This window comes from Rhinatrema bivittatum, chromosome 6 (assembly GCF_901001135.1).
Source record: "Rhinatrema bivittatum chromosome 6, aRhiBiv1.1, whole genome shotgun sequence".
Taxonomy (NCBI): Eukaryota; Metazoa; Chordata; class Amphibia; order Gymnophiona; family Rhinatrematidae; genus Rhinatrema; species Rhinatrema bivittatum.
In genome coordinates this window covers 111,981,065-112,901,160 of record NC_042620.1, presented here as the reverse complement: position 1 = coordinate 112,901,160, position 920,096 = coordinate 111,981,065, and the positions used below count along the sequence as shown (strand labels likewise).

The 920,096-nt window shown below is 44.5% G+C and overlaps 2 protein-coding genes, 2 long non-coding RNA genes, 24 other non-coding genes and 1 pseudogene across 30 annotated transcripts in view; 25 read left to right on the top strand and 4 right to left on the bottom strand.

Annotated features, from left to right (window-relative positions):
• Positions 1-6,386: 6,386 nt before the first annotated feature.
• Positions 6,387-52,925, bottom strand: LOC115093219. Its single transcript, XR_003857231.1, has 3 exons — positions 52,816-52,925; positions 52,573-52,723; positions 6,387-6,529 (listed from the first exon to the last, which is right to left on the bottom strand). It is a non-coding gene; the product is annotated as an uncharacterized LOC115093219 (long non-coding RNA).
• A 40,145-nt stretch (positions 52,926-93,070) lies between these two features.
• On the bottom strand, positions 93,071-99,056 carry LOC115094653 (annotated as a pseudogene).
• Positions 99,057-289,565: 190,509 nt separating this feature from the next.
• On the top strand, positions 289,566-289,638 carry TRNAR-UCU. Its single transcript has one exon. It is a non-coding gene; the product is annotated as a tRNA-Arg (tRNA).
• Positions 289,639-290,588: 950 nt separating this feature from the next.
• Positions 290,589-290,661, top strand: TRNAR-CCG. The gene has a single exon. It is a non-coding gene; the product is annotated as a tRNA-Arg (tRNA).
• Positions 290,662-292,133: 1,472 nt separating this feature from the next.
• Positions 292,134-292,206, top strand: TRNAR-UCU. Its single transcript has one exon. It is a non-coding gene; the product is annotated as a tRNA-Arg (tRNA).
• Positions 292,207-293,150: 944 nt separating this feature from the next.
• TRNAR-CCG lies at positions 293,151-293,223 on the top strand. The gene has a single exon. It is a non-coding gene; the product is annotated as a tRNA-Arg (tRNA).
• A 1,474-nt stretch (positions 293,224-294,697) lies between these two features.
• TRNAR-UCU lies at positions 294,698-294,770 on the top strand. The gene has a single exon. It is a non-coding gene; the product is annotated as a tRNA-Arg (tRNA).
• A 951-nt stretch (positions 294,771-295,721) lies between these two features.
• Positions 295,722-295,794, top strand: TRNAR-CCG. Its single transcript has one exon. It is a non-coding gene; the product is annotated as a tRNA-Arg (tRNA).
• A 1,490-nt stretch (positions 295,795-297,284) lies between these two features.
• On the top strand, positions 297,285-297,357 carry TRNAR-UCU. The gene has a single exon. It is a non-coding gene; the product is annotated as a tRNA-Arg (tRNA).
• A 950-nt stretch (positions 297,358-298,307) lies between these two features.
• Positions 298,308-298,380, top strand: TRNAR-CCG. Its single transcript has one exon. It is a non-coding gene; the product is annotated as a tRNA-Arg (tRNA).
• A 1,472-nt stretch (positions 298,381-299,852) lies between these two features.
• On the top strand, positions 299,853-299,925 carry TRNAR-UCU. The gene has a single exon. It is a non-coding gene; the product is annotated as a tRNA-Arg (tRNA).
• A 943-nt stretch (positions 299,926-300,868) lies between these two features.
• On the top strand, positions 300,869-300,941 carry TRNAR-CCG. Its single transcript has one exon. It is a non-coding gene; the product is annotated as a tRNA-Arg (tRNA).
• Positions 300,942-303,518: 2,577 nt separating this feature from the next.
• Positions 303,519-303,591, top strand: TRNAR-UCU. Its single transcript has one exon. It is a non-coding gene; the product is annotated as a tRNA-Arg (tRNA).
• A 943-nt stretch (positions 303,592-304,534) lies between these two features.
• Positions 304,535-304,607, top strand: TRNAR-CCG. Its single transcript has one exon. It is a non-coding gene; the product is annotated as a tRNA-Arg (tRNA).
• A 1,472-nt stretch (positions 304,608-306,079) lies between these two features.
• TRNAR-UCU lies at positions 306,080-306,152 on the top strand. Its single transcript has one exon. It is a non-coding gene; the product is annotated as a tRNA-Arg (tRNA).
• Positions 306,153-307,097: 945 nt separating this feature from the next.
• On the top strand, positions 307,098-307,170 carry TRNAR-CCG. Its single transcript has one exon. It is a non-coding gene; the product is annotated as a tRNA-Arg (tRNA).
• Positions 307,171-308,643: 1,473 nt separating this feature from the next.
• Positions 308,644-308,716, top strand: TRNAR-UCU. The gene has a single exon. It is a non-coding gene; the product is annotated as a tRNA-Arg (tRNA).
• A 945-nt stretch (positions 308,717-309,661) lies between these two features.
• On the top strand, positions 309,662-309,734 carry TRNAR-CCG. Its single transcript has one exon. It is a non-coding gene; the product is annotated as a tRNA-Arg (tRNA).
• A 1,473-nt stretch (positions 309,735-311,207) lies between these two features.
• TRNAR-UCU lies at positions 311,208-311,280 on the top strand. Its single transcript has one exon. It is a non-coding gene; the product is annotated as a tRNA-Arg (tRNA).
• A 945-nt stretch (positions 311,281-312,225) lies between these two features.
• TRNAR-CCG lies at positions 312,226-312,298 on the top strand. The gene has a single exon. It is a non-coding gene; the product is annotated as a tRNA-Arg (tRNA).
• A 1,474-nt stretch (positions 312,299-313,772) lies between these two features.
• Positions 313,773-313,845, top strand: TRNAR-UCU. Its single transcript has one exon. It is a non-coding gene; the product is annotated as a tRNA-Arg (tRNA).
• Positions 313,846-314,790: 945 nt separating this feature from the next.
• Positions 314,791-314,863, top strand: TRNAR-CCG. Its single transcript has one exon. It is a non-coding gene; the product is annotated as a tRNA-Arg (tRNA).
• A 1,473-nt stretch (positions 314,864-316,336) lies between these two features.
• TRNAR-UCU lies at positions 316,337-316,409 on the top strand. Its single transcript has one exon. It is a non-coding gene; the product is annotated as a tRNA-Arg (tRNA).
• A 2,488-nt stretch (positions 316,410-318,897) lies between these two features.
• Positions 318,898-318,970, top strand: TRNAR-UCU. Its single transcript has one exon. It is a non-coding gene; the product is annotated as a tRNA-Arg (tRNA).
• A 943-nt stretch (positions 318,971-319,913) lies between these two features.
• TRNAR-CCG lies at positions 319,914-319,986 on the top strand. The gene has a single exon. It is a non-coding gene; the product is annotated as a tRNA-Arg (tRNA).
• Positions 319,987-321,458: 1,472 nt separating this feature from the next.
• Positions 321,459-321,531, top strand: TRNAR-UCU. The gene has a single exon. It is a non-coding gene; the product is annotated as a tRNA-Arg (tRNA).
• Positions 321,532-322,951: 1,420 nt separating this feature from the next.
• LOC115093678 lies at positions 322,952-355,876 on the bottom strand. 2 transcript variants are annotated; one of them, XR_003857376.1, is made up of 3 exons: positions 355,750-355,876; positions 341,555-341,654; positions 322,952-323,445 (listed from the first exon to the last, which is right to left on the bottom strand). It is a non-coding gene; the product is annotated as an uncharacterized LOC115093678 (long non-coding RNA). The 2 variants fall into 2 exon arrangements; XR_003857377.1 differs by having other exon boundaries at positions 341,555-341,659; positions 355,750-355,867.
• Positions 355,877-356,081: 205 nt separating this feature from the next.
• Positions 356,082-833,031, top strand: LOC115093677 (neurabin-1-like). Its single transcript, XM_029605797.1, has 18 exons — positions 356,082-356,218; positions 356,780-358,511; positions 447,529-447,661; positions 472,809-472,929; positions 507,630-507,734; positions 530,382-530,511; positions 546,486-546,629; positions 606,100-606,153; positions 613,920-614,149; positions 631,601-631,697; positions 631,775-631,976; positions 674,891-675,042; positions 744,601-744,931; positions 804,021-804,102; positions 809,931-810,002; positions 810,906-811,098; positions 821,566-821,751; positions 831,251-833,031. The coding sequence occupies exons 2-18, from the start codon at positions 356,970-356,972 to the stop codon at positions 831,422-831,424; spliced, it is 3,948 nt and encodes a 1,315-aa protein (XP_029461657.1). The 5' UTR covers positions 356,082-356,218; positions 356,780-356,969; the 3' UTR covers positions 831,425-833,031.
• Positions 833,032-858,708: 25,677 nt separating this feature from the next.
• ITGA6 (integrin subunit alpha 6) overlaps positions 858,709-920,096 on the bottom strand; it is a 135,535-nt gene continuing 74,147 nt past the window's right edge. Inside the window, exons 6-26 of one of the 2 annotated variants that reach the window (XM_029605796.1) lie at positions 917,113-917,326; positions 909,195-909,388; positions 907,065-907,153; positions 904,117-904,244; positions 900,351-900,446; positions 897,898-897,959; positions 895,964-896,124; positions 887,657-887,794; positions 886,708-886,823; positions 886,372-886,561; positions 885,852-885,935; positions 885,668-885,747; positions 885,454-885,531; positions 883,660-883,762; positions 876,339-876,512; positions 874,184-874,285; positions 873,217-873,327; positions 873,025-873,123; positions 866,912-867,037; positions 864,329-864,459; positions 861,629-861,766 (exon numbers count right to left, since the gene is read on the bottom strand). In XM_029605796.1, coding sequence (XP_029461656.1) covers positions 864,352-864,459; positions 866,912-867,037; positions 873,025-873,123; positions 873,217-873,327; positions 874,184-874,285; positions 876,339-876,512; positions 883,660-883,762; positions 885,454-885,531; positions 885,668-885,747; positions 885,852-885,935; positions 886,372-886,561; positions 886,708-886,823; positions 887,657-887,794; positions 895,964-896,124; positions 897,898-897,959; positions 900,351-900,446; positions 904,117-904,244; positions 907,065-907,153; positions 909,195-909,388; positions 917,113-917,326 — 2,453 coding nt within the window. In that variant the 3' untranslated portion in view covers positions 861,629-861,766; positions 864,329-864,351. Of the gene's footprint in view, positions 861,767-864,328; positions 864,460-866,911; positions 867,038-873,024; positions 873,124-873,216; positions 873,328-874,183; positions 874,286-876,338; positions 876,513-883,659; positions 883,763-885,453; positions 885,532-885,667; positions 885,748-885,851; positions 885,936-886,371; positions 886,562-886,707; positions 886,824-887,656; positions 887,795-895,963; positions 896,125-897,897; positions 897,960-900,350; positions 900,447-904,116; positions 904,245-907,064; positions 907,154-909,194; positions 909,389-917,112; positions 917,327-920,096 lie in introns of both variants that reach the window. The other variant, XM_029605795.1, reaches the window with a different exon arrangement.

Genomic DNA, 920,096 nt, shown 5'->3' with positions numbered 1-920,096 from the left:
AGTTTTTAGAAAAATCCCATGCATGACACCATATGTAGGACCGAGCGGTGATCCCCCAGGCCTAGAAACATAAATGTAGCCTGACTCCAGCCTTTCTTAAAATACAGAGTACATTTTTTTTAAAATATGCGCGCGCACATGGACGCACAATTTTATAACATGCACACCACGGTGCACGCATGTTATAAAATCGGGGTGGTGCGCGCAAGGGGGGGCACAATTAAGCAAAAATCGCACGGCGACGCATCATCGGCCTTCCCCAGTTCCCTATCCCCTACCTATAACCTCCTTTCCCCTTCCCCTCTCCTACCCGCCCCCTATCCCTATCCTAGCTACTCCTATTTTTTTTAATTTACATTTTGCTCCTCCAAAGGAGCAGTAGCAAGTTGCGCATGCTGGCAGGGTACCGGCGCGCTATCCCCCGGCACAGCGGCAAAGGGCTGCTGTACCGGCCACCTCCAGTCCTGCCCTGCCCCCTAAACCGCCCCTCCCCGCCCCCCGGACCTCTCCTTTGCTGAGGCCTGGCTCTTGTGCTCGTAACACGGGTTACGCACGCAGCCAGGCCCCTTTTAAATTTTGAAAGATGCCAGAGTGTTGTCAGTTCTGCTGTGCCTCTGTCTCGGCCTGTTTCCCTGCCACTTGTTGACTAAAGCAGTGTTGTCCCTAGCAGGCTGCAACAGCAGCAACAACTTTGAAAAAGAAATTCAAAGCAGGACCTCTAGCCACACTTTGTGTACTCAAGGTTCTGCAGTAGCCTCATCCCTCACATGTGTTACATTTAACAGGAAGTCTATGAGGAAGGAGGGGTGAGGCCTTGACCTGCTTATCTCTGCTGTGGATTCCTGTAATTCACCCTTTTGGTGCTTTTTTTATTATTGTGAATTGACTGCTGGTGACCCCAGAAGAACAAGAGTTAATAATTTTTCCAACATATTCCAGTGAGTGAGACTTTGATTACTCATAATCCCAGGGATTCAAGATGTGAGCCTGCTACCTAAGGAATTGAATATTGAAGGTTTTTGCTTTGGGGTGCAGTCAGATGGTCACAGAAGAAAAAGGGAGGATTTTATTACTTTCCCTGACCAGGATGAGATAATATAACCCTTGCCTCTAGGCTAGGTCTATTCCACCATCCATCTGACTATTTTGAAAAATTTGAACTGACAGAAGCTAGTGCCAGGATCACAAAATCCCAGCAGTCACTTATGTGCCCCAAGGAGGATTCATGTGTAAATCTCAATTTTACCCTGGAACATCTATTTTTGTGTACATAAAATACATGCACAATATCAGGTTATGCATATACTTATGCATACAATACCCACATTATTTTATAACAAGCAAATTACCACATAATCCCGTGTTTTATGCGCATAGGGTTGATAACTTTAAAATGAGTACGCAGGTGCACACACACTGGAATTTTAAATTGCACTCACAATTTCGCGTGTACGATTTAAAATACACCTACTGTGCATATGTGTGCTCCTAATTTTAAATGATTACTCAAGCAAATGTAGTGCACGTATCTTCCTTAGGACTTTGTCGGCTTTAACGCACGGGTATCAGATTTTAAAACATGCTTCCCTGAAGTACATTCTCAGTTATACCAATTAGTCCAACAGTTTGCCCAGTCTATCTCAAGGTCATCGAGACCCATCTGGTTCTTCAGCCTGCACTCCTCCAGTTGACCTTAAAAACCCCTCACCCAGTCGTTTTAGTTCTAAACAGAGATTTATGCAGACTTACACCTCATCAAGAGCTGCATATATGCGGCTAACAGCCTACTGCATGCTGTAGGCACTGGACTTAAAATTTGGATTTACACACGTAACGTTTGGTCCTAGCCCGGAATGCCCCTGACACAACCCAATTCTGCCCCTTTTATTACTTTTTTTTTTTTTTTACTTGCGCACATGTATGTATGTGCGTAATCTGTGGCTTTTAAAATTTGCGCTGCCCAGATATTCGCATAGATGGGCCTTGTAATGTGAGCAAACTTAAAATTCACCCCAAGTTGTTTAGAAAATTATCCTTACCTATAATTTCCTGGGTAGGAATTCTATATTGGTCACCAACCTAATGCCACTGAAGTACATTCATAGCAATAAGGATAAGAATACATGGCTCACTCATTGGTTTTTGTCTTGCCCAACTTTTAATTTTCATGGACTGGTTTAAAGAGTGGTAAGATGAAGGGAACTTCTAGTAGAGATGTGCTTCGTTAAGCCCTATCGTCTCGGGCTTTGTTTCAGGGCCTCCCGCAGGAAGTTTCATATTTCCCTCGGTTCAGATTTTTTTTTTGGGGGGCCTCGATTTTTGTGTTAGTGCGCACTATCAGGAGTTAGTGCTCGCTAAGCCCCGACAGTGCGCACTAACGGGGCAGGAGTTAGCGTGCACTAACACGAAAAATGAATTTTTCCAAAATTTCAGAAAATTTTCTTTCGTTTTTCGGTTCTCCCGAACCATACCAAATTAGGCAATTTTGTTGAAATTTCCTAATTTGGGAAAAACGAATGCACATTACTAATTTCTAGCACCCATTGTTACTCAGCTAGGACCACCCAATGTTCTGGGTATGAATTGGAGAATATGCAACAGTGTGTATCTAACTTGCAGAAAATTGATAGAGAACATGCATGCCAGCTGCAGATTGGAGAGCAGTCTGTTATCATGGGAATGACAGCCACTGGGAGGTTCAAGCATTATAAAGCTACTGCTGGTAATAGCTGAAGGCCTTTAAAATCTTGCTGCAGAAGCACAGAGGAGAGAAAGAAGAATGAAACTATTCTGAGAAGGCAGCCAAACCATAATGGATTTAAGTTTGTAGCAGTTTACTACTGCCAAACTAGATGTTTGTGTGTGCCAAAGCTGTGCCCCTCCCTAAAAGCTGACTCTAGCTGTGGTAGGTTTAAGCTTTTGTCTGAGCGGATTACCATGCTGGTAAGTAAAGCCAACAAATGTTTAGTTAAACTCTGGATGGAGTTAGGAAACAAACAAATGAGGGGGAAAAAAAAGCTATTTTTAAAAAGCTACAACAGTTGTGAAATTCCTGAGAATGATCCTATTTAAAGTAAACTACACAAATAATTATCTGCACTAATTCTCCTCTCTAAAGGGTTCCCTGGTCACTTTCTACTGCCTCTAGCCACTAAAGTCAAGGTCAAAACAGAAGGAAGGTAGTGCCTCTCACAGTTTTCACAAATAATCATTGGCCACCTAGGAATAACTGGATTATGGGCAGGGTTTCAAGTGTCACAATCTTTTTGCTCACTTCTAATGAATTCTCACTCACTGTGGAATATATCTAACCAATTACTGCAAACCTCAGCAGTACAAAATACCAGTTACACATGAACATTCATTGGTGTCTTGTATTGTGATTTTTCAGATGTTACTAAAATTATACTAAAGAATGTTTAGTAGCCTATTTAACATCCATCTAGTTTTTGCATGCATGAGTGACCTCTTTTTTTTCATTAATATAATCCAAGACATAATATAGTATTGATGGAAACATTTCATATCTCCTACAGCAATTCAGACAACCTAAGGGCCTCATTTACTAAGCATTTTTCCCATAGACACAGAATGGGAGAAAAGCCTTAGTAGATCAAGCCCTAAGATCTTTAATTAGTTTTACTGTACAACCCATTAGAATGTGAACAGAAAAGAATTAAGCCACTATGGCCTCAAGTTTTGGGGTTTTTTAAAGTGATATTACTGATGGTACTACATGGTAATCTGTACCTTTCTACAGTCAAATTCACCACTACCACTTTGGATGCAGGTCCCAAATGGTCAATGCACTATGCACTGTGCACAGAAAACAATAGGCTGCATTTGTTTAAACATTATTGTGTATATTGGGTTTGTGCCTTGAAGCCTTGATGATGTCAGCAGTGACATCTAGTAATATAATGGGTGAAACTTGCAGGAAGGGCAGGGCCATTTGTCTGGGGTTTTTGTTTGTTTGTTTGTTTGTTTGTTTTTTTAAATCGGCTCCGAGTTGAGCCTTTGCTCACTTTTGCTCCTCTGACATTGTATTTTTTAATGGAAATGTCAAAGGAAAAAATATTCCATAGAAAATAAAGAACTAGAACCTACTTCATGACCACCAGACATTACTAGTACTCCATGAATGTCAGAACATGCTTTATCAGTTAAAAAAAAACAAACTACAGTAGGGGTTTCATCTAATAGCCTGTTGGCAGTGCTGCATGCTGCACATATGTGAGATACGTGTTCAGTTCCTGAGGTCTGCTCCTCAAGGCTAATCCAGGCTAGAGATGCTGCAGATGCAACATTCACAGCCTACAAGGGAAAGGATTTCTATTCATTGTGCAGAAGTGTCACCTACTGGCCAAACTCAGGATGCAAGTGTACTTGATTCCAGAGGTAATCACTGTCTGTAGCCCCTGGCTATATAGTCTGTCACTGTGATAGCTTAAAAAAAAAAACAAAAAACCATTGGTACTTGGTAAATGAAAGCTCATGACACCAGGGCTTCAGTAGGAAACACGAAGGAGCTAGAAGCCCAAGAGATTAGCAGAAATCTGCTGAGCCAACCCTCCCGTCCAGTAAATCTGAGTCAGTTTTCCATATTCCTAACCTCTGATTATGCATCTGTGTTAGTAATATCCACACCGTTATTTATTATGCTGCAATCAAGTAGTGTAGTAATAGTAAGTTTGAAATGCTGTTCAGAGTTTGAATCTCATAGATAAATTACTTGTGAGGTCACTGTAATTCTGACCTGAAGAAGAGAATATTAGCTCTCGAAATCTAGTCAAACCTTTATTTTTTGAGATCATGACATTATCTTTGTTTCAGGAAACTTACCTAGACACACAGCTTTTGACTGCTATCAAATCAATGGATCAGTCCAGAATAATTTTCCAGGGACAGAAATGTTCAAAGTTCAAATAACGATTCATGCTTTACTGCTGCTCAGGGATGGTATGCATATCGTGCAGAGTATTTCACAATTTACATACTTCCCTGAAGTCTAATCACAGTAATACACCACTTTTACTAGTGCCAAGCCTTTGAGTCAGTAATCTATCACTATGATTTATATATGTCTATATTTGGAATGGACAAGAATCATAAGCTGATGAGATTCAACCAGTGAAAGAGATCAGATCCTATAAAAATGTAGTGTGTAAGTTAAAAAAAATCACTATCATGACCAAATTCAAAGCATTTAGCTGGCTAACTCAGAAATTAGTTGGCTAAATGAATATTTGATCACTTATCTGGCTAAATTCTAATTGGCTAATAAGATAACCAGCTAGAATTTAGGGGGCTAAGGGGGTTATTTTGCAAGCCACATTATGGCCTTTTCGCACGTGTTAAGGCATTGTCGCATGCAAAAAATGCCTTAACACATGCGAAAAACACCATAATGCATGGTGTGATGTTAATTTGGAAAAGAGGGAGGAGTTTGGGGTGGGATTTCTATCCAAGTGGGCTGGCTTTAGTTTGCAAAGCCATATCACAGTTTTAACAGCCATATTGCAGTTTTAATACTAGAAATAACTACACATTTCTCATTTGTATTAAGCTGTGTAATTTGGCTATATTACACTTTGTGATCTTTTTGCAAGAAGAGTTTTGAGTATTTTAGGGTGAGAGTGAGCAAGAGAGTGAGAGAGAGAGACTGACTAGCTATAAGGCCCTTACAGTAGTTATTTATACCTCTATATGTGGCCCACCTATTTACTCGAGGTGAGATTTAGGTAGTAGTGTAGGGGTCAGAGGCCACTTTGACATTCAGAATGAGATGTTTGAACAGAACAGTACACTCTAGTGAAGATTTGATGTCCTTCGGAGTGAGGAAGCTCACACAAAGATGAGATTTGTACAATGTTCTCTCATCCTAGCTTGATGGACTCTCTACCTGGGTAACATCAAGCTAGGTTGAGAGAACATTGTACAAATCTCATCTTTGTGTGAGATTCCTCACTCCGAAGGACATCAAATCTTCACAAGAGTGTACTGTTCTGTTCATTCGTCTCACTCTGCATGTCAAATTGGCCCCTAACCCCCACACTACTACCTAAACCTCACCTCAAGTAAATAGGTGGGCCACATATAGAAGTATAAATACCTAACTACTATAAGGGCCTTATAGGTAGTCTCTCTCTCACTCACTCACTCTCATATATAGAGAGCGATGTGGACACATGGCAACAAAAAGAGTCATATTCAATATCATTCTGGCTAATTTTCAGAATTTTACTTCAAATCTGTATTTTCTTTATTATATATCCATGCCTTACCTCTGTATCCTATCTCCAAGAAGTTATATTCACTCAGTCTCTTTAAATTTAAAGCTCCTAATCTGTACTGCAAGTAATGAATAGACACAAAGAAATACTTACAAGTTACTCCTTTTTCCAAATTTTCATAATAGCCACAGAAACATATTTGTTGAAGAAGATTTGGATGAAACTTTTCAAAAGCTTTCACCTCCTTCAGTCGGGTAAATATAATATCCACATCTTCACCAGAGCGTTCCAATGGTCTGCAAGAAGAAAAAAAAAAAACACATTGCAAATAGTTATAAAATGGTACGAGCAGTGGCGTAGCCACGGGTGGGCCTGGGTGGGCAGGTGCCCACCCAACTTAGACCCAGGCCCACCCAACTGGCACCGGAACTGCAAGGCTGTCGCGGGATCCCATCCCCGCGACAGCGAACAAGAGAACCCACGCCTCATGCGCCATCACTGCACACATGGGGAAGCGCTGCTGCGGCCGTATGGCCAACCGGTCTTCCTGTTCGGTGGGGGGGGGGGGAGCGGAAGCGCCACGTGTAGCTTCCGCTTCCTCCCCCCAATGCAGGAAGATCAGCTGCCTCTCCTGCTGCCACCCGTTCTCCTGCTATCTTCGGACCAAACGGCCCGCCGAACTTCCTGTTTGGGGGAGCGGAAGCGCCGCGCACAGCTTCCACTTTCTCCCCCAGAGCAGGAAGATCAGCTGCCTCTCCTGCTGCCACCGGCCTCCTGCTATCTTCGGGCGTCGGGCCGTACTGCCCGCCGATCTTCCTGCTTGGGGGGGAGGGGAGGGAGGAAGCAGACGTTGTGCTCTGCGCTTCCGCTCCCCCCCCCCAACAGGAAGTTCGGCGGGCAGTACTGCCCGACGCCCGAACATAGCAGGAGGCCGGTGGCAGCAGGAGAGGCAGCTGATCTTCCTGCTCTGGGGGAGAAAGCGGAAGCTGTGCACGTGCTTGAATGTGTATGTGTGGATGAGAATGGGAGTGTGTGTGGGTGAAAACTGGAGCCTGGGTGTGTATGTGGGTGAGAATGGAAGCTTGAATATGTGGGTGAATGGGAGCTCGAATGTGTGTATGTGTGGTTGAGAATAGGAGCCTGGGTTTGTGGGTGGGTGAGAATGGGAGCTTGAATTTGTGAATATATGGGTGAGAATGAGAGCCTGGGTTTGTGTGGGTGGGTGAGAATGGAAGCTTGAATATGTGGATAAGAATGGGTGCTTGAATGTGTGTATGTGTGGGTGAGAATAGTACCTTAAATGTGTATATGTATGGATGAGAATGGGAGCTTGAATATGTGTGGGTGAGACTGGGAGCATGGGTTTGTGGGTGAGAATGGGAGTCTGGGTTTATGTGTGTGGGTGAGAATGGGTGCCTGGATGTGCGTCTGTGTGTGCATAAGAATATAAGCCTGGGGGAGGGGTGAGAAAGTGAGAACGTGAATGTGAGCTTGTGGGGGGGGGGGGGAGAGCATATGAGAGTGACAGCTTGAGTGTGTGAGAGGGAGTCTGTGAGAGAAAGCGTGTATGTGTGTGTGTGTGTGTGGAAGGGAAGAAGACAGTAATAGAAGAAAGACACTGAAAAGGAATTAGGAAATGAGCTATAAGGGAAAAAATGGGAAAAAGAGACCAGGACCAACTGATTAGAAAAATACAAAGATCAGACAACAAAGGTAAAAATATATATCTATATTTTGAGATGTTAGCAATTTAAATATAAGCAACACAACCGCTCTCTCAAAATTTATGGACAGGTAGGAGACGTGTATAAAATCGTAATAATAAGAAAGCTAAAGTACCACAAATCACCGTGAATTATGTTTGTATCATTAAGTAAACCTCATACTTAGGCGTAGATGTGAATGCTATGCTGCATAATTTGGCATTATTTATCAGTAAAAAAACAACTAGTAGACCTGCATGCCTACAGCCCACCCATGTTAACCTTGTGCCCACCCAAAAAATCAATTCTGGCTACGCCACTGGGTACGAGTCTAATATAATAGCATATTTGTTTGGGTGCAAAAAAGAACAGAAAAATGAAAATATTAAAATCCATTACATCACAGGTGTCCCAGATACTGTCATCCAGACTCCCTTACCACTGTGCAAATAGTGGTCATAAATCATCATCGCCATCAAAACTGACCTCATCTATTTATTTTGTGACTGCCATTTCATCTCAAAAAGGTACCCCCACTGGTAATTCAACCTACAACTACCCTCATCTTGAATGCCATCTAGTTACATCTTGGGAAGTTTTTGCCTTGGGAAAAAAAAAAAAGCTAATAGTTCACATTGTGGACATTCCATATACTAAATGGATTGCAGCTGAACATCAGTACAGCAGAAATATGACATACATTGGTGAGCATTATTGGACAACAGTACAGGCTCTGCAGTACCTTAGTGAGACTAGAATATAAAAGAGAAAAGAGGGAAGTTTGCAACAAAATTGTCAATTGTGTGGGGGTTTATGTAAATTTGTAAAATATTCTTCCAGTAGGATCAAAAAGTGGCTCATTGTAGAAAAATAAGATACTTTCCCCAAATAATCCCATCACTACAAAATAAAAAATAAGGACTTGTTTTCTAAAGAGCTAACGTGGAAGATCCATTGAATGACCATTATTAAAGAAGATCAGACCTTACAGCTCCTCCTAATGCCTGACAACTATTCCCATGACTCCTTCACCTCCTTTGAGCTTTCAAAGGCATAGCAACCCACCTCCTAAGTAGCAGCATTATATCCCAACCTCAATCTTGCATCTTTCTGTCAGAAAGAACCTTGGTGCAGGTTTTCACATAGAATTCTGCTGTCATGCAGTAGGTTATCTGTAAATGTACATTAAATATTCTGTTAGCATGGCCAGCCAGTGGGAGGGTCCAGGATTTGCCTCCCGGGACAGGCCTTTTATACCCCAGGTCACCTAGGGCTGGGGATGCTGCAAATGCAGCATTCACGGCCCTGAGTTGAGGATGGAAGAAGGGAGTCATGGTCTCCATTAGGACGATTCCTGGTGGCTGGATTTAGAGTCCATGACAGAGAATTCCTAAAGGAGCCCTGGTGCATGGCTCGCAGCCTCGGGGGACCAATACTATAATGACCAAATTAGAAATAGTAGGAGGGCAGTTGCAAAGGAAAGCTGAAAGCACCAGTATTCCAGCGCTGGATCCAATAAAGCTGGAAGAAAAGGGAGAAAATAGGACTCATCGGGCAAAAAAAAAATAAACTGCGTGACTTGTCTGAACCTGGGAACTCTCCAGACTTAACCCAGAGACTCCAGAATTCTAATGGAAATGACCAGTCTCCAGGCCAAGACCTAAAAGCTCTGGGTGCCTGATACTGTTGCTGCTAGTGAGTAACCTGTGTGGCCTGCACAGGTTGGAAGGAGTCCGAGTGGCCTGCATGGGCCCATCAGATACCTTCTCCCTTTTCTCCTACCCCGCAGGTCAATCTTATGCCTCCTCCTTTCTTCCTGCCCTTCCGATTGGCCCATGGGGTGACCAGAAGAAGGGGGGGGGGTGGAGTCCTATAGGCCCACAGCAGGATAAAGTGATGGCATGGCATGGCTGGAAGAATGGGGAGTCCCACTGGCCCATGGCAGGAGCAGGGCATGACAAAGCTGGAAAAAGTCCCATCATCCGTGGGAGCCCTAATGAGATTGCTGCCACTGGTGGATTTGGAGTGGGGAGAGATGAGCGAGTATGGGAGGAGTTTATGTGAGGGGGGCATGGATATATGTGTTTGGAGAATGAGAGCAATGCAAGTGAGCATGTGTGTGAAAATGAGCTTGTATGTGTGTGAGAGACAACATGAGAGTGAACATGCGAGTGAACATGCGAGTGTGTTAGAGTATAGGTACGAAAGAGTATAAAGCTTGTGCACATACTGCCTGACCTACCCCTCACGCCCTCTGCTGCTAATCAATGAAAATCTCAGGGTGACTGCAAATCGAAAGTTCCCAGGTAAAAAAGTGTGAAGGCACTAGCTAAGGATTTCTTTACATTTTACTTCTGAAAAATCACAAAATCCAGAATATCTAAAATTGGAAGCATTTGCATTTGTGGGAAAAAAAAAATTAGACCACACATACTAAAAAAAAGGACCACTATTGGAAGTTAAATATTTCAAGCCTTTGATTCTTGGAGGGTTTACATATTCTTTTGTGAGCAAAGCACTTCTCACTGAATTTTAGGCCAAGCCTCTGAGAAATGCAGGTAGTTTTCTGATTAACTCGAACTTTAAAAGCAGTGCTGTCATATAGCGAATTTGAAAGAGCTGTGCTCTGAGACCTATGGTGCAAAGCCAGTGTGCAGTAACATGCAATAAACATGGTTTTCCTCCCATGCATATTACAAACATTGATTACACATCTAATTTACTGTGGATGGAATAAAAGCAAAGTCTGCTGATCAAGTATCATTATTAAATGCAATGTGAGGAGATAGTATTACAACAGTTTGGAGGCCATAACAGTTACTTCTAAGATGAGGTATATATATGTTTATTGGTTCTGTCTTTTTTTTATATATATACTTTTAACCATCTACGCTAAGCCAATATTTCCATGAAATAGCAAGAAAACATTGTCACCAAAAAACACCTGCATAGCATTGTATTTTAAAGCTTTTATTTTATCATCTCTATTGTACCTGTTTGTGAAAAGGTGAGATATAAATCAAAATAAAATAAACTTTTGTTTACTGCAGTTCTGGAAGCAAGCAAATATGGCTCTGATGCTTGATAGCAGTTGTAAAATATTAAGATAGGACTGTTAGGTTCGTGGTTCTTTAGCCAGACTGCAGAATCTCTCTGACACTAGGTGTCCTCATAACCCTAATACTGCTATGGTGGCAGAATGCAAGCAAACCTGCTTTGCAAGGGAATTAATGGAAGGCAAACAAAGTCAATATTTTGGACAGAACTATGCCCTCTGTAGGGCTGCCAACTGAATGGTATTTGGTTGGCCTGGCAGGTTTTACTTAAGGGAAGGCAGTGGCCAGCAGGATCTTTAAACTAGTTATATAATTCCTGGCAATTCAACTACCTGTCTCCCTAACAGCAGACTGTCATCTGTTCCCCAGACATCCAATCCCCCTCTAAGCCTTTCCACCGCCCCCTCCCCCTCCCCACCCACACACACACCTGAAACCCCCATCCCTTGTTTCCACAGTCTCCCTCAGCTCATCTTTCCCAAAGCAGAAGATGCTGTGATCAGTCCTAGACCTGTTAGGAGAGAAGCAGCAGGTTATAGGTGAGCCCAAGTACCATGAGCCAGCACATGCTTACAGTCTCAGCAGTGGCCCCTCCTCCCACACAAAAGGCCATGTGAGAGGAAAGAGGACGGGGCCGCTGCAGGGACTCTAGCTGCATGTTGGCTCACACTCATTGATAACCTACTGCTGCCACCACTGGTTTTCTCTTCTACCAGCTGGTCCCAAGACTGGCCATAGCAGCTTCCCTCACTTTGAAATAGATGAGAAGAACAGGAAGAATAGTGGTACACATGGTTTGTTTGGGTTTTGTTTTGTTTTTTTTGGGGGGGGAGGTGTGTGGACTGGGAAGGAAGAGAGTAGAGGTCCATGTGATGGATGGAAGGGTTGACCATATTTTTCAATGGGGTTGCTGAATTGTGAAAGACTGATGAACTCGAATTAGGGGTCATGATGTGAAGCTCCAAGAGGGTAGAATCGGGATTCAGGAAATAAAACATTTTTTCATGGAGAGAGTAATGGATGCCCTCCCCAGAGGAAGGGCAAAAACAGTGATAGAATTTGAAAAAAGAATGGGATAAACAGAAAATGGTAATGAAGAATTGGAATAACATGCACAGAATAGCAGTTACAGCCCAAAACATCAGTGATATAACTGCATTGTGCTTCCTAGAAGGCATGGAGTAACCTACATGGAGTGACAGTTATAACCCTAAAAGACACACAAGGGGAGTGGGTATCTGGTTCCATATGGGAATTTGTATGTACATCTAACCAAAGTGGATAAATCACTATTTGGCAGATTCAATGGGCCATTTTGGTCTTTACCTACCATCATTTGCAATGCTGAGATGATCAGTTCCACAAGCCAACTACAAGGAGTAGAGTAGTCATCTAATGGGTAAAGTGGTGGGCTATGAACCAGGGAAGTCAGGGTTCAAGTCCAGGTGCTGCTACTTATGACCTTGGGCAAGTCAATAACTCTGATGCAAGGCTGATGCAATAAGGTGCATACATAAGAATGCACAGTTTCACCCACACTTGAATGTGCACATAAATCTAACTGCCAATGCAGGAAGGAATTTTATGCTCCCTAAATGTGCATTAAAAAATGTCCGTTTGTCTTACTGCCCTCGCATGGAAATCCCATGCAAATGAGGGCAGTAATCATTATTCCCCAATGCAGGGAGTAAGCTGGCTTAACCCTGATTTTCTTAACACTGGAAATTGTATTCCACTTCTGAGGTGTTCCCAGTGCTAATTAAGTCACTGTGCCATGATATCAGTATTCTAGGGACTGGCTGCAGGAATGGATGTGATAAAGAAAAAGGAAATAGACTTGATACAATTATTTACAAAAAAGAAATGTTGACCTCTTCCACATCAAAGCAAGATGGGATGAAAAAGTGCATGAGACATATTGAGAAAGAAGCATTCCAATGAAATGTGTAACTCCTTTAAACAGCTTCCCACTCAAAAAAGCAAGCAAATGGGCCCGAAACAGGATTATAGCACTTGTAGTCCTAGTCCTGAGTATACTGTTGCCAGCAGCTGCCATGGGGATTGGCAGTTCGCCACCTCCACCTCGAGTGCAAAGCCCCAGTTTCAGATACTCTCAAAATGGGGAACCACTGCCATAGGATAGTGCAAGCCAGAAGCTGACTCTTCTCTTTTTTTCTTCACCCCACCACCAAGGTAAAATGTGTTTAGCCAATATCTGTTCATTTGAATTCCCGATGCATTAGCATAGCATTAGCTTACTGCATCAGGAGTTAAAAATATTTAACGTGTGCGTTAAGAAACCACGCACAGAGTTTCAAGTTGTTGCATCAGCCTGTGAAATTGTGAGCCCTCTGGGGACAGGGAAATACCTACAGTACCTGAATGTAATCCACTTTGAACTGTCTGAAAGGCAGAATATAAATCAAATAAATAAATAAATGTAGTGCTTTGAGTGGGGAGCTTAACTCAAGCTGGAGTTCATTTCAATGAACCATTTAGCTTAAAGTCACGTAATAACCAAATCCTGAGTCAGAATGCAGCTGTCAAAAATAGCAAAAATAGCAGTTATGAGAACACACACATTCAGACTCAAACCTCACCCCAAACAGTTGCGGGATAATTTCAGCATAACATCATGTAAAACAAAAGCAGGACTCACCTACAGTATATAATCCTACAACAGGCTTGTCAACTCAGTCACATAGCGTAATTTAATATAGAAACATAATGGCAGAAAAAATCCTTTATGGCCTATCCAGTCTGGCCATACACAGCAACTATTCAGCTAATATAACATGCAACAGAACAAACTTTTAAAACCTACATTTACTGGACATTTTTATAAATCATTATAGGGTAGATATTCAAAACCTATTTAGACAGATAACTCACAAGTTATCCATCTAAATGGGTTATACGGCATATTGAGCCTCTTATCTGGATAAATTATAGTTGGATATGTTGTTATCTGGCTATAATTTATCCGATATAAAGGGGCATTTTGGGGGAGTTCCGGGGAAGGGTCCCGTTATCCAGCTAATTTAGCCGAATATTGGTTATGGCCGGATAACTTTAGACTTAACCGGCTAGATTCAAAAGAATATAGCCAGTTAAGTAACGTTCTTGTTTTAAAAAAAAACAAACAAAAAACCCCCCACAAAAACACTAACACCACGGCCTAACCCCCGCCTCCCTCCCACCCGAGTTGCAAAGGCCCTAGGGAGCCAAACTAGCCACCCCCTCCCCAAAACGGCCCATTTCATATTTAAACAAAAATTCTGGAGGCTGGGAATCCCGTCCCCCCCCCCCCCTCACCCCCGTTCCTACTTCTCCCTTTTTCGTTTTCGGTATATCTCACGGGCTCAGATTCCCCCACCCGGCCACCCCGTACCTTTACTGGTAGTGTTTGCCTCCTTCGTAGAAACCTCGTCGGCGGGCCCAATGGACGCCCACGTCGTGCGCAGCAGCCCGTTGCTGGGGAGCCAGCCGCATGAGAGAGGGGGAGGGGAATTCGAGCTCCCCTCTCTCCCTGGCTCTCTTTCACCACTGAGCCCGGCCGAGAGAACACCACTCGGAAACCCTGCAACCGCAAGGTGCCAGTTGAGACACCACCCAACTGCAGTGTCAATGTGGTGAGCTCAGCGGGGAATGGCGGGGTGATTGTTGCAGCTGCTAGTCTGATGACCATTCAAGGACAGCCAGGCAGGGATGATCTACGAGATGGACAAGGGGTAATTATGAGAGAGAAGATGGGGAAATGTTTGGAGACTCATTGTTTTCTTCAGCTTTAACTCTGGTGCAGAGACCGGGTGAGATATCATTGGAAGCTACACGGGACGCAATTGTTGAGCTTCGAAGCTCTATTTCTCAGCAACTTTCTCCTATAGTACATAAGTACAAGGAGTTAGAACAGAAAGTTAGGGGTAGATTTTTAAAGTTATGCGCGGGCATAGATTTGTTCGCGCAACACGGCGTGAAATCTATGCCCGATTTTATAACATGCGCGCGCTGCCGCACATGTTATAAAAATCCAGGGTCAGCACGCGCAGGGGGGATGCGCAATTGTGCAACCTGTGCGCGCCGAGCCGAGCAATCTGCCTTTTTTTCGGCCCCCCCCCCACCTTCCCCTCCCTTCCCCTACCTAACCCACCCCCCAGCCCTAACTAAATCTCCCCCCTACCTTTGTTCAGAAAGTTACGCCTGCCCAAGGATTTACGCGTGCAAGTCCCCTGCGCGCGTAAATCCAGCTGGATTTACACGCGCAGGGCTTTTAAAATCTGCCCCTTACTGTGTTGGGGAATACTACCACTGATTTGGGTCATCAGTTATCTCCAATCCGTGTCCAAACAAATTCAGTGCAACAAACCCAACTTGCACTGATGAAAGAAAATGCAAATATGGCATCAAAGGTTGAGAATTTAGAAAACATCATAAGGAATAAAAACCTTAGATTTATAAACTTTCCCAAAGTGCCATTAATTTCTCCTAGAGATACGTTTAAAAGATATTTGACCGAAGTACTTCAGATACCAGAGAATGCAATACCTCCTATCTCAAGAATATATTATCTACCATCATTTAAAAGGGAGACCGATACAGCACAGAGGGAAGGTATGAAAATGTTGCGGCCAGTGGAAGATCCATCAGTGGATATTTCAACTTTACTGGAAGCATCGGATACTGAGATGGCAGTCTCAGCAACACTTGTAGTAACTCTGGTTCTCGAACCGGATAGAGACTGGCTGATGAGACTTTTCTTCAGATATCGATCAGAAACTTTTATGCAACTTAAAGTAAAAGTTTTTCCAGATGTCTCAAGACAAACGCAAAAAAAAATGTAAACAGTTTCTGTTAATGAGATCCCAAGTTCAGCAAATAGGGGAGTCTTTTTTCTTAAATGCCCATGTAAATGCATGGTAAAATACCAAAATAATTAATTTATATTTTTAGACCTCCCCTCAGTTGGCACAATTTCTGATTGGTAAAATTCCACCTGCCAATCTTTCTGATATCCCCTAGCTGTAATTACTCATAATCTCTCCCCAATACTGTAAATATGGCTAATGCTTCCTTACTGTTGGTAGCTTTTCTTTTTCTTACTATTATTTAGCAATATATTTCTTTGGGTTGTTTCCTTGAATCTCTTCACTATTTGAGGACTTGAAAAGGTATTGAGTATAATTGTGGTTCTATGAATGATGGTGAATTTAAGTATTTTTTTTTTTTTTGGTTTAAATCAATATCTGTTTTCTGTCAAGATTTGTCTTGTTTATATTTGAAAATGCATAAATAAAAAAATAAATAAAAGGGGAAATCTCCCTGAGCAGTTGCAAATGAAGGCTCTGGGTACTAGATCCAAACCCTGATTTCGATTTAGCTGCAATCCCAAGGGAGCAGGAGGAAAATGCTGGATAAAAAAAAGGCTAAATCAGCTATGCTGCGATTTGAACCTAGAGACATCAATTTATCCCTCTAGCATTAATAAATGGCAGCAAACACTTTGAAATGAGAAACATCAATCCAAAATAAAAGATGAACTTTATATATTACTAGGAAAATTATCTAAATTATAAGGCTTCCATTGCCCCCATGCATGACCCTTTACAATGAGCTATTTTCTTCAGTTTGTAACTAATAAAAAGACTTAACACACAGCTTTGGCAAATGCCCTTATCAATCTGTACATATTCAGATATTTTCTGCCCTATTGTGTTAACAGATTAATTTCAAAACCAAAAGGTTTGGTTTTATCTTGATCACACATCTGTCACATCTCAATAAAACATCAACTGAATGTAGCTTATAAAAGATAATGAGTGATGAGATAGACACCTTTTATATTATCTATTACATAGTAATCTCATCCTTAATTTATAGATTGCTGGAGGCAGACTGGTAATTGTATTTCAAACCCCAAACTATAACTTATTTAAGATATTACAGTCATTACATATTACTGATGATTCAAACAACATTGCCAAGACGGATGAAGTTCATCTTCATTAAATGAACAATTTTATTTTGGGTGTAAAGCATGTTTGCTTACTATAAACGGTGTTTTCCTTAGATAGCAAGATGAATTAGCTATTACATGTGGTTGTGGTACCGAACGGCCTTTTCTCTCCTACCTGTAGAGCTTTGAGCTCTACTGAGCATGTATAGGAGTTCCCGCGCAGGTATTGCCTTGAGAGTTTCCTTTGTCAGCAACAGAGTTGAATTAAACTGCGTAATCTACTCTCCAGAGAGGTGGGCAGGTATTTCTCTTACTATCTATGGAAAACAACATTTACAGTAAGCAAACATGCTTTTTCCGTCAATAAGCAGGCTGAATTAGCTTTTACATGTGGGGGAGTCCCAAGCTGAGGGTTGCAGCAGAGAGATTACTGAATTAGCAACCTGGACTCCACTATATAGAGTGGACAACAGCAAGAACAGATTATGTAAAACTGCTTGTCCAAAACTACTGTCAGTCTTTGAAATGTTATCAAGAGTAATGGGACGAGAATGTGTGGACTGATGACCACGTCACTGTCTTGCAGATATCTTCAATGGGTATTTCTCTGACATAAGCAACAGAGGAAGCCATGGACTTTATGAGCTTGGACTGAGTCTGTAACTTGAAGCTGTTGCAGAAGTGGACCCTTAGGCAGAGGCAGAGTTGGTGCAACCTGCAGGGAGGAGCCCTGTGGGTCCCCACCTTTGGCAGGCAGACATGACAGGAGCAGAGGCCCAATTGGAGCTTCACCAATACCAGCCCTCGTTCCCCTTAGGTTGAGCCCTCGGGTGCCAGGACCAGCCGGACTTAGATGCGGGCCTCTGAGGAAGTGAAGATCCGAAGCTTGGTAGATGAGGCAGACCAGCACAGCGGGAAGTGCAGTCGGGTCAGGCTGCAATATGGACAGGCGACAGGTAGCAGAGTCTGGACGAGGCAGGGGTCAGAGGCAGGCGGAGTTCAATCGAAGATGAGGTACGGGCTGAGGTTGGTGGCAGGCGGAGGTCAAGCAGCATCGGGGTCCAGTCCAAAGTCAAAGCCAGAAGATCAATCCAAGGAAGAAGACAAAGAGAAGGAATACGAGGGACAACAGGAACACAAGGAGACGCTTATGACAGATGAGAAAAAGACTGACCACGGACGAGAGGATCCGGAGACAAGCCAGATGGCAGGAACCAAGGAGAGAAGACACGAACTCAGGAACACCATAGCAGAGACAGGAACCAGAAAGCAGGATGCAGGAATCAAGAATGCTGACAATGTATTTCTCCAGGAGGAGTTGACCTATTGCTGAGGCATCTGAGAAGCACTGGGGGAGTCTTATATACAGAGTGGTCCCGACATCATCAGGAGACGCCGTGGGGAACTTTCCTGCCACAGGCTCTTTAAGAGACGGCAAGTTTGGTGCGTCCACACCTAGAAAAAGCCTGGAGCAGCTGGCGGTGGCGTCCCTCCGCACTGCGTATCGGGCCTGGATAGGCATGGAGGCTTGCCATATTTCACCCCAGGGGCTGCCCCAGCTTTGGGAAATCCTAGTTGCAGCTTGGGGCGGATGGTAAGTGTGGTGGTCCGTGGCATGAGCCTGTGGACTGCCGAGCACAACAGAAGACCTGCTAGGTCTTAACATTGATCTATATGCTTGGCTATCCAGTTGAATAAAGTTTGTTTGGTAACCACTATTCCAAGATGGTTAGAGTTATATGAGAAGAAAAACTGATTAACTTGATGATTAGACTGAGTTAAGTCACTTGTAATATGGCTAGGCCCTTTTGTAGTCTAGAAGATGGAAGTCTTTTTCTCCTTCTGTTGCGATCCCAGACCGTACCCCGGGATCTCCACTCACCACCCGGTCCGCGGGAGCTCCCCTCCGGCCTGCCGGACTTGAGACGAGGCTGTCCAGGCCTGAGACGCGGCCTACTGCGGCATTCTCCCTGCGAGGGAGACGCCGCTGGCGATCCGCTGCTGGCCCTGCCCCCTAGGCGCGCGTGCAGGGTCTCCCAATTTAAAGGGACCAGCGCAGGAAAACAGAGGACGCCTCCCTGCTGACGTCAGATGCTGCCGGGTTATTTAAACCCGGCAGTCACAGCTAGCCAGTGCCTTGCAACGAGGTTGACTCTTCGGAGTAGCTAGGTGTGCTTCCTGCTTCCCGGCTCCTGCTTTTTCCCCACATCTGATTCCTGGTTCCTAACCTTGCTTTGTTCTTCGACTCTGGCTTCTGCTTCCGTCCCTGGTTTTGGCATCAGACATCTGACTTCTGGCTCCCGACCTTGGCCTGTTCCTGGACTTCGGTTTCGTCTCTTCCACTGCTGCAGGTACTTGTTCATCACCCGCCCGGAGGTTTCTCCCAAGCCCCAGCGGCTCGGGTCCTCCTGAGCTCCTCCCGGGGGGACTGTGGGCTTCCAAGAGTGAAGTCTCTCCTGACCTCCTGGGCACCATCTCAGCATTGGATTACCTTGGAAGGCTGCTCTTCTGATCCTTGGTCGCATAGGATCCACCTAAGATCAAGATGCCCGGGTCCCTACAGGCTCCTCCTGGGGGGACCTCGGGCTTCCAGTCATGAAGCCGTCTTCGAAGTCTCTCCTCAGCGCCGCGTCCCGGCTGCGACACCCACCGTGGGTATCCACATCACGACACCTGCACTCTCAGCCGGCCCAACGGTCCATGATTCTAACACCTTCATGTGCATGAGGCCTTGGGAAGAAGGTAGGTAGTACAACAGACTGATGAATATGGAAAGCTGAGACTACCTGCAATAGAAACTTTGGGTGAGAATGAAGTACCACCCTGTTGTGATAGAATTGCAAATATGGAGGATAGTGGATGAGAACCTGGAGTTCACTAGCTCTTCACACTTAGGTGACTGCAACTAGGAAAATGATTTTCTAAGTTAGGAACTTGAAAGGAGCTGACTCCAACATTTCAAAAGGAGGCTTCATTAATTGACAGGACCACACTGAGATCAAATGGAACAGTGGTTTCTGTATTGGGGTGTTAAAGTACCAAAGTTCTTTCATAAAATGAGAAATAAGCAGATGTATGGAGATTGTATTGTTGTCCAACAAATTGTGGTAAGCCGCAAAAGTGCATAGATTTATTTTCACTAAGGCAGTGGCGAGGCCTAAATTAGATAGGTGAAAAGAATATTGCAAAAGTTGTGGAAGCCCACATAAGAAGGGATCCGAATTATGCTGTTGGCACCAGATGGAAAATCTTTTCCATTTGAAGTTGATGAGAAATCCTAAGCTCTGAAGATGTATGGCTACATCTAGAAAATGGAGGATGGCTTCTATTGAATTTGCTGTCATCAGCCAGTTATCCAGGTATGAGAAAACTTGAATGCCCTGGCGACAGAGGTGCACTGCTACTACTGCAAGGCCTTTAGTAAAGACTCTGGGGGCAGAAGAGAGGCCAAATGGAAGCACAGGTAACGCCAATGGGCCAAGTGGATTGGGATATGAGTATAGGTATCTTTGAGATCCAGAGTACCCATCCATATGCCATGTTGAATGAAAGGTAGAATAGTGCTGAGAGTTCATTTTGAATTTCTCTTGGCTGAGGAGCCGCAGGTCCAGGATCAGTCACAATCCTCCCGACTACTTGAGGATAAGAAAATATCTGGAACAGAAACACTGCTTATCTTGCAATTGAGGAAGGAAGTCCACCACTTGGTTCTGCAGAAGAGATTGCACCTCCAGATGAATCTGAGGTAGATAAGAAGGATCTGGTTGGGGTGGTACATAAGAACATAAGAAATTGCCATGCTGGGTCAGACCAAGGGTCCATCAAGCCCAGCATCCTGTTTCCAACAGAGGCCAAAACCAGGCCACAAGAACCTGGCAATTACCCAAACACTAAGAAGATCCCATGCTACTGATGCAATTAATAGCAGTGGCTATTCCCTAAGTAAAATTGATTAATAGCGATTAAGGTGTTGCGATTCCGGGTCGGCCCCGGAATCGCCGCTCACCTCGGGGCAGCCCCGGTTCCTGGCCGCCTTCCCCGGGCCTCCGGGGGCCTCTGCCGCCGCAGGCCCGGCGCGTTTCCACCTCGCCCGGGCCTGCAGGCTCCCCTGCCGTCGCGTCCTCGCTTCGGCGGAGCAGCCGGCGTCTCTCCACGGCTGGCTCCGCCCCCTAGACGCGCGTGGCTGAGCTCCCTTCTTAAAGGGGCCAGCGCGGGAGAAGCTGGGGACGGCCTCCGATGACGTCAGACGCTGCAGGGCTATTTAAGCCCTGCAGTAGCTCCTCTTCTCGGCCTTGCAACGAGGTTCTCAGGTCCTGCCTGCTCCCAGTTGCTCCGTTCCCTGTTTCTTCTCTTCGTTTCCTGGTTCCTGACTTGGATCGGCTTCGGTGACTCCCTGGTTCCTGACTCGGCTTTGGCTTTCGACGATCCTCTGCTTCTGACCCCGGACTGGCTTACGGTGAACCTCTGGCTTCTGACCCCGGACCGGCTTCCGTTGACTCTTCGGCTATCGACCTCGGACTGGCTTACGGTGATCCATTGGTTCCTGACTCTGGACTGGCGAGCGACGACCCTTCGGTACTCAACCTTGGACTCCATCAGATTCGACCCCCGCGGGTCCTCCTAAGTCCCAGCGGCTGGGTTCCTACGGGCTCCTCCTGGGGGGACTCCGGCTTCCAGGGTGAATCTCCTAAGTCCCAGCGGCCGAACTCCTACGAGCTCCTCTCGGGGGAGGATCGGCTTCCAGGGCGAAGACCTTCCCGCTACTGGACCAGCTCCGTCGTTTCCACTCTCCTCGCCAAAGCCCTTGGTCGCATAGGGCTTTCCGCAGTTCCATCCACCAGCCACCCTCGAGTCCGCTTCTGCCGCCTTCCGATCGGCACCAGTGCTGAGTACCGCTCAGCCGCCTTCCATCCTTCGGTTCCGATCGGTCCAGGGGTCCACGAAGTTAACAGATTGCAAGGCCATGGACCCGGCGGACCTTGCTGGACTCAAAGCCATTCCGGGCATAGCCCAGAAGTTACAGCAGCAACAGATGTGCCTCGACACCTTGATGTCGACTGTTCAACGCCTGGCGATTCGCGTGGAGGGGGCTTCCGCGGCCGCCCCGGTGGCATCTTCTTCCCAGGCCAGTATGGGTTCCACCGCGCCTGTACAGATGCCTGCACCCGCCCAGTACTCAGGGGATCCAAAGTCATGCAGAGGATTCCTCAATCAATGCTATATCCGTTTTGACCTGCTGCCCGCGCAATTTCCTACGGATCGAGTCAAGACGACGTACATCATTTCCCTCCTTGATGGGAAACCTTTGGCCTGGGCTTCGTCCCTCTGGGAACGTCAGGACTCCCGACTGAACAACCTAGTGCAGTTCGTCAAGTCTTTTCGGAGAGTCTTTGATGAACCGTCTCGCGCCTCCACAGCCGCCTCTGAACTGCTCCAGCTGAGACAGGGAAACCGGCCTCTGGAAGAATACGCGATGGAGTTCCAGACCCTCGCCTCTGAGCTGGCCTGGGGTGAAGACAGTCTGCATGGAATTTTCCTGGAAGGACTCTCACCACGGCTCCAGGACGAACTTGCGGCCCGGGATCTTCCTGACGATCTTCTAGGTCTGATTGAGCTGGCCGGGCGTGTCGATCGACGCATCCAGCGTCGCTTCCGTGACCGAAGACCCACGCCGGCACAGACCACTCGCAGGATCACTCCGCCTCGTACCCGATCTTCCCCGCCGGCTGCCGTGACCACCTCGGCAGAGGAGCCTATGCAATTGGGCAGAGGCCCCCTGACTTCTGAAGAGCGGAGACGCCGTCGCACTCAAGGACTGTGTCTTTACTGCGGGAGCAAGGGACATTTCCTAGCCCGCTGTACCGAGCGTCCGGGAAACGCCCGAACCTAGAGTCTAGCGGGGAGTTGACTCTAGGCAATGTTTCACCCAACTCCCCATGTACCGTACCGGTACGACTTTGTCTGCCTGAGGGAGGATTTGACACCTTAGCCCTGCTAGACTCTGGGTCCGGGGGGAATTTTATCCTCCAAGAACTGGTGCAACAGCTCCAGCTCGAGGTCCTGCCTCAGGAACCACCCATGCGAGTTTCTTCTATCCAGGGGGTCCCACTCCCGGGTACCATCGCCACTCGCACCACTCCCCTGAAGCTTCAGGTCGGAGCCCTGCATAGGGAAGAGATATCTTTTCTCGTTCTTGAAAAATCTATCCACCCACTTGTCCTGGGCCTACCCTGGCTCAGGGAACACTCGTCAACGATCGATTGGACCTCGCTTCAGATTACGTCCTGGGGTTCAGCGTGTTTCCATCGCTGCCTTCCCGCTCGTCCTTTGCAGACGCTACCTCTCCTCACGACCCCCTTGACGGTTCCACCACAGTATCACGACTTCCGGGACGTCTTTTCCAAGGAACAAGCCGAATTACTCCCGGAGCACCGACCCTTTGATTGCGCTATCAATCTGCTGCCAGGGACCACTCCACCCCGTGGGAGGGTCTACCCACTGTCCCTGCCTGAGACTCAGGCTATGTCGGCCTATATAAAGGAGAACCTGGAACGGGGTTTCATCAGACCATCCAACTCCCCAGCTGGGGCCGGGTTCTTTTTTGTAGGGAAGAAGGACGGGTCCCTTCGCCCCTGTATCGATTACCGGGGTCTGAACCTAATCACCCGTCGGGATCGTTACCCATTGCCTTTGATTCCGGAGCTCTTGGATCGCCTTCAAGGGGCTCGCATTTTCACCAAGCTCGACCTCCGAGGGGCATATAACCTAGTGCGGATCCGCCCGGGTGACGAGTGGAAGACCGCCTTTAACACCAGGGACGGCCACTACGAATATCTCGTCATGCCATTCGGTCTCTGCAACGCCCCAGCTGTGTTCCAAAACCTTATGAACGAGGTTCTTCGCGAGCTGCTGCACACCACGGTTATCGTGTACTTGGACGATGTCCTAATCTACTCTCGGGACCTTGCCTCTCATCGTCAACATGTCCGCCAAGTACTCCTGAAACTAAGAGAAAACCGGCTATATGCCAAATTGGAAAAATGCCAATTCGAACAAGAGTCGCTGCCTTTTTTGGGATACATTGTCTCCTCAACTGGCTTTCAGATGGACCCGGATAAGGTCGCAGCCATCGAGAACTGGCCTCAGCCACACGGGGTGAAAGCGCTCCAGCGCTTCTTAGGCTTCGCCAACTTCTATCGCCACTTCATCCCGCACTACTCCAGCCTGGTGGCGCCTCTAACGACCCTCACCCGTAAAGGAGCCGATGCCCGTAAGTGGACACCCACCGCAATACAAGCCTTCCAGGAACTCAAGAAGGCCTTTCTACGGGATACCTGCCTCCGACACCCTGATCCTTTGCGCCAATTTATTGTAGAAGTGGACGCCTCCGACGTGGCGGTGGGGGCTGTGTTGGCTCAACCCTCCAAGAATGGGAAGACCTGGCCCTGCTCCTATTTCTCTCGTAAATTCTCTCCTGCCGAGAAAAACTATGGTATCGGCGACAAGGAATTACTCGCCGTCAAGTTAGCCTTTGAGGAGTGGCGCCAGTGGCTGGAGGGAGCCCAGCATCCCATCATAGTCTACACCGATCATAAAAATTTGGAATACTTGTGCCGTGCCCAAAGACTCAACCCCCGGCAGGCACGCTGGTCCCTCTTTTTCAGCCGATTCAACTTTACCCTCCATTACCGACCAGCGGCCAAGAACATAAGGGCAGATGCCCTCTCTCGTGCTACTGAGACGGACGATACCCCAGAACCACTTCGCTACATTCTGGATCCAGCTAAAGTGTGTCTGGCCGCCTCTGACGTCAGTCCCGCAGGGAAGACGGTAGTCCCGGTCCGCTCCAGGAGGAGGGTCTTAGCATGGGCACACGAGTCCCTCACGGCCGGGCACCCAGGGATTGCCCGGACTTTTGAGCTCTTAACTGAGTTCTATTGGTGGCCACGGATGAGGGAGGATGTCCGGCTCTATGTGCAGTCCTGTCCTACGTGCGCCCAACAGAAGCCATTACTAGGTCGACCCTGGGGTCTCCTTCAGCCGCTTCCCATTCCTACGGAACCGTGGACGCACATTTCCACGGATTTCATTGTGGAGTTGCCGCCCTCGGAGGGGAAGACCGTGATTTGGGTCACTATTGACCGATTCTCGAAAATGGCCCACTTTGTGCCACTGGCCAAACTGCCTTCAGCTCCTGAACTGGCCGACCTATTTGTCCATCATATCTTTCGGCTACATGGCTTACCCCTGCATATTACCTCGGACCGAGGCCCCCAATTCACAGCAAAATACTGGAGGGCCCTTTGCAGGAAGTTCAGGGTGCAGCTGGATCTAACTACAGCCTTTCATCCGCAGAGTAACGGCCAGGTCGAACGGACAAATCGTACCCTCAAGGCCTTTCTCCGAGCCTTTGTGGGGGATCTTCAAGACAACTGGGTCTCGCTTCTTCCCTGGGCCGAGTTTTCTTATAACCGACACAAACACTCGGCCACCTTGCAGTCCCCCGTCCAGCTGGTTTACGGGAAAGTACCCAAGCCTCCTTTGCCCTTATCTGTGATGGTCTCCTCCCCGGCAGCACAGCTGACAGCTGAACAGATCCATCAGCTCTGGCTCTCCACTCAGGAGAGACTTCGCAAGACTGCGGCCCGGTTCAAGGAATATGCAGACCGGTCTCGACGCGCCGCACCAGTTTTCTTGCCCGGGACAAAGGTTTGGCTGAGCACTAAACACATCCAGTTGCGGACTCCCTCCATGAGACTAGCGCCTCGCTACATTGGACCCTTCCCGGTAGCCGAACGCATAGGAGCAGTGTCCTACAGGTTACGCCTCCCATCCACGCTGAAGATTCATGATGTTTTTCATGTTTCCCTTCTCAAGCCTCTGGTACTCTCTCGCTTCCGGATCAGTCCACCCGAGCCCACAGTTGCCTCCACCCCCCAGGGAGACACGTACACGGTGAAGGAGGTCTTGGATGTACGCTGTCGCCGCCATCGGTGGGAATACCTTCTGTCCTGGGAGGGGTATGGTCCAGAAGAGAACTCCTGGGAACCCTCTTCCCATATCCTGGACAAGGACCTTCTTCGCCAATTCCATTCTGAGCACCCGGACAAGCCGCGACCCTCCGGGAGGGGGCGTAGGAGGGGGGGTACTGTTGCGATTCCGGGTCGGCCCCGGAATCGCCGCTCACCTCGGGGCAGCCCCGGTTCCTGGCCGCCTTCCCCGGGCCTCCGGGGGCCTCTGCCGCCGCAGGCCCGGCGCGTTTCCACCTCGCCCGGGCCTGCAGGCTCCCCTGCCGTCGCGTCCTCGCTTTGGCGGAGCAGCCGGCGTCTCTCCACGGCTGGCTCCGCCCCCTAGACGCGCGCGGCTGAGCTCCCTTCTTAAAGGGGCCAGCGCGGGAGAAGCTGGGGACGGCCTCCGATGACGTCAGACGCTGCAGGGCTATTTAAGCCCTGCAGTAGCTCCTCTTCTCTGCCTTGCAACGAGGTTCTCAGGTCCTGCCTGCTCCCAGTTGCTCCGTTCCCTGTTTCTTCTCTTCGTTTCCTGGTTCCTGACTTGGATCGGCTTCGGTGACTCCCTGGTTCCTGACTCGGCTTTGGCTTTCGACGATCCTCTGCTTCTGACCCCGGACTGGCTTACGGTGAACCTCTGGCTTCTGACCCCGGACCGGCTTCCGTTGACTCTTCGGCTATCGACCTCGGACTGGCTTACGGTGATCCATTGGTTCCTGACTCTGGACTGGCGAGCGACGACCCTTCGGTACTCAACCTTGGACTCCATCAGATTCGACCCCCGCGGGTCCTCCTAAGTCCCAGCGGCCGGGTTCCTACGGGCTCCTCCTGGGGGGACTCCGGCTTCCAGGGTGAATCTCCTAAGTCCCAGCGGCCGAACTCCTACGAGCTCCTCTCAGGGGAGGATCGGCTTCCAGGGCGAAGACCTTCCCGCTACTGGACCAGCTCCGTCGTTTCCACTCTCCTCGCCAAAGCCCTTGGTCGCATAGGGCTTTCCGCAGTTCCATCCACCAGCCACCCTCGAGTCCGCTTCTGCCGCCTTCCGATCGGCACCAGTGCTGAGTACCGCTCAGCCGCCTTCCATCCTTCGGTTCCGATCGGTCCAGGGGTCCACGAAGTTAACATAAGGGACTTCTCCTCCAAGAACTTATCCAAACCTTTTTTGAACCCAGCTACACTAATTGCACTAACCACATCCTCTGGCAACAGATTCCAGAGCTTTATTGTGCGTTGAGTGAAAAATAATTTTCTCCGATTAGTCTTAAATGTGCTACTTGCTAACTTCATGGAATGCCCCCTAGTCCTTCTATTATTCGAAAGTGAAAATAACCGAGACACATCTACTTGTTCAAGACCTCTCATGATCTTAAAGACCTCTATCATATCCCCCCTCAGCCGTCTCTTCTCCAAGCTGAACAGCCCTAACCTCTTCAGCCTTTCCTCATAAGGAAGCTGTTCCATCCCCTTTATCATTTTGGTTGCCCTTCTCCCTACCTTCTCCATCGCAACTATATCTTTTTTGAGATGCGGCGACCAGAATTGTACACAGTATTCAAGGTGTGGTCTCACCATGGAGCAATATAGAGGCATTATGACATTTTCCGTTCTATTAACCATTCCCTTCCTAATAATTCCTACAATTCTATTTGCTTTTTTGACTCCTGCAGCACACTGAGCCGATGATTTTAAAGTATTATCCACTAAGATGCCTAGATCTTTTTCCTGGGTGGTAGCTCCTAATATGGAACCTAACATCGTGTAACTACAGCAATGGTTATTTTTCCCTATATGCAACACCTTGCACTTGTCCACATTAAATTTCATCTGCCATTTGGATGCCCAATCTTCAAGTCTTGCAAGGTCCTCCTGTAATGTATCACAGTCTGCTTGTGATTTAACTACTCTGAATAATTTTGTATCATCCGCAAATTTGATTACTTCATTCGTTGTATTCCTTTCCAGATCATTTATATATATATATATTGAAAATAATGTGGAAGGTGTGGAGGTTGAGAGAAATGCAAGCGGTATCCATGTTATACAATGCTGAGGACCCAAGAGTCCTTGGTTATTTGATGCCACTGCTCCGGGAAATGCTGAATTTATCCCACTACCAGAAAATTAAGATAGGGATTGGAGACTGGTATCAAAAACTGGATCCTGGCTTAGGCTGGGCCTGTTGAGTTGTTAATGGCCAACAGTGTTCTCTTTGCCTAGGTCTGGCAGGCCTTTGCCCAGGCTGTGCAGGAAGAGAATGGAGCTGGTACAGTTGAAAAAGTCGATACTGCCAGCTGGGGAAGTAAAGATGTTTGTAAGAATAGTTAGGAAGTCACAGTGGGGCAGGTTATTATGGCATCAGGGAAAGAGACTGGACTGCCACATTTTTTGTTTTGTTTTTTTTTAAATCTATGAGACCATTTCTCAGAATTTCTTTCCAAAGAGGGTATCTCCCAAGCATTCAAGAGGTTGGCCAGTTTTACATTGACACCTTATCTAACAGAACTGACTTGTAGCCATGCCATGCAGCATGCTCCAGTTGAGGCTGTGGATGCATGTGAAGCAGAGTCAAAGGACTCACAGACAGAATGTAATAGGAGTCACACCGCTTCCTCAACATCCCAAAATGTCTGTGTCACAATTCTGCCTGCTATGCAGCCTCCCCACCAACAGAGGCCATCAACTAGTTTCCCTCGTATCTGCTCTTGCTGTCTTCTCACTGATCCCATGAGGCGGCATCTCCAGCCCTAATTGACCCAGCCTGTCCCTTCTCTCCTTGCCTTTTCATCGAGTCACCTCAGTTCCTTGACCTGGCCATCCTTGCTTTCCTTGCCTTGTGGCCTACCTCAGCATCCTACTTTACCTTGTGATCTTCCGGGCCTCCCTTCATTGCTCTGTGACCTTCTGGACCTCCCTGCCTTGCTTGTGGCCTCCTTGGCCTTCCTATCCTTCCTTGTGGCCTTCGGGCCTTCTAGGCTTATCTAGCCAACCTTGTGGCCTGTTCAGACTTCTTGTTTATTGTTTGCTTGTTCTAGTCCTGTCCTTGTCCAATTATAATCCAGTTCTTGTCCTGTCCTCTGTCCAGTCCATTTCCAATCCAGGCCTGCCTTCACTTCATGTCCTTGTTTGTTTGACTTCAGTTCCAGAACTCATCTCCAGTCCCAGCCTTGCCCTTTGTTCCAGTCCATGTCTTCAGCCCTGCCTGCCTGTTTTCAGCTCCCAGCGTGTGCCATGTTCCAGCTAAATCCTGACAGCTACCAGAACCCAAGGGCTCAACCTGCGGAAGAGGTGGCTGGTATAGGCAGAAGACCCAGTCCAGGCCTTGCCCCAGAGTCTGGCCCTGCTCCTGTAGAGATAATCCTGATTCCAGCTTGCCTGACCATAACAGGCTAAAGGAGGGTATTCTGTTAAGAAGCAGGTAAGTATGGTTTCAACTTTTGAAAACAGTCATGCAGAAATTGTCCAAATGTTTATGATCTTTCCCTGGTGGGGAGTTAGAATAAATCATGTCTTCTTCGCCTTCTTCATAGTTGATTCCACGCAATGGATTGATGTGGAAATGTATCATGCCAAATCCTGGAGTGTTGGACTCGAAACTTGAGGTCTAGCTTTCTAGACATGGGGAGGCAAGATACAGGTATTTCCTATAGTTTTAAGAATAGTGCCTTAAGAATGTCATGAATTGGTAAAGTGGCAAGTTCTGCTGGTGTATCCAGAATTTTTAAGAGACTGAAGAGTTCAGTGTTATGGTAAGTAGACCCTTGTGTTGTGTAGTGGATGGTATGCTCTGACAGTTGTCTACCTGATCCACATTTCAGCAGGCAGATGGACCTTTAGTCAGAATGGCTGAAGCTCTGAGCAACATAATCCAGTGGCCAGTCCAATGGTTGAGGCAGGTGGCAACAGCGTAAACCAGTGGCCAGTCTGAGGGTCGAGGCAGGCGGCAATCCAGAAATCTAATATCTCGCCAAGGTCAAAGTCCAGGGGAACCAGCCAAGGACAGACAAGACAAACTAAACAAAATGGAGGAACAACAAGAACTCAATAGGTCAGGCAGGACAAGAAGAAAACCAAGGAACAGGGAAGAAGAAACACAGGCACAGGAGAAACAGCAGGCCAACAGAGAACCAACAAGAAGGATACAGGAACAACATGTTCTGAGAAACAGGAACTCAGAAGACATGTTGCTGAGGCAAGGAATGCCGGGAGGAGTTCAAATACCAGAGGCGGGTGACGTCATCTTCAGGTGACTCCTCAATGTTCCCACCAAGGCACACATTATGCATGTACTTGTGCTCGCATGTGCCTACAGCATGTATTGGCAGAATTTCCATGAGTGCGTGTAATGGCGGCATTTTTTCCTAGCATGGACATGGGAGACCATTTGGGAGGAAGGAATCTCTGGTGCAAGACCTAACATTCAGTCCATATGTCTTTGTCTTTATGGAAATGAATATCCAACTTTTCAATAAATTTGGAATCTATGAGGTCTTTCAGGGCAAAACACTGCTCCAGCAGACTCTTTATCCAAAACCAGGGGTAGTAGTTGGCTTAGCCAGGACTCTGATAAAGAAGAGAAAGAAGGACGGTCTTCCTGTTGAAGTTTCAGAGGAGCAGTCTAGTCTATTGCCTCTAAATGAGTGGACTCTGCTGCAATCCAGTGTTTCAATGAAGATCCTCTAACATGAGGTTCAGATGATGAAAACACACCCAAAAGTGAGTTTGGTGCTGAAGCGAGACTGGAAAAGAGAGGTTGGAATGTGTCATCTGTCTCATTTGCTAGGGAGGCAAAGATATTTCTCACTAACCCTGAGACCAAGTCAGAGGACTGCTGTGTCCTTGGACCTGGTATTAGCAGAGGAACATCATCTTCTGAGACTAAGCCTGGTTCCTGCATTGAAGTTAGCGGTGGATTTGGAGGACAGCAGTACTATCAAGAGACAGGATCTGTTAAGCTTGATGACTCACAGGGACAAACAGCAAGACGGCACACTTATCCCCAAATGCTGCCAATTCCAGCCTCCTCTTCAACGTAGCAGGGACACTGAGCCCTGCTTCCTTAGGCCCACGTGCCAGACATCACCTTTTAAAGGGCCCGCCATAGGAATCTAGCCAAGGCACCATCAGATGACGTCATCCACTTCAGCCCTTATAAGGGCCCTTCTCCCTGCCAGAGCAATGAGTCAACTTCAGTTCATCTGCATTCCTAGCTTGCCTGCCTTGTCTCTCAATGTAATCTGCCTCATCTCTCCAACCCAGCCTGCCTTGTCTCTCCAGCCCTATCCTCTCCAGGTATCCTGCCCTGTTGTCTCAGTCTTTCTCCCTGTGCTCTGCTGTTGCTTTCGGACTGATCGTTGGATCTGACCCATGCCTGACATATGAACACTCCTGCTTACCGCCTGCCACTGACCATAGCCTGGACCTTGACAACCGTTGCCTGCTGCCTGCCACTGACCATAACCTGGCCCTTGACCATCCTTGCCCGCCGCTCACTTCTACTAACCCTGGACCTCCACATGCTTCATCCAATAAGAGACTCTCACCTAAGACCTGCCAACCCCCGGAACCCATGGGCTCAACTTTAGGGGAAAGGGGTTGATATAGGTGAAGCTCCTGACCAGTCTCTTACAGGTCCAGTTCCGCCAGCTGTCAGTGAGGACCCAGGGGCCTTCCCTGCAGGTTGACTCAACCTTACCACAGCATCTAGGATCCACAAACTTTACAGGATCTGGTGTTTGCAATCAAAGACCTTTGGCTATCAATCTTGGGGGTGTTAGGCATCTAATCAGTGGAGGAGGTAAGGGTATTCTTTACTCCTTTTTCCTGCAGATCTCGGATGGCTAGTATATTTTTGTGTATGCAATTCTCTTGGGTTCCAGGAAGGTGACAAAGAATCTTTGGGAGATGCAGAGAATTTTGAGCTCATTCTGGGCTGCAGAATTGAAGGACCAGGAACATTGTGGAGTGCAATGTGAGTGGAAAAATCATCGTGGTATGCATCAGGCACACGGAACACAATATGGAGAAAACATGGCTGTATCAGAAGAACCAAAAGGAATCAAGTGTGTCGGCATGACTTGCATCAGTGCAATGTGAATGGTGGTCATGTGTGCCAATGACCCTTTTGTTGGGGCATTGTGCATCTGGAGCGGCTGAACATCATGCTTTGAGTGCATTGATGGACCGAGCCTCAGATACATCAATGCACCATATTTTGGATGCGGTGATGGTCTATACTTCAAGTGCGTTGATGGCTTCACGTGCATTGAGGTCTTCGAGTGCAACAAATGTGTTGGGTGCATTGAGGTTCCATGCTCTGAATTTGTCGATGCACTGTTCTTCAACATACTATAAGTGTAAGCATCCTGCATCGTTCTTTTGATGCTTTGAAGAACCATGCTGGGAAGAGGCTGGCGCCAACGGCACCAAAGAGGAACAGCCCAATGCTGTCTGTATTGATGCCCCTGGTGAAAATTGTTTATGCTTCTTTGATGCAGACAGGGCCAGCTCAAAGGAGTGATGCTGCTTAAGCATCAATGGTATCTGGGCAGTTGAACTCAACCCTGCATCCGCAGACCTCATGGATGGCACAGTTTTAGAACGGCTCTGGCTCAAAGGCTTTCCCTTACTCATAGGAGTTTGCCTTTCCTCAGTTGGAGACAAAGGATACCTCTTCTATGATCTCACTTTGGGCGATAAGGTGTGGCCCTACATAGATGCCAGTAGCCTTCTGCCAAAGCAATGTGATAAAGTCACCAAAAAAAAAAAAAAGTCCCCCATCACAAACATTTCAGGGTCCGCAAGGCCATCCTCTAAGTGGAGGAAGAGGTAAGAGCAAGAGAGAAAGACAGGATATGTTTTAGAGACATAGTTTACCAACCTTGATCCTGGGCAGGTCCTGGACTAGTCTAGAGAGACAACAGTCTCTTGGGATTTAACTTAACCAGCTAAGTAGTACCTTGACCACAGCTAAGTTACTTACCCAGTCAGAGCTGAATATTGGACCCATTGCGATCACAGACATACGGGGGGGATGGGGGGGACACTCTACCAGGAACACCTGGGAGAAAGTTTCCACTGGAAAAACTCAATCCAAAGAGACTGTTGCCCTAAGAGCAAAAGAGATGCCACCAAGCTAGGGGCACACCTAGGCTCTGAGAATTGTGAACAACCAATCCTCAGGTGTCCGCAGTTGCAGAAGAAAGACTACTGGCAACTGCCTAGGACCACACCTCCCTCATAGCCAGAGTGAAGTCATAAAAGAGGTGTGTCCTCTGTCTCCATCAACTGAGGAGAGGAGAAATCCCATGTGTAAGAACTGGTCTATCAGAAAGCAAAGGAAATGTACCCTTTTTTTTTTACCCTACAGTTTCCTCCTGCTCCTTTGTACTTCCTGCTCAGTCAGAACAAGAACATAAGAACATGCCATACTGGGTCAGACCAAGGGTCCATCAAGCCTAGCATTCTGTTTCCAACAGTGGCCAATCCAGGCCATAAGAACCTAGCAAGTACCCAAAAACTAAGTCTATTCCATGTTACTGTTGCTAGTAATAGCAGTGCCTATTTTCTAAGTCAACTTAATTAATAACAGGTAATGGACTTCTCCCTCCAAGAACTTATCCAATCCTTTTTTAAACCCAGCTACACTAACTGCACTAACCACATCCTCTATTTTATATCCTCCTTCTGCCAACATACCTCATCTGGTCCAGGGCCAGTGAAAGCACTAGGTGGCTGCCTAGAGTGCCACAGTTTGAGGGAGTAGTGCAGCAAGACCCCAGCAATTGCTCCTCCTTGTTTTTGTTTTAGAACTTTTAATCTTTATTATAATTCAAGATTGTATTTTTTCTATTTTTGTTTTCATTTTTGTTTGCTTATGAAGATTTTACACCGTTCTGAATAATATTTTATTGTTAGATGGTATATAAATAATTTTAAATAAATAAATAAATAAATAAATAAATAACTTCATAGGCCCAGAAGAGGAAGTCATATTGTGTGGACCGGATAGGTCATTTTGGTCTTTGCTGTCATTTAGCATGTGGGCCTACTCAAGCAGGAAGAAGGAGCAACATCAGCCCATGCAACCAAAAGAAAAGAGCATGAAATGGAAAAGCGTTAGCCTGTGCAGTCAGAAATTAACTTGCCCTCAGATAAACAGACTGTAATCACATAATACTATCAGCCCTGACTGAAATGCAATAAAGAAGAAAAGAAAGAAGTCCTTTTATGAACAGTATGGCAGCCTTCTAGGGAACTGTGAGACAAACAAAGTTGTCTTTGTTAGCAAAAGAACTGTCTTGAGGAATTAAAAATATTGGCTGCAAAAAGAGAAACAGCATGTGAACATTACGCAAGTTTGGTATTAATGCTAAACAAAGTAAGAAGAGTAGGGGTATTTCAGGAAACCAGAAAGAAAGTAGTTTTAACAGTAAACATATTCAGTGGTATGATTAGTAAAAACATTAAAACGTTAATATTCTTTACAAAGAATTTCATAATAGGTGGCCCTTTTCACAGAAATTTCATTAGCATATGAACTCCTTTGATAATCTAGTCAAATGCTAGTTGTGACAGGACGTTATCCATGCCCTGTCCTGGACCACTGCGAGACAGTCCAAAACCACCAAGCAATCAAATTTGCAGAAACGGTCTTTTATTCCTTTTTGGAGTCTGTTACTTCACAGACAATATAGTTCCTTCCTTGAAAAAGCAGCATGCCAAACAAGTACAGAAGGCGTTTATACACAGGCTGGCAGAAACTCCATGAGACAACCTAAAACTCCCCTTAAAGGCTGTAACCTACTACTCTCCAAGCTAGATTTCAAGTCACAGTCTCTCCAGATTTAAAATAGGATTATGCCCACCTGGAGTAATAGTTATAGGTTTACCACAGTCTTCCTCCAACTGGCTCTTGCTTCTCTGGCTGTTCTGCCTCTCTGGTAGATTCTTGCCTCTTGCCAGCTCCACCTGGCAACTCCCTTGAACCTCTGTTTGGTGGCTGCCTCTTTTCAGCTTTTCAAGGAACTTTTCTTTCTGCTTAAACCACACCCTACTTGGCATCACCTGTCTCCATGGGTTTTGCACCCTTGAAACTATATTACCCAACAACCCATTGGCTATAGTGACATTGCTTCCTCTCTGCAGCACCTTCTGCTTCCCTCATCTGCTCTCAGTTAAGTTCTATTACAGACTGCAACCCCCAAAAGTCTCTTCTTTAAGCTACATTCCTTTTCTGCTTTTCTGCTGTTCCTTTTATAAAGCTCTTTCTCGAGGACGGCAGGAAGTCAGTCCTCACACATGCGTGACATCATCAAATGGAGCTCAGCACAAAAAAATTATATCAATGTTCCTAGAAGTTTGACTGTGCCTTACTGGGCATGTTCACGCATGCCATTATACCATGCATCCACGCAGGGGTCCCTTCAGTCTCATAATTTAGTTATAAAGACAATTTTAATGAAACCAATGCCATAGGGAGATGGATGGGTTTCATGAGGACTGACATCGTGCTGACCTCAGAGACAACGCTGCTTTCTCGGAGGACAAGCATGATGGCAGTCCTCACACATGGGCGAATTCCTAGCTATAGGTTGCCTCCAATGAAAAAAGGAGGATCAGTAATAACAGGTGCCAACGGGCAGAACAACAATGTTTTTGTTGGCAACAAGACTTTTTTTCTATTTTTTCACAAACTGAGAGGTAGCCTGGAACAGAAAGAAAGAGCCCTAGGAGGAAAAAGAATTGGGTTCTACACCTCACACAAATTCCAAAGGACAGATTGACCAAACATACTGTCACATCAGCCACCCCTGATCAAAAAACAATGAAATGTGAATGAATGAAGAGAGCTCCATTTTGCATCCTTGTCGATCTCTTTCATGGGGATTGATCACAGGTGAGCCCCCAACACTGCCCTGGCTCACACATGACTCACCAGATTGAGGCCTGCCTGGTCATAAAAGAAGGATATGCAATCTGGTAGCCAATTAGAAACAGACTATTTGGCAATGGCGATCCACAGCTTATTTGCATCAAAAGAAACAAAAAGTTGAGTGGACTTTCTGAGGGTTTCAGTCCACTCCAGGTAGAAGGCCAAGGCTTTCTTACAGTCCAAACTGTGCAGTGCTTTTTCATCTTGGTGGACATGTGGCCTGGGAAAAAATGTTGGAAGGTCAATTGACTGGTTAAGATGGAATTCCGAGACTACCTTAGGTAGAAACTTAGGATGGGTGCATAGAACCACTATAACATAATAAAACTTAGTATAAAAGATCGATAAATTACTATAGCCTGAACCTCACTGACCCTGCACCCTGAAGTGACCACCACCAAAAACATGGCCTTCTAGGTCAGGTATTTCAGATCACAGGAGAGCAGTGGCTCAAAAGGAGTTTTCATCAGCTGGAACAAAAACACAATGAAGTTCCAAGACACAGAGGGAGGTCTGATGGGAGGCTTCAAATGAAGCAGACCCCACAATAAAACATACAACTAAAGGTGATGCATTTACCTTCTACATGGTCATGCCTTATGCCAGGTGCACCAAGATGGATCCTAACAGAGTTAGTTTCGAAACTAAACTCAAATATAGAAGGTAATCAAGCAGTTTTGTGTGGAGCAGGAGAAAGGATCTAGGGCCTTTTGATCACAGCACATGGCAAACCTTCATAGGATTTTGTAGTGGAATCCTTTCTTGAAGCTAAAAGAAGCTGAGACATTGTCAGACAAGTTATAAACATCCAAACAGTGAGTGATAGAGATTTGAAGTTGGGATGGCACAACCTGCCTTGATCATGAGACTGATCAAATTCCCTCATGGACAACAAAGTTTTCGCTACTAGGGGTGTCTGAGGATACTCATTCAGTAGACCCTTGCCCAATGCAGGGCAAAAGCATCTAAGGCTAGTTTGCCAAACGCCCTCTGTCTGAAGCAGAAAATGGAACCTTCCTATTCCAAGCTAATGTGAACAGATCCACCATAGTTGTTCCCCAGCAGTGGAAAATCTGGTTTGCTACCCCCTGGTTGAGAGACCACTTGTATAGTTGCAAAAACCAATTCAGTCTGTCTCCACTGAGGCCAGGTTAATGGCTCTGAGAGTCATCCCCTGAGAGATGGCACAGGCCCATAGCTGGGCAGCCTCCTGACACAGATGGACTGAACCCATGCCTCTCTGCTTGTTGATGTAATACATCGCCACCTGGCTGTCCATCTGGACAAGGATAACTTTGTTGGTAGTCCAATCTCTAAAAGGTAGGACTTTAGAGCAGTGTTGTCCAACGTTTTGGTTTGGGGGGGGCCACATGAACAATTGTTGAACAGCTTGCGAGCCAGATTAACAATATCGCTATTATTAAAAACACCAAATTACAGCTTGAGAAAGTTTTTAGACCAGTGTAGTCCAACAGTCTACCCTACTCTAAAATTTAGATTCTAAAAAGTTAACCAAAGTCTCTCATTTCATAAAGACGTCATAAGCTAATCATGTTCAGTGGGAAATCTGACACTGCTTTTGTTTACACAAGTAGTCTATGTCAGTTCCAACTGTAGAGCTTGCAATGCACAATGATGCTGTTAAATGTTCATCTGTAAGCAGAGACAGTGTCTTTGTTTTTGCGTTTTTCATTCTTCAAAACAACTGTTCGCAGCAGTGGGTGCTACCAAACAAAGCAATGAACTTCTTGGCATCTTGTGACAGATTGGGTAACCTGTGTGGTGAAACATAAGAACTGTAGAATCTCAGAAGATCATGTTCAGTAAAAGTCTCTTCAAGTCACTGTCATTCTTAATGAGTTTCATCTGGTATTTATCAGCACAGTCTTTCGGATCAGTTTGAAACAGATTACTCAGTAACTTCATGACATCAGTATGTTTTCTGAAATCCTCGAATCTTTGTTTGAAATCATCAATAAGTATGATAACTAATTCTGTGTCAGTAGGTCTCATGGAAAGGACTGTCAAGTGTACAACTTTCTTCAGAATCAACTGTCAATGAATAAGCTTAGATTTTTCAATGAATGTAACGACATGTTCGTACAATTTGTGTGCCAGCTGATTCTTTCCTTGAAGTTTCATGTTCAAGTCTGCCATATATTTGGTCATATCGACCAGAAACACTAAGTCACTCACCCATGAATTATCATCTAGGAAACTTATATCCTTCCCTTTGTTGGCCATGAATGCCTTTATTTCATCATGTAAACTCCAGAATCTGGATAGCGTGCCTGACCTGCGGAGCCATCGAACTTGGCTGAAGTAAATCACATCATCATGATCTGAGCCCACTTCCTTCAGAAAAGAGTTAAACTCCCTGTGAGTCAGACCTCTGGATCATATGAAGTTGACACTTGATACAACCTTTTCCATCACATTCTTCATTTCCAGTTTGTTGGCACACAAGTTTTCCTGGTGAATGATGGAGTGGTGTATGATGACTTCCTATGGCACTGATTTCTCCAACAAGGTCGCAAATCCGTTCTGCTTCCCTGCCATGGTTGGCGCTCCATCTGTTGTTATGCCAATCAGCTTGTTCTCACACAGATTGAACTTCTCCATTACTTGCTTGACTTTATCAAAGATCTCCTTTCCTGTTGTCATGCCTTTCATAGAACAAATTATCAAGCAGTTCCTCGATGATGGAAAATGTTTCTGTAACTCCTCTTACAAATATTGCCAATTGAGTTGTGTCACTTATGTCTGTGCTTTCATCAACTACTAAGATGTAAAACTCGCAAGCATCAAGTCTCTTGATCAAAGTTTCTTGGATGTTTGTTTCCAGGTCATCAACTCTTCTAGCAATAGTCAGATGAGAAAGGCTGACATTTTGCACCACAGACTTCTTATCTAGGCAAACCACATCCATAAACAGTTCCAAGCATTCTTTAACCAAATTCCTGTCTGCAAATGGTTTTCCTCTCTTGGCTATGGTTTCTGCTATTAAAAAGCTGACCTTTGTTGCTGCTTTGGAACTCTGATTGGCTACTTTAAACAAAGACTGTTAGCTGATGATGCTTTGTTTCAACAGGTTGATGTGATCAGTTCATGGGTGACCAACGAGGCTATTGAATTTACTTGCATGCTGTGTAGTGTAATGTCACTTTATGTTGTACTCCTTTTGAACAGCAATTGTTTTTTGGCAAATCAAGCACAAAACTTTACCTACATGTTCCACCATGAAAAAGTCATCTGTCCACGAACTTTTGAACACGCGGTTTTCGACATCAACTTTACGTTTTTTACTCATTCTACTTCCACTCGCAGATGCCGCCAATTTTGCTGTCGATATTTACAACGGGTGTCTGTAAAAGCTGGAATGGACCAAAACAGACTTTAATTCTCTCCCTCTGCCCCCCTCCTCAGGCAACTTCTCTGGGTCCCCTCCTTATGCAGCTCCTCTAGCTTCTCTCTCTCTCTCACTGCCCCCCTCCTCTAGCTTCTCTCTCTCTCTCTCCCTCCTTCCTCCATGCAGCAGCTTGTATGTGTATGTGTGCCTCTCCCTCCCTCCCTCCTCAGGCAGCTTCTTCTCTCTCTCCTCCTCCTCCAGCTTCTTTCTCTCCCTTTTGCAGCAGTTTCTCTCTCTCTCACACTGTTCATCTGATCATGCAGCGTCTGATTCCCTCCTCAAGCGGTTTCTGCTTTCTCTCTCTCTGTCCCCCTCCTTATGCAGCTGCTGCATGCGTGTCTCACTCTCCTCAGGCAGCTTCTCTCTCTACCCCTCCTCCAGCTTCTCTTTCTTTCCCTTTTGCAGCAGTTGCTTTCTCTGTCTTTCACTGTTCACCTGATCATACTCCATCTTTTCTTTTTGATTTCCTCCTTAAGCAGCTTCTGCTCTCTCTCTCTCTCTCTCTATGTTCCCTACCTTATGCTGCTGCTTCTTGTGTGTGGTGTGTGTATTCTTCTCCTCAAGTCCAGCACATCTCCAGCTCTCTCTCTCACACACACACACCCCGTCAGGTCCAACACATCTCCAGCTCTCCCCCACATCCCGCCCCCCTTCAGTTCCAGCACATCTACAGCTCGTTCAATAACATACTGTCCTCTTCCCTCATATTCCCTACCCTCAGATCCCTGATTTTACTCCTCACTTCCTGCCTGATAGGTCCCGGGTTGATCGGCAGCAGCGGCAAAGGTAAAAAAGATTTTCTTTGCCTTCCTCTGCCGGGCGACGGGACCTTTTCTGCTACACAGCGTCCTATCCATGCAACAACAGGAAGTTGCATCGGAGGGGTGCGGCAGAGGAAAGCAAAGGAAACCTTTAATCACCTTTGCCGGCCTTCGACCTGGGACCCGGTGGGCGGGAGGTGAGGAGGTAGTGTGGGACATAGGAGGACGAGATGTTGCCCGAGTGGTCCATCCGCCCCTGTTGCAGCACGTGGCTCAGAATGCATGGGCTTGTTTTCCCGGAAGTGTGGGGTTTTTTTTCAAATCGGAGGGGGGAGGGGTTTCCCCATCGGAAGGCAGCTGCAACCCCAAATGAGAATTCTGCGACCCCATTTGGGGTCACGACCCACCATTTGGAAACTGCTGCTTTAATGGCTGATAGATTTGGAAGTGACTTTTCCCTTGCACCCAATCCTCTCCCCAATAGTCCCTGCACCCCTCCCTCGCTCCCAATCCACGGGCCTGATAGAAAGGCTTGGCAGGCCACATTCTGGCCCGCGGGCTGTACATTGGACAACCCTGCTTTAGAGCATACTGAATCACTTAAAGCTCCAGGAAGTTTATTTTATGTTAACTTTTCCTGGGCAGTCCACAAGCCCTGAGTGCAGAGCCCATCAACATGACCTCCCAAACCCAGAGTGGATACATCTGTCAATTTAGAACAGAGAAATTTGGAAGGGGATTCCTCTGGAATTGTCCTGCCAGCAGGACAGAGAATTCCTGAGCGGTTGCATGATCTGGATGCTGCCCCAAAGATCCCAAGTAGCCTGCAGCCATTGAGACCTTAAGGTCTGTTGGGCTCTTTTCATGGAAAGACGTGCCAAGGGAGTTACATATACTGTTGATGCTATGAGGCACAACAGCATCTTATTTCCTCCACCACAGTCATCAAAGCGGAGGCCCTCTGTTGTGGAAGGAAGGCTTTTGCCTGAGTCATGTCTAGCAGAACTTTGATAAAATCCAATTGAGGTGTCAGGCTGTGGTGAGACATAGGACAGTTAACAACAACTCTAGTAAATCCAATACCCAGATGGACATGTGCATTGATTCCTTGGCTCCTGTCTGAAATGGGGTCTTGACCAGCCAACTGGCCAATAAGGATAGGCATGAACCTCCAGTTTGCGTAAGTGTACCGTCACCATGGCCACACATTTTGTAAAGGCACGTGGGGCAAACACTAACACAAATGATAGAATGCAATATTGGAGGTGACGGTCTCCAACAATGAATCAAAGATATTTCCTGTGGCCAGGGAAAATCTCTATGTGAGTATAATCATCCTTGAGAATGAAAGAGCATAGCCAGTTCCCGCTTTGAAGACAGAAGATTAAGGGCCCAGAGAAACCATCTTGAACTTTTCTTTTTTGATGAATTTCTTTAAGGCTCCCAGGTCTAGGATGGATGGAGTCCCCCTGTTTTCTTTGGGACAGGAAATATTTGAAGTAGAATCCCCACTCTCTTTGCCCTGGTGGAACAGGCTTGACTGCTCTGACCTTCAAGAAGGATGAGAGCTCCGACAGCAGTTCTTGATTCAGTGACTGATCCCAACTGGGATTTGGGGGATGATTTGGTGAAGAAGCCATTTGGTAATCTCTCTTGATCATGCTGAGGACCACATATCCGAGATTACACCAGGCCACCAGTTTACATAAAACCACAACCTTCCCCCCATCTGGAAGGTCCTCTGGGACAGGGACTGGGATTCTTGCTATGTTCTCTGCAATCCAGTCAAAAACCCATCTCAGGTGTTGACTGGGTTGCTGTCTCGGAGTTAGGTGCCCTCTACTACCTCGGATGGGCATGAGAGGTCTGCTGTGGATGAGACCAAGTGGAAGAAGGGTATCCTGGCCTCGGACACCTACTGTAGCAGGAGGCTATCCATGGAGAGCTGCTGGAGCGTGGAACAGTGGTCCCTGATAAGTGTGACTGCATTCTTGAACCTATTTCTGAAGAAATTCTCTCCTGTACATGGCATGTCAGTGAGTCTTACCTGTACTTCTGAATGGAGATCTGGAGCTCGCAGCCAGGTGATTCCTCGTGACCCTATACTTACAGCAGAGATTCTCTATGCCATTTCAAAAGTCAAATGGACCACTGTTTTCTACACTTCAACCCTTTGTCCATTAGTGACTGGATGGCATCTTGCTGCTTTTTAGAAAGCTATATGGCCACTCTGTGCACCTGCTTCAGAATGTCTCACATGTACTAGCCCATAAAGAGCTGGCAGGATGCTATGCAGGAAATGGGCATAGAACCTTGAAAAACCTCTCTCCCAATAGTATCTATAGCTTTAGAAATCCTTCCTAGGTGTACCAAGGAATGGGTCCTAGAGTACTTGGACCTTTTGAGAGCAGATTTAACTACCATAGAGTGGTGGTGGCAGCTGCCACTTTTGAATCCAGGAGCCATCTAGATGAGATACACTGCAACTGCCTTTCTACTGACCGGAAGGATCTTGTGACTGGGACTGCCGTGCTCTCCTTAGGGGGTTCCATGAACTGGAGAACATCCAGTATTTTAATTCTAGACTTCTCCTCCTTCTGTAAAGTAAATGGAATGGCTTCTGCTATTTTTCTTACAAAACCTGCAAAAGAGAGGTCCTCCAGTAGAGCTTTATCTTTATCTTTATGAAAGATTTGTTAATCACTGATGCATAAAGGCTCTAAGTGATGTACATATGATTACATACACAATGTAAAAGGTAAATAAAACAGAATATGAACACAATATAACATAAAGGCAATGTATAAAATACAATATATAAAATACCATAAGACGTTAAAACACTACACAATCAGTAATAGGACAGGATTTCCTTCTCTCTGGTGGAGGGGGGTCAGAGGGGAAACCTGTAGATAGCTCTTCTTCAGAGGCATCTGCAGAGTCATAGCCATACCCCCACAAATACTGAGAGTCCTACTCACTCTGGTCTGCCCTTGAGGGTTCTCTTATTGTTCTGTCCTCAGCCAACGGGTCTTGGACCGGTGCAGCTGGCTGTTTGGGCTTGAACCCTGAAGAACTGTTGCGTCGGAGGTGGACCCTTGGGCTGAGGTGGGGTTGACGTAACCAATAGGCGAGGACCTACGGGACCCCACCATCAACAGGTGGAGTGGGCTGAAGCTAGAGGCCGCTGGAGCTTCACCTATACCAGCCCTCGTTCCCCTTGGGTTGAGCCTTTGGGTGCTGGGGCTGGCAGGACTTAGGTGAGCCTCAAGGTTAACTAGAGATGAAAAGCAGTTCAGCCATGAGACAGCAGCCGGTAGATGGCGTAGTCCTATCCTGGACTGGATTTGGTACCGGAACTCAGGCGCCAAAGGAACAATGGGTAACTGGAGGCACTCAAGCAAAGAAAGGCCTAAGCCTTGTAAGTCCACGTCCAGAGGATAGGCGAGAGAAGGCGTCACTGACAGGCTAGGATCAGAGCCGGCGACGAGTGAAAGTTGTGGCAAGCAATGTGGAACTCTGGACACAGGAAAGTCTGTAGCATAGTAATTCAAAGCAAGGGTCAGGGCGCGGAGAAGGCAGGCGTGGTCAGGTGTTGCGGAGGTCCGGGGCTGGAGAGAAGCTGAAGGGTAGTCAAGCGAAGCGGAGGTCCGGGGCTGGAGAGAAGCTGAAGAGTAGTCAGGCGCAGCGAAGGTCAAATCCAGAGAGTCAATCCAACACATAGACGAAACAAGAACAAGGAGAACAGGAACCTGTAACCACAGGAAAACAGGAATACAATGATGAGACGATTCTAGGATCAGCAACGAGTACTCGGATTATGAGGAGACCTGTTGCAAAGGCAACACTATGGAGCGAGGCCTGAGCTTTTATACGCTGAAGAGTCTGATGTCAGCATCCGGATCTGCAGCCAGGTTCCCACTGCGGGCCCTTTAAAAGAATCAATGATACGCATGCGTGGCGCTGATGGCGGCGTCTCTCCGTGGGCCACGCGGAGAGGTCCGACGAACAGGGACATCTTGGCTGGCAACACTGGGTAGCGTGGCAGAGCCAGAGGACTGGAGGGAACCCGAGGTTGAAGCTGGCGGCCCACCGCTGCCAGTGAAGAGGAGCCAGGAGTTGGAGTCCATCTGAAAAAGTGAAAGGGCCGCGCCGAGAGGCTGCTGCGGGCGGCACGCATAACAAGAACCTCAATGTCTCGGCGAAGCTTCTCCCCCTAAGAGCTGGAAATCAGTAGCTGGCTGGCAGCAATTGATCCAGATACTCCTCTAGGCATCGATGATAGAACTGGCACTGGTGCCAAAGCACTGATGGCAAGCACCTGAAGGGAATGCAGGAGTGACTTGAGAATTGATGGTGCCTGCCTCGGTGCCCCGATACTCCAACATCAAAGCACTGCAGCACCTTCTCCAAGGCCTACTGATCTTTTTATCCAACTCCTCCTCAAAAATCACCGATGCCAACAAAACTGGACGGCAAGAGGAGTGAACACATCCTCTTTGGAACTGAGGTGGATCTATGGCAGACCCCAGGACCAGTGGAGATTGTCGTGAGTCTCTGGTATGTTTAAAGGATGAGCTCTCCTCACCAAGGGACTGCTTAGATGGGGTTCTTGGCATGTGTCAGACCATTCCCATTCCCAGAATCACACATTGATGGAAACCGATGTTGATGCTTCTTCAGCTTCCCTCAATGCCTCTTCAAGCAAGAAGAGTCAGATGATGTCCTGTCTCCAAGTTCCCCATTAGCTGACAGCATCAAGGGAACTGATGGTCCCCCTGTTATTGATGATGTTCCTTCCACCATTACAGCTCCAAGGTCCTTGACTGTCAATGCCTCAAATATCAATGGATTGGTCTTCCAGTGCCTGAAGAGTCTATCCATAAGTTCCAAATGGGACAGTCATCTCTTTGGGTCATGGCTGCACACTTATGGCACCCATGGACATCATGCAATGCCCCCAAGCAAAGGACACATCTATCATGGGGATCCATGACAGCATTGGTGTTTTTACATCGGGGCATTGCTGGAACCCACTAGATATGGACCAAAATAAAAGAGACACATAACTGAACTCAACAGCGGTAGTGAATCGATGGCTGTCAGGCACCAAAGGGCCCCTCCACTGCGGAGGGGAACAACAGTAAACGGAAACTTAGAAAAACTATACCTAGGGAAAACTGCAAAAGGAACAAGACAGTGAGACCCTGCGATGGATGTTCCTGTGGCTGGGAATAGAAAAATTGAAAAAAAGACCCCAGAAACAGAAGAAGAGACAACACACTGCAACTGACTGGCTCCATAGAAAAAGAGAGACTGAAGGGTCTCTGTGTGAACACGTTGTATAATGGCATGCATAAGCTACCCCAATGAAGCACAGTCAAAGTTCTAGAAACTTTGATATCATTTTTCCATGCCGGGTTCCATCAGATATTGTCACCCAAGTGTAATGGCTGCGTAAGAGATTTGGAAACCTGCATGGAGCAGCAGTTACTACTCTTAACAAAAGGCACAGAAGGGTAACCTGCAGTTACTACCCTAAAAAAAGAAATTTGCTGGGCAGACTAGATGGACCACTTGAGTCTTTTTCTGTTGTTATTTACTATCAGGCCGATACAGTAAGGATGCGTTAGAAAGAGTGCGGCAGTGCCGGGCGCACCCTCGTTTGCCACACGCACAGTTCAGATCACAATCCACTCGATACAGTATTTAAATTAGACGCAAATGCAAGCCGCGTCCAAAGCGCGTCCATGAAGCGGTAGGCCTGAGCAATCCATTTTACTGTATAGAGCACTATACAGCGCCTATACAGTATCCTGGGTGCGCTGGTACCTGTCATTTCAAATGTCATTTGAAATGACAGGTACCAGGAAGTGGATGGTTCTCCTACACTCGGGCATCGGGGATTGCCAGTCCTCTCTCCCCCCCTCCCGAAGCAAGGCGCACGGCGAAAATCGACTCGACATGTTATTAAAGCAAATGTGAATAAAGTGCAACAAAAGTAAACTTACTGCATGTGAATGACAAACAGTCCTCTCTCCCCCCCTCCCGAAGCAAGGCGCACGGCGAAAATTGACTCGACATGTTATTAAAGCAAATGTGAATAAAGTGCAACAAAAGTAAACTTACTGCATGTGAATGACAAACAGTCCTCTCTCCCCCCCTCCCGAAGCAAGGCGCACGGCGAAAATTGACTCGACATGTTATTAAAGCAAATGTGAATAAAGTGCAACAAAAGTAAACTTACTGCACGTGAATGACAAACAGTCCTCTCTCCCCTCCTCCCGAGGCGCGCACCACGGCTCCCCTGCCTCCCGGGGGCAGCCGGCGGCGAAAGCGGCTTCCAGCAGCCTCCGCCGGCGAAGGTGGATGAACGCACGCCTGTACGTGCAATTTGGGCACTCAAGGCTGCGAAAGTGGATGACCGAACGCCGTGACGTCACACACAGCGTGCACTCATGCGCCTTCACTGCCTTGAGCGCCCAAATTGCACATACAGGCGTGCGTTCATCCACCTTCGCCGGCAGGGGCTGCTGGAAGCCGCTTTCGCCGCCGGCTGCCCCCGGGAGGCAGGGGAGCCGTGGTGCGCGCCTCGGGAGGAGGGGAGAGAGGACTGTTTGTCATTCACATGCAGTAAGTTTACTTTTGTTGCACTTTATTCACGTTTGCTTTAATAACATATCGAGTCGATTTTGACTGGAGCCTGCCTATTGCTGTCTCTCTCTGCCGGGGCTTGCCTGACGCTCCACACTAACGCAGGGGTAAGGGTAGGTGGTAAATTAGCAGGTTAAACACGTGGCAAAACTGCAGGTTAAAAAGGCAATAATCGGGGCGCACATTACTGTATGGGAGGGAATAGCTAATCTGATCGTTTACATACCATATACATGCCGCAGGCGGAAAGGGTTTCCCGTTGATTTAAAGAAGCAGTAGGGATGGGTTAAAAGGGATAGTGAATCGCGGGTTGGACTAACGCGGCCAAATTGTGAGTAGAAAGCGGGTTAGAAGCAGGGTAACCGCGGCCACACTTTACTGTATCAGCCTGTATGTTACTATGTAAATATCTGAGCAGCATGATCAGAAGATTGAGGACTGGTAAGCAAATTGAGTAACAACATCGCATGCTACAGGGTGTACCCCTGACAATTCCTGCATGATAAATTGAAGTTAGAAGTTCAGCATAAAAGTCGCAGAGTTGCCAAGCTGGTACTTTTATTTAACAAAATTGTTGAGTGTCACAGAAAAACATATCTGATGCCATTTGACAGTGAAGTCAATAACCATTCAATTATGGTTATTGACAGAATTTCCTGACTTTTGTGCACTGACGTTCAAAATACTGAATGTTAATGTTCTTTTAACACTTTTTTCCATATCCATATTTGTCTCCATACTGATAATGTAGCAATATGAATATGCATACTAAGGACAAGAATCTGCTCCATAACAGTCTATTGAGAGGAACATTCACATGGCCCGTATTGATGTTTATGATCATACAGTTCCGTTATGAATTCTGACACTAAGAATTAATGTCTTTCTAGTGGCGCTTTATTGCTATGAACTTTCCTATCAGTGAAGCCATGCTCCTCAACATGGAAGGTAGAGCAATCATGCAGCCCTTGTTCACTTGGTTGAAGGAGGTTCTCAGCTCTTCCACTGCTCCAGACAAAGCATTATGGGCTAGCTAATGCCCTGGCCTTCCTTGCCTCATGCATCAGTATTCTTGTTGATACCTATATTCATAACAATACTATACTGTTATAAACCCTCCCCAGTCATAAATATTACTGCCTGTTTCCATAGCAATATTACAGTGCAATCAACATCCACACTGATGCGGATATCATCTATGTTGATCTGTATGGCAATGCGGTGCAATAGAAATTGAAAACCACAGTGAAAGTGTGTTTCAATGCAAAACCATTCCTGGCAATTCTGTGCCAAACATGCCTAGCAGAACACTTTTTCCTTCATGATTTTTTATTTTAAAATGGAAGCACAGGTAATCATTTTTAAACCCAAGTTTCTTAAACTCCAAATATTAGAAACTTAAAAATATCAAAAACACTACCTTAGTGTAACCTTGAACACCATGGGGAATTTGAGTGCAGTGTTTCAGCAAAGCAAATGCAAAGTCTTAAAATGTGTTCAGGTTAAATTATTAACTATTTTTACCCCATTTACCTCAAAATTCAATAATTTTTCTGCAATTTGGCACATTGACAATGGCTGTGATTGACAAATTTTGGAAAAAAATAGGACTTTCCTTGGCAAGACCATGAGCAGGAAAAAAGAAAAAAAAAACCAGTCTCATTATCGTTCAATGACTTGAAAGGCAAAGGAAAACCACAGAGTCTAAGTGAAATGGTAAACTGTATAATGGAACAAAACAAGATGAATATTTAAAGAGTCCATCAGTGGCCTAACTAAGATCACAGTATTTCTGCCACACCAGGACACAGATAGGAACATGTTTTACTCTGTGATCTGTTCATGCAGTCAACCGAGGCCCTGCAGGCTACCTCTTAGAATAGGAAAGGCAGACACATAAAATAAATCATGGACCATGCCACCATGCATAGATTGTCTGTTAGTGGTATGAATATTTACCTTGCTGCTGTACATGACATTTTATAAAATAAAGCTCGTACTTTCAAAATGCAAAGGCCAGCTTAGAAATATTTTGTTAAAGAGGACAAGCAGCATTGGGATATGTGCTGTAAAAATACATGGTTTTAACATGGGCAAAATAATGGGAGGAAGGATTTAGGAGCCTTTTTTTGCCCTGGCACATGTCCTCAGTGCCAATCTTTCAGCTGGGCGGTTGCTTGGTTGCTGTGAGACAATGGGAGACCCTGGGCACTGCCCAATAGGCTGGGCTGGGGCACCGGAGAAAGTGAAGAGCCAGCAGGGAACGCAGGCCTCACAATGCCAATGAGGAGCTCAGTGCCAGAGGAAATGAAATGGTAGCCTGGCAGGAACTGCAGGCCTCCTTGGTCGAAGAAGAGGAGCCCTGGAAAGGAAAGTGCCGGCAGGAATCCCCAACGCCGCTGGTGAAGACCCAGAGGAGCCATACATTCCATGCTGTGTAGCCCTTCAGCTTCCGCCACTGTCTGCCCTAAAGCCTCTCTTCAGCTGCCGACTGCATGGTCTTCTATGCCGTCAGCAGCAGCGGTAGGAGGGAGAGCAAGCAGGTAGGGGACAGGTAAGTAGGGGCTAGGGGAGTGTGGGAGGGGGAAGGGGAAAGGGAAGTGGCTGAAAGAGCCTGTGGGGGTGGCGTTTGAGAGAGTAGCAAGAAAGGAAAGCATGTGGGGTTGGGAGGAGAGATCGTGGGTTCAGGTGGAATGAAGATGGGTGCAAGAAAAAGTGTGGGATATCCTGTAAACTTCTCCCCCTCCCCCCAATGCACCCCTCCACACACACTCAACTTCTTGCTCTCCCCCACCCCATCACGTACCCAGTCACCGACTCACAAACAAGTGCAAGATCTACATATTCAGGTCATGGAGTCAATAAATGTGCTCTTTGAAGCTGTCGTGTGATTCTAGACTTGTTTTTTCTGGTAGGTTGATAGAGAAAACTTCTTAGTTCTATTGTTGAGGAATATGGAATATGTGTTACAGAACTGTAGGTACAGGGTTTACACTGAGAATCTGTCCCATCCTGTATAGATGCCAGACTTCACTCCCATTTAGAAGAATTGGTTGAATAATGCTCCCAAATCATTTTAATGGTAGTTTTGCCTAATAGCTGAAACTCGTTGGGGGTTTCTTTATGCATAGAAGACCCTTGGGAAATTTTCTTGTAGTTTTCTTTTATAGACATTTTAAAGGCGATGGCTGTGCATGACATGCAGAAATTCCACTTCAGCTTCCCCCTTTCTATAACTAACTGCCCCCCCCCCCCCCCCCCCAATCTTCTGTCTAGAGATACTACTGGTAACACAGGACCAGCAGTCTGCGTCAGTCTCAGACTGAGTAATGTGTGATTACCGAGGGGAGGAGGGCATGTTGGAGATAGTTAAGCGCGGGAGTTGGGGATTGTATTGGGAAAGAAAATCTACCCAGCCTATGCCAATTTGAAGGTAGAAAAAGCTTGTGTGCAACTGTCCCCTCCCCCCACCACCCATGCCAAAGACAAAAGGGGCTAGAGGGTACAGCAATGATTTTCCCTCAGAGCATTATTTGCCCTAAAGCCAGCCCTGCGTATCCCATGTCTCCATGCAGAGGCAATTTACACACTTTTGCATGGGCCAAACTAGCAGGCCGATACAGTACAGTGCGCTCCAACGGAGCACACTGTTAACCTGCCCTTGGACGCATGTTTTCCCTTACCCCTTATTCAGTAAGGGGCGGAAAACGCACGTCCAACCCGCGGCACCTAATAGGGCCATCAACATGCAAATGCATGTTGATGGCCCTATTAGGTATGGCCGCACAATTCAGAAAGTAAAATGTGCAGCCAAGCCGCATATTTTACTTTAAGAAATTAGCGCCTACCCAAAAGGTAGGTATGGCGATATTAAGTCGGAGGTCCCAAAGGGTAAAAAAAGTAAAAAAAAATGTTAAATGGGCCGGCGGCTGTCGGGCCAAAAACCGGACGCTCAATTTTGCCGGCGTCCGGTTTCCGAGCCCGTGGCTGTCAGCAGGCTCGAGAACCGACACCGGCAAAATTGAGCGTCGGCTGTCAAACCCGCTGACAGCCACCGCTCCGGGTCAAAAGGAGGCGCTAGGGACGCGCTACTGTCCCTAGCGCCTCCTTTTGCCCGTTTCTACCGAACCACCTAATTTAAATACAGAATCGCGTGCACAGGCAAGTGGCCTGTGCGCGCGCCGGGAGAGCGGGCGTTCGTCTGCTCTCCCGCGGACTTTACTGAATCGGCCTGCAACTAAGCAGACAGGAAAAGATTTAAATCAGTCCATTCAAAGGTAGGGCCTGCATATTTATCCAGTCATCAAATGGATTTGGACATGTCGATCTGTGAATTAATCCAAAATAATTCATTTAAATGACTGAATTAATTCCAGGGTTTTACATTTACTTTGGATCTTTTTTCTCAGAAGCATAAAATTTAGAAGCAAAAAATAACTCCCCCCTCCAACTAAAACAATCTGACTGAGCTATTAAAGAATATATTACAAAAAAAAATCCTCTGTCTATGAATGGCTGGCATCAAAGCAAGCATTTGAATAATAAGTGCACATTTGTAATTACTCCACTACTGAGTGCAGTAGCTTGAATTCACAACTGACAAGAATGTAATTTAAATTATAATCACTTTTAGGGCAACAGAAGTGCTATTTCACTAAACAATGATACTAGTATCACTCAAATAAATCTCAAACATCATACCTACATTTTCTAATAGCAGTATTTAGTTTTCATTTGGCATGCAGTGCACTAAAACTAAAACCTGCTTTCTGTGAAATACTGTTTATGTTTCATAGTGATGACATGTTTACTAGTTCATACTCACACCTTTTTTTTTTTTTTTTTTTTAAAGGAAACCTTATGTTTGGGAATAGACATAATTAAATTAGTTTACAACTGCATGTCATCTGTGTTTTTCAATATATTTAGAATATTCATCCTGGTACTTTAAGACCACATGGACATTAATGTGATGCACAAAACAGCTGTATCTTTTATGTACCCTGTATTTGTGGACACAAAACACTTTTGAAGTCATGACATATATAGATATATATATTGTCAAATTATTCTGTTTACTCGTAAACCCGAATTAAACTAGATAAGTTTAAAATTCTATTGGATCTCCATTAAGAATACGTAATTATTTTGGAAGTAAAATCATCTTATATGAAAAGAGAAACACTTTATAAGGCTGCAGCTAGAGAACTGAAGCAATGAAAGAAATAAAACATACTAACACCATTTTACCAGCCTGTTTCTTAGTCTGACATTTCTTGTCAGCAAGATACCTCTTTACTTTGCTTCATGCAAAAAAAAAACAAAAAACCCTCAGTAGTATCATCTTATTAATGCAAATGAAACCATAATTAATAAACCATCATAGACATTATAGGATTCGTTGCTAGAACTGCAAGTGCTCCAAATAGCTAGCTGCACGTTTAACAGTGTGGACATTGCCCCCTCTTTACAGTGCTCTACTTTGAATCTAAGCATTCTGAAAATGCTAATGAGATATCTTGGTTGATGTCAGAGAAAAAATAGCCTTATATTCAGCTTGAACACATTTGCCGATTTTTCTGACTTGCACGCCGGCACACGCAAAAAGACAACGTCCAAGGGTGCATTTCAGTCGACTTTGCAACGAATATACCACACATCGTAACTGAATCAAGATTACTCACAATAAACTACAACTTCAATATATCCCCATGCCTGCAGAAACGACCCACTCTCATCTGCTTCCCTGCATCCCCATGTTTTCCCTCTCAGCATGCTGCCTTATGAACATACACTTTTTAAAAACCGCTAGCAACACAATTCCCACATAAACCGTTGAGTCAGTTACATTAGAAGACTGGTACCTTTTATCTAAGCAGGCAATCCATTCAGCAGATGAGGAAGAATGGGAAGTGTGAGCAGCAACCATGTTTGGAGCGATGACTAAGTATTGCCACTTCAATCTTACAAAAATCTACCTATACAGCTTCAAAAAAACTATCACCAGTTCCAGCCCTACAAAAAAAAATAAAATAAATTATTTACTCAGAAATTTCTTCACAGCCCAAAATGCACTGCAAATTCAGTTTTATGATAAGCCACATTACAATTAACATTTGCGTGTCAGTCCTAGAAACGGAATAGTAAACAGAAAATCCATGCAAACAGCCGACAGCACTGCAGACCCTCTCCTGAAGAGGGGGAGGAGGAGGGGGGATGGGCTGAGGTGCTGGGAGTCTGCTACAGTAGCTCAGAAGGTACATTCTTTATCACTATAATTCTCAAAATCACTATGCTTGATTGGATTACCTGCACACCTACTAAACTAATTTATCCTTCCCACTGTGTTTCTTTGGCTAGAAACATTAAAGAAACTCCATATATATACTAAATTGTGTTATGAATAGGGAGGGAAATTATGAAGGGCTCTAGGGAAACTCCTAGCTCTGGAGAAAGAAGAAGGGTGGTCCAGTCCAGGTTTCTTTCATAAATGTCTAATGCACACTTGGCAGCTACCCTTCTTTGGGAGACAGTCACTCCTTTTTATTAGCGGTAGGTCTTACCATTCTCATTCTCCCTTTTCCAATACTGTCTTATATTTCAATGTACCTCCATGACAGATTAAGACACCTCCTGTTTGTCTTTGTCTTATCAAATCTTCTTCCTTAGAGCTTTGCATTCATATTGAATGCAAAAGAACAGGCAATTTTTAAAATCAGAATACAGAACTATATCTTCTGTTCTCCCAATGCTCTCAAAAGTCTCAAACTTCATTCTATGTGGGGAAAGCCATAGCTTCCAAGCCCTGCAGGTGGGCACATTTAAATCTTACTGTTCTACATACAAATTAAGACACCAAGTAATATGGTCCCAAGATCTTCTTTACTCTATAATTAACTTGAGGACAATCATTTTGCAGTAAATGCAGTTTTATGTAAACTCGTCCATATTTTATACTGAATACAAAATCAGCAACTATCTTATATGCTAATACTGCTCTCCTTCCAACATTTCTGACAGATTACCTGGCCATCTACGCAGCACTTCTGCCTCAAGACTGTGTGTCCAGTCATATACCACCACTGGATCTTCCACCTTTCTTGATTCAGCAAGCTGAGTAAGCACTTCACTACAGCTAAAAATCAAACCCATCATCCCGTGGGAGGAACCTCTTTCTCTCTTCCTCCTGGAACTCCTTCCTTCCCTCCTGTGGCACTCATAAACTGTCAGACCTATTCCAATCAGTGCACAAATCACAGAGGTGTATGCAACTGGAAGATACCTTCTCTGAATTAGAGGAAGAATTCAGATTATATATAATAATTGACCACGAGGGCCACACTTCTTATAAGAGAATGCTGGCAACTTTCTTGCAATCCTAATTATTTATTCTATAAACTGAAGCTGGGAACTCATTCCAGACAGTGACCAATTTGGTTCTCTTGGAGAAGTGATAGGACTGGAGCAGCAACGAACCCCAGAGTGAAGAGAGAAAGTGAGAAATGGAGAAAAAAATTAATATGGTCTTCCGTGAACTCAGTAGATCCAAAATGGGGAGATCAGTTCCATATTGTTACCCCTATCCTATCTGGCTAATAATTATTATTGGACCTGTCCTCCAGAAACTTGTCCAAACTTTTTTTCAACTCAACTATGCTGTTATCCATTATGGGCTTTGATATGCGGGTCTGCAAACTGCAAGTGTCTATTCATCTGGCATGTTAGTGTGGCACCTGCCATGTTCTTCTGTCTTATTTGTATATATCATTGGATTAAATTTTAACATAGTATGGCTCCCTCCATTTTTCCCTTTTTGCTGTGCCTGTGTATGTGTGGTTGGCATTGTTTCTTTTTTGTGCTTTAGGCACGATCCTCCATTGCATGCAACAGGAAGGCAGGTGCTATTTTGGTGTTTGCTGAGTAGAATCTGCCATGTTGTTTGTCATTGACTTGTTTTGTTTATTTTGTATGTTTTAATTCTTCTGTGCATTTTACCTTTCCATTCTTTGTTCATGTTTCTTAATGTGACTGTAATCCATTTGTATCTGAGTTTTTTTGAGATTCTCCTTTCTCCTGACTATTCTGAGCATATAGCAGCCTCTCCAAAAAGCTGTATATATGCATTCCCTGAGGTTTGCTTTGGAGATGAAGAGATGTCCCCTATTGGAGGTGGAGTTGTAGTTGCTTTCTTTCTTGCTTTCTGATATTTATTTAAAAGTTTTTATAGAATGCTTTTCCAGCCTTTACTCAAGACTGTCCACAGCAGTGTATAACCATATCATAAATACAATAAAAAATTATATGATGACTGTCCTACTTTCTTTCTTTCAGCTTTTCCCTGTCACGCTCCACCTCCAGAATGTTGAGAGCGTGGACGGACGCTTGAGAGCGTGAGCCCCTGTGCCACGACATGACCGACACAACCCCGGGGCTGGCCATGGTCCACTCCGCTGGCAGGCGAATGCATCCGAGTATGGGCTGGATGAAACAGGAATACTCTTGGCTTGGAAACAGGAACATGCTTGGCATGGCATAGGAACACTCGGACATCCAACAAGCATCAGGAACTGAGACCCAGCAATACAATGCTGGTCTCTGGGGTAGCCCTCCGGCCACTCGAAAGTCCTTTCAGACTGCCACTGTGAAGTGGTTTATGCTTGAGGACAGATGAAGGCTGAGGACTCAGAAGATGACTCTGGAGATGTGGACAAGACACTGAAGACTTGGAACAAGATGAAGACTCGGGACTTGGAACATGACGAAGGCTCTGAGAGAGTCCGGCGCCACTGCACATCCTACACAATCCCAAGGCTCGCTGCAGACCACGCCAAAGTGGGAAGCAGCAGCATCAACAGGATGGCAGCGCCCACCTGCACAGAGGACCTGCGGCAACTCTCCCGCCCCAGGAAGCAGCAGCACAACACAGGCGGTGTCAGGAGTCGGCAGCGTTTCAAGGCTGCAAGGAAGCAGAGGTGGCTTCGGATGAGTCAGGCCGCTCGTGAGGCCCTCCTGTGAATAGAATCTCAACACAGAAGCAGGAGAAGGAAGAGGAGAAGGCCCCCCCCCCCCCCCCCACCAGAGGTGGAGGCAGGGCCGGTGCAAGGGGATTTGGCACCCTAGGCGAGCCTTCTTCCTTGCGCCCCCCCCCCCCCCCCCCGGTCTCGGCCCCGACTCCTACCTCATTCTCAATCACGCCCGCTGACTGGGGTTTTCTGGGTCGCGAGCAGATTGGGCACTGCTTGCGGCCCGCCAAATCTCCACTCCTCTTTGCCACCACTTGCGGCCCCATATGGCTCGCACCCAGTGGCGTACCAAGGGTCTCCGGCGCCCAGGGGCCAATGCATTTGTGTGCCACAGAAAATCAGTGGCATCTCTAGACAGAAGAATTTGTTTTGGGTGGGGGGGGGAGCCAAAATGACATTTCTTCATCACGCCCACCTCTATAGCATGGATCCTGCTTTACAATTGGTTATAAAAAAAAGTGTTGTTAAAAAAAGTCCAAAGGGTCCTCTGCATTATTTTAAAAAGCTGGCCAGTTTCACACTATAAAATTATTTGATAGCCTCATTCAACTAATTCTATATGGCTATGAGAGTGAAGTCTGGAATATATAGGAAGGGACAGAATGTCAATACAAATCCTGCACCTCCAGTTCTGTATCTCTGTGCATCCACTGAAATTCCCCCAAACAATGGAGCTTGGATGTTTCCCTTACAGCTCATCATACTAAAAGATATTTTCAAATTCTGGTGTCACCTCACAGCAACAGCAGCACAAACACCTTCCACTGCCAGACACATTGTTAACTAACACAAAGCACCGCAAAAAAGACACCCAAAATCTATACTGCAATCCCATCATAACATAACAGTAATAACACCAAGGACTCAAACAACAATAACCCTACCTGTGAATAAGCAAGGGTAAATATTACACTGGGTCCTAGAATACCAATACACCACCTACTGAGGAAACAAAACAAACCCAATTGCTATAGATCTCTATACAGACACTATATGATAGCAGAATCTCTCATCATGGTCACACACACAGAGCAGAGACAGACCCTCACCAAATACAGAATACAAAATAAAGGAGCACAAATTAGAAAAAACTGAAATGGAAACCCCAAGAAGCCAGACTCTGTGTATTAGCAATGGAAAAACAGAACAACCATTCCTCATAAAACAAATAAAATCAAGAAACAAAGCATCAGTTATAATAGTAAAACCATACTAATAAAATATTTTAAAACTACTGATAAATAGAATTTCTATTAATTAAAATCATATACATTTTTTACAATTTCCCAAACACCAATAAAATATTTCAAAACAGAACATATATCAAATAACACACAATAATTAAAACTAATAAGGATTTTAAAAAGCCCCTGCTGTCCATACATGGGAGCTCTTGATTTCCAGTCACCCTGATATTGTCGAGGATTAGGAGGTTATCCTCTCTCTCTCACACATACTCACATGTCCATTCTCTCTCACACATACACTGTCACATACATACACATTCATGCTCTTATACCCAACCATAACCTCTCGCTCTCACAGACACTGACACACTCAGGCTCTAAGGCACTCTCTGCCCCTCCACACACATCCCCACACAAACTCTTACTCCCCTGGATTTTCTCATACACACTCATGCTCTCACTCTCACTGGCTCCCTCACATGCACACAAACACACACTGCCAGGCAAGCTCCCACTCGTTCTCACACAGACACACACACACACACACACACACACACAGGCAAGCTCCTAGTCATTCTCACATTGAACCCCAGGCAGGCTCCCATTCATTTTCACACCACTCCCTCCCCATCCCCCAGGCATGCACACATTCATTCTCACACACACAGACCCCCAGGCAGGCACCAATTTATTCTCACACACACACATACACCACAAACAGGCAGGCACCTATTCTCACACATACAAACCCCAGGAAGACACCCATACATTCTCATTCACAGACACACCCTCAGGCAGGCACCCATGCATTCACACACATACACCGCCAGGCAGACTCCCATTCATACACATGCACACACTAAAGGCAGAGACCCCCTCTCTTTCTTTTGCCAGCAACCTCAGAGCCTCTCTCATTCTTCTGCTGCCACTGTCACTGCTGCTGTATGGCTATTGCGGAGGTGCTGATTGCTGCTATTGGCACTGAAGCACATTCTGCTGCCTCCTCTGTGCAGGCCCCATGAGCTTCCAGTTCCTCTATGCTGATCTCGTACATTGTGAGATCCGCATAGAGAAAGTGCTACTCTTGCACATTCCCAAAGATTACATGTGCCAATCAGTAAAAAGTAATTTATTTCTTTTTACATTTGCTGTCTGATCTTAGTTTTCTAATCGGTTGGTCACAGGCTTTTTTTTTTCCACCTTCCCTTTCTTATTTTTTTGCCAATTCCTTTTATAACATATTTCTTTTCTCTCCATCTGTCTGCTTCCCTCAAACACACAGTCAGGTTCTCAATCTCACATGCTTTCTCTCTCTCACATACACAGGCACTCATTCTCACATGCTGTCCCTCATACAATCATTTATACACAGTCTCTCTCTTGCACATGCTGTCTAACTCTCACTCCCACATGCTGTCTTGCTCAAGCACAGGTTCTCACTGTCACATGCTCTCTCTCATACAATCATTCCTACACACAGGCTCTCACTGTCACATGCTGACTCACACACACAGGCTCTCTCTCACTCCCACATGCTGTCCTGCTCAAGCACAGGCTCTCACTGTCACATGCTCTCTCTCATACAATCATTCCTACACACAGGCTCTCACTGTCACATGCTGACTCACACACACACACACACACAGGCTCTCTCTCACTCCTACATGCTGTCTTGCTCAAGCACAGGCTCTCACTATCACATGCTGTCTCTCACACACACAGAGGCTCTCCCATGCTGTCTCTGCAAACATTCAGGTCTTCACTCCCACACACACACACAGTCTCTCAACTGATCTCATACACGCACACATGCACACTGTACAAACCCTCAGTCTCTCTCTCACCTCTGGGCCTCCTCTTCACGGGCCACTGCAGGATGGGCTCTGCAGCGGCCCCGGTCTTCTCGAGCCGCGCTGATCCTCTTCTGCACGTGGCTGATGCTCCTCCTCCTTCCGACACGTGGCTGATGCTCCTCCTCCTTCCTGCCCGCGCGGCTCCGGCAACATTTTTCTTCCGGGGCCGCGTGGGCAGGAAGGAGGAGAAGTTCTTGCATTGGCTGATGCTCCTCCTCCTTCCTGCCCGCGCGGCTCCGGCAACATTTTTCTTTCGGGGCCGCGCGGGCAGGAAGGAGGAGAAGTTCCTGCATTGGCTGATGCTCCTCCTCCTTCCTGCCCGCGCGGCTCCGGCAACATTTTTCTTCCGGGGCCGCGCGGGCAGGAAGGAGGAGAAGTTCCTGCATTGGCTGATGCTCCTCCCCTTCCTGCCCGCGCGGCTCCGGCAACATTTTTCTTCCGGGGCCGCGCGGGCAGGAAGGAGGAGAAGTTCCTGCATTGGCTGATGCTCCTCCTCCTTCCTGCCCGCGCGGCCCCGGAAGAAAAATGTTGCCGGAGCCGCGCGGGCAGGAAGGAGGAGGAGCACCAGCATGTTTAGACGCGACTGTACCACGGTCCTGCCGATCTTCTTGCTGTGTGTATCCGGCACACAGCATAGCAGTAGTTCACCGCTCAGCCGCCATTGGGATGACATCCACCGGCGGCCATTGGCCATCAGCGGCTCGGCGCCCCCTAATGCTCAGCGCCCTAGGCGATCGCCTAGTTCGCCTAGTGCTTCCGCCGGCCCTGGGTGGAGGGTAGATCATCACCTTACCCCAAGGTTCTGGAAGTTTGCCACTCTCATTCCTGCCCATTTCTCAAGAATAAGTTTTAAATCGTCTTTTTTGTTTGATATTTGGTGTCATTTGTGATTTTTCCTAGGCTTAATGGTGTGTGTAACTGAATGATGGGACTGAGTTCATAAACATGAGTGCATGCGTACAGAGTAGATGTTAATAATAGTGTATGCTTGTGAGAAAGAGCTTTAAATGGGGAGATACAAGAGAGGAGCAGGAGGACATATGTGGACATGCAGAGGGTAGAGATTGTCAACACTGCTTTTCAACTGCCACAATATGCTGCAGACATCGCAGTACTGTGCCTTTAAAAACAATGAGAAATGGCTCCAAATGGTACCTTTTTGCAATCTATTCTTGAGACTTGTTTCTGATTCCATCCCAATAAAGTTGGATAGAGATAAAGGAAACAGTATGATAAAAATTGGCCCCCATGATTTTCTGTGGAAGGAAAAGAAAATAAAAAATATTTTTTTCCTCTAGCAGACAAAAAGGGAGTTTGCTTGGACTTTCTCGGGATCTAAACAGACATAAATCTGTAGGCAGAAGGGGAGGCATAGCAGAACCCAATAATGGAGAATGTAGGCGGACTCCATTTCCTGCATGCTACAAACATCTTTTTGGGGCCTTTCCAAATATCTTTTTGAAGGTTTGAAAACACACCAAATAGCATATGAATATCCCCTTTAATGGCAGTGGATATTCAAAGAAAACTGATACACTGTTAGCCGAGTGACGGACCAAGAGCTTTGAATAGGGTGATCATATAATCAGAATTTAAAATTGGGATGGCTTGTGACTGACTGTATGGAGCAATTTAATGCTGACATCTAGAAGGGCAACATCAGCTTTTTGACTTAACTCTAGCCATTATCACCGTTGTTTAGAATGAGTGGTCCTGTGGTAAGATGGCCCCCCTCACCCCAGTCTGGAAGAGGCTCCCAGGAAGAGGACTGTATAGTCCAGGTGGCTAGCGTAAATCTAAGTTACAAGAAAAAAAATCCAAGAGTGTAAAGGAGTTCTAAGGGAAAATACATTGCCCAGAAAGTCATGGGTGGCTATTGACCAATGGGTCTCAGAGTGTTGGGAGGATGGGCACACAGATCTCATTGGAAGCATAAGTGACTTAGAAAGAGGTAGATAAATGGATGGGGGGGGGGGGTGGATTTTCCTATGGAGGAAAAGGGAGAACCCGTCTTGGAGAATGCTGGTGAGGTAGTAAAAGAGGAAGGAACGGAAGTGAAAGGGACAGATGAGGCCAAGGACATGGAGATGGAGACAGATTGAAGTCACTGGAGCAGCAGGTGTGGCTCAGAAGCCCAAAGGATTGTTTAAATGCTGATTAAAATGGGGAATTTTTTCCTTTGAGTCAAATACTCAAAGAAGCAGCTGGCAAGTCTTTGAAGCTCAAAAGACTGTGTTTGCTGTTCAAGGGTTCCATGGAATCCTTTGAGTTGAGTGTCTCTTTTGCCTTGGAGAAGTTATAGGACTGGAGCAGCAACGGACTCCAGAATAAAGTGAGAAAGAGGAAGGTGGAGACTAGAACTAATACAGTCTTCAGTGAACCATAGTGCCCATGACATTCTGTGTAATCTACTGCAGAGGGGAATTGTCAGAGGAGGACAAGTCTGTTCCTGCAACAATCAGTTTCTGTAAGTAGAATCATGTACCATGTACCAATGAAATATGAAATATGTACCAGTGATGTTGCAGTTCTGTCTATAAACCCATTCCATAGCTTCAAATGGAACCTTTTAGATAGACTGGGATATATGGTGGGCCTACTTTAAAATAGCCCAGACAAAATACTTCTGAAACATCAAATAGAATGTTTTGCTTTATTTGCTCTGATAAATGATCCATAGTTTAAAGTTATTGGATGACTCTATGATCCTAAGCTGCCTAGTGACTTATCTTCTGAAGAGAGACATTTAGACATTTTTGGGTTTTGCACTTACTTTTCAATGGATTATTCTGTGAGATGTTATGTGATTTAATGGCGATAAGGGATGAAGTGATATCATCATGATATAAATATATGGAATAGGATGCAGTTAAAGACTGTGGTTAGGTGGTCATCTATGCTTCTATTACTGTTATTGATTTAAGTTGGTATATTTTATATTGCATTTTTATATTTTATATAAAAATTAACAATCAGACAAAGGGTCCATCAAGCCCAGTAACCTGTTTCCAATAGTAGCTAATCCAGGTCACAAATACTTGGCAGGAATCCAAACAGTAGATATCTCCCATGCTCAGCAGTAAGCAGGGTTTACCTCAAGTCTACCTGGTTAATAATAGTTTATGGACTTTTCCTCCAGGAAACATTTTGTAAAACCCAAATATGCTAACTGGCTTAACCACATCACATCCTATTTCAATTAATTCCAGAGCTTGATTATATACTGAGTGAAAAATATTTTCTCAGATTTGTTTTAAATGTTCTACTTACTAATTCATGGAATGTCCCTTAGTCTTTTTATTTTTTGAAAGAGTAAATAACTAATTCGCATTTACCCATTCTACTCTACTCATTTTATGGACCTCTATCATATCTCCCTCTAAATGATTTTATAGACCTCTATCAGCCATCTTTTCTCCAAGCTGAAGAGCCCTAACCTCTTTAGCCTTTCCTCATAGAGGAGCCGTTCCATTCCCTTTATCGTTTTACTTACCTTTCTTTATATCTTTTCCAGTTCTGCTATATCCAGAGTGACATTAAAATGAAAAATTGTACTTCTTATAATTGATTTCCATTTTTTGTCTGTCTTTTGGTAATTAATTTTGGTCAGCTGGCTGAATACTTCCTTAGCATCTGCATTTGGACAGAAATCTTTCTATGTCATGCCTTTGGGTGAATGAAAAGCCAGAATAATTGGTCTTCTAATTCCCCTGCCTTTTCTTCTCTGTATATTTACTTTAAATTAGTCCTGGTAGCCTACAAGTAAAATTGATTAAGAAACAGGAATCACGGTCAACAAGTCATGTACCATAACATCACAAATCAGAATCTGCATATCTAGGGAGGTGATCATAGAAGTTGAAGCCAATTGCAGACCACTAGCCAGGTGGCTACTGGACCACAATCTGCAGGTCACAATTCTGGATCAGCTTGTAAAACACATGCTGATGAACTCTCTGCATGCACAGTACCTACATTAGCTGAGATATTTTCTGAAAAGTAGGTATAACATGTACCATACAGTTACACTGCTTTGAGTATTTACATTTCATAAGCCATATGGTTCGTCCTCTCTCTCTGAAAAACAAACACCTGCTAGAAAGGTCCAGCTTGTAACTAGGTAACAGGCTTTTACAAGCGAAGAAGAGAAAATGCGCACAAATGAAATCCCATCTCTGTGCTGCAGTCATCTTATTAGTTTTAACCTTTGTTTAGAATCTAGAATCAAAGACCGTCCACATGCTTTATTCTAAAAATAATGATTTATTAAATTCAACCTGGATTTGATACTTCGAATGTAAAATTGTTGTAAATACACCACATGTATTACTTACATTTAATTGCCTTTCCAAAGAAGGACCGAGTATATCATGTAAAATATAATAAACTGAAATAACAAATGATGACTTTATATGTACCTGGACTTAGGTGGGCCTCTGGTGGTCTCCCGGAGAGGTAGCGGAGGGGTGTGCCCACCATGAGCAAGGGTGTGTGGCTGATGCAGAGTGGATGGGCTAGACCTGAAGTAGAAGCTCCGGAGACCTCAGGGAGGCAACAGTTCAGGAAGGTTCTCCAGGCGAGGTAGGCAGCGCCTGTGGATCTAGCCAAGTGGAAGCCACGGTTGGTTTCCAAGCAGGTTGGCCCAATGGTCACTGTAGGCCAGAAGAGAGTATCCGAGTGAAGCACAAGGGTCAGAGCCAGGGTATCAGTCCAGGAGAGGTCAGTCAAAGCAGGGGTCAATACCAGGATCAGTCCGGGCATTGTCAAGACAAGCGAGGGTCGGTACCAGGCGGCAGTCAAGAGAATGGTCAGGCAGGCAGTGGTCAGTTCCAGGTGGCAGGCAAGAGAATGGTCTGGCAGGCAGTGGTCATTTCCAGGCAGCAGGCAAGAGAATGGTCAGACAGGCAGAGGTCAGTACCAAGGGTCAGTCCGGAAAGGTACTACCTGCGGAGGATACAGGAACATAGAGACGCTGGAACAGGAGATGCTGGAACAGGAGACAGTGGAACAGGAGCACACTGGAACACGAAGACAAACTAGCACACCAACGGTGTCGACCCGATTGCCAAGGCGAGGTCCTGGGGACAGGGCCTCACCTTATATAGTGAAACTAAGTGACGTCATCTGGAGGTGCCCCCGTGGGTTTTCCCACCTTGGGCCCTTTAAAGGGCTACACGTCGGCCGTGAGCACACCTAGGGGCATGGCCAAGGGCGCCGACGACGCGGAGCCCCAACGGGAGCTCCACCATGAGGCCTGCGAGGATGATGGTGAATGGAGAGCCCGAGGATGCCATGAACTGGCTGCGGCCGCAAGGGAGGGGTGCCCGATGCTGGTCGAAGGAAGCGCGAGGTGAGCAGGCCCGACCGCGGTGCCAACGCGGCCGGGACGCGCAACACTCACAACCTTTAATACGCCAGAAGGAAGACCCCATTTTATTCACCTACCATTTGGCATTCACTCTGCTCAGGAAGCTTTACAGAGAAAAGTATTCTAAAGAACAAAATTACTGAACATATAGATAAACATAGTTTAATGGGACAAAGTCAAATTACCAAAGATTTGTAATTTGCAGTTTATACAATTTAAAAATAAATAAATGGATTTAGTCAAGGGAAGTCTTGCCATACCATTTTTTGAAGATGTAAACAAACAAACAGGTGGATAAAGCTGAACCAGTTAATATAGTATATCTGGATCTTCAGAAAGCATTTGACAAAGTACTCATGAGATACTCTTGAGGAAATTAAAAGTCATGGGATAGGAGGAAATGTTCTGTTGTGGATTGAGAGCTGGTTAAAAGAAAACAGAAAGTAGGGGTAAATGGTCAATTTTCTCAATGGAGAAAGGTAAATAATGGTATGCCCCAGGGATCTGTACTAGGACTGCTGCTTTTTAACATATTCATAAATGACCTGGATATGGGAATGATGAGTGATGTAATCAAATGTACTGATGATACAAAATTATTCAAAGTTGTTAAATCACAAAAGCATTGTGAGAAATTGCAAGAAGACCTTGCAAAATTGGGAGACTGAGCATCCAAATGGCAGATGACATTTAATGTGGACAAGTGCAAAGTGATGCAAATAGGGACGAGCAACCCAAATTATAACTCACAATGCAAAGTTCCATTTTGGGAGTCACCACCCAGGAAAAGGATCTAGGCATCATCATGGATATCCTCTGCTCAATGTGCAGTGGCAGCTAAGAAAGCAAATAGAATGCTAGGAATTATTAGGAAAGGAATGGAGAATAAAACAGAGAATATCATAATGCCTTTGTATTGCTCCATGGTGTGACCACACCTTGTGTAGTTGTCCACTACATCTCAAAAAAGATATAGCAGTATTAGAAAAGGTACAAAGAGGAGCAACCAATATGATAAAGCGGATGGAATGATTCCCCTATGAGGAAAGGCTAAAGAGTTTAGGGCTCTTCAGTTTGGAGAAGAGACAGCTGAAGGGAGATAAGATAGAGGTCTATAAAATAATGAGTAGAGTGGAACAGGTAAACAAAAATTGGTTGTTTACTTTTTCAAAAAGTACAAAGACTAGGGGACATTCAATTAAATGACTAGGTGATACATTTACGACAAATAGGAAAAAATATTATTTTACTCAATACATAATTAAACTCTGGCATTCATTGCCAGAGGATGTGGTGAAAGCTGTTAGTGTAGCTGGGTTTAAAAAAGGTTTAGACACATTCCTTGAAGAAAAGGTGACCTTGGGGAAGTCTATTACTTATCTCTGGGGTAAGCAGCACGGAATATATCGACTTTTTGGGATCCTGCCAGGCACTTGTGACCTAGATTGGCCAATGTTGGAAACAGGATACTGGGCTTGATGGACCTTTAGTCTGACCCAGTATGCAATTCTTATCTATTCTATGTTCTTATGACATATGACCCCTTGACGCTGGTGCTGAAAGGAGAAGGTCCAGAATGTGAACAGACCAGTGTCAGAACACTGACAGGCCTCAACCAGGCCAGCGGGGACAAACTCCAAAATACAGACAAGGGTTGAGACAGGCAGCAGGCAAAGCGAGGTCTGGTAACAGCTGAGGTTGAGGCAAGCGGCAGGCAAGACAAGGTTCAGTAGCAGGCTGAGGTTGAGGCAGTGCCAGGCAGGTGAGATCTGGTGAACAGGCAAAGATTAAGACAGTTGGCAAACAAGGCGAGAATCTAAGGCTCAAAGATGCAGGCATAGGATCTGTTGCTCAGGCATCACCCAACGGAATGAGCAAGCTTATATGTGGGAAGAATGATGACATCATCAGCATGAGCCACAGAAACCCAGGGTGCTGGGCCTATAAAACCAGGAAGTGAAGAGAGGCTAAGTCGTGCAGGAAGAGGACAAGGAGCCAATGCCAGAGACTGTGACAGAACTCTCACAGGTGCCAGAAGTCACCATTGGATGTAAGTTACAATATGGCACAAGTGTAGAGAAACATGATGTCACCTTAAAACCATGCGTTGAAGAGCCAGAGAAAAGGATGTCAAATAAAACTTAGAGAAATGTACCTTAAGAGCTACTGAACTAAAGTACTTTGGACATGTACAGTCAGCAAAAGGCCTCAGGCCAGACCCCAAAATTGCAGCAATTTCTAACATGAAACCACCAGAGAATTGGAAACAATTTTACAGATGGCAAATTACCTAGCATTCCACACCCCTGAGAGCCGTTTTAAAGAAACAATCAGATTTTCAATGGGATAGACAGCAAAATAAAACATTTGACAAGGTGAAAAAGCTAATTTCAAATGCTGACACTCTCACATATTATGACAAAAGAAAACAAGTGACTGTTCAGGTTGATGCTTCCAAACAAGAACATGGAGCAGTATTATGACAAGTGAAGCTAATCATTTATGCATCCAAGACACTGCCAGACACTGAAATCAACTATGCTCAAATTGAAAAAGAAATGTATACCATTGTTTTTGTCTGTGAACGTTTCCATCAATATATATATATATATATATATATTTGGATGACAAGTGTTTGTGGCATCAAATCACAAGCCATTGTTATCAATCATCAAGAAGAGTCTGGCAGCAGCACCAGCTGGGCTGCAAAGAAATATGACATTATTGTAAAATACAAGCCAGGTAGCACTATTCCAGTTGCTAATGCCATCATCAAATTACTCTGGAGGATGAGGGCAACACTGAAGAGGCATTTGAAGCAGACGTGCATTTAATTATTTCAGACAATGAGACAACTAAAATATTCAACATAAATGGGCCGTTAGCTGTCAGCATTACGAAAAACCATACTCAGTGGTTAGCTGAAGTTACGACACTCATGTTCACTACATGTGGCAGAATTTTGAGATTTTCTTGAGGAATTAGCCATTATGAAAAAACTTTTTCTTGAGGAATTAGCCATTATGAAAAATTTTTAATTTTTGTTATTCGGTTCGTTTTCAGGAGGTATTTTTCCATGAATTTCGTTTTGTGGATTGTTTGATTTATTTTCATTCGTGAGAAAAAAACAAATCAAACAATTTAAAAAAACCTAAAATAGCCAAAAATAAAAAATGAGGCCTCCCGAGGCCTCTTGCCCTCAAAACTGCTGGGGCCAGGATCCCCCCCAGATCCTACTTAGCCAGTCTGGTGAGGATTCGCCAGATTCAGCCTAGGCCCAGGCCGAAGCCTCAGAATTGCGTAGGCCAAGGGCACAATAGCTCACTGCTACTTTGGACTACTGAAGCCTGAGGCTTGGGTCTGACATGAAGGCCGGGTCCCGATGACTGGGCCTCAGCCTAGACCAGGGCTCAGACCCAGCCCCGATGCCATGACTCAACCTGGAGGCAGAGTCCCGGTGCGGGGTCTTGGCCAGGACCCAGGCCTGACACCGTGACCTGGCCTGGAGGCTGGGTCCCGATGCCGGAGCCTCGGCTTAGACCGGTGCCTGGACCCAGGTCCCACGCTGGGGCATCAGCCTGGACCCAGGCCCAATGCTGCAACCGAACCCAGAGACCGAGTCCCAATGCTGGGGCCTCGGCCCAGATCCAGGCCCGATTCCGCAACCTGATCTGAAGCCCAGGTCCCAATGCCTGAGCCTTGGCCCAGGGTCAGGCCCAGGCCTCAGTGTCCAGACATGGGAGCTCCCCCATTTAATGTCTTCTTTCTTTGGCTCTTCACTGCCAAATGACAGCGTCCAAAGGGGTCGCGTCGGAGTGAATTAACTCCAGCGTATTCACTCTAGTGGGCAGCGCCATTTTGATGTATGGAGCTAATTCACTCCAGCACAATACCAGTGGATGCAATCATTTGCTAGTGAAGAGCCGAAGAAAGAAGATGTCGGATGTGGGACTTCCCAGACGTGGACACTGAGGCCTGGGCCTGACCCTGGGCCGAGGCCCAGGTATTGGGATCTGGCCTCCTGGCCGTGGCCCTGGCATTGGGCTTGGGTCCGAACCTAGGCCCCAGCATTGGGACCCTGGCCTCTGGGCTGGGTCGTGGAGTCAGGCCTGGGTCCTGGCTGGGTTGCAGCATCAGGTCTGGGTCCAGGCCCCAGCCTAGGCCGAGGCCACAGCATCGGGACCAGTCTCTGGGTTGGGTCGCAGCATCGGGCCTTGGTCGGGGCAGAGGCCCCAGCTTCGGGACCTGGCTTCAGGGTGGGGTCACAGCGTCAGGTCTGGGTCCAGGCCCCAGCCTAGGCCGAGGCCACGGCATCGGGACCAGCCTCCGGGTCGGGTTGCAGCATTGGGCCTGGGTCCAGGCTGAGGTCCCAGTGCTGGGACATGTCTTCTGGGTCGGATCGCGAGTAGGTCCTGGGCCTCGGAACCCGGCCTTTGACGCAACCTGACCGATCAGGTAAGTTCTTGTTTGGTTTTTTTTTAATTTTCGGGGGCCTCTGCTGAGACCCCAGCGTTGTGGTCGGGCCTAGGCTGTGGTTCCTGCTTTGGCCCCCCGAATGAAATGAATTAGCCTTATTTATCGCATTTTGCAGTTTTATTTTAAATAAATGTACATCCCTACTGAAGAGATGGTTCTCAAGTGTTCAATCTGTTTATAGTATTGTGCTTCAAACCTCAAGTGATTCCACATGCATTACCATCACTGCCATGGCAAAAGGTAGCATCAGATCTTTTTGTGCTTGACCATGGACACTAAGTTGTAGTCATGGGCATAGCATCCACAGTGCCAGTGCTGCACAAGCACCACCAACTTTGAAATGGGGTATGCCGTGCACCACCAACTGCGTGCACATCCAGAAGAGCAATGGCCACGAAGAGGAAGAGGCCCTAGAAGCCACCGGCAAACTCCATCTTGCGGGGAACCAAGAAGAGGAAGAGGCCTGGGAGGCTTCCGGAGGACCCCATCTCACTGTTAGGATTAGTAGGTATGTGGGCCCTGGGCCGAGGTGAGAGATGGTACCGCCTCACCGTCGGGAGGCGAGGTCTCAGCAGATGTCAGACACAGCTGTGGAATAGAGTATTAGAGAATAGAGAGGCACTGCCCATGAAGCGGGGAGTGTAGGAGAAAGTCACAGAGTCCGTGCAGTTGGGAATACCCAAGGGGTATACCTCTGTAGAAGATATGGCAATGGTCCGCAGAGCAGGGTACACCGATGAGGGTTCCTCACAAGAGATGTCACGGTAGTGGTCGGCAGCACCGGTATACCTATGAGGCTCCTCTGTAGAGGTGTCACGATAGTGATCCGCAGCACGGGGTACACCAGTGAGGGTTCCTCACAAGAGATGTCACGGTAGTGGTCCGCAGCACGGGGTACACCTATGAGGCTCCTCTGTAGAGATGTCACAGTAGTGGTCCGCAGTGCAGGGTACACCAATGAGGGTCCCACACAAGGATGGTACAGCAGAGGTACTCACAATAGTAGAGGTTCCAGGTTAGTCCCGGGAAACAAGTAAAAGATAGTCCAAAACAATAGGCCTTTCGAGGAGCCAAAGGAGCAGCAACTGGAACGGGAGGTCCGTAACAGCGAAGCGGATTCAGCAATGAGGGAACTCATTGCCAAGTCGTCGGTAGGCAGGGCCAGCCAGTTTAAATATCCTGGAAGACTGACGACATCCAGAGGGGACGTCCCCAAGGTTCCTGCCATGATGTGCTTAATACTGGCCTGTGCGCGCGTGCCTAGGAGATTCCAAGAGCAAGATGGCGGTCGACGTCCAGGGAGGCTCGTAACGGTGAGCAGGCCGGTGATAGCTGGCAGATGCTGCAAGTCTTCCCCATGGAGTTAAAGCTGCAAAAATGGAGGTGAGCAACAGAGGTCGCAGCATCTGCGACCAAAGGGCATAACACCCGGGTCGGGCTGAGGCCCAAGAGCACACTAAACACCCCCTGTCGTAACAGAATGCAAGGCCTACCAAGGAGTATTCTCTCGGACCGCGGCCCTCAATTCACAGCTAGGTTTTGGAGGGCCCTCTGTCAGAAGTTCAACGTTACATTGGACTACACGTCGGCATACCATCCACAGGCCAATGGTCTTGCGGAGAGAACGAACCAGACATTAAAGCAGTTCCTCCGAATTTATGTCAATGAGAAATAGGATGACTGGGCAAGTCTGCTACCCTGGGCAGAATTTGCACTTACTTCTCACATCTCTACGGCTTCCAGATCCTCGCCATTTATTTATTTATTTATTTAAAATCTTTTAATATACCGATACTCAAGATAAATATCTTATCTTACCGGTTTACAGCAAAACAGGGGTAACCAGTTATATAGTATAAAGAAGAAAGTTACAAAAAACAAGGTGATGCATTCGGGACAACTAAGAGAGAGAAAGAGTTACCTTAACATAACGCTACTGTAAAGTAAAGTAGATTAGGTTACAAACAATGTATACTAGTAACTATGCGAAAGACCTAGTAGGTACTCAGTCAGAGTAGTTCTTAGGCAAAACAGTTTTTCAGGTTAGGTGGCATCTGTAGACAGTTTTTCAGGTTAGGTGGCAATAGTTCAGGGCGGCAAAATAAAGGAGAAAGGAGTCGGATTGGGTGGGGGGGGGGGGGGGTCAGGAAGGAGGGGAGGAGAAAGACCGCAGAGTAAGAGAGGAAAATTATGTCCAGTCCATTACTGTGAAGTGACCAATCAAGGGAAGGCTTGTATGAAAAGCCAGGTTTTCAGTTTTTTTCTGAAGATGAATGGGCATTGTTCCTGGCAGAGCTCTGGTGGTAAAGAGTTCCATTGAGAGGGTCCTGCGGTGGATAGAGCATGTTTCCGAATGGAGGGGTAAACTGTGGATTTAGTGGGTGGGACCTGGAGAGATCCTTTATATGCCGTTCTGATAGGTTGAGTGGGATGTTGAGTTGGAGTGTGGATTGATGGTAGATGGTTTTGTGGATAGTGGTCAAGGTCTTAAACAGGATTCTAAAGTTGATGGGGAGCCAGTGAAGATTTCTGAGAATAGGTGTGATATGGTCTCTATGCCTTGAGTTGGTTAGGATCCTAGCTGCGGCATTTTGGAGCATCTGTAGTGGTTTTGTGGCGGAGGCAGGAAGGCCAAGGAGTAATGCGTTACAGTAATCAATTTTTGAAAACAGTATGGCCTGCAGGACTGAGCGGTAATAGTGATGGTGTAGGAGGGGTCTGAGCTGTTTTAGGACGTGTAGCTTATAGAAGCATTCTTTTGTGGTGTAATTTATGAACTTTTTGAAGTTCATTCTGGAGTCTAGAATAGCTCCGAGGTCTCTCACCTGGTTCACTGACGATATGTTGGAGTTGCTGACGAGAGGGTTGCAGTCATTGGGAGGGATGACGATGAGTTCTGTTTTGGAAGTGTTAAGGACAAGGTTGAGGCTCGAGAGGAGGAGATTTATGGAGCAAAGGCAGCTGTTCCAGAAATTTAGGGTGTTGGATATAGGATCTGTGATGGGGATCAAGATCTGCACGTCATCGGCGTAAATGAAGTGTGTCAGGTTAAGACTTTCTAGAAGCTGGCAGAGAGGTAGCAGATAAATATTAAACAGTGTTGGAGAGAGGGACGATCCCTGAGGAACTCCGTGATTAGAGGATACAGGGTGGGATTCTTTGTTATTTATTCTGACCTTGTAGATCCTATTTTTGAGGAAGGATTTAAACCAGTTGAGGGCAGTGCCAGAGATGCCGATTTCCGAAAGTCGGTTGATGAGGATTGAATAGTTCACTGTGTCAAACGCTGCTGATATGTCAAGTAGAGCCAGTAGAAAGGATTGGCCTTTGTCTATGCCCATTAAGATGTCTGTTAGAGAAATTAGGAGAGATTCCGTGTTTAGGTGTTTCCGGAATCCAAACTGGGAAGGGTAGAGAATGTTGTGTGAGTCTAGGTAATCGGAGAGTTGGTTGTTGACTACTTTTTCCATTAGTTTGGCGATAAATGGTAAGTTGGCTATAGGACGAAAGTTTGCGGGGCTAGCTGGATCCAGGTTGGATTTCTTTTAGAAGAGGTTTTAGTGAAGCAAGTTTCAAGGCGTCGGGAACAGATCCTTGGGAGAGGGAGCAATTTATAATTTCAGCCAGATGCTTGGCTATGGTGTTTGGGATGGAAAGTAAGAGTTTAGTAGGTAGTTGGTCGGATGGATGGGACAAAGGCTTCATATTCTTGAGAATGGATTCGATTTCAAGGGAGGATGTGAGTTCGAGGGATTCGAGCAAGGGTTTGTGGATAGATAGTGTATGGGAAGCAGCCACGTCCGCCGCTGCCTGTTCCCATTCCTGTTACGTCCCCGGTAGACCAGCTCTCTGCGGACGAATTGCACCGCTTGTGGATCTCCACACGGCGCGCGCTGATCAAAGCCAGTCAGGTGGCAAAGTGGTATGCCGATCAGTGAAGACCATACCCGCCGCTCAGACCAGGCCAAAAGGTATGGCTAAGCACGCAGTTCATCCGCCTGAAGCTGCCATCGGCGTGACTGGCCCCGCGATTTATTGGGCCAATCCCCATCATCCGACAGGTCGGTGCCGTTTCTTATCAGCTTCGTCTGCCGCCTTCCCTCAAGATACACAACACGTTCCATGTTTCCCTCTTGAAGCCTCTGGTGTTATCGTGGCCTTCCAGTACGCCTCCGACTCCCCAATCTGTTTCGTCCGAAGACGACCTCACCTATCAAGTCCGGGAGGTCTTGGACGTAAGAAAGCATAGGAAGAAATGGGAGTACCTGCTAGCATGGGAGGGGTTCGGCCCTGAAGAAAACACCTGGGAGTCGTTGGCCAACATCTTAGACCGAGGCTTGCTTGAGCAATTCCACAGAGACCACCTGTCTAAGCCTAGGCCTCCGGGAAGGCACCCTAAAGAGGGGGGTATTGTTGTGTTCCGCGCTCGTGGCCTTCCACGAGCGCAGCCCCCTACCTCACCCACAACAGCGACCCGCCACGGGAACTCCAGGAGAAACCCCTGACCCGATGCCTGCCGCTTTGGCGCAGGCTCCCGCCCTGGCCGCCGGGTGGGGAGCAGTCCCTGCTCCTCCCTCGCGGCGTCCGGGTGCATTTCCTCCGCGAAGGAAATCCAAGATGGCCACCGCCATTTTTAGGTGTGATGCCGCGCCTCCTCATTAGCTTTAAAGGGACATGATCCCTTTAACCAGGTTCAGCTGTTCCCTATGAGCCAGAGCAGAGGAAGTATAAAAGGAGACTTCCTCTGCTCATTCCTCAACTTGGCAACATCCTTCGTTCGTCAGGTCTGCTTGCTTCGGTGAGTCTTCCTGTGCTTTGGATCCTCGTTCCTGTCTTGTCTTGGAGTTCCTGGTTCCTGGCTTCGGATCGGCTAGTGGTGATTCCTGGTATTGACTTCGGATTGGCAAGCGGTGATTCTCTGGTGTGTGACTTCGGACTGGCAAGTGGTGATCCCTCGGTGTGTGACCTCGGACTGGTAAGCGACGACCCTCTGGCACTTGACCTCGGACTCCTTCTTGACCATCATCTCCAAGGGCCCGCCTAAGTCCCAGCGGTCCGGGTCCCTACGGGCTCCTCCTGGGGGGACCGCGGACTTCCAGTGGCGAAGACACACTTCCTTTCTTCACCTCACGACTCTTCATCTGCCTTCACAGTCATCTCTGTCTCCTGTGCCGAGGGTCAGCTGGTCACATCTTCTGTTCCTGCCTCGCCACCCGACGGGAGAACCTACGGATCATCATCCCAAGGTATTCCATCCTCCCGTCGGCCCAAGGGTTCACAAGCCTGAGCATAACACATTTTATTGTTTTGGGGGGGAAATATTAAAATATTTTTTAATTATTGAATGTTTTATTCATCAGATGTTTTGAAATATTTTATTGATATTTCAGAAATATTAGAACAAATGTATGCAAGTTATTTAAAATTATTGGATGTTCATCGGCTGTGTTGACATTTATTCTTTTTATTATCATGGTTTTAATATTATGAATGATGTTTTATATCTCTTGATTTTATCCCTTGGTGTTTGCATGGAATAATAATATAGTCGGGCTTCTGGTTTCCGGTACAGTTTTTGGTGGGACATTTCTATTTTCTATTTGGTCTGGGTTTGTTTGTATTTTAAAGGTTCAGTTCTTGTGAAATTTGAAATTTTGCTGTGGAAATTATGGTTCTCTCTCATTTCTGTTTTAAAAAGAAGTTTGCTGATGAAGACAAAACAAGATGGAAGGGATCCATATCTTATCATGCTTGAACACAGGAATACCCCTATTGATGGCACAGGCTCACTATCACAATTACTAATGAGCTGCTAAATGCAGTCTAATTTACTCACAACAAATAGCCAGCTGCAACCTAGAGTCATCAGCTCATCTCAAGTTCAAAAGAAATTAATAGATAAACAGCAGAGGCAATCAAAATACTTTATCAGCAATTCCAGACCATTATCTGCTTTGCAAGGAGACAGGGTCCTGATGCAAAGACTTGGAGGAACATAGCAACCCAGCAACTGTGTTGTGCATAATGTAAAGGTAATTTCTCATTTCCCTATGACTAGAAAACATATGAACTTTTCTCAGTAAGGATGAATAAAGACTCTTAGATTCCTTTCTTTTTTAAGACTATATCAATTTAATTTCAGTATACTGGCTGGCCATAAGTCAGCCTTCTGTGATATACATAATATAAGATACAGATACCATTGTTTTCCTAAATGTTTAGTTTTGTGTTGTATATTCAGGCTTAGTGCATGTCTTTTCTGCTGATAAGTTCTCACTCTGCTTAGAACTGTAATTTTCTTTGCTGATGCTAGATTCGTTTTCTTTCTTTGCTCCCTTGTCCCCATCCTGCACGGTATCTCCATCTTATCATTTTGTAAGGCTGTGGATTTAAACACTAGCTACTATAACACACTTGGAACTCTCTAGATGGGAATGCATGAAATAAATAAATGGTGATGATCTTGCTTGGTTTCCTATATTGGCTACTACGCATCTTAAATATCTTTTTAGTTCCCCTGGCCATTAGCCAAGCTTTCCAAAAACCACAATAGCAGCCTTCTTTTCTCTCACTGAACTTCTTTTATACCATTTTTCCTAGGATGACTATGTAAATTAGTAGCTATGCAACCATGTTATTAGAACAGTACCAGAACTACAATCTAAAGCTTAGAATGTTCTCTGAGACTTAAGATATTTCCCAAGGCAACTCCTTTAGAGTTGCAACCTTGTGCTAATTCAACCCCTTTTGGAGTCTGTTACTATGTGTCTGATATATGCGCACTTACTTTTCTAACGTATTAATTTCATCATAACAAAAAAAAATTTGGGAGCAAAACAAATGATGTATACTAATTGAAGTTTTTGGCCCTCCAGCATTTTGCTCTAACTAGTTCCATCTCTGCTTTTTGTTACTTTTCATTATAATTTACTTAACTCTCTCAGTTCTTTTGGGGTTATGTACCTGGATTATTACATAAAAATATGTTGACAGAAAAAGACCATACGGCCTATCTAGTTTGTCTATCCACACAACTGCTCAACTCTACAGTCCCTACCATTCCTTCGGAGATCCTCTGTGCTTGTTCTATGCTTTCCTGAATTCAGGTTCTTTCTGAGTCTCCATCACTTCCACTGGCAGGCTTTCCATGTATCCATCACCATTTCTGTAAAGAAATACTTCCATAAACAATTCCTCCGTCTTTCACCTTTCACCACACCTCTACATATTGTACATATCTTGTAAAAATCTTCCTACTTCTTATGCACCAACCCCAGACAACATTTATTTATTTAGTTTTCTCTACTGATATTCGATTCAAAATATCACACCGGTTTACATACAACAGGATGTCTAAAGGCAAGCCTTTTGGTGACATGAGTAAATATAAACATGGTTTATTATACTCTGTAAATGACCACACTGTTCACCAGCTATGAATAATAATTATCTCATAACCTCCAGCTTACCCCATTCTGCTTATAAGAAAGCAGACCATTCAATAGGGCCGTTAAGTCCTGATGGTATTGTAGTCCTCCACTTGTAAATGAAACGCTGTTCTGTGCATCTCAATACTGATGATAAGTCACCACCATTTTTTAACTGGATTCTTTGAACCACAAAGAATTTTAAATCATCTAATGAATGATTCTCCCTCATCCAATGTTCCACTAGAGGTGCGTTCTCTGTTAAAGATCGAATACAACTTTTATGCTCAATGATTCTGAACTTAATGGCTCTTACAGTTTGGCCAATATAAATCGGCTTGCAAGGGTAATTATTATTCTTAGCTGGTGAACAGTGTGGTCATTTACAGATTATAATAAACATGGTTTCTGGGGTTGGTGCATAAGAAGTAGGAAGAGTTTTATAAGATATGCACAGAGGGGTAGATTTTATAATTTTGCGCAAGCGCGTACTTTTGTTCGCGCACCAGGCGCGAACAAAAGTACGCTGGATTTTATAAGATACGCGCATAGCCGCGTGTATCTTATAAAATCCGGGCTCGGCGTGCGCAAGGGGGTGCACATTTGTGCAACCTGCGCGCGCCAAGCCCAGCGCGCACTGCCTGTTCCCTCCGAGGCCGCTCCGAATTCGGAGCGGCCTCGGAGGGAACTTTCCTTTGCCCTCCCCCCACCTTCCCCTCCCTTCACCTACCTAACCCACCCCCCCCCGGCCCTATCTAACCCCCCCCTTACCTTTGTTGGCAAATTTACGCCTGCTCAAAGCAGATGTAAATCTGCGCGCGCCAGCGGGCTGCTGGCGCGCCATCACCCAACCCAGGGGCTGGTCCGGAGGCCTTGACCACACCCCCGGGCCGGCGCCACGCCCCCAGGCCCGCCCCCGAAACGCCGCGTCATGCCCCCGAAACGCCGCGTCATGCCCCCGAAACGCTGCGTCATTTTCGGAATGCCCCCGACACCCCCTGACATGCCCCTTTTACGAAGCCCCAGGACTTACGTGAGTCCCGGGGCTCTACGCGCGCTGGCGGCCTATACAAAAAAGGCGCGCCGGCGCGCAAGGGCCCTGCTCGCGTAAATCCGGCCGGATTTACGTGCGCAGGGCATTTAAAATCCGGCCCAATATGTAGAGGCAATCTGGTATTTATGCTATGTTTGGTCACAGTTAGTGCATAGTGGGGTTCAATCAGTGTGCGAGTCAGGCTTATTTAGAACAATGAGTGATTGTGAGTAAAATAAAATAAAATATTTTGTCTCGTTTGTAATAGGTTTGATTTGTTAGTATAGGAATTAATATGCAGAGAAGTGAAAAGGCATTTTATTTTATTAAACAGGGCAAATGTTTGAAGATGCCCGTACTAATATGGATATGTGGGAATCTTGAATGATTTGCATATGAAATATGTTCTTGATTAGCGCATTAATTGCTTGATGTTAAAGTTAAGTGACTTAGAGACGGGGAGCTTATTCTATTAAGTACATAAGAACATAAGAAATTGCCATGCTGGGTCAGACCAAGGGTCCATCAAGCCCAGCATCCTGTTTCCAACAGAGGCCAAACCAGGCCACAAGAACATGGCAATTACCCAAACACTAAGAAGATCCCATGCTACTGATGCAATTAATCGCTAACCAACCTCTTTCCCTCTTCAACAATTCACCAACTTAAACGTGCAAGGGAATCCTTGTGTGGTGATAATCTTGTCCGGAGGTAATTGATAAGGATAACCGATTTTGCAGTTATCCTGTCTTTTGCCTCCGTCTATTATTCTTTTATTAAGGTCACAAAATGTTTTTTTGTTTTGTTTAATTTTTCTTAAAATCCCTTCTCCCCTGCTGCTTTTCCGACCCACTGCTAGTCTTACGTCATACTTATCAAGGTCGTCGCCTTTATTGATGTCTCATGGGTACGGAGCTGCTCGTCCGACACGGGCCATGTTTCGGCACAATGTGCCTGCTTCAGGGACTATGGGAGAATGAGCTGTGTCCTAAACAGGGTTCACAGCATGCTAAGGTCTTGTCAAAAGCTTCTGCTGTCTTCTCGTGCGACACAGAAGGCAGACACAGAAGGCGTCGCACGAGAAGACAGCAGAAGCTTTTGACAAGACCTTAGCATGCTGTGAACCCTGTTTAGGACACAGCTCATTCTCCCATAGTCCCTGAAGCAGGCACATTGTGCCGAAACATGGCCCGTGTCGGACGAGCAGCTCCGTACCCATGAGACATCAATAAAGGCGACGACCTTGATAAGTATGACGTAAGACTAGCACTGGGTCGGAAAAGCAGCAGGGGAGAAGGGATTTTAAGAAAAATTAAACAAAACAAAAAAACATTTTGTGACCTTAATAAAAGAATAATAGACGGAGGCAAAAGACAGGATAACTGCAAAATCGGTTATCCTTATCAATTACCTCCGGACAAGATTATCACCACACAAGGATTCCCTTGCACGTTTAAGTTGGTGAACTGATGCAATTAATAGCAGTGGCTATTCCCTAAGTAAACTTGATTAATAGCAGTTAATTGATTTCTCCTCCAAGAACTTATCCAAACCTTTTTTGAACCCAGCTACACTAACTGCACTAACCACATCCTCTGGCAACAAATTCCAGAGCTTTATTGTGCATTGAGTGAAAAATAATTTTCTCTGATTAGTCTTAAATGTGCTACTTGCTAAGTTCATGGAATGCCCCCTAGTCCTTCTAATATTCGAAAGTGTAAATAACCAATTCACATCTACTCATTCAAGATCTCTCATGATCTTAAAGACCTCTATTATATCCCCCCTCAGCCATCTCTTCTCCAAGCTGAACAGCCCTAACGTCTTCAGCCTTTCATCTTAGGGGAGCTTTTCCATCCCCTTTATCATTTTGCTTGCCCTTCTCTGTACCTTCTCCATCGCAACTATATCTTTTTTGAGATGCGGCAACCAGAATTGTACACAGAATTCAAGGTGCGGTTTCACCATGAAGCAATATAGAGGCATTATGACATTTTCAGTTTTATTAACCATTCCCTTCCTAATGATTCCTAACATTCTGTTTGCTTTTTTGACTGCTGCAGCACACTGAGCCGACGATTTTAAAGTATTATCCACTATGATGCCTAGATCTTTTTCCTGGGTGGTAGCTCCTAATATGGAACCTAACATCGTGCAACTACAGCAAGGGTTATTTTTCCCTATATGCAACACCTTGCACTTGTCCACATTAAATTTCATCTGCCATTTGGATGCCCAATCTTCCAGTCTTGCAAGGTGCTCCTATAATGTATCACAATCCGCTTGTGATTTAACTACTCTGAATAATTTTGTATCATCCCCAAATTTGATAACCTCACTCGTCGTATTCCTTTCCAGATCATTTATATATATATGGAAAAGCACAAGTCCAAGTACAGATCCCTGAGGCACTCCACTGTTTACCCTTTTCCACTGAGAAAATTGACCATTTAATCCTACTCTCTGTTTCCTGTCTTTTAAACAGTTTGTAATCCATGAAAGGACATCGCCTCCTATCCCATGACTTTTTAGTTTTCTTAGAAGCCTCTCATGAGGGACTTTGTCAAACGTCTTCTGAAAATCCAAATACACTACATCCACATGTTTATTAATCCTTTCAAAAAAATGAAGCAGATTTGTTAGGCAAGACTTCCCTTGGGTAAATCCATGTTGAATGTGTTCCATTAAACCATGTCTTTCTATATGCTCTATGATTTTGATCTTGAGAATAGTTTCCACTATTTTTCCCGGCACAGAAGTCAGGCTTAATAGTCTATAATTACCCGGATCACCCCTGGAGCCTTTTTTAAATATTGGAGTTACATTGGCCACCCTCCAGTCTTCAGGTACAATGGATGATTTTAATGATAGGTTGCAAATTTTAACTAATAGATCAGAAATTTCATTTTTTTAGTTCCTTCAGTACCTTAGGATGCATAGCATCCAGTCCAGGTGATTTGCTACTCTTTAGTTTGTCAATCTGGCCTACTACATCTTCCAGGTTCACAGTGATTTGGTTCAGTTCATCTGACTCCTCACCCCTGAAAACCATCTCCGGAGCTGGTATCTCCCCAACATCCTCATTATAAACACGGAAGCAAATAATTCATTTAGTCTTTCTACAATGGCCTTATCTTTCCTAAGAGCCCCTTTACCCCCTCGGTCATCTAATAGTCCAATCGACTCCCTCACAGGTTTCTTGCTTTGGATATATTTTTTAAAGTTTTTATTATGAGTTTTTGCCTCTATGGCAAGTAATATATAGGTCACAACATACATAGGGAACCCTATGAGTTCATTTTTATAGCATTAACATTCACAATTTACTATAATCCTAAATGTATTCTTTCCACGGATGTGGAAAGAATACATTTAGGATTTAAGAATTTGTGTTAAGCACTTTAAGTGAAATATGTATGGTGCATCTATTAAAAGGGAATAGATGGAGTTTTAATGGGTGGGGAGTGTATGTGGATGAGTGAATGAGTGGGTATATGTGTTTTAGATGTTAATATACTGCTGCTAAATAAGTGTGTATATTCATGTATATTGGGTTGCACATGTTTTTGAATTATTGTAAACATCAGTGGATGTAATTAATAAAATGATAAAAAATTGATGTGTATGTATTATGTTAAGTACTGCTGATAAATGGTAATATTGATAACAAAATTGTTATGAGATTATAGTAAATTGTGAATGTTAATGCTATAAAAATGAACTCATAGGGTTCCCTATGTATGTTGTGATGTGATGAGTAGGGAGCTTGTACTCTCTTACTTTGTGATTACCATATCAAGTAATATATAGGGCAATATAAATAAAGGTCCTGGTAGGTACGCAATACTTAAGGTTAGAGATGCAATGCTGTCGAGATGACGTCACTTCCGGGCACACGGTGAGTGAGAGCAGCTTTTTAGTTTGGATCCGGTTAATCGTGAGTCTTTGTGCTTTAGTTCTATTTATATTCGCATTTTTATGTATTTTTGTAGATGTTTCAATGCTATGAGTGCCAGATGGCATTAAAGAAAAGGGAAGCCAGTCAGCATGTCAAAACGGATATTCAATGCTGACAACAGAGATGATTATATAGATGGAAAAGTACTAAATGTGTAATTTGAATGGTGAGTTTGGAGGTTTGTAGAGGTAATATATTAGATAGTGAAGAGAGTTGGTTAGTTATTAAATGTTTGTGTTTAATTGTTGTAGGTTGAGGTTTGATATGAGTTTGAAGAGATACATCAATTAGTGAAGATGGATACCTAACCTAGATACATGATATATTTCCCTGAAGAAGACCTGAAAGGAGATGGCGAAACAGAGAATTCTTTGTCAGAAGGAAGAAATTGGGAGAAATTGGGAGGCAGTTGGGAATGGTAGATGTTGAAAATATCATGGTTGACAAGGGAAGTTAAAAGAAAACTTAGAAAAAAAGTTATATTGGAAAATATTGATAGTTGTTGTTATACTTGGATATCTAATACTAGACACACGTATGATATTGGATGATATAAAAAACAACGTATAATCATTTGAAAAAATATGCATAGAACGCTGATTTGTTTATAGTTTTAATGTATGTGAATGGTAGATGAATGCGTTAGATAGTGTTTATATGTATAGATGGAAATTTTGTATGATGCAATAAATAATATTGATCTATTTAAAATTAGTATTTTCTCTTTGAAGTGTATAGTGATATTAAGATGAGAGAAAAATAGAATACCTTCTTGATGTATATTACCTTAAGGCCAGATTTTAGGCATAGATTTGTGCGTGCAACATGGCGCGCAGAAATCTACGCCCGATTTTATAACATGTGTGCGCATGTTATAAAATCCGGGGTCGGTGCGCGCAAGGGGGTTCACACTTGTGCACCTTGCGCGCACCGAGCCTTAGGGGGGCCCCGATGGCTTTCCCCGTTCCCTCCGAGGCCGCTCTGAAATCGGAGCGGTCTCGGAGGGAACTTTCCTTCCGCCCCCCCCCCCCACCTTCCCCTCTCTTCCCCTACCTAACCCGTCCCCCAGCTCTATATAAACCCCCCCCCCCCGACATTTGTTGAATAAGTTGCGCCTGCCTCGGGCCGACGTAGGTTGCGCACACCGGCCAAGTGCCGGTGCACGATCCCCCAACACAGCCACTGCACCAGAGGCCTCGGTCCCGCTCCGCCCTGCCCACTCCCCGCCCCTTTTTTCAAGCCCCGGGACATACGCACATCCTGGGGCTTGCACCCTTCACCGGGCCTATGCAAAATAGGCTCAGTGCACACAGGAGTGGGTTTGTGGGGTTACGCGCGTAATATACGCGTGTAACCCTTTTAAAATCCGCCCCTTAGTGTCTATCTACTTAGCCAGATAAATATTTATCTGGATAAGTGGCAGCCACTAAACATACCCGTATATTCAGCAGTTGCTGCTTATCTGGATAAGTCCTACTTATCCAGCTAAGCAGCGTTTCAATATTACATAAGAACATAAGAAATTGCCATGCTGGGTCAGACCAAGGGTCCATCAAGCCCAGCATCCTGTTTTCTACAGAGGCCAAACCAGGCCACAAGAACCTGGCAATTACCAAGATCCCATGCTACTGATGCAATTAATAGCAGTGGCTATTCCCTAAGTAAACTTGATTAATAGTCGTTAATAGACTTCTCCTCCAAGAACTTATCCAAACCTTTTTTGAACCCAGCTACACTAACTAACCACATCCTCTGGCAACAAATTCCAGAGTTTTATTATGCGTTGTGTGAAAAAGAATTTTCTCCAATTAGTCTTAAATGTGTTACTTGCTAACCTCATGGAATGCCCCCTAGTCCTTCTATTATTCGAAAGTGTAAATAACCGATTCACATCTACTCATTCAAGACCTCTCATGATCTTAAAGACCTCTATCATATCCCCCCTCAGCTGTCTCTTCTCCAAGCTGAACAGCCCTAACCTCTTCAGCCTTTCCTCATAGGGGAGCTGTTCCATCCCCTTCCTTCTCTGTACCTTCTCCATCACAACTATATCTTTTTTGAAATGTGGCGACCAGAATTGTACACAGTATTAAGGTGCGGTCTCAATATGGAGTGATATAGAGGCATTATGACTTTTTCCGTTTTATTAACCATTCCCTTCCTAATAATTCCTAACATTGTTTGCTTTTTTGACTGCTGCAGCACACTGAGCTGACGATTTTAAAGTATTATCCCCTATATGTTTAGATCTTTAAGTCTGTTCCCATATATTTTGCAATGAAGTTCACAAGATGGCGCCGGCTGTCCATTGCTCCTACCATGTGACAGGGGCCGACCAATGGCACCGGTGGCCCCTGTGACATAGTAAGGGCAAAGGCTATTGGTGCCATTTTGAATACCGGCAGCCAACAGCCCGAGTGTAGGAGATCGCTCCAGGACCCCCGCTGGACCACCAGGGACTTTTGGCAAGTCTTGGCTAGGTCAGGAGGGTGGGGGTTTATTCATTAGTGATACGTTGTATTTGTGGGGGTTTGCCATACATTTCGTGACTCCCACGTATACAACAAATATGGCATATACGTTGCAGATTGCCAATACATTGCAAACGAATGCACACCCCTAATGGTGAGTTCACACAGGCAAAGCTTGGAGAAGAAAGGCTAGAGACAAGGCTTGGACAAGGCAGGCTGGAGACAAAGCTTGGACGAAGGCAGAGAAAGCTTGGAAGAAGGCAGGCTTAGACAAAAGCAAGCAGAACAAGGCAGGCAGGGGTTGGCAAGCAAGGCAGGACCTGGAACTAGACAAGATAAAGGTGAGACAAGGCAAGGACTGGACTCTGTACAGGAAGGACTGGATATTGGAACAGATAGAACAAGATCAACAAGGCAGACTAGAGCAGAACTTAGACAAAGCAGATAAGGGACATACTGACCAGAGAAGGCAGCAAGGCTAGGAACAGACAGAATAGGCCCGAAGGCCTCAAGGCAGGATACAAGGGAGAATAGGTCAAATGGTCTCAAGAAAGGAAACAAGGCACAGTAGTCCTGAGGGCTTCAAGGAAAGGCAGAAGGCCCATAGGCCACAAGACAAAGCAAGGCAAGGCAGAAGTTCTGTAGGCCACAAAGCAAGGCAAGAATAAGGGGCAGGTCACAGAGCCAGAAGTGACACCATGAGAAGACAAGGAGCTTCTGGCAAGGCAGGGTTACCTAGGGCTGGATCTTGGACATGAAAAGGGCAATGAGGAGTATCTTGACAAGACTAGTGATGAGGCATACTGAGGGCCTCTGCTGGTAGAGAGGCATCATGAAGGTAGGATAAGGCTGCAAAGCAGGCGAAATCCTAACACAGTTCCAAATAAGGTCTCACCAAGGATTTATACAAGAGCAACATCACCTCTTTTTTTTCTATTGAACATTCCTCTTCCTATGCACTCAAGCATAGGGAGAGGAATCATCTACTCAGAGGTTACTCAGGTTATTTTAATAAAAATGTTACAAACTATTTGTGTGCAACTACTGTTGCGGTCCCGACCGCCCCTCTCCTGATCGGGCTCAGGCCCGCCTACCTCCTCTCCGGCAGCCGCAGGATTCCGCCTGATCCAGGCCCCCGGGGGGGTCCTCTGTTCGCGCACTTCCCACGTGGCAGACGCCATTGCAGGCCTGTTCCTCGCCGGCCTCGCGCGCGAGCGAGGACGCTCTTCTTGTGCGCCTAGCTCCGCCCTCTCGGCTGACGTCACGCTCTGCTCCCGATATAACTGGCGTTCAGTCATTCCCTAAATGCCTTGCAACGAGGTTCCCAGCTGACTAGTTGCTTCCAGTTGCGTTTCCTTTTGTTTTCCTGGTTCCAGGCTTGACTCCGGTTTGCTTCTGACTCCGCTACAGCCCTCTGCCTGCCTTGACTCCGGTTTGCTTCTGACTCCGCTACAGCCCGCTGCCTGCCTTGACTCCGGTTTGCTTCTGACTCCGCTTCAGCCCGCAGTCTGCTTGTCTCCGGTTTTGCTTCTGACTTCGCCGCAGTCTGCGGCCTGCCGTGTCTCCGGTCTACCTTCGACCTCGCCACAGCCTGCCGTCAACCCTACCCGGGTTACCACGAACTCTTACCTCTGCCTGCCTGCGCTGGTCCCAGTGTCCCTTCTGGGCCAGCTTCCTGACCCGGCCTTTCATTGTGACTCTCTGGCAATCCTCCAGCCGCCCTCGCTGCTAGTAGGCCTCCTGCCTTCCCTACGCATCAGCCTTTCTGGACATTCACAGCAGCACCTAAGTCCCAAGGGCCCGGGCCCCTACGGGCTCCTCCTGGGGGGGTCCCAGACTCCGGGTGAAACCTTGCCAGATTGTGTCTCCGCCTCCCGGCCTGCCCTATCTTCTCCAGTAGGCCGGCCCAAGGGTCCACCATCTACCCTCACAGCAGTCTAGCCGCAACAACTACAGGTTTGCTTTAAACAAGGCTTAATTTTTCTTCAACTGCTTAAAATTTTGCTCCAGCAAATTTTCAGTTTTACGGGGTCATTCATCAAAATGCGTTATGGCGTTAACGCACAAGAGAACACGTTAACACATCCGTTAATGCCATAACGCATGCGGTAATAGCACTATTGCACAGCATGAAGGCAAATTTTGGTAACTGGTGGGATTAGGGAGGAGTTTGGACGGGATTTATGAAAATGAGGGGCAATATCTCATAGTTTTAATGCCGGAAATAACTACACCTTTTTTCCTGGCGTTAAGCTGTACGATATGACCAAAACGGCCATAACACAATTTGCGATACATTTTTCGAATTGCATTTTGGCCATTTCTGGGCTTGGGAGAGGAGTGGAGAGGAGAGGAGGAGGAGGAGAGAGAGAGAGAGAGAGAGAAAGAAAGAGAGAGAGCCTCAGTATGCAACTATTTATATGCCTATAGGAGGGGCAACCAATAGCTGGAGGTGAGGTGTTGGTGAGGGTTTAGGGGCCAGTTTTTCCTGCATAGTGAGATCTTACTTCTGGGGGAATTCTGCACAAAAAATGTAAAACTCTGCGCACAAAAACTTAAAATTCTGCAAACTTTGTATTGGTCAAAATAACACAATTTACATGACAGTCTTTAAGTAATTACATTTTAAATTAATACAGAAAAAAGTTATTACTTAGAGATGCAGAATTTTAAATATTTTGAGCAGAATTTCCCTAGAAATTCACTATAAGAGTGTCCCTTCCTACTCCCATGGCCATTTTGCCCTCTCAAGCCCCAACTCCTCCACCTGCCGGTATCTCTCCCCTCCACCTCTAGGCTCAACCCCTTCCACTCTATCGCCAGTCCCAGAGTTTGACCCCGTTCTCAGTACTGCCCCTCACACAGGCTCCCCTCTGTCCCTCCCTCTCTCACACACATGCTCCCTCTCTTTAGTACATATACACACACTCACATATACACCCACCCACATATTCTCATATATACATACCCACACCCACATACTCTCACTCTATCGCGCACACACACATCCCCCATACAGGGTCCCTCTCTCTTGCATACACACCCACATATGCTCCCTTTCTCTCTCAAGATAACATCCTCACACAGGCTACCTATATCTCTCTCTCATGCATCCTTTCACACAGGTTCTCTCACACACATACACAATCCATTCACACAGGCTAGCAACTGCACATACACACGATCCCTTTTTCATACACATGAGCTTCCAGTCTCTCACACATACACACTCTTTCACAATCTCCTCATATAAGCTCCGTCTCTCTGGCACCTATACTCAAGCATTCCCCTCCCCCCCAACTCTCTCACCTCCCATTCTCTCTCTCACACCCTCCTGCTCACCCCCCTGCTCTCTCTCACCCCACCCTCTCACCCTCCCCTCCCCTTACACCCCTTCCCCTGCTCTCACCTTCCCCTCCCCTCTCTCACACCCCCTCTCTCACACCCCCTCCCCTTTCTCACACCCCTCTCCCTCTCCTCGCACACACACATTCACTCTCACCGGGGCCTTCATCTTTGCAGTGAATGGAACGCATCCCGTGGCACAAGGATGCCTTCATCTTCGCTGTAAATGGCGCACACTCCATTCACAGTACACGAGGGCCTTCATCTTCGCTGCGAATGGTGCGCCGGGGGCTACATCTTCACGCACTCCGTTTGCGGCATGCAGGGGTCTCCTCTGCCATTTTCTGCGCAAAATTTGGCAATTCTGTGCAGGGGGGTCTCCTTTGGCAAGTCTGCGCGGGGGGGGGGGGGAATTCTGCGCAAATTCTGCATTCCACAGTAGTGCAGAATTCCCTCAGGACTATGAGATGTACGAACAGCACTGTACACCTCAGTGAAGATTTGACATCATTTGGAGTGAGGAAAGTCTCACAAAGATGAAATTTTGTAATATGTTATCGTGCCCTAACTTGATGGTACCCTGTTACAGAGTCCAACAAACTAGGGCAAGAGAAAATAGTAGAAATGTCATATTTGTGAGACTTTCCTCACTCCAAATGACATCAAATCTTCACTGAGGTGTTCTGTGCTGTTTCTGCGTCTCACTATGCAAGAAAAACTGACCCCTAAACCCTAAACCACCACCAACACCTCACTTCGATCTATTAGCTGGCCCTCCTATAGAGATATAAATACTTGACTACCATGAAAGCCTTATAGACTGACTCTCTCTCTCACAAGTATACACCCCTTTTCCTTATTGTGGGCATTAGGCCTGCGATATTAGAGCATTTGGATGAATCTAGGGGTTAGTTTGCTTTATGTGGTAGGGCAGAATGACAAATGACACGGGTTTGAAGAAATTGTGCTCAGTTCTGGCTATTAGCCAATACAATAAGTGAAAGTTGCTTACCTATATCCGATGTTCTCTGAGCACAGCAGAATGTAGGTCCTCACAACTGGGTGATATCATCCAACAGAGCCCGGCTGGTGAAATTTACTTCATAGCTTTTAGAAAGTTTTGGCTTGGACCACTGAGTATGTGTTTGCTGTCCCATGTCACAGAACCTCCGTGGGGCCTCATTTGCAACATATAGGAACCAATTCCAAGGAGAGGCTGGTGGGTTCTGTGAGGACTTACACTCCGCTGTCCTCAGAAAACACTTGTTACAGATATGCAACGTTTGCTTTCTTGGAGAGCAAGAATGATGTGAAGTCCTCACAGGTCGGCAATCCCTATCTTCAGGCTGCCCCTAATGAAAAATACAATCATAAAATAGTGACAACCAGCAGAACTATTTTTTATGACAGCAAACCATTTTTGGTCTTTTTTTTTTTTAAGATGATACCTGCTGGAAACATTAATGGGCTCTGGTGGGGGGATGGAGTTGGGTTCTAAATATCGAATAGACCTCACAGGACAGACTAAACAAACCTACTCTCACACTGGGAATTTTTATCTATGAAATGTGAATGTTGTTGAGATTGAAGCTCATGACTGGGGAATTTTCAGGCTGTGAACCTGAACTAGAGGCTGCTGGGTCTCCAGGAAATCCTTCCTAGCATTTTTACCATTTATGTTATGGAGGAGCGCTAGACATGCCTCTGCAGCAGCCCAATTTGTTCAGCACTGGGTCTGACTCAAACTGACACCAACATCTAAGGCAATCCAAACTATGTTAAAGGCATGTTCATCTTTGTGGACATGTGGTCTATGGAAAAAAATGTCAGAAGGACAATACTGATACTACCTTAGGCAGGAATTTAGGGTGTGTGTTTAGAATCACCCTATTATGAAAAAAATTAATATAAGGAAGGTAAGTCTCTAGGGCCTGGAGCTCACTGACTAAGTGTTGCACTTCAGCTCACAGGAGTCTAATGGCTTGAAGGTAACTTTTATCAACTAAGTACATAGTACATATCCTGTACATATTTTCTTTTTTTTTTTCTTTCTTACTTGTTAATTTTAATTTTACCAGCTACTGTTATATTGTATTACTTTCCTTGCCCTCTCTTTGTTTCTCCCCTCTAACTCTCCTCTATCTAAGACTCTAGGACTTTAACTCTTCTCTTTATTTTAATTGATGCTACCTGATTATATTGTTTGATGTAAATGTTTTTCTCATCTTTTTCCACCTCATCCTTGCTTTCTGTTAATTGTAAACCAATGTGATGTACAAACGAACTTCGGTATATAAAAGCTCCAAATAAATAAATAAATAAATAAATAAATAAATAAATAAATAAATACATACCACACTAAGATCCCAAGTCAAGTAGAAGACTTGATTGGAGGCTTCAACTGAAGCAAGCCCTGCATAAGCACCAAATGAATTGAGATAAACCCTAATGGAGTTAGTTTTCAGATCAGATCCTGAAAGATTTAGAACGCTTTCAAGCACCTTTTGTTTGGAACAGGATAAAGGATCTAAGGCCTTTCTTTCACACCAGTTGTGGAATCCTTACTAGAACCCAAAAGAAAACAAGGAACAAAAGTGCATGCAGAAAAAAAAAGCTACATTGATCCTCTGCCCAGATCAAACTCCCTGAGGCAGGCACCCTGGGTCTACACTTGAGGGGACAAAGGGCCGGGGGTGGGGGAGGACCCTGTGAGCAGCCCCTGCCATGTGCTTCGAAAACACCAAGACGGTTGATGAACAAGCGATCGTCAGATTTATTTATTTATTTATTTATTTTATTTGTTTATTTAAAAGTTTTTTATATACCGCACAATGGGGTAGGGGTGTATCCGTCTAGGCGGTTTTCAAATTAAAACACACACAAAAATGTTATATACAGCAATTAAAATTCATTAAGAACATAAGAAATTGCCATGCTGGGTCAGACCAAGGGTCCATCAAGCCCAGCATCCTGTTTCCAACAGAGGCCAAAACCAGGCCACAAGAACCTGGAAATTACCCAAACACTAAGAAGATCCCATGCTACTGATGCAATTAATAGCAGTGCCTATTCCCTAAGTAAAATTGATTAATAGCCATTAATGGACTTCTCCTCCAAGAACTTATCCAAACCTTTTTTGAACAAAGCTACACTAACTGCACTAACCACATCCTCTGGCAACAAATTCCAGAGCTTTATTGTGCGTTGAGTGAAAAAGAATTTTCTCCGATTAGTCTTAAATGTGCTACTTGCTAACTTCATGGAATGCCCCCTAGTCCTTCTATTATTCGAAAGTGAAAATAACCGAGTCACATCTACTCGTTCAAGACCTCTCATGATCTTAAAGACCTCTATCATATTCCCCCTCAGCCGTCTCTTCTCCAAGCTGAACAGCCCTAATCTCTTCAGCCTTTCCTCATAGGGAAGCTGTTCCATCCCCTTTATCATTTTGGTTGCCCTTCTCTGTACCTTCTCCATCGCAACTATATCTTTTTTGAGATGCGGCGACCAGAATTGTACACAGTATTCAAGGTGTGGTCTCACCATGGAGCAATATAGAGGCATTATGACATTTTCCGTTCTATTAACCATTCCCTTCCTAATAATTCCTAACATTCTATTTGCTTTTTTGACTGCTGCAGCACACTGAGCTGACGATTTTAAAGTATTATCCACTATGATGCCTAGATCTTTTTCCTGGGTGGTAGCTCCTAATATGGAACCTAACATTGTGTAACTACAGCAACGGTTATTTTTCCCTATATGCAATACCTTGCACTTGTCCACATTAAATTTCATCTGCCATTTGGATGCCCAATCTTCAAGTCTTGCAAGGTCCTCCTGCAATGTATCACAGTCTGCTTGTGATTTAACTACTCTAAATAATTTTGTATCATCTGCAAATTTGATAACCTCACTCGTCGTATTCCTTTCCAGATCATTTATATATATATTGAAAAGCACCGGTCCAAGTATATATAATAGTTTGTGCTGACAGAAATATGATGTGTTGTGTAAAGATCTTAGTGTAAGTTATATGCACGTGTAAAAAAATGGGTCTTTAGTAGTTTTTTGAAGTCTCTGCGGTTTGCTGTTAATCGGATATGGTCTGGAAGAGAGTTCCATAATGTCGGACCAGCTACGGAAAAAGCATGGATAGATGTAACCCCAGGAAGAACCCAGGTACACAAAGTGCATTCAAAGCATTGATGATAAATACGTCCTGCCAGTCACACTAATTCTCGCAGCCGGTTGTGTGTCCTTCATTGATGCATGAAATGAGTGATCCACCGCTAAAAGTCACAGGCGAGCGATATCTCAGGTATATATACCCTGTGGAGAGAGTCCTGAGGAGCTCTAGGGTCCTAGCTTCCATCACAGACAGGAAACCATGGGATGCTCAGCCCATGTCATGATCAAAAAAAGATGGAAATCAGAAAATAAAAACCAAGCCACAGAAGTTTAGATGTTCAGTTCAAAAGCCCACGCCCCATCTCCCTTTGCTGCTGAGAGAGGCTCACTGAGGCAAGAGAGGTAGGCTTCTGTGCTGCAGACCTAGCCACTTGTGTGTATGACACTGGAGCACTTGGCACTCCTCACCCCAGCCACATTGAACCACTCAAATCTTCAAACCTCTGCCATCCCCCTTCCCTCTCATCAGCTTGGAGGTGCGAGGGACAGTTCTAGGCACCTGTAACTCGGAAAGGAAACAACGCTCAGCCAGACAGCTTCATGTCCCATATTATGGGATGGGGAAGAACACAGCATTTGTTTGCCATTTATCCTGCCCTGGGACATCGATCTATTTGGTACGCTGGGCATCCACCACCATTGGTGTGATAATTTCCCCCCTTCTTTTTTGAGAAGCCAATGTTCCCTCAGCTCCTGGCTCCCAGGAAAGGAAAGGGGGCACCTGTTCCCTATGGGCAAAGCCCCTGCAACAGTACAGAGACAACAGGATGCAGTCCGATCCGGCTTCTGTCCCAACATCTGTGAAATGTTAAGAAGGGGAAATTTTCCTCCTTCCACCTGCCACCACAGATGGATTGGGGACAGGTGGGTCATGTACCTCTCTGCAACTAGCTTTCCCATGCTGCACCTGGCAGCCTATTCTGCCAAGAAGCAAGTAGCTTCCAGACTGGTCACATGCTATGTTGAAGAAAAGATAGTATGGATGATCAGCCCTTACAGATGGTAGATAATGTTGGGTTCACGAGGCTGTTCAATCTTTTAGCCTTAAGCTACAAAATACCCAGCAGGAGAACATTTGTCACGTAATACCGTCCATGTACACTCAGTGCCATGCCTGCATGTAGGCACAGCTGCCCATGGCAGTTTGGCATAGCATCCATTTCACCAGCAACCTCTGGACCAGTCAAAATGTAACACATGCTTACCTGTCCTGTATGGCACACTAGTGGCAGCTAGATGAAGCTGGCACAAGGAGCATCTCTATTGAGAGTGCACCATCAGGGTTCAGGTAGGCTGTGCTGATAGATTAGTCATACCTCTTAAGAACATAAAAAGTGCCATGCTGGATCAGACCAAGGTCCATCGAACCCAAGATTCTGTCTCCGACAGTGTCCAGTGCAAGTCACAAGCACACAGCAGATCTCCAGTAGATCTATTTCTTGTATCTCACTCCCAGGGGTAAGCACTGACTTTCCCAAATCAACCTGATCTAAACAATGCTTCCCTGTGGCAGAGAACTTCCCCCACCGTCATGGCTGTGGTTGGTGGGATACTGGGTGTTAAATGGTTCTGTGCTGCAAGGTCTCTAGATTGATTTATTTATTTAAAATATTTATATGCTGCCTATAGCACAGTTCTAGTCGGTTTACAACCAGAAATAATGTATAAAATTTAACACAAATTAAAATTATTTTACAAACAAAGAAAAACTACCTCATCATGTACTCAGAGAACAGAAAACAGCATGCAGGTATTCGATTATAGCATCAGGACCTGAAAATTCAATAAGCATGCCAAGAAGTCAGTTAGAATCTGCAAGAGCCAACTGAAACAAATGTGTTTTAAGTAATTTTTTTTTTTTTTTTAATATTTGGTAAAAATCGTTAACCGGATTACTTCTGGTAATGAGTTCCAAATTGTAGGTCCCGCTACAGAATAAAGCTCTCTCTCAGGTTTCAGACAGGCAAGCAAACCAGACAAATGGAACCTCTTAAAGACCTCTTTGAGAGGATCTCAATGTGCAGGTTGGGTTATAAATCTGCAGCTTGGAGTTCATCCATGGTAATGATGATAGATCCTGCAAACTCATTGAAATGGTTCTCAGTGTCATATGCCTGGTAGTTGTAGCCTGAATATTCAAAATCAATAAACTGTATGTCGCCTTCTACAGAATCTATCAGGGAGCTTCTGTGAGTGCACTAAGATTCCAGATATGCTCGGTGAAGACTTGGATGGATGCCATGCAGGAAAATGTTCTCGTGGCTTGCATCAAGCACTTATTTTTCATTGTAGATAACATTCTTATATAAAAGGTCATTATGGCAAAGTAGTACCGGAGAACCAAGATTTGAAAATGTCTCCTTCATCCAGACCATCTCCTCCTGAAGCACATGAAAACTTGGAACATCACATAAGAACCTGGTATTCATTTTCTAATCCTCAAACTCTGTAGGAACAAGAGAAATGCTTCCCCATTGTGAAACACAAATTAGATTTTGGGATTCAGCCATTGTGACCATGAATTGCATGAATTTTGGCAAGCTGTCTTGCAATAAGCTTGAAAATGGCTGGGTTGCAGACATATTTTGGATCCAGAGCTGCTCCTTGCTTGAACTCATAACAAAGTCTATTCTTCAAAGTATAGTAAAGTTGTGGTGCACAGCACAGCCATAAGCCTGCAACAACCGAAAGATTTTAACTCCTCACGATCCACTAGCAATTCAGTCTTATTCCCATAAATCCTGGACAAGGTGTCTCCCACATAACAACCAATGAGTTTATTTGTGATTCCATCTGTAAATACCTGTGTAGTTATGGGCTCAGGTTTCCAGGCGGGTCGCAGCTCCCAGAGTGATCTCAGCATGCCTTTGCAGTACTCCCTCTCCTCCATAGTTAAGTTCAGTTTGGGCAAACCTGGGGAGCCTCACAGGTTGTACTGCTTGATGCTCTCTTCCCTACTGGGTCTCCTGACAAGAAATGGCCTCCCAATCCCACCCAGCAATTTTTCCCGGGGGTAGGGGGAGAGGAAGCAGGGATAACTGTCCTGAAAGAGGATATTATCTGGAAGACCTCAGTAATAAATCTTTTATCTCAGGAATTGTTTAACAAATTTTATTTTTCTAGAAACAAAAGAATTAGGAATTGCAATGAACAATAGCAAATATTCAAGCTCTTTCAATAAATATCCATAAAACAATATTTCAAGGAAAATTCCTCCTTTTCTTCTTTAACAGTAATCAACAAATAAACAACTATTTAGAATGTAAATGTGTACCCCACTACTTCTGGGCTGTGACTCTCCCACTACTGTGGCTAAGATGGCTATTAGAATAAGGCAGTATGTGTCATGGTTTTGCCTGCTGTTCATTCTCTCCATGCCAAGGTTCAACCTGCTGCATAGTTTTCCCTCCACCAGGGGTCCTCAGTGGGCCCAGCTCACTGCCTTGCCTGTTACCTTCTCTCTGTTCACCTGAAGCCTTAGCCCCAACCCTATTTAACCCAGCCTGTTCCCTGCTTCAGTGCTTCGAGTCACCTCGGCTCTCTGACCTGGCCTGTCTTACTTTGGTTTCCTGTCTAGTCTTGTGTCCTACCCATTCCTCTTGTCTTGCCTTGCCATCTACCCAGGCCTTACCTAGCCTTGTGGCTTCCAGGCCTCCTGCCTTGCCTTGCTTTGTGGCCTCCAGACCTTCTGCCTTACCTTGCCTTGTGGCCTCTGGGTCTTCTACCTTGCAGCTTCTGGATCCCTGCTTTGTAGCCTTTGTGCCTTCTGTGTTCCTTGTCCTGTCTCATCCTTGTCCTATCTTTGTATGGTCCAGCCCTTGACCTGCCCTGCCCCTGTCAAGTCCTTGCCCAGCCCAAATCATTCCTTGCCTGTTTCCCTACTCATGTCTGTGTATCAAGTCCCCACTCTGACCCTATATCCAGTCCTGTCTGTGCCAGTATCTAGCCCCGGTCTATCCCTGTAACCAAATCCTGCCCAATACTCAGTACCGGCTCTGTCTCCAACCTTGTTTGTATCCAGCTCCTGCCAAGCTTTCAGTACCATCTCAGCTTCCAGCCTTCTCTGTGCCCAACTACTTCCAAGCCCTCAGCACAATCTCAGTCTCCAGCCTTGTCTGAATCCAGCTCTTGCCCAGCCCTCAGCACCAGCCCAGACTCCAGCTTCTACCAGTCATGATGTTCTCAAGGAGACAAGTCCTACCAGCCCCCAGAACCCAAGGGCTCAACCTGCAGGGAAAGGGGCTGGTTAGGCAGAAGACTTTCCAGCTCTGCCCTGCTGCCCTGTGCCACTCTTGCGGGGGTGCTCTATGACACCAACCTTGCCCAGCCCAATTCATTCCTTGCCTGTTTCCCTTCTCATGCCTCTGAATCAAGTACCCATGTCAGTATAGGGTTTCATATGTACCATATATACTCATGTATAAGTTGAGAAATTTATGCTGGAAAATAGGCTCAAAAAAGGCAGGTCGACTTATACACGCATAATATCCATGTATACTTTCCGCATATACTTTCCGTGCATACTAAAACGTTCCCAAGGTATGCGCATACATATGCGCCAACTACCGAAAACAGAGTGGAGTTAGCCGCATAAGTTAAGTGGCTAACTCCGATATTAGCAGTTAGCTGCTTAACGTACGGTATGTGGCTAACTCTGGTTGTGCCACAGACCTGCATTAAAATTATCGCACCATATGACATTTTTAAATACAGACATAGCTTTTCTTGAATTCTTATCTTGCTGATAGATTGCTGTTATGAATACCCGCCGCGGGAATTCATGGTCGGGCTCTCACCTCCTCTGCCAGCTCCAGGCTGACCACGGCATTCCTCGCTCCTCGCTGGGCCGTGGCTGGGCCTCTCCGCGGCGGTGTCTCCACGAGTGAGACGCCACCGAGCTCCTCCAGCAGACTCCGCCCTTAGGCGCGCGCGTGCGCAAGGAGCTGAGATTTAAAGGGGCAGCGGTGGGAAACCTCGGCCCGGCCGCTTGGATGACATCAGATGCCGACAGATATTTAAACCCAGCATTTGCCCTCACTTCTTTGCCTTGCAACAGGGTTCACTCTTCGGAGCTACTAGTTGTTGTTCCTGCCTTCGTCATCCTGCTCCAGTTCCTGCTTGTTGCTGCCTTCGTGATCCTGCTCCAGTTCCTGCTCGCCCCTGCCTCCGTGTTCCTGATCCAGTTCCTGCTTCCTTCTCAGCTTGTCTTCTTGGTTCCTGACTTCGGCTTGGCTCCTGGTATTCCGTGTCTGCTGCCCGTCCTGATCCTTGGTTTGTCTTCAGTCCTCGCTGATCTGCTGCCTGCCCTGACTACTGACTGGTCTGCTTCCCCGTTGTGCTTTGCTGCTGTCTGCAATGAACTCTGGACTTTCTTTGGACACTTCTTCTCCTGCTGATCTCCTGGCTTTGATCCGCCTCCCTGCTACAGATCCTGATGCGGGCCATCCTTCAGCGGTCTCTCTCCATCTCCTAGCCAGCTCAAGGGTCCACTATCATAGCAATTGCTCATTTAAAACCTTGACTTATACATGGTTCAATGCATTTCAATGTATTTTGGTCTCAAAATCGCCTATCGACTTATACATGAGATCCACTTATACATGAATGTACACAGTAAGTTATTATCCAGCTATAAAATAGCCGGATAAAAAAAGGGGAGTTCTGGGGGTGTTCCTGGGCGTCACAAAGTTATCTGGCTAAGTTAGCCAATTTACCATTATAACAGCACACTGGGCCGACGATTTCAATGTATTATTCACTATGATGCCTAGAACTCTTTCCTGAGTGGTAACTCCTAAAATAGAACCTAACACTGTGTAACTACAGCAAGGGTTATTTTTCCCTATATGCATCACTTTGCACTTGTCCACACTGAATTTCGTCTGCCATTTGCAAGTACAATCTTCCATTCTTGCAAGATCTTCCAGTAATTCATCACAATCTGCTTGAGATTTAACTACTCTGCATAATTTTGTGTCATCCGCAAATTTGATCATCTCACTCGTTGTTCTTTCCAGATCATTTATAAATATATTAAAAAGCACCCGTCCAAGTACAGATTCCTGAGGCACTCCACTGTTTACCTTTTCTACTGTGAAAACTGACCATTTAATCCTAGTCTCTGTTTTCTGTCTTTTAACAAACTTGCAATCCACAAAAGGACAGCACCTCCTATACCATTACTTTTTAGTTTTCTTAGAAGCCTTTCATGTGGGACTTTGTCAAACGCCTTCAAAAGAATGTAGGAGATTTTTGAGGCAAGACTTCCCTTGGGTAAATCCATGCTGGCTGTGTCCATTAAACCATGTCTATTTAAATGTTTTGTGATTTTATTCTTTATAACAGTTTCCATCATTTTTGCTGTCACTGAAGTCAGACTCACCGATCTATAGTTTCCCGGATCACATCATGGGCCTACAGTCCCAGACCTATCTCCCACCTCCTTCCTAATCAAGCGTATGCTTCTAGCGCTACCTCTAGCTGGGGAACTCAACATAAGTTTACGCTTCCAGTGATGTCTGTTTTAGAGCAGCGCTGAGGCACCCGGAGCAGAGTGAAGGGTCTCCTGCTCCAGGCAATCTAATTTAAGGTATTGAGAGGAGCATGAGTGTTGGGGAAGGGGGTGAGGGCATCACAAAATAGTATACCCTTGCGTGGGAGGGGGCCACCAGATTTGAACATTGATGATACACCTGGATGGGGAAGGGTCTTTTTAATATTTTTAGGAATGAGGGGTGAAGAGGGCACAGCCCAACAGGGCCTTTAAATATATTTTGTGGGGGTGGGGGTGAGGGAGCAGATGGCCCGCTATCTTTATTTAATAGTTTCAATTTTTGACATCCATTAAGTAGCATGTTATCTGGCCACACAAGCAGGTCTAAAGATATCCGGCTAACCTAGAAAGATATACCCAATAGTCAGCTAAGTTAGCCGGATAACTCAACCCCTCCCCACAATGCCCATGAAACACCCCTTTTTTACCCAGCAAGAATTTAGTCGGATAAGGGCTTAAATATAGCTGGGAAAGTAATTTAGATGGATAACTGTTATGTTATCCATCTAAATGGCTTTTAAATATGGACCTCACAGTAACAGCAGTGTTATTGGTTCTTGTAGCTATTCCCCTCTGGTGCAGGCTGGCTCCAGCACAATTCATCTAGAGTAAGACAGAGCTGGTTATCAGCACTTCTGTCTTCTCTAAAACTTTCCTGATCTCTCCTAAATTCCCCACATGCAAACCCATTTTCTTCAGGGAGAAGATCCCTGCTCTGGTGATGTCACCCAAGTAGTGCCGCTTTCAAAACCTTCTTAGCTTTCCTGGCACTGCTACTCTCAACTGTTCTGGTGACAGGGCAGAGGTGTCAGCTGCTTTTATTTTATTTCATAATCTTTTACAGTAGCTAGGCTGTCCCCAGATAAGGCTCCAAGGACTGGTCACTTCAGCTTTAGTGTCCCTATATTGGGCAACTCATCTCTAAAAGCCACAAGCGTCTTGTTACAAGAGGTATAAAGTGCTGCAGGAAAAACCCAGCATGGATTCCTGCCCAGACTGAGGTCCTGGCACAGGGGCTGTTCCTGGCCATATTAAAGTTTCTAATTGCCTTGGCACAAGTGATAGGGGCTACTACAGTGCACTCCAACACTCATAATGGTCCCGACAATTACATGTAAATGTTTTTTTCCCAGGGGCTGCATGGGCTTACTTCCCTGGCTTTATCTTTGGCTCAAGCACAATCTCTCATATAGCGACAACAGCAGAGGCTATCCCATATCCCTTGCTGCTATCCCTTCTCTCTTTTGTGCTCCATTGCATTACTGGAACTTCCGATGGGCTAAGGGTCCTGTTCCATATAGTGGAGCTTGCTGCATGCCCACTGCAGCTTCCTGCACCCCTCTTCCTTTTATTTTAATTTATTTTGCTTCTTTTCTTTTTTTTTGCTTTTCTTTTATTCCTTTCATTTATTTAGTTTGCCTACCTGCTTCTTCATCCTGGTCAGGGAGCTCTTTCAAGGACATGGGTGCTCCCACATGCAGGTAAAATTTTTAATATTTTTCAACCTGTCCACACTTGCTAATAACTATTTATGGACTTTTCCTTCAGGAACTTGTCCGATCCTCTTTTGAGCCCCACTATGTTCATTGCCTTGATCACTTCTTCCAGCAACAGATTCCATAGCTTGATGGTGTGCTGAGTGAAAAAATATTTCCTATGATTTGTTTTAAATCTGCCAGTTCTTAGTTTCATGGAATTTCCCCTAGTCCTAGTGTTATCTGAAAGAGTAAATTACCATTACTTATTTACCTATTTCACCCCACTTATGATTTTATAAATTTCAATTATATTTGCTCTGTCTTCTCTTTTCTAAGCTGTTTAGCCTTTCTCCATAATGGAGCTTTTCCATCCCCTTTACCATTTTTGTCACCCTTCTCTTTTTTTTTTTTATGGGCTGACCACAACTGCAGTCACACCATGGATGTATACAGTTGTGTTCTCTATTCCTTTGCAAATAATTCCTTAACATTCTATTTGCCTTTTCTGACTGCCACCACACACTGAGCTGAAGACTTCAAGTTATTATCCATAAGGACTCTGAAATACTTTTCCTGTGTGGCGATTCCTGTCCCAGAACCCAGCATCGTGTATCTGTATTCGAGATTATTTTTCCCTATGTGCATTATTTTGCACATGTCCACATTAAATTGCATCTGCCATTTAGAAGCCCCGTCTGTCCCTGAGGAGAGAATGCCGCCTGTTTCTTGGGCCTATTATATTCCTCAATTTTAAAAGAAGGAAGCTGAGGAAGAAGTAGATTTACCTCAGGAAATAGATACCTTGGATGTGACTGGGTTCTTGGAGCAGTCTGATTCAGAGCAAGTTATTCCCTCTATGTTAATTATGTTTGGATTTGGATTCAGAGACTTTTTTCAGCTGTAGAAATGTTTCCTTTTCAAACTGCAATGTGAGTATTTTTCCTGATGTTGCTGAGAATACACAGAAAAGGAGAAGTCCGTTTTTAATTTTGCATCCAACTGTGCTCCACATAGCGGCTTTTTTATTATTAAGTATCCCTGTAAATGTATAATTAAATATCATTCTGTTAGATATGTTTTCTGTGAATTACCACAGCTTACAGCTTTTCTGAACACTAAGAGGGAATTGAGATTGCCTCAAGCCAAGTCTTCTCTTATAGGGGCTGGGGTTTGAGATCACTTATTTGTATTCCCAGAAGATGATTATCTCATTTATCCTCTTTTTTTCCCTTAAAGTTTTCTTAGTTTAAATACTGGATTGATCCTCCTGTTACTTGGTATATAGTGCTATATAGATAATTATTTTCGTTTTTGGCATGTTTTATTGGATTTTCCTTATTAAGAGTAATTAATTAGCATTTTGTTTTAATATTTAGAGAAACAGAGACATGACAACAGAAAAAGACCGTATGGCCCATCTAGTACCCCCATCCATCCAATTAATTTAGCATTATAATTCCCATCACTTCCTTAGAAATCTCCTGTAATTATCCCATGCTTGAATTCAGAAACTGTTTCTGTCTCTACCACTTCTACTGGGAGCCTGTTCTATGCATTCAACACCCTTCCTGTTAAGAAATATTACTTAAGATTACTCTTGATTCTATCCCCTTTCAACCTCATTGCATGACCCTTCGTTCTAGAGCCTCCTTTGTGTTGAAAGAGGCTCACCTCCAGTGCACAGAATCCTGTGAGATATTTGAATGTCTCTATCATATCTCTCCTATCTCGCCTTTCCTCCAGGGTGTATATTTTGTGCTGATTCCAACCTTTCTACGGGTTGAAATGGAATTGTAATATTCCCTAACACAGCCAATGCTTTAGTAAACATTTTTCCTATACAGAATACTTCAATGAAGGGAGGTAAACTCAAAAACAGAGCCCATGCTTTAGCAAATGGTTTATCCTTGCAGGATACATAAAAGCCCGGGAATAAAGCACTTCCATCTACTTTAATATTTCAGTTTCTGGCAGAACTTATAAAAGTAGGTCTGGACTTCTCTGCTCAGATCAATTCGCAATTCCCTGAGAGAACATCAATAGCATGAGGCTTAGTTTTTGGGTACTTGCCAGGTTCTAATGGCCTGGATTGACCACTGTTGGAAACAGGATGCTGGGGTGGATGGACCCTTGGTCTGACCCAGTATGGCATGTTCTTATGTTCTTAACTGCATATTTGTCAGTCTCCCCAGTGGGGTCTGCCTTTTGGTTGCACCCTTTTTGTGGCCTTTTGTAGTATAGCTTCCACCTGTCCAGCACCAGTAGAGTCTCATGCTTCTGTCACAGGGCTTAACCCCGTCTGTCTCAGACACAATCTCTGGCTTCTGCCACAGAACTTAACACTGTCTGTTTCAGAAACAGTCAGGGGCAGATTTGCCTATCGTGGCTTCAGGCTTGCTCCAGTGGACCAGTAGGCCCAATCACATGGTTGGTGTTGGTCGCAGCGGCCTCATGCCTGTGAAGCCATTGTGTCCAGAATCAGCTCATCTCTCGCTCAAGCTTGCTTTTTAGTTTTTGGTGTAGCGGCTGCATGGGGCCAACATTCCTTTTCTCCTTGACCAACACAGCAGCAGCATAGAACTGGGACCTCCCTGTGCGCCTCAAGTGCCCCTCCCCAATCCACCACTGCGGTGGCAGCAAACAATGGCCACTTCTTTCGCATCCTTAGTCTTCCGTGCCAGCGGGGCCAAAGGAAGGAGCTGCTGGCCTCCACAGCTAAAGATAAGAGATAATCATGTAACCAGCGGTTAAAATATGAAAATAAGGGGGTAAAGAATATTTTTTTTTACAGACCTGAGTCCTGGGGCTGTAAAAAAGCATTGCTGGGATGTGGCATGTTTTTTCATTTCTCTCATTGAATATGTTACTGCACAGGGGAGATGTACAACAGGGTTGCCAGGTTTTCATGAAAGAACAAGCACTATTTTCCAAAAAAAAAAAGCCCCAAAAAGCCCAAAACACATGAGATTAAAATTACTTTTATTAGAATGTATTTATACACAGAAAACTCTTAAAAATACTTTTGTGAGTGTAATGGAGGAAACACAGTGGCTTGTAATAGCATTTATGTTCTGTCCCCAGCAGTAGGTACATTTTGGCATCTGTTAATACATTGTAGTTTAACTATGTCTAGTACAGCCCTTATTTGTAACCCATGATAAAAGCCTATGAGCCCTGCCTTTAAGGGGAGCTTTGCCTTTAAGAGAAACTCCCTCCCCCCTGCTTCTCTCATTGGGAAGGGTCTGCATACTCTCTCAATCTAACTTGAGCCTTCTTAAGTGCCTTATTGGCTCAAGGGACTGCCCTTCATGTTCCCCCCCTGTGTCACATGGATCCTAGGCTCGCTACCATTGGATCTCGCCCTCTAGCCCCAGCTTGTGGGGACATTTCCTGTAATCACTCTCCAAGACTGTTAGTCAAAGTCAGGCGGCTTCAAAGGCCAGAAGTGCCTGCGACCTCTGTAATACAATTAGCTTTTTTACATTTCTTCTTACCACTTTAATTCTAAAGACTAATCAGCTTCAGAACCCCTTACCTTCTCACCCTGAATCCCAAGAAACTCCATCTCCCCTCTCCTGCCTATCTCCAGCTACAAAGATCTCTGCTAGAGGCATATGCATTTGGAATGCGAATAATTGTAAGTAATGGAAAATTATCTGTACAATAAATAATTTCAAACTTAAAAGATCTTTGTCCTGAGGACTGATTAAGAAGAGAAGTTAGCTGTCTGGAGGAGGGAAATTCGTGACAAGATTAAAAGACGTCCACCTAGAGGTGAGGGAGAGACTTCAGTGATACTATGGGGACCCAGTCGGCATAGAGAATGCGTGGTTCGAGGAAATGGAAAACTTTCCAGAAATATCTAGAAAGGATAACCGAAAGTTACAAGAATTGGGAGATCTCCTCCAAGAGGTGGAGATAGTGAAGGCTAAACTAATTTATCCAGGTCTCAACCTTTTGGACACATCACAAGGCACAAACGGCATCATAAATAAATTGCCAAGTGATGTACAAGATAAATGGGCATCTCCTGGTGCACAGTGCAACGAAGACAACAAAGAGTACTCACCCTTCCATGTCTTCGCAAAGTTCATACGAGACTTAGCAAGGCGCAGGAACGACCCTAGCTTCTCATACAGTACACATGAGATACACAGAACCAGCCACCGAGTGAGCGAAAGGCCAACCAAGGAGCATGGCGGCAGCAGGAAACCCATTTCCGTACACAAAATGGAAGTGTCGCCTGCAGCATCTACACCAGATCAACTTCCCAATAAGGATAGGGCAGAAGATCCAGACCGGCAGTGCCCAATATACAAAAAACCTCACCCACTCAAAAAGTGTTGAGGATTCAAAGGGAAACCTTTGAAGGAGCGCAAAGAACTGTTGAAAAAGTACAGAAGTTGCTTCCAGTGCTGTTCTTCATCCAACCATATGGCTAAAGACTGTGAAATAGCCATTAAGTGTTCAGAGTGTGGGAGTGACCAACACGATAGCGCCCTGCACCCTGACGAAGCAAGATTTCACCCTTCGGGAACCTCACACCCCAGTCCAAACCATGGCGGGGAGGAGAAAGACGAGCTAACGCCAGAACCTGAAGTGATCCCCAAATACATACAAGTGTATGGGAGAAACAGCGACGGGAAATCCTGCACAAAAATATGCTTGGCCAGAGTGTATCCCGAAGAGTCACCTGAGAAGGCAGTCAAAACGTATGTCATCATAGATGAGCAGAGCAACAGATCTCTGGCAAAGCCAGAATTCTTCGACTTGTTTGGTATCCGTCACCACTACTCTCCGCACAACCTCCAAAACTGCTCAGGGGTCACCCGTGTGACAGGGAGAAGAGCAGGCGGATATGTAATAGAAGCGATGGATGGCAGCAATAAGTCAAACTTGCCCACACTCATCGAGTGCAACCAGATGCCTGAAAACAGAGATGAGATTCCCACACCAGAAGCCACTCGGTACCATTCTCATCTAAAGTTCATAATGCACCAGGTTCCACCACTGGATCCAGAAGCAGAAATCCTGCTGCTATTGGGCAGAGACGCACCAGCACTGACCAAGGTCTTGGAGATGCGTGATGGCCCAACAGCTGGTCCCTACGCTTACCGACTCGCCTTGGGATGGGTGATTGTCAGCGAGGTCGGCTTGAAGCGAACAAGGGGACCAAGCGTTCAGGCATACGCCACGAATGTCTCAGAGGATGGAAATCCTACCCTATTTGAACCATGTCCTAATCACCTAAGCACCAAAGAGATCCTAAGCTGTGAAGAACCGAATCTCAATTCAGCTACCAGTCAGATTGCCCCCCATTAGATGCAGAGGAACATCTAGGGGACCCAGTGCTTCAAGTCACCAAGGATGACGACAAACTTACCCATTCAGTAGAGAATAATAGTCCATCACCTATAGTGGCCACGCCCAGGCTCAGAAGGACAGTCCAAATAGGAGATAAAGAGTATGACGCAGATGCCAGACGCCTCATGGAAAAGGACTTCTACATAGATGACGAGCTAAGGTCCTTACCCACTGCAGAGGAAGCAATACTGGCAAGCGCCAGTCTAAGGCTCCACGAAATAGCCTCTGACAGTCCTGAAGTAACGAAGACCGGTAGCTGACTGGTAGCAGACAGCTGACTTCTCTTCTTAATCAGCCCAAGTCTCGACCCAAGGTGAACCGTACACTCACCGAGGTGTCCCGTCCACAATCAACAGCCTGCACGATACACCTGGGTTTGTGACTCCAGCCACGATACAAGGAAGAGCCTTGTTAAGAGAGCTTTCATCAAGTGCTACCGAGTGGGACACCCCACTACCTCAAGCAAGGAAGCCAGAATTGGAAAAGTGGAAGAGCCCCCTAAAAGCACTTGAACAGTTCCACATACCACGCACCCACGTTCTAACACCACTCAATACAGCCAACCCCAAAGAGATCTGCATCTTCTCGGACACATCGGTGAAGGCCGTAGCTGCGGTAGGCTTTTTGAGATCAACAGATGCAGAAGGAACAGTGCGTGGAGACTTCATCTTCGGCAAAGCCAAGCTAGCACCACAGCCTAACCACACCATACCACGTCTAGAATTGTGTGGAGCTGCGCTAGCAGTGGAAACAGTGGAGTTAACAACAGCCAAAACAGACATTCAAATTTATGCCGTCCATCTTCACATGGACAGCAAAGTAGCAGACAAGAAGGTTCCATGTATTCGCTCAACTCTGGGGTTCAGCCACCCAGACCTGCTCTGACTGTGGAACCGACTTTGTAGGAACCCGTAAAGAGTTGAACACTGCATCTGTCATGCCTTCAATGCAAAAAAACTATGAACATTCCTGCGCCATGCGGAAACTTGACAGCGGGGAGCTTTACAGGCGGTGAAGGAAACAAGTCCAACAGCTTGCCAACTCCCTTTGGATCCGTCAGAAGAAAGAGTACTTGCCGACTCTCCAGCATCGAAGCAAGTGGCGATCCAAGATCTACTACAGGCCTATCAATGGGGTGGTACTCCTCATACTGCATGAAGAAACTTGAACTTCGTGGTCTGTTGTCCACACCAAAGACTCTTTCTCTCTTTGTGTTGTCTGTCTTTTGTTTCAGCTTGGTGAAACCCTATGAAGAAGGCACCGCCTATCGCCTGGACGACTGGATGACCGAGATGATCGGGAACTCCCTTGAATGTCGAAAGATCCAGTTACAATAGACTTTGCACTGTTGCATAATGATATAAGATCGGATATAGTGGTATCTTGCGATACTAGACGGGGAGTGTTCTCTCCCCAGCAGTGGGTACATTTTGTTATCTGTTCATACATTGCAGTTTAACTATGTCTAGTGCAGCCCTTATTTGTAACCCATGATAAAAGCCTGTGAGCCCTGCCTTTAAGGGGAGCTTTGCCTTTAAAAGAAACTCCCTCCCCCTTGCTTCTCTCATTGGGAAGGGTCTGCATACTCTCTCAATCTAACTTGAGCCTTCTTAAGTGCCTTATTGGCTCAAGGGACTGCCCTTCATGTTCCCCCCCTGTGTCACATGGATCCTAGGCTTGCTACCATTGGCTCTCACCCTCTAGCCCCAGCTTGTGGGGACGTTTCCTGTAAGCACTCTCCAAAACTGTTAGTCAGTCTAAGTCAGGCGGCTTTAAAGGCCAGAAGTGCCTGTGACCTCTGTAATACAATTAGCTTTTTTACATTTCTTCTTACCACTTTAATTCTAAAGACTAATCAGCTTCAGAACCCCTTGCCTTCTCACCCTGAATCCCAAGAAACTCCATCTCCCCTCTCCAGCCTATCTCCAGCTACAAAGATCTCTGCTAGAGGCATATGCGTTTGGAATGCGAATAATTGCAAGTAATGGAAAATTATCTGTACAATAAATAATTTCAAACTTATAAGATCTTTGTCCTGAGGATTGATTAAGAAGAGACGTTAGCTGTCTGGAGGAGGGAAATTCATATATTTCTTATTGAGCCAGCACAATTTAACGCCCTAAAATGTCCATCAGATTTTTGTGGATTACATTACATTAACAGATTGTTACAGACAGTATGCACTAAAAGTTAATTTTTAAACTCACAAGTCATTATTTAGTAATGGCTTCTATCTAGCCACCCTCCCATGCAGGCCAGATGTATGGTTGACTGGTGTACTCCAGTCTCAGCCACTGAACTCTGTAGCTCCTTCAAAGTGGAAAAAAACCCAAAAAACAATGGCCCCTCCTACTCATCCTCCCCACCAAGCACATCTGGTCCCCACACACTCATTCCCCCCCTCCCCAGCACGTCTGCTCCCTCAAACTCATTCCCCCTCCCCACCCCATCCAAGCACATCTCTAGCCTCCTCAAACTCATTCCCCCTCACACTCATTCCTCCTCCTCCAGGTACCCCTTCTTCTTGATTGTTGTCAGTTAAGTGCTTCATTCCCTTCAGCATTCAAGCCTGCTGTGCTGCATAAATTATTCCTGGTCACCAGATGCTGTTGCTTGCTGTCAGTGCCTGCCTGTCCACGTGCTCCTCTGACGGTGGACAGGCCTCATCGGCAGCAGCAGCCAATCACAGGGACAGCTGGGCTCAAGCTCCACCCACCAAGCCCACAAACCACGATTGACTGAAAAAAATGCCCAATAATAAGCAACCTGCGAATTGAAAAAAAAATAAAGCGAATCGCTAGAAAAACAAGCCGAAACTCGCGGGAAATATGTGAGATTGGCAACACTGATGTACAGGCAGCTTTGAGAGCTCTTTCCCCTCTCCCTGCAGCTAAAAGGGAGGAGCAGAGCTGCTGAAATTTTACTTTCATTTTTGCAAAAGCAGCCCCCACCATTTGGAGAGAGGAGAAGCAGGTGCACAGAGAGAGGTGAGGTAGACCTCTCAGAGGGGCTGATGTATTAAGGTGCGCGGAAGCTGCCACGGGTTTGTGCGCGCATATACACGTGTTTCTACGCACGTTTTCCCAGGCAAAGCCCTATACGGGGTTGTAATAAGGGTTTTGTGTGTGGGGAAAAAAAAACACGTGCAAACACGCTTACTGACAGACAGTTCTTTCTGCGTGAATGCATGCTAATGGCATGCAAAGGGAGCGATTACCTAATCATGGGCAATGAAGGGAGCCGCGCAAATCCTAGTGTGGGTCTTTTAATGCGGATTTTTTACCGCCATGGTAAGGACACAAGTTAAGTGACAGCACCAACTCGGGGGCCGTTTTATTCCATTGCTTGCATTGGTGTGATTATGGTTGTGTGTCCGTACAGTTCTGGTGTGATTTATGATGGAAATTTCTGATTGTGTCCAGCTGTTCCTGATATTGTGGTATATCCTGCGGGTTCGCCACAGGGTGACAGCAGCAGAAGGTTTGGCAAGTGACAGAGGTTGTGGCAGGAGAGAGAGAATCCAGAGGGAACAGGCAGAGAGGAAGGATCATGAGAAGCAGGTTGTTCCGGCTGGAACAGGCCACAGAAGGGTACGGAGGGAGCGGATATTTCACCTCAGGACAACGCTGCTGGGGATGCCAGAGTTGGATGTGGTGAGGAACTACAGACTGAGCTCCAGAGTTATTACGGGCATGTATGAAGAGCTCAGAGAGGACATTGATCCCCTGACAGATCGTGAACATGCCTTCCCAGGCCTGGGAGCTGTGGTGGCTGGCATGGAGCAATTCACATTCTCCCGTCACTTCTCTCAGGTACTGAGGGCCATGCTGAAGTGGGTCAAGCAGTACATCAAAAACCCACAGCAGCTTCAGAAGTAGCAGCAAATGAAGAGAGCATTTTTCGACATAGCCGGTATGCCAAATGTGATGGGAGCTATCGACTGTACCCATGTGGCTCTCACCCCTCCTCATGGAAGAGAGATGGCATACTGGAATCGAAAGCATTACCACTCCCTCAATGTGCAAGTGGTGTGTAACGCTGAGCAGAGGATTCTCAGTGTGGTGGCAAAATTCCCTGGCAGCAGCCATGATTCTTTCATCCTGGCACAGTCAGCACTGGCACAGCAATTCACTGAAGGGAAATATGGTGAAGGCTGGCTGCTGGATAAGTGTGAAAAAAGAGCAGGTACAAGTACTTAGAATAAGTTTCAAACAGCTCTGTGGGGTACATGTGCACAAACATAATTTAAAATTAAGTGTGATGGGGTGGGAATCTAAGGCATATTAGTAAGTGCTTTCTTGTACATTGGTGCCAAAGTGCTTATTTATCTGTGATCACACATTTTTTATAAATTAGTAATACCTTTGTTAAAAAAATTGTGGTTTGGGGTAAAAAAAGGGAATATAACATTCAACTTTTTTTGTTAGCTGTGTTTTGGAAAGTAGGGGATTACTCAGCAGTTCACAGTTAGTGGAGGGTAGAGGATAATAGTTTTGACCTTTTTTATTTTCAAATTGGACATGAAGGGGTTGCCCTCATTGGTACCATGATGTTTTTGAGGGGGGATAAGGTAGACAGCCAGGAAATTTGTCTCATAATTCATGTTACTGATTTTTTTATTGGATAGTATGGTCCTTACAGGATATGGAGGTTCATGAGTTAGAGAACAAACAGTAAAGAATGGGCCACATTTTTCTGGCACATATGAATCAGATAAATAACGGTAGCATTGTACATGCTATGTTGTGCATGGCTGTCACTACGTTTATTAATATGTAGCGCATGTTAGTAAACAGGGCTGAGTCTCAAAGGCAGAATAGTAATTTCTTTTTATTGTACATAGGAGTCTCATTTGTAATTTTAAAAATGTTACAGATGTCAGCTTAAAGGAATCTAGTTAATTTTATGCAAAATAATTTTTTTTCTACAGGTGATGCTGGCTATGCGTGCGAATCATGGCTGCTATACCACTTGCGGTTCCCAGGATGGCTGCTGAATTGAAGTACCAAGGGACATGTGTGAGGACATGGAGTGTCATAGAGAGAACAACTGGTCTCCTCAAGAGTCGTTTCTGCTGCCTGCATCACTCAGGAGGGGCCCTACAGTACACTCCTGGGAAGGTATTGTACATTGTGGTGGCCTGCTGCATGCTTCACAACCTCGCTCTGCAGCATGGTCTTCCACAGGGCATTAATCCTAACCTGGAGGGAGAACTGGATGTGAGCTGTGCAGATCCTAGAGACAACACAGCCAGGGGACATGAAGTCAGAAGGCATGTCATACAAGACTTTTTTGGAGACTGACAATATGGGCTGTGCCTTAATGGGTACCGCTTCTTCAGCCGGTTATTTGACCTTGTACATACTTGTTACTATTATTAATAAATGTTTATTTCTTCACAAAATGCTTGTTTTTAAATGTTCTCTATCTCTGTTAGATGCTGTCCTTGGTATGTATGGTCCTTGGGGGTTGACAGCCTAGTGTCCAGTGTCCACTAGGCAGCATACAAAGCATATCACTGCCAAGCTCAGCAGCCATGTTGCTTTTTATTTCTCACCTCATTGGGTATGCTAATTTCAGGGAACATGGTGGGTGGAGGTAACAGTTGGAAGGGAGTTAGTAGTGGGGGAGGGGAGGATACAGTGTTAAGAGAAACCCATGTTTGTGAGGGGAAGGGAGGGGGAGGTGAGAGAGTAATGGGGTTGATGGTCTTTTGAGAAGGGAGAGTAGGAGGATGGGAAAGGATGGTGGGAGAGGGGTGGGTGGATGTAACACTTGGAAGGGGGTTAGTAGTGGGGGAGGGGAGGATACAGTGTTAAGAGAAACCCATGTTTGTGAGGGGAGGGTGAGGCGAGAGTGGGCTTGATGGACTTTTGGGAGGGGAGAAGGAGGATGGGAAAGGGTGATGGGAGAGGGGTGGGTGGATGTAACACTTGGAAGGCGGTTAGTAGTGGGGGAGGGAAAGATATGGTGTTAGGAGAAATCCATGCTTGAGGAGAAGGGGAGGAGAGAGAAAAGTGGAGTTGATGGACTTTTGGGAGGGAGAGGGAGAATGGGAAAGGGTGGTGGCAGAGGGGTGGGTGGACAACACTTGGAAGGGGGTTAGTAGTGGGGGAGGGGGAGGATAAGGTGCTAGTATCAACCTGCTTAGCTAGGTGCCTTTCTGGACACCTGACACCCTGATTCACTCCCAGCTGAGTGCCTATCTCAGTACTCGAGCAGCCAGCTTAGCTAGGTGCCTTTCTGGGTGCCCGAGGGTCCTGATTCGCACCTATCTGAGCACCTATTTTGGTGCCTGAGCGGCCAGATTCCTGCTTAGCTAGGCGCCTGTCTCGGCGCCTGAGTAGCCATATTTGTGCACAGCTGAACACCTATCTCTCTGCCATGCAGTATGAATTATAACCCATGAAAATATTTGCCATTTTTTCTGCTGCACAGTTATTCAAAATATTAAAAATACATTCCAGGGTCATACTTTCACTGAATAGGGAGACCCATTCGCTTTCTTGCTTTTATGCGCGGATTATCGACATGGGTTTTGGCGTGGATGCAGCCACTTATTACATAGGGCCTTACCATGGTTATGTACACGCATTTATTCATGAGTGTGTGGATTTCTGTGCGCAAATTATTTGCATAATTCTTTTTTACATCCCGCAAAAGCGCCAATTTTAGCCATGAGCAGTGATAAAAACCCACGGTCATAACTAGCGCCTGTTTGCCATGGGTCTTATTACATTGGACCCAGGAGCTCAGAGCATCTACACTTTCACAAAGTCTATTTAATGCCATTTTTACTGGAAAAAGGATACTTAGGGAAGGTATAAGCACATTTAAGATTGAATAGGATGTGTGTGTGTGTGTGAAACTTACAGTAGTTAAATGCAAATTTGAAGAAATCTGTCCAGGTAAGAGACAGGACAGGATCAGATAAACATTAATTTTAGCCAAGGTCATGGAGTTTTCTGGGCATTTGTTAGAAAAAGTGTGAAAAGCTAAAGAATTCTGGAAGTGTGAGAGGTATCTATTGTGATTCTGCTTGTCATGCAGCCTCCCAACCATCAGAGGTCCCCTGGGAGCTGCGCCTACCCTCTTTCCAGCGCTAGACTTGGTGACTTCATGACTCAGCAGATCTCTGCCTTTTTAGCCCTGCCTCAGGCTACACCAGTGTTACCAACCTCGCTTATTTCCTGTGAGTTTGGGCTTATTTTTTCTAGCGATTCGCTTTTTTTTTTTTTTTTCAATTTGCAGGTTGCTGCTTATTGGGTGTTATTTTCTGTCAATCGTGTTTTTTTGGGTGGGACTTGAGCCCAGCTATCCCTGTGATTGGCTGCTACCGCCGATGAGGCCTGTCCACCATCAGAAAATCTTTGGATGACTAGAAATCGAACATTTCCAGGTAACAAAAACATAATAAAAAACAGTTAATTAAAAAAATAATAATTATTGGATCTTCTATTTGTCAGCCGTTTTGAAATATTTATTTTTGTTATGATTTTACTATTATATTTTATATTTCTTAGTTTTATTGTTTGAAGTTTTATGAGGAATGGTAATGTTTTTGTTTTTCATATACAATGTCTGGCTTGTTATGGTTTCTAGCTCAGTTTTTCTCTGCACATTTATATGTTTTTGTAGACTAGAATAAATTCTCAAGAATGGAGAGTGGTGAATTTATTTAATTAGTTATTTGATGTGTCTGCTGTTTTGAAATATTTTATTGCTGTTTGAGAAATATTTTATATATCTCCAATATAAACAGTTGTTCCCACTTATAATACACCAAAAGTGGTTGGTCCATCTTAATAAGCACTATTGGTCAACAGACTGTCTTTACTTTATACATAATCATTGGTCCTTACAATGTTCACTTTTTCTTATCTTCTTTTGCTGCATTTAAAACCTTTTCAAATATATATATACACACACTTATCTTATATGCTCCTATTAACACTCTCGATTCTCCCTTGACACACGCCGTGTTTTGAGTATTTATTTCTGTATCAGGGATATTCATTTTTTTAAGCAGCATTTAATCTATAAAGGAACAGAATAAAGAAAGTTAATATAAAATTTAGCTTGCAGCACAGGGAGCAAAACAGCAATCTTACTGTCCATTTTAAGACCATCTTCTTCAGATTTGATTTCAACTCTAGAAACATAGAAACATAGAAATGACGGCAGAAGAAGACCAAACGGCCCATCCAGTCTGCCCAGCAAGCTACGCACTTTATCCATTTTTTTCCCCTTTTTCTCTCTCCCACCTGTTACTATTGGCTTCCAGTACCTTCCAGCCCTAATTCCCCTCCACCCCACCACCAATGTAGAGAGCAGCGCCGTATCTGCATCCGTGAACATCCAGCTCAATTAGGGGTAGCAACCGCTGTAACAAGCAGGCCACACCCCTGCCCCATACTCTTATCCATCCCTGTTTTTTTTTTTTGTTTGTTTGTTTGTTTTTGTTTGTTTGTTTTTTTGGAGATGGCAGCCCTCTATCCTTCCGCTCCGTGAAGGTGGAACGCCAACCACTGGCATCCCGCTCCGTGAATGCCTTTGTGGCTACTGCCGCTCCGTGCAGTGTTTTGCTGCCTCCTCTTTATTCACTCCCTCTAGAGTTGATGGATACACAGTGTTTATCCCACGCTCTAGGAAGTGCACAGCTTGCTTTTTAACTTAAATTTTTTTAGGAAGCCACCAATGAAAATGTCAGACCTCAATGACATCATCAGTAACCAGTTATTCTCATTTTTCTTGGCACAACCAATCAAATTAAAGCAAATCAGAATGTATTCTGACATCATCTATATCCATCACTTTTAAATTAATGAATATCATTCTATTTCAGCATTTAGACCAGAAGAAATTACAGCAGGGCTTCCCAAACCTGTCCTGGGGACCCCACAGCCAGTCGGGTTTTCAGGATATCCACAATGAATATGCAAGAGATATATTTGCATACCATGGAGACTCAGTATATACAAATTTATCTCATGCATATTCATTGTGGATATCCTGAAAACCCGACTGGCTGTGGAGTCCCCAGAACAAGTTTGGGAAGCCCTGAATTACAGAGTTCAAAGTATATATCCATAACTGTTTTCTATAATTCAATACAGTCTCCAAAATGCCTCCACTTCTTGAAGGCAAAATCTGGTCAATAATCCACCATTGTAGATCTTCAAAAATGTGAGAGAACTCCACACAGTGTGTCACCATTGGAGATGACATTCTTTTATTTTGAATGCAACTCTTATGTTCAATGAGCTGAGTTTTTATCATCTTTTTTGTCCTTCCAATATATGTAACCCACATGGGCACTGTATAGTGTAAACCATGTTTTTTGAAGTACAATCCATATGTGTTCATAGTTTATAAACACTTTCTGAGTTCAAATCCTGCTACGTTGTAATGTTCAATGTAGTCTTACATCGATACGTCTTCACGTACCACAGAGAGACTTGCGATCAGCTGACAAGGGCCTTCTCTCAATCCCCACCATCAAATCAGCTAGATTATCCCACGTAAGGGAGCATGTTATATCCATCGCAGGAACAAAAATTTGGAACTCTCTACCTACCTCATTGAGACTCACCACTGAAAAAAAGCAATTTAAAGCTGAACTGAAGACCTGGCTGTTTAAATGCGCCTTTGCAGAGCACGAAACGATTAATCAGCAATGCTAGAAATAAGCAGTACAGCATAAGCACACTTTTGTTTTAAACCATCTTGATGAGCTACCTTTTTATTTTATTTTATTTTATCAGTATGTCATTTAGTTTAATAGATGTTTTAACTTTAGTGTTTTATGACTATGTTTATCTTATTTATTTGATTTATGCTTTATGAGTTTTTATCTTTTCTTAACAGCTAATTTATTCCTTTACTTTATGTAGTTTTTAGCTGTTACTATTTTATGAATATTGTATTTCTGACCCTGTTTTATCTTGTGTAAACCGATGTGAAGGCTTGTCCGATGTATCGGTATATAAAACTTAATAAAGCATTAAACCATTGAATAATGGTTGCAAGGTTTATGGCCCATCAAATGGGTACTTTGTTGGTCAGACTCAGAAGATAAATATGACCTGATCACTAGACCTCTTAAACATTTCCCTTTTGTAAAGGCTATTAAGTAGAGATGTGAATCGGAACCGGAATCGGTTCGGATTCCGGTTCCGATTCACATGTGGGGTTTTTTTCATCGGGCCCGACACGGTTTTGTTTATCGGCTGCGCCCAAGCATGGAACTGCTGGTGGCATCTTTTTAGAACCCTTTACCTCTTGTGATCATTCACGCAGACGACGATCATGTTACGTAGGGGTGTTTAGTGTGCCCATAGGCCTCAGCCCAACCCAGACCTTCAGGGCCGAGCCGAGGGTTGACGGTGGCTCCGCATGGCTGACGGTCATACCCTCTGCCAGGCCGGCAAGCTCCCAGGGCCAGCATCCAAGGATGTTGGAAGTTGAATGGTCCTCTGACCATTCCGAGCCCTTTCGGACCTGCTGCGAGCAGCATGGAGCAGCAGGCCTGGCCTGAAGTTGAGGGTAGACGGACCTTGACACGAAGACTTTACATGATACAAACGGATGAGACAAGGAGCGCCACAAAGACTAGAAGACCTTACAAAGACTCTGGCAGGCAGGAGCCTCCAGAGAGAAGTCACCACGATGCAAGGCCCCAAACAGACTGACGGAGCAGCCCTTTATAGGGCTGATACAGGAAGTCCCATAGAAGGTGGGGCCAGCACACTTCCTGTGCCTGGCCCTTTAAATTCTGAAGAGAGGCGCGCGCCGGCGCCTAAGGAGAGAGCAGGAGCTGTGCAGGACAGCGGCCTGCACCGACGTACAGCATGAGAAGAAGCAGGACTGAGCCTGGGCGCAGGCTCCAACGTCAGCAGCGGCTCCAGCCGCTGCAGGAGCCCCCGGGGGTGACTCCAGCCGCTACTCCAGCCCGGGGCTGCAGCCTTAGCACCGCGAAGATGCAGTCAGCGACGGGGGCGGTCCCGGGCCGCGAAGAAGATGAAACAAAGCCGCGGCTCCGACCGCGGAGCACCAGGAGATCTGGGGCGGCCTCTGGGCCGCAAAGGAGAGAAGCAGAGCGCGGCTCCAGCCGCGTGGGAAGGCCAACAGCGGTGTCCTGCCACATCGGTGAAGAAACAGCATGGGGTGAGTGAGCCTGCTCGCGGGGGAACCCGTGGGCAGGAGCGTTCATAACAGATCAATTCGTCCCGCTAGATCAATGACAGAGTCCAGAGTATCAGGGAGTTCACGTGCTGCTAATTCGTCTTTGAGGTGAGAGTTAAGACCTTCCAGGAACTGGATGGCTGGAAATACCGGGCAGCATGGCAGCTGCAGAACATGATCCTTTGGGAGAAAGAGAGGGGGCTTAATAGTCAGCGAGGATGGGTGTCCTCAGAGGGACTTCATTCTCACCCATCCAGTGCAGGTACTGAGAGAAGGAGAACATGGGGTAACCTAAGTAAAATTTCATTGGTTTGAGGCAGATGTAAACCCCAAGAACTGAAAGAGCTTTAGTTATTTTAAAACAGCACATCCCTAGAGAATATAGATATAGTTGCCACTTCATGTGCCCGCTTGATACACTGCAATATGCAAAGGATTCTTTTTTTTTTTTTAGCATGGTCATAAAAGTGGAGGCAGAACTGTAGCTTTACTTTTCTCCGAAGCAAGCATAAACTGGAAGCTCGTCTATACAGATTGTTTATTCTGAACTAAAATATACTTGTTTATACTTACAGAAACAAAAACAAACAATTGTCCTTATGTCTTATTTTTCTGTAAACGCCAAATGCTTGCCTGGCATTGAAAGAAAATAATTAGGCGTCCTGACAAGCTTTGCATCAACACGAGGTCCAGCTTCCTGGTTGTGTGGGAAATAGGAACTGTCAGCGAGGGAAACCCATCGCCAGCAACATATCCTCCTATTTTCAAATCCAAACAACTCTCTCAGTTAAGACTACCAATCGGCAATCGGTCACAAACCTCTGGCCTTTGCATGCAGATGGCTTTATTACAGATTTTTTTCACCAATAGACATGTGCTGGCAAATCAATCAGTTTGTCTCTGTATATACCGTGAAGCTAGGTCCTATTGAAGCAGACATGCCTCCTACTGGCTGCAAAACATTTGTAGGGTACAAGAAGCTGGGGAGGGAGGGAAAACTCAACAAATGAAAAAGATGTCCCCTGGTTTTTCTTTTTAAAAATAGACCGGGGGAGTTGAAAAGGGAGTTCTGCTTAATGAAATGAAATAATTGGGCTCTGAGAATTCCTGCCGACTGGCCCTATCAACGCCAACTGCTGTGAGCTTCTCTTGTATGAATCATCATGGCAGGTCAAGTCACCTACTGGGTGCTATTTCAAAAAGAGTGGGAGAAATGCCACTGTTTTCAGTACATCTTTCATGTCATACAGCTGTATCCAAAGCACATTCCCAAGAGTAAATATACAATAATAATTTAGCAATATGTCTGCAAAGCGCTTACTACAGTGGTGATCATTAAAATATGAAAATCTCACAGATCTGCCCGACCCACCTTAGGTATCACTGGTGGACCCCAAGCAATCATTTCTATAGTTGGCTACAACCAATGAAATCCATAGATACATTGCAGATTTAGTGGTCAGGTAGCGTGGTGGTGCTGGTGCGGAGAAGGAGAATGCCACCTTTCCCAAATGCTCCATGTGCTGGTGCTAAATTAGCTCCCTTCCTTCCTTGTCATATCACTTTCCTACCCCGTGTACTCCCCCCCCCCACCCCCGCTCGGCCTCTTCCCCACAAAACTAAGCAGCCAACATATGCCTATGTCATCACTATATATGTCTCATGCAAAGAACATAAGAACATGCCATACTGGATCAGACCAAGGGTCCATCAAGCCCAGCATCCTGTTTCCAACAGTGGCCAATCCAGGCCATAAGAACCTGGCAAGTACCCAAACACCAAGTCTATCCCATGTTACTGTTGCTAGTAATAGCAGTGGCTATTTTCTAAGTCAACTTAATTAATAGTAGAGATGTGGTTCGTTTATCACGAATTAGGCAATTTCAGCGAAATTGCCTAATTCATCATGGGTCGGGGGCCCCGAACCCCGAAACTGATTTTCCCCGAACTATGAGAAAAATTAGTTTTTCGGGTTTGTACGGGGGGGGGGCCACATTTTATTTTTTTAAATAAAAAACCACCCCAAGCATTAAAATTCACTGTAAAACAACCCCACCCTCACCATCCCAATCCCTCCCCAAGACTTACTAACATCCCTGGTGGTCCAGCGGGGTCCCGCGAGGGATTTCTCCCTCCGTGCTGTCTGACTTTCGGGCCTGCCTCGCATCAAAATGGCGCCGATAGCCTTTGACCTACTGTGTCACAGGGGCTATCGGTGCCATTGGTCAGCCCCTGTCACATGGCCATTGGCGCCATCTTGTGTTCCTACCATGTGACAGGGGCTGACCAATGGCAATGGTAGCCCCTGTGACACAGAAAGGGCAAAGGCTATCTGCGCCATTTTGATTACTGGCAGCCGATGGTCCGAGTGCAGGAGGTTCCTCCCGGACCCCCGCTGGACTTTTGGCAAGTCTTATGGGGGTCAGGAGGGTCCTCCAAGACTTGCCGAAAGTCCCTGGTGGTCCAGCGGGGGTCCGGGAGCTACCTCCTGCACTCGGACCGTCGGCTGCCAGTAATCAAAATGGCGCCGATAGCCTTTGCCCTTACTATGTCACAGGGGCTACCGGTGCCATTGGTCAGCCCCTGTCACATGGTAGGAGCACAAGATGGCGCCAATGGCCATGTGACAGGGGCTGACCAATGGCACCGATAGCCCCTGTGACATAGTAGGTCAAAGGCTATCGGCGCCATTTTGATGCGAGGCAGGCCAGTCAGCCCAACAGCCCAGAGGGAGAAATCCCTCGTGGGACCCCGCTGGACCACCAGGGTTGTTAGTAAGTCTTGGGGAGGGATCGGATGGTGGGGGGGGGGAGTTGTATTTAATGTATTAAAGTGAATTTTAATGCTTGGGTGGGTTTTTTTTAGCTTCGTTTTCCCGTGTCGTTTTTTGGGCCAGTTTTGTTTTTCCCCTTTTAGTTTTTGTTTGTTTTTCCAAAAAACTTACCGAGGAAAAACAAACTTTACCCCGAAGCATCCGACTCAAAAAACGAGCTGTAGAAAAAAACGAAGCTCATCTCTAATTAATAGCAGGTAATGGACTTTTCCTCCAAGAACTTATCCAATCCTTTTTTAAACACAGCTACACCAGCTGCACTAACCACATCCTCTGGCAACAAATTCCAGAGTTTAATTGTACGTTGAGTGAAAAAGAACTTTCTCCAATTAATTTTAAATGTGCCACATGCTAACTTCATGGAGTGCCCCCTAGTCTTTCTATTATCCGAAAGAGTAAATAACTGTTTCACATTAACCCGTTCTAGACCTCTCATGATTTTAAACACCTCTATCATATCTCCCCTCAGCCGTCTCTTCTCCAAGCTGAAAAGTCCTAACCTCTTTAGTCTTTCCTCATAGGGGAGCTGTTCCATTCCCTTTATCATTTTGGTTGCCCTTCTCTGTTACCTTCTCCATCACAACTATATCTTTTTTGAGATGCGGCAACCAGAATTGTACACAGTATTCAAGGTGTGGTCTCACCATGGAGCGATACAGAGGGATTATGACATTTTACGTTTTATTCACCATTCCCTTTCTAATAATTCCCAACATTCTGTTTGCTTTTTTGACTGCCGCAGCACACTGAACCGATGATTTCAATGTGTTATCCACTATGATGCCCAGATCTCTTTCTTGTGTGGTAGCTCCTAATAGGGAACCCAACATTGTGTAACTATAGCATGGGTTATTTTTCCCTATATGCATCACCTTGCACTTATCCACATTAAATTTCATCTGCCATTTGGATGCTCAATTTTCCATTCTCAGAAGGTCTTCCTGCAATTTATCACAATCTGCTTGTGATTTAACTACTCTGAACAATTTTGTATCATCTGCAAATTTGATTACCTCACTTGTCGTATTTCTTTCCAGATCATTTATAAATATATCAAAAAGTACGGGTCCCAATACCCTGAGGCACTCCATCACTATTTTTGATGCTCATCAAAACAAATTCAGTTACATACTAAAGGAAGCCCAGAAGCCCATTACTGGAAAAAAATAGATATCAAAATTATTGGTTACTACAATTTAATTTTCCTCTAACCTCCTTTGAAACACTTACTACTCCAAAGAATCCAAGAAAAGTCTACATGTACATCACCTTGAGCTTTATGAAAAGGCAGTTAATTAAACTGATTAAATATAAATAAAATACAATATAAATGTATCCTTTATTTCCTTCCTTTATCTCATAACAGATTCTTCTTATGCAGACAGAAGAGCTTCTGGAGAGAATATCCTGTCTTGTACTTCGGGAAGGTTCAGATTTAGACAAGCTGTCCCCTTGTACTTTAAGTAAAAAATATTGCCTAGGCAATGTGAATGATCATGTAATTCAGCTATGGACAGCTCAGACCTTCAGGGACTGCTACCCGGTCAGATTTTCAGGATGTTCCTCATGAATATGCACGAGAAAGATTTGCATGCATTATGCCTCACTTGTATGCAAATCTATTTTGTGCATATTCATTAGTTATCGTGAACATCTGTTTGCTTGGTGGTCCTCAATAAACATAGTTCCCCTTTAACCCCCCCCCCAACTGTAACTTCAAGGTGCTATATCTATACTGGGCCGCTATATAAAAACCTACAGTGTACGTATGGTATTGTTTTTACTGCTATCCAAGCAAAGTTTTCACTGAACAAATGGTAAAAAATCCAAAAACTGATGCTTACTTTGACAGTTAAGAAGATGCTAACAGAGCTGATTTTAAATTAAATTCTCCAATACAGAGAAGAGGATACCCATAGATACAAACTTCTCCAATGTATTGGTGGACATTTGTGTGTACACAGTCATTTATGGACTGTTATATTTACATGAGTCATGGTTTCACGTGCTATGCCTTCTTTTCGTTCTAAGGTTCTGCCTGCTGCGCAATCTTCCTTTCACCAGGTATCAACGAGCTTCACTCCTAGTTCTGCCAGTTACCTCCACACTGGTTACATCATACCTCAGCTTCAGCCCTACTGAACCCAGCCTGCTCAATGTCTCAGTGCCTTTTCAGTGAATCACCTTGGCTCTTTGATCTTGCCACGCTTTCCTCGCTATTCTACCTTGCCTACCCTTGTGGCCTCTGGGCCTCCTGTCTTGCCTTGTGGCCTAACCAGGCCTTCTGTCTTGCAGCCCATCTTGGCCTCCTGCTTACTTTGTGGTCTCTCCCCTTGCTCTGTGGCCTCTCTTGGCCTCCCTGCGTTGCTCTATGCTGTCTTGGGCTTTTCTATCTTTCCTCCGGGCATACCAGGATTACCTTGCCCAGTTTCGTCCCCTGTTTCCTGTCTAGTCCAGTTCTGTCCTGTCTGGTCCTTGCCCAGCTCAGTCCAGTTCAATCCTTTGCCTTAGATCCAGCCCCAGCTTATGCTCTGGATCTAGCCCTCAGCCTGTGCCTGCCCTCAGCTTCCATCCTACTTTACCTCATCCAGCCTGCCTTGACTTGTCCAACCAGTCCTGCCTCGTCCAGCCTGTGTCTGACCTCATCTCCCAGCCTGTACCCAACTTCCAGTCCATGCCGTGATGTTATACAAAAGACAAGTCTACTCGCCCCAGAACCCAAAAGCTCAACCTGCGGGGGAGGGGATTGGATAGGCAGAAGACCATGTCCAGTCCTACCCTGCAGTCCTGTACTGCCTCTGTGGGGGTGCTCCCTGACTCCAGCCTGCCAGTCCATGACAATATGTTTTCTTTGGAACAGAGGAGGCCAACCAATGCATGGATTGGACCATAAACATATTCTCTACATGATTGTTGATATTTTTTTGCATTTCTGCAAAACAACTTTTGGCAGTTTGACTGCAGATAAGATTTTATCACCTTAATACATGTTTGTACAATTCTGGTCCTTCCACGTCTTGGCTATCTGCTCCTCTGAGGGCCTTCCTGCCTTGGACTTCACCTGACCCGCTCCTCGGGTGTTGCATCCGTCGGTCTTTGACGGCTTCGCCCTGCCTACCTCACTCTACTTGCGGCTCCTCCCGCTCACCTTGGACTGATGGCCGTGGCGGCATCTGCTTGCCGTTCTCTCCGGCATCCCCGGACCGGCTTTGGTGCTGCCTCCCGCCATTCTCCTTCAAGGTACCTCTAGGGTGCTCGTGCGCATGCTGTCCTCATCTTTAACTTCACGTTGACGCGAACCTCAGGGGCACCCCCCTGTTCTGACGTCATGACTCCAGGGTATATCTGCCTACAGTATTTGCTAGCTCGTTGAGTTAGCATCAGGATTCGTATGGATGGGATTCGCTCTCCGTTCCTAAGCTACTCTGCCACTCCAGCTCTATCTGGAACTCTTACTTCCCTTCGGGGTCGCTAACGGGGTACCCACTCCTCGGAGGCCTCTCTGCTTCTTTCAAGTGCTATCAGGAAACCAGTACTCGCTCCTCGAGGGCCCATGTTCCCTGTGTCGCTGCCTGCAACCTCTACCCTTCTGCTTGGAAGAACTAACTTACAGTCACCATCAGTGAGTACAGAAAACATCTCTCTCTACAGTCCTGCTTCACTGGAATCATGTACTTGCTCCTTGAGGGCCTGCTCTCTGCTCCGGTGCCAGACCTCTCATCTAGTGGAATCTCTTCTAGTGCTAGTGAGTACAACACCGCTGGGTCTCTCTGCTCTAAGGGATCAGATACTCGCTCCTCGAGGGCCTGCTCTCCCTGTCTCAGAGCTCTCCAAATTCTGTTTGGGACTCTGAATGCTAATCTTATTGTGTGCTCATAACTCTCAGTCTCTTTCCACTACAGCACTGCTCTAAAGAGGATCCGCTGTTCCAGCTTTCTGTGAGAGACGCGCCCAGCCAAGCTCTACAACCCCTACTCACTACTGCCACCTCTGATGGTTCCATAAACTGTTTAATAAAAGATTCAAATCTGTGTTTGTCTGTCCGGAGTTTAGCCTGACACTGTGGTCCTTCACGGGACTTCCCCCCGTGGGCGTGGTCAGCTGCCACAGTGTCCAAGGATCCACCCAAACACCATTAACCATAACATCGGGTCTCTCTCCTGGATCTTCCTTGTGTGAGAAGTCTCCATGATGTACCCCGTGCCTCGGGCCACTACCGTTCTTCAGCATTATCGCTTCTACATATCTTGAGCTACAGGGTATTGCTGCAGCTATTCAAGATCCTCTGCTTGGTTCCTGTATCTCAAGACCTCATCTACCTCGTTACCTACAGTAGTGTTATCCTCAGCATACCCCACGCTGCGGGCCACTACCGGATCTGCATTCTGAGGTATCTCCACCAGCCTGCAGGAACCTCCTGGTGTACCCCGTGCTGCGGGCTACTACCGGACCTTCTCATCTACAGTACCACCCTGGGTCTATCTTATTGCTCAAGAACTGTGTTTATTGCATTTCCCTCTCCTCGGGTTATGTCTTATCTTTTCTCTCTAATAAAGTCTCTCTCACAGCTGTGTCCTACCTCGCTGAGACCACGCCCACTGATGGTGAGGCTCAAGGGGCTCCTCCCTGTGGGCGGAGACATCTCTCACCTCTGCCCGGGTTTCACAATTTCCTACAAACCATATCACTTTTTCACTCAACGCACAATTAAGCTCTGGAATTTGTTGCCAGAGGATGTGGTTAGTGCAGTTAGTGTAGCTAGGTTCAAAAAAGGTTCGGATAAGTTCTTGGAGGAGAAGTCCATTAACTGTTATTAATCAAGTTTACTTAGGGAATAGCCACTGCTATTGATTGCATCAGTAGCATGGGATCTTCTTGGTGTTTGGGTACTTGCAGGTTCTTGTGGCCTGGTTTGGCCTCTGTTGGAAACAGGATGCTGGGCTTGATGGACCCTTAGACTGACCCAGCATGGCAATTTCTTATGTTCTTATGTTTAGTCTGAAAACCCAGGAACAATTTCAGTCATTGCAATGAGAGCCTTCTGATGTTTAGAAAAATTGTTCTGGCAACATGCCTATCAAATCTGACAAGCAAACACAAGCCAAGAGAATTACTACTGAGGTCTGAAGTGCTGCCAAATAAATATTCCAGAACAGCCCTTCCAGCAAGAATTAATGTAGAAGGATTTTTCATCTGAAATTTTGTACAGAACTTCCAAGATCCCAGATTTTATCAAAATCTGAATTTGTTTAGAGCTGCTGCAGACACTTTCACCTGCTTCATAATAAGAGTGACCACTCTCCTTTTCCAGCTGATTTTAACCCCAGCATGATTTTGGGACCTTGAGATCCTGCCTCAAATCAGCAAACTTAATGAGCTAAGGAAAAGGCTCAGGTATTTACTTCACTGCATTTTTTAGGGCATTATTTTTGTAATATGCTTGAAACATACCAGCCCCATCATGTCTCAAAGATCATGTTCTACCAAGGCGTGTTTTTCCTTTGGTTTGGTAGATCTATATCAATTCACTGATGCATTATGCTCAGCCTGGTCTGTCCCATCAAACTGGCAGGGTGAGCCGCAAGTTGCTAGAAATCAGAAGCCATTCTCTATTAATCCTGAGCTGGGGATAATTAATTCATGTCAACAGAGTCTGCAAACCTAGTCGGAGTTACTTTGTGGTAGGCTGGTTTTGTGCGAGAGTATTTCTTCTCTACTGATGCCATTTGTCTGAAATATATTGAATTGTCCAAGCAGGACCCTCTTCACTAACACATATGCTAAAAACTTTTTTTTCCAGCATGCATGAGATAAACATTTTAGCACGCATGCTAACCAGATCTTAATAGGTGATGCACTGCATTGTTTCAGTGCGCCTGTTAAAATGTAGCATCTCTGCTGCTATAGCCAGCATGTGCAATCAGCGTGTAGGCTATCACACAAAGTTAATGACCTTCATTTTCAGTTTAAACTGATTTTCAATTCCCGGATTTTTCACCCTAATTTTATGTGTTTACAAAAGCTGCGGAGGCAGCGCTTCCATAATTCCCTAAAGCCAGTGTGGGCAGAAGATCCTGCCGTTCTTCAAATCCTTCCCCCTCCCCCTCCTTCAAGTAGTGAAAATATGCCCCAGTCCTTCTCCCTATGTCAGCCATGCTCTCCTGAAGCAGCGGCAGCTCTCCAACAGAAGAATTTCTTGACAGGATTCCTACCTCTCTGGCTTGGTGCGGACTCAAACGTGCAGTGCACGGCTCACTGCAGAACACAGGAACATAAGCAGGCTGCGGAACACAGACAGAGCCACCATAGCTAGTAAGGATGAATACTGTTTGGGAGAGAGGGTGATTCTTAGAGGGGAGAAAGAGATGGGAGATGGATTCTTTGGGGATGAGAAAGAGGATTTTGAGGGGAGGGGGATTATTGGGGGGGAACAGGGTTTTGGGGGAAGGGGTGTTTTGGGGGTGGAGAGTGACTTTTGGGAGGAATCTTGGAGTTAAAGGGGGAAAGGAGGTTTTTGGAAAGGGAGATGATGAAAGAGCACAAGGAGACAGGGAGAAAAAGGGGAAATGCTGGGGAGAGGGGTAAAGGGATCAGGAACACCTGAAGAATAATTTGAGGTGGGTTTGGAGGTTTGCCAGGTACTTGTGACTTGGATTGGCCACTATTGGGAACAAGATGTTGGGCTTGATGGACCCTTGGTCTGACCCAGGATGGCATGTTCTTATGTTCTTGTTTTCTTATGTATGGATGTAAACAGGTGGGAACCTATATGCATATGGTGGCAGTGTCCCCTGGTCTCACGATTCTGGGATAGAATCATACAAGGGTGGCTTGTATGATTCTGGAGGAGGAGGTAGTTTGTATGCCAGAATTATGTTTGCTAGGTTAGTGGGGGAACCAGGCTATTGACAAAAACAAAAAGGATCTATTCCAACATTTGCTTCATGCTACCTGATTGTTATTATTTGTAAGGGTTTTGGGTGGATCTTTGGACTTGTGGCAGATGACCACACCCAGGGGGGAAGTCCCTTGAGGGGCCACAGGTCAGGCTCAGTGTAGGAAACACACACACACTAGTTCTTTTATTATACAGGATTGGTGAACCACCAAAGGTGGCAGTAGTGAGCTGGAAAGTAGCCCAGTTGGGCTTGTAGTCCTTCAGGCTCTGGAACAGCGATCCCACAGTGGTTGTGCTGTAGTGGAGAGAACTGATATACAGGCCGCGATTGGACACACGTTTTCGATGTGCTACCTTTACCCCTTATTCAGTAAGGGGTATTAGCGCATCGAAAACTCGTGTCCAACCCCCCTCCCCCGAGCCTAATAGCGCCCGCAACATGCAAATGCATGTTGATGGCACTATTAGGTATTCCCGTGCAAATCAGAAAGCAAAATGTGCAGCCAAGCCGCACATTTTACTTTCAGAAATTAGCACCTCCCCAAAGGTAGGCGTTAATTTCTCTGGGCACCGGGAAAGTGCACAGAAAAGCAGAAAAAACTGCTTTTCTGTGCACCCTCCGACTTAATATCATAGCGATATTAAGTCGGAGGTCTCGAAAGTTTAAAAAACTTAAAAAAAAAAAATTTTGAAATTGGCCCGCAGCTCACAGGTTGAAAACAGACTGCTCAATTTTGCTGGCGTCCGGTTTCCGAACCCGTGGCTGTCAGCAGGTTTGAGAACCAACGCCAGGAAAATTGAGCATTGGCTGTCAAACCTGCTGACAGCCGCTGCTCCTGTCCAAAAAGAGGCGCTAGGGACGTGCTAGTGTCCCTAGCGCCTCTTTTTGCCGCGGGACCTCATTTGAATACAGAATCGCATGCACAGGAGAGTGGCCTGTGCGCGCGCCGGGAGAGCAGGCGTTCACCCGCTCTCCCCCGCCAGTAAGTAGCAGCAGTATATGCAGAGTTCAGGAATAGAGCCTCGTTGGTAATGTACTCACACCGCGGCGTCTCAGTATGGAGCACAGGAGCTGGAGTAAATGTCAGGCCCTCGAGGAGCGAGTACCTAGTTCCAGGGAATAGCTCTGAGAGATAAAGATGGTAACTCACAGATGTTATAGGCAGCGGTGTCTTCCATGCAGAAGTGAAGTCCAAGTAGCAAGTCCAGGAATATGGGCCCTCGAGGAGCGAGTACCGGTTCCAAACAGCGACCTGAAAGATAAGAAAGAGAGCGAGGCCCCCAAGGAGCAGGTACCCCAAATAGAGTTGGTCCAAAGGAGGCAGAGTTGCAAGGTACGGAGAGCGAATCCCATCCATTAGGAAACCTTTGCTAACTCGACGGCTAGCAATCACGTAGGCTTTTTGTATCCTGGATGCATAACGTCATCACAGGAGGACGCCCCTGAGGTTCACGTCACTGAAGGTACTTGAAGCAGGGCCGCGCGGTGCGCGCCCTAAGGCAGCTGAACAGCATGGCGGGAGGCAGCGCCCAAGCCGGTCCGGGGACGCCGGAGAGGATGGCAGGCAGACGCTGCGGCAGCCAAACATCCGTCAACCGCAGGAAGAGTCGCCAAAGAGATAAGGAGGGCGGAGTGGAGACGTCGGGTAGCGACAGTCGTAACACTGATAAACCATAGATAAGAAATGAAACACAGCGCCCACAATAGATCATTGGCGCAAACAGTTCCGTGAGGTCGCATTAATAGAAAAACTAACACACATGTTGAAAAATAACATGAAGAAGGTGTAGGTGAAATACTGGGGGTTTTTAATGCAAGTATTTTTGGGAATGGTTAGGAAGCATTGGTTGGAAAGAGTGCTGGATATAGTACTATATTATTCTATACATTTTTTTGTTTAAGCTTGTGAAGATGTATTGCCACAATGTGTATCATGGATTAAATTCTTGGCAGATGGCAACATTGATCAAGAATGTTGTGATGTGTCTGGTTGTTTGTTGAATAAAAAGTTAAACAAAAAAAAATCTTCACACTCTCTCTAACTCAGGGGTCGGGAACCCATGGCTCGCGAGCCAGATATGGCTCTTTTGAGGGCTGCATCTGGCTCGCAGACAAGTGTCGCCATACTTCGCGGTTCCCCGCTGACCCAGCTGCTCCCCGGTCCTCCGCCGCCCGGGCTTAAAATGCTGTCAGCCCGGGCGGAACGCGGCAGGACAGCTGGAGTCAGCGGCACCGGCGTGCTCTCTTCTCCTCCCCCCCCCCCGCGGCCCGGAAGAGGAAGTGGAGAGCATCGGGTGCCTGCGCGGGAAGAAGAGAACCACACTAACGTGGTCTCTTCTTCCGCGCAGGCACCCGATGCTCACCACTTCCTCTTCCGGGCCGCGGGGGGGGGGGGGGGAGGAGAAGAGAGCACGCCGACTGGAGTCATCCGGGTGCCTGCGCGGGAGTCATCGGGTGTCAGCCGGGTGCCAGCGCTGGAGTCATCGGGTGCCTGCGCGGGTCTTCCCACGCAGGCACCCGATGCTCTCCACTTCCTCTTCCGGGCCGCGGGAAGAAGAGAGCACGCCGGTGCTCTCTTCTTCCCGCGGCCCGGAAGAGGAAGTGGAGAGCATCGGGTGCCTGCGCGGGAAGACCCGCGCAGGCACGCTAGTGTCCGACGGGAAGAAGACTGCAGCGCGGCTCGGAGGAAAATGAAAATCTTCAACCGCGGCCGATGGGACTCCGCCTTCGCCTCCGCGAGGGCTGAAAATGAAGGAGGTTAGCGTTGGGAGGTGGCTGCTGCTGCCGCGAGTTCCCGGGGGGGGGAGGGGGAGAGAGAGAGAGAGTGAATGAGCGAGCAAGCATGTGTGTTTGAGATCCTGTGTGTGTGAGTGAGAGATTGCATGTATGTGAATGATTGAGAGCCTGTATATGTGAAAGAGAGTATGTCTGTGATTGAGATCCTGCTTGTGAGAGAGAGAGCATGAATGTAAGTTTACCATTGGGAACCTGTATGTGTAAGTTTGTAATTGAAAACCTGTTTGTTTGAAAGAGTATGTGTGTATGATTGAGATCCTTTGTGTGTGAGAGAGATCATGTGTATGTATGATTAAGAGCCTGTGTGTATAAGTAAGAGAGAGATCATGTGTGTCTGTGTCTGATTGACAGCTGGTTTAGGTGATGGAGCATGTGAGTATGTGATTGAGAGCCTGTGTTTAAATGAGAGAGAGAGAGACCATGTGTGTCTGTGTGATTGAGAGCTGATTTAGGTGAGGGAGCATGTGAGTATGTGATTGAGAGCCTGTGTTTAAATGAGAGAGAGAGACCATGTGTGTCTGTGTGTGATTGAGAGCTGATTTAGGTGAGGGAGCATGTGAGTATGTGATTGAGAGCCTGTGTGTAAATGAGAGAAAGAGAGGACATGTTTGTAAGCATGTGAATGAGAGTCTGTGTGTGAGAGAAAAAGACAGCATGTATTTATGTGATTGAAAGCCTGTGTGTGTGTAATAGTGAAAAGATAGACAGCATGTGTGTAAATGTGTAATTAAGAGCCTATATAAGTGAGAGAGAAAAAACATTTGTATATGTGAGTGACTGAGAGCATGTGTGTATAGGTGTGTCATTGAGAGCCAGTGTGAGAGAGAGCGCTGGTATGTGACTGAGAGAGGAGAAAGTTCCAAGCAAACCACCCCACCTCCTGCTAATTCAGAACAATCTCAGGACACCTGGATATCAAACGTTCCCAGGTATGCAGAGCAAAAAAATTTTTGTATCCTTATTATTTTTCATTACTGGATCTTTGTGTCTGCTATTTTGAAATATTTTGTTGGTATCTGGAAATGTTTTATATGAGTTTTTAATTATTGGATATTCCACTCATCAGCTGTTTCGAAATATGTTCTTTTTGTTAGTACAGTTTTACTGCTGATGATTTTATATTTCTTGATTTGTTTTATAAGGATGTGTGATGTTTCTTTTTTCCTTTGTTACACTGCATACAGAGACTCTGGCTTGTTGCAGTTTCCAATTCAGTTTTTGTCTGCATGCTTCTTGTTATGCGTTTTGGTCTCTTTATTCTATGTTAGGTGAGGGACAGCACGTGATTCAGGTGAGGTTTTCTGCTGGCGTGTAGTTTCTGTGTAGGACTCTATAGCAGCCTGACTTGGTCCGTTTTCCTAATAGGAGATGTATTGGTGTCTTAAGGCCTGGTGTAATATTTTTCAGAGACTTATTGTACTTTAAAAGTGTGATCTTACATAAAATGCACACATTTACTTGTATTTAGTTTTAAACATATTGTATGGCTCTCATGGAATTACATTTTAAAATATGTGGCGTTTATGGCTCTCTCAGCCAAAAAGGTTCCTGACCCCTGCTCTAACTAGAACAGGTTCTATTAGACCATATTCCTGTTCTACTTTATTACCATTAACTACTCTGCCCCTTTTGTCTTTACCTTCTAGAGCACAGGAGTCAAACTTCATTTTTTTTCTCTCCTTCTACTTCCTAATCTCCTCAGGAACACAATAACAGCAGTGCTACTGGTTCCTCTAGCTGTTCCCCTCTGGTGCAGGCTGGTTCCACCACAATTCTTTGGCGTAAGACAGAATTGGTCATTAGTACTTCTGCCTCCTTCCAAAATATCCTGCTCTCTTCTAAAGTGCCCATGTGCCAACCCTTTTTCTTCAAGGAACAGATGCCTGCTCCTCTGATTTCACCCAAGTAATGTTGCTTTTAAAACCTTCTTAGCTTCTCTAGCACTGCTACTCCCAGCCATCACAATGGCAGGGCAGAGGTAGCAGCCACTTCTATTTTATTTCTAACATTTTTTTAGATTTGCTATGCTGTCTCAAACCAGGTTCCTAGGGGCTGGTCACCTCTCTTTTAGTGTCCCTATGCTGGACAAATCACCTCTAAAAGCCACAAGGCTAGCCTTCATGCTTTTGTGCTTGATATAGGGAATACACAGAGAGCTGCAGGCAAAACCTGGCATGGATTCCTGCCTAGACTGGAGACCCAGCACAGAGATTGTCCCCAGCCATCTTACATTTTCAAAAACACCTTTGCTCAGGTGATGGGGGCTGGTACAGGCCACCCCAACACTCTATATTACCCAACAATTAAGTTTAATGTTTTTCCCAGGTTTTCTCTATTTTACTCTCCAGCCCAGTCTGTTATAGCACTAGAGGCTATCTCATAGTCCCTTGCTGCTATTCCATCTCTCATCTATGCTCCAGTGCATTACTGGGTGTTTTGGGGGGCTGAGGATCCTGTTCCATGCAGTGGTGCTTGCTGCAGTCCCCCCTGCTTCCTGCACCCCTTTTCCTTTTAATTTATTTCACTTCTTTTCTCTTTTCCATGTTATTTATTTGGTTTGCTTGCCTGCCTGCTTCTTCAGCCTGGCAAGGGGGCTCTTCCAGGGACATGGGTGCTCCTCAAATAGGTAAAATGTTTAAACCTGCCCACTATTATTTTTGTCTGTCTTCTATGCCAGTAAAGCTCTTGTACAGGCCCAAATTTCTCATTAGGTGCACTGGACTGAAAGGAGTCCTTTCTCCCAAGTACTGCTAAGCCTGAGTAGTAGCGCCATGTTCATTCTTCCCCCCCTTAAAGGCACAGGGACTCATGGGCTGGTGGTATTCATAACATTGTAAACTAGAATTGCTGCCAGTTTGCCCATGCACCTTTAAGGGGATAGGTCTGATAAGGTACTACTACTCAGGCTGAGTGGTGATTGTGAGAAAGCTCAGTCTAGACATAAAAGGATGTGTATCTTTCAGTGTCATATTTGTTTGGATGAAGGCCGCCACCCCTGCTACTGTTGCATACTTGGAAAATATCCTCCTGCTCCCATTGCTCCTGCATCTAGGTACGCTTAAAAGGTAAATCCAGCCCTAATCTTGAAAGGGTGAACTGCGAGGATATGGCTGGTTAGGGAATGGAGCATGGAAGGTGTTGAGCAGCTGTGCATGTGCATATGTGTGGAAGGCGAATGAGAGGTGAAAGTGTGGCTAGGTGTAGCAAGAAGGAGAGGGAGAGGGGTGGTAGCATCAGGAGAGTGGAGCCTATAAGAAGGTTTACTACAGTGCAGGCAGAGGCAGAGAGGGAGGTGGAAGCAATGTGGCAAAAGCAGAGGGCAGAGGCTGAACAATCTGTCCAGAGGTTGGAAAAGGTATCCCACATAGCCCAGGAGATGGAATTCAGGACAGCACAAAAGGGGGAGGAATGGATAAGAGAAGGGAACGTTAGGAGATATAAAGGAAGCAGAGACTCCAAAAGCATGCATCTCCCATGTCAAGAAGAGGAGGAGATGCAGGAGAAGGCAGAGGCTGTATCATGGCAATAGCAGAGGCACCAAGAGGAAAGCAACCACATTCCGGAGTTAGTTCTGGAGAATTACAGCGTGGTGTTTCAGAACTCTGCACGGAAACCTCTGGCAGCAAATGTTACGAGCGCGCGCGGGCGCGGTCGTCGTAAGCGGGTGGTGGTGAGCCCTTGGGCCACGGCAGGACTCAAGGAGGAGCCCCAAGCCACACCGTGGGAGGTGAGCTGAGCAGGCATGGTGAGCCAGGCAGGCAGGAACAGAAGCAGGGAGTCCGACCCTCAGCCGGACCTGCATGCCCATGGTAGCCAACACGGGGAAGTTGACTAATGAACGGTCCTCCGACTGTTCCCGGCCCTTTCGGACCTGCCGCAGGGAACGGCAATGGGCAGCAGGCCGGACAGAGGCGAGGGCAGACAGAGTCCTTAAACAGAAGACATCAGACGGGGCAGAAGCAGGCTGAAGCAAGACGGAGACATCAGGACAAGGGCTGAAGCGAGACACAGGAAGGATCCAGGCGAGCAGGAACTCCGATGCTGGGATACTCACATCCGAAGCCCCCTCGGCTGGCAGAAGCTCAAGAGCCCGTGGGATGAATCCCTCCTGTTGGCCACTCCAGGGCCCAACAGGACAGAAGGCTCAGGAACCAGACGAGGACGTAGGTCAAGGCAGAGACAGGAAGACATCCGGGCAAGGGCTGAAGCAGACACTGTAGACAAGGCTGGACGGAAACATGGCACTGTCCATCAGGGCGCCCTACTCAGCCCACCCGTGGGACTGAGTCGCGGACCACCCTGTCCCAGACGCGCCCTACACAGCCCAGGAAGGCTGGTCGCGGACCACGCTGAGAAGGAGGGTGCAGGGAAACTCCAGGCGAACAGGAATGCCGATGCTGGGATACTCACATCCGAAGTCCTTACGGCTGGCAGGCACAGGAACAAACATCTAGGCAGAGACACTGGACAGGGATCCATCAAAGCATATGATGATCACGGAAGACCTGGATCAGCAAGGATACAGAAGACTGTAGGACCTGATCCGAAGGCTCTTTGCAAGTGAACAGAAAGTCCTTAAATACTGGAGGTAGAAGGCAACTCCCTGGGAGGAGCTTGCCAGGACCGCCCACCGCTGGGCCTATAAGTCAGGTGGAGAGCTGCGGGCCAGCCCCTAGGAGAAGGGCGTCGCCAAACAGGAAGTCCAAACGCTGGCAAGCAAGCCACAGGCACAGCTAGGACTCTCAGGCCCTGGAGCAAGTCCCGGATGGAGCACAGGCCCTGGAGCTGTGTCTGCTAGGCCTCCCAGGCCCTGGAACTGTGTCTGCTAGGCCTCCAGTCCTGTAGTGCTGTCTCTCTTGGGCCTCCAGCCCTGTAGTGCTGTCTCTCTTGGGCCTCCAGCCCTGTGACTTTGAGTCTCCTGGGCCTCCAGCCCTGCTGCTACTCCTGAGCCCTGCTGCTGCTGCTGCCTGCCGGTTCCAGCTACTGCTGCTTCCTGCTTCCAGCCTCCTGCTTGCTTTTTCGGCCACGTGTGTCCTAGTGGCCTCTTGTTTTGTCGCCCCTCCTACCTTCCCTTCCTTTGTCCCATGCTGGTAGTCTCCGGCGCCCTCGCAAGGGGGCGCTGGGGTGCAATGGATTCTCCTTCCCTTTCTTTAGTTGTCTGTTTCTCCCTGTTTCTTTAAGGGGCGGGGCGGCCTTTGGCCGCCCCCGCCTCCTCCCCACCCACAATAGATGAGGCATGCAAGCCACAGGCACAGCTAGGCCTCTCAGGCCCTGGAGCAAGTCCCGGATGGAACACAGGCGAGGCCCTGGCTTCAAGGCGGCCTCTGGAGGAAGGTAAGAGACCTCCTGTAGCGCAGCAACAGGGGGGATCGCAACAGCAAAGTAGTACATTTGGAGAAGCCAGCCTGATCCTGCACACTGTCATGTGACAGATCTGGGTTCACATGACAGTGAAACCTTCCTTTGCTTGGGCATGATGGGGCTAGGGATACTGTGAAGGCAGCTCTGGGGGGGAGGTCGTCTCAATCATCACACAATTGCAATACCTAGTGGCTGGACTTATGGCCCTGATGCATATCTCTACTACTACTACTACTACTACCGTATTTTCCGGCGTATAAGACGAGTTTTTAACCCCTGAAAATCTTCTCAAACGTCGGGGGTTGTCTTATACGCCGGGTATCGTCTTATAGGGTGTATACCATAGTTGTCGCCGGTAATCCAAAGTTACAGCGTCTGGTGCATTCCCCGTGCCCTCGCTCCTCGAGTCACTCCCCCGGATGCTGTAAAAGCAAGCCCCTTTTGCCCTGCACCGGCCAATCGGGGAGCGAGGGAGCGCAGAATGAACTTTTTTACTGCATCCGGTGAGGGGAGGGAGTGACTCGAGGAGTGAAGGTGCGCTGCCCGATTGGTCGGTGCTGGGCAAAAGGGGCTTGCTTTTACAGCATCTGGGGGAGTGACTCGAGGAGTAGTAGATACCTTTTCCACTCTCTCATTCGCCTTGCCAGCCCCTTTTGCCCAGCACTGACCAATCGGGCAGCACGCCCTCACTCCTCGAGTCACTCCCTCCTGCTGTAAATGTTGGAATGCGTTGGAAGAGGGGTAGTCTTATACGGCGAGTATATCCCAAACTCTATATTTTAACTGTAAAAGTTGGGGGTCGTCTTATACGCCGGAAAATACGGTACTTACCATTTCTATAGTGTTACTCGACATATGCAGCAACGTCTCCTGGCTGAGGACTGTCTCTGCAATGACTTGGCTAGGTTGGGAGATGAGAGGGGATATAAAATAAGGGAAAGAAATTCCTGGATAGTTGTGAATAAAGGCTTATCAGGCCAGATCCCAGCCCTGGTTCCCTTCATCCAAAAAAAGATAGAAAAGTAACAACCAATTCTTGATATGAAAGAAGTGTTAGAATCTAAATATATATCTATTTCATCAAAAACAAGAACACTTACGTACAGACTTTAACTTAAACAAACTGAATTAAGAAAATGTAGAACTTGACATTTAAGAAACATTTTATTACAAAAAATAGCTGTTATGCACAGTGCAATAAATATTAGAAGCGTAAAGTAGCCTTTATTATTCATTATTTTTAAAAAATTTAAACAAATAAATCTTTATATCTAAACCATAGACAGATCACAAAATTATAGTCCTTCAAGCAATCAATGGTCCGCTGCAGGACTAAAAACGTCTTGACGTTGTTTATAGTCACACAAGCAGTGTTGTCCTATGAAGGCTGAAGATTGTGAGCTAGCGACTCTTCATAAATAATGAATGCTTGAGTTCTTGAATGCCATAACGGCACAGATTTAAATGACTCCTCTCAACAGAGGGTCCTTTGTGTCAAAAAAGCACAAATTGGATCATTTGTACTGCTTTACACCACACTAAATAATTCTGCAAAGCCCTGTCTCTCACACTCCCACATTCAAGGACAGGCAGGTATATTGCATATAGGCTTGCACAAGCTCACATAAGTGCACCAAGCTTGCATAAGTGTGCACACAAGCTTACATTAGCACAGGGAAGCGCACAATAGCACACATGTAAGCTTGCATAAGCATACACACAAGCTCATGCAAGTATGCACAAGCTTTAAAAAGCATGTGCAGGCTCCCACACATGCACACACTGGCTTGCACATGCAGACAGGCTTGCACACTGATATCAACATACACACACATAGGCAGGCGCAGGTAAACACATTTACATATGCACAACCTTCCACATACGAGCACAGGCCCTCTCTACACAGGCACAGACACACACACAGACATAGGCACCCACACAGATAGGCAGAGGCGTCCATATACATGTACATGTACCGGCACAGGTACACACACACACATAGGCTGTTATAGATGAGAATACCCAAGCAATACTGGGCACTTTTTGCTAGTACTAAATATACATAATCCGCAGTAAGATTAAAAAAACCAAATACAGTCATATTTATATTTGTATCTTTTGTCATTTCATAGCCTAACCATCTCTTTTGATGTTCTGGGTTACATGTTTAGATGATACATTAGAATTTGGCTTGTAATGATACACTATTGTGAATTTGTGATCTAAAGGAGTCTGCATGCTGCCATCTAGAGTTCAAAAAAGTAAGACAGAAGACAAAAAGATCCTTGAAATTAACTTTGCAATCCCCTCCTCTGCACTGGGGTCAACTTTGGGCAATGCAGAGGTGGTAAAATTTGGCTTGTTCCTGCAGAACAGGGTCCCTTCCACTGGGAACTAGCAAAATGCTATGAGGCCCAGCAGGAGTCACACACCAGAGAGAAAACAGCTGTTCACAGTCCAAGTGTTGTTTCAAAACCAAAATGCAGAATGTATTATAAAATTCTAAAGTCCAGAAAGGCAAAGTGAGCCTTTTCCGTTGCAGTGGGCTGGTACTTATATGTGCTACTTAGGGGATCCAATTGACTCGCACTGTGGCTGAATTATACATTCTAAATTTTGTGGACTTTTGGGGATCCATCAAGCCCTATTGACATGCTGGAGGTCTTTGCCATTATCCTTACTGGGCCATTGTGCTTTGATTAAGATGGTTGAACTTCCCAAACTCTTATACAGTATGCAATTGCTGCCCTTCTGGATCAAAAAAAATCTGATATTCAGTATTTACATTCCCTCATTTCTTCCTTTATCTGGCAGGGGAGAAAAGCTCATATAAGTTTTTCAGTATTATGTAGCAATAAATGCAAGGGTGGTTTGACATTACCTGATTTTCGTGTCCACAGTATCGCCTGTTTACTCTGCTTTATTCAGGAATAGGTGTCCTTGGGGGATAAATACTCAGAGCATTGGTTGTTGGAATGGATTTTCCCATATACTCCTATTAATTTACTTCATCTACCGAGGGATAAACTGAAATCTTTAAAAGCAAGACATGCACAGAGCATGGAAGTAGTGGAGGGAATCAGCGGGAAGAGATTCTGCCAGATCTCTGTTTTTGTCCTTTCTTGGTAACCGCAATTTCCCAGCTGGATTGGAATCACGTCTCTTTCAAGACTGAAAAAGTAGGGCACTATACATCATGGGACAAATGATTGATCCTGAATCACAAATCATCCACTCACTTTCGCAGCCCCAGGACAAATGGAACCTTCCGCCCTCTCACTATTTAGCCTATTTACAAGCTCAACATTATTGCTGCAGTTGAGTAAAGGAACATTAGAGGGTTTACATTTCTCAAATGAAGATGATTTATTTTTTGATACTCCCTCTAAATTTAACAAGATTTCAGTCTGGGTATTAATGTTTAAAAGTCATTTCAAGGCCCAGCATCTATCTAAACTGGCATCCAACTGGGGCCAGGACCAGGGCCGGTGCAAGGGGATTCGGTGCCCTAGGCACCTTCAGCCTTGCTCCACCCCCCCCCCCCCCCCCCCCCCCCCCCTCATGCTGCCACCAGCCCGCCCCTGGTTGCAGCCCCGACTCTAAGGGCAGGGACAACATGCCGCCACTCCCTCACCCTCCCAACCTCCCCCTCCACCCCCAAAAAAACCTCATAAAACACCTGGTCCAGCGGGGAGCCCGGGAGCGATCTGCCACTCCCGGGTCATCGGCTGCCACTAACCAAAATGGCGCCGGTGGCCTTTAACCCCTACCATGTGACAGGGGCCAATCTGTTATTTTTTGGACTTTTTAAAAAATTTATTTGCTCTAAAAATAGACATAAAATCGATCATTTTTGCAGTTGATACTGCTGTGTGTCTGAGGTAAATGAATGATTAGACCGGGCTGCCCGATTACAATTGGGCACGCCAACTGGCTTGCTGATACCTCCTACCCACAAGCATCTTCTGAGTGTTTAAAGAATTTTTTACACAAAGTTTATTCTGGATCACACTCTGTGATTTTCCGTTTGTGTGGCAAAACCATTTCTTCAAATTGAAATAAGGTGTTCCCATTTTTGTGTTGCATTTTGATCTATGGGATTCTAAAGGCTCTTTTATATTGTGTTTCAACATCAATGCAGCACGTGGCTTCATTAGAATTCATTAATGAAAAAGAATTATCTGATCCTAAATGTATGCTGCTCTTAGACCTTATTTCCAGATATAGTGATTGATTCAGCGAATGGTCTAATGTGTTGTTTCACCCTCTGTTTTCTTAGTTTGGCTTAACTTTCTGTGTACTCTTGAGAACTATGTTCTTCATTGTTAAATTTTTCATGTAGCATTGTGATTGGGTTGAGGTCAACAATGAGTGTGTGTGTGTGAATGCGTTCTAGGGTATAACTGTGGGGATTAAATAGAATGGAAACCATGTGTGTCTTCTTTCTTATTTAGATTTATTGTACATTATAAAAATAAAGTAGTTTTCCAACCTTGCTTGAGACTGTATAATTTATTTCCTTTTTACTGCATGAGGAAAAGGGATCTTGGGAATCAGTACAGGGAGGGATGGAGAGAGGACCAAGGATGGGGAAAGTAAGATAGGTGATCCAGGAGTGAATGAGGAGATAATGAGAGGACTAGGGATGAGAGGAGAAGTGTGAGAATAAAAAAGACTGGGTATGATAGGAGGAAAGAAGAGAGGCAGAAAGGAATGAGGATGGAGAAAATTAAAGAAGTGAAAGGGGGAAGATCAAGGATCAGGGGGAGGAGGATTCTGAAAGGGGAGCAGGACGTAGCAAGGATTGGGAGAAAAGGAGATGTAGGAAGGTTCTAGGGATCTAACGAATAAATCCGAAATAAAGGCAGAGAGGATATGAGTTGCACTAGAAAGGAAGGGGATGGAGAATGGAGGAGGAGGTGGCAGATGTCCCTCCCACGCTGTGGTCCTGCTTCACCTTGTATCCTTTCTCTAACTTTCCATCCAATCTGGCACCCATACACATACACACGCACACACACACAAAACCCTCTTCTCTGAACACTCAAGCACTGCCTCCCTCCCTCCACTTTCCACTCTTACACATAGACACATGCCTTCAGCTGCTTCTCTTTCATCCCCCAGGCTCCCAATGATCCCCCACTCAGCCCCTCCTAGCTTCCCCAAAATGATCTCCCTTTGTGTTGTCTGCTCTAATCTCATGTCCTTCTCACCTGTCCCTGAATGACAAGAGGAGAGGGATTGGATTTGGGTGTAGAGTAGCAGTCTTTGCTCTGCAGGCTCCTCTCCTCCCCTCCTGTTTCCTGCACACTGCCTGGGAGGGAAGGTTCACTCGATGAAGAAGCAGAGGGCTGTTCTCTGCTGACTGAGATTAAGCACAGCTGGAAGGCAGCAAATCTTTAGCCAGCCTGCTAACCCCCCCCCCCCCCGATCTTTGCCACCCTAGGTACAGGCCTAGTATGCCTATTGACAAATCCAAGCCCAAAAAGGGGTTCCCATTGTCTGAAAGATCCTTTACTCCCAAGATGGTTCTTATTACTTATTGGAAAAACTCCTTTGGCTTCACCAGCAACTTTTAAAACTCTTTAACCTTGAAATCCTTAGGACATAAACCTCCAAGGCTGCAATTCTCAGCCTCAGAGCTCTTCCACTTATCTTATTTCAACCTCCCAAACCAGACTCTTGAGAAAAAAACTCATCCCCTAGCCTCATGAAAGGCACTTTTATAGCTCTCTAAGACCTATCCCCTTTGGGAGCAGGCTCCCACCATCACGCTACAACTATAGCAAACCTTCCGGAACCTTGCCTTACTAGAAAATTCTCATATATATATATATATATATACATATATATACATATACACCATACTCTCTCTAGTGGCCAAACAGGGACCACACCTGTCCTATTGATCCAATAGCCAGTCAGGTTTTCAGGATTTGCAAAATGAATATGCATATAGGGTTGACCCTGTGGGGCTGTGGAAAATCAGCCTGCCTGGGAAACCCCTCCCCTTCACTCATTCCTTTTTTTTTAACCTCCCTCCCACAGGAGAAGGGCAGTGCTTCTTACCTGCGCCTGTCACCCCCTTCTTCTGGCTTCACTCTGAACATGCAGGGTACAGTGGGTGCTACAAGATTACAGGTTCCTGTGCAGTTCTGATGTCAGAGTGAGTCTAACAGAGGAGGAGACATGAGCAAGTAAGAAGTATTGCTCTCTTTTTTGCCAGTGGGGAAACAATCATGCCCAGGAGAGGTTAGGGTGGGGGGAGAGGAGGAGAGGAGAGAAAAATGTGCTATTACTTGAGCCCATGGCACAGCAAAGAAGGACTTTGTTGATGGTGAGCAGCACTCCCTTTAGTCTGCTAGTAGTAGCTAAAATATGGGGCCCCTCCAAAGCATAGGACCCAGGTAAGATGCTAGGCTTGTTGGACTTTGTTCTGACCCAGCTGGGCATTTCTTATGTTCTTATGGGATTGGAGAAGAGGAAAAGAGAGAGTTGTCCTTATCCCTACTCTTGACCTGCTCCCTTTCACATCCTTACTTCCTTTCTAGCCTCTCTTTCTCTTTCATTCTCAATCTTGCATGCTCCCTCTTACACACACAGACCTCTCCTCTGTACCCACTGGTTTGTCAGACTGATCCCTATCAGTCATTTCTCCCAACCAGCTAGCCTTGCCTCCTAATCAACCTATCCCCAACCATTTCCTCCCTTCAATCATCCAACCTGCAGACTAATTACCTAGTCAGTGATAGCCAGCCAGCCTCCAGCTCTGAACCCCTCCCACATCCACTCAGCCAATCAGCCTCAACCACTCCCAGCCATCCGCCAGTCTCTAGCTTCAGACATCTCCCCCCAGCCAATCTCCAGCCTCAGACTCCTCTCCAGCCAGTCTCCAGCCTTGGATCCCCTCCTCTCCCCCAGTCAGTCTTGGACAACCTCCCCTCCTCAATCAGTTTCCAATCTCAGACTCCCCAGCCAGTTCCCAGCCTCGGACCTCTCTCCTCCTTAGTTGGTCTCTAGCCTCAGACCCCTACCCCTCCCCTCCCCAGTTAGTCACTAGTATCGGACCCCTTCCCTTCACAGCCAGTCTCCAGTCTCAAATCCCTCTTCACAGCCAGTCTCTTGCCTTGGAACCTCCCCCAGCCAAAAGCCTGGAAGTACCCACCCCCAGCAGCTTATCCTGAGCAGTCTCTTTTACTGTCCCCAAAGGGATGACTGCAGGGAGAACATCACACAGCTTTCTGCATGCTCGTTCTGGTCTCACAAAACATGCCGATCAGCGCAAGATCTGTCATACTGATCTGCAAGTCCCATGAGAGTGCAAGCGTACAGAGAGTTGTGCAGAAGGCTGGGCATTTAGCACTTCTGGAATGGACTGGATAAAAGCTGGGATGGCTCAAGGACTGGGTGCCCCATCTTGCTCCAACACCTATGGCGGGCCCCTGCTTTACGGAACCAGTTCCCTGATAATGTGCGAAGGGTTACTGATTATAAATTATTTAGAAAGCAAGTTAAGGAATTTTGCTTTCCCCAAGTATTTAGCCAATTACTATGATCGATGATGGATCACTGATCAGTTTTAATATATTAATCCTGTCGTTTTTCCCAACTGATTTGTATTATAAAGCAAGTATTTCAGTGTAATTTATAGTTATGTAATATTTTTCTGTTTTGCATTCTGTTTTTATGCTTTTAGTGTTTTATGTTGACAATGTTACTAGCTTAAAACAAGACTATTGTATAACATGGGTTATAAAATGTTTGAAATAAATAATCCAAAAAGATAAATGAGAAGAGCCAGAAGGAAGATTCACAGCAGTCTGAGCCTGAACCAGATCAGCCCCTGGCAGAAAGCTAGCAGTGGTAAGCACCATTTGAGTCTGCATACAAGGAGAGGGGGGAGGTCAGGAGAGAAGTCACGCGCCCTACGTTGCAGAGAATGCAGCAACAGTGCTGGGCTCCTGAACGGAGGGCTGACAATAGGGCCATGCACAGGGGCTGGGAGTACTGGGTCCAGAGGCAGCAGCAGTGAATTCTTTCGGTATCCGGGGAGAAGACCACATGTGAGCATAGGATTGTTGGGTCGGACAGCAGCCGTGTGGGGAGCAGCCCGAGAGCAGGAGCAGCAACTGCTGCTGCAGGCGCCACTTCGCAGCTGTTGCGGGTGAGAGAGAGAGAAGGGGGCCCGGAAGTGTAACACACCACTGCTGTGCTGTGTAAAAGATTTAAAATCCCAGCCACATTCTATCAGTGTAAGACGGCAGCAATTGGATTAATTAAAATATTAGCTACACAGCTTTTTTTTTTTTTTTTATCTGAGAGGAATGAGTGAATGCGACAGAGGGAAGTGATTCACCTCTGTTGGGTTGCACATGCAAATGGAGCTGAGGCAGACAGGAAGAAAGTTGACAAGACTAGAGCAAATGACTGTGTGTGTGGGGGGATGTGCTGGGGTGTCAGACATCAATCATGCTGCGAATAGGCAAACCAATCCTTTTTATGACCAGCACAGCAGTGATGAGTGAGAACTGGATGACTTCTCCTTCTCTGGATGGCTGCCTGGCAGCAGGAAGTGAAAATTACAGCAAAATAATTTAAATTTCCCTTCCACCGGGATCTTGGAGGAAATGCCCCCTCCCCGGCTCCTCATTTGGCCCTAGGAAGAAGCAACATACCCCAATGTGACCCTCAGGCTAAAACGTTTGCCCACTCCTGCTCTCTAGAGGAAATGTTGAGTTTGCCTCTAGGTTGGACAGGAGTAAGGAGTGCCTGCAGAGCCTCTGAAAATGAAAAGTTTCAAACGATATCCAAGGCATTGCTGTGAAGTGAGACCATGAAGGGCTCATTCATAAGAGCTTGATAAATGTATCTTGTGTTCTCTTGTTGCTTACATAAGAACATAATAATTGCCATACTGGGTCAGACCAAGGGTCCATCAAGCCCAGTATCCTGTTTCCAACAGTGGCCAATCAAAGTCACAAGTACCTGGCAAGTACTGAAATATTAGATCAATCACAAGCTACTATTGCTTATTAAATTCCATACTAGCAGTTTATGGATTTTTCCTCTAGGAACTTATCCAAACCTTTTTTAAACCCAGTTACACTAACCGCTGTAATCACATCCTCTGGCAATGAATTCCAGAGCGTAACTATGTGCTGAGTGAAAAAGAATTGTCTTTGATTTGTTTTAAATGAGCTACTTGCTAACTTGATGGAGTGCCCCCGGTCCTTCTATTATCTGACAGAGTAAATAACTGATTTACATTAACTTGTTCAAGTCCTTTCATGATTTTGTAGACTTCTATCATATCCCCCCCTCAGTCGTCTCTTCTCCAATCTGAACACCATCTGTGGTGTCTTATTTGTAAGTTGGCTGAGTGAGCCCATGCAATTTGTGAAAGACCATTAAGATATAAGCTGTTTGGGATTCCTTTCATTTAAATTCAGATATCTTGATCATCCAGGAGTGATATTCATTTGAGATCAGAGGCCTGATCCAAAAGTGGATCCTCTCTCCTTCAGCTACAATGGGACAAGTGCTCCTTGATACTTCATGAGTGGGAGGGTGGGATTTAAGAACATAAGAACATAAGAAATTGCCATGCTGGGTCAGACCAAGGGTCCATCAAGCCCAGCATCCTGTTTCCAACAGAGGCCAAAACCAGGCCACAAGAACCTGGCAATTACCCAAACACTAAGAAGATCCCATGCTACTGATGCAATTAATAGTGGCTATTCCCTAAGTAAAATTGATTAATAGCCATTAATGGACTTCTCCCCCAAGAACTTATCCAAACCTTTTTTAAACCCAGCTACACTAACTGCACTAACCACATCCTCTGGCAACAAATTCCAGAGCTTTATTGTGCGTTGCCCTCACTATGTCATAGGGGCCGACGGCCGACGGTCGGCCCCTGTGATATTGTGAGGGCAAAGGTAGCGCCGGCGCCATTTTGAATACTGGCAATACGGCCGGAGTGCAGGAGGTCACTCCCGGACCCCTGCTGGACTTTTGGCAAGTCTTGTGGGGGTCAGGAGGCCCCCCAAGCTGGCCAAAAGTCCCTGGGGGTCCAGTGGGGGTCCGGGAGCGATCTCCTGCACGCGGGCCGTATTGCCAATATTCAAAATGGCGCCGGCACTACCTTTGCCCTGTCACATGGTAAGGGCAAAGGGCCATCGGCGCCATTTTTTTTAGTGCAGCTGATAGCGTGGGAACGGGAGATCGCTCCCCGCGCCCCCCCTGGACCACCAGGTATGTGTAAAAAGTTTTGGGGGGGGTGTCGGGAGAGTGGGGGAGGCTAAGGGGGTAATTTTAAAGGGTTGGGTGGGTTTTTTTTTTTATCGGGCCATCGGCGCCATTTATATTAGTGGCAGCCAAAATGGCGCCGATGGCCCGAGAGCAGGAGATCGCGCCGGGACCCCCCCCCCCCCCCACTGGACTACCAGGTAATTTAAAACATTTTGGGGGGGTTCAGGAGGGTGGGGGATTTGTTTTAAAGGGTCGGGGTTGGTTTAGGGGTTGTTTTGGTGTGCTGGTTTTCCTGCCCTCCCCCCCTCCCTCGATTTACGATTTTTCACGATAAATCGGGGGAATTTCTATTGTATCGCGACTCTAACGATTTTTGACGATTTAAAAAATATCTGACAATTTTTTTAAATCGTCAAAAAACGATTCACATCCCTAGTAACTACAGCAATGGTTATTTTTCCCTATATGCAACACCTTGCCCTTGTCCACATTAAATTTCATCTGCCATTTGGATGCCCAATCTTCAAGTCTTGCAAGGTCCTCCTGTAATATATCACAGTCTGCTTGTGATTTAACTACACTGAATAATTTTGTATCATCCGGCTATTTAAGGTCTCTGAATTCGCTAACTAATCAAATTAGCAAGGGCTTTCCTCCAGGTATCAGCGGATGGGGTTCGCTCTCTGCATACCTTGCTACTCTGCCTCCTCGGACTTACCAGGGGTACCCGCTCCTCAGGGGCCTCGCTTTCTCTTTGCTTTTCAGATCGCAGTCTGGAACCGGTACTCGCTCCTCGAGGGCCCACGTACCCGGACTTGCTACTGAATACCACTTCTTCCAGGAAGTCATCGCTGCCTACTACACCAGTGAGTTACCATCTCTCTCTCAGAGCGTTCCCTGGAACCAGGTACTCGCTCCTCGAGGGCCTACTTCATTCCAGCTCCTGGGCTCCTTCTAAGAGACTATTGTGTGAGTGTTACCATCAAGGTTCTGTTCCTGAACTCTGCATACCCTGCCTACTCACTGTCTTCAGTTTCTCTACAGCTCAGTTATCCAGGATCGCTGTTCCAGTCTCTGAGGGACTACAGCCCAGCTGGGCATTCCAGCTCACTATTGCCACCTCTGGTGGTTCCATATACTGTCTAATAAAAAAACTAGTGTGTGTCTGTCTCCATACTCTGAGCCTGACCGGTGGCCCCTCTCAGGATCTTCCCCCGGGGGCGTGGTCATCTGCCACTGGTCCAAGGATCCACCCACAACTACCTCAAACACCAACACTTTTTTCCCCATTGGGTAGAGGATGCAGATTGTGGGGCTGCTTCCTGGAGGGATGGTGCTAGTGTAGTGCTGGGTTTTTCACACACACCCTTCCCTCCACCCCTTCAAGTTGAGAAATATGAATTATGCTAAACTGCTGTCACTGATGAAACTGTATTATGTCTGTCCGTGGAAGGTTCAGAATCTGACTGTGCATTGCACCCTGACAGCTCTCACTCTCACCTTTGACATGCATTTACCTCTTATTCCCAGGTATAACCTTTACTGTAGAAACATCTATAACTAAAGCTTCTGAAACACAAAGAAGTAGGAAAGAATCTGTGAGTTGGGGGAGGGTGCATCTAAAAGGCTGAAGAGGAAGTAATAACACCCACGGGCCTTCACAGGACCGAAAAGAATCCAGAACAATGTGTCTTGAAAGATTCCTGCTGAGGTGTCCACTCAGTTACAGTGTCACTTATTAGAATGCAGATATAATACAACTTATTTTCATGATATCAGTCTTTATATGCTTGAAACTGTGTGCCTTGAACTTAAAAATGATCCTTCACAACTCTTACTAGAGTATCTATATCCTTCAAAGGCCCTAAAATGTCTTGTTTAAAGTTTAGCAGCAACTTTTGAATTCTCGTGGGGCATAAGTGAGCAAAAGTGTGATATCTTTGATGATTTAAAATGAACTTGGAGTAGAATAATCTGTCTGATTGTAAAGTACCACTCTGCTTGAATATGATTTTTTCATCAAAATAATGGATTATCATAAATTATGAAATCATTAAAAAGGTTTTGACTCTGATTAAGTACTGAAGATTTAAGTAGGGAGCCACTGTAAAATTATATCCGCAGAGCTCCAGAGTAATACAAGTCACAAATGGTATCACATCACTGCTAAGATAGGAGCTCCAGGGTAGCAAAAGCAGCTAATGAACTCTCTATGATGAAATTTAAAATCATCCGTTGTCTATCTACTTATACTGTAAAATAAGAATCGTAATGTTCTAAAATGCTGCTCCAAGCATAAAGGTAGGAGTCTTAATCTTAAACATCTTTACCTAATCATAGGATGGACTTTAAGATGATGGCACTGATAAGCAAAGAGTGAGTTTGCTTACTGTTAACAGGGTTCTCCGTAGACAGCAGGACACATGGGCATCATCATCCAATGGCGCTGAACAGACATAAGAACATGCCATACTGAGTCAGACCAAGGGTCCATCAAGCCCAGTATCCAGTTTCCAGCAGTGGTCAATCCAAGTCACAAGTACCCAAACATTAAATAAATCTCAAGCTACTATTGCTTAATAATTAATAGCAGTTTATGGATTTTTCCTCTAGGAACTTATCCAAACCTTTTTTAAACCCAGCTACACTAACTGCTGTAACCACATCCTCTGGCAATGAATTCCAAAGCTTAACCATGCGCTGAGTGAAAAAGAATTTCTTTGATTTGTTTTAAATGAGCTACTTGCTAACTTTATGAAGTGCCCCTAATCCTTCTGTCATCTGAGAGAGTAAATAACCAATTTACATTAACTTGTTCAAGTGCTTTCATGATTTTGTAGACCTCTATCATATCCCCCCTCAGTCGTCTCTTCTTCAAACTGAACAGCCATAACTTTCTTAGTGTTACCTCATAGGGCAGCCATTCCATGCCACTTATCATTTTGGTTGCCCTTCTCTGTACTTTCTCCAGTGCAACTATATCTTTTTTGAGATGCAGTGACCAGAATTGCACCTAGTATTCAAGATGCAGTCTCACCTTGGAGCGATACAGAGGCATTGTGACATCCATCATTCTATTTGCTATTCCATTCTTAATAATTCCTAACATTCTATTTGCTTTTTTATCGCCACAATACACTGAGCCGACAATTTCAATATATTATCCACTATGACGCCTAGATCTCTTTCCTGGGTGGCAACTCCTAAAATAGAACCTAACATTGTGTAACTACAGCAAGGGTTATTTTTCCCTATATGCATCACTTTGCACTTGTTCATCTTAAATTTCATCTGCCATTTGGAAGCCCAATATTCCAGTCTCACAAGGTCCTCCTGCAATTAATCATAATCCACTTGAGATTTAACTACTCTGCATAATTTTGTGTCATCCACAAATTTGATCACCTCACTCGTCGTACCCCTTTCCAGATCATTTACAAATATATTAAAAAGCACTGGTCCAAGTACAGATCCCTGAGGCACTCCACTGTTTACCTTTTTCCAATGTGACATTTAATCCTACTGTCTGTTTACTGTCTTTTAACCAGCTTGCAATCCACAAAAGGTCATCACCTCCTATCTCATGACATTTTAGTTTTCTTAGAAGCCTCTCATGCAGGACTTTGTCGAACGCCTTCTGAAAATCCAAATACACATCTACCGGTTCACCTTTGTCCACATATTTATTCACCTCTTCAAAAAAATGTAGGAGATTTGTGAGGCAAGACTTCCCTTGGGTAAATCTATGCTGGCTGTGTCCCATTAAACCATGTATATCTAAATGTTTTGTGATTTTATACTTTATAACAGTTTCCATGATTTTTCCTGGCACTGAAGTCAGGTTCACTGTTCAATAGTTTCCCGGATCACCCCTGGAGCCCTTTTTAAATATCAGGGTTACATTGGCCATCTTCCAATCTTCAGGTACAACGGATGATTTTAATGATAGGTTACAAATTAACTGAAATAGGTCTGAAATTTCATTTTATGGTTCTTTCAGAACCCTGGGATGTATGCCATCTGGTCCAGGTGATTTACTACTCTTCAGTTTGTCAATCTGGCCTATCATTTCTTCCAGGTTCACTGTGATTTGGTTCAATTCATCTGAATCATCATCCTTGAAAACAGTCTCCGGAACTGGTATCTCCCCAACAACCTCTTCAGTAAACACCAAATCAATGAAATCATTTAATCTTTCTGTGATGGCCTTATCTTCCCTAAATGCCCCTTTAACCCCTTGATCATCTAATGGTCCAACAGACTCCCTCGCAGGCTTTCTGCTTTGGATATATTTAAAAAACATTTTATTGTTAGTTTTTGCCTCTGTGGCGAACTTCTTTTCAAATTCTCTCTTAGCTTGTCTTATCACTGTCTTACATTTAACTTGCCAATACTTATGCTTTATCCTATTTTCTTCTGATGAATCCTTCTTCCAATTTTTGATTGAAGATCTTTTGGCTAAAATAGCCTCTTTCACCTCACTTTTTAGCCATGCTGGCAATTGCTTGACCTTCTTTCCACCTTTCTTAGTGTGAGGAATACATATAGTCTATGTTTCTAGGATGGTATTTTGTAACAATGTCTGTGCCTGTTGCACCCTCTGAACCAGTAGCCACACCTTTCAGTTTTGTTTTTTTTAAACTATTTTTCTCATTTTATCACAGTTTCCCTTTTGAAAGTTTATTGCTATAGCCATGGATTTACTTACTGTCCCCCTTCCAGTCATTAATTCAAATTTGATCATGTTATGATCACTTGCCAAATGACCCCCACCACGTTACCTCTCTCACCAAATCCTGCGCTCCACTGAGAATTAGATCTAAAATTGCTCCCATCTCTCTAGCTCAAAAATAGTTTAATACTGAGCATGTACAGGAGTACTTGCATGTACACTACCTCATGAGTCCTTCAGTCCTTTATAAAGCTTAGCTTTAGCTAGGTAGGTGATAGCAAACTCTAGTCCTCGAGTGCCACAAACAGGCCAGGTTTTCAAGCTATCTACAATGAATATGCATGATAAAGATATGCATGCTCTGCCTCTATTGAATTCAAATCTAAAATCTATCTCATGCATATTCATTGTAGATAGCCTGAAAACCTGGCCTGTTTGTGGCACTCGAGGACTGGACTTCGCCATCACTGACCTAGGTAGTCAACTCTCCGGGGAGATGGGTGAGTATTAAACATGGCTAATTCATTCTGCTGTTTATGGAGAACTCCGTTTCAGGAAGCAAGTTTGCTTTCTCCAAGAACAAGCAGGGCTGAATTTTAGCCATGACACATGGGGAGTCCCAAGCTGAGGGGTGTGTAGCAGAGCACTTAATGAATAAGCAATCTGGCTCCCTCCATGGAGATTGGACTACTGGGAGGCTGTGCAAAACTGCTTGTCCAAAAAAGCTACTGTCACTTCTTGAAAGATTGCCCAGACCAGTGGTTCTCAACCGGTGTGTCGCGACACACCAGTGTGTCGCCAAGCACCGGCAGGTGTGTCGCGGCTCCTGGTGTTCCACTGCCCCGCTTGTGCTTCCCTTCTCCCCAGGCGTGGGGCTGAAGAATGGAGAGACGCTGCGCGCCACCGCTGGAGGCCAGGCCGGCGGGGCTGAAGAAAGAAGAGACGCTGCGTGCCGCTGCTGGCGGCTGAAGAGCGGAGAGATGTGTGCCCCGACGCCAGCGGGGCTGAAAAATGAAGAGACCTGCGCGCCACCGGCAGTGGCTGAAGAGCGGAGAGACCTGCGCGTCGACACCAGTGGGGCCGAAGAATGAAGAGACCTTCGCGCCGCCGGCGGCGGCTGAAGAGCGGAGAGACCTGCGCGCCGATGCCAACAGGGCCGAAAAACGAAGAGACCTGCGCGCCACCGGTGGCGGCTGAAGAGCGGAGAGACCTGCGCGCCGATGCCAGCGGGGCTGAAGAACGAAGAGACCTGCGCGCCGCTGGCGGCGGCTGAAGAGCAGAGAGACCTGCTCGCCGACGCCAGCAGGGCTAAAGAATGAAGAGACGCTGCGCGCCGATGCCAGCGGGCCGAAGAATGAAGAGACCTGCGCACTGACGCCAGCGGGGCCGAAGAATGTAGAGACGCTGTGCGCCGCTGCCGACAGCTGAAGAGCTGAGAGACCCTGCGCACCACAGGAGGCGGCTGGAGAGACATTGTGCACGTGGGAGGTCAAGCCAGAGGCAGCTGAGAAGGGGAGGCCAGGCTTATTGGGCCAAACAATGAGAAGGGGCTCCATGTGAGCTTGTGTGCCTGTGGTAGAATGGGTGCATGTGAGAGCTTGTGTGTGTGTGGTGGAATGGGTGCGTGAGTGAGAGCTTGTGTGCCTGTGGTAGAATGAGTGCCTGGGTGCGTGAGTGGCAGCTTTGTGTGTGTGTGTGTGTGTTGGAATGCATGCCTGGTTGCATGAGTGAGAGCTTGTGTGCCTGTGATAGAATGGGTGCCTGGGTGGTGAGTGGCAGCTTTGTGTGTGTGCCTGTGGTAGAATGGGTGCCTGGGTGGTGAGTGGTAGCTTTGTGTGTGTGTGGTAGAATGGGTGCCTGGTTGCATGAGTGAGAGCTTGTGTGCCTGTGATAGAATGGGTGCCTGGGTGGTGAGTGGCAGCTTTGTGTGTGTGCCTGTGGTAGAATGGGTGCCTGGGTGGTGAGTGGCAGCTTTGTGTGTGTGTGGTAGAATGGGTGCCTGGGTGCATGAGTGAGAGCTTGTGTGTGTGATACAATGGGTGCATGAGTGGCAGTGTGTGTGTGTGGTAGAATGGGTGCCTGGGTGCATGAGTGAGAGCTTGAGTGAGTGTGTGTGGTACAATGGGTGCATGAGTGGCAGTGTGTGTGGTTGTAAGTGACAGAGTATGTGTGAGATTGTATGTAAGTGAGAGAGCATGTTTGTGATTGAGAGAGACTAGTCAGGGAGGTGACTGGTGTGTGTGTGAGAGACAGAGACTGGTCAGGGAGGTGACTGGTGTGTATGTGTGTGTGTGTGTGTGTGTGAGAGACAAAGACTGGTCAGGGAGGTGAATGGTGTGTGTGTGAGAGACAGAGACTGGTCAGGGAGGTGACTGGTGTGTGTGTGTGTGTGTGTGTGTATGTGTGTGTGTGAGGAAGAGATACTAGTTAGGGAAGTTACTGGTCTGTGTGAGACAGAGTCTGGTTGTGGGCCCTAAGGAAGAGGACTGTGAGGACAGAGCTTCAGCAGCCACTGCTGCTTCTGGTGAGTGCTATTGGTCTGCAAGGGAAAGGAGTAGGAGAGTTGCTGGAGAGGGTAAGTAAAGGCAGCTTTTTAAGTTTATTTTTCTTGATTGACTGCCATTTTAATTATTGGGTATTATGTGATGTGTCTGCTGTTTTGAAATATTTTGATATTTAGACAATTTTTATTCATTTTTATAAGTTTTTAATTGTTGGATGTTATTCTGTTCATCAGCTGTTTTGTAACATTTATTAGTATAGTTTTACAATTATTTCTAAGTGGGTATCTATAAAAGCTTGGCTTGCTCTGTTTTCCCAATAGGAGGTGGTAAATATTTGTAGTGGTAAATTACTGTCTTTTCATAAGGAGGGGTATTGTGCCTGCCAGTATAAAGAGTTTGTTTTGCTTATACTGAGATGTCATCAGATCCAGAATATCTTTTTTTGTATGGTGAGCTGTACGGATAATGCCCTAGTTCTGCTCTGCACCCATTTTTGGGGGTCGACGTGGTTCCTGAGGATGCAGAATGTATATTTACATTTTGTCCCATGACAGTCACATGTTCAGTGTGTCACGCACTTGAGAACCATCTGTCAGGTGTGTCCCGGCCGAAAAAAGGTTGAGAACCACTGGCCCAGACAGTAGTGGGATGTAAAGTGTGTACAGACAACTAGGCTGCAGCCTTGCAGATGTCTTCAATGGCGACAGCTCTTAAGTGAGAAACTGAAGTATCCATAGTTGATGGGCCTTGACAGAGTCAGTAATTTGAAGGCCAGTCAATACGTAACAATATGCAATGCAGTCTGCTAGCCAGTTGGACAAATTATCCCCTGGATGCACTAAGCTGCAATGTTTTTTCGCAGGGGAGTTCCACTGTCATGGGGCTGTCGTTACGATAGTGGGGCCCCTCCCCCCAAAAAGCATTGCGGCTGTATGGTGCATTCTTTTATCTCGCGGACAAATACTGCAGGACAAAAGAATGCGGTACGCGGCCCCTCAATGCAATAGCTACATCAGTCTCACGGGACAGCATCACCTTAAAGAGCCATTGGCCAGAAAATAAAAAGTCATGTGCAAACGGGGAGGTAGAGCGTTCCCGACATATTTTCTGTTTTCGCTTTGGGGAGAGGGAAAGGGTGGGCTAGGGCCATCGCAATTGCTTCTTTTTTTTTTTTAACAACATTTTGGGGGAGTTGAGGCTGCCTCAATTGGCAGCCCCGGGTTGAGACAGGGTTCAGCACTGACCCCTACCCTACCTTCCCGTTTGCAAACAACTTTTTTTTTCCTGCTGTTTTATATGTAAGGTGGGAGGCTCGGAACCTGCATTAGGGACCTAGGCCTCCTGACTCACATCTAACGTATTTCAAATAGGCATTTTTATTTTATAGCAACTGTCCACCTTCTTGGTCGGCCTTGATAAAACATTTTTATCAAATTGATTAGTAATGGCCTTCTTTGCTTGCATTTGCATTATTCATGCATACAGATCATTTGCAAAGAAGGTAATTGAAATAGAAGAGGGTGTTGCGGCTCCCGGCCACAGCAGGCCTCAGCTGGTTCCCCATACCTTTTCTGTTGCTGGCCGCTGCTGCAATCCAGCGCGGCGCACCCCGCTCCACAGCAGGCTGACCATGGCCTCACACGTGGCAGCGAACGTCATTCTCCTCAGAGCAGCAGGGCTCTCCCTAGGCGAGCGCAGGAGGCTCCACCCTTTAAAGGGGCCGCAGCGGGAAACCTTGGCCCGGCCCCAATGGATGACATCACTCCAGAGGGGTATTTAAACCCCTCAGCAGTCTCCAGCTCTTTACCTTTGCAACAGGTCGTCTCCTCGGAATGCTAGTTGCTGTTCCAGACATCTCTTGTTTCAGTTCCTGCCTTGATCCTGATCCTGGTTCCATTCCTGCTCCTGTTCCAGTCCTTGAGTTCCTGAGTCCTGTCCTGGCGTTCCAGTTCCTGCTTCCCTGCCCATGCCTTCGTTCCAGTCTCCGGTTTCCTCTTCGTCCTCCAGTTCCTGTTATCCCTTCCTCGGCTTGATCTCCTGGTTTGACCTCGGCGTTCTTCTCGTCTCTGCCTGCTTGCTGCCCGTCTCAACCCTTGGCCTGGTACTTCATTCTTGTCTGTCTGCAGCCTGCCCCGGATCTTCGGCTTGGACTCCTGCCCTGACTTTATCTTCTTCTTGCTTCACTGTCTTCAACGAGGCACCCGCATCTAAGTCCTGCCGGCCCCAGCACCCAAGGGTTCAACCTGTGGGGAATGAGGGCTAGTATAGGTGAAGTTCCTGCTGGGCTGTCCTCACCAGCTCCACCTACCAGAGGCGATGTCCATTGGGGGCAATCCCTCAGTGGTCACTTCATCATTCGTCCCGGTCCAAGGGTCCACAACCGTAACAGAGGGTATCTGGGCAGGGAGATACAAAATATTGCATATATTGTGAGATATCCATGATATCTGGAGGAAGTGGTGGAGACTAGAACTGTGCAGGACTTCAAAAGGGTGTGGGATAAACACTGTGGACCATAAAGTCTAGAGGACGTGAATGAAGAGTGGGTGGCTCGTGGGAATGACGGCTACTGCCTGGAGATAATACCCTTATTCAATACACATACTCACGGTTAATGCGACTCCAACATTGCTCTAAGCTTCAACGGCAAGAGGAAATGTGGAAAAAAGGATTTGCATTCACAAAAAAAGCGGGGAATAGCTTGCTTGTTACGGCGGTTACTACCCCAAACCAAATAAGACTGATACTTCATTTTCAATGCATATCCAGCATAGCTCTCTGCTTCAATGGCAGGGGAGAAAGATTGATACTTCACGCATTTCCAGCATAGCTCTCTGCTTCAACGGCAGGGGAGAAAGTCTGATTCTTCACTTTCAATGCATATCCAGCATAACTCTCTGCTTCAATGGCAAAGGGAATGAAGAAAAGTGGATCTATATACAGACAACAACCAACAAGGACTGAATTACATAGTCTGGGTAAACAAATAAGCATGGGTGTAGCTTGCTTATTGCGGCGGTTACTACCCCTAACTAATTAAGCTAGATATTTCACTTAGATGCATTTCCAACACTGTTCTCTACATTAATGGTGAGGGTGGAAGGGAAATAGAACCAAAAGGTTACTAAGAGCTAAGAGTAACAGATAAGTATGAGAAGAAAAAAAAAAGTGCGAAGCTTGCTGGGCAGACTGAATGGGCCGTTTGGTCTTCTTCTGCCGTCATTTCTATGTTTCTATATAATGTGTGTTAGAGCACTAACATGGCTTGAATCATCACCCAGTATGGCAACCACCATGCCCATTCTGTTGGGATCATAGGAAACAAACAGTTGAGAAGCCTGACGATGTGCTGAGTTATCCTCAGGTAATAGGCTAATACTCTTTTACAGTCCTGCAAATGGATGGCCTTTTCTCCTTTACACTTATGTGGCCTTGGAAAAACATGGGCAAAACAATAGCCTGTTTTAAGTGAAAAACAGAAACTACTTTAGACAGAAACTTAAGATGGGTGTGTAGTGCCACTCTGTTGTGAAAGAACTACAGATAAGGAGAATATGAGACTAGTTTGCTGACCCTTCTAGCCAAAGTAATATCAATTATAAACACCACCTTTCACATAAGAAGTTTCAAAAAGGCCAACAATAGCGGTTCGTAAAGAAGCTTCATCAGTTGTGCTACGATAATGCTGAGATCCCATGGTACAGGAGGTTTTGAAACAAGATGATTTATATGCTACAAACTCTTCAAAAATTTGGATACTAAAGGATATAGGGAGAGCAGTTTTCCTTTCATTTGAGGGTCATAAGAGACGATGGCACTAAGGTGCACTTCTACTGATGATGTACTGATACCTGATGAAGAGAGGGAGAACAAGTACTAAAGCAGATATTTGGGACTACAGGTAAAAGGATAAAGAGAGCCCGCATGACACCAAGATAAAAATCTCTTTCATTTAACTCCATGTGACCTTCTGGTGGACGGCTTCCTGGCCAAAATCATGATGTCCTTGACATCCTTGGAAAGCAACAAAGAGGAAACTACCAAGCACGTAACATTCATACTGTAAAGTTGAATGAGAGAAGTTTCAGATGATATAAACAACCCTCCTCTTGTGTTAGCAGTGATGGATTGGCTCTTAGAGGAATCAGAGGGTAGACCAACAACTGGATGAGAAAGGAGAACCTCACCTGTCTGGGCCATACTGGGGCAATGAGGATACGCCTTGCCTGATCCTTGAGCACTTTCTGGACCATTCTTGCCACTAGCGGAAGTGATGGAAATGCATAAAGCAAATTTGCATTCCATTTCAGCAGAAAAGAATCCTGAGTGGATCTTTATTTACTTCGTAGAGTGGCGCAAACATTTTACTACTTTCCTTTTGTGTTCCAGTACAAACAAGTCTATTGTTGTTCAACCCCAAAGATCAAATAGTATATTTGACATTTCTTGTTCCAGAAACCAATAATGCAGCTGAAAGATTTGGCTGAGATGATATGCCAATGCATTGGAGTCTCTGGAAAGGTACGTTGCTTGAAGGAAGGCCTTGTAGCTGTGAGCTCATTCCCAAATTCTTCAAGATTCCTGGCAGTCCCAGACCCTCTGCCCCCTTGTTTGTCCATGTAGAATAGGGATGACCAACTTCAGATCCCGAGAGCTACAAACAGGCCAAGTTTTCAGGCTATCCACAATGAATATGCATGAAGTAGATTTATTGTAGATATCCTGAAAAACTGGCCTGTTTGTGGATCTCAAGGACTGAGTTAGCCATCCATGATGTAGAACATTGCTACCTGATTATTGATTTGGATCAGAATTTTCTTTCCCTGAAGCAGTTGAATGAACACTCTTAGTGCATATTAGCTCATAGCTCCAAGAGGTTTATCTGAAAAAGGTATTCCATTGTTGACCAAGTTCCCTGAATTCAGGATGAACCTGTATGCACACTCCACTTCTAGGACCAACGGATTTAACCACAACCAGAGGGATACATTCATCTCCGGGGTTACCAGCACCGAATGTGACAGGGATTGATTTAGCTAATCCCACTGAGAACAGAGACCCCATTGAAGATATCTTATTTTCAGGCATGTCATGGGGGCTACATGCTTTGTTACCATGATGTGACCAGGAACAATCAGAATTGCCTTGGCCTGATCTTGCTGCATCAAGTTCTGGATCAATGTTTGAAGATGGATCATCCTTTCTGACAGGAGGGATGCTCTTTCCTCTATTGAATCTATCCAAGCCCCAATGAACTTGTCTTTTGAGTGGGAGTGAGGTTCAGTTTGGCAAAATTGACTATAATACCTAGGAATTGTAGGAACTAGTTGGTCTTTCTCAAGGCGTCCAGCATCCCCACTTGAGATGGTCCTGTCACCAGCCAATCTAGGTATGGGAAGACATATTCCATGGTGACATAACTGTGCTGCTACTATCACCTGGCACTTCATAAACACCCATAGGGTTGCCAAGAGGCCATAGGGCAGAATCTTGAACTGGTAGTGGTTCACGTATACTTTGAACCTGAGACATTTCCAGTGCACAGGATGAATGGAAATGTGTGCATAGGGATCACAGAGAGCCCCAAAGAGAGCAACACAGGTTGCCCAGGAGGGGACAGTAGTGAGAAATGGGAAGTCAGCACTACAGGTGGTCCGGATGAAGAACCTGTAGGGTGCCCAAACACTGTCGGGAGCCCCAAAACACCTTCTGTGAGAAGTCCAGAGAGAGAGGGCACAGAATGGAAAGCAAAAGATGCCATGGCGAGCCCAGAGGGTGGCGCTGCAGAGACCCCAGGAAGTGAGGCCGTGCAGGAGCCAGCGACCGGCATGGGCAAGTGGCCAGAGTATACAGAAAAGGAAACCCCTGGAGAACCCAGAGGGAGGTGCTGCAAAGAAACTGGAGGAAGAGTCCACAGAAAGCCCAGTGGATGGCGCTGTAGAGACTCTAGTGTTGGAGGATACAGAGGAGCCAAGGAAGGGCTCTATACCAGAAGCCAAGAAACGGGAGCAGCTAATGATAGCAGCTGGTGGTTCCCCAATCGGTCCGTATAGCTCCATCGGGGTAGAATTCGAACCCGGAGGCAGCAAAGGACATAATTAAAGGACTGGGGAAGTGCACTGCGCAAATGGCACACCGGTTGGTGGTCATGTCGCTGTCAAGGGTAACCCTAAGAGAAGTGGACTGGGAGGTCTTGGACTATCCTGGATGGGATCCAGGATGTAATAGGAACGCTTGGCCTGACAGGTCCAAGCTGAGGGGAGGGATATGTGAGGCAGTGCCCCTAGTGTTCCCCTATTTACCTGTGCAGGACCAGGCTAGATACCTGGTCCATCTTAAATGCCTTGAGTATGCTTTATGGGCAGGATCCTGCAGGGCAGGTGGGGCTCAGAGGGTGTAACCAATGCTGGGGAATAAGAGCTGGGATCCAGGTGAGGATAACCAGACCAGGTCTGAGGTCTCCTGGAGGAAGGCAGATCCTGTATGCACTACTGTTCAAACCCTGAGCAGAGATGAAGCAACTTACTGTAAGTAAAGAGAGTACCCTGACTGAGGAGAAGACAGTCTATGGCTTTGCATGTGTAAAGTTGTAAATAAAGATCCTGTTTTAAGAAAGGCTGGAGTCAATCTAGTTTGTCTCCAGGACTGTGGGAATCACTGCTCCATTCCCACAAGTTCTTGAAAACTAATCAAGAAATGTTTTGTTATTCTAATATAAAAGGTATCTCCTTATATTTTTATTTGTTAACCTTTATTTCTGTGAATCCAAATGGACTAACATGACAGTCAAAATAATTTATGCATGAGATATGATGTCACAGAAGATAATTTGTGATGTCTTTTGTGATATAATGACAGAACCTCTCTCCTGCTTTGTTTCTATCCACTTTCAAACCAAGCAGCTGTTATAAGTAAGGCAAATGTCATAGAAACCAGCACTGAAGTGAAGGTCATATGCCTGAGATGTATTTTAAAATGGAATCAATTTGTACTGTGTGTGAGTATTATGAAATATCTACATTATCAGCAGTTATGCTTCTCTGAATTTGTCTGAGATCCATAATATTCCATTAAAAAAGACTGGGTTCTTAAGCAGAGATGGGATGATTCTGATTTTGTCATCGGAAGATGGGATTTCTGGATCTGGATCATGATCATGATTTCTGGATCATGATCAATTAAACAAATATTATGGATTGCAAATTCAATTTGAGGATGCTTGGGCCCAGGCAGAGGAATGTACACAGACCCAGAGAATCCCCTCTTGCCATTCCTCAAGGGTATAGAGTTGGCATGGTCCTAGAGCTATTCCTAGGAGAACACTTTGTCATGGCCCAGGAGAATCCCTCACTCCTACTCACCTCTTCTAGGAGCCAATGTGCTAACCCATGAATGGGTTCGTGGGAATGAGCTGGTACTATGCAAATTTTTCTTACCGTACTGTCTCATTTAAATATTATTAAAATGGCTTTACACAAATTTTGCAATAGAGTACACATGAAATTGAAGACTTTATCAGAAAGAAGCTTAACTACAACTCCGTGAGGTATAATTAAGTTTTATGGAAAATTTTTGCCTTGCTGCAGCAAAATTGCTAATGAGCTGATTTGCATGATTCTTCAGATCATTAGCAATTTTGCATAATTTTTGGAAATGGATTTTCAAAGATAAAAGTGTACACAGAAATACGGCAAATAGCACACGTAAAATGTGCAAACATGATTATGCTTTTTACATTTGTTCTGTAGATAATCATATTTGTGAAGATGCTTGCACCTTAGTACATCAACTTCCTAGAGAGGGAAAGCACAGACAGACCTTCACTAAATATAGAATAAGTGACCACAAATTAAAAACAGAAATAAGCAGACGAAAACTGAATTGGAAACAGCAAGTTAGGTTCTGCATTCAGTGCAGTACTGGAAGGGCCAGATTAAGACATCTGAGGCCCATAGCATTATGAAAAAAAATGTAAAATTTGCGATGTATTAATTTTTTTTGTATTTAGAGGCCATTCATAGTTTAGATAGCTTATTCCTAAATATTACACAGAATATAGAAAAAAATATATTTCCACCTGTACAAAATACAAAGCTAATAGAGATGCATAAGGTATTTCCCAAAACTAATAGAGAAAATCAAAGACTTCCCACAATTGATCATGAGTTTAATGTAATTTTTTTCTATTATAATTTTTAATTCTAATTTTAATTTATTTAACTTAGTTGGGGAGCTATTTTATAGTTAATTTTTATTTTGAAAATGTATTGTAAACCGCTTCGGTCATTTCATGTATCTGGTGAAACGGTATATAAATGTTTTAAATAAATAAAATAAAATAAAAAACAGAGCTAGAAAATGTCTATATTGTCCTGGGGAAAACATGAGAAATCAGTTAATATCTTGTATCTGCTGTGGGCTGCCCCCGCGAATTGTCGCCCTTACCATCAAAACTGGGTCGGTTGTACTCCCTCCAGGCGTGGCAGGATGCACAACTCCATTCCCCGTTGCCGTGGCAAGACGCCAACAGCTCCTCTAGGGCGTGTGTGCGCCAAAGCTTAGGGATTTAATGGGCCCGCGGCGGGAAACCCCCCGCGGCACCTTAGATGACATCACTAGCCTCTTGCTATAATGAGACAGCCCAGATGCTCACCCGATGCCTCAGCAAGTAGAGGTGTGTGTTGCTTCTCGCCTTTGTTGCCCAACCTGTTCCCGTCTTCATTGCCCAGCCTGTTCCAGTCCTTGTCTGCTTGACCTGCTCCAGCCTTGCCTGCCTGCTTCAGCCCTATCCATCCCTCTTCCTTTCCCTCGGACGGACACCTTGTTTTGGCACATACCTGGCCATGGACCACCTCTCCAGTCATCAACAGAGATCCTTGCCTAAGTCCTGCCTGGCCCGGCACCCAAAGGCTCAACTCAAGGGGAATGTGTCTGATAATGGTGAAGCTCCTGATTGGTCTCTGCTTCGTCTGGGTCCACCTGCTGACAGTGAGGACCTGCAGGGCTCCTCCGTGCAGGTAGAGCTAATCTCACCCCAGCCCAAGGATCCACAGAAACAACTGTATCCTATCACCAGGCCAGTAACATAATCTGACCAGAGACAGTAATAACCTGCACCAGGAATTGTCCTTCTTACTGTCCTTTCTGTACTCTAATTTTATTTTACTATTATTAGCACTATTACATATTTTTCTTTCCTCTTTTTATTTTAACCACTTTGGGGATAATTTTGTAACCCCAAGTTAGCTTATGCACACATTTACTGGATAATAATTTTCAAAGTGGATTTAACATGATTAAGTCGTTTTGAAATTCTCCCACTAAATCTACCCATAAAAGGTTCTTTAAACATCCACACAAATTTAATTGAAAATTTATGTACATATTGTTTAAAATCCCAGAGTATGTGTATTAAGTCCAAAACCCTCCCCAGCCTCCAGGAATGCCTCTGCTTAGTCTGAACATAAGAACATAAGATATGCCATACTGGGTCAGACCAAGGGTCCATCAAGCCCAGTATCCTATGTCCAACAGTGGCCAAACAAGTCACAAGTACCTGGCAAGTACCCGAACATTAAATGAATAAATCCCAATCTACTAATCCTTATTGATTAATAGCAGTTTATAGATTTCTGCTCTAGGAACTTACCCAAACCTTTTTTAAACCCAGCTATACTAACTGCCATAGCCACATCCCGTGGCAATGAATTCCAGAGCTTAATTATACATTGAGTGAAAAAGAATTTTCTCCAATTTGTTTTAAATGAGCTACTTGCTAACTTCATGGAGTGCTCCCTAATCCCTGTATTATCTGAAAGCACAAATAACCTATTCACACTTACACTTTCAAGTCCTTTCATGATTTTGTAGACCTCCATCATATCCCCCCTCAGCTGTCTCTTCTCCAAGTGTAACAGCCCTAATCTTTTTAGCCTTTCCTGATAGGGGAGCTGTCCATCCCCTTTACAATTTGGTCATCCTTCTCTGTACTTTCACTAGTACAACTATATCTTTTTTTAAGATGCGGCAACCAGAACTGCACACAGTATTCAAGGTGTGGTCTCATCATGAAGCGATACAGAGACATTATGACATCCACCATTTTATTCGCCATTCCCTTCCTAATAATCCCTAAAATTCTGTTTGCTTTTTTGACTGCCATAGCACACTGAGCCGTTGATTTCAATGTATGATGCCTACATCTCTTTCCTGGAGGGTAACTCCTAATGTGGAACCTAATATCGTGTAACCACAGTAAGGGATATTTTTCCCTATATTCATCATCTTGCACTTGTATACATTAAATTTCATCTGCCATTTGGATGCCCAGTCTTCCAGTCTCACGAGGTCCTACTCAATTTATCACCATTTGCTTAAGATTTAACTACTCTGCATAATTTGTGTGTCATCCGCAAATTTAAGCACCTCACTCGTCGTGCCCCTTTCCAGATCATTTATAAATATATTAAAAGCAACGGTTCTAATACAGATCCCTGAGGCACTCCAATGTTTACTATTTTCCACTGTGAAAACAGACCATTTAATCCTTCTCTCTGTTTCCTGTCTTTTAACCAGTTTGCAATATGCAAAAGGATATTGCCTCATATCCCATGACTTTTTAGTTTTCTTAGAAGTCTCTCATGAAAATCCTTCTGAAAATCCAAATACACCACATTTACCAGTTCATCTTTGTTCATATACTTTTTCACACCATCATAAAAATGTAGATTTTTGATGCAAGACTTTCCTTGGGTAAATCCATGCTGGCTGTGTCCCATTAAACCATGTCTATCTAAATGTTTTGTGATTTTATTCTTTATAACAGTTTCTACAAGTTTTCCTGGCACTGAAGTCAGGCTTACCGGTCTATAGTTTCCTAGATCTCCCCTGGAGCCCTTTGTAAATATCGGGGTTACATTGGCCACCCTCCAGTCTTCAGGTACAATGGACGATTTTAATGATAGGTTACAAATATTTAATAATAATAAGTCTGAAATTTCATTTTTTAGTTCTTTCAGAACCTTGGGGTCATAACCATCTGGTCCAGGAGATTTACTACTCTTCAGTTTGTGCACTAACCCGAAACCAAATCTTTCCTGAAATTTCAGGAAAAATTGGTTCGGGTTTCGGGGTCCCCAAACCAGGATGAATTAGGCAATTTTGTTGAAATTGCCTAATTTGTCCTGAACGATAGCACATCATCTAAAGTATTGTGAGCATCTTATGCCAAATGACGTGTACAACTGTTGCAGCCTGGCCTTTTATAGGCGAGGTGAACTTACCGGCTGCACCTCGCGTGATGTCCAGCTGCTCATCCATGCCCTCGAAGACATCCAGTCCAGCCTTTCCACAAGACACTCCTCCATGGGTGTGAGGATGATGGAACAAGGGCCTCCTCCTCCTCCTCCCATCCAGCATATGTATTTATTTTGGCTCGCCACCTTTGCCTTCAACTGTGCCTTGATGTCCCAGTATCTGTGGGATACCTGCTCCCTGCTGTATTGGACACCACTGTGCCTGGAGATTGCCTGGGCTATGGTGCGCCAGATCTGGCCCTTGGCTGCCTTCAAGGTTTTGACCACACAGTTGCCAAACAGCAAGGCATAATGCTCCAGGACCCTGCAATCACCATCTCGTTGTCCTGCACATTGGACTTGATAGCCCTGAGATAAGGGCGTTCTGCTGCCTGGCTGCAAGAAGGGGGTCACATGTGATTCCCATGAGTGATGTACCATGCAAGAAGGGGGTCACATGTGATTCCCATGAGTGCTGTGATTCCCATGAGTGATGTACCATGCAAGAAGGGGGTCACATGTGATTCCCATGAGTGATGTACCATGCAAGAAGGGGGTCACATGTGATTCCCATGAGTGCTGTGATTCCCATGAGTGATGTACCATGCAAGAAGGGGGTCACATGTGATTCCCATGAGTGCTGTACCATGCAAGAAGGGTGCCACTTCCACTTCTAGAGAGGTGTCCTCCCTTTCCTCATTCTCCCTCCCACTCCCCTCTCCCCTCCCTCCCTTCCCCTCTCCTGCCCCTGTTCTGCTAACTCCCTTCCCCTCTGTCTTCTCTCTCTATTCCTAGCCTGCCATCCTCCTCCCTCTCTCCTTGTCTGCCTGTCCCCTTCCCCTCCCGCCTCCTCCTATCCCTTCCCTCCAGCCTATCTATACTACTTTCCCTACTACTCCTTCTCCTTCTAGCATTCCTGCCCTTGTCCTCCCACCTCCTCTCCTCCCTCTCCTCTCATGCCTCTCCTTTTCTCTCTCCACACACCTCTCATGCTCCATCCTTCTCACTCCTCCACCAAAAAAGATTGACAGAAAAACATGACAAACTAACAAAAACTTTCACACATAGAAAAAGACAAAAGACAAAGGAACAGGGAAACAGATGAGAAACACAAAACAAAGGACACAGCACTCAGAAATCACTAGCTAAACTCTTACTCCAAACACTATCCAACAACTCACCTACTCTTCTCTCTCTCCCACACCTGACACACCTTCAAAGAGGCAGCTGCAGGAAGTCAGGATATATAAACTGCAAAAGTAATGTGCCATGCACTAATCAACGCTAGCTGCATAAAATGACGTGGCATGCAATGTCATAACTCGTCACACGCTGACACAACGTGCAACTTTAGAACACAATGCACCTTGCTTTACTTACCTATGCAATACGATACACAGGAAATTATCCTAAACATGCCCTTTTTTTTTTTTTTTTTTATCATGGGCACTATTTCCATTATATTCATAGCATTTTCATAAATCTAGGCCTTAGAGTGCTTCACATTATACAAAACTCTGCTGATTGTATAGTAACTGGTTCAAATATGAGAGATCATATCACTCTTATCCTCTGTTCGCTCCACAGGCTCCCTGTCCAATGTAGGGTAAAATTGAAAATTTCTATGTCAATTCATAAATTATACGTCACCCTGGATCACTTCGACATCATGTGTTTATAATCCTACATGATTACTAAGGTTTGCACACTGTGGTCTCTTGGAGGTCCCTTCCCTGCATTCTGCTCATTTGCAGAGACTGATGAGCATGCTTTCTGGATCACTGGCCCCCTCCTCTGGGATACTTTGCTAGAGCAGTTACATTCAATGATTGACATGGAGTCATTTAAGAAGGCATTAAAAACATTTCTGTTCTGGGATACCTTTTGATAAGGGTTCATTGATTTAGCTGGCTGAGTTTATTGATACTGTGTAGATATGGAAAATTCACTGGATGAGTCACTTTAATCTTTTAAAATAAATATTATATCCCAACCTAGGAAAACTTTTGAAAGCCTGGTGGGTAGTGTAGAAATTTAAATAAGTAAATAATGGCTGGGAAAGGGTGATAGGCACTTAGACAGTAATATCAGTTCAGCTGTTAAAGATTAAGAATTGGTAATCATATACTCCTCATTAATTAACTCTGTATATCTCTGTATAGAGCGGGAAAATGAAGAAAATGACAGAGATGGAGAAGATAGAAATGGAAATGACAGAGACAAAAGAGATGAAAAAGTTTGATTACCTAGAGACTAAGGAGAATGAGAAGATAGAGTTGGAAAATATGGAGATGGAGGAAATAAAGAAGATAGAGATGGAGAAGACAGAAGTGGAGGAGATGGAGGAACTAGAAATGGAAAAGATGGAAAAGACTGAGATAGAAAAGATGGAGAAGACAGCAATGAAGATAATACAGCTGGAGGAAACAGAGAAAACACAGGAGGAGATGGAGAAGATAGACACAGAGATGCAGAAGATAAAGATAAAGATGAAAGAGATAGAAATAGAAATTCAAGAAATAGAGATAGAGATAGAAGAAATAGAAATAGAGATGGAGAAGATAGCAATAGAAATGGAAGAAATAGAGATGGAGAAAATAGAGCTAGACATAGAAATGGAAGAGATAGAGATAAAAATGGATAAAATAGAGATGGAGATAGAAATGAAAAAGAAAGAGACAAAGAAAACAGAGATAAATATGGAGCAGATAAAAGTAACAGAGATCAAGAAAATTCAGGATGGAGGAGAAAGAAATGGAGATGATAGGGATGGGAGAGATAGAAATAACAGAAATGAAGAAAATATAGACATAATAGAAATGGAGGTGGCAAAGATAGAGACAGAAATGCCGAAGATGAAGTCAGAGATGAAAAAGATAAAGGTAGAACTGGATGAACTAGAGGTGGAAGAGATAGAGGTGGAAGACCTATAGATGAAAGAGATAGAAATAAAGGTGATTCAAATAAGGAGGAAAAGATAAAAGAAATAGAGATAATGGAGATGATTGATATAACAGGGATGATAAAGACAGAGATAAAGATAAAAAAGGGATCATACTTGAAAAGTATTTTAGGGCTGAGTGTCAGGGTGTCATTATAATCTGAAAATATATATTTGAAACATTTTATAAGTATATAAATGAGTAACAGATTTGTACAAAAAATGCTTAAAATGATCTTCATACCTGTCCTCTACTGTAACTACCATTTTTATAAACTTAAAGTAATAAAAGTCTACATATATTTTAACCTCTTATAGTCTTTGTTTTTCTGCCTGACAGTCCAAGCTCTAGGCTCCTCATTTGGAAGGACCAGTAAAGTAGAATGACTCATAAGGCCATCTCAACCATTTATCTCGCCTTCTGAGATTTTCATTCTTTTCCCTCTTTTTCTCTTAGCATTTTCAATCTCTTCCTTTTACACTTTCTCCTTTAACATACTTCTCCAATCACCTACTTGTCTGTCACTCCCACTTGCTCTCATTCGCTATGCCCCTTCTTCTCTGAGTTCCTCTTCCTGTGTCACTTCTGTGTCCCAACCTCTTCCTCCAAATACCCCCTGTTCTTATAATTACTCCACTCCCATTTTCATCTGCTCCTACATTCACATTATCATCACTGATTCACTTTTCTGCTCTCCTGGTCTCTATTCCATGTTTGTTTAGTCTCTTATTTGCCCCTATAGTTATTCTTATTGCCCTCCAACTAGGTCATATTCCTTCAGTCACCCTCTGACCCAATCAATCTTCTCCTGTGTTTCTGTTTTCATTCTGCTCCTCACAGAAACATAGAACATGATAGCAGATAAAGATCATACAATCCATCTTGTCTGCCTATTTTCCTTTCCTACTGCAGTACTGCAGAGACTTTATCTTTACTTTCTTGCAAATAAGGGTCTCTGTGTTTATCCCATGTATTCTTGAACTCTGATATGGTTCTTACTCCATTTATCCCCTGAGAAGCTGTTTTATTTATCCATCACCCCTTCTGAGAAAAACTTTCATTAAGTTGTTCCTCAGTCTACCCACTGGAGCCCTTGTTCTAAAATTACCTTGCTTGTTTGTGCAATATTTTTATCTTTTAAGGTATTTGTGTGCCTAGTTGTGCAGCTCAATATCTGGCTAAATCTACCTGCTGTAACACTGTTAAATGAAGTGGACCCTTGTGGCTGCAATGTGGTTGGCACCATCTAGTGAACAAGCTCACTAGGCCCATGCCGGCAGCTGGCAAAGAAGCCCATGAGTGGGACTGACTGGAGATTCCCCCAAACCAGCCGCTTCCCCCACAGGTTGAGCCCTTGGGTTCTGGCAGCTAGCAGGACTTAGGTGGGTCCCTAGAGCTATGCTGCGTGAGAGTTCGAGCTGAGCAAGAGTCGTGGCATGCAGCAGACAGCAGAACAGATAACAGGCCAGAGGTCAAGGCAGGGAGAAGACAGCAGAATGGGTAATAGGTCAGAGGTCAAGTCATGCAACAGAAATCAGAAGGTCAGGGGCCAGGCCAGGGTCAGGATCCAGGTAGTCAGTCCAAGACAAACAGGACAGACAAGACAGATACGGCCAATGAGACAAGCGAGTAAGGAAACAAGCAAGGCCAGGAACCAGGGCAGACAAGCAAGGAACCAGACAAGGAACAGAGCACAAAAGAGATAGGACAACACAAGAAATCAAGATAAGGAATACAGAACAAGACACAAGGTAAGAACAAGACAAGAAAGCAACATACACTGGAACACAAGGGCCCCAGGAGACCTGTTGTAGAGATACTAGCTGGTTTGAAAAAAAGACTTCCTTAAATACTGATGGGGGATGTGATCTCATCAGCCAGAGCCACAGGAAGTCCTGGCTAAGGGACCTACAAGAGGAAGTCCAAAATCACAGGAAATTCTATCCTGGGTCCTTGGAACACCATGCTGCCAGAGGCTATGCCAGAAGTGCTTTATGTCAGAGTTAAGGGGCATAACATTTACTCAAATTTCAGCAAGTAGATTTAGGTTTGCCATTTGTGCAGTTGGCTTTACCTGGTTAAACATAGCCAATTAGTGCTGAATATCCTGCTAAGTGACTAAATTTGAAAGCCGGGCCCAGGAATACCTTCATAATGGATCATAATTTAACCAGCTACATTAGCGAGGCTTGTGATTTTAACTGAACAAATTTTGCTAGTTCAAAGAGCCAACATTTTAAATGGCTAGATTTACCCAACTAAAACCTGGTTTTAGTCAGGTAAATATTTTGACTATTTATCTCAAGACCTTACCATATCAATTGGGAAAGCTACAGTCAAGAACAGAGACTATCTGACGTGATAGGGAATTATTTTTAAATTGTGTGAAGAACTTTGTTGTGTGGCAGGTGGGAATCATAATAGTGGGACAAAGCAATCACCAATCAATAAATAAAATGTAAATCAATATTAATTGCACAAGAGGTTAACATGAGATTTTTTTTAAACTATGCTAGTTTCACATGCTCTTTCTTTTAAGTCTGTCAGTAAGTGACCAGTTGAAATAGGAACAGGAAACATCTAACTGCTGAGAAGGGCCAGTGTCTGTTGCATGACAACGACAAACCTTTTCTGTCGGAAAAAAAATCAGCAGAACCAGAGGTCACGAGCTGAGGCTCCAGGGAGGAAGACTAAGAACCAATGTCAGGAAGTATTTCTTCACAGAAAGGGTGGTGGATGCCTGGAATGCCCTTCCGGAGGAAGTGGTGAAGTCTAAAACTGTGAACGACTTCAAAGGGGCGTGGGATAAACACTGTGGATCCATCAAATCTAGAGGGCGTGAATAAAGTGGAGGCAGCAAAACACTGCACGGAGCAGCAGTAGCCACAGCGGCATTCAAACACTGCACGGAGCGGCAGTAGCCACAGAGGCATTCACAGAGCGGGATGCCAGTGGCCAGTAGTTGGTGTTCCACCTTCACGGAGCAGAAGGATGGAGGGCTGCTATCTCCAAAAAATAAATAAATAAATAAACAAACAAACAAAAAAATAAAAACAGGGGTGGGTAAGAGTATGGGGCAAGGGGGTGGCCTGCTTGTTACAGCGGTTGCTACCCCTAATTGAGCTGGATGTCACTTGGATGCAGATACAGAGCTGCTCTCTAAATTGGTGGTAGGGTGGAGGGGAATTGGGGCTGGAGGGTACTGGAAGCCAATAGTAACAGGTGGGAGAGAGAAAAAGGGAAAACATGGATAAAGTGTGTAGCTTGCTGGGCAGACTTGATGGGCTGTTTGGTCTTCTTCTGCCGTCATTTCTATGTTTCTATGTGTCTGAACTGTTGGTGACTCATGCAGTAGCAGGATGTCTTCTGCTGGCAGAAACCACAATTAAGGCATAAATCTGCTGAAATTGTGAGTACATAAGACCAACTGAATTTGCAAAACAAGACCAACTGAATTTGCAAATACCTTCTCTACAATCTGCACATTTAAGTGAGGTGAGGGAAAGAGCGATGGAACTCGATGCCAGTCAAATTATGTTTCCAGGCCGTTTAAGAAAAATTTCAAAACTTGATTATTTGGTCTTGCATATGTTGGCACAATATGAATGACTTGGAGAAGGAGGGTGAAACAGAAGAATAGGGACTTAAACTAGAAGATCATTGTTTCTTGTATAATGAAATTTATTAGCAATTTTGATACTTACATATTTTGTAATTATTGCTATTGTAATTACTGTTTTTATTGATGTACTTTTTGCTGTGACACACCGTGATTGTCTACAGCAGTGATGGCTAACTCCAGTCCTCGAGTGCCAAAAACAGGCCAGGTTTTCAGAATATCCACAATGAATATGCAGGAGATAGATTTACATACAGTAGAGGCAGAGCAGAACATAAGAACATAAGAAAATGCCATACTGGGTCAGACCAAGGGTCCATCAAGCCCAGCATCCTGTTTCCAACGGTGGCCAATCCAGGCCATAAGAACCTGGCAAGTACCCAAAAACTAAGTCTATTCCATGTTACCATTGCTAATGGCAGTGGCTATTCTCTAAGTGAACTTAATAGCAGGTAATGGACTTCTCCTCCAAGAACTTATCCAATCCTTTTTTAAACACCGCTATACTAACTGCACTAACCACATCCTCTGGCAACAAATTCCAGAGTTTAATTGTGCGTTGAGTAAAAAAGAACTTTCTCCGATTAGTTTTAAATGTGCCCCATGCTAACTTCATGGAGTGCCCCCTAGTCTTTCTACTGTCCGAAAGAGTAAATAACCGATTCACATCTACCCATTCTAGACCTCTCATAATTTTAAACATCTCTATCATATCCCCCCTCAGCCGTCTCTTCTCCAAGCTGAAAAGGTAGATCTTTCTCATGCATATTCATTGTAGATATCCTGAAAACCTGGCCTGTTTGTGGCACTCGAGGATTGGAGTTTGCCATCACTGGTCTATAGAATGACAGAATACAAATATAAATAAATAAAGAGAGCCAGAAAAGGATAGTATAGAGTTAATTGTAATGAACTGCATCCTTTAGATCATATGAGAGGGAGAGCATTACTAGCTGTCCCATCTACGATCTCCAGGCTTGTGTTTCCAGGATTCTTCACAGAAACATTGGCTTGCAAAATAGGAGATTTGTGAGGGAGGTATCATCTTTATAAAACTTTATCATCTCTTTATAAATTTTTACCTTTTATTATTGTAACGCTAACTGCTTTTTACTGATTTATGCAATATTGCTGTGATACTATTTGCCTTTATTGATATTCATTGTGATACTTTTTACCTTTGTCGATTTTTATTATATTTTACAATATTCAATAAACCAAATATTTGCTTTTACCTGTTTGTCTTGTGTGTTCTATGATGCGATATACCCTCACTCAACCCACCGTTTACAGAGATCCAGGGAGGCTCGGAATGCTTATATATTCCTGCTATGATCTATGCCTTTCACAAATACCTTCACAACCCTAGCCCATGGTGCCTAGAGGAATGTAGAAGAATGGAGGATGGGAGGGATAATGTAAGATCTAGTGCCTGCAGGATCTGAATCAGGGATGGCTCAGGTTAGAGGATAGATGCCTTGACTTGTGGACTAACCTGAGAACACAAAAAAAAGACTAAAAGCCTAGGGAGAATGGCCTCAAGGACAGACTCTGAAACCTCATTGTTGAGAAGCTATCTTGGTTGTAAGACTGATGGAAAAGGAGTTTCTAGGAAAAATGAAGCATTTCTAGCACCTGGAAGACTACCCAACCTCTTTCTATGAAATTTTATTTTGTTCTTACTCTGTGCTTGATCTACCTACCTGCAATTCTATTTGCCTTGAACCTGAAATGGGCCTACCTGTCTGTGGACTTTATTAAGCCTTGATTCATGATTAGAGCTATTGGTTCTCTTCTGCCAAATCAAAGTTGATCTGTTTGTACTGTTGCCCAGTATAAACTGAAATAAATACTTGGACCTGTGCCTGACCTGCTTGTCTCTTTATTCTTCAGAAACTCACGAGTACTGCCCATAGAGGGCTGATAGACCCCCTCTTGTTTATCCTCCTATGTGGGACAGAATCAATTACTTTGCTGAAATTCAAGCATACCACACCCAGCACCGGACTCTAATCTGGTCAACCATTGAAAGAAATCAACAGATTTGTTTGAGATAGTTCTTCTTCTAGTAAACCATGCTGCCTGGTATGCTTTCCCTTTGAAAATGGCCATGGGTACAAAGTACCTGTAGACTTTTGCATCTCTTTTTTGTATGAGTAGAAACTTCATGGAAAATAACATGCATGTGTGGCACCTATTTACCCCAGAGTTGTAAAAAGTTTAATACAAAGAGGATATGTTACACTGAATTGGTGATTTTTCTCCTAAGGGAAATCTGTAAAAATTGCAGTAAGGTAATTTGTGAAAGTTCCAGTGAATCAAAGGTCATCCTTGGTCAGAGGATGTTACAAACAATTCTTTGACTGGCAGTTTGGTACAGCCTCTAGGTGCTTGGTTTAGAAACCTGTTCAGGATTTAGGACCCTGGTGCAGGCTTGAGCTGGGGATTCTCCAGAGTCACAGTGAAAGGAGGCTGTAACTGTCACCCTTTCCACAGATACAGAGTGGAAGAAACAGGAGCCAAGCCTATACTCTCCCAGTGTCTCAGGAAGTCTGAGGGACAAGATCTGTGTTTTGGAAGCGTGACAGAAAAAGAATATGTCAACTGTGGCAGGCACTTGCATAGGCCAGGAGGCAAATTGTGCCTGGCAGAAACTTGCCATAGGGCTCAGCTGATTTCCTGTCTGCACAGAGGGGTTTTTCTTCCTTGAGCTGATCAGGACAATGTGAGTAACTAAATCTTAGTATATGGATAGTAAGAGGGCCTGAGTAGGCCAAAGAAGAGATTGTTAAGTGGAATGTGATCTCTGAGAATGTAATGCAGCAAGTAATTGAGATTTTTTAAATGTTTTTCCTACTGTTTTCTTTTTGATTTATGAACTCTGTGGAATAAACTATTTTTGGTTTGGAGCACAACCTTTTGGAGTGGATATTGGACTTATTTTGTGGTACAGGTGTGTGTATGTGTGTGTCCTTGACCCAGTTTTGGCCCTGCAGGTTTGCCTGCCCCCAGTCCATGACCCAGGAGAGATTTTAGATGAGTTTACCCCTTGTTCTCTAAAGCTGAGAAGGTGATCCTTGGAAACAGGGGTTACTCATAGATTTGAAAATCTAATCCATGTAAATTAGTTTCCAATCCACCCAAACTATATTCCCAGGAATGCCTCTGCTAACTGCGGTTATAATTACCAGTGGATCCAGTTTACTGCAGCAGATTTCTCAATATTCTGCAGCAAGAATTAGCAAATTCTGTGTACATGCAGTATCCAGGGCCCACTGATATCACTGCAAACCTGAAAGTAAGCAGCAGGTCCCAGCATCATCAGATCTAGATTTCGTGACACCTTGTAATTGTGCCTTGGCCCCTTGTCTCCCATGGCAATTCTGCAGAAAGGGCTGGATTTTGTAGTCCTTCTTGCAGCCGCAGTATTGCAGTAGAACAGGGTCCCTGATAATTACGCTGTGTGTGTTTTTAGCCAGATTGAGAGAGGACAATTTTCAGGCAGCCAAACTGCCTGGGTAAATCACAGTTTGCCTCTGTAAATGGCTTTGAAACTTTCCCTCTAGAAGCATTTTTCCTTCTTTTCATTGCTACCCCAAAAGCCAGCCTCAACTCTGAGCCTCTGCAGAGTTCTATATTAATATCCTCCCACATTTCTAACTCAGTGAGCTCATAAACCATCTAAGCCTGGGTGAATCTGCAGAGTGCTCTGTCTTATAACATTTTTTCAGAACTTCCCCAAACTAAAACAAGCTTATTCTTCAACAATTTCCTGGAACGTGTAATTAGGATGCACAGGTCCATTCATAGAAAAGTCATGACTGAATTATTCATCTAAGTACTGTTTTCTTTGTCAAGCTTAATCATAGGCAGACTTTAAGTAAACTATGAGAAGGTCAAGAGCTCTGTAAAACTCAAGATAGGACTTTGAAATCTTCTCTCTGGTTCACTTATTACCAGGCACTCTTCTTTATATCTTCCTATAAACTGTATAATTTATTAAGTAGAAGCTTTATTGCATTTAAGTCTTATCTTTCTCCCAGCCACTGGGATCACTATGGGGTGAATCACCCATTTTGAGGCCAGGTTGGAAGCCAAGGCTAAAAGCTATTTGGACTGACTGGCAAATTAAAATATCTGCCATTCCCTCCTGGAAGGGGGCCTGTTTGGCTGCCTGCAGTGTAGCAAATTGCAAGCCGGTAAGCATATAATGAAGGAAGCCATAGCTGCCCCACTCAGAGCTGTGGAATACAATAACTGCTTCATTTCTTTATGCTTGATCCTCATTATCCCTTTGTTGACATTCAAAGATGTTCACCTGGCATCTGTCCCCTACAGATAAAAGGCATTGAAAATGCACTGAGTGCATATGGGCTCTAACACCAGCACAATCTCAGGGAAAGAAGGCAAACATTTCAGCCCACGCTTTTATCCCATCACAGACTTGTTTATATACTATCTGAATAAATTATTCATCCAAATTCTATAATATTCAAAGAAAGGGGGTGGGGGGGGGGGAGAGTATTTACATGCATGTTAAAAACACTTATTACAGGGTAAACATTACCATCTATGGCTTGAAAAAGAGCCATACATCACGTGATGCAATATTTACAAGCAGATATGTATACAAATCCAATATCTGCTATCACTTTATTGATTTAAAAGCTGCCCTAGGTATAAAGAGATAACAAGCCCTACTCAGATTACTCCTGGAGGAATTCCATGCAACTGCACAGCGCAGAATTTACACAGAATTCCCCTTCTGCATAGAATTATAACATTTTGTGCAGAATTTGGAGAGAGGCCCAGTGAGCCATGTATGGAACTAATTTTGCTCATGCACAAGGATTGGAGAGGCCCAGTAGGCCACGAGTGGAGCCCAGCCCGCTTGAACATGAAGATTAGAGAGGCCTGGGGGGCCATGAGTGGACCCCATCCCACTCACAGTTGAAGATTAGGCCTGAAGGGAGAGAAAAATAGAGGCCCAGGATAGCTGCAGGCCAAACCCATTCCATCTCCAGAAGAATAAGAAAGCCTGTGAGCCTATGTGAGAGAGACAGGTAGTGTGTGTGAGAGTACATATGTGCATGTGTGTGTGTATGCGAGAGACAGAGGTTGCCTGTGTGAGGGAGAATATATGTGAAGGTGCCTGGGTGAAGGTGTGTGTATGTGCAAGAGAGAGAGGGGGATCTTGTAGGAGGGGGTGTGTGTGAGAGAGGGAAAGAGGGAGCTTGTGTTAGGGTGTGTGAGAGAGAGAGGGAGCCTGTGTGAGTGTGGGTGTGTGTATGAGAAAGACAGAGGGAGTCTGTGTGAGGGTGTGTATATTTGAAAGAGAGAACAGGAGTCTGTGTGAGGGGCTGCATGACAGAGGGATCAACTCTGGGAGTGGAGGTCTTGGGGGGGGGGGTGGAGATAGAGTGGAAGAGATTGAGCCTGGAGGAAGAGGGAAGACATAGTGGGGAGCAGAGTGAAAGGGGTCTGGCCAAGGGAGTAGGGAGAGAGGGTGGAAAGGACACTCTTAGAGTGTACTTCTAGGGGAATTCTGCTCAAAATATTTAACATTGCATCTTTGAGTAATAATTTTTCTGCATTACTTTTTACATAAATAACTCAAAGACTGATGTATATTGTGATATTTTAACCAATATAAAGTGTTAGGATTTCATCTGCTATGCAGCCACATCCTACCCTGCTGTCTCCTGCTATGATACCTCCTCACCAACAGAGGACTCTTACAAACTCTGCTCTTAACCATCAGAGCCAACTCCTCAGTGACCAACCTGAATCAGCCTGCGGTGCAGCCTTCTGTCCACTAGGAGTCCTCAGCAAGCTTGGCTTCCAGAATTTGCCAGGCTCCTCCTTCCTGCCTGCACCACACCCAGCCTCAGCTCTATTTAGATTTGCCTTGCCAGAACCTCCTTGCAGGTTCATTGAGTTACTCTTGGCTCTATTGTCCTAGCCTCTGTTCCTCGCTCTGTGGCATACGGGCCTGCCTTCCTGCCTTGCCTTGCCTTGTGGCCTCAGGGTCTATTTACTCTCAGCCTTGCCTTGTGGCCTAGATGCCTTCATGCTCCTTCCCTTGCCTAGCCCTGAGGCCTTCGGGCTTTGCCTAGCCCTGTGGCCTTTGTACCTCCTGCCCAGCTCTGTGGCCTTTGGGCCTTCTGTGTCATCTGTCTTGTCCAGTTCTTGTCTTGTCCTGGCTTGGTGTGGCCTTTGTATCCAGTCTATGCCTGCAGCCCTGTATGCCTTCATATCCAACCCTTGCCTGCAGCCCTGTACTTCCTTGGCAATCAGCCTTTGTCCCCAGTTCGGCCTTGCCTCAGTCTCCAGTTCAGCTTTGCCTGCTCCAGCTAAGTCCTACTAGCCCCAAGATCCCAAGGCCCCAACCTGTGGGGAAGGGGACTGGCTAGGCAGAAGACCACCCCAGCTTTCACTATTATGTTTGCCGGCATACCCAAGACTTATTGGCTCCCAGAACGTGCAGAGGAGAGGGCTGGTTAGGCAGAAGACAGACCCAGTTCCTGCCTTGTGTTCCTATCCTGCTTCTGAGAAGGTATCCCTAAACCCCACTATCTATAACAGAATGTACCAGCCAAAAACCTCTTGTTGGAGTGGGTGTAGAACCTTCTGCCATGACCAGGAAACAGGTACAGACTCTAACCTTGCTTCTAGGGGTAATTATTGTGGTCCTTCAATTTCTGCTCCACCAAGTCTCCCTGCCACTGCTGCTTGTTTTTCCTGCACTGCCTTAGTTGTCATTATCCTAACTTTAATTTGTGGGACTGTCAAATGCTGGGTCACAAACCTTGTTTCCACTAAAACCTGTATCAGTTGTACTGTGTGTCAGCCTGACCCTAAGCTACGAATACTCCTGCCTGATGACTCAGTTTCTACGCAATCCCTTGCATATTGCACTTGCAGTAAATGCAGGGCCAAAAATAGTCCAATATTTCCTGACTGTTTGAGGTGTGGCTCCCTCAACCCTAGCTGGTGGCACTGCCATTGTATCCCTGGGGCTCTGCTTCCTGAATGGGCCTGCCTGTCTGCGCTGCATCCAAGCCAGCTCCTAGAAAAGCTGCAGAACAGCCTGAAACTGAAAAACCCAGCAGGGATTCCCTGAAAATCACAGTTCCTAATCAGGTGCCAGATTTAAATTCTGTCAGCATTAGAGCTGCTTATAAAAAATCATTCAGCAGAAGCCCCTTGGAAAGAGCAGCCACCTACCAGCCTAATAAAACACCCAGCATAATAAAACAAGATAGTTTAAAATCCCTACCAGGAAGGATAAATTCAGCTCCATAGGTATCACATAAAATCACAGCCTGCTCAAGCCAGCCAAAAGGCATAATTAACACAAACAATCAAGAAAATCTCAAATCCTTCCCTGCAATAAGGAAAATTGCTGTCAGCCTTAACCAGGTCGGTGAAAAATGAATGAATGTGTCAGAATCTCCGTCATAGCCCAAGGAGCCTTTGCCACGAAGAAAGCTAATCAAGTCGGCTTCCCAGATGTCTTCACCTGCAGGTAATAACCAATCAATAAGTCCTATCTTGTCTCCCAGCAGAGTAGCCAGTAGCACCTTCAGCCCTGTTGCTCTTGAATCTCTACCAGGTACACAGACTGTAGCAATTAGCCTCACTGCTGCACCTCTGCAGTTCAGGAACTTCCAGGATGGATTTGTCTCATCTAATCCACTTCAAGAGAAGAACAGTTCTGCAGAACGTTTGCTGAGCGATCCCACGCCTGCTGTGTCCTGGCCCCAGAAAAAGCCCATTCCAACTGCTTATCTACAGAAGGAACCCAGGCTGACTGATCCAGGCCAGGAGCAGGCAATGGTCATAGACTTGCTGCAAAGAGAACCTTCTCTTTCAACCACACTTCTTAATGCCTCCTGTCTTCTACTTCTGCATATAAAGGGAAGCACTGCTGTCCCAGATGTTCTGCACACGGAGGGAGAAACTGTCACCTCAGACTTTCAGAATCAGGTAGGCGCTTCCTCAGATATCCAGCTATCCAGACCTCCTGAATCAGCCCAGTCTCAGAAACATTCCTATCTTCCAGTTCTCCCACAGAAAAGCTCTGAAATTTCACTCCAGCTCTGAGGAAAGCCCAGGTCCACACTTCAGTCTCAAGAAAACCCCATGCCAGCTGTTCAGTTCCTCTTATACCCTGTGCCAGTGGTCCACTCTTCCAAGGATCCTGAGCCAGTGGTCTCACTCTACAGTTACCCTGTGCCAGTAGTCTGGCCTTTTGGGCACCCCGAATCAGCAGTCCTTATACCCAGGTAACCTGACTGCTTAGAAGAGGGTGCTCTCCCACAGCCCGACCACCCAAGAGAGGATGAATTTAATTATCGTCCACCCTTTAACATAGATATACTTGAAGACAAACTACAGGAAAAAATAACTAATATTGATTACTCTGATTGTAACACAGCAACAAATGCATGGATAAATAGAACTAATAACTTAGCAGATGAAATAAATCCCACAAAAAGTATATGCATCAAGGAACCAAAACAAACAAACCCTTGGCATAATGAACATATAAAAGGAATCAAACGAGATCTCAGAAAAAAGGAAAAAAACTGGAAAAAAAAAATACAACACAAAATTTAACCAAATACCGAAAACACCTGGCCTACTACAAAAAAGTAATCCTAGAAATGAAAAAAAAGTATTTCAGTTCAAAAATAGAAAAGTTCACAAATAACTCAAGAACACTATTCAACATAACCAAAGACCTTACTAGTGACAATATGAACTCTCCTCAGATTTTACCCGAGAATCATTGCAACAAAATTGCAAACTATTTCAAAGACAAAATTGTGAAACTAAGAACTAAAATCCCAAATACAACTAAGCAAGAAGTAAAAATGTGTAACAGAGACGTGAAACAATGGTCTTCATTCTCAGAGGTGTCAAATCTTGAAGTTTAGAACATGTTAAAAAAGCTAAACCCTGCTCTCCATAAAATCGACACCTTGCCCATAATGGACTTAAAAAAAATAGCCCATATAGCCACCCCACCATAACAAAGATTATAAACCTATCACTAGAGGAAGGAACACTGTCAGATCTACTAAATGGTGCAATAATTAAACCAATCATAAAGAAGAAAAACATGGACCCACTAAACTTGAGTAACTACAGACCAGTATCAAATTTACCATTAATTGCAAAACTAATAGAAAAACAGTACAAAAACAATTATCAGAACATCTGGAAAACAATAACATCCTATTTCCCTCGCAACATGGCTTCCACAAACATTACAGCACCGAAACTTTACTGCTTTCACTTACTGATAATATTCTAAGAGGTTTTGACTGTGGAACACAGTACATACTTGTTCTATTAGATTTATCAGCAGCTTTTGACACTGTGAACCATGAAATACTAATCAAGAGACTAGAAGAAATAGGCCTTCATAGTAACACAATTGCATGGTTCAAATCATATCTAAGTAAGAGATACTTTCAAGTACAAATTAAAAACACAATGTCAGAAAAAGTAAGTCTACAAACAGGAGTACCACAGGGATCTGTACTCTCAGCGACACTATTTAATATTTACCTTTTACCACTATGCCATCTACTTGCAGGGCTCGGAATTGTACACTACATATATGCAGATGACATACAGCTCATCTTACCCATCAATGACACAACTGAAAAAACACTAAACTTAGCCAACATGTATCTGGATATAATCAAACAATTACTAAATCAAATGGAATTAGTGATAAACACTGAAAAGACTGAATTCCTGCACCTCGAACGAAAAAATGTAAACCTAATACAAACTCCAATATTACTCAAAAACAATCAAACAATGGAAATAGCCGAAAAAGTACGTAACCTTGGTGTAATAATAGACACAGAACTAAACTTTAAACACATATCACTTAAAGTAAAGGAAGGATTTGCCAAATGAATGATACTAAGAAAATTAAAACCTTTAATAAAACTAGCAAATTTCAGAACTGTCCTACAAGCACTAAGTTTTGCCAGCACTGACTACTGTAATACACTGCTATTGGGATTACCATACACAACATTAAGACCACTTCAAATATTGCAAAACTCTGCTGCAAGAATACTTACAGGCAAAAATAAGAGAGATCATATTACTGAAACACTAGCTGAACTACATTGGTTACCCAAAGAACAAAGAGTACAATACAAAGCATTATGTACTATACATAAATTAATTTACGATGAAAAAGCAGAATGGCTCAACACAGCATTACATGTACACGTACCACATAGAAATCTGAGATCGGGATTTATGGTTATTGTTTTTTATATAGCGTCACATCGGCATAGCCTTCACAATGGTTCACAATAATAATACAATATTTATAGTATTAACTTTCATAGGTAGGGTTGTTGCTGTTTGAGTGGCTCTCTGAGGGTCATGCCCGTGACACATTACAGTAGGCCTAATACCATATAGGTTCCAAGTATCTTTTTCTTTTTTGCAAGGTTTTCTGGTTGGCACCTCAGCAGTGCATGTAAGTATAATATATATATTTTAAATTAAGAACATAAGAAGAACATAAGAAAATGCCATACTGGGTCAGACCAAGGGTCCATCAAGCCCAGCATCCTGTTTCCAACAGTGGCCAATCCAGGCCATAAGAACCTGGCAAGTACCCAAAAACTAAGTCTATTCCATGTAACCATTGCTAATGGCAGTGGCTATTCTCTAAGTGAACTTAATAGCAGGTAATGGACTTCTCCTCCAAGAACTTATCCAATCCTTTTTTAAACACAGCTATACTAACTGCACGAACCACATTCTCTGGCAACAAATTCCAGAGTTTAATTGTGCGTTGAGTAAAAAAGAACTTTCTCCGATTAGTTTTAAATGTGCCCCATGCTAACTTCATGGAGTGTCCCCTAGTCTTTCTACTATCCGAAAGAGTAAATAACCGATTCACATCTACCCATTCTAGACCTCTCATGATTTTAAACACCTCTATCATATCCCCCCTCAGTCGTCTCTTCTCCAAGCTGAAAAGTCCTAACCTCTTTAGTCTTTCCTCATAGGGGAGTTGTTCCATTCCCCTTATTTTGGTAGCCCTTCTCTGTACCTTCTCCATCGCAATTATATCTTTTTTGAGATGCGGCGACCAGAATTGAACACAGTATTCAAGGTGCGGTCTCACCATGGAGCGATACAGAGGCATTATGACATTTTCCGTTTTATTCATCATTCCTTTTCTAATAATTCCCAACATTCTGTTTGCTTTTTTGACTGCCGCAGCACACTGAACCGACGATTTCAATGTGTTATCCACTATGACACCTAAATCTCTTTCTTGGGTTGTAGCACCTAATATGGAAGCCAACATCGTGTAATTATAGCATGGGTTATTTTTCCCTATATGCATCACCTTGCACTTATCCACATTAAATTTCATCTGCCATTTGGATGCCCAATTTTCCAGTCTCACAAGGTCTTCCTGCAATTTATCACAATCTGCTTGTGATTTAACTACTCTGAACAATTTTGTGTCATCTGCAAATTTGATTATCTCACTCGTCGTATTTCTTTCCAGATCATTTATAAATATATTGAACAGTAAGGGTCCCAATACAGATCCCTGAGGCACTCCACTGTCCACTCCCTTCCACTGAGAAAATTGCCCATTTAATCCTACTCTCTGTTTCCTGTCTTTTAGCCAGTTTGCAATCCACGAAAGGACCTCGCCACCTATCCCATGACTTTTTACTTTTCCTAGAAGCCTCTCATGAGGAACTTTGTCAAACGCCTTCTGAAAATCCAAGTATACTATATCTACCGGTTCACCTTTATCCACATGTTTATTAACTCCTTCAAAAAAGTGAAGCAGATTTGTGAGGCAAGACTTGCCCTGGGTAAAGCCATGCTGACTTTGTTCCATTAAACCATGTCTTTCTATATGTTCTGTGATTTTGATATTTAGAACACTTTCCACTATTTTTCCTGGCACTGAAGTCAGGCTAACCGGTCTGTAGTTTCCCGGATCGCCCCTGGAGCCCTTTTTAAATATTGGGGTTACATTTGCTATCCTCCAGTCTTCAGGTACAATGGATGATTTTAATGATAAGTTACAAATTTTTACTAATAGGTCTGAAATTTCATTTTTTAGTTCCTTCAGAACTCTGGGGTGTATACCATCCGGTCCAGGTGATTTACTACTCTTCAGTTTGTCAATCAGGCCTACCACATCTTCTAGGTTCACCGTGATTTGATTCAGTCCATCTGTATCATTACCCATGAAAACCTTCTCCATTACGGGTACCTCCCCAACATCCTCTTCAGTAAACACCAAAGCAAAGAAATCATTTAATCTTTCCGCGATGGCCTTATCTTCTCTAAGTGCCCCTTTAACCCCTCGATCATCTAACGGTCCAACTGACTCCCTCACAGGCTTTCTGCTTCGGATATATTTATTTATTTATTTATTTAACAGTTTTATATACCGAAGTTCTAGCAACAAAGTTACTAATCAAATTATTAATTATTAATTATTAATTATTTTAAAAAGTTTTTACTGTGAGTTTTTGCCTCTACAGCCAACTTCTTTTCAAATTCTCTCTTAGCCTGTCTTATCAATGTCTTACATTTAACTTGCCAATGTTTATGCTTTATCCTATTTTCTTCTGTTGGATCCTTCTTCCAATTTTTGAATGAAGATCTTTTGGCTAAAATAGCTTCTTTCACCTCCCCTTTTAACCATGCCGGAAATTGTTTTGCCTTCTTTCCACCTTTCTTAATGTGTGGAATACATCTGGACTGTGCTTCTAGAATGGTATTTTTTAACAATGACCACGCCTCTTGGACATTTTTTACTTTTGTAGCTGCTCCTTTCAGTTTTTTTCTAACAATTTTTCTCATTTTATCAAAGTTTCCCTTTTGAAAGTTTAGCACGAGAGCCTTGGATTTGCACACTGTTCCTTTTCCAGTCATTAAATCAAATTTGGTCATATTATGATCACTATTGCCAAGCGGCCCCACCACCGTTACCTCTCTCACCAAGTCCTGTGCTCCACTGAGAATTAGATCTAAAATTGCTCCCTCTCTCGTCGGTTCCTGAACCAATTGCTCCATAAAGCTATCATTTATTCCATCCAGGAACGTTATCTCTCTAGCGTGACCCGATGATACATTTACCCAGTCTATATTGGGGTAATTGAAGTCTCCCATTATTACTGCACTACCAATTTGGTTAGCTTCCCTAATTTCTCTTAGCATTTCACTGTCCATCTCACCATCTTGACCAGGTGGACGGTAGTATACCCCTATCACTGTAGTCTTCCCTGATACACAAGGGATTTCTACCCATAAAGATTCAATTTTGTATTTAGTCTCATGCAGGATGTTTATCCTGTTGGACTCTATGCCATCCCGGATATAAAGCGCCACACCTCCTCCCGACTGCTCCTCTCTGTCATTGCGATATAATTTGTACCCCGGTATAGCACTGTCCCATTGGTTATCCTCTTTCCACCATGTCTCTGAGATGCCAATTAAGTCTATGTCATCATTTACTGCTATACATTCTAATTCTCCCATCTTACTTCTTAGACTTCTGGCATTAGCATACAAACATTTCAAAGTTTGTTTTTTGTTTGTATTTTTATTCTGCTTTTTAATTGATAGGGATAAGTTAGAATTTTTTAGCTCAGGTGAGTTTTTAGTTACAGGCACTTGGACTACTTTTCTAATTATTGGAACCTCACTGTCGGGATGCCCTAATTCTAATGCATCATTAGTATCCTTTAAAGATACATCTCTCCGAACCATGCGCTGCTGAGCGACTGTCGGCTTTCCCCTTTGTTCTAGTTTAAAAGCTTCTCTATCTCCTTTTTAAAGGTTAGCGCCAGCAGTCTGGTTCCACCCTGGTTAAGGTGGAGCCCATCCCTTCGGAAGAGACTCCCCCTTCCCCAAAAGGTTCCCCAGTTCCTAACAAAACTGAATCCCTCTTCCTTGCACCATCGTCTCATCCACGCATTGAGACTCCGGAGCTCTGCCTGCCTCTGGTGACCTGCGCGTGGAACAGGGAGCATTTCAGAGAATGCTACCCTGGAGGTTCTGGATTTAATCTTTCTACCTAAGAGCCTAAATTTGGCTTCCAGAACCTCCCTCCCACATTTTCCTATGTCGTTGGTGCCCACGTGTACCACGACAGCCGGCTCCTCCCCAGCACTGTCTAAAATCCTATCTAGGTGACGCGTGAGGTCCGCCACCTTCGCACCAGGTAGGCATGTTACCAGGCGATCCTCACGCCCACCCGCCACCCAGCTATCTACATTCCTAATAATCGAATCACCAACTATGACGGCCGACCTAACCCTTCCCTCCTGGGCAGTAGGCCTTGGGGAGATATCCTCAGTGCGAAAGGACAATGCATCACCTAGGGAGCAGGTCCTTGCTACAGGATCCTTTCCTGCTACACCTGGTTGGTGCTCTCCCATTATGAGACCTTCTTCCTCCAAGGCAGCACCAGGGCTGCCAGTCTGAAGTTGGGACTGGACTACTATGTCCCTGAAGGTCTCATCTATATACCTCTCTGTCTCCCTCAGCTCCTCCAGGTCTGCCACTCTAGCCTCCAGAGATCGGACTCGTTCTCTGAGAGCCAGGAGCTCTTTGCATCGCATGCACATGTACAATTTCTCACCGGTGGGTAAAAAATCATACATGTGACACTCGATGCAAAAGACTGGGAAGCCCCCCCTCTTGCTGCTGGACTGCTGCCTTCATCTCAATTTTGATCAGTTCCTAGTTAAGTTTTAGGTTGCTATGGGAGTAGGAATGTGTCTAAGTTCCTTTAAATGTATTAGTGAATTCACTATATGTCTGGTAGTGGCCTACTGGGGTCTGATCGAATTCTCAATAAAGTTTTTGTTGATGGGTTTTCGTTTTTTTTTTTGTGCAAGTGGCACCTGCCTATAAATTAAGGGATGAGCTTGGGGTGGGTTGGGAATTACAAACAGTCTAACTTTAGTTAGTCAGCCTGAGTGACTCACAGCTCCCTTGATTAACAAATGTTGTTCCCTATTCAAACCTAATCACACTACCTCAACACCTTTCCAAGGTGAGTAACTGAGCTGAACTATTCAACTTTTTTACTTAGGTATACACTGCTCCTAGCTTATTTCTAGCTTCTGGCTACTTTTTTGTGGGGTTTTTGTTTTTTTTTGTGGGTTTTTGTTTTTTTTTTCAATACAATGCACTCAGTTATTTATTAAATAAAACACTTAGCTTTTTAAAAGTCTGGAGGACACTTTAATAGTCAGGCAGACTTTTAAAAAATAAACACACTTCCTACTGCTACCTTATTGACTGACTATTTAAAAATGCAAACAGTCTAACTTGTTTTATTCACTGACTGACTATTAAAGGCACAAACACACTAAATAATATTCCCAAATAGTTAACTTTGCCCCAATACTTTTAAAAAAGTCAATGTCAATGTCCCAAGCAAAAACTTACTGATTCCTTTCAGCCACCAGCAAGGTGATCCTCTCCTCTCAGTGTTTTGAATGTTCTTTTTCATGTAAAATCTGTTATTATAAATACATCTGTTATTATAAATACATAATGTTTAATTGTGTGTGGAGAGGGGATGCAAGGCTGTAATATTTTCCTTGAGCACCTAGTACCCTTGCACTGGCCATGGGCATTGCTATACAAACATTGAACAGAGTCTCCCAACTTGTGGTATCATGTGTTGTGTAATGTGTGAGGGTGCAATTTTTCACTTGGCCATAGGCGCCAAATTGCAAGTATTAAGAACATTAGCAGTAAATTTGGGAGATTGAGATAATTTTCAACATACCCTGGCTTACGAATGAGGTTCATTCCTGTTACAGTATGTGCAGAACAAACCCATTTGGAAACACGGCTCCTAGTGGTTTAGTTTCATAGCTTTGGTCCCAAAACCAGATGGGTTACCTTGATTCTGCATTGATGTTAGATGATTGAATGAAGTATCAAAGTTCAACTATCCTCTGCCTTGCAATGATGAGTTAATCAGAAGGCTAGTAGATATCCAGTACCTTATTATGCTGGATCTTACCCAAGGGGTATCAGAAGAGCCCTCTAAATCACAATGCCAGGGATGGATTCCACTGCACTATCTGCCCATTTGGACTCCATGGAGCTCCTGCCAAGCTTCTGATAGATATGTTTCCTAGGCCTCGTTGTGATTATGCCACTGGCTCTTGGATGACATTATTGTCCACAGTCAGGATTGGAAAACTAAACTGGAAAAAGTGCAGGCTATATTGAATAGTTTCCAACAGGCAGGGTCAATAGCTAATCCAGTAAATTGTATCATTGGGTTTATGGAGGCTAGCTATTCAGGGTACATTGTGGCGAACGACTAAAAGAAACCACAAGTCAACAAGGTAAAGACTATACTGAATTGGTCCCAACCCTTAAAGAGTTACTACTGAATGTTTATCCCACAATATGCAACGTAAGCAGAATTATTTTACCTTCTGAAAGAAAGGTAAAACATGATCACCAGAAATACCGTATATACTCGTGTATAAGTCGATCTCATGCATAAGTCGATGGATGATTTTCAGACCAAATCCATTAAAATCCATTGACCCATGTATTAGTCGAGGTTTAAAATGAGCGATCAGTCAGGAATATAAGAATTAAAGAAAAGCCATGTTCGTATTAAAAAACGTCTCACAGCGTGCTAACTTTAGGACAGGTCAGCAGCATGACCAGAGTTAACCGCATTAAGTTAAGCAGCTAATTGCTAATATCGGAGATAGCCGATTAACTTATGCGGCTAACTCCACTCCATTTTGGCGGTTGGTGCATATGTATGCGCATAACTCGAGAACATTATAGTGTACGTGGAAAGATTGGTAGTATGTATATATAAATTGACACAGCTTTTTGGGGCTTATTTTCTGGCATAAATTTACAAGAATGTGTTTGAAAGGGCTAAAGAGTTTTTAATATTGACAATGGATGCTGTTGAGATTTAATCAAGTTGAGAAAATATGTGGCAGAGTGGTTTTGACTGGCTTATTTGATTTTTGGGAGGTTTAAAATATTTTATTTATATAGTTTTTGTACATTATTATTGTTTTAATTTTTACTTTTTGTTAAGTTTTGTTTTTATTGCTATGATATATTTTTATGTGATGGCTAAATGGCCAAAGTTTATAAATAGCATTGAGTGACCTTATTTGGGCCAGAAACTGCAGATAGAAAATAGAATAAATAAAGAAATAAAATAGAACCAACCAAGGCTGGAATACTGGATACTGTCAAATGGATTAAGGTGGGTGAAGAAGCTTTCATGGATTTGAGAACAGCCATTTTCAGCAAGCCTATACTAGCCACACCCTGATTTTAAGTCTATTATTAGTACAAAGAGAGGCTTTATGATGTTGGATTTGGGGGCCATACCCTGGAATTGACAGTGTGAACACCCTATAATGTACCTCAGTAGAAGAATGTCGCTGCAGGAGTAGAAATACACAACTGTGGAATAAAATAAAATGGGCCTCAGAAATCTTGAAGTACTACATTTTGGGTATAGAGTTCATCGTGAAGCAGACAGGAAGCCCTTAAATGGATGCACCAAAATAGGGAAAAGAACGCAAGATGCTTCAAGCTGTCAATAAAAAATAAGACATCAAGCAGTAAAATAAATGGCAATGCAGGTGGTCTATTCAGGAAGCTCTGCCTCCTGGCCTGCAACACTCAACCCTATGATATCAAAATAGGGTGAGGGAAGTGTGGCGGAGTGCTGTATGACAGGTATGTTAGCCAGAAGTTTTATTTATAATAGTATAAACTGATTAAATTTTAATTGTACCTGGCTTTGAGGTTTGTTTTTCAAATGATAAGCAGGTAATGCAAAATAAGATAAACAAATAAGTAAAAGAGATTATGGGGAGTTTGTTCCCTTAGACAGGAGATGGGAAAACTGTAAGAAACCATCTAACCGCAGGGAAATAGACAGAGTGAATTAATCAAAACGGTAGGAGGGAATCCCTGGCAGAAGGTGTGGCAGGACTCCAAGCCACCCTAGTTTAGGTAGTTATAATTAATTTAAAAGAAGCGGTTTGGGCAATTGTAATTCTCAGACAACATAAGCTGGTACTTGGTCAACTGAAGATACTTTAGAAAGCTCAGCTACAATAGAAAACCAAGCTGCTCACAGGGAGCTAATAGAGCTGTGAGAGACACACAGGAGCTGAATGCTAGCTGAGCTGCCACAGGCAGGTAGAGACAGACAGATAATCTGAAATTGGAAGCAAGCTATCTTTTTTTTTTTTTGTAAAGAAATCCCTGTGGGCTGAGGAAAAGGTCAGTTGGCCAACATGTCAGTGGCTGGCAAGACAGAGATAGGGGTGAGAACTCTATTCATCTCAGGAAACAGGCCTGCAGCTGACAGCTTATAAAAGATGTTTTGATTTTTACTTTGGTGTTTATATTGCTATCCTACTTAAGAGTGGAGCCAGCTAGAAGCTGGACATTGTAAATTTTTTAAAAAGCAGTTTTCTTGAGGATTAGCTGCACAGAAAAGTCCTTACCCTGACATGTCAGCTGGGGTGAATCAGTGACCCATTCACATTAAGTGATAGATTCTTGGTGTTCATTTAGAGAACAGCTGCAAGCCCATAGCCAGGGGATGGTGAGCTGATTCTCTCTCTATGAATGTTTATTTTTGAAATAAAAGTTGTCACCCTTTACTTCCTAGGGAGAGAGTCTGCCCAAGACCTGAACAAAAGCTTCATTCCTCTAGGTCAGGGGTCAGGAACCTTTTTGGCTGAGAGAGCCATAAACGCCACATATTTTAAAATGTAATTCCATGAGAGCCATACAATATGTTTAAAACTAAATACAAGTAAATGTGTGCATTTTATGTAAGATCACACTTTTAAAGTACAATATGTCTCTGAAAATATTACACCAGGCCTTAACACACCAATACATCTCCTATTAGGAAAACGGACCAAGTCAGGCTGCTATAGAGTCCTACACAGAAACTACACGCCAGCAGAAAACCTCACCTGAATCACGGGCTGACCCTCACCTAACATAGAATAAAGAGACCAAAACTCATAACAAGAAGCATGCAGAAAAAACTGAATTGGAAACTGCAACAAGCAAGATTCTCTGTATGCAGTGTAACAAAGGAAAAAAGAAACATCACCCATCCTTATAAAACAAATCAAGAAATATAAAATCATCAGCAGTAAAACTGTACTAACAAAAAGAACATATTTCAAAACAGCTGATGAGTGGAATATCCAATAATTTAAAACTCATATAAAAAATTTCCAGATACCAACAAAATATTTCAAAATAGCAGACACAAAGACCCAGTAATGAAAAATAATAAGGATACAAAAAAGTTTTTGCTCTGCCTACCTGGGAACGTTTGATATCCAGGTGTCCTGAGATTGTTCTGAATTAGCAGGAGGAGGGATGGTTTGCTTGGAACTTTCTCCTCTCTCAGTCACATACCAGCGCTCTCTCTCACACTGGCTCTCAATTACACACCTATACACACATGCTCTCAGTACTCACATATATACATGCTTTTTCTCTTTCACTTATATAGGCTCTTAACTACACATGCGGATCTCCCCCGCGAGCAAGCTCACTCACCCATGCTGCTTCCTTACCCGACGTGGCAGGGACACCGACGTTGGGCCTTCCAGCGCGGCCGGAGCCGCGGACTTTCTGTCTCCCCTGTGCGGCCGGGATCGCCGCCATTTCCTGCATCTTCACGGCGCTAGGCCGCAAGCCCCGGTTCTCACCTGGAGGCTGGAGCCACTCTCTGGGCCTCCTGCAGCGGCCCCGAGACATCGGGGCCTGCGTCTCAGGCCAGCCCTGCCTCTTCCTGTGCTGACGTCGGTGCAGGACACTGTCCGCGGTCCTGCACAAGCTCCTGCTGTTCCCTTAGGCGCCGGCGCGCGCCTCTCTTCAAGATTTAAAGGGCCAGCCACAGGAAGTGTGGCTGACTCCACCTAGGGAGTGGACTTCCTGCCCAGCCCTATAAAAGGGCTGCTCTGTCAGTCAGTCTTTGCCTTGCATCAGAGTTGCTTCACTCTGGAGGCTCCTGCCTGCCAGAGCTCCATTAGGTCTTCTTTGTCTTCTCCATGGAGTTCTTGTTGTCACGCCATGTCAAGTTATGTCTTTGTTGCGTGAGGTCCCTGTCCAGGTGTCCTGGTGTCTCGTCTTGGTCTACTGTTTCCTGATGTTCCAGGTTCCTTGATGTCCTGCTCCTGTGTCTTAGTCTTCAGCGCTCTTGAGCCTTCTGGTACCTGTTAGGCCGGGGGTCCCTCGGATGATGTCTTGCCCGAGCGTGGACTAGCCTACAGGTGGACGTGTGTCCTGTGCTCCTGAGCCGTCATGTCCTGCCAGCCGTTGGTGGAGCTTCGGACGACATCGGCTCCGTCATTGGAGTTCCGCTTCGACTGGATCCTGCCCTGCGCTTGTCCTGCTCCCAGCGTGGTCCGTGACCAGCCTCCTTGGGCTGTGTAGGGCGTGCAGTGGGACAGGGTGGTCTACGACTCAGTCCAGCAGGTGGGCTGAGTAGGGCGTCCTGAGAGACAGTGCCAATGTCCTTCCACCCAGCTTTTCGTCTCGTCTGGACTTCGTCAGTTCCTTGTCTCGTCCTGGATGCCGTTGCATCACTCTTGGTATCATGTCTTGTTCCTGATGTTGTCGCATCGACCCTGGTCCGGGATGCCATCGCATCGACCACTGGTCCGTGATGTCTTCGCATCAGCGTTGGTGTCAAGTCTTCGTCCGCGCTGCCGTTGCATCGATCCTGGTGTCATGTCTTCGTCCGCGATGCCATTGCATCGAGTCTGCTGTTATGTCTTTGTGTCAAGGCCCGTCTGCCCTCGACCTCAGGCCAGGCCTGCTGCTCCATGCTGTTCCATGCTGTTCCATGCAGCAGGTCCGAAAGGGCTCGGAATGGTCGGAGGACCATTCACATTCCAACATCATCTGTTGTTGGCCATGGGAGCTTGCCGGCCTGGCAGAGGGTAAGACAGTCAGCCATGGTGGAACACGCCGTCAACCCTCGGTTCGGCCCTGGATCCATCTGGGGTCAGGCTGAGGCCCAAGGGCACACTAAAACACCCCGAATGTAACACCTTTCTCTTTTCTCCAACTTATTCTATATTTAACATATATTTTTGCAGAAAATCAATGATCTTTTATTCAGTCAATCTCTTGCCAAATCAAGCAGCTGGTCAGCAAAAACTCACAACTATTGGAATAACATTTCTGGCCTTTTAACAGTGCTAACAATCCACTATCATGCTATGAGTATTCATATCAATTCATGGATATTTCCAAAATGTATCATTAAATACAGTGGTTCCCAACCCTGTCCTGGGGACAGTTGGGTTTTCAGGATATCCACAATGAATATGCATGAGAGAAAATTTGCATGTTATGGAGGCAGTGCATGCAAATTTTCTCTCATGCATATTTATTCTAGATATCCTGAAAACCCAGCTGGCTGGGGGGTCCCCCGGACAGGGTTGGGAACCACTGATTAAATACAATAGCAAAATTCACAACTTGTTTTGAATCCCTGACATATTTAATTTTCCAGAATGTAAAAAAAAAGATGGTCCTTTTTGAATTTTAAAAAACCACAATGAATTGTATCCCTGTATAAGTTAAATCTTCTGCTGGCATATATGAAGGGCCACTCTTTCCAGTTGCATACTTAGCACATTGAGGGTTAAGTGGATCAGTTGAACACTGAAGTCTTCCTGTGACTTTCTATTGTAGGAAAGAAATGTAAGCGATCACAAAAAAAAAAAAAAAGAAAAATTCTGAATATAAAGCAGGAAAACAAAGGAAATAAAAGTGGAAGATCTGAATAGAAACCTTTCGTTGATAGACTAATAAAGTGTGTCCATCTCATCATTATCATGCCTCTCATCCATTTTGGTTAGACTGCACAAAAGACTGAAAAAAAACCCTGATGGTTTTTATAGTTGTACAGGGTTATATTTTCTTTTGTACTGAGTTTAAAAAAGTCTAATGAAAAAGCAAATGTATATTACTTATAATATAATGGACAATTCCAAGGAAATGAAAATCATCCCTAACATTTTGTATTAATACAATAGATTATGTACATAATGATCTAAAAAGGTTAATGCACATTATCTCAGAAGAACATCCAATAACTCTAGGCAGCCAAATCTTCCAGTAGAGCACATGAATGGAACTACAGAAGAATGTAGCGACAAAGAGAAAAAAGGTTTAACTGAAAGATCACAATTTATGATCCAGAAACCTCTTTGACTTCCATCAAGAAATGAGTTATTAATGAAATCAGAGATAGAAAACACAAAAACTTTTCTGATCCCCCTGTGCAAGGCAGTAACCAGGGCCTTTACATCTCAACTTTCTTATCATGCCTATCAGTGTGGGGTTTCTTAAAAAAATAAAAAATAAAAAAAAAATCAGTATGTCTATTTTTTAATCTTTCCAAGTACTGCCTCATGCAAACCTAGGTCCCTTTCTTTGTACCAGTCTTTAAAATTAATTTTGGATAGAAAGACCAAGCTGTATATTACCTAGTCAATTTCAATGACTATAAGAAGTGTTAGAGCTCCACTATGCTGTCAAGAGCCTGCAGTAAAATATGATAAAAAGCAATAAGGGCAGAAAGCCAAATATTCTTTTCTCATTCCATTTTTCATTTTATTCTATTCCAATTTGTGAATTGGGATCAAGTCGCCCAAAATTGTTTAGGTCTCTGGAAGCTGAATAGTGACAGACATTTGGGTTTTACTGAACAACAACTGTTGTAAAATCAGATGTTTGGAATATAATGACCATGGTCCAAGAGGTATTTAGCACCACTCAAAGAAAGACATTCGAAGTACACAAAAGAGGGAGACATGGAAAATAACATATTAACACAGGGCTTCCAAAGCTATGGGTCAGGACCCTAAATCGGGTCACAAAACCTTCAGCTGGGGTCACAAGTGCTTCAAACAGAAGTGCCAGCAGCAGCATATGTGGTGAAAGTCAAAGTGTGGCCTGTAAGCCAGCACAACCTCACAGGCCCTGCACTAGTCCCACCCTTGCATGAGTTTCTGTGATAGCTGGAAGTCCTATGTGGGGAGAATTCAGAGCCACTGCAGGGCCTATAAGGTTGCACTGGCTCGCAGGTCCTGTGCTTACTTTAATTTGAAGCAAGATAACCAGAAATAGACAGGGGTGAATACCCAGGGGCTTAGCGTCCATTGTGCACAGACACCACCAACTTTAGAAAGGTGTGTGCCATGCACCACCAATTTTAGACCCACTTAGCCATCAGGAGATCCCATCCTGCTCAGCAGCCAAACAGCAGGAGGTCCGCACGTTTGCCAAGGTATCCCATCCCGCCCGGCAGCCAAAATGAAAAAGGCCCTGCGGTTGCTGAAGGTTCGCGCCAGGCTTGGCAGCCCAAGTGGAGGAGGCCCGGGGATTATCATCCCTCTTGAGCGTGGGTGTGTGTGCTTGAGAGATAGGGAGCCAGTGTGTGTGTGTGTGTGGGTGTGTGTGCTTGAGAGATAGCAAATGGGCTTCAAGAACAGAGGATGTGGGAGACATGAAATGGTGGCATGAACTGGGGCTTTGGAAGCAAACACGCACATATGCTCTTTATCGTAAAAGCGTATTCAATTCACTCATACTATCAACAGTGTAATGCATTATAGAGAAATGTTGGCACAAGGTCATACATGAAGACTGCAAGGCATATATCATGGAAATACCGGGATAAAAATATCATGTGTGTCAGACATGGTGCTGGCATGTGAAAAGGCAGAAACTAAGGCGCATTTGCAATCGACTGCGTCTTGAGTGTGTCATAATCATAAGTGTTGACAGGTTATTTGATGGAGATGGGGCTGGGTAACAAGGATGTAAATATGGTTATGGATCTGATCAAATCTGTCAAAAATACAGAGGACCCCCAGATGGCCCTAAGCCATCAAATTAGGCTCAACGTTGATAAAGATCAAATGAGGCCTACGACTGATTAATCTATGAAAGAGAACACATCTCATTTTTTAAAACATACAACTTCACTGTGCTATTTTTGCAGAAATGAAAAGCGTTGTAGATGTTTGAAGCGACCCAAGATTTATTTTAAATTACAATGATACTATGTATAGAATTCTATTAACAGTATTTGCTTTTTGTAATCTATGTGTGTATTTTCAAACTAACTGTAATAAAAATAATAAACACATTTAACAAAGTTTATGGGTGGCATGTTCCCTGCTTTTTTTTTTTTGTAAAAGATGTGAATAGAAAGCAAATCAGACTTTTTAATTGATCCACTGTTACTAAAAAGACAAAACAATGCATGCTGACAGATGGAAAAATAAATTAATATTTTTGGTGTATTTCTTTATAAAGATTGTGTATTTTATGTGATAAGCAATAGATGTAACAATTTTAATTCTCAGATTTCATTAGAAAATATAATTTGATTTTCTGTATCTTAATCATTTCAGTTTGCTGCAGAAGATGTGAATAGAAAACATTACAGCTTTTAATGCTCTTTTTCAAAGGATAGTTCTTGCATCTCTTTTTTCAAATATGAAATGTATTTGAAATAACAACGCTGCCATGTAATGGGCCAGATTTTCAAATCTACACCCGATTTTATAACATGTGCGGGGTCGGCGAGCACACTTGTGCACCTTGCATGCGCCGAGCCCTAGGGGAGCCCCGATGGCTTTCCCCGTTCCCTCCGAGGCCGCTCCGAAATCGGAGCGGCCTCAGAGGGAACTTTCTTTCCGCCCCCCCCCCACCTTCCCCTCCCTTCCCCTATCTAACCCGCCCCCAGCCCTACCTAAATCCCCCCCTACCTTTCTTTCTTTATGCATAGGTTGCGCACGCCGGCCAAGTGTCGGCTTGCTAGCCCCTGGCACAACCACTGTGCTGGAGGCCTCGGTCCCACCCCGCCCCCAGCCCACCCACTTTTTCAAGCCCCGGGACATATGCGCGTCCCGGCGCTTGCGCCTGTCGCCTATACAAAATAGGCTCGGTGTGCATAGGAGGGTTTTAAAAGGGTTACGCACGTAACCCTTTTAAAATACGCCCCAATCTGTTTTGTAATCTGTGTAGTTTAGAAACTAGCTTTAATAAAATATGATATAAACACATTTATAATAAAAAATACTACGGTTTCAACTATATGTTATGTCCTATCAGTCTGTGTAGATGCTGCGGTGCCAGGGGAGCATGGGGGCAGGAAATGACATCACAGCCAAGCATGCACAAGCCAATCATGTGCAGTAAACATTACTACAGAGCATGTGGAAGTAGTCATGTTTTATGATCTCATAGGAAATGATGTCATCATTGGGTATGCTCAGTCAATGGCTATTTTTTGTTTTAGGAGACAGCATTACCTTGGAGCCTGTGGAGATAGCCATGTTTAATGATTTTACAGGAAATGACATCACAATCAGACATGCACAGTACAGACCACCTGCCTATAAAAGAAAACTGGTGATATATTCAAATAATCATTAGGTTAATTATCATCATGATTATTATTATTTTAATTTAGATTTAGTCTTAGTAAAACATTTTGTTTACCCTGCTTGCAGAGTTTATGTCCCTTCTACCCCGTACATATTCTGAGACTCTTTCAGCAAGGAGAATGCACCCTCATGGAGAAATTTTAATTGAGAGATGTTATTAGAAACAAAAAGCAACTTGTGCTCAACAAAATATAAGAAAAGTATAAAATGTGCGATATTAGGCACACAAAGCAACTTGTGGAAGTGAGAAAACTGAGCCAGACAGGTCTCATTTGAAGCTATCTAACAATCCCCACAGCAATCAGGAGAGTAACTCAGTTAACTCAAAGGCAAATGACTATCTCCTTAACTGGATTTGGACTATGGAAAATAAGTCCACCTATATTCTACCAAAGTTCAGCAGGGAAGGAAATGCAAGACCTAAAATGGATGATTAAAAGGCATGTCTAGGCATGCTCTGGTTTTAATGTGATGTCACATGCCATTTATTTTTACGTGAGGGTTGCCTTGGCAACCTAGTCAGGCTGCATCTCTTTTTCCCAAGATTCCTTGCACAGTCCATGAAGGCTGCCCGTGTAGGTCAGAGTGTGTGTTCTCTTTTTTTCATACCTAATAAAACAAAACAACTTTTCACTTCTTTTGAAAACAACGCTACTTTCAAAAAATATCTTTTCTCTGTGTGTTTGGTACATTGAGGTCTGGGCTTGTGCTGGTTTCTGCTCCAGCTGTCAAAACAGAAAGCCCTGCTTGAATAAAAAACAGCAGAGGGGAAGAGGAAGGAGAACATTTTGGAAGTAGGGGGTGTGGTGAAAAACTACAAGCCCCCACAAGACACTATTTCGTGAGAAGGGTGAAACTGAATACTTCCTGTTCAGAAAAACAAAGAAAAATATGCCTGGAATGGCTTAGCTAAACACCGCTTCCTATTTATGATGTCCTGAGAAGTCAAAATCAAAGGATATTTTCCTTTTTAAAATAATAGAATCATGTATGCTACTTTCAAAATTATTTTTATGCAAAATAGGAACAGTTCTCGAACTGCCTATTGTATTTAAGGGTTTACTCCTGGGAGAATTCTGCACACAAAAACTTAAAATTCTGCAAACTTTATACTGGTCAAAATAACACAATTTACATGACAGACTTTAAGTAATTACATTTTAGATTAAAGCAGAAAAAAGTTATTACTTAAAGATGCAGAATTTTAAATATTTTGAGCAGAATTTCCCTAGAAATTCACTGTAAGAGTGTTCCTTCCACTCGCTCTCCCTACTCCCCTGGCCACTTTGCTCTCTCAGGCCCCAACTCCTCCACCTGCCAGTATCTCTCCCCTCCACCACTAGGCTCAACCCCTTCCACTCTATCGCCAGTCCCAGAGTTCAACCCCATTCTCAGTACTGCCCCTCACACAGGCTCCCTCTGTCCCTTCCTCTCTCTAATTCAAATACACACATCCTCATACAGGCTCCCTCATGCTCTTGCACACACACATCCCCTCATTCTGGGTCCCTCTCTCTTGCAAACACACCCACACGAACTCCCTTTCTCACACATACATCCTCACATAGGCTACCTATGTCTCTCTCTCATGTACCCCTTCACACAGGCTCTCACACATTCACAATCCCTTCACACAAGCTAGCACCCTGTTATGGTTATTGGTGTTTGGGTGGATCCTTAGACACTGTGGCAGCTGACCACGCCCATGGGGGGACGTCCCGTGAGGGACCACAGAGTCAGGCTAAACTCCAGACAGACAAACACAGATTTTTATAAGAACATAAGAAATTGCCATGCTAGGTCAGACCAAGGGTCCATCAAGCCCAGCATCCTGTTTCCAACAGAGGCCAAACCAGGCCACAAGAACCTGGCAATTATCCAAACAATAAGAAGATCCCATGCTACTGATGCATATCTTTTATTAAAAACAGTATATGGAACCACCAGAGGTGGCAGTAGTGAGTAGTTGTTGTAGAGCCCAGCTGGGCGCATCTCTCACAGAACGCTGGAACAGCGGATCCTCTGTAATCAGTACTGTAGTGGAAAGAGACAGAGTTATGAGCACACAATAGAATTAGCATTCAGTGTCCCAAGTAGAATAGGAGAGCTCCAAGACAGGGAGAGCAGGCCCTCGAGGAACGAGTACCTGATCCCTTAGAGCAGAGAGACTCAGTAGCATTGTACTCACTAACAGTAGCAGAGATTCCACTAGACGAAAGGTCTGGCACCAGAGCAAAGGGCAGGCTCTCGAAGAGCGAGTACCTGATTCCAGCGAAGCAGTACTGTAGAGAGAGATGTTTTCTGTACTCACTGATGGTAACTGTAAAGTAGTTCTTCCAAGTAGAAGGTAGAAGTTGCAGGCAGTGACAGAGGGAACATGGCCCTCGAGGAGAGAGTACCAGTTTCCTGATAGCACCTGAAAGAAGCAGATAGGTCCCTGAGGAGCGGGTACCCCGTTAGTGACCCTGAAGGATAGTAAGAGTTCCAGTTAGAGCTGGAGTGGCAGAGTAGCTTAGGAACGGAGAGCGAATCCCATCCGTATGATTCCTGATTAGAGATGTGAATCGTGTGATCGATCGTCTTAACGATCGATTTCGGCTGGGGGGGGGGGGGGAGGGAATCGGATCGTCACGTTTTTGTTTTTTTAAATATCGTGTAAATCGGGGGAGGGCGGGAAAACCGGCACACTAAAACATCCCTAAAACCCACCCCGACCCTTTAAAATAAATCTCCCACCCTCCCGAACCCCCCCAAAATGCCTTAAATTACCTGGCGCCAGCGCCATTTTGTACGGCAAAATGATTCGAGTGCAGGAGGTCGTTCCCAGACCCCTGCTGGACTTTTGGCAAGTCTTGTGGAGGTCAGGAGGCCCCCCCAAGCTGGCCAAAAGTCCCTGGGGGTCCACTGGGGGTCCGGGAGCGATTTCCTACGCTCCTGACGTCGGGGGACAAAAAACAAAATGGCGCCGGCCCGAGAGTAAAAGATCACACCGGGACCCCCCCTCTGGACCCCAGGTAATTTAAGGCATTTTGGGGGGGTTTGGGAGGGTGGGGGATTTATTTTAAAGGGTCGGGGTGGGTTTTAGGGATGTTTTAGTGTGCCGGTTTTCCCGCCCTCCCCCTTCCCCTCCCCCTTCCCCCGATTTACGATTTTTGATGATAAATCGGGGGAATTCCTATTAAATATTGCCTCTAACGATTTTTGACGATTTAAAATATATCGGATGATATTTTAAATCGTCAAAAACGATTCACATCCCTACTAAAAAGTAATGGTATAGGAGGTGCTGTCCTTTTGTGGATTGCAAGTTGGTTAAAAGACAGAAAACAGAGACTAGGATTAAATGGTAAACAATTTCTGACACTCAAGCCTAGAGTATTGGCTCTAGGGGCATCATTTTATTTAAAATTTCCGTGTAAGTGCTCAGTGACGTATCAAAGAAACAAATTTATTTTTCAGGATCCTCCCCACTTGGAGTCTTTTTTGTTAGATAAAGAACATGTGTTGAGAAGTGAGTCTGCAACAAATTAATATACTCTCCCATTTTGTAAGAATGATTACAGATTACTAAGTGGAAACTATTTTAGTGTTAGACCTCCCGTGATGTGGACTATATATTTCTGTATGAATAGTTTAAAGATGGACAATTATGGTTGTAATATTTTTTGTTAATACAGATGTATTTTCCTTTTTTTTACAATGTAATAATTGTTTAAAAATGTAATAAAGTATAAATAAATAAATAAATAAACAATTCACATCCCTATTCCTGATAGAGTTCCGTTGCTAACTCAACGAGCTATCAAATGTAGTAGGCAGATATACCCTGGAGTCATGACGTCAGAACAGGGGGATGCCCCTGAGGTTTGCGCCAACGTGGAAATAAAGATGAGTGTGGCGTGCGAGCACTAGAGGTACCTTAAAGGAGAATGGCGGGAGGCAGCACCAAAGCCGGTCCGGGGACGCCGGAGAGGTCGGCAAGCAGACACTGCAGCGGCCATCAGTCCAAGGTGAGCGGGAGGAACCGCAAGTAGAGAGAGGTAGGCAGGGCGAAGCCGTCAAAGACCGACGGACGCAACACACCCTCGCATACACATGATCCCTTTTTCATACACAAGAGCCCCCAACCTCTCTCACACATACACACTCCTTCACAATCTCCTCATATAGGCTCCCTCTCTCTGGCACCCACACTCAAGCATCCCCCTCCCCCACTTCCCATGCTCTCTCAAACCCTCCTGCTCTCCTCCTCCTCTCTCTCTCACACCCCTCTCCCCTGCGCTCTCATCCTCCCTTCCCCCTCACACCCTTCCCTCCCCTCTCACACCTCCTCCCCTTTCTCACACCCCTCTCCCTCCTCTCACATACACAGATTCAGCTCACTGGGGCCTTCATCTTCACCGCGAGCGGAGCACACAGGGGCCTTCATCTTCACCACAAACAGTGCGCCACCCACAGCACTCAGGAGCCTTCATTTTTGTGTCGAACAGTGCGCATCCTGCAAAACATGGGGGTCTTCATCTTTGCTGCGAACAGCGCGCGTCCCGTGGCCTTCATCTTTGTGTGCTCTGTTCGTGGCATGCTGGGGTCTCCTCTGCCATTTTCTGCGCAGAAAATGGCAATTCTGCGCAGGGGGAGAATTCTGTGCAAATTCTGCGCTCCGCAGTAGCGCTCCGCAGCAGTGAGTATGGGGGAAATGGGGTGGGAGTAGCCACTTTTCTCTGGGTACAAAAAAAACAAGGGGGACTGAAATTCTTTGCTTAGATGAGTTTACACCTAGAGTCGAGAACTTTAAAAAAAAAACAACTTGGTCTTTTCTCTCTTTTTCTCAAGCAGCACTGAGTTTAGGGAAAAAAGGGGAAGGAATAAAGAAAATACTGACACAAAAATGTATAGCTTATGGCAAAAGAAAACAAAAGTATTTTCTTTTTATTTTAATGACAAATATCAACTACCCTTTCAACCCCAGCTGCTTACTGAGCATGCGCTGGTGATGTCATTCCTTCGAACAAAGCTGCCGTCCATACTCTCTCCCTGTAAACAAAATGTCTGATCATGCTTGGGGTGATGTCATGGTCTGTGATGTCATTCCAAGATGGTTGCTTAAAGCAGGTGTCACAGTATCATGATTAAACATGCTTTATTTTGATTTCACTATGCATGCATGACAATGACTTCATTTCCAGCCCCCTCCACAACAGCCAGCATCTTGGATATGCATCATTTCCTGTTTCCAGGTACCTGCCACCATCTTGAAAACCTTATTTCCATTTCCAATCTATGTCATTCACACTGGGGAGAAAGAGGGCGCAATCAGAAATGACATTAAAAAGGGACAGGATGTGGGCTAGGATGGGGGAAGAGGTGGGGCTTAACCCAGAAAGGAACGCTAATTAGCTGAGGGGGTCAGTGGACAGGGCTTAACCAAGAAGTGGGTAGGGCCATCTGTCAAAAACAAAGTTTGATAGGATATGCTCCCTATAACTGCTGTAGCGTTTTAAGACTTATCTAGCTAAGTAGCCCCTTTTTTTAGGCTTATCTGGTTATTTTACAAGTGCTACATAGATGGATAAGTAGCACTTTTCAAACTTATCCAGCTAAGTAGCACCTACTTAGCCGGATCAATTGGAATCTAGCTGGATAGGTGTCACTCTTTTCCAAATAAGTTCAAATTTGTCCAGCAGCTAAGGCGTTACTTAGCCTGGGTAAGTCAGAACTTAGCTGGATAAGTTTTCACAAATAATATACCCACGTACTTGTACATCAGATTTTATAGGACTAGACAAATAGTTTTTACTCAGGTTATTTAGATGCATTTACCCTCATGTAAGTTGACTTTTACACATGTAAGTCCAGTTTTACCAATTAGACTACCAGTTCACCTGGTCCATCTAGAACTCGTGAAGACCCTCCTGGTTCTTCAGGCTGAAGGCTCCATATTTCACCCAGATCTCCTCCGCAGTCATTTTCTGACTTAAGATGTTTATGATCACCTACTCCAGATACTGAGCAGGAGTAAGATGCCACATTTACATGCATAAATTGCTTATAAAATAGAAACTTATTTGCATAAATATTGGCCCCTCCTCAGAACACTCCTGGTCCGTTCCCCCTTTCTTTTTTTACATGTGTAAATGTACTCATGGACCCCGATTTACATGTGTATGTTGAGGTTTTTAAAATACTCAAAAAAATGATCCAGATGATGCCAGACACTTATGTAATCGACAAAAATATATTAAAAGTCTAGCTTAATTATACGTGGATTGTATATGATTGAACTATCTTGACAGTCCAGTGCAGGTCAGCTGTAATGGTATACAAAATCAAATGTTATACCAATCAAGACTCACAGTTGCGACGCCAAGATGCTGTATACAAAACTTCATGCGATAAGTATTTCGATCCCGACACTGCAATGTTTCGAGTAAATCCTCTTCATCAGGGAGTAACTGTTAAGCATGGAATGTACCTGTATGTCTCAGCTGTGAAAATGTACTCAAAAGGTGATGGCAAATTTTGCTCCTTCACTTGAGTGTTGTGCCAACGCTGAAAATGAGATTTTTAAAATAGCATACATGTAATTGCTCAGCAGAATATGTGTAATTGCTCTTTTTTAATGCATGCAACTTTAAATTCACCTTTAAGGGAAGGAGTTAAGGCAGGGGTGGGCAAGCCCAGTCCTCGAGGGCTGCAAACCAGTCGGGTTTTCAGGATACCCCTAATGAATATGCATGACATAGATCTGCATACAACTGGTGTATGCAAATCTATGTCGTGCATATTCATTAGGGATATCCTGAAAACCAGACTGGTTTGTGGCCCTCGAGGACCGGAAGTGCCCACCCCTGCTGTACAGGAATAGGCTTTCTCCATAGATCTCTTCCTCTCCCATTCTTGCCAAATCTGGCTTTTGTTGCTAATGGTATTGGCAATGGCATGTAATATAGATGATTAGAGGCACTGGCTAGTATATTTAAGGTTAAAATACACCCAGTAGTATGATACATACACCATACACACATATATACTACATAGAGCAGGCATTCACTTTTCTTGTGAAACATGAAGTGTGTACTTCCATTAAGTAAGACATACACAAAAATGCTGAGAAAAAAAAGGTGAAGTACTATTGTATACCTGCTTCTGGTAAGAGTGAAAAAACATACAGCTCTTTCCTCCTGTCTGCATATACAGTGAAATACTGTGTCTCTTCATGGCCACTAACACTTGTTGATACTGTAATCCTAACAGAGAAAGAGATCTTCTATGATGCACCGACAAAAGGCAATAAAAGTGTAAGCCTAGCAACCTACTTCCTCTGTCCTAAGTAAATCTGGTTTTAAACTTTCTAACAGTCAAACATGCACAACTTCAAATGGGAACTCTTCTCTCTCTGAAATCCAAGAGACAAATTCTTCAAAATGGTACCTGTTCTCAAGGTCTAGATTTCCTTTCAATTTCAAGTTGAAAGAAAATGAGGAAGTCATCATCAATCCATGCAGCTGCCAGTTGGGATTGTCTGCTTGAAAAAGTACTTCATTTTGATTTGTTCTGCACCTTCTATGTTCTGCCCTGTCTGGCTTTAGTAGAGAAACAAAGCTGCTATTTTGCAGCTATTTTGCTTGTAGCCAAAAATGAATGGAAATTAACATTTGTTTTTTGAGCCCCCATTCATTCATTTCATTTGGAATGAAACAAAAATGGTCTTATTTGATGTGGATTATCTATTTGTTCCAAACGATGCACAACCTTAAAGAGAATTACTAAAGCTTCACAAAATACTAATCTACAGTAGGCACAATTTACATACTTGCTATATCAGATCCTAAAATGTGATCAAATAAAGGTAGAGGAAGACACAAACATAAAAAGAAGTCGAAAGCATTGCAAAATAATAACTCTGAGCACTCTGACATACATTATACCCTGAAATAAAGACCAAAAGTATAGTTTTTCTACTAGACTGTGCTACAAGCTTACTATAGACACTGAAAGTTGATTAACAGAAAATTAAATTGTATCATAATAAAGAACTCAAGTGCAAACAAGACTTTATGCCTGCAGCACAAATGTTATGACAAAAGAAAATTGTATTTGTAACAAAGAATGCACTAAATAATACAAAGAAGCAGATCACAGTACTCATGCATTCACATGATAAACTCAGAAAAGAGGTGCAAAATGAAAACAAAGTAACAGACATGCATACGTCAATGTAATCAATTTGAATGGGATACAAGAATAGTACTCACCGCGATGTAAAAAAAAAAAAAAAAAAAAAAGTATACACCATCTTCAACTCTCCAAGGCACAATATGCCTGCTCTCAGACATGTAGCTACTGCAGCACTGTCTCATCCTCCTTTGCATCTTCCCAATAGTGTGGCAAGAATGAATTCCCTACTAATTCTCCTCTGCAACACTATAGTTTATTACTTTTTATATACTGACGTATCAGCAGTCCATCACATCAGCTTATAATAAACAAACATAAAACAATAAAAACACATTCAGTAAAACACTCCTAAACAATTGAATAAATACTAAGATGCTTGTTTCATCTGTGTCTTCATGGAGAGAACAAAGGAAACTTTTAGATTATCAGATCATTTAGGATAGTAGAGCTGAAAACTATATCAACAGCTCCTTAACCATATAATCATTACTTTCTTAAACAGATCATTGTGAAGCCAAGCAGCTGTCTTGATCAGTTCTTCTGCACAAGAACCCAGTCGACTATGCAAATAAATAGATTGGAATAGTTTCACCCAGGCTTTTTATTTTAGTCCCACATTCACACAAACAAAACTTTAACATGAATATGGCTTTCTTCAGCCTGTCTGACAAGACTTGGCAGGCTTAATAAAAACATGAGAACATAAGAATTACCATACTGGTTCAGACCAAGGGTCCATCAAGCCCAGCAACCTGTTTCCAACAGTGGCCAATCTGGGTAGATAGCAAGTACAAGGCAGATGCTTATCCTCAGAAGAAAGGGATGGCAGTTCACGTCTACCTGACTAGAATTAATGAATCTGTCCACCAGAAACTTGTCCACATTTTTTTTTAATTCAGCTATAATAATTACCTGAACCACATCTCCCAGCAACAAATTCAGTCAGACCTAAAAAGCGGAGGTTATTCCACAGCTGAATTATGCATTGACTGAAAATTTACTTAAGTTTGTTCATAATCTACCACCAGATAGTTTTACTGAATGTCCTCTAGTCCTGGTACTATTTGAAAGAGTAAGTAAATAACTGTTCTCTCTTAAGCTGCTCCACACCACACATGATTTTATAAACCTCTTTCATATCCCATCTCAGTCATCTGTTCTCCAAGCTGAAGAGCCCTAAACTGTTTAGCCTTTCTTCAGAGGAAACATTTCATCCTCTTTATTATTTTTGTTGCCCTTCTCTATACCTTTTCTAGTTCTGGTACATTTTTAGGGTCCTCTATTCAGAAGCATTGCTGCAGGCCTGTGATGCTTCCCAGCAGCATCTCCCCTAGAATAATGACAGTGGGGCATGCACATGTGCTAGGCCCAGACTACAAGTGCAGCAAAGAAAAGTCTGGTAGCAGCATGCACATAAAGTGCTGCAGCCATGTTTGCATGCCTGTACCACAGGAGGTAGAAGAGGGAGACCAGATCCACTGCCAAAGCTGGAGTCACCACTGGATCTTCACTGAAGGAGCTGCTGCAGCCGCTGGGGACGGAGGCTGTCATAACCACTGGAGCTATGCTGGAGGAAGGCCAAGATTTATGATTGGGAAGGAAGGTTAAAGCTGCCACCGGAGACACTGCTGAGTAGGAAGTCCCAGAAAGCTGTGTCCTTCTGGGAGGATGGGAGAAGAGAGGAGGGGGACATTGCAGGAGTATTGGAAAAAAGGAAGATACTGTAGGGAGAGGGAAGGAAGAAGTAAAATACTGGATGAGGGAGAGAATGGGGAGAAGGGGGAAGGGGAAAGTGGCAGGAAGAGATGAGACACTGGAAGAAGGGAAGGATTGAGAGTTGCTGGAAGAGAAAAAGGGAGATGCTGCAAGAAGAGGACATTTACATTTTCATCTAACTCTGTCAATGATTTTGTACGTTATATGGCCTTCTTCATTAAACATTTGGGAATCCCTGCTCTAGGATCATTATCTGCTTAATATTTTTTGTTAACTGTTCTGGCTTCTCTGTCCACCTAAAAAGTGTTGTCATTTTTTACACTGATCTTCTCCTCCTTTTGTTCTTGTAAAAACCACTGATAAATTTCCAGGAAAAATAAAATAAAAAATAAAAATGAAGGCCTTGATATATCTTTTGGGGTGATCAGAGCTGCACACAGTGTTCATGGTATGGTCACACTGTAGATTTATGCAAAAGGTATTATGATATTCTCAATTTTATTCTGTTCCTTTCTAAAAAAAAAATTAACATTATATTTGCTTGTTTTTACTACTGCTGCACACTGAGCTGAAGATTTCAGTGTATTGTCCACAATGACTCCAATGTACTTTTCTTGAGTGGTAACACTTAATGTGGAACTAGATTGGGTACCTATAGTTAGGATTGTTTTTTCCTATCTACATCACTTGGAATTTAGTATCTTGTAACATTGTGCATAAGTTACACCAGTTTTCAAAATGAACTTATACGTACAAGTCCACTTTGAAAATTATCCGCAAAGCTACATGCATACAGTTATACCTGCTATTTGGGGCAAGTAGTTTTGCTGAGAGAATTTACTTGCATACTCTTTAAAATCAATAAGAATGTGGATAAAACTTAATCCAACCCAGACTCCATTCACTGGAACACCTCTCCCCTGTGCACGTAAAAATATGCGTATACAGTGTTTGGATACTTGCCAAGTTCTTGTGGCCTGGTTTGGCCTCTGTTGGAAACAGGATGCTGGGCCCTTGGTTTGACCCAGCATGGCAATTTCTTATGTTTACATGCATATCAGTAACACAGTTTAATGGGCCATTTTTGTGGATAAAGCACTACTTGACCAACAGAAGCCCCTTGAAAACTACTCTCTAGAAGCCCAGTTCCTTTGTCTTGCAAAGTTCTCCTGAAATTCCTTACATTCTACCTGTGTTTTAACTATTTTGAATAATTGTCTATCATCTGCAAATTTTATCACCTCACTCATTGATCCCTTTTCCAGATTTTCAGAAACTTAAGCAAAAAGCCTTTGATGGAGTCAGTTGGAGCACTAGATGACCAAGGAAAAAAAAAAAAAAAAAAAAAGGATGCTCAGGGAGGCAAAGGAAATACCAGAAAAACTAAGAATTATTTGCTTTGGTCTTTACTGAGGAGTGTATTTGGAAAATACCCCACACCAGAATCATTCTTCGACAAAGGTGATTGTGAGCAACTAAAGCACATCTCTGTAATAATTAAAGATGTAAAAGATCCAACTGACAAGCTAAAAAGTAACAAATCATCAGGACTGGGTGGTATCCGCCCCAGAATCCTGAAAGAACTCAAACAAAATTGCAACCTTGATACTAATAATCTGTAACCTATCATTCAAAACAGCCACAATACCCAGAGACTGGAGGGTGGTTAATGTAATACTGATTTTTATAAAGGGTTCTAGGAGTAATCCAGGGAACTATAGATCGATGAGCCTATCATTAGTGCTGGGGAAAAAATTACTGGCCGTTTAGATATGGCTTAATGAAAAAGAATTTTATGAAAGGGAAGAAGTCTTGCCTTACAAATGTATTAGTTTTTTTTTTAAGGTGTAAACAAACATGTAGATAAAGGTGAGCTCTTTTGATATAATTATTTGGATTTTCCCCCATGGGATAGAAGGCACTGTCCTATTGTGAACTGGTAACTGGTTAAAACAAAGGAAACAGAGAGTAGGACTACATGGTCAGTTTTCCAAATGAAGAAAGGTTATTAGTGGAGTACCACAGGGATCTGTACTGGTACCTGTGCTATTAACATATTCTTAAATGAAATGGAAAAGGGAATGAGTGAGATGATCAGATTTGCAGATAACAATTATTTAAAGTTAAAACAACAGCAGATAGTGAGGAACTGCAGAAGGAACTTGTGAGATTAACTGGTTGATTTTTCAAAGGCTTGTGTGTGCCAGAACTGAGAGATACACATGTGACTCGGACCCACGTGAGCCATGCAGATTTTAGAAGGCCCGCAGCCACATGCGTATCTCCCAGTATGCGCATAAAAACAGTTTTCTGAAAAAGGGGTGGGATGTGGGCATGGTCTGGGCAGGACACGGATGGGCTGGGACTACACCATGAAGTCAGCGTGTAAGTAGTTATGTGCACAAGCATGCGTCGGAGTCCCCTACCATGCAACTTTACTTCTGCTTTGGACAGCTTGTAAGTCATGTAAAAAAAAAAAAAAAAAAGAGGCTAGATCACGATATGCAGAGAGCCTGGTGAGACATATTCACTAGAGTTTCGGGTTCCACCCCCGTTTTGGCGGGATAAGTTTCAAAGGAAAATGTAAATATAACATACTATCATAGCAATTTTAAAAAACCCATTTACCCGCTTTAAATGCATTGAATGTGGGTAAAATGTATTGACTAATGAATAACATATATTGTAGCATACACTGTTTCCCAAAAATGAAATAAAGACCCTGAAAATAAAAAAAGAAACAATAAATCTCCAAAAAATTTAAAAAAGAAATGAAGATAAAGATATTAGTGTGCACATCCCTACTGGACATTGCTGCAGTGGCTCAATCCAGCTTTCATGTTCATGAGTGAAGATCAGAAGAAGTTGAGAGTGTTTTTGGAGTTCTAATGTAAGGAGTTTCTTTTATCTCTTTCTTCCCTGCGTTAGATCTCCAGGCCATTTACCTTGGCATTGGAAACCTGATGTTTATTTATAAAACAGCTGATAATCCACAGCCAGGGGCTGATAAGCAGATTTATATTTTCATTTTTGGAAGAGGTTGCCCAAGAAACTGACAAAGCCTCAGTTCTCTAGGTTCTTGATTTTTGCAGGGAGAAGCCTAGTAGTATTTTTGGTTTATTTTTTTATGGTTGGAGGTTGTCCAAGGGTTTTGAAACCTTTGCAGTTCACTCCTGTTTCACTCAGCTTGAAGGACTCTGTGTCAACGTGAGAGAAATCTTTTGGAGGCATGAGCACCCAGTCAATGCCACATGGGCGTGTCTTGGCGAACCCGCCGAGACACGCCCACGACGCCGCTCACACCTATCAGAGCAGGCCCTGCTGCCCTTTAAATCGAGCAGTTTCGGCGCCATTTCCTCCTCTTCTCTTCACTGCTCCATCGCCGGGGAAGGCCTGCGCTATCGGCGCCGAGCCCCGCCGGGGGAAGGTCAGTGTTTAGCCCCCTCGCCCGAGCGGACTCAGCACCGAGAACGGGCCGGAGAGAAAAACTAAAGCTAAAATTACAGCAGCAGCTAGAACGGCAAAAAAATAGAAAAAATCGCGCCGAACCCGCCGAGACACGCCCACGACGCAGCTCACGCCACCCAGCGCAGACAGCGAGGCAAAAGCTAAATCTATTTAAAGCTTTTAAAAACAACTCACATCCGCGCCAAAAATCGCCGCGATACGAAGCCCCGCCCACCGAAGCCAGCCTCCAATAGGAGCCAGCCCAGAGGGGCTTTAAATTCGATTAAGCCCGGCGCCGCGCGCCTAAGGAGCGCGACAAAGGGGCCTGCCCCTTTGTCTCGCCCCTTCGTCTCAGCCCTGAGGAAGCCACGATCACCATCCTCAGATGAAACTATAACTTATACAAATGCCAACGACCACGAACAAACGGATGTTTCGGACCGGATAAAGCCATCACTCACCAACCCCTTCCAAATATCTCAACCAATCCTTTCTAGCCAAAATACAGCACCCTTTACAACCTCGCCAACCTCAATCAAGGCAAATCAGCATGCTATCCAGCCCTCACAGCATCCACTCCAGCAGTCCAGCATCCACTCCAGCATCCACTCCAGCAGTTCCAGCATCCACTCCAGCAGTCCAGCATCCACTCCAGCAGTTCCAGCATCCATCCTAGAAGAACGTAACCAGTTACAGACCTACCCCTATTCATTACCCCAGCAAATCAGCATACAATGATACACCACCACTCCATCCCCATACTCAAGAGAAAACCCAGAAATAACTCTCCACCAGACCACATTCAGACACCCAGACAACAAAGACTCATCAACATCATGACATCTCCCATTACACAACTTCTAGGCCTCTCATTATTCACTTTAACCTTATTCAATGCACAGTCACTTTCCAAAAAAATGCACCTTCTCAATGATTACCTCATTGACAACAATCCTGACATATGTGCAATAACAGAAACCTGGTTAAAACCCACGGACATATCTTTAACAAACCAATTACCTACACAATCCTTCGACATCTTCTCAATACCTAGACCAAAAAAGAAAGGAGGAGGAATTCTTCTTGCTGCAAAAAAACAACTGGGCATAACCCTACAACTATCATACGCCACTTCAAAACTTGAATGCTCCATATTCAAATCGCAACATCTACAAATATTCCTCATCTACGCCACACCAGGAACTCTAGAGGCTAACCCCTCCCCTCTAATAGAGATGATAGCCAAACACTTAAACTCAGACAAACCAACCATCATACTGGGAGACTTCAACATTCACGTGGACTCCATCCCACAATCCACCAACTGCGAAACCTTCCTTTCTTCCCTCAGTCACCTTGGATTCTCACAAATAATCAGTGGGCCCACCCACAAAGCAGGTCATACATTAGACCTCATATTTATCAACGATAGCTGGTCCATCCATACCAATCCCACCCGCACGCCAATCCCCTGGTCAGACCACCAGATCATAGACACAACCCTCAAAATGAAAAACACACCACCTCCAAACATCTCCAAAACCACCATTCATTTCAGAAAACCATGCTCACTAGAGTTACTCACCGAACATTGCTCCAAAGATCTCAAACAAATAGACCTCTCAGACGCCAACACAGCCACCACTTCATGGATCAAACTCACGAACAAAATAGCGGATCAACTCTGCCCAACCTCCTCAAAAGTAATCCAACCGGCACGAGACAACAGAAAACCATGGTTCACCCCGGAGCTCAAAGCCCTAAAACAAAAATTACGAAACAAAGAACAAAGCTGGAGAAACAACCCTACACCCACATCCAGACTGGAATACAAAGCCACCCTCAATACCTACAGAAACGCCATACACAAAACAAAAAAGGACTTCTATGCAAAAAGAATTCACAACTTCTTCTTCGACTCGAAAGCTTTATTCTCTTACGTATCATCTCTCACCAAACCAACACCACCATCCATTCCAGACCAACTAGCGCTCAGCAAGGCCAACGAATTAGCCACCTACTTCAAAACAAAAATCTCAAACCTCACTCGCTCCCTTACAACCCATCAAACCCTTCCAACACCTCATAGCACATACCAACCCAATCTGAATTCTAGACTAGAGTCATTCGAGCCCACATCCGCCATGGAGATTGAAATTTTACTTAAAAAAATTAAACCATCCGCACATCCCTCGGACCCACTCCCTACTAATCTGCTCACCGCCATCCCTAGCACCGTCGCAAAACCTATTGCAGAAATCATCAATACCTCTTTAGCCACGGGCACAGTTCCTAATCAATTAAAACTTGCAATCATCAAACCCCTACTGAAAAAACCAACTGCATCACTAACGGACCCAGCTAACTTCAGACCCATTGCAAACCTGCCCCTGATCTCCAAACTGATGGAAAAAGCCGTAAATAAACAACTTTCCGAATATCTCGAGGAGCACAACATTCTTTCCCCTGCACAATACGGTTTTCGTAAATCACTAAGCACAGAGTCACTTTTACTCTCTCTCACTGATAATTTACTTTTGAACCTGGAGAAAAAACAGTCATTCTTACTGGTCCTATTAGACCTATCCTCAGCGTTCGACACGGTAAATCACTCACAACTACTAGAACAACTATCAAACATAGGAATAAAAGGCTCAGCCCTCAGTTGGTTCAAATCATTCCTATCAAACAGGTTTTACAAGGTCAGAATTAATAACAAGGAATCTGACCCCATCCTATCAGACCAAGGCGTACCTCAAGGTTCATCCCTCTCTCCCACCCTGTTCAACGTTTACCTCCTCCCCCTCTGCCATCTGCTATCACAACTCAAACTTACTCATTACCTCTATGCAGACGACATCCAGATCCTCATCCCCATCACAGAATCCATTCAAAAAACCTTCGCCTACTGGGAGAATTGTCTTCAACCAATTAAACAACTACTCTCCAGCCTTAACCTGATTCTAAACTCCAGCAAAACAGAGTTGCTACTGATTTCACACAACCCGAACACCCACCCACCTAGCCAGGCACAAACCACATCTTTAAACATGGAGCTCTCTGCTGACGTCAGGAATCTAGGAGCATGGCTTGACAACCAACTTAACCTAAAAAAATTCATAAACACAACCACTAGAGATTGCTTCTTTAAACTACAGGTCATAAAGAAACTAAAGCCACTCCTTCACTTCAATGACTTTCGCTTCGTTCTTCAATCCATTATTTTTTCGAAACTTGATTACTGCAACTCAATCTTACTTGGCCTCCCCTCCAACAGCATCAAACCCCTACAGTTGGTACAAAATGCCGCAGCCAGAATCCTAACTAACACCAATAGAAGAGACCATATTACCCCCATCTTGAGCAACCTCCACTGGCTACCCATCAAACAGAGAATCCTATATAAAACCTTAACCATCATTCACAAAGCAATTCATAACGTCGCACCTATATCTCTACAAACTCAACTTCGCCCACACTTATCTTCCAGACCCATCAGAAGCGCCTACAAAGGCACATTAGTCGCAGCGCCTGCCAAATCAACACTAAGAAAAAGAGCGCTCTCCACTGCGGGACCACACCAATGGAATGCACTCCCACCAGACCTACGACTCGAACCCAATCTACCAGAGTTCAAAAAAAAAGGTTAAAAACTTGGCTCTTCAGGCAAGCGTTCCAATTCCCAGAGTGTAACTAGGCACCTACTCCTGACCTTCAGACCCAACCATTGCAGGATGTCACTAACACCTTGACACTTAATTTCATTCCCGTACTTGCTTATTCGGATGTCTATTTAACAGTCTTTATTCACCTTTATATAACCGCTTACTGTAGACCATATACGCTACTAAAGTTGCTTGAAAAAAGGTGAACACACACATACTTTTCAATACACGAATAAGGTTATTTGTTATTTGGTTAAATATTATTATTACTTTCTATGTTCCTTGTAATAATGTTCAATGGTTGATTGTTATTGTTTCAATGTTCTATGTAAAAAAAAAACCCCGGTCTAACCTCCCAGACCAGGGCAACCTTCTCGTTACATGTAAACCGGATTGATTTGTATTGCATACAGGAATTCCGGTATATAAAAATTAAAAATAAATAAATAAATAAATGGAAGGAGAAGAGAGAATTACCCATCCGGAGCTCACCTAGAGCACTGTCAGTGTCCACACAGTACATTGAGAAGGAGAGAAAAGAAGAAAACCAATATAAATAAAAGCAGTGGATCCAAGGCAACAGAGGAGAATGCTTAGCAGACATAAGAACATAAGAAATTGCCATGCTGGGTCAGACCAAGGGTCCATCAAGCCCAGCATCCTGTTTCCAACAGAGGCCAAAACCAGGCCACAAGAACCTGGCAATTACCCAAACACTAAGAAGATCCCATGCTACTGATGCAATTAATAGCAGTGGCTATTCCCTAAGTAAAATTGATTAATAGCCATTAATGGACTTCTCCTCCAAGAACTTATCCAAACCTTTTTTGAACCCAGCTACACTAACTGCACTAACCACATCCTCTGGCAACAAATTCCATAGCTTTATTGTGCATTGAGTGAAAAAGAATTTTCTCCGATTAGTCTTAAATATGCTACTTGCTAACTTCATGGAATGCCCCCTAGTCCTTCTATTATTCGAAAGTGAAAATAATCGAGTCACATCTACTCGTTCAAGACCTCTCATGATCTTAAAGACCTCTATCATATCCCCCCTCAGCCGTCTCTTCTCCAAGCTGAACAGCCCTAATCTCTTCAGCCTATCCTCATAGGGAAGCTGTTCCATCCCCTTTATCATTTTGGTTGCCCTTTTCTGTACCTTCTCCATCGCAACTATATCTTTTTTGAGATGCGGCGACCAGAATTGTACACAGTATTCAAGGTGTGGTCTCACCATGGAGCGATATAGAGGCATTATGACATTTTCCGTTCTATTAACCATTCCCTTCCTAATAATTCCTAACATTCTATTTGCTTTTTTGACTGCTGCAGCACACTGAGCCGACGATTTTAAAGTATTATCCACTATGATGCCTAGATCTTTTTCCTGGGTGGTAGCTCCTAATATGGAACCTAACATTGTGTAACTACAGCAATGGTTATTTTTCCCTATATGCAACACCTTGCACTTGTCCACATTAAATTTCATCTGCCATTTGGATGCCCAATCTTCAAGTCTTGCAAGGTCCTCCTGCAATGTATCACAGTCTGCTTGTGATTTAACTACTCTAAATAATTTTGTATCATCTGCAAATTTGATAACCTCACTCGTCGTATTCCTTTCCAGATCATTTATATATATATATATATTGAAAAGCACCGGTCCAAGTACAGATCCCTGAGGCACTCCACTGTTTACCCTTTTCCACTGAGAAAATTGACCATTTAATCCTACTCTCTGTTTCCTGTCTTTTAACCAGCTTGTAATCCACGAAAGGACATCGCCTCCTATCCCATGACTTTTTAGTTTACGTAGAAGTCTCTCATGAGGGACTTTGTCAAACGCCTTCTGAAAATCCAAATACACTACATCTACCGGTTCACCTTTATCCACATGTTTATTAACCCCTTCAAAAAAATGAAGCAGATTTGTTAGGCAAGACTTCCCTTGGGTAAATCCATGTTGACTATGTTCCATTAAATCATGTCTTTCTATATGCTTTACAATTTTGTTCTTGAGAATAGTTTCCACTATTTTTCCCGGCACTGAAGTCAGGCTCACTGGTCTATAGTTACCTGGATCGCCCCTGGAGCCTTTTTTAAATATTGGGGTTACATTGGCCACCCTCCAGTCTTCAGGTACAATGGATGATTTTAATGATAGGTTACAAATTTTAATTAATAGATCAGAAATTTCATTTTTGAGTTCCTTCAGAACCCTAGGATGCATACCATCCGGTCCAGGTGATTTGCTACTCTTTAGTTTGTCAATCTGGCCTACTACATCTTCCAGGTTCACAGTGATTTCGTTCAGTTCGTCTGACTCATCACCCCTGAAAACCATCTCCGGAACTGGTATCTTCCCAACATCCTCATTTGTAAACATGGAGGCAAAGAATTCATTTAGTCTTTCTGCAATGGCCTTATCTTCCCTAAGAGCCCCTTTAACCCCTCTGTCATCTAATGGTCCAACCGACTCCCTCACAGGTTTCTTGCTTTGGATATATTTTTAAAAGTTTTTATTATGAGTTTTTGCCTCTATGGCCAATTTCATTTCAAATTCTCTCTTCGCCTGTCTTATCAATGTTTTACACTTAGCTTGACAATGCTTATGTTTTATCCTATTTTCTTCAGATGGATCCTTCTTCCAGTTTTTGAAGGATTTTTTTTGGCTAGCCTAAAATAGCCTCTTTCACCTCACCTTTTAACCATGATGGTAATCGTTTTTCCTTCCTTCCACCTTTCTTAATGCGTGGAATACATATGGACTGCGCCTCTAGGATTGTATTTTTAAAAAATGTCCATGCCTGTTGAACACTTTTAACCTTTGCAGCTGTACCTTTCAGTTTTTTTCTAACTATTTTTCTCATTTTATCAAAGTTTCCCTTTTTAAAATTTAGTGTTAGAGCTGCAGATTTACTTATTGTCCCCCTTCCAATTATTAGTTTAAATTTGATCATGTTATGATCACTGTTGCCAAGTGGCCCCACCACCGTTACTTCTCTCACCAAATCTTGCGTTCCACTAAGAATTAAATCTAAAATAGCTCCCTCTCTTGTTGGTTCCTGAACCAATTGCTCCATGAAGCATTCATTTATTACATCCAGGAACTTTATGTCTCTAGCAAGTCCTGATGTTACATTTACCCAGTCAATATTGGGGTAATTGAAATCTCCCATTATTATTGCACTGCCAAATTGGTTTGCTTCCCTGATTTCTCTTAGCATTTCATCATCTGTCTGACCATTTTGTCCAGGTGGACGGTAGTATACTCCTATCACTATACTCTTACCCAACACACAAGAGGAACCTTAATATTGGCCCGGGGGGGCCTAAAATCCAGGAGGGAACAGAAGGGACCCAGTAAGCCTGTTGAATGTTTCAATTATATAATATGGATGCCATTCCAAAAAATGTACCAGGTTGAAGTTATTTTAATTGAAGAAGTACCTTAGTAAAGGTTATTTTATGTTAGAAGACCATATCTGTTGCAGATTACTTATTAGAAAAAGAAAAAATGAAGGAACCTGTCAACACCTTGGACCCTGAAGATAAATCCTTCTTCCCATCAGAGAATCTACACTGAGGATGTAAGAAATGAGTGAGGACTTGGCCCTGGTAAAGGTTGAGCCGTTTTCCTTATGGATAGATTTGGGAAGGAATTAAATTATAAATGCAAAAGTACTGTTATTTTTGTATATGTTTGTCTCCTGATACTTTCTCTGCATGCACAGTCTAAGCCTTTCGATTATTCTGAGATACTTGAGCCCTATGCCTTTCTTCTTAGTTCCCAATCTTGAAAGCAGGTATCCTGCTTAAAATTGCTCACTCACTCTGTGGTACTTGTTAGGGCTCAGGTGCTGCAGGAGCTGAGTGGACACCACCTCCAGAGAGGCACAGAATGACATTGAGGCTAGGGCTAGACTTGGGTGGTCCAGTGAGGCTGAAATAAGGCTTGGACCGGAATGGTTTGGCTGAGGCTGGAGCTGAAGACAAGGCTGCAGCTGAAGCTGAAACTCAGGCTCAGACTGGAGCTGCATGGAGGTAAGAATGAACTGGAAGTCAGAAACAGCAAGATAGGCCTGAAAGCCTCAAGGCAAAGAAAGAGCCAGAAGGCCCTAAGGTCACAGAACAAGGTTAAAGTGGAAGGCTAGAAAGGCCACAAGAGTACGGCTAATGTTAAGGCAACTATGGCTAAGGAGAAGCTAAAGTCAGAAGGCCCAAAGACCACGAGACAGAATAGGAAAAGGCCTGAGAAGGCTCCAAAGCTGAAAAGGCTAGAGCAAGAAGCCAACTAGAACTCAATGCTGAAGCACCGAAACAAGGGTTAGACTGGGTAAATAATGCTGAAGTCTGGGTGTGATGCAGGCAGGTGAGAAGAGCTTGGCCAGCCAGGGAAGTGTGCTCAAGGAGATCCTCTGATGAAGTGGAGGCTGTCGGATTGCTGTGCAGCCTCCCCTTCTCTCTGGTGGAGGGGAGGCTGTTGGATTGCTGTGCAGCAACCGGAACTATAACAGCATTGTTACAGTGTGATACCTCAGCAGCCAGCCATGCAGTCACAGACAGGAAGTGCGCCTGTAACGGATACAGGGTTTGTGAGCCCTTAGTGCTGCTTAGCTGACGCAACCTTGAGAGCAAGCCCCCAAGGCCCACGCAGCAGCTGGTGGATGTGTTCTGTAGCGGGATAGTCTGGGGTTTCACATTTACCAGCTGCCTCCTCTGCAGGTTGGGTCCTTGGATTCTGGTGGACGGCAGGACTTAGGCGAGTTCCTAAGGCAGTGGTGGTGACTAGAATCCAGGGAAACACCAGAAAGAAAGCAGACAGCAGGCTTACAGAAGTTAGATGAGAGCCAAAGTAGGTGCAGGCAGCAAGCAAGAGTAATTGGATCCAGGCTACAAATAAACATGGTCAGGTCCATGCAAGAGGTCAGGTCTGGAGCAGCAATCCAAGGGAGACATGGACACACAGGAGAGACTGAGGATGGGAATAAGGAAGATAGGCTGGACGAGGCAAGAGGGGAAAGGGAGGCAAGGCAAGGCTGGAAGAAGGAACAAGGAGCAGGAATGCTGGCAACACGCATTGCAGGGAATGCAGGAGACCCTTTGATGAAGTGAGGCATAGATGTCCGAAAGACCATTTTAAGGGCTGAAGCCTATGATGTCATCCAAAGGTGCTGCAGCCTATTTCCTGCTGCGGGCCCTTTAAGCCTTTAAGCAGACAAAGCAATAAAGTTTGTGGTGTGAAACATGCAAGCAGAAACCAGATGGCTTGCTGACTTTGCTAGTTTAACCTATATAAGCAGTAGGGCTCTAAGCAAGGGGGCTGTTCCAGAGCCAGCGCTGTGCTCTTTACTATAATGTAAGTATATTTTTTGCTTCCCGTATGTATCGCTCTCTGTTTGTTTATACACAGTATATGATTTACATTAAAGGATAATAACGAAAAGTAGAATCAGAGTTGTTCTTTTAAACACTTTTAACTTTACATTGGGCCTTTTAAACAGCGGCTGGCACAAGGATGGCAGTGTCTGTGCCACGCAAGTGAGGCCTGCTGTTGCAGTGTTTGGGGGTGAGTGTGCCGGCTTGTGGGGATGCCCCACGAGCCAGCAAATATAACAGCACCTTCACTGTGATTGGAAGTTTCCTGTGTGACCTGTGATACTTAGCTGCCATGTGCACAGTTAGACTGTAGATGTCATAGATGCAAACTAGCAGGTCAAAGAAGATGCATCGGCACTGCATGGGGAGGGACGCTCAGTTACACTGGATCAGAATACTAAGCCAGTGTTATCATAATATTGGCCAGTGCCCCTAGTTTCAGCTTCAGGTTGAGAATTTACAGCGGGGCTATGCCCGAAGGTATTTCTTTCCCCTCCTTCTCTTCTAGTGGGGGATTCTGGCTTAGATCTAGACCCACTTCAAGGTTCAGCCAGGGCACAAAAAGGAACCAGCATTGCACCTTGCAGAATGTCCATGCTCTCCCTGTCCTCCTTCCTCACCATTTCCCCCAGAGTCCCCTGGAGATTTTGGAACCAAGAGGACAAATGGGGGGGGGGGGCTAATTTTCTAACAGCCTTCCTAAATCAGGTGGAGAAAATGCACGCAAGTCACACCAGGTTTCAAAGGGGGTCTTACGAGCACATGTTCACTTTGAAAAGTATATCACCCAAAATACCCCCGCCTGCTAAAATGTGGGTAGAATCTTTTTCTTGAAAACGGAAGCACCCAAATCCAACCTCCACCCCAACCCCACCTCTGGGAACACCTCTGCTCACTCTGAGTAAGTCCTACTGCTGAACAGGAAGCATACGTGTAAGTTTAGCCACATGTCGGGTGGCAAGTTTGTAAAAAGGTCGTTTCTGCACAGTTTTACCCGGGGACGTGGCTTTTCATAATTGCTCTCATATTGTACCCCACAGGGAAGCAAGGAGGAAGAAGGAGAAGAGGAAGGGAAGGAGAGATGAGAAAAGGAAGGTGGTAGATGAACAGAGGGGAATGAAGTGAAAAAAAAAAGGGACAGGCAGAGAGGGATTGTAGGAGAGAACAGAGGAAAATCAGAAAGTAAAAAGAAAGTAAGAGGGAGAAAAGAAGTTCTCAGTACCAGAAATAGCATTCTCTTCTCCCCTCCTCTTCCCACAAAGACCACAGTTGCCATGACATCAACAATCTGAACTTCGTTATCTGTCTCCACATAATGATAAATCCATTGGACTGAAATGACGCCTGCTTGTAAAACATTGTGAGGCCAATTTAAGATTTTTCAGTTTCCACTCGAGCAAGTATCATTGCAGTAGAAAATGCTGCACACAAAACTCCCCCACAAATATACAAAAAAAATACGTTATGTTTTTGTGCAAAATATGTACTGCGTTACGTATGTGCTGTGCTATTTATAGTAAGGGTACAAGCTTCTTCATTCTGTTGGATGTTTCTTAGCTGGCAAAGCAGAAGTTCCTAAATCTTCATTTCTAATTACCATATCCACTGAAGAATGTGGGCTTTGGCAGAAGGAATGTAGAATAAGAAAATACATTTTGTTTTATCTGAAGAACTACTCATATTGTCCAGGAGGGCAGTGCCAATAGAGCAAAATCAGTTGGGGAATTTAGGAGCCAAAGTTAGTGCAGACCCCTCAAAAATGTTATTGCAAACAGGGAGGATAACTTTTAAACAAATGTGCACCGGGGGGTTATATGCATATATGTGGCTGTAAGCAGATCTACTAAAGTATTTTACAAAATTTGTGTATGATATATGCACATTTTATAAAGCATTCTGTAATGGCTCACTGGGTGGAGTTCCGCTGCTGGGGCTTCTCCCGCTGGTTCCTCACTGCAGTGTCCCAACATCTCTTGATGTCTGGATGTGGCTTTAAGCAAAGGTAAGTCCCCACACACTTGGGTTGTAAGCAGAACTGTTCAAAAAAGCCACAGGTTTTCCCAAAACAAAAGTCCAGCCAGGGTGTGCCCACTCCTGCACCCCAGCCTATGGTAGCACTGGCCCTGAACATAGTCCCAGGAGTTTGGCCTTATCTGGAACCAACAGCTCCTTCACATTCGAGCCATCTGGCTGTGCCTGTCTCCGCAGTACAGCCTATGCCAGAAAAGGCTTTAAACTCTGGCGCTAAAGCTGGGCTCTGTCCTAGCCCAACAGTTCCTCCAAACCAGAGTTCAGTTCCAGCTGTGCCCGTCCCAGCTTCACTGCTCGGATTAGCCAAATCTTTAAATGTAGTCCCCTGAAGCTTGGCCCACTTTCAGGTGCCTAATTCAGGCATAATCCCCACAGGGTTCTTCTCTTCCCCCGCTCAGGCATCACCCCAGAGCTGAGGCAGATTGCCTCCTTCCCTTCTGTAGGAAAATCCCAAAAGCTGAAGAAATACTTTTTAAACAAAACATATGTACCTCCACCCAGGCTTACTGCTGCCGTTGGCTATTAGTTGCTTCCACCTTCACTGTTCTCTTCCTCCTGCCACTCCCACCAGTCTTGTGTCTCTGTCTCCACTCTTTTAATCCGCTCTACACCTGATTCCCAGCCATGCTCAACTTCCTCTCCCTCAGCCTTCTGGGAGTTGTAGTCCTCCCCTCCCCCGACTGAGCTTTTGGTCATCGAGATTCTCCTGGTTCTTCAGCCTAAACTCCCTCCTATTCACCCAGACTTCCCACTCGGCCACTAGTACACAATAAACACGTTTATTATTATTTATGCCAGATAGTGAGTGCACAAATGTCCACTAGTGTCTTATTGTCAGAATAAAGGTTCTTTTTCATACACCGATCTTGTTTCTTCTGTTTGCTACACAGCCATCTTGGGTCGGCTTCCGGTTTGCTTTTTGGGTCCACCACTAGAGTCTTTTAAAATAACAACTGTCATGAGTAAGTGTTGGATCTACCCCAGAATGCCCCATCCCACCCTGTTTTATTTGCGTATGCAAAAGCCGATATAATGAGTATGCTTAACATTTATAAAATATGGGATACGCATGTAGAGGCTACTTACGCTTGTATATGCTCATTTTTACATTCATAACGTTTTGAAAATTCATCTTTACTGCTCCAACTATGGCTAATACTTTTATCAATGAACATAAAAAGGATGACAATATCCATATAGAGAAATGGAGTATGCAGCAAAAAACTAATAAAGGAAGTGTAAGCTCTGTTATGGTTGAACCCAGATACTAGTTCCAGAGGCTATATCTCAAATTTCTATTTTACATGGACCACTGTTATTTTATCAAAAGATGTAATTCTAGGGTTTCCTGCGCAGGAGGAAAGTTTACTTTCAATGTCCTTCACATTGCTTTTAGTTTTTCCCACAATAAAGACCTTGCACACAGCACTGATGATAACAGCATAGATAAGCATTAAAGGCACTATTCAATGAAGCACTGGAGAGTTTGAATGGTTTCCAACATTTCTTTTTACTGGCAAAGTGCAAAATGATAGTTTAAAGTCTTTTCAGCTGTGTACTTCACTTGCAAGATGGCACAAGTGCTTTTTAAATAAGTTTATGACTTCTTAAATTTTTTCACAAATTCAGATGTTAAACTTGAATTAATTCTTTGAATTACTTGATTTCTTCCCTCCGATTGGTTTACAGGGTAAGTTGCATACTTCCCTCCCAATAAAGATGAAGTATCAAAGATGTAGTTTAAAATATTTATGGACCCAAAAAACAAATCGGTAACCGATCCAGTGAGCTGTGTAGCAGTGACGACAATGAGAATCGGATAAAAGAAAGCCCTTTATTAAAACGCCCGACTCTGGCCGAGTTTCGCTCTTTTTGCACAGAGCTGCCTCAGGGGCTGTAAGACTGCTCGTTATGTGGATTCAATGCATTCAATGCATTCAATTTCATTACTGACATCACACAGCATCGCTACGTGAACAAATGAAAGTCTAACTGCTTTGGAGTGAAATCATCCGCGCTTTGCCCCTGAGGCAGCTCTGTGCAAAAAGAGCGAAACTCGGCCAGAGTCGGGCGTTTTAATAAAGGGCTTTCTTTTATCCGATTCTCATTGTCGTCACTGTTTAAAATATTTAGTCTTATTTCCTACCTCCTCTTTGCATCACTTTCCATGCTCTCCTTTTGTAGTATCAGGATGATACAGCTTACTAGGGATGAAAATCGGGCTTCGGACGATTGAAAATATCGTCGATATTTTCAAAATCGTCAGAAATCAGGGGCTCCCCGGAAATGATAGGAAAACCCCATGATATTGATCGTGGGGGTTCTCTTATCATTTTGGGGGAGGGCGGGAAAAACGGCACACAAAAATAACCCCTAAACCCACCCTGACCCTTTAAAACTAATCCCTTTGCTTCCCCCACCCTCCCGACCCCACCAAAAACATTTTACAGGTACCTGGTGGTCCAGTGGGGGTCCCGGGAGCGATCTCCCGCTCCCGGGCGTCGGCTGCCACTAATCAAAATGGCGCCGATGACCCTTTGCCCTTACCATGTGACAGGGTATTCATGCCATTGGCCGGCCCCTATCACATGGTAGGAGCACTGGATGGCCCGTGCCATTTTTAAAGATGGCGCCGGCCATCCAGTGGCGGGAGGGTGGGGGAAGCAAATGGATTAGTTTTAAAGGGTCGGGGTGGGTTTTTTGTTTATCGGCTCGGGTGCAGCCGATAAACAAAACCGTGATCGGGCCCGATGAAAAAAAACCCACATGTGAATCGGAACCGGAATCCGAACTGATTCTGGTTCCGATTCACATCTCTACCGCTTACTCCTCTTCCCAAATTTTCAGTAGATGTACCTTGGGCCTAGATGGGGTCCAACTCCTCTCCTCTCCTCTTTCCCTTTCTCCTTCTTCTTCTCCTTAGGATGGCTAGAAGTCATCCTCTCCTTGGATCACTGATGATCACAGATCCATCTTGCATGAAGAGAACTGCTCCCATTTGATATAAGAGTAGAAATTAATTAGCATAACTGATTTTCAAGTTACTAGGTACTCCAAATTTAATTAAATTAATTCTAAAAGATTGAGTAGATTGGGAGAGTGGAAAGAAACTGCCATCCAAATATAATGCTCCATGGAGGCAATAAGTTAATTAATAGAAAAATTAGAAAGCATCATAGGGCATGCTTCCCCCTAAAAAGAATCCACAAGGTAAAATGGTGGCAATGTATTAAGTGCCAAAGGAACCAACCATTTACCAGCTTTCACATGGGGGAGCTAAAAACTCACCAAATTATCACTATGTCTCTCCCCACACCAAATGGTATATTCCTGACTAATTTTAGTAGGGAGCTGACAGGATCTCTGCAGAAAATATGCAACATTCTTTCCTCATCTGCAATGCAACAGATGGTCTATGTGTATTGTCTGTGTTTCATCTGCAATGGATCATTGTATTTTATGTTTACATATTGTAAGTTGCTCTGAGCATTTTTTGACATAGCAACAAATTAAACTGAAGTAATAAATAAATAATAGTAGGAATATGTACAAAAAATGTTTGGTTTTGCTTGTTATTTTGGCTAGGTTGCCGTTATTTATTAATTTTCTCTGTTTTTAATTCCCAAGTGCATTTGTTTATTTCATTATGTTGTTTCATTCATTCCCATTAAAGTCAATGGGAGAAGCAATACAACCTATTTTGGATTCTAACAAATAGGTTTTCTATCCAAGTGTAATGAAAGCTTGCAGACAGCCATCAACAGAACAGCATTCTAAGTCACTAAGGGCCTCATTTTCTAAAGTATCAGAGGCCTGCGATACTTTAGGGAATGAGGGACGGGGGGCCCGAAACTGGGGGCGGGCCTGTGCTAGCCAGCAGCGATCGCACCGTCGCGGTGCGATCGCTGCCGGTTTCGCACCCAATAGCGCCACCATAGAAGGTGTAGCTATTGGGTGCGAACTCGGACGCGAAAAGGGCCTTACCTTTTCGTCGTCCACGGCGTCTTCGCGGAGTCGGCCCCGGTGACACCCCGACTCCTCCTCTTCCTGGGCCGACTCCGCTCCCATTTTGGTATCGCACGCGATAAGGGAAGTTTCACGTGCGAAACGTCTCTTATCGCATGTGATCCGTTTGGAAAATAAGGCCCTAAGAGTGGGGAAGAGTGACACCAGCAGTGACATGACTACCTAAGCACTAACAGTGGCAAGAACATCCCAAGGAACCATGAGAAGGACAAAGCAATCCAAACAGGGGAATATATTGCAACATTATTTAGTTGCTCCTTTAAAAACATATCACAACTGTTGCGAGCATGACCTACAGCTGGTGTTGAGCATGGAGGCACGATCACTAACTCATAGGAGAGTGTGAGCCCCTGGACCATGGCACAACTCAGGGAGGAGCCCAAGGCATACCATGGGAGGTGAGAGCATGTAAGCACGGGCGGAGCAGGAATAAGCAGGACTGGAACTAAGGCAAGGAACTTTGGAGCAGGAACAAGGCAGGATCAGCCCTCCACTGGACCTAAATGCACCAGTGTGACCCAGCAACGCAATGCTGGTCACAAGATTAGCCCTCCAGCCACTTGGTAGCCATTCCGGACCTGCCGCTTGGGAACGATGAGTGTGTGAGGCCACATGGAGGCTGAGGGCAGGAACAAGACAAGACAGGAACTCAGGAACTTGGAAGACTTGGACGAAGACTTGGATCTTGGAAAACTCAGACGAAGACTCAGGTTACTCAGAAGGTCTCAGGCAAGGATTCAGGATTCAGACAAAAGTACTGGGTGAGAACTGCATCGCAGCGCGCCCTACACAGCTGCTCATGGCTGGTTGGGGGACCACGCTGAATGCGAAGCAGACTCCAGGCGAGGAAGTGGAACTTGAGGCTGGAACATGTCGAAGATTCAGTAGAGGCCTGCACCGGGACGCGCCATACACAGCCGCCTGTGGCTGGTCACGGACCACACTGAAGCGGAGCAGGTTCTGGCAGAGTCTTAGGCATGGATGGAAGCAGGCACAAGGAAACCGAAGACTGGGACAGGATTCAAGACTCAGGTTTCAAGACTCAGGATTCTCAGAAGCAAAGCATTAAAAACAGGAGTCTTCCGGAGGCTTGCGCTGCAGACGAGAAGAAGGTCATGTGCCACGAGGCGCCCTAAACAGCCCCCCATAGGATGGTCACGGACCACGACAGTGGCTCGCCAGGAAAGGTGGACACAAGGAACCTGGGAACTGGATGCAGAGGCGAAGACGAAGACATCAGGAGCAGAACACCAGGAACACGGAACCTCTAGACATGGAACATCAGGACATCTGGAACATCAGGATATGGAACAGGTGATGAAGGAGCTCCGACGAAGGACAAGATCAGGAACATCAGGCCGAGGAGACCAGGAACACTAAGAACATTGAACGAACAGCCATCTAGACAAGTGAAGACCATGGAGGACCTTGACCTGAAGAGGAGCACAGACAATTGTGGATTCCAGATACGAAGGCCCTGAGGAACAGGAACTGAGCCCTTTTTATAGGGCTGAAGCAGGAATGGAAGCTGATGAGGACGTCCGGTGGGGCTGCGGGCTTTTCCCGCTGGCCCAGGGAGTGGAACAGGACCGAGGACAGCGGTGGCCTCCAGGCTGCGAAGAATGAAAGAACAGCTGCCTCCCTGCCGCTCAGGAAGGAGGAGCTGGGGCGGCTTCCTGCCGCGGAGATAGAAGGCAGCGGCGGTGGCACTCCAGGCCACAAAGGAGGGAGCAGGGCCTGGCAGCATCTGCAGCAGCAGCACCAGGCAGCGCAGAGGGGGATCCCAGCAGCAGCTAGGCCGTGAAGATGGCTTCAGCGGCATCCGGCGACACAGGCAAGGCCCCGGGGAGCAGCAAGTAGAGACAGGAGCAACGCGGCAGTCCAGGCTGCGCTAAGCAGAGTCCGGCAGTGTCAATGGCGGTAAGTGAGGGCCTGTGAGCAGGATGGGCTCCGCGAGCAGGATCGTAACAACAACCTCCAAAGACTCTGTTTCTCCAGAAATAATAGAGCTCCTAAAAATCTTCATGCAATAAAGAAATATTACTTCTCAAAAAAAACATTCTTGGGTAAAAGAAAAAATAATAATTAAATATAGTTTTTATCTCAAGCCATAAATGTCAGAAGAAAAAGTGACATGAAAATAAAGATTTATTCCATGATAGTCATTGTTTGGGAATGCAGCCTAAAATAATTTGTATACTCCATGGAAGACTAAATAACAGACAATAGTCAGTAAGAAGTCATTATCCATAAGAGTTTGTCCAGCTCTGTTGGGACTTAGCTGTAAAACCCCAGGGTTTTGAAGTTCCTGCCCATCAGCGCAGGCTGGGGGTATTCTAGCTGAAGCAAATTTATCCACCTAACAAGCTTGATAATGCTGATATTCATACCTGCACCTCTGAATATCCAGTATAAGAAAGCCAGATAAGTTTATTTAACTAACTTAGCCAGAAGTCCTGTGGCTGAATATAGACCTCTCAGTATCGTAAGGGAATTTGAAAAGAACTTTGAAGACAGTAGGAGCAGAGGCAAAAACAAACAAAGGTACCAAGAGAAGCGCCAAGCAGTAGGAGAAGGGGCATTAACGCCCAAAGACAGTGACTGCATAGCAAGGCAGCAAGAAGAGTGACATCAGCACCTCCTGATACTTAGTGAGGGATAAGGGAAGAAGAAGAGTGTTATCAAAACCCCAAGACTCAGAGTGATGCAGCAAGCACAGTGGCCTGAAGACACCAAGGAATCATGAAAGGAGCAACAAGTAGCATTATATCAGTTTGGAAATGGTGTCAGAATGATTGTAATTATATTTACTATGTACAGTGTAGGCTTCAGAGGCTTGATTCTGAATGGCTTTATTTGAGTGAGAATGGTGGATGTAATGGTGGAAAGCAGTAAATGACTGCAGTAAGGAAGGACATTCTTGTTTGAAGATGATGTATGGTGTAGTTTGTGCTTAATAAGAAATGAATAATGTTTCAATGGAGTTGAGAGGTGTTGAAGAAGTTTGAAGTAAACAGTCAAATGTGAATTTGGATGGCTCCTATATGAACATGTGGTGCTCTGCCTATATGATGAGATTTAATCCCCTGAAGAACCAATGGTGAAACAAGAGTCTCTTGTCAGGAATATTTAAGAGCAGAAGAAGCAGAATACAAGGGAATAGTTGGAATAGTTGGGAGAAGAAAAATAATATAAGGGAATATTTTGGAGAAGAAGAAGAAAAACACAAGGGTTGTATCATCTTCTTTTGGAGAAACTGTTGAAAATAATGATGATATTATAGGGAGCTTTTTATAAATAAATTAAATTGATACATTTTGTACAAACTGTTGTTCAAACAAGAGAAATATGAATATTGTACTGTATTGTACGAATGTGGGGTGTGAGTGATTTTTTGATAAATGTGTATGTGATATATGTATTGCATTACAATGTTTGGAAAATATGTATGTTAAGTTTTAAAATGTTTGATATAAATATATTTTTGAATAATATATATACAGGTATATGGTATATGCTGTTTATTTGAGCGAACCCATATACTTGATGAGACCAATAATCAGTAAGTACTATAAAGGAACTTGAAAAGAACTTTGAAAAAAAGAGTCAAAGAAGACATGAAACTATTAGAGGTAAATGGATAAGGTTCATCAAATATGCCCAGAAGATTAAAACCTATAGTGCTGTTAAAACCCAAAGTGTTACACGTGTCGTCCGCAGCAGACCTGCGGCATGTCCCCCTCACCTTTCTACAGTGACTCCAGCTCCTGGTTCCTCCTCGCTGGCCTCGTCATTGACTCTCTCCAAGCCCGGACCTCTGCTTCGCCTGACCACGCCATTGACTCTCTCCAAGCCCGGACCTCTGCTTCATCTGACCACACCATTGACTCTCTCCAAGTCTGGACCTCTGCTTCGCTTGACCACGCCATTGACTCTCTCCAAGCCCGGACCTCTGCTTCATCTGACCACACCATTGACTCTCTCCAAGTCTGGACCTCTGCTTCGCTTGACCACGCCATTGACTCTCTCCAAGCCCGGACCTCTGCTTCGCCTGACCATGACATTTACTCTCTCCACACCCAGACCTCTGCTTCGCCTGACTATACTATTGCCTATCTCCAGACCCAGACCTCTGCTTCGCCTGACTATGCTATTGACTTTCTCCGTGATCAAACCTGAGCCTTGCTTGCTACTGCCTTTGGATTGCCGCCAGCCCTGACTCTAGCCTGCTTTTCGATGCCTCTCTGGCTTAATCCCTGGATGTGGTCTACTCAGGCTTCGGCCTGCTTTTGCTCGAGTGCCGCCTGTCTGCCTCCATTCCATTGGCACCCGAGTTTCCAGGATATAACCCTGTCCACGGTAAGACTGTACCATCTCTTATCTGCTGTCTCTGGGCTGAACCGATCCTTACTTCGACTACACACATAGGCCCACCTAAGTCCTGCCAGCCCCGGCACCCAAAGGCTCAACCCAAAGGGAATGAGGGCTGGTATAGTTGAAGCTCCAGCGGCCTCTATCAGCCCACTCCACCTGCCGACAGTGGGGACCCATAGGTCCTTACCTATGGGTTGCGTCAACCCCAGCTCGGCCCAAGGATCTACCTCCAATGCAACACAAAGCACCTGAGTAAAAGCTAAAGCAATAAGAGTAGAGGCAAAAACATTGCAAGGCACCAAGAGAAGGCAAATCAGCAAAAGCACTGGCGTCAAAACCTTAAAGAACAGAAGCAGAGCAAGAAGACAGGTATCACCAAAAGCATAGAGTGTAAAGGAAGACAAGAAGCACAAATTGTATCAAAAAACCCCAGACACTGAGAAAAGGATAAGGCAGGAAGCACAGTAGTCAACATCCCAAGGCATAGAGTGCGCATTAAAGCATTAAGAAGAGTGGCATCAAAACCCCAAGTACCAAAAAAGGGGCAAAGGGGCTCCAACAACAGTGGCAGTAATACCCATGGTACTGAGACAAGGGCAAATCAGCACAAGCAGTGGCATGAAGACCCCAAGACACCAAAAGAGGGACAAAGAGCATCAACAGGGCATCAAGAACCCAAGGCACCATTAAAGGGGTAAAAGGCACCAACATAGTGGCATTAACACCCTAAATCACAGTGAGAGGGGCAAAGCAGCATGAACAGTGTAATGAACCACCCCCAAGGCACCCAAATAGAGGAAAGCAGAACAAACAATAGCATGAACACCTCAAGGCATAGAGTGATGGATATGGCAGCAAACACAGTGGTATCAACACCCAAAAAACACAGAATGAGGGGTAGAGCAGTTAGCACAGTAGCACCAATTTCCTGATACTAAGAGAGGAGTAAGGCATCAAGAGGAGAGGCATCAACACTAAGGCACAGTGTGCAGAATGAGGCAGCAAGAGAAGTGCCATCAAACTCACAACAAGATGCTGAACCAAGAAAGAGGCAGGGTAAGAGGAGCAGATTGGGTAGCAACAGTGGCCTAACAACACAGCAAGGCACTAAACAGAAGAAAAGAAGCAGATGAGGAGCAAGCCAGCTGGTGAGCAGCATCAGTAACAAGTCTCTATGATCCCAAGACATCCAGGGATGGGCAGAGGAAGAGAAGGGTTTTCTTTCTTTTTTGTGGTGGGATGCAAAGCACTGCAGTATAATCAGAAGACAGTCAGGGCAGGAGAAGCAGGCTGGGCAGCAGCAGCAGCAAGGAAAGGAACAGCATGGACATTGGTTTGGTTTCCTACAAGAGGTCAGGTTCCTGTGGCAGGGCAATCATGGTTAGGTCAAAAACCGTGAACATTGGTTTGGTTTCCTGTCACTTGCATGGAAATTCCTCTGTGGCATCCTTGATGGGCTTCAGGATTTATACTGTCTGTTACAGGTAACCAATCCATTTAATGTCCTCTGGAGATGATAGCAGAACAAGAACCTTAACAGGTAGGGCTGAAGTTGAATCTGACACAAATTCTGATCTAATAGAGCTGGTTTTAGAATCAAATATGCAGATAAAATCTTTTGCTGTCAAATCAACAGAAACTAAGTTATCTTTAGATTTCAGATCAGATTCATAGCTTTTTCAAGTATTTTTTTTTTAAATAATTTCTTTTGGCTTTGTTGATGGAAAGTAGGTAATGCTTAATTTGGCTTTTAAATTTGAGTTCATCATCAAGTAACTCGTGTCTACGCCAGAGCCAGATTAAGGCCAACTGATGCCTTAAACACAGCCCAACAATTGTGCTCCCTCGGCCCTTCCATTGCTTAACTGACAAGACGTACAAAGACCTGAGTTTTGAATTTCACAAACACAGACTTTGTCAAAATGGAAATGTTCCTAGAGGAAGAACTGACAGCCTGGGAGAAAATGGGTGAGGTGGAACAACAGTGGGCCAAATGAAAGGAGCAATTACAAAGGCAACAAATCTTTATGTTAGAAAAGTAAACAAAAGTAAGAGGAAAAAGAAACCAATCTGGTTTATAAAGGAAGTGGCTGAAGAATAAAGGCAAAATGAACAGCGTTCAAAAAGTATAATGGATCCCAAAAAGAAAGAAATCAGGAAAGCAAAAGGTCAAGCAGAAGAAAGGATTGCCAAAGAGGTAAAGCAAGGTAACTAAACAATTTTCAGATGTATCAGAGAAAGAAGGGAGGCCAGAAGTGGTATAAGTGAAACTGAAAGATGACGAGGAGCAAGGTGTGGAGAGAGACAAAGAAGTGGCAGAAATATTAAACAAATATTTCAGTTTAGTGTTCACTAAAGAAGACCCTGGAGAAGGACCGTTGCTCATAGTCAAGATCGTAGATGGTAATGGGGTAGACAAAAATCTGTTTGCAGAAGAGAATGAATGGGAAGAGCTAGGCAAACTGAAAGTGAACAAGGCTATGGGGTTGGATGAGGTACATCCTAGGATACTGAGGGAACTCAGAGATGTGCTGGTGGGGCTGCTGAAGGACCTCCCTGGAAATGGGAGTGGTGCCATGGGATTGGAGAAGAGCGGTGGTGGTCCCGCTTTACAAGAGTGGTAGCAGAGAGGAGGCTGGAAACTACAGGCAGGTTAGCTTCACATCAGTGGTAGGAAAATTAATGGAGATTCGGCTGAAGGAAAGAATAATGAACTCTCTACAATCTGGTGGGTTGCTGGACCCCCAAGGCAGCATGGATTCGCCAGGGAAAGATCCTGTCAGATAAATCTGATTGGTTTTTTTTTGATTGGGTGACTAGAGAATTGGATCGAGGAAGAGCACTTGATGTGATCTAACATAAAAACATAAGAACATAAGAAGTCGCTATATTGGGTCAGGCCAAGGTTCCATCAAGCCCAGCATCATGTTTTCAACAGTGGCCAATCCAGGCTACAAGTACCTGGCAAATACCCAAACATTAAGTAAATACCATGCTACTAATGCCAACAATAGAAAGTAGCTGCTACTAAGTTAACTTGATTAATTGTAGTTAATGGACTTCTCCAGGAACGTATCCAAACTTCTTTTAAACCTAGCTACACTAACTGCCCTAACCAAATCCTCTGGCAATGAATTCCAGAGCTTAACTGTGCATTGAGTAAAAAAGAATGTTCTCCGATTTGTTTTAAATGTGCTACTTGCTAACTTCATAGTGTCCCCTAGTCCTTCTACTATCCGAAAGAGTAAATTACAGATTCACATTTACCTATTCTAGACCTCTCATGATTTTAAAGACCTCTATCATATCCCCCTTCAGCCATCTCTTCTCCAAGATGAACAGTCCTAACCTCTTTAGCCTTTTCTTATAGGGGAGCCATTCCATCCTCTTTATCATTTTGGTTGCCCTTCTCTGTACCTTCTTCGGTGCAACTCTATCTTTTTTTAGATGAAGTGACCAGAATTGTACACAGTACTCAAGGTGAGATCTCACAATGGAGTGATACAGAGGCATTATGGCATTTTCCATTTTATTCACCATTCCCTTCCTAATAATTCCTAACATTCTGTTTGCTTTTTTGACTGCCACAGCACACTGAAATGACAATTTCAATGATTTATCCACTATGATGCCTAGTTCTCTTTCCTGGGTGTTAGCTCCTAATATGGAACCATGTAACTACAGCTTGGGTTATTTTTCCCTATATGCATCACCTTGCACTTGTTCACATTCAATTTTATCTGCCATTTGGATACTCACAAGGTCCTGTTGTGGTTTCGGTTGCGAGGAGCGCGACTGAACCCCCTACCTGGTCCGGGCCCGCGAGAGCGACACGATCGCGGCAGCTGCGGCCTAGTTGGCAGCGCTCCCACGAGGGAGACGCCGCCGGAGGAGGCCCCGCCCTTAGGGCTCGCGTGCGCGCAGGGAAGGCCCTTTTGAAGGGCCTTCGGCGCGAAAGCCCAGCTCCGCCTCCTGGATGACGTCAGACGCCGAGGGGGATTTAACTCGGCGTCTGACTTCCTTCTGTGCCTTGCAACGTGGTCGCTTCGTACTAGTTGCCTGCTGATTCCTGTCCTGCATTCCTGCCTGCCTGTTCCTAGCCTGTTCCAGTTCTTCAGCTGCCTGCCCTGATCCTGGTACGTTTCTTCGACTCCGTCTTCAGCTGCCTGCCCTGATCCTGGTACGTTTCTTCGACTCCGTCTTCAGCTGCCTGCCCTGATCCTGGTACATTTCTTCGACTCCGTCTTCAGCCGCCTGCCTTGTTCCTGCTCCGCTTCATCTCCAGCAGCATTCCCTGTCTCCGGTCTGGGTCTTCCCTGCTGTCTCGCCTCTCTCCTAAGTCCCAGCGGTCCGGGTCCCTACGGGCTCCTCCTGGGGGGACCTCGGACTTCCAGGGCGAAGCCACCTAAGCCCTAGCGGCCCGGTCTCCAACGGCTCCTCCGGGGGAGGCTCGGGTTTCCAGGTGAAGTCTCGTCTCCGGCTCCGAAGTCTGCCTCCCGTCCGCCTCTCGGGTGGTCGGCCCAAGGATCCACTTCCGGACGCCAACAGGTCCTCCTGCAATTTATCACAATCTGCTTGTGATTTAACTACTCTGAACAATTTTGTATCATAGGCAATTTTGATTACCTCACTTGTCATATTCTTTTCCAGATCATTTATAAATATATTGAAAAGCACTGGTCCAATTACAGATCCCTGAAATATAGTGAGTAGGCACGGTATGCAGAGTTCATGGACAGAACCTGATGGTAACACTCACACAATGTCTCATAGAAGCCCAGGAGCTGGAATGAAGTAGGCCCTCGAGGAGCGAGTACCTGGTTCTAGGGAAAGCTCTGAGAGTACAATGGTAACTCACAGATGTAGTAGGCAGAAGAGAATTCCGAAGAAGTCCGGGAACGAGGGCCCTCGAGGAGTGAGTACCGGTTCCAGACTGCAACCTACAAAGTAAGAGAGAGAGCGAGGCCCCCAAGGAGCGAGTAACCCTAGTAAGTCCAAGGAGGCAGAGTAGCTTGGAAAGTCATAGCGAGTCCGTTGCCATTCCATTCCTTGCTAACTCGACTTGTTAGCAATTCAGAGACCTTTAAATATCTGAAGCGGATGACGTCATCTCAGGGGGACGCCCCTGAGGTTCACGCCACTTCTGGTACTTGAGGCGGGTTCGCACCGCGCGCACGCCCCTAGGCATCAGGTCAACATGGCGGATTGCAGCGTCGGGCCAGTCCGGGGACACCAGACGAGGTTGACAGAGAGACGCCGCGGCAGTCAGCCTTCCATCAACCCCGGAGGGAGTCGCCAATGCGGTAAGGTGGGCGGAGTGGAGATGTCGGGCAGCGACTGTCGCAACACTGCGAGGGCTGACGTTGCTAATCTTTTGTTCCACGTCGCGCTGCTCTTCTTCTGGCCATTGCTGCATGCACTGGCATGGTCTCTTCTTCCTGTGCGCGTGGCCACTGCATACCACTTCGTCGCCAAGGGGGGAGGGAAGAAGAGACCATGTTGGTGCCACTGAATCCAGCTCTCTTGCTGTGTTCCACCTGGGCTATCAGCATTTCAAACCTGGGTGGAGGACCTATTTTGCTGGGGAAGGGAGAGCAGCGGGGGGCTGGAAATTGTGGCAACACATCTGCCTGTGTTTGGTGACACACTGGTTGAGAACCACTGCTTTGGAAGAGAGGAGATGCAGGGGAGATATGATACAGACTGAGTGATAACTAAAAGGTTTCAATGATGTATGGACTTCAAACCTTTTACGTTGGGAAGAAAACAATAGAACTAGGGGTCATGAAATGAAACTCCAGGGGGTACAACTCAGAACCAACGTGAGGAAATATTTCTTCACAGACAGGGTGGTGGAGGCCTGGAATGCCATTCCGGATGAGGTGGTGAAGATGAAAACAGTAAAGGAATTCAAAGTGGCATGGGATAAACATAAAGACATAAATGAAATAAGCGTGTAGGGGGTAACTTTGTGGTACGGGAGTTACTTCTCTTAGCAAAAGGCATGGAGATTACTACCCTTAACCAATTTGCTTTGATGCTTTTAATGTAACTGCAACATTGTTCCTTGCTTAAATGGCAGGGAGATAAGAGGAATTTAATTCAGAATACAACCGAGGGCCCCAACTTTCATAGTCTGGGATACTGTTATGCAGCATAAGGGAAAAAGCACAGGACTGCTTCTATGACCAAGTCTGAAAGGAAATGAGAAAAGCGTGCATGGGGGTAACTTGCTGGTGTAGCGGTTACTGCCTTTAATAGAAGCATGAGATAATTACCCTTAACCAATTAGCCTTGATGCTTTTGATGCAATTGCAACATTGCTCTCTGCTTCAAAGGAAGGGGTGGAGGCTGAAAGGAAAGAGAAATTTGGATTCAGGGACAACTAACACGAGCCATGACGTTTTTACAGTCTGGGGTACTGATGCTCAGACTTTAAGAAAAAAACACAGGACTGCTTCTATGGCTAAGTCCATAAGCAAAGTAGGTCAAGCAAAACTGACTGATACAGGGGGGTAACCTGCATGGCGCGGCAGTTACTACCATGGGAAGCTTGCTGGGCAGACTGGATGGACCGTTGGTCCTTTTCTGTCGTCATTTCTCTGTTTCTATGTTAAGACATTAAGACTCAATAAGTGCTGAAGGTGAAATAAGAATTTAAAAATTCAGTTTTCAACCAGGCCATCTCCCAGGCCAGACCCCACCTCTAAATTAAATTTAAATTGTACGTAACACTAAATAGCAGCAAGCAATATAAGCAAATTATTTACTTATAACTAGGGAGCAACAGAAAAATGCAAATTTTCATGGCTCTCTGGTGCCCCCTTCCCTTGGTGCTCTATGCACGTGCTTATTTTGCTTAATGGTTAATCCAGGGCTGGTCTACGCCATTTGCTCTCAAGTTGTCTAGTCTGCTGTTTGAGGATTTTTTAGGCAACGATACCACATAGGACCACTTTTGTGCTTACAAGTGACATACTGGACCAGAACCACTGAGTCAAGTGCCTTATTAAGCTCACCATTCCAGGTGGAGACCGTTTCATCCAATGGAAAGTCTGAAAAATCTGAACTAGATTGTCTGGGTTCACATTTTTGTCTTCCTGATATGAATTTCCTTTTTTTAACAAGTGTGTCCTGAAATATTTAGACATAAGGAAAAAGCAATCAGGACATGGCCGGTTCAAGCATAGGAAGTAAAATGTATGGTATCATGCAACAACTGCAGCTGTGCCATCCAAGGGAGTCCTGCCACCTGTGCCCATTACCATCGCATCTTGTACCTGGCCACACCGACAAAACTGCCCAGGGCACTGCTTGGCCCGGACATGGGCCTACTTGGAGAAAAACCGCTATTCAATAGTTATACAACTAAGAGACTAGAAGGCTCAAATGAATGAATGAATGCGTTGACCATACCATGATTTGAACTTCTGAACTCCAAGTTTCTACAGAGGTTAGAATCAGAAGTCACAGACAAAGTTCTTCCATTCTTATTTTGCTTTTTTGTACTGTTTAAGAATGAACTTCATTCTAATTTTGTACCTGCTAGTCATAGTCTAGGTACATGAAGTTTCAGTGAGATAAAACAATACAAAGCAAATGCAGTGAGAAAATGCAATACCAAAATTGTTAATTAGTGGTACCTGCTATGATACTGTTTGAAATTCGGTTTGAGATAACAGAAAAAAGGGCACTCTTGTCCTAAATTATCTTCCTTACTAACTGAGTGAAATACTGTGGCCAAACAAAACCAAGATTAATTGCCTCTATTTTCCACAAGCGAAGTTCTCACCAAGCTATATAGAGACAGATAATGTCCAACTGTGCAATACAAGGCTGTTATTCATTGAGGGGTTTTCAGCATTCATGACATCACTGCTACTCAGTTATATGACTTTTTTTGGTTTGACAATTTTCTCCTGTTTCTGTGAGCTTCAAACTCACTGAGAACTGGCCTCAGTTAAGATACAGCACCATGAACATTCACCAACAATCACCCAAGAGATTTTTCCCCATTTTATTTCATCCCCCCTCCCCCACCCCACAAACTGAGCTCAGCTTTGCAACAAGAGCCCTCGGTTCCTCAGCTGGAGGGCCACAAACGGCAGCTCCTTCCGGAATCCAGCTAATATGGACCCTACGTATGATCACTAGGTGTCAAGTTGCACGATGACAGAGACTCCCTCCTCCCAGTGCTTCTGTAACATCTCCATTGCCAGTCAGCTCAGGGAATAAAAGACCTCACCTGAGAATCAAAAATTACGTGACTACTGACACTTTGCATTGACATAAAATGTATAAAGTTCAGTACAAATTAATCAGAGCTATAATTAGGGGTGGTTCATTGACTCCCACGACCAGAGCAAGAAGCAAAGTAGTGGTTCTCTGCTGCTTCGGGGCACTGTACAATAGAGGTGGGGCAAGGGTCCTGTGTGCCCGCACCTAGCATTGCATCTGTTTTCCACTCCCTGGGTCACCAGGGCTTAGGATGCAGTGGAGGCAGCGCTCATAGTCTCTGGGGAGAAAAGAAACATTTTTTTGTATATATGTATGTTTTATATATATTTTATTTGCTAACTTTTACTTCTGTGTATTCAAATGAACTAACACAGCAGTCAGACTACTTTATCTTATAATACCCATCAGATATGTATTTCCTAAAGCAATCACTTTCAAAGTGACACGCCTACGCACACGTGCGTTTGTCGGCGAGCGCACATGGACGTACTGATTTTATAACATGCGTGCATTTACGCGCACATGTTATAAATCGGCTACCCGCGCGTATACACGCGCACAATTTTATTTTGACATGCGCATATGCGCACGAATGCAATCTCGTGCGCATAAGTGGGGAGGCTTTTAGTAGATGCACGTGGCGATGCATTAGGCCTATATCCCAGTTCCCTCCCAGTAAATCATCCCAGTAAAAGAGAGGACTTCCTAAACCCCCTACCTAATTTGCCTTCCTTTTCCCCTACAAACCCCCTCTCTTAAAACCCTACTGACTACCCCCTTTTTTTTTTTTTTTTTTAATTTACCTACTTACACACAATCCATAGCAGAAGCAAGTTACGCGGTTGTGGGATCCCAGCGCGTGCTAGTGTGTGGAACTGACTTCATGGTGCAGTCCCAGCCCGCGCATACTCCACCTACGCCCTGCCCAGACCACCCTCACATCCTGCCCCTTTTCGCCAAACCTTTTTTATCTGCGTACCAGGAGATACGCATGTGGCTACGGGCCTTTTAAAAACCCATGCCGCCCGCGCACGTCCGAGTCATGCGCATTTCTCCAGGTTTTGCCACGTGCAAGCCTTTTAAAATCCTACCTCTAAGTTTCCATTTATTGCAGTGCAAAGATTCCAGTGAAGCAAGTAGCAATTTGGAAAGGCAACTTGTGGGAAAGTAACTCCAATAAATGGGGAAGTAATGATTTACCTAGGTAAACTGGCCTGCTTGGAAGTTGCCCTTCTCTGCCCGGCCAAAAGTGTGCACAGGCTTCCACGGCATGTTTATTTCCGGTTGTGTAAAACGATGGTGCTCCTGGGGGGAGAAGAGGGAAGGGGTGTTTAGATCAGAGGGAGTAAAACAGCATGCGTTCGTGGGATTTTCAAAAGCATGCCCTCTATTTTATCCCCCTGGGCTGCCCACATAAGTAGAAGGTGCAAAACACACAGGTGCACTGATGCACAATTTCTGTTTGCCATTTGTTGCCCAAATAGTTTCTCTTTGAAAATTAACTAAAACGTAGACATGGTAACTATACTGGCGTCTTTTGAAACGAGGCTGGCCTATTTGACTCTTGGGTACATTTTTCAGATTTTTGTTTTTGGCAAAAAAGCCTGCAGGTCACTATTACTGTGCATGATTTTGAACGAGCATATCTGTTGCCTAGGATTTAACTTTCTGAAACTTCTAGAAGGGAAAGAAACTGTGTCTGTTAGAAAACACTTGTGTAAAGGTCCTACAGAACTTTGGCCTAATGCTGACATTTTTTTCTTTGAGGAAAACCCCCACGATGTTTTGTAATGCTTGCACAGTTTTCTCAGTTCAATTTTTCCCTTCCTGAAGTTGCAGGAAATTAAATCTTTGGGGGAAAAAAAAAAAGGATGCACTGTTCTAAAATTAGCCCTTTAAAGTGACTCACGGACTTTTAGCACCTGTTTTTGCCTGAGATTTAAATCCAGCCTTAAGGACTCATCATAACCTGCTCCATATTCAGTAAAAAAGAAAACCATTTGGTCCACTTAGCATTACAGCTTTGGTAGTGTTGTGTCGTAATGCTGGAGTATCAGATTTGTAAAAGTCTTAAGACGTAAGAAAGCTTTTAATAAAGCTTTTAGGGAGAGATACAGTGCAATCTAAACTCCTACTGCAAATGTGTGGGAAGTACAATGATTCCATAAAAGTTTAAGGAATACATTAGTACTTAAAAGCTATAATTACCATTTTGCAAAAATAATCACACTACATTTTTTAACGTGGTATCTTTATATGTTTTGCTCTAATATTGCATTGGGTTACCTAGAAAGACTAGGGAGTAGACTCTGTCTGAAAGGGGAGTAGAGTCTTTTCCCCGATCATATTATCCAGGCTTAGTTCATGGGGGAACAGCCTGGAAGGGCTTTTCAGGCAGGTAGAGCAGCAGGGGGTGTTTCGTCCAGACCCTACCATCCTGCCAGCCTGCAGAGAAGAAGAGGGAGGCAGTGAACGTGAAAGCAGACCATGCACAACAAAGAACAGAAACAAAAATAAGATGAATTAGCACAAGATTGAAACTTGGGAACGGTCCTTCCAATTGTTCAAGGCTTCAACCCTGACCTTGATGATTGGCACGACGGTTCACATGTTTGTGTCTGTTATCCATGGCTTCATTTGTGGTGGAATGAGCTAAAACAGTGTTCTACCACCTTTCTTCTGGAACCCAAGGAAGCACAGTAGAGCTGACAGTACACATCGGGTTCTGGTTTCCTCACAGAAATGGAGCAGAGCCAAGAGCAGCACGGACGGATCATTTCTGGCCCCGAGGCCACTGAAGGAAGCACTGCGGGGCAGAGAATGTTGGAGCTGATCACCCTGAGATGGGGGCAGCCACGTGATCTTGATTTTTTTTGTGCAATTTCTCAGCACAAGTGAGGAGGCTGGGAGGGAGAACAGCCAAGGTTAAAAACATACGAAGTGAATGCCTGTCAGCCCCACTGCTGCTGCCATCACTGGATTGCTGGCTTGTTAGCCCCACTGCTGCTCATCATGCTGGCTTCCTGGGCCCCATCATCTCTTAACGTGGTGACTACACTGGGGGAGGGGGAAGGGACAAGAGAGTGAGATGATGTTGGGGGCAGGAGAATTAATTATTAAAGGGAGGAAAAGGAGAGGGAGGGGTGAGAAGAAAGAAAGTTAGTGATGGGATTTGGGACAGGCATTAGAGTGAGGGGGATTGGAGAGAAGGGTGAGCGAGTGAGTGAGGGATGTGGAAAAAAGAATGAGCCAGATCAGAGGGGCTGTGATTTCTGTGGAGGAGAGGGGAAGTGAGTGAGGGAGGGGATCAGAAGTGTTGTGAGGGGACTGAGATGTGAGTGATACGATCAGAAGCAGTCTGTGAGTGAAGCAATTGGAAAGTTGGGAAAAGAGTGGATGAGGGGAGAGGATAGAAGGGGTGGATAAGGAAAGCATATGGTGCTGTTCCCTTACTTCCTTCTGTGAGAAGGCAAACAGAAGGCCACACTTTTGAATTCTAGCCCCCCATCCCATAGTCCAAAGAGGCTAAGACGTGGGCAGTACATGCTAGTCTGTCCTCACCCTGAAGGCAGAGAAGAGTCAGTTGATTCTGGCTTGAAAAGGAGGCCTGTGCCTTACTGGCTCAGGAGGGAGAGGAGGAGAGTTGATGGAAAGAGTAATTTTCTGGGAGCGGGGAGTGAGGAGCTCTAGAACTGTCAGGGATTAGGTGTGAGACTTGGGGGACCTAGGATGACTGGAGAGGACAAGAACCACTGGGAGATTTTTTTTTTTTCTTTTTGCAGGGATGGGAACGGAGGCCGGGATCCCCAGGGTCCTCCTTACCCCAGTGATCCTCCGTTCCCAGCCCCTGCAGTGCCCAGTCTCCAGCCATCCTTTGTCCACCAGTGCTCATCAAGTGAAGAACGCCTGGGGATTGAGCACTAGCAGGGGCTGGAGCTGAAGGACCATTGTGATAAGGGGAAAGAGTAAAAGCATGAACTGTGTGTTCATTTCTGTGTGTGTTTGGGAGAGAGAGAGGGAGGTCACACCTAAGCCTGGGCTCCACCCCCTCAAGCAAATCACACCTGGCTTGCTTCACCTCTTCTCCCCCCCCCCCCCCCCCCCCCAGTTCCACAGTTTCCCTTCCTTCTGTCTACAAATTAAGCCCTGATATTATCTAAATATAATAACATATCAAGAAATAAAGAAATAAATATGATAGTTTTCTGCAAATAAAGGCCACTTGGTTTGTCCACTCTACCAAGCTGTTCCTGCCTGCTGTGTTATTGATTCATTTCTGAAACATCCACATTCCCAAACCCCTGATTTTATTTTTGTTTCCCAAGTGTAATGTATACTGCCAAGCAAACCAGCAGAACAGGAACATAGAACTGGTAGTAGCGGTAAACCTTCATTGGACACACAGGATAAAAAAAATACCTTGAGGTTGATTTTCAAAGTTTTATTCTTGGTAACGTTTGGAGATATTCAGATAAAAATGAGATTAAAAATTTACCCCTTTTTGCTGGCTAAACTTTGTCCAGGTAACTCATTACCCAGAAAAATAGGGACAATCATTTCAAAATGGGCGCTCGGGTGCACAAAGGCTAGAATTTTAAATCATGCACGGTTGCACATGTATGATTTAAAATACACCCACAGAACGTATGTTCTGTGGGTGTATTTTAAATACACATGCCCCCTGACCTACGTCTAGAAGCATGCCCGAAGAAATTTAAACAAAAACTCAAAACATGGCTTTTCATACAAGCTTTTACATAAATTAATCACCAGCCTTTATAATCATTATTATCCTTATCGCATTCTCACTCCCTCTCCATGAATCTCTCATACCTACTCCATGAGACTTAACCTGCCAGTTAATATATTATTGCCTTCAATTTTGGTAGTTCTCTTACATATAACTCTCTTGTATAAGTTAATTTCTACCCTCTATCTTGCTTCCCTCTTTCTTTGTATAGAACTGTCATTTATCTCAAGCTTACTGTTATCTCAAGTTTATTGTTATCTGTAAACACTGCTGCGATTACCTGTATCTTGCTTTCCTCATCCCTTGTACAGAACTGTTATTTACCTCAAGTTTAATTCCTCATTCCTTGTACAGAACTGTTATTTATTTCAAGTTTAATAGTTATCTGTAAACACTGCTGCTATTGCATAGCGCTGTTGTGAGTTCCTGTTGAATGTAAACTGATGTGATGTTACTAAACGATTATCGGTATATAAAAGCCTCAAATGTGTGCCTCTAACTTTAAGCCATTACTTGAGCTAACGTATTTTGCATATCTTCCTTAAGACGTTGTTGGCTTTAATTTGTGCAGGTAAGCGGATTTTAAAACACTGTTGCATGTGTGACATTCCCAATCTTACCAATTAGTCTACCAGTTTGCCCAGTCCAACTCTGGGTCATCTAGACCCCTCTGGTTCTTCAGACTTCACTCCCCCCAGTTCACCCTCTTCCTTTGCCCTGTCATCTTAGGTCTCACAAGAGATTTCTGCAGACTTCTTAGCTGCAGTAAATATATGCAGCTGAGACGTTGCCGCACACTGCGGCAGTCGGAATTAAAATACGGATATGCGCCCCCAACATGTCCAAACTCCGCCCCTTTTCCTTTTATGCACACTCGTGCATATAAGCACATAATTTGTGGCTTTTAGAATTTACATTGCTCGTGTGTGGCACAGATACTTGCGTATATGGACCTTTTAACGCTAGCAACGCTTTTAAAATTCACCCCTCAGCCAATCAATTAGAAGCAGTGCTAGGGTCATTCTGGGGCGGAGCTAATATTTAGCCGATGAGCACTGATCAGGGATGGATTTGGTCAGCACCTGCCCCTGGGCGCTGATTCATTGCTAATGCTACGCCACTCTCCTCTCCTCAGCAAACCTTCAAGACATGCATGGCACCCCGAGACCTTGGCTCCAGCAGCGATGCTCAAAGCACAATCAGGCCGATGCAATATTGGTGCGTGAAAAATGGGCACTCACGACTGAGCGCCCGCTTTCCGAATGCACGCCCATACACCTCTCCTGGGTGTACGATGCAGTAGGCAAATGAGCCGCTGTGTTAAAAGGGAAATTGTGCATCCCTAGCAACTCCTAACCTGACTGCCAGGAACACATTTATTTATTTATTTTCTAAAACTTACTGCTTTTTTCAGTACTTCCGATTTAATATCACCATGATATTAAGTCAGAGGAACTACAGAAAAACAGTATTTTCTGCTTTTCTGTTAACTTTAGGCAGTCTTGATGACTTAATGCCTGCTCCGGGGTAGGCGATAATTTTTGAGAGTAAAAATCTGCACGTTGGGTGCAATTTTAATTTTTATATAAGTGGGTAATAGTTAATTTACATTTACATTTATTAAAATTTATTAATCGCCTAACACTGAAAGGCCTAGGCAATATACATAATATACATACATAATAAAAAAAAAATTAACAAAATACAAACAATACATTTGGTTTCAAGAAACTAAATAACAAAATACCATAAATTAATGGTAATTATATGTCATAATAATATCCAAGTACCATGAACAATAATTAAAGTTTTTAGACATGATAACATGTTCTCCAAAGAGAAAATCTCCACTTAATAGCACATCTATATTCACTTTATCAAACAAATTGAGACTCATTCATACCGCATTATTAAACATTATACGCACAACAAAGCAGAAATTCTTTAAATGACATTTTGAACTTTTTAACATCTTCCAAAGACCTAAGGTCAAAAGGAATAAGATTCCATTGAATGGGTGCTGCTATAGAGAAAGAAGTCTCCCTAGTACTAAATAACCTCATCAACATGAATTTACATGTGATGAGCGCTATTAGCTACGCGCTGGTTTGGAAGCGCATTTTGGATGCGCTAATCCCCTTATTGCATAAGGGATTATGGTCTCTCAACCGACTGCGGGTTAACCTGTGCGCTAGCCTGAGTGCACGGTATTGTGTTGGCCTGAGTGAGCACGGGGACTAAGCCTATGATTACAGGCCCCGCCTCCGCATGGAAGCCCAGGGTCAGACAGGCTGAAGTTCCCATGCTCACTGTGCTTTAGGATCACCGCTTGAGCTGAGGTCTAGGGGCAGTGAGAAGGATGCCTTCCAAGGTCAGGGGAGGGCAGGAAATTTGTTGCCACAAAATGTTGCCACCCTAGCACAGGCCCTACCAGACTTGTGCATAAATCAGGCCTGGTGCTGATTCAGTGTTACCTATCTGAAGTTAGGAAGGTAAGTTTGGTCAGAAAAATAGCTGACCTAAAATTAGTCGGGTAACTCTACCTGAATAACTTTAGCTGAGCATATTCAGCAGAACACTTATCTTGGTATCTTATGTTGAAAGCTCGAGCCAAGTTAACTTTCCTGCTCATTGGTTTGCTGAATACCAACCCCCTTAATTATACTACTGTTTCTACTAATAATTGTTTCTATAGTGCTACTAGATGTATGCAGCACTGTACACACACAGAAGAGAGAGGTCCCCTCAGGTACTACACTGCAATTGTTGACATTTGTTTACAGTTTTAAAATGTTTGTTTATTATGATTTATTAACCGCCTTTTTGAAAATGAAGTATTGGAGAGAGTCAGGAGGGGTGGGGGGACAGTAAAGAAATACATAGAAAATTATGAGAAGGGATAGAAACAGGAAGAGGAAGAAGGAGGAATCAGAAGAGAGTCAGACCAGGGAGCTGATTAGACAGCAGGAGGAATACTGAGGAGTGAAATTGGGAGGGAAGCCAGACAGAAAAGTAGAGAGGTATATTGAGGGAGAGAGGGGGGGGGGCATACCTAGGAACTCTTTGGATTTCATCCAGAGGCTGAGGGAACTTGCATCAATTACCAGGTCATCAGGGAAATACTAGAAAGCTCCAGGCTTCTCTGATTATGGCTCCAGCCACTCCCCTTCCTCAGTAAGTCTGCAGGGAACAGGAGAAGAGGGGTGAGTCTGGAGCAGTGAAGCAGACAGCATGTAGCATGTGGGGAGAAACTGGAGAGGAACTGAAACACACCACTCTGACTGCAACTGTAATTCCACTGAGAGCAGAGTGAGGGTGCACAAGTCAGGGAGCTGCGACTTATAGTGGGATGGGAGTAAAGAGTGCTGGGGGTCCCTCATGATACATACAGCCCTAGCCTCTGAGCTAGATCTGCTACACCATCTGCTTGACCAGTTTTGATTCTGAACATACAGAGCAACTGGTGCTCGGTTCACAAACAGGCATCAGACCCTTTCTCATTTTGTGTGTCTCAATGGGGGATTATCTGGGAACCTTTGAGTTAGGCCCACCCTGAGATTAGTGCGGGGTGGGGGTGGGGGGTTAAGAATGGTGTTTGCAGTAAAGACTTTTTGGTTTCTTCCTCCACCCCCTAGGAATTCCCTTCTTGAATATAATCCTTTCAGAAGTGTCGTAAAGCAGAATATAACTCAAATAAATAAAATAAAATAAAACAGTATTCTCTAGCAGATAATAAAATGGTTTCTATCCTTCGGTGTTTCTAGCTCAGCCTTCCTCTTCTCATTTTTTTGCCCTTGTCTGTCTCTCGTTTGATTTTCTTTTTCTCTCTGGTGTCCTCTTTCATTTTCTATTCTATTTCAGTTCTCTCTCTTTCTTGTCTCGTTCTTTCAGCTGTAGATATTTTAATACTTTCTCTTCCTTTTTCTAGCCTCTTCCCCTTTTACCCCCTTTTCCTCTTCTTATTCTTCCTAACTTTTCACCTTTCACTGTTTCGCCTCCTCTTTCCCCCATGCTCACTTTTCCATTCCTTTTACCTTCCCTCCTACATTATCTTCCTGGATTCCTCCCCCCTCCCCATCCAGGGTCCTCTCCTTCTCCTGGCACCCTTGTTCCTGCCTTTCCCCTTATCTTCCTCCTCCCATCCCCTTACCCTCTTGCTCTCATATCTCCCTTTTTGTTCTTTACTTACCTTTGCTCACCCCGTCTCTCACACACACACTCTTGCCCCTCCTTCTCTTGCTGTCTTCTCTCTCTCACACACACACTCTTGCTCCCTCTTGTTCTCTCCTCTCACACACACACACTTGTCCCTCCTTCTCTTGCTCTCTCTTCTCACTGTCCTCACACAGCCTAATTACTGTGAGGACCGAAGCACAGCCTTTGTTTCCCCTCCTTTCCCTGCTGATTGGCTCCATATGCTACCCAGAGCCAATCAGAAGGGAGAGGCGGAAAAGTAGTTACAGGTTGAGAGGCTTCTCTCCTTTGGCTTCCTGCCTGCCTCCCCTGCATCCTAGTGCTTGCCTGTGCTACAAAAAAAGCCAGCTACACGGAACCGGGAGGATGTTTAACACCCGGAGACCAGGAGTTAGGGCTCTAAACCTTGAGTCTCCGAGCCAATTCCGGAGAGTTCCCAGGAATGACTTTGGGAGTTTACATATATATAATACCTATACTCTCTCACATATGCCCCACAGGCCTCCAAATACACATGCACCTCCCCCACCACACACATATGCACAACCAAGACCAGATTTAGGCATAGGCAATGAAAGCAACTGCCGCCGATGCCAAATTTTTATAGGCGCCAGTGTGTTGATGCTGCTGATGCATGTCTAATCCAGGCCTACTGTTACGACTGTCACTGCCCGATGTCTCCACTCCGCCCTCCTTACCTCTCTGGCGACTCCTCCTGCGGTTGACGGACGTTTGGCTGCCACGGCGTCTGCCTGCCGTCCTCTCCGGCGTCCCCGGTTTGGCTTGGGCGCTGCCTCCCGCCATGCTGTCCAGTTGCCTTACGGCGCATACGCCGTGCGGCCCTGCATCAAATACTTTCTTTGGCGCGAACCTCAGGGGCGTCCCCCTATGATGACATCACGCATCCCGGATACAAATAGCCTACATGATTGCTAGCCGTCGAGTTAGCAAAGGTATCCTAATGGATGGGATTCGCTCTCCGTACCTAGCTACTCTGCCTCCACCATTGGACTACTCTAGTCGGGGTACCCGCTCCTCGGGGGCCTCTCTTTCTTTTCTTTCAGGTCGCTGTCTGGAACCGGTACTCGCTCCTCGAGGGCCCATGTTCCTGGACTCGCTACCTGGACTCCTACCTGGAAGACACCGCTGCCTATACCATCAGTGAGTTACCATCTACTTCTCTCAGAGCTGTTCCCTGGAATCAGGGACTCGCTCCTCGAGGACCTGCCTTTACTTCAGCTCCTGAGCTCCATACCGAGAGACCGCTGTGTGAGTACTATACCAACGAGGCTCTATTCCTGAACCCTGCATATATTGCTTGTACTCACGATCTCAGTTTCTCTCCACTACAGCAAAGCCATTGTGGGATCGCTGTTCCAGAGCCTGAGGGACTACAAGCCCAGCCAGGCTACATTCCTGGTCACTACCGCCACCTCTGGTGGCTCCTCAATACTGTTTAATAGAAGATCTAACTGTGTGTGTGTGTGTCCTAAAGCTGAGCCTGACCTGTGGCCCCTCACGGGACTTCCCCCCGTGAGCGTGGTCAGCAGCCACAGAGTCCAGGGGTCCACCCAAATCCTTACAAACAATAACACCTACTGCCTCTTATAAAATCCCCCCTACCTCTATGCTGCAGCTGCAGGCCCCACAACCGAAGAACTGGCAGACAGATCCATGAAATTCAGCATGGGGCTCCTGCATCCCTCACTCGCTCACTGCCTTGTGAAACCTTGTCTTCTCCCCTCACATTTGCAAGGGGAGGAAATGTGGTTTCACAGGGAAAGAGAGCATGCAAAGGTTGCAGGAGGCCTCATGTTGAATTTCATGGAGCTGTTTGCTGCTGCTTCTGTTGTGGGGCCTGCAGCTGCAGCATAGAAGTAGGAAGGGACAGGGGGAGGAATTGCCTCCATGAGGGAGAGGGGGCATTGGGCACAAACACCCCCCATTGCCTATAGGTGCTGACAATTTAAATCTGGCCCTGTGCACAACTCCCCACAAATCTATTCACACACACAGCCATGTACCTCCCCCCACACACACCTTACAGCCTCCAATCCCCCACCCTAAACACCCACCACTACAATTCACCCACATACCCTATCTATAAATCTATGTTGGAAAGGATTAAACAATTTTTTTACATCCCAGCCCTCTGGATTTATTTATAATAAAGGGAAAGTCATGTTGTAACCCCCTGGCCCCACTGATACTTAGGTTCTAGCCGTATAAAAATTGGTCTTACATGATTTGTCATGCCTGGAATCCCACGGCCTCTTCCTTTTCCACAATCCCTCTAAATCTGAACAGACAGCATTAAGATTGCTATCATCTGATTCCTCCATAATTATTAAACCTGCGGATAAGGAAGGTGGCATTGTGGTTCTAGATCACCATAAATATGTAGCTGAGGTTGTGAGACAATTGTTGGATACTTCTTACTGTATTCCTCTAACTGCTGATCCTACTAGTGTTTTACAGACTCTGAACTTGTACAGTATGGCCTTGCCCAGCATTTTCGTATGTCCCACGAGGTTGATTTTCTTATTGAATCACACCCATGTTCTCCGGTATTTTACATCTTACCAAAAATTCATAAATCTCTGCAAAATCTCCCAGGCCAACTGGTTATAGCAAATATTGGCTCTTTACTTGAACCCTTATGTAAATTTGTCGTGAGAGGCAGAGAAGGCCTCCCTGCGGCTACTAGACCTCATCTTTCTGCCACGGGAGCCACAGAAAAGGCTGCCACGGCTGTTGGCAGCCTCCCTTTTCTGGCAAGTTGATACTGCAGGTTCTTCTCTGAAAGTGCCACAGGAGAGGAGAGGCTGCCGTCACCTCTCCTGCTCCAGCCTATGCCAAGGGTCATGGGTGCCCCCTCCTGCAGACATACCGTAATTTTTTTTTTTTATTTCTTAGGCTGTCTACATCAACTTACCTACTGGAAGCAGCTCCGGCACACTACTCCCTCCTACTGGAGGCAGGGGCTCCAGCACAGGGCTCCCTTCTTTGGCAATATTGGCTCTGTTACAGCGTTCCTCTGGGTCTCTCATTGGTGAGATTTTGCTGCCTCCAAGATTTTAGTCTCTAAGCGACCACCTAGTTTGCCTAATGGAAGCACTGGTTCTGGGCAAAGGACCTTTTACAAGTACTTTTAGGGGGCAATAATCAAATTGCTCATATAGGTGCAAATACCATGAGTACTTTTTACCTACAGGGTTTACAGCAATTATCAAAGCAAAATTATGCATGGAATTTTGCTTTGATTATTGCTGCAGGTACATAAAAGATACAATATTTGCGCCTGCAAATAGTTAAAGGAAATAATGCACATAAAGTTGAATATGCAATCTATACTCATAATATTGCTTTCCCAATATAAAAATGCCCTCGGGAACAACATGTGTACTTTTACCTGCGTGAGCAATTTAAGCAGCTGATTTACATGGATAAAATGCATTTTACCTGCAGAAATTGGCCTTCAAAGCTGCTCTCCGCAAAACTGAAATTATATATAAAACAAGAGGAACCATGGAGGTCACACATATTATATTTTTTCCAGCTTATTGCAAGCAGTTTAGTACCTTTATGAAACAAATGTTTCCCAAAACTTACAAAGGATTCCTGAATTCTTAGAAATTTCTGAGAAAGCTAAAGTTACAAACGATTTTTTAAATCTACCAATGTTGTAGGGTTTAGCTTGATTCATTTTATAAATAGTTAAACTCTTAAAACAAGTCTGAAAAAAAATCTACATTCCTGTGGCATCATGGTTAATGTTTCACTTAACAGGAATTCTCCTTGGATAAGGCTCAACTTTGAAAACAGGTTTGCAGCTTGATGTTTTCAATGAGAAAATTTCTGCAGACACAAACACAAACATGGATTTCATAACTAGTTGAATGAATCATTATTCACTAGTTAAACTGTAATGGCTTTCTGCCACAGGCCATTCCTTTAACATTTCATTTCCACCATTCTGGTATATCCAAGGAGTGGTTTGTTTTGTTATCTACTTTCAGGATAGCAAATAATGCAAGGTGAAAGACCTTGGGAATTTTAATCCTGCATCCTCTTTGATTATCTTTTGTATGAAGGGCTACACTCAGGCCTAGATTAACACACAGGTCTGGCAGGTTTATGCCTAGAGCAGCAAAGGTTCCCACCTATCTGCACCACCTCCACTCCTGCCCCTGCCCTGGACCTCTGATGTGATTCTCCAATCTCCACCCCACCCACAGACCTAAGCGATCCTCTTTCCACAATCTTTACCCCCACTGTCTCCCACAGACGTCAGGGCTACGGCAGTGCTATCAAAAGAAGCCCATGACCATGGAGACTGATCAGCCTGGGCTCAAAGAGTTTGCCACTCGTCCAGAAGCCCAGAGGAAGCATAGCCAATGTGGTACCCGAGTGTGGATTAACTTGGTTTCCATGCTCTCTGCCTTTTTGATAGTACTGCCAAAGCTCTGATGTCCTCAGAGCGGATCAGAGAGATCAGTGGTTTGATGGGGGGAGGACTGTGGAACGGGGATTAAAGGTCCCTCAGTGGGGGGATGGGAGAGGTAGAAATCTGATCAGAGACCTGGGTGAGGGGAGAGTAGAATTTAAGATCTATGGGGGAGGGGGGAGTATGAATTGAATCCATGGCTTGGGGCGGATGGAGGGAGGGGGGGCACGGCATTGACTGCCTAGGGGTGACAACAATCCAAACTACATCACTAGTTACACTGCTTTCATCACCATTCTCAAAGCAGTCAAGTCACACAATTTGAGGCCAGAAAGAAGCCTGAGACAAAGATCTATCTGGGATAACTGGGCAAATAAAAAATATGCCATTCACACTTTGAGCAGTGGTTGTGTATAAGGCTGAAGAATGGTAAAAAGGGTAATAATGAGGCATTGGTAGCCCACCCAGCTCAAGCCATGGAATATATTATCAGCATTATTACAATATGCATGACTCATTATCCCTTTCCTCACATTCAAAATGGCTCTGGTGATTTTCAGTCTCAAACAGAAATGGATGGTGAAACCACACTGAGCATGGACAGGGCCATGACATCAGTGCAAATAGAGGAGAAGAAGCCAATAATCCCTGCTCAGTTTCCACTCCACCTCATTTGCACACTCCGTGCAATATTTGTCTTGGTTCCATAGGACTTAATAAAGAAAACATAAGCATTCATAATGAGCAAACATTACCATTACCACCCTGCCCTGCACTGATAATCCTAAAGAGGTTCTCATTGATTGCAATGTCCGAGTTCCTGCATAAATGAACCGTCAGGGTTTTAGCTGACACACTGTGTGAATGCTTCCCCATGCAAGGAGATGGCTCTGACGGTATAGGCACCACTTCTTCCGCTTTCCAATTTATCTATTGACAGACTTGCACTTTGTGGAGTCAATACAGAGGGGTTACATAACAAGCAGCATGTGCAGCATTTGCCAGGTCTGCTGCATGAATGGTGTAGTAACATTAGCACAATCCCAAGACAAAACAGTCTGCACAAAGGCACTATAGTAGTGAACCACAGATGTTTCCATATGCTTCTTCTATCCTCCACTGGCCATAATGCGAATGGCAGACATTTTGTGCATTTTCATGGTTTTTCGCCATTTTTCCAAAACACCCAAAAGTCCCCACAAATTAATATTTTGAGTTGCAAACACCTGATTCCATGTCTCTAATGCCCTCGGGTCCCACTCTGGGTGTCATTTTTATGTGGTTCCTCTTCTGGGTGTACTATGAAGGCACACTCAGTACCACGACCACACTTAGTACCACATTCAGTCCTCACCAAACTCGAGCATTGATTCTCCAAAAGGAGGGAGGATAAACCTCAAAGACCCAAGGCATATTTATTTATTTATTTATTTATTTATTTATTTATTTATTTAACACTTTCTTTTTTTTTTTATACCGACCTTCATAGTAATAACCATATCGGATTGGATATTGTCTCTCTCTTTGACACTCTGTGTCAGCTCAAACTCTGGATCGCTGTAACTTCCCAGTGCCAAGAAACAAGCTGGACACCTACAGTGTGTGGTGTTTCAAAAATAAAGACTTTATATTCTACTTTTTGCACTTTTTTCAGTGCTTCAAAGTGGATTACATTCAGGTACTGTAGGTATTTCCCTATCCCCAGAGGGCTTACATTCTAACAGGCCGATACAGAAAAGCGCGCGGGAGAGCTGGCAAGCTCCCGCCCTCCCGGCGTGCGCATAGGCCACTCTCCTGGGCGAGCGATTCAGGAGGGTGGCCTATGCAAATTAGGGCCCGCGGTAAAAGGAGGCACTAGGGACACTAATGTGTCCCTAGCGCCTCCTTTTTGACAGGAGCGGCGGCTGTCAGTGGGTTTGACAGCTGATGCTCAATTTTTCTGGTGTTAGTTCTCAAACCCGCTGACAGCCACGGATTCAGAAAACAGACACTGGCATACTTGAGTGTCCATCTTCTGACCCACAGGCTGATTTTTAATTTTTTACTTTTGGGGCACACTGTACTGTATCGGCCTGTAAGTTTGTACCTGAGGCAATGGAGGGTAAAGTGACTTGCCCAAGGTCACAAGGAGCGACAGCAGGACTCAAACGCTGGTCTCCTGGTTTGTAGCCCACTGCTCTAACCACTAGAAATTGATTGGCACAAAGCACATTTTCTTCTTGTCGCATCCACAGTCACAGCAATTAACCAAATCCAAAATGCTTTGTGTCTGTGGTCCCTTAGTCCTTTCCCCAGAGGTCTTCTTTCTTCCAGTGGATGCAATATAGAATGCCCAGGGTGAACTGGAGGAATGTTCCTGTCCCTTAAGGATCTCCCTTGATCAATACCTGCTTGATCTTTCCTTCTTCAAAATTGTCCTCTCCAGTTTCCCTTACTGGAACTCAGGATAATGTCTGCAAATAGATTAATTTTGCACATATTTTGACAGGCATGAATATCACTTGTAATCTAGGGTATGCTGAATTCAATCTCAGTCTCTCAAATTAACTGCCAATGCCCTTCCTAATACTTGCATTGTGCCAAAAAGAGCTTCCTTCTGGAGTGCATAGGGTGTTACATGCACAGGCAACATGACTGGAAGTTCTTTTTAAATCAGGCCAGTGGCACCCAATACAACTGTATCCTTCTGCCACATTTTCTTGGTCTCTGATTGCAAGAACATGTGGCAGAAAGATACATAAATTGCTTCAGTTGTGTTGGGTCCTACTGGCCTGAATTAGCCATGTTGCATGTGGAGTCCCAAGCTGAGGGTTGCTCAGATGAACAAAAACTGAATGCGCTACTCAACCCCCACCAGTGGAGAGTGGACTACTGGGTGAACAGGCTGCGAAAAACTGTTTGTCCAAAACTAATGTTGTCTCATGATATAGGGGTAGATTTTAAAAGGTTGTGCGCGTGCAAGTTATAAAATCGGGGGTCGGCGCGTGCAAGGGGGTGTACAATTGTGCACCTTGCGTGCGCTGAGCCTGCACCGAGTTGCGCTGCCTTCCCTCGTTCCCTCCCAGGTCGCTCCAAAATCGGAGCGGCCTCAGAGGAAACTTTCCTACACCCCCACCCCACCCCACCTTCCCTTCCCCTACCTCCCCCGCCCTTTCCCCCCTACCTTTTACTTTGTTTTTTTTATCTCGAAACTTACTTCAGCCCTGGGCCTGAAGTAAGTTGCGCGCACTGTCAAATATGGCTGCTGTGCCGGGAGCCTGACCCCCACCCATGCCCACGCCCCTTTTTGCAAGCCCCGGGACTTACACGCGTCCTGGGGCTTTACGAGCGTCGCCGGGCCTTTTTAAAATAGGCCCAGCGCGCATAACCCTTTTAAAATCCGGCCCATGTTGTCCAGTAGTATTTATTTATTTATTTATTTTTGGTTTTTATATACCGGAAGTTCCTGTATAAAATACATATCACTCCGGTTCACAGGTAACTGAAATAACTACCGCCGTGTGGCGGTTTACATGGAACATATCAAACGATTTACATAGAACATATCAAAAGATTGCTTTATAATAAGTAGAAATAATAGTATATATATATATATATATATATTATATATATATATATATATATATATTATATATATATATATATATTATATATATATAGCAATCAAAAAACTATTGGCAATATCGTCTCTACCAGTGCTATGAGAAACATATATCAAAAAACCCCCTTACATTAACAAATGTATGGGAAACAACTAGCACTTATGTAAATTCAAAAAATATTTCAAAATGATTTATTACTGATAAAGAATCATTACTTTATTTAATAAGTTAATCACCTATCATCATTACACACATTGAATTTTCACATGTCACAAAAAGTACATACACATTAAAATTAACATAGAGTCCTCTAAAGTATATCCCTCAGTGCTCACCTACTTCTTACCTCGATCTTACCCTAAACGGACCTTGTACAGCCTAATCCCATTGATGTTAACTTAGGTCTTTGTTGATGAATACACCTCTTACATCAAAAACCTCATGTATAAATCTTAAATAATAACCATATATGTTTCCAAAGATCATAAATCCTAGGTGTATTGCATTCATGCAGTTCTTTAATCCATCCCGACAAGGGCCTCGTTTCGCCACTGCTGGCTTCTTCAGGGGAATACTCTTTTTCTAAAGACCCAACATCAACAGTTACCCATGGCTCCCACCTCGTGTCTACAATACATAAAACAGTATTACAAAAAACAAAAAAAAATTTTTTTACATAACAAACATAACTCATACTAAAATATATGTATGCCCAATTTATCAAAATTGTCCAATTGAATTTAATTTATGTAAAACATTGCATATATTAATATGAAGTGCCTAAATAGTAATAAATCAACTCTATGATTTATAAAAACTTATCCTAAGTCCCACTCCTACCTAAAATTGAAGGAGCGGACTCAGACACAACACACTCAATTCACTCCAGCTCAATGGCTCCCGTTGTTTATCATAAAAAACTCCCGAATATGAGTGTAATCCTAAAAATTAGTTCAAACAAAAAAATGTTTAGTATTAAACCTTCACTATAAACAATGTTTTAACAAAAACTCACAAGAATTGATTAAATATATTTTACGTCAGGTATAGTCTTGAGATACTCCCATGCTGAAACCAATGTAGTTTTACCTCTTCACTCTGTTGGAAACCCGACTCCCTTGGTATAAACCAGGAGTTTCACTGCCTGGCTCCCGACTCCCTTCGTATGAGCCAGGAGTTTCACTTCCTGGATCTCCTCCTCCTTCACCACACCTATAAAGACCATAAAATTTATAACCATGCTTTTTGAGGGGTCACTGCCTTCAATATACGAAACTTTATATAAGATTATACCTTTTTCACATAATCAATGCTTTCAAAAATGGAGTCGCCATTCCGTCAAACCTCAATCTTACTCCTTAAATTGCACGATGAGCAATATATATCCTCTCGAATATGTTCAAACACTTGCCCAAACTTTCTCGCACGCTATTTTCTAGTCTAAATGTAAAACGAGAACCAAATGAACACCCTCAACCACTGTGTTACAATGAGCCTCACCATGATACAACAAAAGCGACAACGCTCACCTTTTCCGGTTTTTCCACCATGCGTATCTCCTCAGCGTCTCCCACTGCGGCTTGTACCACCTAACCTGCCCTTTTTATACTCCTCCTCTTAATCTTAAAGCGACCAATCTGCACACACCTTAAACCACCATACGTATCACGTCCGAGTCTCAAAAAACGGCTCATACCTCCAAATTAACCTGTTATACTCCTCCTCTCCACATTAGAACAACCAAACCACTCCCACACGTTAACATCCATCCGAGCAAAATACTCCCTCCTAAAACCACCATACGTATCACCTCAGAGTCTTATAGAGGGGCTTATACCTCCAAACTGTCCTATTATGCTCCTCCTCTCCACATTAAAGTGACCAAACCACTCCTACACTCTAACACCCATCCAATCAAAACACTCCTACCACATTTCTGCAGAACGTTCATATATTTCAACCCCTACCCAACCCCCTCCCTCAGTCAGACCCTTTATGGCTAGCTCCTATTGCTCTTCTTCTTAAGCTTACCCACGGTATTAACATCCAGCCTGATTATGTAAAAAATTATACCTACACCCTGTCAATAAACTATGACCACCATGTAAAACCTTCCATTTAAATACCGGGTCAAACTCAATGCATAGCTCATTCACAAGTGTAAAAAATTTTTCACAAGTGTAAAAAAATTTTTACCTTTTCAAACAACAAATATATTACTCAAGCCAACATTATCAACCAATGAACTTCGATTGGCCCTATTCCTATCTTACAAAAACACTTCCCATTCAATTGTTGCGTTCAGTCCCCTTGGAGCTGTTGTTTGCCAATAATAAATGAACCTCTGTTCCGTTTGTCTAAGATCCTGGGAAACATGGCCACCTCTCCTATTTAGGCGCTGTTGTAAAATGCAAAATTTTAGTTGGTCCTCTGTGTGGCCTTGATCCTGCCAATGTTTAACCAGTGGTGAATCAACTTTGCCCGTATGTATACAACTCCTATGTTGTATAATGCGAGTACGAATTGATAATTTGGTTTGACCAATATATAATTTTTGGCAGGGGCATATAATAACATATATCACCCTGTCTGTGCTACAATCAAAACGTTTAGTCAAAACTTGCTTGTATGGCAAAGTCGGATGCTGAAAAATCCGTGTTACTATAACATGTTTGCAAACTGAACAACCCTGGCATTTATACTGACCCGAGGTTTGTTCCATTTCTAATTGCCTTAAATCTGAATGTACTAACAGATCTCGTAAATTACGTCCTCTGGTTTTAGCAAACAAAGGTTTATCCTGTAAACATTCATGTAACGTTAGGACGTGCCAGTGTTGTAAAATAATGTCTTGAATCTTATGGGTCCGTTGGGAGTATGGTAGTACACATACTAATCTTTCCTCATCACCTCGATGTCGTGTTTGAAGTAAAGATGTTCGATCTACATATAGCCCTCTCTTATATGCTTTCCTAATGATTTTTTTGGGGTATCCTCTTGTTAGGAACTTATCCCGCATCTTTATCGCCTGTTTTTTGTATTCTTCGATATTGCACATAATCGACGCAATCTAAGAAATTGTCCCGCTGGAATGTTGGTGCAAAGGTTCTGCGGATGGAAACTGCTAAAGTGCAATAAGTTATTACGATCTGTGGATTTTACAAATATTGAAGTGACCAATTGTTGTTCCTGCTTATATACCTGTAGGTCCAAAAAGGAGATTGTTCTCTGATTTGCAGAAAAAGTAAACTGTAAATTTGAATCCAACGAATTCATCCATACCTTAAACTCCGTAAAAGTCTGCGGAGAACCCCTCCAAATGAAGAATATGTCATCTATGAAACGAACCCAACACAAGATCTTAGACCAAAATGGTGATGAATAAATGTACATCTCTTTGAACTTAGAGACATACAGGCACGCTACTGAGGGCGCCATGGTGGCGCCCATGGCTGTACCTTGAATTTGTTGATAATAATTATCTTTGTATCTGAAAAAATTTTTTGTTAAAGCTATTCTAGCAGTTTCTGTAATGAACTTACTCTTTTTTTCAGAAAATTCATTGGCCCGCAACACATCTTGAATCACAGATAAAGAATCCTCTTGAGGGATATTGGTGTACAGCGACACTATGTCCGCTGTCACCAATAGCCACGTATCCTCAACTCCAGTCACTGATTGAATACGTAAGATGAAATCTGATGAATCTCTTATATAGGATCGACTCTTTTTGACCAGTGGATTCAAAAAAGAATCAACGTACTTAGATAAGGGTTCTAATAGTGAATGAATTCCCGAAACTATCGGAGCCCTGGCGGCGAAACAAGAGATTTGTGGATCTTCGGAACCACATAGAAAATTGGCGTACTTGGATACGGTTCTAGCAAAAAATGTTTCTCTTTTTTTGTTATAAGCTTTTGTGCCTCTATGATCTTTGGAAACATATATGGTTATTATTTAAGATTTATACATGAGGTTTTTGATGTAAGAGGTGTATTCATCAACAAAGACCTAAGTTAACATCAATGGGATTAGGCTGTACAAGGTCCGTTTAGGGTAAGATCGAGGTAAGAAGTAGGTGAGCACTGAGGGATATACTTTAGAGGACTCTATGTTAATTTTAATGTGTATGTACTTTTTGTGACATGTGAAAATTCAATGTGTGTAATGATGATAGGTGATTAACTTATTAAATAAAGTAATGATTCTTTATCAGTAATAAATCATTTTGAAATATTTTTTGAATTTACATAAGTGCTAGTTGTTTCCCATACATTTGTTAATGTAAGGGGGTTTTTTGATATATTATATATATATATATATTATATATATATATATATATAATAGTAGATGAAGGTGTGCACAAACGACCAAGCTGCAGCTTTGCAAATGTCAACAGAAGCATCCTTGAGGTAAGCCTCTGAAGTTGCTATGGCTTGCACCTAATGAGCCTTGACAGAATCTGTAGGCCAGCTAGTGTATAACAGTGCACAATATAGTTCGCGAGCCAACTGGACAGAGTTCCAGCCTATTAGGAACAAATACAATTAAGAGTTGAGAAGCCAGACAATGAGGCTGAGTCTGTCTCAAATAATATGCAAGGGGTCTTTCCCACGTTCAGGAGGTGGGATCCAGAGCTGTGGGTGAATCAGAGGCAGCAACAGAACATGCTTGCAAGGAAGACATCAGGGATAGGAAAAATAATTAGCACTGGGTGTCACTGAGACTTGGGGCACCAAGGTTTGTGTGCCCAGTACTAATGACGCCCCTGAACTTCAAAGCAGCCTGCTCCAAAGGTTCAAATAGAGGCTTCATTAGCTGAGCCAAGGCAATATCAAGATACCAAGACACCAAGGGTTTGGTGGCAAGAGGTTTAGAATGCCACAGTCCCTTCATAAACTTCGATAAGGATGAACAGAGATCGGTGCCCCTTCCACCAGCTGATAATACGCCGCATAGGCACTGAGGTATACTTTTATCAATGATGTACTGAAGCCCAGTGAAGAAATAGAAGGCAAATATGGGTGCAAGTCCTGTGGGCTACAAATGAAGGGATCCAGAAAACTGGTCTGACACTAGGATAAGAATTTCTTCCATTTAAAGCTTTAGGACTTTCTAGTCAAAGGCTTCCTGACCAAGATCAAGATTTCTTCCACCTGTCTTGGAAGAAGCAGGAGGAAATTACCATGTGTTCAACATCCATGCTGTGAGGACCACAGAAGACAAATTCGGATAGCAGAGCTTGCCTTCCACCTGCATGTGGAGGGACAAAGAAGTCCCCAGTGGAATTGGAGACTGTTTGGATAAGCAGATGAGGTAGGGGAACCAGGGGCATTGCAAGGTACTACAAAGATCTGGGGAACAGGCCCCTAAGCAGGGTGTCCAACTTTTCCACGGACAGTAACAGGACACCCCACCAAAAGCATTGATAGGTACTTAAAATTCCCCCACCCTGAAATTTTGATAATTAAGCCACTATTCCCCAAAAGGATCATGTAAAAAAAAAAAGAAGAAGCAGCAGCAAAACCACAAACCACAGAACAGAGTGTAATTTAGTTCCTGCTAGACTTATAATATTTGTGCACCAACCACATTGCAAGAACCAAGGGATACACTATTCTGGTTGACTCTGTCAGTAATGTGTTGCCAATTTCAAGTCAAGGGGCTCTCACCAGCTCTGTCTGTTCCGCTTGGTGGAGTGTGCCTTAATTCATTTTCACAAAATTATTTAACTCTCCACCTTCTCTATCCACATTACAAAATAAATTGTACATAGAATATAAATAATACTGAAAATTACATTCCAGTCATGGGATTCTGAAAAAATGTACTGAGTCATCTTAAGAAATACCTAAAAATATTATATAAAATGGGAAACGGCAGCCCAGCCCCTGAAGATGGCATCAGGACTAAGGGGTATTTAAACCTTGGCTCAGTCCTCAGATCCTTGCCTTGGCAACAGATCCTACTCCTTTGGAGTGCGCAGTTGCTGTTCCTGATCCAGTGCTCCTGTTGTTCCTGATCCTGAGTTCCTGCTGTTCCTGACTCCGTGCCCTTCCTTGCTCCTAGTTCCAGCTTCCTTCTTCTCGGCTTGTCCTCCTGGTTCTGACTTCGGCTTGATTCCTCGTCTCTGCTCGTCTGCTGCCTGTCCTGGCCTTTGGCTTGATTCCTCGTCTCTGCTCATCTGCTGCCTGCCCCTGACCTCCACTTTGGCTCTCCGTATTGCACCATCGCTGGCAGCCTCAACCCAGATTCCCAATGCCGCCTCAGCCTGCTCCTGGACTCCACTTCTCCGAGGAGACCCGCACCTAAGACCAGCCTGCCCTAGTACCCAAGGGCTCAACATGAGGGGAACGAGGGCTGGTATAGGTGAAGCTCCAGCCAGGTCGTCCTCACCAGCACCTCCTTCCGGCAACGAGAGCCATTGTGGGCCGTCCCTTGGTGGTGGCATCAACTCTCGTCCCGGCCCAAGGGTTCACAGCGCTAATAACTACCCTTGAGTAATTCCATGTCTATCTAAATGTTTTGTGATTTTATTCTTTATAACAGTTTCCATGATTTTTCTTGGCATTGAAGTCAGGCTCACCAGTCTATAGTTTCCCAGCTCACCCCTGGAGTCCTTTTTAAATATTGGGGTTACATTGACCATCTTCCAATCTTCAGGTACAACAGTTGATTTTAATGATAGGTTACAAATTAATTGAAATAGGTCTGAAATTTCATTTTTTAGTTCTTTCAGTACCCTAGGGTGTATGCCATGGAGATTATGAATGGGATGAGTATACTGTACTCTCTTGCTATAGAATAGGAAGCAATGAATGAACAAGATGGATGCATTCTACCCACCTATCTTATATCACTTAAAATGTTTATTTACTATATAGATATTTTTGAAGTTTGGTAAGCGACTCCCCTGAATTTTTTATGTGAGTAGTTATTGTCAAAATAATGTCTTGCATAGAATGGGATCCAATTCTTTTTGCAAAATGTGTGATGTCATCTATGAAATTATATTCAGCATTGACTAATCAGATCCACTAAATATGAGGTAATTTGTGATGCTCTTGCTTATATGGCTAATTCCAGAGGTTCAAGAGAATTATAGGAACAACTGCTGAAAGAATTTACAATATTCTTACTAGATACTAGTATTTATTTTAATTAATGGAGTGTGAGCATTAGTACTTGTTATATATCATTCTGAGAAGTTACAAAGTACACGGAAGAAAAGGTTTCTTTATATGTTTCAAATTTTCAAAAGTTACATAGCAAATAGAAAGAGCTCATGTTGTGGCTTACTACATCTAACTAGCAGATACCCATTGAAAATTCAGCAGAGGATATTCGGCCTCTCTCTCCCCAACCCCATTCCAACACTCTTCCCCAACCTCCCTATCCAGAACCCAGCACCCTTCACCATTCCCTACTCTTACTTCTGCAGCTATGGACATCCTCTTCCTTGCATCCTGCCTGCTCCATTGCCTCCCTCCAATTAGGAGGCCATCTCTGCACACGCTTCCAAAGTACGCACATTGTACAGCAAACACTGGGGCCAATATAATAAGCGGCGCTACCATTGGCACATATTTTTATTCCTTTTTTAGTACACATTTTTCTGGTGTAAATAAACTCTGGTATGTAACAGGTGGTTTAACTCCTAAAAATGCACACTAAAACAGGAGGAAAAACCAACGTGGGTGCATGCAAATTCTATGTAAAAGAAGGCATTAGTTATTCCTCAGCAATGCAGGGAATGCATTAAAGGGCAAACAGATTAAGGCATATTTTTGTAATGCTGCAAATTTAACTCCTGGGTCAGAGCAGGAGTAAACCTTAACTCAAATTTCTGGTTGCCATACTATACTATTGCTGTGCTCAGTGTGGTAGTGTCTAGCTGCTTCTACCACACAGGGCACAGCAATAGAATGACTTTTCTCACACTTTTTTTTTTTTTTATTAAGCGTGCTTCTTTACCTCCTGTTTGATTTGCATCTGATTATTATACTGCATCCTGCAGAGACCCCTATTTTTAATGTATGTGTTAAGTAAAACCCATATTAAAATTTAATTTCAGTTTTAGCCTAGGTATTATATCGGCCTCAGCATGCACTAAGAGGTAGATGTTAAAAGCTTTGCGCACGCAAAAATAGCCACATATGCGCTGCACAAATTTTAAATAGCCATGAAGAGTGTGCTTACATTGATGTATGTGTGCCCAGAAAAGGGGCAAGGTATGGGCATTTCAGAGGTGGGGCCAGCACTGGCGCACATAACTCCTAATTCTCCTCAGCTGGCGTGCATATGTTATGTGTGCCACTTTGCTATGTCTTCTTGGGGGGGGGGGGAGAGAAAGAGAGAGAGAGAGACTAAGGGGGTTATTTTCCAAAGCGATCACATGTGAAAAGGGACTTTTTGCGTGCGATCACTAAATGGGGGCAGCGTCAAGATCAGAACAGGAGGAGTCGGGGCGGCACCGGGGCGGACGTCGCGAGGACATCTCAGGCAGCGAAAAGGTAAGAACCCTTTTGGCTGCCTATTTCGCACCCAATAGCACCAACGTTTATGATGGCGCTATTGGGTGCGAAAGCCGGCAGCGATCGCACCACAGAGGTGCGATCGCTGCCGGCTTTCGCAGGCCCGCCTCCCATTAGCGCGCGATTCAGGGAGCCTTGCGACATAGGAAAATCTAGCCCCAAGTGATGAAAAGGAGTTGATTTGTACAATGTGGATAGCAGAGTCTGCAGTGTTCAAATCAACTCCTCTTGTTAGAATTTTCATCGCTTATAACGTCTAAAATTCTTTAATGATGTCAATTTTACAATGGATACCTCTGAATGTGTCTGTAACAACAACCCCCCCCCCCCCCCGAACCCTAACCCACCTCCTGAAAACTCACCCTGAATCAAAGTGCCTCCTTACAATGGTCCATATATGGAGTATCAGACTGAGCCTTGCAAAGAGTTTCTATCTCTCTATCTCTCTCCCCCCCCCCACCGTATTTGTGCACACACATCATGAACGTTACTGAGCATATTATGTACTGTATGTAGAATATGCTATTCACTATAGCTAAATGTTTTACACTAATTCAAGTGATTGTTGATGATTACTGTAATGTTTTCTTTTTTAGCAAGAAGAGACTTTTAATGTTTTGTTTTTGGAGTAGACAGTCTCTGGGCATGTGCTGGAGACAGGATAACGTGTAAGGCCAAACTGGCTGAAGAGACTTCTAACACTGTCCAATATTCAATATCCACACTTACCTGTCTCCAATAAAATAAAGGTTGGTTTGTAATCCACGGAGATAGAAAGAGAAGAATCTTTAAGTTCAAAAATAACAGTGCAAACTCTTCCTAAGTGCTGTTGTCATCTTGGCAAGATCACAGAACTCCCAGTCCACCACTGTATTATTTCCAGAGGTCTCCCTTAGGTACCTGAGCCTCAGTGACTCCAGCTCTTCTGTATCCCTTGGCTACACATCAGGGCAGTCTCTCTCACACAGAAATCCTTCTTTTCGCTTATTCTTTTGGGGAACCAGTGAGGGTCCTGGGTGAAAGTATATCCTCTGTTACAGAAGGCTCCACTTTTCACTCCATTCAGAAACAACTGACATCCAGACACCCACTACAGGAGCGGCATTAGAGAGTGTACACCCCCAGTTCTTTGGGCATAGTGTCAGTTCCTGTGATGAAATAAACAGCTGCAAACCCCCCCCCCCCCCATCCCAAGGTCCAGCCAACCCCCCACTACAGTTCCTGAGCTTATGAGTTTAAGTCCAAATCTAAACCCTTTTCCCTGGCCAGTATTTCGTACTCACTGTTTGGATTCAGTTCATAATCCATCCTTTGCATACAGAAGCAGCTCTTGAGACAGCGCACCCCAATCCTTTGGAGCTTAATGCTGGTCTCAAGCCATGCACTGAAATAACCAGCGGTAACTTTCCCCTTAGGTCCAGCCAAACCCCCTCCCCCCACCTCAGTACAGCCTCTGCATCCAAAATCCAAATTGCAAACTTTGTCTTAGTAAGTAAGACCTTGTGATTGAAATCACTTGCGCTTCTGTTCACCTCTGGGCTATTGGCACTCCTTACACGCACCTTGTATTACACTCTGGTCTCTCTCTTTCCAATCTTAATCCATACTGTGGGTCCCTCGTGGTACTTGATGAAGCACAAATATTCTCCTCTACTCTCCTTGTTTTCTAAACCACACTGTAAGTTCTTGATAGCACTTCTGGCCTAGGTACTGCTGTCCTCCTCAAACCCCTTGGCATGGATTCTCCAGAGCCTCCTGCTTCCAGACTCTTCCTGAAATGACCAGCACTGAGCCCCTGTGCACACACTCCTTAAATACAAATGCAACTGGCTAGCAGTCACATTTGTTATACAGGGATTTTTCCTCTATTTTAAATCACCCAGCCATCAACTCCCCCCATCCACTGCAATTATAGTCCTCAGCCAGAGGGCACAAGTTGCAGCTCCTTCCAGAACTCAGATAATGTGGACACTAAGGGGTAGATTTTCAAAGGGTTGCGCGCGTATCTTACGCGCGCAACCCCCGAAAACCTACCCCTGCCTCCCCCTGCGCGCGCCGAGCCTATCTTGCATAGGCTCGGCGGCGTGCACAAGCCCCGGGACGCGCGTAAGTCCCGGGGCTTGAAAAAATGGGCGTTACGGGGGTGGGGCGCCGGCCCGGGGACGTTATGGGGGCGGGACCGAGGCCTCCAGAACAGCCACCGGGCCGGGGGATGGAGAGCGGCGCGCGCAAGTTACGCCTGCCTCCAAAAGTTATGGGGGGTTTTAGTTAGGGCTGGGGGGAGGGTTAGATAGGGGAAGGGAGGGGAAGATTTCAGAGTGGCCTTGGAGGGAACGGAGGCAGGCTGCTCGGCTCGGCGCGCACAGGTTGCAGCGCGCGCATGTTATAAAATCGGACGAAGATTTGTTCGCGCCGGGTTGCGCGAACAAATCTACCCCCACGCGCATATTATAAAATCTGGCCCATAGTCTGGTTTCTAGGTGGTGCTGTTGAGTGATAGCTGAGACTATCACTCAATAGCTCAGGGGATCAGAAGCTTGGCTGGATCAGGGATCAGAAGCTTGTCTCTAGGATAGAACACAATCCTCCCATGTGGCAGTCTGAAAGCTTCTTTTCCTCATAACTGCACAGCAACTGGAAAGGAATAACCGGGTGGTCAGAACAATGGGCTGAAAACCAGGGTTCAATTCCCACTTCCCCCACAGTCACTCTTCGTGAACTTGAGCAAGTCCCTTTACCTCCCTTTGTCTCAGGCACCCATTTATTTAAGTTGTAAGGTCTTTGCAGCAGAGACTGTATACTAATAATGCTGCCAGCTGAGTATTATTTGGAAAGGCCGCTTACAAAAATTAAAAAAAAAAAAAAAAAAATCTAAATGCAGCAAGGAGGTGTGAGTGGCATATCAGTCATTGAGATCCACCAGGTTTAGTGGAGAAAATCTTCAGAGGTGTAGCCATGTTAGTCTGGTGCAGCAAAATTGACAGAGGCGGGTGGTACCTTATAACCAAATATTTGAAGCATGAGCTTTGTGACGGTGGAGTCTGGTCCTCAAAAGCTCATGCCTCAGTAAACTGGGTAGTCTATAAAGGTGCCACCTGCCTCTGTCAGGCTTAGTGGAGTGGCACCAGACAGGTGTGCCATAGAAGGGATGCCAGCTAGCGGGTTTCCCAGTGATGCAAAAGGGTATTGGTATTTGGGAATGGATGCACACTCCCACAAACGTGCTCTGCAAAGACCCAGTGACTACAGTTATGCTTTCATAATTATAGTCTGTATTTATTTATTTAACATTTCTTCTAAACCGCCTTTTAGAACTTGAAAGATCGCCCAATGTCCTTAATTACTGACTTTATTTAATTTGGGGATTGGCTAGCTAAAACTTTAGAAGGTTATTTTACAACAGCACACTTAGGGCTAAAGCCTGCATGCAGAAAGTACATGCAGACTTTAGCCCAAATTTTCAAAGCGGGCTTAATGCGCGTAAGTCCACGTTCAAAATCAGCAGGCGCATGCAGAATGCCACGCAGCATACGAGCACACATTTACATCTGCCAGCGTGTACATGTGCATTTACATGCATATTAAAAAAAAATCAAAGGCATGCATGTAAATGGATTCCCTGCTCCAACTCCACCCCCAGAATGCCTTTTTCTAGTGCATGTAAAAATATGCACAAAATTGCTTTTGCTAGTAATTTTACAAGCACAACCTCCTGGGCAATTTTACCTAAAGTCCATTTACGTGCATAAATCCTTTGGAAAATTCAGTGTTTAAGATTTTACTATTAAGCTATTATTTAATTTAATTGAGTAACTCAATCTGTTTATTTTCAATGATCTTATGTCTGTGATTTAATTTTATTGGTCATTAATTGGACACCAGTTAATTATAATTGCTAGTTTAGGCCAATTTGTTGCAGTATCATATTTCCAAGTTACCAATGCCTTGTTCCCTCTAGCCATGAAAAAAATAAATATCTTGTGAGTCATTTTACATTCCTTAAACCAAACCCATGCTGCTATCACCAGGACAGGCAACAACAGGCAGCAGCTGTGGGGAACTTTACACTGTATTACCATTTCAGCTTGTGACTACCTAACAAAGAAATGTAAGAGAGTTATAAAATTCGAAATGGAGGAAAGAATATAACATTTCTCTCTCTCTCTCTCTATATATATATATATTACAAATATGTTCATAGAACAAATGTAGTTTATTGTAGTTTTATTAACTGTTCATCTTGAAACAAATGGTATATATATACAGTATATATATATATATATATAGAGAGAGAGAGAGAGAGAGATTTATATATAATTTAGAATGCAACCCTATATTGTGAATAATTATCATTCAGAAATGAAAACGGTCTTCACTGAAATAGAAAGCAAAGCTTTGGAAGATTCTTTCTAAAGCTGCCATCGGATAATAGAATGCTATTGGCCTGTGATATGATGTTATAAAACACTATTATTCTTCCCTAAGTTATGATTTGTTTTATTTCTGATCCATGCCAAATTTGCAGGACACGTGTACGTTCTTTTGTATGTCACTTAGAGTGATTACAATTAGCGATTAAGAAATTTTAATATTGATAAAGACAAAGATAAAGGGATCTATAAGGTTCATAACAGGGATAGATATGGTGAATCCACATATTCCAAAAATACATGCACATAATTATGCCACTTGATAACCTTTTGGTTTTATATCCAGTCCACACTGAATTTCCATAAGATGTTGTTATGCTCAGGCTTGTGAACCCTTGGCCGACGAGAGGATGGTATATCTTTCGGACGATCCGTAGGTTCTCTCGTCGGGTGGCGAGGCAGAGCAGGAGACGGGACCGGCTGACCCTGGACACTAGAGACTGATGCAACTGCGGAGGCGGATGAAGAGACGGGAAGAGAAGCTGCGTCTTCACTCCTGGAAGTCTGTGGTCCCCCCAGGAGGAGCCCGTAGGGACCCAGACCGCTGGGACTTAGGCGGACCTTTGAGAGGTCAGGGTGACGGTGCAAGGGCTGACTGGAGCTTCGCCCTGGAAGCCCACGGTCCCTCCGGGAGGAGCCCGTAAGGACCCGGGCCACTGGAACTTAGGCGGGTCCTTGGAGACGGTAGTCTGGAAGGAATCCTAGGTCGAGTGCCAGAGGGTTGTTGCTCACCAGTCCGAGGTCACACACCGAAGGATCACCACTTGCCAGTCCGAAGTCACGTACCAGAGAATCACCGCTTGCCAATCTGAAGTCGTACACCAGAGAATCACCGTAGGCCAATCCGAAGTCAGGAACCGGGAACGTCAAGACGAAACAGGGACAAGATCCAAAGCTCAAGGAACTCACCGAAGCAAGCAGACTAGACTACGTGGAATGTTGCCAAGTCACTGGATGAGCAGAGGAAGCTGCCTTTTATACTTCCCCTGCTCTAGCTGATAGAGAACAGGTGAAGCCATTTAAAGGGATTAGGTCCCTTTAAATTTGTAAAGGAGGCGCGGCCTTGCGCCTAAAGATGGCGGTGGCTATCTTGAATTTCACCCCACGGAGGAGAGACACCGCTGGACGCCGCAAGGGGGGAGCAGGATGGCTCCCCCTGCAGCGAGCAGCACCGGAGGCCGCGCGGGAGTGACAGCCCATATCGGAGCCCTCCCCCGGGGCTCCCGCGGCGAAGGAACACCGCGGCCAAGGTAGGAGGCCGCGGTCGTGGGGCGCCACGGCCGCGGAACACAACAGATGTGAGGAATCTGCGAGGATCATAACAAGAGAAATTTGGAGATAGTTGTACATATTCCAGAATATGTGTATGAAGTTGCAATACCTAATAACTTTTTGGTTTTGTGTCCGACCAAAGGTTTGGAAGACTAATTGTAGGAAGGCAGTTCAGTTAGCCAACAAGAGGCTGTTTTATTGCTGAAGGGAAGAAGCCCAATATAAGACCTTCCCAGTAAGCAGGTTCAAAACGAGATCTATCTTTACTCCTTCACCGGGGAATTCATTGGGATACAATATAAATTGGAGCTAACACTGGTTTATGGAACCTCAGAAGCATCTGGGTCTACTATTAAAGCAAAAGAAATGCTGATTTAAAGGGCTTTTTAAAGATGTCTTAGCCTGGGACATGCAAAGAACAGATTCCCTTTCCAGCACAGCATCTACTGAGTTAGTAGTTGACCATGATTGTGACAATGAATCACCCTCTCTCATGTTTTCAACAAAAACAAAGTTAAAACCTGATTTGAGGAAGTGAGAGCTTAATTTAGAATAGAAATGGGAGATACCAGGCATTTGACAAGACAGGCATCGGAATGGGGGAGTGGTATCACAGGAGCCTGGGCCCCCCCCAAATTTCTGCCGGAAAGCATTGGTGACAGTGGATGGCTAAATTTACCCTCCACTCATAAACCCCCTTGCTCACCGGCTCCCACATTTGAAAATGGGAGAGGGACTGCAGCCTTGGGGCTCCTTTAACACGACCTCCCTCTTTCCCCATGGGGCAAAGCACAATGCTTGGGTCCGACCCCCAGCAGAGGGGGAAGGAGGAGGAAAGATGCGCTAGAGGAGCTCGGAAGCTGCAGTCTCCCTCCTGTTTCAAAATGAGAGGAGCTGGCGGCAGTGAATAAGGAGCCCAGAGGGGCAGGGAGGGTGTGAATTGGGAACTGCTGGGGGATGGAGGGAGTGAACAATCCACAGTGAGTGAGGGGCTTGGGGGAGGGGGTAAACCTAGGGAAAGTGAGGGGTTTGTTGGCGGCAAGAGGAGGGGAGGAAAGGGGAAGGAGTGAACGGGGAAAAGTGAGGGTTTGTGGAGAAGGAAGGAACTAGGGTTGTTTGTCATCTTAAAAGAAAAAATTGCACAGTCTTAAGCAGTGTCTGGGCAACTTTCTTTGAACCTGGGTGATACCAAAAACAAAAAGAGGAGGAAAAACATTTGAGTAAGGGGTCTAACAGAGATACCTCAATATGTCAGCACAATGCATACAGCTCAACCTTTGTAGCAGATTCACAATCTAGAGAGAAAAGGTGTGCTACAAATACCCATTGAAACAGAGAGTGTGTATAGAGCACTAGGAAAACCACTGAAGCCAAAGGACTTGAATAAGTGGTAAAGGAGGAGATTGTCAGTAAAGCTAGAAAGACTGCTTTACATTTATTTATTTATTTATTTATTTAGAATTTTTATATACCGACATTCTTGATACAAATATCAAATCAGATCGGTTTCCATTATAACAAAACAGTCGCGGTTAAGGCGTTACATTAAACAGGGTGTCAGAACAATAGAACGTAAATATTACGTTATGTTCAGCAGCCCCCCGGTGCGGATCTTCAAGTACATTTCTCCATTCACACTGTCCAAATGGAGAGACTGAGGAGGCCCATGAGTAAGAGGGTATCAAATATCAATGGGCTTTTCTATTTAAAATGATCTTTTCTAGTGCCTGGACCAAGCTTCCTCTACTGCCCTACAGTAACTGCTTACTTAGATTGCTCTATTGATACTGCTTTTCATATAAGATTCACCAAGAAATCTTGTAAGATTTCATAGCAAGCTTATGTACTACCGTCTTAGAGCCTATGTTATTACTGCAGCAGTGCCTGCAATGTATTTTTACTGCTGAATAGTATGACTAGTAGACAGTGTTCCTGATGAAATAGTCTGTATCAGATTACTGCAATCCGTTGAGAATCTCACAAGTTTCCAGTTTTCCATCTTAACAGCAACATTTCACAGTCAAGTAGCGTAATGGAGCTATGGGAGATTCTGTGACCAGATAAACTTTACGTCCCCTTTCTTGGCAGTGCTCCATCCAGTAATGCTCATTTAACCTTTCCAGTGCCTGAAAATAGACAAGTGTGGAAGCACTCCATTAAATTTTTTAACCTGTAGGGTCAGAAATCAGATGTGGCCTTTGGTGTACTGTCATAAAGGTTTATTTCCACTTAATTTTCCAGCAGAGTTGATATTCTTCTTTCTCTGGTTCAAGTAAACAGAAGTTTCCTAATCAAAGGCTTAACTACGGGAATAGCGATGCAGCAGACATGACAAGTCTGGGTTCTGGTCCTGAGGCTTTCTGGCAATGGGGAGACGGTGTCCACAGCCTTCTGGTGGGGAGGGGCCCCCAGTTATTGCATTCAGGGTGTGTGTGGACTGGATCCTGGATGCAGCCGCAATCGATGGCTTCTGGCTGAGGAGATTGTTGTTGCACTTATTGGGCTAGATAACAGGGGGCAGATAGTTAAAAATGGGAAAAGCTCCGGCAGATGTACGGCAGATGTAAATGAAGGCCAGTGGTACCACAGTCCCAGCAGCCTCTGGATCCAATTGAGCTGGAAGCCCCAGGGAGCAGGAGGAAACTGCTTGGACAAAAAAAAAACAAACCCAAAACCAACAGATGACGTTACTGAAAGCAGTAACCAGTAACTTATGCTGAGTATGACTTTAGTAGAGCTTAATGTGGTTTTATGGTTTCCTTAGCTATAATAAAACCTGACCAAAACACCCATTGGTTTTCCTGCTGCATCATTGATTTTTGAGCTGTTTCTTAGATTTCCAAACCATAAAACGTACTAGCTTAGGAGAGAGGGTAGAGACCGTTGTTGTAGTTGGAGCCAAATCTGCTGCAGCCAAAGCCCTCAAGACTTCTGATTTTTCAGAGACTTGCGCTGTAGCACCACTGAGTGTGAAGACCATTTCTGGTACTGGGGGGGGCAGCATCAGAGAGGTAGCCTGAGTGTCAGATCCTACGGGGGGCATGATCAGTTCTCCCACAAACCATGGCAATAAAGAAAAAAAAAATTGGCACAGGGCCTTTTTTTTTTAGATGGTGCACACTCTCAGAGGCTTTGCAGTGTCCTGTTCCTTTGCAACAGGAAGCCTGTGCTGAAGGAATGGGCAGGGCCTGTGACAGCGTACATCGTCTAATTTGTTTCTGCTTTCTTGATGAGGCTACAGCCAGAGGAGCTTATCCATCCTGGATCAGGAGGTACTGGACTAGCCAAGGGATGGAGAAGGCGTGAGAAAAGGGAGGAAAGTGAGTGGGATAAATGCTGTCGAGTGAAGGACGTGGAGGGAAAGAATGGGGGGGGGGGGGGTATATTTGGGCTGTTGCTAGAAAGGGGTAGGTGAGGGGAGAGATACAGAGTGAGGGGTTCGTTTCTGGGTAGGGAGAGAAAGAGGAAGGTAGTTGCTGAGCAGGGCGAATGGGGGACGTGGAGGGCTGCTGCTGGCGGGGTGGGGGGAAGAGGGGGGCTCTTGTTGGGTGGAAGGGCCAGAGAGGAGGCTGTGTTACTAGGCGAGGGAGAAGGGAGCTGTTGCTAGGTAGGGGTAAAAGAGAAGGAGGGGGGAGGTGCTGGTTGGATGGGGGAGTGAGAGGAGGATGCTTGCTGAGCAGTGTTTAGGGAGAAAAGAAGGGGGCTGTTGTTTATGGGCAAGGAGCGGGGGGAGGGGGGGCGCTGTCAGGCTGGGGGAGAGAGAGTGGAGCTGGGGAAAAAGAAAGGGGCCTGTTCCTAGGCAAGAGGAGAGGGCAATTGGTGGAATATAAATGAAATAAATAAATAAATGTATTGTCACAATGCAGGTGCTGTGCCGGAAGCGAATCTTCACCTTTCATGTCCCATGAAGCAAGCATTTACTTCAGAAGGTTATACACGTACGTACTATATAATACAATAAGGAAGAAACACCATGCTTATGCAAGGTATTATGACCACTAATGCCAAGTGTATCCACCTCTTTTACCGTTTGCAGCAGGTTCTGTATTCCACTGAGACCTGGATTTAAAGTGCCAATAAGAATACTTGATGGGAATTCTGCATCTTGGAAACGACCCTTTGTTTTAGCCTTGTTAGTATTTAAATTAATTCATAGCACATCTGTATATTATTTTAATATATCTTTTAAATCTTTCCAAGTTTGCAGCTAAGGTATTTTTAATGTTTGATGTCTGTATGACTGTTGGCAGCTTCCATGGATCTGGTATTTTAGCTAAGATATGCTTACAAATTTACTTGAAATACAGATTTCCTTTCAAATGCAGGTTTACTCTTGTACCTTTTAGTCATATGAGCCAGAGACACTTTTTCTTCATTTCTTCCTACTTTATCAGCTTAATTAGTAACTGAATTCATTCTGTTTAATAAAACTGTGTATGGAATGGAACAAAATATCTGACACAAAATCATAAGAACCTAAGGGTTGTTATGCTATATCAGACCAATGGTCCACTGAACCTTGCAATCCTGTCTCCGACAATGGCAAATTCAGATCACTTGGAAGTAACCGGCAGATCCCAATAGAGGGATCCATTTCCTTTTGCTTACTCCCAGAAAAATATCAAATCTACCTAGTTAATGGACCTGTCCTTCCGGAACTTGTCCAAACCTTTTTTAAACCCAGCTACACTATTTGCCTGGGTCACATCCTCCTGCAACAAATTTCACAGCTTACATGTGAGTAGACAGAAAAAAAAACTTTCTTAAATTTGTTTTCAATCTGCTAAATTGGTTCAATAGAGTGTTTTCCAACTCTAACAGAATTTGAAAGGATAAATAACTATTCACTATTCACTATTCCACACCACTCATGATTTTGTAAACCTCTGTCATCTCTTTTCCTGTTTAGCCCCTTTATCATGTTTGTTGCCTTTCTCCGTCTCCTTTCTAGTTCTGCTGTATATTTTATGACTTGGAGTGATCAGAACTGCACAAAATACTCAAGGTGTGGTCACACTATAGATTTATACAAGGGAAGGACAATTTTCAGACCTTTTTATGTAGGTAAACAACTGTTTTCCCCCCATAAAATGGACTTCTGAAAATTGCCCCCTGCCCTCACTGCAGGTAAAGTACCCCAACTGTTCACAATGCGGGTACTTTTATCTGTGGCAAAAATAAAGGGGTGGGGGTTAGGTTGGGGGGAATGAAACTATGCATAGGGTTTTCATTCTGAAAGCCTTGCATGTACTTTCCACATGGACATTTGCACCACCTGCTTTAAAGGTAGTTTCTGGCCTGATTTTAAACGGAAAACCCCAAGGGGGATTCTTTGTTGAAAATTAGCTTGCAGGGCCATGGGTACAATATACCCATGGGCCTGCAAACCCCCACAGCCATTCTGAGAATTGCCCCATATGATATTGTTAGATTTATCTGTTCCTTTCTGATTAAGCCCTAACATTCTATTTGCTTTTTTGACTGCTGCTGCACATTTAGTCGAGGATTTCAATCTATTGTGCACAACGACTCTGAGTCCTTTTACTGAGTGTTAACTCCTAATGTAAAACCTAGCATTATGTACCTATACTTGGGATTATTTTCCCTCATGTGCATCACTTTGTACTTCTCCATATTAAATTTAATCTGCCATTTAGACATCCAGTCTCATGAGATTTTTCTGCAATGATGCTTGTGTAATAATAATTTAAATAATTTTATATCATCTGCATATTTGATCACTCACTTATTGCTTTCTTTTCCATAATATCAATAACAAACAAATAAAACAGTACCGATCCAGTACAGACTTACCTTTCTCCAGTGGAAAAACTGACCATTTAGTACTATTCTTTATCTCTTGTTTCTTGACAAGAGATAAAGAATCCACCAATCCACAGTAGGGCACCACCTCCCATCAATGGCTTTTTAATTTCCTAAGGAGTCTTTCATAATGGATTTTATTCATTGCCTTCTGAAAATCCAGATTCACATTATGAGGATAACTTTATAACGGCCCGCATGGAACTAAAGTCTGTGTGCAAAATATACTCACAAACTTTAGACCGAATTTTCAAAATGGACTTCTGTACATAAGTCCACTTTGAAAATTAGTGGACAAAATTGTGCGCAAAACCCTGTGCAGCATACATGCACACATTTACACCTTCTCCTTAGATGTGTGCATGTAGATCAGAAGTATTTGCATAAATGGTTTCCCCACCCCAACTCTGCCCCCCAGAAAACCTCTTTCTAGTGTGTATAAACGTATATGGGAAAATCACTTTTTCATGTACTTTAAGGCACCCAATTTCCTAGGCAATGTTCAAAAGCCTATTTACGTACATAAAACTGTGTTTTATGCGCATAAATCCTTTTGAAAATTCAGCCCTATATCAACCAACTTGTATTTAACCACATGCTATTTATATCTTCAAAAAAATTATAATAGATTAATAAGGCATGATGTCCCTTTGCTACAAATCCATCCTGGCTCTCTATCATTAAGCGATGTGTACCTATATGCCCAGTAATTCTGTTCTTAGCAATAGCTCCCACCATATTACACACACAGCACCAAAATTAGCCATACTGTGTGCAGTTTCCTGGATCATGCCGGAATCATGTTTTAATTGGCATTACATTGGCTACCATCCAATCCTCATATATAGTGTCAGATTTTAATGCTTATAAATAGCAGATCTACAGTTTCATATTTGAGTTCCTTCAGAACTGTGGGGTGAATGCTATCAGTTCCTGGTAATTTGCTACTATTTAGTTTGTCAATTTGCTCTAGAATCTCTTCCAGAGGCACAGCGATTTCCTTCAAATTCCTCTGAAGCATTGCTTACAAAAATGGTTCCTGTGTGGGTATCTCCCTAAGTCCTTTGCATTAAAGATGGAAGCAATTAATTTGTTTTTTTCTGCTACAACCTTTCCTTCCTTTTTAGTCACTGGTTATCTAATGCTTTTTTATATATTTGAAAAAGTTTTGATTATTAGTTTTTGCCTCTTTGGAAAATTCATCATTAAATTCTCGATTGGCCTGCCATATTAATGTTTTACATCTCATTTGCCTGTGTTAATGCTCTTATCTTTTTTCCTTATTAAGACCCGCTTTCCATTTTTTTAAAGATGCCTGTTAGGCTTTAATATCCTCTTCCACATTACCTTTGAGCCATGCTGACAATTTGGTCGCCTTTCTACTGTCATGATTAGTGACTTGCGGGGCCATTCCATGAGTCACCGCACTTATCCCAACACTGGCAAGCAATCTTCGCGGCCGAGACATGCCATCCAGGCCACAAGCTGCCAGCCCCACGAGGTTGCTGAACCTCTGCCTAAGGCACACACGCACCCAATGTCCTGCTTCTTAAAGAGGCTGTGGTGGGAAAGCTCCCGCTGCGCTCTTTGATGACGTCATTGGGCCTGGCCTATATCAGCCTGCTTCAAACGCCCTTCAGACACCTCAGCAACAGGCTCCCTGGTGCTTCTGTTTCGGTGTGCTTTGCTTGTTCCCTGCCTTATTCTTCGTTCCTTATCCTGTCCCTTGTTCTTTGTCTTGTCCTTTGTTCCTTATCTTCTGTCTTGTTCCCTCATTTCTGCCTGTCTTGTCAGTTCTTATGTCTCTTGTTTCCTTGGCTGGCCTTTCTGGACTTCATCCTTGGCTCTGGATCTGACCTTGATCTGTCTGCTGCCTGCCCAGACCTTCGACCTGTCTTCCAATTCTGTTGCCTGCTATCTGCCCCGAACTCTGGCCTACCCGGACCCATGCATCAACTTGGATTCATCTCAGGATTGCTCTAGGGACCAAACTAAAACCTGCTGGCCTCCAAAATCCAAGGGCTCAACTTGCAGGGGAGGCAGCTGGTATAGCAAAGCTCCACTTGGTCCCACCTCCAGGTCTCTCTGCCAGTTGATGGTGTGGGCCTATTGGGCCTCCCCACTGGGCAATACCAATCACACTTCAGCACCAAGGGCCTACAACCCCCCCCCCCCCACCCCCCGGGAACCTTACAGCTACCTTTTTTAACTTGTGGAATATATTTTATCTGGGCTTCCAAAAGAGTACTTTTAAACAATCTCCATACCACCTGCAGACTTTTGGGCCTAGGAACTGCTCCTTTTCATTTTCCTCTAACTTTCTCATTTTATCAAGGTCTCCCTTTTTAAAGTTAAATGTTACTGCAATAGTTGTATTTCTTATCCTCACTCCAGAAATTATAGCAAAATTAATTGCATTATTATCACTACTACCAAGAGGTGCCACCACCATTTTCCCTTGCAGCAGTCTTATGTTCCGCTGAGAATAAAATAAGAACATGAGTGCCATGCTGGGTCAGACCAATGGTCCATTGAGTTCAATATTCTAATTTGACATTGGCCAATCTGGTCATTTGAAAGTACTTGGACAGTCACTTCCCTGTTGTTCATTGCCAGATGTAGAGAGTGGTGATCCCTATGCTTGAATATTTTTGTGTCATCTGCAGATTTGATAACTTCCCTCATTGCTTTCTTTTCCAAATCATTAATGAGTAAATGAAACAATACTGGTCCCAGTACAGATTCCTAAGGCACTCCACTATGTATGTCTTTCCATTGAGAAAACTGACAATTTAGTTCTACTCTGTTTCCTATCCCTTGACATTGTATTGTATCCCATGACATTTTAATTTTCTGAGGAGTCTCATGAGGGACTTTATTAAATACCTTCTGAAAATCCAAATACACTATATCGACTGGTTTACTTTTATCCACATGCATATTCCTACCTTCAAAGAATTATACTAGATTAGTAAGGCATGGCTTCCCTTTGCTAAATCTATTCTGGCTCTTCTCCATTAAGCCATGTTTATCCCTAAGAGCAGTAATTTTGTTCCACCATTTTACCCAGCACTAATATTAGGGTGACTAGTCTGTAGTAATTGGGTTACCCCCTGGTGCTTTTTTTGAAAATTGGTATTAGGTTGGCTATCCTCCATTCCTCAGGTACAGAGGCAGATTTGAATGATAAGTTATAGATTACCAGTCTGTAATTTCATATTTGAATTCTTTTAGAACTCTAAGGTGAATATCATCAGGGGTTAATGATTTGCTACTCTTTAGTTTGCAGCTCCTCTTCTTGTCAGTTCCAAGAAGAAGTTATTTATGGCATCTAGAAACTTTACCTCTCTTGCATGTCCTTAGGAGACATTCACCCAATTAATATTGAGGTAACTGAAATCTCTTAGAGGCCCATATTGAGTAAGCTTAGAAGCAGGAAAGTTATCTGGGTAAAATTAACAGGATAACCTTATTCAGATATTCAGCAGAAAATGCTCGGTTATGCATTCACTGAATTTACCCTGAAAAAGTCAAAGTTACCTGGATAAGATTATTCAGATAACTTTAGGACAGCCCGCCTCTATAACCAGACTAACCAGGATCAATTTTTTTCCAGTTGATAAGCAGGATGGGTGGCCCTGGGAGGAGCTTCTCAAAGATCACAAAGCTCTGACTCTGTGCAACTGCGTGTCCTTTCCCGTGTGACACCATCTTTAGCAGTCTGTTTTTTTTCATGCTGCAGGCTGTACACGGAGCTACTCTCTTCATATTCCTTCAAATCTTCTTCAAATGTTTTGGACCCAATAGCACTTTTCAGTGCTAGCATGGCCCTACAGCCACTGGGCTTCAAGTACTGCCAGTGCAGCAAGATTATGTTTATCACCGATGGAAATAATTATTGTTAGCTTTGCCTGGGTCCGGACCACAACCAGTCCTCTTGCAGGGACTGAGGTTGGATTTTGACCCAGGCCCAGCACCCGTGGGCCCAGAAGATCGCCCATTTGAGGGAGGAAGGCACTGGGTCCTATGCCCTGAGATTGGAGCGCCACTTGGCCAACTCATCCCCGGGGCTTAACACAGGTCATCTGGAAAAAGATCGGAGGGCCTCCTCCCTCCAAGAGCTAGGTGAGTCACGCCATCAAAGTGCTCCCATGCCCCAACAAAGTGACGGGCATCAGGAGATACACCAATAGTACGTTCGCTCAAAGCTGTGTCAACAAGCATCATGGGAGCCCACGAGCCAACACAAGCATCGAAACACCTTGACACCGATGCCCTGCTTGCAATCGATGTGACGCATGCATTGAAGTTGAAGCACTGAGATGCTCAACATAAGGATGCACCAAAGACCCTTGATGCAACGAAGCGGTGGCCCCATGTATCATCTGACTCGATGCATGCCAAGCTCTCCACAACACAGAAATAAGCGGGGGTTCAAGCATCATTGATGCACGTGACACAAAAAGACTGAGTCACAACAACTAGTGAGTAGATCTTCCCGGAAGGCCTCCCACAAGTCAAGATGGGCTGTGGACCCTCAGGTTGTCTTTTGTCCTGAGGAGCTTGTTGAGATGGGCTTCTTGGACATGGAGCCACTCTCAGAAGATCATCTTTCCTTCAGATCCTCAGACTCCTCTGCAAGGGTGTATTTGGACATGTCTTCAGTGTCAAAGTGGAAGAGATATTCCCCTCAGTTATAGGAGCCTCTAGAAAAGAGGCACAAGAAATCTCATAGGGATGAAATACCCACATACCGACTGAGCGGGCCGGACTCAAACATCCTTCTGGCCACAGTCCCTCCACCAAACCGGTCACAAGAAGAACGAGGGGCTCGCTAAGAGGCATCGCAGGCTATGTTGCAGATATCGGAGATTTTCTCAATGATCTTCTCTTCTCTCAAGAGCAGCAAGAAGGACCATCCATCGAGCCCTTCCTTGGAGGAACTCTCCCTGGTAAGGGAGTCTCCATATTTGCCCCAAGAGGAGCATAGTCCACCGGAGGGGCCGCTGAGCCCCCGCCTGCAGTTCTTCCCACAACCTGTCATGGGACCAAATGACTCCCCTCTGACTTCACCAGGGACATCCACGGAATCCCATCAGACCTGCCAGAGGACCCACCAGAACCATCTTCGTCTTCAGAACACCTCCTGTACTCAAAGTTTAACGAGAAAGTAGGAACTTGCCTCAATATTGAGACAAAGAAGTTCCCGGACCCAAGAGCAGAGGTCTTGGGAAACCTAAATATCTTCGACGTCCCAGCTGAACCCTCGGCCTTACCCTCCCATGCCGTCCTGGACTCGGTGATGGTGAAGACCTAGGAGTCCCCTTTCTCTGGCCCACCAACATCCAGGAAGACCAACCTCAAGTTCAGGATGTGGAAATTCCCCTACTACAGCACAGTACAATTGCTTCATGCTTCTGTAGTAGGAGAGTCAGCCATGAAAAGCTCTAAGAAGTCTCGCCTTCACTCAAATACCCCGCTGGGTAGGGACAGCAGGTATTTGGATAACTTCAGAAAGAAGGCCTTCCAAGCAGATATGTTGAATGCAAAGTTTCAACAGCATCAGTTTAACATAACCCAATGCCTTTATGAGTGTATGCAGTCCCCCAATCCCCACTTTGTGACCACCTCAACTGACACGACTCTTTCTCAGACATTCTCCGACCTGGAAGAGGGGTTGCGTCATCTACTCCGTACGATATACGAGGTTTTTGAGACATCTGCCTGTATATCAGTGGTGGCAATAGCAGCCTGAAGAATAGCCTGGTTAAGAGCCAGTGCCATCCAGAAGGATGTGCATGAGAAATCGGCAGACCTCCCGTGTATGGGCGACAATTTATTCAGGGACAAGCTGCAGGAGACGGTCTCCCAATTGAAGGAGCAGAACGTGGCAGTACTGCCTCTGGCATCCCCAGTGGAGTATCAATCCTCTGCCAGGAGGTATTACCAAGGCTACAGGAAGGACTATTACCAAAAGTGCCCTTTCAGGCAATATCTGCCTTACCACCCACCGACCTTCCAAGAAAGCAGGCAGCAGCCGCAACAACCACAAACCAGGGTTAGATCCAGGGGCCAGCACCAACAGTAGCAGTTGCAGAACAACAACCCCAAATCTCAACAGGGTTTTTGAAGGTAACCGGGTCACATATACTGCCATTAGTGGGAGGCAGGATTTCGCAGTTCTACAACTCTTGGAAAGCGATCACCTCGGATCATTGGGTGTTAAGTATTGTCCGTGAGGGATGCAAACTGAACTTCAGGCTGTCCACCAAGGGCGGGTTGAGCACACAGGAATCATTCAGGACCACAAGAGACTGTCGCTCCCCAACTCAGAGTCTTCAAGTGTGCAGGACCCAACCCTAAGCTGGGGACTTCCAGACAGCATGGTTAATTCAGCCTGCTTATCAATGGGAAAAAAGCAAGTTTGCTTACTGTAAACGGTGTTTTCTGTAGATAGCAGGATGAATTAGCTATGCTGACCTGCTCGCCTCACTAGACATCCTCTTGATTTTTCGCTCCGCTGGATGAGCTAGATTATGGACTGAGGAAAGATGGCTTTGCGAGGGAAATGATGGGCAGTCACACAGCCAAACTTTGTGATCTTTGAGAAGCTCCATCCAGGGCCGTCTGGAGGACATCCCAGACAGAATGGCTAATTCATCCTTCTATCTTCAGAAAACACTGTTTACGGTAAGCAAACTTGCTTATCCAAATAGTACTGAATATCAGCATTAACCAGCCAAAATTAAACACCAGCCCCAGAATTTTCCATTACTGCTTTTTTACACAACTAAACTATGTGCAAATAATGATGTATCTGAACAAAATTTAAATAGTGAGTGGAATGGAACATTTTTTAAACTAAAGATTTGTCCTGATAATTTCTGGTTACTGGAATAAAATCTTTTCAATAAGAACCTCTCGTTATTATTGTGTTTCCATTTTTACTAGCCTGTCAAATATACCCAGGAGCCTGTAACATAATGGAGAAATTACTTACCTGATAATTTCGTTTTCCTTAGTGTAGACAGATGGACTCAGGACCAATGGGTATAGTGTACTCCTGCTAGCAGTTGGAGACGGATCAGATTTCAATCTGATGTCAGCCCTAGTACATATGCCCCTGCAGGAGGTGCAGCTCTTCAGTACTCTCCTCGAAAAGCATTGTGGATATATGAGAGACTGACTAATTTGAATGACTTGTATAACTTCGTAAGTTGAAGAACTTGCTTAACTTTATAAGTTGATTAACTTGATAAACTTGAGCTGGTTGAATTGGCCATAGCTGGAGACCGCCAGTGTCCTCAACCAGAAAACGTCGACACCCGGTAGGATGGGTGTCCTAGATGAAGGAAAGCATGGCTTACCCTTGAGTCACTCGAGCATTCCAAGAGTAACGGCAGCCATGGGTGGGATGCTGAGTCCATCTGTCTACACTAAGGAAAACGAAATTATCAGGTAAGTAATTTCTCCATTTCCTAGCGTGTAGCAGATGGACTCAGGACCAATGGGGTGTATAAAAGCTACTCACGAACTGGGTGGGAGGCTGTCCGTGACCCACTTAGTACTGCCCTTGCAAATGCTGTGTCCTCTCAAGCCTGAACATCTGGGCGGTAAAACCTGGAGAAGGTGTGGATGGAGGACCATGTCGCAGCCCTGCAAATGTCGGCAGGTGACAACATCTTGGTTTCTGCCCAGGATACTGCCTGGGCTGTAGTAGAATGGGCCTTGACTTGTAGCGGCGGCGGCTTGCCTGCTTCTACATAGGCCACCTTGATGACTTCTTTGATCCAGCGGGCTATGGTTGCTCGCAAGGCCACTTCCCCTTGCCTCTTCCCACTGTGAAGGACGAATAGGTGTTCCGTTTTTCGTACGGGATCCAACACTTCCAGGTATCTGGATAGGAGTCTACCGCTGTTGAGGTGGCATAGACTTCGAGCCTCTTCCGAATTCTTATGTTCATCTGGCAATGGTAGTGAGATGGTTTGGTTGATATGGAAGTGGGACACCACTTTGGGGAGGAAAGACGGAACTGTGCATAACTGGATGGTTCCTGGGGTGAGTCTGAGGAATGGCTCCCGGCAGGACAGTGCTTGTAGCTCGGATATACGACGGGCTGAACAAACTGCCAGCAGGAAGGCTGTCTTCAATGTTAGTAGTCAGAGAGACAGGCCGCGGAGAGGTCTGAAAGAGGCTCCTGCTAAGAAATCCAGGACCAGATTGAGGTTCCAAAGAGGTATCGGCCACTTTAGAGGGGGTCGGATGTGCTTGACTCCTTTCAGGAAGCGTGAAACATCTGGGTAAGAGGCTATGGTGTCACCCTCGTGCTCGGATCCGTAGCATGACAATGTGGCCACCTGTACCTTGATGGAATTGAGGGACAATCCCTTCTGTAGGCCATTCTGTAGGAATTCCAAGATCACAGGAATTTTGACTGAGTGTGGAATGATGTCGTGATCCTTGCACCAGGCTTCGAATATTCTCCAAATCCTTAAGTATGTTAGAGATGTAGAGAACTTGCGCGCTCAGAGTAGGGTGTCAATTACAGCCCCCGAGTATCTGCTCTTTCTCAGGTGAGCCCTCTCAATGGCCAGACCATAAGAGAGAACCGAGCTGGATCCTTGTGGAGGATCGGCCCTTGCTGGAGCAGGTCTCTGTGTGGAGGTAGTGGCAGGGGAGTCCCTGTCAGTAGTCTTCGCCTGTCTGCATATCACGGTCTTCTTGGCCAGTCCGGGGCCACAAGAAGTACTGGTCCCCTGTGTAGACCAATCTTGTGGATGATGGTGCCTAATAGGGGCCACGTCTTGGGCTTCCCCGAGGCACTTGTGCCCGGGATAGCAAGTTCCTTCAAGCTGCGGGTGACCAGGTCTGGAAGATCGTCATTGGTGAAGAAGCGTCTCATGGTCCGGTGAGGCTCTGTCCCCGGGGGGAGTTCCCCCTCCTCCAGAGGCTCTGATTCCTCCTCCGAGATGTCCGTGTCCCCGTACGTGGGACTTCCGGGTGGTGGATTCACTTCCCGGGGCCTAGAGGGGCCCAGAGCGTAGAGGTCCTCTGGTGAAGGCTGTGGCCGTGATATCGGAGGCTTCATCTGCATGAGAACGAAGGTGTGCATGCCTTTGAAAAATTCCACCCAGGAGAGAGACGCTGGGTCCAAGCTAGGGGGTGCTCTGTCCCTGGGGGGCCCCGTTTGAGGGGGTGTCCCGTTGCGCATTGCTAGGTCCGGAGTACTTAATGAGGAGCTAGCACTCAGGCCCCGATGGGACTGGCCCTGGGCTTGATCCCCCAGGGCCTCCTCACACTGGATACACATGGTGTTGGCCTCTTCGTGTTGTGTGGCTCTGATATGGCATGCTGGGCAGAGGCTCTGAACCTTGAGTTTCTTTTCCGGCGGTGCCATGGATATAGGTGCTTAGAATCTATTATTATGCGCTCCGGTGCGTCGAATATATGCGAGTGGATGGATGTGCGCCTAGGATGTGCACGCTGCTGTACGCACAAGTCGCAGTTATGCGCCCGGCCCAGTAAGCCTGGCCCAGTAAGCGCGAGTTGCGCGTGTAACCTGTGCGTACGGTACTTGAGCGTGTAAGTTGTGTGCACAAGGGATGTTGTGCGCACAGCTCGCCTTATGTGCACAGATCGAGACGGCAGACAGGGCGGCGAACAGGCCAAAATGGCGACAGCAACCACCTCGGAGGGTCTCCATGTGGGAGAGCCCTTGGATCTAACCGGGGTCTAGCTCTGCTAGGGCGTATCAACCCGGTGGCACTGGACCCGGCAGGCAACCTGTGCGACTCCTCGAGCTTCGGAGACTGGAGTCTTTAAACAAGATTTCTACCTTACCTTGTCGGCGCTTCACGGTTTCATTCCGGGCAGTCTCCGGCTGCGGGGGGAGAGGGCAAATACCTTCACTGCCACGCTCGAGGTTGCACCCGCTGCCTCTCAGCCGCGCCCGAGATCGGGGGCTACTTCCCCACCACGGAAATCACCTCGGGAATTCTCAACTGGGGGAGGGACCCGAGGGTGTCACCGCAGGAGAGCGGGGCTCATTGATGAGGTAAGTTTTCTTCTTATTTTGGGTTTTTCTCCGTTAAATTTTGCTCTAACGCTGTGAGAGCATGCAGGTAGTCCCTAACTGCTATGGAGACGGAAAATACTGAAGAGCTGCACTTCCTGCAGGGGTATATATTATGTACTAGGGTTGACGTCAGATTGAAATCTAATCCGTCTCCAGCTGCTATCAGGAGTACACTATACCCATTGTTCCTGAGTCCATCTGCTACATGCTAGGAAATATCTGTTAACATTTCACTCTCCCACTGTAACCACAGACTTGAAATTGATGTAGAATCAATGGTAACTAATTCTTAAAATCACAGAGAATACCAAAAGTGTCCAAATAATTATTTCCTTCACCAAGAAGCTTAGAAGAGAATATATATACTAGGCTTCATTGACCTTCATAATAGGCTTCATGGTAAAGCATAGTTTCACTTTCACACATATTTAATCATTGGTCAATATTGATGTTGAATTTTTGTTGTATTTTTTAACTTGCAAAACTTCTCATGTGAATGCCACCTGTAATATGCTCTTTATAAGTCATGATACTGAATCTTATCAATCATGTTACTTAGCTTAGTATGTAGAAGCCACTGTGTTCACATAGCCCGGAACCGCTCATGGCAAAGAGGTGTAGAGATTCATCGGGCTGCAAGCAGCATGTGGTGCTTGTGGCTCTGAGAAGAATAGAGTGGGTGGTGCAAACTAGGTAGGAGGAGTCGGGCCTGAGACCAGCGAGGGTGGCGTGAAATGGGGGAGGGGCACAGTGCGGCGCGAACGTGGGGGGGGAGGGGGGGGTTGCACAAGGCAGAAGTCACCAAGGGCACCTACTATCCTTGCACTGGCCCAGTGTCTGTCCATGGAAAGAAATTACTGTGGAAACTGACCTGGACAGGTTATGTACATTGGATTTAATCTTTGCCCCAACTGCGTTTGCAACCTTGATTGAAGTAACCTGTCTGTTTGTGCCTGCAGTACATTATAATTCAGCGAAGGTTTATGTTATCACTTTAACTATTAAAAAACCAGTACTGAAACACTATCCTCAGTGTACTGCATTGCCGTACAATTGCTGTTCATCAAAATAGCGCTGTCCACTGAGTGAATGTGCTGGAGTTAATTAACTCTGGCGCAAACCCAGTGGATAGCATCAGAAAAAAGAAGAGGATGATAAGGGAGCAGTGGTGAGGTCTGAGCTCTGGGCCTGGGCCTGAACCGAGGGTGAGGTCTAAGCATTGGGTCCTGCCTCTGGCCTAAGCCAAGGCTCTGGCATCAGGACCTGGTCTCCAGGCCGGGCCACAAATTGGTCCTGAATCAGGGCTCTGATCTAGGCTAAGGCCCAGGCGTTGGAACCCGACCTCTTGACTAGGTTGTAGCATTGGGCTTTGGTCCTAGGCCGAGGCCCAGGTGTCGGGACCTGGCCTCCGGACTAGGTCGCGGTGTTGGGCCTGGGTCTCGGCTCCAGCATTCTCAGGGTACTTTCATCTGTATTTGGAATCCTGATTCACTCTGTGTTTATCCTTGTGGCTAGCTCTGCTACCATTTCCAGTTTCTATATCAGTGTACGGGAAAAGTATTGTGAGATACAATAAAAGTATACTTCAACAGTTCAGATCCTCCACCTGACCAAACTTAGCAAATCTCCTTAAGCGATTCCAGCTCATCCCTCATGAGACAGTTAATGTATTGCATGGGAAGGTTGAATAGATGGGTGGTCAAGTACTTTGCTTTTCAGCTGCATAGTCTCTAGCAATATAGGAAACGCCCTTGAGAAGCATGCTCATAGCATTAGTGATGTTATACCTGGGGGTGGATTGGTAATAGAGCTAGACAGTGTCAAAATCCCCTGTAAAGCAGAAGATCGAATCAGAAGAACCTAGCAGGGTGCGGGTGACACACCTAAGCCATCCGCTGGGTTTCTAAGGAAAGGAAGCCCCTTATGTGACCCCAATGTCAAGTCCCACCTGGGATGAGAGTTTGAAGTCTTGTTCTGGGAAATAACTTCAAAGAATTGTTTCCAGAAAGAAGACATAACTGTCATGCATCAGACTCTAATGCAGAGCTTTCCAAACTTTTCATGTTGGTGACACACTTTTTAGACAAACATAATTTCGGGACACAGTAATTCAGTCTACTAGCAAACCAGAGGTTAAAGGTTAAACGAACAAAATGTATTTCGACAATTTATGTATGTTTCCTTAAATATATACATAATAAAATGTTTCACGACACAACCTATCTTGTGAAAATCTTTCATTTATATTAAAAATATATAATATTCCAAGATTAATGTTATTGTTATAATTTATGAGTAACAATAATAAAACAAAGTTATTGTGTTATTCAATTTACCTCTTTAATGAGATATATGAGCTTGATGGGATGAACACAGATTTGAATATTTGGTGTTAATAAGAAAGTCCAAAGGGTCTGCTGCGTAATTTTAAAAAGCTGGCCAGTTTCACACTATAAAATTATTTGATAGCCTCATTCAACTAATTCTATATGGCTATGAGAGTGAAGACTGGAATTTATAGGAAGGGACAGAATGTCAATATAAATCCTGCACCTCCAGTTCTGTAACTCTGGGCATCCACTGAAATTCCCCCAAACAATGAGCTTGAATGTTTCCCTTACATCTCATCATACTAAAAGATGTTTTCAAATTCTGGTGTCACCTCACAGTAACAGCAGCACAAACACCTTCCACTGCCAGGCACATTGTGAACGAAAATAAAACCTCGCAAAAAAAAAGACACTCAAAATCTATACTGCAATCCCATCATAACATAACAGTAATAACACCAAGGACTCTAACAACAATAACCCTACCTGTGAAAAAGCAAGGGTAAATATTATACTGGGTCCTAGAATACCAATACACCACCTACTGAGGAAACAATTGCTATAGATCCCTATGCTAGCGAATTTCTCATCATGGTCACACACACAGAGCAGAGACAGACCCTCACCAAATACAGAATACAAAATAAAGGAGCACAAATTAGACAAAAACTGAAATGGAAACCCCAAGAAGCCAGACTCTGTGTATTAATAATGGAAAAACAGAACCATCATTCCTCATAAAACAAATAAAATCAAGAAACATAAAGCATCAGTTATAATAGTAAAACCATACTAATAAAAGAATATTTTAAAACTACTGATAAATAGAATTTCTATTCATTAAAATCATATACATTTTTTACAATTTCCTAAACACCAATAAAATATTTCAAAACAGCACATATATCAAATAACACCCAATAATTAAAACTAATAAGGATTTTAAAAAGCCCCTGCTGTCCATACGTGGGAGCTCTTGATTTCCAGTCACCCTGATATTGTCAAGGATTAGGAGGTTATCCTCTCTCTCTCACACATACTCACATTTCCATTCTCTCTCACACATATACTGTCACATACATACACATTCATGCTCTTATACCCACCATAACCTCTCGCTCTCACAGACACTGACACACTCTCAAGCTCTAAGACACTCTCTCTCCCTCCACACACACACCCCCACACAAACTCTTACTCCCCTGGATTTTCTCATACATACTCTGTCTGGCTCCCTCACATACACACAAACACACACACCCAGGCAAGCTCCCAGTCATTCTCACACACTGAAACTGACCCCCAGGCAGGCTTCCATTCAATTTCACACCACTCCCTCAGGCATGCACACATTCATTCTCTCACACCCAGACCCCCAGGCAGGCACCAATTCATTCTCACACACACATACACCACACACAGGCCGGCACCTATTCTCACACATACAAACCCCAGGAAGACACCCATACATTCTCATACACAGACACACCCTCAGGCAGGCACACACTAAAGGCAAACCCCCTCTCTTTCTTTTGCCAGCAACCTCGGAGCATCTCTCATTCCTCTGCTGCCACTGTCACTGCTGCCGCATGGCTATTGGGGAGGCGCTGATTGCTGCTATTGGCACTGAAGCCCATTCTGCTGCCTCCTCTGTGCAGGACCCGTGGGTTTCCACTTCCTCCATGTTGATCTCGTACATTGTGAAATCAGCATAGAGAAAGTGCTACTCTTGCACATTACCAAAGATTACATGTGCCAATCAGTAAAAAGTAATTTATTTCTTTTTTTTTTACCTTTGCTGTCTGATCTTAGTTTTCTAATCGGTTGGTCACAGGCTTTTTTGTTCCACCTCCCCTTTCTTATTTTTTTGCCAATTCCTTTCATAAAACATGTTTTTCCTTTCATAAAACATGGCTCTTCCGACAAGCCTACCCTGATTAAATACACTGACTTCTGCAAGTATCTTGCCTACGCCTTGTATATTCCTGTAAATAGTCCGTTGCAGTTTTATTTATTGCTCTAATTCCTCCTCCTCCTGCTCTATGTATACTCCTCCTTGTTCGCCCTCCCTGTTCATTGTAATTTCTGCCTTTTAAGTTACATTGTAAACCGGTATGATGTATGCATACTAATACCGGTATATAAAAGTTTTTAAATAAATAAATAAAATAAATATTGTCTTTTTTTCTATTTCTTTTCTCTCCATCTATATTCTTCCCTCAAACATTCAGTCAGGTTCTCATTCTCACATACTTTCTCTCTCTCACACACTCACAGACTCTCTCTCATACAATCATTCATACAGTCTCTCTCTTGCACATGCTGTCTGACTCTCACACACCCAGGCTCTCTCTCACACCCACATGTTGTCTTGCTCAAGCATAGGCTCTCACTGTCACATGCTCTCTCTCATACAATCATTCATACACAGTCTCTCTCTTGCACATGCTGTCTGACTCTCACACACCCAGGCTCTCTCTCACTCCCACATGCTGTCTTGCTCAAGCACAGACTCTCACTGTCACATGCTCTCTCTCATACAATCATTCATAAACACAGGCTCTCACTGTCACATGCTGTCTCTCTCTCACACACACACACACACACACACACAGGCTCTCTCACATGCTGTCTCTGCAAACATTCAGGTCCTCACTCCCACACACAATCTCTCAACTCACCTCACACACGCACACAATCTCTCAACTCAGCTCACAGACGCACACAATCGCTCAACTCACATCATTCACGCACACAATCGCTCAACTCAGCTCACAGACGCACACAATCGCTCAACTCACCTCACACACGCACTCTACGGGCCCGCATCAGCCGCTCTCTTACCTCTGGGCCTCCTCTTCACGGGTCGCTGCAGGATTGGCTCTGCAGCGGCCCTGATCTTCTCGGGCCGATCGCGGCGGCGACCCTGCTACCGAGCCGCCTCCTCTTCTCTCCCCGCTGCTGCTCCTCTTCTGGACGCGGCTGACGCTCCTCCCCCTTTCTGCCCGTGCGGCTCCGGCAACATTTTTCTTCCGGGGCCGCATGGGCAGGAAGGAGGAGGAGCACCTGCATGTCTCGACGTGACCTTTTTCTTCTTCGGGCCGTGGTGAGGTGAGCTCCACCACAGCCTTGCCGATCTTCCTGCCAGCGATATTTTACTGCTCAGCCGCCAGTGGGATGAGCTCCACTGGCGGCTGCATTGGCTCCCACTTGCCGGTGTGTCATGTGCACCGGGCTTGCGCGACAAACCGGCACACCTCAGGCGACACACCAAAGTGTCGCGACACACACTTTGGAAAGCTCTGCTCTAATGAGAGCCCATGTTTCATGGGTGGAATGTTAAATATCAGAACTTAATACTGACTTTGGCTTTCTTTTCTAGAGTATGAAAAAGACATTGAAGCCAAGAGTTCACTGGTATGGATTGCAATTTTTTGCACTTTACCTTCTGACCATGAAAAGGTTAAACTGAGCAGTAATGTGAGGAAGTATGTTCACTCGGAGATAGCGGTGTATGCATGGTAGAGCCTCTCAAGGCAGGGGGTTGAGGAAACAAGTGTATAGGATTTTCAGAGTATTGCACTGGAAGCAAAATTCATTGAAGAATGGAAGGTGGAAGAAGTTCAAGACCTGAGGGTCTGCGTGGATAAGGACTTTCACCCATTCTGCTCCCACGGAAATAATCTTTATCGAATGCAGCTCTTTGTTCGGTAGGTAATATTGGCTTAGGTGAGGAAGTGGTAAACTACAGAGCCTTGATCTGTATTTCTTGCATGAAATTAACTACTTTTATGCTTTTCAGAGGTTATCACTTCTTTTGTGCAAACACTACTGGACTTGCAAGTGGAATAGTAGTTTGACTTTCGACAGGAGCCTCTCAGGTCAGGTGGTTGAGAGAACAAGAGTAAAGGATTTTCAAAGAGTATTGGACTGGAAGCAAAAGCCATTGGAGAAGGAAAAGGCGGAGAAATTCATGACCTGAGGGTGTTCTTCGATAAGGACTTTCACCTATTCTGCTCCTAAGGAGACAAAGTTTATTGAATGCAGTGCAGCATTTGATAGGAGATATTGACTTAGGTGAAGAAGTGGGAAATTAGAGATCCTTGATCCATTTTACTTGCACTAAATCCACTACTTTTATGCTTTTCTTAGGTTATATCTTCTTTCGTGCACATTACTCTTAATTGCAAATTGAATAATAGCTTGACTTTCGACAGGAGCATTCTCAGGGTACTTTCATCTGTATTTGGAATCCTGATTCACTCTGTGTTTATCCTTGTGGCTAGCTCTGCTACCATTTCCAGTTTCTATATCAGTGTACGGGAAAAGTATTGTGAGATACAATAAAAGTATACTTCAACAGTTCAGATCCTCCACCTGACCAAACTTAGCAAATCTCCTTAAGCGATTCCAGCTCATCCCTCATGAGACAGTTAATGTATTGCATGGGAAGGTTGAATAGATGGGTGGTCAAGTACTTTGCTTTTCAGCTGCATAGTCTCTAGCAATATAGGAAACGCCCTTGAGAAGCATGCTCATAGCATTAGTGATGTTATACCTGGGGGTGGATTGGTAATAGAGCTAGACAGTGTCAAAATCCCCTGTAAAGCAGAAGATCGAATCAGAAGAACCTAGCAGGGTAGGTGTGACACACCTAAGCCATCCGCTGGGTTTCTAAGGAAAGGTAACTCCTTACGTGACCCCAGTGGCCTAATGGATAAGGTACTGGCCTTCTAAGCCTGGGATTGTGGGTTCAAGTCCCACCTGGGGTGGGTTGTGATGTTTTCAAGCATACATCCTCATAAAGCCATTGTTTTCTTCCATACAATGACATACTGGTCATAGACAGTATCCAGAGGAACAATCATGGTTCACGTAACAAGAAGAAACCCGAAGAGCAGAGATGACACTGAACACCTTGGAACAGATGTGGCCCAGGCTGCTAATATTCAAACAGGTGAAGGGCATACATAATATAAAAAAACAAGAATTCACTGGCGCAAAGTGCATCTTCCAACATTTTATCGTACGAGGATGAAAAAGACAGACTCGGCTATATTTACAGGTAGGTTTTCTTTACCGAAAAGGAGCACGTTCAGTGAAACAGGGTCTCCAGAGCATAGAGATGTGGGAAATAAAGTAAAGGAATAAGAAAGTGAATTGGTCTGCAATGGGAAAATTGCAGAGGAGAAGCTGGGAGAGCTCATGGCCTAAGAGCCTTGTTCAAAAAGGGTCCTTTTCTAGTCTGTATTAATGTGAATATTCATTTGTGAATGTGGCTCAAAGTTGGTTATCCGATATTGCATAACTAGAAAGCATGGTAGGCTACATGGGCCTTGGCATCCTGTGAAAAATTCAGCACTTCAGTGCTTCTTTCACCTCAATACTCCTAACATCACGATGCGCTGTGGCAAAAATAACTGCAGATTGGAAACTAAATAGCTGCTTGGCTTTCCAAGGCAAATTCTCTGGGTACTGAAACACTTATGTGGAATGAAGATTCTTATCGTCTTTCCTCTTGCGTTTATCCTCTGCAGTTTACTCCTTTCTCTTTGAAAGTCCGTACGTAAAGCACTCTGCCCTATCACTATAAGGGGTTATGGTGCCCGTCGCTGAAGAAGTAGAGTGAGGAGTCTAAACTGCGTTGGAGAGTAGCAACTGTTTCCCAGGAAATGTTAACCTAGGACAGCTGGTGAGCTGGACCCCCCCCCCCCATCACCTGATCCCAGTGGCCTAATGGATAAGGCACTGGCCTCCGGAGCCAGGGATTGTGGGTTCAAGTCCCACCTGGGATGAGAGTTTGAAGTCTTGTTCTGGGAAATAACTTCAAAGCATTGTTTCCAGAAAGAAGGCATAACTGTCATGCATCAGACCCTAATGAGAGCCCATGTTTCATGGGTGGAATGTTAAATATCAGAACTTAATGCTGACTTTGGCTTTCTTTTCTAGAGTATGAAAAAGACATTGAAGCCAAGAGTTCACTGGTATGGATTGCAATTTTTTGCACTTTACCTTCTCACCATGAAAAGGTTAAACTGAGCAGTAATGTGAGGAAGTATGTTCACTCGGAGATAGCGGTGTATGCATGGTAGAGCCTCTCAAGGCAGGGGGTTGAGGAAACAAGTTTATAGGATTTTCAGAGTATTGCACTGGAAGCAAAATTCATTGAAGAATGGAAGGTGGAAGAAGTTCAAGACCTGAGGGTCTGCGTGGGAAAGGACTTTCACCCATTCTGCTCCCACGGAAATAATCTTTATCGAATGCAGCTCTTTGTTCGGTAGGTAATATTGGCTTAGGTGAGGAAGTGGTAAACTAGAGAGCCTTGATCTGTATTTCTTGCATGAAATTAACTACTTTTATGCTTTTCAGAGGTTATCACTTCTTTTGTGCAAACACTACTGCTAATTGCAAGTGGAATAGTAGTTTGACTTTCGACAGGAGGCTCTCAGGTCAGGTGGTTGAGAGAACAAGAGTAAAGGATTTTCAAAGAGTATTGGACTGGAAGCAAAAGCCATTGGAGAAGGAAAAGGCGGAGAAATTCATGACCTGAGGGTGTTCTTCGATAAGGACTTTCACCTATTCTGCTCCTAAGGAGACAAAGTTTATTGAATGCAGTGCAGCATTTGATAGGAGATATTGACTTAGGTGAAGAAGTGGGAAATTAGAGAGCCTTGATCCATTTTACTTGCACTAAATCCACTACTTTTATGCTTTTCTTAGGTTATATCTTCTTTCGTGCACATTACTCTTAATTGCAAATTGAATAATAGCTTGACTTTCGACAGGAGCATTCTCAGGGTACTTTCATCTGTATTTGGAATCCTGATTCACTCTGTGTTTATCCTTGTGGCTAGCTCTGCTACCATTTCCAGTTTCTATATCAGTGTACGGGAAAAGTATTGTGAGATACAATAAAAGTATACTTCAACAGTTCAGATCCTCCACCTGACCAAACTTAGCAAATCTCCTTAAGCGATTCCAGCTCATCCCTCATGAGACAGTTAATGTATTGCATGGGAAGGTTGAATAGATGGGTGGTCAAGTACTTTGCTTTTCAGCTGCATAGTCTCTAGCAATATAGGAAACACCCTTGAGAAGCATGCTCATAGCATTAGTGATGTTATACCTGGGGGTGGATTGGTAATAGAGCTAGACAGTGTCAAAATCCCCTGTAAAGCAGAAGATCGAATCAGAAGAACCTAGCAGGGTGCGGGTGACACACCTAAGCCATCCGCTGGGTTTCTAAGGAAAGGTAGCTCCTTACGTGACCCCAGTGGCCTAATGGATAAGGTACTGGCCTTCTAAGCCTGGGATTGTGGGTTCAAGTCCCACCTGGGGTGGGTTGTGATGTTTTCAAGCATACATCCTCATAAAGCCATTGTTTTCTTCCATACAATGACATACTGGTCATAGACAGTATCCAGAGGAACAATCATGGTTCACGTAACAAGAAGAAACCCGAAGAGCAGAGATGACACTGAACACCTTGGAACAGATGTGGCCCAGGCTGCTAATATTCAAACAGGTGAAGGGCATACATAATATAAAAAAACAAGAATTCACTGGCGCAAAGTGCATCTTCCAACATTTTATCGTACGAGGATGAAAAAGACAGACTCGGCTATATTTTCAGGTAGGTTTTCTTTACCGAAAAGGAGCACGTTCAGTGAAACAGGGTCTCCAGAGCTAACGATGTGGGAAATAAAGTAAAGGAATAAGAAAGTGAATTGGTCTGCAATGGGAAAATTGCAGAGGAGAAGCTGGGAGAGCTCATGGCCTAAGAGCCTTGTTCAAAAAGGGTCCTTTTCTAGTCTGTATTAATGTGAATATTCATTTGTGAATGTGGCTCAAAGTTGGTTATCCGATATTGCATAACTAGAAAGCATGGTAGGCTACATGGGCCTTGGCATCCTGTGAAAAATTCAGCACTTCAGTGCTTCTTTCACCTCAATACTCCTAACATCACGATGCGCTGTGGCAAAAATAACTGCAGATTGGAAACTAAATAGCTGCTTGGCTTTCCAAGGCAAATTCTCTGGGTACTGAAACACTTATGTGGAATGAAGATTCTTATCGTCTTTCCTCTTGCGTTTATCCTCTGCAGTTTACTCCTTTCTCTTTGAAAGTCCGTACGTAAAGCACTCTGCCCTATCACTATAAGGGGTTATGGTGCCCGTCGCTGAAGAAGTAGAGTGAGGAGTCTAAACTGCGTTGGAGAGTAGCAACTGTTTCCCAGGAAATGTTAACCTAGGACAGCTGGTGAGCTGGACTCCCCCATCACCTGATCCCAGTGGCCTAATGGATAAGGCACTGGCCTCCGGAGCCAGGGATTGTGGGTTCAAGTCCCACCTGGGATGAGAGTTTGAAGTCTTGTTCTGGGAAATAACTTCAAAGCATTGTTTCCAGAAAGAAGGCATAACTGTCATGCATCAGACCCTAATGAGAGCCCATGTTTCATGGGTGGAATGTTAAATATCAGAACTTAATGCTGACTTTGGCTTTCTTTTCTAGAGTATGAAAAAGACATTGAAGCCAAGAGTTCACTGGTATGGATTGCAATTTTTTGCACTTTACCTTCTGACCATGAAAAGGTTAAACTGAGCAGTAATGTGAGGAAGTATGTTCACTCGGAGATAGCGGTGTATGCATGGTAGAGCCTCTCAAGGCAGGGGGTTGAGGAAACAAGTGTATAGGATTTTCAGAGTATTGCACTGGAAGCAAAATTCATTGAAGAATGGAAGGTGGAAGAAGTTCAAGACCTGAGGGTCTGCGTGGGATAAGGACTTTCACCCATTCTGCTCCCACGGAAATAATCTTTATCGAATGCAGCTCTTTGTTCGGTAGGTAATATTGGCTTAGGTGAGGAAGTGGTAAACTAGAGAGCCTTGATCTGTATTTCTTGCATGAAATTAACTACTTTTATGCTTTTCAGAGGTTATCACTTCTTTTGTGCAAACACTACTGCTAATTGCAAGTGGAATAGTAGTTTGACTTTCGACAGGAGGCTCTCAGGTCAGGTGGTTGAGAGAACAAGAGTAAAGGATTTTCAAAGAGTATTGGACTGGAAGCAAAAGCCATTGGAGAAGGAAAAGGCGGAGAAATTCATGACCTGAGGGTGTTCTTCGATAAGGACTTTCACCTATTCTGCTCCTAAGGAGACAAAGTTTATTGAATGCAGTGCAGCATTTGATAGGAGATATTGACTTAGGTGAAGAAGTGGGAAATTAGAGAGCCTTGATCAATTTTACTTGCACTAAATCCACTACTTTTATGCTTTTCTTAGGTTATATCTTCTTTCGTGCACATTACTCTTAATTGCAAATTGAATAATAGCTTGACTTTCGACAGGAGCATTCTCAGGGTACTTTCATCTGTATTTGGAATCCTGATTCACTCTGTGTTTATCCTTGTGGCTAGCTCTGCTACCATTTCCAGTTTCTATATCAGTGTACGGGAAAAGTATTGTGAGATACAATAAAAGTATACTTCAACAGTTCAGATCCTCCACCTGACCAAACTTAGCAAATCTCCTTAAGCGATTCCAGCTCATCCCTCATGAGACAGTTAATGTATTGCATGGGAAGGTTGAATAGATAGGTGGTCAAGTACTTTGCTTTTCAGCTGCATAGTCTCTAGCAATATAGGAAACGCCCTTGAGAAGCATGCTCATAGCATTAGTGATGTTATACCTGGGGGTGGATTGGTAATAGAGCTAGACAGTGTCAAAATCCCCTGTAAAGCAGAAGATCGAATCAGAAGAACCTAGCAGGGTGCGGGTGACACACCTAAGCCATCCGATGGGTTTCTAAGGAAAGGTAAGCTCCTTACGTGACCCCAGTGGCCTAATGGATAAGGTACTGGCCTTCTAAGCCTGGGATTGTGGGTTCAAGTCCCACCTGGGGTGGGTTGTGATGTTTTCAAGCATACATCCTCATAAAGCCATTGTTTTCTTCCATACAATGACATACTGGTCATAGACAGTATCCAGAGGAACAATCATGGTTCACGTAACAAGAAGAAACCGGAAGAGCAGAGATGACACTGAACACCTTGGAACAGATGTGGCCCAGGCTGCTAATATTCAAACAGGTGAAGGGCATACATAATATAAAAAAACAAGAATTCACTGGCGCAAAGTGCATCTTCCAACATTTTATCGTACGAGGATGAAAAAGACAGACTCGGCTATATTTTCAGGTAGGTTTTCTTTACCGAAAAGGAGCACGTTCAGTGAAACAGGGTCTCCAGAGCATAGAGATGTGGGAAATAAAGTAAAGGAATAAGAAAGTGAATTGGTCTGCAATGGGAAAATTGCAGAGGAGAAGCTGGGAGAGCTCATGGCCTAAGAGCCTTGTTCAAAAAGGGTCCTTTTCTAGTCTGTATTAATGTGAATATTCATTTGTGAATGTGGCTCAAAGTTGGTTATCCGATATTGCATAACTAGAAAGCATGGTAGGCTACATGGGCCTTGGCATCCTGTGAAAAATTCAGCACTTCAGTGCTTCTTTCACCTCAATACTCCTAACATCACGATGCGCTGTGGCAAAAATAACTGCAGATTGGAAACTAAATAGCTGCTTGGCTTTCCAAGGCAAATTCTCTGGGCACTGAAACACTTATGTGGAATGAAGATTCTTATCGTCTTTCCTCTTGCGTTTATCCTCTGCAGTTTACTCCTTTCTCTTTGAAAGTCCGTACGTAAAGCACTCTGCCCTATCACTATAAGGGGTTATGGTGCCCGTCGCTGAAGAAGTAGAGTGAGGAGTCTAAACTGCGTTGGAGAGTAGCAACTGTTTCCCAGGAAATGTTAACCTAGGACAGCTGGTGAGCTGGACCCCCCCCCCCCCATCACCTGATCCCAGTGGCCTAATGGATAAGGCACTGGCCTCCGGAGCCAGGGATTGTGGGTTCAAGTCCCACCTGGGATGAGAGTTTGAAGTCTTGTTCTGGGAAATAACTTCAAAGCATTGTTTCCAGAAAGAAGGCATAACTGTCATGCATCAGACCCTAATGAGAGCCCATGTTTCATGGGTGGAATGTTAAATATCAGAACTTAATGCTGACTTTGGCTTTCTTTTCTAGAGTATGAAAAAGACATTGAAGCCAAGAGTTCACTGGTATGGATTGCAATTTTTTGCACTTTACCTTCTGACCATGAAAAGGTTAAACTGAGCAGTAATGTGAGGAAGTATGTTCACTCGGAGATAGCGGTGTATGCATGGTAGAGCCTCTCAAGGCAGGGGGTTGAGGAAACAAGTGTATAGGATTTTCAGAGTATTGCACTGGAAGCAAAATTCATTGAAGAATGGAAGGTGGAAGAAGTTCAAGACCTGAGGGTCTGCGTGGGATAAGGACTTTCACCCATTCTGCTCCCACGGAAATAATCTTTATCGAATGCAGCTCTTTGTTCGGTAGGTAATATTGGCTTAGGTGAGGAAGTGGTAAACTAGAGAGCCTTGATCTGTATTTCTTGCATGAAATTAACTACTTTTATGCTTTTCAGAGGTTATCACTTCTTTTGTGCAAACACTACTGCTAATTGCAAGTGGAATAGTAGTTTGACTTTCGACAGGAGGCTCTCAGGTCAGGTGGTTGAGAGAACAAGAGTAAAGGATTTTCAAAGAGTATTGGACTGCAAGCAAAAGCCATTGGAGAAGGAAAAGGCGGAGAAATTCATGACCTGAGGGTGTTCTTCGATAAGGACTTTCACCTATTCTGCTCCTAAGGAGACAAAGTTTATTGAATGCAGTGCAGCATTTGATAGGAGATATTGACTTAGGTGAAGAAGTGGGAAATTAGAGAGCCTTGATCAATTTTACTTGCACTAAATCCACTACTTTTATGCTTTTCTTAGGTTATATCTTCTTTCGTGCACATTACTCTTAATTGCAAATTGAATAATAGCTTGACTTTCGACAGGAGCATTCTCAGGGTACTTTCATCTGTATTTGGAATCCTGATTCACTCTGTGTTTATCCTTGTGGCTAGCTCTGCTACCATTTCCAGTTTCTATATCAGTGTACGGGAAAAGTATTGTGAGATACAATAAAAGTATACTTCAACAGTATCATTACTTCAACAGTTCAGATCCTCCACCTGACCAAACTTAGCAAATCTCCTTAAGCGATTCCAGCTCATCCCTCATGAGACAGTTAATGTATTGCATGGGAAGGTTGAATAGATAGGTGGTCAAGTACTTTGCTTTTCAGCTGCATAGTCTCTAGCAATATAGGAAACGCCCTTGAGAAGCATGCTCATAGCATTAGTGATGTTATACCTGGGGGTGGATTGGTAATAGAGCTAGACAGTGTCAAAATCCCCTGTAAAGCAGAAGATCGAATCAGAAGAACCTAGCAGGGTGCGGGTGACACACCTAAGCCATCTGATGGGTTTCTAAGGAAAGGTAGCTCCTTACGTGACCCCAGTGGCCTAATGGATAAGGTACTGGCCTTCTAAGCCTGGGATTGTGGGTTCAAGTCCCACCTGGGGTGGGTTGTGATGTTTTCAAGCATACATCCTCATAAAGCCATTGTTTTCTTCCATACAATGACATACTGGTCATAGACAGTATCCAGAGGAACAATCATGGTTCACGTAACAAGAAGAAACCGGAAGAGCAGAGATGACACTGAACACCTTGGAACAGATGTGGCCCAGGCTGCTAATATTCAAACAGGTGAAGGGCATACATAATATAAAAAAACAAGAATTCACTGGCGCAAAGTGCATCTTCCAACATTTTATCGTACGAGGATGAAAAAGACAGACTCGGCTATATTTTCAGGTAGGTTTTCTTTACCGAAAAGGAGCACGTTCAGTGAAACAGGGTCTCCAGAGCATAGAGATGTGGGAAATAAAGTAAAGGAATAAGAAAGTGAATTGGTCTGCAATGGGAAAATTGCAGAGGAGAAGCTGGGAGAGCTCATGGCCTAAGAGCCTTGTTCAAAAAGGGTCCTTTTCTAGTCTGTATTAATGTGAATATTCATTTGTGAATGTGGCTCAAAGTTGGTTATCCGATATTGCATAACTAGAAAGCATGGTAGGCTACATGGGCCTTGGCATCCTGTGAAAAATTCAGCACTTCAGTGCTTCTTTCACCTCAATACTCCTAACATCACGATGCGCTGTGGCAAAAATAACTGCAGATTGGAAACTAAATAGCTGCTTGGCTTTCCAAGGCAAATTCTCTGGGCACTGAAACACTTATGTGGAATGAAGATTCTTATCGTCTTTCCTCTTGCGTTTATCCTCTGCAGTTTACTCCTTTCTCTTTGAAAGTCCGTACGTAAAGCACTCTGCCCTATCACTATAAGGGGTTATGGTGCCCGTCGCTGAAGAAGTAGAGTGAGGAGTCTAAACTGCGTTGGAGAGTAGCAACTGTTTCCCAGGAAATGTTAACCTAGGACAGCTGGTGAGCTGGACCCCCCCCCCCCATCACCTGATCCCAGTGGCCTAATGGATAAGGCACTGGCCTCCGGAGCCAGGGATTGTGGGTTCAAGTCCCACCTGGGATGAGAGTTTGAAGTCTTGTTCTGGGAAATAACTTCAAAGCATTGTTTCCAGAAAGAAGGCATAACTGTCATGCATCAGACCCTAATGAGAGCCCATGTTTCATGGGTGGAATGTTAAATATCAGAACTCAATGCTGACTTTGGCTTTCTTTTCTAGAGTATGAAAAAGACATTGAAGCCAAGAGTTCACTGGTATGGATTGCAATTTTTTGCACTTTACCTTCTGACCATGAAAAGGTTAAACTGAGCAGTAATGTGAGGAAGTATGTTCACTCGGAGATAGCGGTGTATGCATGGTAGAGCCTCTCAAGGCAGGGGGTTGAGGAAACAAGTGTATAGGATTTTCAGAGTATTGCACTGGAAGCAAAATTCATTGAAGAATGGAAGGTGGAAGAAGTTCAAGACCTGAGGGTCTGCGTGGATAAGGACTTTCACCCATTCTGCTCCCACGGAAATAATCTTTATCGAATGCAGCTCTTTGTTCGGTAGGTAATATTGGCTTAGGTGAGGAAGTGGTAAACTAGAGAGCCTTGATCTGTATTTCTTGCATGAAATTAACTACTTTTATGCTTTTCAGAGGTTATCACTTCTTTTGTGCAAACACTACTGCTAATTGCAAGTGGAATAGTAGTTTGACTTTCGACAGGAGCCTCTCAGGTCAGGTGGTTGAGAGAACAAGAGTAAAGGATTTTCAAAGAGTATTGGACTGCAAGCAAAAGCCTTTGGAGAAGGAGAAGGCGGAGAAATTCATGACCTGAGGGTGTTCTTCGATAAGGACTTTCACCTATTCTGCTCCTAAGGAGACAAAGTTTATTGAATGCAGTGCAGCATTTGATAGGAGATATTGACTTAGGTGAAGAAGTGGGAAATTAGAGAGCCTTGATCAATTTTACTTGCACTAAATCCACTACTTTTATGCTTTTCTTAGGTTATATCTTCTTTCGTGCACATTACTCTTAATTGCAAATTGAATAATAGCTTGACTTTCGACAGGAGCATTCTCAGGGTACTTTCATCTGTATTTGGAATCCTGATTCACTCTGTGTTTATCCTTGTGGCTAGCTCTGCTACCATTTCCAGTTTCTATATCAGTGTACGGGAAAAGTATTGTGAGATACAATAAAAGTATACTTCAACAGTTCAGATCCTCCACCTGACCAAACTTAGCAAATCTCCTTAAGCGATTCCAGCTCATCCCTCATGAGACAGTTAATGTATTGCATGGGAAGGTTGAATAGATAGGAGGTCAAGTACTTTGCTTTTCAGCTGCATAGTCTCTAGCAATATAGGAAACGCCCTTGAGAAGCATGCTCATAGCATTAGTGATGTTATACCTGGGGGTGGATTGGTAATAGAGCTAGACAGTGTCAAAATCCCCTGTAAAGCAGAAGATCGAATCAGAAGAACCTAGCAGGGTGCGGGTGACACACCTAAGCCATCTGCTGGGTTTCTAAGGAAAGGATGCTCCTTACGTGACCCCAGTGGCCTAATGGATAAGGTACTGGCCTTCTAAGCCTGGGATTGTGGGTTCAAGTCCCACCTGGGGTGGGTTGTGATGTTTTCAAGCATACATCCTCATAAAGCCATTGTTTTCTTCCATACAATGACATACTGGTCATAGACAGTATCCAGAGGAACAATCATGGTTCACGTAACAAGAAGAAACCGGAAGAGCAGAGATGACACTGAACACCTTGGAACAGATGTGGCCCAGGCTGCTAATATTCAAACAGGTGAAGGGCATACATAATATAAAAAAACAAGAATTCACTGGCGCAAAGTGCATCTTCCAACATTTTATCGTACGAGGATGAAAAAGACAGACTCGGCTATATTTTCAGGTAGGTTTTCTTTACCGAAAAGGAGCACGTTCAGTGAAACAGGGTCTCCAGAGCATAGAGATGTGGGAAATAAAGTAAAGGAATAAGAAAGTGAATTGGTCTGCAATGGGAAAATTGCAGAGGAGAAGCTGGGAGAGCTCATGGCCTAAGAGCCTTGTTCAAAAAGGGTCCTTTTCTAGTCTGTATTAATGTGAATATTCATTTGTGAATGTGGCTCAAAGTTGGTTATCCGATATTGCATAACTAGAAAGCATGGTAGGCTACATGGGCCTTGGCATCCTGTGAAAAATTCAGCACTTCAGTGCTTCTTTCACCTCAATACTCCTAACATCACGATGCGCTGTGGCAAAAATAACTGCAGATTGGAAACTAAATAGCTGCTTGGCTTTCCAAGGCAAATTCTCTGGGCACTGAAACACTTATGTGGAATGAAGATTCTTATCGTCTTTCCTCTTGCGTTTATCCTCTGCAGTTTACTCCTTTCTCTTTGAAAGTCCGTACGTAAAGCACTCTGCCCTATCACTATAAGGGGTTATGGTGCCCGTCGCTGAAGAAGTAGAGTGAGGAGTCTAAACTGCGTTGGAGAGTAGCAACTGTTTCCCAGGAAATGTTAACCTAGGACAGCTGGTGAGCTGGTCACCCATCACCTGATCCCAGTGGCCTAATGGATAAGGCACTGGCCTCCGGAGCCAGGGATTGTGGGTTCAAGTCCCACCTGGGATGAGAGTTTGAAGTCTTGTTCTGGGAAATAATTTCAAAGCATTGTTTCCAGAAAGAAGGCATAACTGTCATGCATCAGACCCTAATGAGAGCCCATGTTTCATGGGTGGAATGTTAAATATCAGAACTTAATGCTAACTTTGGCTTTCTTTTCTAGAGTATGAAAAAGACATTGAAGCCAAGAGTTCACTGGTATGGATTGCAACTTTTTGCACTTTACCTTCTGACCATGAAAAGGTTAAACTGAGCAGTAATGTGAGGAAGTATGTTCACTCGGAGATAGCGGTGTATGCATGGTAGGGATGTGAATCGTGTCCTCGATCGTCTTAACGATCGATTTCGGCTGGGAGGGGGAGGGAATCGTATTGTTGCCGTTTGGGGGGGTAAAATATCGTGAAAAATCGTTAAAAAATCGAAAAATCGAAAAATCGAAAAACCGGCACATTAAAACCCCCTAAAACCCACCCCCGACCCTTTAAATTAAATCCCCCACCCCCAAATAACTTAAATAACCTGCGGGTCCAGCGGCGGTCCGGATCGGTAGCGGTCCGGAACGGGCTCCTGCTCCTGCATCTTGTCGTCTTCGGCCGGCGCCATTTTCCAAAATGGCGCCGAAAAATGGCGGCGGCCATAGACGAAAAAGATTGGACGGCAGGAGGTCCTTCCGGACCCCCGCTGGACTTTTGGCAAGTCTCGTGGGGGTCAGGAGGCCCCCCACAAGCTGGCCAAAAGTTCCTGGAGGTCCAGCGGGGGTCAGGGAGCGATTTCCCGCCGCGAATCGTTTTCGTACGGAAAATGGCGCCGGCAGGAGATCGACTGCAGGAGGTCGTTCAGCGAGGCGCCGGAACCCTCGCTGAACGACCTCCTGCAGTCGATCTCCTGCCGGCGCCATTTTCCGTACGAAAACGATTTGCGGCGGGAAATCGCTCCCTGACCCCCGCTGGACCTCCAGGAACTTTTGGCCAGCTTGTGGGGGGCCTCCTGACCCCCACGAGACTTGCCAAAAGTCCAGCGGGGGTCCGGAAGGACCTCCTGCCGTCCAATCTTTTTCGTCTATGGCCGCCGCCATTTTTCGGCGCCATTTTGGAAAATGGCGCCGGCCGAAGACGACAAGATGCAGGAGCAGGAGCCCGTTCCGGACCGCTGCCGTTCCGGACCGCCGCTGGACCCGCAGGTTATTTAAGTTATTTGGGGGGGGTTCGGGAGGGTGGGGGATTTAATTTAAAGGGTCGGGGGTGGGTTTTAGGGGGTTTTAGTGTGCCGGCTCACGATTCTAACGATTTATAACGATAAATCGTTAGAATCTGTATTGTATTGTGTTCCATAACGGTTTAAGACGATATTAAAATTATCGGACGATAATTTTAATCGTCCTAAAACGATTCACATCCCTAATGCATGGTAGAGCCTCTCAAGGCAGGGGGTTGAGGAAACAAGTGTATAGGATTTTCAGAGTATTGCACTGGAAGCAAAATTCATTGAAGAATGGAAGGTGGAAGAAGTTCAAGACCTAAGGGTCTGCGTGGATAAGGACTTTCACCCATTCTGCTCCCACGGAAATAATCTTTATCGAATGCAGCTCTTTGTTCGGTAGGTAATATTGGATTAGGTGAGGAAGTGGTAAACTAGAGAGCCTTGATCTGTATTTCTTGCATGAAATTAACTACTTTTATGCTTTTCAGAGGTTATCACTTCTTTTGTGCAAACACTACTGCTAATTGCAAGTGGAATAGTAGTTTGACTTTCGACAGGAGCCTCTCAGGTCAGGTGGTTGAGAGAACAAGAGTAAAGGATTTTCAAAGAGTATTGGACTGGAAGCAAAAGCCATTGGAGAAGGAAAAGGCGGAGAAATTCATGACCTGAGGGTGTTCTTCGATAAGGACTTTCACCTATTCTGCTCCTAAGGAGACAAAGTTTATTGAATGCAGTGCAGCATTTGATAGGAGATATTGACTTAGGTGAAGAAGTGGGAAATTAGAGAGCCTTGATCCATTTTACTTGCACTAAATCCACTACTTTTATGCTTTTCTTAGGTTATATCTTCTTTCGTGCACATTACTCTTAATTGCAAATTGAATAATAGCTTGACTTTCGACAGGAGCATTCTCAGGGTACTTTCATCTGTATTTGGAATCCTGATTCACTCTGTGTTTATCCTTGTGGCTAGCTCTGCTACCATTTCCAGTTTCTATATCAGTGTACGGGAAAAGTATTGTGAGATACAATAAAAGTATACTTCAACAGTTCAGATCCTCCACCTGACCAAACTTAGCAAATCTCCTTAAGCGATTCCAGCTCATCCCTCATGAGACAGTTAATGTATTGCATGGGAAGGTTGAATAGATAGGTGGTCAAGTACTTTGCTTTTCAGCTGCATAGTCTCTAGCAATATAGGAAACGCCCTTGAGAAGCATGCTCATAGCATTAGTGATGTTATACCTGGGGGTGGATTGGTAATAGAGCTAGACAGTGTCAAAATCCCCTGTAAAGCAGAAGATCGAATCAGAAGAACCTAGCAGGGTGCGGGTGACACACCTAAGCCATCCGCTGGGTTTCTACGGAAAGGTAGCTCCTTACGTGACCCCAGTGGCCTAATGGATAAGGTACTGGCCTTCTAAGCCTGGGATTGTGGGTTCAAGTCCCACCTGGGGTGGGTTGTGATGTTTTCAAGCATACATCCTCATAAAGCCATTGTTTTCTTCCATACAATGACATACTGGTCATAGACAGTATCCAGAGGAACAATCATGGTTCACGTAACAAGAAGAAACCCGAAGAGCAGAGATGACACTGAACACCTTGGAACAGATGTGGCCCAGGCTGCTAATATTCAAACAGGTGAAGGGCATACATAATATAAAAAAACAAGAATTCACTGGCGCAAAGTGCATCTTCCAACATTTTATCGTACGAGGATGAAAAAGACAGACTCGGCTATATTTTCAGGTAGGTTTTCTTTACCGAAAAGGAGCACGTTCAGTGAAACAGGGTCTCCAGAGCATAGAGATGTGGGAAATAAAGTAAAGGAATAAGAAAGTGAATTGGTCTGCAATGGGAAAATTGCAGAGGAGAAGCTGGGAGAGCTCATGGCCTAAGAGCCTTGTTCAAAAAGGGTCCTTTTCTAGTCTGTATTAATGTGAATATTCATTTGTGAATGTGGCTCAAAGTTGGTTATCCGATATTGCATAACTAGAAAGCATGGTAGGCTACATGGGCCTTGGCATCCTGTGAAAAATTCAGCACTTCAGTGCTTCTTTCACCTCAATACTCCTAACATCACGATGCGCTGTGGCAAAAATAACTGCAGATTGGAAACTAAATAGCTGCTTGGCTTTCCAAGGCAAATTCTCTGGGCACTGAAACACTTATGTGGAATGAAGATTCTTATCGTCTTTCCTCTTGCGTTTATCCTCTGCAGTTTACTCCTTTCTCTTTGAAAGTCCGTACGTAAAGCACTCTGCCCTATCACTATAAGGGGTTATGGTGCCCGTCGCTGAAGAAGTAGAGTGAGGAGTCTAAACTGCGTTGGAGAGTAGCAACTGTTTCCCAGGAAATGTTAACCTAGGACAGCTGGTGAGCTGGACCCCCATCACCTGATCCCAGTGGCCTAATGGATAAGGCACTGGCCTCCGGAACCAGGGATTGTGGGTTCAAGTCCCACCTGGGATGAGAGTTTGAAGTCTTGTTCTGGGAAATAACTTCAAAGCATTGTTTCCAGAAAGAAGGCATAACTGTCATGCATCAGACCCTAATGAGAGCCCATGTTTCATGGGTGGAATGTTAAATATCAGAACTTAATGCTGACTTTGGCTTTCTTTTCTAGAGTATGAAAAAGACATTGAAGCCAAGAGTTCACTGGTATGGATTGCAATTTTTTGCACTTTACCTTCTGACCATGAAAAGGTTAAACTGAGCAGTAATGTGAGGAAGTATGTTCACTCGGAGATAGCGGTGTATGCATGGTAGAGCCTCTCAAGGCAGGGGGTTGAGGAAACAAGTGTATAGGATTTTCAGAGTATTGCACTGGAAGCAAAATTCATTGAAGAATGGAAGGTGGAAGAAGTTCAAGACCTGAGGGTCTGCGTGGGTAAGGACTTTCACCCATTCTGCTCCCACGGAAATAATCTTTATCGAATGCAGCTCTTTGTTCGGTAGGTAATATTGGCTTAGGTGAGGAAGTGGTAAACTAGAGAGCCTTGATCTGTATTTCTTGCATGAAATTAACTACTTTTATGCTTTTCAGAGGTTATCACTTCTTTTGTGCAAACACTACTGCTAATTGCAAGTGGAATAGTAGTTTGACTTTCGACAGGAGCCTCTCAGGTCAGGTGGTTGAGAGAACAAGAGTAAAGGATTTTCAAAGAGTATTGGACTGGAAGCAAAAGCCATTGGAGAAGGAAAAGGCGGAGAAATTCATGACCTGAGGGTGTTCTTCGATAAGGACTTTCACCTATTCTGCTCCTAAGGAGACAAAGTTTATTGAATGCAGTGCAGCATTTGATAGGAGATATTGACTTAGGTGAAGAAGTGGGAAATTAGAGAGCCTTGATCCATTTTACTTGCACTAAATCCACTACTTTTATGCTTTTCTTAGGTTATATCTTCTTTCGTGCACATTACTCTTAATTGCAAATTGAATAATAGCTTGACTTTCGACAGGAGCATTCTCAGGGTACTTTCATCTGTATTTGGAATCCTGATTCACTCTGTGTTTATCCTTGTGGCTAGCTCTGCTACCATTTCCAGTTTCTATATCAGTGTACGGGAAAAGTATTGTGAGATACAATAAAAGTATACTTCAACAGTTCAGATCCTCCACCTGACCAAACTTAGCAAATCTCCTTAAGCGATTCCAGCTCATCCCTCATGAGACAGTTAATGTATTGCATGGGAAGGTTGAATAGATAGGAGGTCAAGTACTTTGCTTTTCAGCTGCATAGTCTCTAGCAATATAGGAAACGCCCTTGAGAAGCATGCTCATAGCATTAGTGATGTTATACCTGGGGGTGGATTGGTAATAGAGCTAGACAGTGTCAAAATCCCCTGTAAAGCAGAAGATCGAATCAGAAGAACCTAGCAGGGTGCGGGTGACACACCTAAGCCATCCGATGGGTTTCTAAGGAAAGGTAGCGCCTTACGTGACCCCAGTGGCCTAATGCATAAGGTACTGGCCTTCTAAGCCTGGGATTGTGGGTTCAAGTCCCACCTGGGGTGGGTTGTGATGTTTTCAAGCATACATCCTCATAAAGCCATTGTTTTCTTCCATACAATGACATACTGGTCATAGACAGTATCCAGAGGAACAATCATGGTTCACGTAACAAGAAGAAACCGGAAGAGCAGAGATGACACTGAACACCTTGGAACAGATGTGGCCCAGGCTGCTAATATTCAAACAGGTGAAGGGCATACATAATATAAAAAAACAAGAATTCACTGGCACAAAGTGCATCTTCCAACATTTTATCGTACGAGGATGAAAAAGACAGACTCGGCTATATTTTCAGGTAGGTTTTCTTTACCGAAAAGGAGCACGTTCAGTGAAACAGGGTCTCCAGAGCATAGAGATGTGGGAAATAAAGTAAAGGAATAAGAAAGTGAATTGGTCTGCAATGGGAAAATTGCAGAGGAGAAGCTGGGAGAGCTCATGGCCTAAGAGCCTTGTTCAAAAAGGGTCCTTTTCTAGTCTGTATTAATGTGAATATTCATTTGTGAATGTGGCTCAAAGTTGGTTATCCGATATTGCATAACTAGAAAGCATGGTAGGCTACATGGGCCTTGGCATCCTGTGAAAAATTCAGCACTTCAGTGCTTCTTTCACCTCAATACTCCTAACATCACGATGCGCTGTGGCAAAAATAACTGCAGATTGGAAACTAAATAGCTGCTTGGCTTTCCAAGGCAAATTCTCTGGGCACTGAAACACTTATGTGGAATGAAGATTCTTATCGTCTTTCCTCTTGCGTTTATCCTCTGCAGTTTACTCCTTTCTCTTTGAAAGTCCGTACGTAAAGCACTCTGCCCTATCACTATAAGGGGTTATGGTGCCCGTCGCTGAAGAAGTAGAGTGAGGAGTCTAAACTGCGTTGGAGAGTAGCAACTGTTTCCCAGGAAATGTTAACCTAGGACAGCTGGTGAGCTGGACCCCCCCATCACCTGATCCCAGTGGCCTAATGGATAAGGCACTGGCCTCCGGAGCCAGGGATTGTGGGTTCAAGTCCCACCTGGGATGAGAGTTTGAAGTCTTGTTCTGGGAAATAACTTCAAAGCATTGTTTCCAGAAAGAAGGCATAACTGTCATGCATCAGACCCTAATGAGAGCCCATGTTTCATGGGTGGAATGTTAAATATCAGAACTTAATGCTGACTTTGGCTTTCTTTTCTAGAGTATGAAAAAGACATTGAAGCCAAGAGTTCACTGGTATGGATTGCAATTTTTTGCACTTTACCTTCTCACCATGAAAAGGTTAAACTGAGCAGTAATGTGAGGAAGTATGTTCACTCGGAGATAGCGGTGTATGCATGGTAGAGCCTCTCAAGGCAGGGGGTTGAGGAAACAAGTGTATAGGATTTTCAGAGTATTGCACTGGAAGCAAAATTCATTGAAGAATGGAAGGTGGAAGAAGTTCAAGACCTGAGGGTCTGCGTGGGATAAGGACTTTCACCCATTCTGCTCCCACGGAAATAATCTTTATCGAATGCAGCTCTTTGTTCGGTAGGTAATATTGGCTTAGGTGAGGAAGTGGTAAACTAGAGAGCCTTGATCTGTATTTCTTGCATGAAATTAACTACTTTTATGCTTTTCAGAGGTTATCACTTCTTTTGTGCAAACACTACTGCTAATTGCAAGTGGAATAGTAGTTTGACTTTCGACAGGAGGCTCTCAGGTCAGGTGGTTGAGAGAACAAGAGTAAAGGATTTTCAAAGAGTATTGGACTGGAAGCAAAAGCCATTGGAGAAGGAAAAGGCGGAGAAATTCATGACCTGAGGGTGTTCTTCGATAAGGACTTTCACCTATTCTGCTCCTAAGGAGACAAAGTTTATTGAATGCAGTGCAGCATTTGATAGGAGATATTGACTTAGGTGAAGAAGTGGGAAATTAGAGAGCCTTGATCAATTTTACTTGCACTAAATCCACTACTTTTATGCTTTTCTTAGGTTATATCTTCTTTCGTGCACATTACTCTTAATTGCAAATTGAATAATAGCTTGACTTTCGACAGGAGCATTCTCAGGGTACTTTCATCTGTATTTGGAATCCTGATTCACTCTGTGTTTATCCTTGTGGCTAGCTCTGCTACCATTTCCAGTTTCTATATCAGTGTACGGGAAAAGTATTGTGAGATACAATAAAAGTATACTTCAACAGTTCAGATCCTCCACCTGACCAAACTTAGCAAATCTCCTTAAGCGATTCCAGCTCATCCCTCATGAGACAGTTAATGTATTGCATGGGAAGGTTGAATAGATAGGTGGTCAAGTACTTTGCTTTTCAGCTGCATAGTCTCTAGCAATATAGGAAACGCCCTTGAGAAGCATGCTCATAGCATTAGTGATGTTATACCTGGGGGTGGATTGGTAATAGAGCTAGACAGTGTCAAAATCCCCTGTAAAGCAGAAGATCGAATCAGAAGAACCTAGCAGGGTGCGGGTGACACACCTAAGCCATCCGCTGGGTTTCTAAGGAAAGGTAGCTCCTTACGTGACCCCAGTGGCCTAATGGATAAGGTACTGGCCTTCTAAGCCTGGGATTGTGGGTTCAAGTCCCACCTGGGGTGGGTTGTGATGTTTTCAAGCATACATCCTCATAAAGCCATTGTTTTCTTCCATACAATGACATACTGGTCATAGACAGTATCCAGAGGAACAATCATGGTTCACGTAACAAGAAGAAACCGGAAGAGCAGAGATGACACTGAACACCTTGGAACAGATGTGGCCCAGGCTGCTAATATTCAAACAGGTGAAGGGCATACATAATATAAAAAAACAAGAATTCACTGGCGCAAAGTGCATCTTCCAACATTTTATCGTACGAGGATGAAAAAGACAGACTCGGCTATATTTTCAGGTAGGTTTTCTTTACCGAAAAGGAGCACGTTCAGTGAAACAGGGTCTCCAGAGCATAGAGATGTGGGAAATAAAGTAAAGGAATAAGAAAGTGAATTGGTCTGCAATGGGAAAATTGCAGAGGAGAAGCTGGGAGAGCTCATGGCCTAAGAGCCTTGTTCAAAAAGGGTCCTTTTCTAGTCTGTATTAATGTGAATATTCATTTGTGAATGTGGCTCAAAGTTGGTTATCCGATATTGCATAACTAGAAAGCATGGTAGGCTACATGGGCCTTGGCATCCTGTGAAAAATTCAGCACTTCAGTGCTTCTTTCACCTCAATACTCCTAACATCACGATGCGCTGTGGCAAAAATAACTGCAGATTGGAAACTAAATAGCTGCTTGGCTTTCCAAGGCAAATTCTCTGGGCACTGAAACACTTATGTGGAATGAAGATTCTTATCGTCTTTCCTCTTGCGTTTATCCTCTGCAGTTTACTCCTTTCTCTTTGAAAGTCCGTACGTAAAGCACTCTGCCCTATCACTATAAGGGGTTATGGTGCCCGTCGCTGAAGAAGTAGAGTGAGGAGTCTAAACTGCGTTGGAGAGTAGCAACTGTTTCCCAGGAAATGTTAACCTAGGACAGCTGGTGAGCTGGACTCCCCCATCACCTGATCCCAGTGGCCTAATGGATAAGGCACTGGCCTCCGGAACCAGGGATTGTGGGTTCAAGTCCCACCTGGGATGAGAGTTTGAAGTCTTGTTCTGGGAAATAACTTCAAAGCATTGTTTCCAGAAAGAAGGCATAACTGTCATGCATCAGACCCTAATGAGAGCCCATGTTTCATGGGTGGAATGTTAAATATCAGAACTTAATGCTGACTTTGGCTTTCTTTTCTAGAGTATGAAAAAGACATTGAAGCCAAGAGTTCACTGGTATGGATTGCAATTTTTTGCACTTTACCTTCTGACCATGAAAAGGTTAAACTGAGCAGTAATGTGAGGAAGTATGTTCACTCGGAGATAGCGGTGTATGCATGGTAGAGCCTCTCAAGGCAGGGGGTTGAGGAAACAAGTGTATAGGATTTTCAGAGTATTGCACTGGAAGCAAAATTCATTGAAGAATGGAAGGTGGAAGAAGTTCAAGACCTGAGGGTCTGCGTGGGATAAGGACTTTCACCCATTCTGCTCCCACGGAAATAATCTTTATCGAATGCAGCTCTTTGTTCGGTAGGTAATATTGGCTTAGGTGAGGAAGTGGTAAACTAGAGAGCCTTGATCTGTATTTCTTGCATGAAATTAACTACTTTTATGCTTTTCAGAGGTTATCACTTCTTTTGTGCAAACACTACTGCTAATTGCAAGTGGAATAGTAGTTTGACTTTCGACAGGAGGCTCTCAGGTCAGGTGGTTGAGAGAACAAGAGTAAAGGATTTTCAAAGAGTATTGGACTGGAAGCAAAAGCCATTGGAGAAGGAAAAGGCGGAGAAATTCATGACCTGAGGGTGTTCTTCGATAAGGACTTTCACCTATTCTGCTCCTAAGGAGACAAAGTTTATTGAATGCAGTGCAGCATTTGATAGGAGATATTGACTTAGGTGAAGAAGTGGGAAATTAGAGAGCCTTGATCAATTTTACTTGCACTAAATCCACTACTTTTATGCTTTTCTTAGGTTATATCTTCTTTCGTGCTCATTACTCTTAATTGCAAATTGAATAATAGCTTGACTTTCGACAGGAGCATTCTCAGGGTACTTTCATCTGTATTTGGAATCCTGATTCACTCTGTGTTTATCCTTGTGGCTAGCTCTGCTACCATTTCCAGTTTCTATATCAGTGTACGGGAAAAGTATTGTGAGATACAATAAAAGTATACTTCAACAGTTCAGATCCTCCACCTGACCAAACTTAGCAAATCTCCTTAAGCGATTCCAGCTCATCCCTCATGAGACAGTTAATGTATTGCATGGGAAGGTTGAATAGATAGGTGGTCAAGTACTTTGCTTTTCAGCTGCATAGTCTCTAGCAATATAGGAAACACCCTTGAGAAGCATGCTCATAGCATTAGTGATGTTATACCTGGGGGTGGATTGGTAATAGAGCTAGACAGTGTCAAAATCCCCTGTAAAGCAGAAGATCGAATCAGAAGAACCTAGCAGGGTGCGGGTGACACACCTAAGCCATCCGCTGGGTTTCTACGGAAAGGTAGCTCCTTACCTGACCCCAGTGGCCTAATGGATAAGGTACTGGCCTTCTAAGCCTGGGATTGTGGGTTCAAGTCCCACCTGGGGTGGGTTGTGATGTTTTCAAGCATACATCCTCATAAAGCCATTGTTTTCTTCCATACAATGACATACTGGTCATAGACAGTATCCAGAGGAACAATCATGGTTCACGTAACAAGAAGAAACCCGAAGAGCAGAGATGACACTGAACACCTTGGAACAGATGTGGCCCAGGCTGCTAATATTCAAACAGGTGAAGGGCATACATAATATAAAAAAACAAGAATTCACTGGCGCAAAGTGCATCTTCCAACATTTTATCGTACGAGGATGAAAAAGACAGACTCGGCTATATTTTCAGGTAGGTTTTCTTTACCGAAAAGGAGCACGTTCAGTGAAACAGGGTCTCCAGAGCATAGAGATGTGGGAAATAAAGTAAAGGAATAAGAAAGTGAATTGGTCTGCAATGGGAAAATTGCAGAGGAGAAGCTGGGAGAGCTCATGGCCTAAGAGCCTTGTTCAAAAAGGGTCCTTTTCTAGTCTGTATTAATGTGAATATTCATTTGTGAATGTGGCTCAAAGTTGGTTATCCGATATTGCATAACTAGAAAGCATGGTAGGCTACATGGGCCTTGGCATCCTGTGAAAAATTCAGCACTTCAGTGCTTCTTTCACCTCAATACTCCTAACATCACGATGCGCTGTGGCAAAAATAACTGCAGATTGGAAACTAAATAGCTGCTTGGCTTTCCAAGGCAAATTCTCTGGGCACTGAAACACTTATGTGGAATGAAGATTCTTATCGTCTTTCCTCTTGCGTTTATCCTCTGCAGTTTACTCCTTTCTCTTTGAAAGTCCGTACGTAAAGCACTCTGCCCTATCACTATAAGGGGTTATGGTGCCCGTCGCTGAAGAAGTAGAGTGAGGAGTCTAAACTGCGTTGGAGAGTAGCAACTGTTTCCCAGGAAATGTTAACCTAGGACAGCTGGTGAGCTGGACTCCCCCATCACCTGATCCCAGTGGCCTAATGGATAAGGCACTGGCCTCCGGAGCCAGGGATTGTGGGTTCAAGTCCCACCTGGGATGAGAGTTTGAAGTCTTGTTCTGGGAAATAACTTCAAAGCATTGTTTCCAGAAAGAAGGCATAACTGTCATGCATCAGACCCTAATGAGAGCCCATGTTTCATGGGTGGAATGTTAAATATCAGAACTTAATGCTGACTTTGGCTTTCTTTTCTAGAGTATGAAAAAGACATTGAAGCCAAGAGTTCACTGGTATGGATTGCAATTTTTTGCACTTTACCTTCTGACCATGAAAAGGTTAAACTGAGCAGTAATGTGAGGAAGTATGTTCACTCGGAGATAGCGGTGTATGCATGGTAGAGCCTCTCAAGGCAGGGGGTTGAGGAAACAAGTGTATAGGATTTTCAGAGTATTGCACTGGAAGCAAAATTCATTGAAGAATGGAAGGTGGAAGAAGTTCAAGACCTGAGGGTCTGCGTGGGATAAGGACTTTCACCCATTCTGCTCCCACGGAAATAATCTTTATCGAATGCAGCTCTTTGTTCGGTAGGTAATATTGGCTTAGGTGAGGAAGTGGTAAACTAGAGAGCCTTGATCTGTATTTCTTGCATGAAATTAACTACTTTTATGCTTTTCAGAGGTTATCACTTCTTTTGTGCAAACACTACTGCTAATTGCAAGTGGAATAGTAGTTTGACTTTCGACAGGAGGCTCTCAGGTCAGGTGGTTGAGAGAACAAGAGTAAAGGATTTTCAAAGAGTATTGGACTGGAAGCAAAAGCCATTGGAGAAGGAAAAGGCGGAGAAATTCATGACCTGAGGGTGTTCTTCGATAAGGACTTTCACCTATTCTGCTCCTAAGGAGACAAAGTTTATTGAATGCAGTGCAGCATTTGATAGGAGATATTGACTTAGGTGAAGAAGTGGGAAATTAGAGAGCCTTGATCAATTTTACTTGCACTAAATCCACTACTTTTATGCTTTTCTTAGGTTATATCTTCTTTCGTGCACATTACTCTTAATTGCAAATTGAATAATAGCTTGACTTTCGACAGGAGCATTCTCAGGGTACTTTCATCTGTATTTGGAATCCTGATTCACTCTGTGTTTATCCTTGTGGCTAGCTCTGCTACCATTTCCAGTTTCTATATCAGTGTACGGGAAAAGTATTGTGAGATACAATAAAAGTATACTTCAACAGTTCAGATCCTCCACCTGACCAAACTTAGCAAATCTCCTTAAGCGATTCCAGCTCATCCCTCATGAGACAGTTAATGTATTGCATGGGAAGGTTGAATAGATAGGTAGGTCAAGTACTTTGCTTTTCAGCTGCATAGTCTCTAGCAATATAGGAAACGCCCTTGAGAAGCATGCTCATAGCATTAGTGATGTTATACCTGGGGGTGGATTGGTAATAGAGCTAGACAGTGTCAAAATCCCCTGTAAAGCAGAAGATCGAATCAGAAGAACCTAGCAGGGTGCGGGTGACACACCTAAGCCATCCGCTGGGTTTCTACGGAAAGGTAGCTCCTTACGTGACCCCAGTGGCCTAATGGATAAGGTACTGGCCTTCTAAGCCTGGGATTGTGGGTTCAAGTCCCACCTGGGGTGGGTTGTGATGTTTTCAAGCATACATCCTCATAAAGCCATTGTTTTCTTCCATACAATGACATACTGGTCATAGACAGTATCCAGAGGAACAATCATGGTTCACGTAACAAGAAGAAACCCGAAGAGCAGAGATGACACTGAACACCTTGGAACAGATGTGGCCCAGGCTGCTAATATTCAAACAGGTGAAGGGCATACATAATATAAAAAAACAAGAATTCACTGGCGCAAAGTGCATCTTCCAACATTTTATCGTACGAGGATGAAAAAGACAGACTCGGCTATATTTTCAGGTAGGTTTTCTTTACCGAAAAGGAGCACGTTCAGTGAAACAGGGTCTCCAGAGCTTAGAGATGTGGGAAATAAAGTAAAGGAATAAGAAAGTGAATTGGTCTGCAATGGGAAAATTGCAGAGGAGAAGCTGGGAGAGCTCATGGCCTAAGAGCCTTGTTCAAAAAGGGTCCTTTTCTAGTCTGTATTAATGTGAATATTCATTTGTGAATGTGGCTCAAAGTTGGTTATCCGATATTGCATAACTAGAAAGCATGGTAGGCTACATGGGCCTTGGCATCCTGTGAAAAATTCAGCACTTCAGTGCTTCTTTCACCTCAATACTCCTAACATCACGATGCGCTGTGGCAAAAATAACTGCAGATTGGAAACTAAATAGCTGCTTGGCTTTCCAAGGCAAATTCTCTGGGTACTGAAACACTTATGTGGAATGAAGATTCTTATCGTCTTTCCTCTTGCGTTTATCCTCTGCAGTTTACTCCTTTCTCTTTGAAAGTCCGTACGTAAAGCACTCTGCCCTATCACTATAAGGGGTTATGGTGCCCGTCGCTGAAGAAGTAGAGTGAGGAGTCTAAACTGCGTTGGAGAGTAGCAACTGTTTCCCAGGAAATGTTAACCTAGGACAGCTGGTGAGCTGGACTCCCCCATCACCTGATCCCAGTGGCCTAATGGATAAGGCACTGGCCTCCGGAGCCAGGGATTGTGGGTTCAAGTCCCACCTGGGATGAGAGTTTGAAGTCTTGTTCTGGGAAATAACTTCAAAGCATTGTTTCCAGAAAGAAGGCATAACTGTCATGCATCAGACCCTAATGAGAGCCCATGTTTCATGGGTGGAATGTTAAATATCAGAACTTAATGCTGACTTTGGCTTTCTTTTCTAGAGTATGAAAAAGACATTGAAGCCAAGAGTTCACTGGTATGGATTGCAATTTTTTGCACTTTACCTTCTCACCATGAAAAGGTTAAACTGAGCAGTAATGTGAGGAAGTATGTTCACTCGGAGATAGCGGTGTATGCATGGTAGAGCCTCTCAAGGCAGGGGGTTGAGGAAACAAGTGTATAGGATTTTCAGAGTATTGCACTGGAAGCAAAATTCATTGAAGAATGGAAGGTGGAAGAAGTTCAAGACCTGAGGGTCTGCGTGGATAAGGACTTTCACCCATTCTGCTCCCACGGAAATAATCTTTATCGAATGCAGCTCTTTGTTCGGTAGGTAATATTGGCTTAGGTGAGGAAGTGGTAAACTAGAGAGCCTTGATCTGTATTTCTTGCATGAAATTAACTACTTTTATGCTTTTCAGAGGTTATCACTTCTTTTGTGCAAACACTACTGCTAATTGCAAGTGGAATAGTAGTTTGACTTTCGACAGGAGCCTCTCAGGTCAGGTGGTTGAGAGAACAAGAGTAAAGGATTTTCAAAGAGTATTGGACTGGAAGCAAAAGCCATTGGAGAAGGAAAAGGCGGAGAAATTCATGACCTGAGGGTGTTCTTCGATAAGGACTTTCACCTATTCTGCTCCTAAGGAGACAAAGTTTATTGAATGCAGTGCAGCATTTGATAGGAGATATTGACTTAGGTGAAGAAGTGGGAAATTAGAGAGCCTTGATCAATTTTACTTGCACTAAATCCACTACTTTTATGCTTTTCTTAGGTTATATCTTCTTTCGTGCACATTACTCTTAATTGCAAATTGAATAATAGCTTGACTTTCGACAGGAGCATTCTCAGGGTACTTTCATCTGTATTTGGAATCCTGATTCACTCTGTGTTTATCCTTGTGGCTAGCTCTGCTACCATTTCCAGTTTCTATATCAGTGTACGGGAAAAGTATTGTGAGATACAATAAAAGTATACTTCAACAGTTCAGATCCTCCACCTGACCAAACTTAGCAAATCTCCTTAAGCGATTCCAGCTCATCCCTCATGAGACAGTTAATGTATTGCATGGGAAGGTTGAATAGATGGGTGGTCAAGTACTTTGCTTTTCAGCTGCATAGTCTCTAGCAATATAGGAAACACCCTTGAGAAGCATGCTCATAGCATTAGTGATGTTATACCTGGGGGTGGATTGGTAATAGAGCTAGACAGTGTCAAAATCCCCTGTAAAGCAGAAGATCGAATCAGAAGAACCTAGCAGGGTGCGGGTGACACACCTAAGCCATCCGCTGGGTTTCTAAGGAAAGGTAAGCTCCTTACGTGACCCCAGTGGCCTAATGGATAAGGTACTGGCCTTCTAAGCCTGGGATTGTGGGTTCAAGTCCCACCTGGGGTGGGTTGTGATGTTTTCAAGCATACATCCTCATAAAGCCATTGTTTTCTTCCATACAATGACATACTGGTCATAGACAGTATCCAGAGGAACAATCATGGTTCACGTAACAAGAAGAAACCCGAAGAGCAGAGATGACACTGAACACCTTGGAACAGATGTGGCCCAGGCTGCTAATATTCAAACAGGTGAAGGGCATACATAATATAAAAAAACAAGAATTCACTGGCGCAAAGTGCATCTTCCAACATTTTATCGTACGAGGATGAAAAAGACAGACTCGGCTATATTTTCAGGTAGGTTTTCTTTACCGAAAAGGAGCACGTTCAGTGAAACAGGGTCTCCAGAGCATAGAGATGTGGGAAATAAAGTAAAGGAATAAGAAAGTGAATTGGTCTGCAATGGGAAAATTGCAGAGGAGAAGCTGGGAGAGCTCATGGCCTAAGAGCCTTGTTCAAAAAGGGTCCTTTTCTAGTCTGTATTAATGTGAATATTCATTTGTGAATGTGGCTCAAAGTTGGTTATCCGATATTGCATAACTAGAAAGCATGGTAGGCTACATGGGCCTTGGCATCCTGTGAAAAATTCAGCACTTCAGTGCTTCTTTCACCTCAATACTCCTAACATCACGATGCGCTGTGGCAAAAATAACTGCAGATTGGAAACTAAATAGCTGCTTGGCTTTCCAAGGCAAATTCTCTGGGCACTGAAACACTTATGTGGAATGAAGATTCTTATCGTCTTTCCTCTTGCGTTTATCCTCTGCAGTTTACTCCTTTCTCTTTGAAAGTCCGTACGTAAAGCACTCTGCCCTATCACTATAAGGGGTTATGGTGCCCGTCGCTGAAGAAGTAGAGTGAGGAGTCTAAACTGCGTTGGAGAGTAGCAACTGTTTCCCAGGAAATGTTAACCTAGGACAGCTGGTGAGCTGGACACCCATCACCTGATCCCAGTGGCCTAATGGATAAGGCACTGGCCTCCGGAGCCAAGGATTGTGGGTTCAAGTCCCACCTGGAATGAGAGTTTGAAGTCTTGTTCTGGGAAATAACTTCAAAGCATTGTTTCCAGAAAGAAGGCATAACTGTCATGCATCAGACCCTAATGAGAGCCCATGTTTCATGGGTGGAATGTTAAATATCAGAACTTAATGCTGACTTTGGCTTTCTTTTCTAGAGTATGAAAAAGACATTGAAGCCAAGAGTTCACTGGTATGGATTGCAATTTTTTGCACTTTACCTTCTGACCATGAAAAGGTTAAACTGAGCAGTAATGTGAGGAAGTATGTTCACTCGGAGATAGCGGTGTATGCATGGTAGAGCCTCTCAAGGCAGGGGGTTGAGGAAACAAGTGTATAGGATTTTCAGAGTATTGCACTGGAAGCAAAATTCATTGAAGAATGGAAGGTGGAAGAAGTTCAAGACCTGAGGGTCTGCGTGGATAAGGACTTTCACCCATTCTGCTCCCACGGAAATAATCTTTATCGAATGCAGCTCTTTGTTCGGTAGGTAATATTGGCTTAGGTGAGGAAGTGGTAAACTAGAGAGCCTTGATCTGTATTTCTTGCATGAAATTAACTACTTTTATGCTTTTCAGAGGTTATCACTTCTTTTGTGCAAACACTACTGCTAATTGCAAGTGGAATAGTAGTTTGACTTTCGACAGGAGCCTCTCAGGTCAGGTGGTTGAGAGAACAAGAGTAAAGGATTTTCAAAGAGTATTGGACTGGAAGCAAAAGCCATTGGAGAAGGAAAAGGCGGAGAAATTCATGACCTGAGGGTGTTCTTCGATAAGGACTTTCACCTATTCTGCTCCTAAGGAGACAAAGTTTATTGAATGCAGTGCAGCATTTGATAGGAGATATTGACTTAGGTGAAGAAGTGGGAAATTAGAGAGCCTTGATCCATTTTACTTGCACTAAATCCACTACTTTTATGCTTTTCTTAGGTTATATCTTCTTTCGTGCACATTACTCTTAATTGCAAATTGAATAATAGCTTGACTTTCGACAGGAGCATTCTCAGGGTACTTTCATCTGTATTTGGAATCCTGATTCACTCTGTGTTTATCCTTGTGGCTAGCTCTGCTACCATTTCCAGTTTCTATATCAGTGTACGGGAAAAGTATTGTGAGATACAATAAAAGTATACTTCAACAGTTCAGATCCTCCACCTGACCAAACTTAGCAAATCTCCTTAAGCGATTCCAGCTCATCCCTCATGAGACAGTTAATGTATTGCATGGGAAGGTTGAATAGATAGGAGGTCAAGTACTTTGCTTTTCAGCTGCATAGTCTCTAGCAATATAGGAAACGCCCTTGAGAAGCATGCTCATAGCATTAGTGATGTTATACCTGGGGGTGGATTGGTAATAGAGCTAGACAGTGTCAAAATCCCCTGTAAAGCAGAAGATCGAATCAGAAGAACCTAGCAGGGTGCGGGTGACACACCTAAGCCATCCGCTGGGTTTCTAAGGAAAGGAAGCTCCTTACGTGACCCCAGTGGCCTAATGGATAAGGTACTGGCCTTCTAAGCCTGGGATTGTGGGTTCAAGTCCCACCTGGGGTGGGTTGTGATGTTTTCAAGCATACATCCTCATAAAGCCATTGTTTTCTTCCATACAATGACATACTGGTCATAGACAGTATCCAGAGGAACAATCATGGTTCACGTAACAAGAAGAAACCCGAAGAGCAGAGATGACACTGAACACCTTGGAACAGATGTGGCCCAGGCTGCTAATATTCAAACAGGTGAAGGGCATACATAATATAAAAAAACAAGAATTCACTGGCGCAAAGTGCATCTTCCAACATTTTATCGTACGAGGATGAAAAAGACAGACTCGGCTATATTTTCAGGTAGGTTTTCTTTACCGAAAAGGAGCACGTTCAGTGAAACAGGGTCTCCAGAGCATAGAGATGTGGGAAATAAAGTAAAGGAATAAGAAAGTGAATTGGTCTGCAATGGGAAAATTGCAGAGGAGAAGCTGGGAGAGCTCATGGCCTAAGAGCCTTGTTCAAAAAGGGTCCTTTTCTAGTCTGTATTAATGTGAATATTCATTTGTGAATGTGGCTCAAAGTTGGTTATCCGATATTGCATAACTAGAAAGCATGGTAGGCTACATGGGCCTTGGCATCCTGTGAAAAATTCAGCACTTCAGTGCTTCTTTCACCTCAATACTCCTAACATCACGATGCGCTGTGGCAAAAATAACTGCAGATTGGAAACTAAATAGCTGCTTGGCTTTCCAAGGCAAATTCTCTGGGCACTGAAACACTTATGTGGAATGAAGATTCTTATCGTCTTTCCTCTTGCGTTTATCCTCTGCAGTTTACTCCTTTCTCTTTGAAAGTCCGTACGTAAAGCACTCTGCCCTATCACTATAAGGGGTTATGGTGCCCGTCGCTGAAGAAGTAGAGTGAGGAGTCTAAACTGCGTTGGAGAGTAGCAACTGTTTCCCAGGAAATGTTAACCTAGGACAGCTGGTGAGCTGGTCACCCATCACCTGATCCCAGTGGCCTAATGGATAAGGCACTGGCCTCCGGAGCCAGGGATTGTGGGTTCAAGTCCCACCTGGGATGAGAGTTTGAAGTCTTGTTCTGGGAAATAACTTCAAAGCATTGTTTCCAGAAAGAAGGCATAACTGTCATGCATCAGACCCTAATGAGAGCCCATGTTTCATGGGTGGAATGTTAAATATCAGAACTTAATGCTGACTTTGGCTTTCTTTTCTAGAGTATGAAAAAGACATTGAAGCCAAGAGTTCACTGGTATGGATTGCAATTTTTTGCACTTTACCTTCTGACCATGAAAAGGTTAAACTGAGCAGTAATGTGAGGAAGTATGTTCACTCGGAGATAGCGGTGTATGCATGGTAGAGCCTCTCAAGGCAGGGGGTTGAGGAAACAAGTGTATAGGATTTTCAGAGTATTGCACTGGAAGCAAAATTCATTGAAGAATGGAAGGTGGAAGAAGTTCAAGACCTGAGGGTCTGCGTGGATAAGGACTTTCACCCATTCTGCTCCCACGGAAATAATCTTTATCGAATGCAGCTCTTTGTTCGGTAGGTAATATTGGCTTAGGTGAGGAAGTGGTAAACTAGAGAGCCTTGATCTGTATTTCTTGCATGAAATTAACTACTTTTATGCTTTTCAGAGGTTATCACTTCTTTTGTGCAAACACTACTGCTAATTGCAAGTGGAATAGTAGTTTGACTTTCGACAGGAGCCTCTCAGGTCAGGTGGTTGAGAGAACAAGAGTAAAGGATTTTCAAAGAGTATTGGACTGGAAGCAAAAGCCATTGGAGAAGGAAAAGGCGGAGAAATTCATGACCTGAGGGTGTTCTTCGATAAGGACTTTCACCTATTCTGCTCCTAAGGAGACAAAGTTTATTGAATGCAGTGCAGCATTTGATAGGAGATATTGACTTAGGTGAAGAAGTGGGAAATTAGAGAGCCTTGATCCATTTTACTTGCACTAAATCCACTACTTTTATGCTTTTCTTAGGTTATATCTTCTTTCGTGCACATTACTCTTAATTGCAAATTGAATAATAGCTTGACTTTCGACAGGAGCATTCTTAGGGTACTTTCATCTGTATTTGGAATCCTGATTCACTCTGTGTTTATCCTTGTGGCTAGCTCTGCTACCATTTCCAGTTTCTATATCAGTGTACGGGAAAAGTATTGTGAGATACAATAAAAGTATACTTCAACAGTTCAGATCCTCCACCTGACCAAACTTAGCAAATCTCCTTAAGCGATTCCAGCTCATCCCTCATGAGACAGTTAATGTATTGCATGGGAAGGTTGAATAGATAGGAGGTCAAGTACTTTGCTTTTCAGCTGCATAGTCTCTAGCAATATAGGAAACGCCCTTGAGAAGCATGCTCATAGCATTAGTGATGTTATACCTGGGGGTGGATTGGTAATAGAGCTAGACAGTGTCAAAATCCCCTGTAAAGCAGAAGATCGAATCAGAAGAACCTAGCAGGGTGCGGGTGACACACCTAAGCCATCCGCTGGGTTTCTAAGGAAAGGAAGCTCCTTACGTGACCCCAGTGGCCTAATGGATAAGGTACTGGCCTTCTAAGCCTGGGATTGTGGGTTCAAGTCCCACCTGGGATGAGAGTTTGAAGTCTTGTTCTGGGAAATAACTTCAAAGCATTGTTTCCAGAAAGAAGGCATAACTGTCATGCATCAGACCCTAATGAGAGCCCATGTTTCAAGGGTGGAATGTTAAATATCAGAACTTAATGCTGACTTTGGCTTTCTTTTCTAGAGTATGAAAAAGACATTGAAGCCAAGAGTTCACTGGTATGGACTGCAATTTTTTGCACTTTACCTTCTGACCATGAAAAGGTTAAACTGAGCAGGAATGTGAGGAAGTATGTTCACTCGGAGATAGCGGTGTATGCATGGTAGAGCCTCTCAAGGCAGGGGGTTGAGGAAACAAGTGTATAGGATTTTCAGAGTATTGAAGTGGATGCAAAATTCATTGAAGAATGGAAGGTGGAAGAAGTTCAAGACCTAAGGGCCAGCGAGGATAAGGACTTTCACCTATTCTATTCCCACGGAAATAATCTTTATTGAATGCAGCTCTTTGTTCGGTAGGTAATATTGGCTTAGGTGAGGAAGTGGTAAACTAGAGAGCCTTGTTCTGTATTTCTTGCATGAAATTAACTACCATATTTTCGCTCTATATGATGCTCTTTTTTTCACTCCAACGGGGGGCGGGAAATGTCTGTGTGTTTTATGGAACGAATATTAAAAAAAACCCTAAATATCTAACTACAACTCCCCACCCTCTTGACTATCCCAAGATCTGCCAAATTAATTTACTACAACCCCCCCACTCTCCTGAACCCCCCAAGACCTGCCAAGAGTACCTGATGGTCCATTGGGGGTTTAGGCACGATCCGGGAGCGATCTCCTGCACTTGGGCCATCAGCTGCCAGTAATCAAAATGGCACTGACGGCCCTTTGCCCTTAGTACTTAACAGGGGCCGACCAATCGCAGCAGTTGCCTGTGTGACATAATAAGGGCAAAGGGCCGTCGGCGCCATTTTGGTTACTGGCAGCCGACGGCCCTTCGCCCTTACTATGTCACAGGGGCTGGCCAAAGGCACCGTTGCCCCTGTGACATAGTAAGGGCAAAGGGCTGACTGTGCCATTTTGATTACTGGCAGCCGACGTCCCAAGTGCAGGAGATCACTCCCAGAGCCCTGCTGGACCACCAGGGAGTTTTTGCAGGTCTTGGGGGTGTCAGGAGTGTGGGGGGTTGTTAATTAATTTAAAGGGTTGGGGTGGAGGTTTGTTTTTTTTTTTGGGGGGGGGGGGGGTACCACAGTAAGAGAAAGATAAAAAAGTTTTCTGATCTAGGGGATGGACCAAAATTTCCCTCCCCAGACCTGAAAACAAAATGGGGACAAAAATAAAATGCTATGCACTCCCCTAATTTGCTCCATAAGACCCACAGATGCCAGGGGACAGAGCCGATTTAGCACACATTTTTTTTTAAATTTTTCTCCTCTGTAATCTAGGTGCGTCTTATGATCAGGTGCGTCTTATGGAGGGGGAAATATGGTATATTTCTGCCACATTTTCTTGGTTTTTGATACTCTTTGGTATTTGATGATCTTCAGCATCTGCATAAGTAGCAGTACAGAATATTCATTTGCTCTGGAAATTCCTTGTGTTTTTCTCTGATGTGTGTAGAACTGCAAATTGTTCCTCATTAAAATGTAAAGTCCTTTACTGCCTCTTATAAAAAAATATATGCTGTCCAATAAAATGGATATAGGGTTCCATTGAGATGACTACAAATGAATATGGTTCAGTTGTTAGGTCAGAGCAGTGTAGAGTATAATCAAAGAACCCCCAGAAGAGGCTGCTGTATTGGTTAGTTCCTGCTTGCAAAGAATCAAGTGATCACTTGTGTCTGTGTGGAGTTTTATTTGGTTTTAGTCAGAGAAGTACGATATTTCCTTTCAGTTTTCTTAATTTTTCAGATTGAGGGCCCAAAACCTTGGCTGCGGAGACCTAGAAAGTAAAGAGAGTAGTTTTCAACTCACATTCAGTGGGTGATTCATCTCTAGTCATTTTTTTAGTTACTGTAAGTATTTTGTGTGATATTTGTTGGTAAACAAGTCAAAAGTGAAAAAGTGACTGGGTGGGGGGTCTCGGTGAAATAGGGAGACTTCAGGCTAAAGAGCCAGGAGAGTCTGCCTACATGCAACCTTTTATAAGCTGAATTAAAATTAGTGTGCCATGAGGCAAGTGTGCTTGAGCGAGAAAAGTACAAATAATATTGAATGCTGTGACATTTTGGTGTTATTGTTCTATTGTCTCATTTGTCCCTTCCAATTTAAATGAATGTGCTGTTAGTTTGTGCTTTAGGCTGCTTCTAAATAGTGACATTTTCTGATGGATGTCTTATCTAGCTTGACAGACAAAGGGGCTTCAGGGGAGATGATATCTCAAACATGCTTACAAGCTGCAGGCATAAAATTATAATGCAGTAACTAAACAATGTCACTCAACTTCTAACTTGCAGTTCATGTGTTTTTTAAATAAATAAGTTCAACTTCTCTTCACTGCATGGAATGTTTTTTTGTACTTAGCCTGTCAAAAATTAAGATCTGTGTCCTATTTTGTTATATAGCAAAAAAAATATTCACTAACAAATGATTCTCTTAAGTTTGCAATAAGATTTTTACACAGAACCTATATGATAGCATAATACCTCACCTCAGTCACACATGCAGAACATGGGCAAATCCTCATCAAAAACAGAATAAAGAGAACATAAAGTATAAATGCACAAACAAAAAATGAACTGGAAACTGTAACAAGCCAGACTATATACCATGCAGCAATGGAAAACCAGAAACATTACAATTCCTCATAAAACATCTAACAATAAAAACAAGGAATACAAATCATCAATCATTGTAAAATCATACTAATTAAAAGAACAAACATTTCAAACAACTAATGAATAAAATAGCTGTAATGAGAACCGGCCACTGAGGGCTGGCTCCCTCCACCTACTGCTCTCGTGCCGGCGTCCTGACCGGTCCAGGGACCCTGGTAGTGGTGGGGAGCTGCGGCGGATGCACCCTGCCGCGTGGGCCCCTCGCTGGACTTCTGCCGCCAGCACGGCCTTTTCGGTGAGCCCAAGCCCATCCAGGCCCTCCTGTCTCCTGCCTGCCTTAGGCGCACACACATGCCTCTGAACTTCATTTAAAGCAGTGGTTCTCAACCCTGTCCTGGGGACCCCCCCAGCCAGTCGGGTTTTCAAGATATCCACAATGAATATGCATGAGAGAACATTTGCATGCACTGCCTCCATAACATGCAAATTTTCTCTCATGCATATTCATTGTGGATATCCGGAAAACCCGACTGGCTGGGGGGGTCCCCAGGACAGGGTTGAGAATCACTGATTTAAAGGGACCGGGTCAGGAAGCACCCTGGCTCCACACTCCTAACCCCGGCCTATATTAAGGCAGACCTTGCCTTGGCTTCCTTTGGCTCCTGTTCCAGTTCCTGGAGGTTCCTGTTTCTGATCTGCTGAACCTGAGACCCACGCTTGTCCTTGGACTACGAGATTCGCTGCCTGCCCTGACCCCACGCTTGACCCCGGACTATGAGATTCACCACCTGCCCTGATCCACGCTTGTATCTGGACCACGTGCTCTGCTGCCTGCCACTGCCATGCCTTACCAGGACCACGAGATGCTCCAAACCCGAGACCACATGTAAGTTCAGCTGGCCCTGGTACCCAAGGGCTCAACCTGAGGGGAACGAGGGCTGGTGGTGGTGAAGCAGTACCAAACTCCTGCACATCCGTCAGGGAGGATGCCCCCTGCTGGACTATACCATCGAGTTCAGAACCTTGGCCACTGAGCTTCATTGTGTGGAACCCTACCTGAGAGCCGTCTTCCTGGATGGGCTCTCTCCTAAAATTAAGGATGAGATGACCGCCCATGACCTTCCTGCATCTCTAGACACGCTGACTGACTTAGCGGACTGGATTGACCACCACCTTCAGGAGAGGGCCTTAGAGCTACCCGGTTCCAAGCGACGTATGGCTGCACCTGGGCATTCCTGACATTTCTCACCTGGTTGACTACTGCACTCTCCCGTGGAGGGTCCTCCTGAAGAGCCCATGCAGTTGGGTCGAGGGCCTCTGTCGCCCGAGGAGCGCTAGAGATGTCAGCGAGGCAGTCTCTGTCTCTACTGCGGGGCTTCCAGACACCTCATTGCACAATGCCCCGCCCGACCGGTAAACTCCCGGGCCTAGGTCTCACAGGGAGAGTGACCCTAGGCCTGATTGCTCCAGCTGCCCCCTTAACTCTGCCGGTCACCCTCTCCATAGGGGGCCGTAACTTCCCTACACTTCCCCTTGTGGATTCCGGGGCAGGTGGGAACTTTCTCCTGCAAGAGATAGTTGATAAACTGTTGATCTCCGTGTGACCCTGCCCCATCCCTCTTATGCTCTCCTCCATCCATGGAGATCCTCTCCCTGGGAGAATTACCCGCATGATGGTTCCTTTGGTATGCCATGTCAAACCCAACCTTTGTGAGCACCTTTCATTCTACGTGATCCAAAGGGCCATCCATTCTGTGATCCTTGGCATACCCTGGCTACAACAACACAATCCTCAGTTCGAGTGGACTTCGCTGTAGCTTGATCGCTGGGGCCCCTCTTGTCGCCAGACCAGCATGACTAAGCCTATGGACTCTGTCTGCTGTTCTACCACCTCGTTCCTCAAAGGAGTGCCCTCTCACTATGCCCACTTTGTGGACGTCTTTTTCCAGAAGGCTGCTGATACCTTACCCCTCATCGGGAGTTCGACTGTGCCATCAACTTGCTGCTCGGCTCAACACCTCCTCGAAGACGTGTGTATCCCTTGTCCCTGCCGGAGACCCGCGCCATGTCAGAGTACATCCGGGAGAACCTGCAGAAGGGGTTTATCCGTTCTTCCAACTCTCTGGCCAGGGCCAGCTTTTTCTTTGTGGGCAAAAAGAACAGTACCCTCCGGCTGTGTATCGATTTCTGTGGCCTAAACACCATCATGGTGAAGGATCGATAGCCATTTCTGTTGATAGCTGAACTCTTCAACTGTCTTCAGGGGGCCAAGATCTTCTCCAAGTTGGTTCTCCGGGTGTTACGACCATGGCTGCTATGCCGCCTCCTCACCACCAGAGGTCCCCCACGAGCATGTTCTTCTGGCTGGCCCACTCCCTCCTTCCTGTCTACTCTATACCCCAGACTTTCCTTTATAACCCTGTCTAGCAGTTTCATCGGTGCTTCAGCATCGAGCTCGCCTGGGCTCCCTGCTCTAGCCTTCCGTGCTTGTGTATCTGGCCTACGGGCCTTCTGACCTGCCTTGCCTTGCTATTGTGTATCTGGCCTACGGGCCTTCTGTGTGTGTGTGGCCTACGGGCCTTCTGACCTGCCTTGCCTTGCTATTGTGTGTCTGGCCTACGGCACCCGGTCTACTGTGTGTGTGTGGCCTACGGGCTCTCTGCCTGCCGTCTGTGGCCTACGGGCTTTCTCAGCTCTCCTGCCTTCGGGCTTATGTGTTTCATGTTCAATGTTAGTGCTGTCCTGGTTTGTCTGTTCAGTTCTCTGTCAGTCTTGTTTCCTCAAACCAGTCACTTATACCTCCAGCCATTATCACTCTTACCTGCACGCTTCCTGAATTCAACCTTACCAGCACCCAGTTCTAGTTTCCTGTACACCTTTACCTACATTCACGCTCACACATACCTCCATGCTGTTCCAGTATTCAAGTTCACCCTTATCTTCATGCATCTGGTATCAGGTATCTCCAGCCAGTATTAGACTCAGTCTGCCTATTCCACCTTCCCACTTGCCCATAGGGTTTACTCATTCCTGCCTGCACCAGCCAGCATCTAGACTCTTCTGCAGTCCTGCCTTTCTCCACCCTGAGACACCCCTGTTAGTGGTGTTCACGACTCCTGACCGGAGCCTATTTGTAACACCGGGGCGCCTATAATCTTGTCCGGATAAAGGAGGGAGATGAATGGAAGACAGCATTCAACACTTGGGATGGCCATTATGAGTATTTAGTCATGCCCTTCAGCCTCACCAACACACCCATTGTTTTCCAAAATTTCATGAATGAGATCTTCCGCGACCTTCTCTACGATTGTGTTGTCGTTTACTTGGACGACATCCTAATTTATTCCAAGACCTTAGATGTGAGCCAGGTTCTGCAATGACTCCGAGAGAACCATCTCTATGCCAAACCAGAAAACTGCCTGTTTGAAATGGACTCCTTTCCTTTTCTTGGATATATATAGTGTCCAGCCGGGGTTTTCTAATGGACCCGGCTAAACTGAGAAGCATCCAGGAATGGCCACAGCCCGGTGGATTGCGAGCTCTTCAACAGTTCCTACTACCGAAGCTTTATAAAAAACTACTCAAGGTTGGCCACACTCCTCACGGCTCTAACACGCAAGAGGGCCAATGACCAAGATTGGCCAGTCGAGGCTCTGGAGGCCTTTTTGTGCCAACCCTGTCTCCGACATCCGGATCCTTGAGCTCCATTCATACTCGAGGTAGATGCCTCCTCTGAGGGGGTGGGAGCGGTGCTCAGCCAACATGACCCGTCCAGCACCCTGCACCCCTGCTCCTTCTTTTCCAGGAAATTTAATCAGGCTCAACACAACTACGCCATCGGTGACAAAGAACTCCTAGCGATAAAAACTGGCCTTCGAAGAATGGCACCAGTGGCTGGAGGGGGCACAACATCGAATCACGGTCTACAATGACCACAAAAATCTCGAGCACCTACATCAAGTCCAGCGTCTCAACCCTCACCAAGCACACTGGGCCTTGTTCTTCACATGTTTTAACTTTGAACTCTGCTACCGCCCTGCGGCAAAAAACCTTTGGGCGGACACACTATCCCGTTTGTTCACCTCAGAGAAACATGAGGAACCATTACAACATATCATAGATCCTGCGTGCATCACGGTGGCGGCCATTTGGATGGTGCAGCCAGGCATGACAGTCGTCTTTCGAAGATTCCGGGACAGCGTCCTAAAATGGGGTCATGACCCCAGCACCGCTGCACACCCCAGACGGATCTGGACTTTGGCCTTCCTTCAGCAATATTAATGGTGGCTGGAGATGCGCCAAGATGTATACGCATATACAGATTCCTGCCCTGTTTGTGCCCACCAAAAGACACCGGTGGGTAAACCGTGGGGTTTGTTACATCCTCTTCCTGCACCCAGAGAAGCATGGACCTGCCATCCATGGCAACACGGTCATATGGGTAGTGGTGGACCGGTTTTCCAAAATGGCTCACTTTAAGGCTCGAGCCCATCTCCCCTCGGCGGGCCAGCTGGCGCAACTGTTCGTCCAACATGTCTTCCAGCTCCATGGTCTTCCCCTGCACATCACCTTGGATCGTGGACCTCAGTTCACCACTAAATATTGGTAGAATGCACGATCAATATGTGGAAATATGAAAACCGTTTTAGAACTTTAAATGAAGAGCAAGACAAAATGTTATGATTGGTAGCTGCAGATTGCCTCACAGACCACCGCTGCTACCTGCAGGCTCAGTCCCAGCACACAACAGGATGCTGCTGGTGAACCCAACTGTGCTGGCTACTTCTCGCAGCGAGATGCTGTTGATGCATGGCAGACTCCACCGCTCTTGCACTGGTTTCATCTGCCTTCTTAGGTGTGCTTGTGCACAACACTAATCAATTTAAAGGGCCCATGGTGGGAAAAGTGCCACAGCACCCCTGGATGATGTCAAACCTGCTGGCCTATATAAGACTTGTTTCCCCTGCAGTCCTCACCTTGGCAACAGGTCTGCCTGCTTTGAATAGTAGTGTGAGTTGCCAGTGTTCAGTCTTTAGTTCCAGCATGTCCTCATCTTCAAGTTTGTCTTCAATTTTCAGTTCCAGCTTGTCTTCGCTCTTCAGTTCCAGCTTGCCCTTGTTCATGGTCTCCGTTCTTGTCTTCAATTGCAGCGCCTTGGGTCTTCAGTTCTTGTGATTCTCATCTGGTCCGTCAGTTTCCATGATCAGTCTTCAGTTCTCCAGTGTGCCTTGCCTCCTGTGTTGCTCCTTGTCCTCCAGCCCTGCCTCACCATCCCGCCTTTCCCACGGACGGAAACCCGGTAATTGACCTCAGCCTGATTTCTGGACATTCTGTATATTGCCTGCCACTGACCCCAGTCTGTCTCAAGGTGTACTTGGTCCTACTCTACTCTAACCTTACTATGTCGAAGAATTTCCATTGTTCGCAGAGCCTCCTTCTAAGACCTGCTGGCCCCGGCACCCAAAGGCTCAACTGGAGGGGAATGAGAGTAGGTAAAGGCAAAGCTCCAGTTGGGTCTCTGTCTCATCTGAGTCTGCCTGTCGATAGTGGGGACCTCCAGGGCTCCTTCCTGCAGGTTGCGTCAACCCCATCTTGGTCTAAGGGTCCACGCCCACAACAGAAAACTTACGTGATTGGCATATTCAGTGAATTGGTGACGTTTGTATATTGTATCCATAATAGTATTGATTAGAAACATTAACTCCATTGGACCAAGGGAGGGAACAAAGGAAGAATGAATGCTGCTTTATGCATGGTTTGTCAATTGCTGTATGGATGATAATTAATAAGTGGGATCAGGTGTATGGGGAGTTTGAGAGGGTATATTGGTAAAAAACTGTAACAAGAGCATACTTATGCAAAGTTTATTATTGATGGTTCAGGAATCTGATCTTTATTTCAGTAAGGCTTTTTATCATTTACTGTTGGGTTGTAAGTGACAATTTTTTCTGCTTCTTGTATATGCTGTTACCGAATAAAAATTATACCAAACCCCAACACCATCTCTCCTTCCCTCTCATCCAGTACCAGGTCTCCTTCCCCAGCACCATATCCCCTTCCTCAACCCCTCTCCAGCACCATCTCCTTGCTCTCCCCCACACCATCTTCCTTTCCCCATCCCACCTCCCCTTCCCCAGTACCATCTCCCCCCCCTCCCCCCCAGCACATAAGAACATAAGAATATGCCATACTGGGTCAGACCAAGGGTCCATCAAGCCCAGCATCCTGTTTCCAACAGTGGCCAATCCAGGCCATAAGAACCTGGCAAATACCCCAAAACTAAGTCTATTCCATGTTACCGTTGCTAGTAATAGCAGTGGCTATTTTCTAAGTCAACTTAATTAACAGCAGGTAATGTACTTCTCCTCCAAGAACTTATCCAATCCTTTTTTAAACACAGCTATACTAACTGCACTAACCACATCCTCTGGCAACAAATTCCAGAGTTTAATTGTGCGTTGAGTGAAAAAGAACTTTCTCCGATTAGTTTTAAATAGGGATGTGAATCGTGTGCCCGATCGTCTTAACGATCGGGTTCGGCTAGAGGGGGGGAAAAAATCTGATCAGGGGTGATGTGAATCGGAATCGGTTCCGATTCACATCGTTATTTTTTTTTTTTAGTGAGGCCTGACCCTTTAAAATTAACCCCTTACCTTCCCCCACCCTCCAAAACATTTTAAAATTACCTGGTGGTCTAGTGGTGGTCCCGGGAGCGATCTCCCGTTCTCGGGCCGTCGGCTGCCACTCATAAAGATGGCGCCGATGGCCCTTTGCCCTTACCATGTGACAGGGTATCTGTGCCATTGGCCAGTTCCTGTCACATGGTAGGAGCACTGGATGGCCGGCGCCATCTTTACGACGGCGCCGGCCATCTTTAAAGACAGCGCCGGCCAGCCAGTGCTCCTACCATGTGACAGGGGCCGGCCAATGGCACGGATACCCTGTCATATGGTAAGGGCAAAGGGCCATCGGCGCCATCTTTATGAGTGGCAGCCGACGGCCCGAGAACGGGAGATTGCTCCCGGGACCACCACTAGACCACCAGGTAATTTTAAAATGTTTTGGGGGGGATCGGGAGGGTGGGGAAAGCTAAGGGGTCATTTTTAAAGGGTCGGGTGGGTTTTTTTTTTTTTTTTAATCGGGCCATCGGCGCCATTTGTAGTGGCAGCCAAAATGGCGCCGATGGACCGAGAGCGGGAGATCGGTCCCCGCGCCCCCACTGGACCACCAGGTACTCGTAAAAAGTTTTGGGGGGGGGTTCGGGATTAATTTTATAGGGTCAGGGTGGGTTTAGGGGTTGTTTTGGTGTGCCGGTTTTCCCCGCCCTCCCCCTCCCCCGATTTACGATTTTTCACGATAAATCGGGGGAATTTCTATTGTATCGCGACTCTTAACGATTTTTGACGATTTAAAAAATATCTGACGATTTTTTTTAAATCGTCAAAAAACGATTCACATCCCTAGTTTTAAATGTACCACATGCTAACTTCATGGAGTGCCCCCTAGTCTTTCTTTATTCGAAAGACTAAAAAACCGATTCACATCTACCCGTTCTAGACCTCTCATGATTTTAAACACCTCTATCATATCCCCCCTCAGCCGAAAAGTCCTAACCTCTTTAGTCTTTCCTCATTGGGGAGCTGTTCCATTCCCCTTATCATTTTGGTAGCCCTTCTCTGTACCTTCTCCATCGCAATTATATCTTTTTTGAAATGCGGCGACCAGAATTGTACACAATATTCAAGGTGCGGTCTCACCATGGAGCGATACAGAGGCATTATGACATTTTCTGTTTCATTCACCATTCCCTTTCTAATAATTCCCAACATTCTGTTTGCTTTTTTGACTGCCGCAGCACACTGAACCGACGATTTCAATGTGTTATCCACTAGGACGCCTAGATCTCTTTCTTGGGTAGTAGCACCTAATATGGAACCTAACATTGTGTAACTATAGCATGGGTTATTTTTCCCTATATGCATCACCTTGCATTTGTCCACATTAAATTTCATCTGCCATTTAGATGCCCAATTTTCCAGCCTCACAAGGTCTTCCTGCACTAGCCACTTTCTCCTACCAGCCTTCCTTTCTTTACTGCAGCAGCACTAGGGAGGCTTCCTCTCTTCACCGTGGTTCCAAGTGCTGCCGCAGTAAAGAAAGGAAGGCCCCTGAGTGCTGCCACAGTAGAGAAAGGAAGGCCCCCAAGTCCAGCTGCGGTGAAGCGAGGAAGGCTTGTGAGTGCTGCCATGGTGAAGAAAGGAAGGCCCCCAAGTTGGAGCTTTTCCCCTCTTCACCAAAGCAGAACCCGGGGCGGGGGGGGGGGGGGGGCTTTCCTTTCAGCAGCAGCAGTGCAGCAGTACTCGGGGCCTTCTTCTCTCCATGGCAGTGGACAGTTCCAGGCCTCCTTTCTCTCTCCCTTGGTGATGGTAGCATTCCATGTAGCAGGTCCTCCCTCTTCTTTACATGCAGCTCTCGCCTTATCCAAGGCACACTTCTACGCCTGCTCCTTGGGGCCTTGGGCGGGGGGGGGGGGGGGAGAGGGAGGGGGAAAGGGAAATTCATGGCTCTGCACTGGTGGTAGCAGGAGAGGAGCTTGTGTGTATTCTGCTGTGCTGTGTGGGGTCCAGATTCTTTGTGCGCATGCACACCTTGGAAGGAACAGTGCCCATAAGTTGTTCATCTGCAGCAGATACCTGTCTGGTATATAGAGGAGAAGTTGGAAAATTCAAAATCAAACATATAGATCCCAGGTAATTGCAGGGAAATACATTGGGAAGATGACCCCATATTGTAGTTTACCCAGGAAGGCATCACATGACATCCAACAATAAAGAAGGGACTCTTGAGGGATAGATAAAAGGATCACAGATGTACTAGTTTTGAATTTCTTTATGGAACCTAATGGAGAGAGACTTGTACCAAATGCCAGATTATCATGCTTGAACTCATTTCTACAGTAAACTTGATCACCAGATTTGCTTACAGCTTGTTTATTGGCACTCACTACAGAGACAGACAATTAATGCCCAGAACCTAGGTTTATCCTTCCCCTCTATGGAGGACCCTTCAACCAGAGAATTTAAATAAAGACAGAGTGATACCAGAGAGAAAGCCCTGGTATTGAGTGTACCCTGTGATTCACTGAGGAGGGACCAGAGTATGGGATTTACATGAATTTCAATTGGAAATTAAGGTTTATTCTTCATGTCCCCTTACAATGTCTGTTTTCAGATGCTGATAATTATGGTTGACTGCACAAATTTACTTTTGATCTTCCACAATATACCTATTTCACTCACTGGTCTAAGAAAATCAGTTTAGCTATGCTTAACATAAATCAGTTTGGAGGAGAAGCCAAGATAGTGGCATCGGAGTTGCATGATTATCCTCAGTTGTTTTACTTCCCCTTCTTGTTACTTATTTTTCGATTTTCTTGCTGGTTCCAGCAACATCCAGTTAAAATGCCTTCTCAAAGGAAGAGAAGATTGCAAGTATTTCCTTCTGAGACCCAGGTTTGCCCTTTTCCACAACAGAGAAGGAGAGAGTTACATTTGCTTGACTGGTTCTGTGGAGGATGCTTTTCCTACGGTGAGCCATGACGGAGGAGTGTTGGAGATCCAGGGTGTTTGATTTCATTGAGTCCACTAGATTAGCAGCCCCCACTGGGAGAAAGACAAGAGGAAGAACAGACTAGAAGATCATCATGTGCGATGAGCAGCACATGCAAGGAGTTGGCTCTACCTCTTGTGTTTGTGGAGATTTTGAAGAGCAGTGGAGGCGAGGCAGCCTAACTGGCTGCACATTTGAAAGATCAGCTGGGAGCTGTTGTTATGAAGACAGATTGCGTTTCATATAGGTGGTGAGGAACCCTAATGTTGGTGGTGAAATGTCTCAGCTACAGCCCAAGGTGTCATTGTCCCCTGCTATTGTTAGATCTGTTTATTCGCAGTCTAAATCCCCGGTCGTAACTCGATACAATATAGGTGGCACTGGTGAGACCGGATACTTCCTTGAATGTTTGAGCTTCAGAGATAAGTTCTCTTTCTGACGATGTGAAGGCCTTGGCTCCAACAGCCTTCTTGTAAGGAGTTGGAAAATTTGAAGTTTTGGAAAAAGAAGTATCTGATATTAAAGTGATTAACGTAGGGACTAAACAGGACATCTAATAGGTCGAGGTGAGGAGTTGGTGGTGGTTTAGGGGCCAGTTTCGCATGGAGAATGAGATGTACGAACAGCAAAGTAAAACTCGGTGAAGATTTGACGTCATGTTCTCTCACCCTAGTTTGATATGCTAGGGTGAGAGAACATACCGTTATGATGGCTTTACTGAATGACGGTATATAAAACTCAAATAAATAAATAGTAGAAATTTCATCTTTGTGAGACTTTCCTCACGCCAAATGACATCAAATCTTCACCAAGGTGTACTGTGCTGTTCGTACATCTCACTCTACATGTGAAACTGGCCCCTAAACCACCACCAACACCTCACCTCGACCTGTTAGATGGCCCTCCTATAGAGATATAAATACTTAACTACTATGAAGGCCTTGTAGATATTCAGTCTCTCTCTCTCTCTCCCTCCCTCTCAGTGCAGGATGTGAAAATGGGGACTTAGCAAAAACACACCCCTTTTTGTTATCAATGTGTTAGTAACACTTTTTGATGAATCTAGCTGTATATTTGTTGGTGTGAGTTATGTATTATTTGAACCAGAACCATTAAGATTTTTTTCTTGAGGCTAAAAGTGTAACCATTCTACCCCCTTGCCTAATTAGAGAATCAAGATGCTATGATTTCTGCTATGTTTCAGTTTATCATGCTTGGATTCCTTTACTTGTAATTTATTTTTCTTCTATATCTCCTAACTGTGACACCTCCCTTTTTTAGATATGTGGACTGATGGATCTCCCGGATGGCTTTTATTATTTTGGTGATAATTGCTTAAAAGTTTTCTATGACAATGGGTGAATCATGTTATCTGGATTTTTTCTTTAATCACTTTTGGAGAAAATGCAAATTATAAATAAAAAAAAAAATCATAAATCAGTTTGTATTTTAAGGGGTAATTTTGTAATTGCCCTCATTTAATTTAAAGGCAATTACCCACTGGCATTACACCAGTTTTCAAAGGGAAAGTATGCACATACTATCCCTTTGAAAATTATTCCACCAAAAGCTATCCACATGCATTTACTCCTGTTAATTTGTGCAGGTAGTTGTTTTGAGAAAAAATATGTGCACACTTTTGAAAATGCAAAAGTATCCTAATAAGTGCAAATCTTGCCTCAGTACTTCCAGCAATATGCATATCTGCAAATTGAGTGGGAATTATGTAAAAGCCCATTTCTGTATGTAAAGCATTGTTTGAACCATGGAAATGGCTTTGAAAACTACCCTCCCTTTGGCAGAAGGATAATGGAAAAAACATTTTTAATGGGAATCTTTAAACACCAGGACTAGAGCAAATAGCAAGAGGCAATTTTCATACTGCCTGCATTTCAGCAAAGTCCACGGGTCCTTTTTACCCACAGAATTTACACTAATTTTCAAAGTAAAAATATGTGTGTACTTTTACTTTGAAAATTGCCTAAGGAAAAAGTACTTGGATGCACTTGCATCTCCTTTTTGTGTGGATGCTTTATGTAGGTAAAACTAGATACATACTTTTGAAAATTCAAAAGTAGGTGCATAGTTCCAAACGCTGCCCTCAGGAAGCCTCTCCCTAAGGCATAAAAATACCTGTATGCGCTAAGATGTGTGACTGTTGCCCACATATCGGGTAAACAATTTTCAAAAAGCCTATTTCCATGGGTAAAGCACTGCTTTGAAAACTGCCCTCACATGGAGCAAAGGAAAAACTAACGCGAATTAAAATAATTAACAGATAATAGCAGGCCTTTGCATACATAAGAAATGATTATGTAAATAGAAGTATGAAGGCGATTTGACACATGTACTTTGGAATTGCCCATGATTAATTAATATTTGGAAGAAGAATGGTAAATATTAAAAAACATACTTTTAATGCTATAATTATTATTATTCATTATTAAAAAAAAACCCCGATATGTCCTAAATTCTTAGAGTTGAAAATGGACACTAATCATATCTACTTTTAAGGTTGTAGAAATCAACTACTGTTCGTATATTAACAGAATGATTTAAAGAACTGTCAAAATTTGCATCACATGAACATCTGACTTACAAACAAAGAGGATAATATATCAAAATATAGTGCTATAGACTCACCTTTCCTATTCTAACATTGATATCAGCTTATTCTGCTTTCACTGAATCTTTTTTTCTAAAAGGTGGTCAATAAATCCAAACAATAAATAATAAACAGAATTAAAATATAACAAAAAAGAAAAGTGTATTTGTAAATATCTTTATTGGATTTTTACAACAGAACAATGATATCATATGTCTCTCAAAGCCTTTTAGACAACACTAGATGAGGGAACATAACAGTGTAACAGTGTACATCCAGGTTCCTTTAATCTCCACCTACCCGGCACGCACACATGGACGCCTGATTTTTATAACACGCACATGTTATAAAATCTGCACATTAGTGCAACTTGCACGCGCAAGTTGCACATTAGTGCAACTTGCGCGGGCCACCGCCTGCGGCCTTCCCTCATTCCCTCCCAGGCTGCTCCAATTTAGGATTGGCCTGGGAGGGAACTTCCCTACCCCCTAATCTATCCTTCTTACCCCTTCCCCTAACCTACCCTCCCAGCCCTAACCTAGACCCCCTCCCAAAATGTTTGTTTTACCTGTTGTGCATGCCGGCACCCTGCTGGCACGCGATTCCCCCAACACAGCGGCAAATGGCCGCTGTGCTGGAGGCCTCTAGCCTCGCCCCACCCCCACCCCCTCCCTCGAAGCCCTGGGTCTTATACGCTTCCCGGGGCTTTACACGCATGGCCGGGCCTTTTTAAAATAGGCCTGGCGTGCATAGGGCTTTAAAAATCCGGCCCTTAGCTTGTCTACTATCTTAACAGTTCCTCTTTATCTAACCATTATGTTTTTCCTTTAACGCTTTAGGTACTGCTGACATAAAGTTGCTCCACTCTTCATCATGTGCCCTCTTACTTCTGTCTAAGGACTTTTTTCCAACATGTATAACTCCACCATTGCCAATCTCCAAGTGGAGAAATCTGGACCTTCCTGTGCCAATCATCTAATCAATATCTATTTTAATGCTTGAATACAAGCCAAAATCGACTTATAGATCTGTTTCAGAACTGGCTTATCACCTGTGTGCCCTAATATGCAAAAAGCTGCTGTCCAGAGAAATTTATCTGGGACCATTGAACTGAAAAAAAACTAACAACTTTTCTCATAATGGTTGAATTTTATTGCATTCCCATAGGCAATGTAGTAGGGTGGCCACTTTAGTGGAACATTTAATGCATGTGTTTGGGTTCGCTATATTTCCCTTCTAAGCTTTGCTGGGCCAAAAACCTATTCTATACAGAATCTTAACATATGATTTTCTTAGGTCCACACTCATTACCGCTTTATGCATGCGGGACATACATGCATAAAGGTCATCCTCATCAAGAATGATCTATAAATCCGATCACCATATTTCGGCCAGTAAGCGAAAGACCTTATAATTCGAATTTTCCTGAAAGTTATAGTAAATACATTCTTCCTAAAAAGATGTAACAACTGCTAATCTCCCACTGGTAAGTTCACTCTCACATGGAGTATGTAAAGCAGAGATACAACTTCTTAGTTGCAAGAACATTAAATGATCTGGTGTGAAATCCAGGTTCCCCTTCAGAGGTTTACAATATGATTTACACCATGGTAGACCTGTGAAGGATCTAATATACTTCCACCCTTGCCTAGGGGAATGAAAAATAATAGAATCCAGAATATGCACCGGGAGCTTATTATTTCTAGTATATAAAATATATCACAAACTCAGTGGAAAAGGCAAATTGGTCTTCTATTTTAATTAACTGATTATTTGATAATCCTGTAATCCAGTCCCTTACATAGCACATAATACATGCTAAATTATAGTATTGAATATTAGCAAACCCCATTCCTCCTTCCAATTTGGGAGTGATTAATCTAGCTATTAGCATTGCTAATATTAGTATTGCTCTCTTGCCCTTCCAGAAAAATTTAGAACAAAGAGTATAGATGAATTTTAAATCTTTTTTTAAAAGCATACTTGGGATCATTTGTAGTACATAGATTAATTTTGGAATTAATGCCATCTTCACAAAAGCAATTTGCCCTGACAAAGATAATGGTAAATTTATCCAACTTGAGAGTTTCCTTTTAAATTCTTGTATTATTGGATAAATGTTTTGTTTATACCATTCCTTAACCTTACCATGAATATTTATGCCCAAACACTTAATTATACCTTCTGCCCACTTTAGTGGGAAACTTGTCCATCTTGATTTTAATAATCCTTCAACAACTATTGCCTCTGACTTGGTTAAGTTCAATTTTAATCCAGAGAAACTCCCAAATTCTTCAATAGTAGTCAAATGTTGTGGCAGTGACTCCCTAGCTCGCGTTAATGTCATCAATATGTCATCTGCAAAAAGCATTAGTTTCCATTCCGATTGACCAATTATCTCCCCCTTAACATTTTCATCCTGTTTTACACAAATTATCAAGGGTTCTAAAGTGAGAATAAAAAGTAAGGGGGATAGCGGATATCCTTGTCTGGTTCCTCTCTTTATCTGAAAAATGTCAAAAGAGGAACCATTTTTGCTTATAAATGCTTTGGGGCTCTGTATAATAAACGTATCCATTCATAAATTTGCCCACCAAAACCAAAATGAATCAAAATAAAATTTTAAAAAATCCCAGGAGACCCTATCGAACACCTTTTCTGCATCAAAGCCAATGACAATAGGAATAACATAGCCAAAGGTCCTACAGGCATCTAAGGACAGTATCAATGTCCGAATATTGCCGGATGATTTCCTGCCATAAACAAAAACTTTGTTCTGGTGATATCACTTTGGGCATAGCCAATTTTAATCTACTGGCAATAATTTTTGCATAGATTTTTATATCTTGGTTTAAGAGAGATGTAGGCCAGTAAGAGGCTGGATTTATAGGATCTTTTCCCAATTTAGGTAAAACCGATATTGCTGCCAGCTTCATCGATTCTGGCATTTCTCTTTTGTCAATCATATTATTAAACAATTCTTTTAATGGTAAAATTAAGTTGGTTTTAAGAATCTTAGTGTACATTGCTAGAAGCCCATCAGGTCCCAGTGATTTATAGTTTTGTAGCTCTTGAACAACCTGCTCAATTTTTGGCACTTATTTGTAAATTTAGTTTCAATAATACTTCCGCAAGCACCTGTGGGCAGGCCAGACCAGACATAAAGGTATCTGTATTCACCAGATTAGCTGGCTCAGCAACATATAATTTTTGATAAAATGTTTTAAATACCTCGCCTATTTCCCAGGTTGAATTTACTTTATGCCCCTGATCATTCTTGATTCCTCCTATATACTTTTTCTTCCTTTGTGCTTTAGCCAAATTAGCCAGCATTTTTCCAGATTTATTGCCAAATTGAAAGAGATTATGTTTATATACAAATAACAAATGAAAGGATTTCTGATGGAGTTATTCATTTAGTAGCTTTTGCACCATTTAAAATTTTCCTACCCACTCCACTGTTCCTAATTGAATCACCTGTGTTTTGCAATAATTCACCTGTTTTTCTAAGTCTAATATATCATGGGAGGCTGCATAGCTAATAATTTCCCCCTAAGAACTGCCTTAGAGGTTTTCCAAAAGAGAATTAGGTCATCCTTATATATATCATTATCCACTTCAAATCATTTCCATTTTTCCTGAAGGAAAATGTGGAATTCTGGGTCATTGCTCAACCACATTGGCATGCGCCATTTAAAGCCTTGGTTAGCATCTGAGTGACCAATGAGGAGACACTCCATTGGGGAGTGATCAGAGATAATTAGGCTCCCTATAGATGTCTTGCCAACCTGGTTAAACAATTCCTCTGACACTAGAATATAATAAATCCTTGACAAAGAAAGGTGAGCCTTTGCATGAGTACAGTCCCTCTCTTAGAGATACAGTACTCTCCATATGTCTATATCTTTGAGCCTGTAGCATAGAAAGGGCACGCTTTTGTCCTGACCCAGTTTATGGAACTTAGCATTCGTATTCTTGTCCAGTCTGGAGTCTTCTATACAGTTTAGATCACCTCCTAATTTTAATGGGATTGATCCCATGCCTACTATAGTTTGACTTGCTGTGTAAAAAAGTGATGGTCATATTGGTTAGGAGCATAGATGGATGCAAGTAGAACCGTCTGCCCATGCAACTGAGCCTTACCCAAGACAAATCTGCCCTCTTTGTCTGTCTGTGTGCTTTCCATGTTGAAAGCCACATTCTTGTGTATTAATATTGCCACTTCATTTTTTTTTAACGTACCTGAGGAGTAGAAAACATATCTACACCATCGTTTATGCAGTTTTTTATGTTCCTGTCCTTTCATATGGGTTTCATGCAAGAAAACCATATTACCCCACAATCTATGTAAATAAGTCATTACTTTCTCTTGTTTTATTGGCAACCCCAGCCTTGCTACATTCCAGAGATAAAATGCCTCTATTACATTTCCTATTTCTTTCTTAAATTTGCTACATCCCAGCCTATGAGCAAATTCTTTGTAGCGCCACAACACCCCATCTTTACTTCCCAGTACCTGCCCTTAATTGGTACCTGCCCTTAATGGAGCCCTTTTACCTGGTATCATAGAAATTCCTCTCATGAACCCCCTTCACCCTTCCTCCCTCAAACTGTCCCCTACATTGATAATATTGCTCTTCACAGAACATGAGGTATGGAATAACGTGAATTAGGGAAACCCCCTCCAAACAACAGGACACAACAAAAACTTCCCTGCCTCCACTCCTCACAATACAACACTCCTTTCCCCCAACCAAAATTACATCATTCAGCTGTGCTAAGAAAGGAAGGTGAAGTATAATTTTATATACTCCCAGGGTGATCTAAAGATAAATCTCTTCAAAGTTTCCAATTTAATCCAGCCACTCACACACCTGCGAGGGAGAGCAGCCTGGCACATCAAAAATAAATGTCAACTCAAACAGCTTTCAGATTTCTTTTTGCTTAAAATCATAAGGTACTAGTGCGTATCGAGATAATCTTCCCAGAAGGACCAGATTGCCTCCACCCTAAGGCAGACACCTCCGGCGTGGCCACCTGTTATCTATATAGGAACTCACCGAAGCAACATTTCTCTCATCAGGCTGGAGCATACCAGTTACATCACTTTATTTCCTTTTCTTGCTCTCCAACTGAAATCCTCCTTCCGCAGAAAGTCACCTGTGCTTATTACCATAAAGACAAAAATATTTTCTCAGACCAAATTAGCATGAGTGTATGCAACAACTGAACATGCAAATCAATTCGATAAAGATCTTCGTTGACTCTGTATGGTCAAAAACCTGCTTCTTTCCATTGTGCCATATGCGAAGTTTTGCCAGGAATTGTAATGAGACCTTTATTTGCTTTTGAATCAGTATCGCGCATAGGGGATTGAAAGCCTTGTGTTTCAGTGACACTTTGGGTGAATAATTATGAGACAGGCGAACCAGGTGTTCTAGGAATTGCAGCCATTTTGTCCTCTATTGCTTTCAATTTTTCTTTTTCTTTCTTACTCCTTTACCAGGCATAATCCCCAGAGACTTAGTCATGTATTGATCTATAGACACATATACAGCTCACCATGATCTGACAGTCAAAACTGCTAACAGGTGACACTGGATTCAGTCGATTCTGGGGGGATGGCACTCATGAGACCCAGGATCAGCAACTGCCCAAGATCACCACATCACGTGACCTTTATTTTATTTTCCTTAATTTACTCTGGCCTGATATAGTAAATATGAGCTATATTTTATTTATTTATATTGATTTATATTCCGTTTTTCAGGCACTTAAAAGCAAACTGTGTTCAGTAAAAAACTGAGTTAGTACCCGATGCAGTAAGCTAATGGTATTGGGTGTTTTAAAAAAAACATGCTAACTCAAAACTGTGCACAGAAGATGTGATTTGTGTGCATAAAATACAATTTATGCACAGAAAACATGATTTATACATAGAAAATGTTTGTGCACATAAATAATGTCTTCTGTGCATAAAATAAGATTTATGCTTACAAAACACAATTTATGTGCATAAAAAATGTATGTACAAATCATATTTACTGCACATAAAACTTCCTTTAAGTGCAGAAAACTTGATTTGCGCCCAAATTAGAACATAAGAAATGTCATACTGAGTTACCAAGTATCCATCAAGACCAGCATCCTTTCTCCGTTAGTGGCCAATCTAAGTGTCAAGTACCTGGCAGGATCCCAAAGAACAGATCCAGTCCTTCTTGCTCATAACCAGAGCCAAGCAATGATCTTCCCAAGTCTACTTGGCTAATAATGGTTTATGGACTTTTCTCCAGGAACTTGTCCAACCCCTTTTTGAATCCAGCTTGTTAACTGCTTTCATCATATCCTCTGGCAACAAAGTCCACAGTTTAATTGTGCACTGAGTGAAAAAATACATTCTCTGATTTGTTTTAAATGTGCCACCTATTATCTTCATGGGGTGGTGACCCCTAGTCCTAGTACTATTTGAAAGGGTAAATAAATGTTCCCTATTTTCTTATTCCACCCATTATTTTATAAACCACTATCATATCAAGTATTATATTCTTGACGGCAAATGTTAAAATGTAATAAATAAATAAACTCTACCACAAACTACTAACACTTAGTAGTCTAACACTTAGACGACTAAAACCTTTCTTATCCCCAGATGACTTCAGAACTGTCCTACAACTTCTCATTTTCTCCAAGCTTGACTACTGCAACTCCTTATTATTCGGCTTACCACTCTCCATAATCCGTCCCCTCCAAATCCTACAGAACTCAGCAACCAGAATCCTAACAGGAACAAAAAAACACGAACATATAATTCCAATCCTCATATCTCTACACTGGCTCCCAATAAAATATCGCATCAATTACAAAATTCTGACCATACTACACAAACTAATCCATGGAGACCAAACGAACTGGTTAGGCTCCACGATCAAACCCCATACACCACAACAAAACCTCTGCTCAACCAACAAGGGCCTCCTGAAAATTCCACCTATCCAATCGACCCAACTAAATTCAACTTGTAAAAGAGCCCTATCCATCGGATAGGCACACTCTGGAACACCCTCCCAACCGAACTAAGAACACAACCTAACTTAAAAACCTTCAAGAAGGCCTTGAAAACCTGGATATTCAACAAAGTCTACCAAAACACTCACTGACTACCACACATCCCCCCCCCCACTATATACCACAATAGCAACCATTTCTATGTCCATCTCTCTCACCATATGTGAACCTATTAACCTACCCCTCCCATCCATATGAACCTTGTGAACTTCCCCTATACCACCTCCTACAACCACATGAAAAATGTATAACTAACCCAAAAAATGTATAACTAACATTAATTTTGCTATAATTGTATTGCTATATTGTATTGCTGTATTGCTATATTGTAATATGTAATTATGATCATATTGTCAATGCTAACTCATTAACATACTATATTACTTCGAATCTTGTAAACCGTTATGATGGCGAAACCGAATGACGGTATATAAAACTCGATAAATAAAATAAAATAAATAAATAAATAAAATAATCTCTCCTTTAGGCTGTCTCTTCTCCAGGATAAAGAGCCCTAACCTGTTTAGCCTCATCTCCTAGGGAAACCGTTCCATTTCTTTTATCATTTACTTGCCCTTTTCTGTACCTTTTCTAGCTCTGCTTTATCTTTTTTTGAGATGGGGTGACCAGAACTGCACACAATATTCAAAGAGTTTTATGCACATAAATTTTGAGTACAAGACTCCCGAACTATGAGCTTCTCATTTAGTCCTATAGACTAACATTGGCCCAGCTCTTTCCAGTGTTAAGAAACCACGAGTTAAGCCTACACACCTCTCTGCATCAAACAAAAATAGCTAATGCCTTCATTAACATGGAATGTAAATGGAGGAGCATTAATTTGTGCACAGTTTTACGCTGGTGTGTAGGCACATGTGTTGCATGCAGAACTGCTTGATGCATGGATAGTAAAGTCTGTGCACAAAACATATGAGCATAGCTCTGCACACCTTATTACAGGGGGGCCTCTACTGATAAACTATTACTGATAAAAGTTGTTTGAACATTATAAATTTGTGACTGTATGCTCAAACTCTTTTACATTTATATGAGAGGGGAGTCAATAATTAAGAAGAATTTAAACTGATTTTGATGCTATGCTTAAATTCACCTCAATTATGGACTCCCTCTCATAAATTACTTATAAAAATTAATAAAGATTAATATAAAAAACAGGTTGTTAAAAATGTTTTTTTCTTCATGTTATCTAACAGCTGAATGAACTTTCACGTTTCATTCTTTCTTTTCATAATTTTGTTCAAAAAGCAAAAAATAGTTTAAACGTGTCCAATTTTCTCCCATAGAGAGCAATGGGAGCTGCTTGGCTGTAGCAGCATTCTGGCCTTGCCCTTTGCAGAGGCAGGAGCAAATAATATATATACGTATATATATATTTGGATTTGAATAAAAAGTACATATGTATTTGGTGAACAGAGGTCTGTGGACTGAGTGGAGGAAATTCTTTTTCAAGCTATGGTAATTTTTTTTTGTTTGTTTTTTCTGCTCAATATTTCTAACATTTCTGCTTTTACAAGAATTAGGATTTGTGTTTTATTCATTATTCACTCTCTGGAGCCAAAAAGAGTTTTGGTGAATCAAACCTAGAGATTTTATTTGGAAAAATAAAAAAACTAAAAAAAATCATGAAGCAGAGGTACCCTTTTGATATTGTTCTTAGTTCAGTATTTGTACTACATATGTCAGCACAGCTTTACACTCTGAGAGTAAGCAATCAAGTGTTCTTTTAGCAAAATATTAATAAAATCTAGCTGACATTGGTTGAAAATTCAGTGAAGGCTATGTTAAATTGGACGCATTGAGCACTCTCTCTCCCCAGGCTGACCCCACCACTCTTTGCCACCCCTCCCCATCTCGACCCCAGCACTTGTCCCCCACACCCTCACCTCAGCCTGACTCTAGCTTACTTCAACTCCCCAAACCTCTGATTTTTCCCACCCAGCCTGACTCCAACACACTCCTATCCCCCTCTTCACCCCGACCTCAGAACTCTATTTACCCCTCCTCAGTACATTCTGTCCCCCTCCCATCAGCACTGACCTGGATATTTGCCACCCCCCCAGTCTGAACCTAGCACTCTCAGCCCACCTGCCTGTTCTCTCCTGCCCAACCTAATCCAGGCAGTCTTGCTCCTTTCCTCCTCCTACCCATTTGTTTGCTTCCCTCTGGCCCCATGGCTCTCTTTTCTAGGCCGCAGATCAATCTGGCTCCCTCAGGTCCTGCAGCTTTGTTTCCCTGCAGCCCTGTCAAAAGCCCTCATGTCTGCAGGAGTCTTGTAGTGGGGCATATGCATATACGCTCTGAGCCATCCATGCAGTTCAGCGAGTATGCACATAGGTTCTGAGCAACAGGCATAAGTTCCAAGCTGTGCAGTATACTCCTCAGCAGCCAGTGGGGTGCACATGTTTGCTGGTGCATATATGCATGCCCAACCTTGTGGAGGAAGGGGATCGCAACTTGTAAGATGATTTGAGCCTGTCAATGAAGAGAATCCTAACATTCTGCTGATGGATGGGAATCAGTAAAGGGATGGGTGAATCAAGCCTGCAGAGGTAAGCTGGCTAAGGAGGAGTGAACAGGAACCTGCTGGGGAGTGGAGGAATGGGAAGAGGAACTGGGAGGGGAACAGAGAAGAACAAGTTAGAGGGAAATGGAGAGCAGAGCAGGCTAAAGAGATGTAGGGATTGAAGCTGGGAGAGGGGTATTAAACTCCCTCCCCCCCCAAATATAAAATTCAAAGTATGGCCATAAAGGAAGGGGAGAATTAAGTGCGAAGAAGATGTAAGAAGGGAAAGGAGAAAAGATGGGGAGGAGAGGAGAGCAATGGGGTTGAGAGAGTGAGGCTGGGGGAAAGAGACTGTGGTGTTGAAGGACTGCTGGGGAGGAATGGAGCAGGAGGGAGGAGAATATTGGGGATGAGCTGTGATTGGGGAGAAGATTCCTTTAGCTTTAAAAAAAATATGATGTCATTAATGGAAAAGCAAGTTTGCTTACTGTAAAGGGTGTTTCCGTAGATAGCAGGATGAATTAGCCATGCTGTCATGGGAACTGTCAATCAGGCCCGGGAGGCGGAGCTTCAAAGTGATGTCAGAGCTTTGCTCTGAGGCTGCGTGTGAGTTCCCGCGCTGGAATTGACTCTCCTCAGTCTGTGATTAAGCAAGCGAGGTCGTAAGGCGGAGTCGACTGTTCAGGGAGGTGGGTGGGTCAGCATGGCTAATTCATCCTGCTATCTATGGAAACAGCATTTACGGTAAGCAAACTTGCTTTTTCCCATCGATAGCAGGGCTGAATTAGCCATGCTGTCATGGGAGTCCTAAGCTCCACATCACACTGAAGGAAATGTTATTAGTCTCCGATACCTTTGAAGTGTGATGAAACCATGAGTGACAGTCGACTCAGTTACTCTGTGGATAAGGTTTGTAGAAGAATTCTTCCCAGTTTAGCATCTTCAGTGGTCTGTTGATCCAGACATTAATGGGAAGTGAAAGTATGAAGAGATGCCCACGTAGCAGCCTTGCAGATGTCCAGTGGCGCTACGTGTCGAAGGTGAGCTAGGAAAGTTGCTACTGCACGTGTTTGATGAGCTGTGGGCTGAGAAGACAGCTTGCACGGTCGCTTTTCGTAACAGAATTGTATACACTGGGTTATCCAGCTAGAGATCCTATGCTTAGCTACTGGAAGGCACAGAGCATTGGGATTGAAGGAGACAAAGAGCTGTGAAGGTCTGTTCTGCGAGTTGGTTCGTTGTTTTATAGTACGCCAATGCTCTTTTACAGTCCAAGGTGTGCAATAATTTCTCCCGTTCATTGCAATGAGGCTTTGGACAAAACGTTGGGAGCTCAATGGACTGGTTGAGGTGGAATTGGGAGATAACTTTCGGCAAAAAAGTTGGATGAGTTCGTAGAAGGACCTTGTGGTGGAAAAATTGGAGATACAGGCTATAATGTACCAATGTCTGCAACTCACTTATGCGTCGGGTCGACGTAACCGCTGTTAAGAATACTACTTTCCAAGTGAGGTATTTAATATGCGCCAAATCCATCAGCTCAAATGGTGGTAAAATTAATTGTTCTAGAACCAAATTGAGATTCCAGGGTACTGGAGGCTTAGAGATTGGTGGACGAAGATGAAGGAGACCTTGCATGAATCTAGAAATGGGCGGGTGTAATGAAAATCGGTTGACCGTCAAAGAGTCTATGGTAGGCAGCAATGGCACTTAGGTGAACCCTGACTGAGGCAGTGGAAAACCTGCGGTATACAAGGTGTGTAAATAGTCTAATAACTTGTTTGGAGCACAGGTGAGCAGATCTAAACCCTTGGAACCGCATCATGTCGCATATCTCTGCCACTTGAATTGATAACTGCATCTGGTGGATGGTTTCCGGGATTCTAACATTATGTCCTGGACTGTGATGGAGAAACCCTGTTCAAAGAAAAAAGACCCGTTCAACCTCCAAGCTGTTAGATGCAGGGATGAGTGGAGCGGGTGGAGCAGGGTTCCCTGCTCTTATGACAGGAGGGCTTCGCATTGCGGTAGGCGCAGCGGTGCATCTGCTGATAGTTGCAGCAGATGTGTGTACCATGGCTGTCGAGGCCATGCAGGTGCTACCAGAATTAGTTGAGCCCCGTCCTGCATGCATTTTTGTAGAGTACGTGTGATGAGCGGAATCGGTGGAAACATATACATCAGCGGTTCTGTCCATGGTATGAGAAAAGCATCCTGGGCATCCCTGCAGGGACTGGGCCACCCAGAGCAAAAAACGGGCCACCTTCCAGTTGAGTTTGGTGGCAAAGAGGTCTATCGAGGGTCTTCCGCACTTGTGGAAGAGAGTTTCCACCACCTCGTGATGGAGGGACCATTCGTGTGGGTGAAATACTCAACTCAATTTGTCCGCTTGAGTGTTGGCAATGCAGGGTAGGTAAGTTGTCTGTAAGTGAATGGAGTGACTGTTGGCCCAGTTGAAAATGGTGAGGGCCTCTTTGCATAGTATCCAAGAGCCCGATCCTCCTTGTTTGTTGATGTAGAACATGGCTACTTGATTGTCTGTATACACTATTACCCGGTGACCTTGGAGGTGAGCAACAAAGGTTCTGAGGGCGTATCGTATCGCTTGTAGTTCCAGGAAATTAATTTGATAGGACTGCTCCTGTCTGGTCCATTGACCTTGAGTTTGCAGGTGGTTGAGATGCACTCCCCATCCCTTGCGGGAGGCATCCGCAGTGAGTACTGCATTGTGCGGGAGCAGGAGAAATGGGGCGCCCTTGGTGAGTGTTGAGCGTTGTAGCCACCAGTCTAGTTCTTGGACCATGCCCTTCGTCAAGCGTAGTTTGTATGTCAATGGCTGTGAATGTTGTTTCCATTGTCTCTTGAGATCCCACTGAATCTGTCGCATATGGAGACGTGTATTGGACACTACGTGAATTGATGCCGCCATATGCCCTAGGACGGTTAACACCTGACAGGCGGATGGGAATGGGGTTAGCTTGAGACAACGGAAAAGGTTGAGCATGGTGGACCATCTGTCCTGCGGCAGGAATACTCTGTATTTGACTGTGTTCAGGCAGGTCCCTATGAATTGAAGTTGCTGAGACGCTTGCAGGTGGGATTTCTGGTAGTTGACTACTAGGCCCAATTTGGTGAGGCAATTGATTGTGTTGTGGAGGTGTTGGTAAAGTGTGCGTTGGGTGGAAGCCACAATTAGCCAATTGTCAAGATACGGAAATATTATTATGCCCTGCTGTCTGAGAAACGCCACCACCATTGCCATGCACTTGGTGAACACACGGGGTGCTGTTGAGAGACCAAAGGGGAGTACCTTGTATTGGAAGTGCTGGCTGTTGCCTTGGAAAGATAGGTATTGCCAGAAGGAAGGATGCATTGGAATATGAGTGTATGCATCTTTGAGGTCTATCGAACACATCCATGCATTGGGTTGGATCAGCGGTAAGATGGCTTTTAGTGATATCAGCTTGAATTTTTCTTTGGCAATGTATTTGTTGAGGTCTCGGAGATCCAGGATGGGACGGAGAACTCCGATTTCTTGGGTATGAGGAAACAGGGGGAGTAGAACCCTGTGTTCTGATGAGATGGCGGAATGCATTGAATTGCCTTTTGCTGTAACAGGGTAGAAGCTTCTCTTTCCAAGAGGGTAAGATTGGTCTTGGAGGGAGCTGAGGTAGAGAGGGAAAAGGGATTCTGTAGCCGAGACGAACAACGTCCAGTACCCACTGATCCGTCGTGATGGCTCGCCAATGTTGGATGTGCTTCTGTATGCCCCCTGCTAACACCTTCTCTGATGGTGGCGTGGGTGCAGTTAAAAAGACTGGGCTAGTTTATTGGAGGTTGTCGGTTGCTGAGCCTGTTGGCGTTGTGGCCGGGGGCGACCCCTTTGAATTTGTGAAGTCTGTTTCTGTGGCTGAACCTGAGGTTCGTAAGGTGCAGGTCTGTACGACGCATACGGGCGGTATGCTCTCCGTTGGAAAGCCTGCCTCCTAGGGGGAGCATAAAATCTGCGTGGCGAGGAGTACGGATGTGGGACGGTGAGCAATTGGGCCGCCACTGACTGTTCTTTAAGTTGGGCTATGGTCTCCTGGAATCTGGTACCAAACAAATTGTTTCCCTTACAGGGTAAGTTAGACAATTTGTCGTGTATGTCGTCCCTGATGGAACTTACTCAAAGCCAGGCCAAACGTCGTGCTGTGATCGACGCTGCTGAGGTACGCGAGGAGGCCTCAAATCCCTCATATACTGTCCACAAGAGATGCCTGGAGGCCTCCTCCATGTCTCGGATGAGGTCCGGGTTCTCAGAAGTGGGTTCCGAAACTTGGAACATGTCCTTCACACGTTGGACCAACTCGTAGATGTACTGTACTATATAAAATTGGTGATAGTTGATCCTAGTTGCCAGAATTGAAGACTGAAAAGCTCGTTTCGCAAAGTCATCCAAGGATCTCAGATCCCATCCCGGGGGTGCTGCAGAGTGAAGTTTGGACTTTTTGGCCTTCGCCATGGCGGACTCCACGACGATGGAAACATGTGGTAATTGAGGGGTAGCATAATACGGGGACGGTTGCATCTTATATTTGAGGTCCATCTTCCGAGACACAGCAGGGAGTGTGAAGGGTGTCTCCCAGGATTTTTCTAGAACCGAATTGAGTACCTCATGTGCGGGTACAGCGGTGGGTTCTGATGGTAGGTCAAAAATCTTTAAGAGGCCAAGGGTGTCCGCCCTCAGGTCCGGCACCTTCTGGATTTGTATGTTCAGTATCTTACCCATCTTATTCAAAAACTTTGGATATGTTAAGTCCTCCAGTGGGGAGTAAGGTTCCGCAGGTCCCTCGCCCGGATCAGAGGGGAGGAATCCGAGGATGTCATAGGGGCCACTGGAGAGACTGGTCTAATGATGGGTTCTGGTGTGGGTAGCACCCCTGGTGATGGCGGGGATTGGGCCCTCGGAGGCGGCGACCTGGATTTTGAGGGCGATTTGTGAGTGGAGGGACGTGGAGAATGTCCATCTCCGCTCGGCACGGAACCTGGCATATGGAAAGAAGCTTGCATGATCTCATAGAAGCCCGAGAGAGCCATGGACAAATTAAAGAAGGCCTCCTTTGTTTGGGGAGGCATCGGAGGGCGAGGTGAAGCCGAGGGGCGTCCCGATGGTACCACCGCTTTAAGGATGTCCAAGTCTGGCAGTGGTGAGAGATTACGGGTCACCCGGGCAGTCTTTGATAATTTTCGTTTTTTCAAGAAGGGCTCCTGTAGCACATCCCCTGCAGACCTGTGGTGCGACGCAGAGGAGAGGTCTGAGAAAACCTGGAGGGATGGCGAGGAAGATCCCGAGGAGACAGATGTAACATGTTGTTGTGCCTCGCTCTTGGACGGGGACGACGACTCGGAGCAGCTGGGGTGTGCAGTAGTCGGCGTCCCCTGTGGTTTCCCTGTGGGCTGCGTCGTTCTGTAAGCGGATTTCAGTCCCGGCATCGATGCTTGCGTCGCTGGCGCCGGGAGCAGATGTATGGGAGACATCCTGTGTTTTCTCCAGTGCTCCTGCGTCAATATGCGCCGCGGGTGTGTCGATGATCTTTCTGCCAGTGTCGTTGACGCATGCTTCCTTTTCTCGTGCGTCTTCGTGGCGGGCGCCGTCTTCGAGGGTCGCTTCTGCATCGGCGTTGTGTGTCATTATACTAGATGCGCCGTGCGTCAGTGTTGATGCGGCAGTGCCGTGCGTCGGCGCAGATGAAGATGCGCTCTGTCTCGGTGCCGATGAGGGTGGGCTTTGCGTCTGTGCCAATGTGGATGCGCCGTGCGTCTGCACCGATGAGGCATTTGGCGACGCTGGCGCACCATGTGGCTTGATCGAAGCCTCGGTTTGCGGTGCAGGTCTTTTGGCCGTCTGGCTCACAGACGCCGCTGACGCATCACGACTGTGGCGGTTGGCGTGTTTTTGGTCTCGTGAGAAATGCGCTCTCTCACCAGCACCCTGGGTCACAAGTTTTGGGGCTGCCCCAAATTCCAGAACTTCTGGTGTGCAGTTGTGGCTTACATTCTCCAAGTGACTAAAGTACAGATACTGGCTCAGTCACACATTCTTCTTTTCGACCACCTGCGGGGAGTCGCGTTGGGTCAGAGGTACAACCGGCTGTGGATTCGAAAAGTTTTACTCTTAGCTAAGAAATCCATCCTCCACACTTGGGTAGGGGCCGACCTGCCCAATTTGAGATTTTGGAAAAATCAAATCCACCTTTTATGCTTGTCTGAGAAGGTGGCAGAATGCATAGATATTGCCCACAAACCTCAGACTTTCCTCCTCATTTGGAACGCCTATATCGAATTGCTACCCCACAGAGCACGCAGCTTAATATTAAACGACATGTCCACACCCCCTGCTTTCTAAATCCTTCTGTTTTTCTGTTTTAACTATGCTCTATCCTTAGTATGGCCTATGGGGAGGGGGGGGGGGGGGGAAGTTCAGGAGTCAACTGCTTTACAGGGGGAGGCTGAGAAGAACACATCAGCCTCTTCTCAATGTTCTTTGCTCTGAGCTGAGCTTGTTATACAGGGGGCGGAGGGGGAGGTTTAGGCATTGGGACTTGCTATGTTTCTAGTGTTCATCTGTTGTCACCATCACCCATGTACCCACTTATGTTTGATGCATTGTTTGTGATGTGACATGATTGGTTCTATGTGAAAACTAATAAAGATACTTAAACATAAAACTAAGAGCTGAAGGGTAAATGGCAGGGCACTTTCCCCCTCAGATGGGCAGAGGGCTCCTTCTGTTACCTAGGGGTGCTAATAGCTTTAGATCTAACCAAACTTTACGAGTTGAATCTAACACCACTAATCTGTCACTCTCAAGATGAAGGACTCATCTTTGGCAGGGTGCAATAATGCTTATAAAATGATTTTATTCCCTAAGTGGCTGTATCTACCTGCTGTATCTTTTACAGACTCTTCCATTACACCTTCGACCCACTGACCTCTGTGCCCTGGATAGAACTCTGTTATCTTATCTGTGGGCTGGGAAAAAAAGCTAGAATACCTCTATGCCGCTTAAAGGAACCTCAGGACCGTGGGGGCTTGGGCCTCCCTGATCTCCAACTGTACAATTTGGCCTGTCTCTTACGCATTGTACGCGATTGGGTTTACGATGGATCCACTTATACTAACACGGAGTACGACTGCACTCTTTTTCATAATCTAGACCTCAGATAATTGCTACAGGCGGCATCCCCGGTGCTGCCTTCATGGATGCGTACCCACCCATTACTGGCGCCTATATGTCATGCCTGGAGGGTCTTGTTAACTGACCTCCGGCTCCCTAGTCAATGTTCTCCTTTCTTACCTACCCAGGGGAATTTGGCTTTTACCCCAGGGATTACTCCAAGGGCATTTCGGGATTGGAAGGGCAAGGGGCTGGCACAATTACAACACCCATTGTATCATTCTCTCTTTTGACGTTCTGCAACGGCAGTACGACCTTGGCACCCTAGATATGTTTCCCTTCCTACATTATGTTGCTTCTTTGCTGTGGGAGGCCCTATCCTCACAAATGGTTTATAAGCTGGATGATTTTTTTTCAGGTGGGGCGGCAACGGCTTTCGCTGTCTTACTACAAGAAGACAATGCAGACAATAAGACCGAAATGGGCGCTTGACTCCCTCTTATCTAGATGGCAGGGGGATGGGGGATCCCTGTTTCTCTGAAGGGGCTTTCTAATTGCTTTGCAGAGATAAACTCTATCTCCTCGAATGGTTATCTCCGAGAGATGCATTATAAATTCCTACACCGTGCATATATATCCCAGGTGGTTGCCCATAAAGCCTGGCTGATGGAGGACCCCAACTGCCCTCGATGCCAGGAAGCCAAAGGTACTTTTTCACACTCATTTTGGTTTTCTACTGCAGTTTTATCCTTTTGGCAGCGGGTTAATAATTATATAGGTACGCTGCTTAACTGTTGCCTCCCTTTGCGCCCTGAGTTTCTCCTTTTCTATATGGACCTCAAGACACACATACTGGGGAAGACTCGATGGTGCTTGGCCCGCAAATTGCTAGCCCAGGCCAAACGTTCTATCCTACTGAGTTGGAGATCGAAAGAGTCCCCTCTTTTTGGCAATGGCACAATGCGGTTCATGAGATGTTGCAGATGGAAACCCTAGCAGCGCGAAATTCCCCTAACACAAGGACCCACTTCTTACAAGTGTGGGACCCATATTTGCACATCCTACCCCATAGAGCAAGGAGTATGATATTAAATACTTTATAAGCTGTATCACTGATAGTTATTTAGGATTTGATGTATAAACCCGGACCTGCACCCACATTGGGGGGGGGGGGGGGGGGGGGGGGGGGGGGGGGGGAAGTAGGAAATAAGGGAGGTGGTTTAGAAGTTCGTCCAACTCTGGCCTCTAGGGGAATGGCATATCAGACTATAACACCATCCTCGACATGCTGCGATTTTCTTTTTGGATTTTTTAATTTCTGTATTGGACGTTTGGGGGGGGGAGGGGGGAGGGGGAGAGGGATTGCCTCCTGAATAACACACAAAACAAAAAAATGTTATGCACTGCTTTGTTTGCTTTGTATTTTACTGGTTGTTTAATAAACAAATTGCACATAAACATAAAACTAATTGGAGAAAGTTCTTTTTCACTCAACGCACAATTAAACTCTGGAATTTGTTGCCAGGGGATGCGGTTAGTATAGTTAGTATAGCTGGGTTTAAACAAGGATTGGATAAGTTCTTGGAGGTGAAGTCCATTACCTGCTATTAATTAAGTTGACTTAGAAAATAGCCACTGCTATTACTAGCAACAGTAACATGGGATAGACTTAGTTTCTGGGTACTTGCCAGGTTCTTATGGCCTGGACTGGCCACTGTTGGAGACAGGATGCTGGGCTTGATGGACCCTTGGTCTGACCCAGTATGGCATGTTCTTATGTTCCTATGGTTCTAGGAGGAAGAGGCCAATAGCCAAGAAGGGTATTCTGTCAGTTGTAGAGGGGATGATGCTCCTGTCCCGTGAATCCATCATCTTTGGCCCAATCCACTACATTTGCTAGATCACATTTTGCACAGAACCCAGCATTAAGCACTACATGCAGATTCAGGAAAAAGTGCTACATATTGCTTATGCATGGCCAGTCATTTCCCACAGCAGACTGATTTAAAGAGGACAAAAATTAGATCTACCAAAAGGTTTGACTTGACAGCTCATATTTTTCTAGCTCCATTTTAGGATGACAAACTGTCTTACATTTGTAACGAATTTCAAAACATTTGTCTCTTTCATCATCATTTGGAGAATAACCTTTCCCCCATATCATTCACTTCCAGACATCAGTGACTTTATTATCCTCATAAGCATCAGGAAAATTCTACAAAAATGCTCCAATGTCTTACTTTAGATCTAAAACAATCTCCCTCCCCATCCCCAAACACATTCATTTGGAAATGAATAGGCTGGGATGTCTGCAGTTAAAAATAACCAACCTGTCTTTTCTACCAAAATAATCCAATTCACTGTAATTTAATAGGACTTTATGGCTTCCAGCTTCCATACTATACAATAAATGTTTTTGAAAATATGGCCAAACATAGTAAACATCTTATCCAGGTATTTTAGATTCTACAGGTATAGAAACTCCCCTCCTAAAAGCCCCTACTTACGGTTGCAAAATGGTATATCCCAATGGAGACGTTTTTCCAGCAGCGGCTGCCTAGGCTAGATTGTGCGTGCGCGCTCCCTGAGTTACTCCTCCTCCTTTCGTAGGTTTTAGGAATGCGCACATTTCTTACGTGGAGAAAGCAGCTGCTCCAAGAGCCCGTCTGGCGGCGTTGAGCGCGCTTCAGTTAAGGATGCGGCGGCAGGTGTCGCGCCCCGGCCTTTCACTTTTCCGCGCGTGCTCGTGCTTGTGCTTGGCAGGATCCGGCTGATCTCGCGGCCGCTGCGCGAGTGCGACGGGGTGGTAGTTTGGTATTCGGTAGAACAGAGAAGACGAGGGAGGAGTTGGAGGTGGGGAATGATGGCGTTGCGCTTGGTATTGGGAACTATGAAAGTGTAAGGAACGAAACGGGAAGAAAAATTTAGCCTTCCACTGGAAGATACTTCGAAAGGACCTGAATAGCGAAACTCAAGGTATTATGTTAAGGAAAAAAAAAACTTTATTGATCCTTTTTTTTTTTTAATGTTCGTTAAACAACTCTTCTTATGGTGGAGAGGAAAACTTGCTTTGGAGTAAACGACTCTCGCTGTGCTCCGTGTGAGGAAAGAAACTGTCCGGGAAGCGCGGGCGGAGTTTCCATAGGGTTGGAGAGGGAAGGAGAGCGGGCGCTTTTCGGGACTGGGCTGAAGCCAGGGCCCAAAAACTTGTATTTACTTCCAGGCAGAGGCAGGCGCCCTGGAGCTATAGCATGGACTAGGCGGTGTCGCTCCCGCTTTCTCTGTACCCCCCGGGGCTGTTCTGGGACCTCGAGTATTTACCAACAAGAATAAAACCGAGTAAAGAGCATTGCAGCTATATAGCAAAGGCGAGCGAAGAGCGTGTGACTAACCGTTCTCCGGTTTTTAATTGCTTCTTTAGTGTTACTTTCCCCTCCCCCTCAGTTTGGACACTTGCAGGACTGGAAAGTTTGAAATGCGTGGCACGGAGGAGGCGAGGTGCCGCAGGTTCATGTAACCCTTTATTTCTCTTTACAGATGGCTTTCTGGTTGCCGTATTGAAGAAAAAACCACAAGTGGTTTTAAAGTGCATTCCGTCAAACCTGGAATCTTTTTCCGTGTAATTCCTTGAGGGGAAGAAAGCGCTCCTCCGGTGTCTCGTTTTCTATCTGTAAAGAGAGGATTTTCTCTTCTGTCTCTTAAGACGTAAACTCGAGTCTCTTGAAAAATGATGAAAACCGAAGGGAAATCGGAAAAAACTTTAAGAAGTGCTTCGCCGCACCGGAACGCTTATAAATCTGATTTCCATGCTATTAAATGTTCGTTTGATGGAATCAGGCAAGAAAATGCACCCAAACAGGGTGCCCAGAGGTTGAACTCTAATGGCGCATCGATAGATAACACAAGAGGCAGAGCCACTTATGGCAATCGGGTCCATAAAATAAAAAATATATTTATGCAAATGGGTTCATCGCCAAATGAAAATCAGCCTGAGGTAAAACTTATAAAGGCGGATTTCCCCCCTTCCCCAACGAGTCCATCTTTTGTGAGTGTTTATCAGAATAATGCTCTTAATGCCAACTCGGACTCTGCCACTGTTGAGAAGATCATTAAAAGTGAGGACGGGGCTTTGGACAAAACGGCATTAGCAGAGAAATTTTCAGAAACCAGGAAACTCTTTGAAAGAAACATTCAGCGGCAGACTGTGGTTGACAAAAATTCTAGCAAACGTGACATAACTGCACCAGAAGAAAAGGCGGATGATAGGGAGACCAGTCCTGTTTGTGCTTTTCTTAAAGCATCTAACAGTGGTGCATCCACATGTGAGACTAAAAGCAATGAAGTGAAGCAGCAAGGGCACAGGTCATCCCTCAATGCAGGGCCTATATCCAGGAGGTTAGAGAGTTTTTTAGTTGATAGTGATGGTGAAGAGTCCAAAGACTCAACCCATAGTGAATCTCCCAAAACATCTGGTGTGTTATTGCCATGCCTAGGCCAATTGTCCCTAAATGGGGAATTGGCCGCCAAGACAGGATGGGTATCCTCCACTGAAGGGGCCATATCTCAGGATGAAAGCAGTGAAAAACTACTCGGGTCCTCTCTCCTGGGCTGTAAAGAACAGGACTCAACTGTAAATATGGGACACTTTAGAAACTGTAATTTTGATGTAAAAATAGATTCTGCCCAGGCTAGTAACTCCTTATCAAATATGGTCAGTGACTCAAAGGATTCCACAAACTCTTCCTGCAGTCAAACCCAGATAGAGATGGTGAGGGCAGAGCTGGTGGTATTGCAAAATGAAACTTCAGAGAGTGAAGGAGATGATTTGGAAAATGATGTATTTGAGGAAGAAAAATCTGTTATAAACTCTGCAGACTGTATTAATCTTACAGTTGAGGTAAAAAAAGATAATCTTGAGGCAAATCAGAAAGAAACTACAGGTGTATCTCAAGAGGTGGTTCAGTTAGAACCAACTACGGATCAACTTGAAGAGGAGAGGGACAGCGAGGAAGATGAAGAGGAAAGTGAAGCTGAAGAACAGACCGTAAAGAACTTTATACAGTTTTCTACTAGTGCTTTGGGGATAGAGAATGCAGCATTTGATGATAGAGAGACAGAATTAGAAAAACAAGGAGTTGAAGATAAAGAGAGACTAGAAATTATAGAGAAGTGCAAATATGACAGTGATTATGAGGAAGTAGCTGGGCTGTCTGAGGAAGAAGCTCCAGAGCCAAAGCGAAAGGTTAAGTTTTCTACAGCTCCTATCAAGGTAAGGTGGATTTATTCTTATTCCCTATGCCATTTTAAATAGGTCCATATTTTCTAATATTTTGTTTAATCAGTATTGTGGACAATAACAGGAATTGACAATTGTTCATGCCTGTATTTTAAGAACAATTATCTGTCTGTTTAATCATTTTTTTAAATTAGGTTCAATTTACTTTAATGTCCGCTGAATGTGATTGCTAACTTTGCCTGCATGAATACTCAATTTTCTAATTGTTTAATTTTTCTAGAGCTCATAAGATTTGTTTTACCCACACAGTCTGTGTTCAGTAAAGGCCTTCTGTTTTGTGTCTGATTTAAAAAAAAAAAAAACAAACAAAAAAAAAACCCGGTTTTTTTCCCCCCTTGGAAAGAATTTTTCATTTTGTTCTGCTAAACTTAACCTATCAAATAGGTCTTTTGTTTTCTTGGATACTAAATCTTGCATTATCATTGAGAAAATTGTTTAAAGTGCAAGAAATAAAACATATATAATTTGTTCCCTCCCTCTACTTGGATATTAGTAACATGCAGACACAATTTAAACCTTTGTGCAGTCAGTGTATTTATTTATTTGGGATAAACTGTTTTTAGTCAAGTGGTTTGTCTGCAAACATAACAAAAAGCAACTATCCTCAAAAGGTACCAAATTTTAGGTATCTGGGGAACCTGACTCCTGGGGTTTTACCAGCCTTTGTCATGCTCGATAGATGGTGGTGCTGCTGTCAGCATATCATTGATACAACCCAGAGAAGGAGTTTGGCCTCCAGGGTCTGTTTATCTTTGGAATTTAGTGCCCAGCCAACAGTGTCATTGGGCATAAATTTTGTATGAAAATGTAAGTTGGTTCTCTTTTGAGTATTGCATTTTAAAGTAACTCTCTCAGTCTGGAGATTAATAACATTGTTAAAATGATATCTTCATTACCTTTAATTTTCATTTCATATCTACTAATTGACTGGTTGTCACGTTCTTTACACTTTCGCGTACTGAATGGTAACTAGGAATTGGGGTTTAAGGTAACATTTTTTTTCTCTTTTATATTTGTATTGAAAGCATAATAAGATTGCATCTTGTAGCTGGGTTGTAATTTCTATTTAGGGATGAGTGGAATTAAGCATGGTCTGATATTGCAACCCATTAGAGCAGGCCTTGTGAAACCTGTTAGGTTTTCAGGAAATCCATAAATACACATGAGAGAAATTTGTATACTTTGGAGACTCGATATGCTAATCTATTTCATGCAGATTCATTGTAGATATCCCAAAAACCTGACTAGCTAGGGAATATTGGAGGACTGGTCATCCTGGGTCTTGGAGGGCCACAAACGGGTCAAGTTTTCAGGATATTCCTAATGAATGAGAGAGTTGTATGCAAATATTTCAGGGATATATCCTAAAAACCAGACTGGCTTGTGGCCCATGTATCAGAACTGCCCACCTAGTATATTGGGGAAAGGGGCAGGAGTTCCATATTTACATTGGCTCTAAGCTTACAGGTGGGAGGTGATGGAGACTGAAATATCTTAATCTAATATAATCTTCATCAGGACTATCCTGTAACAGTTTTAAGTAGTGTTTTCACCCTGATATACTCAAGGCCATGCATTTATTTCAGATGGAATGCAGTTATTTTCAAACCTTAAACTTTTTTTATACTTCATGGAAAGAAGCTTGTACATGGGCTTTAAATTCATGAATGATGGTGCCTATGGAATTCTTTTTTGGGAAGCTGGAGGGTAGGAAGTGCCAGATAGTATCTTCCTGCTCTTTTTTTCTTTTAGCTTACTCAGACCTGGGCCTGGGATTTTCTGCAGCTACTCCAGGATTTTTCGTGATTATATCTTCTCCCAACTCTGCTTCCTTCTCAATGTTAGTCCTAGCACTGAAAGTCTGTCGTTTCCTTTTAAAATCTTAACATCTAAATATTTTTAAAATGGTTTTGATATCTATTTAATTACCTTTTTTTTAAAAGAACTTTGTCCGTACCCTCCAGTGTTCGGGGCAGGTTACAATAAAACATTCATAAAAAATGAACAGACATTAATACATATAAACAGTACAAAGCCTGAATGAAGATGAGGTTAGAAGGCATGTATTGAGTAGCAATGCAAGAGTTTGGAAGGTTATTTAAGATTCACACACATCTTTGAAGGTTTGGTTAAATGGTGTTCCAGGCCTTTTCTAAACTCCTTTGTTTTGGATAGGGATCTCGTATTAAGTGGGATAGAACTTTCTATTAATGGACTAGGATAGAAAATGCCCATTCACACATTACTGCATGCCTAATGGACCATTAATGCCTTGCCATGTTAACTGATATATCTAGGGTAAGCAGAGTTGGAACAAGTGTTTAGTATACAAACATACTCATATTACATTTTGATTTAAAGATTATTCCTTTTTACAGTAGTAAAATAAGTTCTTCAAAGCAAGGATTTAGACACCATAAATAGTAATTGAATTGAAAAGACATCTGTGTTCATCTTATGAGCACTCTGGTAAATCTGTCGATTTTGCTGTTTATGTATTTATGTAGTTGTCCTTTACAAGTAAGAGTATTCATTTAAAAAAAAAAAAAAAAAAGTGTTCATCTTGATGGACTGAAAAGATGTATTGATTCCAAGCTGACTTGAGATGAATTTATTTAAATATCTCAGAATTACGAAACTACCAATTGTAGAGTTGATTCTCTGTGGTGCTTGGTTAATAAAGATTTTGTCATATTTGTGGGTATGGGAAAACTTTAGTAGATAGTCCTGTAGGTGCAATCCAGGCACAAATCTTTGACTTGCAAGTAACCTTTTTTTTTTAGGTGTTTTGTACAAGCCTTATTTATGCATTTTTCTATTCAGCAATATCCAATTAATTCACTGTAGATCACAATAAAACAAATTTCTAAAACAAAACGATTCTTTCATATTGGAAGTGAAACCACAGCAGTTATGCACTTATACTTTATTTGATTATGGTGGGGGAGGTGTTAAGGTATGGCAATGCTACATCCTGATTTTCAAAGTTGTCTGTTTTGTAAATCCACTGTGTGGATGACTGACAGGCAGGATTGAGGAGATTGAGAGTTTGTGGTAAATCAAAGTTGGTGGTGCTAGGACCACACAGGAGACAGGACATGGCTGCAACATCACAGGGGCAGGGATGCAACAGCCCTACTACTGGATCAGTGAAGCAGTACAAAATAGAAGATGCAGACTGCACAGTGATATGAGATATTGGAAAGGGCAGAGAGCTGGCTGATAAGTGAGGCAGATGGGAGCGTGATGTCTATGCAAGTAGGAGAAAATGCTTTGACTCGAAGAATGCCATCCTCACATGAGTACTCTTGGTGGAAACTTCTTATACTTGTTATGATGAGAGGAGAATTACCGGTACTAATCACTAATGTTATGGCTGCCCTCAAGATCTCCTGTGCCACAGTGGAAGAACAAATGGGAGTCTGAAAGCCCCTAAAGGCCTTCCCTTTGCACCCAGCCATCAGTAATATGGTCTTATTGGAATGGAATTCCCCTGGGAGGGAGGGGGGCTATAAGAAGGCTAGACTTATGGCTAAGCTTTACCTCCTACCACTCAAGGAAACAGAGTTGTTCTTGAGAGTCCCCAGGGTAGATGACATAGTCTCGGCCATTACCTGGAAAATTACTATTTCATTCAAAGGTGAGACAGCTTTAAGGGACTCTCAGGACAGAAGGATTGCCCTTTTCTACCAATACTGTGGCCTTAAGGCTGCAATTTGGGTGGAATATATGGCACGTGCTTTGGTTTTCTGGGGTCAACAACTTCCAGAATCTGAAGAAACATCAAGGGTCAAGTCAGGTATAGCTTTTTTGCCCAACACCCTTCATGATCTCATTAGGCTGGCTTCACAGCTGTAGCTCGAGTGTGGCAGCAAGGAGACTTATGGCTATGCAGCTGGGTGGCTGATGTAGTTGTGTCCAAGTCTCAGCTCTCAAAACTGTCCTTTAAAAGGGGGGGGGGGGGGGGGTTGCTTTTCGGTGAACAATTGGAAAAGCTTTTTAAGGACCTAGAAGAATCCAAATCTGACTCCCTGAGGATAAGCATTGGGCAAGCCTATGGAGCTCACAGCACTAGCACCTCAAAGATTATCAAAGGTTCTGCTCGGGTAATCCCTACCTCAGCAGACTAAAAGATCCAAGTCCCAACTTTTTGTGGGGGTCAGAAAGGCCTAAGGAGACACGGAACTTTTAGGGGCCCTATTAAACACATCGGAGGGCAGAGTTACCTGCCTCTTGAAGAGAATGAGGAAGTTTAAGAGCACAGATTCAGAGTTTCCAGGGGGCAAAGGGCCACTAGAGTTTGGGATTACCTGCACATCTTGAGCCTTATGTCAGGTACGATAAATCTGGTCCCTTGGCCCACAACACACATGTGCCATCTGCAGTGATCCCTGTTGTCCTGGTGGTCCCCAGAGTCAAGAGACCGAGGTTCATCTTCCTGTACCTGTAGCGATAAGGGAAGTCCTGACTTGTTGGCTAGAATCAGCCAACTTGCTAAAGGGAGTAGTGCTGGATCCTCCTGTATGGATCACCATAACCATGGATGCTAGTAGATTCAGCTGGGGAACCCATTGCCAGGGGCAATTAGCCCAGGGGCAATGGATAAGGATGGAAATGGAGTACTCAAACATGTTAGCGACAATAGCCATCCGGCAAGTGCTCCTTAAACTTCTGCCCTTGTAAAAGGGCATGCTGTTGGGATCCTGGCAGACATCACCACCATGGTGGCATACAGAAAAGGGCAGGGAAGCACCTGCAGTTGGACTCTAATGTTCAAGGCAGCTGACCTATGTAGGTAGGTAGAAGTCAGTCTGCATCTACTCTCAGGTTCCCATATCGTGGGAGTTGAGAATATTCAAGATGACTTCCTCAGCAGGAACAGACTAGACCCTGGGGAAATGGGAAATCAGGCATTCCAAATGATAATGAACTAGTGGGGGCAGTTGGCTATAGATCTGATAGCAAATTGCCAGAATGCCAAGGTGCACAGTTTCTTCAGCCAGTGTAGGGAATCAGGCTCCAGAGGGATAGATGCCCTCATAAGTCCATGGCCACAGGATGTCGTCCTATTTCCCCCCCCCCCCCCATCTGCTTATAGGGAGAACACTGGGAAAAAGTAGGTCATCCATCCCTGACAATCTTGGTAGTTCTAGACTGGCGAACTGGTACTGTTAGTGGAAGACCTGGTATGCCTCCCTAGGGCCTGTGGACTGTTGTGGTAGGGTGGATCCTGATGAAGGACCCATCTCCATTTTGTCTTGCAGCTTGGCCCTTGAAAAGGCATGCCTGCATAGGAAAGGGTACACCTTTCTAGCTATTTCAACTATACTAAAGATGCAGAGATCTTCTACTTCATTGGCCTATATCTGCATTTGCCGTCTGAGAATTTGTGCAGAACCAGGAGGTTTCTCCCTAGAAAGCAGATGTTGCAGGCATTCTAGATTTCATGCAGGTGGGACTAGATAAAGGGTTATAACTGAGTTCCCTAAAAGCATCTGTAGCAGCCATATCCTTCTGCAGAGGGACAATTCGGAACCAGCAGGTTGCTGCACACCTGGATGTAGCCTGCTTTCACAGGTGGGTGAAACAAATTAGGCCCATTTTTAGAATGATAGTCCCACAATGGAACCTCAGTCTGGTACTTGGGGCTCTGATGAAGCCTCAGTTTGAGGTGATTGTCATTGAGAAATCTCTTTAAAAATAGCCTCCTTGGTGGCCATTTGCTAGGCACATCTCGGAGATACAAGTTCTGTCCTGTAGAGATCCCTATTTGTTCTTCACTGAAGCCTGATCGTATTCTGCCTGGTTCTTTCCTTCCTTACCCAAAATAATTTCACCTTAAGGTGGTTTCCTTACCAGTTTTTAAAGAGGCTGAGTCACGAAAGGAAAGGTCCAGTTGGTGCAGTCTGGAAGTCTGGAGCATACTGTTGGGATAATTGAAGGTTACAAACCTCTGAAGAAAATTAGATAAGCTATTCGTCCTACACGGAGGTCCATGGAAAGGTTAAGCAGCCTCTAAGCTGATTATAGCTAAATAAAGGAGGCAGTTGTGCAGCATACCTCCTTGCGGATAAGTAAGCTCCAGACTCCTGGGCCCACTCTACCAGGCACAGGTGGCATCATGGGTGGAGGCATCTGTAGAGCAGCCACTTGGGCTTCTTTATATTCCTTTACCAAGTGTAGGCGGTATATAAATCCTTGTAAATAAAATAAAATAGGCTGGATAGATGGGTGAAGGCAGATGTGTCCTTTGGAGCAAACTACAGCACTGCAGGCATCAGTTTGTTTTCCCCGCGGATCGTTCAAGTCGAGGGAAGAACCTCTGTCCTAGAAGACGACATGCTTGCTCTCACTCAAAAAGTTACTACGATGGAAAAATCTTTAAAAGATCAAGCAGACAGGATTGATCTTGAAAATAGATCGCATCAATCTAACCTCCGACTTATTGGAATCCCTGAAACGGTGGAAGAGGGAGCACTGCGTGGACTTTTACTCTATTGGATCCCAGAGGCGTTGGGCCTACCTGAGCTGAAAGGTATCCTGGAGATTGAAAGTGTGCACCGCTTAGGTGCTCGTATACCCTCTGCCCTACGACCCAGAACAGTCATTCTCAAAATACTAAATTATGTTCACAAATAAGTATTACAAGCGGCGAGGAAAACTTCAGATTTACAGTTCCAGGGATCTCCAGTCCGACTGGCACCGGATTATTCGGCGAGTGTGTCAGTGCCATGACTGGCCTTCTCTCCTCTCTGCGGTGAACTAATGAACAAGCAAATTCGCTTTACCCTGCAATTCCCGGCAAAGCTGAAGGTCTTTCATGATGGGAAATGGGCTACTTATGACTCCCCCGAAGCTGCAAAGAAGATGCTAGAGGGGTTAAATAATTAGTGACATTTTCTTTATTTAAAAATAGCAGTCCACTGTTAAAATAGATTCTAATATTGCAGCTAGTGGGTTGTGACACCCAGTCACATTATACATGATCTCCTACATTGACTCAATGAGTCCATGGGGTCTTTTGAGATATTTTGGGAAGGGAAAAGGGAGGTGGTTGGGGGGGGGGGGGGTTTGAACACTTTGTTACTACATAGATTTCTTTTAAGCAGCTCACTAATGGTTTATTTTTCCTTGTCACTGGTATATGGGAGATATAGCCTATACAGTACACACTCATGTAGGGGAGGTTTGGCTGGGAGCCTCCCCTGGTCTGTTCCATGACTGTTCTTTACCTGCTATGATACTGAAATATCAGACACTGTGATTGAGAGCAAGAAAATACACAGGGAGTGGGTAGCAGCATGCTATGTCTCACCAGCTAAAACTAAAAAAGGTGTGGTCATTTTGATCAACAGAAATCACCCTTTACTTTATCACGCAAATTTACAGACCCAGATGGCCGCTATGTTATAGTTACTGGTCACTTGGAAGGCAGACCATTACATTATGTAACATATACGCTCCGAACACTTATGACCTTTACTAAGGTTATTAACTTATTGCTTACTCATATGCAGGGTGCCCTGATATTTGTAGGAAACTTTAACTGCATACACGATGCAACCTTAGATAAATCAGCCTTACCTAAAATCTTCAGGATATCCATGGACACAGGAGTAACACATACTTGCAAAAAATTGCAATTACTCGATAAATGGCGAGTATTACACCCAAATGTGTGGGAGTATTCACACGTATCCCGAGCTCATTTGACTCTCTCCAGGATTGACTACATCCTCCTCTCAAAAGATATTTTCCCCAGAGTAGTCTCGGCTGATATAGCGATAGCAGACCATGCCCCAATATGGACTGATATTTGGTTTTCCGCAGGAAAATCCCCCTCCAAAATCCAAGCAGTTCCCATGTCAATTGTTAAATGATAAGCCCTTCCACCAGTTTATTCTCCAAAAGTGGGAAGAATTTAAAAACTCACAGCACTTGTTAGGATTCCTTCTGTAGCAGTGTCACAGGAGGCATCTCACCTTTTCTGGAGGCCGCTCCGAAGCCATGGTCTCGCCTACGAACTATCCAGGATTTGCTTCAGGGCCTGGGAGGTCTTCGAGGTCCTTGCGGCCTGCCTTAGGCTTGCTTGGGTCTGTATGGACTTCCTGGTTTGGGCCACGCCCTTTTCCCTAGGGGCAGGCTCGCAGCACTTCTCCTTAGTTATAGGGCCAGCTAGGTGTGGCCCATCCTAATTCCTCCCAGGGAGTTGCCTGTCTACAGCAGTATAAAAGGACCTTCACTTCAGTTCTTGTTGGCCTTTGGATTGAGTTTCACAGTCTGTGCTCCTTCGATCCAGGTACTCCGTGGTCTCCTCTTGCTTTGATGGCTTCGTGTTTAATGTCTTCATGTTCCTGATGTTCCAGCCTTTCCTGATGTTTTGCTCCTGTGCTCTTGAGCCTTCTGTTCTGCCGGCGCTTTGGTTCTCTGGGTGACACACCTTCATCTTTGGAGTTGCCTGCAGTGGACTCATGTCCAGCGCTCTTGAGCCTTCCTGTCTTGCCAGCCCCTGTGGTTCTCCGGATGACACCGGCTCCGTCATTTGGGTCTCACATCGGCTGGATTCCTTTCCTGCGCTCGTCCCGCTCCCCGCGTGGTCCGTGACCAGTCTCCTCAGGCTGTGTAGGGTGCGCAGTGGGACAGGGTGGTCCGCGACCAGCCCATTGGGTCCGCCCGTGAAGGTGGGCTGTGTTGGGCACCCTGAGAGACGTGCCAATGTCTACCTTCCCAGCTTCTCGCCTCTGTGATGCAGTCGTCTTAGTCATAGTCCCAAGTCTTCTGTGTTCCAAGGACTCAGTCTGCCCTCGTCCTCTGTCCAGCCTGCCGCTCATTGCCGTTCCCAGCGGCAGGTCCGAAAGGGCTTGGAACGGTCGGAGGACTGTTCATCAATTAACATTGCGTTGTTGGTTGTCCGGGGCGTGCAGGTCCGGTTGAGGGTCAGACCTTGTGCCCTAGTCCTTGCGTCAGCCAAGTCTTGCCTTGTTACCCATGCTCGCACCAGCTCACCTCCCACGGTGTGGCTTGGGGCTCCTCCCTGGGTCATGCCATGGCCCAAGGGCTCACAACCCCGTTTGAGAGACTACCGTGCCTTGGAGAGTAACGGCCATTGGAGGTCGCGCTCGTAACAGCACTTAGACAACCCATCGCTGTTTTGGGAGACCACAAAAGTAGTCCTTAGGGGGGATATAATTGCGTATGTTAAAAAAAAACCCCAAAACCCAAAACAAATGAATGCAACCATTCTTGACTTAGCGTCCAAATTGCAAACAGCTAAACGCAAGCTTGCCACAGCTCCATCCCAATCCAATAAAGAAGCTTACCAATCCTTCTTAAATGCTTTTAACACCCATCTACATATTAGGGCCCAAAACTCTTTAAAAACCTCTGAACACACCTTTTTCCAATTTGGAAATCAGATAAACTATTATCCAGGTTGGTGGCTATTAAAGGGAAATTCTTCATTACAGGTTTTAAGACTAGATTTGGTGAACTTGTGACAAAAGGTTCAGATATTTGTGAAATACTTAGGCAATTTTATGAAGATCTCTATACAGAAGATAGGAAGGGGTACATCTATCGACGAGGACCTATTTTTTTGAAAATCTTTCTTTACCCCCAACTCACAAAACCTCTGCTTGAATACTTATATAACCCAATAACAGAAGCTGAAGTTTTGGCTGTAATAAAAACGAATAAAGCACATAAGGCTCCTGGCCCAGATGGGTATTCGGCAGATTTTTATAAATTATGTCCCTGACTTGTTAGACCATTAACCCTTTTGGTAGGCGTCTTGGGGAAAAAAAGAAGTTTCCTTCTGACTTTAATAAAGCCTATATCACAGTACTCCCAAAATCAGGGAAGGACTCCTTCTTAGCTTTTTCATATAGTCCCATATCTTTATTAAATTGTGACCTGAAATTATATGCACGTATTATAGCGGAGCAGCTGAGTAATATTATTCCTTCTATTATTTCTACCTTTCAGGCTGGCTTTGTTCACGGCCGAAATGCAGGGGCTCATATCAGACTAATTTCCGCAATCGAATCATCCCGTTTAACTCCTCTCAACTCTTGCAGTGGGCTTTGACTCGGAAAAAGCCTTTGACAGGGTCTCATGGGAGTATATATTCTCTGTTCTGCAAATATTTGGATTTCAAGGCCAGATTCTGAATAACATCTCCATATTCTACCAATCACCCACTTCCCATATTGTAGCTAATGATCTGAACTCTAAGGCATTCCAGATACAGAGAGAGGTCCGACAAGGTTGCCCATTATCACCACTTTTATATATTTTGTCAATTGGTCCCTTACTGAGAAAATTTGGCTACTTCCCTTAGAATCCAAGCTTATTCCTCCAATGGAAATACCTTTACTGTAGCGGCCTTCACTGATGTGCTCATCTTCCCGAGCCACCCTCTACAATCACCACCCAATATTTTAAACATTCAACAGGCTTTTGGGAAATTTGCAGGCCTGAAGATAAATTGTGAAGAACGCAAAGCTTTAGATGTGCTAGGCACATTGCATACTCAATGGCCAGGAGCCTTCCCTTTAAAGTGGGTCACAAAAGAATTAAAATACCTAGGCATCCTCCTCTTCCTCTTCCCAAAGTTAAATAAAAAAACCCCCAAAACCTGGGCATACATATTCCAGGGGATCCTTCAAAATTATGACTATAATATTGGCCCAATAAAATCCAAATTGATTAAAAATCTACAAGCTTGGCAAAACTTACCACTATACTTGTCAGGTAGTCTCTATCTCTTAAAAATGACCGAAGTAGCCAAATGGTTGTACACATTTCATATGTTACCCATATGGTTAAAAAAAAATGTATCCGATATCCATAGGGAAATGAGGAAATTTCTTTAGGTTGGGAAAAAAAATCCAGAATTCCTCTAGACACCTTAATGTGAGTTAAAAAAAAGATGGAGGGCTTAATTGCCCAAATTTGGTCCTATATAATCTGGCCTGTCTACTCCGGCATATCCGTGATTGGGTTTCTGAGACATCTTATTCCACAGCATCAGACCACCTTAAGAATTGGGTTGCACCACTGTCTTTGGGGGTAGCTCTACATGTAGACCATAAATTACTTCCTTCTTTTTTGCAAAAAAGCTATGTACTCCAACCTTTTCGAAGAGCCTGGAGAGCCCTGTGTATTAGGCTACATTTGTCGCATGAGTTAACTGCTTGTATGCCCATGAGAAGCAATCCTCACTTCCCACCAGGAATGGAGCAGAATATCTTTATCCAATGGAATAAAAGGGGTCTTTCCAGGCTTTCCCAAATGTATTTTACTGGTGCAGAAGTTGAATATGTTAGCTTTCAAGAGTTACAAACCAAATTTATATTGCCTTCCAGGGATTTCTATGGTTTACAATTACATCATTACATTCTTGCACTACTAAAAGTTAACCCAATGCTATTTAAATCCTCAGCACTACAGAAACTCTTGGAGGGTCCAGATGGCAAAAGACAGAAATATGCTCAAAGCTTTGCATGATATCCCAAATGCATCTCATTTAACTTCTTTGATTACTAAGTGGAATACTATGTCTACTTTAACACTCACTCTAGCTGATTTCTTATTGCTTTTCTAGAATACCTGTTATTTTGGAAAATGTAAATTTGCAGGAAAAGCAATTCAAATTTTTACATCAGGCCTTTTACTCTCAACAGAAGGCGTTTCAGATGGTCTCTACCCTCACACAATTGTATTCACTGTCTATGCCATGGTGCTGACTTCATGCATTGCTTTTGGGGGTGTGACATTTTACAATCCTTTTGGAAAGAGTTAGATTCTTTTCTCCATGCTGTGGTCACAGGACATCTCTATGGACCCATATATTTGGTTATTTGTTTTATACAAAAAAATGAGCGTTGATGTTTTGACAACTCATCATTTTTTATGGACAAGGTATCTCTTATAGCCAAATCGGTCACTTTCTCTCACTGGACTTCCAGCTCTCCTTCTCTACTGCCCACCTGGAAGCAGCATTTCAATAAACTACTTAACATGGAATACCTTTATGGCCAAAAAATTGTTTCCAAAACATTTGCTTATATGAAAGAAATTTGGGGTGTCTATATCCAGTATTTACCTGCTGAATCAGTAACCTTTCTAAAGGACGATTCCTAGAACAGTGACAACGCTATTAAGGTTAAGCCTGATAATTTCCTTTCTATGACTTTATTCCATGTAGAATAGCTGAACGGGGTTTAATTCAAAGTGGGGTGGGAGGGTTTCTACTCTACATATATAGAAAACAAAAATTCATGTTCTTATGTCATGTTGATGCGCTTTTGTTGTTGAGAATTTACAGATGTTGATTCCTCTTCTGTATCTCTGATGTACATCTTCTACCATTTACCCTTGTTACTTGCTGATCTGATGTATGTACTTACCATGAATAAAAATTATTGAACAAAACAAAGGCTCTAAGGGTGAGCTGAGAAACTATAGATCAGTGACAGTCCTGGGAAAAATTATAGAAACTTATTCTAAAGAACAAAAATACAGAATATATAGACAGACATGGTTTAATGGGACACAGCCAACATGGATGTACCCAAGTGAAGTCTTGTTTCACCAAACTGCTGCTTTTTGTTTTTGAAGGGGTTAATAAACATGTAGATAATGGTGAGCCAGTGAGCTGGTGTATATAGTGTGTTTGTATTTTCAGAAGGCGATTGACAAAGTCCTTCATGAAAAATTTGAGAGAATTAGAAAGTCTTGGGATAAGAGGCAGTGTCCTGTTATGGATTGCGAACTGGTTAAGTTAGGAAACAAGACTTAATGGCCAGTTTTCTCAATGGAAGAAGGTGCCCCAGGGATCTGTACTGGGACTGGTGTGTGTTTAAATATATTTATAAATCATTTGGAAAAGGGAATGACAGAGGTGGTCAGATTTGCAGCTGACACAATTCTGAGTTGCTAAATCACAAGTGGATTGCAAAATGTCCTTCCGAGTCTGTGAGAATGGGTATGTAAATGGTGGATTAAATTTAATGTGGACAAGTGCGAAGTGATCACATAGGGAGAAGTAATCCAAACTGCAGTTACACAATGTTAGGTTCCATATTAGGAGTCACTACCCAGGAAAAGGATCTCTGTCGTCATGGGCAGTATGTTGAAATCCTTGACAGTATGTGGTGGTGGTCAAAAAAGCAAACAATGCTATGAATTGTTAGGAAAGCAATGGATAATATCATAATAGCTCTAATTCTTTCCATGGTGCAACCACTTTTAGAGCACTGTATGCAATTCTGGTCATCACATCTATAAAATATGTAGCAGAACTGGAAAAGGTTCAGAGAAGGGCAACCAAATGATAAAGGGAATAGAATGGCTCCCTGTTGAGGAAAGGCTGTATAGCTTGAGGAAGAGATGGTTGAAGGGCAATATGATAGAGGTCTATAAAATCGAGTGGTGTGAAATGATATAAATGCAAATTATTTATGCTTTCAAAAAATAAAGACTAGGAATTGCTCCTTGAAGTTACTAAGTAGCATATTTAAAACAAATCAGAGAAAATACTTTCAGTCAATACATAATTAAGGTCTGCAATTCATTGCCAGAGAATGTGGTGAAGGCAGTTAATCTAGCTGGGCTTAAAGGTTTGGACAAGTTCCTGGAGGAAAAGTCCATAAACCATATCTAACCAGGTAGATTGGAGGAAAGCCACTGCTTATAATCCTGTGTGTAAGCAACATAGATTATATCTACTATTTGGGATCCTGCCAGGTACCTGACTGGATTGGCCACTGTTGGAAACAGGATCCTGGGCTTGATGGATACTTGATCTGACCCAGTATAGCAGCTCTTATGTTTTTATGATTAGTAGAAGATGTCTTGATCTCAGCCAGGCAGCCTTCAAACAAAGTCTTATAGCTTTAAATGGTCAAGGTTTTCATCTTGATGTTCAATTGGCTCACTGGATCCTGTAATCTATAGCTCCAAGACTTACTCCAGTACTTGTTTTCTCTCTTCTTCGTCAGGTCTTAGTATGTCGCCAGTGAAAGTATACCATGCCGTTGCAATATAGCATCAGCATGTGGGAATAACACCAATCTCCATTTATCCTTTGGTATCCAAACTTAGAAGGCATCGCAGCATTCAAAACACCTTGTCACTAAGTAAGTCTCTGGAGTCAGCTACTTGGAAGTTCTTTAAATAGAAAATGCTGTTTTTGGTAGCAATCATGTCTACCTTGGAGGGTCAGTGAATTGCAAGTGCTGGTTTCTTATTCAGCCTATCTCCAGTTCTTCTATAATAGGGTAGTCCTGTGTACTCGCCTTAAGCTTCTGCTGAAAGTGGTATTGGCTTTTCACATCAATCAAGCCATCATTCTTCCTGCCTTTTTTCCAAGACCTCTTGAGCATAAATGTTAGAAGGATCTTCACTCTTTGGTCTGCAGGAGTCCTTGCATGCTATTTGAGAAGAACTTGGCTTTATTAGCAGGCTTCTCAAGTTTTTTTTCTTTTAATCCCAGTGGACTGGGAGTGCAGTTGATGAGAGAACTCTATCAAATTGGCTAACAAGCTGTATTATGCACTGTTAAGCACCTGAGTGTTTTACAAATTACAGACTCTGTCCAGGCTTATCAAGCAAGAGCCATGGTGGCTTCAGTGACTCATCTCAAGGCTGCTTCAATTAAAACATTTGCAAAGCAGAGACTTTGATGTTTGTGCACACTTTCACATCCCACGAGTGTCTGGCCAATATGTAAAAAGGCAACAATGGTTTTCAATAAGCAGTTTTGTGCAGCCTGTACTCCACTGCTCCACTGGTGGGATTGGATTGCTTGTTCAATATTGCTCTACCTTGCAACTTTTTGTTTAAAAGTTTTTGTATACCGCCTATACAAACAATCAGGTCGATACAGTTATGCCGCGTTAGAGTGCGACAGTGCAGGGTGCACCCTCGTTTCCCGCACGCACAGTTCTCTTCACATATCGCTCGATACTCTATTCAAATTGCTTGCAAATGCAAGCTGCGTCTGCGAAGCGTTAGGCCCGCGCAACCCATTTTACTGTATAGGCGCTTAATACAGTGCCTATACAGTATCCTGGGTGCGCTGGTACCTGTCATTTCAAATGTCATTTCAACTGACATTTGAAATGACAGGTACCAGGAAGTGGATGGTTTCCCCCCTCCTGAAGCAAGGCGGGAGGGGGGAAACCATCAAAACTAAAACAAAACTCACAACTAAAACAAAAGTAAGTTAGTTAGAGATAGATATATATATATATCCATCCTAGATGTCACTTTCCGAATCCCCCATCTCTAAGCGCGTTTATCCAGGCGGGAGCGGGCGGGCGAGCGCGCGTTCATCCAGGCGGTGGGCGGGTGGGCACGCGTTTATCCAGGTGGGGGGCGGGTGGGCGTGCGTTCATCCAGGCGGAGAGAGCCGGCGGCGAAAGCGGCCTCCAGCAGCCCCCGCCGGCAGTGAATGAATGCACGCCTGTTTACGCCTGTGCAATTTCGGCGCTCAAGGCGTGACGTCACGACGCTTGACGTCACGGCATGTGACTGCCTTGAGCGCCGAAATTGCACGGTCGTAAACAGGCGTGCATTCATTCACTGCCGGCGGGGGCTGCTGGAGGCCGTTTTCGCTGCCGGCTCCCGCCGCCGCCTGGATAAACGCGTGCCCACCCACCCGCCGGCTCCCGCCGCCGCCTGGATGGACACGCGCCCACCCGCCCGCCGGCTCCCGCCGCAGCCTTGATGACCGCCTGCCCGTGTAGAGATGGGGGATTCGGAAAGTGATATCTAGGTGTGTGTATGTATATATATATGTGTGTGTGTGTGTGTGTGTGTGTGTATATGTATGTATATATATATATATATAACAACTTTAGCATTTTATGAGAACTGTAATTTTTGTAAGCCACTGTCAGCTCCCATACGGAACATGCGGGATGAAATAATTTTTTTAAGCAAATAACTAATGCAATCGGAGTTCCGTGCAGCATCGTTCATGCAAAAAGAAGGGCTGAATGCAGTTTGAAAGCGGGTTAGTATATATGGAGGTCGTCCATGGTGCAGGACTAACACCAGGTAGAGAGTAGGCGGTAAACTAACAGGTTAAGGACGCGGCAAAATAGTGGGTTACAAAGGAGATAATCGGAGCGCGCGTCACAGTATCGGAGGGAATAGCTAATTCCTTCATTAAATAGCTAATTCGTTCATTTACATATGATATACATGCTGGGTGCGGAAAGGGTTATGCGTCGGTTTCAAGAAGCGCTAAGGACGTGTGAAACTGGAGACTGTATCGCAGGATCGCTTTACGCGTCCCAATTGTGCGCCCACAGCGAGTTGCAGACGGGGAATCTCCAACCGCACTTTACAGTATAGACCTGAATGTTAGATCTAGGTGGTTTACAGAATAAAAAACATAATCAAATTATAAAATAAAACAATGGCATAATACGACATGTTATAATAGAGCATGAAAATATGATTAAGACAGTCTTAAGAGAGGAGTTATGTGGGTGGAACTGGAAATGCTAAAGAAAAAATGTTTTAATGGCTTTTTTAAATTCGTGTTTAGTGGTGTATTGACACATGGAATTGGGTAAATAATTTCTCTAGGACCCGAAATAGAAAAGCGTGGTTGCGGGTTAAATCCAATCTAGAAACTTTTACAGTGGGAACTTGGAGGTAGTTTTTGTCAGCGGATCGTAGATGTCGAGGTGGTTGATTAAAGATGAAGAGAGGAACATAATCAAATTGAAGAAACATTGTGTAATAAGGTGTGAATAGTCGTTAGCTTGGGACCCCCCCCTTATCATAGCAAATTCAGCCCTGTTTGACAAAGAAAACAAGTTTGCTTACCTGTAGACAGTAGGATGAATAAGCCATTCTTTTTTTTTTTTTTTTTTTTTTTTTTTTTTTAATAGGTTTTTTCAACAATTTAACATTGTGTAAAAACTCAAGAAAATATGTTTGAGAAACCATCAACATTTGACAATTATACAATTACCTGTTTAACCATAAATAATCAAACAATAATATTTAGTCCACATAATGGGAGACTTCACCTAAAGAAATATTATAGGTAAACTGTAATTTCACCTTACAGAGTATAGGAGAATATACATTTTATTGCAGTTACATTTCTCAACCTGATTCTTTATCTGCTAAAAAGGACTCTAAGTGAGATGGATCTTGAAACATAAACTTCTTTTTCTGATGGACAACAGAGCATTTACATGGGAATTTTAGATAAAAGGTTGCCCCTAGTGCCAACACTCTAGGTTTTAAAGTCAGAAATTGTTTTCGCCTTAATTGTGTTGCTCTGGCAACATCAGGGAATATTTGAACCCTTTGTCCACAAAAATTTATATCTTTATTTGCAAAAAAGTTTTGTAGGACTTGATTCTTATCTCTCTCTGTACAAAAGGTTATCAACAAAGTTGACCTCTGAGGTATATCATCGAGGGAGGCTTCTAAAAAAGAAGTTAAATTAGGAGAATGTTGAACAAGATCCATCTCTTCTTGACCCCATTGTATCTTTAATCTAGATTTTGGAATATAATATATCTTTGAAATAGATGTCTCATCAATTGATGTAATAGATAACACCTCAATCAAATATTTTTTTAGTAATTCCGTAGCAGAGATCAATCTGGTTTCAGGAAAATTTAATCTTAAATTTCTAATACGATTCTCATTTTCCAAATTTTCCATCTGTCTATAGATTACTAATCCGTCCTTTATAAAGGAGTTATTTACCTCCTTTATTGTTTCCATCTGAGTAGACAAAGTTTTTCCTTGCTCTTCTAATTGTAACAGACGACTATTATGTCTCTCCATTACATTTTTAAATTCAGATAGTTAATCTATTTTGCTCAATTGAATTTGACATAATTTTCTGAAGATTATCAATAGCCTTCCATACATCTCTTAGTTATATTCTGTAGTACTATGAGCTCGGTGACCATTTCTTGTGGTCCCGTGCCCAATTGCATCTCAGTATTTCCTATAGAATTAGCAACATGACTCACTTAACTATTTACTTTATCTAGTTCATTTAATCAAAGAGAATTATTCAGAGATGCAGGATTAGGCTCTTCCATATTAAATTGAGACAACTGCGGTGGCCCTTGAGCTTCTGGGGATCCAGAGGAAAAAAATATCAGAAATAGGTCTTCGAATAGAATAGCTTACCTCTCTGGCAAAATGAGAGTCCATAGGTCCCCTCACAGGCAACCCTGGGGAAGAAGTCCAGACCTTTACGTTCCTCTTTATACCCATATAGCTACAGGTAAAATTTTCCAGAAGGGGCGCGCCCTTTGGTGCGCGGCTTAGGCTGCGCGCCATAGCGGGCTTGAATTTAAAAGGAAAAAGTCTGTCCCCCGCTGATGACCTCACAGGGGGTGGAACTAGCAAGAAGGTCCGTTTTGCTGCACCAACTCTGGCCCCAAAGGAATAGGAGCCCCGAACACAATCCTGGCCGAAACGCCTCTCCAACGAGAGGTCTCTCCTCAAAATGCCTCCCGAATAAGCCATTCTTATCTGCCTGCCTCTCTGAAGAGTAGATTACCATACAAAAACTTGAGCTCTGGAATATACTGAGGAAGTCATGCAGCAGCACACATGTGGGAAGCATTGCACATGCTCATTCAGAATGTCATGAATCTTTGAGAGATGGGTCTGTTTGGAGTTATTGGATGTCGCTAATTCATCCTGTTTATGGATAAGCAAACTTGTTTTCTGAAAGTGGTTCTTGAAAAGGTAAATTAGTTTTGATTTTACATACGGCTTGAAATGAAGGGAGGGCAAATTAGTTTTTGTAAGCTGTTACTGCTTAAAAGGATCTAAAGAAAGTGGTTGTTAGTCACCGAATCTATATCAACCAATATTTTTAGTTTAAAATGGTTAGTTTTCTTTCTTTGTAGGATATACTTGACTTTCTGACTTCTATTCTGTTTTATATATTATTTGTTCCTTGTACTTTAAGTCTTAAAGTACACTTGTAACTTACAAGAATATCTTACAAAGCTCTCACACTAGTCCACAAAACCCTCCACAACAAAGATATGCACTGGCTAGAAGAACACCTTATATTTCACGACACAGACAGACCCACAAGACAGCAACACTGCATATACAGTCACCCAAAGACTCTAAACTCAACTCCACTAAAGCTCGGGCACTTTCACTAGCCGTCCCGCCCTCTGGAACAAGCTCCCCCCTTCTCTACGTCAGGAAGCATGCCCAAAAAAATTTAAACAGGACCTGAAAGCTTTCCTTTTCATGCAGGCTTACTCTGAACAACACACCTCCTTCCCTTAACGCCCACCCTCTCCCATGATTTCTTTCCCCTCTGGCCTTCACGACACTTCTGTAAATAGTAATGCTCTTGTAAAATAATATTTATAAGCTTTGTATTTTATTCATAAGTTGTGAATCGCTCCAATTTTACCTTATCTATATAATCTCATGTTCATTGTTGCAATGTAAAGCACTTGTTGCTGATTTCTGTTTGAATGTGAACCGATGAGATGTTCCCAACATTCATCGGTATATAAAAACTGCTAAATAACTTGTGCTCATAAGTTTGCATACCCCTGGCAGAATTTGTAATGTGTAGCATTTTAAGAAAACACAAGTGATCAGACAAAACACGTCTGTTTTAATGTTTCAAATTGTACTATTCTGTGATGCATAGTTTAATCATTAAACCATAGCAATAAAGTAAATAAAATGGTGCTGTTCAAAAATTTGTATATCCTTAGTTCTTAATATCAATGACAGCTTACAGTCTTTTGTGATGGCTGTGAATGAGACCCTTTATTTTCTCATGTGGTAAAGCTGCCCATTCCTCTTGGCAAAAAGCCTCCAGATCCTGTAAATTCTTTGGTCGTCAAGCATGACCTGCATGTTGGAGCTCTCCCCAAAGTTGCTCAAATATGTTGAGGTCAGGAGACTGTGGTGGCCACTCCAGAACCTTCACTTTTTTCTGCTTAAGCCACTGAAGGGTCGACTAGGCTTTGTTTTGGATCATTGCTATTTTGGAAAGTCCAAATGTGCCCTATGTGTAGCTTCCTGGCTGCTGAATGCAAATTCACCTAAAACACTTTCTGATAAGATACGAAATTCCCTGTGTCTCTGTAGCTCATTCCCTGCCAAAACAGCAGAGATACGCCTCCATGCTTCATGGTAGGGGTGATGTGCTTCTTTTTGTAGGCTTTGTTGACTTCTCTCATTGCGTTTATGATTGTGACCATAAAGTTCAATTTTGGTCTCATTACTCCAAATTTTGTTCCAGAAACTTTGAGGCTTCTCTAGGTGCTGTTTGGTGTATTGTAAGCAGGCTGTATTGTGGTGTTGGTGCAACATTGGCTTTTTTTCTGGCATCTCTACCAGCCCACTTTTGTTCAAGTATCTCCTTATTGTGCATGCTGAAACACCCATACCACTTTGTTTCAGAGAAGTCTGTATTTCAGTAGAAGTTGCTTGTGGCTTTTTCTTTGCATCCTGACAAATTTTCCTGGCAGTTGTCTGAAATCCTTCTTGGTCTTACCTGACCTTGATTTGGTATTAATAGAACCCATAATTTTCCACTTCTTGATCAGTTTGAACACTACTGATTTGGCATTTTCAAATCTTTGTATATCTTTTTATATCCCAATCATTCATAACCGAAGGAGACGCTCCATAATCAACCTTACCAACAATATACAAAAAAGAATTATTCCAATCATGACGTCACCACTGAACCAACTTCTTGGCCTTACACTACTCTGTCTCCCTCTTTAACGCACAATCCCTAACTAAAAAAACACACATCCTCAATGATTACCTACAGGATAAAAACCCAGATATCTGCGCTATCACAGAAACCTGGCTAAAAAACACCGATATTGCCCTGATCAACCAACTTCCTACTCACTCATATGACATCTTCACCTTCAACAGACACAAAAAAAGAGGAGGTGGCCTCCTTCTAGCTGCTAAGAAAGAACTCAACCTATCTGCACATACTATCAAGAATGAGTCCAAACTGGAATTGGGTCTTGTTAAATCAAAACAGCTACAAATTCTGCTAGTATACGCCCCCCCAGGAATTCTTGAAACAGAACCTTCATTACTCATAGAATCCATTGTGAAGCATATCAACTTAGACCTCCCAACTATGATTTTAGGGGACTTCAACCTTCACACGGACGCCATTCCTCGCTCATCAAACTGTGAAGCGCTCCTGTCCACCCTCAGTGCTATGGGACTCATGCAGATTATCAATAACCCTACACATAAAGCAGGACATACACTGGATCTAATTTTTATCAATTCCAAACTCTCTTGTACCTACGAACCTTCATGCTCCCAGATCCCTTGGTCAGACCATTTCTTGATAGAATCAGCCTTCTCCATAGACAAACAGACACGCTCGTCTCCTCACCTCTCCACTATTCAATTCAGGAAATCATGCTCTTCCGATATTCTTAGTGACCAGATCGCCAAGGAAATTACGAACCTTGACCTTTCCAATCCAGACTCAGCGCTATCTTCATGGCAGAAGATCACCGAATCAGTGGCAAACAAATGCTGCTCAATAATCTCCAAAACAATTAATCCTACAAAAAAAGGAAATCAACCTTGGTTCACTCCCAAACTCAAACAGATGAAACAGGAACTACGACACAAGGAGAACTTATGGCGTAAAACCCCCAATACAGCGTTCTTGGCAAAGTACAAAGGTTACCTACATCATTACAGGACCTCTATATTATTAACAAAAAGGGAATTCTATGCCAATAAAATACATCATCTCCAGTATGATGCCCAAGCCCTCTTCTCATACGTATCTCAAATCACGAAATCTACGCCTCCTTCTATTCCAGACGAACAAGCACTTTCCAAGGCCAATGAACTTGCCTCTTTTTTCCAACAGAAGGTTCTGGTTACCCTCGCCCTTCTCCCTCCTAACACTGCTTCTCTCACATCAGAAGAGAACCCTCACTCCCTCATAAGTGCCAAACTCGATAGTTTCGAATCAATTTCCACCAAAGAGATTGAATCCTTACTAAAAAGACAGAAACCATCTAGTCATCCAGCAGATAATATTCCATCGAAACTTCTTCTCCTCATTCCAAACACGATTTCAGGTCCTTTGACAAGTATCATTAATTGTATTCTAACCCAAGGGAGTTACCCTGACAGCCTAAAAACCGCAGCACTCAAACCTCTTCTTAAGAAACACAACTTAGACCCTGATGAATTAGCCAACTTCCGACCCATCTCCAATCTTCCGTTCCTAGCCAAACTGACAGAGAAACTGGTAAACACCCAGCTTTCAGAGTACCTTGAAAATCACAATATATTATACCCCTCGCAATATGGCTTCCGCAAATCGCGCAGTACGGAAACCCTCCTCATCTCACTTACAGATCACATCATGATGGGTCTTGACAGAGGCTACTCCTTTCTATTAATCCTGCTAGACATCTCGGCGGCTTTTGACACCGTCAACCACTCCATTCTCCTGGACCGCCTAGCAGACATTGGTATCTCAGGAGCAGCTCACAGATGGTTCAAGTCCTTCCTCCGTAACAGAACCTTCAAAGTCAAAATTAATAATAAAGAATCACCCTTAACTAAATCCAATCTTGGTGTGCCTCAGGGATCCTCCCTATCCCCAACCCTCTTCAATATTTACCTCCTTCCCCTCTGCCAACTGCTAACTGATCTTAATCTAATTCACTATCTGTATGCAGACGACGTGCAGATTTTAATTCCTATCACAGATTCTATTTCAAAAGCGCTCGCCCACTGGAATAACTGCTTTGTATCCATCACCACTCTACTCAATAGATTAAATTTGATCTTGAACGCTGCAAAGACAGAGATCCTCCTCATCTCTTCAAATGAAGAAAACTTTCCCTCATCATCTCCTTACAACTCGTACTTCTCCCACAAGCATGTGAGAGACCTTGGAGTATTTCTGGATAACAGATTAAACCTAAAGAAAACAGTTAACACCACAGCCAAAGACTGCTTTTACAGACTCCAGATCCTTAAATGACTCAAACCACTACTATTTTTCCAAGACTACAGGACAGTCCTCCAAGCGTTGCTATTTGCCAAGATAGACTACTGCAGTGCCCTTCTTCTAGGCCTCCCTAAATCCACTATTAAACCTCTGCAGATGATACAAAATGCGGCAGCAAGACTACTAACAAACACCAGCCGCGGAGAGCACATCTCTCCCATCCTCGGAAAACTTCATTGGTTACCAGTGAACTTTAGAATCCTCTACAAATCAATCACTCTTATACACAAATCCATCCATCATCAACTCCAACTCGACCTTGAAATTCCCTTAACTCTATACTCCTCCAACAGACCTATTAGAGATATTCATAAAGGCACTTTAAATTTCCCCCCCATGAAAGCCACACGCCTTTCCTCGACCAAAGACCGAGCATTTTCAACTGCTGGACCATCCATTTGGAATAACATCCCTTCAAACCTCAGACTGGAACCCTGCCTCTCAACTTTCAGAAAAAAACTCAAGACGTGGCTCTTTCACCAGGCCTTCCCCGATCCCCCAGACAATCACTAATCGCCTACACTTTCTTGGCCAATTCGGTCCTCTATCCTTCAAAACGATGGACCTTGGCTCCCTCAAAACGATGAACCTTGGCACCTTCAAAACGGCAGACCTTGGCACCTCCAGTTTTAATCATCTTTAGCTTTAACCCACATTGATATTGCACTGTATACAATAATCTGTATTGCACTATTGTACCATGTAGCAATCCCTTCCTACATGTTTTCTTTTTCTTATCTGTTCTTTCTTCCAGCGTTAAGCTTCCAAGTTTTTTACTCCTTGTTAATTGTAACTTTGCCTTATTCTCCTCTATTGTTATTATCCTCAGTTATTTGTCTTAGTTATCCCCTTGTTCTTTGTAAACCGATCCGATATGGTTTTACTATGAAGGTCGGTATAAAAAAGTGTTAAATAAATAAAAATGTCCTGTTCCTGATTTATAAAGTTGAACAACCTTTGCTTGCAGATTCTTTGACTTATTTTTCTTTCCCCATGCTTCAGTAACCACCAAAGTCAGTGCAGCCCTGGATGAAACTCATTGACTATACACAGATACTAATTACAATCAAAGAAGGGACAAGTGTAGATACCTATCCTTCATTGCCATCGCAACCTGTGTCAACTAGAGTGTATATTAGCCCAAACATTCAAGGGTATGCAAACTTTTGAACAGGACCATTTTATTTCCTTTATTGCTATCATTTAATTTTAAATATTAAAAATAAGATGTTTTGTCTGATCACTCATATTTTCTTAAAATGCTACACATCTTACAAATTCTGTCGGGGTATGTAGACATTAGCATGACTGTATTTAAAGAAATGACTTTATTTAAAAAATACAAGGAGAACTTTGAAATTTGACTGCATTTTTCTGTTAGTTCCAATTTTGTTAATGGCTATGTATATGTTGGCAAGCTATTACTAGAAGTGGCACAGAATTTATGATCGTGGGGGTGGAAAGAAATTGGATTCAAGCAATAACCAAAGTGGGCCCTGACGTTTATGGTCTGGGGTACTGATGCGCAGAAATAAGTGCAAAAGCACAGGACTGCTTCAATAATCAAGTTTATGAACAATGCATGACCAGCAGCGCTGTTGAATTTTCGAGAAGGCCCATCGCCCAGTAAACAAACATGGAGGTAACCTACACAGCATGGCAGATACCATAAGCTTGCTGATAAGACTGGATGGACCATTTGGTCTTTCTGCTGTCATTACTTTTACTGTTATGAATGCCACATGATGTCTTAGAATTGTAGGCTTCATGAGGAGAGGAGGAGTAGCATTGTGGTTAGAGCAACATATTGAGAACTAGGGAAGCCAGGGTTCAAATGCTATTTTTTTTGACTGCTTCTTTGTACCTGAGGCAGTGAGGAGTGTAGTGGCTTGCCCATAACTTAGATTTTAAGCCCTCTGAATATAGGGAAATATCTACTATTCTTGATTTGTAACTCACGTTTGGCTATCAATGAAAAAATCTTGAGCTAAATCTAAATCTTTTTTTTTTTCTGCCAGTAAAATAACTTGCACAAACTCTAACTTTCTGCAATTAAAACTGTATATGCCATATGTAAGGTTTAATTTACAATGAGTTAATTTGCATAATCCTAACAGGATTTACTTCTGTTTTTTCATTCTGTCAAACATTGCCACATAGTGTATTTCCCGTTGATAGGGCTGAATCAGCCATGCTGTCTTGGGCTGTCCATTAGGCCCGGAAGGCGGAGCTTCTCAAAGCTATTACACAGAGTTCAACTCTGCGGCTGCGCGTGAGTTCCCGCACAGGAAAAGCAGATTATCCTCAATCTGGTTTTTTTTTTTCATGCGGAGCTTCAGATCTCCTCAGAGAATTATTTTCTTCAGCAACCGAAGGTTAAAAATCAGTTTAAAAAATGAAAGAAGGTAAAGTGCCCAGGCCATCGGGGTTCATACCTTGTACCTGCAGTAAGATAATGTCGATTACAAACGGCCACTCTGCCTGTTACGTGTGTCTGGGCCCAGACCACAAGCAGGCCACCTGTAAACACTGTGGCAGGATGTTGCCCAGGGCACGCCGCCAAAGGGCAGAAAAAATTGAAAACTTAAAGCGAGCTAGGAGCTCTTATGCCCCCCCGCCTCGGAATCGCACTCCTCACTGGGACCGGAGAAGCAGCAGGTGCCGATTCCAAAAAGGGCAGCCTCACTAGGCCCTTCCTCGGGCGCGGGTGAAGGAGAAAAACGCAGGGAGCGTGCTTATAAACGGGGCCATTCTCCAGAGAAGACATCTGCGCCATGATCGCAGCCTCCGGGGGCGTCTGGTACGGCATAGCACTCGAAGCGGGGCAGGTTCCTCGACGCTGACGCCATTGACATTGGCGCATCCATCTAAAAGGTCACAGAGCTCGAGGAGATTGCATCATTTGACGCACCCCTCGACGCTAAAAGGCCCAAAGTCAATGCATCCAACAAAAAGGCGCATAAGTGCACGCTTAGCGCATCAGACCTACCAGAGATGACGCAAAAAGAAAAACAAAGTAGGCCCTCACCACCCAATCGTCCATCTGAACAAGTTCCAACAAAACATTCACATAAGAGGAAACTTGGGGTCCACTCACACACCGCAGGTACTTCCACACATGCTAACCACTCGGCACATCCACGATTACAGCATGTTTCACCTCTAATGCTAGGCTCTGGTTGTGTTCGATCTCCACCATCGCAGACGGCTTCAGAAGACGCCTGGGTGCAGGTTTCATCTCATTCCTCATCGTCATCCTTGCAGATATTCTCAGATTTGTCCTCCGTATCGCATACACAACACAAGGATCCAAATTTACAGGATCTTATCCATAAGAGATGGAGACTAGAGGAAGGGTTGCTACCACAACCTATCCAACCAGAACCAATAGATTCAGATATCTTACTTGCAGCCATTCCTCGATCAGTTCCACCTACAGTAATACCTCCTCAGATGCCTTAACTGGCACAGCAAGCATTAGCACAGATTTCCACTGCATTCACTGGACTCTTTACTTCAATACAATCTGCATATCAACTTCCTCAACCTTTACCACAGAGTCCTTTGCAATCTCCATCATGTTTGAGGGAACAGTTGCCTCGGTGGCCCAGAAGTACTTCTCCACGGTCACCAGCTCAGACATTTCCGACGCCAGATCATCTGGCACAACCAGATGATCTGGCGTTATGTTCTTAAGTCCTTGCATAATGTCTCAACAGCCAATTTCTACACCATCTTCTCCTACCTCCTCAACAGGATACCCATCAGATCCTGCTGAGGAACCACAAGAAACATACTCACCCCTGGAAGATCTTACCTACCTGAAATTCATTGACAAGGTGGGTTCAGCTCTACACTTAGAAGTAAAAAAAAGTACCTGACCCTAGGTCTACTAAAGATTTTTGACCTACTTACTAGCCTGCCATCGCACAAGGTCCTTGATGCAGTCCTAGAAAAATCCTGGGAAACTCTTTAACATCACTTCAGTGTCTAGGAAGATAGACCTCAAATACAAGATGAAGCAGTCACAATTTTATTCATCCCCACAATTGCCACATCAATCTATAGTAGTTGAGTCAGCTATGCAAAGTGCAAAAAAGACGAGAATGCATGGCAATAACCCTCCAGGAAGAGACCATAAGTATTTGGATTATTTTGCCAAAAAACCTTTCCAGTCATCCATGCTGGGGGCTCGTATTGGGCCACACCAGTTCTACATTGTCCAATACTTATGACTTAGGCGGAGTACAAAAATACATAATATACTTTGTCTATTGTTTTACTTATTTATTTTATTTTTATTTATTTGCTTTTTTATACCGGCATTCAATTCAAAAATACTTACTGTCCTGTTATCAATAATAAAATGAATAAAAAACAGCTTGCCATTGTTATATATACCTCGTGCCTCTAATAAAGCTATTAACCAAAATGTTATATTTCAAAAACAGATGCAAGAACAGAAAACACCACATAGATTAAATGCCTGTGTAAAAAAAACCCCCAAAAAAACTTAAGTGTTTCGGGAATGTACAAATACATGTCTCAGATCTTACTACTTCAGGGAGAGAATTCCAGCGCATTGGACCAGCCCCTGCAAGTTTCAACAAGCCGTAAATGACCATTTAAGTAGGCTTTAGGATTGTTGCACATTTAGAAGTGGTCCTTTCTCCTTATAAAAGACCCTGACAGTTGATGTTTGCTTTGCATAAAAAGTACAGATTCTTTGCTTTGCATACTTGCATTTAAATCCAGTTGTTTAAAGGCAACATCACATTTCTAGTTTATAATTTATGCATGTTGGTGGGATACTCTTTCCCATTACTGTCATTTATAGCTTTTTCATAAGATTTTTCAGTTGATTTTGTAATTTGATGTCAGTCTGTTTAGCCTACACTGCAGTATAAAATATTCTAGCTTTAAATGATACCAGGTAGAAAGCGTTGTGCCTACCTTTATCATCTGTCTGCAAATTTGCCCTTCCTCAGTGTGGCTAAAAGTCTGCACATTTTTCCATAATACCTGCACTGTGATAGGGGCATGCAAGGGGATTTGTTTTAGGTCTGGGAGAAAAAGTTTGTCTAAATTTCCAAATCTTTGCATTTGTTGTTCCTGCTGAAAAACATGCAAGTGATCACATGTGCTTGGTACCAATATCAAGTTTCAAAGTGCAAGTACATGCTACTTTCATTTTGTAAATTGGTACAAAACCTGCAGGTAAAAATGGTAGTCTGAAAGTTGTCCCCTAAATGGACTATTGTGACTTATGGAGAAGGGACGGCTGAAGGGAGATATATCTATATAAATAAAAATGTTAAATAGTTCGGACAAAATCGCTAATCTCAGAAACCACTGAACCGATTGCTTTCAAATTTGGACACAGCATTCATTTCGCATACAGGAAGGTTCTTCTTTACTTACATTACAGATATGTCACACCTGTGACAGGTAAAATAGGTTTAAAGATTTTTTTCCAGAAAACAGCAGCATCTGCTGGATGTAAGCACCATCTGTTACACCTTACACTAACACACGCTACACTAATCATTTCGCCAGTCCAGGTCCACGTTTCACTTCCATTTTAACACATTCGTGCACTTTTTTCGCTGGAAGATAACTATTTCCTTTACAGATAAAATACACCCACCACCCTCCTCACACCCCCCCCACACACGCCAAATTTATTTACTTCCCAGGCCCTCACAACACACACAAAACCTGACAGAAATCCAGGAGGCTCCAGCGGGGGGTCAGGACCGGACCGGGACACATCTCCTGCACTACGGCCGTCGGCTGCTAGCAATCAACATGGCGCCGATGGCCCTTTCCCTTACTATGCCACTCGGGGACACCAATGGCGTCAGTAGCCCATGTGACATAGTAAGGGCGAGGGCCCCTCGGCGCCATTTTCAGGACTGGCAGCCGGTGGCCCTTTGCCCTTACTATGTCAGAGGACCTACTGCTGCCATTGCTCCACACCACTGACATAGTAAGGGCAAAGGGCCGTCAGAACCCTTTTCAGTGCTCGCAGCCGACGGACCAACGCCAATACATCGCTCCTGGACGCCCGCTCCACCGACTGACATTTTTATCAGGTCTCGGGGGTCTGGAGGGTGGGGGGTGTAATGAATTTATTGCGAACATCTTGGGGAGGGGTCACAAGGGGGGGGGCAGGTTTCATTCATTCGGCAACTCTGGGGGGGGGGGGGCAGGTGGGTGGGCTACTGTTTTTCGCAGGGCTGGGGGAGGGGGGGCAGGAGAGTGTGGGGTGGTTAGTTAAAGAACGTTTCTCATAGGGTTGTTTTTTTGGGGGAAGGGGGAGGTTCACACACAAATACATACACTAAACTTGCACGATCTCGGGGAACACACTAAAATAGCCCTCCCCAGACCACAAAACAAATTTGGAAGTGCAAATTTGGTTAGGCACTCCCCTATTTGGCTATATAACGCGCACAGGCGCCCAGGGACAGACTACATGTAGCACCAACAATTTTAATTTCCCAGGTCTTGGGGTGGGGGGCAGGAGGGTGGGGGGTGGTTATTTGATTTAAAGGGTTGGGATTGGGTTGTTTTTTTTGGGGGGGGTGGGGGGTTCCCATAGAAATAAAGACAAAAGTTTTCTGATCTGCAGGGTAGGCAGTAGGTGGGGGGAGGTGACAGTGAGGGGAGGGAGAATGAGGGGGGAGGTGAGTGTGAGGGGAGAGAGTTGGAGTGGGGACAGGGGAGGGAAGGGGGGGGTGAGTGACCAAGGGGGGGAGGAGGATGAGTGACTGAGGTAAATGGGGGAGGGAGGGTAAAGAACCTGAATCTGTCACTGCAACGCGTGGCGGGGTACCGCTATAGGTCTATAAAATGAGTGGAATGGAAGGAGTAAACAATCTGTTTTTTACTCTTTTAAAAAGTACAAAGACCAAGGGGGGTGGGGGGGGGGAATACAATGCAGTTGCTAGATTATACATTTAAAACTATTAAATATTTTTTTACTCAACACATAATTAAGCTCTGGAATTCTCTGCCAGAAGATGTGGTGAAAGCTATTAGTGTAGCTGCGTTTAAAAAAAAAAAAAAAAAAATAAGTTTGGACAAGTTCCTGGAGGAAAAGTCCAGAAATCCACTGCTTATTCTTGGGATAGGCAGCTTGGAATCTTTCCTTCAGGATTCTGCCAGGTACTTGTGACCTGAATTGACTACTGTTGGAAACATAATACTAGGTTTCATTGACCTGACCCAGTATGGCAAGTTTTGTGTTATGTTGTGGCTAATTTTTACTTGTCATTTCTATTTTTTGCTTTGCATACTTGCATTTAAATCCAGTTGTTTAAAGGCAACATCACATTTCTAGTTTATAATTTATGCATGTAGATTTTTCAGTTGATTTTGTAATTTGTTGTCTGTCTGTTTAGCCTACACGGCAGTATAAATATTCTAGCCATAAATGATACCAGATATTAATTATACAAAGCTATCTTTATCATATCATATAATTCCATTTATGGTGTCATAGCTGAGGAATGTGCTTCTTTTTAGCTGAGTTATATACATTCCTTTTTCTCAGTGCATGCAAATTGTTACCCTTATTTAACTTCTCTAGAAGTATGTGGAAGGCTAGTGGCTTGTATCAAGTATAAATTAAATAACCCTCAAGAATTCCACCAAAAAACCTTCTAGCAATAGCTCAAACTTTGCTAGCATGAGGTGTCAGCACTACTGAGCAGCCCTTGTGTGTTGCTACAGCCCCCATACTTCACTTACTAGGCTTTTTCTCATTTAGCTTTTTCATTGGTATTTCTTTTGCTCTTTTTCTAGCTTTTCCTTTCACACCTCCCTACCTTTCCTCTTCCCCTTCTCTCTCCTTTGGCCTTTTCCTTTACTCCTGGCCTCTGGTACAATCAATTCTGCCCCCTCACATACCCATAAATACAATAGCATTTTTTTCTCTGATAGGGCCTTGCAGCTGGAGGATGTACCAGGATTGCAATGGTGGCAACTTCCTCTTCTGAGCATCCTGGTAGCCTGTGGTTTCCCCAGGCAATGGCTCTGTCTCCTGAGCCTCATAACCACAAATCTAAACTGCTTAGAATGGTAGCTGAGCAGGTGATAAATATTTTAAATAAATAACTTGTTAGAGTTCTGAAAGTATAGACTTGAACCTCTGTAGTGAACAACCTGTATATCTGTTTATCCATCACCATGGAAAGTGCATTTGGGCCACATTTCTGCATGTCAACAAATCCTTTTGATAGACACAGCTGGGACAGACATGCAGTAAGGTGACCTGCGCTGCCTCTTGTCCTCAGCTTTGACTTGCCACCTTCTGTGCTGTTAGTCATTCCAACTCCTTGCTTCTCTCCTGTGATGCCTCTGCTCAGTCTCAACTTCCTCCCTTCCACAAGTGATTCATCTGAATTTTGCCCCCTCCATCCTATACAAATGTGTATTACAGAATTGTGGATGTCAGAAAATGAGGGAGTAGTGGTTTTCAATTATGTGCCCTCACCCATCCACTTGCTATGCTGTGGTCTATCAAGCAGAAAAGGTAAATGTGTGATTGGGGGGGGGCGGGGGGGAAGAGTGGCTCTCTTCTGTTAAGTAGATTACAACTTTCTCAACTGCGTGGCTACAAATGTCTACCTTTTTAAGATGGATTATTCAACTCAAGTTTCGTGGTATTCTGTTGTCCATCAGGGCTAGTATCTGATGGCCTGTAGAATCTTACAGAATTAATTACTGACTTTAGTAATGGCGGTCTTTAATCTGCAGTTAGACTCTCTCAGGACTTTTTAAACAATTTTTTTTATTTTCAAAATTTCACATAATTACATGTAATAGTTCTAGTTGGAACATGGTACATCAAACTAAATAGAAAAATGCTCATACATATTAAGTTTCCAAACAAATTTTTTTTACGTTTAGCTTAAGTATATGTACCTTAAATAAAAGAAAATGGGCTAAGAATTTACTAGAGTAAATTCACACATTCATTATTACAAAGAAATCCAGTAGGACTTTTTATGTCAATCCCAATCTAGAACTATTTTGAGATTACCAGTCAAGAATTCCCTGAGCTGCTCTGGTTCAAAAAATATGTAGCTGTTATTCAAATATCTAACACAACACTTACTAGGATATTTCAATACGTATTGGGCTCCTAAACTAAGAACTCTCTCTCGCATAGTAAGAAATTCTTTTCTACGCTGTTATTTTTACAACATCAGGGTATATCCAAATCTGAGCCCCATAGGAGACTTCCCTATTTCTAAGGAACATTTTCAAAACATACTTACAATCTGAAAGAAATGCAGATGTTACAAGCAATGATTTTCTTTCTTTAATTTCTGAATCCAATGATAACTCATGTAATTCTGAAATATCCATAGATAGGATATGCCTCTCCGTTTTCTTCTTGTTCCGCTTGGGGAAGATAGCACACCTTTGTACATGCTGGAAGCGCCGAATCAGGAATTTTCAATATCTGCTTCATATAAGTTTTTAGTAATTCTAAAGATAAAATCATTCTAACAACCGGAAAGTTTATTATCCTCAAATTATGGAATCTTAATGCATTTTTTACTCTTTCCATTCTTTACCTAAAGCAATATCAGACTTTAATAATATTTTGTTGTAAAGTCTCGACCTTTACTATTCTTTCCTCATGGTTTTCAATTTTGGCATTAAATGTCCCAGTCAGATTATTATTTATCATCACTTGGTTCTTTGCCTCCATTGTTGTATGTGTTAAAGTTTTTATGGCTGTTTCAATAGCTTTCAAGGCAGACCATACATTCCCCAATGTTATTAGTTCGGGTTGACCAAGGTTTATATTCACAGTGAGGGGTGTTCTGACTGTATTTCTCTCATTTCCAGTGTGGTTACCAACTGCACCCTAGTGCCTGCTGCTGGACTTGCGGCCTCCACCTGGCTCCTTCTCTTAAGGAACCAGGCTCTCGGACAGTACGACTGCCTCTGCCTCCCGGTACACTTCCTCCTCTTTCCTCCGTCCCGTTTACCGAAAGATCTTCCCCCAGAGGCATTTCATAGAGTCCTCTCTGGGCATCGGATATTGCTGGAGACACGTCTGCCTGGGTTCAGTGTGACGTCCAGGGTCAAGGGGGACAGCGTTCGCTCCATCGTCATCCCTCTAGCGACCAGCCCCTTCGGCGATCCAGTTGCTCCAGCAAAGAAGCCCTCGATGCGTCATTGAGGGGTCAGTCATGGATGAGCTCAATATTGTTCCCCTTACTTTCCCCTTCCTTTTTGTGAGACATTTTCTGTAAGTATTGATCTGTAGGAAAAACGCAGCAAGCCTGCTTCTAGGGTGTCCTACACGGTGGCCATCTTGCCCCCCACCAACTTTCTAGGACTTAATTTGTAGACACAAAAAAAGTGGAACTGTGGGTGGGGCAGGGTTGGGCCAGATGTGAAAACACACACTTGCAACATTGCGCTGCAACAATAGAAACAGAATCACTATTTCTCAAAACATCAAACAAAATTAAGAAATATATGGAAATTAATAGATTGGCTTTCCAGTTGAACCAAGTGAAACAGGAGCATTTCGAATAGGAAATAAGACTAGCCGTCTTAGCTAGACACCTAAAAATGTATAGCACAACAAATTAAGATTAAAGTCAGAGGAAGGTCATATGTTAACTTCTAAAGATAAGGCAGAGATTTAAGGATTTTTATGCTAAATTGTACTCCGTCAATTCCAAAGTTGATCCCAGTGAAATGGAGGCATATCTGGCAAAGATAGATCTCCCTACTATCACTGAACTTGAAAACAATTCTTTGACAGAGATATATCCACTATTGAGATTAGCAATGTGATAAGAGTTAAAAGTGAATAAAGCACCAGGTTTAGACTGTTATACGTCCGTCTTCTATAAGAGATTCTCGAGTTCAGTGGTTCCTCTGTTTTTGAAATGGTTTAACTCATTAAGAGAGAACTCCTTGCCTTCCAGTGCAAATGTTGCGGGAATATCTATACTGGTGAAACCAGGATGAGACCAGACACATTGTGGGACCTTTCGACCCATTTCTTTAATAAATGTTGACCTAAAGATTTTAACTAAAGTATTAGCTAATCGATTTGAAAAGAGTTCTAGCTCGATTAATACATCAAGATCAAGCGGGGTTTATCCCTGGTTGTATGGCGGCTGATAATATACGTAGAATTATTGATCTACCATGGTGGGTAAGAAAAGATCATACCCTGGCAGAATTTCTATCAGTCAATGCTGAAAAGGCATTTGATATGGTGCACTGGCCATTCCTCTTCCATACATTGGAAAAAATGAATTTTGGCCAACCGTTTCTCTCTTGGCTTTGACAGTTTTATTCTAACCCAACAGCGCGGGTAAAAGTCAATGGTAGGTACTCAGACCCTCTGCAAATTCAGCGAGGCACACGCCTGGGATGTCCCTTGTCAACTCTCTTATAGCCACCGGCTCCAAGAATAGAGCAAATAAGTATTAGAAGTACAGCTGATATTCAGGGGGGTCTGAGTAGGGGCAGATGAGCATAATGTTTCTCTTTTTGCAGACCATATTTTATTTACGCTGACATCTCCAGAGCTGTCTTTGAAGGCATCTGTTGGGGTGCTAGAGAATTTTAGCTGGGTGACTGGATTTAAGTTAAATCTTGATGAGTTGGAAGTTCTTAATGTAACAGTCGATGAGGCACAGCTGCCAATGCTGAAAAGAACTTTTCCCTTCAGTTAAAATAAAATATCTGGGAATTTGGATTGGTAACAGTTACGATTTATTTAATCTTAATTATGAAACTTTGTGGCAAGCAATCAGTAAAGACCTCAATAGCTGGGCCCCTTATAGTTTGTCTTGGCTGGGGTGAATTGCCTCATTTAAAATGAATGTGCTCCCAAGATTGAATTATTTTTTCCAGTCCCTCCCAATATCTATAACTGACTCTGTGCTTGAGGTGGCAGCATTGAATATTTGCATTTATTTGGAAACGTAAACCACAAAGGATAGCGCATTCAGTAATGTACCAACATAAACTCCAGGGGGGGCCTGGGTGTCCCAAATCTTATATGGTATTTTGTGGCTGCTCAGCTGCAAGCTATCATAGATAGCTTGAGTGTTAGCGGTTAAATGATAGCGTCTGTGAAAATTGGTGGGGTATAACTACTTTCTTTCGCTGCTTGCATGGTTGGTTGTTCTTTAGATGTTGGATTAATGGTTTGAAGTTCTGAATCAATGAGAAAGCCGGTAGGCTGTGAATGCATTAAGAATTACCATATTTTTCGCTCCATAAGACACACTTTTTTCCCCCCACTCTCAATTCGTGGAGGACCTCATATGGGGTAGAAATTTCATGTACGCTTGGTGAGTTGTGGACAGTATGAGTACTCGGGTATGCTGTGGCGGTATAGGAAGTAATGTATTTGTTTAAATTAATATAATAGTGTTATTTATAATGTTCTTGTGTTAGAAGTTGTGTGAAGCATTCTGACATTTGAAGAAATTTGAAGATATTGAAGTTTTGGTACTAGTCGTGTGTTGAAGGAATCCTCATGGATATTTGTGTTTTGGTGATGAAATTTGCTCCTTGAAGAATTAGATCGTTGAAGATGTTGAAGCCCTTTCTCAATAGGATGAAACAAAGTTCTTTGTTGGACTTGATTCAATGGAGAAGGACTTGATTTAATTAAAAGCAGGATTCGTTTTATAACTTTGTTAATGAATTTAATGGAGCAACAACAAATTTTTGTATGAGAAACATATTCAAAATGTTTATTGTATTTTGTGAGATGAGTGAATGTATGGGTATGCGTGAGTTAGATTTTAAATGTCTAGTTATAACATATGTGATTGTATAATAAGTGTTGGAACTATATATTATAAAGTATAGTTCTTTTGGTGTGTGACTTAGGAACATTATTAGAGAAGACTCTTTAAACATTACCCCTAGTGTTATACCAAGCTTTTCTGAGGGTAGGAAACCAGAAGCCCCAACTCCCAGTTGCAGCAACTCTGTTTGGGAAAATGTTAGGGTTTGGGAAAATGTTAGGGATTAACCAATTCCTCCAGCAGGTGCACAAGTATTTACGGTGCATGGACCCTCATTTTTGAATATAGCAAAGTAAAGATGTCACGTTATATATATGAATGTCCGGTAAAGCTAATCCACCTTGTTCCTTATCCCTGCTTAGGGTATCAAAGCCCATTCTGGCTCTTATTGTGCCAAATAAGATACCATGGACTGAAACAGCTAGAGTTCTGTTTTTTGGGTTTTTTTAACCACACAGGTACCATTTGTAAAACAGTATAATCATTTTCACCACTGTGCACCTCCACATAAGAGGCAAGGGATAAGATCTCCACTTAAGTAGATTTTTAATGGAATCAAAACCCTTAAAATGTTACGATTACAGCTTTCCCTCAGTGCGAGTTAACCAGATGTCCAAATAGCGCATAGCATCAGAGCAACATCTAAGTGGGAATAGTTTCCTCCAGCCTTCCTTTAAGTCATGGTCGAAAGAAAAAGCCTTAGATTTTCTATAGTTTATTTTTAATCCTGAAAATGTACCAAAATTAATTTCTTGAATAAAATGTAAGCATGTTGCAGGATTTCCAATATATAACAATATATCAGCAGCAAATAGGCTGAGCTTGATATACTTCCTCCCAGTTTGACTTCCCTTGAAAACCTCCAGGCTATGTAATTTAATAGACAAGGGTTCCAATGTTAGAACGTATGATAGAGGTGATGGGACAACCCTGTCTAGTTGTCCTGCATAGATTGAGCTGGTTAGACAGGCTTCCATTAACTAATATTTGTGCGGAGGGTTGACTTATAATAACTATATCCAGCCCAAAAAGATTGCCAATCCCATATTTTCTCAACACCCACCACATCTAAGCTGACTAGCATAGCCTTGTTTGCTTCATGACCAGCAGATTGAAGTGCAGCATGGCTTTTAATAGATTTAAGGAAGAATGTCACTCTTTAATAAAACCTGTTTGGTCTGGAGATACAGTAGACTGAATTACACTATTCAATCTGTTGGCCAGGATGGGCACCCTATTTTTGTCTTCGTTTAAGAGATATGGGTCTGTAAAATTACAGAAATGGATTTTTGCTGGGTTTAGGGATTAGAACCACTGTGGCCAAGTTATTGCCATGTTCAAAGTGTCCTCCTACCTGATGAGCCTGCGATAGCATACTATTAAGAAGTTCAAAAATTTGATCGCCTAGTATTTTGCAAAACTCCAACCCGAACCTATCAGGTCTTGGGGCTTTTCCCAATTTGCGCTGCTTGATGGCTAAACAGATCTCACTATCTAATAATGGCAATTCTGAGGCTCCCTGGTGAGCTTCCAATTGGAGGCTCTCCATATTCAAGAAAAACTCTTGCAGCATGTTAATGAGGGTGCTGTCACAGAGTATATCTTTGAAAAATGATTCAAATTCATTTCAAATCTTTGTAGTTTTATTTGCACTAGTGCCATTGTGTTGTAGGCAGGTAACAAACGTTTTAGGTCTGGACTGTCTTAGCAAATTGGACAGAAGCTTGCCAGACTTGTTACCCCACTGGAATAATCTACATTGATTAAAAATAAATTATTTTTAGCTTTGATATCTAGTAGGGCATTTAAATCTGCGAGTCTCACTTGTTTCTTGTCTAATTTGAGGAGTGAACGCCTGAATGTGTAGCTGCTTCAAATTCATCCATCTCTGAATAAGCGCTACTATTTGTTTTTTTGGATTGTTTTCTTTTTACCTACTTCATAAGACAAGATATGGCCACAAAGGACTGCCTTGGCTGCATTCCAATAAATTAATGCATCACCGTCTGTCATGCCATTAGTTTTCAGGTACTCTGTCCCTGTATTTCTCAAACATTCAAGAAATTCCCTATCATGGTAGAGGAGTGGTGACATCCTCCATGCAGCGGGCTTGTTCCCCTCATCAGCAAATTGTAAAAGGAGTGAAAGCTTAGATCAGAGTACACCATATCAAGCATATTGCATAACTTGATTCTGTTGAATCAGTTTTTGGGTATTAATAATCATGTCTGGTGTAAACATTTATTCATTTGATTGTTATAAGGCGTACTCATGATTGTCCAAGTGCAGGACTCTCCAGAAATCCACCAGATGAAACTGTTGGGCCAAAAATCATATTCCCAAGTCTGACTTGTTTGTCTTGGCTGTTTTAGCCGGTTTGCAGTCTATTATATGATTGTTAGTAATGTTGAAATCTCCCCCAATTATGGTGTTATAGTTAGACCATGATGCTATTTTAGCAACCAGATTTGTAAAACTATGGGAAATATAAATTTACCTACACCAGTTTCTTACCATGAACTAATGTCTACCCCTTTGTCTAGCAGAAAAAGTAGAGAAAAAATACTGCCCCACCCATTCCCATCAGTTTACCATGTTCTGCCACAAGGCGGGTTTCCTGAAAAGTGCTTTGCTTTCGTTTGATAGGTGAATGTAGCCCATCTATATTAAGAGAACATAAATAGTCTTACATCATTACATTGAGAATAAACAAATATGCACAGGAGTATGATAATGGTGTGTGAGAGGGCTCCCCAGCCTAAGCCTTCTGAATCTAGTGGAAGAGACAGTGCAGAAATCAGTGTTTTGAATGATTCCTGCATACCATCTTCCATCCAAACAAACCATACACCATAACATACAAATACACGCACACACCATTCCTCCTTTTCATTCCTCATCTCTGTCAAATTACCCATATCCTATCCAGCTCCTCAAAACATTGCAAAGAAATTAAGTTCTGACCAATTCTTGATGTTTTGCCTTTCCTCTGTAGATTCACCACGTCAACAAGCACGAGGATCTCCTGGGGCCAGCAAGAATATCTAGTTGGTAGATCCTGGTGCAGTAAAGTACATGCCATTAGGGAACTCTTCGTGATGAATACGGCTGCAGGGGAGCTGGCCGCACGCATGCACACTCTATGAAGTTAACAAATAGCACATTTAAAACTAATCAGAAAATTCTTTTTCACTCAAGGCACAATTAAACTCTGGAATTTGTTGCCAGAGGTTGTGGTTAATGCATTTAATGTAGCTGGGTTTAAAAAAGTTTGTTTTAGAGAATAGCCACTGCTATTATTGGCATCAGTAGCATGGGATCTACTTAGTGTTTGGGTACTTTCCAGGTACTTATAGCCTGGAATGGCCACTGTTGGAAACAGGATGCTGGGCTCGATGGACCCTTGTTCTGACCCAGTATGGCAATTTCTTATGTGCTTATGACAGGCTCTCCTCTTTGCCCATCTGTTACTATAATGTTAGTTTGTTTCAAGTGGTAACAGATTCTAGGGTGACAAACCCCATTTTATGGTTCTCTTAATACTGCAAACACAGCGTGGCAGCTCCCTCATCACCACAGTTCTGTCAGCCTGCCAGGATGTGTGCTGCGTTGAGAACTATAAGATCAAAAGAAGTCCCACTTCCATAAGCGACTTATTTATAATATCAGAAATAGATGTGCTGCCAGTCAGGTACTACAACTGCTCCATTCAAGTTTCTGCTTTTGTTCTGAAGAGGAAAAGACCTCAGCACTGGTATGTGCCTGGAAAAGATTTCATCAGAGATTAAACCAGTTGTTGCAATCATGGGTCAAAAATCTCTTTCCGGTAAAGTCTTATTTTATTCAAACCATTTTTTTTAATAAAAGATTTTTAGTAGATTGTTTATTATGAAGTAACTTCTTTAAAAAAAAAAAAAAAAAAGTTTCTTTTCCCCAATTTGAGCTTATGCCGTGTCAAGAGTTAAAGCCGGAAACAAAGTGGAACCGGTTTTTCTGAGGCTTAGCTCAACCAATTGCTGTGTATCTTGGACAGTCTTATAATCCTGTAACATTCATTATTTTGCCCAAGAGGAAAGACCAATTTTAAATCATTCTCATTGGTACTTTATTACGTTACCAGAATTGCAATGTTGTTCACAATATTGATGGCATTTGTGGAAATTGCCTTACTGGCGTCGAAATTACTTATCTTAGAGGCAGATTTATTCTCTCTTGTAAATCGGGCACCAAAGTCGCCTGTGGACGCCAAGAGGCGACCTCTCAGGGTGATGTTATCACTGAAAGTCCTGAATATCGGCTCCTTAAGGGTGATTTTTAATTTGACTTTTAATTCAAAATCTCTCGTTCTTTCCTTAGCCAAACAAACATTTTACAATGCTGCATTTAGTTTGTTACCTTTGTCTGTTCACTGATTCTCTGTCATGATCTCACTTTTGTAATGCCCTTTATATGGGCTTCACTGCTAGAGCTGCATCTTTACTACAGGAGCTACCCTGGCTTTCTCTAATTTCACTCTCCAGAAAGTATACTGGTTGCATCTGCTTAAGGCTGTAGTGCTTGCAAAATTTTATATAATTACATTGGCTTAAAAAAAAACCAAATCGTTGATTCCCCATTTTTTTTGTTTTCTTTTTCATTCCTGAGAAGATATTGGTGTTTAAATGTTTGAAAATCCCTTCTCAGCCACTCCCATTCTCATTTCCAGCAGCCACTGACTGTTACTTGGGAGGATATTTGTGTTCCTATCCATCTTGAGATGAGTTTTGATCTGCTGTGTTTCCCACTTCTCAGCATCAGCTTCCTCTGGAGCAGCTGTCCCGTCCCCCCCCCCCCACCCCCTCCTGTTTGACAGCATCGTGAGCAGCATCTAAAAAGCCCTGTCGCGTGATAAAGGAACTCCTGTCTGCTCCTTTTGTGTGCATCTTTCTTGCTGTTTTTGGCTCACTTCACTGGTGTTCCTTTATAAATACATTTCATCCTCTTCAACATAATGATTGAGTCATTTCCAATCATCACTACACAAGGCAAGTATGGTGGCTTGACCTGTTGTAGACTTTTTTTTTTTCCAGTGTACTTCATATCTTCTGTAGCTGTTCAGTCAGAAGCATTCTTGTTTCCATTTTTTACTATTATCACTGTATTGATAGTGCCCTGTCAATTACACTTGTAATTTTTTATTTGCTCTGTGATAAAGCACCTGATTGTGCATTACAGAAACTTGGCTAACTGAATTGTACTCATTAATCAATTATGTTCCCCCAGACTAATTTATTTTGTGTCCTAGAAAAGAAAAGTGTGGTGGGAGCTTAATTACTTTTAAGAAAACATTGATGCTATTTCCTGTTGCTTTTGAGTCGACTCCTGCTTGACTGATGTTCATTCTGTGCCTGGTATATTGCCCTCCTGGACCTTTGGCTTATAACTTTTCTCCACAGATTGAATTTCTAGCCAGCACTAATATAAATCCTAATTGTATTCTGGTAAAAGGTGACTTTAAAATGCAAGTAGATAAACAGCTGCTGCCCCCATCTTTGGCTGCCTACAAATACAAAATCTCATTCACAAATTAGATTACATTTTTATCAATCCAAGTTACATTTTTGCAAGCTGTCTGTGATCACTATTTATAAGATCCCATGGTCTGATCACTACCTTTTGTCTTTTTACTTTAAATTACCATGTTGCTGTTCTGTTGTTCAATGTAATCCGATTACTACATACTGCCGTGGACAATTGATCCAGATCAGTTAAAGTCCTCTCTTCTTTCTCAGTTGACACCTGTACCTACTGCTGATATTTCTACAGCAGTCTCAGACAGGAACACTGCCCACTTGTCCACATTAGGTGCCCTTGCTCCTTTAAAGCCATTGTGCCATCGACACTTAAGATCTACCCCATGGTTTAATTTTACTTTGAGAATGAATCTTGTTATGCTGCTCTGAATATCACGGGTATAAATATCCTAGGTCTGAGCATCATGTGAGATTATATAAACTTAAACTCCTCTAGGACAATGATCGACCAGGTTACCCTCAAAAAATTAGATCGGTTTTCAATAATCCATATGTTTCACAGTGTGAAGTGCTTCAGAAACCAATCTTCTATGGCTGCAGTTAGTCCGAACTCAGTTTTGGCCCCAATCTGTGTGATGATATTGTGATTTTCTGCTTAATAGATTCAGGACATCTGCAAACTGTTCGACTATGATGAGACACTTTTAGGACAATTGACAAAGCCACTGAGGCAAAGTGGGATAAATCTGGGATGGTTTCCCAAAGTAAGGCCTTAGAGACAATCTCCAAAATGAATTCATCTTCCTGCCCTGGAAGTGATATGAGAAGGATATGTGGTGGAGTTTTGCAGTGTTCCTTGGGACGTGTTCATGGAGTCTCCCCCGCCACTCCCTGCAGAAGAAGCAGGTGGAAAGTACATTGACAAGGCTCCTCAGTCTGAGGGCTGTGGTCCCAGTGCCATCATCTCAAGAAAATACGAGGTGATATTCCATTTATTTCATCATGCCAAAGAAGGGCTGCTTTAGTTCCTTCCTGGATCTCAAAGGTGTCAACAGACATCTGCAGGTGAAACTTTCCACATGGAAGCATTGCATTCAGTGATAACGGCTGTGCAGTTGGAATTTCTGACATCCCTGGATCTGTCAGAAGCATACCTTCACGTTCCCATCTGACCCAAACATCAATACTTCTGCATTTTGCAGTTCTGGGGTGCCATTTTCAGTTTTGAGCACTGCCCTTTGGTTTGGCCACTGCTCCCAGAACCTTCTCATGGTAATGGTGATAGTTGCAGCAGAATTGAGAGAGGGTAGAATCCTAGTACACCCGTATTTGGACGACTGGCTGATCAGAACCGAGCCACCTGGTGGCGCATGAGATGACTTCCCTGCTGCAGGAACTCGGCTGGGTAACAAACCTAGCCAAGAACAGTCTTCAACCTACTCAGTTGCTGGAATACCTTGCGGTTCATTTGACATGAAGCAGGGCAAGGTGTTTCTGCCTGAAGCTTGAATTCAGCAGTTGCTAGTGCAGTTCAGTCTGCTAATGAGCACTCTGCGCCCGAATGTATGGTCTTACCTGCAGGTACTTGGCTTAATGACGGCGACCCTGGACGTGGTACCATGGATGAGAGCGCATATGCATCCTCTTCAGTGCATACTACTGTCTCTGTGGAACCCGCAGTCTCAGGACTATTTGATTCGGCTTCACCTACCGATGATCGTTTCCTCTCAACTGTAGTGGTGTCTGCAGGTGGAATATCTAAGGAAGGGATTTTCCCTAATCCCTCCAGACTGGCTAGTACTGATGACGGATGCAGGTCTCCTTGGTTGGGGAACTCACTGTCAGGAGCTGACAGCATAAGGCCGTCTGACTGCAGAGGAGTCTCTGGAACATCAATCGCCTGGAAGTCAGAGCAGTCCAGTTGGCATGTTACAGTTCAGTGACAGGCTGCAGGGTCGATAGGTCTGAATAATGTTGGATAGTGTTACAACTGTGGCTTACAACAATCGGCAGGAAGGTATGAAGAGCCAACAAGTGTCACAGGAAATAGATCAACTTATGGATTGGGCAGAAGTGCATCTCCAGATGATCTTGGCCTTGCACATCGCAGGCAAAGACAACGTAAGAGCAGACCACCTTAGCAGGGAGAATGTGGATCCAGGAGTGTCAGACGCATTTCAACTGATTTGGGATCGCTGGGGGGTCTCCTGTTTCTAGACCTGTTGGCAGCTTTTGTGCAATGCGAAGGTTCTGTGCCTCTTCAGTCACAGAAGAGATTTGAAGACCTTGGGGATCAATGCCCTAGTGCAGAAGTGGCCGGGAGACAAGTTGCTGTATGCTTTCCTCCATGGCGCATGGGTGGATTGCTTCGAAGGATCGAGCGCCACAGAGGGATGGTACTCTTGGGCACTCTGGATTTGCCCAGGGGACTGTGGTATGCAGCTCTGCAGAGGCTCCTGGTGGACTCGCCTCTTCAACTTGCAGCACATGGACCTGTTGCGGTAGGGACCTGTTCTTCGCGAAGATCCAAATCTCTTTTGTCTTACGGTTTGGCCCTTGAAAGGGCTTGCTTGCCGAAACATGGCTATTCTGTGGCAGTAATTTCCATCTTACTAAGAGCAAGAAAGTTCTCCACTTCCTTGGCCTATGTGTGGGTTTGGAAAGTGTTTGAGGCCTGGTGTGAAGATCAAGGTATTCTTCTTTCCTTGGTCAAGATTCTGCTCATTTTGGAATTTTTGCAGGATAGCTTGATTAAAGGCATGGCTCTTAATTCCTTTAAGGTACAGGTAGTAGCACTCACCTGTTTCAGGGGTCAGGTAAATGATGGTTCCTTGTTTGCTCATCTTGATGTAGTCCATTTTCTGAGAGGAGTGAAACATATTCAGCCTCCCTTGTGGTTTCCGGTGCCCTTTTGGAGTCTTAATTTGGTATTGGGCTTCTTGGCAGGCCCTACATTTAAACAGCTGTGTACTCTCTCCTTGCGGTTGTTGACCTTGAAAATGGTATTTCTTTTGGCAGTTTCTGAACTGTAGACCTTGTCTTGGCAGGAACCATTTCTCCAGGTGACTCAGGGGCGGTACAGCTGTGTACTGTTCCTCTCTTTTTATCGAAGTTGGTCACTGAGTTTCACTTGAATCGGCCCATCTCCCTGCCATCCTTAGACAGAGAGATGTAGAGCAGTATCTCTTTTTTTTGTGACCCTTTGATGTCAAGAAACATATTGTCACATCTAGAGGTTACTGAACCTTTGCGGAAGTCGGACCGTCTGTTTGTCCTTCACAGCAGTACTTGACAGAGCCAGCCTTGAGGGCTACAATAACTCACTGGATTAAGGAGGCAGTCATGGCTGCATACATAGATGCCGGGAAGCCGTTACCTTATCAGGTTAGGGCTCATTCCACTAGGGCTCAGGCGGTGTTATGGACAGAAGTTAGATTCTCCCGTTGACATTTGCCGATCTAAGACGGTGGTCCTCCTTACACATCTTTTCCAGGTATTATCGTCTGGATGTGCAAGCCTGGAAGGACGTGGCCTTTGCATGTGGAGTTTTGACTGGACCGCAGGCAGCCTCCCACCCTATGAGGGAATAGCTTGGGTACATTCCACTTTTTCTGGATTCATCTGACTGGACACTAAAAAATGAGAAATTACTACTTACCTGGTAATTTTTCCTTTTCTTTAGGACATTTGGATGAATCCAGCTTCCCTCCCTTGGCTGCCAAATGATTGTATTCTCTCTTGCCATGGCTACATGGTACAGGGATTATTGGTAAATTAGTCCAGTCCCTAGACTAATGTTAATGCATTCTTGTTGAGCTCAGTGTTGCTTGTTGGCTGAATATTGAAATGGTTATTTATTTTTAATCAATTTTTTTTTTTTTTTTTTTTTGCTAGTCTGTCCACAGTTGCTTTTGAAGACAATACTGGCAGACTTATGTCACTGCATGGGTATATGTACTGTGACATCAGTTTGCTCACTCTCCATCTGCTAGTAGGGGAGCTAAACCCACTTGTTCTGGATTCATCTGACTGTCTCAGAGAAAAGGAAATTATCAGTTAAGTAGTAATTTCTCATTAGGATGCATATTGACAAAACCAAGACAAAGAAGCCTTCACTCAGCTTCAAGTCCTGTATTTATGGGCGCTGGATGTCAATTGTAGATATGCATGCCATCTGCTATCACTTCCTGGGCCCAGACCATTACTTCTCCAAGCGCTATGGCTGGAAGATAGAGGCCTTAAGAAGGGGGCTGGTGGGTAATATCCCCAATCTAGGTATGAGGCTGCACAGTAGAGCTGCTCATCTAGATGCAGGAAGTTGAGGTAGGAATTCTGTCCTCATTTGCACAAGCTTGGGAAGGCATGCCCCCTCCAAGCTGCTGGTTCACAGATTTGCCTCTGGGTCAAGGGTTGAGTGTGGTGTGGAAGCTGTGGTTGAATCAAGAAAAGTACTTTAACAATAAGAACATGCCATACTGGGTCAGACCAATGGTCCATCAAGCCCAGCATCCTGTTTCCAACAGTGGCCAATCCAGGCCATAAGAACCTGGCAAGTACGCAAAAACTAAGTCTATCCCATGCTACTGTTGCTAGTAATAGCAGTGGCTATTTTCTAAGTCAACTTAATAGCAAGTAATGGACTTCTCCTCCAAGAACTTATCCAATCATTTTTTAAACACAGCTACATTAAATGCACTAACCACATCCCCTGGCAACAAATTCCAGAGTTTAATTGTGCGTTGAGGGGGAAAGAACTTTCTCAGATTAGTTTTAAATGTGCCACATGCTAACTTCATGGAGTGCCTTCTAGTCCTTCTATTATCCAAAAGAGTAAATAACAGATTCACATTTACCCATTCTAGACCTCTCATGATTTTAATCACCTCTATCATATCCCCCCTCAGCTGTCTCTTCTCCAAGCTGAACAGTCCTAACCTCTTTAGTCTTTCCTCATAGGGGAGCTGTTCCATCCCCTTTATCATTTTGGTTGCCCTTCTCTGTACCTTCTCCATCGCAACTATATCTTTTTTTGAGATGCGGCAACCAGAATTGTACACAGTATTCAAGGTGCTTCAGGACTATCCTCTTCAGAGCTAAAGAAGGCAGCACCATTGGTACCAGGGCTCTGCTGGAGTGGGCCCCTCCTCAGTGCTGAAGAGGGAGGTGCAAATCTCTTCATCATTCATGATATGGAAAATTCCCATGGTGCCAACTCATTTGTTTTAGCCAAATCTAGGGCTGAGCAGAGTGCTGTCTGTATCCTCGACATGGAGATTGCACTCTAGGACTCAAGTCATCCCTGTTGGCACGGTATGCTAGGGTACCTACAGATGCATTAGCGCATAGTGCTTCAGTACAAAAACTTAGGAGTCTTGCTGCTGAAGCTAGGACGAGGTTGGAGGCACAGCTGGTACCATCCACAAACTAGAATCCTGTTTGCAAAGTATCAGCATAATTGGCATGGAGTACATTGGGACCTGCCACAGTGGCGCAAAGATCGTTCACTTCTCTATATACTATCCTTTAGTGATGAACTGATCTAGATTTCTGATGAGGATGTCTCCTCCAGCAAGAGGGTTCCCCAGAGCTAGTGAAGAACTTCTTTTCTGCTTTAAGTCCTGGAGGGGAAATGAGAATCTCTTCTGTTCAAGATGGAGGACATTTTTCCAGATAGTGGGACTGTCCAAGGCCCTATGTCAATGCTTTCTTCTCCTCAAGAGCTTCCAGAGTTAGGAGTAAGTCCTTACTTTGAGGTGTTGGATTCTTCTAAATCTAGAAAGGGATCAAACAGATCTGTCAATTCTGAGTTCTTACCAGATATTTCTCCCTCATCTATCACCCTCTGCCTCCTCTGTGTTGTGGCTTAGCGTTCTTCTGTAGTTGGAGGAGGAAGATTATGGGGATTTCTTCAGATCCGTTTTCTGACTTTCCTCAGCATGCTTCTCCAGAGGATCTCCGCTACGCCAAGTTCTTTAAGCTGTAAAAGATGCTGCCCATCAGTGTCAGGAAAGAGAAGTACCAGAGAACAGATGTTTTGGGGCATTTTCAATTTTTCCAAACTCCAGTGGATGCTGTGGCCATCCCAATTGACAAACTCCTTCAGGACCTCCAGATGTGAAGGTGTGGCAGATCCAGACAACATGCCTGCTTATGGCCTGGAAACTGGATTTAAAATATAGGGTCCAAGCTTCCTCAGGTTTTGGGGTAATCTGAATTATCCCAGGACAAGCAGGATGCTAGTCCTCGCGTATGGGTGACGTCACTGACGGAGCCCTATTGCGGGTAAACTTCTGTCAAAGTTTCTAGAAACTTTTGACTGGCACTGTGATGCCACTGAGCATGCCCAGCATGCCATGATATTCTCTGCCACAGGGGTCTCACTCTAGTCTTCGTTTTTCCGCGCTGCTCTCAGCATCGCGGTCATCGGAGCCTCTGAGATTTTACTCAGTTTCTGACTGAAAAGTCATTGTTTAGAAATTTTCTCTCCCTCAAGGGATCTCACTAGTTTTCTATCTCACTGGCTGGTGAGAGATTTTTTCAGCATTTATACTCAGAACGCTAATATTTTCTCTCATTCATCGACGGCTGTCGATTATCACCATGGCCTCAGGCTTCAAAAAATGCCCGGCCTGCAATCGGACCATGTCGGTCACAGACGTCTGTTTAGGTGAAAACCACGATATTTCTTCCTGTCAGCAATGTCAGGAAATGACACCGAAAGGAAGAAAAATTTGGCAGGAAAAAATTGATCAACTTTTTCACCTGCAACTTATTCCTTCACCGTCTCCTTCATCAAAATCTTCACCAGCGGCAGGTACCAAGAAAATTCTCTTGAAAAAACCTCGCCAACACCGTCGATGGTATCTGTGCGATCGGAGACAGAGGTAAGACCTAAACATAAGCATAGGCATCGTCGTGCCTCGACATCGCTATCAGTTCCCTCCCAGAAGGAACCGACCGAAAAGCGGCCGAAACACAAACACACCTCGCTGTCACCTAGGCCTCCCTCGGTGGAACCTATAATGCGCTCTCCGCCTTGACGGCATTCATCAAAGAAGCGGTACTGCAGGCGATAAAAAAAAATCTGCCGGCGACCACGCCGATGCCAGTGACCTCCTCTCTACCTGGGACGTCATCGATACCGATGACAGCTTTAGTACCGGCGACGCCGTCGATGCCGGGTACACTCCTGATGCCGGGGAAATCCCCGATGCCGCTCGCAGCGATGCCACTCACTACTACACCATCTGCCGATGTCGATGCCTCCTCTTTTTTTCGGAGTTTACATCGATTCAGATGACGTCATCGGTTCCAATCTCTGTGCCTATCGTTACTGCTGCACAGTCACAAAAGAAAAGTGGTACATCGATACCCACTAAACAGACATTGAAAGCACTGATACCTTCGATGCCAAAGACTACTTCAACGGTGCCACTTCCTCTGGGGGCTCCAGGATCCTCAGAAGCAGCACTATAGTCTCTCTTACAAAAAAGATACCAAGATTTATTGGTTTCTCTACCAATTGACCCATGAGAAGAGGACTCTTCTGAAGACCCTTTGCCAGGGCCTTCTGGTATTATTCCTCCACCTAAACCTGCAGTACCACAACCAAAAACTCCAGAATATGATACATGGAGTGACACTGCCTCAGACACTTCATCAGAAGCCTTTATGTCTGATCCATCACCACCACATCCTAGAAAATAATCTCCTCCAGAAGATCTTACTTTTACCACATTTATGCAGGAGATGGCTGACTCTATCCCTTTTAAATTGGAATCAGAGCAGGATTCGAGACAACAAACCTTGGAGGTTTTGCAATTCGTTGACCCTCCAAAACAAGTGGTGGCAATTCCCATACATGATGTTCTCCTACAACTACAGCATCATCTTTGGGAACATCCCTGTTCTGTCTCTCCAGTAAATAAAAGGGTGGACACCACTTACTTAGTGCAATCCACTCCTGGATATCAAAAATCACAACTACCCCACCATTCAGTAGTTGTTGAATCAGCACAGAAAAGGTCTAAAAGAACAAGAGTCCACTCTACAAATCCTCCAGGAAAGGACCACAGGTTTTTGGACTCCCTGGGTCGCAAAGTCTTTCAAGGTGCAATGTTAAATTCTAGGATTTCATCCTATCAACTTTCCATAAGTTCCTTTGGTATTGGGTGATGTAAACAAATTGAAGAATTTATTCCATCTCTTCCAAATGAATATAAGGAGGCTGCACAAGCTACTGTTAATAAAGACTTAGAAGCCGGAAAACACGAAGTCAGAGCTGCCTACGATGGCTTTGAGACAACTTCAATGGTAGCTGCATCAGGCATTAGTGCTAGAAGGTGGGCTTGGCTCAAGGCCTCAGACCTTAGGCCAGAGGTCCAGGATAAATTAGTTGACCTCCCCTGCATGGGAGACAATTTATTCAGATCCAAAGTGCAGGAAGCTGTGTCTCAATTAAAGGAGCACACAAACATTGAGACAATTATCCTTTCTCCCACAGGACCCTTCTGTGCATCCTACCCGTAGGCCTCCATGGAAAGACACAAGACTGCCTTTCTATCGTCAAAGGAGATATTACCCTCCTGTATCTAGACCCAGACCCTCCAGAACCCAACAGAGACCACAACCACGTCAATAAAGGGCAGCTAGGTCCCAACCTGCTCCACAAACTGGTCCTGCTGCGGGTTTTTGAAAATTCACCCAGAGAACTCAGCCTATCTTCAAATCCTCAACCAGAACTCCCAGTTGGTGGCAGGTTATCCAGATTTTACAACAATTGGATACCAATAACAGATCAATGGGTTCTCTCCATAATATCTCGAGGATACCAACTAAATTTCCTTTCAATTCCCACAGATTTTCCACAGACTCTAATTCATCTCAACGAAAATCACATACTTCAGTTACAAGTAGAATTATCCACCGTTCTGAAAGCCAGGGCTGTAGAACCAGTGCCCCGGTCTCAGCAGGGCAGAGGATTCTACTTCCGCTATTTCCTCATTCCAAAGAAAACCGAAGGCCTACGACCCATCCTAGACCCATGGGCTTTCTCATCAATTACCAAAAGTCCCATCTTACTCCATCTCAACTACTCCCCTTCATAGAAGCAGAATTGAACACCATCCTCTCAAAAGCTTTTCTACCCGAGGATCGAGCAGAAACACTATCCTTATTGGCAAAATCGATTCACTCAAGGGAATCAAGTTACAGCGCATCAGTTTCTAACCCTACTAGGCCATATGGCCTCCATAGTTCATGTCACTCCTATGGCAAGGCTAGCCATGAGAATAACTCAATGGACTTTAAGATCACAATGGATCCAAGCCATTCAACCACTGTCCTCTCCAATCCTAGTAACCCACCAGCTACGTTCATCTCTACTTTGGTGGGCGAACAAGGACAACTTGTGTAAGGGCCTACCCTTCGAACAACCAGTCCCACAGATAACGTTAACTACAGATGCATCCACCTTGGGTTGGGGAGCTCACATAGACAACCTCCAAACCCAAGGTACTTGGACAAAGCTGTAAGCAACATTTCAAATCAATTTCCTGGAACTTCGAGCTATACGTTATGCGCTGCATGCGTTCAAGGACTGCCTTTCACACAAGACTATTCTTATCCAAACGGACAACACAGTGGCCATATGGTATATCAACAAACAAGGAGGTATGGGCTAGTATCTCCTTTGTCAAGAAGCTGCACAGATTTGGGACTGGGCCCTGAACCACTCAATGTCCCTCAGGGCCACCTATCTGGCAGGCATTCACAACATAGTGGCAGATCGACTCAGTTGTCAGTTCCAACCACACGAATGGTCCCTGGATTCCCTCCGTAATGTCCAGGATCTTTCAACGTTGGGGACAACCAACAATAGACCTCTTTGCGTCACATCTGAATCACAAAGTGGACAGATTCTGTTCTCTACACACACAGAAGAACCAGCCAGCCAAGGACGCCTTTGCTCGCCCTTGGAACTCAGGCCTTCTATACGCGTATTCTCCAATACTGCTCATAACCAAAACTCTAGTGAAGCTACAACAGGACAGGGGGACAATGATTCTCATAGCCCCATATTGGCCTCGACAAGTATGGTTTCCCACACTTCTAGACCTCTCAGTCGGGGATCCAATTTGTCTAGGAGTAGCTCCCACTCTCATAACTCAGGATCAGGGTCGGTTGCGCCATCCCAACCTTCAATCCCTATCCCTGACAGCATGGATGTTGAAAGCTTGATTTTACAACCACTCAGTCTTTCAACCAATGTATCTCAATTACTTATAGCTTCATGTAAACCTTCAACAAGAAAGAACTATTCTTCAAAATGGAAAAGGTTTACTTTGTGGTGCAGGCAAAAGAGTATTGATCCTTTCACCTACCCCACAACTTCTCTACTAGACTACTTATACCATCTTTCAGAATCTGGTCTCCAGACTTCATCTGTTAGAGTACATTTAAGTGCAATCTCAGCTTACCATAACAAGATGGGAGATGCACCTATATCCTCACAACCTCTTGTCAGTAGATTTATGAGAGGTTTATCTCAGCTTAAACCAACAATTCGGCCACCAGTTACAGAATGGGACCTGAATCTGGTTCTAACAAGACACATGCGTTCTCCTTTCGAACCCATAGATTCCTGTGATCTTAAATTTCTCACTTGGATGACTATCCTCTTCATAGCCATTACATCAGCTAGAAGGGTTAGTGAGTTACAAGCACTTGTCACATACTCACCCTATACAAAATTCCTACATGACAGTGGTTCTCCGAACACATCCAAAATTCCTTCCCAAGGTAGTAATGGAATTCCACTTAAACCAATCCATAGTTTTACCCACATTCTTTCCAAGGCCTCATTCTCACCAAGGAGAACGAGCCTTTCATACTCTGGACTGTAAGCGTGCACTATCTATTTAAACCACACTGCAGTCCACAGGAAATCCAATCAACTTTTTGTTTCCTATGATCCAAACAAACCGGGTAAAGCAGTGGGTAAACATACTCTGTCCAATTGGCTAGCAGATTGCATACAGTTTTGCTATGAAAAAGCAGGCCTTCCTCTCCAAGGGCGCGTAAAGGCGCATTCAGTAAGAGCAATGTCAACTTCAGTAGCACACTATCATTCAGTGCCAGTCCTTGACATATGTAAAGCAGCAACATGGAGTTCTCTTCATACCTTTGCAGCTCATTACTGTTTGGACAAAGAAGGATGACAAGATTCAGCCTATGGACAATCTGTCTTAAAGAACTTGTTTCCAGTTTAATCCCATCTCCTTCTACATCCAACCTGGTGTGATCTTCGGCTGACTCATTTTCAACAACAATACTTCACTGTTGCTTCTCTACAAAATGACTCTGCCTTTAGCTTACTAATCACCCATATGTGAGGACTAGCATCCTGCTTGTCCTGGGATAAAGCAAAATTGCTTACCTGGTAATAGGTGTTATCCCAGGACAGCAGGATGTAGTCCTCACAGAACCCACCCGCCACCCCGCGGAGTTGGGTCACAATCCTTTTATTTTATTTTTGCTAAAGCTTATTGCTACATATGAGACTAGAGTGAGACCCCTGTGGCAGAGAATATCATGGCATGCTGGGCATGCTCAGTGGCCTCACAGTGCCAGTCAAAAGTTTCTAGAAACTTTGACAAAAGTTTTCCCACAATAGGGCTCAGTCAGTGATGTCACCCATATGTGAGGACTACATCCTGCTTGTCATGGGATAACACCATTTAATACTCAAGGTAAGCAATTTTGCTTTCCCACCACTTGGAAATGGTGAAGTCTGTACTGATAAGCAATATATACTACACAGAGGTAATAAATAATAAACAATAGGTAATAAAGTGTTTATTTTACACACAATATACAAAAAGTGATATCAAAGTGATAATACAATCCAATCAATACATAGTTATATAATCTCAATATAACTCATAATGGCATAGCACCATATATACAGCATTATATACGTTACCCTATCAAACCCATACTTACTTTCCATAAAAACCATAACACTTACACACACAACACATCTATACCAACATACATACCATAAAACTCTAACATCAGTTGTAAACTATCTTAAAATCAATCACATGGGCAAGTTCAAACAACCCTTAACCCCGACAAGGTCCATCGTTTTGCCCATAAGGGCTTCCTCAGGGGATATGCTTCACAATTTCTTCACCCCTATCAGCATTATCAAGGGTAACAGCATACTTCATCAGATGAACTCGTGTAAAATTCACACCGCAAATATTAAAGCATATAAACAGTACAGCTTTCCAATATTTATTGAATATAAATCAATTACTTAATGGTTCTTGAAAGCCTTAACCTATTTAGTCACAGAATGGTGCTGTGGCAAATATGGGGACCCAGCTAATACACACTGCAAAAAACCTTGGAGTAGCAATTGACAACGAACTAAACCTCAAGCTACACTTTTCCATAGTGATCAAAGACGGATTCTTTAAACTACAAACCCTGAAAAAGCTCAAACCCCTCCTTCACGCCCAAGACTATCAAACCGTCCTCCAAACACTACTCTTTTCCAAGCTCGACTATTGCAACACACTCCTCGTCCTTCCCGCTTCCACCCTCAGACCTCTGCAAGTACTACAAAATGCCGCCGCCAGATCCATCACAAATAAAAAATGCAACCACATCACCCCCATTCTCAAAGACCTGCACTGGCTACCCATCATCCACAGAATCCAATACAAAACCCTAACCCCTCATACATAAAAAAATGATCAACAATAAGATGGACTGGTTAAACACAGCTCTACTCTCCTACACCCCACAAAGAAACCTCCGATCCACCGACTCTGGGCTCCTCACCATCCCCACCTCTAAAGCATTGCACCTTTTCTCAATCCGAAAATGTGCCATATCAGTAGCCGGCCCCACACTATGGAACTCCCTTCCATCCCATCTCAGAACGGAACCCTCGAATCAAACCTTCAAAAAACACCTCAAAACATGGCTATTCCTGAAAGCCTTCCTGCCAGAAACTTGGCCCCTCGCCTTTCCAAGAATCCTTGCCCAGGCCCACCCACTGCCTGTAGTGAATCCTCAATCTTCCATGAATGTATCTCCCATCTAAGCCTTGCCTCCGACATGCAAGCCACCCATTTTCCTTGGCACACTTGTAATATCTAGTTCCCTGTTAACCGTTCTGTATGTTCTAAATTACTCTGTAAATAGTTAAATGTTCCAAATCATATTTTAAAACGTTAACCATTCTAAGTTATACTGTAAAAATAAGCAGCCCATGCCTTATTTACTGTTCAGTTTGTGTGAACCGATGTGAAATCTTGATCGAATGTCGGTATACAAAAAAACAAATAGATCTTCAAAATTATTTAAATCAATCATCTCCTCTCTGCATACAATGCATCTATAGACACAATCCACAAAAACAATGAACACCACAGCTTCAATCCTGCTCTCCGCTAATGGCAAATAGTTAGCGAATCATACTTATATAAACCCACCCTGGAACCATATATGTTAAGTAAATCAATCTACTAAATATTTCACACAACCTACATCCGCAAATAATAATCTTCACAAAGTCTTCCAATGTTTACAACTTTTGTCGCCCTATTCCAATAATTTATTCCAAGCGAGCCTGCAAAAACAAATAAAAATAATCACTAAATCTTACCACTTGCCAACCATACTAGCTAATCTCATTCTATATTCTCCACATTTAAGCAAATCTTACTTTAAATCACTAAACTGCCCGTCTTCAAAAGCCTCTTTCAAGGGAGAAAAACAGACATATTTTCCCCAAGCGATGATGACAGTATTCAATTCATAGGAGCTTGGATAGATTCACTTCAGGAGAAAGTGTTTCTCCCTGATAAGAACTGCATTGCTTAGGTGCCTGGTAAGGTCAGTCTTTCCTTCAGCAGAACAAAGTATCAGCAAGGTTGGTTGTAGTCCTCTGATACATGGCTGCTATGGTGCATGTGGTTCTTTTGACTTGTGCACAGGCAGGGCCTTCAAAACCAGTGGAATCAGCTCTATCAGCCTTTACCCCATCAAAGGTCCTTAACCCCTGAACATCCCTTCAGTGGTGGATAAATCTGGAAGGTAGACAGCTTGTTTCATGTTCCACTGTATCAAGTGACTCTGCATATGACTTCACCGAAGGATGGGGAGTACACACCAGCATGGATGAATCCAAGGATCGTGATCCTCAAAGGAGAATGTATAAACAGCTCTTTTGGAGCTGCAAGCCATCTGCTATGCTCTAAGGACTTGCTTTAACCTTATATTGGGAAAGAGAATCTTGATTTAGAGGGACAACAAAGTACAGAAGTACAGGCTCTAAGCCTTTTGCCAGGCACCCTTCCGAACCTGGTCATGGGCAGGACATTACAATGCCCATCTACAGGCGATCTACCTTCTGAGAAAAAGAACATGTTGGCATCTGCTTCAGCAGTCTTATAAACATACAAGTTCCTGGATCAAGGGGACACAGGTGACTGAACAAGTAATTGAGGAAAACTGATGACATAGTAATGACAGCAGATGAAGATCAAATGGTCCATCAAGTTTATCCAGCAAGTTGCTTATGTAGTAACTGCCGCTCTGTGCAGGTTATAGGCATGCACCCCTTTCTTCATTTCCACCTCTAGTCTCTAGGGTTCCACAGTATTTATCTCATGCCCTTTTGAATTAATTTACTATTTTTATCCTCAACACCTCTTCTGGGAGGGCATTCCAGGCAAGCACCACCTTCTCCATGAAGAATTTCCTTATGTTAATTCTGAGCCCATCCCTTGGCGTTTTTTTGTGACCCCTAATTCTACAGTCTCCTTTCCAACAGAAAAGGTTTGAGGTTCATGCTTCAGTACCTTTCAGGTATTTGAAGGTCTGTATCATATCTCCTCTGCATCTCATCTCCTCCAGGGTATACATTTATTTTATTTTTTATTTATTTAGAGTTTTTATATACCGGCAATCATGAAAACATATCTTGCTGGTTTACATAGAACGGGGGTGCAATAAATACAAAAAATGATAATAAATACATGGAACTAGAACTGTGGTGACAGAGGGTACAGTTACATTTAACAAGGGAAGCCGAACTTGGAAGGAAGAAGAGAGGAGAGACTAATTAACAAAATACAATATAAATGTAGTATAGAATAAATATTGAATACAAACGGCAAGGTGTTTTATGAGTCATTGGATTGTGTCATTAGGTTGTGTCCGGAAAAGCTTGCTTGAATAACCAAGTCTTAAGTTTTTACATATTTAGATCCTTCAGTCTCTCCTCCAATACAGATCTCAATCATGTCCTTATCCCTTTGAGGTAGTCTCCAGATCTGAACACACCACTTCAGGTGAGGCCTCATTAAAGTCTTGTACAAGGGGATTATCACCTCCATTTTTTTTTTAATTGGTCATTCTTCTCTATGCAGCCCAGTATCCTTCTGGCTTTAGCTTTCACCTTGTCACATTGTTTCAATGCCTTCAGATCACCAGACACTATTACCCCAAAGTCTCTCTCCTGGTCTGTGCAGATTAGTCTTTCACAGAAAGCACAACGGAAGCGGATACAACGTAGCGAAGTAGCAACCAAATGAAGTAGATCGGTAAAAGGGGAATCTTTATTAACACAATGTTTGAAAACCGATAAAGCCCGATTCTGGCTGAGTTTCGCTCATGTAATTGAGCTGCTTCAGGGGCTACAAAAAACATATACATTGAAAACATATATTAAAACAGAAACTGAAATTAAATCCAATTCTAAATCATAAATTAAAATCAAATCTCAAATTAAAATAACGTGGAGGAGAGGAGAGCTTTACCTGGACTCTGAGACAGGTGGATTTTTCCTGCTGATTTTGCTGCCTTGACTGGCATTTGCACTTCTTTTCCTATACTGCTCGGTAGGGGTAGGCAGGAGCCTGCCCCGATGGTTACGAGGGAAAGCCAATTACTTCTCTCCACGTCATCAGGAGGGGCCGGAAGGGAGTATAAAAGGCCCTCATACGGCGCGCAGCTGCCGAGGCGCGCCGTCGAAGCCGAGCGTCTAAGGGGCGCGTGGCTTTGGCTGGATTTGCTGGGGAGCGTTTGGACTAACAACAAATGGATGACTTTGATGGAAAGAACATTGGACGACTCATATAACTTCAATTAATGTGCCTAAGGTAGGCTAAGGATACTTACATTATTTTCTCCTACTCCTTCAAGAGAGAAGCATAATTTGATAGTAAGGATACCCTCTGCCTCTCAAGTCATAGCTCTCCTTTTCTTATTAAAAATACGATGCCTCATACTGAGAGAGAGGCCAAGTTTAGGCCTTCCTCAAGTACCCCGATTGTGGAGCTAGGGCAAAGGACTGTTGCAGATTGGTTGAACTCCCCACAGATAACTCCTGTAGAGGGGGCCGCTATAGGGATAGATTTAGAGCGAAATCCCTCCCTATTGGCCGAGGACATCTCACTGAGTCCAGGAGCGCCAGATGTACCAACACCACCTGGTAAAGAAGGGATGGTACCCCTTAGTTTACCAGATTTATCATTAAAATCATCCATTGTACCTGAAGACTGGAGGGTGGCCAATGTAACCTCAATATTTAAAAAAGGCTCCAGGGGCGATCCGGGTAATTATAGACCAGTGAGCCTGACTTCAGTGCCGGGAAAAATAGTGGAAACTATTCTCAAGAACAAAATTGTAAAGCATATAGAAAGACATGATTTAATGGAACATAGTCAACATGGATTTACCCAAGGGAAGTCTTGCCTAACAAATCTGCTTCATTTTTTTGAAGGGGTTAATAAACATGTGGATAAAGGTGAACCGGTAGATGTAGTGTATTTGGATTTCCAGAAGGCGTTTGACAAAGTCCCTCATGAGAGGCTTCTACGTAAACTAAAAAGTCATGGGATAGGAGGCGATGTCCTTTCGTGGATTACAAGCTGGTTAAAAGACAGGAAACAGAGAGTAGGATTAAATGGTCAATTCTCTCAGTGGAAAAGGGTAAACAGTGGAGTGCCTTGGGGATCTGTACTTGGACTGGTGCTTTTCAATATATATATAAATGATCTGGAAAGGAATACGACGAGTGAGGTTATCAAATTTGCAGATGATACAAAATTATTCAGAGTAGTTAAATCACAAGCAGACTGTGATACATTGCAGGAGGACCTTGCAAGACTTGAAGATTGGGCATCCAAATGGCAGATGAAATTTAATGTGGACAAGTGCAAGGTGTTGCATATAGGGAAAAATAACCGTTGCTGTAGTTACACGATGTTAGGTTCCATATTAGCAGCTACCACCCAGGAAAAAGATCTAGGCATCATAGTGGATAATACTTTAAAATCGTCAGCTCAGTGTGCTGCAGCAGTCAAAAAAGCAAATAGAATGTTAGGAATTATTAGGAAAGGAATAGTTAATAGAACGGAAAATGTCATGCCTCTATATCGCTCCATGGTGAGACCACACCTTGAATACTGTGTACAATTCTGGTCGCCGCATCTCAAAAAAGATATAGTTGCAATGGAGAAGGTACAGAGAAGGGCAACCAAAATGATAAAGGGGATGGAATAGCTTCCCTATGAGGAAAGGTTGAAGAGGTTATGGCTGTTCAGCTTGGAGAAGAGACGGCTGAGGGGGGATATGATAAAGGTCTTTAAGATCATGAGAGGTCTTGAACGAGTAGATGTGACTCGGTTATTTTCACTTTCGAATAATAGAAGGACTAGGGGGCATTCCATGAAGTTAGCAAGTAGCACATTTAAGACTAATCGGAGAAAATTATTTTTTCCCGTCGATAGCAGGGCTGAATTAGCCATGCTGTATGGGAACTGTCAATCAGGGCCCGGGAGGCGGAGCTTTGTAGCAGAGTGTAGATCTTTGATCCTCTGCGGCTGCGCGTGGGTTCCTGCGCAGTAGTCAAAGGTTCTCCTCAGTCTGTTTTTTTCCGCGCGCGGGAGCGCACGCGGAGCCTTCTTCTCCTCAGGAAGAAAGCATATCTAAGTAAATATGTCTAAAAAACAGTCGGGGTTCAAGCCGTGTCCGTGCGGCAAGATCATGTCCATCACTGACGGACATGATCGATGCTACCGCTGCCTAGGGCGCGACCACATCCAATCCGACTGCGAACACTGTGATAGAATGTCTCCGAGAGCTTGTCGGCATAGGAGCTACACGTGGCTGGAACTCTCAACGGGAGACAGCGTCCACGACCCATTCTTCTCCGGGACCAAAATCCAGGACATCAGCCTCCAGTAAGAGAGCGGCTTCCTGGGACCCACAGTCCCCGAAGGTACGTGACGCGAAGAGGAAACCCAAAGAGGCGGTAGACCAGGGATCTGGTCTTCACCCCCAAGGTCCGGAGTCTGGGAAACAGGGGCCTTACAAATTGTCTGAGCCCAGTACCCAAACGCTAATTAAGAGCAATCCAGTGCGGTCCTTAATGCTATCACAGCACCTGGAGCAGGATAGAGACTCGGAGCCGCCGCAAAAAATCCCAAAAACGGCACCGAAGGGATCCGGATCGGCACCAAAGAAGGCCGAAACGGCGCCGAAAACATCACAATTGATGCTAGGATCGCAGCCGGCGCCGAAGTCTGTCGGAGCTGAACCAGTCGGCGCCGCCATCAAAGTCGGAGCTGAAAACATACTGGGCGCCGAGAATTCAGCCGGCGCCGAAGTCACGATTGGTGCCGAAGAAAAGAGTAGAATCAGCATCAAAACATAAATCCCATTCAAAACAGGACTCCCAGGACCCCTTGCAGGGAAAGGACAGCACCGCAGTCCAACCCAAACAAACGGAACAACTGGGTCAAGTCTCGGAGAAGTTGCCACGGGCAGTAGTATCCCCACCCCAGACAAGTACTGAACCGCAGGAAGGTAAACGACAAGATAGCCATTCCTACAGAACAGAACATGCGGACAGACTGTCACGAGACAGTAGACATTCTTCGACAAGGAAGAGACATAGACACCATTCTGATTCTCCCCCCTCCTCGAGTAGGGACCATAGTCACTCAAAACGACATCACATCTCCCATCACAAGGGAGTGATGTCTTCATCTTCATCTTCCTCCCATTATAAGAGTAAATCTGATCGATCTCACTCTGTCTCATGGAGTTATTCCACTTTCGTCATCTCCATCTTCTAGCAGATCAAGAAGTATACAGTCTACTCGTCAACAGGCAACTGAATGGAGTGATCCATCAGAGGATGAGAGAGATTCTAATCCTCCTCCTTCAGAGTTAACGTACGAACCAGCTCACTTGGAAAAACGTCCTGCAATGCCACCTCAAACCTCAAAAGCCTTTTGGGACCTGACACAGTCCTTAGCGGGCTTTTTTGAAACTCTACAATCATCGTACACTCTACCTCCCGAGTCTACTTCCCAGGGGGATGATACTAAACCTACTCAACAGCAAAAACAACGAGATATACCATCTACACTATCTCCTTCTCCACCTGTCTCTCTGGCCCGTTCCCCATCTCCCCCAGGAGATTCCTCACCGCTGTCTTCAACTGGGTACCCATCTGATCCTCTGGATCAGCCAGCGGAACCTTATTCCCCTCCGGAGGATCTCACCTATCCTAAGTTCATAGATAAGATGGGAACCATTCTAAAGTAGGATGTCCAAAAGCTGCCAGAACCAAGAGCGGAAACATTGGGGTTGCTAAAAATTTTCGACGCGCCGGGGGAACCGTCGGCTCTTCCACCGCACGCGATTCTACACGGGGTCCTGCAAAAATCATGGGACACCCCCTTTGCTCTGCCAGCCGTATCCAGGAAAACGGATTTAAAATTCAAACTTCAAAAGCCTTCCATGTATGCGATCCCTCAACTACCACATGACTCCAGAGTGGTGGAGTCCGCTCTACAGAAGTCCCGGAAACCGAAGACTTATGCATCCGCCCCTCCAGGGAAGGACAATAAGGCCCTGGACGATTTTGCGAAACGCGTCTATCAGAACGCAATGCTTACGGTACGAATTCACCACCATAACTTTTACATGGTACAGTATATGTATGAATGCCTACAAGCCACCAAGGGCATGTTTACGTCAGGAGAGACCATTCCGTCCCTAATATCGGACATGGAAGAATGCACTCGTCATATGCTAAGAGCAGTCTACGAGGGCTTCGAAAACTCTTCGAGAGCTTCTGCCATGGCTATAGCGGCCAGACGTCTTGCCTGGCTCAAGGCCAGTGCTATTCGAGAAGAGCTCCATGAGAAACTAGCTAACTTACCATGCACAGGCGATAACCTCTTCGGGGACCGCCTCCATGATACAGTAAGTAAACTAAAGGATCAAGCACTAGCGGTCCAATCACTCGCTGCCCCAGCGTCTGCCAAACGATTTTTCTCTTCCTCGCGCAGACAGCCTTTCTCCAGGAAACCATACAGGAGTTATCAGAACTTTCGACAACAACCCTATCTACCCTACCACAGGCAACCCAATAACAACCCTCCGCAACAACAACAAAGGAGGGGAAGACCTCGTACACAGCGGCAGCAACAACCACAACAGTCAGCAGTTCCGGCAAAGATCACACAGTCTTTTTGAACTCATTGCCGCCACCACCACCACACATGTTACCGGAAGCTCCCCCGGGCAGAATAACGGCTTGTCTGGCCGCATGGCAAGCCATCACGACAGATCAGTGGGTACTCGACATCGTAAAGGACGGATATCAGTTACACTTCCTATCCAAACCCATCACTTCTCACTTCCCCCTGACAAAGAGAAATCCATCACAAAACCAACTGGCCCAGGAGTTAACCATCCTTCACCAAAAAGCTATCCGCCCAATTTCTCGGGCATTACAGGGCCAGGGGTTCTATTCTCCATATTTCCTCATTCCAAAGAAGACGGGGGGGGGGGGGGGGGGGGGGCACTCGACCCATCCTAGACCTCAGGGAGCTCAACAAGTGCCTAATTCGGGAGAAGTTCAAGATGGTGTCTCTAAAGTCCATCCTACCCTTAATATACCCCAAGGATTGGATGTGTTCTATAGACCTCAAGGATGCGAACACACACATTCCAATCCACAAATCCTATTGGCAGTACCTATGTTTCCAGTACCACAATCGACATTACCAATACAAAGTCCTACCCTTTGGACTCTCGGCAGCCCCCAGGGTATTTACCAAATGCGTGGTGGTGGTGGCCCATCTTCGCTTACAGGGGCTAACTATTTTCCCTTACCTCGACGACTGGTTACTAGTAGCATCGAATCCGATCACTCTGAAATCGCATCTCAACATAGCAATAACCTGTTTGCAACGCCTGGGGTTGATAATCAATTACCCAAAATCCAAGCTACAACCCTCGTAGATCCTACAATTTATAGGGGCTCGACTAGACACAATTCGAGCCAGGGCGTTCCTGCCGGAAGACAGGAGATTAATGATGTGCTCATTGCTCCAAGCCCTACAGAGAGCAAAATACGCCACAGCCCGAACCATATTGAGACTTCTCGGACACATGGCAGCAGCAAACTTCACGGTCCCAAACACCAAACTCCACATGCGACTTCTATAGTGGGGACTAAAAAGACAATGGTCACAACACTCTCAACCATTGCACAAACGAATTCAAGTAACCAACCCGATGCGACGAGAAGTGGACTGGTGGCTCAGAAAGTCAACTCTGGAAAAAGGTGCACCCTTAACCCTCCCTCCACACAATGCAGTCCTCACAACAGATGCCTCGAGGATGGGATGGGGGGCTCATCTAGACCTCCTGGAGACACAGGGCCTTTGGTCCCCATCAGAACAAGGGTTACAGATAAACGTCTTAGAACTCAGGGCAATTCGCAATGCCCTGCTCACCTTCCAGGACTATCTTCGGGGTCGGAGAGTAATGGTTTACACGGACAACCAAGTGGCAATGTTCTACATAAACAAACAAGGCGGGTCCAGTTCATGGCCCCTCTGCAGGGAGACTCTCCAAATCTTCGCTCACGCTCACAGACATTCCATTCACCTTCAGGCCACGTATCTCCCGGGTATAGCGAACACCAGAGCGGACAGATTAAGCCGCATATTCTACCCGCACGAGTGGAGGCTGAATCCAGAAGTCCTGCAGACGATCTTCAACAGTTGGGGAACACCGACCATAGATCTCGTTGCCACGGAAGAAAACACCCAACTTCAGCAATTCTGCTCCATCCGACCCAGCCCATCCCGCTTGGCGCAGGACGCCTTTCTAATTCCTTGGTCGTCGACTCTTCTATACGCCTTTACGCCAATTCCATTGATAACAAGAATGATACAGAAATGTATCTCAGACCACAGTCAGCTCATACTCATTGCTCCGGCTTGGCCTCGGCAACCGTGGTACAGCTATCTCTTGCGTCTGTCAGTGGCAACCCCAATCCGCTTTCCAGACCGCCCAGACCTTCTCTTACAGGAAGATGGCCTCCTCATTCATCCACTCCTCTCCTCCCTCCATCTGACTGCATGGAGATTGAGCGGGCGTTAACAGAACAAGGAGTTTCTAGCACGGTGCAAACCATTCTTCTCGAGTCTAGGAAGCCGTCCACTAGAAAATGTTACTCTTTCAAATGGAAGCGCTACTCCAACTGGTGTACAGAAAGGAGTATTTCACCTATGGACTGTTCACCAGCATCCTTACTGGATTATCTACAGTCTCTCTATGAGTCTGGGTTAGCAACCTCTTCAATCCGAGTGCATCTCAGTGCAATTGCGGCTTACCATAGGCCAATCAATAACCACTCGGTGGCAGAACACTCATTACTTTCTAGATTCTTCAAAAGTCTTCTGCATTTACGACCACCGGTTTTTAAACCTCCGATTCCATGGAATCTTAATGTGCTTCTTGAACAACTCACACTGCCTCCGTTCGAACCCTTGGAATCTGCGCACATGAAGTATCTCACCTGGAAAGTAGTGTTTTTGGTAGCCATAACCTCAGCACGCCGAGTCAGTGAGTTACAGGCACTAGTTCACTACGAACCGTATTTACAGTTTCATCATGACAAAGTTGTCCTACGAACTCACCCATCGTTCCTTCCAAAGGTCATTTCCACGTTCCATCTCAATCAAACTATAGACTTACCTATATTTTTTCCTAAACCGCATGCAAATGACAGAGAGCGCTTGTTACACACCTTGGATTGTAAAAGAGCGCTAGCATACTATAAAAGAACGCATTCTCCAAACAGGACATCACAACTGTTTGTATCATTTAATCCAAATGCTCCGGGATTGGCAGTAGCAAAGCGTACCATATCCAGTTGGATCGTACAATGCATCCAGTTTTGCTATGCCAAGAAAGGGACTGCTCTTCTTTCACGACCCAACGCCCATCAATTAAGAGCCATGGCAACATCGGTGGCGCATCTACATAACGTTCAACCAGTGGATATATGTAAAGCAGCCACTTGGTCTTCGCTACATACCTTCACATCTCACTACTGCATAGATAAACAATCAGCAGGGGATGCGGTTCTGGGACGAACCATTCTGCACACAGTCTCTTTAAGTAATCAACTATTTATTTATTTATTTATTTAATTTCTTTTACTATACCGATGCTCAAGACTAGGTCTTATCGTACCGGTTTACAATGTAACTGAGGGGAAACCAATTAACATCAAGGTAGAAAGTAAAGTTACATTAAACAGGGAGCGTAAAACCTGGGCAAACTACTGCCACAACTTGGCACGCTAAAGAAAGTTATGACAGCGTGTACTGGAGTTTGGGACTCCCATACAGCATGGCTAATTCAGCCCTGCTATCGACGGGAAAAAGCAAGTTTGCTTACCATAAACGGTGTTTCCGTAGATAGCAGGATGAATTAGCCATGCTGACCCACCCACCTCCCTGGCAGTCGTGACTTCCGCGATACGCTATTGCTTAAATACAGACTGAGGAGAACCGTTGACTACTGCGCAGGAACCCACGCGCAGCCGCAGAGGATCAAAGATCTACACTCTGCTACAAAGCTCCGCCTCCCGGGCCCTGATTGACAGTTCCCATACAGCATGGCTAATTCATCCTGCTATCTACGGAAACACCGTTTTCGGTAAGCAAACTTGCTTTTCACTCAACGCACAATAAAGCTCTGGAATTTGTTGCCAGAGGATGTGGTTAGAGCAGTTAGTGTAGCTGGGTTCAAAAAAGGTTTGGATAAGTTCTTGGAGGAGAAGTCCATTAATGGCTATTAATCAATTTTACTTAGGGAATAGCCACTGCTATTAATTGCATCAGTAACATAGGATCTTCTTAGTGTTTGGGTAATTGCCAGGTTCTTGTGGCCTGGTTTTGGCCTCTGTTGGAAACAGGATGCTGGGCTTGATGGACCCTTGGTCTGACCCAGCATGGCAATTTCTTATGTTCTTATGTTCAGGGTGACTCGAGAGTGTGGAAGGTGTCAGGGAAGATATTGAAAAAGTAGAAATAATGCCAAAAGATAAGAACTTTATAAGTGAAATATCAGAACAAGGACTAAAGCAAAGTATATCATCAAGACAGGAAAAGTATCAAGGAGCTGAAAAGTCCACTCAAGAAGTAATTGTAAGACTAGTAACCATAACCCTGGAAACCTTATGGAACTTTTTGACAAATGGATTCCTCTATTAAGAAGCTAACTGAGGCTGTGAAGGAAACTAACTTAGTAGTTAAAAGCAATTCAGATCTACTGATAACTCAGCAGAAGCAAATTAAAGATATTGAACATCGTGTTTCGAAGGTAGAAAAAATACAGGTTCAACAGATTAAAAGTGAGATTGAAATCCAGAGAAAAATGGAGAATATTGAGAATTACTCTCGAACATTGAATTTGAGGATTATCAATTTTCCGATTATAGGGAAAATGAATCCATTGGAATTGTTTAGATCATATGTTACCCAAATATTAAAAATACCAGAACAGCTTATGCCAACCATAGTAAAAGCTTTCTATATTACTATGTCTACAAAATTAAAAGAACAAGTAAAAACTGGAACACAAAATAAAGATCAGAGTGCTCAGAGCACAAATGCTGAGTTAGTTGATCTGACAGATTTTCTTAAAGTTGCAGGATTAATTGGTAGTAGAAAAGAGGGGTAATTTGCTGGTAACGCTAGCTTTTGTAACAGATAAAGATAACATACTAAAATATTTTTTTCGAAATATGTCAAACTTTCTATGGTTACAAGGTATGGATATATCCTGATTTGGTTAGAACCACACAGCTTAGGAGGAAGACGTTCCTCGCTCTAAAAAAGTATGTGGTTGAAAAAGGTGGCCAATTTATACTTCGGTATCCTTGTAAGTGTGCTATAAAATTGAATGGGCAGAGATACCAATACCCTGACCACCTGAGAGCACTCTTGGGGATTGAGGAAAATGGCTAATAGAAAATGGGGAATTAACTTACAATTAACTCATATTAAGTTATTTCAAAAAGAATGCTCTTATGTGTTACGCTTCTCTTCTTTTCTAGTAAAATACAGAATATGTAATAGATTGAAAGATCTGTTTTCTTTTGTTTTCCTTTAATGTTTTTTTTCTTTTTTGGTTACATAAATCTGTAATTTCAGTTGCAAGCTTGATACTTGTAAATCAAAATTTGATAAAGAATTAAAAAAAAATAAAATTAAAAAAAATAATAACGTAATACATATATATGTACACACGAAAAGTAATTTAAAATATCACATGTACACTTATGACGAAGGACATACATTAAAAATTTATACCTATTTTGTAAGATCAGCTTTCTCAAAGGTAGTGTTCCAAATTACACCTCTACCAAACAGTGTTTCAATGTGTTTTCTAAAATGTTGCAATAAAAATACATGGTGTCAGCAAATTTACATTAGAACATGCCATACTGGGTCAGACCCAAGGGTCCATCAAGCCCAGCATCCTGTTTCCAACAGTGGCCAATCCAGGCCATAAGAACCTGGCAAGTACCCAAAAACTAAGTCTATTTCATGTTACCATTGCTAGTAGTAGCAGTGGCTATTTTCTAAGTCAACTTAATAGCAGGTAATGGACTTCTCCTCCAAGAACTTATCCAATCCTTTTTAAACACAGCTATACTAACTGCACTAACCACGTCCTCTGGCAACAAATTCCAGAGTTTAATTGTGCATTGAGTGAAGAAGATCTTTCTCTGATTAGTTTTAAATGTGCCACATGCTAACTTCATGGAGTACCCCCTAGTCTTTCTATTATCCGAAAGAGTAAATAACCAATTCACATCTACCCGTTCTAGACCTCTCATGATTTTAAACACCTCTATCATATCCCCCCTCAACCATCTCTTCTCCAAGCTGAAAAGTCCTAACCTCTTTAGTCTTTCCTCATAGGGGAGCTGTTCCATTCCCTTTATCATTTTGGTCGCCCTTCTCTGTACCTTCTCCATCGCAATTATATATTTTTGGGATGCGGCGACCAGAATTGTACACAGTATTCAAGGTGGGGGTCTCACCATGGAGTGATACAGAGGCATTATGACATTTTCCGTTTTATTCACCACTCCCTTCCTAATAATTCCCAACATTCTGTTTGCTTTTTTGACTGCCACAGCACACTGAACCGACTATTTCAATGTGTTATCCACTGACGCCTAGATCTTTCTTAGGTGGTAGCACCTAATATGGAACCTAACATTGTGTAACTATAGCATGGGTTATTTTTTCCCTATATACATCACCTTGCACTTATCCACATTAAATTTCATCTGCCATTTCGATGCCCAGTTTTCCAGTCTCACAAGGTCTTCCTGCAATTTATCACAATCTGCTTGTGATTTAACTACTCTGAGCAATTTTGTATCATCTGCAAATTTAATTACCTCGCTTGTCGTATTTTTTTCCAGATCATTTATAAATATATTGAAAAGTAAGGGTCCCAATACAGATCCCTGAGGCACTCCACTGCCCACTCCCTTCCACTGAGAAAATTGTCCATTTAATCCTACTCTCTGTTCCCTGTCTTTTAGCCAGTTTGTAATCCATGAAAGGATATCGCCACCTATCCCCTGACTTTTTCCTAGAAGACTCTCGTGAGGAACTTTATCAAACGCCTTCTGAAAATTCAAGTACACTACATCTACCGGTTCACCTTTATCCATATTTATTTAAAATCTTTTCTATACCATTGCAATGGTTTACATGTAGGCACATATTTAATGTAGGTAAAAGTGTACTATAGTACATTCTAACAGGTGCCGTCAAAGGTTCGGTTACAATATATCAGACAAAATAATTTTTAGAGAAGTGGGTCATGACAGAGTGTACTGAAAGTACTTTTACGGGTACATTTATCATACATAGTGTTATCAATATGCTAGTTGTGATGTGGGGTTCATAGACTACTCTACTGAATAGTCCTAAGTACTGTGTGTCGGTGATTATCTGCTTATTCCTGAATATTTTCTATTCTCCCGTCTCCTTGTAAAATGCCTGTTTAAAAAGCCATGTGTTTAAACTTTTCTTAAATGCCTTGAGATCACTTTGTAATCTGATCTCTGGAGGCATTGTGTTCCAAATTGTGGGTCCTGCTAATAAGGCCCTTTTCCTCACTTGGGTTAGTCTTGCTGTTTTAACTGAAGGGATGGTTAGGAGTGCTTTATTTGCTGATCGAAAAAGTGAAGCCGATTTGTGAGGCACTCCACTGCCCACTCCCTTCCACTGAGAAAATTGCCCTTTTAATCCTACTCTCTGTTTCCTGTCTTTTAGCCAGTTTGCAATCCACGAAAGGACATCGCCACCTATCCCATGACTTTTTACTTTTCCTAGAAGCCTCTCATGAGGAACTTTGTCAAACGCCTTCTGAAAATCCAAGTATACTATATCTACCGGTTCACCTTTATCCACATGTTTATTAACTCCTTCAAAAAAGTGAAGCAGATTTGTGAGGCAAGACTTGCCCTGGGTAAAGCCATGCTGACTTTGTTCCATTAAACCATGTCTTTCTATATGTTCTGTGATTTTGATGCTTAGAACACTTTCCACTATTTTTCCTGGCACTGAAGTCAGGCTAACCGGTCTGTAGTTTCCCGGATCACCCCTGGAGCCCTTTTTAAATATTGGGGTTACATTAGCTATCCTCCAGTCTTCAGGTACAATGGATGATTTTAATGATAGGATACAAATTTTTACTAATGGGTCTGAAGTTTCATTTTTTAGTTCCTTCAGAACCCTGGGGTGTATACCATCCGGTCCAGTCGATTTACTACTCTTCAGTTTATCAATCAGGCCTACCACATCTTCTAGGTTCACCGTGATTTGGTTCAGTCCATCTGAATCATTACCCATGAAAACATTCTCCTGAACGAGTATCTCCCCAACATCCTCTTCAGTAAACACCGAAGTAAAGAAATCATTTAATCTTTCCTTGATGGCCTTATCTTCTTCAAGTGTCCCTTTAATCCCTCGATCATCTAACGGTCAAACTGACTCCCTCACAGGTTTTCTGCTTCGGATATATTTTTAAAAGTTTTTACTGTGTGTTTTTGCCTCTACGGCCACTTTCTTTTCCAATTCTCTCTTAGCCTGTTTTATCAATGTCTTATATTTAACTTGCCAACACTTATGCATTATCCTATTTTCTTCATTTGGATCCTTCCAATTTTTGAATGAAGATCTTTTGGCTAAAATAGCTTCTTTCACCTACCCTTTTAACCATGCCGGTAATCGTTTTGCCTTCGTTCCACCTTTTTTAATGTGTGGAATACATCTGGACTGAGCTTCTAGGATGGTATTTTTTAACAATGACCACGCCTCCTGCACACTTTTTACCTTTGTAGCTGCTCCTTTTAGTTTTTTTCTAACAATTTTTCTCATTTTCTCAAAGCTTCCCTTTTGAAAGTTTAGCACGAGAGCTGTGGATTTGCTTACTGTCCCCCTTCCAGTCATTAAATCAAATTTGATCATATGATCACTATTGCCTAGTGGCCCCACCACCGTTACCTCTCTCACCAAATCCTGTCCTCCACTGAGAATTAGATCTAAAATTGCTCCCTCTCTTGTCTGTTCCTGGACCAATTGCTCCATAAAAATGTCATTTATTCCATCCAGGAACTTTATATCTCTAGCATGTACCGATAATACATTTACCCAGTCAATATTGGGGTAATTGAAGTCCCCCATTATTACCGCACTACCAATTTGGTTAGCTTCCCTAATTTCTCTTAGCATTTCACTATTAGTCTCACCATCTTGACCAGGTGGACGGTAGTATACTCCTATCACTATAGTCTTCCCCAACACACAAAGTATTTCTACCCATAAAGATTCAATTGTGCATTTATTCTCAGGCAGGATGTTTATCCTGTTAGACTCTATGCTATCCCGGACATAAAGTGCCATACCGCCTCCCAAGTGCTCCTCTCTGTCATTGCGATATAATTTGTACCCCAGTATAGCACTGTCCCATTGGTTGTCCTCCTTCCACTATGTCTCTGAGATGCCAATTAAGTCTGTCATCATTCACTGTATACATTCTAATTCTCCCATCTTACTTCTTAGACTTCTGGCATTAGCATACAAACATTTCAGAGTTTGTTTTTTGTTTGTATTTTCATTCTGCTTTTTAATTGATAGGGATAAGTTAGAATTTTTGTAGCTCAGCTGAGTTTTTAGTTACAGGCACTTGGGACTACTTTTCTTATAATTGGAACCTCACTGTTGGGATGCCCTAATTCTAATGCATCATTAGTATCCTTTGAAGATACCTCTCTCCGAACCATGTGCTGTTGAGTGACTGTCGGCTTTCCCCTTTGTTCAGTTTAAAAGCTGCTCTATCTCCTTTTTAAAAGTTAGCGCCAGCAGTCTGGTTCCACCCTGGTTAAAGTGGAGCCCATCCCTTCGGAAGAGAATCTCCCCTTCCCCAAAAGGTTACCCAGTTCCTAACAAAACTGAATCCCTCTTCTTTTGCACAGTCTCATCCACACATTTTGACTCTGGTGACCTGCGTGTGGAACAGGGAACATTTCAGAGAATGCTACCCTGGAGGTTCTGGATTTAAGCTTTCTACCTAAGAGTCTAAATTTGGCTTCCAGAACCTCCCTCCCTCATTTTCCTATGTTGTTGGTGCCCACATGTACCACGACAGCCGGCTCCTCCCCAGCACTATCTAAAATCCTATCTGTGACGCGTGAGGTCCGCCACCTTTCCCTCAGGTAGGCATGTTACCAGGCGATCCTCACGCCCACCAGCCACCCAGCTGTCTACATTCCTAATAATCGAATCACCAACTACGACGGCCGACCTAACTCTTCCCTCCTGGGCAGTAGGCCTTGGGGAGATATCCTCGGTGCGAAAGGACAATGCATCACCTGGAGAGCAGGTCCTTGCTACAGGATCCTTTCCTGCTGCATCAGGTTGATGCTCTCCAATCATGAGACCTTCTTCCTCCAAGGCAGCACCAGGGCTGTCAGTCTGAAGTTGGGACTTGGCTACTATGTCCCTGAAGGTCTCATCTATATACCTCTCTGTCTGCCTCAGCTCCTCCAGGTCTGCCACTCTAGCCTCCAGAGATCGGACTCGTTGTCTGAGAGCCAGGAGCTCTTTGCATCGCATGCACATGTACAACTTCGCACCGGTGGGTAAAAAATCATACATGTGACACTCAGTGCAAAAGACTGGGAAGCCCCCCTCTTGCCGCTGGACTACTGCCTTCATCTCAAATTTGTTCAGTTCCTACTTAAGTTTTAGATTGCTATGGGAGTAGGAATGTGTCTAATGTCCTTTAAATGTATTAGTGAATTCACTATATGTCTGGTAGTGGCCTATATGGGAATGATCAAACTCTCAATAAGGTGGCTTTTTTTTTTTTTTTTTAAGTGGCACCTGCCTATAAATTAAAGGATGAGCCAGGGGTTAACGGGCAGCCCCGATGTGTGCCCCATTTAAGTTTGAAGGGTTGTAATAGGGTCCCATTAGCAAGAATACAAGAGGTGGGGGTCTTGATAGAGTAGTGAGATGTTTCTAATTATGTCTCCAATATGGCAGATCTCCCTGCCCTGCAGACCGCGCCAGAGAAATAACCTGACGCATCCTCCTATTTCGACCTCACCACAGGGCCGCCCGCGTCCACCTCACCTCATTCTAGCATTCTAGCATCCACCATACTACTAGCCTCTGGCTGCCCACATCAAAACTCCATGAACTTCTTCACCCCAATCAATCATAAATTACATCCCCCTTGCTAGTATTTACCCCTCAAGTGGGAAACAGTAACCTGTTCACTGTGACTCACCACACCTCGCCTTGCTTCTCCTAGGGAAGATCAGCTACTTCCTGCTAATTTCATTACGCATTACTTTGCTGTCGCAGTGATTCCTGTACCCACCACCCCTCCCCTGTGGTCCATGACTACTCACACCATCCCCCGCATTTATCACCCCACCCGCAGATATATCATACCCTCCTTCCTTCACCCCCCTGCTCAGCGCAAGTCATTCCTTCCAATCTTGATTTCCCCCTTGACCCAGTTCCTTGTCCTCACCACATTATCTCTAGCTCTCTTCAATGCTCATTCCTTAACAAAAAAGACACTCATCCTTAATGATTTACTCATAGATTGCAAGCCTGAAATTTGTGCTGTCACAGAATCTTGGCTTAAGGAGTCGGACACTGTTCTACGAAATCAGCTCCCCATAGACTCTTATGATATATTCTCTATCCTAAGGCCTAAAAAAAAGGAGGAGGTCTCATGTTAGCGGTTAAGAAACAGCTCAAACTGAGACAGCTTCACATCTCCTCACTAACAACATAGCCAATGAAATATATGTCCCCTCATTAGCAAAGAGCTACACCAAGCACAAAAAAAATCAAAAAAACCCTGGTATACCCCAGAGCTAAAAAGAATGAAAGTTGACCTCAGTCTGAAAGAGAGAACATGGCGCAAAGACCCTACCCCGCAACAAACCTCCATATACAAATCCACTCTCAAGACGAAACGTTACTACTATGCTTCTAAAATACACGAATACAAGTTCAGTGCTAAAGCGCTATTTGCTTATGTCACAAACCTCACTAAATCTGCCCCACCCTATCACTGACGAAGATGCCAAAAGCAAAAGTGAAGAACTCGCCCACTTTTTTTCACGACAAAATAGCAAACATCCTACACCGTTTCCCCACCTCCCCCACTACCCCCACTCCTGTGAACCCACTCCCAAAAACTACTAACGCCATCCTTGATTCTCTTGATCTTATCTCCTCTAAGGAAATTCAATCTATACTAAAAAAAAAAAAAAAAAAAATCAGACCAGCAACCCATCCCTCTGATACTATCCCTACTAAAGCATGGTTATCTATTCCAAACATCATCGCCAAATCCTTAGCCAACATAATTAACTGCTCCTTCGCCCCAGAGCAAAGTTCCTGACACTCTAAAACACGCAGTGGTCAAACCCCTCCTTAAAAAACCCACACTTGACCCTAAGAACCCATCCAACTACCGTCCTATGTCTAACCTTCCCTTTATAGCTAAAATCATGGAAAAGGTGGTTAATTCCCAACTCACGGATTACCTTGACACCCATAATATTCTTCACCCGTCCCAATTTGGTTTCCGTAAGCATTTCAACATGGAAATCCTCTTACTCGCTCTCACAGACACTCTTCTCAAAGGCCTAGATCAAGGTCAATGTTATATCCTTGCCCTCCTTGACATCTCCTCAGCGTTTGACACCATAAGCCACAACCTCCTCCTTTCTCATCTATCAGACAGGCATATCAGGTTCAGCCTACCTCTGGTTTAAATCATACCTGTCCAATAGACAATACACTGTAAAAATTGGAAATTCTGAATCCTTCCATATCCCCCTCTCCCAAGGTGTCCCACAAGGCTCTTAACTCTCCTCCACCTTTTTCAATATATACCTGTTACTCCTCTGCCATCTGTCTGACCTAGGCCTCAAATTTTTCATATAAGTCCTCATACCTATACAAGAATCCATTACCAAATTCCTAAAATTTTGGGAGAAATGCCTCTCCTCCATAAAACCCTCCTCACGAACCTCCCCCTTTCACTCAACACTACAAAAACAGAACTGCTCATCATATCCAACACACAGAACCCTAGGCTTACCTTCGCAAGTGACCCCTCACTCAACTTGACCTCTGTGCAGCCGTCACGTGATCTCGGTGTCATGATTGAACAACTAAATTAAAAAAAAATACATCAACACAGTCCTAAAAGAAGGTTTTCTATAAGCTCCATGTTATGAAGAAACTCAAACCTCTACTCCGTACAGTCATACAAGTGACCATCTGCCTAAAAAATGGATTACTGCAACTCCCTACTTCTGGGCCTTCCGTACGCCACCATCAAACCGCTTCAAATGTTGCAGAATGCGGTAGCTAGAACCCTCACTAATTCCCACAAATCCGACCATATAACCCCTGTCCTCAAAGAACTTCATTGACTCCGTATACCCTCACATATCCTCTTCAAAACTCTTACCATCATCCACAAAACACTATACAACCACAACTCCAATTGGCTTGAAGAGCCTCTTCGCTTCATCCTTCACAACCACCCCACTAAAACAACCCACAAAGGTACCCTCCACACCCCCTCCCTCAAGCATGCTCATCTCACCTTCATGAGGGAGCGAGCTCTTTCAGTTGCAGGTCTCACCCGTTGGAATGCTCTGCCTACTGAACTCCACCTGTACAAATTTAGGAAAAAGCTAAAGACCTGGCTCTTTAAGCAGGCATTCCCAGCATAGGTCTCCCAGGTCTTCCGCCCAAACAATCTACCTGTTATGTTATTTATTTATTTTATTCTATACTACTTTATATAATGTTTTATAATGTTATATCTTGCATCTATTTAATCTTTTGCACCTTTTGCCTTAAGTCCCCTCCTTGTTGTTGCTCCCCCCTCCCTGTTCTCTGTATTTTAGTTAATTGTAAACCGATATGATGTACCCATGAATGTCGGTATAAAAAAAAGCTGTTAAATATTTATATATAAAAACTCTAGCAAAGCATTCGTGTATAAAAAAAAAGGTATTAATGTATATAAAAAGATACATGCTTGTAAAATGGGCAAATTTTGACACCAAAAGAACAGGAGATGGAAGAAATAAAAAGAAAATTATGCCAAATATGTATACTAGATTAAAATGCAAGACAACTTAATAAAATGTTAAAAAATCAAAAGTTCTATGAAACCTCTTAAGACAATGATATATTCATAAGTATATTATATAGTCAATATCATGGTTAAGTCCATTTGATATTAGTGTTAAATTAAAAAAAAAAATTTCTGTTCCAATCTTAGTAGAATTATATTTAGATCGCCAACTCTCCAGTTTAATCTAGGTTTCTTAAGGACACAGAATCTATATTCTTCAAAAACATGACCAGCTTCAATTGAATGCTCCACTAGAGGTTTACCTTCAGCTTTCCTACTGATTGCACTCTTGTGTTAAATTATTCTTTTGTTAAAAGCCCTAATTGTTTTTCCCCCATATATTTTCTTACACGGACAAATAGCTGCATATATCATGCCCTCGCTCTTACAATTAGTGAAGCTGTCTAGAATAAAATCTCTATTACTACTACTAATAACAATGCTTCTGATTTTCATATTGACATTACACACACTACAATGATCACACGGTCTATGTCCTGCTGGTCTTATATCCATACAGCGTTCCATTGGTAGGGCTGAAGGTGATAGTAAATCCTTTAAATTCCTGACTCTTTTGTCAGCAATCATAACTTCTTTATTTTTAAATGCTGGTAGAATCTGTAGTATGTGCCAGTGCTTCTTCAATGTCTTTCTAATATCAGTGGACATGCATGTAAACGTGATTGGGCAAACAATTTTTATATTTGGCGATTTTACTTTGGGTGTTAGTAATGTTACACGATTTTGTTTTGATGCCCATATAAACCCATAGTCTACACATTTCTGGATAGCCTCTATCCATAAATCGAGCTTTCAGTTCAGCCGATCTGATTTCCAAAGGTACAATCATTCGTGCAAAGGCGTTTAAGCCTAAGGAATTGAGTGTAAGGTAAACTCTGCTTAAGGGATCTGCTATGGCAAGTATCATACTTTAGTAATTTATTGATATCTGTAGGTGCTAAACCTGCTGTTTAGCACCTACAGAATGGAACTTGTTTTATATCCTGAAACATATTAAATTTTAAATTGCCTATTAAGCCATTCGTGAAATGTGTAAGGTTCTTCTTCCTTGCCTTTCTCTGTCATAGATATCATCTATGTACCTTTTCCATAACATTATTTATATTTTTGTGTGCCTAAATTGCATTTCTCCAATTTAGCTACATATAAATTCGCTATTAAAGGAGCCATAGCTGACCCCATTGCCACTCCTTTTGTTTGAATAAAAAATTCTCTAGTGAATGCAAAGAAGCTTTTTGTAAGAGCAATTGTTGCTAAATCAATTACGAACTATGTGGGTATTTGTGTATGTATGTCCCTATTTGTCAATTCTTCCATTATTATTTTTCGAGCATCATCTTGTGGAATGTTAGTATATAATGATACAACATCAAAAGTCACCATTGTGATATTGTCTATTGCTGGTAAATTCTCTAAAGTCATAATATGCGAAGAATCCCGTACATATGGGAATTTTGGGACATTGCTTCAGGAAGAGATCAATATATACTGACACAGGTTCCAGAAGGGATCTAATAGCAGATATAATGGGTCTTCCTGGAGGATCAGTTAATGATTTATGAATCTTAGGAAGAATGTGTAGATTGTAGGTATAATGGGATACTCTACTGTAAGGAAAGAATTCTTTACTTAATAGCCAGCCGAATATGCTCTCAATAGGATAGTGTCTATTTCTTTCTTAATTATAGACGTCTGGTTTTCTTTATTCTTAGTATAAAATGCGGTGTCTGACAGCTCTCTCTCGATTTCTCCTATATATCTTTCTATCCATAATCAGAATAGCCCCTCCTTTGTCTGCCGATTCGATAACTATATTATTATTGCTACTTAAATTTTTAATGGCCTCTTTCTCAGTTTTGTCAAATTATTCTTATATTTCAATTTTCTTTGCTTTTTCTTTGTCTTTGTTTTTATCCGTGTGAATTATTGGATTTGTTGGTCCTGTCTGATTCCATTTACTGCTAAGCTTCACAACTGACACATTTTGAGTTTTCCGCACTGTTTGAAAAAAGTCCATAATTTTGAGTTTTCTAGTGAACTTAAATAATTCGGTTCTTGTTTGAAAAGCATTATAGGAGGGGGTAGGGACAAAGGATAGCCCTTTAATGACTGATAGAGTAATGCGTAAAGACGAGCTATCTGAGATATTGATACTTTTCCCTCTTCAGTATTTGTTTTGTTTAATAATGTGGATTGTAGGCTCCTCTGCCCTTCCCCCCTCCCCCCCCCCCCCTCTCATTATTGGACTGTGCCATCTTTTTTCCTGGTAATCCTTTCTCACTGATTCCTTTCTCCAAATTTTTCCTAATTGATAAACCTGATTTTCTGATTTGTCCTGCGCTTGATGGTCCGGAGCGGTTTTAAAAAGAGAAGCAGATGGGTCTATGGTATTTTCAGTGTCGCTACGCATTTGGGCTGCCATGCATTTTCATCTATACTATTAAATGTTGGTCTTTGATTATGATTAATGTATGTATTTTGCTGATTATATGTTAATCGATTATTTTTACATTTTAAAGCTGCCTAAATTCTGATGCTGCCAGGTATAAACACTATTTTTGTAATCATTTTCATCTCCTAAGCTTCTCGTACTTAAGTTTTCAATTCTTTTGTGAATTTATCTAAATTTTTTTTATAATCATATATTAAATCAAAGCATAAATCATTTTCTTCAAATATTCCAATTCTTCATCTAACTCCATTTTAATTTTTTTCTCTTTTTTAGATGTTTTAATCAGGAGAATTATTAAATCTAGAGAACATTTATTCAGAATAGCTTCCCAGCTATTCATAAATGCACTATCGTCTTTGTACATGCTAGGTGGTTTATTTATTCTCAGTCCTCTTGGAATCCTTTTGTGTCGACAATAATCTAGTAAGGTAGAGGCATGTAAGCTGCTCCTCACTTGACTTTTGCTCAAATTGATAGTTTCTTCCTATTTCTTGAGAAAATCTTCAAACACTTCATTTTCTTTGAAGAAAGGTTCTGATGGTAATAGTTCATTTAAATGCCCATCATTATAGCTGAGAATGCCCTTCCACGGTGAGAAAGACATGTTCCGTAAAAGGGATGGACCCAGAAAGCACAAATACAACGTAGCAAAATAGCAACCAAACGAAGTACAGTAGATCGGTAAAAGGGGATTCTTTATTAACACAATGTTTGGTAACCGGTAAAGCCTGACTCTGGCAGAGTTTTGCTCATGTAATTGAGCTGCTTCAGGGACTGTTTTGTAAGGGGGACTTTACCGGTTATCAAACATTGTGTTAATAAAGAATCTCCTTTTACCAATCAACTTCGTTTGGTTGCATTAGTCTTTCGCTCCTCATCGCAAACAGCTCAGATTACTGCAACCCAGATACATGATTCTGCACTTCTTGGCATTGAATACCAGCTGCTAAATCTTTGACCACTCTTCAAGCTTTTTTAAACTGCTTTTCATTCTCTCTGCTTCTTCAGGTGTGTCCATTCTATTGCACATCTTGGTATTTTATGCAAAAAGACAAAGTTTATCTTCTATTTCTTCTGCAATGTTGCTCACAAAGATATCGAAAAGAACCAATCTGTGAAGCATGCCACTTAATACTGTTCTTTCTTCAGAGTAGGTTCTGTTTACCATTACATGCATTTTCCTGTCAATCACCTTGGCCCAAGCTTATTTTATTCATGAGCCGCCTATACGGGACTGTATCAAAAGTTTTGCTGAAATACAAGTATATCACATCAAGAACTCTTCCTTAATCTAGTTCTCTAGTCCAGTGGTTCTCAAGCGGTGTGTCGCAAAATACCAGCGTCGCCACACTTTCCGGTCCCCCGCAGACCCAGCTACTCCCCCTACCCGAGCGAAATAAGTCCTCCACTAGGGCTTAAAACGCTGATAGCCTGGGTGGAATGTGGCAGGACAGTGGTGTCAGCAGCACCGGCATGCTGTCTTCTTCCCGCCCCCCCCCCCCCCCCCCGGCAACCCGGAAGAGGAAGTGGTGAGCAGCAGGTGCATGCGCGGGAAGAAGAGACCATGCTAATGCGGGCAGCATCGGCTCGAAGAAAAGAGGTGCAGCCTGAAGGATGAGCAGCACAGCTCGGAGAAAAATGAAGAACAGCGTCAACCAATGGGACTCCTGTCTCCGTGAGGGCTGAAAGTAAAGGAGGTTGCTGCTGCCTTTGGGGTTGGAAGTGGAAGAGGGGGGAGAGTGAGTGAATCAGCAAGCATGTTTTTGAGGTGCTGTATGTGTGTTTGAGTGAGACAGCATGTATGTGAATGATTGAGAGCCTGTATATGTGTGTGTGTGTGATTGAGAGAGAGCATGAACTGAAGTGTGACTGAGAACCTGTATGTGTAAGTTTGTGATTGAAAACTTCTTTGTATGAAAGAGTATGTGTATGATTGAGATCCTTTGTGTGTGAGAGAGATCATGTGTATGTATGTTTGAGAGCCTGTGTGTATAAGTAAGAGAGAGCATGTGTGTCTGTGAGCTGGTTTAGGTGAGGGAGCCATGTGAATGTGATTGAGAGCCTGTGTAAATGAGAGCGCATATGTGTAAGCATGTGAATGAGTCTGTGAGAAAAAGACAGGATGTATGTGTGCGATTGAAAGCCTGTATGTGTAAGCATGAAAAGACAGACAGCATATGTGTAATTAAGAGCCTATATAAGTGAGAGCAAAAAAGCATGTGTATGTGAGTGATTGAGAGCCAGTGTGAGAGAAAGAGAGGAGAAAGTTGCAAGCAAACCATACCTCCTCCTGCTAATTCAAAACTATCTCAGGGCACCTGGATATCAAACATTTTCAGGTATGCAGAGGAAAACATTTTTTATATCATTTTTCATTATTGGGCCTTTGGGTCTGCTAGTTTGAAATATTTTATTGGTATCTAGAAATTTTTTTTATGAGCTTTTAATTATTGGATATTCCATTCATCAGCTGTTTTGAAATCTGTTCTTTTTGTTAGTATGGTTTTGCTGCTATTGATTTTATATTTCTTGATTTGTTTTATAAGGTTGGGTGATGTTTCTCTTTTTCCTTTGTTACACTGCATACAGAGACCCTGGCTTGTTGCAGTTTCCAATTCAATTTTTGTCGGCATGCTTCTAGATATGTGTTTTGGTCTCTTTATTCTTTAACAGGCCGATACAGTACAGTGCGCTCCGGATCGCACTGTTAGCCGGCATTTGGACGTGCGTTTTCGACGCGCTAGCTTTACTCCTTATTCAGTAAGGGGTAATAGTGTGTCCAAAACACACGTCCAACCCCCCTGAACCTAATAGCGCCCGCAACATGCAAATGCATGTTGATGGCCCTATTAGGTATTCCAGCACGGTTCAGTACATAAAATGTGCAGCCAAGTCGCACATTTTACTTTCAGAAATTAGCGCCTACCCAAAGGTAGGCGCTAATTTCTCTGGGCACTGGAAAGTGCACAGAAAAGTAGTAAAAGCTGCTTTTCTGTGCACCCTCCAACTTAATATCATGGCGATATTAAGTCGGAGGTCCCAAAAGTTTAAAAAAGTTAAAAAAAAAAAAAAAAAAATATTTTTGAAATAGGCTCGCGGTTTGAAAACCGGACGCTCAATTTTGCCGGCGTCCGGTTTCTGAACCCGTGGCTGTCAGCGAGCTCGAGAACAGACGCCGGCAAAATTGAGCGTCAGCTGTCCTACCCGCTGACAGCCGCCGCTCCTGTCAAAAAAGAGGCGCTAGGGATGCGCTAGTGTCCCTAGCGCCTCTTTTTACTACCGGGCCTAATTTAAATAAATTTGTTTACTGTATCACGCGCACAGGAGAGTGGCCTGTGCGCGCGCCGGGCCCTGCTCTCCCGCATTTTTACTGTATCGGCCCGTAAGTGTGGGTCGGCATGTAAGTGTGGGTCGGCATGTAGTTTCTGTGTAGGGCTCTATAGTAGCCTGGCTTGTTCCGTTTTCCTAATGGGAGGTGTATTGATGTCTTAAGGCCTGGTGTAATATTTTCAGTGTTGCCTTTACTTAAGTAAGGTGTTTACTGTTTGAGTACTGGAAATTGGTGCTGTTTTGGTGTGGGATGTTTACTATTTATGCTATTTCTGTTCAGAGTACGCATCTTTCCCTTGTGTCATTCTTAACAATAAAAATACTGGGCCTTTATTTTTTATTTCCGCCGTGAATTGTAATGAGCAGTGTGTCGCACGTGTGAGCGTGGTCTGTCAGGTGTGTCATGATGGGAAAAAGGTTGAGAACCACTGCTCTAGTCACCCAATCAAAAAAAAATTAGATCAGTCTGACAGGACCTTCCCCTGGTGAATCCATGCTGTATTGGGTCCAGCAATCCTCCTGACTATAGATAATTCACTGTTATTTCCTTCAGCAGAGTCTCCATTAATTTTCCCACCACAGAGATGAGGCTAACCGGCCTGTAGTTTCCAGCTTCCTCTCTGCTGCTGCTCTTGTGAAGCGAGACCACCACCGCTGTTCTCGAATCACTCAGCATCACTCCCGTTTCCAGGCATCTATTGAACAAGTCATGCAGTGGACCCGTCAGTACATCTCTGAGCTCCCGTAGTATCCTGTGATGAACCTCATCTGGCCCCTTGGTCTTCACCACTTTCAGTTTTCCTGGCTCTTCCCATACATTCTGTTCTGTAAACGGAGTTTCTACCCCATCTTCATCTATGGTCTTGTCAACCAGCAACAGTCCTTCTCCAGGGTGGTCTTTAGTGAACCCTGAACTGAAGTATTTAGTGAACATTTTAAAAAGTATGCTGTAACTTGGCACTCTCATTGAATCAGCTCTTTGGGGTTGGAACTCTGTCACACTTGCTCTCTCTTCTCCCAGAGATAAGATAGGACATACAGCCATTGTTTTTATGTTCTTATAAGTCCATGCAACAGTTTCAATGCTTTTTAGCCCCCCATGCTCCCCTTATATGCAAAGCCTCTTAATCTGCCTCTTCCTTATTCTTCAGCTGCAGTGTGTATGTAGTCTCTTCATCTTCCCTCTCTCTGCGCTTGTTGTGATGTGGTCTTCAACTCTGGGTTCTTGAAAGTGTGGCAGGGAAGGGAGGGAGACTGCACCTTAGTGAAGTAGGGCTTAGAGGAAGAAAGAAAACTGCATAGGTGTACACTTACAGAGAAGAAATGCACTCATTGTGTACTTCTACGTCCCCCACCCTTCCCTTTTCAAAACTACTTTTTTTTGGGGGGATGGGTAGCAGCGACAATACATGTGTGTTATCTTTAGTGAGTAAGACCTGGTAGAATTTTTCAGATCTTGAATATAAACTTTTTTTTTAAACAGTAATTCAGTTTATTTAGGCCCATTCAAGAAATACCAGAACATTTGTGCTATTATCTTGTTCATATTTTCAGGGCGGATGTTATCAAATCCTGGAAAAACTAGCATAGTCATTTTTTTGGAAAATGTATAAAGGTTAATGCCTTTAAGTGAATATAATATGATTGCTATTTGCCAAGTCTTTTGTCAGTCTGAGTATACTATTTTCAGCTGAATATTTGTTTTTGATACAGCTCACCTTAAACATATATCACTGGCCAAAAAGACAAGAACAGTCCTTTACTTTCAAGGAAACTAGTTGTTACTATTGCACATGAAGGAGCCTGGGTGGGCAGAAATACAATGCTTGGAGTAAATCTCAACGGGAAGGAACAAATCCTTTGTAAAAGTTTTGTCAGGAATATTTACATTTCCTAGCATGTAGTCAGATGGACTCAAGACCAGTGGGTTATGTGTTCCTCTACTAGCACATGGGAGACAGGTTTCAAAGCAGATGCCACACTAGATATACCCCTGTAGTGACCTCAGCTTTTCAGTATCTCTCCATCTCCTAGCAGATGCGGATGCTTTCCCCACACTAGCGTGATTGCAGCACTAATCCAAAGAAATTTTTTACCTTCACTTTAAAAGAAGATCGATCCCTGCTCTCCTGCGGTGATATCTAAGGGTTCATCCCCCAGTTGAGGATTCCTGAGGCGATTTCCAAGATCCATCAGAGGTGTGCCCTTGGTCCGGTAGCTGGTTCCTGGCATGGACTTAGCTGTTGAAGCAGCTAAAAGGCAGCGGGCGCAGAAGCAGAGCGTGGCGGTGAAGGCCAACGGCCTCTCCCCCTGCAGCTGGAGATCGTCTCTGTACTCAGCCGGTAAGCGCTGAGACCCGGTAAGTAGAGAACTCCTCCTCCAGTCCAGAGATGTGGAAGAGCTTCGGTAATTCTTTTCTCCGGTTTCGTTGCTCAGCATGCCATACTGACTTCATTGGGGTTCCGAGTGGGTTGAGCAGCCCCTCTGATGGGCTAGGCCCTGTTTTTGGCTTGGTTGACTCTCCATGTGGTGACCCACGGTGGCGCCATCTTGTGCACGGTTTGATGTAGCGCCATTTTCATGGCTGTCAGTACGCGTGGTGCGGGCCCGCATTCTGTGTCTAATGTGCACACAAATACGTGCATAGCCACGCGCACAACCGATCGCTTAGACATACACACGCCGAGGCGAGTATGTGCACGCTCGATAGACAATAACCGGCTAAACGCACAAACCAAACAGGCTATGGCCCCAGCAACAAAGAAACTCAGGTGACACTCTCTGCGCAGCCTGCCATATTAGAGCTGCACAGTCTGACCTGGAATCATGCTTGTGTCAGCCCTGTGAGGAGGCACAGAGAGGGCTGGACTCTCAAATTTTCTAAGCCCGGCCCATCCCTGTCTGAGGATGGTTAACCATGACCTTATCTGGCAGCTCCCCGGACCTGAGTAATTCCGGGACGGTGTCCTCCCCAAGAGAGGGCAGTTCAATGGCCCCTACCCCTATTCCCCTGGGTCAAATATGAACCTAGCGGCCTTCTCTTGGTTAGAATTTTTTCAGGTTGAACCCCAACTGAGGAGAGGGGGGCTTTGCTCTCCTGGCCCTGTCTGTAGGCTGTGAGACATGCCACGCCTCACCAAGAGTATCCCTGACAGGGATCCACTGGAGGATGGGGAAATCCCTCCAGGCCTGGAACCATACCGGATCATGCTTCCTTTTTTCCACAGAGATGAATTACCGGCACTAGTCTCAGAGACCCTGAAGACTCTGGGAGTTCCAGGCATGGACGCTATGGTGGAGCCAAAGAAGAACCCCATCCTGGTGTGTCTTCATAAAGCCTCTTGCTATTTCTCAATGCTGGAAGCCATCCAGGAGTTGATTGACCTGGAATGGGACGCCCTGGAGGCAAGCTTTAAAGGAGGTCGGGCCTTGTATCCTCTGGACCCAGCGGTCAAGGAACACCTGTATTTTCCCAAAGTGGATGCCATGGTCTGCGCTGCCTCGAAGCGAGCAACCATCCCTGTTGAGGGAGGAGCAGCTTTGAAGGATGCGCACAATAGGCGGTTAGAATCCATCCTCAAGCAAGCCTTTGATGTGACAGCAGTGACGCTGTTGATCGCTTCCTGCTGTGCCCTGGTGGCTCACTCCTGCTTTCTCCTCTCGAGAGAGGCAGATAGCTCTGGGGCGCATGCCGGAGTGGCGATTGAACCTGCTGCAGCCTTCCTGACAGATGCAAGCTCAGACTTAGATCGTACCTAGGCCAGAAGATAGCTATGGTTGCGGAACTGGTCAGCGGACGCAACCTCTAAGGCGAACCTCACAAAAGATGCCCTTTAAGGGATCCCTCCTGTTCAAAGCGAGTTGGAGAAGCTAGACAGTAAGTGGGGCAAATCTCCAGTGCTTAGACTAACAGAAGACAGGAGAAAGAGGTCTCAGCACCCCTCTCCCATGAGGGGTCGGGCCAGGGGCTCCCAGCGCTTCCGGCTCTACAGAAACCCGTCGTTCCAGTCACCTCAACCCTCTGGGAGGTCTTAGTCCTTTCGGAACTGGCAATTTGAAATAGGGACAGGTTCGGGCTCAGGCCTGACCAGAGTTTCCCAATGAGGTTGGGTCGACCCATCCACAGGAAGAGGAGATAGGGGTCGACTTTCCCTTTTCTACCAGCAGTGGGTCAAGATCACGTCTGACAAATGGGTACTGGACATCATACGAGAAGGCTGCGCTCTGGAATTTCACAGCATCACTTGGGACAGATTCATGATATCACCTTGCCACTCCCAGCTCAAGAAACTGGCAGTGGAATCCACACTGATAAGGCTCCTCAGTCTGAGGGCTATAACTCCGGTACGTACACCCCACGTAAATACAGGGTGTTCCGTTTATTTTATCGTGCTCAAGAAAGTAGGCTCATTCCAGCCGATTTTGGATCTCAAGAACTTCAACAGTCATCTGTGGATTTTGCACTTCCGCATGGAAACTCCGCTTTGTCAAAATGGCAGTGCAACCGGGAGAGTTCTTAACCTCCCTGGACCTCTCCGAAGCCTACCTTCGTATCCCGGTCCATCAAGTCCACCAGCGTTTTCTATGCTTTGCGGTACTGGGCCGCCATTACCAGTTCCGGGCATTACCCTTTGGTTTGGCAACTGCCCCCAGAACATTCTCCAAAATGGTAGTGGTCATGGCGGCAGCACTGAGGAAAGAAGGGATCCTGGTGCACCCCTACTTGGATGACTGACTGATCTGGGCGAAGTCAGTGGAAGAGAGCTTCCAGGTGACCAGCAGGGTCAGGTCCTTCCTACTGGAACTTGGTTTTATTGTGAACATGGACAAGAGTAGCCTCAAGCCCTCCCAATAGACACCAAGCAGAACAAGGTCTTCCTCCCTCCCCTGAGGAAGAGGAAACTGATGGACCAACCATGCCGGTTGACTACCACAATGCACCACAAAGTGTGGGACTATCTTCAGGTCCTCAGCCTCATGGCAACACGAAGTAGTATCGTCGGCGAGGGCTCACATGCGACCTCTCCAATGCTCCTTACTGTCAAGCAGTAACCCACTGTCCCAAGACTACTTCGCCTCCACCTACCCAATGGAAGTATGCTCTCAGCTCCAGTGGTGGCTATAGGAAATCCACCTAAGTAAGGGCATAAGCCTATCCCCACCGAGCTGGATCTTCATCAAGACAGATGCGAGCCTCCGAGAGTGGGGAGCTCACTGTCAGGAGCTGACAGCCCAGGGACAATGGACCAAGGAAGAGGCGAACTGGAACATAAACTGCCTGGAAGCTCGAATGGTCAGACTAGCATGCCTGCAGTTCAGCCACAGGCCCCAGGGGCAAGCGATCCGGGTGATGTTGGACAATACAACGGTTGCCTACATCAACCGCCAGGGAGGAATCAAGAGTCATCAGGTGTCTCTGGAAATAGACCCCCCTTATGGAATGGGCAGAGTTAAACCTACAAGGGATCTCTGCCTCCCTCATTGCAGGAAAAAACATTACAGCAGACTTCCTCAGCAGGGAAAGCCTGGACCTGGGGAAATGGCCGCTGTCGATCAAAGGCTTCTAGTAAACTGCTTGGGCCTCCCAGCCATGGATCTACTGGCCACATCTCACAAATCGAAAGTCCCCCGGTTCTTCAGTAGCACACTGAGATCAGCACTCCCAAGGGATCGACTCCCTCATCCAGACCTGGCGAGAGGAGGAAATGAACGCCTTCCTCCCCCCCCCCCCCCCCCCCCCCCCCATTGCCTCTACTGGGCAAGATCATCCGCAAGATAGAACATCACAGAGGTTAGTCATCCTAGTTGCCCGGATTGGCCCAGACACCAGTGGTATGCAGACATGCAAAGGCTCCTCGTGGGGAGTCCTCTGTGCCCCCCCCAGGGATCTTCTCCAGCAGAGCCCGATTCTTCATGAAGACCCAGCTCGATTCTCTCTTATGGTCTGGCCCTTGAGAGGGCTTGCCTGAAGAAGCGCGGTTACTCGGCCATGATTGCCATCTTGTTTCGCGTGCGGAAGTTCTCAACATCCCTGGCATACATACAGATCTGGAGAAAATTTGAGGCCTGGTGCGAGGGCCGCTGGGTGTCCCCACAAATGGCCAAGATTCCCATGATTCTGGAATTTTTACAGGACAGCCTGAAGAAAGGGTTGTCCCTCAACTACCTCAAGGTCCAGGTAGTAGTCCTCTCCTGCTTCAGAGCCGAGGTGATCGGAAACAGTCTTATCGGCACATCTGGACTTGGCCCGTTTCCTTAAAGGGGTTAAACAACTCCAACCACCCTTAAAGTGGCTGGTCCCCCTATGGATCCTCAATCTTGTATTGGACTTCCTAGCAGGATCTTCCCTCAGATCGATGTGCAGTCTGTCGCTACGCCTATTAACTCTAAAGACGGTATTCTTGGTGGCAATATGCTTGGCCCGTCGCATCTCAGAACTACAGGCACTATCCTGTCAGGAACAATTCCTTCGATTTACTCTAGGAACAGTACAGCTTCTCACTGTCCCCTCATTACCAAAGGTGGTGTCGGAATTTCACTTGAATCAATCTCCTTACCCTCTCTGAAGGGATATAAGGACACACAAGACTCCTGCCGCCTTTGCCATCTAAATGATGGCAGACTCCTAGTGCGGTACCTGGAGCACTTAGAGCCGGTGCGCAGATCGCTTGTTTATTCTCCATGGCGGGAAGAAACAGAAAGAAGCGGCTTCGCGAGCTACTATAGCTTGCTGGATCAAGGAAGTAATCAAGGCAGATCAAAGTTCATTCTACAAGGGCCTAGGCAGTATCCTGGGTGGAAGCTAAGCTACTGTCACCTGCCGACATCTGTTGAGCAGCGACGTGGTCTTCCCTACATGGCTTCTCCAGGTTCTGCCGCCTGGACATCCAGGCTCCAGAGGTCGCAACCTTGGTAAGGGTGGTGCTAACTGGACCAGGAGCAGCCTCCCACCCCATTCGGAAGTAGCTTTTGTACATTCCACTGGTCCTGAATCCATCTGGCTACACACTAGGAAATGGAGAAATTTCTTACCTGATAATTTCATTTTCCTTAGTGTAGACAGATGGACTCAGCATCCCGCCCATGGCTGCCCAGGAGAGGTGCCAAGGAATTGCCCATGAGGTGAACCTTGATTCAATATGAATACGGGTAAGCCGTTGCCCTGCCCCATAGTTCAGGGCATCCACAGTTTAGCTGGTTTCGACACTTATGTTGGTTGAGTACATTGGTGGTCTCCAGTTTTTAATCAAGTTTTGTTAACCAAGGGTTTAATTGTTGTATCCAAATTCTAATCAAGTTCTTTGATATATATATATGTCCATAATGGATTTTCGAAGAGAATACTGAAGAGCTGAGGTCACTGTAGGGGTATATCTAGTGACATCAGCTTTGAAACCTGACTCCATCTGCCAGCAGAGGAACCCACAACCCACTGGTCCTGAGTCTAACTGTCTACACTGAGGAAAACAAAATTATCAGGTAAGTAATTTCTCCATTAAAATAAGTGTACTATATATGGAAATAAAGGTACTACTTTGTAATTCACATGCTTTTTTATTTAAATAAAATAAACATGGATTGATTTCTATAGACGTCAGATTGCAGTTTTAATGTTACACTAGTAAGCTTAAGTACTGAAGATGAGTTGTAAATATTTAACCTTTATTTTAAGGTATTTACTACCTATTCAAATGAAGATTATGACAGACGAAATGAAGAGGTAGATCCTGTGGCTGCATCAGCTGAGTATGAATTGGAGAAAAGGGTGGAGAAAATGGATGTCTTCCCTGTGGAAATTGAAAAAGGTAAAATGTTTACATGAGGTGCAGATCTGGGGAGAGGATTTAGGAGAGAGGCAATAGTGAGGCAGGAAGAACGTGGTAGTTTCTATTATGGAGTAGCTACTACAAATAAGGGCCTCAGAATGAATAAAAACAAATATAAAATTAGTTTTTATATGCAAGACTGTTAGTGTCACACAGGCAGACCACCCTAGCCCTAACCCTAACTGACCAAGAGCAGTAATTTTGAGGGACAGAGGGACTGATTGAGAATGCATGCTACAGCATGCTTCTGAGGTTTTCCTTATTGATTTGGGTAGAGAGCCCAGGTAGTCTTGAGGAGTTTTTATGATCTTTGAACCTCAAGTCTGGCTGGGAGAAGACAAGAGCTAGCACAGTCACATTTCCTGCGAGTATTCCAATGTTCTAGGAGGCACAGTAAACACATTCTGAGCACCTTAGATTCCAGGAGCTGCTTCTGTGCTGTTATGTGCCAGTTTGTCTGTGGGTTTCATTAACACTTCAAATTGATTATTTCAGGTCTTGTAATGCCAGGTGTAATCTAAGAAGCCTTCTTTAAAAGGACACTATCTCCCTCAGTTTACCTGAATTAGAGGCATTTATGACAAAATTGTCTGAAAGTACTTTAAAAATCTATACTTTTATGTTTGGCTATGAGAGGTTAGAGTGAGACCAGCACCCTGGGAAGGTTTAGTTAATCAGAATGTGATAAGTGAACATAAGGTCACATATTAGTTTCCTGCAAGCTTTAGCCACTTAAAAATTCAAGACTGTCAAAGAGTGCAAATGTATCCACAAATGTAGCACAACACATTTTTTTCTCATCATGAGGTATTTTTATGCTAGATTACTTTCACTTTTGTCTTTACATATTTATAAAGGCATGGGTTTATACAGTCTATTAGGAAATAGGGACAGAGGAGACACCTCTTCCATTGACACTAATGTATAGCATGGTGCTGTGTAGGCAAAAGTCAGTATTTTATCTCTCCAGCAGTTCTGGACTGGTGGTGTAGGCTTTCCAGTTCCCAGGCTTTAGCCTTTGGCCTTTAATGGCAGAACACTTCTTAGCTTGGTTCCTAGGGCATCAGTTTTCACTGTTTATGTAGTTGAGCTTACCTTGGGCCAGACACTCTGGTTCTGTGCCAGGCTGAGCAGTCCAGTTAACTGTCTTCCAGGTTTTCAACTGAGGCTGGTGGAGCTTGGGGGATAGCAGGCCAGCTCAAGAATATTTTTCTTGGAGCAGGTAGCACTCTCCTGTGGAGTTTTTTTGTTCCCCCTTGAGTCTTCCTCCCCTTTCTTCCCTTTTGTCTTTTGCCTTTGTTTGGCCTCTGCCATTTTATTAAACTTTAAAAAAAAAAATAAAAAGGTGAGAGGAGGAGAGCAGAGAAGTGGCTGATGGCTGCGGGGGTAAGTTGGCCTATGGAGTCAGAGGGAAGTGTGTTTTGAACAAGGCAGGGCTGAGACTTCTTTCGGGCAATCTTTGAGCTTTTTCTCTTCTCTCCCATACCAATGGTTTGCTGCCAGTCATTAGATTGCTTGTTCCATTCTTTTTCTAGGAGCAAGCCTGTGGATATTTTGAGCTTGTCTGAGCAGTTCCTTTTGTTATGCATGTGATGGACTGTCTGAGACTTTGAGGTGGAAGGACAGGAAGGGAGGTGGCAGGAGAGTCTTCTGCTTTCCTGTGCTTGTGGAGGCAGAGAGGGAGGTGGCCAGGAGAAGCTCCTGCTTCAGCTGGTTTCTTCAGAGTTGAGCAGGAGCTGATCCTTTGCCCTTCTCTTCTTTCATGAGACATGTGCCACTATTGGAACAGCTACCATTTAGAATTTGTTTTGCAGGCTGTGCTAATCGGAGTATGTTTCGTACTCTGTTATCCCTGTACGGGGAGTCAGGACAAGTCCGTGCCCCCCCCCCCCCCCCCCGAATTGTTTGACCAAACCTTTTGTGCTACACAAAGGCCTGGGGAGGGAAGGGAGGGTTTGCAAGGAAATTTCCCAGACCTATCATCCATGGAAGTCTTAGTAGCAGAGTTTCACAGATTAACCAGGGAGGTGCTGGATTTGGGTGTGGGGTTGCTCGCTGAAGATTTTCTGGATTCTGAGGTAGAGGAGGAGCCAGAGGCTGACAGTTGTCTTGTTTCCTTGGAAAAGGTAGTTATCCTCTGAGAGTGGGGATTCCTTTATCATCCATCCATTCAGTAAAGATGAGATTACCTCTCATCTCCCATGTGGATTCCAAAGCTGAGGGGATTCCTATGGGAACCCATGGGATCCTTCAGAGAGTGTGCAGGCCATCAAGTGTTATCACTTCCATAAGATGGTGGAGGGAATGTTCCTGTGAAATTGAAATTCCTTGAAGAGGAACTTGAGTGTAAAGACTATTAACTAACTTTATCCACTGCTAGTGGAAGTCCAGGATCAACATTTTAGGATGCTGCAGGTCAGTGCCCTTGTTTCTGCTGTGCCCCTTAAGATGACTATCCGGTTAGGGGACACAGCTCTTAAAGATCTTTACAATAGGAGGATTGAGGCCCATTTGAAGCATGCCTTTGCTTCCATGGCAATTTTCCATTTGGAGGATGTGTAGCGTGGACAGTTTTATGCTGGATACAACAGCTCCTGGAGTGTTAAGAAGTAGTCCAGTTATAATTAGGAGCTGCTTTTTTGGCAGATGCTTTGAATGACCTTATTGGGAATTTCTCTAGCTCATGGGTTCCCAACCATTTTGGGAGCATGGATCCGTATTCATCCTCCAAAATTTTCATGGACCGCCTCATGCTTCTTTCATTTTAACTGCAGTAATAAACCATATATAGAAAAATTATTAATGTAATAAATAATTATATGCACCCCAGACTCATTCATAATGTATAACTTATTAAATATTGCTTACTGATATATATAATTGCAAAGCACAGCAGTAAATGCATAAGAATGTACTCAGTTAATAACTTGTGGTGTAACTACAGGTAGTCACACAGCTGGATCTGTCTGGATCTGGACTGACTGAAGGGAATGGACTGGTGAAAGGAGAAAGAGACTGGCAAGGTGGGAAAGAGAGCCAGACTAGGTGGAGGGAGGGAGAGAGACAGACTGGCAAGAAAGGGACTGATGGAGGGAGAGAAACCGGTGGAGGGAGAGAGAGACAGATTAGTAGAACGGGACTGGTAGGAGAACGAGATGGGACTGGTAGAGATGGATTGGTGGAGAGTGATAGAGACTGGTGTAAAATTGGTGGGGAAAGAGACAGACTGGCAAGGATGGGCTAATGGAAAGAGAGCAACTAGTGAGAATGCACTGGTGGATGGAGAGAAGTAGGAATGAACTTCAGGAAGGAGACAGTGACTGACTGGTCTGTACTGGTTGGGGTGGACTGTGGAGCAAAGACAAAGTGAGAGACTGGGAAAGGGGGAAGGAGAGATGTTTGAGACAGGCCCACATCACTGAAAGGAGATATGGAGAGGTTTTTTTGCACATATTCCCCCCCCAGCAAGATTTTTTTTTTAAATTATTATTTTTAAAGAAAATCACCTGTGACGGGGAAACCACCTTGTTTGATCTTGGTGGCGATCCAGTGGCTCTCTCCACAGCTACTTGTTAGCAAATTCCATATATGCAGAGACAGGAGACCCTGGCTTGTAAAGCAAGAGGCACTGCTACAAACATTTTGTACCATTTTATTGCAGGGTGCTGGGCATGCATGTTGGTGGCCTCTCTAGACAGAAGAACCTTTTAAGTAACAACAAAAAAAAACCAAACCTGGCCAGTTTGTCATCTAGTAAACCTACCACTAAAATTATTCAAGAGCATCATTCAAAAATTCTTCTATATAGGAGAGGGTCAAATCACCATATAAAACCTGCAATATCACATTCTACCTGCGTTCAAACTCCCCCAACAAATGGTGCAGTGCAGAACAAGGACATTTCTTCTTACCATTCACCATAAAAAAAAATAATAATCCAGATTGTTACTGAGTAACAGCAACACAAACTTTCTCCAATACCAGGAATATTTTATAATATAAAATACTGCAGAAAAAAATGTACTTAACCTATAGAAAACCTGCCAGACTCAAACAAGTAAGAACCTTATCTATGAAAAGGGAGCACTATGAATATTACACCAGGCCCCTAAAACATCAGTTCACCTCCTATTAGGGAAAATAGAACAAATTAGGCTACTATAGATCCTATTTAGAAACTACAAAGTTGCAGAATATCTCACCTAAGTCATACATTCTGAACCCAGACAGATGCTCTCCAAATAGAGTATAAATACAAATGTGCAGGCAAAAACTAGAAACTGCAAGATGCCAGACTCCGTATGCATTGCAACAATGGAAAAACAAACATCACCATTCCTCATAAAACATCAAATGCAATCAAGAAATATAAAATATCGGGGGGTGGAGTCAAGATGGCGACTCATTGAGACGCATGGTACTGCTGCTCCGGCGTTTATTTCCCTTGGAAGAGAATTACATTCATAAGTTATGGCTCCAAAATGTAAAGGAAAGACTAGAAGTTACCCCTAGACTTCTACAATCCCTCCAGGGCAGAAAACCATCGAGCAGTGTGCGGTCAAGCTGGCAAACTTGGCCGAGAGAGGTCTGGCTGCAGGGTCACAGGAAGGAGACTGTGACCTTTCCTTGGAAGTAATATCCCTCAGCCCTTTGGATGTACGACTACCTCCCGCTGCAAGAGCAACATCGACTCCTCGCCCGAACGGAAACCCGGAGTTGGTTAGCCGAGGAAGTTGGGCTGAGGGGGAGTCGGTGGAAGGGCAGTTGCAGCACTGAGGGAACCGGAGATTCACTCACTGGAGGGGGAAATCTGAGCAGACGGGAAGGACAGGACGCTAGCAGAGGAGGTGTGAATATTGTCCCTATAACTCCTGTTTGTTCCAGTGAGTTGTTAACATCGTTCAAGCCGGAGGTAGTAACACTGGATTCTCTTTGGACTTTGATTTTGGCGATGGCAAAATCTTTAATAGATTGCTCTGAGAAAATTAATGCTTTGGCAACTCAAATGGAAATTATGAATAAGAACTCTGAGGTTAATAAGCAGGAAGCGTTAGTGAAGTTCCAGAATGTTGAAAAAGATGTGCAACAAAGTTCAATCAACAATTATTCAAGATTGTGGGGCTTTAAACCGTAAGGTTGAAAATATTGAACGTACTGAGACATTTAAATCTAAGAATTTTAAATTTTCCCAGGGTGATGGGGGAAATTCCTCATATGACGATTAAAAGATACTTCGCAGAAGTATTAGAAATTTCCTCGGATCAAACCCCACCCTTGGATAAAGTTTACTTTCTTCCTGTGCGTAAAACCCAAAACCAACAGATATCTTCTAATTTAATGGATAACCTTACTGGTTTTTTGGAAGCATCCTAGGTAGGAAGTTACTGAGAGGTCAACGTTGTTAATCTTTCTTTTCAATGAGAAAGATCTAGGAGATATAATGTGGGGGTATTTTAAGAAACCCAATGCTGAGTTTATGGGTTCCTGTATCAGGATATTTCCAGACCTCACGAAAATCAACCCAAATGAAAAGGAAAAACTTCCTTGCTTTAAAACAAGAGACTTTAGATGTGGGAGCAACACTTTTTTTCTTCGCTTCCCCTGCAAATGTGTTGTAAAGCACAATAAAGATAGTTACATATTTTTCCAACCGGAGCAATTGAAAGACTTTGACGCGAAAAAAGCTTTAAAGTTATTGAGTAACAATGTTAATAATCTGTGATAATGTAATAGCCGGAATAGAGAAGCCACTATTTCCTTAAAATTGCTTGTTTTAAATCTCCTTTAATGTGCTGTTACTCTACCACCCTCCAGCTTGGGGTCTAAAGGGTGATTTTGAGAAAATTGAAATGGTTTGTTTTGGTTTAATTTCTCGATGTAATTTTTCTGTTCTCTCATTGATATACCATTTTTCCTGTAACAGAGTGGATACTTTGTATAATTTTGAAAATTAATAAAGAGAAAGTTAAAATATATAAAATATCAAAACAATACTAATATTTCTAAACAACTGACCCAACAGCCAATAATTTAAAACTCATTTCAGTTTAATTTCCCAATCAACAACAAACTATTTCAAAACATCAGACACATCAAATAGCCAACAATAAAACTAAAAAGGATTTAAAAATTCCCCATTCTCCATTCCTGGGACCTTTTTGATTTCAGATCACCCTGAAATCTTCGTGAATTAGTAGGATTGGGGAGAGGGATGCATCAGCTTTCTCTTCTTATACATTCATTCTCCTCAAACACACATGCTCTTTCTTATACACACTTCATCTGTCATACACGCCTGGTGTATCTTGCACATACACACATCATCTCTTACACACAAAAGCTTTCACGCTCCCTGTCTCTTTCGCACACACTTATACATACAAGCTCCTTCTTTGTCTTGGAATCTGCATGGGGAGGAGGGGTCCAGCAGCCCCTTCACTCAGGCTGCTGACTGGATGGAATGAGCTGGTGGCCCTGCTGTCTCCTACATTCTTCAGGTGCCGGTAGGATTGGGTGAGCAGTCGGCCCCATGGCTTCCTGCAGTCTTCGACTGTTGGTGAGATGGGGTGCACCAGGGGCCACATGGCCTTCATTCCTCGGCTGTCATCAGGGTTACTTGAGCCAGTGGCCCTGCAGCCTCCTGAAGTCTTCGAATGCTGGTGAGATGGGATGCACCAGTATCCATGTAGATTTCATTCCTCTGCTGCCGGCAGGAGCGGTTGAGCTGGTGGCTGCCTGCCGTCTTTAGCCGCTGGCGAGATGGGATGCGCTGGTTTGCCAGTAGCCTCTGGGCCTTCTCTTTTGCGGCTGCCGTGGAACGGGGTTTGTAGGGCCTCTTCTTGGCATGAGTTTTTGTGGACCTCCTGTTATGGTCTAGTGGACCCCTAGGGTTCCGAGGATCACAGGTTAGGAGTCACTGCTCTAGATTAGTCTCTGTAGTTGCAGCCAGGAGGCTGTTATGGCTGCATCACTGCATGGTGGATATAGCATCCAAGTCCCATCTTAGTAAGCTACCCTTTAGAAGGGAATTGTTGGGTGAAGACTTGGAAAAATTGGTCAGGGATCTATGAGAGACTAAACCTCAGAAGCTTCTTAAGGATAGAGCCATTTTGGCTTTTAGTTCTTCAGAGGCCATGGTTGTTTCAGTGAGGCCAGAAGACATAAGGCCAGGTAAGCAGTCATCCTCTCAGATGAGCAGGTTTAAAGGTAAGAATTGATCCTTTCATGGAGCCAAAAGCCCAAGAATTTATTGCTCTGGGCTTTCAGGAACTATGTGGATGGTTCTACGCTTTGGTTACAGAGGGCGGTCACCTTCACCGATATTACCAAGCGTGGACCTTTTGGATGTGGTACAAAATGACTGTTTTCCTAGAGTCCACCATTTCTATTTTTGACATCTTTATGGTGTCTCCTTGCATGACCCAATCCTAAAAGCTTGTGGTGTAGACCACCTAGAAAAGCTCTAGTTTCTGCAGGCTGTGGTTCCAGTGCCATATGAGGCTTCAGTCAAAGTCACTACATCTACTTTGTGGTTCCAAAGAAGTATGATTCCTGCAGGTTTATTCTCAATTTGAAAGGAATCAACAAATGCCTGCATGTTCCCCATTTTCTTAGGGAGACCATTCTATGATTGTGTCAGTGAGGTAGTGTGAATACTTTTTGTCGCTAGATCTATTGTAAACTTATTTCCACATTCCCATCAGAAAAAAAATCAGATCTGTGTTCTAGGACATCATTTCCATTTCAGGGCCTTACCTCAGTGCCTGAGATTTTCTCACAGGTCAAGCAGGATGGTAGTCCTCACATATGGGTGACATCACAGGATGGAGCCCAATCACAGAACACTTTTGTCAAAGTTTCTAGAACTTTGACTGGCACCTACTGGGAATGCCCAGGATGGCACTAACCTTGTAACCAGCAGGGGTCCCCCTTCAGTCTTTTTTTCCGCGCAGCAGTAGCCACGCGGCTTAAGGAGCTCCACAGAGATTCCTGACAGGAATTTTCCTCACGGAATTACTATTCAACTTTCTGCCTCACAGGAGTCCCCCTCTTTCATTTTTATGCCTGCGGTGGTCCGGTAAATTTTTTACCTGATTAATTTTGTGAAGGAAATGGCTGAAGTTGTTCCTTTTCAACTTCAGACAGAACAAGATGACAGACATCAGATGATGGAGCTTCTTCAATTTTTAGATGCTCCTAAAGAACTAACATCTATTCCCATCCATGATGTCCTCCTGGATCTTCTCAAAAGGAATTGGGAACATCCTGATTCTATGGCACCAGTCAGTCGGAAAGCTGACACTACATACCTAGTCCAGTCAACTCCTGGTTTCCAGAAGTCCCAATTGGACCACCATTCAGTAGTTGTTGAGTCAACCCAAAAGAAAGCCCGAAGAGCCAAGCCTCATTCGTCCTATCCTCCAGGAAAGGAACAAAAATTCCTGGATGCTATAGGTCGTCGTATCTTTCAAGGGGCTATGCTTATATCCCACATCGCGTCCTATCAATTTTATATGACCCAGTACAACAGGGTCCTCTTTAAACAAATACAGGACTTTGAGTCCCTACCTCAACAGTCTCAAGACCAATTACATGCCCTACCTCAAAAGGGTTTAGAAGTGGGCAAGCATGAGATAAGATCTGCCTATGATGTTTTTGACACCGCTTCCAGGGTCTCAGCGATGGGCCTGGCTAAAGTCGTCTGACTTACGGCCTGAAGTCCAGGATAGGCTATCTGATTTGCCTTGCACTGGAGATAATCTTTTTGATGAGCAAATACAAAAGACAGTGGCGCAACTCAAGGATCACCATGAGTCGCTTCGCCAACTCTCCTTGCTACGAATATCCCGCTAAGCAAACATTCAGAAAGGAGCCCAAGAAATCCTTTTACCACCAAAAGAAATCTTATCCTCCTATGTCCAAAAGTTGCTCTACTAAGCCTTATCATAAAGGCCAGTCCAGACAACCTCACAGGCAAAAGCCGCAAACAACTCCTCAACCAGGTCCAGCATCTGGTTTTTGACTCTTTCCTAGAGAGCAGCATTCAGACTCCACTAAACCATGTACCAGTGGGAGGCCGATTTGTGCCACTTCAGCCACATCTGGCACTCAGTCACCACAGACCAGTGGGGGCTCACCATAATAACTCAAGGTTATCATCTCAACTTTCTTGCCGTTCCACCAGACTCCCCACCTTGACTGATGTGGAGAACATCAGACCATTCACCGCTCCTGGAACAGGAGATTTCCCTCCTCCTCCAGTCCAGAACGATAAAACCAGTGCCCTTCTCCCAACAGGGCCTCAGATTCTACTCTCGGTATTTTCTAATACCAAAAAAGTCAGGTGGCGTACGCCTGATACTAAATCTTCGGGCTTTAAGCAAGTTCCTCCAAAGAGAAAAGTTCAAGATGGTGACATTGGGTTCCCTCCTTCCCCTTCTACAAAGGGGAGACTGGCTCTGCTCTCTAGACCTCCAGGACGCTTACACACATTGCAATAAATCCGTCTCATCGGAGATTTCTGCGACTTCTTGTAGGCCCAAAGCACTACCAATATTGGGTACTACCATTTGGCCTGGCCTTTGCTCCACGAGTCTTCACCAAGTGCCTCGTAGTAGTAGCAGCGTTCCTCAGAACTCAAGATGTCCATGTCTACCCCTATCTCGACGATTGGTTGATCAGGGCTCCCACACAACAAGCTGTTTTGATGTCCCTACATCTCACCTTGCACACCCTAATCTCTCTGGGATTTCTCATCAATTATCCAAAGTCCAACTTGGTCCCATCGCAAACCCTGTCGTTCATAGGAGCAGATTTGGACACTCTCAAGGCAAAGGCATTTCTTCCTCGAACGAGCTCTCATCGCCTCTCTCTCCCATCAGCTGCAGTCTCGACAGCGTTCCACTGCACGTCACGTTCTGGTCTTGCTAGGACACATGGCGTCCTCAGTACACATCGCTCCCATGGCTCGTCTCGCCATAAGGATCCTACAATGGACTCTATGGTCACAGTGGATTCAGTCATCTCAACCACTATCAGCTGTTGTCTACATAACCAACCCACTTCGTCTATCTCTAGCTTGGTGGAGGAATCAGGCCAATCTCCTTCAAGGCCTGCCTTTTCAAGCTCCAGACCCTCAAATAACCCTTACAACAGATTCCTCCAGCATCGGTTGGGGAGCACACGTTGCCAATTTACAAACTCAAGGGTCTTGGGCTCCACAGGAAGCCAAACACCAGATCAATTTCCTGGAGCTACAAGCAATCAGATATGCTCTGAGTATTTCAGGATCACCTCTCCAACCAGGTCATCCTGACTAAAATGGACAACCAGGTGGCCATGTTGTACATCAGTAAACAAGGAGGAACAGGCTCCCGCCTCCTGTGTCGAAGACTGCGCAGATATGGGTGGAGGCCCTCTCCCACTCTATGTACCTCAGAGCCACCTACTTGCCGAGAATGGACAGTGTGTTAGCAGACAAGCTGAGTCGCACCTTTCGACCACCCGAGTGGTCTCTCAACCCCCAACCCCACAGTAGCGGACTCTATATTCCACCATTGGGGTTACCCTCACATAGACCTCTTTGCGTCACCTCAAAACCACAAAGTAGAGAACTATTGCTCTCTCACTTGCAGCCAACACTCACAGCCAAGAGATGCGTTCTCTCTCTCATGGGCCGCCGGTCTCCTCTATGCATTCCCTCCGCTTCCACTACTCTCGAAGACTCTTGTGAAGCTACGTCACAACAGGGGAAGCATGATCCTGATCGCATCTCACTGGCCACGTCAAGTGTGGCTTCCGATTCTTCAGGACCTCTCCATTCGCAGGCACATTCCCCTGGGGAAGGACCCGCATCTGATCACTCAAAATGACGGATGCCTACGCCATTCCAATCTTCAGGCCTTGTCCCTGATGGCATGGATGTTGAAAGGTTAATCCTTCAACCACTTAACCTTTCAGATTTGGTTTCTCGTGTCCTGGTTGCTTCACGAAAGCCTTCCACAAGAAAATCTTATTCCTATAAATGGAAAAGGTACACATCATGGTGCACTTCGCAGTCCCTTGATCCCTTTTCCTGTCCAATCCCAAGGTTTTTGGACTATCTCTGGCATTTATCGGAATCAGGTCTAAAGACCCATCAGAATGCATGTCAGTGCGGTAGCCGCCTTCCATAAAGGTGTGGGGGATGTCCCTATATCAGTGCAACTCCTCGTAACACGACTTTTAAATGGCTTGCTCCATATCAAGCCACCTTTATGTCCTCCGGCCCCTTCTTGGGACCTTAACCTGGTTCTTGGTCGGCTCATGAAACCACCATTCAAGCCTCTTCACTCCTGTGACCTAAAATATCTCACATGGAAAGTGATTTTCCTTTTAGCTATCACTTCAGCTCGCAGGGTTAGTGAGTTACAGGCCCTAGTTACCTATCCGCCTTACACTAAACTCCTGCAGGACCGGGCGGTACTCTGCACTCACCCTAAGTTTTTACCCAAGGTAGTTTCGGAGTTTCACATTAATCAATCCATCATACTATCTACCTTTTTTTTCCCAGGCCCCATTCCAATCCAGGGGAACAGGCTCTGCATACCCTTGACTGTAAACGGGCTCTAGCTTTCTATCTAGACTGTACACTTGCCCACAGGAAGAGCACTCAGTTATTCGTCTCTTTCCATCCCAACAAATTAGGGCAACCTGTGGGTAAGCAGACTCTCTCCTCCTGGTTGGCGGACTGCATATCTTTTTGCTACCAGCAAGCAGGCATTCCTTTTCAAGACCGTGTTAAAGCACACTCTGTGAGGGCCATGGCGACTTCAGTAGCACACCTAAGATCGGTGCCGCTTCCTGACATTTGCAGGGCTGCCACCTGGAGCTCTCTTCATATCTTTGCAGCCCACTATTGTTTGGACAAAGCCGGAAGACAAGAGTCCATCTTCGGCCAGTCTGTCCTGCGTAACCTATTTCCAACGTGACGTACCAACACCTTTCCGCCTGCCCGGTGGGGTTCAGGATGCCCTCTACTAAATTCCACCCCAGTTGTTGTGCCTGTTGTACGCCGTTGGGTACATTGGTGCATGTTCGGACTTCCTCAGCTCGGTTCTCACCCATATGTGAGGACTACCATTCTGCTTGTCCTGTGAGAAAGCAAGTGTTGCTTACTTGTAACAGGTGTTCTCGCAGGACAGCAGGATGTTAGTCCTCACGAAACCCGCCTGCCGCCCCACAGTGTTGGGTTCGTAACGTTTTATCTTTTCGGCACTGCCTGTAGCTATCAAATAAGACTGAAGGGGGGGACCCTGCTGGCTGCAGGGTTAGTGCCATGCTGGGCATGCCCAGTAGGGGCCAGTCAAAGTTCTGGAAACTTTGACAGAAGTTTTCCGTGATTGGGCTCCATCCTGATGATGTCACCCATATGTAAGGACTACCATCCTGCTGTCCTGTGAGAACACCTGTTATAGGTAAGCAACACTTGTTTCCTGTGTGTGTGATTTTTGATGTTGTAGATTTTATGCTACATGTGTTGTGAATACAGATGCAGCTTACTATGAAGGCGAGGCCATAGGCCGCCTGATACTTGTGATAACTTCCTATGTGGATTACAATTCATCTGGGATTATGTTGTCTGTGTGATTCTATATCTTCATTGGGCCAATTATAGCTAAGATTGTACTGTTGTAGCTTTGTACTTTTGGAAAATCTTAATAAAAATTATTATATAAAAAAAGAAGCTTGGAGTGTTCGAAGATATGGCAGCTGGACTTCAATGCCAAGAAGTGCAGAGTCATGCATTGGGGGTGTGGTAATCCAAAAGAGTTGTATGTGTTGGGGGGGTGAAGGGCTGTTGTGCACAGAGCAAGAGAGGTACCTTTGGGTGATATCTAGCCATCTGAAGGTGGCAAAGCAATGTGACAAGGTGATGGCTAGAGCCAGAAGAATGCTGGGTTGCATGGAGAGAGGAATAACCAGTAAGAAAAAGGAGGTGATAATCCCCTTGTACAGGTCCTTGGTGAGGCCTCACCCGGAGTATTGTGTTCAATTCTGGAGACCGTATCTCAAAAGGGACAGAGACAAGTAGGAGGCTGACCAAAGAAGGGTGACAAAAATGGTGAGGGTCTCCATGAGGAGAGGTTGAAAGACCTAAATATGTATACCCTGGAGGAGAGGAGGTGCAGGGAAGATATGAATCAGATCTTCAGATACCTGAAAGGTCTTGATGTACAATCAACAAACCTTCTCTATTGGAAAGAAATTAGTAGGACTAGGGGGTCACAAAATAAAACTCCAGGGAGGAAAACTCAACCAGGATCAAGAAATATTTCTTCACAGAGTGGTGGATGCCTGGAATGCCCTTCCGGAAGAGGTGGTGAAGATAAAAACAGTGAAAGATTTCAAAGTGGCTTGGGATAAACACTGTGGATCTCTAAGGACTAAAGGTTGGAATGAAGAGGGAAGTGCATGGGTGTCACTTGCTGTGGTGGTTGCTACCCTTAACCAATAGGTTTTTGTGCTGCTGATGCAATTACTCTCTGCTTCAATATTACTCTTTTCTTTAATGGAAGAGGGGGAATTGAACTCAAGACAGCATCCAACGAGGACACTACATTTTAAGGCATGGGAAAACAAGTAGGAGTGGGGGTGATTTGCTGATGTGGCTGTTAGTACCCTTATCTGGCACAATCACTAAAGGAGAACTAATAGATCCCCTCAATAAATATACAACCCAACACACTTAGGGAATCCTCAGGTTATTACCATAAATATTCAGTGTCAACTTAAATTCACTTTCTTTGCGTCTGTCCCAGCTATACAGTCGAGGATAACCATAAATTTCAATTTGGTTGTTTAAATATTGATTATGCAGCTGTTAGCCTGCTTGAGTATCGCAAGAAATCACAAAATCCCCCAACTGTACAGGTTTAATCAACCCGACAGCGGCCGGTGTTTCGCTGCGGGGCTGCAGCTTCATCAGGGGTAAGTATCTTCTTGTGGTGAACCAATGGTCTCACGTAAACATCTCAACAGCTCCTTGTACAGTATTTAATATTTAAATAACCAAATTGAAATCTATGGTTATCCTAGACTGTATAGCTGGGACAGACGCAAAGAAAGTGAATTTGCTACAGGCGGTTCGCCGCCGAGCCAGTCAGATTATATACTGTTTATGACTGTTTATACATTGAATTCATACAGTTCTGGCAAGCCTATTTGGACTATAACGTTTGTTACATTAATTATATACAGCCGCCTAGCTGCAGATGATGTGCAGATGATGTCTAACAGATGTCTAACAGATGTGCAGATGATGTCTAACAGATTGAACACGTTGACAGGCTTGCTGATGCGGTGCCTATAAAAGCTATATGCTTTTTCTATATTCATGATATCTAGATTTTGAGCCACGCTATCAATGTAAGAGGTGCCTTTTGTTCTTTATTTATAGTTGATTCACAGGACCTGTTGAGTGCTCTTTTTTTGTGATATTACACAGATTCCCGCCATGTGATTAAAAACTTAGGGGTAGATTTTTCAAAGGAGCGCGTGCAGTGTACATGTGCACGCGCTACCCAGCGCACACACATGTACGCTGGATTTTGTAACTTGCGCATGTGTGCGCAAGTTATAAAATCAGGGGTCGGCACCAAGCCGCGCTGCCTTCCCCCAGAGTGGCCTCGGAGGGAACTTCCATTCCCCCTACCTTTTTTTTTCAGCTTTTTTTAATTTCACAGTTTATCCCAGGACAAGCAGGATGCTAGTCCTCACATATGGGTGAAGTCCCTGAACGGAGCCCAGGCGGAAAAGCTTTCTGTCAAAGTTTCTAGAAACTTTTGACTGGCCCTGTGAGGCCACTGAGCATGCTCAGCATGCTATGATATTCTCTGCCACAGGTGTCTCTCTTCAGTCTTCACTTTTCCGCGCTGCCGTTCGCACTGCGGACTGATAGCCCTTAGTTGGGAATCTCTTTTTGACTGAAAAGTCAGTTTCTCTAAATATTCTCTGTCACGGGGAAGTCTCTGCCTCGCCGGCTGGTGAGTACTGTCTTGTAATAATTTTCGGCTGAAAATTTTTTACACACACACACACGTTAGTTTCATCGACGGCCATCGATCAAAAATGGCGACCAGTTTCCAAAAATGTCCGGTATGTAACCGAAATATGTCCATCACCGATCCGCATTTGGAGTGTGTACTGTGCCTCGAGGAACAACATGACGTCAGTACATGTACCAAATGCGCAGAAATGACAGTCAAGGGAAGAAAAGCCAGGCAAGAGAAGATGGAACACCTCTTTTCTCTTCAGCTAATCCCTTCTCCCTCAAAAGCACCGAGATCGTCTTCGGCGGGAGCAACAAAGAAAGTTTTACTGAAAAAACCGCGTCCGGATGGCTCCGGTGATCGTCCGTCTTCGCCATCGTCTGTGATCTCCACTAAGTCGACAGACCGTTCCAAAGCCAAACATCGCCATCGACATCTATCATCGTCCGCATCGGTGTCCCAGGACGAGTCTATGCCAAAGCGACCTAAACATCAAGATACGTCGCTGGTTGGGCCTTCACAGTCAACAATACCTACGACGTCATCGATGGACATCGCGGCACCGCCACCGCATACACCATCGGTGTCTTCACAGCCAGAATTGTCTACACTTATTAGACAAGCTGTCCTACAAGCTCTACAGGAGCAACAAATTCCGACAGGCCTGTCGATGCCGACCTCTGGGTCGATGCCGATACCCTCGATATCGATGCCGATACCCTCGATATCGATGCCGATACCCTCGATATCGATGCCGATACCCTCGATATCGATGCCGATACCCTCGATGCCGATACCTACATCCTCAGTATCGATGCCGATGATAACACTGATGACTACAATATCTTTCCTTCCAAGATCCTCGACGGGATTCATCACCACAACACCGAGGCTCCAAACACAATCCACATCGATGTTATTTCAAATTCCATCGACAGCATCCCTGCCACCACCGGATCAGCCTACAGAAATACAAGATGAGGCTTTTTACAGTCGCCTTCTACAAAGGTACCAGGATGTCATCGACAACTTACCTATCACCCCAAGAACATCTGCAGAAACTTTCATCGATGATCCTCAGCCTGGGCCTTCAGGACTTCATGTCCCACCAGCACCAACAACCCAGTCAACTTATAGGGAAGATTCAGAAGACTCCTGGGATGATGAACCCTCTCAATTTTTTTCAGAGGAGTTCATGTCTAACCCTTCTTCACCTGACAGAAGGAAGAAGTCACCCCCAGAAGATCTTTCCTTCTCATCATTCATACAAACTGTCTGATTCCATTTAAGTTGACTGCCGAGGAAGACACAAGAGCACAAACGCTTGAAATGTTACAGTTTGTGGATCCACCCAAACAGGTATTAGCAGTACCTGTACACGAAGTCTTACTGGATCTTCAGAAGAGAATCTGGGAACACCCAGCTTCAATCCCTGCAGTAAACAAGAGAGTGGAAACCACCTACATTGTTCAACCAGCTCCAGGGTACCAAAAACGGCAATTGCCACACCAGTCTGTTGTAGAATCAGCACAGAAAAAATCTAAGCGTGTGCGCCCACATTCCTCCATCCCACCAGGCAGGGAGCACAGGTTCCTGGACACAATGGGTAAGAAGATTTTCCAGAGTTCCATGCTGAGTACAAAAATATCTGCATATCAGCTCTACATAACTCAGCACCAGAGAAATCTCTGGAAAGAGATGGAACAATACATCACTTCCTTACCCACACAATTTCAAGAGCCTGCTCAAGCAATCATATCGAAAGGTCTTGAAGCAGGGAAACACGAAGTAAGAGCAGTGTATGATAACTTTGAAACTGCTTCAAGAACAGCAGCAGCAGGAATCACTGCTCGCCGGTGGGCCTGGCTCAAAGCATCTGACCTCAGGCTTGAGGTTCAAGATAAGCTTGTTGACCTTCCCTGTCTTAGGGACAATCTCTTTGGAGATAAAATTCAAGAGGCGGTACAACAGCTGAAAGATCACACGGAGACCCTTAAACAACTGTCTCAAACCCCTCAAGAACCTGCTAACCAAACTTCTCGTCGTCCTCCACGTAGAGATGTAAGACGCTCTTATTACAGGCCTCGCAGGTATTACCAACAAGCAAATAGGGGTAGATCTACCAGGCCAACACAACGATCCCAAGCCAGACAACCCAGACAGGCTTTTGAGGACTACACCAGAGGACAAATTCTACCTTGCAATCCCAAGCCAAAACTTCCAGTGGGAGGCAGAATATCCCTCTTTCACACAAATTGGCAAAACATAACCTCAGATCAATGGGTTCTTTCCATAGTCGCCCGAGGTTACAAACTAAATTTCACTTCCATTCCTCCAGAATGTCCACCAACATTCTGCCAACAACAAAACTCTCAACTTCATCAATTACAAACAGAATTATCCACCCTTCTGAGATCCAAGGCCATTCAACCAGTGCCCTGGTCACAGAAAGGCAGAGGATTCTACTCCAGATATTTCCTCATTCCAGAGAAAACCGGAGGCCTACGTCCTATCCCTAGACCTCAGAAATCTCAACAAATTTCTAAAGAGAGAAAAATTCAGAATGGTTTCTCTAGGCACCATACTTCCACTTCTTTAAGCAAGGGACTGGCTTTGTTCTCTGGATCTTCAAGATGCTTATGCTCACATTCCAATATACTCTCCTCATCGAAAGTACCCGCGCTTCATGGTACTCCATCAACATTACCAATACAGAGTTCTACCATTTGGACTAGCGTCTGCTCCAAGAGTCTTCACCAAATGTCTAGCAGTAATAGCAGGACACTTGCACAAAGAAGGTGTCCATGTTTTTCCATATCTAAACTGGCTCATAAAGAGTCCATCTCAAAAAGGAGCAATAACTTCTCTCAACAGGACAATTACTCTACTTCACTCCATGGGGTTTCTCATCAATTATCAAAAATCCCATCTTACTCCAACTCATCTACTTCAATTCATAGGAGCAGAGTTGAACACAGATCTAGCAAAGGCCGTTCTACCTATAGAATGAGCAGAGGCCCTCATTCTACTAGCAAAGTCCATTTCCTTAATGACACAAACCACAGCTCATCAGTTTCTCATACTGCTAGGTCACATAGAAACATAGAAATGACAGCAGAAGACGACCAAACGGCCCATCCAGTCTGCCCAGCAAGCTACGCATCTTATCCATTTTTTTTTTCCCTTTTTCTCTCTCCCACCTTTTGCTATTGGCTTCCAGTACCCTCCAGCCCTAATTCCCCTCCACCCCACCACCAATTTAGAGAGCAGCGCCGTATCTGCATCCAAGTGACATCCAGATCAATTAGGGGTAGCAACCGCTGTAACAAGCAGGCCACACCCTTGCCCCATACTCTTACCCACCCCTGTTTTTATTTTTTTGTTTGTTTTTTTTATTTTTTTGGAGATAGCAGAACTCCATCCTTCCGCTCCATGAAGGTGGAACACTAACTACTGGCCACTGGCATCCCGCTCCGTGAATGAGTTCACGGAGCGGGATGGCCACATGGCCTCCACAGTTCATGTTACTCCTATGACAAGGCTAGCCATGCGATTTACCCAATGGACTTTAAGGTCACAATGGATTCAAGCCATTCAACCACTTCACTATCCAATTCAAGTGACCCACCAACTAAGATCATCTCTACTTTGGTGGACCAACAAAGACAACCTGTGCAAAGGCCTACCTTTCCAACAACCAGTCCCACAGATAACTTTAACTACAGATGCATCCACCTTGGGATGCGGAGCTCATGTAGACAATCTCCACACTCAAGGAACTTGGACAAAACTCGACATATCAAATCAATTTTCTGGAGCTTCGAGCGATACGTTATGCACTGCATGCATTCCAGGACTGCCTTTCACACAAGACTGTTCTCATCCAAACAGACAACACAGTAGCCATGTGGTATATCAACAAACAGGGAGGTACGGGCTCGTATCTCCTTTGTCAAGAAGCTGCACAAATTTGGGGCTGGGCCCTGAATCATTCAATGTTCCTACGAGCCACTTATCTGGCAGGCATACACAACGTAGTAGCGGATCGACTCAGTCGTCAATTCCAACCACACGAATGGTCCCTGGATACTGCAGTAGTAACCAGGATATTTCAACGTTGGGGTTAACCAACAATAGACCTCTTTGCTTCACATCTGAATCACAAAGTGGACAAATTCTGTTCTCTACACAAACAGAACCATCAACCAGCCAAGGACGCTTTTGCTCGCCCTTGGAACTCAGGCCTACTATATGTGTATCCTCCAATACCGCTCATAACCAAAACTCTAGTGAAACTACAGCAAGACAAAGGGACAATGATACTCATAGCCCCACATTGGCCTCGACAAGTATGGTTTCCCACACTCCTAGACCTCTCAGTCAGGGATCCAATTCGTCTGGGCATAGCTCCCACTCTCATAACTCAGGATCAGGGCCGGTTGCGCCATCCCAACCTTCAGTCCCTATCCCTGATAGCATGGATGTTGAAAGCTTAATATTACAACCACTCAATCTTTCATCCCATATATCTCAAGTGCTTATAGCTTCACGTAAACCTTCCACAAGAAAGAACTATTCTTCTAAATGGAAGAGATTCACTTTCTGGTGCTCAGCAAAAGATATAAATCCTTTCACTTGCCCCACAGCTTCTCTACTGGACTACTTATACAATCTGTCGGACTCTGGTCTTCAGACTTCATCTGTGAGAATACATTTAAGTGCAATCTCAGCTTACCATAACAAGATAGTAGATGCACCTATTTCCACACAACCTCTCGTAAGTAGATTTATGAGAGGTTTTACTCACCTTAAACCACCAATTCGAAAACCCATCCCAAGCTGGGACCTGAATTTGGTTCTAACAAGACTAATGCGTTCTCCTTTCGAACCCATCGACTCTTGTAATCTTAAATTTCTCACATGGAAGACTGTCTTCCTCATAGCCATTACCTCAGCTAGAAGGGTTAGTGAGTTACAAGTACTTGTCACATACGAACCTTATACAAAGTTCCTACATGACAGAGTGGTTCTCCGTACACACCCAAAATTCCTTCCCAAAGTAGTTACAGAATTCCACTTGAATCAATCTATAAATTTACCTACTTTCTTTCCAAGGCCTCATTCCCATCCAGGAGAAACAGCCTTACACACCCTGGACTGTAAGCGTACACTCTCTTTCTATTTAAACCGTACTGCAGTCCACAGAAAATCCACTCAGCTTTTTGTTTCTTATGACCCAAACAAACCAGGCAAACCAGTGGGTAAACATACCCTATCCAATTGGATAGCAGATTGCATAGAGTTCTGCTATGAACAAGCAGGCCTTCCTCTTCAAGGGCGAGTAAAGGCACATTCAGTAAGAGCAATGTTAACATCAGTAGCACATTTTCGTTCAGTGCCAATTCTAGACATATGCAAAGCAGCAACATGGAGTTCTCTTCACACTTTTGCAGCTCATTACTGCTTGGACAAAGAAGGACGACAAGATTCAGCCTATGGACAATCTGTCTTAAAGAACTTGTTTCCAGTTTAATCCCAACTCCTTCTACATCCAATGTTCTGTGATCTTCGGCTGACTCATTTCAACAACAATACTACACTGTTGCCTCATTACAAAATGACTCAGCCTCTAGCTTACTATTCACCCATATGTGAGGACTAGCATCCTCCTTGTCCTGGGATAAAGCAAAATTGCTTACCTTGTAATAGGTGTTATCCCAGGACAGCAGGATGTAGTCCTCACAGAACCCACCCGCCACCCCGCGGAGTTGGGCCTCATACATTTATTATTTTATTTTTCCTAACGCTTTATGCTATATAACAGACTGAAGAGAGACACCTGTGGCAGAGAATATAGCATGCTGAGCATGCTCAGTGGCCTCACAGGGCCAGTCAAAAGTTTCTAGAAACTTTGACAGAAAGCTTTCCCGCCTGGGCTCCGTTCAGTGACGTCACCCATATGTGAGGACTACATCCTGCTGTCCTGGGATAACACCCATTACAAGGTAAGCAATTTTGCTTTACTTCAGCTCTGGGGCTGAAGTAAGTTGCGCGTACCGGCCAACTGCCGGTGCGCGATCCCCGGCACAGCGGCAAATATGGCTACTGTGCTGGGAGCCTGCCCCAGGACTACCCCGCCCTCTCTCCGCCCCTTTTTGCAATCCCTGGGACTTACACGCGTCCTGGGGCTTTACACGCGTCGCCTGGCCTTTTAAAATCTGGCCCTTAATGTTGAAAAGTTCAAGGGGACAATTAATGGCAGAATTAATTCTGATTGAGAAAAAGGTGAATTTGGCCGCATCTGTTTGCTTGTACATATTCATTTTAGAAAGGTAAATTTGCCTATCAATGCTCCAACCGGCTATTACGCCAATGACGTTCTAGTTGCATTCTTTCTTAAACGGGCATATTTTCCCTTACCCAAATTGAAGGAATAGGTTCCCCCGCGACATTCTTCTGAATTACTAACTTAAATTTTTTTAAAGTGCAGAAAGGGGTAGATTCTTTTTGTGCGCTCTTTTGGTGTATGACACCTTCGGTGTCTGGCCCCGACTTAAGTCCATTGCTGTGGGTGACCTCAGTGGGCGGAGCTTCAGCCCTAACTGGTGAAAGGAGGCAAGATAAAGATTGGGCAAGGCAAAAGGCTCCTCAGTGGCAAGAGGAGCTCACAGCAGCACAGCCACTGAAATCGATGATGGAATTTTAATTCTTGTTACAGGGTAGATATTGGTGCATTTAGGGCCTCTAACTGAGAAGTAGTCAACTGGGGTAAAGAAAATTTATCAAAAAATCTGCTCTATTCCCCACCTCAACCCTATCCTTAGATTTAGGGACTGAAAAAAAACCCTAAAATACCTTACGAAGCCCCTCACTAGAATTTTCTACCTTTCCTTGTTTATTTTTAATTGTTGCTATATGCCAAGCTCCCTTTCTACATTTGACCAAAGATGCCAGCAATTTACCAGACTATTGCCAAACTTAAACAATTTCTATTTATAATAGAACATCGAGTTTTGAGCCCTCTGGTGTAAGAGAATTCAGAGCCATCTGTGAAGAAATATACATTGTTCCAGTATTAATTGTGGGCGAAGTAACAAATAACCTGTCCCGCTTCGTCTATTTCTCTAAAGCAGGAATTATCTATCATTTTCTGCTTTCAGCTCCTTTAAGCAATTATATCACCCCAGAGAACAACTATCGCCATGTTCCAATAAAGAGCAGGGTTATTAACATTTCCTTTATTATGATTGTGAAAATCTTTCCACTTTTGCTGCAAAAGAACCTGAAAACCTTCTTCATCACTATATAACTGGGAAGGAAACTGCCACTTCCCTTTTCCTCTCATCTATACACCCCACTGAATATCAATCCAGATGATAGCATGTCAGATTTCTAGTGGCCTAATAACCACCTGAGTGATCTGAGAAAACAATGTTGCAAGTAATCGAACCAGGATTGCGTGGCATGCACCCAAGAAACATGCGTATAATCTAATTCTGTGGAATGTAAAATTGTCCATGTATCCGAAAGATCTAAGTGCTCACATAACCATAGAACCACTTTAAGCTTTGCCAACCTCTCCTCTATAGGGCAATGAGATTTTTCAAGAGTGGAATCAAAAACGGCATTCAAATCTCCCCACAACAGTACAGGACCTTCACCTAGAGCCTGCAGCCTTTTGAAGGATATCCTTAAAAAAAAAAAAAAAAATCCTGGTCATATACATTTGGCACATATACATTCTGCATAATGTGAGATCTCCCCCTTCAAAGAACCACGAAGTATCAAATACTTGCCTCCTGGGTCTGTAATTTGATTCTGGACTTGAAACATCAGGGTTTTATGGATCAAAATAGCCACTCCAGCATTCTTTGAGCCAGAGGGAAGCCCAATAAGCATTCCCCACCCACCATCTGACCAATTTACTATGCTTATCATTGCTTGTGTGTTTCCTGTATTATAGCAATATCTGCGTGGTGTTTTGTCAAAGCTTTCAAAACCTTGTCTCTCTTAATCAGGGAACCCATACTCGCTACATTACAGTATATCACTCTAAAATCTTCCTTAGGCATTCATCTGCAGGAAGACAATTCCCACACAGAAAGTAAATATTCAGTAATATGAGCCCCTCCCCCCAGCCTGGGATGAACCCCATTGCCAAACAGTATTAAAAAGGACAGAGCTACAATCCCCAGAAACCAAACACCCTTAAGGAGGGTTCTAAATAATCTTTGCCTTAATTAACTCCCACCCTGTCCACTCCATTCCCAACCTTCCTCCTTACCTCACCCCCACCCAAAGTAGGGAAATTTTTAATCTTTCCTGTTAATTTCCTTTCTTTGAATCATGCTAGACCAATCCAGGAACCCTCCAGGGGAGTTGGTGGCTGCATTGTTCTGTGTGGCTGTAAGTCTTAGGTTCTGAAGAAGTTTTCTCATTTCCTATGGGGAAAAAAGTACAGTCCTTGCTACCTCCTTTCTGTTATTATTCTCTCCCCTTGTATCCCGGATTGGGATTTGGAATGGGATTTTTCACCTACATCGATTTTTTTTTTTTTGGTTAATAGTTTTTAGAAGCAGTCCTTTTGCTTCTATTTCTTTGACATGAGTATAATGGCTTTTACTTACACTGCATCATCCTACATACTAGTGGTGATGTAAATGGAAAAGGTGTGTCCTCTGTTTCCATCTGTTATTAGGCGATGTAACGTGTGTCTGGACTGGTCTAGTAAGATTTAAGGAATGGAAATTAGTAGATAAAACTAAATTTATCCTTCTCCATGTTTCCTATCATTACATGGCATCATGTTATACATTAAAATTTGGACATTTTGAGCATTCTCTAGCTAATTTTATGTGCTTCATGTAGCATTGAAGTATTTAAGATCTAGAACAGCCTGGTAACAGGTGCTAATAAATGTTCCCATGTGACACAGTGAATGTAATTAATTCTTCTCTATATACCCATCGTCTAGAAATGCAGATGTTTTTTAAAGTCAGGAAACTTTTTTTTTTTTCAGGTTACTTGTGAGTTTGATGTATTGTAGCGTTTGTATTACTTAATGGTTTGGGATTTTCTGTAAGTTGTGAACCACATTGAAACAGACATGGGTCTGATACTGCAGTATATACGGTAGAAAATAAAGGCTGTTTTCTCCTTGTTGCCTCTGAAATAGGAGACGGGAGACTTGCTGTGCTCTGTAAATTTAGATGACCATACATGCATCTCAGTTAATCTAGATCAAAGAAAATTCCTGTTTCTTATTGGGAGACCCTCTCTTCAATACAATATCCTACTTTTTGGCTTATTGGTTGCACACTGGGTCTTCACAAAAGTTCCTAGCAGTACTACACACTTCTGAAGGCATGGAGTATTTATTTCTCCTTATCTAAGAGGCCACTTCTACAAAGGAAACCTTGCAATTGCTAGTTTGTCTTAGGGTGTCTGAGATTCATCATGAATTAGGTAATATCTCATTTATCTCCATTTCACCAACTACAGTTTATAGGGATAATTCTCCACTTGAAAAATACTATGGTTTCCCCCTCTCACAACCATGTGAACAATACTGTCGTGATAGTTCACAGTTTATACAACTCATCCCTAATAGTGAGGGTCTACCTCAGAATACTGAGCCATATTGCCTCAATGTTTCATATACTTCAGAGGGCCAAATTGTACATAAGGCAGTCTGTGGTCCCTGTGTTCTCACAGAAACCAATATTCCCAAAATCTTGGTTGTAACCGGAAAACTCAAAAGTCCTTGCTGAGTGGCTGGGACAATTTCACATTGAGACATTTCATTTCAAATGCCACTACACCAAGTTATCCTTATGGCACATACATCTCTTCCTCAGAAGACCTATTTCAGTCTGTCGGAACTTGAAGCAATATAGTTGACACTGTGTTCCGGCATGTTCTGCCTAACAGAATAATGCTTATTGAAGTATGCTATCAAGTAGCCATATTCTACATAAATTTGGTTCAAGGAGAGGTCATAAAACTGATAAATTATAATTTTTAAGAATATTGGTAATACTGGTGCTTCAAAATTTTCCATAAAAATACATGACTATTTATGTTGGGATTTTCTTTAGGTGATAGCGGTCTAGGCATCAGTATCATCGGCATGGGTGTTGGTGCAGACCAAGGGCTAGAGAAGTTGGGAATTTTTGTAAAAACTATTACCGAAGGCGGAGCAGCTGAACGAGATGAACGGTAAGATTGTAATGTGTTAATTTATAAGTAACCTGATTTGTATTTGCCATAAAATCAAAGGCTCATCTTACTGATTCTTGCAATGGTGTGATATGTGACATTTCATTTAGTATAATCATTCATGCCAGGTGATTTCTAAAAAAATGTTTTTCTTCCCAAGTTCAATAATTTCTGACTGTTATAATTTTCTGAATTTAAAGAACAATGGATTCAGTTCACTCAAATTGTTTGGGCTCTGGAGGGTGAATAGTGGAAAATTCCCTTATAATTGCTGCAGAAACAAATTTTAGAGATTGTTGGCATATATGTCCCATTCACTGAAGGAGTTATTGAGAATTCAGAGCACACAGGATTCATCATAAAAACATCATTCATGTCCTCCATGTTGCTCAGACATACAATTTTTACACCTTCATCAGCCCTCAGACCCAGATGTATGTGTATATACATTTCTGTTTGAGGCTGGTATAACTACAACTCCCATTATAATGTATGGAGGTTGATAACACTTGTAAATCTTTCACATTTTTTTTTTTTTGCAAAATGTAACTCCATTGCAGTATATTGTTTGCTGTGTACAAAGTCTCTCAATCGCTGTTGCTTTGCAGGATTTTAGTATCTGGTTGAGGTGTGTGTGCATATATGAAAAATCATGCATTTCATTACTGCACCAGCTGTGTGTGTATGCATGTGTATGACCCATGCCAAAATCAGCTTTGTTAGTTCTTCTGTTACTGCTTTGTCTTTATACCTCTGCTTATTCAATCTCTATAGGGCACAGTATGATTGTACTGACCCAAAGATGGCACTATATCAAGCAGGGGAAAGAAATTCAGACAGGTTAATCCACACCAGTGGATTATGCACCTCTACTAGGAGATGGAGCAAAGCTGACTTCACAGTATATATGCCCCAGCACTGGCATGAGCCCGCCAGTATTCTGTCTCCAGCAGATGGTGGATGTGCCTCTCCTTACTGGAGATTACTTGGAAAAAAATATATCTATCTATCTCTATATATTCATAGAGAGAGAATGAAGGAAATTGATTTGCCCGCTCTGTGGTGATAACTTATAGTCCCTCTTTCATTTGAGTTTCCTGAGGTGAAATCTGTGGATCCCTCCCTCGGACGAGTGCCTCAGGCCGGTAGCTGGTTTTCCAGCAAGGACTTAGCTGTGTGTGTATGTGTGTGTAAAAAAAACCCCAAACCCCCCCCCCCCCCCCCCCAAAAAAAAAACCCCAACAAAACAAGAAAAACCTTGCTGAGAGGTTAGTGGGTGCAGGAAGTTGAGCGAGGCGGTGAGGGCCTTTGTTCTCTATTCCCGCAGCTGTAGACACTCTAAACTCGGCCAGGATGTGAGTAGTAGTTAAAAAAAAAAAAAAAAAAAAAAAAAAAAGTGAGGTTTCCAAGCCTCGGTATGCTGATTTGACATCCATTCCTGCCTCCGAGGGAGCTGGGAGAGTTGTGGTGGGTTGAGCAGCCTTTTTGGCTAGGCCCCGCTCCCAGGCTTTGCTTAGATGCCATGTGGTAGGCTGTGGTGCTGTTCGCATGCTTTTCTGTGCTCAAGTCAGAGCAGACTTTCTCAGCAAGGAGAGCCTGGATCCAGGGGAATGAACGTTGTCGACCAGAGCCTTCCAGCTTCTAGTAAATCGCTGGGGCCTTCATCCATCCATTGACCTACTGGCTACATCTCACGATGCGAAGGTCCCCCCGTTCTTCAGTCGCAGATGAGATCAGCGCTTCCTAGGGATTGATGCCCTCATCCAGTCCTGGCCAGAGGAGGACTTACTATATGCCTTCCCTCTGTGGCCTTTGCTGGGTAAGATCATCCGCAAGATCGAACACCACAGTCCTTCTGGTGGCCCTGGATTGGCCCGGATGCTGATGGTATGCAGACATGCGGAAGCTTCTTGTGGAGGGTCCCCTTTGCCTCCCCCCACGCAGGAACCTTCTTCAGCAAGGTCCGATTCTTCACGAGGACCCAACTCTATTCTGTCTTACGGTCTGGCCCTTGAGAGGGCTCGCCTGACAAAGTGTGGATATTCGGCAGTTGTAATTGCCACCTTGCTCCACGCGCGGAAGTTCTCGTCCCTGGCGTATGTACGGATCTGGAGAATATTTGAGGCCTGGTGCAAGGAACACGGGGTGCTCCCGTGAACGACCAAGATCCTCCATGATTCTGGAATTTTTACTGGACAGCCTGAATAAAAGGATTGACCCTCAACTCCTTGAAAGTCCAGGTGGCGGCTCTCTCCTGCTTCAGGCCCAAGGTGAATGGAACCCGCCTGTCGATGCATCCGGACTTGGCTTGTTTCCTAAAAGGAGTTAAACACCTCCGATCACCCTTAAAGTGGCCGGTCCCCCTATGGAACCTTAATCTAGTATTGGACCTTCCAGCAGGGCCTTCCTTTAGACCACTGCGCAGTCTGTCACTATGACTGTTAACACTAAAGACTGTATTCTTGGTGGTGATATGCTCGGCTCGTCGCATCTCTGAACTACAGGCTCTGTCATGTCGGGAACTGTTCTTTCGGTTTACTCCAGGGACAGTACAGCTTTGCACCTTCCCTTCCTTCTTACCAAAGGTAGACTCTGAGTTTCACCGGATCAAGTGCTTATACCGAATGACGGTATACAAAATCCTTTAAATAAATAGTAGTATAACTGCAATTATGTTCTATAAGCATTATTAAACAGGTATGTTTTTAGCATTTTTTAAACTCTATATGATTTGATATCAACCGGATTTGTTCAGGAAGAGTGTTCTACAATATCGGACCTGCTACAGAGAAGGCCCTTTTCCGTATTAACGCTAAACTGACAATTCTAACTGATGGAATTTCTAACAAACATTTGTCCACAGATCGGAGTTGTCTTGACTGTTTATATATTCGCAGCAGAGAGCAGAGCCATATTGAATTAGGGTTATAGAGTAGGTTATGAATAATGGACAGAATTTTGTATGTGATGCGATGGGTTATAGGGAGCCAGTACAGATTTTGTAGTATGGGTGTTGTGTTCTTTTCATGACATTGTAAAGCATTCTTGCTGTTGCGTTTTGGACAAGTTGTAGAGGGTGTATTGTAGATAGTGGTAGTCCTAAATATAGTGCATTGCAGTAGTCTGTTTGTTAGGATCAGTGCTTGTGTGACTGTCTGGAAATCGGATAATAGTTATAAAGGTTTGAGTTTTTTGAGCATGTGTATCTTAAAGATTTTTTAACTGTTTCAGAGATGTTCAGACATTGATAATCTTGAATCTATGGTTATACCTAAATTTCTTGCATGAAGTTTTACGGGTATGTGTTCATCAAATATGAAAGTTTGTGGGGGTTGGTGATTAGAGTTTGGTACTGTGGATAAATAAATTAATTCAATTTTTGCTGCATTTAATTTTAATCTGTTGTGTGATAACCAAGTTTTTATTGTCATTAAGTAAATTTGTAGTAAAGAGTTTTGGCCCAGGAATCAGAGAAAGGTATGATGAATTGTATGTCATCTGCATATATTTTAAAGTTTAGGTTCAAGCCATCTAAGAGGCGGCATAAAGGCAAAAGATATATGTTGAAGAGCAATGCTGAAAGTGATGAACCTTGAGGTACACCTGTTTTGGTGGTGTACCATTCAGATTTTGATTTTCCCATTGTTATTCTCTGGGGTCTGTTGGAGATGAAGGTAGTAAACCATTGTAGCGCTGTTTCAGTAATTCCTGTCTGTAGCAAATTGGAAAGTAATATGGTATGGTTTAAAGTATCGAAAGCTGCTGATATATCAATCAGAACAAGGATGTAGTTTGTTGGAATCAAACCCTCTTATAATTGTATCAAATGCTGAAATGAGTAATGATTCGGTACTATATGCTTTTCTGAAACCATCTACCTTATAAATGGGCTCTGACTGGCCCGCAAATGCGCAGTAGAGAGCAGCTCTACCGCGCATGCGCGGGCGAGCATGTCGGTCAGAGCGGAGTGTGCCCAAAAAAAAAAATGGCGCTGGGAGGAGCAGTAGCGGCGGAGGGACACCCCCCTCCCCCGGAGATCTTCCATCTGCCGGTTGTGGATGAGCTGAAAGGAGAGGGGATTGAGGGGGGGAGGGAGTGACTGAGGAGGGGAGTGAGGGGGGAGGGGGAGTGGGAAGGAAATGGACCGAAAAATGTTTTTTAAATGTAGCCTGTTACGGGCTTAACGGCTAGTGTTAATAATATATTGCATAACAATGATCTTCTATGTAATCAGAAACTTGATGTAGTGCAACCGACTCTATTATAGCTACAGATGGAAGTGTAGCAATTGGACGGTAATTAGAATAAATCAAAAGGATCCTGATTTTTCTTTTTGGGTATGGTTATGACAGATGTTTTTTAGTGGAATCAGGGAATAGGCCTTGTGTAAGTGAAGCATTTACTATTTTAGTGATTGATGGGGCAATATGTTCTTTAATGTCTATAAGCAGGTATCCAGAACAGGGGTTAAATGGACTTTTGGAAGGTTTTGATTTGGTCAGGATATTGATAATTGTGTTGTCATTAATATCTGTAAATTCTGAAAAAGAACAGTCAAGCTGAGGAATTGTTGACTTTGGGATAGGCAAAGTACCAAATTCAGCAGAGATACTTTGTGTAAAAAAACAAAACAAAACAAAAAACCCAACCAGAAACTATTTTGCTATGTTACATAGTTCATCTGTTGTAGAAGAAACTGGAGTATCTTGTGGTGTTGTGAGATCTTTTACAATTGAGAATAACATTCTTGGGTTTCCATATGCACTCTTTTTATCTTTGTATAAAAATATTTTTTGGCTCTTATCTTTTTTTGTATTTTTGTAGAAATGTATAGTATTCTTGTTTTCTTTCTGGGAGAGGATTTCTCCTCCATCTTCATTCTAAGTTACATAGTTTGCGTTTGGCTGTTTTCAGTAAGTCTGTATACCACAATGATGGTTTTTTTTTATATTGTTGGATTTCACCGGTTTTAAAGGTGCTACTTTACCTAAGCTTTCTGTTATGCTTTTATTCCAAAATGTTAGCATATCAGATACCTCTGTGTGTGTGTGTATTTTGATTGATTTTAGGTATTAATGTATCTGTGAAGATTTCAATGTTAAGTTTCTTGCAGCGAAGTATCATGTGTTCATTATCTTTAATGCTGCTGTTTTTTGGGAGTTTGATCTTTCTTACAGCTTTTATTAAGAAGTGGTCTGACCATGGGACTGGAGATATTTCTGTTTGAAAAATCATATGATTGATTAATGCAGATTTGATCTAAAGTATTCCCTTGTTTGTGGGTTGGGTCCTTTAGAAGGGTTATAAAATTTAAACCAGATAAGGCTTCTGTTAAATTTACAATTGTGGGGTGACATTGTGAGTTGTTAAAGTGTAAATTAAAATCGCCAGCAAGTATGGTGTTTTCTAGATTGCAAGGCAATGTAACAATCGTTTCAAGAAATGAGGTAAGGTTGTTAAGGATTCCAGGAGGACTATAGATTAGATTAGACAGATGTTCAGAATGCTAGTTGTGACTAATAGAATTTCCATTATTGACTCATTTTGTGAAATAGTTTTTTTGTGTGGAGATAGGGAGGACTTTATTATTGCTAATAAGCTGCCTCCTCTTCTATTTGAGCATGGTTGAGATATTGGGATGTATCCTTCTGGGCACAGGTTATTTAAAGTGACTGTATTGTGTTCATACAGCCAGGTTTCAGTTATCAAAATTATATCAGCTGAGGTAGAAATTAAATCATATATTATTGGAGTTTTCTTCCTGATAGATTGTATGTTGACTAATAGTATGGTTAGCGATGCGTAGAGGATAGTAAGAGTTTGTAGGTGTGTTAGATGTTGGTATCACTGTTAATTGACGTCATGTTATGGTGTGTTTGTTACGAAGAGGTCCATATCTTCTGTTTCCTGTGATCGTTGGAATGTTCATTTTCGTTATGGTGAGTCCAGATAATATCTACTAGATAAGGGAGCACTGACCGACGTGCTGCAAATGCGCAGTAGAGAGCAACTCTACCGAGCATGCGCGGGCGAGCACGTCGGTCAGAGTGGAGCGTGCCCGAAAAAAAAATGGCGCTGGGTCCAGGAGCAGGAGCGGCGGCTAGGAGCAGAAGCAGTGGCGGTGACGACGAGCAGGAGCGGGAGGAGCAGAAGCGGCGGTGGCGACGACAAGCAGGAGCGGGAGGAGCAGTACCGGCGGCGGCAGCGACGAGCGGGAGGAGCAGGAGCGGCGGCGACGCGGGGACACCCCACGTCTGCCGGTTATGGATGAGCTGAAAGGGGAGGGGATTGAGAGAGGGAGGAGAGAGTGAGGGGAGGGAGGAGAGAGTGAGGGGAGGGAGGAGAGAGTGAGGGGAGGGAGGAGAGAGTGAGGGGAGGGAGGAGAGAGTGAGGGGAGGGAGGAGAGAGTGAGGGGAGGGAGGAGAGAGTGAGGGGAGGGAGGAGAGAGTGAGGGGAGGGAGGAGAGAGTGAGGGGAGGAGGGTGAGGGTGAGGGGAGGAGGGTGAGGGTGAGGGGAGGAGGGTGAGGGTGAGAGGGTGAGCGGAGGGGGGAGAGGGGGGGAGGAGAGGGTGAGCGGAGGGGGGAGGGGGGGAGAATGAGGGGGAGGGGGGGGGAAGGAAATGGACCGAAAATTTTTTTTTTTTAAATGTTGCCCGTTGTTACGGGCTTAACGGCTAGTCTGAAAATAAAGTGAGAAGACAAATTTAATATTGTCAGAGTAATAAATGTGCGCACAAAGGGGCATGCCCCTTTGTCGCGCTCCTTCGGCACGCGACGCTTCGGCGCGTGGCGCCTCAGGCGTCACTGCTTGGCTTTTAAGCTGACGCCTCCTGATGAGGTGGGGCGGGACTAGCCCGCACGGCTCAAAGGAAAGAGCAGATATGATGGCTCAGTGCAGGGTAACAAGCAGCGTTTCCTGGTGAGACTCCTGCGCTGAAGCTGGGAGCAGTAGTGTAGAATCCAGTTCTTATATTCTTTTATTATTCATCCAGGGCAAGTTCCATATCTTCACTCCAGTAAGGTCAGTCTTCCACATGGGATTGCTTTGAAATGTCCTCCTGTTGCCACAACAGGCCTCCGTACTCGATAGTAACCTGGCTTCCGGCCCCTGATTTACAGCCCAAAGTCCAAGATGACCTAGCTGATCTGTCATGCACAAGGTCCAGCAGACAGTGCCTCAATTGCAAGACCACTGCAAGACACTGCGACAGCTCTCTGTTTCTTGCACAGCAGAGAGAGATGCTAAAAGGACCTTTTACCACTCATGCTCCTGTGTGAGACCAACTGATATCCAGATTTCATCAGCTCTGCCAGTCGGGCAGGCTTCTGGATTTTCCACCTTGCCAGACAACAGAGTGGCCACCCCACTGAGTACCAGAGCTCGAGATACCGTTCCCCGGACGCAACAAGGCGGAGGATTTTAATCCCACTATTTCGTTCTTTAAACAGAAGGCACATGATCTCCGCCCATCCTGGACCTCAGAAATCTCAACAGATTTCTTCAGAAGGAAAAGTTTAAGAATGTCTCCCGCCATTATGCTTCCCTAACTACAATAAGTAGGTTGCCTGTATCCTCTGGTCTTTCTATGCACTTCATAGTGAGTCGCCAACATTTTCAATACCAAGTTCTGCCGTTCTCACTAGCTTGGACAACTTGTGTATTTCACCAAATGCCTAGCAGTGACTGCCGCTTATCTACAAAGAAAAACAGTATTCACGCCTTTCCTTACCTGGACGACTGCCTAATAAGAACATAACAACATAAGAACATGCCATACTGGGTCAGACCAAGGGTCCATCAAGCCCAGCATCCTGTTTCCAACAGTGGCCAATCCAGGCCATAAGAACCTGGCAAGTACCCAAAAACTAAGTCTATTCCATGTAACCATTGCTAATGGCAGTGGCTATTCTCTAAGTGAACTTAATAGCAGGTAATGGACTTCTCCTCCAAGAACTTATCCAATCCTTTTTTAAACACAGCTATACTAACTGCACTAACCACATTCTCTGGCAACAAATTCCAGAGTTTAATTGTGCGTTGAGTAAAAAAGAACTTTCTCCGATTAGTTTTAAATGTACCCCATGCTAACTTCATGGAGTGCCCCCTAGTCTTTCTACTATCCGAAAGAGTAAATAACCGATTCACATCTACCCGTTCTAGACCTCTCATGATTTTAAACAACTCTATCATATCCCCCCTCAGTCGTCTCTTCTCCAAGCTGAAAAGTCCTAACCTCTTTAGTCTTTCCTCATAGGGGAGTTGTTCCATTCCCCTTATCATTTTGGTAGCCCTTCTCTGTACCTTCTCCATCGCAATTATATCTTTTTTGAGATGCGGCGACCAGAATTGTACACAGTATTCAAGGTGCGATCTCACCATGGAGCAATACAGAGGCATTATGACATTTTCCGTTTTATTCACCATTCCTTTTCTAATAATTCCCAACATTCTGTTTGCTTTTTTAACTGCCGCAGCACACTGCACCGACGATTTCAATGTGTTATCCACTATGACACCTAGATCTCTTTCTTGGGTTGTAGCACCTAATATGGAACCCAACATTGTGTAATTATAGCATGGGTTATTTTTCCCTATATGCATCACCTTGCACTTATCCACATTAAATTTCATCTGCCATTTGGATGCCCAATTTTCCAGTCTCACAAGGTCTTCCTGCAATTTATCACAATCTGCTTGTGATTTAACTACTCTGAACAATTTTGTGTCATCTGCAAATTTGATTATCTCACTCGTCGTATTTCTTTCCAGATCATTTATAAATATATTGAACAGTAAGGGTCCCAATACAGATCCCTGAGGCACTCCACTGTCCACTCCCTTCCACTGAGAAAATTGCCCATTTAATCCTACTCTCTGTTTCCTGTCTTTTAGCCAGTTTGCAATCCACGAAAGGACATCGCCACCTATCCCATGACTTTTTACTTTTCCTAGAAGCCTCTCATGAGGAACTTTGTCAAACGCCTTCTGAAAATCCAAGTATACTATATCTACCGGTTCACCTTTATCCACATGTTTATTAACTCCTTCAAAAAAGTGAAGCAGATTTGTGAGGCAAGACTTGCCCTGGGTAAAGCCATGCTGACTTTGTTCCATTAAACCATGTCTTTCTATATGTTTGATGTTTAGAACACTTTCCACTATTTTTCCTGGCACTGAAGTCAGGGTAACCGGTCTGTAGTTTCCCGGAGTCAATCCAAGCAAGGTTTCCCGGAGTCAATCCAAGCAAGGTGCTCTAAATTCTCCAAGACTCACTATAAATCTTTTAAATTTAGCTGGGATTTCTGATCAGCTACCATAAATCCCATATGGAGCAGTTCTGGGCACTACAGTCACAACGGACTTCCTGCCCAACAACTGTGCAGACATCCTGTCAAATTCTCCACATTTCTGCACGCATGCAACATAGCCTCAGCCCATCAATTCTTTTATTGCTGGGCCACATGTTTTCCACTATCCACGTCATTCCTATGGCCAGACTAGCCATGAGGAAAATTCAGTGAATTTTCATATTTCAGTGGCTCTAAACCGTTCAACCGTTTTCGTCCCTGATCCATATCACCGATCCAGTACCAAATCCTCATCACAGTCACATCCATCTTGGGTTGGAGAGCTCATATCAACACACTCCAAACCCAAAATACGTCTACTCTGCTCCATGGAAAGTCTCAGATCAACTTCCTGGAGCTTCGAGCCATGCGTTATGCCTTTTATGCCTTCAGACACTACCTCTCACAAAAACTTGTGGATACAGACAGCATAGAGGCAATGTGGTACTTGAACACACAGTGGCACACAGGCTCTTATCTGCTCTGACAGGAAGCCGCGCAGTTCTCGACCTGGGCCCTTGCATACTCCATGCATCTCTGGGCCACTTATCTAACGGGCATACCAAACGTATTAAAAGACAATCTCAATCTGTCTCCATTCTCACGAGTGGTCTCTGAATCCATGTGTAGCGAGCAAAATCTTATAGCGTTGTGGTCAACCAACCATCGACCTCTTGCGTCCGAATAGAACCACAGAGTGGACATTTTCTACTCCTTACACATGCATCGAAAGGCGTTAACATGACGCCTTTGCTCACCCCTGATACCGCTCATAGCCAAAACTATCATGATGCTACAACAGGACAGGTTTTCAATGATTCTCATAATCACTTCCTGCCCTCAAGTATGCTTCCCCATACTTCTCGACCTATCACTTCAATAACAGATTCGCCTGCCCACAGGCCAATCTCATAACACTTATTAATATTCTCAGGTACTTGTAGCTTCACAAAACCTTCCACATGTAACTCTTACCATTCGAAATGGGCAAGTTTTACCAAATGGTGTGCACAAAATGGTATTGACCCCTTTTTCTGCCCCACTCCATATCTATTAGGCTATCTAGGATACCTTTCGGATTCTGGTCCCCAGACATCCTCCACACAGGTACATCTCTATGCCATCTCAGCATACCACCAAGGAGTAGGGGATGCCCGGTTAACAGCTCAACCCCTTATTAGTTGGCTTATCAGGGGTTTTCTACAACTTAAGCCTCCTCTGTGATCACCGGTTACAACCTGGAGCCCAAATGTAGTGCTTACAAGGCTCATACGTTCCCCGTTCGAGCCTCTGCATTCCTATAACTTTAAAATTCTAACATGGAAAATTATTTTCCTCATAGCTATCACTTCTGCTAAAAGGGTGATTGACTTACAAGCCCTTCTTGCATTCTCAACCGTCACTAGGTTCCTCCGTGACAGTCGTCCTCCGTACTCACCCTAAATTTCTTAAGGTGAACAAAAAGTCTCTCCCCTTACTCAGTCTATAGTCTGCCCACTCTTCCCAAAGCCTCTCTCTCACTAGGGTGAGAGGGTTTTGCACACTTTGGACTGTAAGCGTGCACTTGCAGTCTATCTAGACCGCACTGCAATCCATGGGAAATCCACCCAATTCTTTACTGCTTTGACAAAGACAAGCTGTGCGTTCCAGTGGGCAAACAAACTCTCTCCAACTGGCTAGCAGACTGTATCAATTCTGCTATGAGGAAGCAGGCCTTCCTCTCCAGGGGTGAGTGCAGGCATATTTTGAAAGGGCCATGGCAACATCGGTAGCACACTATCATTCAGTACCAATTGCTGACATCTGCTAGGCTGCGACATGGAGCTCTCTTCACACATTCGCAGCCCTCTACTGCTTAGATAAGGAAGTCCGTCAAGACTCTGCCTTTGGCTAATCTGTCTTGCAGAACTTTGTTCCAGTATAATCCCAAACTCCTTCCACAACCACCTGCTGTGATTTCAGGCTGCCTCATCCTTGCCAATAGCACCCCAATTATTGTGCCTGCTGCATGAATTGTCTGCTATTGGCCTGTTGTAATATGAGTCAGCCTGTGACTTGCTAATCACCCATATGTGAGGACTATCATCCTGCTTATCCTGGGAGAAAGCAGAGTTGCTTACCTATAACAGGTGTTCTCCCAGGACAGCAGGATGTAGTCCTCACGAAACCCACCCGCCACCCTGCGGAGTTGGGTCCGCTTACGTTTTGTTGTTTTATTTTTCGCTTGCACTTTTTTGCTGTAAACGAGACTGAAGTGAGACCCCTGTGGACACAGGGATCATGGCATGCTGGGCATGCTCAGTGTGCCAGTCAAAGCTTTCTAGAAACTTTGACAGATTTTCTGTGATATGGGTGACGTCACTGGGCGGAGCCCTATGTGAGGACTACATCCTGCTGTCCTGGGAGAACACCTGTTACAGGTAAGCAACTCTTTCTCCATTTCCAGACACACCCCTTCTAGCAAGTCCAGCAATACCAGAAGCTGCCTTTGTTTTCACAACAGCAACAACTTTCGAGGCTCACTCAAAAGTGTGAGCGCTGTCAGCCAAAAACATCATAACCAGCCCATAAGAGGTCCTTATAAACTCAAGGATTGTGGTCATTCATAGAAAGATAATAGCAAATCAGTCTCTTAGAACTGAGAGCGATCAGATATGCTCTAACATTCACTTGCTTCCTCCAGAGGAAGAACATTCTCATTCAAACCAATAACTAAGTAGTCGTGTTTTGTGTGAACAAGCAATGGACACCACCTTGCCAAGAAGCAAGAAAGGCATGAGAATGGGCATGCAAACATCAAGCTATCATGCAAGCAAAATATCTTCTAGGGCAATGGTTCTCAACCGGTGTGTCGCAACACACCAGTGTGTCGCTAAGAACACGCAGGTGTGTTGCCACACTTCCCGGTCCCCTGCTGACCCAGCTGCTCCCCAGTCCTCCTCCGCCCGGGCTTAAAATGCTGTCAGCCCGGGTGGAACGCGGCAGGTCAGCTGGAGTCAGCGGCACCGGCATGGTCTCTTCTTCCCACCCACCCCCCGCGGCCTGGAAGAGGAAGTGGTGAGCAGTGGCTGCGTGCGCGGGAAGAAGAGACCATGCTAGTGTGGCCAGAATTGGCCCGAAGAACAGAGGCGCGGACTGAGGAATGAGCAGCGTGGCTTGGAGGAAAATGAAGAGCGTCAACCCCAGCGGCCAATGGGACTCCTCCTCCGCGAGGGCTGAAAATGAAGGAGGTTAGGGTTGGGAGGAGGCTCCTGCTGCCGCTAGTTCCGGGGGGGGAGAGAGAGAGTGAATGAGAAAGCAAGCATGTATGTTTGAGATCCTGCGCGTGTATGTGCGAGACAGCATATATGCGAATGATTGAGAGCCTGAATATGTGAAAGAGAGTATGTCTGTGATTGAGAGCCTGCCTTTGAGAGAGAGAGAGCATGAATGTAAGTTTACGATTGGGAAACCTGTATGTGTAAGTTTGTAATTGAAAACTTGTTTGTGTGAAAGAGTATGTGTGTATGATTGAGATCCTTTGTGTGTGAGAGAGATCGTGTATGTATGATTAAGAGCCTGTGTGTATAAGTAAGGGAGAGAGCATGTGTGTCTGTGTATGATTGAGAGCCTGTGTGTAAATGAGAGCATGTTTGTAAGCATGTGAATGAGTCTGTGTGTGAGAAAAAGATAGCATGTGTAAATGTGTAATTAAGAGCCTATATAAGTGAGAGAAAAAGCATGTGTATATGTGAGTGACAGAGAGCATGTGTGTATAGGTGTGTAATTGAGAGCTAGTGTGAGAGAGCACTGGTATGTGACTGAGAGAGAGGAGAAAGTTCCAAGCAAACCACCCCTCTTCCTGCTAATTCAAAACAATCTCAGGACACCTGGATATCAAACATTTCCAGGTATGCAGAGCAAAAAAATTTTTGTATCCTTATTTTTTATTACTGGGTCTTTGTGTCTGCTATTTTGAAATATTTTATTGGTATCTAGAAATTTTTTATGAGTTTTTAAAATTATTGGATATGCCACTTATCAGCTGTTTTGAAATAATCTGTTTTTGTTAGTATGGTTTTACTGCTACTGATTTTATATTTCTTGATTTGTTTTATAAGGATGGGTGATGTTTCGTTTTTTCCTTTATTACACTGCATACAGAGACTCTGGCTTGTTGCAGTTTCCAATTCAGTTTTTTCTGCATGCTTCTAGTTATGCGTTTTGGTCTCTCTATTCTTTGTTAGGTGAGGGTCAGCACATGTGACTCAGGTGAGGTTTTCTGCTGGCAATTAGTTTCTGTGTAGGGCTCTATAGCAGCCTGACTTGGTCCGTTTTCCTAATAGGAGATGTATTGGTGTCTTAAGGCCTGGTGTAATTCAGTATTGCCTTTTCTTAGATAAGGTGGTTACTGTTTAAGTGCTGGAAATTGGTGCTGTTTTGGTGTGGGATGTTTATTATTTATGCAATTTCTGTTCAGACAGAATATGTATCTTTTCCTTGTGTCATTTTAAATAAAAATAATTACCGGACCTTTACTTTTTATTTCCGCCGTGAATTGTAATGAGCAGTGGTGTCACATGTGAGCGTGGCCTGTCTGGTGTGTCACGATGGGAAAAAGGTTGAGAACCACTGTACTAGGGATCTTCAACCCATTAGCAGATCCTCAGCAGAGTTTTTCAACCAAACAAATGACTTTTGCAACAATCAACAGCTTAACATAGAAATGATGCAGAAGAAGATCAAACGGCCCATCCAGTCTGCCCAGCAAGCTATGCACTTTTTTTTTCTTCTTGCTTGTTACGCTTGGCTCTTAGTACCTTTTAGTTCTATTTCCCTTCCACCCCACCATTAATGTAGAGAGCAATGTTGGAACTGCATCTAATTGAATAAGTAGCTTAGTTAGGGGTAGTAACCGCCTCAATAAGCAAGCTGCACCCATGCTTTTGTTTACTCGACTATGTAATTCAGTCCTTGTTGGTTGTTGTCAATATATAAATCCTCTTTTCTACATTGCCCCTGCCGTTGAAGCAGAGAGCTATGCTGGCTATGCGTTGAAAGTGAAGTATCAGACTTTCTCCCCTGCCGTTGAAGCAGGGAGCTATGCTAGTTATGCATTGAAAGTAAAGTATCAGGCTTATTTGGTTTGGGGGTAGTAACCGCCGTAACAAGCAAGCTACACCCTGCTTTTTTGTGAATGCAAATCCTTTCTCCCCCCCCGCCCCCCACATTTCCTCTTACCGTTGAAGCTTAGAGCAATGTTGGAGTCGCATTAACCGTATGTATGTATATTGAATAAGGGTATTATCTCCAGGTAGTAGCCTTCATTCATGTCCTCTAGACTTGATGGATCCACAGTGTTAAACACTGTGGATCGCACCTTTGAAGTCTTTCACAGTTCTGGTCTTCACTACTTCCTCCTCTTGGGACTTCCAGCAATCAAACTGTCAGAGCAAAACAGAAAACTGGCAAAGTTTTGTTCCATTCTTCCAAGTGAGCTTAGATCAGCTCAGTAGGCTGCTTCTGCTTGTTTGGAATGCAGATCTTATGTACATTTTTCCACCAATTCAGCTGATAGCCAGAAAGTTGCAAAAAGTGCTCAAAGATCAGGCCCGTCTGATCTTCATAGTTTCAGCATGGACCAGACAAGTTTGGTTTACATATCTAGTACAGTTATCCAGCAAACCTTTGATTTTCTTTGGTCAAATCCATTATTAACTCAGGAAGAGGGATGTTTCATCCAAACCTTCCCTTCGTCAACTAGAAAGCTTGGATGTAGAATGCGCAGTGATCGCCAAATTATCCTTACCCAAAGAGGATGACGACATAATAGATGGTCAGAAAACCATCAAATAAAAGCTTGCGGTTTTAAATGGAAAAATTCTCCACATTGTGTCAGCGTAATTCCTTGGATCCGTTTGCATACAAAACCAAAGAATTACTGAGCTATTTGCTCTCTTTCTGCTTCAGGACTTAGCATCTCATCAGTAAGAATACATCTCTGTGCCATAGCAGTTTACCACTCTCAAATTGAGAGGAAGCCTGTCTCCACTCCTCTGTTAGTTTCCAAGTTCATGAAAGGCTTATGGGCATGCTAAACCTCCAATTGTGGAACCACTTGCTCCATGGGACCTAAACATGGTTCTGACAAAACTGACGAAGTCCGTATAGTGTTGAGAAGTTTCAAGATCTATATATGTTCAGTACAGTCAATGCAGATAAGTATTTATTTTAATTGCAACATTAAAAAGTTTTTCATAAGTTACTAGACTGACAAAGTGACTATTGGACTGGACGAAATGATTATGCATAAGGCAAATAAAGGCGTTATGCTGGTAGTGCTTATTATGGCCTGATAGAGAGTTATCAAAAATGCAAGCAAGACTAGCAGAATCTGTAAAGTACGTGGAAGAGCTTTAATAGTGTGTACAAAAAGTTGGAGACAGAACTTCCTGTTTCTTGTGCAGAGGAAGTAGCCGCCTTTTCTTTTTTTTTAAAACTTTAAGCAGCATGACACTGATGCAGTTTCTGTACAACACTAGCACACAACTGAGAGCCATTTTAATAACAGACTGGATTCATAATATAGGTCTAACACTTCCACTAAACTGCTTAGATATAAGTCCCGATTTAGATCTGGTACACTCAAACTTTGGCCTTGGAATTGACTTAGTCATAATATCTGCTAGCATGTTAGATTTGCAATATTCAAACACAATCACATCTTGTTCCACTAAATCTGATATTGAAGTTTGACATTGACATGGGTTCTGGTGTTTTCTTGATTGATTGATTGTCCTCAAATAAAACCGACTGAGCAACTGACTTCCAGTCTCTTGACGTAGCTGATGCAGCCAAATAACTTCTTGACTAATGCAGGTCACTGAAATGTATTCAGCTTCTGTTGATAGTGCAACTGATATTTGCTTTTTACTGGATCAAGAAATTATACTGTCGCCACCTTTTGATTTACGATCACTGGAATCACTGGCCCAAAGTTGGCATATCTTTGAGCTTAAGATCACTTTTCAGACATTTTTAGTTAAGTCTTGAACGTGCTTAAGATACTGCTTGATTTTTTTAATAGCATTCCAATCTCCTTGGCAAGGTTTACTGACACGTTTGCAAAGATGACACTGCCACTCCAATATCTGGTTGAATAGTTGTTGCCACATACAAAAGAGCCACCACTGCTTGTCTATACTTCATTGCTTGGTAAGAGATCATCTTCTTTCCAACTTCAGATAATATGTATCCATTGACGCTGCTGCTCTCCTAGCTTCTGATATCACAAACTGATCAAGAATTGCACTGATTTTTAGCAGACCGATTTAGCGGAAGACTCCCATTTTCTTGTTGCTGAATATGGATTACTAGATAGTATGTCACTTCTCCTAGATCCTTGGTACTGAAGTGCATTTTTGAGCTTTCTTCATGGGCAATAATCAAATCATATGCATGTAGTAATACATATATCCATTTTCCATCCTCACACTTAAAGTGTAGGCATGGATCATTGTGGCTTTGCATGAACCATTGTTCTAGCAAACTGCTTATTTTGCAGGTCCATGCTGTAGCTGATTGCTTAAGGCTAGAGCTATTTTTGTAATTTGCAGACTGTTCATTTGCCTTTTTAATGTAACCTTCCGGTTGTAACATATATAGCTCCTCTTCAATATTAACATTGAGAAAAGCAGTTTTTTTTAATCAAAATCATTTTTATTGGTGGAAACCTGCATTATAACAGCACAAGTCTCTTGGTGCAATCTCAACCATTTCAAAAGAGCACAAACATGACCAGCATAAAGTGGCAAGATCCTGTAATATGAATATCCAGTACGACAGCTGTACAATAAAGCATGTTTCTTTTTACAACAGTGCTATTCTGCAGCATTTGTCCACATATGCCAACATTCAATCATTCCTATCACACTCTAACATCTCAACCTTACACTGTCCCACCTACCCACCCACCCATCCCAAGGAGTCAATACAAAATCATCCAAGAAGAGCCTGTATCCGCGCTTGCAAAGGTTATATGTTGCTTCTGGTCCTCTGCCTGCCTCGCTGCCATCACATACAGGGTATGTATGTCTGTCTCTGCCGGTAGAGGCTTAGGACCGCTGTGGTTCAGTAGTTATCCATTACATCATTTAGTTTGGTTTCCAGTAGCCAGGAGATTAGCTTGAATATCTTGAGGCAATAAAGTGGAGCAGGTGGCCCAACAGTCACAGTACAGTTTGTCAAATTTGTGATTGTTGGTAAGAGAATCTTAGCCTTTCCATTTGCATGGACATTGCAAGCCTGTAGTACCAAGGTTGTAGCATGGGCTGCGTGCCTGGTTCAGTCCAGATAGCTAAAATCGTATGACCAAACTTGTCAGAGGAGAGACGATATGACTGCACGGACCCTTTCATACCCGACATGAGGAGCTTGCCTGATCTCTGAATTAAAGTATTTATGCATTGGGCAATAACTGTAAGTACCCCATCCCAAAATACAGTCAGACTTGAGCATGTGAATAGCCGATGAGCTAGCATGCCATTTTCCAAGTTGCACTTTATATACATACAGCTGATGGCAATCGGCCCATGCGAAAGCGGCGAACATCACAAATAATGTGATGTAGTACTTTAAATTGAAGTTCCTGGAGGGTCAAATCCTGCAGGCTTTTATACATATTTTTGAAACAGGTGAGTAGATATGCGTTGGAAATGTCTTCTCCTCAGGCAGCTGTCCAGTACTGTGCAATTGGTGTTACATGGTAAGGTATTCTGTATTCTTTACCCAGACTGCTCCATCCTTTAATCGAGTTATGAGTCAGAGCTATATCAAATACTCGCTGGGCAAAGACGATTCCAAACGATAAGTCTCCTTTGTCCACCTGAAGGATTGGAGGTAATGGCATGCTTGCAGATAGGCAAAGAAATGCTTTGAAGGTATGTGGTATTCAGGTACTAGGGATGCAAAGTCAATCACAGTTGGGGACTCCCTATTGTAAAAGTGGAATATGTAGGGTAATCCTTTTTGTAGCCAATCGCTAAATATTGTGCTGCAATCCTGCCCTGACAGAAAGTTCTTATTGCCCAAGAGCGGCACTAGTAGAGAAACTGCCAGACATGCCTCCCTAAGCTCACAGCCATCACCACACCTGACTACAGGGTTGAAGTAGTCCTTTTGGAATGTCCAGGTTGCGAAAGGTTATTGTACTGACCTGTAATAAAAACAATGGGGACCACCGTGCTGTCATGCAATTGAACAAACCATCCTCACAATAGGAATACTTGTCCAGTAGCCATTCCCCCACAAATCTTAACTGACATGCTACATTATACAAATGGAAATCAGGTAAGCCTAACCCACCAGTGTCTCTAGAGTATTGAAGGGTGTGGTATCATAGCCGAGCTTTCTTCCCCGCCCATACACATTTTTGGAAAGGATTGTAGCCCATGTAAATCTTTGCTAGTCAACCAGCATGGAAGCATATGCAGCTTATACAGCAACTTAGGTACGATTACCATCTCTAATAAGGCGCATAGCCCAGATAGGTTGAGAGGTAGCAATTGCCAAGCCACCAGTTGGGCTCCTAACTCGACTAATGTTCGTTTTATATTAAGCCACAGCAATTAAACTCTCAATAGGTTAGGGCGGTGGGAACAGCCGTATCAATGCACACAAAAATAACTGTTGAACCACACAACATTTAAAGTAAATATAAACACCAAAGGTGAAAAGAATTTTTATCTCTCATTTAGCAGACCTCATATGTGGGCATGTTATAATACAAGATAGCATGAAAATAAATGCACCAAATAGTATAATCATAGGTCATGAATGAGTGATTTTTTAACTTGCTTAGTGAGACAGTCCAATGCACAACAGGAGTTCCCAAAATGTCAAAGCATCAGAATTCTTTGAGGAAAATATCCAAATTCCAATAGAATTTTACTTAACTTAATTAAGCACGAAGAAACGCTGTTTGTAAATCTTGTGAGAGGCTCTGGTGGAGAATGCCTGACACGGACCCGTGTTTCGGCTGTGCCTTCGTCAGGGGGCCAAAGGTTGCTGGAAAAAATGAACAAACATAACACACCAATTACTGCAAAAATAATACTTGCGAAGCGGTTGTCCAGTGATGGGGTACCAACATGTTAAACCACGGCTTGAATCGCCGACCTGCCGGTAGTGCGTTTCTTCTACCGGAGGAGACTGCTGTTGCGCCATTATTTAAGGAACCCATCGACAATCCGAATTATCCACGTAGGCAGGCAGTGACGTCAGTAGTTACTAGGGACTCCCCAGACCTTTAAAGTAAAGAGTACCATTCAATCGCCACATTTAAACCATGGGGCTGAACAGTGTTAAGGTTAAATATCCATTGTTGCTCCTTCTGATTCAAACGTTTTGTGGATCACCCCCCCCCCCCTCCCTGATAGATGAATCCCATCTATCACTCTCCATTTCAGATCCACAAATTTATGGTTTTCCAGGAGACAATGGGATACAATAGGAGCTTATAACTTCTCAGTTAAAAGGCAGCTATGGTGCTCGATGAGTCTGGTATGGATTGGACGTTTAGTCCTACCAACATAAATGTTTCCACATGGACAAATGATGATGTAAATCACATGAGAAGTATTACAGTCAGAATTAAATCTTGCCAGTCTAGTCCTTCCTAAGTTATCCTTCCACGATGGACCAGCCATTGTTTGGGAACATAAAGAGCATTTTTGACATGGCCAATGCCCAAATGGTAAAACAGGTTGGATGTTGATATCTGGCAAAAGGAAGGAGTGTGTCAGTATGTCTTAGATTTTTGCCTCGGCAATTTGCAATTAGTGGAAGGTAAGCAAAAACATGATGTATCTGTAAAACATGCCAATATTTCCGAATAATGGATGCAATCTTAGAAGATTTTGTAGAAAATCGGAGTGTGCACACCAAAGGGAAATCATCTGTGTCAGATGAATTGTCCAATAGGAGCCATAAAGAAAATAGGATAAAGCATAAATGTTGGCAAGTTAAATGTAAGACATTGATAAGACAGGCTAAGAGAGAATTTGAAAAGAAGTTGGCTGTAGAGGCAAAAACTCTCAGTAAAAACGTTTTTAAATATATCCAAAGCAGAAAACCTGTGAGGGAGTCAGTTGGACCGTTAGATGATCGAGGGGTTAAAGGGGCACTTAGAGAAGATAAGGCCCTCGTGGAAAGATTAAATGATATCTTTGCTTCGGTGTTTACTGAAGAGGATGTTGGGGAGGTACCCGTAATGGAGAAGGTTTTCATGGGTAATGATTCAGATGGACTGAATCAAATCGCGGTGTACCTAGAAGATGTGGTAGTCCTGATTTACAAACTGAAGAGTAGTAAATCACCCGGACCGGATGGTATACACCCCAGAGTTCTGAAGGAACTGAAAAATGAAATTTCAGACCTATTAGTAAAAATTTGTAACCTATCATTAAAATCATCCATTGTACCTGAAGGATAGCAAATGTAACCCCAATATTTAAAAAGGGCTCCAGGGGCGATCTGGGAAACTACAGACCAGTGAGCCTGACTTCAGTGCCAGGAAAAATAGTGGAAAGTGTTCTAAACATCAAAATCACAGAACATATAGAAAGACATGGTTTAATGGAACAAAGTCAGCATGGCTTTACCCAGGGCAAGTCTTGCCTCACAAATCTGCTTCACTTTTTTGAAGGAGTTAATAAACATGTGGATAAAGGTGAACCGGTAGATATAGTGTACTTGGATTTTCAGAAGCCGTTTGACAAAGTTCCTCATGAGAGGCTTCTAGGAAAAGTAAAAAGTTATGGGATAGGTGGCGATGTCCTTTCATGGATTGCAAACTGGCTAAAAGACAGGAAACAGAGAGTAGGATTAAATGGACAATTTTCTCAGTGGAAGGGAGTGGACAGTGGAGTGCCTCAGGGATCTGCATTGGGACCCTTACTTTTCAATATATTTATAAATGATCTGGAAAGAAATACGACGAGTGAGATAATCAAATTTGCAGATGACACAAAATTGTTCAGAGTAGTTAAATCACAAGCAGATTGTGATAAATTGCAGGAAGACCTTGTGAGACTGGAAAATTGGGCATCCAAATGGCAGATGAAATTTAATGTGGATAAGTGCAAGGTGATGCATATAGGGAAAAATAACCCATGCTATAATTACACACTGTTCTGACTGCAGTGCTATGTTTGTTAAAGTTCTGGGTCCATGATCTGACAGAAGAGGTAGTAGAAATGCAGGCAAGACCAGAATCTGTAAAGTTCATGGAACACCTGCTTCTTGTGCAGAGGAAGTTGCTCCCTTTTTAAAAAACCTTTAAGCAGCTTAATACTCTAATACTTACGATTGTTAATGTCATGAACCGTGGTGAACTAGTGTTCCCTGTACGTACCAGGATCAGTCCAGACCGTGGGTTATGTCCCCTTTCCAGCAGATGGAGTCAGAGCAAAAACTGAGAGGGCGGTCCCTCATGACTGGTGCACCCTCTGTAAACCTTCAGTATTTCTCTGACTCCTGCAGATTCGGGTTGCACCTTCGGTTCTCCTATTTTCTTTCTGTGAGAATAGTCTTTGTTGATTTATTTCTCCTGTTTTCTTAACACTTTTTACTTGGATGGATCTTATTTAAAAAAAAAAAAAAAAAAGGCAAAGGCTTTTCATTGTAGCTTTGCTATACTTTCTATGGGCTGTCCTGCTGCAGGCTTGCAGGCAGAGAGAGCTTTCATTCAGTGACAGACCTGTCATCTTTTGTATTTACTGCTGTATTGTTTTGGGGGTAAGTTTAACTTTCCTTTTACAGGGCTGTCATTTGTTCACCATTGGTCCCTGCAATGGCCATTGCGTCTGGGCTTACTGCTGGTGTAGCTGCAAAGAACCCCTCGATCCGAGGCTAGTGTAGGTCCAGTGATAGAGAGTGGTGGTAATCTCTCTCAGCTTGGCTTTGCGCTTAGTATGAGTCATTGAGAAGAAGGTAATCCAAAAAGAAGGTAAGCAGAGAGATGAGGCTCTTGGCTTACTTCTCGGTTGGCAGCCATCTTGGTCTCCATTTAAAAAAACGTAAACCTGCTCTATCAATACTACTTCAGTGATTATAAGTAGACATACAGAATTTGGTATAAAAAATATATAGCTGTAAAATTATCTGACACATTGAAATATAATACACCTTAAACAGAATTTTATCTGGAAGACCCCGCCTGGTCAGCCACTAGATGGCCTTAAGTCCCTGGCCCATAGGAATTATAACAGCTTAGTGGGATTACTGTTCCCTTCTTGCCCCTCCCAATCTGGATGGCTGTGATTGGTTGCCTTAGGTTAATTAATGGGGCTAAGAGTAGGATTAGAGTTACATTTTTGATAGACTTAAAGGAGTAGGAGTGTATCGGGATGATACATTCATTATCTTTTCATTTTTGGGTGGTTTGTTTTACACAAATTTCGGTTTGTAGAATTTTTTTCCATTCATGTGAAAAAAAAAAAAATGAATCAAATATTAAAGCCACACCCCAAAAAACAAAGAAAAACAGGGATTCATAGCTCCACCACCATCCCTCCCATCCACCTGGAAAAATGCCAGGACCAGGATACCCACCACTGGGTAAGTGGGTAAGTATCCTGAAGCTTCAGTCTTGCTGAGGCCATGGTAGGTCGCCACAATCTCTGCCTTAGTGTAGGCCGAACCCAGACCTGTCACTGGGTCCAGATGCTGGGGCCTGAACCTGGAGGCTGGTTTCCAACACCTTGGCCCAGGCCAGACTCCGTGGCCCGGCCCAGAGGCCAGGTCCCTACGCCTGGGCCTTGGACCAGAGCCTGATGCCATGGCACAGCCCGGAGGCTGGGTCCTGATGCCTGGGCAGAATGCAGAGGAAGTAGCCCCCTTCTTTTTTTTTTTTTTTTTAAACTATAAGCAGCATCTTCTACTTCTTTCTTTGGAGATCCTCTTCTGCTTCTTTCTTGGGTTCTTCTGTGCCAACTGACGCCATATTCCAGCACTTTCACCTCAGTGGATGGTGCCATTTTGATGTATGGTATAGTATGTCATTGCTGTACATCAAAATGGCACAGTTCACTAGGGTGAATGTGCTAGAGTTCGGGCCTGGGTCCGGGCTGAGGCCCTGGTGTCGGGCCCAGGCATTGGGACCTGGCCTCTGGGTCAGGGTCTAGGTTGAAGCCCTGGTGTCTGGACCTGGCCTAGGCGTCTGGCCTGGGACAGGTTGGTATCCAGGCCTCGGGACTCAGCCTTCGTCGTATACCTGACAGATCAGGTAAACTAGTTTTCATTTTTATGGGGTCTTGGCTGAGGTCCCTGCATCGGTCTGGGCCTAGGCTGAGACCCCAGCATAATGCTCGGGCCTAGGCCGTGGCCCCTGCTTTGAGCCTCAGCCTATGCCCTAGGCAAGGCCCATACTTCTGGCTTAAGCCGAGGCACTAGCATCATGCTCGGCTGTAGGCTGCGCCCCCCCCCCCCCTGCTTTGGGTCTTTGTCTTTGCTCTTGGTGAGGCCTAGGCATCGGCCTGATGGATTGATTTAAAACGAATTCAACGAATAAGGTTCATTCATTTCATTAATAAGGGCTTAACATTGATGCTCCAATCCACATTTAACAGATTAAAAACTCCAACAAACAATACTCTTCCTTCCCACCTTTTGGATATCTTCAACCAGATCTCTATCCCATTCTGTTTGATTCAGAGGCCTATAGACCATAGAAGTGTCATATTATATATTTTTTTTTGTAAGACAGTCCACAATGCTTCTTCCTTTCCCGTGACCCCTGCATTCAATTCATTAAGAACATAGCATGCCATACTGGGTCAGACCAAGGGGGTATATGATAGAGGTCTTTAAGATCATGAGAGATCTTCAACGAGTAGATGTGACTCTGTTATTTACACTTTCGAATAATCGAAGGACTGGGGGGCATTCCATGAAGTTAGCAAGTAGCACATTTTAAGACTAATCGGAGAAAATTCTTTTTCACTCAACGTACAATAAAGCTCTGGAATTTGTTGCCAGAGGATGTGGTTAGTGCAGTTATTTATTTATTTATAACTTTTATATACCGAGGTTCAATTAACAAGATTAATTATCACTTCGGTTTACATTGTAACAGCAAACATAACAGAGACAAGTCTTGTTTTACAATGAACAGGGTAGAATAACCTGGAAAAACATAAAATAGGTGCAGAAAGTATAGAGAATTGGGACTGTGTAACTTGGGCAAAAGCAGTGAAATTAAATGGGGGGGGGGGACTATAAAGGCAACAAGTTGGATAGAGTTAGTGTAGCTGGGTTCAAAAAAGGTTTGGATAAGTTCTTGGAGGAGAAGTCCATTAACGGCTGTTAATCAAGTTTACTTAGGGAATAGCCACTGCTATCGGTTTCATCAGTGGCATGGGATTTTCTTAGTGTTTGGATAATTGCCAGGTTCTTGTGGCCTGGTTTGGCCTCTGTTGGAAACAGGAAGCTGGGCTTGATGGACCCTTGGTCTGACCCAGCATGGCAATTTGTTATGTTATGTTCCAACAGTGGCCAATCCAGGCCATAAGAACCTGGCAAGTTGTTTTATGAGAGAGCTGCTACTCCCCCATTTTATCATCTCTGTCCTTTCTAAATAGGTTATAGCCAGGTATGGCTGTATCACATTCATGAGATTCTTTGAATCATGTTTCGAAACTAGCAACAATATCCAAGTTTGTCTTCGCCATTGGGGCTTGCAGATTTGTTTGTTTGATTTATATTCTGCTTTTCTGGCACTTCAAATTGGATTATATTTAAGTACAGTACATATTTCCCTGTCCACTTCTGAAATTTTATTGCCCACACAAGCATTTATTTATGCTCATAGCTTTCCAACTTTTCTTACGCAACTTGCTGCTCTTCCTGGACACCTTTTCTGCCCTATTGAGCTGATTTTTGATCATTTCTTCACCCACTTCCTATATTTGTTGGGGGTGACATTCCAATGTTCTTCTGCCAGTCCCATTCTCTAGTAAACCAGCATGATGTTACGACAAATGTCGGTATATAAAATCAACAAATAAAATGCCTTATGATATATGATGTGACTTTCTCATTTAGCATTATTTTGCTTGCCACAAACAGATGTAAGCCGTCTATACCATAAATCCTTTTACTGTTCCATTCACAAACCCTGCCCCAATATTTCCAAAACCTTTTATTTTACAAATTTAAGCGCCCTGCCCGCGGCTGTCCCGCGCATGGGCCTGCTCACCTTCATGGTTCCACAGCAGGTCCTGGGACGACCTCCCTCGCGGTAGTTGCCAGGCCCCGGCGGTGGTCACTGGGCTTTCCGCTGTGTGCCAGGCCTCACGCCGATTGCTCGGCGTCCTCGGCCATGTTAGCAACGCCCCTACACGCGCGTGGACTGCCTGGACTCATGTAGGTGCAAGGGCAGGTCCTAGTTCCGCGGCGCACTATGATTGATCCCTCGATATAAGGAAGTTCCTGTCATTGCTTCCTTGGCATGTGGCGCAGTGCCTAAGGTGAAGAGACCTTGATCCTAAGGTCGTGGGTTCAAGTCCCACTCCAGCGCTTCCAAGAATTGATTCCAAGCTCGTGGGTCCTAGCCCACACATCCATGAATCCAAGAACACTTGATTCCAAGCTCGTAGGTCCCAGCTCCCACTTCAAGAATTCCTAGAACCAGAACATCACTGTCCTGTTCAGTTGCTCGCCCCGGACTTCGCTCCTGTTGATTGGTTCTGTGACCGTTCCGTCCAGAGACGTGGCCCAGTAGGATGAAGATCGAGCACTGCATCGGGTCGGTTTGCTCTGATTGCCTCTGCGTTCGTTCCTGTTCCTGCCTGTTCCTAGTCTCGTTCCAGGATCCTGTTCCAGTTCTGTTCCTGACCTGTTCCTGCATCCTGCTTGTTCCTGTGTTCGTCTGTCTACCCCAGGTAGTACCCTCGGACTATCTTACTGGTACTGACCTCAGCTTGTTCCTGACCTGCCTGCTTCAAAGACCTCTGCCTGCCTCCGACCTTGTCTGACCTCCGGTACCTGACCCCTGCTTTGCTGACCACTCCTTGGACTGACCTCTTCTCCAGATTCTGGCTCTGTTCCTCGCCTTGTCATCACCAACTCTGTTCTGGTTCTCCTTGTTCCAACCAGCCTCCACCTTGAACCCGATTGTGCTCCCCTTGTGTCCGTGGGCACGCCAGACTGTGACTCTCTCAGTAGACCCTGCGAGGCCCACCTAAGTCCAAGCGGCCCGGGTCCCTACGGGCTCCTCCCGGGGGGACCTCTGGCTTCCAGTGGTGAAGCTCTTCACTGCCTTTGCCTCCTCCAGTGCTCCGCCCCCTGGGGGCAGTTACTCCTCTTCCCTTTCAGGAAACCTTCCATCACTGTCCCAGGACTAGGGTCCACCCCTGAGCGCAACATTTATAGGCTGTACCATCCTATTTTCTGGCCGGCTTACAATAAACTGTACATTCATAAGTAATAAAATAGATAAAATAGTAAATGAGTAAATATATTAAACAGGTAAAATAACAGTATATAAGCAAATATATTAAACAGTTATAAATAACAGTTTTGAATAAATATAAAACTCAAAATATAAAAAACAAAATATTGAAGCTATTCCTAACTTTAAAGTATTTAAACCTTAAAATTTCATTCTGTGGGCAAACCTTAATACAACAGTGCTGAACATAGGGAGGAATTGATAAAAAGCCGGTTGAAATAAATGATATAACTGTTTCTTAAACATCTTTCTGGATGTCTATTTATAAATCTGCTGGCAGTTGGTACCGTAGTATAGGACTGGGTATTGAGAGAGAGTTCTCTCTAGATTCTGCTAACAAATCTTAAGGGGAGAGCATGTCCAAAAACACTTCAGACCATAGAGTTCTAGCAAGTCGAATTTTCTGTAACATATTAATACACAGATGGGATTCATAGTCATGACTAATATTTTGTATTATATATGAAATTTTACACAAAGCCAGTGTAGATAGACGATAGAAGTTATATGATCAAATTTTGAAGTCCCAGTATGAATTCCTGCTAGTTAGTTTCTTATACTATCTTCCTTACACCAGGTTTTGAGCTATGTATTCAAGTTTTCTATATGGCTTAGCCCTTCCTTCCTCTTTCCATGAACAGGTAACACTTCTGAGAGAGCAATAGTCTATTTTAGAGTTGAGCTTCTTTGATTACATCAACTTTCTGGTTTGCATTTCTACTAGCTGAGGGTCTGGTAGGCATTTAACTATTGTTTCTCTCAAAATGAATTACCAAATTAGTGCCTCTGAGTTTTTCAGCATAAGGAGCCTTCTGTTAGCTCCTTGTGCTAGGAGATTCGTCAGAGGCACCTATAGTTTCATCTTGTCATCTGAAACCATGTTATCTACATTCTTCCAAAGTCACATGAACATAAGAGAACCCTCCCTACCCTAGGCTGTAAAAGGGCTTGCTACAAAAGGACTCTGCCTCATTGTTAGACTTTGCATCTGTTCATCTCTTATTATCCTAATAGACTGGACATAGAGGCCAAACATACATTATGGAACTGGCTAGCAAACTGCATTGCAGTTGGAGAAAGCTAGTCTGCTTACCTTAAACAATGTTCTCCTTAGAAAGCAGGATGCATTAGTGATGCTAAATAACCTGCCTGCCTCCCGGAAAAGTTAAAAAAGAAAAAACCCCCCATGTTATTTCCCCCCTCTCGTTAATGCCTTGTTATCATGTTTTATTGTTCAATGTAAAGCGCCATGCCTTGCGTTTGTTTTGCGTTACAATGTGAACCGATATGATATCCTGGATGAATGTCGGTATATAAAAATTTTAAATAAATAAATAAGTTGACTAGCTAGCTAGATTTAGCTTTAAAATTGACTGAGGGGACACTCAAAGCAATGCTCGCACAGGATCTCCCTGGCTAAGAGAGAGAGAGGTCTGTTCGATGTCACCTGACAATGTCACGGCTAATTCATAGTATACAGTAAGCAAACTTGCTTTCCTGCCTGCTGAGTGTTTCTTTTCTTATCTTGGAGAGAGAATGCTTAGCTAGGAAATCAAACTTCAATGACTTGCTGTTATTTCTCTAATTAAAGCTGTTTTCCCTGTACATACCAGGATCATTCCAGACGGTGGGTTATGTTCCATGTCCTGCAGATGGCGTCAGAACACAAAATTCCCAGGGGAGGACCCATATAACTACGCCTCCCCTGTAACAGCTCTCAGTAACGTTCTGACTCCAGCAGATGTGAGCAGGGGACTTGTTGTCCCCAGCTTGTTAGCTTAGGGCTACCTCCTCAGGGGGATCAAGTTTAAAAAAAAAAAAAAAAAAAAAAAAAGGAAGTTTTAAATTTACAGTTTAGGTCACTTTGCTAAGGCTCCTCTTACAGCAGGGGGAGAGCTCTCTGCTGGTGCTGGCTCATCGCTCTCTATCCTGGTGACTTGCTGATAGGCTGTTGCCTGTTTTCTTTCTTTCTTTTCTCATTTTCCTCACTGAGGGCTCAGTTGGGGTAAGTATTTTTGTTTCATCTTCTTTTTCAGCAGAAGACTGCAATTTTTTGGACTCCGTTCGGCTCTGAGGTGAAAGTCGGTAGCGCCGGCCTCTCCCTCCTGACCCAGGTTTTCCCCCCTCCCTTTTGGGGAGCGACCGACGTCCCAACCTGCGGCCCCGCGAAGCACCATTCCCTGGGGCTGCCTGCTGTCGGGAGGGTAATTCCCCGTCAGTTCTTCTTCAGGTCGGTGGGGGACCACGGCAAGCGTCTGTTGCCGGGTCGGCGCTCATTTTAGGCACGAGCCACCTGTAGAGCCTCCCCACCCCCCTCTCCCTGCGGCGATGCAGTCCGCAGCGCCTTATGAGGGCTCCGACAGGGCCGGATTATTTTCTGAAGAGGGTCTGTGCTCAGGCTGTTTCCCCGAGGGGGAATGTGCACCAGCTACTAACAAGGACGTTCGAGCTGCAGACCGCGTGGGAAGGAAGCGCCAGGCCCCGTTCCCTCTCAATGCGGGAAAGGCGGCCATTTTGTTGCAAGATTCTGATGCCGCGCTTTCTGAGGAGGACACGGATAATCCGTTCCCCGCTTCTAGGCCCGTTTTGGACCCTTACTCCGAGTCTAATCCTGATAGGCAATGGGGGGATCCCCCTGGGGTGACCCCTCAGGATGCCAGGCCTTTCCCCCTGAATTCATAGTCCTAATGCACAGGGCTTTTCTTCAGAGCAGAGACACGACCTTCGGGACCTGGGGACCCTCTCCTCCTAAGATACCATGTCCTGCCCCCCTCCTGGGTGGGACCCTCCCTCAGGCTCGCCCCCCTTTAGGCGGGGGAGCGGGGACATCTCGTGGCCCTACCGGGACACCATCAATTAATACAGACTTCGTCGGGGGAAGGACAATCCCAGGACCCTGACGTGGACGACCCCACCTTGGCGGCCCAGGTGGAGGGCGACGACCCTAGGGTCCTCCGCATCTTCCAAGCGGCGGAGTTAGATGACCTCATTTCCTACATCCTCCAGGAAATGGATATTGATCCCCCTCCGGAACCGGTGTGGCCTGACCCTGCACTCAAGAAGGGGGACCCCCTCCTAGCAGGACTGCGGCCTCTAGACAAGTCTTTTCCCACTCATCACAAGATCTTGCAGTTGATCACTCGGGAATGGGATTCCCCGGAGGCCAACCTTAGGGTCAGTAGAGCCATGGAAAAATTGTATCCTCTGCCGGCCGATTTTTTGGAAATTCTCAAAGTTCCCGCCGTAGATTCTGCGGTATCAGTGGTGACAAAGCATACCACTATTCTTGTCACTGGAGGGACGGCGTTGAAGGATATGCAGGATCGGAAGCTGGAGGTTTACCTCAAGCGTATCTTTGAGGTCTCGGCCTTAGGGATGCGGGCGGCTATCTGCAGTTCCCTCGCACAGTGAGCGGGTCTTCGGTGGGTGCAGCAGCTTCTCACCTCCCAGTCCTTACCAGACGCTGAGGCTCACCAGGCGGACAGACTGGAAGCCGTGGTTGCCTATGGAGTGGATGCTTTATATGATCTTTTAAGGGTCCTAGCCCAAACCATGGTGGCGGCGATCTCAGCGCGTCGGCTCCTTTGGCTTCGCAATTGGTCGACTGATGCCTCTTCCAAGACACGTTTGGGGTCCCTTCCTTTTAAGGGTAGGTATCTTTTTGGTGAAGACTTGGATCAGATCATCAAGTCCCTTAATGAGAATGCGGTGCACAAGTTGCCCGAAGATCGACCACGTTCGTCAAGATCATATAATTACTCCAGAAACCTTTATCGTAACCAGCGGAGAGCGCGTCCTCAGAGGCAACAGCCACCTCGGGCTCCCTCTTCTCGTTCGCACTCCTGGAACCGGCCCTTTCGTGGGCGCCGCCAGGGTAAGGAAGCGCAGGGTGCTGGTACATCCGCTAAATCTACCCAATGATGCCAGATGGACCCGCGAGGTGGTCCCTCGACTGGGGGGTCGCCTTGCTCTCTTCTACGAAGAGTGGGTCCAAATCACGTTGGATCAATGGGTTCTGGATATTCTAAGACGCGGTTATGCTTTGGATTTTGTTTGCGCTCCTCGGGACCGGTTCCTGTTTTCCCCTTGCGGGTCCTTAATCAAACAGGGAGCCGTGCGGCAGACCCTCGATCGTCTCCTTCAATTGGGGTCCATAGTGCCGGTGCCAGCCGCCGAACTGGGCCGGGGGCATTATTCAATCTATTTTGTGGTTCCCAAGAAGGAAGGTACTTTTCGTCCTATCCTGGACCTCAAGCAGGTCAACCGGTCCTTCAGAGTCCCTCTTTTCCGCATGGAGACACTCCATTCAGTGTTAGCAGCAGTTCATCCGGGAGAATTCTTGGCTTCGTTGGATCTCACGGAGGCGTATCTCCACATACCAATTTGTCAAGCTCATCAGCGTTACCTACGCTTCAAAATTTTGGGTCAACACTTCCAATTTCGCGCTCTTCCCTTTGGCCTGGCCACAGCTCCACAGGTTTTCACGAAGATCATGGTGGTAGTGGTGGCAACCTTGCGCAAGGAAGGCATCCTTGTGCATCCTTACCTAGACGATTGGCTCATCCGTGCAAAGTCACGAGCGCAGTGTATCCTCGCAGTCGACAGAGTGGTACAACTTCTCCAATCTCTGGGATGGATTGTCAACTTCATCAAGAGCAGCCTGGTCCCGTCCCAGTCGTTGGATTTTCTGGGAGCTCACTTCGACACCAAGAATGCCAGGGTTTTTCTGCATCCAGACAGAGCTCATTCTCTGCTTCAGCAGATTCAAGGATTTATGGCGCTCGAGACACCCACTGCCTGGGACTACCTGCAGCTACTGGGGACCATGGCCTCGACCATCGATCTGGTTCCTTGGGCATTTGCGCATCTGAGGCCTCTGCAGAGATCCCTACTTTCCCGGTGGCAGCCGGTGTCGAGATTTCCAGGCAATCCTTCCGATTCAGAGAGCAACCTTCATCAGTCTCCATTGGTGGCTGGAACCGTGGCACCTAGCTCACGGGGTGTCGCTGGAGGGACCCGGATTGGGTGATTATCACCACGGACGCCAGCCTCACAGGCTGGGGAGCGGTCTGTCGGGACAGCTCAATCCAGGGTTGATGGACGGAGGAACAGTCAGTGGCCCATCAACCGCTTGGAGACCAGGGCGGTTCGTCTGGCGTTACAGGGTTTCCTCCCCATAGTACGCCATCAAGCAGTCAGGGTGCTATCGGACAATGCGACTACAGTGGCGTACATCAATCGCCAGGGAGGCACGAGAAGTCGGTTGGTCTCTCTGGAAACCGACAAATTGATGGAGTGGGCAGAGCTTCACCCCAACGACTAGTTGCCTCGCATATAGCGGGAGTGGACAACGTACAGGCGGACTTTCTCAGCCGACAAAACTTGGATCCCGGAGAGTGGGAGCTCTCTCAGCAGGCGATGCGGATAATAGTACGGCGATGGGGGATACCGCACGTAGACCTAATGGCAACCGCCGGAAATGCAAAGGCCGCCCGCTTCTTCAGCCGCAGGCGGGAGCGCGGCGCTGAGGGCGTGGACGTGCTGGTCCTGCCCTCGCCGCGCCACTGTCTCCTATATGTTTTCTCACCGTGGCCCCTCGTGGGCAAGGTCATCCGCAGGATAGAGGCACACCAAGGGCCGGTGATCCTTGTGGTGCCAGAGTGGCCCCGACAACCGTGGTTTGCGGATCTGCGCAATTTGACGGTGGAGGGTCCCCTTCGTCTCGGTCAGCTGCCATGTCTTCTACGCCAGGGACCAATATTTTTCAAGGAGGCAGATCGCTTCTGTCTTGTGACTTAGCTTTTGAGAGGCATCAGTTGAGGAGGCGCGGTTATCCGGAGCCGGTTATTTCAACACTACTGAAGGCACGTAAGATGTCCACCTCTGTTACCTATGTTCGAGTCTGGAAGGTCTTTGAGGATTGGTATGGAGCGAATGACATTCTTTCCATGCAAGCCTCAGTGCCACAAGTCCTTTCCTTCTTGCAGGCAGGTTTGGATTTGGGTCTTGCTTACAATTCTCTTTGGGTTCAGGTGGCGGCCTTGGGGGCTTTTCTTCGCAGTGGAAATAAGGAGTTTCTGTCCTCGCATCCGGACGTCTCCCGTTTCCTTAAAGGAGTGAAACACTTGAAGCCTCCGATTCGCCCACCTTGTCCGTTGTGGAATCTGAATCTGGTGCTCAGAGTCCTCTGTGGTTCGCCGTTCGAACCTCTAAGCTCGGCTACCATCAAGGATGTCACTCTCAAGACCATTTTTCTCGTGGCAATCAGTTCAGCAAGACGTATTTCCGAGCTGCAGGCCCTATCCTGTCGTGAACCATACCTTCGTTTCTCGCCTGAAGGGGTTTCGCTGAGGACGGTTCCTTCTTCTTTTTTCCCTAAAGTGGTTTCGGCATTCCACCTCAACCAATTGGTGGAATTACCATCTTTTGCCTCTTCTGAGTCTGGAGTAGACTGGATGTACGGCGGTCTCTGATACGCTATCTGGAGGTGACTAATGATTTTCGGCTCTCCGATCATCTGTTTATCCTCTGGTCCGGACCCCGGAAGGGTTGCATGGCCTCCAAACAATCTATAGCGCGGTGGTTGAAGGGAGCGATCATAGCGGAGTACCTTGGCGTAGGTAAGTCCCCTCCGCTGGTTGTCAAGGCTCATTCTCTTCGAGCCCAGGCGACATCTTGGGCGGAGAGCTCCTCCGTCTCCACTCAGGAGATTTGTAGGGCGGCCACCTGGAAGTCGATCCATACTTTTGCGAGACATTATCGCCTGGACGTCGGTGCTTCGTCGGGCGGTCAGCTTGGAGACAAGGTAATACGAGCAGGGCTGTCTGTGGCCCACCCGTGATGGGAAAGCTTTGGTACATCCCACAGTCTGGAATGATCCTGGTATGTACAGGGAAAAGAAAATTATTCCTTACCTGCTAATTTTCGTTCCTGTAATACCATGGATCATTCCAGACACCCTCCCTTGGTTTGGGGGTTTTGCTAGTGGGACATCCCTGCCTACCTGTCTTAACAATCTTTTATTCTGTATTTCGAATACTGCGCGTCTTTTTTGTTCACGCACTGCTGTTCGCAAGTTCACTGTTCATAATTTAGTTGCTGTTTATTTGGACAGCGGTTATTTCAATTCCTTCTTTGATTACTTGATCCCTCTGTTTTTAGTCTCTCTCTTTTGGGCTTTGTTAGTCTAGTTACTGAGAGCTGTTACAGGGGAGGCATGGTTATATGGGTCCTCCCCTGGGAATTTTGTGTTCTGACTCCATCTGCTGGACATGGAACATAACCCACCGTCTGGAATGATCCATGTATTACAGGAACGAAAATTAGCAGGTAAGGAATAATTTTCTTATATAAAACTGAGGGGATTGTGGAAGTGCTTGAAATGTCATGACCAAGCAGTAAAAGGTTTATGCCTGTCCAGAAAGTTCTGGAATTCTGAGGCACCAAGCGTTATATGATCTTTGTTTATCTGGTGAACTGCTGTCATCAGAGAACATAAGAGAACACTTGCCATACTGGGTCAGACCAAGGTCCATCAAGCCCATTATCAAGTTTCCAACAGTGGTCAATCCAGTTCACCAGTACCTGGCAGGATCCCAAGAAGTAGGTAGATTCCATGCTGCTTATCCCAAGAGTAAGCAGTGGATATCTGCAACTCTTCCTTAATGGTTTATGGACTTTTCCTCCATAGCTTCTTTATACCATATACCATTGTTTTTCTTATGTATACATTTTAACGGACTTGAAAAATGTTAACTTTGTTCACTTGAAATTCTTTCTATTAGGATGCTTTGTTTAGTTTCCTGTACATTTTTAGATAGTAGATTGTGTAGTATATTTGATTTCTGCTTTTTTTATATTTGCAGGATTCAAGTCAATGATCAAATTGTTGAAGTTGATGGCACAAGCTTAGTTGGTGTAACCCAACTTTTTGCAGCTACCGTACTTAAAAATACCAAGGGTACAGTCAGGTGGGTGTGTTAAGGTTTTGTTAAATCGGTGATTATGATTTTGGAATATCTTAATTTACTGTTTGTTGAGTTCTTAACTTGTGCTGTGAAGTAGTTTTATTTAAATAAGCAAAAGGGGAGAGCATTTTATGATCAGAGCTTGTTGGCCTTTGACCATAAATGAGCAGGCTGCCTAATACCGGAGATGATAAATTATTGGAATTCAGAAACATATCAACTCATATGCTGATAGCATGAGAATACTTTTACAAACAAAAATAGATTCAGAAAAACAGCAAAAAATTTTACAGTATCAACTTTTCTTAAGCTATCATTTAAAGAAGTAGGTTGTGACTATTAATAACCTCAGTTATCTCAAACCAGATTTGCTTTGTTTTATTCAGTAATGCTTCAGTCCAAGGGGGGACTATGGGCAGTGCCTCCTGGCTTCTGTGATTGTGCAGCCATGGAAGAAACAACATAATTAGCCTGTTGCTATGAAATTTACAACCTGTCACACAATCAACATTTCTGAAGTTTCTCCCCATCTTACTTCAGTCATTCAAAGAAAGCTACAGGTTGTCTGCCTGTCTTAGCTATCTCTCTGCTCCTGCTACAGCTCTTCCCCCTTGCAAAGAGCCTGCAGTAACAGAAAGTGTGTGTGGGGGGGTAGAGGGTGCTGAGGCCATAAGCAGGTGAAAGAAGCACTCTGCTCCCTAATCAAAGCTCTTTTCCTCCTGTTGCTCCTCCCCACTCTTCTGTCTGGAAGAGAATAGAGGAGGAAAGATAGTGGATGGAGCAAGAAGTCAGAATGTTTGATCTCTCAAAGGATCTCATCCATCCAAAAAAGATTTTGATAGAATTATTGGATTGTGATGGCCCTGTAGAAGAATTTAATCCTTTTATTGAAAAATTATTGCACCTCCCATATGTGGCTAACCATATACCAGTCACAAAGACTTGGATGGATGTGTGTTTGGAAGTCTGTAAATGCTAGTGTCCCTTAACTGGCAGAGTGCATAACTTCTATGAATTGAAATTAGTCTGTAAAACATGTCTTGATTTTTTTTACTTGCTAAATTGTATATTTGTATATAGTTTAAATATTTAAAAAATGATTTTAATAACTTTTTTTACATAATCAAAAGGTGTTAATCTTTATGCAAAATTATGCAAATTTGCCACATGATCGCTTCAGAATTATGAAAAATTTGCCACAATTTGCTAACTCTTGTTCTCAGAGGACAAGCAGGATGAAAGTCCTCACACATGGGTGACATCATCCAATGAAGCCTGGCACAGAACTTTGATCTCAAAGATTCTAGAGTTTTTAGTATGCTCTGAGTATATGCAGGTGTATAGTCATCTCTCTGTCCCTTAGGCATTAGCACCATTGTATACAAATCTATCTCATGCATTGTGGATGTCCTGAAAACCTGCAAGTTTATGGCTCTCAAGGACTGGAGTTGGTCACAATTGCCCTAAGCAGAGCCCCTCAGTCTTTGTGCGGAGCCATGTCACGGTAATTGCTTTGGCAGTTCTTGTGCTGCAGCAACTGTTTTTCTAAGAGGCTTTGTTTTCTTTTTATACCTTACAGTATTTATTTTTCTCCCTTTTTCCTGTTTCATGTCTCTACTGGCCGCATGGTGAGCCTACTGGACTGTGCAGCCTGGGAGAGGTTGTTCTACTATCCTTAAGCTGCAGTTGCAGCATTTATTTATGGTCCTCCTGTAATGTATCACATGAGGATTGTGATACATTACAGGAGGACCTTGCAAGACTGGAAGATTGGGCATCTAAATGGCAGATGAAATTTAATGTGGACAAGTGCAAGGTGTTGCATATAGAGAAAAATAACCCTTGCTGTAGTTACACGATGTTAGGTTCCATATTAGGAGCTATCACCCAGGAAAAAGATCTAGGCATCATAGTGGATAATACTTTTAAATCGTCGGCTCAGTGTGCTGCAGCAGTCAAAAAAGCAAACAATGTTCGGAATTATTAGGAAGGGAATGGTTGTTAAAACGGAAAATGTTGTCATGCCTCTGTATCGCTCCATGGTAAGACCGCACCTTGAATACTGTGTACAATTCTGTTCGCTGCATCTCAAAAAAGATATAGTTGCGATGGAGAAAGTACAGAGAAGGGCAACCAAAATAAGGGGAATGGAACAGCTTCCCTATGAGGAAAGGCTGAAGAAGTTGGGGCTGTTCAGCTTGGAGAAGACGGCTGAGGGGGGGGGGGGGGGGGGGGATATGATAGAGGTTTTAAGACCATGAGAGGTCTTGAACAAGTAGATGTGAATCAGTTATTTACACTTTCAGATAATAGTAGGACCAGGGGGCATGCCATGAAATTAGCAAGTAGCACATTCAAGACTAATCGGAGAAAATTCTTTTTCACTCAGCGCACAATTAAGCTCTGGAGTTTGTTGCCAGAGGATGTGGTTAGTGCAGTTAGTGTAGCTGGGTTCAAAAAAGGGTTGGATAAGTTCTTGTAGGAGAAGTCCATTAACTATTTATCAAGTTTACTTAGCTAATAGCCACTGCTATTAATTGAATCAGTAGCATGGGATCTTCTTGGTGTTTGGTTGCTTGCCAGGTTCTTTTAACGGTGGTCCCTCTGGCTATGCCTCTGCCTCCTTCTTCTGTTCCGGAGCCGGGGCTGCTTGCTCCAGGTCTCCGAGAAGAACTGAACCGGATGGTTCAAGAGGCCATCGACAAGGCGATGCATCGACTCCAGGTTCCCCGGCACCAATATCGGTACCGATAGTGGAACCGATCACCGACCGCTGCTATCGAGGATGGAAGCGCTTATTGCTGCTTTTCCACCGGTGGATCCCGGGTCACCAATGGCTCCGGTGCCCTCCCCGTTAACTTTATCAGGAGGAGAAACACCGTTCCACATCCCTCCTTCGGGAGTTCTGCCTCAGCCATCGAGATCGATACCGATACCCCCATCGGCGCCATCAAGCCATCCACCGATGCCTGTGCCGGGGCCTTCATTACTTTCATCGGTGCCTCCAGTTATTCGATGCCTTCAGAGCCTAAACCGGGACCTTCAGGTTTCCAACTACCCCGTCCCTCTACAGTTCCTAGAGACACAGGTGCGGATCCTTATGATACCTGGACCGATGATTCTTCACCAGACACCGATTTACGCTCACCACCTTCACCTACTGAAAGTAGAAAGTGTTCTCCTCCAGAGGACCTTTCTTTCATAAACTTTGTGAAGGGACATGTCTGAATTGGTCCCCTTCCAGTTACTAACGGAACAGGACAGACAGACATCAGATGATGGAGTTGCTTCAGTTCCTGGATGCGCCTAAGGAAATCACCTCCATCCCCATCCATCAAGTTCTTCTTGACCTTCTCAAAAAGAACTGGGAGCACCCTGGCTCCATTGCACCAGTCCACAGGAAAACTAACTCTACCTACTTGGTGCAGTTAGCTCCAGGTTTTCAAAAGCCTCAATTGGATCACCAATCTGTGGTGGTTGAATCTGCGCAAAAGAAAACAAAAAGGTCCAAAACTCATACTTCCTTTCCCCCTGGCAAGGAACAGAAGTTTTTGGATACCATTTGGTCGCCGAGTCTTTCAAGGATCAATGTTGATCCTCCGAAATGCTGCTTACCAACTACCGGTATATATGACCCAATATAATCATTTTTAAGCAACTTCAAGACCTGACAACCTCCATGCCTCAATCACTTCCAGAAAAGTTCCACACCCTACTTAATAAGGGTCTGGAGGCAGGAAAACATGAGATTAGATCATGTTATGATATCTTTGACACTGCAACCAGAGTGTCTGCAGCCGCTATTTCAGCAAGATGATGGGCTTGGCTTAAGTCTTCAGACCTTCGTCCAGAAGTGCAAGAGCGGTTGTCTGACCTCCCCTGCATAGGAGACAATCTCTTTGGCGAGCATATTCAAAAGACAGTGGCTGAACTAAAGGACCATCATGAGACTCTCAGACAGCTCTCCCTGTTTCCTTCGGATTATCCTTCTAAACAGCCTTTCCGGAAGGACTCTAAAAAGTCTTTTTATAGACCAAAGAAGTCCTACCCGCCAGCAGCTAGATGCCGCTCTGCGAGAACATTCCTCAAATCACACTCTCATCACACTCTTGTCAAACTGGAAAGCAAAAGCCACAGACAGCCCCCCAACCGGGTCCTGCTTCTGGTTTTTGACTTTCGCATAGAGAGCAGCAGCAAGATTCCATTACTAAATGTCCCAGTGGGAGGCCGCTTGTGCCATTTTAAACAACATATGGCAATCAATCACCTCTGACCACTGGGTCCTAGCAATAATTGCTCAAGGCTATCATCTCAACTTTCTCTCCATCCCACCGGATTCCCCACCTCTGACGTGGAGAACATCCGACCATTCATTGCTCCTGGAACAGGAGGCTTCCCTCCTATTCCAGTCTAGAGCAATAGAACCAGTACCATTGCCTCAGCAAGGCCTCCGATTCTATTCTTGGTACTTTCTAATCCCCAAAAGATCGGGAGGCATTCGTCCAATTTTGGATCTATGAGCCCTCAACAAGTACCTCCAGAGAGAAAAGTTAAAGATGGTAACCTTGGGCTCCCTGCTTCCTCTTCTTCAAAGAGGAGACTGGCTCTGCTCTCTTGACCTTCAGGACGCATACACTCATATTGCGATAACTCCATCTCATCGCAAATTCCTGAGATTCCTCGTAGGCCTGAAGCACTATCAATACAGAGTGTTTCCATTCGGCTAGCATCTGCACCACAAGTATTTACAAAATGCCTCGTCGTAGTTGCTGTCTTCCTTAGGACTAAAGGTGTCCACATCTACCCCTATCTGGATGACTGGTTACTCAGGGCTCCAACTCAGCAATCCGCTTTGACCTCCCTACATCTCACCTTACACACTTTAACTTCACTCTGATTTCTCGTCAATTGCACAAATCCTCCTTAGTCCCATCTCAAACCTTATAGTTCATTGGGGCAGACTTGGACACCTTACAGGCAAAGGCTTTCCTGCCTCGACAACGAGCCCTCACCCTCGTGTCTCTGGCACAACAGCTGCAGTCTCAACACTCGACAACTGCGCATCGTTTTCTCATCCTTCTAGGACACATGGCGTCCTCAGTTCAGGTCACACCAATGGCCCGCCTGGCCATGAGTCATGCAGTAGACTCTAAGGTCGCAATGGACACAGTCCCTTTAGCCCCTGTCGACCATTGTCCGCATCACGGACTCACTCCATCTGTCTCTTGCCTGGTGGACAAATCACATCAATCTGCTACAGGCGCCAAGCCCTCAAATAACTCTAACCACCGATGCTTCCAACTTTGGGTGGGGAGCCCATGTGGCCGATCTCCAGACACAAGGTTCTGGTCTCCAGAGGAAGCCAAACACCAAATAAATTTCCTGGAGCTTCGAACAATAAGATACGCTCTGAGTATTTCAGGATCGCCCGTCCAATCAAGTCATCCTGATCCAGCTGGACACCAGGTGGCCATGTGGTACATCAACAAGCAGGGAGGGACAGGATCCTACCTTCTGTGTCAGGAAGCTGCATAGATATGGGCGAAGGCCCTCTCACTCAATGTACCTCAGGGCCACCTACTTGCTGGGAGTGGACAACGTGTTGGCAGACAAGTTGAGTCGCAATTTTCAACCGCACGAGTGGTCTCTAAACTCCTTAGTAGCGAACTCCCATCTTCCTAAAATGGGGTTATCCTCAAATAGACCTCTTTGTGTCACCCCAGAATCGCAAAATAGACAATTTCTGCTCTCACTCGCAGCCATCATTATCCACCAAGAGACGCGATCTCCCTATCGTGGTCAGCCGCTCTCCTATACGCATTCCCTCCTCTTCCACTTCTCTCAAACGCTCGTGAAGTTACGTCAGGACAAGAGAACCATGATCCTAACAGCACCCCACTGGCTCCACCAAGTGTGGTTTCCAATCCTTCAGGATCTTTCCATTCACAGGCACTTTCCTCTGGGAACGGACCCGCTTCTAATAACTCAAAACGACGGGTGCCTTCGCCACCCCAATCTTCATGCCCTGTCCCTGACAGCATGGATGTTGAAAGGTTAATCCTTCATCTGCTTAACCTTTTTGATCCAGTCTCCCGTGTCTTGATTGCTTCACGGAAGCCTTCCACGAGAAAATCATATTCCTACAAATGGAACAGGTTCACATCATGGTGCTCTTCTCAGGCCCTTGATCCTTTTACCTGTCCCATCCCGAAGTTTCTAGACTACCTCTGGCACTTGTCAGAGTCAGGTCTTAAAACTTCCTCCATTAGAATGCATGTCAGTGCAGTAGCCGCCTTCCATAAAGGTATTGTAGATATCCCTATCTCAGTGCAACCCCTTGTAACACACTTGTTGAAGGGCTTGCTTCACCTCAAGCCTCCACTGCGTCCTCCGGCCCCTTCTTGGGACCTCAACCTGGTTTTGGGTCGGCTCATGAAACCACCATTTGAGCCTCTCCAATCCTGTGAACTTCGCTATCTCACATGGAAAGTGATTTTCCTTCTGGCAATCACTTTGGCTCGCAGAGTTAGAGTTGCAGGCCCTAGTTACCTATCCGCTTTACACTAAACTTCTGCAAGACCGGGTGGTACTTCGCACTCACCCTAAATTCTTACCTAAGGTAGTATCAGAGTTTCATCTCAATCAATCCATTATTTTACCTACCTTTTTTCCCCAGACCCCATTCCAATCCAGGTGAGCAGGCTCTGCATACCCTTGACTGCAAATGAGCTCTACCGTTCTACCTAGACCGTACAGCTGCCCACAGGAAGAGCACTCAATTATTTGTGACTTTCCATTCTAACAAATTGGGGTAGCCTGTGGGTAAGCAGACTTTCTCCTCCTGGCTAGTGGACTGCATATCCTTTTGCTATCAGCAAGCGAGCATTCCACTCCAAGACCATGTTAAAGCACACTCTGTGAGGGCCATGGCGACTTCAGTAGCACACCTACGATCAGCGCCGCTTCCTGACATTTGCAGGGCTGCCACTTGGAGTTCTCTCCATACTTTTACAGCCCACTATTGCTTAGACAAAGCCGGAAGACCAGATTCCATCTTCGGCCAGTCTGTCTTGCGTAACCTTTTATGATGTGACGTACCAACACTCTTCCGCGTGCCCGGTGGGGTTCAGGGTGCCCTCTACCAAATTCCGCCCCAGTTGTTGCCTGTTGCTTGCCTTTGGCTACATTTGGTGCATATTTGGACATCCTCAGCTCTGTACTCACCCATATGTGAGGGCTACCATCCTGCTTGTCCTGTGAGAATGTAAATGTTGCTTACCTGTAACAGGTGTTCTCACAGGACAGCAGGATGTTAGTCCTCACGAAACCCGCCCGCCACCCCGCGGTGTTGGGTTTGTTTTATTTTCTTTTTCGGCACTGCCTGTAGCTTTTAAATAAGACTGAAGAGGGACCCTTGCTGGCTGCAGGGTTAGTGCCATGCTGGGCATGCCCAGGGGCCAGTCAAAGTTCTAGAAACTTTGACAAAAGTGTTCCGTGATTGGGCTCCATCCTGTGATGTCACCCATATCTGAGGACTAACATCCTGCTGACCTGTGAGAACACCTGTTACAGGTAAGCAACATTTGCTATCTGAGAGTAAAAAACGGAGTCCTTTCATGATTTTGTAGACTTCTGTCATATCCCCCCTCAGTTGTCTCTTTTCCAGACTGAAGAGCCCTAACTTCTTTAACCTTTCCTCATAGGGCAGCTGTTCCATGCCCCTTATTTTGGTCAACCTTCTCTGCACTTTCTCCAGTGCAGCTGTATCCTTTTTTGAGATGAAGTGACCAGAATTGCATGCAGTATTCAAGGTGTGGTCTCACCATGGAATGATACAGAGGCACTATGTCATCCAGTGTTTTATTTGCCATTCCCTTCCTAAATTCCTAACATTCTGTTTGCTTTTTTGATAGTCATAGCACACTGAGCAGACTATTTCAATGTATTATCCACTAGGATGCCTAGATCTTTCCTAGGTGTATCTCCTAAGTTATAAGCTAACATTGTGTAACTACAGCAAGGGTTATTTTTCCCTATATGCATCACTTTGCACTTGTCCATGTTAAATTTCATCTTCCATACGGAAGCCCAATCTTCCAGTCTCACAAGGTCCTCCTGCAATTCATCACAATCTGCTTGAGATTTAACTACTCTGGATAATTTAGTGTCATCTGCAAATGTGATCACCTCGTTCGTCTTGCCCCTTTCCAGATCATTTATAAATATATTGAAAAGCACTGGTCCAATTACAGATCCCTGAGGCACGCCACTGTTTACCTTTTTCCAGTGTGAAAACTGAACATTTAATTCTACTGTTTCCTGTTTTTTAACCAAATTGAAATCCACAAAAGGACATCACCTCGTATCCCGTGACTTTTTAGTTTTCTTAGAAGTCTCTCATGCGAGACTTTGTCTGACTTCTGAAAATCCAAATACACCATATCTACTGGTTCACCTTTGTCCACATGCTTGTTCACCCCTTCAAAAAAAATGTAGGAGATTTGAGGTAAGACTTCCCTTGGGTTAATTCATGTTGGCTGTGTTCCATCAAACCATGTCTATCTAAATGTTTTGTGATTGTATTCCTTATAACAGTTTCCATGATTTTTATGGGCACTAAAGTCAGGCTCACTGATCTATAGTTTCCTGGATCACCCCTGGATCCTTTTTAAATATAGGGGTTACATTGGCCATCTTCCAATCTTCAGGTACATTGAATAATTTTAATTATAGGTTACAAATTAATTGAAATAGGTCTGAAATTTCATTTTTGTAGTTCTTTCAGAAATCTAGGTTGTATACCATCTGGTCCTGGTGATTTACTGCTCTTCAGTTTGACAATCAGGCCTACCACATCTTCCATGCTTACTGTGATGCCGTTGAGCACCGTGGATACCGTCAAGCACAGCAATGCTTTCGACACCATCTAGCACCACATTCACTGAGGTACATCATGGATGCCATAGAGTTCCGGGGTTACAGTCTGTTCCATCGAGCATCATGGGTGCTGTCTTTTCCATCTGGCACTGATGCTGTCAAGCGCCGTGGATGCTCTTGACGCTGTAGTGTGTCATGGACGCATTTAGCACCATCATTGCCATGGGTTCTTATAATGCTGAGGGCCATCTGGCACTATGAGCCATTGGTCCACTAGGGGCAACATTGTCAAACACTGAACGCTGCTGCCTCCATGGGAGATGCACGGTTTTTGCCGGTGGGAGTTATCCAGACCTTTTGAGTGCCATGGTTGCCGCCAAATACCAGCAACAGTGGTGGCACTGTGGAGTGCCCTGATGCCATGGATGACTTTGTTGCCATTGATGCCATTCATGTGGTGGTGAGTATGTGGGATACTGTAGATGACCTAGGCATTGTTCCCACCATCGAACAGTTACTTTTCGTTGTCTGGCATCATGGAGTGCAGTGTGGCATAGTTGGGGATGGGACCACTTCTCCACAGTTTGCTCTTAGTGCACTGCTGCTGGTACCAGCATTTTTGTGACGGTCCAGGCCATGGGTGTTACGATATCTAGTGCATACTTGCCACTATCTGCACTTTGGAGTATGGGTGCATGGCACTGCAATTGCAGAGCAGACATTAGGTGCAGATGCACAATTGTTTCTTGGTGGCCTCTAGGGGGTGTGTGTGTGTGTGTTTTCTTGGAAGACATCACAGGTTTGTGCACCACAGTTACCAATGCACTGGGATGTAGCTGCGAGAATGCACTCCTATTTACTCCATATTTTGGGTGGATACTTAAGTGGCAATGTTTGGATACTCCCCCCCCCCTCCCCCCATGGGCAGGGCCAGGCCACTAGTGACTGGTTATGTCTCCAGTGGAACCTCATAGGCTGGTGACTGTGCTCTTCTTTTGTATGGATAATAGAGATTTTCTGGAATTGGGGATGACCCATTTTACTGTTGCACATTCCCTCCCCTTTGGGGATGGGAGGTTTGGCTTTTAGCTTTTGAGAAGTGACCTTAGGTTCTCTCTTGGCGCCTTATTTTTCTACTCTGGGAAAGGGGGTTTTCACTCCTCATTCTCCAAGTGGGCTTTGCTGTTGAGTGATGACCACTTTGTTCCTTACTCGCTTGACCGTTGCATTACTGTGCTGTGGGGAACTCTCCCAGACTCGGGGGGGGGGGGGGGGGGCTCTTGCAATATAGGGATTCACTTTCATGGGAATCCATTCCCCTGCAATAGATGAAGATTTCTCCTGCATGGGAGGAGTACCTTTTTTGATACCTGCTGAGCACAATATCCATATTGGCTTTGCGACTACTCTTGCCCATCAGTGTTGACTAAGTGATATTCTTTCTCCGAGAAGAGGATTCTGTCTCCTCTGCAACCCAAAGGGCTTATGTACCTTCTCCTAGGACAATCAGGATGGTAGTCCTCACATGTGGGTGACATCATCCAATGGAGCCCGGCACGGAAAGGTTTTGTCAGAGTTTCTAGAAGATTTGACCAGCACACTGAGCATGCCCATCATGTCGCTATCCATGCATCCACGCGAGGTCCCCCTTCACTCTTCTTTTCCGTGGTGCAGTTGCTTCGCGGTTCGTGGAGCTCTCCTATTTTCTTTTTTTCTCGATAGTATTGGGTCGTCTTCCCTGTTTTCCTCTGGTTCTCCTACGCGGTAGGTGCGTCCTCTGTGGGAGGTTATTCTTGCCTTTTTTTCAACTTTGCGGTCAATTCCAGTCATCGACCGCATGCCAAGTGTTTTCTCATGGCATCAACCGGTTTTCATCAGTGTCCTCAGTGCCCATGGACCATGTCTACCACTGATCCAGATGAGGTTTGCATCCTCTGCCTGGTGGCCTTGCACGACATCCGTGGGTGTCGTCTGTGTTATCAGATGACTCCCAAAGGCCATTGGGCACGCCTTGAGAAGATGGAGAAATTTTTCGATTCTTCAAATTCTGCTCCTTCTACTCCTGCATCAGAACCATCGACGCTGAGAGGTCGCGGGGAACCTCTCGATACGTTCCCTCTCTCCATTCCTCTTTCAATCTAAAGCACTGTTCGTATATCTCGAGTGATGTGCCAACTGAAGAGGGCCCAAATGAGGGAGATAAGGTGATGGAGAGCGTCAGGGAGGTAGGCTGCCATAACAACAGATGTAAAGTTTTGACTAGAGCGGGTTTTCAAACTTGGTTTAGTGGCCTCTGAGCTTACAGTGGCCTCAACAGAGCTATCTGAATGCCTAAAGGATCTGGAAAATAAGTGGAGGTAGAGAAATTTGAGAATTAGAGTGGTGCCAAGAGGGCTCAGAGTTTATGGATTGTATGCAGGTTGTGACCAGCATGTTTGGTTTGGGCCAGGATGAGGAATTGGCAAATTGCTATGATAGAGTTGGACAGAGCGCACAAATCTCTTGCACAACCCAGAGAAAATCTAGCAAGGCACACAATGGTATGCTTTCATAAATTCGCTATGAAAAAAAGTTGCTGACACAAATGAGAAAAATAGAATTATATAGAAAGGTCATTGAAAATATTTAAAGACATATCTCCAATAACCATTCAGATGTGGAGACTGTTAAGAAAAATATTTCAAGCACTTCGTAAGGAAAACATTAAGTATGGGTGGCTTTTCACCTTTGGACTAAGCTTTTCTGTTAATGGGGTGGTCTCAAGAAGGTAGAGGAGGCAGCACAGATTTTGAGTGTGGTGGGTCTGTTGATTCGGCAGATGAGTCCGAATAAGGCTCCTTTCCCTAACACATCAAAGAATGGGCCCCCTAAGCGGCAGTATGTACCAAATGGGGGCACCTCATCTTCTAAAGATGCTACCATTTGAAGGGCTGCATGCCGAATGCAATCTGTAATGAAGCTGAAGATCTTCAACAAAATAGAGAACAGCGGACTTGATGTTTCTATTCAGACTATCAGCCGGTTTATGGTTATGGCTGCATTTACTTTAATATCTATATTGAGGATATTTTATCATTGATTTGTTTTTGTTATTGAGTGGAGTTCAGGATCAGTTGGAGACTTCAAAGTGATTACATCATTCCTCAGAGAGGAGAAGTTGCTTAACAAGCATGGGGGAGGTGAGAGTGGGGGTAATGAGAATTATATTGGAAGGGGAGTGCTTGGGAGGTCTTGTATATTGGTCACTGTTTTGGGAGCAGCTTGGGGGAGATTTGTGAAAGCGAGGTATAGGTTGGGGAGGAATGGTTAGGGGTGAGTCTTCTCTCTCTCTCTCTCTTTCTCTCTCTCTCTCTCTCTCTCTCTCTCTCTCTCTCTCTCTCTCAAGGTACTTTTGGGAAATGCATAATTTAAAAATTCTCTTTATTTTATTTATTTATTCATTTGCTTTTATATACCGACATTCGTTGGCGTACATCACATCGGTTCACATAACAATTGGAATAGTATGACAAGGGTCGTACTATTTTACATTTAACAAAAACTGGTTGGAACTACGTATTCAATGTAACAAAAATTTTGCATTTAACAAAAATTGGTTGGAACGAAGTATACAATGTAATAAAAATTTAGGGAACGAGCTTTAAATAAACGAGTGGCAAAGAGTCTTGAGGGGGCACATGTATCCAGTATAAACATTTGAGCAGGGGAGGTGGAGGGTGTTAAAGGGGGGGTGGGTTAGGTGGGGTGTTGGTAGGTGTTTAGGTATAACCAGGTTTTTAATTTCTTTTTGAAAGAGTGGAGGGAGGGTTCCAGTCTGAGATGGGGGGGAAGCTTGTTCCAGAGGGTGGGGCCCGCTACAGAATACTTTGAATACTAAGGGGCTGAGTACCCCTAATGAAAGGAAACTTTTATTCAAAGAAGCAACTCAGTTGAAGGTGGATATCTGTTTCTGCCAAGAGACACATCTGCGAAAAAGACATGAGCATTTGATTTCCAGACATTATCCCCAACAGTGTATTCCTTCAGCTACTGAGAAGAATAAATATTGTGAAGTGGGGATACTTTGGAAAGATCTCGTCTTGGATGTCAAATATCTCATCAGGAGCTTAGAAGGTATCATCAAAATGAGATTGAATAAGTAAATATTCACTTTATGAATAACTATGTACCAAATTCAGCACAAGGATCCTTTTTAGGTTCCATTTCTAAGGTTCTCAGAGTGGGCAGAGGGCCATATTATTGGAAGGGATTTTAACCTAACAAATGGTGGTTGTGTAATCCTACAATGCACAACTCTACATTCTATTCTAATGCTCATAATGTATACTCCAGAATTGTTTCCTGATGGATAAATCTTTACTTAAGTTATAGATGTAGGTATTAGGTCAGTAATAAGGTTTGATAATTTGCTCATTTGGATCTCAATTTTGCTGGTAGGGGGCGGTACTTACGAAAGTGATGATGGAAACTGAATGAGAGCCTCTTGAGTGAGCAGGGATTTTGTGAACAATTAAATGTGGATATTTAGGATTACTTACATATTAATGACAGGAGGTGTCTCCAGTCACATTGTGGAACTGCAAAAAGGCAGTAAGGAGGGGGAAACTTATCTTATAAGCATCCCATGTAAAAAGAAAAAATAGGATTAATTTAATGCAGAGGATAGCACAATTGGAATTAAAATACGAGGTCTCCTTCCATACAGCTATTGGTACAACTGAAATCCCTTCGAGAGGATCAACAGGCTCTGGATTTAGTAGAGAGTTCCCATCAAATGGACAAGGCAAAACAAGAGTATTTTGAATTTGGAAATAAAGCTGGCAGATTACTGGCCAGAAAGTTAAGGGAGAGAGACCCAAAATCAAATAAAAATTAAGGATAGACATGCTAAGCCAGTATATGATAGCCAAAAGAATTAGTGAATGGATTTCCCCATTTTATGGGGAAATGTATGCATCAGATGCATCTATTACGAGTGATAGAATCATCCTATTTGGCAGAAGTGTGATTTCCATGGTTGGAGAAAAGGCAAGAATGATTAAATAAGGAGATCACAGTTTAAGGGTGGAGCAGGTTGTTAGATAAAGCCGGGTAAAGCGCCAGGGGTGGATGGATTTATTGCTAAATTTTATAGGGTAATAGAATCCACTATCAAACTGTTGGTCTTCATGTTTAATTCAAGATACACAGATAGTGGCAGACTCCGGTATGGTGGGGCTAACTGCATTGGTGAAGCCAGGAATAAGCATATACCATCTATTTTACTGATAGATGCTGAAAAAGCGTTCGATATGATACATTGGGGGTTCCTTTTACAGTGCTGGGAAAAATGGGCCTGAGTGGAACTTTTTGACAGGGATTAGGAAATTGTATATGGGTCCCTCCGTTTGTATTAAGATAAATGAAGGATATTCTTCACCATTTCTGTTATGCAGGGACACAAGGCATGGATGCCAGTTATTACTACTACTATTTGCCCTGTATTTAGAACCCCTAGCTGAAAGGATTAGAGGACTTGAAATGATCCTGGGGCTTTAAAGTAGGAGAAAGTGAATTAAAATTTAGTATTTGCAGATAAAATCCTCTTTGCAGTGGCAGAACCGGCGGAGTCACTAGATTCCTTGATGAGGGAGCTGGTATGGTTTGGTGAGATGTTAGGTTATAAGATTGAGGAGAAATTGGAGGTTTTGAGTATTTTGGTATCTCCTGAACAAATGGCAGAGGTTAAAAATAGATCTCCCCCCCCCCTTTTAAAGTTGTGAGGGAGGGGTGAAATATCTTGGGGTGCTCATTGGGGCAAAACTGAAGCACTTATTCTCTTTGAATTAAGATGGCCTAGTAAAAGGGATATCACAGGACCTGCTTAGAGGAGATAGAGGGGATCTTTCCTGGATGGGATAAATTGTAGTTATAAAAAAAGAATCTTACTAAGGTTCTGTTAGTGTTTGAAAAAAATATGACACATCTTTTTGTGGCACAAAAAACTATTTAGCTTTGTGGAAAAGACCACCCAGAGTAGCAGGTAGAATTCTCAATCAACCAAAACGTAGGGGAGTATTGGGAGTCCTTTGTCTTCAGTGGTACTATGTGGCCACTCAGATGTGGGTAGTAATTGATTGGCATAGGAAACAGGAGGTTCCTTGATGAAGGGTGCCTTTGGAAGTACTCCTTTAGTTAGATACCTAGAAAAGTGGAAGTACCTTGGAAATGGTCCCACCTACTTCCACTTTGACTCTTGAGGTATGGGTAAATGGAAACACTTTCTGTTAGGAGAGAGGAATTATTACTATCCTCCTTCTTTCCACTACAATAGGGAATTTGGACCAGGAACCACTATGAGGGCGCTAGGTTGGAACAAATCTGGGATGGTAAGGGAGTAATGCCTTTTTCTGAGTTACAACAAATCTTTTCTTTTCCAGATGAAGTCATTATCTACAGCTTTCACATTTTGTGAAACGAAAGGAAGTTGAGTAACGTAGTAAAAGGCAAGTCTAGTTTGAGGGGTACTGTAAAAATGCTGAGGTATCTCGAGCTATTTCTAGGATTTATGCCCTCTTGAATGCTGACTTGCAAAATAAACCCAAGCACCTAATATCATAGGAAAGGGATCTGGGACAAACTTTGGATGAAAGAATGAGGGATATTTATCTATACACGAGGAAAAGCTCTATATCTAATATTGATGAGAATGGTTATAAAATATTGTATCTTTAGTACTTAACCCCGGAATGTTTACACAAATTTTATCCTTAGTAGAAGAAAACTGCTGGAGGAAGTGTGGTCAGAGGGGAACCTTTTTTCATATCTGGTAGGAATGTCCGGAGGTGGTTTTTGTAATGGGGTAGAATATTGAACATTATATATATAGAATGACAGGAATGCAGGTTCCAAAAGACCTGAAGTTCTTATTGCTGAATATACCTGTATTAGATCTCAATTCTTATTTGATATCCTTGCTGAGACAGGTGGTGATTGCAGCTAGATGTGAATTGGCATGTTTCTGGAGAAAAGATCTCACACCAACCCAGGAGCAAGTGTGTATTCTGATAGAGAGGGTGTACCACATGAGTAGACTTATGGCATACAAATAAAACAAGATGAAATTTGAAATCACTTGTTTATGGAAGAAGTACCCCAAAACTGATACTGAAACATGAAACAATTGTGATTTGGTTAAATGGAAATATGACTTGCACTTATCGTTCTTTCCAAAATAGTAATTGATGTATGTATAAGATCCAGGTGGTGGGAGAGGGTCGGAGGAGGTTTTAAGGTATATTATAAGATAACAGAAGCAATATTCTTGCTCTTTGTGTTGGCTATACGGGAGTAATCTGTTATTTGTATCTTGTATCTAGGTGAGAGCTGTTTAAATGTTTATTTCGCTTTTAAGTCTTACTGCTGTTGGTGCAGTACATGTAGAATGCTCTGAAAACTTAGTATCTGTTATAGCCTATAGTTCCCTGTACGTACCAGGATCAGTCCAGACTGCTGGGTTATGCCTCCTGTCCAGCAGATGGAGTCAGAGAGAAAACTGAAAGCACCCCCTAGATATACTGGTGTGCCACCTGCGATCCCTCAGTATTATCTCTGACTCCAGCAGATTGAGAGGCATAACCTGCGGTCCTGGCCTGGTCAGTTTGTCAGTACTGGGAAACCAATTATTATAGTACGCTAGTTATACTTAGGACCGGATCAAGTGGTTTCTTCTCTCTCTTGTTGTGTTATTCTTGTTAGACTGTCTGTTTCTCTCTCTCTCTCCCTGGCAGCGCAGGAGCTTAGAGTGTGGCAGGCACAGAGGGCTTGCCCTCTTATTTTCCCCGGCTTAGAGTGTCCATGAGGCTGGGGGAGAGTTTACCGGTGGGCCGGTCACCCTCCCCCCATTTTCCAGGGTCCTAGCCCTGAAGGGGGTTTAGAAGGAGAGCAAAGTTGAAAAAAAAAAAAAAAAGACAAAAAAGTGTTTGAGCCATTTAAGGCCTGTTGGTGACAGGCAGTGAGCTGGTTTGTTGCTTAGCCCCGGCCTGCCAGTGCCTCTACGGACGGCGGAAGGGGTGGCTGGGTCACCCGGCGCAGTTCTCTGGTACAATTTACTTACCTTCTTTTTTGGCGCGCTTTTCTGGCAGCTCCTCTGCCGCCGCGATGCAGCGTTCTTCGGCCTGCACGGTCTGTGGGGGGGCGGGGGCGCGACTCTCCCGGGAGGGTCTCTGCTCCCACTGTCTTCCCGGGGGCGGGGGACCTTCCCGGGGGTCGAGCGCTGCCCGCAGCGATTCTTCTCTGCCGCCGATGCCGCAGCTTAGCACAGCTCCGAGCAGCCATCCTCCGGCCCCTCCTCCTTCGGGGAGGTGAGCGGCGGCCATCTTGGCCGCGAGGCAGGCGGATCACTCGGCTGCAGAGGAGGAAACCTCTCCTCCCCCTTCCCTTCCCGACCTCAGCCCGCGCCCACGGGGCGATTTGGGGGATTTCGGAGCCCCCCCTTCTCCCGGGCTCACATAAGTTGAATTAAAAAAAAAAAAAAAAAAAAAAAAAGGTCGGTGCTGTTTTCGTCTGTCTGTGTGCTCCTAAAGCACAAAGCTCTACTGCAGGCAGAATCTGGTGGGGAAGCAGCAGGTCCCTCTCCCCCGAAGACTCCCAGGACAGGAGACCCCGCTGGGGGCGGGGATCTACAGAGACGCAGGCCACCCGCCCGAGGGGGGGGGCCGGGAGTGCGGGGGACTCAGTAGCCGCTCCGGGCCCTCCAGGGGGGGCACCAGCGTTGCATGCAGCGGACGACCTAGAGGTCTTAGAAGGGATGCCCCCAGGTGCTACATTTATTTGGGAAGGATGAGTTAAGTCCCTCATCCTCCATGTCCTGCAAGGGCGGGAGCTGCCTGCTCCACCTTCCAATGTTGCTACCTCCACGGGGGATATTGCTATGGCCAGCCTTAGGGCCCCCCGATTTTCCCTTTACATCCCAAGGTTTTTTAAATTTTTTCTAGGGAATGGGAATTACCGGAGGCTTCCCTGCGGATGAACAGGGCCATAAATTAAAAAAAAAAAAAAAAAAAAAATTTGTAATCGTGACCGCGGTATATTTGGATCTGTTCCAGATGCCCACGGTGCATTCAGCGATCACGGCTGTGGTCAAACATATGGCTAGTCCGGTTACGGGGGGAATAGCCTTGCAGGATCTCCAGGACCCTAGGTTGGAGGCCTTATTGAAACGCATTTTTGACGTGGCGGCCTTGGGGGTACGAGCAGCCGCGTGCAGCAGTCTCGTCCAGAGGGCCATCCTGCGCTGGGTCCAACAGCCTTGACCGCGCAGGAGCTCCCTCCGGCTGTGGCGGAGCGGGCAAAATTGTATTGAAGCGCCGGTCGCATACGCAGCGGATGTTTTATATGATTGCTGCGCACTTCAGCGAGAATTATGTCCTCTACAGTTTCAGTGCGGCGGTTGTTGTGGCTCCGTCGTTGGTTGGCAGACGCCTCCTCCAAGGCCAGGTTGGGCTCCTTCCCCTCTTAAGGGCAAGTTGTTATTCGGTGAGGAACTAGATCAGATTATTAAGGACCTGGGAGATAAATAGGTTTACAAATTGCCCGAGGACAAGCCCCATCGGTTTCGGCCCTCTGGGAATACCAGGGCTCGGTTTCTGGGTCAACGGCGTTTCCGTACGGGTATGGGTGATTTCTTCCCCAGATGCAGCAACCCATGACGTCCCAGTCCTGGTCTTCTTCCTTTCATGGTAGGCGGCCTCCGCGGAGAGGTGCCTCGCAAGGATTTCTGCCGGCAAGCCCGCTCATTGAAGCCGCGCAGTCCCGCTCCTCCGTTCCTTTAACCGGAGATCAGCTGTCCCGTCTTTGGGAGGAGTGGGTCCAAATAACTTCGGATCTATGAGGGCAAGACGTGACTCGGCGAGGTTACGAGTTGGATTTTGCACGTTCACGCCGGGATCTCTTCATAACATCGCTGTGCGGGCCCCCGGAGAAGCAGCAAGCTGTACTTCAGTGGTCCCGGTCCCACCGGACGACATCAAGACAGGTCGGTATTCCATATACTTTCTGGTTCCCAAGAAGGAGGGCACCTTCAGACCGATCTTGGATCTCAAAGGGGGTGATCAAGGCCTTACGCGTGCCTCGTTTTCGGATGGAAACGCTACGGTCGGTTATTGCGGCCGTTTACAGGGGAGACTTTTGGCTTCTTGGCCCTGGCCGAGGCGTATCTTCACATCGGTATCCGAGAGCGGCATCTGAGGTACTTGTGGTTCATGGTGTTGGGACGTCATGGCCAATTTTGTGCCCTTCCATTCGGGCTGACGACCGCTCCTCAGGTATTCACCAAGGTTCTCGTAGAGGTTGCGGCCTCTCTCAGTCGGCAAGGGGTTCTAGTGCATCCCTATCTCGACGATTGCTTCCTCCGGACGAAGTCGCGAGACTCTTGCTATCGGGCGGTTCCTTGGTGGTGCGGCAACTTCAGTTGTTGGGTTGGGTGGTCAGCCTCGCGACGAGTTGACTCGAGACGACCCAACAGTTGGAATTTTTGGACGCTCGCTTCAATACCCTAAAGGGCAAGGTTGTTTCTCCCACATCAACGCATGCTCAATCATGGCTCAGGTGAGGCTCCTGATTGCCCTTCCCATTCCTACGGCTTGGGATTATTTAAAGATCATTGGTCCTTTGGAGTCTACTGCGGAGTTAGTGCAGTGGACTTTTGCGCAAATGCAGCATTGCTTTCTCGCATTGCTTTCTCGTTGGGATCTCAGGTCCAAGGTTTACGGCCTGGAACTGCCCTGGCTGGACCCGGCCCACTCCACTCCTTCCAGGTGGCTAACTCCCGGTCTTCTCCTGCAGGGTGCGGACCTGGAGTCTCCGTCTTGGATTGTGGTGACGACGGATGCCAGCCTATCGGCCTGGGGGGGGGGCGTTCTGTCAGGCCCGAGCAGTCCAGGGTGCGTGGACAGCGCTCCAGTCCACTTGGTCCATCATCGCCTGGAGACCAGAGCGGTGCTTCTGGCCTTACGCCGCCTCTTCCCGATCGTCCACGACCGAGCGGTCCGGATTCTGGTGGACAATGCGACTACAGTGGCGTAAGTAAATCGACAGGGGCGGCACTTGTCGAGCATAGCGGCCACTCACATTGCCGGCGTGGACAACGGGCAGGCGGATTCTCTCAGTCGTCGGCATCTAGATCCCGGAATATGGGAGCTGTCGGCGGAAGCGATGCACCTCATCGCCCAGCGTTGGGGGACCCCATGCTTGGATCTGATGGCGACCAGACTAAATGCGAAAGCGGTGCGTTTCTTCGGCCGAAGGCAGGAACACGGGTCAGAAGGAGTGGACACGTTGGTGCTTCCGTGGCCCCGTCAGTTTCTTCTTTACGTGTTTTCCTCCATGGCCTCTGGTCGGAAAGGTGTTGCGGCGCATAGAGTATCACCAAGGCCTGGTGATTCTTGTACCTCTGGAATGGCCGCGCCGTCCGTGGTTTGCGGTTTCGTCAACCTGCCGGTCGACGGTCCACTACGGCTGGGGCATCTTCCAAATCTTCTCCGTCAGGGCCCGGTGTTTTCGATCTGGCGGATCACTTTGGGCTGGCGGCCTGGCTTATCAGCGGAAACAGTTGAGGTAGAGAGGCTATTCAGACGCGGTTGTTTCAACTCTCCCTCAGGCGCGAAGGTCTTTGGAAGATTTCCACGTTTGGTGCGCTGCGCTACCTGTTGCGCCCCGTCATTCGTCTGTGGGTCACATTCCTTTGTTTCTGCACGATGGCCTGCAGAAGGGGTTGGCGTACAATTCGCTCTGAGTTCAGGTTGCGGCGTTAGGTTACTTGAGAGGCAAGGTCGAGGGGTTTTCTCTTGCGAGTCACCCTGCTGTTGTGCGGTTTTGTTTTGAGAGGTGGTCGGAATTGGCGACCTCTGGTGCGTGTTCCTTGTCCTTCCTGGAACTTGAGCTTGGTACTCCGTGGCCTGTGTGCGGCACGTTTGAGCCTATCAGGATGGCTTCCTTGACGGACCTACCTCTCGAGATGGTTTTCCTAGTGGCCATCTCCTCGGTCCGTCGTGTTTCTGAGCTGCAAGCTCTTTCCTGCAGAGCACCATTCTAGCATGTTTCCACGTCGGGAGTCTCCTTACAGACCATACCCTCCTTCTTACCTAAGGTGGTTTCTTCGTTCCATGTTAACCAGACGGTTGATTTGCCCTCTTTCTCGGAAGAGGAGCTCCAGTCGGCTCCAGGCAAAGACCTGAGGCGTTTGGACGTCCGTCGGGTCCTTCTGCGTTATCTGGAGGTTATCAACGACTTTAGTAGGTCAGACCACCTGTTTGTCTTGTGGAATGGGCCCAAGAAGGGGCTTCAGGCGTCCAAGTCTATTATCGCCGCTGGTTGAAGGGCGCTATCGCGTCCATGTATATTGGTTGCGGTACACCGGTTCCAGATGGGCTTACGGCTCATTCTTTGCGTTCTCAGGCGACTTCGTGGGCGGAAAAACGTCAATTGGTCTCTAGTCAAGAGATCTGCAGGGCGGCCACTTGGTAATCATGGTATACATTTTCCCGGCATTATCGGTTGGATGTCCGTGGTCCGTCCGCTCAGTCGTTTGGGAGCAGCGTGATTCAAGCGGGACTCTCAGGGTCCCACCCCAGTTCAGGCGGCTCGGGTACATCCCAGCAGTCTGGACTGATCCTGGTACGTACAGGGAAAGGAAAATTAGGTTCTTACCTTTGCTAATTTTCGTTCCTGTAGTACCAAGGATCAGTCCAGACGCCCGCCCACGGTTCTGGGAGTCCGCTCGTCTTCTCATATTCCACGGTCCTTCCTTGGCAGATTGTGTTCGCTACGTTCGGACCAGTTTTTAAGGGTAAGTTGTAATTCCTCAGTTTGTCTTTTACACTATTTGTGTTGTATTAGTTCTACCTGGTCTTCTATGTTGTCCAGGAAGTTTCTGTTTGATCTAGTCTTTAAGTGCCTACATGCCTACAAAATTACAAGGGGTACAGGAAATTTTTGAGGAAGTTGTCTGAAGTGGTCAATTACTTATTTCTGCTTTGATATCACATATACTGAGGGATCGCAGGTGGCACACCAGTATATCTAGGGGGTGCTTTCAGTTTTCTCTCTGACTCCATCTGCTGGACAGGAGGCATAACCCAGCAGTCTGGACTGATCCTTGGTACTACAGGAACGAAAATTAGCAAAGGTAAGAACCTAATTTTCCTATTGTTTATGTATAGGATGTTGAAAAAAAACATACTTATAAAAAAAAAATGTTAAAACAGCTGACAAACATCCAATAATTAAAAAAAAAAAAAAAAAACAACCCCAAACAACCCTCAAATGTTTCAATATTTCCCAAAACACCAATAAAACATTTCAAAACAGTAGAAACATCAAATAATTAAATCTGATTAAAAATCTCCTGCTCTCCATACCTGGTGTCACGATCCTGGCTGCTAGGCAGCCTTCCCACCAGCAGAGGTTCTCATAGAGCCACCCTGTCTCCTATACTAGCCACTTTCATGATGCAGCAGGGCTATCCCTATTGAGCCCTACCTACACAATGTTAAAAATGAACAAGGGCATGAAGACTTGAAAGGCGTGTTGTGTGTATGTGTATATCTCAATATAGAAAGACAGACCAAGGGGTTAATTTGGAAAAGAACCAAGGATAACAGCAGAAATCCTTCTCAAGTATGGTGGTAATGTAGCCAAACAATGATTATAGACTGTGCTGGCCTCTGACAACTTGACATCTGTTACACCGAGCATATCATCACAAAAGTACTATTTTATTTTTCTCTGCTTTAGGTTTTTAATTGGACGTGAAAAACCAGGAGCACAAAGTGAAGTAGCACGGCTTATCAGTGAAACTTTGGAACAAGAAAGATGTCAGCAACAGCTGTATGAGCAACACTATTCAGAGGGTAGTACAGGGCAGGTATGATACAAAGGATTTCAAGTTTCTTTCAATCCAATAATTTTTACCTTTGTTTTGTTATCAGTTAACGTTGGGTCTGGCTTGGAATTTTTCACTATTTATTTTAGTTAGTTTATATATAGTCATTCCAAGTGAAGATCACAATGGTTTACAAAAGTAACATTCATATTTTAAGTCCGTACATACTTTGGTATAACACATACTTTGAAATAACACATTTTGGTCTAGTTGACCAATTTGTTTTTTCTGTAAATAAAATGGCAGTTATGGGTTTATATACTTTGGTAATATAGGGTAATTGAAGGCTTATTTATTTCCTGCTTGTTTACTCCTGGGGGAATTCTGTGCAAAAAATTAAAAAATCTGAAACATTCTGAAGACATTTGTTAATATACTCACTGTTCAAGTAATAAATGTAAAATAGCAAAGAAAAATTATTCCTCTGAAACAATTTAAAACATTTTAAGCAGCAGTTCCAGCAATAGAAAGATACAGCCTTTCTCTCCGGCTTTTTCTCCCCCCTCTCTGGTTCTGACCTCTCTTTCCCCCCCCCCTCCCCCCAGCTCTTTGCTTCTCTAGTTCAATCCCTCCAATCCCAGCTCTCTCTCCTTTCTGGTTTAACCCCCAGACACTTCTTTCCCACTTCCAGGTTCAACAACCTCAACAGCTTTTTCATTTTCCACCACCTCCCTCCCCAGGGCTCCAGAAGAAAAGGGAGAAAAAAAAAAAAGCCACACATCTCCTAGCAAGCCAGCCTGCGACTAGCACCTCACCCTGCAGGCTATGAGTTGAATTAGGCAGCCAGGGAAGAGGAGGGGGAAGATCAGAGAGGCTCTGGAAGCCTTCCACAAACCTGGGGAAAGGAGGGATTTAGATGTGCCTTATCAAGCAGCAGCAAACTGCAAAATTAAAAAAAAAAAAAACAAACCAAAAAACCCCCACACCCCACAGTTGCACGCTGTACACGCTGCCTTTCTCTTATGCCCCCATGGGCCCATGCCAGGGGTGGATTGGCCTACCGGGGGATCGGGCATCCCCCGGTGGGCTGGTCGCTCCAGTCACGTGGTCTGCCATGCGTGGCCGTGACGGAGCCGCACTCGACAGACCACGTGATGTGTCCTGGGCCGGCCTGGGCGGCGAATACCCGGGCCGGTGTGACATCGTGAATCCGCCGCTGGCCCATGCAGTCACTTCCTGCCTCTTCTGGCTGCCTGGGTAGATATTTTAACAATTGCCTCCCCACCCCCCCGCCAAATTCTGTGCGGTAAGGACAAAAATCTGTGGGAGTGGGGAATTCTGTGAAAATTCTGCATTGCGCAGTTTTCCCCCAGGAGTATTGGTTGTATCTCTCTGAGAGTACTTTTGTATACTGGCAAGTAACAGGCTTAATAAATGAATATGAATGAAATACCAAAAATCCATCAGATTTGGCCTTATTTTATTTTAGCTGTCATTTGTTAGTGATGATCCATGAGAAGGCAAAAAAAAAAAAACCCAAAAATGCTTAGTTACATCTCTTTTTTTTTTTTTTATAGTGGAAGATTTGCTTTCATGACTACTTCTATAAATCAATAACTAAAGTTTAAGCAGATTATTATACTTAATGTTCTAATTGTTCCCTTGAAACATCTAATCTTTTCTTAAACATTTCCATTGATTTAGCTTTCTCTTGAAGCGCATTACTGAGTTTCTCCCGGGACAAGCAGGATGGTAGTCCTCACGTGGATGACATCACTGGACAGAGCCCTATCACAGAAAACTTTGTCAAAGTTTCTAGAACTTTTGACTGGCACACTGAGCATGCCATGCTCCCTGCAGCCACAGGGATCTCCCTTCAGTCTCTCTTTATCCGCTCTGCAGTTTGCCTCGCGGTTAGGAGCTCTGTGAGAATTTCTCACACAATTTTCCTCATGGAATAAAATTAAATTTTACTTTAAAAAAAAAAAAAAAAAAAAAGATTCCCTCATAGAGGTTAGCCATCGTGATAGTTTTTTTCCATCGCTCGATGAGTAAAGTTCACTATCCTCGGTTGGTTCCCGCTCCCACCTCTTTTGGTGTCCTCAGGCCATCGACCATTTTTGGGCCTCAACCTCTGCCATTATGGCAACAGGTTTCAGAAAATGTCCGGAGTGCCCCCGAACCATGTCGATTACCGACCCACATGATGTCTGTGTGCTGTGCCTCGGCTCATTACACGACGTGTCTTGCTGCCCAAGTTGTGCCCAGATGACTCCGAAGGGTAGGCGGGCTCGCATCATTACCGGCAGGCGCATCGAAGAAATTAGTCATCAAACCTCACCAGGAGCACCAGGGCAGCATTGACCATCCATCACCGACTCCATCTAAGGCATCTACAACATCTACCTCTGTGCTGGAGAAAGACTAAACCGAGTACTGAGGGAAGCACCAACGCGAGTCGACTCCCAGTGCCAGCACAGACACGGCATCTGCCTCGGTTTCTATCGAGCCGCTTGTGAAGAAGACACGGATAGAGGAGCCCTTAACACCCTCTCCACCCGAAAAACCAAGGCGATCCCCACCAATATCTGTGCCGGGTACTGAGCCCCCACAAGTCCCTATGGAGGTGCCAGTAGCACCTAGCCTGCCACCCCTGTAGCTGCGATATCTACAGTAGCTTTCAGGGAGGAACTGGACGGTTTCATCCGCCAGGCAGTGCTCGATGCTGTCTGAAACCTACAGCCATCTATGCAGGCCCCCATACTGGCACAGACACCGGAGCCATCTATATTTGCACCGTTGCTAACCATGCTGGATACACTCATCGGTGCCCTTCCAACACAACCTGGGCCACTGATGCCAAAGCAACCTGCAAAGCCTCTGAAAGCGCTGATTCCCATTCTGGGGTCCTCAGACGAAGGCACGGATTCCAGTCCTCTGTCACTGATGCCTGAACCGATGCCTGGTCCATCAGGGCTCTCTGGACCGAGAGGCCCTAGTTTTCCATCGATGCCTCCGGTGCCGCCGAAACCCACATCGGTGCCACTGCATCTTCCATCAAGGCCATTGAAGGATCCATCAGTGCCAAACCCGTCCTACCATACCAATTTTCTTCCCTCCTTCAGGATCTCGACAAGAGACCTTTTCTGACACATGGGAAGATGTTGACACTGACACATCCAAGGAGGATATTTTATCAGAACCATCTCCTCCAGCACAAAGGAGAAAATCTCCCCCAGAAGATCTCTCCTTTGCCAATTTTGTTAGGGAAATGTCAGAAACAATTCCCTTTGAACTCATTACAGAGGAGGGGACATGCCACAAAACATTAGAGGTTCTCCAATTTGTGGATGCACCGAAAAGTGATGGCTATCCCGGTACACAAAGTGCTAATAGATCTGCAACATCGTCTCTGGGAGCATCCTTGTGCTGTTCAGCCAGTGAATAAGAGGCAACTTATCTGGTCCAACATATTCCTGGATTCCAAAAACCACAACTGCCCCATCAGTCGGTGATAGTTGTCTGCACAAAAGAAGGCAGGAGGCTGCGACCACACTCAACACCACCTGGCAAGGACCAAAAATTCCTTGATATCTTGTTTCGCAAGATGTTTCAAGGTTCTATGCTAGTATCACACATAGCTGCATTTCAACTTTACATAAGAACATGAGACAGTATCAAAGGAATCTTTGGAAGCAGGTTCAGGGAATAGCTGACTCTCTTCCCCAAAATCAGCAAGATAGTCTCAATGCCATACCACAAAAAGGCCTTGAGGCTGGGAAACAGGTTTGTGCTGCTTACGACTCCTTTGAAACAGCTTCTCACATGTCAGTGACAGGTATCGGCACCAGGAGATGGGCCTGGCTAAAAGCCTCTGATCTGAGACCTGAAGTCCAAGACAAACTTGCCGATTTGCCATGCACTGGTGAAAACCTATTCGGCGACAAGATACTGGACGCAGTGGCTCAATTAAAAGACCACAATGAGACCTTGCAGCAGTTATCAATGGTAACTACTGAGGCCCCTTCTTCTGCAAGAAGATCTACTAGAAGGGACCCTAGGAAACAATTGTATCACCTATGCAGATGATACCCACCTGCATATGGCGCGAGGCCAACTAGGCCATCTCAGAGAGCACATCCTCGACAGCCCAAGACATTCAGGCCTAGCCACCACCACAAACAGGCCAAGCCTCTGGATTTTGAAACCTATCCAGAGAACAGCAGCCGATCCACTTTTGCCACTAGGAGGTCGAATTCACCATTTCATAACCAACTGACTCAACATTACCACAGGCCAATGGGTGATATCCATCATAACCCACGGATACCATCTAAATTTTCTTATGGTACCCCTTGGACTCACCACCCAATTCTCTGTGGATACACAAAGATCACACAAGTCTTCTAGAGTCAGAACTGTCCACCCTTCTGGGCACCAGGGCTGTGGAACCTGTGCCCTGGGCACAGCAGGGCAGAGGGTTCTACTCCTGCTATTTTCTCATTCCAAAGAAATCAGGCGGCCTCCGCCCCCATCTTAGACCTCCGCAATCTCAACAAATTTCTACAAAAGGAAAAGTTCAGGATGGCGGGCACCATGCTTCCCCTTCTGCAAAAAGGAGATTGACTCTGTTCTCTGGATCTTCAAGACTCTTACGCTCACATTCCAATATCCCCATATCACCGCAAGGAGCTGCGTTTCCTAGTGGGACATAAACACTTTCAGTACCGGGTCTTGCCTTTCGGACTTGCCTCGGCACCCCATGTATTTACAAAGTGCCTAGCAGTGGCTGCGGCCCATCTACGCAAGTCGACCTTACCTGGACAACTGGCTTATCAAGAGCCAATCAAAGCAAGGAGCTCTCGACGCTCTCAAGCTCACTATCAATCTGCTACATTCTCTGGGATTTCTCATCAACTACCAAAAATCCCAGCTGACTCCATCTCACCTCCTGACTTTCATCGGAGCAGATTTGGACACCACAGTGGCAAAGGCCTTCCTTCCCAACGACCGCGCAAATGTACTCTCCAGACTAGTTGTATCACTACACACAAAGAAAACAGCCTCAGCCCATCGATTCTTAAAGTTGCTGGGACACTTGGCTTCCACGGTCCACGTCACTCCTATGGCCAGACTGGCCATGAGAATAACTCAATGGACTTTGAAATCTCAATGGCTCTAAGCCTCTCAACCACTTTCATCCCAGATTCAAGTAATCAACCAGTTACATTTATCGCTTCTCTGGTGGACGAACAAAGTCAGCTTGCTAACAGGTCTACCCTTTCAGCAACCAGTTCCGCATCCAACTTGGGTTGGGGAGCTCATGTGAACAATTTTCAAACTCAAGGTACTTGGACACAGCTCGAAGCAACATTTCAAATCAACTTCCTAGAGCTTCGAGCTATACATTCTGCTCTATATGCATTCAAGGACTGCCTTTCACACAAGACTGTACTCGTACAAACAGATAACACAGTTGCAATGTGGTACGTGAACAAGCAGGGCGGCACAGGCTCTTACCTCATCTGCCAAGAAACTGTGCAAATCTGGGCCCGGACCCTGGCACACTCCATGTATCTATGGGCCACTTATCTGGCAGGCATGCAGAATGTGGTAGCAGATCACCTCAGCCAACAGTTCCATCCCCACAAGTGGTCTGTGGATCCCGTGGTAATGACCAGAATCTTCTAACGCTGGGTTCAACCAACAATAGTCCTCTTTGCATCCGAACTGAATCACAACATGGACAGATTCTGCTCCCTGCACAGGAAACAGAACAAGCTAGCCATTGACGCCTTTGCTCACCCCTGGAACACAGGCCTCATATACCCGTATTCCTTGATACCGCTGATAGTCAAAACTGTCGTGAAGCTACAGTAGGACAAAGGGTCAGTGATACTCATAGCACCGTATTGGCCTCGACAAGTAAGGTTTCCCATGCTTCTCAGAGAACCCATTCGCCTGGGCCCAGCGCCCACTCTCATAACTCAGAACCAAGGCATGTTATACCATCCGAACCGTCAAACCCTATCCCTCACAGCCTGGATGTTGAAAGCTTGATCCTCCAACCACTCAACCTTTCAACTGATGCCTCTAAAGTGCTTGTAGCCTCACGAAAGCCTTCCACACGAAAATTCTATCGTTCTAAGTGGAAAAGATTCACCACATGGTGCACGCAAAAAGGTATCAACCTCTTCTCCTGCCCCACACCATCTCTATTAGACTCTCTCTGGCACCTTTCAGACTCTGGTCTCCAGACTTCTTCGGTGAGGGTACACCTGAGTGCTATCTCAGCGTACCACAAAAGAGTTGGGGATGCCCTGGTAACAGTGCAACCCCTTGAGTAGATTTATGAGGGGCCTACTACAACTCAAGCCCCCTCTATGGCCACCAGTCACTGAATGGGACTTAAATGTAGTACTTACAAAGCTCATGTGCTCCCTGTTTGAGTCTTTGCACTCCTGTGATGTTAAATTTTTTACATGGAAAGTTCTTTTCCTAGTAGCCATTACATCTGCTCGAAGGGTTAGTGAGTTACAAGCACTTGTCACATACTCACCCTTTACAAGGTTCCTACATGACCGAGTGCTTCTACATACTCACCCTAAATTCCTTCCCAAGGTGGTTACTGACTTCCACTTGAATCAGTCTATAGTCTTGCCCACCTTTTTCCCAAAGCCTCATTCTCACCAGGGCAAGAGAATTTTACACACCTTGGACTGTAAATGTGCACTTGCATTTTACCTAGACCGCACTGCAGTCCACAGGAAATCCACCCAGCTCTGTTTCTTTTGATAAAAACAGACTAGGAGTTGCAGTGGGCAAACAAATTCTCTCCAACTGGCTAGCAGACTATATCAAATTATGCTATGAAAAAGCAGGACTTCCTCTCCAGTGATGAGTGAAGGCGCACTCAGAGCCATGGCAACCTCAGTAGCACACTATCGTTCAGTACCGATTACTGACATCTGCAAAGCTGCAACATGGAGCTCTCTTCGCACATTACTGCCTGGACAAAGAAGGACGTCAAAACTCTGTATTTGGCCAATCCGTCTTGAAGAACTTATTTCCAGTATAATCCCAACTCCTCCTGCATCCAATCTGCTGTGATTTTCAGGCTGCCTCATTTTTCCCAACAGTATACCAATTGTTGTGCCTGTTGCACAAATTGTATGCTGTTGGTTCACACAAATGAGTCAGCCTGTAGCTTGCTACTCACCCACATGTGAGGACTACCATTTTGCTTGTCCTGGGAGAAAGCAGAGTTGCTTACCTGTAATAGGTGTTTTCCCAGGACAGCAGGATGTAGTCCTCACGAAACCCACCTGCTACCCCGCGTAGTTGGGTCTGAAATGTTTTATTTTTTTGCTCGCACCTTTTGCTACAAATGAGACTGAAGGGAGACCCCTGTGGCTGCAGGGATCATGGCATGCTGGGCATGCTCAGTGTGCTAGTCAAAAGTTCTAGAAACTTTGACAGAAAAGTTTTCTGTGATAGGGCTCCGTCCAGTGACATCACCCACATGTGAGGACTATATCCTGCTGTCCTGGGAGAACACCTGTTACAGGTAAGCAACTCTGCTTTCTACTGTGTAAAGTTAAAACCAAACATCATTCCTATGTAAATGATGAATGCTTTATTTTCTCTGAGGGTTTCCCTTTATCTTGTTAGTTGTTCTGGGATTATTAATTCCCTATAAAATACATAGTAACAATGGCAGAAAAAGGCTAAATGATCCATCTAGTCTGCCAGAAAGTTTCTTAAGGCAGTAACTCTTTTGGTGATAGATGGTCATTCACAGATGAGCCTTGATGGTAGAAGTTTTGAATAAGACAAAACTTGCCAGGCTCCTTTTTCGGGACCACAGCCAAAGGTGATGGAAAGATTTTGTAATATAGTAATGACAACAGAGAGACAAAATGAAAATCCAGTTATGAAATGAAACTCCAGGGAGATCGACTCATAACCAGTGTCAGGAAATATTTCTTCATGGAGAGGGTGGTGAATGCCCTTCCAGAAGAGGTGGTTAACACTAAAACAGTCAAGGAATTCAAAGGGGCATGCATTAAAAGCTGTGAATCCTTAAAGGCTGGAGTTAGAAATAAAGAAAGAGTGCATGGGGGTAACTTGCTGGTGTGGCAGTTGCTACCCTTAGCAAATAACAGTATCATGGCTTAATGCAACTCCACCATTGCTCTCTACTTCGGCAGAGAGTGAATAAAAGGGGAATTGGATTCAGACAGCAACCAAGTGCCCTAACTTTTATGGTTTGGGGAACAAATAAACATGGGGGTAACTGGCTGTTGTGGTGCTTACTACCCTTAAACACTAAGCCTGATATTTTTGATGCAACGCCAACATTGTTCTCTGCTTTCATGGCAATGGTTAAGGGAAATTGCATTCAAACAGCATCAGAGGTCTCTGACTTTTACAGTCTGCTAAACTGATAAGCATGGGGATAACCTGCACAGTGCACCAGGTACTAGCATAAGCTTGCTGGGCAGACTGGGTGGATCATTTGGACTTTTTCTGCCGGCATGTCTCTGTTTCTATGTTTGTCCATTTGCTTATGGTTATAACTACTGCTCCGTGGAGGTTAATTCCATGTTTCTGTCAAGTGTAGTAACTACTGGTCCGAGAAGGTTACCCCCAAGCCTTAGGTTTGGGGGTGATAAAACTTACAATCTAAGGGGCGGATTTTAAGAGCCCTGCTCGCCGGTGAGCCTATTTTACATAGGCTCACCAGCGCGCGCAGACCCCGGGACTCGCGTAAGTCCCGGGGTTCTCCGAGGGGAGCGTGTCGGGGGCGGGCCCGGTCGTCGCGGCGTTTAGGGGGCGTGTTGGCAGCGTTTTGGGGGCGGGTCCGGGGGCGTGGTTACGGCCCGGGCGGTCCGGGGGCGTGGCCGCGCCCTCCGTATCCGCCCCCAGGTCGCGTCCCGGCGCGCTAGCGGCCCGCTGGCGCGCGGGGATTTACGTCTCCCTCCGGGAGGCGTAAATCCCCCGACAAAGGTAAGGGGGGGGTTTAGACAGGGCCGGGGGGTGGGTTAGGTAGAGGAAGGGAGGGGAAAGTGAGGGGAGGGCGTTAAAGGATTCCCTCCGAGGCCGCTCCGATTTCAGGGGGCCCCGGCGCGATCTCCCGCTCTCTGGCCACGGCTGCGTTGAGAAATGGCGCCGGTGGCCCTTTGCCCTTATCATGTGACAGGGCAAAGGTAGCGCCAGCGCCATTTTGGTTCCTGGCTCCCGACGTCACGCATGCAGGAGATCGCTCCCGGACCCCCGCTGGACCCCCAGGGACTTTTGGCCAGCTTGGGGGGGCCTCCTGACCCCCACAAGACTTGCCAAAAGTCCAGCGGGGGTCCGGGAGCGACCTCCTGCACGCGGGCCGTATTGCCAATATTCAAAATGGCGCCGGCGCTACCTTTGCCCTCACTATGACATACGGGCGACCGGCACCATTTTGGTTCCTGGCTCCTGACATCACGCGTGCAGGAGGTCGCTCCCGGACTCCCGCTGGACTTTTGGCAAGTCTTGTGGGGGTCAGGAGGCCCCCCCAAGCTGGCCAAAAGTCCCTGGGGGTCCAGCGGGGGTCCGGGAGCGACACCTATATTGGCAAACTCGATTCATTCAGACAAACAAGCAACAGCTCATCACTTTCTAACCTTACTAGGCCACATGGCCTCCATAGTTCATGTCACTCCTATGGCAAGGCTCGCCATGAGAGTAACACAATGGACTTTAAGATACAATGGATCCAAGCCATTCAACCACTGTATTCTCCAATTCAAGTAACCTACCAGCTACGTTCATCTCTACTTTGGTGGGTGAACAAGGACAAATTGCGCAAGGGCCTACCCTTCCAACAACCAGTCCCACAGATAACGTTAACTACAGATGCATCCACCTTGGGTTGGGGAGCTCACATAGACAACCTCCAAACCCAAGGTACTTGGACAAAGCTTGAAGCAACGTTTCAAATCAATTTCCTGGAGCTACGAGCTATACGTTATGCACTACATGCGTTCAAGGATTGCCTTTCACACAAGACTGTTCTCATCCAAACGGACAACACAGTAGCCATGTGGTACATCAACAAACAGGTACGGGCTCTTATCTCCTTTGTCAAGAAGCTGCACAGATTTGGGGATGGGCACTGAACCACTCAATGTTTCTCCAGGCCACTTATCTGGCAGGCATTCACAACGTAGTGGCAGATCGACTCAGTCATCAGTTCCAACCACACGAATGGTCCTTGGATCCCACAGTTGCGACCAGGATATTTCAACGTTGGGGACAACAAACGATAGACCTCTTTGCGTCAATTCTGAATCACAAAGTGGACAAATTCTTTTCTCTACACAAACAGAAAAACCAGCCAGCCAAGGATGCCTTTGCTTGCCCTTGGAACTCAGGTCTTCTATACGCGTATCCTCAAATACCGCTTATAACCAAAACTCTTGTGAAGGTACCACATGACAAGGGGTCCATGATACTCATAGCCCCATATTGGCCTCAAAGTATGGTTTCCCACGCTTCTCGACCTCTCAGTCAGGGATCCAATTCGCCTGGGAGTAGCTCACACTCTCATTACTCAGGATCAGGGTCCGTTGTGCCATCCCAACCTTTAATCCCTATCCCTGACAGCATGGATGTTGAAAGCTTGATTTTACAACCACTCAATCTGTCAACCAATGTATCTCAAGTGCTTATAGCGTCACGTAAACCTTCCACACAAAAGAACTATTCTTCGAAATGGAAAAGGTTTACTTTGTGGTGCAAACAGGATATTGATCCTTTCACCTGCCCCACTACTTCTCTACTAGACTACTTATACCATCTTTCAGGCTCTGGTCTCCAGACTTCCTCTGTAAGAGTCCATTTTAGTGCAATCTCAGCTTACCATAACAAGATGGGAGATGCACCAATATCCACACAACCTCTTGTCAGTAGGTTTATGAGGGGTTTAATACAACTTAAATCACCAATTCGGCCACCAGTCACGGAATGAGACCTTAATCTGGTCTTAACAAGACTCATGCATTCTCCTTTTGAACACGTGAATTCCTGTGATGTAAAATTTCTCACATGGAAAACTATCTTCCTCATAGCCATTACATCAGCTAGAAGGGTTAGTGAGTTACAAGCACTTGTCATGTACTCACCCTACACGAAATTCCTACATGACAGAGTGGTTCTCCATACACATCCAAAATTCCTTCCCAAGGTAGTTACGGAATTCCACTTGAACCAATCCATAATTTTACCCACTTTTTTTCCAAGGCCTCATTCTCATCAAGGAGAACGGGCCTTACATACCTTGGACTGTAAGCGTGCGCTAGCATTTTACTTAGACCGCACTGCAATCCATAGAAAATCCACTCAGCTCTTTGTTTCTTATGATCCAAACAAACCGGGTAAAGCAGTGGGTAAACATACTCTATCCATCTGGTTAGCAGATTGCATACAGGTTTGCTATGAAAAAGCAGGCCTTCCTCTCCAAGGGCGAGTAAAGGCACATTCAGTAAGAGCAATGTCAACCTCAGTAGCACACTATCGTTCAGTGCCAGTCCTTGACATATGTAAAGCAGCAACATGGAGTTCTCTTCATACCTTTGCAGCTCATTACTGTTTGGACAAAGAAGGACGACAAGATTCAGCCTGTGGAATCTGTCTTAAAGAACTTGTTCCCAGTTTAATCCCAACTCCTCCTACATCAAACCTACTGTGATCTTCGGCTGACTCATTTTCAACAACAATACTTCACTGTTGCTTCACTACAAAATGACTCAGTCTCTAGCTTGCTAATCACCCGTATGTGAGGACTAGCATCCTGCTTGTCCTTGGATAAAGCAAAATTGCTTACCTTGTAATAGGTGTTATCCCAGGACAGCAGGATGTAGTCCTTATGAAACCCACCCGCCACCCTGCGGAGTTGGGTCTCATACCTTTTATTTTATTTTTTTTTGCTAAAGCTATTGCTACATATGAGACTAGAGTGAGACCCCTGTGGCAGAGAATATCATGGCATGCTGGGCATGCTCAGTGGCTTCACAGTGCCAGTCAATAGTTTCTAGAATCTTTGACAGAAAGCTTACCCGCAATAGGGCTCCGTCAGTGACGTCACCCATATGTGAGGACTACATCCTGCTGTCTTGGGATAACACCTATTACAAGGTAAGCAATTTTGCTTTATTTAAAATCTTTTCTATATCGTCAAGTTAAATACCATCACAACGGTTTACAGGAAGGCACATAAAATAATGATAAATATATAGGAACATACATTCTAGACAGGTGCCATTAAGATTCGGTTGCATAGTTTTATGATCAATACTATTTGGTGAATGTGGTAAATCTTGTCCTTTTATACAGGTATCATTTTATTTACAAGTATAATTTTATAAGTTGTATATTTTGTTAGCAGTAAGGTAAAATAATAAAATGCGCACAAATTAGGTGCTGTGTGCAGATGTTCTACTGCATGTCCCCTTCTACTTTCTTTTCTCCATTCTCTTTGTGATAAGATTGTTTAAAAGCCAAGTTTTTAAACTTTTTTTTTTTTTTTTAAAGATTTGATGTCTCTTTGTAATCTGATCTCTAGTGGCATGGTGTTCCATAGAATAGGTCCTGCTAATGATAATGCCTGTTCTCTCACTTGGGTTAGTCTTGCTGTTCTGATAGAAGGGACGGTTAGGAGTGCTTTGTTAGCTGATCTCAGGTTTATATGTGGGACATGTAGTGCTGTGTTCAGCCATTCTGCTTTTTCATTATGTATTAATTTGTGTATGGTGCATAGTGTACTGTATTCTTTGCTGAATGGGTGTAACCAGTGTAACTCTGCTAGAGTTCCGGTAATGTGGTCTCTCTTTCTTTTACCCGTCAGAATTCTTGCTGCAGTGTTTTGTAGTATTTGGAGTGGTCTTAGTGTTGTGTATGGTAATCCTAATAGTAATGCGTTGCAGTAATCGGTGCTTGCAAATATTAAACCTTGTAGCACTGTTCGGAAGTTTGTAGGTGTTAGTAGTGGTTTTAATCTCCTGAGGATCATGAGCTTTGCATAGCCTTCCTTTACTTTTATAGATATGTTTCATGATGAGTTCTGTTTCTATTATCACTCCGAGGTTCTGTACTTTCTCTGATAATTCTATTTTCTGGTTATTTTTAAGCATAATTGTGTTTTGAATGACCTCAATATTCTTTTGTTCTAAGTGTAAAAATTCGGTTTTTTTCAATGTTAATAACTAGCTCCATTTGGTTTAGTAGCTGTTTGATAATATCTAGGTACATGTTAGCTAGGTTTAGGGTTTTTTCGTCGTCGATGGGTAGGATTAGTTGAATGTCATCCGCATATATGTAATGTATGATACCCAGGCCTGCCAGTAGGTGGAATAATGGCAGTAGGTCTATGTTAGAGTGTTGTGGAGAAGACTGATTCCTGTGGTACTCCTGTTTGAAGGTTTATTTTTTGTGATATTACGTCTTTGATCTGTACTTGAAAAAATCTGTTATTTAGATATGATTTGAACCAGTTGATTGTTTTGCTGTGTAGTCCTATTTCTTCTAGTCTTTTTAGTAGTATCTCAAGGTTTACTGTGTCAAAGGATTGACAGGTCTAGCATCACTAGAATGTAATGTTTTCCTCTATCAAATCCTCTCATTATATTTTCTGTGATTATAGTCTAATCTTTTCTTCTTATATGCCAGCATGATTTTTACCTTAGCATAGTTGAGAATCCTTGCTATTACTGGTCTTGGTCTTTCAGCATTATCTTTTGCTGGGCCAAGTTGATGGGTGGGCTTCACTGCAACTGTATCAGTTTCTAGTGAGAGGTCCAACTTTTAAGGCAACCATACCTGTGCTATCTAAATTAGCTCCTGATCTTTCACTGTTTCTAGTAAGCCAGTTTGTGGATATTCCTTCTGTGGATTTCTTGATCCTTAATCTTGTCCATTAATAAAATAAATGTTTTTTAATGCAGCCAGCTGAACAGTAAATTGCTCAGATGCAATTTCTTGAGCTTCAAACATATGATCAATGTCTGTTTTTAACTGCATGTCTCTCAACAGCTTCTTTTGATGTCATCAAGCAAGGACTGCAGTTTATTGAGGGTGTCTTCTAAAACTACTAAAACATTCCTTGAGATTTTTTACCATTTCTTCCTTTAAGTCAGCTAAGAATTTCTTAGCTTCTGATGCCATCTTATCAGATTTAGTTTTCTCCAATGCAGAGCCAGCTGCCACAATTAACATTCCTTGCCTTTTTTTAGCTTTAGATAAGCTTATCTATGTAAATCTTGTTCTTACTGTTAGTTTAACACCAGTACCTGCACTGAGATGTTAGAATTAGTTAATTCAGTGGGGCTTATGTAATAAGCTGTCCTAAGCCCTACCTGAATTTTTACTTGTGTTTTAGCACTGGTTTTTCAGTGCTAACCTTGACCAGGTATGTAATAACTGCTTTAGTGCCGAAATACCCCATGCTAAAAAATTCCACGGCAGCTTAGTGCATCTGATGCAAATTGCAGGGTAATAAGCCTTATTAGGTATTACCCTGCATTGCAAAGAGGCATGCTAGTAGGGAGGCTGCCTAGTGTGTCTTTTTTTTTTACCATGGAAAATGTAGCACCCAATTGGAGGCAAGAGGTAAAATTCCTACAGGCTGGGTTGACTCAGCCAGTCCCCCCTCACTTTCCAGTATGCCTAACTGTCCTTCCCACCTATATTTAAAAAAAAAATTCAGGATGGGATCTGGGTCATTATCTCCTGCTAGTCCCCTCTCTCAAAGAATCTGGCCCAGCAAATCTCCAGCTCTTTAAATTCCCCCCCCCCCTCCCCCCCAATTCCCACTCAGGGAAAACCCTGCTGGAGAAGACCTTGCTTTTTCTGGCAAGACTTTTCCCTCATTGGGAGTCAATTGGTCCCTCCATTGTCACATGTCAGTGAAAAGACCAGTACCCTTTCAGAATTCTGAAAGGGCAGCCTTCTGAAAGGGGATTAGTTCTTTTGTTGACATGTGACAGTGGAGAGAACAATCTGCAGACAGTGAAAAAGTAAATAAATGAATATTGTCAGTTTATTCACTTCTTCATTGTTTGCTGATTTGTCCCTCCATTGTTATACGTCAGTTAAAGTCCACTGTCGTTTCAGAATTCTGAAAGGGCTTGGTCCTTTCATTGAAGTGATGGAGGAACTGATCGCTGCCAGTGAGGGAATAGCCCTGCTTGATTGAGGAGGTAAGGTCTGCTCCGGCAGGAGTTCCCTGGTAGGGAATTTTTGGAAAGCCGGGTTTCTGCTGGGCTGGATTCTTTGAGGAGGAGGAGGCTTGGAGGAAGGGAGGGGACCTAGAATCTGCCCTGACTTTATAGGCTAGAGGGGAAGGGGTTTAGCATGCTTCGAAGGGAGGACCTGCTGGGCCAACCCATGCTAAGCAGGAGGGAGAGTGGTTGGGGGAAATATTTTTTTTTTTTGGCATGTGGATAGGCATGCAAATCGACTGTTTAAAAAAAAAAAGTTATTTTTTAGTTTAGCATACTGTATTTTTTTTAACTCCTGGTCTATTTGCATGTCACTAACTTCATGCATCTGACCACAATTTTAACGCGTGTTGAATAAAACCCAGGCTAAAATCTAACTCAGTTTTTAACACTGGTTTTATTACATTTGTTCCATAGAACAGATTTTTGTGGAGTTCTTCTCTCAGCTGCATAGTCACATCAGAAGTCCAAAATGTTATCTCGTGTGGTTCCTTGGAGTTGTACTTAGTTTGTAATCTTATTTATAATTTTATATTCTTAATCTTATTATTTTATGATTGTGCCTTTAATTTAATGTTTATTTTTGCTCTGTATTTAGATTTGCTGTACCTCATCTGGAAAGGCATGTTAGTTTTTACATTTATTTTTACAAAATTTATTAAAATGTTGATAAATTTTAAATTGTTTTTTAAATGCCCAAACTATACAGTTTTACTGTAGAAATGCATGTATTTCACTGTAATGTTTCTGTACTTTATTTATCAGGAGGATGACTATGATGAGGAAGATTCTCTTGAATCACATTTTCATGGTGAAAATTCTGTTGAAGTTTTTTATCTTCCAGAAAATGATGATATGAGTTTTCCACTGGATATGGACGCTGCACAATTTGTTCTTAAGTTTAAAGAGGTATACTGTGTTTATATTCATGCTTTTAATATATGGCAAAGAAATTCTGAGAACCAAGTTAAAAAAAAAAACTGCTTGCTTTTTTTTTATCTATCAACTTTTCATTATACATTCAAGTATAATTACATCTTGAATTATGCAGGTTATTTAGCCAAAAACATATGTTACATTCGCTACACATAAGGTCAGACAGAAGAGAGAAAAATCCACAAAATTATCTGTGTAATATTAACCACGTGTATCCACTAATTATATTGTGCTTATTTAGACCTTAAATCATTGGCCCCAAACAAGCCACAAATAAGTTTTAAACACTAATAGTATAACATATGGAAAAAGGAAAAAGAGAACCTGCATTATTTAGCCCACAATTGAGGATCCAGAGTACCAAATTCCATAAACAATCATTAGCAAGATTTTCTTTTTGCTAACTTGAGGGATATTTTTCATTTGAGAGAGTAAGTTCCCAACTTAAGAGCTTTATTTTGTGGTTCCTGGTGTGGAAGTTCCAATGGGTTTTGTTCTATTTTCAATGAATTGTGCCAACTGACTGGCAGGCCGATACAGTACAGTTAACCGGCATTTGGACGCGCGTTTTCGACGTGCTAGCTTTACCCCTTATTCAGTAAGGGGTAATAGCGCATCGAAAACGCGTGTCCAACCCCCCGAGACTAATAGCGCCCGCAACATGCAAATGCAAGTTGATGGCCCTATTAGTCATTCCCGGGCGATACAGTAAGTATCTGCACATTTTTCTTTAAGAAATTAGCGCCTACCCAAAGGTAGGCATTAATTTCTGCCGGCGCCAGGGAAGTACACAGAAAAGCAGTAAAAACTGCTTTTCTGTGCACTCTCCGACTTAATATCATGGCGATATTAAGTTGGAGGTCCCAAAAGTTAAAAAAAAAAAAAAAAAAAAAAAATTAAAATTTAAAAGCAGCTCACGGGTTGAAAACCGGACACTCAATTTTGCCGGCATCCGGTTTACGAACCCATGGCTGTCAGCGGGTTTGAGAAGACACTGTCAAAATTGAGCATCAGCTGTCACTCGTTGACAGCTGCCGCTCCTGTCCAAAAAGAGGCGCTAGGAATGCGCTTGTGTCCCTAGCGCCTCTTTTTACTGCGGGCCCTAATTTAAATAAATTAAGTTACTGAATATTGCGCACAGGAGAGTGGCCTGTGAACGCGCTGGGAGAGCAGGCGCTCTCCCGCGATTTTTACTGTATCGGCCCGTGGGTTGGGTAAAAAAACTGGTTATTTTTAATGGGTGTTCTCTAAAGACAGTCCACCAGTCACACAGATGGGTGACTACATCCAAAGCAATCAGTACGGAACATGTTTTCCAGAGCTTTTAAGCAAAGGCTTGAAACCCCCTGGAGGGATGTGTAGCTATTTCCATGGCTGGGCATGCTTGAGTTCTGTAATGAAACTAATGACCTAACTTGAGGGGGGGGGGGGAGGGTATGTGTGACTGGCTGTTTTCAGAAACAGCCTAATACAGGGAAGCAACTTTTGTTTTCTCTGAAGACAGGTCACTTCAGTCACACTGATGGGATTCCCTAGCTAAGGAGTAGCCTCTAACAAAAAGGAGGAAAAACATCCTGCCAACAGGGTGGAACAACTATATTTGGATTTTTTTTTTTTAAATAGGAATAAAACACAATAAGTAGGCAATGTGGACTTAGTAACACCAATGGAATACTTTATTAAAGTATACTGCCCTTACCCCAACCCTTTACTCTGCTGGCATTATGTCACGGATGGATGGAAATAACTTTCCTATTTGATGGTGTTTTCCTAAAGAACACCTATAAATGGGCCCTACTGGTGCTGACATTAAGCAGCACTAGTACGGTTATGATAGAATTTAGTATAAGATGATTGTTACTAGTGCCTGAAGCTTTCTGACACTGCAGACTGTAGTGGCTGCCACTAAAAAAGCAATTTTGCAGGCCAGGTACTTTAATCCACAGGAGGCTAGAGCTCAAAATGGGTTTTTATCAACTGAATTCAAAGCACATTGAGGTCCTATGATACTGTGAGTAGCTTGACAGGTGACTTCAAACAAAGAAAGCCCCGTATATGATGCTTACAAAAAAGTGTTCAGAAATTGATCTCCCTTCTACCATTATGATAGTATGTACCAGTAGCACTAAGGAGTGCCTTAACAGGTGGTTGTAAGACCTGACTGAGGTATGTAGAAGATGTTCAAGCAGATTTTATGTAGGACATTTAAAGTTCTAGTGCACTGCTGTCGCACCAAAATAGCAAACCACCTGCATTTATAATCATGAGGCCTTCTCCTTGCTAGAAAACCAGAAATATTGAAGAGACCAAAAGAATATATCACTTCGCTGTTAATATCCAGAGCAAGAGATTGAAAGTTGAGATGGAGTTCTCCAGTATTGGAGTTAGGTTTAAAATTTGTAATTGATTTCTTGATAAATCCTGGAAGATTGGAAACTAAATTTGTCTCAGCCAGGATGAAACTGAGAATCATAGTCCTTTAGTCTCTCTTTATTAAGGATAGAAATATCTGAGGATATGCATACAGAAACCCCTTTCTCCAGTGCAGGGAAAAGATATTTGTGCTAATTTTTCTGATTTTCTTTTGAAGCAGTAGGCTTATCTGATCTGCTGTGAAGGGACTATCTCAAGGAAAAAGGTGCTGTTTGCCAGAAAGTTTTTCTTGTGTTCCAGATAAGTGGCTTTTAGGATTGGACTGTGCGACAGGCCCCAGTTTCACAACCTGATTGCTTCCCAGACCAGGAGGAGAAAGAGATTCTTGCTTATTCAGGTAGAACGTTGCCTACCTGATTGCACCAGGACATTTCGATTGGTAGTCTGATCGGAGAAAGTTCTTTTTTACTCAACGCACAATTAAACTCTGGAATTTGTTGCCAGAGAATGTGGTTAGTGCAGTTAGTATAGCTGTTTAAAAAAGGATTGGATAGGTTCTTGGAGGAGAAGTCCATTACCTGCTATTAAGTTCACTTAGAGAATAGCCACTGCCATTAGCAATGGTTACATGGAATAGACTTAGTTTTTGGGCACTTGCCAGGTTCTTATGGCCTGGATTGGCCACTGTTGGAAACAGGATGCTGGGCTTGATGGACCCTTGGTCTGACCCAGTATGGCATTTTCTTATGTTCTTATAGCATATTGTCCATAGTTTGAGACTTATGTGAAGTCTTTTTGTCCTAGAGGTACCTGAGACCCTGGGTCCTTTCATGTAAGCTCCCCAGCATAGATTGGACATGTGATCAGAAGAAGTAAATGTTGCTAAATTTGGAAGAATATGCCCTTGGCAAGATTAGAATAGAAGAGCTACTGAGTCGTGACTCTCCTGAGCAGCTTCAGCACACTGATGCATTGCTGCAGCCCTAGAGTAAGTTGGCTCCACTGGATGTCCAAGCATGTCTGAGATGGAGATGTACGATGAGAATTATATGGACTATAAAATCCATAAGGTGCAGCATCCTTAATGTTCAGTCTGGTGCTGATTCTGCCTCATTTCCTCTGATGCAAATACAGAGTCCAAGATTTCTCTGACAGGGAGTAAAGCCATAGATCGTCGTCTAGCAAGAACCCTTATAAATTCCAATTCACATGTTGAGCTGATTTTAGATTTGTGATAGTTGAAAAAACCTTTGCAACTCCAGCAGATGGATGATGTAGTTCAGGGATGGCCAATTCCAATCCTCAAGAGGCACAAACAGGCAGGCTTCAGGATATCCATAATGAATATGCATGAGAGATGCATGCACTGCCTCCATTGTTTGCAAATCTATCTCATGCATATTTATTATGGATATCCTGACAGCCTGGCCGACAAAGTGAGCATGCTGGATAGGAAGTAGTTTCCTTTCAAGCATGGCTGCATAGCGGTTTGGATGACATACTCCTTACCCCCCCTGATGTCAGAGCTATGTGTTGGAGATCAGTGCCAGTACACATTTTTTGATGGACCCTGTTAATGTTTCTGCATTGCTCTATGCTTGATGCATGGTATAAATTGGGACAATGAGATTTTTGGCACTGAAGGAGTTGATGCCTTCCTTGGCATGTCCAAGCCTTCAGCAGTCTGGGTAGATCCATGGTTCATATGCTGCTTTAGTACTGGCTCGGTGGAGCTCAACTTTTTCTTAATTTCCTCAAAATGAGACACATCCATTGCACATGCTGCAATGCCAGAAGATAAATTATAAAATACTGTAGAAAGCAGCGATCAGTGGATCTTAGAAATGCAGTCATCAATTCCAATATAAAAAAATGAACAGAGACATTCTATGGGATCTGACACACTTGCTTAGAGAAGTTTCATGCCTTCTCTGGAAAGTTCTGAGAAAGTGTTCTGTGTTGGCGCTGTTGCATGTCGAAACCCATCTGTGATTGAAATGAACTGTTTGTTTTCGGATAAATGTCTCTCTTCCTTCCTTACGTAAAAATGTTCTGAAAAAATACATCTTTGATTTAGTTTTGAGTCTCAGCTGCTGCTTAAATGTTAGTAGGCAACTTCTACAATATTTGATATTTGAAGTTTCTCTTGCTTCACAATACTTATTTCTTCAAGCAAGATGAATCTGGGAAATGTTTTTATAGTATTTAATGGATATTTTAATCATATGCTTTTTTAAACTTCAATTTTGCTGCTGCTTTAGTCTATTTACTTACATGTTGGCAATGAAAATGATTCAGAGTTGGTCCTGATGTTAATAGTATGATTTTGAATGCAGAAATGTCAAAGCATTGGTTATTTATGTACCATGTTCTTGTTGGCCACATGTAATCAAATCAAACAGCAGAAGAAAGGTGGGAGCTTTAAAAATTACTCTTTAAAAGAAATGTAGAATTAAGGTTCAACAAACAAGTTATAGGTGATCTTTTTATTGGACTCACTTACATATGCAATGAGCTTTGGAGAGTTATCCTCTCCATCAGGTCAGTGCAGTACTGAGGTTTTAAATAATTCAGTCATCTAGGTCTTTGGTTACCTGTATATGCCACCATAGCTCAGTAAAGGGGAAAGGAGGAGAACATGAGAGATGATTAGCAGTAAAACTTTGAAATCGATAAGGCCTATATCTGGTAATGAATTAAAATGCCAGTGTTTTGTTTGATCATTCTAATTTTAAATGTTTTTTGTTATATGCTCCTAAATTTTCCTTTAGGTAACCTGATTGAAGTCATTAAGAGAATGATCTTCCTTTGAGAAGTGCTCACCTACTGAGCTGTCATTGTTTTGCTTTGTAATGTTTTTTGTCTATAAAGATTTGATTTTTATCCTTAATTATTGGATTACTTCACATTTTTCATTGGATCATGTACATAGTATTCATAGAGAAGTATGAATGTGAAACTTTTATTTTGCATGTCATTGAGGGTGGCTGTAGGGTTCTGTGATAATGTGCTGGCACAGCTTGCATTGTGATTTTGTAGGTTTTGTGCCATTTTATATCTGGGTTTCTCTTTGGAGCGTATTTATAGGTTTTTTTTGTTTTGTTTTTTCAGGTTAGGTAGTTGTCAGAAGGCTAGAATTGGTGGAGCAGGGAATAATCTCAGTAATTCATTTTCCAGTAGTTGTAAACATTAATGATTTTCCTTAGGTTTTCTAGTTCCAGATTGTATGTTGCAACAAGTGGTATCTGTTCCATTATTATATTTTCCTTGTACTGTAGTAGGTCTTCCATGTGTTTTTTGAGCAAGGATGCAGTTTTCTTGGTGATGACCTTGGGGTGGTAATCATTTTTGTTTGAAGTTTCTGATAGGACAAGCAGGATGGTAGTCTTCACATATGGGTGACATCACAGGATGGTGCCCAATCACGGAAAACTTCTGTCAGTTTCCAGAACTTTGGCCCCTACTGGGCATGCCCAGCATGGCACTAACCCTGCAGCCAGCAGGGGTCCCCCTTCAGTCTTCTTTTTTCCGCGCAGCAGTAGCCTCACGGTTAAGGAGCTCTGCAGAGATTCCTGACAGGAATTTTCCTCACGAAATTACTAAGTTAATTTGCCCCACAGGGGTCCCTCCTCTAACTTTTTCAAGCCGCGGTACTCTGGTAAGTTTTTACCTGTGTTTCCGTCGATTTCAATCGAGTTTGGCCCTCGTGGCCTACTGGCCGTTGACCATACCGTGGCTCAATTTTTTGCCATGGCGTCTGGGTTCTGTCAGTGCCTGGACTGTAATCGCACCATGTCCATTACAGACACCCATAAAGTCTGTGTAATTGTCTTGGACGAGAGCATGATGTCTTGACCTGCACCAAATGTGCCCTTATGACACCAGAAGGTCGCAAGGTCAGAATGCTCAAACCCCGACTCCATCCATTGCATTGACGTCATCAGAACCGGCACAGTCAACTTCATGCCAGCACCAACCACCGGCCGGTGACTGTCCGGCATCGACGACATCTCGGCCTTCGACACCACCTACTCCCCCTCAGGACCGAGGGGATCGGAGAGATAAACATCGCCACTGGTATAGAAAGTCTCGACCATCGAGGGAGCGAAATCATCGACCTCGCCATCGTCCAAGCCACAGTCTAAGAAATCCCGTCCAGAAAAGGCCACCGACCTTTTCGGTGACCGGGTCACCGAGGCAACCCTCCCCCAAAAGGGCATCGGGAGCCGCGACTCCGCCTTTAACGGTGGTCCCTCTGCCTCCTTCTTTTCTGGAGCCGGGGCTGCTTGCTCCAGGTCTCCGAGAAGAACTGGACCGGATGGTTCAGGAGGCTATCGACAAGGAGATGCAACGACTTCAAATTCCTCTGGCACAGACACTGGTACCGATTGCGGAACGATCACCGACCCGATTCCAGCAGCGTTGGCACCGCTGCTCTCCAGGATGGAAGCGCTCATTGCTGATGGTGCCGGTGCCCTCACCGCTCTCTGTCATCATTTTGCATCCCTCCTACGGGAGTTCTGCCTCAACCATTGATGGCGATATGTCCATCGCCACCGATCCAACCATCGGTGCTGATACGCCCGTCGGCGCCACCGAGCCATCCATTGATGCCCTCGATGCCTGCACCGCTGCCTTCATCGGTGCCTCCAATTATTCCTTCGATTCCTTTGGAGCCTAGACCAGGACCTTCAGGTATCCCACCATCCCGTCCCCCTCTACATCCTAGAGAGGCAGGGACTGATCCCTAGGATACCTGGACTGATGATTCCTCACCGGACACCAATGATTTGCCTTCACCACCTTCACCCACTGAAAGTATAAAGCGTTCTCCTCCAGAGGACCTTTCCTTTATAAATTTTGTGACGGAAATGTCTGAATTGGTACCCTTCCAATTACAGACTGAGCAGGATGATAGGCATCAGATGATGCAGTTGCTCCAATTCCTGGATGCCCCCAAAGAAGTAATCTCCATCCCTATCCACCAGGTTCTTCTGGATTTCCTAAAGAAGAACTGGGAACATCCTGGCTCCATTGCTCCAGTCCACAGAAAAGCTGACCCTACCTAGTGCAGTCGGCTCTGGGCTTTCAGAAACCACAACTGGATCACCAATCTGTAGTGGTAGAATCTGCACAGAAGAGAGCAAAGAGGTCAAAGCCTCACACTACTTTTCCCCCTGGCAAGGAACAGAAGTTTCTACATGCCATTGTTCGAGTCTTCCAAGTATCAATGCTCATCTCCCGAATTGCCGCTTATCAGCTCTATATGACCCAATATAACAGGGTCATTTTTAAGCAGTTATAAGACTTGACAGACTCCCTGCCTCAGCAATTTCAAGATCAGCTCCAAACCCTAGTAAACAAGGGTTTTGAGGCAGGCAAGTATGAGATCAGATCATCTTATGATATCTTTGATTCTGCTACAAAGGGTATCTGCAGCTGCTATTTCGGCGAGAAGGTGGGACTGGCTTAAGTCTTCTAACCTTCGCCCTGAGGTACAAGACAGATTATCCGACCTGCCCTGCCTCAGGCGAACAGATTCAACGGACTGTGGCGGAACTTAAGGACCATCATGAGACCCTAAGACAGCTCTCTGATGCCTTCTGAATATTACTCGAAACAGCCCTTCAGAAAGGACTCTAAAAAGTCATTCTTCCGCCCGAAGAATTCCTACCTGCCACCAACCAGATCCCGTGCCACGAGACCTTTTCAAAAAGCACAGTCTCTCGTCAAATACGTAAACAAAAAAACACAAGCAGCTCCTCAGCCAGGGCCTGCTTCAGGTTTTTGACTTCCACCTAGAGAGCAGCAGCCAGCTTCCATTGCCTCACATACCAGTGGAAGGTCGATTGTGCCACTTCCACAACATATGGCACTCAATCACCTCAGAACAATGGGTACTGGCAATAATTGCTCAGGGTTAACATCTGAATTTTATCTCCGTGCCACTGGACTCCCCACCTCTACCGACGTGGAGAACATCCGATCACTCCATTCTTCTGGATCAAGAGGTCTCCCTCCTTCTCCAGTCCAAAGCAATAGAACCCGTACCCTACTTTCAGCATGGCCTAGGATTCTATTCCCGGTACTTTCTAATCCCCAAAAAATCGGGAGGCGTTCGTCCTATTCTGGATCTACGGGCCCTCAACAAGTACCTTCAGCGAGAGAGATGTTCAAGATGGTAACCTTAAGCTTGCTTCTTTCTCTTCTACAAAGATGAGACTGGCTCTGCTCTCTGGACCTCCAGGACGCATACACTCATATACCGGTACTGCGATAACTCCATCTCATCGCAAATACCTGAGGTTTCTAGTAGGCCCCAAGCACTATCAATACAGAGTGCTTCCATTCGGCCTAGCGTCTGCACAACGAGTCTTTACAAAATGCCTCGTAGTCGTCGCAGCCTTCCTCAGGACACAAGGTGTTCACGTCTACCCCTATCTAGACGACTGGTTAATCAGGACTCCCACTCAGGAAGCTGCTCTGTCGTCCTTCAATCTAACCTTACACACGCTAATTTTGTTAGGATTTCTCATGAATTACGACAAATCCTACTTAGTCCCATCTCAAACCTTGTCATTCATTGGGGCAGACTTGGACAACTTACAGGCAAAGGCTTTCCTGCCTCAACGAGCACTGACTCTTGTATCTCTTGCTCACCAACTGCAGTCTCAGCACTCTGCGACTGCACGCCAATTTCTCGTCCTTCTGGGACACATGGCGTCCTCAGTTCAGGTCACACCAATGACCCATTTGGCCATGAGTCATGCAGTGGACTCTACGGTCTCAATGGACTCAAAGCATTCAGCCCCTGTCGAACATTGTCCACGTCACCGACTCACTCCATCTGTCTCTCGCCTGGTGGAAAAATCAGATCAATCTCCTCCACGGCTTGCCCTCTCGGGCTCCAGACCCTCAATTCTCACTATGACGCTTCCAACCTCGGGTGGGGAGCCCACGTAGCAGATCTGCAGACACAAAGCTCTTGATCTCCAGAGGAAGTCAAACACCAAATAAATTTCCTGGAACTTCGAGTAATCAGATATGCTCTCAGGACTTTTCAGGATCGCCTATCAAATCAGGACATCCTGATTCAGAAGGACAACCAAGTGGCCATGTGGTACATCAACAAGCAGGGAGAGGTACGGGCTCCTTCCTTCTGTCAGGAAGCTGCACAGATATGAGCGGAAGCTCTCTCCCATTCGATGTACCTCAGGGCCACCTACTTACCGGGAGTGGACAATGTGCTGGCAGACAAACTGAGTCGCGTCTTTCAACCGCATGAGTGGTCTCTCAACCCCTCAGTAGCGATCTCTATTTTTCAACAATGGGGGTATCCTCGAACAGACCTCTTTGCGTCCCCACAAAACCGCAAAGTGGAAAACTACTGCTCCCTCATTCGCAGCAAAATCTCTCGACCCAGAGATGCATTCTCCCTCTCTTGGCAACCGGTCTGCTCTATGCATTCCCTCCACTTCTCTTCTCTCAAAGACTCTCGTGAAGTTATGTCAGGACAAGGGAACCATGATCCTGATAGCACCTCACTGGCCACGCCAAGTGTGGTTTACAATACTTCAGGATCTCTCCATCCGCAGGCACATTCCCTTGGGAAAGAACCTGCTTCTGATCACTCAGAGCGACGGAGCCTACGCCATCCCAGTCTTCACGCCTTATCCCTGACAGCATGGATGTTGAAAGGTTAATCCTTCAGCCACTTAACCTTTCTGAATCAGTTTCCCGTGTCTTGATTGCTTCTTGGAAGCCTTCCACGAGAAAATCTTACTCTTACAAATGGAAAAGGTTCTAGTCATGATGCTCTTCTCAGTCCCTTGACCCTTTTCCTGTCCAATCTCGAAGTTTCTAGACTATCTCTGGCATCTGAGTCAGGTCTAAAGACTTCTTCCATCAGAATGCATGTCAGTGCGGTAGCAGCCTTCCATAAAGCTGTCGGGGATGTCCAAATATCAGTACAACCCATGTAACACGCTTTTTGAATTGCTTGCTCCATATCAAGTCTACACTGTCCTTTGGCCCCTTTTTGGGACCTTAATCTGGTTTTCGGTCGGCTCATAAACCACTGTTAGATCTTCTTCACTCCTGTGATCTTAGATATCTCACATGGAAAGTGATTTTCCTTTTTTTCTATCACTTCAGCTCGCAGAGTTAGTGAATTGCAGGCTCTAGTTACCTATCCGCTTTACAGTAAACTTCTGCAAGACCGGGCGGTACTCCACACTCACCCTAAGTTCTTGCCTAAGGTAGTTTCGGAGTTTCACATTAATCAATCCATTATACTACCTACCTTTTTTCCCAGGCCCCATGCCAACCCAGGAGAACAGGCTCTGCATACCCTTGACTGTAAACGGGCTCTAGCGTTTTACCTAGACCGTACAGCTGCTCACAGGGAAAGCACTCAATTGTTAGTCTCTTTCCACCCTAACAAGTTAGGGAAGCCTGTGGGTAAGCAGACTCTTTCCTCCTGGTTGGTGGACTGCATACCCTTCTGCTTTCAGCAAGCGGGCATTCCATTCCAAGACTATGTTAAAGCTCACTCTGTGAGGGCCATGGCGACTTCAGTAGCACACCTACGATCGGTGCTGCTACCTGGAGTGTTCTCCACACCTTTGCAGCCAACTATTGCTTGGACAAAGCCGGAAGACAAGATTCCATCTTCGGCCAGTCTGTCCTTCGTAACCTGTTTACAACGTGATGTACCAACACCCTTCCGCCTGCCCGGTGGGGTTCAGGATGCCCTCTACTAAATTTCGCCCCAGTTGTTGTGCCTGTTGCACGCCTTTGGGTACATTTGGTGCATGTTCGGACATCCTCTGCTCGGTACTCACCCATATGTAAGGACTCTACCATCCTGCTTGTCTTGTGAGAAAGCAAATGTTGCTTACCTGTAACAGGTGTTCTCACAGGACAGCAGTATGTTAGTCCTCAAGAAACCCGCCCGCCGCCCTGCGGTGTTGGGTTCGTTACGTTTTATTTTTATTGTTCGGCACTGCCTGTAGCTTTTAATCAAGACTGAAGGGGGACCCCTGCTGGCTGCAGGGTTAGTGCCATGCTGGGCATGCCCTGTAGGGGCCAGTCAAAGTTCTGGAAACTTTGACAGAAGTTTTCCGTGATTGGGCTCCATCCTGTGATGTCACCCATATGTGAGGACTACCATCCTGCTGTCCTGTGAGAACACCTGTTACAGGTAAGCAATATTTGCTAATCCGAGGGTTTGAGATGTTTATTTCTGTCCTTTGGGTCAAAAGAAATGCAATGGTATTGTGTAGATAGCTTCACATTCAGTCTAATTCAGCTTCTCCATATGCAGATCTTTGTCATCCTCAAAAAGATAAACATTTCCTTCTGGCCCTTCTGTAATACCACTCACAAAGATATTGAACAGAACCAATCCCAGGACAGACCCTTTAGGCATTTCACTTATCACTCTTCCCTCTTCAGTGTTTACGACTACTCACTGTGGTCTATCAGTCAACCAATTTCTGATCCATTCTACCTCCATGGCAGCCATTCCCAGGGTTTCCAATTTGTTCATGAGCCTCCCATTTGGGATTTTATCAAAAGCTTTTCTGAAATTCAGATAAATCACATCAAGTGCTCTTCCTTGATCTAATTCTCTAGTCACCCAATCCAAAAGTCAATCAGATTTGTCTGACATTACCTTCCCCTGGTGAAATGATCATCACTGCATTGCAGATAGTTCATTATCCTTTCTTTCAATAACATTCTCATTAGTTTTCCCACCACAAAGGTATGGCTTATCAGCCTGTAGTTTCTAGGCTTCTCCCCACTTTCATATTTGTGAAGTGGGACCACATTTGCCTTTCCCCAGTTCTGCAGCACCACTCTCATTGCCAATGATCTATTGAACAGATCTTTCAGCAGACCCGCCATCATCTCTCTGAGCTCCTTCAGTACTCTGGGATGTATCTCATCTGCTCCCACTGGGGCCTTCCTCCTTTCTTTGATATATCTGAAAAATATTTTGTCATTGTTTTAATTTTGTTGCAATCCTTTCTTCCACTTGAGATTTTGCCATCCTGATTTCTTTTCTTGTCTTCCAGCTTCTCCATATGTTCTTCCCTGTGTGCCGTTGTATATTCCTTTGTACTTCTTGAATGCTGATATTTTTGCCTTTGTTTTTTTCAGCTGCCTTTTTAGAGAACCATACGTTTCCTTTTCCACTTTTTACTTCTCTTACATAAAGATTTGTTACCTTTATACTAGCTCCTTTTTAATCCCACTGTCACTCCTTGTATCACTTTACCCTCTGTCTCGGGTACAAAATTAGATTGTAAGCCCTGCTGGGATAGAGAAATACCTACAGAACCTGAATGTAATCCACTTTGATGTACACTTTGAAGTGCCAAAAAGCAGAATATAAAAATCTAAATAAAAATAATTTAGCCTATTGTTTCTCTTCCCCCTAGGACAAGCAAGTTGGTAATCCTCACAGATGGATGACATCATCAGATGGAACCCAGCATGGAAAACTTTTGTCAAAGTTTCTAAAATTTTGGGCACGCTCAGCATGCCACTATCCACGCGGCTATGCGAGTCCCTCTTTAGTCCCGTTTTTTTTTCTCGAAGCATTCTCCAGAAACACTTTTCTTCTCTATTTTTCCACCACGCGGGATCCCTCTTCACAGTCTGTTATCCCAGCGTCTTGGTAGGTGTTTTCTCTCGTTTTGTGCAGTCGATTGCCAAGCGTGTCTCCTCCTGGTGGCCGCTAGCCATTGACAGCTCACCGGCTTGTTTTCATGGCGTCATCCGGTTCTCTTAAATGCCCCCAGTGTCCGCGGACCATGTCTCTCATGGATCCACATGAGGTCTGTATCCTCTGCCTCTGAGCTTCTCATGATGTCTGTGGGTGCCGTGACTGTGCTCAGATGACCCCCTAAGGGCCATCATTCTTGGCTGGACAAGATGGAGCAGCTTTTTGGCTCCAAAATTAGACTCCATTGACTCCGGCGTCGGGAACCTTGACACCGAAGGACCGCGGAGAGAACTCCAATGCGCCTTGGCCTTCCATCTCCTGTCCGGTTCCTCTTTGTGAAGAGAGGGGCTCAGGGGACCAACCCTTTCCATTGTCTGATCGATCAAAGGCATCTGGATAGTCAACCTCGGTGCTGGAGAAAGACTGGGCTGAGCACAGAGGGAAACAGACACTGGCAGTCATCCTCACACAACACCAGTGCAGATTCCAGAGGAGCACCTGCCCTTGCTGCGCCTCCTCCGAAACGACCCTCATGGTGAAGAAGCTCCCCTCCTCCTCCAAACCTGGGAGTCCCAGCATTCCCCACAGAGTGCGGTGCTGGGCACTGAGCCTCCTTGGCCCCCCATGGAGGCTCTAGTGATGCCGCCTCTATCATCCGCATTTTCTTCACCAGACTTTCAGGAAGAGCTGGACCGCAGGGTGCAGCTGGCGGTGCTCGAGCTCTCAAACTTTGAATTGACCCCGGTGCTAGCTCCCATACCAGTGCTGGAACCAGTGCTTATGCTGTTAGCGCCCCTGCTGTAGCGTCTTAACGTCCTTTGAGGTGTCCTACTGACCTAGCTGTGCCCGGTGCTCCTTCAGCTCCTGTCGGCCACAGAGGTCCCCCTCTAGAGCGATACCGATTCCCAGATCCTCTGAGGAGGAAGATGCGCAACCACGCCCCAAAGCCCTTGAGGGAGCCTCCGCTCCTCGACCCCGTTCCCTTGGGTCCTCCCTTGCCCTCGGCACCATTGATGCCCCCGATTCTGTCTGTGCCCTTGAGACCCCCAGCACCGATGCTCTCGAGGTATCCCTCGATGCCATTTCCAAGAGGCATGGGTGCTGGCCTTCCTCGACATCTCCCGGTGGACATCAGCAAGGAAGTGGTGCCCTGTGATCCCTGAGGTGATGATTCTTCCAAGTCCTTCTCTGACTCTAGCGACTTGCCTTCTGAGCCCTCTCCGCCAGCAGACCTCTCCTTCACAGGCTTTGTCCGGGCTATGGCGGAAGCCATTCCTTTCCAACTCCTCACAAAGGAGGATGCCTGCCATAAAATGCTGGAAGCCTTCCAGTTTGTGGATGTCCCGAAGGAGGTGGTCGCCATCCCGATCCACGAAATTCTCCTAGAACTTCTGTACAAGATGTGGGAGTACCTGGACTCTATCCCCCCCAGTCAGCCGGAAGACAGATGCCCTTTACCTGGTGCAACAGGCTCTTGGCTTTCAGAAGCATCAGCTCCCCCACCAGTCTGTGGTGGTGGAGTCTACCTTAAAGGACAAGATATCTTGTACTCACTCCTCCGGGCCGAGATCATAAGGCCCTTGATGCCTTTGGAAGGAGCGTTTTTCCAGGGGCAATGCTCATTGCCCATATCGCCTCCTACCAGTTATACATGACTCAATACAACAGGAACCTGTGGAAGCAAGTTCAGGAAACTGGGGGAGCCATCTGCCTCAATAACAGCAAGATGTGGCTGGAGGCAGTAGTACAGAAGGGCCTCGAAGCAGGGAAACATATGAAGGTAAGGCCCACTTAGGTCTTTGAGACGGCGGCCAGGGTATCGGCTGCAGGCATTAGCGCCCGATGCATGGCCTGGCTTCAGGCCCCTGACCTTCGACCGGAGGTCCAGAAGAAAACTGGCGGACCTGCATTGCACCGGTGAAAATCTCTTCAGTGGGAGGCGCTAGAGGGAAGCCGACTTTACATACCCCAGGGGAAATGTACACGAACCACATAGCACCCACTATGTCACTACCCATTTTGACTCTCCAGGTTTCATATTTTTTATGTCCTGGTTTAGCTTTTCTTGCAAGGGGTGGGTAAAATTTTACCCTGTCATCAATCTTACATTCTCACAGGACAAGCAGGATGGTAGTCCTCACATGGGTGACATCAGGATGGAGCCCAATCATGGAAAACTTCTGTCAAAGTTTCCAGAACTTTGACTGGCCCCTACTGGTATGCCCAGCATGCACCAACCTGCCAGCCAGCAGGGGGTCCCCCTTCACATCTTCTTTTTTTCCGCCCAGCAGTAGCCTCGCGGTTAAAGGAGCTCTGAAGAGATTCCTGACAATTTTCCTCACGGAATTACTAAAAGTTAATTTGCCCCACAGGGGTCCCCTCCTCTAACTTTTTTCATACCGCGGTACTCTGGTAAGTTGTTTACCTGTTTTCAAGTCGATTACTGTTAAGTTTGGCCCTCGAAGCCTACTAGCTGTCGACCGTACCGCGGCTCGATTTTTGCCATGGCTTCGGGGTTCCATCGGTGCCCTGACTGTACCCGCACCATGTCTATCACAGACCCCCATAAAGTCTGTGTAATGTGTCTAGATCATGAGCACGATATCTTGACCTGCACCAAATGTTGCCTTAATGACACAAAAGGGCCGCAAGGCCAGAATGGAGAAGATGAACTTCTCTTCCGTGCTCAAACCCCAACTCCGTCCATTGCATCGACGTCATCAGAACAGGCACCATCGAACTTTGCGCCGGCATCGATGACTTCTTGGCCATCGACACCCTCTACTCCCTTACTCCCCCTCAGGACCGAGGGGATCGCAGGGACAAACATCGCCATCGACACATAAGTCTCGGAACCATCGAGGGAGCGAAATCATAGATCCTCGCCATCGTCAGAGCCACTGTTGAAGAAACCCGTCCAGAAAAGGCACCAAACCGTTTCTGCGACCGGGTCACCGAGGCAACCCTCACCTGACAGGGGATCAGGAGCCGCTTCTCCCCCTTTAATGGTGGTTCCTCCGGCTATGCCTCTACCTCCCTCTTCTATTCCGGAGCCGGGGCTGCTTGCTCCAGGTCTCCGAGAAGAACTGGACCAGATGGTTCAGGAGGCCATCGACAAGGCGATGCAACGACTTCAGGTTCCTCCGGCACAGCTTGCGGAACTGATCATTGACCCGATTCCGGCAGCACTGGCACCGCTGCTGTCCAGGATGGAAGTGCTTATGGCCGCTTTTCCACCGATGTATCCCGGGTCTCCGATGGCTTCGGTGCCCTCCCACTTAGTGTCATCGGGAGGAGAAACACCATTCCGCATCCCTCCATCTGGAGTTCTGCCTCAGCAATCGATGCCGATACGTGCATCGGCGCCACCGAGCCATCCATCGATGCCCTCTATGCCTGCGCCGGTGCCTTCGATGCCGTCATCGGTGCCTCTGATAATTCCTCTGATTCCTTTGGAGCCTAGACCGGGACCTTCAGGTATTCCACCACCCTGTCCCCCTCTAGTTCCTAGAGGGACACATGCTGATACTTATGATACCTGGGCTGATGATTCCTCGACACACACAGATGATTTACCTTCGCCACCTTCACCCACTGAAAGTAGGAAGTGTTCTCCTCCAGAGGACCTCTCCTTTATAAACTTTGTGAAGGAAATGTCTGAATTGGTTCCCTTCCAATTACAGACTGAACAGGATGATAGGCACCAGATGATGGAGTTGCTTCAATTCCTGGATGCTCCCAAGGTAATCACCTCTATTCCCATCCATCAGGTCCTTCTGGATCTCCTTAAGAAGACCTGGGAACATCCTGGCTCCATTGCTCCAGTACACAAGAAAGCTGACACTACCTATTTGGTGCAGTCAGCTCCAAGTTTTCAGAAATCACAACTGGATCACCACTCTGTCGTGGTGGAGTCTGCACAGAAGAGAGCGAAGAGGTCAAAGCCTCACTCTTCCGTTCCAGTTCCTAGATACCATTGGTCGCCGAGTCTTCCAAGGGTCAATGCTCATCTCCCGAATTGCCGCCTATCAGCTTTATATGGCACAATATAACAGGGTCATTTTTAAGCAGATACAGGACTTTTCGGACTCCCTGCCTCAGCAATTTCAAGAACAATTACAAACCCTAGTAAACAAGGGTTTTGAGGCAGGCAAACATGAGATCAGAACATCTTATGACATCTTTGATACTTCTGCTAGAGTATCTGCAGCTGCTATTTCGGTGAGACGGTGGGCCTGGCTCAAGTCTTCTGACCTTCGCCCGGAAGTACAAGACAGGTCATCTGACCTGCCTTGTGTTGGAGATAATCTGTTTGGTGAACTTTCTAATCCCCAAAAAATCGGGAGGCATCCGTCCTATTCTGGACCTTCGTGCCCTCAACAAGTACCTCCAGCAAGAAAAGTTCAAGATGGTCACCTTGGGCTCGCTTCTACCTCTTCTACAAAGAGGAGACTGGCTCTGCTCTCTGGACCTCCAGGATGCATACACTCATATTGCGATAACCCCAGCTCATCGCAAGTACCCGAGGTTTCTAGTAGGCCCCAAGCACTATCAATATTGAGTGCTTCCATTCAGCCTAGCATCTGCACCACGAGTCTTTACAAAATGCCTCGTAGTTATCGCAGCCTACCTCAGAACCCAAGGTTTTCACGTCTACCCCTACCTGGACGATTGGTTAATCAGGGCTCCCACTCAGCAAGCTGCTCTGTCGTCCCTCAATCTAACCTTACACACTCTAATTTCATTAGGATTTCTCGTCAACTACGACAAATCCTACTTAGTCCCATCTCAAAACTTGTTGTTCATTGGGGCAGACTTGGACACCTTACAGGCAAAGGCTTTCCTGCCTCGACAACAAGCACTGACTCTTGTCTCTTGCTCACCAGTTGCAGTCTCAGCACTCCATGACTGCACGCCAATTTCTTGTCCTCCCGGGACACATGTCGTCCTCAGTCCGTCACACCAATGGCCCACTTGGCCATGAGACTCATGCCCTGGACTCTGAGGTCTCAATGGACTCAATCCATTCAGCCCCTGTCGACCGTTGTCCACGTCACCAACTCACTTAGTCTGACTCTCGCTTGGTGGAAAAATCAGATCAATCTCCTGCAGGGCTTGCCCTTCCAGGCTCCAGACCCTCAAATCACTCTCACCACCGACGCTTCCAGCCTTGGTTGGGGAGCCCACGAGACCTATTTGCAGACACAAGGATCTTGGTCTCCAGAGGAAGTCAAACACCAAATAAATTTCCTGGAACTTCGAGCAATCAGATATGCTCTCAGGGCATTTCAGGATCGCCTCTCAAAGCAAGTCATCCTGATTCAGACGGACAACCAGGTGGCCATGTGGTACATCAACAAGCAGGGAGGCACGGGCTCCTTCTATCTGTCAGGAAGCTGCGCAGATTTGGGCGGAAACTCCCATTCCATGTACCTCAGGGCCACCTGGTTGCCGGGAGGGGACAATGTGCTGGCAGACAAGCTGAGTCGCGTCTTTCAACCGCACGAGTGGTCTCTCAACCCCTCGGTAGTGAACTCCATCTTCCAACAATGGGGATATCCTCGGATAGACCTCTTTACGTTCCCACAAAACTACAAAGTGGAGAACTACTGCTCTTATTCGCAGCAACTCTCTCACCAGAGACGCATTCTCCCTCTCATGTGCAACCAGTCTGCTCTACTCATTCCCTCCACTTCCTCTTCTCTCAAAGACTCTCTTGAAGTTACGTCAGGACAAGGGAACCATGATCCTGATAGCACCTCACTGGCCACGCCAAGTGTGGTTTCCAATACTTCAGGATCTCTCCATCCGCAGGCAAATTCCCTTGGGAAAGGACCCACTTTTGATCACTCAAAACACCGGGTGCCTACGCCATCCCAGTCTTCAAAGCCTTGTCCCTGACGACAGTTATGTTGAAAGGTTAATCCTTCAGCCACTTATCCTTTCTGAACCAGGTTTCCCGTGTCCTTGATTGCTTCACGGAAGCCTTCCACGAGAAAAGCTTACTTTTCAAATGGAAAAGGTCATGTCATGGTGCTCTTCAGTCCCTTGACCCCTTTTCCTGTCCAATCCTGAAGTTTCTGGACTATGTCTGGCATATATCAGTCAGGTCTTAAGACTTCTTCCATCAGAATGCATGTCCAGTGCGATAGCCGCCTTCCATAAAGGTGTCGGGGATGTCCTTATATTAGTACAGACCCCTTGTAACACGTTTTTTGAAGGGCTTGCTCCACATCAAGCCTCCGCTACATCCTCCGGCCTCTTCTTGGGACCTTAATCTGGTTCTGGGTCAGCTCATGAAACCACTGTTTGAACCTCTTCACTCTTGTGAACTTCGATATCTCACATGGAAAGTCATTTTCCTTTGACAATCACCCTAACAAATTGGGGAAGGCCTGTGGGGTAAGCAGACTCTCTCCTCCTGTTGGCGGACTGCATATCCTTCTGCTATCAGCAAGCGGGCATTCCATTTCAAGACCGTGTTAAGGCAGCACTCTGTGATGGCCATGGCAACTTTAGTAGCAACACTACGATCGTGCCCGCTTCCTGACATTTGCAGGGCTTGCCACCTGGAGTTCCTCTCCACATCTTTGCAGCACACTATTGCGTGGACAAAGCCGGAAGCAAGATTCCATTTCGGTCAGTCTGTCCTCGTAACCTCTTTACAACGTGATGTACCAACACCCTTCCGCCTGCCCGGTGGGATTTAGAATGCCCTCCACCAAATTCCACCCCCAGTTGTTGTGCCTGATTGCATGCCTTTGGGTACATTTGGTGCATGTTCGGACATCCTCAGCTCTGTACTCACCCATATGTGAGGACTACCCATCCTGCTCGTCCTGTGAGAAAGCAAATGTTGCTTACCTGTAACAGGTGTCTCACAGGACAGCAGATGTTAGATTCTTACGAAACCCGTCCGCCGCCCCGCGGTGTTTGGGGTTCGTAATGTTTTATTTTATTTTTCGGCACTGCCTGTAGCTTTCAAATAAGACTGAAGGGGGACCCCTGCTGGCTGCAGGGCTAGTGCCATGCTGGGCATGCCCAGTAGGGGCCAGTCAAAGTTCTGGAAACTTTGACAGAAGTTTTCCATGATTGGGCTCCATGCTGTGATGTCACCCATATGTGAGAACGAACATCCTGCTGTTCTGTGAGAACACATGTTACAGGTAAGCAACATTTGCTTTCTTATGGCAACTTGGATGCTGTCTCTCAATGTAAAAGGGCTCAATTCTTATCGAAAGTGCCAGCTCTTATATACAGTGTTCTCTTTCCATAAGGCCAAGATAGTCTTTATTCAAGAGAGCGATATGCACAAGAGAGACTAACGCTTACTTTCCCCTAAGGGATATTCCAGCATTCACTTAGCTGCAAGCACTGCAGGCTCACAATATGCAGGGGTAGGTATCCTCATTTCGGATGGGGTTACATATGAGGTAATCAAGCAAACACCAGACCCCGCAGGTCGATATATCCTGTTAACCATCAGATCGGGTAAAGAGCTCATAACCTTACTTAACTTATATGCTTCTAATTGTAAATCAATCATCCTTTTTCAAGCAATAGATGAAGTGCTATTAAAGCATGGGGAGGGTATTATAATTATAGGAGGAGACTTCGTCTCCCGGAACCCTTCTCTGGACAGCTCTTCACTCTCACACAATTCCTCTACTGGGGCGAGAAAAGCCTTAGTCTTTGTTAGCACACTGGGGCCTGTTAGATAGCTGGCGCTTCCTCTACCCTCACTCTCAATGCTATACGTTTTATTCCCAACCCCATAGCTCGTACACTTGTATAGACTAGTTTTATTTGCACCAAGACGTTGCAAACCAGAATTTGTAAAGCGGATATCGGGATCATTACCTGGTCCGATCATGCCCTTATCTTCATAGATATACGATTTGGAGATAAGGACACTGGCCTCAAATTTTGGCGGCTGAATGAAAGCTTATTAAGACACTACTTTCACTCAATCTTTGGTTGTGAATATGCAAGAGTATTTCCAATTCAATAGTTCTACCACCAAAGAAGTCACATGGGAGTGTTCCAAAGGAGTAGCACTGGGGTATCTTGATTTCCTATGCATCCAATAAGAAAAAAAATGGAAGATTGGGACAGGGTCAATTTGGTCTCAAAAATAGAATCTCTATCCCATGACCATGTAACCTATCACCGCTGGTATTGCAACATCTGTCCATGGCTAGAGCTGAAGTGAAGGCTCTTGATGATAAAAAGCTCCTTTATCATTTGGAGCTATTACGACAAACCCATTATGAACAAGGTAACAAGGCTAGCCGCCATCTTGCTAGGCACCTTAAATTACAACAGGCACAGTGTTCCTAGCGAAAATTAAGACTTCTCAGGGACTTTTGCAACCACGTCTATTGAGATCTCCAAATGCTTTTCCCAATTTTATGAATCTTTGTATTCACGGGACACCTCTATCTGATAGCATACACAGTTATTTAAACAATATTACCCTGCTCCACCTAACCCCGGAACAACAACAATACTTAGATATCCCATTAGTCCGGCAGAGGTAGTGGCCGCCATCAAAGACCTAAAATCAGGGAAAGCTCCAGGGCTTGATGGCCTTTCTAGTGCATACTATAAATCTCTCACATGTTTTAGCTGCCCCTATTACCGAGATGTTTAATTCATTGAAAGGAGGTTCTTTACCTGTACAACCAAAATACCGCTGGTATCACGGTACTTGAGAACCTGGCCACGATCCCACCATATTGGATCTTATAGATCCATATCACTGATCAACCTTGACCTCAAACTACTAGCTCTTAGACTAAATAATTTAATGCCTCTTCTTGTTCATAATGACCAAGTGGACTTCATCCCCCAGAGGCAAGCTGTAGATAATGTTCGCAAGATTATAGACTTGATATGGTGGGTGGTCGAGACTTAACATGCCTGCTCTATTGCTATCGGTGGGACGCTGGAAAAGCTTTTGACCTAGTACACTGGCCGTTCCTGTTTAAGGTCCTAGAGAAGATGCAGTTTGGTGGTAGCTTCTTGCAATGGTTGAAAGCACTTTATAATGATCCCAGGGCAAGGGTAAAAGTTAATGGGAGCTATGGGAACAGCTTTCCCATCGGGAGGGGAACAAGGCAGGGGCGCCCTCTCTCCCCCTTATTTGCCCTCTTTTTAGAACCTCTAATGACATTGATCAGGCATTTGAGTTTGATTAGCGGAGTGAGAGTAGGCGGGAGAGATTCCAAATTATCGCTGTTGCGGATGACATTTTGTTTACACTTTCTAATCCGGTTCGCTCCCTCACAGGTGTCGTAAATGAACCTAAGAGCGTTGGATCGGTTTCAGGCCTTAGTCAATTATGACAAATATTAAATATTAATGTGCCACAGGCCACTATTGCGGAAATTCGACAATTCCCTTTTAAACATGCAAAAAGTTCTCTGAAATATTTAGGTGTAAAAAGTTTCCCTTTAATTTCGGATCTTTTCTCTGCTAATTATGTCCCGTTAGTAAAAAAAAAAAAAAAATATATAGAAATGGATATGTGTAGATGGTCTTGTGAACACTTCTCCTGGCTGGGTAGAATAGCCATTGTAAAGATGAATGTGCTGCCCAGGTTCTTATATCTGTTCATTATGCTACCAATTCATATTCGCAATGTGACTCTGCGTAAACGGCAAAAAAAAAAGTCTTTGATTTTATTTGGCGACACAGGCCCCCACGAATAGCACATGCAGTCTTGTATCGCCCTAAGAACCAGGGTGGCCTGGAGGTGCCTAACCTTCTGGAATATTACGCTGCGGCTCAAAGGCTATTATAGATATGCATATGGTAGTTCATCCCAAACAATGGGTCCGCTTGGAACAAGCTATGATGGGTCCTCTTCCCTTACAAGCTCTGCCATGGCAACCTCAGTCTACCTGGCGAAGAAGGTCTTATTATATCTGCATTTTAGAAGCTACCATGCAAATCTGGGAGCAATGGCGCATCAAATTAGTGGGGAATTATACTTATTATCCCAGGACAAGCAGGATGCTAGTCCTCACATATGGGTGACGTCACTGAACGGAGCCCAGGCGGGAAAGCTTTCTGTCAAAGTTTCTAGAACTTTTGACTGGCCCTGTGAGGCCACTGAGCATGCCCAGCATGCTATGATATTCTCTGCCACAGGTGTCTCTCTTCAGTCTTTACTTTTCCGCGCTGCCGTTCGCACCGCGAACCTATAGCCCTACCATTTGGGAATTTCTCTCTTGACTGAAAAAGTCAACTATTGATAATATTCTCTGTCAGCCGACGGCCCTTTCCCTTACTATGTCACAGGGGCTACCGCCGCCATTGGTCGACCCCAGTGACATGATGAGGGCAAAGAGCCGTCAGCGCCATTTTGACTACTGGCAGCCGACAGCCCAAGTCTAGGAGATCGCTCCTGCTGGACCACCAGGGACTTTTGGCAGGTCTTGGGGGGGGGGTCAGGAGGGTGGGGGGTTGTAGTAAATTAATTTTTGAGGTCCTGGGGGGTGTCAGGAGGGTGGGGGGGTTTGTTAGATTTTTACTTTTTTATTAAAGATTTGTCTGCGAGCCAGATGCAGCCATCAAAAGAGCCACATCTGGCTTGCGAGCCATAGGTTCCTGACCCCTGCTGTAAAAGAATCCCCCTCAACAATTGGGAGGTCTCTCACAGTTTGTCAAAAGCTATAACTGAATTTAACTGGCGTACATGATCAAACTGATAAATTCCGGAGGTAACCCAGTTTGGGAAAGCCTGAGAGGAGAAACTTGGGGGAAATTGAGAGTTATGAAATAGGTAAGTCGAAAGATAAAGCAAAATTGCTTACCTTGTAATAGGTGTTATCCCAGGACAGCAGGATGTAGTCCTCACATATAGGTGACGTCACTGAACGGAGCCCAGGTGGGAAAGCTTTCTGTCAAAGTTTCTAGAAACTTTTGACTGGCCCTGTGAGGCCACTGAGCATGCCCAGCATGTTATGATATTCTCTGCCACAGGTGTCTCTCTTCAGTCTTTACTTTTCCGCGCTGCCGTTCGCACCGCGAACCTATACCCCTACCGTTTGGGAATTTCTCTCTTGACTGAAAAAGTCAACTATGATAATATTCTCTGTCATAGGAAATCTATACCTCGCCGGCTGGTGAGTACTGTAATTTAAAATTTTCAGACGAAAATGTTTTCTCCACACACAACACACACACACACACGCGCGCGCGTTCGGCCGTCGATTCAAAAAATGGCGATGGGTTTCAAAAAAATGCCCAGTCTGCAACCGAAATAGTCTATCACCGATCCGCATTTGGAGTGTGTACTGTGCCTCGGGGAACAACACGATGTCAGTACATGCACCAAATGTGCAGAGATGACGGTAAAGGACGAAAAGCCAGGCAAGAGAAGATGGAACACCTATTTTCTCTTCAGCTAATCCCTTCCCTCGAAAGCACCGAGGTCGTCTCGGCTGGAGCAACAAAAAGGGTTTTACTCAAAAAAACCGCGTCCGGATGGATCCGGTGATCGTCCGTCCTCGCCACGTCCGCCTCGCCATGTCTGTGATCTCCACAAAGTCGGCAGAGCGTTCTAAAACCAAACATCGACATCGATCATCGTCCGCATCGGTGTCCCAGGACGAGTCGATGCCGAAGCGGCCTAAAAATCAAGAACGCCTGGTTGGGCCTTCGCCGTCACCATACCTACGACGTCATCGATGGACATCTCAGCACCGCCACCGCATACACCATCGGTGTCTTCACTTATACCACAGCCAGAATTGTCTACACTTATTAGACAAGCTGTTTTACAAGCTCTACACAGGAGCAACTTCCGACAGCCTGTCGATGCCGCCCCGTCGATGCCGATGCCCCAGCATCGATGCCGATACCTCCACGTCAATAGATGCCGTCTGTATCGATGCCGATGTTTTTTCCTTCAACATCGATGCCGGTGATAACACCGATGACAACATATCTTTCCTTCCAAGATCCTCGACTGGTTTCATAACCACCACACCGAGGCTACAAACACAATCTACATCGATGTTATCTCAAATTCCATCGATGATCCCAACGACAGCATCCCTGCCACCATTGATCAACCACCAGAAGTACAGGATGAGGCATTTTACCGCACCTCCTACAAAGGTACCAGAATGTCATCGACAACTTGCCACCTATACACCAAGAACAACATCTACTGATATTTTCATCGATGATCCACAACCTGGACCTTCAGGGCTTCATGTCCCACCACCAGCAACTCAAACAACTTACATTCAGAAGACTCCTGGGATGATGAACCCTCTCAATTTTCCTCAGAGGAGTTCATGTCTAATCCTTCTTCTCCTGACCGAAGAAAGAAGTCACCCCCAGAAGATCTTTCCTTCTCATCCTTTATACAAACTGTCTGATTCCATTCCATTTAAATTGACAGCTGAGGAGGACACAAGAGCACAAACTCTTGAAGTATTACAGTTTGTGGATCCACCCAAACAGGTATTAGCAGTACCTGTACATGAAGTCTTATTGGATCTTCAGAAGAGAATCTGGGAACACCCAGCTTCTACACCTGCAGTAAACAAAAGAGTAGAAACCACCTACATAGTTCAACCAGCTCCAGGGTACCACAAACAACAATTGCCCCATCAGTCTGTCGTTGTGGAATCAGCGCAGAAGAAATCTAAACGTGTGCGCCCACATTCCTCCATCCCACCAGGAAGGGAGCACAGGTTCCTGGACACAATGGGTAAGAAGATTTACCAGAGTTCCATGCTGAGCACAAAAATCTCTGCATATCAACTCTATATCACTCAACACCAGAGAAATCTCTGGAAAGAGATGGAACAATTCATCACTTCCTTACCCACTCAATTCCAAGAGTCTGCTCAAGCAATCATATCAAAAGGTTGAGGCAGGAAAACACGAAGTGAGAGCAGTTTATGATAACTTCGAAACTGCTTCAAGAACAGCAGCAGCGGGAATCACTGCTCGCCGGTGGGCCTGGCTCAAGGCATCTGACCTCAGGCTTGAGGTACAAGATAAGCTTGTTGACCTTCCCTGTCTTGGTGACAATCTCTTCGGAGATAAAATTCAAGAGGCTGTACAAAACTCAAAGATCACACTGAGACACTCAAACAACTGTCTCAAACCCCTCAAGAACCTGCTAATCAACCTTCTCGTCGTCCTCCACGTAGAGATGTGAGGCGTTCTTACTACAGGCCACGCAGGTACTACCAACAAACAACTAGGGGTAGATCTACCAGGCCAACACAGCGATCTCAAGCCAGACAATCCAGACCTGCCCGTCCACAACCTCCTGCACAGACAGGGCCTGCAACAGGCTTTTGAGGACACACCAGAGAACAGATTCAACCTTGCAATCCCAAGCCAAATCTTCCAGTGGGAGGCAGAATATCCCTTTTTCACACAAATTGGCAAAACATAACCTCAGATCAATGGGTTCTTCCATAGTCGCCCGAGGTTACAAACTAAATTTCACTTCATTCCTCCAGAATTTCCACCAACATCCTGCCAACAACAAAACTCTCAACTTCATCAATTACAAACAGAATTATCCACCCTTCTGAGATCCAAGGCCATTCAACCAGTGCCCGGACACAGAAGGGCAGAGGATTCTACTCCAGATATTTCCTCATTCCAAAGAAAACCGGAGGCCTACGTCCTATCTAGACCTCAGAAATCTCAACAAATTTCTAAAGAGAGAAAAATTCAGAATGGTTTCTCTAGGCACCATGCTTCCACTTCTTCAAGCAAGGGATTGGCTTTGTTCTCTGGATCTTCAAGATGCTTATGCTCACATTCCAATATACCCTCCTCATCGCAAGTACCTGCGCTTCACAGTAGGCCATCAACATTTCCAATACAGGTTCTACCATTTGGACTGGCGTCTGCTCCCAGAGTCTTCACCAAATGTCTAGCAGTAATAGCAGGACACTGCACAAGGAAGGTGTCCATGTTTTTCCATATCTAGACGACTGGCTCATAAAGAGTCCATCTCAAAAAGGAGCAATAACTTCTCTCAACGGACAATTGCTCTACTTCACTCCATGGGGTTTCTCATCAATTATCAAAAATCCCATCTCACTCCAACTCATCTCTTCAATTCATAGGAGCAGAGTTGAACACAAATCTAGCAAAGGCCGTTCTACCTATAGAACGGGCAGAGGCCCTCATTCTACTAGCAAAGTCCATTTCCTTACGGACACAAACCACAGCTCATCAGTTTCTGATACTGCTAGGTCACATGGCCTCCACAGTTTGTTACTCCTATGGCAAGGCTAGCCATGCGAGTTACCCAATGGACTTTAAGTCACAATGGATTCAAGCCATTCAACCACTTCACTATCCAATTCAAGTGACCCACCAACTAAGATCATCTCTATTTGGTGGACCAACAAGGACAACCTGTGCAAAGGCCTACCTTTCCAACAACCAGTCCCAGAGATTACTTTAACTACAGATGCATCCACCTTAGGATGGGGAGCTCATGTACACAATCTCCACACTCAAGGGACTTGGACAAAACTCGAAGCAACATATCAAATCAATTTTCTGGAGCTTCGAGCGATACGTTATGCACTGCATGCGTTCCAGGATTGCCTTTCACACAAGACTGTTCTCATCCAAACAGACAACACAGTAGCCATGTGGTACATCAACAAACAGGGAGGTACGGGCTCGTATCTCCTTTGTCAAGAAGCTGCACAGATTTGGGGCTGGGCCCTGAATCACTCAATGTCCTACGAGCCACTTATCTGGCAGGCATTCACATATAGTGGCGGATCGACTCAGTCGTCAATTCCAACCACACGAATGGTCCCTGGATCCTGCAGTAGCAACCAGGATATTTCAACGTTGGGGTCAACCAACAATAGACCTCTTTGCGTCACATCTGAATCACAAAGTGGACAAGTTCTGTTCTCTACACAAACAGAACAATCAGCCAGCCAAGGACGCCTTTGCTCGCCCTTGGAACTCAGGCCTACTATACGCGTATCCTCCAATACCGCTCATAACCAAAACTCTAGTGAAGCTACAACAGGACAGGGTCCATGATACTCATAGCCCCGTATTGGCCTCGACAAGTATGGTTCCCCACACTGCTAGACCTCTCAGTCAGGGATCCAATTCGCCTGGGAGTAGCTCCCACTCTCATAACTCAGGATCAGGGCCGGTTGCGCCATCCCAACCTTCAGTCCCTATCCCTGACAGCATGGATGTTGAAAGCTTGATATTACAACCACTCAATCTTTCATCTCATATCTCAAGTGCTTATAGCTTCACGTAAACCTTCCACACGAAAAAACTATTCTTCTAAATGGAAGAGATTCACTTTCTGGTGCTCAGCAAAAGATATAAATCCTTTCACTTGCCCCACAACTTCTCTACTGGACTACTTATACCATCTTTCGGAATCTGGTCTCCAGACTTCATCTGTAAGAGTACATTTAAGTGCAATCTCTGCTTACCATAACAAGATAGGAGATGCACCTTTCCACACATCCTCTCGTAAGTAGATTTATGAGAGGTTAACTCACCTTAAACCACCAATTCGAAAACCCGTCCCAAGCTGGGACCTGAATTTGGTACTAACAAGACTCATGCGCTCTCCTTTCGAACCCATCGACTCTTGTTATCTTAAATTTCTCACATGGAAGACTATCTTCCTCATAGCCATTACTTCAGCTAGAAGGGTTAGTGAGTTACAAGCACTTGTCACATACAAACCTTATACATAGTTCCTACATGACAGAGTGGTTCTCCGTACACATCCAAAATTCCTTCCCAAGGTAGTTACGGAATTCCACTTGAACCAATCCATAAATTTACCCACATTTTTCCAAGGCCTCATTCCCATCCAGGGGAAACAGCCTTACACACCCTGGACTGTAAGCGTACACTTGCTTTCTATTTAAACCGTACTGCAGTCCATAGGAAATCCACTCAGCTTTTTGTTTCTTATGATCCAAACAAACCGGGTAAAGCAGTGGGTAAACATACCCTATCCAATTGGATAGCAAATTGCATAGAGTTCTGCTATGAACAAGCAGGCCTTCCTCTTCAAGGGCGAGTAAAGGCACATTCAGTAAGAGCAATGTCAACTTCAGTAGCACATTTTCGTTCAGTGCCAATCTAGACATATGCAAAGCAGCAACATGGAGTTCTCTTCACACTTTTGCAGCCACTACTGCTTAGACAAAGAAGGAAGACAAGATTCAGCCTATGGACAATCTGTCTTAAAGAACTTGTTTCCAGTTTAATCCCAACTCCTTCTACATCCAATGTTCTGTGATCTTCGGCTGACTCATTCAACAACTACTTCACTGTTGCCTCAATAAACATGACTCAGCCTCTAGCTCGCTATTCACCCATATGTGAGGACTAGCATCCTGCTTGTCCTGGGATAAAGCAAAATTGCTTACCTTGTAATAGGTGTTATCCCAGGACAGCAGGATGTAGTCCTCACAGAACCCACCCGCCACCCGCGGAGTTGGGCCTCATACCTTATTTTATTTTTGCTAACGCTTTATGCTATATACCAGACTGAAGAGAGACACCTGTGGCAGAGAATATCACAGCATGCTAGGCATGCTCAGTGGCCTCACAGGGCCAGTCAAAAGTTTCTAGAAACTTTGACAGAAAGCTTTCCCGCCTGGGCTCCGTTCAGTGACGTCACCCATATGTGAGGACTACATCCTGCTGTCCTGGGATAACACCTATTACAAGGTAAGCAATTTTGCTTTATCTTTCGACTTACCTATTTCATAACTCTCAATTTCCCCCAAGTTTCTCCTCTCAGGCTTTCCCAAACTGGGTTACCTCCGGAATTTATCAGTTTGATCATGTACGCCAGTTAAATCCAGTTATAGCTTTTGACAAACTGTGAGAGACCCTCCCAATTGTTGAGGGGGATTCTTTTACAGCAGGGGTCGGGAACCTATGGCTCGCGAGCCAGACGTGGCTCTTTTGATGGCTGCATCTGGTTCGCAGAGAAATCTTTAATAAAAAAGTAAAAATCTAACAAACCCCCCCCCCAAGACCTGCCAAAAAGTCCAGGTGGGTCCAGCGGGAGCGATCTCCTGGACTTGGGCTGTCGGCTGCCAGTAGTCAAAATGGCACCGCTGCTCTTTGCCCTCATGTCACTGGGGTCGACCATGGCGGCGGTAGCCCCTGTGACATAGTAAGGGAAAGGGCCGCCGGCTGCCAGTAATCAAAAATGGCGTCAACGGCCCTTTGCCCTTACTATGTCACAAGGGGCTACCGCCGCCATTGGTCGACCCCAGTGACATAGTGAGGGCAAAGGGCCGTCGGCGCCGATTTTTCCTACTAGCAGCAGACAGCCCAAGTCCAGGAGATTGCTCCTGGAGCCCGCTCCTGGACCCCCGCTGGACCACCAGGGACTGTTGGCAGGTCTTGGTGGGGGGGGGTGGGTCAGGAGGGTGGGGGGGTTGGTAGTAAATTAGTTTTGGAGGTCTTGGGGGGTGGTCAGGAGGGTGGGGGTTTTTGTTAGATTTTACTTTTTTATTAAAGATTTGTCTGTGAGCTCTGGACCCCCGCTGGACCACCAGGGGCTTGGCAGGTCTTGGGGGGGTCAGGAGGGTGGGGGGTTGTAGTAAGTTAATTTGGCAGGTCTAGGTGGTGTCAGGAGAGGAGGGGGTTGTAAATTAATTTGGTAGGTCTTGGGCGTCAGGAGAGTAGGGGGTTGTAGTAAATTAATTTGGTAGGTCTTGGGGGGGGTCAGGAGGGTGGAGGGTTGTAGTTAGTATGGCTCTCACAGAATTACATTTTAAAATATGTGGCGTTCATGGCTCTCTCAGCCAAAAAGGTTCCCGACCCCTGTTTTACAGTATGGGCAAAGTCAGCATTTCATATCAATAATGCAGAGAGGCCCAGCAGGTCAGACAAGAAAAATCCCAATTTGAGATGTACTGTCAGGGAGGGGATAAACTAGGAAGCAAAATATTCAACGTATATACTCTACTGCTGGGAAAAGGAGAGGCGGAGCAAATTTAAACCATTGTAGAGAGTGGGACAAGATTTAGGTATCGCCATTACGCAGAACGAATGTCAAAAAAATTATTCTGAATACCCATAAATGTTCTATATCTACTTCACTCCAGGAAACTGCTATAAATTAATTTAACGGTTGGCATATTTCTTCCAGCCAAACTGCACCACATGTTCCCCTCTGTGAGTGATTTGTGTTGGTCGTGCTGTGGGGAACAGGGCACGTTTTTTTCCTCATTTGGTGGAATTGTAGTAAGATATGTGAATTTTGGAGGACCATTACTAACTGCTCTCTGGGTTATTGGGAATACTATTGTACACAATGCTATTCACTTTTATTGTCTATCCCCATTCCTAATGCTAGTAAATATCAAACTGTTTTGCCACGAAGTATATTCATTGCGGCTCGATGCGAACTGGCCTTATTGTGGAAGCAGGACTCTACTCCAACTATACATAAGGGTCATCCTTCACCGCCTGAATTCCTAACTACCATCTAGCCTATCTTACTGGCCTTAAACAAATAACCAACTTTTCAGTGTTTAGGACAGGACCTGGGACTCATTTCTACCCGTGGCAGGATAGCACAACCCTCTAGCTTGGATCCTTCACAGCCCCAACCTTAAATAGATCCAACCAGTATTTATATATATTTGGGTTATGATTTAGGCAATTTCAACTCCCCTGTAAAAGTTTGAATTCATACTCTATATAGGATGAGGTGTCAAGGGATTCTGTTCACTGATGGTAGAATGTTTAATACACCCCATGGATGATTTCTTGATGCATTGTGAACTGCTGTGTCCTCTTGTGTATTAGCCAATTGTAAGGTTTAGTTTATGCAAGCATGGATGTCTTACTGGGACTTTCTCATAGATGCTGATTTCTACCAACCTGCAGTAGTATTTTGGACGCTTGTGGATCACGACCTGGGGAGGGGGTTGGGAGAGGGCGAGGGGATATATTTTGTTTGGATAACATACCTAGCTTGTGTATTTTAATCTGTATTCTTGTTGACATGTATGTTATACTGAAAATTCTCAAAATCTTGTTAAACCAAAAAAAAAAAAATCTCTTCAGTGACAGTCAGGGATGTGATCGCTCAGATCAAGGACCATCGCAAGACCTTGCAACAGCTCTTGGCTAGTACCTCGGACCCACCACTCTCCGTGAGTAGGTCCCTATGTCCAGGACCTCATAAGTCCTATCACCAGAGGAGATACTAATCTCCAGCTTCCTCGTACCAGGCCCCCCCACACATTGCAGTCAGAGCCAGCCTCGCCAGCCCCAGACCACAACCAGCACCCCCAGCCCAGCTACGGCTTTTAACTGGCAGCGAGACAGCTGATGTCAGCTTGCGGTGTCACTGACTCCTGCCCACCGGTCGGGGGCCGGCTATATCTGTTCTCAGACTGCTGGCCCTCTATTACAGACCGCTGGGGTCTGGCCATCAAACAACGCAGTTACCGCCTGAATTTCAGGACTGTTCCAGCACATTCTCCCCCCCCCCCCTCCCGCATGGGACCTGTCAGGGCATCATAAACTTCTCAAATTCGAGCTCTCCGCCTTGCTGAAGGCCGGAGCTGTAGAACCCGTACCCCACTCTCAAAAGGGCCAGGGATTCTACTAGAGCTACTTTGATACCAAAGAAAACAGGCAGCCTTCGGCCCATTCTCGATCTCAGAGCCTTAAACAGGTTCTTGCACCAAGAACAGTTCAAAATGGTCTGTCCGGGCACCCTGATTTCTATCCTTTGCAAAGGAGATTGGCTATGCTGTCTCAATTTAAAGGATGCTTATGCCCATATAGCGATATTCCCTCCTCACAGGAAGTATCTCCGCTTCGTAGTGGGCCACAGACATTTCCAATACCAAGTGCTGCCATTTGGCCTCGCCTAAGCCTGTGGGTCTTCACGAAATGTCTGGCAGTGGTAGGGGCACACCTCCTCAGTTGAGTGCACGTTTCCCTACCTGGACGACTCGCTCATCATGAGGAACCACGCAGGATGGCGCGCTGCGTTACCTATGCTTGACAGCCAATGTGCTTCAGTAGCTGTGGTTCGTGATCAGTTTCCACAAATCCCATCTGAGCCTGTCAGGGCAGCTAGCCTTTATTGGAGCTCTGCTGGATACGACTCTGGCCAGAGCATTCCTCCCCAGAGATAGCGCTTAGAGGCTAGCATCAGCACACTATTTGTCGGAGATGAACGGCCTCTGCCCAGGTATTGCTATGCTTGCTGGGCCACATGGCAGCATCGGAACAGAGGTGATATGATACAGACTTTCAGATACTTGAAAGGTTTTAATGATCCAAAGACAACGACAAACCTTTTCTGTTGAAAAAAAATCAGCAGAACTAGGGGTCACGATTTGAAGCTCCAAGGAGGAAGACTCAGAACCAATGTCAGGAAGTATTTCTTCACGGAGAGGGTGGTGGATGCCTGGAATTCCCTTCCGGAGGAAGTGGTGAAGACCAAAACTGTGAAGGATGTCAAAGGGATAAACACTGTGGATCCATAAAGTCTAGAGGATGTGAATGAAGAGAGGGTGGCTTGCGGGAAAGACGGCTAATACCTGGAGATAATATCTTATTCAATAGACATGCACACGGTTAATGTGACTACGACAGTGCTCTATGCTTCAACGGCAAGAGGAAATATGGAAAAAGATTTGTATTCACAAAAAAGCATGGTGTAGCTTGCTTGTTACGGCAGTTACTACCCAAACCAAACAACCTGATACTTCACTTTCAATGCATATCCAGTGTAGCTCTCTGCTTCAGCGGCAGGGGGGAATGAAGAAAGGTTCAGTGTGCTGCGGCAGTCAAAAAAGCAAACAATGTTGGGAATTATTAGAAAGGGAATGTTGAATAAAACAGAAAATGTCATGCCTCTGTATCGCTCCATGGTGAAGACCGCACCTTGAATACTGTGTACAATTCTGGTCGTCGCATCTCAAAAAAGATATAATTGCGATGGAGAAGGTACAGAGAAGGGCTACCAAAATAAGGGGAATGGAACAGCTCCCCTATGAGGAAAGACTAAAGAGGTTAGGACTTCTCAGCCTGGAGAAGAGACAGCTGAGGGGAGATATGATAGAGGTATTTAAAATCATGAGAGGTCTAGAACGGGTAGATGTGAATCAGTTATTTACTCTTTCGGATAATAGACTAGGGGGCACTCCATGAAGTTAGCATGTGGCACATTTAAAACTAATCGGCGAAAGTTCTTTTTTACTCGGCGCACAATTAAACTCTGGAATTTGTTGCCAGAGGATGTGGTTAGTGCAGTTAGTATAGCTGGTTTAAAAAAGGATTGGATAAGTTCTTGGAGGAGAAGTCCATTACCTGCTATTAATTAAGTTGACTTAGAAAATAGTCACTGCTATTACTAGCAGTGATAACATGGAATAGACTTAGTTTTTGGGTACTTGCCAGGTTCTTATGGCCTGGATTGGCCACTGTTGGAAACAGGATGCTGGGCTTAATGGACCCTTGGTCTGACCCAGTATGGCATGTTCTTATGTTCTTATATTCAGATAACAACCAGGACTAAATTGCACAGGCTGGGTAAACAAATAAGCATGGGAGTAGCTTGCTTATTGCGGCGGTTACTACCCCTAATCAATTAAGCTAGATACTTCACTTAGAAGCAGTTCCTGCACTGCTCTCTACATTAATGGCGGGGGTGGAAGGGAAATAGAACCAAAAGGTTACTAAATGCCAAGAGTAACAGATAAGTATGAGAGGAGAAAAAAGTGTGAAAGCTTGCTGGGCAGACTGAATGGGCCATTTGGTGGTCTTCTGCCGTCATTTCTGTGTTTCTGTTTCATTTGCCTGGCTAGCCATGCGAGTAGCGCAATGGACTCTCTGCTCTCAGTGGCTTCAAGCCATCCAGGACCTCTCTGTGTCGGTTCAAGTTTCCTCGCCGCTCCGATACTCCCTCTCCTGGTGGGAGAGTCTGTCCAACTTGGAAAGGGGCCTCCCTTCCCCAACCCCTAATATATCGAAATCCTTCTTTTTAATCCAGGTTTTGAGCCATGTATTGAATTTGTCTGCATGACTTAACTTTTCTCTTCCCTTTCCATGAGCAGATAACACTTCTGAAAAGACAGTAATCTGAGCCATGTATCTAAGCTGCTTCCCCATATTTTGGAAATAGTTTTTTCACGTAGATAAGCAGGGCGAATTAGCTATGCTGTCTGGGACATCCTTTGGTCCTGTAGGTGGTGGAGCTCTCAAAGTAAAGTTCTGAGTCTTTCTGTAGTGTGTACCAGCTTGGCACCACCCCCACCTTCCTGAGTCTCCTCAGTCCGTTTTTTTCCGCAAGCCTGACAGCACGCGGAGCTCTTGGTCTCCTCTCAACTTATTCTGTGAAGAGAAAAAAGAATTATAAAACATTTTTTTTACCTTATTGCCTCTTCCTGTAGTTAGGCTTAACTACTTCTTTAGAAATTCATCTAATTCTGACAGAAAATGCCTCGTCCAGGCTTCAAATTCTGTAATTGATCACGTGAGGCTGTGAGGGAGTCGGACGTGAGATTTTCCTCCCTGACCCTGCCGCCTTCATCCTAACCCATCCGCCCCGACCTTTTAGCCTTTGCATTGGATGACGTACCCCAAAAGGCTCGGGAGACCCCTCAGATAACAATTCTACCGCCATAACGTCCTGGACAGCAAAGAAAGATAAGGAAAAAGAGAAGGCCCGATCCCCGGAACAGGCCCAAGATGGCAAGCTCAGCGCACAGGAGGCTCCTGTGCCCGTAGCGCTTACGGAGATTAAGTCAGCGGTCCGTGAAGCCCTAGGGCCTGAACTACTGGCTATCTCTACACAACTTATGGACTTAAATACCTCCATTGCGGGATTTGAGTCCCGGGTTCTCACTCTCGAGCAACGCGTGTCTGACGTCCAGGACGATTCGGAGGTCACCAGACGGGAGCTGGAAGCCCTAAAGGCCGCGGTGGGCCACCAGGCCGATCACCTAGAGGAGTTGGAGAATCGGTCTCGCCGATCCAACTTGAGATTTATTGGGCTGCCGGAGACCGTGGCTGACGGAGATCTGGCCACCTTTTTGGAAGAATGGCTGCCCAGGGCGTTGGAGCTGCCTCGGGCGCATGGGCCGCTGCGAATTGAAAGGGCCCATCGATTAGGCCCCAAACGTGATGCCGGTGCCCGCCCGTGAGTGACAATTGCCAAAATTTTGAACTTTCAACATGCAACGGTGATTCTGAGGGCGGCGCGAACTGGCACAGGTCCTGGTGTTTGAAAATTAAAAAAAATCCTGGTTTTTTCAGGATTTTTTCGGCCAGGTTAAGCCAGCAACGGAGAAAAATGGCGCCCTTCTGCAGTCGTCTCTACCAACTTAAGATTTGGGCGACGCTCGTATACCAGGCGCGCATCCGGGTTCTTACCCCGACCAGACCGCGATGACTCAACAATGCTGAAGAGGCTCAGCAATACGTGAATAATGTAGAGCGCGAAGAGTCCGGGGCCTCGGGGGATGCCGGTTCGTGATTGGAGTTGCAGACTGCACATGTCGCTGAAGGGGAGTAATATCTATGGTTGCCTGGTTTGAAAGATGAACCCGAGGGGGGCCCTTACATTTTTATTTTTATTTTTATTTTTTTAGTTATGTTTTTTCCCGGCTTAGTTTGCTGATGTTGGGCCGGTTCCCCGATGGGCCCGTGATGGGAAGTCGCTGTGGGAGTTCAGACGGCTGTCAGGGCTGTCCCGCGTGGTTTTCCTTCGCGGCTCACTTTGTGTCAGGCGCTTTGTTGAATTTTTTTAAGGCACTGATCACTATGTACTGGTGTTGGGAGCCTGTTCTCCTAGTTCGGGCTTCCTGAGTTTTGATACCAGCCTGTTACCTGTGACCCTGGATACGGGACTTGGACTTATGATCGCGCCCAGTTCAAATCTCTATTTGATTACACTATAGGGGCCTGGTTTTATGCCCAGTCAGACTTGATACAAATTTTGGCTGTAATTTTGGGACCTTGGCCCTCATGGTGGACACATCAGTCTTTTGATGGGGGTTTATTTTCTTATTTAGTAATTTTTTTTTTTCTCATGCTTCATCCAATGCAGTTATAATTGTTCTTTTTGTTCTAGGGGGGTGGTGGGTGGGTGGGGGAAGGCGGGGGGGTTGGTGGCATTCGATGTGATCTCTGGTACCTCAGGAGATGTGCTGTTTGGTTGGTAAGGGGGGGAAGGGAAAGAGGGAGGGGAAGGGAGGTGGGGGGGAAGGGGAATATATGGTTGTATTTGGGAATTCTTTGTGCTGTGCCGGGGGAGGCTTCCTCACTATTTGTCATTCCTGCATGTAGGCAGATGATGTTGCTGAGTACAGAGATCTCAGCTGGGAGGATCTCTGTCTTTTATTGTATGATCTCATCTTTTACTATTTTCTTCCCTGTCATAGACCCTGGCTAGACAATCAATTTGCTTGCTTTCCTGGAATGTCTGTGGCATAAACTCTCCCATTAAGAGAGAGAAAATTCTCACCCTATTGAGGAATAAATCTGCGGATATAGTGTTCCTTCAAGAGACTCATCTTACTGACACGGAACATCAGAAACTGTGTCGTGCTTGGGTGGGTTCGGTACACTATGCATCAGCCAACACAAAATCTGCTGGTGTCGCTATTCTGATTCATAAGGACCTGCCTGTGACTACCATCCAGGAAATCAAGGACCCTTTGGGTCGCTATATTATTGTGATGGTGGAATGTTTCCAGCAGACACTGGTGCTTTGTAATTTGTATGCTCCTAACAACCCCGGCAGGGCATTTTTTCAAGCTATACATGATCAGTTGGTGCCCTTTGCGCACAATGGTCTGGTAATGGGAGGGGACTTTAATATCGTGAAGGATCCACTTTTGGATAGAGGTGGGGCAGCTAGTCACACTAGAGGTCATTGGGGTAAACCTTTGTCCCTGTTTGAACAAGAGCTAGATTTAATGGATGCGTGGCGTACCTTAAACCCCACAGCCAAAGATTTTACACATCTCTCTCGTGCGCATGCCACGTATTCCCGCATAGACTATATTCTGCTTAGCACTAGTCTTTTTTCCCAACTAACTGATGTGGGTATAGATGATATTGTCCTTTCGGACCATGCCCCGGTCTGGGTAGAGTTGTCCTGGGCAATGGGGGCACCTACGGCGCGACATTGGCGCTACCCATACTACTTGGCTGAGGATAATGACTTTAAGGCGCACCTCCAGGCTAAGTGGAAAGAGTATGCTTCTAATAATGCTCAACATTTTAGAAGACCCGGTACTTTACTGGTATGCTTCTAAAGCAGTTTTAAGGGGGGAAATCATTTCGTATGTCGCGCATAAAAGGAAAATGCTGGATAAACGGATCCTTACTTTAAGCTCTCAACTCCGCCAGGCGCGTCAGCGCTTGCTTGCTGTTAACTCTCCGACTTTGCGGTCCCAGTACTTATCGATACAGGCTGCTCTGAATACGTTGCTGCATCAGAGAGCAAAGAAAAGCGTGTTGTATTATCAGCACAAGCTGTTTCAAATGGGGAATAAGCCTGGTAAGATTATGGCCAACTTAATTAAGGCTAGATGACCTTCAGGCTTTGTGGCGGCCCTGAAGACCCCTACGGGCCAGCGGGTGACGAATACTCCCAGTGTGCTCAACGTTTTTCGAGATTACTATGCTGCTTTATACTCGGCGGAACCTCGGGATGTACTTCGGGGTCGACAATTTTGTGCGGACTTACCGTTGCCCTGTATAACCTCGACACAACGAGCCCAATTAAATCAACCAATTTCGGAAGGGGAAACTCGGAGGGCTATTTGGCAAGCAAAGCGTTTCAAGGCCCCAGGGCCTGATGGCTACACGGCTGAATGTTACAAGGCTTTGCTAGACGCTTTAGCAAGTCCTCTTACTGGAGCCTTCAATGCTTTGGTTGCTCGGGGTGAGTTCCCGCGGCATAGTAATGAAGCTTGGATTACGTTGATTCCTAAACCAGGGAAGGACCCACAAATCCCTGCCGCTTATCGGCCTATATCATTACTAAATGTTGATCATAAACTGCTGGCTAAAATCCTAGCAGATCGACTGGCGTTACTTTTGCTTTCATTGATTAAACCGGATCAGGGGGTTTCGTGCAAAAACGCTATGCCCTTACAAATATACGTAAGGGGTTGACAGCTATGGCGTTGAGTGTCCACTTTCAGGAGCCCTTTTTGGCTGTAAGCTTTGATGCCGAAAAGGCATTCGACAGAGTAGAGTGGCCTTACTTGTTTGAGGTGTTAGATACCATGAATATCACCGGATGGTTTGGGGAGGCAGTGCGCCTCCTATATAGGGACCCTATAGCGCGAATTGTAGTAAATCGCTCTTGCTCCGATCCGTTCCCCATATTTCGAGGAACTAGACAGGGCTGCAGACAGGGCTGCCCTTTATCTCCTTTGTTGTTCCTACTCCAGTTGGAACCCCTCTTACTAGCTATTCAACAGGCTAGACAAATAAAGGGAGTACGCTTTCAAACCCAGACGTTCAAATATGCGGCATTCGCTGATGATCTCCTAGTCTTCATGACTAATCCCAGGGCATCTTTGCTCCACTTACTGTCCCTTTTTTAAAGATTTTGGTTCCTTCTCTGGTTTTCGTCTGAATCCTGATAAATCTGAGGCACTGGCCTATCCAGACATGCTGCGCGAGCGATGGGAGGGGCTGTTTGCTTTGGGCGCGGGGGAGTGTCCGTTACTTGGGGATTCATATATCTACGGATTTATCGCAGCTATATGACCTTAATATCCGTCCCCTTTTGATTCTTACTTTGGATCGGATGATCCGCTGGAGGTCTCTACCATTGTCTTTAGGGGGGCGTATTAACCTCTTTAAGATGATCCTTCTGCCAAAGTGGCTGTATGTTTTTCAAAATTTAGTGATCATCTTGAAGTGTAATGATGTCAGACGTCTAGACAAAGGTATACGTGAGTTTATTTGGCAAGGGAAAAAACCTAGGGTAGCACTTTCCCATCTGCAGAGTCGATGGGGCGCTGGGGGACTTAGTGTCCCTAACTTGTGTTTATATAATTGGGCGAGCAATCTATGGGTGGTGCGGGAATGGTTGCTGGGGGAGGGCTTTTACACATATTTGGCGGCGGATAAGACAATCATGGGCACCCGGGATCTGAGATATGTTTTACAGACCACTTGGGATAAAGTGACTTTACCGGAGCCCCTTGCGGGGCTGATTACCCCGATTCAGTGGGCATGGAGGCGTTTATTAAAATTAATGAAGCTCCCCCAGGGTTGTGCTTATTTTCTCCCTATCCAGGGCAACCCTGATTTCTCCCCGGGGTCTACGTCTATAGTTTTTCGGCAGTGGGCGGCCCAGGGGATTACGCAGGTAGGGCATGTTTTTGATGATTTGGGGCAGTTATTTACCCTCCAGCAGTTGGCTAGTCATTATAACCTGTAGCGTCTACCTGCTTTCGAATATTTGCAGCTCTCTCACTATATTAAATCTCTTCCGAGGGTCAGTTTGACACTAGAGGGGGTCAGGGCGCTTATGAATTTTTTTCATTTGGATCGGGCTTCCATACCCTCCCTCTCGCATTACCACCAGCAGCTGCGCACTTTGACCTATCATACGCCCTGTGCAGCCTTGGCGGAACGTTGGAATACGGAAGGCCAGTTTGGGGTTACGGCCAGGCAGTTGGGAACTTTTTTCAACGCATTGCTAAGATTTCCTTTGCTTCCTATTATAGAGAAATGCAATTTAAGTTTCTATGGAGAGCATGTGTGTCTACCCAGACTGCTTTTTGTTCTGCCTTGGTTTCGACTGATCTCTGCGGGAAATGTACCCGGAAAAGGGTTACTTTATCTCATCTGTTTTGGGGCTGCCCAGTCATTCAATCCTTTTGGAAACGTATTGTATGTTATTTGGCTATGTTGCTGGGTACCCCCCTAACCGCTTCTCTCTTGATACTCTTTGAATGTATTCCTTTATTACGTATTCGCGATGCTGGACATCGCTTTGTTGTTCATGAAAGCCTGTTTTGTGGGAAAGAAAATGATTTTATTGCAGTGGAAGGAGACACAGGCACCCTCTTTTTGGGCGTGGAGGAATCATTGGCACCGGCTGATGCAGATGGAGTGGATGTCCGCCCGTCATGACCCTAGGCGGCGAAAACGATTTCTACAAATCTGGGATCCTTACATTCAATCACTACCTCATAGGGCGCGGAGTTTGCTCCTTAATGACTGATAACTTTTTTTTTTTCTTCTTGCTCTGTTTTTTGGGATTGAGGGAGGAGGTACCTCATGTCAAGGTACGGATTTTTTGGACTTGGGTGGGGGGTATTCAAGTTGTATGTAACATTTTTTCTGAGGAGTTTGCATATGTTATTGTTGATGCTTGTTGGATGCTGAAGGATGCCTGTATTCAACATGCTATTTGTTTTCCTTGTTCTATGCTAAAATGCAATAAAAATTGTTTATACAAATTCTGTAATTGCGGGAAGATAATGTCTGTTACAGACACATACCTTCTGTTAGATTTGCCTGGGCCCACAACACAACCAGGCTATCTGTGTTGATTGCGGACACATGTCCCCTAGAGCACAGAGACAACGTGCAGCCAAGATCCACGAATTAAAACAGGCTGTGTCAGGATCATATGCCCCCTCTGAGAACTTGGCTCAATCCTCCCCGTGTGTCGGTCCTCCCGCTTTCACTGCGTCAACTACCAAGAAGCTCCCATCGACGCTGACACAAAGTGCAGGTGACGTATCCACTGCGTTGAAGAGGACAGTAGTGTTGACTGGCATCGAAGCGTCGACCGGCATCTGTGCTCCAAAGCATCCAGCGCAAGCAAGTCGTCATGCTTTGGGATCAAAGCATGGACATAAAACTTCGACGTATCGGAGCACTACAGTGTCGACTCATCACCATAAGTCGCTATTATTGACTCCATCAACGCAAAAGCCTCATAAATAACCAAAGAGAAACATTTCTGGCCATAAGAGGCAAAAAGAGTCTTCGCCTCTTTTGATTGTGGATTAAGATCCTCTGTCTTCTCCCCCTGAATCATCCTCACCATCTCCACCATCCGACCATGAGGAACCCTTACGTAAGAGGCCATGGACATCACGCTCAGGGAGCAAGATTCCTATTCTGCCACTGCAAGCTCAACCTCAGGAGATGGCCTCCCAGGCAGTGTCTCAAATTTCCTTAATCTTGGCACAATTTTTGACAATGGTAGCAGATCAGGAAGGACTCCTGCCAGAAGCATCACAGGAGGCTCCAATGTTGCCTCAAGACAGCCCCAGTCCTGGTCCGGCATCCCCTTCTCCTCCTCCGGCTGACCAATCGCCTCTGTCATCCTCAACAGAGTACCCTTCAGACCCCCCCAGATGATCAACCAGAACCAGTCTCGCCTCCCGAAGACCTCATGTATTCGAAATTCCTCGAAGGTGGGCCCAAACACTAAACATCGAAACCAAGCGACTGCTGAATCCAAGAGCGGATGTTCTTGGCTTATTAAAGGTTTTTGAAACTCCAGCAGAACCAACTGCACTTCCATCTCATGAGGTGCTGGATGCAGTAATGAAAAGAGCCTGGGAAACACCGCTATCAGGCCCCTCCATTTCAAGAAAATCGGAGTTAAAATATCGAATGCGTCAATCTCCCTACTTATTCACATGTTCAACTGCCTCATGCCTCAGTAGTGGTAGTCAGCGATGCAAAAGGCCCGTAAGTCAAGGCTACATTCAAATGCCCCTCCAGGTTGAGACTCCAAATATATGGATGATTTTGGTAAGCGAGCATACCAATTGGGTTTGCTCAATGCAAAGATCCAGCAGCATCAATTTGCAATTACCCAATACCTGTTCGAGTGCTTACAAGCCTTGAAGCCTAAGCTTCAGCAGGGGTCTCCTGATCAGCCCCTCCCTAAGGAGTTTCACCATATGGATGAGGGTTTGAGACATCTCATCTGTACAGTATATGAAGGGTTTGAGACATCTGCGAAGTCCACGGCAAATGCCATCGCAGCAAGAAGACTTGCATGGCTGAGGGCAAGCGCCATTAGAGAAGATGTCCATGAGAAGTTAGCAAACCTCCCCTGCTTGCTGGACAATTGGCAGTCAGTTCCGGGAGACAGTGGCTCAATTAAAAGAGCAAAAATTAGCAGTACAATCGCTAACTGCTCCATCCGATTTTTCAACCTCCAGATAGTATTATACATCTTACCGCAAGCCACAATATCAGCGTTGACCCTTCAGGCCTTATCCACCTTCACATCCTCTGTATTACTCCTCACCCTCAGACGTTGCAACCACAAGGACCTAGACAACGTCAGAGGACTCCAAAACAACCTGTCTCCTCAAGATCCAAACCCGCCAAAACAATCACAGGGTTTTTAGGGAACCCCAAACCACTGCTACCACTTCCCGTTGGAGGCAGGTTATTCCACTTCCTACCTGCATGGGATGCCATCACAACAGACCTCTGGGTAGTAAAAATAATAAAGGAAGGTTACGCCCTCAATTTCCAATCCTTCCCTCCAATGCCACACTTGGAACCCACCAGGCAACAAAACACACGCATTCCCATCAAATGCACCTGGAGATCACCAGCTTACTACAACAGCAGTGCATTCACGAATTACCTGTGCCGCACCATCACATGGATTTTTCCCAATACTTCCTTATTCCAAAGAAATCAGGAGGATTCCGCCCTATGCTGGATCTCAGAGCACTCAACAAGCACTTGACGACGGAAAAATTCAAGATGACGCCCCTGAAATCCATCCTGCCCTTCACTGAACCCAAAGACTGGATGTGTTCCATAGTTCTCAAGGATGCTTACTCCCATATACCGATGCACAAGGCCGCCTGGCGGTACCTTTGCTTTACAGTGATGGGTCGCCATTTTCAGTACAAAGTACTTCCATTTGGCCTCTCCTCAGCTCCCAGAGTTTTCACAAAATGTCTAGCGGTGGCTCACCTATGATGACAGGGCATACACATATTCCCCTAACTGGACGATTGGCTTCTAGTAGCACCCAGCCCATCTCTTCTACAGACTAATCTCATTGCCACCATCAAATGCTTAGATGCTTTGGGACTAATGATCAATTACAAGAAATCAAATCTGCAACCCACTCAAGCTTCGCAATTCATTGGAGCCCATATCGACATCTCAAAGGACAAAGCTTTCCTTCCAGAATCACGAGCAATAACCCTGAGGAATCTCGCTCAAATCCTAAGATACTCGGCCACTGCCCCTGCTTGACAAATCTTAGCTGCCGCCATATGCCCGCAAAGTGTTATCTATGTGGTTACCCACACACGTCTCCACATCTACAGTGGGGCCTGAAGATGCAGTGGAATCAATTTTCCGACCATCTCTCTTCCCGTTTCCATCACGTCCAGCATGAAACAAGACTTGGACTGGTGACCGACACCATCAGTTCTCACAGTGGGAGCCCCTCTGCGACCCCCAGTTCATCAGATCATACTCACCACAGATGCCTCAACAAAAGGATGGTAAATGTACACAAAGGGTATATAAATACAACTCTCTATAGTCTTGTCATAAAGTACACAAATCTTAGAGAGCCAAAATATATATATGAAACATACAAAGTTTATTGAAAATCCCACCCATATATACCTACATAGACATTAAAACTAAGCTAGCACCCTCACTCATTCATATCCACAAATTAAAAAATATGTCTTTTTGAGATACAAAAAAGTACAAATGTACATTGTTATTACATATTGATTTTACAAATGCCCATGATTTATCATAGTTGATCAATTGCCTATATTATATATTGCCACAATTAAATGGAGTCATTTGTTCAATGTATCCTGTGTCCGACAAAAGAAGATCCAAGATCTCTTCGTTTCACCCCTGACCTTCGGGGCTTCCTCAGGGACTGATTTTGTTCAATTCTTTTAAATATGCTTTCACACTGAAAAACACATGCGGACCATTATCACAACATTACACTAAACCATATTCCCCATTCTACAATTACCATCACAATTAATCTAGTTCTAACCATATTTCCTTAAACCCATTATCACATATGGAAGCATCACCTGTCAACTGTAATACCTCATTTTCCCTTTCTTTTTACCCGTAAATTTAAATCAAACTAATTGAAAAACCACGCCATTTTTATTCTTACCCCATACTGAACACCCGAGTCAAAACTCAGGTAAAACTAGTCAAAGCCATACCTACCTAAGCATATAGAGTCTTATCATATATGTATCACCTCCGGGCTTCCTTCCAGGCTCATGCCACACAGCGTTCATTTCTAGGTCCTAAACACATCTTCCAGGCATTCATATTACACGGCGTTCCCCTTAACCGTTAAAATATATTTCAACTCTCACTTCTTTACAAGTCTATTAGGGAACCTGCCGACTTGCAGTCTCAAAGAAACATATTCTGAAAAAAGAACAAAGAGGAAACCCCAGGAATCCCATTAGAAAAGATAACAGCACATACCGTTAGTCGCCAAGTTCCTCGCTTTACCAACTGCAAGAATGTCCAATACTCACGTCTAACCGGAAGTGACGATAACACGTCACTACCCGCTGAAATGTGAAATGCCGATGTATGAGTAACTTTATATAGAAGAACCATTAACCATTTAGACAATCAATTCAATTATCTTTTAATGAAACCCCATCATTTATTCCCAACATATGCCAAAGGCTAATATGGAAACCCGTCGATTAATAAAATGCATTCCACTCTATGGGGCCATTTAGACCTGCCGGGGCAATTGTATGCCAAAATTGTCCCTATTAGAATACAACGCACGCTTATATGCTCTTTTTATAACTGATTTCGAGTACCCTCTGGCAATAAATCTTTCCTGCAGGCGTCTTTGTTTCTATTGTTTGTCTATGTTTCATATATTTATTTTTTATTTATTTAAAATTTTTATATACCGGCATTCATGTTGCAAACACATCATGCCGGTTATATATTTTGGCTCTCAACAAAAGGATGGAGCACTCACCTAGCCCGCCTGCAAACTCAAGGCCCCTGGTCTGCCTGGGAGAGTACACAGCAAATAAATCTGCTAGAACTGAGAGCAATCCGAAATGCTCTCTGAGCCTTCGAACTCGCATTACAGGGGGAAAACAGTCATGATCCACCTGGACAATCAAGTGACATTGTTCTATATAAACAAAGGAGGGTCCAGTTCCTGGACCCTATGCAAGAAGCAATAAAGATCCTAGAATGGGCAACCAACAAGTCTATTGTCCTACAAGCCACCTACCTACTTGGCATCAACCCCAGAGCGGACAAGCTAAGCAGAATATTTCACCCCCACGAATGGGAGCTTCATCAGAAGGTGGCTCTCGAGCTGTTCCAAACCTGGGGCTGGCCACGCATCGACCTCTTCGCTATGGAATGCAACTGCAAGGTTCAGACCTGCTGTTCGATATATCCAAGTGCCCGAAGGCTAACACAGGATGCATTTCTCATAGACTGGTCGGAAGGCCTACTGTACGCTTTCCCTCCAATACCGTTGATTTCTTGCACAGTACAGAAATGCGTCATGAAAAATGTGGACCTCATTCTGGTAGCTCCAGCATGGCCCAGACAACCATGGTATGCATACCTGATTCGTCTATTGGTGGACACTCCAGTTCCATTGGGAAACAGCCCTCGCCTCCTAACCCAGGGAGGAGGATCCCTTCTACATCTGCTTCACTCCTCTCTGAACCTCACAACGTGGAGATTGAAAGGCTATTATTTCAAAACCTAGACCTTACATCTTAGCTAGAAGATATTCTGATCTCTTCCAGGAAACCTTCCACCAGGTAAAGTTACAGAAGAAAATGGTTTAATTTTGCCTCTTGGTGCTCTGACATGAACATGGACCCATTCACCTGCCCTCCAAACAAATTACTTATCTTCATCTACTGTATCAGAGGACTAGTTACAGCCTCGCTCAGAGTCCACCTGAGTGCTATAGCAGCGTATCATTCTCTACACAATGACACGCCATTATCTACTCGCCCTCTAATTTCCAGATTTATGAAGGGGATCTTACGTCTGTGCCCACAGATATGAAAACCCCCCGTACTGTGGGACTTAAACATTGTACTAGAACAACTTATGCTACCACCCTTTGAACCTCTAGATCAGGGGTGGGCAATTCCAGTCCTCGAGTGCCACAAACCTGTCGAGGTTTTAGGATATCCTAATGAATATGCATGACATGGATTTGCATACAACTGAGGCAGAGTGCATGCAAATCTCTCATATGCATATTCATTAGGGATATCCTGAAAACCAAACTGGTTTGTGGCCCTCGAGGACTGGAACTGCCCACCCCTGCTCTAGATACTTGCCACCCCAGATATGTGGCATGGAAGGTACTCTTTCTGGTGGCGCTTACTTCGGCAAGACGTGTTAGCGAACTTCAAGCCCTAATCCACTACTCTGTGTCTAATGTTCTACAATGATAGTCTCGTTACGCACGCATCCTAGCTTCCTACCCAAGGTAGTTTCATCCTTCCACCTTAATCAGTCTATAACTCTTCCAACCTTTTGCGCAAAGCCTCATACCAATGAGGCAGAGCATAGACTACACACGCTAGATTGCAAACGAGCACTTGCTTACTATAAACAGAGAACTGCTTCAGATACTAGAGCATTACAACTCTTCCTCTCGTTTAACCCAGATGCACCAGGATTACCAGTTTCTAAGAGGACTTATCAACCTGGATCACAAACTGCATTCAGTTTTGCTACCAAAAACATTGAGTCCTTAACTTCTCCTAAAGCGCACCACCAGGTGCATGCTGTGGCGGCTTTCATAGCCCACCTTCGTGACGTGCCCATATTGGACATTTGCAAAGCTGCAACCTGGTCCTCGTTTCGTACCTTCACTACTCATTACTGTTTGGACAAATTCACAGCAGTGGATGCCTCCATGGGCACGCAGATTCTAAAAGTGGGCACCTCCTGAATCAATTATATCACCAAGGACTGTCCGCAGAATTCTTCCACATCTTAAGCACTCAAAATAACACACATTTGACCAGGACCTGTCGCTCAAGTTGCTAGCTGCGGACTCCCAGACAGCATGGTTAATTCATCCTGCTTATCTACGTGAAAAGAGCAAGCTTTCTTACCGTAAACGGTGTTTTCCGTAGATAGCAGATGAATTAGCCATGCTGACCCTCCCACCTCCCCGGACAGTCTTGCTACCAACTACTCTGCTTAATCACGGACTGAGGACTCAGGAAGGTGGGGGAGGTGCCAAGCAGGCACACAGAACTTTACTTTGAGAGCTCCACCACCTACAGGACCGGAGGATGGCCCAGACAGCATGGCTAATTCATCTACTATATATGGAAAACACCATTTATGGTAAGCAAACTTGCTCTTACTTCTTGAATGCTGTTTCTAGCAAGGTTGTTTGTTCCCAGATGGATGACATTTTATTATTTTATTTTATTTATTTATTTGTATTTTTTTCTATACCGGCATTCACAGAGTTCGTATCATGTCGGTTTACATAAAACAAGGGGTGAGAAATACATTATAACGTAAATAACTAATAACATAAGAGTATACATTAAAAAGTAAAACAAGTGCATGGAAGAAAAAAGTTACAATAAAACGGGGTCATTCTAACTGGGATTAGAGTTAGAGGAAAGATAAACAGTTTAACGAGAAGTAAAACATTGTAATGATTGGTAGATAGAGACTGTTTCAGTTTAATAGGAAATGATCAGTAATGCTGCATTTGATGATAGTGAATCTTTAAGGGTCCGGAAATGCTTTCATGAACAGCCATGTTTTCAGTCTTTTCCTGAAGGTTTGAAGACATGGTTCCTGTCTTAGTTCTAGGGGGATGGAGTTCCACAGTGGGGGACCTGCTGTGGAGAAGGCCCGATCTCTCAATGTTATATGTTGGGTGGTATTGTTGTGTGGTACCTGTAGATATTCTCTATATGCTTCTCTGATGGGTCTGTTGGAGGAGTGTTTTTTAAGAGCTATTTGTAGATGGAGTGGAGCCAGTCCATGAATATTCTTGTAGATTGTGGTAAGGGATTTATGAATTATTCTGTAGTGGATTGGTAACCAGTGTAGGTCTTTAAGGACTGGTGTAATGTGATCTCTTCTTCTTTTGTTTGTTAGAATTCTTGCTGCGGTGTTCTGTATCATTTGGAGCGGTTTAGTATGAGATGATGGGATGCCTAGTAGGATGGAGTTGCAGTAATCAATTTTCGCAAATATTATTGCTTGGAGCACTGTTCTATAATCATGGAAGTGAAATAGGGGTTTTATTCTTTTTAATACGTGCAGTTTGTGGAAGCAGTCTTTGGTTGTTTGGTTGATAAACGATTTCAAATTTAGCCTGTTGTCTATGGAGACTCCTAAATCTCTTACTTTTGAGGTTTGCAAGTTGGCTGGCGGATTTGTAGTGATTTTGCAGTTATCTGGAGAGATTAGAATGAATTCACTTTTGATTGGTTTAGGATTAGATTTAAGCTGGATAAGAGCTCGTTAATTTCTTGAAAGCAATTTTCCCAAAGTTCTAGCGCTTTAGTGATGGATTCTTTGATAGGGATCACAATCTGGACGTCGTCGGCAAATATGAAGTGTTTTAGGTTCAATTTGTTTAGCAGTTGGCAAAGCGGGAGAAGGTATAAGTTGAAAAGTGTTGGTGAGAGAGAGGAACCCTGAGGAACTCCTTGTGATGATGGGTATCTGGAGGATTCTTTGTTGTGAATTTTAACTTTGAAACCTCTGTTTTCTAGGAATGTTTTGAACCATGTTAGTGCTGATCCTGCAATACCGATGTTCGCTAGTTGATTTAGTAATATGGCATGGTTCACAGTATCGAACGCTGCCGATAGATCCAATAAGATCAGTAGGAAGGCCTGTCCTTTATCGAGGCCCAAAATAATGTAGTCAGTCAGTGAAATGAGAAGGGATTCGGTGCTTGAGGCTTTTCTAAAACCGAATTGAGTGGGGAAGAGAATTTTGTGTTCTTCTATGTAATCTGCTAGTTGTGTGTTAACTAGTTTCTCCATTACCTTGGCAATGAAAGGCAGATTTGAGATTGGACGGAAGTTGTTAGGATCTTTGGGGTCCAAGTTAGGCTTCTTAAGTAGCGGTTTGATGGATGCTATTTTGAGGTCGTCTGGGTAGAAACCCTGGATGAATGAGCAGTTTATAATGTCTGCTAGGGTTTTGGTTATGGTGTCCGGGATTAGCAGTAGTAATTTAGACGGAATCTGGTCTAGTGGATGCGATGAGGGTTTCATTTTCTTAAGAAGTGTTTGGATCTCTGAGGAGGAGGTGAGTTCAAGAGATTGGAGGGAGATGTCTTTATTATGCAGAATGTAATTGCTGGTTGGTGTGCCGGTATTATGCTTTATTTGTGTTAGTAGGTTGGTGATTTTATTACTGAAGAAGAGTGCCAGCTCATCAGCTTTTGTTTGAGCTTGGTTAGGTGGTATGTCAAGGGGGTTTGCCTGAGTTAGATTGGAGACAAATGTGAATAGCGCTTTGGAATCGAATATAATGTTATGAATCTTGTGTGCATAGAAGTCCCTTTTTGTTTTTAAAGTGGAGCTCTTGTATGATTGGAGGGCGAGTTTGTATGTAGAGAGTGTGGAGGGGGAAGGGGCTTTACGCCATTTACTTTCTTTTTGACGCAGGTCGAGTTTGAGGTTTTTAAGTTCATTTGTAAACCATGGCTGCCTTTTTGACGCACCTTGTTTGACTTTTTTTGTTATCCACGGACATAGTTTGTTTGCCACGGTTTCTGTTATGGAGGACCAGGAGTTAACGGCTGCATTGGGTGATGTGAAGTCCATGTGTGAAAGTTCCGTGATTAGATGATTGCTGAGTTCATCAGAGGCGCATACTTTTCTGTAGAGAAATGAGTGTTGTGGGGCGTGATTATTGTTCATTTGGGTCATTGAGAGGGTGGTGGAGATTAAAGAGTGGTCTGACCAGGGAACTTTTTTGTAAGTGGGATGTACTGAATGTGTTATACCTGAGTTCACAAAGATAAGGTCCAGTGTGTGACCTGCCTTGTGGGTAGGTTCATTGATTATTTGTTTGAATCCCATTGCAGACATGGCTGTAAGAATGGTTTCGCAGCTGGTTGAGAGTGTGGGGTTATCAACGTGCAAGTTGAAATCTCCTAGGATTATCCTAGGACATCAGGATTATCAGGATTATCCTAGGACATCCTAGGACATCAGTTTTAAATTCCATACTTTCTTCCTTAATGGTATTGACAATTTTGTTTGCATTTCTGTCAGCTGAAGATCCTGGAAGGCATTTTACTATTTTGTGTCCCTCAAACTGTCCCTAAGTTAGTGCCCCTTATAGTCTCCCAGCAGAAGGAGCTTTCTGTTAAGATGTTTGGTAGTATTTTGTGGTTTCTTTTGGACTCTGCTGAAATCCTTCCTAGCAGAGGGGCATTCTGCTTAAGTGCTTGATGGTTTTGTGGTGTCAGCTTGCCTTGTGTGTGTCTCTTCAGATACTTCAGTTTCCATTTTTGGAGTATCTGCCCTTTTCAGGGCAGAAAAAATGTTTTGTATGGGTGTCGGGTCTTGCCATTCCAGAGCCCACTGTAATCCATTTATTAATGGGTTTCTGCATCCTCTAGGAGTGGAGGGCAGATTTTCTGGATGCCACACAGTTGGGGAAGTTTTTTTAAACCTAGACAATTTCCTCTTTCAATTGAGCCAGCTCCTTTTTTTTTTTTTTTTTTTTTTTTTTTATTGCAGTCAGTTGAAGGCAAATGGGATAAGTTTTGAGCTTCCAGATGGTCTGCCTTAAGATCAAAGAACCACTTTAAGTATCAAAACACTTTAAACCCAAAACTAACTTTAAGTGCTACTGAAAATGTTTTTTTCCAGCAGAGTGCAAGGATTCCGAAAGGTAACTAAACTTTTGGTTGCCCTAAAAACAGATTCTATACAAAAGGCAAAACCTTTTGTTAAAACACTTATTTAAAATTTGAACTGGGAGATATGCACAATTTTTCTAGGCAGTCAGATAATAGTTAAAAGGAAAAGCAGCCCCAGTCGCTATTTTGTATACAGATATTTGTAGGTGTCCACTGTTTGATACTAGTATCTAAAATGTTAACTCTTTCCATGGAGTTTGATCCTAAGTCCATTTGATCCTAAGTCTCGTAGGATGAAATGCATTGAAGGAGACAGATTTCTGAAAAGGTGCAACACTACATGTGACATGTTGCTCTACCTCTTCAATTTGATACTTCCACAAGTATAACTTAAAGAACTGTATCAAATACTTGAATGTTAAAATCAGTCTTGGCTCTGTATACTGTTAATACTAACGATAGTGTAATGTCAAAATCACAATAGCTCTCATAATTCACATTGGGTGTGAGGGTGTGTATTTGGAATATTAAAGATGAACTTAAGAAACTTAACATGTACAAAATCACCTGTTTTTTTTCTACTTGACATACAGAGCTGTTTTCTTTAATCATTCCTATTAATTGAGGAACATAAGTTAAATAAGAACATAAGAAATTGCCATGCTGGGTCAAACCAAGGGTCCATCAAGCCCAGCATCCTGTTTCCAACAGAGGCCAAACCAGGTCACTAGAACCTGGCAATTACCCAAACACCAAGAAGATCCCATGCTACTGATGCAATTAATAGCAGTGGCTATTCCCTAAGTAAACTTGATTAATAGTTAATGGACTTCTCCTCCAAGAACTTATCCAAACCTTTTTTGAACCCAGCTACACTAACTGCACGAAACATATCCTCTGGCAACAAATTTCAGAGCTTAATAGTATGTTGAGGGAAAAAGAATTTTCTCAGATTAGTCTTAAATGTGCTACTTGCTAACTTCATGGAATGCCCCCATGTCCTTCTATTATCGAAAGTGTAAATAACAGATTCACATATAGTTATTTTCTCATGTCCTTATGAAGAAGTGATAATTCGTATATCATGGTGGTTCTTACTGTGTTGTGACAAACACATAAGAGATATCAGATAGTTCCTGAGTTTCATGGATATTGTACAAGTTACTCTGAAAGTTAGGTATACTAAACTTTTCAGGCCGTTTGTACTAAAGTTGCTTTCTATTTTGTGTGTATCTTGTCAGTTACTGTTTTTCTAAACCAAGTTATCAAATCATAGCCTTCAAGCAGACAATTCCTTAGTCTTAGAGTGGATATCTTCACCAAATTTTGGCATGATTAAATAAATTGTAATAAATTGAAGCATGCTGTTTAATATGTGAAAATTTGTCACTTCAAATATTAAATCCTATGAGCAAAGAAGCAGAGTATTTCCTGGCGTGTAGCCAGATGGACTCAGAACAAATGGGATAGTATCCGCGTGCTAGCAGTTGGAGACGGATCTGACGTCAGCACGGGGTATATATATCCCCACAGGAAGCGTAGCAACTTAGTAATTTCCGTCTCCAAAGCAGTTTGGAGAGCCTGCACGCTTGCTAAGCGTGTATTCCAAATCTACTTTTTCTTTTCTACTTCTACAGCATCGAGCCCCGCACTCCTGCGGTGATACCCTAAGGTCCCTCCCCCAGTAGAGTTTCCTGGGGTGATTTCCGTGATCCCCCGGAGGTTTAAGTCCTCTGTCTGGTGGCCGAATCGCGGCAGAGACACAGCCCCCGGGCGAGGTTCGGGTGAGGCTTACGAGGAGCCTCGGTCCCGGCGTGGACGAGGCAGCGGGTGCATATCCTCAAACGCGGTGGTGAAGGTATTTGCTCCCCTCCCCCGCAGCCGGAGACCACCCGCGTTCCAGCCGGGAAGCGCCGAGGATCAGGTAAGGTGTACGGCTTTTACTTCTGGTCTCCGAGGACTCGAGGATCGGCGGCGTGGCACGCCGTGGAGGGCGCCATTTTGTGGCCTTGTTCAGGTATTGTGCGCCCGAGATAGGCGCAGATCTATGACTAAGCGCTTATTGCTGAGAGCATACTGAACTGTATTGAGCGTATGTTGCTAACCGCTTACTGCTGAGAGCATACTGAAATATATTGAGCGTGTATGGCTAAACGCTTATTGCTGAGAGCATATTGAATACCATTGAGCGTGTATTGTTAACCGCTTATTGCTGAGAGCATATTGAATACCATTGAGCGTGTATTACTGTCCGCATATTGCTGAGCGCATATGGCATATCATTGAGCGCATATTGCTGCCGCATATTATTATTGTGCGCCTGTTGGATTAAGCGCATATTGCTGCCGCATATTCTTATTGTGCGCCTGTTGGATTAAGCGCATATTGCTGCCGCATATTATTATTGTGCGCCTGTTGTATTAAGCGCATATTGATGCCGCATATTATTCAATGGAACAGAACGCTTCAGCGTCTTCAGCGGGGGTACCTCCTGCCTCCGGCATTAAAGCCCTCGGCCTCTGCTCTGCATGCCAGCTTCGAGCCACGCACAGTGAAGAGCCAGACTCCCTATGTGCCCAATGTGAGGAGGCCGTGGGACCCTCGGGCCAGGACCAGTCTCAGCCAAGATTTGCTGATAGTTCCCCAGGGGCTACCCCGGATTTAGCAGTCAGTCTCGACCAATCAGGAATCCCGGGGGATCTTGTACCCCGGCGGTTGGAGGCTGCTTCAATTTCCTGGGTGGATCTCTTTAAGGGGATTCATGCCTTTGTGCAGATGCAAACGGCTTCCCGTCCAGGCCCTGCGGTTCCAGTTGTTCCCGTTGTCCCTGCGGTTTCTACGGTCCCTGCGGTGCTGGCGACTGCGGCGGCCACTGCGGTGGCGACTCCAGCAGATCCTGTTCCTGGACCATCGCGACCTTATCGTGAGCGAGACCTCCCGCCGCTGGACAGCCCAGATCAGTCAGACCAGGAGGTTTCACCAGACGAGTCTGAATTCCCGGACGAGGGGGACCTTCCCCCAGGGATTGAGCCATATAGAACCATGAGGCGGTTCTTCCCTACGGAGGATCTCTCGGACCTGGTGTCTCAGTGCCTGGCGGAGTTGGATATTACAGGTCCCAGCGCCACGGTGCCCTCTGCGCAGAACCCCCTGCTGGAAGGTCTTCGTCCTACAGCCCGCCATTTTCCATTCTTGCAAGCAGCACAACAATTGATAGATTTAGAATGGGCTGCGGCGGCGGCCGCATTCAAAGGGGGTCGGGCCCTGACGGGCATGTACCCACTGGCACCGGCTATCCAGGAACTGCTGGCGTGTCCTCAGGTGGACGCCTTGATTAGCGCTGTGGTCAAGCGCACTACCATTCCAGTTGAAGGGGGGGCGGCCCTCAAGGAGCCTCATGACCGGCGACTGGACACCATTCTGAAACAGACCTTTGAGGTGGCAGCTCTATCTTTGCGGATCGCAACCTGCTGCACAGTGGTGACGCGTGCCTGTTTGTCACAGGTCAGGAACAACGCTCCAGCTGCAGACATGGAGTCCGCTCTCGTTCCTCACGGATGCTGCATCAGACCTAGTCCGAACAACAGCCAAGGGGATCTCATCCTCCGTAGCTGCCAGGAGGCAGCTCTGGATTCGGAAATGGTCAGCCGATGCGCCTTCCAAAACACGCCTCACCAGATTGCCCTTTAAGGGCTCTTTCCTGTTTGGCAGCGACCTTGATAAATTGGCCAGCACATGGGGCGCTTCTCCAGTACCTCGACTGCCGGAAGATCGGGTCAGAAGGAACCAGCGCGCCTTTCCAAGGACCTCCAGGGGTAGAAGCTCTCAGCGCTTCATTCCCTACCGGAGTCGCTACCAGGCACCTCGTCCTCAGGCCAGGAACCAGTCCTTTCGGACCAAGCAGCGCAAGAGGGGAGCAGGCCCGGGCTCCGGTCCCGGCCGCGTCTCACAATGAGAATCCGGGGGACGGAGCCATAGGGGGCAGGTTAACCCTCTTCTATCCCAGATGGGTCGAGATTACGTCGGACCAGTGGGTCCTCGCCATCATCCGAGAGGGGTATTATCTGGACTTTCATCATCTCCCTCCGGACAAGTTTGTGGAGTCTTCCTGTCCCACACACAAGAAGGCAGCATTGGAAGCTACCCTGGCGAGACTCCTGTCCTTGAAAGCCATTATCCCAGTACCTGCCTGGGAAGTGAATTCTGGACACTATTCCATTTATTTTATGGTTCCCAAGAAAGGGGGCACCTTTTGGCCCGTACTGGAGCTCAAGTCGGTCAATCGATATTTACGGGTCCCGAGGTTTCGCATGGAAACTCTGCGGTCCGTCAAGACCGCAGTACAGCCGGGAGAATTCCTCACGGCGTTGGACCTGTCAGAAGCCTACCTGCATATCCCGATCCATCCGGATCATCAGCGCTACCTACGCTTCAAGGTTCTAGGACGCCACTTCCAGTTCCGGGCTCTGCCCTTCGGGTTGGCCACGTCCCCGCGGACCTTCACCAAGGTGGTCGTAGTGGTAGCAGCGGCACTCAGGCGGGAAGGAATTCTGGTCCATCTCTACCTAGACGACTGGCTGATCAGGGCGAAATCTCGAGAGGAGAGCCATCGGACAACCGACAGAGTGATCGCCCTTCTGGAAAGCTTGGGCTGGGTAATCAACCTCAGCAAGAGTTGCCTGCAGCCTTCCCAGTCCCTGGAATACCTGGGAGTACAGTTCGACACCCGGGCAGACACAGTCAGTCTCACTGCCAAGAGAAAGTTGAAACTTCAGCAGCGTATTCAGTACTTGATGGGAGCCAGTCGGCCCCTAGCTTGGGATTATCTGCAGTTTCTTGGTCTCATGGCATCCACCCTGGAAGTGGTGCCTTGGGCAAGGGCCCATATGAGACCTCTACAGCACTCCCTGCTCTCTCGCTGGAGCCCCCGGCTACGGAACAATTCCACGCACCTACCTCTGCCGGCCAGAATACGGACCCAGTTACGGTGGTGGTTGCAGTCCAACCACATGAGCAGGGGGTCGAAGATGTCTTCACCCACGTGGACTCTGCTCACCACAGATGCCAGCCTGAGCGGCTGGGGAGCACACTGCGAAGAACTCGCCGCACAAGGGTGGTGGAACAGAGAAGAGTCAGCATGGAACATCAACCGTCTAGAGGCCCGGGCAGTCCGATTGGCATGCCTTTGATTTGCTCACAGACTGAAGAACAGAGCAGTCAGAGTGATGTCCGACAACGCCACCACGGTGGCATACATCAACCGTCAGGGCGGAACCAGAACCCGTCAAGTGTCTCTGGAGATCGCTCCATTGATGGCTTGTGCAGAGGCGAATCTTCAGGACATCTCCGCCGTCCACATTGCCGGGAAGGACAACACCACGGCAGACTTCCTCAGCAGAGAGAGCCTAAATCCGGGAGAGTGGCAGCTGTCACCCACAGCCTTCCAGATGATTGTGGATCACTGGGGGATTCTAGACATGGATTTACTGGCGGACAAGTCCAATGCTCAAGTACCCAGATACTTCAGCTGCAAGCGCGACCCGTTCTCACACGGAATCGATGCCCTGGTTCAGCCATGGCCTCCAGGGACTCTGCTATACGCCTTTCCTCCGTGGCCTCTGCTGGGCGCCATCATCCACAAGATTCGGAAACACCGGGGCCTAGTTCTTCTTGTGGCACCAGACTGGCCAAGAAGACCCTGGTACGTGGACATGAGAAGACTACTGGCAGGGGAGCCTCTTCCCCTGCCTCCTCTCCGGGACCTTCTACGTCAAGGTCCCATCCTTCACGAGGATCCAGCTCAATTCTCTCTTACGGTCTGGCCATTGAGAGGGCTAGACTAAAGAAAAGAGGTTACTCGGAGCCCGTGATAGATACACTCCTCCGAGCTCGCATGTTTTCCACATCCCTCACCTACGTAAGGATCTGGAGAGTATTCGAAGCATGGTGCGACACTCATGGCACCAATCCACATGCGACCACAATCCCTATTGTGTTGGATTTCCTGCAAGATGGACTTCAGAAGGGTCTCTCCCTCAGCTCCATCAAGGTTCAGGTGGCTGCGCTGTCTTGCTACGGTCCCAAGAAGGATGGCAAGACCATTGCCAAGCACCCAGATGTTTCTCGTTTCCTGAAAGGAGTCAAGCATATTCGTCCGCCACTGAAGTGGCCTGTGCCCTTATGGAACCTCAACCTTGTTTTGGATTTCCTCGCGGGATCCACCTTCAGACCCCTTCGGGGCCTGTCTCTCCGTTCTCTAACCTTGAAAATGGTGTTCTTGCTGGCTGTATGTTCAGCACGCCGCATCTCAGAGCTACAAGCATTGTCTTGCCGTGATCCCTTTTTGAGAATCACTCCTGAAGCTATCCATCTTCGGACGGTTCCCTCCTTTCTACCTAAAGTGGTTTCACAGTTTCATCTTAACCAAACCATATCCTTGCCTACCACGGCGGGTTTGCAGAAATCTGAAGAAGGGCGTTTATTACGCCATCTCGACGTTGGCAGATTGCTGCCCAGATATCTGGACATGACACAGGTTCGGACGGACCATCTGTTCGTCCTGCATAGCTGGAAACGACAAGGGGAAGCGGCCTCTCGGCCCACCATCGCCCGCTGGATTAAAGAAGTTATCAGAGCAGCTTATGTAGAGGCTGGGAAGTCTCCGCCTCTACAAGTCAAGGCTCATTCTACCAGAGCACAAGCGGCATCTTGGGCAGAATCCAGGATGCTGTCGCCTGCAGAAATCTGTAAAGCAGCGACGTGGTCCTCCCTCCATACCTTTTCCAGGTTCTACCGTCTGGATGTCCAGGCCAGGGAGGACTCAGCTTTTGCGAGGGCTGTACTACATGGGCCTCAGGCAGCCTCCCGCCCAGGTTGGGAGTAAAGCTTTTGTACATCCCATTTGTTCTGAGTCCATCTGGCTACACGCCAGGAAATGTTGAGATTACTACCTGATAATCTCCTTTTCCTTAGTGTAGACAGATGGACTCAGCATCCCGCCCAGCTGCCTGCGTACATGGGGTTCACAGATTCAAGGTAAGCCATGTCATCTGTTTCCATAAGAGCGTACACTCTACCAGGTGTCAACGCCTTCCGGTTGGGCATGCTGGCGGTCTCCAGCTACTATCAATCGGTCAGGGGAATCCTGTTTCACTTTTCACTGAGCGTCAGTACACACATCCATAACAGCTTTTGCAAGGAAGATTACTAAGTTGCTACGCTTCCTGTGGGGATATATATACCCCGTGCTGACGTCAGATCCGTCTCCAACTGCTAGCACGCGGATACTATCCCATTTGTTCTGAGTCCATCTGTCTACACTAAGGAAAAGGAGATTATCAGGTAGTAATCTCAACATTGTCTACAAACATACTATCATGTTTCTTACTCTTGAACATTGATTTCTTCTAATTTTCTTTTTTATATAATTTTAGCTGCAACTAAAACATGCTGTCACAACAGCTGAAGTTAATCAGCTTAAAGAGAGGGTAAGTTTTTCTTATATTAATTTTAATTAGCATGTGAATACAAAGAAACGAAAAGTACAAATATACTTTAAAAAGTCTGAATTCAGATTAGTGAATTAGAATGCATAGCAGTATGTGAAGATGTAGACATTGGCATTTCAGAGAAGTGATGGAAGGAAGATAATGGGATACTGTGATACCAGGGTATAAATTATATTGATGATAGGGTAGATAGAATTTATGAAAGGCTGGCACTATATGTAAGGGATGGCATAGAGTTGCATATGATTTAAAAAAAAAAAAAAAAAAAAAAAAAAATCCTGCAAGAAACAAAACGCACTGGAATCCTTACGGATAGAAATTCCATGTGTGGACAGGTAAGAGTATAACAGTGGCTGTATACTACTGGCTACCTGGCCAAAATGAAGAAGTAGACTGAAATGCTAGCTGAAATTAAAAAAGCAAATACATTTGACCACACAGTAATATTGGGAGATTTCAATTACCCCTGTATTAACTGTTAACTTCTCTAACATGACCCAATGAGAAGCTATGTTTCTAGATTCCATAACAGACTACTTTATGGTGCAACTGGTCCTAGAACTGGAGAGAGAGGCAAAGCTACTTTAGATGCAGTCCTCAGTGGCATGCATGACCTGGTTTGAGGAGTTCCTGTGGTGGAGCTGCTAAGCAATAGTGATCGTAATTAAATCAAATTTGACATAATTACTGGAGGGAGGACGTTGAGCAAATATACTACAATAGCATATAATAGCAGTCCTCTGGAACAAATTGCCGACTGACCTAAGACTGGAACCCTGCCTTCTTACCTTCCGACGAAAACTTAAAACTTGGCTTTTCCTCCAAGCCTTCCCCTAATATCTAAAATGTTCAACACAGACTCAACACAGTGATGTCCGACAACGCCACCACGGTGGCATGCATCAACCATCAGGGCGGAACCAGAAGCCGTCAAGTGTCTCTGGAGATCGCTCCACTGATGGCTTGGGCAGAGGCGAATCTTCAGGACATCTCCGCCGTCCACATTGCCGGGAAGGACAACACCACGGCAGACTTCCTCAGCAGAGAAATCCTAAATCCGGGAGAGTGGCAGCTGTCACCCACAGCCTTCCAGATGATTGTGGATCACTGGGGGATTCTAGACATGGATTTACTGGCGGACAAGTCCAATGCTCAAGTACCCAGATACTTCAGCCGCAAGCGCGACCCGTTCTCACACGGAATCGATGCCCTGGTCCAGCCGTGGCCTCCAGGGACTCTGCTATACGCCTTTCCTCCGTGGCCTCTGCTGGGGGCCATCATCCACAAGATTCAGAAACACCGGGGCCTAGTTCTTCTTGTGGCACCAGACTGGCCAAGAAGACCCTGGTACGCAGACATGAGAAGACTACTGGCAGGGGAGCCTCTTCCCCTACCTCCTCTCCGGGACCTTCTACGTCAAGGTCCCATCCTTCACGAGGATCCAGCTCAATTCTCTCTTACGGTCTGGCCATTGAGAGGGCTAGACTAAAGAAAAGAGGTTACTCGGAGCCCGTGATAGATACACTCCTCCGAGCTCGCATGTTTTCCACATCCCTCACCTACGTAAGGATCTGGAGAGTATTCGAAGCATGGTGCGACATTCATGGCACCAATCCACATGCGACCACAATCCCTATTGTGTTGGATTTCCTGCAAAATGGGCTTCAGAAGGGTCTCTCCCTCAGCTCCATCAAGGTTCAGGTGGCTGCGCTGTCTTGCTACGGTCCCAAGAGGGATGGCAAGACCATTGCCAAGCACCCAGATGTTTCTCGTTTCCTGAAAGGAGTCAAGCATATTCGTCCGCCACTGAAGTGGCCTGTGCCCTTATGGAACCTCAACCTTGTTTTGGATTTCCTCGCGGGATCCACCTTCAGACCCCTTCGGGGCCTGTCTCTCCGTTCTCTAACCTTGAAAATGGTGTTCTTGCTGGCTGTATGTTCAGCACGCCGCATCTCAGAGCTACAGGCATTGTCTTGCCGTGATCCCTTTTTGAGAATCACTCCTGAGGCTATCCATCTTCGGACGGTTCCCTCCTTTCTACCTAAAGTGGTTTCACAGTTTCATCTTAACCAAACCATATCCTTGCCTACCACGGCGGGTTTGCAGAAATCTGAAGAAGGGTGTTTATTACGCCATCTCGACATTGGCAGATTGCTGCCCAGATATCTGGAAATGACACAAGACGTTCGGACGGACCATCTGTTCGTCCTGCATGGTGGGAAACGACAAGGGGAAGCGGCCTCTCGGCCCACCATCGCCTGCTGGATTAAAGAAGTTATCAGAGCAGCTTATGTAGAGGCTGGGAAGTCTCCGCCTCTACAGGTCAAGGCTCATTCTACCAGAGCACAAGCGGCATCTTGGGCAGAATCCAGGATGCTGTCGCCTGCAGAAATCTGTAAAGCGGTGACGTGGTCCTCCCTCCATACCTTTTCCAGGTTCTACCGTCTGGATGTCCAGGCCAGGGAGGACTCGGCTTTTGCGAGGGCGGTACTACATGGGCCTCAGGCTGCCTCCCGCCCAGGCTAGGAGTAAAGCTTTTGTACATCCCATTTGTTCTGAGTCCATCTGGCTACACGCCAGGAAATGTTGAGATTACTACCTGATAATCTCCTTTTCCTTAGTGTAGACAGATGGACTCAGCATCCCGCCCAGCTGCCTGCGTACATGGGTTTCACCGATTCAAGGTAAGCCATGTCATCTGTTTCCATAAGAGCGTACACTCTACCAGGTGTCAATGCCTTCCGGTTGGGAATGCTGGCGGTCTCCAGCTACTATCAATCTGTCAGGGGAATCCTGTTTCACTTTTCACTGAGCGTCAGTACACACATCCATAACAGCTTTTGCAAGGAAGATTACTAAGTGGCTACACTTCCTGTGGGGATATATATACCCCGTGCTGACGTCAGATCCGTCTCCAACTGCTAGCACGCGGATACTATCCCATTTGTTCTGAGTCCATCTGTCTACACTAAGGAAAAGGAGATTATCAGGTAGTAATCTCAACATTAAAATACATTTCCTAGCGTGTAGCCAGATGGACTCAGAACGAATGGGTATAGTATGCTCGTGCTAGCAGTTGGAGACGGATCCGACGTCAGCACGGGTATATATACCCCCACAGGAAGCGTAGCAACTCAGTAATTTCCGTCTCCAAAGCAGTTTGGAGAGCCTGCACGCTCGCTGAGCGTGTTTCCAATCTACTTTCTATTTTCTACTTTCTACATTCTTCTTACTAAAATTCTTCAGGAACATCGAGCCCCGCACTCCTGTGGTGATACCCTTGGGGTCCCTCCCCCAGTTGAGTTTCCCGGGGTGATTTCCGTGATCCCCCGGAGGTTTAAGGCCTCGGTCCGGTGGCCGAATCGCGGCAGGGACTAGCCCCCGGGCGAGAAGGGCTCGGGCGTGGCGGAAGAGGCGCCTCGGTCCCGGCGTGGACGAGGCAGCTGGTGCATTTCCTCAAGCGCGGCGGTGAAGGTATTTCCCCTCTCCCCCCGCAGCCGGAGACCGCCCGGGTTCCAACCGGGAAGCGCCGAGGATCAGGTAAGGCGTACATCTTACTTTTTGGTCTCCGAGGAACGAGGAATGAGGATCGGCGGTGTTGCCTGCATGTGGCACGCCGTGGAGGTCGCCATTTTGTCTGCCTTGTCCAGGTATTGAGCGCCCATGATAAGTGCCTGTCGATGCTTAAGCGCATGTGGGATATCTACTGAGCACATATTGTATATTATTGTGCGTATATTGCTGACCGCAGACTAATGAGCGCATATTGGATTTCATTGAGTGTATGTTGCTAATCGCATACTAATGAGCGCATATTGGTTATCATTGCGAGTATATTGCTGCCGCATATTGTTGAGCGCCTGTTGTATTAAGCGTATATTGCTGCCGCATATTGTTGAGCGCCTGTTGTATTAAGCGTATATTGCTGCCGCATATTATTGAGCGCCTGTTGTATTAAGCGTATATTGCTGCCGCATATTATTGAGCGCCTGTTATATTAAGCGCCTGTTGTGTTAAGCGTATATTGCTGCCGCATATTATTGAGCGCCTGTTGTATTAAGCGCCTCTTGTATTAAGCGCATATTGCTGCCGCATATTATTGAGCGCCTGTTGTATTGAGCGCATATTACTGCCGCATATTATTAAGCGCATATTTTTCAATGGAACAAAACGCCTGAGCGTCTTCAGCGGCGGCGCCTCCCGATTCAGGCATTAAAGCCCTCTGACTCTGCTCCGCATGCCAGCTTAGAGCCACGCATAGCGAGGAGCCAGACTCCTTGTGCCCAATGTGAGGAGGCAGTGGGAGCTTCGGGCCAGGACCAGTCTCAACCACGGTTTGCTGACAGTTCCCCAGGGGCCACTCCGGATCTAGCGGGCAGTCTCGATCAACCTGGGATCCTGGGGGATTTGGTACCCCGACGACTCGAGACAGCTTCCATTTCCTGGGTGGATCTCTTTAAGGGGATCCATGCCTTTGTACAGATGCAGTCAGCTTCCCGTCCAGGCATCCTCCGTAGCCGCCAGGAGGCAGCTCTGGATACGGAATTGGTCAGCTGATGCGCCTTCGAAGACACGTCTCACCAGAATGCCCTTTAGGGGTTCTTTCCTGTTTGGCAGCGACCTTGATAAACTGGCCAGCACATGGGGCACCTCTCCAGTACCGCGACTGCCAGAAGATCGGTTCAGAAGGAACCAGCGCGCCTTTCCAAGGCCCTCCAGAGGTAGAAGCTCCCAGCGCTTCACTCCCTATAGGAGTCGCTACCAGGCACCTCGTCCTCAGGCCAGGAACCAGTCCTTTCGGAACAAGCAGCGCAAGAGGGGAGCTGGCTTGGGTTCAGTCCCGGCCGCGCCTCCCAATGAGAATCAGCCGATCCATCTGGGGGACGGAGCCATAGGGGGCAGGTTAACCCTCTTCTACCCCAGATGGGTCGAGATTACGTCGGACCAGTGGGTCCTCGCCATCATTCGAGAGGGGTATTATCTGGACTTTCATCATCTCCCTCTGGACAGGTTTGTGGAATCTTCGTGTCCCATACACAAGAAGGCAGCCTTGGAAGCTACCCTGGCGAGGCTCCTGTCCTTGAAAAAGCCATCATCCCAGTACCTGCCTGGGAAATGAATTCTGGACACTATTCCATTTATTTCATGGTACCCAAGAAAGAGGGCACTTTCTGGCCCATGTTGGACCTAAAGTCCGTCAATCGCTACTTAAGGGTCCCGAGGTTTCGCATGGAAACTCTGCGCTCAGTCAAGACCGCAGTCCAGCCAGGAGAATTCCTCATGGCCTTAGACTTGTCAGAAGCCTACCTGCATATCCCGATCCATCCGGATCATCGGCGCTACCTACGCTTCAAGGTTCTGGGACGCCACTTCCAATTCCGGGCTCTGCCCTTCGGGTTAGCCACGTCGCCGCGGACCTTCACCAAGGTGGTCGTAGTGGTAGCAGCGGCGCTCAGACGGGAAGGAATCCTCGTCCATCCCTACCTGGACGATTGGCTGATCAGGGCGAATTCACGGGAGGAGAGCCATCGGGCAACCAACAGAGTGATCGCCCTTCTGGAACGCCTGGGATGGGTAGTCAACCTCAACAAGAGTTGCCTACAGCCTTCCCAATCACTGGAAGACCTGGGAGTACAGTTCGACACCCAGGCAGACAGTCAGTCTCACTACCAAGAGAAGGTTAAAACTTCAGACGCGTCTCCGGTCCTTGATGGGAGCCAGCCGACCCATAGCTTGGGATTATCTGCAGGTGGAAGCATTTTAGAGGATGCCACCCTGGAGGTTCTGGATTTCAGCTTTCTACCTAAAATCCTAAACTTGGCTTCCAGAACCTCTATCCCACATTTTATGTCGTAGTTGCCCACATGCACCATGACAGCCAGCTTCTCCGCAGCACTGTCTGTAATCCTATCTAGGTGATGCGTGAAGTCTGCCACCTTTGCACCAGGCAGCCAGGTTACCAGGCGGTCCTCACGTCCACCAGCCATCCTGTTATCTACATTTCTAATAATTGAATCACCAACTATGATAGCTGGCCTAAATCTTTCCTCCTGGGCAGTAGCCCTGGGAGACTTATTCTTAGTGCAAAAGGACAATACATCACCTGGAGAGCAGGACCTTGCTATAGGATCACTTCCTGCTACACCAGGGTGTGGTGATCTCCAACTGGGAGACCTTTCTAATCCAAGGCAGCACTGGGACTGCCAGATTTGATTTGGGGCTTGGCTGCTATGTCCCTGAAGGTCTCATCAAAGTACCTCTGCCTCAGCTCCTCCAAGTCTGCCACTCTAGCCTCCAGAGATCGGACTTGTTCCCTGAGAGCCAAGAGCTCTTTGCACAGAGTGCACACATACAATCTCTTACCGGTGGGTAAAAAAATCATACATGTGACACTCAATGCAAAAAACTGGAAAGCCCCTCTCTTGCTGCTGGACTGCTGCCTTCATCTTAATTTTGTTGAGTTCCTAGCTAAGTTTAGGATACTAAGGGAGTTGGAATTGGAGTACTTCTTGCTCATCCTTGTATATTCATGTCTACCGATTTCCTTTTCCTGCAATGAAGCCATCAGATAAACAAAACAGAAGTGCTTTATTTTATAAATTCACTAAGTACAAAAATGCTTTAAAAATATTTTACAAATTTAGTCTCCCATGGCAAGCGATTGAAGGCTTCATGTTCAGTAATATTCTTCATAAAAACAAGACAAAATGATCACAATTAAATTAGATTTTTTTTTTAGACTTGCTGAGTAACTGGTTAGTAACCAGAAAAATCACTTTTATTCTTACAAGTCTGAGCCTATTTCTTAGTTATGTTGACAGGGATAAAGTAGATACTCTTTTCAGTAACTCTAATTTTTAAAATAATCTATGATGTTAACCCAGAACTAATAGGAGTGACACTTCAACCATACAGTCCACAACAAACCCTAAGGTCTCAAAACAAAGGACTATTAACTATACCTATGATTTGGAGCACACATCTGACACAAACAAGAGAGTGCGTGTTCTTAATAGCAGGCCCTAAACCGCAGAACTCACTAACAGAGACAAAACGACTGATCCCAGAAAGAAAGATATTCAAACGGCTTTTTAAATTCTTAGAATCTAACTTAAATTCTTTCAGAATCCTGTGTCAACAAGAACTTATAGCTTAACTTAAACTGTATCTGAATGCAGAGTTAATAAGAACAAAAAACAATAAGTAATGAGAACAAAGTAGACAACCCCTACAACCATGTAAATTTACTAAACAGAATCCCTATCCTACTAACCTATTGCCCCACCCTCTGTTGAGACATATAAGAACATCACTGTAGTCATATGACCCACTTGAGTTCCTCCAATGTATATATCATACAAAAATATGTAACTTATCAAAGTATATGTAACCCCAAAATGTATCTTACAAAAACTTGTTTTACCAATGTGTTTCATCATACTGTAATGACCTAAGGAATCATGTTACTTTTATAAACCGTTGTGATCTTCACTTGGAATGACAGTATAAAAATAACTAATCATTTATCATGCTCTACTGACATAACTTGGAAGATATAAACAAAGCAGTGAATTGCAAATTTAAAAAAGAAATTGGCAATTTTACTTTAAAGTTGTTATGAACTTTTAAATATTTGGCCTATACTGGTTTAATAACAGAGAAACTGCATTGAGAACAGTGCTGTGTTTTGATTTTTATCATAAGCCTTTTCCTCAACTTGAATATTTTGTATGTTTTTGTTTAAGCTGAAGACTGCAGAGGCTGAGAAGGCAGAATGGGAATTGAACAGATCACATCTTCAACAAAATGTGGAAGAAAACAAGGAGAAAACAAAGAAGTTGGAGACCTATTGGCTAGAAGCACAAAGTTTATGTAAAACAGTAAACGAACATCTAAAAGAAACGCAGGAACAGTATGATGCTCTTGAGAAGAAATATAATAAGGCCAAAAAATTACTCAAAGATTATCAACAAAAGTAAGCACTAAAGTTTAATTAAATCAGCATTTCTGTGATAGCGTTGATGTTCCTAGAGAAAAAGTCCATATAACATTATTAGTCAGGTAGACTAGGGAAAGCCATTGCTTTTCCTGGGAGTGAGTATAAAGAAATATTTACTTTTTGGAATGTCTTTTACTTGTGACCTGGCTGGCAACTGTCAGACTGGATGCTGGGCTCTATGGATCTTAATCTGACCCAGCATGGCATATCTTATGTTGTTGATGTATTAATTGGTGTAATCTAGAAATATTTATTGATCTCAGTTAAAGTGAATTATAAAAATAGAAATGTATGTAGACTATTTACAAAATATAGACAGTTCAAAGGCGGCAATTTCCAGCACAGGTAGCATATAATTGTATTTATGTGATTTTTTTTTCCCTGTAAAATCCTATGCTTCTAAATATTGCCAAAAATTTTAAGAAACCCCCAACACAATCCTATCAAAACCTCTCAATATTCATAGATAAATATTGATAACATTAATTTTGCTCATAGATACGTGTTAATATTTTGATGTTAATGTGTGTAAGGTGGGATTTATACCATTTTTTGGCTACATTTGGATATCTGTCATTTTGTATGGATGTCTGTGCTGTGGATTTTTATGTATCTATAATTTTGTACATGTTCTACATACAAATATATTTTTATAGATTGCTTTACTAAATGAGATCAATAACACAATCCCTACATGTATATAGATTTTTATTCTTGGAGATTTGAGATCTTTATATATGCTTCCATTTTTTTTTTTTAATTCTTTATTTATCATTTTCGACATTACAAAAAACAAAACTTTTTGCAAAATAGAAATTTCATAAAGAAGGAAATTAACTTTTTTCCCACTATTCCATTTCCAACTTAGAACAATTATAGATTTCCCTTACTTTATTAAACCATAAATCAATATATATAATATTCAAACAGATCCAATAACTAGGAGAGATAATCATAGAGATTACAATATCAACACATAATTGACTGCACATCTTCATACAGTTATCTTAATTTTAACCATTAATGGGAGATGAGGTTAAAGGGGTTTTAGATTGCAGGAAAGTTTTCAGTTGTTCAGCATTAAAGAAAATATTTACTTCTGTACCTTTCCTTATAACACATTTACAAGGGAAATTTAGTTTAAAGGAATAACCTAAAGAAATTGTATCTTGACGCAGGGTTAAAAAAGCTCTGCGTTTCTCCTGTGTTATAGAGGATAGGTCAGGAAAAATTTTAACATTTTCAGCAAGAAATAAAGTTGGAAACTTTCTAAAATAGCTTTTCATTATTGACTGGACATCCACCAAAGAAATACAGGAAACTAATAGGGTCCCCCTATCTAACACTTCTAGGGATGAACTTTCTAATATTTGAGTTAAATTTTCTTGAAGGTTAATTCTATTTGCATTAGCAGAATTTTTTAGGAAATAACATTTATTAATAGCTGGACAGTCTGTCTCTCCAAATCCCAAGACTTCTTGTAGGTATCGCTTCCAGGAAACATAAGGAGTTTCACCTAAAACGCGGGGAAAATTTAAAATTCTAAGGTTCAAATGTCTAGAAGCATTTTCAAGGGCTTCCACTCTTCTTGCAATGAATTCCTTGTCTTTAACAACAGCTATTTTAAATTTCGCATTTTCACGCTCTTTCCCTTCCAGCGTGTCTAATTTTGCTGACATCGTGTCAACTTTCCTTTGAAAATCCTGAGAGGTAAAGGCGTTTTGTGTCGCCAAACTCTCTACTTTTAAACTTAAATTGTTTACAGTATTAGCAACTCCAACCATCAAATCCCATAATGCGGCCATGGTGACGACCTCAGGGCGCTCAGGGATCTTCAGGGGCTGAATTTCAGGGGAGCTACCTTGTAACAGCAGGACGTTACTTTGGTAACTTACCTCTGATGCCCCTTCTTCATGTCCGGGTCTAGATATCTCCGTATTGAAGGGCTCGCCCGGTGCAGCCGCTGGAGCCGGCGAAACCTGAACAGCAGCGGCATAAGATGTTGACTCTGCTACTGACCCGGAAGAGACTCCTTCACTCAATACTCCGGGTTGGAACTGCGAGCCTGTCCTTTGCGTCGGAGCTGGCCTCAGGTCTGGACTCAGTGAAGTCTCCTCCGGGGTTGAGATCGCTCTCCCGGTCTCAATCCCCAAGGGCTCCTCGACTCCTGGAGATTCCAATACTGAAGAGGTTAGAAAACGGATGATTTCCTGCTGCACAGCAGTGGAAGTTGAAGGTTGGGGAATAGAAGGGTGAACCCTAATTTTCCCCTTCCTTTTGGGAGGCATTGATCAGTCTCTGTGGCAGGCTGTTGTGAGTGCTAGAGTCTTCCGTCCTCCCGGCCTTCTCCGGACTAAGCCGGAACAAGCCGGTGCGCCCCTTAGGGCGCGCGGCTTGGCGGTGCGCCGCCCCAGGGCCGATTTTATGGGCCGTGGGACTTCCGCTCACGTCGGAGACGTCAGGGGGCGGAGTTCAGATCGCGTCTCGGGTTTACAGGCAAGGGTCTCAGGTCCAGCCCAGCTGCTCCGACTCTGGCACGATAGTTCCTCTGTATCCCGGGTACAGCTCTCGCTACTCACACCACCGCCATGCTTCCATTTTTTAAAGATACATTAATTGAACATGTTCTACTGAAAAGTAGTTTATATTTCAAACTCTAAAGTTTTTTTTGTTTCGCTTTTGCATTTGTTTCGCTTTTGCATTTGTATTTTAACACTGTAATGGCATGGAGATTTCACAGATGTAAAAAATTGGTAATGAAGTAATGCTTAAGATTGAGCTTATTCTAAGAACATCATATAAATTCCCCCCCCCCCCCTTACATTTTAGGGATGTGAATCGTGTGCACGATCGGGTTCGGCTGGGGGGAGAAAAAAATCTGATCGGCATGATTTTTTTGGTAAAAATGTTACTTAATGGTTTAAAAGTAACATTTGAGGCAATGGTAGTTAGCTAGAGGTGTGCACTAAGCCGCGCATGCTTGGTGCTGTCCCCCATGGCCATTTTGCTACCAGATACAGCACGCACTAGCCAGAAAGAGAGAAAAAGTGCCAGCAGGCTGCAGCAGTGACAGTGCCAGCAGTAGCCAGTCTAGCCTCAGCCTGCTCTTTAAATTTAACCACTGTAAATATAATAAATTAATAATAGTTTTTTGTTTAGTTTTTCTAAGTATGTTAATGTTTTGAAGCTCAGGTTGCAAGTTTCTTTATTAAATGTTTTGTTTCACTAAAGTAGCATATAGAGAAGTACTTAATTTCATTTTATGTAAAGTTTCTTTAGTTTAATACTCAAAGTACTTCATTTATTTTATTCTACTCTAGTGAAAAAAAAGTTTAGTTTAACACAGGAACTGTAAACTTGAGCACAGTGAATGGGGGGGGGGAGAGGGATGTGAAGGGGGAGGACAGCCCCTGCATTCAGCAGCTCTGATTTTCTGAAGAGATCTGTCCTTCAGAGACCAGGGAGTGGTACTGCTTGGCCCTTCACCTCCCCCTTTCCCTTCCCTTTGTCAAGCTACCAACCGTTTCCATTTCCCATCCCCCATTAAACCATCACCTCAGTGGGAACCTTGGTAACATCAATAAATAAGAGGGCAGCCAATAGGAATACATATTCATTCCTAACTGACCTGAAAAGTGTCAAATTATATCATTTTCTGTTAGTGCGCACTAACAATGGGTAATGCGCACTAACTTCCATTAGTGCACGCTAACACGATTAACTATTTTTTTACGATAAATCGAGGGAAATTCTATTGTTTCGCACTCTTTAACAATTAATGACGATATTAAAAATATCGGACGATAATTTAAATCGTTAAAAAACGATTCACATCCCTGTTAGTCAGTATCTGAATCCATTTTGAAAAATCTTCTTAGGGAAGGCTAAAGTTTTACATTTCTCTGAGGACAAGCAGGGTGGCTGTCCTCACACATGGGTAACAGATGGAGTCCAGTAAAGAACGTTAACATCAAAGTTTCTAGAAACTTTGAGCATGCCCTACTGAGCATTTGTAGACCTGACTACTCCCCCTGCATCCCATTAATGGCCCCCTCCTCAGTCTCATCTTTTCTGCTGAGCTTGCCAAGTGGCAGTTTTTCTTTCAGTTGTCGCAGTGAAAGTTTTCTGGAGTTGCACAAGCTGTTTCTTACACGACCTGCAGGTTGTTTTTCACCTTCTAGTTCTTTAGGTAGGTTTTTTTTCGTATTGTTTTAAGTCCCTCATTTTTCTGTTGGCTGCATGGCTCACTGGGTGTGGTGCTTCAGGGCATTAACAGTTTTTGAACCACCATTGAGTAATTATTCGACTCATTTTATCTGATGTCTCGGTGGCTTAGGTAAGTGCACCCGGTGCAGTCAGGTTAAGCTTGTCATGCCAGATAATCTGTGAATGTTTTGCTTGAGAACTGACCATGACATCTCAGGTTTCTCCCTTGCTGAGGCTAAAACCCTTAGAGGATGATATTCCTATCAAGTGCTCCTAGAAGCTCTTCAGGAGACTTTAACCTGGCCATTAGGCCTTGGAAGTATCAACATCGAGGGACCCAGGAACAGCACCAGCAACTGATAGGGCATTAAAGTAACTAGGAAGAATTAAGAGGCATTGACAGTGGGTTGATGCATGGTGCCAGGAGAAGAGGGTCATTCTGGTGGTAGCCATGAATTCCACCCACCACCAGCATTCCCTTGTGGAGAACTCATCCTCAGATATTCTGGGAGTCACATCAGTCTTCGGGAGTCCAGGTGACCGATTCATTTCTGGTGCCTAGGAATATGTGACCTCATCTCCTGCCTCCCAGTCTGTGTTGGCATTGGCAGTTTTCCAGGAGGAGCTGGACAGTAAGCTGCAGAAGATCTTGAAGCGCAAGAGCAGAGCAGAGATGCTTGGCATTGATATTGGTGTTGCACACTGGTATCCAGTGTCTTCTGGTGCTGTTGCACCAGTGAGAATGGCATTGACTACCTATTCACAAGTGCATCTTTCCAGCACAATAGTAGGGGAAGCTCCCCCAGTAAGGATGTTCAGACTGGCCCCCTTAGGCAACTGAGGTCTTTCATAGGGCATTTCCTGCTACCCGGGTGAAATCCTGATTCTCCCCATTATGTTCATGGAGTTTGAACAGGATAGTTCTGGAAATATAAACAGAATGACAGATGCCATTCTATTATAGGAGGAGGAGAGTCCAGGACCAGTTCATGGATCCCTCTATGTATATTGCAGTAGTGCCCATACATGAGTTCCTTCAGGTGACCCAGATAAGAATGTTGGGTTTCCCCTTTCTGCAACTCTTGTTAATGAGGCAGATGCGATTATCATGTCCAGGATTCGAGAAGCAACATCAGTCAGATCAGCCCTCAAGAAAGCCAAGAAGTATAGGATTCACTCTAGCACCCTTGACACAATTGGGAGAATGGTGAATTGGGGGGGGGGGGGGGGGGGGTCTATGCTCAGTGCTTACATAGCTTCCAGTCAGCCCTTCTCATCGCAGTACGTGAGATCTGATGCAAACCATGGAGCTGTCTGAGTAGTTTCTTCAAAGAAGTGCTGGATGGCAGGAAATGTTTGGTCTGTTTGATCTTTTGATGTCTTGAGTATTATGTAATGGAGAGAATCTCTTTGAGAATAAGATCAAGGAAGAAGTGGCTCAGTGATAAGACCACCCTGCACCCTTTCCCCTGCTCCCACTATTCATGGCCAGGGGGCTCAAAGAGAGAGGTGATAATTTTCTCACCTCAGTTGACAGCAGGATCCTTGCTCTCATCCAGGACAACAAAGGGCCCAAAAGCCACAGCCCAGCTAAGACCTGTATGCGGCTTTGATTGAACCAGGGAACATATAGCCTAGATTCTAGAGTTGTGTCTGAGAACCTTCCGGGTCAAGGGAAGCCTGAGGTTTTCAGCATAATCAGAAGAGGTGAGTATGTATTTTGGATACTTCTCCAAATTACCACCAAGAAGCACTTGGTCAGCCTCTCAGCATCAGGAACTGCTACAAGAGGAGCTTTCCTCTCTCCTGGAGGCCCATAGAGCCAAACCTGGTTCAATAGGAGTAAAAGGATGGGATTCTACTCAAAGTATACCCTAATACCTATGTATACAGTCATATCCTAGACCTGATTCTTAAACAAGTATCTGGTAAGGGAAGGCTCAAAATGTTTTTTTTAGACTCCCAGATTCCTTTTCTAGAACAAAGGGCGCTGGCTGTGATCCCTAGATCTAAGGGATGCTTACATCTATATAGAGGTCCTTCCAGCTCTTAGGAAGTATCTGATTCACAGAAGGGAATCCCTGTCTCCAATAGCATGCGCTATGTTTCAGCCCCATGACAGCACCCCACGTTTACATAATATCTTACAGTAGTGTTGCGACCTCTGCAAATTGGGGATGTAGATTTCCCTTGTTGGTTGATTGGTTAAGAGTATATTTCATGGAGGTGATGCAGAATTGAGCAGAATCATTTAGGTGTTGATTTGTTTGACATATCAGTAGTTGGTCCTTAATGACTTAAAATGTGACATTTCTTCACAGTCTGAGTTCAGTGGACTCTAAGATCTGTGGAATCCAGCCTCTTAGCACCTCCAGGCTTTGAGGGACTGTATCCTGTTGGCTGATTCATTTCAAATTCCTTTGGTTCAAATTGTCCTAACCACAAATGAGTCCAGGCTGGGTTGGGGAGCTCATATAGAGATCTGTGCCCAGGTACTCTAGTCTGCTCAGGAACTTTTTCAGATAAACTTCCTCAAGCTAAGAGCTGTAGGTATCCTCTGAAGGCTTTCAGAGTTTGATTAGCCAACGAATGTCTTCATCCAGAAAGGCATTTGGTTAGCTATGTTGTCAAAGAGGAATGGGTTTATATCTCCTATGGCAAAAATCTGTCCAGGTGAGCACTGGGCCATCTCCTACAGAATGATTTTCTGAGCCCTATATCTGGTGGGCAAGGAGACTGTCCTGATTGACAGATTGTCACATCCTGGAACCCCTCAAATGGTCCCTGGATAGGGGAGTAGCAGACCAGATGTGTGGAGCACACTCGTGATACTGCTATATCTCCTCTGAACAGAAAGGCCTCCAAACTTCTGTTACAAGAGAGAAGCATGATGCCTTCACCCTAGATTGGAGTCAGGGCCTTATGTAAACATATTGTCCAATTCTTCTGTGTGCAAGTCCTTCCGAAAAATCAGAAAAGATGGGACTGTGATCCTTGTAGTGCTCTATTGGTCAAGACAGATTTGGTTCCCTTGCCTCTGGGAGATGTGCATCAGGGATCCATTCATGTTGGAGGATTCTCCAGTGCTGATTCATAATCAGAGGTATCTGGCTCTCGCAACCTGGGAGTTGAGAGAGTAGCCTTGCAACTCCTGAATTTTTCATGTGTCTTGAATTCTGGCTTCCAAGAATTATTTCATCAGGAAATGCTATGGCTTGGTGTGAAGGGCTTTGCCATGTGGTGTGAACTAAGACTCTAGATCTGTTCTCGTTTCATGCACAAACTGATTGAGTGCCTTCTATATTTTTCTGGTTGAGAACCAACTCCGTGTTCATCTTGGTCCAAGTGATGCTTTTTACCACCATGCAGAATTTAAATGCATCAACATACATCCTTTAATTGTCCCACTGTGTCAAGATGACAGTTCTTTACTAGCCTCTGGACTCCTGTGAGCAGACTAATCTGACCTGAAATGTCGTATTTTTGTGTACGATCACTTCACAGTATGTGGAATTGTGGCTCCAGGCCCCAGTGACTTATTCACCTTATACAAAATTTTTCACAGTTCTATGCATGCATCTTGAATATCTGCCTACAGTTGTGACGTTATTGACATAGATGAACAGATGTTGCAATTCAGATTGCAAGGCAACTATTTTCTATCTAGAGCAGATTGAAGACCTATTCTTTTGTATTATTTGATACTAGTATGCCTGGAATTGCCATACCTGATCATTCTGTTTGTTCTTGGGATAGATTGTGGCTCCTTTTATTATACCCAGGCAGGCCTGCATCTGATAGGACAATGTAGGTTCAGTGTTACTGCCCATGCAGAGCTGGTAGCCCATTTGAGGTATGCATCTATAGAGGAAATCTGCAAAACTGCAACATAGCGTTTTCTCCGCATATTCATATTTCACTGCTGTTTTGACAGGGGCTCCTGATTCAACAGTTTTGGCCAGTCTGTCCTACAGGTATAGAGAGAGCCCAGCTCCATCTCTTTGGGGACTTATTTTGGCTCTACGTTGCCATTTAAAAAAAGAAAAAAAGTTAGGATGGCCTTTTGCCACCAAAAGCAGTTTCACCCGTTGGCACTGTTTTTGTGGTTGTGGTACCCAATTTGGTTCATGGCAGCCTGTAGCTTGGGATTTCCCTTGTTTGAGGACTGTCATCCTGCTTGTTCTTATAGAAAATTGAGTTATTTATCTGTAATGGGTATTTTGAAGACAGCAGGATGTCTTGTCTTCTCAAAACCCTCCCGCTGCCTCCTGGAGTTGGTTTATCATGGATTGAGAGGCCCTGCATGGGATGCAAGGGAGTGGTCAGGGCTCTACATGCCCTGTATGCTCAAAGCATCTAGAAACTTTGATGTCCATTCCATGTCTGGCTCCATTTGGTGACGATCCATTTGTGAGGACTGACATTCTGCTGCCCTCTGGGAACCCTTGTTGCAGGTATGTAACTGCACTAGACTGTTGGTCCAGTATAACCTCAGACTGGGTACAGACTTGATTTATTAGTAAAATCCACTGAATTGCCCATTGAGAGATTATCACTACGCCTCACAGCATCAGGTGCTACTTCCAAAGAAACACTCTTCCCTCTTGTAGACCAAAGCGATCGAACATTTCCCACTAGAAGTAAGAGGCAGGGAATTTTACTACCAAGTATTTCCTGATACCAAAGAAACATAAAGAGACTGTCCCATTGAAAGCCTCAGGGCCTTGAACAAGTACTCAATAAGAGAACAGTTCAAGATTTCTTTGGGCACTCACTTTTCTTCAAAAAGACTAGCTGTGTTTCCTGGATTTATTGAATGCATACACTCGTACAGGGATACATCCAAATCACAGGATGTATCTCAGATTTGTAGTAGGGAAGCATCACCCACGTCTTACCGCTCAGCCTTGCATCTTCACCATGTGTATTCACAAAATGTCTAGCAGCAGATGTAGCACTTCTAGGCCTGCAAGAGAGTACATGTGTGTTCTCAGGAAGTTGTGCACAAATCAATGTGCAAAACGGGGTGCTGGAGTTGCTAGGGTTAATTGTAAGTTATTCCATATCCCATCTGAGTTCATCACCTCGATTAAAATTCATAGGAGCTCCGCTAAACATGATGCAAGCAAAGTCCTTTTTACCAGAAGAGGAGGTCATTGCTGTTGTGGATATGAATAGTCATACATCAGCATGGGACATATTGAGCCTAATGGCATAAAACAGTGTTTGGTTAATTGTGTTTGGGTAATTGCCAGGATCTTGTGGCCTGGTTTTGGCCTCTGTTGGAAACAGAATGCTGGGCTTGATGGACCCTTGGTCTGACCCAGCATGGTAATTTCTTATGTTCTTACAACAACCTTGCCTCACAAATTTGCTACATTGTTTTGAGGGCGTAAATACATATGTGAATAAAGGTGAGCCAATTGATTTTGTGTTTGTGGATTTCCAGTCTTGAGAAACGACTTAGGAAATTAAAGTCATGGAATGGATGTAGTGTCTTATTGTGGATTGCCAACTGGTTAAAAGATAAAGCGTATGGCTAAAAGTAAAAATTTCTCAGTGGAAAAAGGTGAATGGTGGAATGCCCTAGGGGGGTTTGTTCTGGGACCAATGCTTTTTAATATCTTTATAAATTACCTAGAAATGTGAACAGAAAGTGAGGTGATCAAAATATGCCAGTGACACAATTATTCAAAGCTGTTAAATCACAAGAGGATTGTGAAAAATTGCAAGAGGACCTTGCACAACTGGGAGACTGTGCATGGAAATTGCAGATGAAATTTAATGTGGACAAGTGAAAAGTGATGCACTAAGGGAAGAGTAACACAAATTATGGCTACACAATGCAAGGCTCCACATTAGGATTCACCACTTAGGTAAAATATCTAGGTGTCATTGTTGAAAATGTTAATTTTCTGCTCAGTGTGTAGCAGCCAAGGAAGCAAATAGGATACTAGGGATTATAAGGAAAGGAATGGAGAATAAAAACAGAATATCAGAATGCCTCTCACGCTCTGATGCGACCTCAACTTAAGTATTGTATGCAGTTCTGGTCACCACATCTCAACTAAGATATAGCAGAATTAGAAAAGGTACAGAAAACCGTAACCAAAATGATAAAGGGGAAGAAACAAGTCCCTTATGAAGAAAGGCTAAAGAGATTAGGACTCTTCAGATTGGGGAAGAGATGGCTGAGATGAGATATGATAGAGGACTATAAAATGATTGGAATGGAATGAGTAAACGTTAATCGGTTGCTTTTTCAAAAAGTACAAAGACCAAGGGACATACAATGGAGTACATTTAAAACTAATAGGAGAAAATGTTTTTCCTAAACGCATAATTAAGGTCTGAGTGGAAGAGTAGTCTAGTAGAGCAGTGGGCTACGAATCAGGAGACCAGGGTTCAAGTGCCACTGTCACTCCTCGTGACCCTGGGCAAGTCACTTTACCCTCCATTGCCTCATCTACAAACTTAGATAGTAAGCCCCCTGGGGATAGGGAAATACGTACAATACCTAAATGTAATCGGCTTTGAAATGCTGAAAAAAGTGTGAAAAGCAGAACCTAAACAAATAAATCAAGGTCTGGAATTTGTTGCCAGAGAATGTGGTGGAAGCTATTAGTGAGCTCAGTAACCCACATTCCAGTGGGAGCACTGAGGAGAGGATCACCTTGCTGGTGGCTGAAAGGAATCAGTAAGTTTTTGCTTGGGACAATGTCTTTTTTAAAAGTATTGGGGCAAAGTTAACTATTTGGGAAAATTATTTAATGTGTTTGTGCTTTTAATAGTAAGGCAGCAAATAAACAAGTTAGACTGTATTTTTAAATGGTCAGTCAATAAAGCAGCTAGTAAGCAGTAGTTAGTGTGTTTATTTTTAAAAGTCTGTAAGGCAGCTAGTAAGCAGAACTGAGTGTTTGTATTTAAAAAAAAAAAAAAAAAACCCACAAAAACAAACCACAAAAAGTAGCCAGAAGCTAGAAATAAGCTAGGAGCAGTGTACCTAAGTAAAAAAGTTGAAAAGTTCAGCACAGTTACTCACCTTGGAAAAGTGTTGAGGTAGTGTGATTTGGTTTGAATAGGGACCAACATTTGTTAATCAAGAGAGCAGTGAGTCACTCTGGCTGACTAACTGAAGTTAGACTGTCTGGATTTCCCACCCCTCGCCCACCCACCCCTAGCTCATCCTCTAATTTATAGGCAGGTGCCGCTTTCACAAAAAAAAACAAAAAACCCCAAAAACTTTATTTAGAGTTTGATCAGACCCCAGTAGGCCACTACCAGACATATAGTTAATTCACTAATACATTTAAAGGACATTAGACACATTCCTACTCCCATAGCAACCTAAACCTTAACTAGGAAATGATCAAAATTGAGATGAAGGCAGCAGTCCAGCAGCAAGAGGGGGGCTTCCCAGTCTTTTTTTTAAAATATTTTTTTCTTTATTGCATGTTAACATTAATTACACAAAAATAATATTTGTGAATGGAGAAAATAGATGTAGCACATTTGCTAAATAAATAAATAAACTCAAGGTAACATCTTCAATCAGGTATCTAAAAACATATGGTCCATCTTTATAATAAGAATTCGGTGGGGGGGGGGGGATATTAATCAAATTTTGAGCGATCCAATATTAGGTAAAATGAAAAAAGAAAACAATGGCAGCTGAGAAATGCCTAAATTAAGCCTACTGTACTGTTAAGCCTCATTTGAATGTGAATCAATAAAAAAGTGGAGTTGAGACAGTTCGAAAAAGACATAAACTAAGTCAAGATATCTTACTACATATTTACAAGGGTACCGAAGTATAAATTTAGAACAAATAGCTAATGTTTCCATCCTCATTTCAATAAACTTTTTCCTCCTTTCCTGTGTCGACCGGGTGATATCAGGAAACATCCTAATAGTATAACCATAGTATTTTTTCAGTTCTCTTACGAAAAAACAGTCTCATCACTGTGTTGTTCTCTGTATTAAAAGCAAAGGACACGAATAAAGTTCCCCTTGTTGAGACTGTGTCTTCAGTTGATAGTTCTAGCAAGTCTGTAATATTCATCTGTGCTTGGGGTTCCACCTCTTTCTGGCCTTCTTCCCGTTTCTTTTGAGGGAGGTAATAGGCCTTTAAAATTAAAGGCAAAGCTTCAGAAGGCATATTTAATATATCTCTTAGCTATTTTTTGAATAAATCAATTGCAGGCATTTGGGGAATGACTGGGAAGTTTAGAACCCTTATATTTAAACTGCGGAGATTATTCTCAATATTTTCAACTTTTTTATTTAGCACTGTCTCTTGTTGAATAACATGGTGGTATTCACTTTCAACAGCTTTAATTTTCTCTCCCATATCACGAAATTTTTCATTCTGAACATCCAGTCTTTTCTGAATCTCTATACTTCGCAGATTTGCTCCAATACATACTTTTGATAAATTCACAACGGCTGCTTCAATGGCAGCCATAGCTTCCCACAAAGCTTCCACCGTAATCACCACAGGTTTTACAAGAAAGGGATTTAATGCTTGTTCTTGTTCTGACTCACCTCTTTCTGCGGCACCAGTCAAAGTGTCCCTTTCAATTCCCAGCGCTGGTGTATCGGGGTCGCTGTCTCTCGGCATTCGGGGCAAATAACCTCCCAGCTGAGGTGTTCGTCCTGCTTCAGCCATTCCCAAGCCTCTCTCCAGCTTGTGGCTTAGCAGCGAACTTTTTGGTGTTATCTCCCGCTTCTCACCATCTCGCTGGGGTGGGGACGGCGTCTCGGGCGCTCCGGGGCTTAGCGAGATTTCCTCTGCCATAGAGAGAGACGCTCGCTCCATGTCTCCCTCCTACGCGGCACTCGCTCCTCGCTGGTTCGGCGTTGAAGAGAAGAAGGTTGTAATAGCACTTTGTCGCAGTTCAGGTGCCTCAATTGCGGCCAGACTCTCACGGAGCCGTCCCTTCCGTTTAGTATCTGGCATTTATAAATATTTCTTACTTATTTCACTGAGGAATATGTTTTTACGAGGAGCAACATTCTCCCACTTCTCACTCAGCCGCCATCTTGGATTCCTCCCCCCGGCTTCCCAGTCTTTTGCATCGAGTGACACATGTATGATTTTTTACCCACCGGTGAGAAGTTGTACATGTGCATGCGATGCAAAGAGCTCCTGGCTCTCAGAGAACGAGTCCGATCTCTGGAGGCTAGAGTGGCAGACCTGGAGGAGCTGAGGCAGACAGAGAGGTATATAGATAAGACCTTCAGGGACATAGTAGCCAAGTCCCAACTTCAGACTGGCAGCCCTGGTGCTGCCTTGGAGGAAGAAGGTCTCATGATTGGAGAGCATCTACTAGGTGCAGGAGGAAAGGATCCTGTAGCAAGGACCTGCTCTCCAGGTGATGCATTGTCCTTTCGCACTGAGGATATCTCCTCAAGGCCTACTGCCCAGGAGGGAAGGGTTAGGTCGGCCGTCATAGTTGGTGATTCGATTATTAGGAATGTAGATAGCTGGGTGGCTGGTGGGCGTGAGGATCGCCTGGTAACATGCCTACCTGGTGCGAAGGTGGCGGACCTCACGCGTCACCTTCATAGGATTTTAGATAGGGAGGAGCCGGCTGTCGTGGTACTTGTGGGCACCAACAACATAGGAAAATGTGGCAGGGAAGTTCTGGAAGCCAAATTTAGGCTCTTAGGTAGAAAGCTTAAATCCAGAACCTCCAGGGTAGCATTCTCTGAAATGCTCCCTGTTCCACGCGCAGGTCACCAGAGGCAGGCAGAGCTCCGGAGTCTCAATGCGTGGATGAGACTATGGTGCAAGGAAGAGGGATTCAGTTTTGTTAGGAACTGGGGAACCTTTTGGGGAAGGGGAGTCTGTTCCGAAGGGATGGGCTCCACCTTAACCAGGGTGGAACCAGACTGCTGGCGCTAACCTTTAAAAAGGAGATAGAGCAGCTTTTAAACTAGAACAAAGGGAAAAGCAGACAGTCGCTCAGCAGCGCATGGTTCTGAGAGAGGTATTTTCAAAGGATACTAATGATGCATTAGAATTAGGGCATCCTGACAGTGAGGTTCCAATAATAAGAAAAGTAGTCCAAGTGCCTGTAACTAAAAACTCACCTGAGCTAAAAAATTCTAACGTATCCCTATCAATTAAAAAGCAGAATGAAAATATAAACAAAAACAAACTTTGAAATGTTTGTATGCTAATGCCAGAAGTCTAAAAGTAAGATGGGACAATTAGAATGTATAGCAGTGAATGATGACATAGACTTAATTGGCATATCAGAGACATGGTGGAAGGAGGATAACCAATGGGACAGTTCTATACCGGGATACAAATTATATCGCAATGACAGAGAGGAGCACCCGGGAGGCAGTGTGGCGCTTTATGTCCGGGATGGCATAGAGTCCAACAGGATAAACATCCTGCATGAGATTAAATACAAAATTGAATCTTTATGGGTAGAAATCCCTTGTGTGTTGGGGAAGATTATAGTGATAGGAGTATACTACTGTCCACCTGGTCAAGATGGTGAGATGGACAGTGAAATGCTAAGAGAAATTAGGGAAGCTAACCAAATTGGTAGTGCGGTAATAATGGGAGATTTCAATTACCCCAATATTGACTGGGTAAATGTATCATTGGGACACGCTACAGAGATAACATTCCTGGATGGAATAAATGATAGCTTTATGGAGCAATTGGTTCAGGAACAGACGAGAGAGGGAGCAATTTTAGATCTAATTCTCAATGGAGCACAGGACTTGGTGAGAGATGTAACTGTGGTGGGGCTGCTTGGCAATAGTGATCATAATATGGTCAAATTTGAATTGACTGGAAGAGGAACAGTTTGCAAATCCACGGCTCTCGTGCTAAACTTTAAAAAGGGAAACTTTGATTAAATGAGAAAAATTGTTAGAAAAAAACTGAAAGGAGCAGCTACAAAAGTAAAAAAATGTGCAAGAGGCGTGGTCATTGTTTAAAAAAAAAAAAATACCATTCTAGAAGCACAGTCCAGATGTATTCCACACATTAAGAAAGGTGGAAAGAAGGCAAAACGATTACCGGCATGGTTAAAAGGGGAGGTGAAAGAAGCTATTTTAGCCAAAAGATCTTCATTCAAAAATTGGAAGAAGGATCCAACAGAAGAAAATAGGATAATACATAAATGTTGGCAAGTTAAATGTACGACATTGATAAGACAGGCTAAGAGAGAATTTGAAAAAAAGTTGGCCGTAGAGGCAAAAACTCACAGTAAAAACTTTTTAAAATATATCTGAAGCAGAAAGCCTGTGAGGGAGTCAGTTGAACCATTAGATGATCGAGGAGTTAAAGGGGCACTTAGAGAAGATAAGGCCATTGCGGAAAGATTAAATGATTTCTTTGCTTCGGTGTTTACTGAAGAGGATGTTGGGGAGGTACCAGTACTGGAGAAGGTTTTCATGGGCAATGATTCAGATGGACTGAACCAAATCACGGTGAACCTAGAAGATGTGGTAGACCTGATTGATAAACTGAAGAGTAGTAAATCACCTGGACCGGATGGTATACACCCCAGAGTTCTGAAGGAACTAAAAAATGAAATTTCAGACCTATTAGTAAAAATTTGTAACCTATCATTAAAATCATCCATTGTACCTGAAGACTGGAGGATAGCAAATGTAACCCCAATATTTAAAAAGGGCTCCAGGGGCGATCCGGGAAACTACAGACTGGTTAGACTGACTTCAGTGCCAGGACAAATAGTGGAAAGTGTTCTAAGCATCAAAATCACAGAACATATAGAAAGACATGGTTTAATGGAACAAAGTCAGCATGGCTTTACCCAAGGGAAGTCTTGCCTCACAAATCTGCTTCACTTTTTTGAAGGGGTTAATAAACATGTGGATAAAGGTGAACCGGTAGATGAGGTGTGTTTGGATTTTCAGAAGGTGTTTGACAAAGTCCCTCATGAGAGGCTTCTAAGAAAACTAAAAAGCATTGGGATAGGAGGCAATGTCCTTTCGTGGATTACAAACTGGTTAAAAGACAGGAAACAGAGAGTAGGATTAAATGGTCAATTTTCTCAGTGGAAAAGGGTAAACAGTGGAGTGCCTCAGGGAGCTGTACTTGGATCAGTACTTTTCAATATATATATAAATGATCTGGAAAGGAATACAATGAGTGAGGTTATCAAATTTGCGGATGATACAAAATTATTCAGAGTAGTTAAATCACAATCGGATTGTGATACATCACAGGAGGACCTTGCAAGACTGGAAGATTGGGCATCCAAATGGCAGATGAAATTTAATGTGGATAAGTGCATGATGTTGCATATAGGGAAAAATAACCCTTGCTGTAGTTACACGACGTTAGGTTCCATATTAGGAGCTACCACCCAGGAAAAAGATCTAGGCGTCATAGTGGATAATACTTTAAAATCGTCGGCTCAGTGTGCTGCAGCAGTCAAAAAAGCAAACAGAATGTTAGGAATTATTAGGAAGGGAATGGTTAATAAAACGGAAAATGTCATAATGCCTCTATATTGCTCCATGGTGAGACCACACCTTGAATACTGTGTACAATTGTGGTCGGCGCATCTCAAAAAAGATTTCCTTTTCTTTTCTCCAATTTACATGTTCTGTTTTTCCTTTATTTGTTAAAATTAACTTGTAGCTTAGTATTTCCCCTCCTGTGAGCACTCTAGCATCCTGCTTGTCTTCAGAAAGTGAAGTACCTGTAGTAGATGTTCTTTGAGAACATCAAGATGTAAGTCCTCAGAGAACCCACAGACCTCCCCTAGGAGTTGGCTTATTATTGTAATTAAAGAACTAAGAAGGTCCCTGCATATTGCTCATGATGCAGGACAATCTTACACATGCTTAGTGGAGGTTTGAAAGCTCTAAAAGCTGACATCAAAGCTTCTTACTGGGGCGCTGTCTGATGAAATCACCCACTTGTGAGGACTTACATCCTGCTATCCTCAGAACACTTGCTGCAGGTAAGTAACTTTTGCTGTCTTAACTTAGCAAAAGCCAAGATCTAGTAATTTATAAATGTGTCCTTTGAAATATTTTGCTGCCATCAAACTGCAAGAGTATAATTTACAGTTGCTTCAAGAAACAAATTGAACTTTTTTATTGTGGGCCAATCTTTGTGATTTATTACTTAGTAGAACAGACACTGTGGTAAGATTGAAGTTTGTGATGATAGAAATATATTATTGTAGAAACTTCATAGCATAACTGTACTTTTTTCAGAGAAATAGAATTTATGAAAAAAGAAGAGGATCATAAAGAAATTCTTGAAGTAAAAGAAAGGAGGCATACAGAACAACTTAAAATATTACATTTCCAGGTTAGTTAATTATATGAAATATAATTTGCACATTTCAGGTTTGCATCTGTCTTAAAGTAATGTCCTAATATTTGCAGATTACAGAGCTTGAAAACAAATTGCATTTAAACAAGCAAATACCTTATGGGATTTCAAGTGGTATAGTTATAGAAATGGAAAATGAAAAATCTCTTGAAAAAAATCCAGTATTATTGGAGGACCACGCAAGTTTACTTGAAGATCCAGCATCAATAGAAACAGAATTGGAACAGTTGGAACCTACTGACATTCTAATAACTGGTAAGTAAATGTTTGAGTAAAACACATCTCTTTCTATGTAGTGATAAATATTCATTTAAAAATATAAAATTGCAGAAAATGTATTGTGTAATTGTTGCCTTCTCTTTGTAGCAGGTTTTCCCAAACTTGTTCTGGTGACCCCACAAGCCAGTTGTGTTTTCAGGTTATCCACAATGAATATGCAGATCAGATTTTGGAATCTTTCTAATACATGTAGTATAGAAAGTAATTAAAATATGCTAGATAACTTGAGAAGGAAAAAATATTAAAGTTAAATGTGTTTTCAAAATTGTTGGACTTCTGTGTTCCATGCCCTTTAACTTGGGGTTTATCAGGTATTTTCTCCAATGTGTATAGCTCTATATTGTATTTACCCTCAAATAGTACTTCAGAACAATCAACTTTTGGATTCTGAAAATCAGTAATAGATAATACTTTTATTTTTATGGCAGTGGCTTTCATGATGGATCACAAGGTAAGTTAGTCTCCAGGTTGAGGCATCTTTAACAAAAGAAGCACTATTAGGAAGAATAAAATTCAGGCTCAAATATGATTGGAAGATTTCTGTAGCTTGAAGCAATTTGTTAGCTTTAACTATATAAATAAATGAAAGGATGTTAGTTTTAAAGTACTCCAGCATTTAAACTGTTCACTAGTATTGGAAAACCCTAGAATGCTAATGGTAAAACATGAGAATAAGTTGGAGATATTGTGTGGCAATAATCATCATTTTAAAAAAATGTTTTATAGTATTCTCCAAGGATAAACAGGATTGCATTCCTTACATATGGGTGACATCATGTGGAGCCTGCCCCAAAACTTTATCTAATGTTTTATGTAAGGGCTTCGCCTAAAAGTTATTGTTCATTGTGAACCGATGCGATGTGTGAACGGACATCTGCAGGTTATGCTTTATGCTTTATCTCTCGGATTTCTTTTTTATTGGATGACAAGGGAATAGGATCGAGGAAGAGCGCTCTATATGGTCTGCATGGATTTCAGCAAAGCTTTTGATAAGGCCCTGCATAGGAGACTTGCGAATAAAATGAGAAGCTTTTGGAGTGAACGCCAGATGTTGACATGGATTATAAACTGGTTGACTGATAGGAGACCATGTGTAATGGTAAATGGAAGAGGAAAACCATGTTAAATGGAGTGCCATAGGGATTGGCATTGGGATTGGTTCTATTCAGTAACTTTGTGAACAGTATTGTGGAAGGGATAGAAGGTAAATTTTGTCTATTTGTGGTTTATGCTAACATCTGCAACAGAGTGGACACTCCTGAAGGAGTAGAGAATGAAAAGTGATTTAAGAAAGCTTGAAGAGTAGTTGAAGATTTGGCAGCTGGGATTCAGAACCAAGAAGTACAGAGTCATGCATCTGGTATGTAGTACTCTTTGGACCAACAGAGGTATCTTAGGGTAATAGTCTCTGGCAATTTGAAGATGGCGAAGCAATGTGACAAGGCAGTAGCTAAAGCCAGAAGAATGCTGGGCTGCATAGAGAGGAATAACCAGTAAGAAAAAGGTTATAATGTTACAAGTCCTTGTTGAGGCCTCTCCTGGAATACTGTGTTCAGTACAGGAGCCTGTATCACTAAAAGGATAGAGGTGGTTCAGAGAAAGGCAACCAAAATGGTGTGGGGTCTGTTTCTGAAGACCTGTGAGGAGAGGCTGAAAGATCTAAAAAAGTATACCCTGGAAGAGAGGAGGTACAGGGGAGATATGATACAGACTTTCAGATATCTGGACGGTTTTAATGATGCATGAACTTCAAACCTTTTCTGTTGGAAAGGTATTAGTGGTAATGAAATGAAACTCCAGGGGGAGTGACTCAAAAACGGTCAGGAAATATTTCTTCACAGAGGGTTATGGTGGAAGCCTGGATTGCCCTTCTAGAGGAGGTGATGAAGACAAAAACAGCCAAAGAATTCAAAGGGGCGTGGGATAAACACTGTTTATCCCTAAAGGCTAGAGGACGGAAACAAAGAAAATGATGCATGGGGTTTAACTTGCTTTTGCAGCAATTACTGTCCTTAGCAGAAGGCATGCAGATTACTACCCTTAACCAATATGCCTTGCTGCTTTTGCAACTGCAACATCGCACTCTCCACTTCGACAGGGGGAGTAGGAAGGGGAATTGGATTCAGATGGCAACCAACATGGGCCATGACTTTTATGGTCTAGGTTATGAGAAAATTTACAGGATTGCTTCTTCAGCCAAGTTCATAAGCAAAGCATGTCAAGTAGCATTGTCTGAATTTTCAAGAAGATTCATTGCCCAGTAAAAATGTTGCTAGCAATAATTTATTTTATGAGTATCATAAGGCTTGGGGATAACCACACGGAATGGCAGTTACTGTCCTTAAGAGAAACATGGGGGTGACCTGCATGGAGCGGAAGTTACTACCATAAGAAGCTTGATGAGCAGACTGGATGGACTATTTGGTCCTTTTCTGCTGTCATTACTATGTGACTATGTAGACCAGACCTGGGCAAGGGGCGGCCCGCGGGCTGAATCCGGCCCGCCTATGGTCTGAATCCGGCCCGCCCACTGCTGAGAGCAGACGGGGAATGAGGCACTGCTGCCTTCCCTTGCAGAGGGAAGGCAGCAGTGCCTCATTCCCCGTCTGAATGAACTGCTGCCTTCCCTTGCAGAGGGAAGGCAGCAGTTCATTCTCCGCTCCCTCGCTCCCCGATTGGCCGGCCAATCGGGGAGCGGAGAATGAACTGTTTTTTTTTTACAGCGTCCGGGGGGGGGGGGGGAGTGACTCGAGCGAAGGCACACTGCCCGATTGGCCGGTGCCTTCGCTCGAGTTTCTTTCCTACATATGTCACGGAGTTTTTTGCCGGTCCGCGGCGCGCGCTCCCGGTCTCTCCCGCTGCCGTTGCCGCTGTGCTGTCTCACGTTCAAGCCCAGTGGAAACGGCAGCGGTGTTGGAAGAAGCTATGGCACCCGCGGCTGGGCCTTTTCTTCTTCCCGCGCCTGCCCCTCCCGTGACCCGAAACAGGAAGTGATACAGGGAGCGGTGCGCGGGAAGGAGAAAGAGCCGTGCCGCGTCGGCTGCAGCATCGGCCCCCGAGCAATTGAACCAGCCGGCAATCGAGAAGAGAGTCAGCAGCATGAGCCTCCCGCGGCCGAAGGGATTCTTCTTTCTTGGCCTGCGGGGGCTCATGCTGCTGACTCTCTTCTCGATTGCCGGCTGGTTCAATTGCTCGGGGGCCGATGCTGCAGCCGACGCGGCACGGCTCTTTCTCCTTCCCGCGCACCGCTCCCTGTATCACTTCCTGTTTCGGGTCACGGGAGGGGCAGGCGCGGGAAGAAGAAAAGGCCAGCCGCGGGTGCCATAGCTTCTTCCAACACCGCTGCCGTTCCCACTGGGCTTGAAAGTGCTGACAGCCCAGCGGCAACGGCAGCGGGAGAGACCGGGAGCGCGCGCCGCGGACCGGCAAAAAACTCTGTGACATATGTAGGGGGAAGAGGAAGTGAGTAAGAGAGAGTGAGAAGCAGCCAGCCAGCCTGTGTGTGATTGAGTGGTCAGAGAGCTGATGTGTGTGTGTATGTGAGAGACAATGAAAGTGATTGCTCAGGGAGATGACTGATGTGTATGTGAGAGTGTGAGGCATTAGTCAGGGAGGTGACTGGTGTGTGTGTGTGTGTGTGAGAAAAAGCATGGAAGTGAGAAGTCTGGGTATGTGGGAAAGCATGAGCATAAGATGCCTGGAGTTGTGGGAGTGAGAAACCTGGGTGAGTGTGCATGCAAGAGAGAGAGAGACTGCTTGGTAAGGTGACTGTGTTTGTGAGAGAAAAAGACTGGTGTGTGTGCATGTGAGAGAATGTGATTCAGGGAATGAGAAGCCTGTGCACGTGGAGAGTGAGCATGGAAATGAGAGAGACTGGTGTGTGTGTAACAGAGAGAAAGTGATTATGGGAATGAGAAGCCTGTGCATGTGAAGAGAGTGAGCATGAGAGTGAGAAACCTGGGTGTGTGTGAGACACAGCATGGGAGGGAGAAGCTTGTATATCTGAAAGAGAACTTGGGAGTGGGAAGCCTGTGTGTATGCATGAGTGAGATCAGGTGACTGGTGTGTGTGTGTGAGAGAGAGAGAGAGAAAAAGTGATTATGGGAATGAGAAGCCTGTGCATGTGAAGAGTGAGCATGGGAGTGAGAAACCTGGGTGTGTGTGAGACACATCATGGGAGGGAGAAGCCGGTATATCTGAAAGAGAACATGGGAGTGAGAGACTGGTGTGTGTGTGTGAGAGAGAAAGAAAGTGATTTTGGGAATGAGAAGCCTGTGCATGTGGAGAGAACAAGCATGGGAGTGAGAGACTGGTGAGTGAGTGTGTGTGTGAGAGAGAGAGACAGAGAAAGTGATTATGAGAGTGAGAAGACCATATATGCAAGTAGAACACGGGAGTGGGAAGCCTGTGTGTGTGTGTGTGTGTGTATGGCATGAGAGAAACTGTTCAGGAAGGTGACTGGTGTGTGTGTGCCAAAGACTGTTTGGGAGATGATTGGTGTGTGAGAGACAGAAACTGGTCATGGGGGCATGATTGGTATGGTGTGTGTGTGAGAGACATGGGCACTAAGGAAGAGGACCATAAGTATAGAGCTTAGCTTCTACTGCTGCTTCTGGTGTGTGCCATGGCCTGCAGGGAAGGGGAGTAGGAGAGCTGCTGGAGGGGGTAAGTAAAGGTGGCTTTAAGTTTATTTTTCTTGACTGCCATTTTAATTGTATGATGTCTGCTTTTTTGAAATATTTTATTGGTGTTTGGAGAATGTTTAATAGTTTTTATGAGTTTTTAATTGTTGGATGTTATTCTGTTCATAGCTATTTAGAAACATTTATTCTGCTTATTAGTATAGTTTTACAATTATTTCTGTTTGGGGGATCTATAGCTGCTTGTTAGTTCTGTTTTCCTAATAAGAGGTGTATTGGTGTTTAGGGTCTGATGTAATATTTGTAGTGTTGCCTTTTCATAGATAGGGTTGCTCCTGTTTGAGTGTATTCCATAATACAAGTGTAACTGTGTGCAGATCAGTTTATGTGCATTACTACAGATCCTGGGAGTATGTTAGGTCGGTTCTGTGTCTGTTACCGAGATGAGATATTTTGCTAGCATGTAAGCGTTTGTATCTGTCTTATTTGTTGTGTTTTCTCAGAGGACATACATTGGTGGTAAACTGCTGTCTTTTCATAAGGAGGGCTATTGAGAACTGAGTTAATTATATTAGTCCGGCCCTCTAAAACCATCCCAATTTCTCATGTGGCCCCATGGGAAAATTAATTGCCCACCCCTGATGTAGACTGTATTTTTGTCCTCGGGTAGGCATTTTGTGAAGTTTAAGTTTCTTTATTTTTTTTTTCTTGACCATTGATGTATCAATCTGGTTTTGTCCAGCTTTCAAATCCTTTTTCGCCTTGGTTATTTTTTGGTGTGATGCCTCAGGAAATCTGTGGTTTAACTGCCATCTGTGTGACTGGGTTAGGTATGTTTATCCCTGTGTTTGATGGGTGCCTCACTTGGGGGCAGAGCACAGTGTTTCAGGCTGCTCTTTCCTTGAGGTTATGACACAGACCATCATTCTCAGAAGGAGCTTCTTGTAGCTTTTTGGGAGACCTTAACCTGGCCTAGTGGTCATCATCAGTGTCAGAGGCTTAGGTATTGAAGGAACCAGGATTCACCGACCGCCAATGATGAATCGACAGGGTGGCAGTAACCCTCTCGCCACTTCAAATGAGGCATCAGCATTGGTGATGCAAAGAAGAGGGGATATTCTGACAGTGGCCACAAATCTCCCATATTGTTCCCATGAGGAGGGGAGGTCATTTGCTAGTCTTGGGAACTGCATTAGTCTTAAGCGGTCCAGGTGCTAATTCACCTTTGCCCAAGAAGACATAGCCTCCCCTCTTGCCTCCCAGTCTGCTGGTATGGATAGTTTTCAAGGAGGAGCTGGACAGTAAGATCTTGAAGGTTTGGAGCACAGGAGCATATTGGTGCATGGGCATAGACATCAGTTTAGATGCAGATTAATGTTGTGTCCCTACAAGTGCTGATACTTTGCATCCTTTCAGCATAGCACTAGGGATGCTCCCACAGTATGCAGATGTTTGTGCTAGGCTCCACTGGCAATGCAACTAGCAGCATTGCGTGCTGGCTAGCAGGTCGATACAGTAACATGCGGTTAAAGATTCCCCGTCTGTAACGTGCTGGGAGCGCACAATACAGACGAGTAAGGCGATCCAGCGATAGTCTCCAGTTTCACGCGTCCTTAGCGCTTCGTAAAATAGACACATAACCCTTTCCGCACGCAGCATGTATATGATGTGTAAATGAACGAATTAGCTGTATAATGAAGGAATTAGCTATTCCCCTCAGATACTGTAACGGGCGCTGATATTATCTCCTTAGTAACCCGCTGTTTTGCCGCGGCCTTAACGTGTTAGTTTACCGCCTCCCCCTAGTAGGTGTTAGGACTGTGAGTCTAGTAACAAATCCATCGACACCGCTTAAGATACTCAAAAACAATAAAATACAATAAAAAAAAAAGCGATACAGAGATGATCGAGAAAATGTAATGCTGTGGGACACAAAACCTGTCAGAAAAAAAAATAAAAATTTTTAAATACCTGTCGGAGGGCTGCGTGGGTCCAGGCGGCCGGCGGCGGGAGCCGGGGGGCGGATGGTCGCGTGTTAAATCTAGGCCGGGTCGCACAGACGCGCATTCATCCAGGCGGAGGAGCCGGCGGCAAAAGCCACCGGCTCCTCCGCCTGGATGAATGAATGCGCGCCTGTGCGACCCCTGCGATTCGGCGCTCAAGGCGTGATGTCACGACGCCCGACGTCACGGCATATGACTGCCTTGAGCACCAAATCGCAGGGGTCGCACAGGCGCGCATTCATTCATCCAGGCGGAGGAGCCGGCGGCTTTCGCCGCCGGCTCCTCCGCCTGGATGAATGCACGTCTGTGCGACCCGGCCTAGATTTAACACGCGTCCACCCGCCCCCGCCGCAGCCTGGAACAGGCGCCCACCCGCCCGCGGCCTAGATTTAACACGCGACCACCCGCCCCCCGGATCCCGCCGGCCGCCTGGACCCACGCGGCCCTCCGACAGGTATTTAAAAATTTTGTTTTTTACACTTCCTGGTGCCTGTCATTTCAAATGACATTTGAAATGACAGGTACCAGCGCACCCAGGTTACTGTATAGGCGCTGTATTAAGCGCCTATACAGTAAAATGGGTTGCGCGGGCATAACCCTTCCCTAACGCTTCACAGCCGCGGCATGCATTTGCATGCAGTTAGAAGAGAGTATCAGGCGCTAGGTCAAGAGAACTGTGCGTGCGGGGAGGAAGGGTGCGCCTGACACTGCCGCACTGTTTCTACCGCGGCCTTACAGTATCAAGCCGTAGGTGAGATCCAGATCCACACCCTATAATACCCATCAAGTTTAGACAAGGTAATCCTGGGGGTAAGACTAGATCTAGGACTTCTCTGATCAGGATGGGTTGACTCATGACCCTCAGGAAGAGGAAAGGTCTCCTCCAGAGTGACTCCTCTGTGAATAGCTTTGTGAAGAGAATGACATATATATGCCATTCTGTTTGATTTGCTGAAGGAGGAAGAGTCCAAGTCCAGTTCATGGATCCTCCAGGGATTTGCAATAATGCCTTCGACAAGATCTTTTAGGAAACCCAGATATGGGGTCTCCCCTTTCTATGGGAAAGTAGTAGCCTGTAGTGTTCGATTGTACCCTCCATAAACCTCGAGTTTTAGAACCCTTTGCATAATTAGGAGGAATATTTATTTATTTATTATTTTTATTATACCGAGTTTCATGATAGGAATCACATCAATCCGGTTTACAATTAACAATGTGAGTAAAGGCAGAGAGTAACATAGTAAAACATTTCCCAATATGTATCAAGGGGTTGAACTCGATGCTTGCATAACCTATCGGCCCTTCAAGTGCTAGTGTATGTGAAGTCTGAAGCAAACAGGGTTTATCAGAGCAGCTCGCTCGAAGCATAGTGACTTTGTCACTAGTGAACAACTGGCATGTGTTAAAATGCATGGTTTGTTTGACCTTTGACATTTTGAATATTAAGTAATGGAGAAAATCGAGGAAATAGTGGCATGGTAAGACCACTGCACACTCTCTCCACTGCTGCTCCAGACCAACCACCTACAACTAGGGGACTTATAAGTGGCGAACCAAAGAGGGAGAGATTCTCTTTGCCATCCCCTTGTCTCCATCAGCAACAGGGCCCTTGCTCTCACATTGGGAAGTTGAGGACCCAAAAGTCGAAGCCCAGGTAATATCTGGCACGGGGCTTTGACTTACACTGGAATCTGAGCTATGCTTTTCCCAATTATGTGTCTGAGAACCTTCCAGTCGAGGGCAGGCTGAGGTTCTAATTGAACCACTGGCTAAGAGTAGTCTCAAAACACAAATCAGGGAACTGTATTATGAACTCTGGTGTCTGGTAGCACTGTTATGAGTAATAACCATCAATTGGTGATGACTCAAGTTAGTGTTTACCATTTTTAATTTAAACCAAAAAATGCCATGTGAAAGTGCTCGCCAAAATTTTTTTTAATAGTCTTTAATGTTTTGTAAAAATCCTTTAAGATATAAAGGTAATATCATATTGTCGTCGATACTCTCCTTCCTTAACAATCAGCCCAGCTCATATGCATGTACCTTCCCAAGAATCTCTTCACTTGTTTGATTGTAATACAGTAAAATCACCACTTATTATTCAAAGTAAATTCTAGCAAGGGCTGGGGCTAGGTGCCTGACACTGGCAGTGTTTCAACAGGAACTGTATGCTTCAGGGACAAGGAGAGCTGTATAAGAAATGAAGCAAAAATGTTTACAATTTCAACTCCATCAGTCGCATACCCTTTTTGCAATTGACTTTGTTTGGATTGTTGGATGGCGTCTGTGTCAACCGTGAAGGTATTTAAAACATAGTGGACCAAAATGAGGCTATGACGTAAATTAAACCTCTTAAGAGGCAGACCTAATATCTGCTAAAGTTTTCTAATATGTCTGTTTTGAACCTTGAGAATCCTCTCACAAGTTCTGTCACGTCCGCTTAAGAACTACTGTCCAGTGCTGATATAGTGAAAATGTTCCATGCAATAGTGGTGTTAATTTATACTGATGATCTTATTAAAAAAACAACCACCAAGACATGTTCAAAACTGTGGTCTCTTATCTTTGCTATTCTATACGCATGTTACAAAAATCAATAAAATGCTGACCAATCTATTTCCTGATTCAGCTCATTCGGAACCACTGTATTCCAAGAAAAAATAAATCGTTCCATTTGAATCAATTTCAAATTGTGATCTCCACCTCGTAGAGATTGAGAGAGATGGAAAAGTGCTGCTGAAGTAAGATCCTCTAATTGATGGGTGGCGGTCCGCCAGTGTTCAACGAAAGGTGCCCCATCTCTTTGTGTTTTGATGAAACTTAGATGTTCTTGCACTCGAACCTTGAACTTGAGGGTAGTTTTTCCAATATATACTAAATTACAGGGGCATCATAGTGCATATATTATATTTTCAGATACACATGTTAAATGTCGAAAATAGAATGGGCAACGTCCCAGGATGTCTAATGGTTGTCCTTGATATGTGCTGATAAACATTACATTGGCTGCATCTAAAATGTCCAAATTTGGAAATATTTTCGCAATCTTGTTGGGGGGCTGGCAGATATGAATGTACTATAAGAACTCTTAAATTTCTGGCTCTTTTAAAAGCAAAGATTGGAAGCTCTTGAAATCAGGTGTGTCCGTAATAGGGACCAATATTTGATAATGCTGGATCTGAGACATGTATGAGGTGCGACGGGCAAAACATAAACTATTTTGTCGTCTTTATGTACAGGTGGCTGAAGTAGAAGGTCCCTATTGGCCCATCTAGCTCTCTTGTAAGCTTTTTTAATAATATAATAACATATATATTGGTAGAGGTGCAAAGGAGAGACCTTTATTTAAAAGTTTCCTGTGCGGCAATGAGAGAGAGCGGACAAATTAATTACCCACGATTGTTGGGGATGATGTGTGTCTACTACAGATTCCTGGTGTGCCTAGTTCTCGTGAATGGACGACTGTTTCCCTCCATTCCTTCCTGTTGCCGTCTGTTGTCTTTGAGCAGCTGTCCCCGGTCAAGCTGAAGATATGAAAGTTAGATTCCTTTGTAGAAGATATCCATCTAAGGTTATTACAAAAGTTTACAAAAGAGCTAGATGGGCCTGTAATTTAACATATATATTGGAAAAACTACCCGCAAGTTCAAGGTTCAAGTACAAGAACATCTAAGTCGTATCAAAACACAAAAGAGAAGGGGCGCTGCCCATCGATTAGGATCTTACTTCAGCAGCACTTTTCCACCTTTCTCGATCTCTGCAAGGAGGAGATCACAATTTGAAATTGATTCACATGAAACAATTTATTTTTTGTTGGAATACAATGGTTTCAAATGGGCTGAATCAGGAAGTAGTGGTCTTCATTTTATTGATTTTTGTAACGTGTACAGAATAGAAAAGATAAGAGACCATATTTTTTAACATCTTGTTGTTTTTCTAGTAAGATCATCAGTATAAATTAACACTGTTACATTGGACTTTTTCACTATCAGCATCGGAAACTAGTTCTTAAGCAGACGTGACAGAGAACTTGAAAGGATTCTCAAGGTTCAAAACTGACATGTTAGAAAACTTTAGCAGATACTAGGTCCGCCTCTGAAAAGGTTTAATTTACGTTATAGCCTCATTTTGGTCCGATGAGGGTGATTGGTCCACTATGGTTTAAATACCTTCATGGGTTACAGGCACTGTCCGACAATCCAAACGGCTTTTAAAAGCCACCATGACTTTAGACAAGTAAATTGCAAAAAGGGTATGTGACTCTGGAGGTGAATTTGTAAACATTTTTTGGTTCATTTTTTATACAGCTCTCCTCGTCCCTAAAGCAGACAGTTCCTGTCAAAACACTGCCAGTGTCTGGCACACAGCCCCAGCCTTTGCTAGAATGTACTTTGAGTAATGAGTAAGTGGTGGTTTCACTGTATTACAATCAAACAAGTGAAGAGATTCTTGGGAAGGTACATACATATGAGCTGGGTTGATCGTTAAGGAAGGAGAGAGTCGACGTCAATATGATATAACTTTATATCTTAAAGGATTTTTACCAAAAATTAGACTATTACAAAAAATTTTTGATAAGCACTTTCACATGGCATTTTTTGTTTAAATTTAAAACTGTAAACACTATAACATGAGTCATCAGTTGATGGTTATTACTCATAACGGTGCTAACGGACACCAGAGTTCATAGTACAGTTCCCCGATTTGTGTTTTGAGTATATTGAGGGGGCACTTTTGAGGTCCCGTTTTTGGTGGTATATAAGAGTATTCTCAGACAATCAGATTCTTGGAATAATCAGGCATGGAGAATCCACCTATTGGATACTCCAAATAACCCATTGAGAAGCACTCATTCAGCCTCTCAGTATCATGCAAGCGGAGCTTTCCTTTCTCTTGGAGGCCCATAAGATCAAACCCAGTTCATTAGAGATGAAAAGACAGGATTCTTCTTAAAGTATTTCTTGATCCCCAAGAGTACAGGGGGATTAAGGCCCATCCTAGACCTGAAAGTATTACAGGTACCTCAAGTACCTAACTCAACTAGTGAATACTTTCTCAGACATCAGGATGATAGACAAAATGTTAAGGCAATCTTATGTAAGGTGGTGGCTGTTAATAATTTGATATTATTTACACTGTTTTCTGCAACTTGTTTGCTGGGCAGACAGTTTATAAAAATGATTAAATATCTGGAAGGGGAAAGCTCAAAATGTTACCATGGCACCCTGATTCCTATTTATTTATTTATTTATTATTTTAAGATTTGTTAACCGCACTCTTCAAAGATTGAGGTGGAGTACAATACAACATACATAAAAATTCTCAAACATATAAACAAACAATAAAACAAAATATTTATACAAGCAACAGATCTTAAGGTTGCAGTTAAATAATCACAAAAGATTGCCTTTAACTGGTAGCCAAGGCTGAAGCAGAGAAAGAATGTTATATAAGGAGCCAGAAACATCAGAGGGTAAAAACCATTCAAAATTTGACTAACCTTGTTTATACACAAATTCCCCCCACTAACAACTCCTGGATAAACTCCATCTTACGTTTTTACAAGCCGTCATGATTCCTCAGATCAGACAATCAGGGCTTTTAGAAACTCCTTCAAAGTTAGTCCACCTCAAGGAAATTCACGATCAGGCCTTCTCAATTGCCAGGCTATTACTGTGGAACACTCTCCCTGAGCACTTACATCTCTCAGCTTATCAGCATGATCTTAAATTTCAACCACCATTGAATGGGAAGCCAATACAGGAGTGAAGTACTGAGATTATATGTTCTCATATACTTGTCCCTGTTTGTATGTCAGTAGCTGAATTTCAGACAATCTGTAAAGCGCTGAGTGACAGTAAGGTCAACAAACAGCACTATAATAGTCCAACATTGGAAAAACAAGCAGCATTTAATATAGTACGAAAGGCATAGGGCTTCAACAGAGGTTTAAGTCTGTGCAACATGCACAATTTCAAAAAAGCTGATTTTACAACAGATCTGACCATTCATTGATAAATATGGATATGTTGTAAAACCCAGATTTTGCCCTTGAGATTTAGTTGGCAGCCTTCAAAGGTAAAAAGATGGATAATTGCACAATATCAGAAAATCTCTTATTGATATTAAAAGTTAGTTTATTGTGAAGTAACCTGCACTAAATTGGTGGTAAATTCAAAAGTAGTCTATCAAGACAATATAACTGGAATAAAAAACTAATAATACCAAGACCTGTAAACAGTTTGCAAAATGGAGTTATATAATGTTAAATAGGTTTGCGGATAGAGCTATAACTTGAATACCTATAGTGACAGGATACCAAGTAGAGGTGCTAGAAGTGATTAAACTGTTGAGAGAAGAACTGAACTAAGATACTAACCATACCACTAATCCCAGTCTCCTTAAGACAGGAAATCAAAATATAATGATTAACAATAACGAAAGCAGCAGATATGTCTAGGAAAAGTGGATGGTTGTGATCCATAGACCTAAGAGATGCTTACACACGTATAGAAATCTTTCAGCTCTCAGGAAGTAACATAAGGGGGGGGGGGGGGAACTCTGCCCTGTGTCAGTTTCTCACGTGTCTACAAAATGCCTTGCTGCAGTGCCTTGCTGCAGTGCCTGTGCACCTATGCAGATTTGAGGGTACATGGTTTTCCCTGACTGGGCGATTGGTTAGTTGCAAGCACTTGTCCAGGAGATGCTGCAGAATTGACAAGCAAAATTATTAATTAATTATTAATTTTCAGGCCAATACAGAACGGTGTGCTTGGCCAAGCACACCGTTAGCCCCTGTTTGGATGTGCGTTTTTGACGCACTATTATTACCCCTTATACAGTAAGGGATAATAGCGCGTGGAAAACGTGCGGCCAAACCCCCCCCCCCCCCTTCCTTGACATAAGGGCAATAAGGTATACTTTTAAGGCTGGCAGGATTCAATTTGCTAATAAAGTTGTTCTCATCCAGACAGACATTGTTAGCTATGTTCTATGTCATCAAGCAGAGAGGAATGGGATCGTACATCCTCTGACAAGACATTGTCCAGTTATGGCACTGGTCTGTTTCTCAGAGAATGATCTTCAGAGCCACGTATCTGGTGGGCAAGATGACTATCCTAGTAGATGGATCAAGTTGCATCCTGGAACCCCTATCATGGTCCCTGGATAGGGAGCTCAAACTAGATATTCTGCTGGTGGAGCAAACCTATGATAACTGTTTTTTATCCCAGGACAAGCAGGATGCTAGTCCTCACATATGGGTGACATCAGTAATGGAGCCCTATGTACGGAAAACTTCTGTAAAAGTTTCTATGAAACTTTTGACTGGCACCAGAGTGCCTACTGAGCATGCCCAGCATGCTATGATATTCCCTGCCACAGGGGTCTCCCTTTAGTCTTCTTTTTTCCGCGAAGCAGTTAGCCTCGCGGTTATTAGGAGTCCTGTGGGATTCTCCACAACTTTTCCTCACGGAAAACTCTAAAAAAAAACTTCAACCGCAAAGGGTCTCCCATAGTATAGACATCGCGGTAAGTTTTTACCGATTTCGCGGTTCCGTTCCGTTTTTTCTTTTTCCACAAAAAAAAAAAAAAAAATTTGTCCTGAGTCATAGACCGTCGACGGCTGTCCGGCCCCAAAATGACTATAGGCTTCAAAAAAATGCCCAAAATGCACAAGGAACATGTCTATCACAGACCCTCACCAGGACTGTGTCCTCTGCCTTGGTGAAGGGCATGATGTGAAGACTTGCCCCTTATGTGCTACGATGACCTCGAAAGGTCGACGTCTGCGGCTAGACAAAATGGTGCAGTTGTTCAAAATACAACTGGTTACTGCTCCATCCACTTCCACACAATCGTCTCCGGCTGGGTCGATTAGGAAAGTCGTCCTGAAAAAACGACATTCAGGTGAGTCGGGAGACGCTCCATTTTCCTCCCCCTCGCCATCGTCCAGGGCGTCAACATCGGGCAGTAAGAGAGCCCGCGAAAAAGACAAACATTGCCATCGGCATCGTAGGCCGCATACGGCATCCGCTACACCGATACCCGGCGAGCCATCGACGGAAGACGGCACACCGGTTAAGAAACCCCGGCTCCAGGGTAAGGCTTCCGAGCCATCGACAAGGCGATCCTCGCCGATTCTGGCGGAAGGAACCATGCCTCCTCAGGGCTCTGAGGACGTACTGATGTCGCCACCACCGCCTCCCCCCATGGGTGCTCTGTTTACATCATCCATGCGGGCGGAACTTGACGTTTACATACGCCAAGCGGTCAGGGATGCCTTCGTCGAAGCGATGCCACGACCTGCTACACCGGTTCTGCCATCGACACCGATCATGATAAGATCGCCGATTCCATCACCAGTACCCTCGATGCCGAGGAAATCGCCGCAATCATCGATGACGTCGATTCCAGCACCGGTGCCGTCCATACCACAACCAGCGATGCCGTCGATGCCGATGCCACATATTCCATCGGTTCCAATGCGGCCACCGACCCCAATGGCACCGTCGGTGCCAACTCAAGATTCGTCCATATTTCAACCTTTGATGGACAAATTGGACTCACTTATCCAGGCCTTCTCCTCTTCACCACAAGATCTAGGTTCTGATCAACATCAGGAACCATTACCAGGTCCGTCAGGTGTCATACCACCCATCAGACCGCAAACACCAGTCTCTGAGATCCCATTTAAGCCTCCTAGGCCAACAGGGCCTCCTCTGGATACTGCTAGTGATTCAGAATTTTCATCTGAAGAAGATATCCTCTCTGAGCCTTCACCACCAGAGGACAGGAGAAAATCACCACCAGAGGATCTTTCATTTTCTAATTTTATAAAGGAAATGTCTGAAACAATCCCTTTCTCCCTCCTCTCAGAGATAGACAGCAGACAAAAAACCTTGGAGGTACTTCAATTCGTTGATCCTCCTAAGGAAATACTTGCCATCCCAGTTCACGAGGTCTTACAGGAATTAATGTACAGGATGTGGGAGCACCCTGGTTCTGTGGCGGCAGTCAATAAACGTGCTGATGCCACTTATCTGGTTCAACCCATCCCAGGGTTTCAAAAAACTCACATCAATCAGTAGTGGTCGAGTCGGCACAGAAGAAGGCCAAGAGGTTAAAACATGCCTCCACACCTCCTGGGAAAGATAACCGGTTCCTAGACAATCTAGGAAGGAAAATCTTCCAAGCTGCGATGCTGGTATCCAGAATAAATTCTTACCAGCTATTTATGAATCAGTACCAGCGAGACCTGTGGAAACAGGTTGAAACACTGTCACACCAATTACCTGACCAACTTCAGGACGGATTCCTGACACTCGTGCACAAAGGCCTAGAAGCGGGCAAACACGAGGTAAGGGCCACATATGATTCCTTTGAGACAGCCTCCCGCTTATCAGCGTCAGGAATCACAGCCAGGAGATGGACCTGGTTAAAATCATCTGAGCTGAGACCAGAGGTACAAGAACGTTTGGCAGACCTGCCTTGCCTGGGGGAAAACCTCTTTGGTGATAAAGTCAAAGAGGCGGTGGCAACCATCAAGGACCACACTGAAACCCTTAAACAGCTATCTCAGCTGCCACAAGAGTTACACCAACCTTCAAGGAGGCCTCCAAGAAGGGGAACCAAGGAAACCATATTATCGCCCTAGGCGATATTATCCTCCGGCAACCAGACCCAGGCAACAACGGCCTGCTCAGCGGTCACAACCTCGCCAGAGACCTGCTAGGCCTCAGCAGCCTGCGCCTACAGCGTCCACTTCTGGATTTTGAAATCCAACCAGAGAGCAGGAGCCATTCACAAAATCCCTCTCCACAATTACCTGTAGGAGGTCGAATATCTCATTACCATCAAGCTTGGACTTCCATCACGACAGACCAATGGGTACTCTCAATTATAAACCAAGGGTACCGCTTGGACTTCCTCACTGTACCAAACGAAAATCCTCCTATTCCATCTTGGACAGTGTCTCATCACTCCACAATTCTACAAGCAGAATTATCCACCCTTCTGACTGCCAGGGCCATAGAAAGAGTTCCCAGGCCTCAGTGGGGCAGAGGATTCTACTCCCGATATTTCCTCATGCCAAAGAAAACCGGGGGCCTACGTCCTATCCTGGACCTCAGAAATCTCAACAAATTTCTAAAAAAAGAGAAATTCAGGATGGTATCGTTAGGCACCATGCTACCTCTTCTTCAAAAAGGAGATTGGCTCTGCTCTCTGGATCTTCAAGACGCTTACGCTCACATTCCCATCTTTCCTCCTCAGACAGTTCCTGTGATTTCTGGTAGAAGGTCAACACTTCCAATACAGAGTGCTGCCTTTCGGCCTAGCCTCAGCACCTCGAGTGTTCACAAAGTGTCTTGCAGTGGCGGTGGCACATCTTCACAAGCAAAGAATACATGTGTTCCCTTACTTGGACGATTGGCTCATCAGCAGTCAAACACAAAACGGAGCTCTCACTTCTCTCCAGCTCACAATAAAATTGCTTCACTCCTTGGGGTTTCTCATCAACTACGAGAAATCCCATCTCACCCCATCTCACCAGCTGCAGTTCATAGGTGCAGATCTCAACACCGTCACAGCGAAAGCCTCGTTCTCCTAGCGCACTCTGTTCGCAATCAGTCTCGAGTTACAGCTCATCAATGCCTCACCATACTCGGACACATGGCCTCAACAGTTCACGTCACTCCCATGGCCAGACTGACCATGCGACTAATGCAATGGACACTCAAAGATCAGTGGATCCAAGCCATTCAACCATTGTCCACTCCCATTCATATCACACAGGATATCAGATCTTCTCTTCTCTGGTGAACATCAACAATCAACTTGCTCAAAGGCCTACCTTTCCAGCAGCCAGTTCCACAAGTGACTTTAACTACAGATGCGTCCACCTTAGGGTGGGGAGCGCACATGTCTCACCTAAAGACACAGGGCAAGTGGACAAAGCAAGAAGCTTCATTTCAAATAAACTTTCTGGAACTTCGAGCTATACGCTATGCTCTACATGCGTTCAAGGACTGCCTTTCACACAAGACTATTCTGATCCAAACGGACAACACAGTAGCCATGTGGTACATCAACAAGCAGGGAGGCACGGGGTCGTACCTCCTTTGTCAGGAAGCAGCTCAAATTTGGGACTGGGCCCTAGCACACTCAATTCTGCTACGGGCCACCTACCTAGCAGGCATCCACAACACAGTAGCGGATCGCCTCAGCCGTCACTTCCAGCCACACGAGTGGTCTCTGGACCCATCGCTAGCAACCAAGATATTTCAGCGTTGGGGTCAACCGACAATAGATCTCTTTGCATCCCACTTGAACTACAAAGTGAACAATTACTGCTCTCTCCTCTGGCAGTCCAACAGCCTACCAAGGGACGCCTTTGCTCGCCATTGGAATTCAGGCCTGTTATACGCGTATCCTCCGATACCACTCATAACCAAAACACTAGTGAAGCTACAACAGGACAAGGGGACAATGATACTCATAGCCCCATATTGGCCTCGACAGGTATGGTTTCCCACACTGCTAGATCTCTCAATCAGGGAACCAATTCGCCTGGGAGTAGCTCCCAATCTCATAACTCAGGAACAGGGTCGGTTGCGCCATCCCAACCTTCAATCCCTGTCCCTGACAGCATGGATGTTGAAAGCTTGATCTTACAACCTCTCAACCTTCCATCCGTTATATCTCAAGTACTTATCGCTGCATGTAAACCTTCCACAAGAAAGAATTATTCATACAAATGGAAAAGGTTTACATTGTGGTGCACTCAGAAAGATTTAGATCCTTTCACTTGCCCCACTACCTCACTACTAGATTACCTTTACCATCTCTCAGACTCTGGTCTTAAGACATCATCTGTAAGGGTACACTTAAGTGCAATCTCAGCTTACCATAACAAGCTGGGAGATGCATCTATCTCCACACAGCCTCTCGTCAGTAAATTCATGAGAGGCCTAAATCACATTAAACCTCCAGTTCATTCCCCAAGCATACAATGGGACCTGAACGTAGTATTAACTAGGCTTATGCGTTCTCCATTTGAACCCATAAATACCTGTGACCTTAAATACCTTACTTGGAAAACGGTATTTCTCATAGCCATTACATCAGCTAGGAGGGTCAGCGAACTACAAGCACTAGTCACATACGAACCTTTTACAAAGTTCCTACATGACAGAGTAGTACTCCGTACACATCCAAAATTCCTTCCTAAGGTTGTCACGGAATTTAACTTGAACCAATCCATAGTTTTACCAACATTCTTTCCTAGGCCTCATTCCCATCAGGGTGAAAGAGCCTTACACACCTTGGACTGTAAGCGTGCGTTATCCTTCTATTTAAACCGCACAACAGCCCAAAGGAAATCCAGTCAGCTGTTTGTATCCTATGATCCAAACAAACCAGGTAAAGCAGTGGGTAAGCATACTCTGTCAAATTGGCTAGCAGATTGCATACAATTTTGTTATGAAAAAGCAGGCCTTACTCTTCAAGGGCGAGTAAAGGCACACTCAGTCAGAGCAATGTCAACCTCAGTAGCACATCTTCGCTCTGTACCTATTCTGGACATTTGTAAAGCAGCAACATGGAGTTCTCTTCACACCTTTGCAGCTCACTACTGTTTAGACAAACAAGGAAGACAAGATTCATCATATGGACAATCCGTCTTAAAGAACTTGTTTCCAGTATAATCCCAACTCCTTCTACATCCAACCTGCGGTGATCTTCGGCTGATTCATTTCGTCACCATTACTTCACTGTTGCTTCACTACAAAATGACTCAGCCTCTAGCTTGCTAATCACCCATATGTGAGGATTAGCATCCTGCTTGTCCTGGGATAAAGCAAAATTGCTTACCTTGTAATAGGTGTTATCCCAGGACAGCAGGATGTAGTCCTCACGAAACCCACCCGCCACCCCGCGGAGTTGGGTCCGATACGTTTTATTATTTTATTTTTGGCTAACGCTATTGCTACAAACCAAGACTAAAGGGAGACCCCTGTGGCAGGGAATATCATAGCATGCTGGGCATGCTCAGTAGGCACTCTGGTGCCAGTCAAAAGTTTCATAGAAACTTTTACAGAAGTTTTCCGTACATAGGGCTCCATTACTGATGTCACCCATATGTGAGGACTACATCCTGCTGTCCTGGGATAACACCTATTACAAGGTAAGCAATTTTGCTGTATCTTCTCTGAACAGCAAGGATCCCGAACTTCTGATACAAGAGAGAATGCATCTCAGCTAGCTTCTGATATCTTGGCCCTAGATTGAAGTCAGGGCCTTCTATAAGCATATCACCCAATTCTTGTTGCAAGACCTTACAAAAACTTAGAAACCATGGGACTATGATCTTTATAGCTCCCTATTGGCTGAGGCAGATTTGGTTCCTGCTCCTTCAGGAAATGTTCATCAGGAATCCATTCAGGTTTTGGAATTCCCAAACTACACCTCCTCAACATTAGGTATCTGGCTCTTAACAGCCTGGATGTTGAAAGAGTAACCCTGACTTATGGTGATGCAGGGTAGCTGAGAAATCTAGATTTGAAGGAGCTCTGCAGGGCTTGATAATTATCTATTCTGTTTTCTAAGACTCAATAGATTTTGCTTCCTTTGATGCATACCTATTATAGCCTGTCCATCCTTCATCGCCTCCTTTATATCCATAAAATAATTTTGGCCTTAGATGCCATTCTGATTGTCAGTACCTTGTTCTAAATGCCATGTCACCTGCAAATCTTCAACATATCTCTTCTCTGATAGTCTCAGCAGCAGCAAGTTATCCAAAATGTGAAAGCATTGCTTTTGCAATCGAGAACAGGCTGATACACTTTTGGAGGGTGTGTGCAGAGGTGATGCGGCACACACCTGCCACCCTCTTTTTTTTTTTCTTTTGTTTTCTTTTTTTGTGTGACTGACCCTATGGGCACGTCACCATTAAGACCTGGTTGAGTTCCTGTTTATCTAGAGAGAGAATAGTTTAAAATAGGAGGTACCATTCAAATACAGCTCTTCCTTCTGTGGATTCTGAAATGGCTGTCCCCTTGGAAGTCTGTCTAGGGAGCTCTCCACAGTGAGCTCAAGAGGCAGTCCTTTTCTGTTAGCACAGAGTGCAAAGGTGTTAGTAGTTTTGTTGTTTTACAGGCCCAGTCAGTAAAGGTAGGCTAAACCAGGCTGTTGGTCCTGACTAGAGTTAGGGTCTTCCTTCCAGTCTACTCGCTGGCTGGTTGGGATATCCCTCTGGGTCTAAGATTTTAGGGTTTTTTGAGATTTTTATTAGGAGTTTTACTGAACACCTGGGCCTATTTTGCATGCAGGGACTGGGGAACCCTGAGTGTGAACCACCCAGGGATAGGGAAGATACACTCCTGAAGTGGTAATGACCTCCTGAGAGGAAGGGACTCCACTGTTAGTTTCTGTTCCTTTTTGGGGAAAACACTTTTTTTTATTTTATATTTTTTTTTTAGAAGACCCAGGAAGAAGGTTTTTGGATGCCCCTTCCTTCCTGCTAGAAGCAAGAACATTTGTTTCAAAGAAGGTCTCTTATATTGAGGATCCAGAGGGAGTACTAAAAAGACTATGTAAGATCAAGGAGATCCTGAAGATCTGCTAGCCGTGAGAAAAGAAAATATCACTAGGGACACCTAACCAGTGTTCACCATCCTGGGGAAAGAGAGTATTTACTCTTTCTAGAATTTGCTATTTTTATCAGCTTGGAAAGGCTTTTGACCATCCTAAACACCCTGCCCATCTGGGAGCTCCACTTCATTTTAAACCAAGAGAGTGGATGTTTTCCCTGCCATGATATGTGAATCCTGCACAGATAGAGGGAAGCGACTGTAAAGGAATTGAAGAGCGATTTCTGTGATGCTGCAGTTTTTTGTGAAATTCACCATCAGTCTTTAACAGTAAAGACTTTTATTTTGGACACCAACGAAGTGGCCTCCAGATTATTTCTGTACTCACTGCACCTATACCAGGGACCAACATCCTCCCCAGGGGGAACACGAGGGAATGTGTAAAGAAACCACCCCTGTCACATCGAGACCTGAGAGGATTCCTTATTTCCCCTAGGCCAATAAACCTACATCTTGGGATAGTAAAGGAGGTATACGAGCTAATCAGGGTTTCCTGCCCAAAGAGTATAAATAACTTTTTGGCCTCACCCGTGCTGGATTTGCACACCGGGGTGGAGTTACATTTGAGCCACAGCATTTTTGGAAACATGGTTTAATTTACCTATTTTGTGTCTTGTTGACTATGCTTTGCTTTTCTGGTGGGTCTGAGGTGGTGACTAACGAACACTTTTTTGATTTCTACTATATCATTGATATGGAGTTGACCCATCATTTTTGCATATGGCATGACATCAGGCTGAGACTTTTTTTTATTTCTGTATACACAACATTTAACACTGGCTACTTTGCTGATGTGAACAGCTTTTCTTTTGAAACTTGTAATACATCATCATTCAATATAATATTTTTTTCTTTTTTTTGGAGCTGCCATTTTGAGTGTGATTGTACTGAGTATTCATAATGTAATGTTTCAGATTCGCTATTGCAGTGAGTTGAGTTGACCTTTGAATTGTTTTCTTCCTTTTCTGTTTTTGATTAAGGATGCCCTAATGGAGCATATCTTCAGAATGATGACAGAAATTTTAAGCTGCAGTGCCTTGGAGCTGATTTTTGTTTTTGTCTGTGGTATCTTTATGTAACAATCAACCAACCATGGAAAGGCCTCATGGCTGGCCTCACTCTAGATCAGTGGTTCTCAACCCTGTCCTGGGGACCCCCCCAGGCAGTCGGGTTTTCTAGATATCCACAATGAATATGCATGAGAGAACATTTGCATGCACTGCCTCCATAGCATGCAAATTTTCTCTCATGCATATTCATTGTGGATATCCTGAAAACCGACTGCCTGGGGGGGTCCCCAGGACAGGGTTGAGAACCACTGCTCTAGATGTTGCCATCTCCTCCCATTCTCACCATGCTTTCCTTTAGGAATGCACATGATGGAGCACACTATCTAGGCTCCACAGCAGGAAAACCAGGGAGTTGTGTGCTGATGATGTCTGCACCGGCTGGGTATTTAAACCTGGCCTGCTATCCCAGCCGGCGCCTCAGGAATGGGTCTTCTGCCTTGCCTTGCATTGCATGTTGCTTTGTTATTGCCTTCTTAGCCTTGTTCAGCATGTTTGGCCCAGTTCCTGTCTTCCTTGCATCGTCTGTCCTGCTTTTGCCTTGCTCTGTCAATGCCCCATCTTTGCCTCGCCTTGCCCTGACAATGCACTGTGTCTGCCTTGCCTTGCCGTGGTCCTCCCCTGCCCTTCTTCGGATTGATCCTCCTGCCTTGCCCACTGCCTGAATCTGATGCTGCTTGTTATACCACTGCCTGGAACCTGACACCTCCTGATCTCTCTGCCTGCTCCAGCCATTGACCGGATATTGATGCTGCTGCCTTCGCTGACCTTGGTCTTTTTCTTGACATCTTCTGTTTGGTATCTATGGGATCCTTGCCTAAGCCCTGCTGGCCTCTGAATCCAAGATCTCAACCTGCAGTGGAGGAGGCTGGTATAGGTGAAACTAAGACCTGGTCTCAGTTCCAGCAAGTTTGCCTACTGACGGGGACCCAGTTGGGTTAACAGCAAGGCAGCGCTAAGCTCACCTTAGTGCAAGGGCTCACACCCTGTGATACTTTAGTGCTTGTATTACTGTTAATAGTACAGTGGATGGTTGGTATGATGGTGTGTGTTTGTGTTATCCTTAAGCTAAACCTAATCATTGGGGAAATGATCTTTTCTGTGGTATGTGCTTTGTATATCTTGGGTTTGTTTGGTAATCTTATGTAGGGTACACCTGGGCCCATCTAAATGTGGTTTGTTTTTTTTTAACAAATACTTATAGATGTGTGACAAACATGTTTTCCCTTAATATTGATTGTGTCCATTCTATTAAAAGAAAGAGGTTGCTATCTGTTTTAAAGAGCAAAAGCTCAAATAGTGTTAATACAAGAAACACATCTTACAGAATCTGAACATAAGAAATTTGAGATGATGTGTAGGTCAGTGTGTTATCTTATTCCAGTAGACAGAGGTGGTTTATTTTGTTAAACAGGGATCTTCCTTTCATTCCTGATAAAATAACTGATCCAGAAAGGTGGTTAGTGTTGGTTAGTGGCACTCTTTATCAGCAGAGATGTATTTTGTAGTCTGTCTTCCTTGAAAAGTTGTCTGTTTGCAAATTTTTTTTGCAAGACAATAACATACTTCATCTGCACCAGTACAGGTTTAGACAGAAACAAAGTACCTAAACCTTGCTGGTTTCAGTTATGAACTATTTGAGTGAATTTGATCAGGGAAGGGGTGTAGTAAGGGTATCAGCCTTCGACACAGTTTCCTATCACATCTTACTAGACCATTTGAAGGGACTTCGAGTGTGGGGGGGGGGGGGGGGGGGACAGTTCTTAAATGGTTTGAATCATATCTGAGTTTGTTTGAATAAATTATGCTTGGTGGTTCTCCTTCTACATGGTTTTCTGTTTCAACTGGGATCCCAGAGGGATCAGTATCAACTGCCCTATATAATGTTTATATGCTTCCACTGTGTTTGATATTAGATCAACATTCAATAATGTTTAAAATGTATGCAGACTATATACAGTTATATTTCCCTGTAAAAGTTTCATTGCAAGCAACTTTAAAATCGGTAGTTGAGGGGCTTCATGTTAATACCTGGATGTGTGAAAATCATCTAAGTTGAACGTAGATAAATCTGAACTTATTTGTTTTTTGAAAGATCCACACTACTTGCAAGAATAAAATGTTGAATCTCTTAAGATCTTAGGCAAATCATCTGCCTTTTAAACCAGTAGTCTGAAGCTTTTCTTTTTTGATGCTCAGTTGTCATTTCGGCCACAAATTCATCAAGTTTTAAAAGTGAGTTTTTATAAACTACACCTGCTTCGTCATTTACGATTTATCTTAGACAAAGATTTTCAGTACAGTCTTTTGTGATCACCTTATTGACTATTGTAATGCATTGTATGTTGGCATCCCTGCATTCACGATTTGTCTCATTCAGTTATTACAGAATTTTGCCGCTTGGCTGATTTCAGGGTCCCATAGACAGGAACATGTATCCCTGTTATTGACTGATCTTCATTGGTTGCCAATTAATGCATCGAGTTCAAATTGAAGGCTGATGGTCCATTATACTATCTGCACTTTTAAAGAGATTCATGCCCACCCGGACCCTACGATCGCAAAGTAAACTATTACAAATCCCCACTGCTAAACAGGAACAACTCATGGAAATCCAGAAATGATCCTTTTTTGCGGCTGACCTCTGTTGGGGAATACTCTTCCATATAACTTAAGAAATATTGATAATGTCCTACCATTCACAAGCAGTTTGAAAGCATTTTTATTTGAGAAATTATATTTGATAACAATGTACTGAATAATTTTTCAGCCTGTAAGATGGTTTTCAATGTTTTATTGTGCTGTAATGTTGTTAATGCATATTTTTGTTGAAATCCTCAACATAAATCTGTTATAGGCAGAATAGAAATCTTTTTCAATAAATGTTGGCTATTGGCAAGATGGTAATTGGTGGTATTTCAATGAGAGAGAATTTGAGCCATTTGTTGCATCAAGAATTCATAGTTCCATTCAAAGTTTTAGGTGTCAGTTTTTTTTATAGAAATAAGGCCAGTGAGTTCCTGATGTCATCAGGGGGCGACAGCTATTAAAAACGCGGCGTCTCCCGAAGGGGCTTCGTGCCTGTGCCTCCATTGCTCTCCAATTGCCACCACTGAGAGCATGCAAACTACAGTTGGACTCCCTGGAACTTTTGCTTCATTCTCCTACCTGCGACCCGCGCTTCCACAGCCGGACCGATTGCAAGGTCATGCCCCTACTCTGACGTCATCAGGGGGCGTCGGCTATTAAAACGCGGCGTCTCCCAGGTGCCGCGGTGAAAAAGGGGCCTGCCCCTTTGTTCACCCCTTCGTTTCACTCCTCATATAGTTTAATTTCACTATAGTGTGGTTCAACACTCTTTTTGCTCCTTCATGGAAATTCCTATTACCAGCAAAGGAAACCAGTTCAATATGCATTTGAATTTCAAGCAATCGAAGAACTGTTCTTCTGATAACTCAAAGAATTATTCTAGTCGTTCTCTAATATCCATAATACCTACATTTTTCTCTACATTAATGGTAACACTTTCCTTTATTTTATGTAACGCTTAATCTGTGTGAAAAAAAATTCCAATTCTAACAGACTTAATACACACGAGCAAACCGGATTTTCTTCTACTTAACAAATCCTGGTTAACAAATACTGACAGTTATAAATAATTTAATTCCAACGGGATATACTACCATATCAGAACCCAGAATAAATCGTAGGGGTGGTGGTCTATTAGCTATTCATAGATTATGATTTAAATTTAAAGACCCATATCATAAAAAAAGTTAATGAAGGCTTCTGTAAATTAAGGATGCTTAAACATTTGAAGCCATTACTCTGCTGGCAATTTTAGAAATGTACTCCAGGTCATGCTGTTTACAGGAATCGATTATTGTAACTCTACCTTGCTAGGCCTCCCCAAAACAACTATTCAGCCTTTGCAGGTATTACAGAATGCCGCAGCCTGGGTTTTAACGAACACTAGAAAAAGAGAGCACATTACCCCAGTCTTGCAAAGCCTTCACTGGTTACCGGTAGAATTTAGAATAAAACATAACATGTTGTGTATTATACACAAAATTCTATACGGTGAAAAAAACGACTGGCTAAATTCAACTATCAGACTCCACATACCTCAACGTGAGTTAAGATCTGCCAGCAAAGGGCCTTGCTTACCAATTCCTACGGTAAGATCCGCACATCTCAGCGAGGTCAGAGAGCCGTGCGATATCAATCGCAGATCCAAAACTATGGAATGCCTTGCCACAAAATTTGAGACTTCAATCCAATCTGAGAACATTTAAAAAGGACTTAAGACCTGGTGTTTTCCAGCAAGCTTATGGATTAATTCACAGTTTTAAACTTCAGACTGAGAGTTAATGATATGACTTTGCTTTTATTGTTTCATTTACTGTTTCTATTTAAATAATGATTTTAGATCTCTTAGTCAGATTTTATTTGTATTGATTGGTTTTATGTAATTTTTTATTCTAATCTATTTCTATTTTATTTTTTATTGTTTTATATTATATAATGTGTAAGCCGTAGAGATAGACATGGTTCTCTATAATGGTATAGAAAAGTTGTATAAATAAATAGCTATTGTCAAATCCTCTTTAAAACCTATAAAAAAACAATTGTCTTCTCTGGTTCTTTTGAAATTCTACTGATAACTACCTCAATACTAAATGTTGGCATTTACTGTCCTCCTGGTTGGCATTATTTACTGTCCTCTTGGTTGGCATTATTTACTGTCCTCCTGGTGTCTTAATATAGAACTCTCAAGTTTCTTAGAAACCATTACAGCAAACTATTTTAGTTGATGACTAATTTACACATTACATGCCCTACCCCAGTTACAAATGCATTTCTGGACTCTATGATTGGCCTGGGCTGGGAACAACTTATAAAGACTCCAACTCATATTAAGGGTCAAATACTTGATTTAGTATTTTTCGATCCTCTTTTTTTTTGCCACACCAATTATAAAGGAAACATTAATTACTCCCATTCTTTGGTCTGATCATTCTAAGATTCATTTTTCTTTGAACATAGATCATAACAAACATAAGATTAGAAAACAGTCTACTATATCCAAGAGGAAATTCATTAGCACAGATTCCTTCATAGAAGCTGTTATACCTAACTTGCCAAATACTCTATCATCTAATATTGAAGACTCAGTAGCAAACTGGAACTCAACCATTACATCAATGTTAGATATAATTGCCCCACTTAAACAGATTTGATTTAATAATAATAATAAGAAAATCAAACGCACCATGGTATACAAATCCTTACATTCTTTTAAAACACTTCTTAGAAGATTAGAACGTAAATGGCAATGCAAAAAACACCTGAAACAAAAACCGCTTATTATTGTACCCTATGTCGTTACAACAAGGAAACGCAACCTCGGAGTAATAATTGACACAGAGCTAAACCTCAAACAGCACATAACACTAAGGTTAAAGAGAGTATGCTAAACTCATGATACTCAGAAAACTTAGTAAGCCATTACTATCGCTGCCAAACTTTCGCACAGTACTCCAATCACTGCTATTTGCAAGCACCGATTACTGTAATGCTTTACTCCTTGGTGTTACCCTACACTAACGATAAGACCACTGCAAATATTACAAAACTTCCGCAGCTAGAATTCTCACTGGAAAAAGTAGAAAAGATCACATCACAGATACACTTGCCGTACTACATTGGCTACCCATAGAACAAAGAGTGAAGTTCAAAGCTCTTTGCACAATACATAAGCTAATCCATGATGAAAAAGCAGAATGGCTGAACACAGCACTTCGAGTACAAGTTCCACATAGAAATTTAAGATCTGCAAACAAAGCCCTCTTAACCATTCCATCTGTGAAAACAGCAAGACTAACCCAGGTTAGGGAACGCGCACTGTCCATAGCAGGTCCCTTATTATGGAACACAATGCCCCTTGATCTAAGACTTCAGAGAAATCAAACTTTTCAAAACACACCTCAAAAACCTGGCTTTTCACACAAGCCTTCAAGAAAGAGAACGATGCAAGCAAATAAGGATAAGCGGACTTAGAGCACCCAGCTCACAACTTCCAGATTCTGCCTGGAAATTATTTTAGCCCTCGAATAATTGTAGTCAAACTGATAGGTTGAATAACAACAAAACATACAATCCACCATGAGAATTTCATGAATGTAAATTCCACGTCATAAACCATACTTTACTTAATGTCGTATTGTTACCGAATAATAATGGCACCCTCTATTTAAAGTATGATCTATATTTCCCTTGATATATGTGCCCTATTGTAAAACCGTTATGATGGTAAATAACTTAATGACGGTATATAAAAACTTTTAAATAAATAAATCGGGCTAAGAAACTTTATTATGCAAATAAAATTTCTAAAGCCAATAGAAACCCTAACACATTCAGTATTGTAAAATCTTTAACTACCTCTCACAATGAAAACTTCATTGATCATGACACTACTTTTGTAACAAAATAGCTAATCATTTCAAAACAAAAGTAGTCAACATATCTACAGAATTCTCACAATTACCTTATCCAACACACACCAATAAGGAACCCAATTTTCAATGGTCAGAATTTATGCCTGTTCTTGAAAATATGATTCAAACTATCATTAAAAAAACAAACCTTCTAACTCTCCTGAAAACCCCTGCTCTGGAGCTTTCTTCAAAGCTATAGGTCCTCATGCTTGCACTATTCTCTGTTTACTAGTAAACTAGTCACTAGAAACAGGACAATTTCCACATAGTCTGAAAAAAACCTCTATTCTACCCATCATTAAATCCAAAACAAAAGATGCAACTGATCTCAACAATTTCAGACCCATTGCCACTTTAACCTCATTAGCCAAACTTATTGAATCAGCAGTTCTACTCCAACTCTCAGATTTTCTATCAGAAAACAATATCCTTCATATCAATCAACTCGGCTTCTGAAAAGGACATTCCACTGAAACCCTTCTATTAGCTTCCTTTGATACTTTATTCTGTGCTTTTGACTCCTATACGGACTACATCATAGTCTTTCTTTATATTTCAGCAGCATTTGACACAGTTGATCATCAAATACTCATCTCAAGGTCTTAAATCCATAGGTATTACAGGTACAGTTCTAAACTGGTTTTCATCTTTTCTTACCGGATGCCCTCAACAAGTCAATATTAATCATCACTCTTCCGGCTCCTACACGATCCCGTCTGGAGTACCTCAGGGTTCATCACTAACTCCCATACTTTTCAACATCTATCTGCTTCCCTTATGTCATATTCTATCATCTTTAAATCTACAATTCAAAATCTATGCAGACGATATCCAGTTTTTAGTTCCATACAAAACAGCCTGGTCTGCTACTCTATCTATGGTTTCTCTTTATCTATCTACTATTAATTGATGGCTTTCACACAATCGTTTAAAATTGAATCCGTCAAAAACTGAGATTGTTCACCTAACTTCTATTTCAGATTCTTCAATTGGTCCACCTTCACATCTGGTTACAAATGGTACTTCAATTCCGATATCACATTATGCTACAAATTTAGGAGTTAACATAAACACAGATCTATCAATGAAACACATTTCTTCAGTGACTAGAAAATCATTTTACAAATTACAACTTTTAAAATGTCTCTGCCCTTTACTTTTTCATCATGATTTCCGAACCATTCTACAGTCACTAATTTTCTTTGGCCTGGACTATTGCAATGCCCTTTACCTAGGTTTACCTGATTGCACAATTCATTCTTTACAATTAGTTCAAAACGCTGCAGCCTGCATCTTATTAGGTATCTCTCTTTGAAATCACATTACACTGGCTACCCGTAAAATTCAGGATACAATATAAAGTACTCACTATTATTCACGGCTTAATATACAACTCTTCTTCTACCTGTCTCTGTTCCTTGCTCCGTATCTACAAACCTGTTCGACGTTTAAGATCTCTAACACAAAATCTATTAGATATTCCATCACCACAATTAGCAAGACTAGATATTACCAGAAGGAGAGCGTTTTCAGTAGCAGGACCCTCCCTCTGGAATTCATTACCTAATCCATTCCGTTTATCAAATCCATTACATTTAAAAAAATCTCTAAAAACCTGTTTCAATTAGCATTCAACATTCCATCAAATACACAGTAATGATTACGTAACCTACCCTCCCCCCTTAGTACTTTTCCCCTTCCCCTGTGCTTTCTCTTAACACTACAAAATTATTCACCCCTCCCCCCTCTTTTTTCCTTAGGTAATTATGTAAACCCCGCCCCCACACTTTTTTCTTTCCCTATTTTTTAGGGTAATTGACTGGCATAAGTCGTTCTTTTTCTCTATTAAAGTTCTTTAATTTTATAAAATTGTTTACTTTGTTTATCACCGATTTTGTGTAATTTTTATTCTTTTTAATTTGTTTGGTTTACATTATCTTTGTGAGCAGTTTTACTAAACTTCCATTTGTAAAAACGGTATAAAAATTACTTTTAAATAAAATAAAAATAGAACATAACCACTATTAACGGTTTTAAAAGATAAGCACGACTCAAATTTTTTGAATACTATAAGGCTTTGTATTTCAGCTAGACTCTTTTTCTGAAAATGCATGCATAGTCAGGCCAATACTTTAAAGTGTGCTCAGTTGAGCGCACTGTTTAACCCACTGTTGGACGCACATTTTCGATGTGCATTCACTACCCCTTATGCTGTAAAGGGTTTAGTGGGTTGAAAACACGTCCAACCCCCGCGAAACTAATAGTGCTCACCACATGCATTGGCCTGGGATATCAAAAAAAAAAAAAAAGTGTGACTGATCCACACATTTTATGCTCAGAAATTATCGCCTGCCCAAGGGCAGGTGTTAATTTCTGAACAGCTTGAAATACTACTTTTCTATACATCTTCCGACTTAATATCGTAGTGATATTAAGTCGGAGGAACCAAAAGGTAAAGAAAAGATTGGGGGGGGGGGGGGGTGCTGGTGGGTCAGGTTAGGAAAATGGACGCACCAATTTTACAAGCATCTATTTTTCCTAACTCGTGGCTGTCTGCAGGTTCAGAAAACGGATGCTTGTAAATTGAACGTCTGTTTTCTGAACCCCACTGACAGCCACCTCTCCTGGGTTTCCACTGCTAAGTAGGCACTAGGGACGCGCTGTTGTCCCTAACGCCGCCTTTTTAGCCTGACCCCTCATTTAAATACAAGATTGTGCGCCCAGGAGAGGTGGCTGGGCGTGCATTGGGAGAGCAGGCGCTCAGCACTGAGCGCCTGTTTCTGTGTACTTTACAGAATCGGCTTGAGTATTTCTCAGGATTACAGTTGCCATGATATCAGCCCATATGGAGTTGCTTAATATCCCTATAACTGAATTGGAAATTATTGCTATTAGAAATAAGAAATTAGGGAACATGTCAGGATTAGATGAATTGGATCCTGAGTACTTTAAAATTCTGTGGGAGTTAATACCTGCTCTACTTCTCCAGATATATAATTGTGCTTACATAAGGAGCTCTTTTTTTCTCAGAGGCTAAAAAGTTCCAGAAGTGGGGAAATTCTGTGTATCCTGAGTTGCATAGGCCTATTTCTTTGATTAAGGATGTAAAAATTTAGCAACTCTTACATCGAAATGACTGGAATTTTGCTTTTAGTGGCACCAGATCAAACTGGGTTTATGAAAGTTCTGTATGGTGTGAGCAATGAATGTAAGCTTATTGAAGCTTTATGATCTGCTAAGCAGGAGAATGCTAAAAGGATGGTTATTAGCTTAGATGTGGAGAGAGCTTTTGACAGGCTTCAGTGAAGGTATATTTTTTGGGTGTTAGCCCAATTTGGCTTTCAGTGATCATTTGTTCATTGGCTGTAATTGCTCTATTCTGATCCACAGGCATGAATAATCATAAAAGGTCAATTTCATCACCCTTTGACTTAAAGTGGTACTAGACAGGGATGCCCACCATCGCCTCATATTCTTACAATTGAATCATGGCTGTAAAAGCAAAATCTTTTTCAGCTATTCAATGTTTACTAATGACATGTTGTTTAATGGTAATTCTGTAACAAGACCAGTCGCCAGTGTGAATAATTGCTAATGTCCAATGTTGTTTCACTTGGCTATGATTAGGACTGCTATAGGCAGGGCTGGTGTGACCATTAGGCAGGACTAGGTAGTCACCTAGGGTGGTGTCAGCGGGCAGGGTACCATTTTCAAAATGTGAAAGAAGGGGGTGACAGCATTCATGGAGCACTTGCTATAATTTGTGCAACATGGTGTATGAGAGAGAGAGAGCACCATAAGGATGACCATAACTCTATATACCTACCACTGTCAGATTGCACATTTAACTTGGGGTGGGTTGGGGAGTCAATGTGATATTGGTCTGCCTAGGACCTTACAGACCCTTGCACCAGCCCTGGCTATAGGTCTACTACATTTCTTTAACGTAACACTTTAATATTATTTTGCAGATAAAACTTTATGAAAAATCTTTCAACTGCTTGACAAAAAAATCTTTATGCTTAATAATGTATGTTTGTTAAATGCAGCAGAGGCAAATTTAAACTGTGGAGCTCTTAACTTTCTTCTGTGCTGAATGTCACCCTATATTAGTTTATAAGATACATGAGTTTTTTTAATAAATTGAGAAACTTATCAAAACATAGAATGTAAGATCGCCACAATGGATGGTAATCCACTGAGCATTCTACCTGGGATAATAGATGTTTGTAAATTTTGGGAGTTTTGTTGGTCTTAAAATTAATTTCAACAAAATCCATGGCTATGGCAAGGTGATTTCTCCTTAAGTTTGGCAGCTTCTTATCTTAATATTTGGGTCTGTGTCTCTCATTGGTTATCAACCTTTTTTGTTTTGCAGTGCACCTAGCACAGGGTTCACTTCATTGTGGCACACCACCCCCTTCCCCATCATCACTTTCTCTTCTCTGCCCTCTCCCCCAACCCTGTTGACGACATCACGTTCCCTCTTCCCCTAGCATCATAATCTCCTTCTTTTCCTTCTCCCCTAGCATCAGTAACTTTTCCTTCCCTCTCCCCCACCCCCAGGCATCATCTTCCCTCTCCCCCATCTCCTGGATCACCTTCCCTCCACTCCCTTTCCCACACTCTCTGGCATTTCCTTCCTTCTTTCTACTCCTCTCCCTCACCTCCAGGCAATTACCTTCCATTTCCCTTCACCCCCTGGCATCACCTTCTCTTCCCTTCACTCTCTCTCCCCCCCCCCCCCCCCAACAATCAACTTTTCCTTCTTTCCCTTTTACCACCTGGCATCATCACCTTCTCTTCTTTCTCACCTGCCCCGGCAATCACTTTCTCTTTTTCCCTTCTCCCTTCTCCCCTCTCTCCTGATATCACCTTCTTTCTCCCCACACCCTGTGGCACATTCAGCTGTCTCCCCCCCCCCCCCCCCCCCCCCCCCCCCCCCCCCCGTCCCAATGCCCTGGAATAAAAAAAAAAGTCTGTGAGCAAACTTACACTAATGCTGGTTGTTCTTCCTCTGTCGGCTTCCTTCTGCAATTAAACTGCACAGGACCAGCAGGTCTAGCCAAGTTCACAGGGTCCTGTGCAGTTTCTTTTGCAGAAGAGAGCTAACAGAGGGGGAAGCATAGCTGCAGATAAGCCTGCTCTCCAGCCCTGATCTCTCTCCCCTGCCAGTGGGAGGACATCTGCAGGCCAGGAGGAAAAGAGAAAATGAGTGCATCTGTGACGCATCAGACCTTCAACTACAGAAGAGATCTGTAATTTGTTAGAAATTTGTGCTGTTATCAACAATATTCAAGATCAGTTAGTAGCCTGGTCTGATTTGCCATTATCTTTATTCAAGAGATGTGTCCTTTTTAATAATGTGCTATTTCCTAAATTCATGTATAAGTTGCAAATGTGTCCGTATTGGTTGATAGCCAAGGATGTCAAATTGTTCCAAGTAGTGCTATAGAAATGTTTAGTAGCTATCTAGTTTGCTATTCTAATGGCTGTTTTCTTTATTGAAACTTGATTAAAAATTTGCTTCCGCCTTTCAATTGTGATATGAGCTAATGGCAGATTCGATGCAGCTTGAAAGACTGGATGTAGCGAACATACATAAAGATATAACTAAATATTATGTTAAAAGCGTGGAAAGGTTTTACAACTTATTGCCTGCTGATATTTTGGATAATTTAAAGCAACCATAATATAAAAACAATGTGGCATGGCAATATAATGTGACATGGCAATAAGTTGTAATTATTTTCTTTTTGTTTAACAAATTGAGGGTTTCTCTGGGATTTGATGTGAATGTTTGTGCTGTTTAGGCAGCATTGATGTTTCTATATATGACTGGATGTGATATGTTGGTGCACATTGATACTTTAGTGATACTGAATTATTTCTTTTGTTCTTGATTTTTTTGTTTCAATCCTGATACATCAATTTGACATTTACAAAAAAAAAAAAAGTGTAGCCTTGCAATCTCTAGATCTGTCTGGTGATATATCTCATTCTTCTGGTTTCCAAGAAAGATTTCACAAGGGAATTCTATAGTTTGAAATGGAGAACTTTTGCCATAAGGTGTGAGGGGAAAGGCCCTAAATCTTTTCTTCTATTTCACACAAAACTGTTTGAATACCTTCTACATCTCTGTCTGGTTTGATAACCAATTTAGGGTTCATCTCCATGCAATTGGCGCTTATCACCACCAAACAAGAAGGTAAATCCATCTCCATACTACTTTTAGTTGTCCACTTTATTTGGGGATGGCTTCAGTTGAATCCCTCTATCAAGCTGCCTGTTGTGGATCACCAGTGTGGTACTCACCCAGCTACTGAAAGCTCCTTTTGAACCTCTTGACTATTGTGAGCTGAAGTATCCAACCTGGAAGGTCATATTTTTGGTGACTGACATTTCGGCATGCGGAGTCAGTGATCTAGGCATCATAGTGGATAACACATTGAAATTATCGGTTCAGTGTTCGGCAGTCAAAGCAAGCAGAATGTGGGGAATTATTAGAAAGGGAATGGTGAATAAAACAGAAAATGTCATAATGCCTCTGTATCGCTCCATGGTGAGACCGCGCCTTGAAGACTGTGTACAATTCTGGTTGCCACATCTCAAAAAAGATATAATGTGATGGAGAAAGTACAGAGAAGGGCTACCAAAATAAGGGGAATGGAACAGCTCCCCTACGAGGAAAGACTAAAGAGGTTAGGACTTTTCAGCTTGGAGAAGAGACTGCTGAGGGGGGGATATGATAGAGGTGTTTAAAATCATGAGAGGTCTAGAATGGGTAGATGTGAATCGGTTATTTACTCTTTCGGATAGTAGAAAGACTAGGGGGCACTCCATGAAGTTAGCGTGTGGCACATTTAAAATTAATCGGAGAAAGTTCTTTTTCACTCAACGCACAATTAAACTCTGGAATTTGTTGCCAGAGGATGTGGTTAATGCAATTAGTATAGCTGTGTTTAAAAAAGGATTGGATAAGTTCTTGGAAGAGAAGTCCATTACCTGCTATTAATTAAGTTGACTTAGAAAATAGCCACTGCTATTACTAGCAACAGTAGCATGATATAGACTTAGTTTTTGGGTACTTACCAGGTTCTTATGGTCTGGATTGGCCACTGTTGGAAACAGGATGCTGGGCTTCATGGACCCTTGGTCTGACTCAGTGTGGCATGTTCTTATGGTAATGATTGTCGATCAGAGAACTTTGCTTGTTTATAAGCTTTTTTAACAGCTCTCCTGGGATATCCTCATTGTTGAAAGCGTTTATTTTATTCCCTAGCTTGCTTTTCAAAATTGTCAGAATCCGAACAAATCCTCCTGATGCAAAAAAACTGGCTAACCGGGAATCCACACTTAAAGATATACGGGTGATAGCTGTGAAATCTTAAGTTATTCCGGTCAGTGGGTTTGCGGAATACTGTCGTACTAAATGCCCCATCAACCAACTGTATCTGTACATCAAAAAATGTAACACAGTATCTTGATCTATGTGCCGTGAATTTCAAGTTGTCTACAGTATTGATCCATTCACAAAATTCTATCAACATAGCTTCTCATACATTCCACACAAAAAAGATGTCATCAATATACCGGCACCAACTATCAATATATTGCCACCAATTATAATTGTGAACATATTGTTTGAAAGATGCCATGTGTAAATTGGCTGCGATTGGTGCCAATGGGGATCCCATTTGGGATACCATGAATTTGTTGGTAAAAGATTCAAACAAAAATTAGTAGTTTTGTATAACTATTTCAGCAAGCTGTATTAAAAATGATGAAATACGCTGAACTCCCACTCTCCCATTTAATGCATCCTGTAATACCTTCAAAGCTTGGTCTTGTGGTATGTTGGTGTACCAGTGTGTTTACATCCATTGTGATCATCCAGTATTGACTTTCCCGATCCACAGTCAATGATTTAGATGTCTCAAAAAATGCGCTCTCTTTTACATAAGACTTTGCTGTACAAATGGTTGTAAAATACGATCTAACAATACAGCCAGCGGTTCCAATGCCGATTCATTCAATGTTACAATTGGTCGAATAGGGGGATTGACTGAATCTTTATGAATTTTGTGAACTGAGTAGATGACTGGAATATGTGGAGTTGCCACCACCAAATATTTCCGCTCCTTATCGGTTAACCCTCCCCCCCCCCCCCCCCCCCCATATGCTGTATCCACTAATAATTTGATTTCATTAACCAATGATATAGTCAGATCAATCGTCAACGTTAAATAATATTTTGTCTCATTTAAATGCTGTAACATCAGATTATTATACTGACTACGGTCCTGTTCAGGATCTCAACCTGGTGTTCCCTCTAACTTGTGCCAGCGCTGCTTGGAGGCTCAGGGAGAATTGTCTTCATCTGATTTTACTAAACCCAGTTTTTCCCAGCCTGATGGGGGCCTGGGTAAAGACGTGTCAGAAGTGAGTGCCTGACTTTGGAACTCCCCTAACTGGTTTATCAGCAGGGGAAGGTAGTTCAGTGGGCACAGGACAGGTGCCTCCTGGTTTTGGCATGGATCCTTCTTACTTTTCTTGTGTGGAATTATTTCAAGGATTACAGTTGTCTTCAGGTGCAGTCCTCACCCGTGAACAATCTTTCCAGCCCAGAGTTGCAGATGGTGACCTCCCGCACACCTGGTGCTGTGGTTAAACATTGAAGTACACCTAGATCGGTGGCCGGTCTTCCCGCTAGGGGACCTGGATGGCATAGATGATGAAGCCGATCTTTCCCTGAAGGATGGGGAAATTCCTCCGGGATTGGAACCATATAGGACTATGTTGCTGTTTCATAGAGATGAAGTCCCTGGGGCTGAATTCATGTCTGGGCCAAAGAGAAGATCCCATTTTGATTTCTTTAAGTAAAGCCTCTTGTATTTTCCCTACTATGGAATCCATTCAAGAATTGATTGATCTTGAGTGGGGTGACCTGGAAGCTGATTTCAGAGGACAAATCTCAGAAGGACTGTACCCCCTGGATCCAGCTGTGAGAGCAATTACATTTTCCGAAAGTGATGCGATTGTGTGTGTGCTGACACCAACCGAACGACTATTCCCATAGAGGGGAGGAGTGGCCTTGAAAGGATGCACATAATAGGAGGATTCAGGCCATCCTTAAGCATTTGAAACAGTGACAATGACTTTACAGATAGTTTCTTGTTGTTCCCTGGTGGCTCGCTCCTGTTTACTTCTCTCTCAGGAGGAGTCTGATGTGAATTCCAGGGCAGTGATGGAACCAGCAGCAGCCTTTTTGGCAGATGTGGGCTGCGATTTGGTCCACTCCTCAGCCAGAGGGGTGGCTTCGGTAATAGCGCGACCAGGCATCAGTTATGGCTGAGAAATTGATTGACCGATGCGATTTACAAGTCTAACCTTACAAAGTTCCCTTTAAAGGCTTGCTCTTATTTGGGAGAGAGTTGGAAAAAATGGCCAATAATTATAGTAGGCTGAGTCCATGGTTTCTCTGTTACCGGAGGATAAGAAGCAGACACTATGCTCCTTTAGCATGAGAGGTTGTGCTAGAGGATCCAAGTGTGAGCGACCTTTCAGAGGGCTCGACCTTTCGGAAGGTCTCAGTCCTTTCATCCCAGACAACCCAGATGGGGTGCAGGCTCAGGTAGTGGAAACCACCGAGCCTCCCAATGAAGGTGTGGCGACCCACCCCTGGGAACAGGAGATAGGGGGTTGCTTTTCTCTTTTATCAGAGCTGGGTTGAAATCACATCAGACCAGTGGGTCCTGGAGGTGATAAGAGATGGATATGCACTGGAGTTTTGCAGTGTTTCTTGGGACGTGTTCATGGTGTCCCCCTGCCACTCCCCACAGAAGAAGCAGTCAGTAAAGTCTCAGGGCTGTGGTTCGAGTGCCCACGTCTCCAGAAAATATGGGCTGATATTCCATTTATTTCATTGTGCCCAAGAAGGAGGGCTCTGTTCATTCCATCCTGGATCTCAAAGGGGGTCAACCGTCACTTGTAGGTGACTCTTTTTTGCATGGAAACCTTGCGCTCAGTGATAATGGCTGTGCAGTCAGGGGAGTTTTGGACATCCTTGGATCTGTCCGAGGTGTACCTGCATATTCCCATCCAGCTAGAGCATCAGTATTTTCTGCAATTTGCAGTTTTGGGACATTGTTATCAGTTTTGAATGTTACCTTTTGGTCTGGCCACTGCGCCCAGAACTTTTTCCAAGTTTATGGTGGTGTGGCAGCTGAGTTGAGAGAGGATGGGATTCTGGTACACCCGTACTTGGACTGGCTGGCTTATGCGGACCAAGACTGGAAGAGAGCCTCCTGCTGGTGTTCAAAGTGATCTCCTTGTTGCAGGAGTTTAGGTGGTAAACCTGGCCAAGAGCAGTCTGCAGCAATCCCAGTCACTAGAGTATTTCTGTGTTTACTTCATCACAAAGCAGGGCAGGGTGTTCCTGCCAGAGGGTCGTATTCAGATGGCGCAGGTGCATCTATTGATGAACTCATGCTCGACAGTGTAGTCCTATCTACAGATGCTTAGATTGATGGTAGCGATCCTGGAAGTGGTGCTGTGGGCAAGGGTGCATATGTGTTCTCTTCAGAGCACCCTGCTGTCTTGTTGGAACCCACAGTCTCAGGACTGTTCAGTTCGGCTTCACCTGCCGATGGAGGTCTGCACTCACCTGCGATGGTGGTTAAAGGCAGATCTGAAAAAGAGGGTTTCCCTAAGATCACCGAACTGGCTGGTACAACAGATGCGAGCCTCCAGGGTTGGGGGGTCTCACTGCTGGGAGCTGACAGCGCAAGGAAACTGGAGTCCAGAAGAGGGGTGGTGGAGTACCAATCGGCTGGAAGCCCTTGCAGTCCAGTTAGCGTGCTTGCAGTTTAGCAACCGATTGCAGGGTCGAGCGGTCCAAATAATGGTGGACAATGCAACGACAGTGGCTTACATCAATCGGCAGGGAGGAAGCAAGAGCCAGCAGGTATCTCAGGAAATAGCTCATAAGAACATAAGAAAATGCCATACTGGGTCAGACCAAGGGTCCATCAAGCCCAGCATCCTGTTTCCAACAGTGGCCAATCCAGGCCATAAGAACCTGGCAAGTACCCAAAAACTAAGTCTATTCCATGTAACCATTGCTAATGGCAGTGGCTATTCTCTAAGTGAACTTAATAGCAGGTAATGGACTTCTCCTCCAAGAACTTATCCAATCCTTTTTTAAACACAGCCATACTAACTGCACGAACCACATTCTCTGGCAACAAATTCCAGAGTTTAATTGTGCGTTGAGTAAAAAAGAACTTTCTCCGATTAGTTTTAAATGTGCCCCATGCTAACTTCATGGAGTGTCCCCTAGTCTTTCTACTATCCGAAAGAGTAAATAACCGATTCACATCTACCCGTTCTAGACCTCTCATGATTTTAAACACCTCTATCATATCCCCCCTCAGTCGTCTCTTCTCCAAGCTGAAAAGTCCTAACCTCAGCTTATGGAAGGGGCTGAACTGCATGTTCAGGAGATCTCAGCCTCGCACATTGCAGGAAAAGGCACTGTAAGCAGACTCTCAGCAGGCAGAGTTTGGATCCAAGGGAATAGGAATTGTGAAATGAGGCATTTCAGCTGATAGTGGATTTCTGGGGCCTTCCATTTCTGTACCTACTAACGACTTTGCACTGTAAAGGTTCCTCGTTTTTTCAGTCACAGGAGAGATAGATACCCTCGTGCAAGAGTGGCCGGAGGGCAAGTTGCTGTATGCCTTCCCCTCGTGGTCCATGTTGGGCAGAGTGATCTGGAAGATCGAGTGTCACAGGGGGGTGGTATTTCTGGTAGCACCAGATTGGTATGCAGATCTGCGAAGGCTCCTGGTAGACTTCCCCCTCCACCTTCCAGGGCACAGGGATTTGCTGTGGCAGTGGCCTGTTCTTCATGAAGATAGACTCGATTTTGTTTTACAGTATGGCCTTCGAGAGGGCTCGCTTGCTGAAGTATGTTTGCCACCTTACTGTGAGCTAGAAAGGTACTCCACCTCCTTAGCCTAAGTGCGGGTTTGGCTAGTGTTTGATGCTGGTGTGAGGATCGAAGAGTTGTTCTTCATTTTGTTAAGATCCTGCTTATTTTGGAATTTTTGCAGGATGGATTGAATAAAGGGTTGGCTCTAAATTCCTTAAAGGTACAGGTAGCAGCTCTTGCCTGTTTCAGGGATCAGGTGAATGGTGGACCCTTGTTTGGCTCATCCAGATGTGGCTCGTTTCTTGAAAGGAGTGAAACATCTTCATCCTCCCTTGCAGTTTCTGGTGACCCTGTGGAGTCTTAATCTGGTTTTGGATTTCTTAGTGGGCCCTTCTTTTTGTAACCTTTCCTTGTGGTTATTCACCCTGAAAATGGTGTTTCTTGTGGCAGTATGTTTGGCGTAGAGTATCCAAGCTGAAAGCCTTACGTTGCTAGGAACCGTTCCTTTGAGTGACTCTCGGGGCAATACAGATGTGTACTGTTCCTTCCTTTTTGACAAGTGGTCTCAGATTTTCAGTTGAATCAGTCCATGTCCCTGCTGTCTCTGGATAGGGAGAGATGCAGAGGAATATCACCTGTTGCAATCCTTGGATGTCAAGAGACAAATCTTGAGGAATTTAGAGGTTTCTAAACTCAGGAAGACAGATTTACCTGTTTGTCCTCCATGGTGGAAGTAAAAAGGGTGAGTCAGTTTCATGGGCTACAATAGCTCGCTGGATTAAGGAGTCATGGCTGCGTATGTGGATGCTGAGCAGCCATTACCTAGTCAAGTTAGGGCTCATTCCACTAGGGCTCAGGCAGTGTTATGGGCGGAAGTTAGATTGTTGTCTCCCATCGACATTTGCTGAGCTGCAACATGGTCCTCCTTACACACCTTTTCCAGGTATTATCATCTGGATGTGCAGGCATGGGGAGGATGCAGCCTTTGCACATGTGGTTTTGACTGGACCGCGGGCAGTCTCCTGCCCTGTTTGGGAGTAGCTTTGGTACATCCCACTTGTTCTGGATCTACCTGTCTAAATGCTAAGATGAGAAATTACTACTTACCTGTTAATTTCTTTTTCTTTAGTATAGACAAGTGGATCCATCTTCCTGCCCTTGGCTGCTGGCAGTTCTGCTGTTGTCCTCCTGCTTGGCTCTGTGTTTCCAGGGGTTAGTGATGTTAATCCAGTCCCTAGACTAGTGTTAATACATTCTTTGTTTGAGCTCAGTGTTTCCTGTTGGCTGAGTGCTGGAATAGTTATCTGTTGTTAATCAAGTTTTGTTAATCTGTCCACAGTTGGCTTTTGCAGAGAACACTGGCAGGCTGAAGTCACTGCAGGGGTATATATATATACTGTGGTGTCAGCTTTACTCTGTCTCCATCTGCTGGTAGAGGTGCATAATCCACTTGTTTTGGATTCACCTGTCTATACTAAAGAAAAGAATATTATCAGATTAGTAATCTCTTAATTTTTTTTTTCTGTTGGCATTCGCAAATAAACTAGTGTGGAAGTTTAGTATTCATAGAAAATAGTTTAAAAGCTCTAAAATAAGATAGGGTTTACAACACAAAAATAATACATCAGTTGCTTTGTGAAATGTTTGATAGCTGATATTGAAATGTTAATGCTCTTTGTATTAACTAACACCAAGATGTAATAAAAGTACCTATAAGTTACTGTTTTGTTTATCCAGATGTGTAATTAATGAAATTTTCAAATGAAGTTTTAAGTGTTTAATAACTACAAAAAAATCATCCTATATATATAGGTAGTTTATTTTGGAACCTATTGTTGTGTTCATTAAATTAACTTAGCATAATTTTAGTGTGCCTACAAAATTTTTTAATGCCAAGCAATTTTTCATAGTTGGAAGTAGTATTTTATGAAGTGTTATACTTTGGGTCAAATTTTTGAAAAGATTTCTCCCTTTTTCTGTGGCCAGCTTGAAAATAGTGCTTTTACGTGGTTGCTGTAATTCTAAGTCCTTTACTGGTTGTATAAAAGTGAAAGGCAAATTTGTTAATCTTCTACCTTAACATTTATGTTTCAGATTTTGATGTATGTGTTAGAGAGACTCCAAGGTTAGATACCAGTGTCCACAAAGCCAAAGCACAGCTTGCCTTAAAAGTTAAACGACAACCACCTTCTCGACTAAAACTGAGAGAATCCCTTGGAACTAATCAGCAGAATCAGAGTATGAAGGTATAAGTATTCATATGTACAGCAGTGGTTCATTTCATTAATTTGTGAGCATAATGAATGCCAGAAACACTTAATATTTCTAATCGGAGCAGATATTTATTTTTACTAGATTGGTGAACTCTATTGAGCAAGGACTATCTTAAATGTTTCTGTATAGTGCTGCATACATCAGGTAGCACTGTAGAAGTGATTAGTAGTAAATGAAAGATCTTGGAAAGTCCAACTGACCTTTTGTTTATTTTGCCCCAATAAGCTTGAAATTGTATTGAAAAGACACTAATTGGATAGCAGATTGCATGTCCTTTATTTATGGACTACAGAAGTGTTTTGTAATTGTCTTGTTAATTTAATCTCTTAAATTAACTTCCTTGCTCTTTTCAGTTTCTCAACCTTGAGTTTTGTGACATTCATATAGCCATCAGAAAGGTTGTGGTCAAAACATCTGGCTTACCTGTGATCACTGATGATTGGATTTTAACCATGATCTCCCCTTGCAGATTATCACCCCTTCCTGGAAGCCTGATGCAGCTGTACCACTTCTGTTATGCTTATAACCATTGTTTAAGAAGATTGCCCCAGCTTCCTTGGAAGTCTGATGCAGTTATAGTACTACTGTCAGAGCAGTTATTGATGCTCTGTATAGGTTACCACAAGGTAGATGGAGTTGAACCATGGCAGCCTAACTGCTGCTGTTAAGCTTTAAACCAAGCCAAGTGCAGTTAAACTCCACTCTCTAACCATCGACATTTGTTTCTTTCTATTTGACCCATCAAATTTCATATGTCTGAGCAAATACTTTGGCACCCTCCATTTCTTCCACCTGTTGCTCTCCCCCCTCCATTCCCCCATCTGTACAGGCAGGTAACAGAGCATAGGTGGTAGTGATGGGGGAAAGAAGGGATGACAGAAGAAATGAAAACAGGGACTTGAATGTTTGCCCGAATCACATTATCACTTGTCCCCTCCCCCTTCTTGAACACATAATATACCGTATTTTTCGCTCCATAAGATGCACCTAGGATTCAGAGGGGGAAAATTAAAAAAAAAAAAAAAAATTGTGCTAAACCGGCTCTGTCCCTGGGCGTCTGTGCGTCTTATGGCGCAAATTAGGGGAGTGCATAACATTTTATTTTCTCCCCATTTTGTTTTCGGATCTGGGGAGGGCCATTTTGGTCCACTCCCCGGATCAGAAAACTTATCTTTCTCTGGGAACCCGCCCCCCCCCCCCAAAAAAAATCCCAACCCTTTAAATTAACAAACCCCACCCTCCTGACCCCCCTCCCCCAAGACCTGCCAAATTAACAACCCCCCACCCTCCTGAGCCCCCCCCAAGACCTGCCAAATTAATTTACTACAACCCCCCACCCTCCTGTCCCCCCCCCCCCAAGACCTGCCAAAAGTCCCTGGTGGTCCAGTGGGGGTCCAGGAGCAGACCAGGAGCAATCTCCTGGACTTGGGCCGTCGGCTGCCAGTAATCAAAATGGCACCGACGGCCCTTTGCCCTTACTATGTCACTGGGGCCGACCAATGGCAGCGGTAGCCCCTGTAACATAGTAAGGGCAAAGGGCCGTTGGCGCCATTTTGATTACTGGCAGCCGACAGCCCAAGTCCAGGAGATCACTCCCGGACCTCTCCTGGACCCCTGCTGGACCACCAGAGACTTTTGGCAGGCCTTGGGGGAGTCAGGAGGGGTGGGGGGGGTGGTTTATTAGATTTTTAGTTTTTTGTTTTTTTGGGTTTTTTTATATTCGCTCCATAAGAAGTACATACATTTTCCCCCCACTTTTGGGGGGAAAAAAGTGCGTCTTGTGGAGCGAAAAATACGGTACTTGTTTAATAAGATGAAAAGAATCTGGAAATTACAATTGAAACAATGAACTTAATATAGAAATGTGTGGCAATGTACAAATAATGAATTAATCACTAAATTATTGCATTTTTAAAACTTAATGTCTATTCCTTCTCAGCTGTTTTGAAACTTCAATATTTTATTGATATGGAAAATAGAAATGTTTTGATACTGAATTATCTAATCAATTGTTAGATGTGTTTACTAGCCAGGCTAGCTCACTTGTTGCCTTTCTTTTTCTCGCTGTTGATTCACTTATCCATCTAATCCATATGCCTCTATCAAGCATGTACAGCAGAGGAAGGTGTGAGTGCCACACCTCTGACTGTAGGTCAGTGATGGCGAACTCCAGTCCTCGAGTGCCACAAACAGGCCAGGATTTTGGGATATTCACAATGAATATGCATATGAGAAATTTGCACGCATTGCCTCCAGTATATGCAAATCTATCTCATGCATAGTCATTGTGGATATCCTGAAAACTTGACCTGTTTGTGGCCCTCGAGGACTGGAGTTCGCCATCTGTAGATGCTTGGTATTCCTGTCTGGTAGGCCAATACAATATCTGTGTGTGGCAAACGGGCGCTCAATCGTGAGCACCTGCTCTCCTAACGTACGCCGATGCACGTCTTCGGTACACCCAATGTAATATTTAAATAGTTTGCTGTGATAGAAAGTTGCTAGGGGAATTTGCGCATCCCTACCAACTCCTCGGCAGCAGGCACCCAGGAGAGGTGGCTGTAAGTGCGGGTTAGGAAAACAGATGCTCAATTTTAAGAGCATCCATTTTTCCCACAGATAAGAGGGCTGAATTAACCATGTTGTCTGGGGCCGTCTTCCAAGACGGCCGAGGCAGAGCTTCCCTTAGCTGACAGAGCTTTGCTCTGTGTGAGGCTGTGCGTACTTTCCCGCATGGCGCCATCTTCCTCTGTCGTCTTCCGCATGCAAGTTGCACGTGGAGCTCCTTGACTCCTCTCAAATCGTCTTTCTTTTTGGAGACCTTCAAACTTTTTGCCCCGTATGCCTCCTAGGCTGCCGGGATTCAAGTTTTGCCAATGCGGTGAGCTCATGTTGGCAACGGACAGGCACAATTATTGTTTGTTCCTTGTCTCGGAGCATGACATGGCGGACTGCGACTGCATGTCTTCCCCCCCCCCCCCCCTCCCCAAGATCACGTGCCTCAGAGAACAACTCTGGGTCCTAAGCCCCGACGTCAGAGTGCCTATCTGCTCATTCTTCCCCAAGAACAAGCTAGGACTGCCCCATGCCATCTAAAAGGGCCTCGTCCATAGGACCTCCGGCACAGCTTCTGACAGACAGACAGAAGGCCCGACCCTCAGCTCCTTCCCAGAATGTAAAAAGCGGGAGATGTGCCGGCGTGTCCGATGCCGGCAGACCGCAGGACCATCGACGCACTCTGCTCAAGCATCACGCCACAGAGATGCATCACCCGAACATGGACACAAGTGGCACTCCACGCATGCGTCTGAGTCGAAGCGAGAGAGGCACTCTATGCACGAAGTGACCGCGCACCGATGCAGCAAGCCAAAGCACAGATGCCCGGACGCAACAGATCTATGGGCCCATCGACACAAGCAAGGTGCAACTCTACGCAGGACCCTGCATCCCGCCATTAAGGTGTTGGCCCCAATACCAGAGTCTCGAGAGACATCCTTCCAAAACTGGACCTGGTCTTCTCAGATGAGAAACACCTCTCTGTCATGGGTTCCAGATCTTCTAGATCTTCCGGTCCAGAATTCTCGGGTTTGTGATCTATGTCTAGGCATAGACAAGACTCTCCACGTCTCCAGGAACCTATTCAGAAATGCCACAAGCCTTCATCTGTGGAAGAATGTGTTCCTGTTCTACCTTGGGGACCTGACTCAGATATACTCCGGGCAGCTGTGCCACCTAGGCAACCCTGTAGAGATGACCAAGGGACTCTAGCATCCCAAACAATGTCCCAGATCTCAGACAAACTTTCCAAGGACCTCTCCTCAATGGAGGGCCAGCATAGGACTCCGCCTCAGCAGGACATCTCCCCTCGGGGTGACTCTCCTCCCTCGCTGAGAGGTAAAGTAAGCCCCGACCGCTGAGCCAGCAGTTTAGACAGGGGCCCATCCCCTTCCCCGCCTTAATCTCCTGGTTCTTCATTGGGGTATCCTTTGGATCTGCCAGAGGAGCATCCGGAGCTGACCTCTCCTACTCAAAATTTATGGAGAAGATAAGGGCCCAGCTGAGCATTGAGACTCGGAAAGTGCCAGACTTCCAAGCAGAAGCCTTAGGGATTCTTAAAATATTCAAGACACCCGCTGAGCCCACTGCTCTGCCATTGCATGCTGGACACAGTCATGACTAAGACCTTAGTCTTGGGCCTTGCCACCTCCAGAAAGACAGACCTCAAGTTCTGAATGCAGCAATTGGCTTTCTACAGCATGCTGCAGTTACCCCACGCATCTGTGGTAGTGGAGTTGATGATGAAAAGGGCCAAGAAGACTTGTCTGCATTCCAACACCCCCTCTAGGAAGGGACTCCAAATACCTTGATGATTTTGGATGCTGGGCATTTCAAGCTGGGATGCTGAATGTTAAAATTCAGCAACAGCAATTCTAAATCATATAGTACTTCTGAGTGCCTGCAGTCCCTCAAACCATTCGTCGCCACCACTTTGCAACCAGATGCGATGCCACAGCAGTTCCACGACCTGGAGGAAGGTCTTGGACACATCTTCTGTGGACAATATACAAGGCCTTTGAGACATCAGCCCGCACCATGGCGAGAGACATTGTCGCCTAGAGGATAGCGTGACTCAGGGCCAGCGCCATTCGTGAAGATGTGAATGAGAAGCTGATGGACCTCCCTTGTCACCCTGATAATCTCTTTGGGAACAAGTTGAGGGAGACAGTGGAGCAGCTGAAGGAGCAGAACATCGCTGTAATGTCCCTGGCATCACCGTCCGACCATTCCAGGCCGAAGAAGTACTACCCAGCATATAGGAAGGCCTTTTCAGCCATATTCCTCTTACTGACCACTGTCCTACCCCCCAGCGAGGCCTCCGCAGTCCGCACAGCCAGAACCCTGGAGTCAGTGGAGTCAGACAGCAGCGTCTGCCGCAGACTGCTAGCAACAACCCAAAACTCCAGCAGGGTTTTTAGAGGCACGAGGGCCACTTCCACTGGTACACACGGGAGGGAAGATTTCCCATTTCTACACCACCTGGGAAGCCATCACCTCTGAACATTGGGTTCTTTCCATAGTCAAGGACAGATGTGTGCTCCGTTTCAAGTCAGCGCCCGTTCTTCCCCATCAGGTAAGCCTATATCGCTCCTCTGCGAAGGACTGCAGCTGCTTGTGGGAGGAAGTATCTTTGCTACTCCGCCAGCATTCTATCCAGTGGGTTCCCAATTTGCAGCAGGGTCAAGGGTTCTACTCCCAATACTTCCTTATACCCAAGAAGTCGGGAGTATTGCGCCCCATCTTGGATCTCAGAGCCCTCAACAGGCTCCTGGTGAAGGAGAAGTTCAAGATGACCTCTTAAATCCATCCTACCATTTTTCCAACCCAACAATTGGATGTGCTTGCTAGAGCTCAAGGATGCATACTCTATCCCCATGCACACCGCCTCCTGGCACTCCCTGTGCTTTCAGGTCGCGAGTCATCACTACCAGTACAAATTTCTGCCCTTTGGACTCTCGCCTGCCCCAAGAGTGTTCACCAAGTGCCTAGCGGTAGCAGTGGGCCCCCCCTCAGGAAACAAGGAATTCAGCTATTTCCATACCTAGACGACTGGTTGGTGGTGGCATCCCAGCCCAGTGCCCTAGGGATCAACCTGCTCACCATGATCCAATGCCTGAAAGGCCTAGGTTTAGTGATCAATTACAAGAAATCCAGCCTTCAACCCAAGTAGAACCTACAGTTCATTGGCACCTGTATCAGCACTGTTCAAGGTCTGGCGTTCCTCCCAGCGGACAGGGCCCATGTGCTGCGCACCCTAGCCCTGCAGATGAGAGATTCAGTTCACACGTCTGCCTGTCAGCTCTTGACCTTGCTCAGACACATGGCGGTGGCCCTTTATGTGATGCCTCACACACACTTGCACAACTGGAGGCTGCAGTGGGGCCTAAAATCTGTGGACTCAGTTCGCCCAACCGCTGTCTTACTGGATTCGGCTTACCCCAGCATGAAATTCGACCTGCACTGGTGGCTCCGGCCTGCAACCCTGTCGACAGAGATGTTATGCCCCCCCAACTCATCAGCTGATTTATTTATTTTTAACTTTTATATACCGACATTCTTGCATTAAATGCAAATCATGCCGGTTTACGGTGAAACAGAAAAAGCAGGAAAAAATTCCTTAGTCGAATACAATGAAACAGCTTAGTTAAAGGAAACATTAATATAAATTTTTACATATATACATATATACAAAGGTTTGCACGAAGGGGTGCACAAAGGGGAGAGCCCCTTTGTCGCGCCCCTTCGGCGTGCGACGCCTGGTGTTGAGGCTGTCTTAACTGTCCGATGTTAGTGATGTCATGGGGGGCGGGTCTAATGATCGCAGCACTTATATCGCTGCTTCTTTCCAGTTCCAGGTGAAGATCAAGCTGTTTCCTTCACTTCCCCTCCCATGACTGTGGGGTGAGAAGCGCTGCAGGGTGCCCCCTTGATGTTATCTGGCTTCCCACACGCGACGCCTGGTGTTGAGGCTGTCTTAACTGTCCGATGTTAGTGATGTCATGAGGGGGCGGGTCTAATGATCGCAGCACTTACATCGCTGCTTCTTTCCACCACGAATGCCTCAACTCAGGGTGGGAGGCCTATTTGGATCACATTCGCACGCAAGGCCCCTGGTCTCGCTGAGAGAGGACCCAACAGATAAACCTCTTGGAGCTCAGAGCAATCGGCAATGCCTTGTGCATGTTCGAGAGCCTCCTTTGGGAAAAGGTCATCATGGTCCACACGGACAATCGGGTTGCAATGTTCTATGTCAACAAGGAAGGATGGTCCAGTTCCTGGATGCTGTGCAGAGAGGCAGTGCACATCCAGGAGTGGGCGGAACAATGTTCCATCACCCTGCTGGCCACCTACTTGCCCGGAGTGGAAAACGCCATGGCAGACACGTTAAGCAGGATCTTCCATCCGCACGAGTGGGAGTTGACAGGATGTGGCGGATTCCTTCTTCCAGAGCTGGGGCCTGCCAAGTCTAGACCTCTTCCCAACAGAGCAACAGGAAAGTGCAGGCATTCTGCTCAGTGTACCCCAGCCAACATCATCTGGTGCCGGACGCCGCTTTCATACCGTGGACAGGGGGGCTTCTGTATGCGTACCCCCCCCCGATACCCCTCATCTCCAGACCCATGCAGAAATGTATGCTAGACTCGGCAGATCTCATCCTCGTGACTCTAGCGTGATCCAGTCAACTGTGGTATGCCTATCTTGTACGTCTATCCATGGAACCTCCCATCCCACTGGGCCACAGTGCAGCCTTGATATTGCAGGACGGGGGCTCACTACTCCACCCGCTGAACTCCTCCCTCCATCTCATGGTGTGGAGATTGAAAAGGCAGTGTTAACTCACCTGTGTCTGCCAACTGAAGTCCAGGATTTTCTCATCTCGTCTCAAAAGTCCTATACTAGGCGCAACTATGAAGGGAAATAGTTCCGCTATGCTGCTTGGTGCGATGCCAAATGCATCAACCCTTTCTCATGCTCCCCGGAGCGCCTGCTGGAATACCTTTACCTCCCTCTTTCAGACAGGTCTGGCGACTGTGTCGATGAGAGTTCATGTCAGTGCGATCACAGCTTACCATCACCCGCAACGGGGTCTCCCCATCTCCAACCATTCCCCTGGGGTCTTGCTTCATGTGGGGCATCCTTCACCTTCAACCACCCTGCCACAAGCTGCTGGCCCCGTGGGACCTCATCGTCGTTCTGGAGCAGCTGATCCTGCCACCCTTGGATTCAGCCCTATCCAAGGTACTTCTCCTGGAAGGTGTGTTCCTGGTCGCCCTCACCTCTGCGTGGCAAGTCAGCGAGCTGCAGGTGCTAGTCCACTATTCTCCATACCTGGAGTTTCAACACAAGGTAACCCTGCGGCCCATCCTTCTGTGCTACCAAAAGTAGTCTCTGCCTTCCACATCAACCAGACAATCACTCTGACGACCTTCTGCCCGAAGTCTCATTGGAATGAGGGGGGAGGCGGCTGCATACATGGGACTGCAAGCGAGCCTTGGCGTATTATAAGCAAAGAACACAGTCCGAAACCAGACCCTCGCAGCTGTTCGTCTCCTTCAGTCCGAATTCCCCAGGTCAGCCAGTTACCAAAAGAAGGGATCTGTACATGTTCAAACTCTGCTTTGACGGCAGCAATGGGCCTTGGGTCCATGCCAGTGGTTTCCCACTCCCTCTGCTGCTCCTCTGTTCCTCACAAAGCACAGTTCCTAGTCGCAAACTCACAGGCCGATGCAATATAGCGTGCTCGGCTGAGTACTTGGATTTTGCAGTGTATTTGGTTCTGTTATGCCAAGAGATGAGACTCTTGCAGGATCGCCAGAAGCGCATTAAGTTCGGATGAAGGCAGCTTATCACCCATCTCCGGGAGGTCCCAATCCAGGATATTTGCATAGCGGCCATGTGGTTCTCCCTGCACACGTTTATGACTCACTACTGCATAGACCATCAATCGGCGACAGATAAAGTGATGGGCAGAGCTATATTCCATCCTGTCAGGAAGTGAAGAGACTGTCCACCGTCATGGACGAAGGTGAGCGCAGCCCTCCAGACTTAGACTTCTTGCAGCAGTCCACTTATATAAAAAAATAAAGAAAAGAGAGAAAATCGTCTGGCTGCGCTCTTTCCTTCTCAGCTGGGGACTCCCAGACAGCATAGCTAATTCAGCCTGCTTATCTGCAGGAAAAAAGCAAGTTTGCTTACTGTAAAGGGATGTTTTTGTAGGTAGTTGGCCCGCCCCCCCCTCCCAGGACAGTCTCCACCTTGTGTTTTGCAGATCTGCTTTGAAAAGACTGAGAGGAAGATCGCATCACACAGGAAAGTACACGCAGCCTTACACAGAGCAAAGCTCTGTCAGCTAAGGGAAGGTCCGCCTGGGCTGTCCTGGAAAACATCCCCAGACAGCATGGCTAATTCATCCTGCTATCTTCAGAAAACTCTGTTTACAATAAGCAAACTTGTTTTTTCCTAACCTGTGCACAGCCGCAGATTAGAAAAATGGACTCTCGTTAATTGAGCATCCGTTTTCCTAACTTAACCACTGGCGACATTAAAAAAAAAAAATATATTTTTTTTTTTTACTTTTTTTGTTCCTCTGACTTAATATTGCCACTATATTAAGTCAGATGAACTGAAAAAAGGAATAAAGCAGTATTTTCTGCTTTTCTGTTACCTTTAGGGGCTCCTCAAGAATTAACGCCTGCTCTGGGGCAGGTGTTAATTTTCGAGAGCAAAAATGTACATATGTGGTGCTTTTTTTTTTTTTTTTGCATGGGGGGGAGGTAATAGCTAATAGCCTCAACATGAATTTATATGTGATGAGCGCTATTAGCTATTTGCTGATTGGATGTGCGTTTTGGATATGCTAATTCCCTTATTGCATAAGGGGTTTGGATGCTCCCCCAAAACATGCATCGAAGCGCATGTTTAGTGTACTCAGCCGAGCACGCTATATTGCATCGGCCTGTGAGTTTGCGACTAGGAACTGTGCTTTGTGAGGAACAGAGGAGCAGCAGAGGGAGTGGGAAACCACTGGCATGGACCCAAGGCCCATTGCTGCTGTCAAAGCAGAGTTTGAACATGTACAGATCCCTTCTTTTGTTTTCTTTATTGTAATTCCTCAGGTCTAAAAGCTTTTCCTTGAGGTAAAATTCACTTTTAATTGGCCGAAACTGATGGAGTCAGAGATGGACAGATGAATACAGGCATGGAAAAAATTATGCATAAGCTTGTATGAATTATTGGATTCATAAAAATTGTAAATATTCATACTTTCATGAGCATTAAAATTAGTGCTGAGTAGGTTGCAACATTTACATCAATATCTCCAGAAGAAAGGTATGCTTATCAGTTTACCATCTGAAAAATTCTTTATGGAAGATAATTGACTCTGGAGCATTTTATTTTTCAAGTTTTGTCTTAATTTATTTTGGTTTTCATATTTAATATGCCGTTGTACTGTTTTACTGTTTCAAATTTTAGTTTAGTTTTCAACATATACCTGCTATGATCTTTTGCCCTAGCTTGATGGACTCTATAACAGGGTACCATTAAGCTAGGGCGAGAAAGCATAGTACAACCTTTTATCTTTGAGAATTTCCTTACTCCAAATGACATCAAATCTTCACCGGTATGCTGTTAGTACGTCTCACTATACATGAAAAACTGACCCCTAAACCCCCACCAACACCTTACCTCGAACTATTAGCTGCCCCTCCTATAGGCATATAAATAGTTGCATACTGTGAAGACATCCCCAGAGATGCGCTCTCTCTCCCCCCTCTCCTAAGCCCAGAAATGGCCAAAATGCAATTCGAAAAATTTAGTGCGAATTGCGTTATGGCTGTTTCAGGCATATCACAGCTTAACGCCAGGAAAAAAGGTGTAATTATTTCCAGTGTTATAACCATGAGATAGCATGTGTTATGCTATCACATGGTGTGATATTGCCCCTCATTTTCATAAATCCCTCCCAAACACCTCTCTAATCCTGTCCTTCCCCAAAATTTGCATATGCGCTAGTGCTATTATTGCAAGCGTTATGGCGTTATTGCGTTCGTTAATGCCGTAATGCATTTTGATGAATGACCCTATTAATTTGTCAAATAGCCTTTTTTCTGGTTTGCATCCAGTGTGGCAATACAAATTATTAGCAAATTTTTTAGCATCCAGTCAGATGAATCCAGAACAAGTGGGTTTATGCTCCCCTACCAGCAGATGAGAACAGAGTAAAGTGACATCATTGTATATAACACCCTCTAGTGACAGCCTCCCAGTATTCTTAGTCTCCAGCAGATGGTGGACATGCATCTCCCCAGTGGGGATTGCTTCGATTTTAAGAAAAGGAGAAAAATTTTCCCCGCTAACCTATAGTGATAACGATAAAGTCCCTCCCCCAGTTGAGAATTCCTGAGTTGATTTCCCTGGTCCCTCAGAGGTGTGCCTAGGGTCCAGTAGCTGGTTTTTTCTGCCAGCGTGGACTTAGCTGCTTAAGCAGCTGAAAGGCAGCGGGAGCAGGAAGCCTGAGCAGTAAGGCTGAGCTCCGGTAAGTGTTTTTTGTTGCAGAGACAGTGAAGGAGAGTTCTGCCTGGGCTTCCTTCCTCCCAGTCTCCGTGCTTGGCACGATGTTCCAAATTTCATCTCATTCCATGGGAGGTCAAGGGACGTGGGCGGCCTGGCAGGTTGAGCAGCCTTCGTTGGCTAGGCCCCGCTCCAAGGTTTCTTGGTTGCATGCCGCGAGGTAGGCCTAAACAGCTTTTAGCTCGCTTCTTTGGTTGCCCTCTACAGGATTGTCAGTTCGGCATGTGTGTCTAGCTGTGCAGCCAGTTGTGTATCCAGTTTTTCTGGATGCCTAGTCGGACTTTGTTGTGCATCCAGGCTCATGCTTCCTTATGTGTCCGTTACATGTTTTTTGTGCGCCTGTCCTTTGAGTGACGCTTATTCTACAAGTGCCTAGGTATGGGACACCAAGCATTGTGGCGTCCAAATGTCGGATGTCCAAGTGTCAGGCGCCTAGAATTTTTGGACGTTAAAAAAAAAAAAAGCTAGACTCACACCTCCAGCCGCTGCTCAGCGTGCTGTCAACCAGAATGGCACCTATTTCTAAGAAGCCTAAACGCTTTTCCTTTTGCATTGTCTGTCATATTAGGGCATCTCAGCAAGGAGTGCATGCTAATTTATGCTAGCACTGTTTGAGGCTCAGGAAGTTTTAGCCTCCTCTGATTTCACTAAGCATGGTTATTCCCAGCCAACTTGTAGGTCTGGGTAAAGATGGCTCAGATGGAGCGCCTCTCCTCAGCATGGGATGGTAGTTCAGTGAGAACTCCCCAGGTGTCTCCTGGTTTGGATACTTCTACATTTTCCTGGGTAGAATATTTTCCCTTTTTCAGGTGCAGTCTTCAATTTGGTCCACTGCTCCTAGAGTAGAGGAGCAGATAGGGACCTTGTCTGGACCTTTTCTTAAGCGCAGGAGTGCTGCTAGAGCGACATTGGATTCTCCTGATAGGGAGAATCCAATGTCCAATCCAATGATAGGGATCTGGATGGCATGGATGATGCTGATTTCTGCTTCTCTGGAGGAAGGTGCGATTCCTCCAGATCTAGAACCATATATGCTACGGTTCTTTCTTAGAAATTAACTGCCAGCTCTGATCACCCAGACCTTGGACATGATTGTGGTCCCTGGGACAGATTCCATGTCTGTGCCGAAGAGAAATCCCATTTTGGTGTCCTTGCATAAAGCCTGTACCCTCTGAATCTAGTGGTAAGAGGTCGCTTATGTTTCCGAAGGTAGATGCACTTGTGTGTGCAGTCTCCAAGCGGACCACTATTCCTGTGCAGGGAGGAGTGGCCTTGAAGGATACTCATGATAGAAAGATTGAGACTATATTTAAACAGGCATTTGAAGCAGTGGCAATGTCCTTGCAGATTGCTTCTTGTTGTTCCCTTGTGGCTCACTCTTGTTTGCTTCTCCCCAAGACGTTGATGACTCTGGGGTGAATTCCAGGGCAGTTATGGAACCAGCCACGGCCACCTTGGCTGATTCAGGCTATGATTTGGTCTGCACCTCTGCCAGAGGAATGGCTTTGATTGGTGGCACACGCCAGTTATGGTTGAGAAATCGGTCAGCCTATGTGACCGCAAAAGCTAACCTTACCAAGTCTCCCTTTAACGGCTCGCCTTTATTTGGGAGCGAGTTGGAGAAACTGTCACGTAAGTGGGACAAATCTCCAGTTCGTTTACTGGAGGATAAGAAGCAGACTCAGCTCCCCTTTAACATGAGGGGTTGTGCTAGAGGATCCAGATGTTTGTCTATACAGGAGCAACCTTTCAGAGGACTTGGCCTTTCGATAGGTCTCTGTCCTTTTGTCCCAGACAGCCCAATAGAAGCACAGGCTTGGGTAGGGGAACCTCCCAGTCCTCCCAATGACGTGTTTGCTGACCCACCCACAGGAACAGAGATAGGGGGACACCTCTCTCTTTTATCGGAGGTGGGTCAAAATCACTTCGGATCAATGGGTCCCACAAGTGATGAGAGATGGATGTGCAAAGGAATTTCGCAGTATTCCTCGGGACATATTCATGGAGTCACCCTGCCACTTCCTGCAGAAGAAGCAAATGGTGGGAGAGTACATTGTCAAGGCTCCTCAGTCTGAGGGCTGTGGTCCCAGTGTCTGTGTCTCAAGAAAATGCGGGGCAATATTCCATTTATTTTGTTGTACAAAAGGAGGAGGACTCCTTTCGTCCCATCCTGGATTTCAAACATGTCAGCCGTCATCTACACGTGAACCATTTCCGCATGGAAACATTGTGCTCAGTGATACTGGCTGTACAGTCTGAGGAGTTTGTCCTCCCTGGATCTGTCAGAAGCGTACCTTAACATTCCCATCCGACCGGAATATCAATGCTTTCTCCAGTTTGCAGTGCTGGGACGCCAATTTCAGTTTCGGGTACTTCCCTTTATTTTGGCCACCGCTTCCAGAATCTTCTCCCAGGGAATGGTGGTAGTTGCAGCAGAATTGTGAAGGGCTGGAATCCTACTACTCCTGTATTGGGACGATTGGCTGCTCCGAGCCAAGTTGCTGAAAGAGAGCCGCCTGGTGACTCGAAAGGTGATTTCCTTGCTGCAGGAACTCGGCTGTGTGGTGAACCTAGCCAAGAGCAGTTTTCAGCCCTCAGTTGCTGGAATACTTTGGGGTTCATTTCGACACAAAGCAGGGCAAGGTGTTACTGCTGACATTTCGACTTCAGGAGTTGATAGCCCAGTTCCATCTGTTGATGACCACTCTGAGCCTGATTGTATGGTCTTACCTGCAGGTACTTAGCTTGATGGCAACCCTAAAAGTGGTACCGTGGGTGAGGGCGCATATGTGTCCTCTTCAGCGCTTCCTGCTGTCTCTGTGGAACCCGCAGTCTCAAGACTATTTGATTCGACTTCTCCTGCCAATGAAGGTTTCCTCCCAACTGCAGTGGTGGCTGCAAGCAGAACATCTGAGGAAGGGAGTTTCCCTAATTCCTCCGGACTGGCTGGTACTGACAACGAGTGTGAGTCTCCTTAGATGGGGAGCTCACTGTCAGAAGCTGACAGAGCATGGCCACTGGAATGCAGAGGAGTCTCTGGAACATCAATCACCTGGAAGTCAGTGCAGTCCGTTTGGCATGTCTACAGTTCAGCGACAAGCTGCAGGGTTGATCGGTCCGAATAATAAGAGCCAACAAGTGTCATGGGAAGTACATCAACTTATGGAATGGGCAGAAGTGCATCTCAAGATGATCTTAGCCTCGCACATCGCAGGCAAAGACAACGTAAGAGCAGACTTTCTTAACAGGGAGAGTCTGGACCCAGGAGAGTGAGTGTTGTCAGACGAAGCACTTCAACTGATTTAGGATCACTGGGGTCTTCCATTCTTAGACCTGTTGGTGACCTTGCGCAATGCAAAAGTTCCGTGCTTCTTCAGTCACAGAAGACATCCGAAGTCCTTGGGGATCAATGCCTTAGTGCAGGAGTGGCTGGAAGACATGTTGCTGTATGCCTTTCCTCCATGACCCATGTTGTGCAGATTGATTCGAAGGATTGAGTGCCACAGAGTGATGGTGCTCTTGGTCACTCCAGATTGGCCTAGGAGACCGTGGTATGCAGATCTGCAAAGGCTTTTGGTGGACTCTCCTCTTCAACTTTCAGTGCACAGGGACCTGTTGCGGAAAGGACCCATTCTTCATGAAATTCCGAATCTATTTTGTCTTAATTTGGCCCTTGAAAGGGCTCGCTTGCTGAAACATGGCTATTCCACTTCCTTGGCCTATGTATGGGTATGGAGAGTGTTTGAGGCCAGGTGTGAGAATCGAGAAACTCTTCCTTGGTCGGGATTCTGCTCATTTTTGTAATTTTTACGGGATGACTTGAATAAAGGCTTGGCTCTCAGTTCCTTAAAGGTGGACTTAGCGGGCCTTAACCTGTTTTAGGGGTCAGGTGAATGGTGAATTCTTGTTGGCTCATCCTGATGTGGCCCATTTTCTGATAGATGTGAATCATCTTTGGCCTCCCTTGCAATTTCCGGAGCCCTTGTGGATTCTTAATTGGTATTGAACTTCTTGGCAGGCCCTATGTTTAGACCGCTATGTGTTCTCTCCTTGTGGATGTTGATCTTGAAGACTGTATTTCTTGTGGCAATTTGTTCTGCGCGTAGGGTTCTGAACTGCAGGCCCTGTCTTGCCGGGAAAAATTTCTCCAGGTGATTCCAGGGGTGGTACAGCTGTGTACTGTTCCTTTCTTTTTACTGAAAGTAGTTACTGAGTTTCACTTGAATCAGTCTATCCCCCTGCCGTCCTTAGAGCAAGATGTAGAGGAGTATTGTTTGTTGCGACCCTTGGATGTCTAGGTATTTTGGCAGATATCTCAAGGTTACAGAAAACTTGTGGAAGCTGGACCGTCTTTGTCCTTCACGGCAGGGGAGAGCCAGCCTCGTGGACTACAGTAGCTCACTGGATTAAGGAAGTAGTCACAGCTGCATATGTGGATTCCGGAAAGCTGTTACTTAGTCAGGGTAGGGATCTTTTCACTAGGGCTCAGGCAGTGTCATGGGCAGGAGTTAGATTGTTGTCCCTATTGATGTTTACCGAGCTGCGACAAGGTCCTCCTTACACACTTTTTCCAAGTATTATCTGGCTGTGCAAGCTGGGAGGACACAGCCTTTGCACATGTGGTTTTGTCTGGACCGCAGGCAGCCTCCCGCCCTATGAGGGAGTAGCTTGGGTACTTCCCACTTGTTCTGGATTCATCTGACTGGATGCTAAGAAATGAGAAATTACTACTTACTTGATAATTTCCTTTTCTTTAGGACAGTCAAATAAATCCATCTTCCCTCCCTTGGCTGCCAAATGATTGTATTTTAGTCCTCCTGTGCGGCTGCGTGTTAATCCAGTCCCATTATTGCATTCTTGTCTGAGCTCACTGCCTGTTGGTTGAGTACTGAAATGGTTTTCTGTTTTTAATCAAGTTATTTGCTAGCCTGGCCACAGTTGATTTTGAAGAATACTGGCAGGCTGATGTCCCTAGAGGGGGTTATATACTATGATGTCAGTTTACTCAGTCTCCATCTGCTGGTAGAGGAGCATAAACCACCTTTTTCTGGATTCATTTGACTGTCCTAAAGAAAAGGAAATTATCAGGAAGTAGTAATTTCTCAATTTATGGAGTATGGTTTGAACACAATGGTAAATGTTTTTCTAACTTTCTATAAAGTCAACAGTAAAAAGGTAGTTTGGGTAATGCATTAAGGTAGGGCGACCAACTCTGGTTTTCTAGAGCCACACACAGGCCTGGTTTTCAGGATATCAGCAATGAATATGCATAAGACAGATTTGCATACAATGGAGACAGTGCATTCAAATCTGTCTCATGCATATTCATTGCTGATATCCTAAAAAATTAAATGTCTGTGGCTCTTGAGGATCGGAATTGGCCATCATTGCATTAAGGTTTAGAGAAGTCTGAATTTGTTAAATTTAGCATTTGAATCCTTTGGTACAGTTATAAAAGAACTCTGAAATATGTAATTCTTATTCTAGTGACAAAGTATGGATGGATTATGGAAAGACTTTAAAAACAAGTTGAAATCACTTCTAGACTATACTGTGGCATTAGTTTTACTTGGTAGATTAAGAAATAACACTTTATTTACAAATCATTGCCACATCACAATCGTGTTCACTTATATTCTTTGAAGAGGCAAATATAATAAACAAAGTAAGTTAAAATGTCCTGATAGGTGGTTCTAAAAGCTGAAAAATCCCAGATGCATTTTTTTTAATTCTTTATGATCATTTCCTTTTACAATTTAACAGAAAGTTTATAACATATACATTCATAGGAATTTCATCTTACAACATAATTTGTTTATAAACTACTCTTCTGTAAACAATATTTATAAAGTAATTTGAGAATCACAGGAGCTAAACTGGAGCATACACTAAGGTATTAGTAATATACACATAAAGCAGTTTCTATTTTCTATATGACTTCAAAGGAGTAATTATGCTTTACCAGACTCACTCTTACATTTCTCTATAAATGTTTTTAATTGTGGGGGATCATAAAAAATATATTTGTTGTTTTTATATGTAAACATACATTTACATGGATAATGAATCGCTAATTGTATCCCCAACACTTTTGCTTCTTGCACCATGTCTACAAATTGCTTTCTTCTATTCTGAGTATCCTTTGTAACGTCTGGATAAATCAAGATTTTTTGTCCGTAATATTTTTTCTCACGATTACGAAAGAATAATTTCAGAATCAATTCTTTCTGCTTCATAAACAAAGGACACTAACAGAGTTCCCCTGTATTCAATTTGCTCTTCAACAGATGTCTCGAGAAAAACTGTTAAATCTGTATCTAAATTTACATCTGAAACTTTAGCTCCTTTCCTATTTTCCTTATTAGGGGCATAATAGACCTTTGAGAAAGTAGGTTTGTTTTCAGATGGTATTAAAAGTATTTCTATCAAATACTTTCTAAATTGTTCTTTTGGCGAAATTAATTTCACACACGGGAAATTTAATATTCTCAAATTCGGATATCTTAACTTATTTTCAATTTTCTCATAGTTCTTTTTCATTAATACATCTGATTTGATTAGATTTACCTGTACTTCTTTCACTGCTGACAATTGAATTGAAATTTCATCCAATTTTTTCTCATGAGCATTTACAGTGGAAACTATTTAGTACTTTGTTTTGAGAAGCTTTTATAGCATTAGTTAATAATGTTATTGATTTTTCCATGCTCATCAAAGCTTTCCATATAGAGTCTAATGTAATTATTTCTGGCTGAATTATTTTATCAATAGTGAGTTCAGGCAAAGACCCCCCTTCTTGACAAACCTCTGAAATCTTTGAGATTTCATTTGCCAAGTTACCTTCAATCCCTCCCGATGTTATCTTATTTCCCATGGGACTCTTTTCAGGTACTCCTTCTGCGTTCAAAGGTCCACTAGCATTCAACTGTTTCCCCTGAACATATCCCAGGGTTTCCCTTGAAGATATCCCAGGGTTGGGTTTGAAGGTGTTTGGGGTGCTCCGGGGCTTATGGAGATCTGGTTGTCCAGGGGGGTAAGGGTATGCTCCTCACCTATACCCCCAGCGGACATAGCTCCCGGCGTTGAGACTGCGACTGGGGCAAAAAATCCTTCAATAGATTGCTGCAGGGGAGGATTCTGTGGTAGCGCAGAGGAATCTACACGCAGACGTCCCTTGCGTTTAGTATGAGGCATTTCTATTTGAAGTAGCAGAGGGACCTACCTCCAGTTCTTATCCACGACCTCCTTGATCCTCAGGGGGGCAAATTGGAAGAAGGAACAGATTTTCAAAAATTATAACATTCTACTTCACTTATTTCTCCACCAATTCGAAACCAAGTCGAAATTAAGTCGCGCGCCCCTTTGACGGCACGTGGCTTAGATGATGCGCTGCCGGACGCTAACGCACCGCGGGAGCGGCGACTTTATGCGGAAGTCAGGTCCCTGGTAAGTGACGTCAGACGCAATGGAGGGGAGTCCGTTGGGGCCGGGAACCTCACCCCAGGTAGAGATCTTTTCTTCTCCTCTCTCACCCGAATCAATGCCGCGGGAGCGGCGACTTTATGCGGAAGTCAGGTCCCTGGTAAGTGACGTCAGACGCAATGGAGGGGACCGTTGGGGCCGGGAACCTCACCCCCGGTAGAGATCTTTCCTTCTCCTCTCTCACCCCCCCAGATGCATTTAAATAGAGAGCACACAGATAAAAATGACTCCAAACTGCTTGTATTATCTGATAAGCAGGTTATGGGTTCATATAAAAATAGAAATACAAATAAACCTAATTTAAAATGTCTGTCTGTGATGCCAGAAGTCTGAAAAATAAGGCTAGAGAGTTAGAATGCATGGCGCTTTAGACATAATAGGTATCTTCGAGAATAACCTATGGAGGATAACTAATGGAACACTGCTACCAGAGGTACAAGTTTTATCCCAGGACAAGCAGGATGATAGTCCTCACATATGGGTGACATTGATGGAGCACTGACACGGAAAACTTCTGTCAAAGTTTCTAGAAACATTTGACTGGCACACTGAGCCCATTGAGCATGCCCAGCATGCCATGATATTCTCAGCCACAGGGGTCTCCCTTCAGTCTCTTTTTTTCCGTGTTGCTGTTAGCCTCGTGTGATATGAGCTCTGTGAGTTTTTTCCCTCACTTTTTCCTCACGGAAAATATAACTTTTCAGTCACAAAATTGTCTGCTCTGATCTCCTTTCGACATACCATTTGAGTACTTTTTGAGTAAGTTTTTCGGTCTGTTCCGTCACCTTTTTATTCGGTACCACAGGCCATCGACCGTTACCCGGCCTGTTTTTTCATCATGGCCTTGGGATTCAAAAAATATCCAAATATGCCAGGCATAAAACGCATAATGTGTGCGTTTTATGCCTGGGATCAGGCCACGATGTCCATGCTTGTACAACTTGTGCCCAGATGACACCGAAGGGCAGGCGTGCCCGTTTGGATAAAATGGAGGAGCTGTTTAAAACAAATCACTCCATAGTCATCTTCGACATAGTCACCGAAGAAATAATCACCCTCTTGAAAAACATGGAGGAAAGAAAAAGGCCAATGATCGTCCATCACGGGCCCCATCCGGATCTTTAATAGCGTATTCATCGATATCCACTAGGGAACATAGTGAAAAGAGACGCCATTGTCACCGTTCTGTCTCCGTTCCATAGGAAGAAACGGCATCCGCATTGGTACCGAAGGACATCGAACCAATGCCGAAGCATGTCCAGGTACTAGAGCCGCCATGCCCCTCTGTACCTGAGTTACCAAGGCGCTCTCCACCAGGATCGGTGTTAGAGAGTGTGCCACCATGCTTAGTCGTGGAAGTGCCAGTAGCGCCAGTCTTACCTTCTCCTGTGACAGTGAACCCCAGTCCCAGTCTCCAGGGAAGAAGTGACTTCCATGGTTCAACAAGCGATCGTCGAGGCTTTTCAAAAATTCCAGCCTCCTTCGATGCCAGCACCGGTACAATCACCGGCACCGATGCCAGAACCATCGATCTTTCAACCTCTGCTAAATAGAATCGACGCCTTAATCAGTATTTTTCCAGCACAGACACGATGGCTCCCCCGATACAGCTATCGACACCATCGATGCCTAAACATCCACCGGTGATTCCTTCAATTCCAATTCCAGGCTCATTGGATGATGATGGAAGGGACTCTGACTCCTTCCCGGGGCCATTGGGTCTTCAACACCCCCGTGTACCTACATTACCTTCGATGCCACTCCCAGATCCATCGATGCCTTCACGTCCCGGTCCATCGGGCGATGCCGGCCATCGATTACCATCAATGCGTTTTGATTCCCCATCGATGCCTTTTCTGCCTCCTTCGATGCCAAAGCAGATTCCAAGTCAACCATTGAAGTCTTCTTCTAAAACAAAGCACCCTCTTCCAAAAGGCAACTTGGATCCCTCTGGATCACATTTTCCACCTCACTATAGTCCTTGGAAGGATGTAGACACTGACACTGATACCAAAGATTTAGAATCAGAACCTTCTCCACCAGAAGAGAGGAGGAAGTCCCCTCCTGAGGACCTAACTTTTTTTCATATTTCATAAAGGAAATGGTGGATACAATTCCTTTTGAATTGCTTGCTGAGGAGGATTCAAAACACAATTTGTAGATGCACCAAAGGAGATGATGGCCATACCCATTCATGAAGTGCTTCTGGAATTTCAGCATAGATTATGGGAACATCCTTGCTCTGTTCCTGCTGGAAACAGAAGAACAGACACAACATACCTGGTACACCATACCCCAGGTTTCCAGAAATCACAATTGTCACACCACTCAGTGGTTGTTGAATTGGCTCAGAAAAAAGCCAGGAAGCAAAAGCCACTCTCTTCTGCCCCACCAGGAAAAGAACAGAAGTTCTTAGATGACTTAGGAGGAAAGGTTTTTCAGGGATCCATGCTGGTGTCTAGGATTGCAGCATACCAGCTATATATGACGCAATATCAAAGAAACTTGTGAAAACAAGTTAAAGATATTGCTGATAATCTCCCTCAACAGCAGCTGGCACTAAACAATTTGATTGCCAAAGACCTCGAATCCGGCAAACACAAAGTACAGGCGGCCTACGACTCTTTTGAAACATCCGCCTGTCTGTCAGCAGCTGGAATCAGTGCACGGAGGTGAGCTTGGTTCAAGGCCTCGGATCTCAGGTTACAGGAACGAGAGACTAGCAGATCTCCCATGTACTGGAGACAATCTCTACGGAGAAAAAATTCAGGACACTGTCTCCCAACTAAAAGATCACCACGAGATACTCAGTCAGCTCTCCAAATTACCATCGGATCAGCCATCTTCAGTACGAAAACCCACCAGAAGGGATGCCAGGAGGCCCTTCTATAGGCCTAGAAGGTACTATCCACCTACTTCTTCAGCACATCCCTACTGTCCACCACAAAGAGGATGTCCACTCCAGCCAAAGCAGACAAAAACCCAGCCACCTCCACAAACAGGTCCAGCAGCTGGCTTTTGAAATACATCAAGAAAACAGAAGCTTCTCCATCAATCCCATACCCCACTTACCTGTAGGAGGTCGACTCTATCATTTCAAACACCAATGGAGGCTCATAACCAAAGATCAATGGGTATTAGCCATACTGAATCGGGGATACCATCTCAAATTCAAAACAATACCCCCGCATTCTCCACCCATCCCACTTTGGACAAGCACTGTCATCACATCTCAACTTCAAGTAGAACTCTCAACTCTGCTGACTACCAGGGCTATCGAATCAGTTCCCTAGTCTCAACAAAGTAACATCCCTTCAAACCTCAGACTGGAACCCTGCCTCTCAACTTTCAGAAAAAAACTCAAGACGTGGCTCTTTCACCAGGCCTTCCCCGATCCCCCAGACAATCACTAATCGCCTACACTTTCTTGGCCAATTCGGTCCTCTATCCTTCAAAACGATGGACCTTGGCTCCCTCAAAACGATGAACCTTGGCACCTTCAAAAACGGCAGACCTTGGCACCTTCAAAAATCAGCAGACCTTGGCACCTCCAGTTTTAATCATCTTTAGCTTTAACCCTCATTGATACTGTACTGTATACAATAATCTGTATTACACTATTGTACCATGTAGCAATCTCTTCCTACATGTCTTCTTTCTTATCTGTTCTTTCTTCCAGCGTTAAGCTTCCAAGTTTTTTACTCCTTGTTAATTGTAACTTTGCCTTATACACCTCTATTGTTATTATCCTCAGTTATTTGTCTTAGTTATCCCCTTGTTCTTTGTAAACCGATCCGATATGGTTTTACTATGAAGGTCGGTATAAAAAAGTGTTAAATAAATAAATAAACAAGGCAAAGGGTTCTATTCCAGCTATTTCCTAATTCCAAAAAAAACAGGTGGCCTTCACCCTATCTTAGACCTCTGCAATCTCAACAAATTTCTTCAAAAAGAAAAGTTTCGGATGGTATCCCTGGGAGCCATCCTTCCCTTGCTTCAATGGGGAGATTGGCTCTGTTCTCTAGATCTTCAAGTTGCTTATGCACATACACCTATTTCCACACATCATCGCAAGTACCTACGAATTGTCGTGGGAAAACATCATTACCAGTATAGATTCCTGCCATTCGGACTCGCTTCTGTGCCTCGAGTATTCACAAAATGTCTAGCAGTGGCTGCTGCACATCTAAGAAAAAGCAGCATTCACGTTTTTCCCTACCTACATGATTGGCTAATCAGGAGTCCATCCAGGCAGGGAGCGATGTCTGCCTTAAAAAGCACAATAATACTATTACACTTCCTGGGATTTCTAATCAACTATCAAAAATCCCACATCAAGTCATCTCAGCTCCTCATGTTCATCGGAGCAGACCTCGACACCACAGTTGCGAAAGCATTTCTTCCAAACGACATTCCATTGGGAGCACTGAGAGGAGAGGATCACCTTGCTGGTGGCTGAAAGGAATCAGTAAGTTTTTGCATGGGACATTGTCTTTTTCAAACATATTGGGGCAAAGTTAACTATTTGGGAATATTATTTAGTGTGTTTGTGCTTTTAATAGTAAGGCAGCAAATAAACAAGTTAGACTGTATTTTTAAATGGTCAGTCAATAAAGCAGCTAGTAAGCAGTAGTTATTGTGTTTATTTTTAAAAGTCTGTAAAGCAACTAGTAAGCAGAACTGAGTGTAAAAAAAAAAAAAAAAACCAGAAGCTAGAAATAAGCTAGGAACAGTGTATATCTAAGTAAAAAGGTTGAAAAGTTCAGTTCAGGTGCTCACCTTGGAAAGGGGTTGAGGTAGTGTGATTTGGTTTGATTAGGTATCAACATTTGATAATCAAGAGAGCAGTGACTCACTCTAGCTGACTAACTGAAGTTAGACTGTTTGGATTTCCCAATCCTCCCACCCCTTGCCCACCCACCCCTAGCTCATCCTTTAATTTATAGGCAGGTGCCACTTTCACAGGATCCTGTAGCCAAGGACCTGCTCTCCAGGTGATGCATTGTCCTTTCTCTCTGAGGATATTTATTATTTATTTATTTATTTATTTAACATTTTTATATACCGACCTTCATGAAAGAGAATTCATATCAGATCGGTTTACAGATAACATGAGGGGAATAACAAAGTCAACCATATAACAAGAAATGAAAGTTACATATAACAAGGGGTATTAACCTGGAGGGCTAGGATAGCCGGAGCGATAGAAAGAATAACTGAACAAATTAGATAATACAATAATATGATGAGAGGAGGCATAAGTGTATAGGCTACACTTGTCAGAGAGTTTTAGGTAAAAGTCATTGTCTGAATTAGTAAGGAATTGCTGGAACTGTAGATTAAGTGAAGGCCTGGATGAAGAGCCATGTCTTAAGTTTTTTGCGGAAGGTAAACGGGCATGGTTCTAATCTGAGTTCTGTGGGCATCTTGTTCCAGATGGTTGGGCCAGCTGTAGAGAAGGTTCGTTCTTTGGTAGATGATAGGCGAGAGGATTTCGTTGTAGGGGGTTGCAGGGTGCCTTTGTATGCTTCTCGAATCGGTCTGTCTGATGAGTATAATTTGAGGGGAATCTGGAGGTCTAGTTGTTGTTGGTTGTGAATGACTTTGTGGATTATAGTCAGAGCCTTGTGTAATATTCTATATTTGATTGGCAGCCAGTGAAGGTTCTGTAGTATGGGAGTGATGTGTGTTCCTCTGTTGGTATTAGTCAGGATTCTTGCCGCAGCATTTTGGAGCATCTGTAATGGTTTGATGGATGAAGTTGGGAGCCCGAGTAGAAGAGAGTTACAGTAATCTGTTTTGGAAAAGAGTGTGACTTGGAGCACTGTCCTGAAATCTTGGAAGTGGAGTAGGGGTTTGAGCCTTTTCATGACTTGTAATTTATAAAAGCAGTCCTTGGTAGTGTTATTGATGGCTTTCTTAAGATTCAGACGGTTATCAATGATTACTCCAAGGCCTACTGCCCAGGAGGGAAGGGTTAGATCGGACGTCATAGTTGGTGATTTGATTATTAGGAATGTAGATAGATGGATGGCTGCTGGGCGTGAGGATCGCCTGGTAACATGCCTACCTGTGCGAAGGTGGCGGACCTCACGTGTCACCTAGATAGGATTTGAGACAGTGCTGGGGAGGAGCCGGCTGTCGTGGTACATGTGGGCACCAACGACATAGCAAAATATGGGAGGGAGGTTCTGGAAGCCAAATTTAGGCTCTTAGGTAGAAAGCTTAAATTCAGAACCTCCAAGGTAGCATTCTCTGAAATGCTCCCTGTTCCACGTGCAGGTCACCAGAGGCAGGCAGAGCTCCAGAGTCTCAATGCGTGGATGAGACGATGGTGCAAGGAAGAGGGATTCAGTTTTGTTAGGAACTGGGGAATCTTTTGGGGAAGGGGGAGTCTCTTCCGAAGGGATGGGCTCCACCTTAACCAGGGTAGAACCAGACTGCTGGCACTAACCTTTAAAAAGGAGATAGAGCAGCTTTTAAACTAGAACAAAGTGGAAAGCAGACAGTCGCTCAGCAGCGCATGGTTCGGAGAGAGGTATCTTCAAAGGATACTAATGATGCATTAGAATTAGGGCATCCCGACAGTGAGGTTCCAATAATAAGAAAAGTAGTCCAAGTGCCTGTAACTAAAAACTCAACCTGAGCTAAAAAATTCTAACTTATCTCTATCAATTAAAAAGCAGAATGAAAATACAAACAAAAAACAAACTTTGAAATGTTTGTATGCTAATGCCAGAAGTCTAAGAAGTAAGATGGGAGAATTAGAATGTATAGCAGTGAATGATGACGTAGACTTAATTGGCATCTCAGAGGCATGGTGAAAGGAGGACAACCAATGGGACAGTGCTGTACCGGGGTAAAAATATCGCAATGACAGAGGAGCACCCGGCAGGCGGTGTGGCGCTTTATGTCCAGGATGGCATAGAGTCCAACAGGATAAACATCCTGCATGAGACTAAATGCAAAATTGAATCTTTATGGGTAGAAATCCCTTGTGTGTCGGGGAAGACTATAGTGATAGGAGTATACTACCGTCCACCTGGTCAAGATGGTGAGACGGACAGAGAAATGCTAAGAGAAATTAGGGAAGCTAACCAAATTGGTAGTGCAGTAATAATGGGAGATTTCAATTACCGTGAAAGCCACACACTAGAAACAGTTATGATGAAACACAACAAATACAAATCTTCTCTAAAAAGACGTCATGTAAATATAATTTTACTTAATGTGCTAATTACTTACAGAGCCATCATAACACCTGCAGGCATACCAGCGTTTTTTGCTTTGAGGTCTTGCCACTTCAGGTCACATTTAATCATTGGCTCTAGTCCTTTATTCTACGACGTATTTTTTAAGTTTTTGCATTTTTCATAAAATTCTGTATCGGGGTTGAATCTTCCTTGAAGTGACTCAAAATGTCAAAATCACAAATCAGTCCTATTTGTGATTTGTGATTTTGACATTTTGAGTCACTTCAAGGAAGATTCAACCCCGATACAGAATTTTATGAAAAACATTTTGAGTCACTTCAAGGAAGATTCAACCCCGATACAGAATTTTATGAAAAACATTTTGAGTCACTTCAAGGAAGATTCAACCCCGATACAGAATTTTATGAAAAATGCAAAAACTTAAAAAATACGTCGTAGAATAAAGGACTAGAGCCAATGATTAAATGTGACCTGAAGTGGCAAGACCTCAAAGCAAAAAACGCTGGTATGCCTGCAGGTGTTATGATGGCTCTGTAAGTAATTAGCACATTAAGTAAAATTATATTTACATGACGTCTTTTTAGAGAAGATTTCAATTAGCCCAATATTGACTGGGTAAATGTATCATCGGGACACAGTAGAGAGATAACGTTCCTGGATGGAATAAATAATAGCTTTATGGAGCAATTGATTCAGGAACCAACAAGAGAGAAAGCAATTTTAGATCTAATTCTCAGTGGAGCACAGGATTTGGTGAGAGAGGTAACAGTGGTGGGGCTGCTTGGCAATAGTGATCATAATATGATCAACTTTGAATTAATGACTGGAAGAGGAACAGTATGCAAATCCACTGCTCTTGTGCTAAACTTTCAAAAGGGAAACTTTGATAAAATGAGAAAAATTGTTAGAAAAAAACTGAAAGGAGCAGCTACAAAAGTAAAAAGTGTGCACGAGGCGTAGTCATAGTTTAAAAAAAAAAAAAAAAACCCCATTCTAGAAGCACAGTCCAGATGTATTTCACACATTAAGAAAGGTGGAAAGAAGGCAAAACGATTACTGGCATGGATAAAAGGGGAGGTAAAAGAAGCTATTTTAGCCAAAAGATCTTCATTCAAAAATTGGAAGAAGGATCCAACAGAAGAAAATAGAATAATGCATAAACATTGGCAAGTTAAATGTAAGACATTGATAATACAAGCTAAGAGAGAATTTGAAAAGAAGTTAGCCATAGAGGCAAAAACTCAAAGTAAAAACTTTTTAAAATATATCTTAAGCAGAAAGCCTGTGAAGGGAGTAAGTTGGACCATTAGTTGATTGAGGGGTTAAAGGGGCACTTAGAGAAGATAAGGCCACCGCGGAAAGATTAAATAATTTCTTTGCTTCGGTGTTTACTGAAGAGGATGTTGGGGAGGTACCCGTACTGGAGAAGGATTTCATGGGTAATGATTCAGAGGGACTGAATCAAATCACGGTGAACCTAGAAGACATGGTAGACGTGATTGACAAACTGAAGAGTAGTAAATCACCTGGACCGGATGGTATATACCCCAGAGTTCTGAAGGAGATAAAAAATGAAATTTCAGATCTATTAGTAAAACATTTGTAACCTATCATTAAAACCATCCATTGTACCTGAAGACTGGAGGATAGCAAATGTAACCCCAATATTTAAAAAGGGCTCCAGGGGTGATTCAGGAAACTACAGACCGGTTAGCCTGACTTCAGTGCCAGGAAAAATAGTGGAAAGTGTTCTAAATATCAAAATCACAGAACATATAGAAAGACATGGTTTAATGGAACAAAGTCAGCATGGCTTTACCCAGGGCAAGTCTTGCCTCACAAATCTGCTTCACTTTTTTGAAGGAGTTAATAAACATGTGGATAAAGGTGAACCGGTAGATGTAGTGTACTTGGATTTTCAGAAGGCATTTGACAAAGTTTGTCATGATAGGCTTCTAGGAAAAGTAAAAAGTCATGGGATAGGAGGCGATGTCCTTTCGTGGATTGCAAACTGGTTAAAAGACAGGAAACAGAGAGTAGGGGGACAATAAGTAAATCTGCAGCTCTAACACTAAATTTTAAAAAGGGAAACTTTGATAAAATGAGGAAAATAGAAAAAACTGAATGGTGCAGCTGCAAAGGTTAAGTGTTCAACAGGCTTGGACATTGTTTAAACATACAGTCCTAGAGGCGCAGTCCATATGTATTCCGCGCATTAAGAAAGGTGGAAGGAAGGCAAATCAATTAGTCATGGTTAAAAGGTGAGGTGAAAGAGGCTATTTTAGCCAAAAAAAATCCTTCAAAAATTGGAAGAAGGATCCATCTGAAGAAAATAGGATAAAACATAAGCATTGTCAAGCTAAGTGTAAAACATTGATAAGACAGGCGAAGAGAGAATTTGAAATGACGTTGGCCACAAAGGCAAAAACTCATAATAAAAACTTTTTTAAATATATCCAAAGCAAGAAACCTGTGAGGGAGTCAGTTGGACCATTAGATGACAGAGGGGTTAAAAGGGCTCTTAGGGAAGATAAGGCCATTGCAGAAAGACTAAATGAATTCTTTGCCTCCATGTTTACTAATGAGGATGTTGGGGAGATACCAGTTTCAGAGATGGTTTTCAGGGGTGATGAGTCAGACGAACTGAACGAAATCACTGTGAACCTGGAAGATGTAGTAGGCCAGATTGACAAACTAAAGAGTAGCAAATCACCTGGACCGGATGGAATGCATCCTAGAGTTCTGAAGGAACTCAAAAATGAAATTTCTAATCTATTAGTTAAAATGTGTAACCTATCATTAAAATCATCCATTGTACCTGAAGACTGAAAGGTGGCCAATGTAACCCCAATATTTAAAAAAGGTTCCAGGGGTGAGCCTGACTTCAGTGCCGGGAAAAATAGTGGAAAATATTCTCAAGATGAAAATCGTAGAGCATATAGAAAGACATGATTTAATGGGACACAGTCAACATGGATTTACCCAAGGGAAGTCTTGCCTAACCAATCTGCTTAATTTTTTTGAAGGGGTTAATGAACATGTGGATAAAGGTGAACCGGTAGATGTAGTGTATTTGGATTTTCAGAAGGCGTTTGACAAAGTCCCTCATGAGAGGCTTCTACGAAAACTAAAAAGTCATGGGATAGGAGGCGATGTCCTTTCGTGGATTACAAACTGGTTAAAAGACAGGAAACAGAGAGTAGGATTAAATGGTCAATTTTCTCAGTGGAAAAGGGTAAACAGTGGAGTGCCTCAGGGATCTGTACTTGGACCGGTGCTTTTCAATATATATATAAATGATCTGGAAAGGAATAAGACGAGTGAGGTTATCAAATTTGCGGATGATACAAAATTATTCAGAGTAGTTAAATCACAAGCAGACTGTGATACATTACAGGAGGACCTTGCAAGACTGGAAGATTGGGCATTCAAATGGCAGATGAAATTTAATGTGGACAAGTGCAAGGTGTTGCATATAGGGAAAAATAACCCTGCTGTAGTTACACGATGTTAGGTTCCATATTAGGAGCTATCACCCAGGAAAAAGATCTAGGCATCATAGTGGATAATACTTTAAAATCGTCGGCTCAGTGTGCTGCAGCAGTCAAAAAAGCAAATAGAATGTTAGGAATTATTAGGAAGGGAATGGTTAATAGAACGGAAAATATCATAATGCCTCTGTATCGCTCCATGGTGAGACCGCACCTGGAATACTGTGTACAGTTCTGGTCGCCGCATCTCAAAAAAGATATAATTGCGATGGAGAAGGTGCAGAGAAGGGCTACCAAAATAAGGGGAATGGAACAGCTCCCCTATGAGGAAAGACTAAAGAGGTTAGGACTTTTCAGCTTGGACAAGAGACTGCTGAGGGGGGATATGATAGAGGTGTTTAAAATCATGAGAGGTCTTGAACGAGTAGATGTGAATTACACTTTCGAATAATAGAAGGACTAGGGGGCATCCATGAAGTTAGCAAGTAGCACATTTAAGACTAATCGGAGAAAATTCTTTTTCTCTTAATGCACAATAAAGCTCTGGAATTTGTTGCTGGGTTCAAAAAAGGGTTTGGATAAGTTCTTGGAGGAGAAGTCCATTAATGGCTGTTAATCAATTATACTTAGGGAATAGCCACTGCTATTAATTGCATCAGTAGCATGGGTTCTTCTTAGTGTTTGGGTAATTGCCAGGTTCTTGTGGCCTGGTTTTGGCCTCTGTTGGAAACAGGATGCTGGGCTTGATGGACCCTTGGTCTGAGCCAGCATGGTAATTTCTTATGTTCTAATGGACAATTTTCTCAGTGGAAGGGAGTGGGCAGTGGAGTGCCTCAGGGATCTGTATTGGGACCCTTACTTTTCAATATATTTATAAATGATCTAGAAAGAAATACTAGTGAGATAATCACATTTGCAGATGATACAAAATTGTTCAGAGTAGTTAAATCACAAGCAGATTGTGAAAAATTGCAGGAAGACCTTGTGAGACTGGAAAATTGGGCATCAGAATTGCAGATGAAATGTAATGTGGATAAGTGTAAGGTGATGCATATAGGAGAAAAAAACGCATGCTATAGTTATATAATGTTAGGTTCCATATTAGGTGCTACAACCCAAGAAAGAGATCTAGGCGTCAGAGTGGATAACACATTGAAAACATCGGTTCAGTGTAATGCGGCAGTCAAAAAAAGCAAACAGAATGTTGGGAATTATCAGAAAGGGAATGGTTAATAAAATGCAAAATGTCATAATGCCTCGGTATCGCTCCTAGGTGAGACCGCACCTTGAATACTGTGTACAATTCTGGTCACCGCATCTCCAAAAAGATATAATTGCGATGGAGAAGGTACAGAGAAGGGCTACCAAAATAAGGGGAAGGGAACAGCTCCCCTATGAGGAAAGACTAAAGAGGTTAGGACTTTTCAGCTTGGAGAAGACAGCTGAGGGAGGATATGAGAGAGGTGTTTAAAATCATGAGAGGTCTAGACTGGTAGATGTGAATCTGTTATTTACTCTTTCAGATAATAGAAAGACTAGGGGGCACTCCATGAAGTTAGCATGTGCTGGCGCTAACCTTTAAAAAGGAGATAGAGCAGCTTTTAAACTAGAACAAAGGGGAAAGCAGACAGTCGCTCAGCAGCGCGTGGTTCGGAGAGAGGTATCTTCAAAGGATACTAATGATGCATTAGAATTAGGGCATCCTGACAGTGAGATTCCAATAATAAGATGGTAGTCCAAGCGCCAGCAGCCCATCCCTTCGGAAGAGATTCCCCTTTCCCCAAAAGGTTTCCCAGTTCCTAACAAAACTCAATCCCTCTTCCTTGCACCATCGTCTCACCCACGCATTGAGACTCCGGAGCTCTGCCTGCCTCTGGTGACCTGAGCGTGGAACAGGGTGCATTTCAGAGAATGCTACCCTGGAGGCTTTGGATTTTTCTACCTAAGAGTCTAAATTTGGCTTCCAGAACCTCCCTCCCACATTTTCCTATGTCGTTGCTGCCCACATGTACCACGACAGCCGGCTCCTCCCCAGCACTGTCTAAAATCCTATCTAGGTGACGCGTAAGGTCCGCTACCTTCGCACCAGGTAGGCATATTACCAGGCGATCCTCACGCCCACCAGCCACCCAGCTGTCTACATCCCTAATAATCCAATCACCTACTTTGACTGCCGACCTAACCCTACCCTCCTGGACAGTAGGCCTTGGGGAGATATCCTCGGTACGCAAGGATAGTGCATCACCTGGAGAGCCGGTCCGTGCTACCGGATCCTTTCCTGCCTACACCAGGTTGATGCTCTCCAATCCTGAGACCTTCCTCCTCCAAGGCAGCACCAGGGCTGCCAGCCTGAAGTTGGGACTTGGTTACTATGTCTCTGAAGGTCTCATCTATATACCTCTCTGTCTGCCTCAGCTCCTCCAGGTCTGCCACTCTAGCCTCCAGAGATCAGACTCATTTTCTGAGAGCCTGGTGCTCTTTGCAACGCATGCACATGTACAACTTTTCACCGGTGGGTAAAAATTCATACATGTGACACTTGATGCAAAAGACTGGGAAGCCCTCCTCTTGCTGCTGGACTGCTGCCTTCGTCTCAACTTTAATCAGTGCCTAGTTAAGTTTTAGGTTGCTATGGGAATAGGACTGTGTCTAATTAACGTCCTTTAAATGTATTAGTGAATTCACTATATGTCTGGTAGCAGCCTACAGGGGTCTGATCAAATTCTCAATAAAGTTTTTGTTGTGTTTTTGTTTTTTTTTAATGAAAGTGGCACCTGCCTATAAATTAAAGGATGAGCTAGGGGTGGGTGGGCGAGGGGTGGGAAATACAAACAGTCTAACTTCAGTTAGTCAGCTAGAGTGACTCACTGCTCTCTTGATTAACAAATGTTGGTACCTATTCAAACCAAGTCACACTACCTCAACACCTTTCCAAGGTGAGTAACTGGACTGAACTTTTCAACCTTTTTACTTAGGTATACACTGCTCCTAGCTTATTTCTAGCTTCTGGCTATTTTTTTTTTTTTTTTAAATACAAACTGTTCTGCTTTCTAGCTGCCTTACAGACTTTTAAAAATAAACACACTACCTACTGCTTACTAGCTGCCTTATTGAGTGACTATTTAAAAATACAAACAGTCTAACTTGTTCATTCACTGTCTTACTGACTATTAAAAGCACAAACACACTAAATAATATTATCAAATAGTTAACTTTGCCCCAATACTTTTAAGAGAGACAATGTCCCAAGCAAAAACTTACTTGTTCCTGTCAGCCACCAGCAAGGTGATCCTCTCAGTATGGTTTCCCATACTCTACTCCCATACTCAGTATGGTTTCACATACTCCTCGACCTCTTGATCAGAGAACAGATTCGCCTGGGCACAGCGCCCATGCTCATAACTCAGAATCGGGCAAGTTATGTCATCCCAACCTGCCAACTCTTGCCCCAACAGCTTGGATGTTGAAAGCTTAATTCTGCAACCACTTAATCTTTCAACTCAAGTCTCTAAAGTTCTTGTAGCTTCACGAAAGCCTTCCACCCGTAAATCTTACTCTTAAGTGGACCAGATTTACCAAGTGGTCCACGCAAAATGGTTTTGACCCTTTCTCTTGCCCCACTCCCTTAATCGACTACCTGTGCCACCTTTTGGATTCTGGTCTACAGACATCTTCTGTACGAGTACACCTAAGTGCCATAGCAGCATATCACAAGGGAATAGGGGATGCACCGATAACAGCGCAGCCCCTAGTGAGTCGATTTATGAGGGGCTTACTCCACCTTAAGCCTCCCATTCGACCACCGGTTACTGAATGGGACCTAAATTTAGTGCTAGCAAGGCTCATGCGATCCCCATTTGAGCCTCTGCACTTCTGTAATGAAAAATTTCTTACCTGGAAAGTATTTTTCCTCTTAGCCGTAACATCTTCTAGGAGGGTCAGTGAGTTACAAGCGCTTGTCACGTACTCACCCTACACAAGGTTCCTGCATGACCGAGTAGTCCTTCGCACTCATGCCAAACATTTTATTTGATTTTTTCGCTCGCGCTCATTGCTACAAACGAGACTGAAGGGAGATCCCATGTGGCTGATAATATCATGGCATGCTGGGCATGCTCAGTGGGCTCAGTGTTCCAGTCAAAAATTTCTAGAAACTTTGACAGGAGTTTTCCGTGTCAGGGCTCCATTGATGTCACCCATATGTGAGGACTACATCCTGCTGTCCTGGGATAACACCTATTACAAGGTAAGCAATTTTGCTATATCCACGTGACTGGGCAGATAAATTGGTGGAAGTGTGGCACTATATGTTAATGGCGCAGAGTCAAACAGGATAAAAGATTTGCAGGAAGAAAACTGCACTTTGAAATTATGGATAGAAATACAAAGGGTAAAAAGGAAGTTCATAGTAGTGGAGATAGATCAGTTCCCACTTGATTAGGAAGGGGAAACAAACTGTAAAATGGTAACAGAAATTAGACTGGTAATGGGAGACTTGTTATCCTAGTATTGGTAAATGTCACAAAGGAGATTGAAGGGAGGTAAAGTTCCTAGATGTTAATGATTGCTTCACGCAGTTGATATTGAAGCAAACAAGAAGGGAAACTATATTCGATTTAGTTTAATGGCATGCAGGACCTGGTGCAAGAGATAAGTGGTGGGTCAGGTTGGCAACAGTGATCATAATCTAATTAAATTTGAACTAATTACTAGAGGACAAATACTAAGGAAAACTACTGTAGTAGCATTTAACTATAAAAGGAATACTTATTTAAAAACATTTATAATCAGCTTATAACTGACTTGCCATACTAAGTGGAGTTCAGATGAAAAAATACAAAATTACAATCTTACATAATTGAAAAAATCAGTTAAACAGCAAGCACAGAAATTCCTTGATTTGGCAGAGTGCCGAATGCTTCCTGGGAAAGAAAAGCTTAAATTAGTTGTGGAATAGACAATACAGTAAGACTCTAGAACGCAAAGAATCCGGCATGGAATTCCACAGCCTAGGCCCAGAAATTGAAAATGCCCAATTCCTAGTTTCATTTAAATGGGCATATTTAATTAAAGGAATATATAAAAGATCCTTATCCTGTGAATGAAGAGACTGAGAAGGGCAATAAAAATGTAATAATCTAGACAGGTCATAAGGTCTGCCCTTTTAAATATAAGAACGAGAACTTTAAATTGAGTGTGTCGTATAGGCAACTGGTGTAATTTTAATGAGGTTAAATGTTCCCAGAGTGACCCACATAGTTAACAGAGTTGTGGAATTCTGTAAAGCCTTTAACACTCAAATATGAGATGAGGGGAGGCCTACATAAAGAGCGTTGTAATAATCCAGAGTTGACAGAGTGGACAAAGGTATGAAAATCATTTTGATCTAAAACAAACCTAAAATGACACAAGATCCATAATTTATATTTCCCTGCTTTTAGAACTGATTGAATTTGTAGTTTAAAACTCAGTCACACACCTAAATTTCCTAGCGTGTAGCAGATGGACTCAGAACAAATGGGTATAGTGTGCTCGTGCTAGCAGTTGGAGACGGATCTGACGTCAGCACGGGGTACATATACCCCCGCAGGAAGTGCAGCAACTCAGTAATTTCAGTCTCCAAAGCAGTTTGGAGCTACTCACGCTCGCTGAGCGTTTTCTTTTCCAAATTCTAACAACTAAATTCATAGAAGAATCCTACCTGAAGATGAGCCCCGCACTCCTGCGGTGATACCCTCGGGTCCCTCCCCCAGTTGAGTTTCCCGAGGTGATTTCCGTGGTCCCTCGGAGGTAAGAGCCTCGGTCCGGTGGCCGACTCGCAGCAGGGACCTAGCCCCCAAGTGAGAAGGGCTCGGGCGCGGCATAGAGGCAGCCTTGGTCCCGGTGAGGACTTGGCCCCCGAGCGAGACGAGTTCGGGCGCGGCCTAGAGGCATCGGGTGCACTTCCTCGAGCGTGGCGGTGACAGTAATCACCCTCTCCCCCCGCAGCCGGAGACCGCCCGGGTTGCAGCCGGGAAGCGCCGAAGACAAGGTAAGGCGTACATCTTTACTTGTGGGTCTACGAGGAAGCGAGGATTAGCGGGGTCTGCCTACGTGGCAGCCCGCCAAGGAGGTCGCCATTTTACCTGCCTGCTCGCCGTCACCATCTGCCCTGGTTCGTCGCCTCGCTCTAGCGCTCAGGCCAGACTGAGCGCACAGGCGACCGGTGCATATGTTGGGCGCACGAAAATAATTGGGCGCATATTGATAGGGGCGCGCATTGAAGACACCTTGATTCACGTTGATAGAGGCGCATGTTGCTAGCCGCACATTGCTAGCCGCACACTGCTAAGCGCACGTTGGCAGGTGCCCGTTGATAGCGCACGTTGCTAGGCGCACATCTTTCGCACATATTACAAGGCGCATACTCCGGCTGGGAGCGCACCACATAGTGATATCAGGCGAGATGGAGCGTAGGAGAGCCCATCCGTCCGCAGAGCCGGCACCTCCCAAATCAGGCATAAGAGCTCTAGGCCTCTGCTCAGCATGCCACCTCAGCGCCACACAGAGCGAGGAAGCAGACTCCCTATGTGCCAAATGTGAGGAGGCCCTGGGAGTTCCAGGGCCGGGCCCAGCCCAGCGTACTTGCCAGTTCCTCAGGGAACACCCCGGACCTAGCAGGCAGCGGTGAGCAGCCAGGGAACCCGAGAGACCTGGTGCCCCTAAGGCTAGAACCTGCTTCGCTCTCCTGGGTGGAATTATTCAAGGGGATTCATGCCTTTGTCAAGATGCAGTCTGATCCCCGAACGGACCCATACGTACTGGAGGACCCTACCCCTGGACCCTCAAGACCTAGGCACAGCCACTCGCCTCCCGGAAGCCCCACTTATGGGGATTCAGATTGTTCTGAGGAAGAGGGCGAGCCCCCTGAGGAGGGAGAGCTTCCCTCAGGGATAGAACCATATCGAACCATGAGACGCTTCTTTCTTAAAGAGGATCTCCCAGAACTGGTCTCTCAATGCCTGTTGGAGCTGGCTATCCCGGGCCAAGGCACCACAGGGGAACCTAGAATGAACCCTCTGCTAGAGGGCCTGCGCCAAACGGCTCACCATTTTCCCCTCCTACAAGCAGCACAGCAGCTAATCGATCTGGAATGGAATGCGCCGGAGGCCTCATTCAAAGGAGGTCAGGCCTTATCTGGCATGTACCCCCTGGACCCGGCAACCAAGGAGCTGCTGGCGTGCCCTAAGGTAGACGCCATAGTTTGCGCAGTTGTGAAGCTCACCACCATTCCGGTGGAGGGGGGGGCGGCCCTCAAGGATGCACATGACCGGCGCATGGACGCCATTCTGAAACAAGCCTTTGAGGTGGCAGCCATGTCCCTACAAATTGCGACTTGCTGCACCGTGGTGATGTGTTCCTGTTTATCTCAAGCTAGGAACAACACCCCGGGAGAGGAAATGGAATCAGCTCTCTCGTTCCTCACTGACGCAGCCTCCGACCTAGTCCGTACGGCAGCCAAGGGAGTGTCATCCTCAGTAGCAGCCAGGAGACAGCTCTGGCTATGAAATTGGTCGGGCGACTCCTCCTCCAAGACACGCCTCACAAGAATGCCCTTTAAGGGATCCCTCCTGTTCGGCAGCAACCTCGAGAAACTGGCTAATAAATGGAGCGCCTCTTCATTACCCCGACTACCAGAAGACAGGTCAAGGAGGAGCCAGCGCCATTTTCCTAGGCCATCCAGAGGTAGAAGCTCTCAGCGCTTCAACCCTTACAGGACTCGCTACCAAGCACCTCGTTCTCAGACCAGTCCTTTCGGACCAAGCACAACAAGAGAACCGGCTCGGGTTCGGGTCCCAGCCACACCCCTCAATGAGAATCAGCCGACCCATCTGGGGGAAGAAGCCATAGGGGGCAGGCTAACCCTATTCTACCGCAGGTGGGTCGAGATTACCTCGGACCAGTGGGTCCTCGCCATCATCCGAGAAGGGTATTACCTGCACTTTCTTCGGCCCCCTCCGGACAAGTTTGTGGAACCTCCTTGTCCACCCCTCAAAAAGGGCGGCACTGGAAGCTACCTTGCGGAGGCTCCTGTCCCTAAACGCCATAATCCCAGTGCCTGCATGGGAGATAAATTCTGGGCATTATTCTATTTATTTCATAGTACCCAAGAAAGAGGGCACTTTCAGGCCCATCCTGGACCTCAAGTCAGTCAACCGGCACCTACGGGTCCCCAGCTTTCGCATGGAAACTCTGCGGTCAGTCAAAAGTGCAATACAGCCAGGGGAGTTTCTCACATCCCTGGATCTGTCAGAGGCCTACTTGCATATCCCAATCCATCGGGATCACCAGCGCTATTTACGCTTCAAAGTCCTGAGCCAACACTTCCAGTTCTGAGCTTTACCCTTCGGGTTAGCCATCGCGCCACGGACCTTTACCAAGGTCATGGTAGTAGTGGCGGCGTCACTCAGGAAGGAAGGAATTCTCGTCCATCCCTACCTAGATGATTGGCTGATCAGGGCAAAGTCACCGGAGGAGAGCCACCAGGCAACCAACAGAGTTGTATCTCTTCTAGAAAGCCTAGGATGGGTAGTCAACACAAACAAGAGTTCCCTACAGCCTGCTCAGTCGCTGGAATACCTAGGTGTCCGATTCGACACCCAGGGAGACAAGGTCAGCCTGACCTCCAAGAGGAGATCAAAACTCCGGAATCGTCTGCGGAACCTGCTGAGCGCCACCCGGCCCACAGTTTGGGATTACCTACAGGTCCTCTGCCTCATGGCAGAGGACCTGTAGGTAATCCCAAACTGTGGGTGGTTTCATGGGCGCGGGCTCATATGAAACCATTACAACGCGCCCTCCTATCTCTGTGGAGCCCACGATCACAGAACTACACCATACACCTACCTCTACCAGCCAGAGTGCGGAATCAGCTACGGTGGTGGTTGCAGCCCGGCCACACGAGCCGGGGGTCAAAAATGTCCTCCCCAACCTGGACTCTGCTCACTACAGATGCCAGCCTGAACGGATGGGGAGCACACTGCGAAGAACTAACCGCCCAAGGGCGGTGGAACAAAGAAGAGTCGGGGTGGAACATCAACAGACTAGAGCAGAGCTTTCCAAAGTGTGTGTCGCAACACTTTGGTGTGTCGCCTGAGGTGTGCCGGTGTGTCACGCAAGCCCGGTGCACGTGACACAACGGCAAGCGGGAGCCAATGCGGCCCTCGGTGGAGCTCATCCCACTGGCGGCTGAGCTGCGAAGAATCGTACACAGCCGGAAGATCGGTAAGGCCGTGGTGAGTTCACGTCACCACGGCCCGAAGAAAAAGGGCACGTCTAAACGTGCAGGTGCTCCGCCTCCTTCCTGCCCACGCGGCCCCGGAAGAAAAATGTTGCCGGAGCCGCACGGGCAGGAAGGAGATGAAGCAGCCGCGTGCAGAATAGGAGCCGCGTTGTTGCAGCGGGCGAGAAGAGGCCCGGTAGCAGGGCCCCTACCGCGGATCGGATCAGCCCGAGAAGATCAGGGCCGCTGCAGAGCCGATCCTGCAGCGACCCGTGAAGAGGAGGCCCAGAGGTAAGAGAGAGGCTGAGGGCCCGTAGAGTGCGTGTATTAGCTGAGTTGAGAGATTGGGTGCCTGTATGAGCTGAGTTGAGAGATTGGGTGCCTGTATGAGCTGAATTGAGAGATTGTGTGCGTGTATGAGATGAGATGAGTTGAGAGATTGGGTGCCTGTGTGAGTTGAGAGATTGGGTGTGGGAGTGAGGATCTCAATGTTTGCAGAGACAGCATGTGAGAGCCTGTGTGTGTGTGAGAGAGAGACGGCATGTGACAGTGAGAGCCTGTGCATGAGCAAGACAGCATGTGGGAGTGAGAGAGAGCCTGGGTGTGTGAGAGTCAGACAGCATGTGCAAGAGAGAGACTGTGTATGAATGATTGTATGAGAGAGAGCATGTGAGAGTGAGAGCCTGTGTGTGTGTGTGAGAGAGAGAGAGAAAGCATGTGAGAATGAGAACCTGACTATATGTTTGAGGGAAGAAGATAGATGGAGAGAAAAGAAATAGAAAAAAAGACAATATGAAATGAATTGGCAAAAAAATAAGAAAGAGGAGGTGGAACACAAAAGCCTGGGACCAACTAATTAGAAAACTAAGATCAGACAGCAAAGGTAAAAAAAAAAAAGAAATAAATTACTTTTTACTGATTGGCACATGTAATCTTTGTTAATGTCAAGAGTAGCACTTTCTCTATGCGGATCTCACAATGTACGAGATCAACATGGAGGAACCGGAAACCCACAGGGCCTGCACAGAGGAGGCAGCAGAATGGGCTTCAGTGCCAATAGCAGCAATCAGCGCCTCCCCAATAGCCATGCGGCATCAGTGGCAGCAGAGGAATGAGAGAGGCTCCGAGGTTGCTGACAAAAGAAAGAGAGGGGGTCTGCCTTTAGTGTGTGCATGTGTATGAATGGGTGCCTGCCTGGGGGTGTATGTGTGTGAATGGATGGGGTGCCTGCCTGGGGGATGGTGAGGGAGTGGTGTGAAAATGAATGGGAGCCTGCCTGGGGGTCAGTTTTAGTGTGTGAGAATGACTAGGAGCTTGCCTGGGTGTGTGTGTTTGTGTGTATGTGAGGGAGCCAGAGAGAGTGTGTATGAGAAAATCCAGGGGAGTAAGAGTTTGTGTGTGGGGTGTGTGTGGAGGGGGAGAGAGTGTCTTAGAGCCTGAGAGTGTGTCAGTGTCTGTGAGAGCGAGAGGTTATGGTGGGTATAAGAGCATGAATGTGTATGTAGTATGTGACAGTGTATGTGTGAGAGAGAATGGACATGTGAGTCTGTGTGAGAGAGGATAACCTCTGGGAAATTGTAAAAAATGTATATGATTTTAATAGAAATTCTATTTATCAGTAGTTTTAAAATATTCTTTTATTAGTATGGTTTTACTATTATAACTGATGCTTTATGTTTCTTGATTTTGTTTGTTTTATGAGGAATGGTGGTTCTGTTTTTCCATTGTTAATACACAGACTCTGGCTTCTTGGAGTTTCCATTTCAGTTTTTGTCTAATTTGTGCTCCTTTATTTTGTATTCTGTATTTGGTGAGGGTCTGTCTCTGCTCTGTTTGTGTGACCATGATGAGAGATTCTGCTAGCATAGGGATCTATAGCAATCGGGTTTGTTTTGTTTCCTCAATAGGTAGTCTAGGACCCAGTGTAATATTTACCCATGCTTTTTCACAGGTAGGGTTATTGTTGTTTGAGTCCTTGGTGTTATTATTGTTATGTTACAATGGGATTGCAGTATAGATTTTGAGTGTCTTTTTTGCGAGGTTTTATTTTAGTTCACAATGTGCCTGGCAGTGGAAGGTGTTTGTGCTGCTGTTACTGTGAGGTGACACCAGCATTTGAAAATATCTTTTAGTATGATGAGCTGTAAGGGAAACATCCAAGCTCCATTGTTTGGGGGAATTTCAGTGGATGCACAGAGTTACAGAACTGGAGGTGCAGGATTTATATTGACATTCTGTCCCTTCCTATACATTCCAGATTTCACTCTCATAGCCATATAGAATTAGTTGAATGAGGCTATCAAATAATTATATAGTGTGAAACTGGCCAGCTTTTTAAAATTATGCAGAAGACCCTTTGGACTTTTTTATTAACACCAAATATTCAAAAGCTGTGTTCATCCCATCAAGCTCATATATCTCATTAAAGAGGTAAATTGAATAACACAATAACTTTGTTTTATTATTTATTTATTTATTTATTTATTTATTTATTTATTTAAAAGTGTTTGTATACCATCTTTACAAACAGTGTTTAATCAAAACGGTTTACATAACTAAATAAAAAACAAATGTAAATAAAGATTTAAATTTAAATTTAAATTGTTACTCATAAATTATAACTAACATTAATCTTGGAATATTATATATTTTTAATATAAACAAAAGGTTTTCACAAGATATGTTGTGTTGTGAAACATTTTATTATGTATATATTTAAGGAAACATACATAAATTGTCGAAATACATTTCGTTCATTTAACCTTTAACCTCCGGTTTGCTTGTAGACTAATTACTGTGTCCCGAAATTATGTTTGTCTAAAATGTGTGTCACCAACATGAAAAGTTTGGAAAGCTCTGGACTAGAGGCACGGGTAGTCAGGCTAGCCTGCCTACGATTTGCCCACAGACTTCGAAACAGAGCAGTCAGAGTGATGTCGGACAACGCCACCACGGTGGCATACATCAACCGACAGGGCGGAACCAGAAGCCGACAGGTATCCTTAGAAATAGCCCCCCTGATGGTGTGGGCGGAGGCAAATCTCCAGGACATCTCCGCCATCCACATCGCCGGGAAGGATAACACCATGGCAGACTTCCTCAGCAGAGAAAGCCTAAACCCGGGGGAATGGCAGCTGTCGCCCACAGTTTTCCAGATGATTGTGGATCAGTGGGGGACTCCGGGCATGGACCTACTAGCGGACAGGTCCAACGCTCAAGTACCCAGATACTTGTCGCAGGCGAGATCCTCTCTCCCACAGGATTGACGCCCTGGTACAGTCATGGCCTCTGGGGATCCTGCTATATGCCTTTCCTCCATGGCCCCTGCTGGGTGCCATTATACACAGGATTCAGCGGCACAGAGGCCTAGTTCTTCTAGTGGCCCCGGACTGGCCAAGAAGATCCTGGTACGCAGACATGAGAAGACTACTGGCAGGGGATCCTCTACCCCTGCTTCCTCACAGGGACCTGCTGCGGCAAGGTCCCATCCTCCACGAGGATCCAGTTCAATTCTCTATTACGGTCTGGCCATTGAGAGGGCTCGACTGAAGAAAAGGGGATACTCTGCGTCGGTGATAGATACACTCCTCCGAGCATGCAAGTTCTCCACATCACTAACTTATATAAGGATCTGGAGAGTATTTGAAGCCTGGTGCGAGACTCGTAGCACCAATCCGCATGCCGCCAAAATCCCCATCATTTTGGATTTCCTGCAGGATGGGCTTCAGAAGGGTCTATTCCTCAATTCAATCAAGGTTCAGGTGGCAGCGCTATCCTGCTACCGCCCCAGGAGTGACAGCAACAGCATCGCCACACACCCAAACGTTTCATTTTTCCTGAAAGGGGGCAAACACATTCGCCCGCCACTGAAGTGGCCAGTGCCCCTGTGGAACCTCAACCTAGTTTTGGAATTCCTAGCGGGACCCGCTTTCAGACCCCTCCGAGGCAGGTCCCTCCGTTTATTAACTTTGAAGATGGTGTTCTTGCTGGCCGTATGCTCAGCATGCCGCATCTCAGAGCTACAAGCACTGTCCTGTCGCTATCCGTTTCTCAGAATCACCCCAGGGGCTATCCATCTTCGCACGGTTCCTTCCTTCTTACCCAAAGTAGTCTCACACTTCCACCTCAACCAAACCATATCCTTGCCAACCACGGAAGGTTTGAAGAAGTCGGAAGAAGGTCGAATACTGCGCCATCTCGACATCGGCAGGCTGCTGTCCAGATACCTGGAAATGTCGGAAGCAGTACGAAAGACGGGACCACCTGTTCGTCCTTCACAGCGGGAAGAAGCAAGGGGAAGCGGCCTCACGGGCAACCATTGCCCGCTGGATCAAAGAAGTTATCAAGGCGGCCTACTTAGAGGTGGGAAAACCACCACCTCTATGGGTCAAGGCTCATTCTACCAGAGCGCAAGCGGCCTCCTGGGCAGAAACTAGGATGCTGTCGCCGGCAGAGATATGTAAAGCGGCAACCTGGTCCTCCCTCCATACCTTCTCCAGATTCTACCATCTGGACGTCCAGGCCAGGGAAGACACAGCATTTGCGAGGGCAATCCTAAACGGACCTCGGGCAGCCTCCCACCCAGTCCGGGAATAGCTTTTGTACATCCCATTTGTTCTGAGTCCATCTGCTACATGCTAGGAAATGGAGAGATTACTTACCTGATAATCTTGTTTTCCTTAGTGTATGCAGATGGACTCAGCATCCCTCTCGGCTGCCGGTATACATGGGGATTCACCGACTCACTGTAAGCCATGTTTCCTTATATAGGGCATCCACCCTGCCGGATGTCGACGCCTTCCGGTTAAGAACACTGGCAGTCTCCAGCTACTATCAATCGGTCAGGTTAATCATGTTCATTTAATCGATCGGACAGTCACACATATATCCATAAAGCTTTTGTAAGGAAGATTACTGAGTTGCTGCACTTCCTGCGGGGGGTATATGTACCCTGTGCTGACGTCGGATCCGTCTCCAACTACTAGCACGAGCACACTATACCCATTTGTTCTGAGTCCATCTGCATACACTAAGGAAAACGAGATTATCAGGTAAGTAATCTCTCCATTGCTAACTACCAGTTTTACTTGTATTGCTGTTTTATTCACTAATAAAGAACAATATCCCGATCAAGGGGGTATTTAGTCTTAAGCTAAAGATATGACTTCAGTTTCTTAGGTTTATTCCTTTTCTTCTATCTCTGCATTGATGGAACTAAGACATTCAGACTTATAATTCAAAATAACAAGCAAGGAATTCTTTAACAGGAAAAAAATTGTATATCCACGAAAACCCTAAACTCAGTTCCAAGACAATAAGCATAAAGAATTTAAATAAATATTAAAGAGGGCCATGGACAATACAGATCCCTGTAGAACACCACAATACAGTCCAAACCATTTAGTAAGGGAATCATCAAAGGCTAATGGTCAGAGCAGTGGACTGCAAGCCAGGGTTCAAATCCCACTGCTGCTTCTTGTAAGGAAAATACCTCAGTACCTGAATATAATCCACTTTGAAGTGTCTGAAGGGCAGAATATAAATACATTAAAATGAAATGTTAGAAAAAAAACCTAAAAGCAGCAATTCACAAAATTTTAAACTTGCAGGAGGCCTGGACATTGTTACAAAAAAAAAAAAAAATTATCGTCCTTGAGGCTCAGACAAAATGTATTCCATGCATTAAATGCATTAAATGCATTTAATGCATTAAAAATGTAAATATTGCTCTGTTCTTTTCTCTCCCCCCTTCCAGTTCCAAGTTAATTTTTCCCTGTTTTATTGTAACTTTCTCACATCCTTTTTCTGATTCCCTGTATTTAAAGTTCAAGGTTTTTATTGAGAATATTGTTTACTACGCTACGTTATGCTTTTCACACTTTGTTAATTGTAAACCGGGTTGATGTGATGCCTGTCATGAAACTCGGTATAACAAAAACAATAAATAAATAAATAAAGTTGAAAGAAAATCAAATAACTGCCAGCATGGTTTAATAGTGAGGTGAAAGAGGCAATTAATGTGACATCATTCAAAAAATGGAAAGCAGATTCAAATGAGGGAAATAGGGAAGAGCATAAGCATTGGCACTTTAAATGCATAATTTAAAAAAAAAAAAAAAAGGGTAATTAATCAGGCTTGCCATAGAGGTAAAAGCAAGTAGTAAAAACTTTTAAGTACATTTGAAACAAAGCTTATGAAAGAATAGGACTGCTAGACAACTTATTGTAAAAGGGATAAACAGGGAAGACAAAAGAAATAGAAAAACTAAATGAATTCCTTGCCTCTGTCTTTACTGATGTTGGTGTCCTACCTAAAACAGAAACTTTTTTTTTTTAATGGTGATGAGTATGAGCGACTAGATAAAATCATTATAAAACTGCAGGATGTAATGAATTAGATTGACAAACTAAAGACAAATTGCTGAGACAAGATGGTATTCAGCCCAGACATGAAATTTCCTGTTTCTGATTATTTGCAACGTATCATTTAAAATAGCCACGGTATCAGAAGAGTGGAGTGATGCCAATCTTTAAAAAGGGCTCCAAGGATGATCAGGGAAAACTATAGGCTGGTTAGCCTGACTGTGCCATGTAAAATGTTAGAATTTATTCTTAAAAAATAAAATTTACCACATAGACATGTTTTAATGGAGGAGAATCAACATGCTTTTTGCAAAGGGAAGTCTTCCCTTACAATTTACTAGATTTTTTGAAGGTGTAAATATGTAGATAAGGTGAACCAGTAGTGTTTGATTTTCAGAAAGCATTTAACAAAGTCCCTCATGATAGAGGCTTCAGGAAATTGGAAGGTCATTGGATGGGAGTCTGTGTCCAGTTGTGGATTGGTAACTGGATAAAAGACACACAGCAGGAGGGTGGAACTAAATGGTCAGTTTTCTGAATGGAGAAAGGTCTTTAGTGGAATGCCCTCCGGGTCTGTACTGGGACCTGTGCTGTTTAACATATTCATAAATGATTTGGAGAAAAGAATGAGTGAGGTGACCATATTTGCAGATGACACAGTTTTGAGTCTGAGGAAAAGTCCATAACATTATTAGCCAGTTAGACTGAAGAAACTATTGCTATATCTGGGAGGGAGTAACAGGAATTGGACCTTCTTAATGGGATTTACTTACAACCTGGATTGTTCACTGTTGGAGACAGATGCTATGCTCAATGGATCTTGGTCTGACCCAGCATGACAACTCTTGTGTTCTTGTGATGGGTTCTGTGTTAGGACCTCAAAGTCCTTGTAGACAGTACTTTGAAATCTTTGTCTCATTGTGCAATGGTGGTCATAAAGTCAAATAGAATGTTAGGAATTGTTTGGAAATAAATAGAACAAAACTGAGAATATTTTAATGCCTTTGTATAGACCCATGGTGCAAACTGAGGATTGTGTGCAATCCTGGTTGCTCCACCTCAAAAAAGATAGTAGATGTAGAAAAGGGTGACAAAAATAAGAGATGGAAAAGCTAAATAGATAAGGCTCTTTAGCTTGGAAAAGAGAAGACTTGAGAAGGGGGAATATGATTGTGATTTATAAAATCCTGAGTGGGGTGGAATGGATGAATAGGGAATGATTGTTTACCCTTTCACAACACTAGTAATAGAGGATACTCCATGAAACTAGCAAACAGCATAAGAACATAACATAAGAATGTTTTGCCATGCTGGGTCAGCCCAAAGGTCCATCATCCCAGCATCCTGTTTCAAAAGTGGGCAATCTTTGTCACAAGTACCTGGCAGGATTCTGAAGTTCAATAGATTCCATGCTGCTTATCCCAGGGACAAACAGTGGATTTCCCTAAGTCCACCTAATGGTTTATGGACTTTCTTCCAAGAGCTTTCCAAACGTTTTTTTCCTGTACGTACCCGGATCAGTCCAGACAGTGGGTTGAGCCTCCTTTCCAGCAGGTGGAGACAGACTAAAACTTGCAGGATGCCCTATATCAGGACAGAGCCTATCCTCTCACCCTTCAGTATTCGTCTGTCTCCAGCAGGTGCAGCATCTCCCCTTCGGTTCTCTGCTGTAGGCTAGTCAGCCTCTTCTTTCTCTTTAGGCTCAAGCAAGTACTTCTTTTGGTTCTTGTTTTAATAAAAAAAAAAAAAAGGATCTCTGAAGGAAATTTCTGCCTTCTTTAGTGCTTTTCTGTTTTTTGTGTGGGAGACATCAGTCTCCTAGCTCTTGCCCGGCTCAGGGGGGGCTTGTCCCCTTTTGCAGGAGGGGGTTCCCTGCATAGTCCTGAGTCCGTGGACGCTTCCAGGTGTGGGGACCGTCGCTCTCTGGACCTCGTTCCCCCTCTGGCTGCCGAGAGGGTTTTGAACCCGCTTCTGCGCTCAGTAAAAAAAAAAAAAAGTTAAAAGGTGTTAAACTTTCAATAAGTTGCAGGTACTCACCTACCTCTAACTTGTTTGCAGCAGTTGACCAGCTTTTTTATTTTTTCTGGTCAGAGTAGGGCTAGAACCGGCAGTCAGAGAAGCAGAAGGCAGCAGGTTTCCCGCCTGCTCTCTCCTGCTGTGCTGGCTGTCAATCAAGCTTTTTTTCAACTTTTTTTCTTCAGCCGAGGTTTAGCTATGTCCCGGCTGACAGCCTGTCTTTCTTGTAGGCTGTCCTCTTCGCGTTTTTCGCGTCAGGGCCTCTGCACTGCTTCCCTGCCGGGTGGGGAAGGTCCCTCCTCGGCAGGACAAGCAAATTTAGCCCAGGGTTCCACTCCTCCCGGCATGGCTAGGCCTTTCCCGCCATCTTGGATTTTTCATCGGGGCCAATTTCAGTACTCCCTGGGGCTGGGGGGCCGGATTCTTTTTGATTTAACCCCCGATTTGGCCCCCGCGGGTCCCCAGGAGGGGGATTCTGACCTTTCCTCGCCCCTCCCCCCGGCAAATCCAGGGTCCTTTTTCCGCAGATTTTTGTCGTCGTCATGCACAAATCTTATCTAGCTAGCCTGCATGAGCTGGATGAAAGCCCCCCCGCCTTGCCGCCCCCCCCAAAAAATCCCTCGTTCAGCGCCGTTGACCACTGGACCAGCCGCGGAGCCTCAGGGACCAGTTCGGGTGCTGGTGGTCCCGGGGGTGCCCTCCCCCCCCCCCCCTGGTGTCTCCCGGGTCCTCGGACCCCGCTACTTCCTCGGATTCAGCAGATGCCCCCCCCCCCAGAGGGGGATGACCCCAGAGCCCTTCGACTTTTTCGTAAGGAGGAGTTAGAGCCCCTCTTCCCTTTTTGTTTTGGAGGAGCTGGGTCTGGAAAGTCCCTCCGTGGATAATCTCATGGCCTCACTCCCTAAGGATATGAACCCGGTTTTGGGAGGGCTCCGGGCCTTGGCCTTTCCCTTCCACTCCATGCTTAAGCTCCTTATCCTGCGGGAATGGGAGGCTCCTGAGGGTGCACTCCGGGTGGGGCGTGTGATGGATAAGCTCTATCCCCTCCCGGAAGAGGGCTTGGAGCTGTTGCGATATCCATCGGTGGATTCTTATGTTTCTGCAGTGGCCAAGCACACCACGATTCCGGTGGAAGGTTCCACGGCCTTGAAGGATTCACAAGATCGTAAGCTGGAGGCTCACCTGAAGTGCATCTTTGACGTCCTAGCCCTCGGGGTTCGGGCGTCTTGCTGTAGCAGTCTCATGATGCGGACGGGCCTCCAGTGGGTCCAACAGTTACTCTACGCCCGGGAACTTCCGCCAGGTGAGGCAGAACAAGCCGAACGTCTGGAGGCAGTAATCGCTTACGTGTCAGACGCCCTCTACGATTTGGTCCGTGTGCAGGCGAAGGCGATGGTTTCGGCAGTGGCTGCCCGGAGGCTTCTTTGGCTACGCCACTGGTCGAGTGATCAGTCCTCGAAGACCCGGCTGGGCACGCTTCCCTTCAAAGGTAAGATGCTCTTTGGCGAGGACCTTGACAAACTTATGGACTCCTTGGCTGACAACAAGGTCCATAAGCTTCCAGAGGACCGCCCTAAGTCTTCTCGGTCCTTCGAAGCCTCTCGCTTTGGCTTCAGGGGTCAGCGTCGCTCCGCTTCTCACGGGCGGGGCGGTGCTGCGAGGGGGTCTTCTCGTGCGCAGTCCTGGTCGCAGTCCTTTCATAGCAAGCGGCCTTTTCGCGAGGACCAGCCCGTGCATACCACCGCTAAACCTGCCACACAATGAAGTTCAGCCGACCCATTCCTTGGTCCCTTACCTCGGCGGACGCCTCTCCCTGTTTTTCGAGGAATGGGTCAAAATCACGACGGATCAGTGGGTCCTCAACATTATCAGAGACGGGTACGCTTTCGACCTCGTCAGGGAACTTCCAGATCTCTTTCTGTTCTCCCCTTGCGGCCGGGCCAAGAGGAACAAGGTGGTCCAGACTCTCTCCAAGCTTCTGGATCTGGGGGCGGTGGTCCCAGTCCCAAAAGGGAAATTGGCGCCGGCCAGTATTCTATTTACTTCACCGTGCCAAAAAAGGACGGGTCCTTCCGCCCAATCCTGGACCTCAAGAGGGTCAATCGGGCCCTCAAGATCCCCCACTTCCGCATGGAAACCCTACGGGCGGTCATTGCGGCGGTCCGTCCCGGAGAGTTCCTTGCTTCCCTCGATCTCGCAGAAGCATATTTTCATATTCCCATCCACCGCGACTACCAGAATTATCTCCGATTCCACATTCTCAACCAGGACTTCCAGTTTCGAGCTCTCCCCTTCAGCCTCGCGACCGCTCCTCGCACCTTCACGAAGGTCATGGTAGTAGTGGCAGCGGCCTTGCGCCGGGAGGGGATTCTCGTCCATCCCTATCTGGACGATTGGCTCATCAGGGCCAAGTCGGAGACCTCTTGCTGGCGGGCGGTGGATCGCGTCTTAGAGCTCCTTGCCTCTCTCGGGTGGATAGTGAACTTTTCCAAGAGCAAGCTTCAGCCCTCCCAGGAGTTGGAATTTATGGGAGCACACTTCGACACCCGAGTAGGCACGGGATTCCTACCTCGGGCGCGAGCTCTCAAGCTGATCGATCAGGTCCAGAATCTGATTGCGCTATCTTCTCCAACATCCTGGGATTATCTCCAAGTCCTGGGCTCCATGGCTTCTACCATTGATCTGGTCCCCTGGGCCTTTGCTCATATGCGTCCGTTACAGAAAGCTTTGCTGTCTCGTTGGCAACCAGTGTCGGAGCAGTTCCACGTAGTCCTTCCGTTCTTGGAGTCTACTACCGATGAATTACAGTGGTGGCTGTCTCTTCCTCATCTCCTGCAAGGGATGCCTCTTCAAGCTCCACAGTGGACGATAGTAACCACGGACGCCAGCCTGTTGGGCTGGGGTGCGGTCTGCCTTTCTCAGTCCACCCAGGGACATGGTCCCAGACTCGGTCGCGCTGGCACATCAATCGACTGGAAACTTTGGCGGTCCTCCTGGCCCTTCAGGAGTTCCTTCCCCTGATCCGCGGCAAGGCGGTACGAGTCCTGTCCGACAACTCCACCACAGTCGCCTACATCAATCGTCAAGGGGGCACTCGCAGTCCCTTGGTAGCCTTAGAAGCCAGCCGCCTCTTCGCCTGGGCGGAGCGTCACCTACAGTGCCTTGCGGCCTCTCACATCGCCGGAAAAGACAAATGTTCAAGCGATTTCCTCAGCCGGCAGTCGCTCGATCTGGGAGAGTGGGAGCTCTCTGACGCGGCCATGGCTCTGATAGTGGACAGGTGGGGTCCTCCTCATCTCGACCTCATGGCGACTCTGCGCAATGCCAAGGCCCAATCGGTTCTTCAGCCACTGGCGGGAGCACGGCGCAGAGGGCGTGGATGCTCTGGCTCTCCCTTGGCCAGCGGACGTCCTTCTGTACGTGTTTCCCCCGTGGCCTCTGGTAGGAAAGATTCTCAGGAGAATCGAACTCCACCAGGGTCCGGTGATTCTCGTCGCTCCCGAGTGGCAGCGAAGGCCGTGGTTCGCGGATCTCATCAATCTAGCGGTGTACGGGCTCCTGCACCTCAATCATCTCCCTAGTCTCCTCCGGCAGGGGCCTGTATTTTTCGACCAGGCCGATCACTTCTGTCTAGCGGCCTGGCTTTTGCACGGCGTCACCTGAGGCGCAAAGGTTATAGGGAGGAGGTCATCTCCACCTTGCTGCGAGCCCGGAAGCAGTCGACTTCTCTGGCCTATGTGCGCATCTGGAAGGTCTTTGAGTCCGCATGTACGGAGGCGGGTGTCCCGGCGTGCTCCACCTCGATCCCTTTGGTTCTTTCTTTTCTTCAGAAGGGTCTCTCCTTCAGTTCCTTACGCATTCAAGTCTCTGCACTCGGCTCTCTCCTGGGTAGGGTGGACGGTCATGCCTTAGCTGCTCACCCGGACGTGATTCGTTTCCTGAGGGGTGTTAGACACCTCCGCCCCCCCCTCCCGGGCCACGTGTCCATCTTGGAGTCTCAACCTGGTCCTTCGTGCTCTCTGTGCGGCCCCCTTTGAGCCTCTTCGCCACGCTACGCTCAAGGATCTTACTCTTAAGACTGTCTTTCTAGTCTCTATTTCCTCTGCTCGTCGTATTTCCGAGCTTCAGGCGCTGTCCTGTCGGGAGCCCTTCTTGCGTTTTTCTGATTCCGGGGTCTCTCTCAGGACGGTTCCTTCCTTCTTGCCTAAGGTTGTCTCCGCCTTTCACATCAACCAGTCGTTAGAACTTCCCGCGTTCTCTCCGGAGGAGATTGCGGGTACGGCTGGGGGCGACCTCCGTTGGCTGGATGTCAAGCAAGTCTTGCTTCGTTATCTTCGTCACCAATGACTTCTGCATATCGGACCATCTCTTTGTCCTTTGGAGTGGTCCCAACCAGGGTAAACAGGCTTCTAAGACCATGATTGCGCGGTGGTTGAAAGAAGCCATTTCTTCGGCATATCTTTGTCAGGGTCGTCCGCTTCCTGAGGGTCTGAAAGCCCATTCTCTCCGTTCTCAGGCTACTTCGTGGGCGGAGAGTCAGTCTCCCCGCAGGAGATTTGCAGGGCTGCCACTTGGACGTGTCTGCACACTTTTGCTCGGCACTTCCGTCTGGATGTCCACGCCCCGGTGTTCGGTTCCTTTGGGCGGCAAGTGCTTCGAGCGGGACTGTCTCGGTCCCACCCAGTTTAGGGAAGCTTTGGTACATCCCACTGTCTGGACTGATCCGGGTACGTACAGGAAAGGAAAATTAGTTCTTACCTGTTAATTTTCGTTCCTGTAGTACCACGGATCAGTCCAGACGCCCTTCCCTGTCTGTCTTCTGTCCTCTTGAAGCTTGTTTCCTTGCAGGTATGCAGATTTTCATATTTTTCTTGGTGCAAGATTACTGAGCATTTACACCGGAAGCCTTGGTGGTTATTTTATACCAAGTTTATGCAAGAGCGTATAGGTATACCATGCTTCTACATTAATCTATGGTTGCTCCGTTGAGCTTTTTGGTTACTTGATCTTATTCTTGGGTTTATTGTTTTATGCTTTGACATACATTATACTGAAGGGTGAGAGGATAGGCTCTGTCCTGATATAGGGCATCCTGCAAGTTTTAGTCTGTCTCCACCTGCTGGAAAAGGAGGCTCAACCCACTGTCTGGACTGATCCGTGGTACTACAGGAACGAAAATTAACAGGTAAAACTAATTTTCCTTTAAACCATCCACACTAACAGCTTTTACCACATTCTCTGGCAACAAATTCCAATGTTAATTTTTATTATTTTATTTAAAATATTTATATACTGCTCTTTTGCAAAAGCTCAGAGCAGTTTACAGTATAACATTTATAACATAAGGTGAACTAAACATCATCAAAAGCTCGTGTCAAAGAATATACTATGGCAAGAGCCCAGATATCAGAGTAAAAAAAAAAACTGTCTTTAGATTTTCAGTTATCATTCCTGCCAGAGAAAAGGCAGCTGAAACAGAAAAGTTTTCAATTGTTTCTTGAAAGACTTTTCACAAGCTGGCAGTATATTCCACATTTCTGGAGTAACAGAGAATGGAGTGCCCCAGAGTTAAATGTCACCTAGTAACTTCATTGCTTGTCCCCCTACTCTTTGTATGTTTTGAAAGCATAAACACCCTATTTGCGATTACCCTTTTCAGTCCATTATTTTATAAACCTTTATCCTATCTCCCTTCAATGGTCTCTTCTCCAGACTGAAGAACCCTAACCTCTTTAACCTTTCCTCATAGGGGAATCATTCCATCCCCTTTATCATTTTTGACACCCTTCTCTGTAACTTTTCTAAATCCACTATATCTTTTTTTTTTTTTTTAAATGTGGTGACCAGAACTTATGTAAACTATTAGGAGGTCCAGGATTAAATTACCGTATATTTGCTGATGACCTTGTTTTTTATTTCTGTTAATAGCTCAATCAATAGTTCATTTAAATATTTTGAAATATCTTTCTGCCATAGAATAGTGGCTACATTTCAACAAATTAGGAAATACCTACAGTACCTGAATGTAATCTGCATTGAAGTGTCAAAAAGTGGAATATAAATATGAATCAGTTATTGAACATTTAAAAACGATTATTCTTATCCAGACAATTGACATCGGAGGAGCTTCCCACTTTGAGTTTTGATGATCAAAAAATTAAAATTTCCCTGGTATCCCAAGACTTGTATGTCTCACTTGATAGGAGGCTAGATATGAAAGCCCATTTCTCACAGGACAAGCAGGATGGTAGTCCCCACATATGGGGTGACGACATCAGGATGGAACCCAATCACGGAAAACTTCTGTCAAAGTTTCCAGAACTTTGACTGGCCCCTACTGGGCTTGCCCAGCATGACACTAACCCTGCAGCCAGCAGGGGGTCCCCCTCCAGTCTTTTTTTCATGCAACAGTAGCCTCGTGGTAAAGGAGCTCTGAAGAGATTCCTGACAGGAATTTTCTTCACTAAAAGTTAAATTGCCCCACAGGGGTCCCTCCTCTAACTTTTCTCAGTCCGCGGTACTCTGGTAAGTTCTTACCCATTTCCCGTCGATTACCGTTGAGTTTGGCCCTCATGGCCTACTGGCCGTCAACTGTGCCGCGGCTTGATTTTTTGCCATGGCGTCGGGGTTTCTTCGGTGCCCGGACTGTACCCGCACCATGTCTCACAGACCCCCATAAAGTCTGTGTAATGTGTCTAGGACGCAAGCACGATGTCTTGACCTGCACCAAATGTGCCCTAATGACACTAAGGGTCGCAAGGCCAGAATGGAGAAGATGGAACTTCTCTTCCATGCTCAAACCCCGACTCTGTCCATTGCATCGACGTCATCAGAACCGGCACCGTCAACTTTGCGTCAGCATCGACCACCAACCGGTGACCGACCGGCATCGACTTCTCGGCCATAGACACCCTCTACTCCCCCTCAGGATCCAGGGGATCGCAGGGAGAAACACTGCCATCGACACCGTAAGACTCGGAACATTGAGGGAGTGAAATCGACCTCGTCATCATCCGAGCAGCTGTCAAAAAAACCCTGTCCAGGAAAGGCATGGACCATTCCTGTGACCGGGTCACCGAGGCAACCCTCACCCAATTGGGGATCAGGAGCCGCAACTCCACCTTTAACAGTGGTCCCTCCAGGTATGCCTCTGCCGCCTCCTTCTGTTCCGGAGCCGGGGCTGCTTGCTCCAGGTCTCCGAGAAGAACTGGACCGGGTGGTTCAGGAGGCCATCGACAAGGCAATGCAATGACTCCAGGTTCCTTCGACACCGGTACCGATAGCGGAACAATCACCGATCCGATTCCAGCAGCGCTGGCACCGCTGCTATCTAGGATGGAAGCGCTTATGGCCGTTTTTCCACCGATGGATCCCGGGGCTCCGATGCCCTCCCCACTGACAGCATCATCGGGAGGAGAAACACTGTTCCGCATCCCTCCATCGGGAGTTCTGCCTCAGCCATCGATGCCATTATGTCCCTCGCCACCGATCCATCCATCGGTGCCAATAAGTCCGTTGGCACCACAGTCATCCATCGATGCCCTCGATGCCATCATCGGTGCCTTCGATAATTCCTCCGATTCCTTCGGAGCCGAGACCGGGACCTTCAGGTATCCAACCACCCTGTCCCCCTCTACTTCCTAGAGGGACGGGTACTGATCTTTATGATACCTCAACAGACACGGATGATTTACCTTCACCACCTTCACCCACTGAGAGTAGGAAGCGTTCTCCTCCAGAGGACCTCTCCTTTATAAACTTTGTGAAGGAAATGTCTGAATTGGTTCTCTTTCAATTACAGACAGAACAGGATGATAGGCACCAGATGATAGGCACCAGATGATGGAGTTGCTCCAATTCCTGGATGCCCCATCAGGTCCTTCTCGATCTCCTCAAGAAGAACTGGGAACATCCTGGATCAATTGCTCCGGTGCTCAGGAAAGCTGACACTACCTATTTGGTGCAGTCAGCCCCAGGTTTTCAAAAATCACAGCTTGATCACCACTCAGTCATGGTAGAGTCTGCATAAAAGAAGGCAAAGAGGTCAAAGCCTCACTCGTCTGTTCCTCCTGGAAAGGAACAGAAGTTCCTAGATAACATTGGTCCACGAGTATTCCAAGGGGCCATGCTCATTTCCCGGATTGCCGCCTATCAGCTTTATAACTACATGCCATACTGGGTCAGACCAAGGGTCCATCAAGCCCAGCATCCTGTTTCCAACAGTGGCCAATCCAAGCCATAAGAACCTGGCAAGTACCAAAAAAGTAAGTCTATTCCATGTTACCGTTGCTAGTAATAGCGGTGGTTATTATCTAAGTCAACTTAATAGCAGGTAATGGACTTCTCGTCCAAGAACTTATCCAATCCTTTTTTAATCACAGCTATACTAACTGCACTAACCACATCCTCTGGCAACCAATTCCAGAGTTTAATTGTGCATTGAGTGAAAAAGAACTTTCTCTGATTAGTTTTAAATGTGCCCCATGCTAACTTCATGGAGTGCCCCCTAGTCTTTCTATTATCCAAAAGAGTAAATAACCAATTCACATCTACCCGTTCTAGACCTCTCATGATTTTAAACACCTCTATCATATCCCCCCTCAGCCTTCTCTTCTCCAAGCTGAAAAGTCCTAACCTCTTTAGTCTTTCCTCATAGGGGAGCTGTTCCATTCCCTTTATCATTTTGGTAGCCCTTCTCTGTACCTTCTCCATCGCAATTATATCTTTTTTGAGATGCGGCGACCAGAATTGTACACAATATTCAAGGTGCAGTTGTACCATGGAGCGATAGAGGCATTATGACATTTTCCGTTTTATTCACCGTTCCCTTTCTAATAATTCCCAACATTCTGTTTGCTTTTTTGACTGCCGCAGCACACTGAACCGATGGTTTCAATGTGATATCCACTATGACGCCTAGATCTCTTTCTTGGGTAGTAGTACCTAATATGGAACCTAACATTCTGTAACTATAGCATGGGTTATTTTTCCCTATATGCATCACCTTGCACTTGCCCACATTAAATTTCATTGCCATTTGGATGCCCAATTTTCCAGTCTCACAAGGTCTTCCTGCAATTTATCACAATCTGCTTGTGATTTAACTACTCTGAACAATTTTGTATCTGCAAATTTGATTATCTCACTCGTCGTATTTCTTTCCAGATCATTTATAAATATATTGAACAGTAAGGGTCCCAGTACAGATCCCTGAGGCACTCCACTGTCCACTCCCTTCCACTGAGAAAATTGCCCATTTAATCCTACTCTCTGTTTCCTGTCTTTTAGCCAGTTTGCAATCCACGAAAGGACATCGCCACCTATCCCATGACTTTTTACTTTTCCTAGAAGCCTCTCGTGAGGAACTTTGTCAAACGCCTTCTGAAAATCCAAGTATACTATATCTACCGGTTCACCTTTATCCACATGTTTATTAACTCCTTCAAAAAAGTGAAGCAGATTTGTGAGGCAAGACTTGCCCTGGGTAAAGCCATGCTGACTTTGTTCCATTAAACCATGTCTTTCTATATGTTCTGTGATTTTGATGTTTAGAACACTTTCCACTATTTTTCCTGGCACTGAAGTCAGGCTAACCGGTCTGTAATTTCCCGGATCTCCCCTGGAGCCCTTTTTAAATATGGGGGTTACATTAGCTATCCTCCAGTCTTCAGGTACAATGGATGATTTTAATGATAGGTTACAAATTTTTACTAATAGGTCTGAAATTTCATTTTTTAGTTCCTTCAGAACTCTGGGGTGTAAACCATCCAGTCCAGGTGATTTACTACTCTTCAGTTTATCAATCAGGTCTACCACATCTTCTAGGTTCACCGTGATTTGGTTCAGTCCATCTGAATCATTACCCATGAAAACCTTCTCCAGTACGGGTACCTCCCCAACATCCTCTTCAGTAAACACAGAAGAAAAGAAATAATTTAATCTTTCCACGGTGGCCTTATCTTCTCTAAGTGCCCCTTTAACCCCTCGATCATCTAACGGTCCAACTGACTCCCTCACAGGCTTTCTGCTTCGGATATATTCTAAAAAGTTTTTACTGTGAGTTTTTGCCTCTATGGCCAACTTCTTTTCAAATTCTCTCTTAGCTTGTCTTATCAATGTCTTACATTTAATTTGCCAACATTTATGCATTTTCCTATTTTCCTCTGTTGGATCCTTCTTCCAATTTTTGAATGAAGATCTTTTGGCTAAAATAGCTTCTTTCACCTCCCCTTTTAACCATGCCAGTAATCGTTTTGCCTGCTTTCCACCTTTCTTAATGTGTGGAATACATCTGGATTGTGCTTCTAGGATGGTATTTTTTAACAATGACCACGCCTCTTGCACACTTTTTACTTTTGTAGCTGCTCCTTTCAGTTTTTTTCTAACTATTTTTCTCATTTTATCAAAGTTTCCTTTTTGAAAGTTTAGCACGAGAGCCGTGGATTTGCTTAACGTTCCCCTTCCAGTCGTTAATTCAAATTTGATCATATTATGATCACTGTTGCCAAGTGGCCCCACCACAGTTACCTCTCTCACCAAATCTTTTGCTCCACTGAGAATTAGATCTAAAATTGCTCCCTCTCTCGTCTGTTCCTGAACTAATTGCTCCATAAAGCTATCATTTATTCCATCCAGGAACTTTATCTCTGTAGCATGTCCCGATGATACATTTACCCAGTCAATATTGGGGTAATTGAAGTCCCCCATTATTACCGCACTACCAATTTGGTTAGCTTCCCTAATTTCTCTTAGCATTTCACTGTCAGTCTCACCATCTTGAACAGTCTAACTTCAGTTAGTCAGCTAGAGTGACTCACTGCTCTCTTGATTACAAATGTTGGTACCTATTCAAACCAAGTCACACTACCTGAACACCTTTCCATGGTGAGTAACTGTACTGAACTTTTCAACCTTTTTACTTAGGTATACACTACTCCTAGCTTATTTCTAGCTTCTGGCTACTGTTTTTTGTTGTTTTTTTTTAATACAAACTCAGTTCTGCTTACTAGCTGCCTTACAGACTTTTAAAAATAAACACACTACCTACTGCTTACTAGCTGACTATTTAAAAATACAGTCTAACTTGTTTATTCACTGTCTTACTGACTATTAAAAGCACTATTAAAAGCACAAACACACTAAATAATATTCCCAAATAGTTAACTTTGCCCCAATACTTTTAAGAGAGACAATGTCCCAAGCAAAAACTTACTGATTCCTTTCAGCCACCAGCAAGGTGATCCTCTCCTCTCAGTGTTCCCAATATAACAGGGTCATTTTTAAGCAGATACAGGACTTCTCAGACTCCCTGCCTCAGCAATTTCAGGAACAATTACAAACCCTAGTAAACAAGGGGTTTGAGGCAGGCAAGCATGAGATTAGAACATCTTATGACATATTTGACACGTCTACCAGAGTGTCTGCAGCTGCTATTTCGGTGAGACGGTGGGTCTGGCTCAAGTATTCTGACCTTCGCCCAGAAGTGCAAGACCGGTTATCCGACCTGCCTTGTATCGGAGATAATCTGTTTGGCGAACAGATTCAACTGACGGTGGCAGAATTAAAGGACCATCATGAGACCCTAAGACAGCTCTCTTTGATGCCTTCTGACTTGTTCTCAAAACAGCCCTTCAGAAAGGACTCTTAAGAAGTCATTCTTCCGCCCGAAGAAGTCTTACCCGCCACCAACCAGATCCCGTGCCACGAGACCTTATCAAAAACCGCAGTCTTGTCAAGCCCGTAAACAAAAACCAGAATCAGCTCCTCAACCAGGACCTGCTTCAGGTTTTTGATTTCCACTTAGAGAGCAGCAGCCAAATTCCTCTCTTGCCACATACCAGTGGGAGGTCAATTGTTCCACTTCCACAACATGTGGCATTCAATCACATCCGACCAATAGGTATTGGCAATCATTGCTCAGGGTTACCATCTGAACTTTCTCGCCCTGCCACCGGACTCCTCACCTTTGCAGACATGGAGAACGTCCGACCACTCCATTCTTCTGGATCACGAGGTTTCCCTCCTCCTCCAGTCAAGAGCAATAGAACTCATTCCATACTCTCAGCAAGGCCTAGGGTTCTATTCCCGGTACTTTCTAATCCCCAAAAAATCGGGAGGTGTATGTCCTAGTCTGGACCTACGGGCCCTCAACAAGTACCTCCAGCGAGACAGTTTCAAGATGGTCACCTTGGGAGCACTTCTACCTCTTTTACAAAGAGGAGACTGGCTGTACTCTCTGGACCTCCAGGACGCAGACACCCATATTGCGATAAGTCCAACTCATCACAAGTACCTGAGGTTCCTAGTAGGCCCCAAGCACTATCAATACAGAGTGCTTCCATTCGGCCTAGCGTCTGCACCACAAGTCTTTACAAAATGCCTCGTAATCATCGCAGCATTCTTCAGGACACAAGGTGTTCACGTCTACCCCTGTCTGGACGACTGGTTAATCAGGGCTCCCACTCAGCAAGCTGCTCTGTCGTCCCTCAATTTAACCCTACACACTCTAATTTCATTAGGATTTCTCGTCAATTAAACAAATCTATTTAGTCCCATCTCAAACCTTGTCGTTCATTGGGGCAGACTTGGACACCTTGCAGGCAAAGGCTTTCCTGCCTCGACAATGAGCACTAACTTGTGTCTTTCGCTCACCAGCTGCAGTCTCAGCACTCTGTGACTGCACGCCAGTTTCTCGTCATCCTGGGACACATGGCATCCTCATCCATGTCACACCAATGGCCCGCGTGGCCATGAGGCTCATGCACTGGACTCTGAGGTCTCAATGGACTCAAGCTATTCAGCCTCTGTCGGACATTGTCCACGTCACCTGGTGGAAAAATCAGACCAATCTCCTCCAGGGATTGCCCTTCCAGGTTCCAAATCCTCAAATCATTCTCACCACCGACACTTCCAACCTCGGGTGGGGAGCCCACGTAGCCAATCTGCAGACACAAGGCTCATGGTCTCCAGAGGAAGCCAAACACCAAATAAATTTCCTGGAACTTTGAGCAATCAGATATGCTCTCAGGGCTTTTCAGGATCGCCTCTCAAATCAGGTCATACTGATTCAGATGGACAACCACGTGGCCATGTGGTACATCAACAAACAGGAAGGCATAGGCTCTTTCCTTCTGTGTCAGGAAGCTGCGCAGATTTGGGCGGAAGCTCTCCCATTCAATGTACCTCAGGGTCACCTACTTGCCGGGAGTGGACAATGTGCTGGCAGACAAGCTCAGTCGCGTCTTTTCAACCGCACGAGTGGTCTCTCAACCCCTCGGTAGCGAACTCCATCTTCCAACAATGGGGATATCCTCGGATAGACCTCTTTGCGTCCCCACAAAACCGCAAAGTGGAGAACTACTGCTTTCTCATTCGCAGCAAACACTCTCAACCCAGTGACGCATTCTCCCTCTCATGGGCAAATGGTCTGCTCTATGCATTCTTTCCACTTCCTCTTCTTTCGAAAACTCTCGTGAAGTTACGTCAGGACAAGGGAACCATGATCCTGATAGGACCTCACTGGCCACGCCAAGTGTGGTTTCCAGTACTTCAGGATCTCTCCATCCGCAGGCACATTCCCTTGGGGAAGGACCCGCTTCTGATCACTCAAAACGACGGGTGCCTTCGCCATCCCAATCTTCAAGCCTTGTCCCTGATGGCATGGATGTTGAAAGGTTAATCCTTCAGCCACTTAACATTTCTGAACCAGTTTCTCGTGTCTTGATTGCTTCATGGAAGCCTTCCACGAGAAAATCTTACAAATGGAAAAGGTTCACATCATTGTGCTCTTCTCAAGCCCTTGACCACTTTTCCTGTCCAATCCCGAAGTTCCTAGACTATCTCTGGCATCTATCAGTCAGGTCTTAAGACGTCTTCTATCAGAATGCATGTCAGTGCGGTAGCCGCCTTCCATAAAGGTGTTGGGGATGTCCCTATATCAGTATAACCCCTTGTAACACGTTTTCTGAAGGGCTTGCTCCATATCAAGCCTCCACTACGTCCTCCGGCCCCTTTTTGGGACCTTAATCTGGTTTTGGGTCGGCTCATCAAACCACCGTTCGAGCCTCTTCACTCCTGTGACCTTCGATATCTCACATGGAAAGTGATTTTCCTTTTGGCTATCACTTCAGCTCACAGAGTTAGTGAATTGCAGGTTCTAGTTACCTAGCCGCCTTACACTAAACTCCTGCAGAACCGGGCGGTACTCCGCACTCACCCTAAGTTTTTGCCTAAGGTAGTTTCAGAGTTTCACATTAATCAATCCATCATACTACCTACCTTTTTTCCCAGGCCCCATGCCAACCCAGGAGAACAGGCTCTGCATACCCTCGACTGTAAACGGGCTCTAGCGTTTTACCTAGGCCGTACAGCTGCCCACAGGGAAAGCACTCAATTGTTCGTCTCTTTCCACCCTAACAAGTTAGGGAAGCCTGTGGGTAAGCAGACTCTTTCCTCCTGGTTGGCGGATTGCATATCCTTCTGCTATCAGCAAGCGGGCATTCCATTCCAAGATCGTGTTAAAGCACACTCTGTGAGGGCCATGGCGACTTCAGTAGCACACCTGTGATCGGTGCCGCTTCCTGACATTTGCAGGGCTGCTACCTGGAGTTCTTTCCACACTTTTGCAGCCCACTATTGCTTGGACAAAGCCGGAAGACAAGATTCCATCTTCGGCCAGTCTGTCCTTCGTAAGCTATTTACAACGTGACGTACCTACACCCTTCCGCCTGCCCGGTGGGGTTCAGGATGCCCTCTTCCAAATTCCACCCCAGTTGTGCCTGTTGCACATCTTTGGGTTCATTTGGTGCATGTTCGGACATCCTCAGCTCGGTACTCACCCATATGTGAGGACTACCATCCTGCTTGTCCTATGTGAAAGCAAATGTTGCTTACCTGTAACATGTGTTCTCACAGGACAGCAGGATGTTAGTCCTCACATATGGGGTGACATCATCAGGATGGAGCCCAATCACGGAAAACTTCTGTCAAAGTTTCCAGAACTGGCCCCTACTGGGCATGCCCAGCATGGCACTAACCCTGCAGCCTGCAGGGGTCCCCCTTCAGTCTTATTTGAAAGCTATAGGCAGTGCCGAAAAATAAACACAACAAAACGTTACGAACCCAACACAGCGGGTCGGGGTTTCGTGAGGACTAACATCCTGCTGTCCTGTGAGAACACCTGTTACAGGTAAGCAACATTTGCTATTTGCAACATAGTAAAATTGGGTTACTATAAACAAAGGATGCTTAATGTCTGAAACAATTATTAGTACCTGAAGATTTTAGATCAGTGCTCTAGTCCCTCGTATTCTTGGGACTGGACTCTACTGTAATTCACTTCTTCAGGATCTGCCAGCAAATTTATTGAGGACATTTCAGTTTCTTTAGAATTCTACAGCCAGAGTATTAACAGGAACTTCTAGGTATGGCCATATTACACCAGTTCTAACAAGGCTCTATTGGTTGCCAATCCAGTATCTGCTCCAATTCAAAGTACTGATGCTAATTCACAAGATAATAAGTGATAATGCACTAAGGTTGGAGCAGCTTTATATGTGTACACCCCCTTCCCATCTAGGCGAAGTTTGGTATTTAGCTATATCAATGGCAGGCCCAGTAATGTAGAACAAAATGCCTGAACTGGGCACATTCGAAAATCTTTTTTTTTTTTTTCAACATAGAAACATGGCTGTTCAAACAGAAAATATCTTCAAAGGTGATTCAGTAGAACTGAAACAAATCTGTGTACCTGGAAGATATAATTGGGCAAATTGACAAACTAAAGGGGAGCAAATCAACTGGGCCAGATGGTATACATCTTAGAGTGCTAAAAGAAATGAAAAATGAAATTGCGGACCTGCTATTAGTAATGTGTAAGCTATCTTTAAAATCATCTATGGTTCCTGAAGACCTGGAGGGTTGCAAATATAATGCCACTTTTTAAAAAGGAATCAAGGAGTGATCCAGGAAACAATAAGTAAGATGTCAGTCTCTACTTTTTTGCATGGCACAATCGTAAAGAACAAAATTGCTGAAAATATAAACATGCATAGTTTAATCGAACAAAGCCAACATGGATTTAAGCAAGGGAAATTTAATGGACAAGTGCAAAGTGTTGCATATAGGGAAAGATAACCCATGCTGTAGTTACAAGATGTTAAGTTCCATATTAGCAGTTACCACCCAGGAAAAAGAACTAGGCATCATAGTTGATAATACATTGAAATTGTCGGCTCAGTGTGCTGCGTCAGTCAAAAAAGCAAACATGTTAGGAATTATTAGGAAGGGAATGGTGAACAAAACAGAAAATGTCATGATGTCTCTTTTGCTCCATGGTGAGACTACACTTTGAGTACTGTGTACAATTCTGGTCACCACATCTCAAAAAGGATATAGTTGCGATGGAGAAGGTACAGAGAAGGGCGACCAAAATGATAAAGAGGATGGAACAGCTCCCCTATGAGGAAAGGCTGAAGAGGTTAGGGCTGTTCATCTTGGAGAAGAGACTGCTGAGGGGAGATATGAAAGAAGTCTTTAAAATCATGAGAGGTCTAGAACAGATACATGTAAATCTGTTCTTTACCTTTTTGGATAATAGAAGGACTAGGGGGCATTACATGAAGTTCGCAAGTAGCACATTTAAAGTTAATCGGAGAAAATTATTTTTAACTGAACGCACAGTCAAGCTCTGGAATTCGTTGCCAGAGGATGTGGTTTGTGCAGTTAGTGTACCTGGGTTTAAAAAAGGTTTGGATAAGTTCTTGGAGGAGAAGTCCATTAACTGCTATTAATCAAGATGACATAGGGAAAAGCCACTGCTATTACTGTCATCAGAAGCATGGGATCTTAGTATTTGGGTATGTACCAGATAATTGTAGCCTGGATTGGCCACTGTTGGAAATAGGATGCTGGTCTTGATGGACCCTTGGTCTTGACGCAGTGTGGCAATTTCTTATGTTCTCATGAAGTCTTGCATCACCAATCTGTTATAATATTTTGAAGCCATAAATAAGCATATAGATAAAGATGAGCCACTTGGTATAGTGCACCTGGATTTCCAGAAAGCATTTGACAAAGTCCCTCATGAGAAATTTCTTGATAAAGTCATGGAATGGGGCAGTGTCCTATTTTGAATTGGAAACTGGTTTAAAAAAATAGAAAACAGAATAGGTCTAAATAATAAATTTTCCCAGTGGAGAAAGGTGAATAGTAGCATGCCCTGGGGATCCGTTTTGAGACCACTGCTTTATAATATATTTATAAATGACCTGGAAATGGGAACAAGTGAGGTTATCAATTGCTGATGACACAAAATTATTCAAAGATGTTAAATCACAAAAGGATTATGAGAAATAGCAAGATCATGCAAAACTGGGAGACTGGGCATGCAAATGAAATGTTTTTTAATCTGTTTATTATGAGTCCACAGAAATGAAATGAACCATTGTAATACAAAAGAAAACAATAAAACAATGGCATTAACAATTAGGAATGATACAATGTACATAGTAACAATAAAACAAAAAAGAGCAGACTCAATTTTCCCCTGGTTAACTATTTCTGCAAATAATGCAGAACATACACACTCACATTCTATCTCATTCACATCACATTCAGACCACTGTGGCTAAACTTTTTTTTTTTTTTTTTTTTTTAACATTATCCAGTAAATAGAATATGAAGAAAACATCACAATTTCCTAATCCGCAGCCATATCTAGAAATAAGGCCCCAGAGCCAATACGCATTTAGGGTCCGTGATCCTTCTTTCAGCGATAGGTTCCATAAAGGCCGTGTGCTGCATTGATGTCATCCACAATCAGAATGTTGGTGATTCATCCAAACTCCAAAATTGTAATATATTTTTTACTAATAAGAGGGAAATAGCCAAAACTTTACATTCACTCACCCCTTGGCAATGAAAAATACATGTCAGTCAAATGTAAGTAAATCATTTTGCCAGACCATGGAATAGAAATGGCTAATACTCTTTCCAGATAGGCACAGACCCAAGACCAGTAGGGATGCAATTTGACATTCGGTAAACATGACATAAGGCTCCCTCCTGGATGTTGCATTTCAAGCACAAATCATTACTCCACAATTTAATTCTCGCTCTCCTAGACCTGGGAAGATATATATTTATATAACTTTGAATTGAATTTTTCTCAGATCAATAGCTATAAAGTACTTCACCAATAAGAAGGCCCTGGAAATATCCCCTTCATCAAAAGTGTGACTCATATCCTTGCCCAATCCGCAGCTAATTTATGAAGATGGTAGTCCTTAAGATCACATAGCATTAGAACCCAAGTTGAAATTTTGTTGGATTTGGGAATAGTATCAAAAAATGTTATCTTCATCTGAACATGTAAACTCGCCAACGATTGACAGTAGGGCCGGGCTTGAAAATATTCAAAATGTGTGGAAGGGGAGAGTCCATTGATAAAGTTGCAATAGGAAGTAAATACAATATGATTCAAGGTCAGTTAATTGACCAGTACGGTAGGGCCCTTAATGTTTCCAATCCTGAAATATAGATGAGCCCATGCCAGCTGGAGTAAGCATAATAGAGTACATTGTATGGTCATTGTTTTAGTAGTCCAAATCAGGCATTTTAAGGTTCCAGCTGTGATCTGAAGACTGCTACAAATTACCAGGCTTTTGGCCTCTTCCTGAATGTGAGGAGGTCTGAAGTTACTGGGAGGTCTAGAGGTAGATAAGTCAGACAGTGGGAACCAATCCTGAGAATATTATCTTCCTAATGTTGTCAGTTGAGTGCTTTTTAATGCAAAGACCATGTTTTCCAATATAGTACAGTAGGGCACTGGTTGCCAGTGAAGGGTTTGTAAGAGTGGAGTTTAACATAGTTCATGCTGCTGCATTTTGTATGAGCTTCAGGCGTTGGATCAGCATTTTTGGTAGCCTGGGAATGAGGGAGTTGCAGTAGTCCAGGCAGGAGATTACACCTAACATAATAAGGTGTTTCCTTGCTCTTTCTTGTCACTTCTTACTATATTCATACTACTGCTTCCAATATTTTCTTTGTTATCTTCCATAAAAAGACTGAGAATTCCATTTTCTTCCAGCAAGTAAAGTAAAATTGAGCTTTCTTAAGGGATAGTGTCCAATGTTGCTCATTGACCAGCCAATATGTGCATCCATATATGAGAAAAAATATGAGGGGGGAGATAGCACATTCAAAAACCTGCAAGGTATAATTCAGGCACAAGAAGCAAACTTTTTTTTTTTAGAGGAAAGAATGCTCTAGTAAAAGAGGTCATAGTATGATGCTCCAGAAGGATGTGACTCAGGAGCAACATAAAAAATATTTCTTTACATAAAGGGTCATGGATAAAGGGAATGACCTTCCAGTAATAGAGGTGGTAGAAACAGTACCAGAATTCAAGGAAGCATGGAATAAATACAGAAGATCCCTAATTGCAGAGAAGTGAGGGGAAACTGCAGAGATCAACTAGGGTCTATGGCATTGCATTAGGAATTAAATTGCATAGAATAGCTGGGTATATTTATCCTCATCCTGCCATCATTTTCTGTTTCTGTATTTTTGTGGATTCCTTTATACTCCCTTCAGCAGCACTTAAGGACCCAATTACCTATAAAATTCATAATCTGTCGGAAATCAGATTAAGATCTTCCATCTTCGCAGCAGAAAGCTGGATCATTAGTCTGTACCTGCATATGTACAAATTATGTAATGACTTGTAAAGGAAAATAATAAAAACAAAAGTTAGGGCTGTACCCTGCAGATCTGTGGCTTCAGTGACGTACTATGATGTGGAAGATCTTTGGAGGGTGGCCAATGTAACCCCAATATTTAAAAAAGGCTCCAGGAGCGTTCCAGGTAACTATAGACCAGAGAGCCTGACTTCAGAGCTGGGAAAAATAGTGTAAACTATTCTCAAGATCAAAATAGTAGAGCATATAGAAAGACATGATTTAATGGGACACAGTCAACATGGATTTACCCAAGGGAAGTCTTGCCTAACAAATCTGCTTTATTTTTTTGAAGGGGTTAATGAACATGTGGATAAAGGTGAACCGGTAGATGTAGTGTATTTGGATTTTCAGAAGGCATTTGACAAAGTCCCTCATGAGAGGCTTCTACGAAAACTAAAAAGTCATGGGATAGGCGGCGATGTCCTTTCGTGGATTACAAACTGGTTAAAAGAAAGGAAACTGAGTAGGATTAAATGGTCAATTTTCTCAGTGGAAAAGGGTAAACAGTGGAGTCCCTCAGGGATCTGTACTTGGACCGGTGCTTTTCAATATATATATATATAAGTGATCTGGAAAGGAATACGACGAGTGAGGTTATCAAATTTGCGGATGATACAAAATTATTCAGAGTAGTTAAATCACAGGCAGATTGTGATACATTACAGGAGGACCTTGCAAGACTGGAAGATTGGGCATCCAAATGGCAGATGAAATTTAATGTGGACAAGGGCAAGGTGTTGCATATAGGGAAAAATAACCCTTGCTGTAGTTACACGATGTTAGGTTCCATATTAGGAGCTACCACCCAGGAAAAAGATCTAGGCATCATAGTGGATAATACTTTAAAATCGTCGGCTCAGTGTGCTGCAGCTGTCAAAAAAGCAAACAGAATATTAAGAATTATTAGGAAGGGAATGGTTAATAGAACAGAAAATGTGATAATGCCTCTGTATCGCTCCATGGTGAGACCGCACCTTGAATACTGTGTACAATTCTGGTCGCCGCATTTCAAAAAAGATATAGTTGAGATGGAGAAGGTAAAGAGAAGGGCAACCAAAATGATAAAGGGGATGGAACAGCTCCCCTATGAGGAAAGGCTGAAGAGGTTAGGGCTGTTCAGCTTGGAGAATAGATGGCTGAGGGGGGATATGATAGAGGTCTTTAAGATCATGAGAGGTCTTGAACGAGTAGATGTGGCTCGGTTATTTTCACTTTTGAATAATAGGAGGACTAGGGGGCATTCCATGAAGTTAGCAAGTAGCACATTTAAGACTAATTGGAGAAAATTCTTTTTCACTCAACACACAATAAAGCTCTGGAATTTGTTGCCAGAGGATGTGGTTAGTGCAGTTAGTGTAGCTGGGTTCAAAAAAGGCTTTGGATAAGTTCTTGGAATAGAAGTCCATTAATGGCTATTAATCAATTTTACTTAGGGAATAGCCACTGCTATTAATTGCATCAGTAACATGGGATCTTCTTAGTGTTTGGGTAATTGCCAGGTTCTTGTGGCCTGGTTTTGGCCTCTGTTGGAAACAGGATGCTGGACTTGATGGACCCTTGGTCTGACCCAGCATGGCAATTTCTTATGTTCTTATCTATAGTTGGTGATCCCTTACAGATCACAAATGGAAAAAAATATTTATAGCTTTTTTGATCTAATTAATAGTACCAGAACATTGTTGGTTAAAGTGAAATATGCTTTTGTGAAGTGTTCTTAAATACTGCCAATTCTGATTGCCAAAAAACAAACCCTCCAAAAAATTGAAAACTGAAAAATTAAAATAAAAATTAGCTATTTTGCTGAGTCTTCTCCAGTAAACGGTACAAAACATTTAATTATGTAATGGTATATAGTAACTTGTCAATTTTTAAGAATACGTAGGGAATAATTTTGAAAAGGATTTGCACACTTAAAACTGGGTTGCACATGTGTAAATGCACTTTACTTGTGTAAGTAGGCTTTTGAAAATTGCTACAATATACAGTATGCCATTGAATTGTCCATAGGATATTCATGTTCAAGTGCACTTTACATATGTAAATGGATTTGAAAATTGTTAGGATAATGTTACATTTACACATGTAACTCTTTTCAAAATTACCTCCATAGTTGGTTTTTTTTTTAATTGCAGTTATGGTAGCAGTTTTAGAGGCAACTGAAATATCACTGCAATAAAGTGAAGTGTCACTCAAAGGGGTGTATCTGCTCTTGCAGATTCAAGCGTGGCTATGTTGTCCTGGCACATATTAGGAGTGCTTTCTGTGGACAGATTTGAATTAAAGTTGATAGAACTGGAACCTCAAATTTACCTCTAAATCCATCAACGGAGAGGGCCCCTGATTTATGCATAAGGATGGACAGACATAACTATTGTAATGGGTCGTTTCCTCTGATGAAATGCATCTAAAAAAGGAAAGAATAAGATGAACAGTGTTTGGTACTGGAGGAAATTACAAAGAAAAAGCATTGAAATAGGATCATAGAGGTATTTGATCTAATGTCTACTGTTATGCACCACACTGAACAGCTGGTTCAAGTGAGGATACAGACAAGTGTGGTCACATAAAACCATTATTTCTGAAAATGCAGCAAAAAAGAAATTAAACATGGCAGTGCTTCACATATTGTAATGCAAAAAAAACTGTTTTGCTTTTTTACAGTGATAAGTTACATTAAAAATAACTGGCTGGCATCAACTGCTATTTTAGCGATTCACTATAGCTATAAAATGCTTTGCATTATAGGACCAATGTAGATAAGGGCTTGCTGTTCTGGAGGTACTCTGATTTTTAAATATCAATTTACTATCTTTTTGTCATTTAAACTATACAGGATGAAAATGAAAGTAGAAGTATTCAGTATGGAGAGTTTTACACCCCACTGGAAATCCAGTCGTCAGAAGAAAAAGAGGAGCACACCAGTTTGTCAGAATTTCATGATGTAGATGATGAAATGACTGGAAAACCTGAGCCAGCTGAAAGCATAGGTAGTCTGCTGGAATCAAGTCCTTCCATTTCTAGTCATTCTTCCCCAGTTCACTGGCCCAATACTGAAAACAGTATTGGCACAAGTCCATTTACTAGTGAGATAGAGGCCTTAAGTTCTCCAACAGGATACTCAAAAAATGCCAACCTGACGGAATCAAAAGGAAAAGAGGGAAAAGGTAAACTTAACCATTACATTCTCTATATAATCTGCAACATATGTTTAACTCTTATAGGAGCGTTGCATTACAAACATAATTATTGCATTCTGTCAAAACTTCATCTTTTACATTTGTACTTTATATAAAATTTATATTAGGAATTGAAAATTGACATGACCATGATGATGATGCCACTAGCTGATTTATTTAAGAAACTGACTTCCATCTCATCCTGCTACACCAGTCCAGCCATAACAAGTGGGTTATTTCCCCCTACCAGCAGATGGAAGCAGACAGCACTGATTTCTCCTGTGACATCACAGCCACTACTTATTTTGGTACTAGCACTGAGATTCCAGTATTTTCTACATCCAGCAGATGGTAGGATTGGGCTAGTGTAGCAGTTTGGTCTTGGATCCCAGATCATACCCCAGGGCTAGGCCACTGGCTTAGGTTCCCTATCCACGAGGGTGTCTTTGGTTGAGCCTGAGCAAGGAGCACAAAAAAAAGGATGAAGACAATGAAATTGTCAGCAAAGTTAGATAAGTGATGTGCTTTGTCAGGAGGTTTTACCTGCGTTCCCCCTTGCTCTGTAATCTGTCTCTCCTGCCTCTCCTCCCCCCCCCCCCCCCCCCCTCACCTGGTTTTTTCACCTACTCATTTGCTCCCCTGTTTAAAAAGAAAAAAATAGAAACCGAGGACGGGACTTGTCTAGGTTAGGGGCTGCAGTGGGTGAAAGGTTCCAGAGGTGGCTGTTTCGTTCTGGGGTGTGCTAGTGGCTGCAGGGAGAAGGAAGTGCTGATTTGGGCAGTTTTGCGGTTGCCATTGGTGGCGCCTATGGAAAAGGAGGGGTGTGGACAAGCCCACTGAAGGAGTGAGACTGAGGCCTGCAGGGTCCTCCGTGCGATGTCAGAAAAAGGGCTGATATGTTTAGCTTGCATTTCCTAGCGTGTAGCAGATGGACTCAAAACAAGTGGGTATAGTGTGCTCGTGCTAGCAGTTGGAGACGGATCTGACGTCAGCACGGGTACATATACCCCCGCAGGAAGTGCAGCAATTCAGTAATTTCCGTCTCCAAAGCAGTTTGGAGCTACCTCACGCTCGCTGAGCGTGTTTCCAAATTCTAACGACTAAATTCATAGAAGACACCTACTTGAAGACGAGCCCCGCACTCCTGCGGTGATACCATTCGGTCACTCCCCCAGTTGAGTTTCCCGAGGTGATTTCCGTGGTCCCTCGGAGGTGAGTGCCTCGGTCCGGTGGCCAGATTGCGGCAGGGACCTAGCGCCCGAGCGAGAAGGGCTCGGGCCTGGCTGAGAGGCGCCTCGGTCCCGGCGTGGACTTCGCCCCGAGCGGACGAGTTCGGCGGCTTAGAGGCAGCGGGTGCATTTCCTCGAGCACGGCGGTGAAGGTATTTCCCCTCTCCCCCCCGCAGCCGGAGACCGCCCGGGTTACAGCCGGGAAGCGCCGAAGATCAGGTAAGGCGTACATCTCTTACTTTTTGGTCTCCGAGGTACGAGGATCGGCGGCGTTGTCGGTGGACGACACGCCGTGGAGGTCGCCATTTTGTCTGCCTTGTTAAGGTATTAAGCGCCCAGGATAGGCACCTGTGGAGGGGCGCACAACGCAGCATATACATTACTAAGCGTATGTTTTGTGCGCATATTGTATATTATTGAGCGCATAGTGCTGTACGCATAAATTTGAGCGCATACTGTATATGTGAGCACATATCGTATGTTCTTGAGCACATATAGCTGAACGCATATTCTGGAGCGCATATTGTATATTACTGAGCGCATAGTGCTGTACACACAAATTTGAGCGCATACTGTATATTTGAGCGCATATCGTATGTTCTTGACCGCATATAGTTGAACGCATATTCTTGAGCGCATATGTTATATTTGAGCGCATATTGGATATTATTCACCGCATAGTGCTGAACGCATAAGCTTGAGCACATATTGTACGTTATTTGAACGCATAGTGCTGAACGCATATTCTTGAGCGCATATTGTATATTTGATCGCATATTATATATTATTAAGCGCATATTATTGGTATAAGCCGGCACCCTGCATTTGCAGCGATCGAACACTTGAACGCCCCGGCGTTTCCAGGGGCGGCGCCTCCTGATTCCGGCGTGAAAGCTCTTGGCCTATGCTCAGCGTGCCAGCTTAGAGCCACGCAGAGCGAGGAGCCAGACTCCCTTTGTGCCCAATGTGAGGAGGCCGTGGGAGCCTCGGGCCAGGACCAGTCTCAACCGAGGTTTACCGACAGTTCCCCAGGGGCCACCCCGGATCTAGCGGGGCGCCCTGAACAGCCAGGAATTCCGGGGGACCTAGTACCCCGGCGACTAGAGACCGCTTCCATTTCCTGGGTTGACTTATTTAAGGGGATCCACGCCTTTGTACAGATGCAGTCAGCGTCCCGTCCAGGCCCTGCTGCCGCTCCAGCTGACCCTACCCCTGGCCCTTCTCGCCCTTATTGCGGGCATCCGCCTCCGGGCAGTCCCGCTCATGCGGACCCTGATGTCTCGGAGGACGAGTCAGAACCCCCCGAGGAGGGATAACTTCCCTCGGGGATAGAGCCATATCGAACTATGAGGCGGTTCTTTCCCAAGGAGGATCTCTCCGACCTGGTCTCTCAGTGCCTGACGCAGTTGGCTATTCCAGGCCCCAGCACCATGGCGACATCTATGCAGAACCCCCTACTGGAGGGTCTTCGTCCCACAGCCCACCATTTCCCCTTCCTGCAAGCAGCGCAACAGCTGATCGATCTGGAGTGGAATGCGCCGGAGGCCTTATTCAAAGGGGGTCGGGCCCTGTCCGGCATGTACCCCCTGGACCCGGCAATCAAGGATATACCGGCGTGCCCTCAGGTGGACGCCTTAGTTAGCGCTGTGGTCAAGCGCACTACCATTCCAGTGGAGGGGGGGGGGGGGCGGCCCTCAAGGACGCTCATGACCGACGCCTGGACGCCATCCTGAAGCACACCTTTGAGGTAGCAGCTCTGTCTTTGCGAATCGCAACCTGCTGCACCGTGGTAACGCGTTTGTTTGTCACAGGTCAGGAACAATGCCCCGGCAGCTGACATGGAGTCAGCTCTCTCGTTCCTTACGGATGCCACCTCCGACCTAGTCCGTACGACAGCCAAAGGGGTCTCATCCTCAGTAGCAGCCTGGAGGCAGCTCTGGATACGAAACTGGTCAGCCGACGCCCCTTCTAAGACACCTCACTAGAAGGCCGTTCAAGGGGTCTCTTCTGTTTGGCAGCGACCTAGATAAACTGGCCAGCACATGGGGTGCCTCTCCAGTACCTCGACTGCCGGAAGACAGGTCCAAGAGGAACCAGCGCACCTTTCCGAGGCCCTCCAGAGGTAGAAGCTCCCAACGCTTCACTCCCTATAGGAGTCGCTACCAGGCACCTTGTCCTCAGGCCAGGAACCAGTCCTTTCGGACCAAGCAGCGCAAGAGGGGAGCCGGCTCAGGTTCGGGTCCCGGCCGCACCCCCCAATGAGAATCAGCCGATCCATCCGGGGGTCGAAGCCATAGGGGGAAGGTTAACCCTCTTCTACCCCAGGTGGGTCGAGATTACGTCGGACCAGTGGGTCCTCGCCATCATACGAGAGGGGTATTATCTGGACTTCCATCACATCCCTCCGGACAGGTTCGTGGAATCTCAGTGTCCAATCCACAAGAAATCAGCACTGGAAGCTACCCTGGCGAGGCTCCTGTCCTTGAAAGCCATAATCCCAGTACCTGCATGGGAAATGGATTCTGGGCACTATTCCATTTATTTCATGGTACCCAAGAAAGAGGGCACTTTCCGGCCCGTATTGGACCTCAAGTCAGTCAACCGATACTTAAGGGTCCCGAGGTCTCGCATGGAAACTCTGCGCTCAGTCAAGACCGCAGTACAGCCAGGGGAATTCCTCACGGCCTTAGACTTATCAGAAGCCTACCTGCATATCCCGATCCATCGGGATCATCAGTGCTACCTACGCTTCAAGGTTCTGGGACAACACTTCCAATTCCGGGCTTTGCCCTTTGGGTTAGCCACGGCGCCGCGGACCTTCACCAAGGTGATCGTAGCAGTAGCAGCGGCGCTCAGACGGGAAGGAATCCTTGTCCATCCCTATCTAGACGATTGGCTGATCAGAGCGAAATCACGAGAGGAGAGCCATCGGGCAACCAACAGAGTGATCGCCCTTCTGGAAAGCCTGGGATGGGTAGTCAACCTAAGCAAGAGTTGCCTACAGCCTTCCCAATCACTGGAATACCTGGGAATCCAGTTCAACCCCCAGGCAGACAAAGTCAGCCTCACTACCAAGAGGAGGTTAAAACTCCAGACGTGTCTACGGTCCCTGATGGGAGCCAGTCGGCCCATATCTTGGGACTATCTGCAGGTTCTCTGTCTCATGGCATCCACCCTGGAAGTGGTACTCTGGGCAAGGGCCCATATGAGACCACTACAACGCTCCCTCATCTCTCGATGGAGCCCTCGCTTCCGGAATTACTCCGTGCATCTACCTCTACCAGCCAGACTGCGGACCCAGCTACGGTGGTGGTTGCAGTCCGACCACACGAGCAGGGGGTCGAAGATGTCCTCCCCCACGTGGACTCTGCTCACCACAGATGCCAGCCTGAGTGGCTGGGGAGCACACTGCGAAGAGCTTACCGCCCAAGGGCGGTGGAACATCAACCGTCTAGAGGCACGAGCAATCCGATTCACATGCCTGCGATTTGCCCACAGACTGAGGAACAGAGCAGTCAGAGTGATGTCCGACAACGCCACCACGGTGGCATACATCAATCGACAAGGCGGAACCAGAAGCCAACAGGTGTCCCTAGAGATAGCCCCGCTGATGGCTTGGGCAGAGGCGAATCTCCAGGACATCTCCGCCGTCCACATTGCCAGAAGAGACAACACCGCGGCCAACTTCCTCAGCAGGGAAAGCCTAAATCCGGGAGAGTGGCAGGTGTCCCCCACAGCCTTCCAGATGATCATGGATCAGTGGGGGATTCCGGACATGGACCTGTCCGCTGACAGGTCCAATGCTCAAGTACCCAGATACTTAGGCCGCAAGCGAGATCCGTTCTCTCACGGGATAGACGCCCTGGTTCAGCCATGGCCTCCAGGGACTCTGCTATACGCCTTTCCTCCGTGGCCCCTGCTGGGCGCCCTGCTTCACAAGATTCAGAGGCCTAGTTCTTCTAGTGGCACCAGACTGGCCCAGAAGACCTTGGTTACGCGGACATGAGAAGACTACTGGCAGGGGAGCCCCCTTCCCCTGCCTCCTCTCAGGGACCTGCTTCGTCAAGGTCCCATCCTCCACGAGGATCCGGCTCAATTCTCTCTTACGGTCTGGCCATTGAGAGGGCTAGACTGAAGAAAAGAGGTTACTCGGAGCCGGTGATAGATAAACTCCTCCGAGCTTGCAAGTTTTCCACATCCCTCACCTACATAAGGATCTGGAGAGTATTTGAAGCCTGGTGCGACACTCATGGCACCAATCCACATGCGACCACAATCCCTATTGTTCCGGATTTCCTACAGGATGGGCTTCAGAAGGGTCTCTCCCTAAGCTCCATCAAGGTTCAGGTGGCTGCGCTGTCTTGCTACGGTCCCAGGAGGGATGGCAAGACCATTGCCACGCACCCAGATGTTTCCCGCTTCCTGAAAGGAGTCAAGCACATTCGTCCGCCACTGAAGTGGCCAGTGCCCCTGTGGAACCTCAACATAGTTTTGGATTTCCTCGCAGGATCCACCTTCAGACCCCTTCGGGGCCTGTCTCTCCGTTCGCTAACTTTGAAGATGGTGTTCTTGCTGGCAGTGTGTTCCGCACGCCGCATCTCAGAGCTACAAGTGCTGTCCTGCCGTGATCCCTTTCTCAGAATCACTCCTGAGGCTATCCATCTTTGCACTGTTCCCTCACAATTTCACCTCAACCAAACCATATCTTTGCCAACCACGGCGGGCTTGAAGAAATCAGAAGAAGGGCGTTTGCTACGCCATCTTGACATCGGCAGATTGCTACCGATTATTCCACCGAAAAACAGAAATACCCCACAAAGTGCACCAGCTCACACCATTGTTACCCAAGCAAGAGACCTAGGAGTAGTAATAGACACAACCGCCTGAATTTAAAAACATTCATTAACAACAGAACCAAGAGCTGCTTCTATAAACTGCAGGTACTAAAAAGAATTAAACCTCTCCTTCACTTTCAAGATTTCAGATCAGTCCTCCAAGCTGTAATATTCTCCAAAATAGATTATTGCAACTCTATCCTGCTAGGTCTCCCTTCCTCATCCATCAAACCTCTTCAGATACTCTAGAATGCGGCAGCCAGAATCCTGACAAACTCCAGTAGAAGAGACCACATCTCTCCCATTCTCAAAAATTTACACTGGCTGCTGGGCAGACTGGATGGGCCGTTTGGTCTTCTTCTGCCGTCATTTCTATGTTTCTATGTTTCAATCCATAAAACTATCCACGCCCAAGCCCCTCTTAACCTCCAAATCCCCCTCAGACTACATATTTCATCCAGACCCATCAGAGAAGCTTACAGAGGTTCCCTACTTGTTCCCCCAACCAAATCTACGCACCTTCTAACATTCAGAGATCTGGCCTCTTCTACAGTGGGACTTTCTCTATGGAATATCTTACCACCTGATCTCAGACAGGAACCATGTCTATTAACATTCAGAAAAAGGCTCAAGACTTGGTTATTCAATCAAGCCTTTCCAGAGTCTATCTGAATCACCACAACTATTAATAGACATTCAGCATAATGTAAATAATTACTAATGTAAAGTTACTCTGACTCTTTTTCTCCTTCCTCCCCCAGTTCTGCAACCCTGTTTTATTGTAACTTTTGCTCCTCTCCACTTGTTAAATGTTCAAGGTTACTACACCCCCGTTACCTGTAAACCGGCATGATATGATTGTATCATGAATGCCGGTATATAAAAGCTCTAAATAAATAAATAAATAATATTGACTGGGTAAATGTATGATCGGGACATGCTAGAGATAACATTCCTGGATGGAATAAATGATAGCTTTATGGAGCAATTGGTTCAGGAACAGATGAGAGAGGGAGCAATTTTAGATCTAATTCTCAGTGGAGAACAGGATTTGGTGAGAGAGGTAATGGTAGTGGGGCCACTTGGCAATAGTGATCATAATATGATCAAATTTGATTTAATGACTGGAAGGGAGATAGTAAGCAAATCCACGGCTCTCGTGCTAAACTTTCAAAAGGGAAACTTTGATAAAATGAGAAAAATAGTTAGAAAAAACTTGAAAGGAGCAGCTACAAAAGTAAAAAAAAAATGTACAAGAGGCGTGGTCATTGTTAAATACCATCCTAGAAGCACAATCCAGATGTATTCCACACATTAAGAAAGGTGGAAAGAAGGCAAAACGATTACTGGCATGGTTAAAAGGGGAGGTGAAAGAAGCTATTTTAGCCAAAAGATCTTCATTCAAAAATTGGAAAAAGGATCCAACAGAAGAAAATAGGATAATGCATAAACATTGGCAAGTTAAATGTAAGACATTGATAAGACAGGCTAAGAGGGAATTTGAAAAGAAGTTGGCCGTAGAGGCAAAAACTCACAGTAAAAACTTTTTAAAATATATCCGAAGCAGAAAGCCTGTGAGGGAGTCAGTTGGACCGTTAGATGATCGAGGGGTTAAAGGGGCACTTAGAGACGATAAGGCCATCAGGGAAAGATTAAATGATTTCCTTGCTTCGGTGTTTACTGAAGAGGATGTTGGGGAGGTACCCGTACTGGAGAAGGTTTTCATGGGTAATGATTCAGATGGACTGAACCAAATCACGGTGAACCTAGAAGATGTGGTAGACCTGATTGACAAACTGAAAAGTAGTAAATCACCTGGACCGGATGGTATACACCCCAGAGTTCTGAAGGATCTAAAAAATGAAATTTCAGACCTATTAGTAAAAATGTGTAACCTGTCATTAAAATAATCCATTGTACCTGAAGACTGGAGGATAGCTAATGTAACCCCCATATTTAAAAAGGGCTCCAGGGGCGATCCGGGAAACTACAGACCGGTTAGCCTGACTTCAGTGCCAGGAAAAATAGTGCAAAGTGTTCTAAACATCAAAATCACAGAACATATAGAAAGACATGGTTTAATGGAACAAAGTCAGCATGGCTTTACCCAAGGCAAGTCTTGCCTCACAAATCTGCTTCACTTTTTTGAAGGAGTTAATAAACATGTGGATAAAAGTGAACCTGTAGATGTAGTGTACTTGGATTTTCAGAATTTGACAAAGTTCCTCATGAGAGGCTTCTAGGAAAAATAAAAAATCATGGGATAGGTGGCGATGTCCTTTCATGGATTATAAATTGGCTAAAAGACAGGAAACAGAGTAGGATTAAATGGACAATTTTCTCAGTGGAAGGGTGTGGGCAGTGGAGTGCCTCAGGGATCTGTATTGGGACCCTTACTTTTCAATATATTTATAAATGATCTGGAAAGAAATACAAGTGAGGTAATCAAATTTGCAGATACAAAATTGTTCAGAGTAGTTAAATCACAAGCAGAAGACCTTGTGAGGCTGGAAAATTGGGCATCAAAATGGCAGATGAAATTTAATGTGGACAAGTGCAAGGTGATGCATATAGGGAAAAATAACCCATGCTATAGTTACACAGTTAGGTTCCATATTAGGTGCTACTACCCAAGAAAGAGATCTAGGCGTCATGGTGGATAACACATTGAAATAGTCTGTTCAGTGTGCTGCAGCAGTCAAAAAAGCAAACAGAATGTTGGGAATTATTAGAAAGGGAATGGTGAATAAAACGGAAAATGTCATAATGCCTCTGTATCGCTCCATGGTGAGACCGCACCTTGAATACTGTGTACAATTCTGGTCGTCGCATCTTAAAAAGATATAATTGCGATGGAGAAGGTACAGAGAAGGGCGACCAAAATGATAAAGGGAATGGAACAGCTCCCCTATGAGGAAAGGCTAAAGAGGTTAGGACTTTTCAGCTTGGAGAAGAGACGACTGAGGGGGGATATGATAGAGGTGTTTAAAATCATGAGTGGTCTAGAACGGGGAGATGTGAATCGGTTTTTTACTCTTTCAGATAATTGAAAGAATAGGGGGCACTCCATGAAGTTAGCATGTGGCACATTTAAAACTAATCGGAGAAAGTTCTTTTTCATTCAGTGCACAATTAAACTCTGGAATTTGTTGCCAGAAGATGTGGTTAGTGCAGTTAGTGTAGCTGTGTTTAAAAAAGGATTGGATAAGTTCTTGGAGGAGAAGTCCATTACCTGCTATTAATTAAGTTGACTTAGATAATAACCACCGCTATTACTAGCAACGGTAACATGGAATAAACTTAGTTTTTGGGTACTTGCCAGGTTCTTATGGCCTGGATTGGCCACTGTTGGAAACAGGATGCTGGGCTTGATGGACCCTTGGTCTGACCCAGTATGGCATGTTCTTATGTTACCTCTCCTGCTCCCCATCCCCCAACTAAATTATATTCTTCAACTCCCGTTTGTTGCTGGCCCTTGTATTCTGCATCTCTCAGCCGACATATGATGCAGGCTGTTCATATCAGCACAACAGCTCAGACTGCAGCAACTTCAGAAGGGAGATGGAGAGCCATAGGATCTGTTGATGTAAGAAACAGTTGGTGGGAGTGGTACTAGAGTATTGCTGTTATGGAAAAAACTGTTTGGATGTGGTCAGCATCAGGGGTTACTAGCATGGGAGGCAAAGTAGAATGGAGAGAGTTTGAAGTGTTAGCTGTTGATAAACAATGTGTAAGGATGGTGTGGGAAGCCTCGTCGAAGATCTGGGATCTGATCCTTGTGAAAGGGAGGAATTGTGAATATGGAGAAATAGGGATGAATGAATTTGTGTGGGAGAGGGCGGAGATGATGGAATAGTAAGGGAAAGTCTTAAGTGATAAGACTGGAGGAAGATGGAATGATGAGTAGGAATGGAAGTGGTAAGAAGTGAAAAGCTGGAGGAATTTGAGAAAACATGGGAGAGATTAGGTGATGGCAGTGAGATTAGATCCGAAAGGTGTGAGAAGTGTGCAGTGAATTTACAGAACAGGATGTAGACAGTGGCTAGGGAAAAGAGGCACCTTTTGTGAGTGGGAAAGTAGAAAAAAGTGAACAGATAAAAATTAGAAACCAAGAGCTGAATTGGGAAAATTGCAGATGCACACATGAATGGAGAAATTTATTTTAAAATGAGATTTTTAAAACTGGATTAATTTAAGATATTTTCATTTTTAGCATATATGAATATATGCAGTTGTGCCACAAGAGATGGGAAGCTTTAAATATAGCTGCTGATAGTCACATCTTTTGAGATTTCCCTCACGGGGTAATATACCTCTTTAAATAGGTATGTGGTTACATACCCGCTTGGTATGAAAGAAGTCAAGAGGTCAATTGAGTCCAGCATTTTTCTGATTGCTTTGGGTTTTTTAGGTTAAGAACAAACATAGTTTGAATCGTAAACTTATACTGATCCTCTTTTGGCTGAGAGAGGACCTGTGGGAGTGACGGGGTTAATATCCTGCCACCTGACCCTACTGGAAATAGGAAACAGTATGGACTTGGATCAAATGGGGAAAATTAAACTTCCCTTAAAAACAAATAGCTCTGTTGTGCATTGTTTAAGATCTTGCTCTTGGTCTTTGAGATGCTACATAGTGTAGTCTGTGTATCAGCACCACTCTGAAGGTGAATGCACCTATGTGTTTGAGATGGCAGGGAAGAAATTTACTGAAGGTGTCATCAGTGAAAACAGTTACATTTTTGTGAGACAAGGGAACAAATGTTTGCGAATGCTGGGCCAGAGCTCTGGAATTCATTAACTGATGACTTCGGAGTTGAGGGCTGCATAAAAATGCTTAGCAAAAAAGTGAAGTGTTTCCTGTTTAAGCAGGCATTCTGTAAATGAGCCAGTCTAATTTTCCAGAGTAGTAGGTGAATCAAAGTTTTCAATGCAAAAATTAGTATAGGACAGCAGTTTGATTGTTTTGTTTTTTTTTATTGTGTTAACATTTTTATTTTACTGTTTTTGTCATCTTATATTTATAGTATTATGTTCATATGGTTGTTCCTCACCTAGAAAGCAATGATAGGGGATGAAAATATTATAAACATAATCCAGGGGAAGGTTAAAAAAAGAAAATCACTCTGCATCTGTAGCCAGCTGTATAAGAGAAGCAGAATGCGTCTAGACTCTAAATATGTTTTTCTTAGTCTTGCTGGATTAGCCTTTTTCTCTAATGCGTAGCTGTATTTTCATAATCTGCAGTTTACCTTTAGAATTTGTGTTATATCTATAGCTACTACTGTTGGCAAAATGTTCCATAATTTTACCATTACCTGTGTATTAAAAAAAAAACAAACCCTCTTGCTTTAAAGTTGGTGAAATGTTTTACTCCTTTAATGTTTTCTTTGTTGGTTTGATAAATCACCTGTGAGATACTTGTAGGAGCAGCAAAAGGCCTTTTTGGTTGGGGGAAGGGGAGGTACCAAGCAAATCGACCAATTTCATCCCCATCTCCACCCCCAGCTCCTGCTGCCAGTTTCTTACTTTACTTTTAGTTAATGTCATTCTTTGATTTATACAAAGAGTACAATTATTCATTCCCAGACTAACCAATAAAAAGCTTGATGCTAGAAAACCAGACAATGATAAAGGAGAAAATGACAAAAACAGTATTATTGGAAGTGTCAGTACTAAATGACTATTCTGTACTATGTATGGAGAGTGAAGATCATGAAGTACCAAGAAAATGTGACCTAAAGATACAGAAACAGTCAATTTTTTAACTTGCCTGATTAAAAAAGAACTTCCAAGCTTAACTAGAGGGAAGGATAAGATGAGTTGGTGCTATGTATAATGTGTTCTGCATATAGCCCTGCATGTTGCCCATTAATTACCACACTCTGGAGTTCGATATCTCTAGGAAGAAAAGGCATACATGATTACGCCTGTTTTCAGAAAGGTTCTCCTACATGTTTGAGCCAGTGCTAGTGTCTCTTGTTGCTGTGAGCAGAGCCTGGATGCTGGTCTGGATCTGAGTGTATCCTTCTGCAGTTTGATAGTGTGACGACTTGTTCTAGAGCAGTGCTTACAAACCTTTTTTGTTTCGCGGCACACCTGGCACAGGGTTCATTTTGTCACGGCACACCAACCACTTCCTCTTCTCTTCCTTCTTTCCACGTCCCATTGGCATCTTCACCTTCTCCCTCCCCCATCCCTTGGCACCTTCATCTTCTTCCTTCTCTCTTTTCCCCATTCATCATAATCACCTCTTTCCCCTGGCATCATCTTCTCATCCCTCTCCACCACCCCCTGGCATCTTCATCACTTCTCCTCCCATTATCACCATCCCTCTCCTTCCTCATCCCAATCAACATCACCTTCCCTCTCCCCATCCCCCAACCCCACCCCCTGGAATTATCATTCCCTTATCACTCCACCTTCTTACCGCTTGCATCATCTTTCTTAGCATTCGGATAGGTGGATCCAAAACCAGTGGGTTATGCCTTGGTCTGGTAGCTGGTTTTTGCCAGTGTGGATTTAGCTGTGTAAAACAAAAACAAAAAAAAATCTGAAAGGCAAGCGGGTGCAGGAACCGAGCATGACTCCGTACTCGGCCAGGATGGACTGAGCTCAGGTAAAGAATATTTAAAAAAATAATAATAATAATAAAAAGGGGGAGTTGATTTTATGGATTCCTCTCCCCTCTGGTCTCCATGCTCGATGTGCCAATCCGACATCTGTTCCTGCCTCTGGGGGACTTGGGCAGCTTAATGGGTTGAGCAGCCTTCTGGGCTAGGCCCCACTCTCAGGCTTAGATTTTTCGCCATGTGGTAGGCCGCAGCAACGTTCATCCGTCTTTATTCTGCTTGTAAGACTGCCCTCTTCGTGTACGTCAGTTTGCACTTGCCCACCCAACTGTGCATCTAGCTGGGTGCTCAGGTGCATAAGGACGCCTACTTGGCCACTCAATTGTGCACATAAGGATGTCTAGTTGGACGCACAGTGGGGCACTTCAGGGTGCCTAGACGGGTGCTCAAGTTGGGTGCCTATCTATATAGTACATTAATTGCCTAATTTTTGAGCATCTAATTTTTACAAGCACCTGTTGCGAGCATAGCTTGGGCGCACATTTCTTAGAAACCTTTTTAGAGCGTTTTAAATTACTATGGGGCCAATACCAAAGACGTCTAAGCGCCTTAGCCTTTGTGCTGCTTGCCATATTCAGACATCTCAGCCTAGCATTCCCTCTAACTTATGTCAGCACTGCTTGGAGGTTCAGGGAGACTTGTCGCCATCTGATTTTTGCTAAGCCCGGTCCTTCCATGCATGATGCGGGAATGGAAAAAGATGCCAGAGGTTTTGCCTGTAATTGGGGCTCCCCCTAACTGGTTATTCAGTGGGGAATGCAGTTCAGTGGGAGTAGGTCCAGCGTCCCTGGTTTGCTGATGGACCCCTCTGCCTTTTCTTGGGTGGGATTTTTTCAAGGGCTGCAGTCCTTTCTTCAGGCGCAGTCGTTTTACCCGGTCAGTCTTAACAATTCAGGATCACAGGCTGCAGATTCCTGCCCACCTGGTGCTGCAAGTAAGCATCTGAGTTAAGTGTAGACCTGCTGTGGGTCACGTCAATAGGGACCTGGATGGCACGGATGATGAAGCTGATCCTTCCTCCTTGGAGGATGGGGAAATTCCTCCGGGTCTGGAGCTGTATAGAACTATGTTGCATTTCTTCCATAGAGATGTTACCAGCTTTGATTTCCCAAACACTGAAGATACTTGGGTACGGGGGTCTGATTCCATGTCTGCGCCAAAGAAATATCCCATTTTGATTTCTTTGCATAAAGCCTCATGTTTCTTCCCTATTATGGAGGCTATTCAAGAACTGATTGATCTTGAATGGGGCGCCCTGGAAGTTAATTTTAAAGGGGGACGAACCTTGAAAGGGCTGTACCCCCTGGATCCGGCTGCGAGAAAGCAATTGCATTTTCCGAAAGTGGATGCACTTGTGTGTTCCGTCACCAAGCAGACTATCCCTGTAGAAGGGGAGTGGCATTGAAGGATGCGCGGCATTGAAGGATGCGCAAGATAGAAGAATTGAGGCCATCCTTAAACAAGCCTTTGAAGCGATGGCAATGAATTTGCAGATAGCTTCTTATTGCTCCCTGGTGGCTTGCTCTTGTTTACTTCTCTCTCAGGAAGTCGATTAATCTGGGTGAATTCCAGAGCATCTGCCTTTTTGGCAGATCCTGGCTGAGACCTGGTCTGCACTTCAGCCAGAGGGGGCTTTGGTAATAGCAGCCAAGCGTCAGCAATGGCTCAGGAATTGGTTGTCTGATGCAATTTCAAAGTATATTTTTTCGAAATTGCCCTTTAAGGGGATCACTCTGGTTTGGGAGTGAGCTGGAAAAAATAGCCAATTGGGGTGAGGCCCAGGTTGCTCAGTTACCAGAAGATAAGAAGCAGATGTGCTCCTCTGGCACGAGAAGTCGTGCCAGGGGTTTCAGATGCTTTCAACCCTACAGAGGAGCAGCTTCCGAGAAGACTTGGCCTTTGCGTAGGTCTTGGTCTTTTTTGTCCCAGGCAGCTCAGAAGGGGCAAAGACTTTGGTAGTGGGGGCCCCCCCTGAACCTCTCGAAGGTGTGCTGACCCACCTCCTGGATCAGGAGATAGGGGAGGGGGTCACTTTTTTTTTTTTTTTTTAGGTAGGTTGAGATCACATCAGACCAGTGGGTTCTAGAGGTGATCAGAAATGGTTACGCTCTGGAGTTTCTCAGTGTTCCTCGGGATGTCTTCATGATGTCTTCCTGCAACTCTCCACAGAAGACAAGCAGTTCCGGTGCCTAAGGCTCAAGAAAATATGGGCTGATATTCCATTTATTTTGTTGTGCCCAAGAAGGAGGGCTCCTTTCGCCCCAACAGTCATTTGTGGGTGACTCATTTTTGCATGGAAACTTTAAGCTCAGTGATGATGGCAGTACAGTTGGGAGTTTGACGTCCCTGGATTTGTCAGAGGCATACCATCATATTCCATCTGGAGCATCAAGGGTTTCTGCATTTTGCTGTTTTGTGGCAACATTATCAGTTTCAAGCGCTGCCTTTTGGGTTGGCCACCACACCCAGAACCTTTTCCAAAGTTATGGTGGTGGTTGCGGCAGTGTTGAGAGAGGATGGCATTCTGGTTCACCCGTGCTTAGACAATTGGCCGATTCAGGCCAAAAATCTGGAAGAGAGCCTTTGTCTCATGGAAGTTGATCTCCTTGCTACAGGAACTAGCATAGGTGGTGAACCTGGCCAAGAGCAATCTACAGCCATCCCAGACACTGGAATATCTTGTATTCAGTTCGACACGAAGCAAGGCAGGTTGTTCTTCCAGAGGGCTGCATTCAGAAACTGATGGCGCAGGTGCGATTATTGACAAACAATACACCCAACAGTGTGGTCTAATCTACAGGTGCTCCTTTGGTGGCCACCCTAGAGGTGGTTCTGTAGGCAAGGGCGCATATGCACCCTCTTCAGTACACTCTTTGCTGTCTCGTTGGAGTCCATAGTCGCAAGTCAATTTGATACGGCTTCACCTGCAGGTGGAGATCAGCATACAGCTGCAGTTGTGGTTGCAAACAGACCTTCTAAGGAAGGGGGTTTCTCTGTTTACCAGACTGGCTAGTACTCAGGAATGTGAGCCTCCTGGGTTGGGGGGCCTACAGTCATGATTTGAGGGTGCTGGAGCACAGAAAAATCTCTCTGGAGTATCAATCGGCTGTAAGCCTGGGGCCGTCTGGTTGGCTTGCTTATGATTCGTCGACCGATTGCAGGGTCAAACGGTCTGGATAATGTTAGACAATGCAACGAAAATGGCTTACATCAATTGCCGGGGAGGAACCAAGAGTCAGCAAGTATCACAGGAAATAGCCCAACTCATGGAATGGGCGGAAGTGCATCTTCAGGAGATCTCAGCCTCCCGCATTGCAGAAAAGACAACATAAAAGCCGACTTTCTCAGCAGACAGTCTGGACCCAGGAGAATGGGAATTGTCAAACAAGTTCCAGCTCATAGTGGACCACTGGGGTCTACTGTTTCTAGACCTTCTGGTGACATCTCACAATGTGAAGATTCCTCACTTCTTCAGTCGCAGAAAAGATCAAAAGACCTTGGGCATCAAAGGTCTCGTGCAGGAGTAGACAATAGGCAAGCTCCTATTCGCCTTTCCCTCATGGCCCCTGTTGGGCAGAATGATTCGGAGGATCGAGAGTCACATGGGGATGGTGCTTCTGGTGGTGCAGGATTGCCCCAGGAGGCCGTTTATATGCAGATGTGCAAAGGCTCCTGGTGGATTCTCCTATCCGATTACCAATTCACAGGGATCTACTACGGCAGGGACCTGTTCTACATGAAGATCCGACTCCATTTTGTCTCACGGTAAGGCCCTTGAACGGGCTCACATGCTGAAGTGCGGATATTCCCCTGCAGTGATTGCCACCTTGCTACAAGTGTGCAAGTTCTCCACTTCCTTAGCCTTTGTGCAGGTTTGGCGAGTGTTTGAGGCTTGGTATGAGGATCGAGGTATTTTCCCTTGTTTGGTTAAGGTCCCACTCATTTTGGAATTTTTGCAGGATGGGTTGCAAAAGATCCCACTCATTTTGGAATTTTTGCAGGATGGGTTGCAAAAAGGGTTGGCCCTTAATTCATTGAAAATAAAGGTGGTGGCTCTTGCCTGTTTCTGAGATCAGGTGAATGATGGACCCTTGTCCGCCCATCCAGATGTGGCGCGTTTCTTAAAAGGGATGAAGCATCTTAATTCTCCCATGCGGTTGCCAGTACCTTTGTGGAGTCTTAATCTGGTTTTGGATTTCCTGGTGGATCCCACCTTTTGACCGTTGTACAGCCTTCCTTAAGTTTACCTAAGCTGAAAACTGTGTTTTGTGGCAATTTGTTCTGCGCGCATAGTGTCTCCGAACTGCAGGCATTGTCTTGCTGGGAACCGTTTCTGCGAGCGACTCCGGGAGCAATACAATTATGTACTGCTCCGTTTTTGTTTTTCTTTTTGCCAAAGCTAGTCTCTGATTTTCATTTAAATCAATCAATTTCCCTGCTGACTCTGGTCAGGAAGAGAGGTGATAGAATATTGCCTATTACAATCCTTGGATACCAGGAGGCATAGCTTGAAGTATTTAGAGGTTTCTGAGCCTCTCAGGAAGATGGACTGACTGTTTATACTCCATGGTGGGAGTAAACAGGGTGAGCCAGCATCACGAGCTACAATTGCCCACTGGCAATTGTAGCTCGTGAGGTAGTCACAGCCACGTATGTGGATGCTGAGTAGCTGTTGCCTAATCAGTATAGGGCTTATTCCACTAGCGCTCAGGCAGTGTCATGGGCAGAGAGAATAGATTGCTGTCTCCTGTCGAGATTTGCCGTGCTGCGACATGGTCCTCTTTACAAACCTTTTCCAGGCATTATCGTCTGGATCGCCAGGCCGAGAAGGACGCAGCCTTCGCATGTGTGGTAGAAGTCTGGGAGCAGGCTTACCCAGTGCTGCTTCTTCCATCTTCCCTCTGCAATCTGAACTGCATGGGGCCAGCAAGTCTCACAAGCCTACAGAGCCCCTTGTAGTTTCCATTATAGAGAGAGAGCAGAGGGAAAGCAGGAGTAACTGCCGACAAGTGCTGCTGTCTGATGCCCCCTGCTGGTGGGAGGATATCCTGCAGGCTCAGAGGGAAAGGAAAAATAGACTGCAGCTGCAGCACACCTGCAATTCAGCCATGGCCCAGTAGTGTACCACAGCACACTGGTTGGGAAACACTGTCCTGGAGCATTCTTTCCTCTGAAAAAGATTTGTTTTGTGTACATTTATTTCAAGTATTTGAATGTTTCTATATTTCCTCTGTCATCTCCAAAGATTTATATATTTAGATCCTTAAGTCTCATTTCATATGGCTTTTGGTGCAGGCCCTGCACCATTTTGGTAACCTTTCCTTGGACCAGCTCCAGCCTATCTATATTCTGTTTGTGATATGGCCTTCAGAATTGGTCTCAATAAACTAGGTGGAATTTCAGCTACACCCTGTAAAGAGGCATTATCACTTCCTTTTTTTCCTACTAAATCACCAACTGGCCAATGCAATATCAGAGCACGTTAAAGGGGCACTCATGATTGAGCGCTCGCTCCCTTAACATCTGCCGATCCACCTCTCCAGGGTGCCCAATGCTACATGCAAATGAGCTGCCGCAGTAAAAAGGAGGCGCATGGGGAAATTGTGTGCCCCTAGTGCCGCCTCTGCATTGGGTGCCCGGGAGAGGTGTCTGTGCAAAGGTTAGGAAAACAGATGCTCTAAAATTGAGCTTCCATTTTCCTAACCTGACCGCCAGCACACTTTTTAAAAAAAACTTTTAGGGAGGACATTTCTAGCTTTTTATTTCCTCCGACTTAATATTTCCACGATATTAAGTTGGAAGAAGTACAGAAAAACAGTATTTTCTGTACACTTTTTTGGCTCCTCAAGACTTAACGCCAGCTCCAGAGCTGACATTAATTTTTGAGTAAAAATGTGCACCTCTGGCACACTTTTTTTTTTTTTTTTTTTGTTGTTGTTTGCAAGGAGGGGAAATCGATAACAGCCTCATCAACGTGCATTTCATGTGATGAGCGCTACTACCTACGAGTGCAATAGGACGCACGGTTTGGACGCATTAACCCCCGTTTTTCATTGGCGGATATGGATGCACATCAGACATGCGCTGAAGCCAGTGCACAGTATAGCATCAACCTGTAAATGCAGTGGTTCCTAAATCATGGCCTCTAGAGGATCCTCCACAGGTTAAGCAGGGGTATGCCATCACTGGGACATTACCTATCCATCTCCAGAATAGCAGTACTACCAGGATCTGCCTTTCTTTCCTCCCCTAAAGCAGCAGTTCTGTCTTGGTTCTACACAGATAGGTAATTCTAAGACACAGACTTTAGTAAGGGGTTCGCTTAGATTACTCTGTACTTTAAAAATACCTTGTCACATAAATTTACCACATCAGTGCTCCTTAGAGTTTTGATGCATCATTTTGAGCTCAGTTAATTTAGATCAGAGCCACTCAATAACTCAGAGATTCTTAAATATGATTTTTATTTTACATGAGGAAAGTATTTAATTTATCAAGTCATATTATAAATACAGAAAATAAAAATTGTTTCTTACCAATGAGTTAAGTCTGCCAGGGTCTCAGACATGCCATACTCTGGATAGCACAGCAGCCATGAGGTTCTGGATTTCACAGTGTATATATACTCTTTTTCTTGTTGACTGTTCTTGGGCTTATGGCCCAAGAAGTAAATACTAATTTTATTTAAATATATGTTAAGACAAACTATCTCAGAGATACCTGGCCTCATGTATTTTAATTACCGAACAATTACATATATAAGGTTACTTGCCAGGAAAATGTAGCTATAAAAAAATTCTTTGATCTTTACATCAGATGTACTTTATCAAGCCACCTGGATGCTTTGATCTTGCTTCCAGCAATCTGTTTAATTGACAGAAGAGCACCTGATTACATACTACTAACTTCAATACATAAGTAAAGACATGTCAAAATAACACACATCGAGCATCTAAAACTCCTAATGACTAGATATATAAAATACTACTTGCAATAGGCATATATCTATACTAATTGTAAAAATCTAAAGACATTTATCTAGAATTTGGTGCTAATGAAGAGACAAACTGTGGGAGCTTGGCCAAACTAGAATGTATCAATAAAGGAGGTCATTCTCTGTTCCTTTTCTTAAAGCGCTGGCTATCTTCACAGTTCTGACAGCTGTACATGGTCCTTGGGAGAGAGAAGGAAAGAAGTGAAAAAAAAATCTAGAAATGGTAACACAGCATAGATCATTTCAGAGGTTCAGAATGGTTCAGAGGTTACTGATTTTCATACATCTGTGTTTTTGAGATATGGGGGACCTAGACAGTGTCAATTCCCTTCGGTTAGCCCTTCTTCCAGCCTGACCAGAGGCAGATAGCCCTGATCTTCCAGAAGACTCTGACTGCTCCCTCATTCCTTGCCAAGTCTCCAGGCCCAGGGCTTTATCAGTGGTACCACCATGAAGGGAGACAGGGCAGCAGCTCATCCATGGTTTCAGCTATAAATGCGACATGTAGAAGACAGGACCATCATGGAGTAGAGCAACACCATGCCTCAATTGTTATAGACATAATTAAAAAAACAAAAAAATGAAAGAACTATACATAAAGCAAAAAACATATATATTTTTTTTTTTAAAATCACATATCCCAAGAACTAAACTGAAAGTAAAATATTTCTCTACTACTTTTAGCCATTGATGAGCAGGGCTGAATTAGCCTTTATATGTGGGTGGTATCATCCGGTGGAACCTACCTTCTTGTGGGAGTTCGCTCTTGGGCATTGCTTTATGAACCCTCTGTCTTTAATTTATCTGAGCACCAGAATAGACACATATCTCTATCTCTGTTTTTCTATAAAAATGTTCATAACTTTCATCTTAAAATTGCTTTTCTGCCTCAACAGCTCCTGTACAGCATTTTTCAATGCTACTTTATTTAAAAAAAAAAAAAATTCCTAGGATATAGCCAGATGGACTCAGGACCAATGGGTTGTAAGCTCCCCTGCTAGCAGATGGAGACTGTCAGGTTTCAAAGCTGACGTCACCTTAGATACACCCTACAGCAACCTCAGCCCTTCAGTATCTCTGACTCCTGGTAGATGTGGATGTCTTCCCTATTGGGATTGCAGTACTCTTTAGAACAGAAAATTTTACCTTTAAATTGGAGGAAGATTGAGCCCCGCTTTCCTGCTGTGATACCTAAAGTGCCCTTCCCCAGTTGAGAATTCCTGAAGTGATTGCCAAGATCCTTCAGAAGTGTGCCTTGATCTGGTAGCTGGTTCCTGGCATGGACTTTGCTCCTGAAGCAGCTGAAAGGCAGCGGGTGCAGGAAGCAGAGCACTGCGGTGACGGCCAAAGCCCTCTCCCCCCACAGCTGGAGACCATCTCTGTACTTGGCCTGTAAACGCTAAGCCCAGGTAAGTGTGAAAAAAAAGAAAAAATTCCCATTCAGAGGCGTTGGAGAGGTTTCGGTAAGACTTCCTCCGCTCTCCTTGTTCGGTGGTGCCGTACCAATGTCATTCCCGTTTCATTGCTGCAAAGGGAAATGGGCATCTGAGCGGCCCCCCAGTGGGCTAGGCCCTGCTTCAGGCTTAGTCGGCGCACCTCATGGTAGGCTGCATCGGTGCCAACTTGCATGCGGTTTTGTGCGCCTTGCATTGCCTTCCATACAGTATCGGAATGCGCAACAGCACGCACTGTGCAACTTCGTGTGCACAACGTCACACATACAACAGCTAAGATGCAGAATTCCCGAGCGCTCGGACTGGGCGCGCACCTCGCCGCAGCCCACTTAGTTGCGCACATAGGGGCGGATTTTAAAAGCCCTGCTCGCGTAAATCCGGGCGGATTTACGCGAGCAGGGCCTTGTGCGCCGGCGCATATATTTTCCATAGGCCTGCCGGCGCGCGCAGAGCCCAGGGAATCGCGTAAGTCCCGGGGTTTTTTGTCGGGGGCGTGTTGGGGCGGGGCCGATCGACGCAGCGTTTCGGGGGCGGTCCCGGGGGCGTGGTTTCGGCCCGGGGCGGTCCGGGGGCATGGCCGCGCCCTCCGGAACCGCCCCCGGGTTGCGTCTCGGCGCGCTAGCGGCCCGCTGACGCGCAGGGATTTACTTCTCCCTCCGTGAGGCGTAAATCCTCGGACAAAGGTAGGGGGGGGGGTTTAGATAGGGCCGGGGGGGGTGGGTTAGGTAGAGGAAGGGAGGGGAAGGTGAGGGGAGGGCAAAAGAGTTCCCTCCGAGGCCGCTCCGATTTCGGAGCGGCCTCGGAGGGAACGGAGGCAGGCTGCGCGGCTCGGCGTGCGCCAGCTGCCCAAAATCGGCAGCCTTACGCGCGCCGATCCTGGATTTTAGCAGATACGCGTGGCTACGCGCGTATCGACTAAAATCCAGCGTACTTTTGTTTGCGCCTGGAGTGCGAACAAAAGTAAGCGAACGCGCCGTTTTTAAAAATCTACCCCAGTGTTTTCAAGCGCAAGCCAGCTGAATTCACAACTGCCCTCTCTAATGGCTCCGGCAGCAAAGAAACATAAGCACCATTCTCTCTCTGCTGCTTGCCATATTAAGGCTACTCAGTTTGACCTGGATTCTTTCTAATGTCAGCACTGTGAGGAGGCCCAGGCAGAGTTGACCTCCCCAGATTTTACCAAGCCTGGTTCTTCCCATTTGGAGGATGGGTCAGCCGCAACCTTAACTGGAAGCACCCCGGATCGGAATAATCCCAGGGCTGAGTCCTTCCTATAGGAGAGGGAAATTCAATGGCACCTACTCCAGTTCCTCCTGGGTTAGGTATGGACCCGGCGGCCTTCTCTTGGGTGGAATTTTTGCAAGGCCTTCATACTGGCACAATCTGCTTCTCCTGCCCTTCTTTTGCCAGATGGAACCACAGCCGGTAAGGCCTCCCTCTCCCAGCCCTATCGGCAGACCTCTGGACGTGCCTCACTTCACCAAGGTGGGTAATCCTGGCAGGGACTCGGACAGCACAGACGAAGAAGGGGATTCAGATTCCTTGGAGGATGGAGAAATCCCTCCAATTTTAGAACCATATTTTTATCTGCTTTTTGCACTTTTTTCAGCACTTCAAAGTGGATTAAATTCAGGTACTGTAAGTATTTCCCTATCCCCAGATCTTGACCATGTTACGTTTTTTCCATAGAGACGAATTGCTGGCTCTGGTTTCCCAGACTCTGAACAAGCTGGGAGTTCCTGGGTCGGACTCCATGACAGAACCAAAGAAGAATCCCATTCTTTTGTCTCTACAGAAAACCTCTTGCTATATTTCGGCGCTGGAAACCATTCAGAAATTGATTGACCTGGAATGGGATGCCCCTGAAGCGAGTTTAAGGTAGTCAAGCATTAGAAGCTTTATACCAAATGGATCCGGTGGTGAGAGAACGACTCCACTTCCCTAAAGTGGATGCACTGGTCTGCGCTGTTTCCAAGCGAACTACTATCTCAATGGAGGGAGGAGCGGCCTTAAAGGATGCGCATGATAAGCAGATGGAGTCCATCCTTAAGCAAGCCTTTGACGCGACAGCAATGACCTTGCAGATTGCTTCATGCTGTGCCCTGGTGGCTTGCTCTTGCCTGCTCCTCTCTAGAGAAGTGAATGACTCAGGGGTGTATTCTAGAGAAGTTATGGAGCCTGCCACTGCCTTTTTAGCTGACGTGGGCTTTGACCTAGTCCATATCTTGGCCAGAGGAGTGGCCTCTGTGATCTTGAAGAAACAGCAAGGGAGGCTGCCAAACAAAGCCGTGGGGGCAACAAATCAAAATTAGCAGCCAAATGTCCAAACAGGAATTCTTTATTGAATGGAGACACAAATTTGCAAACAAGCCCGACTCAGGCCAAGTTTTGCCCTCTTGCAATGGGGCTGCATCAGGGGCTACAATATACAATAAAAAACACATACTAAATAAATACATGGATAAAAATTGTAAAAAAGTAATTAAAACGACATATAAAATAGACATATAAAATGGTAACATGGAAATATGTGGTGTGACATAAATTATGTTGGCTGTGTGTCTAATGGAGAATGAATCAATGCCAATACAAAATACATATTGCCTTTACCTCTAATTTATCATTTTGTAGTTTGAGTATCCGGGTTTCAGATGTAAATAGTCTGTAATTTGGTGAATGAAACAATTAAAATTGAAATAAATAAATAATGTTATGAAAATAGAGGTTATTGAATCACATAGAGAATTTTATATGTACCTCAAGTAAAAAAAAATCCTGCGTGACAATGTATTTATGATATGTTCCATGTAAACCGCCTTCCCGGCGATAGTTAGCTCTGTTAAATGTGAACCGGAGTGATATGTATTGTATACAGGAACTTCCGGTATATAAAAACCATAAATAAATAAATAAATAAATTTAATGAGCAATGCTCTCCAATGCTGTATATGATATAAAAAAGTGAAAAGTTAATCAATACTTTGAAGAACACTTATTGATGTAAAATCCATGTTTCAAGAGAAAAAATTAAACCAAAACTATTAACAAAAAAGTTAATAAATACCACAACTAAAAATATATACTTTAAATTGAAAGTTATTAAAAATAGGGACAATGAAGTACTTTGTCTATGAAAAAATACTTGGTGTTATTAAGTTTAAAAACCAACCCCAAAGAGTGCATGAGCCAAAACTAATTGACTAAAAACAATGTATCAAGAATATATTCACCAGAGCCATATAAAATACATGCTTACTTAAAAACTTTAAGAAATCGTACATAACTAATGGCAGTACGTGCGATCGATACGCTGAAACATATTATGCACACTTCAGCGATATTGTCTTGCTCTCTTCACTAATATTAATGTCTGTCAGCACTAATCTGTGTCTAAATACATTAGAAAACCAAAAATAAGCCCGATGATCATACTGGCACAAGCTTTGAACCGGCAGGAAAAAAATATATATCAGAATAATGCCCATAAATTGACTGCTGGGTTAAAACATGCTTTCTTTCAAAATTAAAAAATAAATAGAAAGAAAGGTTAATAGAATCTGTCAACTGTCTTAAGAAAAAACCACAACCAATAAACATGCTGACTTAGGTAAATAACTTTATGCCGGTTCTACAAAATATGTAATGCCCATGCGTGCCTGCTTAGTTTAAAAATACTTTTTTTTAAAAGTAAAAAATGAACGCGTCAAAAGGAGATAGCAACTGGTTATGCACAAATCGGCAATATTAACTGTAAGAGCTAGATTAAATATGTCAATAAATTAGAAACGTGGGCTTAAAGAAACTTAATCCAAAAAACATACTAACTTAAAAGATTAACTTTATGCCAGTGTTTACAAAATTGAGAGAACGCAACAAAATGACTAAGTACTTAAAGCAGATAACCAACATGCTTACTATTAGATGCGTTATGAGATCTTCAACAATATACTCTCTCTCCGATCATCATAAGACACTGAAAGACGCTGGCGTCTTTTTTTTATAACAATTCAAAAGCGCGCCAAAGCAGCTGTTATTCAACAGAAGGTGGCATGACTATATAAATATAAGTAAGACCTAATAACAGTGAATGTCAAAAAATATATCAAAAAAGTGTGGCACCCAGAAGCATAATAAGGATGATTTATAGAATATAAATGTGAAGAATGTGACAATAAGTATGTAAACTCTGTGAAAAAAAAAATAATAAACCTTAAAAATGACACTGTGTAATAATAAATTGAAACACCAAATGAGATGAGTAATAAACCACAAACAGAGTAGTCTATATCTAAATTCAAACCATTAGGTTCCATATCCTTAACATCAAAAATATATTTTTGTTCTGTCTGTAATAATATATGTTATCTAAATCACCTCCTCTCCAATTGGGAATAACTTGTTGCAAAACGCAGAACTTGTAATCCTCAAATCTGTGATTTTTTTCTAATGATGTGCAACTAATGGTTTGGATTCGATTTTCCTGTTGATGCTGCTCTTATGTTCAATGATTCTTTTATTTAGTTGTCTAATAGTTTTGCCAATATATCTTTTATTGCACAGGCAGAATACAATATACACTACTCCTTGACTTTTACAATTAGTGAAAGTTCTGAGTTTGAACTCTTTATTACAGCCAGGAATGTTCAATACTGTTGTTTTTCATGTTAACACCAAATACGGAGCAATTACCACAAGGACCGTGACCTGGTGGTCTTTTGTCTTTAAAGCAGATGACGGGTAGAGCAGAAGGAGAAATGAATTCCTTAATGTTTTTTTTCTCTCTTATTGGCAATCATCAAATTCTTATCTTTAAAACAAGGTAATATTTGTAAAATCGACCAATGTTTCTTTAAAATATTTGTAATATGATACGACATGTGTGTATGTAATAGGACACACTATACGTTGATTGCGGTTTTTTCTCTATGTTGTAAAATTGTACTCCTATCCAAATTGGAAGCTCTTAGAAAACCTGCTGCATGGTTTTTAGGTTAACATTTTTCAACAAACCTATCTGACATCTCCTTAGATCTTTTATGAAAAGTTTCTTCATCACCACATATTCTTTTGAGTCTTAAAAACTGAGAATGGCAGATTCCTTTGTAAAGATTTATTGTGGCAACTGTCAGTGTAGTATTTTATTTGTGTCTGTAGGTTTTCTAAAAATATCAGTAAAAAATGATCCATTCTTAAAAGAAACTAAAATATCTAAAAATGAAATCTGATTGGAACTAAAATCAAGACTAAAACGCAGGTTAAAATCCAAACTATTGAGCTAAGTATGAAAAAACTGCAAAGACTCTGAACTACCCTTCCATATCATAAAAATATCATCAATGTAACGTTTCCAAAATAATATATTCTGCTTAAAATCATATTCACTTAAGAACAATTCTTCAAACCTTGCTACGTACAAATTAGCAATAGAGGGAGTCATAGGGGATCCCATGGCCACCCCCTTAATTTGCTTATAAAACCTTTGATTAAAAGCAGAAAAGTTTGATTTTAAAGGAAACTCCGCTAGCTCTATTAAAAATTGATTTGGAATTCTTGAATGAGTAGTATGTTCTAAAAACTGTTGTAAAATGATATCCAAAGCAGCGTCCTGTGGAATTTTCGTATATAGTGATTCTATATCCATTGTAACCATTAAAATGTCATCACTCAAATTGTTAAAATCATTTAAAAAATTAATAAAATGTGTGGAATCTCTGATGTAAGACGGGATCTTTTCAACCTGTGGTTTTAAAAACTTATCTAAAAAAAATAGCAAGAGGTTCTAGGAGGGAGCCATTGGCTGAAATTATAAGTCACCAATAAATTACTACACTATGACAGTTGCCACAATAAATCTTTACAAAGGAATCTGCCATTCTCACAGTTTTTAAGACTCAAAAGAATATGTGGTGATGAAGAAACTTTTCATAAAAGATCTAAGGAGATGTCAGGTTAACATTTTTCAACAAACCTAAAAAACACATTTCAGCAGGTTTTCTAAGAGCTTCCAATTTGGATAGGAGTACAATTTTACAACATAAAGAGAAAAAACGCAATGAACGTATAGGGGCGGATTTTAAGAGCCCTGCTCGCCGGTGCGCCTATGTTCAATAGGCCTACCGGCACGCGCAGAGCCCCGGGACTCGTGTAAGTCCCGGGGTTTTCCGAGGGGGGTGTGTCGGGGGCGGGGCCGAGCGGCGCGTTTTCGGGGCGGGACATGGCTTTTCGGGGGCGGGCCCGGGGGCGTGGTTTCGGCCCGGGGTGGTCCGGGGGTGTGGCCGCGCCCTCTGGAACCGCCCCCGGATCGCGTCTAGGCGCGCCAGTGGCCCGCTGGCGCGCGGGGATTTACTTCTCCCTCTGGGAGGCGTAAATCCTCCAACAAAGGTAGGGGGGGGGTTTAGACAGGGCCGGGGGGGTGGGTTAGGTAGAGGAAGGTGAGGGGAGGGCGTTAGCGAATTCCTCCGAGAGGGAACGGCGGCAGGCTGCGCGGCTCGGCGCACCCCGGCTACACGGAATAGGCAGCCTTGCGCGCGCCGATCCAGGATTTTAGTGGATACGCGCGGCTACGCGCGTATCTACTAAAATCCCGCGTACTTTTGTTGGCGCCTGGAGCGCCAACAAAAGTACACGAACGCGCCGTTTTTGAAAATCTACCCCATAGTGTGTCCTATTACATACACCCACATGTATCATATTACAAATATTTTAAAGACACATTGGACGATTTTACAAATATTACCTTGTTTTAAAGATAAGAATTTGATGATTGCCAATAAGAGAGAAAAAAAACATTAAGGAATTCATTTCTCCTTCTGCTCTACCTGTCATCCGCTTCAAAGACAAAAGACCACCAGGTCACAGTCCTTGTGGTAATTGCTCCGTATGTGGTGTTAACATGAAAACAACAGTATTGAACATTCCTGGCTGTAATAAAGAGTTCAAACTCAGAACTTTCACTAATTGTAAAAGTCAAGGAGTAGTGTATATTGTATTCTGTCCATGCAATAAAAGATATATTGGCAAAACTATTAGACAACTAAATAAAAGAATCATTGAACATAAGAGCAGCATCAACAGGAACATCGAATCCAAACCATTAGTTGCACATACATTAGAAAAAAATCACAGATTTGAGGATTACAAGTTCTGCATTTTGCAACAAGTTATTCCCAATTGGAGAGGAGGTGATTTAGATAACATATATTATTACAGACAGAACAAAAATATATTTTTGATTTTAAGGATATGGAACCTAATGGTTTGAATTTAGATATAGACTACTCTGTTTTTCTTTAATTTTATACTGTATGTTTTGCAACATTTTGCTTTTCCTTTATCAGTATATTTTTTTGTATGTTTTATTATTCAATGATTGATATATGCTCCCCAGTGCTGTTTATTTTTTATTTTTACATATTTATTTTTATATTCCATACATCATATTTTTATGACATTATTCTTTGACACTTTCTTTTGATATTCACATTTTTTTAAATTTGATGTCAGTTTTTTCGAATATCACATTTTATTATGTACATTTTTATCACTTAGGTGGTTTATTACTCATCTCATTTGGCGTTTCAATTTATTATTACACAGTGTCATTTTTAAGGTTTGGTTTTTTTTTCACAGAGTTTACATACTTATTGTCACATTCTTCACATTTATATTCTATAAATCATCCTTATTATGCTTCTGGGTGTCACACTTTTTTGATATGTTTTTGGTATATTTTTTTTGACATTCACTGTTATTAGGTCTTACTTATATTTTCTTTTTCACCTCTGTGGTTACTATCACGTTATTTTTTGATCACATTATTTTTCCTGTTTATAGATCTAATTTTTTCTGGACTTTGTTGTACACTGTCTTATATTTATCTTATTTCAGTACTATGTATTGATTTTTTCAGGAGTCAGAATGCTTGAATAAGGTGCACAATTGTATGGTACTTTTTTCCGATTTGCAGTCTTTCACTTTGAACATATGGGTTTCCCTGTACGTACCAGGATCATTCCAGACGGTGGGTTATGTCCCCCGTCCAGCAGATGGAGTCAGAATGAAAAACTCTCAGGGGAGTGCCTTATAGCCACGCCTCCCCTGCTTCAGCTTTCAGTAAAGTTCTGACTCCAGCAGATGCGAGCAGGGGACTCTGAGGTCCCCAGCATTTAGCCTTAGGCTTTTCTATTTTGTGAAAGTAATCTTTTTATTTATTTTGAGGGATCAAGTTTTTGTTTGAGGAAAGTTTTCTTATATTAAATTTCTCTTTAAACTTTTTAGTCAGGTTTCTGACTCTTGGGACTTGCTGACAGACTGTTTCTCACTGTCTTTTCTCTTATTTCTACCTCTTCCTGTCGGTTTTTTCCTTCCTCAGGTTTAGAGGTAAGTTCCTTTTATTTTTCAGGTACAGAGGAACTTCTTGTTTAGGGTCCGAGGGGCATATCGGTGGTGCCGTTCACTCCCCTCCTGCCCGTGTCAATGGCCATTCATCCCCCCTCCCCTCCCCCCTTCCCGGTGGCGTGAGGAAACTCTTTAACCCACGGCCCCGCAAAGTTATATTCCCCGGGGCCGCCAACTGTTGGGAAGTCCCATTCCCTGACGGTTCTTGTGGGTTATTGGGGGTAGAACCGGGTTGGACCCTCAGCCTTCTCTTTTAGGCTGCCTGATTTCTCTCTGTGCGCTCGAGCAGCCTCCAGTTTCGCGCCGAAATGCAGCGGAACTTAGTGGATGAAGGAGACGGGGTACAGGGGGATTCTCTGTCCCGTGAAGGTCAGCGTTTCACCGTCTCTTCGGGAGGGGAGGATAGCCCTTCCCCAGATGAAGTCGACCTCCCTCAGGATCGAGCGCGCAGAAAACGTCAGGCTCCGTTCCCATCGAGCGCGGGAACGGTGGCCATTTTGAATCAGGAAGCCAGCACTGGCACTTCGGCAGGCGACTCAGGGGCTCAGTTTTCCTCTTCCCTGCCGGTTCCTGCTAGCGGAATTAATCCGTTTGCACAGCCTTTTGGAAACTCTGCGGGATTCTTTTCTCCAGAGTTTATTGTATTGATGCATAAGGCTTTTGTACATAGGGACTCTCTAGTCGGTGGAGGGGGGACCTCCTCCATCCAAGATACCATGTTTACCTATTCCCTTGGGGGGTTTTCCTCCCCAGGTTACTCCTGTAGGGGGTGCACCGGGGACTTCCCGGGGATCTCCATCTGTCCTAGCAACAGGGACGATAATTCCTCAGACACCAGCGGGAGGAGATCCTCTTCTAGACCCGCTGGCTGACGATCCCTCTCTTACAGCTCAGGTCGAGGGGGATGATCCTAGAGTTCTCCACATTTTTCAGGTGGGAGAACTTGATGATCTTATTCCGCACATTCTCCAGGAGATGGACATTGATCCTCCTCCAGATCCCGTGGCGCCGGATCCGAGTATCAAGAAAGGGGATCCACTTTTAGCGGGTCTTCGTCCTATGGCAAAAGCATTTCCCACACATCACAATATCTTACAGCTGATTTCAAGAGATTGGGATACTCCAGAATCCAACCTCAGAGTTGGAAGGGCCATGGATAAATTGTATCCTCTCCCGACGGATTTTTTGGAGCTTCTCCGTGTTCCAGCGATAGATTCTGCAGTTTCTGCAGTGACAACGCATACGACCATTCCTGTTACAGGAGGGACTGTGTTAAAGGATACTCAGGATCGAAAGTTGGAGGCTTACCTCAAGAGGGTTTTTGAGGTTTCGGCCCTGGGTATGCGAGCTGCTATTTGCAGTTCATTAGCTCAGCGTGTGGGACTTCGTTGGATTCAACAGCTTCTTACCTCTCAGTCTTTGCCAGATGCCGAGGCTCAGCAAGCAGACAGATTAGAGGCTGTGGTAGCTTATGGAGCAGATGCCTTTTACGATCTTATCAGGGTACAGGCTCGAGCCATGGTAGCTGCAGTATCAGCACGCCGTCTTCTCTGGTTAAGGAATTGGGCAGCTGATGCCTCTTCCAAAACCCGCTTAGGGTCTCTTCCTTTTAAGGGTAGATTCCTCTTTGGGGAAGACCTAGATCAGATTATTAAATCTCTTAACGAAAATGCGGTTCACAAACTACCAGAGGATCGTCCCCGCTCCTATAGATCTTTCAAAACTGGCAGAAATAGGTTCCGAAATCAGCGCAAATCTCGACCCATGAAACAAAGCCACCTCGCCCTCCTTCTTCCCGTTCCCATGCTTGGAATCGGTCCTTTCGAGGCCGCCGTTCCGGTAAGGACGGACATGGAACGGGTACCGCTCAGAAATCGTCCCGATGATGCCAGGGGGACCCACGAGCCGCTTCCCCATTTGGGGGGACGGCTAATGCTTTTCTACGAAGCATGGGTCCACATAACCTCAGACCAATGGGTACTAAGTATTCTAAGACAAGGTTACGCGTTGGATTTTGTCAGTCCTCCTCCAGACAGGTTCCTATTCTCTCCATGCGGGTCCCTGCTCAAACGCCAGGCCGTTCGACAGACACTAGTTCGTCTCCTTGCTTTGGGGGCGATAGTTCCTGTTCCGGCCTCCGAATTGGGTCGGGGTCATTATTCCATTTACTTTGTGGTACCCAAAAAGGAAGGGACTTTCCGGCCTATTCTAGATCTCAAGACCTTAAACAACTCCCTCAGGGTACCTCGGTTCCGTATGGAAACCCTCCTTTCTGTATTGGCTGCGGTACATCCAGGAGAGTTCTTAGCCTCCTTGGATCTTACGGAGGTGTACCTACATATTCCGATCCTTCGGGCCCATCAGCGATTCCTTCGCTTCAAGATTTTGGAACAACATTTTCAGTTCCGGGCTCTACCTTTTGGGTTGGCCACGGCCCCTCGAGTTTTCACAAAGATCATGGTAGTGGTGGCGGCAGCTCTCAGAAGGGAAGGGATCCTGGTACATCCTTACCTGGACGATTGGCTCATCCGAGCAAAATCCAGAAGTCAGGGGATTCAAGCGGTCAACAGGGTTCTTCAGTTTCTCCACTCACTGGGATGGATTGTCAACTACTCAAAGAGCAGACTGCGTCCTTCCCAGACTCTGGATTTTCTAGGAGCACACTTCGACACGAATGCGGCGATGGTATTTCTCACTCAGGACAGAGCGCAGGCTCTACGCGAGCAAATCCTCAGGTTTTTGTCTCTCGAGGTCACCACAGCGTGGGACTATCTACAGGTTCTGGGAACCATGGCCTCCATCATCGATTTGGTGCCTTGGGCCTTTGCTCACCTACGACCTCTTCAGAGGGCCTTGCTATCTCAGTGGAAACCGATATCTCAGGATTATCAGGTTGTTCTACCAATTCCAGAATATGCAAGACTAAGTCTCGATTGGTGGCTAAATCCACAGCACTTAGCTCGAGGAGTGTCCTTGGAGTCACCAACCTGGGTGATAGTGACCACGGACGCCAGTCTGTCCGGCTGGGGAGCGGTCTGTCAAGACAGCTCGATTCAGGGGCGTTGGTCGACGCACCAATCAACTTGGCCAATAAACCAACTGGAGGCCAGGGCTGTGAGACTCGCCTTACAGGGATTTCTACACCTGTTGCACCACAGAGCGGTACGAGTTCTATCGGACAACGCCACCACAGTCGCATACATCAACCGTCAAGGAGGCACAAGGAGCAGATTGGTTTCCTTGGAAATCGACAGGTTGATGCAATGGGCGGAGCTTCATCTTCTCCGACTCGCAGCCTCTCACATAGCGGGCGTCGACAACATACAGGCGGATTTCCTCAGCCGACAAAGTCTGGATCCCGGAGAATGGGAACTCTCAGAGGAAGCGATGTCTCTGATAATCAAGCGCTGGGGAACTCCTCATCTAGATCTAATGGCGACGGCCAGAAATGCCAAAGCCGTTCGCTTTTTCAGTCGAAGAAGAGAGCATGGAGCGGAAGGAGTCGACGCTCTAGTCCTTCCATGGCCACGTCACTGTCTTCTGTATGTGTTTCCACCGTGGCCGTTAGTGGGAAAAGTTATTCGAAGAATAGAGGATCATCAGGGACTGGTGATTCTCGTGGCACCAGAGTGGCCCCGTCGGCCGTGGTTTGCGGATCTTCTCCATCTAGCAGTAGACGACCCTCTTCGGCTCGGTCATCTCCCCCGACTTCTACGTCAAGGGCCAATATTTTTGCCAGCGGCAGATCGCTTCTGTCTTGCGGCTTGGCTTTTGAAAGGCGTAAGATGAGACGTCGTGGTTATCCGGAACCCGTTAAATCCACCCTGCTTCGGGCGCGTAAGCCGTCCACTTCGGTCACCTATGTTCGAGTTTGGAAGGTTTTTGAGGAGTGGTGTGTTTCCCAAGATATTCAGGCTCCACAGGCATCGGTGGGACAGATTCTCTCTTTTCTACAAGCGGGTCTGGATTTGGGTTTGGCATATAATTCCATCCGGGTTCAGGTAGCGGCTCTGGGGGCTTTGCGCCAGGGGATGGATGACACCCTTCTGTCTACCCATCCAGATATTCTACGATTCCTCAAGGGAGTGAAGCATATTAAACCTCCAATACGTCCTCCATGTCCGTCTTGGAATTTGAACTTGGTGCTTAAGGCTCTCTGTGTTTCGCCTTTTGAACCTTTGCGTTCTGCTTCCATCAAGGATATCACTTTCAAGACTATTTTTCTTGTTGCTATTACTTCTGCACGACGGATCTCGGAGTTGCAAGCGCTCTCATGTCGGGAGCCATATCTTTGATTCACTTCTACTGGACCTTCTTTGCGTACGGTGCCTTCCTTTCTACCCAAGGTAGTTTCAGGCTTTCACCTCAACCAGACGGTTGAACTTCCATCCTTCTCCTCTTCAGAGTCGGGTGATTTACATAAGTTAGATGTGCGACGTTCTCTGATGCACTATCTGGATGTCACGAATGAGTTTCGCCTTTCTGACCATCTTTTTATCCTATGGTCGGGGCCCCGCAAAGGATGCATGGCCTCGAAACAATCCATTGCTCGTTGGCTGAAGGGAGCTATTGTAGCGGCATATCTGGGATCTGGTAAGTCTCCGCCCTTAGTAGTCAAGGCGCATTCTCTTCGTGCTCAGGCAACCTCTTGGGCGGAAAGTTCTTTTGTATCCTCTCAAGAAATCTGTAGGGCTGCCACTTGGAAGTCTATTCACACCTTCACTAGACATTATCGTCTAGACGTACAGACGTCCTCGGAAGGACAACTGGGAGACAGGGTTATCCGGGCAGGGCTGTCCGTAGCCCACCCGTGATGGGAAAGCTTTGGTACATCCCACCGTCTGGAATGATCCTGGTACGTACAGGGAAATGAAAATGTATTCCTTACCTGCTAATTTTCGTTCCTGTAGTACCATGGATCATTCCAGACACCCTCCCTTGTTTTGGGGGGGTTTTCTATGTGGGACATCCCTGCTAACCTGTCTCTAATTCTCTCTTTATCTGTACTTCTGATACTGCGGGCCTGTTTTTTTTCTTCCTCGCAGTTCTGTTTACAAGTTTTTTGGCACAATTTTGCATTTTGTTAGTTACTAAATTTGTTGTCTGGGCCCCTGTTGGGTCGACAGTTTTTATGGTTTTTTGAGAACTTGATCCCTCTGGTTTACAAGTCTTTATTTTGGCTTGGATATTCTATTTACTGAAAGCTGAAGCAGGGGAGGCGTGGCTATAAGGCACTCCCCTGAGAGTTTTTCGTTCTGACTCCATCTGCTGGACGGGGGACATAACCCACCGTCTGGAATGATCCATGGTACTACAGGAACGAAAATTAGCAGGTAAGGAATAATTTTCATATTTTAGTCACACCCCCTTTTGTTGAATGACAGCTGCTTTGGCGTGCTTTTGAATTGTTATAAAAAAAGATGCCGGCGTCTTTCAGTCTCTTATGATGATCGGAGAGAGAATATTTTGTTGAAGATCTCATAACGCATCTAATAGTAAGCATGTTGGTTATCTGCTTTAAGTACTTTAGTCATTTTGTTGTGTTCTCTCAATTTTGTAAGCACTGGCATTAAGTTAATCTTTTAAGTTTGTTTTTTGGATTAAGTTTCTTTAAGCCCACGTTTCTAATTTATTGACATATTTAATCTAGCTCTTACAGTTAATAATGCCGATTTGTGCATAACCGCTTGCTATCTCCTTTTGACTCGTTACTTTTTTTTTTAAAGTAAAAAATTATTTTTAAACTAAGCAGGCACGCATGGGCATTACATATTTTGTAGAACCGGCATAAAGTTATTTACCTAAGTCCGCATGTTTATTGGTTGTGGTTTTTTCTTAAGACAGTTCTGACAGATTCTATTAACCTTTCTTTCTATTTATTTTTTAATTTTGAAAGAAAGCATGTTTTAACCCAGTAGTCATTTTATGGGCATTATTCTGATATATATATTTTTTTCCTGCCGGTTCAAAGCTAATCACTTGTGCCAGTATGATCGGGCTTATTTTTGGTTTTCTAATGTATTTAGACACAGAGATTAGTGTTGACAGACATTAATATTAGTGAAGAGAGCAAGACAATATCGCTGAAGTGTGCATATGTTTCAGCATATCCAATCGCACGAACTGCCATTAATTATGTACGATTTCTTAAAGTTTTTAAGTAAGCATGTATTTTATATGGCTCTGGTGAATATATTCTTGATACATTGTTTTTAGTCAATTAATTTTGGCTCATGCACTCTTTGGGGTCGGTTTTTAACTTAATAACACATTAAGTATTTTTTCATAGACAAAGTACTTCATTGTCCTTATTTTTAATAACTTTCAATTTAAAGTATATTTTTTTAGTTGTGGTATTTATGAACTTTTTTGTTAATAGTTTTGGTTTAATTTTTTCTCTTGACACATGGATTTTACATCAATAAGTGTTCTTCAAAGTATTGATTAACTTTTCACTTTTTTATATCATATACAGCATTGGAGAGCATTGCTCATTAAATACATTGTCACGCAGGATTTTTTTTACTTGAGGTACATATAAAATTCTCTATGTGATTCAATAACCTCTATTTTTATAACATTATTTCAATTTTAATTTTCATTCACCAAATTAGACTATTTGATGTACATTTACATATGAAACCCGGATACTCAAACTACAAAACGATAAATTAGAGGTAAAGGCAATATGTATTTTGTATTGGCATTGATTCATACTCCATTAGACACACAGCCAACATAATTTATGTCACACCACATATTTCCATGTTACCATTTTATATGTCCATTTTATATGTAGTTTTAATTATGTTTTTATGATTTTTATCCATGTATTTATTTAGTATGTGTTATTTATTGTATATTGTAGCACCTAATGCAGCCCCATTGAAAGAGGGCGAAACTCGGCCTGAGTCGGGCTTGTTTGCAAATTTGTGTCTCCGTTCAATAAAGAATTCCTGTTTGGACATTTGGCTGCTAATTTTGTATTGTTGCCCCCACGGCTCTGTGATCTTGGCCAGAAGATGGCTATGGCTGCAAAATTGGTAGTCAGACACAACCTCTAAGGCAAACATCACAAAAATGCCCTTTAAGGGATCATACCTCTTGGGAAGTGAATTGGAAAAGCTGGCCAGTAAGTGGGATGAATCTCTAGTCCCCTGGCTGCCGGAAGATAGTGTTGGGTGCCCCTGGATCAACCCCTCACCTATGAGGGGTTGATCCAGGGGCACCCAACACTATCAACCCTACAGAAACTCGGCATTTCAGAGGCCTCTGTCCTCAGGGAGGTCTCAGTCCTTTTGGAGCCAACAGCCCAAGAGAGGGGCAGGTTCAGTTTTGACCCAAACTCCACAATGAAGTTTTGCCAACCCCTCCACGGAACGAGGAGATAGGGGGTCAACTATCCCTCTTCTACCAGCAGTGGGTCACGATCACGTTAGACAAATGGGTACTAGATGTCATACGAGATAGATTTGCACTGGAGTTCCGCAGCATTCCTCGGGACATGTTCATGATGTCTCCTTGCCATTCCCAGCACAAGAAGCAGGCAGGGGAGTCTACCTTGATAAGGCTCCTCAAATTGATGTCTATAATTCTAGTACTTGCATCCCAGGAAAATACGGGAAGTTATTCCATCTATTTCATCAGACTCAAGAAAGAGGGTTCCTTTTGCCCCATCCTGGACCTCAAGAGTGTCGACCGACACCTATGGATAATCCATTTCCACATGGAAACTCTGCACACCATAATAATGGCTGTACAACCAGGAGAGTTCCTAACATTCCTGAACCTCTCCGAAGCCTACCTTCATATTTCAATCTGGCAAAAACATCAGCGTTTCCTATGCTTTGCAGTAATGGGCCGCTATTATCCCTTCCAGGCACTGCCCTTCAGCCTGGCCACCTTCCCCAGAACATTTTCCAAGATTATGGTGGTCATGGCGGCATCGAAGAAAGAAGGAATCCTGGTGCACCCGTACTTGGACGACTGGTTGATCCAGGCAAAGTCATTGGAAGAGAGTCTCTGGTTGACCAGCAGGGTGATGTCCCTGCTTCAGGAGCTTGGTTGGGTCATAAACAAGGACAAAAGAAGCCTCAAGTCCTCCCAGTCCTTGGAATATCTGGGAGTACGGTTCGACACCAAGCAGGACAAGGTCTTCCTCCCATCTTCGCAGATAATGAAGCTGATATCCTGAGTGCATCAGCTGATGAACACAGTGCGCCCCAAGTTGTGGAGCTGTCTTCAAATCCTCAGTTTGGCCTGGAGGTAGTACCATGGGTGAGGGCAAACATTCGGCCACTTCAGCACTCACTGCTGTCATGTTGGAACCCACTGTCTCACTATTCGATTTGTCTCCACCTACCAATGGAAGTATGTTCTCTGCTCCAGGGGTGGCTTCAGGAACTTACCTGAGCAAGAGTATAAACCTGTCTCCGCTGAACTGGCTGGTCCTCATGACAAATGCGAGCCTCCGGGGTTGGGGAGCTCACTGTCAGGAGCTGACAGCCCAGGGACATTGGACCAAGGAAGAAGTGCTCTGGAGCATAAACCACCTGGATACCTGAGTGGACAGATTGGCTTGTCTACAGTTCAGCCACTTACTACAGGGTCAGGTATTCCGCTTGATCTCGGACAACACAATAACAGTAGCCTACATCAACTGCCAGGGAGGAACCAAGAGCCAGCAAGTGTCTCTTTATGGAATGGGCGGAATTGAATCTACAAAGATCTCAGCCTGCCACATTGCAGGAAAAGACATCAGAGCAGACTTTCTAAGCAGGGAGAGTCTGGATCCAGGACAATGGATGTTGTCGGCCAGAGCCTTTCAGTTACTGGTAGATCGCTGGGGCCTCCCATCTATTGACCTGCTGGCCACATCTCACAATGCGAAGGTTTCCCGATTCTTCAGTCGCAAAAGTGATCAGCAGTCCCTGGGGATCGACACCCTTGTTCAGACCTGACCAGAGGAGGACTTACTATATGCCTTCCCTCCTTGGCCACTGCTGGACAGGGTCATTCGCAGAATCGAACACCACAGGGGATTAGTCCTTCTAGTGGCTCCGGATTGGCCCAGGCACCCATGGTATGCAGACATGAGGAGACTTCTGATGGAGACCCCCTTGTGCCTCCCACTTTACAGGGACCTGCTCCAGCAAGGTCTGGTCCTTCAGGAGGATCCGACTAGATTTTGTCTGTTTGGCCCTTGAGAGGGCTCGCCTCATGAAACGGGGATATTCGGCAGCAGTAATTACCACCTTGCTCCACCCACGGAAGTTTTCAATGTCCTTAGCTTATGTGCGGGTCTAGAGAGTATTTGATGCCTGGTGTGAGGAACACGGAATTGCCTCTCAGATGGCCAAAATCCCTCCTGTTCTGGAATTTTTACAGGATGGCTTGAATAAAGGGTTGTCTCTTAACTCCTTGAAAGGTCCAGGTAGCAGTGCTCTCCTGTTTTAGAGGTGAGGTGAACAGAACCCACTTGTCGGTGCATCCAGACATAGCCCATTTTCTAAAAGGGGTAAAGCACCTCCAGCCCCCCCTTTGGTGGCCAGTTCCCTTGTGGAATCTTAATCTAGTATTGGAATTTTTGGCAGGGTCCTCCTTTCTGCTGCTGCGCAGTCTGTCCTTACACCTGTTAACCCTGAAAACTGTGTTCTGGTGGCATTATGCTTGGATCATCGCATCTGTGAACTACAGGCATTGTCTTGTAGGGAACCATTCCTCCAGATGACCCCAGGACTGTTACAACTTCGTACCATTCCATCCTTCTTGCCCAAGGTAGTCTCAGAGTGAGGGACACGATGGCACAGCTCCAGGACTACCATGAAACCCTTCACCAGCACACCAGCCTCGCCCTCTTCTTCTAAGAGGCTGGCAAGAATGGGTCAGAGGAAGTCTCTTTCGCCAGAGAAAGTACTATTCTCTGCCCCCTCGCTCCTGTCAACACCATCAGGGTTCCCGCGGCCTTTCCAGGCAGCAGAGAGCCCCCAAGCCCCAGTCGCCGCCTGTCAACTCCAGGGACAGGCTTTTGACTGGTCATAGGGAACATAGGCCAGTCACCAGTAACTGGAACAGTGGACCCTCCAGTCGGTGGCAGGCTGTGGTTCTTTGAGAACCAATGGCCCAGTATAACCTAGGACCAGTGAGTTTTCTCCATCTGTCAAGATTATCAATTGAGTTGATTAGGTATCCTGCCAAATTGCCCTCTGAGCCCGTATTGGGGGGCCAGTTGCATTTCAGCTGGTACTGCTAGCGGATCTCTCCTCCCGCTTAACGGCCAGAGCAGTTGAGCTGGTCTCAGCAGAGGGGGAGCGTATTCTACTCAAGGTACTTCCTGATTCCAAAGAGAACAGGAGGACTCCATCCCATCCTAGATGTAAGGACCCTGAACAAATTTCTAAAAAAAAGAAACATTCAAGATGGGTTTCCCTGGGCACCTTGAATTCCTTTTTAAAGGATGCATCACTCACATCGAGATCTTCCCCAGTCACAGGACGTATCTCCGATTTGTGGTGGGAAAACACTTCCAGTACTGGATGTTGCTATTTGGGCTAGTGTCAGCTCCACGAGTCTTCACACAGTGCCTGGCCATTGTGGCGGTACATCTCCGTATGCTGGGGGTGCATGTTTTGCCCTGTCTGGACAATTGGCTGGTCAAGAGAACATCTCATGCAGGGGCCATCAGGTCCATGCACTTGATCATCCGGGTGTTGGAATTGCTAGTTAGTCATCAACTACCCAAAGTCCCATCTCAGCCAGTCACCTCAGTTGGACTTATTAGGAGCCCTGCCAGACACAGGTTAGGCCAAGGCCTTCCTGCCTGGTCAGAGGGCATTCACTTTGTCAACCATCGCAGCAGAGATAGCAGGTGTCAGCCTGGCACATGTTGAGGCTGTTGGACCATATGGCAGAAACTGTCCATGTCACTCCCTTGGCACAATTACACATGCGCAGAGCCCAATGGACCCTGAGGTCACAGGGGTGCCAGGCCATGCAGACCCTACAGGACCGCATATGAGTCACCTCGTTTCTCCGGGACTCGTCCTGGTGGAAAGTACTTTCAAATCTGGAATGGAGAATCTTTTCAAAGTCCCCCTACCCAAATTATCCTAACAATGGATGCATCTACCCTAGGCTGAAGAGCTCATGTAGATGGGCTCAGCACCCAGGGTCTCTGGCCTGCTGAGGAAAGCTGTTGCCAAATTAACATCCTGGAGCTTCAGGCAATCCGGTACACACTATGGGCTTTCAAAGTTTGGCTGTCCAACAAAGTTGTCCTGATTCAAACAGAGAACCAGGTAGTATGTGGTATGTCAACAAGCAGGGAGATATGGGATCGAACCTTCTGTTTCAGGAAGCAGTCCAGATCTGGTCATGGACTCTGTCACACGGGATGGTGCTCAGGGCCATTTACCTTGCAGGGATGGAGAACATGGAAGTGGACAGACTGAATCATGCCTTCAGACCCCACAAGTGGTCCCTAGACCAAGGGGTAGCAAATTGGATATTTCGCCTCTGGGGGAGCCTGGATATAGATCTGTTCGTGTCCTCTTTCAATAGGAAGGTGCCTCAGTTCTGCTTCCTGTTCAGGTAAGACAGAAAATCAGCCTGTTATGTACTCATATCTTCTGATTCCCTTAGTAGGGAAGACTCTCTTGAAGCTTCGCGAGGACAAGGGGACTATGATCCTTGTAGCTCCTTATTGGCTAAGACTGGTCTGGTTTCCACTCCTACATGAGTTTTACATCCGGAGACTGATCAATCTGGGGACTTCCCCAGGTCTCATCACGTAGGATCAAGGCAGGTTGCGGCATCCCAACTTCCAGGCCCTATCACTTACAGCCTGAATGTTGAGGTTAATTCTGCAACCACTCGATCTGAGGATGTGTCTCTGGTCCTAGTGGCTTCTAGAAAGCCTTCCCCTAGAAAGTCCTATGGACTGAAGTGGAGGATGTTTTCCGTGTGGTGTGAGCAGAAGGCCCTAGATCTGTTCTCCTGCCCCACACAAAAACTGCTTGATGAAGTTCTACACCTGTCAGAAGCTGGCTTAAAAACCAGCTCTGTTCATCTCAGTGCAATTGGTGTATACCACCATAGTGTAGATGGTACGGTACATCCATCACTGTACAGCCTATAATTGTACGATTTATGCAGGGCCTATTTCATTTGAAGCTTCCCCTAAGGCCTCCCGCTGTGTCTTGGGACCTAAATGTGGTGTTAGCTGAGCTGATGTAAGCTCCTTTTGAGCTGCTGCGTACTGTGACCTGAAATACCTGATCTGGAAAGTCATATTTTTGGTGGTGGTCACCTCAGTATACAGGGTCAGCGAGCTCCAGGCCTTAGTGACTTATCCACTTTACATTAAGTTTTATCATGACAGGGTGGTCCTGGCTAAGGTGGTGACAGACTTCCATCTTAACCAGTCCATCGTCCTGCCAACATTCTTTCCCAGGCTCCATTTGCACCAATTTAAGAAGCTGCCAAAAATTATCCCATTTCCCTGAAGGTCCGAGATCTTGGGATCTTCCTTGATTGTGAATTCACACTGAAAGCATGCATTAAAAAAATCATTAATGATGGGTATTTTAAATTGAATGTCCTTAAAAGATTGAAGCCTCTCTTATTTCCAAAAGATTTTAGAAGTGTCTTACAAGCTCTTGTTTTGTCAAAGTTGGATTACTGTAATTCGATGTTTTTGGGCCTACCAGCGAATGTTACAAGACCATTACAATTATTACAGAACTCAGCAGCTAAACTTTTTTAACAGGAACTAAAAGATCTGATCACATTACGCCAATATTGAAGGACCTTCATTGATTGCCTGTTAAATTCAGAGCTCAGCATAAAGTTCTATCGCTAATTCATAAAACCCTCTACAGCGAAAAGATAGAATGGTTAACCTCAACATTACATTTTCATATCCGTTTGAGAATTACAAGATCAGCAAGTACAGGGACGTTACCCATCCCATCTCCTAAAATCACTCATTTAAATAATGTGAGAGAGAGGGCTATTTCCATTGCCGGGCCCCAGCTGTGGAACTCTACCTCAGGAACTAAGGATGGAATCTGACATTAAAATATTTAAAAAGGATATTAAAACATGGCCATTCAAACAAGCCTTCCAAGAGTTTTAACCTAAGGATTATATTCCCCCTTTAATATAAATATTTAGTTAATTATATTATCTCTGCTCTTACTGCTCTGCTTCTTTAACTGTTTACATTTTGTTTAAATATTTTACTATTTTATTTGTTTTACTAGTTTATAATGAAACTTTGTATTTACTTCTCTTCATTTAATTTTGGAAATGCAAATATTTTTACCGTATTTTTCAGACTATAAGGCGCACCGGATTATAAGGCGCATTATCAATGAGCGCCTGCTAAGGCGTCCAGGTTCATATATAAGCCGCACCGGATTATAAGGCGCAGCAGTGGCGTAGCGAGGGGTGGGCGGCCGCCAAGAAAAAAATTGCGTTTAAACGCGCTGATGCTCCTCCTCCTTCCTGTCTGTGCGTCCCCGGAAGTAAACGTTGCCGGAGCCGCGTGGGCAGGAAGGAGGGGAAGCATTAGCGCGTGCAGACGTGGAGCAGCACTTGCGTTTACGGACCGCTGTGAATCTCAAGTCGCAGCGGCCCGAGGAGAAGAAGAAGAGGCCCGGTAGCAGGGCCACTGCAGAGCCCATCCTGCGGCGACCCGCGAAGAGGAGGCCTAGAGGTGAGTGAGAGCCTGTGCTTGAGCAAGACAGCATGTGGGAGTGAGAGACTGAGGGTATGAATGATTGTATGAGACACAGCATGTGACAGTGAGAGCCAGTGTGTGTGTGAGAGAGAAATGCATGTGAGAATGAGAACCTGTGTGTTTGAGGGAAGAAGATGGAGAGAAAAGAAACAGAAAAAAAGACAATATAAAAGGAGTGGCAGCAGAAAAATTCATATATAAGGCGCACCGGATTATAAGGCGCACTTCCGATTTCTGAGAAAATCGTAGGTTTTTATGTGCGCCTTATAGTCCGAAAAATACGGTAAATGAATATTTAACTAATGTAAACTGATGTGATATGTTCTCATGAAACTTCGGTATATAAAAATTAAATAATAATAAGGTGAACAAGCACTGCACAGTTTGAACTACAAGTGAGCCTTAGCCTTCTATCTGGAGTGGATAGAAGCCCATAGACAGTCCACCCAACTTTATTTCTTTTGATAGGAATAGGTTGGGAGTTGCTGTTGCCACACAGACACTATCCAGTTGGCTAGCAGATTGCATCTTCTTCTGTTATGCCCAGTTGGGACTGTATCTTGGGGGTCATGTCAAGGATCATTCTGTCAGAGCCATGGTAGCATCTGTTGGCTTACTTGCAAGCAGTTCCCGTGGAGGAGATTGTAGGCAGGTTTAGGAGTACAGAGTTCTTCTGCCCTCCCACCTTACTTGTGATCTTAAGTCAGGAAAAAGACAAAGTGTATTCTCAGAAATAAACTTTTATCATCAGATTTGGCATTTAGAAAATAATTCCTGTTTCTAACATCCTGGCCACTAAGCACCAGTTTTTCCTAAAGAAAGTTCTGCATCATGGATGGCAACAAAACATGCCATAAACTTTAGCCTGCTTAAGATATTAATGCTTGTGGCTAACTTACTTACCCTGATTCCAACTTTCAGGTGATCATCCTTTCTCTCTCCTTCCTCCTTTTTTTCTTCCTTCCTTGCCCCCCTCTCTTATACTTCCCAGCTGAGAAATATGCATAAGCTCATGCATAACCTCATGGTGGGTAAAGGGTCTTTTGCTGCATTGCAGGTCTTTTTTCCCCCTCCCCATTACTTTGGGAGGGGTCCTTTCATGTTGCAGGTCCTTTTTCCCCCTCCCATTTCTTTGCAAGGGAGGTGGGGGGGGACTGCTACATTGGTATACCAAGCTGTGTTTCAGAGTGTCAGCATTGTCTAAGGCTGCCCCCCCCCCTCTTCCTTACAAGTGTGGGGGTCTTCATAACCTTCTGCACTCTGCTTTGGCCAAACCATTTCTCCTGCTTAGGCTTAAGACATCTCTTCTGTCTACTTTATATTTGCACAGGACTGACAACAGGCACATCTGATTAGGTATCCTTCACTGTATTAGGACAAGGCTTCTTCATTTTCTACTGATGCAATGCAGTTTAAAGTTCACCTGGGTAAAATTCCTTCTTTTGCTGTAACAGCGTCTGGGCCTGTACATGGCTATTATAATTCGGAATTGGTAAACAGGTAAACAGGAGATATTTCCCTACAAGATCTGCAAAGCTGCGACAGGAGTTCTTGCCACACATTCACATTTCACTATTTATTCTCTAGATAGGGATGGCCAATTCGACAGTAGGTTTGCCCAGTCGGTCCTTGGGGGGAACCTGTTTGAAGTGTGGAACCCAACTCTTCCCACCTTGGGCCCATTGTTTGGGTTCAGGCTCTCTCTCCCCACCTCTGTTACCAACAGCATTGTTGTACCAGTTGGCACCTGGTTGGGTGTCTTGTCCCCTTTTGTGTTGGGGGTCAGTTTGTAGCTAGGGATTCACCTATTTGCGAGGACTACCATCCTGCTTGTCCTAGGAGAAAGCGGAGTTGCTTACTTGTAACAGGTGTTCTCAGAGAACAGCAGAATTAGTCCTTACGAAACCCACCCACCATCCCGTGAAGTTGGGTTTCGTAAGGATATATATATATATCATAAGACTGGAGAGGAACCCCATGCAGATGCTTGGTTTAGGGCACGCTGAGCATTTGCAGTATGCCAAATCAAAATTCTAGAAACTAAGTTTTACGTGTCGGGGCTCCATCTGATGATGTCGCCCATGTGTGAGGGCTAATATCCTACTGCCCTCAGAGAATACCTGTTACAGGTAAGCAACTCTGCTTTCTCCAGTATGACCATCTATCTCTGATTTCTTTGAATCATCTATAGATGATATTCTGCTAAAGCAATTCTGCTAGTAACGTTTACCTTGGAACAGGACTAGGAGATGTTTTTTCAGAAATTTGTCGTAACATGCATTGCTTTCTGTGACCAGAAAATCTGTTCCCCAAAGTTTCACGGACCACTCAATATTGTAGGAAACAATTCCTACAATTAAAATCAGATTCTGGCCCTGGGAGCTTTATTTACATATACCTGTAAATGTTTCATATCAGAAAAGTCAGTTTGTGTTTTTAGATCCTTTGCATTTAGAGACCTTTTATTAAGGATAAGGCTGGTGAGTGATAGTATTATTTTGGGATAGTAATGTATATGCTTCTCTGGTTGTGATGTATTGATTATTTCTTGGTATTTTCTTTCTATTCCCCCCCCATTATGTAGGCTTTGTCACTATTATGTTTTGATATGTCTAGGTATGTTTTATCTTATTTGTGTTTAAGTGATTTTCCTTTTTTTGATGTAAAGTAATGGAAATTTATAAAGTTTAATTACATAAAGAACTTACAAAAACTGGAACCTTTTCTGCCATCCGGTGAAAATGGAGTTGCATAGTCTCTCACCAATTCTTAGATGCAGAAGAGTGTATATAACATCCTCCTCGATCCATCTATGAAGCATTTGATACTATAGCTCGCATCTCAACAGCATCCATCGGAGCATGCCATATGGCTTGGTTGAGAACCAGTAACCTGTGTGATGCCCACGAAAAGTTGGCAGACTTCTCATATCTAGGTGATCACCACTTTGGAGAAAAGCTTAGAAAAACAGTTGCTCAAATAAAGGAACAGAATGTGGCAGTCTAGTCCCTCTCTATGGGACAAGAACAATAGTCTTCACAAAGCACCCTTAGTACTCTTTTAAAAGACCATATATCCAGAGATGCCCCTTCGGCAATTTCAACAATACCAGATGCTGCCTCTGCTTCTACAACAGCAAAGATTTCCAGATTGCACTTGACAGCATGAATGCTGTCAACCAAACTCAAGTCCAGCCAAAGCCTGGATCAAGTTTTTGAATACTTTTCAAACCCATCACCCATCCTCACTAGTAGGGGGGAGAATCCAGCATCACCCTGACTGCTGGTACAAGATCAAAGATCGCTGGGCTCTCAGGATTATGGGATCTGGATACTACTTGCATTTTTCCTGGCTTCCTCATTGCTCAGCCTTCAATCAAGATTGGTCTGTCTCAATGCAATGCCACCTAGAAATGGAGTCGTTCCTAGAACAGTGTGCAATAGAACCTCCTAGTCAACATGGCCAGGGGTTCTACTTCTGCTACTTCCTTATCCCCAAGAAATCTAGGTGACTGAGACCTGCATGGATATACTCTGGGAGAAATTCAGAATTTCCTGGCGTGTAGCCAGATGGACTCAGAACGAATGGGATAGTATCCGCATGCTAGCAGTTGGAGACGGATCTGACGTCAGCACGGGGTATATATATCCCCACAGGAAGCGTAGCAACTCAGTAATTTCCGTCTCCAAAGCAGTTTGGAGAGCCTGCACGCTAGTTGAGCGTGTTTTCCAAATCTACTTTTCTTTCTTTTTCTACTTACTAAAACTTCTAAAGCATCGAGCCCCGCACTCCTGCGGTGATACCCTAAGGTCCCTACCCCCAGTAGAGTTTCCCGGGGTGATTTCCGGGATCACCCCGGAGGTGTAAGTCCTCGGTCCGGTAGCCGAATCGCGGCAGAGACACAGCCCTCGGGCGAGGTTCGGGTGAGGCTTTCGAGGCGCCTCGGTCCCGGCGTGGACGAGGCAGCGGGTGCATATCCTCAAACGCGGCGGTGAAGGTACTTGCCCTCTCCCCCCGCAGCCGGAGACCGCCCGGGTTCCAGCCGGGAAGCGCCGAGGATCAGGTAAGGCGTACATCTTTTATTTCTGGTCTCCGAGGAGCAGAGGATCGGCGGCGTGGCACGCCGGGGAGGACGCCATTTTGGGGCCTTGTTCAGGTATTGAGCGCCCGTAATAAGCGCGGCTGTATTCCTCCTTGTGCGTATATTGACTTATTGCTGTGTACATATGCCACTGAGTGTGTATTACTAACCGCCTGTTGATGAAAGCATATTGAATGCCACTGAGCGTGTATTGCTAACCGCATATTGCTAAAAGCATATTGTATGCCACTCAGCGTGTATTGCTGACCGCCTATTGCTGAGAGCCTATTGAATGCCATTGAGCGTCTATTGCTAACCACATATTGCTGAGAGCCTATTGAATGCCATTGAGCGTATATTGCTAACCGCTTATTGCTGAGAGCCTATTGAATGCCATTGAGCGTATATTGCTAACCGCTTATTGCTGACAGCCTATTGAATGCCATTGAGCGTGTATTACTAATCGCTTATTGCTGAGCGCTTATTGAAAGCCTTTAAGCGTGTATTGTTGGCGGCATATTGCTGAGAGCATATTGCATACAATTGTGCTGTTTTCATGACCGCCTAGTGCTGAGAACCTATTATTTTTGTGCGCCTATTGTACTAAGCGCCTATTGCTGCCGCATATTATTCTTATTGTGTGCCCGTTGTATTAAGCGCCTATTGCTGCCACATATTATTATTGCGCGCCTGTTATATTACACACATATTATTGCCGCTTCTCTTTCAATGGAACAGAACGCATCAGCGTCTTCAGCGGCGGCGGCGCCTGCCTCAGGCATTAAAGCCCTTGGCCTCTGCTCTGCATGCCAGCTTAGAGCCACGCACAGTGAAGAGCCAGACTCCCTATGTGCCCAATGTGAGGAGGCCGTGGGACCCTCGAGCCAGGCCCAGTCTCAGCCACGGTTTGCTGACAGTTCCCCAGGGGCTACCCCGGATTTAGCGGGCAGTCTCGACCAATCGGGAATCCCGGGGGATCTTGTACCCCGGCGATTAGAGGCTGCTTCCATTTCCTGGGTGGATCTCTTTAAGGGGATTCATGCCTTTGTACAGATGCAAACGGTTTCCCGTCCGGGCCCTGCGGTTCCTGCAGTTGCTGCGGTTGCTGCAGTGGCTGCGACTGCAGCGGCTGCCGCTGCGGTGGCGGCTCCTGCGGATCCTGTTCCTGGACCCTCACGCCCTTATCGTGAGCGGGACCTCCCACCGCTGGACAGTCCAGATCAATCGGACCAGGAGGTTTCACCGGACGAGTCCGAACTCCCGGACGAGGGGGAGCTTCCCCCAGGGATTGAGCCATATAGAACCATGAGGCGGTTCTTCCCCAAGGAGGATCTCTCCGACCTGGTGTCTCAGTGTTTGGCGGAGTTGGATATTACAGGTCCCAGCGCTACGGTACCCTCTGCTGGAAGGGCTTCGTCCTACAGCCCGCCATTTTCCATTCTTGCAAGCGGCTCAACAACTGATAGATTTAGAATGGGCGGCACCAGCGGCTTCCTTCAAAGGGGGCCGGGCCCTGACGGGCATGTACCCATTGGCACCGGCTATCCAGGCCCTGCTGGCGTGCCCTCAGGTGGACGCCTTGATTAGCGCTGTGGTCAAGCACACCTACCATTCCAGTTGAAGGGGGGACGGCCCTCAAGGAGCCTCATGACCGGCGACTGGACGCCATTCTGAAACAGACCTTTGAGGTGGCAGCTCTGTCTTTGCGGATCGCGACCTGTTGCACAGTGGTGACGCGTGCCTGTTTGTCACAGGTTAGGAACAACGCTCCAGCAGCTGACATGGAGTCAGCTCTTTCGTTCCTCACAGATGCTGCATCAGACCTGGTCCGGACAACAGCTAAGGGGATTTCATCCTCCGTAGCTGCCAGGAGGCAGCACTGGATCCGGAGATGGTCAGCTGATGCGCCTTCAAAGTCACGCCTCACCAGATTGCCCTTTAAGGGCTCTTTCCTATTTGGCAGCGACCTTGATAAACTGGCCAGTACATGGGGTGCCTCTCCAGTGCCTAGACTGCCGGAAGATCGGTTCAGAAGGGGCCAGCGCGCCTTTCCAAGGCCCTCCAGGGGCAGGAGTTCACAGCGCTTTGTTCCTTACAGGGGTCGCTACCAGGCACCACGTCCTCAGGCCAGGAATCAGTCCTTTCGGACCAAGCAGCGCAAGAGGGGAGCAGGCCCAGGCTCGGGTCCCGGCCGCGCCTCTCAATGAGAATCCGCCAATTCATCTGGGGAACGGAGCCATAGGGGGCAGATTAACCCTCTTCTACCCCAGATGGGTCGAGATCACGTTGGACCAGTGGGTCCTCGCCATTATCCGGGAGGGATATTATCTGGACTTTCATCATCTCCCTCCGGACAAGTTTGTGGAATCTTCATGTCCCATGCACAAGAAGGCAGCATTGGAAGCTACCCTGGCGAGGCTCCTGTCCTTGAAAGCCATCATCCCAGTACCTGCCTGGGAAGTGAATTCTGGACACTATTCCATTTATTTCATGGTACCCAAGAAAGGGGGTACCTTTCGGCCTGTGCTGGACCTAAAGTCAGTCAATCGATACTTACGGGTACCGAGGTTTCGCATGGAGACTCTGCGCTCTGTCAAGGCCGCAGTACAGCCAGGAGAATTCCTCACGGCATTAGACCTGTCAGAGGCATACCTGCATATCCCGATCCATCCGATCATCAGCGCTACCTACGCTTCAAGGTTCTAGGACGCCACTTCCAGTTTCGGGCTCTGCCCTTCGGGTTGGCCACGTCACCACTGACATTCACCAAGGTGGTAGTAGTGGTAGCAGCGGCACTCAGGCAGGAAGGAATTCTGGTCCATCCCTACCTAGACGACTGGCTGATCAGGGCGAAATCTCGAGAGGAGAGCCTTCGGACAACCGACAGAGTAATCGCCCTTCTGGAAAGCTTGGGCTGGGTAATCAACCTCAGCAAGAGCTGCCTACACCCTTCCCAGTCACTGGAATACCTGGGAGTACAGTTCAACACCCGGGCAGACACAGTCAGTCTCACTTCCAAGAGAAAGTTGAAACTTCAGCAGCGTATCCAGTATTTGATGGGAGCCAGTTGGCCCATAGCCTGGGATTATCTGCAGGTTCTTGGTCTCATGGCATCCACCCTGGAAGTGGTACCTTGGGCGAGGGCCCATATGAGACCTCTACAACACTCCCTGCTCTCTCGCTGGAGCCCCCGCCTACAGAACTATTCCATGCACCTGCATCTGCCAGCCAGAGTGTGGACCCAGTTGCGGTGGTGGTTGCAGTCCAACCACATGAGCAGGGGGTCGAAGATGTCTTCACCCACGTGGACTTTGCTCACCACAGATGCCAGCCTGAGCGGCTGGGGAGCACACTGTGAAGAACTCACCGCACAAGGGCGGTGGAACAGAGAAGAGTCAGCATGGAACATCAACCGTCTAGAGGCCCGGGCAGTCCGATTGGCATGCCTTCGATTTGCTCACAGACTGAAGAACAGAGCAGTCAGAGTGATGTCCGACAACGCCACCACGGTGGCATACATCAACCGTCAGGGCGGAACCAGAAGCCGTCAAGTGTCTCTGGAGATCGCTTCATTGATGGCTTGGACAGAGGCGAATCTTCAGGACATCTCCGCCGTCCACATTGCCGGGAAGGACAATACCACAGCAGACTTCCTCAGCAGAGAAAGCCTAAATCCGGGAGAGTGGCAGCTGTCACCCACAGCCTTCCAGATGATTGTGGATCACTGGGGGATTCTGGACATGGATTTACTGGCGGACAAGTCCAATGCTCAAGTACCCAGATACTTCAGCCGCAAGCGCGACCTGTTCTCACACGGAATCGATGCCCTAGTCCAGCCGTGGCCTCCAGGGACTCTGCTATACGCCTTTCCTCCGTGGCCTCTGCTGGGGGCCATCATCCACAAGATTCAGAAACACCAGGGCCTAGTTCTTCTAGTGGCACCAGACTGGCCAAGAAGACCCTGGTACGCAGACATGAGAAGACTACTGGCAGGGGAGCCTCTTCCCCTGCCTCCTCTCCCGGACCTTCTACATCAAGGTCCCATCCTCCACGAGGATCCAGTTCAATTCTCTCTTACGGTCTGGCCATTGAGAGGGCTAGACTGAAGAAAAGAGGTTACTCGGAGCCCGTGATAGATACACTCCTCCGAGCTCGTACATTTTCCACGTCCCTCACCTACGTAAGGATCTGGAGAGTATTTGAGGCATGGTGCGACACTCACGGCACCAATCCACATGCGACCACAATCCCTATTGTGTTGGATTTCCTGCAGGATGGACTTCAGAAGGGTCTCTCCCTCAGCTCCATCAAAGTTCAGGTGGCTGCGCTGTCTTGCTATGGTCCCAGGAGGGATGGCAAGACCATCGCCAAGCATCCAGATGTTTCTCGCTTCCTGCAAGGAGTCAAGCATATTCGTCGGCCACTAAAGTGGCCTGTGCCCTTATGGAACCTCAATCTTGTTTTGGATTTCCTCGCGGGATCCACCTTCAGACCCCTTTGGGGACTGTCTCTCCGTTCTCTAACCTTGAAGATGGTGTTCCTATTGGCAGTATGTTCGGCACGCCGCATCTCAGAGCTACAAGCACTGTCCTGCCGTGATCCCTTTCTCAGAATCACTCTTGAGGCTATCTATCTTCGTACGGTTCCCTCCTTTCTACCTAAAGTGGTTTCACAGTTTCATCTTAACCAAACCATATCCTTGCCTACTACGGCGGGTTTGAAGAAATCTGAAGAAGGGCGTTTATTACGCCATCTCGACATTGGCAGATTGCTGCCCAGATATCTGGAAGTGAGACAAGAACTACGAAAGACGGGACCATCTGTTCGTCCTGCACAGCGGGAGGAAGCAAGGTGAAGCGGCCTCGCGGCCCACCATCACCCGCTGGATTAAAGAAGTTATCAGAGCAGCTTACGTAGAGGCTGGGAAGTCTCCGCCTCTACAGGACAAGGCTCATTCTACCAGAGCACAAGCGGCATCCTGGGCGGAATCCAGGATGCTGTCGCCTGCAGAAATATGTAAAGCGGTGACATGGTCCTCCCTCCATACCTTTTCCAGGTTCTACCGTCTGGATGTCCAGGCTAGGGAGGACTCAGCATTTGCGAGGGCGGTACTACATGGTCCTCAGGCAGCCTCCCACCCAGGCTGGGAGTAAAGCTTTTGTACATCCCATTTGTTCTGAGTCCATCTGGCTACACGCCAGGAAATGTTGAGATTACTACCTGATAATCTCCTTTTCCTTAGTGTAGACAGATGGACTCAGCATCCCGCCCAGCTGCCTGTATACATGGGTTTCACCGATTCAAGGTAAGCCATGTCATCTATTTCCATAAGAGCGTACACTCTACCAGGTGTCAACGCCTTCCGGTTGTGAATGCTGGCGGTCTCCAGCTACTATCAATCGGTCAGGGGAATCCTGTTTTCACTTTTCACTGAGCGTCAGTACACACATCCATAACAGCTTTTGCAAGGAAGATTACTGAGTTGCTACGCTTCCTGTGGGGAAATATATACCCCGTGCTGACGTCAGACCCGTCTCCAACTGCTAGCACGCGGATACTATCCCATTCGTTCTGAGTCCATCTGTCTACACTAAGGAAAAGGAGATTATCAGGTAGTAATTTCAACATTAATTCCCTCCATACAATTCTGCCCTTTATCCAGAAGGGGGAATGGATGTAAATTTTGGATCTAAAGGATGTTTATGTGCATATTACCATCCATCCATTCCCCTCACCACTAGTGTTTGCAATTTATGGTGAACTCATCCCACTATTAGTCCAGTGAGTCTCCCTGAGGCCTTTCAGCAGCATAAAGTCATCACCAAATAACCTGGCTGTAGTAGCAGTGCATCAGTCTTCCCTTACTTAGACTGGCTTTTGATGGTGAGCTCCAAGGAAAATATGCTAACTGTTCTGCAAAAAGAGGTACAACTGCTTCAGTCACTAGGATTCCTAGTGAATTTCGAAAAATCAACTCTGATTCTCTCTTGGAAAATCAAATTCATTGGAGCATGGATACATTCCCTACAGGAGATAACTTCCCTTCCATCAGACTGGGCAGATACTCTCAGATCCCTTGCGTACAAACAGTTGACTACAGATTAGTCAATAGCCAGAGTAGTTCTAGTTGTTCTGGGCCACATGATGGCGATTCACATTTCACTAACTTTACTTCACCTACAGCTTCTGCATTGGGGCCTCTGCTCCTAATGGGATCAGCTCACTCAACCCTTGTCAACTAGTGACAATTTCACAGCACATGAAACAAGGTCTACACTGGTAGCTAGATCTCTATAATCTTTCAGGGGGAATCTCCACTCCATCTACTTCTTTACCAAATCACATTGGCGATGAATGTCTCTGCAAAAGTTTGGAATATCCATACTGGACCATTTTAACCTCAAAGAATGTGGTCATTAATTTGAAACTGTCTTTCCATGAATCTCCTAGAATTAAGAGCAATCAAATACACTCTAAAATTTTCACGTGCTTCCTCTAGGGGAAGAGCATTCTCATCCAAACCAACAATCAAGTAGCAATGTTCTGTGTGAATGAGCAAGGAGAATAGGCATGCAAACATCAACCTGTCTTGCAAGCGACCTATCTTCCAGCAATCTCAATAAATTAGCAAATTGCTTCAGCAGAGTTTTATGACCGCATTAATGGTCTCTAAGGCAAACAGATTATTCAATCTGTGGGTCTCCCAGAAGTCAACCTATTTGTGTCAGAGCGAAATAGAAAACTAGAAAGGTTTTACTCTATTCTTCCAAGCAAACTCGGATCAGCTAAGGTTGCTTTTCTGCTCGATTGGACTGCAGACTCTTGTAATGCCATTGGACTCGTGTATGCTTTTCCACTGATTCCACTGATAGCCAGAATGGTGCAAGAAACTGGGCCCATCTGATCCTTATCTCTAATATGGCCCAGACAAGTTTTATTTACGTATTCAGTACATCTGTCCAGCAGTCCTCAGGTTCTTGTTGGGCCAGATCCATCCTTGTTAACTGTTTCATCTGAACTTTCTCTCACTCAACCTGCCGGCTTGAATGTTGAGCACACAATAATTATCAAATTGCCTTTACCCAAGAAGGTTGAGGATATTCTAGTGTCTGCAAGAAAACCATCAACTAGAAAAGCCTACTGGTTTAAATGGAGAAGGTTCTCTACATATTATCTTGGATCCATTAGCATGCGAACCCAAAAAGTTACTGAACTAATTACTTATTCTTTCTGATTCAGGTCTCAGTACATCTCAGTACCACAGCAGCTTACCATGTTTAAATCAAGGGCAAGCTCTATCAACTCCTCTGTTAGTTTCAAAATTCATAAAAGGCTTATGGCATACTAAACTTCCAGTCGTAAAACCATGTTTCCTGGGATCTAAACATGGTTCTGGCACAACTGATGAAGCTGCCATATGAACCATTGGAATTAGCTTCTCTCAATTTACTAATATTGAAAGTAATATTCCTGGTAGCAGAAGTTAGTGAGCTTCAGGTTTTAGTTCATTATCTGCCTTATACATAATTCTTCCACATCAGAGTGGTACACTGCGCCCACCCAGAATTTCTACCAAAGTTAGTATCTGCTTTTCATATCAATCGATTATTGTGTTGTCTATGATCTTCCAGAGGCCACATGCACCTGAAGGTGAGAGAGCCCTTCATACCTTAGATGGTGGTAAGAGCCTTGGCTCAATACAAGAAAAGAACTCACTCATCAGGTTTCTCAACTATGTGTCTCTTAGAATCCAAACAGACTGGGATTAGCAATAATCAAATGTGTATTACCTAACTAGTTAGCAGACTGCATTGTGCACTGTGATACGCTAGCAGGCCTGCAAATTAGATACCATCAATGCTCATCAAGTTAGAGCCATGGTTATGAGTGACTCATCTGCAAGCCATGCCTCTCAAAGACATTTCCAAAGCTGTAATTTGATCATAAGTACATATCTTTGTGCCCCATTACTATGTAGACAATCTCTCAAGAGTGAAAGTAAATTTTGACAAGCAGTTTTGCATAGCCTATTCACCCAGTAGTCTGCTTTACACAGTTAGGTCCGGGTTGCTTTTTAGAGTAAACACTCTGCTGCAACCCTCAACTTGGAACTTCCCACATGTAATGGCTAATTCAGCCCTGCTTATTGACAGAAAAAGGTTTGCTTGCTGTAAATGGTGTTTTCCATAGACAGGAAGAATTGGTCATACTAAATACCTACCCACCTCCTTGAAGAGTCGACTACCTAGCTAGTATTTTCTCTAAAATCGACTGGGCTCACTAGGCAATGCCCAAGCAGGAATTTCCAAATATGCTCACTAGAGCAAAAGCCCTATGAGCTAAGAGAGTGCCACTGGATGATGTCATCTACATTTAATGGCTATTTCATCCTGCTATTTATGGAAAACACAGTTTACGATAAGCACATTTGCTTTACTGTTTATGTCTTCTGACTTTTCTATATCTCTTTTTTCCTCTCTGGTTCTTACCTTGTGTCCATTTTCCTCTTGTACCTCTGAGCCCGCAACTCCTAATCATCCTTGTCTATAGTTCCTCTTTGTCCCTCTCTCACTCATCTCCCAACCCCAAGTCCCTTCTCTCACTCTCCACACAAGATAGGAGTAATAAAAGCTGTTCTCTCCTCTCTTCCTGGCTTGCTTGTTGACTTCCCTATCCTTTTCATCTCCTGGAGCTGGCTCTGAGACCCTCAAACCTCTCAGAGCTGCAAACGCCACCATCTAGCAATGTGCACTAACATTCGAGAGAGCATAAATGCACCCCATACGTGTGCACTCCCAGTCTTGCTGCACTGGAGAACATCTCCTCTCCCCTCTCTGCTCTGTGCTGTTTCACACTTAGGCAGGAAAGCCTTGCACGTCCAGGATAGCTCAAAATTTGATAGGGTCAGGGCCCAGATGGCCACCCTGTCTGATGCCTGTGAATCCTTGTAGGGTTCTCCGGTATGTGTGTGTATGTGTAGATAGATATATACAGTAAATACAGAAGAATAGGAACACTTTAGGGATTGACACAAAATGAAATATGCTTATTAATTTGTGGGGTATGTGCATGTGTGAATACTGTACTCTATACTCTCTTTACTATGATAACCTACACAGTGAGCAGTTGATTTCACACAGGTTTATAATGTTGCTTCCTTAAGCAACATTTGTGTTGCATGTATTTTCAAACATCAGTTTCTCCTACAATTTGGAGCAGATCACTACCCCCACAGGATTTATAAAGACTTAGTATCACCAACATCTCTGCATAAAGATATTTTTTAACTTTTACCCCTTTCAACATCTGGTGCTAGCCAATCCTTTTCTATATTGCATTATTTTATATAATTGTGAAAAATTAATACATAGATTTTTTGCTAATCCCTAAGGTGTTCCTATTCTATATTTACTGTATGTACACATCAGGAACACTAATAAGTATATTCACTGCCTTATTTTTTTTGTACTGTGTGTATATATCTTCATTCTAGTATAGTTAGCTCCAGGTAGGACAGTCTTACAGCATATGTAAGTCCCTGTATCTACCTTATTGGTTTAATTACATTCCTTTGTATCTTTATCACCGGATATCCTTTGAGGATGGTTGCCCAGAACTGAACCCCATCCACCAAATGTGATCTCACAAACACTTTATACAGTGGTAGGATATTACTCTCATTTCTGTATCATAAATCCACACCAGCATGTGGATGGCTGCTGCTTAACTTTTTCATTTTATCAACTAATATACCCAAGTCTTATTCCTAGCTAATGTCATCAAGTACCCATTCAAATTGTAACCCCTGGGCTAAGAACCTCCCTATGGAGTCCCATGGATCACATTCAATTTCACAGGCTTAAAATATTTACACTTCTCTCACCATTCTTAAGTCCCTCACAGGGTTCCAAGATTCCCTGTCAGGTGGGAAAAGCTTCTTTTCAAGGCCATGTTGTCAGTCTTTGAATACAGCAGTAATAATCATACTTGAAGCTGCAAGTGGTTTCCAACTTAACTGTATTGACAAATGATGTTGGTATAATGAAAATGACTGCAACTCCTTATGCAATCCAATCTATGTTTACCTCTTCAATAAATCCACTGCCTAATGCTCAGATCCAGACCAGTGCCTGGGCTCTGCTCTCAGCACAAGAGACACCAGCAGTGGCTTTTAAATATTTATTTCTGAGAACATAGTTGATCATGCATACCTCTTGTTCCTAGCTGTGGGCACGAGCTCCAGTGTGTCAATTAATGAATAACATGCAGGGCCCTGCTTTGTGCAGCTCACACACTGTACACAGCACCTCCTAATCTTTCCCTTTCTGAGCTGTCTCCTTTGAGTCCTTCTAACCTCTGTCTTATCCTCAGGCTGAGTGAGTCACAAAGTACATACACTGAGCACTGGATGTGACTCTCTTGAGTGTTGGGAGTAGAGGAGTTCTAGCAGCCATATACGGCAGTCAAGGTAACTAACCAAGCCAGCTGCCTACACCACACCAACTTCTCCTTTCTGCACTTGTATATACAGTAGATGGAGATGGTCCATTGTGATGGGTTCATGTGTATGTCCCACTTTTCTCTTTGTTTTAAAAATTGGCAGAGAAGGGTGGGGTTTTCAATGTTTCCCAGCTCTTTTTTGGCCATATGAATCCTCTCCATGTTCACATTTCTTGCTCCGTGGAAGCTGATATGCCACACACATTTGTTAATGTAGATGTGCCTTGGAGTGGAAAAGGTTGGAAAACACTGGCAAAACCAACAAACCTGCAATATGGAATCACAAATTGGTGAAAACATTTAGAGAGGGATTTTCAGGTTTTTTGTGTCATCTTCTGTTTTAAAAGGTTTGGTATTCCTGGCAATTTTTTCTTGATTCTTTAGGCTTTTAGCTCAGTAGGAACCAGGGCTGGGGATCTGGCTCTGTGAACCTTCATTTCCAACTACCTATGGATTTTTCCCCCCTATTTTATTTCCCTTTCTAAGTCATCGCAACTGTTGTCTTTGGCCAGAAGCCATGCACCAGACCTTATTTTGAAACTGCAGTCATAAGCCCTAAATCCAACATTAGGTGATGCCTTTACATGATAACTGGGATTCCCTCCACCCAGGTGCTGTGAATACTCCCTCTGCAACATCCCAACCCTGAACTGCCAAAACAACAGAAGACTTGAGCTTGAAATTTGACTTGGGTTCTTTGCATGGCAGTATACATCACTGCCGTTGAACTATCAGTCTCACCCTCTTGTCTGCTTCTTCAATATTGTTAAGAAATGTTATTTTAAATATCGTCTTGGTTTTGATTTATACATTAAATAGGTTTTAATGGATCTGCTTCTTGATTTGGATCACATGGTGTGGGTTCAACAGGTTTGTTCATAATTTATGAATTGGGTGTAATGGTACTGTAGATCCGATGTAGCTGCCATTAGCAAAAGTAAAAAGTACTATGTATTGTGGATTTCCCTTTTATATTAACAAAGTTAAGAAAATAGTGTAAATTAACATACTCATCAGAAATGGGGATTTATATAGTCTCAAAAGTTTATGTAGTACATCATATGTGGATAATTAGATAATCTAGTAAAAGGGACTACAATCTACAAAGCATCCAGTTTCCTCTTGAACCAATATGACTACTAGAATTCTGTACAAAGGTAAATGGCATTATTTTCCAATGCTTTTGATGTGATTTTACCTCCATTTTATTCTTAGATGACAAGAGAAATGAAGGCAAAATATTGGAAACAAGTGAAGGTACCTCAGGAAAATCCAAGAGACGATTTCCAGATTTTGGGTATAATTCTATATATATTTTTACAGAAAATGTGAGTGCTTGAGTAAAACTGACAAGTTTTGATTTGACAATTTTTAAGCTTTTCTACACTGGTATCAATATATTGCGAGGACTTACCTTTTACGAGCAAGAGGACAATTTGTCTGTATCCATATATTATTTGGCTTGCATTGGAAACATTTAACAAGAGTTCCAGTTAAAATCAGTTCCTATGATGGTTTCATGGACAAGCAGGACAAAAACAGCCACACATTTGGGGATTTCCTAGTTGAAGATTGTTCACATTTTCATGAGAAGTGATATGCCAATACTTTTAAGAACCCAGTATCATAGAGGAGAGAGAGAGAAATCATTTATTTAAACTGATTCATGAGAAGTGCTAGGCCAAAAACAGTTTCTTCAAGACTCCTGATTGAGACAATAGTGCTTGGCAAAGGTATAAATGGATGGCCATGTTGATGCCTTGCAGATGTCCTGTATAAGGGCTGCCTGAAGAAATGCTGTCGTTGCTTAAGTTTGAACTTGAGCTTTAATCTTTTGTGGAAGATCGATTCTTCCAGGATAAAAGCAGGATGGTAGTCGTCACATGTGGGTGACATCAGATTGGAGCCCTGTCACGGAATACTTTTGTCAAAGTTTCTAGAACTTTGACTGGCACACTGAGCATGCCCAGCATGCCACCAACCCTATGGCCACACAGGGTCCCCCTTCAGTCTCTTTATTTCCGCACAGCAAGTTGCCTCGCGGTTAGGAGCTCTGTGAGAAATTCCTCACGGAAATATTTGAAGTTTACCTTAAAATCATCCTCACCAGGGTCCCCTATCGCTCCGTTCCCTCCGAGGCTCTGTAAGTGTCTTTCCCATGGTTTGCGGCCGGTTCCTGGCGGCTTACCTCTCGATGCCTGACTGTCACCGACCGCGTGTCCACTATTTTTTTCAGCATGGCGACCAGGTTTAGAAAATGCCTCGAGTGTCCGAGGACCATGTCCACAACAGACCCGCACAATGTATGCGTTTTGTGCTTAGGTCCATCGCACGACATCTGTCGATGCCCCAGTTGCACACAAATGACCCCCAAAGGCCGGCGCACTTGACTGGACAAGATGGGGCATTTGTTTGCATCGAAACGTTCCACTCCATCGACTACAGTTCAAGTGGCTCCGACCAGAGAGAGTCCATCGACCTCAGACGCCCTGCCAGGATCATTGTGGAGTGGGTGACCTTCCGTCACAGACACCCTCGAAGGCATTGGCATCATCATCCTCTTTGCCGGAGAAGGACCGGACTGAGCACTGAGGGAAACAACATCACTTGCACCTTGCATCTCCGCCTGGTGCCAGCACTAATACCGCAGCGGCATCTATTCCACCAAGCCGCCTGCGAAGAGGGCCCAGGGAGAGGAGCCACCATCCTCCTCTGGACTCAGGACCCCAAGGCATTTCCCACCGATATCGGTGCCTGATACTGAGCCCTCCACAGATTGCTGTGGAGCGTCCAGTAACGCCTAGCCTACCCCAAGCGCAGTGCTATCCATGCCAGCCTTCAGGGAGGAATTGGACAGACTAGTCCAAGAGGCAGTGCTCAATGCCCTCCGAGGCTTTAAGTCGCCACCGGCATCGGCCACCATAACGGCGCCCTCAATGTTCACACTGCTCCTTGATCGCCTGGACACCCTCATTTGTTCCCTGCCGACTCATCCCGTGCCATCTGATATGTTGGCATTGTCGGCTATCGAGGCCTTCGCATGTCCAGATTCCCATACCAGGTTCCTCGGAGGACGAAGAGGGGACTTCCGGCCTGATGCCAGAGCCTGTTCCAGAGCCATCGGGACTGTCTGTGCCTAAGCGCACCTCATCCGCCTCGATGCCGGCACGACATCCATCGATGCCTTCTCGCCCTCTAGGCTCTGGCATCCTTTCTCCCTCAGAAATACTGGCAGGTGAGGAAGAAACTCCCTATGATCCTTGGGAGGAGGCATCCTCTGACTTGTAAGCTTCCGATGAATTACTCTCACAGCCTTCACCCCCGGAAGAAAGGCATTGATCTTCTCCTGAAGACCTCTCCTTTGCTAGCTTTGTCAAGGAGATGTCTGCAATTATTTCATTTTCATTGGTGATGGAGGAAGATGCATGCCACAAGATGCTGGAGGTCTTACAATTCGTAGTCGCTCCAAAAGAAGTAATGGCAATACCAGTGCATGAAGTTCTGCTTGACCTCTTGCACCGCCTGTGGGGACCATCCAGGTACCATGCCTCCAGTCAATAGAAAGACGGATGCTATATACCTGGTCCATCAAGCCCCAGGTTTCCAGAAAAGTCAATTGCCCATCATTTTGTAGTGGTGGAATCAGCCCAAAAGAAGGCTGAGATCCTGCCCACACTCCGCTGCTGCTCCTGGTAAGGAACAGAAGGCACTGGATACATTGGGGCGCAGTCTCTTTCAAGGGTCTATGTTAATAGTGCGAATAGCTGCATACCAAATATACATGACCCAATATAACAAATCTCTGGAATCAAGTCCAGAAATTTGCTGGCATGTTACCTCAACATCAAGAAACCTTAACTTCCATCCTACAAAAGGGTTTGGAAGCAGGTAAACATGAGGTGAGGGCTGCTTACGGCTCTTTTTGAAACAGCTTCCAGGGTCTCGGCAGCAGGTATCAGTGCTAGACGCTGGGCCTGGCTTAAGGCCTCAGACCTCCACCCGGAAGTGCAGGACAAGCTGACTGATCTACAATGCACAGGTGAAAATCTGTTTGGAGACAAAATTCAAGACGCAGTGGCCCAGATAAAGGACCACCATGAAACCCTACGGCAACTGTCCACTGTCACTTCATAGGCACCCTCCGTAGACCGCAGGGCAATACGTAGAGACACTAGGAAACAATTTTATAGACCACATAGATATTATCCTCCTGTGTCCCGAGCACAACCTGCTCAGGCCCCTCAGAGGGGACATGCACGCCAAGCGAGAGCATCTAGACCACAGCCAGCTGCACAAGCTGGCCCTGCGGCTGGATTTTGACTTTTCCAGAGAGCAGCAGCCATATTCCAATGGGACGCCACCTTTGCCACTTTGCAACAAATTGGCATCCAATTACCACGGACCAGTGGGTATTGTCCATCGTAGCCCACTGTTACTGTCTAAATTTTTCAAAAATATCCCCGGACTTCCCGCCCAATCCATCCTGGTGCTAGGACACCCACACAGAAAAACTCGTTAGAGCTCTCAACCCTGTCAGTCAGAGTCGTCGAACCGGTTCCACCAAATCAGCAAGGAAAGGGATTCTATTCCAGATATTTCCTAATTCCAAAAAAGACCGGCGGCCTCCAGTCTATTCTGGACCTCCGTGCCTTGAATACATTTCTTTGCAAGGAACAGTTCAGAATGATATCCCTGGGCATCATGCTTCCTCTAGCTTACCATCAAGGTTCCTCGTAGCTTACCATCAAGGAATAGGGGATGCCCCGATAACAGCTCAACCCCTGGTGAGTGCTTCATGAAAGGCTTATTACAGATTAAGCCGCCTCTACGGCCACCGATTGTGGCATGGGACCTCAATGTTGTCCTTGTACGGCTCATGCACACTCCTTTTGAGCCCTTGCACTCCTGCGAACTCAGATACCTTACATGGAAAGTACTTTTCCTAGTAACCATCACGTCTGCTCGCAGAGTAAGTGAGTTACAGGCCCTTGTAACCTACTCACCCTACACAAGGTTCCTCCATGACCGGGTGGTTCTTTGCACGCACCCTAAATTCCTTCCTAAGGTGGTAACTGATTTCCATTTAAATCAGTCCATAGTCTTGCCCACTTTCTTTCCAAAGCCTCAGAGCTCTGCACACCTTGTACTGTAAGTGTGCTCTTGCATTTTATTTAGACCGAACTACAGCCCACTCTTCGTATCTTTTGATAAAAACAAACTTGGGGATGCAGTGAGCAAGCAAACACTATCAAACTGTTTAGCAGACTGCATTGCATTCTGCTACCAGCAAGCAGGCTTTCCACTGCAGGGACGAGTGAAGGCACACTCAGTCAGAGCAATGGCAACAACAGTAGCATACTACCGTTCAGTACCAATTGCAGACATCTGCAGGGCTGTGACTTGGAGCTCTCTTCACACCTTCGCAGCTCACTACTGCCTAGACGAGGCTGGACGACAGGATTTTGTCTTTGGCCAGTCTGTCCTAAGGAATTTGTTACCAGTGTAGGAACCCAACTCGTCCTACTTCGACCCACTGTGATTTTCAGGCTGCCTCACCTTGCCAACAGTATCCCAGTTGTTGTGCCTGTTGCACATGTGTGTGCTGCTTGGCCTCATTCGTATGTCTCGGCCTGTTGCTCGCTATTCACCAATATGTGAGGACTACCATCCTGCTTGTCCTAGGAGAAAGCAGAATTGCTTACCTGTAACAGGTGTTCTCCCAGGACAGCAGGATGTTAGTCCTCACGAAACCCACCCGCCACCCCGCGGAGTTGGGTTCATTACCGTTTTCTTATTTTATTTTTTGCTCGTACCTTTGCTACATACGAGACTGAAGGGGGACCCCTGGTGACTACAGGGTTAGTGGCATGCTGGGCATGCTCAGTATGCCAGTCAAAGTTCTAGAAACTTTGACAAAAGTGTTCAGTGACAGGCTCAATCTGATGTAACCCATTTCTGAGGACTTAACATCCTGCTGTCCTGGGAGAACACTTGTTACAGGTAAGCAACTCTGCTTTCTTGCATTCTGTGCCATTCCCCAGGAATCTTATTCTCCTCCTTTTCAAAGTATTTCAAATCCTGAAAAGGGCTAGGCCAGACATGCATCCCCACCCTCTGTGTCCTAGCAAACTGAAGGACTGCCCCCTCCCCCAGCCTCTTTAGCAATTTGAAATTATGTGGCCCTTCCCTTAAAGTCTGGGGACCCCCTGCTCTGGAACACACTGTCACTTAAGATCAGGCTCGCCCCAGACCACCACACATTTAGGAAGTGACTGAAAATCTGGCTAAACATAACAGCTTACTGTTCACAGACTGACACACACACACACACACACACCCCCCCCCCCCCCAGACTCCTGTCTAGATTCTGTTCTCTACCCAGCCCAGCGGGCACCATATAAGTTGCTCTCCTATCAGATCTAGACCTCTCCATTCTACCTTAAATGCTCAGTGTCAGTCCTCTGAGAATTGTCTGCCCTGTCTACTTGTCTGTATAAATCTTTGTTTTCTGTAATCTATACATATTCTTAGTCCCTCATTCTGACTCACAAGATTTTTGCTGTATTTGTCTACTATTGATTGCATACTGTACTTGCAACTGGATGAATATCTCTCTCTTATAATCCTTATGTAACTTGCTTTGAACTCTTATGGAAAAGCATGACAAAGTAATAAATTATTTGGAGTAAGGATATATCATGATGCATCAAATTTATAAGTTAGAAATACCTCTTCACATGTTTTGAGTTGCTGGAGGCAGGGCATTGAAGAACTAGCACATAAAGACTGGAACTGGATGGACAAGGAAATACGTGGAGAAAGCTGGATATCTCCTAAATATTCTTTGACAAAAGACCAGATGGAGTGACCCACAATGTGTATGTAAGAAAAAAAATAGTCTATGAACATAGTCTTGGAGGCTGTCCTACCTTGCTTTTCTATCCATTTATGACTGCTATGTATTATAGACTTACAATAACTAGATTTGATGTAGAAGACTTGTAGAACATTGCATACATTTTATATGCTTTTTGACAATTATTTGGTGCAAAACATTTTTCGTATGTGGAGATAAATATTGAATTAAGTAGCAGAACTAATTTGTCATATTTTTCTTCACTATAGAGGCTTAAGAAAATCAGGTGGAAAAGGCAAGAAGCAAGACAAAGAAAATCTGAGGGGATCTCTGGACAGCCGGTATTATAACATTTTTATTTTAGTGGAAATTACTTTTTCATTTGTTGTGTAAGAGTAAATTTTGCTTTCTCTAATGAGGTACAATGGAGGCATTTATTCAAAATATTTGCTTCAATTTTTTTTAAAAAAAACTTCCTTTTGTAGCCTAAAGGGTTGGATAGTAAATTTAATACATTTTGTATTAAGAATATTGTATATGCAATATATGGCTTGACAAATTTTTCTCAGTTGTTGAATGTGTTGAAATTACATTGCTTGCTTAATTAGAAGTTTATTGTAAACTGTAGAATATTTGAGTTCTTATGCCTCCTAGAGGTAGAAGAAATAATTAGGACTGGCTCCCTCAGTTAATTTTTGTGGCTATAATAAGGCTGAGCATCGTCCAAAGAGGATAGAGACCTGGATAGGAAAGAGAGAAGCAGAGGTCAGGAAGGAGGCAGTGTAGAAGCAGCGGATGGCAGGGTTGGGGGAAGACACATGTGGAGGCAGGAGTCAAGGGAAGAATTGGAGGGTTAGAGGTCAGGGTTGGGAGGAGAGCCAGCAGACAGAGACAAGGGTTGGGGAAGAGGTGTAATGTTGGCAATAGGAGGCAAGGGTTAGAGGGAAAGGCAGAAGGGATAAAAGGGTTGAAGGAAGCAACAGAGTATAGGCATCTGATCGGGTGCAAAGGATTGAGATGGGGATTGAGGAATAGGTGGCATACTGGGAGCAGGAGGGTGCAATCAGATTCAGAGAGGGACCCAAGAATACTTCAGTGCTCCTAGTGTGGTGATAACCAGCTCTTATATAGAGCTAATGAAAAGAAAGGTAGCAAATAAGGTTTTGACAGAGAAACTGTAATGATCCCTTGTTTTGATGGTACCCATTGTAGAAGTAATAATAGTAAACTTACCATAATTTCAGAGGCTCATGCGAATTGTTGGAGGAAGCTGACACCAATCCATCTCCAACAGACTCTGATTCTTCTGTTCCAACATGCATGCCTTTCTCTTGGTTTGGAGACAGCCATAAAGATTCACATAGTGCTAGTATTCATCTTGCCCAAAATGGACCATACTTTGCAGATGAATCTGGTCAAGAAAAAAACAGAAATAAGGTACACCTTCAAAAATGTATGGTTTATGTAATTTTAGAATATTACCTTGATATTTATCAGTTTACTATCATAATAGATTTTAATGGACATATCTTTTTAAGTCTTTCCATCTGTTTCATAGTCCAATATTTATAGGACAAGTGCATACTCAGTGGTGGTTTCCTGTCATGTTGCTGATCTTTTTTAAGTTATTTTAATGTTTATCCCAGGACAAGCAGGATGCTAATCCTCACATATGGGTGACGTCACTGATGGAGCCCTATTGCTGGAAAACTTTGTCAAAGTTTCTAGAAACTTTTGACTGGCCCTGTGAGGCCACTGAGCATGCTCAGCATGCCATGATATTCTCTGCCACAGGGGTCTTTCTCTAGTCTTCGTTTTTCCGCGCTGCTGTAAGCATCGTGGATCAGGAGCCTTGTGAGTTTTCCTCACAATATATTTGACTGAAAAGTCATCAAATTCACAAAAATTTTTCTCCCATAGGGGATCTCTCTGTTTTCCACCAGCCGGTGAGTAAACTCAGTCTTGTTTTTACTTTTAGTAAAAACTTTCTCTCATTCCCTTTTTTTCCATTTTCATCGACGGCTGTCGACAGAAAATGGCTTCAGGTTTTAAAAAATGTCCGGTTTGCAATAGAACAATGTCTATAACAGATCCACACCTCGAGTGTGTTATCTGTTTAGGAGACAGACACGATGTTTCATCCTGCCCTCAATGTGCAGAGATCACTCCTAAAGGAAGAAAACTTCGACAGGAGAAGATGGAACATCTTTCACCTTCAGCTCCTTCCTTCTCCTTCAACATCAACGAAGTTGTCTCCGGTGGGTGTTACAAAGCGCGTTTTATTGAAAAAAGTCTTCTGGAAGAATTGGGTGATCATCGCCGTCAGCAGCATCGATAAGGTCAGTCGTCGAGCATCGAACAAAACATCGCCACCGGCATCGACTCCAGCGATGCCCCTCTCCCCCCAGGGGAACCGACCACTAAACGGCAAAAATCTCAGGAAACTCCGCTACCTTCGGCGCCGGAGCCTATACCAGCATCGATCGAACCTCCACAGGGCTCTGCGGACGTCATATCGAAGCCTACACCGCCACCACGTACAGTCGCTCTGACTACACAGGATGTATCGCAAGAATTGTCCGATTTTATCAGACAAGCGGTGCTCCAGGCCCTGAAAACACACACCTATTCTGGCGATGATACCTTCACCGAGGCCGGTTATTGAACCGATGCCGGTTATTCCACCGAGGTCGATGCCGGTACCCTTGCCGATACAGACTATTCCATCGCTGCCGTCACCTACAACGGTTCCAGTTAAGATGATTCCAGCAAGACCACCGAAGATACAGATGCCATCGTTGATTCCACCGCCATCACCATCAATGCCACTTACTCCCGGAGACCCGGGACGTCCAGAACTGGCATTCCACCAACTTCTACTGAAGAGATTAGATGGGGTGGTCGGTGCTCTCCCTCCCAAACCTGGGAAAGAACACCTGGAGGATTCATCCTTGGAAGATCCACAACCAGGTCCTTCAGGAATTCCTAGACTGCCTAGAACTTCCACAATCTCTCCACCTGGTCAGGATCCATATGATACGTGGAGTGATACACACTCAGATACCTCTTCAGAAGGTTTCATGTTGGATCCTTCCCCACCTGATCCAAGGAAGAAATCTCCACCAGAAGATTTCTCTTTCACAACCTTTATCCAGGAAATGGCTGACACCATTCCATTCACCTTAGTAACAGAGCAGGAAATAAGGCAACAGACATTGGAGGTTCTTCAGTTCGTAGACCCTTCAAAACAAGTGGTAGCTATACCAATCCATGAGGTGCTTTTGCAATTACAACAGCGGATTTGGGAACATCCATGCTCAGTGCCAGCTACTAACAAAAGAATGGACACTACATATTTGGTGCAGTCTGCTCCTGGCTACCAAAAATCACAGCTTCCTAACCAGTCAGTAGTGGTAGAGTATGCCCAAAAGAAGTCCAAGAGGATTAGACCACATTCCTCAAATCCCCCAGATTTCTGGATTCCCTGGGGCGGAAAGTCTATCAAGGGGCCATGTTGAATTCCAGGATATCTTCATATCAATTGTAAATGACCCAGTACCAAAGGGATTTGTGGAAGCAAATGCAGGACTTTATTCCATCACTTCCATCACAACATCAGGAAGCAGCCCAAATGATCATTCATAAAGGGCTAGAAGCAGGCAAACACAAGGTCCGTGCGGCCTATGATAGTTTCGAGACGGCGTCCAGAGTGGCTGCATCGGGTATCAGTGCCAGACGTTGGGCATGGCTTAAAGCCTCTGACCTCAGGCTTGAAGTCCAAGACAAGTTAGATCTCCCATGTCTTGGTGACAATCTGTTCGGATCTAAGGTACAGGATGCAGTTGCTCAATTAAAAGAGCATACAGAGACCCTGAGACAACTATCATTGATCCCGCAAGATCCACCTTCACAGCCACCTCGTGGGCCTCAAAGGAAGGATTCTAGAAGACCTTTCTATAGACGGAGGCATTATTACCCCCCTACATCTAGAAGCAGGTCTTCTAGACCACAACAAAGGGCTCAGCCCAGACGGCCTAGACCATCTAGATCTCAATCTCCACCACAGACTGGTCCGGCTGCTGGCTTTTGAGGCCATTTCCAGGGAACACAGCCATCGAGCTTCCGGTAGGAGGTCGAGTATCCTACTTTTACACTCATTGGGTCCAAATAAATACAGACCAATTGGTACTTGCAATCATATCTCGAGGTTACCAACTCAATTTCCTCTCAATTCCAACAGATTCTCCTCCAAGACCTCTCTCTCTCAGCGAAAATCACATACTACAATTGCAAGTAGAATTATCCACCCTTCTGAAAGCCAGGGCTGTGGAGCCAGTGCCCCAGACTCAGCAGGGCAGAGGATTCTATTCCTGTTATTTCCTCATTTCAAAGAAAACTGGAGGCCTACGTCCCATCCTAGATCTCAGAAATCTCAACAAGTTTCTGAAAAAAGAAAAGTTCAGGATGGTGTCTTTAGGCATCATGCTTCCACTTCTTCAAAAAGGAGATTGGCTTTGTTCTCTGGATCTTCAAGACACTTACGCTCATATTCCAATATTCCCTCCTCATCACAAGTATCTGCGCTTCATGGTAGGTCATCGACATTTCCAGTACAGAGTACTACCAATCGGTCTTGCCTCTGCTCCCAGAGTATTTACCAAATGTCTGGCAGTAATAGCAGCACACTTGCACAAGGAAAGTGTCCATGTCTTTCCCTACTTAGACTGGCTCATCAGAAGTCAATCTCAACAGGGAGCGCTGGATTCTCTCAGCCGAACAATTTCTCTACTTCACTCCATGGGCTTTCTCATCAATTATCAAAAGTCCCATCTTACTCCATCTCACCTGCTTCAATTTATCAGAGCAGAATTGAACACTATCCTCTCAAAGTCCTTTCTACCAGAGGATCGAGCAGAAACACTTTCCCTACTGGCAAACTCGATTCACTCAAAGAAACAAGCAACAGCTCATCAGTTTCTAACCTTACTAGGCCACATGGCCTCCACAGTTCATGTCACTCCTATGGCAAGGTTAGCCATGAGGGTAACGCAATGGACATTAAGATTGCAATGGATCCAAGCCATTCAACCACGTATTCTCCAATTCAAGTAACCCACCAGCTACGCTCATCTCTGCTTTGGTGGGCGAACAAGGACAATTTGCGCAAGGGCCTACCCTTCCAACAGCCAGTCCCACAGATAACGTTAACTACAGATGCATCCACCTTGGGTTGGGGAGCTCACATAGACAACCTCCAAACCCAAGGTACTTGGACAAAGCTCGAAGCAACTCTCATAACTCAGGATCAGGGTTGGTTGAGCCATCCCAACCTTCAATCCCTATCCCTGACAGCATGGATGTTGAAAGCTTAATTTTACAACCACTCAATCTTTCAACCAATGTATCTCAAGTGCTTATAGCTTCACATAAACCTTCAACACGAAAGAACTATTCTTCGAAATGGAAAAGGTTTACTTTGTGGTGCAGGCAAAAGGGTATAGACCCTTTCACCTGCCCCACAAATTCTCTACTAGACTACTTATACTATTTTCAGACTCTGGTCTCCAGACTTCATCTGTAAGAGTCCATTTAAGTGCAATCTCAGCTTACCATAACAAGATGGGAGATGCACCAATATCCATACAACCTCTTGTCAGCAGGTTTATGAGAAGTTTAATTCAACTTAAACCACCAATTCGGACACCAGTCACAGAATGGGACCTGAATCTGGTCTTAACAAGACTCATGCATTCTCCTTTCGAACCCATGAATTCCTGTGATGTAAACTTTCTCACATGGAAGACTATCTTCCTCCTAGCCATTACATCAGCTAGAAGGGTTAATGAGCTGCAAGCACATGTCATGTACTCACCCTATACAAAATTCCTACCTGACAGTGGTTCTCCGTACTCATCCAAAATTCCTTCCCAAAGTAGTTACAGAATTCCACTTGAACCAATCCATAGTTTTACCCACATTCTTTCCAAGGCCCCATTCTCACCAAGGAGAACGTGCTTTGCATACCTTGGACTGTAAGCGTGCACTGGCATTCTACTTAGACTGCACTGCAGTCCTCAGGACATCCACTCAGCTCTTTATATCTTATGATCCAAACAAACCAGGTAAAGCAGTGGGTAAACATACTCTATCCAACTGGTTAGCAGATTGCATACAGTTTTGCTATGAAAAAGCAGGCCTTCCTCTCCAAGGGTGAGTAAAGGCGCATTCAGTAAGAGCAATGTCAACCTCAGTAGCACACTATCGTTCAGTGCCAATCCTTGACATATGTAAAGCAGCAACATGGAGTTCTCTTCACACCTTTGCCGCTCATTATTGTTTGGACAAACAGGGACGACAAGATCCAGCCTATGGACAATCTGTCTTAAAGAACTTGTTTCCAGTATAATCCCAACTCCTTCTACATCCAACCTGCTGTGATCTTCGGCTGACTCATTTTCAACAACAATACTTCACTGTTGCTTCACTACAAAATGACTCAGCCTCTAGCTTGCTAATCACCCATATGTGAGGCCTAGCATCCTGCTTGTCCTGGGATAAAGCAAAATTGCTTACCTTGTAATAGGTGTTATCCCAGGACAGCAGAATGTAGTCCTCACGAAACCCACCCGCCACCCCGTGAAGTTGGATATGTTACCTTTTATTTTATTTTTGGCTAAAGCTTATTGCTACATATGAGACTAGAAAGAGACCCCTATGGCAGAGAATATCATGGCATGCTGGGCATTATCAGTGGCCTCACATGGCCAGTCAAAAGTTTCTAGAATCTTTGACAGAGTTTTCCCGCAATAGGGCTCCGTCAGTGGCGTCACCCATATGTGAGGACTACATCCTGCTGTCCTGAGATAACACCTATTACAAGGTAAGCAAAGAATTGTTCACAAGGCAGTGTAAATTAACATTTAAAAACAGTGTACTATCTAAAACAATTTCAGTATTGTTTTAACTACAACTCAGAGTAACCTAAAATACTTTAGAGAAAAGCTCTAATCAAACCCTAAAACCTTTCTTGAAAAGCCACATATTTACTACTTTTCTAAAATCCATTAGATTTTGGCAGCAGTGAATCTCCTCTGATAGCAAATTCCACTAGCAAGGAGCAATGATAGAAACAGCTTGTTATCTAGTTCCTGCTAATTTAGCTTCTGAAATCGATGGCATACATAACCATATTTCCTGGTAAGATGTCAACTGAAGTGAGGGGTTTATAACAATCAGGCTGATACAGAACAGTGCGCTGGACCAAACGCACTGTGTAGCCCCTGTTTGGCCACGCATTTTTGATGTGCTATTACCTCTTACTGTAAGGGGTAATAGCGCATGGAAAATGCATGGCCAACCCCCCCAGAAACTAATAGCGCTCATCACATGCAAATGCACCGCAATACAGAAAGTAAAATGTGTGGCCAAGCCACACATTTCACACTCAGAAATTAACGGCTGCCAAAGGTAGGAATTAATTTCAGACGGCACCGGGCAAGTGTACAGAAAAGCAGAAAAAACTGTATTTCTGTACACCCTCCAACTTAATATCATAGTGATATTAAGTCGGAGGCCCCAAAAATAAAAAAACTTATTTAAAAAAAAAAAAAGTGTGCCCGCAGGTTGGAAAACAGGGTGCTCAACTTTGCTGGTGTCTGTTTTCCGAACCTGTGGCTGTCAGTGGGTTCGACAACAGATGCCGGTAAAATTAAGCGTAGACTGTCAGACCAGCTGACAGCCACCACCTCCTTATTAGCATGGACCCTAATTTAAATAAAGAATCGCGCGCCCAGGAGAGGTGCCTGGGCACGCGTCGGGAGAGTGGGCTCTCCCGCAGACTTTTACTGAATGGGCCTAAATGTAACTTACCTGCTAAATATGAGGGGGCCATACCATGGATACATGTAAGAACAAGTACTATTGTTTTAAAATTATAAATCTAAAAATTAAAAAAAATCAAATAAATTGTATCCTGAACCAGATAAGAACATAAGAAAATGCCATACTGGGTCAGACCAAGGGTCCATCAAGCCCAGCATCCTATTTCCAACAATGGCCAATCCAGGCCATAAGAACCTGGCAAGTACCCAAAAACTAAGTCTATTCCATGTTACCATTGCTAATGGCAGTGGCTATTCTCTAAGTGAACTTAATAGCAGGTAATGGACTTCTCCTCCAAGAACTTATCCAATCCTTTTTTAAACACAGCTATACTAACTGTACTAACCACATCCTCTGGCAACAAATTCCAGAGTTTAATTGTGCGTTGAGTAAAAAAGAACTTTCTCCGATTAGTTTTAAATGTGCCCCATGCTAACTTCATGGAGTGCCCCCTAGTCTTTCTACTATCCGAAAGAGTAAATAACTGATTCACATCTATCCGTTCTAGACCTCTCATGATTTTAAACACCTCTATCATATCCCCCCTCAGTCGTCTCCTCTCCAAGCTGAAAAGTCCTAACCTCTTTAGTCTTTCCTCATAGGGGAGTTGTTCCATTCCCCTTATCATTTTGGTAGCCCTTCTCTGTACCTTCTCCATTGCAATTATATCTTTTTTGAGATGCGGCGACCAGAATTGTACATAGTATTCAAGGTGTGGTCTCACCATGGAGCGATACAGAGGCATTATGACATTTTCCGTTTTATTCACCATTCCCTTTCTAATAATTCCCAACATTCTGTTTGCTTTTTTGACTGCCGCAGCACACTGAACCAACAATTTCAATGTGTTATCCACTATGACACCTAGATCTCTTTCTTGGGTTGTAGCACCTAATATGGAACCCAACATTGTGTAATAGCATGGGTTATTTTTCCCTATAGGCATCACCTTGCACTTATCCACATTAAATTTCATCTGCCATTTGGATGCCCAGTTTTCCAGTCTCACAAGGTCTTCCTGCAATTTATCACAATCTGCTTGTGATTTAACTACTTTGAACAATTGTGTCAACTGCAAATTTCATTATCTCACTCGTCGTATTTCTTTCCAGATCATTTATAAATATATTGAAAAGTAAGGGTCCCAATACAGATTCCTGAGGCACTCCACTGTCCACTCCCGTCCACTGAGAAAATTGTCCATTTAATCCTACTCTCTATTTCCTGTCTTTTAGCCAGTTTGCAATCCACGAAAGGACATCGCCACCTATCCCATGACTTTTTACTTTTCCTAGAAGCCTCTCATGAGGAACTTTGTCAAACGCCTTCTGAAAATCCAAGTATACTATATCTACCGGTTCACCTTTATCCACATGTTTATTAACTCCTTCAAAAAAGTGAAGCAGATTTGTGAGGCAAGACTTGCCCTGGGTAAAGCCATGCTGACTTTGTTCCATTAAACCATGTCTTTCTATATGTTCTGTGATTTGATGTTTAGAACACTTTCCACTATTTTTCCTGGCACTGAAGTCAGGCTAACCGGTCTGTAGTTTCCCGGATCGCCCCTGGAGCCCTTTTTAAATATTGGGTTACATTTGCTATCCTCCAGTCTTCAGGTACAATGGATGATTTTAATGATAAGTTACAAATTTTTACTAATAGGTCTGAAATTTCATTTTTTAGTTCCTACAGAACTCTGGGGTATATACTATCCGGTCCGGGTGATTTACTACTCTTCAGTTTGTCAATCAGGCCTACCACATCTTCTAGGTTCACCGTGATTTGATTCAGTCCATCTGAATCATTACCCATGAAAACCTTCTCCATTACGGGTACCTCCCCAACATCCTCTTCAGTAAACACCGAAGCAAAGAAATCATTTAATCTTTCCGCGATGGCCTTATCTTCTCTAAGTGCCCCTTTAACCCCTCGATCATCTAACGGTCCAACTGACTCCCTCACAGGCTTTCTGCTTCGGATATATTTTAAAAAGTTTTTACTGTGAGTTTTTGCCTCTTCAGCCAACTTCTTTTCAAATTATCTTAGCCTGTCTTATCAATGTCTTACATTTAACTTGCCAATGTTTATGCTTTATCCTATTTTCTTCTGTTGGATCCTTCTTCCAATTTTTGAATTAAGATCTTTTGGCTAAAATAGCTTCTTTCACCTCCCCTTTTAACCATGCCGGTAATCGTTTTGCCTTCTTTCCACTTTTCTTAATGTGTGGAATACATCTGGACTGTGCTTCTAGAATGGTATTTAACAATGACCACGCCTCTTGGACATTTTTTACTTTTGTAGCTGCTCCTTTCAGTTTTTTTCTAAATGTTTCTCATTTTATCAAAGTTTCCCTTTTGAAAATTTAGCACGAGAGCCTTGGATTTGCACACTGTTCCTCTTCCAGTCATTAAATCAAATTTGATCATATTATAACTATTGCCATGCGGCCCCACCACCTTTACCTCTCTCACCAAGTCCTGTGCAATTTTTGTAAAACTGGGGAAGTATACTCCCTAACCCTAGTGTTTGTTTGGACCCTTGCAGCCATGTTCTGAACATTTCACACTTTTTGCAAAGATGTATATGAAAGGCCCATATGGCTGAATTGTATATTCAATAACGCAGGTAACAAATCCAGATAAATTAAGTTTTGAAATGACCAATGCTTGCATCACTGATGCCAAATCAGTTTAGAAAAGATTTCAGCAGTTTTCCAAAAGCAACCTAACACACTAATTTGTGAGATCAGAGACGGGGTCAAACTTGACCCTAACTTTTGAATTTCAGAACAGACAGTTCCACACCATCAAAAAGCACCTGGGAAACAAAATCAAAAACAACATGTCTGGCTGCCAGAAAGAACTCTAATTACTTGCTTCCTTTTACCAATTGCAGCTGGAATGCAAGGTGGAGGTTGGGGCTTGCCATAATATGGCACTTTTTTTTTTTTTTAGAAAATTATCAATTTGCTGCAAGTCTGAAACTTCTTTTGGGGTTTCATGAGTAATTTATTTTTTCAAGGGCCTGTTCCCACTGACTAACATGAAAAGGAATTATTTTCCACCATTGACAGGATACTAATTTCCAAAGCAACATCCCTTGCCAAACATTTGTAGTATGAATGCTTTTGATATGTTACTATTAGCTTTTGGAATGAACTAAGTATTTACATCTTAATATAAGAACAATAAAGACGCTGGTGGTATCTTAGTCTGTAAGACTAACTGATTTATTGAGGCATGAGTTTTCAAGGGAATAGTCAAATGCAAAAGTTTGCATTATCTTGATACATGGAGTTTTGATTCAGCAGGGTGTTTGTAGGTTTTTTATTAAATATCAGATAAGAGTTCAAAAACTAGTGAACTGGTTTGATTCAAAGCTGTGACAGAACCTTTTTAGTTGACAAGCGGTTACATTTTCATTGAAGGTTTAAAATGCTGTTGCAGTACTGCTTAATGTTGCCTGGTGTTGAAATTGTAATGACTTTCGCCATGCTAAACAAAAGCCTGGGCAATCGGAGGGAAAGAAATGTATCCCCTCTCCACTTCCCCCCCCCCCCCCCCCCCCCCTCCCCCGGCCTTGTGGGAGTGACTGTGCTGGAGCTTATCTTATATTCAATAGCCCTGGGAATCCCTGCTCTTTCTCCTCCCATATTCTAGTCCTTGCAACATCTTCCCTTTGTGCCACAGCCAGCTGCTCTTTTCTTGCTACAGCACCAGTGCCTCTGGCTTTTCTGTGATTTATGTAATTCAGTGATCAGCTGTTTGAAGCAGGTGGCTCCAACAGCTGATATATGAACCATGCAGGCTGCAGGAGGGAGATGAGGTGGCAAAGGGGCACTGCACTTCCCTCTGTTCCCCCAGTCCTCTGCCTTTCGCAGCAGGTGGTTACTCAGCTTGCCTGCCCTTTGCAGTAGTCATAAAAATTGTCATTGTAAGATAATACATATTTAAAAACAACAGAATAATATTTTGAATGTAATTGTGACCTGCTCCATATGACTTTCCTGACTCCTCCTATCAGGCACTAGATGATGACTTTGCAACAGGGAAGCAGAATCAGTGGCACAGCAGACCCATTTCTGATTGGACAGTCCAGCAAGTGTGTCAGTGGCTAATAGGAATGAACATGGAACAATACATCACTGAATTCACAACTAAGAATATAGATGGGCAACAACTTATGTTGCTGGATAGTGACAAACTGAAGGTAACTAAATATCACAGATCATTGTAATTGCAAGTTTTAATTCCTTGATTAAATTGCCAAATTCAGTTGTCAGTCTTAAAAATCCACCAGTTGACTTCTACTACTTATTTCTGTAGTTCTACTATATGATTGCAGTGTTATACAGATGCACTTGAGAGAGAGTCCATTTTCCGTGGAACTTGCAATCTAGAGTCACAGACAAGACAGAAGAGATTGTTTTCTGTTATGAATCTAATAACATTGACATAGCATATTCAGATTTATTAATAAACTCACTAATACCTCTATTTGCCATATTTGAGACACCAGGGATTTCTCTGAGACTAGCAAAGTTGCAGGAATTTTATAGCACAGCAAGACCTAATGATATCTAATGAAATAATGATGTATTTCCCACCTTCAGTTCTGATGTAAACTGGTATGATGTAACTACTAATACCGGTATAAAAAAGCTTTAAATAGATAAATAAAGATCTGAAATGTACCATTCATGCCCAAATTATATGGATCACTTTAAGAATAACATAGTAAATGATGGAAGATAAAACCAATTGATCCAGCCAGTCTATCTAATTGAAATTATTTCTCTCGTTTTCTGCCACATTATATAGATGAACATATATATACCCATATGCAAACCAATGCCAGCTGCCTCTTCCCTTATTGTCTTGTACCAAACGTCCCAGAACTCTTTTCCTACTACTACCTTCCCTATCTATCCCAGGTATGTCCAAAGTGCTGGCATCCACTAGTGGACCCTTTTGGGCCCTTGACACCTTCCTTTTTGATTCTTACAGGACAATACTTAATAAAAACTTGGGTACACCTCTGTATCTTATTACCAAATTTTTTAATAATCGATACAGCCACCGAAATTAGTGAGGTAGCTGTCCAAAATATCTGGCATCCTCCATGTTCATTTTTTGGTTATAACCATTGTCACTCCATTAGGCTTGCAATCACTGCTGCAGAGGTTACTCCAGTACCTTCTTGAAGTCTGATGCAATCATACCACTGCTGTTTAGGGTTATAAGTGCTGCTCTAAAAAGGTTACTCTAGTGCTTCTCTACTATCTTGTGTAGGTGAGCTTAATAGATTCCATACTTTATCCAACATTCCCTGTACGTACCAGGATCAGTCCAGACGGTGGGTTATGTCCCCCGTCCAGCAGATGGAGTCAGAACAGAGCTCGAGGGCTCCGCCTCCTATACCAGCTCACCCTCTGCTGGAGCTCAGTATCTTTCTGACTCCAGCAGATGTGAGTTGGGGAAACAGTGCTTCCCCAGTCTGACAGGTTTTTGAGTCTCTTTCTACTTTTCTTTGAGTTCTACCTGTCTTTTGTTTGCTAGCTAACAATTTGGATCAAGTTAATTGAGAAAAAAAAAAAATTTTTATTCTGTCAGTGATTTGAGGAGGCGTGCTTCTCTGTTCGGCCTCCTCCTGCAGTGTCACTTTCCTATGTTTGGGGTAAGTGTTATTTTCTGTGTGGTTTTTCTTGCAGCTTTTCTCTTCACTTGTCGGCGTTTGCCGGTACACCCGGCTCTCTCACGCGGTCCTTGACGGTCCTGTGGCCCGGCGAACGCTATCTCGGGCCTGGGCGCGCCGCTAGCGGTTTTTCCCGCCGGCGCCTACGGATCTGTCAGGCGGGTTGTCAGCCTTTCGGCCCCCCCGCGGTGCGCTTCCTTTTTGGCCCCCCCCCCCGAGGCGATTTCTCATAGCGGCTTCTTCATGCCGCGCTTTTCCCGCTGCGAGACCGGTGAGGCAGGGTCTCGTTTTTCAAAGGATGGAGTTTGCCCGCGCTGCCTCCCTGAAGGGGAAGGTGGTTCGCGTGGCTCGGGTTCGCGCCCAGCGCCCTCCTCACCACAGCCAGGGATGAGCGGGCCGGCCACGTCCTCGCCAATGGCGAGAACGGCGGCCATTTTGGAGCGGGATTTTCCTTCAGAACACGCTCCGGAGGAAACAGACGCAGTTCGGGGCGCCCCCCCGCCTGCACCGAAGCCCAGAGGAAGCTCTACCGGCCCGACCACCGCAAGGGGCCCCTGCGGCTGCGACTTCAGCCAGCCTGCCGTTTTTTGCCCCGGACTTCATTTTAAAGATGCACACGGCTTACCTGCAGGGCCTGACAGAGCCGGGGGGAGCCCCCTCGGGGCCTCCTGCTCCCAAAGTTCCCAAGCTCTCGTTTCCGGCCTCCGGGCCCCTGTCCTCGGCTGGGCCAGCTACAAGCTCCTCGGCTTTGCCATCCCAGCCTCGAGTGGCGGGAGCGGCTTCCCCTTTGGGTCCTGACCCTTCGGACCCTCCGGATCCGGCGCAACTGGAGGGGCAAACGGAGGGCGACGACCCGCGAGCCTTGCGGATCTTCCATAAGGAGGAACTAGAAGACCTGCTCCACCAGACCCTTCAAGAGCTAGATCTGGATCCTCCACCAGATCTTAGTGCACCCCTACCTGGACGACTGGCTGGTGCGGGCAAAGTCCTTCTCGCATGGACAGGCCTCGGTGGCCAGAGTCTTGGAGATGCTTCGCTCTCTGGGCTGGGTTGTGAATCTCCCCAAGAGTTTCCTCGTCCCATCCCAATGCTTGGATTTTCTGGGGGCGACCTTCGACACTCAGCAAGGCATGGTCTTCCTGTGGGCGGACAAGGCACTCTCCTTGAGGGAGCACGTCCGTCAGTTCGCGTCTTTGTCGGAACCCACCGCTTGGAATTATCTACAGCTTCTGGGAGTGATGGCGTCCACCATCGACATGGTGCCCTGGGCGTTTGCTCATCTACGTCCACTGCAGGCGTCCCTGCTGTCGCGATGGAAACCGGTGTCACAGGAGTATCAGGTGGTTCTACCCCTCCCCCAGTCAGCTCGAGACAGTCTGGAGTGGTGGCTGGTCCCGGCTCACCTGGCCCGAGGCGTCTCCCTCGACGTTCCCTCTTGGGTAATCGTGACCACCGATGCCAGCCTCGTGGGGTGGGGCGCGGTCTGCGAACGAAGCGCCACACAGGGGACGTGGTCCCCGGAGGAGGCGAGGTGGCCGATCAATCGTCTGGAGACCAGAGCAGTACGCCTCGCACTTCGACGTTTCCTCCCCCTGATTCGGAACCGAGAGGTACGGGTTCTTTCGGACAACGCCACCATGGTGGCGTACATCAATCGTCAAGGCGGGACGAGGAGCGAACAGGTCTCTGCCGAAACCACGCTCCTGATGGACTGGGCGGAACTTCATCTGGTTCGGCTCGCAGCCTCCCACATCGCCGGCGTGGACAACGTGCAAGCGGATTACCTGAGTCGTCAGCGGTTGGACCCCGGCGAATGGTCCCTTTCCGACGAGGCGATGACGCTCCTGGTTCGCCGTTGGGGAACGCCGCGACTGGACTTGATGGCGACTGCCCTCAACGCCAAGGCCCCTCGCTTCTTCAGTCGCAGAAGGGAGCGCGGCGCGGAGGAGGTGGATGCTCTAGCGCTGCCGTGGCCGGCAGATCAACTGCTCTGTTTTTCCTCCCTGGCCCTTAGTGGGCAAGATTCTCCGCAGGATAGAAACTCACAGCGGTCCCGTGATTCTGGTAGCTCCGGAGTGGCCGCGTTGTCCTTGGTTTGCAGACCTGCTTCACATGGCAGTGGACGGACTGTTACGCCTGAGTCATCTTCCTCTGCTCCTGCAGCAGGGACCGGTATTTTTCGAGCAGGCGGCACTCTTTTGTCTTGCGGCTTGGCTTTTGAACGGCGCCGCCTCCGCCGACGAGGCTACCCGGAGGCGGTAATCTCTACGATACTTCGGGCCCGCAAACCTTCTACCTCTGTTGCTCATGTGCGAGTGTGGAAGGTCTTCGAGGCCTGGTGTACCGATCATGGGGCCCGACCCACGGAGGCGTCGGTACCTCTGATCCTTCAATTTTTGCAGAACGGGCTGGATAAGGGTCTTGCATACAATTCCCTACGTGTGCAGGTAGCGGCCCTGAATGTTCTGGTACAGACACCGGTCGCCCTGCCTCTCCAGGCGGATATCACCCGATTCCTGAAGGGGGCCAAACATCTACGGCCGCCGGTCAGGGACCCTTGTCCGTCGTGGAGTCTTAACCTGGTTCTCTGGGCCCTAGCGGGCGCTCCTTTCGAACCTCTACAGGAGTCTTCGCTTAAAGATCTTACTATGAAGACAGTTTTTCTCGTGGCAATATGCTCTGCCCGTCGAATCTCGGAGCTGCAGGCTCTTTCCTGCAGGGAACCCTACCTTCGCATTTCGGAGGCGGGGATCTCGTTGCGTACAGTACCTTCCTTCCTCCCGAAGGTGGTCTCTTCGTTTCACGTGAATCAGACGGTGGAACTCCCGGCGTTCTCTCCAGAGGAGTCGAGGTCTCTTCGTCACTTGGACGTCAAGCGAGTCTTACTCCACTACCTAGTGGTTACAAATGCCTTTCGGGTTTCCGATCATTTGTTTGTGCTCTGGTCGGGACCTAAGAAGGGCTCCTCGGCTTCAAAGACTACCATCGCCCTCTGGATCAAGGATGCCATCTCGTCGTCTTATATCGGGGCCGGTCGGGATCCGCCCAGGGGCGTTCGAGCTCATTCTACACGCTCTCACGCAGCATCTTGGGCGGAGTCTCGTTCCGTCTCCCCACAGGAAATTTGCCGGGCGGCGACGTGGAAGTCGCTGCATACCTTCGCTAAGCATTATCGCCTACACCTGGCGCCCTCGGCTCCTGGGCAATTTGGCGATCAGGTTCTCCGAGCAGGGCTCTCAGGGGCCCACCCATAGTAGGGAAGCTTTGGTACATCCCACCGTCTGGACTGATCCTGGTACATACAGGGAAAAGAAAATTATTCCTTACCTGCTAATTTTCGTTCCTATAGTACCATGGATCAGTCCAGACGCCCACCACGCTGGGATCTTGCGACCTGCTCGGATTCATTGTTATCTACTGTCTCTTCTTTCTTCTCTCTGGTTCTCTATCAGAGTTGTACAGCTCCTCACAAGTTGACGTTGGCGACCTCTTTTTGTTAGGTCATGCCTGTTTTATTGTTCTTGATGTTGACTTTCGTCAGGGTTTTGATCCAAATTGTTTTGTTATTGCTCTTTTGGGCTTTGTTATTCACGATACTGAGCTCCAGCAGAGGGTGAGCTGGTATAGGAGGCGGAGCCCTCGAGCTCTGTTCTGACTCCATCTGCTGGACGGGGGACATAACCCACCGTCTGGACTGATCCATGGTACTACAGGAACGAAAATTAGCAGGTAAGGAATAATTTTCTTTTTGCTTAGCCCAACCCCCTCACACTCCATTTCTTACCCATGAACTTTGTAATCATCTAAACAACTTCTAAAGGTAGTGAGATTGTTACCAAAACATCCAGTCTTGTAGGTCTCTGTAGATGTAATGGATAGTACCTGGCCACCACCAACTTGCCAGCACTAACCCGCATGGTTTCTGGCGAGTTGTAGCCTGCTAGTAACAACCCAACTACCCCATGGCCTTTTTATTCTTTTGTGGGGTTATTCGAGTAGAGCGTATAGTTCCTGCTTTTAATCTGACTGAAGCCATGGCTTCACAATTTCAAAATGTGCAAGTGAGCAAAAAAATCACATTCAAAGGTAAATTTCTGCAGGACAGTGTCTGATATATCAACCAGCCCAAAATCTTTTTTGAGAGAATTTCATGGGACAACTTTTCCAGGTAATTAGACGTTTTTGTGTTTCAGGGAATTGAGGCTTACATAAATATGCAATCATAATTTGGAGGAATGTTCAATACCAGACTATTGATCTGTTCTAAAACTGGGACACCAAAGCAAAAGAAAAACTAAAAAAGAACCCTAATTACTCTGACAGGGAAGACACTTCAGTGAAATGCATTACTGAAAGTGTCTTACTACCAGAGTCTTACCACCAAAGACTCAAGGTCAGATGAAAAGGAGATTAAAAAAAAAAACTCGTCCATGGACAAGCAAGCCTGGATTCAGCTACACAAGTGTGTGACATTGGTCGACATGGAACATGCTCTCTTGAGTTCAGAAAGAGCTAGAAGTCTTTCTGATCATGGGTGTTCCCACATAGCATGTCCTCTATTTTTTTTCTCCACCAAAGCAAAAGGATGTTTTGTGCGCTCAGCCATTTCTTTTTTTTCTTTTTTTTTTGGTACCTTTCAGCTTTTTGGGGGTTTTTTGGTTTATTATTTTGCAGTATTTTTTGACTGTCATCGCTATAAAAAAAAAAGTTTTTTTTCCTGTCGATAGCAGGCTGAACTAGTCATGCTGTATGGGAGACGTCCACGGCGACCTCTAGGCTGAGCTTCAGCAGGAAAATTCAGATTTTTAACTGTGGCTGCGCGATCCCCTTCCCGCACAATCAGAACACCCTCCTCAGTCTGTTTTTTTTTCTGCGTGCCATCTGCACATGGAGTTCTCCTCAGCATTAATCTTTTTTAATTTTTCTTCAATTTTACTGCCCTCATAGCACCTAAACCCTCTGGCTTTAAATACTGCCAGTGTGGGAAAGTTATGTCCCTCAGAAATGGGCATACCTATTGTTACTTATGTCTGGGTCCGGATCACGACCAGTCCTTTTGCCGGGACTGTGGTCAAATGTCCCCCTGGGCTCAAAGACTGTGCGTTGAGAAGATCATGCATCTCCGGGCCAAATCGGGCCCCTATGCCCCAACGCTAGATCGTTCCACCCACTCTTCACTCAGACCCAGGCAAGGTCAGGCAAAAATCAAAGAGGGCGTCCTCCCTGGGGCCTCATGGCAAATCCCAGGCACAGATTGCTGCCCTGATCTCAGTCAGTCCCCCGAAGCACCCACTCCATCGGCATCTGGGGATGCAGCCCAAAAGATCATCACAAGTGGACTTGCGTCGAAAGGGGAAAGCTGGGACAAGTCCTCTCAGGCCAAGGAGACAGTATCCGGCACAGATCGATCCGCCGTTACATATTGGGTGTCGGCGCTGCCCAGCTTGTGACACCGACACAATCACTTGCAGCCCAAATGTGCCAGAAGCGCACTAGGCACACATGGCGCATTCGAAGCGCCCGAAACACTATAAACGGCTGGCACACTCCGACCATATGATGCATCGCTCGAACCGCTCGACTCATTCAATGCCTTAGAGAGACTCTGCGCTTTTACGCAGGGATTCGGCGCCTTCACCATCTGGAAAATCGCCAGCCCCTACAACGGAGCCCTGCAGCACAGGGGCTACTGATATTCTGACACACACACCCCCCCCCCCTCAGTTCTTCCCCATCTAGAAATTCATCAGGGGGCTCGGGCACAGTCTTTTCAGGAATGTCCTCATTTTCTAGAAGGGGAGGGCTTGTCACCTCAACTGCAAGGAGCCTCTGATGAAAAGGCTCAGGCCTTTCCCCCATTATATCACCGTCCAGCCAAGGTGGGTGAATGGCACAGGAGGACATCTTAAGAGCCACACTACCTCCACGACCTAGGCCACTTAGCCTCTAGACTCCCAAGACCCACCAGACTGGAAGCCTTGCCTCTCAAGCCATGCTCCATATCTCAGAGGCCCTATCCACTTTCTTTACTGATCTGGAATCAAAGGTCTCAGGAATGGTGCCTCCAGCCCCCTCCTCTTTCCCCTCCTGCTGCTCCCCTGGCTTGACCTCGGGGCCTCATTGACCCAACATCCCCGGCCTCACCAGAGTCACAAAGCTCAGACTCTCCTACTTCTCCACCTTCTCCTTCCCCGGGATCTTCCACGGGCATGCCGTCAGACCCACCAGAGGCGTCCTCCAGAACCTTATTCACTGCCCGAGGACCTTTCATATGCAAAGTTCATCAAGAAAGTGGGCACCCTCCTAAAGGTGGAGACAGGAACGGTCCCAGACCCTAGATCAGAGGTTCTAGGAATCTTAAAAATTTTCAATATCCCTCCCACAGCGCTTCCACCACACTCTGTTCTAGACACAGTGCTGCATCAGACATGGTAGTCTCTTTTCTCTAACCTACCTGCCTCCCGCAAAACGGAATTAAAATTTCTATGAGGAACTCAACAGTATATTCCACAGTCCAGTTACCACTCGCGTCTATAGTAGTTGACTCAGCTATGAAGAAAGCGAAGAAATCCCGCTTCACTCCGTGCCCCCAAGTAAGGACAACAGATACCTAGTGATTTCGGACAAAAAATGTTCTCAAATTCAACACCATCAATTCTATATTACACAATACCTCTATGAATGCCTACAAGCCTTAAAACTCACTTGCCTTTCCACTTCTGCTCAGGGTTCCTTGCCCCAATCATTCATCGATATGGAGGAAGGTCTTGCGCCATTTACTCAGAACAATTTGAGGCTTTTGAGACATCAGCTCGCACTTCAGCTGCAGCCATCGGAGCATGTCACCTGGCATGGTTGAGAGCCAGTGCCATACATGAGGATGTACACGAAAAACTTGCTGATTTACCGTGCCAAGGAGACAACTTATTTGGTGACAAATTTGGCGAAACTGTCTCTCATCATAAAGAACAAAATGTTGCCGTGCTCTCCTTGACTTCACCCAGGGATCAGTAGTTAGCGGCTAGGAGGTTCTTCCCCTCTTACCGCAGACTGTCATTCCATAGGAGGAATACAGACAATACATTCTGTACCAACCGAGGCCTTATATGCAACAGAGGCCTCAAATTCAACCACAACTCCCTTGTTCATGCTCTCGTTAGCAACAGCAACAGAGAAGACCTCGACTGCTCCACAGAACTCAAAACTTTTGAATATTGCCTAGCCACTTCCACCACATTACATAAGGGGCTGGCTGACTCAATTCTATGCCACCTAGGAACTGATAACGACTGATAGTTGGGTTCTAGACATAATTCGGGAGGGATAGCATTTAAACTTCAGGAGCTCTCCCCAACTTCTACATCTAACCCCTCTTCGAAAAACGTCCGCCAAAATATCACTCTTGCAGATGGGAGGTATCTACTCTCCTGTGTCAACGATATAGGACTTTGGAGACACTGGGGACAGAAGGCAGATTGTCCCACTCCTAAAATTCTGAACTTCTGCAAAGAGATTAGTGATTAGATTTCTCTGTCCCTCAGCCCTAAACCCTCTGACCAGTATATTCTTGGGCTTCTCTGACCAAACCCAGGACTATACCATTGTGGCCTCTCCTAGAGGGGCATGCCACATAGCAAATGGTTCAGTCCATTCACTATTCTGATAATTTCAGTATGTTCTCCACTGAGAGGAATATAGAATTTAATGAAGGGACCATATGCTCCTTTACACAAGGTTACATTTTGTCATATGGGGAGATAGAAACAGTTTATTGATGTGTTGATTTAACCTGAAACCTAGATGCCCTACTAATACATTCCTGATAAAATTGATTTATAACAGCCATTCATCTTAACTAAAAAGATATTTGTTTTACTTAGTATGGTATTTGTCTCTCTTGCTTTTTGTTATATTGTAACTCGCCTAGAAGATCTGACAAATATATATATTAAATGTGATTAAGAAGGATAAATATTTATTTAAGGACTCACAAGCTTTTCATTTTCATCAAAAGACTTTAGGTGTTTCCAGCCAAAATGATCGAGCCCTTATTAAGAAGAAAATTAAGGAAATCAGGAAAATGCAAGAAAAACTGGAAAAACAAAAAGAAAAGATTCAAAAGAGGGGTAAAGAAAACCAGAAGAAAAGTGTCAAAGTGATTGCATCCACTGTGGAATCAGGCTGCTGAAACTCTATTTTTACCCAAGCCCACTCTAAATTGAATGGATCTGATAGAATTCTATTTGTATATAATTGTACTATTTAACAAATGTTGAGCAGTTTAACATGTTCAGTATTTGTATTACTTTACATAGTTTGTTCCTATAAGATCTTTCACTAAAATTATATTCATTCTGTTAGAAATGTTCTGTTCATTTCTTACCATATCTCTTTGGATAGCTAAAATATGGTTTATCAGCATTCAGCACTGTGCTTTTTTTCTAAGACTTTAGGAAAATTGTACTTCTGAATCAAACTCTGATTTTATTTTTTAAATTGGGATGAAATGAAAACTAATACAGTTTCATTAACTGTACTTTGTTAATTTTGGCACTTAACTGGTATTTGCATATAGAATAATGGGTTAAAATAGGGTATGGAGAAAAGGCAAATCTTATGGTCACATACTGCAGTATCTGTGGTACCTCTTGTCATGTGATGACAATGATACATTGTGAATATTTTCAAAGCACACACTGTGTGAGTAGAGCAATGCAAGTCACAGGTTCATTTTTTAAGAAATAACATTGCTTTTAAACTTACTAAAATCTGTCCATTTTTATAATGACTTTTTTATGCAACTTGTAATTCAGAATCCTTTGTAACAAATTTTGATTTTGAATTCCATGTATTGTAATAACAAAGTTAAGTAGTTTATACTTCAACCACTTATGCTAAGCATAAAACACTAACTTATCTCTGTAAGCTGCAGTCTGTATAGGGCTTTGGAACAGGGTCTAAAAGTAGAGAGAATTACTAGTTTTATACATATTTCACATGAATTGTGCTGAAAGATGTATATTGTTTATGCTATGAATTTAAGATATTTTCTACTAATTAGAATACCAGAATTGGGAGACCAAATTTATATTTTTACTAGTTTTAATAATTGATGCTCGTTTGTTCAAAACCCAGTTGGGAATTATAGGAAGATCTGTCAGTGAAGCAATTGTTTTCTGCAGCGTATTTAAATGTTAATTTGTAGATTCTTAGATATAATTGTATAAGATACTGTATACATGGGCAATAATAGTTGTGATAGCAACTTGAAAATGCTGTTTGAAAATTAAGCAGTCTTTTTCTTTCTTTTTTTTTTTTTTTTTAAACAAGAGTGCACAAGAAGTACTTTATCATATGAGGATAAAGTTACTTTCAAGATCATAATTATCCTCCAGTGGAATGGAAAGCATGGAATAGTTATTCAGGAACTGAAATTAGACAAAAGAAAGTCTAATATTGTTAAGTCCAGAAAGTCGACTTCAGTCCAGATACATTTTTTTCATTAATGAAATGTGTATTAAAAAAGCTACAGCCATTAAACAGAACACATATAACCTGTCAATCAGAGAAGAGCCTTACAACGGGATCACAGTTTTCTAGTGTCTTATCTTTGGAACCCTACATTTAAATTGTGGTTTTTACACACACCTAGTTAAATAAAATTTATTTAGTATCTTCCTTATGTATATGAATTTCCCAATTAGATTTCTTATTTCTTTCAGTTACATTTCAACTGTCTGACACTGGTCAGAATTGTCATTTGTTTTGCAATAAACCTAAAAGAATGCTTTTTCAGTCGCATTTCTTTTTTTGAGATAGGCACAAAATATAATTTAATGATTTTGTTGTATATTTTTGACAGTCTACTTTAAACTTTTTTTTTTTTTTACCCAAGTTACTTAGTTGTCTTTACTTGCTTTCTGGAACCCATATTCTGTTGAAAATTTCATTTCAAAAGATGTTTTTATACAATTTTGTTTGACATCCTTTACAGCAAACCAGCTTCCAATGATGATTTTGTTTGAACCAGAGTCTAAATGTAAATTGACGCTATACACATAGTATGAAATTTTTGTCACTAAGCATGCCCCATTTTTTGTATTTTGAAGTTTTCATAAAGATTGGTTCAATGTATTAGTCTTTAAAAAAAAAAATTGCCTATTTGTCAGTTGTCTGACAGACTTAATTTATTTGGAATTGCTACTTTCTTGGTATCCATATTTAATAATATACTAGCATATTGGTAGAATAGGATCATTTGGCCCATCCACCTAGTTGTTCTATCTGCATTACCACATCAATGGCTACCTCCCAAATTGACTGCTATGGATCACCCTTTCTTGTCTTTTTACCAACAACCACTATTGTTAAATATATCTTCTCCAACAATCAGGGTTGAATTAACCATGACCCATGGGTAATGTCATTCGAATGTACTGAATGGACCAGTCTCTTTAGCTCAGTAAAGTTTTACTACTGAGCATTTGCAAAAGGTCCTGCATATGTGCTGCCTCATGAGCCTCTCAGTCTTTTTTTGACTGAACCTGTGTATGGATGTGTACCCTCTCTCTCTACTTCATATATTTTATCTTAGCTATCTGCAGTTTTTCTTCGTGGGGTTTGTTGGTACAGAAGAAGCATTTGGCACCGCTGATTCAAAAGTTGGTACAGAAGCATATATAATCACATTGAGCCATTGATTCAGGATCAAGCATAGAGGAGACCTGGAGGAGACTTCTTGCAGTTATCTTTCTCCATGTTAATGTTCTTATCTCCAACTCATCTATTTCTGTATCCTAAACCTTCTAGTGCCCCTTCTTTTATCCACCCATTGTCTGCATTTGGAGATCTGTTCCATTGTGCCTCTGGTCTCTGTAAATATCAGTGAAGCTAGCCCAAGAGGGAGCCTCTTCCTGGAGATCCAGTAAGTGCTTGAGAGGATGACTCTGTGCTGGTTTCAGAGGAGGGTATCTTTTCTTTAACTCCTGGCCAAAGGACACAACATGTGACTGAATTGGTGAAACTTACATTGCCTTCTTGGTGGCCATTGACAAGGAAGGTATTCTTGCATGTTCAGGATGTTGGATTTGTTCCCTCAAAGGGGGGGAATTCCTCTTGCCTCCATTCCTCAGAAACTCTCATCAGAGTTCTTGAGGCATCCCACATCAGTCTGGCCTACCATCCTTCTCTGGCGAGGAATCTAGCCAGCAGTTCAAGGATAGAGTACTAGGATACCACCATCTGGTGTATGCCCCGGGAGTATTCCTCTCCAAGGTGATCGAGGACCCCACCAGTTTGCCACAATCTTCATCGGGATCATGGGTTCATGTCCCTCCACCCTTTTGGCTCTGAGGAAGGATCTATGGAGAATCCCCTTTGATTTTTTATCTGACTTGCCAGAGCATTCATCTCCACCAGAAGACCTCTTGTACTCAAAATTCCTGGACAAGGTGCGTAAGGCGATAGGAAACTATAGGGACAAGGATCCCCCACAGACTACTTTGGATTCTGGAAATGTCTTCTAAACTGACAGGTGTCCCAGTCCATCAAATCCTGTAGGATTTACAAATGAGAACTGGTGTTTTAACTTGAGAAAGATTTGCATGCACTGCCTCCATTGTATGCAAATCTATCTCATGCATATTTATTGTGGATATCCTGAACACCTGGCCTGTTTGTGGCACTCGAGGACTGGAGGTTGCCATCTCTGGTCTAGACATTAGTAAGTTTGGGCAAGCTTTTGGTGCAGCCTGAACACTAGTAGTCTCTCCATAGGGAGGAGGGGGGCTGGGTTTTTTCAGTAAATGCTCCACTACCCAACTTGACTTCCCCCATGTAATGATTAATTTGTTTGCTTATAAAACAGGGTTTTCTGTATACAGCAGGATCTTATCCATGCTTAATACCTGTCTGCCTCCATGGACAGTCAGCTGACTAGCTAAAACTAAGCTGTACATTCTGAGGAGCTAATGAGACAGGCATGTAGGAACTTACATGTTCAGTAGTAAAATTTTATTGAGCTAGAGAGTTTAGCATTGTTAGATGATGTCATCCACCCATCATGGCTAATTCATTCTGCGGTCTACTGAAAACACCATTTTATGGCAAGCAAATTTTGCTTTTTCTGCAGCATTTCTCAAGAACATAGTCTGTTTAATTCTCTCTTGCTGCTGAGAGGAGGTTTAAGGACCTGTTTCTACTTTGATTTTAGAGAAACTAACCTGAATTTGGTAATTACTTGCTCTTTAAGTTTAGTCTTTTCCTGAATCAATGAACTGTTCAACTGCAGGGCTACAAGCTTTCTAAGTATACAGTGCCTTCAGTGAAACCCAGCTGCTTGCACATCCTGCTTCCTCCTCTGGTGTAAGAAATGATACCTGAATGGCGATAGGAACTTCTGGGTCAGTTAAACAATTCACGCCCTGGTATTCTTGGTCAGGGAGCCCCGGAGCAAGCGACCGCTCCCTACCTGCCTGCTTGACTCATCACACGGCGACGGACCTCCCCCCATTGACATCATCATCCTGGGCCGAAAGGGCTCTTTAAAGCCCACCCTCTGCCGTCGTGCGCCGAAGGCGGTGCTCCCCTTCCCCGTCACTAGGCTAGTCCATTTTCCTTAACTTACCTTCCCTCCCTGTAATACCTTTCCCTGTTTCCTGCCTTATGCGAAGCTCTGAGCACTGTGTAGCCCTAATGTTTGAATTTACTCTCCTGTTCTTCATCTGTTGTTAACGTATAACCCATGACAGCTTTTGCTAAAGACTGTTTTCATTATGGTATAAATCTACTTTGTTTGTTCACAAATTCCTTCAGCCGAGAACTATCCCCTCACTGGCCTTTTGCATACAACTCTCCACTAGTGCTTGCTCTCCTTGTTTAATAGATACAGCTCCACTATACACTTTCCTCCTTTTTTCTCATATTTTTTCCTCTCTCCCATCTCCTCCCCCCCAATATGCCCCCCTTTTCCAACACCTTGCCCAACTCCTTTCCCATCCCCCGCATCCACCGCCCTCTACTCAGACTACCACCCTCTCGCCCCCCACTCCATCAATTCCAGCACAAATTCTTACTCCCCATCCTTATCTCCCCAATAACACAACTACTCAGCCTCACTACCCTATCACTCATCCTCTTCAACACCCAGTCCATATCTAAAAAAATGCACCTCCTTGATGACCTTATCCAAGATCTCAATCCTGAAATATGCGCAGTCACTGAAACGTGGCTCAAGGATACAGACACAGTCCTTCTAAACCAACTCCCATCCTACTCACATGACATTTTCTCCATTCCTAGACCCAAAAAAAAAGGGGAGGTGGCCTTCTCCTTATTGCCAAAAAAGCCTTAAACTCACGCATAAAAAAATCAGCCCCCCTCCCAAACTCGAAGTTGCCATATTTAATTCCCCGATCCTTCAAATCTGCCTCATATACGCACCTCCTGGAACATAATCCCTCCCCACTCATCGAACTCCTTACCAATAGCATCAACAATGAAAAGCCAGCCATCCTCCTGGGTGACTTTAATCTCCATGTAGACACTATCCCCCCATCATCATCCTGTGAAACCTTCCTGACTGCCCTTCAGGCCCTAGGCTTCACACAAATTATCTCAGCCCCTACTCACAAGGCAGGTCATACCCTTGACCTTATCTTCGTTAACTCCGGCTTCCAAATCACCTCTCCCCCCACCTACACCCCTGTCCCGTGGTCTGATCATTCTATCATAGAATCCCACCTCGCAGTTAGTGATACGAACAACTGCAACCAGACCCAAAATAACAAGCCGAGTGAACACCTTGGCGATACTCCTATGGAACTTTGCCTCACAGTGCTTTCAGCAGCACCAGGATCAGCCCCAAAGAGATGAACATGTCCTCCATGGTTTCCGGAGGTTAGGGTTGAAGGCTCCAGGCAGGACCTCTGGAGATCAATGTGGCATTGTATGAGCCAGAGTTCACACTGCTCAAAGCTCAGTGTCAACTCTTTGGCTCCTTGCTTCTGTATGCCAAGTCCTTGTTGGCTCAAGTGGGGCCAGTGGGATTTTTCACAACTCCTGGGCTTATCCAGGCGCTGAAGCTTAAGAGGCTTTGTGGCACAGCCTGATCAATAATGGTTGGTCTAGCTCTATGGCCCTTGGTTCAAACCTATGACTGCTTCAACAGCAAGACTTGGCTTACTGAAAGGGAGACTTTCCTTTCAGTTTTGAACTCCTCTGGGTGGCATCTTCACACAGAAGTCACAACTGGAGGCATTATGGCCTTATTCTAAGCATTTGTAGAAAACTGTTTGCAATTAGGACAGAACTTGAAGTCACTGGCCTGCTTCTTAGACATAAGGAAAATTGATAAGGCAATTATCAAACAAAAAAAAAGTTTCTTCACATTGACCATCTGAAGAGACAAAATGATGCATCTTGGCAGCCTACGGATGCTACTGCACTGAATCAAAAAGTACAGGCTAATTTAGTGGAATGACAACGAAAAATATATGCTAAAAGTTTGAAAAAACAAAATAGGGTGATCTAGGGAGATTTCAGGTTAATTGCCTGAAGAAAAACAGCTTCTTGAGCACTGCAGGGCCACAGAAGAACAGGCACATCAGATCTTCTTGGTAGACAAAAATGAACTGAGGGTAGCAGTGGCAGCATGGGAACTACTGGGCATGTGCACTGAAAGGTTTTAATGCCTTTCCAGAAAGCATTAAATCCAACCATGCAATGCCATGTAGTCATGTGACCCTTGTGTGTAACTGAATAGCTGTTTTCAGTCCAAAAAATAGCAATTTAAATTCTTTTCAATTTTTGATTGAAATGTGAGAACAGCACAAAGAGCGAGTTGCATGACTCCTCTGACATACATCTCACCATCCTTAAAACATCAGCTGATGAAGTGGCACAGACAGTGTCCCCTGTGCAGATCACATTCCCCTTTCTTCAGGGATGATGCAACGCTGGCTGCTGGTAAAGGTTCAGGGACTGCAAGCTTGATTATCAGGGAAGAGTGACAAAGGTCAATAAACACGAATATTTAAAGGTGAGACCATTTTATTGAACTAGCATAACATATTTCTTGACTAGATTTTGGGAGCTAACACTCCCCTTCATCAGGCTGAAAAAGTGAGCCTGCAGTAACATAGAAACATAGAAATGAAATGACGGCAGAAGAAGACCAAACGGCCCATCCAGTCTACCCAGCAAGCTTTCACACTTATTTTTCTCATTCTTATCTGTTACTCTGACTGCTGAGTTCAGGGCCCTTATTGGTAACTTTTTGGTTCTAATTTCCTTCCACCCCCGCCATCCTGGACAAAGTAGTTTGGTTGTCATGTTTGTCCACTTCACAATGTGGAAATTTCTGTGCACCAAAATGGATTAATGGGGCAACCCCCTTTACTTTATTCAAGAAGGAAGAGGAAAAAGCTGCAAATTGTTTTAAAGATTCCAAACACCTTTTTAGTCAGAAACTTCGTAGGACTATTGCCTGAGACCTGGGACAAGAAGAATATTTTGTAGAGGAAGCTGACTGAGAAGGAGGAAGCACTGCTACTTGTACCTCTGTGAAAAGGTGTCTAAAAATGTGCACACATTCTACAGACAACACACAAGCATTTTAAAAGGAGAACATTCAGAACTAGAAACAGCAGCACAACAAATGTGTCATTTCATCACAAATCCACAAACAGCACATTACATCACCCATAAATTCACAAGCCCATGGAATGCATCAGAAACCTGTGCTATCTAAAAGTGCACACAAAATTCATAAGAACATAAGAAATAGCCATACTGGGTCAGACCAAGCCCAGCATCCTGTTTCCAACAGTGGCCAATAGGGATGTGAATCGTTTTTTGACGATTTAAAATATCGTCCGATATATTTTAAATCGTCAAAAATCGTTAGAGGCACGATACAATAGGAATTCCCCCGATTTATCGTCAAAAATCGTAAATCGGGGGAAGGGGAAGGGCGGGAAAACCAGCACACTAAAACAACCCTAAAACCCACCCTGACCCTTTAAAATAAATCCCCCACCCTCCCGAACCCCCCCAAAATGTTTTAAATTACCTGGAGTCCAGTGGGGGGGTCCCGGTGTGATCTTCCACTCTCGGGCCACGGCTGCGTTAATAGAAATGGCGCCGGCGCCATTTTGGTTCCTGTCCCCCGACATCACGAGCGCAGGAGATCGCTCCCGGACCCCCAGGGACTTTTAGCCAGCTTGGGGGGGCCTCCTGACCCCCACAAGACTTGCCAAAAGTCCAGCGGGGGTCCGGGAGCGACCTCATGCACTAGGGCCGTATTGCAAAATGGCGCCGGCCGTATTGCAAAATGGCGCCGGCGTATTTCCTCTTTTCTCCCTTCCTTCCTTACTCCCTCTGCACTCTTATTCTCCCCTTCCTGTATGGGCACATTTTGCATTTTTTTATTTGGGGGGAGAAAGTTTAATACCCCTTTTCCAGCTCCACTTCCTATATCCCTTTAGCCTGCTTTGATCCCCATTTCCCACTGATCTATCCTTCTCTGGTTCTCTCCCAGTTCCTCTTCCCATTCTTCCATTCCCCAGCAGGTTCCTCCTCATTTCTCCTTAACCAGCTGCCCTCCTCTACAGGCTTGGTTCACCCATCCCTTTACTAATTCCCATCCATCATCAGCATGTTAGGCTTCCCTTCATTGGCAGGCTCAACTTATCTTTCAGTTTGTGATTTCCCTTCCTCCACAGGCTTTGATCACTTTCCTGGTCTGGACTCCCTGATTCCAGGTACTTTTTTTCTGGAACTGCTCCTTCCTCTCTACCCCCCTGTAGCCCTTCTCCAGGCACTCACAGATTCCAGGCATGAGAGCCAGTCCCATTCCTGCAGAGTCTACATAAGACATTCCAGCAACTGCATATCTTGAGCCCATGCAGCTCAGCAGTCAGTATCTCCCCAGCTCTAGGGCCACAGCTGTATATGGTGCTTCCAGCCCTCAGTTTGGAAATCCATCCACCACAAGCCACCATTGCAAGCTACCACAACCTAGTCATCCCTCTAGCAAAATATCTTATTTACCCTGGTGACTGCAAGGATGGAAGAAAAGAGCAGATACCACTTGCCCCTCACCCTTGACCCTGCCCAGCTAGCACAGAAATCTTCACCATACTTCAAATACACAATTTTCCCACCTTTCTGTCTCTCTTGTCTTTCTCTTAGTTTCCCTTTTGCCTCCTTATTCCTTGTAAAACTTATTTTCTGGTCTTTCTTTCCTTTCTTTATCATTTCTTATATTTCCTCTATGTGTATATCTCTTTCTATCCACTGGCTGCTTCCTCACAGCTCATTATATTTTCTCACTTCCTCTTAATCTTACCCTTCCTGCTATTTCCATCTCTCTCCTGATCTCTTCTTTCCTCTTCCCTCCACCATGTTCCCCTTCTCACAGCCCTTCTCTTGGTTTACCTCTATTATTACCCATCTACCTCCATCCACATTGCTTTTTTCCCGGTTCTCTTCACCTCCCTTCCTCTTACGTTCCCTTTTATCAATCACTCACTCCTGTTTCTGCTCTTCTTATATTAGCCCATGTCCTCTCTTCCAGCTTGTATCTTCCTTTTAACAGCCCTCTCTGCTCCTCTCCCAGACTCTTTTACACTCACAGTTTGTATTTATTCCTCTCCCAGTACCTTTTCCCTTCCCAGTTCCTCATCTCTTCACCCAGCCAGAATTCCTTCTTTCATTTCCTTCCCCAGACCCTCACAGCAGTGTTCTCTCTTCCAGTCAGTATCCCTGGAATGGCCAACTCCGGTCCTCAAGAGCCATAAAAAGGCTTGGCTTTCAGGATATCCATCATGAATATTCATGAGATATTTGCGTGCACCGCCTTCATTGTATACAAATCTGCCTCATGCATATTCATTGTGGATATCCTGAAAACCAGGCCTTTTTGTGACACCTGAGGACCAAACTGGCCACGCCCTGCAATATCCCCCCTTTAAACCATCTCACAGCAGTTCTTTGAGCCCCTCGTTCAACCTCCTTATAGCTCTTTTGTCCCTCTTTCCCTTTCCTAGTCCCTCTATCAGCAGCCTCCCCCCCATCTCCACTGCACCTCAAGAATCCTGTATGTCCTACACCTGCTGTTGCTCTCTGTTTCCCTTGCCGCTCATTGGTGAAACATTACACAATCATCCAATAGGCTGTAGAGGGAGGCAGGAGCAGTAACTGGGAGACAGGAGTGCAGTACCTGCCCTCCCCTGCAACCAACGAATAGGCTGCAGGGGGAGGCAAGCGCAATAGCAAGGGGACAGAAACACTTCCTTACTGCCCTCCCCCACAGCCCTGCACCATGGAGTTCTCAGCTCCCAGTCTACAGGAGAACAGATAGTAATATTGGGGGTGCTTGAGCACCCACAGAGCTGGTATCTACACCTCTGGACCAGGGCTGCCAAGTTATCCAGTTCCAGGAAGGAGACATTTTGGTCACTCCTGTTTTGAAATTACATATCAAAGCACAGTGCTATTTGTAGTCCCTGATTCTACCCATTGACGTCAATGCTGTAAGTCCCATAATGCAACAGAATGGGGTTGTCAGAAATCCAGGAATGGCCTAAAATCTCCCTCCTGGAACTGGATAACATGGCAGTTCTGCACATTGCTATGGGCAGGCAATGTGAGGCCAAGTGAAAAACTGCGCCCTCACCCATTACAGAACAAATGATGACACCATGAGTTGAGAGACATTGTTAAATGTTTGTACAGCAGTACCCACAGCCAGTGCAAGGGTATTAGGTGCCCTCTACCCCATCACACACAATTTAAATTTATGCATTTATAATAACATTTTTCATGAAAAAAGGACATTCAAACAAAGCACAATCTTCTGAGGTAAAAATATCACTTTTAATATGTATATTTATATGCACTGCTGTGGTGCCAACCAGAAAACCCTGCAAAAAAGCAAGATCACTTGGAACTCATATGGTATTAGGTCTACTATTATGCGTCTTGGGCATGGGCCTGACCCTCAGAGAGCCACAAGAAAACAGAATTACAGTGCAATAAACTTTCTATAATCAAAACATCACTAACTGCCAGCACTCAAACAGCAACAGCTCTATCTATGAAAGTTAAAACTGCAAATAATACACCAGGGCTAAAATACCAATACACTCCCCCCTATTAGGAACACAGAACAAGCCAAGCTGCTATAGATCCCTACATACAAACTAAACACTATTGGAATACCTCACTCCAGACACACGTACAAAACACATATAGACCCTCAAATACAGAGTAAAGAGACCATAAAATATAAGTAGAAATGTACAGACAAAAACTGAACAGGAAGCCAGAACAAGCCAAATTCTATATGAACTGTAACAATGGAAAACCAAAAGCATTACCATTCCTCATAAAACAATAAAAATTAGTGAAACCATACCAATAAAAAGAATAATTTGAAATGAATTAATAGAATAGCATTCAAAAATTAAAAACTCACATACAAATTTTCCAAACCTCAATAAAATATTTCAAATAACACATCAAATAACACCCATTAAAACTAATAAGGATTTTTTAAAATTCCCTGTTATCCATATCTAGAACTTTTGATTTCTAGAAGTCCTAAAATTGTCATGGATTAGCAGGCAGAGAGGAAGTGGGGACAGTCTCCCACATACATGCTTTCTCCCCCACATGCATACACACATACATGCTCTCTCACTCTCATGCACAAACTCTCTCTCTCCCACATACATACGCGCATGCTCTCTCTCTCTCCCACATACATACGCACATGCTCTCTCTCTCTCCCCCATATACATACGCGCATGTTCTCTCTCCCATATACATACGCGCATGCTCTCTCTCTCGCACACAGACTTGCTCCCCTTCTCCCCATTCCCTAGAACTCCCCTCTCCCCTTTCAGATCCCCAATGCCCCAGCAGTTTTGCTCCCCTCTCCGCTCTCAGACACCCCACTCCCCAGAGGTCTTACTCCACAGCCCCCTCTCTTCACCCAGACTCCCCACTCGTCTTGCTCAACAGGCCCTCCTCTCCCAGATCTCCACTTTCCAGCAGTCTTGCTCCCCAGCATTTTTTTCCCTCCCAGCCCTCCTACTGCCCAGAAGTCTTGTTATCCCTCCCACACCTTCTCACCCACAATCCCCTCACTCACCGCAGGTGGCCAGTGCATGATTTCCTTAACGCTGCTCTCCCCCACGGTACTACCGTAATCCCCTCATTCACCCTCCCTGCTCCTGAAGAATCGAAAGATTGGGACTTGCAGTGCGGGCTGCTTCCTCCCTCCCAAATGGCAGTGCCTGAATGACTTCAAAAAAAGACCTGTTATATGGATGTCAATAATCTGAGTGTACCTTCATACGATGCTGTAAAAAAATACGGCTATCGTGACTGTGAAGCCTATGTGTAGGCTTTAAAAATCATTAGGTACCCCAGTGTTGGAATGCAAACTTTTGTAGTGCTCACTGTCCACTGTGCAATTGTTGCTAAAATGATCACGTGGATACTGTTGCAATATTCACTTATCTCAAAATTGTAGTCGGTCTTGCCTCAGCCGACATCCTGATGTTTCGGAGGCTGGCTCCTTCTTCAAGGGCTGGATATGCGCAAGAGAGACCGGTATTCCAGTGAAACATTAGATGTTGTGACAGTGAATTTAATTACTGTGCCAGCAATGTTCAACTTGTTAAGTTTGTTTAGCGGTCTGTGAAGCTCCGTGAAAAACAAGCGGCTGCTCCCACGACTCTGTGCTGGCGCCAATGAATGACGTCATCAGGTGCCAATGAATGACGTCATCAGGTGCCAATGAATGACGTCATCAGGTGCCAGCAGCCGAGGAGGAGGAAGCAGCCCGCGCTGCAAGGCCCGCCTGATCCTACCATTCTTTAGGAGCAGGGAGGGTGAGTGAGGGGATCGCGGTAGCGTTCATGAAATTATGCGTCGTCCCACTGCCCCCAATGAATCTTCTCCCGTTGTTGGTGGCTCCCCATTCTGACGCCCATGAGTGGAAAAGCAGCACAGCTCTACCAGGATCATCAGCGTGGCTGGTGGGCCGCACTGCTTTTCCACTTTCTGAGGCCCCACATTACAGCAGCACTATGGCGCCTTTTGATAGCGGCTCCTATAGTCATGGCCATATTGGCCATAGGCACCATACGGCTCTGTTCTGCAGGACATAACCACCAGATATTCATCTGAGTTACAAGCAACCCACACTCCCACCAGCAGAGAGGTGAAGAGGTCCCGGACAATCAAGTATAATAGCATGGATACATTTTTTTTTTGTCTAACCAGAATTACATATCAACTTTACATACCACCACCACCGGGCACCCTGCAACACCTCACAGCGATGAGAAAGGAAAAAAAGAGTAAAGGGATTTCATCTGGACCTGGGAGGGGAGGAGCGGTGTGAGATCCCCGATCGGGAGACCCGCCCCCCCCCGTCACTGATGACAGCACCGGACCGTTAAATGGCACCAGAACACCAGGCGTCGCGCGCCAAAGGGGCACCCCCCTTTGTGCACCCCTTCGTGCAATCCGTAGTGCTAACGTTCATATTAACATGTTTGTAACCTGCCTATGTTTGTAAACCGTTATGATGGCTTTATAATGAAGCCGAATGACGGTATATAAAACCTGATAATATCATAGCGAAGTTCATTTATTTATTTGTTACACATATGGGTTTTTCTCCCCTTCCTGCCCCTGAGGCCATGGGTATGGTGACTGCATATAAGAAAGGAGGGTTCATGCAGGAATGATACAAGCTTTATGCTGAGCACAATTTCCCAACAAGCAGGAACACTGCAGGCAGAGCATTTTGCTCACAGTCTCAGGCCCAGCATAATAAGAGGCACTCCATCACGTGTACAGTTTTACTTAGGGTTTGTGCACACATGTTTGTGCGTTCAGCTTTATTCCTGATTTAAAAAAGAGTTTAGGGCACAAAAAAATGTGCGCGCAAATGTGAGTAAACCTCTGTGCACACAGTAGCACCCCCTCCATGCAAATCCCATGTTAATCAATGCATTAGCTATTACTTCCCAATGCAGAGAGGTGCGCAGGCTTAACTCACATTTTCTTAGCACTGGAATTACAACTCTTGGTCAGAGCTGGAATGGTGCAGGGTGCCTGTGCTTGAGATTTATGTGCATAAAATTCAGTTTGTGCACACAAATTGTGTTAAATGTACATAAAACATGTTTTGTGCTATAATTCATGCTTTATGTGCATAAAACACAATTTGTATGTATAGCAATTTTTCTGTGCAGAAAACATGGTTAATGCACATAAATTGTGTTTTATGTGTGCTAAGCATGCCTTTGTGTGCACATTTTTGGTTTAGTGTGCTTTTTTTAGACTTTCAGTGCATTAGCATACCATTAAATCTCTTTATTCTGAATTTTCAAAATAATACAACTCAAAATCCGTGAGATGAAAAAATGCTGATTAATTTTCTAATAAAACATAATAGAACAATGTCAAAGAAAATAAAATCTTCTATTAATTCGACCAAAACTGAGGCAAAAAATTATCAGGAAACAAAGATTTTCAATTTGAAATTAGTTTTTCAGCACAACTTGCAGAACAGCCACCCTAAGTGGGGTCCTATTTTGTAAAAACCCTTCTAGTTGAGGGTTTTTACAAAATAGGATCCCACCTAGGCTCAAAGAAGTTATATTTTGCACCCTCCACTCTAACAAAACATTTACATGGGAATTGTAATAGGAAAATAGCACCTAAAGCAAGAACTCTCTGGGGTTTTTTTTAAGGAAATATCTTTCTTCTATGCTGCGTTTCCCTGGCAACATCAGAGAACACTGCAATTTTCTGACCCAAAAATAACATAGCCTGTAAATGAAAAAATATTTTAAGCGTCGTTTATCCTACTCTAGTATAAAACAAACCAAAAGAATAGCTCTGTCCACGACTTCTTCCTGAGATTGTTCCAAAAAAACCTGTAAGGTCCAAACTAACAGGAACCTCCTCAGGTTCCTCAGGAGAGTCTTGGAATACCTTTCCACGAGTAGGCAAATATCATCACTTTGGAAATGGAGGGATGGACTCTTTGGGAAATTTCAGTAATTGTAGATGGAATTTTCTTAGCATTTCCAACAGAAACAATGTGGAGAGTTTTCAGGCAAATCGAGAAATTTTAAATTGGACCTCCGAGAATAGATATCCAAATTTTCTAATTTACAAGGGAGCAGTTGATTATTTTGAATTAACACTGAATCACATTCTTGTGGAACTTTATACTGATTCTCAGCTTGAACTAATTTCCCTTCTCACTCCCTAATTTGCTGCAATGAGTGTTAATTTGAACAGAAAAAAATCACCATATATGAAGGCAACACTTTCAGTTCTAATGGGTACTGTGCTTTCCAAGCCTACAATAGCTGTGCATTTAGACAGAGCAACAACGGCAGGTTTCACTATTGCAAGATGATCAATCACTCCTCAGCCTACTCTTGAAGATTTCGACTATGTTCATCGATAAGGTACTGTGACAGGACTCTGAGCTCGGGAGCATATCTGCCACTTCTGGTGAGAATTCTGTCTCCCTCAATCCTGATATTAGGATTCCTCCATCAGCAGACGCTGAGGCCCATGCAGATCTTTGGAAGTGGGACCATGCTGGGTTTATCTCCCATTTGTTCTCTTCTAGATGGGGAGGTTTCTACATTAGAGGTGTTGAGGAGTGGACCCTTGGGCCAGCTAGGAGAAGATGAGAGGTCACTGAGGGGGTGGCCCACAGCAGAGTCCGTAGCTGGGAGGCGGATCAAGGCTAGGAGACCAGCTGGAAATTCACCACTGGAAGCCCAAGGTCCCCCAGGTGGAGCCCTTGGGGACCCGAGCCACTTAGACTTAGGAGCGGTCTCCTGGGGAAGAGAGTCCAATGAGAAGTCCGGGTTGAAGCAGGTGGCAGCGAAGCACAAAGAAGAAACAGACTGAGAGTCTGGGCAGACAGCAGGCTGGCGGAGACTGGAGACAAGCCAAGAATCAGGGCGGGCAGCAGACCAGGAGAAACAGAAGACAAGCCGAAGTCAAGAACCAGAGAATCAAGCCGCGCTGGGAACTGGAACACAGGAGCGGAGTGGGTACTGGAACACAGGAGCAGAGCAGGAACTGGAACACAGGATGCAACTAGCTACTCAAGAGAGTCAGACCTGTTGGAAAGGCAAAGCATGAAGGGCTGTAGTGGCCTATATATAGGCCAGAGGCACTGACGTCTTGTTGGGGGCCGGGCCACGGTTTACCGCCGCTGCCCCTTTAAATTCAGTGCAGTTGCGTGCACGCGCGCCTAGGGGCAGAGTCCACCATCTTGTTCGGTGGTGTCTCCCTCGTGGTGAGAGAATGCCGCCAAGAAGCCTCACCGCGGGGAGACAGAGCAAGGAGGAGCCGGTCAGCAGCCCCCGATTCTGTGGGTAAGTGAGTGGGGGGCGGGGGGGGAGCCTGGTCGAGGCTGCCCACAAGGATTCCCAACAGTATACCCACCTCTACACCCCCTTCCCGGGGGTCTAGGCTTAGTGGGATGGTCGTGATGAAATTGGAGCAGTAGAGACTTATCAAGAATGTTGGAGGCAGGTTCCCAAGTGTTTTCTTCAGGTTCGAAGCCTTCCCACGAGATCAAGTATTCCCATCTGCAATGATAGAATCGAACTTCCAGGACCTCAAGCACCTGATAGATAGTCTCCTCGTGAGTAACCACCTCTGGAGTTTTAGGTGTTAGAGGGTGGAAACGTGAAAGAATCACTGGTATCGGTAGGGAGAAATGGAAAACATTGTGTATGCACAGGCTAGTAGGTAAACATAGACAGTAGGTTACTGGACCCAGTCTATCAGCGATTACAAAAGACCCAATGTATTTAGGGGCTAAACGCATAGATGGGATGCGAAGACACATGTGGCATGTACTTAGCCAAACCCACTCCCTGGGGTTAAAGAGTGGAGCCGGTCTATGATGTTTCAGAATCCTTCTTTGCAACCTCCACTGCTCATAGTAAATTGGCTTGTGTGAACTCCCAGAGGGAGTGGAGTTGACGGGCAGAAAGCTGGACTGCCAGTGATGGTACTGTCAACGGAAGAGGCAATGGCGGTGTAGGTTGTTTCCCAAACACCACTTGAAAAGGTGAAGCTTTAGTTGCCAAATGTACGTGATGATTGTAGGAAAATTCAGCCCACGGTAATAAGGCTACCCAGTCATCTTGTCTTTCACCTACAAAGACGCGAAGAAACGTCTTCAAGGAGCAGTTGGTTTGCTCAGCTTCGCCATTGCCTTGGAGGTGGAAGGCTGAAGTAAAGTCCAGGCAAACCCCAAACGTTTTGCAGAGTGCTCTCCAATACTTTGCTGTGAACTGTGGACCTCTATCTGAGACAATGTGCTGTGGGAGACCATGCAGATGAAAGATGTGTGTGAAGAGCTTAGCAAGTTCAGGTATCGTAGGAAGCTTGGAGAGAGGCATGAAGTGTGCCATCTTAGAGAATCTATCTACTGTGACCCAAATGTCCCTCTTTCCCTCCGAGAGTTGGTAGAAATATGGGTCCAGGGCTCCGTTGGAAAGGGCAGGGACTATAATAAACCCCAGGGTCGGCCAGGTAATGATTTGTGCTGGGTGCATGTGGGACAAAAACTGATGTATGCTTGGACATCTTGAGAGACTTGCAGCCACCAATAGTGGCGAGTAATGAGTTCTAGTGTTCTGGCTTTTCCTGGGTGCCCAGCTGTTAATGAATCATATGCCCAAGCTAGCATTTTCCTGCGATGGTGCAGAGGAACGACTGGCTTATCTGCAGGAATAAGGTCAGTAGCGGACAACAAGACCTTAGCTGGATCCAGAATGCATTGTTGAATCCTCGGTGAATCTTCGAGCTCCATGGTCTGGGAGAGGGCATCTGCTCTAATGTTCTTGGATGCTGGACGATATCGGAGTGTAAAATTAAAGCAGCTGAAAAACAACGACCAGCGAGCTTGCCGAGGATTCAAGTGTTGAGCTATACACAGATACTCTAGATTTTTGTGGTCAATCTCTACCACTATGGTGTGTAGGGCCCCCTCCAGCCATTGTCGCCACTCCTCGAAAGCCATTTTAATGGCTAGTAGCTCCTTATCTCCTATGCCATAGTTCCTCTCCGCAGGTGAGAACTTCCGCGAGAATTAAGAGCAAGGAAGGAGAGTACCTTTATTGGAAACTTGGCTAAGGACTGCACCCACGGCTAGGTCGGAGGCATCTACCTCCACTATGAAGGGTTATGAAGAATCGGGATGTCGGAGGCACTCGTTGAGAAGAAAGGCTTGCTTCAACTCTTCAAAGGCTTTGATAGCCTCTGGTGACCAATCCCTGGCATTAGCTCCCTTTCTTGTTAATGTAGTAAGTGGCACTACCAGCTTGGAGAAAAGATGGCTGAGGGGGGATATGATAGAGGTCTTTAAGATCATGAGAGGTCTTGAACGAGTAGATGTGAATCTGTTATTTACACTTTCGAATAATAGAAGGACTAGGGGGCAATCCATGAAGTTAGCAAGTAGCACATTTAAGACTAATCGGAGAAAATTCTTTTTCGCTCAACGCACAATAAAGCTCTGGAATTTATTGCCAGAGGATGTGGTTAGTGCAGTTAGTGTAGCTGGGTTCAAAAAAGGTTTGGATAAGTTCTTGGAGGAGAAGTCCATTAACGGCTATTAATCAAGATTATTTAGGGAATAGCCACTGCTATTAATTGCATCAGTAGCATGGGATCGTCTAAGTGCTTGGGTAATTGCCAGGTTCTTGTGGCCTGGTTTGGCCTCTGTTGGAAACAGGATGCTGGGCTTGATGGACCCTTGGTCTGACCCAGCATGGCAATTTCTTATGTTCTTACTATAGAAGTTCGCAAATCCGAGGAAGCGTTGTAGGGCCTTAATTCCAGTTGGCTGTGGCCAGTCTTCAATAGCAGAAACCTTCTCGGGGTCCATGTGAAATACGGTTGAAGATACTATGTACCCTAGAAATGGCAGGGATTCTTGTTCAAAATCACATTTCTCGGCTTTAGCAAAAAGGCAATTCTCAAGGAGACATTGTAGCACGTTACGTACATCCCGTCTATGGGTGGAGAGATCCTTGGAGTAAATAAATATGTCATCCAGGTACACAATCACTGAGGACTGGAGCATGTCTCTGTGTACTTCATTCAAGAGGTTTTTGAAAACCACTGGGGCATTACATAACCCAAAGGGCATTACTAGGTATTCGTAATGCCCATCTTGCGTGTTGAAGGCTGTTTTCCATTCGTCGCTAGCTTTGATTCGCACTAGGTTATATGCTCCCCTTAAGTCCAGTTTAGTAAAGAGCTTAGCTCCCTGCAGTCGGTCCAGGAGCTCCGGAATAAGGGGTAAGGGGTATCTGTCCCTGAGGGTAATGTCATTAAGCCCCTAGTAGTCGATGCACGGTCTGAGGATTCCATCCTTTTTAGTGACGAAAAAGAATCCAGCACCAGCTGGGGATGTTGAAGACTGGATAAATCCTTTGTCCAGGTTTTCCTTGATGTACTGTGTCATGGCTTGTGTCTCAGGGAGTGATAGTGGGTACATGCGTCCCTGAGGGGGCGTTGTTCCTGGCAGTAGCTCTATAGCACAGTCGAAGGACCGGTGCTCGGGGAGTATCTCTGCTTGTTCTTTGGAAAAGACATCCGCGAATTCCATGTAAGGTGTTGGCAGCGATACCGTTGTGGTGGCTAGAAACAAGCTGAGTTGTGGGAAAGTGAGTATACAGTTCGAGAAACAAGTAGGACTCCAAGCTGTGATTTGAAGAGTCTCCCAGTTGATTAAGAGAGAGTGGTTTTGGAGCCAGGGTAGACTTAGCACGATGGGATGCATGGATTTTTCGAAAACCAGAAATGATCTCTTCTGAGTGGAGCACTCCAGTGCGAAGAGTCAAGGGTGTTGTGGTGGTTGACACATGCCCTGAGCGTAGCGTGCCCTGAATAGATGAAATTTGTAACAGAGGTTTGTGGGGGAGCACAGCAAGCTGCAATTGTTGGACTAGCTCAGCCAGGATAAAGTTCCCCCCAGCTCCAGACTCAATAAAGGCAAGAGTAGAGAAAGTTCCTCCAGGATATTCAAGAGTCTCTAGTACTGTACATTGAGGAGCAGAATTGATGCAGCCTAGGGACAGTTCTCCGATGATGCCTAGGCCTTGGAGTTTTCTGGCCGTTCACCACATTGAGCTAGGAAATGACCTTTGCTTCCACACTATAAGCAAAGGCCTAGTGAGCATCGTCATCTCCTTTCTTCTGGGGTAAGAGGGCCTCGCCCCAGTTGCATAGGTTCCTCACTCTGGTTGCTCAGAGGAGCTGGTAAAGACGACATAAGTCGAGAGAAGGCCGGAGCCAGTGTAACCAGTCTTCAGGCTGTTTAACTTCTCGAGCCCGTTGCTGAAGCCGGCAATTAATTCTTCCTGCTAGATCAATCAAGCTTTCAAGGACTTCTGGAAGGTCCTTTGCTGCTACCTCGTCTTTAATGCGAGAAGACGTTCGTTCCAAAAACATGATGCTGAGGCTGTCCTCCCTCCAGCCCAGCTCGATCACCAGCATGTAAAACTCGACTGCATAATCGGCCGGTGTTCGGGAACCCTGGCGCAGGTGTAGAAGTTCAGTAGCTGCCGTGGATTGGTGAGCTGGTTCATCGAATACTTGCTTGAAGTTGTTTACAAAAAGTTGAAGGTTTCCTAGCAGTGGATCACCATGTTCCCATAACGGAGAGGCCCAGACCAGAGCCCTTCCATCCAGCAAAGACAGGATATAAGTCGTTTTCACCTGATCGGAAGGGAACTGTATTGGCTGAAGAGCAAACCTCACGTAGCAATGATTGAGGAAACCTCGGCATTGCTTCGCTTCGCCCGAGTACCGGGGCGGAGCTGGGAGGCGCATAGAGGCCGTGGGGCTGGGATTAGAAACTGGAAATGGAGGTGCCACCGGAGGTGTAGAGTCCAGGCGGCTCGCCAATCTTTCTACCGTAGCTGCCAAGACAGCCACACAGTGTTGCTGCTGCTGTAATCGTTGAGCAATACCTGGAATGGCCTGGAGGCCTGAGAGGTCCACCGGGTCCATGGCCTTTGCAAACTGTTGAAGAGTGGACCCTTGGGCCGGCTAGGAGAAGATGAGAGGACGCTGAGGGGTGGCCCACAGTGGAGTCCATAGCCGGGAGGCAGATCAAGGCCAGGAGACCAGCTGGAACTTTACCACTGGAAGCCCGAGGTCCCCCCGGGTGGAGCCCTTGGGGACCCGGGCCACTTGGACTTAGGTGCGGTCTCCTAGGGAAGAGAGTCCGATGAGAAGTCCAGGTGTCCAGATGCAGGTGGCAGCGAAGCACAAAGAGGAAACAGACCGAGAGTCTGGGCAGGCAGCAGGCTGGTGGATACCGGAGACAAGCCAAGGATCAGGGTGAGCAGCAGACCAGGAGAAACAGAAGACAATCCGAAGTCGAGAACCAGAGAATCAAGCTGAGCTGAGAACTGGAATACAGGAGCAGAGCAGGAACTGGAACACAATAGTATTCCTGCTCAATATGAGAGTAACTGCAGGTTAAGACATTTGGTGTATATGCTTGGCTGAGGAGTCAATGGGTGAAACTGCCATCTGTGGGATTATGACTGAATACCACTAAGTCAGAATCCCTCCTAAACAGAATGATACTGCAGCACCGCAGAGCCTTGGTTGGCCTGGGATAACCAAGCTACCCAGCCGGCAAGCAGAACCGCTTGCCTTGGGACCGAAGCGCAGACAGAAGGGGGCCACTCTTCTCCCATAGCGCACCACAGTTTCATGGGGAATCTAGTGCTAAATCACTCATAGATGACCCGATTCTGGATCAGGGTTTCATATGTAGCAGAGCAGCCACCTTGTTGTAATCTATTGAAAGTCATCCCTTCAGCCAAGCTTTTGTTTCCTGCCCTCGGGAACTAGTGCCATCTCCCTCCCTGGTGGGACAGCGGAGGGTGTGGGGAACCCAGCAGACAGGGAAGCCCTCCACTGTGGGCAGCACTCCACCTGCCAGGTTTTCGTCTCTTCCTCTTTTACGCCCACCCACCTACCCATCCGTCGCGCAACCAGATGGCCAGGGGAACAGGAGCAGGAGGCAACAGTGCCAGAGAGCAAAGCAACCATTTGGCCAGGGCCCTGGCAAGGAGCCAGATGCCAGGGATCCGGATGGCCGACCTGCTAGCACACAGAGAGAACTGTGAGGGCTAATGCTCTGCAGGGGAGGGGAGGGGGGCTTAATGGTCAAAATTTGGCCACAATATTAAACAAACTCAGAGCATAGTACTCCCGCATTAATGGGGCCTTCACTGGCTACCCATGGAATACTATGCTGAATTTAAAGTAGTTATTATTCATAAAACTGTTGCATGCTTGAATGTACTATGACTGCCCTGGACTGTAACTATTAGGAAGCTGCAGAATATAGGTCTGCCTTCTAAATCAATCAAGCAATCAAGCCTCCGGAGGAGGGGCAGGGCCTGTGGGGAGGAGGAGAAGGAGGTAGATGAGCGGGTGGGTGGCAGACCCCTGCCTCCTTATGATTTTCACTGCTCCCCCCTTCAGAACCAGGTAACCCTGGCAGAAGGAAGACCTAGCAGCCCCCATCTGGCCTCCCATCCACGCTGCGCGACGAGGCGTACAGCGCAGCTGCCAGCCACTGTCCTGCAGTGGAACGAGCAGATGTGAAAACGTTCTGACAAGTACGGAATGTATGCGTGTATACCCCTGGATGATTAGAAGCTCGCGTTGTGTACTTATAAAAGCGGATTTCAATTTGGGTACCATTCTTCTCTCTTTTCTTCCCTTCCACCACCCCCCCCCCCCCCTCCCTCCGATTTATTATGCATTTTTAACTGCGGTTAGAAAGTTGGAAGTCAGATCTTGAGGACACGTGGCAAATGATGTGCCATGGCACGTTGCCCTCATCCCCTCCCTCAAAAAATGAACCAAAAACAAAAAATTGTTAGGTCACGACTATTTATCAGTTCTTGTAAGCATCTTGGCCACATTCAACATGATTGACCTCAGAACGTTCATCTGGTGGCTGGAGGAGTTAGGTATCACCGGTACTGTGCTTATGTGGTTCGAATCTTATCTTAGCAACAGGTTACAGCAGATCAGTATGGGAAATAATATGTCTGGATGGACTGAACAACACACAGGGGTCCTACGGGGGTGTGCACTATCGACCCTGCTTTTCAATCTCTCTCTTATTCCCTGATGCAAGGTTGGGATTTAATTTTTACATCTGTGCAGATGACATCCAATTTCTTGTCCCCCATACCAGATTCACTACACACCACCTTATGGGTGGCCATTAAACAATGGATGTTTCCCAACCCTGTATGCATCCTTAAATTTCCAAAAACTGCAATCACAATGCTATCCGAACCAGAACCAAGAAAGTGCCAGAGAAAACACATTTTGAATTTAAGGGTCATACGATACAGATTGCATCTTCCATCCCAGTATTGGGAGCCTTTTTAGATCACCATCTCTCCATGAAAACACACACACACTAAAAAAAACAAAAAACCCAACTCGTTCAGGTAACATGAAGTTATGGTTGCTTAAACAATTGAGACCACTGCTTTGATGTAGAGGATTTCAGAACTGTATTGCAGTTGCTGATATTCTCTGGTCTAAATTATTGCAATTCCTACATACTGGGCACAGCAAAGTATGTAATCTGGGGCAGGTGGTTGGCTACTATGAAACTTGGCAACAAACAAAATGTGACCGTGTTATGCCAGCATCGATTGCCTAGCACTGCTTCCCGAACCGTGAAAGAATAAAGGATAAGGCTTTGACACTCTAGCGTAAACACAAAATCACCACCATGGCTGGGCTCCACATTGAGGATTTACACTCCAGCCAGATCCTTACGTTCTCCCAGTAAGGGCTTGTTGGGAACTCCAACTGTCCGGCAGGCACATCTTGCTGAGCTGAGGGACCAGGCTTTTTCGGTGGCAGGCCTGGCGGAATACCAGGCCTGAGATATTATGGATTTGGCTGGATGCAAAGGCCTTTAGGGAAGCACTAAAAACGCAGCTACTCAAGCAAGAATTTGGAGTATAAATAATTGCGCTGATGCAATTTTGGCGACCACATGGCTGGGATCATCTCTCTGTTATTAGGATTATTTCTAGTTTTTGTTGATGTATGTTTTCAAACTTTGTAAGCCACTGCGGACCTACTTTAGAACAGGTGTATAAAAGTAATTTTTAAATAGAGAGAGCATGAAAGGAAGGAGAACGCAAGGGAAAAAAAAAAATCTCCCACTGACAACCACCAGGGGGAGCACCCTTGAAAGCCTGCATGAGGCCAGACTGCTACCCTGCAGCTGCCGGAGAGTTCCAGCAGCCTGGTGTGAACTTCAGGGGGGAATCCCTTGGACTTGTCATCCCATGTTCTTACATTCACTGGCAGGGGGTTTTGCAGGGATCTTCTGCCACACACACCTTTTTTTAGAGTAGGCAAAAGAACGTAAAAGGCTCAGTGGGACTGACCCTGAAAGCACACCCGAGCACAGACAGCCCTTCCTGGGCATGCAGGAGTGGATCTTCCTAGTATGGTCCAGGTCTGCGGAAGTGCCTGGTCCTTCTCTCTGGGGCCGGGCCCCAACCTGTCAGGACACCCTTGCTGGCCTCTGGGGAGGGGGGGGAAGAGGCATTCTTCCCCTTACCTGGAGCATTTTCATGGCAGAAGCAGGTTAGATGCGCCTTTAAGGTTTTTTTCTTTTTTTTCCTCTCTTATTTTTTTAATTTGTTTATATCAATCTGTGTGTCCTCTGCTCCCCCGGCAGGCAGGCAGGCAGGCAGGCAAACAGAGGGTCACCAGATCCTTGGAACATCCTTACCCACCTACAGCTTTTCCCTACCGATCGATTTGGCAGCTTGGACCTGAATAGGAAGCACCCTGGTGGGCCGGCTCATCCAGTGTTAGGGTGAAGCGGTTCCTCCCTTTCCCTTGGGTGCCCTCCAGAGGATTTTACAACAAAGGGGTGTGGTGCGCAGAGCCCATTCCTGCCAGGGTCCGTCAACTCGGTGAGACCGAATCGCCCAGCAGCCTGAGCACAGATGCAGAACTGAACCCTTCTCCCGGCAGCCAGGCCAGCGGGAGGGTCAGTGCTCAGCCCGCGCACATTCCTCTGGCAGTCGGGAACGCCGCAGTCTCTTCACAACGTGGGACCCCCCCTCCCCACGGGGAGGCCACCCCTTTCTGTTCTGAGCTGTGCCGAGGTCCTCCCTTCCGCTGTGGGATGGGAGGTCGGGCCCCTGTCCTGGGCACACGAAGCATCCCACTGCCCAGCCACCCACTCCATGCGGCAGCGGAGGACGGCAGGTAGTGGTGGTGGGGGGTGGGGTTCACGCCCGACCTCCGTCGGGATGCGTGGCTTACCTGGTAGATCCTGCCAGTAGCATATGCTTGTCTCGAAGATTAAGCCATGTAAGTACACACAGCCAGTACAGTAAAACTGCCAATGGCTCATTAAATCAGTTACGGTTCCTTTGATTGCTCCGTCTGTTACTTTGATAACTGTGGTAATTCTAGAGCTAATGCATGCCGACGAGTGCTGACCTTCTGGGACGCATGCATTTGTCAGACCAAAACCAATCCGGACTCGCCCAGCCGCTTTGGTGATTCTAGATAACCTAAGGCCGATCATACGTCTGCGTGATGATACATTTGAATGTCTGTCCTATCAACTTTCGCTGGTACTTTCTGTGCCTACCACGGTGACCACGAGTGGCTGGAAATCAGAGTTCGATTCTTGAGAGGGAAGCCTGAGAAATAGCTACCACATCCAAGGAAAGCAGCAGGTGCGCAAATTGATAATGGTAAACCTCTTACAAGAAACCCTTAATAAATCAAAGTGAGCTCTTGCCAAAGCAAGTTATATTTATTACTCAGGTATAGCAGATGGATACAGGGTCAGAAGCCTTCTGGGCAGTGAGTTAAGGCTTTTATAGCAAGCAAATCCCTACAAATAATCCCTGGCACCTGTCACCTAAATGGCAATTCCTGCATGAGAGGAGTTTTCTGACTATAGGTGCAGTACGGTTATTGTTGAGGCATCCACAATCTGAGGCATCCACAATCTCCCATGTTCTTCACAAGCATTTTTTTTTTTGGCATCTTATTCCATTTGGGCTTAACACACAGACTTAACTATCCTCCCCCTTCCTGAAGCATTGCTTATATAGCGTCACTAGAAAAGAATGTGGGCCTCGCTTTTACTATACAGGGAGGATAATTTTAAAACGTGTATACGGATGCATGGCAAGATGCTCTGAAATTTTCTCTCCTTTGTGTTCCTAATTTTAAGCATGTATGCGAACAGCAGGGAAATGTCAGCATTCACACGCAGACGTGAGAGAATTTATAACATGCGCATGTGCAGGAAATGACCGGTTTAACCAGCCTATAGCTATGTTCTAAGACACCCCCCCGGTTCTTTTGCCTGCGCTCTGCCCAGTTGAGCCAGCCCCTCGGGTAGCTCATATATGGCTAGAAATAGTTTTATTTCGACTTACACCTCATCAATAGCAGAAGAAAGCTTTGTGCTGAAATGGACCTGAAAGCGTGCTGAGGTGCACGCCCACCTGTGTGTATATCTCTTGGCCCCGCCCCAGGAAGGTCCATTCCCCGCCCCTTTCCCCCTCCCCGATGTGAGATATTCGCGTATCGGTACTTCTGCGCATATGTGGCAGCTTCATAAAATGAACCGGGCGCGCTGAGGCAATACATGCTCGCGCATCTCCCGGATTAGCCACTCGTTTCACTTTTAAAATTCACCTTTACGGTTGTGACACATGCACTTCAATGCAGGAATCAAAAATACTCACACATTTGCACTATGATGTCATCACACGACTTTCTGACACCGGCCCATAGTTACATAAAATACAGGCTAGCAAGAAAGAGCATGGGGAGAGTGACAGGATGGGAAAAAGTCCAAGGAGGAAGCAGCACATTGGGGAAAAGGCACAAAAGTAGCATCACAGATGAAGGAAGGAAGTTCTCACAATGATTTGTCTTTTTTTTTTTTTTAATTATTATTAAGAGACAGAAAAAAAAAATTAAGAGATTCCAACTTTCTATATTCACGTAATTATGGGGCAATACAAAAGGGTGCATTTATGGTTGCCTTTGGATGTATAACTGAATTTTCTGAACTGTATATATGTTAGAACCACCAGCTTACTTACTTTTTCTAAAAGGAACAGAGTTAACTGCTTTGTGATGCCATTGCAGCCACAACATCACCCAGCACTATTCTGGCCTATTGGAAATACAAGAAGAAACCACCACAGCAATAATTTATTTTTAAAAAGTTTTTATTTCAAGCATCTGTACAAATATCCACAGTGAAATTCTATAACCAAATGACTGCTCATCTGAAATTATTTCATTAAATGCAAAGCAGGCCCATGATTCAGCTTGAGATGTTTAACATTACCGTTAGAAGAGTGTTAGGACTTCAAAGTATGCCATTCTTGTAAAATTTAACAAAAAAAAAAAAAATCAGATAAAAAGAAAACCTTCTGAAACTAACATCCAAACATAAATAAACTGTACAACATCCCAGAAGGTTTGAAATGCTTAAAGTGATCTGTGTACAGTTCTCATGCCTACACTAAAAGCACAGTCAAAACGCTTACTAAAGTCAGTTCCTCTCGTAGCAATCCGCTATTGAAGAGCAAAATCACACTGGGAAATAAAAAATGATTGGGTTTTTTTTTTATATTCTACTTTTTCAGCACTTCAAAGTGGATTTCATTCAGGTACTGGAGGTATTTCCCTGTCCCCAGAGTGCTCTCAATCTAAGATTGTACCTGAGACAATGGAGGGTAAAGTGATGTGCCCAAGGTCACAAGGATTTGAACCCTGGCTTGTAGCCTGCTGCTCTAACCACTAGGCTACTCTGCCACCCAATTTTTAAATCATTTATTTTACTTTCACAGACGGAGTTGGATAACCTAACCCATTATCTTAAGACTCACTCCCTGTATCAACCATGCTCTTAATTCCTTCTCTCCCCTCCTTTACCTTTTATACCATATCTCTTCTAACTTTATATTATTTATTTTTACTCCTCTATTTACCTTGAACCTTTCCTTCTCCTGTTATTCCTAACCAGCTCACCTTTGAATAAACTGCTCGAACACACCCTACAATGTTACTCTTAAATTATTTCCCTAACTAACTAACATCTTTTGTTAAATCCCAGCAAGACCGATTTGTAAGTCGTTCTCTTTTTAAACCTGTTCAATTTCTGCTTTTGCCGAAATGTTAATTGTTATCTACATTTATGTGCTTTATGAACACGTTTTATGTATGAAGTTGTTATTCACTGTAAACTGGAGTGAAGGCTTTCCGCTATACTTCGGTATAAAAAAGAAACTAAATAAATGGATAGACCACCACAAATTATTTTTTTTTATTCTTCTCCTATGGCTGCTTTCCAAGGGACACTGACCAAACCACTTCTTTTACTGGGTCCCTCCAAGACGGAACAGGGGACTGGAAGAAGGAGTATGAGAAAAAACAAAATCTATTGGATGTTTCAATTGCCACAATTTGTAATAACGTGTAGAGCATTGCTTAGTATTATTAGACATAGGAAGCTGGATTCAAACTTTTAGAACCAGAGAGCATCTCCCCTATAGGGAATGTGTGTACAATAATACTTTCTAATTTGATTTAAAAAAACAAAAACAAAAAAACCCCAACCTGCCCATAAGGTCATCCAGGTGTCAGAGACTTTACAAGTTTTGAGATCAGCTTAAAAAATAATTTCATTCAATGACAAGTGTAGATTGTGGAAAAATATATTTATCAAAACACATTTATACCTTTCAACCAGAGAATGAGATAATGCAATATATGGTCAAGACACCGAATAACTTTCTAAGCATTGGAGATTTAAAGTGTGTTCAGTACTCAAAAACTACATCTGTAGAGATCCACTTTTAAAGTCTGGAATAACCAAACATCTTTCAAATATTGAAACTCAAAGAAAATGTTTTCATAAACATTGAATAGGAGAAATCTCCTTGCAGGGGTTTGTGTTAGATACAGTTAGTCTTCCAGTTGCAAACAGAATGAACTTGCAATGCAACCTCTATGAATGTTTGGTAGCTTAAAACTTTAGAACTATAAATTTTAGGGACCATAAATACTTCTTTGGTCTAACTATTAGTTGAAGGTAAAGGAATTATGACAAATATCAGGAAGATTAAAATACTATATACAAAAAATACAAACATTCAAAAAAGTCTGTTTGCTGTGAGCTAAATTCACACAAATGGAGATTATGACCCACTGTACATTCAATTTAAGGAAGCCATAGGTCAAAACATATCTGCAAAGACTTACAGGAAAAACACTATTTACAGTACAAAATCTCTAAATTTTACATCAGACTAATGCATAGAGGCAACATTGCAATTATAATACACAGTTTACACATTTCAAACGCAGATGGCATTAAAAGATTTGCATTTTACTGTGATTCCCAAACAGTGCATTATTGTATTTTTATTTTAATGAAATGCACCCATTTTAAAGTTAACCAGGCAAATGCTTTTCTTTTTGTAAAGTTTAGGGCAGAGGGTAAGCAACTCCAGTCCCGGAGTGCCACAATCAGATCTGGATTTCAGGATACCCACGATGGAAATGGATGCGATAAATGTGCCTACAATGGAGGCAGTGCATGCAGCTATCCCTCATGCACAGGGGTGGATTGGCTTCTCGGGGGATCGGGCTTCCCTCGGTGGGCAGGTCGCTCCAGTCACGTGGTCTGCCGTGCGCGGCCGTGACGGAGCTGCGCTAGGCAGACCACGTGATGCGTCCTGGGCGGCGAATCCCCGGGCAGGTCTTCCTCGGGAATCCGCCGCTGCTCATGCAGATTGATTGTGGATATCCTGAAAACCAGACCTGTTTCTGGTCATCCAATATCAGAGTTGCTTACCCCTGGGTTTAGGTAAGACAGGTACAGTACGATAAAGGGACAGAGCAATCCAACCTGAATTGGCCAAGAAGAGACCAAAGGGACTGCATCCAAATACAGCACCTTATTCAACTGCATCAAATGCACCACCACCTGATGTGGTAAAAAAAAAAAAATGGCACAGTACACAGATGGGTATGTTTGTCCTTAGAATTTAGCTGTACAAAAAAACAAAGATCTTGGTTTAAAAGTAACATCCACACAATCAAAATGTTGGTTCACATTTCGGCCTGAAACCAGTAGTCCATTATTTTCCAGTCTTTAAAATTCTAAAAGCTTTTTTTTTTTTGCTGTAACCACCCTCCTCCCCACCGAGCACCCCAATAATTCTTAGGAATAACTTTCATTTTCACTCCATTTTGTTATCCACTGCTTTTTTTCATGACTGTCTTGGGATTTTCCATCCTTGTACTGCCGTTCCTCTTTACGGATTCGAACAGCATGGTATCGTGGAACATTGTCATCGTACCTGGAGCGCTTAAAGAACCCACACTGCAAAGGAGAGAAGAGGTGAAGCTTGCTTAGAATCCTTACAGGAAGAGGAGGCATGGCTGGTTTTAAATGCTGACTCTCTAATGTGCAAGCTCTTCTAAATGAATTACCTATAAGCCGCTTATAAAAAGGGAAGACAAAGCATCAAGCTGGTCCATGCTTAAAATTTAAATGCTTAAAGTTAAAGATCAATAAAATAGATTTCAGAGAAATTAGATTGCAGGAGAGAATGCAAGCTCTAGGTAGGGTTTCATTTTACCCAACAGCTCCCCGCTTCCTGACACCCTCCCCCAAGCCAAATGAAAGCAAGATGGAAAGAAATGTCATTATTGATCCCTAGGAATGTGCAGTAAATAAATGATTTTAAATAAAAAAGTTTGTTTATGGATGGGATGGCAATTTTAGATAAATAGAACTTAATTTTGGTGAAAGTGTATTTTATAACAATTTTATGATTTCAAGGTGCAAGATAATGCAATAAAATTCAAGTGAATTAGCTGCAAAGAGTTACAACGGTTTATTTAAATTAAAAAAAGAGCAATGTATAAAATACATATTTCATCTATAAGTAGTGGTAAAAAACCCTTTTTGTTGCTGTTTCTTAAAATGTACCCCAGCATGAACAATTCAGTTTAGGGGAAAAAAGTGGGCATATAATTTCTTAAGGCCCTAAACTGTAGCTTGCTGTGTCCTATGCAGTCACAGCATTTCTGTATAACTGCATTTAGATTAATTTTAGATTTATGTGGCCCCTGTGTGCCACAGAAGTGTAAATATCACTAGTCAAAGCAAGTGTTGTGTTAAAGTGGAGATTTTTCCCTTTTGGGAAACCTGTAAAAGCTGCAGGAAGTAAAGTAAGATTTTATTGTAAGGAAGGAAGGTGGTGATTTTCATTTTTAGGAAGGTCCTATAGGTCTGAGAAAGTTCCAGTGACTATGGGTCATCTTTTCATCACACCTTTTGACAGACAGCAGTTACAGCTTTTTTGGGCTTGGTTTTAGGAGGTTATAAGGACCGTGACTACCCTTGGTCTGGGGCTTCCCAGAGTCACAGAGCTAAAAGGAGGATGTAACCGTGACCCTCTCCCAGAGATACCAGGGGAGAAGCACGTGCTCAGGCAGAGATTTCTTTCCCAGAGTCTCAGGAAGCCTGAAGGGAAGACACATTTTGTGACGCTGTTTTGAAGATTTTGAAAGAAAGCCGTACTTCAGCTGTGGCGGGAACTTTGCCTGGACCAAGAGAAAAACTGTTCCCGCTACAGAGCTCGGAGGATTCCTATCTGCAGAACCAGGGGGATTTCTTCCTTGAGCTGACCAGGACATTGTGAGTTAACTAATTTTGATCATGGAAAGAAAGAGATGGCCAGGGTAGGCAGAGAAGACTGTGTAAAGAGAAGGAAGTGTTTTGGTGGTGAGGAGTGAAGAGCCGATTAGGAGCTGCGATTTATTTTGAAGATTTTTGGCCTGTTTCATTATGTTTTACTCTGAAGCTACAGCGGTGAACTATTTCTATGTTGGAGCACACCTTTTGAGTGGAGATTGGTTTATTTCTTGGGAGTGTCCTTGACCTAGTACTAGCCCTGCAGGCATTCCTGGCCCCAGAGATGTATTTATTTATTTATTTTTTGCTCCAGCTTGGTAGAGCGGGCCCAGTGCTCCTTGAGGCTGGGAAGGTGGCCCTGGGTGAAACTGGGGTTATACATGTTTCACATCTGCAAATTATACACATAGGGAAGGACGTGTTATCCAGCAGTTCTAGTCATCTACACCCAAGCATTTAAACATTTTCTCTATAAATTCGTGATTTCCTTCCAGTTACTATCCACCTGCATTGCCCTCCAAACTGCTGCTGAGCCTATCAGGAAGTTGCTCGGTTGGGAGGAGGTGGGGAAATGCCAAGCATAAACTGAAGATGATAAATGTAGGGATGTGTTTGTTTCCCCCTTCTGAGGGTGTGGAGTGCTGTATTTTATTCTAGTTCTGTGGCTTATGTAGGCCGAAGTGAGTCTTTAAAGTAGCAGTTTAGCAGCTAAACAAGAACCTCTTCACTGCCTGATTCTACCATAGCTGCTCGCACAGTGGAACAAGCAATAGATCAGGAGCACTTCAAAAGAGTGGACAATTCTTGGATTTTTTTTGTTTTGTTCCATTTATCTGAAAACAAAAATCCCTTTAAATACTTAATTGGTTATTGCAGTAAAGAGTTCAAGGAATGATTACTGTAGTGCACTATGGGGCTAATTTTCAATAGTATTTACATGCTTAAAACTGGGTTTTGCACATGTAAATGCACTTTACACATGTAAATGGGCTTTTGAAAATTGTTAAGATAGTATATTACATTTGCATGTGTCCAGTTCATTATAAAGTACAATATTAAAGAAAAAAAAAAAAAAACTACACACGAGAGTGCTTAAAGCCAGCAAGCAAATGTTCACATTCTCAAAGAATAGAGGTTAATGGAAAATGCACGTAGCAAAAGCTGTTTCATAGAGTTAGCCAGCGTAACCACCGCAACCATACAATGTGCCATAACCAGCAATTTAAAATACTGAGCAATTACCAATTACAGAATGCAGCTCAATACTATGCATCGGAAGTAAGCCTCTCTTTATCAGATGGCTGAGCATGGATCTCAGCCTTGTGATAGGTGGCATCATACTGATCTTTCTTACTTCTCTTGAAGAAACCACACTATAAAGAAGCAAGGGATTGCATCAATTTCTTTTTTCACGCTTGTAGAGGGAGGGGAAAAAAATCCGTTAAGACAATTTCAAGTTGAATTTATAAAGACACCTAACAATGATAAGACAAGCAACGTAAGGATACCGGCGATCTTTCAGGTCGTTAAGAGTTGAGACAAGAGATCTGAACCTGTTACACCAGGGCTTGACAAAAACTTCCGGATGCCCAGTCGCCATGGCGATTAGAAATATCTCTGGGGGTAGTAGGGGGGAAAAGGGTCTGTGCTGTGCTCTTGCACAGACATCTGGGCAGCGCAGCCACAGAGTAGGAACATGGGAGAGAAGAGACACGTGTGGCGATTGTTCCTACAGCTCTGCATGAAGGGGAGAGCAGCACAACTCACCGCTGGCCTGCCTCTCCTCCTGCCAGGTCTGGGGAGAGAGAGAGGAGAGAGAGAGAGAGAGAGAGAGAGAGAAAGAGAGACTGCTGCTGGGTGGGGGTGAGGGGGACCAGGAGAAGAAGAGAGAGCGAGCCACTGTCACTAGTGGGGGCGGGGGGGGGGGGGTGCACATAGACCAGACAGGGTAGGAAAGAGAGAGAGAGAGAGAAGTAGACTACTGGACAGGGAAGGGGATAGGAGAAAGAGGTCAGGGACCAGGAGAGAGGTGGGGGGGGGGGGCTCTTGGGCAGGGAAGGAGGGAAATTAGGGGAGAGGATGGTTAGAGTAATGTGGAGGAACTAGAAGAGGAAGAGACCAATGAGGATGTATTTGCATTTTTGGAAGAAACTCCTCTGTACCTTTTTTGAAAGGGCCCCCCGTCAGTGCCATTTCTGGCTCCTAAACTTTTGGGCTGGCTCCCAGATTCAAAGAAAAATTTTGTCAAGACCTGTGTTATACAACCCAAAGCTTGGTAAACATGAAAGACTCAAGACCTTCAATAAAGAAAGCTCTTTTACCCCCAAGTTTTTAGATATAGGGATTTGCTTTTCTTTAGTAAATTGTGTACAATGACTTAATATGACTCTTGGAGACTTGGCCACTTTAAGGCTCCCTCAATAACCAGGAGGTGCCATTATTCTGACATACGGAGATTTACATTGTGTTTACTTTGGGGGAAATTTCCCACCCCTGGCAAGGTTTCAGATTTCACCAATAAGAAATCTGCTGCCTTGCACAGTGACTAGGCACAAATCTACAACAACTTTCAGACATACAGATACATAAAACAAGTGACAAGTTGTGATCTGAATCTCTGTGTAAGGAACACTGCTAGACTAACTTGGCAATTCTAGAAGCCTCACTGAATAGAACAAAGAAACAATGTATTCATCTGTGAAGCTGTGAACAATCGTGCAGGCTCTGTTAAGTGTCAGGACTTCATCTCCTGAAAGCATCTTCAAAAAGCAAAGGCTTTCTGGTATTTTAGAAAAGTGCAATTTTCACACATTATGAAAATATTTAGTCAAGTTAGAAGGCAAGTGTAAGTGTAATAAGAGGGTAATTTTCAAACTCTGCCTGGAGATCTTTGATAGTATTTTATAACCTGTGCATTTCACATACATGCATATTATAAAATATGCATATGTCTATCCTGCAACATACCTGTGTAAGTTTGCTTACACTAAATACATGGACTGCACTGAATGCATGTAGGTTTTCTACCAATTTTAGAATATATGCATGTATCTGTTATGCGTGAAAATAAAGTAGGACTTGGCTCACGTAAACCCGAGTTATGCACAATACCAACTTATATGCATACATCAGGTTTATGTGAGCAAGTCCTACTTCGCTTTCATGCATAAAATATATGTGCGTATATTTTTAAAATTGGTTGAAAGTTTAAATACACCATTTTAAAATATATGTGTGTAATTGAAATGAGTTTTCTGATTCCTCTTAGTTCAACTAGACCTTTCCCAGGTTGGAGAGACCCTCTTGGCTTTTCAGCCTGAACTTCCTCCAGACCTTTCACCCAGCCAGTATTACACAATAAATACATTTGATGTCAATTGCACAAGGTAATCAGGAGATGTAAAATTATGCGAGTACGTTGTCAAATGTATGCATGTTAAGTTTCTTTTAAAATAGGAACTTACGCGTGCAACTGTTGGTCCTGCCCCAGAATGCCCCTTTACATGCATATATGTACGTTTGATGTTCATAAAATAGCGATTATAGGCTACTTATGCATCTATATGCAAATGTTTATGCACATGATTTGAAAATTTCCTCCTAAGCATTTTACTAATACATCCAAAATTGGGGAAGTTGCTTAGTGCGTCTGGCCTCATGGTATCTAACTTTTTTTTTTTTTTTTTTAAATTAAATGGAATATATATCTGCATCTTTACACTTAGATGGCATGTTTTGAGCATTATAGCAAATGTTTTCAAAATTGTTTTTTAAGTATTTTCAAATCAGAATGTTAATGTAAAACTGCATCTGAAATCAGCTTACCTTCCATAGCAAAAATACCAACAGTGCCAGCATCAGAATTCCAGCAAGAACAGCTACTAAGATAATCCACCAAGGTACTCCTGTATGTAGAGCCACTGTCTTCTCCGGGAACACAGTAACACGCACCTGCAGAGTTAAAGACAGGTATAAGAAAGATAGGGGATGCAGTCCTCAAGACTGAACTGAAAACACTCATACAGTTTCCCCACCAACAGAAATGGTAGCCTATGCAAAACTAAATAATCTATTTTTAAAATTCTAGGGAAAATTTTGCAACTGCCCACACTGAGGTAAAGCCTGCTAATCCTTTTTACCTGCAGGCTTTACAACAGTTTTCAAAGGGAAAGAACGCGGGTGCTTTCACTTGGAAGAAATTATCCCACCAAAATACCTGTTAATGTGTGCGCATGGTTTTTACAGGAAACTTCACACGCATACTTTCAAAAATACAAAGCATGCATGCAAGTGCGAACTTCTCTCCAACTCTGCCCCCGGGAATACCTCTGCTCACTGCGGCTGTTGCTTTTTCAAGAAGTATACATGCAATTCTGTATACTACCCTTCCCCATGGCCCAAAGCACAAGAGCTACATAAAACATAACCAAACAACTTGATTAAAAACAAGCATAACTATAAAATCAAAAGCCATTAACTGCTTAGTTAAGAACTGTCTTCAAGCATAAACATCGATCCATGAAACAGGACATGAATATATCATAACCCAACAAATACTTCCATTCTCCATAAAATTCTTACAGTAACCTCAACCCTTATCAATTAAACACATTACTGTTATTTAAAATGATTTCAGCTGTTGCCTTATGCACAAACAGATATCATATTATAGCTAAAAACTAAGAGCTGTTGGCCAGCTATATTTCAAGAATGATAACCCTTAATCTGGCTTAGTTGTGATGGGGGTGTATCTTCAGTCAACATATACGATTTATTTTTTTTTATTCTTTAATTTTTGAGGACAATTGTCAGCATCTGGTTCCCATGAGCTTCATTCTAGAAGCCTTGAGCTAGTATGACCCTCACCATCAGAAAATATCTCACATCCTTCAGAAGACTGATGAAAACCTGGCTCTTTGAAGCAGCTTTTTGCCCCAGTGACCAAACTACTAATTAATAGAGATGTGAATCGTATTTCTGATGACTGAAAATATCGTACAATATTTTCAAAGTCGTCAGAAAACGGGGGCTCCCCGAAACTGATAGGAAAGGCCCACGAAATTGTTGTGGGGTTATCTTATCGTTTTGGGGAAGGGCGAGAAAAACGGCACACAAAAACAATCCCTAAACCCACCCCGACACTTCAAAACAGCTCCCTTAGCTTCCCCCCCTCCCTCCCCCCCCAAAACGTTTTAAATTACCTGATGGTCCAGTGGTGGTCCCGGGAGCGATCTCCTGCTCTCGGTCCGTCGGCTGCCACTAATAAAAATGGCGCCGATGGCCCTTTGGCCTTACCATGTGACAGGATATCCATGCCATTGGCCGGCCCCTGTCACGTGGTAGGAGTAATGGCGCGGGACCACCAGGTAATTTAAAACGTTTTGGGGGGGGGGGGAAATCAGGAGGGCGGGGAAAGCTAAGGGAGCTGTTTTGAAGTGTCGGGGTGGGTTTTTTGTTTATCGGCTCGGGCGCAGCTGATAAATAAAAAACCCGATCGGGCTGCACGAAAAAAAATGCACGATGTGAATCGGAACCAGAATCGGAACCGGTTCACATCTCTACTAATTAATCTGCATCTAGCTCTAGCTGTAGTACACAATTTATACGATATACTTTTCTTTGACAATGTTACTTAATTGTTGCAATTCCACAAGACTATCTATATTTAACATAAAGCGCACACTATAAACACAATGTTGTACTTTTTCAGCAACTCTGATACAGGCTCTGACCAATCTGAGGTTGCTAAGTACATATTCAAAAGCATTTAGCCAGCTAACTCAGATATTAGCCAGCCAAATGATGATTTGGGCACTTATCCAGCTAAAAACTCTAGCTGGCTAATAAGATAGCCACCTAGAATTGAGCCAGCTAAAGGCATTCTGGGGGAGTAACTGGGAACATAAGACATGCCATACTGAGTCAGACCAAAGGTCCATCAAGGATAGCAACCTGTTTCTAATAGTGGCCAATAGGGATGTGAATCGTGTCCTCGATCGTCTTAACGATCGATTTCGGCTGGGAGGGGGAGGGAATCGTATTGTTGCCGTTTGGGGGGGGTAAAATATCGTGAAAAATCGTGAAAAATCTAAAAATCGCAAAACCGGCACATTAAAACCCCCTAAAACCCACCCCCGACCCTTTAAATTAAATCCCCCACCCTCCCGAACCCCCCCCAAATGACTTAAATAACCTGCGGGTCCAGCGGCGGTCCGGAACGGCAGCGGTCCGGAACGGGCTCCTGCTCCTCAATCTTGTTGTCTTCAGCCGGCGCCATTTTCCAAAATGGCGGCGAAAAATGGCGGCGGCCATAGACGAACACGATTGGACGACAGGAGGTCCTTCCGGACCCCCGCTGGACTTTTGGCAAGTCTCGTGGGGGTCAGGAGGCCCCCCACAAGCTGGCCAAAAGTTCCTGGAGGTCCAGCGGGGGTCAGGGAGCGATTTCCCGCCGCGAATCGTTTTCGTACGGAAAATGGCGCCGGCAGGAGATCGACTGCAGGAGGTCGTTCAGCGAGGGTTCCGGCGCCTCGCTGAACAACCTCCTGCAGTCGATCTCCTGCCGGCGCCATTTTCCGTACGAAAACGATTCGCGGCGGGAAATCGCTCCCTGACCCCCGCTGGACCTCCAGGAACTTTTGGCCAGCTTGTGGGGGGCCTCCTGACCCCCACGAGACTTGCCAAAAGTCCAGCGGGGGTCCGGAAGGACCTCCTGCCGTCCAATCGTGTTCGTCTATGGCCGCCGCCATTTTGGAAAATGGCGCCGGCTGAAGACAACAAGATTGAGGAGCAGGAGCCCATTCCGGACCGCTGCCGTTCCGGACCGCCGCTGGACCCGCAGGTTATTTAACTCATTTGGGGGGGGTTCGGGAGGGTGGGGGATTTAATTTAAAGGGTCGGGGGTGGGTTTTAGGGGATTTTAGTGTGCCGGCTCACGATTCTAACGATTTATAACGATAAATCGTTAGAATCTCTATTGTATTGTGTTCCATAACGGTTTAAGACGATATTAAAATTATCGGACGATAATTTTAATCGTCCTAAAACGATTCACATCCCTAGTGGCCAATCCAAGTCACATTAAATAGATCCCAAGCTACTATTCCTTATTAATTAATAGCAGTTTATAGACTTCTCCTCCAGGAACTTATCTAAACCATTTTTAAACCCAGTTACATTAACTGCCATAACCACATCCTCTGGCAATGAATTCCAGAGCTTAACTATGCGTTGAGTAAAAAATAATTTTCTTAGATTTTTTTTAAATGAGCTACTTGCTAACTTCATGGAGTGGGCCTAGTCCTTTTATTGTCTGAGAGAGTAAATACATGATTTACATTTACCTGTTCAAGTCCTTTCATGACTTGAACAGCTACACGAGTGAATATACTTCTAAAGTCAACCGGACTCATTTTCTCACGGATCGGTTTTCAGCAAAAACAAAGCTGAAACCCGAACCCGGAAAAACAAAAAACAACAAAAAACCCCCCACCCCAGCCCTTCAATTTTACTTTAATACAACCCCCCCCCCCCCCCCCACCATCCTGGCGCCAGCCGTCCATTGCTCCTACCATGTGACAGGGGCCGAACAATGGCACCGATTGCCCCTGTGACATCGTAAGGGCAAAGGGCCATTGGTGCCATTTTGATTTGGAGCAGGCCCGAGAGCCCGATTGTCCAGAGGGAGAGATCGCTCGTGGGACCCCGCTGGACCACCAGGGCTTTTAGTAAGTCTTGGGGAGGGATCGGGATGGTGGGGGGGGGGGGGGGAGGGGGGTTTGTATTAAAGTAAAATTGAAGGGTTGGGGTGGGGTTTTTAAAAAAAAAATTTAAAATAAATGTGCCCCTCTCCCCCGTACTAACCCCAAAAATTAATTTTCCCTGAAGTTCGGGGAAAATCCGTGTTGGGGTTTGAGCCACCCAAATCACGACGAATTAGGCAATTTCAGTGAAATTGCCTAATTCGTGATAAACTAATGTATATCTCTAGTATATATCCCCTTATCTATAGTGCATTATTAATGCATATTGCACTATTTATATGATGCACCTTTCTTTAGTAATTCCATGGGACTGTTTAATTGTTGATGTGTCTTACACAAAACTGCTATACTGTACTATTGTGGAGATCCTGCTAGATCTCTACCAGTAACCAAGAGAAATATTCCATTGTTATGGGGGCAAATAGAGACGTGGTTACTGTGGTTAGAATGGTATGTTCTTATACTATATAAACCCCAGTCACCATTTTAAAGTGTGGAATCTTTAGCTGACCCTTCCAGGGATAGCATGCCCATGGCTGTTCCCCGGTGCTTTGTTTATGTTTAAGGAGGAAGGCATCTGGTTTTTGTGGCTTGGCACTTGGGATCAGAAAGGAGGCAGAGAGTTTTGACTTATTGAAGGACTATATCCTAACCCTTGAGGACCATATCTGGAAACCTGATTTTTATGTTTTCTGAAATAGGAGTTCTTCCACCCTCATCTCATATTTTTGTTTTTTCTTTATTGAAACATTTATTTTTCTAACAGCATGAGCACTCAACCACATGCTCAGTGGGGCAGATTTTAAAACATACGCGCAGGCATATATTTGTGCGCACAACCCAGTGTGCACAAATGTACAGCCGATTTTATGACATGCGCGCGATCCCCCTGTGCCTGAGTCCTCGGCCACGTCTCCCGGACCGCCCAGCCATGCCCCCGGACTGCCCCGCCATGCCCCGGACCACCCTGCCCGCCCATTCAGAAAAGCCCCGGGACATACACGTGTCCCGGGGCTTTATGTGCGCCAAAGAGCCTTTTCAAAATAGGCCCGGCGCACGTAATCCTCCTGGATTTACATGCGTAGGTCTTTGAAAATCTGCCCCAGTGTGTGTAAATCAAGGGAGTGGTGTTTCTCATTAAGAGGACACAGGCAGACTGTGAGTAGTTCAGAAGAGTGCATTTTCATACATTCCTGGATGAAGGGGAGGAGAGGAGGAGACTGTTTGGACCTATTGGTAGGTTCACCATCATCTCATGGAAATCTGAGGAGAAGGGGACATGCTTATCAAGTACTGAGAGTAGTAAGGAGAAGGAAGAAGAACTTCATGAGACTTATGAGTTGTCTGGATTTTGTCTATGATATTATCAATCTGACTAGAACAAAATTATCCCCTATCAATTGGGAGGGAGCTTAAAAAATGCCCTAACATTGGGCCTGATTTACTAAGCTTTTTTCCCATAGATATAGAACTGGAAAAAGGCCTTAGTAAATCAGGCCCATTGACTGGAGAGGAAGAGAAATTTAACTTTAAACTGAGATTTACTAAATGCAATGCACAGGGCCTAAAAGAGAATTCTCCCCTTGCCCCCAACGATCAGGAAGTCATAGGCACTCAGATAACATGTCAGCTGGGGAGATTAGGACTTAAGAAACTGTTTGAGGAATGGCTCCGGGGGCGCCTTTATCCAGGACTCTCAGCCCAGGGGGTTGCACTTGAACTCCCTGACTGGAAAGATGCGCCACTAATCAAACCATGATAAAAAGGATTAGCCAGCATCCTCTTTAAATTATCTCATCCAAAGCAGAAATATGCTACTTTCTTCATTTCCTGCATCATAGAGAGTTTCAAGATATTAATCTTTCCTACTGTAGAAAATTATCTTAAAATGAGTTGAGCAGAAATCCACAGATAGAAAATTCAACAAGTCTTCCACTCCGGTTTTCAAGAAAAGACAATACAAGAGCCACAAAAAAAAAAAAAGTCAAGGGAAAGATAAAATTACTGGATCCCAGCTTTCAACTGTTAAAAATATCAGTTTGTGAGAAACGCTGTTTGGAACTGTATCGCCCCAGATCATCATATTAGTACAGCACACAAATTGAAGGCCAAACAATCTCACATTCTGTAAGGAGAAAACAGACAAATTATACAAATAACAAAGAAGTCACTCACCTGAGTGCCTGCATTTGGAACTTTAATGTTTTTGGCATCAGAATCAACATTGATCGTTGCTTTTACGAGTATATCAAGATAGTTCAACTTAGAGTACTCCTGTACCCAAAAGAAAACAAGTATCAGAATATGGTTTTCCCACAAATGAGAATAAAAGCTTTTGGAAGATAAAGGGCCGTGTGGTAGTGGTACCTCTAGGAATGTGCTATTCCACAGTCTGGAGCGAGCCACAAGCACTGCATTGCTGTCCAGGCCCTGCAGCGGGCACCTTATAGTAACACACTTTGCATAGCCATCGCACTCCTGAAACAGAGCAATACAGGTTTCAAAACTGGTACCAAGGACACAAAAGGCAGGTTTTAAACCTAGTGCACATTCTGTTATACTCTATTGCGGAATGAGCAACACTTTGTATTAAAAGGGGGGGGAAACCACCTAGTGCTTTTGCCCCTGCCAAAAGTATATTTTACTTTTTGGACACTTTAAAAGCAAGTTTGCACTGAAAAAAAAAAAATCGATTCTGCGCTATTTTCACTAGAATTCGCCATCAGTTGTGCAAGAGTTTTTAATACTTTTCTCATTCCTGTGCAAAAGATTTGGCATAAAATCCTATGATGAAAGGTTTTGCAAAAAAAAAAAAAAAAGTATTGATTCCTCACAATGTTACTTGCAAAATGAAAATTTTAAACTATTTTCAAATTCTTACTGTAATCCATGCATTTTGGAAATGTACACTTCATTATAGACTGTAGGGTTAGCTTAAAGTCTTCTATATGTCCAGAAATCTCTCATACTCCATAGCAATTACACACTGCAAAATCTGAAACCCAACTGCTTCAGAAACAGAATTCACAGAAAAAAAATGGAGCTGCAGCTACAATTTAGAGGAAATATTGTGTGCCTTCTTTTTCTTAAAAAACGTCCCCATTTCTGGCAGGGACTGCTTTTGCTATTAAAGGCATTCTACTGGGGGGAAAGTCGGTCCCTAAATCCATGAGATTATCTTCACAGGGAGCAAGAGCACTACATACAATCTGAGAAATAAGCAACACAGCACTGAAAGAAGGAGGCATGTCTGGGAGGAAGAACTTTACATAATGAGCTTTCTGGAGCAGAAAGGGGAGGAAGGCGCAGAAAAGCTGACTAGGAAAATGCTTACAATTGTCAGGTACTTTCTTTTTTCAGTAAAGAAAGAAAACGATTGCCCATCATTGGACTTCTTTTCTCCAACTTCACGTTTCTTCCTGGAGTGATGGGATTCCTTGAAAGAAATGCACAAAAAAAAAATAAAAAAAATTTAACCCTAAAGATTTACCAAGAACATAAGAAATTGCCATACTGGGTCAGACCAAAAGGTCCATCAAGCCCAGCATCCTGTTTCCAACAGTGGCCAATCCAGGATACAAGTATCTGGCAAGTACCCAAAAACTAAGTCTATCCCATGTTACCGATGCCAGTAATAGCAGTGGCTATTTTCCAAGTCAACTGTAGGACTGCCTTAATTCAAAAATCTGACGTTAGTATCAGGACGGCACTGTAACTTGATGCAGATTCCTTCTTCCTACAGGCCCTGCCTCTGGCTTTAGCTGCATTTTATAGTACATATTCTGTGACAGGAAAATCGTTTCACAATATTATAATTACTACCTCCATACGCATTTACACATAATTTAAACACCTTCTTTCACAAGTGTTCTCATTCTGCCTTCAGCATTGGACAGCATTAAATCAGCTAACAAACACAAGCCGGCTAACTGTAAGAGCTCTGCGCGCGCCATAGCCAGGAGACAGGCGTTTAACCACCGCCCGGGTATCTCCTGGTACACGGACAAACCATAAGGTTGGATAAAGGGGGGGGGGGGGGGGGGAGCGGGCCGGGTCTGTGACGGAGTCTGCGCGGAAATATTTACGCACACGAGTGCCTGCCAATCTTTATTTCTGCTGTGGACGGCGTATTAGTAATAACATAAAAAAGCAAGACTAGTCAGCGAGGTTTTAGTGCTCCAGGCTAACAGGGTAAAAGGGAGGCAAATTAGCTTGGGGGGTTTAGGAAGTCCTCGCCTTTACTGGGAACGAGCTGGGGAAATGGCCAATTTTATAACAGGCACACGTATATGCGCACATACATGAAATCGCTGCAGCCATGTGTGTCGGCCGGCAAACGCGTGCACCGGTCTTAAATTTCACCTCTAAAGGTGGGGGTAAGGGTGGAATAAAGAAAATAAGAACCCATTTTAGATACATTTCACTTGCAAACGAGCACCTATTGTCGACAGTGCATCCTTCTGTCTTTCTGTCTGCCTGTTCACATGTTGGAATTCGGAAACTACTGCACTAATTTGGGTGAATTCTGGCAGAGGAAATGGACGCTTAGGCCTGGATTCACTAAAGCCGCAAGGCTTAGTGAATCCCGGTGATAATGGTGGGCGGGGGGGGGGGGGTGAAGCGAGGGGGCGGTCCTGTGCTAGCCGGCAGCGATCGCACCTCCGCGGTGCGATCGCTGCCGGCGTCACGCCGAATAACTACACCATAAAAGGTGTAGTTATTCGGCACGAAGTAGGCAGCGAAAAGGCTCCTTACCTTTCTGCTGTCTGCGCCATCTTCACGGAGTCGGCCCCGGTGACGCCCCGACTCCTCCTCTTCCAGGGCCGACTCCACCCTGATGTCCCCTTCGCAGGCGTGCGCTGCAATTTCTAGCTATCGCACGCTTCTGCTGGTAGCAGAAGCGTGCGATAGCCTTAGAAAATAAGGCCCTAAGAGTGGTCAGGGAATTGTAATTTTGGTTTGAATCAGTGCAAAATTACAATTACCTGACAACTTTAGTTTTGACCCTTGTACCCTCCTGCTGACTTTCACTCAGAGGAAGGGAAATGTGTTTTGGTCTCAATTCCAATTTTTGTACTTCCAATTTGTTCAATGATTAAAAAAAAACAAACCAAAAATACCAACAAACAAAACCAAAAAACCCAAAACACACACACACACACACACACACACACACACACACACTTGTTAAAAATGCAACAACATTGGTTTGATTTATATCAACTTCTAATATATTTTCCAATGTCTAAGTATTTGTCATTCAAAATAACAGTCCCATGCAAACAAAAAATAGAAGAGGGAGGGACAAATTAACTTCCCTCTCCTCTCAAGCTGTTCCCCCCTTCCATTCCAAGACTCCCCCCTCCACCCCTACTCTTCTTGCCAGCACTGCTCTCTTTCAGACGAGTCATGCTGCGCCAGCAGTATTCTTGTGGGGCCACAAGACGTCAGCTAGTACCCACGGATTGGCACAACACACCATATCTTACCCGTAGTTGCAGTCGGTTGAGTTCAATTGAAGGCTGACAGGCTACTTTATCCAATCCCTTGGAGTCTATTTTCATCAAGTAAAGCAGCCATTTTCCATTGCTAATCTCTTTAGGCCACTGAATATCCAAGGAAGCAGTGCCAAGTGCTTTCAGTGGCCTGCCCAGATTATTAACCTATAAAATCCAAGAAAAAATGCAGGGGTTTGAATATGCTACAAAATTTAAAAAAAAAAAATTGGGGGGGAAAACTGAGCAGATCTGAATTAGACTGCACTTTCTGAAATAGTAATTGGGTTTAGCAATATAGTACAAACACTTCAACAAGTAAAGAGAAACAGATAAATGTTTCTGAATTCAGTGTATTTTCTAATACCTTTCCTACAGTGCAATATCAGTCAAAATCAATTTAAACGCTAGTTCTGTGTGTTCGTACTACCACTGCTTTATTTATTTATTTATTTATTTATTTATTATTTTTATTATACCGAGTTTCATGATAAGAATCACATCAACCCGGTTTACAATTAACATGTGTGTGGAGGCAGGGAGTAACAGTGATAAACATTTCCCAATTCAACATTAAATATAGTGTGAAACTTAAAAAATATTAAAACAATAATTAGGACGTGAGAAAGTTACAAAAAACAGGGAATAATAACTAGGACCAGAAAGGGGGAGGGAATTAAAAAAGAGAATATTTACATTTCAGCCAACTGTTTCCAAATTAATAAATATGTATAATGTTATAAGCAAAAGATGTGTTGATGGGATGAAGTGTGGAGAATTTAATCCAGTTCTGGGAAAGCTTTTTTAGCTAAAAAATTAGCTCTGTAAAGTATTTTTTTAGCTAAAAAATACTTTACAGAGCCAAATGAGACTAGCAAAAGAATGAAACTGGTTCTTGAAAACTATTTTAGAAACTCTACAGTGTCGATTCTCCATTCTGGCAGTTTTTAAAACCATTTCAGAATGTATTGAACTGGTTTAAAAGCTCTATCTAGGATGATCAGAAGTGAAGGAATTTCCTACTATCCTGTGCAGCTAATTATGCAGAAACGTATTGTGTCCTGAAGTATTGCACCTCTGTCAGTGACTAGCTAATTTTCTTAACTTTCCAAACAGAAAAATGTGTGTTCTGCACGATAATGCAATCTTCCAGTTTCATCAGTATGCAGTGCTGCACAGCGCAGATTAACTCACACTAATAAAACTATGAAACCAAGGAGCCGATGCAAATCAGTGCACTCACACTAATAAAACTATGAAACCAAGGAGTCGATGCAAATCAGTGCACTCAGCCGAGCGCACTGTATAACCCACAGTTGGATGCAGGTTGTATAGGCGCTAATTAATCCCCTTATGCAAGCAGGCGTTAATAGCCGAGCCCTCTTAAAACTAGTACAGAAAAGCAGAAAAAACTGCTTTTCTATACTGCCTCCTACTTAATATCATTGCGATATTAAGTAGGAGGAAAAACAAAACTAAATAAAGTAAAAAAAAAAAAAAAAGTAAAAAACCCCAAACCACCGGCAGTTGGGTGAAGGAAACGGACGCTCAACTGACAAACGTCCATTTCCTAAATCCCCAGACTGTGCGGCATTTAGGAAAACAGACGCCAATAAACTCTGCGTCGGTTTTCCTAACCGCTGGACGGCTGACACCGATCGGGTTCTCATTAGCAAGGAGGCACTAGGGGCACCCAAGCAACCCTAGTGCCTCCTTGCTAATGTGACTCCCTAATTTAAATATTGCATGGCGCCCCCCAAGGGGGGTCGTGTTAAGAAAGCGGGCGCTGAGTGTTCAGCGCCCGCTCTCTGTGCATATTTATTGCATCGGCCCCCAAGTGCTAAAGAAACAGGCGAGACTCCATACAAAGATGGAATTGCAGTTTGGATTGGGAAATGTATTTACCACTTATTTTGGGTCAAAGATTATTCTACATTTCCAGCCATGTTCCTGGAGTACTACTTGATCCCACTTCTGCACCAATAGTGTTCAACCCTTTCTCGGTTATAATATACCAAGTGTCAGACATATTCTTTCCTATAGGCAAATCTTGTTTTTTCTGCAACTGAGAGTATGGATCTGTCAGATTAGAAAGTATTTGTTGACTCAGGATAAAAAGAGTGGGCAATAAGAAGGTCCATAATCAGTGGGAGGGTGAGCGGTAAGATGATCTAGGAAATGTTTTACGGATATTCACCGGCACTTAGTTGCTGCTGAACACAGCCACCTAAAGGGACTCAGGTAACCAGGACAATGGATTTCTCCAACCTGGTCAAATCTGAATATTTGTGCTCCCCAAATATGTTTTAACCACGCCTCCAGAAGACCCACCCTGTCTTTATCTGGGTAAAATTCATCCACTGGGTGGGATGGGAAAATTTTAAAAAACTCAGGGTCTGTCACGGTAACTCAAACCCTTTGGAATAGCAAGCTCCAGTTATTTCTCCATGTAGAAGTCCATCTGGTTTTCATGCAGTCAATAGAGCCGTGCACTTTTCCATCCAATCCCTTACATGGTACAAAATGCCAAGTTTTGGGATCTTTCATGGACGAAAATGCAAGCAAGGGCTTCCAATCCCAGCAGAGGCCTATCTACCGAATGCCACCTCTGTGGGCGAAGGAGGAGGTGGACGACGACTGATGAAAGAGGACCGGGCGGATAAAATGTAAAAGTCAGTAACAGAACCAACCAATGACTACTGCAGACTCAGAATTAAAGCAATGGGCTCGGGTTCGCTGGATACCTATTAGCTACAAATCATAGGCAGAAAGATCATAGTTTTTTTTCCTGGCCTATTCATGTAAGCTCTATTCTTATGGGTTTTTGTAATTTTTTTGGGGGGGGATGGGGTGTGGGGTGGGGTAGTGGTTTATTGTAGAGATGTGAATCGGAACCGGAATCGGTTCAGATTCCGGTTCCGATTCACATGTGGGGGTTTTTTCATCAGGCCCGATTGCAGTTTTGTTTATCGGCTGCGCCCAAGCCGATAAACAAAAAACCCACCCATACCCTTTAAAACTAATTCCTTTGCTTCCCCCACCCTCCCGACCCCCCCCCCAAAAACATTTTACAGGTACCTGGTGGTCCAGTGGGGGTCCCGGGAGTGATCTCCTGCTCTCGGGCCGTCGGCTGCCACTAATAAAAATGGCGCCGATGGCCTTTGCCCTTACCATGTGACAGGGTATCCATGCCATTGGCTGGCCCCTGTCACATGGAGAGAGCACTGGATGGCCGGCGCCATCTTTAAAAATGGCACGGGTCGGGGAGGGTTTAGGGGTTATTTTTGTGTGCCTTTTTCCCGCCCTCCCCCAAAATGATAAGAGAACCCCCACGATCAATATCGTGGGGTTTTCCTATCGTTTCGGGGAGCCCCCGATTTCTGACGATTTTGAAAATATCGACGATATTTTCAATCGTCCGAAGCCCGATTCACATCCCTAGTTTATTGCCCTTTACTTCCTTGATGAATTGAGTCCAGTATAATTGAAAAACCCTGACCCTGGTGCAAGGGGGACAGAAGTTAAAATGGTACCTGTGCCCCCTTTCTTATGTGAACTTCAAGTGGGAAATCCCACACAGGGGAAGGGGAAGCAAGACAGGCAGTCACACCCGCCTATGTTGGTTTAACATATGGCACATTAAATGGGCAAGAACGTGAAAGCAGGAATAGTCAGGAAATCCAAATTAATTCAGAGATGTTTGCTTGTGGGTAGGGGGGTTGACAGACAAAAACAAAAAAACAAATAGTAAGTAGAATTACATAACTAGGATGCACAGAAAAAAATGTAAAAATTAAATAAAAAGGGGGGGGGGGGGGGTAAGGAGTCAGCTTCTAAAATTCTTTAATCTGTAAACACTCTTAAAAAAAACTTCTGGCTTTCCTGATCACATTCATGGACTATTTTCAGACCCAACTGAAAGTTTACATTTGCTATAATTATTTTAGAATAGTTTGCTTTATGTTGTTAAATGTATGCAAGGCTGTGTGTAGACTATTGGCTATTTATTTATATTCTGCTTTTCAGGCTACTGCATACAAAGATCTCCATTGCCCCAGTATAATGGGGGGTTTTTTTTTAGGGGGTTTTGTGTCAGGGAAAAGGAACCAGTGTCCGCTTCATCTAAAGTAGGTGCCCTGTGCACAGAGCTGCTCAAAGAAAGCCAAAGCTATTCTAAACTTAGCCTCCTACATAGCACTGCCTCTGAGGAGCTGGATTGGTCCTCAGGGGATTTAAAAGCAGTGGCTGGGGCAGCAGAGGGGCATTCCCAGCATTTAGACAGCGTGGAAGCCAAAAGAAAAAAGTGTGGGATCCCAGAGAAGACTCGTGAGGTCCTGCTTTGATGTTATGCTGTGCTACTACGTTTAGAAGTCTTATGCATTGTCAGTAACCAGAAGTTTGTCTTAAGTCATGCTGTGAACTAGGGATGTGAATCGTGTGGCTGGGGGGGGGGGGGGGGGGGGATCTGATCGTTACGAGATGTGAATTGGAACGATTCCAATTCACATCACTCATTTTTTTTTTAGTGAGGCCCGCGCCGATAAAAAAACCCCACCCTGACCTTTTAAAATTACCCCCTTAGCCTCCCCAACTCTCCTGCCCCCCCAAACCTTTTTACACATACCTGGTGGTCCAGGGGGGCCGTGGGGAGCGATCTCCCGATCCCACGCTCCCAGCTGCGCTAAAGAAAAATGGCGCCGATGGCCCTTTGCCCTTACCATGTGACAGGGCAAAGGTAGCGCCGGCGCCATTTTGAATATTGGCAATACGGCCCACCTACAGGAGATCGCTCCTGGACCCCCGCTGGACCCCCAGGGACTTTTGGCCAGCTTGGGGGAGCCTCCTGACCCCCACAAGACTTGCCAAAAGTCCAGCGGGGGTCCAGGAGCGACCTCCTGCACTCCGGCCGTATTGCCAGTATTCAAAATGGCGCCGGCGCTACCTTTGCCCTGTCACATGGTAAGGGCAAAGGGCCATCGGCGCCATTTTTTTTTAGCACAGCTGATAGCGTGGGAACGGGAGATCACTCCCCGCAGCCCCCCTGGACCACCAGGTATATGTAAAATGTTTTGGGGGGGGGGAGGCTAAGGGGGTAATTTTAAAGGGTCGGGTGGGGTTTTTTTTTTTTTTTTTTTTATCGGCACATCGGCGCCATTTATATTAGTGGCAGCCAAAATGGCGCCGATGGCCCAAGAGCGGGAGATCGCGCCGCGACCCCCCCCCTACTGGACCACCAGGTAATTTAAAACATTTTGGGGGGGTTCGGGAGGGTAGGGGATTTGTTTTAAAGGGTCGGGGTGGGTTTAGGGGTTGTTTTGGTGTGCCGGTTTTTCCGCCCTCCCCCGATTTACGATTTTTCACGATAAATCGGGGGAATTTCTATTGTATCGCAACTCTAAAGATTTTTGATGATTTAAAAAATATCTGATGATTTTTTTAAATTGTCAAAAAACGATTCACATCCCTACTGTGAACTACTGCAAGAGGATTTACTGTGTAAAGACCTGAGCTGGAATTTAACCTTGCCCAACTTGTGAGTTACTGCTATGTTTGCCTGCAGGACGAGTCAGGAAATGTTTCTAATAAAACCAGCATTCAGAATTAATTCCTGTGTTAGTGTGCTGCAGAGGTTTTCAGCCTGACATTTTAGCATTTAGACTTTTCTTCTGTCAATAAGATGATCCTTCAGAAAGACCCAATTTGAGTTAATAGAGAGCAACTCCCTTAATGAGTTAGAGGGGGAGAGGGAATCTTTACATAGAGTTAATATGAGGTTTCTATTCCCGGTCATTTAAGACTGTTTAGATCTTTTTTTAAATTCTTCTTTGGGGGATGAGTTTAAAAACAACTAAAAATTAGATAAGGACAGTTGAGTCCTATTGCTGTATACTTTGGTACAAATATGTTGTTTATCTTGACAAAGCTGGATATCAATAGGGAGCCCAACTTTCAAACCTATCCATGGTACAGCTTTGCACATGTAAGTGGGCAAATTGAGATTAATGCTCCTATTTTATAAACTGGGCAGTGAGAGCTGCACAATTTATAAAATACCATTACATTTCTGTTCCAAAAGAAAGTGAGTAGGTTTCAGTATGCACATACGGTATATTTCCAATGCAATAAAGCACATGTTTTCTTTACCCATTTTATAAACATAGGTGCATATATTTTATGCGTTGAACACAAGTAGTTGGATCGGTGTAAAACACCGATCCAACTACTTGTGTTCATTGCTGACAGCCATCGTGGATCGATTACCGGTTTGTTTTCTTGGAACATATATTTTATGCGTGAAATAATTGTGACACTGTGCTAATAAACCCCCAGAATTAAATGGGAAGGTGGGTACTTTATAAAGTATGTGCAGATCCCAATCTGAAAATGCTCACTTGCACAAGTCCTTGTGATCACCAGGTCACCCAGCCTAGACCCTCTAGCACTTTACCCACAGCCCCTACTGATTCACCCAGACTCCCCACCAAAAGCCGCAGACAGCAGATGAGTCTAATTTGATTTGTGCGAGTCCATTAGCAGGTGTAAAAAGGTTTGCCAATGTACACACATCTCACGCTAACAAAATAGCAACTACCGCGTGTTCTGAACCCCACGTCGAAACAACTCCAGACCACACTTTTTCCTTTTCCAGTAAGATATATGTGTGTACTCTCATGGTTTATAAGATAGCATAGACGAGCATATATGCTAATTACACATGTGTATGCCATTTTTACACTCAGAATCTCTTTGAGAATTCACTCCAAAATTAACTAATTAAAAAATAAAACAAGATAGATATCTTTCAGTCAGTATACGCCTGTGTTCGGACGAGTTGAAGACTGGTGATGAAAACCCCAATGGCCTGTTCCCATATCAAAAATCATTTTTAAAGGGACTTCTGCAGGTGAAGTAGTGTTTTACACACAGATGTGGCTCTTTAGGAAAGAGAGACAGATATGAGCATACAATTATGCGCACAGGGGAGAGGCGTTTTAGTGGGTGGAGTCTGGACAACATAGGGATTTATGCATGTATTTTATGTGAAGGGTAGCGCCAAATAGCAAATGCAATTGTGTGCGTAATTCAGCCAGGATAATTATCAAAGCAAACTTAATGCATGTAAGTTGGCTTGGAAGACTGGTGTAGCTGGGCGCTTAACAGCCTGCACATTTATGCAGCCTGTTATAAAAATTACTCCCACTGGTGTAACCGCATAGCAAAATGTGTAAAATACAAAGAAGAGCTCATTAGAACAAACTGACATTTAAAAGAAAAAAAGCCAGAGCGGCTCTTTATATAACCCCCATGGACTCACTTTGAACTCATACTCAATTAAACTTCCAACATCCTCTTCAGTCTTCATGGCACTCTCGCCAAGGACAGTTCCACCAAAGTACACTTGCGAAGGCTTGGCAATTCTATTCCAATTTAACAAAATAAAAATGAGCAACAGTTTCAAAATCTTACATCAAATCAATTACATTCCAAGGTAAAAATGCTTACCCAAATGTTTAATTAAATGCAGAGACCAGTAGGTCTCATCATTAAGAGATGAGCTCCCAAATTTAGACTCCTAAGGGCCTGATTTTGAAAAGCATATTCAAAAGCTTAAAACTGGGTTTTACATATGCAAATACACTTTACCCACATAAAGGAGCTTTTGAAAATTGCTACAATGTATGCCATTGACTTGTCCATAGGATTCACTCAAATGAGTGCACTTTACTCAAGTAAATGGCTTTTGAAAATTGCTACAGTAGTATGTTACATTTACCTGCATAACTCCTTTGAAAATGTACATACATTTAGGATCCTAAATTTAGGCCTGTTATTCATTGCCTAGATTTAGGCACCTAAATTAGCTGTCTAGTTCTGAAAATCCAAGCTAAGCTCCTAACTTTGTTCCCTGCCCTTACTCTGCCCTTGTAGCTACTCACTTTTTGTGACCTACATTTAGGCCCTAATGAGACTAGGATCCTATATTTAGGCACCCAGCCCTAGTACATTTTCCAAAGAAGCAATTTAGGAGCTTAACTCCAAAACATAGGTGTCTAAACCTTTTGAAAATTGGTCCTCAGATGTATATTTTTGGTGGTCTGTCTTCAAAAAGATTTACATGCATAAACCCTGGTTTATGCGTGCATATTGGCCCTGGGGGTAGTCTTGGAAAAAGTACACAGAAAACATGATTTTATGCCTACTTTTCCACTGGTTAGCAAGAGGCATTCCAAGCAGTGGAGTCCAGGCAGATCTGGGGCAGGTAGAATATACCAGATATATATCCTTGTACCTACAGCGGTACCCATGGATTTTTAAAGCAGATATTTTGTAATATTTTGATAGGCTTTTTTCTTTTCTCTGAGAGTTTTGTGTGTATAGTTCAGTCTTATACATCTGATCGCTTAAGAACATAAGAAATTGCCATGCTGGGTCAGATCAAGGGTCCATCAAGCCCAGGATCCTGTTTCCAACAGAGGCCAAACCAGGCCACAAGAACCTGGCAATTACCCAAACACTAAGAAGATCCCATGCTACTGATGCAATTAATAGCAGTGGCTATTAGCTAAGTAAACTTGATTAATAGCAGGAGAAGTCCATTAACTGCAAGAACTTATCCAAACCGTTTTTGAACCCAGCTACACTAACCACATCCTCTGGCAACAAATTCCAGAGCTTAATTGTGTGTTGAGTGAAAAAGAATTTTCTCCAATTAGTCTTAAATGTGCTACTTGCTAATTTCATGGAGTGCCCCCTAGTCCTTCTATTATCCGAAAGTGTAAATAAACGATTCACATTTACCAGTTCAAGACCTCTCATGATCTTAAAGACCTTTATCATATCCCCCCTCAGCCGTCTCTTCTCCAAGCTGAACAGCCCTAACCTCTTCAGCCTTTCCTCATAGGAGACCTGTTGTGCTATTTTTTTATTTGAAGATTTTTTTTTTTGATTGCTAATCTTGTTCCCTTTAAAACTTTTCACAATAGATTCATTTTATTGTTTATAATTAAGGAGAGTTGTTTTGTTAGGACTGTTGGATTTCATTTTTCATATTTTGAGGTGTTCAATTAGTAATAATTGAATAAAAAGTAAATAAAAAAAAAATAATCACCCTGAAACAGACAGAAGCAGTTCAACCACTACTTGAGCATTTGCCTCAATTAAACCCAAGTTCGACTGGCTGCTGGTTCTGAAAAAGGGATAGAAAAAAAAAAAAAAGTCAGCCAACTTCTTTACAGCATGGAATTTTCAAACCTGCAGAAGAGCAGTAACATCCATTCACACAGACAGTACATGGAAACATTTGTAAATGAAAAATCCCTTACGTCTGCAATTCTAGATGAATGTCCAGGTCAGTAGTGTCAACCGAAATCTCACTAGTACTTAAAATCAGATAAAATGTAACCTACAAAAACCAGAAGAATAAAAGCACATAAAATAAACTTTGCTTTTCATGACAACTGTACCTTCAGTTTTATAAAGGTATATATAAAGGGAATTCTAACGTACATTGGAATTTCTCTTGAAGGGATTTCCTAGTTCACATTCTGCTCGAGAACCATTCTGGTTGGCAGCACACATTAACTGCTTTTCCTGATAGAACAGAAAAATAAAATAAAAACAGATCATAAACATTCGTAAAGACAGGGGCTTATGCAGTCTAGAAATCTCATGGATCTCTTCGGAAATACTTATTGGGTTCAATCAAAAAAGGTGCCAGAAGCTGTAAAAGAATCTAGAGCAGGGGTGGGCAAGTCCGGTCCTCGAGGGCTGGAAACCAGTCGGGTTTTCAGGATATCCTTAATGAATATGCATGAGAGAGACCTGCATACACACTGCCTCAGTTGTATGCAAATCTATTTCATGCATATTCATTAGGGGTATCCTGAAAACCCGACTGGTTTGCGGCCCTCGAGGACCGGAATTGCCACCCCTGATCTAGAGGAATATGGCTATTAGAACTGGGCACTAAAATATTCTGTTTGAGAGGAGAAATTCCAAGGGGAAAAAGAATGATTTAATCACTTACCGGATAACCTTTCAGTTCTCTGTATGTGGAATAAAGCAAAGTATCTGGGAAATCTGCAATTAGCTTAGCTTCATGAGCATCATCTCCATCCTTTTTGGGGTTCAGTGGATCTGATGGATTGTTTGTGATTGTAATTTCTAGAGCGAGATCCTTCTGATCTTTCAGGACAAGAACTGGAGTGCCCTGCTCTCTATAAAAGAGAAACATTAAAAGCTTGATTTATAAAAAAAAAAAAAAAAAAAAAAAAAGGTACTGAATATCTTACTAGAGAAATTAAGCAGGAAACCAAGAGCAAAGAATAGTTCTACTGAAAACATAATATAAAATGTTACTTACATTTGTAAATAGGAGAATTTTTCACGATCATTGTCTCTTGTACAGAATTTGTACTCAAGTTTTAGGTTACTGTTACAGATGTTATCATCTCCACATCCTTCCTTTAAAAACTGCATCTAGATACAGAGAAAAAAAATGTAGCTAATATTAGCTAACTAATCACAGCCTGGAGAGAAAAGGACATTATATGCCATCTTCCCTGACCATTTTCCAACACTTCCTTGTCCAAGCCCTCCCTTTCACTTCAAATTCTTTATCTGGGGTATCCCAAATAAAGCATAGATTATGCAGACTCAAATTATACACCCTATGAAGGAAAAACATATTTAGTTTTTCGCTGGGATCCAAAATCTCATTCTGCTAGGGCACATCTGCCCACTTCCTGAAAAGGAATAGATTAGACCTCTGAACCTATTTCAGAATCTGTTCCTGCCTTACCTAGATTGTAGCTGCTGCCTTAGCCACGCATTATAATCACATTTTTTGGACAGATGGTTCAAAGTCTCTGATGGCACTTTAAGATATTCACCTCTAGGTCAACAGTTCAAATCCAACCTCAGTCCATAACTACTGAAAGTTACCATCTGAAAGTGTATGTGACATGAACAACTCATGTTTCATTCTAACACTCTGCTGATAGCAAGCATCTTTTCTATATAAAATAAAAATCCTTAGGAACATATTTCTTGTGTAAAGCACATTCACTCCTAATTGCCTGAAATATAAATAGAAACATGAAACGTTACGCCTGATAAAAAGAGAAGGAAACATTTCTTAATGGCAAAATTGAATTGGCATTTGAACCCCATTTCCTTCTCTCTCCCCTCCCACTCCCGCACTTGTTTGCTGCATAACCTATGCAGTGAACTACTGCAAATAGTGGAATTTGTTGCATAATATATTGCTGTTTTTATCATAGAGTAGCAGTGAAAAAAAAAAACAACCCTACCTCAGAGCTAACTGTGCTTGGTTCATTTGCATTTAGAATAGGAAGGAGTTCTCCCACTTGTCTCTTGGTTCGACTGGAGTCTTTGATCTTCACTCCCACTGTTATAGGAATGGGGCGCAGTTTATCTTTGATATTGTCCTTTAAAAAATAAATAGCATATGGTGCATTCAGAACAGTATCTTGTTTTCTCTTTGAAACAGCATTACATTTCCTCCTCAGTTTAAACTACAGATAAAGCTACAATACTTGACTATAAAGCTTTATATATTATGAAACTGGTAAAACAAATACTGGAGGAAAAAAATCTTAATTACATGAATTTTCTTCAATTTAATAATCCATGGATTACAATTACATGAACACTATGAGGTAGATTTTAAAAGTCTTGTGCGCACAAAAACTGCCACATACGTGTGTAAACTATGCGAATTTGAAATAGTCGGGAAGGGCATGGGTGTTCCAGAGGCGGGGCCAGCACTGACGCACATAACTGGAGAAATAACTTACCTGATAATTTCATTTTCCTTAGTGTAGACAGATGGGTTATGCTCCCCTGCCAGCAGATGTAGATGGAGTAAGGCTGCGAAGCTGACATCACAGAATATATACCCCTGCCGTGACCTCAGCCCTCCAATGTTCTCTTCAAAAGCCACTGTGGACATACTAGTGAAAGGACTTGATTAAAAATAGATAACAGCAACTGTACTCAACCAACCATAAACACTGAACTCCAGTAAGAATATAGGTACCCTAATCTAGGAACTGGATGTATTCGAGGCCCACGCCATGGAAGAATCCGTGGCCAAGTTCTTGGACTCAGTGTCTCGCCCTCAGCTGCCCATCTGTCTATACTAAGGAAAACAAAATTATCAGGTAAGTAACATTTCCTAGTGTGTAGCCAGATAGACTCAGGAGCAATGGAATGTACAAAAGATACTCCCTATTGGGGCAGGAGGCTGTGTGCGGTCCAGTCAACACCTGTGCAAAAGCGGCGTCCTCTTGGGCCTGTTATGCCCAGGCAATAAAACCTGCAGAAGGTGTGCAAGGAGGACCATGTTGCCACTCATCAATGGGAGACTACAGTCTAACTTCCAACTATGAGACCGCCTGAGCCCTAGTGGAATGAGCTCTAACCTAAGACTGTAATGGCTTTTCAGCCTCCACATAGGCTTCCGTGACCACCTCCTTAATCCAGCAAGCTATGGTAGCCTGCAAAGTTGGTTCGCCCTGCTTCCTTCCTCCGTGAAGGACAGTCGGTCTGACTTTCGGGCCGTGTCTGAGACTTCCAAATACTGCACTAGAAGTCTCTTGACATCCAAATGACAGAGGAGACGATATTCCACCATGTTCTTGAGTTTATCTAGGGATGGCAATGAAATGGACTGATTGACATGAAACTCTGATACTACCTTGGGCAAGAAGGATGGAACAGTACATAGCTGTAACACTCCTGGAGTCATCTGGAGGAACGGCTCCTGGCACGACAATGCCTGCTATATGCAAACCGCCATGCATATAGCCACCAGGAGCACTGTTTTCAAAGTCAATAAATGCAAAGAAAAACCGCGCAGCAGTCGAAAGGAAGGACCTGCCAAAAAAATCTAGTAGTAAACTACGATTCCACAAGGGAACTGGCAACCGTAAGGGAGGTCGAAGGTGCTGGTGCTTCACGCCCTTCAGAAATCGGATCACATCAGGATGAATTGACAGGGAGGCCACATTCACCTCACCCCTGAAACAGGAGAGAGCTGCTACCTGCACCTTCAAGGAGTTAAGGGCCAAACCTTTATTCAAGCTGTCCTGCAAAAATTCCAGAATAAGTGGGATTTTGACTGTCCAAGGCCTCAAATACTCTCCAGACCTGCACATACACTAAGGACATGGAGAATTTACAAGTACAGAAAAAGGGGACACTTACTGCTGCAGAATAACCATGCCTCATCAGCTGAGACCTCTCAAGGGCCAGACCGTAAGACAGAATTGAGTTGGATCCTCATGATGGACCGGTCCCTGCTGCACAGGCCCCTGTGTGGTGGGAGGCGCAGGGGGTTCTCCACCAGTAATTTCCACATATCCGCATACCTTGGATACTTAGGCCAATCTGGAGCTACTTGTAGGATTAGTCCCCTGTGGTGTTTGATTCTGCGAATCACCCTGCCCAACAAGGAGCCAGAGAGGGAAAGTGTACTGCAACTCATCTTCCGGCCAGATCTGGACGAGAGCATTGATTCCCAGGGAACCCGGAGCTCTTCTGTGACTGAAGAATTGAGGAACCTTTGTAATGTGAGATGCAGCTAGCAGGTCAATTGATGGGAGGCCCCAGTGATCTACTATCAGTTGAAATGTTTTAGTCGACATCTCCCACTCTCCTGAATCTAGATTCTCCCCGCTTAGAAAGTCTGCTCTGATGTTGTCTTTTTCTGTGATGTGGGAAGCTGAGATCTGTAGATGTACTTCCGCCCACTCCATAAGGAGGTCTATCTCCTGTGACACCTGCTATGTCTTGGTTCCTTCCTGGTGGTTGATGTAGGCTACTGTTTCACATAGTGCTTGACCATAGAGTCTGTGGCTGACCTGTAAACACGCCAATCTGACTGCCTGGGCTTCCAGGTGATTGCCATTCCAGAGGGCCTTTTCTTCCTTTCAATGTCCCTGAGTCATCAGCTCCTGACAGTGAGCTCCCCTGCCCCAGAGAATCACATTGGTTGTGAGAACCAGCCAGTTCGGGAAGGACAGGGACACACCCCTGCTCAGATAGAAACATAGAAATGATGGCAGAAAAGGACCAAATGGTCCATCCAGTTTGCCAGACTGTCAAAGTCAGGGCGCTTGTTGGTTGCTATTTGAGTCCAATTCCCCATTAGCTCTTGCCATTGAAGCAGAGAGTAATGTTGGAGTTGCATCAACAGCATAAAGGCTTATTAGTTTTCCCAGACTGTGCATTTCAATGTCCTTGTTGGTTGCAGTCTGAATCTAATTCTCCTTTTCCTCTTTTTCCCCTGCCATTGAAGCAGAGAGCAATGATGAAGTTGCATCAACAGCATGAAGGCTTATTGGTTAAGGGTAGTTACCCTCATGCACTCTTTTCTTCATGCCCTTTCTCTAGCCTTAAGGGATCCACAGTGTTTATCCCAAAACCCTTTGAAATCTTTTACGGTTTTTGTCTTCACCACCTCCTCTGGAAGGGCATTCCAGGCATCGACCACCTTCTGTGAAGAAATATTTCCTGACATTGGTTCTGAGTCGTCCTCCATGGAGTTTCATTTCATGACCCAAGTTCTTCTGAGTTCTTTCCAACAGAAAAGCTTTGTTGATTGTGCATCACTAAAACCTTTCAGGTAAGTGAAGGTCTGTATCATATCTCCCTTGCACTTCCTCTCCTCGAGGGTATACATGTTTAGGTCCTTCAACCTCTCCTCATAAGTAATTTGATGGAAACTGACCACCATTTTGGTCGGCCTTCTCTCGATTGCCTCCATCCTGTCTGTTCCTTTTGAGATACGGTCTCCAGAACTGAACACAGTACTCCAGGTGAGGCCTCACCAAGGATCTGTACAAGGGGGATTATTACCTCCTTTTTCTTACTGGTTATTCCTCTCTCAATGCAGCCTAGCATTCTTCTGGCTTTTACTATCGTCTTGTCACATTGCTTCGTTGTCTTCAGTTCACTAGACACTATCACCCCAAGGTCTCTCTCTTGTTCTGTACACAAGAGCCCTTCACGCCCCCCCCCCCCCCCCATCATATACAGCTCTTTTGGATTACCACACCCCAGATGCAGGACTCTGCACTTCTTGACATTGAATCCCAGCTGCCCTATCTGTTGCGACTGGTCTTCGACGGCTTCGCCCCACTTACCTCTCACTACTTGCGGCTCCTCCTGCTCACCTCGGACTACTGGCTGCTGCGGCATCTGTTTGCTGTCCTCTCCGGTGTCCCTGGACCAGCTTTGGTGCTGCCTCCCGCCATGCTCCTCCAAGGTACCATAGGGCATGCGTGCGCACGCTGCCTTCATCTTTAATTCCACGTTGGCACAAACCTCAGTGGCGTCCCCCTGATATGACATCACGCTGTCCGGATATTTAAGCCTACAGTATATACTAGCTCATCGAGTTAGCAATGGAAACCTTATGGATGGGATTCGCTCTCCGTACCGAAGCTGCTCTGCCACTCCAGTGCTATCTGGAACTCTTACACCCTTTGGGGTTACTAACGGGGTACCTGCTCCTCAAGTGCCTCTTCTGCTTCTTTCAGGTGCTATCAGGAAACCGGTACTCACTCCTCAAGGGCCCATGTTCCCTGAGCCGCTGCCTGCATCTTCAAACCCTTCTACTTGGAAGTCTTCACTAACAGTTTCCATCTATTCCACAGTACTGCTTCACTGGAACCAGGTACTCGCTCCTCGAGGACCTGCCCTCTGTTCCGGTGCCAGACCTCTCGTCTAGTGGAATCTCTGTTACTGCTACATGAGTACAATACAACTGAGTCTCTCTGCTCTAAGGGATCAGGTACTCACTCCTCGAAGGCCTGCTCTCCCTGTCTCGGAGCTTCTCCTAATTCTACTTGGGACTCTGAATGCTTATCATGTACTAATAACTCTCGGTCTCTTTCCACTACAGCACAGCCTAGCAGAGGATTCGCTGTTCCAGCGTTCTGTGAGAGACCTGTCCAGCCGGGCTCAACATCTACTACTCACTACTGCCACCTCTGCTGGTTTCCAAAACTGTTTAATAAAAGATTCAAATCTGTGTTTGTGTGTCCAGAGTCTAGCCTGACACTGTGGTCCCTCACAGGACTGCCCCCCGTGGGCGTGGTCAGCTGCCACAGTGTCCAAGGATCCAACCAAACATCAATAACCATAACAATATCTTTGACCACCATTCAAGTTTCCTTAAATCATGTCTCTATTCCTTCCATGTCCACTCTGTTGCACATCAAGCACTCTTCCCTGATCCAATTCTCCAGTCACCCAATCAACAAAAAAAAAATAAATCAGATTTGTCTGATAGGACCTTCCCCTGGTGAATCCATGCTACCTTGGATCAAGATAGTTCACTATCCTTTCTTTCAGCAGAGTCTCCATTAATTTTTCCACCACTGAGGTGAGGCTAACCTGCCTGTAGTTTCCAGCCTCCTCTCTGCTCCCATTCTTGTGAAGCGGGACCACCACTGCTCTTCTCCAATCACTCAGCACCATTCCCGTTTTCAAGGATCTATTGAACAGGTCACACAGAGGACCAACTAGCACATCTCTGAGCTCCCTCAATATCCTGGCATGAACCTCAGACCCCATGGCTTTGTCCACTTTTAGTTTTACTAGTTCTTCCCTTACATTCTCTTCTGTAAATGGAGTTTTGTCTACTCCATCCCCTTCTACAGTCTTGTTAACTAGCGACGAACCTTCTCCCGGGTCTTCTTTAGTGGACACCGAACTGAAGTATTTGTTTAATATTTCTGCCATTTCTTCGTCTCTCTCCAAACTTTGATCCTGGTCACCTTTCAATTTCTCTATTCCACTTTGGACCTTTCTCTGATGTATCTGAAGAATGTTTTGTCATCTTGCTTTACCTCTTTGGCAATCCTTTCTGCCAGACGTTTTGCTTTCTTGATTACTTTCTTCATCTCCCTAAGTTTTACTAGGTAGTCTTCCCTGTGTTCCTCTTTTTGGGATCCTTTATAATTCTTGAATGCTGCTTTTTTTGCTTTTATTATGTCAGCCACCTCCTTTGAGAACCAGATCGGTTTCTTATTTCCCTTACTTTTGTTTACTTTTCTAACATGTGGATTTGTTGCTTTTGAAACTGCTCCCTTTAGTTTGGTCCACTGTTCCACCTCTCCCATTTTCTCTGTCCTCTAGTTCTACCTCCAGGTATGTCACCATTTTAACAAAGTCTATATTTTTGAAAGTCAAAACTCGGGTCTTTGTGTGACTTTTCCGTATCCTATTTGCGATGTCAAACCATACATGCGTAAATGGTCAGCTTTTAGAATCCGCTTGGCACACGCTGGTCTGACTTGTGCGCATATCTCTTGGTTTTGATTCACACCAGACTTACAAAATTCACCTTTATTTTTCTACAGGACTCCTTGGCATATATTGAAAGAGAGCATACAAAAAATGTGATACTGCATGCAAAAATGCGTGGCTTAGTATAATATAGGAGGTAATTTTTAAAGAAGTTATGCACAGAAATGTAATATACTATAGCAGCAATTTTCAAAAGCTCACTTATGCGCTTTAGGGTAGATTTCAAGAGGGTTTTGCGTGCGCCCATAAATGTGCATATCTTGCCTTGCAGAAAAATATACACTATTTTATAACCTGAGCATGTAGGTTATAAAATACTCTTTACACATCTTATGCATTCCACTTTGCTAGGCACAGGAGTCTGGTGAACATGGTGTGGGGGGGGCGGGAGGGGAAAGAGAGAGAGACTCTTTCTGAGGCTCAGTCTGATGCTCTATATATGGACTATTGCAAGGGGGCACTTTGATTTGAGTTTTTGGGAGGTGGGTTGGGATTAGGGGGGGTGATGCTAAAGAAACATTCAGAGGTATCCATTGTAAAATGGACATCATTAAAGAATGTATGACTTTATAAGTGATGAAAAGGAGTTGATTTATACAATGCAGCTAGCAGAGACAAATCAATTCCTCTTTTTAGAATTTTCATCATTCATAAGATCAAAAATGTAATGACGACAATTTTAAAATGGATACCTCTGAATGTGTCTGCAACCCCAGCCCCCTAACCCCAACCCACCTCCTGAAAACTCACCCCGTCTCAAAGTGCCCCCTTACAATGGTCCATATAAAGAGTATCAGACAGAGTCCATTGAAGAGTCTTTCTTGCTCTCTCTCTCTCTGATGTTCACTGGACTCCTGTGCCTAATGAAGAGCTGTAGCAAAGTGGCACACGTAACATACATGCACTGGCTGAGGAAAATTTGGAGTTCTGTCTGGAATGCCCATGCTCTGCCCTTTTTTCTGGGCGTGCATACGTGAATGCATGCGCGCCATTCCCGGCCGTGCAGCTCCCACGCGGCCCACTTGCACGTATGTGGCCATTCTTGCGAAGATGCTGGGCTTGTGCGCGCCAAGCGGATTATAAAAGCCACCCAGATACGTGTGCACCCCCCGCAGCGTACACATCTTTAACGTTTTCAAAAAGAGGTGGGGCATGGGCTTTTGGGGACATAAACCTAAGATGTGTGCGTAAATACTGATGCGATCCGGCATGGATTGAGGACCCCTTCCTCATAACTTTACTTCTGCTATGGATGCCGTGGAAGTTAAAATTTAAAAGATACTAGGAAGATCTGTGGGGTTTTAAGGGCCAGGGCTAACTGGAGGGAGTGAAGGTTATCAAATCAGGGCAGGTTGGAGGTCCTCCCTTATCTCAGTGAACTGGAGCTGGACTAGTAAAACTGGGAATGGTGTCGGCGAGTGCCCCTTTTAAAATCCCCTGATTTATTCGGTAACAGCGGCATTTGCACGCACATGAGCATGCTGCTTAAAATTTGGTGCACATGTGCACACGGCCAGGCTATTTTGTAACATGGGCGCATATGTTATAAAATGGCTGCGTACCTGGGTGCGGGCCGACGTATGTGCACTGGTTTGAAAATTACTGTCCCTAAGTGCACTTACAAGTGTAAAACCCATATGGGCTAATTTTTAAACCCGTCGCATGCCGAAATGGGGAGATAGGTGCATGGCAGGGCCACGCATATGCCACATGCACCTTCAAATGCTCTTGGGCAGGGTCTGAGCAGGCCAGGACAGCGCCATTAAGGCACCATCCCGTTGCCAAGTGTGCTGGGATCAATGGAGCCGCACAAGTTGCTGTTGCTCCGGACCTTGGGTAAGTAAAAAAAAAAAAAAAATAGGATAGGCAGCGGGGTGATTAGGGGAGGGAAGTGGGAATCCAGCCATTTGCGTTGCTGTACGCAACTTCAAAAATTTCCCCTTCTTTGCGTGCGCGTCGGCATTTGGTGCGCACGTGCACGCGGGTAGTGGATTTTAGCATGCGCGCGTCAATGCGTGCATGTTAGAAAATTGGCACGTCCATGTGCACGCCCTGGGGACCGCGCATGGATGGACTCCTGTGCGCATGTTATAAAATCTACCTTATACTGTATATAGTAATAAAAAGAGGTGCCAGGACATTACATTTCCACTCTTTAAACCTTACAGTTTTTTTTACTTTATGTGGGTGTTATCAAGTGCCACTGCTTTTATGTGGTTACAGTTTCTTCTCTTGAAGTTATAAATAAGAGGCAAGTGCCTATGCATGCAGTCCTTTACCTGCAACTGAAGTTTGACTGTGACGCACTGTTTTTGCTTTTGTCTCCCCAGCCTTAAAGTCCCATTGTAGTGCTGCTCGGACGGACGATCGGTAAACAGAACTCTTGAGGGCAGGTTGAACTCTCGTCGTGCTGAATCTGCTACAAAGCTGTAGGCAATATCTGAAAACAAATAAAAGACAATTTCTGCAGTATTATGGACAAACATGGATTTCTCACCAGGCAGTGCAGAGAGCCAGGCTTAAGGAAATGCCGCCTCCTCCTCCCTCCCATCAGCGCTTTTCTCTAAGTGCGGGCCAAGCTGAGCAGCAGCTTCCTGTCAGACCCAACCCCTTATAGACAGGGGCCAGGCCCAGCCACTTTCAAAGCATGATCGAATTCCTTTGTCTTTAAGGGGGTGGGGTCTGACAGGAGGCTGCCGCTCAGGCTGACAGACAGGGCTGTCTCCCACCCCATGCAGAAAACAGCATCCCCTCCACGCTATCGCGTCCTTGGAGGGGCACCACCCCATGCCTAGTGGCACTGAAAAGGTAAATCTAGTCCCATTTACAGATCTGAATGCAAAAGTTGGAGCATTTTCAAATTTTGCTTGTTGGCATACAAGGCTGCTTTGTTATTCTGTAAATGAACTAAAAAGGCTTAAAGTGTCTTTAAACCAGAAGGGTATTCATAAATTAGACACTCGTCTTGGTAGCAAAGAAATGCGTGGTATGGTCTCCAATGGTTGTTTAGCTAGTACATTTTCTTGTAACTGTAAATTACATTGGTATCCAAATTAGGTAAAAAAGGCATTACACAAATGCAAACTAGGTATATTAAACATTTTCTTCAAAAAGTTACTCCTTTTCCTTACATTAAAATAACCACTGGCAGAACTTTTACTGGACTATTTTGTAAAAATGTATTTACTGAAATTTTTTAGCACAGGACAAACAATAGATAAGATAGATACATCCATAACAAAAGCAGGACAATATGTGTCCATGATGCAGTTAAACATCATATACATTACTGGAACCATAACCATCTGATAATATACAATACTAGCATCCAACCAGAAGCACTGAAGAATTGCCTTCCTAGCAGAAAGATAAGTATTAAAAGTGTGGTTCTTCAAGAGTTTCATATTCTGTAAATCTTCAAAGATACACAAAAGTCGGGGAGCAGAGAGCAAGAGATGTGAACGTTCAACATGCTGGCTTACTGCCAGAAGTGCTCTATCAGGTGACGGCTCCAGAGAACATGGGAGATAAGTAAAATGAACTACATGTTTTAAGAGGATTGCCAACTCTGTATCTTCCACAAACTGAGAGGAGAGAGAGGAAAAAAAAAAAAAGAGAGAGACCCCCTGAAGAATTTTAAACTGCATATCCCTCTATTTTCTTGTTTCTGTGAAACCTAGGAATGTATATCCGGAAGTCAAATCATATCAGGAATAGAGCTCTATCAACTTTTATGTTGTTCTTCCAATAAGAGAACTGCACTTCACAGGGTAGTACGGCGAAGGGTTACTAGTACTGTAGGCCATCCATGACTGAGAAACACATGAGGAAGCTCATCACAAATTTATTTATTTTATTTAGTTGGATTTATAACTGCCTTTTTGAATATGAAATTCACCCACAGCAGTTTATAATATATTAGAGACTCAGCAGATATGCAAAAGGCCATTTGCATCTTTACAAAATTAGATATTATATGATTTTATTTTTTTTTGCACCTTCTCGTAGATAGAAACAATATATTGGCAGAACATGATTTGACTTTTGCAGGATCACCTGAAGAGAAAGAAAATTGCCTCACAATATGTTATGGCAGAATGCTGTAGATACCACTCTTGCCAGGAGTGCAAACCAATGCACTGCCTGAAGCAATTGGTCACAGACTGAAAGATGTTCCTGTTTTCCTTAGAACAAGTTTAATACGTGCACTTACTTATTCCTGGATTGGAGTCTGCAGGCTTGGTTTCATATTCAAAACATGCTTGGACTTCCATACTGTAAATACAACCACAACATTTGAATGCCATCATAATAATTTGGAAAGATTTTATAAATATTTAATGTGGACCACATATTAGCAAAGTTTGATTTTGTTTAGGAACTTGCAGAGGCAGTGAATGGACAAATTACTCTGTGGAACAGGCTTCGATTAGAGAGGACAGAAGACTTTACGGCCTATGTATAGGTGTTCAAGAGCAACAAGGAAAGGGTACTCCTTTAAAAAAAAAAATTTTAATTAGAAATTAGCATCTTTTCAGTACCAGATATGCAAGTGAGTGAGTACATGATGTTAGGCTCTTGTCATCAGTACAGATAACTAGCATGAACCTTTGCAATGCCAGGTCATCAACAAATGTTTACATTTATTCGCTAAGGAAGATTTTCTCCAACCAGGCTACTTGCAGAACACTGGAGGGATTCACCACAGAGCATAGTCAAGCATGTTACAAGTAGTGCTGAACAGACAAATTTAATGCTGTGTTTAAAAAAGGATTGGATAAGTTCTTGGAGGAGAAGTCCATTACCTGCTATTAAGTTCACTTGGAGAATAACCACTGCCATTAGCAATGGTAACATGGAATAGACTTAGTTTTTAGGTACTTGCCAGGTTCTTGTGGCCTGGATTGGCCACTGTTGGAAACAGGATGCTGGGCTTGATGGATCCATGGTCTGACCCAGTATGGCATGTTCTTATGTTCTTATAAAGTAAAGGTCTGAATCATGAGGCATTTTTTCCCACAAACAGAATGGGAGAAAGCCTTAGTAAATTGCACCCTAAGGGCCAGATTTTTAAAAGTTTAAGCGCGTTGGGCCTATTTTAAAAAGGTAAAATAAAAATTTTGGGGGTGTTAGAATAAGGCTAAGGGGAGGAAAGGTTAGGGGAAGGGGAGGGAAGGCAGCATAGCTCGGTGCACCTTTTTAAAATCTACCCTTAAATTTGTTACTTTTTTTTTTTTTTTTATTTAACCTTTGAGTACTTCATTTACAAGAATGAAATATACTGATGAATGGCATTCACAAAATTAACAAGCCACAAAATTCAAATAATTAAATATATCACATTTATTAACTTTTTTTTTTAATTTTATTAACCAGCAGTTTCCTCCCACTCCTTTGTACGTCCAGCTATGAGCTTTCGTTTGCAACTACCGGGGTTTTTTTTTCCCCTATTATATATCCTCCCTGCCCTCTTCCCCCCAACTTACCCAGTATGCTCATTGTGGTGACAGTCCTGGGTCAGGGGCCATGTACCAGGCTCCTTCCAGAACCCTGCAATCACATGCCCTGAATCTGACCACTAGGTGTCACTCTTAAGTAATGACCATAACTCCCTCAGCAACCCCAGGGGCTGTAAAATCTGCCTTTGCAGTGGCAGTGCACCTGATCCACAAAGCCAGCCCGAAATTTATAATGTTTCATATGCAATCATGCTCATATTTTATAACTAGTGTTAGAAACAATGACCATCTCTGTGAAACTTATTTTATAGTTAGATTCTTTAATATTCTGCAAATGAGTTTTCCCTGTGAGTAGATGCAAATAGACAATACCTCTTAACCCCAAATCCTGGTAAAAATGTAGAGCCCAATATTAAAAAAAACAAGAAAAAACAACCCCTTAGCTGGATAAGTTGGACATATCCAGCTAAGTGGCACCGCTTAATACTGGCTTTTTAGCCGGATAACTCAGGATGGGGAATGGGCAGATCAGGGAGGTATCAAGTTAGCTGGATAATTTATCTGGCTAACTCTGCTTGGGCTACGGGCAGTCCTAAATTTAGCCAGATACACTTATCCGTCTAACTTTAAGATAGCTGGGTATGTTCAGTGGCGCTGCAGCACCAATGAATATCCAGGCTAAGTTAGGTGAATAAGTGTATCTAGCTAACTTGCTGAGCCACACAGTGGCTCAATATAAACTCCTTAGCTACTTAAGGTGCTTTATGCGGATAAAAGATAGCATTGGTGAATCCAATTAGCCAATTTTTGGATATTATAAAGCAGTGTTTCCCAAAGATCTCCTGGAGGCACACTCATCCAGTCGGGTTTTCAGGATCGCCATAATGAATATGCATGAGATATATTTGCATATGCCGTATGGAGATCTCTCATACATATTTATTAACCCAACTGGTTAAGTGTGCATGCAAGAGAGGATTGGGAAACAAGGTAATAAAGGCCAAAATTTAGTTAACACACACTTTGCCCCACGTATGTGCACCATAGTGAATGAACAGAAGCGATTTAAGCTTCAAACCTAGTAGGAAGCAGTGTAAGACCGTGCATATTTTCACTAAGAATAAATGATAATCTAAATAAACCCAGACTAGCTTGAAAGTAAAAACAAATGAAAAGAAAAGAAAAAAAAACAAAAACCAGAACTTACCATATCCCACTGGGTGCATTACAGTTTCTCTTGTTTAGGTCAAGTTTGTCAGGAGTTATAGTGATGCTCTTCTTTATGTTTACAACAGGCCGAGACCTTTAGGAAGGAAAAAAGTCCTTTCATGTTACTTCAGTTCATCCTTGTTATGCATTAGGAATGCAATAAATGTTATATAGGACTCATTTACTAAGACTCCTAGCACCCCTGTTTCAGTCTATAGGGAAAAAAAAGCCTATGGGGGGTAACTTTCAAATCGGCGGGCAGATGCACATGCATGGGTCGGCCTATGCTTAGGGACACTTGGGCGCATGCTATAAAACAGCCTGGCCACGTGCACCAAATTTTAGGTGGGCATGTGCATGACTACACAAATCCCATTTCTATTGCATAAATTGGGAAATTTTAAAAGAGGCGCACACTGACTGCATTCCCAGTTTTACCAGTTCATCCACAGTTCACCCAGTTAAGAGATAGGTCCTCCAACCCCCCTGGTTTGATAGTCTTTACTCCCCCCGTTATCCACGATCCTTAAAACCCTGCAGATCTGCCAATTTTTTTAACTTATACGTCATCCACAGCAGAAGTAAAGTTTCGCGGCAGGGGGGCCTTGTTGCATGCCAGATTGCGTATTTACGCACACCTCTCAGGTCATGCCCCGAAATGCCCATTCCTTTTCCCTTTATGAAAACTTTCTAGATGTGTGCACTGTGGGAGATACATATGTATCTCGGCGGCTTTTAAAATCTGGTAGAGTGTCCATCAAGCTAGGTTGAGAGAACTGTAATAATAGCCAGTACAAAACTACACCTAGAAGATTGATATATCCTGCACACGTGACACTAGCACTATGAAGAACTATGAATATGAAACTTACCAGGGTACCAGCCAGCACAGATGACATCACACCTGGTCAAAAACGAAACTAACTTGGTCTCAGTTCCTGGAAATTACACCAGAGGTACCTGCCCATAGTAAGAGCACGCACATATGCCTAAAATTTATTAATTGGCTATAAAATAATGGGTGGGCATTTGCAGACACCTGTTGATTGGCTAATGGTGACCCTTAAATTGCTGAACATGCATGTTAGATCTCTTGTGCAGGTTTGGGCATACATCCCTTGCTGTGTATTGTCTGCTGCATCAAAGAAAAGATGCATTTCTTTTATTAAAGCTTGCATTGATTAGATTCTTAAGGCTGGTCTCTTTACTGATCTTATCAATCCGAGGTTTATACAGAACCTTGCACAAATATAATCTTGGAGTGAGTTTCCTCACTCCGAAGGTCATCAAATCTTCCCAAGAGACCACTATTCTATTTGTATGTCTTGTTGAATGTCAAAGTGGCCCCTAACCCTCTACACTAATACCTAAACCTCACCTCGAGTTACTAGGTGGGCCTCCCATAGGGATACAAATACCTATCTAGGGAGAGGCCATTATGTCTTCTCTCTCACTCTCTCTCCCAGTGGTTGTATGCAGGAAATACAACAGGTCTGGCACTTATCACAAAGTATGAAAACATTATCACAATTTGTGCTAACTTAGGTCTTTGCTTAGGTAATTAGCACACATTGCGATAAACTGTCTATTAGCATAAACCACACCCCTTTTGCTATCGCATGCGATACTTATCACATTTTGATAAATCAGGCCTAAGGCTGTAAACCGGTCAGGTTTGTTTGTGTGTGTTTACTGTGTGGCTTTAAGCCTTTGCCAAGATCTGCAGACTTTTGCTCCGTAGTTCAGGCTTTGATTTTGCCTGTGCTGGATTATTGTAATTCGGTGTACGTAGGCCCTGCCTATTTTGGCGTTGAGGGTTTTACAGCTCTTGCAGAATTCTGTCACTTGATGAATTTCAGGACATGGTATGAGAGCCACATTGCCCCAGTCTTATATGACCTCCACTGGCTTCCAGGTAAGAGGCAGATAAAATACAAGGTTGCAATGCTGGTGCACAGTTAGTTACTTTCCCTTGAATCTCTTCCATGGATTAATGCCATGTTCTATGTGTCCAATCCTGCATGGGTGCTACAATCTTTCCAGAAGGGCCTGTTTGATATCCCTAGTATGCGTCAGGCACACCTGGTAGAACGAGGGAAAGAGCATTCTCGGTTGCTGATTCAATTTTATGGAATTCTTTGCTCCAGGAAATCCTTCTGATGTCATGTTCTAAGACTTTTAAGCGCATACTAAAAACCTTTTCATTCAGGCAGGCATTCTTGTAACGTTCTTATTGCAGGCTTGTCTTTTACTTTAATTTGTTGTATACCTTGCTGATATGATATTTGTCTTTTTTTTGTTGTTTTGGGGTTTTTTTGTTTTTTTTTACGAAAATTATGTATTTTTATGTATTCTGCTTAGAACCACGGCAGAAGTGGCCTATAAATGTCATAAATAAACTAATATACAAGTATTTTTGGCCTCACATGCACATTTACTGGTCCAAAAGGAACATTCTAGGATGGGGTCAAGAGGTATGTATGGAAGTTATCATTTTATAAGAGATATTCATGTATAAATTATCTAACTTCTTTGCACAATTTTATACCTGCCATATGACTAGCACAATTGATATCAGATTTGGCTGTTGTCTGCAACTTTTCAGTGGGAAGTCTGGGTGAATTGGGGGGTCAGGATGAAGTGCTAGAGGGTCTAGATGAACTAGAGATCGGCCGTGTGGTGATTGGCTAACTGGTGATTTAAAATACGTGTGCGTACTGTAAAATATACCTGCCTCTGTGAATAAATTAGGGTTTTACTTAGACTTTTTTCCCCGTGGTTAAAATATACATATGTATATTTATAAAAGGTAGATAAAATAAGCACTTTCATTGCATTGCAAATATTCATGCACACTTTCAGAGAAGAACTACACTGTATTTTATAAACTGTGCAGCAACCCACTGTACATTTTATAAAATACTAAGATAAATATCCATGTGTCCATTACATGCATAAATGCAGGACCATGAATAAATAGGTTGAGCATTATTGTCCCTATGTGCTCCTTCAAAACTGCTGCATTTCATGTTCATTAAATCTGAATGTTAATCTTTTTAAAGCAAGCACATTCTAAAAAATGGGGTCTTCATGAAATGCACGTCTCCTGGATATTTAAAAAAAAAAAAAACCAACATGAAAATAAACATATCAAGACGAATTTCCAGAAGTTACAGGACACTCAGGCGCAGCAATCACATTTTTTACAACAGAAATCAAAAACAGATGGTCACAAAAGGCCAAATCCATCAAGAATCTAGCCCAGGATAAAATTCTCAAGACAAAATAAACATGCAAACTTAAAGAAATACCTGAACAGGAATCATGTGACATCTTATTAACGGGTAGCAGAGGGCACACCAGTTATTTTAGTCACTACCATCACCGACAGAAAAAAATGAAATTGATCACCTTCATCCTGGTTTGTCAGCTAGGAATTTACAGACAAATTGTTCCTATATATAGATTTTGTAGATGGTTTACTTTCCTAAAATAACCTAAGAACTGGTTTCCGTTATTGATAGTTCAAATTTAATGATCAAAGTTACTGGTTTATCTTGCTATTTTAACTACTTCAGCTCATCTTATTTCCTAGAGTTTTCTTAACTAGTTATTTACTGAACAGAATGAGATTGGTAGCATACTAGTCCTCATGGGTTGGTTTTCTTTGTTTATAAAGTGTTTTGAATCTACATAAAATTCAAGTAACATTCCTCAAAGCATGCCAGACTGATAGTATACAAAACATTCCATGCGAGCAGTACCTGAAAATATGTACTGTATCTGAAAGAGATCCAACCGCAATATCAGGGTAGAAGTTCTTATCCAGGTCCATATTCCCAGCAACTGAATAGCCAAAAAAGGGTGTGTTGTAGGTCTTGCCATGAATAACCTGGTGAAAAAAAATAGCTGATCATAACCTTACATTTTCAAATAAATCCTTTCATAATAGGCCAGACCCCCAAAAAAAATGGTATCTGCCCATTTCAATAGTAATTTGAAAATACAAAATCTACTTGCATGACAGATTTGTCTCTCTAGCATATACAATCATATCTAGTCAAGTAAAATCTCAGTAGTTTTTACTACTTCTCAGATGTTTTTTTATTATCATGCAAAACCTATAAATCTGGCTTGTGAACAAAGGTAGACCAACATGGAACCCTCAGTCAGGCAATCAAATGTTTTCAAATTCCACACAATGGAGAAATTACTTACCTGATAATTTTGTTTTCCTTAGTGTAGACAGATGGACTCAGGACCAATGAGGATTATGTGTTCCCCTGCTAGCAGATGGAGACTGAGTCAGATTTCAAAGCTGACGTCACCTTAGATATACCCCTGCAGTGATCTCAGCCATTCAGTATTCTCTTCAAAAAGCCATTGTGGACATATTGTTGAAGAACTTGATTAGAATTTGGATATGACTTGGTTAAAAAACGTTATCAAAAACTGGAGACCACAACTGTACTCAACCAACATATGCACTGAATCCCAGTACTATAGATGCCTTGAAGTATGGGTAGGGTAACGGCTTATCTGTAATCACATGAAATAGAGGTCAGACTCATGGACAATTCCTTGGTGCCTCTCCTGGGCAGCCATGGGTGGGATGGAAGGCCCCAGTGATCTACTAGGAGCTGGAAGGCTCTGGTTGACAGCATCCATTCCCCCGGGTCCAGGCTTTCCCTGCTGAGAATCTGCTCTGTCGTTGTCTTTTCCTGCGATGTGGGAGGCCAAGATCCCTTGTAGGTTTAACTCCACCAATTCCATAAGGGGGTCTATTGCCAGAGACACTTGGTGGCTCTTGGTTCCTCCCTGGCAGTTGATGTAGGCCACCATTGTTGCATTATACCACATCAAACGGATTGCTTGCCCCTGGAGCTAGTGGCTGAACATGCTTCCAGGCGGTTTATGTTCCAGTTCGCCTCTTCCTTGGTCTATTGCCCCAGGGTGTCAGTTCCTGACAGTGAGCTCCCGACCCCAAGAATTTTCTTCGGGTCCATAACCCTCCCAAGAAAGGAGGTATTCCCATCAGCAGCCCCTACGGCGGACATTGAAGACTTCATGTACCTTGTACGTCATATCAGTTTCAGCCACGAATGGGGTGATTCAGGAGCCTTTCGGGCAGGCCATGATAGGACCCAGGTTTCAAGAGAGATACGTGAAACGTATTATGTATTCCCAGCATAGGAGGCAGCCGAAGCTGATATGTAACTGGTCCAATGCATTGGGTGACTGTAAAAGCTGCAATATACCTTGGAGCGAACCTTTGAGAAGGTATTCTGAGTTGGTTATACCGAGTACTTAACCAGACTTTCTGGCCAGGAAGGAATTCAGGAGCCGAGCATCGGTGACTGTCAGCAGTTCTCTTGGCCTGGGAAGTGCCTTGACATAAGCGACGATTCGTCTGTTCCCATAAAGACTTGAGGGTATCCGCAGTAGCTTGCACCGCAGGTGACTGTATGGACAAAGGTATGAGCAGCGGTGGTCGTGGTTGTTTTCCATAGACGATAGAGAACGGTGACATGCCTGTAGCAATGGCGATGTGGGAGTTGTGAGAAAACTCCACCCAACATAAAAGTTCGGACCAATTATCTTGGCGGTCGTTGATGTAAGCGTGCAGGAAGGCCTTCGAAGAGTGATTCATACACTCAGCTTGTCCATAAGCAGTTGTTAAACTGATATTAATACTGAATTTTCGGCAAAGAGCGCATCAATATCTAGCAACGAACTATGGACCTCTATCAGAGACAATGTCCTTGGATAGGCCATGCAGTCTGAAGATGTGGTGGAAAAATAGGCGTGCCAATTCTGGAGCAGATGGTAGGCCCAGTAGAAAGATGAAATGGGCCAATCGGTCTATGGTTACTCATATAATGGTATGACTCTTAGATGGAGGCAAATCCACGATGAAATCCATAGACAGGTGGGTCCACAGTTCCTCGGGAGCTGGAAGTGGTTGCAGGAGACCCCAAGGTCGACTGACCGAGGGCTTTTTGCTGTGCATAAGTGTTACAGGATTCGATGTATGCTTTAGCGTCAGAGACAATAGTAGGCCACCAGAAGAACCCCTGGAGCAGTGCCAAAGTTCGCGCTCGCCCTGGGTGACCGGCAGATTTTGAATATAACCAGTTATAAAGTTATTAGGCTATCCCTCTACTCGCCTCTTTCTTATTTGGCTATTTGTTATCTGGATACAGATTTATTTGACTATCTTTTAGCCGGATAAGAAAGGGGAATATTAAAGACTAGCCATTAAACAGCTCACAAGTTATCTTCCTAAATGGCTTAAAATATTGACTCCTATTAGTCAAATTTTAGGATAACCCTTGTAGGGCTGAAGTCTGCAGACTGAAGCCCTAATTTTCAGCACAGACTTACTGCATAATATATTTATGCTTGCTTGGGAGCAGGAGTAAATGAATATAGATATATTTAAGCACGTATGAATGGAAATGGTTTCCCTGTCTCAACTCTACCCCAGAAATTCCTCTTTTTAAATACGTGCATAAATATATATAATATTGCTTTTGTATGTACTTTGACTTGTACAACCCCGGGGTAATTTTCAAAACGCTTATTTATATCCATAATTGCTTTTGAAAATTACCCCCCCTGAAGGTTTATTCAATTGTATATGTACTAGAGGTTTCCAACTTATTTTTCCGGAAAAAGATAGATTTCTGTAAGCTCCTGGCCACTTTGTTACCTGTGCTGGTGTTGTATCTATTCCATTTTTTGATCCATGATATATAAAAACCTTTCCCGATTCATCATATGGAGCTCCAACAGCAATATCTAATCGGAAAAAAAAAAAGATGAAGAAGTTGGATTAGTCAGTTTGCTTACTGAAAAATTACAGAGACACTTGGATTTTGAAAGAGTTTTATACAGAGGGAAAAATGGTCAGGACAGAGAGAGATACTTATACACAGTGGGGTAGATTTTCAAATAGCGCGATTTGGCGTACTTTTGTTGGCGCATCAGGCGCCAACAAAAGTACGCTGGATTTTAGTAGATACGCGCGTAGCCGCTAAAATCCGGGATCGGCGCGCGCAAGGCTATCGATTCCGTATAGCCGGCGCGCGCCGAGCCACGCAGCCTACCTCCGTTCCCTCACCTTCCCCTCCCTTCCCCTACCTAACCCACCCGCCCGGCCCTGTCTAAACCCCCCCCTTACCTTTGTTGGGGGATTTACGCCTCCCGGAGGGAGACGTAAATCCCTGCGCGCCAGCGGGCCGCTAGCGCGCCGGGACGCAACCTGGGGGCGGGTCCGGAGGGCGCGGCCACGCCCCCGGGCCCGCCCCCTCACGCTATGCGGATCGGGCCCGCCCCCCCCGACACGCCCCCCTCAGAAAACCCCGGGACTTACGCGAGTCCCGGGGTCTGCGCGCGCCGGTAGGCCTATTGAACATAGGCGCACCGGCGCGCAGGGCCCTGCTCGCCTAAATCCGGGCGGATTTAGGCGAGCAGGGCTCTGAAAATCCGCCCCAGTAAATGAGTACAGATAAAGACCAAATTGGCCCATCCAGTCTGCCCAGATAATTAAAAAGTTTCTCTGGTTATCCCACCTTGGGTAGATTAGCACACAAATTCCCATTGCCCAAATCAAGATCAGCTCTCTCGGTGTTCTCACCTAACCTTTGAAATCTGCTCCCATCATCACTCCCCACAATTGCACCAATGATGTTCTCTTCTCATTTCTTCTCCTTCTTACCCCCAACCTCTCCCAACTACCAGTGTTATCCTGCCAGCCTATAACCTGTCAGTGTTTACTTTTACAATATCTGAAACTTTAATTTGAGAAGGAATCTTCACAAAACATTCATAATTGAAATTACAATTTCTCTTGTTCATTCCTTCATATTATTTGTGGTTCAGTGTGCAATATGAGGGTAATTTCTAAAAAGGGATGTCTGCCTGTAAAACAGGGGTTTATGCACAAAGATGCCTTTTTACAAACTTGATCACCTGATATGCACGTGTAAGTTTACCCAGATTGATGGGGAGGGGTTCGTATTTGCGCACATTTTCAAGTTTTCATGAGCAGCAGGTGGATTTTCAAAGGAGTTGCGCATGTAAATGGAACATACTATTGTAGCAATTTTCAAAAGCTATTTACTTGCATTAAGTGCATCTAACACGGGTAAAACTTATTGACAATTCAATGGTATATATTGCAGACGTTTTCAAAAGCCCACTTACACAGATAAAATGTATTTACATATGTAAAACCTAGTTTTAAGCGTGTAAATACTTTTGAAAATTGGGCCCTATGTGCATAAAATTTACAGAGTTTCTGCACACTGTTTAACAGGTATAATTGTGTGCGGGTAGTTTTGGTAGGATAATTTTCAAAGGAAACGTATGTACTACGTTCCCTTTGAAAATTGGTGTAACACAGGCATGTATTTGCCATCCAATTTATGAGAGCTGTCATAAAATTACCCCTCCCCCCATTTTTTATAGGGAAATCAACCTAAATTTGTTAAAAGGTGAAGTTTGTTCAACTTTGATGTGCGGATGTAGATTGTTTCTCTGCTATACTAGAGGGTGACTATGAAGGATTGTTTTGCAGATTCTACCTCTCCCATGTGAATAGAAGGCGGCCTCAGAATTCTGACATTCTTTCCTGGGTTTAAAGTCCCAGCTAATAATTTACACTTTCCCAGCTGGGAGCGTTAATGTTTTATTTTCAAATGTGATCCCCCTCCCCTGATGGTCTTATTACAAGTTCCTGAAGGAAGTTACATTTTAAGCGCTGTTTGGGATTTGTTTTCTTAATTAGAAAGCGCTAAGCAGGCCGAGATGGCAATCATACTATTGCATTTTGTTTTACCTGGGAATCCATCTTGATTAATATCACCAATGTTTTTCACTGAAAGACCGAACATAGAGTCCTTAGTTCCATTCAGCCGAACAGGCCGGACATTATCCCATTTGCCTTCTTTGTTAATATAAACATAAACAGCACCCCCGATTTCTCCATCCTGCTCAAAATACTGAGGAGCACCGACCACGATATCTTGCCAACTAGAAATGAATTTAAAGAAAATGATAGGAGGCAGTTATAAAAAAAAGTTTGATGAGGAATTATAATCAGGCAAAACAGAAGGTGAAAATTCAGGTTGAAATAAAGCTTTTAAGCAACAATTGATTACTGAATTTACCACAAGCAACATTTCCTGAAGAACAAGGACATTGATGCTTCTCCTGGGCTTTACACTACTCCAGACATGCTATAAACACACATATTAAAAAGTGTTTTACTTGCTATCTTATATTTAAAAAAAAAAAGATAGCAGAAACTATTCTGAATGGTTAATTCTTTAGACATTCCATTCTTTGAAAACTTCACTCCAAAAAGCACACAGGGAGTAAGTGGTAGCCCATCAAAAGAAAAGTTACTTCAAATGTGTATTTGGCCAGGCTAATATGCCAATCGCTAGCTACTTTCAGAAATATGAAAATGGAGAAATTACTTAACTGATAATTTTGTTTTCCTTAGTGTAGACAAATTTACTCAGGACCAAAGGGTATAGTGTAATCATGATAGCAGTTGGAGACGGATCAGATTTCAATCTGACGTCAGCCTTAGTACATATACCCCTGCAGGAAGTGCAGCTCTTCAGTATTCTCCTCGAAAAGCATTGTTGATATATGTATGACTGAATAATTTGAATAACTTGATTAACTTTATAACTTGGTTCACTTAATTTGAACTGGTTGAATTGGCTATAGCTGGAGACCGCCAGTGCCCTCAACTGAGAAACGTCGACACCCGGTAGGATGGGTGTCCTAGATGAAGGAAAGCATGGCTTACCAGTGAATCACTCACTCCCAGGGATGTCCCCCGAGAATCCCATGAATAATGGCAGCCGTGGGTGGGATGCCGAGTCCATCTGTCTACACTAAGGAAAACAAAATTATCAGGTAAGTAATTTCTCCATTTCCTATTGTGTAGCAGATGGACTCAGGACCAATGGGATGTATAAAAGCTACTCCCAAACCGGGTGGGAGGCTGCCCATGACCCACTTAGTATTGCCCTTGCAATTGCTGTGTCCTCTTGAGCCTGAACATCCAGGCAGTAAAACCTGGAGAAGGTGTGGATGGAGGACCATGTCGCCACCCTGCAGATCTCAGCGGGTGACAGCATCTTGGTTTCCACCCAGGACACTGCCTGGGCTCTAGTAGAATGGGCCTTGACTTTTAAGAGCGGGGCTTGCCTGCTTCTACGTAGGCCGCCTTGATGACTTCTTTGATCCAGCGGGCTATGGTTGCTCACAAGGCTGCTTCGCCTTGCTTCTTCCTGCTGTGAAGGACGAATAGATGGTCCATCTTTCGTACGGATTCCGATCTTTCCAGGTATCGGACTAGGAGCCTGCCGATGTTGAGATGGTGTGGACTTCGAGCCTCTTCCGAAATTCTTATGCTCATCTGGAGATGGTAGCAAGATGGATTGGTTGAGATCGAAGTGAGCCACCACTTTGGGGAGGAACGACGGAACTGTAATTAACTGGATGGTTCCCGGGGTGAGTCTGAGGAATGGCTCTCAGCAGAACAGTGCTTGTAGCTCGGATATATGACGGGCCGAACAGACTGCCAGCAGGAAGGCTGTTTCAGTGTTAATAGTCGGAGAGACAGGCCGCAGAGAGGTCTGAAGGAGGTTCCTGCTAGGAAATCTAGGACCAGGTTGAGATTCCAAAGAGGCACCGGCTACTTCAGGGGTGGTCGGATCTGCTTGACTCCTTTTAGAAAGCGGGAGACATCCGAGTGAGAGGCTATGCTGCCGCTCTTGCTCTTGGTTCCATAGCATGACAATGCGGCCACCTGTACCTTGATGGAGTTGAGAGACAATCCCTTTGTAGGCCATTCTGCAGGAATTCCAAAATCACAGGAATTTTGACCGAGCGTGGTATGATGTCGCGGTCCTCGCACCAGGCTTTGAATACTCTCCATATCCTTATGTATGTTAGGGATGTGGAGAACTTGCGTGCTCGGAGTAGGGTGTCAACTACTGCCCCCGATTATCCGCTCTTCCTTAGGAGAGTCCTCTCAATGGCCAGACCGTAAGAGAGAATCCAGCTGGATCCTCATGGAGGATGGGTCCCTGTTGGAGTAGGTCTCTGTGTGGAGGTAGCGGCAGGAGGCTCCCTGACAGCAGTCTTTGCATGTCTGCGTACCATGGTCTTCTTGGCCAGTCCGGGGCCACTAGAAGTACTGGTCCCCTGTGGTGTTCTATCTTGTGGATGATTGCGCCCAATAGGGGCCTTGGCGGGAAGGCGTATAACAGTCTCCTGTGGCCAGGTCTGTTCCAGGGTATCGATTCCCTGAGACTGGGGTTCCCGCCTGCGGCTGAAGAAACTGGGTACTTGGGCATTGGACCAGTTTGCCAGGAGGTCCATGGTTGGTGTTCCCCAACGGTTTACTATCAATTGGAATGCTGTGGTTGATAGCCTCCATTCTCCTGGATCTAGACTTTCTCTGCTGAGGTAGTCCTCAGCGACGTTGTCTTTCCCAGCAATGTGGACAGCCGAGATCTCTTGAAGATTCACTTCTGCCCATGACATTAGGTCTATTTCCAGAGACACCTGTTGGCTTCTGGTTCCTCCCTAACGGTTGATGTAGGCCACTGTTGTAGCATTGTCCGAAATTACTCTGAACGCTTTGTCTCGGAGTCTGTGAATGAACCTTAGGCAGGCTAGTCTGACTGCCCGGGCTTCTAGGCGATTGATGTTCCATCCCGATTTGTCTTCGTTCCATTGCCCTTGGGTGGTTAGCTCCTGGCAGTGTGCTCCCCATCCCTGTAGGCTGGCATCCGTGGTGAGTAGGATCCAGGTTGGTGAGGATAGTCTCGTTCCCTGGCACAGATGTACTTCTTGTAGCCACCATCGTAGTTGGGCCCAAACTCTGTCCAAGAGCTGAAGCCGTACGGTGTAATTCTGGGACAGTGGATTCCATAGTGATAGTAGTGAGCGTTGTAGGGGTCTCATGTGAGCTCGTGCCCATGGCACTACTTCCAGTGTGGATGCCATGAGGCCGAGAACTTGTAGGTAATCCCATGCTGTGGGGTGAAGTTCGCTCAACAGGGTCATCAATTTTGATCTCCTTGTCAGTGTCAGCATGACCTTGTCTTGTTTGGTGTCGAACTGGACTCCCAAGTATTCTAGCGATTGGGAGGGCTGCAGGCAGCTCTTGTTTGTGTTGGCCACCCACCTGAGGCTCTCCAGTAGAGTTTTGACTCTGTTGGTTGCCTGGTGGCTTTCCTCTGGGGATTTTGCTCTGATCAGCCAATGGTCTAGATAAGGGTGTGCGTGGATTCCTTCCTTCCTCAGTGTTGCTGCCACCATCACTATGATCTTGGTGAATGTCCAGGGTGCAGTGGCTAACCCGAAAGGTAGTGCCCGGAACTGGTAGTGACGGTCCAGCATCGAGAAGCGTAGAAAAATGCTGATGCTCTTGATGGATCGGAATGTGTAGGTAGGATTCCGACAGATCCAGGGATGTAAGGAACTCTCCCGGTTGTATCGCCCTTATTACCGAGCGTAGAGTTTCCATGCGGAAGCGAGGAATCTTCAGGTGATGGTTGACCGCCTTGAGGTCCAGGATGGGTCTGAACGTTCCTTCTTTCTTGGGGACAATAAAATAGATGGAATAATGTCCAGTTTTTGTTGTGGAGGCACCAGTGTTATAGCCTCTAAGGCTAGCAATCTGGTCAGTGTAGCTTCCACTGTTATCCTCTTGGAAGGGTCATGGCAGGGAGATTCCACAAACTTGTCTGGAGGGAGGTGGTGGAAATCCAGGTAATATCCCTCAAATGATTGATAGGACCCTCTTGTCCGAAGTTCTCAACCCATCTTTGTTAGAATAGGGCAAGTCTGCCCCCTATGGCTTCTTCCTTTGGATGGGTCGGCTGATTTTCATTGTGGGGTGCGGCTGGGGCCGGAGCCCGAGCTGGCTTCCCTCTTGTTGTGCTTGTTCCAAAAGGACTGGCTCCGGCCTGCTGGGCAGGCCGCTTGATGTGTGCTTCTATATGGGTTGAATCGCTGTGATCCTCTGCCCCTGGAGGTTCGGGGGGGAAGGATTGCTGGTTTCTCTTATTCCTGTCCTCCGGTAGCCGTGGCAGTGGGGACTTGCCCCATTTGTTGGCTAGTTTCTCTAGTTCGCTTCCGAACAGGAGTGTTCCCTTGAAAGGCATCCTTGTGAGTCTCATTTTGGAGGATGTGTTGGCCGACCAGTTTCCAGAGCCAGATTTGTCTTCTGGCTGCCACTGCGGATGACACTCCTCTAGCTGCTGTGCATACCAAATCAGAAGCGGCGTCCGTGAGGAATGATACAACTGGTTCCAGGGCCTCCCCAGGAGTGTTGTTCCTGGTCTGTGCTAAGCAGGCGCATGTCACCACGGCACAGCAGGCCGCGATCTGTAAAGACAGAGGATGCGTCAAAGGACTGTTTGAGAATAGATTCCAGACATCTGTCTTGAGCATCCTTCAGTGCTGCTCCTCCCTCCACTGGGATAGTAGTGCACTTCGAGACCGCGCAGACCATGGCATCCACTTTCGGACATGCCAGGAGATCTTTGCCGGCTGGATCCAGAGGGTACATGGCTGCCAGAGCCCAGCCCCCTTTGAATGTAGTTTCTGGGACATCCCATTCCAGGTCAATTAGTTGCTGGATGGCTTGTAATAGTGGGAAATGGCAGGAGGTCTGATGGAGTCCCTCTAATAGTGGGTTTGTCTTAGGTTCCCCCAAGGCACTTGTGCCTGGGATAGCAAGCTCTTTTAAGCTGTGTGACCAGGTCTGGAAGCTCGTCCTTGTTGAAGAAGGGTCTCATGGTTTGGTGGGGCTCTGTCCCCGGAGGAAGTTCCCCTTCCTCCAGGGGGTTCTGAGTCCTCATCTGAGTTGTCCGTGTCCCCGAAGGTGGGATCACTTCCCTGGGCATAGAGGGTCCTGGCATGTTGAGGTCCTCTGGTGGAGCCTGTGGCCATATTATAGGAGGCCCCAGTTGCATGTGGATGAAGGTATGCAGACCTTTGAAGAATTCCACCCAGGTGATAGATGCTGGGTCTAGACAAAGAGGCGTCATGTCCCTGGGGAGCCCCGTTTGAGGGGGGGTACCGCTGTGCAATGCTAGTCCGGCATGCTGCTCGAAAGGCTGGGGTCCGGTACCGGCTGGGGAGGGCCACGAGTTGGGTCCCCTAGGGCCTCTTCGCACTGTATACACAGGGCCATGGCCTCCTCATGCTGTGCAGCTCTAATGTGGCATGCTGGGCAAAGGCCCTGAGCTTTGAGTTTATTTTCCGGTGGTGCCATAGCTTGTGCGCGTAAATACAGTTGTGCGCTCCAGTGTGCGAAGTTGTGCGCTCAGGGAGATGTGTGCGCTGTTGTGCGCACAGGTTGAAGTTATGCGCCCGGCACAGTAAGTGCATGGCTATGTGTGTCACTTGTGCGCACAAGGTATTTGTGCGCACGGCTCACCTCTGTGCGCACGGATCGAAACGGTGGACAGGGCGGCAAACAGAGCAAAATGACGACGGCGACCACATTGACGATATGGCGACCACCTGGGAGGGTCTCCACCTGGGAGGACCCTTGGATCTGACTGGGGTCTAGCCCTGCTAGGGCAGATCAACCTAGTGGCACTGGTCCCAGCTGGTGACTTGTGCGGCTTTTCGAGCTTCAGAGACCGGGAACTTTTAAATAGATTTCTACCTTACCTTGTCTAAGCACTTCCCGGTATCGTTCCGGGTGGTCTCCGGCTGTTGGGGGGGGGGGGGGGGGGAAGAGGGAAAATACCTTCCCCGCCACACTCGAGGTTGCGCCTGCTGCCTCTCAGCCTCACCCGTTGCCGGGGGCTAAGACCACGCCGAGGGTCGGCTGCCGGGCCGAGGCCTACCTCTGAGGGGTCGCGGAAATCACCTCAGGAAATCTCAACTGGGGGAGGGACCCAATGGGTGTCACTGCAGGAGAGCAGGGCTCGCCTGTAGAGGTAAGATTTCTTATTTTGGTTTTCTTTGGTAAAATTACTCTAATGCTGTGCGAGCGTGCATAGAGTCCCTAACTGCTATGGAGATGGAAAATACTGAAGAGCTGCACTTCCTGCAGGGGTATATGTACTAGGGCTGACGTCAGATTGAATTCTGATCCATCTCCAACTGTTATCAGGAGTACACTAAACCCATTGGTCCTGAGTCCATTTGCTACACACTAGGAAAATATAATTTATCACAAATCACAACTTAAACTAATAAATCCTTTTGAAGTATAAGGAAGTTCAGTCTCGCATACTGTTCTAATCCTGAAGGGATTATTTCCCCAAATTGCATTTTTTAAATACTTAGAGGTCCATATTCAAAGCCATTCAGATGGATGACTCACAAGCTGTCCATCTAAATAGCAAGTTTTGAATATTCCCTTTGCTTATCCTGCTAAATGTTACATGGATAAGCCATTATCCAGCTACAATTTAGTCAAATAAGAAAGGGGAGTATTGAGGGCATTCCGGGGTGGGCTTGAGTTAGCCATAGAAGTTATTCAGTTAACTCTAGACCTGCCTGAGAGAAAGTCTAAAGTTAAGCTGGCTAAGTGGGGAGGTGCACGCTTAGGAAAGGAAAAAAAAAAAAATATCGCAAACCTATAGGCCCTCTCTCTCACCCGAGCTACTAAAGTTTGGCCCTACTGGGCCAAGCCTGCAGTATCTCTTCCCCACCCCCCTCCATCTCATAATTATAAAAATCAAAGGCTGGTGCTCATCTCAACCCCCCATCACCACCCTCCAATCCCAGGTCCCATCTAGTCTTTTACAAATCCTACCCTGCAGGGCCCCCCTCCCTCACTGTATCCTAACCCTAACCTTCCCGGTAACTTCCAAAATGTTTTCTTCTTCAGCCCAGATCACGGTAGCAGCCTACCACAATCCAGGCCAGGCACTCCTGCCGTTGCTAGGGAGCCTCTTTGGAAGTTCCCTAGTGACAGCAGAAGCGCCAGGCTCAGGTCGCGGAACGCCGCTGCCGTGATCTGGGCTGAAGAAGAAAACATTTTGGAAGTTACTGGTAGGGTTAGAGGTGGGAATGGCAGGGGGTGGGGGTGGGGGACCTTGGAATATAGGGTTAGACAGGACTGGGAGCTGGGAGGGAGGAGGAGGAGAGACCAATACCAGCTCTGGCCCTTTTATTTGTATAATTAAAGATGGAGGTGGTTTGGGGAGGGAGAGGCTACAGACTTGGCCCAGCAGGGCTGAATTTTAGGAGCACAGGTGGGAGAAAGGAGAGGGACTGAAGGCACTTAACTGGCTATGTTCTTTTGAATATAGTTGGGTCAAGGGTAAAATTACCTAGCTAGCCATAGATGGATAACTTTATATCTAATCTGCAATATTCAAAAAAATATCCAGTTAGGTTTAAAGTTATCTGGCTACAGTTAGCCAGGTAACTTTAAATCAGGGATATTCGGTAGGATTTTTATCCCACCGAATATCCCAGATAAATCATCTAGCTAGCTGTAACTGGATAATTTATCTGCTTTCCTAGGTTTTGAATATTGGCCTCTTAATAGCCCAGCAGAAATTCTCTCCAAACTTATTGCTGTTTCCCCTTTAACTTTATACCATGCTTAGCTATCAAGTAGATTACATTTTTAAATAGGCTAAACACAGTAGTATATTAAAAGTATGTAGGATTAGAGGCTTTGTACGTAGACACATAGAGAGCACCGTGTTGCAGATTTTGAATCTTATTGTATAATTGTAAACTCTCACCCATCACTGTTGAGGTCTACTACAGCCACATCATAACCGAAAGACGAAGCCAGTCCCTCGCCTTCAAAAACATGCTCAGGTGAAAGTGTTCTCCGCTTTTTATCATCTTTCTTCAGCAGAACCACTGCACCACTGTGGTTGGCTCTTGGTGCTCCAGAAACAAAAGTCATCTCCTGCATTGAAGTAATACCTTTACCAGTATCCAAAGAAAACCCTAAAAAAAAAAAACAGAGCACATGTCCTTATTCATCCCCATTCAAGATCTAGGAAAGGTGGTGAAATTGTTTAGCAGCACAGTCTTCAAACAAAAATGTACATATTCTGCTTGGGACATTTCATTCTAATTAGCACAACTGGAACCAGACACTAATCAAAATTAGTGACTCAAGTTTTTCCATTAGAAGTTTCCACACGGAGCACATGAGCATGGAGAATGGCTCCAACAATTTCAAAGTCAGAACGTCTTTAGTGAAAGATCTTCACTCTATTAAATTAAATTGTAAAAAGACAACGCAAATAGCATTGCTTTGAGAGAACGTATAAAATGGGAAAAAAAAAAATTAGCGTTATTGAGCCCTAAATCCACTTTATGAGCGACAGTTTTACCCATCTCCTAAACAGGCCTCAGAATACAGCCAGGAGGGGGGATGCTGTAAAGGTGAGTTCCTGCCAAGTTGGCCCCACTTCTCCATTAGTGCTGTGTGCTCAGTACATCGACTTTGCGTTTAAACCAAGTCACTTATTCTGGATATCAAACTCACACTCAGTTGTCAGCTTCCAAAATATACCTCCAAGCCATGTTTCACACACACAGAAAACACGTGCATTTAGCCACACATTTCCATTTGTGTGCTTACTAATAAGCCAACTTTAAAAACTTTTTGCATTAACCAAAGGTTTAAAAAAGCATGCTAAAAAGAAAAAAAAGTTGCCTTTCAAAACCAGAAATATAAAAAACAAAGTCACACAATACAATGATTATAAAGATGCAATACTGGTGAGCCTTCAAAAATCTCATTTACTGCTTTGCCCTGCCCATCTTATCAACTAGGTGCAGTAAGAGAAACATTATCTAGAAGAACATGTATTCCTACAGTCCACAACATATTTCATTTTATAACACTTGCATGCTCATCTAAAAATCATGCAAATGTCTGATGATCCTAATGAGGAAATGTATGTGAAAACATGCTACATACAGCGGTGGTGAGAATCATGCCTAACAAACACCACCAATGGCAAATCAGAGTGCTTGAAAATAGGGTGTGAAAATAGGCCAAGTCATTCATTTTCACTTATAACGATCAAGGCACTTTAATGAATACAAAACACAGAAATGAAGATGGAAAGAAAAATACCAGACTTTCAATTTTAAGGATGGTTGGGTTTTTTTTGTTTTTTGTTTTTTTTTTTTTTTAAAGTGCTCATGAAAAGTGCCAGATTGACTGCACCGAAAACCAATATCCTCAGTAGCATGGGCAGTGTCATTACAAGCTTTTCCCACGCTGCTCTGTCAATGTGTCCCAACCTACTTCGAAGGGATCCAACTCTAAAGATAAATGGGGCAAGCCAGTCACCTCTCTAAACGTGAGATTTCCATTAGGTATGGGGCTGTTAGTGATGTGGACACCTATCCACTCAGAACTGGGAGAAATCAACTCCTTTCACGTTGATGGCTGAACAACTCTGAAAAGGAGGGTGGGCGAAGAGGAGAAAGGATTCACCATGGGAAAGAATCAGGCAATTTTAGCAAATATTGGTACTAACAGTAGAAATTTTTTTTTTTCACTAAAACAAAAAAAAAAATATCACCTTCAGGTCTCTTCTGTAAGTAAGAGGGCCACTGCTCACAACATTGTGCTATACATGAACTAAATGTGAACGGATGAACAAGATGCTGGGCTTGATGGACCTTTGGTCTGACCCAGGGTGGCAATTCTTATGTTCTTATGCTCCTACGATGCCAAAATTCAACTTTTCAGAGAGTTTTTGCTTTGATAGGCCAATAGATTGACCTGAGTCTAAACAATGATTTACATGCTTCAAGATTGCCACAACATTGAATGCGGGATCACAGAATCCAGGTTTAATCCTCAATTTATGCAATGGCCGCCAGTGAGGCTGAGAACATTTACAACTCTCAGAGAGAAATAAACTAGGATGAAGTGTGATAAACCTTTCATTTCAAAATGAATCATTCAGGAGCATGAGTTTAAAGATCCAAAAGATGACTACATCATGGACCAACTGCTAACTAGGATTTTGGATTAAAAAAAAAAAAAAAAAAAAAGAGTTATCCGAGAAGCTACAAATGCAAGAGAGAGTCAGACAATTTGCCAGTTAGAGATGTTAAACAGCCAGCTGCCACAAGAAGCCCTTTCTTTATAGCTGCTTGTAAACTGGCGTGATGTTCCTACGAATGTCGGTATATAAAAGTTTATAAATAAATAAAAATGTAACACACAGACGCACTCCTGGAGGGCTAAACAGAATCAGAAAAAGCAGATCACAACAGTGCAAAAACTCCTAAGCCAGCAATGGCACAGATGTGAACAGGAGGGCAAGCGCAAAAAAATGTGAACCATGCATGGCAAGGAATTACCACAGCTACAGAAGTGCACGAAACTGAGGCACTGGCAAAGAATGTATTACTGTCAGGTAAAAAGGGCTGAACTCAGAAGCCTAAGTAACAAGAGAGCCATGTTTTGCGTGGAGAACAAAGTGTGCATAGCAGATTGAGATTGTCTGGGCTGTACACCCGACAGTCCATGGCAGCAGAGTGGCCTTTAAAAATAAGTTGGGGAATAGATGTAATCAATGCATAGGTGTCAGAATGCATGGAGGGGCAGGGGCCATGCGCCCCCTCCCACATTTCTGCTGGCAATGAAAAAGAGAAGCCTCATTGGTGACAGGTGGGACAGCGCATTATTCCCTTTCCACCCCCCTTCCCCCCCTATCCCTGGCAATCCTCTCACTCATCCTCC

Excerpts from the sequence above, each read along its gene's own strand:
- LOC115093677 (XM_029605797.1), top strand. The coding sequence starts at position 356,970 with ATGATGAAAACCGAAGGGAAATCGGAAAAAACTTTAAGAAGTGCTTCG. Across the intron at positions 614,150-631,600 it reads CTCAAAGATTATCAACAAAA|AGAAATAGAATTTATGAAAA; the intron begins GTAAGCACTAAA and ends TACTTTTTTCAG. Across the intron at positions 744,932-804,020 it reads AAAAGGAAAAGAGGGAAAAG|ATGACAAGAGAAATGAAGGC; the intron begins GTAAACTTAACC and ends TTTTATTCTTAG.